This window comes from Rhinolophus sinicus, chromosome 6 (assembly GCF_057876585.1).
Source record: "Rhinolophus sinicus isolate RSI-liver-muscle chromosome 6, RSI-T2T, whole genome shotgun sequence".
Lineage (NCBI taxonomy): Eukaryota > Metazoa > Chordata > Mammalia > Chiroptera > Rhinolophidae > Rhinolophus > Rhinolophus sinicus.
In genome coordinates, this window is record NC_142506.1 from 1,756,688 (window position 1) to 2,892,428 (window position 1,135,741).

At 51.8% G+C, this 1,135,741-nt stretch overlaps 11 protein-coding genes, 6 long non-coding RNA genes and 2 pseudogenes across 68 annotated transcripts; 11 read left to right on the forward strand and 8 right to left on the reverse strand.

Moving 5' to 3' along the window:
- Window positions 1–226: 226 nt before the first annotated feature.
- Window positions 227–47,601, forward strand: LOC109434701 (maestro heat-like repeat family member 5). Its single transcript, XM_088799296.1, is given in 31 exon segments — window positions 227–306; window positions 4,697–4,878; window positions 8,111–8,256; window positions 8,874–9,002; window positions 12,692–12,851; window positions 13,994–14,046; window positions 15,839–15,946; window positions 16,262–16,378; window positions 16,934–17,053; window positions 17,636–17,782; window positions 17,911–18,033; window positions 18,738–18,817; window positions 19,795–19,924; window positions 19,989–20,126; window positions 20,996–21,157; window positions 22,489–22,593; window positions 23,876–24,025; window positions 24,314–24,454; window positions 28,348–28,497; window positions 29,369–29,523; window positions 35,583–35,742; window positions 36,926–37,107; window positions 39,382–39,537; window positions 39,964–40,078; window positions 40,834–40,977; window positions 44,871–45,047; window positions 45,623–45,778; window positions 46,498–46,620; window positions 46,744–46,846; window positions 47,100–47,174; window positions 47,504–47,601. Coding segments are annotated over 31 exon segments (4,065 nt in total).
- A 2,992-nt stretch (window positions 47,602–50,593) lies between these two features.
- PTP4A3 (protein tyrosine phosphatase 4A3) lies at window positions 50,594–63,126 on the reverse strand. Of its 6 annotated transcripts, XM_074316361.2 has the most exons (7): window positions 62,925–63,075; window positions 62,757–62,821; window positions 57,541–58,497; window positions 54,972–55,064; window positions 52,806–52,936; window positions 52,116–52,190; window positions 50,594–51,157 (listed from the first exon to the last, which is right to left on the reverse strand). In XM_074316361.2, exons 3-7 carry the CDS (start codon window positions 57,643–57,645, stop codon window positions 51,040–51,042), a joined length of 522 nt encoding a protein of 173 aa, XP_074172462.1. In that variant the 5' UTR covers window positions 57,646–58,497; window positions 62,757–62,821; window positions 62,925–63,075; the 3' UTR covers window positions 50,594–51,039. The 6 variants fall into 6 exon arrangements, 5 of the variants coding, with proteins under 5 accessions (XP_074172462.1, XP_074172463.1, XP_019580251.1 ...); XR_016021460.1 differs by lacking the exons at window positions 62,757–62,821; window positions 62,925–63,075 and adding an exon at window positions 61,157–62,242 and having other exon boundaries at window positions 53,833–55,064; XM_074316362.2 differs by lacking the exon at window positions 62,757–62,821 and having other exon boundaries at window positions 62,974–63,126.
- A 22,884-nt stretch (window positions 63,127–86,010) lies between these two features.
- Window positions 86,011–97,927, forward strand: GPR20 (G protein-coupled receptor 20). The gene is made up of 2 exons (XM_019713920.3): window positions 86,011–86,142; window positions 95,287–97,927. The coding sequence occupies exon 2, from the start codon at window positions 95,317–95,319 to the stop codon at window positions 96,391–96,393; it is 1,077 nt and encodes a 358-aa protein (XP_019569479.2). The 5' UTR covers window positions 86,011–86,142; window positions 95,287–95,316; the 3' UTR covers window positions 96,394–97,927.
- A 28,250-nt stretch (window positions 97,928–126,177) lies between these two features.
- SLC45A4 (solute carrier family 45 member 4) lies at window positions 126,178–195,407 on the forward strand. 6 transcript variants are annotated; one of them, XM_074317023.2, is made up of 9 exons: window positions 126,178–126,316; window positions 161,897–162,001; window positions 165,219–165,863; window positions 183,210–183,398; window positions 184,605–184,784; window positions 185,334–186,352; window positions 187,158–187,257; window positions 188,404–188,615; window positions 190,691–195,407. In XM_074317023.2, exons 3-9 carry the CDS (start codon window positions 165,620–165,622, stop codon window positions 191,042–191,044), a joined length of 2,298 nt encoding a protein of 765 aa, XP_074173124.2. In that variant the 5' UTR covers window positions 126,178–126,316; window positions 161,897–162,001; window positions 165,219–165,619; the 3' UTR covers window positions 191,045–195,407. The 6 variants fall into 6 exon arrangements, with proteins under 6 accessions (XP_074173124.2, XP_074173127.2, XP_074173126.2 ...); XM_074317025.2 differs by lacking the exon at window positions 126,178–126,316 and adding an exon at window positions 142,318–142,614; XM_074317024.2 differs by lacking the exon at window positions 126,178–126,316 and adding an exon at window positions 148,224–148,373.
- Window positions 195,408–200,533: 5,126 nt separating this feature from the next.
- Window positions 200,534–247,095, reverse strand: DENND3 (DENN domain containing 3). 4 transcript variants are annotated; one of them, XM_019724651.3, is made up of 24 exons: window positions 246,874–247,095; window positions 240,289–240,568; window positions 239,558–239,673; window positions 238,321–238,463; window positions 237,070–237,181; window positions 232,373–232,492; window positions 231,808–232,026; window positions 228,878–228,990; window positions 225,360–225,515; window positions 224,242–224,338; window positions 223,115–223,218; window positions 222,394–222,593; window positions 220,079–220,600; window positions 216,889–217,148; window positions 215,995–216,165; window positions 214,653–214,782; window positions 213,081–213,188; window positions 210,233–210,372; window positions 207,279–207,436; window positions 205,936–206,066; window positions 202,646–202,764; window positions 202,434–202,571; window positions 202,043–202,247; window positions 200,534–201,835 (listed from the first exon to the last, which is right to left on the reverse strand). In XM_019724651.3, the coding sequence occupies exons 1-23, from the start codon at window positions 246,973–246,975 to the stop codon at window positions 202,047–202,049; spliced, it is 3,840 nt and encodes a 1,279-aa protein (XP_019580210.3). In that variant the 5' UTR covers window positions 246,976–247,095; the 3' UTR covers window positions 200,534–201,835; window positions 202,043–202,046. The 4 variants fall into 4 exon arrangements, with proteins under 4 accessions (XP_019580210.3, XP_019580218.3, XP_019580204.3 ...); XM_019724659.3 differs by having other exon boundaries at window positions 200,534–202,247; window positions 202,434–202,568; XM_019724645.3 differs by having other exon boundaries at window positions 200,534–202,247; window positions 246,874–247,090.
- A 12-nt stretch (window positions 247,096–247,107) lies between these two features.
- On the forward strand, window positions 247,108–266,161 carry LOC109443811 (uncharacterized). Of its 3 annotated transcripts, none has more exons than XR_016021462.1 (6): window positions 247,108–247,564; window positions 247,911–248,044; window positions 253,515–253,627; window positions 256,908–260,619; window positions 261,013–261,191; window positions 262,712–266,161. It is a non-coding gene; the product is annotated as an uncharacterized LOC109443811 (long non-coding RNA). The 3 variants fall into 3 exon arrangements; XR_016021461.1 differs by having other exon boundaries at window positions 247,911–248,016; XR_016021463.1 differs by lacking the exons at window positions 256,908–260,619; window positions 261,013–261,191; window positions 262,712–266,161 and adding an exon at window positions 254,449–256,899 and having other exon boundaries at window positions 247,911–248,016.
- An 86-nt stretch (window positions 266,162–266,247) lies between these two features.
- On the forward strand, window positions 266,248–273,045 carry LOC109443816 (uncharacterized). 2 transcript variants are annotated; one of them, XR_002136752.3, is made up of 5 exons: window positions 266,248–266,372; window positions 266,703–266,918; window positions 267,483–268,376; window positions 268,767–268,945; window positions 269,400–273,045. It is a non-coding gene; the product is annotated as an uncharacterized LOC109443816 (long non-coding RNA). The 2 variants fall into 2 exon arrangements; XR_012490878.2 differs by having other exon boundaries at window positions 267,483–268,945; window positions 269,400–273,044.
- Window positions 273,046–276,689: 3,644 nt separating this feature from the next.
- LOC109435720 (ferritin light chain pseudogene) lies at window positions 276,690–278,557 on the reverse strand (annotated as a pseudogene).
- Window positions 278,558–304,285: 25,728 nt separating this feature from the next.
- Window positions 304,286–305,595, reverse strand: LOC148757824 (uncharacterized). Its single transcript, XR_016021464.1, has 2 exons — window positions 305,457–305,595; window positions 304,286–304,714 (listed from the first exon to the last, which is right to left on the reverse strand). It is a non-coding gene; the product is annotated as an uncharacterized LOC148757824 (long non-coding RNA).
- A 3-nt stretch (window positions 305,596–305,598) lies between these two features.
- LOC141567908 (uncharacterized) lies at window positions 305,599–315,406 on the forward strand. 2 transcript variants are annotated; one of them, XM_088798928.1, is made up of 2 exons: window positions 305,599–306,066; window positions 315,311–315,406. In XM_088798928.1, exons 1-2 carry the CDS (start codon window positions 305,606–305,608, stop codon window positions 315,339–315,341), a joined length of 492 nt encoding a protein of 163 aa, XP_088655054.1. In that variant the 5' UTR covers window positions 305,599–305,605; the 3' UTR covers window positions 315,342–315,406. The 2 variants fall into 2 exon arrangements, with proteins under 2 accessions (XP_088655054.1, XP_074173011.2); XM_074316910.2 differs by lacking the exon at window positions 315,311–315,406 and adding an exon at window positions 310,612–311,017.
- On the forward strand, window positions 315,294–484,669 carry PTK2 (protein tyrosine kinase 2). 21 transcript variants are annotated; one of them, XM_074316391.2, is made up of 35 exons: window positions 315,396–315,532; window positions 335,804–335,903; window positions 364,249–364,475; window positions 374,932–375,098; window positions 386,834–386,921; window positions 392,911–392,990; window positions 393,550–393,612; window positions 396,038–396,092; window positions 398,011–398,151; window positions 398,667–398,744; window positions 399,863–399,970; window positions 401,453–401,570; window positions 407,572–407,602; window positions 410,771–410,823; window positions 419,617–419,700; window positions 420,703–420,720; window positions 427,232–427,288; window positions 428,636–428,656; window positions 429,758–429,855; window positions 433,610–433,694; window positions 434,792–434,892; window positions 436,567–436,682; window positions 437,516–437,616; window positions 440,558–440,647; window positions 443,168–443,372; window positions 454,770–454,881; window positions 464,731–464,817; window positions 466,993–467,130; window positions 467,731–467,862; window positions 474,136–474,192; window positions 477,617–477,656; window positions 477,976–478,085; window positions 482,143–482,298; window positions 483,096–483,176; window positions 483,448–484,669. In XM_074316391.2, exons 3-35 carry the CDS (start codon window positions 364,281–364,283, stop codon window positions 483,658–483,660), a joined length of 3,279 nt encoding a protein of 1,092 aa, XP_074172492.1. In that variant the 5' UTR covers window positions 315,396–315,532; window positions 335,804–335,903; window positions 364,249–364,280; the 3' UTR covers window positions 483,661–484,669. The 21 variants fall into 21 exon arrangements, with proteins under 21 accessions (XP_074172478.1, XP_074172480.1, XP_074172477.1 ...); XM_074316392.2 differs by lacking the exon at window positions 315,396–315,532 and adding an exon at window positions 332,886–332,906; XM_074316377.2 differs by lacking the exon at window positions 335,804–335,903 and having other exon boundaries at window positions 315,294–315,406; window positions 477,979–478,085.
- An 11,272-nt stretch (window positions 484,670–495,941) lies between these two features.
- On the forward strand, window positions 495,942–594,055 carry AGO2 (argonaute RISC catalytic component 2). 6 transcript variants are annotated; one of them, XM_074316918.2, is made up of 19 exons: window positions 495,942–496,335; window positions 538,165–538,360; window positions 551,875–551,995; window positions 558,357–558,538; window positions 559,710–559,846; window positions 560,623–560,757; window positions 561,569–561,656; window positions 562,873–563,020; window positions 563,767–563,886; window positions 564,051–564,173; window positions 565,539–565,672; window positions 568,188–568,372; window positions 569,569–569,728; window positions 572,343–572,433; window positions 574,492–574,686; window positions 576,614–576,748; window positions 579,780–579,881; window positions 581,793–581,992; window positions 582,251–594,055. In XM_074316918.2, the coding sequence occupies exons 1-19, from the start codon at window positions 496,314–496,316 to the stop codon at window positions 582,357–582,359; spliced, it is 2,583 nt and encodes an 860-aa protein (XP_074173019.1). In that variant the 5' UTR covers window positions 495,942–496,313; the 3' UTR covers window positions 582,360–594,055. The 6 variants fall into 6 exon arrangements, with proteins under 6 accessions (XP_074173019.1, XP_074173017.1, XP_088655057.1 ...); XM_074316916.2 differs by having other exon boundaries at window positions 496,142–496,335; window positions 574,489–574,686; XM_088798931.1 differs by lacking the exon at window positions 495,942–496,335 and adding an exon at window positions 502,083–502,113 and having other exon boundaries at window positions 574,489–574,686.
- Window positions 594,056–595,382: 1,327 nt separating this feature from the next.
- On the reverse strand, window positions 595,383–599,360 carry CHRAC1 (chromatin accessibility complex subunit 1). 2 transcript variants are annotated; one of them, XR_016021465.1, is made up of 3 exons: window positions 597,929–599,360; window positions 597,241–597,367; window positions 595,383–596,606 (listed from the first exon to the last, which is right to left on the reverse strand). XR_016021465.1 is itself a non-coding variant. In XM_019724422.3 (3 exons), exons 1-3 carry the CDS (start codon window positions 599,105–599,107, stop codon window positions 596,485–596,487), a joined length of 396 nt encoding a protein of 131 aa, XP_019579981.1. In that variant the 5' UTR covers window positions 599,108–599,230; the 3' UTR covers window positions 595,383–596,484. The 2 variants fall into 2 exon arrangements, 1 of the variants encoding a protein (XP_019579981.1); XM_019724422.3 differs by having other exon boundaries at window positions 598,961–599,230.
- On the forward strand, window positions 598,835–624,304 carry LOC109443731 (uncharacterized). 3 transcript variants are annotated; one of them, XR_016021467.1, is made up of 5 exons: window positions 598,835–598,973; window positions 599,544–611,358; window positions 611,498–612,034; window positions 613,233–614,442; window positions 615,804–624,304. It is a non-coding gene; the product is annotated as an uncharacterized LOC109443731 (long non-coding RNA). The 3 variants fall into 3 exon arrangements; XR_016021466.1 differs by lacking the exons at window positions 613,233–614,442; window positions 615,804–624,304 and having other exon boundaries at window positions 611,498–612,228; XR_016021468.1 differs by lacking the exons at window positions 613,233–614,442; window positions 615,804–624,304 and having other exon boundaries at window positions 599,544–608,705; window positions 611,498–612,228.
- Window positions 624,305–627,364: 3,060 nt separating this feature from the next.
- Window positions 627,365–947,726, forward strand: TRAPPC9 (trafficking protein particle complex subunit 9). 7 transcript variants are annotated; one of them, XM_088798935.1, is made up of 24 exons: window positions 627,388–627,522; window positions 630,029–630,095; window positions 633,680–634,273; window positions 641,566–641,711; window positions 642,378–642,506; window positions 651,193–651,219; window positions 660,418–660,539; window positions 663,830–663,955; window positions 670,472–670,688; window positions 677,561–677,704; window positions 692,797–692,923; window positions 698,648–698,793; window positions 703,135–703,220; window positions 706,309–706,435; window positions 707,175–707,307; window positions 709,910–710,073; window positions 716,314–716,466; window positions 730,961–731,085; window positions 828,604–828,746; window positions 843,606–843,716; window positions 876,481–876,634; window positions 889,584–889,674; window positions 946,179–946,399; window positions 946,980–947,726. In XM_088798935.1, exons 3-24 carry the CDS (start codon window positions 633,690–633,692, stop codon window positions 947,145–947,147), a joined length of 3,444 nt encoding a protein of 1,147 aa, XP_088655061.1. In that variant the 5' UTR covers window positions 627,388–627,522; window positions 630,029–630,095; window positions 633,680–633,689; the 3' UTR covers window positions 947,148–947,726. The 7 variants fall into 7 exon arrangements, with proteins under 7 accessions (XP_088655060.1, XP_074172759.1, XP_088655061.1 ...); XM_088798932.1 differs by lacking the exon at window positions 627,388–627,522 and adding an exon at window positions 628,137–628,151 and having other exon boundaries at window positions 876,481–876,633; window positions 889,583–889,674; XM_088798934.1 differs by lacking the exon at window positions 630,029–630,095 and having other exon boundaries at window positions 627,365–627,522.
- Window positions 657,070–657,671, reverse strand: LOC109443718 (large ribosomal subunit protein uL6 pseudogene; annotated as a pseudogene).
- Window positions 889,694–907,902, reverse strand: LOC141567846 (uncharacterized). The gene is made up of 3 exons (XR_012490739.2): window positions 906,606–907,902; window positions 896,202–897,017; window positions 889,694–892,847 (listed from the first exon to the last, which is right to left on the reverse strand). It is a non-coding gene; the product is annotated as an uncharacterized LOC141567846 (long non-coding RNA).
- Window positions 947,727–972,055: 24,329 nt separating the features above from the next.
- Window positions 972,056–1,045,120, forward strand: KCNK9 (potassium two pore domain channel subfamily K member 9). The gene is made up of 2 exons (XM_019724397.3): window positions 972,056–973,360; window positions 1,032,698–1,045,120. The coding sequence occupies exons 1-2, from the start codon at window positions 972,805–972,807 to the stop codon at window positions 1,033,537–1,033,539; spliced, it is 1,398 nt and encodes a 465-aa protein (XP_019579956.2). The 5' UTR covers window positions 972,056–972,804; the 3' UTR covers window positions 1,033,540–1,045,120.
- Window positions 1,045,121–1,088,377: 43,257 nt separating this feature from the next.
- Window positions 1,088,378–1,100,172, reverse strand: LOC141567876 (uncharacterized). Its single transcript, XR_012490817.2, has 3 exons — window positions 1,099,888–1,100,172; window positions 1,094,461–1,094,601; window positions 1,088,378–1,091,739 (listed from the first exon to the last, which is right to left on the reverse strand). It is a non-coding gene; the product is annotated as an uncharacterized LOC141567876 (long non-coding RNA).
- Between the last annotated feature and the right edge of the window lie 35,569 nt (window positions 1,100,173–1,135,741).

Below are 1,135,741 nucleotides of genomic sequence, written 5' to 3' on the forward strand. Positions count from 1 at the left end.
GCGTGCACACTCACACACACTCACACACACGTATCACGCTGTGCCAGACACACAGTGTCTGCTTCCACAACACTGTCCTGGAAAGGTGCCAGGGACACTAGAACCATTGTGACCTCAGGGGTGAGGTCAGGGCGGGGGAGGGCACGCCTAGAGATAGGGCTGCCCCATCGGGCATGAGGACAGAGTAGCGGCTGGTGCCTGTGGGTTCTCCAATCCACATCCCCACATGGACGGACAGCATTCAGAAAAGCCACGCAGCCACACCACGGCTGATAGGGCGTCATCAGCCATGTCCCAGAACCCCAGGTCAGCCCAGTGCCAGGCCAGGATGTGTGGGAACGCAGGAGGGGACCCCAAAGCCCTGCTTCTCATGGGTGCCTGGCCTCTCCCTCTTTCTGTGGGGAGCAAGGACTGACAGCCAGGCCCTGAGCCAAGGAGGGAGTGGTCCTACAGCCAGGAGCATCTGGGGGTGTGGGGCTGGGCCCCCGCCTGCAGTCCTTGGTGTGGTGGAGGGGCAGCCGGTGGGGGGGGGGGGGACTTGAATTCAAAGGAAGGCTTTGCCATTGCACGGCCGGGTGGCTGCCGACGGCCTGTGACAACGAGCAGTGTCACTGGCCACATCCACAGTCGCCTGGCGTGTAAATGATTGGACAGACCATCTGCCTGCTTCCCTGAGTCCCAGCTTCTTCTTCAAGGAAGGTTCCTCCAGGGCCTTTGGGTCCCAGTGTCCCCAGCATCCTGAGTGGGCACTAGGAGCGGCTCCACCCCCCCAGCTGGCAGGCTCTCTCCCCTGCCTCCTCGTACTGCCAGGCCGGTGGGTGCCCTCCGTGGGGGCACAGAGAGGCCCGGCTCTCAGGCTGTCCCTGGGCAGTTCCAGAGCTGTCTGGTTTGTGATCCCCTGCCTGTGGGCCATTCCAGGAAACAACTTTGTGCCTGCCTGTGAATTCTGCTCTTTGGTCTGCAGGCCGTTGTTTCCGTGTGTGTGTCCGACCTCACTCGTCCTCTGCCATGTCTTAGATGGCTTCTAGGACGTCCTCCAGTCTGCAGCTGCGTGCCTAACTGTCCCTATAGTTTTTATGTATTTCAAAACACATTCAATTTTGGTCATGGCAGGGCTGGGACGCGGGTTTGGGGCGAGATAAGGGGTCTCAGTCATGCCTGTAGCCAACGCCGACTGGCCCGAGGCCCCTCCTGGGCGCAGAGAGAGGCCAGGCTCCACCCGCGTGAGATGCCCACAGAGGTGGCACCACCCAGGCTTCATGTGTAAAGTCAAGCTCCCAGGATGCAGCTTCGGGGTCAGGGCCCAGGTCTGAGCCAGCACCGTCCTGCAGAGGTTGTGCGACCCGGGACAGGTCAGGGAGCCTCTCTGTGCCCCGCCACCTCGTGAGGTTGGTGTGAGGACTGTGGGCGGGTTCAGTCGCCCAACATGTGGCAGTAGAGATGAGGTGACAGGAAGGGAGGCGCCATCGCTCTCCGGCAGGAAGCTGTGCTCCCCTTGGGGGAGCTGCCCTATTCCCAGAATGCCTTCATTCTTTCATCACGCCTTCATTTCTTCAGCCGTCCAACACACACACTGGGCACATCCTCTGCCAAGCCTCCCCGAAACAGGCCATTCAGAATTGTCCCCCACAGCTTATCCACTCCTTGTCCCGCTTGCTTTTCCTCCATGTCACTGTCCCCAGGTGAGACAAGTACACCGCTTGTCTGTCCATCGTGTCTGTCCCCTAAGAATGTGAGCGCCACAAGGGAAGGGGTTTCTATGTGTTCTGTTCATTGATGAAGCCCCAGGGCATGGAGCAGTGCCTGGCACGCAGTAGGCATTTTATAAACACCCACTGAATGAATGACAGCAGGAAGGAATGATTCTGCCCTGGGCACTGCATAGCTTTGGGGGTCTGGTTTCTCTCACCTAGCATAATGCATTTACGAATCACCTGTGTAACCACACAGAAATTAATTTCTTGTCACTGAGCAGTATTTCTATGGCTGTAACACAGTTGATGCACTCACCAGTTGAAGGACATTTGGATGTGTTCCATTTGGGGCTATTACAAATAGAGCTGCTACAAACATTTGTGTACAGATTGTTGTGTGAACAGAAGTTGTCACTGTAGTTGCGTACACGCCTAGGCGTGGAAAACCAAACTACTTCCACATGGGCTGTCCCATTTTGCATTCCCACTAGCAACGTATGATACGTCCAGCTACCCTGCAACCTCAGCAGGACCTGGCGTTTTCCAGCTCCCTTCTAGTCCGTGCGCAATGATGTTTCAACTGTGGCTTTAATTTGCATCACTCATGAGGAATGATGTCACACAGTTTTCATGTGCTTATTTGCCATCTGTTGACCTCCTTTGGTGGAAGGTCTGCTCAAATCTCATATTTTGTTAGGTTGTTTGTGGTTTTGCTTCATTTTGTCCTGTGTTCTTTACACAAGTATATCCTGCACATAGCCCTCCATCAGATACGTGATTTACAAGTATTTCCTCCAAGTCTGCAGCTTATCTTTTCATTTTTTACAGATGTCTTTCAAAAGCAGAAGTTCTTAATTCTGACGAAACCAAAGTTATCACTTTTTCTTTTATGAGTAGTGTTTTTGGTGTCATAGCTAAGAAATCTTTGTCTAACCCAAGGTCACCAAGATTTTCTCCTACCTTTTCTTCTAGAAGTTTTAGAATTTTATGTTTTACTTTTAGGTCTAAAGGTCTATTTTAATTTTTGTACATAGTTCGAGGCATAAATTGGGATTTTTTGCACCTGTATATCCAATAATTGCAGCACTGCTAGTTGATCCTTTCTTAATTGAATTGTTTTTGCACTTTCATCACATATTGGTTGGCCTTATATGCGTGGGTCTTTTTCTGGACTCCATGTTTTGTTCCATTACTTCATATGTCTATGCTTCCATCAAACGACAGTTGATGACTACAGCTTCATAATAAATCTTTAAAAAGTAGTGTCGCTCCTCCACCTCTGTTCTGCTTCAAAATTGTTTGGCTATCTTCGTTCCTTTACTTTTCCATACAAATTGGAAAGCATTTGTTGGTTACTACAAAAAAAATTCTGCTGGGATTTTTATTGGAATTGTACAAAATACTTAGATAAATTTAGAGAAAAGTAGTATCTTAAGACTATTGAGTATTCCAATCCATGAACATGGTATATGTCTCCTTAATTCCTTTCATCATTATTTTGTACTTTACAGTACATACCGTGTTTCCCCGAAAATGAGACCTAGGCAGACCATCAGCTCTAATGCGTCTTTTGGAGCAAAAATTAATATACTATAAGATTGGGTCTTTAATATAATATAACATAACATAATAAATATAATATAATATAATATAATATAATATAATATAATATAATATAATATAATATAATATAATATAATACCGGGTCTTATATTAATTTTTACTCCAAAAAACACGAGAGCTGATTGTCCAGCTAGGTCTTATTTTGGGGGACACACTGTAGATCTTGCAATTATTTGTTAGATTTATATGTAAATATGTCATGATTTTTAGTGCTATTGTATGGGGTAACTTTTTATTTAATCTCCCAATTATTCATTGCTAGTATCTAGAAATATGACTGGTTTTTGCATACTGACTTTATATTTGCAAATTTGCTGAACTCGCTCTTTAGTTCTAGTAGCCTTTTTTTGTGTGGGGAACCTCAAGAGGATTTTGAGTGACGTGATCTGACACATTTCGTACATGGCGGAACAGATAAATGGATAAAATATTGAGACGAACTTCCTGCTAGTATGACACACAACGTGCCTATCAGATTTGCTGTTTGTTTTTCATCTTGCTCACTGTTCTATCCCCAGAGCCTAGAGAGAGCATATCTCGCCCGTGGCAGGTAGTTGGGAAGTGGGAACTGAGTGTGAACAAGCAATGAGGTCGTGAAGCAGGTGGAGGAAAAACCCACTGCTGCCACGGAGGCTCCCCTGAAGGGAGCTGTGGGAGCGCCCGGCTTGGGCAGAACCCTGAAAATGAAGGATGCCTGCTTTTTTGGCCCCTTGTGGCAATGAACACAGTCAGAGAGAATCCTGTCCCCACACTAGCAGAAGAGGAAGGCAAGAGGAAATAGGAAGGAAGAAGAGGAGAAGACGGCACACACCAGCTTTAAGGGGCACCATAGCCATCCTTGCTCTCGTCGCACATTTCTCCTCAATGTCTCTTGCAAACAAGCCTCCTGAAGCACCAGGATGGTGGGGCCTGGGGCACAGGTGGAACTGGTACAGCACAGCCAGCTTCATGGCTGCTGCCCCACCCTCTCCTGAGGCTCTCTGACCTCCCTCCAACACCCCACCAGTGATGTGTGGGTAGCCAGGGCGGTCACGTGGGGTCCTGAAAAGACTGGCCCCTCTTCCAAGTCAGTACGAGGGCTAGAACTGGGGATGCTGTACCCTGTAACCCTCCAGGCCGTACCAGCCATGACTGTCCCACCAACACTTGCTGGGAAGTCCCGTGGACAATGCTGCCAACTCAGGAGTGTTCCTGAGGCCATGAGACCCCTGCCCTCCTGCCAGGGCTCAGCCAGTCCACTGAACATAAGGGTGGGCGAAGGGAAAGATGTGGCCACACCTGACCCAGACCACGGCAGCCCCCAGTATCTGTGGTACTCACAGCCATGAATGCAACAAGGTGCCCAGGTGCAAACACCCAAGACCCCTTTTCCATTTCAGAATCTCCTCCCAAACCTCCGAATCCATGAAGGACCTGTCTTGCAGGAAGATACCTCAGGACTCTGCCCACAGGGACAGGCCGGCACACCCCACCGCCATCCTGCTGAGCAAGTCGCATAGCACCCAGGCTGCCCTCAGGCCCCAGGACCACAGCATGTTCTTGAAGGAAGCCTACAACGCAGGTGACCCCCCGCCCTGGACCCGGGCTCCAGCACACCACGGCCCTGCATGCAAGGAAGTGCTGGGGATGAGGGCCGGGGGTGTCCACCTTCTGGGACCGGTGGTGGCAGGGGTGTGGACACAGTGCCGCTTGCAACAGAGCCTCTTTATGCCTCCGAGGTGCCATCCAAAGCCCAAAAACGCCCTCTCTCACACCTCACTCTCCTCCCACACCTTTCAGACCTTAGAGCCTCAGCTTAGGCCTGACCCGCTCGCTGGAAGGCTTTTCCCCTTTCAAAGGGTGACTTGCCCTCATCCTTCCAGGCAAGTTTCCACCTCCTCTGAGAAGCCAGTCCCTACTGTTTCTCTGCCTTAGTCAGGACTTACTGCCTCTGCCCTCTCTGTGTGCCCAGAGCCGTTTACACAACTACCCCACAGAACCAAAGTCCACTGACACTGGGCTGGGCTGGAGGCACCTTCAGAACAGAGCTGGGCCCTGACTCCTCTTTCAGACCCTACTCACAGCCCTATAACCCCCCAGAGTGAGCCTCATCGAACGTTGGAGGACTGGATGGAGGGTGAGGGGATGAAGGAACGAATAGATGGAGAGATAGAGGGATGTATGATTAATTCATGAATGGATGACTATATGGATGAATAGTGAGTAGATGGGTGGATAGATGAGTTTATGGATGAATGAGTGAGTGGATGGATGGATGGATGGTAGATGGATGGATGGATGGTGGATGGTGGATGGATGGATGGATGGTGGATGGATGGTGGATGGATGGTGGATGGATGGATGGATGGATGGATGGATGGTGGATGGATGGATGGATGGATGGATGGTGGATGGTGGATGGATGGATGGATGGATGGATGGATGGATGGATGGATGGTGGATGGATGGATGGATGGTGGATGGTGGATGGATGGATGGATGGTGGATGGATGGATGGATGGATGGATGGATGGATGGATGGATGGTGGATGGATGGATGGATGGATGGTGGATGGATGGATGGATGGATGGATGGATGGATGGTGGATGGATGGATGGATGGATGGATGGATGGATGGTGGATGGATGGATGGATGGATGGATGGATGGATGGATGGTGGATGGTGGATGGTGGATGGATGGATGGATGGATGGTGGATGGATGGATGGATGGATGGATGGTGGATGGATGGATGGTGGATGGATGGATGGTGGATAGGGTGGATGGATGGATGGTGGATTCGGTGGATGGATGGATGGTGGATTGGGTGGATGGATGGATGGATGGATGGATGGATGGATGGATGGATGGTGGATGGATGGATGGATGATGGATGGTGGATGGTGGATGGATGGATGGATGGTGGATGGATGGTGGATGGATGGTGGATGGATGGATGGATGGATGGATGGATGGTGGATGGATGGATGGATGGTGGATGGTGGATGGATGGATGGATGGTGGATGGATGGATGGATGGATGGATGGATGGATGGATGGTGGATGGTGGATGGATGGATGGATGGATGGATGGATGGTGGATGGATGGATGGATGGATGGTGGATGGATGGATGGATGGTGGATGGATGGATGGATGGATGGATGGATGGATGGATGGATGGTGGATGGTGGATGGATGGATGGATGGATGGATGGATGGATGGTGGATGGATGGATGGATGGATGGATGGATGGTGGATGGATGGATGGATGGATGGATGGATGGTGGATGGATGGATGGATGGATGGATGGATGGATGGATGGTGGATGGATGGATGGATGGATGGATGGTGGATGGTGGATGGTGGATGGATGGATGGATGGATGGTGGATGGATGGATGGATGGATGGATGGTGGATGGATGGATGGTGGATGGATGGATGGTGGATAGGGTGGATGGATGGATGGTGGATTCGGTGGATGGATGGATGGTGGATTGGGTGGATGGATGGATGGATGGATGGATGGATGGTGGATTGGGTGGATGGATGGATGGTGGATGGTGGATGGATGGATGGATGGATGGATGGTGGATGGTGGATGGATGGATGGATGGATGGTGGATGGATGGATGGATGGATGGATGGTGGATGGATGGATGGATGGTGGATGGATGGATGGTGGATAGGGTGGATGGATGGATGGTGGATTGGGTGGATGGATGGATGGTGGATTGGGTGGATGGATGGATGGATGGATGGATGGTGGATTGGGTGGATGGATGGATGGTGGATGGTGGATGGATGGATGGATGGATGGATGGATGGATGGTGGATGGTGGATGGATGGATGGATGGATGGTGGATGGATGGATGGATGGATGGATGGATGGTGGATGGATGGATGGATGGTGGATGGATGGATGGTGGATAGGGTGGATGGATGGATGGTGGATTCGGTGGATGGATGGATGGATGGATGGATGGATGGATGGTGGATGGTGGATGGATGGATGGGTGGATGGATGGATGGTGGATGGTGGATGGATGGATGGATGGTGGATGGATGGATGGTGGATTGGGTGGATGGATGGATGGATGGATGGATGGATGGATGGTGGATTGGGTGGATGGATGGATGGATGGATGGATGGATGGTGGATTCGGTGGATGGATGGTGGATGGATGGATGGTGGATTGGGTGGATGGATGGATGGATGGATGGATGGTGGATTGGGTGGATGGATGGATGGATGGATGGATGGTGGATTGGGTGGATGGATGGATGGATGGATGGTGGATGGTGGATGGTGGGTGGATGGATGGATGGATGGATGGATGGATGGATGGATGGATGGATGATGGATGGATGGATGGATCTATGGGTGTGGATAAATTTATTAACGGTTGGGTTGGTGGGTGAGAGTAAGGATAGATAGACAAGTAGACAGATAGATGGACTGAACAGACATATGTATGAATGTCCAGGTAGATGGACAGATGGATCAGTGCATAGGGGGATGACAGACGAATGGATAAATGGATGGATGAAAGGGCAGTTGACTCAATGATGGGTGGAAATACGCATGGGTGAATAAAGGTGTGCAGGCCTGTATGCAATCTTGCTCCTTCTCCTTCCTTGAAGCCCAGAAGGACAGACTGGACAGTCGGGAGGCCCAGGATTTCCCACTATGCTCAGTTCTCCCGTCCTCGTTTACCCGAGCCCCACCCCTTCCTGGCCCACCAGCCTGCAGCGCGAGGCGGCCTTCCCATGCCCACCCACCCTCACACCTTCTTGCCGTCTGCTTTAGCCATCTGCTTCAAGGCGCTCCGAGGCCTGAACGGTTTGGACCCCCACCGCCTGAAGCACATCATCCACAAGATCAAGGACATGGCTCATGGGGCCCCCAACCTGGTGCTGGAAACCACTTATCACTACTTTACAGACAACCCGGAGGTGGGAGCGGCTCGGGCCCTTGAGGGGAGGCACGGGGAGCAGAGCGGAGGGCTCACGCGTGGCTTCTCCACACAGCAGCCACAGGAGGCGGGACACGTCAAACTCCTCATACGTCCACTGAGTTGTGGGGTGGGAGGAGGCAAAGTGGACCGACGTGTACTGACCAACCTCAGAACAGTCTCATGATACAGATATTATGAGCCCCACAGGCGCAGAAACTGAGGCCCAAAGTCACAGAGCCATTAAGTGGCAGAGACGGACGGGTGGACGGGTGGATGATGGGTGGACGAGTGGGGGGAGATCTGTCTGAGTTTTAATGAATGAGTGAATAAGGCAGTAAGTCAACGAACTGGCTTTACAGACGGAATGCTTTTAAAATCCCACAGCAGCTCCCTGAGTATAGGGACAAATTCATACTCATCTGTCTGCAGAACCTGGTTCACGGGCTGCATAGAGCAGGTGTCCACTAAATGGTTATCAGAGGAGTGGCCAAACGCAGCCCCTTGGGACCTTTCCCCTCGGGCCCCCTCACCCTCTCCTCACCGATGCTCCCACGACCGCCCCACATGACCAGGCCCTACGTGTCCCTGAGCCTCTGTCCACCCTGCCACCCTCAGATCTCCAACCGGCACAAGCTCCGGCTGCTCCAAGTCCTGGAGACCGTCATTGGAGCCAGTGAGTCCCTGGAGGAGAGATGGACGGAAATCTTCATGAAGCTGGCCCTGGAGAACATGACCAAGTCCACGGTGGGCTTCCCCTCCCCCCAGGGCTCCCAGAAAGGCAGGCAGCTGCCCCAGGATCCACACATGCTGGGACTGCCCAGCCTGTGGTTAACCAAGCGACTTCTGCACATTTTCTCATTGTTTTACCACCAGCCCCTTCAGAGAGGTTGACAATCTCATGCACCTATTTTGCAGATGGGAAAGGTGAGGCTCAGGGAGCTCATTGTTGTCTAAGACCTCAGGGCCTGTGAGCGGGTTCCTGGCGGTCTCCGCCCTGTGGTGGGCTCAGGAATCTCCTCTCTCCACCACTTTCCTTACCATTCCCACTGCTGCTTGCCACACCCCAGCTTCTGGAAGTCTCTGCCAGTCTCACCCATTCCCAGGCCCTTGGTGGCCCACCTTCAGGGCCTGCCTCACCGACAATTACAGGTTCAGACCTGAACCGCCCTCCCCTCCCCCCCACCCTGTCCCCGCCACAGGCTGCAGTCCAGGGGCTGCCCTGTGCCAGCCAACTGTCTCAGTTGATTATGTCTCCAAGGGCATGGGGGCCCATGGATTTTATTCAGAGCACCAGCCTAGGGCAGCCCCAGAGGGAACTAGTCGGTAAACACTCGACGAGTCATGTCGGAGAGCGGGGCTGATCGACAGGCCCACCGCGGCAGGTCCAGGCCCTGGCACTCCAAAGCCAGAAGGGGCCTACTTGCACACCCCAACGGTGCTTGGCACCCCGTTTACAGAAGGCGGGCCCAACCAAGGGGCTGTGTTTAGGAGCCGCGCCTGCAGTCATGGCCCAGCTGGGACATGGCGGAGTCCCACTCTCCCTGTAAAGACGTCGTGTGTGATTCTAGTGTGATTAGCAGAGAAAAACGGAACACGGTCCACACCCTCTACATTCTTTTCTTTTTAAAAGTCTTTTTTAAATTTTTTAAAAACATGTAGCTCATCATCGTGAAGTGTATCAGGCGTATTTTAAATGTACATTTGTGTATAGTTACATACCAAGAAAGAGCTATGGTGGAGGGAGGTGTGACCCAGGTGAGACTGTAGGACGGGCAGGCTCACCAGTGTCTGGGTGGTGGCCCGGCTTCAGCCCCCCGAGGGTGGACAAGAGCCCCTCTGGGTTAGCCTGAGGCGGGGCCGGGCCAGGGCAGAGGGCCGTCTCCAGCGTGGGTTGGGGCAGGCGTGTGTGGGTGCCACGAGCTGGTCCAGGACTTGTGGGGAAAGTAGGCACGTCCTCACCCAGGTCCAGACGGGCCGAGCACACCTTCCTGCATCTCAGTGTCTAAGCCCAGGCTGGGACTCCTGTTGCTCACCCCCGTCTCCTGTACCCCAAGCCTTCCTCTTTTCCCATTTACTCTCTCTCTCTTCCTGAGAAAGTGTGCTTGGGAAGCACAACTTGGAGACCATGCTTTCCTGGAAATATCTGTTCTATTCATTGTGGACCAAGCATGAAAGCTGGCAATCCCCTTGCCTTCCTGCCCACCCCCGTGCGGTTGCACAGACTCCAGAGCCATTCTGAACAAGGGTCCTTCATCCACAGCCTGCCTTTCTGCTGGCAGGCTTCTGGAACCTTCTCTTTGTCCTGCACGCACTGTGGCTGCACAGTGGTGTGCCTCGCTCTGGGTCTGTTTTTAGCCACAAGGCTTTGCAATCATGTGTCCTTGAAGTCTGGTTGCTTAGCTCCTTCCTTTCTGGAAAATGGCTTCCGTTAACTCGCTGCTGATGCCCCTGTGTGACTGTTCTGGGCTCCAGGAACGCCCAACCCCCAGACGCAGCGCGTCCCACGAATCCTTACATTCTCACCTTGCCTCTCCTTCTCCGTCTCTCTGCCCTTTGTTCTGCTCTTTAAAGATGTGCTGTTATCTTCTGAACCTTCTAATTCAGCTTCCCACCTGTGTCCTCGCGTCTTTAACTTTCAGGAGATCTTGACTCTGCTCTCGGAATCTTCCTCTCTTGTATCATGCCGTTCATACACTCACGGATGCAGTATCTTCCCTTATCTCTCAGAGGATATTAAAGAGGGTTTTGCTTGACGTTTCCATCTCCGTCCAGCCTCTGTTTCCTCCGCGCTGCTTTGCTCTGCTTTTCATCAGGTTTGTGGCTGTGGGTTTTCTTCTCTCCCACGTCCCAGGCCTTCTCCAGCATGGCTGTCTGCAGTGCTTAGGAGTTGATGGGGTGGGGTTGATAGAATTTGGCGTCCGTTGAGGACTAATGAGGTGAGCCCACTGCCCCCTGCCTACGCTCCATGTCAGAACCTCTATGTCTTCCCTCCTGGTTCCCCTGGTTTCCGTCCAGGTTTCCCAGAGAAGACCCTGGTCTAGCGTCCGGCCTGGAGGCTGAGGCCCTGGGCAGCACTGTGGAGGGCCTGGCCTGCCCACTGCCCTCTCCAGACACCACGCCTCCAGACCATGCTGGACGCTCCAGGTGTGTGGAGAGCGGAGGGCATCCAGGCAAATGACCACTTCTTAAGCACTTCACTCCCATCCCCACCATCCCAGTTGCAGGGGTCTGGGAGATGCAACCCTTCCGGTTTTCCACCAAACAATGGGGAGCTCGTGTAGTGGGCGGGGCTGGTTCTAAGCTTGTCCTGCTGCTGGCCCAGCACTCAGCCCGGTGACCTCTCATCCATCTGCTTTCCAGCTTCCAGAAGTGGTGGCTGCTGTCCTTTGTAAATATCTCCTCTTATACTCCACTGTCCTTTTAAAAGTTCTCCTAATGTAGTTTAGTTGAAGTCTCTTTTTGAAAGAGGGACATCAGATTCTGTCCACCATCTTAAGGAGAAACCCGGATCGCCACACTTTCAATAAATTACAAAGGACATGATGATTTCATGTGATGATTCAAAGGTCACAGGGCACACAGACGCCGTCACTTTGAGATGCCACCAACTGCAGGGCAGACCCCCAGCCTTCGCCCAGCGATATTCCTGTGACACCTCCTTCATGCTAACAGCCCCGGAAATCACCCGGTGGCTCCCACCAAGAAATGGAGAAGGGAGGAACCCAAATTGGAGCAAAACCAAAAGAAATTCCAACACACTTATTGAGAAAAGTGCAGGTGTGGCGACACAGAGCCGGGCTCCAGGACACAGGCTGTTCCTTTCTGCCTGAGGTTGCCCCCTCTATTAGACAGGGGTGGGCCTGGCCAGGGTCACAGGCGGGCCAGGGGACCGGCCAGCTGGGCTTCTGTCCCGAGCAGCTGACCCTCAGCTGACTCCTCAGGCCAGAGAACTCCGGAGCGGAGCAGAGGCTGGTTCTGCGTTCGTAGTGACGAAGAGCCAGAGGACGTGACATTGTCCTCAGCTGCCAGGAGCTCAGGAGGGGAGGTGACGGCGGCTAGAGCCTTCAGGACGTGTCTCCTGAGTGTGGGCCACGGAGTGAGCTTTAGAAATGGACCGGGAGTTGTACAGCCAGGGCGAGTGGGAACAGTGTCACAGGCAGGGGCACAGCATGAGCAAAGGCTCAGCAGCAGAGGAATGAGGACGGGTTTCTGGAGCCGCGAGAGGAGCAGGGATGTTGAGGCAGATGAAGGTGGGAGCCTGGGGCGAAGCCTGAGCTTCCCCCGCCAGCTGTGCTCTTGGCTCGTTGGCCTCCGTCTTCTATCCAATGAATGGTTGTCAATAGCTGCCCGCCCAACTGAAGCAGACCACGGGTGTGAGGTGCCAGAGCGCTGGACCAGCACCCACTCCCGTTGTTTGCCTTCCCCCCGCAAAGGACCTGGAAGAGGAGTACCAGGACACGGCCAGCAACATGCTGGTGGCCGTCTGCAGGCACGCGTGGCACAGGGTGACCCAGCACCTGGAGGCCGAGGTGCTGACGGGCGTCTTCCCACACCGAAGCCTCCTCCACGTCATGGGCATCCTGACCTCTGACCGTACGTCCTGCCCTTGGGTCCCGAGGCACCCCCAGGCCGCCCTCTGCCTCCAGCCCAGCATGGCGGGGGTGGACAGAGACCCAGCACATTCATGGCAGAGGCCAACCACTGCCCACCTCCCCTCGGCCAGCCCGGGCTGGGTCAGGACCGCTGTGAAAGGGTGACACTGCCCTACTGGGCTGCCCCATTCTGACTGTAAGTTGGGGTCCTGCCAGGATGAGTGCTGAGCTAATGCAAGACAGCAAATGCTGACTAAGCACCTGCCATGTGCCAGGCTCCCTGCCATCAGGACTTTCCCGGGAGGCACGCGCCAACTCTCATTTAGTCACCCATTCGTTCCTTCACAAGCACGAGCAGCTCACTGCTGCCCAGCTGGGGAGGTACTGGGCTGCCCTGGTGGTCATCAGGGAATGCTTCCCAGAGGAAGCAGCCAAGTCTCAGCTGTGTCTTGAGGGATGAGTAGGAGTTTGAGGACGGAATGGTGTATATGCCTCAGGGCCTCAGGGAGGAATTAGTCAGCAGCGTCAGCGAGGGGTTGGGAGCAGTGGGAGGACGCAAGTGTGGCAGCTTCTGCCATCTACAGGGTGGCCCACCTGGGCAGGGGAGGCCTCTAGGCCAATGGAGGAGGCCGCGCTTGGGACTTTAAATGCTAAGGCCTGCGAGGAGGCCAGCTGGCCCCAGCTTGCCTAGGCTTTGCACCCGTGCCCTGGGACTGGCAGGCTGGGTGGTGATCCCTCTGTGCCTGGGGTGACCTCTGAGACCCCCGGCGCCATCTTCAAAGCAGTCCCTCCCTCTAAGGTTGGGCTTCCCATCTCACAGTGCCCCCCCTGACCCTGATTTTCCCATCTGGAGGGGACCCCAGCAAATCCTAAACGGCCATGCCAGAGGGAGCCCTCCGTTCCCCATTGGTGAGCCTTACATGGCCACCTGAGGTCACACCGCAAGGCCAGCAGGACCACAACTCCAGCCCAGGTCGGGATGCCGAGCTCAAGCGTGGTTCACAGTCCCCTGAGCTCACTTCCAGCCTGGAGCTGGGACAGGCAGAGGCAGGACAGAGTCCTAGGGATGGGTGAGATGGAGCCTGACGTCCCGCCCCAGCTGTGGACATCAGCCTGGCCTCCAGTGACCGCTCTCTCCCACAGAGAAGCTCTTCAACCCGGCAGAGAAGGCGCGCTGGGAAGAGCAGCTGACCAAGGTAGGGAGGGACCGGCCTTCCGGGCCTTTTGTGGCGACAACAGGATGGGGGAGCAGGCAGCAAACCAACATGGGTGGGCACCTGCTCAGCCCTAGGAGGAGAGCAAACACGTGTACAGAGGGGAGGGGACTTGACACGGTCCTGGGGCTGGTATCTAGGGGAGCTTGGATTTGAACTGTGGCCCCTAGAAGCCTGGCACAGGGCAGGTGTTCAGAACATACAAGGCCCTTCCCACCCATCCTGGAGGCTGGGTTCATGACAGAGGAGGCCACAGACGATCTGAGAACAGGGCAGGCAGGACACAGGGCGGGGTAGACTGAAGCTGCCACAGCTGAGTCGTGGTGTCGTGCATGTCCATCTCTGACCACCCACCATGTGAGGGCCGATGTGGCTGGGAGAAGGGACGCAGGACCCTGGCAGACCTGGATTCAAGTCCAAATTTAACCAACCACAGCCGTGTGACCTGGATGACCTACTTTGCCTCTCCATGCCTTAGTTTCCTCATCTGTCAAATAGCAATGGGAGTACCGAGCTCAAATGTGTGTGGTGACGATTATAGGAAATAATTCGTATAAAGGGCTTGGTGCCGCGTGATACACAGGAAAGCTTCATTAAATGATATTATCATCATATAGCAGCAGCAAAATAAGTCGTAATCAAATGGTACCTAGTAGAAATAACACCAGCAGCAGCAGCAGCAATACAAGTAATTAATAGAAAAATTAGACAGAAAATCACTCAGGGTATAGACGACTTGAACAACCTAATTAACCAAATTGATCCAATCGACATTCCTTTCCAATGTAAACAGGACATTCACCAAGACACATCATTACTGAGCCATGTGTGAAGTTTCAATAAATTTAAAAGCACTGAAATCAAACAGAGAGTACATTCTCTGACCAGAACATAAATTAAAAATCAATAGCAAAAATGTATCTGGAAAAATTCCAAATATTTGGAAATTAGCACACTTCTAAGTAATCCATGGGTCAAAAAAGAAATCGCAAGGGGACTTGAGAAATATTTTTAACTGATTGATGAGGAGAACACAGCATATGGATACGGGTGGGGTTCAACAAAAAGCAATGCTTAGAAATTTACATTTTTAAATGCCTATATTTAAAAAAGGGATAAAACCTATTATCTAAACCTTCATTTTAAGAAGCTCTCAAAAAAGAGCAAATTAAACCCAAAGTAAGTAGAAGGAAGGAAATAATAAAAACTAGAGCAGAAGTCAAAGAAAGTTTGTAAAGGGACAAACTATAGAGAAAGAATAAAATCCAAAGTAGGTTATTCAAAAAAAGATTGTCAAAGTGATAAACTCCTTGATCAAGAAAATAAAAAACGCAAAGCACCAGTATCAGAAAAGAGGAAGGAATATCACTACATATCCTTGACACATGAAATGGTAATAGTGAAATGAGATTCCAGTAAATTAGACAATTTCGATGGAACAGACAAAAATTTCCTAAAGATGCAAATTACCAAACTGACTCGAGAAGAAACAGAAAATCTGAGTAGTCCTGTGTCAAAGAAATTGGAATAATAATCATATACCTTCCCACAAAGAAAACTCCAGGTACAGATACTTCACTGGTTAATTCTATCACACAATTAAGGAAGAAAGAAACCAATTCTTACAAATTCTCAGAAGCGGGAAGGGGGCAGGAGACCAAGGCCGTCAGGCCCTGAGTGGTAGGCGAGGGTTGCGGGGCTGGTGCAGGTCCCAGTGTCCTGGGAGAGTCCAGCCCTACCCACTCCAACCCTGCCCATCCCCATCTACTCACAGATAGCGGTCAAGTCCGTCCAGTTCCTGAACACAGATGTGTGGTCAAAGGAGCTGCTGTGGGCACTCAGCAAGCCTGACCGGACACATTATGAGCAGCCCCCGGAGAAGGTGGGCCACACCCTGCCTGCCCAAGAGCGGCTCCTACTGCCCGTCCCTAGGGTGCACACGTGGAGCAAGGCCTGGGGCCCTAGAAAGAAACTGATGCACCTGAAAGAAACAGAGGGGCGGGGCCCGGGCAGCAGGATTGAAGCCGCACCTTAAAGCTCCACCACCAGGCACGAGGTTGACGGTCCCTGGGGTTGAGGGTGGTGAGGGCAGCTGCAGGAGCCCTGGGGGCCAAGGGAGCCTGGTCAGGCCATCCAGGTGGACAGGGATGGACAGAGGTGGGTCAGGCTTAGGACAGGAAGCTGAACCCTCCCCCAGGCCTTCCTGTTCCTCTACTATGGGCTGATCCTTCAAGCTGAGGAGAACAGCATCGTGGTCCGGACACACCTGCGAACCCTCCTGGAGACGTCCCACCAGTGGGCCAAGCAGAGGGAGGTGAGGACGCAGCCCTTGCCCATCACAAAGCTAATTGACCCTGACCTGAGCCCTGGTCACAGGCTGAGCCCTGACCCTGGTCACAGGCTGAGCCCTGATCCTGGTCACAGGCTGAGTCCCGACCCTGGTCACACACTGAGCTTTGTCACACTCTGAGCCCCGACCCTGGTCACACACTGAGCCTTGTCACACTCTGAGCCTTGCCCGTCACAGACTGAGCCCATTCACAGCTTGGGTCCTCTTTTTTGTCACATGCCTATTTTCTGAACCCTGTTCCTACCTCTGGCACAGGCCTGCTCAGAGCTGGCGAGTGGAGGGGATAACAGGCCTCTAGGGAATAGCCTCTCCCTCCTGTGCCCCCTCCTCCAGACCCCACAGGAGAAAGTCCACAGGGTTGGGCTTGGGGTTGCATGTCCTAAAGAGTGTGGGGGTGGGAGGCAGATGTCTGTGACCTCAGACAAGTCCCTCCCTTTCTGGCCTCAGAGTCAACACCCCAGTGAGGGGCCAGGCCTGGTCCTGGGACCCCACGTGGCGACCCTGCTCCTTCACCCCTAGGGCATTGCTCTCACTGTGGGGCTGGCCGCAGCCCGCCACCTGGACCACGTGTGGGCCGTCCTGGAGCAGTTTGGCCGGAGCGCACCCATTAAGCGGAGCCTCCACAACTTCTCCCCAAAGGTAACTGGCTCTGGGGTCCTTAGGGCCTCAGGAAGGGGCTGAGATATCGGGAACCCCACCCTCCAGGCAGGTTGGAGCCTCCCAGCCGGGTCTCCTGGGGTGAGTTAGGGGCATAGGCTTTGGACCACGTGTTCTGCCTCCAGTCCGGTCCCACCTCTGCACCCACCTGCAGGGTGACCCCGTGCCTCAGTTTCCTCCTCTTGAATAAGTTCTTCCTCCCTCCCCAACTGTTGGGGTGAGAATGAGCAGTGCTGGGAAGTGCTCTGTGACAGGTCAAGGTGTGGCTGTGGTGGCGCCTGCATGTTTAGTAATAGCCCTTTGACCATGTGCATCCTCTGAAACATGAGACAAGGGCCAGAAGTCAACCTGTGTCCCCGCACATGGACAGAGCAGCCACCCTGAGTAACCCCCGCAGGCAGAACCATTTTCCCTAGTTTCCTACTGAGGTACGCGGACGCCTGTCACCCCTCAACACCCTGCCTCGAGTCTCCTGCTAGGACCTGGGGTCCCTCCCGTCTCCAGTCCCCCGGGGCTGGGGTCCGGCAGGACGCTGAGGCTCCCCACCTGCCCCTCCCGGGTCAGACCTCAGAGGACCTGCAGTGGAAGTGGGCCACCAGCACCATCCTCCTCGCCTACGGGCAGATGGCGGTCAAGGCCAAAGCCCACATCCTCCCGTGGGTGGACAACATCTTGTCACGCATGATCTTCTATTTCCACGGCAGCACCTGGGTATGTCCACCACCCGGGCCGGGCCGCCCCTGTCCCTCTCAGCAGCAGCCCTGCTGCGTGTGTGACCGAGGCTGTCGCTCTCTCCCGTCCCCTCCCGGGCCCTCCCGCTCGGCCTGACCTCCTGCCAGGACGAGACCCTGAAGCAGAGTTTCCTCACTGCCATCCTCATGCTGGTGGGGGCCGTGAGCCGCAACGAGGGCGCCCACAGCTACGAGTTCTCCCAGCTCCCCCAGCTCCTCGAGTGTCTGATGGTGAGCACAAGGTTCTGGGGCACAGGAAGGGGTGGGGGCGCCCCCTCGGACCAGCAGCGCTCAGGAGAGGCCCCCGCAGGGAAGGGTGGGCCGTTGGATTTCTAGAGCATCCCAGGCTTTCACACCTGGAAACACATCCACGTCCTCCACTTCCCTGCAGCTGCCCAGGTACGTGGCTGAGGCCCAGAAAGGCCAAGACCGCCCATTCTGCTTATTCTGACCTAGCTCAGACCACTAGTTACTAGAGATTCTGGCCCGCAGAACCCGCAGGTGATGGAGGAAACACGAGTGATGGACAATTACAAAAGGAATAGTAATAACAATAGAAGTTCCCACGTACTGAGCTCCTGCTGTGACTCAGACACTGTGCTTTACATGCCTTGCTTCATGCAAAACACGTGTGCGATGCTGTGGCATTTCTGCACAAATGAAGCTCAGAGCACTCGGAGACTTGCCCAATGTCATGCAGCTGGTATGTACATAAGCAGGATTCAGACATGACCTGTCTGGTGCTACTGTCCATGCTCTAGTTCTCTAAGACGGGGCCAGGTCACAGAGCCCACCCCACCCCTGGGCGGGCGAGGAGCTAGAGCGTCATGCTGGGGTCACGTGGGTGCCAGGCACTGAGGCAGAGGCGAGACGTGGTGTCAGGAGTGAGACGGGCCCCAGCATGCGTGACTCTGCCTTCACCCGTGCATGTGCAGGCTTTGATGCGCGAGGAGCCCCAGGATACACTGTGTACGTCGACCCGCGAGCAGACCATCCACATCGTCTCCAGCCTCTGGTAGGCTCCCCAGCCCCACACAGGGCCTTCCTCAGCATCCGACAGCAGACTCGAAGGTCAGGGGTGGTGGTGCCAGCAAGACAGCAAGGCAGGGAGAGGCCAGAAGCAGGGTGAAGGTGGCCATGGGGGCTGGGGGATGGGCAGCTCATAGAGGCCAGAGCATTTGGTCTGGGGGCACAGCCACTCCCCAGACTGACCTGATGCTCCCTCCCCCCCCAGACACTCAAGGTCAGATTGGCCACTCAGGGCAAGATCCCAGCCACAGGAGGAGTGCAGGGCAGGCTCCAGCAGTTGGGCGAGGAAGCGCAAAGGGAAATGGAGTCTGGACTCGCTAGAATCCAAAGGGCTCGGGGGCCCCAGTGCAGGCAGCAGGTCCTGAGTTAGCCGTCCACCTACAGGCAGGGTGAGGGGTACCTGGCCTCCCTCCCTTGGCCAGGACAGGTGAGGCTGACTTGGAAGTGGAGCCCCAGGGAGTTCAGAGCTGCCTGCTCTCCAACGGCAGAGGGACCGTGCAGGCAGCAGCCATGAATCCTGCGGCCCAGCACTGCACTGGGCAGGTAGCAAGTGGCAGGTGGCAGGTGGAGCTGGCCAGGCCTTCCCCAGAGCAGGCAGCCCACGTTCAAACCCCAAGGTGTAACCAGGGCTGGGGCGAGAGCAGTCTGCCCAGTAAAGGGGAGCCCGGGGTGCAGGACTTCGCGAGCCCCTGCCCCTAGCCAGGCCAGTGAGTCCCTCACAAATCCCGGTGGAAGGTGCCTGCACAGGAGGCCTGCCACAGGTCATGGAGGGGAAAGGCTGGGGAGGCAGAAACGTATATACGAGTGTCTGGTCAATGCAAGAAGGTGAGAGGGGAGGTGATGCCTGAGACCCAGGAGAGACCTCTGCTCAGGGCTCGCCTGCTCTTGTCTATTCTGGCATGTGGTCCCTTCTTACCCCCAGCCCCTGAGCCCCACCCTCACTGCCCTGTGTCCCCCAAACAGTAAGCTGAGACCACCCCTGGACTCGGAGAAGAAATCACGGCTCCTGTCCATCTGCCTCCACAGCGTGCTGGCCCTGCCACTGCTGGATGTCCTGGAGAAACACACCTGCCTCTTTCTGGAGCCACCCAACGTACAGGTGTGAAATGGGGGCCTGCACCCCTTCTCCGAGAGGGGCCCTCAGGCAGGGTATCCAGCTCCGCCTGCTGCCCGTGGCTTGAGAGGGAGCTGGTGTTCACGGAGCACCAGCTATGTGCCCGGCCCTATATATTCGTAAGTTCACCTGCCCAGCAGCAATTTGTCCTGAGAGTCAGCCCAAAGAAACCAAGGGTCTGGTGGGAGAGTCAGGGCTGAACCCCAGCCCTTCCCCCGTCTTCATGCCACACCCTAAGGCTGGGTTCAGGCTGTAACTGGAAAAATAAGCACTTTGGGTGCGGGTGAGCACCCAGGGCAACACCCCAGCAGCCAGAAGGGCGGCGTCTTCCTATACCCCAATCCCAGAAGAGTCCAGAGTGCCCCCATTACCAGGTAACAACAACACAAGTGCCCCACCCAGAGAGCGTGACCTGGTGACAGGCACTGGGCTGGGGACCCTGTTCATTGCCATCCAGTGTCCACCTCCACGCCAAGTTCTCAGGTGGCAGCAGTGGGCTCAGAGAGCTGCAGTGCGCTCCCGGGGCACCCAGGAAGATGATGGCCAGTGCCCCAGGTCTCTGCTCCAATGGGCTCTGATGGGAGGTGGGCTGGGTTTTCTCTGTGGCCCCCTCCATCCCGGAGCATGCCCAGCAAGCCAAGCAGTGAAGACTGGGGGCCTTGTGTGTGAGACCCAAGAATGGGAACCGCTGCATAGTTTGCCGGGACCAGTGCAAAATGAAATATGGGGCTCTTCTTTAAAACCTACTAAGAATTTCAAGATGGGACAGCAGAGCATCAGATGGAGCACAGGGCCCTTCTGACAGCAGGTGCTGTGCAGGTTGCACACCCATGACCAGCCCTGCTAGAAACGAACTTGCCTCGGCCACTGAGAAACCTGTTCCCTCAGGCAGGCCCAGACGGCCCTCCTGCCCAGGCTCCCCACCTGCCAAGTGGGGATCTTGACAAGGCCCTTCCTGGGCACGTGTGAGCTCGCTGGTGGGCAGCCTGGGCTGGCGCTGCAGGAAGTGGGCACCAGCAGCCCTGAGGCCAATGCACTCCGCCCGCGCAGCTCTCAGCCCTGTCCCACCCACCAGCACTGTGGGCCCTGATCGGTTGGTTCCTCGTCCCCACACAGACCCTCTACAGCAAGACCTCAGAGGCCCTGGATGAGATGCTGCAGACCTTCATCACGCAGAACCCCACGGCGGACGAGCTGCACTTCCTGCTGTCGGTGAGGGCAGAGGGGCAGCGAAGGGTGGGGCTGGGCCAGACAGTGACAAAGGAGGATGTCCCAGGTGAGGCAGGGCCTGAAGTGGGGGCAGGGAGTGGCCCAGGAGGCTTGAGGGCTGACCTGCTTAGGGATCACAGTGATTTGGGACAACTGGGGGGCAAGAGGGGCCCAGGCGGCAGGTGCAGCTGGTCCATGGGACTCAAATGCCACACAAAAGGGAGCTGGTGACAACACAGGCCGTGGCCCTGGCTGGGATCTGCCCTCTCACCCACCAGAGAACTTCCCCTGCAGCAGTGTCCCCAGCTGTGAGGGGGTCTCATGAGCCAGCCACCCCCACTCTCGCCTGCCCTCCAGGGGCTCTCCTTTGACAGGAAGGAGACCAGTCACCAGGCAGTGACAGTATGCAGGAGCAGGGGAGGCCCAGACAGGGGAGCCGGCTGTGCTGGGAGGGTCGAAAGGAGGTCAGGGCTTCACCAAGTGAAGATTACGGAGGTCGTTGGGTAGAGAAGGGGAAGGAGACACAGGGGCAAAGTGAGCCAGAATGGAGAGCAGTTATGCATGGCCGGGCTGCTAAGGTGGGGGCAGGGGTACTGGGTGAGGTCAGGCCAGCAGGGGCCAGACCTTGGCAGGCTGGTGATTCCTGGAGGTGAAGGGAGCTGCTGAAGCAGGGGGTCCTGAGCTGGGGGCCACAGATGGACATCGGGGTGTGTGAGCACAGCTAGGAAGAAATGTCATCTGCACTTTCACTCACCTTGAGCTACAAAGTAGCACGTTCCTCCTCTGGGAAGGTTGGTGACAAACCACAGCAGTGCCACAGTAGCTGTCTGCCACTAACGGAAGTCACAGATGTCACAGGACATCACTGGGTCACAGAATCTCCAAATACCGTTTGCCCTCCTCAGACTTCAGAATCACTAGTCATATATCGCCTGAACAAAGAGACTCAAATATGATTTAAAACTGTCCACCCTACAGTTTCTGTTTCCTGTGCCTTGGTATTCCCTTGTAATTCTGTGCATTTATGTTGTTCACGGAAAAGCATTGTTCTGGAAGGGGGTGCGTCGTCGCATGAGACAGGTTAAGAACCAGGAGCCTCAAAGGCTTTGAGCAGCAAGGGAGGTCCAGCTACAAAAGGAGAAAAAGATTCCTGTAGTGGCGGGGCTTCCTGGGTCAGGGATTCCCAAAGGTGCGAAGGGCCTGGAAAGGCTGACCCGGGAATGGTGGAGGTTGAGGGGGCGGAGCCTGAGCCAAGGCTGGGGCGGGGCCTGGGGCTGGGCGGAGCCGGGCCGGAGCTGGGGTCCACCCAACAGCACCTCTGCCTGCCACCGCAGCACCTGTACATCTGGCTGGTGTCCGAGAAGGCGCACGAACGGCAGCGGGCTGTGCACACCTGCACCGCCCTCCTCAAATTCCTGAGCCACAACCACTACCTGGACGTGAGTACCTGGCTGGCCGGCCCCAGGCCCCATAATCCTCTGCTGTCCCAGCCCCGGCCCCTCCTCTCGGAGCCTGCCAGGGTTCCAAGGCTCAGGCCCCTGGGCCTGCCGCCAGGATAGGATGCACCCCTGAGTGCCCTGCGCCCAGCGAGGTAACCCCGTTTCTACACCGGAGGAAGCAGCCCAGGGGTGGGGATTAAGGACCTTTCAAATCCTCCCAGCTGGGCTCTCTGACTCCTGACTTAGGAGGCTGGGCTCTTGTCAACACCCTGAAGCCCCACCCTGAGCCTCAGTTTCTCACCCATGAAATGGGAAGAAATGATTCCCCTCAGAGGGGTACAGAGAACCAGACTGGGGCCGTGAAGGGCTCGTAACATGCATGGCCCTGCCCCAGACTAGGATAAGCAGTTACTGCGGGGGCTCCCACTATCCTGCCGCCCTCGGTCCATGCCCACTGCCCTCTATCCATCACCACCCCGGTGGGTTCATGGTTCCCAGCTTAACCTCCATCTGTCGCTGTCACCATGGGCTGAATGAACACGAGCACATGTTCAGGGAGCGAGTGGTTCTGCGTTTCACAGCCAAAATCAGCATTCAGTCCCTAGGGAGCCTCATTAATTCCATGGGGAGAGGAGGAAATTAGTTCCTCAGCCTGATGCCCAGCGAACATGCCTTTCTAATGAAGGGGAGAGGCCGCGATATTGGGGACAAGGGACTGCTGTGCAAGGGAAAGCTCACTGCACAGACTCCAGCTTTCCTATGATGAGGGGAACCCCTCGGGAGGGCTTCTAAGTGGCTCTCGTGGCCCCACACAGAAGTAGGACCCGGGGGAGGGGGGGAGGCCCTCGCCTTGGGCACAACCTTTATGGGGGTGCCAAAACACTGTGCAAAAGGTCAAGGATATTTAATGTGGTGTTTTCTACAATCACCTCTCAAGCTATGGCCCGTGGCTGGCTGCCTGTTGTAAGTAACGCTTGATTGGAACCAGGTCTGGGACTAGGGAGACGCAAGGTCATGGAAACATAGGGTGGGAATCTGTCTTTGTTTACAAGCGTGAGGCTTTGTTCACCATCATTTTTTGCCATTCATTTTCTAAATATTACATGAAAATATTATTTCTCTTGATTTCTGTGTGGTTTGGCCCCCCCCCTTCAATTTTACCCAAACCCAAGTCCCAGCACTCCCACACAATTTGAGGGGATCCATTGCTGCTGGTCGTGCTGGGCTGGGGGCTCCGTGGCTCAGTTCTACCATCAGGGGTCCCCCTATTCTCTTGCCACAGCCAAAAGAGGACTTCAAACAGATCGGGCAGCTGATGGGTATGCTGGGGATTCTGTGCCAGGACCCCGACAGGGCCACCCAGCTCTCTAGCCTGCAAGGGTTGGGCCATCTCTACCAGCTTCTGCTGCGCCACAGAGGTGAGCCTCTGCGGGCCACCAGGCGGACCCACTCCTACCCCAACCACAGCCTTCACTGAACCCACACCAGCACTCCTGAACTCAACTCCTCCCCCAGTCGGCCCCCAAGCCCACCTCTAACCTCAACCATAGCCTGCGATGGCCTCACCTGGACACCAGAACCACTCTGAGTCCCATCCCCAAACTTGGGCACCGGGCTAATCCTGATTACCAGTGACCCATCCTGACGTAGACCCCAAGCCTGTGTTTGCACCACCCTCACCCCTGCCCAATGCCACCCCTGGTCAGCAGAAGCTTCGAAGGTGGAAGCACTGTCCCCCGAGCAGCTTTCCCAGGCTAGCAAGGATGAAGCCCCACTCTGGAGCAGCGGAGACCAGAAAGCCACTCCCCCCAGCCCCCGGAAGGTGGCGTTCTCAAAGGACAGCAGCTCCCAAGTCATCAAGGTCAAAGCCTTTAGACGCGTGGGCAGGTCTGGGTGGGGGGATGTGGCCATGCTCTGCTCTGACCCCCACCGCCGCCCCCTCTGACAGGATTCCAGCTGCTGATGTGGCCTCGCTGAACCCAGGTGGTCAGCGCCACACTGAGTATTAAAACCAAGACTGATCTTGCCTGCATCTTTGGTGATTAACTGAGCGTATTTGGAGAAGCCCCTGGCCTGGGACGGGTGCTGAGGGAGAGGAAATTGGAGGAAAGGGCTGGGGACGGATTCTGGGGTCAGCAGCCCAAGCTAGAGTCCCTACTCTGTCCCTCACTGCTGTGTGACCTTGGATAGCCCCTTCTCTCTGAGCCTCAGTCTTCCTCTGTAAAATGGGCAGTGATACTGCCATGAGCACACAACAAATGGCGCTCTCAGGGTGGCTGTCATGGTAGGTGTTCTCAGAGGCACCAGAGGACATCCTTCCTTTTGAGTCTGATTTTTGCAGGAGGACCACTCTGCAGAAATATTCCCACCCTCCCCATTTTCCCAGGGGCCTCTCTTAATCCTCTGAAAGCCAAACCTCCTCCTCTGAAGGCATAGCATGACTCCCCTCTCCTGCTGTCATCTGGTCTACCTTGCCCGGCTCCTCGGTCAATGGCTTGGGGGAGTCCAGCGGTTCCCCAATGTTCCTTTCACTACCACAGAAATCCCATATCTGTGACATTTAATACCTGATTTGGATTGTTTCCTTCTGAAGATGGGCGAGGCTGAGCACAGGGTGTAGGCTGGATGCCGGCACACACTGGACAGGCAGTGTTGCCTGGAGACTCCTGTTCTGAGTGGTCAGTTCACGATGTCTCCGACATGGAGATTTCAGCTTGCCCATTCTTGGTGTTGGACCTATGGTGAATGCAGACCCTGTACTTAGCGTGCTTGTCAGTCTCCGTTAGACCTTGAGTACTCCAGGCCACAAACTGAGTCCCTCCAGGGCCCAGCACAGGGCCTGGCCGGAGAGCCAGCCTTCAGTTAACACCCATTAAGTTGAACCAAATTGAACCAAATGAGGACGAATTGGCGGCTCACAGCTAATAAAGGCCCAGGGGTTCAGAATCTGGTCCTGGTTGACTCCAGAACCTGTGCTCTCTGCAGCTGCAGCACGCTGTCAGTGCTGAGGTCGATCAGACATTGAGTACCGAACATCTAAAGCCCCGTGGCCAGCGTATCAATTGTCCAGGCCCACACGGGAAAACCTGGCTTGGCTTCAGTGTATGCCAAAGAACCTGGACTGGGGGCAGAGGCGGGGCAGGAAGGGAGGGTTCCACTGGCCACCAGCTCTGGGGACCAGTGGTGAAGGGACCCCAGAGCATGCAGGCCATCAGGGGAGCTGAGTGACTGGGAGCACAGTGTCTGGGAATCGGCAGTCTGCCCCACCGTGTGCTGTCCCTGAACACAGAGAATGGGTGTTCAGCTCTGGCCCTCCTTGGCCAAGAGACAGTGACAGACAAGAGTGCAGGAGGGGAGAAGAAGGAAGGGTATGCTAATCAATGGGTGGTAGATGTAGGAAGGTTTGGGATAGAGAACAGACCTGGATTCTATTCCTAAGTTTGTCCTTGATTCCTCATGTGGTCTGGATACACTACACCTTCATCACCACTGTCACCATCGTCACCACCATCACCATCATCACCATCATCACCACCACCATCATCACCATCACCATCACCATCACCACCGTCACCACCATCACCATCACCATCACCACCATCACCACCATCACCATCACCACCATCACCACCATCACCATCACCATCACCACCGTCACCACCATCACCATCACCATCACCACCGTCACCACCATCACCATCACTACCATCACCATCACCATCACCACCGTCACCACCATCACCATCACCACCATCACCATCACCATCACCACCGTCACCACCATCACCACCATCACCATCACCATCACCACCGTCACCACCGTCACCACCATCACCATCACCATCACCACCGTCACCACCATCACCATCACTACCATCACCATCATCACCACCACCATCACCACCATCACCACCGTCACCACCATCACCACCATCACCATCACCACCATCACCATCACCATCACCACCGTCACCACCGTCACCACCATCACCACCATCACCATCACCACCGTCACCACCATCACCATCACTACCATCACCATCATCACCACCACCATCACCACCATCACCATCACCACCGTCACCACCATCACCATCATCACCACCACCATCATCACCACCACCACCATCACCACCATCACCACCACCACCATCACCATCATCACCATCACCATCACCACCATCACCCCCACAGATTCTACCATCACTGCCACCTCTATCTTATATTTATTCATGCCCTGGGTTAAAGTAAGACATCTCAAAAGTATTTACCAACCTTGAGATTGTAGCATTCTAGGATTCTGAGAATCTAACTACCATTTCAAGTTGAATTTCTTCACAAACATTCTAAATACCAGAAGTTTAACCAAAATTTAACATTTTAGAAAACAATTTTAAATTTGATCTTCTAACAAATGTTCTAACCAGATTTGTAATAACCTAAATTCTTTTTTAAAAGTTATTATAAACCACAAATATTCCATTGAAATTATTTTACCTTTCTAACAACTAACAACCTAACATTCTCACAAAAATGTTACCAAAATTTTAGAGTAAGATTCTAATAAATATTCTAACATCCATTATTTAGCACTTATTTTTATATCTAATATACATACAAACATCCTAACAGACTTGCAAACATTTCAACAAATATATTAACATTTTATCATCTTTAATATCCTTGCAGACATAATTTTCTATCAGGCTTCCTATTATTCCATCACCAGCATTCTATCTTCGTCTCATTATCAGATGCTCTGCGTCACAGCCTTCCGATAGAACTTTCTGGGAGGATGGAAGTGTCTATAGCTGCACCATCCAAAGCAGCCATTGGCCACTTGTGGCTGTGAGCACTTGAAATATGGCTAGTCAACTGAGGAACTAAATTTTAAATTTTACTTAATTAAGTTTAAATAGCTACGTGTAGCTAGTGGCTACCATATTGGGTCATGATGCTCTAAGTCTTTCCCGAAGGTTCTACCTGGGTAGCCCCATGCTGCCAGCCTTCCCTCTCAGAGACTGTGGTCTGTGACTGTGGAGCAGGCATCCCACCTATCATTTTGCATTTCCCTGACAGCCTCTTCATTACCCCGCGTAGCTCATGGTCTGGGGTTGAAGGTGACAGCCACCTCCCTGAACCGTTAGAGCAGCTCCTGGGAGAATGTGGACAGAGAGCAGAGTCAGGCTCCTGGGAGGCCCGACCATGGAGCAGGAGCCCTGGGTTCCAGACTCAGCCTAGCCCCTCCCAGCCCCACCCACATGTGAGGGTGACTCATACACCTTTGGGTCTTGGGGTTGGTCCAGGTGACCTTGAAGATCCTTCTCTGTGCTCAAGTTCAATTGCTCTAAATTAAAACGCTGATAGGTGGGGGCCTGGGGCCTGGCGTGGGGAGCACCCCTGCTGGGCCAAGGCCAGCAGCTGAGGAAGACCATGCGGTGAGGGCAGGGCAGAGGAGGGGAGGGGAGGAGGCTGGCCCGGCCACCAGGGTCCTGGGACCAGCACTGGGGTCTGAACGAGGAAGGGAGCTGTGTCCCTTCCTTCCTGGCCCCTAGGCTTTGGTCGGCTCAGAGAAATGTACAGGTGATTAACCTGCAAAACGGGGTATACATGGTGGGGGGCCGGAGGAGTGAGGTTCAGAAGTGTGGAAATGCTCAGAGACTGGGGCGCCTGGAGCAAAGGAATAAGAGCAGCGGCGGGGGCGGCCGGGGCACAGGCAGCCCGAGGTGATGCCGCCTCCACTCGCTGCTGCAGGAGGCCATGAAGCATCTCACATTGGCAGAGCTGGGCCACCTCATCCGGACGACCATCGATGGGCTGGGCTCCACGAGCACCTTCCGCGCGCAGGCAGCCGCCAACATGCTGCTCACTGTCATCCAGGAGCACGGGGCTGAGCTGGAGACCGTAAGGGGCTGGGGACCTCTGCGGGCGGCCAGGATGGGACAGGGGTCAGAGGGGTGCTCCAGCAGGCAGCACCCAGGGCTATGGCCTCTGGGCCAAGGCCATGTCCCTGTACTTGAGCTGGAGGGAGACACAGACCCCACCCTGCTCTGTTCCAGTGAATGAAGGAATGAACGAGGGGATGCCCAAGCAGGTGTGCTGGGGCCCTGGCTGGCGTTTGCAGGGTCATGGGGCAAACGTTTTGATTGAAATGGAGAAGGTGCAGCATAACCCTGACCCTCCGGGAGCTCTCAGTCTAACAGAGGTGACAGACACCAGGCAGATAAGGACCAGACAGCAGAGGAAACACGGAGGCAAAGGACGGTGCCCAGTGGGGCAGGTGCCCCCAGAAAGGGGGTAACTAGTACCAAGCCTGTAGACAAGGAGGGCTCAGGTGGGTGACACTGGATCAGCATGAATGGATGAGTGAGAGAGACCCAAAAGTGGACGCAGCAGGGGCATTCCAGGCTCGGGGCACAGCGTGTGCCAAACGGGTATGTGCAGGAGACAATGAGGTGGGTGTGTCTAACACTTCCAATGATGGAAACATTTGGACAGAGTTGGAAGACCTCAAAGGCCGTGTGAAAAGTAGTGGGGCTGCCTCCCTCTCAGACTGGGACTTCTGACCAGGTGTCCAGGATGGGGCTGTGTCTCCTCCCTCATACTTCCCTGGGCAGACCCGTGTCTCCCCCTTCACACGTTCCCCTCGGGAGGACCACAGCTGAAGGGGTCCACACTCACCAGGGCAGGACCCCTCCCCCTTAGGCTCACAGAAGAGGGCCTGGCCCCCCTCCTCAGACCAATCCTCTGCCCTGCACTCTTGCTGCCTCCATAGGTTGCCAACCTAGGTCAGGCCATCCACCTGCAGCTCTGCTCTGTTCGCCTCCCCCAAGCCAAGAAAAATGCCCTGCATGCCATCACCCTGCTGGCCCGGAACCACACCCCCGAGCTGGTGGCCACCTTCCTGGACTTCTCCACACCCCTGGACAGGTACCCAGCCCCACCTTCCCTCACTGCCCCCGTCTACCCTCTATCCTCCCCCAGGCAGGGGGCAGGGCCTCCAGCCTCAGCTCTGGCCTCCTGCCTGTCCCTTCCCAGCCCCCTGGGACCCCCACAGGCCTGGGTGCAGGGAGGGGGCCCACGGACCTGCTCTTTTATTGCATATGTCCTGGGTGGGCCTGGGGGAGGCACTGCTACCCTTTCATTCTATTGTGTTCCACATAAAACACCCCTGCCCAGCCTCAACCACCTGTCACCTGATGGAGAGAGGGCCTGGGACCCTGAGTGCCAATGCCACCACCTCATCATCCTTCCTGCTCCTCCCAGGAACCCCTCCACCTCCCACCTGCTCCCCAGTGGCTCCCACAGCCCTCGTTGGGGCGCCTGGCTCTCTCCCACAGCCCTCGCACCTGAGTTGAGAGGCAGGCTAGGGTCATCTTCCTCCCTAAAATCTCAGCTCGGAATCCGGGTCCTCAGTCTGTACCACCTGCGACCCCTCCACCATGCTCCTGCCCTGGGTCACCCCTCGGTCCTTCAAGATGTGGCTCCTGGTCACAGACACCCTCTCTCTTACACCCCATTTTGATCTCAGGGATTTCACTATTTCCCTCACCCGGACGTCTCGATACCTGGATCTCCTCTTCCCTGTGATCCTGTCCGCCACCCTCCCTCAGCCAGCCACGCCCACGGTCATCCCCTCGGCTCGGTCATCTCCAATTTCAAGCATCTCTCACACTTTCAAATACCTCCCACCTTCACAGCTCACTCCCTCTGGCACCCCAACAAGTCTCTGTCCCCCGGGACCTCCAGTCCACTGCCCCACCCGTCTTCTCTCCATCCCTTACCTGTCCTCATCCCTTACCTGTCCTTACCAGCGTAGATTCCATCTTCCAAAGTTACGGTCACTCCCTAAACACGTGCCAAGTCCCTTGTTCCCTGTGTCATACTCAGCTGGCAAAACCCAGCTCTGGTACAGCCGGCTTCACTGACTTCACACCTGCATCTGTGCAGCCTTATACAGGGAAAAGCACATCACATTTTAAATTTCCAACCACATACCTCCACGCCCCTCAGGGCTGCTGGCATCCCGCTGCATTTCCCCAGGCCACCCCTCTCCCAACACCTCCACCCACTCCCCACGCTTAGATGCCTGCCTGCTTCCATTCCACTGGAAAATGAGACTCCACCAAAAGAGACCTCCCACAAGCCCCCAACCCCCACCCGAGACTTGTTTCCAGAAAGACTTCTAACTTCCAAGTGGAAGGTCTCTTTTGTTTTTGTTAGTAATTTCTAGTTTTATTGAATTGTGTTCAAAGAATGTCATCTGTAACATTTCTGCTTTATGAAGTGGATTGATCTTTTAAACAATTTCTGTGAATCTTCGTTCTGTGGGCTCTTGAGAAGAAGGTGTATTTTCTGTTATCAGATGTAGAGTTTTATGTATATCCACAAGAGTTACTTTATTGATTGTATTTAGGTTTCCTACATCCTTCCTTAGTTTATGTCCACTTTGATCTGTCTTGTACTGAGAGTGGTGTGTTAAAGTCTCTTATTATTAATGTGTTTCTGTCAATGTCTCCTTCCATCTTCTGTAGTTTTTACTTCATGAAGGTGGTTGCCACGTTATTTGGTGCATACATATTCATAAGTGTTACACCTTCTGTATGAATTGTGACTCTTAGCGTTAAAAAGTGCCCTGCCTTTCACATTCAATGCTTTGAGGGCTTGAATTCCACTTTGTCTGTTATCAGGATCACTACCTCTGCTTTCTTTTTCTTTTTTTTCCCCCATTTTTACAGTATGCATTTACCCATCCTTTTATTTTAACATTGCAAAATCCATTTGTTTTAGGTGGCATCTTATATACACCATATAGTTTGGTCTTGATTTGTGATCCAAATTAAAAATCTTTTTTTTTAATAGGTGAGTTAAGTCCATCCACGTTTATTGATATGACTGATATGTTGAGTCTCAACTCTGTCATAATATTTTGCAATTGTGTGTATTTTTGCTATGTTTCTTTTTCTATGAGGTGTGTAATCTATGATCGTTAGGGCTTTTTAATTTAGAAAAGGTTCTATTTTTGTTCTGGTTGTTACCTTTGTATTGCTATCCTATTTTAATGCCCCGGTCACTTGTTTTATTATTTACCATTTTAATATCTGTTTTCTTCTATTATTATTGTTATTCCTTAACTCCCCCATCACTGCCCATATCACCATCAGTGAGATTATCTTCCTCTTTCTCTCTTCTCCTCCCATTGTTTCAGTTGCAAACTTCTACTTTGTAAAAGTAGTCATCCATGCTCTTCCCCACGTTTGTTTTCTGTGTGTGCCACACACAGTCACCGCCAGGCCCTTTGCTGAAATTATCCAGTCATCTTGATGAAACTCATCCTCCCGTTGATTCCTCAAGAAGGGCTCATGGCTTCAGAACCCCCTTCCCTCCCAGGTTCTTTATGTTGCAAGTTGTTTATTTGGAGGACAGCTTGGCTACATATAAAATCTTTGGTTCACATTTTCTTTAATTAAGTGTTTCTTAAATGCTGCTCAATTGTAGTTTTGTTTTGACTTTGAAAAGTCGAATAACAATCATTTTTCTGCCTTTGCAAATTGTGTGATCCTTTTGCCTAAAGACCTTGGAGATTTTTTTCCTTTATCTTTGAAGTTTAACAGTTTTACTAAGAAATGTCTCAGAGTTGATCATTCATTTTCCCAGGTACCTGGTGGGTTCTCTGACTATGTACTTTAAGTATTCTGTTGTTCCTCTTGTTGTTGTTTCTGAAACGTTCTCTTGGTTATTGTTTTAAGTATTATTAGCTGTGTTCCATTGTTGTTTTCTTCTTCAGAGACTCAAATGCTATTATTACCTGTCTTTTATTTCCACTACTTTCTCCCTGATCCTTTTTACTTCTTTCTTAAATTCACTTCCATTCTCTTGATTGTTTTACTGCTTTTCCTCAATGCCCCTTATTAAATTTTCACTTGAGTCTTATCTCTCTTGAGCACCTTGTATTTCTTCTTTTTCTGAAATAATTTTGTCATTTCTTCCATCTCTTTCCTGAATTCAATCAACTCTTTTTTTCTTTCTTATTAGAAGATTTGTGTGTGTGTGTCCTTTTTGAATTTATAATTCAAGGTGGATTCTCATATCTTTACACACTTGCTTGAGTGTATTTAACTGAATCTGGAGTTTCATCTTGCACTTTTTCTGCATAATGGTTGTGTTTCAGGGGAGAGTTCCTTCACTGATGTGTGTTGATTTTGTTGTCTAATTTTTAAAAATTATTCTATGGATCTGTTAATTTTGCTCCTGTTCAGGTAAAACATTCTCGGTGTGTTTTATAGGATTTCAAGTTCAATGGCACCCTCTTCTGTCAGTATAGCAAAGTCTAGTAACTTAATAGATTTTTTGGTTTAGTGAGTGGTAGGTGAAAGGGTCACATGTTTTCCAGTGTTTCGGATTCTCTTTTCTCTTTCAGGCCCTTAAATTTTTCCCTTTTGCATCTTTCCCTTTCACCACTTAATTTCCAAAAGGACACTTCTTTTTTCTCTCTCTCTCTTTTCTCTCCCCAAAGCTGTACATCTTAAAGGCTGTCCTTCACACTGGACAAGCTTTTCAGTCCCTTTCCTGCCATTATCAGCCACCACCTCAGGCTGGAGCAGAGATGGGTGGAGTAGAAGGGATGGCAGGCTGGGATTGGCATTTTTCTGCTTATAGTACCGTTGAAATTTGGGTATTCTGTGAAGTCCGCTTTTTGTGTCGTTTTAGTCTTCCCTTCTTCTTGCTCTGTGTTGTTTTTCAAGGAAGTTTGGAGCGGTGGGGACCCAGACAACCACCGTGGTCTTCCGCCGCCTAGAAGTCTATCATTCAGTTTCATCTGTATTAGAATTTACATCTGATCTCCTCCGTTCTGAGAAGCACATTTTTCACATTTCAACATCTATGAAATGGGAGTACATGTGACATTAATGGGGGAACTAGCAGCCTGAGAACATTTCCAATTTGAACTCTCTGCTCGAGGTTTCTTTGGGTCACACTGGTGGTGTGAATCAGACCCCAGAACAGATTTGGGGTTTCAAATTCTCAGAAGAACCATTCTCCTTCCACCCACTGTGCTGGTTGAGGCATGCAGCTTTTCTTACTGTTTCCTTTTGCACAGCAAGCATTTTCTTTTATTTAGTTTTATCACATTTGCAATGTACAAGCAGCCCTTGGGGTCCCAGCTTTAGGATGGGGTTACACTCCCATCTTGGATAATTAGAAGTCCATGACATAACGGTGTGTGTCCTAAATAATGTGGTATAAACAGAATTGTGTAGTTTGTACCCTTCCAATATTCTCTTATTTTCTGGCTTGTATTTTTCTCCACATATGTCTTTAGCACGCATGCTAACATGTTACATACGTATAGTTGGGGGAAGGCTCTCCCCCACCCCTGAGCTGCATGGCTCTCCCCCAACAGCCTCAGGTCTGTGCCCATGTCCCTTTCTTACTGACTGCCTTACTTACAATTGACGACTCCCAGATTCGCCCTCTCACTGTCCCCTCCCCTCCGTTCCCCACCTCCCCTCTCCCCAGCCCCCCACTTTATATACTTAGCATCCCACACACCCTCGTGTGCTGCCCATATCAAACTCTAGGGCGTCATTCCCACCTAGTCACCAGTTCTGTCACTGCTAGGTCCTCTGGAAGGTTGCCTGCATGTGACAGTGTTCAGCACACACATGCTGATTGAGTGGCAGATGCCCACAGGAAACAAAATGAAAACTTGGGCCCTCTGGGCACCTCACTCCTGGAGAATCATCTCACTTAATCCTCTCAAGGCAGGCTTTGTCCCAGAGAGGGAAAGTGACTTGCCCAAAGGCACACAGCCAGCACGAGGCAGAGCAGGGATTTGAGCCCAGACCCTCTGACTCCAAAGGCCCCATTCTTTCCAGGTGGGCAGTGACCACATTTGGGTATTTCCCAGAGTCCTCTGAGCTGTTGTCCCACCCAGCCACTGGTCTGATGGGAGCGGGGTGGCTTCCCCAGGGCTCAAGGGTGGTCTCCCTTGGGTCTGTCTTAAACCTGGGGGTAGGGGCTCATCCAGGCCCCACTGTGGCCCACCCAGCCCCCACCCAACATTCCAAAATCCCTCCTGTCCTTCCAGCTCCTTCCGCCAGCACTCAGGCCCAAAGGCCATCTAGCCCAGAAAACAGCCATCAGAGTCACCTACATGGGGAACTCCAATGCCCCCTGCCTCCCCCAGGTGTCCCAGGGCCATAGGACCAGGCAGGCCAGGCTTCCAGTCCCAGCTCCCCAGTTACAAGGCAGAGAGAGCCCTGACAGAGCATATTCCCCCTCACTCTCTTGCCTTCTCTCTCTCCCCAGTCTTCAGTTTCCCCATCTGCAAAATGGGCACAAGGACACTACAAAGTTCTGCATGAACCAGTGATGGGCCCTAACCTGACTCAGTTTGGGCCTCGGGGAGCTGGACCCCAGCACACCCAAGTCTAGGAGAAAGTAGTCAGGGCAGGCTTCCGGGAGGAAGAGACTTTATGCCAGCCATAAAGGCTGAGTGGAACTAGCCCAGTGAGGAGGCGTGCTCCAAACACAATGAATAATAGTTTGTGTGGAGGCTCAGAGGCAGGACGGGAGGGAGGGCAGACAGGGACTAAAGGGCAGAGGGCAGAGGGCAGAAGGTTACAGCTTTGACTGCCAGCTGGACATGTCCTGCCACTACTTGGGAGCCACTGAAGGTCACAGACAGAGTCAGAGTCTGCAACTGGGGCGAGAGGGGCCTGAAGGAGAGACCCTGAAAGTGAGGAGACCCTGGGGCAGGGACCAGGGTCAGCTGGCCCCATCTCCTGTGTCCCCCCAGCCACACACACCTGTGCCGCTCTCACGCCCTGTGCCCCCACCTGGAGACACCCTGATCCACCCCTAGGCCTCCCACCCTGCCAGGTGTGGCTCAGAACCCAGCCTGGCCCCCACTCCAGGCCCCCGAGGGCCCAGTCATGGTGGCACACGGGCATGGCAGAGCCCTCATGGCCCCTCTCTGCCCACAGCCATGCCTTCCAACTGTGGAGGGCCCTGGGGGCCGAGCAGCCTGTGAGCCGCTGGGTGCTGGCGGTGCTACTGGCCTTGCTACGGGAACGGCCCCTGCCGATCGAGGCTAGCGACAGCAGCCCCCAGCCCAAGGAGAAGACCTACCTGCGCTCACTGGCTGTGAGTCTCTGCCACCACCACTGCCACTGGGCTAAAGGGACTTCACATGGGCATTCAGTCAGATATCAGCGGTGTCTGGGTGCCCACGGTGTGCCAGGCCCTGTGGAGAGGGGAAGCCCATCCCTGCCCAGCCTAGCCTGGAGGAGGGGTCCCCCAGGACCACCCAGCCAGGGGCTGACCACAGAGGCCCTGGGCCCAGGCCCAGCTCCTACTTCTTGGCCGAGGGTTCTGGCCCGCTCCAGAGCCCGTCTCCGCTCCGTGAAGTGGGACAGTGGTGAGCCTGCAGGACTAGGGGGGTCATTAGGCATACAGTGTGGGTCCAGGACTCGGATTGCTGTGTGGACGGCCTCAGAGAGAAGGCCTTGGGACAGGTTCAGGCAGAGAGGAAGGGCATGGAGACAGTACCCGTATGGGGCTCTGGGGGTTGTGGATTCTGGAGGAAGCTTACAGGCTGTGTCCTGTAGCCCCCACCCTCCTGGAGGAGCCTACCCTGCCCCAGCTTTCCCCACAAGCTCAGGCCCTGCTTGCACAGCCCCAGAAGCCGGGAACTCACTACCTAACACAGCCACACCTGACCTCTTTGGCTGAATGCTCACCAGGCAGCAGCGGTGACCCTAGTTTTTCCAGTCTGAGAGCCCCCTACACACACTGCTGCCTACAGCACGGGTGTGTGACAGCTGAACATGGTGGCAGACGGGAAGCCTCACACTCTCCTCACACCTGGCCCTCAGTCTGCTCTTCTCCCTGACAACCCCAGCCCTAGGCTGAAGCCAGCCTCCCTGTGGGAGACCATATAACAGCGTGGGGTCAGCAGGTAGCCTTCCCTGCATCCAGCCATGCCCCAAACCCCTGCCCTCCCCTTGTCATCCCTGCTCAGAATTGTTGTCCACCCTGAGAACATTCTGGACCAAATGCCACTACAGGCATGGAGGCAGTTAGTGGTGTGAGCAGACAGAGCCAGACGCGAGGGAGGGGAGAGGGAGGGATGGAGGGAGGGAAGGAAAGAAGGAGGGAAGGAGGGAAGGAGGGAAGGGTCTCAGGGACTTGGCCCTGGTCTGGGAGGCTGTGAGCGGGGAGCAGGAGGTGTGGCCCACATGGGGTTTGCTGGGCGGTGGGTCAGTCAGCAGGCCTGGCCCGCAGGCCGCAGGGCTTGGAGCTTCAGCATGCCCTCCTGCCCGGACAGGCCATGAACACACTGCACGAGCTACAGATCACGCAAGAGTTCAAGAAGGCCGTGCGGGAGGCCTACCCGCAGCTGCTCCTGGCCCTTCTCACCCAGATACACTACATCCTGGAGCTGAGCCTGCCCACAGGTCCCCAGCCCGGCCAGCAGGCCCCAGAGGCAGCCACGCCCAGTCCCCAGAGGTAAGGCCGCCCACAGGAACGGTTTCCCGGGGCTGAGAAACTCAGCACCACAATTGGGCAGCTTAAAGCAACGGGCATTTATTCTCTCACAGTTCAAGACTTAAAGTCCAAACTCAAGATGTCCACAGGGCCGTGTCCTCTGAAACCTGTAGGAAAGGACCCTTCCTGCCTCTCCCGGCGTCTGGGGCCCGGCCACCCTTGGTGTGCCTTGGCTGTGCCTCTGTCGCCACGTGGCCTTCTCCCTGTGTCTCTCTGTGTCAACATCCTGCCTCTTATAATGACACCAGTCATGATGGATCAGGGCCACCTAATGACTCATCCTAACTAGATTCCATCTGCAAAGACCCTATTTCTAAATGAGGTCACATTCCCAGGCGCCGGGGTTAGGACTTCGACAGAGCTTTTTGGGGGACATGACCCAACCATCTAAATCCTATCTGTGGTCAGCACAGCACTCAGCGGCCTGTGTGTGTCCCAAGGGGGCTCGGCAGCACTTGTCACGGGACAGCACTTGTCACAGACACCATGTCCTCCCTGAGTGTGGCCCTTGCAGGGAGTCTGAGGCGAATGTGTCTTTCCCATTTTGCAGATGAGGAAAGTGAGGCTCAGAGAGGGTCAGAGGCTCCCCTGAGCCCCACAGAATGTCCCGCGTGGCTGAGCTAGAGCCCATAAGACAGCAGGGACACCTGCCTGGCCACTGCCAGTCCCTGGAGGCAGACAGCCTTGCAGTCCCCATGCACATGTCACTGGACACCGGTACATTTTTGTGCTGACCTCGTGGACGGTCGCTGGCCTCCAGCCCCTATCTGACAGCTTGGACGGGACCTGTGTGGGAGGGTCCCACCCCCTGCACGCGGCAGTGGTTCGGGCTGGGGGCCCCATGTTCCTTCTGTGCCAGGTTGTGTCTTGAGAAATCCAATATGCTAGTCTTTAAAACCGCGGGGGCCCGGCTCTTTTCATTTGTTTGTATTATGATGTGCTTCACGCAATTTGTCAGTTTTAACAGCTCTCCCCAAGGCGCGGCACTGGAAAAAAAAATGTCACTTCTCATATTGCTTCTGAATTCGAATGTGCATAAAGTTCCGTTTTTATTCAGATCAACCGTGCAAAATGCATGAATCTTCCCTAATAAGCTAATAAAATGTCCTCCTCCCAGAACACAGGAGAGAAGGAGAAAGCTGCCATGTGTGGCCTTGGTCCCTGTGCTTCCCCAGCCCCCATGCTCTGCCTGCCCCCACCGCCCCCCCAGCATGCTCACAGCACTCACCGCGTCCACAGGAGTCCCGAGAATGCCCAAGCGGCCTGACTCCTCTTTCCTGAAGCCCTGGTGTGGCTGCAGGGACAGGCAGGTGACTGTGAAACCAAAGCTTCCAAGAGTCATCACAGAGGGGACAACATGCCGCTCCGCCCTGCAGTCCCCTTCTCCTCAAACCATCATCATCTGTGGCTGAGACCAGTGACCTGGAAAACGCAGCCTTAGTGGCACTGCTTGGGGCCAGATGACAAACCAGCTGGCATTTGGGTTGGAGTCATAGGAGACAATCACAGAGCTGCGTTTCCATCCTTTGACACTTGGTTTTGCAAATGCGCTCAGAACGTGCCTGGTCCGAGATGACAGCCGCATTGAGGGGCGGGGTGCACTCGGGGTGGGGTGCACTCAGGACAGGCCACAGAGTAAGGCTGCCCTGCCTTCCGTGGGCCTGCATCCCGGGCCCTCCACCTGTGTCCTGCAGGGTCTGGGGCAGCCCTGAGCCCGTGGCAGCCACATCAAAGGGCAGGTTTGGAGCCAGGGGTCTGGTTCGACTCCACTTCCGCTGCCCCTGGCCGGGCTGTGCGACCAGGACAGGGCATCAGTTCTCTGGGCTGCTTCCTCCTTCTGAGAGTGTGGCAGTAGAAAGTCACCTGAGCCGGTGCATGGGAGGCGCCCAGAGTGACGCCTGGTCCAGAGGCCATGCCTCACGGCTGGCATTTCTTCTGTTACACACGACGTTCAGGGCTTGTCCTGCCTTTTCTGAGACCTCCAGCGGCAGAGGAGTGTCAGGAGCTGGACTTGCAGGTGGAGCCTTCTCTGGGCTTCCATGATCCCACCCACACGCCCTGCTCTCCTCCTCCCTCCCTGCTACGCCCTCTGTACTCAGCCCCACACACTGTCCCCCGAGGCTCGGCGAGGACTCTCTACCCTGTGACTCGGGAAACCTGACCATTTCTGTTAACAAGGGCAGGAATCACCTGGGCAGCTGGGCACCCTCCCCGGGGACAGGACTGGCCCCTGAGCCCCTCTGCTCCCCGCAGGACATCGCTGGAGGCACTGAAGAGCCTGCTGTCCAGCACGGGGCACTGGCAGGAATTCGCCCACCTGGAGCTGCAGGGCACCTGGGAGCTCTTCAGCACCATCCCCACCTACCCGCAGGGCGTCACCCTCCTGGCCAGGTAGGGGCGGGGTCAGGCCACATGTCCAGAAGCTGGGGTTATGGGCTGCAATGATCCCCATGGCCACCCTGTGAGCACAGCCCTACGGACTCACGCATGTCCGCACACGGCCCTCAGGCATGGAAGGTGCCTGCCTCCCGCACCTGGTCACACATACACACTGGGGGCCTGTGGGTGTAGGCATCTCCCTCAGGCCACACCTGGGCCTGACGCCTCCCGGGGGATGAGGGCCATACCTGCTCCTCTGTCTCCCCCAGGCTTGGCACCCAGTGGGTGCAGAGGGGGTGGGAGCTCTGAGAGGTGGTGCCCACCCACACTCAGTGACACCTCCAGCCACCTGGTTCCAGCTGGATGGGGTGGTGGCAGGAGGGGGGCCCAGGACCTTCCTGTGAGCCCAGGCCCTGCCCGCCCTCCGCCCCGCCCCAGGGCCATGGTGCTGAACCACTGCAGGCAGATCAAGGTGGTGCTCAGCCAGCTGCTGCCCACCCTGCAGAGCCAGGAGGAGCGGGAGAGGAAGGTGGCCATCCTCATCCTCACTGAGGTAGGGCCTGGCCAGGCGGGGGCCCCTCAGAGACCATCTGAACCCCTTCTCCAGCTGCCTCAGTGCCCCGTCAGGACACACACCAGGACCACAACCTGACGTGGGGAAGGCCCGCCCAGACAGACCCCTCACATCCCTCCTCCCCACTCTGGGGCTCCTGGCTGGGTCCCCCACCTCTCAGGGTCCCCACAGCCCCGCCCTCCCTGGCCTGAGGCCTGCAGGGCCCTGAGTGTAGGTCAGCCTCTCCTCCCTCCCACCGCTGGGACTGTGGAGCTGAAAGGGGATGGGCAGGTAGAAGCGCACAGGTGCTAAGTGTGGCAGACTTGGCAGCAGTGAGCGAGGGGCAGGGAGGGGGGACGTGTGTCATTTCCATCATGCATGTCAGGAGGGAAAACCCAAATCAGCCTGGTGCTGCCTCCACCCCACCCCACCCCACTCTCAGGAATGTCTGGGCCACCTGCCACGGGGCTCTGTCCCGGGGGGGCCTATGAGCCGGCTGTTGATGGACACTGGCCCTAGCCTTGCTGTGTGGACTCAGGCAAGGCCCTTTGCCCCTCTGAGCCTTGGTTTCTCCATCTATACATTGAAGGGTGGAACCTGCTTGGAGGGGGGTTTCCAATACTCATTAACCACGATACCCAGAGGGTGCTGGTCAACCCCCCCCCCAGCCCAGAACCCCCACCAGACCCTGGTCCTGGGCTCCGCTCCTGCGAGAGGGTGCCCCGCCTGACCTGCCTGCCTGTGGGGTCACCCAGTTCCTCTACAGCCCCGCCCTCCTGGAGGTGCTCTCCAAACAGGATGTCCTGGATGTGCTGGCCCAAAGCCTTAGGGACCCAAACCCTGAGGTCCGAGTGCTGAGCCTGCAGGGCCTAGGGAACGTCCTCTTCCACCCAGACAAGGTAAGACCGAGGATGCCGTGGCTGGCACACACCCGTGACCTCCAGGGCAGCCAGGACACAGGTGTGGACAAGGGCCAATGCACTGGAGTCCTGGCTGTGTCCCTTCCAGCCATGTGACGGGGGACACATGACTTCTCCTCTCTGGGCCTCAGTTTCCTCATCTGTAGAATGGGGCTACAGGTGGCCTCAGGGTTGTGGGAGAAGGGATGATCTCCACCAGTGTATCCTCCATTTGTCGAGAAGATGAACACTATTACAGACCACCAGGCGACTAGGTGACACCCCAAATCTGGCCCACAGAGGAGACACCTCCCCGAGAATCATATGGATAGATCCCCCCAGTCCACTGTTGCTTCATCATCTCCATTCCCTTCCAACTCCATCCTGTCACTATAACAGCCCACATCCCATAGTGAGCAGCTAGAGGCATCATTGGAGGCAGGAGAGGAGGCCCCTCCAGCAGCCCCTAATTCAGGCCCAAGAATTCCTGACATCACCCCTGCTGTGGGTGTCTGGGGTCCGTGCACAGGTGCTGTACCTGTAAGCCAGCTCATCCAGTCCTCACTCCAGCACTTTCCAGCTCTCTGGGCCTCAACGGCCATATCTGGCAAATGGGTGTGGGGACAGTGCCTGCCTCACGTGCTAGGCTGGGGGAGATGGCATCCAGTGGGGGGGTGGGGGGACAGGCAGAGCCAGCCAGGGAGGCCTGCCGCCGTGGGCACAGGACAGGCAGAACCGAATGGCAGGGAGCAGGACCTGGAGCTGAGGGAGGGTCCACGGTCACTGCCCCAGACACCAGAGAGGCACCCTCTGCTGGCACCCAGAAAAACACGGCCCCCAGGACTGTGCCCCTCACTGACTGGTGCACAGCTTCAAAGCCACTTCTGTCCACCGTCAAACACACTGCACAAACTGGGTCACAGTGAGCGTATGAGGAGGCCAGAGTGCAGCTACAGGCAGGACCCAAACCGACCTGGGCTCAAACAAGACTGTGGCGAGCCAGCCGCAGGAGCACAAACCGGTTATGCATTAGCAGAGCCATTAAGGCTTGCAATTAGCTTTAACCATGGCTCCCCACACAAGACAGAAGTAGCTCCTGTCCCAGCCGCATGGCCGCCCTGCCTAGTGGTCTTGGGGAACAGCCCCTCCTCTGTTGCCCTCTACCCAGCGTGCTGCCCTCACCTTCAGGGGCCACTAGCAGTCCACTCCAGCCTTCAAGGGCACCCCCACAACTTGTCCTCACTTCTGCTCCAGTGCCGTTGGCCAAGGGTCATCCACAGCTCCACGGAGGCTGAGACCCATCTCTTTCTGGGCACCCCTGTGCCCACTGCAGCAGGCATCGTCTTACAAGGAACAAGGGGCAGCTGGGCATGGACCCAACGGTGTCCAGTGTGGTCCTGCCACTCTCCTCGAGAGAAGGGGTCTGCACACCTAGTCCAAAGTCTTGGTTTCCCATTGTCATGTGAAAATCACACTGAAAATCTGGACGCGATTTTCAAGAATGGCCTTGTCATGCGGGGACTCAGCTCCCGCTCCCCACATCAGAACGCAGGATATGGGGAGGCCGAAAAGGACACCAACAGAGCCATGGATGGGGGAGTCATACCACTATCGTCTCCCTGACAGCTGGGTTGGAGACACAAAAGCAAACATCTGCCAGTACCCCAACAAGGGGTCTTCCTGCACCCCAGTCTTGCTGGCGGCCGGGCAAGACACAGGAAGTAGGATCCACACAATCCGCAATCCACCAGCCACACTTGCTAACCCCACTTGCTAACTGCAATCCGCACTTGCTAGCTCAGCCACGGCAGTTATATCAGTGGCTAATGGCTAACAGGTTACAGCTGATGGCCACCCAGTCACAGCTGATGGCCATCTACTACCTGAGCCAGCACCTTTCCACGTGAGGCCGAGAGCCTGGAAACTGCTTTCTGGGACTCCGTCCCCGCAGGCCTCCCAGCCTTTTTTGTCCTTGCTGGAAATTGTGCTTTTTTTCTTGACGATGCTATCAGCGTAATGCGTGTGTATGAATGAAATATTCAGTGGAAAACGGAGCAAATGTAGCTATCAAGTGAGGCACCCAGCCTCCCGTGAGCAGCCTCACTCCTGCCACCGACCTGAAACCACTCTTGTCCAGCTCACCTGTGACCTCCCCCAGTGGTCACTCCGCTCATCTTATTAGACTGCCCAGCCCACGTGCCTGGGTGACCTTTCCGTCCACTTGGCCTCAGGACACCTCACCACTTGAAGGTGAGTGCCTGCTCGTCAGCACAGGTGTCCCTTCCTGTAGCTGGCCTCTGGTGCTCCATCACCCCCTGGGCCCCTTCCGCATTCCTCTTCCCCTTGGTGGTCTCCTCCAAGCTTCAAGTGCCACCTATTGCCCGATTGCTCCCGAATCTGTATCCCCGCCTGGACCTGAACTCCAGCCTCGATTACCTACCTGCTCGGATCTTTGCCACATCTCAGACTGAACTCTGTGCCCTGAAACAGGCTTCCCCTGCAGCCCCCATCTCTGTCGATGCGACTCCCCCTCCAGCTGCTTCAGCCCCATACATGGGGTTGTCCAGTCAACCAACAAATCCCACAGGACACCCAGCACCCGACCCCTTCTCCCACTTCACAGCTGCCCCCACTGAAGGCACCAGCATCCGCCCCACCCGACCATTGCAACCCCCTCCCTGGTTCCTTTCTCCTCCTCAGTGATTCTCCCCTCCTCCCCCCCGAGCCAGTGGGCACCTGTGACGAGTGATCAGCCTCCTGTGCCCACAAACGGCAGGTGTGCTGCTCCCCAGGCGTTTGTCCGCACGGCTCCCGCTGCTGCAATGCTCTTCCGGCACCTCTGCAAGAGCTCGCTCAGCTGTCACCTTCTCAGTGACATCTTTTCTGATCTTAAAGTTTTACAACAGCCCCCACTGCCACCTCTGCGCTGGCCTGTCCCACCCCCACCGCCCCTCCTGCTTTATCTTCCCTCTTGTCACTTGTCACCCTCTGACACACACCATGCTGTGCGTGTTTAGTTTAGTTTCTGGCCCTTCCCATTAGAATTCCATCCTGTGGCCCTGTCCACTGCTGGCTGCGCCCAGTAGGTGCTCAGAAAGTGTTTGTTCTTGCTACATGATTCACTTGCTGAAAACGAATTTAATGTAAAACCAATCAGAGCTTAGGAAGCCAACAAACTTGCCTAAAACTTGTTTAAAAGCTGTAAAAAGTCGCCCTGGTTTGCACACAAGTCACTGAGAAGGGTCCGGACGGCAGGAACCATCCACTGGCCAACACACTGATTTCCCACAGTTCATCTAAACAATTCAGGAACGCACTGCAAGCAAGTGGAACAGACGGAATTGGCCAAAATCAATTCCGTTGTTTATCAAGTGGTATAAAAATGGAAAATGGTCACTGCAACCCAGCAGGCCTGAAGCTGCCACTGGTGCCCCCACCTCCCTGTGATGCGAGAAACCGTTGAGTTCAGCATGTGACAGCTGACCACCCTTGTCTCATCCAGCCCCCCAGGTCCCCTCTAAGCCATGAAGGGGCCAGGAATGGGGGCAAAGGCAGGGTGGGGTGGAGGAACGGAGGGGTGGTCTCCAGGCTTGGCGACGGGTCCTCTGGCCAGCATGGGGACAGGAGAAGGAAGGACTCAGGAGCCAAGTAGCATGGGGTTAATACTGCCTGGACCCCCGAGGACCCAAGGGGCTGGGAGGCGAGCCCTGTCCAGGGCACACAGCTCCTGGCATGCAGACCAGGGCTAGAGGCGCAGGTCCCGCTGTGGGGACCCCAGCGGGGTGGGGAGACAGTGCTGGGCAGGTATTCGGGGGCAGTGCAGGTGCCCAGGCCATGAGCAGGGTGGGAGCGAGGTCCTGGAGCCCTCGTCCCACCGCCCCTGCCACCCCCAGGGAAGCCTGCTCCACGGACAGCTGCCGCCCTTCCTCAACGCCTTCTTCCAGAACAGCGAGCCGGTGGTGGAGCACATCATGGGCACCGTGTCCGACGTGCTGCACCGCCTGGGCGCCTGCGGAGTGGGGGTCCAGAGCCTCAGCATCGCCATCAACGCCCGCTCCTTCTTCGATGACGTGAGTGTGCCCTGGGCCAGGCAGGGCACCCCCTCCTCGTGCCCATCCTGGGGCCCCCTTCCTCAAAGGCAAGCAGGACCCCAGCCACCCTTATACTAGGGTGGGAGATGGATGTCCGGGCGCTACCGGCGTGTGTGCCCGCACAGGTGGGCGGGGCAGATGCGTGGACACCAGGTGTCACACAGCCCTTCTCCACGGGGCTGTCAGCACCAGCAGTCAGTCTCCAGCCCTTCCTGATGGTCTGAGTGACCATTACAAGGACTGTTCTCCCTTCCCTGGAAAATCAGGGGCTAAGTCCCAGCCCCAACTGCACATGTGACACTTGAGTTGTCGGGCGTGATTTTGAGTGTGAGGGAGTGATGATTTTAGGTCCTTGAGGATGGCCTGGGACGCAGCCTGGGAGCCCTGTCTGAGGGGGGAGGCACAACACTACCCTGGGAGCCCTGAGCCTGGGTGAAAGGGTCCTGCTGAGGACCTGAGCCCCATCCCCACAAAGGGGCACGGGTTCCCAAATTAGGTGGAGGTGGGGACCCCCAGGAAGGTTTGGCTGCGGTTCTGAGCCCCCTGTCTTGCAGGAGCGTGACAGGATACGGGCAGCAGCCATGGCACTGTTTGGGGACCTGGTAGCAGCGATGGCAGGCAGGGAACCAAGTAGCCTGCGAACCCAGGTGTACCAGAGCATGGTGCCCCTGCTCCTGCACCTGAAGGACCGCTGTCCAGCCGTCGTCACGGTCAGTGCCTGCTGACGGGCCTTTGCCTCCGTGGGTCCCACAGGTGGCGGGGAAGTCAGGAGGCTGGGGGTCTGCAGACAGCAGTAGGGCTGCCTCAGGGTGATGGGTGCCCCTAGGGCAGCGGGTTTCGCTCCTGCATTTGCTTCCCTCTCCGCGGTCTGCCTCGCCATGTGCGTGTGCACACACAAACAAGCACACAATCATCTGCCCTCCCCATGCACACACACGCACACACACATGCGCACATGCAGCTGTGCCATCTGTGTGGGCAGAACCTAGTCTGTTCTGCTCACTGCTGTGGCCCCAGCACTGGCACATGGTGGGGTCTCAGGTTGTTCATTAAACCTAAAGAAATGTGGATCAAGTCCTACTGTGTGCCGGCCCTACTTTGTGCCAACCTGTGAGCCATTCCCCGACCACTAAGACACTGCTCAGCCTTTCCAGGGCTCTGGCCATCGGGGAGATGGACATTAAGCGGCCAGTTCTAAAACAAACCGGAGAGCTGCCTTCAGTTCAGCCAGGGGCCCCAGTGCTGCAGCCCAGGCGGCAAGGCTTCCCCACAGGCCAATAAGTAGGAGCTGAGGGTGGGTTAGATAGAGAGCAACAGGGAAGGAGAGTCAGGCAAAAGGCGGTCAGTCCGCAGTGGGAAGGAGCTGGGTTGCTGCACCAGCCCCACGGGTGGTCCTCGGCTCAGAGACCCCTCCCCTGCCGCCCCGCAGCAGGCCAAGTTCACCTTCTACCGCTGCGCGGTGCTGCTCCATTGGCCGCTGCGGCACACCCTCTTCTGCTCGCTGGCCTGGGAGAGGGGCCTCAGTGCCCGCCACTTCCTCTGGACCTGCCTGGTGAGGGGCCTGGGGGCGTGGCCGGGGACACTGGGCTGCACCTGGGCAGCGGAGGCAGGGCGGGGGAGCTGGTCTACCAGCCACAGTGACGAGTGAGTGACGGGCACACTGTCCCCCAACCAGATGACCCACAGCCAGGAGAAGTTCAGCATCCACTTGGCGCAGGCTCTCAGCTACCTGCACAGCCCCCATTGCCACATCAAGACCTGGGCAGCGCTCTTCATAGGTGACCGGGGCTGGCGGGTTCGGGGGTGCCCCCAGAGCTGCCCCGCCTGAGCCCCTGCCCCTCCCGGGCTCTGGCCCAGCCACCTATGCCTGCCACACGTCTGCATCTGGAGCGCAGGGCCCACTGGCAAGAGAAGGGAGGTGGTGGGAGGGGGCCTTGGAAGGGCACAGTGGGCCTGAGACCCTCAAAGAAGACACGGCCCCATCCACTGGCCAGCGTGCTTCTCCATCCGTCTGTGCCTCCTTCTGCACAGGTTACACCATCTGCTACCACCCCCGGGCCGTGTCCCAGACAGTGAATGACGCAGACACAAAGCTGCTGCTGTGCAGTAAGCAGCCCCGACCACCCCAGCCCCGCACACACCCTCCCACCCCACTTCGGGCACCTGTGAGAGAGGGCTCCCCACTCCGCTTGAGGCTCCAATAAAGTGAGGCCGTGGGGGGGTTCCAAGCGTGAGGGTCATGAGGGGGTGGGGCTGGGGACAGGAATCCCCCCCACGGCCTGGAAGGGGGAGGAGGTAGGGCCTCAGCCGTCCTGCCACCTCCACCCCACCCCAGGCTGGAATGAAAGGGCTGCTCCCAGGGAGCATGACCCCCTCTTCTGCCTGGGTCGGGCCGTGGGGTCACCTCTGACTCACTGGTCCCTCCTCTCCTGAAGCTTTCGAAGCTCTCAAAAAAGACCAGGAGGCTGGCATCCGGGAATTCGCCACCAAGCAGTTCTCCTTCCTTCAGGAGTTGGCAGCCAGACCCCAGTGACCCCCAGCCATCCTCTCTCACCCTCTGCTTCCCCTGTGCCCACCGCTTGGTCAGTCCTGCCCTGTCTGCATACAGCTTGTTTGCATAACATTTTTCCATTTGAAAGAAAGATCTAGATTCAACAAAGAATTATCATAACTGTCGCCTCCCTGCCCACTCTCCCATGGGCCCCCAGGGGACCGAAGTCAGCCCAGGAGACACTGGTGGGACTAGGGCACAGGGCCAGGCCTGGGATATGGGGCAGGTAAAATCTGTCTGAGGCCCTGCAAATGACAAACCCTCCACTCACGGAGGTCAGGTGCACTGCGTTGACTGGAACCCAAGTCACCGCCTGCCACTGTCCTGGGTGCTGAGAGGGCACAGCAGGGGGGCAGCGTTTGCCCTGGAGCTCACGTTGAATGGAGCCATTCACCAAGGCACTCCCCCCAGTCTCCAGCTCAGAGGTCTGTAGTCGCTGAGCAGCTGACAACGAGGAAGGAATCCCTTGGCACGTCTCCCTCAACCTGGGGTCCCCGATGTCTCCCTCCACCCTCACCTCTATCCTCCTGAGTCCAGTCAGGGCTGGCACCTGGGTTGGCATCAGAACCAACCTGGGCCCAGAGTCAGACCTACCCAGTGGGGCCTGGCCCACCTGGATGAGCTGTGCGGCCTCAGCTGTTCCATCTGTAAAATGGGTAGTAAGACCTTCCTCCCAAGGCCTCTCAGAGGGCTGAGCCCAGAGTAGGTCTCTTCCTGGCAGGGTCCCCAATTCCCTAGCAGCCACCTGACGACACACCTGACCTTTAGCCGGTCCTTCCTCCTCTCAGTCTTAGTTTTCACATATGTGAAATGGGCCCTTCCCTGGCCTCATCCTCAGGCTGTCACCCTTGGGACCAGACCAGCTGGCCGCCCCTCCAACAGCGTGCTCCAGCCCAGCCTGCTCACCTGCCTTTTCTCTCCAGTGCCCACACTGACCCCACCAGCCTGCTCACCTGCCTTTTCTCTCCGGTGCCCACACTGACCCCACCAGCCTGCTCACCTGCCTTTTCTCTCCGGTGCCCACACTGACCCCACCGCACTTCAATCAAGCCATTCCTCCCCCTGGAGCATCTCTCCACCCTCACCCACCTCAGGACCTCCACACCGCCCCATTCTTCGAGGACCAGCCTACGTGTCACCCGCCCTCAACCCCTCCTAAGGCTGGGCGTCCCCCCCTTACACTAGACAAACTCTTAACCTGTCACCCCACCCCACAGACTGTGAGCCCTGGGGGCAGGGACGCACGGGGCTGGCAGCAGGGAGCCCCACACCAGGATGGTGGGTTAAACAAACAGCGAGCTCCGTGGACCACGCACACTTACTTGCATCCTCAGACATGTTTGGGAGACGGAGGAAGTAACCACTTGGGAGAGGCTGGCAGCCCCTTCTCCACCCAGGAGCCCAGAGGAGGAGGAGGTGACTGTGCCTCTTTGCAGGTCCCCATCTTGTCCCCTGACCTCCACGGGCACCCGCCGATCCTCTACTCTAACCGCTGGCTAGGGGGTTGTGCTCCTTTGGGACCAAGGGGCCGGGGAGGAGGGTCCCCGTGGTCAGCCGAGTGGGTGCGGTCTGGGTAGGAGCCACCTCCCCTTAAAGGGGGGCTTCCCCAGTCTCACCCGTCAGCTGCCCCTGGGCGGGGGCGGCAGGCCACCTCCTTGTTGTCCTCCAGTCCAGTCTCCCTCCAGAAAGTCTGGTTCAGTCAAAGCTCGGAGCTGGGTGGGCCTGGACCTGATGGGTCCCTGGAGCCAACAGTGACTGGACAAGACGCTCAGGGAAACTGAGACTCAGAGAAGCTGCGTCTGCCAGTGTGTTGGGGGGGTGGGGGGCAATTGCTACCTAGCCAGGCACACGGGAGCTGTCCCATGAAGGGTACCAGTGTGACAGTTCACGGCCAGGCCAGCCACAGCGAGCCGGGGACAGAGACACAGCCTGTGTGCCTAGTGGCCACCTGCCCAGGGCCATTAGCAAGGCACAGCCCACCCAAGCCATCCAGGGCCCATCAAGTACTAGCAGAACGAGCCCAGGAGGGGGACAGTTGCCCCAGGGGACATGAGTTCTCAGCAAATGCCTTAATTGTGCCCCGGGCATGAGATTCACCCTTCTTGGACCCACCACCTCCCCTAGGCAAAGGAGGAGAGTGAGCACCTATCCCAGAGTGGGTGTGGGTGTGGGTGTAAGGTGGCTGCAAGTAGGGGCAGCGGCAGGCAGTGCAGGTGGGCGACGGCCTGGACACTGGGAGACGGGTCAGTAAAGGCCTCTGGGTGGTGTCCAAAGGTGAGTGACAGTGCCTGGGAGGCGGGCCCTGGGGCTGTCCCCCCCAGCCTCTCCACTCCCACCTGCCAGACCAGCCCTGGAGCCCTCCTCCCAGCTGTGCCCCCACCCTCCAGGCAGCTTTTCCTCTGCCCAGGGAGGGCCAGCCGCCAGCTCTGCGAGAGCTACACACAGGAGCACACAGTGTGGTCATCCGTGCCCTCAGGGAGGCCGGGGCTGCCTCATACACACTCAGATCTGCTCACCCTCAGGTCCCCGGGGTTACCTTCTGCCCCTCTGGCCTCCATCCCTGCCCTGGGCTGACGGGACGGCATGTCCCAACCCGAGCTGTCAGCCACCATCACCTGCTCCCTTCTCTGGTTCTTGAAGACTGATGAGATGAGGACACCTGCCGGGGGCAGGATAGGAGGCCACCCTGCTGAACACAAGTCCCCGGGGAATCATCAAGGGAACCCACCCCGGTCCTGCAGAGGGGCATAGCTGGTGACCCAGCGTCTCTTCCTAAGGCCCCAGCTCCCAAAACACCAACATGGCAACTGGCGGAGCCCACTCCTGCTGAATTAGGGACGTCCCCTGTCCTTAAGCCAGGGGGCGCAGGGACCCAGTATGGACACCAGGGGGAGCCCCCGTGCAGCCGGTGGGTCCTGGACAGTGGCCCTGCCCCCACCCCGAGGCCCTGCACCCACTGTCAGAGCACACGCAGTCAGAGTTCTGTTTTATTGCCTTTGAGTGTCCAAAACATCTGACCGCCCCCAGACAGAATCATTTAAGGAGCTGAGAACAGGTCAGGAGGAGGGGCCGCAGAGGATGGGTTGGGCCTAGTGGTTAAAAAGTACACCTGCCTCCTCCCCCCAACAAATGGGCCAGAGAGGGGAGCTGCTGGGGTGGTACAGAGAAGGTGATGGCACAAGGCCAGGGACAGGCCCCCGACTAAGCCTCAGAGAGACACACAGAGGACACAGAGACAGAGACCCAGGGCATGGGACAAAGGGAAGGATGGGTCTAAAAAGAGGCCGACGCGGGCAGACACAGGGAGACGGCGACAGCAGAGGGCGGTGGGTGGAGTGGACCCCTGGAGGCAGGTGCACGGAGGTGCTGGAGAAAAAGGCGAGATGGAGGCCCGGCGGCCCCGGCAGCTGACGTCCTGAGCTACATGACACAGCATTTGGTCTTGTGCGTGTGCGGGTCTTTGAACCGCAGTCTCTGTTTGGGCCGGTATTTTTCCAGGTAGGTGAGCTGCTTACTGTTGATGGCTCCACGCCGCTTTCTGGGGAAATGGGACAGGGTGGGGTCAGGCAGGACCCAGGCGTGGCCACCTGCCCTGCCCCAGGGAGCTAGAGGCCCAAGAGTCCCGTAGGGCTGAAGCAGGGCCTCGTGGTCACCAGAGCCCATCCTACCTCCGGGCCTTGCTGAGCTGTTGGCACTGCCAGGCTCACCCTTCCCGGTCACCTGCTGTCCTCATTGATGGCCTTCAATCCACCTGGCTATCACTTCCTCAGGCCGACTCCCTGATCTCCTTAGTCCCACAGTCCCCACCCTTCCAAGGCCCCACCCCATCCCCAGGCCAGGGGTCCTAGAGGACCACCAAGGTACGGCTGGGTATACCTGCTGTCTGAGAGGAAGGGAGGGCGGCGAGGGACGGGGAGGGCCTCGGGATGAGGGGGCACCTAGGGCTGCCCACAAGCCCCGCTGGAGGGCATCCGTTCCCTGCCCACGACCTCAGGTGTGCGCATGGACTTGAAGTGTGAGCAGAACAGACAGACGTCTGCCCGGCAAAGCTTCAAGAGCCATTGTGCAGCTCCACAAGGGCTCTCTGGCAAAGCTGGAAATGGGGCTGCCCCCACGGACAGGTGACATGACAGCACACGCCTGTGTGGTTGTCAGGCGCTGGGGTTGGGGCCTGCTTCTTACTGCAGCACAGCACAGCCTGTCCTGAATCACACGGCCTCGAGCTGAGGGAACAGGCCCTGGAGGGGGGACCAGCCCGGCCTTCACCATAGTGTCCCCTCGCTACACTCTTCACCCCTGGGAGCAGTCCTCACTCAGGGCCGAGAGGGCACATGGCACTGGGGGACACCTCAGAGGACACCCTAGGGCCTGCTGGCAGGATGCTGGGCTGCTGCAGGGTGGGCAGTGCCCTTAAACCCAGACCCCCCAGGAGCTCATCAACTGTCTGCTCGCCCATCCCACCCACCCACCCGCCCGCCCGCCGGCCGGCCACTCACTGTCGGATGAACTGGATGGCGTCTTCATACTTCATCCCACTCTCGATGAGAGCCAGTGCCACAAGCACCGGAGCCCTGGGGACAGACAGCAGGGTCATCCAAGCCTCTGCACCCCCACCCCTCCCCTGACAGGCCACCTGCTGAAGACGCAGGGCCTACGCCTTCACCCGTCACCAGAGGCCACTTGGACCGTCCCAGAACCCTTCGCTCCCCTGTAGAGGCCTTAGGCTCGGACCTCAGCTCCACCACCTGGGTCCAAATCTAGTTCCCTCCTAGCCCTGCTTTGTGACCTCAGGTGCGCCAGGCAAACTCTGCTGGGCTCAGGTCTGGCCCCAAATAAGAACTTGACACTGGGCTATCAAACCCACTTGGCCAGTCTTCCCTCTGCAAACCGGGATCATTTTAGTGAAACCCAGGCTGTTTGGTGGGGGTGGGGTCTTTGTGTCTGGGGAGGGTGGGGCCTGGCAGCAAATCCTGCTCAAGTGCAGGGACAAAGTTGCAATCACAGCAGGAGGGAGTGGGGGTCAGACCTCAGGAAGGACTTCCTCCCTGCGAGGCTGTGGAAGCCCACGTGGGTACCCTCTGGAAGGAGGTCATGTGTGATGTGGGCTCAGCACCCACATCCGAGAGCAAGTCGGGCCACAAGATCCCCAAGTGCCAGCAAGCCCCCCGCCCCCCGCCCCGACTCACCGTCCCAGGCCGGCCACGCAGTGCACAGCCACGCAGCTGCCAGGGTCATCACAGAACTTGGCCTTCAGCAGACTCAGCCAGTCCTCCACTACCTTGCCAGGTGGGGGCGCCCCATCGTCAAACGGCCAGTCCTGCAGAGGGAAGCCGACCGTGAGGACCCCGAGCCGAAGGTGGGGGGACAGGCAGAGCCCCACAGCACAGGGCACTCTGAGAAGCACAGAGGGTGCCAAGAGCCCACCAGGGTGAGGGGCAGCAGGCACCGGGGCAGAAAGCTGGCTGGGCACGAGAGGGGTGAGCCGCTGGTCATCCTCTCTCACTTCAGCTGTCCCTTCTCCAGGACGCCTTCCTGAGCATGCTGTCCTTTCTTTTGGGAACCCTCCTCTCCATCAGCCCACTGTGACTCGGGGCTCACAGGCTGACCCTCAGCAGCCTGAGAGGTCCTGGGTCAGCAGGCCCTAGGGGTCTGGTCGTAGCTGGCACAGTACCTCTCTGTGTCCCCAGCCTTCAGCAGGGCCACACAGAGCAGGCCCGGCCCAGGGACAGGGAAGGAGAGAAGAAAGTGCTGCAGGGCGAGGCCCTTCGGTCTGTGACACAGTCAGTTACAGCTGGGACCTTTCCAGAGGTTCCCAGTGGTTAATTTGATTTTGAAAACCAGCTGTGATGCCCACCTCCACACCCCACCCAGCGCCCTGGGGGGGATGAGGAGAGCCCTCGGGGAAGGGCCCAGCCCAGGGCACTGCGTGAGGACGGAGACACTTAAGCCCTGGTGAAGCAGATTCACGCAGGCAGAAGGGACTGCTGCAGAATCCATGTCATTGGCCCCAGGGGTGATCTGCATGGGCTGACCAGGGCCATCGCATCCACACCCCGTCTCCAGGTATGGTGACACCTGGATGAGTCTGCTCTGCCGGCTGCCTTACATCTAACCCAGATCCTTCCCGCTGCTGTGGTGGGAAGGGAAGCCACCGACTCGCTATGCTAAGGGGCGCTGCATATGTTTTTATCTCAAGTTCTTCCAAGCATCCACACTTTAGAGGTGAGGACCTGGGCCCACAGGTGGATCCAGGCCAGGCCTGTCTGCGTCTGAAACTCCGACTTCTTCTGCCACTCCAAAAGGCCAAGCAGAAGTTATCAACAGTGACACCTGCCAATGACAAGGGCCTTGCACGGAAAGGAGTGGCTAACGGTCCTCTGGCGCAGAGGTGGCTGAGGCTCAAGAGAGCTGGGTGGGGACGCCTGGGCACCCTTCGTGCCTCCAGCCGGAGTCGGGGCAGCCCTGCGCTGGGGAGGCCCCAAGAGACCCTCCAACAGGGACATGGCAGCACAGCCACCCACCTTCCACTTGGACACAGGTCCCCAGGGCCAGGGGCCAAGGAAACAGGCCCACAGGTTCCATCCCACAGCCGCCCCAGGGACCCACCAGCTGCACCGGCCCCACCTTCTCCACAGCACCTGCTGCCCAGCGACAGGGCCCCAGACACAGGCAGCAAGGGACAGACATGAGGCCCTGGAGACAGGCCCAGACCCAGAGGAGCCAGCCTGGAGCCGCCCAGGGCCCTTCTCTGCCCTGCACTCACTCATAGACCTTAAGTGGCCATGGAGTCTCAAGCCATCCTCAGAGCAAGGCCGTGTCGTCCCCACCAGGCAGGGCTGCTGGGGTCCGAGCCCCAGCCCCTTGATGGGGAAGCACCCCTGGAGGAGGTGTGATTACTAAAGGGCCGCTGATCAAGCAGTCCCAGGTCTGCGGCCGTCTGGCTGTGGCCTCAGACAGCCAAGGAGCCCAGCCTCAGTTTCCCCACAAAAGAGCCACACGGGGAGACTGCACTGCAGCTGAGAAGCCGTGGTATCTGCCAGCCCTGGCACGCGCAAGGGCCTGGCTGCGTAAGCCGGGGCTGTGCCAGTGAGCACAGCATGTGGTCCCACCTCCTGGGCCAGGCTAGCCTGGGACAAGCACACCCGCTCTAGAGGTGGAAGGAGGCCATGCAGGGAGCAGGTGACTCCCTCCAGGTAACACGGCCCAATGCCTGGGCCTCCTCGAGATGTGTCCAAACACAGACGAGACCCCGGCACAAACAAGGCCACGCATGCCTGCCGCACAGCACGCTGCAGGCCGAGAGCCCCTCCCCCCGTGGCAGCAGCGCAGCCACCAGCACCACCAGCCCTCACCACGACGGTGATGCCATCCTTCTCCAGTGGGGCCTTGTCGTAGGTCACTTCACACACTCGCACCACAGTGGTGGCCCCGTACTTCTTCAGGTCCTGGCAGGGAGGGAGGAGGGAGAAGGTGGGGCTGGGCTGGGGCTGCAGGGCACAGGGGTGGGGACCCCCTGACCAGGGTCCACCGGGCAGGGCTGTGCCCCACTAAACAAGACAGAAAGACCGAGGCAGAGCAGGAACCGCCAGTGGGGGACTTTCGGGCTCCATCACTTGCCAGAGGCAAAGTCTTTCCTGATGCTTCTGGGGCAGCTGTGCCTTGGCCCACCCAGCACTTCACCTCCCTCTTCGTGAGTGCTCAGGACCCAGGAAGACCCCATTTTCCAGACAGAGCTCCTGGGTCCCCAGGCACAGACAGGACACCACCAGCCCACACGTGGGCCCAGCGTGACCCCAGCTCTGAGCAGCCCTTCCAGCCGGAGCATGAATGGTCCAGCCAAGTCACATGTCTGTCCAGACCCCACACTGTGGCCTTCAGTCTGGGAGGGGCAGATCTCAGTGGGAAAGAGGACCTCAGAGTAGGGAGAGCGGGCACGTGCTGAGGTGGCAGCAGAAGGGAGCCAGGCCCTGCACACCAGCGGGAAAACCCCAGGCTACCAGGGAAAGGTCAGGGTAGTTTGCAGCCAGGCCCAGGATATTTATACCCAACGTGGAGGGGGGTCCCCTCCACCAGCCACGTGCAGGGGCTGCTCCCACCCCACCTGCTCCGAGCAGCTATTTTGGGAGTGGTGAGGAATCAGCTGCTGGACCTCGCTTGTCATGTGACACCGACACCGTACACAATGAGGGCAGAGCAGAGCTACTCTGAGAATTCAGGAGCAGGAGGGGGTGCAGCGTTCTGAGACTGTGGGGGCACCAAGACCCCTCAGTGCCTTCAGCAGAGGGAGCTGCCACCCAATCCACATCTGAGCCCTGACCCTAGTCATGCACTTAGCCCTGACCCTGGTCACACACTGAGCCCTGACCCTGGTCACACACTGATCCTTGATCCTCATCACAGGCTGAGCCCTGATGCCCATCACAGGCTGAGCCCTGACCCTGGTCATGCACTTAGCCCTGACCCTGGTCACACACTGAGCCCTGACCCTGGTCACACACTGATCCCTGATCCTCATCACAGGCTGAGCCCTGATCCCCATCACAGGCTGAGCCCTGACCCTGGTCACACGCTGAGCCCTGATCCTGGTCACAGGCTGAGCCCTGATCCTGGTCACAGGCTGAGCCCTGAACCCGGTCACAGGCTGAGCCCTGATCCCGGTCACAGGCTGAGCCCTGATCCCGGTCACAGGCTGAGCCCTGATCCCGGTCACAGGCTGAGCCCTGATCCCGGTCACAGGCTGAGCCCTGATCCCGGTCACAGGCTGAGCCCTGATTCTGGTCACAGGCTGAGCCCTGACCCTGGTCACAGGCTGAGCCCTGACCCTGGTCACACGCCGATCCCTGACCCTGGTCACACGCCGAGCCCTGACCCTGGTCACACGCCGATCCCTGACCCTGGTCACACGCCGAGCCCTGATTCTCGTCACAGGCTGACTCGACCCTGGTCACACGCTGAGTGCTGTGCTCCATCTCTTCCCAGATCCTGCTATTATCTCAAGGGTCTCAGCTGTGAGGGGGATAAACCCTCTTCTGGAGGACACCTGGCTTAGTGTCCAGGATCCAGGTCCCCTGACGGCAGAGTGCCCACTGCCTCTCTCTTCAGTTTTCAAGGTCCTCTCATGGCTCGGTCCCTGTTTAATTATAACAAGCTCCCACAGGGGCTTACCGCACATCGGAGAAACAAGGGGCTGAGGTGCTGAGGCCACAAATGGCCCTACACACAGTTGCAGGCTCTGCATAGCAAGAAGCTCTGCAGAGGCCAGGCTTCTACCAAGCCATGAGGCGAGCTGCAGACTCTGCAGACACATCTGGTCGTATCTGCTGGGGCCACGAGCAGCACACATCTGCCTGCTTACTCTCCAGGGTATAGCAGCCACCCTCTGCCGTGGCCAGCTCAGACCCTTGCCCAGCTCCTCCTCATAAGGATATCTGTGCCCTGAAGCCTGTTCTAACCTGTGGCTTCCCCCAAGATCCCTTGGGCTTCCTGCAGGTAGCAGCTGGCCATGGAGCTGGCCGTGGTGCTGGCCTCCATGCCCGCTCCCCACCTGCCTCCAGCCTGTTTCAGCAGCCGTTCCTCCCCTAGGGGGCCTCTCCCTCCTCCTTCCTGCTCAGCCTCTGCAGAGGCCAAACAGCCAGCAAAGGACTCGGGGCAATGCCTACTGCTCATCCTAGCTCTGAACCGGCCTCTCCCCACGTAGCGTGGAGTCCACCTGTCCACATGTCAGCCCCCAGCGACCCCAGCTAATCCCCCAACAGTCCTCACCCCCGAGCTCCCCAGGACATTCTTATGTCCCCCCCTTCAGGGATCCTGTAACCAGGGTGACATTTTTGCCCACCCAGAACTTGGGATGACAGCTACAAATCTCTCGGGAGGCTGAGGGTAGCGTGGCCAGGCTGGCTGGACTCCTGCCGGCCCACTCACCTGGATGAAGGTGCTGAGGGTGGCGTTGGTGGGGTTGTGTGTGATGAGGAAACGCATATTCTTGTAGCTGACCTCCACGGGGGCCGGCCGGTTCATGCGTGCCATGGCTGCTCCCCGCGACGGCGCTGGGGACACGGACGGCAGGAGCCCCCAAGCCCCCCAGATAAAAGGAGAACGGGATCCCTGTGCTTGTCCAAGAGAGGAAATGCTTTTAAAAAACCTGCCCCCACACCCCGCACAAATATTGTGCAAATACTTGGGAGGGGGGAGGACGCTGCCTGGTGTGTGGATGGTTAAAAAATAAAACCCAACTCTAATTAAAAAAAAAAAAGGAAGACACAGTCCCCCAGAAGTCAAATGGGCCCGTCCAAGCTCCTGCCTCTGAGACGAATAATTAGAAGGGTTCAAAAATAAAAATAACAACCAAAAAATTCAACAAAGAAAACCTTAAAAAGCCCAGAGTAAATCTGGCCGTCGTGGCCGCACTAAGCACTGTCAGCACGGTGTCTGTCGCCGGGGACACACTCTCTGCATCGAGGGATGGGCGGACAGCCCCCTTCGCTCAAAGGCAGTCCCCAAACCCCAAAAAACAAAAAAAAAGCAAAACAAAAACAAACAAACAAAATGAACTTGAACTGAACCAAGAGGGCCGCCTTGGCAAGGGAGTCACAGGCGGCAGCCGAGGCGGGCAGGCAGGCGACTCGTGCAAGGGCCTCTGTCACGTTACCCCATTGGGGTACGGCGAGTCCTGGCAGGACGCAGGGGGCTCAGGCGGCCCCAGGCTGGGCGGCAGAGGCCATCGGCGGGTGAGGGCAATGGTGAGGGCCAGAGGCGCGGCACCCTCCTTAGCAGCAGGCCCGGCAGCAGGTGCAGTGGCAATGCTGGGCGCGGCAGCACTCCGAGCTGCCCCTCCAGGCCCTCTCCATGGGTCCCAGGCCGGTCAGCAGCAGGCAACGTCTAGGGGCGGAGGGCAGAAGGAAATGAACAGAACAGGGCTCACCAAGAGCCCCTGCCTCCTGCCCGACCCCCACTGTCACGGCAATGCTTTCCCGGGGCCCTGCTGCGGGAGTGTGCCAAGGGAGCAACTCTCCTTAGGCCTCAGTTTCCCCATGTGGGAGCACAGGAAGGACAGCTCCTTCCAAGGCTGACCCAGGGCCCTGAAGTGACCAGACAGCGACCAGGACGGAGTGGAGAGGCACAGAGGGAGGATTTTAGGGTCTCACACACACACACACATCCTAGGATAGAGCTGAACCCCAACACACGGAAGTCCAGGCGGTCTGTGGTAACAGAGGCTTAGCACCCTAAGCCCGACCCCTCCTGTGATCAGCAGATACCCCACCTGCACCCCAGGAGAGTCCCCCTGTCCTCTGCGGAACTCTGAGCCCAGGTAATTCTGGGGCGGCCTGTCCTCAGAGAAAGGGGCTCAGGCATGGAGGCCGAGGTGCCGGGCACAGTGGGTGAGGGAGGAAGGCCCCACTCACAACCGTGAACCACAGTAAACGTCTCCCAGGAGCTCTGTGGGAACCTCTGTTTCCGGTCAGCCTCCACCCCAACCCGCTGTCTCTACCATTTGCCACAGGGCTGCCAGGCACAGGGTAAACAAGCCAGGAGCTCAGAGAACCAGGACAGACCACAACAGCCAAAGGGCCCGCCGCCAGGCACATGCCAAGGCAGTGACAGCTCAGGTGGCCAGGAGTGGGGTCACACTGTGACAGGGCCCCTGGGAGTGACACTGCCGGGCCACCAAGGCAGCCATCAAGCACCTCCACACCTGTCTCTCCCCCTCTGGCCCGAAAGGTCCCAGGCCAGAGGCCGCAGCAGCACCAGCCTCACTCCCACCCGCACAGGCTGGGAGACCTTGGGCATGTCACTGGCCTCAGTTTCCCCATCTGCACAATGAGGGGCCAAACAAGATGCCCCCTCCAGCCACTGGACTAGACACAAGCCCCACCACCGGCACTCCTATCTGCTCACCTGGCAAGGTTCTCCACGTCCCAACCCACCACCTCTTACCTTTGCCCCCAGCCCTGCAGCCCGCTGTCCAGCTGCCTGCCGGACAGGCTGTTGCCCTACAGCCTCAGCCTGGATACAGGAAGGACCCAAGACCTGGGACCCCCAGACACCGAGGGGCCAGCTCAACCGCCGCTCCTGGGCTCAGGGCAGGCACCACATCTCACACCCCTCCCCTTGCCACGGTCCCAGGAGGGTTAAATGGGAGTGTTGCCCCCGGAGGAGGATGAAGGCTGAGAGAAGGAATCCTGTCCTGGTTCAGCTGCCCAGCCTGCGCCGTCCGAAAGCCAGCTTCTGCTGGGAGCGCAGGTCAGGAAAGGCAGCTTTGGGCACCCCGACAGCCAGCACACAAACACCTGTGCCTCCTGGGACAACAGGATGTCCCCGTGTGCACGTGTGTGTGTTTACCAGAAAGCAAACAGAAAAAAGGCCCAAGGAAGCCACAGGACTCCAGGCCTCCCCGTGTGGGGCTCACCACCACCTCGCCACCCACAGCCGCTGAGCACCTGGGGAGACCCTGTGGGCAACAACAGATGGCATGGCTCTGCTGCCCAGTATCCCTGGACAGGTCCTCAGGGCAGAAGGTTGCTGGGCAGGGAGGGGCCCAGAGCCACCCCACACTACTGCCCACTTGAGCCTGAAGTTGTCATTTGTCAGTGGGGTCAAGGGTTAGACTGGCTGGGCTCAGGGGTCAGGGCCCAGACTAGAATGGGGTCAGGGGTCTGGGCCAAGGTTGGTCCAAGGTCACTGCCCAGGATGGGGTCTTGCCACACATCCCGCTGTCTCTGCAGTCTAGGTCTCCCAGCTTCAGGTGGGAGCAAACAATGATTCCCACACTTCCTGACCCCCGGTGCCCCAGGTGACTCAACCTGGCCTTATGGCCCTCCCTCCTAACCACCTCCTCAGTGAGGTCACTGAGCAGGGTCTCCAGGCAGGGCTGACCCAAGTCCACCAGCCACCACCCCCATGCCCAGCCCCCTTGCCAGGAGCCCAATGCCCCTCCCTCTGGCTTTCCTGCCACTGGCCTACATCCGCCCTCCTAGGACCTCAGCTGGCCCCCTCCCATCCATGGGCACTGAGCCGTCTACCATGTCCAGAACAACCGCCCCTTAGAGACCCAGCAGGGGAGGCCTCCTCACCGGCCCCGTCTGTACATGAGCAAACAGACCAGGAAGAGATACAGGACCTTCCTAGTGCTCCCTGCTCGGGGTTTCTCAAGCTCAAGACGGATTTACCGAGGAGGAAACTGAGGTTCAGGGAGGCTACTGCCCTCACCTCTGGTCACAGATGGCTATGGAGCTAGCAAGACTTTAAATCCAGAGGGTTTCCGAGAGGGCCAGCCCCTCCAGACCTAGAACTCGGTGCGAATGGGGGGAGGCTAGAGAATTAGGGCTCCGTGGGGTCCCAGGAGAGGAAAGGCGGGCTCACGGGAGCATAACGGGCAGGGCTGGGCCCGGGTGGGCTCAGGTGGGGGCCGCCTGGCCCCGTGATGGGTGCGCCTGGGGCGCGTGCGGGCTGATTCCGAGAGGTGCGGCCACCTCCCTGGGGCGGGGCTGGGGTCCTCCCGGCACGCCCCCCGCCCACTCTGCGTCGCCCTGCTCACCGGCGCGCGCAGACGTCCCGCCGCCGCCTCCAATCGCACGGAGCCAGACCCGACCGAGGCTGGGAGACCCAGAGCGCCGGACGCCGGCTGTCCGCGGATGCTCTGCCGGCCCCGCGGCCGAGAGCTATTTATAGCGCCCGGGCATCACGTGGGCGGGGTGGCCGGTGACCGGCAGGCGACCCGACTTGTTGTGGCTGCCACACCTGCCGCCTAAATATAACCGTGGGCCCGCGCGCCCGGCAAACAAAGGGGCGGTGGAGGAACGAGCGCGGAGGAAGCGCCGCGGAGGAAGGGGAAATACAAGGGGAGGGCCGCTCGCTGACCGCTCGGGGCGGGGCCCCTGGGGGCCGGCGCACCGCCTCCCTCGCACCCGTGTGCGCGCTGCCCTGGAACCTGCTGGGGCTCCCATGGCCGCATCGCACGGGAAGGGCCCCACAGCAAGGGGGCTGCACGGGGGCTCTGGGCTGCGGGAGGAGAAACGTGCTCCCAGGGGACCCTGAGCACAGGTCAAGGCCTGGACGGAGAGTTCCCACTGTGAACGTGGAAAGGAAGGTGCCCGTGGCCCAGGTGGGCTAACGAGGCTGACAGCCCCAAGGCGAGGGTCCCGGGCCTTGCCCAGCCCTGAAGTCGGTCTGCTCAGACTCCGTCCTCCGTCTGAGAACCCCTCCACTTCCTCAGCACCTGCTGTGTGCCAGACGCTGCCGTCCCTCACGAATCCTCGCAGCACCCGGGGAAGGGAGCTGCCGTTACCCTCCCCCACCCCCAGTGTGCAGGTGAGGAACCCGAGGCGCTGGGACTGGGAGCCCACACGTGGTTCCGCGGGAAGGTGGGATTCACCCAGGAAGCTGTCACCACATCCGCTCAGCCTCCAGGCTCAGCCTCCAGGCTCTGCAGATGCCCCACCCCAGCAGGAGCTCCAGTGACATTCCCAAGCAAAGCCCTCCCCAAGGTCCTGGCTTTGCCTCCAGGGAGCACCGTGTCTGGAACACCAATGCGCCCCTGACTGAGCCCCAATAGTGAACTGATATCACAGTCACGCTGTACCTGCCCTACCAGCCTGGAAACCCTCGGAAGTGGAGAAGCAGGGTCGGAAGACCCCCCCGGCACAGAGGGTCCCTGGAGGCCTCTCCTCGCTGGGAACCCTGCTCTGAGCCCAGCTCCCAGACAGCCAGCCTGACCCCTGCAATCAGCGGTCAACACCCCAGGGGCAGCCAGGGGAGCTGGCCCCGGGCCTGGTAGAGAATACAGCCATCTCCAGGGCTCTCCCCACACCCTCAAGAGAGCCATGCCTGTGACCCTCTCACCCTTCCACCCTCAAGCAGGTGAGCAGGCAGAAGAGGTAAAGACGGGACACCTGCACAGGGTGCCCCGAAGCAGCCCCACCCACAGACACTCCTGGACCTAGCCAGGGGGCTGCCAGCTCAAGGAGCCAGTGCCATAAGCCCCAGGCAAGGGCCCCTGCCCTTGTGTCACCACCCAGCACCCAGGCCTTGGCCACCACTGCACTCCCCCTCCAGTGCTCTTCGTTCCCCGATTCCAGCAGCATCTCCCTGAGAGCTCTAGGCACGCAGTGCCCCACAATCTCCCGTCTGCTGCTTACTGCGGTTCTGTGCCCTCGGGCTCTGTGCCAGACACTGCATATCATGAACAGGACACGCCAGCCACCTTGTATGGATACAACACAGCAGTTCAGAGATGCAGTTCAGGACTTGACCCAGTCACACAGTCAGGAAGCAGGAGAACGCAGTTGGGGGTGAGTTTCGCTGACCTGCAGGGACCCCGTTTACCCTGGCTCTGGCCCTCTGGGAGACAAGCACCTCTGGGGCGAGCTGCTTCTACGATCAGCTGGTGCTCGTCCGTCCAGGTGAAAGGTCCCATCAAGCTCAGTGAGCTTGTACCCAAGGCAGAGCCCACCCTGCTGCTCAGGCTGCAGACCTGGGCCCCAGCATCCTCATGCTCCTCGCCTGGGGTATCCACTCTGGCCAGGCCGGGGGGGGGGGGGGGCACCTGCTGCAGTTGGCACAGTGTCAAGCCCTTCAGAGAAGCCTATTTTTATCAGGGCAGGAGCTGTTCCTGGAATCCTACCAGAGCAAGCCCAAGTCCACACACTGCCGGGAGGGGAGACCCAAGCAGGCCAAGCCCTCACCCACCCCCCAGGAAACCCTCCCAGAGCCCTGCCACCCCTGCACCTGGCAGTACCGAGGGTCCAGCCCCCTCACTGATCAGGCGCCGCTGCCTCCCTTCCCCCATTCCTGCCCTCTCTCCTCTCCCTTCAGCCACATGCCCTTCCGAAAGGGGAGTGGCCCAGCCCCCAAGAAGGCATGTCCAGAAGGAGGGGCGTAGAGGTTGTCCATCCCACGCTGCCTCCCGCACAGCGCCTGGCACCAAGCTGGCCCCCCACTTGTTTGTGGAAGGAACAAATGACCCAACGTTCTGGGCAGAGGTCCAGATCTGGGAAATGCCCAGAACCCATCACGGGATCTCAGCCCCTGAGGTCCAGAGGAACCTCAAAGGTCACCTACGCCGTCTCATCTCCAGTTTGCACACCCCAGCTTGCTCACTACTCCTTGGCAGCACCTTCCGCCTTCGGGCAGCTCCCGAATTACCAGCCCCTCTCTCTACTGCCTCCTGAGTGCCCATTGCTGGGATGGGGAACAGCAGGAGGAAAGCTTCCGAATGGAATAAACCAGCAGAGCAGACACTGCCGAAGGCAGAGCTGGGGGATCAGATGGTCAGGGAAGGCTTCCTGAAGGAGCCGGCCAGCAGGGGAGAGGCAGCCTCTGTGGCCAGAACTGCACCATCAGGGCTTCACCAGCTGCCCTGACTCCCTGTGTGATTTGCAGCCAGCGCTTGCCCTCTCTGGGGCCCGTGGCCTTCTCTATAAATGGAGACACTGCCAGGGAGGGAAGCCACTTTCCAAGGCGGTGCCCGGCTGTGACCTGGAAGCAGGGCTGTTGGGAACAGGCTGCGGTTTCCACCCTGGCAGGCACCTGTTCTACCCGCCGGGATCTCGAGATGGAGAAGACACGCCCCGGAGCTCAGCTGCTGACCCTCAGCGCTGCACGGGTTTGCCCTCGCCACACGTGGCTTTAATGGTGCCCTGTGGGGCATGGTGCTGACTTGCCAACCTGTGTCCTGCCTGCTGAGGCCAGCCTGTCAGGCTGTCACCACCGAAGGCCCAAAAGCTGTAACTGCCACCTTCATGGCTGCGCAGGGGCAGTAGCATGAGCCGGGCCCTGTGACTCTTGGTTTGCACACAATTGTTACCAACCGAGAAAGATACTTCCAACCCCCTCAGGGGGTTATTAAAACCAGGATAACAGCAGATGACAATCTAAGCTGTCAGTTGTTAACAATAAACGTAATAGTGGCAATTAACCACTTCTGGAGAGCCCGCTTTTTGGTAGCGCCTAAAGAGTGTTGGGGTCAAACAGATCGGAAGCTCCTCCATGTAATCTGTGGAGGGGTGGGCAGTCTGCGTCCCTGAAGCCCCACTGATTTGTTTTGTACAAGCGGGCTTAACATGGCCCCACAGGTGGCTGTCAGGTCAAAAGTCTACACTAGAGTCTGAGAGGCAGGCACCTGTTCTGCCCGCCGGATCTCAAGATGGGCAAATCAGCATCTTGACTAATGGTCACGCCAACCATGTGTGGAGGCCGGTCCCAGCCCCCAGCACCACCGAGGGCACATGGTGACAGGGCTCCCTGAGGCAGCCCGTGCCACGGTTGTCCTGGCGTGATTTTCCACATCACCTCCTTTTACTCCCAAACGTGACAACCAATGGGCAGTCGTGCCGCCTCTGCATTACGACCCTCATCTAACAAAGAGGCGTGGGCAGAGGGGCTCCATAACTGTCAAGGGGCAGAAGAGCCAAGCTGATCTCCACGCTACTGTGACCCCATCCTGCCTCCTGACGGTGCAGCCTGCCGAGAAGGGGCTGTGCAGCCAGCAGTCCTGGCCACCCTCCTGTCCCACTGAGGCCTGTCCCACACCTGGGGAGGCTGAGGGCCCACGACAAAACAGAGCCTAGGAGGAGACGGTACATTCCCACATGGTCCAACTGGGGCTCTGGAAGGAAAAGGCTCCCTCATCCCATTTGACAGGAAACCAGTGAGGTCCCGGCTGAGCTGCCAGCATGAGCTGGAAAGCCTGGAGACCCCTGGCCCTGTGGCTCTCTTGAGGTCTGCCCCAGGGGTGGCCACACCCAGGCCTCTGGCCGGCCCCACCTTCCACACCCCGGCCCCCCCACCTCAGGGCCCGCTGAGCCCACTGGGAGCCCTCAGACACTCACCCTTATCCCAAGTGCCAGGATCCCACGGTGGCTAGGACCCCAGCCTGGCTTTATCCCTGCCCAGCTGCCCGCCCTCCCACGTCAAACGCCCCAGGGCTCCCGCCCACCCTACATTGACAGGGAGGTGGGAGAGAGGGCAGGGGCAGCCCCTGAAGGCTCCCGCCTCCAAGAGCAGCCAGCAGCTGGGCAAGGGACTGGAACATGGGTCTGAGGTCTCAGCGGGCACCCTGGCCCCGGGAGGAGGGAGGGAGAGCCCCTCCCCCACTAGGAAGGGCTCTGGGGCCTGCAGGGGACAGGACAGTCCCTAGGGCCCTGTAACCATAGCCTGCCAGAGCTGGAGGGGACAGGAGGGGGCAGGAGATGCAGGCACAGAGCCAGCGGGGAGGGGAGTCCAGCCACCAACGCCAGACCTTGCAGCTGATGGGGGGGCAGCCTGGGGGCTTCCCAGGTCTCTGGTCTGTGTCTCCCTGCCTGCTGCAGGCTGGAAAGGGGGTCCCAGGGCCCTTTGCTTGCTGGGGGGTGGCTCACTACACCCCTAGCACTCCCACCTGTCCACACAGAAACAGCCTGCCCCCAACCTAAGCATCAGCCCTCCCCTCCCTCGGGGGGAGGGCCTCAGGATCTCCCTTCCAGGTAGCAGCCCAGGTTTTCCCAGAGCGCCCTCTGAGCTCCAAGGCATTCAGTTCATCCTGTTGCCGCTATTTCCTCCCCAAGGAAGAGGGATAAGGTCAGCTAGTGGGGTAATTAGCCACCCCACCCAGGCCTGGGCTCCGGCACTAAGGAAGTGGTGCCCCCCCCACCGGTGTGGGAGGTGCCGTTCCTGCCTTTCAGGGCCAGGGTCAGTTGTCCCTCCCCCCACCAGGATGCTGCCCCAGTCATGGTGACCTCGGGAAGGGTGGAGCCCTCTTGCCCCCCCCACCATGGGGTATCGGGCTGGGCGCTGGGTATCTCAGCCCAGCACAGCCCCAGTACTGTACTTCTTGGAGGCAGAAAAGAGAGGCCACTAAGAAGTCCATCCTTACGCCTGCACCCCAGCAGAGCCTGTTATTCTGGAGTTTGGGGTGTCGGGCTGGGAATTCCACGGCCCCAGGACACTAGACAAGAGGCGCTGAGCTTCTAAAACCCGTCCTGGCCTCAGCACTAGCCCTGTACCCACCGTGCCAGGCGCTTTCCTCCTCGGCCCCATTGGACTGGCAGCGACTCCTGGCACCGTGCACCACATCTCCCAGGCCCCTAAAGGGGGTGCCCAGAATGGGCGTGCCATCCCAGCAGGACGTGGAGTTTCAAGACCCACTTGGAGCTAATGGCCTCTGAGAGGCCCTCACACCCCCAGACCCCCAGCTCAAGTCCTGCCAGGAACTCGGAGGCCCCCAGGAGGCCCCTATCCCAGCCTCCACGAAAGTACAGGGCCCCCCCAGCTCAGCATGCGGCACCCCACCCCTCCCACACTGTACAGTGGGACCCTCAGTAGGCCAAAGAAACACCGGGGCACAAACCGGGCCCCAGGCCGGGCCTCAGAGAACTGGGGTAGGGGCCGTGGCCCTCACAGAGGGTCCATGTGGCCCAACAGTCCCTCTCACCAGCCAGGATGAGCTGACCCACCAAGTCCCTCCCACCGGGGGGGCCACAGGGGCCTCAGCAAATACAGGACGAGGCCAGCGCCAAGTGCCCACTGGGATGCCCATGGCAACGAGACAGACCTCCTGTGGCTGCACGGCTGTGTGCCAGGGGCTGTCTCCTCACCTCTCTGGGACTTTTGAGTCACCAGCACAAAGTGGGAATAATGGCCCATCGCTTTATAGGGAGAAAACAGGAACTACACCCCATAGGTACCTAGCCCGGCGGTAGCCACAGCTGTGTCATGTGGCCTGGAGGGCAGGGGATGGGGCTCACGCATCGTGGGTGGTCTCCACTGAGCCTGCTCTGCAGCAAGGATCCCAGATTCACTGGATTCAATGCACCTGCCTGAACAGAGTTGGGCCGCGGGCCCTAGCCCTCTCCCTGGAGGAGCAGCTATGGCTCCTGCTCCGGAGCACTGCACAGCTCAGTGACAGGGCCCTCCGAGTGGGGGAAGGGCCATCAGATTGCAGCCAGCACCGGGCAGGTGACGCAGCCTCTCCCTTCTGCTCAGGGCGCTCCCTAGCCCCACCTGAAGCCCAAGGCCACTAAGGGTCCACGGCAGGAAGGGGGCACGACATCACAAAGGTAGCAAGGGCCACTGGCCGAGGTCCTGGCGGACCCACGTCAGAGGGGCCTGCGGGAGCTGCGGGAAAGAGCTGTGACCCGGCCTTGGGAGGCCACGTCCAAAATAACCGGCCCCACCACCCTGTGAGGACTCAGCCAGGCGCACGTAGGCCTCTCGATCTTGGGTGCTGCCAAGCTGGGTGCAGAAGGTCACAGCTATTTCTGGGTCGGCCTGGCAGCAAGACGCAGCCCCTCGGCGCCCCCAAAGAGCGAGTGCAAGAGGGGCAGCCAAGGCCCAGTGAGGCAGGGCACTGTCCCCAAAACGCAAGGTAGAGGAGCTTGCAGTTCCCCCCAAGGTGCCGCGGTCCAGCTGGGGGACGCTGTGCTGCTGGCCTTTCCTCCCTGAGCCATCTCCCTTGAAGGAAAGTATGTGGGGACAGAACGGGTGAGGGACACGCGTTAGCAGTGGCCAAGCACATGCCCACATCACCCCATCTGATCCCTTGATGACTGTGAGCCCCTTACGAGCAAGGACCTGAGGTGCAGAGTTAGGCGGGGGCTGCGTGGCCCCAAGCCAGGCAGCCCCTTCCTGGGCATGATGTGTGTGCCCGCACCCCACCACCCAGGCTCTTCTGATCTACAGGAAGCAAACCCCCCCAGGGTGGAAGGGACCAAGGACAGAGCCCCCATACATAGGAAAATGGGCCACACACATCAGGGGTGACACAGGTCACAAAGCAGGGGGTGCGGGGGAATTTGCACGTAACATCAGCCTGTCTTTAAGCCCCCACTGCTTCATTCACTCAGCAAAACTCACAATGCAAGGCACTCACTGCTCAGGCAGGAGGACAGCCGTCTGAGTTGGTTTCCCAGCTCTCCTAGAGGCCCCCCCATGTCCCAGCACCGCAGGCGTTGTCACTGTCTAAGAGCTAATAAAGTCCCTGCATGCTGGAAACCCTGGGCAGAACCGGGTTGATCCAATTTTGCACTTTAAGCGAGAACCTGCTCGGGCCAGATTGTGCAGGCAGGCAAGCTGTGTTAACTTTCCTTTTTTTAACTGAGTTAAAATTCACAGAATATGACATTCGACATTTTCACTACTTTAAAGTGTATGCGCCGGGGTTTTTTAATATATTCACAGTGTTGTGTAAAGCATCAGCCATGATCTAATGCCAGAACATTCCCATCACCCCAAAAAGAAACCCCGTATCCATTCGCAGTCACTCACTGGCAAACCACTGAGCCCTTTTCTGTCTCTGTGGGCTCGCCTGTTCTGCACAATTCACATCAATGGCAACATGTCATCTTTTGTGCTGGCTTCTTTCACTCAGCATCATGCTTTCCGGGGCCATCCAGGCTGTAGCACCTGTCAGGGCTTCAGGCCTTTTCATGCCTAAGTAAGAGTCCGCAGTGTGGAGGAGACCCCATTTTGCTACCTGCCCCCCTGCTGATGGACAGCTGGGTCATTCCAGGTCTGTTTTCATTTCACCCACAGGGACTAAGCAGCACGGGGAGGGTGCTGGCCAGACACGCACACAGCCGTCTTTCGAGGCTGCATCCGCCCTTCACCTCCGTGTCTGGTCCGCCTAGTGGGTCTTTCCAAGGCAGTGGGGCGGGGCAGACACTATTCAGACCTGGAGTCAGCCTGGCTCTGCCTTGGTCAGGTAGCAGATCCTCTGCAAACAGGGTCCCCATGCCCCGAGGGCAGCTGTGCAACTGGGTCACAGACCAGTGGGCCTGGCACACAGTCAGCGCCTGGGAAACAGCCAGTGGCCCTCCTGGGACATGCTCGCGGCCGCCTGTCCTCAGCCCCCCAATGCCCCTGGAACATTTGCTCTCGCCCAGGACTGGCCAATGGACACGCCTCCCGGCGCCCAAAGCCCTGGTTCTCACGCTCATTTCCTCCTGGGGGTGGCAAGGGAGATTTGCCCTGACCCTGAAACCCCAGCCAGCTCTCAGGGAGGGCTTTGCCCATGAGGACTTTGAGCCAGAGGCTTCCAAAAGGTGGGGGGAGAGGGGGAGGGGAGGGGAAGAAGGAACCGGCTGGGGGTGCTCCTTGGCTTTCCCCGTGGCTGGCTGGGCAGGGCTGTCTGACCCCTGAGCCCACCAGGTCCGTCTGAAGGACAGTGGCCTGGCAGGCACGAGGCAGCCAAGAACACAGGACACGAGGCCCCCTGCAGTCAACATCCCTCTCAGGGCCAGGCAGGCCCAGCTGGCAGTGTCCGTGGGAATGGTCCCCAGGCCCAGCCAGCCACACTCAGGCCAGTTAGTGGGCAGCTGGGCACATCCCGTGGGGCAGAAGCCCAGCCCCTGCTCCTGCTCTAGACATGTGCAGACCTGCAGGCTGATGAGGGTGTGTGTAAGAGAGGGGCTGGGGGTAGAGGGAAAGGGGTCTGCAGCCACAATCGCCCCAACTGTCACCAGCCATGTCCCCTGACCTGGCCCCTGCCACGTCCACCCATATCCACAGAAGAGCAGGCCTGAGGCTGCAGTGGCCTCGTCCACATCCACAGGCTGTGGCTTCGTGGGCCAGGACCCCACTGGGCCTCAGCGGGGCCTGTGTGCTGCAGGGGTGGCGAACGGGGTGGACAAACAGATGACCACGCTGGACAAACAGTTCTATCTGTGCTCCAGCCACGTGGGCCTTGGAGTGCCTAGCTCCACCCGTCTCTCTCCTCTTCGTTCCCTGCCCTGCCCCCAACACTCCGCCAGGGGACCCCCAGTTGCTGGCTGTCCTCACAGGCCTGAGGGCCCCCTGGGGACAGCCCTTCCGGTGACTTCCTGCCAGGGAGGCCAGGGGAGGGGTAAACAAGTCCTCCAGATGGCTTCCTGCGGCTGCCCTGCCTGGGCGGCCGTGGGAACAGCCCAGCCACCACAGTCAGGGAGGGGCGGGAGGAGCAGAAGGGGCTGCATCAACCACCCACAGGGCACCTACTGCGTCCCCACCCCCCAGGCCACTGCCCCCTCCTATGCAAACCAACATTCCCAGAAAAGGGCTTCACAGAGGGGGAAACTGAGGCAGACAAGCGATTACACCAGGACCTCCTGTCCGCTCACCAGATGCCCCTTTCATTGTCAGCCTCTTGACACACCAGCAGAGGCAGTTGCTCTTGGCCCATTTCAGTGATAGGGAAAACTGAGGCCAGAGAGCAGAGGGTCTCCTGGGGCAGGATGAGCAGTGGCTGTGCTGAGATGGGGTCCCCTCCCTGCTGCCACACACGCACACCTGGAGGCTCCTCTCTGGCCTGCTCTGTAAACCGGGACACGGGCGAGGACCGCACAACCCAGGTGAGGCAGCACTGGCCACTGACACTCCTGCCTTCCGTCCAGCCCCACTTCCCAACCTGTCACCCTGAGCAGGGCTCTCGACCTCAAAAACCCAGCCTCGCAATCTGGGAAACAGGGCCGGCAACAGGAGCTGCCACGCAGCTGACCGTGAGGATGAGTGAGGACGGAGGTGCCGGGACGAGGTCCCGCCGACTCAGGGGGCTCACGACGGTGGTGCTCGGTGGTGCTCTTACCTCAAGCCCTGGGCCCCGGGGAGCCTGCCTTTCCCCAGCTCCCCCTTCTTGGGGCACCTCCATCTAGCTACTGTGATACCTACATCTTTCAAGCTCAGGCCAGGTGCCACCTCCTCCCAGAAGCCCACCCTTCCCACCACAGCCTCAGTCTTGGGGACGCACACTCCAGGAAGGTGACTGCTGTCTCCTACAGCTCCTGTTCATGGGACCCTCTCAGGATCAGGACAATCTCTCCCTGCCTTCTCCCATCCCCCACAGAAGCCAGTACAGGTCTGGGCAGCCCCTCAAGAGGCACAGGCGGCAGAAGCAAGACCGAGCAGTACTCTGCGTCCCCCACCCCTGTCTGCAGGAACCAAGATGGAGGTGATGGGGCAGGAGGGACGCAGGGCGGGCAGGTTAACCCCCCACTGTGGCTCAAGGTTCCACCTATGGGACCAGGATGGTAAGAGTCCATCATGAGGGTACTGACTAACAAGCAAGGGTCCCTCCAGACCCGGGACCTGGGCCCACGGGTGGGGTCAGGAGAAGGTCCACAGAGAACATGAAGGAAAATTTCGAGTGAGATGCAGAATAACACATGTGGGCTGCCTGCTCTTGTAAAATCGAGGACACATCCGGAACCCGGAGCGCACAGCAGTTACGGGTTTCCCGGGCTGTTTGAACTGGCAGAGCTGGGCCCATGACTCTGGACTCCCTAGGGCCATGTGGAGGGGACGGCGAGGTCATTGTGGGGAGCCCTGGGCACCCCCGGGCACCCCCTGTGTTTCACATGGCAATTCCCAGCAGATGAGCCCCAAGGCAGCAGGCCAGAGAGCAGTGAAGCCCAGAGGACACTCAGCAGCTGACCCAGCCGGGAGATGAAGGCGAGAAAATGTTTGCTTTGGCAGGACCAGGGCTGGAGAGAGGAGGGGCTGCTGTCCCAGCACCAGCAGCCGAGGGGTAGTTGGGGGTGCCAGCCGCAAAGGGACTGTTCCAGGGGGTGGGGACAGAGTGGACAAGCAGGTAAAGCCCGCTGCATGTAGCCACAGGGGTGGTGATGGGACACGCAGGTGGGCGAGCAGACGGGTACCCTGTGTGCGCGTCGGGGAGTCCTCTGGACCCTCCATGCCTCTTCCAGGAAGCCTGAGTCACAAGAGGGGCCCCGGGGCCAGGAGAGCAGCAGGGAGCACGAATCCCATGGGAAGGGGACAGGGCAGGGCCGCCCGCCCGCCCGCCAGCCCGCCTCCTCCAGCTGGGCCAGCCTGGCTCCGGGGTCTCTGGCGAGCGAGGGCGTGGGAACAGTCTCCTTCAGCTCCCAGGAGGGGCTGGGGGGATGGAGCAGCTGGAGACAGCAGGTCCAAGGCCCCTTCTGCGGAAGGGGAAACTGAGACCCAGAGAGGAGCTTACCGGAAGCCAACCTGTCATCCACTAAGTGTGCTCTGGGCAGCCCAGGCCAGGACGCTGGGGACACAGCAGCATCCACCCCCAGGTCCTTGGCCTGGGGTCCTATTCCAGCACATGGGCCCCAGCCATGCACCCGAGACCCCCAGGCCCTCACACTTGGAGCCTTCCTCCTGAGACCCCACTTCTAAGACCATACCCCAGGGAAGTCGGACCCCCACAGGACCTGTTCCATCCCACTACCCTGCTCTAGAACGTTCCATGGCTCCCTGCTTAGGGATATAGAATCTCCCGGGGACGTGTGTGCACCTCAGAGTCCCAAGCCCCTGGTGCCTGTCCCCAGAGGACATTCCCTCATCTGATCCAGCCTCTCACTTGTGGCAAAGAGCAGAGACCCGGGTGGCGATGCCCACCCCCAGGTCACCCAGCAGCTGAGTCTGGCCCAGAGCCGACCTTCCGGGCTTGGTGCCCCCGGTCTCTCATCTAGCCAACAGCTCCTGAGCACAGGCACAGGGGTCCCCCCCTGCCGGCCACAGCCCCCCTGGGCCCTGACCAGGCCCCCACTGACCTGCCAGGGTCCTGCGTCTGGAGCTCACCCCATCCAGGGCTCAGCCGAGCTTGGGCTGGGCACACAGTAGGTGCATAATAAAGGTGGTGGCAGGGCAGAGGGTAGTGACACAGGGCCGTGGAAGGAGCAGGGCGGGGCGCGCTCTGTTGCTGGACAAATTTCTCCTATACGCCCCTCCAGCCGCGGGGGCCGAGGGCAGCAGACTCTCATTCCAGCCACCCAGACGGACTGCCATCTCTTAGGGATAAGAGCGCCGGTCCCCACAAGGCTCAAGCCGCCTCCACACCCACAGAAGCCCTCAGGCCCTGAGGCTTGGGTCCTCGTGTCCAAGGGGACACACCACCACCTGCCTTGCGAGGGCACAGGGACGTGCACCCCAGCTTCCCCTTCTTGCTCCCTGGGCCCCCAGCCGAGGCCTCGGCAGCAGCTGGCAAGGACCCCAGGGGCAGGCAGGCAGCAAAGTGGTCACTGCAGCAGCTCCCACTCAACCCTGACCTGGGCCTGCCTCGCAGGGCACCAATGGGAACGCTGCCCGGCCTGCCCCTGGGCGCACAGCCTGGGGCCTCTTTCACCTCCACCTTCATGGCTTCAGAGTGGGGAGTGAAGGAGGGTGATCCAGCAGGTCAGCCCCAGACGTTCACTAAATGTCGGTCTCTTGCCGCTGAGTCCACTGCACCCCCATTCTGCAGGTTAGGAAAGTGAAGCTCAGTTAAGGCAGAGCTGGGATTCGAACTCAGGTCTGGGGAGAGCAGAGCCTGCACTGAGTGGAATGGATGGGGCAGACGGGGGAGATGGGATGAATCCTGATTTCATAGCAGGAGGGGTTCGCTCAGAAGGGGTCTCCTTTGCAGAGGAGGAGGGCCACAGACATGACAGCAGAATCAGAGTCCAGGCCGGAATTCCAGTCCTCCCTGGGATGGAGGGTCCCTTCCCCGCCCCCCATCATGGGGCCTGCCCACCACCTCCAGAAGCAGGGCCTAACGGAGGCCCCCAGCTGAGGAGGGGGCATGCTGAAGGAGGTGGGTTTGGAGGGTCCAGACACACAGCAGGATTAGTGGGCAGCAGGATTAGCAGATTAGCTCTGAGGACAACAAAGAGGAGGTCAGTGCTGAGTGGATTTCCAGAAGGCAGCGTCCAACCCAGCAGGCCTGGCCCCAGACTGGAGGGCTACAAAGGAGAGGCCCCACGGGGGTGAGAGCTAGCCAGCCGGGCGTCTGAGACCGCCAATGGAGTGGGCTGCGGGAGGTCCCGGGCATGGGAGAGGGATCCCTGTGGGGGCAGGGTCCCCAGCTAAGCCTGGAACGTCCAGCTGTTTGCTGCATGCTGGCTTACACCCCTCGTGGCTCTGACAAAGATTAACTGAGCGCTGGTGCTAGGCTGCCCTGGGGGGCTGCAGACTGGCACCAGGGAGCCCACCCAGACAGCCCCCCCCATCAAAAGCACCAGGGAGGCCGCCAGGTCTGGGAATCGGGCATCAGCATTTGAGGTGAGGCCAGCAGACCACGCAGTCCCTAGGCAGGTGAGCCGAGAAGAGTTCTCCAGTGTATGCGACGGCCTCCCTGAGGGCAGCCATGGCCGGATATGTCCCCCACCCAACCCTGCTCGACCCTGGGCCCATCCGCAGTTGGGGACCTCTGGCTCTGTACCTAGAGCCGCCAGAGCACCAGAGCAAGCCCACCTCCTGGCCTTTGCACAAGCTGTGCCCTCCACCTGGACGCTGCAGCCCAGCGTCAGAGGCTGGACCCACCCCATCGCCGAGGGCCCGCTCCCCATGAGGAGACTGCAGGCCACCTGCATTCCTAACGGGACAGTTGGGGCCAGAAGGCTTGGGGTGGGCACCTCTGGGCTCAGGCCAGGGACTGGGTGTCAGACACGCTGCGTGGGCGCCCCCGTGTGGTTCCTGTAGGCAGGGCCCACTCCGCAGCGCATGTCGAAGGGCCCTCCCCAGGCCCAGCTGACTCTGGGACTCTCCTACCCACCAACACCTTCCTCACCTCTCCTCCCCCCCTGCACCTCCCCTCCTGTCTCCCCCCTCCTCTCCTTCATCCTCCTCCCCCTCTTCCCCTTCATTGCCCCCTCCGCTCTCCGTCTTTCATCTGGGAGGATAAGACAGGGGTGGTTTCCTGGTTTGAGTGTGGAGCCAGCTCTCAGCCCTGTGGGTCTTGCCAGGGTCTAAGAGAGGCCCCTGGAAAATGAAGGGGCAGGGGTGAAACCTGATCAGAGGTACACGAGGGGCTGCCAGGAACTCAGGGAGAGTATGTGGCAGCCAGCGAGGAGCCGTCCCCAACCCAAAGAGGGCACTTCCAAAGCTACATGGACGCGCGGGTAAGGTGGGGGGCGGGTGGAAGGCAAATCCTCACTCCTCCCTTCCTGACAGGTGGCGTTCCCCACCTCAGTCACCAGAGTCTGGCTGCTGCTGGTGGAGCCTGCCCCCTGCAGACTTCAGTCTACGCTGGGGGTGAGCTTGCTGAGACACAGCTGGAGTTCTTCCTGCAGGACCCCCACCAGTCAGCCCAACTCCTGTCTGTGCCTGCCTTCCTCCAGGCCTTTGGACCCCCGACCCCACCCTGGACAAGCCCTAACCCCACTCACCCTTCAGGGCCCAGAGCAGATGTTCCCTCCTCCAGGAAGCCTGGTGGTCCTGCCCTCCCTCCTTCCGTAGGCATTGTACTCCCCTGCGCCTGCATACGAACTTTTTCTTCCCCCTCCCCTGTCAGGTGCAATGACCCTTTTAATGCCCACCGCAGCCCCTGACTGTGGACTGTGCCCAGGAGGGCTCTCGGCTTTGTCCACTCTAGGCCCCTGTTGCTGGGCAGACAGGGTAGGCCAAGCATTAGAACAGCCTCTCCCCAGTGCTGAGGGTGAAAGGTCAGACCCTCTTGGGCTGACATCTGGGGCTTTGTGCGGCAGGGTCATAAGACTCAGAGAGCTCTCCCAGGACCACCGTCTCCATGGGTGCAGCAGGCATTCAGGGATGTGAACCAAGTGGCCACCCAGGACATGCAGACCAGGAGAACTTCGGTACCTGCATGCAGTGGCCACCAGGGGGCAGCACGGCCAGTCAGAGCCCCAGTTCCAGGGGCCGCTTGGATGCCCTCTGCTCAGGCTGTTCTCTCCGCTGGTGGCATCTTTCCCTCCACCGCCCATCGGTTTACTCCTTCACAGTCTTCACAGACAACCAATTCAGATGTCACCTCCTCTGGAAAGCCATCCTGGGCTCCTCCTTTGTGGGGCCACGTCTCAGGTCTGTCCCTGGATTGCTAGGTGACCTCTGAGCCTCTGAGGACTCACCTGTGAAATGGGGACAGTGACAGGGCTGCCCAACACACCATGTGGAATGGCACCCTGAAACCCTCTACAGTTCCCACCCCTCTCCAGCCAGGCAGAATAGAGCCAGGCCTCCCTCCCATACCTGGAGTTTCCACTGACAGCCCCAATGTAAACAGCCAAGGCAGCAGGAGAAGAAGTGTCAGCTGGCCTTAAACAAACCTGCGTGGCCGGAGACGAGGCACAGGCGGCGGGGGCTCTGGCTGGAAGGATTAAGGTGGGATTTAAACAGGATTTGATTTACAGAGGGGAAAAATAATTATCTACAAGGCCTCAGACAAAGTAAAGTCCCTTTATTCTTGAAGGGTGGGGGGGTGGGAGGATGGAGGGATTTGGGGATGGGGGATGGTGGGATAGAGCGATTGGGAATGGGAGGATGGAGGGAGGAAAGGATGCGGGAGGGAGGGAGTGAGGATGGAAGGATGGACGGATGGATGGATGGACGGACGGACGGACGGACGGATGGATGGAAAGGGACGCTGCCTACCTGAGACTAACCTGAGGCCTGGACTAAGTGTAAGCTAGCGTCTGGGTTGGGAGCTGGGAGCTAAGCGGGCTGATAACCCAGTGTCCGCTCTGTGTGCCGACAGGAGCCAAGGTCAGTCCGGTGACAGTCCGCCTGGCTGCACATCAGGATCCCGGGGAGCTTTCTACACATGCTGGGCTCCTGCCCCGACCACTTACCACGGCCACTGCAGGGTCCTGCCTGGGCATCTGGATGTGAGCAAAGCTCCCAGGTGATTCTGTCGCACAGCCCCACATCCAACCCCACACAGCCACGAGTGGACCCCAGAACACACCTATCGTCTCATTTGCTCCTGACTGCAGCACCAAGCATGGCTGTCCTTGTCGGGCAGGTGGGGAAACCGAGGCACCGGGAGGCTAAGTGATGTGCCTCAAGTAGGAGGCAGCAGGGCCAAGATTAGAGTCCAAATCTGTCATCCCAAACTGCTGTCAAAAACTCATCTGAGGCCCCATCCCAGTCTCCCCAACCTCCTGGGGGACCAGGCTGAGTACAGAAATCAGCCCCCAAAGTGTTTAGGGACAAAGAGGTGCTCCCAAACCTGTCCTGGCTGTGGCCCTCCAACGCCCTGTGTGACCGCAGGGGTGCTGCCTGCCCGCATAGAGGGGGCCAGACCACACCATATTCTAACCTGCATGGACCTGGATCCTGGGACATTCTGGCAGGTCCTCATGATACAAACGGACAATTTCACACACAAATTCTGGGGGTTCGTGGGTCTGCTGAGACCACCCAGGACCCTGAATCAGCGGATGTGGGACAGGCCTCGCAGCTGAATGAACAGGCGATTCTCAGAGCTTCCTTCTCCGGAGAATTTTTTTTTATTATAGTAGTTGACATTCCATATTACATGAGTTTCAGGTTACTCAACGTGTATACGCCTTATGAAGTGATCACCATATAAAGTTATCATGACATTATTGACATATGTCCTGTCTCCAAGGTCCTGCCTTCCCAGGGGCCCCCTGTCCTGTCAGGAGAAGAGCCTGGTGGTCATAAGCTGCTCCCGAACCAGCCGCTCCTGGCTCCTGCCCAGCCCTGCCCTGTGCTAATTGTCACTCCCCCTGCTGTTTCATCCCCTTGGGACTTCCTCTCATTGGCAGCTAATGCGTTCCTAACTGCTGCACCTGTGCTGTGGGTCCTTGTGGGGAGCCAGCCTGGACCCAGCAGCTGGCCGGGGCTCTGGCTGTGCCCAGTGAATGCCAGCCACTGCTGCTATGATCACCATCTTACTGGCCACTCAGTGCCACCATCATCATCACTACCATCATCGCGTCCATTTGCGTCTGTGGATCTGTTGACCCATTTCCCTGCTGGATCCAAGATTCTCATACACACACACACACCCCACCCCACCCCCCAGGAAGAAGGGCCTGAAGTGCACCGTCTAGGATGGGCCCCCAGGATGGACCGGCTCATTTCCTGAGAGCCAGCGAAGGAGAGGCCAGAGCCCGCAGTCCAGCTTGTTGGAGGGAGAGCCCAGCCGAGGCCCAGAAGGCCAGCCCAGCCTTCATTCCTTCCACTGACTTGCCCAAGGTCACCCCGGCAGGCATGGAAACCAGGTCAGGTTGCGTACCATCAAAAACGCCCTTGACCAAGGGCAGCCACCCTGACAGCCTACAAGCAGGACGTGACCCCCGCACTGGCTCTCTCACTCCTTCCCCCAGCTTAGTCCGTTCCCAGCCCCTTCCGCCCATCTAAACACCTTCCAGGTCTGGCCTCTGTCCTCCTGACATGTCTCATAAGCAGGAAGTAGTCAGCAGGCCCTGCACTGGAGGATCCCAGACACCACCAGCCCCATGGGGAGAAAGAGGGGAGCTGGGGAGGGGCCTCAGAAGGGATCTCTAGCACCTCCCCATTCCTCGTTGGAAAGAGAAACCTCCCTGGGACAGGGACCGGGCAGGGCACAGGGCTCACAGGGCCACCTGTGATGTGTGAGGACCTGAACGTTTCTTAAGAGGTGCCAGGGTCAGATGGTGGGGTGGCATGTACTCAGGCGGAGTGCCCTGAGTGTTAACTCCAGCCAGAGAATGACCCTGGTCACAGACTGAGCCCTGATCCTGGTCATAGGCTGAGCCCTGATCCTGGTCATAGGCTGAGCCCTGATCCTGGTCACATGTTGAACTCTGGTCCTGGTCATACAGTGAACCCTGACCCTGGTCATCACTGAGCCCTGATCCTGGTCCCACTCTGAGCACTGACTCAGGCCTCACCTCTGACCCGCCATGTAGCCCCATGAGTTTGGCCGGGCAGCAGGATCACTCTTCCCTACTCTACGTGGACAAGCTGAGGCTCGGGGCTACAAAGCCTCAGTCCTGGTTCCCACAGCTGCTCAGGTGCTGAGCTGGGACCTGAGCTCAGGGCTTGGACTCTGAGTCTGACATACTCTCTCTTCCACCAAAGCTTCCAAGGGCCTGGCCAGCCCTGGAGGGGCCACATGAGGGAGAGGGCTCAGGTCCTCCTGGGCACGTGCCCTGGGGCCAAGAGCAGAGAGGGTCTGTGCCCAGCAATACCTGGCAGGGGTAGTTGGCTGAGCTCCCCTGGAGGTTTCTGGGAAGACGGCTCAGTACAGAACACACGACTCTGGGGACAGGAACTCCCTTAGTGGGGGACAACCTCACACTGTGCCCCGTCAGCAAGGCTGGAGTTTCGGGTCTGGCACAAGCAGACATCCCAGTCCCTAGGGTACACCCCACTAACCCCATCACTCCCCAGAGCGCCACCACATAAAATGCAGGTGACGTCAGATCCACAGCCGCTTCTGTGAAACCTATGGGCCACCTGCATTTCTGGTTCAGGTTTTAGAAAGACAATATAGGCAATACAGGTACATGCCGTGTGTGATGTGTGTGATGTAGCCCCGCTCCAGCAGGCATGCTGACCATTCTCAGTACGCTGGATACGTAAAGATCCCAGGCACCTTCCAGCCAGTCCAGTCAATGGATATGGCAGAGGGGCTTGTGTCAAACTCACCTACACGCTTTCCCATCTCAGAGAAGTTTGGGCTTCAGGATCCTGGGTAGGGGGTTGTGGGGGCACGTGGGACCCAGCCTGCAGCCTGGCAGTGCCCGCCCACTTCCTGATGCCATTCCCAGTGCCCTCCACCAACCCAGAGAACTGGCACCAGCTTTCCGGAAAGCCACCGTCCTGGCCAACAGAAACAAGCTCCCTCCTCCCGTTCCCACCAGCTGCCCGCTCCTGAGGGTGACAGGCAACGAGGAGGCTGGTCCTCCACAGACAATGACCTGACGTCCTCCCACCATCCTGGCTGGGCTTGGCCCCCACTGCCCAAGTCGACAGACCAAGGTCAGGAAGGAGACCAGCTGGGATGTGTCCAGGGCACCCCCAGGAGGCAGGGGCCAATCCAGGCTTCCCCAGGGACACCCCCATACTTCATCAGCTGCAGGAGGGGCTCGGTGCAGAGAAATGTAGGGTCACATTCCCAAGTGCCTGGTTCAAATCCTGACTGCACCTCCCACTTGCTGGGTGGCTCAGGCCCCTGCCCTTTCTGGGTCTTAGTCCCCTCACCCTGTACAGGGAGAGCAATATTGATGGTACATCCCACCCCCACCCCAACCCCTTCCCCAACCAAGAGGTGGCCGCCTGGCCCCTCGAAGGAGAAAGTGGGGTGAGTGGCCAAGAAAAAGTCAAAGCTGCAGCCAGAGGGAAGGAGGTTAGACACTAGGAAGAACTTCCTGTTCATGAGAGAGGTAAAGACCACCTGCAGGCTCTCTGGGGAAGCCTGTAAGGCAGGAAAGGGGTCCAAGTGCTTGCAATTTTAAAAATTAGTGGGCATTTGCATTTATTGAGCTCCTACTGTATACCGTCACGTATGCTAAGCATCAGAGAGGAAGACACAAGTAAAATCTGGCCCAGCCCAGGAGGAGCTGAACATTCAGTTAGAGACAGACTTGGCCCTAGGGAAATCCAGACAAATGATCCAGGCCCAAACTGCCTTCCAAATTCAGGGCTGAGAGAAGCCAGTCAAGGCAGGCTTCATGGAAGAGGCAGCCTTGAAGCTAGGCTGGGTTTGGATCTAGAAAGAAACAGGAGGGCATTCCAGGGGGAGAGAACAGTGGAGCAAAGGTGTGGAGGTGGGAACGAGCAGGGTGTCCCCAGAGACAGTGAGGAAAGGCCTCAGGGCCAAGTTTCTGTCACAGGGTAGTGAATACAGCGTGGCCAATGCCTAGGGAGGATCTGTCATGGAAACTTTGACCCCAGGCTCTTGGAAGGGACAACATCTTAGAAGTCTGGAGTCACAACATCTTAGAATCAGTGACCGCTAGAGCCTGGGATCTCCGGGTCCCACTCCTCAGAGGTCACCAGTCCTACTGCCCACCCAGGGCTGACGTCCACGCAGCAGCCCGGGGATAGGGTGTACCCATCCAGGCCGTTTTGGGTTGTGCAGAGAACATAGCTGCTGCTGCTGGGTCGCTGTGGACGCTACGCCCTCACTGACCCTGTTCCCCATGCAGGGCGGCGAGGCAGTGAGCTCAGCAAACCCAGGCCTGCAGGGCCGCCCCGAAAGCCTGCTGTGCAGACAGACATTGAGAGGCACGGCTGTGCCGGTCCCACGAGACACTCTAAAATAGAAAGCAGGTCCCGAGGCCCTGTGGGGGACGTGGCCGGCTCTTGACCTGGATGGGCCGGTCTGGCTCTGCTGAGGAAACCACAGCCCAGCCTGGCCCTGGGCAGCTTTTGGTGGCTGGCCTTGGCCTCCAGGACTTGGGCGGTCAGCTGCCCCAGGACAGGGGCCTGGACCTGGGAGCGACCTGGAACGTAGCACTCTCTGCAGGAGCTCCCAGGGTGTGGGGTCCTGTCTACCGTGCCTGGAGGATGGGTTCCTGAAGCTCTGGAGAGAAAGCAGGCCAGCCTGGCAAGGCAATTTCAGGGCTTTGCAGGCCAGACTGGGCTACCTGGGTCCAAACCCCACTCCACCCCTTCCTAGCGGTGTGACCTTGGGCAGGTGACTCCACCTCTCTGGGCCTCCTACTCCTGTCAAACAAAGAGGAGAACAAGGGTGCCCTCACTGAGGGTTGCTTGGGGAACACCTGACGTGCTTCCCCTGGGCCTGGCACATATTAAGTGCTCAATCAATGGCAACTGTTACTACTTGCTGAGTGACTGACCCTCTACACCAGTGTTTTCCAATCATCACAGGTCATGACCAAGCATGGATCCATTTAGTGGGGTCACAACGGGCAGGGTTGTATCATTGCTCCTGGGATTTACTCGGGGAGAAGCAGGCCCCACACCACCACGTCCCCAGGCCAGATGCCCCTCAGACCACTGCTCGCTCACACGGCACTTGCACCAGCCCTGCCAGAGCCCCTCCAGCCTGGCCCAAGCATCCAGAAAAGGCTATGGGGGGTGGGGGAGGGTAGGGGACAGACTCAGGCCCCAGAGAGGCCTCCTGTCATCCTCTCCCTGGTGACCAGGTCGCCACAGCAGACCCTGCATGGCAGAGACCCAGAGGTGCTGTCTCCTCCTCCGCCCCAGGTCTAGGAGGTCCCAAGGTGATAGGAGCACCCAAGGCTGGGGCCCAGAGCTCCCCAACCCCCATCCTGAGTCCTCAGGGGCAGCGGGGCTCCCCTTCCCCCTGCGGGGATAGGAGCATGAAATGAGCTAATTCAGGTGCAGAGCTGCAGTCGGGTACACGGGAGTCCCAGTTAAACCGTTCCATTGTCCGCTCTGCCCCAGGGGAAACCCGCCGTTTCTGGGGGATGTGGGTGGGCTCAGGGGACCTGGGAGGATCAACGTCACCCCTGCCCGCCCAGCCAATCACAGGTGAGCAGCCAGGGCCATGAGGGGAGCACCTGCCCAGACTCTGGGGGGCCCAGAAGGGCTGAAGCAGCTGCTAAGCTTGGAGGCCTGAGCCCCACTCCGGCCTCAGTCTGCTCACCCTGCAATGGTAGGGCAACTCGGGGGCCTCCGAGGTCCAGTCGGGCAGAACCAGGAGGAGCCCTGGGAGGGCGATCCCTCAGCCAGGACCAGCTGGGGTACCGACCCAGGGAGGACTTCCTGCCGACCCAGGGAGGACTTCCTGCCGACCCAGGGAGGACTTCCTGCCGACCCAGGGAGGACTTCCTGCCGCTCACGTGAGTGAGCTCCTGCCTGGGATCACGTCCTCCTCATGCTGTCGTGGCCTAGGCTGGACCAGCCGCCTGGAAGGGGGCTGCAGACACACCTCCCTGGAGGACTTGACTGCCAGGAGGCTGGGAAGGGGCGTGTGTGCATGTGTGTCCCACAGACATGCAGGACTAGGTACTTCCTGAGAGGAGGAGAACGTGGCCTGGGGCCTTTCACAGCCTGTTGTCCCCACTTCATGCACAGAAATGAGTGGTCCAGCTAAGCTCAAACCCAGGGCTGCCCAAGGGCCCCACCATTCCCAATCTCCCAGACATGCAGAGTCACCTCTCCCCAGGGGCAGAGAAAGGCCCTGCCTGCCCCAGCCCACCGAGGCCCCTCCTGGGAGTCCAGAATGCAGAAGGGGCACGTGGCCATGGCCCCCTCAGGAAGCCCCAGGGGGGCTTCTTGCCCACTCAGCCCTAGCTGCCGCCTGTCTTCTCCGGATCACCCAGGGCTAGGGGCTCCCCGTACCCCTTGCAGTGGGCTGAGTCCTTCTGAAGACCTGGCCTGCACCCCCTTGCCCCAGGAGGCCCCCTCGGCCAGCCTCATTCTGGGCACACAGCAGGACACGTGTCTACGGTCCTGGCACTGTTTACACTCCCCGGAGGGCCACTCAGGAGGACAAATGAGGTCTGGAGCAACAGGCACCAGGAGGGTGACAGGACCCGCCTGGCTGTCACCGAATGTCCCCTGCTTCTGCCCCCCCCACCCTGCCAGCCCCCACTCGGCCCCCACTCGGCTGCTATTTGTGGCTTAATCCTCAGAACGGCAGACTCCTGTCGTTTGTGAGTCCTGGGGACAGACTCCCACAGTTCCAGCCCTGAGTAGGGGGCACAGGGAGGGCTCTTCACCAGGCTGGGCTCCGAGGGGCAGCCACACCCTTAACTGCTCCAATCAGATCCACCAGACCCAGCCACCATCTGACCTCTGACCTAGCCACAGAAAGCTTGGCCCCACCCAGGCTGTGGAGGTGACAAGGGTGAAATTGTCCCTGTGTCATTGTCTCCCCTGAGGGCTGTGTGAGGGTCACCCAAGCCTTCCCGCAAGCCTCCTGGGCTCTAACGCCTCCCCACCCCCAAACGTAGGTCCTACTGAGAAGAGCCTCCTTGTGGGAGGGGTCCTAGAGGCCCACCCAGGCTGTCACCCAGCTGCCCAAGCAGTCTGGTGCCATCTGTTGTCTTCTGGAGAAACTCCCCAAGATTTCTTTGGGAGCCAGCCTGCGTGGTGCTCCACTGCGGCCCTCAACGGTGGGCACAAGGCCTGGCCAGCCCTGCCTGTGACTCAGCGGCCGTGTCTAGCTCATAAAATGTGAGCCTCCGCTGGCTCAGCCCTCCTGCCCCCACCCACATCCTGGCCAATACAGAAGCCACACTCCCCCAGCAAGACCCTGGGTGCCCCTGCCTTGCCAGCCAGGAGTCAGTGCCAACCTGGGGCGTGGGCCCGGGTGAGCCAGAGGCTCCTGCACCTCCCTGAGCGGGATGGGGTCCTTTCTGGGAGAGTTATGACAATGTTCTAAGGAGATAACGGTAACCCCTGGTCTCAGCCCTGCATTAGCAGGGAGCCTGGGGGCAGGGAAGCTGCTCCAAGGACCACCCTTCCCCAGAATCCTCAATGGCTCCCCACTGCCCTTGGGCCATGTCCAGCATTCTGGTACCCACAGGGCCAGCTGAGACCCAGTGTGATGTCTCCTGCTCACTCCCAGCCTCACTGCTCCCTTCTGCACTCCATTGCTGGGGACCCCCAGTCTGCAGTTCCTGCTGTCCAGATGGCCACTCTCTGCCCTCCGCCGCCCGTCCAGGCCGCCTTCTTGCTGTTACCCCGCCTCTGCCTTGTGCCCAGAAGCCCTCCTGACCATGCCCCTCCCCAGCAGGCTGGGCCAGGCCTGGGCTGGGCACCCCTGCTTCCTCCTGCTGATGACACTGCAACCACGGCCCCCATCAGACTGAGCTCCCAGAGGTCCAAGGCCTTGGCAGGGCAGCTGTGCCTATGTCCCCAGTGGTCAGGATGTCGGAGGATTAAATGTGTGAGTGAGCAGGAGCAGAGGGACAGAAGACGAGGAGGGAGGGCACTTGGGCTGAGGGCCTGACCCTGCGCCCCCACCCCGTCTCACCCCAGCCACCTTCACTGAGACCTGAAACCCTGACCCACCTGGACTGGCCACCAGCCTTCACCCTGGTCAGCATGTCTATCGAGGGAGGGATGTCTCCCAGCGCCACTCCTGGACCAGGCCACTGACCTGTACACCCCACTAGCCCTTGTCAGGTCCAGGTCTTTCCCAGCTACCTGACCCCCACATGTCCCCCCGGAGCTGCTAGCACTCACAGGTAAGGCACGGCCCCCAGGCTGGTTCCAGCCTCACAGACACACTCAGGCATGCGTGCGCTCCTGCAATGCCACACCCATCCTAGGGACACACACGAGTGGGCACAGACGGAGGCCCAGATATCATGTGCACGGGCACACCCAGGACCACAACATGCAAATCACAGAACCCCCAGAGCAGTGCGGGAGCCCAGACCAGCGTGGGGCAGCCTGGAGGGACAGCCGGAAGCATGTCCCACAGGCTGAAAACTGGACCCGTGTGTGCTCCCACCTCCCACAGTGAGTGCCAGCTGTGCTCTCCTGGGCCCCTGCGGCCTCTGCAGACAGGTCACTGCGGGGACAGAGAGCCAGGGCTGGAGCTGCCTTCCCTCCCAGCTCTCCTCCTTCCCCTCCTGGGCGGTGCAGCTTTGGCCCCACCCCTCCGTGCCTCAGTTTCCTCCAATGCCAGGCGGGGCTGTGGACTCTGCAGCCCCTAAGCTCCTCCCTCTAGGGCCCTGGACCCAAACTCTTTCAGGGGGCCCTGGGGAGGGGGAGTACAGGAAAATGAGCCGCCACGCCCCTGCCACGCCCCCACCCCGCCCCCACCTCTGCTGCCTTTGCCCAAAAGGAGACCCGGGCGCCGGCCTGACGTCAGGCCCCAGGAAGGCGCTTATGGGCGGCCTGACCGAGTAGCCACAGAGCTGCCCCGGGAGGCTCAGGCAGCGCGGGCTCTGTCTCCAGCCACGGGTGGGCGAAGGTGAGGTGAGTCCTCTAGAGCTGGCCTGGCCTCCCCAGCTGGTCAGTGCCGGTGTCTTCACTCCCCATGCAGGCAGGGGGAGGGGGAGAGGGGCCGGATAACTGCGGAAGGGGCTTTGAGTTCTGCACAGTGGGGAGCCATTGTAGAGGTGGGAAAACTGAGCCCCTAGGGAAGGGCAGTTAGAGCTGGCCAGGCTGGGTGCGAGAGCGGGAGGGAGAGCTCCCAAGGGCTTGTGCGGTGTCCCCCCTGCCCCAGAGCCCCACCTGTGCTGCTGGACCCGCAAGCCCCTTCTCTGGATGTCATTCATTCATTCATTCATTCACTCACTCAGCACTAGCAGTGACCGTCCGCTGGGTGCCCAAAGCTGGGCCTTGATTTCCCCACCTGTCAAGGCACAAGGATGGGGGACCCCAGAGGCACTTGACGAGTTCTGGGACGTCGGCCACCACCTTCCCCCAGGCTGGGGCAGGGCTGGGGGTTGAGGGGCTCATGGGGACAGGATCTGTGTGGGGGGGCACACCCCCTGTGGAGAGCCAGCCCTCCCATTCCACAGCTCAGGCCCTGTGCTCCAGCTCTGCCCTTCCACCACCCTTTTAGGGGTGGGGAAACTGAGACTCGGGCCCTCCGGCCGGCCCCCAGCATGGACCTTGGAGCTGGCACTGCCCTTGCCTGCCTCTCGCTGGCTGTAACTGCCCTGTGAGAAGGAACACTGTCCCGAGGGGGGCAGGCGGGAGGGTTGGGAACTGGCCTGTGGCCAGGGTGCGGGGCGGGATAGACAAGAAGCAGCTGTGCAGCCTTGGGCAGGACTGGGAACGGAAGGGATGGCCGGGGTGGCCGGGACGGCCGCTGCACTCACAGCCCTCGGGCACGCCGCCGGACCTGCCCACCGGCCCCCAAGTGCTTCTGCCAGAGGGTTGCCCAGGGCCACCTCCCCTCCAGCGGCTTCCTGGATCTGAGGCCTGGGCCAGCTGCTGCCCCCGGCTTCTGATCCCTTCTCTGTGCTGCAGGCCGGAGGGTCCACAAGGCAGAGCTCAAACCCCAGCTCCCACCCCCAGCTGGGTAACTCAGATGCACCTCTTAACCTCCCTGTACCTCAGTTTCCTCACAGGCAGAATGGGGCTGGCAACACCCACTTGGGGGGACCTGGGGAGGGGTCAGTGAGACCCTGGAAGAGGTCATCTTGGAACCAACAATGAATTGTGGGGTTCCGGCTCTGCCTCAGGGAAGGGTGTCCAGGGCAGCAGGAGGTCAGAGGAGCTCAGGGAGGACTGTGTGTGGGGTGGTGACTGCAGGTTCAAGGATCTTCAGCAGGTGACACGGGCAGAGACGGCCCGCCAGGCAGAGGGACCAGCACGTGCAAAGCCTGAGCGTCCGGGGCTGAGGACCTGTCGGGAGAAGGGCCAGGCAGAGGCCAGGCAGGTGCAGCCAGGACCCTGTCCGCTGCCCCGGGACAGGCTGGGCTGGTGGAGCGAGGAGGCGTTCCGCAGCTGCCCTGGTCAAGACGAGGTGAGGGATGAACCAGGTGGCACAGAGGGTTGTCTGAGCACCCACAGGACCACCAAGGACAGCGATGCCTGGGGCTGCCCCTCCCAGAGAAACTCACGTTTCATCAGATGGTAAAATGTGAGGCAGAGTCAGCTGTGACGGAGTCCAGGTGACCCTCTGAGAGCACTGCACCCACACCCACAAGTGCCTCCTCTCCCCAAGCTGGGTGAAGGGAGCCCTGGCCGGGACGGGGACCTAGATCTCAGCCGGCACCACCTGGGGCCTGCTGGGTGACCCCAGGCCAGCCTGGTCCCTCTTGGGGGTCTCAAAGAGCCCAACCACCCAATCAGTAATGGCTATTTTAGCCATTGAAGGCCACAAGGGCCAGCCCATCAGGGACATGAGCACACATGGGTAGTCTGTGCCCTAGAATCACCATGTGCACAAACCCCAGGTTTAGAGATGCCCATCTGCCCTGCCTGGTCCCACCCACCCCTGCCTGGGCCTGGGAGCAGGTAGACCTGGCTTTGATGCCCAGCTCCACAAATTTCATGCTGTGTGACCCAGGGCATGTCACGCACCTCTCTGGGCCTCTGCTTACTCGTCTGTAGAGCCCAGGACTGCACAGCGTCCAGCACGGCACCTGGACCCGTGGTCCGGGAAAGGCTGAGCCTGTCCTCCATGCCTGCCCCTCCTGGCCCTGGGGGGCAGCTGTAGGCAGCACATGGGATCTGGGCCAGACTCCCAGCAGCCACCTGTTGCCCCATGGCTGAGGCCAGGCTCCCTTGCCGTCCTGTATATGGCAGGAAGGGAGGCAGCCAAGCTGTGGGATTGGCTGGGCAGCCACAGAGAACATGCAGGGATGGGGAGAGGGGTTCGGGAGGAGCCAAGGAGAGGTCAGGACACACCCCTACCTGCCAAGGAGGTGAGGTCAGCATGGCCCAGGTTTCCCCTCAGTCTCTGTGGGCAGGTCCCAGCACCCTGTGCCTCCGGGGTCTTGGCCTTGCATTGCTGGTCACGCAGCAGGGACCCAGCAAGCTGTGAGTGGAGGCAGCGGGGCACAACCCCCCCCCCAATTTGGTGTAGCCATAAGGCTGGATAGAGAGGGGGCCCCAGGAGGGGACAGGGTCAAATGACTTGGGAAAATATGCTCATTCTTCCCCGTTGGGAAGATTCCTGGGTTTGAGAGCTTCACAGAGGCTTTCAGAAGTCCTGTACTGAGCACCCTGGATGCCGGGAACTATCCCCCAAAATGGGCAGGTGGGCCCAGGCAGGACTTCTCTTCAGGTGGGGAAACCACGAGCTTCTAGCACTGTTACTATCATTAGCATGCCCCTTCTGTGGGGACATCTGCTGTTTCTCACATACTGCACCCGGCAACTCCAGCCACTCTGCCAGATTTCATTCACTGGTTTGCTCAGTTATTCACTCAACAAACATGAGTCCCAGCATCACAGGTGAGGGAACTAAGGCTCTGAGACTTGAATCGAATATTGTTAATGAGCACCAAAGGTGAGAGGAGGGAAATGATTGGGGGGGCTTCCTAGAGGAGGTGTCAGCCCGGCTCAGCTGGGAGGACTGGTTGGTAGTGAGGATGGAGCTGAGGTGGAAGCCGATTCCAGGCAGGCACCAGGCTACCAGGGGCCAGGCCAAGTGGGGAGGGCACTGAATGCCAGGGTGAGAAATGGGCCTCACCCTGCAGGCCTTGACTGGCTCACTCGCGTTCATCAGCCAAAGAGAAAGACGGAAGCCACTGTGTGCCCCGGCTGTTCTGGGTGCTGGCGGGACAGATGGCACTCTGCACCTCCCCCGCCCCTGCGCCGCAGCCTCATCTCAAGGTGCTCAGTCTGACGGGGGAGGCAGACTCGGTCGCCTGCAGCAGTGGGCAAAGCTCCAAAAAGCCTGTGACGTGTGGGGCTCCAGGTCTGCACATGGTGGGGTCAGGGCCACCCTCACCATGCATCGGGCCACAGCGAACAGCACCCAACCTCCACCCTTGCCCCGCCCTCCACCTCGGGCCACTCCCACACCAGGTGAGCAGCTAAGTCCCAAGGCTGGAAGTGATTGGCGGGCTGGCTGATAGCTGACGGGGGTGGGGGGAGCCTGGGGCTCAGTGTAGCAGGAGCCCAAGCCCCCGGCTCGCGGAGTGAGCTGGGCCAAGCCACTGAAGGACTATTCCACAAAAGGTGGAGGGAGGCTGGGCAGTCCTGCCTGAGGTCTGGGAGGGCCTCCTCCTTCCCTGAGAAGCACTGGGCCTGGCTCTTGCCCCAGCCCCTCAGCCCCCGGGAGTCCAGCATTATCCCTCTGCTCTGCTCCCTGGAAGAGCCTTCTAGAACAGTCTTAAGGGTTTGTGCCTGAAGGTCCAGAGACACAGGCAGTGCTGCCAGGGTTGGTCCTGAAGGTACGGGAGTGTTCAGGGCTTAGAGCCCTTCAGAGCCGGAGGTGCCCTCAGTCATCTTCTTGTCGTGCAGCTGGAGAGACTGAGGCCCGGGCAGGCTGCTGACCCGCCCCTGAGACTCCTTATGTCCTCTGAGATACAAGAGGGGAAGAAACAAGGGAGACAGGGGCCTCCACAGAGCTAAAAACCAGTGGGGGAGTGGAAGGCAGCTGGCCGGTGGGGGCTGACGGGTGCTCAGCCCTGCGCCCCTGCCTCCTTCCCTCCTGCAGCTGCACACCAGCTGTTCAGCCCCACCCAGGACCAGGACGCACCCACTCTACGAGGCCTGGCCCATGCCCACCCCTGCCGACATCCTGCTGCCCTCCTCCAAAGGGGACCCCTTTCCTTAATCCCCTCCTTTGTTCATACTCGGCCCTGTCTCCAATCCCCCCACCCACCGAAACCCTCTCAGGAGGAAGCATCCATACAGCCTCAGAGGTGGGTTCTTGCTCTGCCCACGTGACAGGTGAGGAAACCAAGGCTTAGCAACTTTAAGGTCACACAGTTCTGAGATGGAGCCAGGCTTTGGACAGGAGAGTCCCGGCTGGGGCCAGGACTCTCTCTGGCTCCACCCAGTTCCCTACCCCACTGACTTGAGCCCCTGGACAGCAGACTACACCCCTCTTTTCTGCTCAGGGAAGTACCTGAGTGTGGATAGGTAGAGCAGGCTGGGGCAGTGGGCAGTGCCTAGCTGGTGAAGTGACGAGCCTCCCAGCACCGCACCAGTCACTACAAGGGCATGGCTTCTGCCCACTGGGCACCGCCGCTGGCCCCAGCTCGAGTCTGCTCCACTTTGGCCAAACCCAAGGCACCTGCCAGGAAGGGGCGTGGACAGGGCTCAAACTGGCTCCCAGAACAATGCCATGCCACCCCCCTCAGACTGGCTCCCAGGGCTGTTCCTGCTCCTTCAGACTGGCTCCCAGGGCAGGCTCACGCCTCCCCCTCAGACTGGGTGGGTGGGCCTGCGCCAGGCTGGCCCCACAGAGGAGAACTTTTCTCCTGTTGCCCCTCATTCCAGGCTGTATTTAGAGGCCAATTGGGAGACAGGCACGTGGGGAGTGGGTGCCCCCATGTGCTGCCAGCAAAGGGGGCTGCTTCTCTGGGTGCCCCACCTGCCTTTCAGGACCAAGGGTCTGGCCGTGCCCTGGGTCCAGAGATAGACAGCCCCGTATTCAGCAGAGAATGGGGAAGAGATGGGGTGTGGCAAGTCAGATGCGGGTTTGAGTCCTACCCTGTCCCTCCCAAAGCCTCAGACTCCTCCTGTGTGAGTGGAGTAGGTCTGGAGACCGGGTGGGGAGGGGTTGCAACTACGCGGGAGCCAGCCCCGTGAGTCCTCTGGGAAACTGCAGGGAGAAGGTGCTGTCATCACGTCACCTTACGGGCAGGGAGACTGAGGCTTAGAGTGACACTTCCTCTGGTTCCTCGTGTTGTTCAAACCCTCCCCACAACACCCACGGCCTGGCCATGGCCGCCTGTGACATCCCCACACCGCCCTGGCCCCACCTTCCCATGGGGGTGTGGACAGTGGGAGGGGAGGGACCAGGGGCATGCTGGGAATGTGGAAGGTGATGGGGGCCTCTGCCCAGGGCTCAGGGCCCCCCAGAAGGGCACATTCTTGACTAAAGCAGATTTAGGGGTTGGTAGGGGGCCATCCTGTGGGGTGTGGAGGAGTAGGAGCTGAGGCATTGGAGACCAGTGGGGAAACTGAGGCCCAGAGAAGAAATGACCTTCCAGAGGCCATGCAGGGGTAGGCAGGAGGGGGGCTGTTCAGCCCAGACACTCCCAACCTTGCTTCTTCCTGCCCCGGAGAGGGGAGAGCCCAGTAGGGTGGGTTTGCAGGGCTCTCAGCAGCCCACCTGCCCGAAAGGCCCAGCCCCCTGGGCCAGGTACGGGCCTGCAGTCTCCCCATTTCAGTTTCAAAATGGAAGGGCCATGAGTAGATGCCCCAGAGAGGTGTCCTTAAACACTTAAATCAGTACGAATGACTGTGAGAGATGAGGGGGATAGCTGGGTGTGGGTGGCCCCATGGGGTAGGGTGGCAGTGGTCTTATAACAGAGCTAGAGCCCGATAGAGCAGAAAACAGGGGAAGAGATGGGGAAAGTCAGGGAAGGGCCACGCTGAGGCCAGGATCAGGGCTTAGAATATGACCTAGGATGAAGTTCAGAGTGTGACCGGGAACTAAACTCATTCTGTCACTGGGATCGGGGCTCAGAGTGTGACCGGGAACTAACCTCATTCTGTCACTGGGATCGGGGCTCAGAGTGTGACCGGGAACTAACCTCATTCTGTCACTGGGATCGGGGCTCAGAGTGTGACCGGGAACTAACCTGATTGTGTCCCTGGGATCGGGGCTCAGAGTGTGACAGGGAACTAACCTCATTCTGTCACTGGGATCGGGGCTCAGAGTGTGACAGGGAACTAACCTGATTGTGTCCCTGGGATCGGGGCTCAGAGTGTGACAGGGAACTAACCTCATTCTGTCACTGGGATCGGGGCTCAGAGTGTGACAGGGAACTAACCTGATTGTGTCCCTGGGATCGGGGCTCAGAGTGTGACAGGGAACTAACCTCATTCTGTCACTGGGATCGGGGCTCAGAGTGTGACCGGGAACTAACCTCATTCTGTCACTGGGATCGGGGCTCAGAGTGTGACCGGGAACTAACCTCATTCTGTCACTGGGATCGGGGCTCAGAGTGTGACAGGGAACTAACCTCATTCTGTCACTGGGATCGGGGCTCAGAGTGTGACAGGGAACTAACCTGATTGTGTCCCTGGGATCGGGGCTCAGAGTGTGACAGGGAACTAACCTCATTCTGTCACTGGGATCGGGGCTCAGAGTGTGACAGGGAACTAACCTCATTCTGTCACTGGGATTGGGGCTCAGAGTGTGACCGGGAACTAACCTCATTCTGTCACTGGGATCGGGGCTCAGAGTGTGACAGGGAACTAACCTGATTGTGTCCCTGGGATCGGGGCTCAGAGTGTGACAGGGAACTAACCTGATTGTGTCACTAGGATCAGGGCTCAGCCTGTGACCAGGATCAGGGCTCAGCCTGTGACCAGGGTCCAGGCTCACAGATATCAAGGTTCATCACGTTACTGAGATCAGGCCTCAGCTTTGTTTGGGGTCAGGGTTCAGACTCTCAGAGCTGAGAATCAGCATGTGCTTGGCTGACATCTCTCTCTTCACCTCTGGGGTGTCCTGAGCATCCTGTGTAGCCCCCGCCCCCAGCAGCCCTGGCCTGGACCCCCAGCACCATGACTGAGTTGCAGGCCAGCATGCAAGGCTGGCCCTGGGGAGTTTTCTGGGAGGGCAGGGTCCCTGCAGCCAGCGTCACCCTGGGCCTTTCTCCCAGAGGAAACTTTCTGGGATATTTATTATTTGTCTCTGTGACACTGAAGCCGGCCTAGTGCAGACACATTGGAAAACTGAAAAGCACGTGGAAAGGAGTCCAAAAACTGTGTGCCATGCGTCTCCCGGGCTGGCTCCTGGACTCCTGTGTTTTGCCACACATGGATTTTTCATAGTAGAGAAGGGACACGTTAGGAGTCATCCCTCTCCTTTCCGGGACCTTTTCTCCCCAAGCCTCAGGTTCCCAGCCCCCATGCCCAGCCTCGTCAGGTGGCCCCTCATACCCCAGGGGGCCTCTCCCGGCCCCAGGTGTCCCTCCCACTCCCCGGCTCCCTAACCTGCATCCGTCCACCCTGTATGTTAGGGGCTGGGGTACCCAGTGGAAGGCAGCCCACCCAGAGGCCCCTGTGAGCCGAGGCCTGGGCCGCGTGTGCTGGGGGTGGCTGGAGGGGCTGGTCACAGGCCTGGGCGGCACCTGACCCCACCCACGGCCTCAAGGGTGCAGAGGCACAGGCTCAGCTGGGTGACGTTGGGCAGGCACTGACCCTTCTGAGCCCAAGGCTGGAGGCAGCTGCCTGCCCTGCCCATGCCTCCCTCTAGGCCAGATTGGGACCTGAGCCTCAACTAGTGCCCAGACCCCCGGCAGGCTGGGCATTTGGTGCCCCCCCAGCAGGCAGGACTCAGTCCCTGCTCCACAGGCTAGGAGCTGCCAGAGGGAGCCTGTAGCAGAGGCCACGCAGCGGGCCCGGGGGAGTGGGCAGTGTCCTGTTCACAGCACATGCCTCACTGACCTCCTCCCCAGGAGGGGGAAGGGTCTTCCCTCCACCCCTGCAGGTGGGGGAGGACACACTGCAGCCCGCCTCCCTGCTTCTTCCCAAAGCCTTCTCCTTTCTCCTGAAAAAGCCAGAAATGTCCTTATTTGGAGGATAGGCCCAGCCGGGGTGGGGCTGGGGGCCTTTAACCCTTCATTTATAAATAAAGGGATAAATCTCAGCAAGTTAAACAGCTCAGCAGGAACATAAACAGTGGGAAGCCCCCGTCCAGCCCCCAACCCGCCCCCACCAGAGTGTCTGGGCCACCGGGAGTGGATGGGCCGGGAGCACAGCGTTTATTTAACTGACACCCACTCAGGCCTTGCTGCCCCTGGGACCTGGCTCCAGGCTCTGGCCCCCGCAAGCCGCTCTGTGCCTGCCTCCAAGATAAGGGTGCTTGTCTCTCAGGGCTAGGAGGGAGCTGGGGCGCCCAGGGAGGCTGGTTCTCAGCCCCCCATCCCTGCCCCTTGGGAAAAGTCCCTTGTGAGGACGCTCATCCAGGGTGCCAGGCTTGGAAGAGGTAAGAGCAGATGGGTGGCCTGGAGGACAGCAGTCGTGACGCACGGGCCCGGGGTCAGCGGGGTGAGCATCGGGGCAGGGTGATCATGGGCCAGGCTCTGTCTGAGCAGAACACTGGTTTATCTGACACCATGTATGTGCTGGGTGCTGCTGTGCTCAGTGAATCCTCGCAGCTCCTCAGTCCCAAATGCCTAGGTTAGGACACGAGGCACAGAGAGGCTAAGTGATTTGCCTGAGGTTGCACAGAGTAAGGGAGGAAGTGGAATCAGAGCTGCAACAGCACACACTTGGCCCTACCCTCCTACCTGAGCCATACCCCTCACCTTTGTCTTCTAAGTCCTGGTGGTGGTTCCGCACGGTGGCAAGGGTTTTCCTCTCCTGCTACAGGGAGGAGCAGGTGCCGAGGCCTCACCTTGTGCCAGAGCACAACATGGCAAGTGCCAGGGCCCGGCCAGGCAGAGGCGCTTGGTGGGCAGACCACCCAGGTCCACCTGCAGGCAGAGCTCAAATACCCCCAGGGTAACCCCATCTCTTTCCTCCCAGGCCCGGGGCCTGTGCCCGCCTGCCTCCATCATGCCCTCCGAGTCTCCCACGGGGCCCCCGAGTGTGGCCTCCAACGCCACCGTGGCAGTGCCGCCGTGGGCCAACCTCAGCGTGCCGGAGACGGCCCTGTTCCAGCTGTTCGCCTTGCTGGACGAGGAGCTACACGCCACCTTCCCGGGCCTGTGGTTGGCGTTGATGGCTGTGCACGGCGTGATCTTCCTGGCGGGGCTGGTGCTCAACGGGCTGGCGCTCTACGTCTTCTGCTGCCGCACCCGGGCCAAGACACCGTCGGTCATCTACACCATCAACCTGGTGGTGACCGACCTGCTGGTGGGCCTGTCCCTGCCCACGCGCTTCGCGGTCTTCTACGGCACGCGGGGCTGCCTGCGCTGTGCCTTCCCACACGTCTTCGGCTACTTCCTCAACATGCACTGCTCCGTCCTCTTCCTCACCTGCATCTGCGTGGACCGCTACCTGGCCATCGTGCGGCCCGAGGGCTCCCGCCGCTGGCGCCAGCCGGCCTGCGCCAGAGCCACATGTGCCTTCGTGTGGCTGGCGGCCGGCGCGGTGACCCTGTCCGTGCTGGGCGTGACGGCCGGCGGCGGGCCCTGCTGCCGCATCTTCGCGCTGACCGTGCTGGAGTTCCTGCTGCCGCTGCTGGTCATCAGCGTGTTCACGGGCCGCATCATGTGCGCGCTGTCGCGGCCGAGCCTGCAGCAGGGCCGCCAGCGCCGCGTGCGGGCCATGCAGCTGCTGCTTACCGTGCTCGTCATCTTCCTCGTCTGCTTCACGCCCTTCCATGCCCGCCAGGTGGCCGTGGCGCTGTGGCCTGACCTGCCACGCCACTCCAGCCTGGTGGCCTATCACGTGGCCGTGACCCTCAGTAGCCTTAACAGCTGCATGGACCCCATTGTCTACTGCTTCGTCACCAGCGGCTTCCAGGCCACCGTCCGCGGCCTCTTCCGCCGGCATGAAACAGAGTGCGAGCCCGGCATTGGCGATGTGATCAGCGTGCGCAAGAGCTCCAAGGGCTCAGGCCACTGTCACATCCTCAGCACCGGCCCTCACGCCCTCACACAGGCCCTGACTAACGGGCCTGAGGCGTAGTCTTGCCGGGACCTGGCAAGGGGGCCAAAGGTCAGGACCGGGCCGAGCGTTCCCGGTCAGGGCCAGCTCTACCTGGGTGGCAAATCAGTTTCACCTTGATCAATTGGTGATGGCTAGGGAGATTCTAAAGCCACTGTGCTTTGCTTGATTAGCAATGTCTGCCACAGGCTCTAGGTGGGCTGTGGTGGTCTGAATGCTGATTATTTACTATCCCTAGAGTATATATTGTGTCCATTGAAAACTCAGAGGGGTAACCAGGAGCTCCTTGCCTGGGCCATTCTGTCCCCACAAAGAGGTCCTCAGAAAAAGAGACAAAGATGTGTTAGGTACTGGGGATTCCACGGAGGGTTAAAAAGTCAACTTGAAGAGGTCACCTCCCCTCCCTGTCCCCTGTTCCCCTTTCTTCATCCCTCCCCCACAAACAGAGAACAAGGACAGAAAGGAAATGTCGGGACACAGTGTTACATGAGTGACGTGAGGGGTTCAGTGCAGGACCCCCACTCGGGTGTGCATGAATCACACGGTAAGGCAGTATGATGCCCAGAGGCTGCCTTGCTCTGAGCCAGTAGTTGGATATTTGGGGTGACACCTGAAGGTGCAACCAGCCCACAAAGGCGATTTCCCACCCCTCTGCGGTGCGGGAGGGTATATTCAGCAAGTATGGTGCCACAGCCAGGCAATGGCTGGGTCAGAATCAGTCCCACTTCCTTCAGCACCCCCGTGCCTGTCCCACGGAAACTGCTCAGACCTTCCCAAAGCCCCCACTCCAAGAATGTTCCCAGAGGCCCTGCCTGCTGCCCCAGGAGGGTGGCAGGGCTCATGGCCTCATCCTACTGATGAGAAAGCCAAGAGCAAAAACACACAGCAGCTCAAACTCACGCCTGCAGGCCCACGGTTGCCATCCCCACACTTGGAGCCGTTTGTTCTCCCCTCAGGGCAGAGGGGCTCTGGCCAGCAGCTGTCACCTGGCTCATCCTGTCTCCCACCTTTTCTGGGGAGGGAGCACTTCTCTGGCTTGGCCTCTGATCGCCTCCTCTGACCTGGACTCCAGGATTGCCTCTGCGTGCCTCTGGTCCCCATGTCTGCAATCCAACCATCCAACCTGGGGTCCTTGGAGACTGCAAGAACACCCAGCCCAGGGGGAGCCTTCTACCATTCAAGCTTCTGGGGCTGGGGTGGGAAATGGGGCCGACCTCACACCTCTGAGAACTCAGTCTGATGGCCACCTATGCAGAACCCTCGCTAGAAGGGCCTCAGTGCCCCCACCCCACTCCTCTCATTGACCTTGCAGCTGCTGGAGACTGGGCGCCCACACTCCCACAGATGCTTGCTTCCTCCTCCTGAGTCGCAGAGGCCAGGCCAGCACTGTCCTGGGTCCCACGGGGGCCAGGGTGTGAGAGCTCTGCATCCCCCTCCTCATGGCCTCCCCTCCGGATTTTCCAAAAGCCCGAGTGACGTGAGACGGCCTGTGTATTTATATCTGATGTAAACAGTCTCCTTAACGAGAAGTCCTCATCCTGAATTAAACCTGTTGATTCCCTTTGTGACCTCAACTCAGCTGGTGGGCAGGGGTCACGGTGGGGCACTGAGCCAGGTGGGGGCCATGTGTGCCCCCCTCTACTCAACTGTGCTGTGGACAGGCGGGGGCTCCCAGGAAGGGCTGGGGTGGCGGGTTCATAGTTTCGCCATCGCTAATAGGCAGATTTGATGCCCCCCAGAGGGTGGAGGGGGTGCAGGAGGCAGCCCTCTGGGCTGGGTGTGGGTGCAAGCCCTGGGGGCACAGACCTGCAGAATGATGGGTCCTCACCCCATCCTGGTCCCAACTCCACCTGCCCAGGGAGAGGACATGGATCTGGGCAGGGCAGCCGGAATGCCCACAGTGTCCTGTCGTATCACCAAAAGTATGTCCTGGAGGGAGAGGGAGGGGATGGTCAGTTAGCCAGCACGCAAGGGAGAGGGAGGACTGCAGCACTACCTGTGGGCTTCCAGAGCGTCACTGAGTTGTCCCTTCTGCACCTCCCTATAAGCCTGGAAGTCAGGATTGTCACCCCATTTCACAGGTGGGGAAACTGAGTATCCAGGAGACTCAAACCTTGGCCTCTCGTCCCCAGTTCCTGCCTCACACACAGCTGGGGCACCGTCCCTGGCCCAGGGAAGAGCTGAGGTGGGGATGCGTTGACGGGACGGGCTCATCACTCTCGCTGTCTGGCACCCTCTGAGGCCGGAGGCGTCTGGAGGTAAATATTAGGGCCTGTTTAGATTAAGCTCCATTAATAGCAGGAAATGTCACAGTGGCGCCTGCCCCGGCTTCCTGGAGACCTCTGGTGCCTGAGGGGCGCCTTGTAGAGATGGATGTCCCACCCTGATGTCCCACACTTGTGGCCCCCCTGCCTTTTCACATTCCTCCCGTCCCCTCAGCAGGCTCTCTGGGCCCTCCCCCAGGGGGCCAGGGAAGCCCAGGACGTGGCTGTGAGGGGGACTCTCAAGGCTGTGAAGACACTCCTGGGTCAGTGACCACCATGTCCTCACACCCTAAGGGGCAGGCCCCCCACGCCTGAGGGGTCTATGTTCCCAGTTCACAGAGGAGAAAACGGGGGCTCAGAGATGTAGTGGAACCAAGCCAAGGATAGCCAACGCCACCTGAAAAAGCTGTAATCCCCACCCAGAACTGCCTGGCCCCGGGGCCAAGAGGAGGGCAGCCCAGAAGCAGGAGGGGGGAGGAGGGAGACCTGTTCATGGAGTCCTGGGACCTGTGAGGGTCGTCCTCCACCCCACCCTTCCATGGGTGCCCCCTCCTAGTGGCCTGCGGGGGGTCGAGGGTCAAGCTGTAGTGCACGTGGGTGAGGTCCAGGGGTCTGACGTTCCACCTCACCCCATCTTGTCCAGAGCAAAGCCAAGGGGGGCTGCTGGGGGCAGCTCCTGGGACCCTAATGCCAGAGGCTCACGGAGAGGGTGTCACAGCCCAGCCTAGGGTGGGGCTGCAGGCACTGAGCCCAGGCAGGGGCAGCAGCGTATCCCACCCACACCAGGCCCCCTTGGCCACACCAGTCTCTCCAACCCTGAGCAAGACATGTGCCATCCCGAGCCTCAGTTTCCTCTTCTGTCAAGGGAGGATAACTGACACCGACCTTGAAGTCCGGCTGTAAGAATGAACCACGAGTGTGCATGTGTTTGTCTGCCACGTGTGCACATTGTGCATACATGTGTATTGTGTGTGTGTGCGGGGGGTACACATGCTGCTCAGTCAGCGCTCTAGTGATTAAACTGAGCTAAGGAAGGAAACAACTGTCCCCAGGAAGGCCCAGCACATTCATTCGTTCAACAGCGTCCTTTACCTTCCCTCTGCCAGGTATAAGTTGAGGTCTCTCTCCCTACAGGACATCTGCCCCCTCCCCACATGGTCTCAATGATTGAGACCCTCCCCCATTGTCACCCACTCTTCTAGCTTAAGCCCCATCTCTGAGCTTCCCCTGGAACCTGCACACACCTGACGAGGGACAGCGCTTGGGGGTACATCTTGGGCTCGGTCCTGGGTGCAGGCTTCCTGGATTCTCAGAGAGGCCAGTGATCTTGGGGAGCCCCTCCAGGGCTGGCCCAGCCTCTCCAGCCAGCTGATCTGGGAATGCCAGTTGGGCCAGGGTGTCTGGAGGCCTGAAGCCACGAGATGGCGCTGCTGGCCTGGGAGAGGCGGCCAAACTGTGGTGGGCAGGCAGTGACCTTTCAATTCAGCTCTGCCCCCTGACCCTTGGAGGGGCAGCCCTAGAGCTGGCAATTCTGGAAAACTGCTTGGAGGAGCTGAGGAGCTGGCCTGCCTGGGGAGAAGAGTGACACTGAGTCAGGGAGACGCAGGCCCTTCCCACTCTGCTGACTTCAATGCAGCCCCTCACACCAGGACTTGGTCTCCCCACCTGCCAGAGGGGAGCTGGGTGAGGTGACCACAGCAGGAGGGGAGGGTGGAGGGTGAACCAGCGCCTCCTCATGGGCTGTGGACTGGGCCTGACGTCACCTCATTCACCATCTCCTGAGCCCAGAGAAGGTCGAACACCTGCCTTGAGTCACAGAGCCTGGAGTTGAGCCGCTCACTGTGAGCAGGAGAGAAACACGCCCAAGGGCTGGGATGTCCTGACAAGCAGTGCCCTGAATTTCCAACAGCAGCCCTGGCACCTACCCCAAACCAGGTGGTGAGGAAGCAGGAGACAGACAGTCGGACACCAAGGAGAAGCTGGACTGGGTATGAGTCACCCAGTGGTCCCTGGCCTGTCCTATCAGGCAGAGGGGACAGGCCTTGCCTGTAGGGACAGAGAGAGAGACAGTTTCTAATAGTCCCTGGCCTGACACTGCCTATGGTTCCATCGGCCCACCTTCCGTCCACGAGGCAGCTCCCACCCTGGCTCACCTAAGGAGGGCATCCTGGGTGGGGTGGCACAAGGCCAACTCCATCCAGCTCAGCCCATGGATCCCTGGAGTGGCCGGGTGGGACTGGCCTCCCCCCACATGCTCCCTGGGGCACCCCAGGAAGATCCCGTCAAGGTGCCCCAGGGAGCAGTGTGGCGGCTGTGCCCTGAGACCCTCTCAGTGGGCCCTTCCCAGAGCAGAAGCCAGGATCCACTGGGCACCTTCCAGCCCCATTTCTCCCTCTGGGATGCTGTTATCTTGCTGCTTATCCTGTCCTCCCCGTCCCCCACCAAAGCCCGTCCCCCGCCACGGCCTGTCCCTGTCCCCAAAGCTGCTCTCCTCCTCCCCAGCCACTAGGCCTTTGTTGAACTGGGGTGGCCACAGAGATGGCAACAACATTGGAGCCCCAGAACCTTAATTTTTTAAACCAGAACCTTGAAATCCTTACGTCTTTCTTCACTGTGATGGCTCTAGAACCTTCCACACACTCCCTTCTTCTCTGCTCTGTGGCCTCTCCACACCTCCATTGCCCCCCTCACAGGAGTAGCCTCAGGCCTCTGCATGCCAAGGACCCCCTCAAAGGGGACAAGTAGCGGGAAGCCAGCCTGAGGGAGGCAAATGTGATTCATAGATGAGCCCAGAACCACCCCCTAAGACAGCCATCCAGGTCCCGCAAACGTGGACTTCTGGCCGGCTTCACCACGCCCTTGTCTCCCTTTCCTGGGTCCCCCTGAGTGGCTGCAGGTAGCACTTCACAGAATCCCTGCTGAGATGTGTGCTGTGGTGCTCCTGGGAGAAAATGTCCCCCACGCCTGGGAGGAGCCCTCAGCAGATGGTGTCAGACCCCAGAGGGGGTACTGAGCATGAGGAAGCGTGTTCGGATGCCACCCCTGAGAGCCAGCCCAAGGGACAGGGAAGAAGGGAGTGGACAGGCTGGGCGTCCAGAAGCACTGCCCACCGAGTCTCACCCAAGTCTTATGCCAAACATAAGTGAGCTCTCCAGAAAGATCCATGCTTGTGGGGCTCGGTTCAAATCCCAGGTCCAGCCCTTAGTTGCTGTGTGACCTCTGAGCTCATCAGTAAAATAGCCATACTGATGCCAAGTTCTCAGGTTGTTGTGATAAAAATGCAGGGGGACAGGGACTCAACTTACCACCACTCACGTGTTAGTGACAACAGTCCATTGATCATTCGACAAGCACTTACTGAGCACCTACTACACTCCTTGGCATAGAATTGGAGGACGCAGCAATGAATGAGGCAAAAATCCCGTCTCAGTGAGCCCACGGCTCCAATTCAGTTTGGTGAGACTCTGGTAGGGATCCATGCTTGGGCTCAACTGCCTGCCAGAGGATTGGGGAAGGCTTTCCAGGGGAAGTGACTTTTAGCTGGGTTTTGAAGGATACGTAGGAGTTTGCCTCTCAAAATAGCAAGCGAGGGCATCTCTGGCAGCAGGCACTGTGGAGGTAGCGCCTCAGAGGTAAGGAGGTACAGTCCATGTCCTGGGAAGCACGGGGATCAAAGGCTGGGCTCACTGGCAGAAGGAGATTGAGCAGGTCACCTCCCCTCTCTGGGCCTCAGTTCCCCTGTGTTAAAACTTGAGGATAAAAATGCCACCTTCCCAACGAGACAATGGCTGTGGAAAGTGCCGGCAAATGCTAATGTTCCCTATTTAATTTTCCATGTTCTTTTCGGAGGCCAGGGTTATTTCTGTCCACACTTGGCTATTTCTAGGCCCAGAGCTTGTCCTTTCCCACAGAGGACTCCCCGCTCCCAGGCTGAGGTGGGAGGACAGGGTTGGGGCACGAGGAGCAGAAACAGAATCGCCTTCCAGTCAGAGCAGCACACACCCCTCCCTAGAGCAGGGCATCGACACCCGGGGGCCCCGCCACCTCTCCCCGCCCTGACATCCTTCGGGGTCTTTCCTTTGGGGTCCTCTCTACAGGCCTTCCCAGCTGTCCCCAGGCCTGCTTTGGTGTGGCGGGTACGGGATGGGGTAGCAGGGATGGGCAGGGGTCACTGGGGAAGGAGGGGTAGAGAAGGGCCTGTGGGCGTGGACAGGGGTGCAGGATGGGAGGCCAGGAGGGAGGCAGGGGTTGGCTGGATGTGGACAGTTAGCAGAAGCAGGGACCAGCAGACCTCACCTCAAGCGGGTGATGGTGGCTGTCCCAGGGCTTTGCAGCGCAGGGATGGGGCACGTCCCCAGCTCAGGACTCTCTGTCTCCTGAAACCTTGGACGCTCAGTGTTTGACTCTTCAGACCCCAGGGTTCTGAGACTCCCAGGTTCTGAGACCTCAGGGTTCTGCAGGACTTAATGAATCTGCTACCCCAGGCAGGAAGTCCCTGCACAATCTCACATGCTCACACCGTGCGAAGGGAACTCCACGCTGGCTCACGCCTCCCCAGCCCATCCCGACACTCAGGCGGGGCTCACCCTGGGGGTGCAGAAGACACCAGGTCATGGTCCCCAGTTGTGGCGCCAGCCAGGCTGGAGCAGCGAGGAGTACGGGAGAGAGCACAGCCGGACCCAGCAAAGAGGAGTTCAAACCCAGGCTCCCAGCCAAACAGCCCGAGCTCCGGGCAGTCCCCTCCCCGCTGCTTCAGGACCTGTGCAGGACCATTCACGGCAGCGACGAGGCAGAAGCAGCTCAATACCCATCCGCAGATGCAGACAACCACAAACTGGAGTACCACTCAGCCGTAAGAAGGAAGGAGGCGCTGACACCCTGCGACAAGGACGGACCTTGAAAACCTCAGGCTACAGCAAAGGAGCCAGACACAAAGGGCCGTGTATTGTATGGTTCTATTTCTGCAAAATGTCCAGAACAGGCAAATCCACAGGGACGGAGAGCAGACTGGTAGTTTCCAGGGGCTGGAGAGGAGATGGGGTGACCACTTACCGCGTATGGGGTGTCCTTTCGAAGGGACGGAATGTTCTGGAACAAGATAGAGGTGGTGGCTGCCCAACATTGTGGCTCTACCATGTGCCACTGAACTGTTCACCTTAACACGGTTAATTTTATGTTACATGAATTTCGCCTCCATAAAAAAGCCTGTTAAAAAATTCCTTATCTGGAAAACAGGGATGATGACACTGCACAGGACTGTTGAAGAGACTGAGTGACCGTCAAGTCTGTACTACCTGTGACACCGCGCCCAGCACTGCCTCCGGACAAGCCCGGTGCTAATGGCTGGGCTGCCTGAAAGGTGAGGCAACACCGGAAAGTGACTTCTATGTGAGCCGCTGGGCTCAGCCATCCCTGCTGGCTGTTTCCAGGGGGACCCTAAAGTTCCCCAGTGACTGGCCTGCAGGCTCCAGCTACTTCCACCTCACCCCCCACCTGCCACTCTAGGAGGGACCCTAGGCACACGTGGGGCTGGGGGCCACAGGCAACCTGCCTCCAGAAGTGCCTGAGTGCAACGGTGGGGGGAGGGGGCGGGTACCAGCCCTATGCCAGCCTGAGCCCATGTCCACCTGTCTCCGTGGGCCATGCCTGTGGGTGGGACCATCTAAGGGCTTCTAGTGACCGACACTGGGGTCCCGGATTGGCCTGACCCATCCTGTTCCCTGATGGCTGCTGGGCAGGGGCCCAGGAAAGCTCTGTCTCCTGGGGCTGCGGTTAGCAGCCCCAAACTTAGTGGCTTTAAACAGCACACATTTACTGTCACATTTCCGGAGGTTGAGAGTCCTAAGACCAAGGTGGCAGCAGGGCTGGCTCTCTCTGGAGGCCCCAAGGCAGATTCCGTGGCCTTGTCCCTTCCAGCTCCGTGCCCTGGGCCACGCTGTGCCTCTGCCCCTTCCAGCGCCCCCAGGGCCCAGGCAGGGCCTGCAAATCCTGCCCACCCACCCGGGGCCCCATCATAGTGAGTCCCATTCCCTCCTGTCAGACTGGCACTCCCTGAGGGTGGGTCCATGGAGCTGGGCACAGGGCCTGGCACCCAGATCTCAGGGACATCAACCAGGTTCCCAAGGAGAGGCATCCTGGCGCCACCACCCTGGCGCCCGTGGCCCAACCTTGGCAAAGGCTACTGTCTTCTGAGCCCTGGGCCACGCCAACCACTCAAATAAATGAATGTTCCCATCACCACTCACGGATGAGAGCACCACTGAGGCCCCTACCAATGGCCACCTGCCCCAGCCCCCCAGGAAGCAGCCCTTCACCCAGTGGGACGCTGCCATGAGCCTGGGAAGCCGGCCGCTGCCGCATCGGAGCGCATCTGCGTCCTTTCTGGTAGAGTGTAGAGTCTCAGTGCCCTGTGCCACCTGCGATCTTGTTCAAGCCGTGAGGAGGTAGGGATCGCCCACCTCATCTGACAGGTGAGGAAGCTGAGGCTGGGGAGGGGAGGAGCCTGTGGGTCCAAGTTCCCTGCGTGGTCAGAGGGGGAACCGGGCCAGGGACCTGGAGGCTGCTTCCTGCCCTGGACTGATGCCGGCTCCTGCCTCTGCCCCCACCCCTCCCACCTCCATCGCATCCCCCCTTCCTTGGGAAGTAGGCTTCCGTTCAGACTTCCAGGCCTGGCAGCACCTTGAGGACCAGCTGTGGCTCCCCATCTCAGAACAGCCCCCACCTCCCAGTCAAAGGGGCCTCAGGGACCCCATGGTTCAGGAGGCTGAGGCCACACAAGGAACGAGACAGAGAGAGAGAGAGAGAGAGAGAGAGAGGTGGAACAAGACTCCCCAGCCCTGGACAGCCCCTAGGTCCTTTGGTCCCTTCCTGAGGGGCCTTGCCACTGGAAGGCCTGGGTCTGCAGCCCTCCCTGGGTAGGGAGGGACAGAAAGCCCCGTGTGGTCCACGGCATGGAGGGAGCTCAGCTTTGCTGGGCAGGGAGCAGGGGAGGGTGGGAACACTGGGGGTCGGCCAGCCTGCTGCTCAGACACTGCTCTGGGCCTTGGTGGGGGACCACACTGAGCCTCAGTTTCCCCCTCTATAAAATGGGAGAAATCACACTTCCACACAGGGCTCACAGGGTTAGGTGGGAGACAGACCGCCCGTCCGGCTTGGCTCCACTGCAGCGGGAGCCCCCAGCTGGTCAGCTCTGAAGGTGCAGGGCAGGGACTGGCACCCAGCCCTGGCTGACCGCAGAGCTCACGCTGAGTTGGAGGTGGGAGAGAGGGACAAGAAGCAGGCATGGTGGAGGCCCAGGCACCTGGGTCTTTCAGGATATTGTGTAGACTGAAAACCAGATTTTTAAAAAATTCATATTCTGTGAAAATCTATTTGGGGTATGCTCTCATTTTTATTAAGTATTTAAGGTCTACAATAGCATGCCACATCTATGAATGTTTGACAGGGTTATTTTTAGCAAACACTTTGTAGGATCACCTTGTAAAGGGGGTCAAGTACCATGTTTCCCTGAAAATAAGACCCAGCCGGACCATCAGCTGTAATGCGTCTTTTGGAGCAAAAATTAATATAAGACCCGGTATCATATTATATTTTATTATATTAATTATATTATATTATATTATATTATATTATATTATATTATATTATATTATCATTATATTATACCTGGTCTTATATTATAGTGAAATAAGACCGGGTCTTATATTAAGTTTTGCTCCAAAAGACGCATTAGAGCTGATGGTCCGGCTGGGTCTTATTTTCGGGGAAACACGGTATATGGTGCCGGAAGGAGACCAGACTCTGGGTGGTGAGCACACAATAGGGTATACAGATGTCATATTATAAAGTTGTACACTGGAAATTTATGTTATCAACCAATGATACCCCAATAAATTTAATTTTAAAAACTTTTAAAGCTCCTGATTCAGCAGCAGAGAAGGTGGGACTCGGATTAGAGAGAGCAGCGAGCTGTGTCTCCCTCCTCGTCAAGGTGCGACTAAGGTCACATCACTTACAAACAGCACAGTGGACAAACCAGACGAGGAAGAGTCTGGGAGATGCAAAGTGTTGATATCAGTGTTGCTGAAATATTAATTACAGACCTGGCCATTGTTCCCAGATCTGAGGGTGCGCCTTACCTCCAATTCTCACCTCTGCTCAGCCCAGACCAGCCTCAGCAGGGGAGCCGCGGGAGCAGGGCTGGTTTCTAGTTAAGGTGAGTAAACAGGCAGAGTATCCATGGGCCTCGGGAAACGCCACCAAGGACCAGGTCAGATGTTTGGGCCTGAGAGTACCGGTGCTTGGGTTAAGCACTGCCCTCCATTTAAAAACTAGAAGTATTTCTCGGGCATCACAGAACACCCCCCACCATCCCAGTGGTACCACGTGATACCCAAGAGGGCCAAGGCTGGTGAGACTTGAGAGTGGTGTCAGGCTGGAGCCCCCAGTCATAGGAGTTGCCTTAATTGCTGCGGCCATAGTGGTGAGGCCAGATGCAGAATGCTGCCTTTTCCCATCTCACCAAGCTTCCTCTGCTGTGTAACGCAGGGTGAGTGGGCACCCTCTCTGGGCTCAGCTTGCACCCTGCAGAATGAGAGCAGGCCTTGGGGACACGTGTTAGAATCAGGCACCTGCAGAAGGACTTGGGCCCTTCCCCATCTGACTGGGGGCCCAGGGCAGGCAGGCTGCCTGTCTAATGAATCTCTGTCTGATCTCCACCCCCGGTTACACTCCAGTTCCTTCCCACTTCTGCACCTGCTGTTCCCTCTGCCTCGCTTGCCTTTCCCTATGAGCGCGTACTCATCCTCCCAGACACAACTTGCTGCCATCGTGTCGAGGAAGCTTTCTCCCTCTCTGAGCAAAGGCGGCCCCTGTGCCCCACGCTCCCATGGCACCTGTCCTCTCCTCCATTACAACTGGGGCCGTGCTGGATGACCATCAGCCAGGTTCACGCCGTGACGGCCCGTGAGCTCCCCTGGCAAGGGCTCACATCTGGTGTGTCTCCCTCCCCAAACACCTGACACGGAGCACGCAGAGGAGCGTCTCGTGAAGGCTCAAGGACCTAATGCGAAGCCTGTCCTGTCCCCAGCCCCCAGCCCCCCTCGCTTCTTTCCCACGCCCCATCATGCCCATCTGGGTCCTTGGCCACTGAGGCCCTGCGTGTGAAACCAAGACCCACAACTTGAAGGCTGAGCTAGTCTGGCTCTGCAGAGTCCGCTGCAGGCAGGCAGGCAGGCAGGCAGGTGCTGTTCTCCTGCTTACGGCAGGGAAGATGAGGCTCGGGCCGCGCAGGCATAGGAGGAAAAGCCCTCGAGGTCCTTCTTCCCTAAACTTCCAGCCCGTTCTAGCCGTGCCCCCCGCCCCGCTGCAGCTGAGCCTCTGAAGGCTTGGTCTGAGCCCCCATCCCCATCTCCCCAGCAAACGCTGCTCACGCAAGTCGAGCATATAAAGCTACAGTGCGTGGTGCATCCACCTCCCTGCACTTTCTTTCCCAAAAGGGCCAGTCTGGCAACAGACAGCTCAGGATAGAGGGATGGAAATGGTATAAAATCTGATCTATCTGCAACTGGAAGCAAAAATCCCCATCCCCAGGGGTTGGCTGGGCGGGTGAGGACGGCGGGGGAAGGAGGGTGTGGACACACCAGAGGCATCAGGGATCAGATGCACAAGTCCCAACGTGCGGCGTGAATTCTGGAACTTGAGGTGGAAGAGCAAGTCCTGGAGGGGAACCCCCACCCCGCCACCCCGCTGCCCTGCCGCGCACGGCCGCCCAGGTCCGTGCTCAGACTTGGGCTCCTTCCCAACGCCACCCACCTGCGCTGCGGGCTGGCGGGCGGGGGCGAGGTCGGGGCGGTCGGCGAATGACAGCTCCTCCCCATCTCGTCTAATTCTCAATGAGCAGATAGAAACAGGTCTATGGAAAGGCCAATGTCACCTTTATTCCTGAGTTGGCGGGGACTGGAGCGGGTGCTCGGGTGTCCGGTACAGTGGGCGCCCTCTCCGCAGCAGAGTGGGGACCCGCGGGGACACCGCGACCGAGCGCCGCCGGCCGCAGACCCCTCAGGCTGGGCATGCGTAGAGGGCTCCCGGGGCTGGACATGCGCAGAGGACGCACCGCCTGCAGGCGGGGCTCCTGGGCTGAGCATGCGCACGGCCTCCTCCCAGGCCCACCAATTGGAGCAGGCAGGAGAGGCGGGCGGCCAGGAGCAGCACCCGGGAGAGCGCCCTCCACGTGCGAGAAGTCCCCGAGACGGGGGGAAGCTCCCCAGACCCCGCACACCGGCCCCCATGGCCAACCTGTCAGAGGGCCGTGCAGTTCTTGCCTCCTGCACGCAGCCACCCACTTCTCCCCTTTCCTGCCCCGCCGGTCCTGCCCAAGCTCAGGGCCTCACCCTTGCTTCCTCCAAGCCCTCTCAGGCGCCAGGCTGATCTTTTAGGTCAGAACACACCACTGCCTGCTTCCCGGGCTCCCGCTGCTCTTTATTGAGAAGCCCAAAATTCCCAGTCTACCCCAGCCTGCAGGCCCTGCCCCGTCCCCAGCGTCTGCTCACAGCAGCCCAGCAGTGGAGCCTCCGCCACAAGGCTTTTGTATGTGCTGCTCTCCCCAGCACCTCCCATCCCGCCTGCTTTCTACTCTTCTTCCAGTTCTCGCAGTCACTTCCCTGGCCCCAATTCCTCTGCTATTTGCCCTCTTAATGCCAGCCAGGTATCTCTGCAAGGGACTGAAAGTCACAGTTTTGCGTTTACTGTCCACTTAAGTGATTAGAATCTGCCCCAGACTGTCAGCTATCAGCTCCAAGAGAGCGAGGCTTTATCGCTTTTGTCCCCAGCTGAAACCCCAGTGCCCAACATAGCACCTGGCACATAATAGGTGCTCAATAAATATTTGTGAGGGGGGAGGAAGGAGAGAGGTAGACACCACAAGGCTGGGTGTTGTGGGCTAGTTGGAAGACGCCAAGTACAAAGAGCATGAGTAGGTTAACTCCCAGAGCAGGTAGAGTTTACACTCTGGGACAGAGTTCAGCTCAGGTAATTGGAGGTCACACCCCAGAAATGAAAAGCCAGGCCCAAAATTTGCATGACCTGGCCACAGATTGCTCTTGGTGGGGATCCATGTGCACACATGAGCTCGCTGAATTCTCACCCTGACAGACGAGAGAGGTATCCCAATGTCCCCATTTCACAGAGGAGCAACTGGAGGCTTAAGGAGGTGACACACCTCACTCAGACCACACAGCTAGATGGGTTCCTGACTTCATTCTCTGTTGCCCCAGGTCCTGGAGCAGGGGCTGGGGCTGGAGAGGAAGCTGGCCTGCTAGCCTGCTTCATGCTCCCTAAGAGTTCTGGCTATCTAGGGGGGCAACCCTGGTACACCCCTAGATCCAAGAGCTGTGGGGAGCCCCTCAGGGGCCCCAAGTGCTGGGTACCGGCCCTCCCTGCCCAACAAGGCCCTCACCTCCTGCAACTGCTGGGGGCTGCCCTGGCTGAGTGCCCACCAGCGTGTGAAGTGCTTCCCGAGGGAGTCCCCCGGGGAAGCCCCCACCAGACAGCTGCTGTGGAGTGCATCAAGGAGGGGGCCTTCCTTTCCGGCTCATCCGCCAGGGCCACCAGGGTCAGGCCTTGGGTCACCCTCCAGCTGGGACAGGAAGCCTCACATTAGTCTTGAATGGGGGGTGGCCAGGGGCCAGGAGGCTGACCCTGTGGGCTGGGGACACCAGCTGTCTGGGCTGACACTGACTCAGGCACTTCTGCTGCTCTGCAACGCGTCCACTGTACACTCGACAAAGCCCAGACCCGGTGCTGGCGCTGCCTTCTGTGCAATCTGGGGCTGGCCCTTCCAATCAGCCTGTGTGTCCTGCCTGGGCCCGCCACAAGTCTCCCCCGGACAGTGGCCTCCCACCAGCCTCCCTGCCCCCATGGCTGTGCTGTCCAATGCGGCAGCACTAGCGTCATCAGGCTTCTGAGCATTTAAGCGCAGCCAGTCCAAATCGAGAGCATCCAGATGTGCTGCTAAGTATGAAATGCGCACATGATTTCAAAGACCTAGTGTGAGAAAAACAAGGTAAACTCTCTCAATATTTTTTCATTCATGACATGTTGACATAATATTTTGGATATATTAGGTTTATGAAATATATTAGTAAAATAAATTGCACCAATTTCTTTTTCCTTTTTATAACATGACTACCAGGAGATTTGAAGCTTCTTATGTGGCTGGCATTTGATTTCTATTGGAAAGCACTGCCTACACGTCCTCAGAGGGAGCTTTTCAAATCTAAATCAGATCTGTCCCTTCCTTGCTTCAAGCCCTTTGGTGTCTCCCGCTGTCCCTGCAGACTCCTCCGGAGTAGATTTTTCTTATGACTCAGTGTCACTTCTCGACGCTAACCCCACCTTCCATCTGTCCCAACTGTGCCACATCCCTGCCCACCTCCCGGCCCTTGCACAAGCCATTCCCTCTGCTGGGAATGTCCTTCCCCTATCCCGCCTCCCCCTTTGTCTGGAGTGTCACTTGTTCCTGCTGCTCCTTTGGCTACCTCCTCCATTCCCTCCGAAGCCCTTGCTGTGGCCCTGCCGTCTTGGGTTCACACAGGTGGGTACAGTGGTACCAGGGCCAAGCGGGGTCGTGCTGAGTAACTTACCTCCAAGCTTCAGTTTGCTCATCTGCAAAATGGGAGCTACACGAATGGAACCTATTTCACAGGGCTATGGTGCGCTTCAGAGGGATATGATGTGCTAATACGCTCACACAGGGCTGGGCACACAGTAGGTGCTCAGGAACCTTTGATTGGAGGCATAAAGTGTGGGAAAAGTCACTGAGGCAGCCACTGTCCCAAATGGCCGGTGAGTTTCAGAACTGTTTCTGGAGTCTGAGTCCTGTGCAGAGCCCAACAGGGACAGAGGGGCCTGCCTGGTGTCCTCCAGCTGCCAGGGGTGCTCTTCGCTTAGGGCAGGGCCCATAGGCCACACGGGTCAGCCGCCTGTTTACGTGAAGACTGACAGCTAAGAATGGGTTACACACTTTTAAATGGGTGCAAAAAGGTCTAAAGATCATTGGCACATGACAATTCAACTTCCAGTGTCCGTGAACAAAGTTTTATTGGCATACAGCCATGCTCTTTCCTTTACAAACCGTCTAGGGCTGCCTTCAAGTACACGTGCAGAATTGAGTAGTTCAACAGATATGTATGATGCTCCAAGAAGAAAATATTTACTCTCTGGCCCTTTCCAGGGTTTGCTGACCCCTGACTTAGATAATACTCACAGCCCCCTGGGAAGATGCTATTGGCCGATGGGGAAACTGAGGCACAGAGGGATTAAGTCAGTCACCTAGGCCCTCAGCCATTGCCTGTGTTCCTAGTCATTTGGGCTACACAATACTCCCTCCTCCCTAAGAGCCCAGAGGTAAACAGTAGCCCTGTTTTTCCCAGCTGCCAAATCCCAGGTCTTGGCAGCTGTTTTTTGTTTTGCAGAGGGTGTGATGGACTTTTTAATATTAATGCAATCACCCACGCTTATTGGAAGCCCGCATCTGCCAGGCGTTTTGTTCAGCATTTCACAGACATTCATCTAAATGATCCTAACAATTTCCCTGTATTAGTCAGCTCTGGCTGCCGTGACAGATGCCACAGACGGGGCGGCTCAACCTCGGACACTGAAGGTCTCAGGCTCTGGAGGCTGGACTTCCTGGTGGGCTCCTTTTGAGGCTGTGTGGGAGAATCCGCTCCAGGCCCATGTCCTTGGCCTGGAGACGTCCCCACGTTCCTACGGCGTCCGCCCGGTGGACCTGTGCCCAAACTTCCCCTGCTCCTAAGGGCACCAGGCAGATTGGCTCAGGGCCCATCCACACGACCGCCCTTTCACTGGATCACCTCTGTGAAGGCCCCTCTTCAAACACGGCCGGTTCTGAGGTCCTGGGGGTTAGGACTCCAATGTATGAACTTGGGGGCACAATTCAACCCATTACACCCCCAGAAGGGAAGATCAGCATCCCATTTCACAGATGAGGGCGGTCTCCCGATTGAGCAGTGGGCCAGGACCCCGCCAGGTGCAGACGGGCTGCAGGGTTACGGGAAGGGAGGGAGGCTAGGGAGAAGGCGGATTCCAGCCTGTAGGTGAACAAGTTCACAGGGCGGTGGCGGTTGTCAGGGTCAAGTTTCAAAATCTGGGCCCTTACTACAGCTTCCTCTGCTTTGACTAACCAGCCGTGGGCGCCCAGAGGTATCGCTGTTTCTTCTCTAGATCCCAGATGATGGTTCCCACACTCGGGCGGGCACGGGGCCCGCCCTGCCTGGGGAGCAGCCTTCGCACCTTCCCTCCCGGCCACCCCACCCCAGGGCCAGGACGCTGTTTCTTCCTGTCTGTGACCCAGGCAGGCCTCTTCTCCCCTCAGTGTGCCCATCTGTAAAACGGGCTGTGATGAGGTTTGGGTTGGTGCCTGGGGAATACCTGCAACAGGAAACTCCGTAATGAGTGCCGGGAGTTTTGTGGGGGCAAGCCACTGGGAACCCCACTGCAGACTCTTGTCTCCACCCTGCTGAGCCCCCACTAGTTTCTCTAATACTCAGAAAAATTCTTCAGGGGGCTTGACTAGCTCTTTTGGAGAATAGCAAGCTCAGAGAGGGGCAGAGAGAGGCAGAGCAGGGCTGGACCTCAAGCTTCTCACTCCCTCTGCCCTTGTCCCTCCAGGCCCTTTCTTGCCTCCGAATCCTAGCTGTGGAGTCACCTCCCCAGGGAAGCCGCTCCAGTGAGCCTTCTGGGCATGTGTGTTTTGAGCTGGTCCAAGCATGGCTTTGCTCCTGCTCGCACATCTTGGTGGTGGTGAGGAAAGCCTCTGTGAGTGAGGTTGTGTTTTGGTTGGGTTTGGACGGGGTGGAGGAGAGCTAGGGCGAGGCCGCGTGGCATTCCAGCAGAAGGAACAGTACGTGCAAGCATTAGGAGTGTGGCCGACCACAGACAGCAGCCCCTCTCTGGGCCCTCGTAGTGCAGATGGGGAGCTTCCTACACTCCCCTGCACCCGTCCCACCGCACCCACTCTGGCTCCGACCCTCCCAGGGAGCTGCCTGATCTTGAGTAGATCTCCAGGCCTCGGTATTTTTGTACATGCTGTTCCTTCTGCTGGAACACTTTTCCACATCTTGCCTGTCAACAGAGACCAGCCCCTCTTTACTGCCTGACTCAAACACCACTCGCCCCAGAAGGCGTCCCTGAGCTTTTGTCTTAGTAACATAAACAGCAGCAAGCTCTGTTGTGTGTTGCCTATGCCCTACAACACTGGCCCATTTCACAGATGGGGAAACTGAGGCATGGAGCACCAAGTCACTCTTAGGTGGTGGCCAAGAGCCCATATGAACTAAGCCAAGCCCCTGTGATCTTCTTCCTTGAGTTTTGTACCTCCTGGAGCCCGGTTTCTTCAGTCCAGATGGGCTAGTCCTGCTTTGCCCTCCTCACCCCTGGGAAGGTGGCAGGGTCAGTGCAGCCGGTAGGAGTGGGATTCTTGTCAATGGCAGGTCCCACACCATCCACATGGGGCATGTGAGGCGCAGGGCCAGGCCCTGGTAGGCACCAGGGCTAAGCTGCGGGGCCTCAGCATCTCCTCTGGGAAGTGGGGTGGCAGCAGCTCTGTCTCGGGGGTGCTACAGGGGATGACATTAGGGGACAAGTGAGACATTAGGTTGGGCTCAGGACCAGGCTGGCTTTCTTATTGGTTTTCTGCCTCTCTTCTAAGTTCAACAGTGAAGACCTGCCGTGTGCTAGGTACACAAGATTCCAGAGAGCTCAGAGTCAGACAGACCATGCCCGACGGCGTCACTAGGGTGGCAGGCGGCAGGGGCTCCAGCAGAATGCTCAGATTTCCCCATCAGCCTCAAGGAGAAGCTTTTGAGAGGAGCTCATGTCTCAGGGGTGCCTTGGCCTCGGGGCTGAAGAGTTTGCATGTCTGCCCAGCTGTCTTCACCACATTTTCCAGTATGAAAGCTATTTCACGTGAACAACCCCTTACAACCTCCCACAAGCCCTGTGGCTGGGGTGCATCCCATCTTACAGATGAGGAAGCTGAGGCCCAGCCAGGTGGAGGCCCAGGTTGCAGGTGTGGCCACTTCTCCTCCCACCCACTGCTGGCAGAGGTCTGGAGAAGAGGCAAGACGTCTTTGAGGGGCCTTGAGGGACAAGCAAAGGCCTCATTCAGGTGACTCCAGGACATTTGTCGGACTCCAGAGCCAGCCACGATCCCACTGGGATCAAGAAGATCCCCCTTTGCAGGCCTTCGAGGAGCCTTGCTGTGTAGCTGGCACCAAATCTTTTAGTCCTCTATGGCCGACAGGTGGGTACTGTCAGTGTCCCATTATACAGGTTAGGAGACTGAGGTGGAGGGAGCCCAACATCACACAGTGGTGAGTGTCGGAGCCAGGATTCCAGGTGACAGAAGGAGAGGATGGTTGGGTTGGTTACCAGGGAGCAGACCAGCACCCCAAAAGAAGGAGCTCCTGAAGGCTGCTCCAGGGCTGCTGTTGGGCCCAGGTGTCTGCAGGGCTCTAGGTGCAGGTAGGTGGAACATCAGCCTGCCAATAGACAGTCTGTGGGGTTCACGGGTAGAGAACGGATGGAGGGGTTTGGAGACCCTCACTGGGGCCTGGCTGGGGCCTACTTTGAAGCTGCCTAACCCCTCAGGCCCAGGGCTGACCCTCAGGAGACAGAAGCTTCAGAAGCAGGCTCTCCAAGGAAAGAGCAAAGCAGACGCCAGTGCCAGCTTTCAGGGGTGCCTGGGGACGCAGGCGTGGGAGACCCAAGAGACAGTGCATGCGAGCAAGAGAGAGGATGGGTGTGTGTGTCCGTGTGTGTGGTGGGAGGCGTGCGGGCGCTCCCAGCAGGGCGCGGCTCTGGGAGCACATACAGGTGTGTGTGGCAGCTGAGTGTGGCACGTGGGTGTGCACACGTTGGTGCATGCATGCGTGTGTGAGCATGTTCCCCTGCAGGTTAAGTACAAAGTGAGTGGGGGGGGGCATGGATCCCCATCTTGTGCCGTACCCTCCCCCAACTTGGCCACAAGCCTGTCTTGGTGGCATCAGAGAATCGAATGTTCCCAGCCATCTGTGCAAGTGCCACATACCATTACATTACACGTGGGGAAACTGAGGCATGGAGAGGGGAGCAGGTTTTCTGACTGCACAGCCAGCAGAAGGTGGAGGGACTTGAACATCTGTCTGTGATTCCAGGCCATGCCCTTTGACCCCAGCCTGGAACTAGGGGGCTGAGTATGGTTGGGGGTGGCGGCTGGGCCTCCACTCAGAGCTGTCACTCCACAGACCTTTCCCCGGGCTTCTGTGAGGGGTGTTCATTGCCTAAAGTTGCAGATACGAAAACTGGCCCTCACCGGCAATGTGACTTCTCCATGTCACAGACGAAGCTGTCTGTGTTATGAGGGGACCACCCATGGCCCACCTGCCTCGGAGTCTGTTCAGCTTGTACACCTGCACTCACCCGTGAGGCTCAGGGGCTTCTCGCTTTGCCCAGCTCCTCAAACCCAGTGCTCTCTGGAGACTGGAAGGGTACCCCAAAGGTCTCACAGCAGACTCTAAAAGTCCCTGCTCTTCGGGAGAGCCAGTGAGGATGCAGCACAGGCGGGCTCCCCAGGCATGGGACGCTGGCGGGGCCAAACCAACCCAGCAGGTTGGGCAGGAACTGGGTGGGCCTCCTTCACCCCAGCACCCCACCCCTACAGGACTAGGGTGACCTTATTCCTGGCCCTGAGGAAAGCCTGGGGCAATGGACAGAAGGGTCAGAGCTCTGCTGTCACCTGCATGGGGCCAGGCTACTGCACAGCTCTCCACCTCAGCTCTGCACATGCCCGTGGAGACCAGAGTGTATTTCTCAGAGCACGCGGTGATCTCCAAATGAGCGAAGGCTGGAAGGGCTCGGCAGAGAATAAATGCTCAGTAAACGCTAGCTGCTGTGAATTCAGGCTCACATCTAACACTGTGTCTATGAGATGTCTGAGCAGGAGTGGGGGGCAGCAGGCAGGGTCCTCGGGGGCCTGGGAGAGTGCTGGAGCAAGACCCACCAGTGCCCCAGTGCCCAGTTGCCTCTGCATTCTGATATGGCCCTTTGCACAGCACCATCTTCCATTCTTGATGGTCCTGACAGCTCTTGGGGTTCAGAGCTCTCGCTCTGGGTCAGCCCGTCTGGAGTCCAGCCCTGGTTCTGCCCGATGGCTGGGTGACTTTGGATCTGTCACTTAACTGCTCTGGGCTTGAGTTTCCTCCCCTGAGCAAAAGGAATAATGGCAGCACTTGGACCAAGGAAATCTTTGAGGACGGAATGAGCTGTGGTTGTGCTGCCCTGGCCCAAGATGCCCCAACCCCGCCTGTACCACCAGCCACCCCTGTGGTTGGGCTTTGGCGTTACCCCCCTCTCTGCCTGTCTGGGAGGCTACCCCTGCCCTTCTGACGGTCTCACTAGCGCTGCCTTGGACCAGCAGCTGCCGTCAGGTGGGGTGCAGGGCACATGAGACGATGGCCGAGTCCTGGACTAGCTGGTGGCCTGGTCCAGAGGCCAAGGCAGGAGAGCGGCGAGGGAGTTAGCAGGGTCAGGCCCTGGTCCCATTGTGCTTCAGCTCTGTGCAGGTGGGTGTGAACTGGGCCAGGCCCAAGGCCAAAGCCGAGGTCTGGGGCAAGTGTGAGGCCTGGGCCCAGCAGGCCAGGGCCCCCTGCCCAGTCCTGTACACAGATGGCCAGGAAGCCCCGAGGCCAAGGCTTGTATGCTCGAGGTGGGGAGGAGGAGGCCTCAATGCCACAGGGGCTCAGCCGGTCAGGCACCCAGAGATGGGGCTTAGCTGGGAGGCCCCTGCTGAGCTCCACGTGGGTCCCAGGTGCCCACCGTGTATCCCTTGCTGGTCGTGGTCCTCCCAGAGCGGTCCACACCCTCCACCCGTCTGCCCCCTTCCCACCAGCTGTACTTATCTGCCTCACACATGCTCATTCCTTCCCACTGCCTGCTGCATTCTGGTCCGCCCAAGGTGGGTGGCCTCTGGGACAGGGAGTGCCCACCAAAACCATCCCACTGTCACCTGGTGGGAACTGGCTGGGGCTGCAGATGAGCCCGTGACAAGCATGGCTTTCTGTCCAAAGAGGCTAGCCTGCAATGTGCTCTCTGGTGACGGAACCTACTCGTCCCCAGCCAGATCCCAGCTCCTGACACTGGCCAAATGCTCGCCTTGGCAACCAGAGTCCCTGGCTCTGCTGACCAGCCTCTGAGTCTTTGCTCAAGCAGGACCCTCTGCCTGGAACACCCTCCTGCCCACTCCCTCGGATGAACCAGCCTTCAGAGCCTTCTCCAGGAAGCCTTGAGTCCCCAGGTGGAAATTCATCCCCGGTCCTTTCTGGGCCTCCGATGATCTTGTACAACGGAGACTTGACTGAGCCACCCAGAGATGGGCAGTCCTTTGGGGCCGGGACTGCAGCTAAGTGACCCTGGAGTCCGAAGCACCTAGAACAGTGCCTGGCTCAGGGTAGATGAAAGAGAGGGAGAGATGAATGAGGCTGAACTGTGCAGAGAAAAGAGAGCAGTCAGCCCTGAGCCACCGCAGGGCTGTAACTGCCATGTCACCCTCGTGAGCTCTCTGCTGAGTCCCACTGTCAGCCAGTGCCCTGAGCCCACGCGTGCATTAGTCCTGATCCTGGAAACAGCCTGAGCCCTGAGCCACAGGGAACTCTGAATCCTAGTGACACACTAAACCCTGACCCCAGTCACATGCTGAACTCTGACCTTGCTCATGGAGTGAGGCTTAGCCCTGGTGACACACTGAGCCCTGAGCCTTGTTTACATTCTGAGACCTAACCTTGGTCAGACATTGAACCTCAACCCTGGTTACACATTAAGCCCTGATCCTACCCTCAACTTATTACCGGCCCCAGTTTTAGTGACTGAACCCTGACCCTGTTTGCTCCCTGACTGAGCCTGACTCTGTTGACTGAGTCATGACACCTTTGTGTCTGCTGTGCCCCTCCCTCACCGGGCAGCTGGAGAGAGGGGTCTCAGCCCAGGTCCACCTCAGCTCCCAGTTCTGGGCACCATCGGAGGTGGGCCTGGGGCTGGTTCCCAGGACTGCACATTAAGGAGGAAATGACCCGCCCAGTCTTCTCATGCCAGGCCGCCTGCAGTCCCTCCGCCCTTCCCAGCTGGCCCAGAGTGGCGTCAGCCCAGCCACCCTGCCTCCCAGTGTGCTGTCAAGGGGATGACCCTGGCTCCGACACTCCGAGCTCCTTGGAGCCAGAGGAGCTCAGTCAACACCACGGAACGCAGGCCTCCTGGCACCACCAGCACCACCGCCTGGGGAAATGGGGTCAGCTTTCTGCAGCCGGCCTGTTCTTGGCTCTGGACTCCAGTTGCCCCCAGCAACTTCTCTTGGGCTGTCCCACCTCCAGGTCAGACAATATGGACCCTGCTGCAGGCAGCCACCTAACAGGGTGACCACCCTTGGTCCAGAATGACCCACCTCCACCCATCACAATGGGACCGCAATCCCATTATCAGCACTTCATTGCTTTTGGGTTCAGCCCACTCCCACCTCTTTTTTTTTTTTTTTTTTTTTTTTTTAAAGAAACCACTGTTTGTGAAGCGCCTATCGTGTCCCCAGCATCAATTGGGCCTCAGTCAGGCTTCATTGAATGAATGAGGGCTGCCTCTACTCCCACACTTTCCGGAGCCTGGGCTGTGAGTTCCCAGCATCCCATTTTATAGGTGAGAAAACTGAGCCTAAAGGAGGCTTAGACAAGCTTTCATGGCTAGTAATGACTCTGCGCTTGCGTCCCACAGCCCATCCAGCAATCAATCCTGTGCCTTCAGTTTATCCAGAATCCCGCCACTGCTCCTGGCCATCGTCACATCAGCTCCCCCCCACCCCCTCGCACTGTCACAGAAGCACCCGTGGTCTCTGCTCTGCCTCTGCTCTGCCTCTGCTCTGCAGTCATTCTCCAGACCCTTTAACACAGTAAGTTCAATGTGTCCCTCCATTGCCCAGACCCTCTGGATGCCCGCAACACCCGCGTGGGAGGCCTTCCTGGCCACCTCTTATGGACGGCAGCACCCCTCCTGCCCCCCCCCCCCATCCTCAATTTCCTTTTTCTCAGTGCTGTTTATAACCCTGGGCTCCTATTATGTATTTGTTGCTATTTCTCCGCACTAGAGTGTACGCGCCTTGAGACCAAGGACTTAGTCTGTTTGCGTCGCACAGGCTCAGTGAGCCCCTGGCACCACCTAGATGATTTGTACTATTTGCTGAATGAACGTGTGAATGCACAGAGAGCTGCAGAACCAGGACGCAACCCCATTTTGGCTAGTAGCTAAGGGGGCACCGTTTCTTGTGTGACCTAGGGAGGGGGAGACTTCCCCAAAGACACCTCTAACCCTGGCACCCCAGACAAGGGGCGTCTGTGAGCAGGGCCAGGACCTGCCACCTGCTCACACATTCTTTCTCTCGCTGGTCCTTTGTGGTTCTCTGGCTGTGGACGTGTGCCAGGCGCAGCCCCAGAGCCCGGGACCCAGAGACCAAGGAGACGGGAGGGGCCCACTCTGCTTATCTGAGAGGGTCGCAGGAGAGGTGGCCGTTGCTGAGGCAAGGACCAGGCAGACAGGCTGGGAGAGCTGCTATGAGGGGCCAGGACTACACCCCAGTGGGAGACCTGGCTAGCTCCTGAGGTGGACGGCTTTGGGCTGCTTGTCCCTCCTTCAGGACTTTCCTCAAAGTCCCCTTTACAAGGGACCTTGCCTGACCCCCTGCACTGGAGGAAGGCATACAAGGGACTTGCTCCCATCCCTGCATCGGCACAGCACCTAACTTACCGTGTTACTTGTTCATTGTCTGTCTCCCCACGAGGATGCAGATTCCGGAAGGAGGAGATGTTGGTCTAGTTTCACCGCTAGTTCCACAGCATCTATGACAGTGCCTGGCACAGAGTAGGTTGAATGAATGAATGAATGAATGAATGAACGAATGAATGAAAATCATGTAGGCCAGCCTTTGGTATCTAGGGAGGTCTCAGGAAATGTTAACCTTTGGTGCGATTATACCCCCACATGAGCTCAGGCCCTTTCCTCACCTCTTGGGTCCCCATCTGCAAAAGGAGCACAAGAACTATTTGACCCAATAGGGTTCCTGTGAGGTTCCAATGAGACTGTGGACAAGAAAAGTGCCTTGTAAAATAGAGCTTGCTCTGTAAATGGTGACTGAGGGCATCATCAAAGCCCAGATTTATTTTTGCCACATGCTGGGGGAGACAGGAACTGCCATGTGCTGGGTGGTCTGGAAGGGCTTCCTGGAGAAGGCACACAAGGGACAGGCAGACCCAAGGTGGAGGGAGGGGACTGCTCACAGGAGGAACAGTGTGAGCAAAGGCAGAAGGAGATAGTCGACCCAGAGGGCTAAGAGGGCTGCCGGACAAGCAGGGGTGGGCCTGGGAGATGGATATGGGTACCTGGTTGGGACCATGATCTGGCCAGAGCACCCCTGAGGCCCGCCCTGCCTTTGTCGACTTCAGCAGGTGTGGTCTGTGCCAGGGGCCCTGGGTGGGGTGGCCCCGCACATCACCTGCCTTCATCCTTCATTCTGAGAAGTGCTGCCTGATGCCTTATCCTGCCATCTGCCGTGGGCGGCTGGCTCCCCACCTCTTCTCCAGGTCACCCTGGTCATTTGGTTTACCGGCTGGCTGAGCTGAAGGGGCCCTGACCCTCCTTCCCTCACCATCCTGACAACTGGACTTGAGATGCCAAGTGGATGCGGCAGCTCCCGACTCAAACAGTCTGGGAGCTCCTTACGAGCCCCGTGACCTTGGGCAGAGGGTACAAGGACTCAGAGCCAGGCGGCCTGGGTTCAAATCCTAGCTCAGCCGTGTACCCACTGCATGACGTGGGGCCTCCCACCAAAGCTCTCTACTCCTCCATTTCTTTTGGCACATGTGGACACCCGTCCGCCAAGCACAAGGCTGCTATGGACGTGAGGCGACTGGATCAGGCGGAACCCGTGTTGGTGTTCAGTTCCATGGCAATTGTCCTTTATCTTTCCTGGGCTTGTGAGTCCAAGTGACAAGCATAAGCTCTGAACCTGTGCACCCATTTTACAGATGAGAACACTAAGGTACAGAGAAGCAAAGAGACTGGTTCACAGCCAGGACTGGCTGCATCATTTTTAGGCCCAGTGTAAAATGAAGAATCGGGTCCCTTGTTCACAAGTTATTAGGGATTGCAAAATGGCAATAGCAGAGCAGGAAACCAAGCGTGGGGTCCTCCTGAGTGTGGGGGCCAGTGCACAGCTGGTGCAGAAGGGGTAGAGCTGGGACTGGAACACAGGCAGTCTGGTGCCTATGCCGTCCCCATGCCAGGACTCCTGAGTCCCTGGGCACCAGTGCTCCTTTCTGCCAGTGAGCTGGCTGCCCCACATTTGGGGGCTCCTGCAGCAACAGGTCCCGGACATGGGATTCTGTTAGGAGGAAGCCCTGCCACCAGTCATTCTTCAGGTGCAGGTCAGAAAGGGGCTGAGAGGCTGGTGTTGCAGCCATGGCATGCATGAGTCATGCCTGCTGTAGGGCTCTGAGAACTCTCATAGGGCCCCACCATCCCCAAGTAAATCTCCTCCCTGTGACACTAGACCACACGAAGCCTCAGCAGCAATGGACTCCTTTGGGGCTGGGCACTGCCCACTCTTTATGAAGCAAACACTGTGAGGGATAAGGGCAGAGGGAAAGGCAGACATTTGTTCAAAGGCACCCAAAGGTCTTGGAGAGACAGGGGAGGGGAGGAGAGAAGGACCATGAGGTCTTAGGGATTACAGGATGGCAGTAGCTGCCACCTGTGCTTCTGGCCTCAGCCCACTTCCCTCCCCAGCACCAGCATGGAACAGCTGCTGCCTCACGTGGCACCCAGGCCAAAAAGCAACCCCTTCCCGGTGAAAACCTGCTCAGCTCCCTCCTGGGGAATCTACTGGGTCTGCCTAGGCTGGGAGGGTGAGTGCTGCCCCCTCGGCCACAGCTGGGCTTCCTGGCATCGCAGCTGTTTACTGAGCACCAGCTCTGTGCTGGGTGGGCCCCGTACAAGCCTTTCCTCTCGTGCTCCTCACCACAGCCCCGTGCTCTAAACACACGTGTTCTGTCCACCTCGCAGATGAGGAACTACGGCTCGGGAGGGCGTGGGGCACACCAGGACACAGAGGCAGTGGAATGGCCTGGAAGGAGCCCCCACTGCGAAGGAGACACACCTGGACCCCAGGTGTCTATATGACCTAGGTAACTGTGCCAACTCCAATGGTCATGTGACCCTGGGTCACCCTATGACCGGGTAGCCATAGGACTCCTGGCAATTGTATGACCCTAGGCAATTGGGTGACTCCAGGTAGCCATGTGACCCCAGATAGTCATATGACCCCTTCAAGTGGCCATAGGACTTGTGACCCCAAGAAGCAGTATGACCCCAAGTAGCTTCGTGACCCTGGAATGTTACGTGACCTCAGGTAGCCTGCTACTCTCTTGGCAATTCAAGCACCTGGAGGTCACACTGTGGATTTGCCCCCCTTTGGGGCGGAGGCTGCTGACAGCCCCTCACTGCCCAGGACACCTGAGCAAGCCTTGTTCTCCAGGGTCTTGGGTGACACCATGGGCAATTGGGGGATTTGGACTTGCTTCAGATCTGGAACCTGTGGGCTATGAGCCCACCTGGAGCTCACAGAAATTAGGTATTGCTCCTAAGGTCACCCAGTGGGAAGTGGCACAGCTGGAATTCTGCCCCTGTGTCCTCTGCTTTCTCCACCACACCTGAGATGGGCTCACAGGGACACAGGGAGAGAGGAGGGAGGGCAGCTGTCAGGTAGACACAGCTGGAACTCAGCGCCCTGAAAACATGAGTGTGTGTGTGTGTGTGTGTGTGTGTGTGTGTGTGTACGTGGCTCAGAGCAGGTGCTCTGACCCTTCTAGTGATAAATGAACATACTAATGGACAGATTGGGGTTTGGCAACAGTTTGTTTTAAAAAGTGCTTGTTGCTTTAAAAAAAAACACGGAGAGATTTGCAAACGAGCAGAGAAGGAGTCCACTATGGAAGTGTCCAGCTGGAACATTGTCTCAGCTTCTGGGCTCTCTTCCCCCCCACCCCACTCCTCCGGCCCCTAAAGAGATCTGGCAAAGAACGGAAAGGGCCTGGCACTAAGTAGGCCCTCAGTTAATGAGCAGCTTTATTGTTTTTAATCACAGTGAAACCTGAGTCATCGAGTTGATCCAGTTCCGCGCACTTCCCTTTCTAGCCCAGGGGAAAGTCACTCCACACGTGCAGTTTTGGGCGCAGGCACATTGGGCCATGCTTTTCCTAACTTTGCTCTCTGTCCAATCTCTGTGTCAAACTTCAGGTTATAGAAGTAAATTAATCTGATGTTTCCACATCTCAGGCTTAGAAACTGCCTTCAAATTTCATTCACATGAAAGCATATGCACACACTTTCATATATGCATTCATTTACTGTTCCAGAAGCGCTTATGGAGCACCTACTGTGCGTCAGATCCTATGCTGGGCACCGTGGCCAGGATGGCTAGTGAGCCTTCCCTTAGCTATGTGCATTTCCCATTCCACTATGTATCCTTCAGGACAGGGAGCGGATCTTTTGCCAGCTCCAGCCCTAGCACCGGGCACAGTATGTGGCATACAGTAGGCACTCAGTAGTTGGTTGCTGAATGAATGAAAATGAAGAAGATTCAATAAATCCCAATGTTTAGTGTTTATTGAATAAAGTTATTAAGTCCCGTCTCTGTGATCCTTACTGTATCAGTCTTTTAGGAAAGCATTATTTAACCTTCAGAACCACTTGTGAGTTAGCTGTTATTAGAAGGCTCATTTTCAGATGAGAACTCAGAAGGGTCGTCAGGTGCCCAAGGTCATGCAGTTGGCACACAGCACAGCTGGAAGGGACTGCCTCTGCTTCCATCCTCTGGCCACAGGAGCAAAACACCCAACAGGGTAGACAATCATGAGCACCCACGACGTGTCACGTGCTGCTTTGGTTTTTAATGTACTCATATACTCGTATGTACGAGTACATTTTTACCGCTTTATATGCATGGAATCCTACATGGTTTAGGGTCTGGCTTTTTTATTCCCTCTCATAATCATTTATGAGCGTCATCCGTATTGTTGTGTGTAGTTGTATATTATGCGTCATCCTTGCTGTCATTCTATTGCATGAATGTCACAATTTATGTATCCGTTCTACGGTTGATGGGCATTTTGGGACGTTTCCAATTTGGGGTTATTACAGACAGTGCTGGTATGAACAGAAATGTGACCATATAAGATGAGCATCAGGGAAGGAAATTGCTAAGTCACGGGGTTTAAACAGCTTTCTAGGGTGGCTGCATCACTTCCCGTCCCCACCAGCAATGTGTGAGAGTTCCAGTTGCTCCACTTCTCTGCCAACACTTGATATTGTCAGATTTTCCCATTTTAACTGCTCTGGAGGCTGTGCCATGCACCCTTTATTTCTAAATCCCTTCAACAACCTGATGAGATAATGTTACAAATGAGGACACTCAGGTTTTGAGAGGTGAAGCAATTTGTCCGAAGCCACTTAAACCCTGGCAGAGTAAAGGGTTGTCTGATCTCAGCGCATTATATCATCTATTTCTCTGTCAAGCTGCCTCTCCGCACCTTCTCCTCCTGAGTTCCCAGCAGCCCCATCCTAGGAATCATAGCCAATCTACTTGTGAGGTGACACTGGATCGGTGCCCCTGGCATGGGTCAGGCAGCGAGTGGGAGGCTCTGGGTCCGGGTCCCCGCTCAGCTCTCCAGCGCGCTCTCCGCTGTTAGCGCGGGGAGGGGGTTCCGCCCGCAATGCGCGGGGGTGGGGTGGGGTGGGGTGGGGGGTGGGAGGGGTGTAGGGAGAGGGAGATGGCCCGGAGGGAGGTAGGGGGTTTGAGGAGGGAGACCAGGGGTGTCTGCGGCGGCACCTGGGGACCGGGAGTGGTGGTGATGGTGATGAGAAGAGGGTGTTTGTAGAGGGTCTAGTCTGGTGGGGTGGTCGAGGCTGTCCGGGCCCCTCAGCAAGGAGGGCATTTGGGGAGAAGGAGGGAGCGAGGTGAGCAAGGGAGGGGCGAGGGCTTCAGGGTTCTCCCTTCCGCGGCTACGAAGAGGGACTGGGCGGGATTCCGGGGTCAGGGCTCGAGGGGAGGGGCGGGTGCTCAGGCCGGGAGGAGCCTGGGCTGGGGGCGCGCGGACGCCGCTCGGGGGAGGAGGAGGTGGGCCGCGGGGGCGGGGCTAACCCGGGGCGGGGCCGCGGCCGGCGGGGCGGGGCGTCGCGGTGGGCGGAGACCTAGGTGACCAATGGGCACTGGCAGCCCAGGCCCCGCCTCGGCCTCCCGTGGTGGCTGCTGCATAGTCATGAGCTCAGGCCCGCGCTGCGTCAGCGGAAGCGGCGCGCGGCGGCTGTTTCCGACCCGATAAAGCGGCGTTGTCCCAGCGCGCCGGCCGCAGCCTCGCAGCGCTCCCTTCGCGCCCGCGTCGCTCGTTGCCTGACCACCCGGCCGGCAGGCCGAGGAGCAGCCGCCGCCGGGCCCCACCGCACACCCGGTCGCCGCTCCCGAGCGCCCGGGGCTCCGCGCCCCCGCCGCCCCCCGCCCGGCCCGGCCGCCCCGCCGCCCCGGCGGGAGGAGACAGGTGAGCGGCTGCCCCCTGGTTCAGGCCCGGCACCTGGGCGGCCGGCACCTGCCGCATCCCCACCCCCACCCCCGCGCGGCCGCGGCCTCGAGCTCCGGATCCCGCTCACGGCATCTCTTCCCAGGGGAGGGGACCCACAAGCCCCGGCCGGACGCCGCCTCCCGCCGGGACACCCGCCCCCCTCCTTAGCCCCCCTCCTTCTTCTCCGGGCTGCACCTGCCCCACCTTGTCCCCGTTCTAGTGGCCTCCTGGAGCATCCCGGGCCCCTACCGCGGGGTGTACCCTTCCCGTGGACCCTGCCTCCCGTCGCACCCCTCGGCGTCCCCACCCCCTGTTTCCTCTAGTTACTCTGCCCCCAGAGAAGCCCGGCGCCTCCCTCCTGTGGCCCCGACCTTGCCCTGCCTTCTCGGCCTGACATCGCCAACTTCGGGGAGTTGAGCCTCTGCCCCTCCGCCTGGGTCTCCTCCCGACGGACGTCTTCCTCCCTCCCTCCTGCCCCCGCACCCGCGCGCTCTGCACGCCTAGCCAGTGTCCCGCACCTGAGTCCTGGCTGCCCCCTGGGCTGTGCCCCTGTGTTGCTGGCTTATCTGCGATGTTGAAGACACCTTTATTTCCTGTGGCCGAGCTTGTCCCAGAGGGAGAGGGCCAGTGCATTCCCGCAGAAGTCCCTCACATTTCTCTGCATCTCAGCACCACTTTCCTTTTCCCGAGCTGCCTGGACCTAGAGCTCTTGGGCTTAACCCGTTCTTCCCCACGGTGCATTGCTTTTGATTGAGTTCTCAGGGAGCACCTTCCAGTTGAGGGCGTTTCCAGGGGAGGCATATCAAAATGCTGGGAGGGGAGGGGGTGGTGGTGGTGGAGGGGATTGAAAAAAGCAGAGCCTCTTGGTAACTCTTCATAATGTTTCTAGAAGGTGGGGGGTGGGGAGTGGTTAGGGAGGAGTTGGAAGGGGCATTTGATCTCCTAGGGAATGTGAGATTTTTTGTTTGTTTGTTTGATACTTCAGCAGACTCCAGCAAAAGGGGACTTGTAGCTTCTGGTTATTGGGGCATTTCCTCGCCTGGGGCCTGGAAAGGGAGGAGGTTTTAGAAGATGAGTGATGGAAGCAATTGTGGGGTCAAATGATTGTCAGAATCAAAGCCTGTTTCTACTGGGAAAACCCAGGTCTCTCTTCCCAGCTTCATGAGTGTGACCTGCACGTTCCTTCTCTGTGACGGGTGCCCCCCACCCTCCTGTCATGGGCCGACAGGTAGGGTGTGAGGGAATCTTGCATCTTTTTGTTTTGTGCTTGTAGGAAAAAAGGAAGGAAAAAAGCTGGAGGGTTGGTTTACTGATTAAGAAGTATAACAAACGGTTGGGCATCAGAAACAGTAGCCCCTAGCCTCCTTTAAAAATGTGAATAATTTCCTGCTAGATCTGAACTGTGTATTAAAGAGTAAGAGTTTATTTAATGCTTGGGAGAGATTTTGTAGAATCCACTGGAAGATGGGGAGAGGCAGCGATTGTGGCCTGGAGCTATGCAGGCCCCAGGTGGAATGACCCAGGCTTGATAAAGAACTCAAGTGTTTTCTGGTGAGAAGGTGGGGAAATAGGTTGTCTTAAAAATCAAGTATTTCAGTCCCATTCTGGCTAATTGTTTTTGTAGGCAGCAGCTGTACAGGAAAGAAGTGGATCATTTGTGATGCATTTGAAATGCATATTAGGTATTTAGTGGTGGTAGGTGTGGGCGGGTGTCCCCCTGGGGAGGCTGCGCAGGGCCTGCTCCCAGGGCCAGTGCGAGTTGCCTGCTCCCCTTGCTGCAGCCGTGGTCCCTGTCGCAGCGTGAAAGCTGAGCAGAGATTGGACTGGGTGAGCTCCAAGGTGGCCTGCGGCTTTTAACATCCCGGGCTCTCTCTGCCATCTAACTTTGCTCACTGGAGGAGGGGGGGACGTGGAGAGGGGCGGGAGGAGCCTGGGACCGAGACCCTTCCCTCCCTCTCTGAGCCGGAGGTCCCACCCTGCAAGTCTGCAGGCGAGGTGGGGGGGGCTGCGGCAGCGGTGGCGCCCGCGTCCCCAGTGGAGGAAAGCAGCCAGCGTTTAGGTTGCTTGGTGTTGGGTTGGTTTTATCTATGTTGTCAGGGACGCTGGGGAGGACAGTGGAGGGCACTGCTGGGGTCTGGTTCGTGGTGCCATTCTCTGACTGTGGTGCCCGATGTCCCTGTCACCCGTCTGTGCCCTCCGCCCTCTCCTGCTCGTCCTGAGGCCCCGAAGCCCAGCCCTGTGCAGCCAGCAGGGGTGGTTCGTGACTCACCGCCTCGCGGGCTGGCACGGAGTGAGGGTGACTGGCGAGCGCTGTAGGTGGCAGACAACCCCAAATTGCCAGTGCCCTCCTCGGGAACACCCCTGGCAGAGCCGTGCCTGTAATTTGTGGGGCTGGAATGTGCTGGAAGCCGTGTTCCTGCTGAGGACGGGACGGGTTCCCCAGGTTTTGTGCTCACTACATGATTGCGCTGATGAAGGTGTGCTCAGCGAAACACCGTTAGGTGGATGGCTTGACTCCAGGCCAGGAAACGTGAGAGCATTTCAGCTTTGCTGAGTGGAAATCTGACCAGAGGGAAGGAAAAGGCCGCCCAGGAGAAGAGCAGCCACATAGAAAGGAAGGGGGTGGGAGAGGACTCCTGCAGCCCTACCCCTGCTGTACAGGGGGCTCCAGGCCCAGGCCAGCCCGCTGCCCCTCCCCCACAGTGCCCAGACAAGGTCCCCTTGTTTGGATTAGCTTAATTACCCCACCAAAATCAATGAACAAGGATCTTTTTAGACGTGGAACTTCTAAATGTGCTTCCAGTGGCCTTTTTCATTTCGTTTCATTTCATTTTTTTTTTTAAGGTATCAAATGTTAAGCCCTCGTGAAATCAGGTACTTTTGGGGAACTGAGGGATGATGGACCTTTTTAACGTGCAGGAAGGAAGCTCTAAAAGTCAGCCTTTGCCAGTCTACACAATAGTCATTTTCAGCCCACTGCCATTTGGGTAGTGGTGGCACTGGAGACATATAGTGGGAGCCTAACAGTATTATGAACTTGCTTCCCTGGCAAGTGACTTTTAGAGGAGGCATTTTAAGAAGATTAAAACATCCGCAGACTTCGAGGGCGATGGTGTAATCCACTTACTGTTTTCATATCACTAATAGGGTTTTCCTTTTAAACTTGCAGCCCTGCAGGGGCCCTTCCAGTGCAGTGGTGGACCTTAGCCACAGTGTTGTAGGTGCCCGAAGCTGGCCCATCTGCAGGGTCCCCTGTGAGTTAAGTGCACTACAGGCAGACCTCTGAGATACCACTGGAGATACCGCTGGTACGTTCCCGAATGACCCCCGCAGTGAGGGGAGTTGTAACCTTGTGCTGGGGGAGGGCCGTTGCCCTCAGCATCTGCAAAGCGTGATAAAACAAGGTCTGCCTGCTCTCGTTTTTTGATAGACCTTATGGGAAGTGAAACAAGTTGGAGAGAACGGTTCTGAATTCTATTTGGCTAGTTTGGAACCTGAGACAGAGTCTGTGGGGACCCCCAGGCGAGGACGCACAACATGCCGGGCACTAAGCTCCACGTGCAGGAATGAGGTCCCTCGTGGGGTCCTCTCACAGCTGAAGTGGTTTGCAGAGCCTTCCACGTTCCTGAACGTTCCTGAGTGTAGCTGCCTTGCCCTCCCACCTCTGCTTGGCCCCAGTCCCAGGTGAGGGAAGTTTTGAGCAGCCCTGGGTCAGTGGTGTTTTCATCCTCCCAAACCTGTTGAAGGATTTTGCTGGCAGTGAGGGGAACTGCATTCCTGAACCCATGCCCGAGAGGCCCTTTATTTTGCTGCATTCAGAAAAAGCCTTCCACCTGGGGTCCTGTGTGTAGCTGATTCGACCTTGTGGAGTTGGCTGGAGGGTCTCTCCTGAGGTTTACCTTTGAATCACGGGGCAGTTGGTTTGGTTGGTGATCAGATTCTTCCCATTTCAAAGAGGAAAGTCCTGAGTGCAGAATACATAGCAAACCCTTAAAGCAGATGACGAGGAGGAGCTGGAGCAGGGCTGGGCTGGTCCAGAGGCAGTGGTCGCTGCACTTCTGCATACAAATTGCACAATGTTAAGCAGCCGCATGGACATAGCAAGGCCAGAAAACAGTACATAAGCCCCTCGTTGCCAACGTTTTAGTCATCGTTTTAGGGAAACATATTTATCCCAAAGTATGATTTTGGGTTTGGAATGAGAAAGGAATATTTTCCCTGACTTATTTTCAGGGCAGGGGTTTGACATCTTCGTGGAGGAGACCGACTTGGGGAGCGCCTGCTGCGTGGGTGGAAGCAGCACTCTCACCATCGCGACCATTAAATTATGCTGTTTCAGAGGCACTACCCGAAAGCAGCGACCTTCAGACATTTTTGCTCATCCTCGGTGCAATAACTGAAAAACTGGGCACAGTTTTAAGTTGACATCTAAACATTTTTGTGCTAATTTTAAATTGCTGTAAAAGATGTAATTTCTAGAATATTGTAAATATGGACATTTAAAGTAACTTGCTCTCAGAAGTCTCCAGTGTGAAGTACTCTAATGATTTGGGGCCCCCATCACCCTTCCGAAACCATGTTGTAACATGGATGTGTTTCCCTTTTTGTGAACTCTCCCGTGTTTGCTCTATATTTTCCCTCATGGAATTTTATTCTAATGTCAAGTGCTTTTACACTTGAAAGTCTTTTCTTTTTCTTTTCTTTCTTTTTTCTTTTTTTTTTTTAAAGATTTTTATTGGGGAAGGGTAACAGGACTTTATTGGGGAACAGTGTGTACTTCCAGGACTTTTAATTTTTTTCCAAGTCAAGTTTCCTTTCAGTCTTAGTTGTGGAGGGCGCAGCTCAGCTCCAGGTCCAGTTGCAGTTGCAAGTTGCAGGGGACACAGCCCACCATCCCTCGCGGGAGTCGAACTGACAACCTTGTGGTTGAGAGGACACGCTCCAACCAACTGAGCTATCCGGGAGGCAGCTCAGCTCAAGGTACCGTGTTCAATCTTAATTGCAGGGGGCGGAGCCCACCATCCCTTGCGGGACTCGAGGAGTTGATGAGTTGAACCGGCAACCTTGTGGTTGAGAGCCCACTGGCCCATGTGGGAATCGAACTGGCAACCTTGTGGTTGAAATCCCACTGGCCCATGCGGGAATCGAACCGGCAGCCTTCGGAGTTAGGAGCATGGAGCTCCAACCGCCTGAGCCACCGGGCCGGCCCTGAAAGTCTTTTCTTGATCCTTCTCACACTTTCTGTGACAAAAGTGTACATAAAGTGCCGTTCAAAACATTCCTGTGATTACAAGCCTGTGTTAACGCAATACAGAAGAATTTTGTCATAGTAATTATATCAGTGCGAGCTTGATCACAGAGGCATAAATGTAGCATTGATACAGGCAGACCTCATTTTATTGGGCTTTGCTTTATTGCTCTTCACAACAGTTGTGTTATTTTTACAAATTGTTGGCAAGACCCTCCACCGGCAAAAAGATGACACCTCACTTTATTGCAGTGGTTTGGAGCCGAACCCACAGTCTCTCCGAGATAGGCCTGTAATTACTAAATGCACAAAATAAAAATATGTTGGAAGAGAGTGTGTCCTAAAGAGCGAGGGGGGGGGGGGTCGATTTAAGGTGCCTCAGTTAACACATTGCGTACGGCGGGGTTTAAATCCCTCATACCCTTTGTTCCAGCAGGTTTTTAAAAGAAAACTACTTTAAAATGCACTCTTCTCTTTAAAGCGTAAATGCTTCCATGTCATTTATTATTTTTCTATGGAATTTTTTAGGATTTACTCACCTATGATGTTAGTAATCCCTCCTGGTGTCATACTGCAGAAAGCAGCTTCCTTTGTTATTAACGAAACACAAATAATTCAATAAAATATGCAAAGTAAAAAGAGTCAACAGTAAAAACGAGAATTCTCGTTATCTGTCCTTAACGCATGGCTCAGAAAAAAACGAAGATTCTCGTGATCCGTACGCAACGTGTTAAAGGAATCATGGCACTGCCCTTGGTGCCAGGTACGCCCTTGCTGCTGGCACATTCCAGGAAAGGAGTGCCTTCTTGTCAGGGAGGAAGGGAATGTGTGAAAGCAGCCGGGGGTGGGGGTGGGGGTGGGGGGGGGCTGGACTCTCAGGCAGTTCCGTTTTAGCAGGTAGTCTCAGTGCCCAGGCCTAAAGCCCCCTGAGGAGGTCCCTGCGTTTGCACAGCCCTTTCTGTTACGTGGTGTTGGGTGGGCGGGGGTAAAGCATTCACCACTTCATGAAATTATGACCTCAGTTCTGCTCCATTTGTACTTGAATATTTAATTGCACGTTTTCCCGATTTCTGCATTAAATGGCAGAAGATGATACATTTCATAAGCGTGCATGTTTCGGTTAGCGGCAATGCATATTTATTCGGTTGGGTTGAAATGTAAGCCTGTGGAATAATGTCGAGTTAAATTTGAATTTGCCAGAAAGATGTGTTAGAAGCGGAAAAGATCGTACGGCTGGTTTTGAACTCGGAAGAGGTGTTTGCCCGCAGGAGCCCAGGAAGCCTGCTCTGCTGGTCTCTCTTGGAGCAACAGCAAATGTGGTCTGGGGGGGAGGGTGTTGTCTGCTGGTCTCTGGGGAGCAGGCCGTTGGCGTGGCGAGAGGCAGGTCGGGTCTTGCACATGGGGGGTCTCTCTCCCTGAGATCTCTCTCTCAGTCCAGCTTTGTGGAAGCTGCTTGCCCAACTCTTTGGATTTTGGTCATGTGGTTCAGCTGGAAGTTTTACCTGCCTTCTGTTCTCAGGCTGCCCATTAAGAATTCACTTAAGAATGCTTCACCATGAATCTGGACTTGTAAATGTTTGGGGACAAGGCGAGTCCCAAGACTGAGGCAGAGCCTTTGTTCCCAGGGATGAGCGAAGCTAGGAGCTGGTTCCAAGATTCCACTCTAGGAATGTGTGGATTCCCTAAGCGGTGCAGAGGAGCCCTGGGCAGGCAGCTCCTCTCCCCAGCCTGGGGGAGAATGGGAGGAAATGGGCCTCTGTTGGTCTGTGAAGCACAAGTTCTTACTCATACTCTCTGGGCATCATGGGCCTTGACTCTGAACTCAGGGATTCAGGCTCTGAAAGCCTTAGAGGACGGCGAAGGCTGCTGAAGCAGAAACCGGGGTTCCCTTGTTGTAGGCACCCCACCTCACCTGGGGCGTGACCCCAGTATGCACATCTCCTGCAGCCGGTCGTGCTGCCTGGAAGGGGACACTAGGATAACCGGGAGCGGTTTTTCATGTCACGTATGCAAACCGTTTGTAGTACAAGCTGGGAGTCAGACCCTGCACACCACTACCCTCTGCTGGATGGAGCCAGGCCTCCTGGGCACTGCCAGGGCTGCTGGCTGTCCTTCTGCACCCCATTCGGAGGCAGCTGTGATTAGGTGCTGGGTGGATAGTAGAGTCGAGGCTGTCTGCTCTTCGATTTGCCAGCATGGGCTCGAGAGCCTAGTGGGACTGGCAGGCGGAAGGGAGGCCCCGGGTGTTCAAAACATGTCCAGCTTACCCTTGAATTATTTAGATGTCTAAAGTGTTTCTAATTCTTAAGAGGCTAGGGGACGGCCCAGTGCCTTTTATTCAGCCGGAGCTGGCGTTGTGCAGAGAGCATCTCCATCCTGGCTGGGCCAGCCCTGGCTTTGTGACCTTGGCCCAGAAGCCGCCCACTGCTCGGAGCTTCACCTTCTGTGTTGGAACCTGGCGAGCATAATGAGTACTTGTTCCTGGTACTTTGCAGGCCCTGGGAAATAGCATCCCGAGGGCCGTGTCCTGGGCAGAACACTCAGCCTCATTCTTCTGTGCACGACCCAGTGAGGGCTCTGCTGTAGTGTCTGCGTTTTGCAGAGATGAAAAAGGAGGCACAGAGAGGTTAAGTAACTTGCCCAAAGCCACACTGAGTGGCCGAGCTGCGGTGTGAACTCTGGAGCCCACCTGTGGAGTGTCAGGTCTCCTGCGAGCCCGAGGGTGCGGGATGCCTCTACCCATAGGAAAAGCTGAGTTTTTAGGGGCGTTGAAAATACGTATTTTTGCAATATGGGATATTACGTCTTTTTTCTTCAGTACTGGGATGGTGTGTGTGAAAAATATTGGTAACTTTTTATCGAAGAAGTGATGTTTAACACTAATCAAATGCAAAATAAAATTGGGACCGTGTTTTCACCAAGTCACAAACCAGCCTGTGGCGTTTATATGAATCATTTAAAACTATGTGAAGAGAGACAGAGCATTCTGCAGTGTCGGGGGATCCAGGTGAAGGGAAGCGTCCCCAGGGGCCACTGTCAGCAGCATTGTCACCAGCTGGTTATCGCCCCGCCCTTGGTCCATTTGGACAGTTTGAGCGGCTTCAGCTTCGGGGGTAAGGCTGTGTGCCCGATAAGACGCCTGCGGACGGTGTCAGTTTGTGGTTGTGAAGTTCAGATGGGTTTTTGATTCAGTCCTTTGGGGCTGTGGGGGAGTCTGCCAGCCAAGTCAGTGCAGGCGTGGTTTCTGCCTGGTTGTCACACGGTTTTGGAAAATAGTTTCTAACAATTTTCCTGTGGATTTCCTCATGAGCTCTCAGAACCTTGTCCATCTGGGGGTTTGTTCTGCCCTCACAGCCCTGCCTCAGCTTGGAACCCTTCACACTTGGCCTGGGCTCCCAGGCCCACCTTCCCAGCACCGCCTTCTCCCGGCCACATGGCTCACGGCGAGGGCTGGTGGGAAGGAAGTGCCTACCGCTCTGTGATGTCCTGGGTTCAGTAACACAGGTAGAGGGACAGGGGCAGCTGCGATGTTTGCCCTTTCTCAACACCAGGTGGACTGGACGGGAAGAACCCAAAGGGAACAGTTGCTGAACTTACCGAGGCCGTGACTGTGAGCTGGGCACGTTGTCAGCAGAGTGTGGTGAACTTGGGAGGACTCAGATGGTGAGCTCTGATGAACTGAGTCACCCTTAGAACCTGCTGGCATCGCGCCGAGTGTCGGTGTGCCCAAGCATCGTCTGTCCTCTCTGAGCGTTTCTGGGGTCCTCGCAGCCCCACAGGAGTCCCATGGGCACCTGCGTCTTTGACCCTCGTGAGTATGTACCAGGGGCCAGGCTTTGCGTGAACTGCCGCCTACTGTGTTTCCCCGAAAATAAGACCTAGCTGGAATCAGCTCGAATGCATCTTTTGGAGCAAAAATTAATATAAGACCCGGTCTTATTTTGCTATAAGACCAGGTATAGTATAATGTAATGTAATATAATGTAATGTAGTGTAATGTAACACCGGGTCTTATATTAATTTTTGCTCCAAAAGATGCATTAGAGCTAATTGTCCAGCTGGGTCTTACTTTCGGGGAAACATGGTAGATTCATAGTTAACTGAATTTGCTGACCGCTCTGCACGGTAGCAGAGGTATCCCCATTTTATAGATGAGAAAACTGAGGCCTGGAGACCTTAAGAAATTCATCTGGAATTCTTTCTCCTGATTGGATGTCTATGCTAGAAAATGTATAGGGACAGTGGGAGAAACGAGCCGTTTTGGCCTAAGCAGAGAGGCGACAGCAGAAGAATAATACAATAATACATAACCGAGGGTGATAATGCAGTGCTTGCCGAACATGCACCGTAATTATTACCACCTTCACGTGCAGCTATTCAGGGAGGACTTCTTGGAAGTGGAGGCTCTTATAACTGCCTTTGGGAGAAACAAAGCCTGATCGTCAGGGCCTGAGGACGTGGTTGCTGCTTTGGATGGTAGAGGTGCACCTTCAACTGCATTTATTTTAATAAGTGACGACTCCACCTGGATTGCCAGCAGTGATGTGACCAGGGAAAAGCACTGCCGAGCTTGGCGGTGGCCGTGTCAGAGGCTGGCCACCTGGACTCTCAGGAGGGGCAGGGCTCCGTGCCATAGCTTGGGAGACGGGTGAGATGGGGCTGGATCCCCCAATGCACCTCTGTCTGGTGTGCAGCCTTGAGCTGTTCCCAGAGCCTGTCAGCTTCAGAGCAGGGCTCTGGGCTCTGGGCTCTGGGCTCTGGGCTGTGTGTGGGGGACATGCACGTGACGCCGTGCGGACCACAGGCTGGTCGATGGCAAAGGAGCTGCCTTCTGGGTAGGTGTGACCTAGGCACGTTTACAGGTGGACTGACCATGCCCCTGCCAGACGCTGTCCCTCCCTGACCCGCCCAGCTGCTCTCCTGGCCTGCCTTCCCTGGCTCCGTTCCCCAGGGTCTCTGGCCTGTCTCATTGTGGCGGGGGAGCCTGGGGCGGCCCAGGAGCTTCGGCCTGTGAGGCTGGAGCTGCTTGCTTGGAGCCTGTTCAGCCCCCACCTGTCTGAACACCCACCCGGTGGCACCAAGGGCAGATGGGTGCTCCAGACCAGATTCTTTGTCTCGGATGCCATTGCATGACAGTAGGGGCCTCGGGAGCGTTCCGTGGGACCTGCCACGTGCCGTGTGCTGTACGCACACAGCTTCTGAAAACATTGAAACTTTAAACAGCACCTGTGACACGTTCGCCCCGTATTTGAAATGAGATGTCCTTATTGGTGGGACAGGGGACTGGAGAGTGGTGACCGGGAATCTCGGCCACGTGACCTTGGGCTGAACCCATCAGCGGCTGGCAGGTGAGGCAGCTGAGGCCACGAACCGCCAGGTGACCAGGGCCTACAGGACTGGCCCCCACACCTGCCTTTGGGACTCCATGGTGTCACACTGTTGCTTACCTCTGAACCCTAGGTCCCACCAGAAACAGGCACAATGGCCACGGGTTTGTGCTGAGGCCACTGAGGACCCAGGGCTCCTGTGGGCACCCCCTCAGCCCGAGGTGACACGCTGGACTGTGCAGTGGAGCTGTTGTGGCCCCGTGCGTGTCCCTCTTGGACTGTGGATGTGATAGAAGCAGGTCATGTCGTCACAGTGAATTGCTAATTTGCATCAAATAGCCCTGAATGTCTGGTTTTTGTGGAGCTGCCTTTGAGTTCCCTTTTCTCTGCACTGTCCCCAGATGACTGCACATCATGGGTGTCTGCTCCCCGTGTTTGATGATTCCTGTGGAGTTTGGGCCCTTAGGGCATGGCTGCCTATTTCTGCGTGTCGTGGAGTCCAGAATCTGCTTACACTCACCCCGATTTGCAGCTGAGGGTCCGTTTCAAGGCTGATGGTCTTGATTGGAGAAAAAGCTGATCAAGAGCGACGAGTCATTCCTCCTAATTGTTAGAGTCACGGTTTTTATCACTGACAGCTTCAGCCCCCGTGTGTCTGCCTGCCTCCCTGCCTGTCAGTGTCACGCGGGGATACTCTCCCTGTGTCTGCGGCGGCCTTCTGTGGCCAGGAAGCCGGTGGCATCTAAGAGTAGAGTGAGGAGAGTCAGAAAGGGTCACACAGAGGAGTGGGCAGGGTTACGGGACACCAGCAAGGGGGGGTGGCACTCCTCCCGGGCCTGGGGAGGAGCAGGGACCGGAACCACCTAGAAGGGGTGGCCTGCGTGTGGGACCAGCCTCCGGGCCTCCCGCTGCCTGGCGTGGTTCCATCTGGTGGGAGCTGATGGCTATGGGTTTCTGGGAACTTGGTCTTGAGACGGCAGGAGGAAGGCCCCGCAGTGGCCAGTGGAGCTGATAAACGCAGGCTGAGTGGGCTTGGGGCATGCCGGTGCCTCCAGGCCCATCTGTGCTCACGTGTGTTCAGGTCCCACGTACATGGCCACGTTCCTCTTTCATGGGATTGCAGGTGGGCTCCTGGTCTCCTGGGCAGCCTTGAATTAACTTGAGGGCAGTCTGTGCCCTCTGGCCGTGGTGTGTGTGGTACGAGCACCGGGAGGGGGCTGGATGGGGAGGGCAGCCTTTGTTAGATCCCTGTCTGCCCAGCACCAGGCAGAGCATCGGGCAGCTCTGTGGGCGGACAGCCGGGAGGCGCCCACTTCCCTGGGCTCCAGCGTGAGAGGCCCTGCCGGACCCCGCGTGTAAATGCAGTGTGTGAGTCGGATTAAGGTTTTATCTGGAGTGTGGCTTGTGCTTTCGTTATGAAACGGGAGATGGTGTGCTGCTGACCTGGTTTTTCTTGCTCAGTCTTTCTACAGCTCAGTGTGTCCTGGGTTACTTTTAAAACGAATGAGCTAATACTGCACAGAAGGTTCAAAACACGCTCATTATTACCCGGCCAGACAACCAGTAACATTCACGGGACCTGGCCCTGGACACCACTGTTTGCTGGCCTGCCTGTATTTTCTTTGACAGAACACCCGTCGTTTTACTTGTAGTTGTTCATACTTTTGTACGTTTCTTAGGATCAGTTCTAGAAATTGTGGCTTGATCTTTAGTTTCTGACGTCACTGACTATTTGATGAGCTCCAGAAAATTCTCAGCTCTTGTAATAACCAGGGCTGGCCCTTATAGTTTTTCCTAAATTTAGAATCCATCTTTTTATTTTTTCCAACATGCCTTTTTTTTTTTGTATGAACCTAAATTGCTCAACTCAATTCTAAAGGAAACTACAAAGGAAGGACCAACTTTTAAAAATTATGAAAACATGATGTAATAATTCTCTCAAGGCAAAAATCCCATTAACCAGTTGAGCTGGCTGAGTATACGTCTCCCTGACCCATTTCCCTAACTGGGTAGTTCTTAACCTTTTTTGGGCCATGGACCCCATTTTCTGTATACTTGAGGGAGTGTTGATGGGTGTCCTAACCCCCATCCAGGGTCGGCCCTCCTTAGCTGAGGAACGCTGTTCGGGAGGGTGGGCTGCCGGGGCTGTGCCTGGGCTCTGGATGACGGCAGGGAGCTGGGCCTGGCGGTCACCGGCAGCCGGCGGACTGGGGCTGGCGCTGGCCCTGGGTAGGACTCTCCCCCTGATGAGCGGTTGGAGAGAAACCTCAAGGGTGGTGGTTGCGGCTCCTGGTTCTGACCACGATGGGCAGCAACTACCAGTGGGACTGGGCGTCTGGCGGGCACCAGCCCGGCGGGAGGCCGCCCAGAGTGACTGTTGCAACACTGTTGTGACAGTGACATTGGGATGCCCCAGTTCACGGTGTGGGGAAATGTAGGATAGTTAAAATTAGCAGTGAGAGCCACAGACAGCCAAGGCTTCCAAAAGAATTGAGCAATGTCACATTGAGATAAGACTGGGGAGTGGCGGATGGAATGTCTTGGCCTGAGCTGGCGGAGGAGGAAAAGTCAGGCTCGGAGGTCCAGTCTGTGGGAACTTGGTGTCCGCCTGCGAAGTCCCTCCCGGAAGAGGGCTGCCGAGTTAGACCCCTTCATGTGCCCCTGTAGTTAATCCCGTAGTCGTGTGTGCCAGCGCACGGACAGTGCCCAGTCTTAAAGTATATCCAGTTATAGATGGTGTAATATTATACCACTATGTCATAGTGTGTGTGTATTATAAGAAATTATATAACGTAACATAATGTATTTTAATGACATAGTATGGTAAATAATACATAATTATACGTATATGGTATATTGTGTGTAACATATAGTATAATGCAGGATCATAATATACGTTTTGTTTATTTACGGTTTTCTGGGGGGGGGGCTGCCTAGCTGTCAGCGTTGAGTTCTCCGCCAGCTCACGCTCACTGATGAAGGATGGCGTGTTTGTAGGCCTGTGATCGAGGGTCTGCAGCTGCAGCCAGGAGCCCCCTGAACCCCACCTTGTTCCGAGCCCGCCAGGCGGAGATGGCACTTGGCTGGGTCCTGATTCAGAGGGGCTGGAGGGTCTGTGAAGGGCCTGCTTTGCCCTGAGTTTGTTTCCCTGGCGGGGCTGGAGGACCTGGGGCTGTCAGCTTTCCCCAGCATTCACTACCGGCCTCTCTGGAGGTTCCCGCTGCAGCGGCCACCGCCACTGGGGACCCCACAGGTCTCTGGCACGTGGCCACTTAGTTCCTCTCAAGACAGGACGTGCAATTCTTTCCAGCTCTGCTTCTGTGGGCGTCAGCAGCCAGCTTCTTGGCAGGCCAGCCAAGCTCCCAGGCTGGGGAAAACCCAGGGTCCCACCCGTTTGTAAAATCAGCTCTTCACTCTCTTCTAATAAGGAGGACGCAGCTTTAGTCCGCTTGGTCCTGGTGGTTCTCGGGAGCCTGTTCCCCGCTGTGGCCCATGATGACAATGCTTGTCTCGAAGGGAAGGAGTGAGTCCAGTGCTGTCTCTCTGACTCTGCGCTTCACTCGCATGGTTGTCTGTTATGCATGGAAGGTGAAATAAGTACTGTTTCAAACTAAGATTTTTCTTCAGGCTCAGTGTGAATTTCTTCCATTAAAAAGAGCAGGTGCGGGGCCAGCCCGGTGGCTCAGGCGGTTGGAGCTCCATGCTCCTAACTCTGAAGGCTGCCGGTCCGATTCCCACATGGACCAGTGGGCTCTCAACTACAAGGCTGGCAGTTCAATTCCTCGAGTCCCACAAGGGATGGTGGGCAGCGCCCCCTGCAACTAAGATTGAACACTGCACCTTGAGCTGAGCTGCCGCTGAGCTCCCGGATGGCTCAGTTGGTTGGAGCGTGTCCTCTCAACGACAAAGTTGCCGGTTTGACTCCCGCAAGGGATGGTGGGCTGCACCCCCTGCAACTAGCAACGGCAACTGGACCTGGAGCTGAGCTGTGCCCTCCACAACTAAGACTGAAAGGACAACAACTGTAAGCTGAACGGCACCCTCCACAACTAAGATTGAAAGGACAACAACTTGACTTGGAAAAAAAAAAAAAAAGGCCTGGAAATACACACTGTTCCCCTTCCCCAATAAAATCTTTAAAAAAAAAAAAAAAAGAAAGAAAAAAGAGCAGGCGCGGCCCTCACCTGCTCCCTTCAGACCACATGTGCATTCGCCGCCTGTCTGTCACCCTGCTCTGCCCTCCACCCTGAGCTGCTCCAGGTTTCTGACTCCGGTCCCTAACGGAGCCTGTGACCAGCTGCCTGCCTGGCATCTTTGTCTGGATCAGGGGGAGGCCCCTGTCAGGGTGGGGTACTTCCCCTAACCTCGAACAGTTCTCCTGGCTGGTTGAGTCATTCAAACAACATACAGCAAATTAGCAGGAGAAAAATCAAATTTTAATAGGTGCGTATGGGGAATGCACATAAGCATGAAAATTCCAAAGACAGGCAAACATGGGCGTATGTGTCATTTTGGACAGAGGAGAAGGGGGTGGGGAACGGGGTCTTAGATTTCAGAAGTGAGTATGGGCAATTTTACAGATAGCCGAGAGATGCCAAGTTCCCGCCAGGCAACCCAGGGCAGTGGTGGGGCGTCCGGCTGACAGGCCCCTGCCTGGACGCTTCTTGTCTCTGCTAGTTTGAAAATGCTTCAGGTGATTGTGCTAAGGTTCCCTATCTGAGGCAGATGTTTCTATCTGAATCTCTCAGAAGGAAAGGGGGAGGTAAAAAAACAAAAAACCTCTTCCTGAGTTTGTTGGGCTTTAATTGATTTCTGCTCAAAATGACCTGCATGTCAGGCTGGCATGTTCTGGACAACCCCCCACATAACAGAAAACACAACCGCGAGACTCAGGTGGGGCTCTGGCCCTCTCCTCCCATTCCTGCCCCTTTCCCAGCCCAGTGACCTTGCGATGGTGAGTGCACCGAGCGGTGCGGATTGGAAGCCCTGCTCTCAGGGCTGTTGTCCGGGTCCTGCTCTGTGCCCTGTGGTTCGCATCCTGCGTCTTGCAGGCCAGTGACTTGGCCTTTTGTGCCTCCGTTTCCTCATCTGTCACTTGGAGCCCGTACGTGATAGCATTCCCTGCACTGGACTGTCGAGGCTTGAGTTTCTGCGTAGAAAGGTCTAGAATAGTAGCTGGCTCCTAGGATGCCCTTGCAGAGTGTCAGCTGCAGCTGTGTACCCTCAGAGCCGCGGAAGATTCGGGGTCTCCAGGGAGACTGCGGTCCCCGTGGGGAAACGAGGACTTGGTGTGTGGACGTTGGCACACTTGCCTTGAGGAATGGGAGGGGCAGAGGGCTTGGTGGAGGAAGGAAGCAGCAGGCGCGCTGGGGCCGCTCGGAGCACAGGCGTTGCCACAGCCTGGCTGCGGGGGGGCTGCTTGTCCCGGCCGACGCTGTGGAGTCAGTGGTCGTGAGCGAGCGGGTGGTTCCGGTGGGCCTCTGCGTCCCCGCACGTTGGTTCCTCGTGCGCAAGCTGGGTGCTTGGGGTAGGGGGCCGGTGAGCGACTGGCTGGACTGGAGGAGGAAGTCGAGATCCAGCTGGCAGAGTTGGAATTCTGGGAGCAGCCGGATGGAGGGGTGGCGGTCAGAAAGCTGTTGAAGTAGCTTGGGCTTGAAGCAGCGTGGGCGTGACCACCTGTGGGCGAGAAGGAGGAGAGAAATGTGAGTGGAGGAGCCCACACCTGCCAGGGCCCTTGTGCGGTCTCCCTCGTGGACCGCCTGGGGGCCTGAGTGCCGGTCTGCTGGGGCCATAGCTGCTGGGGCCGCTAGAGTCCTGCCTGGCTGCCAGTCTGAGCGCCAGGGCGCCAGCTGTCCCAGCTGAGTGGCCTCGGCCCAGCTGCAAGCCTGCTGCATTTGAAGAGGGTGGCGTGGTGACCGGTGGCACAGTGAACATTTATGTATGGCCTAATGTTTTTCTTGCTAGACTTACCAGATGCCCAAAAGAATAACCTCTGTAGCCAAATGCATAAATAATTTTCATACTTGTGCTTAACTGCCTTTAACTGGTTGTTCAACCAGCTAGGCCAGCAGGCCGGCATCCTGGCCGTGGGACAGTTCCCTGGAAGGGATTTGGAAATCCAGACACAGTACGAAGGAAGCATCAATGGGGCCGGCCCTTGGGGCTTGGAGGGCCTTGGAGGAAGGCGGCCAGGGGAGGTGGTCCTGGTCGGGGGACCGTGGGGGCGGGCGGCTGGGGGGGTACGAAGCCCGCTGTCCTTGCCCTGCGTGCAGGTTGTTCCCTCATGAAAACCCCGTTATGCATCCAGGTGACATCACCTGTCAGGCCGTCAGGGCAGCTGAGTCACGATGCTGTAAATTATATCTGCAAGGAAGCGTTTGTTAGCTGTGCTTATGTCTCCTCCCTGTTAAAATTAGTCGTGAAGAAAAAGCGAGGTGAGTGGATTTTCTGTGTGTCTGTGACAGGCTTCCTGCCGGCCCGCGGGCCTTGGTCCCATGATCGTCATGCTCTTTGTGTGTGATTTGCAGCGGCAGGAGTTCTGTTCATACCCTGCCATGGTGCTCACGTCCGTGGGATCGCGCTCTGCGCCTGCCTGATGCTCTGTCCAGGGCTGAGAGAAATACTAACTGACGCAGAGCCCTGCCAGAGTCACAACATGGAGTCAGCACCAACTGTCACTTTAGCTTGGCTGGTTTTACGGTTGGCGTGGTGGTTTGTCAAGGGCGGCTACTTCTGCTTCCCCGATAGTTGGACTTAACAGAGGGAAGTGTGGACGAGAGAAGAAGTGGGATTGAGGGGGCTGCTAGGCCTTCCCAGGGGAGTTTCTGGCCCCTGCAGGGGCCGAGCTGCTGTGGCTCAGGCTGCATGTGAGCGGGCGGGCGGGCGGTCAGATGCAGGCAGCCCACTCTGCTGCTGCGTGTGCCTCGATGGCAAACTTGCCTGGGAACTGTCACCGTGGTTCTGCGTACACTCCCTTGTCCTGGTAAGGACTGCAGGTGACGTAGGGAACATGCCAAGAGGTACAAGTAGGACATTTGCAGGTCTGCATGCTGACCTCGCTCTGGTGAGGCCCCCTTCAGGCTGGGAGCTCCTGGGGGCACAGAGGGAGGGGCCCCCTAAAGGCTGGCCCACAGCCTGTGCCCAAACCACCATAGTTCCTCTTCTGTTCCCAAGTCCTCTGTTTCTAGCAGGGAGATGGGGGGTGGGGGGGAAGAGGAATCATGTGCTCAGACCCCCTCCTCCCCGGGGGCTGGGAGGGGGCACAGATGCAGGAGCTCTCGGGCCTGTCTCCCTTGGGCTTTTTTGAGGCAGAGCTCACCCAGGAGATGGGGGGCGGCTCCCCCATGGGTAGGGGCTGACCCAAGGCCCCCTCACTAGTTCTAGAAGCACTGAGGGTGGTCAGTGCTTCTTCAGATGGTTTAGCGTCTTCAGAGATTCTCTGGGAAAGAGTGAAGTCTCCTGTTTATAGACATGCTGGGCCGGGGAGCTGCTGCTCCCTGAGGGGTCGGCCGTGGGAAGTGTGTGTAGATCCTGCTGCTGGCTGCTCCTCCCTCTGCCTTTTCACCATTTTGCACCACCCGCTGCCACGGGCTTCCTGCCACCGGCTTGTGTCTGCCTCTCCATCTGTCTTGTTGGGCAGTTTTCCCACCTGGGGTCTGCACATTGGGATATGTCTTAAAGTGGACCCCAGTGCGCTGACCAGAGTGCAGGTCTCCCAGGAATTCTCAGGGGGGTCTGTGTGAGGCAGGGTGCCTCGATGGGACGTGGCCCCGGGAGTGTGTGTCACGTGTTCAGTGTGGGTCCTTCTGCAGAAGAAGGGGACCCGCTGTGGCCTGGGCCGAGCTCGTCACCCTGCACTGGGATTTAGGGAAGGTTTGGTGAAGGTTAAGCAGATGCGTGTAGCTGGAGGAAAAGTGGGGAGCTGCTAGTATTCACGCGCAAGCAAGGGTCAGTGCGGTGCGAGCTTGTGGGCTCGGTTCAGGTATTGAGTGAAAGCTTGGGAGATGCCATGACCCAGGGAAGGCTGTGGGGACGTCGAGTGTGGTCATTGTTTCGTGGCTGCTGGAGGACCACGTAGTGGAGGCAAGAACAGGTGCTACCTTTGCACTCACGGGGCCACTGTGGGGTGCTGCAGGGGGAGCTGTCCCGGGGTGCTGGGAGCCCCACTTGGGCGGACCCTGAGCCGCACTCTCAGCCCATTTCTGGTGCTCGCAGGCCTTCGCAGGATGTCTGTTCTCTGGGAGTAGGCCTCGCTGGGGGCTTGGGGCGCTGGTGGACAGACGCTTGAGACCCCACAGCTCAGTGGGCAGCTGTTGTCTCTGGGGTGAGGAGGGGCTGGCACCCAGGAGGACCCACCAAGGGAGCGAGAAGCTTCCTGCACCCCGGCCTCTTCACTGGGCTTAGACAATCGTGACCAGTGTGCTATTGGATTAGGCTTTTTATCCCCCAGGAGAGCTCTGCTATAATCAAATAAACAGACTCGAGTTACTTTGGGCCACTGGCCAAACGAGAAATATTTTGGATCTGGTGACCTTTTTCTTTGGGTCACCATTCACAGTAGAAGGTTTTGACCCGTATTCCATTTCAGAAGAGGAGAAACAGCTTATTTTTCAGAGGCGCAAATAAGGAAAAGAATGAAGCATCTTGGAGCCTGTCTCCAGAGGCTCCCCCGGGAGGAACGTTTTTACAGACACCAGCCGTCTTCCCAGCTCCAGCCAACTTTCCGTCCCGAGTGGCAGGGTGTGCCTGCCCGGCCCCTCCGCTCACTGCCTGGGGTCAGGCCTCTGCCCGCTCGTGCAGCACACCTGCCCCCCGGGTCCTGAGCCGGAGGTGTCCTCGGGGCTTGCGGATGTGTGGGGGCAGCGCTCCCAAACCTCACGTTTCTCGATGAATTGCAGAAGGGCACCAGCGTTGTTGAATTTCAGGGCAAAGTGCTCCCAGGTGCCGTTCAAAGCAGAGGTGAAAAGTGTTCCTCAACCCTTTTTAAAGCAAGTCCGTGTACACAGATCAACATAAAGATGGCCCGTGTCTGACCTTTCAGTCCTGTTAAGTGACCTGTGCCTTCAAAGAGCATATTTGTGATTTTGCAGCCAAAACCACTGCTTAGAACCCCATTCCTGGGCTCTGGTTTACTGAAGTGCTTGTGCAACCCTGGTGCGGGGAGCTGACTTCTCCGGCACCCACCGGCTCAGGGCCCTCCAGACTGGAGCGCCAGCAGGGCCTGGCTGTGCCTGCGCTGCCACCTTCACGCTGCAGGGCAGTGGCTGCGGGAAAACCCCGGAAGCTTTGCCCTTGGGGAGCTGAAAGCCGACTGAACTCAGTCCGTTAGGTGCCCTTGGCCTGGTGGGCGCCCTGGGACAGCCCTAAAAGTGGAGGCAGAGTTGGAGCTGGCGCTGACACTGGAGTTTCTGGAGAGGATGGGACATTCGAGGGTGCAGTGTCAGGGGCTCTCTCATTTCATTTGTCTTCCTTCTGCCTCCCGTTTCCGCGTGTCCAGGGCGCTGGACTGGAAGCTGTAGACCGGCTGAGAGGGAGTCTTCTCTGGACACGGGCTGGCTTAGGGGCCGCTGCCGCTGGCTTCCCCGCCCAGAGGAGCACGGAGTGCCCTCAGCTTTCCCCGCACAGGGCCCCTCGGTGCCTCGGGGGCGCCTTAGCCTCGCTCCCCTTGAAAGGCTTTGCACCAGCTCAGAAGGGGGGTGTCGTTTGATGGTGAGGGTGTGGGGTCCAGTAGTGTGCCTTATGACAAGTTGTGGATGCAGCAAACTGTAAGACAGCAGACATTCCAGGGGTGGTTGGGGTGGTTTTATGAAGCCTCTCTACCTGCGGCCTTGGCCAGAACACCTGCTGGCCACCTGGCACTGGGCCTACGGCGGAGGCCGGCTGGCAGATCTGCTTGGTCTCCCTGTGCCAGGCCCCACCCTGCTGGACTGTGCAGACCCTGCTCTGCCACCTCTAATTCTAGTCTCATCCAGCTCGTTCCACTTCTAGGCGCCCAGAGAAGACTTGGCGATCTGATCCATTTCTCTGCAAGGTTTTCTGTAGGCAGCTTAGGGACCTTGTTTCAAGTGTATTACAAAGTAACTAAGAGAATGTTGAGCCAGGCTACTTTGTTTCAAAAGGCCGTGTGAAGGAGAACAGAAGGGCACATGGTACGGGAAGAACGGGAGGAGGAGGGCCCGAGGAGTTGAGGTCCCTGAGCCTCGTCTTGAGGGACCCTGCCTGAGCCTGACTTCCCCACTTGTGACTCGGGAGGCTGCACTGGCAGTCCCTTGGGTCCCTTCATCTGTTGGCTCAGAAAAGCCTGAGCTGGTCACTTGCTGGGGAAGCCTTCCATGTCACCTGTGCTGTGGCTGGCTTTGTTCTCAGTTTGCTTCCAGTTCCTGTGGAGTTGCAAGCCATTGTATTCAGTGTAAAAAGATCCCCCAGGTGATGTTAAGGGCAAGTGACATCTGGAGTGGTCGTGAGAATTGGCAACGCAGACCTGCTGCTCGCCCACTCAGCCTGGCCCTTTGGGGGTGGCTGCCGATGGCAGGTCCCTGGACGTGGGCAGTTGGCCGGCTCTGCTCCCTGTGCTGCAGTGGCCACCCAGGCTCCCTCACCGTCTGTCAAGAAGTTAAGTTTAAATCAGATTTAAGCTGCAGTGTTTCTTGTTCTTGTTCGTCCCAACAATTATCTTACGATCTCTCCTTTTAATTAACTCCGTTTTCCAGTTGTTTTTGTCTGCCGCGCTGAGTTGTTTGTTGATTGCCTGGCACTGTGCCCCCATCAGGAGGCAGAGCTGCAGCCCTGCCCTCTAGGCCGGGAGGCCCGGGTAGGTAGAGGGCTGGTGGGGCCCGGCCCAGGGCAGTGGCTCCAGGACCAGGACGGGGTCAGCGGGAGCAGCTGCAGCCCAGCCAGCCCTGTGCCTGCCCTCCGGTGGCGCTGTTCTCTCTTTTTCTGGAAACTGCTTCTTTGGCAGCTTTCACTTCTCCCGTAGGCAAGTCCCGAGCTAATATTTATCCTGCAAAGTATCTTAAAAATGCTGGAGGGCAAGTATTTGTGGAGAACTTTGTCAATCTTTGAAAAAGAGTTATTGTTGCCTTGATAAACTGAGGCGCTGCTTACAACAGGCAGATTGTGTGTGAACTTGCAGCCTTTAGCTCAGCAGTTAGTTTTTGTTAACAGGTGGACTTGTTTCTGCTGTTCTGGTAAAGAGGCCTTTATCCCCGTGGTATTTGTTTGTTACTGGCTATTGTTGGGCGTGAGCTGGGGGAGGGGAGAGCTGGCCACTGAGCTGGTCTGTACGAGACTTTCGGGTATTACTCATTTTATGATTGGCAGCCTTTTCAGGAACGTGGACTTCTGTCCTGGGAGCCCTACCTTTTTATGAATCTCCCTTTAAAACTGGAGCTGCCTCTTTCCTGAGGGAAAACTGGCCTCACTATGGAAGGAAACGGAGTGTGACTAACAACAAGAAAGTGGGGTAGGTCGGGGATGTCGTCTGTGTGTGGTTAGGAGATTTCGGGTCTAAAGGAGAGCAACACTGACAGTGAACTTACTCCTTTAAAAAAAAAAGTAAAAACCGTTCCTGAGAGCGTTACTTTTCAGAAAGAGGAGCTACTTCCTGGATCTTCTCCAGAACCCGTTCCCTCTAGCTGGCAGCCCCCTTGCAGATCGTATCGGGTGGGGTGGGCTGCGGGCAGAGCTAGTGGCCTGGCCGGAAGTGCTCCCATGTTCATTAGTACTTAGCAAATGGTGAGGCCGGCAGGTGTGGGCACCGGTGCCAGCAAAGTCAGAGCCCTGCACGACGTCTCCAGGGACAGGCGCGGGGAGGCCCAGAGAGGGAGGTCTGGAAGCACGTTCAACTTGACCAAGGCGGAGGGAGTCCTGGGCATGTCCTGGGGTGGGGAGGGCGGCCGAGAGGACGAGGAGGGCTGCCCTGGGGGTGGTCAGTGTTCTCGGACCCTGATCAAACAGGTCAGAGTGGCCCCTGCCTGAGCACCGGCACCCAGCAGCCAGCAGCGCCCGCACCCAGTTCTGGGTGCCTGTGGAGTCGTGTTTGTGTTCTGTTGAGACCTTAGTCAGGGGCCCCGCACTTCCTCCTGGGTCACCTGACTCTGTTCTGCTGACTTCGCTGTTGCTCTGCTCTCTCTGCCTGCCTGCCTGTCTCCCTCCTGACGAATGCTCTGAGCTGGGCGTGTGGTCAGTGCTCTGAGCCGCCGGTGGTCACGGTGGGGCCAGGAGGCAGTGTGTGCCGTGTCTTCCTGCTGTCCCTTGGTGATTGGCCGAATCGTTTCGGAGATGTACTGGGTTCCTGAGGCGAAAAACCCCACTTGTTTGCTAACATGACTTTCCAGGTCATTTTCTAGATATGTCCCTCATGTTACATTTATTTACTTTTTATCATGGTGAAATAAACCTAACATAAAATTTCCCATTTTAACCATTTCTGAGGGCACAATGCAGTGGCATTAAACACGTTCACACTATTGTGTAATTATCACCATTATCTCTAGAACCTTTTTAGCTCCCCAAATGGAAACTCTGTTCCCTTTGCCTTTGGTGTTTTGTTGGTTTTTGTTTGTTTGTTTGTTTTTTTAAGGAGGGCACAGCTCACAGTGGCCCATGCGGGGATCAAACCGGCAACCTTGGTGCTACCAGCACCACGCTCTTAACCAACTGAGCTAACCGGCCACCCCTTCCCTTTGTTTTCAAGCATCTGAAAACTCCTCATAACTGGTTGGCACTGTGTGTTCATATGTTTTGTGACAGTTGCCCAGACATTGAAAGCACGTGCTGTCTGGTATCAGGACTGTGGGAACGTGAGGCCCCGTGCGTGCCCACCTGAGATGCCAAGGTGTGTGCAGGGACGGAGTATGGCTGATGCTTGGATAGAAAGTGCAGTGACTTCCAAGTCAATTGCCATTTGTTTCCAGTGGAAGTAAAATCTAACCCATTTTAATGCCATTCGTTTTAGCACCTGGGTTGTCTGTAATAGCACGTTCGGGTCACACTGGCATGTCACGTGTTTGCAGGTCACTGTGTCTGTGTGTGTTTGGGCCAGGGTAGCGTGGCTTTAATTACTTTCCTAGGTTTTAAACACTTGTGCTTCGCCTCGTGAACTTTTGTCCAGCTTAATGGCAAGGTGTCACTCTTGGGGGGAAGTCAGTGGTCATTCTGAGTGTTTGTGGTCTTACCTGCGGCTTCCTGCTCACGTCCACATCCAGCCATTGACTTGCACCGGTGGTTGGCCCCAGGTGAGCTGCTGGAGGCAGCTTGCTGGCTCCTGGAATGGTGCGAGGAGAGAGATGTGGCCACGGGGCTGGCTGTGTGTGGATCGCACGGGCTGGTGTGGGGGGTCGTTTGGTAGAGAGCGGCGTGTGCTCTTCTGACATGTTGGAACTGTCTGACCCTTCTGGAGCTCACGTGGATTACAGGTGCCGGGGAATTCTGGCTCCTTCCCTGGCTCGGGCTCATTTTCCCTGGTTGGTGCTGTGTTCTCAGCGCTGGCTGGAAGCAGCATGCTTCTGCTGGCTCACAGCCGGGAATCTGATCCTGGAGGCCAGTGCTTACGCCTGGGGCATCAGCACCCATGGATTAATGAGTTGGAAAGGCGCCTGTTGGTGTTTTCAGCTGAGAAACCCAAGTGAGGCTTTTGGCGTTGGGAGTCCAGGCCCCCGGCCGAGTGGGGCAACTTAACGCCACACGGTGCTGACCTTGGTGCAGGCCGTCTGTCTGTCTTGTCCCTGGGCCCGGAGGAAGAGTGTGGTTGCTCCTCTTCCTCCTGGATGGGCTCTGTGCCTGGCAGTTGAGGCCGAGCGTGAGTTACCCCTGTGTGTCCAGCACTGTGGAAGAGTGCGGGGTGGACAGAGCGAGTGGCGGGGCAGCCGAGGGCGGCCGTTTGGCTTCAGTTCAGTGGGGAGAAGGCTAAATAAAGCAGAGCGAAATCTGAGCTACAGGAGGGGCGGGAGGCACCGGTGAATGGAAACTCCTTCACTGCCATGGAGCTGGAGGAGACGCCCAGTGAAGCCCCACACAGTGGGGGTGCGTGGGGTGCAGGGCGAAAAGGGGTCGGGAGGGGTGTAGAGCCGTCACTGACCCTTGAATGCTGAGGTCGGATTGGGGAAGGCTTTGATGGTTCTCGGTTACCAGCTTCGTGTCTGTCCCAACTAAGTGGATCTGCCAGTAGCCCAGTGAATGCACAGGTGGCTTTCAGACCTGCCATCTCCACCCCCACCCCGCATTCACCCCTCTCAGGGGCTGCCTGGCTTGGAAAGCCTCTGTTGGCACTGTCTAGGCTAATGAGATTCAACCTCCTTATTGAAAAACACTCCTGAGTGTCATACCACATACCAAGACTTATGTGATGTTTGGGTCACCTGAAAATCTATTTTTAAAGGTAATTTACTGTTTAACTAAAAACAAATGTTAGATCATATAGAAGCAGAAAATATAATTACAGATCACTCAGTGATAACACCATTTTCTCTTTATGCATATTTAAAAATCAACGCAAAACTTAATATCATAACGTGTGCCTGATTTATAACCTGCCTTTTGCACTTAATACCAGATATATTTCCACGTCCACACTGCATGGCTTCACGTGTGGAGCTGCCGCACTTTATTTAACAGATGTCCTTAGGATGCTCCAGGTCCCTAGTGGTACTTTCCAGACGTCACCTCACTGATACAGAGCATCCCTGCGTCTGTTTTCTTCCAGAAGGTTCCAGAGAGTGGAACTGCAGGATGAAAGGTGCCACGTGCGTTATGTTTGGTCTCATCCGCAGTTCCTGCCCCCCCCCCCAACCCTTGGAATGTCCTAAGTGTAGCGAGTGATGAAGGTGTCTTTTGTTACGCTAATGAGGTGATGTTTGGAAAGCACCCAAGGGTGGGGGCTGGTTGCCAGGGGAACCACCCATGTGGTTGGAGGGTTGGAAGTTTAGTCCTCCTCTCCCCCAAGCTCCAGCGAGGGGAGAGGGGCTGGAGAAGTTCATTTGCTAATGGCCAACGACTTGGTCCTGACCAGCCTCCATGACAACCCAGGAGGGCAGCTCCTTGGTCCTTGGAACCAGACCGCTTCCATGTCCCTGTGCCACCGTGTGGGTCCCCAAGCTCGTGGAGGACAGAGGCTCCTTTGTTAGGGACCTGCCCTGTGTATCTCTCCATCTGGCTGCTGATTTGTATCCTTTAATATCCTTCGTAATGAATCAGTAATCTACTGAGTAAATGGCTTTTCCTGAATTCTGTGAGCTGTTCTAGCAAATGACTTGAGCCCGAGGAGGGGGTCCTAAGAACCTCTCTGATCCACAGCCAGTGGGTCAGAGGCACATGTAGGAACCTGGGCTTGCAGGTGGCCTCTGAAGTGGAGAGTGGCCTTGTGGCTGGGCCTTTTACCTCTGGAACCTGATTCTGTCTCCGGGATGGATGTGTCAGAATTGAGTTGAATTCTTGGCTGCCCTGCTGATGTCCGAGAGGGGAAGCCTCCACACACGATGGAGTTGGGCCTGGGAACCCTTTTTTAACAGGGAATGCACATTTTCAGGCCTTTGATACATGTTGAAAGGATCCCCGTTTTTAAGAAGTAATTTTTGGCAGCGCAAGGACTGTTACAGTTCAGTCCATGGAACGATAATAATCCTTGTATTGAACATGGAAGTTACTTCAGTGCCAAACTCCGTGTGTTCACAGAAAATCAGGGACCTCCCGGTTAAGGGCTTACTCCTCTCTGTAGAGGTGGAGGAGAGATTCTGTGGGTTTATAGTCTCACAGCTCCCCACACGCTTCTGGAAGAGTTGTCCTCTCCTGCTCCCAGCCACTTGCCTGAGTTGACAGGAATGGGGGCCTGAGGAGGACCACGGCTCCTCCATGGGGACTGTCCTGGGACCGCTGTTTCCTTGTGGTGAAGCTTCCTGTGAGTGACGGAAGGGGTCCCTGGGACAGGAGGGGCCTCGGAAGCACGCACAGACTTCACCGGCCGCTGCCCTGGGGCCTGAGACCCCGTTTTTGTGCTCAGCGAGGCCACGCTGCACGTGTGACACATCCCACCTCTGCATGGCTGACCTGCCACCTGAGCTTCAGGTGTGTGAGGAGGTGAATGGACACTGGCTTTTGTTGTTGTTTTTGTGGTCTTAGAAAGTAAGAATAAATTTAACCCCAGGCCAAAGCCACATGTAAGTTCTCTTCGTTCACCAAAAAAAAACACATTTTTTTTTTAAACTTTATTTTAAGTGTGTTTGTCCAGGACCCATCATCTCCAAGTCAAGTAGTTGTTTCAATCTAGTTGTGGAGGGCGCAGCTCACAGTGGCCCATGTGGGGATCAAACCAGCAACCTTGTTGTTAAGAGCACCGCCCTCTAACCAACTGGGCTAACAGGCTGCCCCTCACCAAAATTTTTTTAAAAACAGTTTTTATTTTGTCATTTCTCAAATATATTTCATGTTTCCCCTCTTTAAAAACATCGGTGTTTTGTTTACCTGACACGTGACCATAATTTGGACAATTCCATATCGTTAGGCAGTAGTTTCCCGTTTTCCTTTTGCACTGGATCCTTTTTGCCTTAGGATAAATTCAGAATCTGGAACGTGTTTCGCTTTGATTTTACACGTAAATACATCGAAAGGTGTCATTGCGTCTTGGCAGTCTTGAGTGGCATTCCTTAAGCCTTCCCCTGTCTTTCTTGATTGTATTTAAGTAGCGCAGCATGAGGAATTTTTATTTTTTAGTGCGATTTGGTTGTGACGAGTATCTTTAGGCAGCTTACGACCTGACCTCCCTCTTTCTCCCCCACATCATGGGTGACAGACTGCGTGTATTGGTACCTGGCCTTGCGCCTAGATGGAGTAATTAGACGTTCCGAGAAGCGCTAGTTTAGCCTGGAACGTTGGCAGTGGTCGCTCCTTTGGCTTTCCAGGTCTATCCTGAAGCCTAGTTTCCCTGGCGGCCGGCGTTCAGGAGCTGCGCAGTGTACTTGCGTTCTTCTGGTTTCCATGGCAGCCCCAGCTTCGTTCGGCCTCGAGTGGCTTCAGCTAGCAATCAGCGCTGGAACATTTAGAAGGAGGGGAGGAAAAAAATAAGCCTCATTGCTTTTTAATTAAAAAACAAAACCGCCTTCCTGCTCAGCTGATTATGCGAATCAAGGAAAACCACACAAAGGTCAGAGGTAAAAAGTGAAGTGAGCAAGTTTTTCTGTGTTTGAACAGAATGCAGGTAGCAGAGGATATTTCCTTCGGGGGCAGTTTGTCCTGTTTCAGCGTCATTTCCTCCTAAATGAGCTCCTGTTAGGTGCTTTCTGAGTGTTGGTTCTCTGCTGTTCTCCTTCCTATTTTGGTAACTTTTAGGAGAAGATGAAGGACTCTGTTTAAAAAGGAGCGTGACTTCAGTCCAAATGCCTTGCCCCCCACATTTTAGGAAGTACTTTGTACGATCCAGTGTTAAAAATATTTACTGTTGTACCAGCTGTCACCAGTTTGCCGATTTGGCCTCAATACACCACTCTACTTATTTTGGTCTGGCATCGTGCTTTTTGGACGGTGCAGAGTGGCCGCGGCCCCGGGGAGGAGGGCAGGTGTTGGTGTGGCATGCGAAACTGTCCGTCGGTGTTGGTGTCTGTGCGGGAGGGGTAGGAAGAGTGCTGGGGCTCACACACAGCCCAGGTGGTGCTGTCTGGTGCAGGGGCGCCGGGCCTTCCCCGGCTCCTTCGGGAGTGGTCTGGCTGTCTGCTCCCATGTAATTCACCCCACTGTCTCGCTGTATGTTACCGTTCTACGAGATGTTCTCAGCGGCTGCGCAGGTCTGCCAGCGTGGGAACCTGCAGCCGAGCCCTGTCCTGATGGCCCAAGGGATTCCTGGGTCGGTCCCGTGCCTGTGTTGGCAATTCGGGTGTTTCCTTTGCAGATAGAAAGGTGGCTTCTGGAACTGGGTGCGCTGGCCAAGGCAGACTAGGCCCTGTGCGTGGGCAGCCTGCATCTTGTACTTGGCCGGTTGCCTCAGCAACTGGAAGGGCGGTGTCCTGGACGCCTCTCGGTACTGCTCTGGGGGCTGTGCTCCCCGATGCGTCTCCTGCCCGGGGTGCACGGCTAGTGCAGTGTGCTGGGCACAGCCCGAGTGGGCGCCTGGGTTTGTCCTGCCAGGTGGACCCTTTGCGGGGCCTCCAGCTGAGTGAGTGCAGCACTGGAGATGACTTCACCCGACCTTCTAGGTGCATCCCATCATGCTCTCTGCCTGCCCTGGGGGTCATGGTCTTGCAGGGCCGGGGAGGACAAGTACAGCCACGGTGGCCTCTGGAGGGGCAGTGGGAACCGGAGGTGGTCCTCCCCTGCTGTGGGGTGAGGGGACAGGAAGCCCCGGGCTGGCGGGAGGCCTTTGGGATCTCCGCAGAGAAAACCGACCCCTCCAAGGTCTCCCAGCTGCCAGGACAAGTTCACTGGACTGTGCTGGTGTCAGGGCCCAGGCAGCGAGACCCCACAGGCAGGCAGGCAGGTGATGGTTTGGAGCAAAGCACCTGGAAGCCTGGCTGGGCGGTGTTTCGTGCCGCAGGAGCCCAGGTCATACCCTGAGAGCCACTGGACTTCAGGCTCAGTTTCTATTAAAATGTAGTAATTCCTGAAAAATCCCACATGGGTATGAAATTGTGAGCTGCTGGAGGGTGTGGTGACTTTAAAAGTAGTTCTTAAGTAGAGTAACATCATCTCCACTGTTCACTAGTATTGACACTCTGGTTTCTGCCTCCTCAGAAGAAGGAAAAGGGATCTTCTTTGAGCTCTGTGATCACCTTGCTCCTCTCGCAACGGGAGGGAGCTCTAAAAGCTGGCTTTCCGTTTTGAATGCAGTGATTATGGGTTAGCGCGGTCCTGTTTCACCGTCATTCAGTCGTTTGTTTAAAGCCATCTGGGCGCCTGCACTGGCTACGTGCTGGACATGCCTGGTGGTCCAAACACCTCCCGCCCTCGGCGCGTGGTCAGCGAGTGGAGTGGACAGGACGGGCAGCTGCTGTGTGCCTTCTGTGGGCACCTTCTCCCTTTGCCAGGGTGAGAAAAAGGCAGACGCACTGGTGTTGGGTGATGGGGCCTGAAAGAAAGTACAGAGCCCGGGTCACCTTGGAGAACTCCAGGCTCCCAGGTCTTGAGAAGCTGGCTCTGAGTTTCTCTGGTGGATGGGGGAGCAACGAGGACGGGAGCAGACGCATGTACGTGAGGGGCTGAGTCGCACGGTGGGTGTGGGGTGCCCTGCTGTGAGTGCTGTGACCAGGGCCTCCTACGGGAGCCGCAGCCTGGCTCTGGATGAGGCCCAGTGTAGGAGGGCCAAGGAGGAGACTCCCCACCCCACCAGAGGTCTTTCCATGGGGGAGGGCCAGGGCGCAGGCCTGGGCTGTGTCGTGAACAGGAGAGAAGTCAGGAGAAGGAGCCGCTCCTGCTTGTTACCCTGCTAGGAGTCCAGGGGGAAATGCTTTAATTAGGCTGACTCGTCACAGCAGAGCAATGTTTCATCCCCTCACCCCTGGGCCCCTTTCCACGTCTCCTGACCCAGTATGTTAATGCTCGGAGTAGTTGATACACACGTGCTCTCTTACACGCGTACACACAATCACAGGCACGTCCCTCCCCCACCCCCCCGACACCAAGTTCGCAGCAAACTGATCAGAAGGAGTGCAAATCAGGAGGACAGCGATCTGACAGATGCTGTTTGCTTTCTGAAGTGTCCTTGACCGTGTCTTGTGACGCAAACACACAAAGGCTGGGTTATTAAAGACCTGAGTTAGCGTTGAGCTCTGGGTCCTTTTGTCTAGAGCAGCGGCATCCTGGCCAGACGGGGACACTTGAGGAAAAAGGGCCACAGGTTAACAGGCACCCAGGGGAACCCTTGCAGTCGGGACTCAGACGTGGAACCAGCACGTGCGTCTGCAGTGAGTGGGAGTGAGTGGTAGGGCAGCCTGCCGGCCCCTCCCACGGCTCTGGCTCGTGGGCCAGCTTGGAGCCCAGGAACATGCGCTTTTAAACGTTCCCGTGGCTGTCCTGCTTCAGACTGGTTCACACCCAGTCCATTTGGCTGCCGTAGCAGAAAGCCACCGACTTACAAACAGGAGGCATTACTTCTCACACTTCTGGAGATTAGCAAGTCCGAGATCAAGGGGCCGGCAGATTCACCAGTTTTCAATCTTGGGAGGCCCGCTTCCTAGTTCCTAGATGTCTCCTTGCTGTGTCCTCACATGGCAGAAGGAGCCAGAAAGCTCTGGGGTCTCTTTCATAAGGGCACTGATCCCATTCACGAGGGCCCCCCCCCCCCACATGGCCTAATCACCCCAAGGGCCCCAGCTCCTGATACCATCACATTGGGGGGTAAGATTCAACATGAACTTGGGGACCCTCACACCACAGCACACACTAACCCACACGGATGTTGAGGAGCTGTGCCTTTTGGAGATATCACAAAGCCACGGACCTAATTACATTTATGTTGTTAACTTTGTATTTCCTTAGCTCACATGTCCTAGGCTAGAAGCACATTGAGTGATTGGAGGAAACCAGCCTGGGTTTCTGCAGGTGACACACACAACACCTGCAGGCAGGTGGATTCACGCCTCGGTAATTTCAGGTGTAAGACGTACGTAACATTCAAGTGTGACAGCCTCTTAATTGCTTTTGTCGGATGTTTTTAATCATGTTTTATTTTTTTTTAATAAGAACACAACTTGTTTTAAATTAATAAACTTTAAGTTTTAGAATAACTTTAGGTTCCCAGCAAAATTGAGAAGCTACAGAGAGTTCCCATATGCGCCCCCACCCCCAAAGTGCCTACCCCATTGTCAACATGCCCCACCGGAGTGATACATGAGCTACAATCGATGATCTGCACCGACACAGCGTAACCACCCCAAGTCCATGGTCTACATTAGGGTTCACTCTTGGTGGTGGACATTCTGTGGGTTTGGACACATGTAGATGACGTGTACCCACCATTATAATTTCATGCCAGAGGATTTTCACTGCCCTGGAAACCCTCTGGGCTCCAGCTGTTTATCTCTCTCCCCGCAGACCCTCCTGGCAATGACCGATCTCGTTACTGTGTCCGTAGTGTTGCCTCTTCCGGAATGGGTCCCGTTGGAATTATATACTGTGTGGCCTTTTCACGTGGGCTTCTTGCACTCAGTCAGGTGCATTTCAGGTTCCTCCACGTCTGTCGTTTCATGGCCTGACAGCGCATCTTAGTGCTGAATACTATTCCAGTGTGTGGACGGATGGACCAGTTTATCCATTCACCTCCTGAAGGACATCTTGACGGCTTCAAGTTTTCTCAGTTATGAGTAAAGCTGCTTAAGCGTCCATGTGCAGGTTTTGTGTGACCATACGTTTTCATTCCTTTGGGTAAATACCAAGGAGCACGACTGCTGATCGTATGGTGAGACCACGTTTAGTTTTGTAAGGAACTGCCAAGCTGCTTTGCAAGGTGGCTGCACCATTTGCATTCCCACCAGCAGTGAATGGGGGTCCCTGTGGCTCCACGTCCTCGCCAGCACTTGGTGGTGTCGGTGTTCAGATTTTAGCCGTTCTAACAGGTGTGTCGTGGCTCTTGTTGTAATTTGTATTTCCCTTCACATCATTTCATATGCTATGTACCATCTGTTTATCTTCGGTGAGGTGTCCAAGTTTTTGCCCATTTTTAAATTGAGCTGTTTATTTTCTTACTGTTTGTTTACATTCTGTTTTGGATAACAGTCCTTTATCAGGTGTGTCTTTTTCACATATTTCTCCCCGTGTGTGGCTCGTCCTGTCATTGTCTTGACACATGATTTTAGGTGGGTCAGCAGAGGGATGTCTGACTTGCTTTCAGGAAATAACCTTGTAAACAGATTTGCCTGAATGCTGTTTTCATTCTTATCAAAGGTACTTTGAACTTGCTTGATTCTCTGTTCCGCCTTTTTACAGTCTTGGTCCAGAGGCTGACCTTGTGTATTACCTGGCGTCCTGGCTTCTGTGTCATCTGCCACGGTCACGTGAGAGCAGCAGGTCGCTGGTAATGGAGAGGTCTGTGCTAGTAAATGTTAGAGGTTTAGCAGTGAGTATTAGCAGCTAACAGTTGATGATGTTTTAGAAAAATGTTAGTAGTTGTAGTGGAGTTTTCGAGGGTGGGGGTGCCTGCTTGAAATGGTCGGGGTGCAAAATAAAATAAGCCTCCATTGCCACAGACCAGTCACCGGTAAGCATTTCCCACACATTGGCGGTGCCCGGACCCCGCTGGCGTGCATGTGGGCATACACGCGGCGGGGGGTGAAAGGCGCAGACCTTTCGTATGTCAGAATGCCGCTAACCACCTTCCAGGAGGCACTGATCGCTAAGTGTTGTCATCGGATTATCATCGAATATTGTGACTCGGGTAGAATCTCAGATTTGCCCTGAAGCTTGGGGCGCATGACGCACAGGACTCTGCAGTCACCTTTTTGATGACATTCCATTTACAGCCTGCTTTTCCACATAGCGAATTGTAGGAAGTCACGTGTTTTGGCATCCGTTACCCTGAAATTAGAAACAGGACAATAGAGGAAGTTGTTGATTGGAACAATTGTCGTTTCACTTGTCTAAGAGCATCTGCAAATCGTAAGCAAATTGTTGTCACTGAGTTGTCACTTGTCAGTCGCTGGGGCAGGCTGCAGAGGGAAGACCCTGCCCTGCGGAAGCCTGTCCTAAAAGTTTCCCTGGTCTTTTGACCAGAAGATACTGGAATAGGTCGCAACTCCAACCTCTGCACTCTTTTCAACACCAGCTCCAGAGGAGACTCTTGGGAATACAACATGGCCTGAGCTTCCGGGAGAAGCCGTCTGATCTTTCTTAAGTTGCTTCAGTGTGTGGTTGTACTTGAGCTCGGGTATTTTAAATCTGGCACTTTAGAAGAAAACATTTTAATGTTTTCAGATATTACGGTTAATGCTCTAGCTTTTATATAACATGATTTCCTTACAGAAAACAATTTGCTATAAGACGATTACTTCCTGGATATCGTTTTATGGGCAGTAAACTTGGTTTTATGGTGTCTGATTGTTCCTCTAAATGTGATGACATGGCCGCCTGCACCCAGGCCCTTGGCTAATGGGAGAGCAGCCCCGCGGCCTCTGCCCCTCCTTCTCCCTTCTCTTCCCAAATGGGAAGGGGACCTAGAACTAGAGAAAGTGGGGGGTGGGCTATAAAGGGAAGGATTTCAAACTCTTTTTCAGAGTCTTTGTGCCCAGGAAAGGTGCAGCCATGGGTTGTCGTGCATCTCTGAACAAATACTGTGGTTTAGTTTAAATTCAGACTGAGAGGGACCCCAAGATCAGTCTCTGACGAGGTGAAGGGTCAAGTTCCAAACTGTGTACCTGTGGGCATGGAACATAGTCCTCCATGAAGCTAGATGAGGGACTGGTCGTACTTGGTGATGGGCAGTAGACTTGGTGTTACATGGATTATAGTCCTGTGTCCCTTCTCAGACAATTAGGAGTTAGGTCATCAAATTAAATTAGAAAGATCAGTAGCCTTAACTGGGTGGGAAGGGACACGTGAGGACTTAACAGGGTATTAGAAATGCTGTCTTAATATACATTTGTGAAAACTGATTGAATGCCATGTTCTCACTGCATGTAAATGATGTCTGAGTAAGTAAACACTTACTAACCTTAATGATGGAAGATACAAGGGAAGAAGAGATCGTCTCATCCACAGTGGCGCCCGAAAAGATAAAATAATTCGGGAGAAGCTTAAGAAATGAGCAAAACCTGTACAAGGACTTTGACGGCCACCGGGAGGGCGCAGGGTGGGGTCCGACACATGGAGAGACGGCCCCCCAGGACAGGGTGACCCCACAGCCCACAGCCCATGGCAGTTCCCGCTCAGCTGATTTATAAAGTCAGTGGAATCTCAGCAAAAAGACCAACAAAGCTTTTCACCCCCCAACCCGGAGCTAGTCAAGCTCTTAACGTTTATATGCTCATGAAGTTCTTACAAATGAACACGCAAGAGGTCGGAAGGGCTGGGAAAGGGAGCAATGGGAGGAGCTGCTGGACGGAGACGCCAGCACACTGACCGCCTTTTTCCTCCCGGCGGTAGGTGTGGGACCTGGGCTGACAGCACTGGCGGAACAACAGGAAATTGGGAAACAGACCCAAGGACAGATGGAAGTTTGATCTATGATGGTGGAGAATCTCAAAGTGCTGGGGATGGACTTATAAAGAAATCACACTGAGAGCGGCTGGCCAAGGGGAAAAGAGGCCAGTGGCTCCTGGCCTCACACCGCACACGAGGGTCTGAAACGTATCCCCTAGAGTTTTGCTGGGACTGAAGGGCCAGCGTGGACGTCCTGCAGCCCGTGTGCATGGCCCAACCAGCATCTGTATGGACCGCACTTCTGTTCTCAAACGTCAGAACTGCTGGTCCGTTTCCCCTGGGATATGGACCCAGGACCTAGCGTCCGGCTGTGGCTTTCTAACAGCAATGTCTGCGCTGGCTCTCCTGGCACTGACCCTTAGTGCTCCAGCCCTCCTTTCAGGATGGCCAGTGCCTGGGCCAGATGACGGTGGCCCTCTCTCTTCTTCCCAGCACCCATACTCCTCTACGCTGCTGTGACCTTATTTCTAAGTGTCTGATGCTTAAACTAGGTTTTTTAATGGTTTTGTGGCACCCCTAAAATGTGTATGAAATCCCCAGGGCTTTGCAGGAAAGGAGCGTGTCGTCACAGTGGCTTTGCCAGACAGTGCCTGCTGGCGAGCAGGGGTGTGTGATGTGCTAGGTGCCCGCCTATCTGTCAGGAAACCCCATGTTTGCTAATCAGTTGCCTTATTTAAAAGTACTGTTCGGAAAGTTGCCTCAGCGCTTTCAAACAGCTCAGCTTGCTCTTGGAAATCTGCTACCTTGTGTAGTGTCCCCACCCTAGCTTGCGAGTACTATAGGAATAAGTGGTAAACTTTGAACCCACTCACTGCCGCGTAAAGCCAGCGTGAGCGGAGATGCTAATGTCACCTGTCGTTTCCATCAATATAGATGACAGTGGAGTCCCCGTGTAAAACCTGCCCACTGTGCCACTGCCTTTGCACTGCTTGACGGAGGGAGCCAGCTGTGTTAATGCCTAGACTTCTTGACTAACAGGTAAACCCCACACTCCACTCACGCCATTTCATGACAACTGGGGCAGGCCCGACCCTGGTGTCAGCATTCATTCGTTCATTCATTCATTCACCTTCCTGGGCTCCTGCCATGTGGCCAGGCTCAGTGGGGGTGTGAGAACAGAAGGTGGCTGGGGGATGGGGTCTCCCACGGAGCTTCCCCCTGGCTGGGCAGGGCTGTGTCATCCGAGGACAGGGGCTGTGAGAGCCTTTGACAAGGGGGAGTCGGTCCAACAGGGAGGGTTCGGCCTTGAGAAGCGTCTTCTGGGACTAAGTGTGGTTGCCGTGAAGGTGGGAGAGGTAACGGGCAGGGAGGAGAGATTGAAGAACTTAGTGATGGATAGCAGGCCTCCTGCCCTCAAGGGTGAGTCCTGCTCTCTGCCACCCAGAAACAGCGTCAGCACACGAATGAGCCCTCACACTGAGTCTCCAGCACACCGCAGCCCTGTCGCAGCCCCTGGCAGACGCCTCTCTGAGAGGACCGTGTGTGTGGGAGCTGTGTGTGTCTGGACGCAGCTTCCTGGGCCATCAGCTGACCTGGGAGGACTCTCCGTATGAAGCAGACCCTGCTCACCGGTTAGGTGGCTTTGACCACCTGCTCGGTAGCTGCTCCTCCCCCCCAACCGTGCGGGAGGCAACATGATCGGAGACTTCTGGTCCTCGAGAAGTCCACTGCTCGTCTTCTTCCTCTCCACCTTGTGTTTGACAGCCAATCTTGGAGCATTTTCAGACATTTGATAGGGAACCCCAAACACGGAGGCATCGCTGTCTGTTTTGCAGGGGGTCTGATGGTTTTGTCAACATGTGGCTTCCCTCCCTACGTGTCCAATTCTGTACTCTCCTTGGCTTTTCCAGGAAAGAGAGTGATGTCCTGCTCACGGCTCGGGCTGACGACTCAGACCTGCCACTGGGTGGAACCGAGCCCGAGTCTGAGTGACGCGGGCGGCCATGCTGCTTTGGGGGCCTTCTCAGCGCTTCTCACTCTTTGGAAATAAGCCACCCAAAATGCCACTATGTGGACCCCTTGTCCTCTTATAAACCAGGCCTTGGAGACCACCTCCTCGTTCTCGGGCAGCAAGTGGCTTGAGCTCCCCTGCGCTTTCCTATTCTGCTTTGAGCAAAGACTGAGTTAGTAGAACCAAGTGCTAGTGAAGTTGAGTTTGCAACGTCTGGTCTAGTTGATTCAAAGTGTAATAGTTGAGGGTTTCAGCATTTTTAAAGAAAGCTTCTTTCTCGTTAATAGTAACCTAGAACAGCTTCCCAATTTCGGCACAGTGACCTTTGGGCTGGGTCTTCCTCTGCTGGGTGGCGTCCCGTGCACTTAGGACGCTGAGCACTGTCCCTGGCCTCCACCCACGGGGTGCAGTAACACCCCCACCCGAGAGTGACAACCACAGAGGTCTCCAGACATTGCCCTGTGTCCCGGGGGTACAGAACTGCCCCTGGAGGAGAACCATTGCCTGGCACAACGCGAGCATACTTGCTACAGGATGTTATTGCCTAGTGCTTCGCTGCTGCCGAAACGACAGCTTTATTTCAGACCTGAGCCTCAGATGGATACAGCCGCGGGTCGGGCAGTGGGACAGAACTGCAGCGGCTCATGGTTATAATTAAGTCATTAGAATTCCTTAGAAAACTAATTACTAGCATTCCTGCCAAAAGCCAACTTAGGCTTTTAAAAACCTGTCTGGATATACTTTCTTCCCATAAAAATGATCCATCTTGTCTGGTGGCAAAAGGTATTTCAAATCATTGACCCAGTTTTGGTGTGAGCTTGACAGAAAGGGGGGTGGTGTTACTGTGTCCCAGGATAGGAATCACCTTGAAGGGTGGGGATGGAGCAGAGACGTTAACTCGGGCTGATTACTTAGTATATGTTAGAAATAGTTTCACAGTAACATTTTTTAAAAAGATTGTAGGAGGGTGACTGTTTGGAAACACTGGTTTAAACTGAGATAGTAATTATATGGTAAAGGACACGGGACATTTGAGAGGAACCCCAAGTAAGGGCCGTAGTGGGGACCGGTGGGAACATTGGGGGGATTTTCCAAAGACAGGTAGGGCTGCTTGGACCTGTGATTCCCAAGGAAGTGTCAGTGCAAGAGAGGAACCCCAGGTGGGGAGCAGGGGCCCCGAGCGCAGAGCAGCTCTAGCTTTGCCCCCAGCAGCCAAGCTGGGGTCCTGCCATCACCTGCAGGGCTGCCCACGTGGGCTGAGCGAAGGCCGTCTGGTTCCTTCTGGGGAGAAGGGGCTGAAGAAGGTCAGCTTGGGTTCAGTGACTATTACCTAGAAGTAGTTGCTTTTTAAACCAGTTGAACATTTTTGGTAAAGACCCACCTTAGTGGTCTTAGGACGCAAACACCATTTGCGGTCACCTGTTTTAATGCACTTTAGACTGAACGGGGCCCCGTGTCTGGCAGCCCATCCGGAAGGTCCCTGTCTTGCCTGGCACGGGACAGATGGACCTCATTTTCCTCAAACCTGTCCAAGGGGACAATTGTAGTTAGAGCCCAGGCAGCTGACGCTTTATTGTGGTGTATTCGTGCAGGACGGTGGATACGTAGGACTGGGGACAGATTCCGCCCCCAAGCCCGGGCATGTTGTGTGCAGTCTGGGCGTCTGAGCCCCTAGACCCGATATCGGAGCTTGGCACAAGTGCACGTGTCTTTCCAGGGTGGGGCTATAACTTTCGTGAGTATCGGAAGGCTGTGTAACCCAGAGGGCCAAGGACCACCCTCGAGCCAGCCCACGCCACCTCCCCAGTCGGGTGACGAGCGCCCCCACGCTGGCTCCGCCCCCCCGCCCCCAGGCAGCATCTCCTTTGGTTTTTCAGTGTCTCCACGTCCCCCAGCCCCTCTACCTTGGTCCACAACGTGTCATCCACGGCCTCACGCCTTCCCTGCTCCGGGCTCCCACACCCCAGGTCCCCGGTCCCCTGAGCTGGGTGGGGACTGTTCCTGTGAAGATGCAGCTCCGAGCTCTTCCTCTGCCCAGCTGCTTCCTCTGATCCGGCTTCCCCGTGGTCCCCATCTCAGTCCTCCCCCAAGGATGAAATTCCGTGTAAGGAAAGGTGGTTTTCTCCAGAGGTCAGGGCAGTTTTGTTTGTTTCCCCACAGAGTGCCCAGAGGACTGCGTGGTCAGGGCCTGCGGGTGGCAGCCTCAGGCCCCGCTGACTGCAGGGTGGTTTTCCTCTTTTGCAGACCAGCCAGTCGCTCGATGGGGAGCAACGGTGGACCTCCTTTTTGTGTCAGCCTCCCGCCTCTCTGTAGCAAGACAAACAACTTCAGCACCTCTTCAGTCATAATGATGAAACTGGTATTAACTGAATGGCAATTATGGATTTTTAACTCTAATTCACAGTAAACCAGCAAGCCATATGTTTAAAATCCAACCAAAAATCGTTCTGTTTTGCTGCGAGTCGCATGCGACTGTGAAAAGTCGCGAGCCACCTGTTTGTACAAAGAGGAATATAAGTATTACTTGCCGCGGAACGCAGCGGAAGCAGAGAGAGAAGACGTCTTAATTTATCCTTAAAGATATATGATAGTATTATTTATATAGTTAGAGTAAATATATACACACACATATATTTTTGGTGGTGATGAGAATGGCTCCGCAGAATGCCGACTCGGAATCTATGCAAGTTCAGGAGCTGCCTGTACCCCTGCCGGACCCGCAGAAGCCCGGGAGCTCGGAGCCGGAGCCGCGCGACGAGACTGTCAGCGAGGGCTCCATCGACCGGATCCCCGTGCGCCTGTGGGTCATGCATGGGGCCGTGATGTTTGGCCGTGAGTTCTGTTACGCCATGGAGACGGCCCTGGTCACCCCAATCCTGCTGCAGATCGGTGAGTGCGGCTGCCCCGGCTCTGAGCAAGCCCGGCACGCAGGGTGTGTCCGTCACATGGGCTCAAGTGTCCTCGGGCGCCCTGGGGACGTGCGTCCTGGGCTTTTCTCCCTTCATCCTGCTCCGACTGCTTCTCCTCCTGTCTTAAACTGGGGCAGTGGCGGGGGTGGTCCTTGGGTATTGATGCAGAATCAGGGGTTTGGGTGAGTGCAGTGGACATGGGTCAGTTCCCACTGGGCGGTGCCATCTCCTGAGGTACCCATCGCCCTGCCCCAGCCCTCCTGGATGCGGCCACCAGTGGTGACATCCTGCGCGAGCCAGGGACCCTCCTTGCCTGTGGCTCCAGTCCCTGCTCTGGAAGGTGAGGGTCAACACAGACCAGCCTGTCAGGCAGAGGCCAGCCCTTGGAGCAGTGCCTGGCGGTAGGAAGCCACGAATCCTGCTGGTCTGTTACCTTCTTCCTGTCATGGTCACTGCTGACCCATGTCTGAGTTTACGGTGGCCCTTAGGTGGCCGACTGATGGGCATTTCCAGAGATGCTGGATTCAGTCACACCGAGGGCAGCAGCACAGGTGTCGTGCGAAAGAGCTGCTGCCGTTCCTTCCAGACTGCGGGTGCCTCCGGCCTGGAGCATTTTGTCAGTGTCTCGTTTGTTGTCTAAAGGAGTTTCAAAACCTGTAATTTGCCAACTTCTCGGAGACTTGGGGAAGGGGCCAAGCTATTTAAAAGCTTAGTTTCATTCTAGAGTTTCACAGGGTGCTTGGTAAAATATTTTAAAAACCTGCTTATTTTGTTGGTGGTCAACATGTTTTTCTCCAATCTTAGTCAACTATTCCGTGAGCCCTAACTCAGCCCCCCGTGCGGCTCAGTTAGGTAAGTGTAAGGGTCTGCAACCTGGAGTGTTGTGAGTGGGCAGTGGCCCCGGGCTGTCAGCGCACAGACTGACCGCCCGTTGCCGTGGTAGCCGTGTGTAGAAATACCGCTTGTACCGCGATTATTTTAATTGCATATTTACTGTACCCGCTGTGCATCTCGTCAGGTAACACTTTAGTCAAGCAGCACGCATAGCGCGCTCAGTGTTGAGGTTGCTGTGTGTAAACATGCTTTTCCCTCTGTAATCCATCCCACGTGTTTTATTTTTCACCTTTAAAAGTTGTCCTGAGGACGATCAGGACCTTTTCTGAGAGTCGGGGAGGTACAGGTCTCCCTCCCGTCCTTTCAGCTCTGCCTTTATCCTGCGGGTTTATTCTCACGTTCATGAGTGCCCACTGTATGCCAGCGCTCCGGGGCCACTGTTACTCCCAAATTTGGTGATGGGTTCCGTGCATTACGGCTTAAAACCCCAGCACTCCCACAGCTCCATGGCGGTTTACACTTCAGGGGTTATGCGTCTCAGTTTCTATACAGCACAGTACATTTCATTGTTTGGTCTTGAGTATTTAATGTATTACTTGCGACTTGCATAGGTTTTCCATAATCTGGGATAACATATATTATGTATTTTACTGTGTAATACATATGCTACAGATTAAAGGTAGCTTTTGAAAGTTATGGGATGTCTGTTCCATGTAAACTTCCAGAAATGACTCAAAATGGGAGCATTGTAATAAATAGGTGTGGCTGTGGTCGCCTCACCTGACGGGGATGAAGGGAATTATTGTTGACCCTAAACATTACACAGGTCATGTTCAGGCTGAGAGCAGGACTCCTGAATGGAGGGTGTTTTTTGTAGGTTCATGGAATGGCACTTAATGAAAATTGTTCTTAGCTGTGCTTCGGTGGAGTCCAGACAATAGCCCAATTTATTTTTCAGGGTTGGTCTTTGCACTCAAAAGGGCAACATAGTGATCAAAATTTTGTCGGATTGAGTTGGAGTTTCTTTAAGAAGCTGTCTGCCGAACCCAGAGGTGCAGTGTCCGCTGTTGGATTTGGTATATTAGTAATTATTGAAGCTGAAACAGTCACATTTCCCACTCTCAGTGGACAGTTTGAGCCGCTTGGTACATGTCCACAGGTGTGTCCACAGTCGAGACCAGGTGCATTTTCATCGCCCCAGAAGCCTCCCTAGTGGCCTCTCACATCAGTCTACGCACCACCCCCCCCAGCAGCCATCACTAATCTGCCCGTCACCGTGGCCTTTCTGGGAGTTTGCATCCGTGGAATCCCCGTATGTGGTCTGGTCCCTGAGCTGGCCTAGCGCTTTGGTGATGGAGCCGCCTGCGCACTGCAGGAGCCAGTCTTTCATCGGGTTTAATGCTGCCTCGTCGTCCTCTGAATGGACACGCCCCTTTGTTTACCCGTCGCTCCGCTGATGGGCCTTGGGAGCTGCTGTAAATAAAGCTGGGAGCAGGTCACCCACAGGTCTTTGTGTGGACAGTTCTGTTTCTCCTGAGCTAGAGGCCTGGCAGTGGGGCTGCTGGCTCATGTGCTGAGTGAGGTTTCCTTTTATAACAAGAGGCTGTTCATTTCCTCCAATAGTTTGTGAGCCCGTGTCTTCACGTCCTCAGCACACTTGCGTTTCCCTAATGAATACAGTGGGCCCTCCATGTCACTGAGGGCCCACTAAGGGACTTGAAAAGCGTCCTGGGATTTTGGTACCTGGCGGGGGGTGGGTGGGGGTGAGGGTCCTGGAACCATTCCCCATGGGTACCAAGGGACACCTGTGCTGGTGTTAGCATCTCGTCATGTGCTTTCTGGGCATCAGATATCTTCTCAGGGAAGGTGTGTTTCAGATTTTTTGCTGATATTTTGATTAGGTTGTTTTTCTTACTGTTGCAAGATTTCTTTGTATATTCTTGAGAAAAGTCCTTTATCAGATACATGTTTGCAAGTGTTTTACCCCAGTCTGTGATTTCTCTTTCATTATCTTAGTGGTATGTTAAAATCAAAAGTTTTAAATGTAGGTGAAACCTAGCATGTCATTTTTTTTCTTTTATTCTTTTTTTGTTTTAACTAAGAAAGCTTTGCCTGACCCAGGGTCATAATAATTTTCTCTTAATGTTTTCTTCTACGTGTTTTATAGTTGTAGCTCTCACATTTCGGTCTGTACACATTTTGAATTTTTGTGAACAGTAAGAGTTGAAGGTCCCCCCTCCCTGTGGCATAGAGAAATCCAGTTGTTCCAATGCCACTTGTGAAAAGACCATCCTTTCCCACTGAAAACCATGGCACCTTTGTTGATGATTAACTGACCACCTATATGTGAGTCTGTTTCTAGACTGTTCTAGTTAGTCATCCTGTCCTCAATACCGCGATGGCTTAATTACCGTAGTATTTTTTTTTTAAGGAGGGCACAGCTCACAGTGGCCCATGTGGGAATCGAACCGGCAACCTTGGTGTTATCAGCACCAAACTCTAACCAACCGAGCTGACCAGCCACCAAATTACTGTAGTTTTATTTTTCATCTTAAAATTAGGAAATGTAGGGTCTCTGACTTCATTGTACTTTTTAAAACTTGTTTTGGCTATTTTAGGTCCTTCGCATTTTCATAGAAAGCTTATAATTAGTGTATCAATTTCTACCAAAAAAGCCTGCTAGATTTTTACTGCGATTGCATTGCATCTATGGATTAATTTTGAGAGAATTGACATTTCAGTATTGAATCCTCCAGTCGATAAGCATGGTATGTTTTCTCTGTACATTTAGGTCTTTAATTTCTCCCAGGAATATTTTATGGTTTTCAGTATACAGGTCTCACACAGATTTTAAGTTATCTCTAAGTGTTTAATTGTGTTATGCTATTATACTGTTTTAACTTTAATTTCTGATTGTAAATCACTATATACGGAAATATAAAAATATTTGTATCTATTGACCTAGTAGTCTTGCTAAACTTGCTTGTTATTTCTAGTAGCTTTTTTTGTCTGTAGGATCTTGGTGATACCGGGCATTTGCATCGTCTCTTTATTCCTTTATCAGTCTGGGTAAACGTTTATCAATTTTATCCATCTTTTCCAAGACTCATTTTTTATTTCATTGATTTCTCTATTGTTTGTCCATTTCCTGTTTTCATTAATTTATGCTGTTCATGTTTTTCTTCTGCCTACTTGGATTTTAATTTACTCTCTTTCTAGTTTCTTATAGTCCAGCTTAGAACACTGTTTTTTAGATTTCTCATTTCTAATAAATAAAATGGCTGTTACACAGAGGGGTCAGGGCGGAGGATTAGTGGCATCCCGGAGACCATGGGGACCTGCTGTGGCCACAGCCTCTGAGACGGTCCCCAGTGTTCCCACCACCTGGTTTTCATGGCCTGTGGGATCCCCTCTCCTTGAGAATTTTCTTTGAACCAACAGACTGTCCCCAGTGAGAGGATGTCACTTCATCACTAGGTGACAAAAGCACAGCTTCATCTGGGCCGAAGGCTGTCTTTTGCCCTCTTGGCTGATACACTTTGAATAGTCAAGCTGCCACCTTGGAGAGACCCATGGGGCTAGAAATTGAGGGGGGCCTCAGCCAGCAGCAGTGGGGACCTGAGGCTCTCCGTCTGCGAGTCTGCGAGAGACCGAGTCCTTCGTCCCTCAGGTGGACGAGCGTGGCAGCAGCCTTCCCTGGCTGAGCCCTGGGAGAGACCCGAGCCAGACCACCTCACACAGCTGGGCCCGCCTGCGCCACCACCATGGGGCACGTGACTTGTCACACGGCAGTCGGTAGTTGTTTCCCGCTTTGTAGTTGGAGTGCCTCTCTTTCCCCATCACCTACGTAGTCATCATGTTAGACGGTGGGGAAATGCTTTAGAAGAAACTGCTCTAACCACCTGACATTGCAATTTGTGTCCTCAAACAATAAGAAGTCTGCCGTTTCTCTTCGGGAAGGTTGATGCCCCAAAGAAACATTTCCCACTGAAAATCAGCTGAAAACGGATGTTATTAGAAAATCAGCTGAAAATCAACTGAAAACTGGGGGAAGTAAGTTCGAACTCTGCCATCACAGACATTAGGAGAAAAGTTTTTAAGCCAGAATCAGCCAAGTCAGAGCGTTGGCACATGACAGTTGGTCTTGGCCAGTTCACTGACGTGTTAAACTGGCACCACTGACGGTGCGAGTGCTGACTGCTGTGAGTCAGTCTGTCGGCTTCTGTTGTTACCGTGCGGCGACTGGCCCCCGACTGGCCCCCAGCCCCCAGTGTCCCCAGACGCGGTGCAGTGCCCTTGTGGCCAAGTCCATCGCTCGCGGCTGGGCTCCTGGGAGAGGCTCACTTTGTGTCTGCAGAAGGGATGAATCAATGGATGACTTGTTGGTGAAGAGGAGGTTGACACGTCTTAGACGCCCGATACGTCCACATGCTCTTGTCACAGCCCAGAGATCTGATTTCTTCTTGGGTTCCGCATCGGCCCCGGGTGTGGCACGTCCTCGGCTCGGCCCGCTTGTAGGAGGTGCAGTGGCACTGCAGTTGGTCAGGGAAGATGCCTTCAAAAGCCTGTGCTGCTCATCAGCTCCTTGTCCAAGGGTGGACGCCCTTGTGGCTGCGGATGCGTGGGGCCCCCACCTCCTGGAGCCCCCCGAGTGGAGCTGCTGGGGAAGGGGATGCGTGTGTCGCTCTCGGGAAGTGTCTGACAGTGTGTGGGTCTCCGCGTACTTGGTGGTAAGCTATTCTGTTTCCTGACAGTGGAAGCAAGCAGTAGGTTTTGCTGTTACCGTACTTCTGGCTTTGTAGTCCTAAAGCCGTCCGTTTATTTGCGTAGAGGCCTTCCGTCCTCTGTTGGCCACAGTCCTCTGTTGGCTGTGGCTGGTGGGCTGTGTGCTATGCAGAGCCTTCCACAGGGGTCTCTAACTGAGTTCGGCCACTCCCTCCAGCTGGCATTCTAGCTCAGCTGCGTTGGGGGACCTAGTGATACAGGGCTGGCGTTTGGGGACACAGAGCAGGGAGACGTACCTGCCGGCCCACAGCCACCCATCAGGGAGGATGGAAGGAGAAAAGGTCACTAGGAGGTGGCTAAGTGTGTGGGGCCCCGGGGGTGATCATCTCGATTCCTATAGCAGCTTTTATTGTGGTCCCAACAACCCAGTTAGGTGGGAGAGCTTGTCGCCTCCCCTGCTGGTTCTCCACCCACAGTGTCTGGTGAGCACAGTGTCGATGAACATGGGGGGAGCTCTGCAACCTCCGCGGTAGGTGAAACACTGGCCAGAGTCAGGAGGGAAGGACACGTGGTCTGGGATCGGGGAAGGTGAGGAGTGAGCCATGGAGTTCCCAGCAAAGGGACAGCAGAGCTCCCCACCGGCCGCTGTCTCACATCTGCTGAGCCTCACCTTCACCGTGGGAGGTGGCCGCCACCCCCTAGGGCTTTCCCCAGCCATGGGCGCACCCAACGCAGCTCACACTGTCGCCAGCACCCCGGACCCGGGCTCTGAGGGCTGACATGGTAATTCTGTGGCATACTGAAGAGTAGTGACCCTTTCTTCATCTGTATTTCCTACTTGGTTAGAATAATTCTTTTCGTAATTGAACGTGTCACTAGGCGCTAAGCGGCTTCTTCTCAGATGGCTGGAAACTGGCGCTGTACTAGCCTGGAGGATTGTAGCAGAAGGCTCTCTGGGGATGGTTTTCCCTTCCTAGCACTGGGCTCAGCCCGTGGCTTCTCTTTGGCAGTGGGTCTCAGCCCCCGAGGGCAGGTGCAGGTCTCCTCTGCTCCCCACAGCGCCCTGGGTACTGTGCCTGCTGTGGACGCCCCACAGCGAGCCCCTGCCTGGTGTAGGGCTGGGGTGCACAGGCTGTCCCCAGGTGGGATGCAGGGGCCGATTGTCCAGCGGTCAGTCCTTCCCTGTGTAGAGAGAGCGCTGGGCTCAGCGTCGCTGCCACCTGGAGCGAGGGGGAGGCTGCACCCAGTGCCATCTGCTCGGTGGGGCCACGGGGCTGGAGGTGCCGAGAAGGAGGGGAGGTAAATGGGCAGAATCGGAGGGGCCCTTAAGGCGTCAGTCTTAGTGAAACGGTGCGGGTACAAAGGACAAATACTGCATGACTCCACTCGTGTGAGGTCCCCAGAGCAGTCAGATCCATGGACAGAAAGTAGACGGTGGGGGCCAGGGGCTGGGGCGGGGGACTGAGTGTTCCATGGGGCAGTGTCCGTTTGGGAAGGTGACTGAGTTCTGTGGGTGGCTGAGGGTGACAGCTGCACCCCGACGGGAATGTGCTTAGTTCACAGAACTGTGCACTTAAACGTGCTCACAACGGTCAGTGGCCCATTAGGTACATTTTACCACAATTTTTAAAATGTAAAAACAATATTTGGGCCCTACATAATATCCAACTAAACACTGCGTTTCCTGCTGCTTAGAGACTAAGGAAACCTGAAGAGTGACACATGGCCCGGGCAGGGAGATGGCAGGCTGCCCGCCCTTGTCCAGTGGGAGAGAATTCAGGACACATGTCGTCCTGCCTGGGGGCCTGCAGTGCCTCCCAAACACAGTCAAAACCAACTGTGGGAAGCGAGCGGCCACCAGAGGGGCAGCCACGACTCAGGGAGGACGTGGTCACGGCCTCCTGAGTTTCGATCAGAGTAACTGGAAAACTTCTGTGCAGGGCTGTTTTGTTTGGCTTGGGAAGTCTGAATTTCCTTGCGTTTCAGATCATTGTATTTTAGAAACAATGAAATGTCAACTGTAGTCATTTTTCCCAAGGAGTTATGTGACTGTATTCTTTCATTGAACCCTGAGCCCTACCTGCATGGCGCCAGGTGCCGTGCCAGGCGCTGGAGCTGAGCTGGAGCAGCCAGGGCCCAGAAGGGGACGCAGACTCGGGGCCAAAGGGTGGGTGTGATGAGGGCGAGCGTGCGACTGCTGGAGCCCTGGGCCCAGGGAGCAAGGGCTCTAGGTCGGAGGCCTGGGGGGCGGCTGTCTGTCGGGGCGTGCCTGTGCGGGGTCTCCTTCTGGCCTGCGGTGAAGGTCGTGGTTTGTGGTCTGGAGAAGGACAGGTAGAGTACCAGGCGTTGTCTCCTCTAGTGAAGGCAAGCATGGGGGTCAGCGGCTAAGGACAGAGGCTACTCAACTGAAAAGGGGGCAGGAAGTGGGGAGGCTGCATTGAGCAGGTGGTGCTGGGCCGAGTAGGTACAAAGAGTAAGTGGGAGTCAGTGCGTGAAGCGTGTGGCGTAGAGGAAGGGGTGGTGTGTTAGGGAAGCCGTGACTGGTGCAGCAGGGCAGTGAGAGATCTGGCCCTGGCAGGCGGGGGTCCGATCATGGGAGGTCTATGTGCTACTCCAAGGAGGTGACTCACAGAGAAACGGGAGATGGTCTTCCCTTTTTCAACATTGTACATAGACCACTGGTAGAGCATCAACAGTGTGTTAATAGTAAGCAAGCACTATATCACATCATTACAGTTTCCAAACTTACTAGATCATTACAATTTTCAGAATTATAGTGACAGAGTATGAACCGTGTACACACATGGATTAGAGAAGACAGAAGACTTTGTGTCCGTGGAAACAGCGTAGATTGTGTCCACAACAGAACATGCCCCAGGACGTGAAAACATTCTCTGTTTAAGTCTTATACAGACACAAGTGCATCTAAGTGTAAATAGGATTCATCTCAGGGTCAGGACAGGCCGTTTGCCCGCCTTTTAAAGGAAGCGTGGCTCTGGGCGTATCTTACAGCTTGTAAACTGGTTTGAGACCATCACAGAAAGGAAGTTGAAGAAACCCCAACCTAATGGAAGTGACTTTGTTAGAAATACTTTATCTACAAGTCTGGATGGAGCCGAATCACAAAATGGGAACTGGGGGAAACTCCAACTTGGCGTTTCCCTTTGAGGTGGTCAGGGCTGGACGGGAGGAAAGGCCCAGGGCTACTCGCCGGACGCTTGTCTGTTGGGTGGACCATGGCCGGAGAGATGGAGGCGAAAAGTCCCAGAGCCACCCAGGGTGGCCGGCTCTGCTCAGGCGCCTCTGCTCAGGCGGGCAGTGTGGGGGAGGCAGCATGGAGTCTGGGGAGGGGTTACATTGTTTCGTCAGTTCCAAGCAAGGCCTGTTTTTCTTTGGATTCCTTGTAGACTCCTGCCCCGCCCGTGTCCATTTCTCTGTCACTGTAAATCCTGACGGTGAGCCTGGCTGCCTGTGGGATGAGTGTTCTGGCCCGGGGCCCCCCGGGGCCTGACGAGCAGCACTTCCTGTCCTCTGCCACCCGAGGCAGAGGCAGGGCTGCAGCCCTTCCGTCCTTGCAGGGGAACGAGGGCAGGGCCTTGGCTCCCTCCCCACAGTCGCGACCGTGAATCCATCCTCCTCTTCTTCGTGGTTATCCTGTTAGATGGTGACGTCGGAGCACGACAGCCACAGCCAAATCGGAAGCAGGCCATGTAGACACAGCACACAGGGTTTGAGGTGCTTGTCAGGCCCCCTGTAACTGACACTCAGGATTTAGAACCGGGCCCACAGGCCTCTGCCTCTTAATCGGTTCAGCTAAGTGGAGAAGGGGGAGGCATGTGAGCACAGGAGGCGGCTCTCACTGCTGGTTTCCTGTTCCTGTCAGTTGGGGTTCAGCAGGTTCCTGGGTGTGAGGCCGGGGACACACCCAGCCCTTGCCTCCTCGGTGGCTCTGGTGCATCTCCAGGCCCGAGAGTTTCACCTTCCGTGGGAGGTGGGCATCCTGCATCGGGACACCACAGACAATGACAGCTTCTGTCCTCAGGGAGGGCTGGCCAGCACTGAGAGGAGAGACACACTGAGCCAGCTCCATGGTCACCAGGCAGGATAACCGCTCTCGGCTGCCAGGAGGGGGGCCAGAGCTGGACCTGGTCCAGTGCCACGGGCTGGGATGTGGCCTTCCTGTGTCATCGGGCCTGGGGCATCGGGGACCCTGCCTGCCGGCTGTGCAGGTGGGTGGGGCAGCCTGTCCTGACCACGCTCCATTATTGTGTGACCTTGGGGGGAGTCTCTGGTGCTCGGTCCAGGTGTCAGCACAATCCGCTCTGCTCTTGGACTTGCCCCCACCCCCACCCCACTCCCGGCAGAGACCTCTGGGCCTTTCCCAGCCGAGGCCACGCCTGCCCTGTGTCTACTGCTCCTGTTTGGTCGTGTCCGTGGCACTTCTTTGGCCACCTCGCACGGTTTGTCCCCGACCCCCAGCAAGGCTCCGTGCTAGAACATGGCTTCCATCTGTCCTCTTACTGTTCCACGTGAGCCTAGGGGGGCCTCTTCCAGGCAGCCTTCAGCCTAGAAATGAGGAAGTGAGGGGTGTTCTTCAGGAAAGCAGGAAGGTGTGTCTGCAGAGTGAAGGTGGAGGCTGAGAACACTAGCTCAGACTTTAAGTAGAGGTAGGAATTGCCCCTTTGCCTCCTGAGGTCATGGGTCATGCAGGTCACTCGGAGTGTGGCACACGCTACCCGCCCTCCCCTCCCCCACAGGGGAGCTGCTGGCCACTGAGAGACATCCAGGCGAGAAGTCCCTTGTGCTTGGTGTGGGTCCCACACAGCATTGCAGGTGGACGTCCACAGGAGTCTGTCTCCGAGTCGGCCCCTTGCTGTACCCCGGGCCGCGGGGAGTGGCTGCAGGCGAGGAAGCAGGGGTTCCTCACTTGTGTCTACAGTGGGGTGTGTAGAAGGTGACAGTGTTTGGCTTTGGTGGGCAGGGGGTTGGGAAGTGACTCCTGAGCTCCTGCCAGCATGATTGGGTGTTGGGTTAGGGGACCCCAAAACAGATCTAGATCTGGAGTGACAGATCGGGAAGTCGGTGCTGGATGTGGTGAATTTGAAGAACTGTTGTCCTCCAAGGCCTGGGTGTCAGGAAAACCGTCCACCTTGTGGGTGGCTATTGGCTTCTGGAAGTAACTGAGCTGTGTAGCTGTGAGAGGCAGCAGGGACTTGAAATCGACCTTGAACTGGGTTTAGGCAGGAGCAGCTGCACAGGCCCCATGTTTTCTGCTCCTTAGGAAGCTTCTGGAATCTCAAGCCAAGAGCCATGCAATTGCTTATACATGTTAGATAGTAACCCTGCTGCGTCATCATTAAGATGTTTGCTTCCTGCAGCCTTCATTTCAAAGAGCTGTGAGATGGGTGGCTGTGTCAGTGGTTGGGGTGGGGAGCAGCCGTGCTCCGGAGGGGGCTGCAGGCACCCCAGGAAGGAAAGGCACCCCCAGCTGGGCACCCCAGGAGCAGGAGGCTGCTTTCCAGCTGGCCAGCGGGAAGTGCACCCCACTGGCCTTTTGAGGCTCCCCCTTGTGTAAAGGACCAGGACCCCATGACCAAGTTGTTGGGGAGCCCGCGTGGGGCGCAGGGCTGGCAGTGGCTGAAGAGCACTCGTTTTACCAGAAGACAGACCACCCGAGTCGGCTGGGATTTGCTGCATGAGCCTTCAGTCGGTTTGACGGCGCCGTTTCTAAACGTTGCGTCCACCGGCCATGAGCCATTCTACAGCAGCACAGTAATCCATAAGGGACCTTTTGGGCTCCCTTCGCTGTGGTCCACTCACAGAGAACACGTATGAGTGAACTCAGCTGTTGGGTGACATCTGTGTCACATGGTTTTCCACTCAGCACTGTCGTCGCCGTGTCCCTGCCATCAAGAGGACCTGCCTCCACCAGGCTGAGGTTCTGGGGACCAGGAATGTGTCCTGCTCTGCATCCCTGATGAACGCCAGTTTCCGGGGAGCACAGCCGGGTGTGGGGACACCTGTGTGTCATTCCTCTGCTCCTCGGCCCGCCCAGGCCCCTGGAGAGTTCTGACCCACACACCTGGGTCCTTCGCACTTAAAATGGCCAAGTATTGCCGTTCCAAGTGGAGCCCCAGGAAAGCACCTGAGCTCACCGCCCTTTCTTTTCATCCCTCCTCCCTATTTCCTGTGGCTCTGGGATTCTGGAATGTTCCTTGCAGCGCTGTGGCCCTCCCTGCAGCTGGAGGAGGTGTCTGCCCCCGCCTGGCCTTGTACAGACCCTCCCTGCTGGAGGGTCCCCTGGGGGCCCTCACACTTGAGCTGGGGGCTGCCTGTCCTGGTCCTGGACCTGGGGCCTGTGCCTGCCTGGAGGGCAGGGGCGGCTGCTCCTCAACGGGACCCCCTCTTGATGGGTTCCCCACGAGGTTCATTGGCGAAAATGCACCAGGGGTTACTCAAGGCTCTGAAGCATTTCCCACGAAGAGCCAGCTCTCAGAGTTGAATGTCACCATGAAATTCGCAGCTAAGCACATAAGCACGTGTTGCTGTGGAGGTTTTGTCTGCTGAGAAAAGGAGCGTGAGTGCCTATGTCCATTGCAGGTCTTTTGTTAAACATTTGCAGCAACCTTTGCCGTCCCCTGCCCCACCCCACCCCCGCCAGAAGTACAGTTTATGAGAAAAGACGAAGTGAATGGAAGCCATCGCAAGTGCCCAAGCGTGGCCGCCGTCACCCGTGACCTCACAGTCTTTGCACAAGCGGTGACACTCTAAGCATTTCCTGTGAGCAGGGAGCCTTCCTGGTCCCACCATTGTTGTTCAGACTTTGCCTGGAAGAAAACAAAAATTATTTACTACGGACCGTGCTGTGTTTGTTTCGAGCCTGGCTGGGAAATGCCACGTTCTCGGTGTCCCAGCGGCAGCAATGCCGGGAGTGGGGACTGTTCTCACTGTCACAGGGGCGCCAGGATGGGCCTCGCTCACGCCTCCTGGGCGGCTTTGGGGACGTGATGGGAAATGGTTATTTTTCTTGCCAATGTGCTTAAACAAAGGAAGCCATCACCCAGTGTCCCTGTGCCGTTCCCAGCTCCGGGTGCCCTTGTGGGGCCGGGGCTGTTGCCCCCGCTGGTCCCGTAGCTGTGACCACGGAGCTCAAGTGCAGACACCTTCCTGGTGGGCTTGCAGTTTCTGTGCAGCCTAGAATTTGCTTTCAGAATAACTGGGGAGAAAAAAAGGAGTCTAGAAGCTACCTACCGTTGGTCCTGTTCACTCCTCCTGGCTCGCTCACCTTTCTCGGCCTGACCTGTTCTGGTCTTCTGATCTCTGTGGCCCCCTCTGCAGGAGTCCTTCCCTGCATCTGGTGGTGGTGGGGGGTAACAGTGCATGCTGAGCGGGAGGAGGGCCAGGCTGGGTGGTCCTAGGAGAGTGGGGGGGCTTGGGCACCACTGGCCCCCGATGTCTTCATGCAGCCCAATGTCTCACTGCAGACCAGGCGCTATGCCACATGAGCTGTGCTTGTGGCAGCACTGGTGACCTCTGCCCAAGAGGGCAGGTCAGGGCTGCTGCGGGGCAGCCAGACTGCTGTAGGTGGAGGAGTGAACGGCAGATGAGGACCAGAGAGGTTTGTGCGGGGAGCGGAGGGGGCACCAAGAATGCGGGAAAGGCACAAGCATGGCTGCCGTCAGTTAGTACAGGCTGGAGCGAGGGCGTCCCAGCAGGCAGGTGGGCCGAGGGCACTGAGCCCTGGGCGGGTGGCACCGTCTCCCTCTGTCCCTCGGGGTTAGAGCATTGCTGAGCTGGTGACGGCTGCCCAGGTTCCCGGGGAACCTCCGAAGCAGGCTACCTGAGGGCCCCTGCATCCAGCCCCTCTACTTCCTCCTGAGGCCAGTCTGCTAACGGGTTTTCCAGGCGAGTGGGACATGGGTTTGGGGTGAACCGCTGACCAGCACCCAGCTTGACCAATTTCCTAATGAGTTTCTAAGGTTTGGGTTTAGATAGTGTGACCATTGTTATTTTGGTTACATACCGGTGTTCAGAAAGAAGTGACAGCTTCGCAATTCATGTTTGTGAACCCTGTGCCTGGAAGCCACACCCTCACACTGTCAGTGCCGGCCAGATGACTTCTCTGCGGCTCAGGGGACCGTCCACAGAGCACAGGCTCCCCTGCGGCCCCCATGCGTACCCCCCACCCCCACATTTCTGCTCAGAGAGGCCACCTTCAGCAGACTTAGGAGAGGGAACAGCTCACTGTTGGGCGGCAGGCGTTTCCAGTCTGTGGCGAGGTGATGGGTGGACGTAAAGCAGGACATGGCTCTGATGCCGCCCTGGAACCTCAGAACCCGGCGTGTTGGGGGCGTGTGCGCTGAGCCAGGCTTTTACCTGTGTTTCCTGGCGTCGCAACCTTGTAAAACAGCAGCAGCTCTTTGGGTGAAGTGTATGATCCCAGGAATAGAAATGCCACTTCCCGAAGCGGAATTGTCACATCAGCCTGTCAGGTGCTGTGAGGGCCGAGCTGGCCAAAATGTGGGCTGCGATGTGAAGGCCCCTGTGGGCCCAGTCGCTGCCACCACTGTGTCCTGGGTGTGTGCTGCACAGGGGGCTGTTCCAGGGCAGGGCCTGGCTTCTGCTCAGACTGTGGTCCCAGTGTACGGGGTGGGAGGCCATGTGTCCCAGGGGTGCCTTCCGTGGAGATGGCTTTCTTCTCGTCACCTTGCACGGCCAGCCAGCTGGTCCATGTGCATCCGTGTTGTATTGTGTCCTGGGGAAGAGCATGGGCTTGGCGTTGGCCAGACCCTGGTGTGTCCCATGTTTGGTCAGGAGGGGGTGGGCAGTGGGCATTAGCTGGCATAGGGCAGGCAGCCAGGGACAGCGGGTGGCACTTGGCCGTGTGTGGTCAGTCTTCATTTGTTCCCTCTGACGCAGAACCTCAGGCCTCCTCCATGCGTACGGGATGTTGGTGAGGTAGGCAGTGATTTTGGACAAACAGTCCCTTGTGACCAGACGCCGCGGCCTCTCAGAGCTTGGTCGTAACTGCAGTAAATGGCTGCTTGTGGCCGGGAGGAAGTGCGTTGCCACTATTGATGCCGTTCCCGGTGAGGCCACATCTTCAAGGAACAATTTTGGCCGTGCAGTTTCCTCTCTGCCTATTAGCAAGGCGGAAGTGGGGCTGGAGCTGACGCCAGTGAGTGCAGTAAATCTGTCCGTAAGGAGCCCTCAGTGGGCAGGGTGGGCTGTGCCTGTCGTGGCCCTTGTGTGCCAGCACTCTGCACCATCCTGACTGCAGCCGGCCCTTCGTCTGCCCCCCCACCCTGCCTTCTTATCTGAGTGCCCCCTACCCTGCAGGGGGCAGCTGGTTGCCCGTCTTCAGCCCCAGCTCTGCGGCGGCTGCTAGCCCTTGGGTTGGCCATGGGCCCGGGAGCAGAGTCAGCACGTGGCCCAGGGCAGGAGGGTGGGCTCTGGGAACAGATGCCAGGTTCAAGCCCGTGGGGTGTCACTCACCATCTGAATGAGCAGGCCTGTCTCAGCCTCCGTTTCCTCAGTAATGTAACGGTGGTGCGCACCGCTGAGGGTCAATGCAGTGCTGTCACAGGATGGTCACTGGCAATGGGCCATTGAGCTGGAAAGTGGGGTGGCCTGGTGAGCTCAGGACATCGGGAGCCGTCCCGTCCACCAGCCTCCCCACCTGGACTCGCCCGCTGTCCATCACTTACCACATGAGATGGGTCATGTGTCTTCCTGCATCGTTAGCCACGTGACACGTGTTGCCTCTGTGGGTTTGCTCGTGCCAATTCTCCCCAGGACTGGAAGCCCCACAAAGTCGGGGACCAGGTCTGGGTCTGGCTACCACAGCCCCAGGGCAAGTGCCACAGGTCAGAGGTGTGGTGTGTGCTAAGCCCCCTGCACTTGGCTGCGTGGTGAGAGCGTAGCTGGAAGCAGGAGCCAAAGTGACATGCTGCCAGGAGGTGTGTGCGTGTGTGTGGAGGTGTCTGCTCCCTCGGTTCTATGGGGACTTTTCATCTCACTGGAGAGGGTAGGTTTGTTGGGGTCCTGGTGTCTTGGAAGCTTTGGTAACACGGGACAGACTGCAGGCCTAGGGGACAAGGGAGCTTCCGAGACGAGGTGGGCCCGTCACAGCCAAGGACGGGACTGAGGCCAGTTAGGTCAAGTCCTGGCCTCTCCAGCCGAGATGGGATAGCTGAGGTTTGGCAATCTGTGGGTCCCATACCAGGTGATGAATAAACCCGTCCCTCCCTCAGGGATGCAGAGTTTCCAGGTGGTTCAGAAGGTGCAGAAATGCAGCAGCAGTGTGCCCAGGTTGGGTGGGTGACTCCTTTGGGGTATCATCAGGGGCTGTGTGGGGAAACGCAGAGCATTCTGTGTGCCTGAAGTGGAAAAGCCGGGATCCCAGAAGAGAAGACAGGTGTGGCAGGGAGGCACTGCGTGTGTGTGTGTGTGTGTGTGTGTGTGTGTGTGTGTCTGTTTGCACACATTGCAACTCTGCAAGGAGCCCCCGTCACCTGCCTGCTTATTGTTTATTAGTGAAGTTGTGACATGTTTAAAAAGCCCAACAAAGGTAAGAGTCCACGGATATTGGGGTAAGAACGCTTTCCATCCCTCCTGAAATTCTGACTGCGCCGCACACATGAAATCGTTTTGTTAAGGAGTCATTTCTGAAAATGTGGTGCTTGGCAGCGTGTCTTGGAGTGTGGGCAGTGTTGGTGTAACCAGTGCAGATGTCGCTGTCCCCTGTGTCTAACTGATGATGGGAGGTGAGGAACCTGGCTGGCGGATAAACCATAGCTCGTCAGTACTCAGCAAGCTTCTCATTTCCTGCAGCAGCCGTCGTCCATTCTACTGGCTTGAAATAGAACAGAACCCACGTCCTAAAGCTCTGTGCCCCGGTGCATCTGGCCTGAGCACACAGATACCCTAGTGGGCACGTTAGTGCCTTTGAAAGGTGCTTCCCTCCTCCTCTGCACTGAGTTCCTCCGCCGACACAAGTTTATTTTTCTTAGTAGTTCAGCATAATCTTCTGTTTCTCAGTGCCTTTGGCGGTATAAAATGTCAGCCAAATGAATCGCCAGCATGCCAACGCACCTTCTATTTTTCAAGTCAACTTTTCACTGAAGTAGAACACGCGGGGAGGTTCAGGATCGACGTGTTCAGCAGGCTGGGTTGTCACCAGTGACCCCCACCCAGGTCAGGAACAGAGCAGAGCAGCCCAAAGGCCCCTGGCTTCTGCCAACAGAGACCCCTTTCGCCGCTTTGCTCGTCATAGAAACGGAACCTGCGGTGTGTGTTCTTCTGCGCCCAGCGTGTGTGAGATTCAGCTGTACTGTTGTGTGAGGCTTGTTCCTTCAGGCAAATGTGTGAGACTCGTTTCTCTGGTCCCCGGTTTCGGCACTGGGTTTGTGATAGGCGCCAGCATGGGGGCTTGGTGGTGCGTAGACTTTGGAATCAGGCAGCCTGGGTTTAAGTCCCAGGGCTCCCAGTTTGTCGCTGTGTGATGCAGGGCAGATGGCCTAACCACTCTGAGCCTCAGATTCCCCATCTGTAAAATGGGCACAGGGGCTTTGGTTGACTTCACATATCCCGGTCTCGCAGAGGAGAGCTGCTACCCTGACGAGCCTCTGGCGGCGGGGTGTAGGGAGGGTGGGGGGAGGGGGGTGCGCCCAGCGGCTCCCTGTCCCCATGCTTCTGGAGCAGACGGCAGCAGAGTCGGCCTTGGCTCTGCACGCCCACGTGTCTGACGGCCGCGTGTCTGTTGCAGGCCTTCCCGAGCAGTACTACAGCCTCACCTGGTTCCTGAGCCCTGTCCTCGGCCTCATCTTCACGCCCCTCATCGGCTCGGCCAGCGACCGCTGCACCCTGAGCTGGGGCCGGCGGCGGCCTTTCATCCTGGCCCTCTGCGTGGGCGTGCTCTGCGGTGTGGCCCTTTTCCTGAACGGCTCTGCCATTGGTGAGTGTTCCTCTGCCACGCTGGGTACCCTGCAGCAGTGGCCGAGTCCTGACTGGGGATAGCCTTTCACTCAATAAAATATGTTCGGTGTTAAATAATTGAGAGTGGCTGGCCGTGGGACAGGGAGCCTCCCGGGCCAGCCCAGCCCCTTGGTCCCGGAGCAGGGCAGCCGAGCCGAGCCCTTGGCCGCCCGGGAGGCGGCCTGGCAGTGGGCACACTTGGCAGCGCTGGAGCCGGGCCCCACGTGGGAAAGCCTTAGGAACCTGCTCACAGGGAAGCGCTTCCTGTTGTGACCCATTTGTTTTTCATGCGTATCTGACACCACGTCCTGTTTCCAGCATTATTTCAGAAATTATCTTTTCCTTTTTTTTTTCTCTCTCCTTAGACTTGGTATTGAAAATGTCCAGACCTAGTTTGATACTTGTTTTTTTGTTTCATGTATTCACGGTTGGTCCTTTTTGTTTTGTTTTGTTTTTAATTAGAGCAACTATGGGAAAATAGTTTTTGCCCTGAGGGCACTCATTAAAAATGCTGAGAACAAAACCTTGTTTTCTGGCAGCACTTTTAAGAGGAGGCTCAGTCTGTGTTCTGACACACGTGAGCTTGCCCCAGGTCTGCCTCCATTCCAATGCCGGCACTGCCAGCAGGCTCAGGGAGAGGCCCCAGAAAACCTTCCGGCAACTTCGCAGGGCGTGGGAACAGAGGCTTTGTGGGGACGTGCTGGGGGCAGGAAGGTGCTGTCACCACACCACGACCTCCCTGAACTTCGCCCCTCCTGCGGGGAGGCCCCCATGCCCCGGCCTGATGTCCCCTGATGAGAAGGCCAGGGTGCCGCTCTCCTGTCCCTGTGCATTCAGTGAACACTGACCAACAGACGTCCCTGGAGGCCCTGAGCCGAGCAGGTGCACACACTCACTTCCTTGCGAGGACCTGCCCGGGGAGCTGACATGGGTGTGTCACACGTCCTCCTTTCTCACTGATGCTCCCTTAGGGCTCCCAACACAGGCTCCCCAGTGAAGGTTGTGTAGGAAGGACCCTTTTCCCCCTTTTCAGTTACAAAGTGAAAACGTAAGTTAGCTCTTTGAGGTTCACTGAACAGCTAATATGAATGGGGAGGAAAACACTCCTGCGGGCAACACCCCTCCTGGCTGCGGGCGCCCGTGTGCACGTGGGAGCGGAGGTCTGACGGTCCGTGTGCCCCACCAGGTCTATCCCTGGGCGATGTCCCCAACCGGCAGCCCATTGGCATCGTCCTCACCGTGCTGGGGGTGGTGGTCCTGGATTTCAGTGCTGACGCCACGGAGGGGCCCATCCGAGCCTACCTGCTGGACGTCGTGGACAGTGAGGAGCAGGACATGGCCCTTAATATCCACGCCTTCTCTGCCGGTGAGAGTGCCCCCCACCCCCGACAGGGCTGGCGAGGCTGCGCTCAGGGCCAGTGCCTCAGGTCAGGCTGGGCCTCCACGCCCTGCCTGCCACTCCACCTCAGGTGCCCGCAGCTGGGGCCCAGTGACTGTGGGCAGGGCTGTGGGTGCCGGGCTGGCCAGCTGGCCTCTGTGCTGCCCACTCCCTGTAGGCGGGCAGCTCTCGCATCTGAGGGGAGTGCCCCCTTCCCGAGCCTTGGTCGGTTAGTGCTGGGGGCGTCACGTGGGGCCCCCTGTCTCCTAGTCTGGCAGTCGTCTGCTCCAACATTTCTTACAAAGCAGGAATCTGTTAGGTCAGAATTCCAAACCCAGGGTCAGCTGGAGTTTCTCATTGGGCCTTTCCTACCGTTTTCTTGGTCTCCCTTCCAAAAATGAGTGTCCTGACTCATGTAACGGGGTGGAGGGCCTGGCCCCCGACGGAGGCCGAAAGCCCTTCCAGGCCTGTCCTGTCCCCCTGCCTCTGGAGTCGCTCACTGGCCGCGTCTGTCCCCTCCCCCCCCGCCGCCCACAGGCCTCGGCGGGGCCATCGGCTACGTGCTGGGCGGCCTGGACTGGACGCAGACCTTCTTGGGCACCTGGTTCCGGACCCAGAACCAGGTGCTCTTCTTCTTCGCGGCCATCGTGTTCACGGTGTCGGTGACCCTGCACCTGCTGAGCATCGACGAGGAGCAGTACAGCCCGCAGCAGGAGCGCAGCGCCGAGGCCCCCCCGCCCCCCGCCGCCCTGGCCGGCGGCGGCTCCCTGTTTCCCGACGAGGTGCAGTCGGAGCACGAGCTGGCCCTGGATTTCCTGGGGGTGGGGCTGGTGCGCAGCAAGAGCGACTCGGTGCTGCACGTGCCGGACTCCGCGCTGGGCCTGGAGCCCGAGCTGCTCTTCCTGCACGACATCGAGCCCTCCATCTTCCACGACGCCTCCCACCCCGGCACCCCCCACAGCACCAGCCAGGACCTCGCCCAGGCCCCACGGCCCAGCCTGTCCTCACTGCTCAGGGAAACCACCAAAGAGGACGCCACGCTGCTCGATAATCACTTGAACGAAGCCAAAGTCCCCAACGGCAGTGGCTCCCCGCCGAGAGCCAGCCCCAGCGGCTGCCCCAGGGTGGACGGCAGGCCCCTGGCTGCACCCGGGGCCCTGCGTCGGCGCCGGCATGTGTTCCGCCGGCAGGCGTCCAGCACCTTCTCCTACTACGGCAAGGTCGGCTCGCACCGCTACCGCTGCCGGCGCGCCAACGCCGTGGTGCTCATCAAGCCGTCGCGCAGCATGAGCGACCTGTACGACCTGCAGGCGCGGCAGCGGCAGCGCGCCCGGCACCGCAACCAGAGCGGGGCCACCAACTCCAGCGGAGACACGGAGAGCGAGGAGGGCGAGGGCGAGACCACCGTGCGGCTGCTGTGGCTGTCCATGCTCAAGATGCCCCGGGAGCTGATGCGGCTGTGCGTGTGCCACCTGCTCACCTGGTTCTCCGTCATCGCCGAGGCCGTCTTCTACACCGACTTCATGGGCCAGGTCATCTTTGAAGGGGACCCCAAGGTGAGCGCTGCGGCCCCCACTTGTGGCACCGGCAGGGGTGGCACTCAACAGCCGGTCATGGGGGTGGAACGAGAGGGGCCGGGGAGAGCTGGGCAGTGGTGACGGCCCACACACGAGCTCGACGCGGCCTCGACGCCCAGGCCGTTCCCAAGGCCGCCTCATGGAGCCCCAGCATCACGTGATGCACGTGGGCGGCCCCTGGCAGGCGGCTGGCCTGTGTGCGCCCGTTACATGGTCAGGGCATCGTGCAAGCCTGGGAGGTGAGTCACACCCAGGTCCACGGCCAGCAGTCAGATGCCAGGGCTGTCACAGGGCAGGAGCGCTTCAGAAACCTGAACTGACCTATAGCTTTGGCTCCGCCGCCGTGTACCAGACGGCCCCAAACTCAGTGCTTAAGTAGTGATCTGTTATTACTTGTGGCCAGGCTCAGCCGGGAGCTGCTTCTGTCCCCGCGGCGTAAGCTGGCTCACAACTGCGACTGGGTCACCTTGGCTGGGGCCGGGGTGGCCTCAGCACAGGCTCTCGCCTTCCCCTCCGTGCCACGTAGCTGCTGGGCTCTCAGAGGGCAGAGGTGGGAGCTGCCAGGCAGCTCAGGCCGGATCCAGGGAGAAGGGAGGCTGGGGTGCAAACATCTCAGATGCTGGCCTGGCTGGTGGCTGATTCTCCTCTCAGTGCAATGTTTCACCACCTTTTTGAAAACAAACAGCAATTGAGACGCAAAATAACTTCCTGTGCCTGGAGGACATGGCAAGAGGTCCCTGTCCCCTGATCCCTGTCTCCTGAACCCGTCTCATTTCTGCAACAGGCTCCCTCCAACTCATCCACCTGGCAGGCGTACAACGACGGTGTGAAGATGGGCTGCTGGGGCCTGGTCATTTACGCGGCTACCGGTGCCATTTGCTCAGGTACGCGATCCCCGAGTCACCCCGAAAGTGCTGGCAGACTGCAGCTGTGGCCGAGGCAGCCTCCCCACAGGAGGGAGTCCTGCCTCTGACTGAACAGTCCCACTGTCCCTCGGGAAAAGAGACACGGAAACTCGTGTGTCTTGATCTTGGGGAAAAGCCACTGCAGCCGGACACCAGGACCTGGGTGCCCTGAGTCCTGTGTGCGCTGGCCCCTGGGGAGGCCTCAGACAGGAGTCCTGGCCAGGCATGGGCTCAGGTGATGGCAAGACTGCAGGCGCGGTACCCCTGTGCCCATCTGGGCGGGGACCTGGGCGCCTTAGCCAGGAGGACAGGGAGAGCTAGTGTGGGGCCAGGACCCAGGGTATCCTATCCCCATCCTGCAAGAGGGCCCACGGTGTGCTTGGGGCCTGCCAGCAGTCAGGGTGGCTGCTGTGGAGAAGGGGCCTTTCCCCGGAGACGGGGGCGTCGGGTGACAGGCGTCAATCCACCCAGGCACCCTTTCTGGAAATGGTACACAATCGTAGTCAGGGGCCACCCTGCCCATTCTCTGCCGGAACCTGGGGGAAGTGGCTGGCTGCCTGGCAGCCTGACCTGGATTTGAGGATGGCTGAGATAAAGTGGCACAAAGCAGCTGAAAGCCAGGGTGACCATCACAAGGCTGTCAGTGCTTTGACAGGAGTTCTCAGGACAGCGTCAGTGACCCTTCCTGGAGGAGGTGACATTTAAGCTGCTAGGTCAGGAAGGGTGAGCAGGGGTCTGTCTCTCCAGACCCAGAGGGGTACCCATGAGGAAACCAGCAGCAACTCGAGTTCCCACAGCCGGACTGGGTGTGGGGCTGGCGAGCTGGGGAGGAGCTGGCCAGGCTGGAGGCCCCGGGGAGCGGCAGCAAATTGCTGGGTCTGGGACCCAGAGGGCCGGCTTCTTTCTGAGGGGCTGGAGCTGCTGGGCCTCAAGTGGGCACAGGGAGCTCCAGGCACGTTCAGAGGCGAGTGTGCAGCCTGGGCAGCGGGGTGGTGAGAGGGCGGGCACCCAGGAGGGATGCTGGCCGTTCCTGCGCCAGGCTGCGTGACGGAGCCGGCGGGGGAGCCCCTGGCGGGCAGCCAGCACGCCCGCCGCTCACCGTGCTGTGGCGCGCTCTCTCCGCAGCCCTGTTGCAGAAGTACTTGGACAACTACGACCTGAGCATCAGGGTCATCTACGTGCTGGGGACGCTGGGCTTCTCCATTGGCACGGCCGTGATGGCCATGTTTGCCAACGTGTACATCGCCATGGTGATGATCAGCACCATGGGCGTGGTGTCCATGAGCATCTCCTACTGTCCCTACGCACTGCTCGGGCAGTACCACGACATCAAGGAGGTAAGGCGCGTGTCAGCTGGTCTGGCTGCGAGGCTGGGCTGCTTCTCCACTCGTTTCTAGGCAGAGCTCTGCGCCTTGCTCGAGGGGGACGTTCGGGGCACAAGTGGTCCCCCCAGGTCTTTGGTTCTGAAACGGCCGCTGAAGGGGCCAGCAGAGCTGCTTTCGCCGGGGTCAGTGTCTAAAGCACAGGGTCTGTTCCTTCAGCCACCTGGCTGCTGGCACCCCTGGCCCACCTGGCACCTGCCTGGAAGCTTCAGGTGTGTTCCCCGGGGTTGCTATTGGGGGAACGGGGGGCTGCGTGTCCGCAGGTCCCCTCGCGCACAGGCCACTGAGGATGGAGGGGAAGCTGTGGCGCAGCGCTGCTCCATTGACTAGAGTGGAAGCCGCCTACCGCGCGTCCCCGAAAGTGAGGCCTCGCCAGACAATCAGCTCTACTGTGTCTTTTGGAGCAAAATTAATATAAGATCTGGTATTATGGTCTGTTATAGTACAGTCTTATAGTAAAATAAAACTAGATCTTATATTAATTTTTGCTCCAAAAGACACATTAGAGTTGATGGTCCGGCGAGGCCTTATTCTCGGGGAAACACGGTAGGTAGGTAGGTTACACCTCCCGTAGCCACATTAGCAAGTGAAAAGACAGGTAAAATCAATTGTAATTTTATTTAACCCAGTACGTGCCAGGCATTATTTCAATATACACTCGGTGCGAAGCATTGAGGAATTTTGCATCCGCACCACGCCCGTGAAATTCAAGTCCTCTCAGTTCAGGGGACGCCTTTCCGGTGCCCAGCAGCCCCAGTGCAGGTGCAGACGTGCAGATGGTATAGACAGACGGTGGTTCAGACTGAACACACCGCCCCTTCACAGGGAAAGGAGAAGACACAGGAAGCTCATATCTTGCTCTTCCTAAACCTAAGCTATGCTTAATCTTCTAGTCTCTTACAGTTACTAAAGCAAAATAAATTCACTGATTGGGTGCCTACCAAATATCAAACTAATGAAAATCTAAATAGCACTATTTTTAAATAAACCTTTTAGGTGAAGTACAATGTGACTGCAGAAAAGTGCACAAATGGTAGGTGAGCAGCTTAGTGTATGTCCAGGAGGGGAGACAGACGTGTGACCCAGTGCAGACGGTCATTGTCCCAGCCCGACGCCGTGGGCCAGTCGTGCTGGTGTTTGAACGCAGCGGTCTCTCCTTCTTCCCGCATGTCTGTGATTCCTGCCGGGCTTGCCCCAGCTCCTCGTTCCTGGCTGTAGTCCAGCGTGCGGCCGGCTTACCCACCCATCCTGTGTTGGTGGCCTGGGGGCTCTTCCATGCCCCTCCCCGTCCTGTACACGTACACTGGCCTGGGATGCGTGTCCCATGCGTGTGTGAGGCAAAGGGACGAGACTGTGGCTTTCCCACCCCTTGACGGCCACCTGACCGGGCGCTACTCAGCGGGAGTGCCATCTTGGTCACAGCCCGGCAGTCCCGTGGGGGTGTTGCCGGTGTCTTCTCTGCATTGGGCTGTCTGCCCTTAGGCAGATGTCACACTGTCCTGAGCGTCTTTGTAATAAGACCTGAACCCTGGTCGTGTAAGTTCTTCCACTGGATGCTTTGAGATTATCTAGGCTGGGCTTGGCCACTTACTTTTCACCTAAATGTTAGAATCAGGTCCTGGGCTTTTGTTGGAAACATGTTATTATATAGATGGATTTGGGGAAAGTTAAAACTTACAGTATTGAGCCCCTCTGTCCATAGCTGTGCTATATTACAGATTCATAGGGTCTGTCAAGGTTCTTTTGAACTTTACAGAATCCGCACGTCGTCTGTGTGTAACGAGTTTTATTTCATCCTTTCTAACCCCTAATGCATGTTATTTATCTCCTCGTCTTACTTCCATGGCCAGAATGTCCAGTACAATGTCGACTACAAGTGGGAGGGGTGGGAAGACGGGCTGAGCGGTCGCCCCTCAGGTGAGAGGAAGGCGAGTTTCCTTTGCAGACATCTGAGCTGACGCGCAAGCCATGGGCATGGGCGCCGCTGGCTGAGCCCCCATGGCCCTCATCCGCGCCCCTTTCTCTTGCAGTACATACATCACAGCCCCGGGAGCTCCAAGCGTGGCTTCGGCATAGACTGTGCCATCCTGTCCTGCCAGGTCTACATCTCCCAGATCCTGGTGGCGTCCGCCCTCGGGGGCGTGGTCGACGCCGTGGGGAGTGTCCGCGTCATCCCCATGGTGGCCTCCGTGGGCTCCTTCCTGGGCTTCCTGACGGCCACATTCCTGGTGATCTACCCGGAGGTGTCAGAAGAGCCCAAGGAAGAGCAGAAAGGCCTGTCTTCCCAGCCCTTGGGCGAAGGCGGCCCTGAGAAGCCCACGGTCCTGAGGCTCTCCCGGAAGGGCGGCCCGAAGGGCGCCGTGGAGACCGAGTCCATGGTGTGAGCCGCTGCTGTGCGCACATTCCGGCGGGGCGGGGTCGCTGGCGGGGCGGCGCGGGCTGGACGGACGGACGGACCGACCGCTGGCTGCTGCTGCTCCGGCGGCAACGCAAACCCGAGGTCCTTCGCCGCACGGACGGGGGACTCAATAGTTGTAGGGTAGGTTTGAGCCACTAGGCAAAAATACCACACTAATTATTTTCCACAATTAAAAGAATCATTTGAAATCTTTTTTTTTAATTGAAAAGGATCTTTTAATTTCAACTTTATCTTTTAGTCTGCAGGTATATTATTCTGCATGTTTTTAAATTGTAAACCAGATTTACAATATAGACCATAAGTAATTTAGAAAAAAATAAGAGTTTGCATTTCTGAAGTTATAATTGAAATCAAAAACTATCCGATGTTCTTTGCTGCATCTTATCTGAATACTTCAGATGACAGTCGTGTAGTCAATGACTAAAACATTTTTACCAAATTGTTTCTCTGTGGACGCCAACAGGTATTTATTTCGACATTCTGACAGATCTTGCCACGTTCTGTTGGTGCTGCAGCTGCTGGAGAGTATTTTTCTTTATGATTCTTTTAGAAGAAAACATTTTATTTTCCAAACTGGATTTTTCTTCTTTTTTTTTTTAGAACAGCATTTCCTCTTCTCCGAGTTTCACCAGTGGTGCCCATTCCTGGGCTGTGGGCAGTGGTGGCGACTGCACACCAAAGATGGGAGGGGTCCAGGGGAGCTTCTTGGGGCAGAAAAGGGTGATTTGCAGGGGCTGCCCGGGCCCCCGCCAGGGCACAGTTTGAACTAGTAGATTCCCTCCCTGCCAGCGTGGCGTGTGCGTGTCTGCCTGGCCCCAGCACCTTTGTCCGAGGCTCCTGGGCGAGGTCGTGGAGTCTTTCATTGCACTTTGATGTGTCTTTCAACATCTGCTGGGGAAATCACAAGGGCTGAGCTGCAGGTGGGGCCACCGCATGTGTGGGACAGCGGCCCCGGCACATGTGACATACTGGACACTGCTGACCTCTGGGGACCTCATGGCCTGCTCCCCGCTGGGCGCTGGGATGGGAACGCTGCACAATGAAGGAAGGAAGTGTCTGGGGCAGGAGGAAGGGCCCTGTGCTGGACCCCTCGGCGCAGTTTTTGCTTCTCTCAGAGGCGCGGTCTTGGACGTGGGGAAGAACAGGGTCACAGGCTGCAGCAATTCGCACGTGGTTTTCAGACCACTCTCCCTGCAACGAGCAGTTTCGGCGTGCTTTTTTGGAACGGTCCATCTCAGGAGAGAGGGAGGCCTCTCCATGTCACTGGATAAAGTGACAGTCGCAATACTTTGCTGCCTCAAGGTGACATTCTCTTTATTTTTAAAATAAAGGACTTTAAAATGCATGAGAGTCATGCTGCAATATGGTCATTCTAGAGCAAATATATATATTTCAAGATGAAACTAAACAGTTTTGAAATAAATTACTTGAATTTTCTGTGTACTTAAAGGAATGACTGTGTTTAATGTACTCAACTGGCCTCTGTTTTGCTGCGTCTCGGCCGCCAGTGGCACTCGGTGGCTTGTGTTTTGGGTGCCTGTCCCCATCGGACGCACTCGGAGGCCAGGCGTCCTCCCTCGGAAGGCCAGGATCACAGAGAACCGACTGCAAGACACGAGCGTTTTCCGTGTGTTAACCTTGCGAACGGCCCTGTGACTTGTGCGTGGACAGGAAGTGGCCCTCCGACTACTGAGAGCGCTTGCGGCATTCCCGCGACCCCACTGAGCTGGCCCCGGGCGACCGCCTCTCCTCTCACCGCAGCAGGCTCCAGGTGGGTCACTTAGGTGCACTTGGAGCCCCTCAGCAGCTTTAAGATCGCAGGGCTGCTCTGCATTGGTTCTCAGGACCACTCCCATCGTCCAGGCTGCACAGCCTGGTAGCTGGTTTCTCCTGACAGAGAAAACGGAGGCAGAGCGTGGAGGACACGGGTCGGGTGAAAGGGACCCAAATCAAGATCCGAAATGAATCAGACGCATGCGCTCCCCCTGCCCCCGTGGGCTCCACAGCCCGCACAGGCTGGATGACGCACCCACAGCCACCGTGCAGGGGCTCAGGAGCAAGAGGTGCTTGTGGCGGGACGACCACCCAAAAAGGGTGTCAAGCCTTGAGATCCCAGCCTTAACCTTGACCATGACCTGAACTAACGACATCAAAGGACAATTTGTTGAAATCACTGTTCGAGGAATAACAACACTGAAAAGCAATGTGCTCATGTGCCACTCACGGGCAGCGCACACTCCTCGGGTGGCTCACGCGTGAGTGGGTGCATTTGGGTAGATCGGTAAAGAGTTGGGAGCCTATGGGTGTTTGTGACCAAAGTCTGTCTTACTGTGTGGGTCTGCCCAGCGTGCAGACCCAGGGGACAGAGATGCCTGGGGGGCGTTGAGGGGTAGGTGGCGCTGCCCCCCGGCCCCTCGCTCCAGCTGTGAGCAGGGGAGGACAGGAGCAGAATCCTTTGTCCGCAAGGCAGATCATTTCAAGATTGCACTAACTTGAAACTCAGAGTGTTGTCACCTTGTGTCTTAAGGAAAGCAGAGAGGAAGGGCTGGCTGTATGTGCGGTGTGATTGCAGGCTGGCGTGGGTGTGTGTGTTTCTAACGCTGTACCTCAGATGGATGTGGGGGGACGCAGCTCCTCTGTGGCCTGGTCACTTGAAAGGCTCTCCATCTGGTGCCCTGGCTGAAGGGACTGGTCGGGTCAGGCCCTGTGAGCGAGCATTGAGTTGGCTGGCTGGGCGGCTGGTGCTGGGACAGCCTGGAGGCCCCAGGTCAGTGGGCTGGTGCCAGAGCAGGACTCTGGAGCGTGTCTGGCAGGGGTTTGGTTGGTGGCTGTGGAGTATAAACAGGCTTGTTACCGACACTGGGGACGGTGGTCTGATTTACATCCTTTTCCATCTAAAAGTCAACTAAGTAAAAACTCTCTTAAAGAGACGCCCCAAACCTGAGGCAGAAGTCTGGGCCACGTGGGAGCCTGCACGGTGGGAAGGGGCACCAGAGGCCGGTGGGGTTAAGCCAGCCAGCCTCTGCACCCACCCTTTTACTGTCCACTGCCTCTCGGGGCCCCTGCAAAGGTCAAGGGTCCACAGTCCTCGGGTGTTTCTTAAAGGCACCCGTGTGTGAAGGAGGAGGTCTGGCCTCTCAGGCCCCCAAGGTGGAGCCTCTGAGGGGCTGCAGGAGGCGGGAGTCGTCAGTAGAGTAGGGCGTGGTAAAGGGCAGCGTATTTCTCTCCAGCTGGGGGGTGAGGGGGGCGGGCCACAGGCCTCTGCAGCCTGGGATGTTTGTGGCGTGTGGGGAATAGAGAAAGTGCCAGCTGTTCCTCTGTGGCTGACGGTTCATGCAGCAGTGTGACGGGGACACCTGCCCCAGACCAGGTTGGTAAAACACCAAATTCACACGAGCCACGACCCAACTTCGGAAGATACACCGGAACGTGGCTTTTCCCATGCTGTTTGGCTCCTGTCCCCCCCATGGCCACCAGAACCGGGAGTGCAAGTGCAGCTGCTGTGGGTCCTGGGAAGGTCACTGCCTGTCTTTCTCGTGTTCCCTCTGCATGCGTCTGCTTTACAGACATGCCCTCCATCTTCCTGCTGCTCCTGGGCCTGGGGCGGCTGTGAGGACCTCGTCCTGAGCGCCCCTTGGGGGCCTCTGGCTGTGGGTCAGATCAGCAGGGCCCTGGGACAGGTGGCATGTCTGGGACCCAGCTGAAAGCTAGCTGTTGTCATTACCTCCTGTGGGAAGCCAGCCACCGCCGCCCCGGCCGGACCCCACCTCAGGATCTCCGGGACCCAGGGCCACACCTCCACGTGCTGCAGACCGAGACACTTGGTGGCAGAGGGACTGTTTGTTGGAAATGCCTCTTGTTACCAGAGAAACTCCCCGGGCGTCTCGGAACAAAACTATTTAGTTCCTTTGTGAACTGGCCGCAGGACAACTTTTTATCAACTTATTAAGTTGGAGCAGTCTCCTAGCTCTTGCTGATTTTAGCAACGATACCAGTGTGTGTTAAACACATGACATTTTACGAGGAAAAGGGGTTATAAAGAAGAGGAATCTCACACGTTACTTGATTTTTTATTAGGTGGGTCAGGTGGCCTGGTGTGTGTGTGTGTGTGTCGACGCAGAGCCCTGGGTGTTGTTCCCTCTCAGGGAGACGTCGGTCTTGTGACACGCTGCTGCTGCAACACTGTTGTGCACACGGCTGTCTGTGTGACACTGTCATCGCCCCCTCCGTGCATGGGCCAGCCTGGACGTGGACCAGGCCTCCTGCGTCTGTTTCCCTCTGTTGTTACTCTGCGGTTGAATCTTAATAAACCTTTCCCTGCCAGGTGACCATGTGGGTGTGTCTGTGTCACTTCCCCACAGCCCCTCCCTCTGCCCTCTGGAGCCTGGGTGGGTCCCTTGGGGGTGGACAGAGCACGCTGTGTGGCCAGGGTCTCCGGGTGGGAGAGGACTAAGTATGGGCTTGGTGTTTCCCCAGAAGCCCCCCAGCTCACAGCCCAGGGGGCCCATGCCTGAACCCCCAGCACAGGCCAGCATCAGCCCCAGCCCCTCCAGGGCAGCACATCTGCCAGAGGTGAGGGGGCATCTCAACTCTGCCCACCACACGTGGCTCAGGCTGAGCCAGCTGGGAATGACACCCACCCGCCCAGCACACTGGTTGTGCTGGTTACCATCACAGGCCCTTTCAGGTCCCAGGCCAGGTGTGGCCACAGGCCTGGCAGCCCTGGGGCGGGCGCTGTGGTCCTGAGTGCCGTTAGAGAGCATTGGAGGAAAGGTGGGTTCAGAAACCAGGCCCTGGTTACTGCCAGCCAACGTACTGGCCAAGCTGCCACCAGGTGTGGGTGTGTGGGTGTGTGCGCCACAGCAACCAGGCTGACAGGGAGTGTACACACACACTCACACTCACACACACACTCACACACACACACACACCCTCACACACGCCCCCCCCCCCCCCCCCCCGCCCCGCAGTTGACAGCTAACTGCTGAGGAAATGAATGAGGTTGGGCCTTGCCCGAGGTCACACAGCTGATTTGTTCAAAGGCTCTGCTCACGTGGGATGGGAGTGGAGGTGCCGAATCAGGGTGCTGGGGGGCATGGAGGTGGGAAGAAGGGGGGATGGGGAGGTGTCGAGGTCACTCCATGGTCCCAGGGTCCAGCCTGAGCCTCAGGGTGGAGGCCAGAACACCCCACCACATACACAACCTCCAGCTTGGGCTCCAGGCGCGGGAAGGGAAGCAAGGACCCCAGCCACATCCCCACCTGGCTAACACTAGCATGCAGCGCCCCCTGCTGTCTGCCCAGCCGGAGCCCCACCTGGCACAGGGGCCCCTCCTGCCCAGGGGGCCCCCCCCTCCAGAGGCTGGTCCAAGGAGCTGGTCCATGCCTGTTGCTGGGGTGGCCCTCTCGGGGCTTGGACAGTAGATAACAAAATCAGTGCCCCAAGCCACACGCCCTCACATCTGTCCCCACATAGGCTAAGGCAGAAACAATCTTTTTAAACAAAAATTGACGATGCTACGTAGAGTTTACAATCTACATTTTTTTGTTCAGCAAAGTATTTGATCACCTTTCCTTATTTGCACATGAAGATCTATTCTTGTAAAAGTATGATCAAAAATTTTTTGTTTTTATTAGAAAGTAAACATTTATCATCTGTCTCAGTACCTTTCTGCCATTCTAAAAATTCATTAATTTATCTTTCTAGGTAAAAACCCTGTAGGATCTTTTAGGAAGAATGGGAGGCCTCAAGAAGGACGTATGGAGACAGACAAACTTATTAGTGAAAAGAGTCAAATGCTTAATCAGAAATTTCACGTTTGGCTTTTAACTCAGTCTACAGGACTCCCTGGCTTTAATTCTAAGCCTCTTATTTGCTGCCTGTCTTCTGTCGTTAAGTCTTTAGGTGCTTCCAATAATATGGGGAGAAGACTGTGATTTTTAGATCAGGAAACAGAGCTCTGAGAGGTCCCAGAAGGTGGACGGACACATGGTGTTCTATTCCAGGCCCTAAGAAATGGTAGAAAACACATACTCAAAGGTGAGAGTAGCTGTCTCCCGGGGAGCACTCACAAGAACCCTGGCAGGCTGGAGGGCAGGCGCAGGCAGACCGAGGGGGGAGACGGGTCTGAAATGCGCAGAGGACTGGAGAGGCGCCAAGTGCAGGCCGAGGAGGCAGCTGACGCCACGTGCCACCTGGCTGCGGAGTGAAACGTGCCCAGCGCCTGGACAGGCCTGGGAGACATCGGACCGGGCTGCGTCCACACAGCACAGTGAGTAGAGATGGCGTCTTGTGAATTTCAGCACTGTGCATCATTCAAGTGTAGAATTCAGGATTAATCACGATTTGGGTCTTTTTCAGATTTCAACTTTGCTTTGCTTTAAAAATGAACTTTACAGAGGTATAATTTACATGCACTAGAACTGACAAATTTGAAGCAGTAAGTTCTGACCAATGAGCTCAGTGTGTAACCACCACCGCAACCACCATACAGAATTACTCCAAAAGTGCACATATGTCCCTACTCCGAGGGTCAGACCCGAGAGGATAGAAAGCACATGTTCACAGCAGCACATTTGTCACCCAAAAAAGTTCCCTTGTGCCACCTCTTATCCGTGACAGCCACTGATTTGCTTTTTGTCACTATTGTTTTTGCCTTTTCTTGAGTTTCATATCAACAGAATCACACAGTATAGTCTTTTGTGACTAGTTTTTCATTAAGCATAAATTTTTTTGATCTATCCCTATTATTGCAGGTATCACAAGTTCCTTTTTTTGGTGATTAGTAGCCCGTTAAGTGAATATTCTGCAAGCTGTTTGTCCACTCAACAGTTGATAGACATTTTGACTGTTCCTGGTTTTCAGTTGTTATCAAGAAAACTGCTATGAACATTTGAATATGAAACTATATAAACGTGTATTTTCATTTCTCTTCAATAAATACCGGAAAGGGATTGCTGAGCCATAGAGTGTGTCTATTTTTAACTTTATAAAAAGCTCCAAACTACCTCCCAGTGGGGCTGTACCATTTTGCCTTCCCACAGCAGTGAGTGAGGGTCCTAGATGGTCCCCAGCCTCGTCTCCCACGTTGTAAACATTTCAGCCCTTCTCTGGGGCTGTAATGGGACCTCATTGTGGTTTTAAGGTGCATTTTCTTAGATGGTGAACATATTTCCCAGTGATTATATGCCATCTGTGTATCTTCTGTAGGGAAATGTCTAACCTAGTTTTTGTCTTGTTTCTTAATTGGTGTGTTTTTCTCATTATTGTTGAGTTTTAAGAATACAAGTCCTTTATCTGATACATATTTTGTGAATGTTTTCTCCCAGGCTGGGAGAGAGATGTGTGCCTTGTTCCTGGTTTTAGAGTAAAAGCATTTAGTCTTTCACCATTGAGTATAATGTTTGCTGTGGGGTTTTCATGGCAACCCTTTATCCAGTTGAGGAAATTTCTTTCTGTTCCGAGTTTGCTGGGCACTTTTATCATGAATGGATGTTGAATTACGTCAAATGCTTTTCTGAATCTATTGAGATGAACTTGAGATTTCATTTTGAGCTTGTGAAGACGGTGAATTCCATCAGTTGGTCTTGAATTATTATACCAACCTTGTGTTCCTGGGACGAATTCCACTTGTCACAAGGGATTCACCTTTTTATGTATTGCCGGATCTGATTTGGTCTGGATTTTTTTCTTTTCTTTGTAATATCTTGTCTGGTTTTGGTAGCAAGGTCGTGTTGGTCCCAAAATAGGACAGGACATAGTCACTCTTATTATATGTTTGAAAAACTTCATTGTGAATTCTGTATATCATTTTCTTCATGTGAAGGTTTAAACTATGGGTTAAACTTCATTATTATAAATAAGGCTGTTTGGTTTGTCTCGTTTTGAATTGAGCTTTAGTTGTTTGTGTCTTTCAAATAACTTTTGCATTCCATCGAAGTTGTCACATTTATTGGCATCAAATAAAAATATTCCATTATAACCTTTTTCAACAGTTGTAGGGTCTATATAGTGCATGGCTTTGTGTGTTTTGGGTTGTTTTGGTATTTAATTGAGGTGAATTTACATACAGTGACATGCACAGGTATAAGTGTGCAATTTCTAAAGTTTTAACGTGCATACAGCTGAGTTACTGACACGTAGGTGGGCCTCTCCCCCCATTGTGTGTCTCTCTGTGTTCCCTCTTCTAAGACACTTGTCATTGGGTTTAGGGCCCACCCTAATCCAGAAAGACCTCATCTCGAGATCTCTAACTTAATTATATACCAAGGATGCTTTTTCTGAATAAATTCATTCACAGATTTCAGGGGTTAGGACATGGACACATCTGTCTGAGGGCCACTCCAGTAGCTATCACATTTTCATTTGCTCTTAAGATTTTCACAGAGCCCAGCCAGCAGCCTGGGATGGCATGCTCTCTGAGCTGTCCCCAGGCCCAGCAGTGGCGTACCCTTCTCGGTCTCCAAACTCGCCCTGTAAGAAGGAACCTTCCCCCTTCTACAGGGGTCGGGTCACACGGCCAGAGCCCCAGGCTGCCTGTCTGTTCCAAGGCACAGGAACCCAGAGCTTCCCAGAGCCTCTGCCTTGCCGCCTGGGGGGTCCCGTGGCATCACTGCAAGAAATGCAAACATGCGTAGGCAGCAGAGGTCATGCAGCGTCTCTGCCTGGCTCTCCATCTTGCTAAGGCATCTAGAAATGGACAAAAGTCTTACACTTTTAATCCAGTCCCCAGGTTGTCATTTGAGATCAGCCGCATGATGCGTTCATGTCTTCTGAGAACAACCCTAAAGCCTCACCGTGTGATCAGCTTTACAACGTGCGCAGCTGTCCCGGCGGGTGGAGGGGTGAGCAGGCTTTTCACTGGGGTGGTGGCGCCACGCTCACGCCCAAAACGAGCTTTCTTTTTTGTTGTCTGAAATAACGGCTGCAGAGCTGGACTTACATTAAAGCAGACTGGCTTCTAGGTCAAGACAAGCACTTTTTGGTACCAGTTTAATTCAGGTTTCTGAAGCCAAGGCAGGGAAGGCACCGCCTCTGTTTGCTGAGTGGCTCATGTAGGGCCCTCCGTGACAAATCAGGAGGGAATCTCTCCAAAGGCACCAAACAGTGCCCTTTGCATTTCAACAAGGCCCACCCCCAGGAGCCTGTGGGTCTGCATAACACAGACCCTACGCCTGCTGCAGCCCACAGTCCCATTACTCCACTGGTCACCTTGTTTTCTCTTTGACATAAACGACCGCTTCCTAAAAGCCTTTCTACCTACCAGCTGTGTCGAATGAAGTGACTGGCAAATAAGATGTTGGAAGTTATCAACAAGAGGGAGGAAATGAAGGGTCTGCATTAAAATCACTCGCTGGATGCTTACGATGAATTAAGAGCAAATCTAAAATGGCCCTGCAGTATTTTAAAGCCCTCTCCTGCCAGTTAATGTGGGATAAAGTAAGGAAACCGGACATTCAGTGTTTAGTAAATGAAAGTTTATTACTGACAAGGTGAAAATACCTGGTTTACGTGTGGCATTAGATCATTTATTTCTGACAGGCTTTTACTGGAATTTCTCATGTGTTTCCAAAAGCGGAATTCTGCCCTCTGCCCTCTGCCGCTGGCCGAGCGGTCCTTCTGGAAGTGGGGAGCACACCCTCTCGGTAAGCAGACTCTGGGAGTGGGCCGCCTGGCTGTTTTCAGCACCACATTCCCAGAACACCCCAAAATGTCGGTCAGTGGTCTGGACCTTGGTCGATGCCTGGGTCCTGTAGACCAAGCCAGAGGCCTAGGCTGAGCTCATTGTGGAGAAACGGCAGACGCTTCTGACACATGGCCATTCCAGGGGCCTGATGTGCACCCTCAGAGACATCTTGGGGAGAGAGGTCTAGTGTGGAGACTGAGGGTCCAGCAGCCTGAGACAGAGCTCATGGGGAGCCTGGGGGACAGGCCGCGGGCACCTGCACACGCTGCCCCCTCCATGTCCAGTAACCATGCCGAAACCATCCTAATGCTATAGTAAAAGTGTGCACGGGGCTTTTTTTGCAAACATTTAGTTATAGCTAATAAGATCATCTTTAGTTAAATAACACAGCACCATCTCCATATACATATACGGTGTTCGCACCAGACCTCGACGGAGTGAAATGTACAGCAGTAGCCAGTGAGGGAGTTTACATGGCAGCAACTTGACTGGGAGCCAGATTACACGTCCTGTTTTATTTTTTATTATTATTTTTAAAAAATTTTTATACGTCCCGTTTTAGAAGGAGTTTTTCATCTGTGCTCCTTGGTGCAAAAGACTCTCTGGGTTTCATTATAAAAATTTTGCTTTAGTTAAAAAGAAAAAAAAAATTACAGAGCTTGCCTCATCCGGCCACCCCCACCCGGGCAGCCTTACCAGTGTTGTCCCCTCTCTGGGTAGCTTCAGTCACCTCTGATGGGGGACAACAAGGTGGGCACAAAGTGGTCATTTAAAATCACCCCTTCTCATAAGCTGTGCTGGAAACTGAATCCGTGTAAGGCTGGAGGCCCCCATACGCTGATGCTGAGTCAGTGTTTGTTGAATGAATCAATGAATGAAGTAGAGGAAAGACAGAACCAGAGCTGGGAGGTCTGCAGGTCAGGTGTGATTTGACTTAAATTGCTTCCCGTTGGCTCCAGTGCTGGCTCCTGGTTGTGGATTCTGGAACTTTCTAGCTAACTTACAGGATAACTTCGCAGCAGAGGTTGTCACACAGTCAATCCAGTTGCCTGTCTTGAGAAGCACCCCAGCCTGAAATGTTGGTGCAGTTTAAGCAAGAAAGTCCGAGAGAGCGTCCACATGGGTCTCAGGACAGGCCGGAGAGCCCACAGCCTCCTGCTGTGGACACCCCCACCCAGAAGCCTGGCTCTGGACCCGCCTTCTCTGGGAAAGCTCTGGAAAGCAGGCAAACGGCGCAGGGCCTCGCTCACAGAGCCCGGCTCTGACCAGCTCGTTTACCTGTTTACTCGACGTTCCAGATGGCGATCTTCCCTTCCTCCCTGCCTGACCCACTCAGCACGTATCTGTCCTCGGCCGAGCACAAGGTCTTCACAGTGTCCGTGTGGGCCACCAGCTCCTTTTCCACCTCCTTCCTCTCGGCGTTGATCACGTAGATTTTCCCTTTGGACTTCCCCTGCGACAGCCCCGTGCCGCCCACCCAGATCTGCCAGGAGAAACCGAGGGGCATCAGCCACACACAGCCCGGCCTCGTGGGTGTGCTGGGTGGGATGGTGTGCCCCAATCCACATCCTTCCCGGACATGCCCAGGGGACTGAGCCTCGAGTGGATGAGGCCAGGCAATCCCCAGAGCCCCGTGGGACAGCCCTGGGGGGCACGGCCCTTGCCTTACCTGCCTCTTCACCCTGAGCATGCAGTTGACCTTGGAGCAGTCGGGCAGGTGAATCCTGTGAGGGGGCCGGGCCAGGTCCCTAAGGCCCCAGATGTAGATGTCGTCGTATCCTGCGCACGCCGCCCAGAGCTGCTCCTGCTGAAACAGAAGTCACGATGCGGGTGGCAGCACCCAAGGCTGTGTGGGCGGCAGGGACAGGGGCTGCCGGGTACCTCAGGGACGAGCTGGAAGCCGAGGAAGGAGGTGCTGTGCTCCTGGAAGTTCTCTTTGATCTGCAGTTCTTGACAGAGAGAGCCATTCGTTGTCATAACTGTAATACTGTTGCCTGTACCTGCAGGAGGACAGAGCCAGGGTGAGGGGCAGGCAAAGCGTGTGCGAAGCCTCAGGATGCAGCCACTGGGCAAGCAAGTGGGACTGGGGGGCCCTGGTCCCTTTCTCAGGCCGACAGCAGCCAGCGTCTGTGACCGTAACTGCCACGTGGCACTGGTTCTGGCTGCAGCCCAGGCAAGGCACTTTCATGTTCTCACCCACCTTACTCCCCACCGGCCCCTTGCGACCGGCAGCCCTTTTCACTGCTGAGGAAGCTGCTGGAACCCAGCGCCCCTTCTGAGGCTCTGGGAAACATGGCGGAGACGCAGCAGCTTTTGGAGTCTCCCTGCCACGGTTGTTGTGGATTCCCCGCCACCGGAAGCCACAGCCAGTCCTACCCCAGCTGGCGATTGTTAGAATGAAAGAGGACAGCGCCTGCCTCCGTGCAGCTTGTCTCTAAGGGTTCCTCTGTCTGTTTCTCTGAACCACGCAAGCAAACTGTCTTCTGCAAATCAAGTTTCCACGTCATGAGAGCTGCAGGCCGTCAAAACCAGGCCGTCAGTGGAGGTAAATCATGTTTTAGGGAGATGGAGCGGGACGTGCTGAACGGCTGTCCTTTCGTATGTGTTACTGCAGGTGCCCTATCCCCATGTGCTGAAGCCATTGTGCCAGCATCACAGACACAGGGGGACACAGCCCTGCCTTGCGTACGGGAGGAAGACACCCCAGGAACACCAGCCTGGGAGGCACAAGGTGCCCCCACGCCAGCGTGCTCTGACCGCCGACAGTGACTCGGCTGCAGGTCCCCTGGCACGTGGCCTCGCCGAGAAGTGACCCTCTGTCCCCGGGTTTTCAGTCACTGGAAGTGAGAGCCCACCACATCTGTCCTGCTTCTATGCTCGGCTAAAGGTGGTGTTTCCTGAGGCCTGATAAGCAAAAGCGAGCCTCCTACAGGAAGCGTCTTATCCAGGTGGGCCGTTCTCCACCTGGCTGATGGAGAGGCCCCGGGATACTGCTGCTCGTGAGTAAGGCCAAGCTGCAGGAAGCCACATAGAGAAAGCTTCTGTCTCCCTGGACACACAGGGACCTCTGGCCTCCTCCTTGGTGCTGACCGGCGGCTCCGGGCTCTCCCTAAGTGCACACGGCCTGTGCTACTGCTGCGGGGCCCCGGCTGGCAAGGGCAGCTGGCAGCAGTCACGCAGCAGCTCTGGCTGCGAGCATGTAAGGGCACCTGCTGTGTGTGGAGCGGGCACGGGGGTGACAGAGGGGACAGGACCGATGGCTGCCCCCAGTGGGCCAGGCACACGGGGAAGGGTACTGAGGGGCCTGGGAGGCTTCATCCAGGAGAGGAGCTGTGGGCATAGCCCCCCTCCGCGGCCCCCTTTCCAAGTCCATACCCCTCCTATCCAAGCCAGCTGAGTACTGGGTGCAGCACCCATCCTGTCAGGGCCACTTTTGGGGTGACTCTCACCTCTCCACTTGGCGGCACTGAGGCCCAGGGTGCTTTTGCCTCTAGTATCTCAGCCCTCACGGTGGCATTTCACTCTGACTGACACGCAGACACTAAGACTTTTAAGGGACCTGCCCAGTGACCCTCAATCCAGGGACAAAGCCTGGCTTGGAACCCGAATGCACGCGAAGGCTGCAGCCAGAAGCACAGGGCCGCTGGCCACTGGCCCGACGCAGGCCTCTGACCACAAGGTACTTAAGCAAAAGTTTAAAAAAGTGCATTATGAGGCTTGTCACACAATTGTAGAGATAAAATACTGCATTGAACAATACAGCACCAGAGACAGGAGGCCGTAAATAGAATGAATTTTACTGTTGTGAGCGGCTCACGTCACACGTGAAACAGTATGACAGTGAAGGTCGCACATTGCAATCCTTAGAGCAGCCCCACAAAGTCCAAGTGAAGCTGAAAAGACAATAAAGAAAACTACACTGAGTACAAAAGATACTTAGTCCGAAAGAAGAAACGCACAGATGGGGAAAATGGAAAAGAAATAAGGCAACAGTCGACTCCCGTTAAAAGCAAGCAGAGCGATGGGCAAAGGACCTGGACAGACAGCTCTCCAAAGACCCACGGATGGCGACACTGCACCTCATTAGCCACCAAGGACGTGCCACCAAACCCACAGAGATGCCACCTCACACCCTCCAGGGCGGTTCCAGTAAAAACACTAGTTGTGGGTGTGGATACGACCGAGCTGGGACTGTCGCCTGCTGCCGCAGCTCTGGGGGGGCACCTGGCAGCCTCTCTGATGCGCAGACGCAGTTCGGCCGAGTCCTACCCAGGAGAACGGAATACTCACACAGGAACACTACTCAGCAGTAAAACGCGGGCTGCGGACACTCACCACGTCACAGATGAACCCTAAACACGTCTGAACAGAGCCAGATAAAAAGGGCACAGGCTGTAGAGCCCATTTATAGAAAGTTCAAGAACAGGCAAATCAGAGCCTGAGTGACAGTGCAGAACACTGTACCCTTTGAGCGGGGCTGCCTAGAAGGGGCTGGGAGGAACTTCTGGGTGGGATGGAAGTGCTCTATGTCTTGATTGCCGGACAGTTATGTGGCAGATACTTTGTGCATTTGACACAAAATGTGCTTCAATTAGAAACACACACTTGGTGACCAGCACCCATGTTACCCAGCAAACTCCAGGGAGGACGTCAACATGCAGACAGTGATTGTTCTCTCAGGTGCTCAGAAACGCAGACCATAAACCACACCCAGTACGTCTGAGCCTCCCTGTCACGCCCCCGGCAAAATGCTCGGCTCAGCCCTGCAGACATCCGCCCGGGTCTGTGCTGTGAGAGGAGGCGGGCGAGCGCACAGCGAGGCCTGTCTGGCTCGCCCTCCGGCTGCACACACGACAGGGCCGCAGAACGCTCCCAGAAGGGGCATCGGTGACTCCTGGAGGCGTCTGGGGCATTCACGCTGTGAGCAGGAGAGAGGCCAGCAGGTGTCCTGTTGGCTGTGGGGGAGACGTGCCCAGGGAGCTGTGGGCGCCGGGGACGCAGCCAACTCAGGAGGGAGTGCAAAGCAGGGCCAGAGCTTTCAAAGACACTGAACTTTTAAACTAAAAGGTGGAAGTGCCTAAAGCAGAAGAAACAGGCCTTTAGTGCTCATCTCTCTTCCTAGAGCAGGGGTGGGTTCCCGCTTTGACAGAGACGGGGGACAGAGGACTTACAGCACCACAGGCAGCCGCCGTGTAGTCTGATGGACGACAGCCCGCCGCTCAGCTGGAACCTGCGGATCACCTGCAGCGAGCTCACGTCCCACGCCAGGACAGTCCCGTCCAGGCTGCACGAGTACACGTGGCTGAAGATATGAGCACACACACACATCTCATCTGGGCCCCGAAAACACTGTGTACATTTTAATTAATTAGAAAGAACAAAGTTGCCACTAGATAAAGCACCTGCAACCTGGACAGTAAGTGACAGGCAAACGCACTATTTTAATGTGGTGAGAATAAGTCTTAGTTAAAATGGAACTGATTCAGCAGGAAAAGGCAGGGTTCTGAGGATGCGGGGCACTCCGCAGGGGGTTGGTGAGCAGAACGGCCACAGGCCTATGAACTAAAATCTAAGCCCTTAAACAAGGGGCCAGCGGCGACATACGCACTCCCCAAGTTCAAGTTCAGGAACAAGCGTGGTGTTGGTGATTGGCAGCTACAGGGGAGGGTGGACGCTACCCAGCGCAGTGCAGGGCCCCTTATATCCACCTGAACTGGGCCTGACTAGGGACAGGTGGCTCCTCTGAAAGCCAGTTAGGGGACGGGGTTGGGGGGTTGGCACAGAGAGAAGAGCGGAAAAGCTTCAGTCATGGCCACTGCGCCAAGTGGGTGACCCCAGCACGTCCATGCTCACTGAGATTCCACTTCCTCCACAGAGGGAAGCGGGGACCCCACTTGGCTCTCATGCCTGCCCAGGGCACCTGCTGTGTGCCAGGTCCTGTGTTAATAAGCGGAGGACCCACAGCAGAGAGCAGAACGGACGCGGTGCCTGCCTTCGGGAAGCTGACGTTACTGCTGTAAGGACAGTGAGTCAGAGTCAATGACGTAAATACACCTCGGGTTGAACTGTGTCCCCGGAAAGAGATGTGCTGGAGCCCTGACCCCCAGGACCTCAGGACGCGACCTTGTTTGGAAAGTGGGCTTTCACAGAAGTGTTCAAGTTAAAATGGTATCAACAGGGTGGACCCCAATCCGGTAAGACCGGCATCCTGATAAGAAGGGGACATTTGGACAGACGGGCTGATGGAGCGCACCACGTGAAGACAGAACACTGCGTGCAGCGTCTGTACGCCAGGACCACGGCCAGACGACCCGAAGCCAAGAGAGGCCACGCACCAGCTGCCACTGACCGTGCTTCTCTGCGCCCAAGACCAAAACAGACAAGAAGGCCACCTGGCCTCCTCCCAGACGCGCTTCTCTCGACAGGCCCAGCCGGCCCCACAGCCAATCGCCTGCAGCCATCCTGAGCCCTTCCCTCTGGGCACCATGGCTGCCTGCCCAAGGCCCCGTGGTACCTGGGAGCCGCCGTGCTGCCCTGCACCAGGCCCGTGACGCTGGTGCGGTGGTCGCTGAGCTGCTTGTTGCAGGACATGCTGCGGATGTTGATGATATAGATGACGGAGTCCTCCGAGCCGACCCACACCTGGCTCTGCTCCACCATGGCCATGCAGTTCTGCAGGTGCAGGAAATCAGAACTCAGTCATTCCCCTTACTCACGCTGTCGCCTCAGGTCGCCACGCCCAGTGGACATGGTCAGGTGCCCACGAGCCTCCGGTCCCATTTTCATCAGCCGATCGACACACGACTCGTTTTATGTGTTTCTGTTTAAAGACATTGTGTTTTACCCAAACTGTTGATTCATGAATTAACATGGACCTCACGACCAGCAGAGCTGTAACTCAGGCCTGCACGAAGCTTTCCTACCACGTGTGTTCTCGAAGGCACGTCACAGCCTCCTGCATTTACGGACACTAGACAGCACGTCAGCTCTGCACTGGGGACCGTTTTAAACAGTAAAATCACCAATCAAAGGCACAAAAATGGGAAAAACCAAACATGGCACCAAATAGGCAGTGAGAAGGCTCCTTGTCTACAGTAGGAGTTGACCCAAGATGACGGTGTCACCCTGTCGCCTCAGCTGAGGATGTCGGGAAACTCGCCTCATCCCTGCTCTGTGCACAGCATGTTGTGGACGACCGGAAAGGCGGCCCGAGTGTGTGTTTGAGGTTACAGATACATTTCAGCGAGTCTGGAATCTGCAAATGAGGACAGCCGCACCCTCACAACAACCAACTGACAGTCAGGCTGCGGCTGGAGAGAGTGGCAGGGTGTCCGGCTTCACAGTCGACAGCCAGTTATCCTGACGTTGCAGAGGCTGGTCATAAAAGCCACGTAAATGTGAAACACAGCCTGCCTGCCCCTGCCCACCACTCCCACCGCGCCACCCAGAAGCCTCTCCCTCCCACGTCCGGACCGTGAGCTCCCGGCGCTGCTGCTGCACAGACTGGCCAGCGGCTTCGATTTCTGTCATGATCGTCTTGCCTGTTTCATCCCTGACACGTGCAACGTTTGACTGGAAACTACATGTCCCACATTTCCAATACGAGTACATTTCAAAGAGTAAGTTGTATCACGTTGGAAGGGTTGAGGCCAGATCTCATGCCAGACAAATCAGTACCCATGCTTGGTGGTTAAGTGGCTTAGCTTTACGTCAGAAGGAGGATCTTATAAAAATGGACAGTTTTAATTGTACCAGTAAACATGAAAGTTAGAAAAAGATGTGAACTTGCTAATTTCAGAATGAACCACTTAAAAACGCCCTTTCTTTTGAGGCGTCTTTTGAGAATCGGTATAATTTTAGTGAAACGTCTTTCTTTACTAGCCCAAAGGTATCTGAGTTAAACTACTTTGAACTTTAAATTTCAGAGGCGGCAGCATTTTCTTGCAATAATGATCCAGCGTTCTTTCTCGGTAGATGGTACAAAACACCTCTGAAACGAGTAGGAAGATATTTTCACACAGTTGGGATAAACTTCTGCTTAATTAAATGCTGCCTGACCTAACGGGGTGAGGGGAGAGCAGACAGTGCTACAAAATGCAGCCTTTTCATTTTTACTTTCATTAGGATTTTAAAAGTTATTCTATTAAAAAGTCTGAAATGCTTGTAACTGAGAATCAACAGAAAAAAATTAAATTTCGAATGAGAATGATTTCCTTAATTTCTCCTTGCTTTTTTGTTTGGTCTGAAGCATTATTAGACTTGGGTAAGTATTTCAATTGAATGAATCTTGGCTCCTGTACTTTCTCAGAGGAGCCTTCTTAGTTGATACAGGGGGAACTAATTCAGCAACTTCCTGTTGTTTTGCTAACATGTGATGTTTGCCATCAGTCACTGAAGGATGGTCCCCACCTCTGGTCACCAGAGCATTCCTTTCACACGAAACCTATAAGGAAAGTTGCGTGGTAAAGGAGAGGGGCCCGAGTGTGTCCCTGACAGAGCCCTTGGGACGGGCTGCTTTTGTCCCCTCAGACCCTGAACGGGGGCAACGACCAGACAACAGGTGTGAGCGTCTTCAAGGAGCAGTTGGGCTCTTGCTTCCCAACGATGTTGTCAGTTCAGCTCAAAAATTATCTTGGTTTTTTTTGTTTGTTTGTTTTTTCCCTGTGAAGTAGGATGGTGTTGGATCAGACGCCCTGGAGTCGCCGAGTTAAAAGGTGGCCCCACCTGGGCAGCTCCACTGGTGAAGGCGCCCCTTCTCTGGCCCAGGAGACCCACCGATCGCCCTCCTCACCTGCCAACACCAGGCTTCTCCTGAAACGGTCCCACTGGGGCTTGGTTTCAAGGTCTGGCCCAGGTGGGGAACTTACCACGTAGTGTGGTAAGAAATGATCTTCAAAGGCCTTGAGAAGTTTCCAGAAAGCAGTGGGCTGATTCCTGAAGCGCTGAGGACTACGTGTCTGAAAGCAGCTCTTGGGCATGTGTGTATCGGGGGGCGAAGGGGGGGCTGTAGGAATTACTCTAATTTGAGAGTAATCAGTCTAAAAACTCAAAGAATTATGGTTTCTCAACCCGGAGATGATTATAATATGCAAATTTGATTTAAACTTTTCTTAGTTTTCATCCCCAAATATGCTGAAACAATTCCAAGTCCTCTTTAGATGACTGGAAATGTAAGTGTGAGAATACAAACTGCACTTTACGTGACTGAAATCCATGTTTAGATTTCGGAGTGGGGTGTTTACAGCCATCACCTGCTCCCTTAAATAAGAACATTTAAGTAAAGGGTGGATCAAGCTTACACTTCACTTAAAAACACAAGACGAAAAGGCATAACCCCCTGCTCGCAGGCTAGAGCGCTGGAGCTGGCTGCCTGCCGTCCACGGGTTGACACGTCCGTTTTTCCAAAACCTCAGCTCAGTCCGGAACCTGCTTGAAACCGTCCGCACTTAACCTGCTCGGCTCACTCACCAGCCTGCACGTGCCCACGCGGAAGCAGTGCTGGTGGATGGTCCAAGAAGAAGCGTCGAACACAATCACTTTGCCTTCGCTGAGTGCGCACCATAACTTGGGGTGAGCGTCTCCCACTTTTTCTGCTGGGTCAAGATGCCCTAAAGAGAAAAGCAACCCAGAAATGTTTCAGGGAAAATCCTTTGCTGCATCAGCACGTGACTTGTGCCACTGCTTAGGTACGGCCTGGGTGCCTGCCAAGCGCCAGGTGCATGCTGGGTGCCCAGGACGCAGACGTGAGCACCGCCGGCACCACCACTCCCTCCTGGGAGCGAGCCGGCTGCGGTCAGAGCAGCACATACAGCGTCGGGGTGCACAGCCAGGGCGACTTGGCTGAGCCGGGATCTGAGGGGGACAGAATTCATTAGAGAACAGGCAGAGGAGCAGAGGAAAGCCAGTACCAGGCCCCTAGTGGAAGGAGCCGTGTGGGGAGCCTGGGGCAGGAGCGAGCCCTATGCCTGCCCCGTGTATACTACACGCCACCCAGAGTGAGCAGTCGCGAGGCTCTACATCGTCTCCAACACTGGGGGGGGTGCCATTCTTTTCCAGTTTGGCCATTCTAATGGTGTTTGAAGAGTTTGGTTTTTCACTTGTGGTTTATTTGCGTTTCCCTAATTGCTAACGAGGCTGACGGCTCTGATTGGCCATTTGGATATCCTTTGTGTGAGGCATTTATGTGTCTTGCCCAGTTTTGAGCTGGAGTGTCTTACTCTCCTGGATTTGCAGCTGTTCTTCCTGTATCCTTGGTGTAAGCCCCTTGCTGTCCTACTGTGTTGCTAACATGCTCTCCTCATGTGTGACTACCATGTTCACGCTCTTGAAACTGTCTTTTTAAAATCCTTCATCTGAGTGGAGTCAAATTCACCGTCTTCCTTCAGGGCTAGTCTATTTTATGCCATTTATGAAGTCTTCCCTTACCGTGAGGTCATGAGTGTGTTCTCCTGTCTTCTGGAAGTTTGTGGGCTTTGTCTGTTTCTGCCTTTCGCATTTAGATGTCAGTCCACTCGGAGCTGAAGACTCTTTGATCCGCAGTGCGGTTGAGCTTCATTTTTTCATGTGGCTGCGCGATGTCCCTACACCATGTACAGTGAGGACATCCTTCCCCAATCCCTGCGCTGTGGCACCACCTTTGTCATCAGTCCAGGGAGTATCAACGTGCCAGTCCTTCCGGGGTTCGTTCTGCCGGCCCTTGGGGGAGACACTGCCCATGGAGCCGCCTGAGGGCTCGTGCCCTGTCCTCCTGAGTTCTTGGAGACGGGTCTGGACTCCAGTGTGTGTCCCTGTAACCCCACGGGACGAGCCAGGTTCTGCTCAGCTCTTAGCTTCTACGGCTTCCGGGACCGGCAGCCGCTCCACAGGGAAAGGAGCCCCACTCTTCTTCACGCTTGTTGTTACACCTTGTGCGGTTTTTCTAGATGCTCCAGAGGGACAGCTGCTCTGAATCACCTGGCCCATCACAATGGGAAGCCCAGAGTCTAGTCAGTTTCAAGGTAAGGGAAACTGACTTAGATCTAAAAATACTCGTTGATTCAGATGCCGTGATGGAAAGGGTCTTGGTCTGCGACGTTGCCATCATGCATGGTCAGCAGAGAGCCCGGACCTGGTAAATCGGGTGAGTGTCCGGTGGGACGAGGTCTGACTGGGCTTTACTCTCTTCCATGTGTGATCTGTTGCTTTACCAGGTCTTCTGCATGGTGAGTGAAGAGAGAAAACTGCCTCTGGACACTGCTTTGCCACAGAGCCTCAGTTTACCCGTCTGACACCATCTGAAACGTAAGCTCCGTGGTTGTGAATCATTAGCTGCAGGAGCCACAGATCAGGAAGCATGAGGGAGACGTGCTAGTTGTTAATTCAGATACAAAGGAACTGAAAACACAGCAGCTGGATTTTAAGGTTCTTTTCTGCCCAGTTCTTTCTTTTGTGTCCAACACTGTAAATTCCTCTCAGAGGAATACCCCTCTGCTGCAACTCTGTACAAGTCAGGATTAAACAAAAGCGTTTTGGGGCCGACCCGGGGGCTCAGGTGGTTGGCGCGCAGTGCTCCTAACACTGAGGTCGCCGGTTCGATTCCCACATGGGCCAGTGAGCTGCGCCCTCTACAGCTAAGATTGTGAACAACAGCTCTCCCTGGAGCTGGGCTGCTGTGAGTAGGTGCCGTGAGCTTCTATGTGCCGGGCGAGAGGGGCTGTGAGCTGGCGACTGACTGCCTCCAACACAACTAGATTGAGAAACAATGGCTTGGGGGGGGGAAGCAATTTGACTGTTTTAAACCTGTAACACAATGGCGATCTTTATTTGCACTTAGACCGGGCAGCACCCATTTCTCTCCTGTCATCATCCTAACGTAGCCTAGAGGGTCTCCACATGGAAGGAAGACTCCGAACACTCCCAGTGTAAGAGGACCGTATTGTCACTCTCAGATCAGCAAAGGACACGTGTCTGCAATTTCTGAGACGCCGTCATTTTGTCATGATGACAACAGACCAGATTAACTGCAAAGGGCAAGATGATCGTGTGTGCTCTGTGAGCTGAGCCGCTGCCTACGTGTGGGACAGTCACTCTGGAGCGGGGCTTACGTGAGGTGCCTGCCCCATTTCTGACCCCTCTGGGCTTCCCGTGGCTCTGGCCTCCGCGCGGCCACGTGCACGAGCGGCCACCCTCACCCCTCAGAGTAGAAAACTGCCTGGTGCTCATTCACTCCACGTTGTGCCGTCGGCCCTTTCAGTTCAGGGCTGACCTCGAACACAAGTCTGAACCTATCAGATTGTTCAAAAGCCAGCAGCAACAAACAAGGAAAAGCTGTGTGTACCTGGCGTGTACAGCAAGACGTCGACAGCTTGAGGGAAAGTCTCTCCCGCTGAAGGGTTGATTTTGTGCTTCAGTGTCTCCGCCGTTGTCTTGGGAACAGCCATGGGCACTGAAATGCAAACACTGCGTTTTAGTTTATTAGACTCGACAAAACCGATGTCATCCCACAGCCTCAGACACTCTGCTTCCTTTAAAGCATCATCGTTTGGGAGACGAAGCTCTGAACGCAGATATGAAAGTAAAACCATGCACATCCAAGGGGCCTTTCTCCCGCCATCATCATCTGTCATCTGTAGTGTGAATCACTGGCCAGAGGTGAGCACTTATCAGGTGACTTCACTTTTGTTTGAACCCACCTCTCTCCTGACTAGTAAACTCCACAACCTGAGCTCCGTCTGCACGCAACTGTTACACAGTATATGGTAAAGGGATGATCTGAAATGTTTCTCGGTGACTTAATATGCCCACGACAAAACCACCAGCACTGACCAAGCCCGAGCAGAGCTTGTGAGCCCTCATGTGGCTGCCAGGGGCCGTCCTGGGCACTGTAGGACATTTAGCAGCATCCCTGCCTCACCCTGTAGATGCCAGTAACACCCCCACACACACATATGTGTGCACACACACACACACGGCCACAACTATCTCCAGGCATTGCAAACGCCAGGCATGGGGTGCAAAACTTCAGAAAATTTTATTTTCTGAATTTCTATCACAAGCTACTAAGTAACGTAAGCCCAGGGGCACCGTGCCTCGTTCAACTTCACACACAGCATAAGAGTTCTCGATTTGTAACAAGGGATCAGGGACAGCTCAGATGGCTCCCCTTCTGCCGTGGAACGAGGCGGACAACAGGTAAGAGCTGTCGTTTCCTGGATGCCGCCATGGAGACCAGATGCTGTTACAGGACAGAGAAGGCGCTTCTATAGACTCTTGATGGAGAAGGCTTGAGTGTGGCGGGATCTAAACAGCTGAAGCGCAGTGTTTGATTTTATTCCTAAGAAGAGAAACGCAGTCCACCTCTGGTTCTAGGACGCTGCTGACGAGGCCCCCACGCCAGTCCAGCAGGTCTCGTGACAACTGGAGCACCCTGCCTGCTCCCAGGAGAGGGGGATTCTGGGGCCAGGAAGTAAGACATGGCAAAGAGCGAAACGCACCAAGAGGAACAAACGCATGCCGGGTATGTGTCCTCATCTGGACATTAGAAAGCAGAGCCGTCCAGCTACACACCAGACAAATGAACACATGTCCACACAGAAACTCATTCACGCATGTTCCCAACAGCGAGACAGTACAAGCCGCCCACAGGCTCATCAACCGCTCTGCCCCCTCCCACAATGGGGTACGTTCAGCCGTGAAAGCAGCCAAGTGCTCATCACACACGGGAACTCAGGAGCAGGTTCAAAAGGACAAACGTTGCGTGGAAAGGTACAGAACAATGTGTGATAGTCGAAGTCGAGACATAAGAAAGAAAAAAAAAGGAGAAATTGTGGATCTCCTGGATAATTGTCACCCCGGTAAAAATCAAGACGCATTCAAGAACCACATGCGACGTCAGACACGCTTATCTTACTTTCGTTCTTCATCTTATCGAAATACGATAATTTGGAGGCAGCGTAAATGGCGCCAGGCGACTGCAGGGTGCTCACGACGGCGTCCATCAGCAAGACGTGTGTCAGCGCCTGCTGGATGTACTGAGGGTCCTGCAGGGGGACAGGACAGGACACTGCTCGAGTCCATGGACGGTGCTTTGCAAGCTGGCTGCTTTTCCCAAAGCAACACGGAGAGCTTTCAATTTGGATGTGATGTCATGTAGACATTGTTCTCTAGTGAAGACAAACATCGATCGAGAGCTCATACCGGGGTCAGCAAACCTTTTCTGTAAAGGACCAGGTAGTAAATGTCCAGGCTAGTGGGCCACACACTTGCATCGCCGCCACTCAGCCCCACCCTGTAGAGCGGAAGCAGCCAGGGACACATGGGCGCCTGTGACACTGCTTAGAAGTGGTCTGTCAGCCACAGGCTTTAGCGTGACTGCTGGTTTCTGCCACATAACCCTGTGGGCACGAAATGCAATGGCCAGTCCAAATGTCACAGCATATTGGAATCTTGGAAAGGACCAGGTCCCCTTCCCTCTCCAAACACACGCCTGCGCAGTGTTTGTGGCCTGAGCCCCCGTGACGGGAACTTCCCGTCCCAAATGCCGGCTCTCCTGCGACTGGTCATGGTCTTTCTCATTTGCCACGGCGGACTTGGCCTTCACCTGCATCCCTGATAACCCGCGGGCACCTGACAGACTGTTCCCTGTTCGTACACTGCCCATTTCGTTGTGGGTTTGCCCGTCTCCTCTGCCATTTAGACAGTACACATGTCTTCCGTCCATGTCCTCCGTCTTTCAGCTCTGTCCAGGGCACCCTCTGTGACCATGAAGTCTTAATTTGGTGTAATCAAAGCCATCGGTCTGGCCCAAAGTAAAGGGAGGCACAAAGGTCCCTGGCACATAGCCTAACCCTGGGGGAGGGGTCCAGCGTACCCCCTGCCCAAACCCTAATCCTGGCTGGTGTGGCCAGAGCACCCATTCTCAGACCTGCCCGCGTCCAGGCCCCTCCCTCTGCTCTGATGTCCAGCGCGGGGGAAATGAAGGCAGTGGCCGCCCCCATGGGCTACACCGCCCGGCCAGCCCCTGTGCTCACCACACGTCCCCAAGCCCACAATGCCTTCTACTGGGTCACGCAGACCATGGCACCTGTAGTGCCTTCTATCGAGACGTCTAATTCAACTTGTCTGCTGAGTCCCCTGAGGCTTAATGGCTGCACGTTACTCTAGGGACGTGGGCATGATGAGACAGCCTGGAGTTAGAACGGCACCCCCCTCACCCCCACCCGTCCCCGTCCCCGTCCCCGTCCCCCCCGCACCTTGTGCACGTCAGCCAGCTTCTTTCCAGCCCACATCTCCTTCACCATCAGGTGCCACAGGTCACACTCCGTTTTGAGGTTGGCTTCGAAGACTTCTTTCTTGGACACCATTTTAATTTTTAAAGTAGGTACTCTGAGAAACAGAATCGCTGCTGTGGTACTTCTGACTTCCTGTGGATGCAGAGAAAGAAGAGGAAGGTAAGTACAGGGACAGCCTCAGAGGCACTGGGACCAAAGGCGGCGATGGCAGATGGGAAATGAAGGCGCGGCGGCCGTCTGAGACCCCTGCTGTCCTCCCCCACGCGCTCGGGACCTGCTGGGCGCTCGGCTGCTGTCCTGACGGGAAGGCGGAGCCCCTGGGGCCTGGCCAGAGCTGGGCTGGTGGGGGGTGGGAGGGGCGGCCCCAGCAGGACAGAGAATGCCCTGCAGTGACCCTGGTGGGGGGGAAGGGGGTGCCAAGAGAGGAGCCTCCCTGTGACCCTGTTCTCAGAAATGTGTAAAATCCAGTCGGGTCACAGCCACGTCTGAGGGCTCAGTGTCGCCTTGATAGATCGTCAGTGTGGTCTGTTGGCAGCTCATCAACACCCACACACGTGGGCTCGTCCAGTGTTTGAACCTGGTTCATTCTTTCACCTGAAATATTTATTTCCTTGGAATTCTAGGAGGAACTTTGGCAAAGCCGGTGTGGGGGAAACTGAGGGAGCGCTGGGGTCACCACGGGGTGACAGTTTTACTGCCTGTCCTGTCTCCCAAGAGGAAACATGCCTCTTATAAGTGTGGAAACTATCAGGCCTCAGACGAGTCCCGATGTCAGCTCAGAGTCCCTCCTCGGGGAAGACGACAGGAAGCACAAGCAGCATGAGCACAGCTGTGATGGGGCGGCTGTGTCCCCACCTCTATGTTCCTGAAGGTGGAGATCTCCACGTAGCCTGGCGTGCCTTCGGTCAAGAGTAACAGGCGCTTCTGGGTCATGGCCAGCTTGCCCACACCGCGGCTTGTCTTGACCGACCTGGACAGCTTGTAAACACACTCGTTTCTATCCAGGTGCTCCATCACCGCCGCAGGCAGACTGACCTCTTGGGCCTCTGCTTCTATCTTCTTCCAGCAGGTGTAGAGATCTTTGAATGTTTCTGGGTCAATCAGTTTCTGGTGCCCTGAGTTTTATTTAAAAAAAGAGATTTGTTACAGCCACCTCCAAAGCGTCTACAATACATTGCTTAGAGAAGTAGCGCATTACCCGAACAAGGCAGCAGGTGGCGCCAGTGCTCCAGTCCACCCCATGGAAGACACCGGGGGGAGTTCTGCCTGCCCCTCCCAGACAGCCCACGTCCCCAGGCTGGGACACTGGACCGAGACCCACCTAACTGCCCTCTGCAGCCCGTGACCCAGGGATGGGGATCGATGTGTGACCTAAGCCAGATAGTCACAGTAACTCTTAGGAAACTTGGAGGGTAGGGGGAGAACACGGACACAGGACACTCTTCTTATGGTTGCGAAGACCCATGTCACCACTAGAACTTGTGGCAGCCACCTTGGGGCCATGAGGGGAGCTAGTCCTCGAGTGAAACTAACAGAAGAGACCAGAGCCTTGGTGACAGTCCGTGCTGCTGGATCAAGCCTTGTCTGAAGCTAGACTATCTCATTATTGGGTTATGTGAGTAAATGGATTACTTGTATTATTTGTAACCAAGATGATCTTAATTGATGCAGGAACCTTTCCAATGTCCAATATTCATGAGCTCTGGAGTCAGACCCACGTTGAAGCCCAGCTTCCCACTGTTTAGCAGCAGGTGAGGTGAGCTTTGACAGGGACCTGCTTCCTTTCCTATAAAATGGAGAGGGGACAACCCCCCCCCCCCACAGACCTGCACACAACCACCAAGAATTCTGGCCGTTGCAACCCCGTGCCTGCTCCTGCCTTGGCTCACTGCCGCCTGCATTCCTCCTGTCTCTCCCACTCTGTGCCCTGTCACACAGCAGGCACCCCTCGTCCTGCACAGGAGGCAGCTTCTAAAAGGCCTTCAGAGCCGCGGCCAGAATGACCTTTCTGAGATGGCAGGAGGGGCTGTTCTCGTGTTCAAACGCTAGGACTCCTCATCTACGCCAGGCCCCACGGGTTCCTCCAGGATCAGGCCCCCCCCCTCCACACCCCATGTTCCGGTCACACAAGCACTTGCCTCTGTACGTGCTGGTGTGGAGTGCTTGGACCAGAAAACTCCTACCCATCCTTCAAGACCCAGAGAAAACATGTCATGTGCAGCCTTCCCTGACCATCAGTCATCCTGGCCTGGCACTTCCCTGAGGGCAGCCCTGCCTGTACCACCACCTGCTGTGCTCCACACCCTGCACACGTCTGTGTAGTTCTCCCAACAGCAGGTTCCTTCCCCAATCAGGAAACTGAGGCATGAAGAGAAAGGCCCTTGCCGGCAGGCGGGTAAGTGCAGAGCTGGGCCCCGAGGCCAGGCCAACTCCCTCCCTGCTCTGTGTTTGTGGGTCTGCCTCCCCGTCCCCACCCAGGCTGCACGGTCACACCCCTGCTCTGGTTCCATTTCAGTGTCTGGGGTGACAGTTATCTGGGGATTGGATGCCGTAGCCACAACTGTCATGGCAGCCATCTCTGGGACAGCCAGCGACAGTGCTGTGACAGACAGGTCAGGAGAGGAGGTGAGGTGTTCAATACTAAGAATGACTGACACTGTCGGAATTGAGAACCGAAAGCCAGACCTCATTGTCCCACAAGGTGCAGGTGCTGGGCAGTTTAGGAGAGTGTCCACCAGGTGGCGCTCACCTGACCCCAGCGGTTTACAGGCACTAGACTTAACTAGTATAAATTTCAGTCACTGGATCCAAACAGAAGAGAAACACACAAATGCCACACCCTGCTGGGTCCCCCCGGGGCCACAGACGGGAAACTAAACGGAAGCCATGTGGTAAGCAGGGGGCGGACGTCACCAGCCCGCCTAGTAGCAAAGGACGACCGTCCCAGGGTGCACAGGAGCTCCAATCCTCACGTAAAAATGGGCAAAGATGACACAAAGGCAGCTCAGAGGAAAGAAACCAGACTGGCTCCCAGCTCCCAGCAGGTATTCCCTTAGAACCACAGTGAGATGTCATCTCACACTTGTCACTCGCTGGCAACACCACGCGCTCCCCAGGAGCAGGAGACACGCAGCTCACAGGTGCTGCTACCAGCCGGGGAGCGAGGCAACAGGTACCCGCTCCCAGGACAGGTACCCGCTCCCAGGACAGGTACCCGCTCCCAGGACAGGTACCCGCTCCCAGGACAGGTACCCACTCCCCAAGCTGGAGAAAGCAACCCACACGCACTCCTGGGATCAGGTACAGCCTTCTCCCCGTGTCGGTGTTTGAAAAGGCAAAGTCGCTGGCCACCGCCTGACAGTGAAGAGAGAACTATCACTACCCTCACCCACAGCCACACTACGATCTTCGCGGATACATCGTGAAAACAGCGTTGAGTAAGTAGCAAGTGCAGACGGGTACGCATGGTATGACCATCCACGTGTACTGAAAAACACAAACCTGTGTCCTGTTGGATAGACACATCCATTTGTAGTGAATGCGTACGCAGACCGTCCAAAGGAAAGCCTGGAGTTGGGGACCGTGCTCCCTTTGGGAGGGAGGGGTGGAAAGGGTGCTAAACCAGACAAGTGCAGTAAAAGTGGGAAACGCAGCGCTGGGGAGATGGGGGGCCTGGCATCTGTTGCGCTGTCCCTGTGACCTTCAAGTATTCCAGCTGAAGCCACAGTTCCGAGGCGTGAGAAAGGGACCATCACACAGTGAGTAGACTCCATGGGACAGGATCGAACCTGCAGGGGCTTCCTGGTCCCCCATCAAACTTACTGAGACTCTTCCCACCCCTCAAAGAGCTCAGGTCAATGACCAGCCAAGCGGCATTGGTCCGAAACGGCGGCGACAGGACTATCTCTGTCCTGTCACGGAAGGCGCAGCCACCGCTCCTGTTCCTCTAAGTGCCCGGGAAGCTGGCAAAGCCCTTGCACCACAGGGTCGCCTCACTGAGCTGTCAGCTGACGTGTCCCCACCATCCCAGCATCCGTCCTCGTACCTACAGTCAGGGCCTCAAACAAGCGGCTTATGATGCTGGCGTCCTTGACGATGCCGGACTCCTGGACCCTCTGCACGAAATCGTCCAGCTGCATGTGCTTCGTCGGCAGCTCGAAGTTCTTCACATGGTCATCGGCCTTGGGGGCCTCCCCGGGCTGGTCCAGGAACTCGCTGATGAGCCTTCTCAGCTCGGGCGTCCGCTCGGCCTGGGCGCACTCAGGCCCCGACATGGACTCCACCATCCTCTTCACCAGATCGGCAGGAAAGATCCTGAGGTCCGTCTTGTACAGACTCTGGAAGTCCAGCAGGGCGCCCAGCAGCTGCCCTTGCATCAGGTGAACAAGCCCGCGCAGGTAGAGGTACCGAGCCAGCAGCACGGAGTTGTCGGGGGCCAGGCAGTTCATAGCTTTGCTCAGCAGGTTGACACAGTCGTTGTAATACGCCTGGACACACTGAGCCACCAGGGGGAAGTGGATTTCTGGGATCTTGAACGTATACGTCGGCTGAGGGGTCACATTCAGAACTAAAGAGTTAAGGGGGAAATAAGCAGATAATTAGAAAAGACCTGAAAAATAAGCACGTGCTCCCATCCCATCCCATTGTCCAGGTCAACTGTTTCCATGCCTTGGGTGCAACGTAAAGCAAGAGCCTGTGTGCCGCTTCTGGAAAGCTCCACGTAGCCCCCAGCTGAACGACGGGCCCCTCACGTTGCTTCCATGGCACCCCGAGAATACGGAATAATTTTATTCGCTAAAACTATTAATGCTAAATGGAAACATCTGGCAGTGAGTCTTCATGGGAGGATGTAGCTGATAACCTGAACCCAGTCGTCCTTGTAAGACAGGGCTATGCCCTGTAAAGTCACTGCTTCATTTCCTTAGCAGCAGCTCTGTGAGGCGGCTGCTGTTGTCATTCCCATCTTGCAGGTGCGGACGCTGAGGCTCCCACTTGCCCCGGGTACGTCGTGACAAAGTGCCAGAGCCAACCCTTCACCGGCTATGTCTCCCACCAACTCCTTCCGTGGATACCACCTAAGGGCCTCCCAGGTAGCCAGCATCCCCCTGCCCCCAGGAGCTCCAGTGGACAGGACAAGGCCAGCCCTGCAGGTGGGCAGCTCGCCCCAGAAAGATGCGTGTGAGCCATGACAGCCTGAGGAGGAGGGGAGCCTGGGAGGGGCAGGTGAGGGCTCAGGGGGCAGACGGGCATGATTCCATCCCAGAGCTGCACAGAAAGCGGCACTGAGTCCAATCACCTGTCACCTGTGCTGTGACATGCTTGGCTGCAGCTTACACGGACATAAGACAGGCATACACACGTCCAGGCATGTTTTATAGCAATTGAAGTGCCAAGGAAATGCCACGTTGACATTCAGAGACGAGGCTGCTGTGTGTCACAACAGTACGAGGGGCGCCGCTGACCCTGTGCTGGCCCTGTACCTCCCCCCGCGAGCGGCGTGGTACAGCCGCTCCATTCACTCGCGTCTCTGCTGAGTGTCCCTTCCACACTCAGATCCCCCGTCACCATCCCTGACCTGCTGCTTTTGTGCCGTGACACTGAATACCCCCGTCTTATGTATTTATCTGTTTACCGTCTGCCTTCACCCCACGAATGTCAGCTCTGTGAGGGCTGGGGCCCTCGTTCCTTCGTACCCCCAGGATCTACAAAGGGTTTGGCACTCACTAATAGTCATTGTAGCCCATTAGACACTGATATGTGGAAACAGGTAACGTACATATGTCATATGCACACACACACACGTGCATACATATGCGAAAGACAAACACCGTGCATAGCTGTTATCTTAGCAGTGAGCCAAGTGATGGCAAGTACATGTTTCCCCGAAAATAGGACCCAGCCGGACCATCAGCTCTAATGCATCTTTCGGAGCAAAAATTAATATAAGACCCGGTATTATATTTATACTATATTAACATATTATTAACATTAATATAATTATTACATTAATACATTATATTATTATATTACATATTATGTAATATATTCTATTCTGTTATATTAAAACCTGGTCTTATATTCAAATAAGACCAAGTCTTATATTAATTTTTGCTCCAAAAGATGCATTAGAGCTGATGGTCTGGCGAGGTCTTGTTTTCGGGGAAACGCAGTACAGACAAGAAATAATTTTCTACAATGAACATTGTTTGCCAGATGAACATCCTAAAAATATTTCAAATGATTAAACTGCTACCAACACCCAAACAAGAGCCATCCCCTTCCACTGAGACAAGCTCTGGTTTCTCTCAGTGACTTGAAGGGTCAGAAGGATGCGCCTGGGACAGGGAGTGACGCCGTCACCTGTGCTGCCACTCTGACGGTCGGCCGGGTCCGTTTTCCGGAGCGACGCGTTCCTGGGCGGCAGCTCGGGAAAGGCTATGTCCTGCAGGTTGGGCAAGCTGACGACCATGCGCCTGCGGGCGGCGTGCTGGGACGAAGTTTTGCGTGAGGCCATCTTCTCAATTGTTGGTCTTTTTGGACTAAGAAACAGTCCATTTGTCCTGGGGTAGAAAAAGGCAACGCTTTATCGACACAATAGTGGTCGACACATAGGCCTCCACGAAGCGTCTCCAACGTCGTGGCCAGGATCCGATCTCACACAAAGTAAGAGGCAGACGGCGGGAACAGCGCGTCTGCATTGCCCAGAAGGGACCACAATGCACAGAACTAGCGTCGTCCACAGTGGGGGCGCATGTGACCGTTTCAGGAAACTCATCACAGAAGAGGTGGGAAACAGGCTTTGGAGACGGTGACGATGTCGGAAGAGAAAGAAGATGGGGAGGGAATAGCATGAACAGTCCCAGAGGAGCAAACGCAGGCACATGCTGCGGTCAGGCACGTTCAGAGCCCCTCCGCCCCCCAAACTAGAAATATGCGGAGAGGAGCCTGTGTGACCCAACTCATGGATCGCTAAATGTGAGACTTCCGATTGAATTGATTGTGTATCTGCCCAAATAACACTTCACTCCGTGAGGCTCTGGACCCCCAAAGAGTCGTGCACCCAACGTGATGACAAGAGTACCTGTCCTCTTCCGACTGCGTGTTAAGGTCCATCTGAGCAAACGCATCCATGCTCCTGTTGAGTCGGTCTTTAAGAAAAGCATGAAACATGTAGGTTTCCAAAACCTGAAAGAGAACAGCAGTGGCTTATTGGGACCTACACTCGCACGGAATTGGAGGTGGGAGCTGAGCAGCACCAGGAAAAGCCAGGACAGAACACTCAGGACCGGTCACAGAGCCGACCCACAAAGGCGGGGGACACGCAGGGGCTTGGCACAGCGCCGCTGGACCCCTGGGCACAATCATAAAATAAGTGGTGCACTAGTCTGGGCTTTCCTCCGACCCCAGTTCCAGCCCGATTTCTCCTGGCTCCTCTGTGGTGACTCTGGTCCAGCAGGCCAGTGTCAGCAATGCCTGTGGTCCTTGCCCGCTCATGGGGAGGGCCCGTCCACCGGGAGAAACAAATTTGTGGTGGGGACAGAGTCCCAGAGGGGGCAGGAGCACCAAGGCTTCACCAAGCACCGAGGGGTACATACAGCGGGAAATCCGTGTGCGTGGCTTGGTAGGAGAGCTGCTCTCGCACCCCTAAACGTGCCCCGAAAGGGTCAGAAGGCCTGCCAGAGAAAGCCCCGAAATGTTACTTTTCATAATAGACAAGAACTGAAACAACCCAAGTGCTCATTACCTGGGGACAGAAAACCAAAGGGTGCCACATCGGAACACCAGACACTGCTAGGGGAGGACGGAAGAGGCAGAGGGCACAGGCCACCAGCCTAATACGAAACATCTATGGTGACAGCAGCCCCGAGGGGGCCAGGTGGCGGAGACTGGAGGGCACGAGGGTGATTTGGGATGATAGATCCAGACTGGGGAGCTGGTTACCCAGCTGGGCAGCACATTTGTCAAACTTCATCACACTCGACACTTAAAATGGGCACGTTTTGTTCTACGTAAACTATACTCTAAAAAGCCCATTAAAAATAAGAGATGGCCAATGGATCCAAAGGAACCAAGCTAAAATAAACCTTTCAAAACGCTACCACACTTAGTAAAATAAGAACAGATGTTGAAAACACTCATTTTGGAAAGTTTTAAATATGTAAAACGGTAAAGAATGAACACACACGTGCACCAGCCCCACAGCCCTACCTGCTTATAGAACTGCTGGTCCCCTGCAGCTCGTGTTTTGAGAAACTCTTCACTGTTAAATACTCTGTGTTCATAATTCAAGTGATTCTTCACTTCCCTGACAAAGAGAAAGAGCCTAAGTGTTGAAATATTTCTAAATACACACAAAAATATTGCTATTAGAAGCAAAAGAATGGCGACCAGATAGACACACTTTGAAAAGCCCCGTTCTTTAGAGAGACTATTCTGACCCCCGAAGGACACAGTGTGGGTGTATTTTGTGGTCCAGCTGTTTCGTTACTTCAAGCACAGCTTTTCCCTCCAACTGGAATGACACGCCAGAAGGCAGTGTCACCGTTGTCTTCAAGACCCTCATTCCTTACGCAAATGAAGATGCAACAATTGTTCATACAAATAAGACTGAGTTCAGGGTGTTGACCCGGGAAGGGCAGCCGGACGCTGAGTGTTCACCCAGGTCGGCCGCCAGTGTGACCCCCACAAGCCACCTCACCTCTTCGCACCATTTCCTCATCTATAAATCTGTGGGGACTTGAGCACACGATCTCCCAGATCTGAAGTCTACAAATAGAATCAGTAATCTTACAGTGATATTCAGTACGCAGCATGGCCAATGTCTCTTTCCATTGTGAAGGACAAAGTTATTTTGAGGGGAAGTAAAGTTTTATAATCTGTGATCATATTTTCTGCTTTTTATGAACTCATCAAGTTATAAAGTATTTAAAAAAAACACCCCAACCTTGTTCATGAAAGATTTCATCTTAAAAGAACAAAAGGAAAACAGCATGACCACACAAATTATGCCACTTGGATCAAAGAGATGATACGACTGTCTGTGATACACCATCCCATTTCCTCCCAGCAAACAATTTGCTTTATGTAAATATGTACATCAAAAGAGTTCGGCCATTAAAATGTCACTTTTGAAATAATCACCCCGCGTGCTGGCAAGAGGGCAAAGTCTGGTCTGACCGCCCCCCACGTGGGGAGGTACTTGCAGCTGCCTCCTCTCCTGCAGGGCTCGGGGGGTTTCAGTCTCCTGAGCTCTGGGGGCCGCTGCCACCAAGGACCTGCAGGTGGGCTCAGGCCCCTCTGACAGACACTGGAGATGTTTAAAATACCTGAAGATGCTGACGAGCAGGTGCAGGGTGAGCTGCTGTATCTGGGTGTTCAGCCTCTGCTGCCAGGCCCGCCTGCAGGCTCGCCCGTCATTTAGGTCAGTGCTGGCCCGGAGGCGAGTGCGGTCCAGCTCGTGGTGCAGCTGGAGGCCCTGGACTCTGGAGGGAGCAGACGGAAGCGGTTCTGTGATCCTGGTGCCTCGCAGCAGAGAACTCCCAGGGAGAGGGTGAGTTCTGGCAGGTGCCTTAGCACATTTAGGAGGCTGAGAATATCCATCAATAACTTAGGGGGCATTAAAAAGACATCCCTGGAGTTGATTCACTTCCCAACATAGTTTAGTAGTGCAGACCTCACAGAGGCCTTCAGTTTGCCCACATTTTCATTCTGTCCCCCATGCTCTGTCCAGCGAGGGCACACACTCCCCTTCCAGCATGGCCAAAGGGTTTCCAGCTCAGGCCTCTTGACTAGCAGGTCAGAGCTGCTTGCGTGGGACACCCCACACCCTGCCCGGGCACACTCGCATGCACCAAACATCCTGGCCTGCCAGGGGACGGTCACTTACTCATCTGGGTGTCCCCAGGGACAGGACTAGCAGCTGTCTCTGTAACCCATGAGCCCGCAGCAGACATGTCCCAGCCTCCCCAGCGCCAGCCACGGCTGCACTCTTAGATAATGCATCTTGGGAAACCAACAGCATTCCCAGGTTTTAAATACACAAAATAGATGACCCGATGTGTGTCTGTCCCATCAATATCCCCTGAGCACTGACTATATGCCAGGCTGAGTGTGGGACGGCGCAGATGTCAGCAAAGTCTATCTGTGTGGGGCTTACAGGCGAGTGAGAAGAGAGGGAAACAGATGAATGCATCAGAAAATCTGAGGACCGGAGAGTCCAGGCCAGGAGTCAGAGTGCGGCGACGGCTAGAAATCGGCCAGGCTGGGTGCTGGACAAGAGCTCATCTAGAACCTCGGACCTGGGACGTAAAAGGTAAGACACACGTGGCCGTGAACAAATGGGGGGCACCCAGCTGCCAAAGGCCCCACATGGGGGCGGGGTGGTGGTGAGATCAGGTCCCAGTGCTCAGCAAGGGCCGGTGCAGGACAGGGGTGCACTCTGGACCCCCACGTGAGGAGAAGCTGCTGGGGCGGGTGCCCCCAACCACAGCCAGGAAGGGGTGTGAGCAACTGTGAGGCGGCACCAGGCTGCTTGGGTACCACAGAGGCAGAAACCGCACTGACTTTCTGCATGAAGATGCACAGCGCTGCCTGCAGCAATATCTCTTCCCGTCTCTGTGCAGGACAGTCCTACAAAAAGAGGCTGCCCACCCCCCGCCAGCCCTCCTTCCCCCTCCCAGACACTGGGCCAGCATGGCCCTGAGCCAAAGCCTGCCCGTGAAGAGTGGGGCCCCCTCTCCCTGCCCCCCAGGTTGGGTGGGGCAGGGAGGACACACTTCTGATGATCCCATTAGGCAGAGGGACAGAGGATTGCTAGGCAGCCTGTTGTCCCTCCCAGCTGAACACTGCATGTGGACACACGTTCCAGAACGCTGTGGGGAGACTGGCCGCCATTGCCCAGGCCACAGCCGCAGAGCCTTTGCAGACGTGCCACCGACCACACACAGGCCAGTTCACATTTATAAACGAGCACATCCCACCATTGCTTTGGCGGGGAGAGGGGTCCAGGAATCCGACCCTCTGTGTACGTTCTAGAACTCGAACGATTACACATGGACCGAGGCAAGAATCCCATCTTACTGGGGACGCCTGACCAAAGCCACACTTGAGAATCTGCACCCAACACCAGCAAACCTCAGTCCTTGAATGTCACTCCAGAAGTCAGGTCAGGGGAAAGTGGCTTTTGCTTATCAGCAAGTACACAGATGAGGAGGAAGGCAGGTTTTGCAAAAGCACTCTCCCCGGGCCTCCTGGCTCGGGCTCCTGGCGGGCCGCAAAAGAAAAGCCTGTGGACTCACACCCCCAGCCCAGGGAGGACACACATTCCGCCGTGGGCCTTGGAAGTTTTCAGATGAGGGAGCACTAATAAGGGCGGCACTCCTACATGTTTTGCAGCAACTATCCAGGTAGAAGGAGCAATGGCTGAATTGTGTTCCTATGTTGCAGTCCTAACTCCCAGGGCCTCAGAAGGTGACTATATCAGGAGATAAGGTCTATAAAGAGGTAAAATGAGGGTGTCAGGGCAGGCCCTGATCCAGTCTGACTGGTGTCCTTACAGGAGGAGAGGAGGAAACACGTGCACAGAGGGACGACCACGTGAGGACGTGGGGAGGACACGGCCGTCTGCACGCCGAGCAGAGAGGCCTCAGGAGAGACCAGCCCTGCCCACACCTGGGTCCCCAACTTCCGGCCTCCAGGACAGTCAGACAAGAAATGTGAGTTGCTTCAGTGGTACCTGTTACAGCGCGAGCTGACTGACACACAGAGAAGGGTCAGAAATCAGAACAGACAAGCCAGGGAGCAGACACAGACGGGGCGTAGCCCCCCGCTTCTCCTGCGGCTCACGGGCCTCCGCTCTGCCTTCATCTGCTCTCCCAGCAGACAGAAGAAAGGGGGACGTGGTCCCCACCGACTTCCCCACAAGCAGCACGGCCTGGCTCCTTGCTGTGCGCATCCTGCCCCACACGTCCACAGATGCCTCTGGAGTCTCCCTGACCGCGGTCCACCCCACGGGCTGGGAGGACTAAACGCAGGATCTCCCGCTACCGTTTCAGTAGATGCCAAAGGAAACACGTGCTCAGTGGAACGGCCTGTGGGGGCCCTGGCACTGCCCATGCTGCACGCACGTCCCTCCCGGGGCGCCAGACGCACCTCGGTCCCACACAGCAGTCCCCACACCCCTTTCCCCCAGCCCAGAAGCAACACGTGTAAGGGTCCCCACCAAGCCTCTCCCCACGACAGGGGCCGCAGGGCCCACAAAGCCTGAAATATTGATTATCTGGCCCTTTTGGGAAGAAGGTTGCTGATGCCTGATAAGGCCAACGAATTTTAGCAGAAGTGATGCAAAAAACCGTTCACAGCTGCGAAGCAACGCAGGCAAAAAGGACAGCACTGAGAGGGCGCCAAGGGGCCAACAGAGAAAGACAGCATCTTCCTCCAGGACGATGGGTCACACCTGTCAGGGTCCCCAGGACTGACAGGGTCACGGGCAGGGGCCATGTCTGTTCTGCTCGCTATTCCACACGCGCTGCCCTGTGTGAGGCACACGGTGGGTGTTAGAGACATATCGGGGTGGGGGGGTGAATAAACGAAGGAGAAGGAACTTCACGGCTCACTGGGGGCTTCCCGGGGCGGATGTGACCACCACCTGACTGGCAACAGTGATTCGTGTTTAAACAAGATCAGAATGAAGACAAATGACTTTTGCTTTTAAAAAATCACCAATAATTCCCAAATGCTAACTACATAAAACATGCATCCATAATGGAAGACTGGCAAACGTAGTCAGAACCGGCAAGTACAGCACTTAAACCGAGATGTTTCCAAACACAGTTTCCGACTTTACCTCTGAATGAACGTCTGCGCGGCCAGGAGAGGGACGTCGGGGACGTCCATGTTGTCACTCGAGTAGGTGATGCTCCCGTTATCAATATTGATCAGAATTAAACCATCAGCTTCCTATGAATTAAGTGTAAAGACTGACGTGAGAATTTCAATTTACATACAACTTTGGAAACTCCAACATACATTTTGCGTTCACCAAGACAGTGTCATTGTTAATTAAATTACCCTTCCTAATATGTACACAGAGCCTTTATAATATCTCTACACAAGAATGCAGCAACTGCCATGAGTTATGTTACAGAGCTAAATGCCTGTGTCTGAGTCAAGATTCCAATACGTGTTGTCAGGATTTCACCTACCCTGGTACAAACACTGTCGGTGCTACTTCAGGGAGCCTGGAGAGAACATTCCAGAACTGCAATGAGAGCAACACCGACATTCAACACCTAACACGTTGGTTCAGCCTCCCTGCCAGCTCTGCCCTCCAAGAACCAGAGAGTGGGCAGGGCCCTGTACTCGCTGACCACACACACACACGCACTCACACACTCAGCATTTTTGAAATATGTACATGGATTACTTATAAAGTCTTATCTGTGGCAAAATACACAAATAATGAGTTATGCACTAGAGTCCTGCAATTCAACAGTCCCCTGGAATGTGTCGCTGGAATCTCTCTGAAGATCGCCCCTCCCAGCTGGGAGTGGAAAAGTGCACAGACGACGTCTGCCCTGGGAACACACAGAGGCACTAAGTCAGCGGGTGAACAGCGGTGCCCTTCGCGGACATCAGTGCCGAATGTTCGCAGGTCACCGCACAGAGGTGCCGCGGTGTGGCCTCCAGACTCCCAGCACCACAGACAGAAACACCCAAACCCCAAAGGCTTTCAGTTAAAACCTGCTGCTCGTACTGAAACCTCCAGGACAGGTGAACCATTACAAGGGATCCCTTCATGACTGCTGACTGGAGCTGTTAAGTAAACACCACAAAATGTTTCCCTTCTGAAGGGTCTGATGCAAGACGATTTTCCCCCCCTAATGACTAAAAAAGAAACACAGTACTAAACTTCAGAGCATGGCCTATTTGTTTCTCATTTGCAAGGCGGACCGGGTGACGCTTTTCCGTTCCTTCCAGGAAGGTCTGAATGGCCTTTTCTTAAAGTGTGTTTGTCCCCTGGTGAGTCACTCATTTTGGCAAGCACAGGAAGACACGCAGCTCCTTCCTAGGAAGGGCCGGCCAGCACCACACTTATTGCCTTTCTGGGGATTTGCTCTAAAAGGAAACACAGGGCATGGGGGCCACGCCTGAGGACTATTGGGGACAGGTAGGAGTGCCCAATAGGAAATGAAAACCTACCTGTCGGTGAACACCTGTACAGGTAAAGCGCTCAACACCAGCAGTAGCTGGGGAGACGCACATCAAACCCACAGCGTGGTCCCACATCCCACCCACCAGGATGGCTAGGCTCAAAGACTGATAATAACAAGTGTTGGCAAGGACGCAGACAGCAGAACTCTCCTCCATGGCTGGTGGGAATGGAAAACAGGGCGGCTGCTTCAGGAAACAGTCTGACTGTGTCTCAAACACAGAGTAACCATCAGACCCAGCCAATCCACTCCTCAGTGAGTGAAAACACAGGTCCACACAAAAACCTGCCCATGAAGTTCACACAGCTGCATTCTTGACAATAGGCAAAAGGTAGAAACAACTCAAATGTCCATCAACTGATGAATGGACAGACTGTGGAACAGTCCACCATACGATAAAACCCCATTTGGCAAGTCATGCTACCTGCTACAACGTGGGTGAACCTCACAAAGCATAGTGAGCGAAAGCGGCCGGACCCCAGAGGCCATGTAGTGAGTGGCTCCTCCCCTGACAATCCACAGGTGTGGAACAGGCAGATGCAGAGAGACACGGAGGAGATGGTCGTTGCCAGGGTCTGGCGGGGACAGAAAGGGGGTGACAGCTGATGCACAGAGGCTTTCTTTGTGGGGTGATGAAGCCATCCAAAATTAGGTGACGCAACTCTACAACGTTACTGAAAGCCACTGGATGGTACATTTTGATCAGGTAAACTTTGTGGCATATAAATGATATCTGAATGAAGCTGTTTTAAAGAACCCAACCTGATCTGTCTGCTGGCAGTGTCACAGTATGCGTTACAAACCCATGACATCAGCTCGCCATCTAAATGTGTGCCATCTCCAGTCAGCATAACAGTAAAAACAGTTACCACATACTAAGCCCCTACTGTGTGCCGCCGCTGTCCTAGCGACTCCTTGTATCCTCACCGTAACAATGAGGCGAGCAGTTATTGGTCTTTACAACCAGGACACTGAGGAGTTCACGCTGTCACGGGCCAGGCACACAGTGAGAAAACGGCCAAAGGACTCAGCAAGGCCCGCGAACCCCACTGGCTCTGACCAGCGTGCTGCATGCACAGCCATTTCCTAGGAAGACGGTCCACAGGACAACAGAAGCTTCATAAAAGAAAAGAAAGAAAACAGAGAGCAGCAACAGTGGCAGGTACTGTCCACCAAGCCGCAGTCACACGCCGGGCGCTGGGTGGGGGCGCCGGGCAGCCTTCAGCTCGGAGCCCTGCCCGTGACAATGCGTCCTTGCCCCACTTCACAGATGAGGAAACTGAGGCTTAGCAAAGTAACTCACTCAAGGTCGGGAAACTAGTAAGCGGCAGAGGCCACACTTGAAACCGCAGGGGGTGGTGCGAGGACACATGAGGCCGAACACCGTGTGTGTGTGTGGGGGGGGGGTGCCTGGCGCACACGTGCTCAGGGACGGAAGTGACCCGATCTCACTGACCCTGCGACCTCAGCCCTCAGTTCAGGCACTTCCAGAGCAGCTTCCCATGAGTCCCTGCCGTGGGCTCCCAAGAACTCGACGTTCTCGCTCACATGGTCGACACCTAACCTTGCTGACTTCTTCGAAGTGGTCGAGGTGGCAGCCCATGAGGAAGGACGTGGGAGCCATGACAAAGTCCAGCATCTGCCCCGACAGGATGGGCACGAACGTGTGCTTCCACTGCAGGGGGTGCAGGTAGACCAGGAAGCACTCGGTCACCAGCGTCAGCAGGGCCCAGTTGGAGGAAAAGAACACGGTGCGTTGCTCCGTCAGGAGGCACGTCAGGATCTGGGGGCCAACAAACCATGTGCTCGCTGAAGGCAGGCGCGGTCAACTCCCAACGCTCGTAAACACACCGCCACCCAGCAAACCCAGACGGGGACAGCTTCCACCCGGGGGGGGGGGGGCCTGCTCCAGCTGCGCAAACGAAAGCCACTCGGACCCCCCCCACACAAAAAGTGCTATCTGCAGACAGCGGAGTGTCAGCTTGAAGCAGGAAACATGAACGCTTCGAGGCTGCGGGTCCTCAGCACTGTGGGAGACGCTTGCGTTTGAATCGTCTCTGATACAACCGCAGTGCTGATGCCCATTTCAGCCAATGGGCACGAGACTCCCAGGTGTGGCAGGGACGCACCTGCAGCGTCTTCTCAGGTCTGAAGCACAGCAAGGGCAGGTGGAGGTCCAGGTCGATGACTGGGCTCTCGGGGTCCGCGCGTGAGGGAAACACGACCTGGAGGGGTTTCATGTTATAAACCTGCAAAGACCAATTTCCGTAATTAGTTCAGAGAGCTGCTCCCGGCGAAGGCTGAACTGCATGAAAATTCACTGTTTGAGCTCAGAAAGCATCTGAGTGAGGAAATCCTTTTGAAGACTCATGCTGTCACTCTGCATGTCACAGAACAATAAAATAGTCTAGTGATATACAGAACCGCCAGTAATGGTCCACACGTAAACTGAGTACTTCACGCCCTTCGCAGCCAAACTTCCTTAAACTCTAATGAATCAGCCACCTGCTCATGGGCGAAACAAAGATACACTGCCACCCAGGCACAAATTTTAAACCAAGCGTGCTTGAGCTAGTCCGCATTGTCCTTAGTTACTGCATAGTATGTATTCTCTGAGTATGTTCAATTTAATAGTCAAAGCTCCTTAAAGACATATAATTCAAAAAAATTTAAGAAAGACACTTTATTTTTCTAAATATTATTTTAAAATAACACCTCGGGGGCGGCCGGTAAGCTCAGTTGGTTAGAGCGCGGTGCTCTTAACAACAAGGTTGCCGGTTCAATCCCCACATGGGCCACTGTGAGCTGCACCCTCCACAACTAGATTGAAACAACTACTTGACTTGGAGCTGAGGGGTCCTAGAAAAACAGACTTAAAATAAAAATTAAAAACAAAAAGTTTAAAAAAGAAAAAACACTTCAAATTCCATATTTACAGAACGCCTCCTATGTGTTAAAGGCCTGGGGGCACCAAGGCGGAAGCTGTGGTCCCCTCCGCTTAGGGCGTTCAGCCAGGCCAAGGAGACAGGCCGTGAAGAGTCGGTTTCTACCTCCCGTGGTATCAGCCACACAGGGGGTGCTCAGGAAACGCTGGGTGCCTGCCCCGCCCCCTTGAAGCGCCCCTGATTCAGCAGAATAGAATGATCCATGTGTGAGCAAAGCACGGGGAGAAGCAGTCAGATCTGACGGATGGAGAGGCTTCCTCCAGGAGAAGCCTGGGAGGACGAGAGCCTGAGAGAAGCAGAGGGAAGCAGAGGGAAGCAGAAGGAAGCAGAGGGAAGCAGAAGGAAGCAGAGGGAAGCAGAGGGAAGCAGAGGGAAGCAGAGGGAAGCAGAGGGAAGCAGAGGGAAGCAGAGGGAAGCAGAGTAGCACAGGTCCCCCAGAAACGCGTGCAGTCAGTGTCATTTTGTTCTGACAGTGATGCGATGCCGTCAAACTTAACTCCTGTTTATGTCAGTCAGCCTAGGGGACCACTGGGCTCCTTAAAAGTCATTTTACTTAAAGTCGCAGAACTTGCTGGTGACATTGAGTGAGGACTTACTGTACTGGGTGGAGAAAACAGGTCATAGAACAAAATATTCACAATTCATACTTCTGGTCGTCTTAGTCACTTGTCTAAGTGTATTTTCTTGCAAAAAAAAAACACACAAAAACAACCACCCTGAAAACAAGACTAATTTCTGACAGTGAGGACATTTACAAGTGCCTCCTAGCAATACTTGGGGCCTCCCCTGCTTTCTTGTAGCCGTTTGTCTATAGAAACAAGACACATTAAAAATTCAGCAGATTCACCTAGTTGAACAATAACATCCTTTTTATTTAAAACAAAACAAAGTAAAGCAGTTAAATGCTCCAAGTGGCGTCAAATTATTAATGACTGTAAAGTGTGTACAAAAGATTCTCCTCAGTGTTTCAAAAGATAAAGGTCAACCAGCTACCTATGGAAAGATGAAAACCAAACACAAACGGAAGTCACTCTGCGGGGATACTGCTCAACCCCTGGGACACCCACGGCTTGCGCTGGCGGCTTGATGGTTCTTAAGACTCACGCCCTCTGAGGCGGGTTCTGTTGTTCTGCCCACTTTACAGATGAAGAAACTGAGGAGGGAGAGCTATTTTAAGTAACTGCTTTCCAAATTCCAGCTTGATTGGCACACCAGAAAAAGAATACGCTTCACATTCAAAGCAACACAGAAAGTGTCTCGGGTGCAGTAAGAAGAAAAATATGTGCCCTGTGTACACCCAGTAATACCCATGATGTGAAAAGCTAGTGAAATCAGACCCACTTGTCGGCAGAGAGAAACCAGAGTGGGCCCAGGTCGCCGGTGCTCCCCATGTCTGCTCTCCTCGGGCTGGTGGTCAGAGAAGGGACACTGGCCTGGGGCCAGAGGCTGGGCGCTGCCTCCCAACAGGCTGCTGCAGGGTCTCACGCCGCGTCCCACCCGCACAGACCACAGATGCCCCGACACAGAGGTGACAGGACACACACAAGAACTACATGTCGCTACCACATTCACAACACCCTCTAAACTGACATTCCTTGGCAGGGGGTTCCAGAAAATACTGCTGAATCAGCTCCTGTGTCAGATGAGAACCTTGACCTCAACTGACCTCTCGGGTTTCCTCAAGACAGTTAATAGCCACTGTTCCACGACATTCCCCGAAACACTATGGCCCTTCTATCGACTTGGACCCAATAGCTAAGGACACTTGCTAAGGGGGGATCACAGTGACAAGCTGGATCCAGACTAACCCCGCACTCAGACAAGCGCACGAGCCCCACAGGGAGGAGCCCATTCAATGAGCACCACAACCTAATACGAAACACAGGTCCGTCCATCACTCGTTCGCTGAACAGCTATCTGCGGAGCGGCAATGTGCCAGGCGTTAAGGTCAGCCCTGGGGACGCAGTCCTGAACGTGGCCTCTGTCCTATGCTCAGAGTCTGACGGAGAAAATGGACGTTAAATAAAAATCACACACACACCTACAATCCCTAACTGCAGACTAGGAGCCTAACCGACATCTGAGCCATGACCTCCGAGGAGCTGGCCACGAGAAAATGGAGAGGGCGGGACTCCTGGGAACAGCACGTGCAAGAGCCCTGTGGCAGCACCTGTGAGGGCTTGACGGAGTCCAGTGCAGCTGAAGAACAGTGAGCAAGGGGGTAAGTGACACAGGACAGAGCTGGTCAGTGACACAGGGCAGGGATGCAGGACTGGGTGAAGGCAGACCACGAGAAACCGTTGCAGGGTTTTAAGCACAAAAGGAGTCTAATTTATGGATTTCAACCATCTTTCCAGCCACTATGCAAAGGATGAAGTCAATGACGGGTCAAGAATGGAAGTGGAGAGATGAGTGGTTGGTTCCCGAAGTCATGCAGGTGGGAGAAGCCGGGGGCCCAGAATGGGGCGGTGGCAGTGGATGTGGGCAAAGTGCAAACAGACGCGGAGGCAGACTGGTCAGGTGTGACAGGCAGAGCAAAGGTGGGGTGATGAGAAGAGGTGTCGATAATGACACCCCCACATACACTTTCTCACTGAGGGTGGTAGAAATGAAGAACCAAATACTAATTAATTCAAGAGCCCAAGATACAGAAAATTGGTGTAAGTACTATTTATGCCCTTCATAGGTTCAAAGGCAGAATAGGAAAAATGCGAGTTAACCCTAAAACTGTTGTGAACTCAGGGATCCTGTTCACTGCTGTAGCAGGTCCCCAGTGAACTTGCTGAGTTTATAGAACAAGAACGTAAATTTGATGATTTCACTGCACAATAAAAAAAAATACCAGTTACCCGGGTAATAAAGATGAGTGTCTCTGCACAGAACAAGCTCTCAGTAAATTTCCCTACAAACATTTCTGGAAGCAGGAAGAAGGCAGATAGGCAGGCTGCTCTGACTCTGGGTCTGGCGTGAGTCTGACAGGGTTTTCTCCCTGGCAGACTGCTGAGTTTAGGGTCCTATTACAAACATACATTTTCAGTCACATGTCTCCTGATAAATGCTTTCAATTGTCGATAATAAAATGTAAACTAAGATTAATATGTATCATCTTCCACAAGGGACTAATAGAGTGAAACTGATTCACTATTTACTATACATTTCAAGATGTTTATTTAATAGGTGTCTTTAAAAAAAAAAAAAGCATCCTATCATTAAACTAGTTTGAAAAATGCTGCCTCAAACAGGTTTTATCACATAGCTTAACAGTGTGACCTGCTACTCAACAAAAGGGGAACGTGGCCTGCATTTCTCCAACGTCTTTAACCCTGGAACCCTCGTGTCATGAAACAGCCAATAACATCGCAGAACTAGGGGTCCATGGAACCCAGTTTGGGAAACGCTTATCTATTACTTAACTAACATAATGGCACTGTGAATAACAAAATATATATACATATATACACCAGTTACTTTTCATTAATCACTTTGGACAGGAGAAAACATTAAGAAACTAAATATAATACCCAATATTCCAGCCAAAATGGAAATTTGTAACTAAATTCTGTGTTTTCTTCACAACAAACTAAAGGGGACTTTTACTAGCTCAGAACCTATTTATCATGAGCCACTCAGCAAAACTCAAGCCTCCACATTTGACTTTAGAACAAAATTTCATTTCTAAATTTTTAGAAAATAAATTTCTAATTTACATTATTTGTTTTTTGACCTTTAGAAATGGTGTAAAAATAAAAAAAACACTTCTGTAAGGAACTTAAAAAGCATAATTTAAACACAGCTAGCGCTTAAGAAATCATTTAAAACATTTAAACCATCTTCATCCTGTTACTTGTACTATTTGCAAAGGAAAAACGTAAGATAATTACCAAGTGGAGTGGCCCAGGCGGTGGGCTAGGGATTAAAGATAGTTTTGCAGCAAAATCTTTTATATGATTGTCCACTTCAAAATCTTTACAGGACTTCAGATGAGTCAATAAACTGAAATTAAAAACAAAAGTCAAACCACAAAATACATATGAGAATCCAGTTGTTCCCCTTAGCATTTGTAATCAAAGCAGAACTCTCTGCAAGGGCCTTGTCAGCAATTCCAGGATTTTCATCCATAGGAGGGTGGCTACCCAGAGTGGGCGGCGTGCCTGGGAGAGGTACCAGGGGAGTTTGGGGTTTTTTTCAGGGGGCTGGGAGGTGCTGGCTGCCTTCTGTTTCTTGATCTGGGACTGGTTACATGAGTGTGTTCCCTTTGTGAAAAGTTACTGGACTGTTTGCAGGTCTCTGTATGTGTTATACTTCAGTAAGGAATAAACAACCTCGCAAAGGAAAGTGCTTGAGAGTTTGTTTCCAAAATGCATCCTGACGTTCGAAGTATATGATATAAAAACATAATGGAAAAATGGGTGCCTGGGGCAGCGGGGCTGGGAAAGGACTGCAAGGGGCACGAGGGAACTTCCGGGGTGATGAAAATGACCCGTTTCACTGTGGTGGTTACACAGGTGTACACATTTGGCAAAACTCAGCCAACTGTACACTCAAAATGGGTGGGCTTTAGTGCCTGTTAATCGTAACTCATAGATGTTAAAGTGTTCACGCCCATAAAATGGATAAACTCTGGGGACACTGCTTTTCTAAAAATTACAAAAATGGCCAGTGCAATGCATGTTGTACTAGACACACTCATTTGTTCATTCACTTGACTCTTTCCCTCAGAGACTTTGGGTGATGCACCACGTGATAAGCCCTGGGCTGGCCCCCGAGTCAGTGACCATGAAAGCCAAAGAGACACAGCTCAGCTCTCCGGAGGGGCAGCTTTCAAGTCAGTGTCGATGTTTAGACAGTTAAAGATTCTACCAAAAAAGGTAATTTTTAAAATGCGAATACAACTCATCAGCACTAACAGCAGCCTGCTGGTTTTCTCAGGAGAAGTTTTTCCTGATTTGTGCCTCTTTTTTAAAAACCCAAGGAAATCCACATCTTGCACATTAACTTTGGTCTTGTCTTTCCTGTCATCCCAGCCCCGTGTTATCATTTCCAGAAGGAGCGAGGTGGCCAAACCTGAGCCTGCCCCTGATGGCCCATGTGCAGTGGTGGCCGTGGTCCAGAGCGCCCAGCGTGACACTCACCAGGAAAGGCAGTCCCTGAAAGCGTTGTAATAGGGGAACCTGGACACCACGCACACCGCGTAGGGCAAGAAGCCGCCAGCCATGCTCCCGCTCAGCCGGGATGGCTCCCAGTGTGCCTGGCCGTTGTAGAAACAGTGCTCACCCTAGAGAAACAGCAACAGAGCCCTGTCACCTCCTGACCCACCTGGAAGAGCACCCTACCTGTGTTCAAGAGCATCAGCATTTCCAGACGGAAACGGGGCTTCAGAGGCAGGACAGAGTCGACCCTCTCCAAGACAGGGGCCATGCTCAGCTTTCACCGCCAAGCCGGAGTGAGCACTGGCCTTTCAACCCATTTTGCCGGCCCCACTGGGTGCCTGCTCCATAGAGGAGCAGAGGTTACAAAGGGGCAAGGTGCGCCCCTGCCCTGGAGAAGCTGGCAGGTTTGAACGAGAAGGAATGCAGTTACAACACAGCGGGACACAGAAGGGGCCACAGGGCTCGGATTAAAAAGGAAGACATGCAGCAGTATTCGTGGGTGCCTGGGAACGAGGTGGGTGTCTCGGGCAGGAAGAGGGAGCCGGAGGGATCTTGTTCATGACAAGGGATCTCAGCCGGAGAAACAGCACAGCCCCCGGTTCCATAAGGCACAGCTCACTGGAGAGCTTCCAAGTGGCATAATATTTGGGGCCTACATCCTGGGCCCGGGGGTTGGGGCTATTTGGGTAGGGCTGGAGGGGCATGATCTCTTCAGTTTGGGACTTTGGGACTTGAGGTACTAGTAAGATAGCCAGGTAAAGGCAGAAGCCCAGGAGACAGTCAGCTATGCCATCTGTCTACCCACCAATATTGAATGAACACGCACCACTCTGGAGTCAGTCTGCTTCAGTTCAAATCCTGATTGCTGTGTGACCTCAAGCAAATCACTTAACCTCTCTGTGCCCCCATGTTCTCATCTGGAAAATGGGGATGGCACTCATCACCCAGCCTCATTCATTGTGGTAAGGATTAGATGAATTGCTATGCGTTTGGGTCATGCCTGGTGCTGAGCTGCTCACACGCATGGGCTGCTGGTGTTATTATGACTGTCAAAGTCAGAGTAGAGCCCGGGGGACGGCCTTGGTTAGAATGTTACATGTCCAGGACGGGCAAATCCACTGAGGCAGAAAGTAAATGAACGACGAGTAGGGACTGTTACGTTCTGTGTGTTTCACCACAGTAGACATACACCTCAACCCCCACCTGGGGGGTCACCTACGTGCAGCGGCCGGTAGAACTGGGCAACCACGCCATACGTTCTAGTCCCACAGACGTCGGTCAGCACCAGGAAGTGGACACCATCCTCCTTGGGTTCAGAGGCCACACACAAGCCTCCTGTACATGGAGAGAGAACAGTTTGTGAGGCCTGGGGAGACAGCTGCTTCCTGGGCACAGCAGGGGCGGAGGGGTCCCAGCTGGTCCCGGGTTATAATCCCTGAGACCAAGGAACGGCATCAATTTCTCGGGGAAACGACCAGACAGGTACTTATGTCAAGTCCTCCATCTGAGCTTCCTATACCGGCCACTGTCACATTTCTCTAAGACCAGTGAAAAGCCTGATGCTTCCAGGAATGGGCCAGTTTGGGGGAAAAACGCAACCTGTGCTTCTGGTCCTAGGGACTCAGAAAACGGGGTAGGAGGGGGTGGCACTGGCTAACCAGACGTCATTTAACCCACCTGCCAGGCCCGGAAGCACCATACACAAACTGTGCACGCCGGCAATGCTACAGCTCATCTCCTAGGCCTCAGTGTTCCAAGAAATGGGGGCTGCGCTAAGCAATCTAAGCGGCCTTTTAGCTGTGAAACACCAAAGACCAAGACAGCTCAGTCCCGCGACAGGATGCAGGGGCCTGGGGGGCTGGGGCCTCCAGTCCTGCTTTCCTGAGTGTGCTGGCTTCCATACCAGGTCACTGGTGTGGCCCTAAGGCCCGGGTCCCGGGCACAAGGTACCTGGGAAGCACAGCTGGGGCAGGGCGAGCAGGTCCACACCGTTGGGGATACAAACGTCCTCAGAGTCCGGCCCGCGAGGACCCTCCGGGAGGCCGTTCCCGGGCTCTGCTCTGGGCTTCTCTCTCTTCTTCCTGAAGGAGCGCCTCTTGGTTTTGTTCAGAGCCACACAGTTCGCACCAGCCGTCTGGCTGTCCTCTTTACTGACAAAGGGAGGGACAAACACAGACAGAACCTCCGGATCGAGAGAAGGAAGATGCATGCCTCCCCTTTTCTGAGCAACCTAAAACAAGCGGAAATACGAGTTAGCGCCTGGCGTCGGGCCTTGTCCTGCTGTTCCTTCCATCGAAGCAGCCACTGTTTTCTTTGTCTCCCCTCGAGCCACACGAGCATTGTCCAGCGCATGGCTTCTCCCACCAGTGGCCCAACAGGAAGGGCAGCCTTGGAAGTTGCTTTTAGGAACTTCTCAGGCCCAACCAATGTTCAGGCAAGTCGCATGCCCACTGGGAATCTGGTTCTGCGCCGTTACCCTGGACAGGGTGACATGTCCCTTCTGAACAAAGCCCCGTAGTGTAATGAGTTCAGATCGTGGCTCTGTCTCCAGCTACGGCAGGAAATCACTTCCTCCGAGGCCTTGAGCTTCGCTTTCAAGGGGCAAGTGCAGGAAATATAAAGGGGACACCGGGGAGCCCAGCCCCTTTGGGTCCCCAGGAAGTCCCCGCTTTCCCTCCAGGCTGGTGGGGAGGGCAGTGAAAGGCTCTGTAAATTGTCAGACCCCATGCAAACGTGTTTCCGACCCTGCGCCCTACACGCCAGCGGGGTTGTCACATATATTACTTCTGTCACCACTGACCTGGGGAGGTGGCGAGACGAGTGGGGACACAGAGAAGACACATGTCCTTCCTCAGCTGACCAAATGGTCCCTTGAGATCGATAAAAGGGGGTCGTTCACCTGAATTCTTCTCACTTTAACTTGGTACAAGATTTCTTTTAAGCCTCTTCTTTGCAGTCTTGCCCCAAATAACACAAGGCACGTGGGCTCTCTGTTCTCTCTCTTTTCTAACTACTGTGTCTGGTGGGGTTTTTACTACGGTTACGACAAAACCCACTTTGCTGCCAGACAGCTTTTTGATCTTTCAACGTGTAGGAAATGCAGTCTGTGAGAGAGAAGGAAGTGACACAGGTGCCAAGTCAGCTGGAAATAGAAAAGTCTAGACCAGGACGCTCAGGGTATAGAGATACAGGAAGGGAAGAGGCCCCTGGGACAGGGTGGGGAGTAGGGAGTGAGGGTCTCTGAGGGACTCTAGAAAGGGCCTCAGGAAGGACATCCAGTCCTCAGGAGAAATGTGACCTTGACCAGCAGAAAAGGAACAGCCAACACCAACATCTCAGTTAGAAATGGCAGTGCCAACAGGGAACTTTTGCATTTAAAAGGATTTATACAATGATAGCATTTTCAGTCACTAAATACACTCCAAAGTCAGCACACTTATTTTTAGGCTACATAATTTAAATTCAGCCAATAATTTCTTTATATTTGGAAAAAAATTTTAATACCAGTAGGGCCCAAGACCAACCATGGGAAATCCAGATTACTGTATAACTTAAGGACCTTTGGTGTATCACGCATGAAAGGAATCCACGTCTTCAGTTACAGGAAACTGTTTCTAATATTTTACTTTCAAAAGCTGGCGGTTTGGACCTAATTAGCTGTGCACCTATACATTCTATTTCTTCCTCACACAAGAAGCCATATCCACAGATACTGGGCAGAACACCAGCCTGTGAACACTCTCGTTGGAGACTATAGTCAGAGAAGCAAATGAGTGTGCTCCAGGCAACACACCAGACGTCCGAGGCCGCCGGCCCCTTTCCTGAACCTTCCCCACTCTGCCTCCCTTTGCTCTTCTTCCTCTGCCCTCCTGCTCCTCAGCAGCCCCCTGCAGACCCCTTCTTTCCAGCTGTACCCCCCCAGGGCTGAGCCCTTGGCCCCAGTCCCTCCTCAGGCCTCTTTCCAGCCTGACTATACCCAACTGCCTCCCACATACCTGGGTGAGTCCCCAAAACTTTCATTTTCAAAAATTAAGCTCCTGCTCGGTTCCCAGCTCTCCACTCCTCAGCCATGAAGGTGGCACCCACAGGGTCTTCAGCGCTGGGACTCCAAGGCTGCAGGCTCTGTCCTCTCACCCCCATCTGCAAACCCACACCCAGGACCAGGGGCCTCAGAAAGGTCTCTAAACACAGCCCCCACTGTCCCATGTGTAGCCCACCGGGCACTGCAAGGCGCATGGCCCAGTCAGTACACCCCCCAGGGACCAATCCTTCAAGGTCTCTGCCGAGGAAATGCCATGGCCTCCTGTACCTGTCCCAAGGATCCCCACCTGCACCTGTGCCCCCTCGCCCAAAGGGGATGCCCCTGTCTGAAGAGCACACAGGGATCACTCACCTGCCCCAACTGGCCCTGGCTCCTGCCACCTGGGGCCGGCCTCTTCCCTGCTGTTCACCCCGCAGACCAGCCTTTCCGTGGGCCCAAAATAGCCCCGCAGAGCCATGTCTGTCCTTCCACAGACCGAAAACTGTTTCTCTACATTGCTACCATTACTATACATCCCATGTATGTGTCACATGTGTGCCTGTGTCACAGGGCAGGCTGACCACCTGGGGTGGCTATGCACTGAGCAGCAGGCCAGCCTGCTTCCGAGACCCGGGTGCCCTCAAAGCCCCACACGACTGAACCCCTCAGTCATTCTCCAAACACACGGGCCTGTCACAAGCTGTGCTTCTCCCTGCTCACACCTCTGCCTGGCACGGGCCCAGCCACACCCACTTCCTCATTACCAGCAGCCCTCTCCCCTTCACACTCACGGGAGTGGGCCTTTCTCACCCTACAGACAGGACACAGACGTCTCCCAGACTCCCCCGCCCCATCTCCTCCTAGAGCACCTCCTTCCAGACTCCCCCCCCAACCCCCTCCCAGAGCGTGGCTGCCCGATGCACCTTCGGAGCTGAGGGTGAGGTGAGACAGGTACCATATTGTTTTCCTTTCTGTGCCCCCACATCTAGCACAGAAGGTGGCTTAGTGGCTGTCATTCATCCATCCATACTCCAGCACTTGGTGGTCCCTGAGAGGCAGGCTCATTTGATTTGAACACTCGTCATCACACTGAAGCCAATAAAACTCTGTCGTTCCCTCTTTTTATCTCCAGTCCCTTACGGCATTCAGTAAGTCATCACACATCTGTTTTTTTCCATAGTGGAGTCTTTTCCGTTGTTGCCTTTTCTGATTAGATAAGCACTCTAGATAGATTTTACAAAATAACGACGCAGAAATAATAAAACAATAGAAAAGGAAGGCCTCCCCATGGTCCCATGAGTCAAATGTGACACACATTCTTCCCACTTTTTATGTATATGTAAAGCATCCTTTTTTTCGTAAATACAATCATCTCATTTAAATGGTTCCAGTGGCTGTGGGGTTTTTCCCACTTAAGGACACACTGTGGCTGACTTCCCTGTTCCCACTGCGTAGTGTCACAGTGTGGGACGAGTCAGTCGTGCGTTGGCCCAGTCCCCTCCCGAGGGCCAGCTGAACAATGAATCTCACCCGTACATACTTGCCCATGTGCGACTCTTTAATTAGAAGCAATTCCTGAACGTGTCATCCTAGATTTGTTCCAGTGTTACTTTGTGACACATGTGTGGCTGCCCGCTCACCCTGAGGAGACCAGTTCCATTTCCACAGACTCTGCCGAAGTGGTTTTCTGCTCTTCTCTTCCAGATGTGGGTATATGAAGCCCCTCCCCAAAAAACATCATTTTAGTTTTAAAAAAAAAAAAGCTAATTAAAAAGTGAAAACCAGGCCGGCCCTGGCGGTTAGAGCTCCATGCTCCTAACTCCGAAGGCTGCCGGTTTGATTCCCACATGGGCCAGTGGGCTCTCAACCACAAGGTTGCCAGTTTGATTCCTCGAGTCCCGCAAGGGATGGTGGGCAGCGCCCCTGCAACTAGAAACGGGAACTGGACCTGGAGCTGAGCTGCGCCCTCCACAACTAAGACTGAAAGGACAACAACTTGAAGCTGAACGGCACCCTCCACAACTAAGATTGAAACGACAACAACTTGACTTGGATAAAAGGCCTGGAAGTACACACTGTTCCCCAATAAAGTCCTGTTCCCCTCCCCCAATAAAAAAAAAAGTAAAAACCGTAACACCCTATCAGTGGAGTCACAGATTTTCCGTTGACAACACAGTGGCACTGCTCTTCTCTATAGGATTGGCCTCCTTTGTGAAAGAGAACAGAAATGAATAGATTTTTTTAAAAATGCTCTACAACTGTGCACAGTTGTCAGGAGCCACATGTAGCTGTTTAACTTTAAGTAAATGTAAATGAAATGTAAAATCCAGTTCCTCAGTGGCACTAAGCACAAGCACCCAGTGGCCATCTGTGGCTGGTGGCTACCATATTGGAGATGACAGATAACACTGGTTATCATCCAGAGAGTGCTGTTGGGTGGCACTGGTCCAGAAATGGAAAGCCAGGACACTCTCCAGTGAAAACCGTAAACGTGCCTTCGCACACAAGAATTGAGCGACCTGCAAATGAGTAGGAGAGGTGCTCTGAGCACTTTTGCACGACTGTGTGATGGATCTGATGCCTAGTCTCTATCGCAAACAAGGGGTGGAGGGAAACGTCACTAACCACAAAACTCACATGGGGATTGAACTGTATTCTCGAATTCTTTGTCACGATCCTCAACAAAACAAACACCACTTCATCTAGAAATAATAAAACACCGAAGTAGGATACTACACTGTCCTAGGATGAAGTGGGATAGTTCTCATATCTCTGGGCTCAATTTTTATGTCTCACCAAATAGGCACGCCTGACTCACAGAGAAATGGTGATTTAAAAGAGCAAAATTAAAAGTTATTCAAAAGCCTTGGGCATTCAAAATATTCAGAATTGCTATAAAAATAAAACTCAATAAAATCATGTTGGGTTAATTGTACCATTAAAGTAGGCCTTCCACGTAGGACCACTCCAGGAAGCTTAACTCATGTCTTAACGTGCCTTTCCCCCCGGACTCCTTCAGCTACTTTTTTCTCTGCCCTTTGCCAAACCCCTAAGGGAATCGGATTATAGAGTAAAGAGGAAAAAGTTAAAAGGCAGCGTAGCAAACTGCCCACTTGACCTGGGAAAACATGGCAGTCTGTTTGGTTCAGGGAAGTACCACTGGAAACATTCCGTTGATTCATCATCCTGCTCTCAAAAGACATGTCTCATATAGAGGCAACTGAGAGGCATGTTGTAATCGCGCAAGAAGCAAAGACGCCTGACTGCAGAGAAGACCTGCGAAATGACCTGCTGAAACCGGGCTGTTTCCTAGTATTAGAAGGCAAAGGAGGAAATGCCGTTTGAAAAGTTAGAGGCAGGGAGACCACGCAAGTAAACTGACACGAGTGAGAGGAGGCAGACATCAAAAAGGGGACACAGACATTATAGGGGTTCAGGAAGTGAGAAAGGGGAAGGGAGATGCAGAAATAGAAATTGGCCAAGGAGTAGAGACCTGCACAGCGTAAGCAGACATTTATCTGGTGAATTTTAGCAACACTTAGCTTCTCTGGGTGACAGCCATTCAACCTGCAATCTTACACATGCAAATGCCTTTCTCTGCCCCTCATTGACTTGCTCAGAAAACGGGGCAGTCGAGTTGAGGAGTCTCTGCACGCTGGGCATCACCCCTAACCAGAGGGAAATGACAGCATCACTGAAATGTGGCCGAGAGTAAAGGAGGGCCTCAGACCCATTCAAAAGAAAGCCAGCTTCCAGAGCTAAGAAAAAGTGAGAACACAGGAAAGAAACAAGGCGAATGAGAATGTCCCAAACTGATGCTTTCCCAGGAAAAAGGACGTGCGTTTGTCACTTTGGCTGCTTGGGAGTAGAGACAGAGAAAAGGGGGCGGGGTGAGGGGCAGCCTCTGCTTCAGGTGAGAGAAACAGCGAGGTTTCACCGCAAACCGACCCACGCAGGCTGGGTAAAGGCGGCCCTTGCGTCGAAACCCTCCCCTCTCCTTACGCTGCGCCCAGAAGCTCACCCGCCCGCCACGGCACCGGGAACCTGTGCAATGAACTAAATTACTCCACGGGTAGCGAGCAGGGCTCGGTGCAGGAGGCCGCGTTTGTCGCGCCCACAGGTCTTGACGTCGTCCCGATGGGAGTGCTCAAGGCCATGCGAGCAGCCAAGGAGGGGACCCCTGGGACAAGCACCCGAGGGATGCCGGCGCCCTCGCCCCGGTAATCGCCGGCATGGCTCCGGCGGGCCCCCACCCCAGGGAGTGCACCAGTGGCAGCCACTCCCGACTACACTGCTGGGCAAACACCCGCTGTTCTGCGTACCGGGCAGGTCCGAGGCCGCCGGGCCCGGCCGGACGTCGGGGGCACTGTCTGCACCGGGAGCAGCCGCGCCGGGAGACGCCCCGGGTAAGGGTAGAGGCTGCGGGGGTCCTTCTGGAACCGACTTGGGGTGCGCCAGACCCTGACCCCGCTCACCGATCGTCGCCCGCCTCAGTTTCCCCGTGGGGTCCTTACCTGGTCGGGGCCGCGGAGGCTGTCCCGTGGGGCCCCCAGCAGCGCGCAGAGCTCCAACAGCCCTGAGGGCAGCGCCAGGTGCTGCGGCGCGGCCTCCGCCATGGCTGCTCGGCGGCCGCGGCCCGCTGGGCTCACCCAGCTCGGGCTTCTCCGGCCGCCGGCCCCGCGCTCCGGATGAGTAGCCGGTGGAGTTTGCCAAGGTTGCAGCCCGTGGGGCGGGGCCTGAGGAAAGGCGGGACCTGAGGGGCGGGCCTGATCGGGGGGCGGGGCATTCCTTGGGGGCGGGGCCTGCGGGGGGCGGGCGCAGGGCCCAGCGCGAGGATGTCATTTCCGAACCCGCCTGGCGGGTCTCGGTGTGTGCGTTACGCCTATGCGCGCAGCCCCTTCCTGGAGAACCAAGGAAGGAATGGGCGCGGTTCCCAGGTGGCCGGTGACCATACCCAGTCCCCGGAGTCGAGGGCGAATGCGTCCCGTGCTTCAACAAGTCCTCGGGCCCACCTTGGAGGACGTGGAGGGACTAAGTCCAGGCGCGCCCCCCGCGGTCGCCGCCTCCAGGAAACCGTCTGGCGCTCAGGGCCTGGGACTTAGCCGGGCGTAGCCAGCAGGAAGGGCCGGCGGGAAGCGGGTGGAAAGACCCCTTCCTGGTTAATAACTCTGCTCGGTTAACCGAAGGCTGGCGAAGTTCACTAAGGTGGAGTAAACTTCAGCAGGAAAAGGGGCGGGATGGGCGCCGCAGGACTGATGAGTGTCTGAAGTCAGACAGGGCCCTTCCCCAGCCAGTCCCAGGCCTGGCCTGGCGCCTTTCGACGGTGGCCTCCCCCAGCCCCAGGCTGAGCCCCGTGAGGGGGGCTGTCTGCTACCTAGGAGGCTGGCTTTGGTGCCTGGTCAGTGAACACAGGACGGGGAGGGGACCCAGGTCCCAGCTGACCTTGGGCAGATCCCTTCCCCATCTGGACCCTGGCATATGCATCTATATAACCGAAAGGGAAATGCCAAAGGAATTTTTTTGGTTCTAATCTGATTTTTTTAACCAGCAGTGCTTAATAATAACGTCAACTATCCTCCAGCCCCTAAGAAAAGGAAAAAATAACCCCAAGGAAGTTTGGAAAGCACAAGGGGGCGGAGCCGGCCTGGATCTGGAGGGTAAGGATTCCTTCATCTTTTCCCTCCGGTGAGGCTTCGGAATTTGTGTTTCACTTATGAAGTCACCTAACGATCATGAGTCACTGCTGGTTCCTACTCAGATCTGGAGGCAGCCAGGCATCCATGGCTCTCATGGCTCAGCTGATGCGTAGCTGCAGCCACTGACTTCAAAAGGAGAGTGGATTTTGCTCTGACTCGTCTGGCTCTCTCCACGGTGTTCTCGTTAGTGGTGCCTCAGCAGAGGACAGGGCAGAGTCTGGCACCTGGGAATACCCAGTGCCCGGGAGAGAGGCTGGAAGTTACCAGCTGGAGGCATGAGCCTTTCCCAGGGAGGCCGCACAGCCTGGGTCTTGCAGGGACCTAGCCTGGACTCTGGCTCCCAGGTGCGCTGTGTGACAGCCAGGCTGCTCAACAGCCTTAAGCCTCAGCTTTGGGGGTCAGGATTCTGGAGGTAAACAGTTGGCAGCTATTGAGCTGGGGACCCCGTCAGGCTCAAGCAGGAACAGGTGTCCCTTTTTCTCTGAGGGGTGGAAAGCTTTAAGGAAGGGAGTTCCGGTTGGAGTGGCCAGTCTGTGCTGGTTCCAGCTGTGTGTGGGGCTGCATGATTCTGTTTTTCTAGGCCTTCCTTTCTCATCCTTCACACCAGACAGGGGCCAGGTGACCTCCATGGGGCTCCCAGCTCCTCTATCCATGCTGTTTACTAAGTCCCCAGCCCTCATGCTGCAAGGACTTCCAAAGTGCCCACAGAAAGCATGGCCCCATCCTTGAGAAAGTGCTGGTGAGAGATGAGACAGAAATGGAGGTAACCAGTGTTGGAGACGAAAACGTTTCCCTTCTAGCTCCTTTGGCAGGTCTACTAATTAAACTGCCAAGACAGATTAACAGGAAAAACATTTAATTGCGTATAGGAGCCCCAAAAGAATATGAGACCCCAAGGGCAAGTCAGGCAGTTGAGGCTTGTATGCCATCCTGGGGGGCCTGGGGCTTCAAAGGGGAGGACGGTGACTCACAGGATAAGAAGAGGAGGTGTTTGGTCACTAGATGTTTGTCCTGTCACACAGGTAGGCCATTCAGATAAAAGTTCTCTCTGGTAATAGCTCTCTCTCTCTAAGCCAGGCCCCCGATCTAAATTCTTTTAGGAAGTTCAGGGAGAGGTAAACAGAGTCTTGCCTTTAGCTCAAAATGATCCACATGCCCAAGTGGCATGTTTTGGGGTCACGTATTCTGCTCCCCGTGTTACTCACAATATCAAAAAGATGGAAACGACCCAACAAATGAATGGATGAATGGCTATTACCTTACTTTCAGTAAAAACCACCCCACAACCCGGTTTCACACGTCTCCCCTAACCACATCAGTGTATGGCTTCCTCACCTCTGCCCTGTGCTGCTTCAGGTCCCCGTGTGATGTGACATGACGTGACGTGACGTGCTATCTTTGTATGTAGCTAAACAGACAAATGTCTAAATGAAATGTAACCAGTTCATCGAGGACTCGATGTGCCATGGGAAAGTGAAAAGGTCTTATTTCTCCAATTAAAAAACCCCACAGCAACAACAACAACAAAAATAGGGGATGAATGTGGGGTCGTTCAGTGTTCTGCTCTAGAGAAAGGGCTGGTGATGAGTTTATCTAACAGCATGTGGCACACGGCAGCCCAGAGCCCAGGCCAGCCTGCCTAGTTGCCTCTATCGGGCCTACGCCGGAACGGAAGTACCAGGCTTGGAACCAGAGGGCGTACTCCTGGGCAACTCACCACACCTCCCTGAGCCTCAGTTTCCTTATCTGTAAAGCAGGGCAATGCCCACCTCACAAGCTGCTGGAAAAGTCAAATATGCCAATGGGTGGGGACCAACCGCGTGCAGAGAGTGGACATGGGCCAGCGTAAGTACTTTAACTGTCTGGACAGACCAGCTGTCCTCATCCTGAGCCTCGGTTCCCTCATAGCGGTTGGGTATTTATTGAGCTCCTGCTGGATTCCCGGTCCTGTGATAACAGGGACAGGAAAATAAAACACAAATACCGGACTCTCCTGCCCCCCCCCAGGAGCTCCCACTAAATGTGTATTCAGTGGAGAGAAGGAAGACGAGGGCGCTGTGGAATCAGAGAAGTGACCCAGCACGAGATTCAGGAAAGAGGAGAACCCCCTGAAACCAGCCACAAAGGATGAAGAGGCATTTTTCAGGAGAAAAGGCCCAGAGAGCATAGCAGGTGAGACAGAGGGAACAGCATGGTGAGTGCAGAGACCCAGGAGTAAGCGCTCGGGTCCTGAGCTGTGGGAGATGTGTCTCATGCCCACTGCTGTGCCCTGGCACCTGGAACAGCTCCCAGTGCATGGTGGGGCTCCATGCACCCTTGGGGAGGAATGAAGACAGCTGGAGAGGGGGTAGGGCCAGATGGGGACGGTGCGGGCCCCACGCTCAGAAGCTGGCATCTGTCCTGGGGATCATGGCAAATGGCTGAGGACTTCGACCAGGAAAGAAATGGGGCCAGTTTGGTATTTGAGAAAGCTGCCTGAGGCTGTAGCGCAGAGGCCGGAGAGCAAATGTGAGTTCTGCAGTCATCAGGCAGGAGAGGGACAGGGGTGAGGGGGCGGCAGGTGCAGAGTGGGCAGTGCAGAGTGACAACCACCCAGGAGGCAGGGTCACCAAGGCTGGTTGGGGAGGGGCAAGCGTGACCCCAGATTTCTCCTCCCTGGCCCCACAGACAAGACCGGGCCCCCATACCACCTGCCCAGTGTGGATGATGCCACACTCTAGAGGCTTATGGCCTGTATTCCTGGCCCTGGCACAGCCCAGCACAGAGCCGACACTCACTCGTATAGAAAGATCCCATGAGGACCAGGCGGTGGGGGAAAGAGGAGCTTCAGAAAGACAGATGCCCTTGACAGGTCTGTGGACACCTAAGTGGGACAGGCTGTGTCTGTGTGCACGGGTGTGTGTTTACCAACTTACCTACTGTCACGTTTAGGTCCGGCTTCTTTCTTCCCTCTCCTATAGTGGGAAAGGATGTGAGAATCATAAGAGAGCCAGAGGACCGTCATAATATGAGGTTGGCATAAAGGTAATTGCGGCTTAAAAGGTTAAAAAATAATTGCAAAAACCGCAATTACTTTTTCACCAACCTAATAGGATGAGCCATAAACTCTGGGCGTGGGATAGACATGACAGTGTCATAGCAAACGGTGCCGCTGGACACCCAGTAACCATGCTGCGAAAAGGGGCCACCTTGCCAAACGCCCCTGGCTTGCCCAGACAGCCTGCTCCTGCCCTAACCAGCTGTAACCCCACTGAGAAAAGTTGTTCTCTCTTTTAAAAATGAATAAAGAGGAGGATGTCATGTGTTGGTGAATGCTCCCTGCCCAGGCTCACGTGGAAACTGCAGCCTCTGAGCTCAGTATCCCACAGCATCGTGAAGCGTGCAAACGGTGGCTCGTGGCTCGTAACCCTGCCACAAGTAAGAATCCCCCGGGACGGTGCAAGAAACCCCTGAGGTGGATCTGCCCTGAGCCGTGCAGGACCCGTGCTGGGCTGGCCCGAAAGCTGTTCTCCTACAGGCACCCCAGGGCATTCGAAGGGGCAGCCAGGCTTCAAAACCACTGTTCTCAACCTATATTTAGTCAGTTGTAAAACGGAAGTAATGGTACTTCCTTCCCCCAAGTTAAACATTCAATTCTGCTCAGCGAACACTGAGCGCCTACTGTGCGCTGGCCACTGTTGCGCCTGACAGTTGTGGCACATAGTGGGGTGAATTAGAATCCACCCCACATGGGCCCAGCCCAGCACCAACAGGCTAGGTGACCCGCTCTGTGCATGCCAATTCCCTGCACCCAGCCCTACGTCTGGCACAAAGCACTAGGTTCACAAAAAATACTTGATGAATAAACGAATAAATTTCCACTGCCCACTGATTAGGGCCCGTCTGTGCAGTGGGATGCCATTCAACAGTCATGCACCAAACTAATACTGAGTAAAAGAATAGTCACAGGAAACACACACACTGTCACGCGATTTAACCAAGTCCAAGCATGGAGAAAACACACGTACCTAGGAAACTATTAAGGAGAGAAAGGGGTGGTCCGCAGGTGCAGGACGGGAGTGGTCTCAGTGGCCTTCCGGTGCTTCAGCAGGTGGGGTGGGGGTGTCTATGTTGTAATGGTTAGACATGTGCTTTGTAAATGCGAAGAACTTTGTCAGAAAAAAAGAGAATATCCACGTCTGGTCCATTCCTGGAATCCTATTGTGTTCAAAACAAGGCGATTGCAGGGGGCTGCCCCCAGACCCCCACAGGCGGGCGGCCCAGGAGGTGCCTGGTACCAGCGCTGTGTCCCACTCTCAGTAGATGCCTGCTCTGAAACGGGACTGCCCCTACGAAGGGTCTCGCTTAAAGAAAATTCTAGGAAGGGAAGGGTGATCGACGGGAGAGGACGAGGGAGACCCGGGAACCTTTGGTGCCTGGCAGCCCGAGCTGCAGGAGCCTGTGGCCTGTGGGGCTGCAGCCGTCGGGCCCGGGTCAGCCCGCATGGTGGGACAGCTGTATGAAAAAAGACAGGAAGCTGTGGTTCAGCTGCTGCTGTGTGCCTGGTGGGGAGGAAGCAGACAGATGTGAGAACCATCTTAACCCATCCGGGTTGGGAATCAAGACAAAAATAGATCACTGACAGTAAATGGGTGGGAAAGGGGAAGTCAGGTACCAAACCGCCTTGAGAAGGGAGGGCCCAAGAGGCAAGCCCAAGGTTATTGAAGGTTATTTGCCTTTGCACCTGTTGTTCCCACTGCCCTGGCGTGCCCTCTCCCCTTTCCTGCCTGGATAACTGACTTACCTTTCATTGGCTCAGATGCCACCTCCTCCAGGAAGCCCTCCCTTACCTGCCTCCCTGTTTTTTCCCCACCCAAGCTAAGGTGGCCAGCCCTGCCCACCCTATCACTCCTCTTAGGCCCTCATCATGCCTCTTTACTCATGAATGCTCCATGGGGAGGCTCGTATTCTCTGTGCCTGCCCTTGGGTCCTGACCTAATAGCTGGCCTGACCCCTCACTTGTTCCTGGCTCCAAAGCCTCAGCCTAGCCCCATCTCACACAGACACTTCCCAGGAGACAGGGTCCTGCCCTGCACCCCACCCAGTGGAACGGGCACCAGCGCTGAAGGCAGAAAGACCCACAATCTGCCCAAGCCCCACACTTCACCAGTTGCGAAGGGGGTTAGGTAGCCATGCAGACCCAAGAGGCTGGCATGAGGATAAAGGTGGGCCCTCAAAGGAGCCGGGGGAGGCCAGTCCTGAGCAGCCCAGGAGGGTGGTCCTGCACCCACCTGTGGAGAAGTGCACAGCCTCACAGAGGTGCCCGCTTGCCTGGCTCCAGCAGAGAAGAGGGTCTGGGAGGCCAGCCTGGGCAGCTCTGGCCTCTACCACAAACGACTTAGTCCCTCAAGCCAGCTAAGGTCAGCACGGCAGCTGGGTTCTCTGGTCCCATCTCTGTCCCTCTTTACCTCCAAACCCAGTGCCTGGCTGACTCCAGGGTTACGGACGGCAGAGGTCTGGAGGCCCAGCTGCTGCCGAGCCCCATTGCTGCTTGTCTAACTGCCACCAATGGAGCCACAACATCCATTTGCAGGTGCGTGCATGTACGTGTGCACGTGTCCGTGTGCGTGCCTGTGCATGTGAGTGAGCGTGAGCATGGGGCGGGGGTGATTGGGAGCCATCCGGTGGAGGGTGGGCCTGGGTGAGTGTGGTCCCTGGGACATGGGTTCTCCTGGGCCCCCCTTCATCCTTAACACTCTGAGATTCCTTTTCAAGCACTGGAGTCCTTCCAAGAACTACTTGCAGATCATGGAAGGAAGAGCCGCTCCCACTTCCCCCCTGTGTCTCTAGGAACTCTCCCTCGAGGGTGGAGGCTTCGGGCCCTGAGCAGGGGGGCGGGTGGGAGAGTCCAGTCCCACACGGCAGAACTGGGGACGGTGACATCAGCCTCAGAGGAGTGCAATCAAATGATCTGGAAGGGCCTGGTGGAGAGTCAGCCAAGGGTGGATTTGTTTAAAAACAACACAGGCTTTGGGCCCCAGACATTTTCAATACCTGAAACACAGCCCTCGCCTGCCAGTGGGTTTCTGTTTCGGGAGATCCTTGCCATGCGCACTGGGATCGACCTGGAGAATGGAGGGGTGCTGCGGCCACTGCGACCTGTGTGCCACGCTCCTCGCCCGCCACGGGCCCCAGCTGGGGCCCCGCTGCCCTGCAGGCAGGGGTGCTGTGGGCAGCGCAGAGTCTGTCTGCCCCCCCCAACAACATCTTTCACTGGCCAAACCTTGTCCCAGGATAAGGGTCACAGGAACCTACGATGGCCTTGCCGCTCTCCCCCTAAAACCTGCCCCCAGCCTTCACCTCTGGACACCCCCCACTGGCCCTCACCCCTCTCTGTTCTTCTCCTGCCCGCAGCCCGCACTGGACTGGCCATTCCTGGTTCTGACCTGGACCTCGGCCCTGACCTAGCCTTCGGTTTGCAACTGGGAGCACAGACATGAATGAGCCCCTGCCCTCCCAGGCACTTCCTGCAAGCTGGGGCCGTCCCTGTGTGTCTTCAGAGCCCCCGCTGCCTCATGCTGTCCCCATCCTGGCACTAGATTGGGGACCACGGAGGTTGGAGCCAGCCCAGCCTCCCACAATGCCCCCTGCGGCCTAGGACATCTCCTTGTGCACACTCAGCATCCGAAGCCTGGACACAGCCCCTCCCTCCAGACCCCACAAGGTCCCACATCAGTGACCGCACGTCCCCCACTCACTGAGCAAGCAGACACCTGGGCTCCACTGGCACCTCTCACCTGCTCACCGACTCAGTCACCAATCTTGGCCCTGCACGTTCCCTTCCGGACACTGCTGGCCTATCGGTCTTCCACCCCAGGATGAGCCCGAGGTCCCCCCAAACTCGAACACCAGACAGATTCCAGCAGAACAGGCAGGAAACAGAAACGAGAGGCGTGCCAAGTCACCTGCTTTTCTGCTCTCTGCCTTGCCGTGAACTGTTTCTTTCGATTTACATTCATTTCTGTAGAATGAGCTGTCCTTGAACAGACCAAGTTCATCTGATGCCCGGATCTCACCGCAGGTCTTGTTAAGCCCCAGACTGTTTGGAAAGGCTGTGCTATAATTTCACAGCAATCTGGTGAGAGGTACTGTGTTCCGAGGTTCAGGCTTCCCAAAAGCCTGTCACGCTTACCCTGATTTTTGCCACATTATCACGACAGCTGCACACCTGCTGTCACTGCACCAGCGCTCTGGTCTAAACCCCTGGCTCATCCACACTTGACGTATTTGACAAAAGCTCCATTGCTGATTCTAGCTGGAAACAAACAAACAAACAAACAAACAAACCCAGAAACATGTAAACAAGATATGCTGGGAAGCACTTGGCTTCTTCACAACTTGCAAAACTTAGCAGAGCCGGCTTTTAGAATACTGGTGTTTGAAGAGAGATTTGCAGAGTGACAAGTATCTACAGACTTCATCTGTTACCTAATCCTCACCACACTTCGTAAGAACCAGTATCCCATTTTACACCAGAGAAAATTTGGGCGCAGGGCTGGCCAGCGTCTTACAGCTGCTGATTGTGGCCGTGAAGTTTTACTGGGTGCCCACGTCATTCGAGCATCCGTGGCCATGCTTGTCCCCTTGTCCCCACACACACGCTCTGAGCTGGACTCCATTAGTCCTGCCTCACAATGCTCAGGCCTGCAGGGGTCCCGTGGCAGGTCTGGAGCTAGGAGTCAAGCCCACGTGTCCACTTGTCCCGAGGGGCCCAGTGAGCCCTCTGAGTGTAGTGGAATGAAGCGTTGATCCTCTGCCACCTAAACCTGGTCCCCACCAGTCGCCGCTGCCTTAGCTCAGAGTGTCTCTGTTACACTGGCCTCTGGCAGGTCACCCAGCTGCCTCCTGTTTACGGCTACTAGTGACCACCCCCAGGCTGCCTTCCACAACCTCCTGGCACCTATGTCCCAAGCCTGGCCTGGTGGAGCCCCCTTTCCACTCAGCTGGGGCATTGACCTACCCTCCCATTGTAGACACGGGGAGCTGGCCCGGTCCCCTAGTAGCTGGACAGCCATATGCTGGCAGAGGGGCACATGGGTGGCCATCAGAACCAACTGATGTTTCTGCCAACATCATGGTCTCCACAGAACAGATGGGACTGTGAGAGGTGACAGGCTGGCACTGAGACTGCCCTCTATCCCTCGCCTAGCCAGACACTGGGCCACCTGCAAACTGTTGTCTTAGGGTCATTGTTTTAAGGTGCACAAATATGTATTTAGAATTAGCAGCTGGACTCGGTGGAGATGAGCCCAATTTTGTTGTCAGCAGTCAAACCTCACAGTCAGGGTCTGTGCCTTCTGTCCCGTCAGCGTGTTGGCCTTGGCCATGGGATGGCACAGAGTGCCTTCCCGGCCTGTGACCTGGCGTCGATGGCCTTGGCATCTGCTGTGAACACCATGTGTCTTCCTCACGGCTGACTCTGTGGCAGGGGACAATGAGGCCCTCTGCTCCCGCTTGTTCCTGTGGGTGCTCTCTAGGGGACACTACAGTCACAAAAGGTGACATGTGGGTCTTTCTTTTCTTTGTGGCTCTGTCACTTTTCAGCCCCGCCTTCTTAATCTTCAATGACCTTGCTTCGTTTGGGGGCAAGGCTTCCTTCTTTTCTTTTCGTAACATCTTTGTATAAAGGGGGGTCATTTAAAAACCCTATTTTAATTGTATTTTTTTCCAATATTCAGATAACAGTTTTTTAATATTTGATGAATGATCAAAACCATGATACTCTCGATTTTCAGAACTGCACTGAGGAGGGCGTGTAAAACACTGCTGGTCTCCTGTCTGATATCCACGTTCCCCTCTTTTCTCATTAACAGGTTTATATCACTGGGGATGACAATGTGCCCAGCTGAAAAACATGCCGTTTCCCAGTCTTCCTTGAAAATAGGAGTGAGTGAGGACCCGCTGCAGGAGGCTTCTAGGAACGTTCTCATGCATGACTCTGTCTTCTTCCTCCTTCCTGTTCCCCGAAACTAGGACGTGATGGCTGGATCTCAAGTAGCCATTTTGTACCACAGGTGATAAGAATGGCAGAACAGAAAGGTCTCTGAGGAGTGTGGTGTCCCAGCCCTGGACTGTGTCGTTCCAGATTTTTAAAAGAGAAACAAACGTTTCCCTTGCTTCAGCCACTGTTATCGGCGGTTTTCTGCCGTATGTTGCCTAATCTAACCCGAATGGCTGCAGAAGGGACACGCCTTACCTCCATGTTACAGAAACACTGTAAAGCATCTGTGCTGGGCGAGTCTCCAGGCTGGGGGCGCCACACACGTGGGCTCCGTCATTCCCACAGGAGCTTTGTGAGGTGGGGATAATTGCCCATTTTACAGAGAGGAGAGAGCCAACACTTGCCGGAGTCCACAGCCCAGGCAGAGCTGAAGCTCTCCTGACATGGGCGTCCTTCCTGCCCCAGCCCACATGCCCCAAGGAGAAGACATTTACCGGTGGGCACGTAGGCGTCTGCAGCACAACAGTGAGGAAACAATTGGGAGCCAGTGAAGTTTCCTAACTCCCTCTGAAGCCACAGCACTGAGGACTTCACTGTCCACAGTGGTGACACACGGTCTGGGCAAAAGTCACGTCCACTCTCCAGGACTCAGTTTCCTCGTCTGTAAAGTGGGGTTGGGTGGGGAAGGGCTGGTGTCAGCCGTGGGGACTCCTCTGGGCTCTCACGTCCGGGATTCTAGCACTGTTCACTCTAGGACTTCTCACCAGTGCTGTTGGTTTTGTCACCCTCTCCTCACCACGAAGGGGCAACCCCAGAAGCGCTACCTGAGCCCCCGTGCAGGCTAGAAGAGAAAATTTGTATAGTGTGAGAACCTTCTGGACCAGGCGGGAGCCCCGTGGAAAGGAAGTGGAAGAGAAAGAGGAAGCGTCCTTCTGTTTACCTCCCTCTGGTGATGTCATGCTTCCTTGCTTTGTGCAGAACCCGCCACCAGCGGCCCGCCCTGGCCCTCCCTTCCCCCCCGCACCCCAGCAGCACCTCCATAGCCCTGGGCCAGCTCCCCCAGAAACAGGAAATGCTGTGTGGGGCCCACGGTCCTCTCAGAGGCCTTTCTTCTTTCTTTAACGCTGACCTGGCTGCTTGTGGGGATGGCTCCTTGAGGTCAGGCCCCAGTAACCAGCACACCCCACAGGGTGGCCCTCAGTGCAGTGGACGGGGCCAAGGCTGGAGGGTATTGCAGGGGGCCTCGGGGCCTCGGCGGAGCCCAGAAGGGGAGGGTCCAGCCCAGCTTTGCACTTATGAGTCGAGAGACCCTGGGCAAGTCTCTTGCTTCTTGGCAACTGAGTTTCCCATCAAGAAGGTGGGAAACGGAGAAGGTGTGAACCAGACGGCCGTGCGGCCCATGTGCCACCACTTGCCAGCTACCTCGCGCAGGTCACAGTTTCTGCATCTGTCACATGCACAGGTGGAAGCAGCTCAGACTAGAGTGAAAAGGGGACAGGATGGACTTCAGTTTCCCTGCGGCTCTAAAACTGTGCACGTTCCCGCAGAATCCAGTAATAAACAAGGAGAGATCTCCACTCTAGTCCCCACACACCGTGTGTTCCCTGAAAATAAGACCTAACCGGAACATAAGCCCTGGCAGGATTTTTCAGGATGACATCCCCTGAACGTAAGCCCTAATGCATCTTTTGGAGCAAAAATTAATATAACAGCTGGTCTTATTTTCAGGGAAACACGGTGGTAGGCACACAATGAATGGAAGCATGCAGAGCAAAAATGCAGACTTGTACCATGGCAGAGGGGCCGGGTGCTGAGTGAGACATTCACACACGCACTCAGTCACTCAACAGTATTTACTGGGCACCTAGTACATGCCAGGCCCGGGCTAGGTTCTGAAGGTACCTACAGGAACGCGGACACAATCTCCCTCTCTCGGATGTCACATTCCAGCAGGTGGCAGCCAACAATAAGGCAAATACATCATGAAATCATTTCAGTTTGCATTGAGGGCTGCGATGTCATGGAGAGTGTCCAGAAAGGGGACAGTAGAGCTGAAACCTAAACGAATGGCGAGAAGGGAGCAGACGAGCAAAGATCTGGGAAGAGGATTGTAGGAGGAGGGAACCACTGGTGCAAAGACCCTGAGCGGGGCCAGTTTGCTGTGTCCAGTGTGGCTGCAGAATGTGCCGAGCAGAAAGAACGGGACAGGGTGACGAGGCTGGGCCAGATGACGCAAGGCCTCAGCAGTCAGGGTGGGAAGGCTGAGTTTAGTCTAAGTCCATTGGCAAAAATAGTTGGTTTTCAACCAGGAGCGTGACGTGGGCCTGGACATGGCCTCTTCCACCTGCTACCCGTGTACCAAGACATGTCATGTGGTGTCTGAAAAGGCTCACACTTCCTAGGCTGTTCCCCTCCCCCACCTCTTCCTGGACCTCTTTCTTGTCTCTATTACCCGCACCCTGCACAATTTTGACTTTATGCCGCATTCTAGAGGGTGCCCTGGCAGGTTCTTTGTTTGTTGGCTGGTTGGGTTTTTGTTGTTGCTGTTATAAAACCAGTTTAATTGTGTTCTGTCCACATTAGAAGCCTTCGGGTGGGCAGTGAAATGTGCCATGCCCCGTGTTATAATACTAAGCCTGGAACTGCTGGTATCAGAATATACGTTTGTGTCATCGCTAAAAACCAACATGCTTGCTGCCCCTCATGTCTTACACTGAGTCTAAAATATTATAAATATTTACACCCCTGTCCCACCCCAACATGGGAACTTGGGGGTCCAAACGAACACGGGGTCTGGCACAGAGGATCCCTGTGGGTGCAGAACAACACGAGGGAAAGGAGATAGTTGAGACTCGAGGGCCACCATCCCACCTTCTGCAGTCCCAGCATCAGAGGCAGACAAAAAACAGAAACAAAACTTTGGTCCAAAATTTGCAGGAAAGCAAAAACCCGGAAAGTTCAAGAGCGCTTGGCCTCCCGGACAGAGGACAGGGTAGGTGTAAGGCGCCTGGATGTCGCAGATGGAGGCGGCCCACCCCTCTGGAGCCAGTTCTGAGAAGGCTGCCCCCACTGGGTCCAGGTGACTTAGGTAAGTTGAAGTCAGAGGGACCAGAGCCCCCTTAGAACCTGGAAGCCCTCGGTTTGTCCCCACCTACGTGTATTTGGGGGTTCATAAAGCCATCTTTAGCCGAGTGTTGTCATAAGTGCTATTCTTTCTTGCCATCTGGTTGTGTTTGTTTTATTGGGGATTTAGGGATATTTAAAACTCTGCCATTTCCTGTATCCCTCCCAGTAGCCCCTCAGGGCAGGAAGCCTCGAACTGTGACAGGCTCAGAGCTGAAGCAATTTGCTCAAGGGCCCTCAGCTGGCATGTGACCAGGTGGGGATTGTCTCCTGAGATGACGTTCTGGGCGAGAACGCACGCAAGAGGCACACCTCATTTCACAGCTCTTCACAGGTGTTGCGTTTTTTTTTTTTTACAAACAGAAGGTAAGGCCCTCCACAAGCCAGAAGCTCACAGCTCGCGTTATTGACAGTCTCCCTTTGTTGTGGTGGTCTGCCACCGAGCCTGAGGCGTCTCCGAGGTACGTGCCAGGCACAGTGCCAGGGTGGGGTAGGGAAGGCACTGTATTCTCCTTACAGTCCAGTGGTCCCAGCACCCGCTGATTCTGACACCTCGGTGGCCGGCCACTGCCCTGGTTCGGGTCTGCCCACTCTCCCTGGACCTCAAATCACCATGGTGTCCACCTCAACCCGCCCCATCCAACGTCTATATGGTGGGTGCAGCCCTGGGGGGCTCCCCACACCCGACAGGAGCTGGACCAGGACTAGACCCCTGGTGGGGAGGGGCGTTCGGGCCCCTTGGGAGAGAGCAGTGCCTGAGCCACCGCATGCTGTCCTGTCTCTGGTTACATCAGACTTGCTGCTGTGAGTGGGTTGATATTCTCGAGCTATTAACCACTGTGGGTTTCCTCCAGACTTCCTGCCACAACCGTTCCTGGATTTGGCCACAGCTGGGGTGTGTGTTGAGCTCCTGGCCTGGGGAGCTGGCAAGTGGTTCACAGAGAACAAAGAGCTGCTTCACACCTCCAGGCTCTGGCAGGGACACACCAATGAGAGGTGTCTGCCCGCTCTCCTCCAAGCCTGCTCCACCCAGGTGCTCGATAGGGGGAGGGCCAGCCCCGCCCCTGCTCCCATCCGAGTCCCGTGACAGTGGGGTGGGGATGATGGAACCCCAGATAATTTGGGGAGACTAAGGGCAGACGAGGGGACTGTGCCTTCACTCCAGGCATGAGGCAACCTTGTGAACATCTCTGCACCTCAGAGCGTGAGAGAACGCGGTTCCCCGTGGGCCCGAGAGAGGCACAGCACTGGGCAGACCGGCGAGACCTGGGTTTCAGGCACACAGCACATGGCCATTCCCTGCAGGCCCGTCACAGAGGTGACAGGGGCCATCTCAGCAGAAGTCCTCGTGGACATGGTGACTCGGAGAGGAGGTCAGGGACCCCAGCTGCATGCCGACCTCACAGCCTGGCCCTGGAACAGAGCCCGGAACACAGGGGTGGCTCCAGAGGGACAGACAACAAGCGGCAGTCAGGGACAATCCAGGTTGGGACGGCTCGGCCCTGGAGCCGCGGCCAGCACTTGGCATGTGGCAGGAGCTGAGAAACGTCTACAGCACTGGAAACCCCATTTGTGTACATAGAAGGGTGGGCTGGCTCTATGTGGTATATCCAGAAGCCCAGTAACTTGCCAGGGTCACCCAGCAAGAATGTGGGGCGCTGGGGTCTGACCTGGGGATCCTCTGAGCCGGGAGCCACCACACTCTCCTCACGTGTCCCAATCCTGGCTCCTGGCTGGTCCGGATGTGGCAATACAGTCTGGACAGGGCACAGGGGCCCCAAAGCCAAGAGAAGGTGCCACTACTACCAAAGAGGGCACCTGCCAGGGCCAGCTTGGGCCCTCACTGGAGCAGGGGCAGGAATCGAGGCCTGTGTGGCTCAGCTTCCCAGAGTTTTGGGGGGAGACCCTCCCGCCAGCCCATCTACCCCACTACCCGGAAGACGAGAACCTCTCAAACCAGTTCCCCATGCTCTGGCCCAGCCCTGGGCCCCAGCTGTTCACCCGCCTGGCCTGAGCCAGGTTTGATTTCCTGTTGGACGTAGGGGGCCTGGGGTGACCGGGGCCCCCACACTTTATAGTCAAGCCCAAGCAGGCTGCCAAGGATCACTCTTTCATTCAGCACATTCGGAGTGTTACCAGTAGGGTGGGCACTGTTCTGCGTGAGCAGGCTGAGGGCACCCCTGCCCTCCTGGGGCTGACATTCTAGAGGAGACAGACAACAGCGGACATGGTGTTAACCATAACAGCTAAGATGATGGGGGCCCAGGTGCTTTCTTCATAAGAAGTCATGGTATTGTCACAGCACTCAGAGTGTAGATTTGTTATTGCCCCCACTTTACAGGTGGGGAGACTGAGGCACAATATAGTGGGGTAGCTGCCCAGGGTTACACAGCTAGTAGTGTGGCTGTTATGGATTACGTGTTTGTGTCCCCCCCCCCAAATTCATGTTGAAACCCTAGCCACCGCGGGGATGGTTTTAAGAAGTGGGGCTTTAGAGAGGTCATTAGGTCGTGATGGGGAAAGGAAGAAGAGCTGGCTGTTTCTGTTCCCCAGGTGAGGACAGCATGAAGCAGGAAGCAGGTCGTCACCAGAGCCCCCGCTGGCACCCCCATCTCGGACTTCCAGCCTCCCGACTGTGAGACGTCTATGTGTGCCCAAGCCTCCGTTTCAGCACCTGAGCTGGTGAGACGTGGCCCAGCCCGGCCACCAACCCAGGAAGCCTGACCCGAGTCCATGGATGATACATAAAGCAAGTAGGCGGTGAGAAGTGCAGAGCAGAAAGGTGAAGCCGCAGGAGAGTGTGTGTGTGGCCACAGTCATGTGTGTGCAGAGTTGTATCTGTGTATGTGTGTCTCTGTGTGTACATGTGTCTGTGTGTGTGTACACGTGTCTGTGTGCATGCATGTGCATCTGTGTCTGTGTGTCTGTGAGTGTGCTCGTGTGTGTGCATGTGTGTAGTCTTTGCACATGTGTCTGAGTGTGTGCATGTGTATGTATGTGGGCATTTTGGGGAAGTTGGCTGACAGTTTCAGGAACTTTGGCCTTGGGGCTGGAATTGACCCTCCAGTGGAAGCTCCCAGCTGACTGCTCGTGCCCAGGTCCCTTAGGGCACCTGAAGCAGGCTCTGTGTGCCCTGTGTCTTTATTCCCCTGTTATCCCAGGGCCTGGCTCAGGCTGCCCCCCACCCCCGGGCTGCACGATGCCTGGTCAAACAGCAAGCATGTGTGTGCTCCGACTGCACGCCAGACACTGTGCCAGACATTGAGTCAGAGGTCTCTCACTCAGTCCCCCTAGAGCCCAGGAAATGTCATCATGCCCATGTGACAGATGAGAAATCCGACACTAGTAGAGTCATGTGACCAGGTTCACAGAGAACAGACTTCCGCACCAGGGTCCCAGCTCCACAGGTGGCTTTTCCCAAGGACACGAACCTGGAAGCCAGCAGGCTGCAGCTCAGGCAGATGGGCCCAGAGGTGGCCCGCTCTTTCTTTCCTTCCTCCCTCCCTTCCTCCTACACTCCACCTCTCTCTCTCTCTCTCTCTCTCCCTCTGTCTCTCTCCCTCCCTCCCTCCCTCCTTCCCTCCCTCTCTTCCTCTCTCCCTCTTTCCTAGACAATGTGGCAGGTGGTACACCTTGAACCCCCAGGAGTACCTAGCCCAGAGGGAGGAAACTGCATGGCTAGGGGCACATTTGGACCCTAGTCCTGCTTCTGTACCTGTGAAGTGAAGAACCAAATTGCCTGCTCAGAAAGCTGCCATGGGATGAGGGGCTGCATCCATTCCGCCTCCTTCCTCATGTAACCGCCTTGCCGTCTACCCCTGCCTGGGTGAAAGCCTTTCACCCCTCCCCTCCCACCCTCCCATAGCTGCAGGGGAGCCTTGGGCCACAGGCCTTGGTCCTCTCCACACCCACCCTGCCGGGCTGGGCCGGGGGCTGCGTGCAAAGTCGAAGCGCTTGGACAAGCATGGACAGGCATGACATATGGTGCTGCTGGGACAGGTGGGTTGGGAAGGCCCCAGGGTGGGGAATTGGGGCCCAGAGGGGTGCAGCCTGGCCTGTCACCTACACACTACAGACTCACCCTGGCAGCTGGGCCTTTGCTCCAGGCCGGATGTGGGGGCGTCGCTGGTTGGCCTCGGCGGAGACACTTGCCATATGGGACACCCCTGCTCCCAGACAGGTCATTTGGAGAACAATGTAGACAACCACACCATGACGTGTGATTGGTCGAGGTGAAGAAGTGATAGGTACTGAGTCATTCCACCTCTGTAAACGCATGTTTGTTTTATTCACTTTCGTACCCCAGGGCCCAATAATGCCTGGCACATAGTAGGTGCTCAGTAAATGTGTGCTGCATGACTAGATAAATGAAGACAGGACTTCTACTGCCAGGTGGCAGTGGGATTAAAGTTCACGTTTTTCTCTTTTTGCTTACTTTTAAATTTGTTTACAATAATTGTAAAGAATTTCTAATGTGAGAAAAAAGCAGTAATTTCAAAAGCTTGTCACTGCACAGCTGGTGTGGCTGCAGGGAAATGAAGGGGCTTTTGGCTAAGACCAGCCCTGCAACTCCCTTGAGGTCACAATGACCAACGTGACATCTACCCGTGGCCAAGATATGAACAGAGCCTGGAAAGAACCAAGCGGTGGGGTGCCAGAGGAGGGGCTTTCCTTCTGTCTCTTGCTTCCTCTCTGGTTGTCACATTGCTGAGGCAATCAATTCAATCCAGGAAGGAAGATGGTGGGGGTAGGGCTGGTCACGGAGGTGTCGCGCCGTGGGGGTGTGAGGCGTCCAGAGCGGCTCACTTCACCTCCAGGAGCCTCGCTTTTCCCATCTGTAAAATGGGGTGGTGGCTGTTGTGAGAAGTGACTGCTACCATCCCAGGCTTGGCACTCACCGTGTCCTTGGCAACCTCATTTCCTTCCCTTTTTCATGCCCTGCTGCTCACTGGGTTAAGCAAGATATGGTTGGTACCAGTTTACTGCCTACAAGGTCAGAACCTGCCGCTGCTGGGGCCCAACAAGGGCTAGTTCCGCCATCATGGAAGCCAGCCTGAGGAGGGGCAGGAGAGGAGCAGCAGAGAGAGCCAGGGTCCTCGGCCCCTGCCAGGTCTCAGCTCTGCCACTTAGCAGTGGGCACCGCATCCCTCGGTAAAGTGGGCACAGCAGATCCCACCTCTCAGAGCTTTTGAGAGGGCTCACGCTTCCGATGGGTGGCTGTGCCCAGACGACCCTCCGTGCCCTGCCCTTTGCTTCCCCACCGTCTTCTGCAGACCTGAGCTGGCCCTGCATGAAGCTGGGCCTCCAGTGCCTTTTTGACTTCTTAGCGGTTCAGGAGAAAAAGGGAAATAATATGAGGCAGAACTTTGGAGAGTTAGGGCCCATCTATGCATTAAACTCCTACTCTGCACCTGCTCTGTCCCTGACATCTTACAAATGTGGTCGTGGCATAACATCCTCAAAAGGAAGTCACCCTCATTTAGAGAAGAGAGCAAGTTTACCATATAGTCACCAGGGTTGGCTCCTAGTAGACTTCAGAAAATATTTGTTGGGTGGATAGATTGATGGACTGATTACAGATGGACAGAAGGGTGGATGGCGGATAGATGGATGGGGGGGTTGGATGGATGGATGGGGACAGGTGAATTAGTGGACGGAGGGGTAGCTGGATCGGTGAGAGTTTAAGTTGCCTGCTCAGAGCAAGGGTCCGACTTGCAGTCCAGACTCTTCCTCCTTCATGTCTGTGGTCTGTGTCTTCCTTCACTCACATCCGACACGTCTCTATTCGCTGAACCTCCACACTTCCCACATTTATATCCCTACCCTGGCCCTTCCCCTGAGCCCCAGTGAATTGTTTTCTTTACTTAACATAATATTAAATAGCAAATGAAAACACCCTGACGCGTCAGGAGGACGGGCTGAGGCCCCAGTGCATCCTCCAGACCTGGAGTTCAGCGACTCCCAGGGCTCTTGTCCGCTGTGTCTTGTAACTCACAGCAGACCACTGCCAGCATCTGTGCTTATTCCTTTGTTCATGCATTCATTCATTCATTCATTCGTTCACTCAGCGACGTGTACTGTCCCCCTTCAGCAGCCCAGAGACAGGACACAGCAGACTGAAGTCCGGGCCACAGAGGGCTCTGCAGGAGAGATGACAGCGTGGATTGTATGTGGCATTACAAGAGCTTCACGTCACTAGCATGGACAGTGCAAGGTAAACAGCATGAACAGAAAGTCTCTTCGCCTCCCTGTGCCTCAGTTTCCCTCATGTGAAAAAAAAAGTGCATCCTTCCAGCTCTGACAATCCGGCTCTGGGCCTCACCTTCCCCACCACAGGAACCCTGGAGACCTGCCCTTCCATGCAGGAGGGCGTGTGCGCCCCCTGGAGGAAACAGGGGGAAAAGGGCTGGGCCAGCACTGCCCTTTAACAAAAACCTTTCAACATCTCTGGGGCGTTAACTACCGCGACCTCTGTGGAGGGTAATACAGCAACATTTTTAGTTATGAATGCATGTATCCTTTGACCCTGCCATTCTACTTCTAGGAATTTATTCTAAACACATCCATGCACATGTGTGCGAGGTGGTAGAATTAATGTTTGCGCAAGGTCATCAACTGAATAAACAAGGTCGGATCAACACAGTGGAACTAAGGAGACGCTGAGCAGTTATAGGAAGCATGTTCTCTAGGAAAGGAGCAGAGTGGACTGGGCCGCGCTGTTGTCCTCGCTGGGTTTCCAGCAGCAGCCATGAGGTTTAGGGTAAGTGGGGCCCGGGGTGCAGAGCCAGGATGGGGAGGGCCCCATGCAGGGGGTGAAGCTCAGGAAGGGCCCAGCCTGACCCTGTAGGGAGCTCTGGAGGGTAAGTTATGCTCTTACCAGGCAAGAGACCCGATACGGGTGTTCCAGGAAAATGAGAATGTCCAGCCACTTCTGACTTTCCGCGTGTGTCAACAAAGCAAACTCTGGTGGCCCAAATAGTTCTGCAAATAAGAGCTTCAGGTGCTGGCCCTTGGGAGAGAAAGCACCCCAAACCAGGAGAGCCAGGAGAGGGGTGCGTGCACACACGTGCTCTCAGGGGACCCAGGCAGAGCCCCAATACCACCTACTACAGCCAATAAGGGGGAAAGCAGGTGAAGAACAGCGTACAGAGCCACAGTCTGGGCTGAATGAAGGTCGGAGAACACGTATCGTGTTTGCTGGGCACTGGAGAGCACATTGAGTCTGGCATTGGAAGTCCCGGGCAGGGGCCTGGAGGAAAGGGCAAGTGACTTATTTATTCTTTGTCACCCTGCTGTACTTAAATATTTTTTCCACCATGTACAGTTTTTACCTCCTTGAAAAATAAGATCCCATGAAAAGCTCATCTTGCCATGTTCGGGGATCAGAGGTCTTGCATTGTTAAGACGAAGGAGTCTCCCACGGTTGACATACAGACTTTGTACAATCCCTATCCGAATCCCAGCCACCTTCCCTGCAGAAACCGACACGCTGATCCTAAAACTCCCATGGAAATTGAAGAGACCCAGTAGAGCTGAAACAATCTGGAAAAAAAGAACAAAATTGGAGAACTCAGCTTTCTTCATTTGAAAAGTTACTATGACGTGTGGTAGCCAAGGCTGTGTGGTGCTATCATGAGAATAGATCAGTAGATCAATGAAATGGAATTTAGGGCCCAGAAATAAGCCCTGACACGTATGGTAAATTGATCTTTGACAAAGAAGCCAAAACAATTGAATGGGGGAAAGAATAGCCTTTTCAACAGACTGGTACCCTCACAACTGGACGTTCACATGCAAATGGATGAACTCGGACCCCTACCTCATACCATGTACAAAAATTAGCTCAAAACCGATCAAAGATCTAAATGTAGGAGCTAAAACTATAAAACACTTAGCAGAAAACGTAGGTAACTCTTCCTGATCTTGGATTAGGCAATGGTGTCTTAGATATGTCACCAAAGCACAGCCAACAAAAGAAAAGGATAGGTTTTCATCAAAGAATCGGACTTCATCAAAAGTAGAATCTTTTGTTCTTCAGAGGACACCATCAAGAAAGTGAAAAGACAGCCCCCAGGATGGGAAAGAATATTTGCAACTGATGTCTGATAAAGGACTTACATCCAGAACAGGCAGGGCAGCTCTCCGCAGAGACTTACAGGAGGGGAAGAGGCAGTTCTCTGCCCGGCTGGCTGTAGCTGGTCACAGACCTCATGTAGAGGTAAGGACCCGTCAAGCCGACCCTGGGACAGATCCCTCCCTGCCACTTGGTCCCGGGAGTCTGGGGAGGTTGGCAGGTTTTAATGAGCCGGTGTGTGTGGAAGGCCCAGCCAGGCTGGCTCCCTCCCCACCTCGCCCGGGAGCCATTCCCAGTTTGTTGAATGCCCTTCAAAATTCAGCCAGCGAGGTAAAGCCAATGCCCCCAAAACAGACAGTTTAAAAATAATCTGCCCACATGTGACAGCTCCAGGGAATGTAAACAAAGTAGCAGATAACCTAGAGGAGGCCACGTTTCCAGCTGTCCTCTCCAGGTGTGCAAACACACAAAAGAGCAAAGATTGTGCAAGTGTGTGGGTCTGTGAATCACACACAAGCACGTTAACATCTACAGGCGACTGTACAACAGTCACACTGGCTCAGCTGCTTGGCTGCAGGCTGAGAAGACGGCCTGGCCTGGGTTTAAGCCTCAGCTCAGAGTTTACCAGCTGTGGGCCCTCGAGCTGCCAGCACTGCCTTAAGGAACCCAGTTTCCTCACCTGTAAAGTGAAGCTGATGACAGCACCCACCCAGGTAGGTGGGTGTCATGGAGTTAAATGGGGTGATGCCAGCGACTGCTAAATGTGAAGCCTGCGCCTGAGTCAGGGCTCAGCCCCTGGGCTGTCACAATCCGTGTGACTTCTCCAGCCACCTAGCTGACCACCTCCCACCCGTGCCTCTGACCTCAGCACATTCAAGCCCCTCTGTGGTCACCCCACTTACATCTCCAGCATCTTCACTCAGCTCCTCTCTCTCCTCGCGCTCTTCCCAAACGGAACCCCTCTCTCCCCACTTCTCAAATGTGAACAAGTCCCCTTATTGTTGTAGGCTACGTTGTGTCCCCCCAAAATATGTTCCAGTCCTAAGCCCGGTACCTGGCAATGGGACCTTGTTTGGAAATAAGCCCTTTGTAGGTGGAATCCAGTTAAGACGCGGTCTCCCTGGGATAGGGTAGGTCCCAATCCAATGACTGCTGGCCTTCTGACAGGGGGATTTGGGCACAGACACAGGAGAAGGGTGCGTGAAGATGGAGGCTGACACTGTAGTGATGTCTGCACGGAGCGCTGGCAGCTACCAGAAGCTGGACGAGGCAGGAAGGGTCCTCTCCTGGAGCCTGAGAGACCACAGTGCTACCCACAGCTTCGTTTCCAGAACCGTGAGACAATGCATCTGTTGTTCTGAGCCACCTGGCTTATGCTACTTTGTGGCTCAGCCCTAGGAGACACACTTACCCTGACCCCTCCACAGCCTCACTTCCTGGTACTACGCCACCCTTCCAGGTTGGTTTCAGACGCTGCCTTGCCCTCCAGGAAGCCCTCCCTGAGCATCTTGCCTCCTCCTCCCTCCCACGGCCACTTCTGCAAGTGTCGGCCCCTTTCCCCAGCATTCCATAGCACTTTTTTGTGCCTGACTGTAACGCATATCCCATTCTGCCCTAAAGTAAAATGTGCTAGGGGACCCCCTTGAACGGTTTCAGAAGATGCTTCCTTCCTAGAAGAGGTGATCCAGGACAGGGTTTTGAAGGATGAGTAAGAGTTTACCAATTGGCCTAGGATTTGACAACTTTGGCACTGAGTGCGTTTATTTAGTCACATATCCATTCAGTAAGTATTTACTGAGTGACTTTTGCAGTGACTTGTTCACCAGAATGTGGCCCCCAGGGACAGGACAACACATCACTTATCTCTAGTCAGTCCCCTCTCTTTCCCAGGAGCTCCTAGCAGCCCTGACCCAGGCTCAGTTGCGTTCATTCCTAGTCAAGGTTTGTGACTCAAGGGCATTTTTCCATTGTCCTTGGAAATGGGGCCTTGGGGACAGGAGCCTTTGGCAGAAGGGAGGGAGGGAGAACAGAGGGACTCGGAGCCTCCTGGGTTAATGAAAACGGGGAGCATGCACATAGGCTGGGGAGACAGTCCTAAATCCAAATCCAGCTCTGCTGCTTTCGGACAGAGCGAGCATGTTCCTGCTACTGGGTGCTTGACTCTACCTTCTGCAGTAATGGGACGAGGCCAGCAGAGGGCGCAAGCCCCTGCCGCCTCCAGAGAGACCCAAGGTAGGTGGGCTGCTCTGGGCACACCTGGTTATCCTTCCCAGGGGTGAGTGGGAGGCTGAAAGGTGGCTTTGGGGCCCGGTGGCCACAGAGCGGCCCTGGGAGGCCTGTTTCACGTTGCCACCCTGCGGACAGGGCCCCCAGCAGAGCCTCGGGACCCTGTGTGCTGATCAGGCCTGGGGACAGTGCTGGGTGAGACAGGTGTCTGCCCTGGGGGAGCGGGTGGGGTGTTTTCATCCAGGGTCTCACAGGACCACCGGCAATGCCAGCGGGGCTTTGCGGCTCTGTTGGTAACCAGACCTGGTGCTTTGCAGAGATTCCTACCCAGGCACACCCTTAACTCGTTTAATCCTCCTGGCAGCCCTATGGGGCAGACAAGACAATCATCATCCTATGTTACACATGAGAAAACAGACACAGAGAGGTTTAGGAGCTTGCCTGAGGTCACACAGCTAGTAAGTGGCCAAGCTGGAGGAGAAGGCCCTGCCAGCTGGATGGGTCAGCCCTAGGCACACATCTACCAGTGTTAGCTTACTTGTTTCCTCAGTGTCTTGCACAAGCCAATTCCCCCCATGTATGGCAGCCTCCCTCCTCAACCGCTGCCCTCCAGCCTCACCCCAGCCCCCAGCTACAGGTGCTTCTGTGCTGTGGCTGCACTTGAGCGTGAGGTCGCCGAGGGCAGGGACAGCAGCACACAGAGCTCAAACAGGGGAGCTGAACGACTCACACTGGGCTGGGTTCCTTTCGGTACCCCACTTCTGGTTCCCCTCCCCCACGCCATCCTCTCCCTGGGGATCTGGCCACCACCAGCACACGGTCAAAACCTGTGCAGCCTGGATCCCACCCACTCTCCCTAATGACTACACTGTGCCAGCAGTGCCCTCCAGGAGCTGAAGTTCAGTGCAGACTCAATGTTCAAGGTTGAGGGCCCACCTGGCGTCTGCACCCCTCTATCTGATGGACCTCCCCACCTGCCCCTCTCAGACTGGTGTGAGGACCCTGGGGCCAGAGGCAGGACTTGGGGTACTGGTGGCAGGATGGGGTTCAGGGTTCAGCAGGGTTCCTCAGGCTCCAGGGGGACGGCTACGGTTGCTGCATGCTGAATGGGGGGGGCGGGGAACGGGGGCCTCCAGGGAACAAATAATGCTGCCATAAAGGTGGGGTGGCAGCAGGAATTGAGACCAGTCAGGGCTGGTGCAGTGCCATTTCTCACCGAGCAAATGCAGGAAGTCAGTTGGGTGGTTTGCAGACCCTGAATCAATTTCTTTTCAAGGTAAAAAAAAAAAAATCTGCCAGGGAAGGCAGGCAGGCAGAAGCCAGACAAAGAATAAATAATGGCCTTTGTAATCCAAGCCACAGACGGAGAGAGGGGTGGGGAGTTGTCCACACAAGGCCCCCACCCCAACTCAGCGTGACTCCGGCAAGGTCACCAGCTGTGAGGGACTGGACAGCACAAAGAGAGCAGATGCGTTGGCGTAATGACAAGCCCGGTTTTCTGTTGGGGGCAAGAGGGTGAAACCCATTAGAGCAAACGGCCACAGGGCAAGGTTTTATTTACCCAGAGGTCACAGGGGAAGGAGACGTGGGCCATGGGTAGGCCAGGGTTTCATTTCTAGCTCTGCTGCTTTCCCGCTGTGTGCCCTCAAGGAAGTCACTTGCCCTCTCTGTGCTGCAGTAGTGTCACCTATAAAAGGAGCCAGAGCTGCTCCTCACAGGTGGGGTGACTGCATGTGTGCCCCAATAGCCCCAAGAGATTCCCGCTCCCGAGTCACCCCTGCCTCACCACCTTCCCCACTTCCCAGACCTCCAGGGACTGCAGAAGGCCCCTCCCCACCTCCTTCGTTGACTCTGGACCAGGCCACTGCTCTACTTGTCTCTTTTCCAAATCATATCTGTCATGGTCCCAGAAGGAAACAGATGGCACGCGCGAATGATTTTCTGGAAGGACTTTGGCAAAAGGACTGTTGACAGGCGTCGGAGCAGGGTTTGAGAGCTGACAAGGGAGGCAGCACCCCAGAAACAGACCATCCAAAGTCACCTAGGCACTCAGTGGGGCCGAGCTGGACCTCACTTCCTGGATACAACACAGCCCCCTCCCTGTACATGCTGACTTGTGCCAGCAACACACGCCATCAACACACAGGACAGCGGCGGGCCAAGGGGATTGAATGACAGACACTGGGCCGAGCTGTCGCATTATCAATGATGGGTAATCAGGACCCTGGGGAGGGGACATCTGTGCAGGAGGTGCTGGGTGTGGGTGGGGACTCCTGACCTAGAAGTTGGGGTAGCCCCAGCCTCCCCAAATGAACTTGGACCAAGATGGGCCTGGTGCCTGAGAGCTGGACCCCTGAGGCCCTACTATGTGTAAGCCTGCAGCTCGCCCAGCTCCATGGCCAGCTGCCCATGCTTCCACTCTGGCTTCCAAACCTTCCTGGAAGGGGCCGAAGGGAGCTGGCTAGGAGGGACGCAGTGGGGTGGGCCGGGAACTGCTTGTTCTCAGAGTTTTGGAGTTCCACTGGGACGACTCAGAAAGTGGGGCAGGAGGAGGGTGGGAGAGGCCCCGGCAGAGAGGGAGAGGAGGGAAGGGGAGCAAATAGCAGGGGGGCGGGGGAGGGGAGTTTCCGCATCCAGAAGGGGCTGTCTCATCACTTGCAGCCTGGGCGTGGGGATGGGAGGTCTGGCGCAAATGGCCCCAAGGAGTGGCCAGTGTGAGTGTGTGTGTGGCTGCGTGAGGTTGTGAACGTGTGTGGCTATGAGTGTGTAAGAGTGTAGGCAATAAGTGGACTGTGTGAGAGGATGTCCTTCTGTGTGGGTGAGTGTGCAAGGGGTGCATCGCAGGGCTGAGCCAGCCGGGCCGAGAGGCCGACTTCCTGAGGGGCTCAACTCGGGACCCAAGGGGGGAGGGCTTGCCCAACGTGCTGCCAGCTCAGCCTCGGAAGCTAGGGGACCCCACTCCTGCCTCTGCAGACCACATGCTCCTCATGGGGCAGAGAGAACCTGTCCCACCTTAGCTGCTCCTGGGCTGAAGGCCGGGGGACAGCCCCATGGGCCCAGCGCTGGAGTCACACAGCCCAGAAGCCCCCTGCCAAGCTTCCAACCCCTTCCCAGCCTCGCATGTGTGTTACCCATTTCACTGATGAGACCACTGAGACTCCAAGAGGTGAGGGAAGCCCACATGCTGGGACCAGGGTCCCTGGGCAGGAGCTTATGCAGGCACTGGGTCCTGGAAGGAGGCTTCAGGAACCGCAGGACCCCGCCCCTGGGCCATGCAGGCAAGAGGAGAGACGCTGTCCGGAGCGCCTGTGAGTCTGTGCACGTGTGTACGGCGGTGGGCAGGGAACGGGGACTCTTGTCTCCTGGCTCAGTCCCACCTTCCTTCTGCCTGTCCTCCCCCACCCCCACATGTACCTGAAGCCACAAAACCCAGCCCACCCTCTGAGGTCCCTGATGGTGACCCTAGTGCCCCTCCCAGAACCCTTGCTTAACACACACAGTAACCCCACCCCGGCTGCCCAAACAGGGCTTATAGTGGGTTGAAGTGTGCCCCCCAAATTCATGGTCACCTGGACCCTCAGAATGTGACGGCATTTGGGAATAGGGTCTTTGCAGATGGAAGGAGTTAAGATGAGGCCACACTCGTGAAGAGTGGGCTCTAATCCAATGACTGGTGTCCTTGTAAGAAGAGGAGGGACACAGAGGAGAGGCCACGTGAAGACGGGCAGAGATTGGATGGATGAGGCCACAAGCCAAGGACGCCCAGGACACCCAGGAGCTGGAAGAGGCAGGACGCACCCTCCCCCAGAGCCCGCAGAGGAGCACAGTCCTGCCCACACCTGATGCCAGATCTGCGGGACAGTACGTTCCTGGTGTTTCCAGCAGTCTAACCATTTGGTACAGCAGCCCCAGGAAACAGACTCAGGCTCTTCCATCTCCTTTCCTGTCCGTCCCCTCAGCTGCTGTAACTAGTTCTGGAAACAGCAAAGCCCCCTGCTTTGGCAGGGGAGACGGGTTTGTCCAGTGGGGCCGCCATGAGACACCCACTCAGACCTCTAAGTGCAGGTGGCTGACTGGGGACCCGTTGCCCACCCTGCAGTCCACCCCTGCATTCAAGCCTCGGCCCTGTCTCCCCTGGGGGCTTGTGGGCAGTGACTGAGTGCAGTGGGGACACCGGGCAGGCTGGTTCGTGACAGGTGCAGGCCACCTCTTATAGGCCACGTGGCTCCCCAATGGCCGTGCTGAGCACCCCCACCCCCAGGGCTGTGGGGCAACGCAAGCTGCTCCCCAGCCCCTCCCTCATCTCACAGGCTTTCGCCCTGGGCATTTGCTTCCTGGAGGACATGGGCTGACAGCAGCACAGTGGCTGTTCTTACGCTCATATTCCAGGTGCCCAAACAGCCTCAGAGAGGGGGAGCGGCTCGCCCATGGCCACAGAGCTGCCCTCTCCCTCTCCCTGAGCAAGAGGTCCCCACCCTTAGCCCCCTCCCCTCTCAACTTGGCCCTCTAAGCAGCCTCGCCCCAGCTTGCAGGCCTCTCCCCCAGCTGCCGCTGGTTGCCATGGTGTTGGAGGAGGCGGTGCAGCGGATTCCTGAGAAGCATCCAAAAATACACACCAGCTCGCCCCTCCTTCCTCACTCCCTTTCTCCAACGTCAAAGCCTCCTTTTGTGCAGCTGAGGCCAGGGCCACTTCCTCCCAAAGCAGCCAAGTTGCAAAGGAGGTCAAGGAGCCAGAGGGTCCAGGAAATGAGTCAGGGGACCCCAGCCCAGCCCAGCCAGCTTCCTGCACCGGGGCTTTGGTTCCTGCAGGTCTCCCCACCATCCTCCCACAATGAAGAGCTATGGGCAGTTCCCAGGCCAGGCGGGTTCTTTCATGCCTCTGTGACTTCGCACATGTAGTTCCCTCCACCTGAATGCCCTTCCTCATCCTTCAGGTCCCAGCTCCGGCTTTAAGTCCCCTGGGAAACCTTCCCTGAATCTCTTGGGGCTCCTCCTGCATGCTGCACCCACCTCCATCACAGCCATTTTCTTGGTGATGCTGTCACGGGGCTGTGATAAGGATATAAGCTTTGCCTTTCTACCTCTGTGTCCCCAGGGCCTGGCACAGGCAATAGGGAAGGAAGGAAGGGAGGGAGGGAGGGAGGGAAGGAGGGAGGGAGGGAGGAAGGAAGGAAGGAAGGAAAGGAATGAGGGAGGGACAGACGGAGGGAGGAAGGAAGGAAGGGCAACACCTCTCGTAGGACCGGGGAAGATCTGGAGCTTGAGGACCTGGGTGCCAGGCCTGGCGCAGAGCTGGAGCCCGAGCAAAGATCACTCCCTTCCTGCCGCCTCTATGAATACCTGGGCTCCAGCACCTTCTGCCTCAGCTGATTTGGAGCCAGCTCACGGGGTAGTTTCCATGCCTGCAGGCCCACGTCTGCAGCCAATTAGGATGCAAGGTAATTACACCGTGATCACAGACGTGTGCTTTGACTTCTTAATGAGGTGCATGTGTTTAGGCAGAAAGGTCTCTACTCTGAAATTCCGGGACTGGGCAAGCTGCAAGGGCCTGAGTGCTGACCTTGAGCAGTGTTTTTCAACCCTCTTGGTGGCTGAATACTTTCTGCAAACAATACCTCATACATACAATGCCCATCTATAAAAATGGTGAGAACTGTTTCTTTTTAAAGATGGGAGGGAAATCTATAAAGATTGTTAATCAGAATTAATTCTGGAAACTGAGTACTAAGGCCATGGATGATTGATATTTCTTATTTTTACACTTTTGGTGGTAATTTTTTAAATTTCTAAAGGCAAGGGAAAGCAATTTAACTCTTAAAATGAGGGGGACAAAGAAATCATGGAGATTGTGAAGTAAAGCAGCTGACAGAGCAGCGTGGCAATGATCTATTCAGTCAACAAATATTTATTGAACAAATAAATATTCATTCATTTATTGATGCCAGGTTGCCCTGTTTACTGTCACTTTATAACTCGAGGTTTTTGGTGACTAGGTAAAATTTTTCTCCTACACTTTCCCTGCAATTATTGTATATGCCACTAGGTGGCAGTAGGCACATTGGTATTCTGAGAGGTGCATGTTTTGCTCGTCTCAGGTAAGACTTTCAGTTCAAACCACGTATTGTAAGTTCTCATTGATAACATTTTTTGTTATTATTATTTTTATTGTACATATGTTTTAAATTCTATAAGATATCATCAAACAGTCAATATTTATTTAGTTTTATCTACTTATTTACTTTGTGTGGCACACTTCATTCCCACTTTACTCATTTCATCTGGGATAATTTTCCTTCTGCCTGATGAACTTTTAGTGTTCCTTTTAGCATGGGTTGACTGGTGAGAAATCCTGACAGCACGTGTTGATCTAAAAACATCTTTATTTCTCGTTCATTTCTGATGTATCTTTTAGCCAAGGAATGTAGACCTCTGTGCTGTCAATAGTTTTCTTTCAGCATTTTGAAGATTGTCTCTGGCTTTTATCATTTCTTTTGAGAACTCATCTCTCAGTTCCGTTGTTCTTGCTCCTTTTAAAATAATTGTGTCTTTCCCACTGGCAACTTTTTCTTTTTTCCCCTGCAAAAAGCTTTATTGTTTCAATTTGGTCCACGGCTGGGGAGAGGGCTCTGGGGTGGTTAGAAGGCTGCCTACTGGTTTAAGGGAGAGGCTCAGGCAAAAGCCTAATGTCAGGGGGATGCAGAGGGGCCTGTCAAAGGCCTCTGGGCTCCAAATGCTCCTAGTCGTGCTTGAGGGTGAGCCTTTCGAAAAGATACTCGCCAAGCCCCTCCAGGGAGCTAGCCAGCCTGCACAGGGTAGTCAGGTGGTCGCCCATCTTCTTGATGAGTTTCACCTTCTCGTCTAGGAAGTGGGTCTCCAGCAAGTCACAGAGATGGGGGTCTGCTGTGCTGGCAGAACCCATGGCCTGCAGATCCAAAAGGACCTGGTTCAGGTTCTTCTCCATGACCATGGCGGCTTCCATGACATCCTGAGTTTCACCCCACTCATCGTGGGAAGGCTGCTGCAGGTCCTGGAAGAGGGCGCGACCACCACGCTGGTTTTGCATCTTCAAGAGACGTTCCGTGCCCTCGCGCTTCTCCTCGGCCAACTCGCGGAAGAAGTGGCTCACGCCCTCTAGAGCCTCATTGTCACGGTCAAAACAGAAGCCCAGAGAGAGGTAGCTGTAGGAGGCCCGTAGATGCAAGTTGACCAGGCGGTTGACGGTGGCCTCCACCTCGGTGGAGTAATTCTGACGAACTTGGGATTGGGAGCTCATGGTTGCTCCGCAATAGGAGTTAAGCTAAAAAAAGAAAGGTGTTAGCTGGTCTCGGAGGCCGAGGATGGCTGAGTTGGTTCCGAAGGCTGAGACTGGAAAAAAGGTTGGAGGGTGGTCAGAGGCTGGAAGAAGGGGCGTCCCAGGGTCTGTTCCGTCCAAACACTGTTGAAGCAAGAGACAGATCCAGGGGAACGCCGGGGGGCACTCTCCCACTGGCAACTTTTAAGATTTTCTCTTTGGCTTTATTTTTCACTCGTTTGGCAATCATGTACGCAGGTGTGACTGTTTTATTCTTCTTGATTGGGGTTCTTGGAGTTTCTTGAATCTGTGGCTTGATGTCTTTTGTCAGTTTGGAAAGGCTCAGCCATTGTTTCTTCTCCTGTCACTTCTGCTTTATCCTCTCCTTTCCATCTAGCACTGTAACGTCGCATATGTTAACCTTTGCCACAGTGACTCACGTTGCTCTACTGTGCTTTTCTTCCTGTATTTCCCATCCTGTCTTTCCTTTCCATGCTTCAGTCTGAGCATTTCCTACAAACCTGCATTCTATTTCACTGACCCTCTTTTCTGCTGTATCTAATCTGCTGTTAACCCATCATTTGAGTTGTTAGTTGTAGTTATTATTTTTATTAGTTCTGTAATTTCCACTTCGTTCTTTTTTAAGTTCTAGTTTTCTGAAATTCTCCATCTTGATATCTATATGCCAACCTTGTAATCGCATTTCAATACCAATATTTGTATCACTTTTGGGTTTGTTCCTAGTGTCTAGCCTTTTTGATTGTCTTTGGTTTTTTTGTTTCTTTTGTTTTGTTTTATTGGCTCTATTGGATGATAATTGTTCTTTTATTAAATGGCAGTCTTTGTGTTTGAAAAATCATAGAGCCTCTGGAGGATCCTGCTGTACTCCAGAGAGGGTTTGATTTTCCTCTGGCTGGTGATGAACGGAGGGCAAAACCACTTGGGACCAATGAGGAATTGAGAGAAAATGAGACTGGATTCAGGCCCCGTGAGGACTGGTCTCTTTCTGACTTGCATGAATCGATAGCCTAGCCTGCAGGTGTCTCCGCTGAAAACTGGGGGTGTTTACTAAGGCCCATCTTCCTTGGATGGCTCTGAACTGCAATTTTCTTTTCCTTCAGCACCTCAGGCCTGCCAGAAGCTCAGCTTATCATCTTAACCTCTTAGCACTCCTCCACTTTTTTCTCGGTATCTTGGCCTCTCACCTCTGAACAGCTCACAAACATCTTGAGGGCAATAGCCGCACAGAATGTCAGGCTCCCTGCTCGTTGGGTTCCTTTTCTCACAGTTGTTTGGGCCCCGGCTGCCTTGCTAGCCATGAACTCCAGTCATGATGGGGCTGTAAAAGCTGTGGGTACTAGTGTCCAGCCCGTATGTCTCACACTTTGACTTAGTGTTTCCCTGAGGGGGAAGTAGACATGGTGTGTTTCTCCCTTGCTAGGATCATGCCCCTGATTCCACGTGGCCTTAGGGCCTCTACATGCTCTTAGATCATTTTCAGTTTGTATTTTTTCCAGTTCAAAGCTGGAATGTTTCATAGTTGTTTTCTGTGGAGTCGGGGTGAGGGGGTTCTTTTGATATGAGCTACTCCATCATAGCTGGAAGCAGAAGTTACAGCACAATGTTATAAATGCCTGTGTCCCCCGCCAGACCATGGGATCCTGGGGCGGGTGGGGGTGCAGGGCCTGAGTCTCCTTCCCTCCTTGTAGACATCATTGCCTGGCCAGGAAGTCTGCTCTGAGCTCAAGGCTGGTTGGGTGCCCCTCTTAGTGCCCCTCACTTCACCACTTGTTCGGCTGTCTGCATGTGCTGATTTTGCCAGCAGAGTCTCCCATCTGGACTGAACAATTTGAGGGCAGGCAGGGGCTGCGAGCGAAGCCAGGCTGAGTGGAAGCTGATCTGGGGCTCCGAATCAGGATAAACACTGCCTGATTAGAACTGACTCCAGGGCGCCTGTGGAGCCCCAGCCCGGGAAGCAAACAGAAGCAGAACATCGGGACAAAGCCAGCACTGGGTGACAGACACAATTGGGCCCGTCTCTTGGATTGTGTGTGGATGCCTTGGAAATGACTTCTCACGGCATGCTGGCCAGGGGCTCCCCAGCATGCCTTTCTTACTGACGGGACCTACTGCCTCTGCTGACTTTTTGCTTTTGAACTTTACCCTCCCCTTCTTGCTTCCCGGACTGCAAACCTAAAGCTTAGAATCGGACCTGTCATCTTGCAACTGTGAGGACAAATGCCACACTCTAAAGATGGTAGAGCAAGAAGTGAGAAGGAACCTGCCCAGGACCACCACTCAGTGGGCTGCTCCAGCCCTGGGCTGCCTTCACCGAGGCTTCTTATTTGGAGAGAAACATAAACCCCTACTGGTTGAGCCACGGTGGTTAGTTGCGGGTACTTGCAGCTGATGGAAATCCTAATTGGCCTAAAGACTGGTTCATGGGGCACCTCCTCCAGTGAGCCTTCCTGGATTCCCCTGGCAGATTCAGTCTTGTGCTCTGTGTTCTTCTCACACAAGATTGAGTCTTTCCTCATCTCAGGAAACACATATTGTTCCCCCAGAGAATCAGGTTACCTGTCCATCACCCAAAATGAAATACAAACTTCTGGGACAGGGCCCATCTTGCTTGTGTAGGTACACCCTTATTTCTTAGCCGAATGCCTGGCAGGATGTATGTGCGCCATGTGGAAGAAAGAGCAGAGGGGATCCTGCAGCTTGTGTGCAAGTCCCGGCCACCGCATCCTAGCACTGTGACGTGGAGTTACCACTTTAAGCTGCCGTTTCTCCATCTCTCAAACTGTAATAGTCCCTATCTCCTGGGGGTTCAGATGCTCAGATGAGGTCATCAATGTGGAAAAGGTTGGAGACAGGTGTGCCCATGGAAATGTCAACGTGCGTGTCTGGTGAGGGTTGGGGAATCAGGGCCTTGTCGTTCACTCTGAGCCACAAACAGCAGCACACACTCACACACACACACACTCACACACACACACACACTCACACACACACTCACACACCACACCACACACACTCACACACACACCACACATACCACACACACACACACTCACACACACCACACATACCACACACACACAGGCATGAGCACATCCCCTTAAGCCAAAGCAACTTGAACTTCCCTTGGAAGCCGCCCAAACTGCCCTGAGCCACAAGACAGGTCACACGTGATGACATGGAGCTGATGTCAGAACTCGCTGGGCTGCTCCACACTGTTTTCTTTGGGCCAAATTTGGTGTCATCACATGATGCATTAGCGTTGGGCACCCTGCCCCCCACCCCCAGGGACATGGGGAGGACTCAGTATGGCTTAACCAGTGAGGGAGCTGGAAATCCAGGAACTTTCCAGCCAGACTGTCCACACGGATTTGGACTGGCCCACTGCCAGCGGCCTGGAGCAAGGAGGACCCTCCCTTCCTCTCTCAGAGTATCTCAGCCACCGTCTGCCTGTCGTCTCTCTCCCTCTCTCTCTCTCTCTCTCTGCCCCCTCCCCCCCCCCCCGTCTATCTATTTCATCTCTGTCTAATTCTCTTTGTCTCTCTCTCTCTGTGTCTTCTTCTGTGTTCCTGTCTGTCTCTCTATTTCTCTCCATGTCTGTCTCTCCCTCTGATCCAGCAATCCCACTTCGGGGTATACACTCAAAAACCTGCAAGCGGAGTCTCAGAGTTATTTGCACACCCATGTTCATAGCAGTACTATTCACAGTCGCTAAAAGGTGGAAACACCCAAGTATCCATTGAACCAATGAATGGATACAAAACGGTGGTCCATCCAGACAATGGAGTGTTACTCAGTGTTTAAACTGAGGGTAATTCTGACGCCTGCTACAACCTGGATGAACCTGGAGGACGTTATGTTAAGTTAGATAAGCCAGACACAGCAGGACAAATACTGAATGATTCCACGTATATGAGGTGCCTAGAGCCATCAAGTTCATAGAGACAGAAAGTAGAATGGTGGGGGCCAGGGCCGGGAGGAGGAGGGGAAGAAGGGGGGGAGTTAGTGTTTAATGGGGACAGGGTTTCTGTTTGGCAAGATGAGAAGGTTCTGAAGATGGAAGGTGGTGACGATTGCACACAATGTGAATATCCTTTGTGTAACTGAACCGGACCCTTATAAATGGTGGCGATGGCAAGTTTCATGTCATTGTCTCTCTGTGATGAGGAGCTCGGGAAGGGCCCGCTGGGTGGTTCTGAATGGTTGTGAGTGGTCTGGCTCAGGTCTTTTACCACACCCTTATCTCTTCAGGACAGGAGCCGAGTGGTAGTTATCTCAGGGCCCACAGCGGGTGTTTGTTGACTGACTAACTGAGGACTGCTTCCGTCGTGACTCTGCAGTGACTCCTGGCCTAGGGGCCTCTGGGAGAGCCCAGATCCTGGGCAGCTGCTCAGCAGAGGAGGCCAGGAGCCTGGGCGAAGCTCTGGAGCTGAGGCCCACGGCCAAGAAGGAAATGCCAAACAATAGCCCCCGAGAGGCCAGGCTGTCCCTCTCACATCCAGATTTGTGCTTCCTGGCCAAAGGAGAGTTCTTCTGCAGGAAGTGATACCTGAGGGAGGGCTTCCGGTGGAGCAAGCTGGGAGGGGGCTGGGAAGGACCAGGCAGGAGGAAGGGGGTCCTGGAAACCCTCCACCCTGACCCCTAGGCACCAAAAGCCACAGCGGGCAACTACCTCCCCAGGCGTCTAAGGACCGGGAGCCTGGAGGTCAGAGTCACCATATTAGGGGCAGGAAACATGCACTTCTTTACAGGCTGCGCGACATGGAGTCCTGGTGCCACAGGCTTCCCCCCTGGAAAGGGGACCACACCTCACTCAGTAATCCCTGTGCGTCCAGCAGCTGTGTGTGTCATCGCCCACCACCCAGCCCTGGCCTGTCCACACCGTCTCATCGCACTCGTGGGAAAAACAGACAAAAACAAACAAACAGGGACATCAAACTGAACCACCATGAGCCCCAGTGTGGGTGGCTGAGGGTGTCTGTTAGTCACACCCCATCCCCCCGTGTCCTGAATCAATTAGGAAATTGAGTCAGGAGGCAGATAAGGACCAAACGTCAGCTCTGTGGCTGGAAAGTGGAAATGAGAAGCAGTGGGAGAAGTTCTGACTCAGAACAAGAAGGGCACTTGCTCTGTCCCATGCATTCAAGGTGACCACCAGGAAGGAGCCAGGTGGGGTGCAAACAAGGGCAGGCGCCCAGCCCCCAACCCCCAAGAACTGGTGGTGGTCTTGCTGCTCAGACAGACATAAGTGAGGAGAGGCAGAGGGCCCCCCAGGGCAGGCAGCCATGTGGTTGGTGGGCCCCTGGATAAGCTCTCTGTGCAGTGGGGGCTGCAGCTGACAGTGGGGGGTACACTGAGCCCTTTCACCCCCCACCTCTGCAGTTGCAGGCAGCTTCCAGCCCTTCTGCTTTTCTGTATCGCTTCTCCTCCTGTCTGTCCCTTCCATGAGGTTGAGTCAGATCACTGTCTCCATGTGCAGTGGGTGGAATTGTGCCCCCAAAAAGATGCTTTCATGTCCTCATCCCCCGTCCCTGTGAATGTGAACCTTATTTGGAAAAAGGCTTTGCAGACATAAGTGAAGGATCTCGAGAAGAGATCGTCCTTGATTTAGGGTGAGACTTAAATCTAGTGATAAATGTCCTTATAAGAAGAGAGAAGAAACAGGGGGAGGCCACGTGACGATGGAGGCAGAGGTTGGAGCAATGAGGCCACGCACTGAGGAACGCCAGGAGCCACCAGAGGCTGGCAGGGCAGGAAGGATTTCCCCTAGAGCCTCCTGAAGGAACGCGGCCCTGCTGACACCTTGATTTTGAACCTCTGGCCTCCAGAACTATGGGAGAATGAATTGCTTATGGTCACGGGTTATAGCAACCTTGGAAACTAACACATACTCCACAGAACACCAAGGCCCACACCAAGGTTACGAGCCTGCAAGCGAGTGACAGAAGCGCTGGTCGTCATTACTCCACTCCAGCTTTCTTCCCTCCATGTATCGCAGCCTCTGGGAAAATCACGTGGAGCTTGGCCGGCCAGGGGACCAGGTTTGGAAGGTCGAAGCAGGGAAAGTCTCAGAAGTGGTGCTGTCCCCATTCGCCTTGGCTGGTCGATGGCAGCAGCCAAGTTCCTGAGACAGCCAAGGCTGCTCGTATCAGGGCTTTCCTGGGCCACCTCAGACCTGCGAGCTCAAGAGGAAGCAATCTCGGTGAAAGTGCCGTCTGCGGTCAGCGGTCAGAGCAGGGAGGAAGTGGGGAAAATCGGCAGCGGCTAAGTACCTGTGACCCAGACATCGGAGCCCTTTGAGGCTTCTTTGCACCGAAACCCATAACTGCTTTTGCCAGCAGAACTAACAGCAGAGGTGAACTTGCCATGATTCCAAAGACACTTTAGGGCGCCCAACTCACACTGCTCACTTCTACAGCTCTGTACCTGTTTTGTATTCTTTTTCTTCAAGGAGACGCCGTCCCCAAATTGTAAACGCATCAGGTCCCACAAACCCTGCCTATCCGAGGGCACACCACATAGAGCACTGCTCACCCAGAGCCAGCGTCATCTGACCAGCCAGACAGCCAGCCCTCTGTGCATTCAACCCTCCTAAGTGTTTGAGTCCCTGCCGTGGGATATAATCCTTGCTCCTTAATGCTGATACCTAAAGGCGGGGGAAGAGGATATGTAGAAAACTAAGAATCAATTAAACTGGCTGCAGCATGATGAACGTGAGGAAGGAGATGGGCTGAAAGGAGGGACTGTGAAGGGAATGGTTGAATCATGATGGCCCACTGAAGAGCTGACCTCCCATCTGGGTTTTTAAGGATGAGTAGGAGTTCACCAGCAGACAAGGGAGAGCTCGCAGCTTAGGCAGAGGGCACAGCATGGGCAAAGGTGCGGGACAGCCCAGGGCACTTTGGTGCCCACCGGTGGCAACCTGCCATGCCTGCTGGGGCTGCTGGATGAAAAGGAAAGAGAGGGAAGGGCCTGAGCCGGGCAGTGGGGGGTGGGGGTTGGGGTAGGGAGAGGAGAACAGGTGTGAGAGCCCTCGGAATGAGTTTGCTTCCTGTGGCTACCATAACAAAGCACCACAGACATCGTGGCTTAAAACAACAGAAATTTCTTGTCTCAGTTTTAGAGGCTGGAAGTCTGAAATTCAGCAGGGCCACGCTCCCACTGGAGGCTCTAAGTGAGAGAATTTCTTGCCTCTTCCAGCTTCTGGCTAGTGTGGCAATCCTTGGCATTTCTTCACCTGCAGCTGTTGTCACTCCAACCTCTGCCTCCGCTGGTCCATGACGTTCTCCCTGTGTGTCTGTCTCTCCTCTTCTGATAAGGACACCAGTCATATTAGATTAGGGCCCATCCTAATCACATAACTTGATTACATCTGCAGACTAATTCCAAATAAGGTCTCATTCAAAGGCAACTGGGGTTTGGGCTTCAGCAAATCTTTCTGAAGGACATAGTTCAACTCATAACATGGAGGAAGAAGCAACACCACCACCACCCCCCATTCATATGTTGAAGGCCTCATCCCTCATGTGACCATATTGGAAATGAGTCCTTTAAGGAGGTGGGAAAGGTTGCATGAGGTCATAGGGCCAAGCTGTGATCTGACAGACTGGTGTCCTCAGACGAGGAAGAGACGCCAGAGCGCGCTCCCTCCCTCTCTCCGTCTCTGTCTCTGTCTCTGTCTCTGTCTCTGTCTCTGTCTCTGTCTCCGTCTCCGTCTCCGTCTCTGTCTCTGTCTCTGTCTCTGTCTCTCTCTCTCTCTCCCCCTCTCCCCTCCACCATGTGAGTTCACAGCAGGAAGGTAGCCGTCTGCAAGCCAGGATGAGACCTCTCACGAGGAACCAACCCTGCTGACACCTTGATCTTGGGGTTCCAGCTTTCAGAACTGTGAGAAATGAATTTCTGTTGTTTAAGCCAGACGGTAGCCTTTTGCTGTGACACTCGAGCTGAGACCATGGGATTAAGGCTGGGTGCTGAGGAAGCAAAGAGGGGTCCCCAGGTTGGAGAAAGCTCTGACCCGCACGTGGGGGGCCAGATGGCCAGGCCAGGGTCTGCGGTCTCAGAGATGCGCAGGTGCAGCCCCAGTCCTCCAGGAGCTCCGGGCCAGGGAGGGACACAGGAAGGAGGCCCGGGCCTGCCAGGGGCAGTGACGAGCGTCTTGGGGATGTGGATGGAGCCAGGAGAACTAAAGCTGCCTAGACAGGCAGGGCAGGCCCCGGAGAAGAGTCATTAGACGGAGCCAAGCACACCTGGTGTCGTCTCTGACCTGAACACGCACCAGAGAACTATGCAGGCGCAGTTGTACCAGTTGTCAATGTAAGAAATGTCCAAATCTGTAGAGAATTTTTATGAGTTTATTTGAGCCAAAACTGAACTCAGTTGCTGGGAGGCAGGATCGCAAATGCTCCCGAGAAGGACAGTTTTGCAGCTTCTTTTATGCATTGGGAATTAAGGCGGGAATGTCAGGAAAATGATGCAGAGATGGGAGGAAGCAAGGAAGGGATGGGATCACAGGAAAGTTAAGATCATGGGTGTTCTTGAGGGGAGTTCTGCTTATTTCAAAGGTGTGTCAACCTGGATGCACAGAAACGACGCACAGGGATTCAGGCACAGATGAATCTTTCACTAAAAAGTTATAGGCCTGGGGCGTGACTACCACTGACCTGCCCAGTTAGGAATTTATGAGCAGATCACCTGTGAGGTTACTTTCCGGAGAACCCCTCTTCTGTCCACACAGTGCATCAGTCAGGCGGCCTTGACCCCTGGGTGAAGGCCGCGAGTTCACAACCAGGGGCGGGAAAGACCTACTTCAGTTCCTTCTTCCACTTCCTACCAGCTGGACTCCCCGGGGCATTTAACATCTCAGCGTGTTTCGTCTTCTTTAAAAAGAAGGCCACTGCGGTGCCTGCTCCTAAGTTTGTTGCAAAGAGTAAAGGAGATACATAATCCACAGGAAGGTTCAGCACGGTGCTGAGTTGGTGTGACGTATTCTGTAGGAAAACTCTTAGGATGAAGGGAAGCCTGTGGAAACCCAAGCCCCAGAGGGTGAAATGGGTCAGGGCCTTTGATTCAAGGATGCACAGATATTTGCCTCTATACAAAGTGGTGTCTAGAAGATCGATGCGCTTCAAAGGGGAATCCTGGGTTTGAACTAAGTCGAGAATCCCTCCGTTAAGGATGGTCTAAGGTTCCCATTGCTGGAATCCACCTTGCCCTCCAGCTCACATCTGTTCCCTGTTGCTTCTTCTCCTCAGTCACACGGGGGCAGAAAAATGTACATTCGGAGGGGTTTCACGCACACCCACTGTTTATTCTTATGCCACTTAAATGTCGCCTCTGCGACGTGCAAAGCTGGGTTCACAGAGCACTCAGAATAGGCACCATTTGGATGGTTTGGCCTCGCAGATGGTCGGCTCTCTGGGTTGGCGAATTCCAGTCTGGCTCTTTGCTGTTGTCGTGGAGTTGCTGTTGCCATGGCATTTGTGCGTGCACGGGAGACAATGGTGCATCTCGTCAGCTTCTGGAACATTCATCCAGAGTCTGGCAATAAGGTGGTGGGAAGACTGTGCAGTGAGAATGAAGGGGGCTGTGGAGTGTGGAATGGAGTCAGTCTGGGCACCCGTATCTTGTGTTAATGGAGGCTGGTGAAGAGGGAAGAGGGAAGACGCCCAGGCTGGCTCTAAACCAGAAGACATGGACCAGGCAGAGGGCACCTCTGGGCAGGGGTGGCTGCAAGGCATGCTGGGACCTCAGCAGCACGGGCCGGTGGGGCAGACGGATCTGATGGAAGGCCTTCTGCTGCTTCTCACTGCCGCTCCCCGACCTGCCAGCTCCCCACAGAACACCTCAGGTTATATTTTTAAAACATACGTGACATTACACCGCTCGTCTGTTCAATGGTCCCTTCTGTATTTCCCCATTACCTTCAAAATAGAATCCAAACTCCCATCTATGGCCACAACTGCACATAAATGCCCCGTCTGCAAAGCCGTGACCCACACGATTCTGCCCCAGAGGGTGTCGGGGCCGGAGAGCACAGCCCAGCAGCCCCTGGAAATTTCAGCCCATGAAACTCCTTTACCTGTCTTCTTCACATACCAGAAAGGTGACACAGAGTTCTCCAAAGCTCCTTTCCCCCCTCTTTCACTACCCTCGGCCTCAAGAGCTGTCATGTCACCTGCTCACATGCTCCCCAAGCCCCCTTGCTTTTTCTCTTTCTTCCTTCTCCGTTTCACCTGACTTGATGCAACCTTCAAGAATCCATCTGCTCAGAGAAGGTCCGCCTTGAAGGGTGGGGAAGCAGACCAGAGAACACGGCCAAAGTGGAGCTCTCCCAGTGTGGGGAGAGGCAGTGGGCAGGGAGCACGCGGCTGTCAACAGTTTCGGTCCCATTGCACACGTGAGCCGTTACATCCATATGTGTGGTGTCGTCTCCATGGTGCACACTCCCGAAGTCCCTGCAAGTGCAGCCCAGGGATGAAATGCTGTTGATTTAACACCATGCCTCTAATAAATAACAGGTATGTATCTGACATCCTACCTGCAATGCTCCCTCCACGGAGTTTTACGTGGCTGGCTCATTCTCATCCTTCTGGTTTTTGCTCAGAAGTGAGCTTTTCTGAGAGGCCCTTGCTGACCCCCATCTATGCCCACCAGAGTCCCTGCCCATTACAAGGCCCTATCGTGTATTGTGTTTTCTTATAGCACTTTGTAGTGTCTGACAACCTACAGAAGCCTCGGCAGTGAGTGTGTAATGTGCATATGTCCCCATAACTAGCTTATTGCGGACACTAGTAACACTGGATAGATAAATTAGTGAACTGGTGTATTCCAAAACTGTGGTAAGGTTTCAGAGCAGCTCAGTTGGAGAGAGATTTATGCATGGCCACGTGACCCTGGGGGAGTCATCAAGCCAGCTTTCCTAGTCTGTAAAATGGGGATACTGATTATTCTCCAGAGAAGGTGACTCTCTAAAGCACCCACAGAGACCCCTGCACACCCATAAAGCCCGTTCTCACTTGTTTTGGGGAGAGCTGAGTCACCGGGGCTCCTGTGTTGTTGAACTGTGAGGTGCCACTTCCAGTTCCCAGGGATGGGGCAGCGTCTGGAGCCGGAAGGTGGGGGCACAGGGATGTTGTTGGGGGTCATCAGATGGAGCTGGGAAAGACTTGTCTGCAGGAAAGGAGCTGGAAGCAAGTTGGGGTAAGGCCTGTGCTTCCTCCTGGCCTGCCCTCCACTGCTGCCGTGCTTGCTGGGCTTGCCAGGACCAGGGCTTACTCTGGTTACCCAAGGGACGGGGGCCAGGATGGGACACGGGAGACCCAGGAGAATCAGAAGGACAGGAGCCACGGACCGCCTGTAGGCCTGGCTTGTCTCGAGGCGGCTCCCCCCCACGGTGGGGAGACCAGGTCTTCATTGCCTCCCCGCCTTGGGGGCAGCATCTCTGTCTCCTCCCAGGAGACAGCCCGTTCAGACATTTGGCTTACTCACGGCTGCTTACTCATGCCGTCCTCATCTCCTTATCTCCATCCTGGGCCTTCCTGCCCCAGGGCCTCTCGCTGTGTATCTTTTTAATTTCGGGCCCCACCATCAACTCCAGGATTCTTTCCATACCTCCCAGTCCAAATTCCTGAGACAGATGAGCTGGTCTGGTCACCCTGGTTTGTTTGATACCAACTGATTTTCAGGTGCAGGCAGGTCGTCAGCATGGCCAGCCCATGGGCTTGTCTCCGAGAGTGAGCTGCCCACCCTGCCCTGCTCTCGTCAGCTGGGGCTTTGGTGAGGTCAGGGCCATCCTGCTTTGAGGGACAGCTCGGATGGGAAGGGCATGCAGGCACCGTGCCAAACGTGTCCGTCCATCCCCTCTACTCGCCCGACGCTTCAGTCAACTGCTTGATCTCCCACCAGCACCCTCGCCCTCCCTGCCTCAGACCTTCTGCCTGGATGGCTCCCCACTGTCACCTCAGCTCAGCTGCCACCTCCTTGGTCAAATGTCACCTCTCCCATTAGACCACTAAATCCCTTTGTCCCACTTTGATACTTGGACATGTTGCAATCATGAGTGTGGTACACAGAGTACTGGTCCCCCAAAGATGTCCACGTTCCAATCCCCCAACCCTGTGAAAATGTGACTTTATGTGGCAAAAGGGACTTGGAGGGGGTGATTAAGTTAAGGACCTTGAGATGGGCAGGTCATCCCCGATTAGCGAGTGGACCCAACGCCATCACAAGGGTCCTTAGAAGAGGGAGGTAAAAGGCTCAATCAGAAAAGGAGATGTGATGATGGAAGCAGAGGTTGGAGTGATGCATTTTAAAAAGAGAGGAAGGGGCTGCGAGCCGAGGAGTGCAGGGAGCTTCTAGAAGCTGAAAAGCCAAAGAAACAGATTCTCCCCTGGAGCCTCCTCCAAGGAACGGGCCGACCCGGATTTTCGCCCATGGAACTCATCAGAATTCTGACCTCTGTGGGAGAATAAATTTGTGTGGTTTTAAACCACTAAGTTTGTGGTGCTTTGTTATAGCAGCCGTAGGAGATTCATGCAACTAGCACATGTGGGGTTGTTCCTTCACTGGGATATCAGAGTCTTGAGGAGGGACTGTGTCTCGCACGCCTTTGCACACCTGTCCATATATTTTAAAATATCCATTTATACTTGCAGTGATCTATCAGTTCTTAACTGATCAATTGTTCATTCATCCCCCTCTCTCTGCCCTCCTCTGGGCTTCTCCCACTGCAGCAGCCCCAGGAGGAAGCGTTTCCTAGAGGAAAGGGCGATTTTCCCCAAAACCTCAGCATCACCATTCCTCACGGGCATCTTTCAAAATATTTTTATAAAATAAGACATGACTGTCTTATGCAGCAATACCATTCACATATATAGCAAGGAAATGGTATGAAACTTCAAGGAACTGTCTTGCTTCAGTAAAGCTGCTTTGGCCTCTGCTCCTGGCTGCCTGATACGGTTTGGGAACTAGCCAAACAGATAAAACCCAAACTTGTGTGGCTCTCGTGTGAAGCCCTTCGGTGTGGCCCCGTCCTCGTCCAGCACCGTGGCTTCTCCCTGCCTCCAAGCCTCCGCTCTCATCCGGCCCAATGCCCAGAGTCCCCGAACGGCAAGGCTGTTCCAAGCTGAGGGATCTTAGCAAATGTTGTTCCCCCAGCTTAGAGTGCCTTTCCCAGCCTGACACAGCTCTGCTCCTCCTGGAAGGGCCAGCTCGTTTGTCCGGTCTTCCGGGAAATGTCCTTCTGCGCGTGGAGGTCGGTGGGTGGAGGCTCCAAGTGGAGGCCGAGAGCTCTGTGGAACGAGCCATGGGGTTTCCATGCCAAGCTGTCGCCCTGAGAGGAGGCAAAGGGGCCCAGGAGGGCCCCCCACTCCTGCGGGGATAACAGAGAGCAGTCATGGCTCCTCTGTACTGCCCTAGCCACACAGGGCCAGCCGTATACTTTGCGGGGCCCAAGGCAAAACCAAAATGCAGTGCTCTGGCCAAGGGCAAGAAACCCATCTCCCCTTCCCATGGGCCATCACCCCAACCATGGTGGAGGACAACCCCCATAGGGTGCAACTTTTGGTACTTGGATCAGAGAAGGATGCCGTGGTGGTGCCAGCGAAGGGCAGGGACAGCCACTACCATCCCCCACCTGCTGAGGGGTGGAGGGTGGCAGCTGACCCAGGAAGGGTGAGGCTGGATGGGGCTCAGCGCACTGGGAGGCAGGGAGGCAGGGAGGAGATGGGGGTGCGGCCACGTGTGAGCCGAGGCTCTAAGGCCCCAGTGCATGCCATTGTCCCCTGACTTCATTTACGAAACACAGATTCAAAGATAAAGTCATAAAGAATTTAAGACAGTGACCACAGAATATTGCACTCTAGTCACGGGTCCCCTTCTACGCGCAGGGCCTTCTGTGACTGCATCGGTCACATGCCCAGGAAGCCAGCCCTCCAGCCACACTCTGCCGTGTGACCGTGGCAGCCGCAGGCCAGGCCCAGGCCGGCCACGAGAGGTGCTCACAGCAGTCTCCCTGAGGGCTTGTCCAGTGCATTCTGGGCAGACAGCATTGTTTTAGACCACACTGGCTCCAGGAGAATAACCAGACAGTGTGCGGCCCTGCTGGAAATACTTCTCCTCTCCCCACCCCAGTCTGACTGGATTCCATCCTACTCCACCCACCGGCTCCTCAGGGCTGTGCCCTCTGGACCTCAAGGCACAGCTTGTTCCAGCAATAATGGCCAGCCTTGACGGAGAGCTGCTGCCACGTGCCAGCAGGCCCCTCAGCCAGATGGAGAAACGGGGTGTCACAGGTTTCAGACACAAAGCTGGTGAGTGATGGAACTGGGCCAAACCCTGAAGCCTCAGACCTGCGAAGCTGTGCCCCCGTGCCCAGCACCCCCAGCCCTCCAGGCCCTCCCCTTTGTGGGTTTGCAAAGCCACAGCACCACTTCCTTCCTCCTTGCGATTTTCCCCTTGCCATATGCACCGTTCGCTACATTTGCATTAATTATTTAAGAGAAGATGAGCATGTGCTCGGAACAGCTAATCCGATTCCAATGCTAGGACTTGTTCCTTTGGTTTGCAGCTCCATTCGCCCCTTCCCTCTCCTGGTAGGTTTCCATGTGTTGATTCAATTTGTTTGCGGTGGGTCATGCATTTTGACGTCCAGTTAGTAATTTCCGCCTGCAGTCGTGCAGACCAGAAGGGAGCCGCTCCCACACACCCTGTGTGCTCTCCCATGCCTCACCGTCCGCAGCTCAGTTACACTGACCCACAGGGATGGGAGGGTCTGCCAGACCCAGAGCTCCAGGAAGCGCAAATGCCTTATCTATTTCCTCCCAGCCACTGCTTGGTCTTAAAATAGGGATATAAGGCTAATACATTTTACAGGGCAAATGCTGTGTGGATTGAATGAATGTTAGAGAATGCATTGAAGAAGGCTACGCGTTCTGCAGCAGTGGTTAAGGCAGGGACTGGGGACTGGGGGCCCCTGAGCGCACGCCCCGGCTCTGCCACTTATTAGCTGTGGGCTCCTGGGCCGGTTACCCTCTCTGGTCCTCCGTGTCCTCGTCTGTACAGTGGGGGTAACAGTACTCACTTGCTCACTGGGCTATTACGGGGCTGCAATGGGTTAAGATTGGCAAAGCGCTTAGAACAGGGCCTGGTACCTGAGAGCTACACAGGCATTTGTTGATAGCACTTCCCTCTGTCCCTCCTGAGTTTAGACCGAATGAGGAAGACCCTGGAGACCCAAACAGCGGCTTCATTATGGGCGAGGATGGCTCGACTCACAGACACCATCGGATACCCCAGTAAGAATTAAACTCGCCCTCCCCCCAGGCTCGCCAGGGCCTGTCCCGCGTCCACCCGGCACCCCCCACCGAGGCTGAGGGGAGAGTGGCCCAGTGGCCACCCCCAGGCTCCCTGTTCCTCACTCAGACAAGAAAGGGTGCCGGGCCCAGCTGTCCTGCTCCTTCTTTCAAATGCCCAGATAGAGGGTGGGATGGGGGGCATGGTGGGGAGCATTCTCATCAAGCAAGGACCACGACAGGTGGTCACTTACCAAGCACCGGCTATGGACCCGCGTGCATTCATGGCTCCCTCCTCACGGCAATCTCAGAAGGAAGGATCGCTAACTCTTTGGATAAAGCAACCAGGGCTCAGAGATGTTAGGTGACTAGCGCAGGTCACACAGCTAGGCAGCAGCTGTTTGGGGTCTGAGGCTCGTTCCCCCTCCGCTCGTCCACTCCGGCTCCATCTGAACAGCTGGAAGGTGCTGGGGAGAGGTTCTGGGGGAGGAAGCTGGCTTTGGTCAGAGGCAGCATGTACGTCCCTTTCCTCTGGAAGAGAGCACGCTGTGACGCTGGTGCTCTGTCAGGATCCAGACGCGACTCAGTGGAGGTGATGTGTTCATGGCCACCCCTGGTCTGGGCGTGGGCCGTCCTGAAGGGTCTACTATGGTTCAGTGCTCTCGAGAGAAGCAGCCAGGAGACGAGGGAGGCAGAGTTGCCGTTGCACCCACCAGCCCCAGGTCCCAGGAGCCTTCTGGCTCCACAACTTTGCCACCACGACTGTTGTCCAGGGAGAAGTAGGAGGAAGAGCGGGCGGCAAAGAGTAAGGACCCCTGCCTCTGCCAGGAGATGCGGTGACGTGCGTGGCATGTGGCCAGGCTTACGCCAGAGGGCACGCCAGTTGTCAGGACCAGCACTGCACAGAGCGGGGCATGAGACAGGGGCTGGCTCTGGTGATTTGGGCAAAAGCAACAGAAAGGGACCCTGGCTGACTTTTGCACAAAAGGAATGTACAGGACGGATATGGATTAGCCCTCACGGTCAGGGAAAGATGCACAGACCCAGGTGTCAGGCAGGCCGGGAACTGGGGTGGCCCTGGGGACCCAGGTAGGCAACACCTAGGGGATGGAAAGAGCAGGATGGATTAGAAAAGATTTGGGCCGTAAGTGACAGGACTAGAACCAGGTGACATGGAGGCAATGGGGGCAGCAGGGAGAGTCAGGGAAAGGGTTAGGGAAGAGGCCCCAGTTCTAGAAACAAGAGCAGCCTGGGGGGAGGGGGAGTGCTTCTGTCTGGGGCACATTGTCCTTGATGTGCTGGTTGGACCCCAAGTCTGGAACTCTGGGCAGAACCCTGGCCTGAGGTCCAGCTTTGGGGGTCACTGGTGCAAGGCGACCATGGAGAATGAGAGATTTCACAGCGACAGCAGGAACCAGGGGACAAGGGAAGAGGAGGGGGGCATAGGACCATGCCCCCAGAAACGGTGCCCCCCCAAGGCCCTTCTTCTCCCCAGCTGGCACCTCCACGCCTGCACAGGCCTTGAGAACTGCTGGCATCTGTTAATGCAGCCAGCCGGAGCTGAAGCGACGTCTGCCTCTTTGCCCTTCCACTGCACCTGGCCAAGCGTTTCACACATAGTAGGTGCTCAATGAATCGATTTATCAACTGGAAGGAGACAGCTGGATGCAGCGTGCCAGGCCTCATCCATCCTCAAGGCAGCCGCAGGCAGCGGAGCCACAGCTGTGCATGGAGTCATCCTGTGTCAGGTGCTGCTTTCCGACCCTGTGAGGCAAACAACTGTGCTCATTGGAACGAAAGTCCTCGACTTGGCAGATTGGTAAACAGAAAGGAAATACAGGATGACACATCCTTCCAGCTCTCAAATTCTACATTCTCTTGAGAAATACAAACAAATCCACATATTTATTACAGGCGTCCCACTTGCACCAAAGGCAGTGGATTCCAGGGGTGACAAGCTCTCACTGCTGGGTTTATATGGAAGTCCTGTCCCACAGTCCTTCTTTCGTAGACACGTTGGCCTGCCACAGTCCTAATTCAGCTTCCTTTGTCGCGGAAACCATTGTCTAGGTTACCTTTCCAGGCCTGCTTCTCGGGGACAGACAGACTTGGGGCTCAGGACTAATCTACACAAAACCCCAGCTGGTTGGCAACACCAAGTGCCTTGCAATTTGTCCTAGAAATCTTCCTGCTGCCACAAGTGAGTCTGTTGGAGGTATGGGAATTTTCCTAAAGCATTGTTTTAAAGTGGGCAAAATGATTTATTTATTGAGTACTCACTGCCGACTTTGCAATTTGTGTGTGAGCAAGGCTTCCTCCTTTTCCTCAGAGAACTCCTGGGGGGGACCGCTAATTGGCTGTCATAGACTAATTGTCACCCTTTTGTGAGTTCATAGGATTTCAGAACTAAAGGGGCCATCTGGGAGCTCATCTATGTGTCCCCCACATCCCTTACCCCCAGCTCCCCACCCCACCCTCTCCTTTGACAGGCCAGGAGCCCAAGGCTGAGGAGGGTGAAGTGACCAAGGCCGGAGAGGCAGCCTATGGTTCCCTGATGTGTGTTCTTTCCTGCAAGGCAAGTGAACACCCACTTGACTTTCCACTAGGAACCAGAGAGCTGCTGGCCTAGCGGGGCTGGCCAAGGTCCCAGCTCTTTTCCTGTCCCTGAGGCATAGGTGGCATTTCCACCCAGCTGAGTCACTGGGGATTTTCCCAGGTGGAGATGGTAATTACCAACCCAGGCTAGCCCAGAGTCCCTTAGTCCTTTGTGGAGACGGCTCTGAGCTGCCTATTTAGAAACATGTCTCTGTATATGTGTATCGTTAAAACCTGTCTGTAGAACATGTAGTGTCCTGGACCCACTAGATGAATTACAAACTATGGACATGTATTCAAGTCCAGAACGACGACGGCTAACGTTTGTGCATCTGACCAACAGAAGTTTTAAGTGCCTCCTACGAGATGAGTGTCTGTGCAAGGCCAGGAACCAGACACTAGCTCTTTCTTAGGCCTGTATTGCTTACTCCTTAAAACCGCCCCATGAGGCAGGTATTACGATGACCTCCGTTGTAAAGACAAAGGAACTCAATTTTAGGTAGTTCAAGTCACTTGGCTTCTTATCCTAAGGAGCTTCTAATTTAGGCAAGTCGAGAAATACAAACCAAAGTCAGAGGGTCCAAGGAAACACACTGGGTGCGTGATCCTGGGGAGAAGCGAGTAGTTAGGGAAACCTTCATTTAGTCATTCAACAAACACCGATTCAGCACGAGGTAATCCCATTCGTGGTTGGATTCTGCCCCGAACTCCTGTTGCTGTTGCCCTGGGGGAGTCCCTTACCTTGCTGGGACTAAGTCTCCCCTTAGGGCGACCACACTGGTTACTTGTCAATAAGGATGCTGTGAGATGCCGTCTGTAGAGTGTGCGTTTCCGGGGAGTGGGTGCAGGCCTGTCCCCCGTCATTTATTCCCAGCTTTGGTGCTTGTGAACTCCTCCCAACCCTGCTGAAGTATGTGCAATGCCCGTGGGTTGTCACTCACATTAATTATCTGGTGGAGGTTATAAACTACCACTTGCTTTGGCTAGATAACTTTAAAGAAAAGAAAAGGGCGTTATCACATCACAGTTAAATGCAAGAGCATAAGCCTGGAGAAGATGAGAAGGAAAATAGCTCAAGCCAAAGAATAAAGCACACTTCAGAAAAGGCAGAAGAGGTACGCACGAAGACCAATTGGAATTTAAAGTGACAACATGTCTGGTGACATAATTGTTAGCTTCTGAGTTGTTTCAGGTTAGAAAGAGATAGGTACACACCAAGCCAGACAGGAGAGCCTGTGGCAGGGAGCAAAAGGTTTGATCTCAGGCAGTCTCCTAAGCTCTCTGTGCCTCAGTTTTCTCATCCATAAAATAGGATAATAGTATATAACTTGAAAGTGATGATAAGAGACTACAAAATTCATATGCCCGGTATCTAATATTAGGTTGGTGCAAAAGTAATTGCAGTTTTTGCAATTATTTCTAACCTTTTAAACCACAATTGCTTTTGCACCAACCTAATAGTTGCTCAAAAATTATAGCCATGGTCGTTAACGGTCACAGCAGAGGAAGCAAAAAGTAGGTACAGAACTAACAGGTACTTAGAATGAATTTCGTTGTGTTGGACTAAGAGGCTTTGCTCTAAATGTCCCTGTCTTACCTGTTTCCAAATCCTGACTATGTCATCTCATCAAATGAGATAGAATGAAGACAGACAGTGGCACGCTGGTAAATGTTTAACAGACTCCCGGGGAGAGGGAGAACCCTAACTTGCAGTGTTTGTGACCTCCTTGTCATAGATATTCCCACCATGGCTGGTTCCAAGCTCCCAATGTGACGTCACTGAAAGCAGGGTCAGGAAGAGATGGGCCGTAGCTCATCATTACGTAGGGGTTCTGCTATAAAGAGACAGTAGACAAGAGCATCGATAATAGTTACTTGCAGTAACATAATTAGGAAATGATGAGTTTTGGATATTTATTACCTTTGTTTTTAATATAATTTATTTAACTGTTAAGTTTACATGATTTGATTTTTAATGATGGCTGGGTTTAACAATTAACAATCGGCTTGTAAAATCCTTAAAGTTTAACAGTCGGCATTGTGGGGGGCGACACAGCACTGTGTGTAGAGCTCCTGGGGTCCAGGCTGGTATATATGTTCGTCTCTTTTCTCCAGCTCTGACACTGTCTCATTGACTATTCCCGCTTCAGTGGAACTGAGAATATAGAAACGTCTAGAAAGGTAAGAGGGCGAGAGGGGGAAGAGATGGTGGAAGAGAAGGCAAGAAAAGCTAGTGGAAGATGGAGCATGAGCTGGATTCTTCAGAGATGGCGACGTTCCAGAGGAGGAACCCAAGTGTGGCTCCAGGGGGGTGTCTGTCTTTTGTGGCGGCCCTACGCCAACCCCCTTTCCACAGCTTGAGCCTCCCGGCGAGTGGACCAGACTCCACCTCCCACCAGAGAAATGGACAGTGAGTCCCCCCTCCCCCCAGTGGCAGCCAGGGCACAGTCACGTGACCTAGACAGGCCACTTGGATGCACCTGTCTGGGAGTTTGAATCTTGAGCAAGTGGTGGCAAGATCAGCCTGCTGTAGGAACAGATTACTAGTGGTACATGACGGCCAGCGAGGTCCTTCCCTGACCATTTCTCCTGCCTGGTCCCCAGAAGGCCCGTTGCTTCTGCCCAGTGTTCATTCTGCTTCTCCAGCTTCCCTTTGGCTCACGGAGCCCCCGGTATCCTTTTGTGGCAGGTCCTCCTGGTTGCCTCCTCAATTGCATTCTCTTCATGTTTTCTTTTTTCAGACTTGTGATTTGTTGGCTATAAGACTTCATTTCCCAGCCTCCCTTCAAGCTGGTGTGGCCATATGAGTAGGTCTCTGCCGAAGGGATGTATGCAGAAGTGTTGGGTGGGACATTCAGGAGAGCATGCCATTTGGTCCCTCCTCCTTTTTCCTGCTGCGTAGAATGTGGAAGTAACAGCTGGGGCTCTAGCAGCCACCTTACACCCTGAGGTGATCTGCGAATGGAAGTCTTGTGTGGTGGAGCAGAAACATAGAAAGGGCCTGGGGCTCTGAGGGATGTATGGAGTGTCCTTGTCAGTTTTCTTCCTACCTCCGGACTTTCTTCATGAGACAGAACGAATCCCTGTGTGTTTTCCTATTTCAGTAGGGTTTCTGCTAATCAGAGCTGAGGTTAATCCTGCAGACATGCCTTCCAGTAAAACTCCTTTGGCTTAAGAGCACCAGGGTTATTTTTTCTTGCTCTGGTAGCCTCGTAGCTGAGTGCCGACTGACTCACATTGTCATTTGTTCTCTCCCCCACAATCTCAAGCAACACAGTCAGGCCCCAAACGCCCTGCTTTGTCAACGACCCAGCTCAGCTTGTGTTCCTCTCACACTCTGCCTGTGCTGTGCCCTCTCCAGGGATGTCCTTCCCCGGCCTGTCTGCCTTAAGACCTGATGCAAACCTGACCTCTGCGACAGCATAGCTTGGCTGCCTGTGTGTAGTAATTACCTGTTTACTTGTCTGCTCCCACTAGAATGAAGCAACCTGGTGTTTAGCGTGCTGGGCGGCACGTCCTAGGGGCTCAGCATGAGGGAACGAACGTTAGAGCCCTGCGAGGTGAGTTCAAGCTTTATAACCAGACCCATCAATCTCTTCCCACTGCCAGCTGCCTACCTGGCTCTTTTCATGAATGGAAATTTCTATGCATCATCGGGACTGATTTCCTGCCACGAGGCAGCTCTAATCCACGCAAACACGGGCCTGAGTTTGAATGGATGAGGTCAGATTTGAAGGTAGTTTCGTACATTAACCATGTCCCCAAGAGAAACAAAATAAAGTGGTAATGGATTATAACCCAAAGTAAAAAAATAAATATTCATGAGCCCATACTGATATAAATGACGGAATAAATTAACAGATGGAAGTGAAGAGACAACTCTCCCATACAGAAGAACTCCAAATAATTTATGTAGATACTTCCTGCCCTCAAGGCAGGGAGCATAACTCCCCACGCTCTAGGTGTGGGTTATACATAGAGCCCTCCTTTCAAAGCAGACAGTCCAGAAAGGAGTGTGGTGAGAGTAACTTAATGGTGGGGAAACCCGACACGCCACGACCTCGGCCAGGCGACCAAGGTCAACGTCGACAGTCTAAGTCATGTTGATAGCAGTAGTGTGTGCCCTTGAGATGATGTGATGATAATGGCACCCTGGGTCTGTGGTCTTCCTCCCAATAACCCATAACCTCAGTCTAATCATGAGAAGGATACAAGTAAATTCCAGCAATGGGTCATCCTACAAAATACCCAACTAGCGTTCTTAGAACCCTCAAGGCCATCAGAACCAAGGAAAGTGAGAAACGGTCACAGCCAAGAGGAGCCTAGGAGCTGTGGCGACTAAATATTGTGTGGTGTCCTGGATGGGTCCCTGGACTAGAAAAGGGACACTAGGTAAAAGCAAAGGAAGTCTGAACAAACTATGGACTTTAGTTAACAAGAATGCATCAGTATTGGTTAATTAATTGTAACAAATATGTCATGCTAATGAAAGATGTTAACAGAGAAACTGGGTGCAGGGTATATGGTAACCTCTGCACTATTCAACTTTTGTGTAAATCTAAGACGGTTCTAGAAATTAGGCCTATTACAAAGAAAAAATAGTGTTCCCAAGACATTGGGAGACAACAACAATAATACTATCTGTTATTAATTGAGAGCGTACTGTGGTGCCCATAATTTTATACGCCGACTCTGGCTAACTTAAGGGAACCAGACAGGGAGCATGCAGCCGCCCTCAGGGCTGAAGGAAAGACGGCAGGTGGGTCAGCTGTGACTGTGCTATGACAGGGGCTCACGTGCAGGCTCTGAGGGTCTCCCACCGAAATGCTTTTGCTCTGTGACACTCACTCCAGAGTTACATCCTAAGAGGGAGCCAAGAGCCCAAGAAGGAAGGTACCACCATCCTCCATCTCTGGACCATGAGAATTGTGGGCAGGACATGTCCTGCAGTAACAGTGGGGGCCTGTTACCAGATGAAAGGGGGGAGGAGGGCATTTGCTATTTGGGCTGCCCACCCCCCTTCCCTTCCTGCTGGAAATCACTCTTTTTGGTTTAGTTTGCGTGAGGCTGGCACTGCCCAGTTTCATGGCGGGTGTGGGACCAAAGCCTGGACAACTAGAGCCAGTGAGACTTCGCTTGAAACTGCTGGAAAGGGGCAGACTTTTCTCCAGAGGTTGTTGAGGGGATAAAATGGGGTCACTTTGCCGTCACAAGAGAGAACTGTGTTAGAATGGACCCTGAAGCTGAAAGATGGAGAGAGTATCCTCAAGAGATAGGTCTTGGTGAGCCTGAATCTCAAGTTCCACGAGTGAGTCAGGTTCTCCCCTTTTTTTTGTAAAAAAGTACAATTCAATGCTTTTTAGTATATTCAGAGTTGTGCAACTATCACCGCTACCTCAGTTAGTGTGGTATTCACACTAGTTGCAGATGGAAGTTGAAGAATATTTTGCGATATTCAACAATTCCTATTATTCTAAATGTGTGTATATATGTATATGCACAAAATTTGTATATTTTGTATATACACAGAAGCAATGTATCTGAAGAGAGACACCAATTCTTTATATTGGGTTAGAAGAATACTGCATACTAGAATGCAAATCATTTTATTTTTATAAGAATTTAAATAAGATTGAATTACAACTCCCAAATATTAAATTTTAAAAAATTTAGCCTTATTTAATTTTGATATAAAATCTATAGTTATTAACTATAGTTTGTACTTCACTTTTCATTTGATAGACCATTTGGAATAGAAATAAAACAACAGAAACAAAACCATTGTTTTATAAACATATATGGAAACATTGATATTTTTGTTTGCATTGCCTTTAATGTATACCTTTTTAATGAAAGCATATTCAAATGTGTACCTTTGAATGCAGTCACGTTTTGTTTTTTTAATCTTACACACCAGTGCTTTTGATAGTGTGATGTGTGGAACCAAACTGGTCTGCATACTGCTATCAGTTTGCAGGGAGATAAAGACAGGAATTAAGACTTTTAAAAACATCCCAAGCTATTTGGCACAGTTGTTTTCTGTCCTTTGAATCTAGTAACAAAAACAGGGGCTTGTCTTTTGTATGTTTTTGCCTTTAAAAAATGTCATGTATTTCTAATAAGTCATTTTTATTGCATTTTACAAAAGCCTCAGTCCACAGTGGACTGGGGGAATGGAAGGGCGGGTTCCTCACTACAGGCTGTTTGGGAAGCACTGTTCTAGACCACTGAGAATTAGTACACGATCATGACGGAAATAGAAAATAGGAAAATGGGGCTCAGAAAAGGAAAAAGAAAGCTGAGAAGATGAAAGAACCTGGAAGTGTTCAAAACAGCAGCTTGCTTACGTTTTAGAGGCTGGAAACAAAGGAAATGAGCAGCCGTCTTTGCTGAACGTGACCCCCACAACGTGTGCAAGTGGGATATCAAATGTGTACGAAAACCTGCACACACGGTCCGGACAGCCTGAGCCCAGAAGGCTCCCTCCTGGGCAAGTGCACTTAGCGGTTCTGGCCCATCTCATGTCTACGCTGGCCTGGCTGGGATCTGCAGGAGGCACTCTGTCTTCTGGTCCCCCGTACGGCCCCTCCTTTGTTCTGCTTCCCCTTGGGGCATCTTCTCTAGGGGCGTCCGGTGTCCCCTTCCCTTCTGCTCGTGCAGCCTGCCGCTGTCCCTCTCCTCCCTTCTACAGGTGACGAAGTTGAGGCTCAGAGGTTGAGTGGTTCTCACGTGGGGAAGCTGGGATTTGAACTTAGGTCTGTCGGACTCCTTTCTCACCCCACTGCTCCCAGGTCTCTCTCCCCTGACCGGTCTTTGATTCTCACCAGGAGGGCCAGCACCCCTGGGTGTGTGTGTGACAGGCCCATAGCTCCCAGGGGCACATCTTACCGGATGTAGAAGTGTCTCCTGGGTCTCCCTTTCTTTCATTGCAGCTCCTCTAGGCGACGTGTGTGCTGGTCATTGGCAGGACATGGGCAGTCGCCTGGGCCTGTCTTCTCGGTGACATTGGCTTCCGTGCCCTCGTTATTGTCACCCACCCCGTACCCTTAAACATCTGTTTCTGCTTGCCTGCCCTGAGCTCGTCTCTCCTGGGCCTGAGCCCTCACTAGCCGGGGGAGGGGAGGTGGGGGCTTCTCAAGGGGGAACTGCTCCCAGGCTTGAGCAGCTGCTTTGCCAACACAGGAAGCCCTTCCTGAAAGCTTCCCACACAAGGTCAGTGCTCGGCCCATCTGCACAGTGCAGGAAGGGGAGAGCCAAAGGGTGCTCTGGGTTCTGTTTGTTGTACAGGGTTTGGGTGTCGCAGAGGCTGCACAGGGCACAGGGAGAAGCACTGAATCCCAGCCCTGCTCTGTCTCATTGCTTCTTTTTTTCTGAGCCACAGTTTTCACATCAATAAAACAGGGGTGATGCCAACTTGTCTATGCTGCAGGTTTGCTGTGAGGTTGAGACAGGGTTTACAGGACCTGACCCACAGAGCTCGAGGAAAAGCCGCCTTCATTAATGCTAGGCTCTGGGCAGCCCATGATCAAGGTTGTTTGTGACCCGTGCAGTAATGCGATAGCTAATCAGCACCGCTTATTGAGGGGACATTATGCCAAGCACTCTGCCTGCCGAGCGTTTTACGGGATGGTTCGTTTCCTCCTACAATAACCCGATTTCATGCAATCCTTTGTAAGTCCCCTTCCACAGGTGAGGAATGAGGCTCAGAGATGTTATGCAACCTGCCCAGCCTCAGATGCTGCTGATGGTTGAACTTGAGCCTGAGTCTGTGCCATTGTTCATCTTACTCCTCTCTAGCAGCACAAGTTCGCTTAAGGGGTAAGAAGGGTCTGTTAGACATCCAGCTGCTCATTGTTTCCCAGCTTGGTCTCCGTTTCCTCCTGTTTCCTCTCCTCATTTGCATCAGGTCTTCTATTTGCTTCGTAAGCCGAAGAATAATCAAAGCCGCCCATCAAGAACATGAACTTCAAACGTATCAAGGTAGAGTCAAGGAAAGTGGATGGATCGGTCATCTATGGCTGTGGAACAAACTACCCCAAACTGTAGAAGCTTAAAACCGCAAGTTTTTATTTTATTTGCTCATAGTTCCCTGCTTGGGCAGCTTGGGCTGGGTGCCGCTGACAGTTCTGCTGGTCTCTCTGGGTCTCGTGTCACTGTAGCTGGCTGGACACTTGACTGTGGCTGGGTGGTTTAGTGCAGCCTCACCCACACGTCTGGCAGTTGGCAGCGTGTCGGCCAGGGTGCCTCAGTTCTCCTCCACATGGCCTCCTCCCTAGGCCGGCTTGCGCTTGTTTAAAAGGGTGAAAAGAAAACCACATGACCCCTTGGGGCCTTGGCTTAGAAGATGTACATCACTGTGACACATTTAAGGGTCAAAGAAGTTACAAGATCTGTCCAAGTTCAAGGGCTGAATAACTAGGTTCCATTTCTTGTTGGCAGGAGTGTTAAAGATGTTTAACCCGTGACCCGTGCGGTAATGCGATGCGGCCATGTTTAGTCTACCACACAAAGCACAACCCCTCCCCCAAAGACATCCTTAATACAATCCCCTTTGTCCCTCACCCCCCTCCCCTGACTCCCACTCCCTTCTTATACTTTTAATACTTTCTAACTTCACATTACCCAAAGCTTCATTCAATCACTCAACAAATATTTTATTATGTGCCAGGGACCCAGAAGTGAACAAAACAAAGTCTCTGCTCTAATGAATCTAATATTCTAGGGGAGGGAGCAGGCAATCAAGAAATAAACAAGTACATATTGTAAGACTGTGGTGAACAATAGGTGCTTTGGGGAACAACAGAGCAGAGTAAGAGCGTGGGGAACGGAGCGTAGAAGGGGGTTCCTATTATACACAGATGGTCAGGTGACATCTAATGAGGTGACATCTTCAGGCTTGAAGGAAGTGAGGAAGTGAGAAGCTCCAAGCAGAGGGGGAGAGTTCCAGGTAAACAGCCAGTGCAAAGGTCCTGGGGCCGACGTTGTGAGACACAATTCCTTACAATCTTAAATGTCGTTTTTTTTGTGTGTTTTTTTTTAAAAAAACAACCATGCTACATTTCCTTAAAGAACAATAAAAAAGAAGACATTAAATAAGGCAAAACTCTTGCTAAGCAAAAGCAATTTATTTTACCGGATTCTGTTATAATGACAGCCAAATTACAGCTTCAGAGAAAGGGATGGTGGGTCACCTTGGTGAGCCTCAGTGACCTCACCTTTCAAAAAGCAGCATGTGCCTGTCCTGCCTCCCGGTTTGTGGCGAGGATTCAAGTGATACCATAAAAATGAAAGCTGCCCTGCTTCTGCTTTCACTTCCTCCCGTAAGGTTGCCAGTGATTTTTTGTTTTGAAGGACAAACCAGCTACGCTTTCTGCCTACACCTAAGGTGCCTGCTGCCGGAAGAATGAAGTCCAGGCCCGTGGGCGCGACTCCGATTGCGAGGCCCCGGCCGTCGCACGTTTTACCCCCGCCGCACCCCCCCTCTATGCTCCAGTCATAACCCGTCAGTTTCTCTGCAAAGCTGACTCTCACTTCACACGCCCCCGCCGGTGATTCCCAGGCCCTGGCATCCGCCTCCCCCGATCAAACTGCAAGACCCCGGGCAGCGGCGTGGGGATGAGTGGCCGCGGACCAGCGCCAGCTGCCGCCCGGGTGGCTCATCTGTCCCCCTCTGGCCGACTCACAGGCCCCTTCAGACCGACTTCCCAGATCAAACCTCGGCGCGCCCCGCATGAGCTGTGATCCCACTGAGACAACCCCCCGGGCCTCAGCCTCCCCATCTGCAAAGGGGCGCAGGACACCTACCTGCTCAGGCCGGGCATGAAGCCCCCAGAGGTCACCGGCCAGGCCCGGGGACACCGGCGGGTCCGGCTCTGGGCCGGGCTGCGGCGCCGCCGACCAGGGCGACCTCCAGAGAGGCCGCGTGTGGGGCTCGGACACAGGGAAGGGGAGGGATGGGCGGGCTCCCCCTGAGTGTCCCCCGCCGGCGCACAGCGCCCTCCAGGACGTCCGCTCAGCGGGCGCCCCCCCCGCCCCGGCCAGGGTTCCCGGGGCTCCCGCACGCAGCCCCGGCCCGTCCCGGGACCTCCGCCCCGCGTCCCCGCGCGATCCCGGGAGCGGAGCCCGGCGGCGTGCTGGGCATGCGCGGGCCGGGTCCTCCGGGAGGCGGAAGCTCGGGACGGGACCCGGGCGGGCGCGCGCGGCGGAGGGGGGCGCGCACCTCAGGCGGCCGCCGCGCACGCGCCGACGCAGCACGGCCCCGAGGGCGCGAGCCCGCTGCCGCCGCCGCCGCCGCCGCCGGGACCGGACCGCTGTGCGCCCGCGGCGTGAGGCGTGGGAGGGATCGCGGCCCGTCCGCCCGCCGCGCCGCCCCGTCGTCGTCAGCCTTCGCCTCCCCGCGCCGAGCGCGGTCCGGGTGAGTGCGGGGCGGGGGCCGGGCCGAGGCGCGGCGGGCGGGCGGGCCGACTCCGGGAGCTGGTGGTTGGCAGGGCCGCGGCCCGAGGGCGGAGGGCCGAGCGGAGCCGGACCCGCCGGTCCCGGCGACAGATGCGACGCAGATCGGTCCCTCCCGCGCCGCCAGCCCGCGGCCCGCGGCTCCGGGAGGCCGGGGGATCGGGGAGCCGGGGGCGGTGGGGAGGCCGGGGGATCGGGGAGGCCGGGAGCTCGGGGAGCCCGGGGGGTCGCGGAGGCGGGGTGCTGCGGGGGGGCGGGGAGCCCGGGGCTCGGGGAAGCCGGCGGGGCCCGAGGATGCGGGAGGCTGGCGGCTCCGGGAGGACGGCCGGCCTCCGCCGGAGCGGGCCAAGTGCCTCCAAAACAAAAGGGGAGCGAGAGGAAGGAGGAGGAAGAGGGAAACCCGCGGGGACGCCGGGGCGACCGGCGGTGGAGACCGACGGGCCCGAGGGCTGCGGGCGGTGAGCCTCGCACCCGCGGCGGCGGTGGCCCCGGCGTCCCCGCTGCGGGCGCGCAAGTTTCCCGTGGCCCCGTGAGTCTCCGGGCGCTGGCCCTGAACACCGGCTGGATTCATTGTGCCTCCCAAGTTTCCTCCTCTTCTGCCCCAGCCCCCAACGCTGCTGCAGGGCCGGTTACTCAGGGGGACAAGTACTTGCTGTTCCTCTGCGACACCCCTTCGCGTTCAGGAGGGTGTGTGTGTGTGTGTGTGAGTGTGTGTGTGTGTGTGTGTGTTTTGTTACTTGAGTACAGGATTTTGTAACTTAATGCACTAAGGGTAAAAAAAAAAAAAATTTGAGCCATTTTCAACAGTATCTCATTCTTGCATAGTTAGCCTGCAGCTGGGTTTTAGGCAGCGCGGCTAAGATAGTAGTAATATTGTAGTGATTATGGGAACTGGGTGAAATGCGGTTAAGCGGACGGCGATGTAAGAGTTTGGGGATCTGTACTTAAGATGGCCATCGTTGGGATTTTTACTTAGAAGGTACATATTTTCGTGGTTGGAAAAAGGGACAGGCCATTACTATTTGAAGTGAAATACAGAGCCTCACCTTTAATATGTTATTTCTAAAACGGGTAGTGAAAATAGTCTCCTCTTCGAAATGACACAGCTGAGCACTCAGGTCAGTTGTCCCATCTTTGAAAACCTTTGAAAGGTGGGAGGAAAGTACGTGGATGCAGTGATCAAAGATACATAAGTTAGTATTCTGCTTATTTTTGTCGAGGTACGTACAGCATAATGTTTTTATCCAGTTGTACTATTGAGTTAATTTTTTTTAAAACCCTGCAATATTTAAACACATGAAACTTTAAAGGAAGTTCGTGTTTCAGTATCTTTATGAGCATATGGTTTCTTTAATAATTGTGGCTCTCCTTGGAGGGGAAAAACTAGCTGACTGTACTGTTAGTTTCTTTTGAACACTTTTGTGTACTAAATGCTGCCGAAATGGCAAGATCAAATAATATAAATTCTCCTCTAAAGAATTTCTTCCAGGTCATTACCAAACAATCCAGTTGAATAATGAACACTGGAAAAGATTGTTGAAAACACATGTTCCCTTTTAAAGGCGCCCACAATCACATGAGACTTGAGTACACACAGGCACTGAATGAACAGACTAGCCATCAGATAGCAAGTCGGAGGGTAAATACAGACACTGAATCCAAAACTTAGTATTTATGGTTTGGGCGAATACTGGGACTCCTAGAGGAGATGTGACTTAAGCCTCTTTTGAGACTGGCAGTTCAGCGAAAGTGAGTGAGTGTGAGATTAGGAGTGGAGTTGCATGAATGCAGCGGTGATGAAGTGTCTGCAGGAAGTGGACCTTAGGAGCAGCAGTGAGGATCATTAAGGCATTTTGAACAAATTGTTTCTGTAACACTCCGTGCCCATTGTTGGAAATTACAGAACTTAATGTACTAGTTCTCAAAACTCGGTTCCTCAGCTGGTCACATAACTTTCTTGGTAGGAAATTAGAGAAATTGTCTAAATAATGTAGTTGTATTGTTAAAACTAGTCCCTTTAAAAGTTATTCATTAGCTCCTGCAGAAGAAATTACTACATATTCTATGTTATATATATATATATGTGTGTGGATATAGACATACACTATAATGTAAGAAATAGTTCAGAGAATTACTATCTTTTCTTTGGATGTTATTTTGAGTTAGAGAAGTAGGATCTCAGTTCATATCTCTGTAAAGATTTTATGGAGTTGGGGGAGGGGGTTATGTTATCACTTTGTGAGTGATAAATGTCCAACTAGTTTATTGCTTTGTACACCTGAAACTAATTTTAAAAAAAGTTCTAGTATACATTTTATAATACATTGTCTACCTTTTTTTCCTTTGCTAAAAACAAATATATATATATATATATATATATATATATATATATATATATTTTTTTTTTTACGGAAACCTTTTTTCCTGTATTTTAAGGTGTCTAAAGTTTGAGAAGATAATTAAAAATTGTCTTAAGGGTAACAAAAGATGCGATTCAAAGTGTTAATATAATATATAAATCTTTAACCTTTGAAATTAAACATCTTTAGACTTATTTTTACTTGTAAGTAGAATAAATCTTGTTTTAAATTTCAGTAGCATTAAAAGTTCTGTTATTTTTATCATATTTGTGAAATGAGGTTTTTGTGGGTTTTTTTGGCTAAAACAGAAAAAATTAGTTTCTATAGTACTTTATTTTGCCTTAAAGCTCCAGTTTAAGAACATTTTCATCACTGTTTTCCCGTAGTAAAATCCCCTAAGTAATTAGCAAAAAATTGCTGTGGAGGTCTTTGAGACTTTTTACTGATGCAAATTTTACATAAATTATGTAAAATGCAACTTTTTAAAATTTGGGCAAATGACCTTATTTGAGTCAATGGTAACAAAGTCCAGGAAGTTGGTGAATGCAAATAGCAGTTAAGCGTGAAGTTGGTGATCAGCTCTTCGAAGGGTCCTTGGAATGGAGAGGATGGAGAGCAGCTGGACCTCAGGTCTGGGTGCACCTGAGTTTCACTCCCTCCCGCTACAATGGGAAGGGATTTCTCTGTAAACTGTGTTAGTAGTGGATTATTTCAGCTCTTTATTGCTTTTTCTCTCTACCAACATTTTAGCAGTTTTTTACCCCCCTTCATTTCATGACTACCAAAAAGGCAAAACAAGAGAAATGAAATTCGTATCTACCAGTTTCTGGCATGAATTTCTAGAAGTTGTGCCAGATCTTACCATTCAGAACTGCATACACATGTTTCTGAGTGTAAAGCAGCAGAGAAGCCCCTCTGCTCTTCTCTGTAACAATTGTATTGTTTTTTTACTAGGCTCTGTGATGGAAATAAATTCAGATAAGCATATATAGTTCAACCTCCAGCTTAAATGGCATTTTTAGCAAATGCTGTTAATTATAGTCTGATTTGCATAAACACTAATGAAATGGTTTATAGACAGAAGTCGGAAATGGATGTTTTTGCCTAAGTGGCACTATTCCCGCTCTTTAGCAGTTGGAAGCCTCAGAAAAATACCAGTAGCATCACCACACAGTTTACCTATTTTTAGCAGCATGAAGGTGTCTCCTTACAAGCTTCATATTTAATTTTAAAAATCCTGCCGAAATTTTACATACACCACCATTTACCATAAACACTTTGAAACAAGAAAAGTGCCTTCAGTTCTGCATTTGAGTATCATCCAGTGATGGGGAAGCAGAGTAACCTACTGGGTACCTGTGTGGGCATGTGTTGTTGGGAGGTGTCACTACCTTTTTACAGACTGATGAAATCTGGGACGGGCGCTGTACTGTCAGGTACAGGTGTTTCACTCCACGTGCCCAACCTGAGCTGAGTGCGTTAGTGCTTCCTTTCCTGTATCCCTCCCAAGAACGAGAGAGTGACAGTGCTGTCCTAGCCTCATTTTCCAGACGGAGCACTGCAAGGTTAGAATTAGCGTCGCTCACCCTGGGTCTCTCAGCCCGAAAGTGGCGGGTCCTGATGGGCCAGGCCGAGGGGCCAGCACTGCACACTTGTGTGTAGCATCTTAGCCCCGCCTCCTGACGTAGGCGTGAAGTGTGCAGGAGTAATTACCGTGTCTGGGGAAGTTTAAGTGAGTCTGTCTTCTATTTGAATCTGATACTTTCAGATCATGAAGTTCTGATCTGGCCAACACAGTGTCAGGAAACATTTTAATGAACAAACAACGAAAACTGGTTAATTAAAATTAATTTAGAATTAAGTAAAAATGTATACTGCTTGGTACAGTGATTGACAGTTATCTGTCAAAGAACATGCTTTAGTAACTTCCACATTGACAGTTTTTTCATCGGTGACCTTTTTTGGGGTCGATGTTGTTTATGAATACAGTTGTGTGGGAAGCAGGAGTAACGTGAGGGAAACACAAATTGCATGTTTCTCCCACGGGTGTAAGTATAAGCCTGTTGTAACCCTTGTATTTATCACCTGTAACCATTGTTGCTGTAAAAGTATTTCTGAAATGAATGTGTGCATTCTCACCAATTTAGGATTTTCCATCCTGGTTTTACGGGTTGACATACTCTCTACTCCTTTATTTGGGGCCAATGGACCAAAACCAAGGCTTAGAAGAACCTGAAAAGTCATGTCTGTGGGCTGTCCGTGCCTAGGATCTCCCTCTGCCTCCATATTCTGGATCAGAAGTCCTGCTGTCTGGTGGCTTGGGTTCTGCTGTGAATGCTGGGCGCTTGTGTCTACTCACGGCCTCGGGACCACCATTTGTCTTTGCTGGACTGAAGGAAGAGCTTAAACGGTGTCATGCATTGTATGTTTGTAGTGGATTGTGCGTCTTCTCATGAGAACTGAAGCACCTTCTCACGAGGGCAGAAACTTTGTTTTATACACGGCCGCCTCCCCCAGTGTCGGACACAATAAACACGTATTGAATGACAAGAACTCAAGCCTGCTGATTATTGAGAACTGTTACTGCATCAGTGGGCAGTCTGCTGCTTGCTTTGCTTCGGTAAAGAACCCCCTTCAAGACCACATAGGTCTGATACCTGGGAAGAACTTGGCTTATCTGTGTTTTCCCTGTTGTCTGCTTTATTTCAGGTACCGGTAGCATCACACTTGAGCCAGGAAAAGGTGTTGCTCTGCCCCTGTACAATTTTGAAATTTTTTTTTCCCCCTAGAAATTGTTCTTGTGGTTCATTAGGACTCATTCTAAGTTCTGAGGACAGAAAATTGCTCAAGGTGACACCAAATGAGTGGGATTTGTAAAAGATGCTCCGTGGCTGCCCCAGAAGCTCTCATGTACCTTTTGCTAATGAGCTGGAGTCATTGGATGCTTTACACGGGTTTGGCACTATGCCCTGAAACCAATTTTTAAAAACCCGTCTTCCTAATACTGTAGTGCCAATTATACAGTGTGCCAGCTTTCCCTTGACTTGTTCAAAGAGTCTTTTACTGTCATGCTGCCATTCAGATCAAAGATTTTGAGTGACAGGTCACTTCCCTTCACTTAGGTAAGGACACAGAGCTCAATGAGCCCCAGGTAGTTGGCAGTGGTTCTCAGTGTGGTCACAGGACACAGCGTCACCATCCCGTCCCGTTGAGCTGAGAAATTACCAAGAAACTCCACTCAGGCTCTGAGGTGGGGCCGGCAGGCTGACCGGTGGCATGTGTTGTCCAGGACCTTTGGTGCCTGGTGCATTGGTGAGCCGAAGCTTTGGGTGTTTCAAAAGAAATGCAAGTTGTAGCGGCAGAAATCAGTCCCAAATGGTAGAGGTGCGTGTGTGGTCTCCTTGGCCGCTTAGATTTCTAATGCCATTGCCTTCGCATCAGGACTCTTAAATATGCTTTTCAGCATTTTGGGTCTTGGGGAGACACTAAGAACTATTTTGTTGAGGGATTTTGGATGTTCTATGCTTAGTCTTGGTTTGGATTTTAAACAAACACGTTTACGTTGAAAGCAGCTTGTATGGCCCCTGGATTTGTGGCTTTTGGCCGATAGCAGGAGAGTGTGCTTGCAAGTGTTTAAGGCGCGCGTTCCCTGGCGGTTTTGTCTTGGTGCCGAAAAAGTGGCTGGCTTATACTAGAGTCAGGGTGACTGCCAATCTTGGGGTGACTGATGACGCAGTATTGTGTGAATTGGTTTTCTGCGTAGCATTAAGTTCATATCAAACTTTAATACATTTTGTTTTGGGTTTTGTCCTTGCCTTTTTTCCTAAGGAAAGGGCTAAATAAAAGTTACACGACGTCCAAAGATGGGAATGATGATGTACCTCCTATGTGTTGTGTCGCCCACTGAATTAGCTGCACCGATGGCAGAGTATCGTGAGCTCGGGCGAGGACTGTGTAGCGTCCTTTCCATATCTTGGTGTCCCCGACAGCTTCCTCATACTGCGAGAGGGGGTCGCTGCTCAGTAGTTGGTTTAGTGCCTGAACACAGGTCTCTTCTGCTGAGGTCCTGAAGGGAGCCGATTACAGTGACCGTGATGACTGTGGGGTCTGGAGTCCAGCCGAGTTGTTACAAAGGTAGAAGAGAAGAGTGAGGGACAGACGGGGGGCGTCAGTGTCAGTTCAAAACAGCGAAAAGGATGCTTCCCTGTGAACCCCCCCACCTCGCCATGGACCCCCCCCCCCCCCAGCCCCACGATCAAACTTGCAATCATTGTCCAGCGCTGTGACGACGTGAACAGAAATGCGCTGCTGCGAAAGCGCCATCTGAACAATATCTTTCTCCTTAAGATTGGTCGGGCGCAATGAAAGTTACAGTTTATAGTGAGTTACTGTATCAGAAGGCCCGGCCCAGCCAGTCAGTGGTTCTGCGGTTACCTCCTGACTAAACCGTACAGGCTCCAGCCACTGACTGGCGTTCTCTCTCATTCCTCCTTCAGCCCCTCTCTCTGGTCTTGTGTGTCTTTCCTCCCCACCCCTTCTGGTGGTTTCTGGAGTATCACCGCTTGTGGTTTAAATAGCCTTTTCCTGGTTATAATCCTTTTATACATTTACTGGCCATTTGGCCACTCACTGTTTTACAGAGTGCCCATATTTTTCTATTAGGTTTTTAAAAATTGATTTGTACACTTCTGTGTATTATTCAGAACATAAGTCCTTGGTGGTTATATATTTTGCCACTATCTCTTCCCACTTGATCACATGCAGTTTCACTGACTCAGTTGTGGTGTGTTTGTGTTTTGTTTTGTTTTTTTGTTTTTTTGGGGGACAGACATTCTTAAGCTTAATGCAATGTCGTTCTCAGTCTTTTTCTGTATAATTGGTGCTTTTTGTGTCTTTCCGTACCCAACTTGAGTTGCTGAATTAATTCCTCTGTTATCTTCTAAAGGCTTTCTAAGTTTGCCTTTCACCTTTAACTGATAATTCTCTTGAACTGGTTTTGGTGTGTAGTATGAAGAAGGGGTCCAATTTCATTAACATGTGGGCCTAGTTGTCCCAACGCTATTGATTGAAAACAGCAGCCTCCTCCCTGACGCTCTGCGGAGCCGCTTTTATTGTAAATGAAAGGTCTGTGTGTATGTGCATCTGTTTTTGGACTCTGTTCAGTTCCCCGGGTACTAAGCTGCCTGCATTACTGTAGCTTTGGAATAAGTCTCATCTCACCTGGCACTCATGTCACTTGGTTCTCCTTCAGGTGTCCCTCGGCTGTCCTCGACCTTTGCAGATTTCTACATGTTTAGAATCACTTGCCAACTTCCACAGAATTTCTTCTGGATATTGTTTGGGATGACCGTGGATGTATGTAGATCAGTGTGTAGAGAATTTTTCTAGTTTTGGGTTATTGTAAATAAAGGCTTGAATATTTTTGTGCAAGTCTTTGTGTGGATGTAGGCTTTCGTGTTTCCTGGGAATGGTTGGGTCTGGTACTGTAATGGCTGGATCATATGGTAGGTGTATTTTCAGTTTTTTAAGAAAGTGCCAAACTCCTAAGTAGTGTGTGACGACTCACCTGCCTGATCAACTAGCCCTGAAAATGAATGGGGCTGGCACGTTGGGCCCATACCTGGCTGGCGCTGGCAGTGGGCTTGAAATTAAAGAAGTCAACAGTTTTTGTTTTTTTTGTTTTTTAAAGTGCTGAACTGTCTTCTAGAGTGGCTGCACCACTTTACGTCTCCACCAGCAGTGTGTGAGAATTCCACTTGGTGGAACACTTGATACGATTAGTCTTTTAAATTTTAGCTCATCTAATAGGTGACTAATGCTATTTCATTGTGGTTTTAATTGACATTACCCAAATGCCTAGTAATGCTGACTGTCTTTTCATATGCTTGATATCCATATATCTTTGTCGTTCAAATATTTTGCCTGGTAAAAATTTTTTTCTTGTTGGGTTCTTTGCATATTCTAGGTACAAGTCTTTTATCAGGTATAAGTTCTGCTTTTCTCCCTGGCTGTGGTTTGGTTTTTCATTCTCTTAGCAGTTCTGAAGGGCAGAAGTTTTGCATTTTGATGGTGTCCTGTGTATCAGTTTGTTGCTTTATGGATTGTGCTTTTTCGTTGTCATATTTAAGAAATCTGTGCCTAGTCCTAGGTCACAAAGGGCTCTTCCGAGGCCTGGAATGCAGGCAGCTCCCCTCAGAGCGTTATTTTTGCTTCAGTCAGTGTGGGATCACCTTAAACCACGTTCACGTCTCGAGGGTCTTTGCACCACCGTGGGCTGTAACTGCTGGGGAGGTGGTTCCTTCTGGTTTCCTCTCCTCCTGAGCTGTGTAGCCGTTGGGGTACTGCTGAGTGAGGTTAGACACTTTGGGGGACCCAGCCTTTGACTCCTGTCCCTCTTTTCCTGTACTGTTGAAAATTTCCCAGTTGGCAAATGACTTCCGGGCAAAGGTGGTTTCTGTGCTTGTTTATCTCTTTGGGTTCCTGATTTCACTTTAATTTGGGCCTGGTATTTCCTTACTGTCTTGTCAGTTTCTGGTTGCTTTTAAGATTTGGAAAGTAGTTTATCCGTCTTTGTCAGTCTTCACCAAGGAGAGGGTTGGCCCAAACCCCAGCCTGCAGTTAAGGAACCAAGGAAATTCATTTTTCATTTCACTCCAGTGTCTGGAGTCTGGACTTGGGCCTACGTCTCCTAGAGCAGCCACTCACCTCACGTGGCTGTTCAAGTTAAAACTAAATGAAAGGTTCTGTTCCACAGTCACACGGGCCCCCTGTCACGTGCGGAGTCCCCCCGTGGCTGGTGGCCACCACGTTGGACAGCGCAGCTAGGGAACCTCTTCCTCGTTGCAGGAGTCCCGTCGGACCCCGCTGGCGGAACTGAGAAGCTCGTCGGGACTGCGTGGCCTGGGACCAGCGCCGGTCTGCACAGGAGACCCACTGGTACAGGTACCCGGCTGCTCACAGTTTGACTTTTTCTGGGACCTGCCTGCAGCTAAAGGACATGATTGAACCCCATTAGAGACCTTATCATGACGCCTCTCCAGAAGGTGCAGTGTGGCTTCTCAGACTGGGGTAGGTGCGGAGGTGGGAAGCTGTGCTGAGAGCAAGCCACTGAGTGCTGCTGTTTAATTTACAGATACCTGCCGATTGAGCTGAGATTTAGTGACAACACTTGTTATGTATCGATCTGAATCCCTGCCCGGAGGGGTCCTGGTCTAGTCAACAGGCAGTTGCAATTCCATGTCACTAGTGCTTTGCACAGCTGCAGGGGGCTGGGGGCGGCAGGAGGGCTGCACCCTGACTCTTGAGGGATCAGTGGGAATTAGCCTGGTGGAGAGGGGAAGGATGGGGCGGGGTTCTCAGTAGAAGAAAAGCACAGGCAAGGATAGAGGCTGGTGGGAACGTGCAGGGATTGCTTTACTGCACCTAAATTAGGTTCTCATATCGAGAGGAAGCGGAAACCAGAGGTTTAAGAAAATGTCATGAGAGAAAAACCTAAAAGGACGTCCCATCCATTCACTCAGTAATCCTGTAAATTGCTAAGAGTGTTGTTATCACTGCTGTTAGGACTGAGTTGGAACCTCCCTTAGCTCGCTGAGCGGCCGTCTTTGGAGAGTGTTCACAGGTACAATCAGAGAGACGCTGAAGCAGCCCGGCGGCCCCGTTGTGCCTGCTGACCAGGCTGTGGATGGCCCCGGCCCTGTAGGACTGGGCACGTTTCTAGCCACTCGGGGCATGGTGAGTGTTGTCCGTTACTTCAGGAGGAACGTCCCCCACAGCAGTGAATGGGGCTGTGACCGCTCAGGCTTTGTCACAGTGAGGACGGACTGAGGCTCCGCAGAGGTGAAAGGTCGGGCCTTGGACACGGGCTGGTCCTTTCAACCCTCTTGGTTGCCTGGGGAGTAGTCTGCCTGCACTTGTCAGCCTTTGCTTTGGGATCAGAGAGCAAGCAGCAGAGATGAAAGCTCAGGGTAACTACACGAGGGTCTGTATCTGAGCTGAATGATCAATGTCAGGATACAGTGTGTGGTGCAGGATGGCGCAGCTTCTCAGACTTGGGCATGCGCATACATCGCCTGGGGGTCTTGTTAAATTCCAGGTTCGAATTCAATCTGTCTGAAGTGGGGCATCAGATCTTGCATTTCTAGTAGGCTCTAGGTGACACCAGTGCTGGGGTTCCAGGGACCCCACTTCTAGTGGCAAGGCGTCGGTTTCCAAAGTGTGGCTCGGAGATGGCATTGCCCACTGAGTGTAGTGGTTGAGGGCATGGCCTCGGGGTGGAATCTGACTCCGGTTTTCAGCTAGTTTGTTAACTTATCCTGATCTCTATCTTCTTGTCCAGTAAATTGGCCAAATACTAGCACCATAGGCTGATGGGAGGGGGTACATGACACACAGCGTGTGATGTTCTGATGCTCACTAGTGCCTGGCCTTATGCAAAGTTTCACAAAAGATAGTAATTATTAAAAGCAAACGTACATTAAAAGTTTGCCAGTTTTCAAAGTTCTCCATCCTTTCTGTGTCTTCAGTTTGTAAAATTGCAGCTCAAAGGGGAGTGGAGTAGCTCCATCATTTACTGTGCAGCACACAGAGAAAGTAGAGGTCCAGGTTGCTGGCTCCCCCTCTTTCCCTCCCACCCACCCACCCACCCATGAAGAACAGGGCTCGGACACTGATGGAGCAGCCCGCTCGTGGGGAAGGAGTGCTCACTATACTAATTCATAAAGCTGTCTGGCACGTGGACAGATTTGCTCGTCCCACTGAAGGGGGAGAGGTGGCTGTGGTGTTGGGCCCTTGACAAGGGCTGAGAGGACTCTGAGGGGATAGCACTTGCTCCCCTGGATGGGTGTCCTTTCTCTTTCTCAGTCTCTGCTGACAGCTTCCGCCTTTCCTGTGAGGACCAGAAGACGCAGTGCTGTGTCTTCACGTGGATTTTGAAATACACATCTTTTTTAATTTGTCAGTCGTAAGGATGCTGGAAAACTATTTTGTACTAAGGATTTTGAAAGATGCATAAATGGGAATTGTATGACAGCTTCTATTACATGAGTATTAATAATTGAAGTTAAAACATGAATCTTCAGTTTTATTTTAAAACCTTGGGGAAATTTTCAGACCTGTGCAAAAACAACGTTATGAGCTCCCTGTGTATTCATCAGCACCTTCAACAGTTACCGTTACTTAATTAATGTTGGTAACTATTCAGAGGTACCAGTGTATATTTAAAAGATGTGAAGGCACTTGTTTTGGGGACATGCATGCTAACATTGGACAGAGATTGTGGCCCCCGCTAAAATGTGACGCGATTCGTGACACATTGCTTTAAGTTGGGCAAGTAATGAAATGTAGCGCTGCAGGTTTTCTTCGGCCGCACAGTGAGTCGGTGATGCAGCGAGGGTCCCATAGTTCCAGGGACCTGGGCAGTGAGCGAGGCCGTGGGACCTCTCCACATTCTCCTGTCTGTCTGTCTGTCTGTCGTCTGTCTTCCTTATACTCGAGTCAGAATAAATGGCAGCTTGCTTCGCTTTGCGGTGTTCGTTAGACTTAGTCATTGGCTAGAGGAGAAGCACGTGGCTTTCATAGAGCAAAGGTTCATCAGAGAAATATTCTCATATGTCAGTCTTTTTTCAAAAACCGATTTCATGAACTACTGAAGAGATACGAAAGAATATGTGTAAGCTGCATGCAAGGTGTAAAGCAGGGTGCTCTGAGAGCCTGCAGGAAGGGCACCCAAACCCCACTAATGCTCCAGCTCAAGGGCTGGCCCCCGTTCTCTGTAAAGGGCAGTTTAGGCTTTGCAGGTCACGTGTGGCCTCTGTCACAAGTCGTCAGCCCTTACCATTGCAGTGGGAAAGCAGCCATGGACAGTATGTACAGGAATCAGTTATCTGTTTCCCAATAAAATTTTATTTCTGGACCCTCAAATTTGGATTTCATATAATTTCAGGTGCGATGAAATGTTATTGTATTATTCTTTTCGTTGTTTCTTTAATCAGTGGTGATTAAAGTCTCAAGAACATTCTTAGCTCATGCGCTGTACAAAAACCAGTGACGGGGCCAGATTGGCCCTGGCTGCCGCTTGCCACTCTGATGCAGAGAAGAGTAAAGCCCACTCTGGGCACCTCCGCTCAGCTGACACATGGAGCCGTCCCGTCCCTCCCATCACATCCCCCCCACCCCCCATCGGGAAACCTGAGGTAACCACCCGCCCTGCAGCCCCCTTAGCTCCCTACCTCCTCCTCCAAGCCCTCTTCACCGTCTCATGTTGTTTGTAGTTGCCTGATTTCTTGGGTTTTTCTTTCTCACTTGGCTGGGATGCATACTCGGAAAGCAAATGTCTCTGTATTCACTACTGTATCCCCAGCGCTTCAAACACTGCTCATTGAATGGCGATTGTGTTTTCATTTCTTACCTTGTGTCACTTTTATCTGTGTTGAACTTGAAGGGACTCACACTGTATGTGTTTTTCCGTGACTTGCTCGTGCCGGCTCAGCTCTGACTCTGCGCCCCACCTGAGGGTTGGTTGCTGTCAGTGTTCCATTCACTCTCCCCGGTGTGTACGTGGCCTGCAGTTGACGGGCACTGGGGCTGTTGGCAGCCTCCTGCTGTTGCAGACACTCTGACACACCCCTGCTTCCCACGCGTGTGACATGTCCAGCCCGTACAGCTGGGAGTGCGCGTGTGCTTTCAAAGGACTCGTTGCTCTTCACCCCCTGCTAACGTATGGAAGGAGTCCTGGGTGCCCCAGCGTTGCCATTCTGGGGTGTGTGTAATAATATCTATTTGTGGCTTTAAATTGAATTTCCCTTATTACCAATGCTATTGAGCCTCTTTTAATACAGTGCTCGTAGCTCTTCTCTCCTCTGTGAAGGGCTTGTGAAGTCATTGGCCTAATTTTCTTTTCGTGTGTTTCTGCACTGACTTGTAGCTTTTCTTTCTATGTGCGGATGTCATCATATGTCCTCTGTCATTATAGAAGTTGCAAATATTTTCTTCCAGTTTCTGGTTTGTCTCTACTTTAGAGGTGTCTTGGGACTAAAGTTCTCATTTTATTTGTTTGTTTGTTTATTTATTTAGGAGGGCGCAGCTCACAGTGGCCCATGTGGGGATCGAACTGGCAACCTTGGTGTTATTAGCACCGCACTCTAACCAACTGAGCTAACCGGCCACCCCCTAAAGTTCTCAATTTAATATCGTCGACTTTATCAGTGTTTTCCTTTATGATTTGTATTTTTATGTCTCCTTTAAGGAATCTTATTTCACCTGAAGGCTAAATTTTGATGTGAGGTATTTTTGTTATTTAGTCCATAAAGCCTGTATTGTTCTGTTCAATAAATGTGGTCAATATTTAGATATCTATTCTAATTTCCATTACTTCCTTTGATGCCTAATGATTTTAAAGTGTTTGATAAATTCCAAATGAATTTTTTTTACGTGCCTTGTTGTGACTTATTTCTAACATTGGATTGTAGTCAGAAAATGTGTTGTATATGGAACCACTTCTTAGAAATTAATGTTATTTTAAACAGACCCATAGCACAGTTCATTTTGGCTAACACAGAAGATCTTGGTCTACCTCAGAAGCTTAAACGCCAGCTTTGCGTAATTTATCCCTTAGTTATGCAAAGTAAGTTAGAATACTAGATTAGACTTAGTTAATACAGTTTCTTGTATTTCATCTCTGCCTCTGGAAACACTTGTGCTGTTTCCTGGCTCACGTTGAGGTGTTAATGTACATTATCGGCTTTTGGCCTCTGTTCTCCCCAAACTGAAGCCTCAGGACAGGTGACCGCCTCACCTGCCAGTGTGTTTTAGCTCAGCTGACAGACAAGGGGATCACGCTGTGACCGCAGCTGCCTGCCTGCCTGCCTTTCAGTGGCATTTGTTAATTAAGCTGTTTAATTTTACTTTCTCAGGGACTAAAAAAAAAAGAAAATGAAAGAAAATTTTTAGTTTGTGGTTATTCTGAGGCCATTTAGCCTAGTGCTTATTTTGGGTGTCCTTTTCATTTTTGTTTTGTTTGTTTAGAAAAAGTAGCATTACCTTGGAAATTATGACAATTAAATAACTGAAATTAAATTTTGTCCCTCCCCTAAAGTCTCAGGTGTTCGTAATTGAAGCTGTCTAGGCATTGGAGTTTGCTAGAGGGGCAAGTCTTTTTAATAGAAAGAGCATCTCATCTGGGAAACAGAAGACCTACTGTGTTTCTTCGAAAATAAGAGCTAGCCGGACAGTCAGCTCTAATGCGTCTTTTGGAGCAAAAATTAATATAAGACCCGATCTTATTTTACTATAAATATAAGACCAGGTATAATATAATATAACATAACATAACATAACATAACATAACATAACATAACATAACATAACATAACATAACATAACATAACATAACATAACATAACATAACATAACATAACATAACATAACATAACATAACATAACAACATAACATAACAATATAATATATATAATATAATATATATAATATAATTAATATAATATAATTAATATAATATAATTAATATAATATAATATAATATAATATAATATAATATAATATAATATAATATAATATAATATAATACCGGGTCTTATATTAATTTTTGGTTATATAAGACCCGGTCTTATAATAATTTTTGCTCCAAAGACGCATTAGAGCTGGTTGTCCAAGTAGGTTTTATTTTCGGGGAAACAGTAAATGCAAACATTGGCTCCCTGCCTTTGGTCATGTGACTTCTGATCAGTTGTTTAGTTTTTGTGATTCTAAGTGTCCTCATCTATAGTCTGTATTTATGATTTCAGCCTTCGAGGTTATAAGTACAGTTACCATGTAAAGTGGATACCAGTGTAAAGTGCTCATGTTAGATCTTTAACAGACTTGTGTAGTGTTTTATTACTAAAGGCCAATCCTTTGCACTTGGAGTGTTTCCCTACTTGGTTCTTGAGCTGGTCTATTCAGTTAATTCGTTTGTTTGGCATTTGTTACACGTCTGTCTTGTGTCTGGTGCGGTGCTAAGCTCTAGTGGCACCGACACGAGGGGACTGAGTCTGATGCAGCCCGTGGCGTGCAGCGTGAGGCCTGCAGTGCCGTGGCATAGCAGGTGTTCTGGGGACCCAGCGGGCACCTCCCCAGGGACGGTCACGTTCAGGCGGCAGCAAGCTTTCTCTGCTAAAAGCCAGACAGTAAACACTTAGGCTCGGTGGGCCACATATGGCCTGTCCCTTTTCTTTTTAATCCTTTAAAATGATTTAAAACCATTTTTTCAGCCCAGGAACGATACAAAAACTGGCTGTGGACCAGATGTGGTGACCTCTGGAGGTCCTAGCTGTCTGATAGAATCTGTAGAAGTTCAGTGGACGATGGAAAGCCAGAAGGGCCTTCCACACCGACGACACCTGTGTGAAAGTGCAGAGGGTGAGAAGCGGGGGTTTGTGGAATGGAATGTTTGTGCCCAGTGTGGAGTACAGGATGGGTTGGGAGAGAAGGAGGTGAAGTGGATGCCATGGGCACATCCTTGCAGTTTGTACTCGATTCTCGTACCGACCGGACAGGTTTACATGGCAGGAAATGGTTGGGCTGCAGTTACAAGGCTTACGTTGGAAGGGGAGAGGAAGCAAACCTTTGTCCCTCAGGAAATGGCCACCCAGTGTCGCCCAGCTAGTAGAGTGACGGGCAGAGTTCAGATGGTCTGATTTAACTGCCTGTGTTCTTTTAAGTGTAGAGTCACGTTGTACAAATAAAGAAAGAAGAAGGCCTTAGTTAAGGGCATGACTGAGGAGCTTGGTGACAGACGTGAAGCCTGGTTCGGAGCTCATCTCCCGGCCCCAGAAGGTCAGGGAAGCAAGGGCTGAGCCAGGAGTCCAGGGGACTTGCCAGCATGGCTGCCAGGGTTCCCCTTTGGTGACAAGTTCATGAAGCTCTTTTTGCTCTTTAGCAAATACTAATGATGGAACATTATCTCGTAGGTCTGGGAACCCCAGAAATCGTAGAACTGTGTGCATGTGAGTTGTTTTCCCTGGGGAGGGGCCCTAGGGCTTTCATCAGATTATCAAAAGGAGCCTTCTTGTCAGATTGTGGGCACCTGGGGCTCTACAAAGGGAGGGCTAACCATCCAAATCTTAGGAATTTGACTTTAAATGTAATCCATCCCAAACTGCAATCAAATGCAAACATCAGCAGCTGTCTCCTAAATTGAACCATTTCGACCAGCAATTAAAGTGTTCCCCCTGGCCTCCCTTCCAAAAGCTAAAACAAGACCCATTTTTGGTACATGGAGGCCAGCCAGGTGTTTGGGATTCTAATTGGGATGGAATGTGTTCAACATGCTATCTGTTGTTCATTAGACAAAGCTAAAGTGTTACCCTGTTAGCCACGTGGCTGCGCGAGACGGACAGTGTAGGATATGCCAGCCCCCAAAATGAGTGCAGTTTCCTCTGTCGAGTTAGAAGTGTGTGACTGTGAGTTTAAAGCGGTACCTGCACCGTGTGGTGGTGAGCTCCTCGGTGAGCACATGTGGGAGAGGCAGGGCCGCTGGCGACTCCGGCGGGAGTACATGCCACAGGCAGGCTCACCTGGTGTACTGGTCACGCTTGCCGTCGGCGTTGTATGCCATGTAGAAGTTACAGACTCCAAGGAGAGAGTTGGTGAGCTGGGCAGAGGTGGCTGTCCTGCGGGGGTGGGTCTTAGAGGGGAGAGGTTGGACATGGGTTTTCCTTGGAGAAAGTTCTTCTTTCCTGTTGAGAAAAATCGTGACCTCCACCAAGCACAAAATTGTGAATGGCAAAGAAATGATGGAATTCAGTGATGGTGTAGAAGGTAAAAGTGAAAACCTGGACCATTTAAGATTTCAGGCTGGGGGTAGCAGTGACTCATTGTAGGCGAAAAGCTTTCGAGTCTCCTTGGGCTTAAAGGGTCACAGCGAAGTTTAGGTGGCAGCTTTGCTTTTTGTTTGGAAAAAATAGCATTAGCCGTGTCTTTAAGGAATCGACTTAATAGAACAGGTTGCAGGAGGAACTTAGTTTAAATGCAGATTGTCTACATCTGAATTAATTTTTTTTTAATTATAGTTAACATACACTCAATTTCACAGGTGTACAACTGTGATTCATTGAATTAATTTTGACAGTTCATAGTTGACTATTTGGTTGGTGAAGAGTTGATGTCTTTGCTTTTCATCTATCCTACAAGTCTGCCCTTTTGACTATTTCATTGGATCGCATTCAAAACTTCTCTGGGGTCTTGCCCCTTTTATTCTTACTGCTTTTGATCATCTAGAGCTTGAGGGGTTGATCTAAATGTAGGGTCTTCTGGCCCAGGGCTCTCACTTTAAAGATGAGGAAATAACCCAGGGAGGGAAGTGACTATTTGATGGTGAGTGGGAGAGCTGTCCAGAGAGCCCTAGCTGTCCTGACTTTTAGATCAGTGTCCATTCTTTCAGTAGATGAGAAGGGTGTGAAGACGGCTTGTAAGACTCAACTTTCCTGTTAACTGGCAGAGAGGAGATTGAAACAATTGACATTATTGACAAAGTAGCATAAGAAATGGACGTCACTGAATCTGTTGTTCCCAAGCAACTTATCGTTTCCATTCACTTATTTCCGCCTTATCTTGGATATTTGAGAACTGACAAGACTGACATATTTATATGTTCTAAGTTTTAAAAAACTAGTAATGTTAGTTCTTCTCACCTATGTGTCACACTTACGGGGTTTCCATGAGGCGTTCTTGAGCACCTACCTACCCTGTGAAGACACTGTGCTAGCTTGTGGGGATTCATTGAAGAGACAATCCCTGTCCGTCTGAGGCTTTTAGGTGGGTCCGTGGTTCTGAATGTGGTGTATATAAGAACCACCAAGGAGGGTGTATTAAAAATGTGAATGCCTGGGGCCATCCCACAGAATTGGTGAATAAACACTCCTGATGTAGAGTCCAGTCACGTCACCTGCATTTTAAACTCTCATCACACATGTTGAGAAACACTGTTCTAGTGTTGGTGAAAATAGGAGTGGGATCAAACAATATGCTGAATGTTTAAATTGAAAAAAAAATTATTACAGTAGAAGATACATTGCCATTAATGTCCCTCAAAATGGTCCCCCTCACTTCAAACACACTTATCGTTCTTGCCACTTTCTGCAGCAGTTCTGGAGTCCTCTTTCATGTGTGTCTTTAGTTGCGCTGTTGTGGCTGCCTCGACGTCGTGAATTTATTCAAAACGTTTACCTTTCATGGTTATATTGACTTTGGGGAAGAGCCAGAAGTCGCATGGTACCAGACCCGGTGAATAAGGTGGATGGGGACACACCGTAATGTTTTCATTTGACAGAAATTGCCGTATACCAGAAGTGATGTGTGACACGGAGTGCTGTCATGATGGAGGATGATTTATGGCACACGTTAAAACACACCTTCTCCTAACCGTAGCTCACACCCAACTGACTGCACCGAACAAGCTGAAACTTGTCACACGCTGTTACTAAGGTTCGGCGCGCTGCTTCCCATATTGAAGGTCCTGCCTTTCCGTTGGATGGCACTCGGCAGCAGCATTCACCGTATTGTGTGATCACAACAGAAAGGCTCCGTGTCACACATCATTTGTGGTACAGCAGTTTCTGTCAAGTGAAAACGTTACTGTGTGTCCTCATCCATCGTACTCATCGGAACTGTCACCGTGCGACCTCTGGCTCTTCCCCAAAGTCAATATAACCATGAAAGGCAAATGTTTTGAATCAATTCAGGACATTGAGACAGTCACAATAGCATAACCCAAAGAGGACTTCCAGAACTGCTTCAGAAAGTGGCAAGAATGATGGGATAATTGTGTTCGAAGTGAGGGGGTGTATTTTGAGGGGGATTAATGGCAATGTGCCTTCTACTGTAATACATTTTTTTTAAATTTAAACATTCACCGTATTGTTTGATCACACCTTGTAAACCACAAAGACCTGTAGCTCTGGACGCCCCCAAGACTACCTGAAGGTTCAGTGATTCTGTACAAGGACTCACAGAACTCAGGAAAGCCTTTTTACTCACAGTTATGGTTTATTGCAGTGAAGGGATACCGATGAAAATCAGCAAAGCAATGGCACGTCGGGCAGATCCAGGAGAGACCAGGCCTGAGCTTCCCGCCGTCCTGTCCGAGGGAGCCGTGCTTACTCTTCCCTGCAGCTCTGTGTGGCAGCACACTGAGCACTGCCAACCAGGAGGCTCTCCTGGGCCTTGGAGTCCAGGATGTCTGTTGAGGGGGGATCAGTCGTGTAGGCGCTGCCAGCATGGCTGGACTTAGTCTCCAGCCCGTCCAGAGATCATGCTGGTAGAGTGTGGCCCAGGCTGCACCATAAATCACATTGTCAGCAGAGGCCATGGGGTGACACCCAGGGTCCCCAGCTAATCAGACAACCTTACCAGGCAGGGTATTCCACGTGCTGATAGGTTACTTTCCAGGACCATGGAAGGGGCAAAGCCTCTCCTTGGACAAGTTTAATCCTTCATTGCATGAGGCCTAAAAACAGTATGTAAATGATTATTTCTGTCATTACTATCAAGTTTAAGAAATTACTGCTTTTAGGTGGAAGATACATGTTGCAACCACCACATGTAGTATAATTTACCACAAAATAAAAAAAATCAGAATTTTTACACATAAGATGTTTCCAGAAGTGTGTCATATTTGACACCTGTCCTAACATTTTTAAATCAGGATTTTGAATAAAAATCAGGAGTCATGCTGGGAGGTAGCTTATTTTTAGAATCAAAAATTTAAAACATTTTGACAGGTTGTGCTAAATGAAGTGCTAAAATCAATGAGGTAAAATTTATCAGGAATACATGTAAAATGGCAGACTTAAAAAGGGAACCAGCTGAGAAAGTGGAAGAATTATCCTAAATGCTTCTTGGTGTTTGCCTGTCAGAATGTCATTTCATTACAGATCGATCACTTCCAAGTGATGGTTAGTCTGTTGGCGCCATTTTTCCAACAGCGTTTGCTCATTTCAGGTCTCTGTGTCACATTTTGATAATTCTTGCAATACTTCAAACTTTTTCATTGTTATTGTATTTGTTATGGTGATTTGTGACCAGTGATCTTCGATATTACTATTGTAAATGTTTGGGGTACCATGAACCGTGCCCACACAAGACGGTGAATTTAATCAGTAAATGTTATGTGTGTTCTGAGTGCTCCACCAACCGGCCATTCCCCCCTTTTCTGTCTCTCTCCCTTGGGCCTCCCTATTCTGAGACACAACAGTATTGAAATCAGGCCAATTACTAACCCTTCAGTGGCCCCTAAGTGTTCAAGTGAAAGGAAGAGTCGCACGTCTCTCACTTTAACCAAAAGCTAGAAATGATTCAGCTCAGTGAGGAAAGCACATGGGAAGCCGAGACAGGCCAAAAGATAGGCCTCTTGTGCCAAGCAGTTAGCCAAGCTGTGAATGCAAAGGAAACATTCTTGAAGGAAATTAAAAGTGCTACTGCAGTGAATGCACCAATGATAAGAAAGCAAAACAGCCTTACTGCTGTTATGGGGAAGTTTTAGTGGTCTGGATAGAAAATCAAACCAGCCACAACATTCCCTAAGCCAAAGCCTAATCCAGAGCAAGGCCCTAACTCTTCAATTCTATGAAGGCTGAGAGAGGTGGGGAGGCTGTAGAAGAAAAGTGTGAAGCTGGCAGAGGTTGGTTCATGAGGTTTAAGGAGAGAAGGTGTCTCCATAACTTAAAAGTGCAAAGTGAAGCAGCAAGTGCTGAGGGAGAAGCTGCAGCAAGTTATCCAGAAGATTCAGCAAAAATAATTCATGACGGTGGCTACACTGAACAACAGATTTTCAGTGTAGACAAAACAGTCTCATATTGGAAGAAGATGCCATCGAGGACCTTCATAGCGTAGAGAGAAGTCAGTGACTCGGACAGAAGTCAGCTTCACAGGACAGGCTGACTCTCTTATTAGGGGCTCATGTAGCTGGTGACTTTGAGTTGAAGACAGTGCTCAGTTACCATCCTGAAAGTCCTAGGGCCCTTAGGAGTTGTGCTGAATCTACTCTGCCTGTGCTCTAAAAATGGAACCGTAAAGCCCGGATGACAGCACATCTGCTTACAGCATGGTTTACTGAATATTGTAAGCCCACTGTTGAGACCTGCTGCTCAGAAAAAAAGATTCCTTTCAAAATACGACTGTTCATTGACAGTGCACCTGGTCACCCAGGAGCTCTGATGGAGATGGCGTTGAGACTAATGTTGTTTTCATGCCTGCGAACACAACATCCATTCTGCAGCCCATGGCTCAAGGAGTCATTTCGCCTTCCAAGTCTTGTTAAGAAGTAAGACTTACTTAAGAAATACATTTCTTAGGCTATAGCTGCCATAGATAGTGATTCCCCTGATGGATCTGGGCAAAGTCAATTGAAAACCTTCTGGAAAGGACGCACCGTGCTGGATGCCATTAAGAACATGCACGATCATGGGAAGAGGTCAAAATATCAGCATTAACAGGAATTCGGAAGAAGCTGATTCCCGCCCTCATGGGTGACTTTGAAGGGCTCAAGGTCAGTAGAGAAAGTAACTGTGGACACGGTAGAAACAGCACGAGAAGCAGAATTAGCAGGGGAGTCTGAAGATGGGACTGAATTGCTGCGATCTCATGATCAAACTTAAAGGGGTGAGGAGTTGCTTCTTCCGGATGAGCAAAGAAAGTGGCTGCTTGAGATGGAATCTTCTCTGGTGAAGATTCTGTGAGTATTGTTGAAATGACAACAAAGGACTTAGAATATCACATAAACTTAGTTGATAAAGCAGTGGCAGGGCTTGAGAGGACTGACTCCAAGTGTGAAAGAAGCTGTACTCGGGGTAAAATGTTATCAAACACTTTCCCATGTACAGAGAAATCGTTCACGGAAGGAAGAGTCAATTGATGTGGCGACTTCATTGTGGTCTTATTTTAAGAAATTGCCACGGCCACCCCAAACTTTGGCAACCATCCCTGACCAGTCAGCAGCCATCATCATGGAGACAAGACCCTCTACCAGCAAAAGGATTGACTCACCGAAGTGTCAGATGATGTGTAGTAGTTTTTAGCAATAAAGTATTTTTAAATTAAGTTATGTGCCTTGGTGTTTTTTTATGACACTGCTATTGCTCACTTAATAAGCTACAGTCTAGTGTAAACATAACTTATGTGCACTGGGAAACCAGAAAACTCATGAGACTGGCTTTATTGCAATATTTGCTTTATGGCGGTTGTCTGGAACCGAACCCTCAATATCTGAGGTATGCCCGGACAAGGAATTAGCCTCCATCACCGCCCTTGGAAGGGCTGGCAGGGGTGAAGGTCAAGGAAGGGCTTCCCTGGAGGTCATCTGGAATCAAGAGTGATCTGGGCAGTTGGAGCCTCTGCTGCTGATCTCGGGTTGAAACAGGTGCTTTCTGGGGTGTCTCTCAGAGGCCGCTGGGAAGTCTCAGTAGAAGACTTCTAGGTCTTAGCTGCCAAAGCTGGTGAATTCTTTTTTCTCCCTACACATCTCCTTGCAGCTGTGCTCCTGCCCACACCTGCCTGCAGAGAATTCTGTCCTTCATCTTCCAGTCTCCTGGAGCGCCTCTTATTGGTTACCTCCGACCCCGAGTCGTAGCAGGAAGGGATTGGGGATGCAGTCCTGGCTCCTCTGTGACTCACAGGGCATAAGCAAGGTGGTGGCTGTGACGCAGAGGTGGCCAGGCCAGGCCAGGCCAACACAACAGCCAGTCACCCGGGCTGAGCCAGGATGCAGTGTGAAAGTTGTTACCTAGCACAGAGACAGCATTTAAAGTGAGTTTGCCTGGGAGGTAAGCACAGGCAGGAGGAGAAAGGGCAGAGCCTGGGGGATTCTAGAATGATCTGGTTTGAGAGAAGGACAAGCAGCTGTGAGGTAAGAAAACCAGCAGAAGGTGGCTTCCTGGAAACCAAGAGAAGGGGAGTGGGGGACCAGCCCTTGTCAGTAGCTGCTGACGTGTCCAGTGAGAGCAGAGTTCTGACCGTTGGGTTGAGTGGTCTAGAGGTTATTGGTGATCTTGAATAGAGAAGTTCTCATGGAAGGGGGTGGGGGCGGGCAGAGCCAGTGGGTTTAAGAGGTAAAGGGAAGACAGATGATACTGAGCTTGTTGGGTGTTTCTAGAATTACTACTGGCTAGTGTATAGGATTATTCTGACATTTGTCTCATCTCAGTGTTGGCTTATCTCGATTTTCTTTTCCCAAAATTAAGATTTTCCCAGTCCTTCCTGTGCTGAATAAGTTTGGAGTGCATCTGCCACATTTAGGGTATTATGTTAGGAGACGCTGGTCATATTTAAATCTGCCATCGTCGTAGTGGTTTGAGCTCCAGCCTTCCTTCCTAATCCGCCTGCTCCTCTTTACTTTCCAGAGTCATCCAATAGCTTGTGCAGTTACTCTGTCCAGGTTTCTAGTTGTGTTCTCCAGGAGAGACAGGATGAAGGGTGCCTACTCTTTCTTCTTTACCTGGACCCGGGACCCTTCCCTTTGCAAACTCCGTCATCACCCAGGTGAGCTGTCCAGTCCTGGCCGGCCATTGATGCCTAAGGGCCTCGCACCCTGGAGCCGTTCTCTCTCCGCCCCCATGGGTGATGTTCCTTGTAATTACTTCTGCATTTGGTTCATGGGTCCTGCTTTCGGTGTGTCTCTCAGGTAGACAAAATGACCCTCGATGTACCATGATAGCCACGGGTTCTTTTCAATATGATTGAAGGGTTGCCTGGTCCTGACTGTATGAACTGTGTCTATTAATTAGTTTGAGTAGAATGGTGTTTCTTTAACATTTTGAAGACTTGCGCACAACGGAATTTTCTGGAGCTGGTATTTGCAGTGCAAAATAGGCAGTGTGAAGAGCACAGGCTTTGGCCAGATTTTGCTTTGAATCTCAGAGCTGACCCCTGCTCCCTGTGTGACGCTGACTGTGTCACTCTCCTGCGTTAAGCAGAGATTATCCGAACTCTTATACATGTGACGTAACATCGTTCTCAGTATGTGGCTCGTCATATAAACAATTGAAAACTTACTGTTTAGGGAAGAATCAACCTGATGTCCAGCAAATGTAGTCCCTAACAGTCTAGTAATTTTTGTTGTGGGAATTTAAAGGCTGATCTTACTTCCTGATGGAGTTTGATCAGATTGTCTGAGGACCGGAAGACAGTTTGTATTCATCATGTGCTCTGCTGCACGCCCAACAGGAAATTGGTTAGTATTGTTAGTACTGCTTTTTCACAATTTAGGCGCTGTTCCGTCTCTTTTCTGTTCATGAATCCATTTAGTCAGTTGTTTCATGCCAGTGGGATGGCAAACCCTGTACCACGCACTGGCCCCGAGGTCACAGAGACACAGTCTTCCCCCCACGAGCAGCTCCACCGTCTAGTATTGCAATATTTTGGGCTAGAAAATTATTTTGAAGCATAAGGAAGCTTTTGTTGGCACAGATGATTTTCATAATCATACTCACATTCTTCATATATTTTTGGTTTTCCAGGAAGTTCCTTCTGACCTGTTCTTTCAGAATGCAGGTTGCAGCTTGCCTGAGTCCAGAAACTGTCGGTAGACTCAGCTTAGACGAAGGGACAGCTTTGTGAAGTGGTTGCATATTTTGGACATTGGACACCATCACAGATAAATTGCTACGATGTTATGGGTTAAGAAGTAGTGGGTTTGGGCCTTATTTAGCACTCAGTATTAAACAGACCATTTCTTTTCCAGGAGCTCAGCCTATGTTCTTAATTCCACCCAGATGTCTTGCAATTGTCAGTATGTCACGTTGAATGTTACTCAGCTTTAGGAAGTTATTCGGTCATGCTTGTTTTTGTAAAGGCCAGCGCATTGTTCTAACACTATTATCTGGTTAATTGTGGAAGCCAGAGGAGCCTCATAGTTTCAAGGCTGCTGACAAGCTGATGTTTGAATCCCTCACCTCTCCCTTGTTTGCTGTGTGACCTTGGACATTTTCTTAATGTCTTTAAGATTTAGTTTCCCTACATGTAAAACGGGACTAATAGTAGTAACCAGTTGGGGCTGTGAGGGTTAGGAGCTAGTGCTCGGAAGGCACTTAGGAGAGTGTGGAACATGCCAGACACTCCCCCAGTGTGAGGCTGTCATTATTCCCATGATGAGGATCGTCACTGGGGCTTAGTGAGAGATGGAGGATAGAAAGTTGGCTGAGTCGGCTTGTGCGCTGAAATGCGAACATTGCAAGCAAGATGATGAAAGGACATATTTTACATGTTAGTGACGCACAGATTCAGATGTGTGACTGGTGGGAAATTTTAGTCTACATGCTGGAAAGGGTGAGGGTTCCGAGCTGCTCAGGCATCTATCAACCCGCTTTAAAATGCGCCCATCCCACCAAAAACGTAGAGTGTCCATCTTACAAATATCTTCAGGGAGCTGACAATATATTTCATTGTATAACGAGCCAAGTTTAATTTTTCTTTATCTTTTCTGGAGCAAAAGAATTTAGGCCTTTTCATTACACAGTTTGAGAAATACCTAGTTTTCTGTCCTGTTTGAACTGGTTCAAATTTTTATGCTCATATTTTATCAATTTCCTAGTTAAAATACGTAGATCCATGTTCTTGATAAAGATAAATTAATCGATGGGCTAAACAGTGTTGAATGTGGCATTCATGACGCTGCCTGCTGCTAACATAGCGCGCAGTAGGCCTCGTGCTGATAGGATGGGATGCTGTTAAAGCAGAGGCGCCCAGAGGCGGGGGGTCCATGCATTTATTCCCTCCTTACGCCGTTCATTCATCCAGTGCACGTTTACTGGCTGTGCTCTACGTGTTTGCTGCAGTGCATCCTGTTGGGAATGGAGTGGGGAACGAAAGCCAGACTGGGGGTAGCTGGGATGTTTTGCCTTTGCACTTAGCACGAAGAAGGAAACCAGTCCCAAGAGACTTGCAAGATTTCGATGAAGATGTTTTCAGGTTTATACTTCCAACAGGAAAGAAGCGAAAAAAAAAAAAAAAGGGGGGGGCAGGCCTCTCAGCAGCATCACCTGCCTACTGCAACCAACTGGAGCTTTTTGGCCTTCACTTTGGGTTTATTTAACAGTGCTTAAATTATTTAGCTGGTATCTGCAGTCCTGAGGCTGCAGAAGTAAAAGAGGCTGTCATTGTCCCTAGAATCTTGCTGTGTGGGTGGAGGAAGGAACTGAGGAGGCCAGATTCAACACCCGCTCTAGTGGAAGCGGCAGCACACGGCCGTGTCTTGTTCACGGCCGTGCGTGCTCATCTCAGTACAATGTGCGGTATGTGCCAGTCACTCCATAAATACCTATGTCAGGGAAGGAATGCCGAGGGAATGCAGGAGAGAGCCACCTAACCTGGAGGGAGGGGCACAGCCCCTGCCAGTTTGCATCCAGTTCAGCCAGGGGAGGGAGCGCCCGGTGGAAGAGCCAGCTAATGTGGGAGGTAAGAGGGTACGCTGGTGGTTCTGTGAACTGAAAATAGTTTAATTTTGCTGGAGTGTAGGATTCGCATGAGACAATGGTGAGAGAAGTTGGGCTGGTGAGTTAGACGGGGCTTGATCAGGAAGGGCCTGACAGGTCATATGAAGGAGTGTGGGTTCTCTTTTCTTGAAATGTAATAATTCTAAAGTACTAGAAGCCAGGTTTCTTAATGCCCAGGCTGGTACTCTCTTCATACTGCACAATGCGTGTCATGTCAAGAAAGCGTCCTCAGGTCTTGGTCCATCACTGTGGACCCAAGTCCATAGTGATAGCTGGACTGTTAAAGTTCTGTAAGCCACGGGTGAACTTTTCCTCTTTTGAGGAGAATGAGAATATAGGATAAATATTTGTTTTCTCAAGAGGGAAAGATAGTTTAAACCCTGTAAGGGCAAGCAAAGTCTGTATATCCTTGAATTCTAGTCCCCTAGAAGAATGCCGGGTATGTATAGTGGGTACTCATTACATAAACAAGTGCAAAAAAAACCATTGCTTTTGTGTGTACCACTGTGGCAAGCCTTATACTGAGTTCTGAAAAGTGATGGAGGAGGAATGGCCCTGAAGGTCTTTCCCGTCAGGTGAGGGAAAGAGAAGTGAGTCACTGATCACAGTACAGAGGTCTGAGTCCTATGATGGAGATATGCACAGGTACTGTGACAGGTGTTCACCTTTCTGTGACCACTCAGCCCCCCTCTTAGTTCTTTTTATACCTATTCCTGGTTTTCCCCATATTTTCCGATAGCCTCTTAGTGAGTTTCCTACAAGGTCAATCACACAGACTCATCTAGTCACGTTTTATTTTTTGGAGACAATTTCCTGGAAATCTCTGTTCTCTACTGAGCTGGTTGCTCCTTCTGCCTTTCACTGTGTTGTCCCTGGACATTCCCTTGCTCTCATCCTTTTGGCTTTTCTCCACAGTTTGTGATATCTCTTGTCTTTGTTTTTCTTCGCTGACTTCTTCATTTTGGTGGATCAGTCATCCAGAGGTTAATCACTTTAAAAAGATGGTCCCGTGCCCTTGGGCAAGGTGAAGAAGCCTCCACACCCCTTCTCTGGAGCGCCTGCCCAGCTGGGCCTCCTTCCCTCTGGGTGCACAGCTGCCGTTCTGGAATCTCCCTTCACCCCTGTCCTGGAGATTCCCTTATCTTTATCTCTTCTCCACTGAAGCTCGTGTTTTCTGTATCCCAGGTCTTCCTCGTACTTTGTTTATGCTCACATTTTGGTGGAGGACTTTCTACAGTGGCTTTCTCAGATATGGTACTTAGGAGGTAAAATGTTTGTTTGAGATCATGCGTGATTGAAAACATGATTGATAGTTTGGCTGGGTATAGAGTTCTATATTGGCATTTATTTTTCATAAATTCAAAGGTACTGCTCCATTGCCTTCTTGTTTTCATGTTACTGTTATTGAATTCAGAAGCTATTCTGATTTTTTATTCTTTGTATGTAACATTTTTTTCTCTCCCATCTTTAGAAGCTTGTAGAAGTTTTAAAATGTAACCAAGCCTTTGAAATGTCATGATGGTGTACTGAGCTGTGGGTCTGTTTTCATCTACTATTCTGCTTATTCAGTGGGTTCCTTCATTCTGCCAACTTGTAATCTTCAATTCTAGGAAAACTTTTTTGGAGTGACTGTGCTGAATATTTTCTCCCTTCTGTTTTCTTCTGTCTATCTGAAAGTCCTGTTAACTTGGCTGTCCTGGGCAATTTGTAGTTTTCTTATACTTCCACTCCAACGTATTTTTTCTTTTTTCCTTCATTCTTTCCTCCCCCGCTCCCTCCTCCTCTCTCTTCCTCCCATGTTCCCTCCCTCCATTCCTTCCTTCCTTCTCCTGTTTGACATGGTGGGGCCTTTTGATTTACATCAGGATATTCTGGGTGGGCCATTTGTTGGGGAATCCCCAGTGTTGGTATTTTTAGGTTTTTCTTCTTGGGCTGATCAGATTCCCCCCAAAAATTCTTCTGTTTCTTTTTCACAGAATTCTGACTACAGAATTTTGGGAGCTGAGTGTGTGGGTGGCATAGGGGAGCTGGAAAGTTCACATTTCAGTGTGTGTACAGTGATTAGGTCCACCTCTGTTTTGTACAGCTGGGCAAGGTGACTTCAGTGTAAAGACACTCTGTTTTTTACAGAGAAGGACCCTCTCCAGTCTTCTGTCGGGGGGGGGGGTCACGTGGAGGTGTGGTGTTGGCTTCTGGCTGCAGCCCCACCCACCTTCACCCCCCCTCCATGCTTTCAGCCTCTGCCTCCCTTACCCCCAGTTCCGTCTGCATTGATGCTGCAGCCGTGAGTCTTCTAGGAGGACGCTGCTGTGGCGCTAAGTTGGTTCCGTTTTTTCTGTGGTGGTGCAGGATCTGCCTTTCGTGAGCCTTTGTGTGCTTCCGATCTTTCATGCTTTCTGTGTCTTCCAAGGTTTTTATCCTGCGTTTCTCCTTCCATCTTCCGTGTTAGAACTAAGATTTCCTCACAGCTTGCAAAGTGGTATCCCTTTGTCTCCTTTTGGTTCTCCCTGTGCTGTTTTTCTAAAAAAAATTTGAAAAATACCTCTTTAGTATAATTTTAGTGGGAGGGGCAAGATGTGTATATTCTGTTTGTCATCTTACCCTGAACTTTTTAGCTAACTTTATGCCATATTAGCTTATGATTACTGATCTATTTCAGTAGTTTCAGTTGCTTCACCTGCATTTTCTTCACTAGAAGGTAGGTTTGAAGACAGGAGCTTGGTGTCCCATTTTTATCCCTCGTTCCTCACAGCGTGCGTGGTAGGTAATGAAGCTGACTGTAAAGGTGGTGACACACAGCTCTGAATAAATAGGGACACAGAGGTGGACTCATACGTCCATGTTGTCTTTTCCTGTCAGGTTCTCTTTGACTACTATGCGAAGAGCAAAGCGGAACTAGGAGTATTTCCTGTAAATCCTCATTGGACTTCTTCTCTGAGCTGTCGTGGCCTTCTGAACTGTGAGTATAATTCTCTTGTTACGCTTGCTTGCGTCTTGGTTTTTCGTTTCTTTGTTTTTTCTTTCACTTGCCTTGGAGTTTCGATACACAGTGGAAACAAAGAAAAGGTAGTTGAATTTGCAGAGTAGCTGAGGGAAGAAAGATCAGTTGTTCAGTGCCTCCTATGCGTCCATACTTTATATGTATGTTTTCTGACGTAGCCGGTGTTAGAATAATGGCTAACAACATGCCACTGATAAGAACACCAGCACGTGCCTTAGAATAGTGCCTGTGCACTCTACACACTCAGTCACAACTGCGGCTTGAGTCCTCACGACAGCCCTGTGAGTGGGGTCACTCCTCTCCCCCATCTCACAGTCGCATAACTGAAATACAGAGGTTAAAGGTCACCGAGGCAGACGGCAAAGCTGGGACTTACCGACTCCCTGGCCTCACCCTGGACGCTGGTGTTGGCTTCGTGTACCAACTCTTTACTAACGACCTACCGGTTCCTGGCTTCTCCTCTGGCAAAGAGTGTTACTGTGGGACCTCCCTCCCAGGCTGCGGTGAAGGTGCTCGGAGAGTGGGGCGTGCTTCCTCAGCACTCAGGTGGTCGCAGTGATTCTTCGGGGGTGTTTCCCCATTTTAACAAGGGGCAAACCGCACCCCAGAGAGATGGGCGTATTTGTAGCTTTGGAATTTGTAGCTTTGAAATTTGTTCTGCAGTGGGGGAGTTGTAGAATCGAGGTTCCATCCCAGTTTATGTTATTTCCAGGCTGCTCATTCTGGTAGGTTAGTGGTAAGTCGAGGACAGGAGTTCATACTGGAAGGTTCATAGATCTCTCTGTGGGTGTGGCACTGGTAAGCATTTTGTTTTACCAATGTGTTGCTACGGTTAAACCCATGGACTTGGACGTCATGGGTTCAGGATTCAGGATAGTTTATAATCACGTTGAATTGGACTTTGGCAGTGTGTGTGTGTTAGATGCCCACGGGGCAGGGCCCTGGGTTGTGTTTTTCTTTTCCTTCTGAGGGTCATTCCCCTTTCCTCCTTTGTTCTCCTTTCTCCCCCAAACCCACTTCTCTTTCTACAGAGCTTAGGTATTAGAGAAAGGAAATTATGTCATGCGGTGTCAATGTCCTAGCAGGCCTGGAAGTGTCGCTCCTGGTTTCCCAGTTCCCTCGGCTCTTTACTGGCTGCGAGACAGCCTGCTCGGTGTGTGCTCTGCTCGGTGTGAGTGTGTTACAGGCCGTGGGGAGCTCACAGCCCAGCGACTTGCCGCCCTCCTTGAGCCCCTCCCCGTCCTCAGTGCTGCGCTGTGCATTTGTGCCACATCCGTTTCTGAGAGCCCTTGAGGGTGAAGATTTTATTATTTCATCTCTGTATCTTCTCTGCTTAACCCACTTAGTTTTCATGAAGTATGAACGGAGGAATGTTTAGTGCTTACCACAACATCAATTCTAGACCCGAACAAGCAGGAGCACAGCAAGTATAACTTACGATAATAGCACCTTTAGCTATTCAGAGTAGTTCGTGTCGGTAGAGCACAAGATAGCTTCGTGGGGAGGCAGTGTTTAGCAGAGGTTACGTAAAAGTTTTCTTCTTCATCAATGTGCATTGGAATGCAGGTTGGACAGGTAACCAGGTGAGCAGCCGTGAGAGAGCCCTTAGGGATCCAAGTGGAGACCTCACGTCAGCAGTTGGAAGCAGGCGTTGGAGCTTGGACGAGGAAAGCCACATGACACTGGCTGACTGGGGAGTGATGCACAGGGGGCGACAACCAAGCAGAAGCCGCGTTTAGGTCACGGCCATTCAGGGCTCAGGGGAGGAGTGAGCCGCAGGCACGAGTCGGTGCGAGGCCGACCAGGAGCCTGGCCTCCGCGGAAAGAAGGGACGAGAACGTTTCAGGGAGGGCGGTGTGAGCGACTCTGCCGACCATGCCGGGAGGTTAAGGGGAGGATTGAGGTTCGTTCTTTGGTTTAGCGCGTGGGGGGCATTTTGGTGGCATTCAGAGCAGCCTGTGGGAATGACAGTTTGAAGTCGGACAAAAGTAATGAAACAAAAACTGCATCTAGGTGACTTGGGTCTGAGGATATAACCGCCATCATCACCGTTACCAGGTGATGTCGCAATGGATTCGACTGCTCCAGGTACCTCCTCCTGTAAGTGGGATCCTACAGTATGTGTCCTCTTGTGACTGGCTTGCTTCACTTCACATAGTGTCCTCCAGGTCTATCCCCGTGGTAGCACGTGTCAGAATGACACCTTTCAAAGGCCGAGTGACATTCCGTGTCTGGATGTGCGGCACATCTTGTGCGGCCGTTCCTCCTTCAGGAGACACTAGGTTTGCTTCCAGCTCTCGGCTGTCGTGAGTCGTGCTGCTTGCTGTGAACGTGGTGTGCCGACGTTTCTTCAAGACCCTGCTTTCTTTTGGGTGTTCACCCAGAAGTGGGATTGCTGGGTCACGTGGTAAATCTATTTTGATTTTTTTTAAGGAACCTCCATACTGTTTTTCATAGCGGCTGCACCATTTTACATTCCTACCAACAGTGCACGGGGTTACAATTTCTCCACATGCTCGCCAATGCTTGTTATCTTTTGTTTGGGTTTTTAAATAGTAATCATCCCAGTAGATGTGAGGTTGGTTTTAACATTTCTTAAGGGTAAAAAACTTTAGGTAGAATTAGAAAAGTGCATACATTTCTTGCTAAATTGGAATAATCTGTCAATACCAATGTGACAAAACCAGAAGTGGGGGGGAGGGAAATTGACACAGAAAACCAGCCACTGTGTAGCTGGAAAGAAGTTGCCTTATTAACGCCTTTTACTCAGAGTGTAACTAGAGCAAGGGACAGATCCGTACTAGATGCTCCTGCTCGTTCTCGAAAACTGAGTATGGAGTCGTGTTGTCAAAACGGTTTGCTTTCTCAAGCCATAACGAGGGGTAGATTGAAAATGTAGATTGTTGGCTTTTCACTCTTGTAGCTGAGAAACATAGGTTGTCGAAGGGACTGACATTCACCACCAGGGGTCCTCCTGACACCGGCGACCTTCCTTCCTACGGTAGCTGTGTGATCGCGGGCGCGTGGCCTGATTTCTAACAGGCATCCAAGCCAGAGGTTTTCTCCGCTTCCCTTATCTAACGTGGGAAGGAAGTCCTTTGCATTGTTGCTACTTGCTAAATAAGGTGAGTGGTCACACCAGAGCTCAATGGATTTATAAGGTAAAAAATGTGCACTGGGGAAATAGTGACGTAAGTTGGGTGTGTATATGTGTATTCAACAAAATAACATCTCCGAGTTGATTTGAGCAGTGTCAACATTGAAATAAATAACCACTTGGTTGTCTTTTGATATTTCTGTTATTTGATCAATATAAGCAAAAGGACCTTCTGTTTTATAACACCTGTAGTTAGGTTGAAATGTTTGCCGAGTTTCTTGTCCTGGCCCGTGTTTCCGTGCCTCTACCAGTATATTCGAAAAACTGAAGCAGCATCTTCTTACAGATTTCAGGGGCCTTTTTTTTTTTCTTTTAAACTTGATGGCAAGTTACCTCCCAGTAGTTTCTAAACCTAGAATTTAGCTTTGATCGCCTATATAGCAAAACAGATAAGAAAGAGCCATAATGAATGCCTGTGATGGTTCTCTAGTTCAGTACTGTTCAGATTTTCTGCCTTTTTAGAGCTGCGTTTTCCCTTTGATTTCCTATATTTCAGTGTTGCTTAATGCAGTGGTTGCGCGTCTTTCCTGGTGATTTTGATGCATTTGTCTGGCACCAGCTGCATGTCCAGCAAGGACTGCGATGGCGCTCTCCCGACGTTGTGCTGACACCAGGGGACGGTCACATGAGTGAGTGCAGGGTTTGGTGAATTTGGGGATGCATGGCGACAAGAGCAGCTTCTTGCCTGTTTGTTCTTCCTGTGGACACGTTTCTTCTCTTGCTTTCTTTGTCCCTTTTGTCCTCCTGACTCTGGAAACCTGACAGCATTAGGTAGGTGGCATTCTAGGTGGGGGTTTGAGTGTGGTCTGGCTGCTGTTGGCCGCTGGTGCGTGTCCCAGCTCTGATCAGATAGCTGTAATGTCAGGTGTGTTCCCTCATGTCTCTGTTCCTGTTTGTCCACGTGTCACATGTGGATTATAAATCACATCGTGCGCCTCATTGGTTGTCAGAAGTCCTGATTGAGAAAATAGGTGAGAGAAAGCACTGTGGCCAGAATTGGTCGGGCGCGCCATCTGTGGAGTCCGGCTGCCTGAGTTTGATTTCTAGCTTTGCTGCCTAGAAGCCCTATGACCTTGAACAAGTAACTTGGCTCTCTGTGCTTCAGGTTCCTCAGCTGTGGATCAGGGGTAATAGAGTCAACCCCTCGGGTTGGTTGTCAGTAACGAAATCAGGCAGGATTTTCGAAAGACTTAGAACAGGGCTTGGCACATAGTAAACATTACCTGGGTATCATTGTACCATCCTCGTTATATGTGCACTAGTGTTAGTGTTGCTATGATGCCATTTTGTGACGGGCACGTGGTCACTGTTCAGGAATTGATGGCTGTTGTCATCGTCCTCATCTTACAGGTGCACAAACAGGTTCGGGGTAGTGGAATAGTCTTTCTTTGTCTCACTGGGGCTCCTTTGCGTCTTCCAGTTGCAAATTCAGTGCCTTTCTCAGCTTCCCCAGAGTCCCTCCAGAGTGACAGAGGGGACACAGAGTAATTGTTACGAAGCTTTGCTGGGAAAGCAAGTAACACCAGTACCAACGCCTTTTGGAGACGCAGTGTTCTGAGACCTCCTGTTGTCTTCACAAGGTGATTACATCCTTTATTAGCTAGAGTTCTTCGTCCTTACCAAGTGATAAGTTTTGTTGATAGACTGAAATTTTCAGGAAATTATTTGATTTTTGTGGTGGAAACAGTGAGACACAGTGACATAGAAATGATAATTCGATGAGTCTTAATGGAAGTTCATTCAGGACAGGACGCCTTACTTTCGGAGTTAGGGTGTGTGGTAATTGTAAGTTGCTAATGGACATGGTGCCGTATTGTAAGTGTCGATTTTATTTAAATCTGTAACTTGATCGATACAGACATAACAGATAAGAGAAGATAAATTTTGAGTTAATGTGTATATAATGTGAATTATATTTTTCTTTTACATTTCTCCTGTTGGCTGACATAAAAGTATTTACCAGCACTTTACTGGAAGTTTTGGTGTTACTGCTTACGGCAAGCAAATCAACCAGGATAACTGATGAGGAAAGGGAGCGTCCGGCTTGCGTTTGTGTGAAGTGCTGGTAGTGACATTTCTAAGCACTTAGTTCCTTACCAGTTCCTTCCCTGTGACTTTCTCACGTAGGGCAGCGGTCTGTGAGGAAGCCAGATTGCACAAAGCTGTGGTCTTGGAAGGGTTGGGAATTCCCTTTTCTGCTCACTGATCTTGCTCCTAGCATCGTTCTCTAGCCTTCTAATAATTTTTGTCTAGTCTGACACACTATTTTTATTTTTGCTTTGCTAACATTTGCAGTAGGTGTTTTGATAGGAGTGTCAGAATACTACAATTGTGTGATTGATTTTTTTATGTGGTGTAAGAAGCGGCGGTCCACGGGTTTTCCTGGATTTTATGTCACTGTTTCTTTTTCCCATTTTAGATTCATGAAAAAGCAAGGTTTTCTCTAAGTTTAATTCCCTTAATTCTGTCCGTGTTGACCGAGTCCCTGTGCTGGGTCCTGGAGGTGAAGCGGTGCCCAGACCGTGGCCGGCAGCTGGCAGGGTGCTCAGTGTCGTCGGGTTGTGACATCACAACGTCTGGAGTCTGGACACCACCTCTGCAGCCATGGCCTCTGAAATAAACTAGAAATTCCTTCTGCCATGTCCTTACTGCTTACAGATGACAGAAGGACATTTTACTAACCACTGAGGAGCCGACCCTCGAGATAACATGTGCATAACAGAGAGCTCCTTCCCACCATGCAGGTGGCTTTGTGGTGGGGGCAGCTCGACAGTCGACGTAGTGTACTGACAGGTCAGGTGGTGTTTAGAAGGTGTCAGTGGCGTGGGGAGGGTGACGCAGCCGAAGGGTTGGGCCGCGCAATTTTAGACGAGGCGGTGGGGATGGGCCTCGTGACATAGGTGACGTTGGAGCGAAGCCTTGGCAGAGGAGAGACAGTGATCCTGGTGGGCATCTGGGCAGGAACGTCTTGCTGACAGGGACAGGCAAGGCCTGTCATGGTGCAGACGGAGGAGCCGCCTGCACAGGGCCACGCCGACCACGCCACGTTTGCAGGCCGGGTTCTGGGGCCTGGGGCCTGGCGGTGAGTTGCAGCAGAGGCGTGAAACGGTGTGAGTGACGTTTGAAAGGTTCAGTGCAGCTGCTGGGTGAGAGTGGAGTGTCGGGTGGCGAGAGGGACTTGGGGATCAGGAGGAGGCCTGCAGCGGTACCCCGGGGGCGAGGTGGCAGTGCTGGGCTGGGGCGGCAGTAGACGTGGGGAGAACTACAGGCTTTGGAGGCACAGCGGATCCTTGGGCATGGGTTTGAACTGCATGGGTCCACTTACAGGCGGAGTTTTTTCAATAGCTATACAGTCAGCCCCCCGTATCCCCAGGTTTCACATCTGAGGACTGAACCAACCTCAAATGCGAAGGGCCAACTGTATGCGTCGTTCTAGGCCATCTATATAAGGGACTTGAGCGTCCATTGGCTTTGGTGTCTGTGGGTGGGGGGTGGTCCTGGGACCAATCTCTGAGGCAACTGAGGGACGACTGCACTGGAGCTTTGGGGGAGTCAGAAGTTACATAGGGATTTTTGACTGTGTGGGGATTTGCACCCCAAACCGCTGCGTTGTTCAAGGGTCAGTGGTTTCTTGAAGGTGAGGATGAAGGGTTTTGCCAATGAGCTGCTTTGTGGTAAGAGACACAGAGAGTCAGTGATGACTAAGGTTTGGGTCTGAGCAGATAGTGAGATCTTTCTGGTAAAGAAAAGGCTCTCAACGAAGACTTTACTTGTGAAGTGGGACTTAGAGTTGCTTTTAACTCTTCTGACACTACAAAGAGTTTGTTTTGAAAATCACAGTGAGCGATGGCCTTTATAAACTAGTATATAGAATTCATAAATCAGCAGAAACAGACTGCTTACTTTTTTCACTTATGTTGCCATTAACTATAGGCTATCCCGGTTCTTGCCAGGATGTCACTGGATTGGGACTTTAAAAGCATAAGTTGTTCTTACTATTTAGCAGGAATTAAACAGGAGTACTGACGCCGCCAAACTGCCCAGCACTCTCTCACCTGGTCGGCTCTTTGGCTTTTAGGCAAGTTGCTGGACCTTTCTGAGCCTCAGGTTTGTCTCCTGTGAAAAAAGGGGAAGACAGTGCTTTGTTGGGACTGTCAGTACTAACCGTCTTGTGTCACATATGGAAGCATCTGGCACCGTGGCTGGTGTGACTGCTCTTTTTGTTGCGAGCTGGGCACCTCCTCTCTCATACCGTCTGCTCTTTCTTCTCCGTGTCGGGGCTGGTTCCGAACCTCCCCACGGCTGCTGCTCCCATCGGGCTCTGCTTCGGGCTGGGAGGAGGCTATGCTTCTTTACCTTGCCGTTGCCCTGTCCACTCAGGACGTTGTACAGTAGGAGGTGGTATTGGGCTGTCACCAAAGCTTGGCCGGGCTGCAAGAGAAAGCTGCCATTCACTGCTTACTTCAGCCAGAAGCTTGGCTTCTCCTCTCCCTTCCTCTGTACACTCACTCTCCACGTCCGAAGCTCCGAGTCTGCCCCTGGTCCCCTCCTCCCTGCCTGCCTTACCGCCAGCTTCCACCCCTGTTTGCTTGCACCAGCCGCTCTCTTTTCTGCGCAGCTGGTGCTGTGGCGTCTGTTCAGTCTTGCTCATGTCCCTTTTTTCTGACATGGGGTGTGTGTGTGACGACCCCTGGCTTCTTGGCTAACGGGTGGGTGCAGTGACACTGTGCCTCTTCCTTTAAAAGATGTGGTAGCTCTGATCTTGCTTAGAAGATAGAAAAATTGCATGTAATCTGTATTTAGTGTGTAGGATACCGGAGGCGACTGACGAGTGGAGGTAGGTTTTACTTTTAACTTTCGAGAGTCATAAGTTCTAAGGGAGATACACAGTTTGCTTGGGTTGTTTGTTCAGCCTGTCAGTTGATGGTTCAGATTCAACCCCCAGCCATTGTCAGGGGTCTGAGTCAGTTATCAGACTCACTTCCGTTCTTCCTGTGATGCCAGGAGGCCTTTATGTTCTGGGCTCTTGGTAATGGTGGAGCTGGGGCTATTTTTTATGCATTCGAATTGACCTATCTGCATGTTTCTTCTGTTCTTTTTCTAGCTTGCTTGCCTGTGGGTTTTTCTGGAGCCCTTTTTCTTCCCTGGGGTCAGAGTTCACACTGATGAATGATGTGTTTTCACTGGGGCACAGAAGAGGTCACTTGAGCTCTGGCTGCTATTAGGAGCTGGAAACAAAGCCATCAGCAAGAGCAGCGTGTTAGAACTGAAACACTGTCCTGGGGCGTCCCTGGACACAGATATGCCTCTTGTTCTTAGCCTTTGTTCAGCTCTTGTTTTCAGACATTCGTGAATTCATAATGCCTCAGTCACGTTCACAGTTAAATAAAGCACTTGACATTTTATTAGTGTGTGAGATTGACTGCGAACAGAATGACCCATATATTTGTAGCGATTGACTGTATTACATCTACTCAGACGACAAGGGTTTCAGGGCCGCGTTACTTGTTGTCTTAGTGCTAAAGTGGAATGTGTTCAGATAGCTGAATTTTTGAGATGACCGTGACTGTCTCGCAGTTTGATGGAAAAGTAAGTAACTTTACATTTTAAAACATTGCTAGTACAGATTGTTTTCTGTCCTGCTCCTTCAGTGTGAGTCTGTTTCTCACTTACATAATCTGAAGCTAAGAAAGGCGATCAGGCATGTTGGATCTGTCAGTATTCCTTCAAGTTAACTGTACAAACATTTGGCAACCTCAAGTTCTTGTTTCTGTGTGTTTTCTAGATAATCTGGAAAAAATTTGACCTCAGAAATGTTTGTGTTGCTATGGACATGCTTTTTACAGACTTGATTTTACTGTTGATGAGGATTTTTTTTTTTTTTTTAAAGCGATTCTTATTTTGTCAAGGTAATCTTTTTAACCGTAAGGTCAGTTAGGCTGGAAAAATGCCAAAGGCATGACTTTAAAAACAAAAATGGTTTGAGGCGGCGTCTACAGACACGATCTGGGTCAGACCTGATTGGCAGCTAACTTGATTTCGGAATCCCTGTCCGTTTTGTAAACAGAAGTTTGCCAATGAATTGAACAGAAGGGTGAGATTAGCATATTAATGAGGTGCTGGCCTCCTCTCCTCCCGCTGTCCCCTCCTTCCCTGAATGAATCGAGGAACACAGGCCCGCGGGTCACATTACTGGTTGGTTTCATTCTGTTCAGTGGCTTCATCTGGCCAGGACGGTCTGTGTTTCAGATTGCGGAAGCAGGAGAAGATTGTGTAACTGAGAGGCATTCCACGGGGCTGCGGAATCTTGCAGAAGGGACACCTCCCGGATTTTGCTTCAGGCTCTGAAAAAAGAAGCCCGGGGGCAGCTGGGTCTCGCTTGTGGTCGGAAACAAACCGTGTTGGAGCCATGGCCTGGGGCCCGGAGTGCGGACGCCGCGCCTGGGCTTTATAGCACTGAGTTGATGTTGTTGGAACTGGAGGGCCGAGAGGCCCGGAAAGCAGCCGGGGCCGTCTGCATGGAGAAGAGCGGCTGTAGTCCATTTCCAATGTGTTGGGCCAAAGGTATAAAGAATGGACAGATCTGTTCCGTTTCAATTTTGCTTCAATTCATGCTTTTGTACTAAGAAGTTGGATAAGAGGTTTTCAGAATTTATTTCAAGTAGATTTACAGTTAAATTAAGGCAGAATGAAGATTGATGTGGTACGGGTTTGCAACTTTTGCCTAAAACCAATTAGATGGCTTTTCAAATCGTGAATAAAATTGGTTGGAAATGCATCTTAAGTGAGTAAACTACCTTTTTTATGCTCTGTCCTATGTCTCTTAAAGTTTTGTTTTATTTTGTGTTTTAATCAAGACGTCCATATCCATTCTGTGATGTGGACGTTTTTAAAGAATAAAGAGACCAGCTTTAACTTAAATAGGACTGTAGCAAAAAAGAGGAACATGGGTTTTCTTATTTCAAAACTTGGTTTCCTTTACCGACTGTAAAGACTATATTTAGCTTGGAACTCCGTATTATTGTAAGTTGGGCTTGTCGTGAAGTGTCAGCAGTACTGTAAATGAACAACTTTCCACTTCATGTTGTTAGGGTTTTCATTTGGTGAATGTAAAGTGTAGGCTTGTCATTATAATATTCAGGACGGTATTTGGAGAGCATGTGTGGAAGTTAAAAATGCCATATAATTTATGTATGAATAAGACCAAAGTGTGTAGCTGCTTTGCTTACACTGTAGTGAATATTTAAGCTGGAAGATGAAGTCCTTAATGAAGAACTTAATAAAATATTTATTATCATTTTGAAATACGCTGTTCAAATATCATGGTACTCCACGTAGGAAGTACTCTTAGGAGGAGGAGCCTGCACGGGGCAAAGGGCTGGCACAGGGCTGCGGTATCTCAGGGGGACCACAGGATACTGATGGGGTGGCAGCCAACTGAGTGTCACCGTTAAATTGGTTTTCATGTATTTATCCATTAATTCTCTTCTCGGCTTTTAAGCATTTCTAAAACGTGATATGAGGATGCTTTTAGTATGACGCTGCCGGGACGAAGCACCTGTCACTTTGTTAAATAATTAGATTTTTAGAGTAAAGGTTTTGCTGAGTTAATTCAAACTCTTGAATTTCAAAGGGGCTTGGGTTTGGGAAATTTTTGTTTTTCCTTTTATGTGACCAGTTTTATTATTAAAAAAATTTTTTTTTTTATGTTTTGGATGATAGAGCATTTAATTCTTTTTCAAAATTTTAATTACAGTTGACATTCAATATTTTATATATTAATTTCAGGTGTACAGCATAGTGGTAAGACATTCATATAATTTATGAAGTGATTCCCCCCCAATTAGTCTAGTACCCGCCTGGCACCTTACACGGTTATTACACTATTGACTATATTCCCTGTGCTGTACTTTACGTCCCCGTGACTATTTTGTAACTGCCAATTTGTGCTTCTTAATCCCTTCACCTTTTTTACCCAGCCCCCCAACCCCCCTCCCATCTGGCAACCCTCAATTTGTTCTCTGTATCTACGAGTCTGTTTCTGTTTTGTTTGTTTGTTTATTGTTCTTTTGATTCCACATAGGGGTTTGGGAACTTTTTAAATTGGGTTTGTAGCCTCAGGACGGACTGGAATAATTGGCATAAACAGTAAGGAGTTCTCAGAGGCAGAGTTCTGGACTTGGGGGAAATTTTGGTACTTTCCTCGTGCCACCTCCATCCTGGGAGCTATGTGTCAGTACTGATCCTTCGCTGGAACTGTTAGGCTCTGCCCTCGCCCCCAGAGCCTCGGCTGGATCCAAGACCGGTGACCCCAGTGGCAGTGGGGTATGAAAGAATCAGCTGCCAGGTCTGTAAAAATTCCGAGTAACTTTAGAAATAGAAACTGGGGAAGAGACTGGAGTGGTTTTGCCCGTCCCAAAGCAATTGACCCAAGCAAGTTATGTTCCCATTGTGTTTGCTGAGTGGAGGTGTTTTTAGCTGAAATGTCGTTTGGATGAACGTGGAACGGGTTGGGCAAGATGGCAGAGCCCACGTGTGTAGAAGCAGGAAAAGGTGGGACAGCGTCAGCCAGAATCAGCCTCGTCTGTAAGGCTGGAGCGGGCCGTCTCCTCAGATGAAGGGCCTTGCTTTTGGGTCGTTTAGGAGCAGCTTCTGACAACACTGAGGCCCCTTCTTGGGGCCGAGCACGCTGCCCCCACAGTGAGCCCGTTCACGGCGTCTCAGCGCTCTTCCCCTCCGCCATCTCGGCTTGCTCGCGCATCAGGGCAGGGAGGCAGGAAGCCGTAGGTTTTATTCCGGGTAATTTTTGTTATGTGAGAAGGATAACCATGTCGGTGTGTACAAAGTGGCCGAATTGGTTGCTGTCAAGTGTGGAAGGAACTCCTGTTAGATGAAGACAAAGTAGAAAAGCCCGGATCCAAAGAAGACACACATCTCTGCCTGCAGTTAGACATTCTAAACCTCACCTGTGATTTCATCAGTCCCATTAACCTCAAAAAACAGCAGTGTCCCAATTTAAGGAGGCATGTAAAGTACTTATTAGAACAGGCTGAAAATAATGAGAAAGACCTATATTTATACTTTGAACCGAAATCTTTAAGGTATCCTTAAAACCTCTGGGGTCTTTTCTGTAATAAAGTTTATTGTCCTGTTAAATTTGGTGGAAAGAGTGCACCTTAGATCCCATACGTGGAAGATTATATCTTAACATGTTTAGAAGGACTTTGTTATAACATGTGTTCAACTGTATCTTAATTTGCTAGGCTTACAGACGGTTTTAATTCCGAGTATTGAAGTAAATGCGATGTTCCAGTGCTGAGTGTGGTCCAGGATGAAATGCAGAAAGGCCTGCCTGGAGAGTTCTTGGATTATACCAGTGTGCGCATGACTTGTTTCATCCTTTTGAAAGTCTGGGGAGGATTAGAGATGTCGGAGATTTGGGTGTTAGGAACAAGTGTGTTTGTTGGTTTTTTTTCTATTAGGTTGGTGCAAAAGAAATTGTGGTTTAAAAGGTTAAAAAAAAAAAAATTGCATAAACCGCAATTACTTTTGCACCAACCTAATATTATCTTTCAGTAGTAGATTGAGATGGAATGTACTATTACTAGTTCATTTATGTGATTCTGGATTCTGTGGTTTGAAGTCATGACTCCGTCCATCCGTCCATCCGTCCGTCCATCCATCCATCCCAATAGCTCTGTGTACAGCCCGGCTTCTCTTCTGTCTCAAGATGCCCGTGATCAACTGCCTCTTGATGTCTATATTTGTATTTTTCACGAGCATCTGACACTTCCCTGCCCGAGATCCCATAAGCCTCTTCATTGTTGCCCTGACATCTTTCGCTCCGCAAACCCTCCGTCTTAATAAAAACATTGGACCCACATGTACTCAGTTGTTCATGGCACAGACGCAGGATGCCTGTCCGACACCTCCTTCCGTGAACAGTGAATCTGCCTTTTCATCCTGATGGTTCTGTCTGCACAGTGTGTCTCTGGTCTGTGACTCAGCTCTCGCAGGACCATGGGAATAGCTTCCTGTTGGTCTCCCTGTTCCCTCACGTATCCATCCATCCTCTAGACCAGGGGTGTCCAAACTTTTTTCAACATTTTTTACCAAGGGCCATATGCGGTAAAATACACAAACAGCCAGGCCACTCACTCAAGGTGAAGTACGTATTGCCTCACCTGGTTTATTTAAGTAAACTAAATACATTTTTGCAATTTGCTGCAGGCCAATTAACAATGGATTGAGGATCGCAGTTGGCCCGCGGGCCGCAGTTTGGACACCCCTGCTCTAGACAACTACCAGAGTGATTCTGTGAAAATGTAAATCTGCTGTTACTCTTCTTAGAACTGCCCAGTGGCCCCCCATTAGAATCGGGTGAAAGCGCAGGACCTGAGCACGGCCTCCAGGCATCCCCGCCCTCCGTCCCGCATCCGGTGGCCTCGTGCTCATCAGGCAGTGGTTTGAACTGGTCAATGCCGTGAACGGCGAAGCCCTGTCCTCTCAGGCCTTGTGCACCTGCAGTGGCCTCGTCCTGTGACCGTCTTCTCTCCTGCTCTGCCTGGCTGACTCCTGTTACCTGTTAGGTCTCAGCTTAAATGAGCTATCATCCCTCTCATCCTGAAGCAGTTTCTCTCTGATGTCCCTCCCTGCGCCTTCTCTGGGTCCTGCCCAGCGTCTGCGGCGATTGGTCATTAGGTGTTGTACTTGTTTCATTTCTGCCTTCTTTGCCAGATGGATTAGGTCAGGTTCTTCTGCTTGGCAAGCAATTGGCACAAATGGATATTACCTTAACGAGTGAATCAGTTCCATGTAGGGTTAGCGCATCCGCACGCCTTCAAAACAGCTCAGGGTGAGGAGTGACTTGGCTTTTGAGTTTCCTCTGGTAGCAACACACGTGCTACACTCCAGTCCTAACAGATGGGCCTGGGCCAGGCTCCCACATCTGATGGCTCCCCTGGGAATTACGTCCCTGGTCCTCCCTGCTCCTGTGGGATCCTGACCATCCGGTCTGACAGCTTGAGGAGCTAATTGACTCGTGGGGCAGACAGATTAAAAATGTATTGGTTTGTAAGCATATAAAGGTCTTTATGATTACACTGATATGAATATCGGATGCCTACGAATTTACAGCAAAAGGTATTAAATGCTTTCCAGAACGGTGACTACGTTTTATGAGTACACAGCCAGGGGACAACTCATGGTGCCTGGCACATAGTAGGCCCTCAGGGCATGCCAAGCTGAGTGCAGTCCACCCTCTGCCCACCCGGATGCCGGGTGGTGTTAGAAGAGACTGTCGTCTCTCTCCCACCCCATCTGTCTCAGGCTCCTGCCGCACAGCACTACATGCGGCCACTTTGCTGAAAGGACCCTGCTTGGTTCCGCTGCTACGGGCCCCTTATACTTGTGGAGCTCCTTCTGCGTGAAACGTTCAGGATCCCGCTCCAGGACATGGCCGCCCTCCTCCTCTGTCCTCTGCACGCAGGCTGCGCCCTGGCACCTCTGCCTCAGCTTCCCCACAGGCCTGGCTCAGGCCCACTCCGCTGCCTCGCGTTCTTCAGTGTGGGCTTCCTGTGGGCCAGCGTCACATCTTACTGCTGTTTGAATCCGTGTGCTCTGACCGGTTATCAGCAGTCAGTGACTTGGGGGTGAAAAACACGTGAATTGGTGGGGTCTGGGGCTCTTTTCTAGAGGAGGAGGTGGGGAGGGTGCTCCGTGCTGTGAGAGTTCTGCCTACAAAGGCACCGAGGCCCGTGGAGTGCTCAGGCCCACTGGTTGCAGCTGGAGTTGCACTAAGGTGTCTGGCGAGGAGTCAGCAGGCTGGGCTTGCTCCTGGGGCTCGGTCCCAGGTCTTTTTGTCTGGTCCCTGTGCACCGTCTCCACGCGTTCCCCTCAGCCACCACGTGGCTTTGCACACCCGTGTGCCCCGTCCCTCACTGCCATTTCGCCGTAAGTGCCATCTCAGCCCCTGGACCGTCTTCAGGTGGTGATGCTCTTCTTCCTCTTGCCCCTCTGCTGCCCTCCAGTCCCTGCGAGCCCCCAGTCGTGCCAGCTGGATTCCTTGGTTTTCTCTCAGAGCCCCTCTCCTTTGTTAAACTTTTCCCATTGTGCGAAGTTCCTTGTTGGTAGGTGTTCCTGTGATGTGTTTGTATCGCCAGCATGGAGCAGGTAAGGGGAGGAAGCGAGCGTATGATAAATTAAGGTTTCCAGGTGGGAATTCCCGCCCGTTCTCAGGAATTTCTTTTGCTTTCCTGTTCCCGAATCCCGAGATATAAACTGTTTTCTGTTCTCCATGATGAATCTTTTCCACAAAGTGACGGCTGATACTACCAATCACCTGGGTTCAAGGAGCCGATTTTCCCGATTTCCTGACCAACTTTTCTCGGGATTCAGGAATGGGAAAGTGAAAAAAATTCTTGAGAACCCTATGATCAATCAAGTACAGGAAAGCAGCAGGTATCTGCCCCTGCCAAGGTGGAATGGAGAACGGGGCGGGGGGGGGGGGGTGAGTAGGCAAGAGATAAAGGTCGGCAGCACGCGGTGTTTGAGCAAAGGTGAGGGGGCAGCGGCCTGTGTTCTCGGGAAGGGTCCGCCTCTGCTCCTGGCGTCTTAGCCAGAAGGACGCATGAACCCCCTTTTTGTCCCTGTTTTGAATATTAGAGCATCAGGGCCGTCACCCACAAAAATAATAGTATTAAGGTTTCTTTGTCTTTCAGGTTCTTCCTCGTGCCATCGTTATGTCTGGGGAAGAGGCTGCTGCTTCTCTCCAGGATTCTCTTCATGTGTGTCTAGAGCTTTTAGGTGGACATGTGGTTTCTGCTCATTACGTGACCTTCTCAGTGAGGTCGGGGCACTGAGTGGCCCAGCTTCTGCCTTTTGTCCCAGGCTTCCATCCAGCTCTTGGGCTCCAACCCCTCCAAGTCCCCAGTTAGACAGTGAATTATAGGGGGACCCTAGATGTGCCCTCCTGGACCACCCTGTGTAACGTGGACCATCCTCTCTCTGTCACCGTCCTCCCCATCTCTTGGGCTTTGTTTTCTGCGTAGTTTGCTGGTCTGGATGGTTGGCTCCCCACAGCGACATGCGCAGCGAGGACACAGGAGCCTGTGGTCCTGCTCATGGTGCGTCCCCCCCGGGCCTCGGACACGTTAGACTCCCGTGGTGAACAGGGAATGGATTGGGGAACTGAGTCGTCTTGTCTGCTTGGAACAGCACGGGTTCAAGTCATTGGAGGCTGGTAAGAAGGGCCATGGAGGTTTGTGTGAGTAGCGTCCTTTCTCATACTTGAACGGTTAGTGACACTGATTTTTTCAACGAGTGTTTGCATATCTTTGAACTCAGATTCATCTGTGATTGTTCAAACTGTAAGGAATTTACCGTTTTCTGTATTTCATAACTTGATCAGTTTTCAGTTAAGAGAAAACTCTAACTTTAGAACAATTATCTATCACAATATTTTAATTTTGCATTTGAGTAATATTAGTGTAAATTTTATAAAGTTATTGATGCAGCTCACATAATTTTATATTTATGTGGATATTTAACATCTTTAAGTTCTACACATTTGTATTTTTATACCTTTTTTCCTGAAAAGTTATGTAAAATAAGTCATATTTTAAGTATTTTATAGGAGTTTGGTGTTGAAAAGAAACCAATGGTAGTAACTTTTTTCTTTGATTAAAAAGAGGATCAAACGTTTAGTTTGTTTTGTGGCACATGTGGCTTTGGTTCATTTTCTGTGTTCTTATTCTTATAGATGTTGGTGAAATTTTTTTGCCAGCTGTTCACAGTATTCAGTTGAATTTGCGGGCTTATGGATGGGAAGTTTTACCAGTTACAGTAGTTTGTGGAGTTAATTAGTTTCTTGTTCTCTTCTGTTTTGGTGGCGCAGTATTGAGACTTGGGGTGTGTGTACCCAGGTATCGTCATCTGCTTTAACTTCTCCTCGCAGGGTGTCGTAGATCTGAGGGTGGAGGCCTTCATGGTTTGTTTGTTTGTTTGTTTTTTATGTATTGCAATGGATAGTTTTTGGGTTTTCAGTTTAATTTCCCAATTCTTGGCCTAGTATGTAGAGATCGATGACCTTGCGTCCTTCCCGTGTACTCACTGATTAGTTCTGGTGGTTTATATGCGCAAATAGAAAATTCCAAAGAAGTTTCTAATCATGTGTCTGCAAATGCAGACTGTTTTCCTCTCCAGTCTTTATGGTTTTCATTTATTTGTCCTGCCTTTTGCCTCGACGAGGGCCTTCATGATGGCGTTCATTACTGAAGTGGAGCGAGGGCGTCCTTGTCTTGTCCCGACCTCAGGGAGAAAGTTAAACATGGTGCATATCGAGTTTTGTCTCTGTGTTTGTAGGTATCCTTTATCAAATGGAAAAAAAACTTTCCTTTTAATTCCTAATTTTCTTGGAGGTTTTTTAAAATCATGAGAGGGTATTGTATTTTGTCAAATGCTTTTTCTGTATATTGAATTGATCATGATTCTTTCTGTTTTATTTTTTATGTGCTGAATTATGTTTCGATTGTTAAACCAACCTTGCATTCTCAAGATAAATCCCACTTAATCATGCTGTGTTATCCTGTTTATACCTTGCTAGATTTAATATGCAGTATTTTGCATATAAAGTTTGTTTTTTTGTCTATTTTCATGAGGGATATCAGTCTGTAATTTTGTTGTTGTTATAATCTTGTTTCCAGGTTTTCATGGCAACGTGACAGATTGGGAAGTTTCCCGTATGTTTCCATTTCTGTGGTTAATTTACATAAAGCTTAAGAAACACTTACCTGTAGTGACAGTAATGGGAGGAGTGGCTCCATTTGGTGGGTGTTATTAATTGGAAATGGACACGAGAGAAAGCAGCCATGGAAATGTCCCATGGCTGGTCTGGGTGGGCAGAGGATCGGGACCCACATACCTGTGTGTGTACAAAGCAATCGAACTGTGCACTTGAGGTCTGTGCATTTTACAAATTAGACTTCAGTACAGAACTATTAACGTTTATGAGAGCTGCATCTCCCATTTAGTGTGTGTTCTATTTTACAAAGGGAAAATTATGTACACCAACACAAAACATTAAACCAGTTCCCTGAAAACCCAGTGAAAAGACTGTAAATAGAATCCAAAATGTAAGATTTAAAACGCTCAACTATTGTGTCTTGATTACCAGACTGTATGGTTAACAATTGTTTATATGGAAAATGCATGCTCTTCACTAAATGTTACATGTACAGTAAAGTGGTACAGCATTAGGTAAGTTTGCTGGGAAAATGCAGACAGAAACTTATAATAAAAAAAGAAGGTAGTTCCCTAGAATTACGAAGTGAGGAAAACTGAGGCTTGAGGAAAGTTGAGGAAGGGAAGAAGCTGAGAGGGGTTGGAGCAGAGGATGGGGGCGGAGGGGTAGCCCATTGTTCCGGGAAGAAGTCCCAGAGGTGCTCAGTCCCCTGGTGTGGCTCTCCAGCCAGGGTGGTCTCATGCAGTCCTGTCAGTGGGAGATGTTTAGGGTGCAAACATTGCACACTGGACCCTGTTTGCGCTCCCATTGTTTATGCTCTGTATTTCTTGGGCTGGTGCCGTTAGAGGCTTCCGGGTCCTTCTGGAAGAAAGACTTCTGTAGCACTTTGCAGGAGAGTGTTCCCCAGTTTTCTGACACTCGGCTTTTCAAACTCGGGGGATGATTTGGAGGTCTTACAGTTCTTATTTGATTTAACTTGAGGCCTCTCCACACATACTTTGGTTTAAAATTACATATTGAGTTTGGAAGATGTAAATATAAATTTTCCTTATATTTACATTGGCCAGAAAATGTTATATTGAAAGACATGTGTAGTCTGTCTTATTAAAAACACTAAGGAGGGAGCACTTGAGATCCTGCTCCCCAGCATATGTCATCAGTTTGGCTCAAATAAACTCTTACGGGGAAAAAAAACCTCCAAGGAAAAAACCAGGACCTTGTTAACTAGAGTGACGTCCACATATTGTATCTCCCCAAGGTCTGTTTTATTACCCCCCCCGCCCCTTTTTAAAGAAATGAAGTACCACTAGAATATCAGGCATTAATTGTTTTCACTGTAAAATCCGTACTGTTCTGTAGAGTTGACAGACTCATTGAGAAGGTAAGCATCCCAGATTGTTGAATAGTCTTGTTTTAACTTTTAAGTGAGTTCATGATGGAATGGTATACTGGCGGCGCAGTTTCAGTTTTGGAAACTCCATATTTTTCTTTTATAGGGCAAGGTATAGGAGAAAACTCTAAAGAAACACTTGCACTTAATTTGTTATTGGATTTAATAATACGTTTCAAATATAGCGGATATTATCATAGCAAGAATGGTGCTCTGTTCCCTTCTTGGACAAGGATTCCTGATGCTGTGACTTGTCACTGGCAAGGTGCTTTTTAGGGCTAGGGTGGTGCTTTCAGTGAAATGTGCGGGTCTGGCAGGCTCTCCGTTTGGAGAACAGTCGTACTCGGTGCTCCCTTCCTTGGCCTTCCTTCACAACTGTCATCGTCTCCTGCAGGCGACTTTGTGTCAAGGGTCTTCACATTTATTATCTCAACTCACAGGGGAGGTGTTGTTACTTCTATAGTAACTTAAGAGTCATGTGGTTGTGGCAGGCACAGTTCTTAGCATTACTGGGCGACATGTAGACCTTAATCAAGACCCTGCTCAGATGTCACTGTCTGTGAAGCCGGCTCTGAGACTCGCCTCTGCTGTGTCATGTCCAGCCTTCTGCAGTTACAGGATCAAATCCCATATTGGGCTCGTTCTTGTAAATGTTTGTGTTTGTGATTGCGGTGAAGTGTTAGCTGCTTTGGTCTCCAGGGGTCTTGCCCAGAGTAAGTCAGTAATCTGCTCGCGGCAGTTAATTCCATCTCAGTATTCTGAGGGACGCACTAACCAGCGAGTCTTCAGAGCCATCACAGTTGAAATGCTATTGTATAATAATAAGTTATTTTCCCCACGTGGGTTGTCTGCTTATATAGCTTTAAAAAACGTCACGATGGACATTTCTAGTAAAAGCTAGTACGAGAATGCTGATGTGTTCTTGTTCTCAAGATTGGGGGTCGAGTGATGTGGAGCAGGCTTTCTCGCTCCACAGTCCCCGGAATCCTGTGGCGGCTTTTACTCGGCCTGGCAGGACATGGAAACGTTCTCTCCTGAGGAGACTGGTCTACGAGGAAAGGAGAGTCTGACATTCGGGTCTCAAGCTGATTGGCTGCTTCTCAGCGCAGGGCTCGTCCTGCCACCGTCCTGCACGGGTTCCTTGGCAGACAACCCTTTGTTTAAAGGCACCCTCTGCTTTCAAAACGTGAGACCAAAACCGAGAGATGTACAGAGAAAACGGTTCACAGGCCACAAAGATGAAACAGCAAACAGAAGGAAGCTAAGAGAACGAGGTGAAACATTTAATGTCAGTGTCGGATCTCCAGAGAGCTCAGGAGACGGCCTCTGTGAAGGCCCCACAGAATTCTTTAAAAGTGCATTCGAGAACAAGACAATTAAGAGAGCAGAGATCAACTCCGTGTGGGAAGCATTTGGAAGTAATGGGGAAGAAACTTCTCAGAAGGTGGACGGGAAAGACAAATGGAGGAGAAAAGAAAGAAGTGAAGGTGATGACGCATAAGGTCCCGCATCCCAATAATGAGAGCGGCAGAGAGAGAAACAGGATAAAGGCATCAAAGAAACACCACAAGAGCATTTTCTGGAACCAAAGGATAACGGTTTCTGGATCGAAGGCTCCCAAATACTGAAGCTCCCTTCATTCTGGCGCGAGCTCAGGCATGTCGGCCTGTTCCCCAAACTGAATTCATCCTGCTTCCTGCCCCCTCCTTTCCCTCTTGTGTCTCTTATTTAGCGAATGGCATCACTTCTCACCCAGTTGCCCAAGCGGAAGAATGGCTGCTGATTCCCCCCCCCCCCAGCTGTTTCATGCCGTTTTCTAATTGTTTACTGGGGCAGGGGGTAATCGGGACCCTGTTACTCTCTCATTTTTGAGTCTCAGGTTTTCTCTCCCGTATATTGGGATTCATGTTTACTTCCTAGGATTTGTATCAGGATGAAATTAAATGAGATAGCATGTATAACAAATCCGCTGGTACCTGACGTATTGTCAGTGTTCAGTAAAAGGCTTTTTGTTTGTGTTTTTGTTTTTCACCTTATAATACTTGACTCAGTTTTGTCTTATTTCATAGAGGCTAGACATGTGCTGTCTGTGAGTAAAACTGTCGTCATGTCCTCAGTGAACATCTGCAGAATCGCCTGACCTGGCTTCCAGCGACTGTTGTGTGGCCTCCGTGTGCCGGCCAGCAGGTCAGCTGGAAGCTCCTGCTGCCCCTCAGTGGCCTCCGGGCTTTGCTCCCCTTTGCAGCAAAGTGCTGGGCGTTCCTTCTGCTTCCTGCACTGCCTTCTTTACCCACTCGGGACCCCCGTCCCCACCACAGTGCACTGAAACCACTGTCTCGGGGTCACCAGGATCTCCTAACCTGCCCAATGCTGAGAGTCTGCTTTTGACCAGGTAGTGTCCAGACGACACATCTGTCTTCTGGAAACATTTTCTGCCTTTGTTTCTAAGCGCTCACTCCCGGTTTGCCTCCTGATCTATTGGCTGCCGCTGGTTTCCTCCGGTAGTTCCAACGTCTCTCTCCTGTCTCTAAATGTCACAGGGGGCTAGACTCAGTTTTCAAACCTCCTTCTATTTGGGAAGTGACTTCAAGGGGGCACAGACATGAAACAGTTAAAAGCGATGGAGGGATGGCTAGTGCTTGCCTGTCTCTAAGCCCAGGGCTCTGAGATGCAGGACAGAGCGGCCTGGAGCCCATCACAGTGGGTCGCGGAGTCAAGGTTGGAAGAATGCCAACTTCAGAAGGTACCAAGGCCATTTGGGAAGAAGGCGCACTAACTCCCTTGGGTCAGATGTGACGGGAGAGCACAGAAGCTTTGGAGCTTGTGGAGCCGAGTCCTCCTGGAATATCAGGAGGCATTGAAGAGGTGCTGTCTGTATCTTCAGGGTCCAGTGGGGTGACGGAGACAGCATGTGCTGTTCACGTTACTTCTGGGAAGTCACGTGGAGGTCCCACGCTCTCGCACAAAGTGAGAACCAGCTATGCTTACGTTAGTCGAGGACATGCTTTATCTACTGCTAACAAGCCATCCCAACACAGTGGCTTAAAATGACGAGAATTCATTGTTTTGTTCAGATCCGTAACCTGGACAGGGCTCAGCTGGGGCAGCGCATCTCTCCAGGTGGTTGTAGCACAATTGGGAGCCAGAGGGTCCACTTTCAAGGTGGCTGTGTCACATCCTGTGTGGCTCTGTCTGCACAAGATGGCTCGGATGGCCATGCTGGCCTCGGGAAGCTCAGCTCTTCTGGGGCTCCTCGGCCTCCTTGTAGCATGGCGGCTGGCTTCCATGAGAGCCCAAGAGGACCCAGGGAACCTGGGGTGCCTTTCCTTTCTCTCTTCTGGTTTCACCGTTTACGATCTAGCTGAGGACGTTAGAAGCCCACCCAGGGTCAAGGGGGAGGGATGCAGACTCGGCCCCTTGAAAGGAGGGTGTCAGGGTCACACTGGTGGAAGAGCAGAGGGAATGGGAGATACCGTTACAGCTACTTTTGGAAAATACAAGTGGCCGCACTTTGATCTTATAATATTGAACATCTAAGTAATTTAACGTTAGCTTCTCTGTCTAGCAAAATCAGTATAGAAAATGTAGGATATTCAGGTTAGATGTTTTATGAGCAAATAAACTGAAATCTTGTGTCAAAGAATGAAATCAGGGAGAGGAAAACTTTTACGCCAGCCTAGTTTAAGGATTTACTTAAACTAGGATTATTCCCAAATTATTAAAAACTCTTCAGACTTGTTTGCCTAGATTTAAAAAAAAAAAATAACTGTAGTAATTTACAGTCTTTGCTTCTCTCATATTCTGGCAAGTACCTCGCGTTTTCTTAAAGGACCAGCGTATTTCAGGCCTGAGGGTGCTCTCTCGGTGGGCTCTCTGTGTCAGTGAATATAAACTCGGGAACTCTGGACCAAGACGCACATTACGGTCCTTCATTTCTCTCCCGTGGTCTCGTGTGCTGTTTTATGGAGCATTTATGTCAGATTGGGAGCTGAGCCCCTGAGTGAGCTCCAGGGTTGTCAGCACCTTGTTTCCTCACACCCTGACTTGGGGCTGCCCTGCTTCTTGCAAGAGAAGAAAAAGTCGGGCGCCAAGAACCCTTGAGATGTTTCCTCTGAACTAACGGGAGACCTCTGCGTTGCGTTTCCATAAGCACTTGCAACCCCTGTTTCCTGCCGCGGCCGGGCTGAGAAGTTGGGCCTCGCAGTGTGGTAGCAGGCGGGGGTGCAGCTGGAACTGCTTCCAGCCTAGGGCAAAGTAAGAGCAGAATTTGGTGGACGCATCTAGAACCTTTACAGCAACCTGACAGTAATTTTATGTTTATTGATTCTGACGATAGAAGTTTTGTGCTTGGCTTTTGTATGTCTTTTATTTTTAAATTTCACTTCTCTAGAAATTCCTTTTTATTGTGTTTTACAAAAGTATTGGTCTATGACAGGTTGGAAAATAAAACAAACTGGTCCTTCACCACTGGCAGTTTGAGGAGTATGGGTCTAAGCCTCGGGAAAACTGGTTGTTTCAGTTTTTAAAATTTTCATTTCCTCTTCTTTGATACTTTGTTGAAAAAGATACTCTGTAATGTGTACAAGTATGAGACTCCCAAGTTTGGTTAATCTCAAAAAGTTACAAAAGATACAACTGGCCACAGCTGAGAGAAAAGCTACAATTATAGCCAAGCCCTGAGAGAGCCAACCTCTGACCTCTCCTCGGTGGGTAGGAAGCTGAAGGGCTTTGACCAGTTGGAGATGGAATTGGCAGCCCCAACTGCACAGCTTTAGCCATGGGTCAAAAACACATACAGAACCGCAGCAACAGCGCAGAGAATTCTGTTCATTGTTTGGAGAAAGAGGAGTGAGTGTAGCAGACAGCAGCTCTGGGCTTCTCATCCGCAGTGGAGACCATCCTCAGACTCACTCACCAACCCGTGCTGGTGTCACTGCCGAGAGGTGACCCAGAAGCCAGCTCTCAGCCTCCTCCAGGCCAACAAGCAGACAGACACGCATGCCACCAACGGAGGAGGTGGGTGTTGCTAACAGAATCAGATGCAGAACTACCTCGAAAGGTCAAGAAAGACTTGATGGTGAACATGTGGTCAGTTGGAGAATCATAGCACAAGTAGGATTTTGAAAGCAGATGAAAGCACTAAACTGTGCAACAAAATCACATTCTATCGGGGAAAGTGCTTCACTGGTACCACAATGGTTTATCTTCCAAGCCGCTGCGGCTGCTTTCTGAGCACGTATGAGGGGTTTGCCCTCGGTTTGGGCCCCGGAGGTAGCTCGGGTTGGGTCGTGGTTTGGGGTGGCTTCTGCCTTGCTGCCTCAGTACTGAGTAATTAGTGATGTTTCACCGTGCGTGTTTCAGTCCTGCCCACTCGGGAGGCGCGCGGTTTCTTTTCAGGAAGAGTTGCCACTGTACTCTCTTTAGTCTTCCTTCCTTACCGAGGTCGCGGCGCCGGCAGAGCCATAGGGGCTCTTGTTCCATGATCCAGCAGACCGCTAAATTCATTGATTAATTCTAATAGTTTATCGACAGATTCTTATAGATGTCCTTCGTACGTAATGGTGGAGTCTGCGGATGCTGATAGTTTTATGTCTTCCTTCCTAACCCTCTTTTTACTTCCCTTTGCCCCTGGCATCTGGCTCAGACTTCCAGAACAGTGCCAACTACACGTAGAGCTGCTGGGGGCATCCGGGACTTACTCCCGGTCTTAGGGCCTGTGGGATGGGTGAGGCTGCTTTTCCACCAGTTCTAATTTTAATGTAGACACTGCTCATCAGATTAAGGAAATTTATTCCGTTTCTACTTTGGTAACAATTTTTTTTCCCCATGGATGGTTGATAAACTCTGTAAGATGCTTTTTCTGTACATATTGAGGTAGCTATGATTCTTCTCCTTTCTGAAAATATGGTGGATTACATTGATAGCTTGTTTTAAATTTAAGATTTTATGTTTTTTAAGCAGTTCCTGGTTCACGACACAGTTGGAGGGGAGGGTACAGAGGGTCCCCATTGGCCCCTGCTCCGCGCGTGCACAGCCCCCCGATGTCCACCAGAGTGGTACCTTTGTTACAACTGATGGACCCACACTGACACGTGGCTGTCACCTCAAGTCCATAGGTGACCTTACGGTTCACTCATTCTATGGGTTTGGACAAATGGATAAAGGTGTGTATCCATCATGGGATCGTACAGAGCAGAGCAGTTTCACTGCCCTAAGAGCCCTCTGTGCTCCCACCTGCTCATCCTTCCCCAACACCCCGACCCCCCAGCCTTTGCATCCACTGAAATGTTTACTGCCTCTGGTTTTGCCTTTTGCAGAATGTCCTAGAGTTACCAGCACGCAGTGTGCAGCCTTCTCAGACGGGCTTCTTTTACTTGATAACATTCATTTAAGGGTCCTCCGTGTCTTTCCATGGCTTCACAGCTCATTTCTTTTTAGCGCTGAATAATGTTCCGTTGTCTGGATGGACCACAGTCTGTCTGTCTGTCACCTCCTGAAGGACATCTTGGTGGCTTCCAGGCTTTGGCGATTCTGAGTAAAGCTGCTGGAAACATTGACTGCTTTTTGAATATTTAGCTGCCTGTGCATTTCTTGAATAAACTCCTCTTGGTCATAACATATAATTTTTAAATGTTACTAATAAAATTTGCTAATATTTTGTATAGATTTTTGTATCTGTTATTTTATTATTTTTTAAATTATATGTTTATTTATTATTAGTTTCAGGTGTACAAAGCAGCATAATGATGAGACAGTTACACCCCTCGTGAAGCGATAACCCCAACAAGTCTACTACCCTCTGACACTGTACATGCGTAGCTATTACCATTCCATTGACTCTATTCCCTATACTGTACTTTACATTCTGTGACTATATTTTTTAAAATTATACTTGACATTCATTATTACTTTATGTTAGTTTCAGGTGGACAGCATAGTGGTTAGGCATTTATATAATTTATGAAGAGATCCCCCGATATGCCTAGTACCCACCTGACACTATACATAGTTTTTACTGTACCTGTTTTTATAAGAAATACTGGTTTGTACCCTTTCTCATAGTGTCCTCGTTAGGTTTTTGTATCACTGTTTTGATGGTTTCAACACAAGCTGGGAAATGTTCCCTACTCTCTGGAAGAATATCCATAAGATTAATATTATTTCGTCCTTAAATTGTTATAAGAATACAAATATTCCTTTGTGGGAATTTTAAGTACAGATGAACTATTTTTAGTAGAATAGGTCTATTTAGATTTTATATTTCTTGTTTCAGTTTTGGTAGGGGGTACTTTGCAAGGAATTGTGCGTGCATCTAAATTTTCAGATTCATTGGCATAAAGTTGTTCATAATATTTTCTTATTAATATATTAATGTTCTATTATTACCTCTTATTACTTGTTAATCTCTTATCTGTTCTCCTTCACCCTCGATGTTACTAGTTTTACCCTTCCCCCCTTGATTAGCCTCGTGAGAGGTCTATCGTATAATTTCAGTTGCATTATTCTTATCAGAGAAATATGCTCAGTGTGTTCAGCTTCTAAATTGTACTGTTAGATGTTAATACTCAGGTCATTGATTTCCAATCTCCATTTCTGAAATATGCATTTAAAAGTATAGATTTTAATCTAAGCACAATTCTATCTGCATCCATCCAGTTTTCATACTTCTTTTTATTGTATCATTCAGTTCAAAATACTTTGAGCTCCTTTTTGGCTAATGAGTACTTGAAATATGTTGCTTAATTTCCAGACAATTGGGGGGTTTTCTAGTTATCTTTTTGTTGTCCAGTTTAATGCTAGACACAGAACATACTCTGAATAATTTTAGTCCTTTGATATTTATGAATCCTTCTCTTTCACCCAGCATGAGGTCAATTTTAGTAAATATTTTGTGTGCCTATTTAGTAAGAATTTCACCTGCAAAGATGAATTGCTATTGGGTGTAGTGTTTTCTGTGTCCATTAGATCGATTTTGTTTACTGTGTTGTCAGGTCTTTATGGTGTCGGAAGTTAGAAGGGTGTAATCGGCTTTACCTGTCTTCCCCTTAGCTCCCTCTGGGCTGGCTTTCAGGACTGGTGACTGTCTCAAGGGGACAACCAGCAGAGAGGGGGACTCAGTTCTTCACCCCGTCCTTCTCACCGGAATCCTGGGCCCCTTACACACATGATTTGGTCCCTCACTGCCAAAAGCTGTGCGGTTTCTCTCTCACGAGTGGCTTTCTCTTGGATCTTCAGGCTCTTAGAGGCACAGAACTGGCAAATACCCTTCAGGAAAAGGACGCTGTCACCTGTTGTCTTGGTTGCCTCCGAATGCCTGGGACCCCAAACCTTGCTGGCGTTGTGTTTGAGTCTGGCTTTGCTGGCTTCTCTCAGTGGGAGTTCTAGTCTTGCCCAAGCGATTCCCTCAGATTCAAATGGAAGTCCTCCTGTTGCTCTTTAAAAATGCAGTTGTTGATGCTTTTTGGTTTTATTTTGTTTTCTGTTGTGACGTGTCTGCCTCTCCTGCAAAGTGACTAAGCAGAGAACCTTGTTTGAGCTATAGTTTTTCATCACGAATGCCTAGTATATGTAATGACCACTTACTACATTTCTATTGTGTGAACAAAGAACTTGCATCTCACGTAGAAGTTTTTAAAAGTATACAGTAAAATTAGTATACTTCGTTTTTCTATGAGATCTTCCCACAAGTTTAAAGCTTGTGATTAAAGGAAAGGGGAAAGCTAAGTTACATTGTTTGTAGATAACTGATTTTTTTGACAGAGCTGAAATAGAACCCTTGGCCTTTTAATATTTTTTATGCCACCGCAAATCAGGCACAGCTCTGGGTGTGGGGGCGGTGGCGGGAAACACTGATTATTTTGTGGGATTAGGTCCCAGCTCTCCTCACGCTCACCTTCTGTGTGTAACGTGTCAGAGGGAGAGAATATAAAACAATCTTGTTACTGTAGGTATCAACATCACATTTTAACCCGATTTCAAATATTGTACTGTGAAAATTATTTTGTTTGTCTTACAGAATATGACAGGTACCTAGCATCTAGCAAAATAATGGCAGCTGCTTACCTCGACCCAAACTTGAATCACACACCGAATTCAAGTACCAAGACTCACCTGGGTGCCAGTGTGGAACGTTCCCCTGGAGCGATGGAACGCGTGCTAAAGGTCTTTCATTATTTTGAAAGCAACAGCGAGCCGGCCACGTGGGCCAGTATCATCAGGCACGGAGACGCCACTGACGTCAGGGTAAGTCTGCTTCCCTAGGAGGCGTCTTCCGTGTGTGTGGAGGTTGCACGTCAGGGGTACCCACCAAATAGAGATGGGAAGTAATAGTGTGTGTCCCCGTATTACAGCGGGGTTAGCGTTTTATTTATGATACTTACTCAGCTAAGATGTGACTGACCAGAGTTTCGATTGTTGTAAAATGTCTTAGGAAAATAATAACTGAATCATATGTATTATTCATATAATGCCATCGATTTGTTTTTCACCCCTGATTTTCTTTTTCATTCTTTGAAGGGTAGAAAGAACTAACGCAATTAAAATAGCCCCTAATACTTACGAAATAAGAAAGTTATTTTCTAGAGAGTGTAACTTTGAAGGTATTTGCACGACTCCAAATAGGATAGTTTCTTAAAAATTGTTGAGTAGCTTCTATGTACCGACGCATGGCCGTGTTCTGGGCCTAGGAAAGGCCCTGGTAGGACAGCTCGCAGTCTGCTGGGGGAGCGACCCCGTGGCCTGACCACAGTGCAGTGCAGAAGGTGCTCCCCGAGGCCGTCCAGGAGCCGGCACTGCAGGAGTGGTACTGGACATGGGGTGAGTGGGCGCTGGGGATAGAGAACCGGGGGAGAAGCACTCCTGGCAAAGGCTGCTGAGAGCCGCACTGAGGGGCACTGTGGTTTCAGAAAACTGAGTTCAGTGTGTAGATGTTCAGGAAGTGTTTGCTGTGATCAGATGTTACGCCTCCTCCTTCCTGCCCCCTCCACATAGTCCAGACTCATCTCGAAGGAGGACAAGTGTCCAGTCACTGGGAGGAACACATACGTCTTTTCCCCCTTTGTTTTTGTAATAATGAAAGTAATCAATTTGCTACTCTTTCATTTACATGTCTTAACTACTTTTAAGCAAAATACAGGGAATAGTAGAATTTAGATTTCAGTCTACACTGCGATATTACATTTGAATTATATCGAATTTTCTGGTTACCTCTGTAATATTACAATACTGATTATTCAAATGGATTAATTATTAAGAGGAGACTCATTCTGGATCGAAATATGCATTAATACCTGTTTGTATAATGGTTTCTCTTCATAAATGTTTTTGGAAGCCTGCTGCCCCTTTCTAGTTTTTCTGTAGTTCTGTTTTGTATTTAGCCTGATAAACACAACCGCTTGGTAGAGAGGCCTGCAGCCAGTGTTCTACCTTCACGTGAATCAGGTGATAATTGCAGAGAGACTTTGCAAGTGTAGCACTTGTGGGAAGGTTCTTAGTGTATGTTCTCGTCTTTGTGAATTTCAGATACAATGAATGAGGAAGTATTTAAACCATTGCATGAGCCTTAATAAATTCAGAATATTTGTACAGGAGGGGAACCTTTCAAAGATTATGAATTTGAAAAGACATTTAGCAAATATTCAAGATTTACTGTATCTGATTCACCGTGGAGAGAGTCCGTGGTGAGTGTGCCGTGGCTTTAGTGCCATACGTGCCGCACGAGTGGTACATGGAGAAAACAGCTATTGCTGGGCACCTGTCAGCTCTCACAGCCAATGCTAGGAACTCACCAGATAGCACACGTCCATCTGTGAAGGAAAAGTTGTAAATTAGGTCCAAATACGTAAGTTATGAGAACGTACTTCTCAAACTTGGATGAAGATCACCACAAGCAAATCTGTGGCCAAAAAGCAAGTTGTTTCATTTCATAGTAATTGGTAAATGTTTGAAATTTAATTACCCTTATCAGTTGGTGATTCTCAACTTGAGGCAGAGAAATCTCAGTTGGCATTGATATACCACAGGGCTTTCCTGGAATAGCGTGAAATCCACACAGCACTGGGTCAGTGTGGTAGGAACTGGTATTATTCATAAATAACCCACTTTCAGCGAATGCTATAATGTTTGAAAATGTAGCCTTTTTTTACTTTCATTTTTTTATTTCAGGTGTACAAAACAATGTAATAGACATTTCACCCCTCACAAAGTGATAACCCCCGTGCCCCCATCTGTTGCCCCTCTGGCATCGTATATACCTATTACAATTCCATTGACTCTATTCCCTATGCTGTACTCCACATCCCGTGACCATCTATGTATTAAATTATAGTTGACATTCATTATTGTTCAGCTTCAGCTTCAGGTGTACAGCGCAGTGGTCAGGCATCTACACTGTCCACGAAGTGGTCTCCCTAATAAGACAGGTGCCCATCTGACCCCCTGCAAAATCTTTACAACGTAATTGATTATATTCCCTAAACTGTCTTTCATATCCCTGTAGCAATATTGTAGTTACCGCTTGTGCTTTCTAATCCCTTCCCTGTCTCCCTAATTCCCACCCCGCTGAAAATGTAGTCCTTTAATTGTAAATTAATGAATGGATGCATCTGCACCAAATGGCACTGAAGGGCACGCCTATGACATCTTTTTCCCCAAGAAGAGACATCAGAGGAACCCTGTGGAAGCAGAGACTGGCCTGCGCTGTCGGGCAAGAGTGAAATGGGAGAAACGTTTGAGGGCCTGATGGCTTTAGAACAGAAACGGGGTGGGGGGAAGTTAAGAGTGGACGTGTGGTCACTTGGCAGAGAGAAACGGACCAATGTGACGGCAGCAGCGCGGAAGCCCTGCCACTGTTTTCTGAAAGGACAGAGCTTCTTGTTGCCTGGAGTTGTGAATAAGTAGATCCAGGTGTTGCCTCTCGCCCTGCATGGCCTGGGATGGTGGCCGTGCGCTGCGGTTCAGCTCGCAAATGAGGCCGCTCTCAGCTGATGTTCTGTGGGTGTGAAAACACACCCTGGACCCCAAAGGTCTAGTGTGGAAAAAGGATGCGAACTATCTCATCAGTCATTCATTATGAATGCGTGTCGAAAAGATAACGCTCTGACACATTCAGGTTAAGTAAAATGTATTATTAAAATTGAATTCACCTGTTTCTTTTTACTCTTTTTTAATGTGGCTACTAGAAATTTAAAATGACATGTGGCTTGCGTGAGATTTCTTCTGAACAGTTGTGTTCTGTAGCGAATAATTATCAGAGAGACTGGTTGACTCAGAAGAACCAAAACCTTTGGAGAAGTTGAAAAATTTATTTTTACCAGGAAGATACCTGGATCCTGTAATAGTTCATTACAGAGGTTTTATTTTTCATGCTTCAATTAATAAATTTTACTCCTTTTACATTTTTATGCCAATTACACACATTAATTAGCTTACATGTTTGGTTGCTGGAAGGATTCACAGAAATTCACAGAAATCCTTTTGATAGGCAAAGTATGCAGAACAGCAACAGCAGAGAAACGGTACTCAGGATGAGATCTGGACGTCTCAGGCGCGGGCCTCACAGCCTTGGACACTCAACACCATCACTGGCCCACAGGGGCGCCTGGGTGTGAGGAGGTCTGAGCCTCCGTGTGGTGGGGCTTGTGAGACGGGCAGGTAGGCACCTTCCATCTAGTTAACAGCCTCGACCTGTGTAACTGCCAAGCTCCACCAAAATCAGGTGCGAGTCATAAATCCAGTTATGATTACTAAGCAACTATGACGGGCCCGTACGTTCTACCACTAAGCGGTCAGGACCCATGGCTGCAAACCTCGCTTATCTCGGCCGTAGCGTCGGCCGAGGGTCGGTACCGTGCTCCAGGCACCTTTGGCGATAAGTACGGGGTCATCCACAGGAGCCAAGATGACTCCGTGCTGAACAGTATCGAATCGGATTGGCCACCCAGAAACGTTGTAGTGATGCTTCAGAATAACGAGAGGAGAGCAAATTCCAAATTCTACCAGAGAAGTCCCCTGCTTGTGGAGAAGAATGACATTTCCATCAGGCTTTTCATCAGTGATGCTAGATGCCAGAAAACATTGGAACTGTATCTTCAAGGGGCTCTGGGAAAGAACAGTATGTGCCTCAGAAGCATATACCTGTTAGAATACCAATCACAAAAATGTGGAATGAAGTTTTCCGTAGAGAAATAAGGGTGGGGAAAGTTAATACCATAGACTGTCTTTGAAAAAACAATTAGATGGCATAATGGAGCATGAACAACGGTGAACCCAGAAAGAAACCTTCAGGGCGATGGCTGCAAGGGACAGCGGTGCCCCTTGTACCTGCCGTCCCACAGGTGTCTTCCTGCATCTCACGTGTCGTACATCGTCATGGGCTCTCAGGGATCAGCCAGCCTCTGCCTCGTCCACAGCTGCACCCCCGTCTGACTGGTCTCATTCCGACCTTTTGATCTTAATGCCACCCAGTGGCCTCAGTCCCTCTCTTCTTGGCCTTCCCACTTCTTACTACAGAAGACCTGCCCAGAGCTTCGGTCTGGCGTTTCCCCTTCTAGTTGCTGTGGCCCCTGGAACAATGTATTCCTGCTTTGCTTACACCCTACAGTACGTTAACTGACTGCGCACGTCGTCTTCTTGACCTCCACTGCTGGGTTGCTTCCTTCCAGCCACTGCCATCTCTCTTGTACATTGTCACGTGGCCTCCTGATGTCCTGCCTTCCCCACTGCGCCCTCAGGATGCTCACAGCCCAGCAGCCAGAATGACCCTGTTAAAACGAAAGCCAGAGCACATCGTTCCTTCACGCAGAACCTTCCAGAGGCTTCCTGCCTCACTAGGGTGACGTTCAAGTCCTTCAGGGGCCCGTCACCCTCTCCTTTCCTGTCATGCCCGGTGACCTGTCCTACTCGTGCCTCGCTTTACTCTGCGCTTCCTGGACTGTTTTTCTAACATCCACTGTTCTAGTCAGTAATTTGCTCAAAACTCCAAGAAGTCCCCATTTCTCAGAGAAAAGCCAGATTCCTGCGGTGGCCGACAGGACCCTCAGGCCCTGGCCCCCGTCGCCCACTGTCATCTCATTTCCCACGCCTGCCTCTCCTGCCCAAGGGTGTCCGTCCTCTACCTTTTCTGTCCCAGCACCTGGCTTGTTACATTTTCTTGAGCTGATTTTTCCGTATTGAAATTATCTTGTTTCTTGATTGACTGCTCATTTATTTTCACTTTCCTCCACTCAGCTGGCAGCTGTGACAGCTGGGACCTGTCTGCTTCATGGCGTGTCAGTGGTGCCTAGTAGGCACGCAGCCTGTGCTCAGCAGACACTTCTCTGAATGACTCCATGATCTCCTAGATGACATGGAGGATTTCTGAGAGAAATATAAGTTAGGAAAGGGAAGTAGAAAGCCTTAATAGGCTAATAACCACAAAAGAAATTGAATTGATGGAGATTACACCTGTCCAAAACCATGCCTGGCCTTACTGATGTGTCCATCAAACCCTCATCCCTACCTTACCATTCTGACTGTTTAAATCGCAAGGCCTAGAACAACTCAGTTTATGCTCTGACACCAGATTCAGGCAAGTACGGTGTAACGCTGCAGTTAATTTCTTGGGCAATATTCTCATCACATTCAAAACATCTTCAGATTTATTAGCAGGCTCAGGGAAGTTTTGTAAACAGGTAGCACACTCTCAGGGTTCAGTACCGCTCTTGAGCCACTAGAGAAAGGCTGACATGATTACCTGACCCCGTAGTAATAAGTAGACAAAGTGTGTCCCCCCCAGGTAGTTTGTGAAAAGGAGAGTGTACGTGGTTGGGTGAGTATTAGCTATTGGGACCAAGCTGTTAGTGGATACAGCATAGCAGTGGAAAGCAACGTTCTGATCCATTAAAATCAGCTTTCTGGTTGGAGTGGGAAAATGCACAAACAATGTGGGATTCTGTGAGTTTGTGGAAGTTAAAAGAGTTGTGTGCAGAGCTGTCTTGTGCCAAGAACGACTAGTAGCTGCAGGGGAAGGAACCCTTCTTTCAGGCTGTTCCCCTGAGTTCAAGCCCAGACGGAGGCCTGGAGGGTTTGCTGTTAGGTGGCATCACTCGATGTAAATGTCAGCGGTTCTGTCTCATAGAGGAGCGGGAGAGCGCACCCTTTAAAACTGGGACGTTGATTATTACGGATTCAAGTAATTGTGGTGCCAGAGAGGACTATAAAGTCCTTAGAAAGTTCAGCTATTTCCTTAATGGATGGAGAGTGTCACATAGGAAGAGAGGTAGAAAGAAAAACCTTAAGGATAAACAGACCCAAAAGCAGTGTTGAGAAGGGGAATCTGAGACATCAGAGCCTGAGAAAGGAGAATTCTGTGTCCCTTATTCCTTAGAGATGGTGATTGTGGTAGCAGAATAACAGCCCAAAGATGTCCACGCCCTCATCCCCAGAGCCTGTGCACGTGTGACCAGGGCTAAGGCCTTGAGATGGGGAGACTGAGTCCTTAAAAGCAGCAGACTTTTTCTGGCTGGTTCCGAGGCGGTGACAGCAGAAGAAAGGTCAGAGGCAGTGTCACTGCCTTTGAGGATGGAGGAAGGGGACCGTGATCCGAGGAATGCAGGTGCCTCTCGCCCCTGGAAAAGGCCATCCTGGAACCTCTAGAAAGGAGCACAGCCCTCCTGACACCTCGATTTTAGCCCAGAAAGACCCATTTTAGACTCGGGATCTGCAGAAGTGGAAAGTAACGGGTTTGTTACGGTAAAGCCCCTTGGGTTGGGCCATTTGTCACGGTGTAGGAGGGAACTGAGAGAGCAACCGCTTTGTCTCAGGAGCTTTAAGGGGACCCCTAGTGTGCTGCTGACCCAAGAGGGGGAGACGGACGGGCTTTGGATTTCCGGGTCCTCCTGGTAACTGAGTGATGAGAGCCTCCGGCCGGTACACGTGCCATCAGAGAAGAGCTGTGGGAACTGGCTCGTTTTCCAAACGTGAAGAATATGAGGGAAAGAAACACAGAAAAGTAACCACTGGACATAGTGAAACATGAGTCACTAGTGATGATAATACTTGGTCATTCTTAAGAGGAAGTAAAGAGACAAATAATATGTGTGGTCTTAGGTATCTCTCCTAGTAATAAAGAAATCTTGGTAATTACCCGTGAGACGATCGCTGAAAATACCAAATATCCCGTTTGTCTTGCCCCCCTGCCCCACCTTCCCCACGGACTGACTAGCCCTTTGCATGTGTTTGTTATCATGACTTCCCTCCTAGGCTCTGCCTTGAGGGTGACAGCGTGTCTCAGCCGTCACGGTGTCGCCAGCACCATGCGCACACTGGTTCTCGAGATGTTCCCTGAACGAATGAGTGAATGCGCATTCACAGATGGATGAACGGGAAGGGGAAGGTTGCATGGCTTCTTTCTGCCAGTGCGAAAACGTCACTGCTTTTCGAAGCGCTGTCTAAAACTTAAGTGCCAAGTTGAAGCAAGCAAATCATAAAAAAGAACTTCTAGAAACAAACAAAATTGCAGCCTCATCTCATTAGCAAGTAGTCAGGGAAATGGAAATTATAACAACAGAGAAGTCTCCCTACCCCTTTTGTTGGTCCATCAAGTTGGTAAACATTTTCAGGTTGATTTCAGCCGATATTGGCATGGGATTGTCTCTAACGTTATGTGTCACGTGTAATTGGGGTAGTTTTGTTGGTGGGCATTCTGGCTGTATTATCAGAATGTCACATTCTGAGTGGCTTTTGACCCAGCATGTCTGTTTCTAAGCAGTGCTTGTATGTATGTGTGACAACAGCTAGAAAGATGTTCACAGCATTGCATTTGCATTTCCACCTCCCTTTCTTCCCAAAACATGGACGTGAAAATGCACCCACCTGTCCCCCGTCAGCTGTGTGCGCTGTGCTGCGCTCCTGACACGCTGGACGCACGATGCAGACATTGGCTGCTTTTATTTTCAACCTTAAGGAGAATCCTTTTACTATGACAATTTAATCAGGAAAATTGTGTGTGTCCAAAGCTTGGGGTATGATACAAACAGATAAATGGTGATTTCAGAGTGGCCAACTATTGTCCTGTTTGCTGCAGGACCAGGTTGTCATGACCTGCAAAGCCAGGATGAGAAACTTTAATTTAGCCACCGTTAGAGGCATAGCGTACCCCAGGCCTGTTAGCTCCCTAGAGACAGCCAATTTTCTAACTGTATGTATGCCCGAAATAATATATACATGCATGTGTGTCTGTGTGTGTGTGGTTTCCATAAAGTACTGTCCAGTATGTATGCCTCACTAAATAGTTCTCAACGTTATTTGTTCGGTTACCCAGAACCACCTATTTGGTTTTCAGAATTATTTGAGTTCCTGAATATATGTATTCAGCATCAAATGTTTATGTCCCTGGTGTAGTCATAATTTTGGCTGCTGTTCATCCACACTGAGTTAGAGATGAAATTTACAGGGGTGCTAGAGGATGGGAAATAGGACAGAACACAAGATGGAGATAGAATGAAAAAGCAAAATAGGAAATAAAAGGTGTCTGTTACTGCCTTTCAAGTGTTAGTGGAGAGTGAAAGTTGTGGCCTTGTTTAGTCACGAGGTGCCACAGCACAGGAACGCTTCGCCATGTGAGCCCAAAGCTGAAATCGTTCCGGGTGTCGTTGGACAGTCTGATCAAATGAACTGACTAAAATCCTACCTGCTCCGTAAAACCCCAAGACTGGGAACCCGCTTTCTCCTCAAAGCACTGCAGTTCTGGACTGGGCCTGTCTCGTCAGTACTGCTTCTCTGCAGATGGCTCCTGGGCAGCCCCTGGAGGTCAGAGGACAGGACAGTAACCTTTGTGAAGGGTTGTGGGGTGGGGGGCACCCAGAAACGTGGCGTTTCTCCTGGGGTGTTGATGGCCAATGCAAGCGTCAGGATGGTGTGTGCCCTGCATTTACACACTGCGTCTGGGCGCGGAAGGACAGACAGGTGCGCTGGGACGGACAGGTCCAGACGTGAGGTGTGGCTGTAACAGGAGAAAGGCCGCTCTGGAATCGACAGTGCCAATGAGCTGTTGTGCAGTAAGGAGATGCCCTGTGCTTCAGCAAGGGTGACGGCTTGGTGTGCACTCGGAGTGAGCTGGCAGGGCTGAGACACGCACACAAAGGCACCTTTGTGGGGCTTTGAAAGAGGCGCCAGCTCCCGTCCTTTGCAGCTCAAGGATTGTGTGTTGGCAAGGAGAAGCTGCAGAAGGCGCGTTGGAGAGAACTACTAGAAAAAGATGTCCCTTCCCTTAGGCACGTCTCCCACCCCCAGCGCGCAAGATTTGAAGATGAGCTCAGGCTGGATTTCCGCTCCCACTGGCCCCTCGGCTGGGCGCCCTCACTCAGGGCACAGCCTGCACTGTCGTTCGTGGTGGCCCTGTCAGAAGTTCCTGGCCTTGAATCCAAAAGCCAGAAAGGACGTTTTATGCCTATCTCAGTTCCACCCATCTTTCCTGTCCCGTGAGAATTCCTCTTTATAAAGCTACCTTTGACTCTTCCCGCCTGGTCCTTTGTTCACGGATGCCACGTTTGCTCCCTCCCTCCGTCCTCCCTCCGCCAGTCTCCTGGGCTTGATACAGACCTTGTCCCCGGGCCTGAGCCGGCTGAGAGGGAGGTCGGCCACGTGCAGGTACCAGGAGCGCAGCACACGACTTGCCGTCCGTGTGACACACTGGGTGCCGGTCGGTTTCTGTGTGTAGTACGTGCCATTTATCTGTTCTCCTGGGAGGGCTGGGGCATCGTTAACTGCGTTATCAGCAACATCATGCTGTGAAAAAGGAGTATGTACAGTGTGTGCGGGAACTTGTAAGATGTGTCGTACGTTTTAAGTTATATTATAGCCTCAGTGAATTGCTCATTTTAAAAAACCCATGATGATATCTTTAGTAGACATTTTCGTGTTAATAATCAGCATCATTAAAACAACTTATTAATGGCCTGAGAAGTTGAGAAGATTGTGGGGAGAGAGCAGCACACCGTGTAAGGGCGGCGGGTGGTTTCCATCGTATTTCCAAGTGAGGTCCCCGTGCGCCCAGTCACAGACACACACGTGGAGCTTCTGCACCTGTGCAGGTGCAGGGCCAGAGTCAGGTGTGCACTCCCTCCAGGGAGCCTTCCCTTCAGAGATTATCTTCACCTCATGGGCCACGTATGTTGGAAGCATCAGATTTGGGGGCTGTTTTAGATTGCTCTGTATTCTTGTGCAGAGAGCAGACAGATTGGTTAGGCCCTACCTCGAATAACTTGTCCTACATCATCCAAATTATCAGAAACATGGCCTTCATCGTATGTTCCTAAATGTGTGCTTTTTAAAAAATGGTTTTAGTTGCAGCCTGGTCTCGAACAATACGCTGTCCTTGGTTTAGAGAGTGTGGCCCCCTCCTTGGGTCTGGTCCTCAGCAGGTGACGCCTGAAGGGTGGGAAGTTGGGGGATGGTTCACAGGGGGAGCTGCAGAAATGTCTTTTATGTTTCCATGCCTTGTTTATCAATCAAGAAAAGGGAAGAGCCACCTTTTGTGTTTTAACTTTGCCTTGTTCATAAAAACACTATTGGAGAAAAAAGATTCCTCAGTAAAATGATGTGATTTATTTAACTTGTTTACCAAAGATTTCTGATAATTAACGAAAAGAAATGAATGTTGCATTAATTTCAGCATGCAGTTTTTGTTTATAACAGTCGTTTTTGTGGGGGTGTGTTTTAGGGCATCATTCAGAAGATAGTGGACAGCCACAGAGTAAAGCACGTGGCCTGCTATGGATTCCGCCTCAGTCACCTGCGGTCAGAGGAGGTTCACTGGCTCCACTTGGACATGGGTGTCTCCAACGTGAGGGAGAAGTATGAGCTGGCACACCCCCCAGAGGAGTGGAAGTAAGATCGCAAACCTACTTTGGTGTCGCTCACACTTGATTCGTTTTGGGTATTAAATCACGCACACGAGGATGAATGTCTGTGCTGCATTTTCACCCTGATTGTCCTATGACCTCCGTGTCCAGCTGGTCGGTAACTCTTAACCATGGGGTCTGCCTTTCTCTTCTGCACTTCCGCTGAGTCTGTCCTTGGGGCACCTTTGACTTTTGAGTGCTTGAGCCTTCTGGCCACGCTTCCTTGCTGGTGCCACTTTGTTTCACCCTCTGCTCTCAGAATGCCAGGCCTGATTCTTGGCCTTTCTGTTCTGTGGCATCGTTTCGTGCAGCAGGACTTGATCTGCCCCCGGGAGACCACACCTGATTGTCTTATTATGGGTTCCATACCTTGCTTTACTGTGCCCAGGGGGATGTGTTTGGCATTCACATGTGACATTAAATTAGGAGGTGATCTAGTGATTCCTGCTGACCTTAAGGAAACGGAAATGATTCACGGTCAATTAAAAGACTTCCCGACAATTGACCTTTCTCTGGGTCTCTCCTAATAATTTGTTTCACTATTATGTAAACTGACATGTTAGTTGGAAATCGTACGTCTAAAACACTTACATCGGAGTGAAATATAACTTGTAAAAATGGGGTTGTCGTGTTGCTCAGTAAGGCTGCAGGAAAAAGGGACGGTAGACGGAAGAGGGCGTCAGGTGGCGGCGGCTCCAGTCCAGGCACCCACGTTTGTCCCTTAGAATAGAGATTTTTAAAGAAAAACTAACATGTTTAGGTTCTTCAGTCTCTAGTTGAATAAAATCTTATGCCGGCTACAGAATTTAGCAGAGAAATATAATTGTACTTTTAGATTTATCAAATAACTGAAACCGAGTGAATTCCATGATGGTACAGTTTGCTTGGTTAACATCAATGGCTAGTGAAGATTTGACCTCTAACTATTTTGTCAGTTAATCGAATAAATGTTTAACAATGAAGACTATTCCAAAGTGAGTTATCTGACACAATTCTGTTATCCTCTTATTTATATCAACACGTCAGAGCCGTAGGTCCTTGTAATGATATTCTTAGTGCTCTATAAAATGTGGCTTGGATGTAAATCTGAGTATGTGAGCTTTGTTTTTGTTTTTCTAAGCCCATTTATTTTACTTTCTTTCAAGTAAAGATGAGTAGGCACTACTTTCTCTGATGGGGCCTGAATTCTCAAAAGTAAGGAAACCTTGAACTGGGGTGGGTAGAGCTTCCCACAGGCCGACCCTGCCCACGTGAAGGGCGGGGGTGAGCTGGTGATGAAGACATTTAGGCCGTCACCATGGAGGGGCTGCGGAGAGTCAGGTGCGGGGCCCGCTCCGTGCTGGTTATTACCATGTGCAGGTTTGTCCTTTTTACAATGTCTATTTCATTTCATTCTCCCAAAACCTTATGAGGTAAAGACTATTGTTACCCCTATTTCACCGATGAAAACAGACACGACAAAATGGATTTAAGTTGTATAGCCATGGTGGTTTGGGACACAGCTTCGACTTGGATTTAGCACGTTTTTAAAATCAACATGCCTTTCTCAGTAGGAATAATGTAATCTTAGGCTTATAAGATTAGTGAAGGTTGTGTGGAGAGTGGGTGGGATAATGAAAGAGAATGTGAGCCTCAGTGGATATCATTGCAGTGTTTTCAAGGGTGTGAAGGCTCAATACTGATTATTTCAAATATTTAAAAGGAGAGGGAATTTCAAGTGTCACTAATGAAGAGGAGACTATCAAAAATAACCAAGCAGATTTGGGAAAGAACCAAACAGAAGTTCTAGAAATCATTAGATAGATAGAACAGCAGATTCGGTATAGCTGAAAAGTTAGTAAACAGGAACGTGGATCCAATGAAACGCCCAAAGCGTGGCTCAGAGAGATGAGCAAATGGGAAGTAGGACAGCAAGTGTATGTCCCATGAGGCATGAGAAGACCAGCCCGTTTCTGCGAGGAACTCTAGACGACGAGAAGAAGAATGAAGGGGAGGAAATAATCCAGAGATAATGGCTGAGGATTCTCTAGAATCCATGAATGACACATGCCTCCTTAAATGTAGGGTTAACGTAAGATCCCAAACAGGGTTAATAAAACTAAGTCCACACTTTGGCAGAATATAGTAAAATAGTGCTGTAGAAAAGAAAAAGACGATGTTAAAAGCAATCAGAGAAAAATTCAGATTTCTTTCTCCACGGCAATAAGAGATACCAAGAAAATAGTGGACTAATATTCAAGGTGGTGAGAATGAGTAACTGGCAACCTGTATTTGTCTGCCCAGGGACTTGGGGACACAGAGATATTTTCCTTAGAGAGTTTACCGCCACAGGAACCCCTAAAACATTTTTCCTTCTGGAAAAAGAATGATTTCTGACGGAGGGTTTCATTTGCAAGAAGGAATGCTAGCAAAAAAACTGGGTAGATCTAAATAAACATTGGCTCTAAAAACAAATAATGATAAGAACTGACTTTTTTATATTAAAAAAGTAGAGCTCAGATACTGAATGTGTGTCAGAAGAGAGGTGGTCAGAACTAAAGCTCTGTCAGCAAAGGTTTAAAATTCTATGTTAGGGTAACAGCTACTGCATTAGGGACAGATTTGACAGCTTAAACAATAGGTAGGTAAGTAGGTATTAGAGAAATGCAGCAACCAAAAGAAGGCAAGAAATGGAGAAAAAGAAAGCATGGGGAAACAGGATAAAGAGGAATCACAAATAAGATTTTAGAAATAAATGCAAGTATACTAACCAAAAATGATCAGAGGTGATTAGTGTGTGATTAAAAAATACATTCCAGCTGTCTGCTATTTATAAGAGCTATCTAAAACAGTGATGGGCAAACATTTTTCTTTGACTTACAGGGAGAAATATATTTTACCTTTAGATCCAGTACACATGTAGATGTGTGTATATCTTAGAACTATTTATATGGAATGGATCTACATATATCCCACAAAACCATACTTAACCTTACTATTTACACTAAAGTCTAAGGTTTTCTCTTCAGTGTCATTCTATTCTGTTCTACTTCATTTAGGTAGTTGGTAGGTAGGTAGGAGGTGGGTGGGTAGATAGACAGACAGACAGACAAAAGAATTTCACTACCCATAATGGGGTGGCGGGGGTGGATTGGTATTGCTCTATTAATATTCTATGAAAAAAGTTTAAAGGCAGAAAAGCCTTATTAGGGATATAGAGCACACTAATAATAATAATAATAAAATTCTAATTTCACCAAGAATTTCGTAAGTATAGAAATAGCTATAACGCCTTAACTTGTAAATTCCTAAAGACATTTCTCAAAATGTATAAAGCAAAAATATTAATAGAAGAATAAAGCTTACCTCCTAACAATTAAAACAGAAGGAACACAATAGTAAGTAAACAGTTTTTAAATTATGTGTTTATTCTTTCTAACGTGGAAATACAGGGTTGTGCACGTAACAGTACATTAATCAGTTTAAAAACACATCCTCAAATAACTCATGGTTCGATGTACAAAATCCAGCTTGCGGAGGGTGTGGCTTTAATGTTTTGCTCTAAACCCCCAACGGGCTCTCTGTCGTCCTGCAGGCCCCCGGCTGTCGCTCCCTCTCTCTAAGTACTTTCTTCACGCAGCCTCCGGGATCCCGGACTGTCCTGGTGAAGGGTTTCCTCCTGTGTTGCTGATCGTTCAGTCTCTGCTTAGCCTGTAAGTTTGGGGCTGCTCTAGGGACGCCTTTCCCTCATTCCACTCTCTGGAGACCTGCCTTTGTCACTGAATTCACCCTTTACTTGGCTGACACAGGGAACCGTAAACAAGTGTGGCAGTAACCCAGGCAAAAGACCTTACAGGTGGACGACTGGGAAGTAGTCGCAGACGGAGAAGCGGCCGTACAGGGCTGTGCTTCCAAGGCGGAGCTCACGGGGTGTGCTGGTGGGTCGTAAAGTGTAAGCATCCGGTGAAGCGTGTGCCTCATGCATCGCACCCGGAGCCAGCCCCGAGTCTGAGCCCCTCTCAGCGCTCGTCTCCTCCTGCAGCCCCCCCCTTTGGAAGTGCCGTTTTCTGTTTTCACAGATACTCGGGTTTGCACCCGATTTGATGGCGTCTTCTCTCCTGCCGGCTCCCGTGCTGGTTTAAGAACAGCCCCCACCTCTTTTCTCTTTCTGCCTTTGTCTTTCAGAACTTTTCACTTGCCCCACTGGTCCCTCTGGCTCCCTGGTTCTTGAACAAGCCAAGTGCATCACTCCTTGGGCCTTTGATCTTGCTGTGACTGCCGACTATGCTCTTCTGCCATGTCCAGCGTGGCTGGGACTCCCGCCATCAGGGCAGGTGCTCCCCGGGGGCCTCCCCGTGGCTGGCTCCGCCCACTCTGTCTGTGGACCCCACTGCCTCCTGGTACCTTCTTCCTCCTCAGGGACCTTGTTTCTGTCCCTGCTCTGGTCCTGGGTCTAGTTCTGCCTGGTACTAGCAGGTACTCAACAAGGAAACTAGTGAAAATTGAATCCCTGATAATGACGTTGTAAAGTAAAGCGCGAGGCAGAATAATCCGAAGGTGTGTGACTTGTACTGAAGTAGGAACTGAGCAGGGCTAGTTCATGTTCGTGAGACTGTTCCCACGTTTACACACGCTAAGCAGACATGCTAAGCACTTGGCTTCCAAAATGAATTCGTATCACGAGAGTCTTCTCCAGGAGGTGTTCTCCTTCTGCCATTTCAGGAGAAAGCTGAGGCTCAGAGACACGTGATAACTTTCCCAAGGTCATGCAGCTGATGTGGGTGGCAGAGTGGACACCGAGTCCAGATGTTCAGCTGTTCCTTCTCTGCTCCTGTGTTAGATTTGTAACTACAAGAAAGAGAGCATTCTATGATTTGTTTTCTCGGGCCCGCAGACATGTCTCTCAGTTCATAGGTGGGCCCGTGAGGGCGTCTGCAGTTCTGCTTTAATTCTGAGAAGTGAGATCTCCATGTCCAGAGGGAAGAGCTCCACTCAGAGAATAACTGGGTTTCAATTTCCGTGCTGTGCGGCTGGAGCATTTTTTGTGTGGAAGATGTTTTACGCTGTAGGATCTGGCGTATTGTTAGCTCAGCCTGAGATACACACTCGTGCCCTTGAGTGTTCTGTTCATCAGATGCCTCAGGAAGCGGGCGCGCAGCACATGTTTACTCCTACCTGTCTCAGGCAGGATGGCCTGACCGATGGCCAGGACATGTCATTGGTGACAGGAGGGTTGGTTTGATAAGTGGCTATTCTTATAGGGAGAAGAACAACAAAATTAGATCCTACCTCAAACGATACACAGAAATCCACTTGAGATCAAGTTTTTAAAAAGAGACGTTTAATGAAAGATGTAGTTGATTGTCTCTATGGCCCTGGAGTAGGAAGATTTTCTTAATACCCCAAAAATGTTCACTGTAAGAAGAAAGAATGGCAAATTTGACTTTATTGAGATTAAGACATTCTGTTTGTCAAAAAATATATTTTTAAAAATATATTTGTAATGTAAAAACCAAGTTGCACCTGGGAGAAGATATTTGCAGTACATGTAATCCACAAAGGTGGCTCCTAGAGTTCTGAGCAATATGCAATCTGCAGCCACTCTGTAATGGGCAAGAGACATGAAGAGAAAACAGGTTTGGCCAGTATTCCTGGGAAAACACTGTCTGCGTCATTTGTGATCAGGTAGGGAGATGTGGTCCTGTCTGGATCATAGTGAGGTTCTGGGAGGTTCTCTGACAGTGTCAGTAGCTGGAGAAGTTGTGGCTCCAGCAGGGTCTCGCCTGCAATGCTGGGGAGAATGTAAATTGGTAAACCGTTTGGGGAAACAGCGTAGCGTCCCCTTGAAACTGAGTCACACGTACCCCACCGCCCCACTGCTCCACTCCCAGTTCTGTACGAGGCTGGAGATGCAGAGTGTTCAGGGGCGAACCCGGGACCGTGCTGTCAGCTGTGGACTAACACACGGCGGGCCGTTCCACAGGGCAGATGAATGAACCGTGGGGACGTGCAGCAGTGGGGTGGATCTCAGCCATAACTGTGCAGAAGTCAGCCCAGGACCACGTGCTGAGGGGACAAACACCAGCGCCCCGAATGGAACACTTTAAAATGGTTCATTCTTTGTTATGTGAATTTTCCCTCAATATTTAAAAAAAAAGTAAGTTCTAGAAGAGGAGCTAGCATGATACAATTTTATAAAGTAAAAAGCAAAAGAAACCTGAAACTACTGTTGGAAACACTCCAGTTGAGTAAGGCAACGTGGAAGATAGAAATAAAGTGTCAGAGGGAATAGATGGGCCAGAGCCTTTGCAGGGTGGGCAGCCTGCCCCCCAACCTCCATGAGGCCCCAAAGCAACTGGGGTGAACCGAGTCCTGAGGCAGAGTTTGAAATCCCTCACTTAGTGCGTTTTAACCTGTCCCTGCTTCCTTCCTGGTCTGTCCAGGAGGGAGCGGGAGCTGGCCCACCCGTCACTGGGTTCCTGGGAGATCCCAGTTAAGTAGGTGGTGTTTGGTAGGATCAGTCAGCCAAAAAAGTTTCAGTTGCAGAACCATACTGAGTTTACAGAGCTGCACAGTTTTGAGAGATTGCCATCAAACATATTTAAACGTAAAAGTTTTGTATGTACTTTGATAATTAAACTCCGCTTGACTGACTTTTGATAACTAAATTTCAGTTCTCTGGGATCACCTGCGTGGAATGTGCTGTTCCGCTTCTGAGTGGGTTAATCAGTTATAAATAGACTGTAAGAGCTTTTGGGGAAACGCCAGCCCTTTCAGATGTTGAATCTGGGCTTTGAGGGCCAGGTAAGAGAAGGCTCTCTTGGTGTTTGAGAAAGTGTCGTGGGGCTTTTGCAGAGCCCCACTTGAAAAAGAAAGCCCTTTTCATTGTTATCAAGATGTGGGTCACGTTCCCTGCCGAGCGAGCGCTGCTCTGTTCCTGCTCTTCAGCAGCTCCTCACTCTGGAAAGAGAGCGCTCCTTTGCCAGACCTTTGCAGGAGAAAAAAATCTTTTATCTAGAGGAAAGGTGTCCTTTTTCACAGATGACAAAAGAAAACGAACACTGATAGTTTAGGAAGTCTTGGGTTGTATTTTGATACAGTTTTTTATGTTATCTTGAAGTGACATTCCATATGCATTTACCTTAAGTTGAAAAGCCAGTCTTTCATTCCAGCACAGAATTCAGCAAGAGATCTTAAAAGGATTTCAAGCGGTAAGGCAGCAATTAGAGGAACACTCTGGCAAGTTTGGAAGTGACACCTTTGAAAAGTAGGATGGACTTCTACATTGGCTGATTTATTAATTAGACATTAATTGGATGGTTCTGCACCAGACACTGACAGCACAAAGATGCGTAAGTTTCCAGTCGTCTCTGGCTGTACAGCAGGTACTTACTGGCCAAGCTGGTTTACAACGGGTTCTGGTGGGTTTGTTGCCACAGCTACAGAACAATCAGTCTCACGTGTGAGAGTTTTTAACATTCTCAATATATATCCAAAGTTGCAAAAATAGCAGCCTCCCAAAATGTTAAAATCTCACAGAAACATAGTACATTATTGAAACCAAGAAATTCACACGGACGCAGTGCTAACTCATCTGTAGACGCACCCCAGAGTTCCCAGTTGTCCAGCAGCGTCCCTTCCCTCTGGTCCACAGTCCACGCCAGAATCCCACGTCGCCTCTCAGAACTGTCACATTTCCTTACGTCTTCTCTGGTCAGGGACGGCTCCTCATCTGCCTTTGTCCATCATCACCTTGACATCTGGGAGGAATACTGGCTGGTCTTTCCCCCCAGGATTGTATTAAGGTTACGCATTCGGGGCAAGAGAGCCACGGCCAGGACGTTGTCCCATTTTATCAGGAACCTGTAATGACACATGACTCCTCCTCCTGGAGGTTTTAACCTGGGTCATTTGGTTAATGTGGTGGCCAGGTTTCTTCTCTATAAAGTTACTCTTTTCCCTTTGTAAGTAGGAAGCATCTTCTGGAGAGATACAGAGACTGTCCACATACCTGTTTCTCATTATGTCCCCCCCACCCCCCATCTCAGCGTCATTGATGAGTCTTGCAGCCATTATACTGTAATTTCTGCCAAATGATGAGTTTCTGTTTCCATCCTTCCTTCTAGGGCTTTCAGTTGGAAGTCTGTTGTAAGAAAGAGTGTCCACACCGCGTGGGTCACGAGGGCCACCTCTGTTGTTCCGTGAAGTGGTGCTTGGTTTGCTTTACTGGCTGGCTTGTCCTCGGTGTCAGGGTTAGCACTTCCTTTGTCCAACTCACCTTTTCAAGAACATTCCTGCTCCTCCCACCATTAGGTGGTTAGCTTGTGGCCGTCCTGGTGCTCAGAGTTGGTGATAGACTGAGGAAGTTAGATGTCAGTGGCACTGATAAGAATGTAGTACTTCGGCGTAGATGCAAAGGTTTGATTTCACGTTGGGCATGTTACATTAGGTGCTATTCAGAAACCCATGGAGGGCCCGTGGCAGAGAAGTGCAAATGTCCCCGCAGGTAGCCAGGCTCTCAGAATAGTAACCAAGGGGAAGGAAAACGGCACGTTTCCTGAAGAGAAGGCGAGTGGGGATGTCGGCACTAGTGAGCAGTCAGCTGTGGTTGCTGTGCTGTGGGGCCCAGTCCGTCGACGGGACTGGGCATGAACCTGGTGACCTTGGGCAAACAAGTTTCAGCTGCGTGTGGGGGGAGCCATGCCGGACTGCGGGGGTTGACGCAGGGACCAGAATCCTTCCCACGATCTAAGGACCTTGCCTGTCTGCACACAAGCAGGACCAGTGAGTGTCCGATGTTGAAGCCCAGGTGCCTTCTCGTAGTCTCCTGCCTTTGGCATCTGCATGTTCTTGCTGGAGGGGAATCCTGTGTCTGCCTCTTGATAGCTGTGGGGCCTTGGGCAAGTCACCGAATTCCCTGAAACTTTCCCCCCACCTGTGAAAATGGGGTGCAGTAGTCACCTGGTCACTATTTCTCCCCCACAGTACTGCAGTTGCCCCTGGTCTCCTGCTGCTTCCTTTGGCCCCATTGTCCGTTCTGCATAGCGTCCCCTGACCAGTCCGTAGCATGTGTTTCCTGTGAGGGGGCTGCCCTGTGCATGCTGCCCCAGGGGCTCCTTTCTCACTGTCACAACGTGCAGGTCCCACGTGATCTCCCTGCTCTCTGAAGCTCTTCTACTCGCTGTCCCCACTCGTGGGCTCTAGCCGCACTTGCCTTCGCAAGCATCCTGCAACCCCAGGACCGTGACGCATTCTCCTCCATCTGAGCAGAACTCTTCCCTGCACGTAACTCCTGAATTCCCTGCCTCACTTCCTCTAGGTCTCGTTCAGATGCCACTAAATCAGTGTCCTGCCCTGGCTGCCCTGTTTACGGTACTTCCTCATTTCTCACTCCCCTCACCTTGCTGTTGTCTTTGTAACGTGACCTACGATTCACGGCTATCTGTGCTTCTGCTGTCTGACTTCACCACAAAAACACGAGCTTTCTGCGCCTGTTTTATTCCCTGTGCTGGTCCATGATGGGTGCTGACATAAATATTTGTGGAGTCATCATTCCTGTAATAAACCAACCCAAGAGCCCGCTGGTTTTATGTGCTAGCGCCTGTGCTAGGTGTTTTGCGTTTACTGGCTCGTTTATTTCTCCCAACATCCTTGTAAGGAAATTGAGGCACAGAGAGGTGATGGCGGACAGTGACCGAGGGGTGGGTCCAGGGTCCAGGCGGGGGTGCTCTTGATCCAGATCCACGTTCTTTCTGCTTCTCCTAGGCTTGTGCCGATTAAAACAAGTCCTGTGGTTAAAATGCTCGTCCCAGTTCCGGCCATGTACTGAGTCGTCACTAGTGTTTGCCATCTCATCACCATCCCCTTCAGCGTGCTGCATGTTAGACGCACGGAATGGAGGCAGGCTGCCAAATGTTTGATTTGGGACCTGTTTCCGTACCGTTGCAGTGGGATCGCGGTGATACCCAGAGCCCCTGCGCCCGGCGTGATCCGGAGCGTGCCGCCTTGGAACTGGGCGCTGTGCTTGCTGAACAGCGTTTCCCAGTCCGCTAGATACGAATAATCACGTCTGTCCTCTGGTGGTGCTGAGTCAGAAAAGTAGTGCATATAAAGTGTCTAAGCCCCAAATTCAAAATACACAAGCTCTGTTCTGCTTCTGGAAATAGTTGGCCAGTGCAGACTGTCTGCAGTAAGTTGTTGCACTCCTTCTAAAAGTAAGTAAAACAGACCCCATGGGCTACAGTTGTGCTTTTCGATGAGATGGACCCCTGGAAATCTCAGCAGAACCTGCATGTGAGCTCCCACTTTTTTCACCTTTAACCAAAAGAGTTGTACTGGTTACTTTGTTTGCATTTTTTTCCTTGTGAACCTATTACATTTTTTAAAAGATCAATTAACAAAATGTTTAGAAAAAGTAGATATCTTTATAATGTATGGGTACACACATATTTTACAAACAAAACACTAAAAGAATTTACTAAACAGGAAAAGAATAAATAGGACTACATGAAGATGAAGACCTTTCCTCCTCAAAAGATACATTAAAATAAAACGATTTTAAAAGTCATTTTTAAAAGATACCATTAAGAGAGTGAAAGGCAAGCCGCAGCGTGAGAGAGGCCAGTCCCAGGGTAAGGACGGACTCCCGCCCAGAGCACTTCAGAACACCTGCAGGTCCCTGGGCGAGTGCGAGGAGACAGGCGACTCAACAGATAGAAGCAGGAACATTTTAACGCACTTCAGAAGAGACGCTACCGCACACGGCCAGTTAGCATATGAAGCATGCAGTTTCACTATCCATCAGGGACGCGCCGGTTAAAACCACCACGTACTGTTGCAATAACTGTCAGAGTAACTAAAACGACAAAGTTAGAAATAACAAGTGGAGCTGGGGGTCTAGAGGAACCAGAGCCCCATGTGGCTGGTGGGCGTATAAATTGGAACTTCATCCTCTTTGGTAATAACAGCTAAAGCTAACGTGCGTATTTGTTACTGTCCGGTGGTTCAACTCCTAGTGGCGACCCAATAGAAATGTAGACATACGTTCACCAAAATAGATACATAAAAGTGTTCACAGGGGTAGAGAGGGGGAAGGGAGGGAGGGAGAGAACAAAAGCGATGAGAGAGCGTGTGGTGAAATTAATTTGTTACAGCCAGTTCTTGAAGCTCGACTTCCTGAGCAAACACATTATTCTTAGAGGAAGATAAAGGAGGTATTCCAATAGCCAAAAAGAGGAAAGAACTCAAATGGCCGTCAGCAGTAATGTGGATAAATAATTGTGGTGTATCGTACAGCGGAATACTTGCAGCTTCAGGCAAACTACAGCTACCGGAGCTGGAGGAATCTCACAAGCCTAGGGGTGAAGGACAGAAGCCTGGCACCAGAGGGGACAGACACTGTGTGATTCCCTGCAGACAAAGTGGGCCACAGGGCACTGGACGGTGGTGCTGCCCTCGGGCAGTGGTGGGAAGTGACTCAGGGCTGGACGGACTTGCGGCCCCGTCTGGGCTTCTCCTCACGCTCTGTCTGCTTGCAGAATGGTCGGGCTGACAGTACTGGTGCATGTTTTTGTGCTGAAAAATAAAGCATTTACAGATTAATTGATTATATTTTAACATATTTTTAAAATAATATTTCAGAGTAATTGGCAGTGTTATACTCACCATCATATTGTAATTATAGAGTATGAATTGAGAAAATTACTTCTTTCTAATTGTTCTATTTTGTGCATTGCTTTTTAGATATGAATTGAGAATTCGTTATTTGCCAAAAGGATTTCTAAGCCAGTTTACTGAAGACAAGCCAACTCTGAATTTCTTCTATCAACAGGTACAGGAGGGCGGTTTAACATACATGTTCCTTGGTTCCTTTGAATCCTATTTCTTACCTAGTTTTATTTTAGAATTAAATCCAACATTTGGGAGACTATACAATTCTCACTGTGTGGCAATGAGCATCTTTTAACTAGTGAGAAATTAAGAACTTTGTGAATTTTGTGTGCGTGGGCAGAGCTCCCCAGATGCTTCTCTTTGTGGAGACGGTAAGTCCTGGGGGACACAGCCGTGGTTCTGCCTTTCATTCAAGTGTCGCCCTCATGCCTGAATATCAACCCATTTGTCAGATGGAGAATTTATTGTTAGACCAACTAACAATAGCTCAATAGCGATTTGTATAATAAAGCCCAAACTGACTTTTTTACACTAAGGGTAGCTTGCTTTTTACCCCTTAAGGTATTAGTTACGCAGTAACTATATGTGGCTTACATGAACCAACACAATTTATGACCAAATGTTACTTGTTAGCATTAGTAAAGTGTCCCCCAGAATTTTCTGAGTATCAAAGAGACATTTGTACATACAATATTGCCATTAAATGCACTTGGGAATTTGTTGGTTGAATAAAGATAATCACTAACTATCTCCTGTGGGTCAGGAGTGCAGACACGCGTCACATACTGCGTACCTTCCGTCAGTCCCTCGGTCTGGTGGCGGAGTCCTGGCGACAGCCCCGTTGTGTTCAGTCTGGTGCGTGGGCAGCTGCGTGGCCGTGCAGAGGAGGGTCTGCTGCCCAGTGGAGCTTTGGAGTCCAGGGTTCTCCCCTGACAACTGCCACGTGAGGAGCCTCCAGCTTTGTAGACAGGGAAGCGATGTCCTTTAGAAAACACCACACGTTTGAATCAGAGCCAGTGTGCTTTGAGAAGCCGCGGGGTCAGAGAGGTAGGACGGCACCATGTAAAGAGAGGATTTTGCTTTTCTCCTGCGATTATTGGGAGCATTTAGAGAATTTCATTAGGGAGGGCCTTGATCGGAATGTTTTTTAAATGAGACCACCTGATGTGTTGGCAGGACAGGGATGGCTCGGGTTCGTAAAGGGCTGCCAGTGAGTTAGGGGGCGCTTCAGCCACGCAGGCAAGAAATTAGAGTACATGGGGTGTCGCGGTGGGAGAAAGCAGGTTTGGTGAGTGGATGTGCTAGAACTCAGAGACGGAACTAAGACAGAGCATGAAAGTGAAGAAGAGAGACGCCAGTCGCGTCAGTCTGAGCCCAGTGTCAGGGGAGAGAAGAGGTGGCTCGGATTCGGGGGCAGGGGAGAGGGTGGGGCATTTCCCTGTGTGATCGAGACAGAAGGGCGTTCCTGCTTAGAAGATCCAAGCTGTGGGAGCAGGGAGCCCAGGAGGTGTCCGCCCACTGGGGTTTGTTTTCTTGTCTGGGGCAGTCCTACCGACAGTGGAAGGTGTTAGGCAAAGGGCTCGTGGAAACTTGGGAACGTTCCAGTGGCGCCAGGTGAGTGGGAGAAAGAGTTACACTTGGCGGAGCGGAGAGGGAGGTCATGCTGCGATTGCAGCCGCGGTTGCTGGGAGCCTCCGCGCACTGCAGCGTCGTTCCAGTTTAGGAGCGGCTTCTCTCACGTGCGCACGGCTCCTCCTTCTGCAACACGGGGCACTGCAGGTTTCCGTGAAGCAGGTGACGGCAGAGTTCAGTTCACTGACATGTTTGTATTGTATTTTTCTGTTGTGTAGATGATCTGTATTATTATTGGCATAATTTCCTTGAGAAGAGCCAGCCAGGGAGGAAATCTTGCGACTACTTTAGTGACACTGATTTCCAGGATGCCTGATACAGGCCTAAGTGGCTCACAGTTACTCCTTTTTATAATTTCTAGGCCAACCTACAAGTCGGCAACTTTTTGTTCCTCTCACGCTGTTACTAGGTTGTCCTAGTTTTCCCTTTCGGAAGACCTCGCCCCACTCGTCTGATGCAAGTTAGCACTGCACTTCCCGGGACCCCAGGTTTTCTCCTCCTAACGGGACGTGCTGCAGTCTGTGGCACCCGGTTGGCATAGCGCGCATTGGGTGGCCGGCTGGAGGTCGTTTCCTGGATGCACTCGGTCCCAGATGTGATGACCAGTGTGAGCTACTGTAAATGCTTCACTCAAAGTTTTTGACCCATTTTAGAACATCCTGGAAGATATAAGCACACTCTAAAAATAAACTAGAATCTTGTTATAACCCGATGCACTGTAGAGCAGGAGACTATAAAAATAAGTTTTGGTGCTAAAGCTAATGTCTCATTCTAAAGCAAGAAAAATATTGTTTTATCGTGAAACTGAATTTTTCCTTTGCCATACAGCATTCTGCTCTCTCTCTCTGAACTTGTGTTTGTTAAATGCATATTTGATTGACAACCTTTTGCAAATAGTGGTGGCCATTCGTGTGAAGAGCTATGTCCATGTTTATGGTCAAGTTGTCATATTAACGAGCTTGTATAGAAACCATTTGGCACTATCGAAATTGTCAGCTGTCAGGAAGCCTGGGCCTGACATGAAGGTATCTTCTACAAATGTTTTCTCCTACAAATATTTAAAATTTTCAATGAGTATGTCCATCCATTGGCTCTTGACATTAAATGTAACGTAACCAGTGGTTTCTTTGACAAAGAGAGATCCAGTGGGAAGGGGAAGACGATGCTGAGTCCAGAACCGTCGCTTAACTAGATGGTATCGAACCGAAACTTGTCTGTAGGAACATGCATGGTGCTGGGCGTACTTATTTCTTGTTGACCAGTCTTACTTTTGGGTCTAGTTAATGAATTTGTTAGCTGACAGAGTATTCAGAAGAGAGCAAAACAAAACAGAGTCTCATGTGGTGGCCAAAGCGTCGAGTTCAAATATGGAATACATTATGGAGTAATTGAGGGTTATTAATACCTTCCACCAGAGATGTGGGCAGTTTTTATATTAAACCTTCATTCTATTGCAGAGTAAGATGAAAAAACTCATGAATATAAATGCAGTACTTGCCCACAGCAGGAAGTTCAAATACATCCTATTTTTTTAAGTAGGAAGTTGATATCAACATAGAAACAGATCAATTTAGAAAAACAAGACACAGCTTTCAGAGGTGTCCTCTTGGAAGACTTGCAAATTTGCTGACCCTGGCTTTGACGAACACTATGATCTCAGGCGTAAAAGGAGAACACGATCGAGTGACAGTGGTGACACGGCCCAGGAGAGGCCTGTGAAGCCACATGTAGACCCTGGAGACGCCAGGGCGATGTGAGGAGTCCCCACTGGGCACTGAGATGCCTTCAGTAGAGAAAGCCCACAGCGCGGGCACAGACAGAAGCCTGAGTGGGAGGGTTGGCACGTCTGATTTCGGGGTCGGCATTTTGACACTTGCTATGTGACCTTGGATAAGTACACTTTGCTGATCTTTGTGTGTAAACTGGGACTACTCAAACCTACCTTGAAGAGTTGTTGTAAACATTATAAATAATATGCAAACACTCAGTGTGGTACCTGGGCCCTGGCAGACGCTCCTTAAATGAGTAATACGTGGTTCCTCTGCTGTCATCTACACTCTTCTTAGGCCTTTTCTAATAAGTTGGGCTGGGAGTCGTGCCCAGCTCACAGTGATGCTGTGAAGATTAGATGAGTTAGTACCTGTAAGTCTGCCTGACGTGGTGCTGAGTATATTTACCTTAAGCAATTATACACACGCACACACTTAAATGGTCAATAAATTGCCTGTATTTCACAAATGACAGCAATAAATTCCTCTGGGAGTTAGTAGGAGATGAAAGGTAGTCCAGAAATGTCTTATAAAAGAAATGAACACTGAGCATAAAGGACCCTGAGTCTTGTTCCAGCGTCAGGATGTGACCCTGCCCGTGGCTCCAGAGGACAGCGCCTGGTGACAGGTGACAGGGAGCTGCGCTGGGCTGGACTGCACGGGGCGCCCCTGGGGATGGTGCCCGGTCCTCCCGCCAAGGGAAGCTGCCACGGAAGGGCCTGTGGGGGACAGGGGTGCTGAGGGCCTGTTGTGATGACTTGCTCCGTCTTGGATCAGTGAACTTCCCAGAATACACTGGGCGCTTGAGACCGTGAGTGGACTTCAGGCCATGGCCACACAGCTCTGAGGGTCAAGAGCAGCACGTTGTTGCTTCAGGAAAAACAACTCGTAGAACTTTACAGTCACATCCACAAAAAGGAGATTTCCCAAAGGGATTGTTCAGTGATCATGTCCCCTCTCTCCAGTTTTGCAACTAACAGGAACTTGGTTTTGATGAATGAAATAAAACAGGTGATTACATTTTCCCACCTGTGAGTAATGTTTAAAAATGACAGTAATTCATCTTGAGGACAATTTTGTAATGATGCATTTTTCTCAACATGTAATTGATACCCTGCTGGGGTTGCTTTGAAGTCAGTACTAAACCATAAGACTAAGATCTAACCCCGCATGTCTCAGTCCGAACAACTGTGCTGCTTCTCTGACGTGTATAACTCATTCTTGGTTTATCTCTTGTGCCTTTATTTTTGTGTTCGATAATAAATCTACTTAGGCAAAAGCTTAGGTTTTAAATTTGGGTTTATTTTCTGCTCTGTAGGAGAGAGAGCCAGTTGAAGTGTAAACAAAGTGATTCTAGAATGAAAGCTTTTTACTCAGTGGATTGAGTAGTTAGTTCAGTTCCGTTGAGTCAGTCTCCAATGCCCACTGTGTGTGAGGAATAGAAATTCCCATTGCTTGTAAGTCTTATGTGGAAAATAATGTTTACACAAACAGGCCGCTGAACTCGTTTGGTCACTGTTTATTCATTCATTTGCTCTCTCATTCAGTCAGTAAATATTCATTGACCACCAAGGTCTAAGTGTTAATGCAGGAAATCAAGCACAAATTTTGAGAGGCGTGGTGTGTGGTGCAGAAAGAGCCGCTGCTGCCACACAGGGCGGGATGAGGCGGGGAGTACATGTGCATGTCGGCGGCTTATAAATTCTCTGCACATCCAGGAGGGCGTTGGTATCTGAAGACCGTTCTTTTCCCTGTAAGAAAGATGTGGCAGGGTGACTGGGGAGTAGAAATCCTTTGTGCAAGTGAACCGACAGGCTAGGGACGAGGAGTCTGGAATCTGTCTAGGGCAGAGGTCAGCACACGTCTCCTGGGATGGCCAGAGAGTAAAGGCTGTAGCGTGGAGGACCAAGAGGCAAGATCAAGGCTACTGTGAAGTACTAGACACAAGACGGATTTTCACAGTTCTGTTGGGTAAAATTCATAATCTAACAGTTGAGGGCAGTTTTTTGTCTGACGGATCTACTCATGAGAAGAACGGAGTTCCTCGTGGGGGCAGAGATAGCTTTCCCTTCACTGAGGTCAGAATGGGTGCTCCTGTCACCCAGGTCAGGTTACCGACGTTGATCCCTGCCTGCTCACCTGCACGGTTTCACGTATTTCACCTTTGAAAATGTCTGCGCCCTGGTGGGTAATACTGGTGTGGTCCCTCAGTTACTTCAGTTGATGGAGTCATTGTTAGGAGGCATTTATAAAATTCCGTCAGATGTTGAGCAGGTTATGACTTCGCACGTTGATCACTCACATGATGGGCAGGGGCGCACCTCATGCGGCTCATACGGATTTTGAAACATGTAAATTTTCTTCGCCCTCACACTAAGGTCCAAAAATGCTGTTGAATTGACGTTTGGGTTCAGAAAGTACGTCCACTGCGCGTTTGTGTGGAAATGGAGGTCTTCCTTCTGATGTTCAGTTTGACAGCCTGGGACGTGAATTCAGACGGTGTTGGTTGTTTCTTAAATCCCCATCTAAGTGCTCGTAGATCATGTAAGCTCTCCTTGGAGGAGAGACCGTTCTGTTTCTTGCGCTAGTTTTTGGTATCAAGATTCATATTCATATCCAGCATGTAACCTAATTAATGACACGGTACATGTAAGGTATGTAAAAGGGGCCCCACAGCATTTACTGAGTGACTAAGTCTAAAGTGGTTTCTTGTCAAACAGCATTGTTTCCCCATTCCTTTCCTTGTAGGTGAAGAGCGATTACATGTTAGAGCTCGCCGACCAAGTGGACCAGGACACTGCTTTGAAGCTGGGCTGTCTAGAAATACGGTGAGGTGATATCTGTGCAGTGAGGGCTTTACTCATTGGTGCTTTTCATTATTTCTGGAAATTACCCCGGTGTTTTCCTTTTCCTCATAAAGATTGTCAATGAAATGTGAGTAAAACTTGGAGAAGATTCTGAGTGAGGTCGAGCGTTCCATGACGTGTGTCCCCGTGCCTCTGTAGGAGTGGGTGTGGTGCACAGCTGGCCACAGCAGCCGTCTCGTGTGCCTGTAGCTGCTGTGCTGGCACGTGCTATCTCTTGAGAAAAGAGGGAGGACAGAGGAGTGAATTTAGCTGATCTCTCTACAACTGGAACCTGTCTTATCTTTACAGAGAGCCAGACCTGCTTCACATTAAAAGGGCAAATGAGATTGTTCAGTAGAAATAAGGGCTGCCTTAACTGATTATGCTTCATTAGGATGTGGGAACAATGCGGTGATTCAAATTCCTTCTTTATTCAAAGTTTATCAGAATGTTTGTGGCTGAGCCACAGAGTAGTTACCGTTTAACAACATAGACATTCTCCGTGCATACGTGTAAAAATGCCTCTTTTTCCTGATTCTAGGCGATCATACTGGGAGATGCGGGGCAATGCACTAGAAAAGAAGTCTAACTATGAAGTATTAGAGTAAGTATTACACATAGAAAAACGGCCCTAGCAAAGCAACTACTCAGGACAGAGTCATTCTTCAAACTGTGGTTGTTATTAGTTTATCTTCACTTAACGTTAAATACTAAATCTGAAACACTACTGTTTCTGAAATTTTTTATCTGGAAGAGGGAAAGTTTTATTAAGAAAAGAAGTCTTGATGACCGTAGTTGTGTGAGCAAACACTTAAATTCGTTGTTAAGTGTCTTAGTCTGATGAGGTCTATGATATGTTAATATACACGTAATAAATTATTTGTCTCTTTATATTTAATCATATTGGGGTGAAAGTTTCACTTCTCATTTATACTGAAATCTATCATTGCCTGTAAATTATTGTTTATGTTCTCTTTATAAGCTTACTAAGGAGTTTTTTCCTTAGTAAAAAAAAAAGTATAGAGACATGGAAGTTATTTGTTGCTCGTATACCAGAAAACTTAGAAAACCTGAAAATTTTTGCCGCAATGGAATTGATTTGTGTATTAGACTATAAAATTATATTACGTAAAATGCATCTACGCCCAGCTGGGGCTTATATCTTGGGGTGCTGAGGTTCTGCTCTTCATCTTTTGATAATTTACCAAAGATAGTTGATATTCAGTACATCCTAGAAGAAGTCAATTTTATTTTCATCAGCAGTGCTGCAACTTTTTGTCAACACTTTTCAGGCCATATTATTACTGCCATTCTTGTGCCGTTTGGAAGATGTTGGTAAAAAATAAAGTGGAAGGTTCCATAATTTACTGAAATAGAGTCTTTCCATGGCTTTGGGTTTTATTTGGACTTTCTAGGTCACCCCAACTACTATCATACTCTGAAAGTTTGGTAGCTCATCATTTTGAAAACAAGATTTTGCAGGGGAGTTATGTTTATTTAAAAATAAAAGAAGTAAATATTTTTGGAAATTAGTTGCAAACAGGTACAACCATTTGAAATAATAACTGGTAGTAGTAGCTGTGACAGTTATTTTTGGTAATTGCAGGAGCCTTCTTTGGGCCAAGGTGTAATGAATGAATGAGCACGACGTAGGGGGCCTGTGTAGTTTCAGAACGCCGAAAGCTAACTCATCGCTTGACTTCCGGTGTCATATGTTAGTGTGACGTAAGGGCCATGACCCTGTGCAGGTCACAGTAGACACTCACTAAATCTTTGTGATTGCTGTGTGTGTGTGGACATACCTGTCGCCTTGCTGTGCCCCTGAGCAGGTTAGAGAAGCACAAAAAGGGATTGGTTGGAGTTGAATGAAAAATTTTAGAGATCAACTAGGATATCTTACTAGGAAGAATTATTTTAAGGAGACTTTTCCCTGCCCTTCAGTTGATGCTGTAGATGAATACTAGGTCAGTCCTCAGTTTAAGTGGCGGTTCAGAAAAAATAGGAGTGGTTTTCTCTAAATGGTTATTTGGCCAATTATCTGAAAAGATACCTGCCTTTCGGTTGGCTGGTTGGCTCAGTTGGTTAGAGCGGGTGCTGATAACACCAAGGTTGCTAGTTCGATCCCCGTATGGGCCACTGTGAGCTACTCCCTCCTTAAAAAAAACACCTGCCTTTCACTTTTCTAAGTCTTGACCCTTTTGTACTATTTCCCACGTGTCTGTCCTCACGTTCCTTAATGTTTCCAGGCTTTAATTTCACCTCCCCAGCACATGACTGCCATCTAGTGGCCAAAAATCCCGGGTCACTAAGTAGACAAAAAGAATGATCTGCTCTTCCCATCTGTTTGCTTGGCCAGGGTGCGTTGAGGCTCTTGATAATAACGATTTATTTTGTAGCCTCGTTTAAATAAAGTCACTGGGGTTTCCAACGTTTTCACACATTTAGCTCTTTGACCTTAGGCGAATCACTTAATTTCTCTTTTTTTGTTTCCTATGTAAAAATGAGATGATAAACCTTGATTATGTGAATAAGTCCCTTAATCAAAAAAGTTTATTTTTAAAAATAGACGACTTTTAGTACTAATGCAATGATTCTGTTTTTAAGAGTTCCATAGTACTTCCCAAATCTTTCCCTAATGGGGCAGCCTGTTTTCTCTGCAAATACAACATTACCCATTTGGCGCTGACGTTTATAAGGCTAACCTTCAAGCAGTGTTTGGAAAGTAACAGTTTATACGTTGTAGTTTGCAAAGAGGCAGTATTTTAAATGGGTTTTCAGTAAGTGTTTAAAAAAAGACTTTCTCTTTAAAGCAAGTTGTGTTGATGTTTTCTGCGTATATCTAGAAAATGATATGTCTCACCCCTTCTGGGACTTCGCTGGTAAACTGGAGCGTTATTATACTTCCTTCCTTCCTGAATAATATATGGGAGGAGAAATAATTTAAATTGCTTTTTTGTTCTTGCAACAGTGTCACTATATTAATTGATTTGGTGGTGTTATGTGTTAATACCCTTCTTTTTATATTTCAGAAAAGATGTTGGTTTGAAGCGATTTTTTCCTAGGAGTTTACTGGATTCTGTCAAGGTAACTAGAGCTTGGTTTATCGGCATCAGATGACCATAGTGTGCAAATACCTGCCCCGTGGTGTGTGTTTCTCCGTTACCTATAAAAGTAGGATGTGCAGAGTTGAGTTATTCTAGTCGTATTGATGGCAGCCAGGTGTTCAGAGGACAGCTTTTGATCATACCTCTTCAGAAGTGCCCAGAGCTGTCACAGCTGCGGGAGACTGAGGAGGCCTGAGTGAAGGCCTCACGGCATCCCGGGCCAGGAAAAGGATGTGAGTGGGCACACGGGGGTTAGAGAGCACTGCTGCACGGTGAGCACAAGTCGGTTAGTCTGACGTGTGCCCGCTCACGTCGGATGTGCGTGGGGAGCGAGGTGAAGAGCCTGCACGCCCCTCTGTGCTGTCTTTACAGCTCTTCTGAACATCTACGGTTAGGTAGCAAATCTACAAAAACACCCAGATTTCCATTTCCTTGAATATAATTCACAGTAAAAATCTAATTTCAGAACTAGAAATGTTAAGAGATCAATAGTTACTCGTGTTTTAACTGTAGTTAATAATACTGTGTTGCTTACTTGAAAGTTGTAAGGAGAGCAGGTCTTAAAAGTTCTTATCACAAGAAAAATATTTTTGCAGTTATGTGAGATGATGGATGTTACTAACTAGACTTTTTGTGGCATTCATTTCACAATATATACAAATATTGAATCATTATGTCGTACACCTAAAACTGATATAGTGTTATATGTCAATTATACGTCGCTTTTTTCAAACATGTTTTGCATATAGTGGTAACATACGTATGTTTAGCATTTGGTGGGTGGGTGGATAATTCTTCAGTTAATGTCTTCTCAGCCTATTATTCTTTTATTGGACAGTTTCTGTAGCATTACATCATAACATTTTCATTTGAGAAGCCCTCGGGTCCACTGTTGCTAGCAGCAGCTGATAAATATTAGGTTGACTAATATGAAATGATTTTTGTAGTTCAAAATGGCTGAATAGCAGCATTTTCTCGTGATTCAACCTAATAATACTGCTTCATTCAGAAGGAGTATCATCTTCTGAGTAGTTTTCTGTGTGAGAATTGGTGTAAAACTGCACAGCGTGCACAGATGCCTTGTTTCCTGCAGAGGAAGGAGACACACCTGGTTGTGACGTCCTTGGGGTGCGTCCATGCCTGAGCTCACGGTGCTCACACGTGTCTGCAGGCATCCCACCTGCTCTCCTTGTAGAAGCGTCTATGTGTACCCTGGTTTGTCAGACTTCTGCACATGCCACCGATCGGACGTTGGTGTGGTCAGTCAGCTCTTAGGGCTGCACAGAGCGTTGGGTGGACAGACGGGCACTGTGTCCGTCTGTCCGTATGGCCCAGCCATGTGTTAACTGTGGGCAGCTCTGCAGTGAGCCCCCCAGTGCTGAATCTGTGCACATTCTGTAGTCACCCGTGAAGAGTCAAGTCCTGGGGTTTTCATTTCTGGGACCAGACGTGGGGTTTTTGGTATTTAATTTGTATCACCAAGTTGCCCTTCAGAAAGGCTGCGCCAACTTACCCCCCAGCAGTGGACGTGCAAGCACCTTGAGCCGCTCATCGTGTCCTTGTCACGGGCAGATATGGGACCTGCTTTTAATGCCTGACTTTCGACATGTTCTAATGAGCAAATTACTGCCTTATAAGTTTCAATTTAAGAAATAAAGCGCAAAACCACTGCACTGTACTCTTAAAAATGGTTAAGATAGTGTGTTTTGTGTTGCGTGTATTTTATTCCAGTTATTTACAAAAAGGGATAAGTCCCTGATCAATACGACCTGTGTAGTAATGCGAGCACAGGTGGAACTCAGCGGGGGGTGGGGGCCACGTCCTTTCTGTTCACTAGCACCGCCATGGTCTTTACTCATTGTTGACTCTGAAAAGATTTTTGTGATTGTGTCCTGCAGGCCAAAACACTAAGAAAACTGATCCAACAGACGTTTAGACAGTTTGCCAACCTTAACAGAGAAGAAAGTATTCTGAAATTCTTTGAGATCCTTTCTCCGGTGTACAGATTTGACAAAGAATGCTTCAAGTGTGCTCTTGGTGTAAGTGTGGGGCCAGAGTGACTGGGCTTGATTTCTTTAGCTTCTTCTTGTGTGTGTATGTCCACAGTTCTGATTGAGCTAGAATTTGTCACGTTTTTAACGACAGGAAGATATTGCTTTTTCACTTCCGGTGGGAAAAATGCAAAAAAAATGATGTGAGAATAAACTTACCTTTTTTTAATAGCATGCCCATGTTCATAATTAGATTTTTTTTTTTTCCTAGCCCAGTGATTTATTGATGAGCTCTTCTCGAAGGGCTAGTTTATTTATTCCAATTACCTTCCCAGAGAAACGATTAGCGTCAGACCACGGGGATGAGCACAGCATCTCTCTGTCTGGGCTCAGTAGACATTGGATTGATGGAGTTCTAAATGTTTTATGTTATTTGGTTACATAGATTAACGCAAGCTAAGCCAACTCCCCATTGGTTCTTTCAAATGTCCGTGGCTCTTTATCTAAAATATGTCTTCTGTTTCCTCTGGCACATCTCTGCTCACCTGTCTCGCCTTCAAAAGTCAAGCTGGATTATTTCGGTGGAGTTGGCGATCGGCCCCGAGGAAGGCATCAGTTACCTCACAGACAAGGGCTGCAATGTAAGTGTAGCAGTGCTGTCTGTGCACACGACACACGTCCCCCGTTGGGCTTGGTTGTGGGTAAAGAGCGATTGAGCCAAGGAAAGGGTCCTTGCTGGGCCGGGCTGTGCTGAGCTGAGCTGAGCTGAGCTGGGGCTGGAATGGGGCCCACTTCAAGTGCTGTGGCACGTGACCACTTATAGGCTAAGCAGGGGAGAAGCTAGAAAAGGGACTGTGACAGAGCCAGAGAGCGGCGAGGAGACGCCAGTGGGCAGATGCCTGCGGCAACGCCGCTGCTGCCCTGTGGCCGGGACAGGGAGGATGGGGGTTCCCTGGGGGCACCCGTGTGAAGGAGGACGGCCCTATAGACAGACATCCCTGTGCCTGGAAGCGGAGCTGTAAAGATGCTTTGCTCTGAAGGGACGCTGAGTGTGGGTCACTTTCTGAACCAGAATTCCAGCTCAGTCCCAGTGGCACAACCTGTGCTGAGTGGGACACTTGGCGGGCGAGGCTGATACCCCATGACATTCGGAGAACAAGAGGCCTTAACAGGCTAATCACTTTGTATAGTTGTGTAGGAATCCTTGCGTGCAGAGCGATCCTTGTGGTGAAATGCCAGGAGGATACGAGACAGCTGGGCGTATTTTGTCTTCATAAGAAGGAAAGAGTTGATTCTGCTTGGAAAATGAAGTCTGCCTTGGCCTGTCTGCATGGGAAGGGTCCTTCAGCTTCCTCCCACCTCCCCAGCTCCATTCCACTCGGAACTTGAGGAAGTTCCAGAGACTTATTCAGGCGCAGGGTGTGTTGAGAGTGGCCCAGGTCGCTCTTTGTGGGAAGGAGAGCAGAGTTTTCATTCCGACCAAGAATTGCACACGCTTACCTTACCCCAGGCCGGCAAGTGGTCAAGTCAGGTCGCCTCCTACTTCCTTCCGTCTGTCTTGTGTTTTCTCCCTCTGGTCTCGGTGACCCCCTCCTAGGAGGGCATGTGCCTCCCTGGCCCCCTGGGTGCCGCGCAGACACCTCGTCTCGGGAGGGTGTGTGCAGGAGAGTGGGCTGGGGTCGGCTCTGTGAGAACGTCACAGCTGAAGTGAGGCCAGGCTCTGTCTGAGGCCCACACTTGGTGTCTTTTCTTTCCCAAGCCCACGCATCTGGCCGACTTCCATCAGGTGCAGACCATTCAGTACTCCAACAGCGAAGACAAGGACAGGAAGGGAACGCTGCAGCTGAAGATAGCCGGCGCGCCCGAGGTACGGCAAGTGCAGGCATCGTTACGGGAGGCTGCACGGAGTGCATGGTGGGATAATGGCGTTTTAGGAAGAAGTCTTCACAGACCAGCAAAGGCACACCTTTCCCTTGTGTAGTGAGTGTTAGCTTACAAATCCTAATGATTAAATGCTCCCAAGCGTAGAACAGGAGATGGGGTTAAAAATAAGTCAGGAGCATTCTCGTGACGATGCTGGAAGATTATTGTGAGTTACCAAGGACATCAACTTGCTGGACTTCTATAGAGATGGGTGTATGTTCTGTAGAACATTATCTCCCAGACCGTGTTGTATGTGACGGTCTCTGGGTGGCAATAATTATAGTAAACACCGCAGCAGCAGCAGCTGGTGCTTCTTCCTGCCTCGCGTGGCCCTCACTGTGCCAGCACTTTGCACAGAAGCCAGGAGCAGCACTGCCATTCTCAGGACCCAGGAAAGAGGCGCTCTGAGACACTGTAGTGGTCCCCCTTGTGTAGTTGAGGAAACTGAGTACGAGAGGTTGACGGGGTCCTGAGTAGTAAGTGGTGGAGATGGGGCTCGTCCCACTGGTCCCCAGCGCCTGTGTGGTTGACGAGCACATAAGTAAAGCCAGACGTGGTGTGAGAAATGACCGTTTGGCAAGCACTGCCTCAGGTGGCCCTTTCCGCACATGGACGAGCAGTGCTCACACAGAGGTAACAGATGATACCATAAAACACTGAAACTTTACTGCAAATTGAAAGTTCCTGCAAGTAGCTTGGGAATGTTCTTGTTTGGCACCATATCATTTTCAGTCTGTCCTTTCTTTTTGCTCTCCCCTCCCCCAAATAATATTAGGATAATGCAGGTAAAGTAAATTGTGCATTAAGAAGAGGGTTATGAAAACTGCGTGAATTAGCATATACCTGTATTTGAAAGTAAGGTGCAGCTTTATCTCCTGGGTAGCACTTAATGATAGGTCTCCAGGAAGTCTATCAAAAGCGCATGTTTTATGTTAGAGTGATTCCTGAGCTCTTAGGCAGAACACGCTACGCATGCTCAAAGTAATGAGATTTGACGAATTTTCTCTAATGTTAGAAAAATTGTGATGGATGGTTGATAAAATGCACTCCACGTTAGTCTAGTTCCTAAAAGAAGCCATGCTTGAACTTACTGATTACCTAAATTCTTCCCTTAGTTGGAATGTGCCAGAGGAGCCACATATTCTGAAGGAAAATACTTGTTTTACCCCTTTTTGTTCTAGAAAGGGAGTCTCAGTTTAAGTGATGTTTCTGTGTTCATCTGGGCTTGCCTTCTGTCGTATAGTCTAGGAATAAAGTCCTCCAATGTCAGACGTCCTGTTTTGCTCAGACCTTAGGACAACGCTCGCTCCGCTCCCGCTCTTCTCTGTGTTTGAGTGTATCTAGAGCTCTGATGTCACAGCGCAGCTGCCCCTTTGATTATGGGGCAGAACAATAACTGCTCTTTCTTGGTCTTTGCCCTTTCCAGCCTCTGACAGTGACAGCGCCGTCCCTGACCATTGCTGAGAATATGGCTGACCTGATAGATGGGTACTGCCGGCTGGTGAATGGGGCCACGCAGTCCTTCATCATCAGACCCCAGAAAGGTGAGCTGCTGTCGCTGTTGGAGCGTTCCCACTGAACTGTCAGGAGAGCCTACCCCCAGCAGCCACAGTTCCTTTCGATACCTGTAAATATGAAGACCGATCGCCTGATTCAGCTCAGTAAATCTGTGTTCTTGTTTTCCTAGGGAAGTGACCCCGCTCAGCCTAGGGGCTGGGTTTGGATAGAGCTTAAAAAAAGCGGCTGTGTTTTGCGCAACATACTTGGAGTATTTTCTAGGTTACCGTTGGTATTTTTAAATAAGCTTTTGGGATCATGTTCTGGGTTTTGTTTTCTAAGTTTTGTATAATACATGTAAATAAAGCCTCTTTTCTATTTTTTCTTATACTCTCAGAAGCTTAGAGCAATCCAAGAGCAAAATTGGTTCTAAGTCATGACGGAAAATCAGCGGTTAGAATGCATAACTAGCCTAAGGGAAGGTGACATCACTTCAGAAATGAGGTGGCTTCTTGCAAGGCAGGAAGAAGGGCTGTTTCAGAGATGGGGACTTCTGAAATAATCCAACGAAAACATCCCCATCAGGGTGAAGCGCAGTGGCAGCAGGAAAAGCTGGGCTTTGGGGGCGTATCAACTTACGGGTTCAGGTCACGAGCTGTCTGGGCTGCCGCCTGTGAAGTACTTGACCTTTCTGTTTCTGTGCCTTTGTGTCCTCGTGTGTATAACAGGAAGAGTGGCACCTCGCTTGTTGGTATTTGGGGGACAGATGTGAGCTGAATGAGCCTGGCACGTACTGTTCACAAAGTTTCGTTCTCTTGTTGTCCCCATTGCTGCTACTGGTTGCTGTGTGAGCTTGACACACTGCATGACCCGTGCCTTTGAGATTTCCTCTGTGCGAGAAGAGTGATATTTGGTAGCGTCGTGTGGAAGGCGGGTCCACTGCATGCCCATCAAGCAGGCAGCTCCGGGGCGGTGGACACAGGGTTCCTTCCAGCACGCACCTCCGTGCCCAGGACGAGTTCGGAGGGAGGAGTCAGGAAGGGCCTAGTGGTGTGTGTCCACGGAGGCGGAGCTGGGAGTGAGAGTGCGGAGGAAGTAGGAGAGCAGAGCAGAAGATGAAGTGGTGAGTTCCTGGTGTGGACGCAGCAGAAAGCCCAGTGCCCTGTGTGGTCGGAGCAGGATGAGGGCGTGTGTGTGCGTGTGAGTGTGTGTGTGTGTGTGTGAGTGTGTCTGTGTGTGTGTATGTGTGTGTGAGTGTGAGTGTGTGTGTGTGAGTGTGTGTGTGTCTGTGTGTGTGAGTGTGAGTGTGTGTGTGTGTGAGTGTGTGTGTGTGTCTGTGTGTGTGTGTGTGTGTGTGTGTGTGTGAAGTGGAGGAATCCTTGGAACCTTTGTTTAAAAGTTAGTGCCCTGCTGTTGTGCTCTGAAAACAGTAGCAAACCCCATAAGCCAAAACTTCAGTCAGTAAGTGGGTGGATTCCAGGTCATGGCTAACGCAGCAGAGAGGTTCTTCCCACTGCGATCAGACCAGTAAACCCTACTCATTAGTTTTTTCTGAAATGTGGTATAGATTTGTCGCAGCTTTCTCTGTAGGAAATACAGTCATGAAGTTGCTTTTAGAAATGTCTCGTCTTCTCAGTTCACACTTTTGTGGCCATAAGCTCTTGGGTTTTCATTTTGTGCTTTAAACAGGGCTGGATACCTTGTAAATACTATTTTAAACATTTTGAGAGCAGTCCACATAATATTTTGCAAAAAAAATGTTAAATATGACTTATTGTCTATGTCCGTTTTAGTAAATAATTTTTAAAATTTCATCCTAACTTACCAAAATGTTCTTTTATCATTTTGTTATTACACATTAAAAAACTAACGTGCAGCCATGAAGCATAAAAGAGCCAGTCCATGTTCAAAGCTTCAGCAGCTTCCTGGGGTGGTTTCTAATTGGCTTTTTCTTCTCCTCCGGGGAAAATGTTTTGATATCAAATCTCATGAAATGAGATGTGTTACGTCCTTCATTCACATGAACAGAGTATAAATGAAAATGCTTTTCTTTGTTTTTTTGTCTTGTTTTGTTTTGTTTTGAGTTTTAAAAAGAGAATAGTTTATTAGAGGCAGGAGAAGAGTTTGCGGCTCCGGAGCGGGTGGGGGGTCCGAAACTCAAAAGTGCTTTTCATACAAACCTGGTAGAGCAGAGGTGTTACCAAGTCTGTGTTGTCTTCATAGAATTAATTATTACACTTGATAATTTACTTACCGTATTCTAAATCACAGAATATTTATTTATTACACGACTGTTTTATAACAGCTACCTAACGCGAACATACATTGCCTGACTGAGATAATATTTTAAGTCAATGATCATGAATGGACTATAGTCAGAAAGATGTGGGCAAGAGCACATGTGCATTTTAATTTAGATTTTTTAAAATTTCAAATACGTAAATGTAAAACATGTTTCTCCCACTCTAATGTACTGTTTTTCTGGCACTGTGCTTTAAATAGCGAGTATATGCGTCCCCATCTGTCTTCTCTGGATCATAAGGTGCTTCACGGTGAGCAGCGTGCCTGGCATGTTCACGTGTGTAACAGCGTAGCGTCACACATGACCTAGAAGCTGTCCGTGCGAGCTCTGCGCACGCCCAGGTGCAGTCTGCTCGCTCTGATCCTCCATGGTTATCAGGTGCTTTTCAGGGTGGTACTTAGTGGGCAGACAACACGGTAAGAGCCACAAAGCCCAGTGCCCTGAACCGAATCCGCCAGGTTTTGGGTGACCTTGCCCCTTACCCGCAGGAAAGCTCGATGGCAGTTTTTCAATTTTGGAAGAATTCTCAGAGGAAAACAATTATGCAGATGAGTACAGGGTCGTCATTTGCTCGTTGTTAAGGAGATTCCTGTTTGTGGGATGACTCGTAACTGCTGTGTGTTGCGGGGTGGGGTGGGGTGCGTGAAACAACCCAGACGATATAAAGAGCCAGATTAATAGAGTCCATTATGTAAATATGCACATGATTTTGTTAGTGAAATAAAGCTATGACACAGGGGAAAGCACTTCCTGTAGCACATACAGTGAAGGATTAAAATCTCTGATTTTTCACGTGTTCTTTCAGCTCATTGAATGAGACAACCCAGTACAGATAAACACGGGCACACAGATGTCCAGGAAATGTAGGGACACAAACAAGGACGACGCCACCTTATGTTTATGCGATTGGCACCCACTCTTGGCAAGGCTGTTGGACACTGTGCTCTCGCTCTCTGCTGGTGCCAATGCAGATTGGCATTATGTGTTCGGAGGACAGGGGAGCAGTGGCTCCCTGCCCAGGAGGCCACTTCCTAGAAGTCAGCCCTGCAGAGCTACTGGCACAGGGTGCCACTCTGCACTGTGTACACAGCACAGACTTGGAAAGCAGCGAGGTGTCCACACAAGGCGGTGACTGAATCACTGAGGAGCACACCTGACACAGTACCACGCAGCTGTTAGAAATGATGACATAGCACTGGTTTTGGGTTAAAAACCTACATGTGCATACATGTCTATCTCCAGACCTGTGTGTGTGTGAGCATAAAGGAAGTCCGGAAGTTTGGAGAGTTACGGACCCAGCTGTGGGCAGTGATACTTCTAAGGAGGATGCAGTCGTATTGACAGCAGGGAGGGGGCGGCTTCAATTTTCCACTTTTTTCCACATTATAGACCTTTATGATTTAAATGTGTTACAATGAACCTGTATTCATTGTTCAATTAAAAGACAGCAGCTAAAAACTTTTATTCCAAATTTAAAGTCTCAGTTCTAAAACTCAAAAAATACATGGGTTAATACAAGGCACACCCTTATTCCTGGGGAATTTATTCAGTGAGGTAAGATCCATACCACGGGAATGGCATGAGAAGTCCTGTTACTCATTCAACTCGTAAATGGAAAGCCGTGCTCACCGTTACCTCCCAGAACTGGGCGTTTCAGTGAGTGAGGACTTGTTCTGTAACGACGCTGCCGCCCAGTACGTTGGCTGCCGTTTTCCTCAATCTTCTTACCTCTGGCTTCCTGGAAACGGGCTGGCCTAAGACCTTCAGTTGTTAGTCCCCTCATTCGCGCCTTCCCTCTGCTGCTGCCCAGCTACTTAGGAAGTCTGTACTAACCAAATATTGAGTAACGGGTTTTTTCCCCCACGAGAACGTACAAGTTTCAACAGAGAGCGCCCAGAAGCTGCCCTGACGTGTCATTTGAAGGCCGCATCATTCATTGACAGTGCCGGGCAGCGTCACGTGGTGGTGGTGCCGCGGGATGGTAAACTCGCGATGGGGTTTTCCAGGGATTCTGCCTGTGGCTGGTCTCCATGGTCTGACTTGGTTGTTTTGCTTGAAACTGGGCTGGAATGATGCGGTGGTCCTGTCCCAGAGGGGCCAAAAACGTGTGTACACATGACTTGTATTCATCTTCTGTTACCAGTATGTATCGAGCATTACAATTTTAATGCACTTTTTTTCCTTTCTTAAAATGTGTTTACATTTTTTTGGCGCCCTCTATATATTCTCTGTTACTTAAGCTCACAGCTGGTCCTGCAGATGAGGCAGTATGATCTGTTTTATAGGTAAATAAACAGTTATTCAGAAAGAGCCACTGACTTGGGGTCCACGGCTGGTTTAGTTATTCATTTACCCAACAGTGGCTGAGAGCCCCTGAGTGCCAGGTGCTCTACTAGGTGTTGGGGACCTCCGCGGGCAGGTGAAGTCTGACTTCGCATAATCTGACTTGTGGGAAACGCTGGCTTAATGCACAAGGGCCGTCCAGAGCCTCTTGAGGTATTATTCCAGGAAGGGCTCTTAGAGGAGATCGTGCTTCAGTGGGGCTGGAGAGGTTAAGGGGTGATAGTCCCACCAGAAGGAAGAGCGTCTTTCAAGGGAAGGAATGTGTGAAGGCAGCATGACACATTCAGGAAAAGCGACATGCAGTCGCATAGGTCAGGGAATGGTGGAGGACGAGACTAGAGAGGCCACTGACAAAGCCACTTCCACGCAGCGGGCTGAGGGACTGAGGGCCGGGCGGACGCCAGGAAAAGAGTTTGGGACGGACAGCATGTGTGCCTGCACCGGGGTGTGACCAGGGAGCTGCCCGGGGAGGCCGCAGAGAAATGGGTGGTGGGTGGGCACATCCCAGCTCCACCCTTAGCCCCCACACAGCCAAACACGGAAGACAGGAGCTGAGTGCCGATTCGCAGCCGGGCTTTGTGGGTTCAGCTGAGCTGCTGACGTCCTCCTAACAGCTATCGAGGGACACACAAGGGACACACATCGTAGCAGGGGAGTGACTTGATGGATTCACACTGGGGGAGGATTATTCTGATCCTGACACAGCTGGATCAGCAGGAGCCTGTTCAGTTCATCCTGATAGAAGGGATTAACCTGGGGGACACCACTCTGCCTGCTTCACAAAAGGAGGGGTGGGGAGAGCCCCCTGCACCACTGAGCGAAGTCCTGAGCTTCACTGTGAGACCAGCAGGCGCCAGTCGCTGTGCCCCAGGGGACGTGCCCACCCATCATTGGTGGCAGACGGCCGCCGGCGGTAGAGGGCTCCCCGGCACGCATGGCACGCTCGTGACTGGGGAAGTCCTTTACGTCACAGCTCTGCAGGCCCGCCTGTCCCTTGGCTCCTGCCGTGCCTCAGACCCTCTGGCAGCCACACGCGTGGATCCGTGGTCTCTGTGTTTCTGCCCAGGTTTGGGGGTGCTGCTAATGCGTGTGTGTCACTTACGGTGCAGAGTGTTGGGCTTCGGGTCAGGGATGCCGGCTTTGACCAGAAGGAAGCCTCAGCATGCAGAGCTTTGCTGTCATTGGGTGGTTCCTTTTGCACCCTATGCGCCGACAGTCCGATAATGTTAGTTGGACACAGTGAAATAGAACCGTGAGTGCCTAAGCTGGGCAGTGTAGCTGCTTCCTCTGAAGGGTTGTGGCTAAAATCTGCAGTGGGGCGCGTCCTCCCTCATTTCTGCTCATGATCTTTTCCAAAGGAGTAGAAGCAACCTTACCATTTTCTTCTCTTTTTGTTTCCCCAGAAGGTGAACGGGCTTTGCCATCAATACCAAAGTAAGTGCTCCTTTGTCATATGTTAGTCACTGTGCTAAAAACGTCAGGGAATCAGATGCTTTACTGTCCATTTGCCTGAATAGTCAGATTTCCACACATAGGAACAGGGAAGTGGAAAACAAGTGTTTCCAGAAAGAAATCAAATCACTTGTAAGTCATGTATTTAGGTTGAGTCAAAAGTTTAAAGTGAATTTTTCCCTTTATTTTAAGCTCGGTAAGGAGTTCAAAAATACTCACGTGATGATGCCGCCTTTGTCGTCATCGCTAATCTTTGTGAGAACCTGAACGTAGCTACCATTCCGGCTATTTTACACATAAGAAAATTAAACAATAAGTAACGTATGTTAAGTTTTTACTTGTTGGTTGTCATGAATTTCATAATAGATGTGTTGATCTATAACATTTAAAAAACTGAACAGTATTTCCATAAGAACTTACGTAATAACATTTCTGTTCTCAGCCAGTGTGTTAGGAACTGGGGACCCAAAGAAAGTTAAATCTAGGCCTGCAGACATACAGGGCAGTAAACAGCCCCAGCCGAGAGCTCAGAGAGCAGTTTGAGCTGAACCCCCTTCACCCGCAGAGCAGCCCCTCCCCTCGGAGGCCGCTGGGGAAAGGGGAACGCGGCACCGTTGTGCCATCCTGCTCCCTCGCCTCCATCGTCAATCATCTGTCATTCCTTCAGTTCTGTCCTAAACCCCTCACATCTGTCCCCTGCACCACCTTCCCACAGCCCCTCTTCTGATTTTAGCTATTGGTGTCACCTGTCTGGCCACTCCACTAGAAGCCTGTGTCGGGGTCCTCAAGACCACCCCGGGTTCTGGGATTCTCTAAAAGGGACACAGCGTCTAAAAGGGACACAGTTGCACTCACAGCTATGCTGTATTACAGCAAAAGACACAAAGCAAACCCAGCACAGGGAGAAGGCCCAGGGGTGACATCCAGAAGAAAGCAGGACAGGCTCAGGCAGGAACCCCCTAGTTCCTCTCACAGTGAGTTGTGATAACGTGAAGTATTGTCTACCCAGGAAGCCCATTGGAGACTCGGTGCTGGGTCATGTACACACTCTGCCTGGCGTGTACCCAAATCCAGGCTCCCAGGACGAAAGCCGGCGTCAGCATGTACCCTGTTGTTGGTACAGACAGTTTAGGCTCAACCACGTTATCATCCCCTTATCAGTTAGGGGGTTGCGGGAACCCTCCTAAAATCCAAGTCCCCAACCGCAGCCAAGGGCAGCCTCAGGACAGCGGCCTCAGGCCTGCTGGGTTAGCTTTGTTGGCCCACCTCCTGCCCATCTTTGTCCAGTTTTGCCCACCGTCCTGTCCATTGTCGGTTCTGCAGTGTGAGGACATGCGTAGTGACAGCCCTGGCACGGCTGGCTGGTGCTCTGAGGTTGCATGCGGGTCCCCTGCCGGCGCCTCTGGCCTAGTGTCGCCAGTCCTCACGCTGTTGTCCAGCTCCACTGGGCTGTCTCAGTCACTGAGCACCACGCTGTCCTCCTGCCCCCTGTCCTCAGCCAGGCCAGCTCTCCTCCGGTCCCATCCTCCGTCGTTTCCTGTGACATCTGCTGCGTCCCCGCAGTACTTACCATACCACAGTCCACACCCTGTGGCTCGTCGAAGGCCTGCGTCATATGGCGCTGTAGACCTGACACTGGGCAGTATGTGGCACATAGTAGGTGCACAGTAGCTGTGTAGGTGAGTGGGGCTGAGGAGGCCCTCTTTCTCGTAGCTTTTAGGCCGTGTGTTTCACAAAATCATCAGTCTTTAATAGATATTTAGTAATGTCCCACGTCAGGCCAGGAACTCATGCTCAGAGTACCTTTAATCGTGGAAAGTCTGTAAGGGTGACATTGAGGCCTAAAACAGACAGGAACCATAAACAGAGACCGGAAGTGAGTGAAGGAGGTGGGTCAGACGTGGTCATAGGTACTAGGAAAACTGAATAAACACAGAAACCTTTATTTAAATCATAGTGCAACAGCCCCTGTTGTTGCTACTGCCCAGGAAAGTGGTGAAACCACCCAGGTGTGAGGGAGGCGACTGAGCAGCAGGCAGGCAGTGTGGTGAAGGGGACCCAGTGTCCTGGCTGCCAGATGAGCAGGCGGATGACGTGGCCTTCTCCTGAGTCCGCACGCTGTGACTTCCTGTCAGTGTAGGTCAGAGCTAGCTGCAATGCAAGAGAAACTGATGGCTTGTTAGAAAATAACTTTGGTTCAACTTTTATAAAAAGTATCATTTCAGATTATTTAGTGAATTCAATCAAAGGAACTCAATTCTGTGGCTTTATGCTATAATTATTCATTATATAAATTTTATAGTTGTATATGGAATATTTCTAGTTCTCAAAAATCATATAGTATTTTAAGTTCAAATATTTCCTAGTGTAAATTTATATACTAGGAAACATTTCTATTCAGTACTTCGATAGTAAATGCTGATGTGTCTGGAAAAAAAGTTTTCTTTTACAAAAAGATCAAAGTAACTTTGATGTCTGAAGACAGTAGGATTCCTTTATTGTATGTTTTTTGTGCTTTCCAAAAATTTTAAACTGAACTATACTTCCAGTTTTTAAATGTCCCTAAAACTTTTGGTCAAAATTTTATTTTATGTGTGTAAATATGTAAAATACAAATGTCGTTGAGCCATTTCCTGAAATAGTAGCAGATACATTAAGCTTACCTTTTTTCAGTCTAAATAGTAATAATAATATATTATCTGCTTTCATACATGCTCTAAATTGAAGAAGGAGCAATCTTACAACAGTATTTCAAATTATATTTTAGAGAGCAAATTTCAATTCCAGCTCTTTTTTTCCCTCTGTTTTATAACTTTTGGGCAATCCCTTGCAGCCCAGGATTTAAATTTAAAACTGTATCTAACCATGTCCACCACATTAAATGGTCTTACAGTGTTTTAAGTCACTGTCCTGAATTGCTTTCTCAGAGCAGTCCAATGTTCCTTCAGTTGTTTATCTTAATTTCTAATCTTTAAAACATTAAAGCAGTCTGTTTCTTTTAAGGGTTTTGGGTAGTAGAATCCAATTTTTAAAACCCCCACCCTCTAGAATGTAAGTCCCCACGGAGGTGGTGTGGTCCTCCCGGTTCTCGAACGTGGCAGCCGTGTGGTCCTGAGAGCCCAGCATTCACAGCAGGTTCGTCTCTTGCAGGCTCGCCAACAGCGAAAAGCAAGGTGTGCGGACACATGCTGTCTCCGTGTCAGGTAAGAGACTGCCAAAGAAACGCTTACAGCAGTTGGGGGAGGAGCATTGCGTGTTAGATGTCTGTTCATTTTTATTATGATTACTCCTTCTGGAATAGCTTATAAAAGTAATGCATTCTGACTGTCCCACTTTGCCTAATTTTCCCACCATGAAATAGGTTTAAATATGGCTCATAGATTTTTTTCTTGATGAGATATAACATGTATAATACTAGATTACTCACAAGGTTATATATGAATTCCAAGTTGTTTTCCAGTTTTACTGTCATGTTAATCATATTCAGAGTGAATTTTTACTTTTGAAGTTGCTGTTACCATTTATCTTTGCAATTGAGCAGAATTTAACAATATACTTTGTATACTTATTGTTTTCTTAAAGTTCAGGATATGTGAAACTTTTTTAAACAGTTTTGTCTTTCACAATTAACATAAAATTGTGTTTGAATTGTTGCTTTTTTAAAAATGTAGTTAAGATACTGGTATAAGCGTTATCTTAACTATTTGTTGGTATGATGAGTGTGGTGTACTTTCCTTGGTATGTTTTCAAAATATATGTCTTTTTCCCCATTGAAAAATGTGGAAAACAAGGGGTGAGGGAGAAGAAGCATCTTCTCTGGACCCAAGTTTGGTATCTTAGAATACAAGTGCTGTATGTACGTACACGCAGATACACATGTGTGTCTGTACACACACGTGTGCAATCTGGTTTTAGAGACATGTTACATTTCTAAAATACATAAAAGCTTCTCAATAACTCTAGTATCTGACAATCCGACTTAGAAGAAACCTAATTCCTGTTAGTTTAATTTGCATGAATTAATTTTTCCTGAAATTTCGTTTGGTGCTTTTGGCTAGTTGGTGACTGGATTCTTTTTGTGTTCCAGCATACAACTGTGATTGCTTGTTACTGTTTTATTGTGCACACGCATCCCATAAGCGCCCTCTGAAGAGATACTGTGCTCATATTTGTGTGCTTGGTGAAGGTACTCTAGAGATGGGCTGCGTGTGACGGGTGTGTGTCGGAGCGCCGAGGCGTAGCCGCGTCCTCGCAGGGTGGAGAGGAGGTTTGAGTGCCAGCACTGGGGCTGCCGGGCAGTGTCCCGGGCCTGGCGACGGCAGGGTTGCCAGCATGTTCTGACGTACAGTGCATCGTGCCTGCCTGCACGCTGCCTGTTCCACACTCTCCCTGCCCCGGCGGGGAGGGACGCTGAGGCCCTGAGGTGCTTAGCACTTGGGTTTGTTGGGCCTGAGCTTGTTTAGGCCGTGGTGGGAGTGGGATTCAGGAGAGTAAACCAGGCCTTTCGGAGAGTTTGTAATCTCACTGCAGAGACAAGGCCAGCACGTGAGTGTGAGCGTGAGCATGAGTGTGAGCATGAGCATGGTGAGCCAGGGGAGGGAACGGTGGCTGGCCATCAGAGGGGGTGGCGTGTTCTGTAGAGCAGGTGACATTTGAGCTGGCTCTGAGTAATTGTCAGTGCTCTGGGCCGTCTGCTGGCCTGCCCAGGCGTGAGGCCCCGGGGCTGCTGACGTGCCTCTGTGTGTGTGTGTGTGTGTGTGTGTGTGTGTGTGCACATGCTCCAGTCACTCCATCCGTTAGGTGTCAGGACTCTACCGCCAGTGCTGAAACACAGCAGGTCTGCCTGGTACCTTGGCTCTCGTGCCTCCTAACTCCCCAACCCCTTTTTATCCGCGTCTCAGGTGTTCACTTGTCAAACCTTGGAGCTTCTTTAGCGACTAACTGGTCGTCACCCAGCCTCTGGGTGGTACATCCTTTGTGCTTCTGCCTCGGGTATTTCTGCCTAGTTATCGCTGAACTAGAAGTTCAACTTCAGTCCCCTCCCAATATGAAGTCTTTGATTGCTTCCAGCTTTATGGAATTAAACAGGCGATTCTCCGGTCAGGTTTCAGGAATCACTTGTGATCCATCAGACGGAGTTTAGGCTCCTTAGCTCAGCCCTTCCCCTCGCCCTCCCCACATTGCTTTTAGCCAAATGAATTTGGGAGTTTGCCCCTCCGCCCACCTTCTTCCTCCTGTGGTTCTGCTCAAGCATTCTGTCCTCCAGGATGTTCTTTGTATCTTCACGTGTCAGTGTCTCCGTCCCTCAGTCAGTAACACTGTCCGTATCAGACCACTTTGGTGACTCACGGGTCCAGCCAGCGCGCCCAGTGTCCCAGGGCGACTTGGTGAGCGCGCCAGCCTTTGTAGGTTGCTGCTGATCCATCGTCGTTCCCCGATGGCTTGCTCACTTCGGTGGAACTGGACTAACAGTGGGGTATTTGCATCTTCCACAAAGACCAGAAAACACCCTCTTACCAGCCTAGCCAGCAGCAGCTTATGTCTTTCGCTTGATCCCTATGCTGTTAAGCTGATACCTAGAAACCCGGTCCTGTTACTAAAGCTCAAGGCTATTTCTTTACCCAGTGACCTGGAAACCCTGGACCATGTGGGTGCAGTAACACTGGGGCAGAGGCCCCAGCTGCCCTCGCGTGGGTTGGAGCTCGCCGTCTGCAGTGCCAGCTCTGTCTCTGGGCTGTGGGCCGAGGCTGTGGTGTGTCGGCCTGCGGGCCGTGACTGTGCTTCTGTCATGCTCTGTCTCATTTACTGCCTATGACCCCTACAAACTGGGTGTTCTTCTGCTGTCCGTTTCCTGTTTTATGCTAACTCAGTCAGCAAATACTTCCTGAGCACCTGCTGTGTACCAGGCACTGTTCTAGATGCCGGGGCGTGATCATGACCAAAGGCAAATCCCTCCTTCATGTAGTTGACGTTCTGTGGAGGAGACAGACCAGAGACACTAGCCATTGTGCAGCGGGGGGTGGAGGGGTGCTGTCACCTGTGGTCAGGTGACGTGGGCAGGTCACTGAATGGAGTGAGAGATGGCATCCCGCAGACACCGAGGGACAGAGAGCACTGGGCCCAGAAGCAGAGGCTGGCAATGCAGGCCTCGGTCTTGGGAGCAGCGAGGAGCAGCGTAGAGGGCTAGGGGACACAGGGGCAGGGTAGTCAGGACTCACATGCAGCTAGTAGGGACACATCTCTTCTTCCTGAGGGTTGAGCGTGCTGCGCATGGCATTAGATATTGTCTTGTTTAAGCCTGACTTTTCATCCCCCCATTTCACAGATATGAGGAAAGAAATTCCGAGAGGAAACAAACTGGTTCAGTTTCACACAGCTTGAAAAGGATGGAGCTGGGGTTGGAATTCAGGTTATAACTGTCCTCCAGGCTCTATGGTATTTTAGCCCCAACGTAAGGGAATTTGCCCCAAGTATAGATGAAGAAGTACTTGGGAAGATGCTTCTATTCACCACTGGAAAGGTCTTACCTTACCTTCAAGACCAGCTTCGGATGTCACCACCTCCTGGAAGCCTTCCCTGACTACTCCAGCACTTTTTTTCCTCGGGGTTCTCTAGCCCACTGTACAGCTCTCTGGGCATTACGTGGATGTAATCATTTTAGAAGCAAAGCCCCTTGTCCTCTAGACCGCAGCCCCATCATAGGTAAAGCCATACTCTGTCTGTTTATTGTCTGGGACTTAAGTGCTTAGTAATGGCTTCAAATGAACCGATGAGTGCCAGCGCAAGGTGTGGACACAAGCTGGGACATGGAGGAATGCATCCAGGTAGCGGGAGCAGACGGCAGAAAGGCAGGTGTGCTCAGAGCTAGCAGTGACACTGAGAGCTGCTGGATTCCCGGGAGCTGGTCACCCAGTTTTCCTGGATGCTTTTGAGGAGGTTTTAGGCAAGGGGCGTGGAGGCTAGGTGACAGAATAAGGGTCATGATAACTGGAGTTTTCAGCTCTTGATGGATCCCTGGCTGGGAAATGAAACAGTGTCCTTACCTTCCAGAGACGTGATACCAGGCTCTCATTCACATTTCCTTGCAGAGGAAATGTAGTTCTCAGACCTTCAGTAAGATCACAGTTACAATTGGTGTTGAATATATGAAGAGTTTCTTTGGAACCTAGGCAAGGTTTCTCTATAAAAATAAGTGTAAGGTGAACAGATCTACACGGCCTCAAGTAATTTTTTTAGCCTAATTATTCAGTTTTTAGGAAACTTGCACTTAGATATTATGGAGCTCAGGTAGAACTTAGAACGGAGAGGCTGGTGCTTATAATAAGAGGTCTGTAGGCGGTCATAGCCGGAGTGTGACCTGGATCGGGAGGGGAGCCTGAGCGAAGTCTGTGTGGGTGACAGGTCCCCGGAAGCAGATATTTCCAAGGAAAATGAGTGAAGAAAGCTGAATTTAAACGTCTTGAAAGAATCAATTGTTTTTGTTCTGTTGGTTTTGTGTCTTAGGATTTGCTTTGTTTTGTTAATAACCAGGCCTCTGTTAAGCCGTAAAACCATAGGTGGGGGGACAATAGGTGGGGGGGAGTAGATAGGTGGGGGGACAGTAGGTGGGGGGGGCAGTAGGTGGGTGGGGGGACAGTAGGTGGGTGCCACAGTAGGTGGGGCAGTAGGTGGGGGGACAGTGGGTGGGTGCCACAGGTGGGTGCGAGGAGAGCTGCAGGCTCAGCCTTGGTGCCTGCGAGCTTGTGAACTGTCTGCATCGCGCATGAGGCGACTGTGAAACAGGTTTTCTCTTTCATTTCCGTCGTGAAACCAGCACAGTGGCCGTTTCCTGTGGGCAGAAATGTTTGGTTGGATGTCTCTGCTGATTCCTTTGTGAGGAGACTTTTTCAATATTTATTGCAAATAACATTTGTTTGTTTTTACTTTGTAACCGATTCTTTTGGTTTAGTTGTTAATCATTCAATATCATTTCCTTTATATGAAATTATTTTTAGGTTTTTCACGTTAGTGACTGACAATTATTCTAAACTGAAATATACTTAACAAAGTAAATGTTATTTTCATTAACCTGCTTTATTACAAATTCTACAACTATTTTACACATGCAAAAGTAGTTTGTAAACTTCTGTAAAATATAACAAGGTGATGTGTACATAGTCCATAGTAATTATTGCATTTTTTCTCTTTTCCCGTCATCTCTGAAATACAGGTGTGTCATCCATTCATTGCTATGTCACTGCTTTGTAGACATACGTAGTCACACATGAATGAGGCCCATTGACGTGTGTTAGCTTGTGTAAGCCTCAGGACCGTTCCTGCAGTAATATCCCCACGTACAGATGAGGAGACTTGGCAGCTCAGAGTCTCAGCGCTCGAGAACCTGAGTGGGGCGCCGGCTCTTGCACTTGGAAGCCCACTGCCCCTGCGTGAGACCCCGCTGACTCCTGCAGGGGCTGGGCCGTGTCCGCTGGGCGGGGAAGGAAGGGAGGGGTACTTAGAAGCGTGATTCCTTCGTGGCTCCCCCTTCGCTGGGAATAGCTGGCACTGACTCATTTCTGACAGACACTCAGGTTAAAATTCAAAAGTCTGCCCTGCTTTCAGGTGTGAAGCAATTGTTTTGTATGGTTTACTTCCCAGTGTCAATTTTGATAATGCTGGATTTACAGGGTAGTCTGTCTGCTGCTGAAAGCTTGATTTAAATGCCAGCTTTTGGGAATTTTTTTAAAATGCCACATTTAGAGTAGTTTTTGTAAATTATATGCTTTATGGCATAATTTCATCACATTAGTGCCGCTGATCGTTTTGTGTGCAGAGTGGTAAGTACTGGATGGTACTGACATCTTCCCAGTAAGTACCTGGCGCACAGGGAATTCTCCTCAGCTCACCAGTGGTGTTAGCAGAGACTCAGCCCCCAGGCTTGCCCTCGTCTCTCACTGGGTATAGACAGGAAGTGGCTTGAGCCTGAGGAAGGAAGTGAATCGTCTCAATGCCCCGCCCTGCCGCCCTGTTCCCAGCCCGCCTCCCCCACCACGCCGTCATTCAAGCTCTCTTTGCCTCTTGCCATCTGAGGGTGCTGCTTAATCATGTACGTCCCTCTCCTCTCAGTTTCTGAGAGAGTTGAGAGAAATGCTCCAGTGGCACGTGGGCGCTGAAGTGTCTACGTCATGTGGTAAAGCAGCGCCCTTGACCTGAACCTCCTCTCTCAGCTGCAGGCACGGTGGAGACGCTCACTTGTTGGGCCCCTGCCAGGGAGCAGCTGAGACGCTGTCTCATGACGAAGAGCCCAAAGGCAAAGCAGAGCAGTAGTGAGCACAACACACATTGAAAGAGGATGTTTTCTTTACATACTCTTTCCTGGCCGCACTCGTCTGTTCCCTTGACCTGTGAATTTTGTTTCCAGGTGGAGAGTAGTCCCGTCTTCTCCCTGTGGCCTCCGTACAGTACGGGGTAACGCACTGCTGCCGAGAGACTTGGGGCAAAAGTGCATTTCTGTCTCTATAAAAACATGCGTCACGATGGACAGTGTTTGGGTGTGCTTGGCTCCTAACCTTAGTCCTCTGGCCAAAATTATTAGCACAATCATGAATGAACTTTAATAATCTTTAAAAATTGTATTCCTAAAATACAAGCAGCCCAAGTGTCATCCTGCTAAATATAAAAACAGATATTGCTAATATCAAAAGGCCATTTTATTTATTTCCTTTACAGAAAAAAAATTTTAAAGGACGGCTTGAAACTTTGGAACTTTAGTATAAATTCTAGAATTTGATATCAAGGCTTCTCCGCCCTCCCCTCCCACCCCACCAGTCTGTAGCATGTTGTGGCTACATAATAATTGTGTAATTTATTAAAATCAAACTGCATGAGTCAGGACAAAAATATTTGATACTTTCACAAGCAAGAAACTTAAGTGAATGGATATTGTTATGCTTTTGAATGTTTCATTTTTTAAAAACCTTTTATCATGGGAAACTTCAGACATACAAAGAGTAAAGAAAGACTAGTTAATTGCAGCTCATCTCTGTCTCCGCCCCCTTTCAAAAGCACGTGTCTCCCAGTGGGCGTTTTAAAGCATCTGAGAGTCAGATGAGCATTGCTTGTTGAACTTGGTTTGCTGTATCTCCTGTCTTTTCCTGTATCTCTCGGGTAGGACTCTTTTTTTGTTTGTTTTCCTGATTGCAGTTTATTTGTTGAAGAAATTGTGTCACGCTATTGTTCCCCACACTGGATATGGCCGATCACATCTCTGTGATGTGTTGACGGCGTTCCTCTCAGGCCCCGGTATTTCCTGGAAGCCAGTTGTGAGGATCGAGAGAACTCTGATCAGAGTCGGGCTCCGTGAATTTTGTTTTTTACAAGAATAAGTCATGGTTACGTGCATGACACCTGGCTCTCTCTCTGTGACGTAAGACCCATGGGTAGGTTTGGTCAGCCTGTGATGCATCCATTATAGAGTTCCCCTGAGCGTTTTACCTCATGGCTTCGGCAGCTACTGATGTCCATGCCTGGATTTCATGAGCGGTCGTAAAACAGTGACATGCAAATTCTGTCATTTCTTCCTCGGTTATTTAGCTGGAATACTTCTAAAGATAATTTGCCTTCGTCAGCTAAAGAGAAATGCCTTATTCTTTCCCTTCATTTACCAATTCTTAAATAACAAGCTGCCTCCCTAGCCAGATGTTGTTGTTGTTGTTTATGGCGTTTTCTCTTCTGAGTATCGTTAGGGATTCATGGATCTTTAACACTGTTGAGGGCAGGGTTGTTCCCATGACAACCCCAGGTTGGATGATTTCCCAGAAGGACCATTTTCGGAACACGGGGCTCAGATAAAGTTCAACTTCGTCAACACTAAACCAACGTCTGAGGAGAGGCACAGATTGAGAGTTCTGGTCAGACAGGTCTGTTGCTTTATTTGTGTGTGTAACTAGAGATGAAAGGAAAGTACATTATCCACTTGGTCTGAGCTTGTGATGCCCTTGATGTTGCCTTAAATGTTGTTGGAATCACAGGATACCGTCCGAAAATACCACTAGATTTTATGTCGCTTCTTCTCATTTCTGCTCCTAATGCATTGATACATCCGTAAGTTGTGCCACCTTGACTCTGACCCATGCTCTGCCTCGGCCCACACCTAACGTCCTCATTTTTCTTGATCGGCCCCTGTGGGTCTGTTGTTAAATGTTCATGCCACCTATGTCTCCTCTGTCACATGTTATCAGCGCTGCATCTTAAAGGGCTTTGCTGTGTGTCCGTTGTTTGACTTCATTTTGTTATGCCCACTGATGCTCTTACCACATGTAATTGTTGCTTCTCTGTTTTCTTTTGTGCAGTGAGATCCTAGAGGACTAGGATGTATCTAGTGGTCCAGCAGTTGCCTAACACAGAGTTGGCTTTCAGATGAGTTTGGAGTGTGTGAATGAGGGAGTGAATGTGTAAATGATGCCGTGGGAAGGGGCTTTGCATCCTATATGTCCAAACAAGCTCATCACCAGTTTTTATGTTAAGGTAATTTATTTAAGATGTCCCCTTAGCTCTGTGTGTTGGTGTCTTTGCTGATGGTTTGGGGAAATTGCTCATAAAGCTGTTTCACAAATCAAGATCTGCTAGTATTCTGCCATTTTGTCTTTATGGTTGCATGTTAGATGTTCCTTGAATTATTTATTGGTCTTTGTTTTTTGTCTTGTTTCCTTTTGTTTCGGATTTGTTACCTGTAAAGATACGTATGCCTCACTTGGCTCCGTGGAGACTCTGCTTATGTCTTGAGAAGTTTCTGTATCTAATGCTAATCTTTGCTATAAGAGGAAATTGCGTTTTAAAATGTTAATACGTTTTTTAAAACCCAAGTCAATCATAGTGAGAAATAGTATCAGTAGTCAAATAAAACATTACGATTTTGTGTTTGTTTTTATAGTATACCTTAACTTGTAACATAGTGTCCTTTCGAATTGAAATAATGTTTCTGTTTTTCTCTCTCCTCCGCCTGCCTCTCTGTAAAGGAGTCAGTCCCCGCCCGCATAAAGTTAAGAAGGCCAGGCGCTTTCTCCCTCTGGTCTTCTGTGCCCACGACCCTCCTCCTGCTGGTACTGCGCTCACACCTGCACAGGCTCTTACTAACCCGGCGCCCGGGCCGCGAGCGGGTCTAACCAGACGCTTGTAACTGGCCCTGCGCAGGGCACCCCTTTACTGGTGTCCCTGTGTGCTGCCCACGACCCGCAGCCACACAGCGGCGAGAGCTCGCCTGCAGGTCTTCATGCTGCCCTGCTGACAGAAGACTTTGTTGGCCTGTTTGCAGATTGTACATGCATGGCAGGGCAGGGCAAGAAGTAGCACTCCGGGTCCATCAGTGGGTCTCAGCGTCGTACCGCAGAGGCGGCAGGGCCCGTGTTTGCCGTGTGGGTTTCCTGGTGCAGCATGCGGCCCGGGGAAGGGGAATGAGCGGCCAGAGTGAGCGCCTGTGGTCTGCTTTTGTGCTTCAGGGCAGCTGTTCGCGTGCTGTAGAGGGTGTTCTAGAAAAGCAGAGAGTATTTGTAATGATGGAACAGAACTTCTTCCAATGCTGCATAAATGGAAATGGAAACTTGACTTGTCCTCAGATCTTCGAGTACCCGACTCCTCACGCTTGCGTGCTGGGCTCCCCAGAAGGGCCCCAGCAGGGCCGGGCCCCTGGTCATCGTTAAGCACACTCTCAGGACCAGCTGTTTTCGTTTTCTCTAAGGGGACAAATTCCCGGTGAGGGGGTAGAAGCCGTTTTGGACATTTAATTGTGAGAGGCGATGCAGTTAGTTTTGCTCAGTGTGGTAGAAACCGACTTAAAGTCAACAGCGCTGCTCTGTAACTTTGTATAATGTGTTGCCTGCCTAGAACTCCGCGAAATGCTTTAAATCGTGTCAGCACACTTCCTGCTGCAATCTCTCTTTTGTCTTTGGAATTAGACCTTGGGGGGTAAATTTTTTGTTTTCTTTGCACTTTGATTTACTTGTCATTTTAATAGTGTTTTCCCTCTCTCCCCTCCCCCCTTTCCTCTCTCTCCTTCCCTCTCTTCCTGCTCCCCCCCTTTCTTTGCATGCCTCCTGGATCTGCAGATGAAATTAGTGGGGACGGTAATATTTCTTTTCACATTCATGTTACTAATATGAGATAATGACTTATTGATATAAACATAGTTCAGTATTCAATGAAAGGCAAAATGGGGTTTGATCCAAGAGAACAAGTATGAAAAGTGACAGTGTGAACAAATGGTCTCCTGAAAATTGTGTAGGGCTTTGACGTGGAAAGGGTAACTGTCATTTATCACGTCTGAGTGGTAAGTTTGAGTTGTATGTATTCATAGTGAGTTTTCTAGATTTCATGATTAAAACTTCAGAGTTGTAGGAAAACTGTCAAAATAGTATCATTCAGCAAGATTTGTCCTACTTGAAAGCAGGAAATGGGAGAGATCTAGCCACTATTTCCCAAGTACGTGCATAAATGCAGTAATCCTGAGTTTGGGAGTGAGGTAGTGGACAGGAAAGAATGCGAACTAATGAGTAAGTCACACAAACTAATTAGAGAAATGTCAGCGGTGGTGAGAAGGTGCTTTTTCAGGCAGTTGTTGATAGCACTTAATAAACTGGACATTGAAAAGTCACGTGTAGTGTCTTACGTTTCCCATTTACTTTGTGCACGGGCTGCATGAAACTTTATACTCTTTCAGACGAAAGGAGTAAGATTGTTTAAACTAAAATTAAGGGGGAGGTGCATTTTTTCCCCCTCACAATTAACTGAAAGGTCGCTTTTACTGAAGATTTCATCTGTGTGCATTTTTGTGGTGGGATTGGTCACTTCAGCTTAATGAGCACAGAGAGCACGTAACTATGACTTTGGGAAAGCGTGTCTTCTTCATGAGACTTCAGCACGAAGGGCCGAGCTCATTTCTAGATTGCCTCTTGGGAGGAGCACGTCTGCCGTGAATCCTCATTCTCAGAGCATGTGTCCTCACCGTCACGCAGGTGGGGACACTGACCACCAGAGGGCTCAGACACTGACCAGCCCGCAGCTGCTGGGCGATGAGTGAGTGGTCAGCTGTCAGGTCCGGCCTCCCACTGCCCCGTCCTGTCACCGGCTGACTGAGTGGTTGTGAGCGAACTGCTTCATCTGCTGTGTCTTCGTCTGTGAAGTCGCCGTGCTTGTCACAAGAATTACTGAGCGTAAGGACTCAAACAGAGGTCTGCTTAGGTGGCTGTGCCCACATTACTTATGGAAGGAAAGCATTTCCGTGCATTTGCCCACGTTTGAATTTCCCAGGACTGTAAATTAGGTGGGGCAAGTGCTATTATTCCCATTCTACAGGCGCGTAAGCTGAGCCTTAAGCATTTAATCACTTGGTCTAGGTCGGAGGTCTGCAAACCCAGGTCCCCGGGCCAAGTAGCCCCCCACCCCCGTTGTCATACTGCCCCTGAGCTAAGAATAATTATTATGTCTTTCAATGGTTAGGGATTGATCCAAAGAATAGTATTTGTGGCATGGAAACCCTGTGCTTCAAACTCCAGTGTCCGTAGTCAAGTTTCCCTGGGACACAGCCACACCTTTCGTTTACACGCTGTGCTGTGGACGGCAGAGCTGAAGGCTTTCAGTGCAGACTGTGTGACCAGCAAAGTCTGAAATATCGCTGTCTGGCCTTATGTGGGGACAGGTGGCTGATGCCTCGGCTGGGTCGCAGCTAAATGAGCTCGTGAGTATCACAGGGCCGGCGGGGTGCTTCCTTGCTTCCAGGAAAGAACTCATCCCACCGCTTCCCAGGGCTGCAGGGTTAAGGGCGAGTCTGGGTTTCCCAGGTTGGATAAGAAGCAGTGCAACTGGTGAGTCCCCTGAGCTGCCGAAGCCGTCTAGTCACTGCAGATGTCACCCTGCGGGATTGGCGACTCATCCACACTTCCTGAGGGGCGGGGAGGCCAGGCAGGGGAACAAGGTGTCAGAATGCAGGTGTCCAAGCCAACACCAGCACCACCAGGGGGAAAGCGCACCGTTTCCTGCCAGGCGAGCAGAGGAGGCGGGTGACAGAATCACGTTGTCTGCAGCCTCTTCCAGGAAAGCTCAGCAGGCTGCCAGCGTTTCAGGAATGTGGAGCCTGAAGGCATTTGTGCAGCTGCTTTTATTTCCAAGCAATGGATGATGTTCATTGTCCACCAGCGTCCCTCCCAGACTCCAGGACGACCCCCGCCCAGTGACCCCAGCGCACCAGGCTCTTTCTGTGCGTGTCCATGTTTTCAGAAGGGACTTTACTGCGTCTCTTTTCACCTTGCTTTAAGATGAGAACTCAGTACTTTTCTCATTACTGACCTGTGCTTTTCTGTCCTTTTTCTGTGTCTCCCTGTCGTTTTTACTTTACCACATATTGTGATACCAAGCCTTTCAAATTATAACACTGTCCAGGGTTTTAGAAGTCTCTTTTTTTTGGTGTTTATTTTTGAAATATTTAACTCATGGGCCAGGGATCCAAAATTGTCTCCCAAGTACACAGGCCCAGTGAGCCTTCCTACAAGCAGCCCTGCAGCAAAGGTGTGCCAGGGGCCGGGGTGGGGGTGGGGGTGTCCCCAGAATATCCCTGGGGGACAGTCCATGTCTCACAAGGAAAGGTGCCCCTCAGCGTGTGGAAGGCCATGTGCTGGAGCGCTCTGATGCCAGCCAGCCCGCGCTGATCGATGTGGGACCGTGAGAAGCTTACATGTCCTCTGGTGCCTCAGTGCCCTGCCTGTGACACAGGCGTGATGGTAACAGTGCCACCTCTGGATTTTCCCAGGGATTAAATGGCAGTATACGGGATTGTGCAGAGCATGTCTGGCATGGGGCAAACACTCTCAAGAATACTATTAATAGCTGCCATCTTCAATACTAAGTGGGGATGCAGACCTACCTGCTTCATTTGTGCCCAGCTTTTTTAACCTGTCTCCCTTTTTCTTATATTTTCCTTGGATCATGCCATTATTTTGGAGGCCCAGGCAGTTTTAGCCTGGGCTCCAATTTTTCAGAGGCCCTGGAGTATGTAAATATACTTCTGTCAGTATCATACTATCCATAATCCTAACAGCCAGGAAAGAAAAATACAGAATAGAACCAAATCAGCATCCAGAATCCTTGGAGGAACACAGCGAGTGCTGCCAGTGCAGACACCTGTGGGGGTTCCAGCAGCACCTCAGGGGGGTCCGTTACCTTCTGCAGTGTTGGCTGTTGCTCCGTGAGAACCAGCTCAGAAGCAACAAGAGCTCCGTTCGTGGCAGCAGAACTTCTCCACTCCCATTACCCCTCAGTACACACACCTGCACCCAAGTGTCCTCGTGAATAATTCCCAGAAAGCCTTGATAGTCCCCAAAGGCTTCATATAGAATTCACAGAGCGTCAAAGGGAGATTTACAAGTTCTTTACAGTGACTGTGGATGAATTGAAGTGCGTGCAACTTGGTTTTTCCCAAATCAGTTTGGTGTGCTAGCCTGATACATGTTAGCCATTTGTCTGTACTCCTTCAAAGTGTTGCAGAGGTCAGTATCTCCACTGAGGGCTTTATAAACAGGCCGCCCTGGAAGCCATCGCTGTCAGACCAGGAAGGAAGCCCAGCTCCCTCCCCGTCCCCAGAGCCCAGAAGAAGCAGGAGAAGCTGTGTGGCAGTGTGAGCCTCCTAACACCCCTGGGGCGCGTGTTCTCATTTCACACCTGAGCCCGGGAGGTGACTTCTCAAGGCCAAGCAGGTCCCCCCCCAAATGTGTGGTCTGTGCTTTGTCCCGAGCATTGCGGCTCCCACCTTCACCACTTGGCCTCGCACAAGTGACATGGCTTCCCTTCCCCAGCATCGGGACACGGACACGCCATTCACTCCCTGTGTCACCGCAGTGCGTTTGTTCTTCTTGTTCAGCAAGGACTTGCCGAGTGCCTTCTCTGTGCCGGGCACTGCCTGGGTGCCAGGAACATCGTGATAAACAAGACCCACAGGGCCCCGCCCTCATGGGGGCCCCGTTCTGGGCACGGGGCAGGCAGTGGACAAGGAACCAAGGACTGCCAGGCAGCTGGCAAGGATAGGTTCCAAGGACGAGAAATGAGGCAATGTGATGAAGAGTGATGGGCGCATAGGGGGTGCGGGTGGGGGGCAGGTTCGCTTGAGGAGGCGTCTCTGAGGAGGTCACCCTGGCTGAAAGCGGAAGCGGCCCTGAGCCAGCAGGCGCTGTCACGCGTGGGGAGCCCTTACCCGCGAGAGTCACTGCTTTGCTGTGGGTAGTCTCGTACCTTCTCCACAGGCAGCAGACACCCGCCCTCCGAGAAAGAGGCTTGAGGACGGGCGGGCAGTGACCCCCACGGCCGTGGGATCCCTCGGTGCCTGTGCAGTGGATTGGTCCAGAACATTTCCTTAGTGAAGCTGGGGGCCGAGTGCAGGGGCTGCTGCAGATTCCTGAGCAGCTGGGAGGGACGCAGGGAGGATGGCTGAGCAGCTCTCAAGCCCGCGTCCTGCCAGTGCAGCGTCCGCCGGTGCCCTTTCCTCCAAAGGTCCATGCTTTGTGTGACAGCAGGCAGGAAGGGCAGCATTTGATTGTGGCAATTCAGCCTCAGTCACATCAGCTTTCTGAGGGGAGTGGCATGAAGCTGAGCTTAGTAGATTACCCGATAGAGAGAGAAACTGGTCTTGCTGTGAGAGTCGTATCCTCCCCCACCTGCCACTTAGTCCCGTTCCTCACAGGTGCCTGAGTCGCTACCTCTGTCCCCAGATGTCATTTCACAGTGTCTTTTGTTAAGCCATCCTGCATGAAAGCCTAGAACATGACAATTTACCAAGAGCAGGAGCAGAGGGAGAAATAGAGAAATGAAAGACTGTAAGGTTTGGGGAAGATTCGATGTTTTCCTTTAATCCCGTACATAGTATTATTTATAAACCTGTAGGAATAATGCAGGTTGTCCACCTGGCACATTGGACCTACAAACAGGTTATATTTGCTCAATGTCTTAAAGAGAATTAATTTATTGACTTTACATTCTGCCAGCTGAAAATGTTTTTAACTTTAATCATTGTAAATGATGATTACAAATGAAGAAAGGAATTCTCCCAGGAGCGCTTAGGTTTGATCTCAGTCATTGCACTAGTAGCAGGGGGAAGGATTGACATCCTAGAGAGCGTGAACTAGATATACAGCCTCTGTTTTCTTTGGTGCCTATAATTTAATATCTGAATGAAGTAATAGTGGCATCACAGAAGAAAGAACTTTGAGCTTTTAGTTTCTCGGGGGTTTACAGTGGCTGCCAGATGAAGTTACCAAAATAGAGCTCTCTTTAAATGATAATTCAGAAAGGACCTCCACTCCTTTCCTGGCCCAGCAGCTTAAATCCTTACACGTGCAGCAACTAAAGGTTTCCCTCTTTCCAGATGTTCCAGCGGGATCATTACCCAAGTGAGTGGTGGATTCCTTCACATGGGTTTTTCTCCCATTAATATAGTGGTGGACTTTCAAAAAACTTTTTATTAGGAAACATGTAGGCATTAAAAAGGGAAACTTGTATAATGAACCCCATCTACAAGTTTCAGCAATTACCAACTCATGACACTCGTGTTTTCTTGGTCTCCTCACTCTAAATTACTTAGCAGCGAGCATCATACCATCCCACCTGTAAATATTTCCATATGTGTGTCTTAGAAGGAGGGGACTCCCTTCTAAATACAACCATGTCATCTGCCCCCAAAATATCAGTGATAGGTGTTCACTGGACTCATTGTGGTGATCATCTTGCAATATCGACGTATCACATCGTTCTATTGTCCACCTCCAATCAATACAGTGTCACATGTCACTTACATCTCAGCAAAACCAGCAAAAGGAAACAGTCGGGGTGGGTGGGCCGGGCAATACATCAGCAGTAACCCCTCTGTCCTGGGGTGGGTTTTCACGTTACTGTATCACTGAAAGGAAGAAATGGAAACACTGGAACCCTTGACCTTCTCTCAGAAGAGAACTCACTTGAATATGCTGTTCTCGTTTTATTCTTTTTGGTTGGCCTGTCACCCTTTGACATTAATGTATGCTCTTCAAATATCTGAGTGAAAAAGTTACAAGAGATAAATTCTTGGGTTGCTTTCACTCTGAACAAATGAAATGAATTAGTCCAGTAATCTCAAAAATGGGGCTGCTGTTTTTGTTTTCCGAAGAACATTCGTGTTACCCTGTAGAGTCTAATTATGAATCACGTCAGACACTGTGTTTGGAGATACCGGTCTCGGTTGGAGACATCCCAGTAGATACGCTGTGGTTTTCAACACGTGTTTGGTGCAGTCGAGGGGGCGTTGCGCAGTCAGGACAGATAGGTGGATTTGAACCATATACATGGTGGTTTCATGTCTTTCTGTTTTTCACAAGGGCTTTCTGTGTTAGCTCTGTTTGCCCTCTGAGAAACAAGTCTGTGTCTTCTAACACACTGGTGCATGATGTCACTTTTATTTCCATAAATGACTCATGTGTGAGCAAAAATTGAGTAATAGTGTTTTAAGAAGATGACAGCATAGTAGGGGATTTAGGCAGACCATTTTGCCTTTCAAATTATGTTAAAGGCTAGGAGGTCAAACATTTAACCTCTTCCAACATACCCTTTCCTTTCCTACAGAAACAGACGATTATGCTGAGATTATAGACGAAGAAGATACTTACACTATGCCCTCAAGTAAGTAGACGGCTGATTTTGTTTTCCTTCAGATTTGACAGGCATTTAACTTTTAAATATCTCACGTTTAAAAGTTTTACATATTTGTTGTCCTTTTAGAGCTATTTTTAATACCTTGTCGAATGCATAACAGAAATACTCTTCAACTTGCAGAATTCTGTATTTTATATGCCTGAAACTCAGAGATCTGTAGTGACTCAGTGCAGTGATGGGCGTTTGTCCTCTCGCTTTCTGGCTCTGTGATAATATAAGCTTTATTGATTGGAGTGTTTCCTCTGTGTAGAAAGTATTATTTCAAGTTAAATACGTACATCTGTATTCGATTCTTTAAACGTGTATATTCAGTGAATTGCGTTTCCCCTCTGAAATATTGTTCTTTGTAGTCCTTGTTATCAAAAGCTCCCCACATCCAGTCTGTACAGCTCGGGTGGGAGGTGTGGGGCGAGAGGGAGACCCCTTAAGGAGTTTCCAGAAGTGTCAGCACTCGGTTTCTCTCCACTGTGCTGCTTGTTGGTTGAGGAGAACTGGAAGCCCGGATTTCGAGTTGGAGTATTTAGTACCAGATTTTGAATTGGAGATGCCCTTGACATTTCATTCACATAAAACAAATTGTAAACCTACCTTTGAAAGAGGCCCAATTGTGAGTCCACCTTATAGCCGTAGAGGCTGTAATAATTCACATTTGAGGCCCTGATTTCAGTAAAGCTGTACATGTTTGTAATAGAAATGCCCTATTGTGTAAATCTTCCCAAAGATGCTCAAATCTACATTTACTGTATACATTGAGGAGATGTTACCGAAACAAGGAGAAACACACGACCACCTCTCTCAGGCGTGCATAACCCTGGGGGACTCTTTCTAGAGCTTCTGTACTGAGAGCCATTCGAAACAGAGGCAAAAGCCAAGACTTCAGTGGGCACATTTTTGACTTGCAGTAGCAATTTGGAAAATGTTTCCATTTAGGTTGGAATTTTGGGTTAGCCATATAGTCAATTTTACATTCCTGGAGAAAAGCCAAAATTTTATTTGTATGTTTATTGTTCAGAGGTGAGTAGTAAATGTGCAACATGACTAACTCGTATCCAGACCCCACAAAAAGGAGTTATCATATAGGAATTAATGGGCGAGAACCTTAAAGCGTGGTTTACATTACATCAAGTTAACTTGCGGAGATATAGCTTTTTCACTTGTACCTAGTCCTCTTTTTAAATCTTATTTGTGTTAAAATATGTAACAAAGTAAATATTATTGAAATGTACTCTCCGAGTTTATTGTTGTTAACCTAATTGCTATTAGTTCTTTCTAAGCAAGGTCTTCCAATTTTTTTCTCTCTTAATTGCAATACAGAAAGCTATGGAATAGATGAAGGTAACAGGATTCCTTTAAAATAACTGCATTTGCTTGCAATTGCAACCTATGGAATGATACGGATGTTTCCATTTTCAGTTACCTTTTATTTTTAAACTATTTTTCATTGGTTTACTCATGCTGTGAAATCAATGGAACTACTAGCTAAAGTGATTTTAAAGAGGAAAATACCACCTAAAATTTGGGTTGAATTTTCTACATGCTATAGAGTTTGATAAACCGAGGAGAAAGTTGTAAGCTCTTTGACCGTCATCTTACCCTGTGGACGACCACACTAGCGGGGTGTGTGCAGTGTGGGCTGTGGGATGGCGCTCCTGACTGGAAGACGTCAAAATCCGGGCCGAGCAGTTAATTGGATTAGAATCAAGCTCCTCGGTTCCTATTGGAGATTTTCTTTCCAGGTGCCTCAACTCAACAGCCTGTACATAATTGGTTTTGTATATATAAGTCAACAATCTATATATTAATTTGAAGCAAATGTTCTCAAAAGTATAAAATATTCATAATTTACGTAATGTGTTCAACCTGATCACAACTGATCTCATTTTGAAACCAGTTTTTAGAAGCTTCCTCTTTAAACTCTCTTAGCTCCGTGAATAATGTCGCGATGAGGTTACAGTAAAGTGGGACACTCTTAAACTTTCAGGACGTACAGTTACTCATGACACAATTTGTGTTGCCTCCACATTGACAAACTTTAGTTACTTGTAAAATAATTGCTTTAAATAACTGGTTTTTAGCTTGCATATATTAATACCTGGACTAATAGTGCTCATTAATTAAGCATATACTTTATTATTTGGAGGAATTATTTAGAAAACTATCAAATAGATGTGAACTGAAGCAGACATTAAAACCTACCCAAAAAATCTGCCTGTACTGGAACTCATCGTTTTGGTTCACCCAGTGCCGTGGCACTTCCGTCAACTCCTTTAACATGCTGTTTAAGAGAATGCCACTACGCTTAAAGTGTTGTCTGGAAAGACATGTCACTGATGAAACTTTTACTTGTGGATGATTAAATGAAATGTGCCAAGTGTTGTTTCTGCACTAATGAGATTGTTCGTAAGTATTTCTTGACGTGTGGATTCTGTTTTGCAGCCAGGGATTATGAGATTCAGAGAGAAAGAATAGAACTTGGGCGCTGTATTGGAGAGGGCCAGTTTGGAGACGTCCACCAAGGCGTTTACGTGAGCCCAGTAAGTCCAAACGGCTGGGCCGCTTTTCACCGTTAAGTTCGCTTGCCTCTTGTCTGTCTTCCCAAGCCCTTCGCTCTTCGAGGTATATTCACAGTTGTCTTTTTTAAGCTCATCGTAATGTCAACTGACTTGAGAGGTTCCGAAATCAAAAAATGGCAAAATGATCTCCTAGAGGGCTGGGCCTGGTGTCCTTCGTTTTACTCCTTCAGCCTCTGCCATCAGGAATAGATTCCATAGAGGATTATCCTGTCAGGTGGCATTAACAAATGAAGGAACAACGTCAGCTTAGCCAGGATTCCCACTTACCTGCATGTTCGAGAAAAGAACATTGATTTGCCCCAAATTGCCCTCCAAAAGAGATCAGTGAATTTTTAAATTATTTCTTTGATAGCTTCATAGAGATGCAATTCATATGTTATAAAATCCACTCTTAATGTGTGCCGTTTAGTGGTTTTTTAGTACATTCACGGAGTTGTGAATTTTAGAACACTTCCTGTATCCCCAAAAGAAACCCCTGTTACTTCCTATTTCGCACCCTTCCCGCCACCCCCAGCCCTTGGCAACCACTCATCTCTCTTCTTTTTCTGTAGATTTGCCTGTTCTTGACATGTCATCTAAGTGGAATTATACGACACGTGGCCTTTAGTGATTGGTCCCTGTGTGTCATATATGGGATGCCCTGTGGGCATACGGTGGCAGAGGGGCACAGCCATGTTGCTGTTGGGAACGGAGCCCTCGACTGAGGTGGCTGTGGGGGTGGAGGTGGTGAGCTCACAGCAGTGGTGGGAGTAGGGCGGGGCTGGCCCTGGATTCGTGCTGTGGCGGGCGCCATGGGCCTTGCTCCTGGATTGTGGACGTGTACGAGATGAGGGAAATAGAGGATCGAAAATGGCTGCTAGGTTGTTTACCTTGAGCAACTGGATGAGTACTGATTGTTTAATGAGATGGAGAAGACTAAGGAAGAAACGGGTTTGATAGTGGGGGTATTGGTCAGCATTCTCCAGAGAAACAACTAAGAAGGTGTGTGTGTGTGTGTGTGTGTAGAAAGAGAAATTTATTAGGAATTGGCTCACATGGTTATGGAGGCTGACAGCCCTGAGATCTGCAGTTGGCAGGCTGGACACGCAGAAGAGCTGGTGGTGTGGTTAGTTCCAGCCTGAATCTGAAGGCCTGAGAACCAACAGAGCCGATGGTGGTGTTCTAATCTGAAGGCAAAAACTGATGTCCCAGCTCAGGGGCGGAGGCAGGAGGAGTGCCCTCCTATTCAGCGAGGGTCAGCCTTTTGCATTATTCGGGCCTTCAGCTGATTAGACAAGGCCCACCACATTAGGGAGAGCAATCTGTTTTACTTAGTGTCTCAACTTACATGTCACGTTCATCCAGAAACACCCAGAATAATGATTGGCCAAATACCTGGGCACCCTGTGGCCTAGTCAAGTTGACACATAAAATTAACTATCACAGTGGGCTATCCAGAGTTTTGTTTAGGTCACATCAAGTTTAAAATAATTGCCACATCCTAGTCAGGACAGGGACTGGGTAGGTTGGATCTCTGAGTCTGGGCTGAAAGGAGAAGTGAGACTAGAGACAGAACTGTGGGGGTCAGCCAGAGGTGAAGGTACCTGAGTCCTTCGGCACCGGAGGAGGTAACGTAGACTAGAGTGGGCCTGAGGATTGTACCCAGGGGTGTTAAACACTGAGAAGGTCACAAGTAATAACTTGTCTTCCCACATCTCCTCCGATGCCAGTGTCTTCTGCCTGAGGCTAGAGCTTATGTGGGCAGCTACCCATAGTTACGTAGCAACAGCTCTTCTGAGCAAAGTGTGCCATGTTCAGGTTCCATCAGCCGGGCACTCACCGTGGGCACCACTGCACAGCCAGGCCGTGGGGCGAGCAGCAGCCCCTCCTATGCTGGGGGTACTGGGCACTGGGGCACCAAGCTGCTGCCACCCCTGCAGTTTGTCCCAACTACACACTGCCCTCAGTCACTCCGGAAGTAGTGTCCTATCACAGAGGGGGCACGTCACTGCCAGCCACGTACCTTTCAGCCTCTGCCCCGTCACCCCCAGAGTGGGCAGCCCAGGTCCTCCTGCCACCTGTTCTCCAGTGTGAGATGCCCTGTAAGCTCCGGGACGTGATTGCCATAAAGCACAGACATGCTCAAGACCTACTGAGAAAACTAAAGACAGCGAGGCCACACAGCCCTCCCAAGGGACCAGGTGGCTCCGTTCTCCTCACAGCTGTGTGATGGTGACGCCAGCTGGCCCCTCCCCGGGAAAGAAGAGGAAGACTAGAAACGGGCACCCGTGGTTCCTCTCTTCCCCGCCTGGGGCTGCAGGCTCTGCCCGTGGCTCTCATCCCCTCCCAGGACCCTCTGCAGAGACAGGCGGGGCGGCGCCTACCAGCCTGTCTCACACCTGTGCCCGTCCCTGCCTTCTCCCCTCTTTCCTCTCCTTCCCTCTGGTCCTGCTCGTCTCGTCTGCCGCTAACAGAATGTGAGTCACCTTACAAAACAGTCAGTGTGACATAGGACACATAGATGGTCTGAAAAGACAACAAAGTAAGAAGACAAGCACCTACGCTGCTGGTGAGACTCATCCATGGGATTCTTCTGCTTTGCTTGACGTGGCCTCTTATTCCTTGCGTTCCTTACGCTCTCTCTTCAACTTGGTCAAGAAAAGATGGACTCATCTGGCTCCCAGGACCACACATTTTCTTGGGCCACCCTGTCAGTCCCGTTGTGTTTTTTCCTCCCTGACCTCACTGTAGAGCCCAGAGGCGCCGTCCTGGGACCTCTGTCTCCTGGGGCAGTTGCCTCTAGTCCCGTCCGTATTGTGACTACTTTCCCATTTCTTATCCAGCCCTGAGTCTCCCCCTGAACTCCCGTCACGGCGCCCGACTGCCCCCTCACCTGTGTGACGTGGGTGACCTCAGCCTGTCACGTCCAGAGCTGGCATCTCATCTTCCTCTTCTGTCTTCCCGTTTCTCTGGCCAAAAACCTGAGCTCGACTTCTGTCACACCCAGGCCAGCATCTCAGCCCCTCCTCACCTCCACTGCCTCCACACGTGTCTGAGCTGCCTCCACCTGCAGCTGTCACCTCCCTGTAGCCCTTTCTCGGTGCCACGACAGAGTTGCTCTTCAGCTGGAGGTCAGCGGTGACACGCCTCGGCCCAGACCATGCACCGGCCAGGCCCACTCAGTACATGTCTTCCCAGTGGCCTAGAAGGCCCCACGTGCCTGGCCCCTCGGAGCTCACAGCTGCACCCCGCCCAGGCCTTGACTCCACAGTACCCCCCCACCCCCCCAGTTCTTTGCCGTCATCTCCTGATGGGCGCCTCCCCGTACACACGCCGATGCCTTCCCGCCCACTGCAGAATGACTTGTTCCTGGGGTTTCCTGTCCATGTTCTGCACTGGAGCAGAAGCTGGACGCTGGAGTAGAACCGACTCGCTGCCTGTCATCCACTGGTGTATCTCGGCACCCACAACAGTGCCCACAACATGGCGGGCTACAAACGTGGGCCAGATGAACTGGGGCATGGCCTACAACATTTCACACACAAGGCCATTCTTATTGGGGGGTTATGCAGAGTATTTTAGGTGTCCTGTCACTCTCAAGATTGCACGGTTCTGGTCCTGTCTGGTCTAGAGTCCACGTAGCTGCAGAACCAACAGGCTTTCATGACTGTGCCCACCGATTCATATAAAGACCCTCTGTTTGCATGTGTGTGACTCTGTGATTTCCCTGACACAGGAGAATCCAGCTTTGGCAGTTGCAATTAAAACCTGTAAAAACTGTACTTCGGACAGCGTGAGAGAGAAATTCCTTCAAGAAGCCTGTAAGTTTCTAGAAATTTCTGTGGAACTCCATTTGACTTTCTGTGAAATCCAAAGTGAAGAAGAAAAATAATGTTTTGAGTTTTATGAGACAATTACAAATTAATATCCTTATTCATAGAGACCCATAGCTACACATTTTTCCAGGTAAGCCATGGTGTTTGGGGTATAAAGGTAGTTGGTTTACTGTCCCTTTATTCTCCAATACCTCGTACCATTAAACATCTTGGCACTGGAATTGGGCAGACACAGAAGTGGTGGCGGCCCAGGTGCTACCAGACCCTGGCGTTCGGAGGTGAGCAGGACACAGTCCCTGCCTCGATAGCTCGCGCAGACTAGTGGGGAGCAAGGGCCACGACCGGTCCCCTCATCCTGTCGCAGGCTCACCACCCTCTGGCTCGCGATTCATAACCTCCCATGAGGCAGCTGCCTGTGGAGAGCCATGTCTGACGAGGTCTTCTGTGCTGAGTGCAGACTCTCAGACGGCCGGGATCTGTCCATCGGGTTCCTTGCCACCTCCTCCCAAGCTGGGATGTCCTTCTGCCTCTCACGTGGCTTGTCCCTTCTCATCTGACCCCATATAGTAGTCTCTCCTTAGAAGCTTTGTCACAGGGCTGTGTCCTTTCCTTCCGAAGTATTCGTAATTACATATGCATTGCCTAAAATCATATTGCCTCTCCCTTCCTCTAGACGCTAAGCTCCATGGGGGCAAGGACCTTGTCTGTTTTGCCCACTGCTCAGACCCGGGGACCGGCACAGCTTGCCCGTTAGAGGCACACGGTCGACAGGGGTTGTGTGAACGAGTCTTGTGTGTTTCGTCACTTACACAACGACTGACTGCCTTCTTCCCAAGGCCATGAATATTTATCATGTGATAGTCCGATAAATTAGGAAGTCGTATTGTCAATTCATCAGTTACATCTAAGTATGTCCTTTATCCTGTCCCGGTGTCCCCGGCCTGAGTACAGGACAAGGCCTGGCGGGGTTCTGTCTCAAATAATTTATTTCCACGGAGCGTCTAGGCCAAGGAAGCACAGATGCATCAGCCGCCACCCCCTAACACCCTGTCGAGAGAGTAACTGTGGACTGTTGTTCCTAGTAACCATGCGTCAGTTTGATCACCCTCACATTGTGAAGCTGATCGGGGTCATCACGGAGAACCCCGTCTGGATCATCATGGAGCTGTGCACGCTGGGAGAGGTACTGCTGCCCAGGCCTGGCGGGGGGGGGGGGGGGGGGGGGGGGCTGCCTACACATACCCTGTGGTTTAAGTCAGAGTCCGGGTATGTCTCCATCGTTAGGTTCCCAGGTAACCCCTAACTCAGTACCAGTAGCAGCCCTTCCCCAGGCAACAGTTTTCCCAGCACCGGAAGCAGCAGATGCTCAGGTGGTTCTTTTTCCCTCTGGGGCCGTTGCCTAAAGAGCTCACCCCGTGATTTCAGGATAAAGGAAGCAGTGTTAATGGAGCTTGGGTCAATTAAAGCTAAATTTAGGTAAATCGAATCAGTTCCTTAATCTTTCTGAGAGTTGGCTTTGTAGTCTTTTAGACCGACTGGCGTTAGTCATGAGTTTCTTTTTAAAACATGAGTAACCGATTGTGAACACGTCTCCTTGTTTGACTTTCTCCAGAAGACAGACACTGTTAATCAGTGTATCACCGTCCCCTAGAAACTTGTCAGAAATGCACATGCTTGGGCCCCACCCAGGCCTGCGGACTAGGCCCCGGGCAGGGCGGGCGTGGGCCCAGCACCGGTCTGGTCTGTGCTCTGCCCTGTAGCCCGCGGCCGGCCCACTGTGGATAAACACAGTCCATTTCTCAGATGCCCACACTTGACTTGCTGGTCCTGAAATTTAGTAATTTAACCTCCTAAAACGTTACACACATTCCTCCTTTTTAAAAGGATACCACACTTTTGCTTTTAATGAGTATTGGGGTTACCAGTCCCCAGGAACCAAAGTGTAGTTTGGGTCGTTCCTCTGCTCCGTGGCGACGCCAGCCCTCCTTCCCGCGGACAGGGCCCGGCCTGAACGCTCCCCGCTGCTCTTCTGCTCACACGTAATAACCGAGTTTTCTCGAGGAAGCAAGCATTTTAAGGCTTCTACAACATTTCTTCTTCCTCTGCTCTACCTTTCCAGATAAAATGGAGTTTTTGTGTGTTTTTTTACCCTGTGTTTCTGCTTTTGCTTTTGAAGAATTTGCTAATTCTTCTGGCTTAAAAACTATTGTTAAATGTTTCTCCTTTATGGACTGATTTTGTAGAATTAAGAGTGTTAAATTCCTCTGCCTTTCTTTGTTACGTTAGCATTTAGTTGAACTAGTCATGAGTGATAGTAGGAATTGCTTAGCCCAGTAGGAGAAATACCCAGCATGTGACCACTTTACCTGTCTGCACCCAGAACTCCATGGTGTGGGGGGAGACCTCTTTCTTACCTCCCCTCCCTCTCATCACCTTACCTCAGATCTGCCCCAGACTCAGTGAGGTTTAGAGAGGGGCGAGCTGACCTTGCCAGTATATTGGGCTTGTTGAATGGTAACTAGATCTTTTTGTTTTCTAACTATTATTTAGCAATATTTTATGCTATGCTTTTATTCATTCCCTGGAAGCCGCTTTCTGTATTTTTTTTATAAATTTGTCTACAGTCGTGAAGATTCCAATTTTACAATAGGATTTCAAATAAAGAATGATTAACTGTGATTTCTGGGCTAGTATGTTTTAGTCATTATGCTTTTTTTTATTAGGGGACAGTTGAAGCCATTCTGATAAAAAGGAGTTTGCAGATAGGCAGATTGATGTTGAATGTGGCTCTTCTGCTGTTGATTTCTCTTCTCCGTCACTAATTCTTTTTTCTTTTGTCTTGGTCTCTGCCCCAAAGCTGAGGTCGTTTCTGCAAGTCAGGAAGTACAATCTGGACCTGGCGTCGTTGATCCTGTATGCCTACCAGCTCAGCACAGCTCTCGCGTACCTGGAGAGCAAAAGATTTGTGCACAGGTGAGGTCCAAGAAGCCTTCTGGAGAAACAAGGATGGGGCACAGGTACTCGCTGTGTCCTGAGGCCCTCGGGACCCCTCGACTCGGTTGGACACAGCACTGGAGTGTCGTGCTGTACAAGCCCTAGGCGATTGACGTGCCGTGCACGCTAATATGCGCGTTTAAAGCGTTGTCCCTCACACGGACTTTGAAACATCCTGTATCAGTTACTCCTACGGATATTCTTGAGAGCCTGTCCATGGCACTAGCACAGTGAACCTATGGTCTTAAAACAGATATTGTCCTGGGATTTCCCAGGACACCACAGTGTCACGAGTGACAGCTGTGGGCATTGTTTGCAATGTCTCATTGTACCTGGGGTCTCTAGTTGGGATACAAGTGAAAGCCGTTAGAGGCTGTTGGCCTGGTTTTATGTCAGTTTTGTTACCGAGCGTTAATGCAGACTGCATCAGCAAGAGCATTTACAGGTGTTCAGAAGAGACTTTCATTTTCTTTAATGCAGTCTCTTAGGAGCAGCAGGGACAAACCACGGCTGTGTGTGACGTCTCAGTGACGCAGTTGGTAATATGGCTGTCTGGAAAGTGATGAGGTTTCATTATTTGATCATGTACTTTGTCACCATTCACAATTCTGGTCATCAGACTAGTAGGTAAATATCTACCAAAAGGACTACAGCTGCAGGAAAAAATGAAAGTGTCCTCTTTTTGTGTATAAATAAATCTCCCATTTGCATTGTATATAAGCTGTCTCTCAAAGTAAGTGCATGTCCTTATATGATTTAGATGAGTGTGTAGTTTCTGTGCACATTTATTGTCCCCAACTCTTCCTTACCAGGGACATTGCTGCTCGGAATGTTCTGGTGTCCTCAAATGATTGTGTGAAATTAGGAGACTTTGGATTATCCCGGTATATGGAAGACAGTACTTACTACAAAGGTAAGAAATCAGCGATACAGAAGAGAGAGTGAGGAAATGTAATAATTTTTGTTTCTGACTAAGTTATTTTTTAGGAAACATGCTCAGAAGATGGTTGACAGAGAACTAAAACCAGCTCCATGTGGGAAGCACAGCCTTTCCAACAAACGGTGGCATCTGCAGGCAGGGAAAGTGGACCCCGGCCTGAACCTCATTCCACAGCCACTCAGGATGGGTCTTAGGCTTCCTTACAATCTCAAACTTGTAGGACAAACAAAAAAATCTTTGCGATCTAGGGCTTGGCAAAGAGTCCTTAGATTTGACAACTAAGGCATGGTTCATAAAAGGAAAAAATTGATAGATTGAACCTCATGGAAATTAAAAGTTTTTGTTCTGCAAAGACCCTGTTAAAAGGATGAAAAAACAAGCTGCAGAGTGGGAGAAAATACTTGCCAACCACGTATCTATCCAACAAACAACTAGAATATAGAAAGAACTCTTAAAACTCAAGAGTCAAAAAAGAAACAAGATGGTTAGAAGATGGGCAAAACACAGGAAGAAAGGTTTTACTGATGAGGATATACAGAAGGCAAATAAGCACATTCTCCCTCATGGAAATGCAGATTAAAACCTCAGTCATATCACTGCACACCGATCAGAATGGCTAAAATGAAAAATAGTTATAATGTCAAGTGCTGGCTAACATGCAGAGAAACTAAATTACTCATAAATTGATTGTGAGAATGTAAAATGATACAGCCGCCGTGGAAAAGAGTTTTGCAGATTCTTAAAATCTAAGCATGCAACTACCATACGACCCATCAGTTACACTCTAGACGTTTCTCTGGGAGAACTGGACACTTGTGTTCACACAAAGCCTGTATTTGAATGTTCGTTGCAGCTTATTTTTAACAGCAAAAATTGGAATCAGCACAGGCGTCCTTCACCTGGTAGACGTCGTTAGACACCTCACGCCAGGGTCGGGTACATCGGCCAGGAGAAAGCCATTTGGCTTTGAAATCTCCTGTTGACTAACTGCAGACACTTGGATCCATTAGTTTTGGAACTGAAATCTGGCTCGTGATTTTTCTTTGATTTTGCCAATCTTGGAATCAGACTGACTTGGCCCTTTAAATTACTATTGAACACATGTTCTAATTAGTTAAACTTCGTATTCCTGGTACTTCAGCTAAGGTTTGGATTATAAGTCCCTATCGTGCTGTTAGTACGTATGCTGATTCCTACCACTTTACAAGGGCCAGTTTCTGCCTCAGGTTGCTTGACTTTTTATTTTATAGTACAGCTCGTGACTATTCTCTTTCCACATCCTTCCTATAAACTACAGCCTGAAATAGTTTTAAAAGTGACCCTTTGTTGTGTGAAAAAAAGATTACCTGGTTGTTGACTCATTTTGGTGGTTTAATCATCAGACTTAAAAACGACCAAGTCAGCTGTCCACTGTTTTAAAGCATGTTTCATGTCCAGCTCACAGCCTAACTGGCCCAGGGCCTAGAATCCTAGTAAGAGCTCCAGTCAGTAAGGGTGGCCCAGGCTGTCATCACTTACACAGCATGGAATCGGGCAGCGCACCACTCTCGCGTGTGTTGTCGTCTCAGAAAGGTCAGTGAGCACAGACTTCATTAGGCTTCGGGAGAACTGCCCTAAAGGTTAGGGAGCTTCAGTTCAGAGCACAGTTGGAGGACTCAGACAGAGGATCTGACCTCAGTTGTCATGAAGGTGCTGGAAGTTAAATGGAAACAAGTAAGCGAAACGAATAGAATTGTCTCCTGCTGGAAGTCTTCAGAAGCACGGCCTGCTTACAGGAGGAAGTCCGAAGCCTGGGCGGCTGCCAGAGCCCAGGGCCCCTGCTCCACCCTTTTGGGCTGGGCCTCCTTCACCTCCCCCAGCCTTCCCTGGCATGCCTCACGCTCACGGTTCCTCTTGGCGTGTATCCTGTCATACCCCGTAGCGTGTTTGAAGAGACTGTTCCTACCTTACAATTAGAAGTCCATATGGAGAGTTACGCTGCCTGGGTGGTTCATCTGGTCACCCAACAGTCGGAGGACCGTTTAGTGACGCTATGAGCTGTCTCCCTTGTGGCACAAAGGAAAGTTCTTAGGCCTTCAAAGAGGGATGATTCCAGGCTTCCTTCAGAAGAGTCCTGTTTCATCCCATCGCCCCCTCCACTCTGCATACTGATGAGGGTGCAGTCAGTGTCTTTATTTGTGGGTTCCATGTTTGCACATTCGCCTATTGGCTAACATTTGTAGCCCCGCAGACCCGTCCTCATGCTGCTTTTGTCGTCATGTGAGGACATGCGCACAGCAGTGAAACATGTCTGCTCCAGCTGGAGGAAGGGGGTGGAAGGGGCCGTCAGCACGGCAACAGCGCTCTAGCTCTGGGCCAGTGGGATGGTTTAAATCCCACTTGTGACACCTGTTAGTGGGGGTGGCTTTGGGCACGTCACTGAACACTCTAGTTTTCTAAAGAAACTAAAACCTACCAGGACCCGTGGACTTAGGATTTAAGGTCTATGTGAGCTAAGTATGTATGTGCACGTATTTCCCTACGTGCAGTGGTTCTGTGTTTGAGGTGACTTTGCGGAACATAACTACACAAGTGGGAATGGACCATAGGTCCTTAGCAGGCCACTCTTAAAGCCAGGGTTCCAGCCTGTAGATGAGGACCCAGTCTGAGAAGCTGCGAAGCATGTGTCACTTCCCTGCTCCCCGCCTCTCCCCAGAGAAGGACACCAGTGTCGTGTCCCCACCGCAGTGTAACCACTCATGCCCCCAAATGACCTCAGAACATCAAGGAAAGGAAAAGTAGTTCTCCCAAAGAAACAAAGTCCAAGGGTCAGATATCTGAAGCTTTTTATTTTGATACTAAAAATCTCAGCTATAGCTGTTACATTCTTCAGCTGATAACAAGGAAAACTCACTTTCTAAAATTAATCTTCCAGCTTCCAAAGGAAAATTGCCTATTAAATGGATGGCTCCAGAGTCAATCAATTTTCGACGTTTTACCTCAGCTAGTGATGTGTGGATGTTTGGTGAGTATTTTGAAGTTTTGTGTATTTTTCATTCATCTTTCATACATTTTACAAAGCAAACTGAGCATTATTTCTTTCTAGAACATGGAGGTTGATTTGCCTTCCCTCACCTGGCGTCTCCTTCATTAAACTTTCTCTTTGGTTCGTTCGCAGACAGTTGTGGAGCGCGTACGTGCGCCCGCTTCCCGATGTGGCTTCTGTGCTGTTCTGCTCTTCTCAGTCTCCTCCCAATTCCTCCCTTTTGTTGCCCTTCGCCGTCTCGTCTCCCATCACAGGGAGACACCTGTTTCCTTGTTTCTCCCCTCTCTCCGTGTGCCACCTCACTCGTTCCTTATATGTGAGTGACTTTAAATAGGAAAGCCGTCCATCTGGCTCTGGAGTCGCCCCTCAAAGCCAGAGTATCTGAAATCGCACTTCAGCTCTCTGTTCTGGAACCTGACCTCCTTTCTGACTTGTCTCAAGCCTTAAGTCTGATCCTTGTCTTTTGTAGCTGTTACTTCTTGGATGTCTGTCCTGTCCCCCCTCCACCCCCCACCCCCGCCCCGGGCTCCACGTCAGTCAGTGTCATCCTCCTCCCGCTCTGAGTCATCACAGCACCTAACAGCTGGTGTGAAAGTGTGGCTCTCACCCATTCCACACCACTTCCTCCACCCACGTTATCCAGATTTTAAAGTTACTCACCTTTTTAGTATGGACGATACTCCCGCCCCCACCCACCTTCCTGGTGAGACTCCTTCTGCCTGGAACACCTTATCCTTACACCCTCTCCTCCAGCTGAAGTTCTGTCTGACCTTGGGGATCACCTGAAATGTCCCCTCTTCCATGAAGCCAGGTATAAAAACTCCCCTTTCTGCGTTTCCTGCCCTTTCTCTCTGTCATAACTCTCACGCGTTAATCTTGTGAATAGTCTTATGTGTGTATATGCTCTGCTGGATTTTAAACTACTTCCGAGTACTAGTAGGTATGTAAGTAAAAATAATTTTGTAAACTTTAATTTAAAAAAATTGTAATACATGTGTGGTATTACATGATGATAACAAAAGATGAAAAGAAAGTAACTTTGTAGACATCAAGTACCTGCTTTTAGTTTTTCTTCTCTTGCTGTTGATTTTCATTAACCATTTGGAGCCCTAATTGATACTCGGTACGGGAAGGAACTCTTCTGTAGGACAGGAAATAGCGTGACATGATCAGAGAAGGCTCTGGAGTCCAGCTGACGTGGCTTCAGATGCCAAGGCCTCGCTTGTTAGGTGTGTGACCAGAGAGCAGCTTGCTTATCCTCTGAAAGGCGTTCCTTGTTTCAGAGATTCTAAGATGCCTGTTTTTTCTCATTTTAACGTTTCCAGAACTGGGGTGTGTTACAAATTAGTGCATTTTACATTTGATGTTAGTTGAGGACATGTTTTGTGTGGATACATTACCCTCATGAGGATTTTGTTTTGTTCATACTGCTGTTCCTTTCTTTTCTGAAAGAATTAGAAAACCTCTTTGGTAAGAATAAAATAATTCTAAGAGGTACCAAAGGGTTGTATCATCATTTAGTTGTCAGCATTTCCCCCCCTTATCATCATATAAAATAATAGTGTGTCTTCTTAGATTTGATAAAATACAGTATTTAAAGCAATATAAGGTGTGAGGATTCAGGTAGCATACGTACATTCAAAGAAGAGTGCAGAGAGATATTAAGGTCTCAAGAAATGGTTCCTGGTGTTAATATTTCTATAGTGTCATAATATCTGGTGAGAAAAGCAGAACTAAGGCGTTCTTTTTGCCATGCACTCTTTACTTTGAAACGATCGGACTTAAGGCTGATTTCAGGGTCTCCTTCACGTTGCTATGAGACCAGGCCTGTCTCCTTGGAGGCAAGTGCCATTCTCGGTGCTGAGGACACACAAGTGAAGTGACGCCGCAGCTCCTGTGTTCCAGGGCAGCTCTCGGTGTGCACCCACGATGGGGGAGAGGTGGGGCCTGCCCACGAGATCAGGAGAAGGAGAAGCATTGTAGAACTCACAAATGGACTTAAAAGGAAGAGAACCCATGGCGAAGAAAACTAAAGGGCATTAATTAGAGAATTTGACGCAAGCAAGATGCTGGTGCCCTGTGCACCTAGGCCAGCACCAGCCGCCTCCATCAGGGAGTTAAAGGACCATTCCGGACGTGGAAGGCTTACCTTGGGGGTTCTCTTTGTTAGGCCACAGGTCAGCTGCTGGGGTCAGAAGCAAGTTGGACTGAAAAGGGGGGACCTAAAGTTCATCCAGCTTGTTTGGAACTGGTTCACTAAGCTGGGAGTGTCCCCATAGCTGCTGGGCCATCTTCTAATACAGGAGTTTTAGAGAAATCTTAGAAAAACTGTCTTTTTCTTTGATAATTTAATGTTATTCACATTATATCAAATTAGTATTGCTGTTCTTAATTTGTACGAGTTAGTTGAATGCTGATTTATTTGGCTGATCGCCCCAAATCGCACAGCTCCGAGGTGGTTCCTGCTGAGCTCACTGTTCTGTGTCCGCCCCCTCCCAGGTGTGTGCATGTGGGAGATACTGATGCACGGTGTGAAGCCTTTTCAAGGAGTGAAGAACAATGACGTGATCGGAAGGATTGAGAATGGGGAACGACTGCCAATGCCTCCAAACTGCCCTCCTACCCTCTACAGCCTTATGACGAAATGCTGGGCCTACGACCCCAGCCGGCGGCCCCGGTTCACTGAGCTCAAAGCTCAGCTCAGGTAGGAGTGGGGGGGAGAGGGCCGGGCTGGGCAGGCTGACGCTGCTTCTCCCCGCAGCAGTAGCATTTCACGGTCATTTTATCAGCACGTCTAAGGCTCACCTCTTGCTTGGACAAACTTAATTACTTTTCCAATTAGTTTGCATTTATTTATGCCTTGCTATGGTCTTAAGTTGACTGTATCTTAAAATCTTAGTGAACTTCAGATTATGATGGGCTCCTGCTCCCCTGACTTCTAACTCACATAGCACGGTGCATGAGGTCTGTCCTAACGTAGCCAGTCGCCGCTCGCCTCTCCCGTCCTGTCACACGGCTCCTTCCGCTCGCTGACACTTAGGCTCTGGCCATCCCTGCTTCTCCTTCTCCCAGCACAGCCTCCGCCTTTGCACACGCGGTTGTCTCTCTCAGAAATGCTCTGCCCCATTTTTGACGCCTGGTGAACCCTGTTCAGTCTTCAGAATCTGCTCCTTGAGGAAACCTCCCTGACCGATGCCACCCCAAAGAGAGCCCCTGCTTTGGCATCTTCCAGGGCTTCTGTTGCTAGAGGTCAGGCAGCCTCATCGGCGTTCAGCTGCCGTTTGGTGGCTCCTGCTCTGTGCTGGGCGTGTTAGACCCAGACCTCCCGGCGCTCTCAGCGCCCGGGGACACACAGGGACTTCTGGGTGCGCTCAGCCCTCAGTGTCTGCACAGCGGGCCTCCACCTGGCCAGCAGGGTCTCTCGTTGACCTGTCTGTGTCCCCAGCCAGACTCCAGCTCCTGACGGGCCTGGGGCCGAGCTTTGGACCGGGCACCTAACAAGTGCTCAGGGAGCATTTGTCAAACCGCCTTGACTTAAAGTCCACATTGAGACTTAATACTTTAAGAAACAAGAGACTTTTGTATTATACATACGCAAGGAGCTTAATTAGGGAGCTTAATTACATAACCAACCAATGCCTTGGTTTAAGGTACCCTGTATCACCTGTTTTCATAGTTCATACTTCCCTGATTTTATGTGAGATTGTTTTTTTATTTGCTATATTTTAGTCTTTTTTCATAAAAATTACCAAATATCTGCGTCCAAAAGACCCTGAGCTCATCTAGCCCAGTCTTACCCCCCGTGCTTGAACCCTCTCCAGACGTCCTCTGGTCTCACCTTATCTCAGGCAGCTTAACCTGCTAGGAAGAACTCAGGCCGACAGGTAGAAATGTAAGCGACTCATCCAGTCAGCAGCTGCTTGCGAAGTGCCAGCTCTGTTCTGTGGATTCAACAGCTAACCAGGCCCCAGAGTTCAAAGCCTTGGAGGAGACCGGGCGGGGCAGCAGGTCCTCATGCAGTGAGAAGCGTGCTGGCTCCTCCTGTGTCCCGCCCAGCCAGGCCCGCTTTCTAGGGCCGCATAGAACAAGTCTGCTCTGTATTTCACGATGGGTCTTCAGCACCCAGCGTCTCCAGACAGCATTCTTCAAGCTAAAAACCTCACTGCTTAATTCTCATGCGTCTTAATTGTGTGGTCTCTCACTGTTAGAGCTGGATTTTGCACATGCTTTGTTTCTTGTTTTGCTCAGACATTGTTTTGTTCCTCCTTGATCTTTCCTCAGATTCTGACAGCTTCTGTCCTTCAGATGCCTGCCCTCTCTGATCCCTGCCTCCCTGACACGCCCTTGTCCCTCTGGCCTGCTGAGTGTGGGCGGGAGTCCTCTCAGGCCCCTCCTCCCCAGTCCTCTGGATCCTCTGGCCTCCGTCTGTTTACCCCTGTCCTGCCCTTTTCTCACATGTCCCGTCCCGTCCCGTGCCTGAGGTTTGAGTTGCCGCTGGACATCATGTCTATCCTAACGCAAAGGTGCTCCCTTCTCCTCTCGGCCAGCTGGCACCCTCACCTCCTGCAGGTGACAGTGGGCCTGTGTCTACATCGGCACCCCACCCCCCAGCAGCTGGAGAGGCCCCACGCAGTGTCTTCAGACCCACTCCCACTCCCTGCCCTTCCTTCCTCCTCATCCTCCATCTGGGGAAGAATCTTAGCTCCCATGCTCTGAACGCCCGTCGTGGGTTCCTGCTGCTCCGCATTGGGTCGAGGCGTGCAGAGCAGTGCTGAGACCCCTTCCACCACACCTGACGGGCTGCAGTCCTCTGTCACCCCATGGCCACTCATCGCCGCCTGGCCTGGGACGCCTCCTTCTCCTCTTGAAATCCTACCCATCTTTCTCGGCTCGTTTCCTATGCTGGCTCTTCCGTGACTTCCCAGCTGACGAGGCTCCGCCCGCAGCCCCCTGAGCACTTTCCTCGTCGATTCCCCCCACCCCCCCCACCCCCCCGTGCCGCCAAGCTGGGCTGCGCCCGTGCCCAGTGGCCCAGACACTGAACACCACCATAGCTGCGTCTGGTGCCGGTCACTGGGGCAGGATGGCTAAAACACTTTTCCTGCCCTCGAGGAGCTCACAGTCTAGTATGTCTCCTCCCCTACTAGACTGAAGCTCCTTGAGGACAGGGATGGTCATACTCACCTGGTGTCGCCCGCACCGCCGGGCCAGGAGCCCAGACCCAGGGAGGGACCAGGCAGCCCCCGAATTAGTGCCTCGCACGAGTGAGCTCAGGCAGACATTAAGTTAGGACTGTCCCATTAGGGGAATTAGCTCCACAAACGACCCAAAATGAATTTAGAACTAAATAGAATTGCTTATACACACACACACACACACACACACACACACACGAGTGTACCGGGACGATAATTGATGGTATCTTCTTATGCACAGTTAGCACAAGTCATTGAACATTAACTTATCCTGTATTGCTCTGTTTTAGTCAGAAATGGAGTTTAACTTTGCATTTTGAACACTATAGTATGGCTACCAAATAGGCCAATAAAATTTTGCTATAATATAATAGCTTGCTTGGTCACATACATGTAACATGTATCACAGTAATTAAATAGGTTCTTTTACTGAGTTTTTCAAACGTTTCATTATCCACGATGTTAGCAAAGTAATAAATTTTGGATAGCCCTTACCTCAGGGCAGTTAAAAACGTTTCCCAAATCCTATTCGCTTCCTCTTCCTTAAAAGAAAATTTCGCAAATACACTCAAATGACTGTGGAATCCCACTCACCTTTGGGCCGTACATTTGCTTTTCCCTCTATTAGAAGTTGAGAAAAGTGGATGTCAGGATGAATGCTGTGAGGCAGAAGAGAAAGGACTTGGCTCGTACTGTCATGGCTTGGTCTCAGTGACTCAAAAGAGTCTCCTCCTAGCTCCTGATTCCTCGGTGCGAATTCACTGAGACCAGAATGAGGTTCAGCGCAGGTGGCCTATTATCAAGTGTGAAAATTCCTCAGTAGGAGCATTTTACAGCGATATACGGTGAAAACTCCTCTTAACGTGTGTACTCTCGCATTTTCGTACTGTGTGACTAAAGGTTGTAAGAGTGCGCTGCATAGTTTTTGAATGAAAAAGCCGTTTGATTCCTGGTGAATTCAGCTCATTCTTTGGTAGATATGATGCCAAGGGAACCGCAGGAAACAGCGTTAATATTTGCCCTTTAGGAGCTCATGTTCATTTACCCCCAGGCGTCCTGCGTGTGAGTGACTGAGGTGTCTGTGCCGTTATGAAAAAAGATGGTCAGTTTAGGGAAACATTTTAACTTCATGTGCAGTTACTTAAATCCTTTTTAGACAAATGAGGGCAATAGACAAAATTGTCAATTTAAAGTTTCATGCAATACTTTCTATATTTTCTTAACTTTTTACTGACATACAAACGTGAACACATGAACAGGCTAAGAAGTAAACAGCTTGTTCAGTTTTCACAACTTGGGCACACCCATGTAACCAGAATCCAGAACCAGAACACAACACTGCCAGCTGCCAGAAACCCACCAAGGCCCTGCCCAGTACCGCCCACCCCCCGAGGGTGCCCACACACCGTGCTTGAGCTCACGTCAGAAGTGTCAGCATGCACTTACCTGTTTGTGGTTTATTTGACTCGGCATGCAGTGTGAGGTCGTCCCTGTCGTTTGGGGGCTTGTGCTTTGTTTTCACTGCTGTCTCGTGTCCACTTGTGGACGTGCCATCGTTTATCTGTTCCACTACTGCTGGCAATTCAGACCGTCGCCAGTTTGGGGCTTTGGAGACTCTTGCTGTATGAACATAATTGTAAGTGTGAGCACGTGTACGAGAATTTCAGGTGGGTGTAAGTCCAGGGGTCCGTGGGTGTGCACAAGTCCAGCTTCAGTACCTGGCTCCGGTTTTCCAAAGCGGATATACCGATACGCCGCTCCCCGCGTGAACGGAAGCTGCAGCTGCCAGCCTAGTTTTGTTTAAACCTTTGGCAATCCCTCCTTGTTTCTAAGCACGCCATTTTTACCCATGAAGGTTAGGTCAAAGAAGGTATGTGCTATGTAAGCAGTTTACCTGAACCTTTCTCTGCGAAAGAACACTGGCCTAGGAAGGATCGGTGTGGCCCATGAGGTTGGGTGGGTCTCTGTCCCTGAGCCCAGTGGGAAGACCTTTGGAACCAGTGCCATAGTCACTGATAACAAGTCTCCATCCCCTCCGTTAGCTTTACTGGTTGTGATGTTAAACGCCAGTGTGTACTGAGTGCTTTCTGCGCCATGAACCTTCGCACGTGATTCCGTCTTAGTCCTCACAATCCCTGGGGGTGTAGGTGGTGGAATCATTATCAGTTTACAAATGCGGAGGCTGGGGCTGAGCTTAGGCAGCCGAGCGGAGGTCGCGAGGCTGGAATTCCAAGCACGTCCACCCGAGCGCGGGCCCTGCTCTCAGCTCTCAGGCTCTGCACCTTGATTTGAGACGTGACTGGAAGTCCTGAAGTTCTCCATCTTAGGATCATGACTGGTGAGCAAGTTGTTACTATTGTTCGGTTGAAAGGAAACAAAATACTATTACAAGGAATTCCTCAGCGGTTTCCTTACCAAAGTCGCCAAAACGGACGTCAGCCTTGCCGACCTGTGCATGGAGGCCTCCACCCAAGGACCTTGAAGGGTGACGTGGTCTCTCTATGTTAGTTTCAAAATACTCATTATGTGTATTTTGTTGTTGCGTCTTGAGTGTGTTGCGTGTTGATGCTGTGACCCTCTGGGATGGCAGGTGCAATGAGGAGCAGCTTGGGAAGTTTCGATGAGGCCGCGTGCTCCCGGGGTAGCAAGGCAAGCCAGAGCCAGCCATGCCAGCGTGTGAGCCAGTCTGCAGCTACTTGCTGTGGGCTCGTCCTGTGTACGTAATGCAGAGCCTGTCCTTAGCTTGGGGGCCGGGAATCGAGGGGGTGTTTGTTATTTTAACTTAATATTGTCATGTTGGCTGTTGACTGTATCATACCAAGCTGCCTTTGAGAGATGTGTTTGATCAGGGCTGTAACAGCTTGGCTGCAGCCACAAACTTATTACTTCTGTTTTTCGTATTACTTCTCGGTGTCATACCCAAGTGAAGTTACAGAGTCTTAGGACACAAACTGCATCTCAGTCAATCTGTGAGGCTGCCAGTTCAAGCCAGCAACACTTAAGAGTGAATGGGTGTATGTGTGTGTGTGTGTGTGTGTGTGTGTGGGTGTATGTGTGTGTAACCTACGTAAGTATAAGCACAGACAAGACTAGAGTTTGGAGGAGCTTAGCCTGCTGTTTAGACTTATGTGTGTTGTATTATGAAGGTTAGAATTTAAAAAGAATTTTTAAAAGGCTCTGTGGCCTCAGGCAGGTGACTTCGCCTCCCTTTAAGAGCAGGACCACACATCCCACCTATGCTCTAGTTTTCGGGATTACCTGAAATCATCTAAAACCTCCCACTGGAATGTGGCTCCGGGAAGCACACACTGTGAGAGCTGTTCTAGGGACAGGAGTAACAACAAAGCTTGTTCTGAGGATCTATAGGGACCTGGGGACCTTAGGGTACAGGCAACTTGTCGGTTACCTTAAAAACCATCTGGTTATTGGAATTAAAAAGTGTTAGCTGTCATTACCAAAATACAGAGCGTGTCTTTCTGACATTTCACAAATGTTTTATGAAGACAAGGATTGAACATTTTTAACCTGTGAGCAGCATCTTATGCAAGTTATTCTGAATCCTTTTGGATTCTTCATTGATCCTAAAACGTGACCCTGAATTGGAAGCTCTAGGTCTGGTTAGTGACATGGGGTTGCGTGTGGTTCCTCACTGCGTGTGGGTTTTGTTCAGTGGTTTGTTATTTGCTTCCAAAATTCCTTTCAAAGGTGGAGTATAAACTCCTCCTTAGTCATCGTTACAGTATTTTCCTTCTCGCTGCTCTCCTGTTGGGTCTAGATACGATCTGTGTGAGGCTGTCTCTCAGCTCCCTCTCTCTGTACCTTAAAACAGTCACAGTACCTGAACTGTAAGCGTTTTGCTGTTGTTGTTGTTGTTTGGTTTGCTTTGGTTTGGTTTTGGTCCTTAGCCTTCCCAGTGATAAAAAAGTAAATAGTAAATCTAAATTTGATGGGAATTTAATGTAAAACTTAAATTGTTTCTACTAAAAATGATGTCTTAACCGTTTCTTATCTAGGAATCATTCTTACCGTTGCTATTTCGCTGCTGACATTTCCTATCTTTTCATTAATTATGAACAAGTTTTTCTTTATGTCCTTGAACATAATAGCTCTTTAAAGCTCTTGCCCGATAATTCCAACTTCTGAGTCATCTTGGGAGTCTTCCTCCTTTAGATTTTTTTTTTCCTTCTGAGAATGGATCGCATTTTCATGTTATTTTGTATATCAAGTAATTTTAGATTGTCCTTGACATTGCAACTCTTGATTCGGTTATATTCCTCTGAAGAGTGGCTGGTTGACTGGTTGGTTGGTTGGTCCCTTGGTTTTAACAGATAGTTAACTTGGCTGGTTGCAAAAGGCAGACTCTCTCCATGCTGTGGGCAGCATCGCATGTCAATTCATTTCTCTTAGCTTTAGCTGCGCTGCTTGGAGCCCGTCTTGTATGTGCGTGGCTTGCAGTCAGCTAGAGATTTGGGCAGAATTTATACCCAGAATTGAGGGACCCCCCTCCCTGAGATGTCCCCTCTCACTCTCTACCTGCTGTGCTGACCCAAACTTGGTCGTCTGGGTCTTCAAACCCGCAAGACTGGGGCTGCTCCTGACTATAGTGGCCATTAGAATGTGGAGACGTTCCCTTCCTGTGGTGCCAGCTCCCCCAGGATCTGACCGCTGTGGGTGCTCTCCTGCTCTCATGGAGCCACTTGGGATTTCCATAGTCCGTAGTCGCTACCTGCAAGAGGCTTGGTCAAGGAGGGGCTACTCAGACTTGCCAGAACTCCCAAGAGGTCACTCTTTTAAAGTAAGATTTGAGTAGAAATCACTTTTGTTCTAATTTTGAGATGGGTAACAGCACAACCAAACAGAAGTGCATGTTTCCTACAGGTTTAGATACATGATAAGTAGAGAGAGAAAGGCAGTCTCGGTGTATTCATGACACTAGATGTCCAGCCTGCCGTGCATATTTGTCAGAGAGAAAGAGCAGAGGCTGGCGCTGCCTCGTTGCTGTGTGGCGTTCCTCCACTGGGCCAGCCCCTCATCAATACGCCAGCTCCTGCTGCATCTCCAGTCGCCAGCCTTGTTTTCTGCAAAGATACCAGGAGTTGTATTGTTCTTAAAAGGTCAATCCCATTCCTTTGTGGTGAGGCGATGGTGGGTAATTAAAAGAGATCATGTTTCAAAACCGGTATTCCCATGAACTTGCCAAAACAAGCCATTTCCCTCTTGGCTTTTTTCCCTTCCAATTTTTTGCTGCTATTTCTCTGGATATTTTTCAGATTAGCCTAAGTAGCTATGAACCCAGACTGATTTTATATCCAAAGCAAATTTTGTGATGTCACCATAAAATTATTCTGTTTAGGTGATCAAAGTCCAGTCTTTTTTTCTTAAAGTTATTCAAGCAAAGAGTATTTCTTACATTTAAAGGAAGAAATGTTTTGTAGTTTCAAAGAAAAGAATAGTATAGTCACTCTCAGGAAAAATACTACAGAAATGAAATAGGTATAAATACTCATTTTTTTCCTAGTAGTTTGTAAGGCAGCTAAGAGTACAGAACTAACTCACATTTCCTTAGGGGTTTTACTTTTTTCACATACTCTATTTTTCCATCTGACAATGGATAGAACAGACATTATTCTCATTTATGAATGAGGAAACAAGTTGAAATAGGCCAGACTGCCTGTGTCACCTGCCTCAGCAGAGATGCAGCTCCTAGCTGTGCCCTGTCTCCTGGGACAACTTGACGGGCTCCTCAGCCACTTGGGCTGCTGGCCCTTTTCCACTCTGAACCTCGTCTGTGCTAGAGATTTGTGTTTGTATCTCAGGTCAGCACTGGAGACAGAACCTATGAGACCATGTTCTTGCTGTCCATGAAAATACCTTGGAAGTAAAGTCACATTTTGTTACTCCAGAACGTCAATTTCATAAGACCTCTGTATCCCAGCTCACGGAGGCTGAGAGCAGGTGTCACGGGCGTCGCAGGCCCGGAGGACACAGCCAGAGCAGCCTCAGGCTGTCCGTGTCCTTTTACTCTGAGTTGGTCTCTTAGATGACTTTTTCTGTTCAAGCCAGGGCTGTGAAAAATAAAACTAACATTCACTAAAGTGCCTCTTGCTCCTCGTCACAGTTCTCTTCCTAGATGAGACTCCTGGATGAACAAAGACGCTGTTGTCGCGTGTTCTGTTTGTTAAATGAAGTGTCTTAGCTTTTACTGTTTCATCTGCCTGCAAGTTTGAAACTTAGAAATCAGCATCCCAGGAAAACCACGGGGCTCATTGCCAGTTCACATTAGGCCGCTCAGAGCTTCCAAATGGAATGGAATGCTACTAAAAATACTTGTAGTTTGGGAAAATATGTTTAAATCTGACCTCCGTGACACTCTGCACATTCCAGCTGTTGCTCTGGGTTCTTGAGCAGCTGTAAAGAGAAGAGTTCAGAAATGTTTCCTCGTGCACCCTTCCTCCATCTACGGGAGAGTCTTCCCATTGTGAAAACAGCTATCTTAGGAGTTTATGTTCCTGACTCCTCCGGGCAGCAGACTAGGGTTTCTCAGACGCATGTTGAGCTGCTATTTGGGGATGAGAATGAAGTACTGAGATGGAAGGACTCCCTTCCCAGTTATCACTGTTCTTTGACGGACAAGACGGGCGCGTTCGGTAGGAGAAATGCTGAAGTGCCTGTCAGGGGCGGGTGCTGTGCTGCCGACAGGAGAACTCGGACCCCAGCCTGACGGCCGTGGGAAGCTTACAACCTAAATCCCAAAACGCGGAGGAATAACGTAGACGCTGGTGTGTGATGAAGGGCAGAAATGAAGGATTCAGACCGTAAATTCAGGAGGTCAGAGAATAGGGGAAAGCAGGTGGGGGTGGACAGAGCCTGAGAGGGTCTCCTGATGGGCGGGACCTCACGAGACCCCTATTTGGAGGGTTTTGTGGGGAACAGTAACCTTAAGATCAGGTGGCCCCATTCACAAAACAGCCACGTGCAATAAATTGCCTCAGTGGCAGCTGTTTAAATGGAGGTTCCCTTGCCTTCAAGACTGTGTCACACGTGGCCTTCTCGTAGGTGGCCTGCATTTTAACTATTTGAAGAAGTTGGAAGAAAGGACAAAATTTTTTTTTACTTGAATTCTTTTTTCTTTATTTCTATGGACTTTTCAGTTGTTTAAAACTAAAATTTTTGGAAATTCTGATTCGGGCTTTGTTATTTATTTCGGGGGTTGGGTGATTGAGAGAGGGCGCTGAAAACTCCCAGCCGTGGACAGTCCTCTTGGGCCCGTGCCCCGAGTGGGAGAAAGTCGCCCGCAGCCCTTCCCCGCTGAGTGTGCAGGAAGCTGGCCATGGGCTCCCCACTGGTCAGTGGGCTCCTCACTGACTGGGGCTTTGCTCGCCATTTCACCGTCGTTATTAACACAAATATGAGTCTGCGCCAGATCTGTGCTCACCCTGGGTGTGAGGACGGGCTGTCCAGTAGCAGCCCTCAGCCTCCTGGGAGCACAAGTGAAGCAAACACGCTTACAGGGCGTTTGAACAAGATTTACGGTCGTCAGACCCAGGGCCCGATGGCCGGCAGGGCTGGCCTAGTGTGCGCCCGGAAGTCTCGAGGGTGACACTAAATTCTTAAGTATCATGAAAGTTTCCTGTTGTTCTTCAGTCTGATCATCTAGCTGGAGCCAGCAGAAAACTGAAATCCTGTTTTGAGGAAGGGGTGGAATCATTTGGCTGAAAGCTTTTTCCTAAGTGCTAATGTGATCATTAAGGAAGCATCCCCTTTCCTTAAAAAAAAAAACCAAAAAAAAAAACCACACCTTACATCTGTAGTAATGGTTTGCTGACTCAGGGTAGTTATGAAATGAATTGTGTCTGTCTTTTCCTGATTTAGAAGGTGATTGCGTGAGTCGGGTTGTATGAGAAAGCCCGCCCCAGCCTCCAGGCAGGCAGGAATGTCTGTCTGAAACAGTTGAGCAAATTCCCAGATTAGAAAGGGTCCGCTGCAGCTGACCTCACTCTCGTGAGTAATTCTGGGTGGTTATTTACTGCGCTGCCCCAGCAGGCTGGCCACTGAACGCGCTGCATTGTTAGGACGCGGAGTTGCAGGCATGTAGGAAAGAGCTGTTGGCCTCGGTGGGGACGAAGGTTTCCAAGACCTGCCGCCCGCAGAGCCCCAGGGAGTCGGAGTGGGATGGGCGGTTAGCAGAGGCTCCTGGGGCTGCCTTCTGGGTAGGCTAGCTGATGGCAGAGGGCCAAGACGAGACGCTGCTCAGCAGGACGATGTGGGGCGGCAGATAGCGTCTGAGCAGTCAGGCAGCGGTAAGTAGCCATGTGACGCCCGCCGGTCTGTCGGTCTGTCCCGTTGGAGGCAGCCAGTACTTTCAGAAGCGCTGGCAAATGCTGTTGCATAGTTCCTCATTTTCCTGAGGAGGGAAAGTTCTGGTTAAGCTGAAAGTTAGTAGGAAGGCTGCAGCGAGCAGCTTCGGGAGGTCATGGCCAGATTGCTAATGTGTCCCCCCCAGAACGAGCTGGCCGGGGGCGGGGGGCCTGTGTGCCCGTGAAGACTGTCCTGAGACATGTCTCTGCCTGACGAAGTGCTGCCGGGATTTCTCGGGGTGACTGTGCTGTGCAGAATAGACGCTGGCACACAAACGTTCCACTCGACTTAGCTTCGGTTTCCCTGTGCGTCTCCCTGTCGTATCAGCTGTCCTCTCCTTCCCTGTGGCTGTGCTGCGACTACACTGCCTTTGGACCGAGGCTGTTCTAGAGGCATCTGGGGAAGCGGAGTCTGAGCCCCTCTCCCTTTCTTTCTCGTTACCCTCTTCTGTTAGCGGCTGGTGCCCCCGCCGCCAGTCGGCGTGGGTCTGGTGTGTGCTCACTCCGTGTGCTCGGCAGCGCCCCTCACACCGTGTGTTGTCTCTCTAGCACAATCCTGGAGGAGGAGAAGGCTCAGCAGGAAGAGCGGATGAGGATGGAGTCCAGAAGACAGGTCACAGTGTCCTGGGACTCCGGAGGGCCCGACGAAGCACCGCCCAAGGTAGCAAAGGCCCCCACCCCAACTTTGCACTCCTCTTCCTGACTTGTGCGTTTCTGTGTAGGCAGCTGCTGTGGGCGGGGAGGAAGCCGAGTACCGGCTCATTCTAAAAGCATCCTCGCAACTCCAGCTGTTGTTTCTGGTTTGCCCCTCTGCGTAGTGCTCTCCTGTGCACGCCTTTTCCTAACTGCACTGCAACTATAGGCCCTTCAGTCGCGGGTGATTGGATTCAATGCGATCTGGAAACGCTCTGTCCGTCTCCCTCTCCCCCTTCCTCCTCAGCGGCAGACCGCCTGGGGTGGGGGAGGCTTTTCCCTGTGGGTTGTCAGGGACCTCCCAGATGTCAAGTCAAGGCCAAAACCTCAGATGGACTAAAACCAGGCCAGGAGTGCCTGACATTAGGCTGTAATTTAAAGGAGTCACATTCTGCCCCAGGTATCTTAGGACAGCTGTTCCTTTTGGGTTTGCTTTTGTTTTGTCGAGAACCTTGTGCACGTTTTCTGTCACCTTCTTGCCTGTGACTGCGAGCCGAGGGGTTAGTGTGGGAGCAGCGTCCTCAGCCTGGCCTGCCACTCGCTGCCCATCCCCGACCCCTGCGAGGCGGCCACAGCTGCCCCTGCTGCCTCACTGTGCTGTGCTCGGGGCCTGGCCATCGCTGGCCCTCCGACACTCCTGGGTTGGGGTGCTTGAGACCCCTTAGGCTTTTGACAGGGCGCTGTTTTCACACGCTGGCTTAGTTGCCCTGAACAATGCAGTTGAGGTCAGTTTCTGGAAAGTAAATAGGTCATAGGTTGGTAGTTACCTGGTATTTGATACCTGATGAGCTAAAAATACATTAATAAAGACTTATCTTTGATAAGTCGTTACTTCATTTGCTTTTTGAAAAATGTTCAGAAATCTGTTAGTACAAAGTGCTATTTAGATACTGTGCCTGTTTTTCCATCATGATGCCTGAATGCTTGCATTTTGTTCGTCAGTGTTTTAAATTGTGCGACAGTGACCATTGTCGCACATTTAACGTGAACACGGGTGACTGATGCAGCTCTTCAGAATCTCAGAGCTGAAGGGTTCGTAGCCCGGCCTCCTCCACAAACAGAAAAATTGAGGCCAGAGAAGAAAGGCCCTGTCCCTGTCCGAGGGATGTTACTTGGGCGAGTTAGTGAGGAAACCAGAACATTTCCCTGTCTCTCCCAGGCCAACAACAACAAGAATCCTTAGTTACCCACAGAGAAGCTCTGACTCCACATCCCAGCACTGTCTGTGCAAGTCTGCCGGCTCTCACCCCAGTAACAGCGCAGCCTCGTCCGGTACTGGGAGGCGGGAGGGCCTCGGAGTTCACTGCTCGGGCCTGGAGCCCACCTCTGCTCCCATCCCATCAGGCTCTGACGCCGGGCAAGTGACCTGCCTCTTCCCAACCTCACTCTCCTCGCCTGTGAAACGAGGGTGTGAATATTCCCTCCCTCTTAGGGGCGTTGCGAATATCACGAAACGTAAGGTCCTGTACATATTTGGTGGTGGGCACCAGCTAGTATTGCACTCCCCTAAAACCCACAGAATTAACAAACTTTTTTTATCCAAACATTTTTCTCGACCTCAGTGTAGGAGTTTTAAACATTTTCCTTTGGCTAAATTTAAAAAGCCACGCACTGGGTTCGTGGGTGGAGGTGCTTCAGCTTTTCTTGTTTGGAATACAAAGATGAGCTAGTTCTGTTTACATTTTTAATGTCCTCACCTTTCTTTTTTGAGAAGTTTCAAAATGCAGCATCTCTTCAGTTGTTTTTTTTTCTTCTATAATCAGAGATTGTTCTGCCTTTTGAAATGGGTCAGTGAACTGCAGCTCTTCTTGTTAAAGTTGGAGTGGAATGAGCTACACCCTTATCTGTGGTTGTCGTGGCTGGTTCCACCCACAGAGTTGAGTAGTGTGGTTACAGTGTGAACCACGAAGATTAACATATCTACTCTTGGACCCTTCAAGAAAACGCTTGGAAAACCCTGGACTAAAAGTTTTAACAGCTAGACAATCATCTACATAAGTGTAAATACACAGATGCTTGGTGATAACAAACACACACACTGATCGTTCGGTTCCCTGCCAGTTCGGATCAAGACCTGTGTGCACCTTCTGCCTTCTCCTCCGTCGGTCCGGCCGTAGAATCACATTCTGCTTTTATGGGGCCAGTATCTGAAGTCAGAAACTGGTCTGCCGTGTCCACGTGGCCGGCCAGCGTTTCCTCTCACCGGCTCCTCTGCCCTTTGCAGAGGGAGTTCTGTAAATCTGCCCCAGGTATCTTAGGACAGCTCAGTCCCACTTAGAACTCGTCTAGTCAGGGGGGATCTCAGCCTTTTGTAGATAAGTTTTGTGTACTAATAAATAAAATTTGTAATGTAGTTTAATTAGTTTTTTAAAGGGACATATTTTTCTTTCACCCATTCAAGATTCAAAAGTAAAAGCTTAATTATTGTTACTTAATGACGAAAGCATTATAACCACAAAGCTGGTTATTCAGCCTATGTTACTGATCTCTTCATCAGCACTCAGTACCAGTTTTTTCACACACTAGTCATCGGGAGATGTTTGCCTGACAAGGGCCCAGTGCGGGGATGGTCCCATTTAGGGCTCATTCATGTGTCCTGCAGATTCCCACGAGATCAGCGGAACCTCAGGAGAAAAATAGAATAGCAGTTTTAGTGTCCTCCTTGGACCCCGGGGGGTCCCCAAGACCACTGAGAGGGCCTTGAGATCGAAAGCCGTGTCATAATCACGTTGAGACGTCCTTTGCCTCGTGCACTGTGTTGACAGACGTAGCAGTGGATAAAGCTCTGTCACCTCGGCACCACCTGTACCATCCGGCACTGAGTTCTCTACCACGGGGCTCACGCAATAAGAACAGATGCCAGTGTGCCAGGACCGAGCTGGTGAAGCCGTGAGACGTCTCTCTGCGTTCATAGGAAGGCCACGTACAGCTCTCGCTGTGCGGCTGAGGCGCGGGCTCAACGGACCGGTTTTCTCGTGAAGACCAGTTTGATGTGAAAGAGCTGCTGGCACACACACGGCGGTGGTTCTGAGTTGTGCGTGTGGTAGATACCTTCTCAAAAGAAGGAAGCGAGACTGTCACATCAAGGAGAACAACGGATGGTATTTGTTGCCAGTGATAAAACTGGAATTTTCAAGCAAAAATGCGAATTTTGAAAAACTTACATCCATCACCGTGACCTTGATAGCTTAAACTTTTCTGATGAGCTCAGGGTGGTACTAACAAATGTGATTATTTTTTCATATTGTATACTGAAATGTGTCAACATTGGGAAGATCTGCATTACTCAGTGACCCAGATTTTCCAAATGGTCACATCGCACGTGGGTAAAGGTCCACAGTACAAGACAGAGACAGACTTAATGGAACGTAGCAATCTGGTTCCAGGTTCCACGTGGCAAGTCGCTTTTAGGAAAATGCCACTTGTAGTGTCAGAAAAGTGTCCACAGTTGTGCCAAGACCCTGTTAAATGTTCCTCCCTCTTCCAAGCGCGTAGCTGTGCGGGGCTGGATCTCTGCAGCCTGTCACGCCGGCTGGATGTGGACGCAGCCCGGACAGCGGCTGCCTTCCTGCCACGAGGAGGCGCCACTCCTCTCACTGGCTTTTTTGGGGGGGTCGGGGGTGGGGTAAAAAATAGTGTTTTTTAAAAATGTAATTAGTTTGTTATTTTGAAGGGTGTGTTTTAATTTCTAATACTGAAAGTGTTGGTAGATACATTCCAGATAAACAAAAGCTCCTGGAGTCCTCAGTAAGTTTTGAGAATAAAGGGTCCTGAAAATGAAACCTTTGAGGAGTAGGTGTTCCGAACAGGGTTTCTCCACACTAACCAGACCTAGCACTCCATTTCTATAAAAAATGCTCGACAATGTCCCATTTCCTAATTCTGAAGTGAAACACATAGGTAATCAAGTGACGTGCTAATCTCAAAACGCCAGTTCTGCCAGGAGACCGCTAACTGCACAAGAGAAATAAAAGTAGATCTTAATAACGTATGCACTCACCTGTAGGCAATACTCTGGTCGGTGACACTGGGAGGCGTGTGGGGGGCCAGGTGTACCTGTGTGTGGATTCAACACAAGCACAGCCCCAGCCACGACCGAGAAGGAATCTCATTGGTCCTGATGACATGATTTTCTACAGTGGCAGGAAATCTTGGTAAAGTTAAAACCAAACAAAATAAATTGGCTGTCAGTATACAGTAGTTGCAGTTCTGGAAAGTTCAGTTTCTGATAAACTGTGCAAAATACTACTTGTGTTCCCATGCCAGACAGTTGGTTCTAGGTTCCAATTACAGGGCCGCGTTGTTTTACTTCCATAAGGTTGAGAGAGACATCTGGAAGGAACGGTCCTGTTGCTCGGACCCGTTTCTCCCCTGCCTGCCCGCCACCCTAAGAGCCCACCGTCGTGATCTCAGAGCCCCTCAGACACCCCGAACGCCCGCCAGGAGCACGGCCGCCCAGCTGAGAACGCTCGTTTCGGGCACATCAGGTGTTCCTTTCTCTTCCTCCTCACTCGGGAGGTATCAAGAAAAATGCCCTCAGCTCCATAGTCTGCTTATTTACAATCCAAGTTTCTCTTTGAGGAGGACTGTGGGGGCGGAGCCCCAGAGAGTAGTTTCCAGGCTCTTGGCCTCACATAGAAAGGTGCTGGCTCAGGTAGTAAATGGCCAACTGTGATTGCATGGCCATCAGCTGTGGCTAGTTGGCCGTCAGCTGTAACCAGTGAGCCATTGGCCACAATATAACTGCTGTGGCTACGCTAGGAAGGAGGAGAAGGAGAAGAGAAAATGGGGGCTAGCAAGAAGATGGCGGCTGGGCTGGCAAGCGTGGATGGCGGTTTGCGGACAGTGTGTATCCAGCCTCCAGTGAGAGTATAGTGCCGCCAGAGAGAATAAAGTGGTATGACTCCCCTACCTATGGCTCCGTGGGTGTTCCTTTTTGGCCTCACCATATCCTGCGTTCTTGTATGGGGAGCGGGAGCAGAGACCCTGCAGGTCTCCCTGCACGACAAATGGCGCAGCGAGCAGGGTCTCCCGCATGACAAATGGCGCAGCGAGCAGGGTCTCCAGCATGACACATGGCGTAGTCGGCAGGATATGGTGCCAGCCAAAGCTCTCCAAAGGACGGTGGAGCAGTTTGTGTGTATGAACACTCAGTCTGAGGAAGACCAGGAGGAGCAGCTGCCGGAGAGCTGGACCCTCGTGGAGGGGTGGGAGGACGTGGACGGTTCTCCCACCAGCACAGGAAAAGCCATGCAGCTGCTGCAGAGATGGAGCCCCGCGGAGAGGTGGAAAGATGTGGACGGTTCTCCCACCAGCACAGGAAAAGCCATGCAGCTGCTGCAGAGATGGAGCCCCGCGGAGAGGTGGAAAGATGTGGACGGTTCCCCAACCAGCACAGGCCGGAGAAAGCGAAGGTCGTTGCAGCCCTGTGGGCCGGGGAAGTTCCTGCTCAGGCAGCCCGGATGCAGGACTTGTAGTCCCAGGAGGTAACGCTTGCTGAGTCCTCCGTGGGAGATGAGGGTGAGGTCAAGGTCGTCCCTCACCCCCAGGACAGCCCTGGTGAATGACTATGGACTATGGGGAATTGCCTTCCATCCCTAATTTAATGGACCGCTTGACTGTTTGTTTGGGAACTGTTGTTAGTGGAACGGGGATATTTGCTTTTGTCTCTTGACTGGCCGCCATTGAGAATATGTAAGCACCTTGATTGTGAGTCGCTGTTGTTCCAGCAGGGTACCCTGAGAGGCACAGAGAGAGTGGCAGTGCGCTGAGAGGTCTGGCTGAGCCCTGAAGATACCCTGGCTGTGCCCAGGAAGTCGGGCTGTTCCCAGAGAGAGTAGTAGAGCCCTGAAGGTACCCTGGCTGTGCCCAGGAAGTCGGGCTGTTCCCAGAGAGAGTGGCGGTGCCCTGAGAGCCCTGGCTGTGTCCAGGAAGTGTGGCTGTGCCCACAGAGAGTGGCGGTGCCCTGAGAAGCCCTGGCTGTGTCCAGGAAGTGTGGCTGTGCCCACAGAGAGTGGTGGTGCCCTGAGAAGCCCTGGCTGTGTCCAGGAAGTGTGGCTGTTCCCAGAGAAAGTGGCAGTGCCCTGAGAAATCCTAGCTGTGCCCGGGGAAACTAGTGGTACCCTAAGAAGTCCAGGAAGTCTGGCTGTGCCCAGGAGTACTGGTGGTGCCCTGAGAAACCCTGGCTGTGTCCGGGAAGACAGGTGGTACCCTAAGAAGTCCAGGAAGTCTGGCAGTGCCCAGGAGTACTGGTGGTGCCCTGAGAAACCCTGGCTGTGTCCGGGAAGACAGGTGGTACCCTAAGAAGTCCAGGAAGTCTGGCTGTGCCCAGGAGTACTGGTGGTGCCCTGAGAAACCCTGGCTGTGTCCAGGAAGACAGGTGGTACCCTAAGAAGTCCAGGAAGTCTGGCAGTGCCCAGGAGTACTGGTGGTGCCCTGAGAAACCCTGGCTGTGTCCGGGAAGACAGGTGGTACCCTAAGAAGTCCAGGAAGTCTGGCCGTGCCCAGAAGCACTGGTGGTGCCCTGAGAAACCCTGGCTGTGCCCAGAGAGCCTGGCTGTGTCCAGGATATTGCATTCACCCCCAGGCTCCTCGCACAGGTCCCCTCGCGGAAGACGCTTGTCGCGTAGATTGTGAGGCGAGAGCCTGTAGGGGTGGAGTGTGGGGGCGGAGCCCCAGAGAGTAGTTTCCAGGCTCTTGGCCTCACATAGAAAGGTGCTGGCTCAGGTAGTAAATGGCCAACTGTGATTGCATGGCCATCAGCTGTGGCTAGTTGGCCGTCAGCTGTAACCAGTGAGCCATTGGCCACAATATAACTGCTGTGGCTACGCTAGGAAGGAGGAGAAGGAGAAGAGAAAATGGGGGCTAGCAAGAAGATGGCGGCTGGGCTGGCAAGCGTGGATGGCGGTTTGCGGACAGTGTGTATCCAGCCTCCAGTGAGAGTATAGTGCCGCCAGAGAGAATAAAGTGGTATGACTCCCCTACCTATGGCTCCGTGGGTGTTCCTTTTTGGCCTCACCATATCCTGCGTTCTTGTATGGGGAGCGGGAGCAGAGACCCTGCAGGTCTCCCTGCACGACAAATGGCGCAGCGAGCAGGGTCTCCCGCATGACAAGGACATGTCGTGTTCCTGGTAAATCGTAGCGCTTAGTCGCGGTGACACTTTTGGACGCTCACGCGGAAGAACTTGACGTGTGTTATTAGCTTATTTAATCTTCACGGCAGCCACTCCTTCACTGAGGCTGGAGGCAAGGGAGATGAAGTGCCCGGTCACCGGCTGGCTGCCTGGTTCTCCGCCCGCCCTCCTGCCCGCCGTGCCGAGTCCGTGTGTGCAGCGAGCACAGGCGACGGCCGCAGCACCCCACACTGTCGTGAGCAGGGGTGCTGCTGTGCCCTCCTTTGTGGAGCAGTTTTCTTTCCATCTTGTACCTGTTGGTTTTACTTTGAAATGGAACCTTACCACTGGCTACCCTGTACCTCCCTGTGAGACATTGTGTGGAGACTGCCATTCTCTGGCAAATCCCTCTATGCTTGCCTTTTATTGGTGAGACAGAAGTGCGCTTGTCAGAGTAGCATCACAGCACAGCAGCTTCTGGAGCAGGCGGTCCTGCCATTCCTGCCGTGCAGCCTGTCCTCATTGCCTGACTTCTCTGGGCCTCAGTTTTATCCTCTGTACAATGGGCCGGTAATACTGCTTGGTACATTGCTCTCCGAAGGATCAAATGGTATGTAAAGTACCTAGCTTGGGGCACACAGCACAGGCTGAGTAAAAGTTTTCATTTTCGCCACCTCCAGAATGTCAGCCAGAGGACACACCGTGCGGCTGTCAGGTGTTCTGTGTACTGCCTGATTCGTGGCTGTGTGCGTCCATCCTTGGACTCCGGGAAGCCTTTCCCAAACAACCATTGTAATGCACACATATCAACACATCCCTTCAAAATGACTGTACGGAGAGAGTCAGACTCCTATTTTGCCTCCTCTTAATACGTGTTCAAATGACACCTTTAAAACTAAATCTGAAGGGTAGTCCCTTGGACTTCAGAGACCCTTAGGAAATTGCCCCGAGCAATCAGAGTAAAGCCCCCTTCATGCCCCTTTCCTGTGTCAGGGCGGCTTGGGGGTCTGTCCTCATATGTAGTTCAGTCTGGAGTGGACTGCGTCTGGTACACTGAGGTAGGACGGTGCTACAGGGATAAGGAAACGGTTTCCACCCTCAGGGTAAGAGGCCCGTGATGGACGGGCCAGAGCAGGTACAGAGCACCTGCAGCCCTGGCCAGGATTCTAACACCTGTGGAGAGCAGAGGACTTAGGTTTATGTCAGGTGGGAGAACTCGGTTGCCGCTGCATGAAGGAAGTAATGTGGGAAATACTCCCAGGACAGGACAGGAGACGTTCTACAGGTGGAGGGGACATTGTAAGTGGGGGAGGGGGAGACTTTAGAGCTTCCAACTTATTCAGAGCTTAACTGGTGCAAAGCACATCTCCCTCTAGGACTAAGCATGTCCGTGGGAAAGACAGACAGGCACTGAAGCATTTTCTGTCCTCCCTTGGGCCTGCTGGGGCCTCAGTCCATTTCCTTTCTTTCTGGTCGTCACTTGGCTGGGGAATAATGGTTTCCATTTTGTGAAATCCCTCAGGATTAGACTTCTGTGTCACACCAAACTGCTCTTTCACTAGGAACTTTAAATCCAGGTGTCTCACAAGCAGGAGGAGGATTTTAGAGCTGGGAGGACTTCAGGGTGCCTGCCGCTCAACTCCTGTTTTACAGACCTGGAAAGAAAGCGAGTCAGTCTATTCATTGCTCTCTGCCACCCGGCTGACAAGTGACAGACCAGGACGAATGTCCGCTCACTGCACAGAAGCGTCCCTGTTGGCATTTTCTTTTCTTTTTTTTTTTTTTTTTTGGAAGGAGAACAGGACTTTTATTGGGGAACAGTGCGTACTTCCAGGCCTTTTTTCCAAGTCAAGTTGTCCTTTCAGTCTTAGTTGTGGAGGGCGCAGCTCAGCTCCAGGTCCAGTTGCCATTGCTAGTTGCAGGGGACACAGCCCACCATCCCTTGCGGGACTCGAGGAATTGAACTGGCAACCTTGTGGTTGAGGACGCACTCCAACCAACTGAGCCATCCGGGAGCAGCTCAGCTCAAGGTGCTGTGTTCAATCTTAGTTGCAGGGGGTGGAGCCCACCATCCCTTGCGGGACTCGAGGAATCGAACTGGCAACCTTGTGGGGTTGAGAGCCCACTGGTCCATGTGGGAATCGAACCGGCAGCCTTCGGAGTTAGGAGCATGGAGCTCTAACCGCCTGAGCCACCGGGCCGGCCCCGGCATTTTCTTAATGCTGGGTGGTATCGGGCATCTTCTCAGGCATGAGCTTGTTGGCTGTTGGTCCTCGTCTCAAGTCCTTCGCCCACGGTGTAGATTATTTCTCATTTATCTTTTCTTTTGTTGCTGGGGCTTTTGATGTCATTTCTAAGAAACCGTTGCCTAACCCAAGGTCACAAAGATTTGCTCCTGTTTTCTTGTAAGAGTTTTCTAGTTTTAGCTTTTACAGTTAGATCTGTGATCCACTTGGAGTCAACTTCTGTGTATGTTTGTGTGGGAGGCGGCCACCTTCGTGTTTTCACATGTGGGCCTCCTGCTGGCTCAGCGTCACTTGCTGAAAAGACTGTTTCCCCACTGAAATGTCTTGGCATCCTTTATCATCCTTTCCTACTAAGCTTTTTAGAGAAATACCTTTTCCTATTATTTTCAGTAAAACATAGATTTACCAAAATAATCAAAATACTCATTCGTGTGACGCTCTGTTGGTTTGTTCACAGCCCAGCAGGCCTGGCTATCCCAGTCCGAGGTCCAGTGAAGGGTTTTACCCCAGCCCACAGCACGTGGTACAGACCAACCATTACCAGGTATGCCCGTCATTTCAGACGCAAGATGTGTTCTTTATTCCTCGGCATGTTTGGGGTGGGGAGGTATGTTGTCTATGTCTGTGCTTTGTATTTGTGTATTTATGAGTGTGACTTGGTGAACAGAATGACAAGAGTGCCATCAGCCTAGTAACTATCTAAGGGAGCGTTGTCTTGCCATCCTGTCCCAAGCAGCAGCCATAAGTAGTCACTTAGTCACATGTCCCACAGTTGTCAGGTCCGTTCTCTTCTCCCTGATCTGAGAAAGTACAGGGCAGACCCGGCAGGCACATGCTATGCAGAGGTGACACTAAACTAGGCAGTTTTTCTGGAAGGGAAGAACGAAATTGAAAGTTGCCTTAAAAGCCCGATGAGATGCCATGTAGACCGATGTGGAAAGAGTTAGAGACAACTATCCTATACAAATTAGAAAAGGGTATCATTGAAAGAAAAGGGCCAGAAGCAGTCAGCCATTTTTTGTTCTTGTTTTTGAGGGAAGGCATTTGCTTTTCCTGGTGTGCAGGAAGGCACAGCTCAGCGGGCACCGAGCAGGAGTTGGGTACCAGAGTTGTTTAGCGAAAGCACGACATCGCCTGCTGATGAGACGGCAGAAAGAGAAAGCACTCAGAGCTGGCAGGCCTCGGGGGCTTCGCCAGGGGCTAGGCACAGGCCCGTGGCACATTCACGGCCGGGAGGTTTGGGGCGTGTTTGTTCGAGGTTGTCCCATCTAGAGTAGAAGCCCCGAGCAGAGGCGGCTTTTAAGTGCCTCCGTGGAACAGTGTGTAGGTTAGAGTTGTGTGAATAAGTTAACCGTTCATTTTTGTCAGGGAACAGATGGATGCGTAACCTCTCCCAAGCCGCACGTTTCCACACCGTGCACATGACAACGGCTGTAGGACAGCTCCTGTGCTTGTTTCATGTTCTGCCTCAGCCTCAGTGCTCTTCTGCTCCTTTCACTGGTTGCTGTTGTGTAGAAAACTGCCTGAGATCATTTGAAATCTTTGTTGTGAAAATTCCTAAACGTTCTCTTGCAGGAATGTGTTCATTCTGACCAAAAATAGTGGTGATGTAGCATTTTATGTTTAGTAGAAGTTTTTATCATTAGATATTTTCATTCAAGTAAACTGTGAGAACTATCTGTATATCTTATTTGAAAGTTTATTGGTTACATACTGTCAGTAGGGAATTTGGGTATAAATCAGAGTCTGGAAATGGAACAGATACACAAAACCTGTGCTGAAGGGTGTGCTGCTCTGCAGAAATCCTAATTTGGCTGCTTTATCGCATTAAAAAATTACCTGACAGCCCTGGCCACCCCATAGGACGCTGATGCGTGATGGGAACAAGCACTGATTTCGTTCTCTCTCTATCGATTGGGGAACAGAACTATATGAAGAAACTGGTTTTCTTTGAGCCTTGACCCTTCTCTCCAAGGCCACCTGTGTGTCTTCTCTCTGGCTGAGTTGTCATTGTTCGAACATTGTGCGAAGAGTAACTTTTCACCCCACCAGCACTGGTTCACTAGAGGACAGACATTCAGGGGTTTGTTTGTTTGTTGCTGGGGTGCGGTGGTGGGTCTGGCAGGAAAGGGAGTTCCCGAGCAGTGCAAGGCGGTCGTCTTGGTGGCCTCCTGTTGCTTTTGCACGGAGGGTGGTCTGCTCTCAGCACTGCAGTAAGTGTAAGATTCCAAAGTAGGTAATTTCTGATTTTCTAGTGAATATTTGCATTAGTTGTCTAGCCCGACCATAACAGGACCTGTTCTGAAGATGTAGTTAAGAATCCGTTTCCTCGTCCTTAGCAGCTTCTGGAAGCCACCTGCCTTCTTGAGCTCAGACCCCTTCCTGAGTCAGCGTGCCCTGTCTGACCCTTCTTCAGTGGTCACACGTCCCACTCTGCCTTCTGCTTCCTTTGAGCGCTTCTCAAGAGCCTCGTGGTCACGTTGGGTCCCCTTGGATAAGCAGGATGATCTGCCCTCTCAAGAGCCTCATTTACAATCCCGTGTGCAAAGTCCCTTTGCCTTGTGAGGTGCCGTGCTGTGGGGACAGGCCAGGGATGTCTTTGGGGGGCCAGTATTCTGCCCGCACGGCACTCTCTGTAACTCCTTTCACGTGGAGAGCGAGCAGAGCTGTGTAGGAGCGTCCTGTGTCGGGTCGTGACCCGGCCGTTGCTCACCCGCAGGTCTCTGGCTACCCGGGCTCACATGGAATGACAGCCATGGCCGGCAGCGTCTACCCGGGGCCGGCACCCCTGCTGGACCAGACAGATGCGTGGAACCACAGAGCACAGGAGATATCGATGTGGCAGCCCAACATGGAGGTACGTGCGGTGTCCTTGGGCTTCAGTTTGCTCACGGATGAAGCTTTGCCCAAGGTCCCTTTCCTCTCTAAACCCTAAGATTCCTTGGTTTTGAGTACCTAGTTCTAAGATCAAGGTACTCCATCTACTCATGTGCTTTCTGGCTCTGAATCCTTTTTACTAAAGAAAGGAGAGATGCCCATTCATCTGAAAGGCAGAGCCCCAAGTTGAATAGAATTAGCGTGTCCATGAGGCCCAGGAAGAGACTGGAAGACAGTCAGAGCCCGTCAGTACTGACAGCCCGTTAGTACTGACAGCACACACCACGACTTCACTCCCAGATTGTTCCCACCGTTTTTGGTAACAACGCTGCATCCTTTGCATGTGGCGTGGATTCTTTCCTTAGAATGACGCCCTGCGAGTTGAGCTGAGTGCAGCGATTTTTAAATGCGCTGGGCACGTGTCAACTCGTGGCTTCCAGAAAGTCCCGTTTAGGCAGCCTAAGAGCCCCATGTCCACCACCCTTGCTGTTTTGCTTGAGTTTTTGGAAAGACAGACAGAAAAAACGTGAGGGCATCACAATGGGCTGTGAGAGCAGGATCCTGTCTCTCACTCGCCCAGGACTCTGCGGCCCGGGACCTGCGAGGGCTCGGGCAGGTGCTGCCGCCCCACCTGATGGAGGAGCGGCTGATCCGACAGCAGCAGGAGATGGAGGAAGACCAGCGCTGGCTGGAGAAAGAGGAGAGATTTCTGGTAAGCACATCCCGGGACGGCGGCCCCCGAGCCCCGGGGGACCTGCGGTATGGCCGGAAGTCGTGTCTTCCAACGCAGGACAGCCAGCGGTTCACCTGCCTCCTGAACTTGCAGCACGGGGGCACTTGCTTTTCTGGACTTAACCTTTTCAGAACACACTTATACGGTTTCTGTGGTGGCATTGTGGGCTCCGAGGCGAGCAGTCCTGTGGGTTTTCACACAGAAACAACTCCCCTGAAGTGGCAGCCTGCACCTGAAACGTGTGACCGTGCTGCTGCAGGGCATGTCGCCGCGTGGCCAGAATCGCGGGCGCTGCCCTTCCTTCGTGCTGGCCGGGCAGACTGCACCTCCTTCCCTGTGTGTCTGGCCTTGTGGGTGCACATGCCTGTCTTGGCAACTGTTGTCAACACTCCCTCAGAAGTACCCTGGGGACAGAGAGGAAGTGGCGAGACAGAGCGGCCTTTGTGTCAGTTGACACAGGGCCCTTTTGGACTCATGGCCCCACTTCTGCGCCCTGAGCCTCAGAACCCACTCCGCCCACCCCACACGGCCATTTCAGTCTTTCCAAAGTATCCTGAGGAGAGCGACCACTGAACAGCCAGGGCTCGTGCTGTTTCCACAAAACCTTGAGTGGCTGACATGTCCGGTGTGGTCCAGAGCTGGTCCCTCGTACTTGGGCTCGGTAGACATTCGCGGAGGCCAACTCTGCCAGGCTCTGCCGAGGGACTGGGTACCAGTGAAGGCAGGAGCCAGCCCTGTTGTGAAATCACTTAGTTGTACAGGCACAGAAACATTAAATCAATTAATGGAGTTAGGAGGCAGCAGTTTCAGACTGTATTCTGCAGATTTCATCACTGTGTGACCCTGTTTCATTCTTTATATGTGCCTTTCATTTTTTACACATAGTTTAAAATTAAACAAAGCGACCTGTACTGTCAGGCTAGGTGAAGCACGTTGGAACCTGTTGGAGAGGCCAGTGGCCTCACTGCAGACAGAGTGTGTTGGGGCAGAGCCTGCCAGCCCATGCACACCTGTGAACTTGAAATGAGGTCACGTTAAGAGGAGCGCTTTCTTCTTTTTGGGTGGGGGGGGGCCTGCGAATGTCACACTTGCTTCCATCCTCGGTTGAGTGCCAGACAGGTCTGACACACTTATGAGCACACACCTTTGTCACGATGTAGCAGGATAACACATAGTATTTACTAGATTCTGGTCACCGTCCTGCATCACAGCCACCCAGTGAGGAAGAGACAGGTCCAAAATCCTGTGTCCGAAACTCGTGGGTTCTGTGGGCTTTGGAATTCAGGATTTTCTTCTTTCAGAAGGTTAATGTAACGGGACAGACGTGCCATATGTCATGTGCTACTTCAGTGGTATCCCAGAGTTAAAAGCACAAGTACTGCTACAGCAGAACACAAGTGTCCACAGTCACAGATAGAAAGACAGACCCACATCAGGTCAGGTCCGGTTTAGGCATGAAGTTCGTTTGCTTCAAATAGAAAACAACAGTCTCACCAGTCTTCAGTGCTTTTAGATTTTGGAAATGAGGCTAAAGGGATGTGAACCTGTGCCTTTATTCCCCTCATTTAGAGATGAGGAAGTGGGCCAGGCCGCCCAGGCAGTGTGGGCAGGTCCCTGTTCCAGGGCTCGAGGCTGTGACCTCACTGCCATCTGCCTCTGGCACACGCTGGATAATGTCTCGCTGCGGGGAGCTGGAACGCCAACTGCACCCACAGGCCTTTCTTCTCAATGTGTATTTACAGTAAGGTTCCCGAGCTGTTTGTGGACATGGTGAGTGATTTCACACTGTCAGAATTCTGAATGAGTGAACTGAGTTACGGCATTCTTGAGATGATAAGGCAAGCTTCAAAAAGTGGTTCTTCCGTCCTGTACTGAGCTGAGTGGATCCGTTTGGGTACCATATCGATTCTAACAGTACAACCACCTTACGTTTTCGACTTCTATCCAGAGAGCCTATTTTCCCACATCGACGTGTGTTTTAAAAAGTAAATGTTACAAATTCTCTGAGCTAGAGTTTATGTATTTTAATACCGGTACCCCGGTACAGTCGCATTTGAGCAAAGGTTTTGCTCCCAAGCGAGTGAAACCACTGCTGTCTGATGGTGTGGCGGAGGCCAGCATGCAGTGAGCTGGGCGGGTGGGGGCATTGGAGTCGAGAACATTGGAGCCGAGGCTTGAAAACAAACTGGAATTTTCCAGGGAAACAGGCTCAGGAAATCCATTCCAGGTGGACGGAACGGCGTGTGTGGTGCCATGGGTCACGAGCCTGTTCTCAGCAGCCCCCACACTGCGCGCCTAGAGCCTGCTGGTGGGGAAGCAGACAGTGAGTTCAGGCACTGAGTCAGGCTGACTTCTCGTCTTCTGAACGGAAGGCTCAGCACTGTGTTCACTCTGCTGGCGGGTCAGTCGCGGTGGCTTTTTTTTTATTATTATTGAGATAATTTACATATAATGGACTACAGATCAATGAGTTTTTATACACACGTGCGTCCATGTGACCTATACCCATATGCAAGACGTTTCTATCCCTCCAAATGGCTTCCAAGTTACGTTCAAAATCCACTTAGGAAGTTGCATAGACTGCCCCCCAGAGGTTCTCATCAGTGTCGCCTCACGTCTGGAGGGCAACCCAAGTGCTGTGACGTCCTCAGTGAGCCTGTCCCCTCCGCTCAGAGGAAGGACGGTCCCCAGAGTTCGTTCCTGACTTTTCTTCCTCCCAAGTAGCGTTTATGATTTTCCTTAAGTACATGTCTTAGTTCCCGTTAAACTGCTACCCAGCCATTGAGACTTCCTGTCGCTGATGTAATGGCGTCTCGTTTTCATTGAACTTGTCCACTCTGTATTTCTGTGTGTGCATATGCAGTTTGTTTTAGGAATTTATTTTGTATTTTTCAATATTTATCACGTGACATCTTTCTGACGATTTCCTTGGATTTTCCGAATGCACAGTTGTTGCTTTTTAAAAAGCTTGTTCTGTCTTCATTTTCACTGTTCGTTTCATTCTGCATATTTCTCTCCTGAAGCATCTCTTACCAACTTTTGTATTAAATAGATCTTTGCCCATTTTCCTGCTTTTATTTTTAAAGATATTGTCTATAGTAGTTTTCTCTGTTAAATACAATGTTGGCTCTACATTTGAAATATTTGGGGTGTTTTTTTGTTTTTGTTTTAAGAAATCTGAAAGGTTCAACATGATGATTTATGTGGCGTGTTCTGTGTGGGTTTATGCTGGTCCACATCCCAGAGACAAGTCCCTACTTAGTCAGAGTTGATCATTCTTTTAAGGCTGTGATTTATTCTGTTTGTGACGTTTCATTGGGGTTTGGTGTTGATGTTCATAAGTGAGAATGATTTGTTTGTTGTCATTGTTGGCTTCGAGGGCAACACAGTCCTGGTTTCCTAAGATGAGCTGAGAAATCGCTACCTGGTTAGGTCGAGGGTGGGGCTGCGAGCAAGCCAGCTGTCCAGGCCGGGCTGCTTCCGGCATGAGAGCTGGGGGACCAGTCGTAGCTTCCCCAACAAGGGACCGAGGGCAAAGTGTAAGCGTTCCACCTAAGGCATTTTAAATTGGGACCTCTGAAATATTGTCCCTTCCCAGCCGTTTTTCCTGTGCAGCCACAGCGATATTTCTAAAACAAGCATCTATCTGATCGTGTCTCTCTCTGAGTTCAGATCTGCCAGTGGTTAGCATAGGACGACCTGCTCAGGGTCCTGGCCTGTGAGCTGACCTCCCCGCCTCCCTCCCGGCTCCGTACTTCCTGTCCTCTTTCTCAGCCCCTGATTGTGACCAAGGGGACTGAGCACAGAGGGGGGCACAACATATAGGCCATCGGGGAGGGCTGAGCAGCTGAAAGGATGGACCAGCCCCGGAAGAACATTCCAGGGAAAGGGCACACCAAGTACAAGGGCGCACGGCCAGCTGGGAAGGAGCCACGTACATGTGAGGGTCGGAAGGACAGCCACAGTGGCCAGAGTGCAGAGAATGAAGGGGGACAGACCACACGGCAGGGGGCCAGGGGCCTGGGCGGGGCAGGGAAACAGCGCAGCCTGCAGCTCCGCACTCAGGATGACCCTTCCCCCCCCTGGCGCTCCTGTTTAGGACGGTTACTGGAAAGAACCTGGACTCTGGACTCAGCCAGATGAGAATTAAAAATCCTGGTGATTCTGCCCCCACATAAGTTGTATTACCTCTTCAGGCTTTCATTCACTAATCTGTAAAATAATAATAATATCCTCTGTAAGCTGTGGGTAGTACTTTTCTCAGGGTTGGGTTGAGAATTAAACGTGTGCCGTGTAAACAGTGGAGGCAGTAGGGAAAATGCCTTAGTCTTTCAAAGGGCGTTTATCGCTCTTCCTCCTCATCAGTTTGATCTCCACAGCAGCCGAGAGAGCTGCACTGATGAGAATCTGGACTCCTGGATCGTATGGCTCATATGACACAAAGTTCCCGTAGACAGAATATCTTAGGGCCGCTCCGGACCAAAAATTAGTGTCCCCGGTTGTGGGACAGGCAGTCGCCGCCCCCACAGGGGCTCTGCAGGGAGCCCTGAGCGTCACTTGTACTGGGCGTGTGTTGTTACAAAGAAACCTTAGAGCTCCTTGAGTGGATCAGTGTTAGCAGGCAGCTAAGAGGCCCCTGTTTGTCTGATTGAACCAGCAACCTTGGTGCTACCAGCACCACGCTCTAACCAATTGAGCTAACCTGCCACCCCGCCTCACTTTATCTTTGCTATTACTGTCTTCAGATCTAGAATATTCTGTAAGGGGGAAACAGGAGAATTTAGTCTCACCCAGTAGCAGACACAGTTACGGAGTCTCTTCTTTCTGACGGGTTGTCTGGCCCGGTCTTGGTGCTCAGCTTTCATTCAGGTGGCCTGGGTCGGTGCTGTGAGGAAAAAGTGTAGCTCTCCCCACTCACGGAATACAATGGACTTGATGTCGGACAGGCCTGTCTCAGGTAAAATTGAAATCCTCTCTGGAAAAGTATGACGTTAGGGACTATTGTGCATGAAGGAATGAAAATAAGTCATTGCCTGTGACTTACGTGGAAATGAAAATAGACAGTTCCTGTAAATCCATGAAACCCAGCACCTTGCTCTATAAGCAACGAGAGACCTGAGCTGCTTATGTAAAAAGTACCTAAAACATCTCCGGTGCCGGTGCTCACGAAACATCTGCGGGTTGACGGAAGCCCCCGTGTTGCCTCAGACAACTAATCCCGCTTTTCTAAGCATCACATTCCTCGTCTGTGAATCTCTTTCTGCCTCGCATTTGGATTAAAGATTCCTTCAGCAAGGGTTTGCTAAACGTCCGATGTGTGCACATGGCTGAGCCAAGCATTGTGTAATCCGGTACTAACCGTGTGATGCCGGCGGTGGGTTTGGAGGGGTGAGGTGCCTTGTCCAAAGGGGTGTAGACGGTCAGTGCACAGGAAACCGTGCCAGGTCCTTCCTTTCCTCCCACCTGTCTGTCCTGCGTTGTACCAGGTAGCGATCCACTGGGGAGGCAGGCAGCACTCCTGTCGTGTCCCGGGTGCCAGGCCCTCGTCAGGCGCGGAAGGTGCAGACGAGCCAGGCATCAGGCAGTGTCTGTGCAGCAAAGGAAGTAGTGACTGTGCAGTTCCTGCCACATTGTGTGAGACACAGTGGCTGGAGGGGACCAGGGCATGGACCCCGAGAAGGCTGTGTGGCCGTGTGCGTGGGCAGTGTGGTCAGCGTGGCTGCCGGCGCTCCACGAAACCCAGGCACTGGAGCGTGTGGGCGTGGGAGGCCTGCAGGCTGCCGCGTGGGGTCAGGTGACCCACTGTGAGTGAAGTTCACGTCCTCCTCCTCCTGGTAAATCCGGACTGCTCTGTTTGATTTCTGCATTCTGGGTGCATTGTGGGGGAAAGACTTGTAAGTGGACATTGTTGCTTTGGCCCTACACCGCCGGGAAGCAGGCAGGGCTTGGGCCCGCGCTGTGTCCTGGGGTGGCGGTTCTCTTAGGTAAGAAAAAACTCACTCCGCTGCTGCGAAGAGAGGTGAGACGCAGCTTCCCAGTGTGGAGGCAGCCGTGGCACAGGCACATGTGGACAGAGAGGGGCCGCCAACCAGGGCTTGTCACCTCTGTTTTGAGAACTTTCCTCCAACTGGGGACCTTTCAGCTCTTCTTACTAGGAGGACAATTGTGTCTTGAAAGGAAGGACGTGCCTGCAGACTGTGCCGAGGGCCTTCTAGCCAAGCGTGACACTGTTTGCTTTTGTCCCCACTGCAGAAACCTGACGTGCGGCTGTCTCGAGGCAGCGACAGGGAGGACGGAATTCAGGGCCCGGTAAGCAGCCGCCGCATTGCACCAGGATGGGACCGGCGTCGTGGCAGCTGCACTGAGCTGTGCTAAGCGGCGCCGTCTCCGTGCTGTAAACCAAGTGGCCGTGTCAGCCGAGATGAGTACACACACGCCCCGTGGCCCACAGGCGTGTTCTGCCCCTTCACTGACAAGTCTTCCCCATAGTGAGCTGAACGCTCTGTGCCCTGAGGAAGTGTGTACACATATGAAGTGTCGATACACGCGTCATTTGCTGAATTTGTGTACTCTCACTGCATGGTTCTCAAAGTTTCCACAGTCAGAAAACGCGTTGAAGCAGGAATCTTTCTTCTAGGTGTTGTGAGCAGAAATGCCTGATACTCTTTAAAAAGCTAGTTTACGATTATTCCAAATGTATTTAAAACCTGCTAGAACTGTTCCCTAGTCTTTTAGGGAAGTTGTTAAAATGGTTGTGTTAGGATTTCCATCAGCAGATGTCTGGTTAAAATGCAGATTTCTTCAAATGCTTAAAGAAGCTCCAGTAAAAAGTGGAAACCTGTGCCTGCCAGGTAGCAGACTTCTGGCTAGAAATCAACCCCTAGTTTACTTCTAAACACACGTGCATACACACAGGAAACCACGGCCGGCGGGCTCCACGACGCATCTACGCACGGACCCCACCAGGAACCCGCCCTCATCTGGATGTAAATCCCGCCGCCCCTGAGATTGGGGCCCTGGGAGGGGAGTGCAGCCGCTAGCGGGTGAAGGTCTGGCATTTCCCGCCAGTGCTGGTGCCCCGGGCCCACAGACAGTATTAGACGCCCTTCCAGGGTGTAGTCACCCACACACACCTCCTTCCTTCCACTGAAGAGATGAACGTGTGACAAGCAGTCTGACTTAAGCTGTCAAGGAGAAAGTGAGAATCAGCATGAAAACAAACCCTAGTGACGGGGCCGATTGTTTAGAAAGAACATTACTAATAGGGAAGTTTATTAAAAAAGGAAAACTGGGCGTTGCAGTCTGTGGCATATAGAAGACACCCAGGAAATACATGGAATGAATGGATTACACCTGGATAGAGGATTACTCAGAAACACCTTGTAAAACAGACAACGTGTGAAGGGTCCACGTGCGGTCTCGTAGCATTTGCTATCCGCCAGCTCTGGGCGACAGCAAGAGTGCGTAGTACTGATGGAGAAGGTGCTGAGTACTGCAGGGTGCTGTGCTGAGTGCTTTGCTCATGCGACTTTGCTGAATCCTCAGCACGCTTGGCAGGTGCTCTTGCCATTCCTGCTCCACAAACGAGTCAACTGAGGCTTGTAGAAGAGAACATGCCCAGAGCCACCATCGCAGAGGCAGATGCCAGCCACGCACCTGACAGCAGGCGGCCAGCCTGGGTCAGCTGGCTTCCTCGCTGAATGCGTGCAGTTTAGGTTGTGGTTGCTTCCTTCTCGGGCCTTGGTACACATTGTGACTGTGTCTTCTTCCTTCTGTCCTTTGCTGAAGATAACGGTTTGGTTTGGCCCGCTTCTGAAGCTCTCCAACTCAGTGCTTTTGAAACGTGCCACGATTTCAGGGAGACCCTTTGTCTGGTGAAGCCGTGTAGCTATAACTAGGTCTGAGCCCGTGATAAACACGAACGGCTGCCTCCTGGAAATGGAGCCCATCAGTTTGCATAAAAAGTAAATCTTTGGATTTTCAAAATAGTGCACAGGTTGACAGCACGTTTACTTTGTGGCACCAGCCTCGTGTGGGTACATGTTACTAGCTTCAGTTTATGGGAAAAGCAAAGCTCCAAAAAGCTGAGTGAGCCTGCAGGCCCAGCACCTGGTCACGCAGCGGCACGAGAACACGGCCTGACCACACCCTGAAGGCGGGCGCTTCTGTGCCTGCCCTGCCAGAGCACACCTGGGCGGCTGCTTCTTGGTGCGCGATACTAATCTAGAATGTTCTGAGAATAGAATTTTCTCGTTATTTGAACTTTCATGGTACCTGAGTCAACCAGAAAATTTTTTTGTGGGATTTAAGGTTGTTAAACGCGTGTGTTTTCCCGCCTGGATCAATCGATACAGCACAGCCAACAAACTGTATCCTTTGTTAGTTTTGGCCACGTTTCCACTATTCTCGGCACTTGCTCACTCCTTGCTACACTGGGCACCTCGGTCCCTCAGACTCTCAGTCTGCCCGTCCTGGGGGCTGCTGTCCTTGGTTTCTTCACACCTTCCCCCACTGCAGTCTGCCCAGATGTCGTGTTCTCCAAAGGTCCAGCCTTCCTACCTAACACTGCAGTTTCCTGCTCTCGCAGCCCGGTGCCCAGGTCCTTTCTCACTGGACACAGCCGCTCTAACAGCTTGCACAGTGTGCTGTCCTGTGTGCTCACTGGGTATCAGCTTTCCTTCCACTGCTGTGAGCTCCGACCGGGCGGGCCTTGTCCTGCGCCTGGAACAGGGCAGGTGTCCAGCAGACAAATGACAGGCAGACTGCAAAGCGGTCCGCAGAGGCAAGTTGTTAAAGGACCTCCCTCGTTCTTACGTCCCAGCTTGAGGCTTTGCCAGTCTGTGCAGGCAGGACTGCCTAGTGGCTTGTCACAAGCAACAGCGAGGCTGGGGGCGCAGCTGATCGCCTCTGCCATTTCACAGTCCTCGTGGTTTAAAGGTGTGGGTGTCCAGGAAGTACAGTACCTGACGTATATATGCCATTTATTATTTTAAAATAAGCAAAGAAAGTCTCTTTTCACAAGTAGAATGTAGTTCTAAAAAGTATCTCTTTGTGAAGCTAGTCTGGGCCAGGCTGTTCTAAGTGCTGTCGCAGCACGACAGCCTGAACTTGGTCGGATTGTTAAGTGGAGCTGCCTTTTACCCTGTCCCTGCGCTGGGTGTCAGGGCTTGTGGTTTGGCTACCTGGGTTGGCCTATGGCTGGTCTGGGTCTGCTGGAGGGTCCGGGTCTGCTGGAGGGTAACACCAGCTCCTGGAACGCACAGAGCTTCAGGTAACAATGACAATACAGGCACATGGAAGGTGTAGACACCCCAGCTCTGTGAGATCTCTTCTCATCGTCACTGTTCCCCATTGCACCCCTCTTGTAATCAGAAGGTGGGAGGGAGGCAGTTTCCTGAGCAAAGGCCCGCACGCTGGGAAGGCTTGGAGTTCACACCTGGGAGGGGATCTGGAAACATCCATGGATGTAATTTTTTTAAAGAACATTTTAGGTTGGTTGTGAGTGCCGTGTCCATGCCCGCATCATGCCCCGTGCTTGCTCTGACACAGTTCTCACATCACGCCCTGGAGGCACTATGGGCTTATGTGCCTAACCCCCCACCCCACCCTTCATCTTGTTGGTCTTTGAACCCAGCGTTTATCACAGGTGTCCATGGGAATGGGACGGGCAGGAGGGGCGTCGTGACCCTGTTATACACTCTGGTGCATTGACCGACCTTTTCTCCTCCCACAGACTGGAAACCAACACATCTATCAGCCTGTGGGGAAACCAGGTACGTGAAGAAAGGAATTGTGTATCAGAAGTTTGTGTGACTTGGAGAGAGCGGCTTTTGAATGTATCACTTTCTTAGCTCTGGAATACTGGGATTTTTTAACACATTTCCCTCTACAAGCTGTGGCAAGTGCCATGATTCCCGAATTCAGCCCACGCTGGGAATACTGGGAACTGAGTCTGTTGTGTCACGCCGGGCGTGCCTCCAGGCTGCCGTGTCTAGACAGGGTCTGCCATGGTGCCAGGACCCCGAGCTTGTCTGGGAGCTGTCCACGGGCCCCTCATGAGCTGCAGTACTCAGTGCGACTTGTTCCTTTTAGCAGACCCTGCAGCTCCGCCAAAGAAGCCGCCGCGCCCCGGAGCCCCCGGCCACCTGGGCAGCCTGGCCGGCCTCAGCAGCCCCGGGGACAGCTACAACGAGGGTGTCAAGGTGGGCGTCCTGCGTCGGTTGGTGACCCTGTGACATGGAGTGGTCAGCGCCTGAAGGCGGACCACAGGGTGGGCTTGCGATGGGCTCCGGGACTCAATCTGGTCTGGTGCCGAACCCCCAGAGTCCGGAACGCGCTTCCAGGAAAACTTTCTTCCCATTGTCCTCTCACGTGATAGATTTCTCGGGCCTCGGTCAGATCCTCACTTTCTAAATACACGTTCTTCTGATCGGGCTTTGGAATAAGGTGCTAGGTGGCTTCTGGTTGCAGAAATTCATTAAAGCCGGTGCTGGGGTAAGTGAGACCTCCAGGAGGCTCATGGTCACCAAGTTTGTCAGTGTGGCTTGGTGGAAAACAGCGTCATTTTCCAGTAGGGCCAGAACTGCCTTGGTAAACGCAGTGCGAGCTGTGGGGCCGGCCCTCAGTCGGGGGAGCATGAGGCCTGGGGGTGCTGGCTGGGCCACCGGGTTCCTGACCCTCTGGGCCCTCCCGTCCCCAGCAAGTCCACAGGGCACAGGCCTGTCCAGAACACCTTGGAAGCAGCTGTCCCCTGCTGTGCTTGTTTAAGGAGAGGTGCCCCTCCACTCCCCACTAGACAGCCGTTACTCTCACATTTACTCTGCTTCTTAATTTGACATACTTTTTTTCACGTTTTAATGTCTCTGAAATCTGCATGGTGTGTTGGTTTAATTGGCAACATTTTTTTCTTAGTGGTGCAAGTAAAGGGTGCATCTTGTCCTGGAAGGACCTTTGAGTATGATGACTAAGGTATCAGTTAGGACAACCTTCCCACGGTGCCAAGTGCTGTGACAGCCTGTCCTCGCAGCTCTGGGGGTGGTATTCTTGCTCCCACATGTCGCATGAGGGGGCCAAGGTCTGCAGAGGTTAAGGAGCCTGTTTGAGCTTCTGCCTCCCATAGCTGAGCCGGTGTTTAGCCGTAGACCTGGCTGTCCAGACATGTGCTTCTGCTCCCAGGTTCCCCTCCAGAGCTGACAGGCTGGTCCCTGGCGGTCCCAGGGAGTCAGAGAAGTAGTACTGTGGAAGAGGAGAATGTCGTCTCCGTGCACAGGGTACAAGTCAGCCAGTGGCCCAGAGGGTGGCACCCAGCCTGCCCACTGCAGAGTGTAGCACGGTCCCCCTGGCTCCCCGAGTGCGGCTGGCGGGTCACCAGAAGTGAGTGCCAAGGGGCTTGGCCTCGGGTGGTGCCCCAGCTCCCCAGGGCTCTGTCCTAAGGACGCCTCCCGGCGACTCTGCTGGCAGCAGACTGGCTGATCTCGGGGGGGGAGCAAAGGAAGACACGCCCTTCCTGATGTGGCTTCTTGACATAAATTAAAGTGCGAGAAATTAGGTTAATGAGCTTCCTTCATTTTCATAAGCCACAAGAGCACACTTTTCAAAATGGCTTGTATTACAAAGAACAACCAACTTTAGAAATAGATCAAACACCAGCTTAGAATTCCAACATATGTTCATTTTTCACAATGGGAATAACATGAATAGATGTAACTGGGAAACACCCTTAATATAGGGTATTAGGCAAGTAGAAATCTTGGTGGAAATTCTATGCTTACGTAAATCTATTAAGTGAGGATTTTTTAATAATTAGTAAGCATGAAGTGTGTATCTGTAGTCATTATCCATCTGTTCGGTAGAGGTTAAGAAATCAGCCTAAAAAAGCAACACTGCTGTTTTAATACAGACATGCTTACCTTTAGCTACGGTAGGTATAACGAAAGTAGTGCATCCAAATGCCCTTCAGCCAGAAATCAGTCTCAGTTTTTCCTTGGTGGCTTTCAGTTCTGAATTAGCTGAGTCTTTAAGCCACCAGCAGAGTGGTTGGACCTGGCTGTGTCTGCCGGGGAGTCTCCAAGTTGTGAAGCTCTAGCACATAAGCTGAGAACGTGTCTCTGCAGAGTAAGCGTTTGCTTTGAGAGTGTCACTGTGAATGTCCATGGAAGCATTGCAAAGGGGAAATCCAAAGGAAAAGAGAGCAGACGCTTTACACAGGTTGGCAGTGCCGCCGCCCTCCCAGGGCCTAGACCAGGCGTGGTCCTGGCTGCGAGAGCTCTGCCCGCAGCCGGCTCCTCCTCGGAGCCCACGCCTTTCTTGTTAGTCCCGTTTGAAGGGCACCTCCTGCCACGTTCCACGGGCTACACTGACCCTCAGTGCAGGCGGTGAGGTCCAGGGACATCATCTCCTGGACACAATGCAGACAAACGACCTCCCTCTGTCTAGTGCCCATGAGCGATGGGCCTCCGCATTTAAGGTTCTGCTCAACTTACATACCAAAGTTATACTTTTTCAGACAATCCTAAGGTGGATATCCCCATTTCCCCCAACTAACTCTGCCTTTTAATTTATGGTAGGATAGCCCTAGTTTAAGCTGTAGAGAAAAAAAAAAACATTAAATAAAAATGCTAAGTTTAAGGGAATCTAACTATAAGAAAGAATTGGTTCAAAAGAAGGGTTCTTTTAGTTTTGTTTTTAAAATCAGCTCCTGATGTCTTTAGATGAAGCCTAAGGCAGGAATCTGTTATGGTGCTGTGGGTAGGTGACGGGCCGTTCCACGGGTGCCGGGGCCCCGGCGCGGGGCCGAGGTTTCACAGTTTCTCCGAGTCAGTCAGAGGTCAGACGGCAGCTGTCAGTGCTGACAGCGCATCTCCTCCGCCTTCCTTTTCCAAGACCCTCGTTCTCTTGATCCTTGCACGGCTGCCAGCTGGTCACTGTCAGGCTTTGCATGTTGTTTTCCTCGCTCACTTCATGGAAGCAGGCGGCGCATGGCAGACCTTGGTGTGGAACATGCCGGTGCCCCGAACACGCGGCCCGGCGGCTCTGCTTCCAGAACCAGTGCACTGAGAGCTGGGAGGCAGGAGCGCGCCTTTGACTTCTGTCATTGTGTGGATGGGGGTTTGTCTGCTGCCTTCACTAATATTGTTTTTCTTTTTTCCCTTTCTCTGATAACTTCTTTAACTTTTCCTCACCTTCCGTGCGACAATAGCCGTGGAGGGTAAGCACATCGTGTCTGTGTGTCTGTCCAGCTCTGTATTGCACCCAGCACTCTGCATGTAACTGGACCAGAAATCTGGGGCCAGGGAGGGTACTTTTGCTCGGTTCCACACCAAAAACAGCAATTACATTTGCCAGAGAGTGAGATGGAATATCTTTGCAATGATTGAACTAATTGTGTCCTTTTCTGTCTCGTGCCCAGACCTGGATCACCCAGGTTCCAGTCTCTGGGCAAAGGTGTCCCGAGAGCTCAGAAACGGGCACCTAACATTTTAGACTGAGCCCTGGCAGCAGGTTCCTGAGCCCACAACGACTCTGCTGTGATTCAGTCTTCTGAAAATACACAGACTGCCCTTTGAACCTGGGGTGGCCACTGTACATACCGTTGAAGATTTCCCAGTGGCCCTTGTGTAGCTCAGTGCCTGGGTTATCTTGGATTACACCTGTGGGTGGTCCTCTGCTCCTAGGCCCTTGGGGAGGGGGGATGGCTCCACCAGGAAGTGTAGCGCTGGGCTCTGCCAGCACCATCGCAGGCAGACAGTGTGTGCTTGCAGAAGTCTTGCTTGTCAGCCCTTTAGAATCGTAAAAGGAACAGCTTTCCACCAGGTGGCTGAGCCATACAGTTTTTCGTGCACAATCCAAAGTGAGAGGAAATTCTTAGTCTTTAAGTAGAACAGCTGACCCCTTAGCCAGCTTTTTCTAAAATCCCCAGCAAGATGTAAGATACATGGAGTCTTTCTCTTTTGCTGAGTGATTCTGGGGGGATGTCGAATCACTTCTCTGAAATAATTGGGGGCTTTTTAGTATAATGTGTATGATTCCATCTCATTTCCTTTAACTGAGCTCAAAGTTAGAAAAAATGACTGCCTCATTTATTTGTCATTCCGGATGAATTAGTTCACTATCATCCTAAACTGAACTGTACCCCATGCAGACAAGAAATCAGTTCTGTGATCTGCTTTGATCTCTTTTAAAGACCCTTGCTAACCTCGTGGCAGTGGCATGCTGCCACCTAGTGGACAGCAGACAGGTAATGGGCTTCTGTGTTGGCAGCTTCCGCCACAGGACATCAGCCCACCTCCCACGGCCAACCTGGACCGCTCCAATGACAGGGTGTACGAGAACGTGACGGGCCTGGTGAAAGCGGTCATCGAAATGTCCAGTAAGATCCAGCCAGCCCCGCCAGAGGAGTACGTCCCCATGGTGAAGGTAAAGGGCACTCGTGTCTCATGCCAGCCAGCGGGCCGCGTCCCTATTGCACGGGGACGCCGCATGCCCTCGGTCATGCCTGACACTAAAGTATGTCCATCCGAAGACACCGCGGTGGCCGGTGGCCATGTTGAGTCAGAACCGCCCTTACACGAATTGCTGTTCCTGGCCTTGACCTCCAGGTGGGAATGTCCTGGAGCAACACAGATTTAATACTTACTGTTCATCCAGTAAACACTCAGCAGAAAAGCAGGCGGTAAATGGCCATTTGTGTAGTTTACAAACATGCACACTGGTCCTGGGTGTGTGCATGTGTGTGCTGTGGCAGCGAGAACACCCCTTTTGCTCGCCTCGAGAGGCTGTGAGAGCACCTGGGGGAGAGAAGACACCGAGAAGGGGTGCTGTTGGCCAAGGCTGTTGTCTACCTTCCCCTGCGTGGGCAGGTGCGCGTTTCTGAACCCTGAGGGTGGTGCGGTCTGGGTGCAAGCGCTCAGCAAGAAGGCGAAGAAACGGGGCTCCAATCCCTTCCCCCCGACATCCTTTCCTGGCAGGAGTGTCTGTCCCTCTCCCCGTCCCCAGGGGAGTAGAGTGATGAGTATTCAGAGATCTGAATCTTTGGGGGGAGGCGGGAATTGCCTCATAACCTATAAGATGAGTCTTGGCACTGAGGAAAAGAAATTGAAAATGTCCTAGACGTGGTAGGAAGGACATAAAACATCTCCCAGCTGAGAGGAAAGCCTGTCACTGTCGGCGTGAAACTCCCTGCGTGCTCTGACTCTTGTGATCTCGTCTGTCAGGAGGTCGGCCTGGCCCTGCGGACCCTGCTGGCCACTGTGGATGACACCATCCCCGTCCTGCCAGCCAGCACTCACCGAGAGGTAGGCCGGCCCTGCACCGCTGCTCTGGGCAGTGCAAGTGGGGCACCAGGGGCGCGCGGGGTCCGTCCAGAAGCCGTGCAGACAGCAAGTGAGGGTTGTGGTGCCGAGGGCAGTGTCTCAGTGTGCAGCTCCCTTACAGCCTGCTGCCTTTGAGGGTGGTTGTTCAAGGGCAGAAAAGAAAGGTTTCTCTCGGGGAGGCACCTAAGAGAGGTGCATGAAACCCCGAGAAGTTCGCTGAAGGTGGCTCTCCTGCCCTCTCCTGTCCTTTCAGATCGAGATGGCCCAGAAGCTGCTGAACTCCGACCTGGGGGAGCTCATCAGTAAGATGAAGCTGGCCCAGCAGTACGTCATGACCAGCCTCCAGCACGAGTACAAGAAGCAGATGCTGACTGCCGCTCACGCCCTGGCCGTGGACGCCAAGAACTTACTGGACGTCATTGACCAGGCGAGGCTGAAAATGCTTGGGCAGGCGCGGCCGCACTGAGACGCCCGCCCGCAGTGAGGAGCCCACCCGCCCGTCCTCGGTCGCCAGCACTTGCAGGCCGGCTGTTTCGGCTGACAGCTGGTTGAAAGTCTCTCGTAGAAGTTTAACCACATTTTGATTTGGGTTCATTTCTGGTTTTGTTCTTTTAATCATGGTGTTCAGAAAAGTCCAGGATCCAAAACGTGGCGTTTTTCTGAGAATGAAAATTGTACCTGAGAAGCTTTTAAGGATCACGAAGGAGAGAGGACGTGGGCGTTCTGCTGTGTTTTCGTGGAGATGGGCACGGCGGTGACGTGTCGCTTCCTGAACGCGCCCGCTGCGTATTGGGAGAGGAGGGGCTGGGGGGAGAATTCCGGGAAACCCAGGGGGCTGAGAATTCTTTGCCGACCACAGGATGTTACCCAGACTGGGATTTTTGTTGTTGTTAGAACTCTTCAGTTGCAATATGCTAATACCACTTTACAAAGAAAGAAGATAAAAGCTCTATTTTGAAGACCTGAGTCATTTCAGGAAAAAAAAACTCGACATCCCTTTCGTCTTTCCTGCCTTTACTTTTCATGTGATATGTGAAGCGTCTGGTTGGAAACTAGCTGTAGAACACACTAAAAACTTTGGTCTTCTTTCACCAGAATAATGTGCCAGTTTTTTGTAGCAATGTTATTTGGAAGCAGAAATGCTTTGGACCAGAGCACCTCCAAACTGCATTGAGAAGAGGTTCTGGAACCATCCCCGTTTTCCATTTTTATATAATTTATAAAGAAAGATCAAAGCCATGTTGACTATTGACAGCCACTGGAGTTAACTAACCCTTCGTTGTATCTGCCTTCCCAGGGACAATTAAGCAACCAGATTTGCTTTCCTTTTGATGTCCAGTCACACCGTCAATTCTGTTAAATAATTTTGAGAACTATGCCCTCCCTTTAGTTCGTTGGGGGATATAAATTATTCTCAGGAAGAATATAATGAACTGTACAGTTACTTTGACCTATTAAAAAGGTGTTACCAGTAACGGTCTCAGTGTAATATCCTTTCTGTTGGTTCTTTTCCTCCAAACGATGTAAAATGTTTCCAGGTGACTTGTCAGCTAAAATGCCGTACCAGAAAGCTGTCAGTGATCACCAGTTTCTTTCTTTCTTTGCCTTCTAGACCAGTCAAGGATGTTACCACAGACGGATGGCCCAGTGTAGCTCACTCTTTCCCTTCCGTCTTCCTTACTAAGCACAGAAATGAGAACAGGAGCAGTATCATGTGGGAAGGCGCTGCCTTTGCAGCCCTGATGCTGTCGTGTCATTGCAGCCTCAGGGAAGCCACTCTTAATGAAGTCTGCTCGTGAAGGGACTTGTCAGCGGCAGCTCTCTCAGACCGGACCCGGCCTAATTCTGCTGGAATCGGAGCCGTGGAGCCGGAACAGGTGGCACTGGGGTCCACAGCACTGGGGACCCAGAAGGAGCTGGCCAGGAGCAGAGCTCCTCGGTGCAGGATTGGAGGAAATGTCCCCAGATGAACACGTCTTTTTTCCTGCTGTGGTTGTGGCATCTACTTCGTCAGATGTCAGTGATGTTGGCCATCTGTTCCCATGCCTCTCAGCCCTCTGAGAAAGGGGGTGTCATCCTTCTGAGTGTCTCTTGTTCTCTGCCATTCTTCGGTCTCCGCGTCTCGGTTTCCTCATCTGTGCAGAGGTGATTGTGAGGATGAGTACGACAAGCAGGGTGCCGGGTGCAGTACGTTACCGGGTACCAGGGCTTGGCAGGAGAGCCGTCCGGTGCTCTGTAGGATTTCAGCAGCGGCCCTGGCCTCCACCCACTAGAAGCCAGGTGCACGCCTCCTTCCCGGCTGTGACAACTAACACTGTCCCCACGTTGCCCAGTGTCCCTGGGGAATGGGACTGAACCGCCTCAGTGAGAACCAATGCCTCAGAGTGACAGTCTGCCTGAGATCCGTACCCTTTTCTTCCTGATCTGACTTTCCCTCTAGTCCAGAGTTACAGGTAAGTCCCGCACATCCCGTAAGTCAAAGAAAAAGAAACACGTTTTGGTCGTGAGAACGAGTGGAGGCAGGTAACGGAGGGCGGCGTGTCAGCACGCGAGCTGGAGGCACTGTCCATGCGTGCTGGCTCCTGGCCCGAGGGACTGTCAGATCTCGGTGATCCCGCTTCCTTATTCTGCAGGTAACAGCTACACGGTGAGGCCACCTGTACATGCTCAAAATAGCTTTTCAAATGTATTTAAGCCGTTCTCTTTTGGCTAATCTCAGGATCCTGGTTGGCGTGTCATTAAGTGGAAAGAGAAAGCCCCTTCAGGTAGCAGAAACTGACATTGATGCTCATTTTTTGAAATCTAACTGGCATGTTTTGGGGACTATCACATTTGTCAACATACATTCCATGAAACCCAGATCAAACTTCTGCACAGGCTCTTCGCCTTGGATGGGCATTTGTCAGCAAGGCAGTTGAAACTCATTTTACTAAATCATTTCAAGAAGTGCTCTTTGATCAATCCTCGTCTTTATCTTATCAAATGCTTCATATTTGCTACCCCAACAGCAAAAAGTAAATATGACACGTGAGCTGCCAGAGCGACTATTTCGAAACAGTTTACACCTTTCTCTTTATATCATAAGAAAGCCCGACCAGGATGTGTAACAAACTGAATGAAATTATTTCTGAATTTTATACTTGATTCTCATTCAGTTAATCTCAAAAACCAAAAGTACACATCAATATTAACATCCACACACATTTACCAAAGGAAACCCATGCCTTTGGCACACCCCTTGCCTCCCCAGTAACTTGCCCCTGGATACATGTTACAGTGTATTGTTATCAGCTGAGTCCTGTTAGAGAGCATACTGACGGTTTCTTCTCTTGCAACAACATATTATGTGATAGATACATTCCTTATATTAGACCTTTCTCAATTTAATCTCAACCTGGCTGCTTTTAGTAATCTGTCTAACAAAACACATTCCTTAATTTAATTCTCAGTGGATTCTGTAATATTCCTGGAAATGTGCATTAGTATTTGTATAAAGTCACCTTCCAGCAAGAAGTATGTCAGGCTGCCGGGAGTGGCAAGGACTAGCTCTGCAAATCCGACCATGTGCCGTATGTTCCCATAAACTGAAGAAATTCGCAGCGCTAGGAGTCTGATGAAAATGGATGTAAGGAACTAATAAAAACTTCAGCTTAAAAAAATTTTGTTGAGAAAGGCATAGGTGAATTAATAATATTTTTATGTCTCCCAAAGCTTTCTAAATAGATTCAGTTAAACTTGGTGGCTCTAAATGAAAGGACGTAGATGTCGGTCTCAGAAAAGCACATTTCCACACGAGCCACCCCAGCGTGGTGGTTGTCACTTCATAATCAGCCTGGAAGTCTTGCTGGAGTCGTCTGCTTTGTTTTTTCTTCTCTCATATTTTCCTAGGGGCTTTCCTAACTCATTCGCAGTGTTAACCTAGAAATCAAAAGGCCTGCAAAGGGGGAGAGGCAACAGCATTTACTTGAGGTTTTCAAAAAGAGCGATTGAGGAAGCACTGATTCAGGCCGAGGCCCGCACAGTGTTCTGATGGGGAGACGCAGGCGTTGGTTGTATATGAGCAGGGAAGGGGACAGTGGCGGCTGTGGAAGGAGGCATTTCTGTTGGTGCAGAGTCATCGGTCTGCCAATGGCACCATGGCCACCTTGCCTGCTTGCTTGTACCTGTGTAGTTGTTTGGGGCGCGGTTGCTCTCGGCCAGTCCAGCAGTCATTGTGCCCTGTTTTCACTTTCCAAGACTTGAGATATAAGACAGGCTAGGCCGTTCCCCTGGCATGGCAGCTACAGCTCCATTTTAAAGTTGTTTTTTTTTTTTGGACAGCAGTTAAGTTTAAATTTTACAATCACTTTGTCAATTTCCGTCTTTTAAAAAGCCCCTTAGGATTTTGGATCAGTTAGCTTTCGCTGTGAAACAACTCACTCATCTCACTCCACATCTGTGCACCAGCTGGTAGCTGGCAGCTGGCAGCCGGCTCGCGGCTGTGCTCCACCAGGAGGCTCCCGTCGGTTCTCTCAGCGGTGACCTGGGTGGGCTATGGGGAGGGGCCGAGCCTGAGGCTGAACCACACTAAAACCTCTTAAGGCAGCTCTGCTAACACCCCAGGGCCTAAGCAAGTCACACGACTGAGCCCAGCGTCTATGCATTGAGAATTAAGCTCCCCGTGGGAGAGGGTTCTGTCACCATGACCTTGGACAGTGATCTAATCTGCCACACCTTTCCTGCAGACACAAACTATCAGGGTCGTAAAAGATCTTGGTGGGGTCATATCAGGGTCATAAAAGTCAGGTGACTTCCAGAGCTTGGCTATCCTGACCCAAAGGCAGAGCTCATTGAACTGTCAACTGTTGGTCTCACACACACACACACACACACACACACACACACACACAATGGTTGGGAGGAGGTCACTGCGATTCTTGGCACAGCCTGGGAAGGGGTTCAGAGTTGAGTCACCCCGCTGTGACATTTCCTTCCCTCTCCATGTGTGTAGTGAGCGCTGCTGACACCTGCCAGAATGAGAAACGGTTGTGGAATTGACGAGCTTTGTCTCTGCCCAGCACTGACTCACCGTCCTTCCCGGACCCTTGAACTAACAGGAAAAGGCAGCCCGTTTGCTTTAAGAGATGTGTTTCCAACAGGTGTACTTTTCATGGCCAGTAATTATTATTCCAAATTAGTAATGTATTTGTGTTTGATCAGTTATGAACTGATTAATTGTAATGATAGATAAATCCAGAAGAATTTTTCTAACACTTAAAGCCTCCAGGAAATAAAACAAGTTTTGAAATTTCAATTTATATACATATTTTTTTGTAGAGAGAAGTATGTAGAGTGATCAGTAAGACTTTCAGATGTAGAAATATTACCTTAGGATAAATGTCTGGAAGAATTCAAACAGACATACGAGTGCCCTGGGCAGAGAGAGACGTCAGGTATCTGTGTGTTAAAAGGAGAGGTTGGTCGTGCGCTGTTTACAAACGGATCGTGCTGAATAGCAAATTGATCACAGAATTTACATTCCATCTGCTTACATTTTAAGGTGATACGACAGTTTTATTTTTCAGTGTCAATATTTACGATATGCCAGAAATTGTATTCTTTGTAACTATTTAAACACAAAACATTTTAGTTGTCAACTTAATGTGTGAAGGGGATAAAAGTATTTAAAATTATTTTAGGAAGTATGTGAACAAAACTGGAGACGACTGACGCCAAGTGCATCCTGTGAACCTCACCGTCAGAAGCAACCAAGAGATCAGGTGCAGACCCTCCCTTGCTGCGACAGCCCCACTGCACCTGACGGGAGATGGCCGGTGTGGAGGTTTACACCACCCCGCTCAGGTTCCAAGCCTGGCTGGGCCACTCACTGGCTGTGTGGCCCCTCTCCCTCAGTTTCCCCTCTGTAGCATGAGCGATGCTCTGAGGACGGAAACCAGGCAGGTACGTGGGCCAGGAGCGCACTTCGCTAGGTTTACTGTCCTGATGGAAGCGTCTCTCCAACAGGAAGGGCCCCAGCCCATGGATACTGCAAGGCCATCCTCTCCCGAAGCCACACTCAGGCCTGCTTTTCTGGAAACAGCAACACTCTTCCCTTCTCAGCGTGAAGGCCAGCCTGAGGTTTGACGCAGCAGCGCAGACTGACGATTCCCATCGTCCTCTGCCATGACCACTGGTACCCAGATGGCCCTCCTCCGTGGGGGGATACGGGGACACGGGGCCTTGGGTGAGTGTTGGGCCACCACTTACGGAGTGCCACCAGTGTGCCGCGCCGCACGGCAGGAACGAGACGTGTGTCCCCTCACCACTGAGCACACTGGCCCGTGCGGTTCCACCCAGGATGCTGTGTTAACACCAGCAGGTGCGAGGACGCTGACCGGCCCAGAGCTGTGGGACTCCACCCACTGCCTCTGCTGACAGGTGAGGCCTGCGAGACAGTGTTTAGGGCACAGAAGCCCAAGCACTACTTAAACGCTGGGGCTTCTCCCCGATCCATCAGTGCCCCTCGCCAGCACTTTTCAGAGGTGGAGGCAGATGAAGAGAACGCTGTGGTCCTGCGGGGTGAAAACGAGTTCCCAGCTTCCTTGGGGGTTAGCTCTTCTTGGCACCCTTCAGAGGTGGGCTCAGGCATGACGAGGACAAGTGGTGAGGGGGCAGGGTGGCTCCGCACAGCTGGGGAGGCAGCGGAGGAGGCGGCCACAGCCCTGTGCGACTTCACCCCAGAAGCAGCGCAGCGGGATGGCCCAGGAAGTAGGGGCAAGCAGTGACTCAGTCTCACGTGCTTTGAAATGTGGAGATGAGACCAGAGGACGGGGAGGGGTAAGGGAGCAGCAGATGGGGCAGGGCGAGGAGGGGAGAGGTGGTGCTTCAGGAAGTCCTGTCTGCAGCCGTGATGGGGAAAGAACTTCAAACAGAAAACCCCAGCGAGGCCGCCACACGCTCAGAAACCCCGTGTCCCCAGTGAGGACGTTCAGGTCTCCTCCTCCTGACTTTGAAGCGCCCCCACCTGGTGGCCTTTTGCATTTCTCTTCTGAAGTGTGTCTGTTCAAGTGTTTTGTCAATTTTTCTGCCGCATTGCCTTAAATTTTTTTTTCAAACTCCCTATATTCTGAATAGGGAGGCTCTCCTGCTTGTTGGGTACATGCGGTGCAAATGTCTGCTCCCGCTCCAGGGCCTTCCTCAGCTTTTCTATGACGCTGTTCTTTAACTTTTTATTATGGAAAGTTCAAATGTACAAAAGAGGAGTAGAATGGCCCCCATGCACCCAGCACCTACCTGCTCTCTTCGCCAGGCCCCGCCCCCACTGGCTGACTTCGAAGCCAATTCCAGCCATTGGGTCTTCTTACTTGAAAGTGCACCAGTGTGATTCTCTAACAGATAAGGGCTTTTTTATAGACGTAATCAAAACACCATTGTCACAACTAAAAAGAATTAGTTATTCCTTAATATCAAATATCCAGTCAGAATTCATATTTTCCTAGTAGTCTCCCAATTTTTTGTCTAATTTTAAAAAAATCCAAATAAGAGGCACATGTATGGTGTCTTTTGATGAACAGTTCTTAATTTAATGAAATCCAATATTTCATTATTTTCCTTCATGGTAGTGTTCTTTTGTTTCATTTAAGAAATCTTTCCCAACCTCAAGGTCAACAAAACAGCCTCCTTGTTTGTTTTGCCTTTCACATTTAGTCTGTAACCCACCTGGCATTCGGTTTGGATGTGTTTTTCCCATATGGGGACCGAGTCGTCCCATCACCATTTTAGCAAAAAGCCTGTCCCCGCCGATCTCAGGTGCCTACCTCTTCATACATCAAGTGTCCACATACGTGTGGGCACTGTCTGGCCCCTCTAATCCTCCATTGGTCTATCCACAGCAGTGCCATCCTGTCTTCATGTACCTGGCTTCATACTGAATGTTGGTACTTTGCAGGCTGAGTCCGACCACCTGCTTCCTTCTCAGGAGTGGCTTGGCTATTTTTGTCCTTTGCATTTCCACATAAATTGTCGAATAAGCTTGTCAGGTTCCTCCCCATGATATAAAACCCAAATCTATTGAAATTGCATTGAATTTATAGGTCCATTTGGGGACAAATGACATCTTTACACTAGTGAGTCCCAATACAGGACCATGCCATCTCCCTCCATTTATTTAGGTCTTATTAATGTTTATAGAGTTCTGTGCAGAGGTTTTGCATGTCTTTCATAAGATTTAGTTCTAGAGTTTTGATGTTTCATTCTGTTTCAATTTCACTTTTAATTGTTTGTCAACAGTATATAGAATGATGGTTAATTTTTAAATTTTGGCCTTATAGCCAAAAACCTTACTAAATGACAGTTTGTCAGTAGATTATTTCAAAGAAACATGCTCGATGATAAGAATGGCAGTATAAAGGAATTGTGGAGTTAAAAATTGATACTTGTTTATGTTACATACTTTACTCCTTTGACAAATATTATAACGTTAATTAATGGTTTCTCCCTGTATGAAAAATAGCTTTTATTTATCTGTTTTGACTCCAGGAAATACTACAAGTTGCAACCTCCACAGCCACATTCTTCTCCAAGACCTTTGGAGAAAATGAATTTGAGTTTGCAACCCTTGATGTTATAGCAGAAGCAAGACTTTGTGGCATCTTGCACACGCTGTCACTGTTTTTATTTTAGGCATTGTAATGGGTGTGTATTGCTGTCTTACTGTGGCTGGAATTTGCATTTTCCTGATGGTCAGTGATGTTGAACTTCTTTCCATCTTATTCGTTTTTCAGTTTACATATTTGACCTCTTACCCTCAGTATCTCCTCTTTAGTGAAATCTCTCTCCAGGTCTTTTGCCCCTGTTCTAAATGAAGTTTGCTTTTTGACTTGAATTTTGAGAGTTCTTTATATAGTCTAGATACTTTGTCAGACGTGTGGTATACAAATATTTTCTCCCACTCGATAGCTCGTCTTTTGACCCTTTTAACCGGGCCTTTCACAGAGCAAAACTTGAATTTTGACGCAGTCCGGTGTACCCACTTTTCCTGTTACGGATTGTGGTTTTTGGTGTCAAGTCTAAGAACTATTTGCCTAGCCCTAGATCCCAAAGATTTTCTCCTGATTTTTTGTCTGTTTTATGTTCACATTTAGATCTTCCCTCCATTGAGAGTCAGTTTTTCAGGGTCCTCACGTTAGTGACAACTTGGCGCTTCTCTCCTTACTGTACAGAGGAAAGAACCGTCGTGGAGCCAGAGCCAGGCGACAGTGTCTCCGGAGCGCTGCTGGATGAGCCCCTCTTGCAGTTCTGTGTCCCAGTGAGTGATGCCCTCTGCAGACTGCGGTGTCAGTGGCCTCGGGTCTGTGCAAGGAGGCAGCCCTGACCGCCTGCCTCTGTTGGGTGCACAAAGTGACAAAGTGATCTGTGTTCAGACTCAGTGGTTTCCGTGTGGAGAAATGGCTTTCACGTGGACTCTGTTCCTACTTTGATAGAAGTATTTGTCAAACCACAACCACACTCTTGTGTTTTCAATTCAGACAGACAGCCGATACTTTTATACAAACGATTTTTAAACATTAGAGCTGCAAGGGATCATAGATTTCTACCTCAGTGTTTCCCAAAGTGTGCTCCATGGAGCCCGAAGGTGCCCTGGGATAAAAGGGTTCTGTCGCCGAGTAGATTTGGGACAGGCTGCACAGGGTCTTTTCTCTTCCTTCCTCTTTGTAGAATCCTGATTCTTAATCTTTTGTTAAAGGCTCTGTGAAGGCTTGCAGTCAATAAATCCGTTTGGTGTTGTTTAACTGAATGCTTCCCAATTTATTTGACCTTCTAACTCCTCTTTTATCACATACAGACATGTTTTTGGAACAACCGATTTATTCCAGTGTCGTGAGGAAACGTAAGGGTCTCTTGAGTTGAGAGCGTCGTAGGTGGGATGACCGCAGGAGGGCGCTGTGCGCTTGGCCTCCCCGCGCGGAACTGCTCTAGACCGCGGCACCCAATGCGCAAACCGGGGCTGACCAGCGTGGGGGACCCTGGCAGTGATTAGGCCCTGCAGTCTTAGCAGAGCATAGGGACCCCCGTATCAGGGAGAGAGACTGGGCCCTGGAAGACCCATGAGTCGGCCCGGTGGGGCCAACATCCAGGTGTTGGGTGAAGGCCTGACCAAACGGGGCAGCGGCAGTTGGATGGGTTTCTAGAGCCATGTTACAGCCAAAATTGAGTGGACTCGAGTAAGTGGGTTAAGTGGATTCACGGACTGCGGTAGAGGTAGCAGGCAGAGGCCCTGGGGTTTCTTCGGTAGAGGGTGAGTGTTGGCTCTGCTGGGGGCACAGAAGGAGCAGGTAGGGAGGACCGCTGAGCTGCCGAACTTGGTTTGGCGCTTGTGGGCCTGGAGCTGCGGGAGCGGAGGGCAGGAAAGGGGTGAGATTCCTCAGCACAGGCAGTGGGGGGCAAAGTCTGGGAGAGGAGGCACAGGGGAACCCCAGTCCTAGCGGCGGGGGGCAGGAGAACCCCACCCAGATCCTGGGCTCACGGGTCTGGAGGGCCCGGCAGACGGCAATGGGGCTCCTCCACCAGCAGGGACCGCGCGTGTCAATCTCCGCGGGGCAGCGACACAAAGAAACGCCTGAGAGATACTATCTTGCCAGACCTCCAGCAAAGGAACCCTGGCAACAAACTTAAACCCGCCTGGGCGCTCCCAGAAGCAGGGCGCCCAGGGAAGGAGATGAAACAGTTTTACGGTGGTTTCCAGAGGCCATAGGTTACAGTAGAAGCAACAGAGCGTTTAAGCCTGAGTCATTGGGGATTTCGGGGAGGCGACACTGCGCTGGGTGTGTAAACCAGAGACACACCTCGGAAGGTCATGGTTCATACACAGTGGAGTCATGACTAGTAGGTTACAATGTTTCGGTTGTGAACTATAGCAAAGGTACAGAAAAGTATATAAAAAGTAAATGTGCTGCTTAAGAGACTTGCCAAACCAACAGCAGTGGTATCGGAATGCGAGTGCCCGGCACCCCAAAATCTCCCAGGGCCTCTGGTCACAGCAACCCCCCGCCCCCAACCACTACCCACCATTCTGATTCTCGTGTAACCACCTCCTTTTTCCTTAGCTCTTAATTACTTCATTATGCATCCCTGACCCATGTGGTTTCATGGCGCCTGTTTTGGAACTTCGTAACTAGGATCCTGCAGGGAGAGTGGCCTGTGGCTTCTTGCACCAACATTGCTGAGATTGGGTCGCACTTAGCTGAAGAGTGTTCGTTCTCACTGGGTTCACCTTTATGAATATGTACGGCTCTCTGACCTGTTCCACGGCCCAGAGTACCTGGGTGGTGCCCAGTCCTGTGCTTGGGGTCGCACATTCAGCAGTCTATCCATCTGGGGCCCGGTGGTCAGCTCTGCCAGACACTGGTCTCCAAAATGATTGTACTCAGTCCCACTCTCGCAGTAACACTCGAGGAAGAACCTGAAGGGGGTGAAGTAGAAGATTCTGGCAAAGCAGGTAAGGCTGTGTCACAGGGCCCTGGAAACCAAATGGAGCGTGTGGACCATGTGCACACGGAAATGGGGAGCCCATGAAGGGTTTGGAGCAAAGCAGGCACAAGACCAGATGTGTGTTCACACAAGAGACTGTTGGGTGGAGAGTGGGTAATGGTGGAAAGTGATTTCAGGGGCTTTTCAGGTGCTCCAGACCACCTGGTCTGCCGTGAGGGTGGAAATGGTGGACCGAGGATTAGAGAGGGATGGATGGGCACCTGGAAGACTGATGTCAATGATTTGAAGATTGATGTCCCTTTAAGTTTCTCTCTGGAGGAAATGCTGGTTTTCCTCCCCTTCTTTAGGGAGGTCCTTGAGGATTGCGGGAGAACTGGTGACAAATCTATTGCATGCGGACCTCCTTGCAAGCGGGACTCCAGTGCACGTCCGCATTCCCCTAGGCGGGAGGAACACGCCGCTCCTGGCACCCAGTAGCAGATGATACAAGTTTATAGAGTGAAGAAGCGAGCAATTAAAAGGTGATGAGCACCTCTGCACTGTTTCACCTCTGACTCCTAACCACCTACCATTAGGGCAGAAAGGAGGTTCCCATTGGCTGCCCTGGAAACGGCTCCAAAATACCACTGGACCCAGGGGGACGTGAAGTACGGAGGACGTGGGTACGAGGGAGGAGTTTCGACACAGGTGGTGCAGGCACAGAAATACACGCAGGAGCACGACGCGGACCCGTGTGAAGGGCCTGGGGAGACCCCGAGTGCTGGCCTGGGGAGTGTTAGTCTGATCGCGTCATTGACGGCATCTGAAATTTACCGAAACTTACTAATCATTTTTTTACATGGATTTTCTGGGTTGGCCGGGAGGTGGCGGTGTGGTCGTGTACGAGGGCCGGACGCGTTCAAGTTCAAACTCCGGGTGGGAAGCTAGCTTCCCGACATTCAGGTTTGGTTAATAACTTAAAAAAAAAAAAAAAAAAAAAAGCCAGGCTGAGACGCTGGGGCCCCAACCCGTGCCCAAGTGCACGCGGCCGGGTGGGGTGAGGATGAGGAGGGTCGTGCGCGTCCCCCTCCACACCCCGCGAGCAACCAGAAGGGGCTCCCCACGAGCCCGGAGGCGGCGGGGAAACAAGGGCTGTTTTCTCGTCTTTCTCCCAGGTCTCCGGCAGCGACGCCGAGCTGGCCCTGCTCCGCCCCGGCGGAGGCCACGTCGCCCATCTGAGTGGCTGCGAGGGGTCCCCCCGCCCCGCTCCCGCCCCCGTCCCCGTCCCGGTCCCGCCCCAGGCCGGGTCCTGGATCCCCGCCCGCCCCCAGTTTCCACCGCCCTGCGGGGTCCCCGCCCGGGCCCCCCAGACTCGCGCGCGCCCGGCTCCCCTTCGCTTCTCCCGCCTCCGCTCGCGCCTCCCTCCTCCCCCGCCCTCTCCTCCCCTCGCCCCTCCCTCTCCCCGCCCCGCCCCCTCCCTCCTCCCCTCCCCCTCCCGCCGCCGCCGCCGCCTCCGCCCGCCGCCCGGGCCGCGTCGGGTAAACCTGTTTGGCCAGGCGGCCGCGCTGGGGCGGATCGTGCGGCCGGCGGCTCCCTCGCGGCTCGCGGCGTCGGGGCCCGTGGCGCGCGCGCGGCCGCCCCTCGGCCCCGGAGCCCCTCGGCGGCGCCACCATGTACTCGGGAGCCGGCACCGGTGAGTCCTCGCGCCGGGAGCGGTTGGCGGGCGGGCGCGAGCGCGGCGCGGGCCGGGCCCGGGCGGCGAGCGGGCGGCGGTTCGGGGCCGGGAACCGGAGGCCGGGAGCCGCCGGCCGTTCCCCGATCCCGGCGCAGACGCTCAGCCCGGCTTCTCGGGCCGAGTCGTCGGGGCGCCCCGCGCGGCCTGGGCCTCCCGCGTCCCCGTCGCCGCCTGGGGCCCCGCGGGCCGGGACCAGGGCCGGGCGGGCGCGTGTAGGCCCGAGGCCCGCGTGTGGGCCCTGCGCCGCCGGGTCGGGCGCGGAGGCCGGGCTCTGAGCGCCGAGGACGCAGGCCCGGGTCGGGGCGCGGGGCGCGGGGCGCGGGGCGCGGGCGGCGGGAGAGGAGGCGGCGAGGCTGGAGCGCACTCAGTTTCGTTTTTCTTGTTGCCAGCACTTCTGCGGCCCCTTCTCTGAAGGAAAGTCTGCAGATGCTGAATTTTGGCCAATTCCTGTTGGTAGTTAGGATTGTAAACTGAGAGGGATATGAACCCTGAAACTGCATGCGGCTCATTCTCATTCTAGACACGCCAGCCCCTTATTCAAGTGCTAATTGCCTTTTCCAATTTACTAGAAGAGGTGAGGAGATGTGTTGATTTCCTTAGCACCCCTTCTTACTAGTCAGTCTCTTTCTTTGGAGAAGTTCTGAAAAACTTAAAGTGCTAAAAGCGGTAACACATTGCCCCCCCCCCCCCCTTTTTAAATGCACAGTTAGAAGGACCATTGACTTGCTCGTCCAAGAAAATGGTCCAGTGTTATAAAGCTTTATCGCTGCCTCCCGCCAGGCACGTGGCTTCTAAATTTCCCGCTGGCCCTGCCACTTGCACAGGGTATTGCCTGTCCCCTTTGTCCGCCAGGCTGGAGCAAGCTGCAGGCCCCACGGGGCTCTGGCCCTGGGCTAGGTGTGCCCCAGTCCTGGGCCCTCCACTGCCTCCTGCCACGGGGCCCTGACCCCACCTGTTCCAGACCTGCTCCGGATCTGGAGTCTGGAAGCCCCTCTCGATCCACTTGGGTCCCTTGATGTTGTCCCCCACTGTGTGTCTGTTCACAGACAGATCTATGCCTGTGACTTCTGAGTGTCTTTTTTCTGATGTCACTTAGCTTCTCCAAGGCTGAGCCTGACGAACTTTTAAGGGCACTCAGCAAGTTGACTGAAGAATGACTTGAACCCTCCACCCGGGAGGGGACTCAGCCCTTGTGGGGAAGGGGCCTGGACTCTGCTGTCACAGTCCTGGGGCATGTTTGGCTTCTTGAGGTTCTGGGTGGTGCCCCCCACCCCCCACCTGTGACGTGGCCAGGTAGCCCCTCTCCCAAAGGATCCTTGTAGAGGACCCAGCAAGTGTTTGCTGCCCCACTGGACGTGTTTCCTGGTTTTCGGTTTAAAAGTCGAAGAACCTTGAGGAAGGTCAAGTTTTTGTGTTGTGTTTCACGGTATTGAATCCACGGGACAGCTTGCTAAGTTGGTGGTGTTCATTTTGAAGCCAGAAGACAGAGGCTCAGAGAGGTTAAGACCTTGCCAAGGTCATAGGACCAGCGAGCATTAGGACGATCTGTGTGATCCCCAAGCTGACTCTCTGTGCACTGTCCTCAGAGAGAAGTGGCTGTCAGTCTTTTGACTTTGACCCACAGTGAGAAATACCTGTTCCATCTGGACTAGGCACAGATATCATTGAAACTGGAGCTTCAGGAGCCACCGCTCACCTTACTGCGTGCCCTGCATCATGAGATTTCCCCGTCTGTTTTTCTTTTCTTTTTTTTTTTTTTTTTTAATGCTTTAGTCCCGTCCATCTCCTGGCTCCCTTTTCTGGTTGCTGAGGGCTTTTGGAAGACTCTTGCTGTGGTGCGGGCCTCCGTGCTGTGCATGGTGGGAGAGGGCCGTGCTGCACACATCAGCGTGCCCTGCAGCCGGCCAGCGGAGCCTGAGAAAATAAATGGGTCTGGATAGTTCTTAGATAATGGCAGGATGGGACTGAACCCAACTTGCAAGCTGTATGCGTGAGCTGTAATTACAAGGCTGTGGTGGCACACGATTTTATTCTACACACTAAGGCTTTTAATTTTTGGACTAGAGTCTCCTCAATGAAACTCTTTTTAATATTATATTTCCTAATTTAGAATAACGAGAAGACATTCGATCTGGATTGTACAAAAATTACAAATAGTTTTGCTCCTTCCAATTTTAATACACTTACTAAGCGACTTACCAAGTAACTTAATTTTAAACATGGAGTTCGCAGTAGGTCTGTTATGCCCATTGCCGCTGCTCGAGCACATACGTGAATGTCTGGACTCTCAAGTGAGGTGTGTTACTATTCGTCTTTCTTTTAACTATTCGAAAAAGTTAGTGGTTTGGGGTGGGTGGATTCTCTAGTGACCGTGAACCTTCGTAGGTGAACACATTAGTTTCATTTTGTTTATTTAACCCCTTAAAGACCTTAGCCTGTGTCTGAGCAAATGCCTTCTGTGAGGGTGTCGTTGGTCTCACTGTTTCGACTCCTGGGGGTCACACCCCACCCAGATTGGCTACAAAGTAACCTTGGGGACACCGAGGCTCCTTGGAGAGTTGTCCAGACAGGATGGTGACTTGGAGAAATAACGGCTTTCACCGTGGTTTCTAACTCCTCCTGCACCCCACTTCGTCTCCCCCACCCTTGGTTATCTCAGGGAAGATACGACCCGGTCTCCCATTAGTGGAGCACACGGGCCATCGCAGCGGATGGCCTCTGCCCTGGTGCGGAGGGTGGTGGGTAGTTGTACAGAGCCCCCTTGGATCTGTTACAAACCTTGAAGAAGTTAAAATAAGTGTGTAAGGAAAAAAAAGTAAAAGCCCCAACTCCTAAATCCTGTTTAGGAAGCAGAATATTTTTTGTTAACTTCTAGTTTCAGTGTTACAAGTTTTAACAATGCCAGTTGGGTTTCTTCTTTATGAGGTATGCAACCCTACTGTAAAGAGCCAGTCTGGTAAAATATATTTTTGTTTCTTGAATTGTTAGCGTGAGCCTTCAAAATATAACGCTTAATTTTTTTTTTTTTTAATTTATTGGGGTGACGGTTGTTAGTAAAATTACATAGATTTCAGGTGTACAATTCTGTATTACATCATCTATAAATCCCATTGTGTGTTCATCACCCAGAGTCAGTTCTCCTTCCATCACCATATATTTGATCCCACTTACCTCTTCTCCCCCCCCACCCCCACCCCCCGCTTAATTTTTTAAAACAGTTTCTATTGTGAACTAATTGAAAATACACAAAAGTTGGGTGACTACTACAGTACGCTCCCATTTATCCATCAACAAGCTTCAACAGTTACCCACATTTCCCACTTTTGCCTCAAATACACCCCTTTCCCCTTTTTCTTTGCAGAAGTATTTGAAAGCCAGTTCCAAGCCTGCCGCCTCAGCCCTGGTGCTTACGTCCTGTGTCTGAAGGGTGGCACTTTCTCAGCCCAGTGCCGTTATCACACTGCGTCCACACTCGCTGTCTCATTGTCTCAGAAGTTTGTTGACAGGTGGTGGTTGTGGCTCCTGAATTTGAATAAGAATTCATAAAAATTTGGTGTGATGTTTTCGGAGCCTCTTTAACCGAGTGTCTAACGCTGGCCTCCCCCTTTGCCTTGCTCTTGACTTATGAAGCCATTGCAGTTTTAAACTTCTCCTTTCTCCAGAGTATGTAACCCCTCCTCCCACCCCCCCAGTTTTCTTTCTTTAGTAGGTTCTGTAAAGAACCCCGTCAATCAGGGTCCCTTTATTTGGCTGGAGAAGGCCGATTGGAGGTGTGGGTGCTCGTGCTTTTCCTTCTGACACATTACTCGTGAGCGGTGTGTCTGGACAGGTCACTTGGCGTCTGCAGCGTCCCGTTGCAGTAGGAGCCGTTTTCCTGTAGCACTCTTCCAGCTGAAGGGCTGTTTCCTAATGTATGAAAACGCGAATGACTCGAGCTTGTCTCTTCTAATCATTCCCACGAGATGGACTTTCCTCCCCAGTCTTGGCTGGGCCCGTCGCTGCGGTGTGAGCCAGGTAGATGGGGTCCTGGGTCACCTCCACCCGTCTGTTCCCGGCCATGTCTCCAGACTGTGCCGTCACCTCGTCCTCCACTGATGGCCGGCTGACATGCACGCAGCGTCCCGAGACCCAAGTGCCGTGTCCTGGTGAGGCGCCTGCCCTCCTGCCCTCCAGCCAGTTAAAATATCATTAAGCGTCACTATTTTATTTTTTTTCTCTGCCCTTTTTCCCCTCGAATTTTAAAAACCCGAAAGTACCACTCATTCTCTGGGCCCTTAGTCTTCATGACCATGTGCCCTTCTCATTTAACTTTCGATAGCTGTTCTCCAGAAGACTGTACCTGGAAACTTTTGCCGTGAGACTCTTGATGATTTCCCTGGGCCAGCAGGCGTGACCGAGGGCTGTCTGGGCAAATCAGGAGGGACGCCCGTCTGACCAAAAGGTCTACACGCTTAGCTGGTGGATAGGTCCATAGATCAATGGATTACCCACGGGCAACTTCATTCACTCTCCAGTGGCTTCCCCCTTAACCAAAATCCTCATAAAATCTGAAGGGCGCACAGGTGGTCTTTGAGAGGTTGCCGCCGATTTGTAACAAAGGGGTGCCACCTAGGGCAGTGGGTGCGGAGGTGATGCCCGGCCACTCCTGCCTGCCGAGGACTCGCCCCACGCTCATCAGTGGGTGGAGACACTTTACCCAGCAGGTTGGTCCACGTGGTCAGGAGCCAGGTGGGGGCTTCCTGCCATTCTTGCTTGACCTTGGATGGGGCGGCTGCACGGGAATGTGCTCACCACATTCTCAGGTCCTGGGTCAGTGTTGCTTCAACTGGGCTCATGCGGGATACGAGGATGGTGTGGCAGGGCGTTGGGTACGACGGGGTGGCACTTGGGGTGGCTGCCTCGGAGTGTCGGTTACAGACAAGGCCTCAGGCTCCCGTCCCAGTGGCACTGTGTTCTGAGCGTCCTGGACGCCTGTTGGAGCAGTGACGGGACGACTCCGAAACTCCGGGAGATAGTGACGTCCCCAGGCCTCAGGCAAGCAGGCGGTGGCTTCTTTGGCTTTTTGCAGGAACAAAAGAATGAATGTGGTAACACAAGTAGAAAGTGGGGAGGAAGCAAAGGAAGATGCAGGGAGTGATGAGGACACCTGGATGCATGCCGGGTGTCAGGTGTGTCGGCAGGTGTCTCCTGAGCCACGGCTCTCCTCCCCTCACCGCGCCACCAGCCAGAGCGCATTCCAGGTCGGGCCCCCTCACTGGAATCCCGACTGGGGGCTGACGTCCCTCTGGACCATGGGGTCTCCTGCTGGTGGAGGCGCTTCGACCAGTGGGGTGATGCAGGTGGATTGCAGTTGCTCCTCACGGCGCCGGCCCACAGAAGGGCCTGCTTATGGCCATCTCTACTGCTGTCGGTTTTCCCTTATCGTTTCCTCTGCCTGAGAGTGGTGGCACCTGCACCCACCCGCGGCTGCTGGATGGACCTACGTGGCCAACGTCTGCGTCCGTGTGGCCAACGTCTGCGTCCTTACTGTGCCAGCGGCGAGGGTGAGAGCTCAGCCTGACACTGACACTGCAGGCACTCGCTGTCTCCGGCTGCATCCCCAGGGAGACAGGGATTGGCCCTGTCGCTCAGAGCCGCCAGAACAGACCCAAATACCGTGCCGAGCCGTGAAGTCTGCATACATGGGACGCCCACGGCCAGAGGACCTGCCTTGCCTCGTCATGGGGACGGGGACAGGTGAGGCCTAGGGAACACCAGGCTCTCTGTCCCAGTGATGGGTCCAGTCACAACCGGAGGAAGCAAGAGACAGTTTTCTGCTTGTCATTTGTACATGGCGGCTCTAAGTGGCCCGCCCGTGACTGGCCATGGTGGGGGATGCTGTGATCCCTCTGTGCTGCAGCTCTGGGAAGTGTGCCGTTTGTTAAGGGTTAGAACACCTGGCTTCCCGGGAGAACGTCACAGCAGACTTGGAGGGCGTCTGAGACTCGTAGTCACCACTTAACCTTGAGCTGTCGGCATTGAAAGCTTTGGGGGGGAACAGGGTCCGGAGCACGTGTGAGGGGAGGTGGACAGTGAAAACAAGACATACACAGGTAATGATGTCAGGTGTGACCACGGGGGGCGGGGTGGGGCTGCACTGAGAAGGGGAGGCAGGTGCGGCCTGAGGGTGTGGTGGACAATGGGCTTGGCGGCCTTTGAAGGAACTTGGCCAGGAGGACAGCACTGGAGGGGCATCAGCTGAGTTCCCAAAGGATCCCTTGGGCTGCTGTGCTCAGAAGGGACAGGGGGGTGGGTGGGGGCGGGGAGTCTGCCTGATGGGATTGTGGTGGGGGAGCTGAGCTGGGTCGGGTGGAAAAGGGGGGGGTGGAGAGCTTTGGGTGCCCCACCGGGCCTCCCCTCAGGGATCCGTGTTTCGTTAGAGCCCAGTGAGCCCCTGGCCTGTTGGATGAGACCCCAGTCACATCACACAGTCCCAGATGTTTCAGGAGATAGCTCTGTGCAGCAGGGGTGTCTGTCTGTCCCTCCCCTCGCCCCCACTTGAGGACTTGAGCACCCCCCAGGGTTCAGATCTGTCCGGTTTCTGGGTTTTAACACTTGATTGACTCCGGATCCAAGTAAGGCCCACGTTGTAATGGGTTGACGTGTCTGCTCAATCTCATTTTAAAATAAGTTTTATTAAGGTGTAATTCACGTACCATACCATTCCCATTTAAAGTGGAAGTAAACCCCAGCGCTTTAGTATATTCACAGATGTGTGCAGCCATCACCACCATCTCACTTCGGACATTTTTGTCCCCTCCCTCCATTAGCCATCACTCCGCCTTCCCCTCCCCCCAGCCCAAACAGCCACTGTCCCCTGTCCCCGACTCTGCAGCTCGCCCTGCTCTCCCCCTCGGCCCTGTTGGCTGAAGACACTGGCTTGAGGGCGCTGTCAGTTTCCCGCAGACTGGGTTTGGCTGGCTGCATCTTCCCGGTGTCCTCAGCACGTCCCTCTGTCCTGTGTGTGCTTCACGCAGACTGGTGGGCAGACCCGAAGGCCTCAGCCGATGCAGAGTCTCCTGTTTTGGGTTTGGGGTGCGAGTACTCACTGATGGCAGGTGCCCCCCCCCCCCCCAGGAGGCGGCTGGTGGCTGCTGGTGATCGCCGCTCACTGGGCCACATGGCTCCGCGAGGATTGTACCCAGTGGGGGCTCTGCTTCTGCCCCGCAAGGAGAGTGTCCCCTGGTCAGCTGTTTGGCTTGGAGACTATGTTGAAGGCAGAGGAATGGCAGTGAATGGCAGGAAGGCAGGACAGCGTTTTGGGAGAGGAGAGACTGGCCCGGGTGATGGAGGAGGGCAGCGGGGATGCTGTGGGTACCAGGAAGCCCCCCCCCAACCCAGTACCGAGCAGGGGTGAATGGAGGACAGCCCGCCCCGCCTGCCCGCCTGCACTGGGGCAGGAGGTAGGGTCACTGCTGCACTTGGCCTGGGAAGGATGCTGGCTTCCTTGAGAGTAAGGAAGAGCAGCTGGGGTAAGTTTTCTTTTAGATCTGCTAAAATTAAGGCGATTCTGAGCAACCCAGGAAAAAAATCCAAGGCATTCCCTTTGCATCTGTATAGCACCTGCTGTGAGTGGTGTCTGTCCCCTTTACTCGCAGCTGGTGCCAGAACCTCCTTGGTCACCTTTCGTCCACTTTCCAGTGTCCACAGCAGTGTTTTCTTTTTATTCCTACCCGCTCATTACATTCAATTGTTTCTTGTTTAAAAGTTAAATCTGGTGACTTGAAACTTGAAGAAAGTTTTGAAAACCCCACATCCAGCCCATCCCGGTCCTTTTTTCTCGTGTGGCCCTCGCCCCTTCCCCATATCCCTGGAGATTCTCCGGTCTCAGTGCAGGTGGTCCCCCAGCTGTGTCGGGAGCAGAAGGTGGCCTGGGACACAAGGAGACACGTGGTCAGCAGTGTGGAGCGGAGTGGACCGTGGGGCCACGTGTGCAATGATTTACTTGACAGGTCGCGGATGTACACGGGGAGGGTGAACTCACAGCATATCAGAGGTGACATATCAGACAGTGGACAGTCTCCCTTCCATCCCCCAGACCTCTCGGCGCCCCTCCTGTGGGCACATGGGCTCCAGGTGTCAGATTCAGTGCCTGTGGCACGAGTCCGTCCCGCTGAGCCTGACTGTCCATCTGGCCGCCTCCCTCCTGCTTCCTCAGGTTTAGTCCACAGCTGTGCCCTCAGGAGATGCCTGGAGCAGCCCGTGCTGGGGGGTGGGGGCGGGGGCACTGGAGCATCCCCGCCTGGCCGCGGGGAGGCCTGTTCGTAGCTCAGCGCCTCCATCTGGACAAGAGGGACAGTTTCAGCCCCTCCCTTCCTGTGTGGCCTCTCAGGCTGGAGTCCGCCAGTAGAGAGCTGGTGAACCTCCTTCCTGGCGGTGAACTCGGAGGGAAAAATGGATGTGGTGGGAGAGAAAATCCTCTGGAAAATAAATGCTGTGAAGTAACTAGAAGAGACGGGGAGGCGTTGGGTTGGAAAGCTGTATGAGCTCTGCGTGGCATGGAGGCTTTTTGTCTTGGCTTTTTGAGGGATTAAGAATTTGTTCCATTGGGAGTCCTGTCACCTTATGATCAGGGACTGAAGTCCTGGCTGCCCAGAGCAGCATTCTGAGAGGCCGTGCCCGGCTCTGGGCTCACTGGAGAATGGCCCTGATGGGTTCCCCGCGTCGCCATGGGGGCAGCGAGGGTGGTGCCCTGCGGGCCGACGGTTGCCGCCCCTGCTGGACTCTCTTGGAGGATGACATGTAAGTCGCAGCTTGTAAGACACACTCCTACAAAGCTTTCTGAGGTGCTCAGTGTCATTCCAGAAAAGAGTAGTTTTTCTTTTCTTTCGCACATTTTATGGAAAGAAGGCATTTTTAAGTCTGTGCTGTGGAATGACGGGTGTTGAAGAATCTTGCAAAGTCATCCTTCGGCTTGATCCTTCGCACACCGCTGCTGCCAGGTGGTTGCTTTTACGTCCCCTGCTCCAGAGAGCCTCCAGCCTCCTGGCTCCAGCTCTCCAGGCTTGCACACTGGTCCCCTTAACTCGGAGGCTAACCCCACAGTACTCCTGGCCGCTACTTACATTATTGGTGTGGTCTAGTCCAAGTGTGTTTGCGCCGTTAACAAAGGGAAAAGAAAAATGACAAGTGTTTCACAGAGAGGCAATTCTTGCAAAATGTCATAGCCTTTTTCAAAAATCAAGGTGAAATTCACACAACATAAAATAAACCACTTTAAAGTGAACAATTCACTAGCACTTAGCACATTCGCACTGTTGTGCAGCCATCACCTCTCTCCACTTCCAAAACATTTCCATCACCCCGAAAGGACACCCTGTACTCCCTTAGCAGTCACCCCCGCCCCCCCTCCTCCAGCACGCAGCCACCAGTCTGGGTTCTGTCCCTACGGGTTTCCCTAACCTGGGTACTTCATGTAAGTGGAGTCACAAAATGTATGGCCTTTCGCCTGGCTTCTTTCCCTGCGCGTGATGCTTTCCAGTGTGTGTCAGCACTGCAATCTTCTCGGCGTTCCCATAATCCGTCGTATGATGACGTCACCGTCTGTCCACCCATTCCTTACTGGTGGACACCTGAGTTGTTTCTACCTTTGGGCTCTTGTGCTGCCACGAACATTCGTGTACAGGTTGGTGTGTGGCGATGTTTTCATTTCTCTTGGGCACAAACCTAGGAGTGGAATTGCTGAGTTACACTGTGTCACGTGCGGAGGGACGGCCGGACCGCTTTCCGTCGTGGCTGCACCGACTTCCATTCCCACCAGCAGTGTCTCGGGTTTGCATGTCTTCGCATCCTCAGCAACTCTTATTGTCATCACAGCCTTTTAGAAAGTGAAGTTCTTGGTGTACTAAACCATTTCTGGCATGTTTTACTAGTTACCAAAGTGGAGTAAAGACTAGATTCAACCGTGTTTTGCCCATTGCTACCTAATCGCTAAAAGGCCCATCCACTTCCTTATGCCAGAGTTTGGAGCATGTTGGGAACCTGGACGACAGATAAACGCAGTAAAGCTAAATGTACTGTAACAGGGCGGAGAAGAATACAAGGGTCCAGTATTCTGCTTCAGGCCTGTATGTCAAAGAGGTTCACGTCTGAGTGAATACTGAGCACCAGCCGTGCGCTGGGCGCGGGACGTGTGCTGGGGAAACAGCGCAAACCCGCGTGGCCCCTGAGTCATGAACACGGACATGAATCGAAGGGTCACCCACAAATCCATGGAAAACTGGGTGAGAACCCCTGTTACAGGAACAAGGAGGAAATGGGACCCTAGCCTGGCTTGTCGGGGATCCTTGGATGGTGCCAGAAAGGCCCTGGGGGCAGAGCCTGCCCTGGGCATGGCGGCCTTCATCCAGAATGCCAGGGAGCATATTTGAGACACCTGTGCCCTGTGTGTTTCTAAGGAACCCACTGGCCTCGGGGACGTGCTTGGAGGTGCTCAGAGGCAGCACAGTGGAGAGGTATTTGCGACACAGGGCGGAGCCCATGTGGAGCTGAGGGACAGGAGGCGGTCTAGAAGGTGTCTGATTTTGGGGGGGTCAAGGGGCCTTGGATGGGTGGTGATACAACGCACTGGTAGAAGTGAGCAGATTTATGCTGAGTTTGTCAACTTAAGCATCAGGTCACTGCATTCATTTATTTTGAAAAACGTTTAGGTTGACAGAGCAGGGGCCAAAGTAGTACAGGGTTCCCGTACCAGCTCCCCCCCGTGTTACCACCGTATGAAATCAAAGGACAATTACCAGGAAGGGGAAACCAACATGGATACGGTATTATTACCTGACCCACGGGTCTTGTTTAATTCTGCCCACCCAACGCCTCCCTTGCATGTGTTGTCACGTATCCTTGGTTTCCTCCGATCTGTCACAATTCCTCAGTCTTTCTTTGGCTTTTGTGACCTTGACATGGGAGCTCTTTCAGGCGCCTGTGTCCTGTCAACATAGTCCCATCACTTTCTGAGTATTTCCCTCTGGACCTGGAAGGCACTGCCGGCTCGCCATGTGTGTCTTCTGCCCCAGCCCATTTCATCCAGGAGCCCTTGTTCCTTTGATGGGAGGATGGTGTGACAAACCCGCCCTGCTGTGCTTTTTCCTTCAACGTGTGCTACAGACAGTGAGTTTACAGTGGGACTTCGCATGCGATGCCAGTGCAATGCCACAGCTCTGAATCCAGCTTTCCCCGTTCCTGATTTATAACTCCTTTATGAGACAGAAGTCTGGCTCTCATTACCCACGATGTATTTGCTTGTTTGTTCACACCCAGCGTCACAGAAAGTCATCTCAGAATGGCTGCCCTGTACCTCTGGGAGAAACCAACGTCCTTTCTAAACGTTAGTTGCGAGTGTGTTCAGCCTGCAGCGCACAGTCTACCCATTGTCCCGCGGTTCCTGCTCGCACTGCCTTCTCTCCTCGCCCCAGTGTGCCTCGCGCACGTGGCGCACACTCATTCGCACGCGTCCCGGCGCCTCCTCAGCCTTTTCAGGGCGCCTTCTCTGTTCTGTCCTCCCTCCTCTGACGGTTACTGTCTGCGCCCAGCATTTAGGGACCCCCCCACATGGTGGTGTTGGGTCGGCCTCTTGTGGCCTCGCTTCTGATTCTTCCCGTCTATGAGAAATTGAGTTAAATGTGGAGGGTAAACACCTCGCTGGACTGAAAAATGAGATTGTTGTTCACATTGAAATCTGAAGCAAATTGAGGAGTGGAAACCCCGGCTTCTCTCATACATTGTTCTTCCTGTAGCCAGTGTAAACATTCAAGTGGCTACAATGTACATGCCAGAACCCGCGGCTTGGTAACAGTTGCTGCTGAAGGCGCTGTGACCACTGTTTGCTACAGGTAGATACTGTCTGCCCAGTGAGAGTCCCAGACCTCCTGTGTGGAAACCCAAGAGACAAGGTACAGGCCGCCTGCAGGAGCAGCCCAGCAGCGGGTTCCCGGGAGGCGCGCCGCCGTCTCCCAGGTCCCCGCAGGCCCCTCCCAGCTCCCCACAGGCCCCTCCCAGCTCCCCGCAGGCCCCTCCCAGATCCCCGCAGGCCCCTCCCAGATCCCCGCAGGGTGTTGACGGGGAGTCTACCTGTGGTGTGGACTGTGGCCATAGGCAGTGCTGCCTTTCGAGTCTTTTTTTTTTTTAAATCATTCTTCCCTTCATATTAAAAGGAATAATACAAGCTCATTTCAAAGAATTTAGAAGATCTGAAATAAAAAGAAAAAAACACCCATAATATTACTTTAGAAGAAATACTTAGTTTGTTTAGAAGAAATACTTGATGTGTATGTGTTTATTTCCAGACTTTTATTCAGTCTATACATAGAGAGTTGGGATTAGCCAGCATTTATAATTTGTATAAGTTTCCTTTTCACCCAATACCTTGAGTATTTCCGAGTGCTGTTGTGTGTGTGTGTGTTGCTGGGGGGACACTCATACTCACAACAATGTGTAATGTAAGAGGGTGACAGCAGGACACTCGGTCAGATGGTGGCCTCCCAGGCAGGTGAGGAAAATGGGCAGCTGTGACCTGACTCCTGATTGGTGACCATCTAGCTGTGTGATGTTGGCACGTCAGCACCCTCTCCTTTCCTGTCCCTCAGTCTTCTCATTTGGTAAAATGGGCAAAAAAAAAAAAAAAGAAAGAAAGAAAATCCCCTCAAAGAGTTATTGTGGGTTCAGTGAGCTGATGAGCTTGAGGGGCTGGTCTCCAGCAGCTCTTGTGGCGGCTGGTGTCATTGTCTTTCTTACGTGTATTTCTGGTGAAGCCCCTCCTCCTTCAGGGCACTTTCTACAGCCTCTGATCTGGTGTTCAGGGATGATTCAGTGTCCTGTCTCTCTGACTGGAGACTGCACCCCAACACCTGGCCAGGTCCTCGTGGGCAGCAGATCGTGAGTATCTATTTGTGTGGACTGGATGGTGTGGGGGTAGGGCGAGGGTAGCGGACACACTGCTTAGTAAGAACGCACAGGCACTTAGATATAAACAGACAACATAAGACATGTCTGTTTCCTAAAACGTTGAGTGCAGAAGCCCCTTGCTCTAAAATGACTCCATGTGTAAGGCGGGTGGCCAGGACATGTGCCAAGCACTACTGAGGGACACTGCACCCCAAGACTGAGAGTAGAGAGGAATAAATGCCCCCCACCTCCCTGCGGCTCCCCCATTCTTGGGGAGAGCTGAAGGTAACGGGCAGTTTCAGGGGCCCCCTCGCTGTATACTGGGGTCCCTCACTGGTTCTGCTCATCACTTTAGCTCTTGGTACCTGTTTCTTTGTCTATAAAATGGGGATAATACTAGTACATATTTTTGTTAGTGTAACTAATAAGTGTGTTCATATGAAATTAGGTATCAGAACTGTCAGAATAATTAGCACAGGATGTTGCATTTTATATATAATATTTAGTTATAATGTTGACTATACTCATGTATTGTAACTGTTGATCATGACAGTGAATCACAATAATGTACATAATTAATAATCGCTCTAATTTTAATTAACAGTGATTATTATTATTATGGAGATAAACGGAGTTAATACATGGGAAGTGCCTCCTGGTGCTGGGGATGTGTGCCCCACACCTGTCACTTACTAGAATCGTGATGGTTTTAGGGGTGGGAGAAGTGCTGTGACTCCTTTGGGGAGTGTGCCCTCCTTAGAGCACGTGGAAAGTCAGGCGTAGAGATGAGTCTGTGCCACCATTGCTGGCACTGGTGAGGGCCCCCCACATATCCCACTGGGCGAGCCCCACATGACAGCACATCTGTCAGTCCAGACGGTTTTCCACTGTGTTCCAGGAAGGCATGTCCACGGGGGGTGAGTTGCTTCAATTCCAAGGTTAAGATTAGAGATTGATTTAGGTGAGTTGGAGCATGTAGTTCTCATAAAATGCCCCTTTTTGAATGGGGACACATTCTCTTGCTCTTCTAAGTGACCGGTCTCCTGTCTGGCCCCAGCTGTTTGCTTGGACATTGTCAGAGTTGTTTTCTAAACAAAGCCCCAGAAGAAACGAAGCAGACACATTAGTGCTGTAACTCAATCCCGCGTTTTAATTCAGAACAGACCTCTGCGTGGATGGGATCGTGACGCACGGAAGGGGGACGTGTCTGTGTGTAACAGAGCTGTGTGGAGGGCGGAAACAGACACTTGCAAGAGGCCCGTCCAGCTAACAAAAAGAAAAAAAAATAACTCTGAACATGTTAAAACGTAATTTAACCTGTGTTTCTCGCCCCCAAACACACTGCAGTCCACAGAGAAGATGCCTTTTGACCTGATATGGTGCCCTGTTGTCCTGTCCCTAAAATACCAGCTAGCGATCAGGTAGTGGAGGGGTCCCCATTTCGTTTCGGTGCTTTGAGTTTGAGCCTGCCTCTGTTAGACGGTTGTTGAGGCGTTGTAAAAGCCATGCTGTGTGCCAGGCAGATCCCGCTGGGGCCAGGGTGGTATGAGAATGGTCGTCAGTGGGGCCCGGGGGCTGAGAGCAGGTGTAGGCAGCTGGTGGCAGCTGCTCCCGGTCGGGTGGCCGTTCCTGGGCCATCGGGCCCTGCAGGCCTGGAAAGGTGCCCTGTCGCCATCCACCTTACTGTGTTTTTGCTTATTTTATTTTAAAAGTGGTCTGCTTTAAATGCTTGGCATTTGTCAAATCAATACCTTTGGTCTTATAAAGGATTTTACAGCATAATTACCGGACTTGTGAAATGGTTACTGGGGGAAGTGGGTGGAAAGTCAGGAGTATGTGAATGGCAGTGACCTGCGGGAATAGCACCGGTGTGTGTATGTGATGGAGATGGTCACAAGAGTCGCACAGATGAAGTTTGGGGCTCAGGAAGTGGCTTCAGCTACGAGGTGAAGACTATTGGGGGTGGTAACTAACAGCAGCTCACACAGGCGGGCGCGTATTTACTGTGTACCAGGCGCAGGGAGAAGTGAGAGAACTGAGGCACAGAGCAGCGCGGGTCACACAGCGGGAAGTGCTGGGTCCCAGCTCTGGACTTGGGCGACCGCCTGCAAGTCCTGGGGCCTTGACCCGGGTGGGTGTCGTCTGGGTATCACACCCAGAAGTCGCCTCAGTGAGCACATCAGAACTTAGCTGTCCTGACTTTACACCGTAATTCTGCAAACGTGCAGGACTTGCAAAGGGAGCTCTTTGTAGTAGCACAAACTTCATCAATGAATAAAAGGGAAAAAATCAACCTGAAACTAAGTGCATTTGGATTTTTCCAGTCTTTTTATTAAATAACAGTCACTCAAATTGTTTTTTAAGGAAGCTCTTTTGAATCCATGAATGCTGACTTGAGTTTCAGTTTTGCTTTCTTTTTTTGTTTTTTAAACTATGGATTTGAGTCATTTTGGGCCGTGACTCACTCCGGCCTACTTTGTGTGGTGACCCTGCAGGACCCCAAACATGCTGGGGGTTCCCATTAACATGTCCCCTTTGCTAACATATTGGGTTTTATCTTAAGTGGTTTTTTTTTAAGGTTAAAGTAAAAAAATGGGCAAAGGAAAGCAGATGGTGGTATTTCCAAGTCTTCAGATGACTTCCCCTCTGTAGGATCTTAACCAGTCGAGACCCCAAGACTGGGGAGTCACACCTGTTTGGTCAGATCTTCTCCCTCCTGGAATTTTATGTCTCTTGAAGTAGATGACGTTTGCTTTTTCTGAGTGGAGCACTTGATAAATCGTTGTTCAAACTGAAGTAACTGGATCAACTTGGAGGTAATGTGATGATTTGCCAAGTCTCCAAAAAAGAAAAAAAATGTACAGAAAATGTGGACTGGTCCCTTTCTTATGGGATCCTGAAAGTTGAGCACTTACCCAGACTGTGTACCCGCCTGCCTCTCCACTGCAGGCTGTTTATGTTAGGAGAACACCAGCTGGGTTAGTCCAGAGATGTTTGTGAATTGACTTCATCCATTGAGGTCCATTGTGGATCATTTCCCTTCCTTTGGAACAGGCACGGACTGCTTCCATGTTTACTAATGATTAACTCTGTTTATTCTGTTGAAATTGGGTGTGTGTGTCCATTTCCCTTTTTTGGGTGGCAGTTTCCTAGAGAGTGACCTGTCGAGTGCGGTCTTACTTGTCACCTCCCACGTCAGTGAGACCCAGCACCGCAGGCTGGGGGAAGTGAAATGGAGTCAGAGCGCCGAGCTCCCCGGCGTGGGTCAGACGGACCGGTCCTCTGCCCGCTCGCCCCTGCTGTTGCTATTGCCATCATCAGAGGAAACCCCGTCAGAAATGCCTGTGGGGCTCCGGCTGTCAGCCTCCGGTGAGCCACCCTCGTCTGCCAGCATTTCCGCTCTGCCTGGGGACCTAGGCAGAGCCTCCGCTGTGTTTGTTTGCAGAGACTACTTGGAATAACAGGCACAGCACCCCCACAACAGGGTGGATCCACACAGAACCGTGTGCGACGCTTAAAGCCAGAGCATCAGTGTGAGCGGATGGCCGCTTTAATTAAATAGTATCGTCATTTACTAACGTGTTTTCACCAGACTGCCCAGAGGACTGTCTGGCTGGAGTCTGAGTTCCCGAGGCTGTGGCCCTGCTGTCCAGCTCTGACTGGTGAGAGGTCAGGTCGGTCCTTTGTCTCTAAGGACCTGTCCCCTGGGGCAGGTGTGGGTGGGAGGCAGCTGTTGACGGTGGGTGGGGAAGGGCTCCCATCTCCGGTGGAGGAAGGAGGGGGCCTGCTGCCCTCGGGACTGCCTTCGGGGCGGGCAAGCTCTGGCTGGGTCTGTTTCCCTTTGGGTTGCTGGCGGAGAGCCCACTCTCCCTCGGGTCCTGCAGACTTCTTCCTGAAAACAGGCATCTTTAGTGGATGGTGTCTACAATTTGTTGAATCGTTTGTGCTTTTTATGGAGGTGTTTATAAAAGTTGTCCAGTGTGGAGAACCTCTGTCTTTCCCAGCTGGTGCTGATGGAGTTTTCTAGTAATTTAAGCTCTCATTGACTTGAGTGTGCGTCTAAGAGAGCTTAGAGGTCTGGAAGGGCCTTCCATTCCTGGCTGGCATCCAGAATGGGTTTAAATCATTTTGTGGGCCACGGAAAAAGACCCCTTCCCTGCCACCTGTCCTGCTTGTCCCTTACTGCCACTGTGTTTAAAAATAAAGTGATCCCCCCTCCCCCGCAAGAAACGGCCAGAAGCCCGCGAGGAGCTCTGTTGGCAGGTGTGCTCATGCGAAACCTCGTCCCTGGCCGAGCTGTAGGATGGTTTTCATGTGTTTCGCTAGTGGCTTCTGACCTGCTCCAGAAAAATGCAAGTGACGATGTGACCCACATAGAGAAAAGTGTTCTAACTGGTTCTCCACCCGCAGGCAGTCACTTCTGATGTTTGAAAATTGTTGATAAAGAGTAACTTATCTGCTGTCTTGTCAGAGCCCTGTCCCAGGAACAAGGGCAGAAACCTGGGCGTCTAATGCCAGGATTAGTGCAGTGCCCTCTCCCCCCTGGCGGGGGGAGAAGTAAGAGGCGGCCAGGGCAGAGGCAGTGGGCAGGGGCCACCTCAGGCCTGCTGTGGTCACACTGCCTGCTTGGACAGTGGCCAAGGTTGTCAGCTATTTATAGCGTAGGTCTGAGCCCTGGAGCAGGACTGGGTGACCTCGCCCCGCCCCTGACCTGCCCCCGAGGCCCCCACTGGCCGCCTTTCACTCACTGCATTTCTGGTTGCCTTGTCGGTGGATCCTCGGTCCTGTCGTGTTTCCTGCTGATGGGAATTCCTTCTGCCCAGGACCTGCTCAAAACGGGTTTCTTATGCAACCTTGCCCAGTCGCTGAGTAAGAATGCCTGTCTCTTCTCCACAGCTGAAAAGCTGTTGGCTATTACTGGGTATTTATTTCCCTTCACCTCGTGTTCTAGAGCCTTGCAGGCCTGTCCCTGTCCCCCCACTCTCCACCCCCCATGACATGGCCAGACCCTCAGGGAAGGGGCTGTGGAGCTCCAAATTCTACAACCCCACCCCGCCGGTCCTGACCCGCCACTGAGTTGGCAGAGTTACTGGGGTCTGGTGGGTGCGAGGTGCCTGGGAGGTGGTGTCAGCTGGACCCCCAGGTCCCATGCCACTGGCGTGGGGAGAAGTCTCAGTGCCATGAGAGGCGCTGAGTGGGAAGGTGCATTGGCTGCTGTGGACAGACGGACGGACAGACACTGGTCACCTGGCCCTGGATGAGGGCTTGGCAATCGGTTCCTTTGCTCAGCTGTGTAATCGGCATGGGAGAACTCTCCCTGAGGCCACCCTGCCGGCTTGCGGGGCTCACTCAGGTGGTCAGGACACTGCTCTGTGACCCACAGACGGCCGTGTGTCCCTGTGTGGAGCGACTGGACAGTAGTAAGTGTGGCAGAGAAGCTCGTCGCTTACAGCTCTTACCTGGCTCCTTCAGCGGGTAGATGCTGGCCTTCTGGGGGCGGTATATCCATGGCCCCAAAAACCATAAGCTGTGCTGGCTGGAGCGCAGGGCCGGGCCGCCTCCCTGGAGCCAGTGTCACCGGAGCTGCCGAAAGCCGCTCTGCTGTGGTGATGCTTGCAAACCACACCTGTGTGCGTGGTGCTGCCTTCCCTCAGCCCGCGCCATGCCCCTGGTGTTGGTGCAACGAGACGTGTCTGCTCGGGGCAGCCGCGGGGTCTGAGTGGCCCCCAGAACGGGAATGGAGGTGTGGGTCTCACTGACCATCGTGGAGCAGGCGCCGGGCAGATGAGACCAGTGCTCTCTGCAGACCTGGCGTCAACACTGGCCGTGCTGGGACGTTCCCGGGTGGCCCGGCCGGGAGGGATACAAGATGGTGTCCCGAAGTGAAAGGCAGTGTGAGCACCTTGCTCTCGTGGGCGCCTCTGTCTTGTATAACACTGGTGTTCAAAAGAACAGCTTTATTTTCTCAAGATACAGCTCGCAAAAGCCCCACGTTACCACTGTGTTTTATGTGTTGTGGTTACGAGCGGAAGAACCTGTTAATGCTGATAATTTGTCCCATGGATGTGTCCTCTGAACACGCAGAGCAAGACCCAGCCCTGTCCTGTCCGAGGAGCAGGGCAGAGCGCGGTGCTGAGAAAACACGTCGATTAAATAGGATACAGAGGAGTGTATGCCTGTGAACTATGTGTACCGTGGAATTTGCCGTCTTACAGGACGCTGTTCAGTGGCTTTAAGTACATTCACACACAGTGTTCGCAACCAGCGCCTCTTCCCGATTCCAGAAGTTTCCCAGCGCCCCACACAGAACCGGGTACCTGGTAGCTGTCACTCCCGTTCCCCCTCCCCAGCTGCTGCTGACCACTCACCGCAGACGTGACCTGCCCCTTCGGCCTCGGTGCTCCAGGCCCACCCACGTGGTGCTGCGGTCGGCGCCTTCTGTGCTCTCGTGGCTGAAGAATGTTCCATGGCAGCAACAGACCACACTCGTTTGTCCCTTCTCTTATCCACGGACATGCCGGGTTGTTTCCAGACATTGCATCTTGAATGATAAGATCTTTAATTTGCTGTGTCCTCCAGCCTTGCCGGGATTATAAATGTGTGTGACTTAAAAAAAAAAAAATACATCGGGATACATAAAAGCTCAGTTTCACTTTTGTGTCACTGCGGAGAGCGTCACTTTGGAGAGAGTGACAGTTGTCCCTTGTTGGCGTCGTGGGAACTGGGAGCTGCAAGTACCTGCATGTCTGTCCACCTGTCCATCTGTCCCTGTCAAAACGGCTGCCAAGGAATGTCACTGAGCGCCGTCCCGAGGGGCTGGGATGCTTCCTTTGGGCAAATTAAAATGTACCTGATGTTCTAGAAGGAGCTGCTCTTCGATGTTATTAGGTTGGTGCGAAAAGTACTTGCAGGTTGAAGGGATAATAAGTAAAAAACCGCAGTTACTTTTGCACCAACCTAGTATTTCTCTGTGTATGTAATTTTGGGAAAATTTTGCTCTAGTTTGAGTAAACCTCTCTGAGTTGCCGATTTTTCAGTGTGAGCATAACTGATTTATAACATGAGAAAGCAACACGTTCTGTATAATTTGTGTGTAGTGTTGGTCCTATTTGGTATATTTCCTGGCTTGATAGCATGTGGGGAAACAGAGTTATTTTTGACACTTTGCTTCATTTCCAGGCACTAATTGACATGTCCCTTTACTAAGGGTCGTATCAGGCCTGGGGAGCCCCCTGCCCAACAGCTGTGAAACTCCCCATTCTCACTTCGCTCCCCAGCCGGCTCCCAGGCCTCTCTGAGCAGCCTTTCTCCTCCTTTCTTGCAAAGTTCCTTTCGTTTGGCTTCATCGGCCGTGGTTGCCACCTTTCGTTTTCCTGTTCAAGTCTGCAGTCGGGAGGAAATGGAAACCTGAGCCAGTGTGCGAAGCCGCCAGTCAGCTGACCCCAGGGTCCCAGTGGCCTCAGCCAGCCGCTGTCCTACAGAGACCACTGATGGGAGCTCCAGACCCCGGCCGGGGAAACGCACGCGTGCTGGTCACGCCGTCTCCTGCAGTGGTGGGCACGTGCGCCCCTGCCGTGGAGCCTGGAGTCCTGCTTCTGCGTCCGTCTTCAGCCCCGCTCACACCTCCCTTGTCTGGGTAATTCAAGACACTTTGATCGTCCCTCATATGCTGGCGTATTTTTTACACTTTTAAAGGAACTTTTCACTTTCTAATGTGGGTAATGGGAAAGTCGAATGGTCCCTGGTGTCCTCGTCACTCAGCCTCCAGAAGCCTAACTGCGGCCGGTCTCATTCCCTTGCTGGAGCACTTTGAGGGGTCGTACCTCGTCATTTACCCGCACGTGCTTCAGTGCGTGTCTCCAGAAGATGAGGGCTCCTCAAAAACGGAACCACAGCACCATGACCCTTGAGAAGTGGCTGTTCCTTAATGTCATCAAACGCTCACTTCGTGTTCCAGGTTCCAGGCTGTCTCGGCAATGCTTTCGCCATAATGTGTTGAAGTCAGTATTTGCACACATAATTAGCTGTCCGTTCCAACGAACCTAAATATGTTTGCTGATGTAATTTCCAGGGTCTTGACAGGTAACGCCCAGCCAGGTGAAAGCAGGTGCCAAGCAGAGGCCGCGTCTGCTGCTAACCCCCACCGCGCAGAGCACACACTGGTATTGGCGAGGCTTAGAACGTGTCTTTTCCGTGGCGTCATTCAGCTGGCGCTCCCCAGAACTCTGTGGCTTCCATAGCACCTGCTCTGGGGCTGAGTGTCAAGGCCGCCAGGCAGCTCTGCCTCTTGGCTGGTCCTCTCAGGGGCCTGGGCAGCTGGGCCCGGTCAGCGCTGAGCCACATGTCTCGTCCCCCAGAAGGCAGGGGTCCCTAGAAGAGAGAGCAGGAACACTCCAGCTCTTTTGAAAGCTCCACAGAGTTGTGGAAAGTTCCCTCCTGTTCCACTGGTCAGGGCAGGCCACACACCCGAGTCTGCGGGGGGCCTCAGAGTTGCCGGACAGAGGGCATCTCCTCACGTGACACAGCTCTGTGACTGTGAGCTTGTCTAGGAGGGAACTGCTCATAGGTGGAGTCTATTAAAACTGCCCTGATTGACATAGTGACATGTGCTGCAAGACTGACCCTCAGAAACCACATGCTCAGTATTGAAGCCATCATATGAGTCTGTTTATGTGAAGTGCCCAGAGTAGCCAAATCTATGCAGGCAGAGAGCAGGGGGCTGGCTGCCCGGCACTGGCGGAGGGAGTGGGGCATGACTGCTCGTGGGCACAGGGCTTCCTTTGGGGTGATGGAAATGTCTGGAATCAGAGTGGCGATGGCGGCACAGCAGTATGAATGTACTAAAAGCCACTGAATGGTTAAGATGATAAATTTTGTTATATGAATTTTAATATAAAAGAAAAAAACTGGCCCTGGATCATTTTATGCATATTCATGAGCCCAGATTTCCAAACTTGACATTGCTTGAAAGTACCAGGCTGGCTCGTGACCAGCCAAAGAAGACGTTTGGGCTCCCACCGTATGCTGAGTGGGTCCCCCAGGACACAGGACACACAGCCTGCCATGTGCGAATGTTCCCCAAGCTGCAGAGGGCTCTAGGGAAAGTGGCCCAGAGCAGGCCTTTCAGAGAGCCATGACTAGACGTCTCGCTAGTGGCTGGAGCCTGGCGTGGATGGGGTAGGGCCACAGTTACGTCACTTACAGATAGCACTCGGAACTCTGCGTCTGGCACAGTCGGAACCCGAGATATGAGGTGCAAGTATCATTAAGAACACAGAACACATTTCTATTTCTTTTAAATTGTGAGCATCTCTCTCTTGTGGAAGAATTGATAAAAGAGGGCCAACGGCCCTGGGGGTTTTCTCTGCTTGATTTCCAACAAATATCCTCCTAATTAATTATTCTGGCTTGGCAAAAATTGTACCTCTATGGAATGCCAGTATTCAGAAGTGACGTTTCAAATGTGCAGTTGTACATATTGGGGGACTGCCTGGTTCCTGTCATTTGGTGGATTTGGGGACTGTGTCCCTTCCCAGAGTGGATGGCAGTGGCATTGGCGCTGACTGGGTTAGAGGCACAGGCAGGGGTGGCAGCAGTCTCCTTGCTGAAGTGTGCGAAGCGTCTTCCTTCTGAAAACAGTCTTCAGATGCTTTTCTTGGTATAAGGACATTCTGGGTTTTGTTTGTTTGTTTGTGACAGTAGTGCCGTGATGTTTGCTATTCAATGTGGCCTGTTTTATTACCATTAAAAGCACATTTCTTTGCACAGAATATAGGGATTTTGATTTCAAACAAACCTGGGAGTAGTCTTATAACAAAATCTGAACGGAACTGCCTGCCACCTAAAGGTGCCACTGAGGAGAGGGGCCCTGCAGCCGTGACCTACACATACCCAGGGATATTTTGATGTGTAATGAAAACCATGTTATCACTAAAAAGATGGGAGCAGAGGCTGAAGTTTTCCCTTCGTAATACTTATTTTTAAGCTCCATTTTACTCTGTTTAAGAAAAAGAAGGACTCTTTCGTGTTGGTGTGGGAAGCAGTGGCCACAGAGGGATGTGTTGGTTGGGTGGGTATGTGAAGCTCTTGAGACAAATCGCTCCAGTCGATTCTGTGGCAGGAATGCAAACCCAGCAGCTGTGTGCTTCCCTTTGTGCAAGTACCCGGGGGAGTGTGGGCTCAGACGCGGTGCCCTGGCGAGGGGCGTGGGGGGTGGGGGTTGCAGGCCTAACCACCAGGGAAGCCCGCACATGTGGTGTAGCTAGTCGGCCATTGCCCGCTGGCCGTGGAAGAACAGGCAGCCAGGCCCCAGCCATCAGCCATCGGGCTCTGCCACACTGGGGGAGCAAAACAGAAAATCTCTACTGAGATGGCTTGTCACTGCCATTCCCAGCCGCCAGCCTGCTCTTGTCCTAAGTGCTGGGCGAGAGCAGTGGACAGACCCAACTGCGCTGCCCCTGGGAATGCACTTCGCAGAGAAGGCAGTGGCTCCTAACAGCCACAGCAGTGGTCCCTCTCACATGGTGACATTGAAGAAAGGCCCGAAAGAGATGAGGGAGGGAGCAAGCCACAGATCTCTGAGGAGCGTTTCTGGCAGAGGGACTGGCGAGTGGGAGCCCGGGAGCCCGCTGGGCAGCCTGAGTCGCTGGGCAGCCTGAGTCGCTGGGCAGCCTGAGGCGGGAGAGGGGCGGGCAGGGCAGTGGCTGAGATTCCGACCGAGATCGCAAGCCGCTGGGGGTTCTGAGCTGAGTGACTGTTTGCCTTTGCGTCTCTGGCTGCTGTGTGGACACAAAGAGGGCCATTGAGGAGGACGATGGCCTGGACCTGTGTGTGGCCAGCGGACACAGCAGTTGATGAGTCTGGCTACGTGGTCACCTGTGAAAAGGTGGAGGCAACAGGACTCGGCCATGGCTGGTTGTGAGGATGGTGTAAGGTGGGACAGTTGGGAAGAGGCGACATGTTGGCCTGAGCAGTGACCTCATGAGTGAGATGAGGACACCTGGGGGGCGAATAACGGGGGGTCTGGTGACTGTCGGGTGGGGTCCGAGGAGTCAGGGCTGTCTGCCTGGTTTGGGGTGGGGCAGAGAGAAGGGGAGGACAGACTTGGAGCCAGCGAGTGTAGGCGACTCCTTCAAGAGAGGCCGCACAGGGGTGGGGAGGGAGGGGCTGGGGAGCGGAGCTGGTTGGGACGCGTTTGAGTCCAAGGTGTTTATAGGACATCCCGGAGGAGGTACTTGGAGGGCAGCAGGGGCGACGTGTGGAATAGAGAGGGACCCAGCGGTGGTCAGCGCATAGAGTGCTGGCACCACGCGGCCGGTGACATCCCTGGGCGAGCTGTGGGTGAGTGGACGGGGCAGGCCTGAAACGCCCAGGTCTGAGGACAGGAAGGCAGGAGGAGCCAGCCCAGTGGTGGAGGGACAGTCCCCTGTCAGGGCTGAGGTGCGGCCCTGCGATGTGGCAACGTGGGGACTTGGCAAGAGCAGTTTTGTTTGCATGGTGGGGCTCAGCTTGGCTGGAGGGTGACACAGACCAGGGAGCATTAGAAGGAGGTGAGCAGTTGATGGACAGCTGAAGGGAAATGGGGTCCCCAGTTTGCTTTGTTCCTGGAGTCAGGTAGCGGTGCGCTGTTTGTCTGAGAGCACCGGCTCCATCCTCACTCTTGAGCGAGTTTCTCCAGGACGAGTTCGAGTTCGTAGGCTGAGAGTCTGCTCTTAGCGCCCCGGCGGTATTTTCTGGGCACGCAGGTCAGCCGTCTGTCTAACCATGGTGGTTTTACAGCCACTCTGTTCTCTTCTCGTGTCTTAAACGATGTTTTCTCTGTCTTTGTCTTGTTCTGTTTAAGATGGGCGTGATCTCAGCATGTGTGTGTGCTACTGGGAGTATCTGGAGGCAAGGGGAGAGTTGTGACACAGGAAGGCGGTGGGTGTTCCTGCGAGAAGCACAGGCACCCCACCCCCACCCCCACCCCCGGGGTCTCTCTTTCGGTGGCTTTTATTCCCTTGTGAATCCGAAAATGAGTCCCAAGCCCGAAAGGAGGACCTAAAGGAGGCTCCGAGGTGTGGGCAGAGGTGCAGCCGGGACCCGGGGAGGCTTCGGACGGCGCGGGGGGGTCCAGGGAGCCTGGCGGCCACAAAGGTAAAGGGGGTGCAGTCGGCAGGAGCGTGTCTGTCACACGTGCAGCTCCGTTCAGACCCGCGTTGCCTCGCCCTGGGCCCCAGCGGAACCTGCGTTCTCGGTGCTGACCGACCGGTGGTGCTGTTTCCTCCTGTCCCTTCCCATGAGCCCTGCAGCCCGTGCGTCAGGACACCTGCTTCTTCTGGGGGCTGGGTTGCTTTGCAGCGGGCGGTCCCCTCCCAGTGCCAGGCCGTCTGTGCCATGGACAGCCTGAAACTAAACGCGTGCGTACCATCGGCTGTCATCCCCCGCCCCCCATCTTCCTGAGTGGGAAGATGACTGACAGGGACATCCCCAGGAACCTTCCTCAGCTCCACGCGTGTTTCCTGTAAGGTGCACGCACATAACCTGAGGAGCAGCTGGTGTCTCACCTGTGCTGAATCGGGGCCCTTGTGGGGGAGCGTCACTCCGAGCAGGCAGGTCTGGTCACCACGGCCCTGGTGTGTGTGCCCCTTATCTGTCGCTTTGGGGAAACCCCTTCCAAACTGAGTGACAACTGTGTCATTACACTCATGGGTTCTGTGGGTTGAGAGCTTGGACAGGGCACAGAGGGAACGTGTGTTTGCTCCGTGATGACATGGCTCAGGGTGGAACCATCTGCAGACGTCACTCACATGTCTGGCACCTGGGCTCGGGTCACTCAAAGGCTGGCCTCAGCTGGGACCGTCGGCCAGGGCGCCCACGGGCGGCCTGTCGTGTGGCCAGGCCCGGGCTCCCCAGGAAGCACGTCAGGAGGAAGCGTCTGGAAAGTAGAGAGCAGAGAGCTCGGCCGCCTCTAACCCAGCCTCTCGGGTCCCCAGCTTCCTGGTGGGTCAGCGCAGTCATAGCCTGCACAGACTCCAAGGAGGGGACATGGACCCCACCTCTCAATGTCGAAGGGTTTGGGCTGCTTTGAAACCGCCATTATATTGTCCTGCCAAAAAACTTAAGTAGGACCAACTTCAAGTTTAAGAAGTCTCATAATCGGCTGTGTTGATCAAGATGGCCATCAAATGGCCACATTTCTTTAGTGCCAGCGTGTGGGACAGCCTGGTCCCATGTCAGCTACGTGTCACTGCACGTTCTCCTCACTCAGGCAGCCTGGTTTCCGGGGACGAGTCCAGGTTTTGGAATCAGAGATGATGATTCCACGCCTTGCCTCCATGACCTCTGTGTGACCTCAGGCAGGTCCTGTCACCTGTGTCAGTCTCTTCCCTGGCTAGCAGAGCTGTAAATATTACAGACACTGTGAGGTGGCCGCTCCAGATGGGTGTAACTGGAAGGTGGCCCAGGCTTAGCCTTATCAAGCCCCACATGTCATTGATGGGACACACCACACCTTCCCGTAGAGTCCTGGCGTGAATGGCCACCAGTCTGCTTCCCCTTTTCTCAGAAGGAGTGAACGCTTCTTGGGTCTTTGAGCCCCCGTGATGCTGACTTATCAGTTTGCTGCAGGGGTCTGAACAGAGGTCACATGTGCTCACGAGGCCAGTTGGCAGAGCCTATCTCCGAGCGCCAGACTAGTCAATTGAAATATCTTTTGAGCAGATTTTACACTTGCTCTCTTGTACCCAACAGTTTCTGTTGTTGGTAAGTGGTACCTTTGTACAATTAACTCCTCATTAGTACTTGCTCACATATAGAAAGGCAGTGGCTGTTTAGCATCTTGCTTTCGGCAAGCTTGTTGAATTCTCTTTAGTTCTGACGGTGTGTCTGTGGAGAACGCCTTAATTCTGTGAGGGTGATCAGGTCATCTGCCCATGGCGGTTTTGGGCCACAGGTTGTGTGTTAACAGATGAGCAGGAGACATTGGTTGGTTACGCTGCCCAGCTGGTAAAAATAGGTATTTGTTCTTTTTCTGGCCAGGCAGCAGCCTAAGACTTCACTCAGTAGCCCTGTGGGACGGAACTAGAAGTGCGGTCTTTCATTCTCCATGTCATTTTTCTTCCTAGCTCCTCTTCTCTTAAAATTCATCAGACCTCACACGCTAATCCTGGTAGACGGGTGTGGGCGAGCGATACCTGAATGCTCATCCCTTCTGAGTCCATTGCTGAAGTGAAGGCTGGATGCCAGGAGTTCGCTCCCCTGGGCAGGGCCCCGGCCCAGGAAGCCAAGCCTTTGAAGCCAGGAAAAGCAGTGAGAGAAGGTGAGGCAGCCAGACCTGCTGTGCTGCCGCTCACGATGACAGACTCGCCTCACAGAGCAGCTGCTGCATACCTGTACACGGGCCAGTGTGACACGTGGAAGCGGGCATGGCGGGCCTCGCCCTTAGTGGGTGAGATGTGCTTTCAATATTACATTTTCTTTTCCGTTATAAAAATGAAACGCTGGTCTGTGGGTGGCTACCTGTACTTGGCGGGCACCGCTCTAGCTGAATTGTGGGCCTGCTGTGCAGACACCACCCCACACTGGTGCAAATGTCGTGCCCACCTCCCCCGCCCCCAGAGGTGTGCAGCAGACTGGAAACAGTGCGTACACCAGAGCCCTTGCAAGTGTGTGCCAGGGAAGGCGCATGTAAATTAGGTGGTTTTCTTGCCACCTCTGAAAGTGACTCAGCCATGTGGCCTGCAGGAAGGTGCAAGGGGGTCCCCCTCTGAGTGCCCTGAGCAGGAGACCAGGGTCCCTCCAAGCTGGGGCCTGGGGCGTGTTTATAAAGGAGCAGAAGCAGATGTCAGTTGTTTTTTTTCTTTGATACAATTCCTCTCTGGGCTCCCGTTATTTAGCTGGAAAACCCAAGTTGTGGCTTTGATCTGGTGTCTCAAATTACATTTGCTGGGACTAGTGCAGGTGAGAGGACCTGCCTGATGGACTTGGGGGTAAGGACTCCTGGTTGGCATCCTTCCCTGGCCGGGTGGGTGCCTGTGGGCAGGTCCCCAGGTGCTGGCGGGCAGCACGGGAACCTCTGGGACGGGGCCTTGTGGCTGCAGAGTGAGGCAGGGACCAAAATGCCACCCGTGCTGGTGCCCGCACCACAGGCCGGTGACGGCCCATCTTGCAGGTGGTGGAGGGTCTCCCCTAGGCTGGGTGCCTGCTACCTGCCCCCCGCCTTTTTAGCTGTGGGTCCGTGGACGAGGGGCTCAACCTGCAAATCTCCTGTGTTTACTGGTAAAACGGATATGGGAATCATAACAGGCCCGCCTCAAATCTCAGATTGGGCAGGTTTTAAAAAGTCTCTCTGGACGTCTGTTAAATGGGGTGATGACTCCGCTTCCCGTCTAGTTATTGTTTTCTTCAACTTTGGGTCAAACAGAGAAACAGAATATATGAAACGCCCATTTTTCCTCCTCCCAGAATTTACTCACGGCTGCCTTTGTAGGATTTTTTATTTATTTATTTAAATAGAGGCGCAAAGAGGACCAGAAAGACCTTGGGAATAATCGGTTAGTATCTTTCTTTCTAACCCTTCCGTAGGTGTCCCCTTTCTCACACAAAGTGCGTGTGTAAATGCAGGGCAGTGGGCTTGCATCAGACACCGTTCTGAAACTTTCTTCCACTTATCAAGTGGGTGTCTTTCAATGTTGCAGAAATAGAGGTCGGTGTCGCTAGGTGTCTAAGGGTTTATTTATCCCGCTCTCTGCTGATGGGCGTTTAAGGCGTTGTCAGTCTTTTGTCGTCACAAACCAGGATGGATTCTCTGTGTGTAGGTGTCTGGGTATTTTAGGTTAAACGCCTAGATGTTGAGTTACTAGATCAAAGGGCACGTGATTTTTCACGATTTCCAAAACATACCTTCAAAACCACCTGGCTTGGTTAGAAGGGTTCATTTTTTCCATGTTCTTATGAAGGCCAGATCGGCACAAACTTATTTACATTTTAGTTTGTATTTCTTGAACTAAAGGCTGCCATGTTTTGTTGGCTCCTGGTGTTTCCTGTACACGCCATCCATCCACGACATCGCCCATTTTCCTGTTGGAGTTTTTGATTCTGATGAATGCACATAAGCTCTACGCCGGTAGTTTTCTATCTTCAGCTTTGTGGATTTATCATGTCACAAAATGTTCTGAGTTTATCGAGCAGTTAGAGAAGCTTTGAGAATCTGGTGTGGTCGGTCCAGCTTGTCTCTTCTGACCTGCGCTTTTTCATTCTAAGGAAGAGAGTGCGGTCCCGCCCCCAAAATTATAAAAGGTTATTAAATTTAAAAATACTCTTTGGATGTTTTTGTTTCATTCTAAAACGGTATCTATCTACAGTTGGAACCCACTTGGAATTTGTTTTGTAATAAAGATGTGAGGGAGCTCACCCTAGTGTTTTCCCCTCAAATATTCAAAAACTCTTCATAACTTTGTTCTGGCGCCTGTCCCATCGATGGAAATGCCACCGTAGCCCATCCTGAACTGTCCTAGTGGCCTGCTCACGACCTCTCGCGGGTTTTCCGCCTGCCCCCTCACAGCAGAGCTGGGCACACAGTCAGACCTCAGTGGCAGCTGTGGTCGTGCTCCAAAAGGCTAGCTGGGTAAACTCGGTGAGGCGACGTAGTTCTACACTGTTGGGTCACGCAGGTTTAAACCTATCTGCAATCCCAAAGGACCCGAGGCAGTTTTGCCTGTGAGTTCCCTTCTGGACCCTGGGTTTCCCGTGTGTGTCCTGTGTGCCGTGCCTGGCTGACCGCCAAATGAGACGGTGCCCAGGAAGGCTTCTTGCTCCGTGCCTGGGGCACAGGTGGTGGTCACTACTTCTTAAACTATTGTGGGAACTTAGTAGCACATGTGTCACAGGGAAACGACATGTTTTCTGTCGGTGCTGAGACACGTTCCAGGTGACTGGGATGCGTTAGTTACCGTAAGAGAACCCTGAATTGATTTTCCGAACTTCCCGAGCTGCTTCAGAGAACGGGGAGCAGGAGGATGGTAGACTGGGTTCCTGTGTGTTTGGGGCGATAGAAAGAAGGATTTGGGCTCTTTGGAGAAAAAGACTTTCCTGAGTGTGAGAGATGCCACACTCTTCTGTCGGGCAGGTGGGACGAGTCCCTGAGCCGTGGTGTGTTGGCCGAGGGCTCCCTGGAAGCTGCTCTGGCGTCAGGCGGTTGGCGGTTGAACGTTTGCTCTGCGATGGGCTGGCCGTGTGCCTGGGGCTGACGCACCCTCCACACAGCCCTGTAGCCACATCTGTGCACTGAAGACAGCTCCTGGCTGGGGGGCTGGGTGTGAGCGTCGCCGATAAGGTGCCTGGAGTCCTTCCTATGCCGGCACCGAAGTAGCTGCTGGGTAAACGCCGAGGAAGTGGTACAGACTGCCCGCGGGAGACGGTCGTGGTCTTCACGGGGATGTCTCGTGTTTGTGCCCTGAAACTCTTGGCGTTGAGTTATAAGTCAGTAAGGCGTTTCTACTGAGAGTTAGTGTGACACTGACATATTCTTTTGTTCGCATCGTTGCTTCAGCAGTTGCACAAAACCACACATGCTCCCTGCCCTGGCAGCGCTTACGTTCTAGTGGGAGAGGCAGTTGCTGATCAGAGAAGCACAAAATAAACACAAAGCCAGAACCGGTGCCTCTGCAGAGACGCGCCCGAGACGTGCTCATTTTTACGGAGTTCTGGTCACATGCTGACATCGCTGGAAAGACCCCTGGTCTACCCCAGTAGGGCCAGCAGCAGTGATGGTGGCCACAGCAGCCACCCTGGGGGACATTTCTGTGGTTTGGTGACATTTGCATCTTACACGTATTTCCTTCATCTCTCCTTGTGTTTATTGTACTATTTCTAATATTGTCGAGTAAAGACAGATGGTAGGTCAGAGGGGACAGACATTTTTAACGGACAAGGGACGTTTTATTAAAACAACGTTTACAGGGGGGAAAAAATCTTTTCTTTTTACAGATCACAGGGGTGGCTTTTGGAAACCATTTCTCAGAAAGGTAATGTTTCAAATAATGGTTGGAATTTCAGGTGGAACCACAGAAGGGCCATTAAAAAACCCATCGTAGAAAATGAAGAGTCATATTGTTGGTCGGAGGCATGAGGGTCATCGATGTTTGTTTTGTAGTTAATCCTCAGCCGTCCGTGTGTCACCGACGCGTCCACCCGCTGCAGGGCTCAGTACAGTGAGGCCGGCTTATTTTTAGAATGTTACTCATTCAACCACAGAAGTTGGGCGAGGCGTTTGAGCAGCGATCCTCACGCCCGACTCGGCGGGACCTGCACCCTCAGGGCCACGCTGTCGCCCAAGCTGATGGCTTCCCTGCTCAGATGCCTCCCAGGACCCTCGCTCTGGGTTTGCCAGGAACCAGGCTGAGACACATGGGAATTTCCCAGAGAATTTTTACCAAGAGGAAGAAAAGAAACAAGAGACTTACAGGAACTGGGGCCCATGTGAAGATGACACATTTCCAGAGAAGGACTCTGTGACCCCACAGTTGGCTGCCTCCTCACAGCGCCTGTGCCCTCACCCCTGCCTGAGGGCCTGCCCAGGGTTGGGTCCAGCCGCCCCCTGTCTCTCATTTTCTCCTCTCCCCACCGGGGGAGGCGCTGACCAAACCAGCCCAAAGGCATGAGGCATCCAAGTGACCGCCCCTCCTAAGGGTGGGCAATGGCCTCCTGTGTATTATCACTTCGGAACCCCTAGTGGCACCACCTCGCTCCCCTGGTTCCAAAGTACGCTGACCACGGCATGTCCTGTGCGGCCGTCGTTCGCCTGCTGGTCTGTGCCCCGGGGACTCCTGAGGGGCCTGGGTCCCTTTTCCTCCCTGCCCTGCCACATGTCCCTCTCTGTGCCCTTGCGAACCTGGGAGCTCACGAGCTGACCCTGAGTGCGTCTGTGTAAGTTGGGAGTGAGAGCTGCGACGACGCGGACCGGCTTCCATACAGGCACCACGTGGCCGTGCGGCCTGAGCCGGACGGGCCGTGCTTCCCGACTACAGGCCATTTCTCTGGGGGCTTCGTGATGTTCGCTTTGGTTTTCTTTGCTCACAGTTGGCTGGTGTGCGGCCCGGGTCTGACGCTGTGGTTCTGCAGACAGTGCGTAGTTGTTTCCTTTTTATCTCCAGCTGACAGAGCAGATGTTCCTGTCTGCAGTCTTCCTTCTTCCTCCCGAGAAGGCCTCCGTTCATATCACCAAAAAGGCTGCTAGGGTGTGTTGAATGTGGTTCAGCCAACTCGGTGGCCTTACGCAGCACCTGCCTGTGGAGGCAACAGGTGGGTCCGACGAGGGGCATCGTATGTCCTGATGTTAGTGGGACGGTGCTCGTCCCACAGCGTCTGCTTTCTGGTCTGCGCCTGGTGAGCCACCAGACTCCGTCCCCATCTAGCACGCGGTGAAAGCCGGTGTGGGAGACACAGACCTCTGCCTGGCCAAGGGACCCTGACCCATCACTCCACCCCAACATGGCCATTTCCTCCTCACAGGAGCACCCAGAAGCATAAAGCAGCCAGCGTCCATACCCGGCTTGGTGTGGGATGCAGCGTGGAGGGTGAGCAGCTGTGAGCTGTTTTGGTCACTGGCTTTGCCTTTAGAGTTTCCAGCTAATGCCCCATGTAATAGGAACGATTCTAGACAGAAAACAGAGGCTCCAAGGCTCTGACTACAAGCGCCGCCCATGTTGAGGGCTGAGAGTGTGACAGCCTTGGGTTTGGTGGCAGATCTCTGTCCTGATCCCACTGAGACCTGGGTGCTGGTGGGTCGGGCTCACGTCCTACAGGACGGCCTGGCCCCCGCACAGCAAGTCTATGGCACAGCTCAGGTTACAGTACACAGAGCCTGAGCCTTTGGGATCACTCGCCACTGACCAGAGCCCGGCTGTGCGTTCATTCAGGGAGCCTGTGATTCCGATTTTTCTTAAGGAACATTTAAGTCACGCCGGACTGAACAGTCACACAACTCTCGTTGGTTTTGAAGGTCATGTAACTCATAATGAGATGTGCTGGAAGGAGCAGTTGGGTGTGGGGGCGGTGACAGGAAGAGCCGTTCCCTTATGGGAAGTCTGGGTGCTTGCCTTTCCCCTACACCGAGCCCCCCAGACCTGTCTCATTGGCGCGGTGTCCCCAGGACCCGCCTACAGCCAGGCTCACAGCCCATGACTCACAGCAGGTTGGAGGGGGAAGGGCGCGTTGCTCTCCCCCCCGCACCCCCTCCCTGGTTTCCAGGGTGACTTCCGGCTCCCAATCCTGTGATTCAGTGCACAGCACGTGTCATCTGTGGTCAAGCCTGCTGTCCTTGGCCGGCTAGTATGAGCGGGCGTTTGTGCTCGTCGGATGCAGACCCGCGATGGAAGTTGCAGGAAAAGGCCGGGTGGTGGGGTGGGGACCGAGGCTGCAGTGAGCTGTCGTCCACCTGGTAGCCGTTAGGTTCCACCTCCGTGTGCCTGGCCCGATGCGTCATGCAGTTGTTTGAAAATTCAGTTCCATGTGCTTCGGTGTTTAGAGACTGGCAGTAGGTTCTCTGAAGAGCGGTGCTTGTCTGCCTGCTGGCCCCGGAAGCTTGCTTTCCACACTGGGCAGCGGGTAAACCTGCCTGGTGGCCGCTCCTCTCTTCCTGTGGTGCTGGAACGTTTTACACGCAAGGCGATGCCGTCAGGCCTTATCGGGATGTCTGAGTTCTGAATCCTGACTCTGAGCCCTGCGGGGCCGGCCGTCTGTGTGATGAGCCTGGAGAGCTGGTTGTCATGGCAGCCGGTACATCGCGAGCTCACATCACATCAGGGATGGGTGCTGGTGGGGCAGCCACGGTGACAGAAAGCCCGGACAGCGGGCCCTGCCAGGCGTGCTGCCGTGTGCAGGGCTGTCCCTCCGTGGTCACTGCCACAGGAACCAGGGAGGTTTTGTGACATTGACTCGGTGTAGAGAGGCGGCCAGTCAGTCCTCGTAGAGCAGGGTGTGGGGTCATGGAGCCCTTTATCAGTCTGGTGGAGCTTATGGATGGAACCTGTAATAATGTTTTTCAAGGCACAAGACAAAACACACAGGATGACAAAGGAGCCTGGTCATGTTCAAATAGCGTTATCAGAAACCCAGACGAACGTGTGACCCAGTGATAACGGGACCCTTTGTCCCATCCGGTAATAAGGACAGCAGAGGTCTGATACATATGATGTGAAGTAGTGGGGAGTTCAAACGTAACGGCTGCCCTGTGACACGAGAGTCCCCGTGTGTACCCCGGGTCACAGGTGTGGCCGATGCTTCTGTGTTTCTTGTCCCTGTTCGTAATGGAAGGGGTGCTTTTCCCTTAGAGGCTGGTCCAGCCTCACAGACCCCTGAGCTGTGTGTGCGGGTCCTTCTGCCTTGGCTGCACGGGGGCTGACCCCCCACCCCCAGGGCTGGGCTTCTCTGGTCTTCAGGTGCTGGGCAGGGCTCTCGGCCTGATCAGATCTGGTCCTGGGACACCCAGTGACCAGACCTGTGCCTCAGGAAGCCAGGCCAGCTGCCGTGTTGGAGGCCACAGCAGAGAGGGCAGGACAGGGGCCAGGAGGAGACACACTGTTGTGGCAGCAACTCCATGAAGTCCCGATTTACACGCCGTGTGTGTGTGTGTGTGTGTGTGTGCCCCATCCTGAGGGAGACGGGCTTTTGAGTTCACCTGCTCCTCAGGGGAGGTCAGGACCTCAGAAAAGAGAGACAGTCACAGAACCTGGTGAGACCAGTCCGGAAAGGAGTGGGGGTGGGGGTGCGAGGCAGGCTGAGAAGTGGGGAGCAGCATCTCATTACTGTGGGCCTTGGTCTCCCGCATGTGGCACCTTCCAGTTCTCGGGGCACCTGGGTGGCTCCTGGCTAAGGTAGGAACACGGTGTGTAGGGATAGTCCCTGCCCTGAAAGGACGCACCTTGTGTGGTCACCTGGACCCTGGGCAGGTGACTGAAACCAAGTGTGGTGATCGAGGGAACCCGGGGACACCCCAAGGTGTGGTTTGCTGTGTGGGGGAATCAGGGGAGGTGGGTCCCCAAGCTGAGCTTTGAAATGCTGGCCTGTGGTGGCCAGGAGGCCGGTTACCTGCTGGGCAGGGTGACAGGAGGAAGAAGAGACAGGCCACACATGGTGAATGTCCCTCTTGTTGGCTCTGAGATGGGCGGGGCTCAGGGGGCTGTGGGCCAGGGGTCGGGCTCAGCGGTGCCTGTGTGTGTGGCGCTGCCTCTCCCTGGGGGTTAGGGCCTGCAGGGCCTGGACCAGCACCTGCCGACGCGGTCAGTCAGACTTAGTGACTCAATTGGGCAGCCAGTCCTTGGTCTGAGGCCCAGAGGCTGCAGCAGTGAGAGCCTGGAGCCCAACCCCCCAGGGGCAGATGTGGAGCCTTAGGGCTGTGGGCTTCCTGTGTGCAGGGTGGGAAGGACGGCAAGAAGGCGCCTAGGCAGGGCCAGCGGGCGGGCGGTGGAGGCCCCTGGCCCACCCGTGTGCGCTGAGCGCGTCTGCCTGGGCCTGTGACGGACCCTCCTTGGATGAAAGTAGAGATTCGTGTTCGTACTCAGGTCTCAGAAGAGCACTGATATATTTTTTTTTTAAGTGAGAATTTGGAAGCCACTGAAATGTCATCAGCAGATGAGTCAACAAGTAAATGCCGTCATTGGTGATACATTTTGAGAGTGTTGTATGTGCATAATGTCATGTTTGGAGACGGGAGCAGGTGTAAAAACACATAACCCCACGGTAGCAGACGTGCACACATTACACGTGTGTGTGGAAAAAGACTGACGTTTTAACGGATTATCTCTGAGCAGTGGCATTGGAGGAGGCATTTGTATTTTCTCTGTATTTTGTGTCTTCTGTAATAAGTGTGTTTTGCTGATGAGAGAGGCGCCTTCATTGGGGGAGTGTTGCCCCCAGGTGCCGCTTTAGGAGGCAGGCAGGTGAGGAGCGGGTGTGCAGGTCGGCCCCACCCACAGGCTCATCCTTAATGAGAAGGTGTGCGCGAGGTTTTCTGGAGGGCAGCAAGCAAACTGCCTTCTCTTGGAGGAGTTGTTCACCATGTGGCCCACCGGCGTTGCTGTGCCCCCCTGTCCCCTGGGAGACGGAGACCGTGCCCTGCTCCTGCTTTGGTTCTGGGCCGGACAGTAAACGGTCTCAGAGTAGCGGTTATGTGACGTGGGATTTCAGGATCCAAGTGGGAGAGAAGAAAGGTGGTCGTGTGGTTTTTACGTTTCGTCCGTGTCCTGAACCACAGACTTCACTGTAGGGTCCAGGTGTTCTGATCAGGGGCCCGTGAGACACCCCACAGTGGGCCCGGACTGGCCTGCCCATGCCCACCTGCAGCTCGCCCGGTTGGCCACTGCCCTGCGCCTGTCAGGGGCCAGCTTCGTCGATGGGGTGAGGCCAGAGGCTGCGGCCCTTCCTGCCTCGCCTCTCGTGTCTCCAGGCCGACCTGGGAGCACTTGGGTGGCCCAGCTGCGGTAATAGCCCAGCGTCTCTCACATTGCTCCCTGGGCCCCCCCAGACCTGCCAGCCCGGCTCTCCGTGTCCCCCTCCCTGTCTTACCCTGCGGTTGAGTCTCTTGCCCCTACCATCCTGAAATGAGTCAGATATAAGCAAAAGTCCCCAGAGACAATTGTTAGCACTGTGTCTGCCGTGTGTCGTCATGCAGGAGTGTTCCGATGGGCGCTGGACTGTCACTGCACCTCCCACCCCCACCCAGGGTTGGGGACCCCCTCTTCTGGTCACCTGGGTTTCTTATCCTGTGTGCCAGCTCTTCCCTTGTGACCATTTCTGACTTGGAGGGAGGGCTGGGACGAGAGTACCACTCTGCGAGGGGGCTGCCCTCCTTTTTTCATTGGGGGGGGGCGGCTGAGAGATCATGCATGGGGGCAGGTGTCACACAGCCCTGCTCTGAGACTTTCCTCGGAAAGTCATCACAACCCAGCCAGGTGGCGCGGGTTTCTTCAGGAGGACCAGTAATGATGAGCTTGCTTCCCACGGCCTCTGTTAAAAACAACGAAACTTTCTGGTTGCTGTGACCCTGTTACTCATACGGGAAGTCGCTTATTCATTCACTGTCTTTCCCTTTCACTGATTAAGAAGTGGCTCTAAAAATGGGATTTTTTTTAACACGTGTGTCGAGTTGTCGGCAGTCCAGCCAGCACGCAGCTTCGGCCTGACCCTGAGCCGGCCTCTGGGGCTCAGGAACCCCAGCCTCAGCGCTCGCCTAACCAGGCAGGACAGACTGACGGGTGTGTCCTGCCCGGACGCGTCATCCCCCCTCAGTACAGCCGAGGGCCCTCAGCTGGGACCATCCAGTGCTCCTGCATGGAAAAGGATTTGCCTCCCCATTTCTACGGGTTTTGCGCCCCCACCCCCACCTCACACAGAGGCAGGGCTCACATTTACAGAAGCAACAGGAAATCCATTCAAAACAAAACTAATGGATTCGTTGCCAATGAGAACTGTGCCTGCGGCTGTGGTCAGGCTGTGGTCAGTGCGTGAGGGCAGGAACACAGGCTGGGGTGGGGGGTCCTTGTCAGAAGAAGGAAGAACTTGCATTTCCCCTTGAAGGTTGAGGAGGGCGCCTGGGAGCCTTGGAGGTGGGGCACGCGCCTGGCCCAGCTCGGGCAGCTGGCAGGCCAGCAGAGCCCTCGGTGCAGTGTAGGGATTTGGGGCGAGGTCCCCACTGAGCAGGCAGCCAGAGCCATGGCCACTTCATCTAACGCCAGCTCAGTGGCAGTGGCGTCTCCTAGGTGAAGGTTTCCCCAGGTGCCACCTCCTTTCAGGTGGTTGCTACTCAAGCTTTCATTTATTCAACAGAGGTTGATGGCACCCGCTGCTGGCAGCGCGTGGTGAAGGAGGCTGGCCAGGGGCTCATGCTCTGGGGCATCGGGGACCAGGCATCTCGGGAGCACACGTTCCTGCCATTCACCGGCCGGTGGGCTCACCCGGCTTGCGTCCTCCTCCCCTCCCTCTCCCCTCGGATGGCTGCCCCATGGCATGTCTGCGGTCAGCTTCTCAGCTCAACCTGCAGGACCAGTGAAGCGAAATGGGCTGTGGGAAGGAGCACGTGGAGAGCGAATCTGCAGGTGATACTGGAATTACAGTAGCCCCCTCCTTCCCCAGGGTCAATCAAGGTCCAACGATATGGAATGGAAAATTCCAGAAGCACACAATTCGTACATTTTGCATTGCGTGTCACTTCTGAGTATCCTGCTGAAATGCCGTGCCAGCCCGCTCCATCCGGCCGGGGACGTGACTCATCCCTCTGTCCCGAGTCTCCATGCTGTAGACACAACCTGCCCCATAGCCGCCCATTAGTCACTTAGTAGCCATCCCAGTTTTCAGATTGATTGTCACGGTGTCACAGTGCTTGTGGCCCCAAAGCACAGGAATACTGATGCTGGCAATTTGTAGATGCCACAGAGAAGCATAGAGTGCTTCCCTTAAATGAAGAGGTGTGTGTGTGTGTGTGTGTGTGTGTGTGTGTGTGTGTGTAAAAACCAGAGTGTACCTACAGGGTTCAGTACTCCACTCAGTTCAGGTGTCCGCTGGGGGTCTTGGAACATCCCCTGTGGGTATGGGGCTGCTATAGTTCTCAGGGCCATCACGTCCGGCGTGATGAAGGTGCGTGTGCCCACTCACTGTTCTGTTGGCCTCGTGCGGCGTTTGGTTTCCGTCTTGATGCGCTGTGATCATGTTGGGGCCATGGGCTAGCTCCAGCGCACGGCCCCTCCCGCTTCATGCTGTGCTCGCGCACGGGCTTCTCCCGATGCACCCGGTCCTCCCCGGTGTTTTGTTTGTGACTCCTCCTGCTCGCTCTGGCACTGTACGCTTGGGACTCCCTGTGAATTATAAGAATAGACGTAAGATCTCTGAGGACTGAGGCCTCAAAGTTTTCATGTTATTCAGCAGGAGAGTCCTTCCCAAAGGTATAAAACGGTCTCTCGCTGCGCCCTCTGCTGCATGGAAAACTGTTACAACTTGAAATCGTGACTTTGTATCCCATATGCCTTCCCGGGAACTGTCAGTATTGTCATTATTAAAAGCTAGAAGCAAGGAAGAGATACCTTGTGAAATTATGTGTTTTATGAATCTGCTACCGTTGCAGTTTTCACATGGCTTTTGTTAATACAGGTTAGTAACAAACAGGTGGACAGTTTTCCTCGCTTCCCATGGCAAATTCTGTAGAAGTAATAGGTGTTGGAGAAAACAGGAAAATAGGCTCAAGCTGAGACATGGGCCCCAGGCCAAACTTGTGCCAGTTGGTCAGGTTTAATTTAAGTAAGGTGAAACCATCCATGGTTGGTTGGGGATGGCGGCCGGCACTGGGGCGGGAGGGAGCTGGGCACCACGGTTGGCTCTGTCTGTCTGAGTCGTGGGCGGCTTCACTTCTCAAAGGCGACAGCTTTAACCCGTAGCTGTGATTCATAATCAGAAACATACACAAGCACTTTGCAACCCAGGAAGCCCTTCAGTGCAGGTAGGGCTCCCGTTCCTGCCACTGACCGTAGGGGCCAGATTTCTGTGGCTCCGCGCTGGACATTTTCGGGGATGCAAATGTAACTTCCTGTAGTCTTAACTGTGTTCCTACATTCACAAGATTCCCCCTTCTGGAACGGAGGCATCCACCTGAGAGCAGGGACGCTCAGGGCAGAGGACCGAGAGGCTGCATCCGTCCTCAGGGAGCGAGCAGGAGGGGCTGGACAGTGGTGTCCACTCCTAGGCATGGTCACGGTCCCTCGTGCAAAGGATCACGTGTGACCTGCTGTAAGCGCGCCTGAACCATTGCGTGACTTGTGCTCAGATACTCTCCTTGGAAGTGACAGGTGAGCTGCTTGGGAACACTGTGTATTTTCGTCTCCATGGTCCCTGGCACACGACTGAGCATGTACGGGGCACACGAGCGTGCTTGTGGAAGGGATGGAATGTTGTGAAGTCATAGTCGCTTAGTGAAGAGAGGCCTGAAGGTTTCCAGATGGTGGAACTCAGTGAGATTAATACCTTTAACGCATGTCCGTTTTTTCATAGAAAAATAAATAAATAAATAACAAAAAACAAGTAATTCAAGGACTCTTGAGTTTTTCTAGGTCAGAAATACAGTAAGCACAGTTTCTATTATTTTCAGTAGCGTACTTTTGTTTCCAGAGAATGTCGATAGGGATTGAAGTACATGGAATTTTTATTTAATGAGGATTTTATTTTTGAAACAGACATTTGAGCAAAAATTAAAAGTGTTCTGTTATTGGAAAAATATGTAATTTCCCCCCCTAAAGCCACATTTTGAATTGTACTAATGGAATTACTGAAAATTTTATTTGGGACGAAGTTTCTTTCTACCAGTCTATGGGGAAAAAGAGAGAGAGAGAGAGAGAGAGAGAGAGAGAGAGAGAGAGACCCCTGATTAAATTAATGATTTAGATGGTGATGAAGGAAAGTGGAACACGTTGACGATTTGGGTCCCTTTAATTACACTTGGCCTCACCCCATGTGCCCTTTGTTGATAATTCCCACGGCCCCGTCTTCCCAAATTCCCACGTGCAAAGGAAGAGAACAGAATGTGTGCACGGCGAGTGTGGTGAGCGCCGAGTTAGTAGAATGGACTCCCAGTAAAGAACGGGTGTGCTGCTGAGACACCGCTTTTGTACAAGTGTGGTATTGGTCTTTGGTAGAGAAGGGGGTGTCGCGTTGTGGTTTCCAGGGACCAGAGAGACTGTGGACGTTTGAGTGCCTGTGTGGACCCGTGCACAGCTGTCGGAAGCCCCTGGAAGCCGGACACACACGTGGGGCGCGGTGCTCGGGGCGAATGGTGGGGCCTGTGCGCTGGCACTGCTGTCAGGAAGGCTTGACTTTCTTGACTCTGGATGTTCGGACATCTTCCTTTGTGACTTAGGCGGTGCCGTCCTTCTGAGTGTCAGCTTCCTCCAATATAAACAGAGGCGGTTGAGCAGAGGTTCCTGGGCTCTTGCTGTGGGTCAGGTGCCTTCAGACCTTCAGGCACACTCTCACCATGACCCTCCAGCTGCTCGTGGTCCGATTGGTGACGATGGCACCGGCTGGCACATTTATGTGGAGATGTGGATGAAGTGAGCTGGAGATGGGAGGCGCGCGGAGCTCGTGACCCCTCGTCCGTGGGCAGGACTGACATGTGCGGTGGGAACTCTGACGTGTGCGGGCTGGGTCTCGGGTCCAGGGCTCAGCGAGCTTTGGGAGGAGGCTGAAGCCGGGCTGTGGACACTGGCGCGTGCCTGGATGTCAGAGCCAGGTGCCGGGGAGCGCGGAGGAGTTGGGATGGCGGCTCAGACGCTCGGGCCTGTAATGTGGAGGACGGGTGAGGCGGACCGGGAAGCTGACCACCCTGCTGGGAGGCTCGGTAATTGCTGCACAGAATGAAGAGGGGACCCGCGCTGAGGCAGATGCGTGGGTAGGAAAGGGTGGCTGAGGGCAAAGCAGGTAACACAGTGAGCATGGCCTTCGTAGTGGGCAGACCGCGGCCTCATGGTGGAGGTGAACTGGGGGTGCAGAGGGTGAATGGCTGTGAGTCCTCAGTAGGAAAGGAAGAGGCCAGGGAGGAAGCACAACATTCCAAGGACCTGGGCAGAGCAGGAGAGGACCATGGAGGGGACAGTTTGAAAAAGGAGGGCATGGCACCATGTCACGTGCCACTGAGTGAGTGAGACAGGAGGGCATACTGTACTGTGAACGTAGAGGGGGAGAGAATGGAAGTACCAAGGGACACTGGAGGCGCAGGGTCCTAGGGGGGTGGGAAGGGGTGGGTCAGGGGCTGGAGGCTGGACCCCCCCAGCGCTCCCCCCCGCCCAGCGCGCCGCTCTAGAGCAGAGCCGGTTCTTTCCCTGTGTAATGGTGACCTCTTTGCTGTTCTAGTGCTCACGCCTCCAGCACCACCGCCACCCCCCATCCAAGGATATGCCTTCAAGCCTCCGCCGAGACCCGACTTCGGGACCTCGGGGAGAACAATCAAGTTACAGGCCAACTTCTTTGAAATGGACATTCCAAAAATTGACATCTATCACTATGAGCTGGACATCAAGCCAGAGAAATGCCCGAGGAGAGTCAACAGGTATGGTGACCTTCGTTATTGATGGGTTTATGTGGGTGATCTTTGTACACAAACAAGATTTTGAACTAATCAGCCCTTTGATTCTCAGCAGATCCTTGTGACTCCCCCCGCCCGCCCCCTCCAGGAAGTTTCCATTGCATTTGTTTTTTGAAAAACGTTTTTGTGTTGAGATGCAGTGAAATACACGTCCTAAGTGCGGTTCAGTGAGTTCTGACAAAATACACATGTATGCCCATCTCCCCAGAATGCGGCCTCGTGCCCTCGAGCCCTGGCCCACTGAAGTGGCTGCTCCGATCTGGGTCACCGCAGACCCATTTCCTGCCATGTGAGCGGAGCTGCACAGCCTCCTGGAGGGGTGTCCTCCGCCCGCTTCCTTCTGTCGGCCTAGTGTTTTTGAGATTACTGCTGAGGAATACTTGATGATACGAGTATTTCATAAATTATTCAGTAATTATTCATCCTCTTGTTAGCCGTTTGGGCTGTCAAGGCTTTGCTCTTATGAATAAAGCCGTTGAGAACATTCTCAAGTCTTTTTGTGGACATAAACGTTTTCGTGTCGCTTAGATACGTCACTAGGAGAGCAGTTGCTGGGCCAAAGGGCAGGTGTGGGTTCGGCTGTGTCAGAAACTGCCCGGGAGTTTTCCAGAGGGGCTGCACCCCTGCTCCCCTGCCAGCAGTGCGGGAGGGGTCCCGTCCTCATTGTCGGTCCATAGCCTCAGCAGCACCCGGCAGCCAGTCATTCTGAGTTTTGCTGTCCCGGTGGGCGTGTAATGGTTTCTCATTGCGGATTTAATTTTCATTTCCGGATAACTGAGTTGTGCTTACATCCATAATTATATTACATTCCGATATTACATGATGTCATCCCACATATCATTTCTAGTAAAGTGTTGAAGTCTTTCCCCTGCTTTGGAGGGTAGTTGTCTTTCTGTTACCAATTTGTAGGCATTTTCAATACAGTCCTCTTCCTAATGTGAGGGAGTTTTCCTAATTTGCTGAGAATTAGCCTCATCATAGGGTGTTGAATTCTGTCGAATGCTGTTTCTGCATCGATTGAGGTGATCATACAGTTTTTCTGCTTTCCCCCCTCCTAAGAATGCGGTAAATTACATTTTTTGGGGAGGAGGTGGAGGCCGATGTTAAATCGGCTTGAATTTCTGAGAGTCGTGATGTATTATTACTTTGTACGTACCTTTGGCCGTGGCATACTATTTTCATATGTTGCTGTGAGTTTTTTGTAGTGAGTTTCTGTGTCTTTGCCTCTAAGGGACAGTGCTCTGTAGTTTTCTTGCTGGGTTTTGGTTTCAGGGACATGTGGGCGTCGTAGAGGAAGCTGGGAGGAGCCCTCAGCACACCGGAAGAATAAAGTGTAAGATTGGTACAGTTCCTTTCTTAAATGTTTGAATTTGTCATTGAAACCATTTGGGCCTGGTGTTTTCTTTTTTTTCTTTTTTCTTTTTTTTTTTTTTTAATTTTATTATTACTTTTTTTATTGGGGAATATTGGGGAACAGTGTGTTTCTCCAGGGCCCATCAGCTCCAGGTCATTGTCCTTCAGTCTAGTTGTGGAGGGTGCAGCTCGGTTCCAAGTCCAGTTGCCGTTTTCAATCTTTAGTTGCAGGGGGCGCAGCCCACCCTCCCATGCGGGAATTGAACCAGCAACCTTGTTGTTGAGAGCTTGTGCTCTAACCAACTGAGGCATCTGGCCGCCCGGGCTTGGCGTTTTCTTAATAGAAGGAGCTTCATACAATTTAATTTTTTTATCATGTATCAGGCTATTCAGATTTTTCCATTTCTTTTTGTATTAGTTTTGATAATTTGTGTCTTTTAAGGAATCTGTCCATTTCACCTGAATTGTTGAATTTATTGGCGTACAGTTATTTATAATATTCTTTCAATGTCTGTACGAACTGTAGTGAAAGAGCATTTCATTCCTGGTGTTTTAAATTTGTATTTTCTCTCTTTTTTTCCTCAATCATATTTGCTAGGGGGTTGTGAATTATATTTACTTCTTCACAAAAACAGCTTTCCACTTTGTTGATTTTTTTTTCTTTTGTCTGTTGATATTTTCCCTGTTTTTCTTCTCTGATCTTTATTTTCTTATACTCACTTTGAGTTTAGAGCATCAATTTCAAACCTTTCTTCTTTTCCAAACCATTTGTTTTTAAGCTGTAAATACTCCATGAACCTGGTTTTAGCTACAGTCCACAAATTTTGATACATTTTAGTTTTCATTTAGTTTAAAATATTTTTTGTGTGAATTCTTCTTTAATCTATGGTTTTTAGAAGTGTAGTTAATTTTTAACTCTCTGGAAATTTTTTTTTTTTTATAATACCATTTTCATTGATTGCGAATTTAGTTTTTTATGCTTAGGGAACATACTCTGTAGGATTTCAGTTTTTTGAAACTTATTGGGACTTATTTTATGGTTAAGCATGTAATTTATCTTGTTAATCATTCCTCACACACTTGAAAACAATGTGTATTCTGGAGTTGTTGGTTATGGGGGCTATCAATATAGATTAGTTGGTTGGTAGTATTATTCCAATCTTTTATATATGCTTTCTAATTTTTTTTTTTTGTCAAAGTATGATATGGACTGGTCTGTTTCTCCTTTTAGTACTATCTGATTTGGCTTTGTGTATTTCAGAGCTCTGTTATTAAGTACCTATGTATTTATAATTTTGTCTTCCATGATAAATTGACCCTTTATCACTAAGAAATGTCCTTCTCTATATTTGGTAATTCTTGTTTAAAAATCTTCTCTCTCTGATTATTAATACAGCCTCATGAACGTTCTTAGCTTGCTGTTTGGCAGATAAATCATTGCTCAGGCTTAAACTTTCAACCTGTGGTGTGTGTGTGTGTGTGTGTGTGAGTGTGAGAGAGAGAGAGAGAGAAGAGAAGGGGAGGGGAGGGGAGGGGAGGGGAGGGAGAGAGAATTCCAAGTGCATCCTTGTAGGTATCCATATAATTGGGACTGTCTTTATCTAGTCTGACAATTTCTGCCTTTTAATTGGAGTGTTAGGTTTGTTTAAATTTAATGTAGTTATCTGTGGATGGATTTAGGCCTACCATGCTGCTATTTCTTTATCTTTTTTATTCCAGTTTCTCTTTTCCCATTTCCTTTTGGGTTCACCAAATGTTCTTCAGTATTCCGTTTTATTCTTGCTATTGGCTTTTAACTTTTTTTCTTTTGCTTTTTAAATGATTACGCTACTGATTTCAGTATGCAGCTTTAACTTACAAAGTCTACTTAGTGTTACGTTGTAATTTCATATAAAATGGAAGAATTTTATAAGAGTATAATTCCATTTACCTCTCTGGTTTTTTGCTAATGTTGTCGTGTATTTTACTTCTACATATCACACCCATGGTGTGATGTTCCTATTTTTAAGAAATTAAAAGAAAATGGTCTGTTTCCCCACGTATTAACCATATCGCGTTCTCTTTATTTCTTCCTGTTGACCAGTGTTTTCACCTGGCAGCACCCCCTCCCCTCAGCCTAAAGGGTGTCCCTCAGCCCATCTTGTTGTACAAGTCTGCCAGTGATGCATCGTCCCAGCGCCTTCTTTAAATCTACAGATTTATTTCCTTCTTATTTTTGCTGGATATCAAATTCTAAGTTGACAGTTTTTTTCTCCAGCACCTTAAAGATGTCATTACATTGTCTTTTAATCCTCATTGTTTCAGAGGAAATGTCAGCTCATTTTCTTATTGTACTTCCTTTGTATGTAATTTGTCATTTTTCCTCTGAATATTTTCTAGTTTAATTTTGCTTTTCAGCAGTTTATGATGTGCACAGGTGCGGTTTTCTTTGCATTATATTTTTCCTCCTTGGGGGGGTCATTGAGTTTCATGAATTTGTATGTTGACATCTTTCATGAAATTTGGGTGAAATGGAGGCATTTCTTCAAATATCTTTTCTGCCCCATTTTTGCCTCTACTTCTGGGATTGCAGTTATGTGTATGCTAGACCATTTGATATTGTCTTCAGACCTTTGAGACTGTGGTGTTTTGTTTTTTTTTAAATCTTTCCCATCTCTTTTTTCAGTTTGGATCATCTTTATTGATTTGTCTTCAAAATCACTTTTTAAAAAAATAATATCCAATCTTATAACTATCCAATAAATTTTGTTTTTCACTTAGGTATTGTACTTTTCAGGTCTAGAATTTGCATCTGGTCCTTTTTCATGCTTTACATTCTTTGCTGAGATTTCCCATCTGTTCATTCATTATTCCCATCTTTTTCTTGATGATCTTGGATGTAATTCTAGTGCATATTTATTATGGCAGCCCTTGTCTGCTAATTACAAAATATGAGTCGTTTCAGCATGTGTTTTATTGACAGTTTTTACCTCAGATTGCATGTCACCTTTTCTTGCTTATTCATGTGCACAGTAAATGTTTCCATTGACCATTATGTATGTTACATTACCGTCTTCTCTAGTACCCTGCCGCACAAATCCTGCCTCTTCTGCAACCCCAGACTTAGCACTCGTCTCCTCAGCACGACAGGCTGCCCCACTCTGCCACTCCTTCCCCCGTTTCGTGGTTTGCAAACCGTTGCCAGGCAGAGTGCATGTGTGGCTTACCTCAGGGTTTCCCTTCTCTCAACAATCACAGTCCTAGGCGGCCTGTTTTCCAAAGCCCAAAGTGGGTGCCTCCTATTTCCTCTAGTTTTGTAGTTGTTCAGGGTGGGAGGACAAGTCCAATGCCAATTACTTTGTCATGGTCAGAAACAGAATTCTCAGCTGCAGCTGGTAACCAAGGGGTCTTATCAAATAGTCTTATGTAATAATTTCTCCTGATCATAGCTATTGTGAGAGAAAGAATGTGTGGGGATTCGGTTCCCTTATCTATGAAACTAAACAGCTGGATTCACTCAGTATGACCAATTTGCATTAGTCCAGACTTTTTAGGAGGTGATTTGGTGTATATATTAAACATAGTATAAACCCCTTGACTCGCCAATTCTAAGTGTTTATCCCCAAAAGATATGTGTCCAAAAAGGCAGTACGTGACAGTTATGTGAGGCCCTTTACACACGTGCTAACTTAAAAGTGTGTTTCTGAACAAAAGCTTTGGGCACAGCTGTTTTCAACAGCTTTGTTTCCTGAAGGTCTGCGGAGATCTTTTAATCCATCTGATGTGCTCGGAGACTCTCCCTGACTGGGCTTGTTTGTTTGTTTTTGAATTTCCCCCGGGTGAAAACCTATGTGAGCCTACAGTTTGGATCCATTCTTAGAGCTGGACTGAAGGCACGGAGCACGTGCACGTTTTCTGGGCTCCTGACAGGTAAGGTGGTGGTTGGGCTCCTCTTATGCCATCAACCACATCTTATGAAAGAAGGTCTGATTAAGACCTTTTCATCTGGCAACAGCAAAAGGCTGGTGGATTTAAGATTGGATGCCTTTACCTGACTGTACTGCCACATTCCTTACCAGTAGTTACCCTGGTAAGGTTTGGAAGTTACCCAGTGTTTACAAATCGCCTCAAGTCAAACCGTAAGTAGCAAAGGTGGGGCCTGAGCTGCGTCTCTGTGGCCAGGACCAGCCCACGTAGTACTAGGTGCCCTGCCTACTTAAATGTGTGAGCCTTCAGGGCTCCTTATTTTATGATTAATTCTGTTGGACTTTGGCTAAGGTCCAATCTCAAAATTATAATCAATGAAAATAGTATAGAAAAATGTTGGAAGTGAAGGTTTTGTGCCGGGAAAACCCATGTGCTAATGCTTTGTCTTAGCGCGTCCTGTAGCCTCCCTGCCAGCGGCCAACGTACATGGAACCTGCATTCGTGTGGTGGGTGCTGTGCCCCTGGGCAGCCCCTGTCCCTCATGGGAAAGCGGGAGTCCGCCCAGCGACCCGCAGCACTCAGGGCCAGCACTCTAGACGGAAGGAAGGGAGCTCAGAGTGGAGGGGGAAGGCAGAAAACGAGAACTGAGGTCATGCTGTGGGCTGTTCCCCGGGGGTAACCCTGCCGAGAAGGTTGGAAACACCCATCTCGCTACCTGTTTCTCCTTCTACACTGCATCCTGTTAAAGCATTCTTCATTCTCAGTTCCTAAAACCTGTGCTGTGCACAAGGTAGACGTTTAATAATCCCATCCCGAGGCTTTGTGTGGGGCGGAGAGGAAAATGCCATCTCCACACGTTGTGACGAGTCGCTGTGAATCCCAGCCCGGTGAAACCTCGCTCTCTGGCAGTGCGGTCCATCACCATTCACTGAGCGGAGGCGTGGGAGGGACTCATTGCAAGGCCAGGGCCATCTTCTCAGGAAGCCTCCAGTATCTTGTGGATACAGAGACGGACTAGCCAGTGCCCAGCTCTGGTCTGGGTTATGCCAGCCTTGCCGCCAGCCTTGCTGGCCGGTCAGAATTAGCAGCGCTCGGCTCAGAAGCACAGCGTGAGCAACAAGGTGTGCTTGTCCACTCTCCACTGCCCTTTCCTTCTCGTTCCACTTGCGCTCCGTCAGGTGACCTCGGGAGAGCACTGCAGAGCAATCTCTGTGTGTCTGGGAGAGGCGGGGGACAGTGCAGAAGGACTGTCACCTGTGGCCTGCTACTTACTATGGGCTCTGCCCCCTGCAAGGAATGTGCCTTTGGGCCAGGCTTTTTAAAAGGTGGTTTGGGCATGTGTGTGTACGCATACGTACACACACACACACACACACACACACACACACCCTCTGACCCACCAGTTCTACTTCTAACTCTCCTAAAGAGACACATGCAAGGATGTTTAATACAGTAAAGTCAAAAAGAGAGAGACAGAAACAGAAATCATCTGCATGTCAGCCAGCAGGGCCGGGTAAGTGAACGGACTGTGGAGTCCCGTGAAACTGTCAACACTGTGACAGCTATGAGATGGGAATACAGACAACTGTGTCTTCCGTGCTTTGTTGACATTACGTTGCAGACATGATACAGTAGCATCTCTGTTTCTGGACCTAATGGCCACTCTGTGTATAGTGACGAGGGAAGGTCTCAACGACATAGTTGGGAAAACAGGGCACTCGGTGCGTGTGATACAATACATTTAAAACGCTAAGACCATGTCTTTCTTTCATGTACCTACGTATTTGTATAAATTCATAGGTTTGAAAGCGATCAGGTTACTTTGAAGCAAAGGATGGAGAGGTCAGGTGGTCTAGGCAGACTTCCAGCATTATCTGTATTTGAATTTTATGGTGAGAATGTATTAATGCAAAACCCGTGATTAGACGTTAACCAAAGAATGCTCTTTTTTTTAAAGAGAAAACTTCCCATAATTATGGCAGGCAAGCCAATCCAGAGCATGTCAGCTTCTGATGGGCCAGCATGTTCGGTTACTCCGAGGCAGCTTTGCCGTCTGTCGCTGCCGTACCAGTGTGTGGCTGTGTGCCCCGCGCCCCGTGTAGCGTGGAGGTGAGGGTGTCGGCCTCCGTGATTATTGTGAGGACTGAATGAGTGGTTCGTGGAAGTGCCTGGCAGAGAGTAGGAGCTGACACTTTGCCACTGTCCTCGTTAAGTGGACCACTCTGTAAGATCCCGAGCACGTAGTGGGTGATGCAGTGCACAGACCGTGTCGTGGGGCTGTTGCTTTTGCCGCAGGTCTGGAGGCAGCCTGAGAATCCGTTCAGTAAAGGTGTTTGTCCAGAAGCTGCCCTGGTGCCCTATGGGAACTGCGCTTTCCAGGCGCCAAACTTGGTATTTAGGAAGAACCAAACGCAGCACTCCAAGAATAACTTGTCCCAGGTGGTTCCTCCTTGCTCTGGAGCCTTGTCAAGAAAAGTCCCTGGGGCTGGGTGGAGGGGGGGCGGTGGGGAATTAGTGTTGAAAGGGTTGGGGCTTCCACTGGGGAGTAAGAAGTTCTGAAGTTCTGGAGGTGGATGGTCGTGGTTGTGCCACAGTGTGAATGTGCTGAATGCTACCGAACTGGACGTGTGCAAGTGATTGAACTGGTGTATTTTATGTTATCTCTTCCTACCACAGTTAAGACAGAGACTGGGAGGGAGGGAGGAAGGGACGGAGCAAGGGAGGGAGGGAGGGAGGGAGGGGGGAAGGAGGGAGGGAGGAAGGCTGGCCAGTCTCTGGGAGTAGGTCTGTGTTGATGGCAGGCAGGGGCCTCCATATTTCAGAACTAGTGGCCCTCCTGTCCTGAAAACCAAGCGGTATGAGTCCTGTTTGCACAAATGACACAGGTGCTAGCACTCCGTTCCCTCGGGCGACTGAGACATGGGAGCAGTGCGGGGATGGATGGTGGTGACTTTCTCGTGGGCTGTGTGGTGGCCTGGGCTGTCTGCACACGGTCAGGTTCTTTTTCGTCTGCTGGGGAGCTTCCTACTGTAATGACTGATTGAATAGCCTCCTCCTTTGAGCACATTTCCTGAGCCCCTGAAGAAGCCACGCTTAGGTGTGCGAACGGGTGTCCATCATCAGCATAAACAGGGGTGTCGCGTGGCAGGGCCCATTCTGTTGCTTTGAATGCTAGATGCCTGGGTGCTGACTAGCGTGCTGTGTCCTCTCTCCTGCCACTTCTGTCGCAGATGAAGCGCCTGTATGCCCACGGGGCCTGTTGCTAGTGTCCTGTCTGTCCCCGCTCCAGCAGCACGCCGTCTCGCTCACGTGTTTTTACACATCCACCCTGTTCCTCTTTAAGAGCACGGCTGGCCTCTGTCCTTTCCAAATACATTTAGAATTAGCTTATTAAATTCCATCAAACACCAGTGAACCTTTCATTGGGGTTGAAAGAATGGATGTGTTTGGGGAGAATTGAATAATTGAATATTATGGTCCACAAATGTGGCTTGTTCATTGGTTGTTCTGTTTTTTAACCTCTTCTGGTGTTTCCAGCTCCCAAGTAAAAGGTTTGGAACTAGTTATCCCCACCCCTCCTCCCCTGCACGCTTAACTCTGGGTAAACCCGTCCCTCACGGTGACACACTTACACGCTGCGGGTGGGAAGGCCTCTGGTGTGGCTGCTGTTCTCCAGTCTCAGGGCAGAGGGGGCAGTAGGAGGTGGGGAGAGGAGAGAGAGGAGGTTACTGTACAGGGTGGCCGCTGATTCCACAACGTGAATATGTAACAAGTGACATACTGATCCTGTGTTGCATTGGGTAATAAAGTAATTTACATGTGTGTTTCCAAGCGTGACCATCCTGTGTAGCCAGATCACTCAGGGATTCCTCTGCTGTTATAAGAGACGTGTGTCAGAGCGGCCACAACCCACGATTGTCTCACAGGAGAAGAAAGGACATAATTCCACATCTACTGCTGGACACCAAAGCTTTGCGGGGAATTTTAACTTCCTAGAGAGGCTGAGAGGGTGCACCTCCTACTGGTTCTCCAGCCCCTCCGCATTCCATTTCTGCTTGAGACTGACCTTCCTGGGTGTTATTACCGAAACAGGTCTATTTGGCGGGTGACTTGGCTGTTCTGGGCTCTTGGTCCCTGCGCTACCCCTGTCCCCACCTGTCCCCCTGAGGGTGTGTAATGAGTGAGTGAATGAATAAAGACTTGGTACCAGGGGAAAATATGAGCATTTGTTCTAGAAATATTTATGGGGTATCCACTATCTGCTGGACCCTGGAGGGACACAGATAAAAAGCAGGGATCTGTCTTCTTGAAGCTTCCAGAGTTCCTCAGAAGGTTCATCTGCATTTTTGTTAAATTTTTAAAATAAATTTTGTTGGGGAATATTGGGGAACAGTGTATTTCTCCAGGGCCTGTCAGCTCCAAGTCGTTGTCCTTCAGTCTAGTTGTGGAGGGCGCAGCTCAGCTCCAAGTCCAGTTGCCATTTTCAATCTTTAGTTGCAGAGGGTGCAGCCCACCATCCCATGAGGGAATTGAACTGGCAACCTTGTTGAGAGCTCGCGCTCTAACCCACTGAGCCATCCGGCCGCCATCGTCTGCATTTTTAAGAAACACAGCCCCAGTGTCCACCAATAGCAGCGTTTTTTCTTCTTTACAACAGCCCCCCTCCCTTTTCCTTACCCTCCTGCGGCATCCGCGGCCGCAGCCCAATATGGAACAAGTGGCAAGAAGGCATCTTTATTGTGCATCTCAGAGGGAAACCTACCAGATTACGGAAGTTGCCCTCTGGTCCTAGTTTGCTAATTAAAAAAGAAATGCTGATGGGGTGTTGTATTTTATTGGATTTTGTTAAATGCTTTTTTTCTACCTCTTGGAGTTTATCATAATTTAACAACTTTTCACACTCGATTTTTAAAACCTAAGTCAACTTTGTTGATGTAATTACCTGCAACAAAACATGTTCTTTTGAAGTGTATGGTTAGGTGAGCTTTAAAAAACGTGTACACTCTGGGCGGCCGGTTAGCTCGGTTGGTTGGCGCACGATGCTCATAGCACCAGGGTTGCTGGTTCGATCCCCACATGGGCCACTGTGAGCTGCGCCCTCCACAACTAGATTGAAACAACTACTTGACTTGGAGCTGATGGGTCCTGGAAAAACACACTTAAAATACATTTTTTAAAATAAAGTGTACACTCGTGTGACAATCGTGTGACAGTCAAGGCGTGGGACGTTCTGAAGACCCCAGAGCTCTTTATGCCCTTTTACAGTTAATCGTCTGCTGATAATCCCCCACCCCCTTCCCCATGGCAACCACTGAAGCACCTTCTGTTGACGTAGATTAGTTTTTGCCTATCAGAAAATTTCATAGAAACGGAATCACGCAGTAGGTACTGCTTTATAGCTGGTTTCTTTCCCTGAGCTTGTTTCTAAGATACAACCATCATGTTGCCTCTGCCAGAAACTCACCGATAGAATACCAGTGTTCTATTGTAATGTTGTACCATAATTTGTCCACCAGTGGATGGGCACTCAGGTTGTTGCCAGGCTGGGGCTGTTGTCAACATTTGCATACACGTGGTTTCATGCTTTCATTTCTCTTGCATAAGTATCAGCTATTGCTAGGTGAGTGGTCTGTACACACTGAGCTCTATAAGAAATGGCCAACCTTTCTCCTCCTAAGTGGTTGTGTCATTTTACATTCCCAGCAGCAACGTGTAAGAGTTAAGGGTCCACGTGCCCCTTCACCAACCCCTTGGTTTGGTGGGTGTGTAATGTTCGTCATTCCAGTGCGTGTGTGGTGTTTTGTGGTTTTATCAGCAGCTCCCTAATGACTAATGACGAACATCGTCTCGTGTTTATTGGCCACTTGGGTGTCTGTTTTTTGTAAAGTGTTCAAATCTTTTACCTGTTGTTTTTTTTTTAAGTGGGTTGTGTGTCTTACTGAGTTGTAGGAATTTATTTTATATATTATGCATGCAAGTCCTTTGTCAGATATATGTGTTTTTAAAAATATTTTCTCCCCGTGAGTGGCTTGCCTTTTCTCTTTGCATAACAGTATCTTTTAAAGAGTAAACATTTTTAATTTTGATGAAGTCCAATTTATTATTGTTTTCTTTTACAGTTGATAACTGTTTGTGGTCTAAGAAATCTTTATCTCAGGATGCATAAAGATTTTTCTCTTTTCTTTTTTCTCCCCAGAAGTTTCACGGCTTTAGCTTTTACTTTAAGTCGGTAATTTGTTTCACATCACTTGCTTTTATCATGTTAAACCCGACCTTTCATTCCTGGTGTCTGCCCAACGCTGACATGTTGACAGCGTTATTTTTAACATGTTGCTGGATTCTGTTTGTTAGTACTTTGTTTCTTCATGTGTGTTTATTGGCCCATGACCACTTCGTCAGGTTTCAAGATCAAAGTTTTGCTAGCCTCTTAAATGAGCTGGGGCATGTGCCCTCTTAATTCTGTTCATGGTAAGTTTGAGTTTGTTTGGATGATTTGTCTTTGAGTGTGGGTGGAACTCCCCAGTAGAGCCATTTGGACCTTGAGCTGGTCGTCAAGTCCTGACCATGAAGGTGGGGTGCCTGAAGCTTGGGAATCAGGGGTCTGGAGGCAGCATGTCTGAGGTGTCCAGAGTAGCGTGTGGAGACACAGGTAAAGTTGTGCCCTGGCTGCTGGTCGGAAATGGCAGAGGTGGAGGTCTTTAGGGCTTCATACCTGCCGGGGCTGTGATCTCCCACCGGTGTTGGAGGCCTGGTGCATTCTTGGTGGCCCCTTCACAGGTGTTTCAAGAGGCTCCATCTGGAACAAAGACTCCCGGGCAGTGGGTGTAGGGGCAGGTCTGGCTGGACCCCTAGAAGCTGGCCTCCTGTGACGAGCACAGTGGAGGGCCTCCTGGACAAATTCAGTGTGAGGAAGAAAGCCTGCTGAGGCCCGCTTTCCTCACGCTCTGGGAAAGGAATGGGACGCATTTCTGATTCTTGCTTCCTGAACGATGACCACGGCTCTGCCCAGAGAGAAACCCTCACGGCAGAGCTGGGCTCAGTCTGTCAGGTTCCTCCTCCCGCTCTGTCCCTGCTGTCGAGACCCCTGACCCCCTCTTTACCATATTCCCTGAGCCGCTGCTTCCTGATAACGACTGGCATTTCGAGCCTCTGGTAGGCCGCTTGCTGTGGCCCCTTCGTGGACCTGGGGGGCAGGCAGGCGTCGTGGCCTTTCCTCTCTGTACTTCCTGAGACGCTGTGCGTGAGAGGGGTCAGGTGTTTGGCGAGTTAGGTGGAATGCCTCAGCCCTCCCCCACGCCCAGTGCTGGCAGAGGTGTGCCCAGTGGGCTCTCGGGGCAGAGACATGCAGGGTGGGTGGTGGCGTGCCCCGCCCCCAGCCTCCAGGGCGCAGGACACTTGGGCAGTCCCCGGTCCCCCATAGCTTCTGCGCCTGTGTGGAGTGGCAGGCCAGCGGGGGCCGAGCGGCTGCAGTGCCCCCTGGAGCTCACGACACAAGTTCCCTGTGCTGGCCGTGCGTGTGCCGCTGTGCTGCCCGAGGGACAGACAGCACCCCAGCGTAGTGGCGGAGAGCGCACATTGGGCGCTCAGGACCGTGCGGGTGGGCTGTGGGGTGACTGGCCCGGCGGGGTCAGGCTGGACTCGGGCTTTGAGTCAGGTTCAGGCTCTTTGTTCTGGAGCCCAGACTGAAAGGGCAGCGGTGACCAGGTGCGTTCTTGCAGCGGATCCCAGGGAGCCATGCCAATCACACGACCCCTGGCAGCCTCTGTTTACGTCCCGACCTCTGACTTCCTGGTGACCAAAGCAAAGCACACGACTGAGCCAGCACCGGATGTCAGCGGGGTGGGAATTCTTCTCTGTGAGCACGGGGGTGATGGGGGGGGCCCTGGGGGTTGTCACAGACCAGCACGTGGGAACAATGCTCCCTCCCCTCTGGTCCTCCCCTCAGCGCCCCAGGAGGTGCTGGGAGCTTCTGTCGTCCGCCGCCTGCAGCATGCGCAGCGGCTGGTGGGGAAGACGTCCTCTGATGTTTGGGTGACTGACGAGCGTGAAGCCAGTGAAGGGTCTAGTTTGATTCTTTACAGAAGAAAGTTGGAGGTCACGTTACGAAAACGATCCATAGCTCTTACAAAATGGCTTATAAACCAGTGTCAGAAGGGTGGTCCTCAGGCATGATTTCTCTGATTTTACTGACATTTTGCTCGAATTCTGTCTTGTTTCAGGGAAATAGTGGAACATATGGTCCAGCACTTTAAAACACAGATCTTTGGGGACCGGAAGCCAGTGTTTGATGGAAGAAAGAACCTCTACACAGCGATGCCTCTTCCGATCGGGAGGGAGAAGGTGAGTTCAGAGATGGGCTTGGACCACCCAGGTTCCAAGGGTTGTTGCCCCTCATCCTTGCACCGGAGAGGGGCGGCCCCGGCGGCTCTGTGCCTCCTCCTGAGGCCCCTGAGAACTGCCTTCCGTGCCCTGTGGTCGCCCACGGTAGAGCAGTAAGCTGTCTGCGTCCACAGACAGGAGTTGAGAACATCTTGAAGCCACTGAACTTTGAAATGTAAAACCTGGGCCACGAACCACCACCAGGCGGGAGGCGGGATCACCCAGTGCGACTGTCGAGACCTAAGGAAAAGTGCGTTCGCGTAAGTGGAGGTGTGCGTGCCAACGGCAGTGAAACAGCTAACAACCGGCGTCAGACAGTGATTCACCTGAAATAAGAGTCATGACAGACAGTCAGCCCGGGAGTAGTGATTATATTAAAGTGTCACCTTTTCTTACTGTCTTTATCCTTATCATGGCATTATTTAAAAAGTAATAAAATTTCTGCCTGGAAGTTGTCACCTCTTGGCACATCTTTCAACGAACGGGCCGCTCCAGGGTGATCATGGGTGGTGTTTATAAGTAGGAGAAGAGGAAGGACTCAGCTCAGCCATAATCTTTACACAAATTTAAAAAAAAAAGAAAAAAAAAGTAAGTATCCCAACAAGAACAGAAAAGCTAGTTCCCTTTGAGAACAACTGCACAAGTAGCTTCTGAAACCCCACCCCACCCAGAACCCCGAGAAGGAGCATCGCTCAGCGCTTACAGCGTCTCACACTGTTGTCCAGTTGTCTGGTGACCTGTACGCTCTCTGCAGGCATTGCATTTTTTTTTTTTTTTTTTTTTTGCCTTTGTGTTTTAATGATAAAAAGACTTAAGCTCCTCTCACCCGTCTGGTTGCTCAGAATTGCTGGGTCCTGATAAGAATGGAGATGGTAGGGCTGGGGAAGGCCGGTGGTGATAAGGGCTGTGTGCCGAATGGTCTCCGGGATTCTCAGAGATAGCAGTGGCTCAGCTGGGCACTGCCTGGTGCGGGGCAGTGGACCGTGTTCCGAATTGGAGGGAGTGCCAGGACCCTACTACGCCTGTCAGCTGAGGAGACTTGCCCCTTGCAAATTAGCATGCTGTGCATTTGAAAGTTATTGATTATAAAGCTTTGTGACTAATTTGCACATTTGTTTTTGTTTGAAATTGTATAAGGAGCAAACACATAAGGAGTTTATTCACCGTGTCGTCTGTGCATGGCGACACTCGGACACTAGGTGGGCACAGGAACGTTTTCCTTCAGAAGGGGTGGGAGGGTCGCTGTGGTGTGCGTGTCTGAGACACCTCCTCGTACAAGGTCACAGCTCAGCTCTGGGCTCACCACACACCTGACTGGGTCCTTGCTTCACTCCTACTCCTGGTGAGACCTTGGGTAAGCCGCCTTACCTTGCCACCCTCAACTGTCACACCTGTAAGAGGGGACATTGCACAGAAATGACCTCGTGGGGCCTTGTGCGAGTCAAATGAGTGCGTGCACCCCAAGAAGAGCGCTTTCCACGCTACGTGCTTCCAGCTTCCCTGGGTCTGCTAATCTGTGGGGGCTCATTCAGCGTCGCCTCTCTAACCAGCTCCCACATCCTACTGCGGTCCCAAATCATTGAGTTGTCAGGATCTAATGTGCTTATTTACGCCTGGGACATGGCACGCTCTGAGCAGGTACCACTGCTTACTGTTCCTGGGCCAAGGGATCTGTATCTGTCATCCTAACCCACACGTCTCTGGGTTGGGGCCGATGTCCACGATGGCCCCCCATATCTACTGCCTTGTACCTAGTGGGTGCTCGGTGTCCCTTAAGTTTAATCCCTACCACCCTTGTCCTGTTTTCAGATGAGCTTCGAAACCTACCCAAAGCCCCAGCATTTGGTGAGCGTGGGGTCTCCTAACTGCACACCACTCCTGCCACTCATTCTCAAAGTTCTGTCAAATATTCGCGATACGCAGAAATTAATCTCTTCCCTCAGAGCTAAAATAAAGTGTTTCTTCATATATTACATCTTATAGCCAAGTGCTATCTTTTTTTTTCTTTTATGTTTGCTAATTTTTCTATGAAGCACTTTTCTTTGTATCGTGGGCACGTCTGTAGTAAGACAGAAAATCCTTTAGTGTCGTGTTAACCCCATGTCTCCTGGCGGCTAGATGGGGGCTGCAGCTGGCCTCGTCCAGGGCTATGCACAGAGCATGTCCTAGGTTCCCTCGCCTGGCTCTTGTCATCTCCTCTTAATCTCTCCTACTGAAACACGAGCCCACCTGCCCTAACTCCAGCCCCCATGAGGGCTGAAACACCTTGGGGCCAGTCTCTTACTGTGCAGAACCGGAGACGGAGGAAGTTAAGTAAGTTGTCCAAGTTGCTCACCGTTCGGGATTGAACTCCGAGCTCTGTTTTAGCAGTGACATGATATGACTGGTAGGACCGGAGTATGTGTGGTCTGTTGTTCCCGGTGTGGGTCCAGCCCTGGGCCTTCACTCACCAGGTCTGCAGGTTCCTGCATCTACAGCTTCCATCCATTTACTCAGGGAAGGTACGAGCATCTCCTTGGAAGAAAGCGGCACGTTAGGCCAGATGCACAGCTCAGATCAGTAACGGCCCTTGTGCAGAGGGCGCCCACTGTTGGGGAAGACAGCCTCGCACAGAACCCACGCTCGGTGCTCCTGCCGGCTCACCCCCTGTGCCCGGGACCGGGGCCATGGGGGCCATGGCTGCTGGTTGCAGTGAGAGGTGTCAGGGATCCTGAGTGGGCACTGAAGCTTCTGCACTTGGAGGGGCAGGAGGACTGAGGACAGGCAGGTGGGGGCAGGGGCCATCCTTGGCGTTCTCCCCGGGTGGCACGCAGGTAGAGGGTCTGCTCCATTTGGGCCTAATCTGCTGCCTTTCCAAGCTAAGGGTCCCTCCAATGACACTGCGTTTGTCAAGGTGCCTTGAACTGAGCCAGCCCGGGGTGGAGGGGCTCGGCAAGTGTCATTTACACCCAACAGAGCAGCCACTTCCTGTGTGCCGCTGCTGGTTTTACCTGCCACGGGTGACTCCAAATCCCCAGCACCATGCTAGACGAGGCTGCGGCTTCTCTTGGGTAACTTGGAGGGGCAGCGCTTCGCTTTATGAGGAGATTCGTTGCTGTGCAAAGTCCCAGGAAGCCGTCAAGTCTCAGCTCCCTGTGTCCATTGAAAACAAGGTGTGACCTGTGTGTCCCCTTCAGGAAAGGGCCCGTGTCAAGGAGCCTAGCAGCTGTCGCCCTGGCACGGACTCCGGCCTGCAGACCCCTGGAGGGCCATGGCAGGGTCTGGACCCTCAACCAGCCCCACGCGGAGTGTGGCAGCCCAGGGCCCTGCCAGCACTGTCACTCCTTCCTTAGGAGCAGATGGCAGTGAATTACGGGGCCTCGGCCCTCATGGCAGCCAAGTTTTGGACAAGAAACCCCGATGGAGACACGGCTGGGGCTCTGCTCTCCTGGGTGCGTGCAGTCTGTCCCTTATAGCGCGGTTCCCTCCTTCGTCTCCTAGCCGTGTGGTGGCACCAACCCAGGACTCTTCCCATCGCAATTCTGATTCTGTCACCCTGGTGGCTTCCACACAAAGGGAGTGGAGTGTGGCTTAGGTCTGTCTGCAGAGATGGGATCTCACAACTGTCTCACCATCTTCCAGGCCCTGGGTCAGTTCTGTTAGCCGATATTTCGGTTGTCTGTGTCAGAAGATGGCACTTGTAGTGTTCCGGGGTTCCAGACCGCCCTCCACGGGTGCTGGCGGCCTCAGTTGGCACAAGTGTGCTGTGACGTGGGCAGGCTGTTCTCTTGTTCCTTAAAGTGCATACAGGGAGCCCAGTGGAGCCACCTGCCTATGGGCAGGTCGTAGCTGGTTACAGAACTGTGAGCCCCGTGTCCTGGGGACCTCCATTTGGTGCCCTTTGGCTGCTATGTTACTGGGACCGAGAGCTTCAGGCTGTTCGGAGATAGAAGCTTCTTGGTGGGTGGACTGGCACTGCTGGACAGCAGCCCAGACAGACATGCAGACTGTTCTCCACCTCATGTCACAGCTGCAGCCCAGTGTCACCCTGCCCCACACAGTGTGACATTTCTGTTGAAATCTGCATCGTCCCTAAGCTGTTAGAAACGTGTACCAGTCAGCCTCTCGAGACATTGTATCTGGCAGAGAACGTTGTGCAGCCTGGAGTTTATTCTCTGCCCTTTTTATGGGGTCCAAGAGGAGGCTAGACTGGACTCGATTAAAAAGTGTAAGGTCTTTTGCTAAAGGAAAATGCACCCCTCCGAGTCCCCTCTCAGTTCACTTACAGAGGCATTTCTGAAGGGTGACATTAACCAGCATCCAATTAGTACCAATTCACAGTCATCCTGCATCCAGGCCGAGAGCTGCTGGGTAGTTGCCTGCTGTGCAATTCGGAAATTTGCCTGGTGCTGGTCTTCCATCCACCTGTGTGCCGTCCTTGGCGTACCACCTCTGAACAGGTGGGGCCACTTGCTCCTTCTGATGCCATTGGAGCCAGGCCTCTGCTGCTCCACACGGAAGCCCTCCCCTGACGCCCAGCACAGCCGCGGGCCACCGTCTCGTCCTTTTCTGGGGTCGCGCTGTCCAAATGGCACCCTTATCTCTTCACTGCACATGACCTGCTGTAACACGGCCAGCCTCCTGGGCCTCAGTTTCCCTAACTGAAAGTATGGGTGGGGCGGGGGTGTCGCGAACGATAGGTCATTGGGTGAAATACATAATGCCTGCCACTTTATTGTCACCATGTTAAATGCTAGGTTTCAGTTACTGCTTTTACGTGACACATTTAAATTTTTCTTATGAAATACAGTGTACACACACACACACGGTGCCCCAAGAAATGAATACACATTTTAAGAAAGGGAAAAACTGTATTAAAATTGTCATACTCAATATATACCGATAACAAAAGATGAATACTAGTCACGTTTAACTTCTGCAATGACAAGAGGTGCTCAGAGTGGTTCCCATCAGCATCCAGACACTTCTGATTGCAGTGAATTACTATTTGAGCATAGATAATGTCCCTTAAAATGTGTAGACATTTTTTTGGCACCCCCAGTATATACATAAAGCAGTAATAAGTTCCATGTACCCACCATCCAGGCCAAGACGCTGCCTCCCTCTCCGTGTCCCCCCCTCTGCTCCCTGATTTGCATGCCCCGCCCTTCCCCTCACTGCTACTGTCCAGGTGACTCAGGTTAAGTTGACCCTTTGCTCTTTATGGTCTTATCAGCTGTGCGGGCATCCCTAAAATATATTGTTTTGTTCTAAAGGGAACCCTACTGTAGTGTCCTGTGTCCGTGTGGGCCTGTGCCCAAGCACTGGGCACAGGTGTGCAGGTGAGTCCTGTGTAGTCTGGCTGCTGCTCTAGTGATGGTTGGACGAGGTGGCCAGTGCATGAGGGCGGGCGCTAGCCTGTGTGGTCAAAATGATTGCCAGCGCTCAGTGGCCACAGGGGACCAGTGGCTGCCACCCTGGGCAGCTCAGGAGGAGACTGTTTTCATTCTCACAGGAAGTTCTGCTGGGCAGGGCTGTTGTAGACTGTCGTGGTGAATTCTCTGAGGTTTGGCTCAGGATTTTCATTTCTTTCCAGATAATTCTGGTTGGTCTTGTAGTTGAAGCTGTTTTTCTTCTCTGCTGTTTTGTGCCTGGTGACGCTGGTGCCACAACCCTTCTGTACACGGTGGGGCACGGACGGTCCTGCAGAACAGCTTCGGGAAATGTCCAGTGTGTGATGTCCCCGCCGCCCACATTCAGAGATGACCATTTTCCCACGGGTGATTGTGGACTTATTTAATCAGACTGAAAGGTTGAAGGGATTGTAGGATGTGCGCCATCCAGACTGCACAGTTGTTAGCGTTTTGCTATTTGTCTTACCACGTGTCTATTCTCAGAAGGCTTTTTGTTCATGATTTAGTTGTTGCAAAACTAGCCTGTGGACACTTTTTTAAAGGGCTGGGAAAACGAATCCCAAGACCCCCAGCAAGCCGCCACGTCCCCTTCCTCTGGGGCCCCCCTTCTGAGAGGGGCCGATCCGACCGCCAGCCCCCAGGCCGAGCAGCTTCCACCCGTGTGGCGTGGCCTCTGTGGGGGGTGGCGTGTCACTGCCTGTCTCCCGCTGCCACTCGTGCACTGGACGTGTGTGGAAGGCAGGAGTGCCTGTCCTGCCTCGCTGTGCGGTGGGCGTGAGGGCTGTGCACGTGCCCACACGTGTGTGCCTGGAGGCAGGACTGAGTTTCCATGACCCAGGAGTGTCCTGGAAGCTCATCCACTGCCTTGGAGTCTCAGTAGCTTCTTCAGAGGGAAGCGTGAATAACTGTGTCCTCTGGGCCCCTCACAGGTGGAGCTGGAGGTCACGTTGCCGGGAGAAGGGAAGGACCGTATCTTCAAGGTGTCCATCAAGTGGGTGTCCTGTGTGAGCCTGCAGGCGTTACACGATGCACTTTCGGGGCGGCTGCCCAGCGTCCCCTTTGAGACCATCCAGGCGCTGGACGTGGTCATGAGGCACCTGCCCTCCATGAGGTGAGGACGGGGGCGACGGCGCCGGGAGAGCGTGCGCCCCGTGCGAGGAGGGGCCGGTCCCGGAGTCAGGGTGTGATGGTCACGTGTGGGTTTCCACAGTGAAAACAGCAGCAGTGCCCACGTGGCGGGAACGTTTAATATAAAAATCGGTCCCTGGAAGTCTCAGCCTCGCACAGAAAGGTGACGTCCCGGCGTCTGAGCACGCTGGCGTGTTCCTGGCCTGCGCCCCATGCTCTGCGCCTGTTCTGTTCCTCCGTTGCCGTCACACTTGGGACTTGAATAGTGGGACAGTGTCCAGGTTCTGCAGGTGACAGCTCCCCCCACGGGACAGCCCCCCCCACACGACGGCCCCCCCCCCCACGCGACAGCGCCCCCCACGCGACAGCTCCCCCTGTATGAGGAACCTTTCAGGACTGGGCAACATCACAGGCGTCAGACTCTTGCTTTACTTTCTCACCACAACTCGCTGCACTTGCACTTGCTGGGACCAGAGAGTAGGTGATAGTGTCACTCCAGTGACGCATGAGTTGCCTCCTGAACGCTCCCAGTACCGACCGGAACGCTGAGGTTTGAGGGGAGAACGAGGCTTTCTTGTCCCTTTGTGAGTAAGAGACGGTCACTTGAAGTGCTGTGCTAGATTTTTAAAGGGGACCCTCGTGGTCTCAGTCTTCAGACTTCGGTGGGTGCAGGGATGTCACTCCTGGCAGAGATTCTCCCGCCCCCCGGCCCCCAGCATCTAGCCTGTCCCTCCTTGGAACATTGATGGGAGAAAGGTGGGTGGGTGCAAGGAAAAAAAAATCTAGAAGGGTAGTTGCCAAAATGTTGAATACACTTTTCAAATGAGTGTCACAAATTACTGTGATTTTTATTTTCTGCATTCCTTTGAATGAATTACCATGTTGCTTTTATAATTGGGGAAAGTCTACTTTCATTTTGGAAAAATAATAGAAAAAGAGGGGCAAGATTAACAACCAAGGTCAGGGGCCTGCAAGGGCCACCCACACGAGCCGACCTCCAATGCTGCCAGCAGGTGGGTAATGCCACCGCTAAACAACACGTCTTCCCTTAGGAGGCCTTGGTGATACCACGTCCCAGTGACCAGGCACTGCTGGTGCCACCGAAGACGTGGAGTCGGCCTGTTCTTGTTTTCAGACGGGGTCTCTTGTTTCAGGTACACCCCTGTGGGCCGTTCCTTCTTCACCGCGTCCGAGGGCTGCTCCAACCCCCTGGGTGGGGGCCGAGAAGTGTGGTTTGGCTTCCATCAGTCCGTCCGACCTTCTCTTTGGAAAATGATGCTAAATATTGATGGTAAGCAGCGCTCGGTCTTTCTTGGGGTTGGGGGCTTGCTGAGGGGCCAAGAGCTTGGGGAGAGCCTGTGTGGCCAGCCCCGAACACGGCCTGTGTGGGAGGCAGAGATGCTGCGTCTCACCTGGCCTGTCTCACCTGTGCGTCAGGCCAGGGCAGGTGTAGCACTGAGCTGCCTGGGGTCTGGGTCTCTAACAAGGTCCCCAATGCTGCTGCCCAGCTGGTGTGCACGGGGCAGAATTGGGTTTTCTCGGGGGTGGTGAGTGGATGTCTCACTGCCAAGTCCCCCTCATTTCCCATGTGTGTTTCAGCCTGGTTGGTGCAACACAGGGTAACTAATGAGGGGCCCGCCTGGTCTGGCCTGTTGGCTCCTTCAGGTTGGGGGCTCACTGGCCCTCTTGGGGGCCTCACTTCCTATCTGTTGGGTCACACAGGGAATGGCAAACCTCAGAGAGAGCTGTGTCAGAGGGAGTCAGGGCGTCCCAGCCTTATGGCTATCGTGATCTGTCACGGTTTTGTTGCTGTTTTTTTAACCTAGTTCTCTTCTCAGTGGATAACTTTAGGCTCGACCAGCCCCTCGTGGTTTCCCCGCAGAGGGGTTATCAGGCATCCTGTGAGCAGACGGGAACCACCCCTGGCTCTGTCCCACCTCCAAGGCCGGAGAGTGAGGACAGACCAGGTGCCCCCCCCACACACCTGGCCCACACAGGCCGCCTGGAGCCACTGGTGGTCAGCCCCTCATGTCATGCTTCTGCCTTTGTCTCTTTTTCCGCCCACAGTCTCAGCAACCGCGTTTTATAAGGCACAGCCAGTAATCGAGTTTGTTTGTGAAGTTTTGGATTTTAAAAGTATTGAAGAACAACAAAAACCTCTGACAGATTCCCAAAGGGTCAAGTTTACCAAAGAAATCAAAGGTAGGTAGCTGCCCGGACGTCCGAGGCCCTGCCACTGGCTGTGCTCCCTGGGTTCTGGCTGCTGCACATGGGTCCAGAGGCGGTGGCTGTGCAGTGACCATCGATGAATCAGCTCGGAGCTGGGTTGTACCCATTTCACAGAGCAGGAGGAATAATATCCTAGATGATTGACTCTGCGGGGCGAGGGGTGGGGCGGTGACCCAGTAATGTCCCCGTCGTTGAGGCCAGGACCGGGGAGCAGCAGCCACGTCACAGTTGGTGGCTGAGGACCGTCAAAAACAGAGTTGCGCCCCCTTCCCTGCATTTAACCCTCCCAGCCCCGGCCGTGCCGCATCCACTCCGCCTTAGTGCCGCCCGAGCACACGGAGGCCAGGGTTCCATGACCTGGCTGGGACCCGCTGCCCGTCCGCAGAGAATGGCGGGCACCTGTCACTCTCTCCACAAGCCACCACGACCCTCTGCACCTGTCCTTTCTTAGGGCAACCTAAAGGCCGGAGCAGCACTCCTTGCTAAAAATATCCCTGGAGGAGAAGGCACAGAGCTGTAGTGGCAGACGCGGGCCCCAGACGGAGCCCACTGCGTCCCCCTTTTCTTGAAGAACACTGTCCTGACTGTGACCTTGGCATTGCTGGGACAGAAGGCATCCCTGGGGGGACAGGTCCAGCTAGGTGCCACCCTCCCCCGGCTTCTCAGAACACCCTGCTGTGGGCCTGGCCATGCGGTTCCTGTGAAAACTGGCCGTCGGGAAGTGGGATTTGTGCTCCCGGCTGGGTGGGTCTCGACGCTAAGCCGTGCTGTTCTGTGTCGCCAGGTCTGAAGGTGGAGATCACGCACTGCGGGCAGATGAAGAGGAAATACCGCGTCTGCAACGTGACCCGGCGGCCCGCCAGCCACCAAACGTAACCGCCTCTCCCCACTCATGTCTCTGATGCTCACTAGAGGCCCCAACTCAGGAACAGGGACTCTTCTGGAAAGGATGATTTCACTCTAGGTTTAAAATTCCGAAGCCACACCTTTAGCTCAGTAGATTCCTAATGTCACCTAAGGAAATAAGCTAAGGGGTCCCCACCTGGGGCGGGAGGGCAGCTGCCTGCTGGTTTTCCTTCTGGAGTGTCACAGGAGAGAAGGGTCTGTTTTGTCCTCCGTGCTGAGCACGTGCTAGGCGGGTTGGGGTCCGCGGGCGCGAGGGTCATGTGCTCTGCCCTCGTGTCACTTAACAGTTTGGTGTGCAGCCCCGTGCAGCCACTAGCCTAGCCACCAGGACGGGCGCCCTCTCAGCTTGTGTGTGTATTCATTGCGGGAGAAGTGAGATTTCACCCCTGCGCCCCCCACCTGCAGGTCTGAAACCAGTGAACATGCGTTTGTTTATTTCATGGTCATTCCGTAGAACAGGCCAGGTCTGTCGCTGGGCGCAGCCTGGGGACACACGAGGCCCAGCGCCCTGCACCATGGGAGAGCAGGACAAGCCTGCCTCCTGGTCCTGGTGATCTCCCCCGACAGGGGTCGCCCAGAAGTCTGGGTGGCCCCGTCCTGGCACTGAGGCCACCCATCAGTGTGTGCAGGGCACCACCGCAGTCTCCCATCCCCGCACGCTGGCCTCTTGCCTCAGCCCGCCCACGTGTGGTCATGGCCGCCCGCGCAGACCCAGCTTGCCCCTTTCTTCATCTCGTCCTGGAAGGTGTCTCGGGGGGCAGGCACCTATACCCCTCGGCCCACGAACGACTTTCACGGTCAGTCATGGCCCGCGGTCAGCCGGAAAGTGCACGGGCCTTGTTTTCTGGATTTGTCTTTATTTACCCTGAATCCCCTACACACACTGTAGCTGCGATGTGTCATTGGTGGTTACTGCATGTTATAGGCATGGAGGTATTTTTTATTTCTCAACTGCAGAGACAAAATGAAAGGTTAGGGACTCGGGAATATTCCAGGTGACCCAGAGTACATGCTTGGTTTGGGCTCCTGGGAAGCGCTTTGGACATTTGCCCCCACCCATCACCCTGCACCTTCTTCAGCCCCAAGAAAGCAGCCCCGTGGGTGCGGGTGTGTGCAGGGCTTGGCTGCCTGTCCCGTGGACCCTGGGCAGCTGTGGCCTGAGCCAGCCCTTTGCTTCCCTAGATTCCCACTGCAGCAAGAGAGCGGGCAGACGGTGGAGTGCACGGTGGCCCAGTACTTCAAGGACAGGCACAAGCTGGTTCTGCGTTACCCCCACCTCCCGTGTTTACAAGTCGGACAGGAGCAGAAACACACCTACCTTCCCCTCGAGGCAAGTCCCACGTCTGGGGCGTCCCTGTGGGCTGCTCGGACGACTTCACACGCGGGGTCCCGGGTGGCACCCCAGGTCCAGACTTTGTCATCCTGCCCCTGTGGGCCCTCGGCAGCTTAGTTTCCCCGTTCATAGGCTCCGTGGAAAGATGGAGAGCATGTGCGATGTGCTCGGCGGGTCCCTGGCACAGAGTAGAAGATGAACGTATACTGTTTCTCTTCACTTCTTTTTTGTCTGAAATCCACTTTCTTGTTTGAAAAATCTTTGCCTGGGAACAGATCAGAGGCTGAAGCTGAGGCACGAGTTTTAACGCTTTTCCATTAGTGTTTGACATTCTTGGTACTTGTTCCGTTCCTCCAACATCTAGGGCCTGGTCTGGTCTCCCCAGGCCACATCCGAAGGTAACTTCCTTCCCGTTGGCAGGCAGCTCTGTATTCCCACGTTCTAAGGACAGAAAGAGTCCACGAAACCCAGCGGCAGGACACAGCCACCCACGGGGGCGGGTGACCTCGGAGGCTGTGCTTCCTCTTACCAGTGCGGGTCCCAAGTCGGGTTTGTGTCCTGCCGCGTTTACTTAGGGGGGATGTCTGTCGTCAACCACAGGACCGCTAAGCAGCTCATGCAGACGTGCTGTGTCTGTGACACGTCACCGTGAAGCCTGAGGAATGCATGTGTCACAGGCAGAGCCAGCGCCCGGTCCCCCAGCACTGGTGCTGACGCCGTGCTTTTGTACGTCTTCTTCGTAGGTCTGTAACATAGTGGCAGGACAGAGGTGTATAAAAAAGTTGACCGACAATCAGACCTCAACCATGATCAGAGCGACCGCCAGGTCAGCGCCCGATCGGCAAGAAGAGATTAGCAAGCTGGTGAGCATCACGTCCCCGGGGCCCGTCCCCGGGTTGACCCTTGGAGAGCCAACCAACGTAGGGTGCTCAGGGCCAGGGAACCCCTGATGCGTGGGACAGACACGTCTTCTGGAAAGAAGCACAGACCCCCTCTGACTGTGCCTTTTCTTTCTCACCTTTTCAAGATGAGAAGTGCAAGTTTTAACACGGACCCGTATGTCCGGGAATTTGGAATCATGGTCAAAGACGAGATGACAGATGTGACCGGGCGGGTCCTACAACCGCCCTCCATCCTCTACGGGGGCAGGGTACGTGCAGGCTGGGCCGGGAGAGCACTTGTGTGTTTGGAGTGTGTGTCTGCAAGGTGATGGTGGAGCAGCAGCATGTGACCCCTCAGGTTGGAACCGTCCCCAGAGGTGTAGACCCTGGTCCAGGTGAAGAATCCTTTTTGCTCTGGTCTGCATCTGGTAAGAGTTGTGGGGCTTCATCGAAGGCTGACTTTCCTTGGCGCTTTTTGAAGTTTTTCAGAATTCCCCCTTTTTCTTTCCAAAGGCAATGTTTATTACCCCATCAGAATTTTGAAAGCATCCTTCTCTGTATGATGGGTACTTTGCCAGTGAAGAATTATTTTCTAGAAGCTTACATTGCTTTTCTGTTGTTTAACTTTGTTTTGGAGATATTTGGTCGCAAGCATAATGGTTAGTCACCTGGGCGTCTGCACAGTTTTGTCCGCTGACTCTCGAGCTTTAATGAGCATCAGTAATCAAAGGTGTCCTGAGCGCTGAGCCCTGCCGAGCTCATGAGAACCCCCCCAGCCACTCCCTCCATGTACAGAGCACAGCGTCTCGGGCTGGGTGGGCCTTTACGTCAGAGATCACTGGCCGGGCTCATCGGGGAATGAGGTGGTGCTGCCTGACTTTATACCTTCTTACCCCATGGAACGTTACTCTGGTCCTCAGGACCTGTGGCCACGTTTAGTTTTGTTTTGTTTGTAGGGAGGATTTTTTCCTCTCATTTTTTAAAATATGTGTTCTGTTTTTTTAAAAAATTTCAACATTTAAAAGGTACAAAAGAATTATAGGGGGGGAAAAAAATCTCTTTTTTTTTGCCCAGCACTCAGTTTTTTCCCAGGAAGCAATTGTGTTATATTTCTCTTTTGTAAAATCCCAGGGATGACTCATGTTTTTTTCAGCCCTCCTTATGCAAATAGCATATTTATTAAATACACTTCTGTGCCTTCCTTTCCTTTTTACTTAGTGTTTTCTCTTAGACCCTATAGTGATCTTGGAGGTGGTTCTGTGTGTGTAATGGGCAGCTCGCTCTTTTTTACCTGTTGCATAGTGTTCCTTTGTAGGGGTGTTTCGTCCTGACCAGTGGGCCTGGAGGTTGCTCCTATCCACGCATCCATCCTCCATTCACCTCTTCATTCATCCCTCCGTCCACCCATCTGTCCATCTGTTCATCCTACATCCACACATCCATCCACCCACGCGTCCTGAGCCACCCGCAGTGCTAGGCAGTCAGAGATAGCAGGCAACACACAGGTTTAGTTCTCGGCCTCAGGAACCGCCACCTGGGCAGGGGAGCCCAGAGCAACAGGGGTGGTGACAAAGCCCAAGGTTAGAGGAGTATGTCCCCGTTTTTTCTCACTCACAACATCTTGCCGTTTGCAGAACAAAGCGATTGCCACCCCTGTCCAGGGCGTCTGGGACATGCGGAACAAGCAGTTTCACACAGGCATTGAGATCAAGGTGTGGGCTATCGCCTGCTTTGCCCCCCAGCGCCAGTGCACGGAGGTCCACCTCAAGTAAGGCTGCTCACAGGGCCCCGGCACCTGGCCGGAGCGGGGTGGGGGGCAGGGAGGGGACTGCTGGGAAGGCACACGCGCTGTCCGCTGGGCTGGGGGGCAGGGGACATGGGCGCGGTTTTGATGGCAGCGGTTGGCAGCCTCTCCCTGCCCAGGAGTGCCAGCCCCGGGCGGGGAAATGTGGGCACCTCCGCTGCTTCCACATGTCGCACCCGTGTGGGAGCGAGTGGAGAAGCAGCACCGACGAGAGAAGACCCGAAACAGCGAAGGAAGAGTCAGGTTAAAAAGTCGAGACAAAAGACAAAATTGGATTCATGAATTCAGCTTGTTTTTTTAAAACACCTTAGCTTCGTATTTCCCTAAGTCAGTGAGGAGAAAATGAAGCCAGAACGAAGAGGGAGATGGTCACAGAGACAGGAACGCGAGAGGAGTTTCTTCCTTCCCAGGCAAGGGGGGTAATTAAAAATCGTCCACAGGAGCAGGGGGCAAGAGAAGCAAAGGCTTTGGCTCACTCTTGTGGGGTCGTGCGTCCCTCCACTTGCAGGGAGCCCAGGTAAGGGCCCCGGCGCTCCAGGAAGCCCACGGGGTGCAGAGACCGGCCCTCTGGCAAAACGAAGGACAGGGAAAGAAAGCCTTTGCTTCCCACCTCCCTTGGGTGGAAGCAGGAAGGAAACGGCAAAGCCAGAGGAGCAGAGCGGGGTTCCGGAGGCTGCGGCTCTCAGAGACTTCTCCAGAGCCGACGGCACAGTGAGAGGCTGTCTGTGGGAGGCTGCCCTTGGTCCCTGCCACACAGAGGCAGCAGGCGGCACAGAGAGGGCTTGGGGAGCCAAGCGGGGGGTTAGCGGCTGTGCCCTGGACCCCTTCCTCCGCTTTTGCCTGGAGCTAGATGGGCTCAGGGTAAGTTCACATGCAGCTACGAGGTGTGATCTAAAAATACAGTGAATGGGGGCTGGTGCAGTGGCTCAGGCGGTTGGAGCTCCATGCTCCTAACTCCGAAGGCTGCCAGTTTGATTCCCACATGGGCCAGTGGGCTCTCAACCACAAGGTTGCCGGTTCAACTTCTGCAAGGGATGGTGGGCTGCGCCCCCTGCAACTAGCAATGGCAACTGGACCTGGAGCTGAGCTGCGCCCTCCACAACTAAGATTGAAAGGACAACAATTTGACTTGGAAAAAAGGCCTGGAAGTACACACTGTTCCCCAATAAAGTCCTGTTCCCTTTCCCTGATAATAATAATAATAATAATAATAATAATAATAATAATAATAATTCAGTGAATGTTTAAATTTAAAGGATTTATTACAGTGAAAGACACATTGCCATTAATCCCCCTCAAAATACTCCCCCTCGCCTCAAACACACTTACCCATCGTTCTTGCCACTTTCTGAAGCAGCTCTGGACGTCCTCTTCCATGAGTGTCTTTACTGCACTCTCCATCATGACAACACTCCGTGTCACACATAGCTTCTGGTACAGCAATTTCTGTCAAATAAAAGCATCACAATGTGTCCTCATCCACCTTATTCGCCGGATCTGGCACCGTGTGACTTCTGGTTCTTCCCCAAAGTCAAAATGACTCAGGACATCAAAGCAGCCACGACAGTGCAACTAAAGACACTCACGAAAGAGGACTTCCAGAGCTGCTTCAGAAAGTGGCAAGAACGATGGGATAAGAGTGCTCGAAGCGAGGGTGAGTGTTTTGAGGGGGATTAATGGCAATGTGTCTTTTACTGTAATAAATCCTTTTAATTTAAACATTCACCATATTTTTTGATCACACCTCGTGTACATGCAGGTACGTACACGTCCGTTTCTTTAACTGGACAAATGTGTGGCAGGCTGCACACTGCCTGGCTGGGTTGGAGCCGAGTGTCCTTACACTTATTGTAGAAGGCAACGTTATTTTTACTCCCAAGCTTAAAATAGAGGCCGTGGGTCTGCCTGCCCCGCCCGCCGGTGACGGCACAGGCCTGTTGGCGCGGCTGCCGGTTGGGTTACTCCAGCGTGGGTTGTTTTGCTTTCTGCCACGATTATGTCATCCAAGTCTCCGAGTTGTACACACGAGAATAAGTTGGGAGAAGAGTCCATGGGGACAGTCAGCTGACAGTTTCCCTCTGACAGTGCTTGCCATTCATCGAGCGACTGTGCTGGGTGTGAGCAGACAGACCTCGGGGCCTGCCAGGTGGGCGGCAGCTGCCCCATGTGTGCCTTTAGGAGAACGGCATCTTGTCACACTGCACCGGGAGTGTCACCGCTGGTGAGGCAGCACGGCCACAGTGTGAAGGCCTTTGCCGTATCGTGGCAAAATAGCCCACGTGTGTGCTCAGCATACGGAACCTCTCTCACGAGTTCACATGTTGATGTGACTTTGTCCAGGCCTTAAACTTAGGCTCTGAGCTCCGTAAAAGTGGTGGGTTTGGTTCTGTCAAACCCGTGCCCGTGACGTAGGGCCTCAGGCTGGTGTGACCTCTCGGGCATTTGCCGTGCGCTCACTGTCACACACTGTGTCTCTCAGGTCCTTCACAGAGCAACTCAGAAAAATCTCGAGAGACGCGGGGATGCCCATCCAGGGCCAGCCGTGCTTCTGCAAATACGCGCAGGGGGCCGACAGCGTGGAGCCCATGTTCAGGCACCTGAAGAACACGTACGCCGGCCTCCAGTTGGTGGTGGTCATCCTGCCCGGCAAGACCCCCGTGTATGGTAGGCCTCTGGACGCCTTCGTGACCGTGGGGGTTCGCTGCAGCCTGACCCCTGGGTGTTTTTGCCACACTGAGGAGGTGCCCCCTTCTGGCCCGTCCATGACTAAGAACGACAGGGCGGCTTCTGGGCACAGCCAAGCACATGCTCAGGCCGCCCTCGTAGGCCGTCAGAGGCCTACGAGGCACACGTGTGGTTATCTCGTCTACCACCCAACTCAAGTGCTGGTGGGATGGGGATAGTTGTGCAGAGCACATGGAGTGACATAGTAGCCGCCATCACCAGCTCCTGCTGGGACCTGGTGCTCCCTTGGTTATCGCTGTGCCTGCCTCAGAATTCTCTGGAAGGTCTCCCAGGTCCTTTATGCCAGAGGGCAGTTGCACTTTCATTCAGCTCGAATCTAGCAAGCCCCTGGGGTGATGTCCCAGGCCCTGGAGAATCAAAGATCAATACAATAGACCCTCCGTTTCGGGCTGCTCTCGGGATTGGGGGAGGGAGGTGGAGACAGGCGAGAACAGCACAGGGAGAACAGGTGTGAGGTCTGTTGAAAGCGGGGATCCTGGTGGGGAGGCATTGGGATGTGGGGGCACTGTGTGGGGGCACCGTGGGAAAGAGGGGAGAGAGAGAGACTTGGCTGCTCTTGCCAAGTGGATGCCCTTGTGGGCAGCGCAGAATAAGGAGGAAAAGAAGCCTTGCGTCCCCTCCCAGTATGGATCCAGCAGAAAGAGGAAAGCCGGCAGTGCTTCTGCCCTGTTTATATTCTCCCGGGAGTCACCGTGTCTCCCAGGAGCGGTTGCCCAGTCACTTCATGAAAGAATCAGAGGAGAGGGCGGGCGCCGAGCTCACTCTTTGATGTCAGGCTGGCACTGGCTGAGGGTGTTCAGGATTCCAGTGGTTTATTTTTAACTCCTCGAGCATTTGCTCAGAGCCCTGGGCACTGATGGGCGGCAGCGTTCGTCACCAGGAAGGCCAGCCCCTGGGTTTGGGCGGGGCTCTGCTCTTACCGCTTGCTCGGCCTCGCTGCGGAGGGAGGGTGAGGCTTCTGCAGGTGGGGCGGGCAGGCGTGCCTGGCGCAGCGGCTGTGGGCACTCGTGGACGTTCGCCCTGTGGTTTCCTGCGGGGTGGTCGGGCGTGAGGGGCTGCTCAGGGAGGGGTGCCTACGAGAGCTGTCACTCATGTGCGCCCTCTGTGCCCCACAGCCGAGGTCAAGCGCGTGGGAGACACGGTGCTGGGGATGGCCACGCAGTGCGTGCAGATGAAGAATGTGCAGCGGACCACGCCGCAGACGCTGTCCAACCTCTGCCTGAAGATCAATGTCAAGCTGGGAGGCGTGAACAACATCCTGCTGCCTCAGGGGAGGTAAGGCTGGCCCGCCCGCCAGCGCGTTAGCCTTGTGATTCTACGGAGTGCTGCTGTCACCTGGAGGAGAGAATCCACCGAGTTGGGTAGGAGGCAGCGTGGAAAGAACTGCAATTCAGAGTCTGGCAGGCTTGACCTTGGGTGCTGGCTCTGCAGTGAGGGGACACTCCTGTCACTCAGTAAATGAGGAGCAGGTGGTGAACTGAAAGCGTCCTTCGCTCAGTCAGCAGGTTCTGTGTGTAGTGAGTGCCTACTGTGTGCCAGGGGTTCGGGCCACAGCAGTGAGCAGTGGGACCTAAGTCCTGGCCCTCTAGTGGATGGACCCAGACCAGCAGGTCCATACACCTGTCCCATAGGACTGACTTCACAGGTGAGCAGCAGCGACGTAGTGAGACAGGAGCTCAGGAGGGTGAGGAGTTGGGCTTTCCATGGTGAGGGTGTCACGAAGGTGGCAGACGGCCTGCACCAAGGGCATGAGCGTGTGGATGCCTGTGAGCAGAGCCTTCCAGACAAGGTGGCACGGGCAATGCGAGAGTCCTGCCATCCCTGCCAGGAGGGCTGGGCGTTGTAGCGAAGGGCAGAGGGCGCTGGGGTCTGGGGCTCCCTCAGGCATGAGGCAGCCACTGGAGGTCATGAGTGAAGATGTAGCCTATCTGACCTTGTTCTAGAAGCCCACTCGGCTCAGCAGCAGACGACATGAGAGGGACTGGGGGCAGGGTTGGGCACGGGGCGTCCAGAGATGGGGACGTTTTGAAGATGAAGCTGCAAGACTGGGTGACAGGTTGGATTGGAGCTGTGAGTGAAGGAGGAAAATCAAAGGGGAGTGAGTCCAAGGCCCTCCCCCTGCGCCTTTGGAGAGAGAAGCCAGCTTTTGCAGATGAGGGAGCCTGGAGGGGGCTCCAGGTGGTGCGTGTTGGCCTCTGAGGGGACACAAGAGTCTGGTGTTGGGGATTCAGGCTTCCGGGTCCTTGGCACAGAAGTGGTATTAAGGCCACGAGGCTGGTGACATCCCTCAGCGGAGAATGAGACAGGTGACAGAGTCGTCTCCCCTGGGAAGTCCAGGGTTAAATGGTCCTGGGTTGAGGAGCCAGCAGTGGAGTCTGAGAAGGGAAGGGAGGGAGAATGGGTGGGTCCTGGACCCCCAGCGCCACGTGTCCTGTGTCTTGGCGGCTGATGGGCCAAGTAGGAAGGTCTGAGGCTGGACCATGGGGTGGGCAACATGCAGCTCGTTGACGACGTGGCAGGATCGGTCTGGGTGCCAGGGCAGCGTGAGGCCTGGTGGGAGGGGCCTAAGCGCATCGGGAGGCAGGAAATGGTTCGATAATTCCGGGAGTTTTGCCCCGAGGTGCCTGGATGAACAAGGGACGTGAGGAAGAGGGGAGGAGAGTGGAGGCCAAGGCAGGTGTGGTTTGGGCTGTTTAGGGGGTGAGTCATGCCTGTGGACACCCCTGGGAACGATCCAGGATTGGGGGGAGGGAGCAGCAGGTGAGAGCTGCGGGGCTGGGGGCTCAGTGCAGCGTGGGTGGGCCGCGCGTGAACACTGTTGGGGGGAGGTGAGGTGCTGGGATCCTGCCGCCCTCCTGTCACTGCTGCTGCTCTCACGGGACGGGCAGGGGGGAGAGTGAGGGCAGGGTAGGCGCTCGAGGCTTAAAGATCTTGGTGATAGGACGCCATCCAAGGGCCCCCTGAAGCTCAGGGTCAGGAGGGTGAGACAGGGCGACTCAGCTCGGCCGTGGGCAGTGTCCCCTCCCAGCCCATCCCCCTCTGTACAGACATGGTGACAGTAACACAGGGAGTATCCAGTGCCTGCAAGTGCCATGCTTGGGAAGGGCAGAGCAAGCAGCCTCCCGATGCCTGCCCAGGTGTGGGTGGAACCATGCTGGACATTGAAGAGGGGACTGGTCCACACTCATGGACACTGACGTGGTACACGTGCTGCAACGTGCAGACCCCAACCGCTGCACACACACACTGCCTCTGGGGTAGTGACGGCCGGAGGACAGTCAGCGTTTAAGAGACTGCAGTGCAGGGAAGCTCAGAGCAGTGCTGCTCAGCTGGGGCAGTTTGGCCCCCCTGGGAACGTGTGGCCATGTTTGGAGACATTTTTGGAGCCAGGATTTGGAGTGCCATTCACTGCACCCAGTGGGTAGAGAGCAAGGATGCTGGTGCACAGGGCGGCCCCTCCCCCAGCAGGAATGCTCCCAAGCATCGGGAGACACCCTGGACTAGGGTGGCTGCAAGTCCACGGCTGAGTAACAAACCGTGGGACTGTTTTGTTTTTGTATAATTATCTTGGAAATTTTCAAGTATGTGCAGAGGTAGACCCCTCCCCTCCCTGACCCTGGACTCGGCTGGCAGCAGCCCTCGTACGTCTGGTTCAGTCCACACTCCACTTAAACCCTCTCCCTCCCTGGGTTCTTCTGAAGCAGACCTCAGACCGCGAGTCGTGTATTTGGAAGGTGTTCTGTATGCGTCATCAAAAGACAAGGGCTTTTTAAGAGCCTAACCGTAAGGCCCTTATCACACAAGCGACGGTGGTGCCAGGGCCATCAGCGGTCCAGACACTGTCCGAGCCTCGGTCTCTAATGCTTCATTCCCCCCGTCCCCCCCGCAGGCCGCCAGTGTTCCAGCAGCCCGTCATCTTTCTGGGGGCCGACGTCACTCACCCACCTGCTGGGGACGGGAAGAAGCCTTCCATCGCTGCCGTGAGTGTCAGCTCTTCCCGCTGGGCCCTCTGTGGGCGACATCCCTTCCCTGAGCTGCCTGTGGGAGGGGACACGGTCTCATTGCCGCCATATGGCCGGAGTTTCTTCCTGGAAAGCATTGAGGTTTACTAAAGTGCGGTTGGTGAAGTCAGTCTCATGGAAAATAGGTATTTGGGGGGGACACAACAGAAGCCGTGAGTCGTGCAAGCTCGTACTGTCCAGAGAGCCTCAAAGCAGACTCTCTGCGTCAGCAGCGGAGGCCTCCTGTCCTGTGGGCGGGGCCTCAGCTCAGCTCAGGTGGCACCTCATGGCCTCCCGGCCCCTGGGCAGATGCTGCCCCTCGTTTCAGACATTTTCTGGTCTTGATTATAAAATGCTAAATGTGATTAGGTAGTCTAGAGTTAAAAGCCCATCTTTTTTGCACCCCTTTTTCAGTCTCCTGAAGGTGCCTTGTTAACTGTACCTTTGTAATGATGAGTGTGGGCACTGGCTGAGCCGTAGTCCTTTCCCTCGTTCTAATTTTGTGAGTTTTGTTGGCGGGTGGGGCGTTGGCAGCCTTCACTTCACAGGCGGTCACAGTGCTGACCACATGGCCGCCTGTCTCCCTCCCTCGGAGGCCGAGCCGCACCCACCGCTGGCTGTTCTCAGGAGGGCAGTGCAGTCGTGGCGGTGGCCTCTTGTCCCTGAGGACCAGACACGCGTGTACTCAGCAGTGTGGATTTAAATGTGGGGTGTGGAGAGCACAGGCTGTCCTCTGATGGGAGACCCAGTGCCCTGCAGCCAAGGCCGAGCGGTGGGAAAGGAGCGTCAGGCACAAGTTTGCACATCCCCGTCGTCCCCAGTGGGGACTGCCAGAGTGACGTCTGGGTCGTGTGTCCCTGTCATTTGTCTGAAACCACCTGTTGGTTTTCTTTCTACCCAGGACAGCTCACGCGTCCTGCCCCTCACCCACTCCAGACTAATCAAATGTTGGTTTTCTGAGCACCTGTTACGTGCCAGGCGCGCAGCTATATCGTCGCCTACTCTCACGAGGTCAATATTAGTTTCCTCGTTTAACACAAGGACGCTCAGAGAGACTGAGCCATTGCTGGAGAGAAACAGCAGGAAACAGCTGCAGCCTGCCCGAGTTTAGGGGTGTTCACAGCCGGGATTTTCCTGTGCAGCGCAGGGTCTCAGCACACCGGGCAGGTCCCCGGGCGCAGGCTTCGTGCTCTCATCCCCTCCACGTAGCGGCTCTTTCTGGAGCAGCCACAGGTGCTGACTAGTCCCTGCAGGGTCTCAGATGAGGAAACGGAGGTACACACGTGGGGCCTGGCAGCCCGGAGCTTCTCTCCGAGGCGCTTCTGTGCTGAGATGAGACAGACCCCGGGGAGCCCCGAGCACCCCACAAGGTACAGGTGTCCACGGGGGCAGTTGTGGGCCCCACACATGATGTGCGTCGGTTCTTCAGGGGCCCGTGAGCCGAACACCACAACTTTCTACATATACAGCACTTTTTATTTTGCTGAATATTTTTCCGCTCTTTCTTTCTTTAGTGAAGCGCAGCACAGAACGAGCTGATACAACAGTGTGTTGCTCTCACTGTCTCATTCTGTCGGCTGCCTCTGGTTGGCGCCTTCACACAGCCCCTCGCAGGCCCGCTTGCCTTTGGGGGGCTCTGCCTTTTCTGGGGCTCAGCATCTTGGGGTATTGTGGGTTGCTGTGCAAATGGCTTCTTTGGGAAAGCATCGTGCTTGGAAGAAAACGAGGGCAGCTGTCACCAGGTGCCTTCTTGGGACTGATGTAACTCAGCCACATCTCATCACAAACAGATAAAGGTTGGGAATAATTACCTGCTTTTTACTAGGCATGCCGAGCAAGCTTTTATTCTGTAAGGTGTTTATAAGTGCTTTTGCCACATACTTGAGAGCATGAAGGTAGCGGGTTGCCATCTGACAAGGCACTGTCACTTCCCCTTGATGGGAAGCTCGGGGGAGACGCTTCTGCCCTCACCTGTCCATTGTCCGGACCCACCCAGAGCCGGGAGGTCTTGACAAACACGCAGTCGTGCCCCAGCAGGTCGTGGGCAGCATGGACGCGCACCCCAACCGCTACTGCGCCACCGTGCGGGTCCAGCAGCACCGGCAGGAGATCATCCAGGACCTGGCCGCCATGGTGCGCGAGCTGCTCATCCAGTTCTACAAGTCCACGCGCTTCAAGCCCACCCGCATCATCTTCTACCGCGACGGCGTCTCCGAGGGGCAGTTTCAGCAGGTGGGCGCCCCTCTTAGCTTTCTCACGCGCGCTCTGCCTCAACGTGTGTTAAATCCACATGCTTGGCCCGCAGAATAGCTTCCCATGTTCTCCCAGGAAAAGAACGGTGTGATTTCCCTTCCGCCCCAGTGTTTGCCTGGTCAGTGTGTGGAAGGTGGTCCTGGCAGAGCATGGGCATGGCTTGGGGACTGTCAGGACCCTGCATCAGGCCGCCAGTGCTGAGGCAGGACGGGCGATGGGCTGGGCTTGGGCCGCTCGGCGGGGCCCCGTGTCTGTGGGGCGGGCACGCTGTTGCGTCTGCAGCGAGCAGGGCAGGCTAGACCGGGAGAGCGCAGAGGCAGCGTGGGAACCATGCGGGGCTGGGGGCAGGGATGGCTGGGAGCCCTTTTGAAAGCAGGGTCAACGGGACCCCTGACCAGTGTCTGGCTGTGGAGGGAAGGGTGGTATCCTGGGTGACGTGTGGGCCGTGGCTTTGGGCGGGTTCTGGGAGGCACAGGCGCCGTCGCAGATGCAGGCAGCACCAGGAGTGGGAGTGAGCAGGGAAGGGCAGTTGGTTGTGCTCTGGTTGGAAGCACCTGTGGCACCTCCATGTCAGCGTGACCTGTGAGCAGTGATGAATCCATCCTAGCCTGGATCTTGGGAGGTTAAGACCCTGCGTGTCTCCACACTGGCCGGGGATAATTGCACCTCTGTTCCCACCATGTCCCCAACATGCTTCCCTGGGAGACATTAGCAGTGACGGCCGGAGTGGGATGTGGGCCCGTGTCTGATGCTGCAGGAGACCCACCCAGGTGGGAAGGCAAACAGAACTGCCCTGGTGAGTTTCAGAGCCCCAGGCGGCCTCAGTGCACAGGCTGGTAGCTCGTGACAAGGCCCAATGTCACTGCCTTCCTGGTCTAGAGCAGAGGCGCCAGCTCGTCCCCCAAATGCCCGTCGTTGGTGAGGAGAACACAGTCGGAGCTCCTGTGCTGCTCCCTGTCAGGCCCACAGGCCCTTGGGTGCCGGCCCACGTCGGATGCACCTCTCGTACGAAACATTCTGGGTTCCCTCCAGTTGGAAATGTTGTCTCCTGAGCTCCCAGCCCTTTCTCGCTCCCTCAGTCACTGGTTCTAGAGGGCGATTCTCTGTGCTTATCACTTGTGATCGTACTCTGTGTGTCTTACAAAAGCACCACAACTGTGGTTTCTGAACCCAGAACCCAAGGCATATTTTTGAAATGTCATAACACAGTATTTGATTAGGACAGTCACTAAAATCTCAGGCGTGTGGACCCCGTATCTGCCTTCGTCACGAGTCATGGGTTGTCTGCACGTCTAGATCTGACGACAGATGGTGGGAACAAGACGAGGTCCTACCATCCTTGCACCCTAACTCCCAGGGGCTTATGTACCACGTGCTTTGTACATTACTTTGTCTTCACAGCAAGCTCACAAGGTAGGATGTTCTCATTTTAAAAGTGAGAAACGGGATCAGAGAAAATAATGGCTACTTAGTGGTCGAGCTAGCTAGCACTTGAACTTGGGCCTGTCTCCTAAGCCAGTGTTTTTCCTACGAGATCCTCTCCTTCCTCTCTGATCCAGAAGCAAGTTGTTGAACTGATGTGTTCATGTGTGTTTCCCATAGTGCCTCACTGCGGCTCTGTGTGGTCGGTGCCGTTCCCTGAGCACTTAGGAGGTTCCACACACTGTGTCGAAGCATGTTTATGCATTACCTCACTTGACTTTGAATCCTCGGCATCATTCGCTCCAGTATGTAAATAAAGAAATAGGCTCAGAAAGACAAAGGCACACAGCTAGTAACAAGCCTGTGGGACTGAAGACTCAACTACAAATATTTGTCAAACAGTAGATATTAAGGGATCTATTTTAAGGTGGCAGGAGACCCTAAAAACAAACCAGTCCACAGCCATGTTCTTTCTTCCCCTTAGGTTCTCCACCACGAGTTGCTGGCCATCCGCGAGGCTTGTATCAAGCTGGAAAAAGACTACCAGCCCGGAATCACATTCATCGTGGTCCAGAAGAGGCATCACACGCGGCTCTTCTGTACGGATAAGAACGAGCGGGTACGTGTCCTCGGCCCGGGCTGTGGGGCCTCAGCGCCGAGCGTGGGTGCCGGCTGCTGCCGTCCCGGATTCTGGGGGGGGGGGGGGGGCTGTCCTTGGCAGGGCTCGTGGGGACCCAGCCTGAGGTGTCAGAGAAGGGCTGTCAGTGTGGTGGGAAGTGGGGACCTGTAAACCCCGCAGTTCTGGTGCCAGGACCAGGCGGGACACGTCCTCTATCTGGTAACAAAATTGCCATAGAGGTGGCTCTGAAAAAGAACCTGTTAGAACCACAGCAACGGACAGCGATCGTAAAGGGTGCAGTGAAATGGAGCGACCTTGGGAGGCCTCGGGGAGTTGGGGGTTGGAAGGTGGCTCTGCGAGCTCGCCCGGGGGCTGGGGAGGAGGTAAGAGGTGGCGGGTGAGCAGGCTCCTCCGTACACCTGTGTTTTCCAGAGTTCAGAAGGATAAGCACAGGGAGAAGCGAGCTTTGCAGATGTAACTGCTAGGAATTCTCCCCAGTTAAAGCAAGATGGCAGTCCTCAGGTTAAAGTGTTTTCTGTGTTCCCAGCAGGATTTATGTAAATAAATCCACACCATCCTAAAGCTGCAAACACTCGAGGTAGCTACCTCAGAAAAGAGACCCGCCCAGAAGGAGAGAATTAGACAGACAGTGAGCAGCCCTCACGCTGGTCCCGGCAGGGCCAGAAGCCCGTGGGTTAATACCCACCCAGTACCCAAGGCAGGCACGGCACAGCAGCCACTGCCACCGCTGTGGTGACTCAGCACAGGAAATGCTCATTGTCTACATGGAAGACAAAATGGAGACTGAGAAAAGTAGTGAGAAAAAGGGAGACGGTCCCAATCATAGGGGTGACCGACCAGGAAGATTACAACAGTGAGCTTCACTGTACCTAACACCATGACCTACAAATAGGTGGGGAAAAAGTCAAGCAGAAACTGACAGGATTGCAAGGAGAAATGGGCAGACCCGCTATCCAAGGGGTATGGTCAGGCACACCACCATCAGACGCCGAAACAGGCACGTTGGTATGAACTGAATATTGGAAGCGTGACACAAACAAGCCAGATCTCATAGATAAGATCCCGCCTGTGACAGCTGAGAGCACGTGGAAGGCTTATGAAAGTTGGCCTCATGCCAGGTGACAAAGGAGGCCTCAGTATTGTACAGACTACATTTTTTGATCATTATGCAATTGAATTTTAAACCAACAGTAGAAAAAGACATTTAAAGAAAGCTTGAAATTCTTAATTCACTTCTAAGTAGCACATGCATTAAACATGTAAAGAGAATAAAAACTGCAAAATAATCAGAACTGAACGAAAACAAGACACTTTCATATCAAGCCCCAGACAGTGGGGCTAACGCAGTGCTTGGAGATAAGCATGTAGACTTAGATACATTCGCTGTAATACAAGAAAAGAACCATCAAATAAGCCTGGTGCAGGAAGGTGTAGGAAGGATGGGTCCCAGGTCCAGAGAAAGCTGAGGGCGGTGTGCCTGGCTGCAGTCCAGCCCCTCGGTGTACAGGCTGCCAGCCCCCGTCCCCCACCCCCATCACCTTCCTGGGACGTTGGGAGAGTTAACTAAGCTGCCACAGAAAGCACTTACCATCCTCCTTGGCCACCGTCATGCGTTCCTACGAAGAGGACTCTCATATGATTTTGATGGGAGTACAAACTGATAACCAACTTGGACTGCATTTTGGCAATTCTAGAGAGATCGACCATAGAGAAACCCACACGCCTGTTGTGTCTACCGTGTTTCCCTGAAAATAAGACCAGGTCTTATATTAATTTTTGCTCCAAAAGACGCATTAGGGCGTATTTTCAGGGGATGTCTTATTTTTTCATGTACAACAATCTACATTTATTCAAATACAGTCATGTCATCTGCTGGAACGTTGTCCTAACATACTAAATGCATCCGTCTGGCTGATGATCTTAACTGGGGCTTATTTTCGGGGAAATATGGTAATATCAAAAACTTATCTCCTGTCTACTAACAGGAGAAAAGATTGTGATTGGCATTCTATATGGCAATGAAAGTTAATAAAGTATATCAAATGAATACACCTCAACATTGTAATATTGAGGCAAAAAACAGCAAGTAGCAGAATATGTGATACATGAGCACAGTTTTCAGACCTGCAGAGTAACAGTATCGTGCCAATGGAGACTTAAATATGTAGCGAAAATAAAAGTATGTGTGGGAATAATAAAGTATAAATTTGAGACAGCAACATAGAAGGGATACAGAGGGGGAGAACTATGATCAATTATTTTGCTTTTTAAAAACCTCAAGGCATGCAAAAGTTCGGCAAGAAGTAGAAAAATACATGTGAAGGGGCTACTCTTCTGTGTGTGTATATTTGAAATATTGCACAACTGAAAACTAATCAGTGACTTAGTGACTAGTTGGGGTACAGTTCTGGAGTTGGGGGCCGCTGCTGTGGGAGCAGTAGGGGACCTTTGGGGACTTAAGCAGTGCGGTGTAATACGGAGGCCCCGCCCGCACTCCAACTCCTCGCAGTCTGCGGTGGTGGCTAAGCCTCTGGCTAAGTGCAGAAGACCCGATGGCTTTCAGGGTTTCCTAACTCTCGTGCCTTAAATGTCGTGGGTGTTTGTGCATGGATGATGGCCCGTCACGTGTCCGTCATCCACAGTCTTAGATTTGTGTGCTGGTGACAGTTTCCATTTTGACCTCCACAATACTGAAGCACCCTCAGTGTTACACGCGAGTTCTTTGGTGAAGGCAAGGCACTGCGTTTCCCTTGTGGGCCTGTATGAGACATGATGAAAATGACAACCGCCCAGACAGAGCAGGAACGAATTTAATTTGGTTGGTAGTATTTATTAAATTGTATTGTAATACTGGAGCACTGTGCAAGTGTATCGGCCAATTTAAAGACTTGCAAGTAGGGCCGCCTCTGCCAGAAAAGCCCAGTCTTGGCAGGCCGTGGGGTGAGGGTGGCTTGCTGGCTTTGCTTTGTTGTCCCCTGGACGTGTCTAACGGGCTTCTGTGTTGCTCAAGGTTGGGAAAAGCGGGAACATTCCAGCAGGCACAACCGTGGACACGAAGATCACCCACCCAACCGAGTTTGACTTCTACCTGTGCAGTCACGCTGGCATCCAGGTAAGGACAGAGGGTTCCCTTCAGACAAAATCTCGAGGTCTCTGTGACTTCGTCCACACGTTCAGCAAATGTATGCAGAGCGTGAACCTCGTGCCAGGTACACCACTGGTGAGCAGCTAGAGTTTCCGTCCCCAGCCCGTCGCAAGGGGTGTCGGGCAGTTAACCAGTGACCAGAGGCTCGGGATGGCCAGGTGCTGGGAAGTAAAGCCCCACTGGGATGCTGTGGGAGGGGGCAGGGGCAGGTTAGATGCTGTGAGGTCCAGGCAGAAGGAGCAGCAAACTAGGTGAGGTCGAGGAGGTGACGCCTCCATGTCAGCTCGCGCCCACTTGGCAGCGTTCAGCCCTGTGTTCCCCTCCACCCACGTTCACTGGGCATAGAGGGAAGGTCAGCGTGAGGCTCTCCTGGCCTTTGTCAGAGAGGACACCCCCCAGCTGGCTGAGGGAGACCCCGAGGGCACGTTGTCACCACGGAAGTGCCACGTCCAGCTGCATCCACTGTCAGCTGAGTCTCCAGGATCTGGGAAGCCATGCCCCTTGGGACAGGAGGCACTTACTTCTGGCTGCCTGTCCCTGCCTAAGGGCACCTCATCATAGGGGGCTTGGGTTTTCAGAGTGTAAGTAAGGACTTAAATATCCCTCCCCAAAGGATTGGATGCTACAATTGGGGGACTGCGCCATGAGCTCTATACCTTTAATATTCCACGGGAAAGAATCACCCATCCACATCCTTTACATGCTGTGGACCCAGAACAGGGCCAGGCACACTGGCGTGTGGGCTGAGAAGGGTTTTTACAGTTTTAAAGGGTTGTTAAAAAGAAAGCTAAAGAACAGAGAGCCCAGGGCTGTGCACCATTCATTAGTGCAAGTTGTCCCGTGTTCATGTCATGTCGTATGTCAGGCTGGCCCGCCTTCTTTGTCAAGGACCGTGTCGGGAATATTTGGACTTTGTGCGCTGAGGCATATTCTCTTTTTCTGGCTTTCCTCCTGGTAGGCGGAGCCCTCACTTTCCGGGGCCTCTTTCGTTTGTTTAATGGCTAAACCTTCCTCCTCTGTTTCCTGCCCAGGCACTTTCTAATGGGGGAACTCTCCTCTGCTAAGGTAGTTAGGTGCTGTGACATAAAATTTGCCTCAAGATGGCCTGCTCTGCCACCAACGCTCTGTCCTCGGCAGACCCTCTTGTGTAAAACACCCCGCTGTCCACAGGCCCCTGTGATAGCCAACAAGTAAGTCCCCAAAGTGGGGCACCGGAATGTGTACGCTGGTTAAGAATGTCTGCCACCAGTTCCTGAGAGCCTTACGCAGGCGCTAGCCAGGCACCGGGAGCCTGCAGGCTGGCTGGGGTAGGGCGGGAGGTGAGGCGGGCAGGGAGAAGCCACAGAGACCCACCCCTGAGCGGGCACCGGGCGAGCAGTGCAGCAGCTGGCTCAGTGCCAGCACCTTCTGCTCGCTGCTGAGGTGGGTGGCAAGGCCACCAACTCCCACTTCCTTCCGTTTCAAAAGATTGCTAACTACAGAAACTGCATAAAAACACCCGTTCAAACTCCCATTTAAAAAGTGTTAATACGTAACTCTTATTAAGAGAGTTTTTTTCTTGCCTGTAAATAAATAGTCTTAGAAAACCTGATATGTACAAATGACACATTGTCCTCTGAATAACCATTTCTGTAGTTTTTCCTCTTTTCCTATGATTTTTCTATATGTAAACAACTGTGTGTAAAGCCTGTGGTTTACAAATGGGGGGATAAGATACACGGCTCTGATGCCTTTTTATACTAATACATGGTAACCTGTTTGTCAGATGTTCTCCCACTGTGTCCCTTGTGAAGCGTCTGGCTCAGCGCAGCCGGTCTCAGCAGCTCCGTGTGGCATGGGAGCCCTGGCCCTCTCTCTGACCCTCCGATCTGCTTTCAGGGAACAAGCAGGCCTTCCCACTATCACGTGCTTTGGGACGACAATCGTTTCTCCTCCGATGAGCTGCAGATCCTCACCTACCAGCTATGTCACACCTACGTGCGCTGCACGCGCTCCGTGTCCATCCCGGCCCCGGCGTACTACGCTCACCTGGTGGCGTTCCGGGCCAGGTACCACCTGGTGGACAAAGAACATGACAGGTGAGTGGCAGGCCTCTCCTGGCTGGAGGTCACCGCGGGGGTCATTTCGGAAGCAGGCTTTGGCAGCTGCGCTTCCAGAGTGGGAAGCAGCGGGGTCACCATGGCTGGAGCAGACCGCAGGCGGCCACGTGCCAGCATCTTCGCTGCCACTTGGTCGCTGTGTGTGTGGCCGCTTCCCCACAGGTCTGACTCAGTCATCAGGATGCTGCCCCATGCTGCGTTAAAGGCTGCACTCTCTGTGTCCCCCTGTCCCCACAGTGCTGAAGGAAGCCATACCTCCGGGCAGAGTAACGGACGAGACCATCAGGCACTGGCCAAGGCGGTCCAAGTCCATCAGGACACACTGCGTACCATGTACTTCGCGTGACGTGGTCGTGTTTACGATTGTGTGCCGAGTTGGATTCACATGAGACCAGCTACACTCAGACCAACAGACGCCCAGCCCTTCCGTGACAGCCAGCATTGAACATGAGACGTCATTGATTTTAGTAGTCTCCGTTTTCCAGAATGCCTTCCGTCCCAGATTTCAAACTCGGATTTTGAACTGCAGACCTGTATGAGACCCCATTGTCGTAGGAAATGATGGTTTGCCAAAATCTATAAGCTGCTTATTAAAATAGAGTCCCATGTTTCCTAAACATCTCCTAAAAGCAGTCTATGAACTCAGGGCTTTAAAACATTTTTAATTTATTAGGTCATTCAATTTACTTGTTTGTAACACATGATTCTATATGAAATTGATGGGCTCAAACTAGCTGTGAACATTCTCAGAGAGTGAAAGCAACACAAAACACAATTGTGGTTTTAAAGCCTTGAACATTCTGATGTCACTAAAGTTGATTTGAAAGTGAGACTGGTGTGCTCCTGACTTGGCTTCCGCAAGCTCTTCAGGACCCAAGGGCAGGGGGCCGTGCCAGGGCACCCACAGGTGTCTCGATCTGCCACTGCCCGCCTTTCACTCAGCTCGAAATAAGGAGTGGTGGCAGAAGGTGGTCCACGTGCGTTTACAACATACCTAGGTCCAGAGAGATTGGCAGACAAGTGCCATTTTAATAAAAATTTATTTAAAAAAAGAAAAAGGACAATATGCTGACAGTCTAATCATAAGATTTGTCCTATAGGACTGTGACATTTATTTTCCAAAGTTTCTAAAGAATACGGGTCTGTGGTGATAAATATAGTACAATCCTTTTTCACTGTTTTGTCTTTAATGTAAGAAAAAATATATATATCTGGTTTGCAGTATTAATGTGATAGGTAGATGCTGTTTTTCATTTTATTGACTACGGGGTGCTTCTTGTGATCTGTTTAGCATATCAAGAGTGTTTCGGAGCCTGGAGACTGGACCACCTCTTGTGGTTCTCGTGCTTAAGTACAGGAGTATGCAGTCGACTTAATGTGACAGCGGCCCGCCTCCCCTCGGTGTAGATTATGACGCCTGCACCGTCGGGAGCTCCGGGTTTGCTCCCAGCAGTCACTCAACACCCTCCCTGCCTCATGCCCGTGTGTTGCTCAGCCGATTAAGCACAATGGAATGTATGTACCCTTCCACTCCCGGGAAGCAAATCCGTGTGTCAGAGCGCACTTCCTTCCCTCTGTGTCTGGTGTTGTCCCACAAGTCTCATAGGATCTATGCACTGAAACACTTAGAAAGCTGTTGGTGGCGGCTCTGTGATGGGTGCACGGCCCCCAGTCAGTGACGGAGCCCTGCCCTCAGGACGATGGCTGACGGAAGCCAGCGGAAGAGGCAGACCCTCCTGCTGGGATGTGCGTTCTGAGCCCCGGACGTGGGTTTGCCAATCTAGAAACCATTGCCCTCAGAGTGGTACCATGGACAGCTCAAGAAGGGTAACACCAGACACCTCTGTTTGGGCTAATGGGGCCTTTTGTCCCTGTAGGCAGTTTCATTAATTTCATAGTCCACATTCATGTAGAGGTTCAAGGAAGGACACAAACCTTCCCCAGTGCTGCTTTGTGCTCTGTAGGTTTCCTGTCCCTGCTGACGGCCTTCCCCACCTGGCCGGTGGCACTGTTGTGGATGAGGGGCCCCATAGGGGTACCTCTTGCTGGAGTGAGTACCCACCTCTGTTGTCTTGTCTGCCGGTTGCAAGGGGCGGGCGGCGGCAGGGAACTGCGGGTGGCGCTGTCGTGGACACTCGGCCTGGATTTTGGTGGAGATAACAAAGGGATGACTGTTTGTGAAGCTATCTACTCAGAGTGGTGCGTGCGTGTGTACGGGTGTGTGACCGTGTGTGCATGTGAGTGTCTTATTAAGGCGTTAGTCTCTTGCTGTATCTTTTTTTTTTTTTTTTTTTTTTTTTTGTCTTTTTAAATGACAGAAGCCTCTGCTCTAAGAAATGTTGCAGTTCCCTGTCGTTTTGTTGGCAAGTGGCACTTTCTGCTATTTTCAGAAGAATACCAATACGTCCTTGGCTTAAATGACTAGGAGCATTCAAGCCGGGGAGGGAGTCTTCAGATACAGTTTTAAATTCTGAAATTAGGTTGGTTTCGGCCATTTTCAGGATCACCTAGAACCATGTTTCTCAAGAGGGGGTGTTTCTACCCCTGGGATCTCGGTGGCAGGCAGTGTGGTGCTTGGACTCCTGGGCTGGCCGCTCGCCTCCTGAAGTCAGTTCTCCAGGGTTGCCTGAAGTCTGAGAGGCCCTGATCTAGAGCTTTCTGAGGAGGGAAGGCCCAGCAGTAATGCAAGGAGACGTTTTCTAAGCTAAAACCTAGGAAAGATTGCAGGCTGGCAGAAAATTGGACCCGAATTTCTTTTTTCTTTGTTGTTTTTTTTTAAATTATTTTGAAGGCAAAGTTTTCTTTTCCGTGGGCCAAAGTACTTTGAGAAGGGTGCTTTTTACAGCCCTCTGCTTGTTTTATGAAACTTCTCACACTAAGAACATTAACAGACCAAATGTGTCCAGCTGGGTTGGCCGCGCACCTTAGTACCTGTCTGATGATTCAGAATTTGAATGGCTGGCATTACAATCTCTCAGGTAAACAGTTGTTTTCCCAAATTTCCACCAGTTCCCCCATGATTAGGATCAATTCTGAGTTCTGAGGCAGTGTGAAACCTCACAGTGCAGTAGAAACAGACCAGGCCCTGTTCATTTGGAAGCCAAGGGGGGGCCCCTTGCCATCTTCAGGCTGTTCTCGCACCCACACAGGGTTACCTCATGCCCACGGCCGAGAGGGGGCCCCCCACACTTGACTGGCGTCGCCCCACCCCACCGTTAAGTAAGGTGTGCCTTGCTTTAAGCAAACTGAATGTGAAAATGGTGACGTAGAAGTCGCTTTTGATTTCCAAGAAAAACAGAGATTGATCTCGCCTCTTTAAAAGAGGTGTCGCAGTGAGATTCCTGTACTGGTATTGTTCCTAGTATATTTTAAAATATCCACTTCAGGAAAGAGTCATGTATTCCCATCCCATCACCATCTAGTACATTGGACAAGCTCTCGCCCTAAAGAAACCCTGAGGAGCCGTCAAAGTCGCCATGATTTTACCCCTTGGTGACGTTAAGACTACCCCCAGCTCTGTCTGTAGTCTACACTCAGATTCCCCTGGTTCAGGTAAATTTTGTACAATTGGCCAGACCTGTACTTTTTAGAAAGGGACCGTTTCATTTGGGTTTTGGTTTGGAGTTTCTGCTTTGAGAAGTCTTCACACGTACACTTGACTCACTACATATTAGGGGCTGCCTTTTCTTTTCAAGATTCTGTGTCTTTTTGGTAGTGTTCTCACACTTGCTCGGATGGATGTGTGCACCCCAGAACCACAGACGACCCCGGGCACGGCAGGCCCCGAGGGGGACTGTTGGGGACGCAATGACTTCCGTGCTGCTTGAGGGGCTGTAAGCACTGCTACTCCTGCCATTTAGTGCAGATGATTGAGCGCTGGTTACAAAGGACAAGTTGGGCTCAGTTCCTCCAGCAGGGTTGGGAGGGGGGGGTTATTGATGTTGTATGTTATTTTTATTGTTGTTAAATGCAGATGTTGCTATTTATTTTTTCCTTTCCAATGCGGATATCGCAGAGCAGGTGGTACCTGATACATATGATAGAAATGATCTTCCCCAACTTTTATAAATCACCTAATGTTTACCTTCAAGTTTGCTGGATGGTTTATTTTTGAAAGCCACAAATGTAATTTTTCTGGATAAATTGTTTTTCTTGTATATGCAGCGATGTAACTTTACATTGATCTGCGGGGTGGTTTAAATTTTATTTTTGCAAGGCAGTTTTTCAGTCAAATTATATATTTGATACAATATGTTAAGGCTGGACCAGCCAAGCGTCGTGCATGGGGGACACCAGACTGTCCCTAGAAGGCCTGTGGGGCTGGGCCAGCGTCTCTTGCTTGCCCGACGTCATGGAAGCACTTGGCTTGTTTCCTGGAGCCGTCAGGATCTGGGGCTAGTCCAACGGGACTTTGAGCTGTCGGACAGTTAAAAGGATTTTCATGGGCATTTTCCTACACCTAAGGCAGATCCTATAGGAGGGCCGTTAGAAGTTGACATAATCCAGACAGTGGACAATCCCAGTGGCCCAGACAAGCCATAGAAATTTCCCTGTGACCTCTCTTTGACTCATCTCTCACGCTCACGAGAAAAGGAATGTACAATAGTAGAAACCCCCTCAGTGTTCATATGCCTCACTTTCATAAATGCAACTTTTATTTATGTTGTAAGCCCTTGCCCAAAGTCTCCGAAAATACCCTCTCCTAGCTGCAGTGCCAGCAGTTGTGGCTGCCTGCTGTGGCGTGTTGGTGGTGCAGACACAGTGTGCGTGTGACTTTGTCGGGGCGCTGTCCGTGTCACACACACATGCTGACTCTTTTTTTGTAAGGAAAATTTTCAACTCACAATAATTGCACTGATTTTGACAACTTCCTTTTTATTACGTCCAACTTTGCATCTGCTGTACTTGTTTGAAATGATTGTAAATAGATTTAGGATAGCAGAAATGACACGGCTACAGCACGTTGCTTTGTGTTAGTGACACTGCCATGTTTTTCAGTATTACGTGTTAGAGTTGTGTGGACATAATCCTGTTCTTTAGCCTCGTGTCTGCTGGCCGTTCATGAAGGACAAATTAGCCTCGTTTTCTTGTGTTTCTGAAAGGAAGTTTGCAATCTGTTGAAAGGAAAGTGGGCTCTCTCCTTGAGGTCTGAAGATTGCATTGTAAGAGGATTATTTTATAAATCCTTTGAACAGTTTTGTGGTCTATTTAATTCCTTGTTGTTTGCCATGAATCCTGAAAGCATTTCCCTCTGGTTCCGTCCAGCGTTAGACAGTTTGGTTAGGAAGCATCTGTGTGGCCGCTGTTCAGAGGGTGGGGGGGGCTCTCTGGCGTCTCTCTGGTCGACCATCATTTTAAAGCCATGCGGCCACTATTGTGTCAAAACCGTCATCTGTGGCTTAACCCATAGATGCCAGAGAGAGACCTGTTCCTTTATGCTCTGTAATTTCTGCTAGGCTCGTAGTATTTGCTCCAACCCACAGTGTTTAATTCTGTTCATGGTCGGGCTGGCCAGTATCCGACGCACAAAGGAGCTCTTACACCCGATATGTCACCTGCGTGTGTGCAAATGTCACGTCGGTGCGGTCGCGGTGCCCCCGCGTCATGCTGTTCTGGATGTTTTGCCATGTTACTGTCTCAAGTGAATGTATTGGCTCAGCCAAATCACTACAGAAGGTGGTTTCTAAATAAATACGTTTTAGTTTAAAAAAAGCAAATGCAGATAAGGCTACCTCTGAATTCTCAGTAGATTCATGTTTCCTCGTAAGTGTAGCTGTCCACACTGAAAATAGCCAAAACGTTGCCGAATAAACTGAATTGTGAACATCTCTGTTCAGTTCTGGCTTGAAAACGTGTGTGCCATACTGTGACCTGTGGGTAGTCCCCTCCCCCCTGAGGGATCAGTGTGGGCCGGCACCTCCTCAGGGCTGCCCGGCTCCGAGGTCCTAGGGCTCCCTGTGGCCAGCAGGAATGACACGGGCTGCTTCTCTGCGGTCCCCGCAGTTCTCGCGCCCGCCAGCCAGAGTCCGGGAGTCTCTGTGGGGCCGAGTGCGGCCGGAACCTCGACCGGCCTGCTTTCCTGGTTCCTCGCCTCCCTGTTTCATATAAGAAGCACTTTTTTTTTCTGCTTTACGTATGACTGCATTACAAACGGCTCCCTCTGCTCTCTCCTCTCTTTTTAAACACTCTAAAAGTAGCTGCATCGTTTTGAAAAACGCTGCAGGTGTCCTTGACCTTTGGCTTTGGAACCTGGAGGCCCTGTCGCTCCCGACTTAATACTGATCTAAAGCTTGAAAGCAGAACGTTCTGTTCAAATCCAAGGCCCTTTGTTTGAAAGGAACACGGGTGCCACCGTGACGTTCCCACGCTCGGCACCCACGTGCAGGACCCCCATCCTGGGAGCCGTTCAGATTTTCCCTGTGATTAACCACTTTGCTGTCAGAAAGGTCCCCTGCCCCCAGCTGCCGTGGGTCGGTCATCACGTGCTGCCTCCTTTGTGTCTCTTTTCTGGGATCCCCGTCGTCTCGTCCTCAGGAGGCTGGCATTGGCTCCGAAGTGTTCCCTTGGTTCGCTCTTCAATTCTGGAGGTACAGGCCGGCAGTTTTGCAATGACCGGCGTCTGGGTGTGTTGAGGTGGTCGTGCTCTCCTATTGGATGCTCATCCGACCTTGGCTTTGGCCCAGAGACGTCCCAAGTACATCATCACGTGGAAGTAATTGCCTTTAACCCTGTTGTTTAGAGTTGTGATGCTTTCCATGGTGTATGGTGTGCTTTAATTCTGAAAGAGCTAAGTGTCCTTCGCGGTCTTTCTAAGAATTATTGTAATTCTGCGATCACACTGTCTACCCCAAGAAGCATGGATGTGTGTGTGTGGCAGGGGCCACATGGCTGCTGACCTGACTCCAAGGCTGCTTGGGGTCTCTGGGCTGGCCTCGTTTTCAGCCAGAATCCCACACAGGGCATTTCAGGGGACACTGCCCAGTGCCCCCTGCTCAATGTGGTGATGTGAACTGTTGAACTCAGATGCACCCATCAGCGTTTTGTATGCTTGTCTCCAGAATCCTGAGGTGGGCCTCGCTCACCCCGTTTGCATTCACAAAAGATGATCCGAAAAGGAGAGAACTGGAGTGGTAGGTGCTTTGGTTAACACTTCTCTGTCGTATTGGCTGATGGACAAATTTTAGATGTGTGAGAGCTTTAAATGCCCTTGTGGTCTGACTGAACAGTGAGTCCTCACTTTCCCCCACCCCCTTCCCGGGGGGTTGGAGGAGGCTGCATTAGCTCCTATTTCCAACCTCCCTTGACTGAAGCAGTTCAAGCTGGAACACCAAATACTAACTCTTCCCCGCAAGTGTCTCCAGGAACTAGATGTTGGGGCCAAAGTCACTCAGTATTTCTGAATCTTCAAGATCCTTAAAAACCGTGAGTTGATCCCAAGAAGGGCCCACACCATCGGGCCACTTGATAGAAGTAGGTGCTCATGTGGGGGACCTGAGGCCCCTTTGAACTCTGGGGGTTGTGGGAACAATCGGGGTGGAGGGAGCGGGCAGGCCCTTCTGATCCCAGAAGCAGGTGGTCCCCAGGCCTCCTTGGGACTCTGTTGGTACCAGGCCACGCGTGTTCTGGAAGACCCAGTGTCAGCCTCTGTGCCTTTAACGTCTCGTCGTTGGTGTCCTCTGAGAATCCTGGTGGGGCTGCATTCTTTCTGGGAAGTGAGCCTGTGCCATCCCACAGGTCAGTAACTGCCCTGCCGCCTTTGGCACTGCTTCTGCTCCCCAGCTCCTGACTTTGTAAACTGTCGTGTCCGCGCTTACTGTCTCGTGTCAGAAAACGTTAGGCTCCGGTCACGTGATTTCTCCCCTGCCCTGGCCTCCATGTTCTCCACCTGTGGGGACCCCGGGACACCGGTACAAGGCCCATCTCTTAGTCAGGCACTGACCATGACTGTACGTGAGGCCTACGCACTCAGCAAGAGGATGTAGTGTGTAATGGAACTAGATTCCTAATCCAGGAGTTGGAATTGTGTTGGTGCAACGCGTGTGTAGTCCTCAGATGTAAGGTGCTATTCAGTCTTCCCGTCCTTATTTGGAATGCTTTCGTTCGTGTCCTCTGTTTTGTGGTGTCGGGCTCCTCTGGCTTTGCGTGTCAGCTCGGGCTGCGCACGCAGGACTCCAGGTCTGACAAATCAGAAACACAGTGTGTAGGTCTGACTTCTCAAGCCAGGTTTTGAGCACTTCTCTTGGCTGATGGTCTAGTTAAAGAAACCAGCCTTCCCTGTCAAGCGATGGTTTTATTGGTTTGAAGTGGGGGAAAGTAATGCAACGTAACTTCTTTGACAAATGTGGCAAAAAGCCTTCTTGGTGGCTCGTCTTGGCTCTCTGATCACCCCAAACCCTCTACGCTGAGTGACAATGGCTTTTCCCTCAGCAGAGGCCCTGGCTGCAGAGGAAACAATACATTCGCAGTTTTGGTTCCTCTTCAAAGCCAAATACACACCTGACTAAAAGCCCAAAAGTCCATAGTTTAGCACTAAATTGGAATTTGAGTCCCGAGTTTGATAGTGGATTTTAATGTACTTGTTGAAGCTCATGTTTTATAACTGTAGAGGCAAGTGAGTTTTTACTTTCTAAAAAGTTTTAAGAGAATAATTGTAAGTTTCTGTGCAGCAAAGTGGCTAATTACTCATTAAATACAAGAATGTAGGGTCTATATCCAGCTCTTTCTTACCTCTGGTACACTGCAGATTACTTACCTAATATGTATTGAGGGGTTTGAACCCTGAGTTTTATCAACTTTTCTAGTTTTATTTTATTTTTATAAAATAATTGAAAAAGAACCAAAAATGAATTCAAAAGTTCCACAGGTAGATCTTGCCCCTTCTTAAGTTTCCCCCACAGTAAAACATTTTAGAAGACATTTTGAATCAAAATGTATAACGACCATTTGAAGTTTACGATTTTCTAAGAAGCTGAGCAGCTACCAGGGCCTCATTTCAGGTGGTAGGTACCCTTACGTACTGTCTGCCTGTGCGGGGGGGTCTATGTGACACTGTCTCGTGCTTGCAAGATAGAAACTGTGCCGTGCTTTCTTGTATTGACAAGTTCCTGTATAAACAAGTATTTATATCCATTGGCCTCTCTGTGTAACGTTTCATTTGCTACATGAATTGTAAAGTTAATTATAAAATTATAGTACCTGCTAAATACAATTCTGAGGCTTCATGTCCTTGTCTTTAGTTTACTGCCATTCTGTGTGTTTTCAGGATGTCCAATGCTTGCATGATGCTAGGTGGTAATGCCACTTTAAATTAAGCCTTAATTAGATGTTAAATTTGTAAGTTTCAGAGTATGCAAAAATATTCGGCAGAGTGAGTGTAAACTGTTCAGATCAAGATGCTATATCATAATTCAACAAGTCTTTTCTCCATAGTTACAAAAGGAAACTTTTCAGTGATACAGATCTCTCTCTCTCTCTCTCTCTCTCTCTCTCTCTCGCGCTCTCGCTCTCTCTCTCTCTCGCTCTCTCTCTCTCTCTCTGGTCTAGCTTGGCTGTCGCCATCACTTGATGAAAATGGACCTTTGTGCATTTCTGTGGCAGTCAGTCAAAAAGACCTGTTCCGAAAGTATTGAGACTTTTTCAGGGTTATTTTTAAATGTTTGAATTTTATTCCCTCCAGTCTGAGATTGATTTATGGCTGATGGAGAGTATGATTTGGGCATAAATCTTATTTGCAAACCCGCTCATGTTCTAAGCTTTCTTCAGGTAGTGCCACCTGCCATCGCTTCTGCATACGATTCAATGGATTTTTGTTTTTGTAAAAGCATCTTAAATTTAGACATAAAATGGAGGGGACCCAGCTTTCTTTACAATGTGGATCTACCTCAGTTAAACAGTTGGGTGCTATTTACTAAGTCTGTCAAATTAAATTGGAAAACATAACCAAACAGTGAGATACAACTCCACGTGAAGCTTGAAGTCATAATTTCCGTTTATTTAATAATATTTTTATTTATTTTGTGCCTTTTGTGTTGAATCCTAATGCATTGGGGAAAAAAAAAGATCAGTATGAAATTAAACATTTTCTATTGCAGGTGGTGAGAAAAGCCCAATTTGCCATGGAATTTGATAGATTCCCCCCAGCCAATCACTAATACATATTGGAATCCCAACTGCCCTCTTATGAGAATATATATATATATATATATATATATATATATATATATATATATATATATATATATCCAAGAGAAAATGTGTCATTTTACAAACAAATTCCAAACTCTTCTATGCATATATTTATAGCTCTCACTTCATTTTCTGTGCCAATGAAGGGGCGGCCAAAAACATCTCACGTGTACTCTTATCATTGCTTTTTTTCGCCATTTGGGCCCCCTCTTCCTCTGGCCTATAAGTTTATTTCATAAGCAGCAGATGGACTGTCGTCAGTATCGTCTCTCCTGACCTGGTAGAGGTGATACTGGCCGTGGACAGAGAAAGGGGAGCTCACAGGCCACCTGGAGAGGGGAAGGCCTGCGTTCAGCCGCAGCGCCCAGGTTTCCATAAGTTAGGAAAGCTTTCTGGCAGGTGAGAAAATAAGAGATTGATGCTTTTATATTTGGCAGTTTACAATTCTAGACTTTTCCTACTATGGCGATCTTTTTTAACTTAATTCTTTGGAGGTAACGCAATATTTTGGAGTCTTAAGAATTTGATTTTGTACCAATAAGAAATAAAAATTAGGGATCTTTCCTGTAGTATATAGTTTTACTATTTTAAAGAGATCTCTGAATTTTACGAGAGAACCAACATTCCTTAGTGGCAAAACTCTGAAAGTTGATTTGGGAGGCTTTGCAGGATCTCAAAAAAAAAAAGGGGGGGGGATGATTCTAGTTAAATGTCTTTAATTTTTAAACTCCCATCAGGTTGATCCTTAAGCTATATTTTGTAAAGAGTAAATCACCCTTTAGTATGCTGCATATAAAGATCCGCGTCGTTGCACTTTCTCAATAATAATAAATGCCCTATGATTGGCTCACCAGTAAGCATTTGGTTTTTTACCTAACAAGAGTACTTTAGGGCAGGTGATTCAATTTATATAGGTACCTCAAGAAAAAAACCTGAATATGCTGCATTTTGTTTCTTTAGCTTGTATATGTAGCATTTTGTTTTGCTCTTATTATTTCGTTTAGATATATGCTTTTTGGACCCCAATAGACTGTTGAAAGAAATTTAAAAATCATCCGTGTAGGGATACAGTATCCTTTTAAAAAAAAACAACAGAAACAAACAGAAAAACACTTTGATTTCTTGTTCAGAGGTTGCCCACCAGTAGAATAATGCTTTACCCAAATATACCTGAGAAAAAGGGTACCATGTGTATCGGCAAACAGTAATGTTCCCAATCCTTTCTGTTCATGCTGCTTTCTTGGTTCTTTTCTCCATGTCAAGAGGTTGGGTAACTTATTTCTAAGGTCAAACTTTAACATTGTGGCATCTTAATGTTTTCAACACAGACCTCACACAGTTGCCACTGAGTAAGTAGCATGACCCTAAAGGTGTTGCTGGCATCAGGCAGTCGCATCAGTTTGGTCTCTGAAGAGCCAGTCTTCACGTCTCTATTCCCAGCACTCACCCTGAACTGAACAGATGGGGAGTGGTCTTGATTGACAAAAGAGAAACTGGTGAGGAAAGCTAAAGGCTGAGACTGAGCATCTATTGTCGTGTTTAAGCTTAGCTGGGTCCTTTCGAGTTTGTTTTACAGCTTACTAGATTAAGTAGTTTGCACTATTTTTGCAATAAATTCATGGAAAACCTAACAGTTATTTGTTTTGTTTCTTACTGTGTGTATATAAACTAATACTAAAAGTTTGGCATAGTGTTTTTTTCACGTCCTTACATAACCCCTTTAACATGCACAGAATGCTGTAAATCTGATAAAATATGATGTGAATGATATTTTATAAAGTTATTTTGTATGGTGTCAACTTTGTTTTGCCTCATAGTATGTCAGCAAAAAGTAAAATAAAATTCCCTGTATTTACAGCTGCCTCTCCCAGAGGTCTTCAATTCCTTACCTATTTATTCCTTCTGCACAGGTTCAGATCCCCGGCTCCCAAGGTGGGTGCGTACCTTCAGTGAGAGAAGTCTAGGGGCTTCTACGAGCATTGGACCTATTCCTTGAACAGAGCTAGGCACTCATTATCCCTGAGAATCGGGTTGGGGATGAAAACCATAGGAATGAATTGGACAGCAGAACAGAGCTGGGCTGTAGGATGAGGTGGGCACTCCTGCTTCAGCAGTCATGAGAAAGCACGAAGTAAAAACAGCAACTAAGCCCGTCAAGTGCGAGGCCCAGAACTCCATGCTGTGTGGGAATCAGCTGACCACGTCCAGGGTTCCCGGCCTGCTGGTCGGTCACTTAACCGCCTCTGCCCAGGCTGTGCGTACACATGCAGGTGCAGCTCTGAAAGGCCTGGTGGCCTCACGGAGCCATTGACTTCTGTCTGTACTAAAAAGAGTATGTGGTGTTGGGAAAGGAAAGGAGGTTGGATTAAGAAAACAAAAATGGCTGACGAGCCCTAGGATGTACGTTGTTGCTAAAGCAGGCCAAGGATTCGTTCTCTGTACATAAATGTTTACAGGGCTCTATTTATCATCATCAAAACGAAACCACCCAAACTGGGAATCCTCCATCTGGGAACTTCATAAACAAATGGTGTGTCCATGCAAGGGAATCCTGCTCGGCAATAAACAGGAATCGGCCCCTGACAACCTGCAACACGATAAATCGCAAATGCGTTATGCTAAATATAAAAAGCCAGCCGCAAAGGTTGCATCCTGTGTGATTCCATTTACAGGACACTGGAGACGGGTCAGCACACCATGCTCTGTGGGCCGAAGCCAGCCTACTTACTGCTTTTGTGTGGCCTATAGGCCAAGAACAGTTTTTACATTCTAAAATGGTTGAAAACAACCAAACGAACATTTGAAGACCCATGGGAACTATACAAAATTCAAATTTCAGTGTCCAGAAATGGTTTCATTGAAATGCAGCCACGCCCATTCCTTTAAATGTTGTCTCTGGCTGTTTTGGTCCAGTGGCAGGGTTCAGTAGTTGTGACAGAGGTTACATAGCCCACAGCACTTCAACTGTTTTCTATATTGTCCTTTGCAGAGTGCGGACTCTGGATACAGGGGCAGACAACAGCTCAGCGGGTGCCAAGGTAAAGGGTGGGACTGACTTTGACCATGAGGAGACTGCGGGCAGTGATAAAACTATTGATAAACGATACAATGATAAAACTATTGTATCTTAACTGAGGTGGTTACATGACTGCATTTGTCAAAACTCAGAACTGTACACCCAAAGTAGATTTTAAATTTTTATTTTAAAACATATTTTAAAAACGAGAGTCAGAAAACATCAGTGGTTACCTGGGAACGGGAAGGGACTAACTCCAAGGGGTCCCGGGGACACTTGGGGTGATGGAACTAATCTGTATACCGACTGCTTACCAACCAACCGATTAAACGTGAAGGACGATTTTACTAGACGTAAATAGTTTTTTTAGAGAGAGATTAAAAAGACAAGAACCAAAAATCTATCCTATGTGAAAACATACAGGCCTTATGGTTGTCCCCTATGGATATTAAAAGCAATTACTCTGGGTATGAAGAAAGGAACAGTAAAATGAGACAGATCTTCAATATGCGAAATGTTCTAAAATGCTTTTTAAGAAAAAATATGCTTATGCAGAGATAATATTTTTTTGTATTTATAATTTGACTTGAAATTTTTCTCTGGGAATAAAAGTACTAGAGATGCTTATTTTTAAATTTCACAAGTCTCAGGTAATAATCAAGGCATTAGAAAAACAGAGGGTTCTAAAATTAGTTCCATAAAGCATCTTACTGTAAAAATATGTACAGCTTTTTAATAAACAGTTTTGTCTTTACAGTTTAAAAAATGCAGTATTCAGACAGATATTCAAATTTTCTTGAAATGTAAAAATTCAAATGTAACATCCTACATGTGACAATGTAACAAAAGGTAAACTACATATTTAGCTAAAACTGGATCTAGTTGTTTCGAAGAACTCGTTTCAAAATATACATGTAAGAATTTACATAACTGATATTTAGCAGCTCAAAATCTATCTGTAAATGAGAACGTTAAGCAAAACTGTCCTTGCCTCTATAGCTTATAGCTGCAGCTGGACTGGCAGTGCTGACGTGCAGACAGCGCTTTCTCGGCGCCCTCCAAAGAGAGTGCAGGCCACCGTCTGCTTACTGTGCTTCTGGCTGATTCTGGTGGAGGTGCAGGAGATGGTCTGTCTCGGCCAGGAAAAAATACAGTGTACTTGAAGTCTCGTGAAAGTGAAGAGCCTAAGGTCGGTGCGTCCTTCAGCGCACGGGTGCTGAGCCGGGAGGGTCTCCTCCAGGCTGACTCTTAAAGCACTTTTTCTTCTGGTTTAGGATTCCGCTTCCTCGCCGTCACTTTCATCACTGGCGTCAGTCTCCTCCTCCTCGTCTTCCCTCTTCTCCTTAAGCATTTTCAGGTATTTACTAGCCAATATCTTCTTTGGTAATATATCTTAAAAACATAAAGCTCACATTAGCAACTCGTTATGGTAGACCATGAGTACAGCAACACAAATTCCAAAATGTCCTACTTCCTGCTTTGATCTCTAGTAGAGGTTCCAAAACAAGAGACACTTCAGACTCCTCTTCTGAGCAATCTCCTGGCTATCGCAAAAGACCTGTTTGCATTCCACTGACTACAAACCACGTGCTTCTCGTGCTTCTCGGTGCTGGTAACACCCCTGAGCCACCCTGCCCAACCTGCCTGAGACAGGCCGCTGGCCCCATGGGTAGGCTTAAGCTCTTTCGAGCTGTGGCCCACTCAGCTTGTTCCACCACAACTATTAGTTTCTGTTTCTCCGGCCAAGTAGACCGGCCCAGTTTTCCCTCCAGGGGCAAGGAGTCTGAGGGGGTGGGTCTGCCAGGCTCACCCAGCCAGCCAAACATCCTGTGCAGACTTCATTAGTGATCTAGGTGAGCCACATACAAACATACTCAAACAGACAAAACTAAAAATGTCTTCTTGTGCCAGGTCATGGTCAACTTTGGCACCTAGAGAAAGCAGCAAAATGTTTATTTCAGTGAAGGAGGCGGGCTGCAAATTACTAAGCATTTTTTTTACCCAGAATGTTTCAAAGACTAAGTACCTGCAAGAAACTGAAAAGTTTCCGATTCCTCTGCAGTGTTTGATAAATCATTGTAAGTAAGTGCTTTCTTTTCTTTTCCACTGCCATGTCTGTAGGAGTAGGTGGCTAGATACTGAACAAAGAGTTCCTAAAACAAAATGAAACGGTAAAATGAAAGGTGTGCTTTGAAAACTTATCGTAGAACTTAATTTTGTTGGTTACATTAAGTTTTGATGATTGCAGATTATCTTAGTTTCTCCAATTACAGGAACTCCCTGGGGAAAGGAGAAATAGGTCAGAAAGAAACCAGGGCCCTAGCAAAGCTAATGGGGAAGCAGGCATTTCCCTAAAGTTTATTTTAGATTAACTTATGAAAATTATTTAAAAGTGATTAAACAATGAATCATAAATGTCTAGTAACCAATCTGTACAGTAAAAAAAAAAAGGAACCTGAGACCATTCAAAAATTCTGCTTGGCTCAGAAATACTTCTTGTCTAAGACGGTTCGCCTACAACTGGAACAGTCAACACCGGGAAGCTGAAAACTGACATTTCCCGTTTTGCTCCAACACCTTCCCGAAAGCAACAACCTGGACTGAGCGTCTCTCTTTCTCGGTGTTTTTACTTTAACTCCATCTAGTTTGGCTCGTAGGGGATTAAAGAAGCGCCCGCATGGGTCTTAGATCCAAAATACAGAACGACATTGTACCGGAAAACTCAGGTGTCCCCACTGAGCGGGCAGCGACCTTCCCGGACTCGGGGAGCGCGGCCCGGGCAGAAGCCGCCGCTCCCACCGTTGCAGGGACGCCGCTCGAATCAGGAGGCGCCAGAGCAACGTGAGGACGCGCCGCGCCGGGACGCTGTGCGGCGGCAACACCGCGGGGCAAGGCCGGCAGGGCCCCGGCGGCCGCGGTCCGGGCCAAACCAGGCGTCTGCGCGGCCCCTGGGCCGGGCCAGGACGACGCGCTGTGACACGAGGGCCCCGGCATTGCTTTAATTCTGGCTCGGGACGCGCCACCTAGGCCATCGGTGCGGGGGCTGAACGGACGGCTCCTCCCGGGGAAGCCCTCGAGCTTCGCGTGGACGGCGCAGGCCGTCTCGCTGCACCGTTTGCGGACTGGGAGCCCCGAGACCACGAAACAGGCCGGAAGCGAGGAAAGGAGCCGGCTTTGGGGCCCAACGCACGGTCACGCGGACGGGCGAGCTACGAAGCATCCCCGCCACTCCGAGCCGTTGCCCGGGTCACCACGCGCGAGGAAAGGCGGGAGCGGCGCGGAGTGGGCGGGGCGAAGAGAGCGCGAGGGAAGGCGGAGTGGGCGGGGCGATGGGAGCGCGAGGGAAGGCGGGAGCGGCGCGGAGTGGGCGGGGCGATGGGAGCGCGAGGGAAGGCAGGAGCGGCGCGGAGTGGGCGGGGCGAAGAGAGCGCGAGGGAAGGCGGGAGCGGCGCGGAGTGGGCGGGGCGATGGGAGCGCGAGGGAAGGCGGGAGCGGCGCGGAGTGGGCGGGGCGATGGGAGCGCGAGGGAAGGCGGGGCCAAATGAAAGAGGGCGCGAGGGGGTGGTGCGCGCGCGCGCGCGCGGCGTGGAAAGGAAGTGAGGCGGTTCGCGGAAGGGCGCGCACGCGCGAGCCCGTGAAGGGGGGCCGGCGGCGCGCGGGCCGAAGGGCAGTGGGCAGCGCGACGGCTCCCGCCGGCCCCCTCCCCGTGCCCTGCTCCTCACTCCTCCCGCGTACACCCGCCTCACCGTGGCTTTAGCGGTGAGCACCAGTGCTTCCTGGTTGATGCTGGACACCTCGGGAGAGCTCTTCATGATGACCCGGATGCGGGACAGGGGCAGGGACACGAGGCGCTGCTCCCCGCACTTGTCTCTGCCCACGACCACGTCCGCCATCTTTCCGCCCCTCCCCCGCGGCGGCAGCGGGACCCGCAGTGAGACGGCCAGCCGACACCGTCGGTGCGGGAGCGGCGTAGCGCTGCCCCGTGGGAGTTGTAGTGCCGGGGAGGCGCGGCTGCGCGGCCTGGCAGCCTCCCTTCCGGGGGCGGACTACAAGCCCCGTGATGCCCCGCGCCCCCGCGGCTGCGCGGAAGGGGCCCACAGCCCGTGCGAGGGGGGCGGAAGGCGCCCGCCGCGCTGGGATCCGGAGGAAGCGCGGGTGGGGCCGGGGCGGAGGGCTGGGCCGCGCTGTCCCTGCAGCGGGAGCAGGAGGAACCCGAGGGAGGGCGGGAGTTGCTGAGAACAGTGGTAGGAGATCCCCCAGGAGGCGAGGCGAGTTGCGCTCGGTTCTTGCCACTCAGTAAGTGTGTACTCGGTGTCTTCCCTCCTCTAGGCCTGGGAACGCACCTGCGAACAAAACGAAGGCTCTGCTGAAGCCAGAGGGAAGACAGAATGAACAGGCAAGCGAGTGCGATACAGATGAGCACCGTGAAGGGAAACAAAGCGGTGTGAGAAGAGACAGAAACGGTGCTGTTACAACCGGGGTAACGGGCAGGGACGAGAGGGAACAGCCCTCGTGTGAGAAAGCGTTTCCTGGGAGAAGAAAACAAACGCAAAGTCTCTGAGCAGGAGCCTTGCAGGGAAGCCCAACGTGACCCTCGCACGGAGGTGTCGTGTTGGGGTTCCCAGAAAAGTGGGCGGAGTCGAAAGGTCAGAGGCCTGATGAGACCCGGCTTAAGTTTTAAAACTTAGAAGCTGCCAGCCGCCTCGGCGGTGCTCTCTGGCACGACAGCTCCCACGGGGCTGCTCTTTGTGACCAGATCGGGGGAGTGGTTGGGACAGGGAGGTCCCTGGTCAAAGCGAAGGGACCACGGAGGTGATTGCAAGCGATGAACAGGGCGCTGCTGTGGCTGAGGTGAAATGAGCTCGGGAAAATGGTAGGAAGTCCCCGCGGCCCGGTGATGTAGGTCCTTGTGCTCTATGGAGTTCTTTCCAGGTAAGTTGAGGACCTAGGAAGAGTGAGTGAGTGAGACTCACTTAAGTTTTGCCAGGATTACTCAAGTTGCTGTGTGTGGACAGCGTGCGGCAAGAATGCAGGCCGGCGAGACCGCGGAAGGCTTGCTGGGGCCAAGTGATGGTGGGTTGGACAAGAGAGGAGGTGACGGGAAGGAGGATTCGGGTCTGATTTGGAGCGAGCCAGCAGGACTCTGTGTGGAGTAGGAGTAAGTGCACGGTGGTGCCAGTTACTGAGATGGGAACCGCTGCTGGAGGAACACACTTGGCAGAGGTTTGGTTTGGAGCAAGTCAAATTTCAGTTGCCTGGCAAACGCTAGTGGCAGCGTTGAGTGAGCAGGTGGCTGTTCGGCCTGGAGTTCAGGCTGAAGCCACCACTGTGTAGGTGCTACTGAAAACATGGGCCTGGATGCACGTATCTGGGAAAAGAGTGTTGATAGCGCAGAAAGATCTAAGGACCACATCCTGGGCTACTCCAGCATTTTAAGATGGAGAAAAGGACAATCCAGCAAAGGAGACTGGGAAGAAGTGGCCACTGAGTACGAGGTGATTGGGTCCCCATAAGCCAAGTGAAGAAAGTTTTTCTGAAAGGAGAGACTGATCAACTGGATCAAAACTGCCCAGAGGTCAAGTAAGATGGCTGCCCTACCCCCCCCTAGCGAGTGGCCCCAGGCAAAGCAGATGCTGTCTCTGAACAACTGTTTCCTCATTTGCAAAGATGGGGTAGTCACACCTGTTGTTAATGGAGTTGTGAAAAGGCCTAACCTCCCAACATCAAAGTTCCCGCCCTGGCCCTGTGAGTCATGTTCCATCCACACTGCCTCCCCCACAGGTCAGTGCTGTGTAAGGAGACGGGAAGGAAAAAGCTCTTTGTAACTGTATAGCACACTCTGCAAAAGCCTAAATTACTATGTGAAGTTCCAGTGTTCCTGCTGCAAGCACTTGTCACCCCAAGTCAACTTTGATTTCAAAATTGTTATGGAAAGAGTCTGGAAAATTCAAATTATATCTTGTTTAACCTTTAAGATTTCAGCCCTGTCTATCACTTAGGTAATGACAACAGAATACAAAAGGTGTACCTGGCCAGCCTGTTTCTACAAGTTGGTGGGTTCTGAAAATGACCGCTCTTTGGTCTCCCTGAGGAGGAACCCAAGGCCAGATACCCCAGATGCCCCAGATTACTGACATTTGTGGTGTTAGAAATGTCTTTTCAGGCCCGCCTGGTGGCTCAGGTATTTGGAGCATCGTGCTCCTAACACAGGTCGCTGGTTCGATTCCCACATGGGCCAATGAGCTGCACCCTCTACAGCTAAGATTGTGAACAGCAGCTCTACCTGGAGCTGGGCTGCTGTGAGCTGCCGTGAGTGGCCAGTGGCCAGTGAGAGTAGCTGGCAGCCAGCCTAAGTGGCTGGCAGCTGGCGAGAGCTGCTGTGAGCGGCTGACCGACGACTGGCAACTGGCAACCAACTGCCTCAGCTGGGGGGAGGAGGGAGCACAAGGCTCATAATAGCAGCAGGGGCCAGGGAGCTGTGTCCTACACAACTAGACTGAGAAACAACGGCTTGAACCGGAGTGGGGTGGGGAGAGGTGGAAGAAAGGAGGGGGAAGTGTCTTTTCACATCTGCCTTCAGATATAATGAGCCAGTAATCTCGCACCTGCTGTATGCTATGTCACTAGGAAGTGAAGACCAATGGTGTAAGGACAGTGCCATCTTCAGTGCAACCTCAGGTCTTGGCCCAAATAATAGCACCAAATACATGTCAGACACTGCTGGGCGCTACGGTACAGCCAGGAGCAAGACAGCTATGATGCCTGCTGTCACGGAGCTTTTAAGTACAAGGGTGACAGAAATAAATAAGAAGCTCTCCTGTGACAAGTGCTATGAAGAAACAACTGTGAGGGTGATAGCCTCTCTGAGAAGTGATACTGAAAGTCAGATCTGAAGAAGGGGAAGGAGCCAGCCATGCAGAAAGGCTGGGCGGGGCGAGCATTCTGAACGGAGCAGCCTGAGGGCAGGATGCCTTGATAAACGGAGGAACCAAAAGGCCAGTGGGAGGGAGCTTGATGAGTGAGTTGAGCTCAGATGTGGTTAGTGAGCGCAGATGTGGTTAGCGTGGTAGGAGGGACCGGCCGCCAGGCAAGTTGGGCTTTTCGGAAAACAATAGCCAAATGTTTAGAAGTGAGGAGGCGGATCCAACTTAGAAGCCCACCTGCTGCCCAGTGATGGCTAAGTGGCCTGCTCCGTGCCAGCAGAGGCAGGCCGTGCTTCCCCCTCAGCATTCCTCCGCAGTTGAGAAAGCCCTTGACACTCACAAAAGGCGAGAACAAACTGCTGAATAAAATCCGACTGCACAATAGGCTCCACTGGTCCACACAAGAAACGAGCTGTGTTGTTGACATTTTCAACTTTTTAGATGTTTCTCTAGCTGGTTTTTGAGTTTTCTAAGGTTTGTCGTTCTCTTTCGGTGTGTTTGGGATCAGGATGGGTTAAGATTAGAAAAGAACAGGCGAGGAAGGCATGTGTCGAGTGAAGAGGAGAGCCAAAAGAATTCAAGGAGAAGGGGTGAGAGGCGCAGACTGGACCTGGCAGGCGGATTTGCAGTCACCGTTGTGTGAGTTGAGGGGCAAAGAAGAAGATCTTCAGGAAAGAAGGAAAGTGCTCACCATTTTTTTAAAAATCCAGCTTCGACCTAAGACAGAAGGAGAATGAAAACATCTGTGATGGCTGGGAACGTCGCTGCAGTAGAAAACCCACAATGGGTGTATCATTCAGTTGGTGCTGTTGTGCAGTAGCCCTCTTCATCTCACAGCACCTCAGGAGGTGTGCTGTATTTCTCATACCTCTGCAGGTCACCCTTGCTCCCTCCTTCATCTGTCCCAGGGTGCCAGAAGGCAGTTGACTACACTTCCCAGAATCCCCTGCCCGCTGCCTTCTGGTTTGCTTCTGCCAGGGGGAAGAACTGGTGAGAGATTGCAGTGGGGAGGAAGAAGTCTTGTTTATTGGCTTATGTGAAGGTGTTGGCAGCAGGGTGGGGACTGCAGCGGGTGGCATAGGTTGTTCGAGCAGCTTCACCCTGGGTTTCTGCTCAGCAGCAGCCCTCGAGCAGTTCAGTGGCCAGTCTGGGCTCCAAGCCAGGGGCAGTACCAGTGTCCTGATCTCTGAGTGGCATCTCCCCCTTGCATTTCAGGGCACCTTCTTCCTCATGCTCCTGCAGCTCTTCCAACAGCTTTGAAGTCAGTTCTTGACCTTAAATCCCTCTCTGAAATACCTAAAAAAGTTGCCGCTTTCCTGATTGAACCTTACCCATACTTACGTGGTCTTTGGGAACAGACCCACAAAAATGGGGCTTGGGCTGGTTATCTGAATTGATTGTGCTGATACACAGAGGTGACCTCACTGGCAGGATGCTCTGGCAAGACGGTCACTTAAGTGATCACCTGTCCTCGCCTGGATGAAGTGCTCATTGAAGGGAAGGCTGCTGCACGTGACCGTCCTGGCACCACGGAGCCTTGTGGGGTTGGCTGCTGGCTTCTGATTGCACTGGAGAGATTTTGGAAAGAAAATGGGGAAGCTCAGGGCTTTAAACTCAGACAGCAGGCCTGAGAACCAGCCTCTGGCCCTAAGTGACTCCTTATCTTGGAGCCTTGGGGCCAGTAGGGCTAAAGGTCAGGCCTCCCTTCGATCCTTCGGAATGCAGGATTACAAGGTAAGGTGAAGTCCCTGTTCACCAGGTCTCTGAAGTCGGGCTATGATTGGGAAGAGGGGGGTCCTGAGAGTTAGATTGGGGATACTTGGGAGGAGAAAAGCAAATGGAGTATTTTAACGCCCCCCCCACTCCCCCCCCATCCCTCTGAGCCTCTCAGTGGAAAGAGCCTGCCTGAGGTTATCTCCGCCTGCCGAAGTCCCATTAATGAGCTCACCTGAGGTGCTTACCTGGCGAGAGGGTCCTGAGCTTCTCAATGTGCCCTTCATTAATTCCAGTCCATAATTGGAGTCAGATCCCAGCATGCCCCAAGGAAACAACTGCAAAGCCCAATTTAGATGTTTATACACTGAAAGAACTAGTGTGTGTGTATTCGTGCACTTTTATCAGCAGAAACTTGGAGAGTATCTGAGGAGTGGATTCTAACAGTGTCAAAGCACATGCTCGGGTCGGGCTGAGTTTCTCAATCTAGCTGACACCAGTGTGAGCTCCAGCAGCTGGGAGTGGCTCGATCTCTTTGCTTCTGCTGAGCTGATGGAGGCATTTGGAGTGTCCTGCATCTGGGCGCTGCCCTGACCTACGCCCCTGCTAACCCCGCAGGACTGGGGCGGGCTGTCTAGGGCATCTAGTGCCCTCATAAGAAGTCCTGGCAGGTCCCCAGGACGCAGTCCCAGCACAGACTCCAAGAGGCCTGGAGTAAAGATGTATCTTCTGCAGGTAACTTGTCCATTTGAACAGCAGCTTCAGATTCGCCACTGGTAAAGACCAAATGCCAGACTACGAGACCCCAGATGAGTGCGACCTGAGCTGGCTGTGTCACTGGCGAGGGGAAGCTGATGAATACACCGATCTCAGCCTTGAGCAGGGGCAGCAGCAGGCGGCGTGAGTCAGCGGCTCGGACTCTCATGGCCCCCGCCCCCCTCCATGCCGTCCTTGCCCACTCCCCACAGCTGTAGCCTCGTGGACTCTGTGGGCAGAAGAGCAAAGAAGGAAAAGGGAGACCCAGTGAACGAAACTTAAAGACAGGTGGAGGGAAGGGGTTTGTGGCTGACCTTGTCAGAATGGGGAGAGGTATGAGGGCACGGGAGGGCACCTTCCCCACAGGAGACCCTTAGTGAACCAGTGACTAGCACAGTGCGTGCTGCGCCGGATGTGAAAAGACAGAAAGCAGGAAGGCAGCCCGTTGTAGTAATAGTAAGCCAAGTCGTGAGTCACGCGCATGAGGGGTGGTAAAGACTTTGCCACCAGAAAGACCTGTCTGCATCACACCTGGCTACGCACGCGCCTCAGTCTCCATCTGTAAACCGGGTACTAGCATCTGCTCCCCAGCCTCGTGCACATGCAGCCCCAGGCCCAAAACACAGACATTCCCTGCTCCTCCAGGGAGGAATAACCCAAGTTGAAATGAATTTGGGGTGGAATCAGGAAGGGAGATTTGTAAGAGCTGAGGCTACATCTTACTAGCTTTGCACGGCTAGAAGTGCTTAATAAATATTTAATAATGATAATAATGATCATTTAGCTCGGTAGAGTATAATTATACAAATTGTAAAAATACAATTATGCCAGGCTGTCATTACAGATAATGGCCTGAATATAGGGATAATGAGGGGCAAGCCAGAGCTCTGGTGGCGGCTGCCAGTAGGCAGGGGGCTGCAGTGCTGCCGCAGATCGTGTGGGCGTGGGAAGACGCACCGCATCCGGGGGGAGGGGAGAAGCTGGCAGGGGCCAGACTGCAGAGCCTAGAGTCCCGGATGGGGTAGTGGGAAGTCACTGCAGAGTGTTCAGCAGGAAAGTGACAAGAGCTGGTACATGAGTTCAAAAAACAATGTTTTTTATCATGGCAAAATATACACAACTTAAAATTTACCTCTTAAATCATTTTTAAGTGTATGGTTCAGTGGTGTTAAGTACATTCACATTGTTGTTCAAACCATCCCCACCATCCGTCTCCAGAACTTTTTCATCTTCTAAAACAAACTACATTAAACACTAACTCCTAGCTCTGCTTCCCTGTAACTCCTTGCATGTACCATTTCTGTCCCTATGAACTTGACTGCTCTAGGGGCCTCATGTGAGTGGAATCACTCAGTATTTGTCCTTTTACAAGAGGCTTATATCACTTAGCATAATGTCCTCAAGGCTCACCCATGTTGTAGCATCTGCCGGAATTTCTTTTTTAAGGCTGGACGATATTCCACTGTTTGGATGGGTGTGCCCCATTTTGTTCATCCATCCGTCCGTCCGTCCATCGGTGGGCACTTGGGGTTGCTTCCACCCTTTTTTTTTTAAAGATTTTTTTTTTTTAATATTTTATTGGGGAAGGGGAACAGGACTTTATTGGGAAACAGTGTGTACTTCCAGGTTTTTTTTTTCCAAGTCAAATTGTCCTTTCAATCTTAGTTGTGGAGGGTTATGTTCAGCTTCAAGTTGTTGTCCTTTCAGTCTTAGTTGTGGAGGGCGCAGCTCAGCTCCAGGTCCAGTTGCCGTTTTCTACTTGCAGGGGGCACATTCCACCATCCCTTGCAGGAGTCGAACCAGCAACCTTGTGGTTGAGAGCCTGTGCTCCAACCAACTGAGCCATCCGGGAGCTCAGCGGCAGCTCAGCTCAAGGTGCTGTGTTCAATTTTAGTTGCAGGGGGTGCTCGCCACCATCCCTTGTGGGACTCAAGGAATCGAACTGGCAACTTTGTGGTTGAGAGCCCACTGGCCCATGTGGGAATCGACTGGCAGCCTTCGGAGTCATGGAGCTCTAACTGCCTGAGCCACCGGGCCGGCCCTGCGTCCACCTTTTGACTATTGTAATGCTAGTATGAACATAGGTGTGCAAATACCTGTTTGACTCCCTGCTTTCAGGTCTTTTGGGTATATACATACGCAGAAGCGGAATGATTGCGTCATACGGCATTTCTTTTTTTTAAGGAGCCACCATGTTGTTTTCTACAGCAGCTGCACCATTGTAACATCTACCAGTGGTGGGATGCAGAGACTTCCCATTTCTCCACCTCCTAGGCAACACGGATTTCCTGTCTTTTGATGGTCTCCATCCTAATGGGTGTGAAGTGGGACCTCGTGTTCTGGATTTGCATTTCCGGAACATTAGTGAGGTTGAGCAGAGTTTCACACGCTTCTTGGCCATTTGTCATCCCTTCAGATAAATGCTATTTAAAGTCCTTTCCCCATTTTTAAATCAGCTGTTTGTTTTTTGGTAGTTGAGTTGTAGTTCTTTATTCTAGATATTAACTCCTTCTCAGAGCCATGGTTTGCATGTTTCCTCCCACCCCGTGCCTTGCCTTTCACTCTGTTGGTTATGTGTTTTGAGGCACAGTTTCTGAGTTCAATGTTGTCCACATTCTATTTTTTCTTTTGTTGCCACTGCTTTTGGTGTTATGTCTAAGAAATCATTGTCAAGTGCAATGCCACGAAGCTTTTCCATATGTTTTCTTCTAAGAGTTTTCTAGTTTTAGCTCTCATTTTAGGTCTTAGATCCATTCTTAGTTAATCTTTGTATGTATTATAAGGTGGGTACCACTCCGTTTTTTGCAGATGGATATTCAGTTTTCCCAACTCCCGTTTGTTGAAGACTGTCCTTTCATCACTGAGTGGTCTTGGCACCTTTGTGGAAACGTTTGACTGTATGCAAGAGCGTTATTTCTGGCCTTTGTGGTCCAGTCCGTTGGTCTGTGTGTCTGCCTTTATTCCAGCACCACACTGTTTTGATTACTGTAGCTTTGTAGTAAGATTGTAAGTGAAGAAGGGGGAGACCTCCAGCTTTGCTCTTTTTAAAGATTGTTTTGGCTGTTCAAGGTCCCTTGAGATTCCATATGAATTTTAGGATGAAGTTTCCTATTTCTGCAAAAGTGTCGTTGGGTGATACGTGGTCTTAACTTGGTGGTGTGGTAAGTAAGCGTGGAAGCAGGAGACCAGTTAGGTGGCAGCTGGGCAAGCAGGTAGTGAGGTAGCATTGGATGTGGGGAAGCTGGAGGGGTGTGGAAGGGTTTGGATGGTGAAGTCAGAAGACTGGTGAAGGATGCGATGTGGTGAGGAGGGATAAAGGAACCGAGGAGGCCTGGCCGGGGTGGGAGCAAGTGGTGCGCCCGCCGCTGGGATGGGGAGAATGGGGAAGGAACAGGTTTGAGAACCAGGGGTGTCGAGGTCCTTGAGGGCACAGGAAGTCTGAGATGGCTGGGAGACACCAGGTGGTAAGGAAGGTCCCCTAGGCCAGGGACCCCCGAGCTTGGTGGCAGGGAGACTGCAGAGCTGGGGGGGAGAGGTGAGTGTCAGCACCCCGTGGGGCGGCCTGAGACGGGCGGGACGGAGGGAGGAGCTGCGGAAGGGACGTCCTAGGAGCCCGCCTGCCAGGCTCTTCCTCTTGGGGACAGGAGGAGGAAGAGTCAGCCAACGTGGCCGTAAGCTCCTGAGGAGATTGTCCGCAGCGCGAAAATAAATGAAGACGACAGCGCACCCCCACTCCTCCATCCTGGGCTGCTGTTCCACTGAGGAGGCAGCGGGACCAGCTGGCCTCATGTCGTGAACCTCGGGGGCTGGAACTCCTAACACCCCTTGCCGCCCACTCCTGACCCGCTGCTTTCTACCAGGCCCCCACGAAGTCCGTTCTTCATGTCCTCCGTCCTCTCTGAGGCTTGTCTCAACTGCGTTCCCTGCACACCTCCTCTCCCAGCGCCCCCAGGCCTGCCCTGCTGTGAGGTCCTCCTCTGGGCAGCGGGAGAGCCTGGGCTCCGCAGAGCCTTAAAGTCGGGCGGGTCTTTTGTTCATCGTTTTCCCGGTGCCCAGTATGGAGCCTGGAACGTGGATCTCTGCATGGAGACATTAAGGGGTAACTCTAACATTTTTTCATTAATGTTCTCATTTCCTTGCCCTGACCATGTATTATTTGTATCATTCTTAAAGTAACAAAAGTAAAAACACACACCTGGAGAAGTGGAAGTGGAATAAACATTGATTTGGAAATGAGAACAAAGTAACAGGCTGAGTGCATTCACTCCTGCGTTCCACAGTGATAGACTGGGCACCCACAGTGGGCGGCTCTGGGCCGGGAGCTGGGGCTGTGCACTGTGCAAGGAGAGGCATGCACTGTCCTGTGGGACCAGTGGGAGAGTGTGCCACACTGCAGCACTCACACCTGTGGAGACGTCACCTGCTGCTGATGAAGTTACACGTGGCAGACACTTTGGGAAATTTCAGTGTATTTTTACATGCAGCCCAGCAGTTCCCCTCCAGATGTTCACCCAGAGAAAAATGCTATGTCCACACAGAAGATTGTCCACAGATGTTCACATCAGCTTAGTTCGTAATGGCTAAAAGTGGAAACAACCCAAATGCCCACAAACAGATGACTGTTTAACAAATTGTGGCACGTCCATACAGTGGACTTAACAATAGAGAAGGGACGACTGCTCCATACAGCAACCTCCACGAACCTCAGAAGCATTATGCCAAGGAAAAGAAGCTTTGTGCCAAGAAAAGAGGCACGCAAGAGCACATACGGCCTGACGCCATGCACCGTAGATGACATTCTATCTACAGCAGACAGAACTAATCCAAAGTGCCACAATGTTTGTCAAAACTCATGAAACTGTACACTTAAACATGGATGCCTTTTATTGTTGGAAATTATGTCATGATGACGTTGATTTAACAATGCAGAAAAGGTGCTGCTGTGTGCCCTACGGAGCCAACGGGGGTGAGAGATGTAATTCATGTAATGACAGAGATGCATGCACGGTCACAAACTGATAAGTGTCCTGAAGAAAATGGTCAGGGGCTCAGGGTGCAGAGGTAGAGACCAAGATCGCTTAGGGCAGGGAGGTGTGTTTCACATGGGAGATGGACCCTAACCGGGCATGTGTCCCCCTCCTCCTCCTCCTCACAAATATTTGTTTTCTTGTTACCAAAGCAACACTTATTGAGTATAGAAAAAAATGGGAAAAAGCAGATAGTAGCAGGAGAGAGAGGAAAACGCTCGTGCACACACTCCTGCCTCCCATGGGCTGCCCCTGCCCACTCCCCTCGCCGTGTGGACCCCTCCAGACCTAAGGATCCGGCTTTCTGGGACAAGCAGGCGTTCAGCAGCCTCGGAGAGGAGGGAAGGGCCTCGGTGGGAGGAACAGCCTCCAGGAGATGAGCTCCCCCCCCACGGAGTGGGGCAAACTCCAGGCGGCCATCAAACTCGGACTTGTGCTGCCCCAGGCCATCTGAGTTAGCAGTGATAATTGGGAGAGCAGGACAGGCCACAATCGGCAGCTGTGGTTAGGGCCCAAATTCCTGATGTGGGAGGGAGAGAGGAGGTGGAAGTGGGCGCAGGGTCTGGCTTTGATGTAGGAGGGGTGCCATTATCCCCATGGATCCACACCCTCGGGCTGACAGAATTTGGCTTTTGATTCACAAACCACAAAACTCTTAATTCCACCCATCAGAGGCTAGGCTCAGAAATAATTGGGGGACTCAGTCCCCAGGCACTCATGTGTTGCCCACATGGCCGGATTCCTCTCCAGGCAGTGCCTGCGAAATGTCTCCCGTGTCATTCACTGCCCTGTTGTCTTTCCTTGCGACTGTGGCTATTATGGTGACAACCTTTTTGTGTTTCTAATCAGAACCAGCACTTTCCTGGGTCTGGGTTCATGGGAGGCTGGAAACCAGGAGCAGCAGTGTGTGGGCAGCCCCGGGGGACTAGTGGGGGTGTAGTCTGTCCTGCTCAGGGCCCTGGGTTGCCTCTCTCTGTGCCCCAGGTTCTCCTGCAGCGCTTTCACGTCACAGGGGTTCCCTGCCTCTGAGAAGCTTCCTGCCCCAGCTCGGAACTGACCTCAGCACAGGTGGGAGTGTTTGCAGAGCACTCGCCCTCACACTAGGAACCTGCCCCTCAAGCCAGGGCCCTCAGGTACCCCTGCTCCCCCAGACCCTTGTCCAGTGTGGCCTTTGCTGAGCCTCTGGGAGCACTTGTTCTGTCGCTGTTGCTTATTTGGGGGTCTGCTGGTGCGTGTGGCCTCAGGCAAGGTGCTTTGGCTCTCTGGACCCCCCACCCCTGGCCAGACCGGGAGAACACTTGGCAGCTGGTGTGAGGACTCAGCCAGCCAGTGTGCAAAGGAACAGCCCAGCGCCTGGCACAGAGCACACAGTAGGTAAATGTCCATGCAGCCACTCACTAACTTGCCCTGTGTTTAAGCAGGTGAGTGTCTACACATGGCCTGGTTTGCATAAAAGGTTTTTTGGTTTACGTCTTTGGAGCCAGAAAAATTAACAAATTCCCCTTTTACTCAAAAGTGTCCTGGCTTGGGCGATAAGTGAGTGATACTGTTACCCCATCATGAACCAACCACCTCCTCAGATCCTTTCTCATGGAGGAAGGAAAAAGGTACCATCTGAGTGCCTTTTGTGTCATTTTACAGACTGGGAACCTCTAGCGCAGGGTGAGTCAGCGTCCCCCAGAGACTGCTGAGCGAGGGCCAGGTCGGAGTCCACACAGACTCCAGGTGTGTTTCAGGTTACATGGGTCGGCCTAGAATGCGTGTCCATCAAGTTTATATTTCTTCCATGACAAGATGTGTAGCCTTCAGGGGGATCCTTTTTGTTAGCGATCTTTTGAGCAAGACTTTTTTTTTCCTTTTGTAGGAAGTCTCTTGGGACTCCTTTGCCTTATTTTAAGCAACAAGCAAACACGTAACCACAGCTAACACCGTGGGCGGCACATTCAGGGAAAGCCAGTCAGAAGTAGAGCGGAGCCTGTCATGCCCTCAGAGCGAGGGAAGGGCCCTTTCAGCACCTGGGCCCTCAGCTCTCTGTCTTCCTTCCGGTGTGACCTGGAAGAAGCTGCGAAGGCCATGAAAAAGCCACAGGCTTGGCCAGCTCAGTGTGGACACCCTGGTGGGAGCTCCTCCTGACCAGAAGCTCTGTGGTACTTTCTGATGACTGTGATGAGTAAAGGATGACGAGGCAGCAGCGGTGCCATGGTACTGGCGTGTGACAGGCTGTCCCGTGTCCGTGGCAGGGGCGACACAGAGGGCACTGACGCATTGGAAAGCCATTTGGCGGCAGGTCACTGCGGCCTTCAGAGGCCTTTGCCTGCCATCCAGGAACTCTGCCTCAGACACTGTCTCCAAGGAACTGATCGGAATTTGGAAAAAGTGGGGACAATTCGCCTGTGCAGTGGTAGGTGTTTGGTTAAGTGCACAAAGCCCTGATGGGCTTACTCGTTAAAAATGAGACGCACACATTTGTCCCAATCTGCCACCTGCCCTCCACTACCTCCCGTCGTCGATCTGGCTGATTTTTCTTTTTGGCAAGGGGAGAATGGGGTTATTAATGTCAGAAATAAAAAGTTTGCGTAAAGGTTTGGAAAATAATGTTTGTACATAACTTGCAACAACATGGAAAATACTTTTGTTAAGTGGAAAGCAGGCTATGAAGCTTTCACCCTGTGCTCGTACTGTGGTTATAACCCTGTTAACTGGAAATCTGGGTTAGAAAAAGTCTGAAAAAGCTTTTGGAAAATAATTTTCCATGGGTAGCTCCAGTTTCTGCGTGAGTTCAATATTAAGGAATGTTGAGGAATCAGCCGTGTATGTTAAAGTGTCTTTACATAGGAACACACATAAAACACAGGTATTTATTGTCCAGTGGATGAACATGTGCCCAGCGGCTGACAGACACCTAACGCTGTGTCCCCTGGGAGCAGTGGGTCAGTGCCAGCTAATTCAGTGTGGGGATCGAACCAGCAACCCTGGTGTTAATGAGCATCGTGTTCTAACCGACGGAGCTGACTGGCCACCCTGGAACGTTGTTCTTGTTTTCCTCAGTTTTAGATTCTTGCAATACATTTTACGATAAAAAATATGGCTAACATGTCAACCCTCGCTAGTCAATGTATTGAATTTTTATCCATCGTGTCTCAGTAAGTTCCTCTGGCTGTCCCAGCCCATGTCATGTTTGAAAGAAAACACTCATAGTTCTTTCCAGGAGTGCACATTGAGTATTTTCAATCTGAAGGGAAATAGGCATGGTCTGAATCATACTTAGGTCAGAGGGAGGGAAAGCGTCCTCAAAACCCAGCAGCTTATGATGACATTTTACCCCCATTTCTTTCCCAATGCATGTAACAAATACAAGGCCATCCTTGAGTTCTGAAAGGCGGGGACCATGTCTTGTGTATGTTCCTGGCACTGGGCCTGGCACGTAGCAGAAGCTCAGTAAATGTTTGGGAGAATGGCAGTGAATCACTTACACTGAGACTCACGGTGCCCCACGGGCAGGGATTTAAGGCGCATCCAGAGTTGGTTTATTTCAAGGCAGCCCAGTAGAGATCAGAAAAATAAGGCTTTACAGTTGAGTTTTTTCAAATGTCTTTCAGTCAAATGGCCACCGTGCCAGACACACTGCTTCCTGTGCGCTAAATGGATCCAACAGGCTGCTTTCAGACACCGGCTTCTCCCCTGCTCCGAAATCAACGGTGCCTTTTAGTGAGAAATCCCATCATCAGGACAGAAGAACACAGTGCTAACTCAGCGCTGGATTTTCCATGGAAATACTTTTTTTTTTTGCGTGTTCTCTCCTGAATCTGTTGACCACCCCGACTAAAGTAGCTTTATTTCAGGAGTGCAAAGATCAGGGCATAAACCCACCTGGACTCCACCTTCAAAGGGGTGCAGTCCCTGCGGCTCCCAGAGTGTGCACGCTTATCTAGATACCTGGACGTGCCTGCTATGTGCCCAGCAGTTCTTCACACCGTGTGGTGGGCTGAATGATGGCGCCCAAAGATATCCCGGCCTACCCCCGGGAACCTGTGAACACGTTCGGTCACGTGGGAAAGGGGAAGTGAGGTTGCAGCTTAAATTACGGTTGCTAATCAACTGACACTAACACAGGGAGAATCTTCTACATTATCGGGTGCACCCTGTGTAATCACAGGAGTCTTGGAAAGTGGAAGGGGACTTCGAGTAGTGGTTAAAATCGTAAGGACAGGAAGAGTTCTGGATACGGATGGTGGTGCTGGTTGCACAATAGTGTGAAAGGACTTGACACCACTGAACTGTGCACCTAGAAATGGTTATATACTAAAAGCTACTGACGTGTATACTTTACAATGGGAAGTTATACTTATGTGAATTACATCTCAGTTTTAACAAAAAGAGGCATAAAACAGAGCAACCCCCTTGTCCTTCTTCTGGGTTTGATATATATATATATATATATATATATATATGATGCCTGGAGCTGCTGCAACCAGCTCGCAGCCATGAGGGACACTGGACACACAGAGGACAGCCAAGCACAAAGGTGGGAGGCCCCTGGGCCCTTGATGACACTGAGGAGCCCATGAAATAACTGACCTACCTGACTTCCTGTAATGTGACACAAGCAATGTCCTGATTATTGAAGCCGCTTAATGGGTTCTCTGTTCCTTGCAGCCAAGAGCACCCTCCCCAAAGCCCCAAGCAGTGCACACCGTCCGGCGTCTCCCACCAGAGCAGCTCGTCTCACTCCCTGTGGCCGGAAGGAGGATGGGCATACTCTCCTTGCTTTGCTTCTGCAGCCTCTTCCCTCTAAAGCTCCACCCTCAGGTACACCCTTCATCAGCCAGCTGGGGGCCAGCTCAGCCTCCTCCGTCATCCTTTCTGGCCCCTCCCTGGGCCTCTGGTGAGACCCCCTGCGGCACTGGCCCCAGCGTCAGAGCTGACCAGCGCCCCTCAGTCCCCGTCCCGATTCACCAGGCCTCCTCGCAGAGCCCGCACAGGCCCCGGCACGTAGTAGGCCCCAGGAACTGCGTATTGAGAGGGTCAGAGAGGTGAGAGGCTTAGTCAAGGTGCATGGATGAGATCAAATCAGCCTTGGCAGCCTCTGCTGGGCTCCTTGCAGGCCCTGAAGCAGTCCCTCTTCCCGCAGCCTGAGGTAAGTCTCACTGTCTCCTCGTTGCAGATGAAGAGGGAGGCTGAGCCAGGGCGAGCCACGCGCCCAAGGCCACGCAGCTGCTAGATAAACAAGCTGGGATCCAGAGCCAGTTCTCTCTGACCCCAAACTCTTTTCTTAAAAATAATGACAGTAACAGCTAACCCTCATGGTCGTCCCTGAGCTGTACCAAGCCCCGCTCTAACTCACAGAGCCCTCCCAAGACTGCTACAGGTGGCTGTTGGGACTAGCTCTGTCGTGTAGACCAGGAAACCGAGGCCCAAAGAGGCCAAAGCCCCCGGCTGTGTGGTGCAGCCCAGCCGGGGGGTGGGTACTGGGCTCCCTCACTCCTGCTCTCCCCTCCCTGAGGGGCCCTGTCTCTGGCTGAGGACTTGACACTGAGATCACGCCGCTGCCGTGACACGATCCGGTGTACATGGCAAGGTGTACACGGATGGGCGGAGGGAAAGCGGCCCATTTCTAGAGGGGTCTTCATCCAGGGACAGTCCCATTTCAGGCCTGTGCTGGGATTGTAGGGAGGGCGAAGGTCCCGCCTGCCCTGGGACTACCAGGCTGGTGGGAGAGGCCGGGCCAACCCAGCCAGAGTGCACCTCCCAGGATGGGTACCCAGGACAAGTGACAGGGTTGCAGGAGGACTGCTCAGGGCAGGGGCAGAGAGGACCGTGGAGGTGGCATGTTTGGACCCTGACGGAGTGGGGCCGCCACACAGCAGTGATGAGATGTTGCCTGAGCCTGCGCACCAGCCCCACCGCGGGCTCCGGGGTGAGTCAGACATGGCTTGACATCACTGTTTACTAACTGTAGGCCCACAGGGGCCCCTCTGGTCTTTGAAATCTGACCGACCAGGCTCTGCCTCCCACCAGCTCTGACTGCGGGCTCGTCACTTCCTTTCTCTGAGCCTCGTCTCCTGGAGCATAAGTGGATGTGATGTGAGCGCACAGAATGGTGCGGGGGTGGGGAGTGAATGTAGGCTCCCTAAATGATGGCTACGTCTTGTCGTTGCTTCTGTTCTTAGGGATAGGTTCCTCTTCCTCCCTGTGGGGCTGAACAGTGGTCCCCAAAGGTGTCCATGCGTCAATTCCAGAACCTGTGAACCCACCACCTCGCATGGAAAAGGGACTTAGTGGGTGTGATGAGGTTACCGACCCTGAACTGGGGGTATTATCCAGGTGGGCCCAGGGCAAGCCCAGGACCCCGTAGAAGAGGAAGAGTCAGGTGCAACAGCAGATCGGACAGGGACTTAACTGGGCGTCAGTGGCTTTGAAGATGGGGGACGTCGGCGCTGGAAACACCTAGGCCCCAGCTGACGGCCAGCAAGGAAGTGGGGGTGTCAGTCCTAGAGCTGCGAGGAACTGAGTTGTGCCACCAACTTGAATGAGCCAGGAAAACGAACTGAGCCCTGGAACCTGCTGGACTTTCACACTAGAGAACTATAAAATCATCAGTTTGTGGTAATTCGTTACGGTGGCAACAGGAAACGACTTCACCCTTCAGACTCTCTTTCTGCTGGGAAGGAGGGGTTGGTCCATCTCAGTGTGAGTCGCTCCAATGCCGGGCTCTCTGCCCAGCTCTCGTGAATCAACGTGCAAAGTCATTTTCCACGGTCTCTGGCTGGAACATGGGCAGGATGGCGGAGCCTTGAAAAGGCCAAGCTTACTTGGCCTTGTGCCCAAATAAAGCTCTGGAAATGAGTGTACTTGTTTAAAAAAAAAGCCAAGTACTGACCCACTTTTTCCTGACTGCTCTGCCTCAGACACGTCCCTCTAAAAGGAAATGTATTCCCAGCACACTCCGTTCCCAGGGCTGACATCACCCACCTCGACTGGAAGAAGGAGAAGTACTTACAAGAGCTCTCAGAGGCTGGAGTCCAACATCTGATAATGGAGCAAAAGTTCTGCAAAAAGCTGGGGTTTGGGTTGTTGTTTTTTTTTTAACTGCATCAGCCTGGTGATGGAAGGGCTGGGAGTCTGGCCTGAGTTGGAATCCAGCCTGAAGAAATGCCGCATGGTGTTCAAACCCTCCCCGCCACAAACACACACACTGCAGCCCTCCTGTAGAGACCCTGCAGGCCACCAAGCAGCAGCAGAGCCTGGCAGTGGTGACAACCACGGCAGACGGGTGGGGGGCTGCAACTGGACAGAAGGTGTCCTCTGGAAGATGGCTCCTTGTGAGTAGCCAACGTGTCTCTGAGAGGATCCAGGGTGAGACCCTGTCTGAGGGCTGTGCTGGCACTGAGATCCGGGACGCTCCAGGTGGAGTCAGGGCGTGAATGTGGGTTTTGCACCTCCGCTTAAGTCCCGGCTCTCCCTGTGCTACCCGGGGAGCCCTACAACGAGCCTCGGTTTCCCCATCTGTAAAATGGGCGTTGTGTTAGTTTACTGTTGCTGCTGTGACGAATCACCACAAACTTAGTTGCCTAAACAACACAAATTTACTATCTTAAGTTCTGGAAGACAGACGTTCCAAACAAAATCAGTGTCAACAGGGCTGTGTTTCTTCTGGAGGTTCTAAAGGAGAACCCATTGCCTGCTTTTCCCACATTCTAGGGACACCTGCATTCCTTGGCTTGTGGCCCTTCATCTTCAAAGCCAGTGATATAGCACCTTCAAGCATCTCTCCCTCCCTCCCTCTCTGACCTCTGTGTGTGTCGTCACAGCTCCTCTGACTCGGACCCTCCTTCCTCCTTTCATAGGGACTTTGAGATGACATTGGGCGCACACTGGATAACCAGGGTAATCTGCCAGCCGACAGCCTTAGTTCAATCACATCGGCAGAGTCCCTTTTGCCAGGTGAGGTCACGTGGTCGCAGGTTCTAGGGACTCGGGTGTTGGCGTCTTTGAGGCCATTGGTCGCCTTCCACAGGGGCGATCATGCATATTTTGAAGGTTGTTGGGAGGTTTCAAGATGCTCATGGTCTGTTTGCTAGGGCATCTCTTCTTAGCCCTGTTTCCCAAGTGGGAGGTCCCGCCCTGAGGCTGGACCCCGACCCTGCTTCCATGGCCTGTTGTGTCTGACACAGGGTATTTCTAATGCCCATTCCCCCCTGGGTTTAAATCCCGCCGTCTGCTAAGTTCAGGAACAGGACTCTGTGCTCCCCTGCAGTGTAGTGCAAGCAGATTCATTAATTATCCAAAAGAATCCATGTGGACACTGGGGTTTCCAGTGGGGAAACTGAGGCCTTAAAACGGAGACAGCACATACAGTTCTTAGAATCGTGTCTGTCCTGGTGTAAGTGCTCAGTCAGTGGGAGCTACTGTTCGTACAGCGTCAGAAAGTGAGTGTGGTCTGCATGAACGACAGCCATCCCTGGAGGAGGCGACTCGGTCCCTGAGGCGTCTGGGGTCCTTATGTTCCCCATGTCAGCCCAGGGTTTCCGACCCAAGCCTGCTTTCCTGGCTGTAGCCCATATCCCTTGGTCGTTCCTCCTCTTACTCACGTAACAGCCCTCTGCTGATGTCCTTACTTCGTTCTGGTCCCTGTGCTAGTGACAAAACTCATGGAACTGTGAGCAGGTCAGATAACAGAACAGTCCATCACAGGAGGCAGAAAGTCCTACGGCTCAGAGACGCAGAGGGGTTGGGGGAGGGGGTGCCAGGGACAGTACTTCCCTGCGCTTGGGGAGTCGGGAGGCTTTGCAGAGGACGAGGTTTGGCATAAAATTCTAGGATTGAGTAGAAATGCGTCCGATGAGCGTGATAGGGAAGAGAGAGAGTATCTGTAGACACTCAGAGGTACAGGAAGAATGACAGTCCGAAAACCAGCAGTGGAGCCAGGCTGAGCCGTGGCAGGGCCGGTGGGCAGGGAGACGTGCTTTTGAACAACTTTATTGAACTCTCAGTCACGTGGCAGACAGTCCACCCATTTCAAGAATGTTTAGGGCTGCCTGCAACCACAGGGAGCAATTTTTGAAGCTGTTGTTCTGTCCTATTGAAAGTGGCCTTCTGAGGCTCCCTGAAGTGTCCTTTGGGGGTTGTGTGGGTCCATAAAGACGACTGGAGCAGCGATTGGATCCAGGCAGGAAAGAAAAAAGGCAGCAATTCTCTCACTGAGCAAAGTAGAGCTACAGCAGGTTTCCTATGGATTGTGAGCGAGGGGAAGAAGTCCCCCAAGAGCCCCCACCCCGGGGAACAGCTTCTGTAGCCTGGGGCTGTGTCTTAATGGTCAAAGCAAAGGGGACCACAAAATACCAAGAGTGTGGCCTGGACCAGCTGAGGTCCCAGGAGTCTTCCCTTCATGGCAGACACAGAATGAAGGCCCGGCGCCCCTAAGCTGACTTGGGGAGTGCACCAAAATGAGCACCTTCAAAGAGATTCTTAGTTTTCTTGTTTCCAGTGGTACTTTTTTAAACGGGAGAAGAAACGTCTCCAGTTTAATGGGAGGAATGGAAAAGGAAGACCTCACAGATTGGTGGAGGCTGAAATTCACTCGGCAACTTGTATGGAACAGGTTTTTTTTAGCTGCCTCAGTGATGATCTGGATAAAGGATGACGCAAGGAAATTGGCCTGCACGTCCAAGCTGTTCTTCCTTTTCTTAGACCACGCGTAGCTGCTTCCCAAACCTGGTTGTGCTTTTACAAAAACACATTGCAAGGCCACACCTCCAATGTTCTCATTCAGTGTTTGAGTCAGGCCAGGAAATTGTGGTGTATTTTTAACTGCTTGGACATTCTTTCTTTGGAATTCTCTTTTTAATGATTTTTAAACAACTGCAAACTTAAGTTTCAAGTACACTACAAATAACTTTTCTGAAGCATTTTAGAATAAGTGGCTGACCTGTTGCCCCGACACCGCTAAAGAGTTTAGTGTATATTTTCCACAAACAGGGACCTTCTCCTGCATAACCACGACACAGCCATCAAAGTCAGAAAATTAACATGAATACATTATTACCATCTGATTCTCAGGCTGTGTTTCACCAGCTGTTCCAATAGTTTTTTTTTTTTTTAGCAAGATGATCCAATCCAGAATCACAGGTCTCCTTTAGTTGTCCTGTCCCTTCAATATTCTTTAATCTGGAATGGTTCCTCAGTCTTTCCTTGACTTGCATGACCTTGACGCTTTTGAAGATCACAGGCCAGTTATTTTGTAGAATGTCCCTAACTTGGTTGAGGGACCAAATTGATATTTCTTCATGATTAAATCCAGGTCACGCATCTTTGGCAGGAAGGTCACAGAAGTGATGCTGTGTTCTCTTTATTGCTTCCTACCAGGTGACATATGATTTAGAGATGTCCCATTGCCATTGTTTCAGTTTGATATGAATCTTCTTTTTAAAATTGAGATCTAAAAAAAAAATAAATAAAATAAAATAAAATTGAGATCTAATTGACATACGACACTGTGTGAGTTTAAAGTGTATAACACGTTGATTTGATACATTTATACATTGTAATATGATAACCACCGACTGCAGTGTTAGGTAACACCTCTGTCATGTCACAAAATTACCATTTCCTTTTTTGTGGTGAGACCGTTTAAGATCTAGTCTCTTAGCAACTTTAAAGTATATGTGCAGTGTTGTTAATATAGTCATCATGCTGTGCATTAGATCTCCAGGACTTACCATCTAGCTGAAAGTTTGTACCTTTGATCAACATCTCCCTATTTCTCCCGCCCCCAGCCCCTGGTAACCACCATGGTACAAACAGTGACCTGAAGCCTCTTTCTCTGTTTCAGAGGAAGAAGGAAAGAAATGGTAAAGGTATGGATAACTGAGGTAAACAAACAAACAAACAAAAAAACCCGCTTCCACTTGATCAATATTATTTGAATAATTCAGAGAAATCCTGCATCAAGTTGGCAGATAGCAGAGATGTAGCCTGTCTTCCTTTTGAAAGTTAGCCTTCATGCTGTAATACGACACACAAAAGGTATAAAGAAAAACATAGTTGGAATTATACTAACTTGATATGTAATAAACAATATATATTTCCAATTGGATTAATATATGTTATTTGACATGTAACATGTAAAATATGTAATGTAATGTAATCATTTGAATTCTAAAACCACCCAGTTCAAGAATTAAACCACTGCCAATTCAGCTAAATCTCTCTTATGAATTCCTTCCTAGCTTCAGTCTACTCTGAATTTGCCCAGAACTAACTGATCCAGGCTCCCCTGACAAAATGACAAAATCCAAGGTTTTGGAGGCAATTTGAGGCAATTAGATCCTAATTCAGGCCAGACGCGGATGTTTGTCTCTCTAGAATAGCTATTTAGCTTGTTCTGACATCTGGTGGTCACACATGGAATTGCAGTTACTCGTATATCCTCAGGATTATTTTCTTTTTTGAAAATTTTAATTTAAACTTTATTTTCAAATGTAAAATCTGATTTTGTTCACTTATTTCTAATTAAAAATTTTAAAATTTTATTAAATTTATTGAGGTGACACTGGTTAATAAGATCATACAGGTTTCAAGTGTACATTTCTGTAGTACATCATCTGTATATTGCATTGTGTGTTCTCCATCCGAAGTCAAGTCTCCTTCCTCACCATAGATTTGACCCCCTTTACCCTCCTGTACCTCTCCCACCCCGATTTTCTTAAGTTGTCTATATTATAACTTATCTTTATAAGCTTTCTAGTTCTACGAGTGACTACTGTGCATTGATGAGAACGCTTAAGTATTAGTTGCTCACATTTATAATTTTTCAGTCTTTTCTATATAGTTTCTTGGTGTATGTATGTTTCCCTTTGCTAATTCAAAAACTTATTGCTGATATGTGACAGGCACTGAGGTAGATGCTAGCAGGAAAAATAGTAATCTGGATAGCAAATTAACCTAGTGTTTCTGATTATACTTTATGAAACAGGAAACCTCCTTATTAATCTATAAGGGAAGGAAACCTAACATAGTACATGATATGTACTGATCACCTACTATCTGCTGGGTATACACATGTTATTTCCCAGAAAATGTCACAGTGCATGTGCATTGTTTCAAATGTAAATAGTAAATGACAGTCTAATTATTAGACTCTTTGGTAATCATTTTTGAGATAGCTGTGGATGTTAAATTCATTGGTGAAAGTTTGATGAAGAGGCTATTTATGTAATCTCAAAGTATCTTTAAAAAGACACAAGTTACTTATTAATTACCATGGGGAAAAACAGGAACTTTACAGTGGAGAAACTTGGCCTACTCCACGTTAGCTAAGTGGTCCCAGTTAACATCATGGACAATGGGACAAACCAACGTCACGTGCCTCCTGAGATAATGCAAGAAGGACACACAGCACGGGCTGTGGTGTTTTGCCGAAAAATACGTAATGTGAATCTAATCTTGAGAAAGCATTAGATAAACTCAAATTGAGGAACGTTCTACAAAATAGCTGGCCCGTATTTTTCCAACAGATTCAAGTCATGAAAGAAAAAAGACTGAGAAACTGTTCCAGATAAAAGGATACTAAAAAACAATATAATAACTAATTGCAACCTGTGACCCTGGATGGGAAAATAGCTATGAAGTGTATAATTGGGATATCTATAAAACTAATGAGGCAAAAGTGTAAATAATTGGTGAATATGGATAAATCGTGTATGGGCGTTCTTTTTACAATTCGTGCCAGTGTTCTACGTCTGAAATTATATACATGAGTTAACCCAAAACAGTGTTTCCAAAAGTAACAAACTCTGAGGACAAAGAAGTGGTCTCTGAAAAAGAGATTTCTTTTTCATTATGAAATCAGTGTATGTATGCTTTGTAAAGAATAAGGAAACAGAAGAGTAGACAGAAGACAGACCATCCATCACCCACACGTCCATCACAGACCAACAGCTGCCTGGGAAGACGGACAGGAGTGCTTGTTTCAGGGAAGATGGACAGGAGTGCTTGTTTCAGGGTAATGCCAAAGCGCAGGAATGTGCTAGAGGAGACATGGAGCGTGGAAGGGCACGGCTTAGGGAAAAACGAGCAGGGGGGTTGCTTTGAGATCGGGAGGCTGGGGCTTGACAACTGAGTAGATGAGCAGGTGGGGTACGACTTCCCAGGAGGGCGACCAGCGGGCTGGAGGAGATGTGAGCGGGTCTGATTCTCCCCCTTGTCGCGCCCACAATACATTCCTGGGCTGAATAAATGAATGCACACGGGGCAGGCCCTAAATTCCCTTCCCACCCGGCAGCGTGACCTCGCGGCTACAACGCCGCGGGGCGCGCACCATCCCTGCGCCAGGGACCTCGGGGCCGCTGACGCACTTGGGACGCAGGCGAGAAGCTCGGTTTCCAGGGCAACAAGCGCGGGGCCTCAGCCTTTCCGCTTGCTCTTGTGCGTCACTTCCGTTCGCTCAATGTTGTCTCACTGTGTGAAGCGGCTCCGATTGGGTCCGACTGCCCTAGTCTTGTAGGGGCGTCGCGGTGGGGATAGTGGCCAAAAGGAATCTTCGGTTCTGCGGGAGGAGCTGGTCGGGGGAGGCAGGTGGAGCTCTGCTTCGTCTCCCAACCTATCACTTTCAAATCCGCCCCTTGGGCGCCGCGGGAAAAGGACGCCCCGCCATCAAGTCTAGGGCATGCGCACTCTCACCGAGGCCGCCTCGGAAGTCCGGTGTTCCGGGATTTCCGCGCAACCGGAGGAAAGCCGGGGGGCGGGGCGGGCGAGCGAAGGCGTTGATTGGCCAGTTGGAAGCCCGGCTGGCGGAGCCGCTGTAGACCCCTGCGGCGGGCTCTAGAGTTTCATTCATTCGTGCTTGTACTGAATGGGTCGATTCACGTAGCTTTCACCGGGAGTGTGCTGTGTCAGAGCTTGTGCTGGGCGCTGGGACTCGCAGATGCGCCGGACTCCAGGGGCCCGCGTTCTGGCTGGCTGCGGCGTCCCCTCCTTTCGTTGCAATCTCACCGCCTCCCTGCTCCACTCCAGTCTGGTGTGACAGGCTGTTTGCACAGGGAGGTGACACCCAGCCCATCTTACTCCCGAGACCTTCCCTGAAGGCACCGCATCCCTGAAAGCAGCAGTTGAACCCGGAAAGGCCTGAGGTGGAATCCTGGCCGGCCGCTCACTGACTGAGCCCCCTCCATCACTTTACATTCACCTTTGAAAGGATAGTTATTTTCTGAGCGGTTGTGAGGTTTAAAATGCGCTTTGGCGCTTATTTGGGCGTTGATCCCCACCTTCGTCTCCATTAGTTTGTGTGACTTTGGGCCACTGAGGGGAGGCCTCTGGTTCTCATGCGCTGGCTGAGCCTGAGTCTGAGTAATCGGAGGTGAAGGATTTACTAATAGTAAATCAAAACCAAACTATTGGCTCCAGATCTAAAGCACCCTCTCCAACGACTTATTGGTGATAAAATTGACTTTTAACTTTCCACTGTCTCATTGCTGTGTCTTATTTCTCAATTGTCCCACACTCAGGAAGTGTTATCGCTTAGTCCCCTTTACATTAGAACAGCCTACTTTATAGGGTCATTGTGAGGATTATACAAGAAATTTTTGCCCAGCATATTGCACATTACCCGTCAGGTTGTATTATTGTGAGGGAATACTCGTAGATATGAAAGTCCTGCTCAAGTGGCTGGTTCTTAGCGGTGCTAAATAAATATGGTTGAATAAATGAATCTCTTCCCTTATGGCTTGGGAACTAGGGGTGTGGATAGCAATGCCAGGACAGCAGGCATACACTGGGAGTGTCCCAGCCAAATCAAGATAGACGGTTGCCCTACTCCAGAGCCGTACAAGTGCACGCGACAGAGTTGAGACGGAACTTAGATCTGTCCGTCTCAAAGTGCCTTCCCACACTTGATTTTATTTCATTCCACTAACAGCCCCATGATTCTCCCCATTTTACAGATGCAGACATTGAGATTATGTCGTTAGTGAGTGAAGGAGTGGGTGTTCCCACCTGCACTATGGACTCACGTTTCAGTGACAGTTCTCAACTCCACGAAGCCTGTCTGGGCACTGGACCTCGTCTTCGAGACTGCGTGATCAGTAGTCCAGGGAAGCAGATGCTGCCTCATTGCCCTGGAGACCTTTCCAACAGGGCTCCGTATCATCAAACTGGCTGCCTCTGTTAGGACTTTTGTGGAGGGGTGCCCGTGTGAGTGTGAGGTTGGACCTGATGATTTTAGAGGCTTTTTCCAATCCAACTTTAGGTATCTGCAAACTCCTGGGAGCAGGTTTGGTATATTCTTTGAATTCTCAACATTCAGGAAATATTAAAGCTGCAATGGGAACACAACCCCAGGAACAAGACAGCCCTGGGACCACCCGTTTGATGTCTGTGCTGTGGCAAGCCCTTACATCCTCTGACCTTCAGTTTTCTCAGAGATAAAATGCAGATTAGTCTCTTCCTTCTCTCCCTCCCAGATTGCTGGAGCAATAAAATAAATGAATATAAGTGAGTACATTTTAAACAGAGACACACTGTACAAAAATAACTATTTCCTTTGCCAGCTTTCAATCCTGTTTCCAAATTGCTTGTCTTATCCACTTTGGAGAGAATAAGAACAAAGAAGGACTATGGAAAGAGCATAAGCTATGGAGGCAGACAGCCCCAGATTTGAATCCGTAAATAGCACCGGCCATTTGTGTGACCCCAGCCAAGTGGTGTCCTCTCTGGACCTCAGCACTCAGAATAGCTACTGTACCGTGCATGGGTCTTAATGAAGACGTGTGAGCTAAACATGGACCGTTATTCCATGCACACAGACCTCCGGAAAGGGCAGCCTTCTTTTTTTTTTCTTTTTTTTTTTTTTAGATCCAATTGGCTGTATTCAATGATTCATGAGTCAGGAAGCATCCCACCTAGTAAACAGAAAGGTGGTCTCCAGGTTGGCCTCTTTTAATGTCTGTTTTCTGTCCTCTGTAACTGGCAGCCTGCACTCTTCACAATATGGAGCAGCATTTTGGGCAGCTTTATTGTGGGGTCCTGGGGGCCCCTGCCTTCAGCTCTTGGGCCTCTCTGTTGAAAACCCCTGCTGGCTGTCTGGTACACTGGAAATCCAAAACAGGTGGAGACCCGTTTTGCCCTGAATCTGTGTTCTGTTTATAACTCATTCCTACTCCTTGGAAAATAATTCAATAAAGACTCGGTTTTCCACTGGCTCTGGTCAGGGATGAGGGATAGCATATTATTATTTTATAAAAAATATGAATAATAAAATAAGTCATAGAATAGCACTGGGCACATAACAGAGAGTCAATAAGTGCTTGTTGGCTTAAAGCAACAGCGATGGCTCAGATAGTTTTTCCATGGCTGCTGTATTTGCTGAGATAACCATTCCTGTCCTCCATTATATTTTTAAATTGAAAAAGAAATATGTGCATATGGTGAAAAATTCAAACAGAACACAAAAAGACACAAGGGACAGAGTGTCTTCTGCTCCTCTGTTCTCTCAGGCTGCCCTGGGTGCCACTGTTTACAATTCCTGTGTATCTTTCAAAATATGCTATGCACACTCCAACGTGTGTATGTAAATTCCTTTTTAAGTTGTATTTGTGTTCAACATAGAGGGGTTTAAGTCCTTAAGTGGCTTCCGCCCCTACCTAGCGAGCTGGGCGCCTTGGTCCTGGACCTGAGCACGGCAGTCCTGTACCCGGGGCCCTGTTCCGAGTCCTTGATGTGGATGGCTGGCTGGGGCCCCAAAGTCGGGAGTGGTTTTACCCATCAGCGATGGGGACCGCGCAGCAGCACTGGGGCAGTCGGCTCCCGGGCCGGGTTCCGAGACCAGCTACCTCACGCCCCTGCCCAGCCCCTATGACTGTGCCGCGACCGTGCGTGCCTCAGTTCCCCAACCTGTAAAAGGACTTAGATATCCCTTTGAGCGTTGGCGACAACGCTTGTGGGTGCTCAGTCCCCGGAAGGACTTCAAGCCGGGCTCGGCGCGGGGGGGCGGGGTGATTCTGTAGGGAGGCCGCTGGGGCCGGGTCACCCTCTACCAAGGGGGTGAAATTTGAGCTGCGCGCCTTAAGGGAAAAGAAAGTCGCGGGCCGGAGGCCCCTCCCGATGGGCCCGCCCCTGGAGCGAAAGTTTTCCGGGAGTCTCTGCTGCTCCGCCTCCCTCCTTTCCCCTCCTCCTGCCTCTGTCTGTTTGATAGGAGGACGATCTCACGGTGGGCGGTGCTTACTACATGCTGTTCCAGCCAAACGCTAGAATGTAGCTCAGTATTTTGCAGATGAGCTTCACTGGGAACCACAACATACGTTTAGCCAACTGCATAAAAAGAAACCAACATGCAGTTACCAAATTCCGATCCGACTGCAAAGACGAGACCAACACGTAACTAACCAAACAGTATCTATAAGCAATGGCTAAGCCTCCCCTTAGGGAGGCAGAGCTTTGGAAATCATTCCCTTGCCTCCTTCACTTGTCACAAGGAAGGAAAAACAAAAACGTTTCTTCAACCAAGACTTGTGTTCCTTTGGCTCAGACAGTTCAAGGGGTGAACCATGGTGTTGGGTACATATCCCCCTTCTCCCTGCTCCCTCTGTCTCTTTTCCTCCTCTCTTTCCTTCCCCTCTTCCTTCCTCTTCCCGGCCTGTTCCTTCCGTCCTCCTCTCCCCACCTCCTCTCTCTCTCTCTTCCCTCCCCCTCTTGCTCCCTCCCTCGCTCCTCCGGCATCTTTCAAAACCCGGAGCGGATCGCCGGCCGGGATGGACCCGCGCACGCGCAGGAGCGGAGCCGGCTCCGGCGCTAGTCGGAAGCTCCAGCTCTGAGCCCCAGGGGCCTCCCAAGCTGCTCCGCCCCATCGCCGGCCAGCCCGTTGGCTCCAGGTCCCGGCCCGGGGCCCCCGGCAGAGTAAGTGCAATATGGGGGGTGGGGTCCTGGGCGGAGGAGCGGGCCGGCTGCGGGAAGGCTGTCCGCGCGGCACGGCGGGCGAGGGCGCCAGTGCGTGTGTCCGGCGGAGGGGCTCGCCCCAGCCCGCACCCGCCCGGCCACCTGCCCCCGCCGGGGTCCAGCTTGCACCTGCCCAACCCCGATCCCTGCCTGGCGCCTCCTCACCCCTGCCCAGCGCCGGGCCCGGGCGGGCTGCGGACGCGGCGCACACCTGCCGCCCCTCGCCCGGCCTCTGTCCGCTCCGGCCTCCTCTCCTCCGCCGAAGCCCCCGCCCCCGAGCCGGCCCCGCCCCCGGGCCCCGCGGGGTCCCGCCACCCGCGGCTGCGGCCCGGCCCGGGGGCCTGGGAGCCGGGCTGCGGCCCCCGCCCCGCCGCTCCCCCAGCCCTGCTTCGCTCCTCTGCCTTTTCCTCCTCGGTGGCTCTGGCTTGAAAGCGCCTCACATCCAGCTGGGCGGCATCAGGCACTGTCTCGGGGCGGGGGAGGAGGGTTTGGGGGGACCTCGCGCTGTAAACGCGGGCTGTGAACTCCGGAGCCTTGGGAAGTGTCAACACCGGGCTTCCCTTCGGTCTCTCCGGGTTTGCCTTCGCGACGTAAGTGCCGTGTAACCCAGAACTCCGGTGTTAGCATCGGGGGCTCGTTGATTTCACAGGTTTTATGGCGACAGGGATTAAACTGTTGAAAGCAGCGCTCGATTTCGTTCAAAATGAGCTGGAGGCGTGGGGCTGTGGCATCCTCCATCCTACGCCCCCCACCCCAGGTCTAAACTAGTGACTGTCGGTATTTTAAAAAATTTTTATTGGGGAATATTGGGGAAGAGTGTGTTTTTCCAGGACCAGTCAGGTCCAAGTCAAGTCGTTCTTTTCAGTCTGGTTGTGGAGGGCGCAGCTCGCTGGCCCATGTGGGCATCTAACCGGCGACCTTGGTGTTATGAGCACTGCGCTCTAACTACTGAGCAAACCGGCCTCCCGACTGTCGATTTCTTTAAACATAGTTGCAGTCCAGCCCGACTGCATAGTAGCATTTGTTACAGCCCTAGAGCGTGATGTTGCCCACCCAGGAATATTGCAGGTCCTGGACAGCTCCTGGCAAGGTTTTGTTTGTTTTTCTGAAATTGTGCTGCAGACTAATAGTAGAGAGGGAAGAATTGTTGTCAAGAAAGATTCTTTTTTTCAAATAACAGCTTTATTGAGGTGTTGTTCGCATACCGTATAAAATCCACCTATTTAAAGTGTACAACTCAGTGGTTTTTAATATAGTCACAGTTGTGCAACCATTACTATTCCACAACATTTTTATCACTTGAAAAAGAAGTTCCATATCCCTTGGCTGTCACTCATTCCCTCCCGCATCCCCTGGCAGCTATGGGTTTACATTGTCTCGGATTTGCATATTTTGGGATAATAGACTATGGCCTTTTGTGACTGGCTTCTTCCACAGTATTTTCAAGGTTCACCCATGTCGTACCAGTATCAGTACTTTGTTCCTTTTTATGGCTGACTGATGTTCTGTTGTGTGGACAGACCACATTTTGTTTATCCGTCCTTCAGCTGATGTACATACGTGTTCCCACTTTTTGGCTCTTATGAATAGTACTGCTATGAACATTGTGTACGAGTTTTTATGTGGACATATGTTTTCAGATCTCTTTGGTATGTACCTAGGAGTACAATTGCTATTTATATGGTAACTATGTTTAACTTTTCGAGGAACTATCAAGTTGGAGAATTACATTGTTGACATTTTAATATTTGTATTCAATTAGTCTCAGACACCCAAACCGGCTCATTGCCAGGTCTGATTTCATCAGATTCTCCCTTGAAGAGACCAGTGGCAAAGCATGGCCTCTGGAGCCTGGTTTACAGGTCAGAAGATGGTGAGTAGATGATTGAGCCGGGTTCTTCGTCTGCAAGATGGAATGTAGGAGTGCTTGTTTCTTAGGATTGTTGTGTCTGTGTTGTAAGGAGCCCAGGGCACTTCTGTTTCCCACCTTCCTGTGTTAGTTGCATATTTTGAATCTGGGGCAAATGTGAACAGGAAATTTGTTTAATGCTGAGCTGCTTCAGGCAAAGCCCTGCTTTAGGTTGGAAGGTTTACTGAGCTCAGGGATTTCATTGCCGGTATGGTTTTTTGTGCCTCATTAGAACTAAAAGGGACCCAGGGGATCATCGAGTCCAGGATGACTTCCTCGTTTAGATTTCATTGATTGGTAAATTCTAAAAAGCCGGAGGATCAATATCAGGGTTGTCAATGATTATTTTTGCCCCGATAGGACAATGGAAAAACAACCACCATCCCCTCTCACCATCATTTTATAAAAGCAAGAATGTTTTAACAGCACAAAATGACGTTCATGACCTAAACATAAATAACAATAATAGTTAATATTTATAAAGCCCTTACTAAATTTACTTCAGTTTAGTTTTGTGGAAAACTCATACATTGTTCTTATTTTTCTCGTTTACTTCAGACTAGAGAAATTGAACACCTCCTGTCCTCAAAGCTGTGTCGAGGACCCACTGTCCATCTATCTTCAGGTAGCTCTGCGTCTCTTCAACACACTGGGCTGCTGTGTGCATTGACTGTTTGGCTCACAAAGGAAGGGTCCTACAGGAGCAGCATAAGCCATCGTTAGATGAGAAGGGCTGGGCTGGGCTCTAAACCTGGCTAACCTGAACACAAGACTGTCAGCTCCTTGAGGTCGGACCTTCTTCCTTTTTAAACTCTAAACATTTTGAAATACATACTATATCTAAAGTACATGTCGTGTTTAGGAACAGTTTAAAGAATGGCAGAACAACCCCTTGGATCAGGCACTCAGCTTTTTTTTCTTTCTTTTTTTTAGATTTTATTGAGGAAGGGGAACAGGGCTTTATTGGGGAACAGTGTGGACTTCCAGGACTTTTTCCAAGTCAAGTTGTCCTTTCAGCCTTAGTTGTGGAGGGCGCAGCTCAGCTCCAGGTCCAGTTGCCATCGTTAGTTGCAGGAGGCGCTGCCCACCATCCCTGTGGGAGTCGAAGAATTGAACCCGCAACCTTGTGGTTGAGAGCCCACTGGCCCACATGGGAATCGAACCGGCAGCCTTCGGCATTAGGAACACAGAGCTCCAACCATCTGAGCCACTGGGCCGGCCCCAGGCACCCAGCTTAAGAAATAGACCATCACTCTCACCTCTGAAGCCTACTGTTTCCCTCTCAAACTGTATTCCTCTTTGCCACCCGAGTAACTACTTTCCAAATATTTTTTCTTTATAATATTATCCGATGTGTAAATGTCCCTAAACAATGCACTATTTAGTGTTGCTTGTTTTTGAACTTTATATAACGGGATTGCACTGCTGGCGTTAATCCACAGCTTGCTTTATTTCTCCATCCTGTCTTAGACACTCATACATGCCCCTGCAGGCTAGCTGTAGGTCATTCATTTTCACTGTTCCGTAGCACTCCCTTGTGTTAAAAGATCACAGTCTACCCACTCTCCTGACGGCAGACACTTGTGTTGTCTCTGCTTCTCGCTTCTGTGAACCTTTGTTTATGTCTCCTGCCGTTCACATGCCAGACTTCCTCTAGATGAGACACTGCCAGGCCTAGCACGTACCAGTCTGCTCACGCACCTGTCGTGGAGGAGTTACCTTTGACCTACAGCTTACAAACACTTCGTGTTTTTCATACTAAAATGCTTTGTCTGTACACCCATGTACATAGTGGCATTACTCATAGTAGCCGGAAGCTAGAAACAACCCAAATGACTTTCGATGAAAGAATAAATAAAATGTGGTCTAGACATACAATGGAGTATTTACTCAGCCTTCAAAAGGGAAGGGGATTCTGACACCTGCTACAACGTGGATGAATCTGGAGGACGTTATACTAAGGGAGCTAAGTCAGTCACAAAAGGACCAATTCCACTTAGGTCCCTAAAGCAGTCAAATTCATGGAGACAGGCTTGGGCAGGGAGAGTTAGTGTTGAATGGGAGCAGAGTTTCAGCTGGGGAAGATGAGAAAGCTCTGGCGAGGGTGGCACACAGTGTGAATGTACTTAATGCCACAGAACTATACATGTAACTGGTAAATTTTATGTATATTTTACCATAATGAACACATTTTTTTGGTCAGCCTGGTGGGTATGACATCGTCTGTTTCAATAGTCTACTGTGGTTTCAATGTGCTGTTTCGTGATTGCCCTTGAGGTGGCGCATCTTCCTGTACGTGTCTTGGCTCCTTGGGTTTCCTCTTCAGAGATGCCCATTGGAGCATTTTGCCCATATTCTGCTTGAGTGAGGTATCTTTCTCTTAGCCCTGGATGATCCACTGTCTTGGTGCCATTTATTGGAGAGTCTGTCCTTTCCGAATACTCTACCACGGCATCTCTGCCATATTTCAAATTACTGTGTGTGGGGGTCTGGATCTGGGCTTGATGACATTCCATTTTTCTCTTTATCCCTGTATGAGTACTATGCCGACTGTAGCTTATCACTTCCCCCGATTTATTGAAATACAATTCACATACCATATAGTTCACCCATTTAAACATACAATGTAGTGGTTTTTAATGTATTCACAGAGCTGTGCAGCCATCATCACAATCAATTTTAGACTATTTCATCACCCTAGAAAGAAACCCTGTGCCCCATTAGCTGTTCCATCTGGTCTTGCTACCTGGTGGGACAAATGCCCTCTGCAGTGGTGGTTCTTCAGGAGTTTCTAGGCTGTTCTTGACCACAAATTAACATGTTGCATTCCATGAAAAATCTGGCAGGAATGCTCATCAGAATTGTATGGAATCTATATATTGAATTGGGGAAAATTAGCATCTTTATGGTGTTAACTGTCTCTGCTCTTGAACACATTGGGACCCTACCTTTCCATCTACACAGCCGGGCACGTGGGAAGTTCTTACTAAATATCAGGTATGTGAATGATGAGATTGTATACCTCATGAGCTTTAACTGTCTCCTTTTATAAAAGAGAACACAATCTCAGTGAAGCTGGGACTCACCTGTGGTCACAAAGGGTGACAGCCAGGGCTAGAGCCAACTCAGAGGGCCCAGAGTTCTCTGCCACCTGCTGCTAATGCAGTCGCAGTATCTCTTTGCTAATAATGTGTGCTGGTTGGCTGCTTTCACTGTCATTAATTTGCTCTTACCTGTCGGCGTCTTTTCTCTGGTGGGGCTGTGTGTGATTTGTGCACACCTGTGCACAAGTGAATGAAGGTCTGTGTGTGGGAGAGCCCTGCCCGGTGTACGAGTAGTTTGTGCCAGGCACAGACTGCCACTGAGCGCGCACTTGAATTGGGAAACACAATCATAAAGGTTGGAATTTCCATTAGGATGCAAAAGCCTCAATTTCTACAGCCTACTAGACCTTGATGTAGCCCACCCTAATTTTGGGTGCAAACATATTGAGTAACACAAGGAAACTTCATTGTACAGTATTGCGGAAGGAGGGCTTTGCATGATTTTTCTCTTTCTTTTTTCTCACCCTCGTTCTCCTGGGCCTTTTCATTATATTCTGCTGAGGGGGTGGGAAGCAGTTCATTCGTTTGTTCCTTCCTTCATTCAGCAAACACTTTTGAGCACGGACTCCGCCCCACGAGTCCCTGGTGAGGTGTTGGAAGTAGAAAATAAGAGATAGACCCGCTTGTGCAGGAGCGCAGAGCCCAGCCCAGCAGCGGAGGTGCTGTGGTAAGAGCTGTGGTAGCTGCAGCTTCCGAGGACACATTGTATCCCGCAGCTGCCGAGGACACATTGTATCCCGCAGCTGCCGAGGACACATTGTATCCCGCAGCTGCCGAGGACACATTGTATCCCGCAGCTGCCGAGGACACATTGTATCCCGCAGCTGCCGAGGACACATTGTATCCCGCAGCTTCCGAGGACACATTGTATCCCGCAGCTTCCGAGGACACATTGTATCCCGCAGCTTCCGAGGACACATTGTATCCCGCAGCTTCCGAGGACACATTGTATCCCGCAGCTTCCGAGGACACATTGTATCCCGCAGCTTCCGAGGACACATTGTATCCCGCAGCTTAGCTTCGCGTGGGCTTACCCTGCCCTCTCCTCCCCACTGGGCCAGCAGCCCCCCGCCTGCCTCAACGTCTCCTTTTGTCTGTTCGGCAGGGTCTTGACCATGAGCGTCCCCGACTACATGCAGTGCGCCGAGGACCACCAGACCCTCCTCGTCGTGGTCCAGCCGGTGGGCGTCGTCTCGGAAGAGAACTTCTTCCGAATCTACAAGCGGATCTCCTCCGTGAGCCAGATCAGCGTGCGCGACTCACAGCGCGTGTTGTACATCCGCTACCGGCATCACTACCCGCCCGAGAACAACGAGTGGGGCGACTTCCAGACGCACCGCAAGGTCGTGGGCCTCGTCACCATCACAGACTGCGGCTCGGCCAAGGAGTGGCCGCAGACCTTCGAGAAGTTCCACGTGCAGAAGGAGCTGTACGGCGCCACGCTCTACGACTCGCGGCTCTTCGTGTTTGGGCTGCAGGGGGAGATCGCGGAGCAGCCGCGCACGGACGTGGCCTTCTACCCCAGCTATGAGGACTGCCAGACGGTGGAGAAGAGGGTGGAGGACTTCATCGAGTCGCTCTTCATTGTGCTGGAGTCCAAGCGTCTGGACAGGGCCACAGACAAGTCCGGGGACAAGATCCCCCTGCTCTGTGTCCCGTTTGAGAAGAAGGACTTTGTGGGACTGGACACGGATAGCAGGTAAGTTGACCCAGAGGCCGGGCCCTTGGCCTCTGCGGGGGTTGTTTCCTGGCTTCCACAAGGGATGAGAAGGGTGGAGTTGCACTGCAGCCAAGGGGTGGAAAGGCAAACCCAGGACAGCCTTTGGGTAAGGGAAACCCTGCGAGGCTCAGTGTGCCACTTCCTCCCCCTTCAGTCCCGCCCGTGGGTCCCCCCCCCCTTTCAGCCCCGCCTGCGGCCAGTGCCCTGGCAGCAGCCACTTGGGGCTCTGGGCACCAGAGGAGGCGGGTCTGAGCTGAGAGGTGCTCTGAGTGAAGGGCGGTCAGAGCTGGAGACTTAGTACAGAAAAGAGAACGTGAGATAGCGCGTCAGGACTTTTTATATTGATTATACTTCCAAATGATAGTGTTTGACACGTTAGGTTAGATAAATATATTATTATAATAGTTTCCAGTGTTTAGTTTTTACTTTTTCAAACGTGGCAACTAGAAAACTTAAATTGATGTACGTGGCTCACGGGTTAGTCCTATTGGACAGCGGTGCCTCAGAGCAGAGTTTGAAGCTCGTATTCAGTCTCGCCCTTGGATTTATAGGCGAGAGTCTGACTGTGGAAAGGCTACAGACCGAGGAGCTAGTGGAGCTGGAAGGGGACCCATGTCCCGTGTTTCCAGGCCGGGCACTCACTGTGCACGGGTCAGTCCCCATCTTCTGCCCTGGGAGCCACTGTGTCAGATGCTGTCAGCCGAGACGCGTATCGGGGGATCAGAACCACCAGGGCCTTTCTAGAGACTTCCTTCCGCAGAGGGAAGTGTCTGTAGAACAGGGAGCGTGGACAGAGCAGGAAGCGGTCAGTCCCCCTGCGACCATGTCGATGGCTTCACTGTGCATCTGAATTGCAGATGGCTCTCCTGGGCCGTGTACTCCCCGTCCGCCCTCTGCTCTGGCTCCCCTGTTGCCGTGTGGCATCTGTCCAGCAGCAGAGGACGAGATGTAAGCTGAGGCTGCGCCTGTGTCCCCAGAGTGGGCCCCTTTGGCTCGGGGGAGTGTGGGGGGCTGTGCCAGTCCGGCCTCATGCCGTGGGCACCCTGAGCCGCTACCGGCTCCTCGTAGACTTCGGGTGAGGGTCTCACGGGTGAGGCTTGATGACACAATGTGCAGCCTGGCCCAGCGCCCACTGCAGAGTCGGGGCTCCATGTGTGTCTCGAACTGACCTAAGGTCAAACACTGCCTTTCTGGTTGTTGGTAAGTTGGCAGAGAAAATGTCTGGGAACCGAGAGAAAATTGGTCCAGGCCAGGCCAGCCCTGCGGTGAGAAGCACAGAGCGCAGCCTGAGTCACGCCGGCCTGGGGCGCCTGGCAGCCTGCGGAGTCGTTTTCATCTCCTCACCCGGCACGTGTAGGTGGCCTGAGGGAAGGACAGGCGTAGTCCCCGCGACCTGTACCTCATCCTCTGTACCTGTGGCCACATGCCAGCGCTCCCCTGTCTCTCCTTGGAGCTGAGGTGGCAAAGGCCAGGAGCCTGGGCAGCTGCTGAGGGCAGAGCTGCTGAGCCCCGGGCTGTCAGGCGGGTCGTCCCTGATGGTGTGGGCGGCACGGCGCACTCAGCCCCTGCAGCCCCGCGTCAGGCAGCCTGCGGTGGGCAGGGCCCGCGTCTCCCCACCGCACAGACCGCTGGGTGAGCGCCCGCAGCCTCACAGCAGCCTGGGCTGGCAGCCCTGCTCTGACCCCTGGCCCGGTGCCACCTCCTTTGCTATACGAGGCACCGGTGACAGATTTTGGTCTTGAGGCCGCAGACCCACCACACCAGAAAAGACCAGCTTGATTTTGCCTTTTGAAATCTATGCTCACAATTCCGCGGGAGTAACGAGCCTGTTTTGGGACTTACTGTCCTGATACTAACGGGGCACATACTGGCTGATATTCACAAGGGTTGATGGGGCGCCTGCCTCCGTGTGCCGGGCACGGCTGTGGGCGTCGACAACACAGCCGCGCATTGTCCCTCCTTCCTGGCGGCCGCCCCACTCTATCCTAACTGCACTCAACTCTCAGCCATCCCTCGGACTTCAGTGAGGTAACAGCAACCCCAGAGCAAACGCAGGCCCTCTAATCACTGTCAATCCCCGTGGCCGTCACTGCTCCACACTTCTCTGATTTTTGCAGCAATGATTTGGGGCAGGGACAGAGCCCAGCTCTCACCTGCACTCTTGGTGGGAGTGATAGAAAGTGTCCACCTGAAATGAGGTCGTATTTTGCAGTTCAGAAGGAAATGCTTAGGTGCAGGTCTGGTTTTGCTTTGACTTACTGACCGCCCTGCTAGGCTCCCGTGGCAGGTACCGCTGAGTTCAGGTCCAAGCTTCTCTGGAGCATCAGGTGGGGGTGGGCACTTAAACATCACGTGTGTCCCCAGCCTCATCACAGCCGGTGGTAAATTCTCATTCACGGACTGTCATGTAGCTGTCGAAGTTATTTTTGTTCTTGTGTGTTTCTAATTTTCGCTTGTTCCTCTTTCTTTTCTTTTCCTTTTTTTTCTCTCATACCGCCCTGTGAGTATGTTGTTGGGTCTGAAAAGGTAGGCTGTGAACGTGCTGCGTTGAAAGTAGCTAGCCCTCCCCGTGCTGCCTTCTCTCAGCTTCATCGCTTGAAAAACAAAAACTTCCCGCTGCCTCCATCCATGTGTTATCCTGGTCGTCCTTTTATTTTCTAATTTTTTCTTTTGAATCGAGGCTTTCCTGGCACGTAACCCACCAGTGTCTGAGACCTACTAAAACACTTGCTCTGGGGAACTTGTTTGGTCTTACTGAGTCTTTGTGACCAATGAGCCCTTACTAATTTTTAAAAAATTTGTTTTGAGGGCGTGAGATGCTAATTGATTTTGGTGGCTGCAGAGGGGTATTTTTGGGCTGTTTAAACTGGGAAAGTCAAAGACGCGAGCGCCTCGCTTGATTCCGGCTTTTAGATGCGCGCACTGGGCACGTGACCCTTGGCTGCCGCTCGGCGACGTGCATGACGAGGCTTCTCCGTGGCTTCTCCGTGGCAGCCAGCGGCGGAGGCGTGCCCGGCATGGGGGGCTGGCCGCGGGGGGACGCTGGTGGAGGAAGCAGCTGCCAGAGTTTCTTTTGCTTTCACCTTGAGCATGCTGTGGGCTGTCCTTCACCTTAGCCACTTTCCTTCACAAAGGGGGCGGAGGCCCCCCTAAGAAAGATGCCCGTCTGGTGCCCCCTTAATGAGGGTGACTTTTCTAAGTCTCAGGAAAATACGGCCTTCTCCTAAATAGCTAGTTCGTTTGGCTCTCGTGGGCACGAGGACCTCTGTAATGGGCCAGAGAGTCCCCACTGCGTCGGCCAGTACGCGTTCAGAGCCAGCTGTGCTGTTCACGTCGGCAACCGTACAGGCCCTTGTCTGAACCGGCCTTTACTTTGAACCCCGTGTTGGCAAGACATGGCGGTGTCTGTATTTGTGGAGGCCTCTGCCCGTCACTGAGAGGCGTGTCGTGACTTTGCCGTGAGGAAACTCCAACACCCAGGGTCAGCCCTGAAGAGAGACTCTTCGGTGGCCCCAGACCTTGTACTCTCCCCCCAGGCCATCTCACCCATCGGGAGAGGTTTGCCATCACCGTGCTGGGCAGGAGGCCTCAGTCCAAATGGGGAAGCCTGGCCCGTTCCTGCTGGGGCCCCATTCCAGGGTCCACGTTGGATGTGGTTTTTAGGTGCCTATTCCACATTCAAGTGACGATTTCAAAGTGGCCATTGGCGTCGTGAGCCTGGAGTGCAGGTGAAGGAGCTAGCCGAGCAGCGTCCACGGCGAGCTGTCAGTATTCGGCTTGCATTTGAACGTGACCGTGGATGAGCTCATCTAGAGAGGAGTCCACTGAGGTGGGAGGGAGTCCGGGCTGTGCCCACGGCCTTAGAGGAAAGCCCGGGTTGTGGAGGTTAGTTATTCAAGCAGTTTGGGATTTGAGAAGTGGCTGCCCTGTATCCCAGAGGTGCTGGGGGCACGGCAGCTACTAAAGAAACCTGAGGGGGCATCTCAGGGTCTTGCTCTGGTGGCAGGCAGGGCGTAGGAGAGCCTTCTTAGCAGCCGGAGTTGGTGGGAGTGGGGAGAAGATAGGGGAGAAGAAGGGACGCAGGCCTCCCACCCTCCTCGGGCCTGCGTCTCTCGGTCACACTCATCCGTGACTGAGGGCCGCAGGCCCGAGGAGGATGGGAGGCCCAGCCGAGTGGACTCAGAGGCAGGTCGCATCGGGGATCCGAGGAGGGAGGTGATGGGGGGAGATGACCCTGGGAGGAGGAGCTGACATGTTGGGTTGTTGGGGAGTTCCAGAATAGTCTTTGCTCTCCCAAAAATAGACTTCAAAAAGAAAACACACCTGTTAAGGACATCGATAGTTACTGTGGAGAGAGCAGTTCCTTTTGGGTCTTTCTAAACGTCATGCGCTCTGTTGGGAGGTTCCGAGACGACTAAGACAGCCTGTCACAGGGGCTTAATGCTTATTAGGGGGAATGAGTCAGGTGTAAGGGGGAAGGGAACGAGCATGACGGTGTCAGGTACCACTCAGCCGCCCTACCTGCGTATTTCATTCAGTCGCAGATGCTGGTAACCCTGGAAGGACCTGGTCTTGAGGCAGTTAAGTCCCTTCCTGTGTGTCAATCTACGACAGAATTTTTCTCATGTGGTATTTTGGCGATTTCTTCCGAAGTATTTTTACATAATTTAAAATATTTCATAGTTCTGTTGAATCACATGACCTTAATATGAGAAGCTGTGAGCGTATTTAGATGAGTCCTTTTTGTCAAAATCCTGTTTTCCAAACAAGTAGTTTCTGATCACAACGATGGCACTTTCATTTTTGAAAATGTGCTGGGCTACCTTTGCCCCAGCAGAAGTGCGCCTTTGTTCAGTCCCTCAGAAGATGGAGTAATTTACTTTTTTGGAAGAGGTCAGGCAGGATGCGTTAAAGTAAATGTCAGTCTAACACATGGGGAGTAGTGTTCAAGCCTAATTCACATCTGCTGAGTGAGTATACTTGTAGTACTTGTAACCTTAGCCGAGTATTAAAAACCTACGGTTGTGTTACTGGGGGAGGAAAGGTGATTTTAAAGGCTACTACGTCCTTTTCCTGGTGAGGGAAGGTGGGTACGCACTGCCACGCCCGAAGGGAGAGGCTTTGGAATGGCGTTCTGTGAGCCACGGGCTGGCCCGCTGTTTCTCATAAGCACAAGGAGTTTCTGTTACATTATTCTATCCCACTGTTCGACATCAGGTGAGGATAGGAGTCCCTACACAGCACAGTGGGTTGACATCAGAGTAAGATACCTGCACAGCTGTGAAGTGGACCTTTGTTCCCCACAGCTCCAGTGGCAGGTGACCCATTAAGTGAGAATCCTTGACTTTGGGCTGTGGGCTGTGATTTTGCCTGTTGCTCCTCCCTCCCCTCTTCCCAAATGTCCTCAGAGAGGTCATGGTCTTGATGGAGGGATGGACAGACACCCAGATGGTAACTAGGCTGTCCTGTCCTGGGGGGCAACCCAGCTGAGAGCTAAGGACACTGTCAGGAGCGTTCCTGGAGGCAGAGGGCTCAGCATTGAGTTCTGAAGCCAGCATGGGAGTCGGCCAGGTGAAGCAGCCAGCAGGGTGGCTCAGGTGGCAGGAGCAGCCTAGGTGAGGGCTGGAGGCTTGTGGGGCAGGGGCGGGGGGAGATGACCCTGTGCTGAGAAGCTCTAAGGGGTCCCTGCCCTGGAGTTCAGGGTGGGAGGGTGCCCCCTGGGGAGGTGCTGGAGAAGGCCTGGTCATGGAGGGCTTTGGAGGGGCTTGTCTTTGTGAGAACTGGCAGCAGAGGGAGCGGGGAAGGTGCCAGCAGGGAGTGACGTAGAGGAGAGTTAGTCCTGGTTTTGCTTCTGCTGATGTTCTGCAGAGGGAAGGGTTGGGATGGGCAGTGACAGCTCTGTGTGCATTTGAGACCCATCCATTCCTTTGTTTTTGAGTCCAGAGGAGAGGGGTCGATACACAATAGTGAGCAAAACGGACTTGCCTCTTTGGAGCTTGCAGAGGTCAGAAGTTGATTCAGCACAGAACATTCTAGGAACACAGCAGGGCCACCTAACCCAAAGTGCAGAGGTTGGAGGCAGGGAAGGCTGCCTTGAGAAATGACAGAATGAGCCCTGAGGAGAGCGGGAAGTACTGAGACAGAAGGCCAGGTAGAGCCTCAGGTCACCCGGAGGCCGGAAATCAGTAAGGCTGCGAGTCGGAAGATCATTATGAGCTGTTGAGGTGACCAGTGGGGGAGAGAGGTGACAGGTGTCACTTGGGGGTGGCAGCGGCAGTTCAGATGTAGTCTTCCCTTACGGGGGGGCCTGTTAGCATTGGGGGGGCGGGGGCACGATAACTGCCTGAGATCAGGAGAACGTGGAGGCTGGTTCCCTTTTCTTTCCCTCTCTGCCGCGTGGGATGATCTTACTTCAACCAACATCTGGAACAGAAACGCGAAATTCCAGGCTGGCCAAGGAGTGGTTGAGCTTGTGAAAATTTGAGATGGCGGCATTTAACTTTGTATTGAGATCTGTCAATCACATTCACGGAGCTGGAAATATCATACCTTTTGGATTTATAGGGGAGTTTATTTTTGATAAGATTGCTTTCATGGTCAAATCAAATTTAATACAGCTGTTATTTTGTCTTGAAAAAAATTTAAAAATGATACAGGAAGATGCTGGTGTCATGTCTTTGGTTTCTGAGTTGATGCGGACGTAGAAGCCTTTGCATTATTTATTGGACCGTCCTCGCCAGTATGTAAAGAGCAGTTAGCGAGCGCCCAGTCCCGCCCTCTCTAAACAGTGCTAAAGCTCACTCTGAAAGAGTGAAGCTAAAGGTCTTGGTTGCAAAATCCAAGTGCTTGGCTTGTACTCTGCAGCGTAGCTCTCTTTATAAAATAATAATAGGTTTGAAGTTCAGAACGTGGAAGAGAAGAGAATTGAGTTTCTAAAAAAGCTGAAATGAACTTTCTCGTGCTAATGTCATGACTGGCAAATCTGAAAAGAAAAACCCTCTAATATTGCCTAAGCGAAATGCACAGTAGAAGTCACATTCACCATTGAAAGCGTAAGTGTTTTTGAAGTCAGGACAGTCCCAGCTCACGGACTGGTGATGACGGCTGCTGGCTTTCAATTACCGAGCCTCCAGCTGCCCTCTTAGCGTGTGTTTTTGTTTTGTTTTTTGGGTTTTTTTGGTAGCGAGAGTTGCATAGCGCTTAGCTGCGATGCTTTCGGGGCACACTTGGCGCATTAGCGGTGATCCGTCTCGGTGCGTTTTGTGTTTCAGACACTACAAGAAGCGGTGCCAGGGGCGCATGCGCAAGCACGTGGGGGACCTGTGCCTGCAGGCTGGCATGCTGCAGGACTCGCTCGTGCATTACCACATGTCCGTGGAGCTCCTGCGCTCCGTGAACGACTTCCTGTGGCTTGGAGGTAAGGTTATCCGATGGAGACGATCAGATGCGTCATTATGGCAACTATTATTTGAAATAAGAGAGAAACAGAGAAAAGATAGCTCTGAACCCAAAGGGCTAGGATGGCCCATGGCCACGCTTGAGATTCTTAGGCTGTAACCGCCATTGATAGAAGCCTGTCATGTACTCCAAGGAAAAGTAGCGGCCTTTTTAGGGGAGACGAGGTTGCAGGTGTCCGCTGCCGTCGCGAGAGAGCCCCTTAGGGTGCCTGATGTGGGTAGGCGCTGTGGTCCCGCTGGGGTGGCATGACTTTGAAATATTCTCAGTCCAGGGCATTTCCTGCCCCACATCTCGGTAGCGTCAGAATCTGGTGCAGCGCCTGCCACTTGTGCCGTGTGCACTGCACTGTGGGTGAAGTGAAAGAATGCGTGCGGGGCTGAGGGGCCGCCTGTTTCACATGGGGACGCAGTCCCTCCGTGACACCTTGAGTAGCGTGAGAGTTTTCTGTGTGGCCAGCCTTGACACGGGCACGCGAAAGATGACAGGTGGCATGTGCCTGTTTGTAACCGTGACCTGCAGGTTCGATCTCTGTTTGGGGGAGAATTGGCATTTCCACCTCAAGTGTTCAAATCATCCTCAGGCACTGAAATTCTAACTCATTGTCTTTTTTTTTTTTAATGCCCAGCGGCCCTGGAAGGGTTGTGCTCGGCGTCTGTCATCTACCACTATCCTGGTGGAACCGGTGGTAAGATGGGAGCTCGGAGGTTCCCGGGGAGCTCACTTGCTGCTGAAGCAGCCAACAGACACCGACCAGGTGAGCGCTGCCCTTTCCTTGGTCTGGACCCAGTCGGTCCTTGAGCAGGTGCAATGATGACCTCTCCCTCGAGTTCAGCCTGACTGATGTTTGAATAAAGCATGGAGTCTGTGGAGTCCAAAATCTTGCACATGAGAGATTTTCCTCTGACTTTATTGCACATTTATGGATCTTATTGAATACTATTAATGCACTGCCAGGACTGGGGGGAACACTGCGTACAATTTCATGGCAGGTTGACCTAGAAGCTCTGTGTCTGGTCTTCTTCATAGTGTCTGTATGTGGGGTGAAGCTGGTCCCAGAGGTCAGACATGCAGCTAATTCAGGGCCTGGTGGCGGGTTCTTATTCTCCTGAATGATGAAGTTCTCTTCATGAGTTAAGGCTGATTTGCTTGTGTGTGTTCGCACCAGTGACGCATAAAGTCTGGAGCAGCACACGCACGTGCTTGTTGAATGCACTGCACCCTTTTGGTCCTTAATGAACGAACTTGCCTTTAATGGTTCAGGATATGATTGTCATGTTGCCCAGGTCACAAAGATAGTAAGAAAGAATGCAGTGATCAGGTTAGACACAAAACTGCTAGTTGGTTTCTGTTCTGTGAGATTTTTAGACATTTTGCCCCCAAAGAGAAAGCCCACAGTAGTTAATGTGTATTGGGTGGGGAAATGCTTACTTTCCTTTTCCCCGTGAAATACATATCATCCCCCGTCATCAGCAAAGACTGCAGAGACCACCTTTATGGACCAGTTGCAGAAGCTGCACTGTCAGAATCGGGGTGCACGCTTCGGAGGACGACTTAGATGAATCCATAATGGTTCTTGAAGACACTTGACCATTCTTCAGCAGAGCTGTCCCTGTTGATCTCAGTGGTATGTCAGTTACTTGAAAGGAAGGTAAAGCAGGCTGTGGAGGGACGAGCTCTGAGTTTCGAATATATATCTCTGCTCCTCCCTTTCCTGTGCTTTATTCTGTCAGTGTTCCCCACCTGTATTTATTCCTTGTTCTGATCACTCTCTCTGGTATGAGAGCACAGCACCTGAAGTCCTACTGTCTTCTCTAGGCAGCTACCAAGGGCTAGGGGCTCCAGCACACTCAGGAAGGTGAAAGCCTGTTTTCTCTCTTTGGGAGAAAGTCTTCTGCGCTCTCTCTGGGAGTGCCAAAGGTTGGAGGTGGTGGTGTGTGGCTCCCCCCCATAATTTGAATAGTTATAATGTGTCAAGATTGTTCTGTTGTGATTAGTGAGGCTCCAGAGACTTTCAGAACAATGTTTCATTTTTCACCCCTTGCTGAATATAGGCAAAAACCAGTTTTCAACTGTTTTGAAAAACAGCCCTGTCTGCAGTGGACAAATGTCTTTATTTAGCTTTGCAAAAAGAACTTGGGAACCTTTTACTGTTGAAGGCAGTCTATGGGGGAAATATCCAGTGAAGCTCAGATGGGAGCTGGAAGAGCAATGCTTATTTATCTAGTAACGAATTCACTGCCTTTTCCAAGCAGTAAGAGGTCCAGATCCATGGACAGTCTTGAGATCAGCAGCAGATACGTTGCTTCATCTTGGATATTAATCTCGAGATTAGTCGGTCTGTAGTGGCAGCCTCACCTTGAGCACCAGGAGCCGATGGCATCTGCGGTGTGAGATGAGGACCAGAGAAACCGATGACTTCGCATTGCCCCTTGAGTAGATCAGGTTCCTTTTCCAGCAGCAAAGCTGCAGAAATACAGACGTCATTTAATACCAAGCTGAGCTAGAGCAATTGCTCTGTGCCTCAATTTCTTATCTGTAAAATGGGTATGAGTGATAGTTCTTACTCACAGAGTTCTTGTGCAGGTTGAAGGAGATATACATAGAAATACCCAGCACTTGATAAATACTATTATCAATAATATTGTTGTTGTTAATGTTAAAAGACTCTTGGCATCTCGGATCCAGATAACCTGGTTTTCAAGCAGATTTCCTCTGAGAAAAGGAATTTTTTCCCTCTTAAAGTTATCTTAGTTTCAAAAGAATTCTGTAGTCCCTACCTTTTTTTGCTTTAGTTAAAAACAAAACAAAACAGAAAAAAAGCTTCCCTAGTATTCAGAGGTTAGAGGCCCCTAATTCTTTTTTTCTGGAGACTTGTATATGAACCTGCAAATCTATAATTAATGGATAAAACTTGGTTTATTAACTCAGTAGGATACTCTGCAGTCAATTTAAAAGGAAATGCTTATCGACTAGTAAATGTTTCTTCTTTATGGTTATTTCTGTTTTTTGGTCTTTCTTAATTTATTAACTGTCGTGTCCTGCGCGACAAGAGCTGTTGGAAGCGAGAAGGGCGGCGCAGGGTTAAGACAGACAGTAGCCAAGAATAGAGTGCGAGCGGGGCCAAGGGACGCCAGCCTCAAGGGCTGAGAGCCCTGAATTGGGCCAACGCATAGCTTTTTGTGGTTAACAAATGAGGAAGTAAAGCTTGTTAATCTCAAGACCTGTGAATTTCACACATTATACTAGGAATCTGATTCAAACCAATCACCCTTGCCTGCAAGCAGCCAGAAACGGAAGTCTCAGGATGTCTTAGTAATTGTTTCCCTGAGGGACAAAACCTTTATGCATATGAATAGATGGAGAACTGATGTTATCACATCATTGACTCTCTTCCCAAGCAGGTTGTAGGAAGGAATCTAGCCACAGAGGCAGAAGCTCTCCTTAGCCGGGGGAAGGTGGGGGTCTATGCCCACCTCTATCAACCCCGTGTGTTCTCCTGACGGTCCCTATGCGACTGTGCCTGGCTTAGGTTGTTCCTCCCTTGAGGAATCTTCCCTGTCATTGATAACCATCCTTTGGGATCAAACAGGGAGACATAAAGTGTAAGTACAAAGGTGAAGCAAAGTACCTGAAAGGATCCGTCTCACAGACTGTCCTTTCTTTAGGGGCAGGTACGCGGGGACAGATGGGTAGGCTGCTGCGTGACAACAATTAATAGTCATCATTATTATCATAATTATTAAACTATCGATGAATTACTCAGCACCACAGAGGCCAGTGGCTGTGCTAAATGCTTTCTGCACGTGTCACCTCACCTCACTGCAGGCCTTTGAGGGCTGGTATCAGCCTCTCCTTTGTGCAGGAGAGGGATTGAGGTTTAACGAGATGAGGTAACTTGCCCAAATCATGCAGCTGGCGAGTGGCAGACTTGGAACTTGAACCCAGGTGGGTCCCTGCACAGTATGCTTTCTCAGTGGCCCTCTCAGCAGCCTCCCATGGACTCTGCCTGGACGTCTGTGAGTTCATAAAGGACAGATCTTAGTGGTCTCAGCCTGAAAAGGAGAACATCAGTGAGAGTAATAGACAGAGTAGCATAGGTTAAAATTTTACATTTATTTTCACAAATGTTTTATCCTCAGCTAATGACCTAAAACGTCAATATTTTTAATTTTAACTCTGTAAGCACTGAAAACAAAACATTAAAAGTCGTTACAGTGCGAAAGAGAAGTGGGTTTTGAAAACCCAGCCCTTGCTAATGACTTATTGCTTGTTTGCTTTCTAGTGATGCTTGTTGAGAGAAAAGTTATAAAGACTGAATTGGTTTTCTGTGGCTTTAGTATGGGAGAAAAGATTAAGTCACTGAATGTTGACAGAAAGTAAAAATCTATGCTTTTTCTTTCCTGATGCTGAATATTTAAGTTTTATGGGACGTGTCAACTTTGTTTTTTATGGCTGAAGTCTATTTCCTCATTTGTGAAGTTAGAATGATGTCATTTACCTTGTTGGTTGTGAGAGTTAGATATTATATATACAAATCACCTAAGAGGTTCTCAGTAAAAATTTGTCACAGTGAGTTAGATCACAACTTCGAATACTGAGGAGGGTGTTTTTTTCCAATGCATTTTCAACACATACATGCATGTGACATGTAGGCCTATGGTCCACAGTGATCAGGATTCAGTTACAGCTTGTTTTTCAGTGCGGTATGAGGTTTGGCTGAAATCAGTGGCATTCTAGTAAGACAGGGCATGGCTGACCTGCCTTAAGCTGAAGAGCTGGAAGATAATTTGCATAGAAGGTGCAACTCAGAATTCATATGGCCTTATAATCGTCCACTAAAACATTTAAATAACTAGGAATTTGACCATAGCCAGTAAGTTTAGAAACATTGATATTGAGGTGTTTTCTGGGAATAAGCTTATCTCCTTTGTGATTGAAGGAAATTTTGATTTTTTCTGTACCCTTAATAGGTTAAAAAAAATCAAACTGTTGATTTGACACCTGTCAATTTTCCTTTATGGAAGAAATGAAAGGAAAGCTCCTGCTGTTTTAATATATACATCAGCGTTTGGTATTTCCACAAAATTGTATGATTTATGGTCCCCAACCCTTTGGGGTGTCTTTCGCAGGACACAGACTACCTACTGTTGGAAAAATGCAGATGTGATTTCTATGAGTAGGGTTAGTGTAGACCTGTTGGTTTCGGTGTAGTGCAAGAGCCTGGGGACAGGCGTAAGCTTTGCCACTGAGACTGGAAGGACAGATTTCCCTGTCTCAGTCTTCCTAATCGGTTAAACAAAGAAGCTGGCCTGGAGGCCAAGATCCCTTGTGCCCTAAGATTAGTTCCCAAGAGCCTATGTCTTTTGTTTACATCCAGGAGCGTTAAAGATTTCAGGTGAAGTACTGAATAACACTCTCTTCCCTGAAGCAGAATTCAGTATTTACTAGCTAAGCTTTTAGTTAGGTCTCTGAGTATCCTATTTTTATAAAACCTTACTGATAATATCTTTACTGTGCAGGCAATTTTTTGGTTCCATCTTTTCCAGCAACTTGGAAATTCTTTTTTGGCCATAGGTGGCGCTGTTGCACCTTTAAAAAGCCTTAAGTTCCGTATTTGTAAAAGAAGACTCAAAACACGTTCCTTTAATTTGATTTCTGTGTTTAATGCTTCAGAATAGGTCGCTGGCTGGATCCCTGGAAAAATGATTGTAGTTATATCTTATTTCTACTCTGTCATCACAGCGTGAAAAATTCAGGCATGCTGTGTGAGCAGTGGCGAAATTAGGCTTTTCTTCCAATATTAGAAACCAGTCAGCCATGATTTTATAGAAAAGATAGAAACGGTCTCTGGAGCACCTTGAAGATGAAAACCACATGGAACCCCTGAGTTCTGAACCTGCTGCTGTGTGTTAATTGGTGGCAGGTGATTTGGTGTCATGGCCGAAGCCTAGTTTATGCACCTGGGTTTGAATGCGCGTGGCAACACTTAGCCATGCGAACTGGACTCAGTTCTTCCTGAGTCGTCTTCACCTGCAAAATGGGGATGCGACCATGTGTTCCCGAAAATGAGACCCAGCCCCACAATCAGCTCTAATGCAGCTTTCGGAGCAAAAATTAATATAAGACCTGGTCTTATATAATATATTTTAATATAAGACCAGGGATAATATAATATAATACAACACAACACAACAAACATGATATAATACTGGGTATAACATAACATAACATAACATAACACCAGGTATAATATAATATAATATAATATAATATAATATAATATAATATAATATAATATAATAATATAATATAATATAATACTGGGTCTTATATTAATTTTTCTCCAAAAGATGCATCAGAAATGATTGTCCGGCTAGCTTTTATTTTCGGGGAAACATGTAACACCTGCTTTGCAAGACGGTGACATTTAGAGAGAAATTACAGAAAGTGTTTAGCCCAGGGGTTCTCTCATAAAAGGTCTCATAAACTTTAGCTGTTACTTTGTATAGAGCCGTCATTTTATAGTCTGTGGCAATTACTAAGGAATTACAATAGGAAAAGAAGGTTTTATGAAGGAAGACCCAATTTAGAAGTGAGTGAACTATTTAAGGAGGGTCATTGGTTCCTATACTCATAACTCAGCAGCAGCAGCAGCGGTGTGGCCACGGTGCACTGTCCTTGCACCTGCGTGAAGCCGCAGGCTGATTTGTTATATATTGGGGCTCAAAGGGATCCAGTAATTAAGTTACATTCCTGTTTTCGCCACCAGCCAGTTGAGAGATGGGACAAAAGGGTAGGCAGGTGGAGATGGAGCCCACATCTGTTACTGATAAAGCTGCTTTATCCACAAACTTTGGGGACACAGGAAAATGGGTATCATACCGTGTCCCAGAACTAGAAGGCCTTCTGATGAGAGGTGTGTCCCTGTCATACCAGGCGTGGCAGAGCCCAGTGTCCTGGGTGCTTCCTGAGGGCGGTCAGCACCCAAGGGGACAGGGCTTCACATGGCCAGCTTGTGTCCCAGACTCCCGAACCCCATTACTCACTCCGTTTGTGGGGTGGATGAGGGACCAGGACTTTGAAAGCCTTCCACGAACCGAGGTGCGGGGAGGAGTGTCCCTTGCTCCCGTTTAAACGTGCCATGGAGTGGAACTGGAACAGAAGGGTGCTCACCAAGGATTTGTAACTAGGGAAATAAGGCTGTCCTTTGGGACGTAGACTAGCAAGGACATACAAAGGGTGATTAGAATGGATGTTTGTGAAATCACCTCAATAGTTAATGTTTGTTGAGCACTTAAAATGCGCTACACATTTTTCTGAGCATTTTACGTAAACGAATTTAATCCTGTAATTCTCACGACAACCCAGAGAGGTAGGTTCGATCGTTATCCCAGTTTTACAGATGTGGAAACTGAGGCCAGAGTGGGTAAGTAATGTCACTAAGGTCACAGAGCCAGTAAGTGGCAGAGCTGGGATTTAAATACTGGGGAGAAAACGTGCTGATTGTTGAACTGTCCACCATTTCGGTCTGATGGATAATTTTATGTCTCCTATTACACTGGGAAGTCAAGCCTCCAGGTTTCTTACGTCAGTCTCTTAGGAGTTTGGTTAACGTGAAATCAGACCATTGGAAGCTGATGATGCTGATAAGCGAATTTCTGAGCACACTGACGTACTTCTGCCCGTGGAGACGTGGCTGGAGGATGCCCCTTCTGTCACTGTGTCATTTCCTCAAACACATCTTATTTCCCCCCACCACCCACATACCACAGGGGCCTGATAATCAGATAGCAAAGTCCCTGTGTCACTCTCCCCGATGAGAAAACTAAGTCCCTAGAAGTGAATTGAATAAGAGAAAAGGGCTTCCAGAAGCCCAGTTAGGTGACCAAGTTCACTTGGTCAAAAGCTGTCCATTTTTTGTAGTTGAGCGTTTTCTTTTTGAAAAAATTTCTGGGCCGTGTCGCTTACAGATCACACTGGATTCGATGAAAGAAATTTAAAATGCAGAACAGGGTTGTTTCAGGTGGTTCATCCACACCAGTGAGGAGTGATAGCCGACTGTGTGAGGCATGCGAGAGAGTTTTACAAATGGAGTAAAATACCTACACACTGCCATCTGAGGGCACTGACCATGGTGCCCAGTTCAGTACTAGACGCGCTGAGAGGTCAAATACTCGGTGATGGTGATAAAGACTCAAAAAGCTTCTCTCACGGTCCCTATGGAAAGGATCTAGCACAGTAATATACCGAAGCAGGTTTTTGACTGAATAAAAAGCTTTGAGGCTTATCCTGAAATCCAGCATTCCCCGTTTCCACGCAGCTGAACGTGCCCTCATGCACCTCTGTCAGCTCATGTCGCGGGCACAGCGTCCTTGGGAGATGCCGGTGGACCATGCTGGCTCCTCTGAGCTTCAGTCTCCTCATCCACAGGGTGGGTTAATCGTCCCCTCTACTCTGTAGCGTTGTTCTGAGAACCCGCACGATGGTCAGGCATCGTGCATAGAAAGCCCGTTTTCATTATAACCATGGCTTCTAGATTGCAGTGCTTTGCAGTCTGCATTTAAAAACAGAGATTGCAGTACACGAAACAGCTCTTACTAGGACCATGAACGGGGGCCTCTTCTCTGTCTAGACGGTCAAATAAATCCGCTGTTTCAGTAGGTCACGCCTTTTGGAATGTTGGAAATGTGCTTACAGGTGAGCAGAGCTGACGAGAAGCCCGACTCTTAGAACCAGTATCTCTTCGGGTGTGTTCTGCCGGCTCACGAAATTACATTCTACAGAGGAGGCTCATCGGATCTCACTGACATTTGGATAGTTTAGAGGACGATTAAGGCTTCCAAAAGCTTCTTATAATAATGAAGTTAACCATTTTGTATTTTAAACTAACTACAAAGTGACCTTTTAAAAGTTGGAAACCCTTAGTTTGTGAAGTGTCCAGTTTTTCATTGTGTACGTGTGTGTGTGTGTGTGTGTGTGTGAGAGTGAGTGTGAGATTTTAGGAGGCTTGTGATAAGTTACATATAGCCTTCTGGTACCTTCTCTCCCCACCCCCGCCCCAATTCCAAGGTGTGGGCATATATTTGCACAAACAAATTACTATTCCTTTGTCCTTCGGCTTATTTGTGGACGTCAGAAATTCTCATACGTGCTGGAGAAGAGTTGGGGAACATGAGCTCAGCAAGTGGGGAGGGATGGAGGCGAGGAGGCGCTTTACACAGCTGTGCGGGCTCTGAGTGACAACAGCTTGTGCCTCTTCCCTTCCAAAGCAAAAAGGCGCTGAGCTTGTAACATACTGTTATTCGCAATTACTTCTCTGACCAGCTAGAAGTGCCCCAGGTTTTTCAAGCCTATGTGAATTGTGAAAGATGACGTAGTTGTTACCTTTAAAAGCACTTTTGTTTTCCAAATAAAAGACCACACTCTCTTCTTTCTTCCAGGGGCACAGGAGGTTCTCATTGATCCAGGTACATGATCTACATGCTTCGCTGCTTTGGGTTGTTTTTCTAAGTGCTTGTTTCATGATGGTGTGAATGAACGGTGACAATTTCCGGATTGTGATCTTTGGAACATTCTGATTTAAGTGACTTTAAATCAGAACTGTTAGCCACCTGATTATGGCTTGGTCCTTGTTTGATGGGGCACCCGACTGATCTGTGTTGTCTGTCGAAGAGGAAAATCCTTCCTCCAGCATGGCTAAGTGAATGATTTGTAAAGTGTGCCTTTCCAATTGTTTGACTGCATTGAGCATGCTTGTCCAGTTAATTCTGAATTTATTCACAGCAATCGCTTTGCTCTGATTCTATGGTTTATGCTCCTCTTAGCATGGACTTGAATTTTCTACTGCATTCCATGTATGTTTTCTTAGCAGGGAAAGAAATTTTGCTTTATTTTTTTAAATTTTTTTTTACAGAGGCGGGTTTTCTTTTCCCCTCCTAACACCTTCTGTAATTATTAATGATATAGCAAGAATCTCTTTTATTGCAGTGCCTAATTGTTTTATAATGAGTTCTCTTATTTTCAGGCTTAACCACAAACAATGACAAAGGGTAAATAATAAAAAACTGTAAAACTTCCTTCCTTTGCAGAGATACAAATCACATAGTCATGCCTACATACGCTTTGCGACCCACACACTGACTACATCTCATTGTGGCTCTTGATTCTGAAGTGAAATCGCTTCAGGTTCGCAGATTTTTTTTTAAAAACATCGTGTTGAATCCTTTCCCTAGCCAGATATTTTGTGATACTTTCTCGGTACGGTTTGTGGAGTGTGTAGAAGAAGGAAAACAAGGGCTTTGTTTTGCTTTCGGCAGACCTGCGTTGCTGGTGAGAAATCAGTTTGAGGGTGGGCTGAGGAACTCGTGGACCCCCCGCCCCCATGGAAATTGATAAGCAGTGAAATCGATATTGGATGTGTTGGTGTTTGATCAATAGAAGCTGTTGAGCCCAATCTAGCTAGTTACACCTGATGGAAAGTACTGTGTTTCAGTGTTTTGACCACTTTACCTGCAGGAGAATTAGACGCTTCTAGCAGGTATAATACAAGCAGCTTAGAACTATCAGAAAAGCCAGTCATTTGTTGAAATAAAAAGAGTATACATTTGTTATTGCTGAAACCTTTCAAAGTCAGGTTGTGTGGAGATGACACTGAGTGAGAATGCTGGGAGGAACAGTGCGGGGGTTCTCTAGGTGCTTGGGGATGAGTCAAGCTCCGGCCACAGACAGAGACTGCAGCGGGAAAGAAAGGACAGAGAAGCCAGCATGTGGCATCAGACGGCGTCGTCTGTAATGGTCCCAAATGAGAAGAATCTGGACTTGATCTCTGCTTAGCTGACGAGAGCAAAGGGAGCTGAGGGTCTGCTGGCCCCAGTTCCAGTTCTGTGGCCATTCCTTCACTCACTGAGATCTTACCTCTCCCCAGCATCAGTCTCTTCTTTTCTGTTCAACCCTGGCAAGTGTGTCAGTGGTAGATGTGTCGTATGGGTCACTTCACAGGCCCCAGCAGTGAGCCCCCTCAGCGTCTCAGTCTGAGCAGTGAACGCTCCCCTGGGGGTTAGCAAGATGCCGGCTGCATAGAAAACCCACCCACGGGAGGATCTCACTGAATTGCATCACTTTGATTTTGGTGTTGAATTTTAAGTGGATATATTCTTCGAGGCGAACTGTTTCAGGTTTTTTGCTGCCTGCTTTCCCTACAGCCATGTCCAAGGCCAGAAGGAGAACTGGGCCGTCTTTGGCGCTGGTTCCTGGGCTGGTTTTCAGAACCAGGCCCCTCCAGCCGCTTGGAGCAGCGAGGCTGCCGAACCCTTGACCTGCGTTTCAGACATGCTTCGTGCTGTGTTCTTGTGATTTCAGAACATTTTGTGTACCTTCGACAACTGCTTCAAGTGAAACCATCTTTGGCCAATTTCAGTCAACTCGAATTTGCTTTCCTGTTTTCCCGTTGAGGGGATTTTTTCCCCCCTGAAATAGAAAGTAGTGCTTTGCATTTGCTGTGGGAGGGCACTGCTCTAGGGTGCAGCCTTCTTTTTGTTAAAGAAAGCTTTAATACAGTTCACCCATTTAAATGTGCAGTTCAGTGTGTTTTGTTTACTCTGTTCTGAGTTGTATATGTTCCTCACCCCGACGGGGAGCCCTGTACCCAGTAGCAGGCGCTCCCCTTCCCCCCGTCCTGCCCCCCGCCCCGCGCCCCAGGCAGCCACTCATCCGTCGCCAGGGGTTTGCCTGTTCTGGGCATTTCACGTAAGTGGAATCATACAACATGTGGCCTTTTGTGACTGGCTTCTTTCAGTTAGCGTCATGTTTTCAAGGCTGCTCCACATTGTGGCATGAAATGGTACTTCACTCCTTGTTATGGCCGCGTAATATTCCGCTGTGTGGACAGACCACGTTTTGTTCACCCTTTCATCAGTTGATGGACATTTGGGTTGTTTCTCCTTTTCTGGCTATTATGGGCAATGGTGCCATGGATATTCCTGTACATGTCTTTGTGTGGATGTGTGCTTTTAGGTCTCTGACGTACATGCCGAGGGAGTGGAATGGCTGGGTCACGTAGTAGCTCAATGTGGGACTTTTTGAGGAGTGTCCGGGTGGTTCTCCAGAGTGGCTGCACCTTCCCCCCAGCGGTGTGTGAGGGTCCCAGTTTCTCCACGTCCTCACCAACACTTGGGATGGTGTCTTTGATGATGACCATCCTAGTGAGTTTGAAGTGGTGTCTCACTGTAGTTTTGATTTTTATTTCCCTTACAGCTAATGATATCGAGTATTTTTCCATTGTGCATATTGGTCGTTTGTAGATTTCCTTTTGAAAAATGTCTGTTCAGATCTTTTTTATTCAGTTTTAAATTGAGTTTTAAGAGGTTTTTTCTCTCTTTTTAAAACTCTTCCAGGAACAAGTCCCTTATCAGATAAGTGATTTGCAAAACTTTCCTCCGACTCTGTGTCACTCCACTTTCTTGATGGTGTGCTTTGAAGTGTGGAAGTTTTAAATTTTGATGAAGTCTGGTCTGTTTTCTTTGTTGCTTGTGCTTTTGGTGTCATATCTAAGCTCACGGTGTTTTATATCAACTTTACATAGAAAGCAGCTGAATCCTTGCGACAACTCTAGGAGTTAGGTACCGCTGTTATCCCTCGTCTGTATAGGAGGAAACTCAGCCAGTCCATAGATGTGGAACTGAGATGCAGAGAAATTCGTTGCCTTGCTCAGGGTCCCAGCTGGCAGGTGGCGCTGTCGGAATTCAAACCCATGAGTTTGTCTCCAGCATCTGTCCTCTTAACCAGCAGACTCTAGTTCTGTCTATAGGAATTATCTATTCAAAACTCTCCGCCTATTTGACTTCTTACTAGTTCTGGTTCTAACTGCGGACCTCATCTCTTCCTTTACCTTGTACATCTCAGTGTAGGTTTATTTAGGTCTGGCGCAGGCGGAAGCAGCGCCCTTAGTTTTTGCATCACTCTCCAGGATGACTGTTGTCAACTGACCTAGCAGAGTCAGGCCTAAACCTTTTCTGCTCATCGTGCTAAAAGGAGAGTCATGGCTACCGAATGTTACAAGGAAGTATTTGATGGATTTCACTTCGCTAGGCAATGAACTAAAACCCGAGTGTTTTCATAGATGGCAAGCCTTCTAGAATAGGGTCGCTGTCGTCCTTATGTCCTGTTTTGTTTCTTTGTAGTGGCCAGTGGTACCTAACTGTCCAGCATCACAGTTAGAGCACGTGCTCGTGGGTCTGTGTCTGCCGTGGGACACTGGACATGTGCATCTGTGGTTCGTTTCACAAGGGAAAAGATAAGATAGAAACACCTCTCAGATGTCTTCAAAAAGCCTGACATTTTGAGAAGAGTTCCACAAACCATATTTAGGTATTTCCACTAATTTTAGATCTGTCTTAGACATTGTGGTTACATAGCAGTGAATTCATTAACTAGATTTGACAAGTGTAATATTGATTATTTGTCTGAATTAAAACATTCTGCCTTGGTTAAAGTAATTGGCACCTGTGAGTAAACAAAAATAGGTTTGCATTTGTATGTGACCTGGCAGCACAATATATACAGAGGATGCCAAAAATATATTATATACACAAATTTTAAGAAAGGAAAAAACTATTAAAATTATGCTGATGGTAACCACTTTGAACACCTATTGTAATCACAGAAGTCAAACATGTCTTGTATTCATCTTTTGTTACCGGTATATATTGAGTATGGCAATTTTAATAGTTTTTTCCTTCCTTAAAATGTGTATACATTTCTTTGGCACCCTCTGTGTATGTTGTTTTTTATTGTGTTTTTGTAGCTTTTCAACAATGTTCTAACCTTAGAATTCTATTTAAAAAGCCCTCACTGTGTGTAGAGAAGGCTGCGCTGAGCTGAGCCTGTGTTACACACAGACCCGCTGTCTTCTGGGTGAAGGTTTCCCTCCTTTATGCTGAGTTAACGTGAGTGACAGGCGCTGTGAGTCCTAGGCCTTTCTCCACGTACTTGAAGTCAGACAGGAGTTTCCCTTTGTTTCCTGGGTTTTCCTTATTCAGTTAGAATTTTTGAGAAAGAATTTGTTTTAACATGTTGTATACATTTCCCTAGACACTTGATGAGTCTGAACTTTTAAGTTTTCAATTTGTGAAAAACTTAGATGCACTTTTATTTGTAAGTAGTTTATTTTCGCTTGGTATTTCCCTCTTTATAATGAAAACTTTTTTTTCAACAAGTGAGGAGGTATGCATGCTTTAAAAGACACCTTATTTTTTCTTAGGGTAAAAGTCATTTTCGTTGGACAGAATTTAGAAAAGAAACAAAAAAAATTACATATAATCTTCCTACCTAGTGATAAGTTGCAGTAAGTTTAGAAATTGGGAAGTGTAAGTACTCCAACTTTGTTCTTCTTTTTCAAGGTTATTTTGGTTGTTCTGAGTCCCTCGAATTTCCATATAAATTTTAGGATCAGCTAGTCAATTTCTGCAAAGAACCCAGTGGGGATTACGTTCAATCTGTGCATCAGTTTGGGGAGTATCGCCGTTTTAAGAGCATTAAAGTCTTCTGATTCATGAACATGGAAGTTTTTCTATTTATTGACATGTTTAGTTTTTTCCAACAATGTTTTGAGTTTTCAGAGTATCATTTTACATTTTTCTGGGGTGTTTATTTCTAAGTATTTTATTCTTTTTGATGCTATTGTGAGTGGAATGGTTTTCTTAATTTCATTTTAAGATTGTTCATTGCAAGTGTATAGAAATACAGCTAACTTTTGAATCTTGACCTTATATCCTGCAACCTTGTAGAACTCACTTATAGATTAGCTGTAATAGTTTTCTAGTGGATTGCTTAGGGTTTTCTATATGCAAGATTATGTCATCTGAAAAAGACATAGTTTTACTTTTTCCTTTGCAATTTGGATGCGTGTTATTTAATTTTCTTGCTCAATTGTCATGGCTATAATGTCTAGTACCTTGTTGAATAGGTGAGAGAGGACTTCCTTGTCTTGTTCCTGACCTTAGGAGGAAAGCATTTAGTCTTTTTCCACTAAGTATGATGTTAGCTGTAGATTTTGTGTGGATGCCCCTTATACTGAGAACATTCCCTTTTACGCCTGGTTTGTTCAGTGTTTTTATCATGAAACGTATTGCGTTTTGTCCAATCTTTTTTCTGTGTCTGTTGAAATGACCATGTGGGATTTTTGTCCTTTATTCTAATGATATGGTGTATTATATTAATTGATTTTTGCATGTTAAACCATCCTTACATTCTTCTTTTTTTTATTTTTTTCAACACATGACTTTTATTACACCTTTGAAATATCACAACTGAAGTCGAGATCACTCGACATCTTGGTGTTTCTATAGCTGGACAACTTACATCTTATTCATCGGCCTGCTGAACTGTTCTTTTTTCAGAAGCGTAGATACCACCCCCACATTTTCTGATACCCTTGTTTTTAACTGTTGTGGCTTGTTGAATCAAAGCAGCTGAATTTGATACAAGTTCAAAATTATTTCCTTCAAGAATTCACTCATCTTTCTGGGTTTGAGATACTGGACAAGCAACACCAGACCTCACCCGAACCCTGTGGATGTATTTTGTACCCAAGAAATGTTGGATTTCAACAAGAGAACCACTCTCTTGATGGGGAAGTGAGCACACACAGACCTCATCTTGTAACGGACGCCCAATGTGACTCCCTTGACCATGTTCTGTACGTGACCACAGACAGTGCGAACAGGAGCCAGTTCCTGTCTGTTTCCCACCATCTGTCACCCCGGGGCCTCTTCTTCTTCCCAAGGAGACTGAGTTCTGCATGGATGAGATTGAAGTCCCTCCACAGGGTGCCTCTGGGCCTTCCCAGTAACTGTGGGCCCTGCAGAGTGACGTCCACGTTTTCTGGGATGTCCACTGTCTGATTGCTGAGAACGGTCTTCATCCTCGGAGTAGAAGTGGCAAAAAAAGCCAACCTTACCTTCTTGAGATAAATATAATACCACGTGGCCATGTTGTACAGTCTTATATGTGCTGGGTTTAGTTTGCTAGTATTTTGTGGAGGCTATTTTTCAATTCTTTTGAATTTATTGAGATATGTTTCATAATGTAGCTTGTGGTCCATCCTGGAGAAGGTTCCCTGTCTGCTTGAGAAGAGCGTGTCTTCTGCTGTTGGGTGGAGGCTCTGCAGCTGTCTGCTGGTTCTATTCGTTGTTTTTCTGGGTCAAGATATTTAGGTTCATTTTGTACTTCCCCTATCCCAGTTCTGAAATCAGACATTTGTCTAAGGTGTTGCAGTTCATTATGTTGGAGAATGGTATTTAGAAACCAAAATCTGGGCACTGAAATGCTCATTGCTACTGAGGTGTGTTGCTTCTAGGCTCTTTGCGAGCTTCATGCTGTCAACCAGGAGTACACCAGTGTCTCTAATTCCAGCTCCAAATCCAAGGGTTCGTTGCAGTCTCCCCTTGTTTGATATTTACATTTTCTTTCTCCAACAGTGAGAACTCTGGCTCCTAAGATTTTCAATATATTTACTCATTTTCTCAGTCCCACAATATATAGAAAGCAGTTTCAGAAAAGTCAGTATCTTTGTAAAAACAAACCTCTAAGTAGAATTCAAGGATTGTTGTAGTTATTTTTGTCTTTATACTGAGGATAAGTGTACAAGGTACTGCGATCAGAAGTTATGTGGATTTGCTCTAATGCTTCACTGTCGGCATAGTTATGCTATTTATTTGAAATATAGATAGTGGCTCATGTATTTATGCCATTGTAGGGTTCCCCTATCTTTATTGATTGATGTTTTTTACGATATAAGACATGAACAAGTTTCCAAAAGTCAGAACTACACAAACTGGAGAAGTGGCACTGCCTCTCTTGCCCTCCCACCTCATCCCCACCTACCTTTGCAGGTAATTAATCTTGATCATATACTGTTTGGATAAGATGAGGTGTCACACAAGGAATGAAGACCCCCCTCCCGCCTCATTCTGACCCCCATTAACTTTCCCTTTGTTTCTCCAAAAGAAAAGAGTAAAATCCAACAATGTAGAGATAAATTGTTAGAGCTAAGGAGATAAATCGAGATGACCTATCACTTACTAAATATTATTTCATGGCAGAAACAAACGTATTATACGCACAGGCACACAAAGCCCGATGGTACAGTGGTTGCAAACATAGGCCCCGGCTCGAATCCTATTCTGGAGTAACTAGCTGTGTGACCTGGAGAACCAGCCGGAAGACAGGCTCTCTCGGACCCGATCCCTCCCTTGCAGAGAGGGGGGTACACTGCGAGTCCCTCCCGCAGGAGCAGCTGGGGGCTGCGATGGAGCGTGTGTGGGAGCCCTTAGCACAGCGCTGACTCCTAAGTGCCAGGTACCAGCTCTGCTGTGATGGCGCTGTCAGCAGCTTGTCAACTCTCCGTGCTCCCAGGGACACCTTGTGGCTTGGAGACGGAGCCCTCAGCTCTGCAAGGACCCGAGCAGTGTGTCATCAGGCCTTGCTGATTGGAATCCGTTCTTTAAAAAGTGTGTAATTTAGATACCAAGCGTGCTCCTTTCTTTTATTATTATAGTTCTGCCCTCTCATCTCTTGCTGTGATGTTCACAAAATCTGCAGGAAAGAAACAAAATCTGCCCCTTCACAGTTCTCCGCTGTGTGTCTTTCCTCCCTGATGAGAAGAGGATTTGGCATGGGAGACTTGCTTTGTTCCCTTTGCTTGCAGTCTCTCTGTCCATCTGCCCTTCGGTTACCTGTCTGTCCATTGATCTGTCCACTCCTTCTTCTGTCTTGTTCCAAAAAGTGTTTGAGGCAGCTCACAGAGTACCAGCCAAGCAGGTGAGAAGGGGGGACCCAGGTGAGAGAGCAAGGGCAGCACGGGAACTTGCACGGTGTTGTGGGCCGTGGGGGATGTGTGCCCGAGCCTCCCGGTGGACACGAGGAGAACGTGACCTGGGAGATACTTGCCGTCCGTGAGATAAACACGTGGCTTAGGCTAAGCCCAGCTTTTCCTGCTGTGAGGCTTAGGACAATATTTTTTGAGTGTTCTATGAAAGCAAAGAGTATCTTACCTTCTTTTTCTTTTTCTGTCAGAGTTCTATGTGCCATTGGTTACGTTCTGTAAATGGAAATGTCTTGCAAACTCTTCTCTACATGCATTTGATGGCTAGGGAATTAGGTGGTTGTGTTTATTGACAGGGATTGGCCAGAAATAGAACACGACAGTCACAGAAAGGACACTAATATTCATAAGCTGCATTTTTTTTTCAGTGCTGTACAGTTTGGAAAATGCTTTCATATAGTTAATCTCCATTTGAGGGTACATTGTGGTCTGCTGGCATTAACAGCTTAAAGCATGAGATAATGCATGCTGGGTACGTTGTCCTCAGGGCAAGTAGGCTGGTTATTGTGGACATGTTACTTTTATATAATGCACGTCATGTTCTTTAATAAAAAGTTTCAACAGGGAGGAAAACTTATTGTGAGTTAATTAACATTTTAATACAAGGCTTTGACGGTGAGACTATAGCAGGGAGTACATACACTGTGAAGACTTTAACGATCATTCTTTACATTTCAGTAGGGAACATTTAAGTTTGATCCTATTTGTGCCCCCCTTTTAAAGTAGCAAAGAAATAAGACAAAAAAAGCAAAAGATTATTTCTTTTCTTCCTGTCGGTTTGCAGGTGCCCTCACCACCAATGGCATAAATCCTGACACCAGCGCTGAAATTGGACGTGCGAAGAACTGTCTTAGCCCCGAAGACATAATCGACAAGTATAAGGAGGCCATCTCCTACTATGGCAAGGTGACCCTGCTGCTTGTGGGGCTGTGTTGTTTGAATCGGAAGTTCCCGTTTCACGCTGTGCACTGCTGCTTATCTCTTGCTTATTTCTCTCTGCAAGGATTCAGCTGGTACTCCCAACTGCTTGGTTTTAGATACCGAAACAGTATTTTCTGATTCAAAATAATGTATGTGTACTGTTTGGAAAAAGGCGGAAAATGATGATCACAGCCCCACTATTCAGAGAGAATCATTGTTAGCACTTTACTATAATACCACGTCCATGGCTTGGTTTTTAATGATCTTCATAGCATTGCGTCTTGTGGATGCTCATTCTTTTTACTTTGGACTTAAAAAAATTTTAATTCAAAATATACCTACTGAAAAAAAAGAAAAAAAGAAAAAGAACTCAAGTATTATAGTCCAGAAGAGTGGTAGCAAGTGAAAAATGAAAGTTCCTACCTCCCCTCCCCTTATTTCTTGAGAGTAACAACAATGAAAAGTTTGGTATGTATCATTCGTGACCTTTACGCCTATGAAGTATATATACATACGAAATATACATACATGAAATATATGTTTACATGTGTACGTAGATCTATGTTTTGTTGACAAAAGGTGGTCATACCATGTATGTTATTCTGCATCTTGCTGTGTTCACACAGCAGCATGTGCTACGTGTCCTGCACGTCAGGCCTCTTGACTCTTCCCCACAGTGGGGGGAGGTCTTATCAGATGCGGATGTAGCCACTTGTTCAGTGACACCTTTCGTGAGACGGTTGCAGACAAGATGAGGCCTGCACCGCAGACCCCACGGCTTTGCCACAATTCCCTTCATAACTATCCTGCTGATGGATATGTCGGTTTCTCTCTTTCCCACTCTTGGAAAAAATGCTTGACTGGGCAATTCTTGTACAGACGTTCTTGTGGTCTTAACGTATTCCTTTAGTGAAGATTTCTGGAAATTTGATCGCTGGGTTTGACACTTACATTTATCACAGGTTACTGTCCAGTTACTCTCCAGTTTCCTTCTAAATAGGGAATGAAAAGATGCAGAATTGCTTATTTAATCAATTCTCTGTCACTGAATATTATTTCAATTCAGTTTTTCTTCCCACTGTTGTAAACAGTGCTTTGATAAATGCCCTTAGAGATAAATCTTTTTGGACTAATTTTTTTTTAAGGGAACAATCTCTACAAGTGGACTGCAGACAAAGAGGATACATGTTTTTTTAAATTTACACATACCTTGCCATGTTGTCATCCAGAAAGGTCGCTAACAGTTTGTTCTCCCATAAATAAACACCAGCTATTACATCCTTTAGAAATGTTAGCCGGTATGATTGGCAAGAATGACTTTTCATTGTTGTAGTTTGCATCTGATTACCAGTGAGGTATTGGACATTTTTTACTTGTTAGCCATGTGCATTTCTTTTATGAATTATCCATTTGTGCCCTTTGCACACATTTAAATCAGGGTGCTTTTCTTCTTGTTTTGTGATAACTCTATTTTAAGTGTCAGTTTCTTCTCCGTCATTGGTACACGCATATACTGCAAATCTTTTTCTTTTTTCTTGTTTTTAAAAGATTCATTGGGGAATATTGGGGAACAGTGTGTTTCTCCAGGCCCATCAGCTTCAAGTCGTTGTCCTTCAATCTAGTTGTGGAGGGCGCAGCTCAGCTCCAAGTCAGTCGCCATTTTCAATCTTTAGTTGCAGGGGGTGCAGCCCACCACCCCATGCGGGAATTGAACCTGCAGCCTTGTTGTTGAGAGCTCGCGCTCTAACCCACTGAGCCGTCTGGTCTAAGTTCTGTAGACCAGGAGACAGATGGAGGGAGGTGGTGTGCCTTGGGTGGGTCCTCCCGCAGCTTAGTGGCTCCTTGGACCACTGCCTCTGAAAGAGCCCGGGGGACCAGAGAGGCTCTGATCACCACAGAAACCGCACTCCCCTGCCATTGTGCCAAAGCCCTGTGGGCATGGCAGGTAGATGCCACTTCACCAGCCAAGTCTGAGTGCAGATTAGTGGCTGCCGAGAGCACGGAGTCAGTGAAAATTGGAGACTTCATCTCAGTGGTAAAGGTCCAGCTGCCATGGGCACAGCAGGGGGATCAGGTGGCCCACGCATTGTGAGTTTTCCAGGCCTGGGAGTGGCAGCAGCAGACTCGGGAGTCAGACAGAACTGAGTTCAAATCCCACCATCTGATTTTAGTCGAGTTACATGAGTTCTTTGAGCTCCAGGTTCCTTGTCTCTTCAAACGGGGAAATTAAGAGTTTTTACTCAGGGTAAATTATATACATGTGTATCCAAATAAAACGACAGGCTCATTAGTGTTGCTCAATAAAATAAAAACTGGTATCATCGCTTCCTCTTTACTTCAGCATTCTATAGTCCTTCTCGTTGAAAAACAGGTCCTAGTATGTATGTGACACAAGTAGAAAAAGAAGACTAATCCCTTGCCTTTCTCTAGCTGTATTTTTATTTGCTTCATTTACCTCTTGTCTCCCGTTCTTTCCAATTTCATCTCCTCCACCAAAAGAGCCTGAGACTTTCCCTTGCTTCCCTAACACTGGGTTAAAATTACTTTGAGGGTCAGCCCATCCCTGTGAGATGACAGTGATGAAAGAATATTTGTACACTTCCAAGATTTGATTGTATTTGATTTGTACACACACACAGCAGGTCACCTTCCACTTTCTCAGGGACCAGCACGACCTCTTGGTTTGCAGGCCGTGGGAGTGACAGCCGGGTCTCTTAAGTGGACTCTTGCCTGGCTCCACCGTTGGCTTTTTGTTGGATAGTCAGACGAAGTTCTTTTCTATTTCCTGTGTCTTCATCTGCCCTTCGTCTCAGGATCTGAGAGGCAGGAAGGAGTAACTGGGAGAGAGCAAATCAGAGGGACGTGAAACGCTTAAGTCCGTAGAGGACGGATACAATGATGCAAGGTGCTAGAAGTTTTGCAACAAAGTAAACTGCATTTACCACGCCTGCCTTCCAGCCGCAGGTGTGAGAGACTTTAAAAGTGATTTCAAGTACCACAGATGAGAAGTGGAAATGAGTAACAACGTATCCCCTGGTAATATTTTGTACTTTTGTAACATATTCTGTTGTAACTATTGAGGTTGAATTCATGGTAGGAAGGCACGTTGGTCAGTTCCCTCCATCCCAGCCATCTCTTCCCCCCTTGGGGATAGACTTGCTCAAACAGGTTCTGCCCCCTTGGGCGGGCGCGCCTCTCAGCTCCTGGTGCTGGGTCCTCGGGTCCTGGCTCGCCAGCCCCGTCCTCACGCCTCTTTCCCCGCTCTGTCCCCGCAGTACAAGAACGCCGGCGTGATCGAGCTGGAAGCCTGCGTCAAAGCTGTGCGCGTGCTCGCCGTCCAGAGGCGGAGCATGGAGGCCTCAGAATTTCTCCAGAACGCCGTGTACATTAACCTGCGGCAGGTGGGTGTGTGTCCTCCCGCCAGTGGGGCAGCGAATGCAGTTCTGGAACTTAGTCCCCGCTAATCCATGCGTGTTGCTGTGTGGGGTTCAGTATGGCCTGCTAGGAACTCCGGAGTCCGAACTCGCTGTCCTAACGTATGTGGCTCTTTGTGCTGCTTTCCATCGTGCTGTATTACTGTCACAGTTCAGGGTTTTCTGTCCTTTCACATTTTTTATTTCGATTGGAGAAATAACTCTGCCTCTTACTAGCTTTGCGACCTTGAACAAACTTTGTGCCTCTCACCTTACTGTTGTCACTTGTGACGTCATTACCATTTGTGAGCCTGTCTGGGTTGTTAGGTTTATAAAATGTGAGGTTTGTGAAAGTCCTCTGTAGAGCTCTTTTTACACAGCAGGCAGTCCACAGATATTACTTAAATCTGAGTCCAGAAGTGTTTTAATAAAAGAAAATCATGAGAACATTTAGGTAGGTTGGTAATGCAAAACCCCCTAATTGACAGTCTAGAACATTTTAGACATGCAGCTCACTGGGATTTTTACGGACAGGGCAGCCCACACTGACAAGTGAGCGGTTTGCATGACGGCACAGGACTAGGATTAGAACCCAGTTGCTGTAATCCCACGGGTCTTTCCTGAGCACAGTGTTGTGCTAGGAGTGGGGGGAAAAGAGGTGACGGGGGCACATCCTGCCCTCACTGGGCCGACAGTTCTGTGGCAAACATAGATACTCAGCAGGGGGGTAAAAAGGTGGACGTCCTGGTGCTAAGGGAGCCAGTGGCTAAAGGATTGAACCCAGTTTGGTGGTGGGGGGTGTGGTCAGGGGCTGTCGGAGGCAGGAGCTTCTAGCTGGGATGTGAAGGGCGCCTAGCACATGGCCAGGAGAGGAGAGGTGGGAACAGGGCATCCCAGGCTGGGGGCTCAGCAGGGGTGAACATCTGACACGTACCACCTGGAGGGAACCAACAAAGTGACAGGTGGAGCTGGGGGGGCCCGGGTCAGGGCACAGGAACTTTCTCGGACAGGTGAAGAATTTGGAGCTTATTCTAAGAGCAGCAGGTTTTAAAAGAAGGGACTTAAAAACTTGGGAATGAAATGGTCCCACTGGTCTTGCGTGGGGTGGGAGGCTAGTCTGGAGACCCCTGAGGAGGCCGTGTCGGTGATATCGTGGCTTCCAGCCGAGGGGTGGGGCTGGCTGTGGACAAAAGTGGGCAGATTGAAACACGTTTTGGTGTAAGAGGAAAGCATTAATGAGTGTCTGGAGGGGCCGACGGAATAATGCCCAGGCTTCTGCCCGGGTCCGGTCGGTGGACCATGGTCCTGTGTGCTCTGAGCAGAGCAGGGCGGGGCGTTTTAGAGGGAAAGATGATAAATTCAGGTGCATGTATTGGGAAGTGTTAGTTTGTGGGGCTGGGAAGCTTAGGTACGAGAGGGAAGGGGGTGGGGAGAGAGGAGACTTTACAATCATTTTATATTTCGAACATATAACAAATATGAATAAGAAGACGCGCCTCTGCCGTCCAGATCGAACACATTAGCGTTTTGCCACGCTGACTGCAGACATTCTTAATTTTTTAAAGAAATAAAATAAATAGAAAATGACAGAGTCGCTCAGCCTCTTAGAGTTGACGTGTATCCTCGTGCATCTCTTGCTCTATGATGCATTTGTAATCAAAACCTATGGTTATATTTCGGCGTAATGTGAAGCACGCAGACTCGATGCTGACAGCTGGGGTTCGCATCTGGCTCAGGCCCCTTGGGCACGTCATTTAGCCTCTGTGGTCAGTTCCCTTTTCTGTGAGGTGTCTTTACTGGCCCTCAGGCCCCATATCACCGCTACTTCCCTAGATTAGACTTGGCGAGGGAGGCTGCTAAGGGGAGTAAGAAGGGGCGCCTGTTGACCTAACTGAACGTACCATTATCATGGGTGCAAATGTGTCATCAGGAAAGGGTTATGCCCTGGTCTTTGGTTTACCTGGACGTTTCTGCTAAAGGAAAAGCAAAATCCCAGCACTTCACAGTGGAGCTCCAGTATTTGGGAAACTGATCAGGGGGAGGACACCAGTCCTCCATGGGCTGCCACGTGAAGAGTGTACAGTGGGGTTGATTTATCTCCGGACACCATCTCTGGGTGTTTACTGGGATGACCAGGGCGTAATCCCTGAGGCCCAGGCCCAGGCACACGCAATCCTAGTAGGGTGGCTGGGATGCCACCCAGACACCGAGGGTGTGCGGAGGGCTCCATAGAGAAGCTGCTCTCTGCGGAGAGTGCAAACGAGCCGCCTAGCGGGGCCGAAGAGCCTCCTGAGCAGTGCGACCCCGTGCCAACACCTGAGGGCATGAGCACGGAGTGTCTGGGGAGCCAGGTCACTTGGTGAGCTGAGCAACTGCAGGAAAAGGTGCTTAGAAACGCAGGTTGGGGTCAGACCCTGGTGCTGGGGTCAGACCCTGGTGCAGGTGATGCGTACAGAGGCGTGGGCCTTTAGTCGGAGGCAAGATAGACTCCTCATGGGAATCCATGCTGGGGTCATGCTGGACGTGAACAGAGTCCGATGGGTTTCGGCTCTAACCCCACCTTTGCTACTTGTTAACTGCGTAACCTGGAGCAAAATCCCTCTGCTCAGCTCAGTATTTTCATCTGTAAGATGATAGAATCACAAGTTCATAGTGATTGGAAGAGTTTAGATTAGATACTCTGTATCCAGGACGGTCTTAGTGTCTGTCCTGTAAAGTTACAGCTGTTGTCCTAATCAGATGGGAGGGCTTTAGTGACAGTGGAGGATGGGTTATGCCTTTAAAAAGGACATTTAGAAGGCCTGGAGCTCAAGACCAGCAGGCAGGCTGGCTGGGGGCGGGGGGGCGGCGGATTTCCCGGGATTAGTATCTCAGGACTCGCTTGCCAGTAAAGACTGGAGTTACCTCTGCAAGTTCATGTTGATAATTTGGGCTGCTGCGAAGCTGTTTTCACAGGTGGGTATATAAATACACATACTTTCTAAAATAAGATGTTTTTACTTAAGATGTATGGGAGTTTGCTGCCAGTTGGAACAGCCTTCCTGCTGTTTGCTCGGTCCTCACTTGAACGCTAGGGGGCAGCAGACACACACCGGAGGGGCAGTGCCCGCTTTCCTGCTGCCGCCGCGGGGGACGTCGCGGCGCCGCCTTTCGAGTTGTCCCCAACCCCACACTTCGCTTCAGTTGACTCATCTGCACGCTTGCTTGCCAGATGAACAGACCGCAAAATAATGAGTTCTGGTGGGATTTTAGACTAACAATAAAACAGAGGGGTCTGTCGTTTTTATGAACTAGCACGAGCTTTTTTGGTTCTTGATCCAGTGTGTTCCTTTGTAGAACTGATGGTTTGTGTCTATTGCTGGGAATGATTTTGGCTGATGTAGACATTTTTGAAGGGAACTGAGATGTGATTGTTGCAGGGACCTTTTGCTTTAGGAAGCCCCGTGCAAACATAAAACCGGATGCATAATATATTTGGATTTACTGGTATTGGGAAGAGTTTCTGCACATTTCAGAAGAATTCAAGGCAGAATTCCTCTTCTTCGTGTGCAGGAATGTGGGTCGACCTGTGTGTACGAGAGTAGTTTGTGGTCATTATCCATCAGTAGTAAGTGGCAGCACACATTTCATTTTCACTGGCCATCTGTGAAGTTGTGTATCGGACACGTAGATTTCACAGGCGAAGGGTGAAGTAAAAGCGAGAGAAAAGCACAAGCTTTGGCCCTAGGTTTAGGTTTCAGTCACCGTTTCCTCACTGGGTGGTCAGGGACCCACCCGTATGTAACCTCCCTTTGCCTGTTTCCGAATCTGTGAAGTGGCAATGGTAACATTCACTTCTTCCTGGGTTGTTATAGGTGTAAATAATGTAATAATGCATAGAAAGTGCTTGCCCCAGTGCTGGGCACGTGGAAAGGGTTCCATATACATGTCTGTCCCCTGGTAACGTGTCAATGCCATAGGCAGCTCACGTCTGTGAGGACCACAAACAGACGTGTCACTAGGTTGGTATGTCCTTTATCCTTATGACCCCTCTGCTAAGTGCATTAATCCTGCTTATAGAGGGGAACTGCACGTGCTGAGGGAGGGTTATGTAGTTTGTCCAAAGTCAGGCCATAGTTCCAGAGGAGAAGGGGCCTCTGGAAAGCATGCTGGTTCGCGAATCCCTTCACTCTATGTTTCCTACTGGGGTCCAGGCCCTGGGCTCTGTGTCCGTGTCCACTGGGCCTGGAACATTCCGTGGGCAACAAAACAGACATGGTCCTGTGCTGCTTGAGCTTCAAGTCTGGAGGGGGAAGCAGGTACTCAGCAGACACCTGTAGCTGTAAATGATGACAAACTGTGGTCAGTTCTGTAACGGGGGAGGACGTGCCTGTGGAGCTGGAATTTCTAGTTGGGACTGGTCTAGTAGTGTTAACCCAGAACAGTCAGGTCCGTCACCCCATGCAAAAGGCAGGAAGGCCTGGCATCTCTGTTACCCTGTTTCCCTGAAAATAAGACATAGCTCTAATGCGTCTTTTGGAGCAAAAATTAATATAAGACCCGGTCTTATGTTAATTTTTGCTCCAAAAGACGCATTAGAGCTGATTGTCTGGCTACGTGTTATTTTTGGGAAATAGGGTATCTGGTAAATGGAAACTCACTGCCAATACCTACGATTAAGTAAATAGCTGGTGAGGCATTTTTGGGAGCCTTTCTGGCTGCCTAATTTGGGGTTAGCACATGTGACTTCAGAGGCGTGGCCCATTTCTTGAACACTCACTGGGAATTTTAGGCCTGTGCTAACTGTACACAGTATTTCAGTTAGTCTTTCCAGCAGTCATCAGTAGCTTTACTATCCCCAGTGAGAAGGAAAGCACCACAGCTAGTAACGCGCAACCCTGGGGCTGGAGCCCAGGGCTTCCCTCCGCTCCTGCTCCCCCTAACCCGTCCCTCCAGACAGCCCGCAGAACGTCCTAGGTCTGGAGTTTCCTGCTAATAGCACCACTTGCTTTCTTTTTAGTGGAATAAAACAGGTCTAAACTTACTTTCAAGTCGGAGATGGAATGGCGAATGAACACTTCATTCCCCAGAGAGTCCTGCTGAGAGTGACCGACTGTGTCCAATAGCCGCGTGGGCTCCGCCTTCGTGACCTCGCAGTCTGTGGAGCAGTTAGAACCAAGCCGTGCTGGTCACAGCTCCCTAGGAGAGCAGGGGGTCAGAAAGGAGTGTAGGGATTCGGTCTCCTTTCAAAATGGCATGAGGATCTGGGCCTAAAATATCCCCAGGTTCCTGTGCTGTGGGGGGTGACCCTGCCGACCGATGGCTTCGTCCTGAGGCTCACAGGGTCCCCGGCTACCCAACTTTTCCTCAAGTGCCTGCCTGGGGCTCGCAAGCCATTGTGCCTGAGCTTTTTCCATTAAGGATCTTTGTAGGGATTGAAGCGATTGCAGTTCCACTTATAATAAATGTAGTGTTTATCACCTGGCATCTCAATACATTTACATGATACAGAGAAGAATGGAAGCGTGTATTACTCATCAGAGCATCACAACCTTTCCTCTTTAATTGGGTCCGTGAAAGAGCCAGTGGGAACTCTGATGGACTGGAGGCCACGACTTGGGCCCTTGCCCTGGCTGTCACCTTTATTTTAGACGGTGGCCTCATGGGGACACTGGCTGTGACCACTGTGGGTTTAACCTCCCCCAGTGTCTTTTATCATATCCAGCTCCTGGGCGCGGTTGAAGGTCTGCAGCTTCCAGGTGTGTGATAAGCCGTTAAGCCCTCCTGCCGCTCCTGCTTGGGTCTCCCGGGTCCTCTGCCCATGGCTGGCGCCTCAGGGCACTGCAGTCTCTTTCTGACACTGTATTGTACGCTCCCTGGAAGCAGGGGCTCTGTCCTTCTCAAGTTTGCATATCTGCAGGGCCTAGACCTAAACATAAAGCTTCTAGAAGGAAACATAGGAGACTATCTGTGGGACCTCAGCGGAGGTAAAGGTTTCTTGGACAAGGACGCCAAAGCAGTAACCATAAAAAAAAAGATAAATTGAGCTCCTTCACAATTTCTGCTTATCAAAAGACTCCCTTAGGAAAATAAATGGACAACAGACTGGGGGAAAATATTTGCAAAGCATATATGACTGAGGGCTTACTTACATCCAGAATATCTAAAGGACCCTACAACTCAAAATAAAACAAATGATCCAGTTTAAAATAAGTCAGATGATTTGAACCAACACTTCACTAAGGGAGATAGACACATGGGCAGTAATCATATGAAAAAAGATTCCACACCATCCGTTATCAGGGAAATGCAATTTAAAGCCACCAGAATGGCCGCAAGGAAAGACGACAGCATCCAGCGCTGGCAAGCGTGTAGGGCAACAGTCGTTCTGGTCCGTTGCTGGCCTGAGTGGGAAATGATGCTCCCGCGTTAGGAAAGGCGGGTTCTGCTTACGGACGAGCTCTTTTTCCTGTTTCCTTACACAAGTGCCTCTCTGAAGCTTTTCCCTTTCCTCCCTGTTCTCAGCTTTCTGAGGAAGAAAAGATCCAGCGCTACAGCGTCCTCTCCGAGCTCTACGAGCTGATCGGCTTCCGTCGCAAGTCGGCTTTCTTCAAACGCGTGGCCGCCATGCAGTGCGTGGCTCCCAGCATCCCGGAGCCCGGCTGGAGGGCCTGCTACAAGCTCCTCCTGGAGACGCTCCCAGGCTACAGCCTGTCGCTGGACCCCAACGACTTCAGCAAAGGTATTGGAGTCTTGCTGCTGGAACTGAAATGCCGCTGTGGTTCTATTAGGTTCCATTATCCGTGCGTTGCATGGGCATCTGCTCGACCTGCCAGACACTGCGATGGGGCCGGGGTTGGAGATGAGCACAGCCCCGCCCTGTCCTGGGTGCGCGGGGCAGGGCGCTTATGACAGAAGTGGGCGTTCTGTATCCGTGTGGCTCAGCAGGCTTCCCTGAGCTCACGGACATGGTGTGTCAGCCACAAACCCCTTCAGCCCCTAAGGAATTTCACGCATGAAATTTAGCCAAGTTAGCAAAACTCTATCCACCCAGAAGTACACTTGGGTGCATGTGTACACAGGTAGGTATGCGTTTGGTGATAAATCCTTATTCTGCAGTATGCATGGAGGGTGGCACATGTTAAAGATAAGCTGTGAGTCTCATAACAGGTACTCACCAGTGTGATGCCCGGTGTCAGGCAGAGTGCGATTAGCAGAGAAAAAGCTTCTTTCTGGTTGTAGTTTTAGGGAGGAAATACACAGCACTTTTCGCCAGTTCGCATCTACAGTTGTTAGATAGGGAAAGGACTGAGTGACAGCTGCATTCTTGTCCCACGGGGGCAAAATATGGTCACGTACATAAACGTGGAGCCCTGTACTGACCTGGGCAGCTCGTGGGTCTTACTGGCGAATCCAGTTCTGCTCCTGGGTAATTCTGCTTCCGGGGCTCTCCCCCACATTGAATAAACGTCACCTTCCTCCTTCCTCTTCCCACTGGAATGCCTCATGGCATGTCTGCTTTACATGTTATATATTATTCAACAGACGACGTGCTGCCCTCTGGCTTGGTGCCACCTGGGGTGTCAGGTAGGAGAAGCAGGATGAAGGGGACAGCTGTGCCCTCTGAAGAAAGCAAAACAGGCGGTGTCTCGCCTGCGACGCCCCCTGGGTGCTGGCATTGTCTTCCTCTAATCTGTCTCCAGGTGCAGGGATGCAATTATTCTCTCCCCATTTCCCACTTTCATGAGCGTCTTCCCAAAGCAGCACTGTTACCTGATAACATCCATCTCTATGGAATTGTTCTCAGGACAGATTCTGGATGGCTTGGCTCAGGGTGGGCACACTGTGTCAGGATTTGGGGCTTTGTGGCCACGTGGCCTCCAGGGCAGCTCCTTGCTCTGCTGCCATGGTGTGAAAGCCGCTGCAGACAGTGTGCAAACCAGCGGAACTCTTTACACATGTCAGTGGTATGCGGAGTGTAACTTGCCACATCCCTGGCTGAGAGCACAGTGAAATCTAAAATCATTTTTCTTTCCTTGGCCAAAATTATTTCAAAACAGTTTTCCAAAACCCTTTAGAAGGAGGGGCTTGGACGGTCAAAAGGAGACTGGGGAGCGAGGGCATGTCCTCCGTCCTTCATTTAGCCTCCCGCTCCTGTGTAGGGACTGGCCCGGGCGCTGCTGCTCCGGCCGGTGGTGCTCGGCTTGTAGGAGGGCAAGAGCTGAGACTCAGTGTGGGCACGTATGCCCAGCAGGGGTCAGTAGGGGTGAAGCGCCCTGGACTTCTGTCTCGAGGGCCGAAGATGTCCTGCCCTCTGCAGCTACAGGGGTCTGATCTCGGCCCCCCAACACCACCACGGGCCTGTTCACGTAGCCGGAGCGCCTTCCGTTTTTAAATCCGGCTTACATGATAGCCTGCATTGTCACGTGACCCTGCCAGGTCTCCTCCACCCCGTCCCCGTGCTGTTGATGTTTAAAAACTTAATGTGGGACTCGACGTTTGTCTTGGTTGGATACCATCCGTGAATGTGGCTCATGTTGTTGGTCGAGTAATTTTGAACCTGAATTCTGTCCCTGGCTTTGTCTCAGCCACTGGTGATGGTATTGAGTGCAAGAGGTCCAGGACAGAACTGGGGACCCCCCCCAGAAGGCCTTGCTGCTCAGCAAGCTTTTCTTTTCTTTCTTTTTATAAATTTTATTGGGGAATATTGGGGAACAGTGTGTTTCTCCAGGGCCCGTCAGCTCCAAGTTGTCGTCCTTCAATCTAGTTGTGGAGGGTGCAGCTCAGCTCCAAGTCCAGTTGCCGTTTTCAATCTTTAGTTGCAGGGGGCACAGCCCACCATCCCATGTGGGAATTGAACCGGCAACCTTGTTGTTGAGAGCCCACACTCTAACCAACTGAGCCATCCGGCCGCCCCTCAGCAAGCTTTTCTTGGTTCTTGCTTCATGCGGGACGGCAGAGGATAAACACACGTCTACGAAACCCGAAACCCCCCGCACGTGGTGCTCTCTCCCACGCGCTCTTCCTGACCAAGCAGAAATCCTGACTGTTTTCCCCCCGCTGTGTCACTTGTTCTTCTGTTCTCTATTCTCCCCCGCTCTGTCCTCCCAGGAGATGGGAGGGAAGCTCAGGTGGGCAGAACACCCGTTTCCTGCCTGGCATTTCAGGTGGACGGTGTTTACTGAGGCCCCGTGAGCCTGGCGCGCACGTGTCCTCTTACAGACGAGGAGCCTCGGCAGTGGCAGGAAGTGTGTCCCGAGACTGTCCCAGGTCCTGCCTGGGCCTCCTTGGCCTCTGTTGGCATCTTCCACTCTCTGGACGGCCTCGCCACGGCTGTGGTCATGGCAGCGCCCTCACCGGTAGTTTCCTGAGGCCCCAACACCATGTGGTGTTACAGTAAATGTCATCCTGGAGCCTGGGGACAATAGCGGCTCGTCGTCTAGTGACGGGAATCTTCCGGGGGGGGCCATCCTGTGGTGGAGGCCCTTGGCTGGACCTCTGCGTGAGCTGCCCCCACGTGGGCCCTCTGCCCTGGGCTCTGAGCCTGTCACCTGGAGGTTCCTTGTCGGTGATGGGCGCGGGGGAGTGGAGCCCGTCTGCCTGCACACGTCTCACGAGATTCTGAGAAGACTGAGTTAGCTGTTCCTCTCTTTACAGATGGGGCCTTTGGGGTCCAGATGGGGAGCATGGGCCCTGCTTCGTGCTATTTCTGCTGGGCACACTCCTTGGTAATGGAGGCAGGAAGGGCAGCCTGAGGGCACGGCTGTAGGTCCCGGCTGCCCGGCTGGCCAGGTGGGCAGCGGACGATTATGGGAGCAGAGGGTGGTCTGCTACGTGGTGAGGGTGTTGCTGGTTTTGGGAGCCAAGGTCACACTAAGTCAGGACGAGGGCAAAGATACCGGGACAGGCCCTAAAACTTGTGGATTTTCACCAGAAACACTAGGAATTCCTGGGGGACAAGATGAGAAGAGACTTGCAGGCCTGAAAAAGGGAGGAGAGGGGAGAGGACAGGCTCCAGGAGGCCGTTTTCTGGAGAAATTTCGTTGGGAAGGTTAGTGTTTGGAAAGCGGGAAGCGGGTTTCAGAGCAATCACGCTGTTGGTCTACGGAGGTGAGAAAGGGTGTTTTAAGTTTCCGTGTGCGCTGTGCATGGAACCCCCGTCAGCAGCTTCTGAACGACGTCAGGGAAGGTTGAAGTTACGTTTCTGGTTCGGTTTCTTGGTATCCTTTGCCCGTAATGCCAGGCTGGCCTCTGAGCAGAAGCTGGACGACACTTACACCAGCAGTTGTCTGAATTGTTTCTCTCTGCACTGGGGCCGGTTACGTAGACTGTCCAGGAGTCTGCTTGTCGGGTCCTCTGAGGGCCATTCCTTCCGGGACGCCTCTCTCTGGTTGCTCAGCCACCGGAGTCCCTGTCACCCTTCAGCTCTCAGCTGAATGTCCCTTGATGGAACCTCAGCCTCGATGGAACCCTTCCATTTTTCTCTTTCCCTGGCTCCTGTTCTTCCTTACAGCACTTCATATAATGTGTAAGTACATTTAAAAATAAATCAGGATGATGATTTCACCTCTGCCCCTCCAACTCGCCTGAGCAGAGACCCCTGACACTTTATCGTGTCCCCTGACACGTGGCAGGTGTCCAGGAAATAGGTGTAACGTGGGACCAAATGTAATAAACAGCTACATGGCATATGTTTGCTGACAATTACTGCATAGAGTTTGTTTCTTGATCTTAATTTGTAAATCCGATGAATGAAACATGTCTCTTTTGAAAAACAAAGCACATAAGCACACCTCCAAGTAGTTAGATGGTGTTTACTTATTTTTCTGTCTCAGGAGGGGACATTCGCCATCATTTTGTGAAGGAGTTTGGGGAAAGACGGCGAGGGATTGAGAACAACTAAAATACAAATGATAAGTGTCAGCTGGATATATTTTTAATACTTTAAACACCATCTCCCCGGTTGCTCTGGACCACTTTAAACGTTTCTCAGAAAATTTAATGGAAATCTTACTAAAACCCTGTACCTGTGAATAGAAGGTAAATTGTATTCTCAGGACCTGAAATGTGTTTCTGTCTGTTTCTCAAATTGAGCGTTTTCACTAGCTGGTTAAGGAAAGTCGATGTGTGCTGTGTGTATTTGCCAGCTGACAGGGCGGCTTATTATCATTTTAATCTTATTTGTATTGCTCTAGATGAAGATTTTTTTTTTTAAAGATTTTATTGGGGAAGGGGAACAGGACTTTATTGGGGAACAGTGTGTACTTCCAGGACATTTTTCCAAGTCAAGTTGTTGTCCTTTCAATCTTAGTTGTGGAGGGTGCAGCTCAGCTCCAGGTCCAGTTGCCGTTGCTAGTTGCAGGCAGTGCAGCCCACCATCCCTTGCGGGAGTCGAGCTGGCAACCTTGTGGTTGAAAGGACGCGCTCCAACCAACTGAGCCATCTGGGAGCTCAGCGGCAGCTCAGCTCAAGGTGCCGTGTTCAATCTTAGTTGCAGGGAGCGGAGCCCACCATCCCTTGCGGGATTCGAGGAATCCAACTGGCAACCTTGTGGTTGAGAGCCCACTGGCCCGTGTGGGAATCGAACCGGCAGCCTTTGGAGTTAGGAGCATGGAGCTCTAACTGCCTGAGCCACCGGGCCGGCCCAAGATGAAGATTTTTGATCATTCCTTTTGCCCAGCCTTTTGCTGAGCGAAGGATTAAATTTTCCCCAGGAACTCTTATGAAGGAGACAGGCAAGGGAGATGGATTTGCTCAAAGGTGATAGTTGATGTAATAAACCCTCAAATTGGTGAACTGAAATGCAAGAGTGTTGATAATTTTATCACTGGGTCCTATGCTGCCAATCTGTTTTAAGAATAAAAAGATTCAGGTTTTATAGGAGGAGCCATTTGAATCATACAGGAATTATGGCTTGTACACTATTTAGTGTTAAGAAAATTGATACTCAGTCTTCCTCATAATTGCCTGTGGTAGGAAGTGGATCATTAGCTACTTAAAAGGAAATCAGCAAAGTGATAGTTGCCCGACTCTTTAGTGAGAACGCCTTCTCAATGTGGTAGTGTCGAGGCGAGTTAAACTGGGTCGTGTGAGTTCATGGCTGGGTTGGTCTCAGCCTTGATTTCAGCTTCTTAATCCTTTTAAAAAGCTCTTATTTTGCTCTAGCTTTTGGTCTGAGCCTCTTTTGACAACGTGGGAACAACTGAGGGACTTGTCTTTCTGTCCTGTGTTGTAGGAGAAGCACCACCATTTACACCCAAAAGAGGTCAGTCAGGTGGACCCCTCGGGCAGCTCGTAGTGGCTGGGCGTGCGTGCGTGCGCGTGGTGGTCAGCTCCAAGAACGCCAATTGCAACATTATTGTGAAGTAACTTAAATGTATACAAAGTACGGAAGAGTCAACCAGATTAAACAATTATCACGATTTGGCCACATTTGCTTTATTTAGGCCTTTCTTTTTCTTTTATTTGTTGTTTGTTGAAGTATTTTACAGCCAGTCCCAGAAATTGTGTCGTTGTACCCTCTGTGCTTAAGGCTGCTTGTCTGAACAACGGGCATTTTCTTCCATTAGGCTTTCAACTGGACCCCCATGCTGGTTAAGTACCATCTGAGTGCCAGGCCTCCTGCCAGGCATGATGGGTCCCTGGGTGAATGGGACACAGTCCTGGCTCTCGAGGGAGTTAAGGACGGAGAGACGAGACCAATGCACGAGCTCACACGTGCCTCCCTGTACCTGCTAGATAACTCCTCTGGGTCAGAATTTGTGTGTGATGCAGAAATACGCAATGAGGACTGCTCAGCTGTGTGGGGCAGGACGGTGGGCAGGGAGGTTAGGAAGGGCTGTGAGAGGACGAACCTTTGGATCAGGGTCTCAAATCTTTCCCCCCAACTTTCTTTCTAAGGCCGTAAGGCTCCTGGACACACGATACTGTGTGGTAACTTGTTTGTTGTAGATTCTAGTTACCATGTCTTCTTCGTGAAGGATTTTAAGGTGGAAAATATTTAAAAGTGGTAATTGTTGCCAAAAGGAGAATGGAATAAATGTCTAAAATTCTGTAATCTTAAAGAGAAACTTTTCAATGGCCATGCAACCAATTTTCTCACCTTTCCTTTCAAACACGCTAAATTATTTTGGAGGAGTAGCTACAAAATTTGGCTGATATTCTTGTTTCTAATTTATCTGCTTTTCTGTACTTTTGTTATATGTTAGAGAACTGTTGTGCTTTTTAATTTAATGTCCTTGGTTGTTTGTTGGTAATGAAGCCCATCAAATATCAGTGTTTTACTGAAAAAAAAAAGTACGTCTAAAGCTCAGATACATGCCGTTGGAAGCCTAATCTTTTGTTCTAACCTTCTCGTAATTATTTCAAAATGGGTTATTTTAAAACCTTGCTTCTTTGCAGAAGAAAGTATGATGTAAAACATATTTTAGTGAAAAAACGTAATCACTTTAGTGTTCTTGAAGTCAACAGAATGTTTTCTGTTGCCCTTCAAGGTTGATAGTTGAGGCCTTTGTCCTTAAATCCCCAAGTTCCACACGTCACATCGACACGTGTTTCGCTGCGTGGTCGTGCGCCATCGGAAGCATTTTCATGACGCTCTGACTTTCACGGCAGGCACGCACCGAGGCTGGGCCGCCGTCCAGATGCGGCTGCTTCACGAGCTGGTCTACGCCTCCCGAAGGATGGGGAACCCCGCTCTCTCTGTCAGGCACCTGTCCTTCCTGCTGCAGACCATGCTGGACTTCCTGTCAGACCAAGGTGAGTGAAGTCAGCCGGAGTGTTTTTCACAGAGCTGTGAGTGAGAGCCCTCTTGCTGGTTGGGCTCGGGTTTCAGTGGGGATGTCCCCAGTTCTCTGCTGGGAAGAGGACGCTGTGCGCCTGTGCCCACCTCGCCTGCTGGTGCCCGGTGCCGCTGCCCGCCGTGCCCTTCACGGGCTCTGCTCCTGGGCCTGCTCACCCCACTCTGCAGCTTTTCTCTGCCTCTCAGCCTCCTGCGGGCTCCCCTTGTGTTTCCTGCATTGTGGAAACTGTACATGTCAACGTGTAACGTTTACACAGAGAAGCACACGTGTCACAGGAACACAGCTCATGAATTGTCACCAAGTGGCCTGCCCCGTCCTTGGTACCCAGGTCGCAGACATGCCCTTTGTGACCATTCTGGTCACTTGCGCCCTCCAGGGCAGCTTCTGCCTTGCCTTCCAAGGCCTTGCCTCCTCTGGGTTCTTTCCTCATTCCTCCTCTCACTCTGTTCCTGGGTGTCACCTGCTTTGGGGGTTTGAGCCATAATCTATTTCCAACTCAGGTGCCCCCCGAGCCCAGATCTGTTGATTTTGCTGCCGGCAGGTCGTCTCCCCTTGTATGGTCCCAGGCACTTGCACATGCACGTCAGAAACGGGACATCGTTGCGTCCCTGTCACACGTCCCTTCTGCCAGAGCCTCTCACACCAGGTTGGTGTGGGTTGTGGGCTGGGTCCTGTGGGTGCTCTCTGACGTGGAGGAGAACGAGTGGGGAATGGGGCCAACGTCCACTGCAGGGCAGGGAAGGAGGCAGCTGGGCCAAGGGAAGGTGGGCCTCGTGGGCCCGTGAGCGCTGAGCTGGGCGGCCCTGCAGAGCTGTCACTTGTCCTCGAGGCTCTCCCCAGCTGGCCCAGTTGGTGATGGGCTCTCCTTCCTGGAACTCCCGTGACGAAGGGCCCTAAGTCACTTATTTCTCACTGTGGGTGTCTGTGTCCTTCTTGGTGTGGGGTAACTCACTTTCCATTTTGGACTTGCAGTGACCGTGCAAATTGCTGTGGGACTGAGGTCCCCGGCAGGTGGCAGCGGGTGGCAGCATGGCTTCCCTCTGCGTCCATGCATTTGAATTGCATTTGTCTTCACGCTCCCTGTGGAGTTCACCTTTTTGGCAGCAAGACCAACATGGAGACATGAATGATTTGCGCTGGGGTTTCTTTGAAGCCAGAGCGGAGCAGAACAACCAGTGTCTGGTGTGGGGGAGGCTAGCGTTCTCTCTTTGGTGCTCACGGTATTGGGTTTTGGCTGGTTGAGTGGTGACCAGCTCTCCAAGACCCTGAGGGCGCCGCCCACCCTGCTGCCCGTTCCCCAGATTCCTTGAGCTCCCCCGGGACCCAGCAACTGCAAGTGGACTCTTCACTGGGCCTTAGAGTTTTGAGTGCCATCCTGACCCAAGGCACTTGTCCCGGCCCCTGTTGTCACGGTCTGTTTGCCCTTGGTACCACTTTCCCCACATACCTCACATTTAAGTGTAAGTCGTGGTGACACAGCCCACACCCTCCTCTGAGCTGCTGACACCTCCTCCTGCCTCGTCTGCATCATCTTGAGCGTTTTTCTCGTAAATACACAGCTTGTTCCCAAGGCAGGGTCTTCTCACTTCCCCTTCCTGTCCCCTGGTCGCCATTCCCAAATGACTCCCCTGGGACTGGACTTCCTCTTGCAAGCCTTTTATCAGTCCCCAGGGAGACCAGGCCTCCTGCTGTTTGTCCCCTCTGTGCCCTTCTCACGGGTACCCTGGGTGGGTAGTGCCTGACTCCCCTCTGAAGCGGCATGAGACGGGGACTTGCTAGTTCTCTGAGGTCATGTGAATCGGGGATCTAAAGACACTGTACATTTAGAAGGGCAGAACCTGGGCCGTCTGACACTGTTGAACAAATTGCCATCCCCTTAAAGGCCTGTGTATAATGGTATTTGGTTAATTGGAGTCTTCTGAGAAAAGCGCAAAAGTCAGGCCGTCTGAAGGATTCTTCCCGTTAGCCGCCACCTCTAATCACCACAACCTCACATCCATAATTAGGTTCTTTCTGGGCCTCCGTTTTCTCATTTGAACAACTAGCGTGGTACACACTGAGTGGTGGTTTGTTACTATTTTAATGATAGGTGTTTTGGTTTATGGGATGACCTTTCTTCTGGAGAGCTCACGGCACCACTCACAGTGTTTATAATTAGTGTTTCTAAATATTGCCACATGGAAATTAAATGTGGATTAGAGGAGCGGCCAAGAAAGAAAGAAATGATCGTGGGCTTCAGGAGGGGCTGCCTCTTCGCATGCAGATCTGTCCTGGTTTGGCGGGGAAGGGGCGGCATCTGGGCGTTTCTCGCCTTCCCTGCCCCCCACATACCCTCGAGTGTGTGTGCGTGTGAGCGAGCTCACAAGGTAAGTTACGAGGGCAATTGTTTACGGGAAGAGCTCTCAGTTCCCCAGGACTTTGGTCTTTTCTTGTGAGATGGAAGCACTAACTTGAGGACTTCCCTTTGGTAGCGCGACTCCGCCACTTGTGACCGTCACTGGTGCAGGCCACTTTGGCTGGGGCTTCCTGCTGGGGAGACCTACCAGCTGCTGCGGCCGGTGGCAGGAGGCTTTTGAGCTCCAGGGGACGTGAGTGGAAGCCCGCTCCTGGGTGCGGCTCAGGAGTCCCATGGGAAGGGGGCTCTCTGCCTTGGTGACAGGTGGCATGTGCCACACTCTCTCGAGCTCCGGCCTTTCCCACTCTCGTTTCCACCCTGTGTTCTGGCCGTCAGCCGCGTTTCCATTCTGTTGCCTTTGCACATGCCGTTCCACCTCCCTCCACATCCATTTCTGTCACATTGTCCAGGAATTCGTCCCTTCTCTGACCGCAGCACTCCCCCTGGGGGCGCACCGCGTGTGCTTGCTGCTGGCGTAACCCTGCTACTCCAGGCTGCAGGAGGGGACTTGCTGGGCTGTTTCCCTCCCACCTCACCCGTCATCTCCTCAGGGAGCTCTTCTTAAGGCACCTCGGGCAAAAGGACCTTACGTGGGTGGCCACTTGGTGTCACTCAGGTCTCTCCTCAAACAGTGAGTGACTGTCCCTGCCTCTCACTGTGGCTCGCATCACCTGTGCCCCTGGTAAGTATTGGGGGGTGGAAACGTGGCCCAATAACTTGGGTTTAGGTCTCAGTACAGATCCTTCTTCACTCACGAGTGGGATAACTTCGAGCAGGTTACTGACGCCTCGGTTTCCTTGTCTGGTTCATTTCATGGGGATACAGATGCGTCTCCTTGTCAGGGCCGTGGTGAAGAGCACGTGAGACGGAGGGGTGAGGGGCTGTCTGACCACGGCAGGGCTGCGAGCTCAGCACCGGGGCCCTTGCTCCTGCCTCTCCCTTTTCCCTTCTCCGTTCCTGACGTTCTCTTGTGCCGCTGTCATTCTTGGTGTCAGATTCTGAGTTACCGCAGGCCTGGCTCTGAATCCCACCGTCTTTCCTACTTCTGTGACCTGGACAAATAATTTCACTTCTTGCAGCCCTGGTTTTCTTACCTGCCAGTACAGAGCTGGCTCCCAGGCTGTGAGTCTTAGGTTTCATGCCGAGTGAGGTGCCTGGTGGAAGCCCGACGCAGCGGACGCTCAGTGTTCAGACCGTTTTAGGTGATTCTGCCTGGAGAAGGGCGTGGGGAGAAGGCCAGTGATGGCCGCGGGGACTCGGTGCAAGCAATGGGTTTACAGCATCACGGGACATTGACAGTTCTCAGGGCTGGAAGAATGGTTTGGGTGATGTTCCAGGAAGAAGGTGATTTTGACCTTGAAGGACACATGGGTGTTTGCCAGACCAGACCAGACCAGACTGAGCAGAAGGAATAGTTTCAGGTAGAAGGACTTTCCCTGATTCTACTGAATGTTAGCTCTGGTAGTGTGGGGAGACGTGGCGCAGCCATTCCACTCCCAGGAGTGTGCCCAGGAGGCGTGAAACCCTACGTCCACGCACACACTTGCCCGTGAGAGTTTGTGGCAGCACCTTGCATAATGGTCCCAAAGTGGAGACAACGTAAACGTCCTTGCCTGATGAACGGGCACAGAGGATGTGGCAGAGCCCATGTGGGTGGGTTGCTCTTTCGCTTCCCGCCCCCCTTTTCGCTTTCCCTCCTGTCCCTGCCTCCCTTCATTTGGCTAACATTTGTCCATCCTTCACATTTCAGTATAGACACCACGTTTCTTTCTTTCTATGGAGCCTTTCTTGGTCCCTCTAGACCAGCTGTGTTCCTCTGGAACATTCCCACTGGGGTCCAGAACTTGCCTGTCGGAGCACTTTTGCCCACTGTATTTTAATCATGTATTTAATGGACACACTCCCCACTGAGGCTGGAGGCTCCCTGAAGGCGGGTGTCTTCCCTTCCGTGTCAGCTGGGGCATGCGTTGGCATCCACGTGCTGTTGCATGCATGAGTAATGAATGCTTTTCCTTTTAAAAAAGAACAGCTTTATTGAGATTCAATTCCTACACCACACAATTCACCCATTTAAAATGCACATTTCCGATTTTTAGTATATGCTCCAGTCAATTTTAACATGTTTTACCTCAGACAGAACCTGTCCCTTTTGGCTAGCCAGTGGCACCTGTTGGCCCTCACATTTTGTTGAATGCATTAATAATACATACTTTTTTTTGTTTGCTTTCTTTCTGGTTTTGTTTGTTTTTGATGTTACTGGTATGCTATGACGAACCTCTTGGGTCTTCAGCTTTCTGAGCAGGAGAGAGATTGTTATCAGGAGAGGGCTTTCCGGGTCAGCCATTGTGAACATTTTTATTGCTGTTGAAACCTCTTGCCGCCAAATTGCCTTCTGAAAAGATGGTTCTAATTACACCGTTCTGGCAGCAGTGCGGAAGGAAGTATACAATGTTGTATACAATGTTGCCTGACTGTTTTAACGTGTATTTCCTGGTAACTCGAGAGGTTGACTATTTCCCCCCCCATGTTTGTTTACTAATTGCATCTCTTTTATGTGAAAGTCTTTTACTGTCTTCTGATTGCTTGCCTGTCTCTTTGGTTTTCATTTGTCTGGGTTTGGGAGGCAGGTAGAATCCTGGCCACGGTACCCACAGGTCTGTAATGCTTTGAGGTGCTAGTGAAGTAGTTTGCCGGAAGTGTCACTCGGGGTTTAAGACAAAGCTAAATCTAGAACCCAGCTTGTACACCTCGTCCAACGGATATGTACACAGCTACATATGCACTCTATTCTGTGCCATAATCTACCTGGGCGGTGAACAGCAGGTTGGAAAGAGTTCAGTCATCTCCCAAAGAGCCTCCCTGGTTTCTGGACTAAAGCTGAAGGTGTCAGGAATGTCTGTTGTGCAGTTATGATGGGTCGCCTTAGCATGACGTGAACTTGGAAACTAGTGCTGTAAAGTGCATTTCACATTACCAAGGGTCCGCTCCAGACCCCTTGTGTGAATTTCACCGGCAGTGTAAAGCTCACCACGTCGAACCACATTGGCCGCCCTTTTGTTCCTTGAGGAGGGCAGGATTTTTGTTCTTTGGTTGTTCCCATCTCAGCGCGTCGGTAAAGCTCTCGTTAGTGGTGAGGAAGACTTTATTCCAGACGGTGGCAGCGGGGGTCACTGTGTTTAGGAGGGGAGGGAGTCTGAGCTCAGTCTGAATACAAGAAGGACAGGTAGGGGTTAGGGCCCACAGCAGAGGGAGGGGCACGGATGGCAAGTGACTAAAAGGAGCCGTCAGCGGTGGGGGATTCCGGCTCAGCTGTCCTAACGGGTCCCTGCTGAGGGCAGGCCAGGGACAGGCACATCAAGCGTGGTGGGTGAGGTACTTGATCAGATGTCAAGGGTGGGGGGGGGGCCTCTCGCTAAACTGATTTAGCAGAGTTCTCACTACAACTGGGCAAGACGGGCTGAGGACAGGGCCCAAGGGCAAGGCCTCGTCAGATGGAGGGCTCAGAAGAGCTTGTGTCGGCCAGCGGGCCTGAGCACGGAGGCTGCTGGGTTCTGGGCCTTCCCGGTCCCACGTCCGTGCCGACTCAGAGCTGTGCAGGCAGGGCCTTCTGGGACGTGGGACGTGTCATGTCAGCCTCGCTAAATGAACCCAATGAGGACGATCTGAATTTGTGGTTTGACTTGCAGTCTCTTTTCAGGAAGGGGGTGATAAATCCCCACTGAGAAGAAGCACTGCCCCCTCCGTTGTTCTGCTTCTCTCTCTAGCATATTTGATATTGTACTTTTTGTTTTAATACCAGGAACAACTTTTTGCTTTGTTTTCTCTTTGGCAAGCCTGTTCTCACAGGTTTAGGTGGCTGCTCAGGACAAATCCCCACCCTCACCTCTTTGTGCCTCCTCCCCCCTTTCTTCTTCCTCCTCTTTCTCCTGTTTGAAAACTATTGATCTGAGATTATGTGATGCTTTTTGAATGAGAGTGACTTGTACTGTGAAGAGAATAAGAAAAAATAGAGTTACCAGTTCCTTCAAAAATCTTGGTTTCTACATGTAAAGTAGCCAGGCTTTTGAGTTTGAGGGCGATTGCGAAAGCCTTTGGGCTCATAAAGGAGCTTTTTAAGGTTTCCAGGAATTCTGTGTAGAGAATAATGGATGCGGAAGAGGTGAACAGTTACACAGGAGAGGTCTCTTCAGCTCCTTTCTGAAGGTAGTTAGTGATCCTCTCTCACAGTTGGGTGCTGTGCCCAATGCAGGCAGTGGGAGAGGTGACCTCTGAGCTGAGCCTCGAGGACCTCCTGGGGCAGAGCCAGTGCAGGCAGTCACAGTGACTTCTGAGCGCTCATGGTGCACTTGGGCGTAGTGTGTCCCACGTGACATGAGATGCCTGCAATAGTGGGGTCCAGGGGTGGCAGGAGAGACGGAGTGGGGTGATGACAGCCCTTCATGCTGGGCCGAGGAGTGCGGACGCGTCCTGTGGGTGGGTGCAAAGGGAGTTTATCAGCATGGTGGCTATGTCACTCTCCTCCTTCATCTTGGGAAGGAAACCAAGGCTGAGGATGGAGGGGTGTGGGGGTGAAATGCAGAAACAGGGTTGGATTGTTTTGGACCAGGAACAGGGCTAAACGGCAGAAGCCAAAGTTGTGACCGTCCAGGCTCCTCCCCCCGCCCCCCCACCCCCCTACGGACTGTGTTTGGTCGGTACAGACCCTCTGGGCGCTTCTCCTGGCCTCCTCTTTCCTGCCTCTGTTCTCGGTGACTGTTTCCACGTGGTGTCCATTCAGGATCCCTTCAACACCCTCCTCCACTTCTCTGTCCGCGCTTTCCCCTGGGGGAGCTCACCTGGCCCCAGGGCTCCAGGGCCTCTCTCTGCACGCATGGCGCGCATCTTTGCTTCCCACACTGAGCTCCAGACTCAACGTCTGCCCCTTCTTCACGCTCCCATCTCAGCAAATGCTGCCGCTGTCTGTCCAGTTGCTCAGGCCGGAAACCATGAAGGCCTTCTTGGCCCCGCTTTTGCCACCAGACTGCATGTCTCAGCCCTGGTCAGCATGTCATCAGGGCTTTATGTCCCAGATATGTCCCCCACGCGGCCATGTCTCACCACCTCCGCTCTTACAAGCGCTGTCTAAGCCACATGACATCTTAGCTGCTCTGCTCAGCCGTCACAGGTCCACTTTCATCCAGTATCATGTCACAGCCCTTTCTGCTTCAGACTCTCCCATGGGCGCCCATGACACGGATAATAAAGTGCAGTAAAATCCACCTCATTTTCAAGAGCCTAGCAGGCCCCACATGATTTGATTGCTCCTTTGTTCTCCAAACTGACCTCCCTCCTGTCTTCGTCCATTCACTCAGCTCCAGCCGTATTTGGTCTTATTTCTGTTTTTCCAAAAAAGCCAGGTCGTCTTCGTCCCCATCTGTGGGACCTTGCATTTGTTCTTTCTGCTTTAACAGATTGTTAGGTGGCTCTGTCTGTGTTTCATAAGTACCCCTGAGAGGCCTGTCCAGGAGCTGTGCTCTGTAGGCTGCTGCGAACAGGCTTTCATAAACAGAAATGACTAGTGGGGCATTAGTAACTGAGGCCTTTCCTGGGTCTTTGCTTATTTTAGAAACCAGCCTCCCTCCTTTGTCATCGTTTGTTTGGTTAGGAAGCGAAGCACATCCAACCACCGCGCTGCCCTGGTCCCCTCAGAGGAGTCACCTCCACATTCCCCCGTTCTGAGGGCAGCAATGTTTCCCAAATCAAATCTGTGACTTGGGGCCCAAGGACGTTTATCGTGGTTTGTAAAATTATACGTGTGAAAAGTCATGCATAACTGTTCAAGTCATGTCCCATTTAGTTATAGATTCAGTGAAATGTTTTATTTATTTTCACGTACATAGTGGTAAGTATTTGTTCTGGGAAAGCTAGAGGGCTATATGTCTACACAGTATGAAGCTTGGGAAGGGAATGGAATCACTTAGAGCTTGGCCTTTGGGAGTCAGACAGGAAATCGTGCGTGTGTGTGTATGTGTGTGTGTGTGTGTATGTGTGTGTGTGAATGCTTTTATTGGAAACAAAGATTCTGAGGCTGACGTGACAGCTGAGGTGGCTGATGCCACGTGTGTCAGCGAAAGTCATGTGTCCGAGTTGGGACAGCAGACATGGGCCTGCAGTGTCAGTGCAGGATGGAACTGAGACTGAGATGCCCCACCCCCACGCTCCTTCACGTTCCGTAATTCTAGACTTCCTGTGAATTATAATGTGCCTCGCTGGTCATCTTTTACAACCCTGGGTATGTTAGTATATGTTCTTTACATGTTTTTAAACATTTAAGTAAATGGTGACATGGTGTTGAAAATGAGAATGCGTTATTTTACTGGATTTTGTTGTCAGAGATTAAGGGTAAATAGCATGACTGTCATAGTGGAAAGTCTCCTGGACTGTGGATTCACAGCCAGAAACATGCAGCTTTGGGTTTACAGTGCTGCTCGCTACGTCTCATTCCCATCACAAAATCCACCCAGGTCTTAGATGTGCGTCTTGCCCTTGAGCTTTACACAGTGAAGCATGAACAGCCAGAGTGTGACTCTGGCCGAAAACGAAGGCCATCGTCTGTGAATTGTGAAGGCGATGTGTATTATTTTGCTTCCTGTTTCCCATTCCTCACGTGCTTTTTTCCCCTTTGCATTTTTCTCCAGGTGGTGTATGTGGTTTCTTACAGAGTTTTGATTGAATATATTTTGTTTTTCACCTGGCTGGAGAGAAGCGAGCGTAAGCATATGAATTGTTATGTTATGTGAGGCCTGGTGGGAACTCTTCAGTAAAGGGGTGTAATTCGTTTCCATTGCAATTCACACAATTCCTTTTATTTATTCAGAAATAGACAAAAGGGGTTGGACAAAAACCTGGCAGAAATGAAGGGGAGCTTCTGACTTCCTTTCAGTTTTGCGGTGAAGACATAAATACTGTGCAGGACAACATAAGTACCTGCTAATAAAATACATTCTTGGTAGAGAAGCCACCCACGTAAAATAATGAGGGGAAGAAAAAGTATCAGTGTGTCAGAATCCCAAGCCAATTAGTGGATTTGCTAGTTATGGGAAAATACTGATTTGCTGTTTGAGGTGAACCGGAAGACAACATCTTGGGGGCGAGGCAGAGGGGTGTGTGAGAGGGCGTCCAGCGCCTTCTCGAAGGGGCTGGTCTCTGCAGGACACCGGCCTCTCACGGTGTTTCCAGCGGCAGAACACTGCCCTGCTCTCCTGCTGCCTCGCCTGCCATCTGCTGAACCAAGCCCAGGCCGGGCTCCGCCTAAGGGACCGCCCTGCCTCCCAGGGCCGTTTCTTACATCTTCCACCCAGACTGTAAGGTGCTTGTCCTGCAGCCGGTGTTATCTGTAGCCTCGGCGGCTTCCCACTAGCTGCAGAGATGAGAGTCAAATTCCTCAGCACATCATGCGATGCTCTTTCCGCCCGGCCCAGCCCATCTCTTTTGCTGAGGTGCTAGGCTTGTCTGCTGTTCCCGAAACAGGTACGGTATGTATGTGCCCGTCCATCTGAACTTCTTAAACCCTCCCAAGGGCCCCGTGAAGGAGCTATGATTAGCCTAACTTTAGCAAGGACATGGAGGCATCACCGTTCCCCGAGGTAGCACAGCAGGGACTGGGGTTTGAACCCTGGTGTCTGGCTCTGGAGGCCGTGCTCTCTGCGCTGGCCTTGGTTACCTCCCGTGTTATCTCCGTCCTCGTGGAATTCACTGAAGGCTGGACGCCCTTGCCTCTCCCTGACGAGGGCTGAACCACCAAGGATGTGTCAGCGGGGTTAGATACCACACCTCTGGTTTGCCTCTGGCCCAGAGGTTATCTCTCAACTTAAATGCAGTTGTCTTTTGTTTGAAAGACAAGGACCGGATGAGGTAGAAAATGTCAGATTTAATTTATTCAGCTTCTCCGTCACTTATCACCAGCTCCTTACTTTGCTGCTTTGCCCGGAGACGATGCATGAGAAGTCTGCCACCCATCAGTGTCCGAGGACCTGGCCTGGGACAGGGCTCTCCTGGGGCCTCCACCTGAGGAGATGGGTCCTCAGGCTCTGCTTTGTCATGGGGTGGGGGGTGGGGGGCGGGCAGTGAGCGAAGTTAGGCATTTCCCGAGTCTGTCCTGTGGTCCTTACGTTACCGTGCCTTTCTCTGTCCTGCAGGCAGTGGGGTAGCTCGTCAGGGACTGGGAATCCTGGGCGGTTGCAGCCGCCTCTGGAAACATTGGAAATATCTGTTGAACAAAGTATTTCGTGACATTGTAACTTGTGATCAGCATGTTGCAAAATCAGAAAGGTTTTTTACTTTAAACTCGAAGCAATATCACCTCAGGGATTTATCCGCAGAAGTAGGTCCGTCCCACTCACACACGTCCCTTTAGGGAAGACGCCTGAGCAGCCGGAAGAGAAGCTTTTGGTTTCAAAACATTATGAAATTATTATTACATAAAAGTAATCATTTGAGTTATGAAAACACAAGGTTATTAAAGAAACAAATTACAAAGTGGGTCAATGAGGGCATAAATTTAAAAAGTTCTGTGAGGATTTATGGTGGAGATTTAAGAGTTAAGCTCTTCTTGGTATATTCAAAATATACTTTCTTTGATAAAGATTTGCTCATGATGTTATAGTTCTACTTCCGGTCCTGACCCCTGCGCTTCAGTTTCCATAGGAAGTCCGGGCGTGTCCCCCAAACATCATGGGATCCTAAAGTCATCCACCGTATCCTCAGTTGAATTAGTTGCCTTTTTCTTGAGGGTGTCACTGTTTTCTTATTCTTGGAAGCTTGAACCTTGCCCCCACATTGTCCTACTTACCCTATAGCCTATGAATTGCTTAGCTATATTCTATCCCCATATAAGCTTGAGTTTTTCTCACGTGGGTTCCTCTTCACTCTTTCCCGTCACCACTTTCCGCACCTGTTCCTTGGATTGCTGTAGGAGACTTTTGACACCATGTCCCGTTTCCTGGCCTTGCTCTTTCTGATCCATTCTTCACACTGAAGCCAGAACTATCTCCCTGAAATGCAACGAAATCACACCCTTGTACCTTCAGAACTCGCCCCCTCTAGGAAAGTCAACCCCATCTCAGCGACATTCACGACTTGAGTCAAACCGTCTTTTTCAGTGAACCTCATAGCTGCTCCGTCTCCATCGTCTGCATTTCATCTGTTGGACTTGTGTCGTCCTTCGGGCGTAGCAGGTGGTGTTCATGCTGCCCCGACTGTACTGTGCCCTGTCCTCCTACTCGCCCTGTCTCCATGTTAGTGAGACGGTAACAGGCCTTCCTCCTTACCTCCTCGTCCCTTACTCAGTTCGCGGTTCAGCATCATTTCATTACGTCCCGAGGCTAATCCCGTCTCTGGGTCCCTCACTAGATGACGGGCTCCCTGGCGATGGGACCATGTCATTTTCACCTTTTATCTTTATCATTTTGGACGTGCTTTTACCTGGAAGGTAGTCAGTACGTGGGGAGACCAAGGACTTTGGGGGGCGTCTTGTCCTTGAAGAGGTGGATGTCCGGCTGAGTGTTTAAGGTGCGGCTCTTCCTTATACAAGACAGATACTCAGTGTGTGTTTGTTAGAGGAATGTTGAGTGAAATAGGAAACAGTTTTACAAGGACGGGAGATGGCCGAGCATAACAATGTATGACAAGTCGGTGTCTGGCGGAAGGGGAAGGTACACTGACCCGGGAGTGAGGCCTTTCTGAGCTGCAGTTTGCTCAGCGGTGAGGTAGAGGCAACAGTGGCTCCTCCTGTAAGGTTTGGGGGACAGTTGAATGAGGTGGCCGTGAAGTGCGTGGCCAGTGCCTGCGTCGAGTATGTCCTCTCCACGCATCAGTCGTTGCTGCGATGTCGTCCTGAGCACGGCCGAGGACAGCCGGGGGACAGCTGCGGAGTCCGTAACCGTGCCCTTCTGCCTCGGTGACAACGAGGCTCCTGCAGAAGCTCCGGAGCCCAGTGATGCTTTAGGACGCCGTCCCCACGCGGAACGTTCCCCACACGGAACGTTTACACACAAACCCTGGTTTTTCTTCATCAAACTTTTTTTGAAAATTCAATGTTTAAGTGTTTTTGAAATAATTTTTATTATGCAAATAATGTCTGCTCCTTTTAGAAACCTTGGAAAACATCAGCAGAAAAGAAGAAATGATGCATAATCCTGCAAATGCTGTTGACGTCGTGATGCGTTTCTTTCCTACTGTTTCCTATTCTTTTTAAAATTGGGTTTATTTTTAAGTTGAGTTTATCTCATAAGTACAATTTTGCATCCTGATTTTCTGTGTAACGTCACAGACATTTCCCGCGTTGCCGCAGTCTTTATAAATGTCATTTTTAACGACTGCATAGATTTGCATTATGTTACGGTGCCGTAACTTGTCTCACCGTTACTTCGTAATTGGATGTGCAGATTCTTTCTAATTATGTATTAAGTCTTCATTCTTAAGATAACTTCCCCTTCTGGGTGTTCTATTGAGATCTCCAGAGGTATTTAAATATCTTCTAGGTAGTGCTGTAAATAGATGATGATATAATAAGCTGATGGTTTAGCATAATTGCCTTTCATTTTGGTAGAACATGTTTATGTACTTGAAGAGAAGAAGGAAAAATATTTAATCTCCTGGCGTACTTGACTGATTGCTGATCAGGGCCTCGGAGGTGTCACGATGTAAATCAAGGGAGAAGCCGGTGAGGATCACGCTGCTGGGAGGCAATCGGTGTTGATTCCCCCGCATTCTGTTCAGGAGACGCTTTTTCCTGCCGCATGACATGGCTCACTCCATAGCTGCTGCTTGGGCGGGTCGTTCCTCTCTATAGTGGTGGCACGTGACTGTCGCAGCCTTTGTAGCTGGACCACTGTGCCGCCTGAATGTGTCTGCCGAGTGAAAAAAAAGCTGAGTTGATTTTTCTTGCTATGCAAGGATATCTTGCTGGATATCGTGTTTCCAGGTATCTGTGTTTTCTTCTGTATTTTCACATATTGGGGCAATCTGGGTGGGCAGTGCGACAAAATGGAAAAAATAGGAAGTGTGAGCTGGTAGGGCTGAGTATGAGTACAGTTTAGCCACTTCTTACCTGAGTGACCCCAGGCAAGCTCCCGTGACCTTCCCAAGCCTCACGTTCCCTATCTGTAAAATGGGCACATTAATGCCCAAGGAAGTTGCTCTGTGTGGTGAGAAGGGCCCTGGCCTGGAGAAGCCTGGGCTGGAAACCTTAGCCTTGCCCGGTAGCTTAGAAAACAGTGAGCATATCCTGCGTCCTCAGTGCCCTCACTCCTACGGTGGAGCTAATGACAGTATTTTACCCAGGGGGTCATTGTTAATCGAACGTCCCTGATGGAGCACCTGGTTTTCACGCTGCAGCCCGTGTGCACTTTCTCACCACTTTGGGGACAGGAACGAGCTGTCACTCCACTCCCAGCCTGTTTTTAATGTGTTGCTGTTGGGTTCCTGTACCTACCCGTTTCTTTTGAAGATGACAAGCAACCACTTAACTCCCAAGTATAGCGATGGGTCTTTAGTTTGCATCCAAATGGACCTTTCTATCACACCTTTCTAAAGGTTTCTATCCTCAGTAACCTTTACCCGGGAAGGGAAGGCCCAGAAAGGTGGACTGGCTTCCCCTAAGGTGGTCACACAGCAGATGGGGAATGACCACGGCGTTTATTCAGACCCGGGCTGATGGCGCTGCTGTAGGTGCCTCGCCACAGCTGTGTCCCTCTGTCACTTGTGGCTCTAGCTCTTCCGGCTTTCCCTGTCAGCAGTGACAGAGCAAATCGACACCAGGAAGATGGAAGCCCCTTCCCCACCCCCATTCCTTCCTTTCCTTTCTTCTTCCAGCTAGACGCGTGCCAAGACCACAGGCTTAGGGCCAAATCTAGGCTCTTTGACAAGCGGTTGAACTTCGCCAGGTCTCAGCCTGTTCATTTGCCGCACGTGCACACCGCTGCTTTCCCTCCTGAATACTGGCGAGGTTTCCAGCAGGCAGGCAGCTGGGAGCACGCGTGTCACAGTCTGTGAGCAGGTGTCTAGAGCACGTTGTGGACGTACGCAAACACTACTCACTGTCACCTGTGTCCTCTTCCCCTCCTCCTAGTGGAAAGGATGGGACCAGGTGGAGAAAAACAGTCTTATCTCACAGAGCTCGATTTTGGCTTTAAAAATGTGGACTTGTGATTATTCTCTTAAATATCTTGATGCAGATGGACGATAAACTGCTTGAGCATGGGGATTGGCGTTTTGCTTGGGACCTAGTAATTGTGGGAAAATATTTCTTAAGTGATCAAAAAATTCCGCTTCTCCAGTCCTGCCTGCTTGCTACTGACTTTCTTGGAACTTGGTAAGAATTTGTTCTTTTGGAAAATGAAATCTCCTAGAAGATAGTAACTTAATTTCCTCTTTATCCACAGGACCTTAAATGGGGCCGCTGCTAGTGGTTATCTGAATGAATACAATAAAACTTGTACTTTCTTTTTATCTCCTGTGGTCATTGCCCCTTTATTTTTGTCAGAGGATTGGACTCATTGGACCATCAGGGATTGGGTTACGAATTTTATTTTTGCTTGAATAGAATACCATACAAACCTCCCACGTTTACATTTGTTTAATTAACCGTCATTTTGTTTTCATTTTCTCATCAGAAAAGAAAGACGTGACTCAAAGCCTGGAGAGCTATACGTCCAAGTGTCCTGGGACGATGGAGCTCATCACGCTCCCCGATGGCCTGACCCTGCCGCCGGTGCCCTTCACCAAGCTTCCCATCGTCAGGTGAGCAGGCCCCTCGGGAGTGCGCTCTCTGCTCTGCTCACGAACACAGATCTTTACAAGAGTGTCCGTTTGTTGTTGGCCACGTCTCTGGTCCATTATCAGGTCAGGTCTCCTCACAGTCTGGACAGGAGTATGCACGTCACCCTCCGAGCTCCGTGTGTCCTCGTCCTGGGATTTCGGACGCTGTCGGACCCGGAGGGCTGCTTATGCACGTCTGTTCTCAATAGTAAATGGTTTTTGGTTTTCGTCCGAGATTGGCTTTCATGCACAGGTAGTGTGATTTTTGTGCTGTTCTCCCAAATTTATGCCACTTGAAAATGTGAAGAATTCGGGAGAATGTGATATCCTTGCTCCACAATTCTTCAGTCTCCATCATCACTGCTTTTCTTGTCAAAGCAAGGTCTTTTTTTCTCTGAACGTGCACCGGGGGTACTTCTGGAACGTGCTATGTGCTGTCTTCTCTAAACTTGTCTGTGCCGTGTTGTGTGTCAGGCTGGTGCGTCAGCGTTTCTTTACGGCGCAGGAAGGAAGGACAGGAGTTTATTGATAGGTCTCATTTGTGCTGAGCACTAGCGAATGGCCTTTGTGTCAAACTGGAAAAAAAATGTAAGATTTTGTCCAATAGTCTCGCATTCCAAGCCTGTTTTTGCAGTTAACGGTGTGGCTTCAGTCGAGCTGTTTCTCCTCCCTGAGTCTCAGGTTCCTCGTCTCCAGCTGGGGTTGATGAACCGTGTGATGATGTATTTATGGATCAAACGGAACGTGCGGGAAGGTGCTTGGTCAGCAGGCGCGCTGCCTGCAGGTACTAGTTCGTGCAGAAGTTTCGGGGAGCGTTTCCTCTCTTCAGAGGTCACTTTGCGATTCCCTGTCAGCGGTGCAGTGAGTTTGTTTCTGTGTTAAATGGGATCAACTGGATTAAGTTCCATCACGCTCTCAAGGAATGCTGAAATAAATGTCACTTCCCTTTACTTTTTAAATGTGTGTGCTCCAGAGCCAGAGTCTCAGAGCCGGGCCGTGGCAAAGTGGCGGTTATGTGGACTCAAACACCTTTTTTGCCCCCGTATTAGCAGTCATTGTCTCACTTCTCAGGAAATTGAACCTGGCACAAGGCTGGTGAACTCTGGTGTGGCCTGGCATCTTCCAGTGTGAATTTACCCTCCTGGCTATAGACACAACGGAGGGTTTCCTGAGGAGGACAGGTCGCTGTCAGAAAATGGGTGTTTTCCTTGGTCTCTCTGTGCCAAAGCGTTTATCATCTGGAAAGTAAAGAATTGGTCAGTGTTCTTCATTTCGCAGGATTTCAGTGCCGCGGCAGTTACTCATTGCCCAGATGGGGAGGTAGTTACGTTCCCTCTCCTACCGTTGGGATGATGCTTGCGAGTGGGCTCATGGTCCTAAGATGACACCGTCCATGCTGTGTGACATGGAGGCTTCGTGCAGTGTTGGGGCGCACAGAGGAAGGGTTGCTGGCCCAGTGTGGGCACTAACCCAGTGCCGGCCCTGGAGGACATTCACCAGCAGTTACCTGGCTGTACCAGTCAGGGAGGGTCTTCCAGGTACAGAGAGCAGCTCGTCTCCGGGTTGGTTAGCTCTCGGTAGTCCGCAGTGCAAACTTCAGACTTGAGGTCCGAGGAGGCTGCAGTAAACCCAGCCCTCCATGGACGGGGCAGTGTGGTCCCAGCATGCAGCACTACCGTGGACTGCATGCTGTGGGGGTTGAAGCTCGAACCCCCAGTGGGATGGCCTTTGGAGGGGGAGCCTGTGGGAGAGAATTAGGTTCAGATGGCCATGAGGGTGGGGCCCCGTGAATGGATGAGTGCCCTTGTGAGGAGACCAAGAGGCCAGAGCTCTCCCCTCCTGTATATGGAGACGCAGTGAGATGGGGGCCGTCTGTGAGCCAGGAGGAGGGCCTGCTCTCAGACGTCCAGCCTCCAGAACTGGCAGAAATCAATGTCTGTCTGTAAGCCGCCCCGTCTGTGGTCTTCTGTTCCAGCAACCAACATAGAATATCACACCCCAAATAATCATGTAAACACACTACCAGTCATGGATTATTAAAGAAGAAATTGGAGTCATTTAGATGCCATTGACAGTAAACCAAGGGATCTTTCATTTGGGTTGGGGAGGGCGGGATTAGCTGATCGTTTTATTTTTATTTTTATTTTTGTTTTTGATGAACCAACATTGAGGTCCTTCACCTGGCAGAGAGCTCTAGAGTTAATGAGGATATTTTAATTGATAAGGCTTGAAAGCCTCCAGTCAGAATGAGCTTTGAGTTGCTTTGAGTGGCTTTAGTGCTTTCAAAATGCAAACTTTTAAGGTAATTACACTGTTTGAGGAAGGATTATAGGTATTTATTCAAAAAGGGTCTTAGAGGCCATGATACTTGGGGCAATTTTCCTTGGTTTATGAAACAGCCTCCAGGTACCAGTTAAGAGGTGCCGCCTAGGGCTATGTCAGTCGTGCCCGGACTGGCTGCAAACATGGGGCGCCTGTGGCCGGTTGTTGTCGTCTTAACCCATCTGTGCAGTGCTATCCAGTGGGTTCTTAGGTATGTTTCCGCTGTAAAGAAGGTCGATGTATTAAAAGCCAAGGGGAGGCCAGCTGCTCTTTCCTGTGTCCCTTCTCTCCCGGTTTGTTTTATGTCACTTTCCTAATTAGTGTCCCGCGGTTGCTGTGCGCAGCCCCAATTAACCAACAGTTGCTGAGACGTCAGATTGTAAAATGTCAACAGTTTCCACATGGAATCCCTAAAAATAACCCTTGTCTTGGACACGTCCCGGGAATTCTGCTTTCCTGTCGGCAGCTTCATAGTCCAAATGCACTATTATTAGTTCTGCAGCGATTCGAGCTGCATGAATTCTGTTTTCTTCGGGCAGGTGCCTCGAGCGGCTGTTCTTCGGCCGGGTACATTTCATGGCCGGACGTTGGTGCTCAGTTTTGTGCTGTGAATGAAAGCCGTGACCGCCCCGGCGTTTCTTGTCTGGCTGACCACGCCCTCTGAACCCTTTGCATATCCACGCGATCTGGAATTTCGCGCTTATGTAGATGGTTCCTATGGAATCACAGATGACCTCTCAGTTTTGAGTGGTGACTTTGTCGTGGCGTAGAAAGCTGTTTGTGTTGCAAGAAAATGGAGTTGTGTTACAGACGGGTAACTGCTAAGGCTCAAAGAGACGGTGCTTGGTCGGAAGGTCAGCAGTGGCTCTTGCAGGGTTGGGACCAAAACGTAGTTTCTTCACCCCAGTCCAGTGTTGTCATCTTTACCCAGGGACTTGACTCTATGCTTATAAACAAACAAGTGCTGTTTTCAGGAGGGGACGAGAAGGGTGTTTGCTCACCTGCTATGTGTCAGGTGCTGTGATGGGGGCCTCCATAGTTAGCTCACTCAGTCCTCCAAGCACCCTGCTGAGGTTTGAAGATACCCACCTCACGCTACCCCCTTCTCTGCCTGAGTTTGGAACCTATAGACAGGAACGTCTGTCTCGGGCAGATGGAAGAGACAGTGAGTGGCACGGCTCAGGTCTGGCTGGCTGAGGTTACCCCAGTCTCTGGCAGAGCCGGGCGACCGCATGCTCTGTCGTGGGGCCAGGCTCCGTTTTGTCCATGTGGAGAGCAGGATGGCGAGCGGGCGCCAGGAGAAGGGCCCGCACGCTGCCCACCCTGGCCGAGTGAGGCACGCTGAGGACACACCACACGGGATTGTGGAGCCAGCGAAAGGAGATGTCTGAGTTTTGCAAAATATTAATCAGATCACACTGTTATCACAATAATGATGCCATTATTCTTCCTGTTTTATAAGTGAAAAGCCTGAGGCCCGGGGAGATGAAGTAAGTGCCCGGTTGTCCTGCTGCCAGGCCTGTGCACCAGCTAAGGAGGCCTTGGCACCAGACTGAGGGCTAAGTGCAGGTGTCCCCCTGTGGTTGGATGTGCGTGGACGGATACGAACCAGGGCGTGACATCCGGCCAGCTCACTGTGCGCACCGTGACCCGAGGGCAGGGCCCCAGGCATTTCCCTGAATGTTCAGGAAGGGCCTTGATTTGCCACTGTTGGTGATGAACTGCTTAGCCTTGAGTACCTAGTTTTGAAGGATTTGGAAGCTGAGTTTGAACTTCAGCTCTTGGGAGTACATTCATCCCACGGTTACTGAGCGCTACGCGTTAAAGAATTGCACTTGGCACTAGACTAGGGACACATCAGGCCCTGGGTGCCTTGTGCTCGGAACGCTCACAGCTGAGCTGAAGCAGATAACAAATGAAGTGATTCTGATCCTGTAAGAGAAAAACATCCTGCAGGAACGCATACGAAGACAAGGGAGTCAGCAAGTGTGCAAGATGCGTTTAAAGGACTGTGGCTTGTAAGCACGCTCTGCTGCCTCGATTATCGTGGGAACTGGACGAGAACGTGTGTGACCCTGACTCTCCAGGGCCCGATGTGTTTGCCAAGGGCCGGGGGAGGCTGGGCCTCGCAGGATCACACAGGCGGCAGATCCCTCCCAGCTGGGAGGGCTGTGATTGGGGACATTCTGTACGGGGCTCTTTATTAGGTTACCCTGGGCGGGGACAGGAAACATCAGCCCTGAACATGTCAGGAAAATCAACCTTCACTACAAAAAGGGTTTCTGTCTCCCACAAAGTAAGAGGGAAGCCGGCAGGTGTCCAGGGCAGCTGACCCCCTGAGGTCACTCGTGATCCAGGCCACCTCCATCTTCTGCTCCTCACCATCTGGCCTCCAGGATGGCCGCGTGGTGAGAGCGCTGGGGGCTGGCACACAGCTTTGCTGTGCGTGGTCTCAGACGGACATGCATTGCTTCTCCCCACCGCCTGGCCTTCCCTGCCTGCGCGGAGGCTGATGGCAGGGAGAGGAGCAGCACAGTGAGTGCTGTTGCCTTGCCTCCTTGGCCTCCTCAGCCTGCCCCCTTGTCCTCTCGTCTCAGGCCTCGGACCATTCTAGATCCTAAGCCCATCTTGCCTAGCAGGTCCCAAGGGAGGTCACAGGTGCTGTGGTTTAGGAGCTGGTCTCCCGCCGCCACCAGTTCCTAGCCCCGGGAGTTGGGCAGGTGGGCAGTATGCGAAGTCTGCCAGTTCCCTCCTTGATCCCGTGGGGAGTGGTCGTGGTCCCCAGGCTAGGAAGGTGCTGTGATGTTTAGTTGCGGCAATACACAGGAAGTGCCCGAATGTGCACAGGCTCCATAGATTAGGACGTCTTCAGTAAATGCACGCTGACCGGTGTGAGCGTGAGGATCGATGAGCAAGGCAGGGGGGTGGGGGGAGGCAGCATTCGTAAGATGCAGGCTGTACTCATGGAGACGCATCCACTCAGTCAGGGAACCTGACGGAGCAGGTCACCTTCGCGTGAGATACCTGGGGTCTCGGAGATGCAGCTCGGGGTGTACTTGTGTTTCTGGGGCGTGCCGGCAGGGAGGAGGGAGGCGGAGAGAGATGGACCCCGTGCAGGCAGCAGGTCTGCACTGTAGTGTGTGCGTGGGGCCTCATCTGCATTTGGGAGACGAGGGGCCTGAGGTCAGGGAGGGCTCTGCACTGCCGGGTCCAGGACCGCCCGGCGCCATTGCGTGCAGCATCCTCCCGCTCTGTTCTGCGATTTGGGATGCTTTTCCTTCCCTCAGTTTATCCGCTGTTTGATTGGTAGTTTTTCTAACACATTTCTGCTGCAGCCAAGCTAACAAGGCAGTTGACGTATTTTTGTTCCATTTCAAACAACAGGCGTGTGAATCTGTTGAACCTTCCCGCCAGCCTCCGGCCACAGAAGATGAAAAGCTTGCTGGGTCAGAACGCGTCCACCAAGAGCCCCTTCATCTACTCGCCGATTATCGCCCACAGCCGTGGGGAGGAACGGAGCAAGAAAATCGGTAGGGCCGTCTGTCCACACGGGCTGTCCACACGGGCTGTCCAGCCTCAGCTGCCCGCTGATGCTCGGGCTTGTCTAGATCTCAGCCCAGCGCCGTCTGCACGGACGTGTCGGCGTGCATATCAGTTACTCAGGTTGCTGCCTCTGTCCGGCAGTGGCCGTGGATCTGATTTTTAGACATCTCCTTCATAAAAGGTGACGTGTGTGTGGAAGTTGTAGAAGCCAGAGACGTCTGTGATCTGAGACGTAGGCAAACTACAGAAGGGTGGTTAATGGAGGTCAGTGATTTTCCAAGGCTTGATGTGACTCCCGAGTTGTCCAAGATGAAAGGTTGACGTCCGCTTAGGATGAGTGGGGGGGTAAGGACATTACGTTGTTTTCTCCTTTGGATCCCGGCAGCCCTCGTTTTTATCAGGCGCCCAGGGTACCCAGTTTTGAGATGCCTGCTGACTCAGCCAGGAAAGATGAGGTTCTGTTGTGGGGAGACTGGGAATCTGTGCATTTCTCTGTGCTAACCCCCCCCCCCAACGTCCCAGGACTGGGCCACGCATTTCCTCCCTCACAGCCGCCCCCCGGGCTCGTGTGTGCCACCACCGCTGTCCCTCCCTGCTGTCCCTTGCTGACGCCTGGCTGTGCAGCGGCCTTACTCTTCGCCAGCTACCTGCCTTGGGCCCTTCGCCAGACAGGAGCCTGCATGTCACAGTGTCACAGCAGAGGGACTGAGGGGCCACGTCAGATTGATAAGGGCTGAGTCCCTCCTAGGAGTTTCAGAGAAGATTTGCTTTGGAAACTCAGTGCTTTCTTCTTATTCTGTTTTCTTGATTTCTACTCTTAATTTCTGTACCCCAAGTGTAGGAACAAAGCACCCTGACCTCACGTAGGTGTCCTGTTGCACTTACGCTGCCGCCCACACCCTGGAGCTCCGACCTCGGGCTCTGCCTTGGGGACCATCCACCCCAGGCCCGTCTTTTCATTCTCACCTCCTGCCTTTCTCTCCTTTGCTCCTCAGACTCAGCTGCATGCTGCTTTCTGTGCTTTAACTGTAACATTCTTTCTGCCTGCTGTGTCCTCTGCCTGGGGCTCCTCCCTCTGCCTCAGTGGCTCACTTATCCGTCCCCTCCTCAGAGAGGTCTCCCCTGATCCCTGCACCTAACAGGCCGCTCCTCCCATCTCCCTGGACCTTTGCTGCTGGGTTTCTCTGCAGAGGCTACTTTGTACGAATACTCTGTATCTGTTGCAGAGGCTTAACCGTTACCAGTGGTTCTCACAACCTCATGACGCTGCAGGCGTTCCATTCCCAGTTTACAGATGAGAAAATTAAGGATGAGCGAATCTGAGTTACCTGCCCTCGGATGGAGAGCTAGTACGTGGCAGGCCTCAGGCTCCAGCCCGGGTTCAATGACTCCAGGCCCAGGGCTTTTTCCTTTACAATGTGGTTCCTTATGACAGCGAGGAGCCCCTGCTCGCCTGCGTGGAGGATAGATTCAGGGCGCGACCCAAGAGTCTTTCTGCGGTGCGATAGAAGCTTCAGCCAAAATGCACATTATTTGTTGAACACCCGTGGGTAAGGAAATGTAATTTATATTCTGTGGCTTCCAATATCTTTCTGGCAGAGCACTCATCACCCAGGAGCTGCCTGGAGGTTTGAGAATCTCGTAGCTTTAACCCGAAACTCCAATCTCCATAAATGAGTCTCTGTGTATAATTGGAGGTATCATCACAGCAGAGGGCAGAGGGTATAAGAGAAGCCCTGAGGGCAGTTTTTGATACCGTTTTCCACTCTTACTTGGAAGAATGTGCCAGTCGTTCTGCCTGCGTGTTGCTGGTGTTGTCGTCGTCCAGGTTAAACTGTGCAAAGGTGACACAGCACACGTCCTGAGCGTGAGCACGTGGGGTGAGGGCTCCATGTAACTATGGTGGGACTGTGGTGTGGCCAGTCTCAGTGCTGAGGTCCCAGCTGCCCCGACACAGGCTGGAGTTGTCAGACTCCTTGGGCTATAGCAGCTGTCACTTCCCACCGTGCCACCTGGGACAAGTGGTTGTGCCTCCCTGGGCAGCAGCCGTGCTGGCTGGCGAGTGGGGATAGGAGAAGCGAACTTGGAGGCTTCGTCTGGGGGGCAGGTGAGAGAATGTTCCTGAAGAACCTGGTGTCCGTTTGGTAAACGCCAAGCAGCAGCTGCACGTGCTCGGCTGGCGGCTGGGGCTGCGGCGGGAAATCAGGATGCTTCCTGCCAGAGAGGTCCGTGCGCGCGGTGGGAAGAGACCCGCTGGTCACCATGAGCAATGAGCGATGCTGTCAGCCCAGGGTGACCAGACGCCGGGTGCGGAGCAGCAGGAAGTGGCAGGGCCTGCCACGGACGGGTATGTGACGGCCACCAGTGGCTGTGCCTCCCCTGCCTCTGGGACGGAACGTCGAGGAACGGCCTCCGTCCTGTGCCTTGACTCACTCAGGGTTGGAAGGCAGTTATCTCCTCCTTTCCCACAGAAACAGCGACCCATGTAATCAGTGATTTATCTCGGTAGACCAGGACCATCTAAGGCTAAATGATTCCTTTCAGGACTCCAGGCAATGGTTTTTGTAAATGATGGTTTTTTTGACCGTGACAGAGAAAACACACAATTCCTCAGTCACCCGGCATAGGCATGTGTTAAAACGAGTGACAGTTTCATCGTCTGTGGGGTGCTCACCACGCCGGCGGTGGCGGCTCACTAATGCCGCCGAGGGTGGGTGTGAGCACACGCAGGCGGGTGACCTCTGTGAGCCTCCGTGAGGTTCTCACAGCTGAGGGGGCGGGGAAGGAGAGGGGAGGGGGAGGGAGGGAGACACCTGCGTTTCTGGAGCCAGGAGGGGTGGAACAGCCGTGAGAAAACCGTGGGACAGGAGGACCCTGTCTGTGTCTGAGGGAGCCTGCTGCCAAGGGTTTGCGAAAACCGTGTCTTGTTGAAAGTGAGGGACTCTAGTCAGTACCTTAGTATCCACCCTAGAAGAAGCCTGTTAACCACCCACGAGTGTCCGTTCTACACACCTCTTTGAGCTCAGACACCTGGGCTGGAAGCCCGTGCCCAGGCTCTGTGATGCCTGGGTGTCGCTTACCGTGTTCGGACCTTGAGTACCTGCCTGGTGACAGTGGAGGTGATAATACCCAGCTCTGAGGCAGTGAGATAAGACAGCCTGCTTGAAAGGGCCTCACCACCCAGCTCGTGCCCCACACGTGCTCATTGAGTCTGAGGCCTTGTTTTGCCTCATGGAGTATCTTAAAGGGAAGAAGCGGCCACGGAAATGCGATGGGTGCTGTGTTAGTTGTCTTTTGCTTTGCATCAAGTCACCACAAACTTAGTGGCTTAAAACAAGGCAAATTAATTCTCTTGCTGTTTCCGTGGTCAGGAGTCCAGCACATGTTAGTTGAGTCCTTTGCTCAAGGCTCACAGGCTGAAATCCACGTGTCAGCTGGGGCTGTGTCCCCGGCTGGAGGCTGGACTGGGGAGATCTGTTTCCAGGCTCCCTCTGCTGGCTGGTCATTCATTTCCCTGCAATTGTGTGACTGACACCCCTGTTCTCTTGCTAGCTGTCAGCCAGGACCGCTCTCAGCCCCTAGAGGTCATTCTTGCGTCCCTGCCACATGGCCTCCTCCATCCGTCCTCCTGCTTTGAATCTTTTCCTTCAGGAAGCGTATGGTCCCTTTTAAGGGCTCACCTGATTAGACCAGGCCCACCCTTTGATTAAATCAGTCTACTGATTGGAGACGTTCATCACATCACATCTCCCTTCGCCTTTGTTGTATAACAGAACCTCATCCTCATATTCACACTCAGGGGAGAGGATCACAGGGGTGGGCATCTGGGGGTCATCTCAGAATTCTGCCTCCTGTGGGTGTTGAACTGCAGCTGACTTGGGAGTGGTCAGGGAGGAAAGCCACCAACTTCTCTCGGGAGGGGAGCGGGGCATCGAGCTATATGTCACTTAAATTGACCGCAGTGCCAGATTCCTAAGTGCCAGCCTCCAGGACGTGACTCACGGCCCTGCACTGAGAACGGTACTTCTGGGTTGATTTGGGGTTTGTGAAGCCGCATTGGCCTGCGGGCCTGAAGCAGCCTGCGGACCTGAAGCAGCCTGCGGAAGAGGCCGAGAAACGTCAGTCACAGAGCGTCCAAGTGGCAGTGATGACTCGCTGTGTTTCAGAGAAAGCGAGCGGGAAAACCAGCTCTGAATTGTGTGTCCCAGGATGACATTAATGCCCACTGCTTCCCTGGAAAAACAAATCGCCAGGGGCGTAATCAGACACCGTGTGAGACATGCAAAATACCAACTAACACAGGGATACCCGTCTGTGTGTATTTCTAGATTTCCAATGGGTCCAGGGGGACGTGTGTGAAGTTCAGCTGATGGTTTATAACCCGATGCCGTTTGAACTGCGAGTTGAAAACATGGTAAGTATCACCAGTCATGTGACCCTTTGGGGCCAAACACAGCTTACCATTAAAGTATGTTTTTTCCTTAGTGCTTGAGGCATACGTCTTGTGCTGTATGTCTGCTTTTGTATTTGTTTTGCCAAAGATTCTAAGCTTTTTGTGAGTGAAGAGCACGTCTTGCCATTCCTGTGTGCTTAGTTCTTGGCCCTCGATAGGTGTTTGAATCAGTGAACAAAGACACACACCGAGCTTAGCTGACTGCTTATAGGATCTGAAATCATCACGCTGAACTTCGCGGGTGATTGACATGGTTTACTTTGTTGCAACAAGAGGATAAGGTGCTCAAGGCCCAAAGGAGGGAGGAGAGGGCTCTGCAGAGCGTGAGGGCAGCCGACTGCGCAGTCAGGGGCTCATCTTGGGTTCGAATCCCAACGCTCTGGTTCTGTTTGTGCAGTGCGTTAAGGGTCGCCCTGTAGAGGTGTCCATGGGAACTGCTCACCTGATCCGGTGGGAAGGGGCTTGGTCCTGGCTCTGCAAGCTAATTCTAACGTTCGCAGAGCAAAGCTGCCCCTGGGGGTCCCATCCCCCGAGTCCTCTCTGTGCCTGTGAACGCACAGTCCTGCGTTGTAACTTCAGTGACACACAGAGGAGGCATTTTCCTTTAGAGCTTTACGACTCACGTTCAGGGTCAGAGGTGGGCCCTGCATGCAGGTATCTTGCTGAGTGCCTGTGCCACATGTCAGGCCGCAGGTGAGACACCAGGGGACCTGGTCCCTGCCATGACTGTGGTCAGTGCTGTGGGGTGGGGATGCACAGGCACCCAGGTGCAGTCAGCGAGATGACGGACGGCTCTGCTGAGGATACAAGGGTGACTCAGTTTGCCGGGCAGACGGGGAGTTATTATGGTGACGCTTAGGCCTCCATCATGCGGCATAGCATTCCAACGTCTGTTTGAGTTTTGGAAACTCCACTGTACATTAAGCTGACAGTCCTGGTAGCTCAGAGAACGGTCCTTGGAGGGCAAGGGTTTGCCTCGTCCTCCAGGGGGAGCTTTGGCTGGGCCCTGGATCGGGCCTTTCCGTGACTTTCTGCCTCGGCCTAAACAGGGAATGACGGCTGTTTAGAGACTTCCCCAAAGTGGTTGGAAGTGTCATATGCCTGCTGCCCTTCCCTACATGTTTCTTGTCTTAAAAAATGGCTTTCATCTTTATTGGGTTGAAACATGAAATAATATGTGCTTTTTGTCAAAAATTAGGAAGAACAAAGGATAAAATAAAAATGATGACTAGGAGGGACAGCCGGCTGGCTCAGTTGGTTAGAGCGCGAGCTCTGAACAACAGGGTTGCCGGTTCCCACGTGGGCCACTGTGAGCTGCACCCTCCACAACTAGACTGAAGACAATGAGCTGCCAGAAGGGCGGCCGATGGCTCAGTTGGTTAGAGCACGAGCTCTCAACAACAAGGCTGCAGGTTCAATTCCCTCATGGGATGGTGAGCTGCGCCCCTTGCAACTATAGATTGAAAACAAAGACTTGATTTGGAGCTGATGGGCCCTGGAAAAACACACTGTTCCCCAATTTTCCCCAATAAAATATAAAAAAAATTACCACTAGGAGATAGCCCACAAATCACGGTCAGGATTTTAAAAATTAAGTTATGAACTATTTCAAACATATAACATGTTCCAAGAATAACAAACACTCATATATCCACCATCCACATTTAGAAAATGTTAACAGTTGGCCATGTTTGCTTTAGCTATTTTAAAAACAAATTAAATGCCTATATATTTTGCCTAGAGACAATAGCCATTTAATTGCTTTCTGTTTCCACTCCTGCCGACTATGTGTGGCCTACACATAGTTACGACATTTCATGCTTTTGCTCAATGGGGACAGGTGTGCTCGTTGCTGCTGCGGTGTCTTTGCTTCTGGTGCTTTCTGCAGACAGTTAGGAAGAGTGTGCATGGATAGCCACATACCCACAGGGGCCTGTACTTCCTTAGGAGCCAGTGCCTACATCTGTGTGCGTACGTGTAGACACAGGCCCTGTGCACAGTACAAAGACAGATTTATAAATCCTGACTTCATACTGTCACCTCCAATTCTAATCCGTCTCCACAGGGTTCTTTCTTGCCTTCCTCCGTTCCATAGCTGGGTCCTTTCTTCCAGTGTGAGAACTTGGGCTTACAGCATCGACGCGTTCTCATCTGCTCAGTCCTGTAATTACATCTGAAACAGCTTGTTCAAAGCACTACAGCAAACAAATGCACTAGAAGGAGTCCGCAGTTACTTGGGTCTTCTTAATTTACCTCAGCCATGTTCTGCAGATTTCAGTGGGGGGAAATCTTATTTATTGTTCATTAGGTTTACTCCAAGCTGGTTGACTTTTTTTTTAACCTCTTGTTAATGGTAGTTTTTACATTTTATTTTCTAATTGTTTATTGCTAGATTACAGAAATACCTTTGCTTTTTTTTTTATGCTGACTTTGTCACTTTGCTAAATGCATTTGTTCAAGTTTCATTGTAGATTCCATGGGGTTTTCTATGCTCACAGTTTTGGTGGTTTTTTTAAAATAATTGTGTGCCTTTTACTTCCTTTTCTTGCCTTATTGCACTGGGTAGCACCTCTGTTACCGTGTTGGGAAGTCCTGAGTGCTGACGTTTTCGGTCTCGAGGCCAGGGGGTCTGTCTCGTTCACTGTGAAGTCTGGTGCCCGGTACATATTGAAATGGACTGAGGACTCACAGATACACTGGAGAGATGTTAGTAGATGATACAGTTCCACATTTCATGGTTTTTCTTTTGTTTACATTCCCATTTGGTAAAACGCAAAACAAAACAAACATCAGAAATGCAGCAGTCGGGGCTAAAACCAGGATGGACTGCTTCAGGCACCCACAGTGCTTTCCAGGGAAGTTGTCTCGTGTTCAGCACGCTTTCAGCCTGTCTCCACAGTGCTCGGTGGGTTTGTATAAAAGCCGTTTCCTGCTGGCGGTCCTGCTGGCGGTCGTGCAGCTCTCCTGTTGCTGGCTGTTCCACGGCTAATTGGGGACTGACCGTGAACTTGGGGTCTGTGCTTACTCGCGTCACTGTGCCTTGCTCTAGGGGCTCCTCGTGAGCGGCGTGGAGTTCGAGTCCCTCCCTGCGGCTCTGTCCCTTCCGGCTGAATCTGGTCTGTACCCGGTGACGCTCGTTGGGGTCCCCCAGACGACTGGCATGATCACCGTGAACGGTAAGGGCCATTTCTCTCTGACTCAGGTCCGGTAGGACGGCTGCGCTCTCAGCCTGCCTCACTGAGGCCTGTCACTGGTCAGCTGGTCTTCCAGTCCTAACCACTGGGAATTGTTTAATTTTGTTACTCGGTGAATGATGTTTATAACAATCCGCTCAAAATTTCAAAAGACAGTTTAAAGCTTTGCTTGAATAATTTCAAGTGCTTACCCTGGAAAATGTGCGAAGCTTCAACTATAGCACTGCCCACGTGCAGCAGGTGGGCCGTATCACGTAGCAGGGACAATAACAATAATTGGCCCTCGAACTTTCATCTCTCAACAGAAGATTTTGAATCATTTCTTAATACTTAATTCACATTATATCCTGGAAAGGAGTACTGGCTCTCATTCTCACTTTAGAGCTGGATGAATTCGGAAAGCAACTTGGTAAAGGCATGAGGCAGAATAAGTGGCACAGAGATTTCTAGTTTACAAAGACTCCGTGCACATTCCGTTTGGACGCAGGCAGCCTTGTGCAGTGGGAATGCAGGTGCTGTTATCAGCTCCGCTTCCTGTAGGAGGAGACTGAGGCCCTGCAGGGTCGAGTGCGGGAGTGTGGGTGGAACCAGCAGGTGACGGGCCGAATTCAGCTCAGGTCTTTGGAGAGGGACCCCGCTTGCGCCCTTTTCATGCCTCAGGTGTGGGCCCGAGACCCGTGGTGGCTCCCAGCAGTGTGACGATGCTCCCCTTGCTCCCCAGGTTACCACACCACGGTCTTTGGCGTCTTTAGTGACTGTTTGCTGGACAACCTCCCGGGAGTAAAGACCGGCGGCTCCACGGTCGAAGTCATCCCCGCTCTGCCCAGATTGCAGATCGGCACGTCTCTGCCCAGGTAGGTGCACACACAGCAGGTGTCGCCTTTCTGATCAGAAATGGCACTTCAGAGCATTTTTGAGTACACTTCTTCTTATGGCCTCGAGGGTCTGAGTTAGTCTGTGATTTGTGTGACCAGAGTATGGTGACGGCTTTCTCACAGGTAACCAGTAGGCGTTATGCTTTGCCTACAGAGAATTGGAACAGAGTGTAAGTGTTTCTTACCAAGATCAGAGCAAAGCGTGAAATTAGCCTTTGGAATTATAACTTTTGTGAAAAACCGTGAAGGTTTTAGGGAACTTAGGAAAAATTCTTTACCGGTATCTTTTTAAAAATAGTCTGTTTTGTAGCACAGAGCAGAAAGGGACATAAGTCTCAGGCGTCCCAGAGGCAATTACTATTGATGCTCAGTGGGAGTTCCTTCCCTTCTAGGGTTTATTCATCCTTTAAAAATATATATGTTTTACTAGTTGAGATTATGCTGTGTTACGTGTAGTGTCACAGATTCCTTTTTACTTAACCATATAACACAAGCTGAAGAATTATTATTTTAATGGCTTCAAAAAAGTACATCATAAGGTATCTTAAAATTGCAGCGCCATTCATGTCCTTGCTGTTGAAATGTGGGGTCATCTCAATTTTTGCTCTTATGAATAATGCTTCATGTTGACCCTTTTGGCTGTTTTCATGAAATGTGTTTGGTATTTTCTGAAATGTGTTAAAAGCTCCCTCACCTATTTCATGAGCCCTTCTCAGTTGCCCGTCGCTGTGCTAGGCACTAAGGCTGTGAAAAGGAACCCACCAGCCCTAGTCCTTGCCCAGGAAGGTACAGTCACGTGGGGGAGATTGACAGGTGGTGGGACAATCCCAGTTCACTATTGTCAGGATCTGGGCTCAGGGCAGATTCCTTCTGGGAGGTGACATCAGTGTGGTGTGAGAGGGGGGTGGGGAGGAATCAGCCATGTGAAATGGGGAGGCGGGAGGATTTTCTAACAAAGGGAGCAGCCTGTGAGAAACCCTGGAGGGGGGAGGAAGTGTGTGATTGAGGAATAAGATGAAATGCAGAAAAAAATGAACTCAGAAGGATCAGAGAACTAACTATAAGAGCCAACAGTATAAACCTTTTAGAATGAAACAGGAGAACATTTCTGTGATCTTGGGTTAGGCAAAGAGTCCTTTGATAGGACATCAAAAGCAAGATCTTCTCTGAGAGTCTGGAAGTGGAAGCCCCTGGAGGGCATGACCAGCTCGGTGAGCCTGGTGCGCTTAAACGGCTCTGCCCCTGGACAGCAGAGCTGTGAGCGCAGCACTGTCGGGAACATGCTTTTCTGTCCTTTGGACCAAATGATGTGGCGACATGAAGGTCTCTGTGGGGCATGGAAACAGGGCCGGGTCTGCCCCGGTCCTTGGCACAGTGACCAGGAGCAGAGCTGGGAAGAGCTGGTCAGCAGCGCGGCAACGGGGCACATACCCTGTGCTGTGGCCAGAACCTGCTCAGTCCAGCTCGCAGCCCATTTCTAGTTCAGTGCAGTGTATGATGTTGGCTCACATACGTGTAGACTAATGTGGCTTCCTGTGGAAGGCCCTCAGGGTAAGGAGGAAGGTGAACCCTTCTGATCCCAGGAAAAATGTTGACGCTTTCCCTTCCAGAGACCACCCCCACTTTTTTCTTTTGTGGCCAAACTTCTCCCGAGCGCTGTGTAAGCATTTTAACGGCACCTGCCACACACGTCTCTCTCTCTAGCTGTCCAGCCTTTGTCCTCATGGGACCACCGGAAGCCTGTCCCCATGGCCACCACTGCCCTTGCGCGGGAGTCGGCAGGGGTGCCGCCCGTGGGTGTCGGCAGGGGTGCCGCCCGTGGGAGTCGGCAGGGGTGCCGCCCGTGGGTGTCGGCAGGGGTGCCGCCCGTGGGTTGCTGAGGGGAGGCTCAGGCTGCTTGGCGTCTGGATTCAGCCACAGTCAGGAAACCCACAGACGAGGGCTGTAGTGTGGGAGCCTCAGGGCAGTTCAGGTGAGCTTCGGGGCCCAGGTCGCAAGGGGCCTCCCCTGACCAGGGCTGCAGACCTGGCCGCAGGGAATCGTCTAACCCCAGGGCACACTGTGTCACATTCGGCTTCGCAGGCGTTGCTTGGCATTCTTACCTGTGACGTGGAGTCTGTTGTACTTTTTATTTCTCTCTTGTTCCAGTTCTCGTGGTATCAGTTGGAATAGTTCACTTAAGTTTTCTTCTTAAACCTATGAATTTTCCCAAGGTAATTCTGAGCATGAGATTTTTCATTTTTCTGAGAGAGTAACATGCTCACAGTTCATTTGAATTAACTCATTTTTTCATTTCGCCCTCACCGTAATCCAGTAAGTACGTAATTTTATGCTTCACACACACGAGAAACTAAGGCTGAGCGAGAGTGGTCATGCTTGTGACGCGTCAGGGACCCAGGACTCGTCTGCGTGGGGAGAGCACTCAGCGCGGGGTGGCTCATCCTTCTGAACTCCATGTGCACAGCCAAGGTCCCCGAGTCCCTGTTTCTGAAATGCCTAAGTGTGGGGACGTGAGTAATTCTAAAATGCCGTTGGTTTTCTTCTTTCATTTTAAAATCTATGATTGTTACTATTATTTTAGATCTGCACATTCACTGCAACCTTCCTCTGGTGACGAAATATCGACTAATGTGTCCGTCCAGCTTTACAACGGAGAAACTCAGCAACTTGTCATTAAACTGGAAAATATTGGAATGGAACCACTCGAGAAACTGGAAGTCACCTCAAAAATCCTCACCACCAAAGGTAAGAGCTTGAAATAGGCTCAGCCCCAGCAGTGATGCTCTTGATTGGCAGAAGGGACCCTTTACAGAACCCGTGTGCGAGACTCCAGGAGCTTTGGGGCCGTCCCGAAACTGGCGTGTGGATGATGTGTGAGGAACACACAGGGAGAGAGTGGAGGCCCTCGGGGAGGATTTTCTGGGGGGAGTGAATGAAGAGCTAGCAGGCTCAGACGCACGCCCGCCTGGGCCCCCCATCAACCGTCCAGTCGCTGTTTCCTAGGTGGGTCCCCGACAGCTGCTGCGCCCCACTCGCAGGCAGGTGTTGCTCCCTAGTCCCGAGGCACATGTGGCCTGGGGCCAGAAGACGTGTGTAGCAACTTGGCTTCACCATCTGCCAGCTCTTTGTCCTTTTTCTTTTTTTTACCTGAGTTTCCGCCTGGGTAGATGGGGGTGGCAGTACTTACCGTGTAAAGTTGTTCCTAGAATTCAGTGAGGAGACATGTGGCAGAATACCTGTTCTGATTGAGGTTAGTGAGCGGCAGGAGGCACAGACCCCGGAGCCCTCCCACGTAGCGCGCGGGGTGGCCGTTTGCAGAACAGCGCTTCCCAGCGAGAGCTTCGACCTGCCGTTGTTTTTCAGTTCCCATCCCAAGCTGCTGTACATTTGCCTGTGGGACTAAATGAATGGAAACAAAGCATCTGTTTCCAAAATATACAAAGGGGATAATTCCTGTCACTTACATCCTACAGAGCCCCCTAAACTGTCAGTGTTAATAACTGGTCTAATATATATGAGGAGCTGGGAAAAGGCCTCCAGCCGGGAGTGTGAGCGGGAATGCCCTGTGTGTGGGGGGGGCAGCAGAGACGGGAGGACTCACTATGGGCCACGAGCAACACCTCCTGCCGTGTGAGCAGTGGCTTTATGAAGCTCACTGAGTTGAGCTTCCGTAAGGGTCTCTTGAGTATCTACTCCATGCAGCTTTTCTATGGAATTAAACGTCCCCTTCTCCGGGCTCCATGATTTTCTTTGTGCTTCTGTTAGAGTTATTTCATGTCTCAGTAGTACAGTAATAACAGCTTTTACTTTGTAGGGCCAGGTGAGTGGGACTTCAGGTAATTTTTTCTCATGAAATAATCACCACACCCCTAAGCGGTCTTTTGAGGGGTGGGGGTGGCCTGTGTCTTTCTCTGCTGCGTCTCCAGCGCCTGAGAACTAGACCAGCGCTCGTCGCATGGTAGGTGCTCAGTACGACAGCACGAGTCCCTCCGTGGAGGGTTGTCAGGAAGCTGGCGTGTTACTGCAGAGCCTGGCGGCGCCCACTGACGTGCTCAGCTCACGCTTGCTTTAAGATTGCGGAGCGTTCGAGGTGCAGCCCCTCTGTAGCTTGGCCGTGCAGGAGGCCTGCCCGCGCCCCCACCCCCTTCTCCTTCCCCCGTTCCTGACGCCTGGAAGCACCCAGGGTCCTGTCGGGCCTCACAGGTCTCTGGGCACGTGCTCATTCCCCTCGGAATGAACCCCTTTTCTTCATGAAAAGAAACGTTTCTTGTGGGTTTTCTTTTCCTCCATCCTCCTTGCTTCCCTGTCCTGTTTTCATCCCTAGTCTTACAAACTCCTTTTTACAATCCTTTTGCATTTTAAGTACATGGTAAGGATCAGTGATATTAAGAGTCAAGCAGACCTCTGGGGGCCCTCTCAGGTGTCTAAACTGTCCTTTAGGCTCTGGGGTGAGCGTGTCCCTATGGTCACAAGCCCCCGACGTGGAGATGAGCGTTTCTAATCCACCCGTCCAGATGTCACGCAGTCATGCTAATGACAGTCGTTTGTCAGCACGTCTTTATTTGTAGGAGGTTAAAGATGCAGACTTCCGCCTTTCCTTAAATAATCACAGATTTCATTGTAGTTAAGCCCAAATGAAGATGAATTTATTGTACTTGCTTTTGAACAAATCTGAGAAATGTGTGAGTCTGCGCTGTGCACACACATAGGTGCACACGCCCACCCCTTCTTTTCTTTATTCTGGTTTCATTTTTGGTCAAAAAGCGATGACTCCATGTGGGTGTAATTAAAATCCCTGAGTGTGGGCATGGAGGTGAGATTCTCGTGAATGGTGTGGCACAGCGTCTGCGGTTAGAAGCAGGTGTGGACGGTGCTCCTCCCTGGAAGGTCGACAGCGGTGCCACCTCCCGTTTCACTGTCGATGGAAGACGGCCAGCGCCCCTCGAGGGCACGCCACGGGCCTCGGGCATTAAAATCACGGCTGTTCTTTCTGAAACTAAACTCCACAGGGGCGTAAATCAGTGACAGGCTCAACTATTGATGTCAGTTAATTGTGTTATTCCTCACAGCAGGTCATTGTGTAGGGTTTCGAAAAGTCCGTCGGGCATTCCGTGTTGTACACAGCGAGGAAGGGAGGAAACAGGCCGCCTGTGAGGTGCACATGTATTACATCTGGTGGTGGGGCTTTCCACACTGCGGCAGCCATGGAAAAGTCTCTGGGCGCTGTGGACACGTCTGTCACTGCTCAGACAGAAGTGCCGTGGTCACTTGGCAGCGGGGGTGCTCCCTGTGAGAGGGGTTTGAATGGGTCTCTGTGAAGCCACAGAACTTAGTACAGAAACAAGCATGCAATTTGAGATCCTTCCACGGGCTTGGGAATAGTCAGATTCTGCGCACGGGACTGTGAATGTTAGTGGCCTTTTCTTGAGAGCCCGCGCTCCAACCAACTGAGCCATCCGGGAGCTCAGCGGCAGCTCAGCTCAAGGTGCCACGTTCAATCTTAGTTGCCGGGGGCACTGCCCATAACGGAGTTGAACCGGCAACCTTGTGGTTGAGAGCCCATTGGCCCATGTGGGAATCGAACCGGCAGCCTTTGGAGTTAGGAGCATGGAGCTCTAACCACCTGAGCCACTGGGCCGGCCCCCCTCTCTGGTTCTTGCTCCCAGGTCCTTGCTCCTATGGTCGGTTACCTCTGCCAGAGTGGGGTGTTGTGTGGCCTCTTCTCAGCCACTGAGAGGAGAAGCTGGATTTGGCTTCTTGCCCTTCCCTGCTCTGTGCATTGTCAGCCACGTGAATGCCCCAAGCTGGCCGTCTGGCTGTGTAAGGCTTGGTGCTGTCACCTGGGTGCTCCCAGGTCCCAGTACCCTTCGTGCGGTCATTCGAGAGCAAGCAGGGGCAGCTGGGGTGCGCCCAGCACCGGGCTGGCACAGGGTGGGTGAGGGACCCCAGGACTTCCTCCCATGCTCGCATCTGGTCTGCGGGTTCCGGGAACCGGACCCGAGGATCCTCACAGCCGACAGAACAACAAACGCGTGCCCTGCTCGGGGAGGACGGTGCCTCTGTCCAAACTGCCTGAGAGGCTCTCTCTGCACAGTTCAGAAACCATCTCAGCTTCCTCCTCGTTCTGTTTTTCCTGGAATGGTGAACTTGAACAACGACTGAGGGTGTGCCGGCATTAAAACTAGCAGATCAGAGCAAGGGCCCGCAAAGGAGTCAGCATAAGCCCTGTTCAACACACACGGAAGCAGACGTGCGGGGAGGCAGGGGCAGCGGGAGCAACGTTGCCAGTTCTGAGCACCGGAGGGGACCAGTCATAAGCTGGCCCAAGTGCCAGAAGGGTTGCAGTAAAGTCGCCTGCCCTGCTGAGTTTTTGGACTTTTTTTTTTTTTTTGGCCTGGTCTGTTTCTGAAGTGCTGTGCTATTTTTATGTAATTCTTTTTTTTTTTTTTTTTTTTTTTTTTTTTTTTAGCAGCAATGCGGAGCAAAGTTTTAAAAGTAAATCTTGTAGAAAACGATTTCCTACTTCTGAATATTGTCAAAGAATGGAGTGTCTTGGGGAACGGAAAAAAGGACGCAGTTTCTTTAGTCTCTCCTTCAGTTTTGTGCCAAGTCCCACTTGCACATTTGGGCGTGGATGGGGGTCGAGGGGCTGAGAGTGAGCTGCTGTGGCTGGTACTGGGCCTGTGGGGGGCGGGAAGGTAGGAAGCCCTCAGGATCAGGCCATCCTCAGCCCCTCCTTCCCTCCCTTCCTTCCTCAATTTTAAACTTAGTTGTGGTTCAGATTACGTTCTTTGGAGTGAGACACACAGGGTCTGAATCCTGACTTTGCCACGTACGGCTGGATGACTTGGGCCGTGGCACACACTCCTGCGACCGTGTGTCCCCATGATGGGAGAGTACTGTGCAGTCTGGTTGTTGGCACACACGCTCAGCCTTACCATGGTGCTGGCCGGTGGGCACATGTCGTTCGGACTTTTTTAGGCCTGGGCAAATCTGCAGGCATTTGACCATCTGCCAGTTTGCACGGCTGCAGTGGTCAACCCAGCGCTTTGGAGCAGTTTCTCCAGCTGGCAGAGTCGAGTCTGGGGACTCAGGTGCCCCAGGTGGCTGCTGTCCTTGTCGTCAGTTCCCTTTATTGCCTGGTCCTGCTGTAGAGCGCCGTGGAAAGCAGCTGCCGTGGCCCAGAATTCACCTCCCTGTCTTGGGCGGGCCACAGTCCTTAGCAGGCTCTGGCTGGCAGGCCAGCCTCACCAGGCTTCTCTCCTGTTACACTGGAGGGGGGTGGGTGGGGGTGAACCGAGATACAAGCGTGAACTGGTCGCGTGTGTGCACGCGTGAGTGTGTATGTGTGCGTGCATGTTTACGAAAGGAGGATAGATACTCACTGTACAAAATTCAGAAAACACGAAACAATTTGAAAGACCCGTGACCCCACTATTCAAGACAACCAATATTAGCGTATAGATAGGTGTGCTTTTCTCTTGTTTTCTACGTGCGTATTTTTATGCGGTTGAAATTATATTGTACGCTCAGTGTGGTAGTCTGCTTTTTTCACGTAACTTATTCCCATCTGTTCTACATCTAAATCTGAGATGATGCCTTGGAATGATTTGTCTTCTCTACATCCCACGCTTACTGAGTGCTTTCCGAGGGCCAGGGCCGTGAGTCACCGAGCGGGGAGGGGTGTGGACGGTTCCAGCAGCCCGCACAGTGCTGTGCACGCCACAGGAATTGTTTGCTTCTCATGCAGCCCTGGTGTCGGGGGCTCTGATGACCCAGTCAGGATGAGGAATTGGGGTCAGGGGAGTAGCAGGTTACATGCTTATTCCGAGTACTTCACTTCCATGAATTCGTTTTACAGTTGTGTAAACTGAGGCACACGATGCTTGGCAACTTACCTCAGGATACCCAGCTAGAGCCAGGATTTGAACCCAGGCAGTTTTCTCCTAAAGCCGGTGTCTGAGCCAGCACCTACCTTGCCTTGAGAGGTGGTCATGAGCTTCCAAGGCAGGCTCTAGTCCCTGCCTTCTGATTGATGGGTGGACAAGTGAACCACTCGACACGAGGGGTGATGTTCTAGTACAGGTGTGTGCACCAGAGCCGAGGAGCAAGGTGGGATGGGAAAGGCAGCGCATGGAAGGAACCTTGGAGTTGGGCTCAGGATGAGTCGGACGCAATTCACTCTGCAGGGAAGTGGGTCAGGCATTCTGGGCAGCGGGAGCAGCATGTGTGGTGGGGTAACGGGGGCACTGGGGTCCAGGTGGGGAAGGCGAGGAGGAGCGGGCGAGGGGTGAGACAGACTGCTCTTCCCAGGGCCCACGCTGGTTCAGCTGGAGATGCTCCCGAGAGCCCTCCCCTAGTCCCATTCCATCCACCGGAAAGGATCTGAATGAATGGCTGGCTGCTGGTGGCTGTGTTTCGGAAATGGCCCGATGGCATTGTGGGGAGGGGAGGCCTTTGCAGGGCCGGGGCATCTCAGCCGGTATTGTCATTTCACAGAAGGGCTGCCCACCACTGCATTAGCAGATGGGCAGCCGTTTAAAGATGTCCGTGTACTTCAGTCTTCCTGCGGCTTTGGGACCTGGCTTTCCAGCACGCAGGGCCCGACTGGTTTTCTCCGAGACATGAATCTGTTTCTCTTTAAGGTGGTAGAAAGGATTGGTTGTAGAGGAATGGCGGCTGAACTCTGAATTTGTAGGAGCGAAGAGGCAATGACGTTGGCGGTGAGGAAGCAGCGTGGTGGCTACGAAGGTGACTGGGCTCCCAGCGTGGTGGCCTGCCTCCCTGTGCCTCGCTCAGAGAGCGGTGGTGGCCTGGCAGCACCCAGGCTTCTGAAACGGCCTTGGTACTGCGATCTGCCACATTGCACATGGCTGGCGTTTTTCTTTGCTTTTTGCGAATGCGTCAGAGTTTTCTAGGGGTTTTGGTAAGTCTCATATTCGCTCAGTTCTGTCATCGTCATCACCATCATTGTTGTCATTGCAGAAAAATTGTACGGCGACTTCTTGAGCTGGAAACTAGAGGAAACCCTTGCCCAGTTTCCTCTGCAACCTGGAAAGGTGGCCACTTTCACCGTCAACATCAAGGTGAAGCTGGAGTTCTCCTGCCAGGAGAACGTCCTCCAAGACCTCAGCGACGGTAAGCCCCCCCATTTTAATTTGCCCGTGTGGCCCCCGCTGCATGGCAGCAGTCACCGTGCCTGCTGTTCTCTCTCTGAGCCTTGCTCGCCATTCATGAAGCCAAGCTGCCCGAGACCTCTCCCCGGCCCTTAGTTAACCGACTGAGTTACTGTGTGGATCTGAAAGTAATAAACGTGCTTCTTCGTTAAACGATTTCTTAATTCACATTCTTGCCTAATTTTGTGCTCTGCCAGGAGGTCATTCTGAATTGGTGGAATGTGGGAACGACTGCATTTTTTCAAGTATGTAACTGCTGAGAACTAATGAGCTGGATGTTAAAGTTCTTCCAAGTCTGGTGATTTCTCTGAGATGGGACCTGTTTACACGTAGGAATAGCTGATCAGGGATGAGATTTCATGGATTAATTATTTCAAACTACGACGCGTGCATCCATTCATGCATTTGGAGGCATTGTGGGCGCGTTAGCTCAGGCTGCCGTAACCGAGGCCACAGACAGCGTGGCCACACAATGGACGTTTATTTCTCACAGGTCTGGAGGCTGGAGAAGGGGGCTAGTGTGCTTGGTTGGATTCTGGTGAGGACCCTTCTCCTGGCTTCAGACAGCTGCCCGACCTCCCCGTGTCCCCACGTGGCAGAGAGAGAGAGAGCCGTGGTGTCTCTCATATGGACACCAACCCTGTGGGTTGGGGCCCCACCCTGAGGACCACATTTAACCTTTCTCACCTCCTCACAGGCCCCTTCTCCAAATATAGTCTCATGACGGGGGGGTGGGTGGGGGGCTGAGGGCCTCAACAGAGACCTTTTGGGGGCACATTCAGACAAAGAGTATTACTGGGGTCAGTTAGCGGGTTCTCTGTGTAACTTTGGTGAGTGACTGACCGCTCTGTACCATAACCTCCTAATTTATAGCATGATAATACTGTCCATTTCTGGGCTTATGGTGAGTGCTTGTGCTTCAGCTGGGATACAGTAAAGGTTTAACTGTGTTCGTTATAACCCCTCCCACTGCTCATCTGTGACATTACAAGACATTTAATTACTTCTCATTATGAGGTAAGCACTCAGCTAGGCTCTTGGAAAGTGGAGATGAGTCTGTCACCTGGAGAACAATAGTAATGACAGCTGACACCTAAGAGGTTTACAAAAATCACCTCGTGTCATCCTCACAGTAACCCTCTGAAATAGTGCTATTGATAGCTCCATTTTACAGAGGAGAACATCAAGGCACAGAGAGGCTGAATAATTTTTCTAGGGTCACACAGCTAGGAACTGGTGGAACTGGGCTGTGAACCCAGGCAGCCTGACTCTATAGTCTGTCCTCGTAATCATTCCATAGCCCCTTGTTGCCCAGAGGGTCAGCCAGAAAAATAAATGTGAATAGAACACCCGAGACTCAGAGACGTGAGGAGCTGCAGCTCACTTTATCTGGTAGGGTCCAGCAGGGGCTCCCACCGTGGATGTGTGACTTGCACCTGAGCCAGGAAGTTTCCTAGTTGCAGCGAAAGTGTGGGCTCCACAGGCCTTGCTAGGGAGCGGCGGCCCAGGGGCCCAGAGGCCTGGCCAGCACTTAAGAAGTAGGTTTCCTCCAGAGACTGATGTCTCTATCTGGGGACTAGATTCTGTCCCTGGCCAGTCTCCCTCAGCCTTTCCCATATGCTTAGGAAATGATCCCGTCATGTTGAACTTGCAAGACTACGTATGGGTTTTGTTTTCCAATGATGGGCATTACTGTCCTCAGGCTTCTCCTGCCCCAGGAGTCTCCAGCCACCCTGGCCACCCTGTGCAGGAGCGTGCCCAGCCCAGCCTGCCCCAGGGCCTTTGCACTTGCCGTTCTCTTCCTTAGACTGCTGCTCCCCCACAATTCCACAAGACTCACACCTGATTTAGATCACAGTTCAGGTGTCTGCCCAGTCAAGAGGCCACCGGAGCCCAGACGACGTCAGCTACGGTAGCACCTTCCCTCCCCGTCATTACTTGGTCCACTGCGCTTGCTCCTGGAAGTAACTGCCTGCGTCCATCTGTTAGATGCTAAGTTTCACGGGAACAAGGCCTCCGTCGGTCTCACTCAGGCCTGTATTTACGATATCTAAGCCCGATGGAGGAAGGGCAGCTGTGCGTTTGTAGCGTGGGTGAGTGAGTGGGCGCCGCTCCTGCCCTCGGTGTGGGGGCTCCGCCCTCAGGACCTCCTCTGAACTTCACCCACCTCCGAGCACTGTCGCATCGGGGGTTAGGGCTTCAACGTATGAAGTTTAGGGGACACACACATTCGGTCCATAACGCGCTTCTTCAGATTTGTTCTCCTGTTTCCCCCTAGTGCTTAGCCGTCGCAGGGCTCCTTGTATAACACTGATACTTAGTTATAAAGTTTATATTACTAACAAAGGGAGGAAAACAAGTTTACTGTTGGACACATTAGGAACTAATGATTATACCTGGCCTTAAGAAATATCAGATGACGTGGACTTTTTTTTCTGTTTGTAAACTGCTTTATACGACTGGCCTGCATTTTTCTAGAGGTAGATGGAGGGTTACAGGCAGAGGTTCTGACTTTTATTCCCATGAAGGGAGTTCGGTAGAATAAATGGTGCCTGACATCTGTCCAGAAAATGCTTGATTAACTCTTATCCCAGGGGTATGTCTTGGAGGTAGACTTCCAGATGTGCGATGTGAGGGAAAGGTGACCGTGACCTCTGCTGCTGGCGCTCTGTGGCATGCTATTCCTGAGGAATAGAATGGAAGGCCTCAAGGTGGGAACCTTAGCTTTTACCGTTTGTTTGTTTTGGTGGCTATTTGTGTGTTCAGTGCAGACTTTTATTTTTTTTAATGTTCTTGTTTGTCTGCCTTTCTTACAGAGCCCTGGAGCAGTGTCTCTGCCCTTCTAAGCTGGAAGTATAATTCCAGCTTGGGGTTTGTAGTCTGGAAATACCTTCCTCTATCTTTAAAATGAAAACCAAATAAAAACGAGCTAGAATTATGATTACCAAGTGGTTAGTGAATGTAAGGCTGGTCTCATTTCCGATCACGTGGACGCATCACGTACGTGCAACCTAACAGTTATAAGTAGATGCCCTCTTTATTGAGTATGGTTCATAGATGCTCTGGATGGTTGTTTATGTAGCAAACTGTAGAATTCGAGACACAGACTCTTCATTCCACAGCTGGGGCTAGTTTCACAGCGGAGACTGGACAATCAGGCTCACAGGGACCCTCACGGCGTTTGGCCCGTCGGTGACGCGTTGTCATGTGTAGTCCAGTCTGAGGGATCGGGAGGCCGTAGGTTTGCCTTTATTCAGGGACAGCTGTGCACTCAGTGGCAGGGACGCCTTTGTGGCCTCTTGGAACTGGGAGGTGACCCTTGTGTGGCTCTCCATCGGACGGTTTCAGGAACCCCCAGCTGTGGACCACTTGTGGGCCCAACTTGCTTTTCAGGCATGGACTCATTAACTAGGGTTACTGAAATTCGGAGCCACTTTAAAACTTACATACAGCTGTCACGCAAACCAGGAGACTGCATTCAGTGTACACAGATGGAAGACGATTAATACTGACTGCGCTTTGTCAGATACGCCTGTCGGTTCTGGGCTGACCACTTACTTTCGTTGTTTCTGTTTCATCTTCCCAACAGCTCTGTAAAAGTAGATGATTTTACACAACGATTCCCATTTTGTAAAGACAGGTGGGGACTGTTCTGGATTAAAGGAGATCGAAGAGATAGGACAATCAAATGCTACATGCAATCCTGACAGCTAGCCTGGATTTAAAACAAAAGACTCGTTGGACGTGTTTGGGCCCTCGGTGTTCTGTGCGGCCAGAGAGCAGGGGCTCCTTAGCGTCATCCAGCCACACGCTCTCACTTTCCCCCGAGGCAGAAACCCTGGGGGACGGTCTCCCGTGGCCCTGAGCTGGCCGCCGTGGGGGGTGGTGAAGTCACGCTGCTTCTGTTACCCCCTCCAGTGTGGCCAGCCCGGGACACTTTTGCTGCAGCTGTGTGCTGGCACTTCTCCCCCAGAGAAGGGGCTTCTAGTCCTGTATTTGTTTTTTTGGCCACCCCCACCCACCCAGGTGAGGTGAGGTGAGAGGCTGGGGGTCACTCTGGACTTTCTTTTCCTCTCACTGCTGAGGCTCCCCAGTTCATCACTAAGTCCTGTCTGTCCTTTCTCCTGAATGTCCGTTCCGTCTCCCCTTCCGCTTGGCGCACACTAGAAGCATCTTCCGTTTGAACCACCACGAATGAGAGCCTGGTAACTCCTTCCCCTGTCACTGGCCTGGCTGCCTGGGATCCATTTTCTATTAGGCGTGTTTGGTTTTATTTTCTCAAAAACAAGTATGCTTCTCACTTTGGCATAGAAGGCCGTGTAGTATCTGGTCCCAACCACCCCCCTTTTTTCTTGTGTCCTCCTTGGTGCTGCCCCATGCATGTCATCCTTTGGCCGTTCTGAAATCTTGAGTTGTTCCCCAGTTGCTGCCTTTGTGCATTTTCACACCCTGTTCTCCACCTGGAATGTCTCCCCATCCTGTGTCTGCTGACCCCTCACTTGGGTCATTCCTCTTTCAGCCCTAAGACCCCTCCCTATGTGTTCCCAAGGCCCGTGTGTTACCTTGGCAGCTTTGAACACCACTACTAGGTTTCGCCCGCTGCTTTCCTTTACGATCTCTGTTCCCAGTACAGGCCGACCTCATTTTATGGCGCTTCACTTTATTGCTCTCCACAACAGCTGTGCTTTTAACAAACGGAAAGCAAGACCCTCCACCTGCACAAAGACTAGGACTTGCTTCGTTGTGAGGCTCGTTTTATTGCGGTCGTCTGGGCTTGAACCCATGACGGCTCCATGGTGTGCCCGTCCCAGCCCAGGGCCTGGCCCAGAGAAGATGCTCAGCAAATATTTCCTGAGTGAGGGATGGAAGGCATGTTGCGAAGCCACACTGGGTGGTCCTGACCCTGCATTCTGGGAAGGGGTGCTGCTGGGCCTGACTGAGGGTGAGCGCCACCCCAGCAGGGAGGGAGGGAGGTGACAGCATGGAGGGGTCAGGAGAAAGAGAGGACCGAGGTGGGAGCGGGAGGTTAAGGCAGGCTGTGGGGGGCTTGACCCTCCAGACAAGTAATTCGGACTCTGTTGGCTGATGCTGGGGAGTCGCTGAAGGCTGTTTGAAAGGTGAGTGGGCAGATCGCAGGGCTGGCCTGAGGCGCACCTGGGGCGGTAGGTGACAGACGTAACAGTTCAAGGGGAGGCTCGGAGGCCTCAAGCAGGAGAGAGGCAGCTGGGCTGGACAGGAGGCCCAGTGCGGGAGGCAGGCTGTGCGGGAGGACGTCGTGTCTGCAGCCAGGGCTCAGGAGCCAGTCCCGCAGTGTGGTGAGCTCCCGTTAGCATTTCTTCTGTGCCCCATGGAAAAACGCATTTCTTCTGGCCTGAAATGTCTCTTGTTTATTAAGCTGAAGACAAACTCTGCCTGTGGGAAGTTGGAAGCAGTTCAATTCTGTGTCCAAAGCTGGAGTCTTGTGTAAGAAACCATATTGACGTTGGGCATTTCATTATATTTTGTCCCTTCACAGTCAATGATGACAGATGCTTCAGCTTCTCGTTGTGACCAGGGGTTGATTTGATTTGGGAGCTGCCACTGGAATATAACACATTCCCTTCCGTAACGTGTCCATTTTCCTGGTATTGTACTCTGAAATTGGGGTGTCACTTGGTGTCTATGTCTTGGTCTGCCGCTCTCTCTGAAAAGAAATACTAATTTTTAGAAATCTCAGTCTTTAAAACATAAGGACAATGACTCATCCTGAATTACAAAGGTGGTTGGAATCTTCATGCCGTTGCGTTTCTTTTTTTCTTTGTCATTCCTCGATGCCTGAGACTTTCACAAACATTTGATTTTAAGAAGGCAGTGATGGATTTTAGTGAAACGGGCTTTTTCTGAGGCCAGAACATGTAGGCGATGGAACGAGAGGACACCTTTGTTGAGCGCTTGCTACGTCCCGTTGTCAAGGCTCTTCCTGTAGGTTCTCAGAGATCTCACCATATTCGAGAGGAGGTTCCGAGGCCACCCCGTCAGGCCACCTTTCCTCTGGCCTCCCGGCCCGGCCTGTGGCCCAGCTCCGTGTCCCTGTGCCCCTGGGCCTTCGCACTATACACCACCCACATCGAGGGAAGGCAGCATCTTGCTTCTGATCCCAGCTCCTGGCTCCACCCCTGCAGGTCAGCTCCAGCCTCTGCATCTCCCTTTGTCTTCTGTTTCTCATGGGTTTCATTTGCTGGTTCTTTCTTTCCCGCTTTACCATTAGGGCTCCATCCAACACCCTCTTGTACTTTCTTTCAGAGCTCACTCTCTCGAGACTCTCTCATCGGCTCAGATGGGTTCAGTGACACGTCCCCCACCCCAGCCAGCTGGACCTCTTCTCTGCAGCCCTGGTCCACGTGCCTGAAGGCTCTCGCGTTTCGGGGGAGGTGGGGCAGGTGGCTCTGGGTGGAGGTTTGGATCGTGGCTGCTGGTCCCCATCCCCAGCGGTGGGGGTCTTCCGTCAGCACCCTCGTGCTCATCTTTGCTCTTGCAGATTAAGGCTTTGAGCCACTAGGGAGAGGAGAGGAGAGGCTGGTCTGGTGCAGTGACCGCTGTCCTCTCCCACCCAGCACCAAGATGCCTTCTCGGGGTCTTTTATCTCTGCCCTCCCCCCACCCCGGAGCTCTTGGTGGTAAAACTCATGCATGACGTGGACAGCAGGCCCCAGGAGCCTTACTCTTTTGTAGCCCACATGGGGCCGCTAGCGTTCGCTCACCGTTTCTGGGGAACCTTGTCACTGCGTTTTACGGTGTCCGCATAGGCCCACCGAGGCCTGTGCCGGGGTCCTGCTTGTCCTGGGGCATCTGTGAACAGACTTCAGTCCTCTGATTGGCTCAGGAAAAGTTCATTTGCAGTTATGCAGCTTGTCCCTTGCCTTCAGGGTGGGGACAGTGCTTTTGTAAGCTCTTGGCTACAGTCCGAAGTCCACATCCTGCATTTTCATTCCAACCCGCAGTCGTTTTCAGGTTGTGTTGGCCATTGGTGAGATGACGCACTGCTTTTGTTTTGTTTTCAGTGGTTCTGTGCTTTTGTTCAGAAGGAAAAGCTTGGTGACGCGTTGGTCAGCCTGGCCATTGGTATATTCAGCCCGTCGCACCCACCAGCTCTGACTCACAGGCAGTGATAGCTCGGCGGGGGGAGGTGGGCCCGCCTCCCTGGAGCCCCCAGGAGCACCTCTGAGCGAGACCGGAAGCCCCCCCGCTGCGTTCTTGCCCAGATGTCTGTCCAGTAACTATGGAGGTGTGCCTGTCCCCAGGCCACTGTCAGCCCTGCAGGTGGGAAGGTTGACTCAGTCCTTTGATGCTGGAAAGGAACTTCCTAAACTACCACCGGAGAATGAAAGCCCAGGCGCCTGCCATTCCTGAGGCAGCAGCCAGGGCCGAGGCCTTCTGCACCCACCGAGCGCCCAGCCAAGTGGGGGTGGTGCGCGGAGAGCAGGTGCGGTAGGCGCTCAGCACAGGGGTTTCAGAGGCTCTGTTTTTCTTCAGAGAGAAGGGGACGACGTCTGTGGACGGTTGCAGGTTGGTTTACTGTTACATTGTGCTGTTGCCCGTGCCAAATCTTGTCAGTTTTGTTGTGTTTCCAGCCCGTGTCTCTCTGCATTAGCACTGCTCTGACTGAAGCAGCTTCACAATGCAGTGAGTGGTCTTCCGCTTGGTCGCCCAGCTGCTCCTTCCGCCCCTCCTCTCCATCTTCCATGTGGCCCTCACAGTCATGTTTCTAAGGCAGAATCTGGACTGTTGGACAGTCCCATTGCCCTGTGGGTGAAGTCCGCAGGATGGCTTGTGCGGTCTGGCGCTGGCTGCCCGGTCGGCCTCGTTTCCTCTTCTCCCACAGTGAGTTTGTATCCCACAAGTGCTGCGTGGCTTGTATGTCTCTGGATTGCCGTGTCCTCTTATGCTTTCAGCCTTTGAGTGTAGACCAGTGGATCCCACACTTCTCTGCAAACTGGAATCACCTGGGGACCATGGAAATGGCCTGGTCCCCAACCCTAGACACTGATTTAATAAGCACGGGGTGTGACCTGGGCATCGGGGTTTTATAAAGTGTTCTGAATGATTCTTAAGTGCAGTAAAGTTTGGGGGCCTTTGATAGAGTATCTGTCTTCTCCTTGTCTTGAAAAACTCACGGTCACTCTCCTAGTTTCAGGTCAGTTGTTCCAAATTTGGGGCTTCTTCAAGCAGACAGTTACTTGTCATTTTCTATTTCCTGTGATGATACATTTTGAAATCTGATAGGGCAAGTTTCCTTTCTAGATTATTGTTTAGGAGCTTTTTGACTATTTTCTGTCCTTCCATCTTTATATAAATTTTAGAATCTGTTTGTCAGGTTCCTCAAAGTGGTCTGTTAGAATATTGATTGGGACGGTGTGGGGACAGAGCCGGGAGTGCAGTTTCCAGGCTCTCGGCCTCACGTGGAAAGGTGCTCACTTGGGTAGTAAATGGCCATCAACTGTGATTGGATGGCCATCAGCTGTGGCTAGTTGGCTGTCAGCTGTAACCAGTGAGCCATTGGCCACTAATATAACTGCCGTGGCTACGCTAGCAGAAAATTTGGGCTAGAAACAAGATGGTGGCTGGGAAGCGTGGACTGCAGTTAGCATGGTGGAGTGCGGGTTGTGGACAGTGTGGCTCCTGCTTCCTGTGTCTACAACCCAGCTGCCAGCAAAACGACAGTGGTGTGACTCCCCTACCTATGGCTCCGTGGGTGTTCGTTTTTGGCCTCACCGTGTCCTGCATTCTTATGCGGGGAGCGGGAGCTGAGACCCTGTATGACAGACAGCATTGATTGCATAGATGAATTTGGGGGAAAACTGACATTTCTATGATGCTAAGTCTTCCTATCTCTGAATATTGTCTCTTCATTTATTTGTCTTTAATGTCTTACAATAATGTTTTCTAATTTTCTCTATAAAGGTCTTAAAGTATTTTACTAGATTTGTTCCTAGATATTTTAGTTTTGTTTTTGTTATTAAAAATGGTACTTAGAGTCTTTTTATGGAAATATAACTTATATGATGCAGTAATGAGCACAAATGTTAAGTGTACATCCAGCGTGATGAATTTTTATTTCTGTGCTCGTGCTTGTCCCTGCAGCCGACACCCACACCTACGTACGGATGCTTTCCAGCCCCTGCAGGTGCCTTGGATCCTGCCCCATCTACAGCTTTACCCAAAGAGGGCTGCACTTACGATTTCTAGCATCATAGATTAGTTTCGCCTGTTCTTGACTTTCGTACAGAGGAACTAAATACAGTATATACTCTTTTGTGTCTTTTTTTTTTTTTTTCATTTTGGCTGCTAACGACACAGATTTATTTCTCTTGCAGTTCGGGAGGTCACAGGTCCGAAATGAATGGATGTTATTTGTTTATTTTTCTTCACTCAGCATCAGCTGAGATTTGTGCACGTTGCATTTTCCTCTTTTTTGCTGGCTGGTATTCCACCGCGTGTCCACGGCACTCGGGATGCATGTTTGGGTTTGCAGCTTCCGGCTGTTGTGAGTAGCTGTGAACGTTCCCATAGGGGTACTTAGTGGACCAATTCAGCAGAATACTCTTCAGCAATAAAAAGGACTGAACTACTGATACATGCAATCACTTGGAATTGCTCCAGGATAAGTATGCTGAGTGAGAGGAGCCTGACAGGAGAGAGTGTATGATATGGTATATGGGTCCACCTATAGTACGTTCTGGAAAATGCAAGCTGACCCATAGTGACAACAGCAGCTCCCTGAGGCTGGGGGGAGGCTGGGGGGAGGCTGGGGGGAGGCTGGGGGGGGCTGGAGGGGGGGGCTGCAGTAGATGGTATGCTCACCATCTCAGTCGTGTGATCGTCTTCGAGTGTCAGAACTGCCCCCTCGTACACCTTAAACATCTGCAGGTTATTATATGCTAATTATATCTCAGTAAGGATGTTAAAATAAGGCTGTGGAACGGGGAGACCGCCCAGAATGAAAGCGTGCGGGGAAGCGCTCTGCGGACAGCTGGAGGGGGTTCACGAGGGCGAGCAGGAGGGAGCACCTGTGAGGTGGGAGGAGCCAGGTGCTCTGCCAACAGGAAGGAAGCCCAGCGGGGTCATAGATGCTGGCAGGTGGAGGAAGCCAGTCCTCGCCCCCCTCCCCTCGCCTCTCCTGCCCTCCTCTCTCCTGGCCCCTCCGTGTCTCCCTGGGGTCAGCTCATTAGCAGGGAGGGTGCTGCGGTGTGAGGAGTAGGGAGCCTTGTTTGGGAGCAGGTGGGTAAACTTACTGGGGAATGCGGTCGGGTGCCGGGCAGTGGGGTGATGGTGGTCAGGTGCTGGACATTGGGGTGCTGGGTGGTGGGGAGGACACACTCCAGGCGCATGTTGTGGGTCTGAAGGGAGCTTGCTGGGCGCAGTGAGGTTTCCACCACTGACCGTTGTGTTCAGGTGCAAATGTGGAGAAAGTGGGTAGACGGGTTTAAGCTGGAGTGGGGCTTTCTGTCAGGTGAATAGAGGTAAGAGAGGGCAGTGGAACCATGGGTGCTTTTCAGGGAAGGGTTGTGTGTCCAGACCAGGTGTCAGTAGGCTATGACCTAGTGGCCAGAATCCAGCCTGCTGCCTGACTGTGTCTTACCGGAATGCAGGCTCTCCCCCACCTCCCCACCCCCATGTATTTGTGGGTGCCTGTTGCTGCTTGTGTGGCACAAGGGCAGAGCTGAGTGCTGGGGACAGAGAACTATGGCCGACAAAGCCTAAGGTATTTACTATCTGATCCTTTCCAGAGGACATTTCATGACCTTTGGTCCACCCCCTGGACTCTAAGACTGACGGCGGTAAAAAGCGTCTCCAAAATTCCGTGTTTCCCTGAAAATAAGACCTAGCGGACCAGCAGCTCTAATGCGTCTATTGGAGCAAAAATTAACATAAGACCTAGCCTTATTTTACTATAAGACCGGTTCTTACATTAATTTTTGCTCCAAAAGACACATTAGAGCTGATGGTCCAGCTAGGTCTCATTTTCGGGGACACAGGGTATACTCTCCTTGGAACAGCATTTGCTGACAACTCCCCCCGGGAAATGCTTGTCTCCTTCTGCCTTTGCAAATGTATTTTAGTCTGGTTTATTTTGTATACCTGTCGTGCGAGAGAAGAATGTGTATTCAGCCTTAAGCATTAGTGTCTCTTGTAAGTGTGTCAACCTGGACATGCTCCCCGAGTAGACCCATCCCTGGAGATGGCTGCTGAGCCATGGTGAGGGTCCTTAGGTGGGGTTCGGGGGTGCCTGGCATACAGGACCACGCGGGGTGCGTCGCAGCACAGCCTGGCTGGTGAGGGTGGGCGCAAGCTCATGTTAGGACTGAGATGGGTTGTTGGTCCCCGTTCTGCTGGCGGCCACCACCTGACGGCCCGACTTCCGGTTCTGGCCCTGCTCCTGCTGACCTGTGCAGCAGTGCTCATCTTCTTGGCACTGCTGCTTCCTCAGCAGTAGAACTGATGAAAGAATGCCTACCTTGCACGGTGGGTGTGAGGACCAGTGAGATGGCAGGTGCTAAGTGCCCAGGGCTGTGCCAAGCCCGTAGTAAACACGCAGCTCCCAACCCTTCCCAGCAGGGCTGTTTTTATTGTGACTGTGCGTTTTCTTTCTGCCACACAAATCCCACTTTTCAGCTGTCATTTCTCCCAACTGTCACCACGGTTGTGACATAGCTGAATCCTAGAGAGAAGTATTATTTTAGCACACACAATTGCATTTCTGAATTGCCCACAGAGACGCTCTTAATAGAAAAATTGAGCACTATAAACAGTGGCTGGAATTCTCCCTAAAAGCTCCATTGGATGCGTGACGATCTGGCAGCCTCTTCCCACTCCACTCGTTGGTCCTCCTGCTGGGCTGCCTTCGTCTGTTTGTGACTTGTTTGGTCTTGTCTTTCTGCTAATTGTCATCCCAGTCTGTTCTCTGTTCTATTTGTGGTAGCCGGTGCTGGCAGAAAAACTGGCCAAATGATTGGACAGGATTTTCTCCCCTGCGCCCCGCCCGCTGGACAGCGTCTCCTTCCTGGGCTTCCTGGTGATTTTCCCTGGCGACTGTGTGTCCGTCTCATCCCTCCCCGGCTCTGCAGCTGCCCTGCTCCTCTCCATCCCCGGCCGAGTATGGGCCCAGGGCTCACCTACCAGCCTCCTGAAGGCGGAGCCTGTCCCCACTTGTAATTTGTACGTTACTTGTCTTTCCACCCTCACTTGGATTAGACGGCAAAATTCTTTAGTTTATTAAGAAGCCACAGAGTGGCTTTTTAGTGTTTTTTCTGAGCTTGAAGATTACAGGTTTTTGAGGTTTCTTTGAGGTTTGTGTCTGAAACAGATGTAATTTTTAGCCTTCTTTGCCTTGTGGATTTGTAGTTTTCGTTGATTCCCTTGAGTTGGTTTCCATTTTACAGCCAAGACAACTGATGTTCATAGGGTTGTGTGACTTGCTTAGAGTCTCTCAATGTGATGGACAGAATGGCTGCAGGAAAGCCCCATACCTGTACCTTTATAGTGTGTGATTCAGGGAAGATATACCCTCCCCCACCACCCCCAAATTTGTAGATCGAATCTCATAGAAAGACTCTGCATGGCCTTTCTCGTGTCTTTTGTCTGTCTTGCTGGACCAACTCCATCTGTGGCCGTGGCTGGGTTAGGGCCACTGCGGATCCTGCCAGAAACATGAGGGGTGGAGCTGGAGCTGCTCTGTAGGGAAGAGCGGAGAGCCAGGCAGACGGCAGCCAGCCACTCGTGACACCTTCCCACAGCAGTCCCTGGCCTCTGGACCACTGCAGGAGTGAGGGAGTGAGGGGTTAGCTTTGTTGGACGTGCAAAGCAGCATTGGCATTTCCAAGGCCCGAAAGAGCCTGCATCCTGCAGGAGCCAGCAGTGTCTGCATAGCTGCCAGTGATGGGGCTTTCCCTTGGGAAGAGCTCAGTAGCCGTGTCCCAGGCCTTAGGGGCGGGGGTGGGGGGGCACCTGGCCTTAACTCAGAGAGGACGACCTGGGGGGCTGAGTGACATTTAGCATCGTCAGCTCCGTGCTCAGTTTACAGGCTCCTCTTGACCTAGTTTCTGGGGCAGGATGCTGAAAAGTGTGCAGTTTATGTTTTGCAAATGTCTGTGTTCATAATACTAGTTCCCTTCACAGCAGGCACCTTGCAGTAGTGGAGAGGTTTTACAGGCTGTGCCCATGGTGCTGGGAGAATTCAAAGGGCAGGCACATCGCATTCGAGCCTAGCAGCTGTGCACTGATGCACTGAGTGTTTGCAATGGGGGTTTTGCACAGAGACACAGGGTGAAGTTCCATTTAACCAGGAGTCGGTTGTTGAGTGTGACTTTGGGATGAAGTATTTTTGTTGAACACCGTGTGCAAACTAAGTATTGAATTTGACCCTGTAATTGATTGATTCCTTTACTTAACATTGAAGGAGGGTTTATGATTTGCTAGAGCCTGTGCTCGCCCTTGTGGAGGATACAACAGTGAACGTGACGAGGATTCGGTCTTTAAGGAGTTGAGAACATGGAAGGAACCTGAGACGAGCATCAGGTGCTGTGACAATGAGAATAGCTATTTTTATTGAATGCTCGCCAGGTACCAGGCGTTGTGATAAGCACTTTACATACTTCCAGGTAATCCTACCATTTATGCTGTAGTTGTTCCCACTTCGGGGATGAGGGATTTGAAGCAGAGAGGTTACGTGGCGTGGCAGAGGCCGCTCAGCCAGATGCTGGGGAGGCAGGATGCAGGCCGCTGGCCGCTCTGACTCCCCACCACGGCCCTGCCACACAGCCTGTCTGCCTGGATACAGGGCTGCAGGCAGTGAGCATGGCTCGCAGGGTCGACGGGTGTTAGAGCTCAGGGAGGTGTACTTGCTGGCAGCCCGGGCGAGTAGGGAGGCCTGTGGAAGAGGATGCATTTGGCCTGGGAGAAAGACACCGGGCGGGCCAAGGAGGGTGACAAAGACCGTGCTCTTGGCAGAAGAGTTGCCTGAATCCGGTAGCAGGGCTGACACTCTTCAAAGCAGGGCTGTGGTCCCTGTGAGGCCGCTCTGCTTCCAGGCTGCCCCTCACTTAGTGTGTCGTCCTTTGGGGTCCCACCCAAGGCTTCTGGGCCTCCTCTCTCCTTGGGGGACACTCAGCCCCAGCGTTGACCCCACCTGGTCCTGTGAGTGTGGCAGACACCCTGCTCACACTCCCAGCCTCTTGGTGAGCTCTTCTGGAACCTGCAGGTACCTCTGGGGAAATGTGTGCCAGGCTTGTACCTCATATCTAGAGCCGGCGAGAACTTACGTGCGTGGAAGTCAGGCTGCTGGAGGGTCACAGGTAGAACACTGAGGACAGAAACTGGAGTGCTCTTTCCAGTTATTACTGATTTTTGAACAAAATCTCTTACATTAAAAAAACACCCAGTTAACTTCTTACTTATTCTTTCTTTATTCTTCCATTTTAGATGGAATCAGTGTGAGCGGCTTCCCACTGTGCAGTCCCTTTCGACAGGTTGTTAGGCCCCGAGTGGAGAGCAAACCCGTGAACCCCCCTGAGGGCAGCAAACCTGGGGACTCCAGCCACGTGAAGGTGAGTCGGTCCGACAGGTGCAGCCTGCCACGTGGCCTGGCGTTTGCCTTTTCGGAGGCAGAGTTTGGAGTCTTTTCCAGAAAGGAAAGGAAGCGAGCATCAGACAGCAGAATCGTATTTGTGGCAAGTGGTGCCTCAGTGTGCTGCATTCTGTGCAGCGTTTTGGGGGGCAGTTACATGGAGCCTGAATGCATCGTGTCTCGTGTTGTAACCTTTGTTTCCTGGAAGTGGTGGGAATTTGTGGGTGGAATCTACTGATCGCAGTAGAACATCTCTTGCCTTTTTCTTACTCATTTGAAAAACTTATTTATTGTGCCATTATTCTCTGTTCAGATATTTATCCCGTAAACGTCTCATAGTCCTTTGGCAACTCTTTCCGCTCCCTGGTTTATAAACACCAAGGAGGCCAAATGGGTGTACAAGTATCGGGTGCAGAGTTGAGGGGACGTTGGGCTTCTCGGGGGAGGGGGGACAGAGACTGTTGTCTCCAAGGAGGTCCCGGCTGGTAAACCAGGAGCTCCGTGCCCACGTCACCAGCATTTGGGAGCTGTGCTTGGCCAAGCCTGTGGGACAGTGTGCAGGGGAGAGGGCTCAGGGTCTGAAGAGCTGTTGCTGGGCTGCAGGCCGCAGCGTCACCCAGACGGGCTTTTCAGGTGGGCGTGCGCACTGGCCCGGCCCTTTGGGGTACTGCTCCCGGCCTTGATGCCAGCCTGTCAGAGGGCACTGACTGATCTGGCCAGGCTGTTTGTGTCATCGGTACGAGGAATTGGGGCTGCTCTGACAAAAATGAGAGGGGGTGGAGGGACATGGACGCATCCAAAGTGCGGTCACGGCAAGAGAGAATAGAGGTCACTCTGAAGTTGTAAGGAACCGGGGTTTCGGGGGACAGTGCTGTCCTCTATTTAGGGCCCTGCGGTGGAGAGGGGGTGCTGATGCACCTGGGAGCTCTCCGCCTGAGCTCACACAGAAGCCTGTGCGCTGTGTTAGGACTCCTGTGTTGGTCAAGGCCCTGGATGGACAGAGAAGATGCTTCTCAGCGGAGCGAGCGTGGGCACAGGCGTGAGACCGGGCGACATGCGTGGACTCTGCGGTGTTCTGTGCTGGGGGAGGTTGTTGTTGGGAGTGAGGGAGGGAAGCTGGAGCGGTGACTCCCTGTGTCACGGGCCCCTGGGTGTCACAGCGCCTGCAGCCTCCTGGTGACCGACACCAGCCTGTTCGTGAGTGTCTCCCTGGGCTCAGGTCCTCAGCATCGTCTCGTTGCCTCTGCACTCAGCTCCACTGTGTGGCCTCCGCCCTGAGAGTTTAGGGTAAAACCCCAAATTCAGGACATCGTTCTTCGTACTCGGTTGGGTAGGGGAGGCTGTGGCATGGGTTTTGTTTTCTTCAGTGGGGGTTGCAAGGCTGAACGTGGTTTTTTTTAAGGATTACAAATGTATATAGATGTCGGTGAATGTTTGTAAATGTATTTAACTGTGATCATTTCAATATAGTTGCCATTTATTGAGTAAGCCCTGGGTGTCAGGCACGTGTACATACGTTGTTGTAAGTTGCCATGACAACTGCTTGAGTAGGTGGTCTTAGCCTCCAACGAGGGAACCCAGGCTCCAAGAGGTGATGTGACACCGTCTGTCACCCACCGTAACCCCAGGCTGTCGCACTGTGACACCTTCTCCTCCACCGCCCTCCTGAATTTTACTTGTGAACAGAGTCTCAAAGCCTCTTGATTTTGCATTCAAGGCTCTTTAGTTTTTATTTTATTTCTTGGTTTTTAAAGTAACATTTGTCTTTTAAAAGTTAACATGTACGTACAATAGGGAACTGGAAGACACAAGAAGCAAAGACCAAGGTCATCCCTGATCGCATGCAGTTTACAGTGTGACGTGTCCTTCTAGGTCCCCTGGGTGTCATTCAAATCTTAGTTATGTATCATGCTTTTTCACACCTCAGGAATATTTATTATTTCCAAGTCCCAGAGCTAAATGAGTATTTCGATAACCAAGAATACACTACACCAACTCAATCTGGAAGAAAAAAAACCCCCAGAATCCTGCCTTTCTTGGTGATAAAAATCTCATACTAAAGGACAAAAATGGCAACAAGCCTCTAGATAAAGGTATTGGCAGAGTTACAATTAAAACACTGCATTTCCTTAATGTTCAATTAGAAATGAGACATAAAGTAGCAGAGTACATAAAGTATAATGCTTCTAAGAGAATGGCGTTTCCACTGAAAACCAAACAGTGAGCTCCCGTAGCAGACCCGCAGACACGCACACGTGCTCACCACCCCGTGTCCAGCCGGCCAGCCGAACCCCTCCCCCACCCAGCCCCTCCCGGCCCCCCTCTGCCTCCAGCCTCCATCTCTCAGACGTGGTTTCACAGTCCCATGTCCAGATGCCCCTTTTCTATCCATTATGACAAAAAGATATTTACAGATTGGTTAACTGACTAACTCTACTTTTTATCATGCATTCTCACCTCAGCCCATCTCAAAAGCTCAGATGTGGCAAAATAAAGAATGAACCTTGTCCACAGTACACACAGGTACGCCACCAAGATGCACGTAGAGACCTACGGTTATAACCTAAAACTGTATTCTAGATATGGAGACACTGGCAAGGAGCCCTGGCCTTCACCTTCCCTCTTCTCCCCGCTCCACCATTTCAGGGACCCACAACATCTGGCTCCAAGCAGTGGGGGAACAAACACTCACAGAACACAGTCCTCCCCAAAACGAACAAAAGGGCCTTTGTAAGGGATTCTCTACTTCTGAGATGCTTCAGGCATTAGGACTTGTTCATCCTACTCAAGGCCCTTTACGATTTGACCCCACTGGACGGGGCAGTTTATAGGTTCTCTGTCTCAGTGTCCCTTTGTACCCGTCAGCCACACTGAAATGTCTGCCACTTTCCTCAGGTGGCCTGGGACCCTCCTCCACTAGTATCTGATCAAGAAACCTAGAAGGAGGGAAATGACCCTCATGGAATGTGCTTTGTGGGCCGGGGAGTGCTAGGTGCTTTGCGCTAGTAAGTGAATTCAATCTTTGCAAATGTCCTGTCAGGTAAGTGTGGACAGTGCAGTTCAGGGAGGTCCTGTGTCTTGCTCAGGTTCCTGAGTTGCAGGTGGTGGATTGTGGGTAAGAATCCCCCACCTACTGATCCTACCCTGGCATTGGGCCCTGGGTAGGATGGACCCCAGATACAGACTGAGCACCGTGTCCCAGGTGATAGGCCCTGCGCCATCACAGGCAGGACGGGTGGCGTGTCAGGGAGCATTTATGGGCGAGGGGGAGCAGCTCAGTTTGTCTGAGGTCTCCTGATGGTGAATGTGGTGGGTGCTCAAAACTGTCTTACGCAGCATCTCCCGGTTGACAAGTGTCTTCTGCAGTTCTGCTGGATTTCTGACAAGCGCCAAGGGAGCTGTGTATGTGAGCAGCTCCTGGTGCCGTTGTGTGGGGCCGTCCCTCTCTGGGGTCTCCTGGCCCTGCCAAGCTTGTTACCTAGTCCTTCTCCCCAAAGCAGGAATGATGTGATTTAATCGGAGACGTGCTCAACCTGTAAAATTATCACCAAGGAATGGCGTAGTCATGGAAACAAGTCATTCACTGAAAGCAGCTTCTAGGGAGCCCCTCCCTCAAGAAGTGAGGAAAGATAGCGTGTGTGTCTTCAGATTTCCCAGAAAGACTTCTTCCCCTCGTCAGCTGGCACCGGTGGTATCTTTCCGTGTTTGTGTGGCTCTTCTGTGTCTGGCATCAAAAGTGGAGACCGTGAAGTGCATACATAGTAGCAGCAGCATTCCTGTAAGCTACAGTCTGCATATGGCCTCTGGGGCCCTCAGTTCCCTCATCTGTAAAATGGAATAATAATGCTTCCTTTATAAGGTTGTTGGGAGGCTTAAATAATATAGGAGCCTGGCAGGGCAAAGAAAGAAAGCTGGATTGAATCAGAAAATAATGAACTTGGGACTTTATTCTTTCATTCATTAAGAGAAAAATGAGATTTGGTAAATGAGAGCCACTGGTTGTTACCACGGGAGCAGCCCTGGGCTTGGCAGGGGCGCGTCACTGACCCGGGTCTGTCGGTGGCCAGTTCCTTAGCGCTGCTCAGCCCTGCTTTCCCTGACGAGTGAGGCTAGTACCTACCTTCTGAGTTACCCATGTGCACACAATGTGGCAGCGTGACCAGAGTGTGACAAGGGCTCCATTGAGAGCCCTCCTGAGTGGACCAAAGCTTGGGGACGCCCTGTCCCAGGCTGGGGCTGCAGGAATGCCTGGGGGTAAACGGGGGGCTTCCCACCAGCATCAACCTGTGCTGTGTGTATCACAGAGGCCCCCATAGCCTTGCCTGTTGGAAGCATCCAGCTTACAGCCTCCAGGGCTGGACCACACAGACAATAAGGGAGCCGGCCAAGCCCTGGCGCATACGCACTTGGAGAGGCCCATCCGGCATGGACACTGCAGCCGTCCGTCATAGTGCATCCGGCTGCCAGTTGCCCCTCCCTCTACGGCGCTATTGCCTGGTAAACACGTCACTCCTGCCTACCACCTGCCGAAAAGTACTTTGGAAGTCCTAACAAAACCAAGATTTGCCAGGAGGTGGGCGGGCCAGGCCCCTGCCTTTGGGCTCTGCACATTTGGTTCTGGGGAGCTTACTGGTGCATGTGCACCCGTGGTGACATCTTGTTATTAAAATGATCAGAGAGTAGGCGCAGTAGCCACAGCCACGACAGGAGCAGCTCCCTCCCTGGGCACCTTCCGCGGAGCCATGCGTTGCGCTGGCGCGGTCCGTGTGACTCGGGTTTGGACCTAGAAGGTCAGCCCTGCGCATGCTGAGCTTTCCGGGGCTCCATGCCCTGCACAGTCCAGCCTGCGTCCCAGTAAGTAACACCTGAGCCTGCTTTCCTCATCTGCAAACTGTGGAGAAAAATCCCTTCTCTCGCAAGGTTGCTACTGAAATCCACTGAAATAATACAAATAGCAAGATGACAGGTGCTAAACTTAACCATATCCATAATCATATCAAAAATAAATGGTCCAAATACTGTAATTAAAGGTAGAGAATATCGATTAACAAACAAGACCCAACTCTAGCTACCTCCTAGTAATGGATTTTAAATATATAAACATAAGTAGGTTGAATGTAAATGGATGGGAAAAGACATACCATGCTTATACTAATGAAAAGAAATCTGGAGTGGCAATATTGATATCAAAAAAAGGAAATTTCAGAGCAAGGAATATTACCGAGGATAAAAAGGTCTTCTCTTAATGATAAAGGGCTCAATTTTTCAAGAGAACATATAAGGTCTGACAATTAAGTTTGTGAACTTGTTACAACAATGTTGCTAACTTTTTTTGATATCAGAGGGATTATTCATTATGAATTTGTACCAACTGGACAAACAGTTAACTAGGTTTACTATTTGGAAGTGCTGAAAAGGCTGCGTGAAAAAGTTAGACGACCTGAACTTTTCGCTAACAATTCATGGCTCTTGCATCACGACAATGCACCAGCTCACATGGCACTGTCTGTGAGGGAGTTTTTAGCCAGGAAAAAAGTAACTGTATTGGAACACCCTCCCTACTCACCTGATCTGGCCCCAGTGACTTCTTTCTTTACCCAAAGATAAAGGAAATATTGAAAGGAAGACATTTTGATGACATTCAGGACATCAAGGGTAATACAACGACAGCTCTGATGGCCATTCCAGAAAAAGAGTTCCAGAATTGCTTTGAAGGGTGGACTAGGCACTGGGGTTGGTGCACAGCTTCCCAAGGGGAGGACTTAGAAGGTGACCATAGTGATATTCAGCAATGAGGTGTGTAACACTTTTTCTAGGATGAGTTCGCGAACTTGATTGTCAGTTATAAATATTTTTATAGCTAATAACAGAGCTTCATAAGTATATGAAGTAAAAACTAATAGACCTGCAAGGAGAAATCCAGAGAGTTCAATGTCCTTCAATAATTGATAGAACAAGTAGACAGAAATCAGTGAGGATATTAAAAATTTGAGCAATACTATCAACCAATTTGACCTACTTTTCATTTGTAGAACACACCGTGCAACAACTGCTGAGTATAGAATGCACATTATTTTTAAATGCACACAGAACATTTTCCAAAATACAGCATATTGGGGATGCAGTGCTTCAATTTTGTTTGTCAACTTGGCTGGGCTGTGGTGTCCAGTTGTTTGGCCAACCCCTAGACTAGACGTTGTTGTAAAGCTGTTTCGTAGGTGTCATTGACATCTACAACCAGTTGACTTTAAGTAAAAGATATTACCCTTGATAACGTGGGTGGCCTCATCCAACCAGTAGAAGGCCTTGGAGCAAAAACAGGTTTCTTGGAGAAGGAATTCTGTCTCGAGACTAACGTAGTCTGAACGATTAGAAAACAAGAGACTAACAGATATGCTGCATGAGTTTCCCGTCTGCCAGTTTGCCCTACAAATTACAGAATGGCCAACTCCCCGTCACGTTAGCCAATTCCTTAAAATAAACCTCTTTGCTCATGTGTACACGCACATATCACATATATGTGCATGTACACACACAAGCCCTATTGGTTTTGTGCTTTTCTAGAGAACCCTGACTGATACAGAGAGCCACAAAAAATAATTCAATAAATTTAAAAGGATTCTCATTTTACAAAGTATATTCTATGACAGTAATAAAATTAAATTAGAAACCAATAACAGATCTTTGAAAAATTCTCAAACATTGGGAAACAAAATGACACACTTATAATTAACCCACGGGTCAAAAAAGACAAAAAAATAGAAAGTATTTTGAAATGAATACAATGAAAACACAACGTATCATTTGTGGGAGGCCTCTTAAGCACTATTTTGGGGAAATTTATAGTACGAAATGCCTATGTTGGAATAGAAGAATGGTCTCAAATCAATACACCTCAGCTTCTATGTTAAGAAAGTAGAAAAAAATGTGGAAATTAAAGTAAGTAGAAAGGGAAATAATAAAAACTGGAGCAGAAATCAATGAAATAGGAAACAAAAAAGCCAAACAGACAAACCAAAAACTTGTTCTTTGAGAAAAATCAATGGAATTTACCATCTTCTAGCCAGATTGATCAGAGAGAAAAGAGCACAAATTACAAATACCAGGAATGAAAGAGGTGGCATCACTACTGGTCTTACAGATATTTAAAGTATAACAAAGATGCGTTATAAACAACTCTATGCCAGTAAATTTGAAAACTGTGATGCAATGAACAAATTTCTTGAAAGATGCAAAATTCCAAAACTTATTCATAGAAAGGGGTAGATAATCCAAGTCACCCTGTGTTCTTTAAGGAAATAGGATTTTTTGTTCAAACATTCCCATAGAGAAAAATTCTAGACCCGATGGCTTCACTCATGCATCTTACCAAGCATTTAAGGGAGTAATAATATGAATTTTAGGTCAATGCTTTTTTTAGGAAACTTAAAAAAGAGTGAATACTCCTAACTTATTCTGTGAGGTCAGCATTACCCTGGTTCCAAAACCAGACAGAGAGATTATGCAAATAGCGACACAAGGGCATAGCTGCAAAAATTTTCAGCAACATTTTAGCATATCCTATTCAACAATATGTAAAATATTGGCGGAGTGGGGTTTATCCGAGGCATGCAAGGCTGGTTTAACATTAGAAACCCAACAAATGTAATTCTCCCCATCAACAAACTAATAAAGGAAAACTATATACGGGTCTCAATAGATGTAGCAAAAGCATCTGACAAGAAACATGTTTCCCATAAAAGCCCCCTGCAAACCTCCTTAAAGGCGCAGAACTGACTCTGCTTCCCCCGGGGCCGCCCCACACTGGGCTTCGTCTGGTCTACGCTGCTGTTCGCTGTGAGGGAAGTGCTTTCTCAGATCCTTGGATTCCGGCACGTTTCCCAGCCCTCCCTCAGGGCCGAGCTCTGATGTCCCCTGTCTGCCAAGCCTTCGCAGGTGGCACGAGCAGAGCCAGGCACTCCTTCTGGTGTCCCCAGCCCACCCTCCACCTTCCCTTCGTTGTCATTCTGTGCTGACATCCCGAGTTCCCCCTAAGAAGCTCCGCATGGCCGTGGGCTGGTCCCTGCCGCCTGGCGCAGCGCTTAGCGTTTGGCAGACCTTCCTAGATCCAGGTATTCCAGAGGGCGAGGTGAAATAGTCTCCGTCTGCGGAATTCTTTACTCTGAGGAGAGTCTCGTCCACAGGGAGGCAAAGCAGGACAGTCACGTGTCTTCTCGCTCAGTGAGGCCTATGTTTAACCACGTTCTGGTATCTTACACCATGTTCAATAGTTTCTGTTACTTTAGCCTTTTCTGTAAGGAAACTTGGGTCGTTCATAAAGTTCTTATATGCGTTTCCATTTTAACAATTGTGTTGATAAATGAACCGACTGGAAGAATCTGCTAAGAAAAGTTAGGAGCAAATGTTTTCAGGTTAAAAACAAAACTGTTACGCAACAAATGGCATATTTTCTTAAGCTGTGCTCCAAATGAGCAATGGTTCCATGAGCCCCTGGGGCTGGGGCAGCAGAATCAAGGCTCCCGTCGGCTGGGAGGAGAAACCGTATTAGGTCATTGGTTCATTGACCATTTACATGCTCAAGGACAGTGGGCAGTGAGCGTCCTAGGCTGCAGGGACATGCTGGCCAGACGCTTGGGGTTGACACCCGGGAGATTTAGCACCTTAACATTCACAGAAACTTCTCCCATGACTGCAACGTCCCGTTATTCAAGTGGAAATTACTGAACAGCTTAGAGAGATTAAATAACATGGCCAAGGTCAAGCCATTCTTAAGTAGACGTTAGAATTCAAACTCAGATATGTCTGAGTCCAAAGCTTGTGCTGTTTCTAAGTTTGCAAACTTATTATGGAATACAAAACATTCTGTATTGATTCCAGCTATATTTATAGAGCCGTGAGTGTGAGCTTTCTCCCCTATCTGACCCTCAGTTTTCAATCTGCAAAATGCAGATAATAAGACTTCCTCCCGAGCTAGTCTAAGGAGTAAAGTGTCTGCTATTAGCCCTGGTAGATAAGAAAAGCTTCCAAAATGGCAAGTCCAATTCAGTTTTAAATTATTTCTGATCTGTCCCAGTAAGAGTTATAGGGACGGGGAATTTCTTTCTACAAAGTTTAAGCATAAGAGCTCCAACAGAATCCTTTAATCTGCTCAACAATTTCAAAACATAATAAGGAATTTAGTAGGAAGAGAAGAGGGGAGAGTGAACTGCATGCGAAATTCTAGAACAAACGTTAAGGCGAGAGGTCAGAGGACTGTTCCGGGAGGTTCTGTGCCTCCTTGAGGACTTTCTCCTTCGTGGTGATCGTAGTTCACCTGAACCCCTGTAACATGTCATCCACTCCGTTCATTCAGCAAACGTGTAGTGAGTTGCCGTCAGATGCCCAGGCCTGGATGGGGGGGGGGGGTAACCGTGAGAAGACCAAGTCGTGGAGCCCACCTTCTGGGGCAAGAGACAAACGGCAAAACTAACTTCCTGTTGTGAGCAGCGCCGTGGGGGAGAAGACAGAGCGGTTGGTGGGCACTGCCCGCTGCTCTGGGTCGAGTGGTCCGCAGAGGGCCCTTACGAGCCTGTCGGGGATGGTCACTGTGCTGAAGCCAGGACACTGGAATGTCAGCATCAGCTGCCAAAGTACTGAATTGTTCTGTATCTGTCATTTCCTCCAGGAGACTGTGAGTTAGTCACAGCTCAGGATGAGACCTCACTAATCGCATACTCAGCACCTGCGTATACGGTACTGAGTACATTACAGTTCTCAGTAAATGCTGAATGAATGAACAAGAAAGGACAGGAAATGGCTTCCAGAGGACTGCCATGGCCTGTGTCTTCTGCTGTCCATCGTAGGCTACATTTGATCAGAGTAACGCCCTGAACTAAAGGTCAGCGTGCAGGCACCTGGGAGCTTGGTAAGCCAGCGTTTCTAACTCGGCAGGTCTGGGTGGAAACTCAGCACTTGCATTTCTAACAAGTTCCCAGGTGAGGCCCACGATTCGAGGACCCTGCTGTAAGGTGTGGAGTGTTTTCCGATTTGTTTTGCTATTTTAACTCTCGGTAAGACTGGACCGTAAGCATCCTTAAGAACAGGTTTGGAACTTTCTGATGTTCCTCAGGTTAGCACATGATGAGCTCTTACGAGCTCAGTTTGAGGTACCTGCATTCCCGGGGAGGGCTTGTGAAGTGTTGTCTTGAAACCAGCTTCTGCCGCTGTGTTTAGAGTTCTCGGCACGAGAGATCTGGACACGGGGGGGGGGGGGGGGGGGGGAATGCAGTGGATGAAAACGGGCACATGGCATTCTTGCCAAACAGGACAGTTGTGTTAGGTCAGCTCTTCAGGGTGAGTGACAGAAAGCAAACACGTTTGCTTCGGGTAAGGAAATGGAAATTTCAGTCCACGAAAATATGGGGTCTGGGAGACAGTCCATACAATGTGCTGTCATCCACTTTTAGGTGATCTCATTAGTCTGTAAAAAATCCAAAGCAGTTTAAATAGTGACCACATTCAACAAAAGAATCTGTCCCCTCCCCCAACCCAGAACTGTCTCCACTGTTCACACGGCAGAAACAGACCTGGAATGGTCCTCAGCTTTTCACCCGCGTTGTCACAATGGGCAGGTTACGTCAGCTCATCTGCAGCGGAGCTAATCCTCGGTCTGCCAAGGGGACTTCTTAGCATGACGCAGGGCACCCAGAGCCCAAGTGCAGGGACGGCCAGGCTTCCTTGTTGCCTCTCTGGCTGGCACCTCCCGATGTTATCTCGTCATTGCTTGATGGGCAGGGAGACGGGCTTGCTGTCTGCCACCCCGCCGGACACCTCCACAGAGGCAGGCGCACTGCTCTTTCCTTTCCCACGCTCAGAAGCGTACCTAGCACATGCTCGGTGCCAGTAAGTCACTGTGAGACCAGAAGAATGACAGAAAACTTTGAAGGACTCAGGTGAAAGGAGAAGCCATCTCATTAGCAGAGAATGGGGAGGATTGAAGCTGGGCGAGCAGCCTCAGTCACAGGCAGACGCATGAGCTGCTTTGACACATCAGGAGCAATTCTGCTCAAGTACGGGAATAACAGATGAGGTGAGACAAGGGAAGATGAGACCCCACCGTGAAGATGGCAGACTGAAATGTGGCCTGGGGCCGCCTCAGGGCGATAAGGGGGTGAGATCCCGGGCCTACCCCTAACCCACAGTTGCGGGCGGTGTCACCCCAAACTTGAGTGTCCTGGGTTTTCTTTGTTCTGCCAAGGAAGTCAGGAAACAGAGTGACCTGATGTCCACCTCAGCGTTGGCATAGGTGTCCTGTGACAAAGAAAATCACCACTGTGTAAATGACAGCCCCTGAAGAAAATTTCAAGATGAAAGGGAAGCGAGAAAGAAAATGGAAGACGAGATGCACAAAGAGTTATTAAGTGCTGCAGAAAAGGCTCTGCCTGACTGTGAAAGCAGTTCCGTAACTTGAATGATTTTACCTTTCCCAGCCTTCTGTTCCTATTTTGCTGAGAGTTTTTTTAAAAACCAGGAATGAATGTTAGATTTTCTCAGATACTTCTTATGTGTCTTTTGAGATGATCACGTACTTTTCTTTTTAGTTTGTTAGTATAGTGACTTCCACGAGTGGTTTTAGAATGTGAAACCAAGCTGGCATTCTCGGGATAAACCCGCTGTCATATCCTTTCGAGGCTCCAGACATGAACTACTTAAGACTAAGCCTGACAAAAGATGTGCAGGACCTGTGTCGTGAAATAGTCAGTAGGGACGACGATGAGGGTCTGAAATGAGACAGAGGGAGTGGGGATGGGGCATGGGGAAGGGGCCGCGTTCCACAGGCTTCTTCTCCTGGTCACTCAGTTGTGGTGGCAGTCAGTGTGGAGTGTGAGGTGACATCACGAGACGGGCGGTGAGGCTTGGGCGACTCCCTGGCTGGGCTGGAGGATGTGGCAGGAACCACGTGTCCTGAGTATGTTGTCCAGACCTGCTCATCAGGGTGGAACTGACCAGAATGGCACGGGACTCCTGGGCGGGCCCCCTCACTCAGCCACGTCCTCACCAGTGTGTCTGAGTTGTTCTCAGTGATTTTTAGGGTCACGGGATTTTAGGGTTCACGGGACGGGTTCATGTTCATGGTTGAAAATCTCTGATTTCTCAATGGGCCACAAAGCGGCCGTCTTTGGAGAATTTCTGTTCCAGGTCTCAATCTTACGCTTTCCTCTGGGTCACAGCACTGAAATGATGTTAATTCCACGGTCATGGGATTTGCATAACACTCTTTATACGCGATGCTTTTAGTGATGGACGTTTGGGTCTTTCTGGCTGCACAGTGACGGGTTCATTTTCTCGCCGAGCTCGAAGTAAATGAGCACCTGGGTGGTGTGTGGGCTGGAAGGACGTGACTTCAGGACGCTGTGAGGGAAGCGGCTTTCTCTGATGACTTGGTTATCAAGTGACTCACGTTCATGAGTGTCTCTGTATCTTCTGAACACCAGTGATATCTTGTTTAGCCTCTGGTGACAGGAAGAAGTGTTTTAGGCCGCAGAATTTTGACATTTAGAGTCATAGTAGCAGACTTCAAGATTGTTACTTACTATGCATCCAGTTTGGGGGTTCCCACGTGCCCCACCCTCCACCCTTTTAAAAACTGACGTCTCCATAGAAGGTTTTTGAATTCCTGAAGCGCCTCCGTCCATTACTTTTGTTTACTCTCTTCTCCCTAAATTTAACCTTCTAGCCTGTGGCTTAAATTCTCAGCATGTTGATGAAGTAAGGTTGGGATTATCTCTGAACTTTTCTTCTGTTAATGAAATCGAATGAGGCTTTTTTTCACGGCCCTCGTTCGTCTTCCATCTTTTCACCAGATTTGACCTGACTGGACACTGTTTCCTTCGTGTGTGATGGAGCGCGTCTGATTTTCCTTCACGTGCTCAGTCTTTGCAGTTTGACACCTTGGCCTCCCGTGATGCGTCCTGCTCCCCCAGGACCCACATAGCCAGACCTGCAGGTTCTTCCTGACCGGTGTCCCCTAGGCCCGTGTGGCCTCCCCGCCATCACACGCCCACTACCTTAGTGGAGCCCTTCCTGTCTCCGGCTGAACTCCTTTGGTCTTTCCCAACTGGCGTCACCTCTCTTCCGTGGAACCCGCCTTATACTCCCCTGGTGGCTCAGCCGCCCCCCAGGCCCTGGTTCTTTCATCTCTTCCTTCCTGCTGGGGGCTGACCGCACGTCCATGACGTCCCAGACTCCTCAGGGGCCCTGTCATTACTGAGCGGCCCTCACACAGGTGCGGCATTTAGCCCTGCCGCTGTCCTGGTCTCACTGACCAACACTGTTGGAGCACGGGCACATTTCAGACAGACAGACGGACAGACACTTTCTATCATCACAGAGGCAGTACCAGCAGAAAGTGACTCAGTATTGCACCTGAGACAAGCGCAAATAACCGGTGACGTTTCACTTGCCCAGAGATCAGCCCTGTGCGTGTCATGCTGGGCTTTCTAAGTACCACGCTCAGGTGAGGGTACCTGGTCACGTGTGTTGATGGCCATGCATGCATAAGTACCTGTGCGTGGCTTTTCTCCTAGATCAAAATTAGGTCACTGTAAATGTTGTTTTACAACTTGCTTCGTTCAATTAGTGCTATTCAAGTTTATATTTCAGTAAATTTTTATTGCTTCTAATATGCAGACGATATTAAAATTTCCCCCGTTTGACTCCGAAATTCCGTTCCCACTGCTGAGTGCAAACCAGTGCACAGTTGAGGACCGAGCGCTGCACCTGCTCGGTGTGTCACTTACCTTGTTTTACTCTCGCACCATCCTCTTCTTTTTGTGACACTGTCCAGAGCCCTAAATGGGAGAGCGCTAGAGAAGCGCTGCCTCTCCAAGCTGCGCCGCTAAGGACCGAGTTTCGTCTCACTAGAGGTTAGCTTGCGAGTGGAAATATAAGTGAACTGGGGTTGGTTATGTGCACGGCAATAAGAAGCACTGGGCCCTGGCAGCATCAGCGAGCTCTGGGAGCGGCGCCACGCCAGCTCTCTGACCTTGCCAAACACCTACGAGCGCGGTGGGGAAAGACGTCCCCTCCCTGACGCCTGTCTGGACTCTGTGTCCCCCGAGGATCTCCTAGCTGCTAAGGCGGTGGAAACCTGTCACGTGGCAGCAGAAAATGAGTCCAGCCCAGGACTGCGCTAGACGTCTCACCTCCAGAGCACGCTCTCTCTTGCCAGCAACCTGTAATCTATTGCTGCCTCCACTTGGGATGGGGAAACTGAGGCTCACAGCAGACACCTCGTGTCTTACAGCTGATCTGTGGTGTCCCTGGGGTCCATGCCAGGCTTGTCTGAGTCCAAAGGGCCAGGACCTTCCATTCCCCACCCCTGGTGGCACCCCCCCCACCCCCATAGTCCTCCGTAACACTGATGCTGTTGCATTACGTTAGTGGTATATGCCCTGTCCCTCCCACGTGACGCAGAGACTGCGTAGACACTATTGTTTGTACCCACATTGCTGGTGTCCTCGGGGCAACGCCATCACCCCCCCCCCCCAGCCTCATCCCTTCCCTGGCTGCCATGCTTCTTCTCTCTCTTCCTCTTTGATAAGCTCTTGAGTGGGAGTCAAATGTGATGTGCAGAAATGTCACCAGCATCAAAATGACTCAGTCAAAGTATGACTGTATTTTCACGTTAAATATCAAGACCTGTCATCTGACAGAATGTATCAGTGACATTGGGGTAGAATGTTTGAGGTTAGAACTGTTCTGATGCCTCAGAGATCCTCTAACAGTGTACACAGTGCATGAGGCATCGAACAAGTACATGAAAACGAACTTGCTGGTAGGTTTTCTGGAAGAGTGTCAAGTAAAATTTGTCAAATATCAATTGAGTGTTAAAGAAAAAAAAAAACCAACCGAAGCATCCTTCGAAGAATCAGGAGCAGTTTTGTTTTTCATGAAGCCAGACAGTAGATTAGCAGTGTTTAGCTCGGAAATAGACAGGAGCCCTCCCTCAGGAAGCTTAATCCAGAAAAGTGCGCAGGGCCCTGCTATTAATTTTAAAAATTCCGAAGACTACACATGCTGAGATGGTGTAAATGAGCATAAAGCTTCCCCGTGGCACACGTTACGTTCCGGCCTCCAGTAGCGGCCTGGGTGTGGGGGAACCAGGCTGCAGGGTTCTGCTGGCCCCACGGGCTTCTAAGAATGTGTAGTGTTGGGGTGCTCTCTGGGCGTGCACGTTCCAACCTCCGTAACCCCAGCACTTCCCGGTGCTTCTCACCTTCCCCCTGCCTGTCTGTCCCTAGAGACTGCTGTACTATCAGAAAGCCACAACTGGTGTGTGGCTTTCTCTAGGGAGACGACTGGGGCGCAAGAAGAAGAATATATATATTTTCATCTCACCCTTTTTAAAGAGTAACTTTCAGTTTTAGAATAGTTTTAAATGTGCAGAAACCGAGCAAAGCCAGCAGCGCTCCGTGCAGCCCTCCCCCATCCCTCCCCCCCCTTCACGTCTTTCTTCCGCTGCCACGTGCAGGGCCCACTATCAGTGCACGGTTAGTACCTGACCTGCCCAGGTTCCATTCCACTGCCCTCGTCCTGTCCCATGGTCCATGCAGGACACCAGGTCCCCTTAGGTCTCCCGCTTGCGGCCACTTCTCAGTCTTGCCTTGTCTTTTCTGACCTTGGCAGTGTTGAGGGGTACTCGGCAGGTGTTTTGTAGACTGTCCCCCGATTTGGGTTTCTCTGATGTTTTTGTTACAATGCTATGGAGTTGACGTGCCCTTCTCATCACACTTGGTCACCTGGCCTGGGAAGTGGAGGCCAGGCCGGAGTTCCCATCCTCAATTCTGGAGGCTAGTCACCAGGTGCTGCCCACCTCTGCGGGTGGGGCCGGGGAGGGGACAGGGAATGAAGCTCCACCTTCTGGGGGGGGCGGTGTCTGTGGAAAGTACTAGAATTTTTTTGTGAGGTGGATTTCCCTGGCTTGGCATCAGCCCCCATCTTCCCCCCCAGCTAGGAAGTGTGTGTGTGTACACGTGTGTACTAATGTGTGTACAACGTGTACTAACCCACATATCGGCACATCTGTATTCACTTATGCATTTAGCCATCGTTTACATTCCCATCTATGTAAGTTAAGCGTGAGTTCACGCTTAGTCGGACGTGCTCAGCCCCACAGCTCAGTGCTTGTCTCCCCTTACCAGTCACTTCCCTCTGCGGTGGGGGAGGCCCCACCACCTACATCCATCGTTTCTCTGTCCCACTGAGTCCAGGTAAAGCGAGTTCAGAGCTGCTGACTCCTACCCGGTGAGGGAGGAGAGTTTCTGGGCGCTCCTTTGGTCTGTAGCCCTGGAGTTTGCGGGTAAAACAGTGTCTGCCAAGGTCACTGTTTCACCTTTTTGAGTATCGATTTTTGCATATGTTTTAAAGTGTCCATGTGTATAATTTAAGTAAATGTGCATATTGGGGAGGTATACTGTAAAGTTTCTTTTTAACTCATGGGTTGTGTAATAAAATTAAGATCTATATCTATGCTGTCTTAGGGTGCAGATATGAGGTTTAGGGAAGAATTATATTTGTATAGCTTTGCTTGATTCATTTACTGATCTGGACAGACATTTATTGGAAGCAACATGATACAGTGGGAATAACAAGGGTTCTTTCTGGGGGCTGACAGCCATGGGTTTAAGTTCCAGCTTGGTTACCTACTGTGCACCACCAGGTAAGTTCCATAACCTCTCTGGGTAATTTTTGGTGGTGCCACAGGGTCTGAGGCTGGATGCTGTAAATGCCTGAGGGAGGGGGAAGAGAGGATGGAGAAAGGGTGAGAGGGGCGGGAGGGAGGGAGCTGCTCTCTCCCGGGTGCTGGCTTCCCTGAGTCCTGGAGTCTGCTGGGCCAGTGGATGCAGCCTCCTCCCCTCACTGCGCAGGCTTCCCAAGGAGACCTGGAGTCCTCTTGCTTCCTGAGCATCCATCCTGGATGCACTTGCAGGTGCAGACCTGCTCATCTCAGGTGCACTGTAAGCATCAGGAAAAAACTTTTTTTTTAAAAATAAATTTTATTGGGGAACAGCGTGTGTCTCCAGGGCCCATCAGCTCCAAGTCGCTGTCCCTCAATCTAGTTGTGGAGGGTGCAGCTCAGCTCCAAGTCCAGTCGCTGTTTTCAATCTGTAGTTGCCGGGGGCACAGCCCACCATCCCATGCAGAAATCGAACCGGCAGCCCTGTTGTTGAGAGCCCACACTCTAACCATCTGAGCCGTCCTGCCGCCCTGAAAGACTCTCCCAGAGCCCGGCCCGCTTGCTTGTAGCTGTGCTGCACGCCCTGTGCAAGCCTTGATTTTCCCCCTTTGTCGTATGTTCTTTTGTTTTGTGTTCTGTGCTCTGAAGAGGTAGAGCTATTTTTAAAAGAACCAGGAAACTCATTAAATGAAATACCCACAAGAGTTGGATTGTGGTCTAGAATGTCATTGCCTCTCTAAGAAGGAAAGAGGAAATTAAAGCCCACATCAGTCTGTTTCATCTGGAGAGCCCTTGGCACCAGGCGGCCGAGCCCTGAGGGCAGGGCCACAGTGAGGGAAACCTGCCCTGCGCTGGAGTCCGTCTTCTGTCCCCTGATTCCTGTTGCTCTGGAAGAGTCCTGTGCTGCTTTGCACCTCAGTTTGCTCGTCTGCAAGGTGGGAGGGTTCCGCCTGCTCTGCCTGCTCCCCGGGCCTCTCTGGCAGCCCCAGGGCTAGAATGAGGCACGACTTCATTACCTCTTTCCTGGGTTAGAAAGTGTGTTTCCAGGTGAGCCTTGGAGGCAGGGCTGGGCCCTGTTTCCCTTTTGCAAAATGGTAAAACCCAGTGGCTTCCACATTTTGGAACATTTAGTCTTGGGCGCTGTGCTAAGGGCTTTCTTTGCGTACATGGTCGGTAATTCTCAGAAAAACCCTGAAAGGTGAGAGTTACGGTCCTCATTTACAGAGAGAGGGATTCCATGGTCGCGCAGCTTGCAAGTGGCGTGGCCGCCTGACCTCCAGGCACCCGCTCCACTTCCCCTGCCTCAGCCTTCCCGCTGGGCACTCTGGCACCACCTCATCACAGGTACCACACAGCATTGGTTTCTGAAAGGACAGAGATCCCGTTTGCTTAGGCAGCTGTGTGGGAAAGTGTCATTTTCTCTCTTCCTCTGCTCAAAGCTGAACTTCTCAAACTTGCTGGTGATCTGAAAAATAAACAGTCCTGTCCTAGATGCTTTAAGCTCAACTTGGCAGATTTATAGCCAAGATTTGTATTCAACTGACTCAGGTAGGCTTTGCAATTGTACAACAGGAGCTGCTCCCAATTCCGAAGGTAGGTCACTCCTTTTGGGTTAAATGTGTGTTCGTGGTTTTTAAGCTGAGATCTGCAGGAATCTATGCCTTAGCTCTAAGTGTGTAATTTAAATTTATTCCTGTAGGGGAACAACCCTGGTCTCCATTAGAAAGTCACCTTGGAGCACTTTTTCACATTTTAGATCGTTAAGCCAGGGATTCAAACTATTGAATATTTAGAAACCTTCCTGCAAGCAGCTGGAGGATGGAGGCCTGTGCAGCAGAGGGGTTTGAGGCCCGCCTGTCCCCAGCAAAATGCGTGTCTTACCTCTGCTGGCTGTAAGCAGCCGCTGAGGGCAGCTGTGCGCCCCAGCACGTTGGCTCCCACCGGTCCCGTGCTGTCCGCAGCGGTCCTCCCGACAGCTGGCCCTCATGCCAAGTCTGCGTTTCTGTAGCAGGGTTCCTTACATCGCTAATGGCAGGAACCCCAGCTCTACGTAAGTGGGGTCTCACAAGCCGTAGTTTGTCAGCTTGTTGGTGGAAAGTGCGTGTGTAGCTTCATTTTCAGATTCAGACCTCAGCTCTCAACTCTGCTCTGTTCCCTGCAAGTTGGTACCTTTCTTGGCTCCCACGGGGTGGTGGTGGCTGACCAGGGGCTCTGGGCCTGTATTCCCCTAGGTCTGCGGTGAGGGGAGAAGTGTGCGCTTCTTTCTGGACTGAGAAGTCCTGGGCCCACCACCCGTTACCCCGCCAGGTGCCCACCGTTAGTGGGGCCAGCGGTGGGTCACGCCCACCCCGAGGGGGGTGGAGGTATTGTCCAAGAGGCGTGAATGGATGCAGAGGACCTGTGCCCCCATGCTTTCCTTCAAGGTTCCTTCAGAGTCCCCTTTTCCGAAGACTGCCATGCGACCTGGGTACAGAAGTGTGACTTTTCCCGCTCCCAGCCTGACCACTAACCCACTTCGCCCCAGTTTATCCCCACGTGGCCCCAGGTGCCACGTTTATCCTTCACCCAGTTCCGTGTCACTGTTCTGTCCCCAGAGACTCAGCTATTTGCTTTGTCCGTGTGCTCAGTGTGACATTTCTGTTGACGTTAATTTGGCGTACGCAGCCCGCGAGCCTGACGCTGAGTTTTGTTCTGTTTGAAGATGAGGCGCCATCGCCCAGACTGTGTCTTGGGTGACCTGGTGTCATCATGGAAATGAAGGCAGCTGACAGCGAGCAGCCGTGTGTCTGTCTGCAGTGCCGTGTGGACGGAGTGCGGCTGTGGGGTCCAGACTAGCCTGAATAGCAGTCCCCCTGGCGGGGAGGTTTAGGACACGTCGCTCGCTCGCCCTCCATGGTGTGAGTGGAGCGGAGACCAGGTCCTGGCTGGGCAGGGACCCGTTGGGTAGCGTCTTCAGCCCGGCCTACGGCGGCGTAAACGGAAGCTGCTCTGTCACTGGGTGAGGAGGCTGTGGACACACTTAGGAGAAGGACACTGGATGGGTGGGCTCCTCTGGCAAAGCTCTGGGAGGGGGCGTCGAGCCAGCACTACCGCCCACCCCTGCTTACTGCTCACGTCACCTGATGGCCTGGGCAGGTGCTTCCCTGGAAACACTGCTCCTGTCACTCGGGTTTCCTTAGGGCCTGTGTGGCCAGCACGTCCATAGCCCTTGGCACGTCGTCCGGTGTGTGTCTGCTTCCTCACTCCCTGTGGGGAGCTCACCCCGAAGGCCAGGACCACGTGCTTCTCCAGTGGCTGTCACGGGCTCACCCTGCCACACGCCGCACCAGGACTGGGCCCCCAGCCTTCGAGGAGCTCACAGGCTCGAGGGGAAACAGAGACGGGAGGCCTTTCCAGTCAGCGCTGAAACGGCTACACTAGAACGTTTGGGCTGGAGGAAGAATGTTTTCAATCAGAAAGTTTTATAATTCTAAGCTCACGTCTGGGAGTCGGCGTGGTGGCATGTGTTGTCCAAGCGCCACCTGGAAGGAGAGCTGTCTTAGCCGATCAGCACGCTTCTCAGCGTGCAGTTTTCGTGACCTTTCTGTCTTGCCTTTCGAGTGTTACGATTACTGTCACCCCTGATGTTTCCGCCCAGTCCTGGGCTGGAGGTGTGCCCGAGGCGCCATGGCACCGTGCAGGAGAGAGGAGCGGGCAGTAGGGCTCGGGGGAGGGGCCCCGAAAGGTGCTCCGCAGGCTGAGGCAGAGGCGTGCAGGGAGCAGTGTGTGCAAAGAGCGTGCGCAAGTGGGAGCAGAGTGGTTCCCTCAGCCGGCCTTGGGGGCAGTGGTGACGCGATGGTGGAGACGTGAGCAGAGGCGACGGGTGGACCACGCGTGCCGGGGCCAGACCGCTGTGCCGGGAGCTGTGGCTGTGCTGCCGACTCGGGCTCGTCCCAGCTCAGTTACCGCCTCTCCCTGGGCTCCAGCTTCCTGTCTGGGAAGTGAGGGGTGACAGGACCGTTTCATAAAGCGGGAGCCGGGACTGCGTCCGTCTGTCCTGATTGAGTCAGTGAGTCCCCGTGCACGCCGAGCACTTCTCACCCCCCACCCGAGGCGGCGTCTGACTGCCAGCAGCCCGGCCACATGGGGGCTTCTCACCTTATGGCCCATGTTAGGTGTGCGTGGTGGCAGCTCACGGGAGACGGGGCCAGCAGCCAGGTGGCTGCAGGTGCTAGCGCTGGGGTGTGTGTGGTCTCGAATCAGGCGTTAGGTATGGACGGGGGACGACACAGAAAGGCGCCTTCAGAGGGGACATGGGTCTCAGCAAGGATGGCCGCTGGGCTACGCTTTCCGACTTGCGTGGTCCCGGATGGAGGGAGGGGTGGCAGGCCCATCCCAGGTTCCACGTGCACCCGAGTCATGGCCCAGTGCCTAGGGCACAGTAGTAGCTGGTTGTCCAAACGAGTCCGAGGCTCAGGGGACAGCTCTGAGCCAGATGGAGTCCTGGCTGTGAGCACCAGGCAGGGGAGAGAAAGCCAGGACATGAGGCCCTCGCTGCGGGATCCTGCAGAGAAGAGGTGGCCGTCGCTGGGTCCCGCATCAGCCTCTCTGGGGGATGGACGTGGAGGGTGTTCTTGGAAGAGGCTGAAGGGGAAGAGGGAGAAGGGTGGGTACAGCAGCCAAGAGATCATCCAAACTGATGGAACGGTCAGTAGCAGACCGGTGCCGCAGGACAAAGGTGGACAGTGTTCCCTGCCTTTGGCGACCTTACAAGTTACTAGGAGAGGTTTCAGGAGAGTGGCAGGGCCCAGGTTAGGATGTGTGGCCGTGTCAGGGTGAGACGTAAGCAGCAGGTGCACTTATGACATCTGGCTGTAAGAATTGGGAGGAAGGAGTCAGAAATGAGAAGCGGCTCTGTGTGTCCTGTGTCCCCGCTGCCCAGCTCCTCCCCACGTGTCTGTCACCTGCTTTGATAAAAGATGGGTATTTTACTCTTCCTTGGTTCTGCATATCTTGTCTTCATTAAACATTTCAGTTAGCAGCTCTTTTATTATTTGAGAGAATTTTATCTCAAATAAGTGAGATAGTTTTAGTTTCTCAAAAAAATTTCTCTTTCCATTTGTTAATTAACCCTAAATTATCTTTTTTATATAGTTTCTTAGTCAGTTCTCTTTTTACAACTCTCTTCTTGGGCCTGGAGCTGATAGGCTTTTGCACCGGCCGTATCTCTTCCTTGGGATCCGAGCAGGTAACTCTGTTCTGACTTTGTTCTCTCTCCCCCTCCCTCCTCCACCCCCTCCCTTCCTTTTCCCTCCTCTTCCCTTTCTCTCCCTCTCCCTCCTTCTTGATTTTCCCTTTCAGATGCAATTTATTGGAACAAGGGCTATGATGGTAAATGGAAAATCCCAAGTATTATATAAGTGTAGTCAGAAGGCTGTGGTTTTAGGACCCAAACGGTTCCGAGATGTTGGCTTGCATTTAAGACGTGCAGCTTGGCCTGCTGCGTCCCCCTGGTCCGCTGCCACTGCCTTCTCCACGTCTTACTGAGGTCATCCATCCAGGGCTTCATTCTTTCCTCTGTTGGTTCACTCAGCACTGAGATGGGCATCAGACTTGGATTTGATTCTCCTTCTCAGTAAATGGCAATAGTAACATCCAGGAAACTGACGTGCGATCTCTGCTCAGTGACTGGTGGCTACCGTCCTTTGTTACTGGGGTCCGGGACTCCGGGCTGGGGTCTGGAAGAACTAATCCATCTCTTTAAGGAGCCACAGGCTGAGTTAGGACATGGAATAATTTGACTTTGAAAGGCATTGTGAGGCAGCTCAGCCTGGCGTTCCGGTGGGACACTGTGTGTTAAGGGTCCCGGACATGGAGGAGGCCGGTGGCCTGGCTGTGAGCGCCCCTTCCTTATCTGCAGGGCCCCGCAGGAAGCAGGTGGTTCTGTTGAGCTAAAAGGGCAGACTGTGGACCTTCTCCCCCCACCCCTTTAAAAAATCTAGTTTTTAAAATTGTGGTAAAATATACACAACAGAATTTACCACTGTAATCACTTTTCAGTGTACAGTTCAGTGGCATTAAGTGTGTTTGCTTTGGGGTGGAACCACCGTCCGTCCACAGACCTTCATGCTTTCGTTTCTACCCTCCTCCCCACAGCTGAGTGGTTTGGCAGTTGTGGCCAGGCTACCTGGAGTTTATCGATTATTTCTTCATCCGTTCATTAAATATTTATGGAACACCTACCACGCATCCGGCACTGGACTCAGTGGGAATACAGACCAGCTAAGGCAGGTCCTGTCTGCAGTAGGGAGCACAGGAATGAAAGCCCAGCCGGGACGAGGGGGGTGTGTGGAACGGCCTTCCGCGGAAAGGAGACAGCACGCAGAAACGCACACAGGGGCCTGGAGCAGCAGGGTGGTTTGGGGGAGCTGAGCAGAAACGCACACAGGGGCCTGGAGCAGCGGGGTGGTTTGGGGGAGCTGAGCAGAAACGCACACAGGGGCCTGGAGCAGCAGGGTGGTTTGGGGGAGCTGAGCAGAAACGCACACAGGGGCCTGGAGCAGCAGGGTGGTTTGGGGGAGCTGAGCAGAAACGCACACAGGGGCCTGGAGCAGCAGGGTGGTTTGGGGGAGCTGAGCAGAAACGCACACAGGGGCCTGGAGCAGCAGGGTGGTTTGGGGGAGCTGAGCAGTGCACTGAAGGAGTGCCAGCGCTCGGAGAGGCGAGGCGGGCGGGCGGCAGGGAGCCAGACCTTCGTCTGGGCTTCTCTTACAACAGCACACAGACTTTGGGCTCATTCACAGGTGCCATTGGATTCTGTAGGTCCGGCCGCAGGCCATCAGCTCGAGGCAGGTGGGCTGCGTACAGGGGGGCTGGTGTCACAGCGGGAGTCTGGTGAGGGCTGCAGGGCACCCTGTCCAGAGAAGGGCGAGTGGGGCCGAGACCTGCGTCTTCCTGGCAGGACGCCTCTACACACCAGGCTGCCAGAGGCCTGGGGCTGGGCCTGGGCAGCTGCCGTGGCTCAGGAATCAGGGCTGCGAGTCCGCGTGTCCGCGTGCTGGGCTCTTCCAGCTGGGCTGGCGTCTGCACGCCCCCCTCGTGCCCCCTCTGTGGCCTAGTGCTGCCCAGGCTCAGATCTCGCGCCCGTTGTGTCTCCGTCGTGCCCACATGACATCGTTGAATGAACAGTGAGCATCTGGGACCAGGGAGGAATCTTCACTCTGTGTCCGGCTGGCTGAGTCGTGGCGGGCACCCCGCTTCTTCTCTCTGAGCTGCTCCATCTGTAGAATCAGGATAAGTTCGCCTGAGTGCTGTGCAGAGTACAGCTCACGTGTGCAGGGTGCCTGGAGCCCAGCGAGCACCCCGCCCCGCGAGTGCCCGCGGACGAAATCTTATTCTGTCCCCCTGCAGGGCAGGGCGCAGGAAGGGTTAAGCTCGCTTTCTCAGATGAGGTACACCCGGTTCCAGCGAGCTCCAGGTTCGTCTGTTATGAGCTATGAGGCCTTTCAACGAATCACAGCTCCTCGAAGCCTCCACTTCTTACCTTTCTGCGCCTGGAGAAGGAGGCACCGCCTTAAGGCGGTCAGGCCGCGGACATGGGTGCAGTTCGTCGGTCTCACCACACGGGGCCGCTCTTTCTCAGTGAGGCGCAGCCGCACCGCCGTGGCCCCCCCCCCCCCCCCCAGGCCGTTTCAGAAACAGTAATCGCGGATTTGGTTTGTTTTTTAGCTCCTCCGTTACATGTAATGCTTGATTTTCTTTGGATTTGCAGAGTGAGAGACTGGATTTCCTTCCTTCCTTTAGCTAAACGGTTTGGGTGAGATTCGGAAGAATCTGGCATTACCCATGAACCGCTGCTCTATTTAAAATGCACGTTCTCTTTTCCTTCCTAATGCGCTTTACCTGTGGACATGATGGGGGGGGGACAGGTGGGACATGATGGGGGGGGGGACAGGTGGAGGCGCTCCTTGGCAGGGAAGATACCGCCGATTTCCACGGGGTTGGAAACGGTGGGATAAAGGGCGTGGGTCTTGGGCAACAATTCAACAAATATTTATTGAGGGTCTGCTGTGTACAAGGCTCAGCAGACGGAAGGAAAGGCCACGTCCCCTGTGGAGTCTGCGTCCCAGCAGGGTGACAGTGAACGTGGCGCTGAGTCGTGTTAGGCATTTAAACTTAAAGTGACCCAAGTGGGGTTTTAGGTGTGTGGGGGGGGTGAGCCCAGCCACCTGTTCTGTCACCTGCTGAGAGGAGCTGGCTGAGGGCAGGGCCTGTCTTGTTCACGGCCACGGCTTCAGCCTGGGTGACAGCAGGTGCTCTTTCAATATTTGTTGAATAATTAAACAAAGAAATGAATCTGGGGCGGTCACTTGACCTTCTGAAGGCTAGTTTGTTAAGCTGTGAAGTCACATGAAATCGGTCCTCTCCTACACGTGTAGGGGACGAGATGTATGAGATCGGCTCAGCGCACTGCTCGGCAGGGACGGACCGCGTCTCCCCGAAAATAAGACCCAGCCGGACAGTCAGCTCTATGCGTCTTTTGGAGCAAAAATTAGTATAAGACCAGGTCTTATTTTACTATAATATAATACCAGGTCTTATCTAACATAAGACCAGGTCTTATTTTACTATAATATAATACCAGGTCTTATCTAACATAATATAAGACCAGGTCTTATATTAATTTTTGCTCCAAAAGACGCATTAGAGCTGATTGTCCGGCTGGGTCTTATTTTCGGGGAAACACGGTAGTAGATGCGCATGGAAATGGTAATTCCGTTTTCCTGCAGACGGACAGCTTGCCCACGTTTTGACAGTGAAAACACATTAGTCTTATATAAAAGGAACCTGCCTCTTTAAAAAAAAAAGAAAAATTACTGAGTTTTGTGAAAAAGGAACTTTATGATCTACTGCAAAATTGGCACCTGAAAGTTCCACTTGTTGAAAAGAATTGTTTTTTTTTTCCTTTGAACTGAATCCCTCCTTAGCCTCAAATGTGCACCTTGCTTTGTGCCCCAGGTGTCACGTGGGACCTTGTTCTGCTCGACTCTTCCCAGAGCCCAAAGGCTCTCATTTTGTCATCCTTGATGGTGAGGGTCACTCCCCATTCCCCACCTTTCCACGAGAAAAGAAAAAGAAGGCTTTTGAATGGAAAAGGAGTGATTTTCTAATTTTTGCTGCAGCACAGTAATTTTATGGACATATTATTTGGACTTGCTTTTTTGAGGCTCTCTTCTTACATTAAAATTTTTGTCATTCTCTCTGCTTTCCACGTTTTTAATTTTTACATGTTTTCTCAGCCACGTCTCCATTCTAGAGATCCTGTGACAGTCCCCACATTGTATCAGTGGCTGTGCTCGCTCCTACGAGTTGTCACTTAAAAAAAATAAAAAATGACTTTTCTCGCCTTCCTGCGCCTGAGGCTGCATCTTCTGTGACTGCAGGAAGGCACGAAGGAGCAAGACCGTGTTCCATTGCCTCTTGCAGTTTTGTTCTTATTTTGCAAAGTGTTGCTGGGCTCTTGGTGCAGACACATATTGTTTTCAGATTTCTTTCAGGAAGCATATCCCCCCCCCCCCCCCGTTTGTGTGCTGGAAAACAAAGAACATAAATTTGTAATAAAAAAATAATTTGATAGGGTGTTTGCTTGGTGTGTTAATAACAGAAGTTTAACCCAGCTCTCTGCTGCCCGCCTTTCACTAGAGCCTTAGAGAAGCCTTGCAAGGCGAGCGGTGTCATTATTTTCATTTTCAGAGGCAGAAATTGAAACTTTAAGATGTGAAATGATTGCATTGGAGTTATACAGCTCGTGAGTGTCCAAAGTCTCCTTTCTCCCAGGTCATTGCTGCCAGACGTCTGTGTGTTTATCGTTTTGGTGGAAGAGCTCCTAGCTGTGGGACAGAGGTGGCAGGAGGTGTTCAGCCCGTGGGGTGCCTCCTGTGTGTCAGGCCCTGCTGTTGGGATGCAGTCCTGACTGCACTGAGTTCCATCCCTTCCATTCAGCAAGGAGTGAACGGAGGCTCCGAGAGGGAAGGGAATGGTCCTCCATCACACAGCTGGTGGGGTGGGAGACCTGGGCTCACCGATTCCAAAGCCCAGTGCTTTCCACGTCGCCACACATTCCTGGTGGGCACTGACCACTGTGGTTACCAAACAAGGCCTGCCCTTGAACGTCACTTGCAAAGTGTTGGCTGTCAGATAAGTTATTTTAAAGGTTTGCAAGTGTCCCCGAAAAAGCGAGATGAAGTCTCTCTTGGTTGCGGTTTTTAGAACATAGCCCCCTCCCCCCTTAGACATTGACAATCAATTTGGCAACTGTTGCAAGAACCAAAGTATACGCTCAGTTGGTGTAGCGAGGCTGCTTTTGTGAGCACTGATTGATAGTCAGGGGCTCACGTGTCAATAGACCCAAAGAAATTTATTTTTTTGGCCGAAGGGTTAATTATTAAAACAAATGGGACTGTCCTTTCAATTTATGAAAGTGATTTCTTAGGATGTAAAGCTTGGAAACCTTCTGAACGGTCGTCTGCAAACTCCCCTACGATGCTATGCTATTGTCTCTCCATCTGTTTCCCTTATTCCCAGCATTCAGGTAATAGGTGTTCAACAAACATTTATTGAATTAAAAAGAACTCAGTCCACTGTCTGCCAGATGCTGGGATTGTTTCCACAACACGCGAGCAGTGGCTGTGGGGTCTCTGCCTGGTCAAGGCCCGTGATGGGGGTTCAGGTTCTTCCGTGTCCTTACTTGTAGTGTCCATATCCTGGATTCTCACTAAGCCTACATTAGAGACCCCCAACACCGAGGGCAGAAGGCCCAGCTTCTAGGCCTTTCTGTCCTGGAGCGAAACAGTCCTAGCTTAGCTCTCCTGGTGCTGTGTTTGTCAGCAGCCAGAACCCACCGTCCATGAGCGAGCCCATCTGTCAGGGGGTCATTGGTGAGCGTCCGCTAAGTGCCAGGGATGGAAATGAAAAGCTTCCTGTCCACATGGAGCTCACAGCCCAGCAGGGGGAGATAAATCAACACAGGATTCTGATAAGATAGTGCAAGTGCTGTGCTAGAATTCCAGGCGGAGCGGTGGGGCCCAAAGGAGGGAAGTGGTCGTTTCTGCATGAGTTGCAATGAGTGAAGGTCTCGTGTACGTTCCGTCACTTAACAGGCTCTGAGTGCCACCTCTGTGATTGTGACATGGCGCCTTGTCTCGTGGGTTTATAGTCTGTCCACACAGTCCTCTGATGCAAATGAGGGCGTCATTTCAAACTGAGATCAAAACGGAGAAGAGAAGGAATGCGATTCCATGAGGCCACAGACGGCCCTAGACAAGGGTCTCAGACCAGATTTTCCCGAGGAGATGCTGAGCTCCAAAGGGTAAGGAAGAGTGAGCCAGGCAAAGGGAAGAGGGGTGCGTGTGTGTGACAGAGGTGACAGAGAGGGCCAGGAGGCTGGAGTGGTGGTCAGGGGCACGTGGTGTTTGGTGTTTACTGTCAGGGGTGCAGCGAGGAGACGTTGGAGGATTACAGGTGGGGGAGGGATGAGAGGAGAGATGGTGAGCCTGCACCCCGGTGCCGCGTTTGGGGAGTGCTGTTTGAAGGGAGGCCAGCGTGGAAACAGGTCAGCTAGGAGGCTGTGATACCAGACCAAGAGAAACAACGATGGCTCAGAGGGACGTGATGGCACAGGGCCACAGAGAAATGAATGGATTTCAGCGATACTTGGGAGCAAACAAGTGTGGCCCTGGGTGAGGAGGGTACAGAGAGAAGAGATGGCGTTTCTGACTTGGGCGTTTGGCTCGCTAGTGGAGTCGTGACGACCTAGGAAACACGGGAAGGAAAGGTGTTTTGTTTTTCTTGGCAGTGGCAGGGTGGAGATGGTCATGAGTCCAGTCATGGATTTGGGGAGTCACGGATTTAAGGAGCATTTGAAATATCCAAGCAAAGTAGACAGCTGTCTAAACAGATTTAGAGCTCAAAGGTGATGTTTGAGCCGAGTCTTGAAAAAAACGATTGGGTGGTTTCCAGGTAAACAGTAGGGAAGGACATTCAGAGCAGTCCAGGGCGGAGGGTGTGACAGAAGCGGAAGTGGGGAGACTTGAAAGAGCTCAGTGTAGGGGGCGTTGTGAAGGGCTTGCAGGGTTTAGAGCGGGGTGTATAGCAGAAGATAGGAATGGAAAGATGAGGGGCTGGGGCAGGTCCCGCAGACTCTTTTAAGCCACGTTTAGAAATCTGGACTTTATCGGGAAGTGTACCAGCCGTTACTGAAGGGTTTTAGCAACTGACTATTATAATCAGGTTTGCATTTTAGAAAACTCACTGTGCCAGTAAAGTGGGGGATCTGGTACGATGAGTCACTCATTCAATCGTTCACCATATGTTGTCTGCTGAGCACTGTTAGCTGCTGGTGAAACAGGTCGCGGCAGAGACAGTGTTTTCAATGAGTTGGTTGTCGAGGGGGAAGACGGACTCCAAAACATAACATTATAATCCAATATGGTAATTTCTGTGGCTCCACTGTCCACAGAGGAGGGGCAGCATGGAGTCAGGAAAGCTCACCTAGAACCTAGACTGTGCTCAGAGAAAGTCTCTAAGACCAAATAAGACAAAGTTTTACAAGAATCGTAGGGGAAATGGGTGGTCATAGAAATTGCATTCCAAACAAAGGGACCGAAAGAACAAAGTCACGGAGGGAAGAAGCTGCAGAGGGTGTTGTGACATCTCCATCCGTTTGTTACCAGAAGGCAAAGAGCAAAGGGAAAGTGGTGAGAAATGAGGATGGAGAAGCGACGAGGGGTCTGAGGAAAAGGCTGTGATATGATCAGCCTTGCATTCTAGAAAGATCTGGCAGCTGTGGGGAGAGTGAGAATGGATTTGCAGGCAAGATACTATGATACCTCCCCCCCCCCCGCACCATCCCAAACCTCGTTGGGAATAGATGTGAACTTCCTCAAATGGATGAGAGGCGTCTGGGCAAACCCCACAGCTAACACCATACTCAGTGGTGAAAGACTGACCGCTTCCCCCCAAGACCAGGAATAAGACAAGGGTGCCCACTCTCCCCGTTCCCATGAGCACTGTACAAGAAGTTCTAGCTGGATTATGGGCCAGGAGAGGAAACAAAAAGCACCTAGGGTAGAAAGAAAGAAGTTAAACTACCTTTATTTGCAGACGACACGATATTGTCTAAGCAATTGCCTAAGACGCAATTAGAACTGGTAAGTTTGGTTAGGTCGCAGGATGTAAGATCCACACACAAAAGTGAATTGTATTTGCAAATATGTACCATCAGCAACCAGGAAATTAAGAAAGCAATTCTTTTCATCGTAGTATTAAAAATAATACAATAATTAGGAACAAACTTAACAAAAAGAAGTGCAAGACTTGTATACTGAAACTACAACACATTGTTGAAAGGAGTTAAAGACCGAGTTAGTAGGTGATGGGAAGACATCCTGTGTTCGTGGATTGGAAGACGTATTGTTGAGGCGGCAGTGCCCCCCAAACTCCTTGCAGGCCCCATGCAAATCCCAGCTGGCTTCTTGGCAGCAATTGACAAGCTGATCCTAAAAGTTACGGTTTTCTAGCATGAGTTCCTGGGAGGGTGGCTTCACCCAGACAGAGCTGGCTGACTAAGTAGTGGCCACATATGAGGCACAAGGCCTGGTTCCAAAGCCTGGATAGACACTCAGTAGTTAATGTTTATAAGAAGCCTGTCAGCCCCGTTAACGGGTAAGGAAACGGGAAGGGACTAGCCGGGGTCACGCAGCTGGAAGCAGGGAACCAGGATTCCAGTCCCCTCATTCTGGCCCCACAGTTTATGGTCTTGACACTCACTGGACACTGCTTCTTTCCCGAATCAGACAGGACACGAGCAGTGGGGGATGTTTTGAGGTGGAGGCTTCTGCGCGCGTTAGGTGGAGGTGCCCAGCAGGCAGTTGGCTTCACATCTGAAAGTTGCGGGGAGAGTGAGGCTTAGGGTGAAGACCCAAGCATCACTGACACAAAAGCAGCTGTCGTCGTCATGACTGGGAGGAGAATGAGAGTGGGAAGGGCAGTTTGCCGATGACAGTCTGTGGGTCACAGGGACTGGGAGACTGAAGCTCTTTGGTTGAACTGTGCCCCCCTGAAATCCATATGTTGAAGTCCTAATGCCCAGGACCTCCGAATGGGACCGTGTTTGGAGACAGAGTTTTGACAGAGACAGTGCAGTGAAAATGAGGGACCACGGTGAGCTCTGATCCAATGGCATGCTTCTCCAGAGGGCAAGCGTGGAGACAGACGTGCTTGCAGGAGAACAGCATGTGAAGACACAGTGGCCGCCTCCACGCCGAGGACAGGCCTCAGAAGGGACCAGCCCTCCCAACACCTGTCTCCCAGAATTGGGAGACAATACATTTCCATTGTTTCAGCCCCGGTTTTGGTGCTTTATTATGGCAGCCCTAGCGGCCTAGGGCAGGCAGGAGGAAGGGGTTCTCAGCAGTGTCAGCCCCAGCTGAGGATGGATTCCAGACGTGCCTGCGGACCTGAGAGCACAGCACCCTCTGCACAGGGCTGCTTTGTTGCTGATGTGACCTGAGCTTGCATCCCCGCTGGCTCGTCCCCTGGGCCCTTGGGCAGGAGTGGGAGTCAGGGACCTCTCCCTCCATCTGTATCCCATCGTCTGCTGTCTGTCACACCTGCCCTAACCTGTCCCTGAGTAATTGATTTTTCACAATCTAAATGTCCGTGTTAGATGAATCCTTGTTAAATGTCATCTTACTGGTTTTGATCCCATATACCAGCCAGAAGTCACTTACAATTTCAGCTCTGCTGTCTTTCAGGTTAGCTTTCCCTGGAGACTTGTGATGCCCTCGGAATCGAAATAAACTTGCTTATTTTGTCTTTATTTCAGTCACTGATGAAGAAGAGAACCCTGTAGGAGACAGTGCTAAAGGGGCAGCACCGCAGGGCAGACCCCTGCCACGCCCCTGGGTCCCTTGTTGAAAGTCTTTCCCCTTTTAGCTCCTGGTCTCGGGACCATCTCAGCAGGGACATCCTCTCCCCGCTTCTTTGATTCCTGGTCGGCGCCTCCTCTTCCCTGGCCCTTAAATGTGGGTTTGGGTATCAACGAGCTGATCTTCGCACCTTCTGCTCTGTCTTGCTGGTTTCACCTCCTCTCCTGGTTCTAGTTACCACCTGTGGCTGCCAGCGATTCTCTGGGCTAATGCCTTTGGTCCCGCTGGCACCCACCCCATTCACTCTTGGGCTTCAGTTGCCTCATCTATAAAATGTGGGTGGTAATAATACATACACACGAGGCCGTGGTGATGCTGAAGGGGGGTCACGCGAGTCGAGGAGTTGGCAGGAGTGCCTGGTAATGCTAAGTCCTCGATATCCGCTCACCAGCATGACCACCATGACCGCCACCGCTGCCCCACGCGCACATACTTCCCATGGAGGTGTCTCTCCCAGGTCGTGTTACTGCGTGGCAGGCTACACACGTGTAGCTGTCCTGTTTGCTGCTCTCATCCAGCCTGGAACCCTTTGACGTTTACGCAGCGTTATTTGGACGCACGTGCCCGTATACGTGTGTGTCACACAGAGCCCTCTGGTGGGGCTTCCTCGGTCTCCCGCTTGGGCTTCATTTACTGGGTCAAGTTGAGCAAACACTTGGATGAGATGAGCGGGGAACTAATAAATAGTTGCAGTTGCCAACTACCTTGGAAGAAGATGATTTAATCACATTTTAATCAACTGAGCAACCCTTCATGGTAGATGTTTTAGCCTCATTTCACTCCTGAGGACTTTGAAGCCCAGTCTCTAATGCAAGAGAATAACACTCTTGTTCCTAGTCGAGAGCCTAGGAACCTGCAGTTGCTTTGACCTTCCCAGTCCGTGTAGGATCGGCTCGCCATCTAGGGCCACGCTGACCATGCTGCTAGCAGGGCCCATGAGTTGTTGTTTGCAGTGAAACTAGCCCAGTGGGAATGAGGTCAGAGGTTGACAGCACCATTGCTCTCAGGGGCGCAATAATCATAATAGTTCCTGCCACCTGGAGAGTGTTTTTGTGTATATTATCTTATCTAGCTCTACCAGACAGGCCGGCTGAGCCCAGCAGAGTTCAGGTTGGAAATGTAAGACTTGCCTGTGTTTTCTCTCTTTTAGCTACAGTGACCTTAACAAGAAAACCCCTCCCTGATGGGTGAGCTTCTTCGGGAAACGTAATCAATAGAACGAACTGGCTGTCAGTAGCGTCTGTGAATTAACAATTTGTAATCGCAGGGAAGTGCAAACAGATTGCACCAATAGATAGAAAGCCTGAGCTCAAGGTGAGTGCGACACACTCGCTTCACGCTCATCTGTCATTCCTCTTGTGCTCAGAACTGTGAATGGAGCAGCTCCGAGTCTTTTGATGCCCCTGTTGCAAGGTGAATGCAGTATTGTTGGATGTGACTCGCTAAGTGAACTGCCTGAAGTTCTCTCTGAATTGCAGTGAGCTAGCCGGAGGCATACACCTGAAAGCAAAGCCTTGTTGGCGGAAGCGCCCGGTCCTGGTGGGGTCAGTGTGGACGTGAGGCTTTCCAGTAGACGTGTTGGGACGGGGTGTCAGGCATGCTGCCCGAGGGAGTCTCCCTGTCTTGGGCTTGCTGTGCACAATTGGTGGCATTGTGTGCGTTAGAGTGACTCTGGCCAGTGACAGTGAGATGATACATGGACAGTTCTCAAGTTTCTTCTCGGGCAGTGAGCCCATTAAGTGCATGGGGATTCTTTTTCCTCTGACAACAGAAAACTTGCCATAGGAAAGAGTTGGGCACAATACAGCTGAGCCCAGAATCCAGGTGTGAAAGTCAAGTGTAAAGGTGCTTAGTTCCTGTGAATGGTAAGCAGACATGAACTCTGAAAGTGGAGAACCATGGTGGAGGGACTCGTTTTTAAGGGGATGGTCTAGCTGTGTGCAGACTGAGTGTCCACGTGTGCCCACCTCCCTCCAGGCTCTGGGCATCTTGCGTCATCCCTGCACGCACTCTCCTGGTCCATCGTTGGGCATTGCCCGTTTGTATGACCACTGGAGGGTGGGCTCTCTTGTTCACTGCCCTGCTCCTGGGACCTGTGCCAGCACGTGGCACACAGTAGGATCTCAATGAATATTTCCTGACTAAGTGGGTGAGTGCGTGGCTGCCTTCCCTCTATATGGAAAGTTCCACATGAGAGGTGTGTGTTTACTGCCCCCAGCCCCAGCCGCACGGCACCGGGTACAGGTGTGCGTCTGGCCTGGTCGCCTGGGGCTGACCCCATGCTCTTTCCCTGGGTGATGGTTTGGCTGTTGCCTGTTTCAGCTTCAGTTTCCTCTTCCGTAAGTGAACTGTCTGTGGGCTCATTTTGAGAATTAAGTGAAATAATATATATAAATGCTTTTAAAACCGTGAAGTGTTGTAGATGATTGAGGTGTATGTGTGTGTGTGTGTCTGTCATCAGTCATTATAATTAGGCTCATTTGGGCCAGAGTGTTGTTCACACTTAAAATAAAAATAACTGATAATGTTAGTAAATTCTGACTTATTCTATGATTTCCCATCTTCCTGCCATGAAGTTATCAAGCTATAAATGAATATTACGACTCTTTTATGACAAAGGAATCGAAACAGCACTTCTTGTCTGACACAGCCAACTTACCTGTAGTGTTCGCCAGTGCACCTCAGTGGACCCCTCTAGTTATTGATTATGCCTTGTTGTCTGGTGCCGAGAATGAGGCATTGACTGAGAAATTGAGACGTTCGTGAGAGGTGAGTGTCTGTGTGCTGAGAGCACATGTGCAGCCCCACCCACTGAAGAAGACAGTTCATTTAAGTGTACACTGGCGAGGCGGTACATGGCGTGACGGCTGGCAGAGGGAGGGACTCAGGTGTCACAAGATGTCTGGCCCATGGAAGCACTTCTGCTCATTGGATTTTCCTGCTGAAGTTCCTACCAGACTGGGTATTAAGCTGTTTAATACTGCAGGGTAGAGTAAAGCGTGGAACCAAAACATGGAAGAAGAGGTGATAATAGAGAAAGAAAAGAAAAAAATTGATATTAGAATAGAAATGGAAGGAGACTAGTCTTTACTGAGCACCTGTGTTATGCAATGGGTAATTTCACATACTCTATCACATTTAATTATCAAAATCAAAGAGCAAAATACGTGTTCTTTTCCCTATAAGAAAACTGAAGCTTATAGATAATAAGTAACTTGCCCAAGGTTATAGAGATCATGAATGACGGGGAAACGGTTTCAGAGCCTGGTGTGTGGGAAACTGGGAATTGTATTTTTAATATTTATTCATTATAAGGTGTGAGAGGCATCATAATAGGAGAAAGGCTGGCAAGGGCCATATCACTGAGGTGGAAGTAGCATTTTTGAAGGAAATGTAAAAGCACAAATTCATTATAAAACGTCATAGTGTTGTTCTTTTCTTAAAAAACAGTTGTTAAGTAGAGTTGGTTTCTAGGAGCTTGCTTTTAAAACAGAGATGCTTACATTGGCTCGGATGTAAGTTGAGTTGACATGTGTACAGTCGCGTGGGTACATCTTCCCTCTCCCCGCACACATGGGGCCCCTTGACACGTCCTCCCAGAGGCTCAGTGTAGGGTTTAGTTCTTTACCGAACTCTGCTCGGGGCCTGCAGACTAGGGCTCACGTGCCCCAGGGCCTGCACAACGGGCCCTGCATGCACCGCAGTGTGAGATGCATTGCCAGACGAGGCAGAGCAGACATTCGCAACGTCCAGCAGACAGAAGCATGAGCAGCCGGGGGAGAGCTACTCAACATGTCCTCAAATTCCTTGCCCACGTACCATTTCCGAGCACTTTGTTCTTGAAAACGTTGGTTTTGAAAGTTCACCTACAGCAGGCCCTCGAATAGTACGGTTTTGTGGTAACGCGGATGAGATGCTGTAGGAATTTAACTCTTGTCTGTATCTAGTAGCCTGTGGTAGAGTTGGTTTCGCCCTACGTCATGTTGCTTATAGTCGCAGAACCTATTGACGACATGAAGTGAGGACTTACTGTAGTTTCAGCAACTTGTTAATTGGATTGGATCAGCTCTGTATGTCAGGTATTTTTCTAGGAGCTTGAATATGCACCGTCCCACTGACGGTAGTAAGTGCTGAGTTTAGGTGAAGTTTTGAGCAAAGGAGAGAGCGGGCTTACAGGAAGGGAATCGGCATGAAGTTCCAGCCAAGACAGTCTGTGAGGTCCTGCTCTGACTTGCCCCCAGCCTGAGGACATAGGCAGTAACAGAAAAAGTGTAAAGGCGAAAACCAAAACACCTCCACGACTTAAAAAGCAAGATAAACGTTTTGTGAACTAGACTATGAAGCGGTTAGCTGGGTTCTGCGTCTCCTAAAAGATTCATTGGTGCTGGGATTTGAGCACCGTGCAAAAATCCTAAGTAAAATACTAGCTAATCAAATTCTGCGGGCATAAGAGGACTAATATGTCACGACCGAGTAGATTTTATCTTAGAAATGCAAGGATGAGTCTGTGTCAGAAAACCTCTCAATGTGACATATCATCTAGCCAATTAATTGAGAAAAATTACAATAATTTAGCTATAGAAAAATTAAACAAAATTCAACATTTATTCATAATACGGCTCTTAGTAAACTAAGATTGCAAGAGGATGTTATTGGCTTAATAAAGGGTGTCTGTCAAAAATCCATAGGAAACATCCTGGTGAAACTGTAAAGACGTTGCCTTCTAACGTCAGGAACAAGAAAAGGACGTCTGCTGTCACACTTCTACTCAAAGTTGTCCCTGTTCTTGCTATTGCAGTAAGAAAAGATAAAGACATGAGAGGTGTGTGAATTAGCATGGAAGAAACCAGACTGTCCCGATTTGTGGGTGATGGGCTTTTCTCTGGAAAATTCAAGCGAATGTATGGACCAACTGTTAGAACTAGTGAGAGAGTTCAAGTTTTCTCAACTCAAGATAAAAATAACAGCATGCTTCTATATCAATGAAAACCAATTAGAAAATACAATTTAAATGTTCCCATTCACAATAGCCTCTAACATTCTAAGGTACCTTAAAAAACATTCTAACAATGTATGCAAGACCTTTATGAAGAGTATCATAAAACACAAAATTAAACGTGATGGAATAGCAAACTGCATACCACATTTGTGGATGGGAGGCTCAATATTGTGACGATGTCAATTTACTCCCAGATTAGTCTATTAATTACATGTAATGCCTAGAAAAATTCTAACAGGAGTTTTTAAATGAACTTGGCAAGCTAATTGTAGAATTTGCATAAAAGGAGCCAAAAACAGCCAAGGTAGACTGAAGCACGTGACCACGCTGGAGAGGGCTGCCCTATGTGATGGGAAAGCTTACGAAGCAAGAGTAATGAAGACAGTCTGGTCCATGGACAGACAGACAGACCAGCGGAAGAGACTAGAAGGTCCCAGATCGGATCCATAGGGACAGGGAAACTTGACATGCCCTATGTCATGCCTGCGAAGTGCCTTTGTTTTATCTCTAATGTACAAATTCATCTTACGGTCTGATGTTGTATAATTATTGTCAGCCAGATGGCAGACTTAACATAGTTTTATAATTCTGATAAGAATTTTTAGAATTGATGGAATATGGAACTACAGGGCACCGTTATAAATCAGTGGGGAAAGTAAGAACTGTCTCATAAATGATGCTGGAACATTTGATAATACACATGAGGAAAAAAATTAGAATACCATAAACAAAATCAGTATAGGAAGCGATAAATAAGCAAGTATGAGAAAGCAACATGTGTACAATTTTAGAATATAATATAGGAGGCTGTCTTAACCAACACCAGAATAGTACCAGAAATGGCAAGGATACAGCAAAACAGGAGCTCTTACAGTGTTGGCCAAAGTATAAATCTGTATGACTGTTTGGCACTCAGTAAAGCTGAGGCTGTTTATATGCTTGACCCATTATCCCCACTTCTTGGACGATACATCAGGAAGCTCTTGATCAAGGGATAAGTGCTGGCTGTTCCCTGCGTACAGACTGTTCCCTGCAGTGCTGTCTGAATAGTGAAAATTAGAAGCAACCTGAGTATGTTAATAGGGGACTCAAATCAAATGTGTAATGCCACACAGTCGTTAAAATGACTGAACTAAATCTGCATCTATCAGTGTGGTTACATCTCAAAGTGATCATATGTTGAGTGAAAACAGTACGTTTCAGAATAAAGCGATTAGTATGATTACATTTCCATCATGTTTAAAAACATGCAAAGCAATGTTGTATTTACATACATCTAATAAGTGCATAAAATATGCAAATGTCATACTCCAAGTTCGGGATAGTCGTTATAACTTATACAGTCCGGGCACTCACCTATAAGTAAATATGGCAAAGTGTTAAGATTCATTAAAGCCTCGTGGGTCTGGGAACATGGGTGATGGTTATGTGTCCAATATTGTTTACGTTTTGCATACCTTAAACCTCAACCAGAGATGAAAAAAAAAATATTTGGACTCAAATTCTGGTTCTGACTGTGTGACCCTGGCTCATTTCTTAATCTCTCCGAATATTAGTTTCTTCTTCAGTCCAATAATTAGTCTTTCGCAAAACAGTTGTAATTGTTAGTGCCCGCGAAGCACGTGTGTGGTTGTGAATTCAGTAAAAGTTATGGAATGAACCGGACTAGAATAGTAGCACAGATGCCTGCAGTATAGGAGGTGGCCAGGGGTCAAAAACAAGACAAAATGGACTTGATTTCTACCTGTGTCCCACGACTGGCTAGCTCTCTGGCCTCGAGCCCATAGTCAGCTTCAACCTCAGTTTCTCTATCTCAAAATTGGGACAATTCCAGCTGCCTTTGTAGGACGTGGGAGGGAGGGAGGGTTCCATGCGCTCACAGCTCACAGTCCTCAGGGAAGGTGATGAGAACACTGACCAGTATTTATGTATGAGGTCAGTCCACCCCGCGCTTAGTGCTGGCCGCGTGTGACCTCACTGAGTGGTTACAGCCTAGGTTCTATTGTCATCCAGGCCACCGGGCAGGCTAGATGTGTCCGGCAGAGTGTGGGGGAGCATACGAGGTGTGATCAAACAATAAGTGAATATTTAAATTTAAAAAATGTTTTACAGTAAACGGCACATTGCCATTAGTCGCCCTCAAAATACTCCCCCTTGCTTCAAACACACTTATCCCATCGTTCTTGCCACTTTCTGAAGTTGTTCTGGACGTCCTCTTTCCTTAGTGTCTTTAGTTGCGCTGTTGTGGCTGCCTCGATGTCCTGAATCGATTCAAAGCATTTACCTTTCATGGTCATTTTGACTTTTGGCAAGAGCCAGAAGTCGCACACAGTGCCAGATCCGGTGAATAAGGTGGATGAGGACATACCGTAATGTTTTTATTTTTATTTTTTCCTGTTTGTATTTTTTTTTTTTTAAGGGGAACAGGACTTTATTGGGGAACAGTGTGTACTTACAGGACTTTTTTCCAAGTCAAGTTGTTGTCCTTTCAGTCTTAGTTGTGGAGGGCGCAGCTCAGCTCCAGGTCCAGTTGCCATTGCTAGTTGCAGGGGCACAGCCCACCATTCCTTGCGGGAGTCGAGGAATTGAACTGGCAGCCTGTGGTTGAGAGCCTGCGCTCCAACCAACTGAGCCATTAGGGAGCTCAGCGGCAGCTCAGCTCAATGTGCCGTGTTCAATCTTAGTTGCAGGGGGCACTGCCCACCATCCCTTGTGGGACTTGAGGAATCCAACTGGCAACCTTGTGGTTGAGAGCCCACTGGCCCATGTGGGAATTGAACCGGCAGCCTTCGGAGTTAGGAGCATGGAGCTCCAACCACCTGAGCTACCGGGCCAGCCCTGTAATGTTTTTATTTAACAGAAATTGCCATATACCAGAAGTGATGTGTGACACGGAGCATGGTCATGATGTAGGATGATTTACGGCACACATTAAAACACACCTTCTCTCAACTGTAGCTCACACCTGACTGACTGCACCAAACAAGTTGAAACTTGTCACACACGGTTACTAAGGTTCCATGTGCCGCTTCCCCTATTGAAAATCCCTGCCTTTCCATTGGATGGCACTCGGCAGCAGCATTCACCGTATTTTGTGATCACAACGGAAAGGCTTTGAGTCACACATCGCTTCTGGTACAGTAATTTCTGTCAAAAATAAAAAAACATTATGAAGTGTCCTCCTCCACCTTATTCACCGGATCTGGTCCATGCGACCTCTGGCTCTTCCCCAAAGTCCAAATGACCATGAAAAGTAAGCGTTTTAAGTCGAGGGCATCGAGGCAGCCACGACAGCTCAAGAGGACTTTCAAGACACGAAAAGACATGAAAAGGACACGAAAGAGGACTTCCAGAACTGCTTCAGAAAGTGGCAAGAACAATGGGACAAGTGTGTCTGAAGCGGGGGGGAGTATTTTGAAGGGGGATTAATGGCAACGTGTCTTTTACTGTAAAACATTTTTTTAATCAAACATCCATCGTATTGTTTGATCACACCTCATATCCAGCACTTTCTGTTCTTTCTCTTATATATTCTGCACAACACCTCTGTGAGGTTGATCATTTAAAATAGGAAACAGGCTTCAAGGTGAGGGGAGTGAAGATATGCTGGACGGGAGACCTGAGGCCAGTCCCTGGGGTGCTCACACTTGGGCCTCGCAGGTCCAAAGCCCCGGCCTGGGGCCCGCGTTGTCCTTGGGGGCTGCGTATGTTGGCGCCCCCCTCTTTGTAAACAGCGTTTGTCGCTGCCATGCACATTCCGTTGTACACGTCCTTTAGGGCTGTACATGGAATCGTGTTTCATCTCTTCTTTCTGGCTGACGGGATGATGGGGGGGATTGTGACAGATGGGAACCGAGGACGAGGCCCTCTCCTGGGCCTGGGAGGCGGCCAGGGTGGTGGTTCCATCCCATAACCATGTCCTAGGCTTGGGTGGATCCACTCTCTGGTCACCTGCTCTTCTCCTGGCCCTGGACCGAAGGATACACAGCTTCGGGGGTGTGGTCCAGCGCTCCAGACGGTGATAACCTATGTGAGTAGGTCAGAGTGAGGAAGGAAACGCACGCATGGGTGCGGCGTGCCAGGCCTCTTCCTTCTTTCCCGTTTGCTCCTTACAACAGCCGTCTGGTGTAGGCATTTCATCACCCCTGTTGATAAACGAAGGAGTGAAGGTTTCAGAGGATGATTTATTGATGCAAGTAGACTAGTAATGGGGCTGAGCTGGGATCCAAGCCCGTAACTCTCTGCCTACATCACTGTGCCGTGTGGAAAGTAATCTGTGTGCTTGGAGGAACGTGCATAAGGTCCCTGTGCAGCGTGGACGCGTGGGGGGAGGAGGCTGCATGGAAGAAGTGGCCTCTGACCCAGGCCAGGAAGCGGGGGTGGGGATGGGAGCCCCCCCGCTGGGCGCTGCTGTCCACCCCAGCGGGGCCTGCTCCACGTGAGGTCATTGCAGGAACAGCCTTCCTGGTGAGTGGACATGCGGAGCCCGCGGGCGGCGGCCGTGCTGCAGGGGGCCCTCGGGTGGTCACGAGAACCAGCTGTCCACGCTGCACCTGCACACGGCTGCCCCTCTGGGGGGATTCTCTTTGGAATATCATAGTGCAAGAAGAAGGTCCTAACATGTCACACAGTCTATTGTGTGCCTCCAGCATTCACTTCTTGGCACTTGGGAAAAAGAAAATGAAAAATCTTCTGTGTGTGTGTGTGGATGTGTGCCTGCGACGCGGACTTTCTGAGGACATGTCTTCAAATGCAGCCGTGTGTGGCTATTTTTAGGCATGCTCTCTCCCAGCAGTGCTGTTTAAAGATTCAGCTCAGGCTGCTAATAGGTATATTTATAACCACTCTGTCGGCTGCCCCAGCGTGAGTGTGGCTGCCGATGATACTATTCTTGGAGGCGTCACCATGGTTACCATTAACCCTTCAGCCTTGGAAGAGTCTATCAGTCGTGTGCTTTGTTCTCCCAGGGCCCTCAGAGGCATTTGAATGCCTACATACGCTCTGAAATGGAGACAAAAATCGAGTGCATTTTGTGCTTAAACAGTGAATAATAAACTCAATAAATGAATGGGCAGCACGAGTAATTAATATTAGTAGAGGTTCCTCCCTTGCCCTTAAAAAAATAGAATAAAGTTAGCTTTACAGCCACTGCCAAGCACTGCAGTGCTAAAACCACGTTTTAATTTGAATATAGACTCACCCGTGCAGGGGAAGAAGATTCGGCCCCTTAAGATACATTGCTCCTGCCTCCCTACCTCCAGTTTTCTAACTTTGCAACTTGTTGGCTTAAAAAAATCCAAGTGTCTCTATTAATATTCATTTGTTAACTGGAGCATCTCTCCAGCAGCCCTGCACCTGGCATTCTGTAGGGCACAGGTTCGTGCGTGATTTATGCAGAAGGACTCCTGAGTCAGTGGGTTCAAAATAAATAGAACAGAGACGTAGTCCAGTGAGTGGACTTTCTCCCCCCGCTTTTAATGAACCCCCACTGTGGGGCCTGCTGTGTTAGACTGCAGTTGGTTCCCCTACCCACAAGGAGCTTATAGTTGGGAGAAGAATTAAACAAGTGACTAATTGTAGCATGAACAAAGTCAGTGTTACAGAAAGGTAGCAGAATGTCCTATTGCAACATAGAAAAGCTGCCCTTTGGCCTGATCATAAGGGTGAATTATGAGGAGCAGAGGTGGAGAAAGTAAAAAAAATCACTGGCTGAGGGGGCACCTGACAAGGCATGGCCTGTCGGGGCAGGGACTGGAATATAACTGAATCTCTGGAAGGGATCTCGTGGGCGTGGGAGCTGGAAAGGGGCTTGACCAAGGAAGGCGGAGAACGCCATGCTGGGGAAGACACTGAGGTTTAAGAGGAGACGCGTTGACGTGGTCTGACTCTTGTTGTATGAAGATAGTTATGCAGGTAATGTGGCAGGATATTGGAGGCGGAAAGATGGTGGGATTGCTGGGTGCATCGAGTTCTTAACGTAATGTATGTAAGAGCATCGTTTGTTAAATGAATTATCTTTCATTCATTGATTGAGAAGTGTACAAGAGACATTTTTGTGCTCTTTTTAAATGCCAGATATGATGCCAGGCTCACTGGGGGAAGCGAGATGTGACGTGTTCGGGCACTAACTCACACACACACACACACACTAGTGGGAAAATAGAGATGATGCTTGCTGTTTAGAACTTGTCACTTAACTGGAAGACACACATCTCTGGAGTGAAGAGTATCTGAACAACTATGTTTTATAAGCGTGGAATGAGTCTGAGGGTGTAGTGACAGTGTCACTGCTGGGAGCTGCGATGTCTGAAGTCCAAGTCCAGCTCTTTGGCTTTGATTTCCTTGTGTAAAATGAGAGGAAGGAGAGAGCAGCTCAAGGGCGGGTCAGTGAGTGATCCAGCCAAGAGTATAGGCTTAATTCCAGGTGGTCCTCAGCTTTCCACCCCCTCACCTGCCCAGCGCGAGCCCCTGCTCACCTGTCCTGCACGTGAGCGCCCCCTTGTGGTGCCGCCTCAGGGCGGGTCTTGATCAGCTCCCTTGCCTCTCCCCACGCCTCCCTCTCCCTCTTCCTTTCCTGGTCTCCTCCCCCCAGTCTCCCCTCCCTTTCCTTTTCTCCCACCTCCATCACCAGACTATAGTCTCCTCAAGGGCAGCACCTGCTCTCAGTTCTTAGTGTATTCCCCGTTCCTATAATGGAGCTTGTCTTACAATAGGAACCAGTGAGTGTTGAGTGGTGATCAAATGAAAACAAAACTATGATTAATGGCTTTTTGGTGGAGTGCATTTTGAACATTTATCAGGGATTATTTGAGAGACAGCAGAACGGTACAGAGGATAATATAATGATCCGTTGTGTATCTACGGTCCAGCTTGAGGGCTGGGTTCCTGGGATGCCTTTGAAATCCTGTGCAGGACTCAGTGAGAGCCTTCCCACCCCCAGGGGAAGCCACAGCCCCCAGTGGGATGTTTGTCATTCCCATGCATCTCTCTGTACTTCTACTAAAGGTGTCGCTCACTCACTGCGTCTCACATTGATTTGCATAGTGTAACCTTTTTATCGTTGAATTGTGTGTATGGGAGTGGAATGTAGAGACAGCTTCCAGGCCAGTGTCACACACACATTTGGGAAGAAGACGTGAGAGGCAGAGCGCCGAGTCTTGGGACTGACAGCTCACTGGACGGGGTGGGTCAGAGACGGGCGCACGGCCCTGGGAGGGCACGTGGGACCAGGAGGGAGACAGACCTGTCAGGGGGACTCCAGTGGAAAGGCTCCCTCACCTGCGAACAGACTCTGGTTTACAAGGCTCTCTCACATTCCTTTTCTCTTTCCATCTGTGTTTGAGAAATAACCATGGCAGATACTGTCCTTACTTTACGAAAGAGGAAACGGAAACTTAGAAATGTAATAATGCAGGAATTTTCATCTACACCTAAAAACATCCCAGAACTGCATGAATTCCCAAGAAACAGGAAATTCTGGGCTTTCCTTGGGCACCAAGTGTGAAACCTAGTGCAGTGAGAGCCATACATTTATGTTCATCTGTAAATAAATTACATGGGTCAGACTTGGCAGTAATTTTTTTTTTTTTAACCACAAGACAAAAGAATGTCCCATATGTCTTTTTATCATCGACCACTGCTACAGATTAGAAGCTAACTATGGATTGTAAACCTCTGGAGAATCTGGTAGAAAGTAGAAAATTGCAACATTGTTTTCTCAAAGATGTTTTATTTTAAACAACAACAACAACAACAAAAAGATGTGCCATGAGATGCATTTCCGTTCTCTCTTTTAAAGGATTGTCTAAGTTGTTTGTTGTCAGTGGCCCAGGAAGAAGTAACCAAATTGGCAAGCAAACAGAACAAGGAGGACGTTTCAGGAACAATCGAGCACCTTCTATGTGTGTTTTTGAATAAAGATGCCGTCGTTAAATTCCCTGTCGTTGGTAGAGAGACGACACTCTCATGCACAGCTGAAATTCTGGACTCTTCTGCATCAGCTCGATCACCCATTTCAAGTGGATTTGGAACAAGGCCGTGTGTGCCTGCCTTAGGGTGGTTTGGGGGCTCCCTGGTCCTGTGGTGTTAAAGTGGTGAACCACCGGGGAGAGGGGGCTGCCGGCGTGTAAAGAAGGCTTTGCTCCTTGTGTGTCCGACAACAGGCTCCCTCATGGCTGATGGCGCTTCTCTGGGCATTTAAAACTTCAAAGGGGAGAAGGTGGGACCAGTTTTGAAATTAGTTGGAAGTCACTGTCACGGGAAACTGGAGCAAGCCGGAGCCCGTGGCCAAGGCAGGTGTGGCAGATGTCCTGGACCGCTGTGTCCTCAGGGTCCCCGAGGCTGGAGGAGCCTGCAGACTGCAGTCCAAGGACACACATCTTGATTTCATTGTCCGTGAAGCTGAGGTGGTAACAGCTGGCATCAGAGTCACGGTGAGGATGAGTGGGTGTGCCCCAGGCCGAGCTCCCAGCACACGGCCTGCCCCGACCCCGTGCCCGTCAGTCTCAGCGGCTGGTATGTGGGCCTGTCACTTCCTCCTCCCTCCCTCCAGCCTGTGCTTGGTCCTGGGGATGCAGACCAGGACGAAAGGCGGGTCATGCTGTGCTTTCAAGGAGCTCGTGGGCTAGTTAGTGAAGCCCCTGCGTAAGCAGGTGGTTTCTGCTGTCCGTCGTATAGTGAAAAGGTCATACAGGCTTTATTGTGAGACGTCCTCGATTTAAATCCTGGTCACTGCGTGGTGTAGGCCACACGTCCCAGTGGCTCCGGGCTGCTGGTGCCCACCAGGTAGATGAAGATGGCGCCTGCCCAGCAGGGCTGGTGGGAGGCTCAGCGAGACCACACACCCACGCGCTCTGCCCCCCCCCAGCACTGGCCCACTGTGCTCAGTAAATGGAGGCTGCTTTCAAAGGAAGTTGTTTTTATTGAATTAAAACTTAAAGTCAGAAAAATGCACAAATCCTAAAACAGCTTAATGAAATAGTGACTACCCTTGTGTACCTGGGAAATTCTGAGTTCTGTCATGTGAGCCCTGCTCAGACCAGAAATGGGACATGAGCAGCCCCCCGGAGCCCACTGCTTGTCCCCCCAGATCACACTCCCCACAGTCTGACGCCCGAGGTTGTTCTGGCTGCTTTTTGTACGCAGTGTACTTGCTCGCGTCTGGCTTTTCCTCAGCATCGCTCTGGTGACATTCGTGGGCCCTGCTGCGTGTTTTCCTCTGTCTGTCGGGGTGGATTCTGCGGCATGACCGCTGTTCCTTCACTGTGCTGGTGGCCAAACTCTGGCTTAGTCCTGTTTGGGGCTTTGCTAGAAGCCCGGAGGGATGTTCCTGCTTATGTCTTTCTGGCGCACGTGGTCACGTTTCTGTTGGATGTGAACCTCGGAGTGGGATTGCCGGATCACAAGCTCTGTAGCTGTGTCAGGAGGGAATTCTTGTAAGCAGTGTTAGTAAAGGGGAAACGGGTACAGGAGGGGAGAGTAGCCACCCTCGCAGGGAGGGCTCTCGGGAATGTCACAGACTCTGAGTGGGCCATGCAGCGCGCATGCGAGCGAATGTGCCAGGGCAGGGGGACCGGTCACGGGCACCCACTGTGCCTTGATTTCCCCCCTGACCCCCCCCCGCCCCCGCCGTGACTGGTGGACTCATGTGTTCAGGGATGCTTTGGCTGAGCTGTCCTGTGCTTCTGAGACACTTCACTTGGCTGCCCCTTCTAGAATGGGGGCGCCCTGTACGTCTGTGCCTAACTCGAGAGTTCACAGATACCCTGCGTGGCTTCTCCCAGTCTGTGAGCCGATGCCACTGAGCCTGTGACACAGCGTGAACACAGCTGGTCTGTGCTCGCCCAGCCAGGCTGTCTATTGCCACGTGCGCTGACCTCAGACAGCACAGCTGGCTCAGTGCCCGGGCTGCAGCCATCACGCTCACCTGGCCTCGGGGCAGGGCTGACTCTGCGGCCGTGTGCCCAACTTTTCCTTTGCATTTTGTTTTATAACCACGTGTCGCTTTCTCATTAAGGCGGAGCACAGTAGCTACATTGCTGTCATGCTGCATTTCTGCAGAATGCACTTGGGAGCCTCTGTTCCCACGCAGGGCCCGTCGACGGGGAGACAGGAGCCCGTCTCACCCTTTGGGATCAGTCAGACCTGACTGAAAGTTACCGTTAGTTCCCAGCAGCACATAGAGGGGCCTGGTGATGCACATGGAATGTCACACAGGTGACAGCTGGCACGGCCGCCGTTTAGAAAGGCCTCTGGGCCGCTCCCAAGCTGCTGACAAAACCCAGGGCGCAGAGACGCGGTGTCCAGGGGACACAGCGCTGCCGGTGCTCCGTGGAGATCGCAGATGCCCATGGTTTACTTATGAGCGCAGATCTCAGAAGCACACATAGCTGGGTGTGAACGCCAGCTGGTTACCGTCTTGGACAAGATGCGTAAATTCACTGAGCCTCGGTTTTCAGACCTGAAGTGGAGACGCTGCCACCTCCCTCACGGGTGGTCAGTGAAACACTGCAGGTTCCTCTCCGATGTTAAGAGCCTGTGGATTGTCTGAGGGGCATGTCATTCGATGAATCAGTGGGTCTGGGGTGGGCCAGCGCTGGAGAAGCTGCACCCCGACCAGGCTCAGGTCTGACCACCACATCCCGGTCCAAGTGTAGACGTGTCCGAGTTCAGACCCTGCTCCCACCCCCCCCTTCTTCTAGACCCAACTCACATGTGCTCCCCCCTCCCCAGGGTCCTCTCCTCCTTGCTGGCCCGAGGCTTTAAGTTCCTAGGGGACAAGATTACAAGTGGACTCATTTCGGTCCCAAGGCGTCTCATGGACCCTTGCCCACAGGTAGGCAGCAGTAAATGGCTTTGTCCTCAGCAGGGAGCCATGGTGAAGGGACAGGCTCTGAGCGCATGTCCCTCCTGCCCCCCCCCCCCACCCCTGTGGGCTCCTGCTGCTCACCTGGGGGGGCAGCTTTGCTTTTTCTGGTGGAACCTGATTTATGTGACCAGCTCCCTTGGCCTTTCGCCCTTCCTCCCTGCTCCTCAGATGAGAAAGTCCCATCACTCACCGGCCGCCTGCAGGTCCCAGACAGCAGGGAAGTGACCGGAAATGGCTGCCCCGACACAGTGCTGTGTGTGGCCCAGAGGCCTGGCGCATGGGGGCCGCTTGGCCTCGAGGGGAAGGCTGGAGCTCGGTGGGTGGAAGAGGCCTGAGGGGGGCGCTCGTAACGAGGCCGCCTCTGTCACTGCCTGGCTGCGTCGTCCAGTGTGGCTCAAGGTGACACCGTCCCCGTCGGAGGACAAGTCCGAAGAGTTTATTTGGACCAGGTTATGAAGGGCTTGGGCGGCCTCCTTGCTGAAACCTGACGTCAGGGAGATGTTACTGACCGTGTGTGTGGGTGAGCAGTTGTCCTGCCCCCAGAACGCCCAGACAGAGAGGACACCTGGGTGGCTCAGTGGCCTCATGGTTTTGTTCAAGACTCTGTGAAGGAACGGGCATTGGGTGTGATTTCTTGGCGAAGAAAACACTGGTGTTCCATTTCCCAGACACACAGTGGCCAGAGAAAGGGCATGCGGTTTGCACCACAGAGCCCTCGAGCCGGGGCCTGGAGCAGTCTCGCCCTCATCCAGCTCGGCTTTCTCGGCATCTAGTGAGAAGCTCCTGCTAAGCTCTTCCCTTCCTCGGGACCAGACGAGCTCTGCCTCTCTCTGCGAGAGTCTTCTGAGCAGCTCGGTGCTGGACAGATGGCGATTCTGTGAAAATCCCAAGCAGTTTGGAGTAGAATCTCTCAGTACAGCTCGTGTGGTAGAGTTTAGGCTGCCGCTTCCGTGGGGCAGTTTGGCCGTCCTCTCAGTCTTGAGAACCTTTAAGAGGCATGTATCCTATTTACCCAGGGATTCCACTTCCAAGATACCCTAAGGGACAAATATTCGATGTGCAAAAGGATTTGCTTGCAAAGAAGGTTATTGCAGTGTTATTTATGATGAAGAAAAAATTGGAAACAATCAGTGTGAAATAATAAAGGGCTGGTTAATTGAATTATTGAACACTTCCAATGGAATAATATGCAGCCATTGAGAAAATTTAAAGAGTACATTGTAAAATATATTTACAGTATAATTTCAGTTTATTAAAAAATCCACACATAGAAAAGACTAGAAGGCTGCATGTGGAATTAATGGCTGTTACCTTGGTGATGAAATTGTAGATTAATTTCCGGTCCTATTTTATAAGTATTTTATGAGCATTGACTATGCTGGACAAATTTTGGTGTAATGTTTTAAGTGTTTGAAGTAATCACGCACATAAGTTTCAAGTACAGTGCAAAGAATTCTGTTTTCCTCAATTGAGAGTAAGTTGGCAGCCTGATACCCACCCCCCCAAATACTTCACTGTGCATTTCCTGCAAACAAAGGCATTCTCTACGTAACCACAATATAATCGCTGAAATAGGGAAACTACCACCCGGTCCTCAGCCCCCACTCACATCTGCCCGCTGTCCCGGCCCTGGTCAGTGTGACAAGTCTCGCTCGTGCCCATTGTTTCTTCAGGCTCCTGTCCCTCAGTCTCCGTCACTCCTGCAACCTGGTCTGTACCTTAGTCTTTCTTTCAGTCACGACTGTGGTATTTTTAAAGATCCTAATACAGTGGTTTTTGTGGGGTGTCCCTCACTTTGGGTTTGATGTTTCCTCGTGGTTAGATTCAGGTTACATGTCTTGGGCAGGAATGTCACAGAAATGAGGCCGTGTTCTCACGTGTTCTCACTGCACCCGTCGGTGGCTCACGGTTTCTCTTTGTCCCTATTCTGATGACCCCTCGGCCAGGGTGGGTCTGCAGGCCTCTCCACTCGGCCGCTGCTCTGAAATTATTAGGTGGGTGCAAAAGTAGTTGAGATTTTTGCAATTATTTTTAACCTTTTAAACCGCAATTACTTTTGCACCCACCTAATAATAGGAACTTTGCAGGACGGCAGAGTGAACCTGTGTAAGGATCCTGCTACTTATCTAACTTTCAATCGCTTCCCTCATTTGTTCCTACAGTGTGAACCCATGGTCTCCTTCTGCCGCGTGGGTCACTCCCGTTACCACTGTCATTCATTTTGATGCTTAGGTGGTGTCAGTCTGGACCAGTGGATGCCCCCTCCAGCTGCCTTTGTCTTTTTGACACGTGTGTGTCATTTTCTGAGTGCTTCCTCGCTTTCTGGCGTGACGTGTTCCAGGCAGATACTGTGCTTTTTTGCTCCCGCTCTGCCATCAGCTGTTTCTCCAGGAGCCCTGGTTCCTTCAAAGCCAAGGTCTGGGAGCCAAGTGTGCCCATAGCGGGTGGGGCGTCACTCGTCAGGCCCTGCCAAGGGGCCAGTTATGTACATGTGCCCCTGTGCTTACGTGCACACACATTTGCCCCTGGAATTATGTCCCCATATAAGAGTTTTCTCAGTGGTGCCTCCAGTTCCAAGCCAGTATCACTGACTTGGTCCTCACCTTCCCTCTCCGCTTTTCTGACTCCGTCCTCTCCTAGGGACAAGCCTGGCTCTTGTTGTCCTTAACACATTTCCGGAAAGCTCAGTCCCCCGTGTGAGCAGCCCCCCCCGGGCGCCCCCACTACTGACCTGTGCACATGCCGCCTCATCCCACTCGACTCTCTCCCTGTGCCAGGCAAGGCCCTGCCCCTCCCCCACCCTGCTCAGGCTGCGTCCCCTGCTGGTTCACAGCCAGGTATGGTCGGCACCCTTTGTACCCCGCGTGGTTCGTGTGCCCCAGGCCAGTCTGCCCCCCACTAGGATTCCCTCCTATCCACCTTGGCCTGCCCAGACCTCCCTGCTCTAGGTGCCCTCCCACTGCCAGGCCTGCCCCGCCCGGGCGTTCCCCATCTGCTTTGGGCTGTGACTTCTTACACGAGGCACCCTCTTCCCTGCTATCACCCACCTTGCCTTGCTTGGCTGACACCCCCACTCCGCCCGCCTCCCCACAGCGCCTGTTTTGGGGCACCTCACTCGGTAACTTCAGGAGCATATCGTTCAAGGTATAGGTGGAATGCAAGTTTTTATGTTTGCTAAAGAAACAGATTTAAGTGGGGAATTGGAGGAAGATTTAGAGGTGACTTGAGGCTTGCAAAGAAGGACGTTGCCTTCTGTTCGCTGGAAATCCCAGCCTCACCAACAGAGCAGCAGCTCCACAGCAGAGGAGCCTCCCGATGGGGAGCTGAAACCACCGGGAAGTGGCCTCCTTCGAAATGAGTGAGTCCTGCGCGGCCCTTCCCAGGGGTGCTGACTCCTCCCCAGGAGGACTTGACAGCAGCCCTGTGGATCGGCGGCCGGTGGCCGAGGGCGCCCGCTTTGCGTGGGTCTGAGGCTGCCGTGAGTTGGCCAAATCACGCTGGGAGATTCACGCTGCCTCCTCCGGCAGCCCTGCTGTGCTGTGTATGTGCAGCCCTGGTCATCCTGGCCTCGCAGGACTGTTTGAGGGTCTACAGCACGTGGGCGCCCGTGGGTTTCCGTCAGTGCTCGCTCTCCCCCTTCGCTGCTGTCAGAGAGATTGAGCGGCCTCCCCCAGACCTTCCTGTGCATCACCATTCTGGATGTGCAGGCTCCAGAATTTGTGATGGGGTGCGACTGGGCGATGGCTGAGGCCCGCTGTCCCTTCAGATGCTTCCTCAGCCCCCTTCTGGCCCTGAGACAACCCTGGCCTGTGTCCCCATCGTTGGGCTTCTGCCTGCACAGCAAACTCAGACCCTCGTTCGTTGTTTCCTGTGTGCCAGCCGCCCTTTGCAGGGTGACAGGCGGCCCAGCACCGTCACTGCGGAGCCAGCCATCCCCTGTGCGCAGCACGCTGGTGCTGGAGCTGTGATTGGCGGGGGGGCCGCTCCAAAGGAAAGGAAGCCGTGCTTAGGCTGCCTCAGTATGAAGCGTCATCTTGACTGAACGATCCTGCGGTGACCTGAATTAATAGTGGGAAGAGACACAGGAAAGTAAGGTGCAGATTTCTTGCCTTTGTTTGATAAAAACAAATTAAGCAAATTGTAAACTCTAACTTTTTGTATATGTCATTGTCTGTCCCGGCATTGTTTTTTGCTAAAAAGCGAATTTAGATCTTCACTGTGAATCATTTTAGTGAGTCAGTAGATGCCCCCCACCCTCAAAAGATGCAACGTTACCTACACTTTTGTATCCAGGTGGATGGAACTAAGGTGTGTGACTTCAGGCTAATGTAGTGAAATCACCTCATCACATCTTTAAAGCGACTTTCGGGAGGCCAACAGTTACTCCAGTTTACGTAGCTCATCGACGTCTGTGGTGTGCCTGCTGTGTACCACGTGCTAAGCTCCTGCTGGGGATATGGTCACGCGGGAGACACGGCCGCTGCCCTCCAAAGGCGTGTGTGATACGCATTTTATATGGTGTCATGTGCACCCACGGAGTTTAGTTTTTCCTTTCAGTGTCTAACTCATGGAAAAGCATTTTAATTGTGTCTTCACTTTTGTGTATGTGTATGCTCATGATTCTTTTCATTCGCTCATTTGTTTGTTTGTTTGTGATAAATCAGCAAATGCGTGTGTGCTGCACCCCTGTTCGTCCTAGTGGTAAAGCCAGGCCGATTGGTCCGGGCTCTCAGGGAGCTTCTGTCTAGATCCTCGTCTGATCCAAACCTGCTTGTTTTAGAGAAATGACTGTCACATATCTGTCAAAACAGCAGTTTTGAGCAAAGGACCACACTAAATGGTTTTGTGCTCAGTACCATGTTTGAGTCTCACAGTCTGTGGGTGTTGATGAAGGCCAGGCCCGCTCTGCCCGGCCCGGTGGCCCTGAGCAGCCCCAGCGCCGGCTGTGACAGGGCTTTGGAGGCAGGACTCGCGTCTGTCCCTGGAGTGACGGCAGCCGGCCCCGTGGCCTCCTGTGGCCTAGGCCCCGAGCCACTGCAGGATTGCCAGGCTGTCCCCACATCCCTCTGTTGTCGGGTGTGGAGAGGGGGTTTGGTAAAGTTGGCCGGACCGAGCCCCTTCTTCTCCCCACTTGTGCTCTGGCTAAACACGTTGTCCTAACTCAACGTTGCTTTGTCATTTAAAATCCCACAGTGCTGTAATTTAAATGAGAAAGCTGCTGTTTTGACAGATGATGTCATTTAATTTTAGGATCATTATACAATGTATTCAACTGCAGACTGAGTTGGGCCGTATCTTGGAGCTTTTATACATTCTAAAACACTACCTTTCTACAGGTGGCTTACTGGGGTGTTTGGATTCCCTCCTGCTGATACTCTTTGAGAGAACCCCCAACATGGGTGCGTTTGGCTTCTGACTGGACGCTTTTGGAACCTGGTGCCTTGTGAGTCCAGGTCCAAAGCGGACCTGTAAGTTTTCATTTGTCGAGGGGCCAGAGTGCAGCTCATAATTAGAGTGTTCAATATAGAACCCACTCCCTGCCGTCCTCTGTAAGCCTGGTCGTCTTTCCTTCGCGCACCTTCTCCGTGGGTTACGTCCGACTGGGGAGCTGAGAGCAGCGCCCTTTTCTCTCCCCTTCCTCTCATCTGATTTGCCTCCAAGTCCTATTCACCATCTCTTTTCAATTCACTTTCCTGAGGTATAATTTACCTGCAATGAAAAGCTGTCATTTTAGCTGTAGAGAGGATGGAGTTTGGCAAATGCATACGCCCATGAAAACACCACCACAATCAAGATGCAAAATATTTCTGTGGCCCCAGGGTTTGCCTTGAGCGTCAGTCGTCCTGCCACATGCTGTCTCGTCCCCAGACTGTTACACTTCCTGTGTTTACAGGTTGGCGTGGCCGTAATGAGCCAGGGTCTCCTCTAAGTCTGTGTACACCCCGTAATCCTCAGTCCCCGCCCCATGCAGGAGTGTGGGTTCCAGCCGTGTCTCCCAGGGATTGCAGCCACCCTCTAAGCGGCCTCCCTGACGCCGGTCCATTCCCCTCTGTACATCGTTGGTTTCCAGAGTGACCTTCCCAGAGGCAGCCCAGCCGTGTGGCCCCATCAGACTCCGTCAGCGCCTTTGCTGCCTCAGGGCGGGTGGTGTCCTGCACGTGCTCTCGGTGGGTTAACATCTGCTGCGTCACAGTCGCCCCCAGGTCCCGCAGGCTCGCCCTCCCAGCCCTATAGGAAGCGGAGCAGGGATTACTGTCGTCTCTGTTTTAAGGGGGAGCAAAGCAGCGCCCAGGGTCTGTCCACGGCCCGCAGCTCAGCTGGGTGCAGCGAGGTCCTCCGCCGTTTACCAAGAGCGCACTTCAGAGTGCAGGGCCTTCTGCTTAAACATGGTCGGGCTTAAACCTGTGCATCCCGAATGACGTCCTTTCCAGCTCTGCAAAGTGTGAAGCTGCGTCTCCCGGAGAGCTGAGTGGTGAAGACGCCTTTCTCTGTCTGAGCAGCCAGCCTGCTGTGGCAGTGGTTGCCGAGGTGGCAGAGGGCAGGGTGGCCGAGAGCTGTGGGGGGACAGGTGGACGCGGCGTGAAGGAACAGATCCCACAGGCCTGCTAGGCCGAGGGGGGCCGGGGTCGGGGGAGGCAGTGGGCACCAGTGAAGTGTCTCAAGCAGGGAGGTACAGCTTGCAGTTTCCTGTAATAAATTAGCCACTTGGGCTGCAGTGTGGGGACAAAGTGAGGAGGCGAATGTGGCCGCAGGAAGGCTGTCATGCGTTCAGACAAAGTTGGGGCCTCCTGACTGACCTGTGACATGAGCAGTGGGGGGACGTGAGGGGCGTTGCAGAGCTTCTCAGGATGAGCAGACAGACGTACTGTGGCACGAGGGAGAGTGGGCAGCAGTGGGGTGGGTGTGGGCCTTTCCCTCAGATGGCGAAGCCGGGGAGAGCGTTGGTTTTGAAGGGGAAATAAAAAATGCACCTGTGGTGGCACTAACTCTGAGATTCTTGTGTGACACCAGGAGGGGACAGGGTGATTGGCATGTGGACGCGTCCTGCCCTGTTCCTAAAACAGAAGTAAGAGCTCAGAGGGCTCAGTAGTGCTTCCCAGATGCGCGTTCTGCAGATACACTGTGTGTACAAACTAGAGGCCCTGTGGTCCTCCGCTCGGCGGCGCGGCCCTGACCGTCCCTGCCAGCCTCCTGCGCTGTCCTCGGAGCGACCGGCACGGCTGCCCCCTCCTCAGAGCCTGAGGAGCTTTGTCTTGTCCACCTCGCCCTGCTTGTTACCAAGCAGGTCCTTTGGCCCAGGAGAGGTGGGGAGCAGTAGTTTATTGAGTTTTTCTTTAGGTCGGGTCCAGCCATACGCTTTTTGAAAATTTTAATTCACAGAAACCCCAGCATGTAGGCATTATTCTCTCTAGAAAGGGAAAACGGGTTTGGACCCCAGTGTGTTTTGTCCCCAGGCACGTAGCTTACGAGTAGCAGATCTGGGGACTGAATTAGGTCTAATTCTAGAGTTGCTGCTTGTTCATACTTACGTGTAGTAGTTACCTGTTGCTTCGTAACGACGTACCACAAACTTCGTGGCCTCCAACAGCATCTGTTTATTGTCACATGATTTCTGTGGGTCAGGAGTCTGGGCAGGGTTTAGCTCAGTCACCCAAGGCTAAGGTCAAGGTGTTGGCAGAGCTGCAGTCTCGCCTGGGGCTCAGCAGGGGCTGCAGCTGTCTCCGAGCTCCCTCACGTTGTTGGCAGAATTCAGATCCTCGAGGTTGTCGGACTGAGAACCTCAAGTTTCAGCTGGCTGTCGGCTGGAGACTGCCTACAGGTCCCTGCCACTGGGGGGTGGGGGGGAGTCCCCAGCCTGTCTGCTTGCTTTGCCATGACAGCACAGGGTTGGGGGCGGGGGGTGTGTGCCGGGGGAGACTCCAGCAAGACGGCACTGGCCTCATGTAACGTCATCGTGTCCATGGAATCACACACACCCATCCCCTCTATTGTGTGCTGTCAGCTAGAAGCAAGTTACGGGTCCCACTCGCCCTCGAGGGGAGTGGGTCACACGAATGTGACCACCAGAAGATGGGGCTCCTGGGAGCTACCTTCAGAGCCTGTGAGTCAGACAGACACAGGACTGTGTCACTAGCCCTATTGGAAGGAGCACGGAGCTCCACAAAGGAGGCCCCAAGTAAGTGATGGAGAAATGTAAGCTACTGACTTTCCATCAAACATGGAGTTGCGTCTGCAGTCGGACAGGCATACAACGTTGCCTTGGGTGAAACTTCACAGTGTGCCTATAATTATCTGTAACATTGGCGAGACCACCAGGTCGTCTCTCTTGAGTCAATTCTGTCACCTCTGGTGCTGCTGTTACTGCCACTTCTTCCTGGGCCACTATGACACTTTCCACGCTAGCCTCCCTGCCTTTGGTCAGGCGGCCACCCTCTCCCTTACGACCTGGGCCTCTGGAAAAAACCCGAGCTCTTTGGACACCCAGGTCCTCTGTGATCTTTCCTGTTTCTGCTTCTGCAACCCTGTCTCTGGGCACCATCCCTCGTGAGCCCCAAGGTCCCACAGCACCCAGGCCCTAGGACGCCCTCCTCATTCTGCACCACTTCTCTAAAATGTGCCTTTGTCCTCATCGTCACTTCACTCTCCCCGACCACACGCAGGTGCGGTTGGTGAGTTCCCACGTCTTCCCGGCCTGAGGCCAAGCCTCCCCCTGGGTGGAGGCGTCCCTGCCACCCTTGGTCCTTGCGGACAGCTCACCGTGCAGTGCCATGTAGACCCCCTGTACAACTCTGTAGTTATGGGCAATTTGCTTTTGTTCCCTGACATTTTACAAACAGGCACCTTTGTATTCTCAGAACCTTGCACATAGTATTTGTTGAGAGCAAAAGATCTACAAATTTTGATTGAATTAATGAAAAGGTGAATGAATGACTGAATAAAAGTATTGCAGTGAAGCTGGGTGGAACTGGAACTCTTAAAAGCAAAATCTATTTAAAATTTCTCTCTGGGAGAAGCACACTCTATTGTATTAATTAACTCAGAAGCTTGCAAATCAGGGAAATGCTAACGATCTCTTTTTCCAGTTACTGAAGAGAGGAGCTGGCAGAATTGCTGCTTCATTCATCATTTTCAGCTCAGGGCTGGCTGTGCTTATTTTTCTGGTAACGAAGGAAAAGAACTTCCACCACATTTTGAGTTGAAGGGAGTTTCTCCTGGAGTCCAAATGCGCCTTAATTTCTGTTTTGTGGGTGCATGCAGCTATAATCCAGTTCAGGTTGGGCCATGTTGCCTCCTCTTCTGGAATCCGCCCCCATGCCTAGGTCAGGGCTGAACACACACGCACTGAAAACCTAGCGGTTGCCTTGAGAAACAAATCCTAAAGAAAGCTCATTGTCAAGTTCGTCTTCACTCACTTCTGAACATTCACTGGGCACTTGTTAGCTGACATGCGGCCTCTGGGATTCAAATCGAGGACTTGATTCTCGCGGATAGAGCTGGCCGAGGCTGACACGCCCAGAAGCCCCAAACCATTCAGTGGGAGCCCAGCTGAGAGGAAGGAGGCTTCCTTACTGGCTTAGGAGGACATGGACGGTTTTAATAGAGGAGCTGACATTTGGGACATCTCCTGGCATGAGATGCAAGGATTTGGAGTCAGAAGACCTGTTGTTTGAGTTCCCTGTCTTACTCCTCAGCCAAGCTGCCATGGAGAAGTTGTGTGATCCCCTCTTAGCTCAGACTTTTACCTGTAAGGTGGGACTATTAATACCTACTGAGGTGTGTGCCGATACAGGGAGATAACCGTGCCGTAAGGGAGTAGATGCATTTCAGTTATTCTGTTGCAGCTGGACCTTAGAGGCATTGTACAGGAAGAATCAGGGGCATTACAGCTGGGGGTGCAAGGTGGGCGGGCGGAGACTGAGAACCACCCGCCTGGTGTCTGTCGGCCACGTCGTGGGGACCCAGGGTGGAAAGGTGATTGAGAGGAGCCATTCTCGGGGTGATCCTGAAAGGACCTCGGTTTGGTTTCATCCTTATTGCACTTTTGTTCAGCAAATTTATCATCCCGATCAGTCTTTTAGGCCATAGGTAAAGTTAGCCCGAGTTTCCTGAACTCGTTCCAAGTGACGGCGCTCCTGCCACGTGCTTGCCGGCTGCAGGCTGACACTGCTCGTCCCGCTGGCCTCCTTTTGCTCTAGGCTCCTGCTTCTCTTCTGGCACAGACCTTACAACACAACCGTGCCCCCCTGCCCGGGTCTCCTGGGGATCCTAGCACATCAGCTGGTTTTGGTGTGACATCAGACTATACCTGGAAGGGGCCTAAGTTAAGATGCTTGGGATTAGCAAAATCGCTTTCAAGCTACGTGACGCACAAGTGGGAGTATAGCAGGCCGACACCTGGGGACATGCTGGGGGGCCGGCTGCAGGGGACCAGGGCTGGCAAGCGCTCAGCCCAGCCTGCCAGGCTTTTGGCTGCTGCGTGCCCGTCTCTCTCTCAGTGGCTTCCTGTCCGTCTCTTGTTTCTCTGTTCACCGGCTCCAATGGCTGCCTCAGCCCTGGTTCCCAGCACTTGAGGTGAAGCCAGCAGCCCAACTCCATGCGTCCAGGAGGAGGCCTCTTCTTAGCCCAGCCTCTGTTACGTGTCCTCCCCTGGACCTGTCACTGGGAGCCAGTGGGGCCTGAACCCGTTAGTGACAGACATGGCTACTGGTGGCCCTGCCTGTGCAAGGGGGCCTGTGGGCTGGGCAGAAGCTTCAGAGGTGTCCCTGCAGGGACCTGGGTGACTGACTCCTTTGCTGACTGACCTGGCTCCCCGGCCCCCTGTGAGGCCAGAACAGTTGTAATGAAGGACGTGTGTTCATTCATTCATTCATTCATTTGCATTCATTAATCACCTTCAGTGGCAGGCATTGCCTGGGCTCTGCGGGTAATAGTGTGTGTTTCTCTAATCACTGTCCTGGTAGAAGCCTGGTAGCGTCCGACCTCACCTGTCACTGAAACTCTGTTTGGGCTGAACTTGGATGAACTTGGTGCCCAGGGCTCTTCCCCGTTTCTCTGTGGACGTTCCCGCCGACAGGGTCCTGCCCTAGGGGGAGGCACCTACCTGCACCATGCAGGGCGTCACCCCAAGCAGACCTTCATTCCCCGTTTATAAAGTGAGATGAATAGTAACCATCTCATGGAAGTTTTATGGACTTTGTCAGCTCTACAATTATGAAACATGTGATTTCAAATTACTAGCACTTGTACGTAAATAACGTAGTTCCGTCACGAGAGATGAATCACAGTTGGTCTTTGTGGGGCTTACACTTGGGAAGCGTCTGTTTTTCACTTTCTAGACAATGTGCATTTGGTGTCATACCCCTTGGGGCAGGGGTGTCAAAACTGCCACCCGCAATCCATTGTTAATTGGCCCGCAGCAAATTCCAAAAATATATGTAGTTTACTTAAATAAACCAGGTGAGGCAATACTACTTCACCTCGAGTGAGTGGCCCGGCTGTTTGTGTATTTTACTGCCTATGGCCCTTTGTGAAAAACATTGAAAAAAGTTTGGACACCCCTGCCTTGGGGTATAGTGCTGAGTCAGAATGTATTTTCCAAATTCCTTTCAAGGAAGAAATACCAAGCTTACCTTTGCTCCTCACCGAGTTCTTCTATGTAGCCTGTCAGAGGCTGTTTCACTTCCTGTAGATTAATTTGTTTCACTGTGTGACACGAAATGAAAGCTGTCATCATGTGCCTGCCGTGTGCCAAGCACGTGTGTTTACTATCGTTTGTATCCTTACACCAACCTACAACGAACACATTGTCACCTCCACCTTCCAGGTGAAGAAACGGGGTCTTACCAGGTGGAAATGACTTGCGCAAGGTAGGTTAGTAAGACTCAGCGTCCTAAGACCTTCTCGACCTTGTGACGCCCCACTGCCTCACAGTGACAACACTGGCACGTTACTACGTCAGGCCAGAGGACGTCTCTCCCTGCTGTGTGTGTGCGCCCTGCATGTGACCAGGTGCTCTGGCAGCATCTGGGTGACGTGGGAAAGCCTGCGTCCCACCCACTCAGCCACTGGCCTCTGTCCCACCTCCAGCCACCCTCAGGGCGCCTTTGAATACACTCGGAAGCCACGGATCTGGTCCCCTCCCTGCCTGTCCACTAACACATTTGTACACTGGCAAACTCAGCCAGCCCTTCCCCTGTGAGCCCTCTCGCTCCTCAGCTTGTCAGCAGCGAGAAGGGTGCGCCCCAGATCTGAGCACAGCCTGGGGTAACTACACTCCCAGTCACAGCAGACACGTCTTGTCTGTAAAAAACAATAATGTTATGAATCAATTCTAGTGCTTGAGAGATGCACGTGACTCAGTGTAATGGCCCTTAAGATTTGTAAATTACAGGCGTCAACATCAATAAAATAATGACAATGCCAAACAAGTGACTCATCAGCTCCCTCGGGTTCTGCACGATCCTTACCTACTCTCCAAGGCAGAAACAGGAGTGTTTAGTTGACTGCTTAACTGGATTGTTCTGAAATTTTCACAAGGAGAGAACATGTCCTGTGCAGAAATAGCCTGCCTCCAGGGGAGGGACGGTCATCACTTTTAGGTGTGAATTTGCTGCCTCTGAAAGTTGGCCACGGTGTCCTCCAGCAAGTGCAGGACAAACCCTTTCCATCTTCCCAATCCTCGCCTGCACGGCCTCTCTGCGGTGCAGCTAGCACGCGCCTCACCCCCGCCTCAAACCCTTTCACGGCCTTCAGACCACAAGTCCGCCCTCCCGCCTGGCAGGCCCGCGCTCTGCCCCTGCCTCCCCGTCCCACCCTTTCCCGCCATCCAGAGCAGCTGTAGTGTTCTGTCACACCTCTGCTTGGCACCTGCTGCTCGCTCCACTCAGACGCCTTGCTCACCTCCCGTGTCCATGGGCTGCTTCCACTTCTCACCCCGGCACAGCCTTCTCTGCAGCCTTTCCCCCGCCCCCACCACTGGCCCCCGATAATAGCCATAATCTCTCAGGTTCCGTGAACACCCACTCCGTGCCATGCAGTCTTGTACATGTGTCCAGGCACTGCCTCACCCAACCACCAGGCCCTCCAAGGGTGTTTGTGCTCGGAACAAACAGGGAGCGAGGGAGCAGCGTGCGTATGTCCCACCACTCACAGAGGTGCAACCGGCTTTTAAACCCAAGTCCGTAAGGCTCCAAAGTTTGTGCTCTCATCCTTCCCCGTCCAGCTGCTCCTTCGGGATGGCTGACCGGTCCCTTCTCTGCAGTCACGGCACTTACTGCTGCCATCAGCACGCCGTGTTGTAACTGATGACTGCAGGCCACGCTGTCCCCCAGAGCGAGAGCTGCCAGCCATCAGGACCTGGCCTTGCGTTCTTCTCTCTCCTCCACGGCCCAGCACAAAGCAAGCTCTCGGGAGCTGGTCTAGAAGCCTCCTGGCTGGTAGGGAAATCGCCTATTTCTTTGAGTCCTGTATCATTAGTCACAGAGCCTGGAAAACAGTCTGATTTCTGGATCAGCAGCAGTCCCCTCCCTCATCTTGCCTCTTGACTTCTCCTCCTTCCCTCTGTTCCAGACGCTTTTTCTCGAGCTCCTGAGTCTTTGTGGGAACTGGGGGGGGGGGGGGGCCGGGGGGCTCCGGTCCCCCCCATGGGCTTTCCTGTCAGGTGCCACTAATTTGCTCTCCTAATCACGGCACTTCACCTCTTTCCTCCTCCTTTGTCTCTGAGTCTCGAATGTAATGACCCAGCGCCTAAAAGCAATTATGAAATGATTGCATCAGTGATGGATGGTCCCATTCTGATTGCATCCTGTGCTGGGATTACAGATCTTACCGTGAACTGCTCAGGACGAGTATATTAATGTCGCCCGTCTGATGAATCTTAACTTGGATTTTTGTCAACGAGAATAGTCAAATGAATGCCATTATGATAACAGATTTCTGTTCTAGGCTCCATGGACCTAAAGTACCATGTGTCTTTTGCAATGTCAGCTGCTGCTGTTTGGACTGTTTTCTTTCTGGGGAGTTTTTGTTTTGCTTTTGGTTTTTAATCTTTTTCATCCTTATGAGCCCAGCGCTCGGCATGTAATGGCTGTTCCGTGTTAACTGGCACGTTTGAGGAACCCGCCCTTCCATAGCACGTGGATACTGGACCTGTGAACGGGAACAAAACATGGCCCTTGCATTCTGGGGGGGCTCAGACGAGTGAACACGCACTGCTAATCAAGGCACATTCTGGTCCTGTTAGAGAACACGAGAGGCCGTCGTGCTCCGAGGGCAGGGCTCAGGGACGGGCCTGGGCGTGGGAAGGCAGCTGTGGAGGAGTGGTCCACACGCCCACCTCAGCATCGGGCCCAGGAACCAGCAATGCCGCAGGTGAGCGGGTCTGACTTGCGGACACAGTGGGAAGTGTGGGCTGCGACCTCCCAGACTTCGCCTGTGACGGTAAAGTTGGCTGCGGAGAACCTGGCTGGGTCCCAGCAGCGAATACTCCGAGGGGAACTCATCCCTGGCAGCGCAAGACTTCCTCTAAGGATCCTGCCTCTTTGTGCCTTACGGTGCAGAAAGTAAAAAGTGTGTGCTTCCTGCAGCCAGGCCGTTCCCTGCAGAAGCAGTGGAGGGTCGGTGCTGAACAGACTGAGCTTGTCCTCCTGCAGGCACCGCTCACAGAATGCTCTGGGAGTGACCTAGGGCCCAGCCTGTGACTGGGGTGTCCCTGTCACAGAGCCTCCTTTGCTGAAAACCTGAAGCTGGGGAGGGGTTGTCTCCCCACCTTCCCCAACCGAGAAATAACTTCCAGCAAGTGTGTCGGGGCGGTACAGCTGAGTGCTCCTGCCGAATGGGACACGGGGACCTCCCTGTGCCGAGCTCTCTGCCTCCCAACATCGTGCCTTTGCTCACGCAGCCCCTTCTGCTGGCATGCCCCAAACCATGACCGTTCCGTCCTGTTCACCCTCCAAGGCCCACCCTCCAGAAGTGCCCCGTCCCTGCTGTGCAGGCCGAGCGAGGGCGGCAGCCTCACCTGACAGCACACGTTGCCCGGGATGGGGGTGTGTGTCTCATTCTCCCCCAAACAGCTCCTTCCGAGCAAGGACTGCGAGCTGTCACTGTATCTCCATAGTCTGGAACTCAGCGCCGGGCCTGGCATTTCCCTTTCTGTCCTTGTCTCTGCTCCTTAGAGGGGTGTCGGGCTTCTGCCCCACCCTCACGCCAGTCTGATGTATCGTATTTACTGGGTGCTCAGTAAATATTGAATGAGGGAATGACTGGTAAATAATAAGTGAATGAAAAATTGTGTGGCAGCACATTTTTAAATTATTCAGTGTTAAGCACAGAGGGACTTGACAAAGGAGCCCGTGCCTGGGCTACTTTGCGACGTAGCGGGGAGACGTAGGCTGCAGACTCGGGCACCGACGGCAAGCGGGGCTCTCACAGACAGCCCTCGCCTGCGCGGGCTTCTCTGGAGCAGGAGGCTGTGAGAACTGGGGCTGCATCCCAGCTGCTCTGACCTGTAGAAAGACGGGGGCAGCTCATAGGCCTGTGAGAGCATTGAGAGTAATGCATCTGTGGTGTCTAGCCCAGCACCTGACTGGAAGCGGACGCTTAATATATGGCACCATTACCATCATCCAGAATTCTCTGCTCCCGTCCCTCAGGCCTTTGAGGCAAAACCAGCCAAAGCCTCCTGTGGATGCGTCAGCTTTATTATTACTTCTCTTTATGAGAATAGCTGAGTAACTGAGGTAACTCTTCGGAGGAGGTGGTTGAATGGAGCGAGGGGAGGAAGGGAACGTGCCTGCAGTGTGGTGGTCGTTTCTCTCTCGGGCCAGGGACTCCTTTGAATCTTTAATAAAAGCCAAGGGCCATTTCCTTAAAGGAAAGGACGCCTGTGCACAATCTCGCTGGTAATGTCAGGAGGCTCTTAGCCCCCTGGGAGCTCAGGATGGCACCTACGGTGTGGGACACAGACACCCAGTGTCATAGGTTTATTGAGCATTTATTACGCCAGGCTCTGTTGGCACAGCCACGCATTTTCCTTGTGAGAAAACCTCCGGTGACCCTGCTGAGGAGAGTGTGGTGGTACTAAAGCCTGCGAGGACAACAGCAAGTCTGTGATCTCGAGTTGGAAACGGGGAGACGCTGGGGACGGGTGGAAATCGGGTGGGGAGAAAGGCAGGCGAGGGAGGTGGGACTACACCTGCGTATACACCTGGGTCCTCACTGTGCACGGACTTCCCGACGCCCAGCAGATGCCCAGGGGAGGGACTGAGAAGGCAGGGGGTGTAGCGTCCGAGTGTGAATGACGTCACCAAATGAGCGAGGCTGGCTGGAGCCGAGAGCCGGGACGGGGCCTGCAGCCTTCCCAGTCGGAAGACGTAGGGCTCAGCTGCCCAGGCCTGTCTCTGACACTCCGTCCTCACTGGTTTCCTGAGCGCACGCACTCGGTGGGGTGGGGTTTTCCTGCCGACTGCGCGTCTGTGCCATGCAGGAGAGGCTCCCCAGTCTCGCTGGTGGCTTTTCTCATTGGGAGCAGACGGCTAAGGACCGCAGCACATTCAGGCTGGACGAGTAGATGGAAGGACAGACCTGACCGATTGGCCGCGCAAGGAACGGTGCTTCCATCATTGTTTTGGTAAAGAAGCTGTTAGACCAGTGCCTGGAAGTTTGCTGTGCGGAGCCGGCGGCCCGAGTGGAGGGCTTGCTCAGCTGCGGAGGGTAGGGAAAGGGCCAGGAGGGCAGCTCCCAGGCTCCCGGCCTCGCGTACAAGGTCACTGGCGTGTTCCCATGCCCACTCAGACCACCTGGATGCCCCCCTTACGTAACCAGCTGGCTGTAAGCCACCTTTCTTCTGCCTGCTGTTTAACTGCTGGGGTTGCCCCCGCGGGCATGGACGCCCAGCAGATGGGGAGTGGATATGGCAGATAAGGACAGATACATAGATGTTGCCTCCTGCACCCCGACCGGCCGCCATTGGAGCTATGACGGGGTGGGGGGATCTGGTTGGGGTATTGGTGTATGCTGTGCCTGTGTCTCGACCGGCCACCCTGGAGAATATACCTGTGGCATGAACCCCTTACCTATAGCCCTGTTGTCTTTTGTTGGCCTCACCGAATCTAAAACCCAAACCTGCCAGGAGTCAGGCAGAGGCCTGGTGGTCCGGTGGGTGCAGGGGTGGAGGGCTGCTCGCTCACGGGCTGGCCGGGTGTGGGGCTGCAGGGGCAGGAGGGCCGACCTCGGAAGGCCTTGAAAGCCCTGCTGGGGGTCAGCTGCTGTCCGGGCCGTGGGGGCTCTGACAGCTGCGAGGAAACTGCTGGGCAGGGCAGCCCGGGCTGGGAAGGGTGTTAACTCCCTGCTAGTTCTGTCGCTGAAGCGCGGCAGGCAGGCCGCTGAGCAGAGCCCTCTGAAGCCGACTCCACCGGCCCTGCTGCACTGCGCCTTTGTATCCTCTGTCATCGACTCCTTCTCTAGATCACGGCAGGTAATTAGCTCCAAATACTAACTCTCTCCGTGACTCGATAATGAGGTTTCCATCCTCCTCCAAAGAGAACCTGCTGGTTTCAGCAGGAAACCCCCTTAGTAGTAGTATTTCGATGCCCCCAAATCAGAGGCAGCAGAGTAGCTACCCACATGCAGGTGATACTGAAAGGGCCGCCCCTTTGAGTGGAGTCAGCCAGAAACTTCGGGAGGACTGTCTGGGGCCCCGAAAGCCTCTGCCTGTCCCTGGAGCATGACACGTGAGGTCTGTCCCGCGAGACGGCCTGCGCCTTGCCTGTCTGCCCTCGGCTGCCTCGTCGTCACAGCCTTCAGTCGGCTCTTGGTACGCGTTAGGCCCCGGGGTTACGAAGCCAGCTGGGGCCATCACGTACGCAGGTGCTGACGCGCAGACACGTGTGACGGGGATGTGGGCTGCGTGACAGCAGAGGGGACCCTGGCAGAGTGCTGAGGGCCGGCTGCTGCGGCCTGGACGCGTCGCCTCGCCACGCTTCCGTCTTCCTTAAGAAGGGAGATCATCCCTTCCCGGTATCTGGGTGTTTTGTGACTCATTCCTGCATGTGTACAGTTTGTTCTCCTCTTCTGTGTGTGCTGCCTTCTGTCCACGCTTGTGAGCTGGGCTTCTGCCTTTCGGGCACCACGATTCGCTCCTGTCGGCACTGAGACCACACGTGTGTCCGGGCAAGGCTGCAGCAGCACAACCCTGGGGCAGAGTGTCACCCAGGAGCCGTTCATCAGAGACTCCAGATCCCGCGTTTCCTGGACACCCGGCCCGTCCGTCAGCCCTCTGGACCCCCCCCCCCCCCCCCGCCATGGGCAGCTGCAGGGGAGCTGGGCTGAGAGCAGAGCAAGGTCAGGAAACGGGGCTATCGGGGTCCAGGCCCCTGTAGCCCAGCATCGTCTGAGGAAGCAGCTTGTCCTGAAGTGGGGGCTGTGGCCAGACTTGAGGCGCCGAGACGGGGCCTGGAGGGACGCTGCCTAGTGGGTCTCAGTGACCGTGCCTTGTTTCACTGGGTGACCAACCCCACCGATGAGTCTGTGTTAACCTAAAGAAAAGTATGTCCACCGAAGGACAGTGAAATCGTGCCGGCTTGGGAGCATCCTCTAAGACGACCTTGCATGTCCAGTTCTGCTCCGTTCTGTGGGCAGTGAGTGTATTTCTCAGGAGGTAACGTTTTGTCCCCATGTCATCACTACAGAGGCTTCAGGGAGCAGGATGCAGTCAGCCAGGCCTCGTCCCCAGTGATGTGGTGTAGCAGGGACGTACAGGGTGTGGCCTCTCCTGGGAGGACAGGGCTGAAGATGCATGGGAAGTCCTGCAGGCCCCGGGCTCCGGAGGCGAGCCGTGTCTGGCCGAGGGGGACGTGCACCTCCGTGAGGCGGCAGCACTGCATCTCACCTGTGTGCGTTGAGCTCCACCTGTGCAGGCGCACGCTGAGCATGCCCTGTGAGGAGGGGCAGGGACGTGACGACGGGGTCCCTGTCAGTGGGACGAGCAGCCGATCTTTGCTTCAAAGACCTCTGCCGTTTTCTCCCTTTGTACAGCTCCCCCCCTCCCTCCCTCTCATGTCCTCATTTTTACAAGTGATGGTTTCCAGGGTTAGCAATAAAGTATGCAAAGGGCCTAGCATAGAACTTGGCCTGAGCTGGCCCCAGTGTACAGTAAAAACAAAATGATCTGGATTAGCTCCAGCCCCCGGGCCTCCCAGGTAACCAGAAGTGAGTCACCTGGCGCCTGGCGACAGCCCGGTGGAGATACGCACAAAGAGAATCTGGTTTTAAAGTATCAGCTGTTTAACGTCAGGTGTGAAAGAAGAAGACGTGCCTTCAGGTCAGGGCTCGCTCTAAACCAGGGCACCCCAGCGGTCGAGCGCCCTGTCGGTTCTGAGCAGCTGTGCCCACAGCAGGAGGGCTGAGGCAGTACCTGGAGCAAGGTGGACGCTGGTCGTAGAAGCCCACGGTGGCGCAAGGACTCCAGGTTGCAGGGCAGAGCCTGCACGTAGGAAGCCTTTAGTGGTGGCAGTCCCAGGCCACCCTGTGTGGTACAGCAGCAGAAGTACCGTGTGAGTGCCGTGTGCTTGCATGTGCGTAACTACACGGCTGCCTGCTCGCAGGCTTTAAGCACCGACTCAAGGCGCTGACTAACCTGCTCATCCATCGGGAACGAGCTGTGTGCTGTGTTCCGTGCTCTGCATGGCTCCGAGGATTTGTTAGGGGCAGCCGGGACCCCCGTCCTCCAGGAGCTCTGTGTTTCTCTGGCAGAGACCGGAAGACAGCTCACGCAGACCCCCGGCCCCATCTAGCTGTGATTCCAAAATCTCCCCAAAGAAAGGCTTTTCTTTTGGTGAAGAAGTTTGCCACCTGACGTGAATTTATTTGTGAGGTTATTTAAAGTCTTTATCAGAATTTTGCTATTTGTATGTTGCACAGCAGACTTAACTTGCCAGATTACGGGGTGCTGCCTGGTATATGGTGTGTGCACCCCATCGCCTCTCTAAGCCTCCATTCTGGAAAACACCTGGTGGCCTCAGTGGATCTGGACCAGCGTTTTCCCAAGTTCTGAACTAGAGAAGTCGGTGTGGAAGGAAGCTGGTGGAACGCCAGCCCTGGGGGTGCGTCGGGGAGGGCACCGGGGAGCGAGTGTCATCTGAAGCCGGCTGTAGGTGGTGGTGTCAGGGACGGGAGCAAGGCGGGGCCGTGTCAGGACCCAGTGTAGAAGGAGCAGGGCACGTGGGGAGCCACGTGGGACCCGTCAGCGAAACGAGGCAGAGATGTGGTGCTTGTTTCTATGTGGGTTTTCTTAATGCACTTTGTTTTTGTAGAGATGATTTTCATTTAAAAAAAATGCTAAGCCCCAACAGAAGGACATTTGGAGGAAGACACTCCAGATCTGGTGAGCCTCCTAACAAGCGCGTCTGCGTTCGTGCGTGGATGGAAAGACGGTCGAGAGGAGAAGTTCCTTTCCCTGAGAGTAGCCTCATGCGATGCAAGTTACTTTGAGTAAAATGATTACATTGTCTGTACTTTAGTGTAACAGCGGAACAAGAAATGGAACTAGAATGGAAGGAGTTGCTGAACTTCTGGTATGTTTACTCATGACAAGAGAAATTATTCCCTGTAAAAACCTCCCTTTAAGGTGAAGACAAAAGATTGCTTATGAAAAACGTAGAAATTTATACTTTATACTCCCTACCATCTCCCACCCCCCACCCCTTGTTGACTATTTCTTCTTTGTTAAGGTTTATAGCACTTACATTTTGTTCTCCAGTCATTATTTGAAGCACTCAGCAGCCCTTGCTGGGTGTTTAAACAGGGACAGTGCTTACCTCTCACCCTGTGCCACAGCTCTCCCAACCTGAGTTCGTTCTTATTTATCTCTTACCATCAGGAATATTTTATTTGAGGGCGGCTCCCTCGTAGGTGATGGATTTTCATGTTTCTCACTTTGTTGACAAATACTGAAGGACGACGGTGTGTCCGACAGGTTTGCAGGCAGCGTGAGCGAGACACACAGAATTTGCCTTCGGAGGGCTGGTGCCTGCTGGGGAGAAGGCACGGTGCGAGTGTGAACACCTAAGCAAGGTCGTTTCTGACAGCGACAATTCCCGGAAGGAACATGGCACACACAACTAGGGAGTGTTTCGCCACAAGGCAGCATTTGTTCTGAAGGCTGAAAAATGGGGAAGAGACAGCCATGTGAAGACTTTGGGGGTAAATCGTAGTTTTCCAAACAGAAATGACAGCCAGTGCGAACGAAGATGCAGGATGGGCCCAAGTGTGCTGCCTGTCGGGGGGTGGGGTGCGGGGGCCACTGGAGGCTGCGGTCTGCCCCCGGGGGCTTCGTCAGCAGGGATTACATGGCAGGGTGGGGGCCGTAGGAGCAAGCCAGGCAGCAGTGTGGTCACTCTGCAGGCGTTAGAATGACCACGGAGGCTGGTTGGAGGCAGCCTATGGGAGAGGGACGGGCAGAAGAGTGGGAGTGGGGGTGCGGGCGGGGGAACCAGGTCAGAAGCTGCTGAGAACGTCAAGGGAGACGAGGCCAGAAAGTGGGGAGAGAGTCGTTTCCGAGGAGCGGCAGGTGGAAACCTGACTGGGGCGGATACAGAGAGAAAGGAGATGGCAAGAACGGGCAACGCTGTGGAGGGGCTTTGCTGCGAAGCAGGGGCGTCGCTGGAGGGCGTGGAGCCGGGAGGCAGGCAGTGATTTGTGGGCGCTGGTGGCCCTGTGTGTTTGTGGAGCAGAGGGAGAGACGGGTGATGGGGCATAGAATGGGGACTCCTGGAGCCGGCCACAGGTGGGGGGGGGCCTCTGAAAGCCCCCTCACCGGGGAGGCCCGCTGGGGCGGGGGCTGCAGCGCGGGGCGGGGGGTTCTTTGGTGGGAAGGTGTCGCTCTCAGCTGCTTGCCTCTCTGCTCGTCAGCCGCTCTCCCCTCATCTTTCTCCCCATCTTCTCTCTTCCAGCTCCCCTTCTCCTCCCGCCCTCTCTCCCCGCCTCTTTCTCACCTCCATACCCTGAGCTCTTGCTCTCCGCCCTTCAGGATAGCACGCCTCCCAGCTGCCTTTTCCAGCCCAGCCTGTCTCCTCCCTAGCACACACTCTAAGCCGTGGGTCACTATGTCTGTCGTTTGGCCGCATTCTTTTAGTCTGAAGGGGGATGGGAAGGTCTGGCAACCTGCTCCGCCGCCGCCTTTGCTCCAGGCAGGGTAGGTCAGTTAGGGAATGGAGAAGCCACGTCAGAGTTGCGTCTGCAGGTCTGAACTGCTTCATTTTATTTCCTTCTGCCAGCGTACCCTAGCAGAGAGCCACAGCCATGCCAGAGGGCCGGGGCAAAATGCAACAGGCCACAGTCCTGGCAGCACTTTGAAGAAGAAACGTTTATTTTTAACAATGAATCAGAGCAATGACAGACAGGCTGTGGCTCCCCGCGTGGGGAGGGACAAATCAGGGCATGGTAACCCACAGAAGTGGCTCTCGTCTGCTTTCCTGGGGTGGGCAGAAGGGCAGATCTCAGCAGGATGCCCGTCAACAGCGCGCCCCTTTCCTCTCTAAGTGGCCAGGCAGAACAGACACAGCTGTTTGCTTTGAAAGAGCAGAGTTGTCACCTGGTGTCACGGAAGCTCTTTGCCTCCCTCCGGGGAGTGCCTAGCTGGGTTAGCGGACGGCGCGTTCCTGGTGCTTTCACTCGAGAGGTTGTTGGTGATTCTCATTTTATAACAGAGATCTGCATGGAAAAGAAAGGATGGTTTACATGAAAGAGAACTGTTTTATCAGGATGCTAAGGATAGATGAGGGTGAAACTTACAATGTTAGTAGCGTCTTGTGGGTTTTCAATCTTTCATATAAATACATACACAGCAGCATCCTTCTTGCAGATAAGGGCACGCAGAGGGGACCTGAGGCATGAAGCCACCACGGCTGCCGTGGCCTCACAGAAGTGGGCGTGTGGGCTCTGGGAGAGGCCCCAGCGTCCCGAGTCAGCGTCAGCTAGCACTGGGGGTCTCATCTTCTGGAAGTCGTGGGCCACGCGGTCTGCAAAGGTGTTTGTGGACATACAGCTTGCGCTCTGTGTGTGTGTGTGTGTGTGTATGTGTGTCTCCAATATCCTGTTTCGTGGAGGACCTGGCTACAGAACACAAACGAGGGGAGAGCTTGCTGCAGACGCCCACCGAGCCCTGACCCTCTAGCCCCGTCACCTGGGGCGAGTCCCTGAGCCTCTCCGGGTATCGGTTTCCTGTCTGCACGGTCAGCCACGCCGTGCCTACTCCAAGGACTTACTGTGAGAGATGAAAAGCACGGTTCCAGGGGAGACCTGAGCATGGGCCTGGCACTTGATTGTACACGACAGGCGTTCCAAGGCGGCGAGGGTTGTCTTCACCCTCTAAGGGGTCAGTCCACCCACGGCCTCACAGGTGACATGTCATCTGGCCAAGCACCTGGCAGGGCCCCGGATGCTGGTCACCTGGGTGCCTTAGCCAGTCCAGTGCCACCTACTAGTCAGAGGGCAGGAGGAGGCAAAATGAGCGCTGGGGACATGATACGTGTGATTTTCACGTTGGCCTTTTGGGAAGGCGGGTCGGGGCCAGCTACGCAGCCCTCGTGTGTCAGGCAGTGAGCGGGGTGTTTCCTGTCGGCCACGTGGGGCTCTCAGACAGAAAAGAAGTGCGTTCAGCAGGGTCACCAGCACGGTGACCAGTACACGGACCAACAGCTACTTGCTGGCTTCCCATCGAAATGAGCCAGGAGAGTAAGGACACTCATGACATTTTTATTACCTCATCCACGTAGGCTTTTCTTAGTGGACACTTTTATATTTATAGGGATTTATTGTCGTTATAATAGTATAACGTGTTTACTATAGAGCAGGTTAAAAATAAAAAAATGTGGGAGGAAGGGAAACATCAACCACGGCTCCCTGCCCAGGCTCAGCCACTGTGTGGTTTTCTTTCCTTGTCTGCACAGTCTCGTGATAACAGCAGCCGCCGTCTCCGAGCGCCTGCCTCTTGATAGATGTTGCCTTAAGCCCTTTATTCGAACAGCTCTCAGGTGGTTTCTTGGCCCCATTTCACACGGGGAACCTGGAGGTCAGACGGAGGAGAGCTTGGACCAAGACTGCGTGGCTTGGAAAGGGCACAGGTGGCACGTGAGCCCGTTTCTCTGGCTTTTTCCGTTTTAGCAAACGGTGTTTACTTTTCTGCATCTGGCCTTCCTCACTCAGTGTTCGTAGGGAAGCGTTTTCCCATTTCAGTCACCATTATTGTCAACATAACCTGGGGGCCACGCGGCATTCCATTGTGTGATGTCAGCAGCAGAGTCTAAAGAGTTTTTCCAGATGTCGGACGTGTCAGGTGCTGCCCCCGCTCATTTGTCACTTTGTAAACTCTGTTGTGAGAACCACTGTTTATCTCTGTGGAAAGATTTTGTCTGAATTCCAGATCGTGGTCTCTGGATGGATTCCCGGAAGTAGAATTACTTTGTCAAAAGGTAGGAACCTTTGAAAGTCCCCTTATCTGCTGTCAAGTTGCTTTCCAGAAAGGCTGACCCAGTTCAGCACCACCAGCTGTGCCTGAGGGTGCTTATCTGACTCCACACTCCACGCCGCGGACATTTCCTGTATTATAACCTCAAACAAACGTGCACGTCATGGAAGCGCGTGTGATTTTGACCTGCAGGCACGTGATCGCAAACTAAGTCGGACCGTTTTGATTTCTTTTGTTTTACAAAAGGAGGAACGAACGCGGTGAACAATCTTTTGCAAAAGCTTTATTTCTAGAAGAGAAATTAATTTGCATCTCGGGCTGGAAAAACATGACGTTAATAGCAGTTTGTCAGGGGGCCGGGCTACTCAGAGCATGATCCTCAAGAGTAGCGGTTTATAATCGTTCACTTCTTACCCCCTTTTTTTCCTGTATCTGTCGCCACCTTGATGTTAGTTAGGTTGTTAAAATGCATTAAAATATCAGGACGCAGTGACACTTTTCCTCAGTCTTCCCCCTGTCTCTGAGTGCTCCGGCTGCCAGTGATTTGGGGACCTGTGTCCACCTGGCACAGTTGCAGGCTCTCACTGGGTTGTCTTTGTGTTCAGGAAAGAAGTGACGTGTTAGTTCGTTCAGTGTGTTTTTCATCCCTGGAAGACACCTCGCTGTCTAGTGTTGTGTTTTTAGATTCTTTCTTCCTTTGAATTCTGAGAAAAAGATTGCCACTGAGTCCAGGTCATGAAAACGTGTGGCTTTCGTGGGGCTGTTGGGTCTGATAACAGAACCCCGTGGCTTTCATGTGGGCCGGAGGAAACCTCAGCGCTCAGGTAAGGAGGCAGTGAGTCACCAAGTCTTAAAGCTTCCCCTTCTGCTGACAACATCTTCCCTTGTGAAGCGTTCTTCTGTTTTACTGAAGACACACTGTGTGCTCGGGAAGGCCGCGCCCCGAGTAGTCAGAGCTGAGCACTGGGGCGCCGCTGGTCCCCTGGGAGAGGCAGAGCTACCCCAGCCTCCTGAGTGCTGGCTAAATGATGCTGAGAGGTCCTCTCAGGGCCCGGCATGGGGCCGGTGTCGAGGGCAGGCTGGGGGACTAGACTAGCCCAGTCGCGTCATACTTTTATCTCCCTGTCAGTGTAGGATTTTTAGCGGACAGTTTTACAATTCTAGAGACTTATTTTCATTATAATGGAGCAGTGAACCTCACACATGTGCATGACCACCCCACTCACTTCCCAAAAATGTCCTTCCTCATTTGTAAGTGTCCTTGCGTGAAATATCTTAGAGAGGAAATCAGACGTGCATTTCTGAGAGTGTCGGTTTTATTCTTCACCTTGACTGTGATGGAGGAAACACCGAGAAGGAAGGAAAGCAGTCCTAGCACTGTCCGGTCCTGGGCGGGCCCCTCAGAAGACGGCACATTGTTGACCATGAGCTGCCTCTTCTTTCAGTAGGTTCAGTTCCCGGATCAGACTCCCCTGTGGCCCCCCCATTCTCAGTACCGGTTCCTTTCCCACCCAGGACGCCCCTCCCACTTATTCAGCCCTGGCTCCCACCGCTGGCCCTCCCAGGCCCTCGCTGCACTCAACCCCCAATCCAGCGCTGCTGTCACCGCCTCTGCTCTGGGGGCTGAGATGTGGGGGGGTCACAGAGTGCTGACAAGCCTGGGTTTGAGTCTCAGTCCGGCCAGTTTTGAGTCACTCAGCCCTGAGCGTGAAGATGGTTTCCTCCCCACGCTGTCCGTGAACCACCCTCACAGTTTTCTTCTCAACTTTTGTTAAAAATAATTTTTAAAATATTGTTTTAAATTCCATAAAATTTTGTACCTTTGCAAGTAACCACAGAGAGATTGGAAAGCAAAGACAGCCGTGCAGGAGTCTCTGGGAGGACTGCCGATCGCCAGCCAGGCCTTTCCTCCTTTGAGAGGAGTCTCTGGTTACGTGGAGATTCCAAACCCCCTGCTCCAAAGACATCGTCCCACAGTGGCCACCAGTGTTACTATGTTTTTACAGGCTTCATGTCTGACCATTTGAACCCAGGGACACATGCAGGGTAAAGTGCTCCCTTTGCCAAGGAAAAGCGTGTTTTCTGTACGGACCACGATGATATCACAGGTCAGGCTTCCCCTCTCCATCCCAGACTGCCCTGCACGTCCTCAGGTCACTGTGCTGTCAGGGATTTATTCCTCGGGACCCAAGAATAGGACTCCATTACATGGAGACACTGCAGTTTGCTTACCCGTCCTCCAGCCCATGAACGTTTGGTTTGTTTCCAGTTTTGGGTGGTTGTGAGTAAAAAGCTGCTACTGTGTTTCCCACAAAATAAGACCGGGTCTTATATTAAGTTTTGCTCCAAAAGACGTGTTAGAGCTTATGTTCAGGGGATGTCATCCTGAAAAATCGCGCTAGGGCTTACTTTCCAGTTAGGTCTTTTTTCGGGGAAACACGATGTCAGCTTTCTCCTGAGTTTTTGTATGAACGTATGTTTTCATGTTCCTTGGGGAGGCGCCTAGGAATGGGATTGCTGGTCATACGGTAAATGTACGTTTACACCGTATGGGAAACTGCCAAGCTGACCTCCGGGGTGGGGGCCCCACTTTGCACCCCCACCAGCCTTGTTGTGGGGGGGGCTCCCGCTGTTTGACACCCGCCCACACTCAGCCTGACTGCTTTTGTTTTTCAGTGATTCCGATGGGTGTGTTGTAACTTGTGTTTCCCTGGTGACTGATAATGTTGACCATCTTTTTGTTTCTTATTTGCCACCAATGTGTCGTCTTCGGTAAAAAGCTATGTTACTTGTTTCCTTTTCATTGAGTTTTGAGAGTTTTATTTATTTTTTTAATATACTTTGGACATAAAAACTTATCAGATATGTGCTTGACAAGTGTCGTCTTCCTTTCTGTTACTTGGTGTTTTTTATTTTCTTAACATTGTCTTTTAAAGAATAGAAGTTTTACATTTTGATGGAGTACAGTTTATCTTTTCTGTCTTCAACGGATCATGATTTTGGAGTTGTACGTCACAAACCCTGGCCTACTCCAAGGTAACAAGCTTTTTCCCCTTGGTTTTTTTCTGAAACTTTTTATAGTTTTAGGTTTTACATTGGGACCATGATTTATTCTGATTTTATTTTTTCTTACAATGTACGGTGTAAGTTGGGGATTTATTTATTTTGGGTGCATAGATGTCCAATTGTTCCAGAAACATTTGTTAAAAAGACTTTCCTTTCTCCATTGAATTGCCTTTTCCCCTTTGTTGAAAAGCAACCAGCCATATCTGTGTGGGTCTATTTGTGTACTTTCTATTTTGTCCTATTGATTTATATGTCTCTTCTGCCCGAACCACATTGTCCCAAATACAGCAGCTTTATAGGAAGCCTGGAAATCAGGCAGTGAGCGCCTTCCAACGTTCTTCTTTCGCAAAATTGTTTTGCTCTTCTAGTTTCTTCTCTGGTCCGTACTGGTTTTCGAATCAACTCATTGATTCTTATCAAATATCCTGCTGGAATTGTGACCGGCAGTGCATGAATCTATAGTTAAGTTAGGGGAAAATTGACATCTTAACTATATTGTTTCAATAAACACAAAACATACCTTTCCATGTATTTGTCTTCTTTGATTTATCTCATCAGTTTTCTGCAGTTTTCAGCATACTTTGCACTTACTTTTCTTTTTTTTATGTTTATGTCTAAGTATTTCATGGTTTTGGTGCTGCTGTCATCTGTGAAGGGAGACAGTTTTGTTTCTCTCTAACACATGTATCTTTTATTTTGTTTTCTTGCCTTATGCACTTGGTAGCTCTTAGGTACAATGTTCGGCGATAATAGATATGTTCTTGCCGTATTCTCAATCTCAGGGGTTCAGTCTTCTGCCACCAAGTGGGAGGGTACCTGTCGGTTCTTCACAGATGTTCTTTTTCGAGTTCAGCAAGTTCCCTTCTGTTCCTAGTTTGCTGATAATTTTTTTTTTTTAATGAATGGATGTTGAACTTTATCAAGTGCATTTTCTGCATCTTTTAAGGTGGTCATATAGTGTCTCTTCACTTCCTGTCAATATGCTGAATTAGTTTGATTAAAAAAATTTGAACTAGTCTTGCATTCCCATGATAAGCACCATTTGGTCACGCTGTGTTATCCATGTATCTTTATCAGGATTTATCTGTCATCTGTTGGTATGTGTTTGTAAGTATGTATTGCTGGATTTAATTTGATAATATTTTGTTGAGGATTTTTGCATCTAAATACACGAGTAATATTGGTCTCTAATTTTCTTTTCCTGTAGTGTCTTTTTTGGTTTTGATACAGGGTAATCCTGGCATCAGAAATTGAGTTGGGAAGTGGGTGGTTTGTGGTCCTGCAGCCTCAGCGACCTGACAGGAAAGGGATGCTCTGTAGACTGTGTGTTTTGCCTCTGGCAGCTACAGTGGGCGTGATGGACTTTCTAGCTTTTCATATCGTAGGCAGAAGGTGGAATTCTTCATGGTCTTTGTAAGGGTCTTTTTGCATGGGAACTGCTCTTGCATTGTGTGCATATACCACTGTTTGTTTACCCATTCTCAGACCTCTTTGCCCAGGCTGGTGCTTCCTCTGTGCCCACCCAGCAGCCACACCCGAGCAGTTCAAGGTGGATGACATCCTTCCTTTCAGAGGACTAGACTGAGGGCTGAAGTGGTCAGTGTGCCTGGGGGATGTGGACAATGAACCTTGACCCTGAGCTCTGACTGCCTCGCGAGCGAGCTCTCTGCACCAATACTGCACAGGGTGGGGGTGTAGAAAAGCAGGTGTGGGCTCAGTTCCAGTTTCCCCAGTATCCTAATCCTGCCGTTCTGCTGACATTCCTGCAAGTCCGGTGAGCACAGTGACTGTGGGAGCGGGGGTCAGTGCTCTTTCTCTGCAGGCGTAATGGTGAGCAGAGCTCTGGGCTCAGCCATCCATGGCCCGTCGGCTTGTGCATTTCAGAACGTAGTTTTTTGAACATTATTTTAACATCTTGTTTTCCTCCTGGTGTTTTTTATTTTCAACGTGTTGTGGATGCAAGGGAAATTCAAGGGTGGAACACTTAATATAGCCACACAGATTAAATAATAATATTCACAGTGACAGCAGAGGCGCATGCATAATTCAGACTGTTAATACTCAGTGATTTAATTTATTAGGCAAAGCTGTATTGCCGTGCCAAATGAAGCTTCGTTACGAGTGAGGACGGAACAAGTGTCCGGAGCAGTGCTGTTTGTGCTAAACTAATTAGGGCCTTGATTGTTGCCTGCAAAATACAAATGGACTAATTAAGCTCTTTTGATTTAAGAATTTCATCGTACAGGTGATCACCCATTCTCGTTTATCTATTGGCCTGATTTCATTAGGAGGTTGGCTGAGTTTGAATTGTTCTTTTGGGTGAGGAATATTGATGTATTGATGATGGATATGTCTTTGAAAGTGAAAATTACTTAATTCACAATTATATAAAGTTCCCCAGTGAACGCCTCCTCCAAATATAGGCGTTTCGGTCACTGGGCACCTGCTCAGGAGCCTCTGCCATGAGGTGACATGAGCACGGTGTCTCTTACTGCCCCACCAGGGGTTTGAGTGGTCTCCTCCTGCTTGAACTTGGTGCCTGTGACTTCGGGGCACAGGCCAGCAGAGGACACGTGCCCTCTCGTGTGTTGTTTCTCTTGCCTGCAAAGCCCCCCAACCCCCCAGGTCTTCTCTCCACCTGCTGTGAAGCCGCCATTTCTTCCTTAAATGGCGCAGACATCCCGTCTCTGTGACGCCTTTCCTGCTTCCTGGGCAGCCCTGTTCCGATACCGAGTGCCAGGTACGGACGGCACTGGGGATGTAGAGATGAGGCGCCGTAATCCCCCTTTGCAAGGAGCGCAGACAGGTAAGCAGGTTGACAGTTCCCATACACGCAGGTGTGTGTGCGCGCGCAAACCTGTGCACACACGCGTAACAGGGAAGTGCCAAGTACAGGCAACCAAAACAATAAGTGAAGGCGTCCATAAGGAGACACACGTGTTATGTGCCGGTGAGGAAGCTCTTCCATATGTGTGCATGCGTGCGTATGGACACACAGACGTGCCCTCTGCATTCTAGGTGGGGGCCTGGCTCTGCCCCGTGGTGCCTGCAGTGCACGCCCCCGTCCTCTTTCCACGTCCTTAGAGCTTTGGAGATGGCACCCCAGCTTCCCTGCAATTCTCTGCTTCCTCTGCAGTAGCTTTTCCTGTTACCACACGGTTCAGGCCTCTCTCATCTGTCCTTCCTCTGCATGGGCCATGCTTGGTCTGTGCTAATAGCACCTTTCTACTGAAAGAAAACAGAACTTGTGCACTTAGTACCCACCTCCCTCAGTGTAATGACGGGCAGGACGCAATTCTCAACTGCACTACCGAGGATTTGCCTAACACCTACTGTGTGCAGAGCCTACCTAAAACCAGACTGTGCTATTCTGTCCCCTGTCCTTTCACTTGCCCTGTGACCTCGGTGAAGACACGTTGTCCTCTGGATTTTCATCTGCAAATGAAGAAATTGGCCACGATGCCCTCCACATTTCCTCCAGGTTCTTCCCTTTGCTTAGATTTCCTGAAGGCCCAGCCCTATCCTCACATTAGTGGGCAGTGGACTGTACTTTTCTCACGGAATGGGAGGGAAATCAGAGCGGGCCGTCTATTGCCAAGAGCCAGACTTGACCATTGAAAAGCTTAAAGGTTGAATTAGAAAGAAAAGGTCACTCATAACTGCTACATTCTGTTGAAAGGATATGTGATTACAGTGTTGCAAGGAGAGGAAATACTCTTTACACTATTCCAGGCTGCTCCCCCCTGTCCTTCTAGGTACATTTTCCCCAAAGACACATCTGGGAGCCTAGAAGAGGGCCGGTTCCCACCTGTTCCCAGGTGGCTCGGATTTCATGTGCAGGCGCTTTCTTTTCTGATTGGTTACTGGCATGTGCTCTCCTGCCACCAAGCAAGCCTGTGCCGGAGGTTCTGAGGCTCCACCATGCCCTGTGTCACCACTCCCTCAGACTGTATATTCCTTCGTGTTGGTACCAGGTCGTTTGATCTCTGTCTCCTTTTTAGATTGAAACACACACACACACACACACACACACACACACACAATAGCTGCTCCTTAGATGTTGGTTTTATGTGGGCTCTGCGCATAGTAGGTATTAAGTAAATCCTTGATAGTAGAAAATTGCATGCTGGGCCGGCCCAGTGGCTCAGGCGGTTAGAGCTCCATGCTCCTAACTCCGAAGGCTGCCGGTTCGATTCCCACATGGGCCAGTGGGCTCTCCACCACAAGGTTGCCGGTTCAACTCCTCGAGTCCCGCAAGGGATGGTGGGCAGCGCTCCCTGCAACTAAGATTGAACACGGCACCTTGAGCTGTGCTGCCTCCCGAATGGCTCAGTTGGTTGGAGCGCGGGCTCTCAACCACAAGGTTGCCGGTTCGACTCCCGCAAGGGATGGTGGGCTGCGCTCCCTGCAACTAGAAAATGGCAACTGGACCTGGAGTTGAGCTGCGCCCTCCACAACTAAGATTGAAAGGACAACAACTTGACTTGGAAAAAAATAGCCTGGAAGTACACACTGTTCCCCAATAAAATCCTGTTCCCCTTCCCCAATGAAATCTTTAAAAAAAAAAAAAAAAAAGGAAGAGAAAAATGCATGCCGCATGTAATTTCTCACTGACTCATTTCTTTTTCGTTGACTGACTTACAAACTCTAGGGCAAACCTAATAGAAAATTCGGGTGATAATTTTCTCAAGGAGACATTCCGTTTTACCTGTTTTCTGACACTCGTGGGTCTTGCCCAGCACATATCAATTCAGTTCGACCCGCTGCACGTCAGCAGGCATGCACTGTGCCAGGGTGGGGGGTCCCCACGAACACGGCGCAGTCCTTCTGTCCAGGAGCTCACGGACATCTGAGGACCATCCTGTGTCTTCAGCCTGTCTTCACCTCGGCCCAGGTCTCTCACCGCTTCAAAAAGGATCCAGTCAAATCTGCGCCTGTGGGTCCGTGCTGAACTTCAACAAGAGTCCAGCCGTGGTTGGTTGCGTCCCTAAAGCACGAGCAAGCAGTGATAGGGCAGAGGAGTCCCAGACTCCTGGGGAAAAGCACATGTCACTGTGGTTTTGACCGGTGGCCGCCATGCCGCACACACACGCGCTCACACACTGCACGGTTTGCGTGCAGCACTGGTGGGTCACAGAGGAGTCGGAGCTCAAGCTGAGCTCTCAGTCTGTGGAGGATGAACAGGCACGAGGCAAGGGCTGTGTGAGCTGGAAGCTGCTGCCCTGTGGTCGTTACCCCCGAGATGAGGAAGCAGATGAGGGAAGGCCAGTGCCTCCCCGTCCCCAGCGCCACAGGCAGAACCTGACAGGAGTCGCATTTGAGGCTTTCTCTGAGCTGCCACCTGTGTCAGAAGATCCCTCCATGGGTGCTTTGGCTTTACACAAGCTTCTCAATTTGAAAGGAAGCCGCAGGTTAAGTAAATAAGAAAAGCACAGCATGGTGCATGGAGTGTTAGTGCCAGGTGCACCAGCAGTACATCTGTACCGTCTTCCTTTGTGTCACAGGGGCACGGTATCGCACTGCTAAGACCACCCAGCATTTGCACTGCACGAAGGCTGCTCCTTAGGCAGGAGCCATGGCAGTTGAGTGAAAGGAGCGGGATCACTCCGACCTGCCCCAGAGACGGCCGCCTGCCACTTGCAGTTCCCGAAGCCAACATGCAGCAAAGGCGGGCATTCTTCTATGTACTGACCAGCACAGGCAGACCATAATAACCTGCCCCTTTTCCGTAGTCTGCTGTCCACACCAGAGGAGCACGTGGCACAGGCGCTATTGTCAGGAGCTCAGGTTGTTCCCAAATCCACTGCCCAATTTGCGGAAGTCCAGGACAAGCGTCCTTGGCTGCTTTTCCCCACACAGCCTGCTGCCCACCTGTGAGCCCTCCCTCCAGGACCGAGGCCTCCAGAGCCGCAGGCTCAGCTCTCTCATCCATTGCTCTCGGGTGCCAAGCCCGGCACTGGGCGCAGGGGAGATGCAGGAGGCTCGGCCTCCTGGGGGGCACTCTGGGCTAACACAGGCCTCCGCTAGCAGAGGGGTTATGATGCTTTCCGGGAGCCGCCTTTACGTCCATCTGTTTAACAGTGACCTCCTGTGTTTTCCTGTCCTTGTGTTTTCCCATTAGAATCGAAACCTCCAAATCACGGTACCCAGAAGTCTAGGGATGTATCAATAAATGTCACTTTGTAAAACAAGAAACAGTAAGAAAACAGCTGACCATCTCACATAATCCATTACTGTGCGAACACAATGACATTCTTTATATTTTTTAGGAAAGGGTCATGTGGGTTAGTGTATCATTGGCATAGAAATCCGTTATTCCTGCCAAATGTATCAGTTGAGTTGGGAAAATTATTTGAATATGTCATTGTAGAAAGGTACAGTGCTTTGATGCATGGACTCATAAAATCACACCAGATGAATGGCTAAGTGAAATATAATGACTACACGGAGAGACAAGAATTGATTTTCCCCTGGAAAGGCTTCACGGAAGGACTGCCATTTCTCTTCAGAAGAGACTAGAATTGTGGTTGGTAGAGGAGAGAGGGCCATGGCATTAATGCAGGGCGGAAGCCTGAGTGTGTTCCAGGTGGGGGTGTACCTTAGCGTAGGGAGCAGGAGGGTGACACATGAGCCCAGTGAGGGGAGCTGTGAACGTGGGCCCCTGGGGAGACATGAGGAAGAACCCACCTTACCCCCCCCCCCGGCCCAAGCCGGGGTGTCGCTCACTCTTAAGAAAACGGGAAAGAATTCTTCTGAAGCAGAAGGATTTTTAGTTTCTGTTAGGTCAGCATCCTGCTGACATCAACCTCTTATGAAGAAAGTTGCACTGATATTCAGAACACTACTCAGCCATCATTTTTATTCAGCATCCAAATCTAGATTTTCTTAATTGCCACTCTTCGCTTGTTCTGTTCATCCATCCATTCAACGGATCTTTTTCGTGGGCCCCCTTTGCAGGAGATGGGGGGTCGAATGAGTGAGGGGAGGTGTGCTGAATAGATGGGGGGGGCTCTGAGAATGCAGTGGCCCCGGGGCAGCTTCCTGGAGTTGGCACGATTGCCGCTGACTCATGAAAGCGCTGCAGGAATTGACTGGGTGGATATGTGAGCTGAGAGCATAATAAGCAGAGGGCCACATGTACAGAAGAGTGGTGGGTCAAAAATAAAGTCCGTTTAGTGACTCAGAAGCACTGTGTCAGGGCGCTGGTGTGTATGGGGCCAAGTTAGGAAGAGCCTGCAGACCCTCATTCATTCCTCAGACACCTGTTGAGCACTGTTCTATGTGTCAGGCACATTGTGAATGTTTATTGAGCGCCGCTGTGTACCCGGCACCATTAGTGTGTCTTGGGGACAAGGCAGGGGACAGGCAAGGTCCGTGCCCCCAAGGAGCTCATCTCTAACCCCATGACATGGCCTCTCAGGACTGCTGTCGTCAGCTCTCCCCGGCTCTCCGCACCCTCCTGTCCAGGCTTCTGGCTGTTCCGTTCTGTATTTCCCTTGTGAACGTTATGCTTACAGCCCCTGCCTGTCTTACGCCTCCTTCCCCCTGAGAGCCCGGCTCAGATGCCCTGTCTTCCGGGACAGCTCCCGGCCTGCTGGGAACTCGCGCCTGTCCCTGTGCTGCCCCGGTCCTCTGTCGGACCACAGCACTGCGCTCGCCGTGCGCATCTCTCCATTTCCCTCTCTCCTTACAGGCAGAGAGACCAGCCGGCTTCATGTCCGCAGCCCCAGCTCCTTGGGCAGTGTCTGCACATTTCAGGGCCAAGGTGCAGCCTAGAGCTGAGGTGGGAGGGCTGGAGAGCTGCAGGAGGGGATGAAATAGGCTGCTGCACAGTCTTGGGAAATGGCAGCCTTCCCGTGGGCAGCTTGCCCCCTTCCGTGAGCCAGGGGATATTGTAAATCAAGGAATTACCCACCTGCACTATGAAACCAGAGGGCGGCCTCGCTGGTTTTGAAATCTCTCAGTGGCTTCCCAGTGCCTATAGATCTGTTTCTCGCTTCTGACTTCACGTTAGATTAGAGTTATGTGGGGGTAATAAAAGCTGCCTGGGTCCCACGCCAGACCTACTGAGGAGAGTCTGAGGTGGGGGTCTGTGTAGCCCCCCCAGGTGATGGAGGTGCTGGCCTGTGACATGGACCCCCATCTCTTAAAGTCCTGTTTCTCAAACTCGCCGAAGATTGGGGTCACCGGGAGGCCTCTGGTCCCTGGGATCAGCCCCCGAAATTCCGATTCGGTGGATCTGGAATGTGGCCTGTGCATCGAGGTTTCTGAAAATCTCACCAGGTGAACGTCCCCGTCTGCCTTGGAGTGACACTCTTGTTCTCCTGCTGTCAACCACTAGAAACTTGGGGAAAATGATTTAAATAACAGTTGTCAGATTATAGGAAAGAAAACAGAAAAGCAGCGCAGCACTGTGATCACCGAGAAGAGAAACAAATGAGGCGAGGCCTGTGGCTGCCTGGGCTCTCGGCCAAGGTCCATTGGGAGAAGGGCTGCAAGCAAAGCGTGGCGCTTATGCTGAGCTGAGGGGAAGGAGGCCAGCGTTCAGGAGGGCTGAGCTGGCTGAGACTGTACTGGAAGGAGAAGCTCGCCAAGAGGCAGCCCCAGCAGCCGCACAGGGGCCATCTTGAACTCATCGCTGCTTCCTGAGCCGCGCACGTGGGGGCGGAAACCCAGTGGTGAGTGGGAGCCGGACAGTTCCAAGAGCTCGGGCGTGGCTGGTGGACACTCGCGTTCTGACAGCCCGAGTGGAGACACCTGGGGGTACACGTGAGGCCTCTGAGGTTGAGATCGCAGACGGTCACCTGCCGTCGGAGCCCCAGCCTAGCTCTAGAAGCCCGCTCTGGACTCACCCTTTAGGGCAGAAAAACACGCCTCCCCAGGAACAAGCTGATCCTCAGGGGCCTTAACTGCCAGTCGGAACCCCCTTCCAACAGTCTTTAGAGGAAGACCAGAGGAATTGAGACATTCAGCAGCACAAAACTCGCACAGTCCTGTAAAAGAAGCAGGAGAACAGAAAGCATACTGCACAGCCTTCCGTTAACTGCAACGGACTCAGAAATGATAAGGATGAGACGCCATTAGCACACACAGGCTGTGACACGTTACTGGAACCGTGCTCAAGGAGAGAAGGAGAAATGTACACGTAATGGGCAAAGAAATGGAAGAAAAGAACACAAGGGAACTTTCATTGCTGAAAATACAACTGGAGTTGTTTCTAGAATATAGAAAGAAATATTATAACTCGATAATAAGACAACACAGTTCAAGGTGTGCAAGACTGACAAAATGAAAGAAGGTGTATGGATGGCCAGCGTGTGTGAGAATGTCACGGTCCTGATTGTTCAGCGGAATTCCAGCCCAAATCACAGCTAGACACTGCCCAGTCCCCGCACTGGGAGACCAGTGAGGAGTGAAGTGAGCGCGACGCACGTGTCCTGGTGACCCTGTAAAATGGCACAGCCTCTTCGGAGCACTGCTGGCGGCTTCCTCAGAGTGAAACCCGGCTGTGGGCCAGCACAGCTCTCCCGCTCCTTGGTACTTACCTGGAGCCATGAAAACTGCGTCTGCACAAGACTGACTCTTCAATGGGCATTGCAGCTTTACCTGGAAGTGGCCCAAGTGGGAAATCAGCCCTGCGTCTGAGCACAGGGAAGGCAGTCGTGGGGTAGGTGGTGCAATGCTCCCGGCAGTAACAAGGACCGAGCTGCGTCCACCCAAAGACACGGACGAATCCCGAAACATGAGGCCGAGCAATCGATGCCAGACACACAGAAAGCTCGTCCTGTGTGATTCCATTTCTGCGGAGTCTAGAACAAATGGCTCGTCTGTAACAACAGGAAGCAGATCTCTGTTTTCTGGGGTGGGGGGTGCAGTGAACTGATGGCACAGGGACGGGACGGCACTTTCAGGGGGTGATGAGAAGGTTTATCTTTTTTGCTGTGTCAGTTATGTAAGTATTCGTTTATCAAAACTCATTGAACTTGACACTTACAGAGGTAGGACCTATGGAAGTTATGCCTCGCCACCGTGGACTTACAACTGCAAAAAGAACAAAACCCGTCCAGGAGTTATTAGTACGCGGCAGAGCTTGAGGCCCTCCATCCCTGTCCTCTGCCTGCCTCTCCCGTCTCCATTCCTACCTCTTGTTCCTTCTGTCCCTCGTCGGGCACCGGCCAGAAGCCTCCATGGAATTCCCTGCAGCTCCCTGAACAAGGCATCCTGTGGTTGCTTTCTTTTCCACATGCTGTTCCATTTGCCTGAAGTTCTTTCCCACAGTGACCCGTGCGTCCTGCATGTTCCCACCACGGTCCTTCCTGCCGGGCTTTGTGAAGTTTCCCCTGCGGTACCGGGAGGACCCGCTCCAGGCCCTGCACGTCTGTCTGTGTCCTGGTGCCCAGCTGGGTGGAGGTGTCCAGTGGGCTGGAGAGGCTGCGCGAACAAACGAGTGGACAAATGAATGAATGAAAGATCAGTCGAGGAAGCTTTCACACAGGGAGCCAGGTGAATGGGGTTGAAGAGGCAGGGGCAGTGTTCTGACAGAGAGAAAGGAGAGGCAGGGGACGGGGTTTCCAAGGGGCTTCGTCAGGGGGATTAGAGTCTCCTCATAGTCTCCTGAGTTGACACTGAGCCCCGTGAATGTTTATAGGGAAGGCATTTTGGAACCGGCTGTAAGTGACACGACAGAGATACCCCAGGCCCTGCGCCTTATATAGAAAAGATTCAGAGAAGCTGGAGAAAAGGAAATTAATTTTCCATCTTCACTGACTGATTTTGATCTCCACTCATTCAAGGGCTGACCCATGAGCCTTCTGCAACCAAGCGGGGCATTATCCCAGAGATTGGGGGCAGACATGCCATGTAGGCTGGCACATTGGCCAAAAGCTGTGTGCTTAGAAATACAAAAGCTCACGCACAGTGCCGCCCACTCTCTTGTGGCCATGGCCGGCCCGGGAGGTGTGACACGCCCTGGACACAGTGGGAGGTGGCCATCCCGGGAGGTGTGACGTGCCTGGGTGCGGTGGGATGTGGCCATCCCGGGAGGTGTGACGTGCCTGGGGTGCAGTGGGACGTGGCCGTCCCAGGAGGTGTGACGTGCCCGGGGTGCAGTGGGACGTGGCCGTCCCGGGAGGTGTGACGTGCCCGTCCCAGGAGGTGTGACGTGCCCAGGGTGCAGTGGGACATGGCCGTCCCGGGAGGTGTGACGTGCCCGTCCCGGGAGGTGTGACGTGCCCGGGGTGTGGTGGGATGTGGCCGTCCCGGGAGGTGTGATGGTGTGACGTGCCCGGGTACCGTGGGTCAGTGGTGATTGCTCCCTGGCTCCTCCCCCACTTCCCGCAAGCGTTCCTTTCCTCAGTGTTTTGAGGGTTCTGGTAACCCCCAGGGTTTGCAGGTGGAACAAGCTGCTGCCCTTCTTCTCCTCTCCCACCTGGATGTGAGCTCGTTTTCAAGATTGATGAGCCAATGGGAAGAAAACACAATTAGGAATCGTCTGCCTGCTTCCTGGCTGTTGAAGAAATACTCTGGGGGTCTCTGCAGGAGGCGCCGTCAAATTCATCCTCACGCTTGATGACAGGCTTGGTGGGAAGTGTCAGGTCTCATGGAGGCTGTCCCTTCCCACGTGGGGGCCACCCGCTTTGTGTGCCCTCCACACCGCCCTCATGGAAAGGACAGGAGCCCGCAGGCAGTACAGGAACCTTCGAGACCTCCACTTCCTTTGGCAAAGTGGCGAGGCTGGTGGGAGCTGCTGATTTTCCTCTTCACTCAGGAAGGGCACCCTTAAGTCAGATGACGGGACTCCTTGCGGGAAGTGCTGGGAGCCTGTGCAGCAGGACAGACTCGGGGCCAACAGTTCCCAGTCGGGTGTGAGCCGCGGCCCCGCCCGTCATCGCTGCAGTGACCTTGGGGAGTTGACTCCTCAGCGTCTCAGTTTCCATACCCCTAATGAGAGTTGGGCTGGATGTTCTGTAGGAATCTTTTTAGTACGAAATAAAAGTGATGAGACGAATTCTGTAATCAAGGGGAATGCGGGCATGGAGCTGTGACTGTGCCACACAGCTTGGGTGGGGTTTGTCACCAAACCTGTAGCTATGCCTCCCTTCCACCTCCCTCCTTCATCCTTTCCTTTTGGTAAACATTTCTGGAATTCCTACTGTGTTCAGGACACAGGTTAGAAAGACAGCTGACACCAGGAGGGGGTGATGCAGACGAACTGACCAGACCTGGGAGTAGGAGAAACACAGGGGCTCGGGACCGAGCCAGACCTCCCACCAGCGTTGTTGTCCAGGCAGGGCCTGGGCCCGGCTGCCCTCACGTGGGATCCTGTCTTCTACTGGCTTAATGACTTTGGGTCGGTCACTTCAGCTTTCTAAGCCTCAGTCTCCTCCTCTGTGAACAGGCATCTTTCCTGTCCATGACACACACGGGCTCACATGAGGTGACACCTAGGGAGGTGCTTTGCAAGCAATGGGTTCGGTGGCTCTGCCTGTGCCCGTGACACACAATGCTGGGCAGTGCAGGTCAGTGTGAAGGGCACACACGGGAGTCAGAACTTGCATCTGGGCTTCAGACATGGGCAAACTTTCCTGCGAGGCCCGAGCCGTAGGTACGGACCTTCCTGAGCCTGGGCCTGCCCCTGTCAGTGGGCGCCCTGCGTCCCCACATCACGGACAGCTGTGACACCTGCTGTGGGATGGGCACATATAACCAGGCTCACATTTGTGTAAAACAATCCCCAAATTTCTCTTCCTTCTGGTTAAAATTCCACCATTCTTTTGAGAAGGACAACGGCTCTCTGGAAAGCCTGTACTGCTAGAATATGAACTCAGCTCAGATCATAGTCTTGGCGGTAACTGCTTTGCATTTTTCTTGGTTAAACAGAACAATATTGACTCAGAGCCAGTGCCTGGTGGAGGAGCGAGTGGGGGAACGTGGTCGATCGCACAGCGGTGGGGCCGGGTGGCCCGTCCTTCCTGCCAGGGCTCTGTTGGGTTCATCTCCCCAGATGCCCAGCACCTGCCTCGGTCTTTGTTAGGAAGTGAGGTGTTCTCCACGTGGAAACAGAAGGAACTGACTGACGCCGCTCGTTAAACCCCAGGTCCTCGTTCTCTCAGTCTGCTCAGAATTACCCTGCAGGCCGCCAGCCTCTGCTCACGCGGCAGCTTGAGAGCGGAGCCACGTCCACGTCGCCTTCACGGGGCAGCCTGTGGAATGCGGGCCCGTCTGACCTGGCTGCTTGCAGTCCTGGCCGCCTCCTCGCTTCCCCTCCCTCTGTGCTGGGGCTGGGTGACCCGAGGCAAGGTCAATGGAGAGATCAGTGAAGGATCTTTTCCAGAGTTCAGAGCAGTCCCAGTTAGAACAGATGCCTCACACATCCCAACCTTCCCCATCAGGTCTTAGGGACGTGGCAGGCACCACAGAGAAAGGTGCAGCCATTTACTGAGCAGAGTGGATCAGACAGCCTCTACTCGGAACCTTCCAGAGGCACAGGCATCCTTACATTGAGTCTTTTGTCAAAACATGGAAATGAAAGTTAGGGGAGGAGAAGTGAAATGCATTTCATGGTTTAATGACTGGGGTACACGTTTTGAATTTAAATACAGCTGGCATTTTAACTATTGGGCACATTAAATTATTCTGTGTTTTTTAAAATCACGTAAATCAAGGAAGCACTTAGTATAGTACAAATTGTCCCACCTTTTGTTTGTTTGTTTGTTTGTTTGTTTTTGGTGTGTGTGTGTATGTGTGTGTGCCTATAGCTCCCCAAAACAAGAACCTGGCTACTTACTCAAACGTCATTAACAAGAAAGTATCCTTCCTTCTCGGAATTAAGCCTTTCTGACTCTTATACCTCTCTTGAGTAAAGCCATAATTGCATCTCAGCCACTTGCGTAAATGAGCTCCATGTTTTCAGCCCTGGTTAACAGACCCCATGGCCCCACGCCTGTCAGAGGGGCAGCGTACAGTGAAAGTGGGCTTGACTGGGAGTCCACCCCTGCACTGGAACCCTCTAGGGACTTTGTGAAGATGCAGCAGTGTGAGGGAGATGTTAGAGCTAATGAGATCGGAGACAGACTTGTCACATTCTGACATTGGACCCGATCGTACAGCTCCCTCGGCATTGGGCCAGGGTTCTAAGAGATGGATTTGAGCTCTTTCTCCCTTCCACACCTCCATGCTGAGCTGTCTCTGAGTACCAGGCACCAGGGCTTAATGGTGAAACGCTGGGACTCCTGCCTTTGTGGACCCTCAGTCAGGGTGAGGACAGGCCCTTTCCAAGGCCCCCACTCGTGTCCTGTGAAGGGGAGCACAAGACACGGCCTGCCCCCCAGGAGGAGGGTGCCTCTCCCTGACCCTGAAGGTGGGAACCGTCTGGCCACAGGGATCTGAGAGAGTGAGCAGGTCCTGGCACATCACATTTCCTGCCAGGACTGTTTTGCCCAACTCCCTCTCTCCTTGCGTAGAGTTTATGCTTGGCTTCCCCTCTGGCCACTGTCGTGCCCGATACCGGGTGTTGATGCCTGAGGACAGGCCGCCTGTGCTGGCTTTTATAATGTTCTGTAGCCCACCCAGGGTGTGCGACCCACGCACGTCCTGTTTGTTTTTATTCACTGGAGATGTTCTCCGTATGACTCTTGGTAACCCAGGCGTGAATAGGACATGGCCATTTAGAAACGCAAATTCGTTCCACAGTGAGGTACATACACGTCCACTAGAATGACTGTAATGTGATACAATTGACAGCAGCTGAGGTTGGCAAGGACGTGGGGCACCTGGAACTCGCTCACATTGTTGGTGGGAGTGTAACATGGTAAACCCACTATGGAAACCTGCAGATTCTCCTTAAGTTAAATATGTATCTGCCTTAATGACCCAGCAGTTCTATTCCTATTTCTCCAAGAGAAATAAAACATATCTGCAAAAAAACATGCACAACAATTTGTTTATAGTAACTTGATTTTTAATATCCTCAAATTGGAAACCAATCTCAATTGGAAAATAAACAGATTATTGTATATTTAGACAATGGAATACAACTGAGCAATGAAAAAACCAACTGTATATCGCGTCACAGTTTGTATCCATATACATACAACAACATGGCTGGACCGTGAACATCGCGTTGCATTAAGGAAGTCAGCTATAAGATCATACTGTATGATTCCATTTACGTGAAAGTCAAGAAAAGGCAAATCTAATCCGTGGTGAAAAGTTTCAGAAAAGTGGTTGTTCATGGAAGTGTGTGTCTTTGATTAGGAGGGGACACAGCTTTCCTGGTTATGGAAGAGTTCTGTATTTTTATTAGGCTAATAGTTACCAAAACTCACTGAATTGTATACTTGGCTGTATGCTTTCACTGCATGTAAAGTTTAGCTCACACCAAAAAGAAAATACTAACAAATACTGAACTCTAGTCAGATTTGCTTTTTGTAATAGTACGTATTAGCAATGATGAAACCATGTTCTGTGTGTTTTACGTGTGAGCAATTGAGTAAATATATTGAGGATGATGGAAGGTACCTTCCTCACAATTAGAGAAGGTTGATAGGGGAAAATTAGAATGAATCTTATAGTACAAGTTTGGAACTTGAGATATCACTATGAACTGTCTGTGATATATTTCTATATCCTTTTCCAGATATATACCTATATATCCATTATCTGTACGTAAAGAGAGTTAGAAATAGGTATCAACATAGAGTTTGTATGCATATCCAGGCAGACACATACATACACACACAGCGGGTCCTCAGATAACATTGTTTTCTGCAGCGTTGTTTGGTTACAATGTTGGTGAGCTCTCCAGGAACTTGACCCTCGTGTATATCAATTGTCCTGTGGTAAAACTGGTTTCTTTATACATCGTTTCACTTAACATCGATAGGTTCTGCGACTTTAAGTGAGGACTTACTATACCTATTTCTCAGGTATGTTCACTGAAAAAACCTTGAAGTAAGGGAGAGAGCATCTTAGCAGCCACGAGCGCATCTAACACCCAATTCTTATCGTTCCCACCAAAACAATCCAGTCCTCTTCAGAGAAATGGCTAATTTCCAGGGCAGGGAAAATATAAGGGGACCCTGGAATATCCTGTTGTTCCATAAAGTGAGGACGTGCTGAAAGAGTGCGGAGGGCGGTCAGAGCACAGCAGCTTGAACGGTGCCGCGTCTGGGGCAACGTGAATGATGACAATAACAGATTACAACCCAGTGAATAAGAGGAGAATCCGTGAATCCGTGTGGATATTAACAACCACATAAATAAGTGGGGGAAGAAAATCCTCTTTCTTATGGTAGATTGGCAACTACTAAACATGGACTGAATGATGCTGTTGGAAAATTATCAACGGGTGCTAAAACCAGTGGGTGCACGTTGAGTGAAGAATCGGGTCTCTACCAATTCTCAAGGAATCGCAGCACAAATTACTTACTGATTGCTAAGGGAAAATGGAACTAAACAATGGAGAAACTGTGGACACCATCTTACATCTATCTGTCTGCTTTCTATCTGTCTGTCTGTCTATCTATCTATCTATCTATCTATCTATCTATCTATCTATCTATCATCTGTCTATCTCTGAGAGAGACTGACAGAGAATTATAAAATAATGGGACAAACCATGAACATATTTTGAATTGGGTAATGGGAAGGTTTTTTTGTGCTTTCAACTTTTTTGTCAATTTGAGATAGTACTGAAATTAAAAGTTTAAAAGATAAGCTTTAAAGTAGTAGAAGAAAACAGGGACAAATCATATTATATAACTTTGGAGTGTGGAGGGTGTTTCCAACCATGATTCAGGAGCTGTAAAAGTGCAAGAGACATAAAAGATTGATGCATTAACTGGAAGAAAATTAGAAAGTTCTTCAAGGCATCAAGCATCATAAACAAAGCTAAAGACAGTGTCCAACTGTGAAAAATATTTGCAATTTATATCCCAGGCAAGGAGTAATTTCCTTAATATATAAAACCAAGAGATCTGGGAGAAAAAAGACTGACAAGTCAATAAAAAAAATGGTCAAATGATAGGAATATATTCTACACAGAGAGAGCGAGATGGGGAGGGAGAGGGAGAGAGGGAGAGAGACATGACAATGGCTGCATTTCTTGATGCCAAAAGTCAGATTTTGGATGTGGCCTTTTAGCAGCCACATCCCCTCCATCTGGACCTAGTGTCCTAACGGTTCTCAGCCGACGAGAGACCTCTGGGTCTCGTGAATACGAGCTGTTTGGATGGCTGGTGCTGTGCAAACCCACTCCTGCAACACTGTGGATGTACCATTTAATTTGTAGTCACTTGGCATCTTTCAGGCATAATTAGCACTGAAGAAAGACTTTGCCCGAAAGTGTTAATTAACTGGAAAGTAATGGTATGGCTTTCATTTGTATGTTTTATCCACCTTAAGTAAACCATAGGGCTGGTCTCTTGGGGAATGAGCCCCAGCTGGGACCTCTGGTCCTGAATGTTTGACTTACTAAGTGAGTCACATCACAGCTATTAATCTTATGTCACGTCACAGAAATAGAGCAAAAGGAAATTTGTGGTGAAAGGTCCCATTGGGGTCTTCAAAAATTAGAGATCTATTTCTTAGACATACAAATTAGTTAGGATACTATATTAGGTGATTGTTTTTCTCTGGCAAGAGCCTCAGATTAGGAGCCGTGGAACATTAGATTAGTAATACCAAATGAACAGTAACAAGCCACATGGAAATTTATAAGAACCTCAGGCGATATCTGGCACAACTCCTGATTTTACAGTTGAGGCTCCCGAGCTCTAGAGAAGGGCTGAGACTTCCAAGGTCAGGTGAAGTTTTAGATACAGTAAATCATACCGTGTTTCCCCGAAAATAGGAGCTACCTGGACCATCAGCTCTAATGTGTCTTTTGGAGCAAAAATTAATATAAGACCTGGTCTTATTTTACTATAAGGCCAGATCTTTAATATAATATAATATGATATAACATAATATAATACCGGGTCTTATATTAATGTTTGCTCCTAAAGACGCATTAGAGCGGATTGTCCATCTAGGTCTTATTTTCGGGGAAACACGGTGAGCTCGCTTTCATGAATCCCCTGCAGAGCCTGGGACGCCTGAGGCCCCACGTCCATCCTCAGATGTCCCTCATCAGTGTGGCCCCCACTGTGACTCAGACGTTTGCAAGTGATTGTGTGATGATTACTGGTCAGGATCGATGTCTGAAATCAACTTTATTGAGTGTAATTTGCATCCTATGAACTGCAGCCACATTAACGTGTAGTTCGATGAGTTTTGACAAATGCAGGCCCTCATGTAACCACCGCCACCATCAAGACAGAGAATATTCTCAGTCCTCCTCACGGTTTCCTGACCCCTTGTCAGCCAGTCTTTTCTTGCCCCCAACTCCAGGCAACTACCGATCTGCTGTTTGTCACTGCAGACTGACCTTTCCTAGCCTCTCACATGCAGGCGAGCATGCAGTACGGACTGCCTCTTTCGCTCATAAAAATGTGTCTGAGATTCCTCCGTGTTGTATCTGTCGTTGCCTTTGGTCGCTGAGTAGCAGCCTGTTTTATGGATACACTGCAGTTTATCGAGCCACCTATCTCTTCTTGGACATGGAGGTTATTTCCCACTTGGGATTGTTCTGAAGGAAGTTTCCCTGGACATTTACATACATGTCTTTATGTGGATGCATGTTTTTATTTTTCTTGGTAGGAGTTTCGTGGCTGAATAATATATTAATTTTATAATATATAAATATTTAAATTTATAAGGAACTGCCTGCCTGTTTTTCCCCCCTAAAGTGATTGTACTATTTTACATACCACCAGCAATTTCTGAGCGTTCTGGGAGACTCCTCAGGGTTTTTTTTTTTTCTTTTCGTACATGATGTGTCGTCTCTGGACAGTTTTACTTCTTCCTTTCCAGCACGTACGCGGTTCACTTTCTTTCTCTTGCCTTATTGAACTTGCTGACACCTCATATGCGTGTTGATGGAGGTAATGACAGCTCTGTCCTTGCCTCACTTTGGGGTTGTGGGGGCAAAACACTCCATTTGCCCTTAAATATGGTTTCAACTGCAAGTCTTTCATGGGTGCACTTTATAGATTGAGGTCGTTCCATTCTATGCCTAGTTTGCTGAAGTTTTTAAAGAAATCATACGTGGGTTTTGAGTTTTGTCACCTGCCTTTTTTGAAACTGTTGACATGATCAGGTGGCTTTTCTTTTTTTGTCGGTTAATAGTCTTTTCATGTCATGAGTGACGTTGGTTTTCTGATGTTAAACCAACCTTGCATTGTTGAGATAAACTTATTTGTCATGATGTATTGTCCATTTTATAGAATATTGAATTTAATATTTTGTTAAGGGTTTTTACATCTAAATTCATGAGGAATATGGGCCTGTAGTTGTTTTTTCCCATGTAAACTCTATCTGATTTTGATCTTTGGTTAACAGTGGCCTTTCCTCTATTTTCTGGAGATGTTTGTGTAAAACGGTGTTATCTCTAACATGAAGGCTTGCTAGAATACAACTGGGAAACCGTCTGAGCTCGGGGCTTCTTTTAGGAGGGTGGTGTTAATTATGAATTCAATATCTTCAATTGCCATAGGGCTTTTCAGGGTTTCTGTTTCTTCTTGGTTCCATTTGTTACTGTGTCCAATTTATCAAAGTTGTTGGATCTACTGACACTAAATTGTTTCCATTATTCCTTTGTTATCCTTTGAATGCATACGGGTCTGTACTGATACTCATTTCCGTTCTTGACGTTGGTAGTTTCTCTTCTTTCCTGATTAGCCTAACTTGGAGGATTGTCACTTTCATCCATATTTGCAAGAACTAAGTTGCAGTTTAATTGATGTTTCTCTATTCTGTGTCCATTTTTAATTTAATAGTTGCCTAATCCCGTCTCCCTGGCTGGGTTGTTGTTCCTTTCTGTTCACCTCCTGCCCACCAGGCACACACAGTCCTTCTTCTCCTGTATCCTCATATGCCCGACGACACTTCTCTGTGATGTATCACAGTTTATATTGAATGTCGCTGGGCTTATGGCTTTGACTAGACATGAGCCCCGCAGGGGTGGTGCCCCTCACCATGTGGTAGACATCCCTCCAGCGTCAGTGAGTGAATGATTCGAAGAGCGTGTGAATGCTTTTCCGAACAGTTTGCATGAATGGCAGGAGAGAAGGCTGTGGAGCCATGTAGCTCTGTTCAAATCCTGGATGTGCTGCTTCCTGGGTGTGTGGCCTGGACCAGTCACATCCCTGTTTTCACAAACCAACTGCTCCGAACCTGGTTTGTGAAAACAGGGCTTTCCTTGTAGGGCTCTTGAGAATATTAGAGTCAACGTGTATAGATCATTTAGCCTAGAATTTGGCACTTAGTAGGTGCTCAATAAAAGGTAGCCACCGAAAGACTTTTCATTTTAGTTTGACCAACCAGCTGTATGCCTAGAAAATCATTGTTTTCTGTAGTTGCTTTCCCAGTACTGATTTTGGTAACAGTCTTCTCTCAAAGCAGGACTGCAGCATCCTCTGAGGAAGGAAAGACTTGTGGCAGAGCAGCGCACTACTTCTCCTTGCATTGGGATTGCAAAGCTTGAACATTCTGTGTCTTTTGCCTTATCAGCCCACTTTACGGTTTTATTAAACTATTCTAATTTTATGCAGCTGAGGAGGCTGTTTTCTTAATCAAAGAAGAAAGGCAGTAATACTCTATCATTTCACAAAAGCTTTTCTGTGCTTGATTTTCATAAATTAGACACACATTTCCCCCATAATTATATCTTTTCCTTGGTTCTCTATAGAGCCAAGAAACAGCCATTCCAAGAAAATTGGAACACAGACTATTTGCTCTTTGTTATGTGGTACCCGACAGTTGTCTGTCTCTGCGTATTTTTTGCTCACTTCCCAGATGACCTCTGCTACAGCTCTCCCTGGAGGGACTTTTAAATTTACCTTAAAAAATGAAGAAAGCCAGTGTGACATTTCTGTTACTTCACAGGTTTGATCTTTGCAAGGCCATTGTTGGGAATCTGTTTCTTTTATTTTTTACCCCCCTACTTTTAACATTGTGGTTTATTTTAAGTTGAGGTATGGTTAACATGGCATAAAATACACAGATCTTAATTGCTCAGGTTTGACCGCTGTATACACTTTCTCCATTCCTTTGTGCCGGTTCAGACCTTTGCTTGACCAGTATACCTGCAGTTTGTGAAGCTACTGTGTGTGTCGGGTGAGGGGCTGGCTTCATTTGTTTAGTTAATTTACTCAGACATTAATTCACCCAGCGTTTTCTGCGCTCTCCGAGATCAGGGACCACAGCTCACACGTCTTGTTCCGGGCACAGGGCCTGGCCTTCAGGAAGCCCCAGGAAGTGTTAGAAGATGAACCAAAGAGCAGACCCCACAAACGGAGTCACTTGGATTCAGAAAGGCTTGTTGGGCTGTGTGACCGTGGGGGTCTCACCTTCTGCTGATGGCAAGGGGGCTTTCAAAAAGTGTGAGACATGTCCACAGGAAGCCAGCAGTCCTTTGAAGAGGATGGGGCAGTGCTTTGTGCTTTGGGAAAAGAATCTGAGATTTCAAAATAGGATCCTTGAGAATTTAAAAACAAACAAACCTGTGTCTCATGCAGCCCTTTTGAAGTGAGCAGGAATAGAAGTCTTCTTGGAGAAGGTCATGAAGGAAGAGTGACAATGACACTTCTGTAGGCGGAACTACAACAGTTGAAGGGAGCCTGTGAACACAGGCGTGGCAGTCACCCTGGGGAAGGGTGGGAGGGGCGTACTCACAGTGGGACGGAGGGACTTGAGCAGACGTTTCTCCAAGGACGATAACAGATGGCCAGTAAGCATGTGAAAAGATGGCTGAATGTCACTAGTCCGTAGGACAGTGCACATCCAAATCGAGTGAGAAACCACTTCAGTAGGTCTCAGAGCAGATACTTGTATACCCATGTTTATAGCAGCAGCTTTCTTCACAGCCCAAAGGTGGAAGCACCCCAGGTGTTCATGGGCAGGTGGGGGGATAAACACAGCGTGATCGGTGCACACAATGGAATATTTCTCAGCCTCGGGAAGGAAGGAAGGAAGTACTGACAGCACGCTGCAGCATGCTGGACCTTGAGGACAGTGTTACTCAGTGAAATAAGCCAGCCACACAGGGACGGAAACTGTATGATTCCCTTTATATAACGCTCCTAGAGTCATCAAATTCAGAGACAGAAAGAGGATGGTGGTTGTATCCAACACAGGATACTACTGGAGCCCTTTCATTTGCGTATCCGTGCTGAGAAGTGCTGGTGTAGACACGGCATGCTAGGCGAGAGGGGCAGGTGTCCCCAGGTGGGCGCTGCCCAGAGCTAATAACGTCGCCACTGGGTTGTCTTCAGCCTGACCCAGTGTGCGGAGCACTAACGCCACCTTTTCCTCTTTGTAGACCCTGGAAGCAATCCTGAATTTCAAATACTCCGGAGGCCCGGGCCACGTGGAAGGGTATTACAGGAGCCTGTCCCTGGGGCTGCACGTGGAGGTCGAGCCGTCTGTGTTCTTCACCCGGGTCAGCACTCTGCCGGCCACCAGGTACCAGGCCTCTGCCCCGTGACCCCTGGCCTGCTCTCAGTGTCACAGTCCAGCTTGGAATTCTGACCTTGGCACCCACCTCGCCTACTGTCCAGACCAGGCCACTGAGCCCCGTGTGTGGCCTCCCTGGGACTCGGGCAGTGTGTGGGGTGCCTCTCCCTCTCCCGGGCTGCGCGTGAACGGGCGTCCCCCCTCCTGGCATGCTGTGACAATACGTTAACACTGTGCCGTGCTTGTTGGCGGTGTCACTGCCGGCGTGCTGCCTGCACGCGGCCCTGCGCCTGGTCCTGGCATGGCTGGTCCTGCCGCCCTCTTGGCAGGGGCTCCTGGAGGAGGCCAGCGTCTCCTTCTCGGTGACTCCTGGCAGCCCAGTGAGAGTGTGTGTGGGGCCAGGCTGCCCAGCATCTCACACCCCCACTCCATGGAGCCGTCTGGGGCCCCGGTCCTTTCTGCCCAGGGAGCCCTGGTCGCCCAGAGCCTTTCTCTCCTGTCTACTGCTCCAGGCCTGGTCTTCCTTCCGGGGGAAGGAAATCACATGGTGTGTCTCCTTCAGACTCAGACGTGGCCAGAGATGTGAGAGGTATCCTTCTCCAAGGTGGGAGAATAATTTCTCCTCTAGAACGTTGACCTCCAGTGAACTGGGAGTTGTGGGGGCTGAAAGTGCTGGGGGTGGGGGGAGCGCCAGCCAGTTGGATCCTGTGCTGCTCAGATTCCTGCTCAGGCCACCAGAAGCCTTCGGAAAGCGGGAGCTGGTCACCACAGGCACTCCGTCCTTTGATGCCCCGTGATGCCTCGCATTTCAGGGGGCAGAGTGGGTTAGTATTGTTCATTCTCAGCAGGGTGGAGGCAGCGGTCGCGACACACTTAGCTGTGTCGCCCAGAACCTGGGAGAGACCTCACCTGTGGCGCCGCCTCCCCTCCACCTGTGGGCTCTCTGCTCCGCTGAGGAGAGGAGAGGGGTGTTGTGCCCGTGTTAATGTTGATCTAAAACTCCCTTTGAAGTGATATGGCCCCAAATAATAAGTAGAGTTTTAGTTTATGGGAAAGACTGTTTGTCTTCCCAGCCATTGGAGAATGGCTTCAGCAAGAATGAATAGCTTAGCTTGGGCTTCTCAGCGTCCCATGTCATCATCTGTCACTTTCCAGTCTGCGGTCATCGCCTTTCTGTCTGAGGCTGGCCTTGGCTGGAGTTTGTATAAAGCAGCAGAGCACTTGCCCGGGAGTTTCAGCCAGGACCACCCCAGCAGCCTGTTTGTGCATGGGGTCTGCTCCGTCGTGGGCTGGGCTGTCTTCCTCGTCCCCTCGTCTGTGCTGCCACCTTGCATATAAATCGTTCTTCGAAGCAGCACAGGTTGTCATTGAGTTGGGTTGTTTGCCCCTCTTGATATTGGCTTCCACGTCATGGCCCCTGCAGCTCTAACTGGCAATTTCAGATGAGAAAAATGCAGACACACACTTGGAAGGGCTGGTGGCTGGCTGAAGTGCCGTTTGGCTCTGGAGCACCCAGCCTGCTGAGCTCACTCTGCTTTCTTTTGGCCTCCATTGTTTCTTTTCTCTGTTCTTGGGGTTGCGATTTCATTCCTTCTCATCTTCCCTTTCCATTCCTGTGAAGTCCGATTGATCACAGGTCCTGTGGTTTGAACCTATGAAATGTGTCCCGACGGCCCTCCACGTTCCACGGCACGGCTTTCCTCGGGCCGCCGGAAACAGCCGCCTTCAGGCCCTCTGCCTCCCGTCCTGCTCCTCATCACCCGGTCTGGCTCAGAGCCTTCGCCAGTGCTCAGGACAGGAAGCTCAGAGTCCCGCTGTGCTATTCACGGTGCTTAAGAGTCTGTCCTCGCCCTTCCGGCTCAGCCCCATGCTGCCTCCCCCGCCACACCTCTTGTGAAAGAGGCACACTCGCCTCTCACCATCACTAGGAGAGTGAGCCTTTGCACGCATCCTTTCCTACAATAGGTCTTTTTCTTGAACTATCATTCCTTCACTTAACCTTTGGGAAAATGTCTGTTTACCGTTGATGATCTGTTTTACCATTTTTGTAGTTTTTCTGAGCATGCCAAGGCAGAGTGGGTCAGTCCTCCTGGGGGTTTCTCTGTATGTCCTTCGAACTTCTAATAAAGCACTTAAACCTTTAAACTAACACCTCCAGTGTTTCAGGTGCTATATGCAATATATTCACTGGGCTCAGAGGTGGCTAGAGCACTAACCCTGTGTTCCATCCACCCAATAAAAGCTCCTCAGGCAGAAATAATACCAAAGGGGAATTTGCATCAACATTAACGAATGACGGATCTCAGAAGTCATCAATAAGTGAAAAAAATATCAAAGATTTCTCCTCACTTCTTAATTTCTTTAAAAAGCTATTGACTGTTTCACGAAGAAATGTGCATTTAATTTTGTAGTACATATATCATATACAGAAGTAAAATGTGCAACAAAAATTAGCACACAGAAATGGAGGAGAAAAGAAGGGGAAATGGACGTACTTACATCCAAATGTTCTACTATTTGTAGTTAGAGTGTGATAAGTTAAAGATGCACGTTATAAACTCTCAAGCAACCATTTAAGGATAATAAGCCGGAAAAGAGAAAATGGAATATGAAAAACTAATACTTAATTCAAAAAGGAGGGAAGAGATGTCAAGAAAGGAGGGGAGAAAAGAACCAGGAACATATCATCAAATAAGAAACCAACAGCAAAGTGTTGGACTTCAACCCTCTGTGCCAAGAAGTACGTGAAATGTCAAAGTGGAAATTGCCAGACTGTATAAAACACCTACAGCCAGCTATGTTTGCTACAAGAAACTCACATGAAATGTGCACCATTTATAAGCAAAAAGAGAAGGGAAAAAGGTATTGCCTGCAAACACTAATGATAAGAAAGTTGTCATGGGCACATTAACAGCAAACTTGACTTTGACTTTCAGAAGAAAGAGATGGAGAGGATACTTTGTGATGATAGAAGGGTCAGGTCATCAAGAGCACCTAGCAATCCTAGCTGCACTTACAAGCATAAGTTCAGAATAAAAACTGACATCTGAAGGGAGAAATGGAAAGCACCACAAGTATAGCTGGACATTTCGGAAGTAGAAAATCAGTGAAAATATAAACTTACACAGTTTTATCTAGTAAATAATTTTAGCTGATATTTATAGAACACAAATGCTCATATTAGAAAAGTTGAATGGCTTAGAATCAGTGATTTAAGTGCCCAAGTAAAGGAGAACAAAATATACTCAGAATGAACAAAAGTAAGTAAAATAATACTAAAGAGTGGATATCAATGACATAAAATGAAAAAATAATATGTAAAGTCAGTGGAACCAAAAGTGATCCTTTAAAAAGATTAATAAAATTATAAACTGTAGCCAGGAGGATCAGAGTTTTTTAAAAAAGAGAAAACACAAAGTACTGAAAATGAGAATGAAAGAGGGGTCATCAGTACAGATTCTGGAGACATTAAAAGAATAATAAAAGTATATATGAAAAATTATATTCCAGTAATTTTGACAACTTGAAATGGAAAAAATATTTTGAAAGACAGAAATTGCTAAAATTGACATAAGAAGAAATAGAGGCCTTGACATAGTCAATTATCAGTTAAAGAGTTTAAATGCTTAATTAAAATTTACTATGAAGGAAACTTTAGGCTAAGATGGCTTCACTGTGAAATCTACCAAGCTTTTAAGAGGGAAATGATACCACTTTTACAAAAACTCTCCCAGAAAGTAGACAAGGAAGGAATACTTCTGACTCCCATTTTATGACAATAGCTCTTCCCTGGCACCAAACCCAGACAGAAGCTTTATGAGGAAATAAAACTTTAGACCAGTATCCTCATAATGCGACATGACTATTTCAGGTTTAACCCAGCAAAACAAGGTTGTTGTACCACTGAAAAATCAGTTAGTAGAATTTACCATATTAGCCAAGTAAAGGAGAACATAATGAGATCATGTCAGTTGATGTAGAAAATCATTTGACAGAATTCAACACTTACTATGCTAGAAACTCTCAGTAAGCTAGGATTGTAAGAGAACTTCCACAACCTGAAAAGGGCATCTGTGAAAGCCCTATAGTTATATAGTTAATATCGTACTTAATAGTGGAAGGTTGAGCACTTTTCTCTAAGATCAGGAACAAGGCAGGTAGATCTGCTCTTACCACTGTGTTCATTAGTTTTCTGCCAGCCCCGTGCGGAGCAATGAGATGAGAAAAGAAAGCTATAAAAATTGGAAATGATGAAGTACAGCTATTGTTATTCACATGTCTTTGCATGATATATATGATCATGTACGTAAATATCCTAAGAGATCTACCACCCCAAAGAAATAATTACAACTAATAAGTCATGTTAGCAAGATTGCAGGATACCATGGTGATATTCAGAAATCAATTGTATTGTTATATAATAGCAACTAAGAATTTGAAAATGAAATTTTGAAAATAATGTATGCATTCTCATAAAAAACACAAAACATAATGATAAATTATTATATATATATATATATATATATATATATATATATATATATAATCTCTACCTTGAAAATGAGAAATCTCAGCTAAAGGAAATTAAAGAAGACAAATAATTAGAGAGACCCTGCTTATTGATTAGAAGAGTTAATTATGCTAAGATGTCAGTTTTCCCAAATTTGATTATAAATTCAATGCAATGCCAATCAGAATCTCAGCAGGGTTTTGTGTGTGTGTGTGTGGGGGGGGGAGTGGTGGAAATTGATGATCTGTTTTTAAAATTATTTCAAGATGGAACAGACTATTGCCAATGGAATAAGCAAATAACTTGACAAAAAAAGAACAAAGTTGGAGGACTTAGGCCATGTGACTTTAAGACTTACTGTAAAGTTACAGTAATCAAAAGAGGATGCTATGGCTGCAAAGCAGACAAAGAGATCAATGACCTATGGTCAATAATCCAGAAATAGACTCACTCATATATGACCAATTGATTTTCAAAAGGTATGAAAACAATTTTATGTGGAACAAAGAGTTTTTTGAACAAATGGTGCTGGAAGACCTGGATATGTTTGTGGGGGAAGAAAAGAACCTTGATCCCTACATTGCAGCATGTACAGAAATTCATTTGGGATGGACTCTAGACCTGCGTAGACAAAAATCTTTATGAACTTTCTGAAAGAAAAAGTAGCAGAGCATCTTTGTAACTTTGGGGCAAAGATTTCTCATTCTCAGATGAGGTCAGAAACTACTAACCATGAAATAAAAAGTTGGTAAGATGCATTTTATCAAAATTAAAAACTGCAGCTCATCAAAAGGCAAGCTACACCCTGGGAGAAAATATTTGCAATCCATTTATGCAGCAAAGGCCTTGTATCCAATATATCTAATGAAACCCTAAAAATAAATTCTAAAGAGATGAGCAGACAAGAAATGGGCAGAAGATCTGAATGGCTATTTCACAAAGGAAAGCACAGAAATGGCCCATAGTCACCTGAAAGTGCTCCATGGATATTAAGTCATGGGCTCCTGGATGGTTTCTGTATATGCTCCTCTCATGAATGGTAATTGAGGCAGTTTCTCTCACTGGTAATTTTTATAATGGTAGTGTTTTAGAAGAGTAAAGGGGAAGGTCCATCCTGTTTATTCAGGGATAATCTATTGTGGGGCGTGTCCTAGGTCCCTTGTATTCTGTGTCCCATTTAAACTCCAGAGAACCCATGGGAGGTCGGCATTACTATCTGGAGATGTTAAATACCTCATCCTGTGTTGTACGTTATGAATGGAAGAGACGCGATTTGAATTACGGCCTTATTATTTATTTATCAGCAGAGTAGTTGTTTATTAATAACATGGTAGCTCTCCATAGAAAATTACTGTCCCTGGGCCACTCTGATGTAAATGCAGACGATTGGCAGAAGGTGGAAATTATTCTTGAGCCTCAAACGGACATTCTCAGTGTCGCACGAAGAAGAGGGAAGACGCTTAAGACATCTTATCAAGCATTTAGTATTTTGAGAAATGTGAGTTGACCGTAGAAATGAAAGGTGCCAATCCAAGCAGGAAGTCATGGTTACAGGTAGTCAGAATGGCTCTGGATCTCAGTGAGCTCTCAGAACGTTGTGAACCCAGAGGAATTACAGCCTTCCTGGCACCAAACACATGCTCTCTGCCCGACATCCTCTGAACTGGGAGCCCAGAGACCTGGCCTGTCACCCGCTGTGCCTGTGGAAGCATCTGTTTCTCTCCCAGCTTCAGCCTTCTGGCCCCCGCTGGAGTGACCACCGAAGCTGATCGGAGTGGTGAGAGAATCAAATCAAACAACAGAGGGGAAGGTGTTTTCTCCTTGCCCACGCGCAGCATAGATGGGACGTGGCATTCTCATTGTTTTCTTACCCTTCTCCCTCCGGGGGTACACAGGTCTCAGTTGACTTTTATTTAGGAGATCAATTACCTTTGAGATTCACTTTATACACAAAGCTGCCTGGTAATGTCATTAGGGACGAGCTGGAAATGGATTGGGCCCCGCTGCCCCGCCTGAGCGCTGTGCCTCCCTGTCTCCCAAGGAACAATTTCTTTCTAGCCTGTTACGATAAATGATCCAATCTTAGACATTGCTACTCTGAGCGATGTGGAAAATACACTCCTCTGAGCAGGGCGTAGGGCGTAATAGTTATTGCATTATTAATAGAAATCACGCCACTTGACACATCACAGCACTTATCCCAGCCATTTAGAAAAATTCCATTTCCCCCATGGGGTGGGACAGCTCAACTCTGTGGGGAGCACAGACATGAAATCCAGGCAATTTTAATGTCGGGTTTTATCACGGTCGATCTGTAAGTTGCTATACTTCTTTATTAAATTGGATTTAAATTTAACAGGAATTTAGAATTTTTACAGGCAGCAGGATTCGCAATCAAACGTGTCTGTATCTGATTTCTAGTTTTGATTCTACTACCTATTTGCTCTGTGGTCTTGAGCAAGTCTTCATATTTCTTTAAGCATCATCTTTCCTTTTCAAAGTGGAGATAACATTGATCTTGCAGGGTCGTGGTAAGGATTAAAAATGTGTATGTTGTGTGTCTCATACAGTGCCTGACACAAGGTAAATAACTGAACATTGGTGGCTGTCGTTTTTCTCACGTGTGTGCCCACGTGCATGCGACGGCTGTGCACCAAGTTCCTGGGACAGGGATGAGTCCCTTGTGTCATCCTTGTGACTTACGTAGGATTGTGTCACCGCAGTGCATCCCACGGCGTTAAATGGCCTCTGCCACGCTTCCTGTCAGCTCTCTGACGCCAGGCGCTCCCGCCCCGTTAGAGTCTGCGATGTGTTCCCGTGAGCCTTGTGTTACGCTTTGGGAAACGCTGGTTTAGTGGGCTGTAAGTCATTCATTGTCTTCGATGAGATTCGAAAGCTCAGTCGCTCCATGTAGCAGACGTGACGACGAGCTTACGTCACCAGAAGCAAAAAAAAAAAAATTGTCTTTTCATTTGTTTCAAATGTGTTCACCCTTATTTCTCGGGTTCTTTGTTCTATTTTCTCTTCACGTGAATTAAAGTCCCTGGCTTTCTTACGATGTACAAGGAAGTTCTCCATCCTGAAACTGGCTACTAATTTTTTTTCCCCAGGGAAGAAGACAGAATGAGAAACTAGACAGGCTTACAGGACTTTAAAAGACCCCAGGAATGTGGCCCCAGGTGCGCGTGGGACCTGTTATGGCTTTTGGACTTCACCGCACTCCCTGGAATGACGGACCACTGACATTTGGACCCTCGGAGGCCTGAGAGATAGTGATGGACATGGGAGGAAGAGCCCCATGTACCTTCTGTTGGGGCGCTGTGGTTTTTAGATAGGCTCGGTCTTGGCGTGGGAATTTCTCACACTCACTCTTAGCTGAGTCACTCCTGAGTAATTAGCGGATGGCTCTGTTGGCAGGGTTGTGTGCTTTCCTTTTGCTGCTCCACTGACAGCAACCGAGCTAATAATAATCACCACCCCTTGCATTTATGCAGTAGTATCCTACCTGCACTTTTACAAGCACTTTCACTTTTTTTTTAATTGGGGCCTTTTAGTAATTCCATGACACAGGAATTCTTGTCTCCACTGGGGAAACTGAGGTTCAGAGAAATGAACTGACTTGCTTAAGACACTACAGTCATTAAGCAACAAAACTGGTGTTCAGAACAAACTCATCAAGCTCATGGTGTTTATTTTTTAGGTGCATTGATTAGAAAAATTTTTAATGAACACATAGTAAAATTCACTTTTCCAGTGTACGGTTGTATGAGTTATAACCCACATATGGATTCGTGTGTCACCACAATCAGGGTAGACGACAGGCCCATCTCCCCTAAAACTTCATCATGCTGCCCTCGTAATCAGACCCTGCCCCCCCCCAATCTGCGGCAGCCACTGCCCTGTTTGCTACTGGTTGTCCGCCACTATAGTTTTGCCTTTTCCAGAATGTTCTATATATGGAATCATCATATATGTACCCCTTTGAAAGTGACTTCTTCCACTCAGCACATTGATTTTGAGATCCATCCGTGTTGCTGACTACATCAGTCGTTTGATTTTTTTTTAATTGATGAGATTCCCATTGCGTAGCCACACCACAGGCCGTGACCCATTTGCTGTCTGAAGGATGTTTGGTTGTTCCCAGCTCTTTGTGATTATGGACAGAGCTGCTGTGATCACCTGTTTACAATGTTTTCCTGAACGTTTTCATTTCTCGGGGGCACATACCCAGCGGTGGGATGACCGGGGTATATGGTCAGTGTGTGTGTTTTCCAAAGGGCCGTACCGTTTGCAGTCCCGCCAGCGCAATGTACGGGCTCTGGTCGCTTCCTTCCCTGGTTAGCACGTGGCATCATCCGTGTTTCCTTTGACTCCAGTTTCGTAGGCGTGTGGTAGTATCCTGTCCTGGTTTTAATGGTGAATGACATGGGACATCTTTTCATGTACTTATTTGCCTTTAAACTTTCTGTTCAGGTCCTTTTTATGCTTTTAAAAAGTTGCTAGAGATTTTCCCCCTGGCCTAGAATGTTATCTGTTTTGGGAAATGTTGCCCGTGCACTTGAGAAGTATGGGTATTATGTTGCTTTGAGGTGGAGTGTTCGCTAAGTGTCAGTTAGATCCAGTGGTCAGGGTCTTGTTCCTTTATTCTGTATCCTTTTTGATTGTGCGTCTGTTTGTCCTGTCACTTACTGAGGTAGGTCATCATCTGGTGAATTTTTAAGTTCAGTTTCTCTTTTCTAAAGTTTCTCTTGGTTCTTCTTTGTATCTATTTCTTTGAGATTTTGTGTTCTCATTTGTTTCAAGTATGTTCACCCTTATTTCTCGGAACATGTTTAAAGTCTTTTTCTGATAAGATTGTCATCTTGAGGTTGTTGTCGAGTTTATTTTCCCTCACAGGTTGGCATTTTCCTGGTTCTTCCTCTGCCAAATTAATTATGATTATGTTATGGGCATCTCAAATATAACATTGTGAGATGCTGGGGTCTTGTTTGAGCCCCGAGGAGAATACTGCTATTTTTGTGTTCGTGGGGGCGGCCCACGCACTGTCCCTGTGCCTTCTGGGGCCTGTGCTGCGCTTCTGGTGTCAGCGCGTTTGTGCTGCTCTCTGGATCAGTCCCATGTGTGCTGCCAGTGCTCCTGCCTGGAGCTCAGACGCCAGAGCTCAGGGCCGATCCCTCGTGCTCAGCTCCACGGTGAGCCCAGGCCAGGCACCACTCCGTCAAACTGCTCTCATCTGCTTTTCGTAATGTCCCCAGCACTTGCCAGGGGCCTCCCTTCCCCACCTGCCTGCAGCAGAGCCCAGGCTTGAGTTTCCCTTTTGTGTGTCTGCAGGTGGCCAGAGGACAGAGAGGGACATAAAATAATGGGGACTGGCCCTTGGTTATGGGACCTCAGTCACTTGGGTCAGAGAGGTGGCTTCCCGCCTCCAGGGTTACCGTCATGGGGCTGTTTTCCTGTGGGACTGACCGGGGCTGGGCTGGGAGAAAAGGGAGAGGGAAAAAAAAGAAAATCCCAGAGGATTCTCTCCCCTGGTACCCCTTCTTGGCACCCTTTTCTGCTGCCGGACCAGGAAGAGAGGGCTTCCCTTGGCGCTCTGCCTGTCGGTACCCAGGGGGCACCTCCGAGCTCTAGGCTGCCTTTCAGTTCGGCGGGACAGGAGGGCCATTGAGAACCGATTTCAGGTCTCCTAGCCCAACCCCCTTCTCCAGTCTGCTGTCCAAGTCTCCCCGTAGTGCTCCACGCATTATACCTGTGATTTCCAGTTGCGTTCAGGAGGGGAGACGGGCAGGTTCTTTGTGCTTTTACTCCAGCTTATCCGGAACAGGAACTCATCACTTTTTAAAAACACCAGTTCGTGTCACTCATCTGCTTCTAACTCTAGAAATAGTGTCCATCATGCTTAGAATAAAATCTGAGCTTTGGTCACGGCTTTTCCTCTGCCCTCTCACTACCTGTCAAAGTCGTATTAACCTTGCACCCTGCTCCTCTTTGCTAGTTTTGCTCCTAGGCTACAATACACCGTGCTGAAGATTTTGGTGGTAGCTGCGTTCCTGGAAAGTCCTCCTCCAAGACCTTCGCACGATTGCCATCTTCCCGTGGGTCTCAAATGAAATGTCGTTTCACCAGACAGGCCTCCTTGGCTGTCACATCTGACGTCAGTTTTTAGCCTTGTTTGTGATTTCAGGAGGTACACTGAATTTTTAAAAAATACTCGCATCACACATCTTGTTCCCTTCCTCAGATCCCAGCCCGCTTTTTACACCAGGCGTCTCGGTAACAACCGGATTCCTTATGCAGGGGAATCCAGCAGCACCTCAACTCAGCTGGGTAGTAGCTTTCAATGTCTGGAATATTCTAAATGGCGTTTCTGAAACTCCAGCCTGGGTACCGCTCTGCACAGTACATGTATGAAGGATGAGAACATTCACCCCTTTGGGGGACGGCTGGAGCAGTGCGGGCAGGAACCGGCTGAGAAGTAATGGCGTGTTCTTTGTGTTCCGTGGCTCCTCAGAGGGGCCAGTGGGATCGAGCCCCGGCCGCCCCAGGTGACCAGCTCAGTGACACCTTCCCTGCCGGACGCTGCATCACGCTCCTACTCCTCTTGGCATCACCTCCCCAGGCACTAGCTCTGCAGGAACCCTGGTCTCTCATGTGAGAAATCTTTCCCTCGTTCCCTTTCAAGGTCGTATGCTGTTCACCTATATTTTCCTCTGAAGGATTTTAAATACAGCTTTTTTACATTTATTTACTCATTCAATCGATTTGAAATGTATTTTTGTTCACGGTGTGAGGTAGGGATATCATTTCCTGTCTGTCTCCCTAACCATTGGTGCCAGTACTATTTATTGAACCATCGCGTCAATCAACACTGCCACCTCAGTCAAATATCCTGTCCCCATCTGCTCCTGTTTCTCTTTCACTCCTGTACTTACCGGCCACTGGCCCCAGCACCACTGCCTTCATTATTACACCTTCGTAACAATTCTTGGTATCTGGTTGGCCAAATCCCTTCCATTGTTTTGCATGTTCTTGGCCCTTTGCTCTTACATATAAATTTTAGAATTATATATTGTGTCAAGTTTTGCGGCCAAAACCAAAACCCTGTTGGGATTTTTTTTTGAGGTACATTGAATTTATATAAAATTGGAAAGAAGTGACTTCTTTAACAATATTAAGTTTTCTAATAATAGAAAACTTGAACATAAGACATCTATACATTTATTCATCTTCTTTAATATCATTCCATAAAACTTTAGAATTTTCTCCATAAACATCCTTCATACATTTTGTTAGATTTGTTTCTACGTGCATTGCTGTTGTAAATGTATCTTCTTAAAAATTTTCCCCCGTAATTGTTTTTAGTTGCTATGTAGGAATGTTATTGATTTTGTGTGTGTGGGTGTGTGTCTTAATTCTCTGTTCAGCAAACTTCTCAAACCCATTTTTCCTCATCTTACAAAATATGGCAAAATTAAAAAATTTTTTTAACTCCCCTCAACTTTCTCATCCCTCTCCCCTCACAAGAGTGTGATTTCCATAGGAGCAGATCCTGTTTTTCTTGTTCACTTCCATACCCAAGTGCCCAGGATGGTACCTGGCTGACAGCAGGTGTGTTTGTTAGATGGGTTCATTAACACAATTCCCAGTTCTCGTCAGAGGAAGCAGCGCATGCCGACTGCACTGAGATGGCTCCACACACTCTGCTCCTTCTTCCTGAGTCTGCTTTCCACCTGGCAGCCTCCCCTGTACTCCCAACTGTACTCTAGGTTCTTCCCTGCTCCTGGGCCTTTGCCCCCTCTGTTCCCCCAAACCAGGCAGATGGATCTGTCCTTCAAAGTCTTGCTCCAATCTAGTTCTTCTGAGAAGCTTTCTGGGCTTCCCTATACTTAGAAAGATGGATCCAGAAACAGAAAACCAAAACAAAAAGCAACAAGACTTAAAGTAAACTGTATGCATTAATGGAGCATAAAACTTACAGGAAAATCATCCGAGTGATGGAAAGTTACACATTATGGTGGGCACTACTGCATTTTGGGGAAGGGAATTCATTGATGAACAAAAGCTAGAAAGCAAAGATCCACCAACATCTCATAATGTCAGCAAGTAGAAGGAGCAGAAACACTGGTCAAGCGCCCCCACACTCAGACAGCGAGTCAGAAAACAGGACGCAGAAAGCACGTGTGTTGGGTCGTCCATTCCTGTGCTGTTTTCTCCCTGCTGTATTCCGGGAGTGGAAACCACGGATATTTGAACCTTTCCTTCCCTGCTTTTAAAAATCACTTCCACTTTGCTCCTCTGATAAATGTTTTATGAATTCCCTCTTCTGATGAAAGATTTCGCTGTGATTAAAGATTTCATGAAGTTATGACAAAGGCAGAATAGATCATTCTTGAAAGCTCATTTTTCTGTGAGCCGAGTGGAGAGGCCTCTTGCAGGCAGCTGTCAGAGCTAATGAATATTTTCCAAGTGCTGAACCTCTGGGGAACGACACTCCCACCCAAAGAATCCGGTGCGAGCCTGTTCTCCCAGCGACGTGTTGGACAGCGTCTAACAGTTGTGTACAACAAAAGCTCTAACGCTGCTTCTCTGCCTTCCTCCCTGGGGGGCAGTTTCCACGTACACATTCTGAAAAACTGATTTCATAGATGCCCCATGCCGTTGATGCTGTCTGTGTGCGTGTGTGTGCGTGCATGTGTGCATGTCTATACATGTGTGCATGTATGTATGTGTATGTGTGTACGTGTGCGTGCGTGCGTGCGTGCGTGTATGTGTATATGTGTGTGCACACTCGTGGACGGGTCACTGCACCCCTCTCCACCTCAGTTTCATTCTCTGGAAAGAACAGAGGGCCAGGTTTGGATTTGGAATATGTTTCCATCCATAAAAACGGGAGGATTTTGAGTTCTAAGTCTTGAGTGTCACCTCCCTGACATTTTCATCATCTTCTGAGCCTCCCGTTCCTCCCCCGTAAATGGGACCAGGGAGGACAGCTCCTGGGACTGTTGTGACATGACAGTGCGGGCAGCCGCCTCCCGTGAGCGTCAGCCCTCCCCACCCTTTCCGTTCATAACCAGCGAAGCCCTGCATCCACTTGAGGAAGTACCTTGGAGGATTCAGGTAGCCTTGGCAGGGTCCCGTTTTAAAGTCACACTGTGCTGAAAATGACCCAGAGCACAAACCCTTTCTGAGTTTTTTTTCCCTAGAACCTATGAGAAACCAGTTTCCCTGCTTCTCCAGGGAGGAGAATGGTTCCTGCCTCTGTTGCTCCTCCAGGATCTGCTGCTATCATGGGTACGGCCGTCCCCTTTAGATCAGCAAACACTGTTGCTTACCTGTCATGTGCCAGCTGTGATACTTGGCATTTGGGACACTGCCTGAGTTTTAGGCAAACGTTCAACTGTGACAGAGACCCAACAAAAGGTGGCTAACACCATGAAGTGTGTGTGGTTGGTCTTTTGTTTTGTGTTTAGCTAATGAGTCGAGAGGGCAGACGTCAGTGTGGGGCTGCTTCATTTCCTAGCCGTCATTTCCCTGTCCGCTCCTGTCTCTGCTCTGCCATCCACAGCTTGTGGCGTTTGTCCTCATGGGCTCTGAATGGTTGCTGAGCCTCTCGGCATCCCGCTTATCTCTAGGGAGGAAGGAGAGGAAACCAGGGAGACTGAAGGGCGAGCACCTTCTCTCATGTCGCGTCGTCTTACTTGGGATGGAAAGTCTCCTGACTATTCTTACTGGCTATGACTCTGTTCCCTAGACCTGCCTTCTGCACCCTCTGTAGTGGAGAAAACCGGAGAGGAGGTTTCAGATGGGGGGTGAGTGAGAACCCCCAGTGTCGTCCATGGTTGTAAAGAGGCGTAAGGTATGTAAGGACTCAGGTAGACATATGCATGGACAACTGGTACACCTGTCCGTGGAGCAGGCCCCGCACCTTGCTTGGACCTGTCAGAATCTAGTAAACATTTGCTGATGGATTGTGACTCAGACATGGCGTTTATGGAATGATACTGTGGCCAGGTGTCTTCCTGCTGGTTGTCTTGCTCATGTGTCAGGTATTGTAGTCCTCACATGTGTGCAGCTCGGAGACTCGACTTACCTTTATAAGGTCACTTGGTTTGTAAGCAGCGCAGCAGGGTTGTGACATGGGATCCCAGGACCAAGGAGGACCTCCAATCCCATGTTTTAGAGTTCACGGTTTTGTTCAGAATGAGTCTCAGTGAACGTGTCTATTCAGGGGCACGTGGCAGATTTGGTTCATCTCACTGTGACACCCTCCGGAAGTGGGAAATCTCCAGGGAGGGTGAGAGCAAGGGCTCTCGTCATGGCTGTCCGAGACACTGAGCTTCACGTTATCTTTCCGACAGCGCCCGGCAGTGCCACCTGCTCCTGGATGTCTTCAACTCCACGGAGCACGAGCTGAGAGTCAGCGCCCGGAGCAATGAGGAACTCATCCTGCATGCGGGCGAGTGCCAGCGGTGAGTGTCCCCACGTCCCCACGTCCCCACGTCCCCACGTGCCTCAAGGCACTGAGTGTCTGCTCACCTTCTTTTTGTGATGGAGCGATTCTTAACCCTGTACCCCAAATGCCTAGCATGGAATCCAGGTACCAAATGCACACACTTGCATCCCCAGTGGGTCAGTAAACACTAAGACATCCCCTAACTCTTCTTCATAACGTCAAACACAACAAAACACGAGAGTGCTTTCCGTGTGAGGTTTGGGACGTGACCGGGTGAAGAAGTGAAGTTGTTTCCTGCGCGTTCTCAGCTCTAACCCATCGTGCTCACCAGATAAGTAAGGCTCATGCTCTGCGGCTGCCCAGGGACAGAAAGTGGGGTGACACTGGCACTGGGCAGGGCTCTCGGAGGCCCAGCCTGATCTGGGAACCTTGCAGCAACCCCTGGAGGCTGACGCGGCCCTGGAGCTGTGTCGCTGGGTCTGCCAGGACCAGGCGCTGCCCCTGGGGAACTTGTTTTGGGGAACTGGGGGGAGAGTTCAGGGTGTCTGGGACTTTGTGGCATAAATGAGCTTGAGTAGCGTCTGTGTGTATTTGTCACACATTATGCTGCTTCCTCTAATAACAACTTCAGGTTGTAAATCTTAGGGATTTTCTCAAGCAAGGGTTATCGTCCCCATCTGACGGACAACTCAGTGGAGCTTAGGATGGGTGTGGGTGTCTCGGGACTGAGTGTCAGTGTAGGGGGAGCAGAGGGGGTGAGCTAGGCTGGACCAGCTCTCAGAGGACCTGGAATGCCAATTAATGTACAAGGAAATTGTCTTTATTACAGTTTCAATGAGGGATTTGTGGAAGGGTTTTGAGTTGCCTGTGAGTTTCCCCATCTTCACCTGGAGGCTAAATGACACTTTCTCTGCTGGTTTGAAGTCCTCCTGGGAGAGCCTTGGTTCTCAGAGTGTGGACCCTGACCAACAACAACACGTCACCTGGGAACTGGCTACAAATGCTCGTTCTTGGGACCCACCGCAGACTTCCTCTGGGGCAGGGGCTGGGCAGTTTGTAGGTTAACAAGCTCTCCCGATGCTTCTGACGTGCATAGAAGTTGGAGAACCCTTATGTGAGAGAAGTGCAGAGGGAACAGCCATGACATGTCTCATCCCCAGGGCCACCTCATACCTGGGCCTCCTTCACATGCAGTTTGGTAGAATGTCTTGTCTTGGGCAGCCCTTGATTTCGTCTATTGACAGGCGCCAGATCAAGGGTGGGTTTGGTTCTGATGAGTTTTGCACAGTCAGGGCCACCGTGCTGTAGAAGCCATTTGAAGCAAAATCACCGCTGAGCCAGGTGTGTGGTGGGGAGGGAGGCAAGGTGGTCCTGGGGAACCTGCACAGGTGGCCTCTTCAGAGTTCCGGCCCCTGGGGGCTGGGCAGGGAGGGCCGGGGTCAGATGCAGGCTGCCTGGCGCAGGACACGCTCTTCAAGCTGGCTCCCTTCCTGTCCTGCACGGCTCTGGTGCCCTCTCCACCCCTCCGCTCATCTGTAAGGTGGCAGCTTGTACGGTCACGGGGGACATGGACAGCGTTCAGGACAGTGGGACGGGGACGTTTTCCTTCCCTGTGGTAATGCTGTGGGGGACCCAGAGCCCTCTCTGGCTGGTGTCACAGGAGGAATCCTGACCTCAAGCCACCCTGAGTGGAATGACTTAATGACTTCATGTCTGTGAGCTGTAGTGTCTGCTCCTGCTCGGTGGGGACCCTGGCACCCACCTCTAGGGCTGCCATGAGGTTTAAGGGAAACAGTGTGGCTTCGTCCATGGTGGGCACTCAGGAAGTGGTGGGGTCTCCTCTGCTGGTCCTGCAGCTGCTGGCACAGGCGGAGCTGAGTTGCATGTCACTGGGTATTCAGGTAGAACCTGTGCAGCCACGTGGCAGAGACGACCTCTGAGGTGCCTGCCCTTCGGGGGAGATGTACGTCTGAGCCCTTGCGAGTCTAAGACCCTAAAACACTACTTGCGTTTTATATTATGTATTGCCTGTTACCTGTCTGCATTGAGATACCCCTGTTTTCCAACCCCCATGTCATAACTTCCCTCTCGGGTCCTGTCTGCACAGGGTCCACCTCTGGACACTTAAGTGCTGAGAAAAATCGGTTCACACGGGCGTGTCATAGCTGCCGTGGACCTTTCCTTTCTGTGGAGACATTGGCCCTAAAGAGATGTCTCTTATCCCGTTTGTCCCTGGCGATCGGAGCCATTCCTCCCTCTCCCCTCAGCCCCGGGGAGGCTGTGGGTGGAGGTGGGGGTGCAGGCCTGCGGCACCTCAGTGCTGCCCCGGGTGGGGAGGCTCTCGGGGGGGCTGCACCTGAGCTGCAGCGAGGGAAAATTTCAGCTTTGGTCTTTCCCCCTCTGCCTCATCCACAAGCATTTTGGTAACAGAACATATAATTCCGTTTCTTGGCGTATTCCACTGTGTTTTGGAGCAGTTCTTCGGGCACGGAGGTTTCCATTCCTTCTGTTGCCCAGGGCTCTGGCCTCAGATCCTGAGTGAGGTAACAGCAAATGCCTCGTCCAGTGCTTTAGGGACCAGTTGATTGGGGTGAGGCATGGCCAGGGCCGTGGCATACGATGGCTCCCACAGTTTGTGCCTTGGGGTAAGCTGTACCTGGCCCGGGAGGTTGAAATGCTGCCCACGTTCTGCCTGGGCGCTCTGTGAGGGCCTTGGCAGCGTGGCACACAGTGCCAGCCTGTGATGGGCCTGCCCGGGCGAGCGGCGCTGAGCGCGTCCACCGGAAGGACGCGTTGTTCTGATGCACGGAAGGGCGTGGCCTGTGCCCCCAGGAGCCTTGGGTGCAGCCTCCTGAGATGTCATGCTTTCCATCACCTTCATCTAACGTATCTCCTTCTGCCGGGAGAACTTTGTAGGAGGAAGCACACGTGTCGTTCCACGCGCAGGCACCTCCTTGGTTCTGTTTTGGGCTCACCCCACAGAAGTGAGTTTCTGTCCCCTTTGATGTACTTCCTCCAAGGAGCTCCTGGGTTTTGGTGGTGGCCTGAGAGCATGGGGGTAGGGTAGCCATAGGGCCTATTCTTTTATACTAGAGATTTTACATACGTAACTGGTCCCTTAGCGTTCGTTCATACTTCGTTTATTCAGTGTTTGTGGAATGCATATCATCTTGCCAGGCAGGCTTGGTGCTGGTGAAACCGCTGAGGACAGACACAGGGCTTTATGCACAGAGCCAGGCACACAGCAGCCCACCCACCCGTGGCCTGTGATTTGGGGTGGGGAGTGTGAGGGCAGGGGCTCATCCCCTAACCAGCCGTGGGGGGAGCTGGGGACAGCTTCTCTGTGGAAGTGACCTTCAAGAGAGACTTGAAGGTCAAGGGCAGGCTCGGCGGGGGCTGCTTAGGCAGAGGGAGCCGCCTGTGCCAGGCCGGAGGAGGGCGGGGAGAGGCGGCTGCAGGTTGTTCAGAGTTGGAGCCGAGAGGGCGGAGAGGAGAGTCCAGGGTGAGGCTGGAGGGGCTGCAGGGCCTGTGAGCCGAGGGTCTGTGTCTGGAGAGGAAGGGATGGGCAGGAGGGTGTCAGGTTGGCCTGTCAGGAAGCGTGTGAGACAGTGCTGAGAGCCGAGGGTAGGTCACAGCAGCTGGGCCAGGGTGCCCTCCGGTGCAGAGAGAAGAGGCTGGATGCGAGACGCTCGGGAGGGAGGGAGACTGGGCAGGATCGAGCAGGAGGTGAGAAGTGCTCTGAGGGAAATACAGAGAGTGGCCGGAGAGGAGGTGAGAAGAGCAGGTGAAGAGGTGAGGGGAGGAGGGGAGGAGGTGGGGGAGCCATGAGGACAGCGGCACTCAGGCCGATGTGTGTGGAAGATACTTCAGACTGTGCTCAGCGCCAGGAAGGCACCGAAGGGTTTTGATCAGAAAGCCTGACGTCACCTGACCAGTGTTTATTGAGGGGTCAGCTGGTCGGCCCAGGAACGGGGTTTCACCCCCAGGTCTTTGTGGCCCTAAAGACTGGGCACTTTCCTTACATCTGACGCTTCCAGAGGCTTCTGACTGTCCTGCCGTCACTGGAGGTGGCACCTCCTGAAGTGGGCTTTGAGGGCGTTCGCCACGGTCAGCTTCCCTGCCTTTCTCCCGGGTTCCCTGGTGGGTGTGGCTCCCCGTGGCCCCCAGGTGTTCAGGAACGTTCGGAGGAATGGGCCTCAGGCCCTGTGAACCCCTCTCCCTCCACATTTGCAGGTTCTGCCATGAAATGTTAAGGTTTTCATGAAAATGAACACACCTACTGCAAAGCCATTTGATAATATAGATGAAAGAGCCTTGAAAGCTTTTGAGCCAGTGAATACTTCCCTCTTGGGAAGCTCTCCTAATGAAAAAATATCTAAACTAGAGGCCGGGTACTGAACACAGGATGTTTATGTCTTTGTTATTTATGGAAACTGCGGGAACAACCAAAATGTCGGACAATAGGGCGTGATTAGGAAATTACGGTACATTTGTGTAATTGACTGTTATGCAGCTTTCAGAAATTACGTTTTAGAGTTTATAATGCCATGCTCAGTTGTCACAGTGAGGAGACAGTGCGGCCGGCAGACAGTTAGGAGAGACGGGTTCCCTACACGGAAGTGAAGGAAGCACCCTCGTGGACGCAGCCACACTGAGCGGCAGTCCCCTCACAGGGCCCAGGTGGCTTGGTCCGCGAGGCCTGGATGACCCGGAATCGCACATCCTTCTGGACCCTTCATGGTAGCAGAGCCCCGGCTCTGTGTCTGCCTGTCCAGCACCAGCCTGGGCGTGCGCGGGGGCTGCCTGAGGCTGGGAGAGTCCGCAGCTCCTTTCTCAGGATCAGACCCGAGACCCGGCATCATGTCCAGGCCGATGTTAGGCTGACCTCACGGTTATCCTGCAACGTGGATAAAGGTCCACTACGTAACATGTGGCAAAGGCGGGATGTCAATGGGCGTTTCTAATCTGATGCATAAAAATCCCCTCCCGTAAGCACCCCATGTGCGTGTACCTGTGCCTGGAAGGAAATGCAGCACTGGGTTCCAGTGAGAGGATCACGGGTGCTTTTTCCTTCTTTGTTGTGTTGCAATGCGCGTCTAGTGCTATCCTTTGGCATACACACAAGTCGTTGTTTAAGCCCTCACCACACTCTGTGACCAAGTGCTTGTTGGTTCTCAAAATGCCATCGTGTTCGTTCATCCCATTTTTATTGTTTCACATGTGCATATGGGTTTGCTCGCTTTCCGTCCACCCAGAATCCCATGTATCTCCTGCCGACATGGCAGCTTCATATTCATTGGGGGCAGACTTGAGCTTGACACTTGCTCATCTCATTTCTTCTCCTGTTGCCGTCCTGGGCACCCCCCAGCGCCCACTGCTCTGCCATGGCCCCTCTGCTGAGCACGTGGACGTCCCTGGGCTGTGGCGTCACTGAGATCCACTGCCTGCTCCCGACCCCCAGAGAACATCAAGCTTGTTTAGAAAAGCAGCTTTCCCTTCAGGGGAGCCTGCAGTTACGAAATGATTGCAGCCACCCAAGTAGCCTTTAGGCTTCACGTCTTCCCGCTCACCAGGGATGCGGTCTTTTCTCGCGTGAGTTCGCTCAGCCACCCAGCCACCTCCAGCGTCCCATAGCAGGCGGGTGTTACTGGGTAACCCTGTGCCAGGTGCTGTCGGCATGTCATCAGCCCTGCCCTGCAAAGCCTGCAGTCTGGAGGAGACAAGACAAGACACGTCACAGATAGTAGAGCGGGTGGTACCTGCAAACTGCTATGGCTGACTCTGGTGGTTGGAGAGGAGAGCCGTGGATTCCCCTGGGTGTGGGGAGTCGTGTGAGCTCAGGGAGGTGTTGGCGCGTGGACTGGTGAAATGGCAGGGTGTCAGCATGCTGACGTAGTGGGGAAACATTAAGGAAAGGCACTGAGGTTAAAACAAATGGGATTGCAAGACACATGCGTGCTGGCTGAGGAAGCGTGAGGTTTATTGTCATGGCGATGGCTTGTGGGACGTGGGAGCTGTGAGGTCCTGGCATGACCACCCGGCCCTCCCTTGCCGTCTTGGTTGCCTTCTTCATGCCTGTTCTGGGGGCCTCCCTGCCCACCTGGGGCTTCTTTCATTCTCTCCTCGTTGGTCTGCGGGAGTTGTGGCTGCCACGGACCTGTTCTGGACCCAACTCAGTGTGTCCTTTCAGCTCGTGCCCTCACCGCCGACTGACTCGAGTCTGCAATCCGTCGGCCACTGCCTGACGTGCAGGAGCTTTCGTTCGTAAAGCTGCTCCTGTAGGGCTGTGGCTAGAGCTGGAAAATTCACAGAAATGTCTGGTACCTTTGAGAATAGACAGGGGGTCAGTGTGATCACAACACAGGGACGTTCGAGGGACGAATAGCCGGCAGCTGGACATGCCGTCCGAGCAGTGAGCAGGCCCTCTAGGGCCAGGCCGCCTGTTCTGCAGGCGGGCCAACCCCAGAGATGCAGAGCCATCCGCCGTCGCATCCAGCCATGACTCTGCTCCTGCATTCCGCCGGAGAAGAGGTCGCTGGCCCCTGGGCCCCGACTGAGCTGCTCCGAGATGCACCCGACGCCAGGTCTTCCTTGCCAGGGCCTCGACTCCCATCTCTCCCTGCCCTTCCCTCCTCTCCCTCTCCCCCTCTCTCCCAGCACACATGTACCGGGCACCGAACGGCACATGACATTGTCACAGGACACAATTGCAGGGCAGGTGTCGTCATCCCGTTTTTTACTGAGGAACTGGAGACACAGAGGTGTGTCTAGGTCTGAGCAGATCGTGTGCCGTTGGCCTCTCTGGGACACCCCATTATCTCCTCATTCACTGTAAAACGGGAGGGCTGACTCACACATTAAAGCAGTCGGAGTTAAGCTGTTGACCCGAGACAGGTGTCACGGAAGCGTGGCAGTCAGGCAGCCTTCCTGCCCCCTCAGGGCCGGGCCCCTGGGGTCACCTTGCAGGGGGCCAGGGCTGCGTGTCCTAACCGAGGGCAACGTCCAGTGCGGCTGTCTCCATGGCAACTCCCTGGGCCTGGCTGGCCATTTCTGAGGACGAAGGTGGTTGTGGCTGATGGGAGTAATTGCAATTGCGATGGCTATTTTTAGCTCCTGTGAAGAAACTCTTTGACTTAGAAGCGTTGCAGGATGAAGTATGAGCATACCAACACACTCGGCGCGCCACGTGAGTGCTGGCTCCCGGCGAAAGGCCCTCGTTGCCGTTCTGTCTCAAGCAGCACATGCCAAGCGTGCCCTGCAGGGTTCCCCGTTTCACTTCCTCTGGTTCCTGTAGCTCCTAAACCCCATCAAGCTCTGCAGGGCTCATGAGAACAGATAATGGTTCTTTACCCGCTAGTAATGATTCTGTAGTGACTTCCGGGTCCAGTTCCGGGCCTGCCAGAGCTGGCCTCCCTGGTGGGGGCCGCCCTGGGCTCCCCACGACTCTCAGTGCCTGCAAGACTCAGAATATTTTATTCTCCAACACAGGCACCCCCGGACGTTCACAGCTGTCTCTCTTGTGCCCTCTTTTCCCATTTTCTTGGCATATTGTCTCCTCTGGTTCCATTTTCCTGGCACACTCCTTGTTCACTGCTGTAGGGAGAGCGCTCGGAGAATCCTGACTGCGGGACGCCTGGGAAATCGCACCGTTTCGGGACCAGTTCAGTGGATCTACGTTAGCCTTGCATGCTTTCGTCACCTACTTAACTGTTTGGCAAGTCACTCAGACCCTGGGCCTGCTGCTGCAGCCTCTGTGCTGAGAAGGAAAAGAAGTGACTTGGTGGGATTTGGGTGCAGATAATCGACGAGATGCAGAGTTCGAAAGCCCTTGGCGCACAGTGGCACACTTGCTACTGATTAATCTGATTTTGAAAGTAATGTGGAGCAGCTTGAGCTGCAAGAACGCAGAAGGAAGAAGGTTGGGCGTTTTGAGCCTGGGTGTAGTTGTGGCGCAGAGAGACAGCAAAGTGTATCCTTGAAATTTGAGCCTGGAGAGATGGCTCATTTTCTGCCGCTTACTCTTCAGAAAGAAGGAAATTAGAGGAGAGGATTTGTTCTGTATTAAAATACATTTTTTGGTGAGCCTGATGAACAAATTACTGCAGTGTGGCAATTAGGCGGCCGGAGCGTCTCCCTGTCTGCTTATGCTCGGGAGATGCGGTGACGTGTACGTTCTCTTGTCACTTGGCCGCAGGAGCTCCAGGCTGTGTTTTTCTCCCACTGCGTCGCCATTGGAATGATTGATCCATCGGTGTCAGTGCTCTAGGTTCTGACTGTCCTCCTGTGCCTGTCCTCCGTCCTGTCGGAGCCCTTGGGTGCAGACTTGGGGTGACCACGGCACTAGGCTTGAGATCTTCCGTAAAGGGGGTGGGGTCTTGAGACAGATCCGTGGGGCAAATGCTGCACAGCCGTCACCCCACTTGGAGATTCACAATGGACGTTAGTGTCTTACGTGTTCCGAGACTTCCATTTAAGACAATGATCGATTTTGTTTTCAATTTTTTTTTTATTATGAAAACTTCCAAACATACAGCAAAGTTAAAAGGATTTTACGTTGGGTCCTGGTACACCCGCCACCAGACCTGTTACTACTGTTTTGCATATTAAAATATGCGACCTTTTTGTCCACCTATGAACCCATGATGTTTTGTGCACGCGTTTGAAAATAAATTGCAGATATCAGGACACTCCCCTTTATAAAGCTTGGGATGCAGATTGTTAACTAGGGTTTATACATACTCTGGTGACTTGAGTCATTTTGAATACGGTTTTAGGTCTGAATCACCGTATGGCTCACCTTGGTGTGTTTCATTCGTGCCCTTGAAAGGATATGTGTTCTGAAGTTGGTGACTGTCATGCATGTTCTCTAAATACTGCTTAGGTGGGCGCTAGTATTGTTCAGTTCATGTAGGTCTCCCCTAGGGTGTTTTTGTTTGTTGTTTTGTCTCTTGGTGAGGACAGGATGGGAAGTGCCACCCAGGGACCCTGCGTCCGTGCCATGAGCGCCTGCCTGTACACTCTGCCCTGTGGTGCCCGGGCAGCCACAGCCTCAGGATTCAGGCTCCTCCACGTGCCAGGGGAGCGAGCCCCCCTCACCTCCAGGCTGAGAGTGGTCAGAGGCAGATGCCATGGGATCCTAGCTCCCAAAGCCCTCTGCAGCGGTGAGGTTGGGGAGCAGAGGGGGACACTTTAAGGTGCCACCACCCCCGCTGGGCTGGTGTGGCCATGGCTCCTTGCAGGAGGCTCTGGGTGGCAGTGGAGCTGCCGCTCCTGTCCTTGGAGTGGAGGCATGGATGGGGTGCGGTCCTGCAGGGCTGACCCCCCCCCCCGTGGGAACGCAGGCCTGCAAGTCCCCACGTCGGGGCCGCTCCTCCGCCGCCGCGTACGCTCTAGCTGTGCTGTCTGACTCATTCGCATTTTTTTATCCCTCCCTTTTCATTGTGAGTTTCATTTCCTTCCATCTGGCGCTATGAGGTTTTCAGTCTGAATGTAAGATGAAGGTGATGAAGATGAGAATACTGGTTGGAAGAGAAAATGACAAAAGGTCCCCAAAATAACTTCAGTTTTGGCTCCTTCCCGACTTCTCTGTCCAGTGATTCATGTGAATAGAGAGAGCGATGGCAGAGGAGGTGTGTTGAGAAAAGCTCGACTCAGAGCCGCTGAGAACGAGAGGAACGTCCGGTCGGTAACTGAGCTCCCTCTGCGCGTGGGGGAGCCATGGCAGCACCGGGGGGTCGTGAACTGAGGCGGGTGCGTCCGCCCAGGTGACCAATCGGAGATCAATCCCAGATGGGTGTCTTTGCTTTCAGATCCCCAGGGGTATAGCCTGGCCCAGGACGTGAGCCTCCCTTTGCTCTCTTTGCGTGTGTCTTAGGAACATGTCTCCTCCTTGTCGGCTTTTCTGGGCCTCCTAGGCCAAGGTGGTGACTGCAGTGCTGGCCTTGTCATGTGCCGGGCGGCGCAGGCGTCATCACCCCAGGCCGAACTCAATTAGACCCGTCGCTTTGTGGCGGCGGCAACAACACGTGCCATTTATGTTAACACTTCCGCTTCACACTCTGCCTTCCGAGTGTTTTCATTCGTGGCCTCGCCATCTGCCAGGAGCTATTCCAGAATCGCCGCGTTTTAATCCTCTCCCAATAAGGCTGCTGCTGTTCGCTGCGTGGATGGCGCTCGGCGCGGTGATCGTCCCATGTCCTTCGCCGGCTTCGCGTCCCCCGCTGGTGCCCAGCTGGTCCCCTCGCTGGCCCTGCGTGTTCAGGCCCCGCGTCCCCTCCGCGCTTGTCCTGAAGCCACCTGCTGCTCCGTCCCTGCTTCCTCCCAGGAGTGGGGTTACTTCTGTTCTGTGAGAGCGCATCCATTCCCCCACCAAAATAACGTGTTCATTGTAGACTAAGAAAAGTAGGAAGAAAATGGTTTCATAAATTATGCTTAATCCCCCCACCCAGACCCACGTCTGCTCTGCTGTCAGTTCACTTTATTATACAGAATCAGGGTGGGTCTGTGGCTGCCCTTTTGTAGCTGCCCCTCACCCACAATGGAGCAGCAGCTTTTCTCATTATTCTTCAGGAACACAATTTTTCACGGTTTCACACTGTCCCATAAACGTGGTTTATTGAGGCAGCCCCTCCCGTTGGGGACACGGCATAATGTAATCTGACCCTCGCCCACCCTCCTGACACTACGTGCTCATGAGCCCCCACGCGTGCCACATGCTCACCGCCCAGCCCTGCTCCTGGGACGCCCCTCCACCTTTGGAAGGTATGGGGTTCAGTGCTTTCTGCTCTCCCCCTCAGCTCTGTGACAGCATCTGTCACACGTCTGCCCCCAGCGACCGTCCGCTCCCGATGAGGGCTGCATCCCATTGGTCTTCGTGTCTCTAGTGGGTGGTCAGTGCTGCTCCAGGGTCGGCAGTGGGACGCCGTCCGTGAATGCAAACAGAACCGCCTCTTTGCAAATCACTCTGGAAGGTGCCCTGGAGTTGCCATCTCTCAGCCCTCCTCTGGCAGGACCAGCGAGGCCTGGCGATGTGAGCCAGGCCACCTGTCACCCTGCGGCTCTCCTGGCCTCTGCTGGGTCCCGTTTCAACAGGACAGTGGTCAGGGGTCCAGGAATCTTCTCGGAAGGAGCGCGAGCGTCTTGGCAGGGAGTGAGTGGGAGGTGGGCCGAGCTGCAGGAGCTCCGCAGGCGATACACGTTCCCGTGGGGGCCGCGCGTCCCTGAGCAGCTGTGGCTGTCGCTGTGTGGTGCCAGCCTGCTCGCTGTGGGACGCGCTTAGACCGCGGGCACGTCCTGCGCTGCTACTTGCCAACACCGTCACGTGCCGTGTCTGCTTCGGTTTCCTCATCTGGCCAGGAGGGCGGCTCTGGTGGTGATGAAATGAGGTGCTTGATCTGACAGTGTGATCAATGACAACACACTAAGTGGTGGTGGAGTCACTGTAGCAGAAATGCTTTTATGTATTGTCATCATTAAGTGGGCACAAGAGTTCGTATAGCAAATGAGTTGAACTTGAAACAAATGTAAATATGTTTTAAAATGCATAGCCTGAAGAAATGTGTGTTCACGTGGGATTCAGGTCTGAGAGACGCTTTGTACACAAGTGCCATATCACGTGCCTGCTTCCTGCTCTGAGCTCTGCGGGGACCTGGGTAGCATCTCTGCTGCTTCGTTTTCCAGGTGAGGAAGTGGCCTGGAAGGGAGAATTCACACTCACTCAGCACAGACTTGCTGCCGTACCTTGTGACGAGCACACTGGACATTTTCTCTCACTCGGTGCCTGTAAGGATGCTCTGACTTGGGCGTATTTTGAGCATGAGGACATTGGAGCCTGGAGAGGGAGAAAAGCGAAGGCTAGAGCCCATTTGTATCCTGCGTCCATGTGAAGCAGGCAGGCAAGTGGTCTCCCCTTGTGGACACCAACACCAAAGTGGGTACGATTTAAAAGGGAGTCTGTGCCACTCTCCGTCCAGCAGCAACGGCACTGACACAACGTCCGGCTCACCCGTTCGGGGCTGGAGGGTGGACGGCTTTGCACGGGGCATCGTTTGTCTCTAACGGTGGTGCGTTGCCACGTGTGCTATGTGTTTTCCAGTCATCACGTGAACCAAGGGAGGTGACTTTCATGGAGGCTCAAATCCTGGCAGTGAAGTGACTCATTGCAATCACCAGATTTCAGGGAAGGCCTACAGTTCTCTTTCTTCTGCTTGCGTTGTGCTGAAGACTGAGGAGGCCTCGTTTCATTCTCACGACAACGCGTGGAGAGCCAGGCCCCATGTCCCCATTTCCTAGGCGAGGAAAGCGAACCCTCAGAATGCTGTATGTCTGACTGGGGCCAAGTGGGACCTGGCAGAGCCGGCTTCTGAGCCCCAATGTGAGTGACTGACTCTGTCCTGTCCGGAGCGCTGGCCGTGTCAGTGCGAATGCTGACCAGAGGGACCCTTGGAGCTGTGTCCAGTGCACCTGGCCTGGTGTTCAGGGATGCGGCCTCGGCCATTTGTCCAGCCTGGAGGTTCCTCAGCAGACAAGAGTGAGTTCCTGGCTGCAGAAGAGAGCAAAACGAGAGTGCTGCGCATTTCAGAAGCGACGACAGACAGGCTGATTATTAAGTAGAAGAGTCCATGTACGGGCTCCAGTGCGCGAGCCCGGGAGGCCAGTCCGCAGGCGTGGCCTGGGAGACACCGGGAGAGCCACGCTGCATGAACCCGGACTTCCGGTCTCTGTGCAAGTTGTCACCGAGGTGGCAGAGTTTCTCTTCTTGCACTGCTGACCGTGATGGCAGGAGGTGCCCCTCCCAGGCAGCCTGCGCGAGCTCACACTGCTCACAGTCACTGGTCGTTCACGTCGTCCGGACGGGACTGGGGGATCCCTGCAGCCAGGGCCTTGGCCTTGTCTACCCCAAACGGTGGTCAGCGCACACAACACGGGGAATGAACGAAAGCAGGGACGTGACGCCATCTTTTGAAGACTGAATTTCTCATGTAGGTTTCTGTACCTTGGTATCAACTGAGGATGGAGACCTGCGGGCAGGATGCTTCACAGACAGAGTTCTACAACAGATGACAGCTACCAGGGGCCGCACACTGTAGCCGACTCTCTCCTCCTGACTGTAATCTTACAAGGCATTATTATTGCTGTTTTGCAGATGAAGAAATTGGGGTTCAGACGGGTTATGTAACTTACTGGGGCTCACACAGCCCAGTGAGGCAGACCTGGAACTCACATCCTTGGTCTCTTAGGGGAAATTAATGTTGAAACAGAGGTGCAAATAAAACCCGATCATGGCTTTTAGACATCAGGTTTGCCTGAGAAGTTCCCGAGCTTAGTGCAGGTAGAGTGGAAACCAAGGGCAGCGGTCAGGGAACGGGTGAGCAGGCGTGCGCAGGAGGGCCTGAGACTGAGATGCAGTGTCCGTGGCCCTCAGAGAGGAGAGGCCTGCAAGTGGGGTGCAGAGGCCTGGGGAGGTCACACCAAAGTGTCCTGCTGTGGCCCGGGGCACAGTGGCAGGTCATGTGCAGGCCTCTGTCGGCACCAGCGTCCTTCCCGCGGTGCAGTGGTGGGATGGCGGACGGTGGGAATTAGTCCCCGAGGTGGAGACGTCCCCTCCCTCGGCAGGCTGGGTCTACAGGACCCTAGAATACGATCCACTTACTCGTTCATAATGCATCACTCATTCAGTTACTAACGGGTCACGTTTCTTAAACATTGGAAGAGATGCTGCTTCTGGAGTTCCCGGTCTCACACAGGACCTGGTCGGGGCAGTGTCCCCCGGGGCACGTCCTTAGGGGAGCTACCCACAGTGGGAGAAAGAACCTGGGCCACAAGATCTGTGATGCCGGGGACAAGTGATGAAGTCCCCAGGCAGACCTCTGAGAGGCCGGAGGTCTTGAGGGGAGAGGGGGCTTTGGCTGGGGAATAGGCTGGGGGGAGGGGGGGCTCCCGGAAGTGGTGGCCTGTGCTCAGGCCGCGAAGAGCGAGCTGTTACTATAAACGAGTGCGTGGGTTTCCAGGAAGACAGCTGCGTGCTTTTCAGCGGTTATGCTGTGCTAACAAACTCCTCCTGAACGTCAGTGAGTGAAAGCAAAGGTGACATCGTGCTCACATTACACGCCCAGGAAGGTTGGCCTAGGCTCCGGGACCCTGCCCTGCACGCCTTTCCTGTTCCAGGACTCAGGTCAGCCAGCCCTCCCTTGGACTGGTGGCATGGAAGAGACGCGGCCAAACCACACCGTGCACCTCAGAGCCTCTGACCCAGCGTGGGTGTGTCACTGCACAGGTGCAGTGAGCAGAGCAAGAGACTGGCCTCACCTGAGGCCTGTGAGGGGAGGCGGGCGCCCCTCCCAGGGTGGCTACCCCATGGGAGGCCTGGTGGTCCCTCGGCTGTGGAAGTCCCTCTGGGGGCTGCCGGCCAGTCTCCCCACCTGGTTTCCGTGCCCTCACGCTCAGGTCAGCGCTTCCAAGCTCCAGCCAGTGTCTGGACTCGCCCCAGACGTCAGCACTACACTCTGGACCTCTGGAGACTTTTCTTTCACTTGGAATCCTGTCCTGCTCTTAGGTGCTCCGATGCTGCCCGACAAATTCTCTGTGAGGAAGGGAAAGAATTGAAGATAAATCATCTGGAGAGCAGCATTTTCTAATTTGGATGTGTGGCAAACAGCCCTGGGTGATTTTTATTGTTGATTTTCAGCAGAGTTTCTCTGCCAGGCCATCTCATCTGCTGCAGAGCTATAAGTCAGAGCCCTGCTTTCAGGGTGGGTGGGTTAGTTTCTCATTGTCGCGTTTCCCTCCATCTCTCTGCCACCAGACCTGTAATCCTTAATGACTCCGTGGTGGCCTGTGCTGGCCAGAGCCTTGGTCTCATCCAGCTGGAATGACCATCACAGACCTCTGTGCTCGGCCTGTTGGCTCCTGAGCTGAGACCCTATGGACGCGGTTTTGCAGACTGGACCATCCTGAGGTGATGGCCCCATGCAGACAGGCAGTGGGCAGAGAAGGGGGCAGACTCGGGGGGCCTCGGGTGGACGCTGGGGCTTGGCTTTGTTTACTGTGTGCAGAGAACGGAATGGACGAGCTCCCTTTCACCTGTACGATGCCCAGCGCTGAGGACCGGGTCTCAGCCGGCCGCTGTTTGAGCTCGGGGTGCACGCCAGGGCCTGTGCAAGAAAGAGTGTTCATCTTCTTTCTAGACTCAGATGGCATGTGAGCCCATCAGTAAAACCTCGAGTTTGAAAACTGCCATGATCTGCGTTTGCCTCATCATTCACCCCCCACCCCCCCAGTTCTCAGTCTCCTCTGTGAATCTGGCTGCTAAGGTGTGAGGGTCGGAGTAACAGTCCGTGTGCTGTGAGCCCGCAGTGCATGGCCGCCACCTGCCACCCACGCCCTCATGAAGCGAGCACACAGCCGAGCCCCGTGAAGCTCAGGTGACCTCCAGGGATCTCATGTGGGTAGATGGCCGGCCCACAAGCTGGCCCACTGGAGCAGCCCTGGAGGTGGGGGTGTGGGAGCATGAAGCGAGGGCTGATTCCAGCCGGGGTTTCCCTGCCCGTGCCTCAGTTTCCCACCTGGGCAGGGGCACCACCCGGTTGTGACGTCCCTGAGTTAACACGTGTCTGTTGCATGTTGAGCGCTTTGATGTCGCCGTGGTCATTCCATCCTCGTCATGACCTGTGTGGCCTCTTTCTTCCCTCCTTCCTCTTCTGAGCCTCTCCAGGGGGTGTCTGGGTCTCTAAGGCACTGCCAGTCCCTGGAATTGGCTGCAAATGAAATCTCTGTATGAGTTCCCTCCTCACTGGGGCCAAAGGTGGGGATGCCTCTTACTATCCCCGACAGGCCTGCCGGGATTGATGCTGTTGCTGGATATTTATCCTGTCACTCTTACCTTTCTGTCCTTTTAATGTCTTGGCTGGAAGGAAGGAGGGTATAAATAGCACTCATCTGTTTCCTTGAAGGCCTGCGGAGTGTTCTGTCCTGAATGCAAAACAGAAGCTCCTTTCCCAAGCTTTGATCTGGTCATTAAGGCCCTTGTTTTCCAGTGTGATCAGAGCCCAGCAGCCACCCACCCTGACCTGCGGGGGTGGGGGCTGGCCAGGGGGAGGCCCATTAGGGTGCATTTAGGTGTTTTCGCTCTTGCTCACGATCCATGTCAACCACGGGCCAGCTCTGCTCCTGGCCTGGTGACAGGCTATTCCCTTAGGCGTCTGAAGGGGGGTAAGTGCCTGTGGAGCAGGGACAAGGCCCTGCAGCGTGCAGCCACCGTGAGGAGCAGCCCCTCGCCCACCACGTCTGCGACGCCCAGGTGATCCCAGAAACAAAGGCTGTGAGTCGTGCTTGGCTGCCGCCTGTGCTGTACCATCTCCGATCCTAACCGCACACAATAGAGGCTCAGAGAAAGCCCAGTCCACTGTCAGCGTCAGTCATTTATTTCCATGGCTCCCAGGGCTGGAGAGACCCTCACCTATAGGCGCTGTTACCCCAGTTCACAGATGAGCATGCTGTGCTTTGTATCTCATGGGAGACGGACGTGTGTGAGGCTGAGAGGGCTGGGCTGGAAATGAGGCTGGAAGGCGGGGGGGGCCGGGGACCCCAGCACGCTTCTCTCCTGCTGAGCAGCTGTGGGAACCCCGCACAGCCTTGCTGGGGCCGCATTTCCAGGCCAGGGACACCTCCGGCCTGTGCTTCCCACACCCACACGTCAGGCCACGGCCGTGTGCAGAAGCCCTGTTTCAGAAGCAGTACAGACTTATCCTGGGGGCCGGAAACCTGCAAATCGGGAAGGAGAGGCAGGTGGCGTGATGATGCTAAGGGGAAAGAAACAAAGCCAAGACCGGAGGGGCTGCCTGAGGCGGGAGAGGGCCCAGCCAATTAGTCTGGGTTTTCATTTTGCAAATCTGAGTCCAGCACTGTGAGCGAGAATGGCCGGGTCATAAAGTCATTCATAGACACCGGTCTTAACTATCATCGACCAGACTGTTTTACCACGGTGACTCTGAGTTTTAAGTCTATGCGTGTATTGATTAGTGTCTAAATCGTGGCAGACACAGCCCCTACCTGTGCTTTTCATTAGGGAAAGCAACATAAAAGCGTATCGTACTTAAAGTTTAGAGGATTATTTATTAATCATTATATTTTAAAAGATAATCAGTTTAAATTTAAAACAAATAGAACTAGTGATAATTCTTGATCTCGTTAAGTACGTGCTCGTCACCGATTTACACAAGATAGAGTTGCCCTGAGTCTGAACACACGCCTCAGCTCCTCCCAGTCACCCTTTCGTTCACGAGCTTAAGTACTTGTCTTTACAAAGAGCGGAGTTAGGAGCTATGGGACCTACAGCAGCAGGTGTGACGTGGCCCCTCCTCCCAGGGCGCCCAGTGGCCTGGACACGTCACAGTGCCAACAGGACCATGAGACAGAAGCGCCACAAATGGTGCATCCGCGTTTGGGCTTCACAGGATGGATCAGAGTCATTGCACGTGAAAGCGAAACAGCGGCGTGTGTGCCGTGGAGGCAGGGAGGGCGCTGTGTGCGAGCAGACGTGGGAGGGTGGGAAAGCCCGGCTGTGGTCGTGGCTCAGGGGGTAAGAATGACCAGCACAGACACCGCCCAGCGGCTGGTGCCTGAGCCCACTGAGTGCCCACTGCACCCTGAGGGCGAGCGAGTGTGGGGTACCTCCATCTACAGGGGAGTTCAGTCACATGCCAGACCAGGATTTAAAGCCAGGTGTGTCTGGCTCTAGAAGCTACACTGCTCAAGTGGTTAAAGTGCAGTAAAGTCCATGTATTTACAGTGTGCAGTGGGGTGAGTTTTGACTGATGCTGACGCCCGGGAGTCCCGCAGCACCGTGTGCTGGCCCAAGCCCGGCTTCCTGCTTTCACCAGCGCTGACTCGCAGACACATCCGCGTCGTGGGCTTGGAACAACAGTTCATTCCCGTCTACTGCTGCCTGGCGTTGCATTGGGAGGCTCCTGCACTGTGCATTTATCCATTCACCTGTTGACGGCCGTTTCGTTGTTTCTATGCTCTGGCTGTTCCAAATCTGCTCTGACCATTTACGAGTGAGTGTTTGTGTGGACATGTGTTTTCGTTTCTCGTGGTGAACACCTCGGAGTGGGATTGCTGGCACATACGATGGACCCACATGTAGCCAAGTGTTCAGGAACCCGCAAGCTCCCTTCCAGGACCCGTTGGTCTTCGTTCCCGTCAGCACTGCGTGAGTGTTAGTTCATACAGGTCATCACCAGGACTGGGTGTGCTCAGGCTTTCACTAGTGGGTGTGTTTCTCACTGTGCTTTTGACTTGCGTTTCCTTGAGGACGACTGATGCTGACCATATTCTCATACATTTACTGCCCGTTCTTATGCGTTCTTTTGTGAAGTGTCGCTTACATGCGTGCGTTTTTCGCTGGGTCGCCGATGCTCTCATCATTGAGTTTCGAGAGTTCCTGCTCTAGTGTGTGGGTACAAGTCTCCTGTCTGATGTATGTGTTGTGAAGACACTCTGTGATCTGCTTTTGAAGATCAAAAGTTTTAATTTTGATGAAGTCCAGCTTATCAATATGTTCTTCCATGATTTCTCTGTCTTCAAGTTCACTCAATCACCTGTCATCTTCTTTCTATTGGACTATCCAGTGAGGTTTGAAAAAAAATTGTATTGCATTTTTAAGTTATAAAATTTCCATTTGCCTTTTGTGACGTTTTCTGTTTCTCTGTTGTATATTCATATTTTTTGTTCCTTTCACTTTTTTTCTTTAAATCATGGGGAGCCAGGTTATAAGAGCTGTCTTAAGGCCTTTGGTCGTTCCAGCATTTGGGGCATCAGTGGTGAGCATCAGTGGTTCAGGAGATTTGGCCACATTTTCCTGTGGGTTTTTTCTTTTCTGTTTTCCACAGCGTGCACTTTACCTTGTATTTGGACTTGTGAATGTTACTTTCTGTAGACTCTGAGTCTCAGTGTTATTCTTCATAAGTCTCTGGAGAACACTGATGGTTTGTTTTGGCAGACAGTCTCTCCCGTTAGGTTCTGATCATAAATTTTGCCGCCTTCCTTGGGTGGAAGTCAAGATCATGGTTCCTCTAGCTCAGTTGTCCAAGCCTGTGCCCCGTGGGCCTCCGTCTGCTCAGTTGTTCATTGTTACATTGGCTGAACTGGCAAATTGTTAACCACCAACACTGGATGGTAGCGTTGGCCAATTTCTATGGTGCAAATGTTTCTTCCTCTGTGGCCAGTTTCAAACTATCAATGTGCCATCCCTGAATGCAGCGATGAGAAGAGATGCCAGCGGCTGGCTCTTGTGAGCTGGTAGGAGCTGGCCCTGGCACACCCTGAGGCCGTCCGCCCCGTGCCACTCGGGGTCAGGCTGAGACCCTTGTGCCTGGGGTTCAGTGTCAGCCCCATTCTCCGTGTCGTTGCCGTGCTGGTGGGGTGTGCAGGGGGCGTGCAGGGGGCGTGCAGGTGAGGCCCAGCATGAAGCCGGAGGTGCGTGGGCCCTGGCAGTGGGGGCTTTGGGAGTTTGTGGGGAGCTTGCATTTCCCGTGTCCTCCGCACTCCTTTCTGCCCCCTGTGGCTGAGTCGAGTGCCAGGGTGTACGTTGCAGATGGTAGGAAATGATGCCATCTACCTCTGCTGCGAGTGTGTCCTTGGTGCTCGGCACAGGGCCCTGGCCTATTAAAGCTCATTTCTTGAAGCAGGAAAGTACTTCAAGAGGCCAGATGACTGGCCCAGGGTGGCATGGACAGGGAGGCCGAGCTGGGCAGCAAGCGCATGCTCCCCGTCCTGACAGTCCTGGGAGCGCCTTCCATGACCTGCCCAGCTCTGGGGACGGGCACAGAGGACAAGTGGAGACCCCCCTCCCTGAGCTGGGCACAAACCTTTCTATTGTCTGCCAGCGAAATCTGAGTATTTTCTATTCCTGTTTGCTTTTCTCTTTTAATTTAGGAAATATGAGGTTTAATTCAGAATCGATGAAATGTATAATTAGATGTAACAGCACTTTTTTTTTACTAATGGCAACTGATTTAGTATGATTGAGGCATTTTGTTAACAAAATGGAGCATTTCACTGCCTTCAAACCAATCAGCTCTGTAGTGAGTAGCTCCCTCTTGGGAGGATAAAGCTTTAGCCACGTAAAAAGCTTCTGGGGTGTCTCTCGGTTCAACCAGTATTTTCTTCAGCACCTGCTATGTGCCAGGTGATGTGCTAGGAAGGGAAAGACAGGTTATGTCTCTGCTCATCAGGGAACTCTCTGTCTGGTGGGGAGAAATATGCATGCAATGCTAATCTTTTCGATATATGCCTTATCAGAGGAACTACTAGAAGCACAGGGGGTGCGAAGGAGGTGATGAGAAGGTGAGTGTAGCCAGGTGAAGGTGGGCTAAACACGGGACAAGCTGAGCAGAGTGCTGAGGTTCACACAAAGGTGCTAGAGGAACAGGCGTGGGGGGCTGACCGTGACACCCCCGTGAGGCCGGCAGCAGGCGGCCGCTGGAGACGGGGGGGGGGGGACCGGGTCATGGAGGCTTGTGCAGTTTGGTGGCACTCAGGGTGCAGAGGGACCCACTCTGAGCCGTTTCATTGGTGACAGGTTGCGAGTGGAGGCTGGTGTATGGCTGCTGTCTTGGTGACAGTGCAGTCGTATTAAGAGCTTTATCAGAATAGCCGTGAAATAATGAGGACTAACTTAGGTGTCTCCGCGTGAAAGCCAAGGCCTTGGTCTGTGTAGGGTCTCCGCTTCTCGCCGTCCCTCCCACTTGAGTTCAGAGCTCCAGGATCTTTCCTCACCAGTGCCCTGCCCAGCTCCATTAATTCAGCACCCCGGCCAGCTCCATAAATCAGACCCTAAATTGAGACTAATGGTGCCACTTCCCTGCTTAGACCTTCCCAGGCTGAGTGCTGTGCTGCCTTCAAGGCCTCTGGGCCCCACCTGTGTCCCCACCCGTCTCCGCCCCCGGCCCTCTTGCTTGCAGCCTGGCCAGCCTGCAGCTCTGGCCTCAGTTCAGACGGCCTTGGACCTCTCTTTCTCCCATTCCCCTCCCTCCATGTCAGTGTCCCCCTGACTCCTCCTCATGGGAGCTTGGCTCACGGGCCTGGGCCTCCCTCCCACGTTCCTGTTCCTCACGAGCCGTGGTTCCCTCCGCCCTACCCCCACCCTCAGGGGTCTCATGGGGATTAAGTGAGGATAAGCTCCCAAAGTGCTTAGCTTCGTGAGCCCTGCACCAGTGCCAAAGGGGCAGGAGCTGAGGGTATTGTCTGGCCCAGAGAAAGTCCTCAGACACGTTAGGGAGTCTTATTTAAAAACCGTAACTCCTCCCTGGAGTGTCTGCCTCTTTGAAAGAGTTTTGGCCTTCCGGATATGTATCCGAATTTTTATTTTCTAAAGGATTCTCCTTTAAGCCTGTCTGCATTCTAGAAATAGAGTGTGTATTTTTGTTGATGAGTTATTTGTTGACAGTTATGCGAATGTTACTTTCCACACAGATGATAATCAGGCACTTTCCAATTTGTAAACCCCTTTGAGAATTCCACACCTTGGAAATTTCACTCTCCTGATGGTGAGTGTGTTTGGATTTGGGCCACCGTGCCAGCCTGCAAACTGGCCTCATCGCTGGTGTCTTGCCCTCTGCGTCGCTCCACCCAGCTGCCTCAGCGGTTTTGCTGAAGCCCAGGGGTGGGTGCTGCCTGCCTTTTGCTGAACCTCCTTGCCCTCCTATCTACAGAAAGCTCTAGAAGCTCTAGTGGGAAACCACTTGGCAGGAGGCCGAGGTCCTTTGGCGTCTGCATCCACGTGCCTTACACACGGTCACTCCCACCCCCGGTTCGGTTCTCTAGGCAAGCAGGAGCCTTCCATATGATGTCATGGGTTCCTGGGCTCCAGGTGAAGAGGGCAGGGCTGGGAGGCAGGGGCCGGGCTGAGGGACAATGACATTGGCCCCCCGTAGTCCTGTAGGAGACAGGAGGCCTGAACTAGAGCTTGGGGAGGCTGGGCCAGGGAGCCGCCCAGACCTGAGGGCAACGGGGGAGGGGGACTCATAGGCCACGCAGGGGAGTGACGGGGAGGGTGCAGGGCTGAGGGGAGAGGCTGGAGGCGGTGTGCGTTTAGGATACATTGAGTTTGAAGTGCCCGTGGGAAGGTCCAGCTGTAATAACAGCAGCAATAAAAGAACTAGAATTTCTAAAAGGCTTTCTTATTAAGAATACATTGTCCTAACTCATCTACAGGTCACCTCTTCTTAGGCGGGTGACGTGCTCCTTTTACAGATGGCAGACTTGAGGGTCACAGTGTTTTGGATGCTCTCCTGGGCTCACGGCGTGAGAGCTCCAAGTAGAACATGGTCTTCTCGTGAGAGAACAGCGTCCAGCAGAGGCACTCAGGCACATTTGGGTTCCGCCCTGAGGGCTGGGTGGTGGCTGCCAGGCCTGTGGCCTTTTCTGGGCACCACTGTGACATGAGGTGGCTTCGCTCCCCCGAACCAGGGCCGTGTCCACCTCCTCAGCACACGCCCCTGCTCCCCTGCCTCTGCAGGCCACGGGCTGCTCTGTGGCCTGAGCCCTGCTTCCTCTGGTAGGATTCGTACATTCATAGTGATAACGTGTGTGGTCCAGGGTGGTTGTGAGGGCGACACGAGGCAGTGAGAACCTGTAAGGAAGTCCTCGGCCAATGGACCACTCCCCAGGGGCCACTCCCCAGGGGCCGAAGCAGCCTGGGACGCCCCGTCCCCCACCCGAGACCCTCCCTGTCCTGGAGGCACACAGCCCCCATCTCCAAGTCAGCATGAAGCAGGCACTTGCCGTGGAAGGCCAGGAAACGTGCCTCCTAAGACAGAACGGTTTCAGTTCCGTAGGTTCAGCTCCACTTAACGGGACCACTTTCACACGGGCATTTTCCTATGGAGGATAATGGAAGCTTCATGGTCCTTTGACACGTGCGTGTATTTCATCGACCTTGGAAACTGGCTGTGGTCCAGGAACCTTGCCCTGTGGTCCAGGCGGCCCTCCTGCCTGACCCGCGTGGACCTGTTCCACAGGAGCTGTTTCAGGGCATTTAGCTCTGTGGGTGCTTCTGCTTCTGCTTCTGATTAGCTGGATGAGGGAAACTGCCATGGTCTGTCTTCAATCCAGATGTCAGAAGTACTTCCGTCTATTTCACTTGCATTCTTTCTTTAGCACCATCCTAGAAAGAAAACTGCCAGAGATGTTCCAATTAATTTTCCTCTTGCTCTTCCTCATTCTGGGGTCAGACTGGCGAGCTTCCTGGTTCTGTCCCCCCCCCCCCCCCCCGTGCACCCCTCCCCCACCGCTGTGTGACCTGTGATGCATGTAGGAGGGCTGCTGTCTCATTTTGGAATCTCGGACCCAGGCCCGTGCTTTGGCATCTGGCCAGTGTCCTGGGGGTCACCAGCCTGGAGAGAGGATGTGGGGAGGCTTCCGTGTGCTCAGTGCTGACCAGCACAGCACGGGGAGGAGGCTGCCCCAGCCTCCAGCCACACCGGCTCTGTGGGAGGACGTTGTGTCCTCGAAGACCGGACCTTGGTGAGCACGTCGTTGCTTGCCTGTCAGTTTCCTCACCTGTTTTGTGAAGATGGTAAAACCCATTACAAGGATGATGTGACTGTTGGAAATACTCGGTACCGGTTGTTCCCTCGAGTTCATTTCCCTGTCTTCCGCCTCCTCCAGCTCCTCCTCTTCTCTTCTTCACATGGACCTTCCCCAGTCCTGTCAGTGTGGGGCCACCTGCCCAGCTGCGTGACCACCTGCGGGCCAGGTGGAGAGGGGATGTGTGCACATGTCATGAGGCCCCTACTCGCCTCTGCTTGGTCCCTTCCCAGTCCCCTCTGTCGGCTCAGCGCGGCATCCAGGGTCCCTGGCTAGCTGTCCGCTCCACCACATCTGGCTCTTTGCAGGTGATGCCCCGTGTCTGGGACGGTCCCTCTCCCCCTCCCCCTCTGAATGCCAGCTCCCCCCACCCCCCCATCCCGCCTGTCTCAGCTCAGCCAACACCTTTCCAAATGTCCCTGAGGTTGTTCTGGCAGCATTAGCGGTGCCGAGCATCCTTCTGCCAACGGCACAGCACTTGCACAGACCTCACAGTCGCCTCTCTGCGGTCCGTCTCCTCCCTGGGATCCGGAGCCTGTGGGGGCCGGGCGATCTCCCCATTCACCTTCTAGCATCGCGTCCCGCCCTCAGGCCCTGGCTGCTGGGCTTGCAGGGCCTCAGGGAGCTCTTCCTGCAACTGCTGCGTGAGACCCAGACTTAGTCGGTGCCGTGGGCGCTGGGGTCCCCGCTCGGGTGCCCACACTTTAGATTCAGGTTCTATAGTGTAGCTGCATCTTCTGCATGGATGGTGGAAGCGAAACAGGCTCTGTGACCATGACATTGTTACTGTAGGTCCCCCCACCGCACCCCAAATCCAACAAATCATTCTAGCGGAGCTTAGAAGGAGCTGGAAAGAGCCTGTTTTGCTAATGCACCAGTTTTCACTGGCGGAAATCTGGAAGCCATAACCTGTTCTCCTCAGCAGAGGCTGCAGGTCTAGCCCCAGCCCCTCCACCCCCATGGAACTGAGGCGTTTGCAGCCTTCCCGCCTGAGCGTGACCCTTTGGGGAAGCAGGGAGTCACTCCAGCTCTCGCGGTCACAGGCAGAGAAACTCAAAACGGCTCATTCTCTGTGACAGTTCAGAAAGCAGGAGGACACGAATGCTGAGCCCCCCCCCGCCAGCCCTGTGCTGTGCCCCAGTCCTCACACAGCTCGGCTCCTCGTGAGGACTCTGGGAACGCACTGCCTCTCTTGCCATGTCCCTTGCCTTAAGGCACAGCTGATAAGAGGCAGACGCAGGTGAGACCAGGCCTTTCAGACTTTACAGGGGGAGCAGAAAGCCAGTAAAGACCCTGATAGGTATTAATCTCAGTACAGACTTCCCCAGAATAGTTGGTGGGGTGCATTGGTGAAGAACCCCAAAGCCATCCTTCCAGCCAGAGCACCTGGGGGGAAATGCTGACGGTCAATTCTGGTGCTTAGCAGGGTGGAGGCTCTACTCCAGCCAACAGCGCCCTGTAGCTGGAAGCCTGTGAGTGGGGTCATGAAAAGCAAGGAGAGGGAACAGGAGAGGGAGATGACACTGACCGCAGCTACTGAGCGGCCACCGGCCCGCACATGGCTTTCTGTGCCGGACCCTGGGAGCACAGCGCGACCCAGCGGGAGGAAACAGTGTGGCCCACACGGGCCGAGGCTGCAGTGGGAGGCCGAGACGCTTTCCTGTTAGTCGTGGTGAAATGTTTCGGAACGCAGGACGATGAGTGAAAAGGATAAACACGGTGTCTAGCATTTATCCGGCATTTTATACTTCACAGAATGTCTTCATAAGTGCTATCTCACTTGATCTTTATTACCATAACTCCCTTTAATAGCTATAATTTTTGATAATAGCCATATTGAGATATGATTCATACACCATACAATTTGCCCATCTCAAGCATACAATTCAGTGATTTTTCAGTGTCTTCAGAATTGTGCAACCATCACCACAATCCATTGTCGACCATGTTCTTTCCCCCAACAGTAAGAGCTGTAATTTTTGGAGCTCCAGTTATGTGCCAGGTGGTTCGAATTACTTCTCCCCAATCCTGACTAACCATGCAACATAGGGTGTCCATTTCACAGATGAAGAAACCGAGGCCTGGAGACTGTCAGGTCACTTGCCTCTGGCCACAGAGCTCCTGGGTGACGAAGGATGGGGTAGGATCCAGGTGTGTGCACAGGCCATGCTCCTTCGTCTGCCCAATCCTCCATCCCAAAGAGGCCCCCACAGTTAGGTGACCTCCCCATCACACATCTGGGCGGGAGCCACGGCGGGGACTGCAGAGGCCCCGGGTGGAAGGCCCTGGGCCCTGGCTTCTCCCTGCCTTTGCTGACTGGTGGCTGCATGGATCCAGGGGGACAGCCAGCCTGGCTAGCATGGAAAAGCTGTCCCATGGGAGGCCTGGCAGAGAGGAATCAGTGAGAAGTGCCCCCAGAAAGCAGGATTCAGCCCTCGCCTTCCTGCGGTTTGTGTGTGTGGGGGGAGCGGGGGGTGTGCACACTGGCAGCTCAGCGACATCGGATCTCATTTAATGAGGCATAGTTTTCTGTGCTGAGGAAACATTATACTTAGGACCCTAAAACAAATGTTCAGCTACGGAAATGCTCAAGCTGAGGGGTTATGTTTGCTCAGAGACGCTGGCGGACGGAGTGGGCTCTCCAGAAGCCTCCCACCTCAGAGCCTGCTGCTCTGCCCCAGGGACACCGTCTCCGGCCGTTAGAAACAGTGCTTCCTTTAATTTCTCTCTAACCCAGAGTCAGTAGGTGCAGATTTTATACGAGAAGTGTCAGCGTGTAAGGGGACCTCTCACAGGGGACAGAGGCCGCATGTGCAAAGTCATTCACTCAGCACACGTTCTGTTACCAGTTGGTGGGGACGCAGCACTGTGGTCGGAGGTGCAGTGGCGGAGACCCGGCCCTTCTTCGGCGGGTGGGCACGGACACTGGTGGTTGTGGAGTGAGCGGGGCAGTGAGGAGAGTAGGTGCAGCGTGGGCAGGTGGGGGGAAGCGAGACTCTGCAGGGAGGCCCTGTTGGGCTGAATCTTAAAGGGTGTGTGTGTGGGGGTCTTAGGTCCTTGGAGGCAGGGGCGAGGCTGGCAAGGAGAGGCGGGGCAGTGACCACGCCGAGGGGCCTCTGAGCGCCGGCCGCCTGCGGACAGGGGGAGAACTGGCTCTTTCACTGACGCCTGGTGACTGTAGTGGGTTATTCACTCACTTCACCTCTCTGTGAAGTGGGGGTGGTGACATAGGGTCCCCTTAAGCGTGAAATGAGATAATGCATGGCAGGGGCTTTCTCTGCGCCATCTGGGGGTCTCCTCCCTGCCCCCCCTGCTCCTGTGGAACCAGCTGACTCCACAGCAGAGTGTTCAGGCCAGACAGTCGTCTGCTCAGAAGCTGCCTCAGCTGCGAGAGGCACTGTCCCTGACAGCCACTCCAGTCCCCGCCCGTGGCCTTTGCTCAACTCACAGAATCAAAACCGAAGGTGTAGGTGGGCCCCAAACAATTTACAGATGAGGAGACAAACCGAATTCCTCAGAAACAGGCTTTCACAGTTAGGAGAGCTCCAGGGTCTGTCTGACGCTTCTTCCCACTGAGGGATTTTCCAGCCAACCACCTGACCCCAGGCTTGTTTATCAGCCGCACTGACCCTTGGTCCCGCTCTCCATCCCTGCAGCTGCCAGGTGTGTGCCTGGAGCTAAGGTGAGCGGGGACGGACCCCTCGTGTCACCACCTGCTGCAGGCTTCAGGCGTCCGGGCCTGGTTAGCAAGTCTGCATCTCCCTCTGCCATCGCTGCGGCCGTGGGCGGGTTCCTGCCTTTTCTGCAGCATGTGGCCGTCATCCCTCCCTCGGCTGCTGTGAGGATGGGCAGGGTGGCGGGAGGGCGCGTGCTCGGCCCCGGGCGGCCCGTGGTGGGCACCGCTGCTCTGCTGTTTGTGTGATCAATCGCTGGCCAGGCCTCAACACGGTAGCGCAGTGCTCGGATTTTTAGAATACGGTGTATCTTTCCTCTTCAGTTAAAGATAATATGGAAAGGTTCCCCCTGCCATAATTGATCTGTGAGGCTTAAGGAGGAAATTATCTTCTTTCGGGGTGTGACCCAGATGTCAGTGTTCGTGCCATTTTCTCATCTGCTGAAAGCGCCCTCTCGTTCAGGATGGATGGCTCGGCAGGTGCGCAGCTTCCGTTTCACTTACATTGTGCTTCATTGTAAAGCAGAGAATACGCTGGTTTCTGCACAGTCAGACAGACGCCCGTAGGGTGCCCCATGTATGTTTAGAATACCCGTCTGCTAACTGTCAGTTATCTCCCAATGAAAGTTCAGTTCAATTATATGTGGATAGTCCTCCTAAATCCGACTCCTTGATTTGTATTTAAACGTCATCGTTATGACTTCCCTGGCGAGGTTATCAGCTGTTCAAACCCTGAATCAAAAGATTCGGTATTTTAAAAACCAGTGCTTTTTTTATAGAGTCTTCAAAAATCACAGCACCTTTTTAAGTGCCAACTCTCGTCTATTATTGTCACATTTGGCCATAAAATTAAACGTGAAAATTGGCATCCAATAGTGGTATTAATTTTGTGTTACTCTGACTCATCAAACATTAACGGGACCCAATAGCGGGTGGGACTGCGGAGAGGAAGCAGGCGGATACGGCGGGCGGCCTGGGTTTAGCTCAGAACAGCGTTTGGAATCTGAATCTCGGCTTTTCCCGGAACAGCCGGAGGTGATTTCCTTTACTTCCCCCCTCGTGTCTTTATCTGTAATGGGGATGAATAGTCATGACATTACGTCACCGTCATGACAGCAGCCACTGTTTAGAGAACGTCTGTGTCCTAGTGCTGCTGCCGTGTTGTACCCACCATCTTATGTAGTCTGCACAATCTCACACGGGGGTTATAAGCACCCATCGTGGGTGGAGAAACTGCACTGCGGTGTTTAATACCCTGTGAGGGACTTTAACATCGTGAGGTGGTGACACCTGTCTTCTGGGAGGAAATGCACCGTGAGGGCTCGTGCGGTGGGACGGGCCTTGGGGAAGAACTGACACTGACCATGTGCTTTCTAAGATCTGAAGCTGGGGGGGGGGGGGGCTGGGCCTCTCCTTCACCTACAATTCAAATCTGGTCCCTCCAGCTAATGTGGAGGGACCCTCTCAAAGTGTCACGCACATTTGCACACATTGTACAAAAGAAGCTGGGCTATGGAGAAGTTAAGGAGCCGGTGGAAGTTACACAGGTGACTAGGAGAGCCCTCGCCCTGGAGGTGGTCCCCTGGGTCAGCCGATGGCCCTTCCACCCTCTGCCCATTCAATGGACAAGTGGCCTCATCCTGACCTTCCGTGCAAATGTCGCCCCGTTTCTGAGAAAGCCCTGGACAGGGAGCCCGGAGGTCAGATTCTCGCCCCAGGTCAGCCACTAACGGTAGATGATACACGCAGTGACCTCTTTTGATTAAAACTAAGTAGAAACAAACAAGAAGAGCAGAGCCATGCTGGCAAAAGGCATTGCACAGAAGAGCTGCTTCTGTGATGGCTCAACCCCCGGTGAAGGTGCAGGGCTGCTGCTCCTCCAGGACCTGGGGCAGGAGGCAGGGGGCAGGAGGCAGAGGGCAGGGGGCAGAGGGCAGGGGGCAGAGGCAGGAGGCAGGGGCCAGGGGTCAGGGCACGGGGTAGGGGCATGTACCTTAGGTCATGCCCCCGTTTGCTGTTCCTTCTTTTCTGTTATTTCCAGTAATGTTTTCCACTTTAGCTGTGACTTACCAGAGGACCAGCCACATTTCTGAGTTTCTTTTCGGACGCTTTCTGGTGGGGATTGCACAGATATTCTCTGACTGGTGCTGCCTCAGCCCAATAAAAGGTCTCGCGGGTCCAAGGGTAAACCCGGAGTGAGTAGGCTTTGCCCTGAAGTTGTGCTCTGCAGGCACGTGGGCTTCTCCCCGTCAGAGGCTGCGTGAGGCAGGGGACAGCTTCGTGGCTTTAGCTAGTGGTAAGATTTTGTGGCTTCTTTGTTGTGATGAAGAACTGCTCGCTAATGGAGGGAATAGGTATAGAGCCGTCAGACGTGGCTGCTTGGGTGGCCACCGTTGACTGGCAGTGAGCAAGAACATTTGAGCCCTCTGCACCTTCCCTCTGGGTCACTGTGGTCATGTTCCACAGACCTGCTCAGAGAAATGGAGGGCCGGGCCCAAGGTCACGTTCAAGTCGGGGCAGAGCTGGGGGTCCTGCCTAGGGGCTCAGCTCCGAAGCTGGAGCTCCCTCTGCCCTTTGTCCACCTGGGTGCCCACAGGGTGGACGAGGCCCTGCTCTCGGTACCTGGTTCCTTCCGCTTTTGGGGTGACTTCTGTAGATGCTCTCTTGCCCTCCCTCCCCTCAGTGGTTACCTCCCAGCCCTGGGCTGTCCCCTCATGGCCACGATTCTCCATGAGCTGTCCTGGCACGGCGGGCGTGGGGCTGACTGCAGCGCTGTCTCCAGCAGCCCCATTGTGGCCGACGCCATGCACATCTCTCACTGAGGAGCCCTGCTCTGCCCACTCAGGGTGGCTCCGTGACGAAAGTGACAGCTTCAGTCTTCACGAAAAGTCCTGCCCCGTCTGCGGCTGGGTCGAGAGCAAGGGTCCTCACCATAGTGCTGAGTCTGTGTCTAAGCCCGTCGGAAAGGTAAAAGTTATTCATTCTTTTTGGGTTAGCAGGCGATGAGCTAAAAGCGACCTTTTTGGTGAAACTTAGGAAACAGTCTCACCTGTCCTAAGAGAAGCATGCGTTGCCTCAGTCTGCCTCCACGGTGGGCGGCAGGAAGGGATTTTGTCAGTGGGGCCATTAGAAGCACCCTGGCTGCTTGTGTAGAAAAATGTCTGGGAAGGAAGATAAATGGCTGATAAGCCCCTGAAAATATGTTTGACCTCGGGAGTAATTCAGACCTGCAGATTGCAACCTCAGTGAGGAAGCATTGTGCCTCTTACTAGGTAAGATTAAAAACCGATCATCGTCCTGTTGGCGAGGGTGCAGAGAGAGGCGCCCGCCTGCTCTGCACAGGGCAGCTCCTTGTCGGGAAGTCCTCTCCGAGAAGGAGCCTGTTCTCTGAGAGTCGGAAAAATAGGGGAATTGAAAATAAATGATGATGCAGCCATTTGATAGAATATTTTGCAGACCAACTTTTAATGATGTGAAAGTGTTCATAGTATATTGCAAGAATAAAACAAGTCTTAAAGTTACGCATATGTGTATATTTGTGTGTATATATGTATAAAGTGATACTTATATAATGACTTATACATATATAATTATTTCCACCACAGGGAAATACACACACTTAGGAAGACTATTGAATTAAGATATCAAAATCATAGCATCAGATTCTGACTGCCTTGTTTTCTTTAGGTTTTTCTCTATTTTCCAACTTTTTTCAGTGTCTACTATTACAGTCAGAAAAGAGCAGTAAATGTGATTTATATGTACTCGTAGTTCTTGCTACAAAACGCGCCGTCATCTGTGCTCACGAGGCGTCTCTAACTCTTGGGTAGCCGAGCCCTAAACACGCTCCCAGCCGCATGCCATAGACGCACCAACACCCTAGTCCTTCCTCCCTCCCTCCCTCCCTCCCTCCCTCCCTCCCTCCCTCCCTTCTTTTCTGCCTTCCTTCCTTCCTTCCAAGCCGCCATGGCTGTCAGGACCTTCCTTTGGCTTTAACCTTCGCGTATAAGCCCGGAACACCCAGTCCCCTCGTTTCCTGGTTGTGAGAGCGAATAACCCCGAAGGCCAGGTCGGCCTGCTGGGCGCGGCTGGATGTGCTGGTCCCAGCACAGGCCACGCAGGAACGCAGACGCCTACTTTTATGCTTTGGCTGGGTGACTTGCAGTCATCTATCAGTTGGAGCCAGAGCATCGGGGGCCTGGCAAGGAGAAGTCTCCTCCCTCCCCTTCGCCTTTCCTTCCTTCGTATAATATACCTTTACTGAGTCCCTGCTGTGTGCCTGACTGTGCTAAGAGGGGCGGTTTCAAACGTCAGTAAGACAGCCCTGCCCACGTGACTGTCGTGGTTGGGAGTGGGCAGGCCGCGTGCAGCTCCCCACACATGCATGCCCTCTGCAGACCAGGTGCCATCGGACATGGGGCGCTGTGCATGTGGGTGCAGGTACCGGGGTGCGGACAGCAGGGAGGGGGAGGAGCGGGCAGGGAAGGCTCACAGGTCACTCACTCATTCATTCAGGGAACTATTTACTGGTCACGGCTGTGTGACAGGCATTGTTCGAGGCCTGGGGAACTGTGGTCAACATGACCAAGAGGGAGCTCAGTTCCAGTAGAATTGATAGGCAGTTAAGTCCAGAAATAAATATTCAGAGCTCACGGTAAAGGCCGTGGCAGAGATAAACTGAGCGCTGCGATGGAGGACGGCCAGGCTGCTGTAGGCAGGTGGCCTGGGAACCCCTCTCGTCAGCTCACACCTAAAGAACGAAGGGCTCCAGCTGTGCCAGCAGTCGGGAGAAGAATGCTCCTGCTAGAGAGCCGTGAACACAGAGGCTAAGGCAGGAACAGCCTAGTGTGTTCTAGAAACCGCCAGAAGGTCAAGAGTGCTGGGTACAGCCAGCACAGCCAGGGGCCTTAGGAGAGGACGTGATACTTGAGCAGAAACCTGAAGGGTGGGGAGTGGCTCTGACGTCAAGTGGGTCATGCACAGGGGCCTGGGAGTGGGAGGCGGACGCTGTGAGGGTGGGCGCTGCCGGGTGGGCGCTGGCGGGTGGGCGCTGGCGGGTGGGTGCTGGCGGGTGGTGGGGCCTGGCATGTATGAGCAGGTCTGTCTGGCTGAGGATGAAGAATGAACTGACAGGCAGGGCTCTGTTGATGAGGCTGGAGCTCCCAGCGGGCTTTTGGGGTCCCTGGGGTTAAACAACTGCTAATGCTCTTTGTGACTTCCCACATTGGGTCCCGTCTGCCTTGTGCTGTTCCAGAATTTAAATTTTCTTCTGGGCACCTGAGCTTTCTCCGAGAATGGAATCTGTGACTGCACTTCAGTTCTGAACTGTGTGTTGAACCAGTCTGAAGCCAGTGCTACCCTGGGAGTCTATTATTTCATTTTCTTGGAATGAATCCGTTATGAATTACGAGAATGATTCATTACATTGTCTCACGCTGACATGTGCTGGTTCTCCAACAGCCAGCAGAAGAAACTGCCCTCCTCATTAAGTCTCTGCTGTGTTTCCCCCCTCTCTTAGGATGGCTATTCAAGTGGACAAGTTCAACTTTGAGAGTTTCCCAGAATCCCCTGGGGAGAAGGGACAATTTGCAAATTCAAAGCAGCTGGAAGAAGAGCGGCAGGAAGCTCGAGGCCTGGAGATCAACAGCAAGCTGGACATCCGCTGGAGAATCATATCCTTTCCGTGGTGGGCCCCACTCACTCTGATCACCGAGGGGGCCCAACAGGGGTGCAGCTGCGGAATCGTAGCCGCAGCTAGCTCTGTATTGCTGTTTGACGTGGCGAGGAGACGTGGACCAAAGAGCCGCCGTTTCTTAGCCACTCTCGCCACTTCAGGGCCCCACTAACGAGGTGTGGATCAGGGCGAGGAAAGGCCGCCCTGGGGCTGGTGGTGCGCTGGCCTCGGGGCACGTGTGTCTTGCCAGTGTCGATATGCGTGTTAGTGATGGGCTCTGATGGCCACCTCTCCATGCAGGGCTTGAGTTTCACATCCTGACTGCTGACCGCAGGGTGCAGTTGTCTGGGAAACTGAAATTGGACTGTGCGCCTTACCAAGGTCCGACACGCCATGTCAAAGCACTGAGGGTGTTCGGAAGGACTGTGCTATGAAAGAGTGTGTTGGCAAGTCGCCGCCTCTGCCCGGGCTTCAGGTCACCGCCTGGCTCGCGGCCGACACACTGTCGCCTGGGGGAGCGTTCTGGGGAAACCCCAGGCTCACTTGTCTGTGTGTCTGTTCCGCATCTCCGTCTGCCATTGCTGTAGCCTTGGGCAGGTTACTGCATTTTCTGCAGCATGTGGGTGTCATCCCTCCCTCGGCTGCTGTGAGGATGGGCAGGATGGCGGGAGGGCACATGCTCAGCCCCGGGCGGCCCGTGGTGGGCACCGCTGCTCTGGTGTTTGTGTGAGTCGGGCCCTGTGGCTGGTACACAGCGTGCAGACTACAGAGGTCAGCGGGGTCCAGGGCCCTCTGTGCTATTTATTGACGACCTACTATGTGCTGGGGGTTGTACTGAGCAGTCAGGTGTGGACCCGGACCCGACGGCGTGTTCTTTTTCTCCAGCCCCAGCGCGGTGCAGTCCTAGCTCATCATTGCTGAAACCATGTGGTGAATGAATACTCTGCGTTTCAGTGATGCAGCTAGCCTAACGGTGCCCAGCTCAGCGGCACTTGGCCGAGTGCTGTGAGGAGTGCATGGAAGGAGTTCACACCTAGTGAGATTCATCTTAAGTGAAGCCTGGCTCCTTGGCCAGAGGGCAGCCTGCTTAGACGTTCTGTGGTGAGAACAGACGAGGGGTAAGCTTGGGGCAAGCTTGGTGTCGTCTCACCTTCTCATTTTCCTTGATTTTGTTGCTAATCTCCCTTCAAACAGCATTTTAGGGGCTGGTGAGATACTTGCTGACGTATCAGAATCTGAACCCACATAGGTTTCCTGACAAGAACTGGGCACAGTCACCTGGTCCCCCCACGGCCGAGGATGGGGCCATCTGGGCAGTGTCTCCGCCAGGTGGTCTGATAAGCACACATCTTCCCGTGCTGTCTGCAGACCATTTGTCACCATCTGGCTGTTTTAAGGGCGAGGCAGAGGCTCATGCAGCCCCACTGTAAGCCGGGCCTCAGACACCTGAGCGCCGATGCCCCAGAGGGGAGATGGCGCATCTTTGCGGGATGCAGAGATCAGGTGACGTAAATAACTGTGAGGTAGGATGTGGAGCAGCGTGGCTGTTCTCTGTGCGCAGGGTCGTGCGTTCCAGCGGCTCTGCCCGGCAGCTGGTCCAGGGACGGCCTGTGTCCTGGCTGTGCGCCGTCGAGTGGGGTCTGTTTGGCCCTCTGTAAACACAAGATGCTCAACAGCGGCTGTATGATCGTCCTCACTTTGTATCTGTGGTTTCACAGGCATCAGCCAGGACCACAGGCCCAGTGCCCTCAGCCTCGCCCATCAGGAGCAGGACAGCCAGCCTGGCACACAGCACGCCTGGTGCCTCCGTTTCCAGGGCCGCGTTCGTTCCAAGAAGCGGAGTCTGCCTCCCACCGGCCCCTCCTCCCTTTGCAGTCAGGCAGAGACCGAGCTGTTTGCACTGGTTGCTGAAGATCGCCCTTCCCCTCTTTGGCTTCTCGCTCATTCTCGAAAGTGCTTCTTCATGGGCTCTGTCTTCTCATCCTCTGAAAACAATTCGACGTCTTTAACAAGTGTCCTTGAGTCACAGGACACGATGTTTTCCTAGTCGTGTTAGGAGGAATAGTTGCACCTGCATGAATTTGAGTACAAGCAGCTTCTGTCGGCTGTACGGCTGGTTCCTTGCCCAGCCTAAGTCGGTGCAGACGTGCACGTTGTATCTGCGGTCGGGGGATTCTCTGGTACAGCAGCTGGTTCACAGCCTCCAGCCCCTCGGGGCAGGCTTGCCTCTGACCGTTGATGCTGTGACATTGCCTTGGCTATTTGCCCTTCAGGGAACAGAGGCAGGAAGGTGGAGGACACAGATTGGATTGCTGTCTCCCCAGAATCCAAATATGGTGGCTGTGCGCCCCTAAAATTACTTTGAAAGGATTGGGGTTTGGCACACGGCTAGCCTCGATTTCAGATTTGGCTGGTTTATGCGAGTTGAGGAGGACTTTCCGCAGTATTCAAAGCACTGTTCCAAATTTGTGTGTGTGTGTGTGTGTGTATGTGTGTGTGATGTGTGGTATGTGTGTCGTATGTGGTATGTGTGTGTCTGAGGCGTGGGGTGTGCGGTGTGTGGGGTGTGTGTGTGTATTGGGTTCATGTTGGGCTTGTACACATTTGTGTCCTTTTGGTGTGACAGTCATGGTGAGTGTGTGCATTTTATAGAATAGAATCCTTAAATCACGAGCTTAAGCAACAGCTCACACCCGTATGGCACTCGCCAGATGCCAGGCACTGTTCTGGGTGGTTACATAGACTCACTTCACTTTTACAGAATCCCTATGAAGTAGTTTTGATTCACATTCCACAGATGGGAAAACTGAGGCCCAGTGAGGTTAGCTAGCTCCAAGGGGCAGAGCTGGGATTTGCATCCAGCCCCGTGGTTTCTGGGCCTGTACTCACTCCAAGCTGACACGTGGGTGCAGACAGCCCAGGTGAGGCCCCCTACCAGCATCCACTCCAGGACACGCACCCGGAGGCCACTTTGGAGGTGTCTGTGTCGGCTGCTCTCCTGTGATGGCTTTGCAGCTTTGCCCAGGACACCGCATGTACCAGCACGACGCTGCTCTCTCTCCTGTGAGGGGGAGGCCAGCAGTCTCAGGCCTGTAGGCTCAGAAGAGCCTGGCCACCCACCAGGCTGCACAGTCCCCAGGGGAAGAGCTGACCGAAAAATCAATTTTTCTAAAATACCAGACCGGGTCACGGTTAATTGCAGTCATATAAACACAGACGGCATCTGAAAAACTGTCCAGTGGCTTCTAACGGTCGTTGCATCGCAGTACACACCCAAATATTTCACTGCTCATGGCCGGGTGCAAAATGCGAGGGTAGGTGTTTTATTAACTTTCTGCATTTTCCTTGCACCTGGCTGTGTTTTTCAAACATTCGGAAACGAACATTCCCGGTTCCCGAGACACGTGTAGCAGATTAACTGAGACAGCGTGCATGGAAGCCAGAAGGCTCTGCGCAAATATAGGTGAATTTATTAAGTGTCATTAATGATGGATGACTAATAGGATGTCATCCTTGCACGACACACTGGCCTTCTTACGAGTAGGAAGGAGCTCCTCCTGCGTGGTCTTTTCATCCCCAGCACGCGCCACAGCACGCACAGTAGGTATTCATAATAGACATCCGGTGTGGATTAGGCCCGTGCTCTGGCGTGAGGGGCACGTGGGGGCACACCCATGTGGCAAGTGCAGGACAGATGTGCTGCCAGGTGTGGTGCTCACAGCCGGGGGTGGGGGGGTACAGGGGCTTGGGGTGCATCGGACAGGACATGCCACCTAAGGTGAAGTTCAAGCTGCAGAGATGGGTGGGCGGTCCCCAGAATGACAAGGCTGAAGAGGGCGCCAGGCTGGGCGGGAGGGACGCAGGCCTCAGGCACCGAGGCAGGAACCCGTGGCGTTTGCTGGAATGAGCACCGTGGGGCGGCATGGCTGCCACACGCCAGGGCACGAGGTCTGCGAGGCAGAGGCCGACGGAGGCACAGATCCTGAGAGCTTGTCTGACGTGCTGGGGAGTTGGGGTTTTATCCCAGGAGCGCCGAGAGGAGTTTGAGCAAGGGGCAGGGTGAGGAGACTCGTTATAGGAAGGTGGCTCCAGGAGGAGACTGGGGCAGACACAGCCCTTCTGTGCACACGTGCGGTGTCCCTGACGCGTTTGGCTGTGTGTTGGGGGACGGTGCTGCCCGCTCTGGGACGTCAGGCACAAGAGTCTGTAAGGACGCACCAGACAGTGCAGCTGTGACACGGCTCCTCTGTCCTGCTGCCCCTCAGCGCGTGGTGAGACCTTCAAAGTGCAAAGGGAGGAGCCCTGTGAGGCCTGGGGCTCCCGCCGGGCGGGGCTGCCTGACGCCGGTTTCTGCTCTAAAAGGCTGCGGTGGGAACAACCAGGGCACCAGCCTCCCTCTGGGCCTCTGTGTGAAGAGCTGTCGCAGGAAGCCTCCCGAGCGTGGAACCCACCCCCCCCCTCCTGTATTTGGTTGCATATCTTTTTGTTTTCTGTTTTTGAAGTGCGTAAGCCTTGCTCTTCTCGCCAGATTTTAAGTTCAAGGAAGGGATTGAGAGAGCCGGGTGTGTGTCACCTCCGTCACCTCTTTACTGTGGTGTAAGCGACTTCTGTAAGCCTCAGCGTCCCTTCCTGCCACCTGCCTCTTGTACGTGCTGCGTGAAGCTCATGTGGCGCTGCACTCAGTGAGCTCTGTAACCACAGGATTGTCACACAGAGGAGACCACTGCTCCAAGAAAGGGGCCAAGCGCATAGTAGGTGCGCAGGAAATGCACTCTTACCCACGTCCGTGCGGGTCGTGATTTGTTGATGAGCTGTGACCCGTGGAGCTCGTAACTTAAAGCTGCTGGTCCAATGGATTCTGTGTCTTTCCTGGGAAAATTCGTTCATTCCGTTCACTTTTAGGCTGCACCCCAGATCTGTAGACCTGTTTGTACTGGGGACTCCGAGATAGCAAACCTGGCCTCTGCCCTCAGGGCACTCCCCATGGCCTACATGGCAGTAACTGTGGGGGGCCTGGGGTGGCTGGTGCTGCTGTGGGAGTTGGGCGGGGCCCCCAGAGCCGAGGGACGGCCTGCCCGCTGTCCTGCTGGCCAGCCTGGGGCTGTCCCTCCCCCTTTTCTAGAAGGGGACCCCACTTACCACATGCTATGCAGTCCTGAAACTAAAAACTGCCATCTCGTTGGTAGGGACAAACCCATACCCTTGATGGGCTTAAGCCAATATTGCTGAAGAGGTCTGTACCCCATCACCCACAGTTCTGACCCTGCAACCTCTAGTGATTATCTCACAGGAGGAAAAGTGAGGTATTTAGGGTCCATGGGCCTCTTGCTCTCACCGAGGTGCCTTCTGAGGTCCCATGGCACCCTAAGGGTCTCACGCTCCAGAGGCGCCTGGAAGGCAAGATCCTGACCCAGTCTGTCTGCTGCCCTGTGGACTCAGGACCAGTCTCACTGGAAATGTTTGCATATGGGGGGAGGGGAGTCAGGACAGGGAACGGAGCGCTGCCCTTGGGTGGGAGAACTGACTGGGAACCCTCATGCTCTGTCCTGGCTGTGTGGTTTGGGGAAAGTTACTTAACTTCTCCGAGGAGCCTTCTCAACCTGAAATTACTCTGAGGACGGTGTGAGCTGACCTGTAGGTCACCAACACGTGCATGCTCAGTAGAAGCTGCAGGTGTTCCCTGAGTACCGACCATGTGCTGGACACAGTCCTGTTGACCAAGGACACCATCGCTTACCCTCCCCGGACTTGGAACTATAAACAGTCCTCTGAGTTCTTTCATTATTGGTTTGCAACAATAAGCAGCCAAGCAGTTAGGAGGCAGGGCTGCCCACTCATTGACCTTGCGGTTTGAGCAGGGGCTGGCGGAGGAAGTTTAAGCTGAGCAAGGGCCAGACCTGGACCCTGTGCCTCTTGGCTCACCACCTGTGAGGGTTTGTGAGAAGCAGGAAGCGTGAGTGACCTGAGGTGCCTGCTGGTAACTCAGCCATGTCTTTGAGGCAGGAAGTGATAAGCGTGGAGGGGACTGTGAGGGGGTTTGTGCTTCCTTGTGAGGAAGTTAGAAGCTGCCTGTGGGAGGCTCCCGAGGCAGAATGGGATTTGGGCTAAACTGAGCTGGGAACTTGCTTCTGGTTCAGGTGCACAGGGGTTGTCAATCATTCCCCTTGTGTGTGGTCCAAGAGACTTGCAAAGCCTGGGTTGACATCAGCAGTGATTCCAGTCCTGCGTCAGTGTCACTGTCTCTGCTCTTCTAAAGACAGGAGCAGATCTTGGGGCCAAGAACCTATGACTTACTTGGAAACATAATTCCTGCGTCCAGGTGACGCGAAAGGGCTTTAAAGGGAGGCAGGCTTTTCAGCACCATGGAGAGTTCCCGGCAAGGCTTTCCTCTGGGCTGCAGAAAGGGGCTGGCCCAGCTCCAAGCGGGGTGCGGGTGCTGACTGGCCACTGGCAGCCATGGGGCCCTGGCTGGACCCAGGTCGTGTGCATGGAGGACCCTCATCTGTCAGCTGGGATCATGGGTCCTGGCGTCCAGGTTTACAGTGTTTATAGCAAAGTATCTGAAAGTGGGGACAGAACATGCGCCCCAAGGGCAGACAGCCCTGATCTGGCTGCCATTTCCTAGATGTGCCAGGTTTCTTATTCTGTATAGAGGGCTGCATTTTAAAAAATCTTTGACGTTGAAATAACAGTCCCTCCCTTATACCCGCCATGTTCTCAGTCTTAGTTTGAAAATAGTATTAAGTTGAGAAGATACATGTTGAACACTTACCACAGGGCACTTGGGAAATGTTCTTTCTAACAGAAATAATCATAGGAATTATTGCCACTCTGATCATTATTCATTGACCGCTTGCCCCAAATGCCAGGGTCTGTGTATTTAAGAAATAGTAGCAGGTGCCACGTCTGCCATTGTCACTGTCACATTGTAATCTTGGATGTAATAGTGGCTGACAAAGCAGCTGCATAACCGCTGCTCAGCCAGCTTTGCGTTTGTGCCCAGGTTCAGACACAGCACTGTTTTGGTGGCTTATGGGGCTGAAAGGGAGGGAGGCGGTATGCACACAGGTAATTAGCTTTATTAGCTCAGCTGTATAATTTTATGGCTCATGACCAAAAGCAAATTAATACAGAAATATGCAATTGGAATGGTCCTCTAACCAGTCATTGCAAATCCGTGTCCTGGCCGTGTTCGTCAGGCCCTATTTCTGTTCTGCAAGCCCCGTGGCACAGTCTGCCTTGAAAGCCTGGCGTGATTTTTTAAATAAGTAGGGGTAACATGCCGTATTCTGAGGTCTTAATTTCATACGAGTGAAAATCACCACTGGAGAGAATCAGGAAAGGAAGCAGAAAGACACACAAAATGTGCGTGTTAAACCCAAATCTGTCAACAGTCCGTGTCCTGAGATCTTGGCCCCCTGACTGGGATGGGGGTGCACTGACGTTCGTCAGGTCCACTTGCGAGCTCAGGTGTGTCCACACGCTCCCAGGTCTACAGCCTTCATGGCATTTTGTTTCATTCATAATGTTTGGAGAACTTGATTGTTTTCTTCTAAAATAACTTTATTTTATTTTAAATAGATGAAGTGTACGCATGTTCAAAATTAAAAAAAAAATACATCTTCCCATCTGCCTTGCTCCTACCCTTCATCCCCTAATACCCTCTTTTGTTCACTCCTTGCACATATTTCAGAATTTCTTTCTGAAACGGGAACTAAATCCAAACACAGTCTTACTTTTTTTTTTTTTAAATACAAAAGTGTATGCCGTTTTGCATCTTGCTTTGGTCACTGAACAGGACACGTCTCTTGCGCGTTATTGCATAGCAGACTTCCTGCCTCGTTTTCCAGCTGCAGAGTGTGAATGCATGTGCCTGTATTCCCACAGCTTCGCCCCTTACGGAGCTTTCCAAACTCTTGGGTTTTCGCCAATCTGGGAGACCTGTGGTCTTGAGCAAGTCGCCTCCCTTTCTGGAGCCGCCATGCTGTGGGGAACTTGGACCCAGGAGTTGAAAGGAAGCCCGGGGGATCGTGCTCCGTCTCTGAGCGGCGGAGAACCACACTGTTGGGTCCCCCACTTCTGGTTCCTGCATGGCATGGACGACAGCTGCCGCCTGGTTGAAGGGAGCAAGGGAAGCACTTGCCCCAGAGCCTGCCATCTGTCAGGCCAGTCCCCAGCACCCGCTCCCTTCCCCGTTCCTCCTCTCTGGGACCCCACTGCATGTCTGTGTATCTGAGACTCGCCATTCCTCAGGAGCGTTTCCTTCACTGAGAATTGGTCATCGCTGGGAAGTGAGTTTCTGTGTTTGGGAATTAGATTCTCGCTGAAACCCAAACCAAAGGGAAGCTGGCTCCTTTCACCACTGCACTTGCAAGCCACTTCCCCTCTGTCTCTTTGATCACCGTGAATCACAGAGGCCTTGCAGGATGTCTCTTCTGTGAAGAGAAAGCAGCTCCGTCACATGGGAACTGCAAAGGGAACCGAGGGAGACAACTCTGCCTCTCTCCACTGCCGGGCAAGTCCCTGGGCTCTGGTCCTTCATCAGACTCTGCAGGGGATGGCACGGGGGGCACGGCTGCAGGCGACGCCGAGCCCAGGCAGGCAGCAGGTGGGGGGCCTGGGGGAACCGATTCACTAGACAGAATTGCTCCCAGAAAGGACGCCGCTCCTCACCAAGGCGTGCGCATAGTCACCTGTCGGTCTCGTCAGGGGCCATAGTGACCTGTCCCTGGGTCACACCCCTCAGGAGGGAGATAGCCCCTCATCCTGCCCCCTACCATGGGTCTTATTGGTTCAAAGACTGGAGAATCAGAGTGTGTAGCCCCACGTGGGACTGACAAGTGCCTCCTCTCCTAGAAACCCACCCTGAGTGAGAATCCAGTGCCTGAAACTGCTAAACTCTCCCGGGAAGGATGCGGCCTCGTGGTTTCCTCTGGCCGTGCCATGGCAGGCTGTGCAGTGTGGCCCCCTGAGGAACAAGGATGGGGGGACCAGCCGGGTGGTGGCTGTGGTCAGGCTTGTGGATGCCAATTAGTGCCCACGGCGGGGTGGGGGGCGGTCCATGGAACTGGGCAGCTTTGCCTGTGAGGGCTGCACCCACCCCGTGCCCCCCGGGCAGGGAGGCGGGCTCTTTCAGCCAGGAAAGCCAGACCTTCTCCCTGTTAGTGCTGTGTGACTGGTGACCGGGCCAGGCTTAGGATCCAGCGTGTTGCTCACACTTCCCAACTTTCTGAGGCCCCGTTTCCTCACGTCTTGAACAGTAAGAGCCCCGTGTGCCCGGTGCTGGGCTAAGGGCTGTGTCATGTTATCTCTTGGTGACGCCAGAGTAATGCCACCAGGGGTCATGCTTGTCCTCATTGTGGCCACGAGCGCTGTGGGTGACCCCAGCAGTGAAGGGCAGTAAGTGTGAAAACCACCCGTTCACTCACACCTGCCATCATGCACACACGCACGCTTTCACTCATGGGATTCTCTCAGCAACAGTAGTTGTGCGAGACGCTGGAACCCGGAAGACAGAAAGGGCTCACGGCGCCGCAGGGGTCAGACGTGACGGCTTCGAGTGCAGCGCTGGTGGGTGATAACCATTGGGAAGGATCTTGTGAAGATATGTGGGGCATGAAGAGCTCCACTGAGGGACATGTCTGGGTCTGAAAGAGAGAGCAGGAGTCGGCCAGGTAGGAGAGGGTGGAAAGGACTTTCTGGAAGGAAGTGTGCACAGAGCCTGGAGGGGTCGGGAGCAGGTGCATTTATTACATCCCTGCCGTGTCCCCGGGAGTGAGGAGTCTGGGCAGAGCACCTGGGAGTGTTTAGAAGGTGTTGAACCCCCCCCCCCCCATCCCTTAGCACAGAGCTCCAGGTGAGCGTCGAGTGCTGGGGATGCAGACCCAGAAGGCGCATGGTCTTGGTCCTCGAGGAACTCAAAGTCTGCCAAGGAGACGGACAGGTGACAGGCCCCCCAGTCCTACAGGAGAGGGGCTTGTGGGCACGGGGCGCAGGGAGGGGCTGCAGGTTCTCTGAGGACAGAGCGTGGAGACTAAACACTGCCCAGTGTCCTGTCCGTAAAGATAGACACCTTCCCAGCCAGTGCATTCCTAACCTAAGCAACTACTCCAGGGAAAAGTAAACTTCCGGGAACGGAGCGTGGGCTGCTCGTTGCTCAGGAGCGTGGCTGTTTGCACAGGTGATGGCACCTGTGCGCTGGAGGGGCCCAGGGAGACCCATTAGCTTCTGGCTCCATGAATGCAGGTGGTCTGACCACAGAATTGAGCCGCTGGCCCTGCTCGGGAGGCAGGGAGCCAGTCACAGACAGCCACGGGAGTCCCTGAGGTCACAGACAGCCACGGAGTCCCTGAGGTCACAGACAGCCACGGGAGTCCCTGAGGTCACAGACAGCCAGGGAGTCCCTGAGGTCACAGACAGCCACGGAGTCCCTGAGGTCACAGACAGCCACGGGAGTCCCTGAGGTCACAGACAGCCAGGGAGTCCCTGAGGTCACAGACAGCCAGGGAGTCCCTGAGGTCACAGGCAGCCAGGGAGTCCCTGAGGTCACAGACAGCCACGGAGTCCCTGAGGTCACAGACAGCCACGGGAGTCCCTGAGGTCACAGACAGCCACGGGAGTCCCTGAGGTCACAGACAGCCACGGGAGTCCCTGAGGTGCTTTGGGACCCAAATGCCCTATTGTAGGTTCTGAGTTACCAGGAGGCCAGTTCACCATCCATGGCAGACAAGCCTTTCCTCCCTCTCCCTGAAGTAAAGGAAACGGGCCGGGGGCCTTGCCTTCTGCCTCCCCCCGACCCCCAGCCTGTGAGCCTGGTCACGTGCCCAGAGCCTGGCGTGGAGGCTTAGAGGAGGGACCTGAGGGGACGAGATGGGCAGAGGGAGACCTCCGTTCCGGGCGCAGGCTCATCGTGAGGCCAGGGCTGGCCTTTGCCCGCCCGTCCTTGTCAGCTGGTCGTCGGCTGTGGACTGTCCCTGCCTGGGGGCTCCCGGCCTCTCAGGGGAAGTGGCTTTGTGCGTGTTTCTCCTGAGAAGAGTGGGGTGTGTGCCCTGACTGGCGGTGGCAGAGAGCCGCATGCAGAGTCCCGAGAGAGACCCTGGCCTGCCCTGTCCACGGCTCTGTGTCACAACTCAGGCTGGGGCAGGGGCTGAGCAGGGGTCTCTGAGGTACCAAACCACGGGCTTCCCACTGTGCTGGTTCCTTGTGAGGAAAACGGGATTTGGTTTTTCAGACAGTGGGGCTGAGGGGCTCTGTATCCCCACAACCGCTCGTCACAGGTTTCCTTGGCCAGGGCAGGGGATCCCCTGCTGTCCCTCCCTGATGACTTCCTGTACCCCCACCCCCAGCTGAAAAGGGGGCACGTCGCTGAGATGTAGCGAAGCGGAAGGACGCTGAGCCACGAATGAAACGCCGATAACACAACAGCTCCTTTGTTTGCCAGTGTCTCCCTGCAGCCTGAGTTCCCCGGGCTTGGGTCAGTCTTAGCTCTGCATCCCTGGCCACCTTAGGGCCGTATCCTAAATGTCCACGCTGTACCTACTTATTGAATGTGTGAATGAATGAGGTGAATGATGACTCCGACCTCCCGACTGGACCACACAGGATGATTAGCAGAGCAATGCCAAGTGTGTAGCAACAGTAATATCAGTTCAGCAAACGTAGACACTGTGTGTAATGGGTGGAGATAATTTCATTTGGAAACTTCTTCTTAGGGAGAGGATTGGCTTTGGGAGGAATACTTTGACAGATTTGCTTGTGGTAGAGTCAGGCCGGGGTCCCCACACGTCACACATGGCTAATGCTCCCGCGTCTGTACAGCTTTCCGTGGGTCACGGCTGGCCTGTCCGAGGGGGTGATGTCCTCGCTGTGCCCCATGCTCTACGCCCAGACACCCCCATGGCACCAGCAGATGACCACAGTGAGTCCCCCATGTGCCAGGCCCTTTGGCGGGAGGGCCCCCTGGGAGCTCTGGCCCTGGCTCCCAGCCTCACCCTGTCTTCTACCTGCATAGTTTTATCTCCCACGCTGGCCCCTGGCTTGGCGAGTGCACAGTCTGTTTCTGTGTTGTGGTCACTGGGACGTAAGCCTCTCAAGTTCAGGTTCATGTCGGGTCAGCTCAGTGTCCTGTGCGCGTCTCTCGTCCCTGCCTCGTTTCAGACGCTCTGTGTGTTTGTTGAATGCAATTAATTTGCTAAGGGAAGGAAAAAGCGGGCTTCCCCTGCCGCCCCATCCACTTCCCAATCACTAGAGAATGTTAGGAACTAAATTCTCCCCTTTTGATTGCACCTTAAATATTGGGCTTTAATTTATGTAGGAAAAGGGGAAGGTTTACAGATCCGTTTCTGAGAACCACACTGGCTGTTTCATATGGTATTAGCGCCTGGCAGACTTCTGTTTTCTGTATTTTAAGCCTAGTTTCTTCATCCACTGACACTTGTCAGGAGACTGCCCTCCTCCATGATGAACTACGTCAGTGAGCCCATCCATAATAATATGTGTAATTACCCCGAGATGTAGAACACGACAGACAGGAAACCAGCATGAAACCGAAACGTGTCGGGTAACGCATTAGGTCGTGTTGAGCAGGGAGCCACGGTTTGCACGCTTTATTAAGGAAAAACAGCCTGCTCCTTCCTTGATTTCCCCCAGCAAGAATAGCTGGGTTAAAACCCGGTGGCTTTCCCTTGCTTACACAGCAGTGGCTTAATGCACCGGATGTGGGGTCAGGGAGCAGAGGCGCACTGGGCACCTGTCCTGCCCGTTTCCCACACACTGCAGTGCTGTCTTACACGTCGGTAGACCATCCTGTGAAAAGAGGAGGGCGAGTCTGCTGTAGGCAGTTCCCTGTCTGGGGATGGGTGTAGGGGAGTGTCTGTCTGGAAACTTCTAGAACTCCCCCTCCTGTCCCAGGACTGAGCAGAACCACATTTTCCTTGACGAAGGGTCACCCCTCTCTGCAGCGCACGGGCGAGGCGAGTGTGGAAGGGCTCCTGAACCAGCTGATCCTGGACCACGTGCAGCTGGCCCCTCTGCAGTGGGGTGAGTACCACGCGTCCCCTCTGGGTGACCGTGCCGCTTTCTCACGCTGTGCAGGCACGCTCTCGGCAGTGTGTGCTGCGGTCATCGTGGAGACCTTTGGGGAGAGGCGCCCCCCACGCTGCCGTTCTGCCCCGTGGCCCTCTCGTTTTCCTTGGGTGTCCCGTCCGAGCACAGTGCAGAAAAGATGCTTGGGCACCTTGAATGAGCTGGAGCACTGATGGCTCCGGCGGGAAGCTTGCTCCAGGAGGGGCTGGGCCTGCTGACCAAGTTCCTACAGCCAGCCACCTCATCTATTGGTTGTGCCACTCTGCATTCAATCTAGCCACCTCCTGTGGCCTTTTCCCATGGAGACAGCCAAATGACCTTTTGTCAGTATTTTTGGAAACATCTACTGATATGAGGGAGCAAGGCTTGGCCTCAGGGCCCAGCCTCAGGCAGGGTTCCATCGGAGCTGCCCACTGGCCCTCTGTGCAGCCGAGCCGCCGGGGCCTGCCTGTGTCTCCTCCAGTCAGCGTCACTCACGGGCACTTGTGTCTGAGCCTCTGAGCCATCCCAACCTGGCCGGGAGCCATCAGCAGCAGTAAGAGGGACCCAGGTCGATGCAGAAGCTCTGGCTTCCAGTTGCAGGTCTAAGTGACCTTGGAGGAGTCATTCTGCCTCTGAGGGTTCACTCCCTTCTCCCTCCAGGGACAGTCCTTGGGCACCAGGCTGAGCGTGGAACGAGGTGCTGTGTGCAGTCTGTGCCATGACCGTGAGCCGTATGCGAGGCCACGTGCTCGGAGCATGGCTGTGAATGGGACCCCAGGTCACCTGGCCTCCCGCGTGTCATGCACGGGGTCACGTGCTGGTAGGACTAGACCCACCTACTTCTGGTCGTCCCCGCTCCCGAGGCCACCATTTGACAGAACGAGCTATTGGTCGCGCTTACCTCATCCTCATTTTTCGTTTTGCCCGCGTTATTTAGAACGCCCTAAATAAGCACAGAGCAGATGCTGACGGGCACGTGTTTGAAGTTAAGCTGTTTAATTGCTTAGGAAGGAAAGAGGTCTGGAAGCAAATGTGGGTCAGCTCAAGCTGCAGCTAGGAGATCTGGGGGGAAATGACTCCCTCTCGTGTGAGGAAGTGACGACGGACGTGAGCCTCAGCGAGGCCTGGCTTCCGGCCACTTTGAAGCCAGACCTTGAGCCTGACAAGGCAACTTCAAAGACTCAGCCTCCTGACCTTTTCCAGGCGGTTCTTGACAACTTCCTTCTCCCAAGGTCCTTTGCTGGTGATTTGTCACTGGACGCTTGACCCAGCCCAGGAGCTGGAAAAAACCAGCTGTGGAGCCTTCGCCCTCAGGGACGTCAGCCTTATCAAAGGATGGAGAACTAGTTCCCCCTCTGTCCCTTGACGGTGGAAAGTGTATAGACCCTGGCGGGGAGGAAGACGTGGGCGCTCCGAAGCCACCGCGGGCCGGGAGGAGCCAGGTTTCTCCTCCAGCTGAGCCTTTCTCACTCTGTGGCCGAACCTCACCCTGGATGCTTCACAGCCCCAGCGTGTGGGACCCTGGGGAGTAAGTGGCACCAGTGGACGTGTGTTCTCCACGTGGCCTTGCACGCATCTCCTTAGCACCGAGGCCAGTGGCGGGGCACACAGGCATGGCGTGCGGCTCCTGGGCACCTGCCTCCCCCTCCAGGCACCTGTCACCAGCCTACAAGGACCAGGGTCCACACTGTTATGACACAGGTGGCCTTCATGAGCTGGCTGCAAACTCGGGGAGGGTGTGGCCTTTGCTCTAGCAAACCATGTACACTGGCCAGTGCCCACAGCCGTGGTGGTTGGGGAGGGTGGTTCAATGCCAGGTCTGGGCTACGTACGGCAGGTAGACTGACCACCAGCTCACGTTCCAGCGAGCAAGTGTTTCCACCCGGAGCCGGACACAGGTTACCCCCCAGGGCCACCCAATTACGCACATTCTGTGTGGGTTTCATCTTCCTGGGAACAGGGCCTCTAGTTGTCATCAGATTTTCAAAGGGTTTGGGGCCGCCTGCTGGGAGCATTAATAGGCAGTCCCTTCCTCTCCTCCGTTCTTTGCCCCCCTGGCAAACTTCCTTCAGCCTTCCAGGCACAGCTCTGCGGTCACCTGTGCCCGGCCGGCCCGCAGAGCTCCATCCCCGGGGCTCCCGCAGCACTCTCTCTGTCACTCTTCCCACAAAAGTGTCACCCCGTGTTCTCTGGGGTTCAGGCCCTGGCCGGGCTCTTCTCTGTCCCTTGTACCTCGCTGGCTGCGTGGGGCGGAGCTGGCACCACTGCCAGAGCTGTGTGTGCTGGGACGAGGCTCCAGGCAGGGCTGCCTCCGGCTGCGGGCACAGCTGCCCTGGGCCCTTCCCTTTGTGGATGGACCTGCTGTGCTGCCCCTAGAAGGAGCATCCGTTTCCCTGAAGCAGTGGCATGTTATCCCCCACGTACCTTTGCTATTTCTGGAAGCGTGAACTTTATTAAGCAGAATGTCAGTTTGCTTAGTAAGCAGTCGAGAGCCCTGCTTTAACTAAATGTGTCTGTGGGTCATTCGGACAGCGAGCAGTATTGATCGCTGCATCTAAAAATGGAAACCCAGGATGGGCTCGCTGATTGGGAAAGGAGCGTGGTGAAGGCTGCCGTGTGCTGTGAGCCAGGCCTCCAGGAAGCCATCGGGTTGCACAGCCACGTGGGGGCATCTGGGCTGCAGACCCGGCAGCTCCGTACCTGTCAGTGTCACTTCCTGAACGTCGACTGGGGGCCAGGCTGTGGGGGAGGGGCCGGGGACATGAGGGAGCCACTGCCCCAGCCTTGGAGGGGCTCCAGGGCCGTTGGCTTGGGTGGCGCCCTCTCAGATGGCACTGAGCATGGGGAATGTGAGTGCCTTGTCAGGCTGACCACGGAGAACTCGAGGAGGAAGGAGCATGTGAGAGAGGGCTCAGGGCCGGGGTAGAATTTCAATGGACGCAAGTGGAGATGGCAGGGTGCTCCAGGCAACCGGTGGGCCTGTGTGCGGCGTGTCCAAGGGATGGTTTGGAGGGCGCGGGCGGTGCTGTGTGCCCGGGGTTCGCAGGTCTGGGTCTCAGCTTCGCTCGCAGGCTGTGGTCTTGGCCTTGGCAAAGCCATCGGCGCTTCTCGAAGGTGCGGCGTGTTCTTGTTCCGCGTTCAGGCCCCTGCAGGTGAAGACAGGAAGGAGCTGACCTCTGTGAAGTGGGGCCCCACACACATCCCCCCCTGCACGCTAGCCTTTGTCTCCTACCCGTGGAGTCTCCGGTGCTTCCCAGTTTCCACTGTTTGTAAACACCTGACAGTGGGGTGCAGAGCAAATGGAAGTCCCTGGCCAGTACATGACAGGTCATGGAGGACATGCAGAGTTTCTCACAGTTGGTGCACATGATATGGGGGAGCCCTGGGCAGGGGCCCCCAGTGCTGGGAGCTCACAGCCAGGAAGGGCGGCAGAGGCCGCGCAGGCTGCAGAGGGACTGGTCAGGCCGCGGGGCACGGCACGAGCTGGGCCAAAATGACCCTCTTGACGATTCTGCTGCGGACGTTGCATGCAAAGTACCCGTTCGTTAGAAAAGTACAGGAGAGAGCAATCACGACTGTTTCTTTGCTCGTTTAAAGAGTCAGTACATATGGCGAGTATCACCTGACTTGTACTAAGTATGACCTAAAATAAACTTGTTTTCATAATTTTTTTTTTCATTTCGTTTTCAAAGTAAAGCTTCAATCACACCTTATTTCCATTATTTGCTGTGCGATTTGGTTGCCTTTATAAGTGGCTTCCCTTAAAAGTAGCCGTTTGTTGAGCAGTTCTCAGATGGCAGGGTCCCCTTCTCAGCACAGCTGTCTGTCCCACGAACGTTGTTGATGGTTGAGAGGCGGGTGGGACCACAGGCCCCTCACAGGCCTCATTGCACCTTCACTTGGGTGGCTACTGCCTCCATCCACTGCAAGCCTTGTGAGCAGCCCACAGCAAGTTTTTCTGATGGCAAAGGGGCGACCCTGTGCCTAGAGGGTGGCAGAGGGCCAAAGGGACCCAGCTCCTGACTCATGCAGAGCATGGCAAGGCAGCCCCCATCGCATCCCTGGCTGCTGTGTTGCTGTGCGTGGCTACTGGTGGCCCTGAGAGGCCAGGGCTCTGGCCCGGTGTCGGCAGGCAGGGTCGGGTCCCCACTGCCCCACTTGCTCACGCCGTGGCCCTCAGTGTCCTCAGCTTTCAGGGACCATCTGTTGGGGCTGTTGTCAGGCTGCAGGGTGAGACTTCTATGCACGATCTCTGTGAACACACGGGAAGTGTCTCATGACTCACCCGCTTCGACTTCTAAAGAGCTGTCCACTTCCAATGTCCACCATCTCCCGTCGTCCTCAGAGCCCAGGGCCGGGCCTGGGCAGCCTGGTGGCCTCTGGCCTCTCCCCTCTGCCACCCTGACCTATGTGCAGTTCCTGGAAACCCCGATGCTCAAACCTTCCTGCCTTTACACGTGCTTTCCCTTCTGCCTGGAGTGAAAACTCCTACTCTTCTGTGAAAACGCAGCACGGTGCCCCCTTCTGTCTGAGCCCGCAACCCCCGCCTGGCTTCCCAGACACCCCGACTGTCCTCCTGTTGCCCCTCTTTGAGAGCAGAGGTGTGACTGAGCCACTTCTGTGCTCCATGCTGAGCGGTGCTAGATTCCTAGCAGGCACTCAGAGAACATTTGAATGAAAAATGAGGGAGTGAATGAACGGATATTAGAATGACTGAGTGGATGGATGTTTGAATGAATCGTGAGTGAGTGAGTGAGTGAATGGATGGATGGGTGAGTAGTTCTCTTGCACCTTAACTGGTTTTGGTGCCTGCACTTTGCCTGCACTTTCCTGCAACCTGCCCCCTTCCCTCAGTCGGTCCTGTTTCTGTAGGCACCAGGATTTGACATAGGAAGAAAATTCTGAGAGGGAGCCTGTCACACTTACAAGTGGGCACAGTATCAGATGTGCTTAATGCATCTGCTCCTGAGAAAAGAAATCTGTGCGTCCGTTTTGCCCACTCCCGTCTGGCCACTTTGCTGTGACCTGGGCCCCAGGTGAGCTCGGGGGGACCGAGGTGGGCCTGGGGGGGGAGCAGATCCACACATCTCTCTCCTGCTAGGACTTGGGCTGCCTTCGAGTCAGTGGGTTCACTTCCTGCCTCCTGGTCCCAGAGGTTGGGGGGCAGTAGAGGGAGGGGAGCGCCCAGGGCTCTCTGGGGTCCGTCTCCTGGGGAGCAGACATGGCTTTAGGACACAGGGCCCTGAGAGGATTGGCATTGGTCCAGAGAAGGTTCCAGGTGGAGGTGGCAATGATGGGAAAAGGGACATTGCAATTAGGCGTGTTGCTGCCCTGGGCTAGGCGCTGCCGACTCGTCCTCTTCCCACAGACCTGCTCCCCAAGTCCCAAATCCTCAAGTTGCCAGGACATGGTGGCAGGGATTCCCACAGTGACGTGAGGATGGTGGCATAACTGCTAAGAGAGGGAAGAAGCTGCTGCATCTATTACGTGTGTAGTAGGTCATTACTCTGTGGATGGCGTCTCGGTTCATCTCTGATGTAACCCTGCAGGTAGAGAAGTCATTCCCATTTCACTGGCGAAAGGACTGGCTCTTATGGATCTGGGGTAACCTGCTCAAGGCCAGACAGCCTCTTAGAGTCCAGTTCTCTGATTCTGTCGGAGGCCCGAGCAGCTGTGCCTGACGCACAGGGTGGCTGGGTGGCAGTTTTATAAGCTGCATAAACCTGCGCAGACGGCCCCTGTCGCAGGGGGGCCCCAGGGCACCAGGGTCAGGCTGGGTCTTCCAGGAGAAGAGTGCTGGTTTGCAGAGCAGCTCCTGGGGGCCTCCGTGACAGGGCTTCCCCTCAGCCATTCCCACAGGGCAGTGCCAGCTGCGAGGTGGGCCCTAGAAGAACAACCTGCAGAGCGTAAACTCAGGGCCCCAACCGCTGGCCACCTGGGTCAGGCGTGGGGCTCAGAAGCTACGTGTTCAGTGATCAGCTTGGATCTCCACGTGGACCTGCAGGCGTGGTGATGCCATTATCATTTGAAGTTGTGGAATCGGGGGCCCAGAGAAGTGAGGTGATTCGGTGAGGCGCTGGAGCTGGGGTTCAGACCCCACCACGGCCCTAGAGCTGAGCACTGGGCTCCAGGCCAGCCCAGGGCCATGCGGTCACAGCTCGGATCCTACACTGGAGGTCTGGCAGGTGCAGAGCCGGTCCCGGGCCCGGGCGAGCACACCTGAGCTGCCCTCCTCTCCCCTACCTGTGGCCTTCGTGTTCCCCGATTCAGAGTCTTTAGGCCTATTTCATTTGTTTGTCTTTTGATCTGAGGCCCAGCTCCTGGTTACAAGGTAACCCAGGTGGCCCGACTGCCTTGCAGGCATGTTTGTGGAGGAGGCACCCCCACCTCTCGGGATGTGAGCAAACAGTGGTTTAATAATTGACGCGTCTGCCGCAGGAGCCGTGCCCGCCGCATGGGAAGATGCTCAGTCGCATGACAGAAGGAGCCAAGGAGCTCACCTGGGCGCTGCGGCCTCGCCAGGCCCGGCCGGTGTGATTTGCAGGGGGAGGCGGCGACCCAGGTGCTCCAGCGCCAGCCTCAGCGCCCACTGGCACCCCCTTGGCTGCGCTCACCTGAGAACCCACCAGCAGGTCTTCTGAGAGATTTGACCCAGAGAGAGAAAGGACAGAGTTTATTAGAGCAGTGTTTGTTAGGATTTAACCCCTCATGGCGTAACTGCTGTGGTTGCCGGGACCCTTATTGGCCTACCGAGGCTCAGAGAGGTTAAGTTTCTTCCCCAGAGCCACACAGCCAGGAAGCATGGACCCGGATTGGAGTCGGGGTGCTTGCCGAGGCTGCCCTTTACTGGGGGCCCTGTGCCACATGCCTGCGTGTGTCCTCCTTCCTCCACCGAGGGCACCCCCACCCTGGGCGCAGACCAGGCCCCCGAGGGCTGGATCCCTGCCAGCGTGGAGTAGGGCCCCAACCCAGGCCTGACCCCGCCGAGCTCTTAGCTCCTTTGCGGAGCTGAAAGCATGGAGAGGGGGCACTTCTGTGATCGGAGAGAACAAAGCCGGCCCTGCCGATTCTGACTCAAAGAGGATGAGATGATTTTGGTTCTTGATGTTCCAGAATCGTGGGGGGAGTGGAAAAGTTGCAGGAACTTCTCCTGCAGAGGCTTCTGAGCACAGCGAGCCCCGAGGAAACCCCCAGGCTCTGAGACGCTGCGAGGAAAGGGGGGACTTCCTACTGCTCGGCACTCAGAGGCAAAGACGCGCGGACGCGTTCACTTTCCTTGTTTCGTTCAGATGACCTTCGCAGGGAGACCATTTGCCCTGAGAATTAAGATAAAACAAAAATAAATAATAAACAAAAAACCAAATGATACTTACATTATTAAGTACATATATGCATTCATCATATGTGTATTTTGTATGTAATAATTACATATGATTGCAATACTTACATGTGATATGTGTATGTAACATATAAAAATATTAATCATTTCCATAATCATTTACAACTGAAAATAACCAAAACAAGAACGCTTTGCCCCTCTGTAAATCAACCCTCCCCTCCCCCCGAGGGACACCCGCCTCCGCCCTGCCCCAGGCCCCCACAATGAGCCCCCAGGCTGTGTCTGCCCTCCGCTCCCCATCCCAGTTCTGGACCCAGCGGGAAACAGCCTCACAGGGCAACTTGCCCCCTGCCCCCTGTCCCCTACCTCCTGTCCCCTACCTCCTGCCCTTAGCCCCCTGCCCCCTGCAGAGTGGGACTAAGTCGCACCCTCAGGAGCTCATTCATTCATTGTCCATGAGTTCCTTCATTCCGCAGCCATTCAGGGAGCTGCTGCCTGTGCCCTTCATGCTGGTGGCCCAGGCGGCACTGCGTGTGCCCTTCTCCCAGGCCCTCCAGTGAGGCAGGCCCGAGTCACTGACTCAGCGCTCCTGGGCCTGAGGGAATGAGACCCCGAGCACAGGGCACCCCGAGCACAGGGCACATCCTCAGGTTCTTTCCAAGACGGAGGAGAGGTTTAGAAGGTGCGTCGGGGCGACTGTGCGCTACTCTTGTGACCTCCCCCTCCTGTCCCCCCACGGGGGCCCTGGCTGTGAACGGGAAACCGGTTGTTTGAGTTTCCAGGAAGACCGTGTCCCACACTTCATGTTCCTGCCGCGGTGGCATTACTGATGGGTGCCCAGGTGGGGACATGCCGGACGCACATCTGTGACAGGCAGGCCCAGCGCTGAGGGTGGCACTCCCACGTGCCCGCAGGATGCAGCGGTGTCCCCTGCGAACGTTTCACGGGAAGTCCAGACTCAGAACCACAGCGGGAGAGGAGCTGCAGAGCAGTTCCCACAGACGCTCAGGTGTGGGAGTGGCAGGCAGCTAAGGACAGATTTCTTTGTCCACCTCCCGGAGCCCTTGGTTCTTGGCTCCCTCTCCCCAGCCTCCACCTGCATTTTGAGAGTGTTGGTTAAGGAGGATGAACTCACGTCTTCATGGAAATAATCAGAAACACACCTGCCCCCTGGAGCTCCCGCCAGCCTGGGGTAGCTGAGCGGTTCCAGCCCCAAAGGAGGAGATGTAATGCTTTCTTTGGAGTGTGCCGCCTGACGGAGGGTGAAGGTGATTTCCAATCGGCTGTTTAAAATCCAGGAACGCATCCCCCCTAATGCCATCAGGGCCTGCCGAGCCCCACGGGGGAGCGACGGCCTGACTCTGTCATTTGGAAACTCTGCCCATGAAGGAGGAATTCCTGAGTGGGAAGACCGGGACCAGGGAGGGGAGCTGAGACCGACTGAGCGTTCCCTGTGTGCCCGGCCCTGGGCTTATGGCCCAGGGGGACCGGGCTTGGGCACATGAGTTCAGGATGCAGAGCTGAAAGCTGAGGTGGGCACATCCAGTGCTGTCGGAGGGGAGGGGCATTGTTTCTGTGCACCCAGCAGCCTGCTTTCTGTGCAGCAGACCCTCCGGGAAGGTCTGTGGCATGTAGGGTGTGCTTGTTCACCCCAAACCACGATCCTTTCTCCTCCACCCCACTGAGCAGGGTGGCTGGACTGCTTGCAGCCTCGTGACTTTGGGGCTGTCTTCCTGATGTCAGCTCAGTCTCTCCAGAATGTGAACGATAAAATGACATTGTACACCCAGCACAAATGCCCCAACATCATGCAGCAAAATATTTCCAGTAAGTTCACGGGAAGGCCTGTCCTCCCGGTGGGGTCCTGGCAGAGTGTTTCCATTCGGCATCCTTCCCTGTGCTCACAGCATGCTTCTTGCTACACTTCCCCTGAAGAACCCGCCCTGGTGGTGACCACGCACAGCCGGGACCTTTGGAGGAGCCATGTGAGCCCCTTCCTCCCAGGACACAGCATTGTCAGGAGGTCCGCCGTTCATCAGCCATCCTCACGCCGCTCCTGGAGTCAAGACGGGGGAGCAGCTGGCGGCATTTGGGGGTCAGCATTTCTACTTGAATCTGGTCAGATTCAAAGAATGTACAATGTTCTCTGAGCTCAGCCCAGCATTCTCCCAGCTCCACAGGACCTTGCTCATGCCTGTCCTTAGAACTTAGTTCACTTCTGTCAGGAGCTCCTCTCCTGACAGCAGGCAAGGTGTGAACGTCGGCTGCTAACTTGTCTACTTGTGTGTCCAGAGTGACACCATGTAAGTGACCCATGGCACCACCTGCCGGTGGGGGGCTGGTCTGATGTGCATTTTCTCCATCGTTTAACTGTCCTCGTTCTTGTGGAATTCCTCAGGTGAAGTCTGTGGGTGGAGGGGCTTCTGCAGCGTGATTTTCTGCGAAGGTCTCCCCTTCAGGCTGAGAGTTCCTTTCAAGCAGGGAGCTCCAGTGCTGGCGTGGCTCTTGGCGTGTGATCCGATTCCAGTTAGTGATTGTTGGAGAGGTGGACGGGAGGCTGGGGAGATGGAGGCCGAGCGTGGCTCTGGCAGCCGCTGACGTCTGAGCAGGTGAGGCAGGCGTGGCCCAACAATCGCCAGCGCCCCGTCCTCGGCGACTCCCTTTCTGGGGACGGAGTCCTGACCGCACAGCCCTGTGTTGTCATTCCCATTGGCTCTGTGCCCCTTGTTGCAGCCCGTGAGTGCGCCCCAGGAGCTCTTTCCTTGAGGTATCCTCACTATAGGCGAAGGCTGGAGGAGAGAGCGTGACCCAGGAATGGCCTTGCCTGAGAACTGCTGGAGACGCGTCGTCTGAGAAGGGGGCTGTGGAGGCCAGTGGGTCCCTGGACCCAACTCTCAGGCAGAAACTTAAGGCCCTGGCGGTGTGCCCTGAAGTCCCCTGCACTGGACGTTGTGGAACAAGCAGACAGAGCCTTTCAGGATGGTTTCCCTCAGCACTGGATGTCTGCAGAGCCCTCCGTCCTGAGCAGCCTGCCTCCTGCCGACACGCAGGGTCAGTCTGGACAGTCAGCCTGCAGTGGGCCCACACTGACCGGCATTTGGGGACCCCACAGGGCAGGGACAGCTGCCAGCCCAGATCCTGGCCCAGAGTCAGTTCTTAGTGAGTAATCATTGAAAGAATGTTTGAAAGACTGACTCCTTGGATTGACTTGACCAGACAGTTTCGGTAGCTTCTTAATGAATTTGGGTGGTCAGTTTGTCTCATCAAAAAGATGCTGCTGATTTGATGTGGTGTCGAACTGAACTAACAAACCGCATGGTGATCAGAGTTCTACCCTTTTATGCCCCCCGGTAGGAAGTGCTGGGGTCGGATCGCCCTGGTATCTGCAGGGACTGAATGAGAATGGGAGGCAGCTCTGTGCCCCCCCCCCCCCCCCCATGAGGGCTGTCGGACTTGCAGCCCACAGGTCACACTTCTGGACGCATCAGCCGGTTTCCAGTGTGTCTAGAATCGTGTTTCTAACCCAGATTACCTAGAACCCAGTGAAATAGTTCCCTTTTTTTTTCAGAGACCATTGTAATTATATTTGTGTGTGTGGGAGAGAGTTAATTTCTTTAAAGTAGTTTGTAAATATCTGTGTTCACTGTTCATTTTATTCCTGAAATGATGTGTTCATTGCGTCTACTGTTTGATTTGGGATGTAATTCAGCTTATCCCACCAGAGTCATTCAGTTCAGAGGAGTAACGGTCCGAGGTGTGCAAGCTGGTGAGAATGTGGTGGAGTTTGCAATGAGGCCTGTGACCGACAGAAGGGCCGAGCGGTGTCCTCCGGGCCACCACCCTCCCGTGGTGCTGGCCGCTGTAACCAAGAGCTCGATTCAATTTAGGATTGATAATTGGCTGCTGTGGGAGCCTGGCCCTTGTCCCTTCTTGCTGGGACTGCTAAAACAGCCCGCCTCCCCCCCCCCCCCCCCCCCCCCGCTTCCAGGGTCTGACTACCTGCTCTAACCTCGGTCCCTTCAAAGATTCCCCAGAACTCTCCCAGGAACATTCGGGGCCCTTGGCAGCCACTCCCTGAAAGCCTGTCTGTTGCCCAGGTCCTACATAGGTGACCCCAGTGGCTGCCAGCCTCCGCCCACCCCTCTGCCTGCTTTCTGTGCCGCCCTTTAAACCTCCAAACCGCCACATGCCACGTCCCCTCCTCTGCGAAGCCTTTCCCAGCCAGCCCCTGATCCTTGGGGAACCCTCATCCGAGGGCTCCTTCCCCCAGACTTCCAAATGCAGCTGGCTCAGCTCGCTCGTGTACGGGGCTGGGAGGACGAGGGTCTGCCTGATGCACAGAGGCTGTGCCCCTTCGGGCGAGGTTTGGCTGCTGTAAAATAACAGTGGCTTAGGTGAAGTTCACGTGTCTCAGCCACGCAAAAACCTGGTGGCAGGTGGCACCTGGCCCCCCTCTTCCTGCCCAGCCTGGCCCTGGGACCCAAGTTGGCTGCTCCCAGGCCAGCTGCTCTGCGGGGGTTCAGCCAGCAGGAAGGAGGAGGCAACCCTCCCTCCTCAGGAGACTTCCTGTAAAGAGACCTCCTCCCTTTATACTTCATTGGCCATTGAGTCACCGTGCCACGCCTGAGGCGGGGACAGCTGGGCAGTGGCTTTATCAGTGTGGCCACGCGCCCAGCTACACAGTGGGGCTCTTGCTGCAGAGGGGCCGGTGGCTATTAGGAAGCAGTTAGCACAAACATGAATGGAGCATGATGGGTAGTTAGAAGGCTGGGCGGGCTGAGCGGAGAGGGGAGTGAACGTGTAGGTGGGTACCCGACACGTCACCTCTAAGTCTGGGTTCAGCCTTCCTTCCTGTAGCCCCACACAGCAGGGGTGGCTCAGCCTCATTTCTGAGACCCAGAAAAAGTCTAATAGTTTGCGCGAGGCCTGCAACCAGTAAACGTCAACTGGACTGAAAGCTGATATTTTCTTACTGCACAGACTACACGCTGACTTATCACTAACTGGGGAAACGTAACTGTAACACGCGACAGACTAAAATCGGTATCAGTCACGTGGTAGGCCCCAACAAAGCCATGATGAATCTGGGTTGGGAGGTCTGGGAGGAAGGGGTGCCAGAGGCATGTCAGGGGCCCTGGGGACAGTGCGTGAGCTGGAAGCACATGAGTGGCTGAGCTTCTAGACCAGGACTGGTCAACAGGTCACTTTCACCACTCAGAGGTTCCAGCAAAGGCCGCTGCATCTAGAGCAACCCAGACGTGGCTTTCGGGAAGCAGGGAAGGCCTCACATAGTGGGTACAGGAGGGATACTTTTACAGACTTGAAAACAACTTTTTTCCAGACTCTGCTGCAGAAAGCGTATACCGGTGCACACGCCGACTCCAGTAGTCTGTGAGCATGGCGCTCCCCTCCCCTCCCTTTCTCCATCTGAGGTACAAAACGTGGACTTTGCAGGTTGCGTGCAGACAGGCAGTGGTCAGTTGTGGAGCACCCCGTCCCCCACCCCACAGCTCTCTGGACGTGCATCCATCTCCGTGACATGGAGGCGATAGGCTCTCTTCATGACGGATCTTTCTGGAAAATTGATGTCCTCTCTGTTTCTCCATGGAGAGAACTCTGAAAGAAGTCGTGGACCTTGCTGAGAGACGCATGGGATTGTCTCACAATCTGCACCCAGACCAGATGTGGTGTTAGTTGTGCTGTGTACAGATGGGGAAATTGAGGCTGGGCAAGGTGCTGTGACCCCTGGGTGGGACGGTGTCTCCCAGTGACGAGGTTGGCTTGGAGGCAGGCCATTCCGTGACTCTGGCGGTGCAGGGCTGGCCCTTTGGGGAGGCACCCATGTTGGAAGGCCAGGCAGTATGTGCTGTGGCCGCTGGAGAACCCAGAGGTCATGCCCAGGAGCGGTGGGGTATGGTGGGGAGGGCAGGACACCGCGTGGCTATTGGCGGTTCTCAAGAGGAAACTGAGGACACATGTGCAGAGAAGACGTCCCCAGGGCCGCGCTCTGGCTCCCGTGTGTGTCAGTGTCCCATTAGCTTGGTGGCTTACAGCGACACAAATCCTTGTCGTCCGGGCGTGGAGGTCAGGGTCAGGAATGGGTGTCGCAGGGCTAAAATCAAGGTTTCAGCAGGGTTGTTGGCTCAGGCTGCCCTCTTGGCTGGCCGGGCCGCCCTTCCTCGTGCACACACCTAGCCACCTGCTTCCTGGTGCCAGGGGAGCTGCGATGTCTCGGACCTGGGGGGGCAAGAAGGGGACTGGGATGTTGATTCAATTCACAGAGGTGATGAGTGCGTGCTGGCTGTTGATTTGTCTGTGCTGCCGCGAGGTAGGTGTCCGTGGGGGGTGGCTGTGTGATCAGAGCCCGTTTCTGCTTCTGAGTTAGAAGTAGGTTGTTTTTGTCAGACACTGGCTGCTCATTGGAGGGTTTCTCTCAGGACAGGAGCTGGACAGGAACAGAGGCCTACAAGCCAGTTGCAGGGGCGGGATGCCCCTGGCTCAGGGCATTGCTTCAGGAAGGACAGAAGGCCCCGCGGTCAAGCCAGGGGCCCTGTCTCTTTGGCCATGAATTAACCATGAGGAAGTGGCCGCAGTGAGGCCCCCTCACGTGCCCAGAGTGCTGGGGTCCTTCGTGCACGGCCGTGGCTTGGCCTCTGCAGCTTGTTTGCAGAGGCCTGTCTGCCTTTCCTGTCTGTGTAACAAACACCACAGGCTTACGGGGCTTCAAACAACAGAAACTTGAGCTCGCTTCTGGAGGCTGGAAGCCCAAAACCCAGGTGTCCGCTCTCTCCACAGGCCTAGGAGTGGGGCCATCCTGCCTGTCAGCCCCGCGGGCTCCCGGCCCTCCTGGGCTTGAGGCCGCGTCACTGCAGCCTCTGCCTCCATCTTCATGTGGCCTTCTTGTAGTGTCCTATCCCCGCCTCTTCTTAGAAGGACACTCATGGGATTGAGGACCCACCCTAAGCCCAGGATGATCTCATCCGCAGGTCATTCCTTTCAGTCCCTTGTGGCAGAGGTGGCCTTATGACTGACGCTGCTTCTCTGAGCAAATCTGGTTTCCATAACACTGCTCTGGGTGGACAGGAATGAAACGCAGCCTCTGCCTGGAGGCAGAAGAGACGTGGGTCCTTCAGTAGGAAGCAGGGCAGTTTGGAGGGCCTGGAGGACCCGCGCATGGCCGAGGGCATCCAGGAACCCGTGGCTGCTATGAATTCTGCTCCACGGGCACTGCCGGCTGGGACCCAAGGCAGAGGAGGGTCAGTGCCGGGCTCCCCGTTTCCGGGAGGACCCTGGGCTTCCCCAGTTGGTGGGCAGCACCAGGGCTCCTAGGCATTCCTGGGGCCGTGCGGGGGTGTCACATTGCTCACTAAGAACCTGTGCTCAGGTTTATCTCGTCCTGGCGCCCTGACTCCCACGTTAGATGGCATTAAAACTTCTGATAAATGACAGCCACCAGTCATCGATTATTCATTCACCAAGTGTTTATCTGGTGCTGTTTGTCAAGTCCTGGGGCTGTCTTCTCCTGGCCCCTGGCCTGAGGTCCTCCAGGTGAGGAGTGGCAGCTGGGGGACAGCTCCAGTACCTTGGGCGCCTTGCTGTGTGTCTCTGCCTGGGCTCAGGTGGCCCAGACCAGCCGAAAGTTGCATCTTCTTTGTTTTGGATGCAAAGTAGGAACCCCATGCCAGAGTCACTACAGACAACGTCACTGTCGAGCCACGCTTCTCTGGCACACGTGGTTACTCAGAAAGAGAAGTCCAGCACAGAGAGCATAAGAAACTGCCAAGAAAGCTTTGGGTCCTAGAAGGAAGTGCCTGGCACAGGGCTGCACCTTCCATCTCCAGACTGTCTGTGCTCAGTCTCCTGAAGCGCTGGCCGTGGGCCATTTCCTCCTTACGTTGTTAACTGAGCGGAGGAGGAGACGCCCACAGAGCGGGCGGCTTCTGGGGCAAGTGCCCCTAGGTGACAAGGAGAGGGAAGGGCCACTGAGGCGCACTGTCCCATGAAGGGACCATGACGGGTTCCCCCTCACCTCCAGTGCGTCACTTTTTAATGACCAGAGACCATGGGACCCTTTGACACAGGCCTCAGCCCCTCCCCAGCTGTCAGCCCCCATCGCCTGCAGGCTGCCTGACTGGTTCCCTTCCTCTGCAGGGATGTCCCTTGTATAGCTGTGCCCGGCCCTGCTCCTGCAGAGCTCACTGCCCGGCTGGGGTGCCATGCGGGCAGGGCCATGATGCCCAGTCGCCTGATAACGTCCCCAGCACTGGGCACAGTGCCAGGTGTGTAGTAGGTGTGCCACGTTTGCTGAGCAGTGAAGCAGCGAGTGCCTGAGGCCTGGCCCTTACAGAGGTCCCCGCGAGCAGTACAGGCAGCCAGGTGGACAAACATGGCAGCGTTTAGGCCAAAGTGACAACCTGAGCAAAGTAACAGCGGGGGCGGATAGCTGCCCGCTTACCCATTGGTGATGCGTTTGTTGCCACGTGGTCGATACTCCTATCAAATAGGCCTCCCGTTATGAAAGGGGGAAACCGACTGCAGACAACTTGGCTGTGTATATTTTTACCAGCCTGGTGTCATTGTCCCCATTACTGCAAGGCCAGCTGACCTGGGGCTGCAGCTGCCCGCCTCCCGCCCACCAGCTGGGCCCATAGCAAAGACTGGAAGAGGAAGAAAACTGACCACCACGTTCCCAGGCAACCCTGGGACATCAAGCCTCATTTAAAGGGACCATCTGTCAGAGGTGGCCATAAAATGCCTTTGACGGGGGTTGAGAATGTGCCAGGAGCTTCAGCCAGGCAGCAGCCACCAGGCGGAGAGATCTGTCTCCACCTAGGTAATGTTATGTGTCTGTTGTGACACCCTCTGGCCCCAAAGGAAAGTAGGCTGACTTGTGCCGGCCCAGGAGCTGTACCTGAGGCTCCCATGTCCAGCGGCAGCAGGGACGGGAAGGGTCTTCCCTGAGTGGCTGCAAGCAGCTGACAAACAGGACAGCCCAGAAGGGGCCCTGCCACGCAGGCCCTGACGGTCCATGGCATTCCCTCGTTCATGCATCCCTGGTCATTCCTTTGTGTTCGCTGAGCGAGCATTTCGGGGCTGCTGCAGCAGTGCGCATGACAGACAGGGTCCCTGTGCTCCCAGGGCTTACCATCCAGCAGGGAAGAGAAGCGATTAAGTACATAAAATGCCAACCAAGTATACCAAGGACTCGCCCGCGTGTATGAAGGGCTCTCCCACGTGCACTAGTGGGAGAGCAGGCAGAGGCAGAGACGAGGGCCCGGAGAGCCCTGGGGAGAGTGCCTGGTGCCGTGGGGGCTGTCAGTCAGGCGTGAGCTGGAGGCTGCCGTCTGGGGCAGCTCCCTGTCCAGTGTGCATTCCTCAGCGTCCTCATCTGTAAACGGTGGCGGCACCCCCTTCCTCCCCTGCCTGTCTCGGGCCCCATGAACGCACAGCGTGAAACAGCCCTCCCCATGGCCCACGGAGGTTCTCGCACTACACAGTGACAATAATAAGGGCCGTCACCTAGCTGGTGACCTTGAGCAGTGCTCCGTTCCCTCCAATGTGTTACCTTGGGCTTTAAAGTTCGCAGAGCATGTCTCTGTCATCGTCCACCGTCCATATTGTATGTACTGGCTCCGCGTCCCACCCCATGTGGAGCAGGCTCACAGGACCCTGCTGTGAACTGCACAGGTCTCAGCTCTTCAAGGCTCACCCGAGTCCACACTTGAACCAGGTGTCTCGGCTCCCAGTCCCCTCATTGTTTTTCTTTCTAAGAAAACAAACACAGAGGCAAAAGAGGCCATTCACAGGAAGCCCTGACTCCCTGGGGGCAGTGGGGCCCTCCCGGCGTACTGTTTTCAGCAATAGCAAACACTGGAGTTTCTAAAAGACCCTCTTCTTTAGTTTACTAAATACGATGTCTCCAATTGGAAGCATCTCCCTGAAAGAGCATTTGTTTCTTCTCAGAACAAATTCCGTGTATGCTGAGATTTCTCAGAGCCTTGGTCTCCCCTCAGGGGAATTCAACAGAATGTTCCAATCACTTTCGGGAAGCCTGGGCTTCTTTCTCTTCCTGCGTCCAGACGAATGCTGAGTTTTCAGTCCTCTACAAAGCCGAATGCTGAGTTTTCAGTCCTCTACAAAGCCGCAGGTCTGTGGCCGCTGTGTCTTAACTGGTGAAGTGAACAGAGCAGCTCGGGGCTGTGTCAGCCTGGGGCTGCGTCCTGGGGCCACATCCTGGCAAGCTCTGTCTCCTCCAAGTCCACCTGTAAAAGGGCACCGCGGCCTCCTGTTTGAGGACAGTTATGGGAGACGCGTACTCGCCCAGCCCAGGCTCAGAACCAGGACGGGCATCCTGGGATGTCTGAGAAAGGAAAGCAATCCTTTTTCCAGGAGCGCTTCCCTCAGCGAAAACTCCTGTTTATCCAAACAGTACATACAATTTGTCCAAGCCACTGGCAAGGTTAGGCCACCTCCCCTGCTGGGGTCAGTTCTTCAGTATTGGCAGACTTTTCCTGGTGCCCTTTCTGCCCTGTTCTTTCTGTCACAACTTCTGTAGGCTTTCTAGGGAAACTTTTTAAAAAAAGAATTTTCAGTTTCCCATCTCATGTTTTAGCAAACCAGTGAGGCTTGCGGTCTCATTTCACTCTGACAGCTCTTCTCAGTCTCCCCCTTAATTAAAGAAAGCAGATTTGGCAGTGATATCTGTTATCTGCTACCAGCTGGGAGGCGATCCCTCGCAGCCAGTGACCGGCCTTTCTTGCTGCTCTCCTCAGGCTTATTAGGTAGGACGCTTCATGGATGCAAAATAGGCACATAGCTGGATGGGTGGATAGATACGGAGAGAGAAGGAGGGAGGAAGGGAAGAAAGGAGAGAGAGAGAGAGAGCGAGAGAGAGAGAGAGAGAGAGAGAGAGAGAGAGAGAGAGAGAGAGAGAGAGAGGACTAATACCATCAAGCCTGCAAGAGAGAGCGAGAGATGCTGATAAGGACACATCACAGAGCCATTGAGTGACAGAGCCAGGAAGCACCTTCAGAATTCTTCAGCTCAGTGGCTTTCAACATTTATTACTCTAATGCAATGTATTTGCAGCCCAGCATATGAAAGAACTGAAAAGCAGCTCTGCTTCATTGTGGGGGGTGAGGAGGCCAGAGGCGCTGGACAGGTGGGTGAAGATCCCCCCAGTTTACAAACCAGTGCTCTAGTCTGAGGTTCACAGAGAGGAGTTGACTGCTCATGGTCACGGTCATTAACAGCAAACCCCCGTCCACACGACTGCCTAAGGACTGCAGACGGTAATACTAAAGCCCCACGCCACTTCCCGGGGGCACCTGTACCTGAAACCTTCACCTCAGCGTCTCAGTCACGCTGTCCAAGTGAGTCAGCGCTGGAGTGAAAGAAGCCACAGCACAGGAATAGAAACATCCTCATTTAACGGCTGCTGTGGCCGTCTCTGGACCTGGAACCCGATGGAGCTGGCCCCACCTGGCAGCGCTGCTGCTTGGGCAGCGGTTTCAGTCATCTGAGCTGCCGTTTCACACCTTGACCTAAGGATGCTGATGCTCAAGCCTGTATCCCTCAGGTGTGACCCAGCTCAGTGTCTGCACAGGCTGAGGGAGGAGACCTCAGCGTGTGGAACTGGTCCCGCCCAGGGCAGGTGGAGAAGCCAGGAACTCTGCACCAGGGGGCCCGAGTCCAGGTCAGGCCTTTCTGCCAAGTCCTCGGCCAGCCAGCCGAGTCGCTCCCTCCACTGGCAGCCAGGTAGTGACATGACCTGCTGCCCAGGTGGTCCCCAGGGCTGAGGGCCGTGGGACTGCTTCCCTTGAACACGCTCTTGTTGGCTAGTGGTCCCCCGTGCACGCTGGCTCCTGCTCCCCGGCTTCACAGAGGAGTCACCTCGAGCTCCGAGCTCCGTATGCGTCCTGTGGTGAACACACGTGTAATTGTCCCAGGTGATAGGAGCCTAATTGTTCGCAGTGCAATGCCCGAGGCTCACAGGGCGTTTCCCTAGGACAAGTTTGTAGCCGTGGAATTGTCTCAAGTTTCTGCTGCCAGTAGATGCAGGTGTGTCAGGACAGGAATAATACCTGTTGTGGGGAGTCTGCTCTGTGCAAGGAGGAGAGTTCTTTTGTCAGCTGGGCGTGGGCACGGCTAATCTCTGCAGTCAGCCGGGGCCAGAGGCCAGGTCCTTTGTGGGCTGCTCGTTCCAAGCCTGAGTAGAGGAGGCTGGATGGCTCAGGGGAGAGCGTCTGAGCTGGGCAGTGAGGCGTGAGCAGGCTGACGAGAAGCGCTTCTTGCCCACCAGGGAGTAGGGGAGCTCTCTGAGGAAACCGAGGCAGAAGACCCCTGCTGTTGGCAGAATCTTGAAAGCTGAGGAGAAGTCAGCTAGGGTGAGGGAGCGTGACGCTTGAAGAAGGTCTCTGCTCAGGGTATCACAAAGCTAAAAGCAGGCATTTGTGGGGTGGCTCTGGGGAACGTCTACTCCAAGCTCGTTTTTGTTGGTGGCAGAGTTCAGTTCCCCGTGACTGGAGGGTCGAGGTCCCTGTTTCCTTGCTGGCAGCCACTGCCAACTCCTAGAGGCCGCCCCTGTCCCAAGCTGGCAGTGGCCTATCCAATCCTTTCCATGTTTCGAATCTCTGGCGATCTCATCTTAGATGAGCTGGAGAAACGTCTCTGCTTTTAAAGGGTTCGCCTGATTACGTCAGGCCCACCCAGACTGTCTCCCTTCTGTCAGACGATGTCACAGGATGGCAGCAGTGGTATCATCCCAGTCCCAGGTTCCACCCGCATTCAAGAGGAGCTCATGCATGAGTGGGGGTCACTGGGGTTTGTTTTAGAATTCTTCCGACTGTAGGGATGGAGAGACGGACAGCTGATCCAACACGGAGGCCAGACTGCTTCCTGGAGGAGGCTGTTCTGGGCAGAATCATGAACGCTGACTACAAGTCAGGTAGGGCGCTCCGAGCAGAGGGCACACCCTTGGTCACTCCGGTGGCCTCATTACGTGCTTTTGCCCAGAGTATTACACCCGCCCTCAGCTTAGAGCTCACGGAGTTTAAGATGGTGAAGCTGAGGCCCAGGGAAGCCCAGGTAAATGGCAGGTCAGAGCGCCAGGCCCTTGCTGACTCCTGGTGGCCCCGCCCAGCACCCCCCCAGCCCAGAACCACCCAGAAGTGTGCTCTCTGGCAGAGACAGGGGTCTCCCTAGCTGCTCTTGCCCGCACGTCTGGAGCATCTCACCTGCACGTTGCATGTGCCTTGTCAGATTCCGAGTATTAAAAGCAGACTCGTGTGGGACGGTCCTCAGACGTGAACATGCAGATGCTGCTGTCTTTACAGAAAGGCCTAGGAGGAGCGGCTGTTTTGCACTTTGACTAGAAAGCCGTGCTGACGAGGCATCAGATCCCCTTGGGGGAGACCAGTGAGCTGGCAGGGCAGAGCCCGCTGAGCCAGGTGAAGCTCAAGAGCCCCAGGGCTGGCCCCTCGGGGTGACCTGCCCTCACTCCTTCCGTAATGTGTTACTGGCAGGGGATGCCTGTGACAGCCTGGGAGGAAGGACACCAGTGCAGCCACCTTGCAAGGGAAGTGGGACCTGGACAGACAGGTTAATGGGTTGTTCACACAGAGGACGGGGTGGCGGGTGACGAGCAGGTCTGAGGCGTAGCCTCAGGGCTGTGGGACCACAGGGCTGTTGGCAGAAATGGCTGAGCAGGTTGGAGCATGACTGGAGGCAGGAGACCGTGGGCCCTGGGGCCAGACCTGTCTCTCCCACCCGTGGGCGGAGACATGTCCCACGTGCGATGTAACCTTTCGGAGCCTCAGTGTCTCTCACTCACTGACAGCGGGCCGTTCACTGCCACAGACTTGCTTGGCATAAAAATGAGATCATGTTCAAAGCACGTGGTGTGTAGGGCCAGGCCCCACATCCAATGGTTGTAAGCAGACCTCCAGTCTCCCGCGCCTAGGCGGTTTCCATTATCGGCCTCTTCTCCCACCTGCAGAGGGCCCCTCCTCTGTGTGCCCTGCACCCCGACTTTCCACTGTTGCCTTCTCATTCAGCCACACGGCGTGGCACCTGGCTTCCTTGTAGAACCAGTTCCTAGCATGTGCCTGGCACTTAGTAGGAGCACAAGTGTTTCACGAATGAGTGCACACCTCCATTCCCACCCTCCTATCCATCTTCCACACTCAGTCCAGGATGGTCTTCCAAACGCAGCAGGGCAGCTGCCAGTGGTTGCCCCATCCCAGCTCCTTCGCTTGGCACATAAGGGGAGCCAGGGTGCAGAGCCCTGAGGAGAGGCGGCACTCTGTGCCCGCTTGTAAAATGCAAGAAGAGACCAGGAGACCTGCCGTCCAATGGGGCTGTGCCCTTCTGGCTTCCAGTTCTTATAACGCCGCTGGCTCTGTGTTTTGTCACCTGTGGCTCAGTGGGCACAGGGATGGCCACCCATGGCTTGCTGTGAGGAGTCCATGGATCTGCCCCAGCCCCACTCACCTCTCACAGTGAGCCCCCGAGAATGGTGCACAACGGGGGGACCAGGAGCCACGGGGCCTGGGGCACAGTGCGGAGCCCTGCCCTGGGCTTCTTCCCTCCCCTCCCCCCCGCCCGGTGAGAGCACAGGCTCTCTGGCCGGCTCCCCTCACCTGTGGGGGTGGATGGTGCGCTGCTTATTGGTCACCCCCGAGCCAGGCACTGCGCCTGCCCAGGACACACCCCGATGTGCGAATGTGGGGCCCGGAGCCCCAGGGAAATACTTCAGCTTGGAGCTCGTGTCAGCCCCCTTGTCCTGAAGCTGTGGCTGCCCTTCAGAACCTCTTGGCCTTCACGTTCAGGGCTTGCCAGGATGCCCCGTGGGCGGGTCACCAGCCCTGTCCTGCAGCCGCTGGAAACCAACCAAAAAATGCAATTTTCTGGTGGTGGAAGTGACCTTTCCCGCAGAACGTATCATGGAAATTAGATTTCCATTTTTATGGGGCATTAATTGCTCTCACAGGGATGGAGGGCAGAGATTCTGGCTTCGATCTTCAGATCTGGGAGGTGTGAGAGAGGCGTGGGGCTGGTGCCATGCAGCCCCTCCCCTATCCCACAGCTCTGCCCTGGTGGCCCGTGTGCCCGTCCAGCCTGCACCTCTGCAGTGCCACCCTGAGTGACGGCATGGGCAGGGCAGTCCCCACACCAGCCCCCACACCAGCCCCCTCGCCTCCTCCCTCCATTCAGGGAGGGGCAGTGTTTCCGGATCCAGGCGATTGTGGCCCCAGAGAGGAGGCCTTTTGTGGGAAGACTGGCGCTGCCCCAACTCCCCGTTCTGCCCCAAACCCAAACCCGACCTTGATGAGTCTTTCCAGGCCCCTGTCGTGTGGGCTCCTGCTCCCCCGACGCTCCGAGGCCTGTCCCGGGGCCGCCTCCCCTGGCCCAGGTGGCGCCGGGGTGGAGACACTTGGGACTACTCCTTTGCTCACCTGGAGCTTAATGGCCAAGTTTTGCTTAGAAACAAAGGAAAACGGGCTCCAGCAGCCAGAGTGACCCCAGTGCCCCTGTGCGGCAGGCAGGTATCCAAATTTAATTCCGGCCCCATCCCTTACGTTCGGGTACCGCTCCCAGCCACAGATGCTTCTGGAGAATCTCGTGTCCTTTGATCCTCACCAGACACTGTATTTTGGGGCTGAGGACAGAGAAACAAGGTGGCATCCAATGACTTGCTCCACTTCCCAGCTTCTAGGCAGGGGAACCAGCACAGGGCTGCCTGACTCCCAAAGCCCAGGAGGCGACAACACTTAAAGGACCAGCCCCTCCCACCTTCCTAGACGCCCTTCCTAGTGGTTGCCTGCACCCCCACACCCCGGGAATTCTACCTGCCACAGAGACCCTCTCCCATGAGTCGGACCCTCCTCATCGCGCCATGTCCTGGGCCAGGGCCATCGTCTTGCCCAACTGCAGCGCCCGCCTGCATTTCTCCATGGGCCCTGGGTCCTTGTGGTGCTCTGTGCAAAGGTGGGTGGGCGGGCAGTCTGCTCTGGGCACCTCCCTGTGGAGACACGTGAGCCTGGGAGAGGCTCTGAGAAGTCCCTGAGTGAGGGACTCTGGATTCTATCAGCCCCGCCAGTGCTAAACTTACGTGTCCTGGGACCCTTTACAATGTAAAACCCATGAGATCCTCTCAGGCTGGTGTTCCACGGAGCATGCTGTGGGCAGCAGGCCCGCGGCCATGAGGGCTCACGGCGTCTCACCTGCCCTCCCGTCTCACTGGGCCCAGCGGCCATGGCCCCCGCGGCTGTGGCCCCCTGCTTACTGGCCTTAGTGACTTAGTGACTCAGCCTTAGTGACTGTGACGCCTGCCGGACGTCTCCCAGGCCTCCCGCATCGCACCTGAGCCGTCTTTCTCTCAGTAGGTTTACTCCTTCAGCTTACTGGAGCACTTCCTCTAGTGCTTTCCCCGGAAGGAATACATAGGAAAACAATATTTCGAAACATTGTATGTGTGAAAAATACCTTCATTCTCTCCTCAAACTTAATTGACTATTTCCCTGGGTTTAGAATTTAGAATTATTTTCCTTTGGAATTTTGAAGATGTTGGTCCTGCCTTCTAGCTGACAAAATGTGTCTTTTAGCTTTCAGATCTTTTTACATCTTTGAAAAATGAACTTCTGGTGTTCATCTTGAGACGTCTACTGCGTGTGACTTCTGACTCTGATTCTTTGCAAATGACCTGTTTTCTTCTCTTGTGGAGCTTTCAGCATCTTCTCTTCAAACCCCAGTGGCCTGTAATTTCATGTAATGTGTCCTGATGTTGGTCTTTCGTAGTGGGCCCTTAGTGGACCATTTCAGTTCAAAAAAACAGAACAAAACTAGGACAATTTCTTTTATGATTTCTTTAGCAATCCCCCTTTTCATTTCTCTGTTTCCTAGAATGTTTATTAATTGGAGATGCGACCTCCTTGGCTGGTCCTTTCATTTTCTTTTCTCTCTCCTTTTCCGTCTCTTAGAGTTTTTATTCTGCTTCCTGGGAAACTTCCCCAATTTTATTTCCAGTCTGTGTACTAAATTTCGTTTTAATTTTCGTATTACAGTTTTAGTCTCCAGGAGTTTTTCATTGTTCTACGATTGTTCCTTTTTATAGTATCTCATTCTTTTTTATTTATTTATTTAATTGATGGAGTGTCTTCTCTTTCTGCGAATGTCAATTGTAGCTTTCTGTGACATTCTCTGTGACATTCTCTTGGTTCCCTGCATTGGTGCTGTTTCTCTCGCTCTCTCCTCTTTCTTGCTCCTGGTCTCTTCCTCCTTAAAGGTTTTCTCACACGACTGCCCTTGTCTGGCGTTCCTGTGACGAGTGAGGCCCTAGAGCTGGTGACAAGCTTCAGCTCTGAGCACACGGAGGGCTGCTTGACTGTAGGTCCCACGTGGAAAAGTACAGTGGAGCCTGCCCCGTTCACCGGGGACCCCTCCAGCTATCCGAATCTTTAGGCCCTTCCTCTGGAAAAGACCCTGGAATCTTCCAACGAGGGCCATCAGACCAGAGAAGGCAGTGCTGTCTCAATAATTCACGTCTAGGCTTCATGGCTTCTTGAGTCCAAAGGCTTCATCGCCTGGGTTTTGCCAGAAATCCAACTTCTGTCCTGCCCGACTGAGGTCCAGCGAATCCCTGGCCATCTGGGGGAGGGGTGTTTATGCAGTGGTGTGCAGGTTAATGTTCAACAACCAGCCCTCTGGGGAGGGGCTCGGTGGAAGGCCCGGTGTGTAGCATTTGCTGGTTTCTGAGATGTAAATCCTCCTGTGCCCAGTTTCAAGCTCCCCACATGACCTCAAACAGTTGTTCCCCTTCTGAACTTTCTCTCCCAGCTCCCGAGAGCCAGCACGCTGCTGCCGTGTGCTTCTGCACCGCCCTTCAGCGGCGCTCTGTCCTCACCCCACGCTGGTGACTTGGCCCCTCACCTCCTGCCCCCTCCAGGCAGCTGCCCCTTTCCCCTTGGTACCTGCTGCGATATCCAGTCCATTGTGTGTCCCTTCCTCCCAGGACGAGCTGCCCTCTTTGCACACCTGCCCTTGCCTCTGTGTCCTCGTGACCCGTGGCTGTCTCCACAGGCCACAGTGGGACACGGATGGAGACCTAGGTGTCCCGGTTCCAATGCAGACCCTGCTCTTTGAGAGGTTTGCATCCTGCCAATGACCCTGGCCACACAGGGCAGCAGGAGGCCACTGCTGAGAAGTGAGGAGAGCCAGGCTGACCTCTCCGTGGGCCCCTCAGCAACACACCAGCTTTTCCTGGACACAGAGATCTCAAAACACTGCTCGGAAGACAGCGGGGTTGGCTGGGGACCCTCCTAGCCTGAACAGCCGGTGTGTCCGTGATTCACACACAGCTTCCCCAGGGGCCTCATGTGGCTTAACTGCCAGGCAATGCGCTGATAGGATCTGTAATCAAAGCGGGCTGGGAGGGGCGGTGAGGGCTCGGGGACTAGTGAAGTCACCGGGAAGCAGACACTTTGACGAGCACTTACAGCCATCACGTAGCATTTGAATGCTTCCTTTTCAATTATCTGAAAAATAATCCGTGGACTAACCTGAAACCCAGAGCACACAATTAAAGTGTTGGGAAGTGATCTGAGATCATGACGCTTGCCCGGGCCCCAGTGAGACCCAAGGTGGCAGGCAGACCTTTAGAAATGAAAACCAGCCAAGCACAAGCCAATTACCACCGGAGATCGATCCTCAAAACAGCAGGGGAGTGGAGGGCGGGGGACAGGGCCCTGGGGCACTAGCCCCTGATGAACCGTCACTGAGCAAACCCAATATAGAAGGCGGCACAAACTGCTTCTGTGAGAACCTGACACGCTCCGGGCAAGTCTGAGATGGGTTGGCCGGGCGGGGGCTCGCTCAGGACCTTTCCTTTCTGTGCTGCCCACAGCGAGGTTCATAAAAGTCAGCCCATGGGAAGAGCCCGCGCTCCCGGGATGCCCAGAGCCCAGCTCTGCCCAGCCTGGGCGCCCACAGGCCACCTGTGAAGCTGTGGCCCGGGAGAGGAGTCAGCCTCAGTTGCCTGAAAGGTCTGTTCCAGGTGGGGACCCGATTCTGCGAGGCACGCTCAGGAGCTCAACTTTTGTATATGCCAGTTGTGCATCCTACATCCCCCCCCCCACCCAAGACCCCACTAAGTACTTTCTTCCCAGGGAGGGGAAGCGAGGACTAAGCACGTGAGGGCATGAGAAGTGCCCGGCACACAGTAGGTGCTTCATAAATCCTGGCCATCTTCACCCAGGCTTAGGAAGGAAGCAGAGGTGCTTTCTGGAGCTGTGGGCCCGACGTCAGGTCAGTCTCGGGACAGACACAGCCTCTGTCACAAGGACAGTAAATCCTCAGCCTTCCAATGCTGCTTGTTTGGAATGCACAGTTGCAGTCAGTTTGCAGGTCTGTATTTAGCGCCTGTCCCTGCAGGATCCTCTAAGGTTCAGCCACCAGGAGCTCCAGGCAGGGGCAGCGTCCGCCCAGCGGTGCCTCTTGTGTTTGCCCCACCCATCCACGCACCTGACAGAGAACGGAAGGGACAGTGTGGTCCTCAGGGCCCCCGAGGGGGACAGTAGCAGGCTCTGTGCGAGGAATAGCAGGAGAGGACGGCCAGCTCATTGTCGCCTCCTGAGGAGCTGGCAGGGGCCATACCTGGGTTCCCCAGGGTGTCCGAGGTGGGCCTGGTATGAAGGCCCATGTGTGGGATTCTGCTCGTCGACCGAGCCCTGTGGGGACGCACTGCCCTCAGCACAGTCGAGACCCGAGAAGTCCCCACATGGGGAGAACATTGCCATTTGGCCTCGGAACCTCTTTTCTTGGTTCACCTGTCTCTTGACAGCAGCCCTGCCTGCACTGTGCGATGGTGTGGCAGCTGTGCTACCGCGAGCTCGGGGCGGCCAGGGAGAGCCAGAGGGCAGGCGGTGACAGCGCCCAGGGTAGGTTGTTGCAGACGGTGCCAGGGGTCAGGTGGGGTCCTGAGCTCCTGGAACTCACTCCCAAAGGGCTGGGACAGGTGGACATGAGGGAAGCCTGTCCATGGGCGCCCAGCACCGTGAGGAAAGCAGAGCCGGGAGGGCTCCCGGGAGGCCTGCAGGAAGGGGAGGAGAATGTTCCAAGGGAAGCACCAGCCTGCAAAGGCCCTGCTTTGGGAGGGTGCTGTGGGGCCACGTGGGAAAGCGGGCACTCACAGACGAGAGGGTGACCGGAAAGGAGGGCATGGAGGGTTCCAGGCCGGAGAGGCCCCTGCAGCCCCACATGTGGTTTCCAGGTGTTCCTCTGAAGAGTCTCACCTCCTGTCGCAGACTGTTGTTTAGATAAGCCGCCAGCCCTCTGCTTTGCAGCCGCTGGAGCAGCACTGATTGGATCAGGGTCTCCAGGCTCTGGAGCTTGGGCCCCTCCCTTTGGCGTGCTGCCTCTCTGAGCACCAGACCCGCTGTCGAGAACCCCTGACCCTTTGGGAGCCCCCAGCACCCTGCCCCCAGGGCAGAGGCCACGGGTCCCTGTGCACTGGCTGCAGGGCCCGGTCCCCGGCCTGTGCACCCCACACCCCATCGGGGCACCTCCTGCTAGAGAACAGCAGCTCTCCTGGCATCACTGATTCGCATATCGCAGTTTGTGAAAATCCAGGCAGTCCATTCAGCACCTCTGCATCTGATTAGCAGAGCACTTGGGTTCCCGGTTCAAACAGGGCTAAACTTATCTTTGGGAAAATAGACTGTGTTTGAGGCCTAATCACAGGCATTAAAGCCATTAATTCGTAATAAAATTCAATTTCCCAGTGTCCTTGCCTGTGTGTGTCCCGATGCAGAGATTGTGCTGCGAGCACTTTGCACACCTGTTGTCCCTGTTGGACAGCGACAGGTCGTAATGTTCCCCAGCCGCGCCAGGCCCGAGTCAAGCCATTGCTGAGAACCACAGCACACACCAAATGTCCTGCCCGCACCCAGGAGGGGCGCCATGCGGGGCAGCGGGGGGAAGGCAGCCAGGCAGCTCTCTTGACCATGTACACGCTCGGATGTCCGATAGGGGCCTCGTAATAAATGGACGTGCTGGGCACGGAGCCGAGATCTCGCTACCTTTCTGTCCTCCCCCCAGCGCAGTTCTCTCCGTTTGCTGACCTCCCCACCCGCCACCACTGCCTCCCTCTGGGGCACAAAGGTGTGCTTCCCTTTGATCCCAGCCCAAGAGACGAGTGAGCACGTGCTGCATCCACCCAGGGCGGGAGGCTGCGTGGACGGTCAGAAGAGGGAGGTCTGGGTGCCGTCGCCCCAACACCGCCTGCCCTCATCTCCGGCCACCGCAGGTGGGCACGAGGGTCCTGACCAGGCAGGCGTGTTTCCAGGTTCCATGAGAGGATGGTCATGAAGGGCAGGACCTCTAGGAAGCCCTGACCAGGTACACAGGCCTTCCCGGTGGTGGAGTGTGGCTCAGCTGGGCTCAAGTTTGAGTGGCCTGGGGCGGTGAAGAGGCCAAGTGGAAACAAGCCTGTGAAGGCGGGTCAGTCGTGGCTGTGTGATTAGCGTGGTCCTAGGACTGGGTGCGGCCACCTCCTCGGGGCTCCCAGTGAGCCTGGGGGCAGCAGGGGACACGGTGCCAGCCTGCCCATGGCAGCGCAGCTCCCAGAGTGGTGCCAAGCCACCTGTGCTCTTGCCTCCAGCTGGGGGCAGGGGGTGCTTTCTGCTGCCTGGGGGTCGGCCTGGAGAGGAGAGGGCAGCGGGTGTGGGGAACCAGTGCGTCAGTGAGCCATGCACTTCCCCAGAGACATTGCTAGTGCGTTTTTCTACTTTGATGCTGTTTAGATGAACATGCATGCTGACTTTAGCTGCCCTGCGCTCTCATCTCCCACGACTTGTTTGCATCTTAGTGCACAGACAGTGTCATATCAGGGAGAACCACGTGTTGGGTCTTTTGGCTCTTCCTTTGGACGTTCTTCCAAACCCCTCTGGCCTGGCCTGCAGCGCACTGGCAGAGGGGCCTCCAGCCTGGCCCAGGCCCTCTGGATGCCTGGGAGAGGCGCCTGCCTTCTCTGAGCCTCAGTCTTGTCTCAGGAAGGTGGCTCATTGCAGACCTGTGGGGGTGGGGTGGGGAGGGAATGTGTAAAAGCAGGAGCCCCAGGCCAGGCAGGCAGGCTCACCGGTGGTCGGTGGTCGCTGTCGTTCTGCAGTGGTGGCTGTCAGGAAGTGCCCCTGCCAGCTTGTGATGGCACCGCCCGAGGGTGGTCTTGGCCCCAGGACTGCGGACTGCCGGCTGGCCGGCTGAGGCCGGTCGGTCTCGGCATGGGAAGGTCCTCCCAGCTCTGAGCTGTGCTCCCTCCCCAGCAGCCCTCCTTGCCTGGCCTGATGGTTAACGGTTTTGACAGGCTGGGCTATTTTTAGAAACCTTTTCCCTGTGGGAAAAGGAAAGCAAGTTAGATTTTATATTAACCCCCCTCCTCTCCCCCCTCCAGCACGCACAGTCGCCATTCTGGTTGTGAAGCTGCCGGAGGGGCTGGGGGGAGGGGTGTGGAGGCTCCGCCACACGCCGTGCTTTGCGAGGGGCACTTGTGTCTATGCTCTGGGTGGCATGTGTCACCATCAGTACTCAGCACAGACAAGTTCAAGGAGGGAGCAGCTTGTGGGGGTCGCACGGGTGGGAGGCCAGGGCCTGGTTGAAATTGCGCCACTTGGCTCCAAGTCCAGTGCCCTCTGTTGCACCTGGGAATGGGTTGGCAGCAAAGGCAGACCCCGTGGGCGTGGCGGTGGTGCCCACGGTGCGCAGGTCCTCCTGTCACCCCAGCAGCCTCCGCACCCCGATTTCTTTGGTGCCGACGACAGCCCTGGGGGAGACGCAGCATCAGGCTTTACCCCATGTTGCCGGGCGGACCTTCAGCCCAGCCGTGAAATCACGGGTGGCCCCACGTCCCACTGTGCAGTGGCTTTCCTGCGGGGCCTGGTGATCAGCCTGGGGTCCCTGGGCAGAAACCGGCCGCGTGCAAACGGGCAGGTGGCCCCGGCCAAGAGCAGGCAGCTGTTAGACTCAGCGCAAAAAACCATGAGGTCGACTTGAAAACATAGATTAAAGTCGAACTTAAACAGTCACCAATTTTGAACTATCAACCTGATGAAGATTTAGGAAAAAATTGAACATGTACCAGCGTCTTTAACTTGATCCATCGACATGTAAGCTTTCGGTGAGGCCCTTTCGGGCCTGGGCTGTGAGACCTCAGGGACGAGCCGCCTCTGAAGCCCCGAGGTCTTCATCCTCAGGGCAGGTGCAGCAACCCCAGCTCCCAGCTGCGTCAGGAGGGGAGACACCGCTCACCACACAGTGCCCGGTGGGCCCAGCCATCGCCCTTGCCCCCTCCCTCCCCTCCCCTCCCTCCTCACCCCTCCCCCATCTCCCCTCCCTCCCCACCCCTCCCTCTCCCCCTCCTCTTCTCCCCTCCTCTCCCCTCCCCTTTCCTGCCTTCCTCTTCTCCCTTCCCCTGCATTCACCTCTCCCCCTCTTCCTCTCCCCTCCCCCCTCCCCTCCCCCTCCCCCCTCCCCCCTCCCCTCCCTCCCCTCCCCTCCCTCCCCACCCCTCCCTCTCCCCTCCTCTTCTCCCCTCCTCTCCCCTCCCCTTTCCTGCCTTTCTCTTCTCCCTTCCCCTGCATTCACCTCTCCCCCTCTTCCTCTCCCCTCCCCCCTCCCCTCCCCCCTCCTCCCCCCTCCCCTCCCCCATCTCCCCTCCCTCCCCACCCCTCCCTCTCCCCTCCTCTTCTCCCCTCCTTTCCCCTCCCTTTTCCTGCCTTCCTCTTCTCCCTTCCCCTGCATTCACCTCTCCCCCTCTTCCTCTCCCCTCCCCCCTCCTCTCCCCTCCCTTCCCGCTCAGGCTATGACACAGACACGAAGCAGCTCAGTCACTTCTGAATGGGAGTTTTCCTCCTCAAACTCAAATTAAGCGGTGACGAGCCATCGCCCAGGCTCTGCCTGTGCTCCTCCCTCACTCCTGTCACGCCAGTGCTGTCCCACAGAAGAGGCGTGGCCTTGCTGAGTGGGCGCTGGAAAGAAGTGTGGGTGCACCTGGCTGACGCAGCCTCCAGACTTCTTTAGCCGCTTTGTTGAGGTCCACTGACCCACAATAAACTAAACACATCTGAGGGGTGCAGTGTGGTGAGTTTGGACAAAGGTGGACACCGGTGGTCATCGTCACCCCTGGGTCCCCTTGCCCCCTCACGACGCCTCCGTTCTGCCCCTTCCCACGCCCCCTTCCCATCCCTGATGTGTTTCTGTCCCTGTGGGTCAGTCTGTGCTTTCTAGAGTTTTCTGTAAATGGATTCTGGCACTGTGCCTTCTTCTGTGACTGGCCTCGTTCATTCAGTATAATCATTTCGAGGTTCATTTATGTCGCGTGTCTCAATAGTTTGCCCCTTTTTATTGTTGAATAGTTTCCATCGTGTGCATGTGTATTGTAACATTCCTGTCCATTCCTTTGTTGATTGACACTTGGCCTGCTTCTAGGTTCTGGCTTTTAAACATAAAGCGGCCACATCTTCCCAGATTTATCCCTAAATATTTCATATTTTAATGCTGTTGTCAATTATATGACTTTCCAATTGTTGGTTGCCAGTATATAGAAATACAACTGATTTTTGTATGTTCATCTTGTATCCTGCAGTCTTTCCAAGCCCATTTGTTTCTTAGTTCTAGTAGCTATTTTTATAGATTCCGTTGGGTTTTCCACAAACTCAGTCATGTCTTCTCAGAATAAAGACACTTGTACTTCTTTTCCAGTCTGGATGCATTTTATTCATTCCTTCCAGTGCCAGGTCAGCTAGAAGTGGTGAGAGCAATACATTTGCCTGGCTCCTGAGCTGAGGGGAAAAGCATTGGGGCTTTTACTATTATGTGTGATGTTCGTAGGTTTTCAGAGATGCCCTTTGTCAAGTTGCAGAAGTTCTCCTCTGTTCCTACCTTGCTGAGAGTTTTTCCAGCAATGAATGTTGCATTGTGTCCAATCCTTTTTCTACATCTATTGAAATGATATGTTTTTGTTTGTTTTCTTTTTTAGTTTCTTAATATGGTGAATTACATTGATTGATTTTTCAAATGTTAAACCAACTTTGCATTCCTGGGATAAATTTCAGTTGGTAGTGATATGTTATCCTTTTCGTATATGTTGGATTCAATTTCCTTAAAAAATCCTTTTAGAATTTTTCCACCTGTATTTATAAGGCATGTTTGCAGTTTTCTTGCATCTCTCCGGGTTAGGCATGAGGTGGTGGTGGTCTCACAGGATGAGTGGGGAAGTAGTGCCTGTTTGATTTTCTGGGATATTTTGTGTAGAATTGGTATTTTTTCTTTCTCAAATGTTTGGTAGAATTTGCTAGTGAAATAATCTGGGTCTTTCTTTGTGAGAAGGATGTTGACTATATAATTCAAATTCTTTAATAGTTATATTAAAGAATATTTTGATTATCTGTTCCTTCTTTACTGAGACTTGGTGGTGTGTCTTTCAAGGAATTTATCCATTTCGTCTAAGTTTGTTAAATGTATTGGAATAGAGTTTGTCCTAATATTACCTTGTTTTTCTTTTAACACTTTACAGAATCTGTAGTGACACTGCCTCTCTCATTCCTGATACTGATCACATGTGCCTTCTCTCTTTTCCCCTGATCAGTGTGGCTAGAGGTTTACTAATTCTATTGAGCGCAAAGAACCAGCATGGTTTCATTGATTTTCTGTTTTCTGTTTCATTGATTTCCACTTTGCTGTTTATTATTTCCTTTCTTTTCCGTACTTTGGATTTAATTTGTTCCTCTAGTCTTAATTTCTTAAAGTAAAAGCTAAAATTTGAGCTTTGTCTTTTTTTTAAAATAGGTGTTTAGTGCTATAAATTTTCCAATAAGCATTGTTGTTGGCGTCTCACCCATATTGATACGTTGTGCTTTCATTTTCACTAAATTCAAACTAATTTCTAATTTCCCATTTAATCTCTTCTTTGGCTTGAGGGTTATTTGGGAGGGTGCTTTGGGGATTTTTCCAGACCTCTTCCTGTTATTGATCGCTGATAAAATGTCCTTGTGGTTCGAAAATATGCTTTGTATGATGTGAATCCTCTTTTACAGTCGAAAATGTGGTCTGTATTGGTAAATATTTCACGGTCACTTAAACAGTGTTTATTCTGCTGTGTGGGTGGTATGCTCTGTACGCGTTAAATAGGTCAGGTTGTTCCATAGGGTCCTTCGAGGCTTTTAGGCGGCGGCTGGCTTTCTGTTCACTTGTATCGATTATCGGGAGGGGTATTGAATGTTCTCCTACAATTGTGGGTTTCCCCGCTCCTATTGGCAGCTCTGTTGATTTGACTGTTAAAGCTCAGTTACTGGCACATAAACGTGCAGCGTCCTTACATCCTTGCGATGAACTGACCCTTTGCAGTTATGAGACGCTGTTCATAACTTCATCATATTACTTGCTCTGATGGGCTTGCGGCTACTCCAGCTTCTTAGGTTTCACATGACGGGCCTTTTCTCCTGCCTTCGATTTTAACCTGTTTGTTTCTTTATATTTAAAGTGTCTTTGTTGTAAGCAACACAGAGTTGGGTCTTGTTTTGTCTGTATTGAAAAGCTGTCTTTTATTTGGGTCCATTTACATTTAGTCTATTAACATTTAATGTGATTATTAACTTGATTAGGTTTAAGTCTGTGCTCTCCCATTTGTTTTCTGTCAGTCCCAACTAGTGTTTGTTCCATTTTCTTCCTTTACTGCCTGCTTTTAGATTCGTGGAGTATTTTCACGATTCCATTTTTAAAAATAGACTGGTTTATACAACAGTTTTAGGTTCACAGCAAAACTGAGCAGAAAGTACGGGGAGTTTCTATATACCCAGCACCCCCCCACACACAGCCTCCCTGCTGACGACACCCCCAGTTTCCTGTCCTATAAACTCTAGTTGGTCTTCACCTCCCTGGACTCCCAGCTCCATCTCCTCAACTCACAGAGTCTTCAGGGCCCCTGAGGTCCTCACCTATGTGACGGCCCAGAAACTCCCTCAAGGCAGTGGGATGAGGTCACCACAGTGCTCCCCTCATTTGGTCCTCATCTCTCAGGGATCACTGTCCTTTGTTGCTAATGATCAGTGTCTTGAAGCCACTGTTTCATGCCTTTTGTCTGTTTTTGTTTTTGTTCGGTTTTATGTGCCAGGGGGTAGGTAAATCTGTCTCTGTTACTCTTCCTTGGCTGCAAGCAAAGTCTCTTCCACTCTAGCTGTTCTGACATGATTTTGTCTCAGCAAAGTGCACATTGATATGTTAGAAGCATCCTGACCAGGACGAATAACATATTCGTGGGTGCCAAGGAGAAACATCATTCATTCATTCATTCGATCATTCAGGAGATGTTTACCTCCAAGGCCGTGATGAGAACACAGGCACACGGTTTCCTCTGGGGCTTGTTTGGAACCACACCCGAAGAATGTTCACACTGTCTCGGGAAAACTGCAGGAGAATAAAGCCCTCCATCACCCTGACTGACACTGACTGAGCGCCGGCATATGCCCGAGCTTGCTGGGCAGTGCCCCGTGGAGCCCCAGGTCTGAGTCACAGATGCTCAGCGGTGACCAGAATACTTCCGGCTGAAAGCCACAGTCAGGGTGAGCGTGTGTGGTTTTGACCATGAGGTAGAAAGCGAGCACATCCCAGAGAAGGGGGTGGTGGAACCGAGTTTTGACAGATGATCACGGCAGGGGCGTGGAAGGCGGTGGATCAAGGTGGCGTGTGCAGGGGGGCAGACGAGGCCTGGGTGTCGGGGCCGAGGCGGGAGCTGCCTGTGGGCTCACACACAGCTGAGGGGGCCCCGTGGGAGCTGCAGAACGTTGAAGGCACCTCAGGAAAGATGATTATATGGTCATTTTCTGTGAATGCAGAGGCATAATGGACTTTTGCTTTTACTGCCTCCAAGTCAGTTTTGGTTTCCGTGAAGGGACTTTATGGTAGTTTCTCAAGTGAAAATTTATAATTACTTTTGTTGGCCTGGGAGCCTCTTCAGGCTCTTAAAGCTGCACACACAGGTGCCTTTCCATGACACAGGCGTGTGCCTCTCTGTGCATGCATGCGTGCAGACACAGTCGCGCACACAGTTGGACGGAGGGGGCTGGCAGGTTCCCCTGACGGAAGCCACTTCAGAGACTGGAGTTGGGGCAAAGCCACGAGGAAGGTGGTCTGGCTGCTGCTGTGGTCAGCTGTGCTTCCCTAGTCAGGTGATTGATTTGGTCATTAAGACCTTATTTCTTGAATGAGTCGTTACGCGTCCCCTTTCTGTAAACAGTGGTGGTAACTCGTGGTCTTCACCTTCATGCGGCGCATCCTTTCTGATTAGGCTGGCTCTCTTTAGGCCACAGATGACAGACTGGTCAACACTATTGTGAAAAATGGATGACATCATGCAGCAGTTTGCGTCCCCTGTGTAGCCTGCTGGTGCCCTGGAGCAGGCTTCGCTCGTGCAGCTGAGTTCCTCTGCGCCCAGCCATCTGACCGACCGGCCTGGCCTCTCTGTGCAGGCAGGTAACCTCGTAGGGCAGCGAGAGCTCCGGCTGGGAGCTGAGAGACCGAGTCTGGATCCCAGGTCCCACTGAACTAGGGGCAGTCCTGGCCGAGTGCTCCAGCGCTGTCCGCCTGTCCTTGGTGAGACGGTGGCCTAGGTGGCGGCTGACTCATGCCCAGGCCCTCTGAGAGTGCCAGTGAGGGAGAGGCGGCTCCAGGGCACAGACTCCATGAGCCCCGGGGCGGGACCTGACGGGCTGGCAGGCCTTCGACGGCTCTGGAGTTGGCCTTGCCGTGTGGGGCTCGCGAGAGAGAACAGCTGGCTCCTAACATCCCGTAGCCCGTAGGAGTGCCACGCACAGCCGTGTCCGACGCACAGACCAGGGCCTGCGCTCACTGACTGGCGGAGGCCAGGCCATGTCTACACTGGCATGGCTCCGTGCCCCATGGCAGCCGGCACCTCCCCCTCCCAGATGTCACTGCCGCCCCCACTCCCCGACCCCAGGAGAGCAGCTGGTGATTTCTGGTGCTGAACCACACACTCCATGCCCAGCCTGAGCCAAAGGCCTTCTTCTCAATTTCTGGGAAAAGCAGATTTATCAGCTTGTGAAATGGGGAGATGTTTACAGGAAAGGAAGGCACGAAACGAATGAGTAATTGCAGCCCGTTCTTGGTCCCCAGAGACCAATAATCTAGTCTTTTGCTTTTATGAGAAAAGTGAGCCGAGGAGAGCATTCATGCAGAGAACTGGGAGTCTGGAGGCCCCCGGGGTAGCAGGCGGGCAGGAAGGGGCCTGAGGCTCCCGCCCCGTGTGTGACTTTTAACGTGGCTGAGTCGTCTGCCAGGGCTGGCGTGGGGTGAGTGTAGAGAGACCCATGCTCTTCCGGGAGTCCAAGCCCAGGCTTGGCAGCCACCACGGTAACTCCTGGGCCCTCTGGCCTTGGGTATTTGGGGGACCAAAGCCGTGCTGGCCCTTGAGTCACAGCCTTCAAGCTGCTGCCCTGCCAAGCATTACCCTAGGTAACTGGGTCATTTCCCTCCGTCACTTTGTTGTTGACTGATGGTCTTGGTCGCCCCCAGGGCTCCCAAAAGCGTGTGCCCTGATGAGGCTGGTGGTGGGCCTCAGCCGCTGAGTTCAGTTCCCAGCTCTGCCTCTCACTTGTCAATCAGGCAAGGCCCCTCCGCTTGCCGAGCTTTCATGTCCTGATTGGGAAATAATGATCTCAGTAATTAGCAGTGATGAGTCGTCCTTAGGTTGACTGGAAGACGCCGGCATCCCTTCGGTAAATGTTAGGAAGCACCTCCTCCCTGCCTTTCTGTCAGGGGGAAACTGAGGCAAGGGAGCACAGTGGCTGTGCTGAGGGGTGAGTCCAGGGCCAAGAGGACAGGGGGCCCCCACCCTTACTGATGGTCCCGGGAGGAGGCAGCCTAGCTGAATGGTGACACGTTTGCGTGGACTTCCCAGGTCACGCCGGATGAGACCTAGGGTGTACGCAGGCCGGAGGGAGAGCCACCTGGTGTGACACACGCACGCGTGGCCCAGCAGCTCTCCCCAGCCTCCATCTTCATGTTTCTCCTGGGCCCCTTCTAGCACCTTCCATCCGCCTCACTCTCTGCGTCACCACCCACGGTCTCTCCACACGGCAGCTTGAGTGACCCTCTAGTCATGAATCAGGCGGTTACTCTTCTGCCTAAACTCCGTGACGTCCCCTCTCACTCAGAGCACCTTCCCCTACCCCCCGGCCCCAAAGGCCACCCTCTCCCTCCTCTGCCCTGCCCACCCGGGCGAGCCTTCGCTTGCCTGCCCACACAGCCCAGAAAGTTCTCTCGCTCATGCCCGGCACCGGCCATCATGGGCACCCTGCCCAGCACAGCCCCGCGTCACACTCCGTCTGAGACTCGGTCCCTCGCCTGCATGGGACGTGCCGTTTGTGTGTTCTGCCTGCTCCACTAGAAGGTGAGCGTCATGAAAGCAAGCACTCTGTTTGCCTTTCTCTTTTCTTTCTAGAAATTTCTGTTTTCTTTCTGAAAGAGTGCCTGGCACATAGGAAGAGCTGAGTTAAGGGTCATTGGAAGAATGAATGCATTAATTAATTAATTGATTGCTTGGCTGGTTTCAGGCAAGGGGCTGCTGTGCCGAGAGGCCCACAGAGGTATGGGCTCACGTTAGCTATGGGTCGTGACATGCCAAGCAGGGGCAGGCAGGGTACCCAGGAGGGACTGGCAGTGACTGAGTGTGGAGCATGGCACCCAGGGGAAGGAAGAGGGAGCGAGTGAGCAGCTGCTGTCCCGTCGCCCTTAGGTCCGTTCTCAGGGGGTCCTAGCACCCCCACCTCCGTTGCCATCCTGCAGTCTGCCTTTCAGGAGCCTGACTCCAGTGAACCCCATCTGCTCTCTGCCGATGGACAGACTGCGCAGTGTCAGGGCCCCTGGCAGCCGTGACGCTTTGGCAGATTTATCATCATTTACTTTCATTTTAACAACCTCAGCACTCAGGACTACCTAGCATTTACTTTAGGTTTTAGTGAAAACCTATTCAAGCTGCCAGCATGTGGTGAGACAGAGGCAAAGACCCAGGTGTGTGGGCATTGAGCTGGCGTGAGCAGCCTCACACAGCGCCACCTGCCAGGTGGGCAGAGCCGTGTGGCGCTGAGGAAGCAAGTGGTCCATCAGGAGTGAGACCCTGGGCCGTAGCAGCCAACAGGGATGGCCAGGCACAAAGCCCAGCCTGTGGCCACCTCAGCCCTGGCCCACCTCCTCCACGTGGCCGCTCTGCAGAGACTCCGGGCTCAGCCGTGGCCCTGGGGACTGCAAGTGTGATGGGGAGATGAGCGGAGGACTGTGGGCACATCGGTGTGGGCGGCTGCGGTGCTGCCTGAGGGGGGCCTGAGGGGGGGTCTGCGGGGGGGCAGCCAGGGGACTCATGGGGCTGCGATGGGCTGGCCGTGGAGACGGCTGCAGTGAAGGGGTGCGGGGACTGTCAGATGGGCCCTCATGAGGCCTGGGCTGCCTCGTCTTTTCTGATGTCCACCTTCCCCTCCAAGGAGACTTTGCAGCTCCGGGGAGCAAGGGCTCCCACATGCTCTGAGTCCCTGAGCTCCCACACGGCTGCCCCATCCCACCAAGAATGGCAGCGAGGCCACTCGGGCCCCTGGCCGTCTTCTAGAACGAGGAGCGGCTGGGCTGAGTCTTGTCTCCCAGAGAGGGGCTCTCCCTTCTGCTCGGCCATGTCTCGGCCGGGTGGGGCCATGGGCAGGCTGCTGAACCCCGATCCTCCATTTCCGCACCCATAAAACAGGGGTAAATAATACTCTTTACCTTACTGGCCCCTGTGAAGGGGAGACAGGAGACACACACGCGGTGCCAGACAGCGAGGGCATTGCATCAGGGTCTCTCCCGCCACTGCAGACCTGCAGGTGGGTGACTCACCTGTGCCCCCGCACGCACACATGCACACACACGAGGGCCATTTGGTTTGATCAACGATTACTTTCCATTTGGATCCCGAGTGGTTTTATAAGCAGGCTATATATAGGCCTTGGAGATTGGCAGGACCAATCGATAGCCATTAGCAGCGCTTAGGCAGCCAGTGCCCCTGCCGTCCCTCTGAGCCAAGCTGCAGCGTAATTACATCTGCACCGAAGGGGCTGCCACCGTTAGCTGAGTCATGTTCCCGCCCAGCCCACCTGCACAGCCATCCGGGTTCATGTCGGGAGAGACTTACCCCGGCGGCCAGGAGGCGGCGGGAACTGTGTCCCAGGACACCCCTGACCCAGATGGAGGCTGGCGGGGCAGGGTCGGGTCACCCTGCAGGCCCTGGGGCCGGCTATCTGTACCACACAGGCCAGAGTCACTGACATACAGACCCTGTTTCTGTTCCTGTCACCAATGTCTTTGGTCCTCGAGTCAGCCCCTGGGGTCCGAATCCGGAGCCCTGTGTCCTCCTCACCTGCCACTCGTGCAGAGTCTGCCTCGAGCCAGTCACCTCCCACCCACCCATTCCCCGTGCTGCCCACGTCCCCACCCTGCCTATCCTGGGGAGTCTGTTTAAATGACAGTGAGGTCCCTCCAGCGCCACCGTCCCAACCTCAGTCCTGGACAGATTTCTGTTTCCTCTCTGTGTACATTTTGTATGAAAAAGCATATACCGGAGCCCCTTTCAGAAGAGTGGGCAGGTAAGGCTAGCTCACCCGCCTCCCTGACGCCTGGTAGTTACGCTACTGCTCTGGCGGGCCGGCAGGGTTCTGTGGCTCAGAGAAAGGGTGCCCACAAGTGCCTGGGTCCACTCCGACCCCTGGCTGCAGCCGTCTGCTAGGCGGGCACGTGCCGTACATCCACCGGTCGTCCTGGGTCAGGCCCTGCCCTAGCCACCCCTAACTTAGTCACCTCTTTAAAGCCCCTCTCTCCAATCAGGTACGGTCACACTGGGAGGTGCAGGCTGTGAGAGCTTGGGGAGATACAATAGTCTGTAACATTAGGCTAACGGGTATTGCTAGACTCCTAATACAGATTGTATGAAGATAAGAGTAAAAGTGGGCCATGGGCTCGCTGTCGGATAACCTATGTTGAAAAATTAAAAAAAATAATCATGCTCATTTTAAAATAATAATTATTAAGTTGTTAATGTAAATTAAGTTGTAAATACAAAGAAGTTAAATATTAGCAGTAATTCCATCATCCAGAGATGGAAACTACGAACAACTGGGTTTGTAGCTGTCGAGATGGTTTTCTGGGTACAGTTGACCCGTGAACAATGCGAGGTCACTGCCCCCACGCAGTCAAACGTCCACGTAAAACTTCTGACTCCCCTCAGGATTGAGCTGCCGATAGTGACAGCCGTCCCAGTAACATAAGCAATCGGTTAACACATACTTTGTATGGTATATGTATTGTATACTGTATTCTTATAATAAGGTAAGCTAGAGACGGAAATATTAAGAAAATCATAAGGTAGAGAAAATACGTTTCCAGTACTGTGTCTATCGATACTGTAAGTTTACATCATCTGTTTACAAGACGAAAAAAGTCTGTGTGTGAGTAGACCTGCACAGGTCGGGGGTCGATGGTCCGTATTTTATAAAAATGGGGCGTAACTGAAAATATGGGTCTGTTACTGTGCTATTATTTCTTTTCTTTTTTTTATTTTTAAATTTATTGGGGTGACAATTGTTAGTAAAGTTACATAGATTTCAGGTGTACAATTCTGTATTACATCATCTATAAATCCCATTGTGTGTTCACCACCCAGAGTCAGTTCTCCTTCCATCACCATATATTTGATCCCCTTTACCCTCATCTCCCACCCCCTCCCCCCTTACCCTCTGGTAACCACTAAACTATTGTCTGTGTTTGTGAGTTTTTGTTTCTCATTTGTTTGTCTTGTTCTTTTGTTGTTTTTGGTTTATATACCACATATCAGTGAAATCACATGGTTCTCTGCTTTTTCTATCTGACTTATTTCGCTCAGCATTACACTCTCAAGATCCATCCATGTTGTCACAAATGTTCCTATATCATCTTTTCTTACCGCCGAATAGTATTCCATTGTGTATATATACCACAACTTCTTTATCCATTCATCTATCGAAGGACATTTTGGTTGTTTCCATGTCTTGGCCACCGTAAACAAAGCTGCAGTGAACATTGGAGCACACGTGTCTTTATCTCTAAATCAGATTTTTTGGGTAGATACCCAGGAGAGGGATTGCTGGGTCACATGGTAATTCTATTCGTCATTTTTTGAGACTGTGCTATTTCTTAATGTGTATAGTCCCTGGCTTTCCATACCAAATGCACACATGTCTAAGCATGATTTTTAACGGCTGCGTGGTGTTCCTTTGTCCTCGTGTTCCCTCATCTCTATACCCATCCCCTCGGCTCTTAGGCTGTAGGTAGGTGCCAGTTTCCTCAGTGCTATCGTCTAAATCCACCCACACTGTAACGTGCTAGAAGTGAAACTGCCGTGTCAAAGTGTGTCTGTTTTTCAAGGCTGTAGGCCACTTATTACGAGATTACCCTCCATAAACGTTATAGCTTTTGGACGCTAATCAGCCGTGTATGAAAATATCCATTTCCCTTGACTCTTGCCAGCAATAGCTTTTCTTTTCCCTAAAAATCTGTGTCGGTCTACTAGGTCAAAAAAGAGAGGCGCTGCCGGCTTACAGTTTGTGATCTTGGATTTGTGGCGAGGCGAGGCCGTGTATCGGCTGCCTGTGTTTCTCAGACCCAGTACCCATCATCTCTGCTCTTGCCCTTGTGTCTGCAGAGTCGGGGCCCAGCCAGCTCAGACCCACCCTCCCACCTGTGTACTTGGCCCCATGCCTCCTCCACCTCAGGCTTCTCTCCCTCCCCCACGCACACCTGCTTGAGTTCTCACCTGGGCCCGTCTAACCCAGCCTTCGAGGCCTTCCGCTTCCTGTCCCCTCTTCCTCTGGGATGCAGCCTGGTGAGGACAGGGCACTTCTGGGGCTGCCCAGCCGCCACTCTCTTGGTGTCAGCAGAAGAAATTTGACAGCACCTGGCTTTCTCTCCCTATGCCGAGTCCCCCACCGGGCCAGCTCGGCACGATGCAGATAAGGACACAAAATGCCCAGACGTGGCGTGTCCTCCCCCAGGTTCCCTAGGTGGGAGGCATCACATCTGATTCCAGTGACCCTGGTCCAGAGTCAGTGTTTGCTGAAGGAAGGATCCAGATGGAGCCGCAGTTTGTATTTGGAGAATAAGCTGTGACCTTCTTCAGGCTCAAGAGAGCACAGCCTTACGCTCACTCTGAGGATGGGGACGCAGAGGGTTGGGCTGGTAGGAACGGGACCCAGTACAGTGCAGCAGGGGACCTCAGGGCTATCTGGTCCTTCTCAGTCACAGGTGGGGCTGGAACCCAAGCGGGCAGCTTGCCCGAGAACACGCATGGCGTCCTGTCAGGTCAGGGTAGGCAGGAAGAGCTGGTCTCTGAAACGCCTCCTCCTTCCATCTCTGTTCCTCCACGTTTGGGGCCAGAGAGACTTCACAGGTTCCCTGAGGCCTGTGAAAAAGGAAAAAAGGCCCAACTTTCCACGGTGATTGCTGTGCATGTTAGATGTTGTTGTCTATGAAGATTGCTTGGTGCTGATTTTTGTGACTGTAACTTTTGGGGGATAAAGCCCTCCAGGTAGCATCTCTGTCCTTACAAGGGGCCGCAGGCTATTTCTGAGCTCCGGGTCGGAAGCCGAAGAAGCCTGGCTGAGCGAGTCCCCTGGCTCCGCCAAGGTCCCTGATGGGAGCGGCGCAAAGGACGGGCGTGTTGGGGCCGGGGTAACTTTCGTTCTCATTTGCACAAGTTCAGTTGTGGGTAAGAGCTCTCCGGGGCGTAGGCCAGAAGCTTCAGTGTGGACTGAGCTGCTTTAGTACCCCAGACTCCCAAACGCCTCCTCTGGGCACTCCCCACCTCAGCCCTGACCCACGCCTCTGGCTGCTCAGGCCTGGCCCCTGGGTGCTCTGCACACCAGCCCGCTCACTCATTGAGCCACCAAAACAGTACATCTGGCTCTTCCTGCAGGTCACTGCGCGCCCTGGTCTAGCCCCCTGCTCTCCCAACCCACAGGTGGGAGGCCCCTCATCCCACTCACTCTGCCCTGCTCACAGCAGCCCGAGGAAGCCCACACAGCAGGTCAACTGCCCTGTCCCCTCTGCTCACCACCTTTCAGGGCTCCCATCTCACCTGATGGAAAGCCAGTGCTTGCCCTGCTGCAGCAGCCCTCCTGGGTCCAGCCCGTGCCCTGATCACACCTGCCCTGGCTCCCGTATGCTCGGGCCTCCTCCTGTGCCTGGCACACGGTCCCCAGATGCTGTATTCCAGCTCCTCTAAGGCTGCACTGAAATCTCACCTCCTCACAGAGACCGTCCCCGACAGCCGATACACTTGTAAGACAGTCTCCCCCCACCCTTTCCACCTTCACTGACTTATTAACCACCTGACTGACTGATACATGTATAGGTGTGTGTGTGCGCGTGTGTGTGTGTGCGCATGTGTGTGTGTGTGTGTGTGCACATGTTTGGTGGTTTCCTCTCCTACAGCACTGAGCGCTGGAAGAAAGGGATTTGCTTTGTTCCTAGCACCCAGCACAGTGCCCGGGACATGGTGGTACTCAGTGAAAAAATTGGCCAGCTGGCTGGTGGATGGATGGCTGGTGGATGGATGGATGGTGGATGGATGGATGGTGGATGGTGGATGGATGGACAGATGGAAGGACAGATGGACAGATGGATGATGGATGGAAAGAAAGGACAGATGGACAAACAGACCTAAAGGGGTCTCAGGTGGGGAAGACAGGCCATGACGTCTATCAGATTTTCAGAGTTCCCCATGACTCAATAAAGGCATTTCAATAAATAATTGTTTTCCTACATGAATCTGGGGATTTTTTTCCCATTCTTTCCAGAGCCTGTGCCTTAGTGTGACGATGGCAAACAGTCACGGGCTTTATATTCACACAAGCCGCGTTCTAATCCCAGTGCTGCCTGATGGCTTTGCTCAGATTGTTTAACCTCTGAGCCTTCGTTCTTTTTCTCTGTAAAGTCCTGCTTATAGGTTATTAAGACAAAAATGAGTTGCTTGAGACATGCCTATTGCTGTGTGTAGCACCTACTTAATGTTAAGTTAAGGCCCTCTTTAAGTATCATTCTCTTTCCTATTCGATCAAAGAACGAATAAAAGTCCCATTGCTGAGACCTGTCCCTGCTTCCAGGGAGCCGTGTGCCGGGGTGGCCATGGTGGATCAGGTCCCAGCTGTAGCTACACCTCCCCCAGCCCAGGGCTCCAGCCTTGCCCCTTCTCGCCGCCTCTGTAACTGGGAGCCTCAGATTTCCGGGTAAGGACAGGCCACATGCACAGCTAAGAGGGCAGCCCGGGGCTTCTGGCCCCAGGTAGCCTGGCCTGCCTCCGCCACCGCTTCCTAAGCAACCACATGCTGCTCGGAAGATGGTAGTGGAGGTGATTGAATTATTTAAGAGAACAAACTGTTTTCCAGCACCCTGATTTGCATATCGGCTCCGAATGTGCTCAGTACAAACCATTCTTCTGGTTGGAAGGCGGCAGCCCTACAGCTAAGGTCTCTAATGACTGCTCCTTTTGGAGCAGTGGCTCAGCCTGACTCACCCTGCTTACAGGTGGCTCTCCCCTCCTCTGGGGTGCATGTGGCAGGGCCCCTCCCTCGGGGTGGGGCCAGGAGGGACATCTGTGGGTGGGATGGAGCTCGGCTTTACCTGTGCCCACTACGGGAAATCTGCCTCTGTCCGTCAGGAGTCTTCATCTGAACTCAGGACCAGAGCATGAGCGGAGGGGTGAGGGGGGCAGAGCAGACCAGCAGAGGAGGGGGGTGGGCCCAGGAGGTGTAGAAAGCTCGGGGCTTTGGAGCTGGAAACCCTAGGGGTGGTGGCACCAGGCTTTGGAGAGCAGCTGTGCATGGGAGAGTCAGGCAGAGCTGGGTGGCTCTTCTGTCAGGGCTTGAGTGACTGTCAGGCCATCCCTGTGGGGCAAAGGGGTGACCTAGCCCAGACAGCAGGGGCAGGCTCGGTGTGTTGGGTGCTCTGCCAGCACATCTGTCACCTGTGGAGGTGCTTGAAGGTGTGGGCTTCGTGGCTCTGCGGTCAGAATCCGGTCCGCAGCCCCACAGGTGGTTGGCCACATGGGAGGTAATCTCCTGGCAGCAGTGTGGTGTGGGGGGTGCGGAGAGAGGAGAGCCAGTGGGGACTGTCCACGTCATCACTTCATTCCAGCCTAGAACTCTACTCTGAGGCCCCAAATTTCTCAGTCTGCAGGTGGCCTGCCTGGTCCTTATGAAGGTGTATTCATCGTGACATTTTAGGTCATGCTTTGTTGTCGCCGTTTGTAGCTTCTGAATATTCAGACAGGGAGTAGGTGGTCCCACCTGTGTTCTGCCCTGAGCCCCAGGGGTGGTGTGGGTGGGCCTGGCTGGCCTGTGTCCCCTCCCCTTCCCAGCGAAGGCACTGCCACCAACCTGCCGTGTCAGGAGCCTTGTCTCCTGTCAGGCTGCTGCTGGGACTGAAACTGCCTTCCTGCTAATGAAGCAGAAAACATGGCCGTCAGTTCTTTCCAAGGTGCTTTTAACAATTCCTTGTTTCTCCTGGAAGCAGTGGTGTTGGCCCAGAGAGGTACGCACAGCTTCTTGTTCCTTAGTAAAAGGCTGATCAGCGAAACCAGGAGGGCACTGGGGCGGGGCCTGCACCCTGTCCGCACCTCAGCCATTCCGCGATCCCACACTCATTCCTTCACGAGCATCCCCTGAGCTCACAGATGCCTCCTCTGTGCTCCCTAGAAGACCAGCCTGCTCAGCGCCCACCGCCTCTCACCAGAGCTCCACACCCCTGCATGGCCCCCTCTCACTGCTCTCACCCCTGCTCTGTACGCCCAGCCTGTGTGCCCCACTGCAGCACTGGAATGCAGTTACAGACACTTGGCCAGGGTCCATTGTTTCTAACTGAGTCCTTGCTATGGGCGGGTAGTGAATGGATGAAGGGTGGACGGATGGATGAGTGGGTAGTGATGGATGGGTGACCTGTACTCGTGTTTGTTGAGTTTGTGAGGGCAGAGAGAAAGTATCAAGATCCTTTTTCCTAGGCTGGGGCACGGGAGCCCAGATAGCTAGGCAGATTAGAAGGAGCCGTGGGGGTCACCCTAACTGGGGTGAGAAGGTCCGCGGCTTGGATGACACTGTGTGGTGAGGACAAGCCTGGATGCAGAGCCACAGGAACAGTGAGGGGTCGAGCCGGGGTGGCAGGAATCTTTGCTTTATTTAGAAAGGCTTGAGAAAAGATGAAAAATGAGAGATTGAAAAGGTAGAGACATTGCTTGAGGACAGACGAGTCATTTTAAATTCTTTGTGTTCTCAGAGGGCGTCTTTGCATAAGGCTACCAGCCAGCAGGCATATTTTCCATTTTTTCCTCCCGCTTTTTTCCTGGTTTATCTTCAGTGGCCTGAAGTGCTTTTCCAAAAGGAGATGGTTAAAGGCAGCAGGCTTGATAGTGGCTTTGTTTCCAGCAAGCAAGCGGCTCCCCATGAAAAAGTTCTGTTCCCCAGGGAAGGACAGGGGACCTGGGTTCTGTCCCCCTGGGAAGGAGAGAGGACCCGGGTTCTGTCCCCGGGGGAAAGACAGGGGACCTGGGTTCTGTCCCCCTGGGAAGGAGAGAGGACCTGGATTCTGTCCCCCTGGGAAGGACAGGGGACCTGGGTTCCTGCACCGGGCCATCACTAATTCACAGTGTGGTCCTAGGCCTGTCAACTCTGCACAGGGTTCCAGCGGTCCCTTCTGAAAGTTGAGAGTTCAGTTGGATGAGCGCTAGAGGCTGTAAATGTCACAGCTATATGCTATAACAAACAGCCCAAAATGTCAGGATGCCCCTACCCATCCTGTGCCTCCGCTTATGCTGTGGCCCCTACCCATCCTGTGGCCCCGCCCATCCAGTGGCCCCGCCCACCGTGTGGTTCGGCTTACCCCTGGCTTCTCCCTTCTGCACTCCTCAGTTCCCTTAGTTCTTCGGTCAGGGAGATGGGGGATTGTAGAAGGGATATAATTGTGGGTCAGCTTTGGGGGGGGGTGTCATTTACGGGACTCAGTTCACTGACCGGGAGGCTACAATCTGGCTGTGTGCTCAGTAGGAATGGGAATGGTTTGGTGAACACCCAGCCAGCCTCTGCTGCCAGAACCTTCTCAAGTTCAAGTGTTCCTTGAGGGGAGGTCAGGGAGGGCGCCCTGGTGGAGGAGGTCGTGGGCAGGGCCTCGAGACACAGAGCTGGAGGTACATGCCAGGGAGAAGACAGCGGAGCCCAGCACAGGGGGCACAGTGGATGCAAATGGCAGCAAAAGCCACGTCAGCACAGAGCCCTCTGTGAGGGGTGTGCAGCAGCTGGGTGCCCCGTTCAAATGCTGCATTGTCCCTTTAGACTGAGACGGCCTCGTCAGCGGCACTCTGAGCCCCTGGAGCGCCCCCCTCTGTCCAGGCTCGGCCCTCGCCCGTGTGTCTCCCTGTCTCCTCGGTGCACTAGCCCTCTCGTCGGGCGCTGCATTTTCAACGAGGAAGAGGAAGTCCTCGCTTCGGACGGGACTCACCCTGGCCCTGCGCTGGGCACCTATGTGGCCCCAGAACCCTGGCTTGGTGGATGTGAGGCAGGACCACAGGCTGCGTGTGTGGTGTTGGCCATGCGTGTGTTTCCTCCCACTGAGGGAAGTGATTCACCATGGTCCACAGGCAGCCACGGGCCACCAGCACACAGCCCAGAGACCTGCCTCCCCAAGCTCCTCTTGGGCTCCCCCTCCCCACAAGGCCCCTGGCCCTATACACCCCATGTCAGGGCCGGGCCGGTGGTACATGTGCTGGGGGGGGCGGGCGCAGCGCCTCTGAGTAAGAGAACGCCGGGCTGCATGGGCCTCCTCTCCAACTCGCCTTAATTTTAATTTAATTCCCTTTAATCTTTAATGAAAAGTTGTAAAAGTAAATTATTTACCCAAGAGAGCCAAGCAGCTCCTCAGGAGCTGTTCCCGACTGGAGGGTAATTACACGTGTGGGTCTTGAACAGCCTCCTTCCTGGACGCTGGGGAAGAGGCGGTCTAGTTTATGAACTAATTAGCTGCCTCAGTAACTGTTAAAGATGCACGCATTTGGTGGGCCGAGAGAGCAGAGCTCTGACCCAACAGTGGCCGAGGGGGCAGACAGAGCCCCCCTGTTCTGGCCCCATGACCTGGGGAGCTGAGGAGCTGAGCCGCGCTCCCTGCAGGCAGCACTCTGGCTCTGGGGCAGACGGAGCCAGCCCTCTCCTGCCTGTGATGTCTCCTGCTGTCCCTCTGTCCGAGCCAGCCCACGAATGGAAGGGCCCCCTTCCCAGCACTGCTAGAGTCTCAGAAAGTGGGAGGCAAGAGTGATGGGAGCAGCAAAGGGGGGCTGTGTGCTGTGACGCCCACTTCCCTGGGCTGTGCACTGCTGCTTTGGGTTGAGACTCTTGCCCAGAACACCATCACCCTTCTCCTGGGGACTATCCTGTTTCCCCGAAAATAAGACCCAGCCAGACCATCAGCTCTAATGCTTCTTTTGGAGCAAAAATTAATGTAAGACCCGGTATTATATTATATTATATTATTATTATATTGTATTATATTATATATTATATTATATTAGACCCGGTCTTACAGTAAAATAAGTAAAATATAGTATAATAAAGCAAATAAAGTAAAACGTAGTAAAATAAGACTGGGTCTTATATTAATTTTTGCTCCACAAGACACATTAGAGATGATTGTCCAGCTCGGTCTTATTTTCGGGGAAACACGGTAACCATGCTTCTAACCTCTTCACCAATCTCTCTATTGATATACAATAAAGTATCAAAACTTAAAAAAAATTAAAACATCTGGAATAAGGGACACCGTATTCGGCATAGTTGGTTATCAAGACTTGGAGGAGTGGGTGTGCAGGAGAGGTTGTGTGTGTGTGTGTGTGTGTGTGTGTGTGAGTGAAGGTCGGGGGTGGGGGACTAAAATGTGGCTACTGAAACCTCTCGATTGGTACACCTTTAGCTCTGAGCTTCCTAACAGCCAAAGAGAAAAGGTCAGCTACTTGGTTCCCATTGGTAAAGAGGGAAAAGTTGCTGGGTTGGTTGAGTACCTTCCAACTCTCTATTTTGTCATTAGAGAAAGTACATCACTTTTTACTGGATAATTGGAAATGACGGGGTTTCATACTCAATCTCCTGTGCCTTCTCCCAAAGGACAGCTGTCCAGTTGTTGTCGGTAGGGCGAAGCCAGACCCATAGCTAGGCACGCCCTGGCCGTAGCTCTCATCTTACATCCTGAGTCTCGGCTTATATATTTTTTCCACTTGAACTTCTTTGGCTCCATCTAAGAAGTGACAGAGAACCTTGATTAATTCCCAAGCCAGGCCTTGCCGGAATCAAATTTAACTCTAAAATTTAGGCTCACCCAAGATTTATGTCGACTAGAAAAGTGTGGTGTCCTGTGACATTTAAAATTTAAATGTGCTTCAGCTGAGGCAGGCTTGGTAAAGCCCCAAAAACCTCACTCCCTTTGGCTGGTCCTAGGTCTTCGCCTCGTTAGTTTTTCCTGCACTGTTCTTAAGTCTTGAAATTTTTTTAATCCAAATTTAGATATTTGCACCCAAAGTCTACTTAGCCGTCCCCTGTTTCTTAGAGTTACCAAAGGCAAGGAAGGTGGAATTGTGAGCGAGGTGGGGAGGACGCGCTCACTGGGGTTTGGAGCTCTGGGGAAAAATAAGCCTTCACTGTTTGGCCTCGGGCGTCATGTGCTAAGGAAGCAATGAGCAAGAAACCCACGGGGGTCTTTCCTCTTTGCCACTGGGAAGTGACTTGCACGTGTTCCCTTCAGCCACTAAGGGAGCTGTGCTGTGTAGGCTCCAGTGGGAGGTCCCGCCCCCACCCTGCTTCCTCTCCTCCACACCTCGACTTGTTCATCTGCAAAATGGGGCAGCGACACTGCCAGCCTGATGGGACTCAATGAGACGATATTCATGCGGCCCTTAGATCTGCCGTGAGGATCCAGCTGCTGCTCAAGAAAGTGGGCACTGTTGTCCCCACAGGGCTAGCCACAGCAGGAAGTGGTGCGTGCCGGCCTGCGGGGGCGGGCGGGATGCTGGATATGAGGGTCGAGTAAGGACAAACCCCTTCCACCACACTCTCCCCCTTTTCCTGGGCTTGTTCAGATCATGGAAACTTCCTCCATGGTCAACTGGCAGATGCTGAGGGCTGTGTCTCCAAGGCCAGCTTCTGGCTGTGCTGTGAACGGCAGAGCAGTAGAAGCAGCCTTTGGCGGACCTGGCCCAGCGTGTGCCCTCTGGGACCCCACCCCACCCTGGGAAGCAGGGCTTCCCCAGGTCCAGGGGCAGGTGGGGCCTGCAGGGCCCACCCTGGGGAGGCCTCCCTGCCCAGGGGTGCACATCTCCCCCATCCTCCGAGCTCTCTCACCCATGAGTGTCCCCCACCCACAGTGGCAGCCCTTGGCCCCAGCGCAGGCTGGCACTCGGCTTCCTTTCTCCTGGAGCCCCCCAGGGTGGGCCCTGAGCCCTTCCCTCCTCTCGGCTTCTATTTATAGCCTGTGTTTCTGCCAGAGCCTGTCACCCGTGCTGTCGCATAAACGTGGCGGCGGTTTGGGGAGGAATTCTGGGCCAGACAAAATTAAGTCCGTGACTTCAGCTGGTATTAGAAGTGAAGGAGCAGGGCTGGGGGCAGGAGGCAGAAGATGGACCGTGGCTGGATTTAATGCTTTGAGGGAAGAGACTAAGCTGCTCCCAGGAGATTTCTTGCATGAGATTCTCCTGCATAAATCATGTCCTCCATGAAAGCTTCGTCTGCAAGTCAGGGACCCAGGGCCCAGAAGTGGTAGGTTGGTCCCAATCCTCTACACCCTCCAGTTATAGACAGAGTGACTGATGGGGTGACGGCAGGATGGGGGAGGGGCACCCCGGCCCCAGAGCCCACTCATTCACTCATTCACTCACTCATTCACTCATTCACTCACTCATTCATTCATTCATTCACTCATTCATTCATTCATTCGTTTGTTCAACAAATCGGACCTAGAACGAGTGTCTGCCTGGCCTGGGTACCGGGGACACTGGTAAGTGCCAGTTCTCCTACAGCTTCCCGGGGAGGAGGAGGAGGTAGTTAATAGTTAAACCAATGGGTAAATGAGAACTTCAGATAAGGTGTTGAGGGTCACGAGAAAATGAAAGGGGATGAGAAAGTGACGGGACTTGTACAGTCCTGGAGGTCAGAGTCTGAAAGGGGCCTCCGCCGCCTTCCTCCTGGAGGCTGGGGGGCCGCGGTTCCGCCCTCTCGGCTTCAGGGGCGCCTGCCCTCCTTGGCCCCGTGTTCAAAGCCAGCAGCCCCCTCCAGCCTCCCTCTGCTGTGGTGGCATGGCCATGTCCCCTTTCCCTTTTAACAACCTTTGTGACTCTGTCCCGCCCCCAGGGGTACTCCAAGCTCATGTCCCTTCTCAGGGTCTGCAATCACACCTGCAAAGTCCCTTTACCATGTGAAGGGACGTATTCCACAGGGTCCCGGCATTAGGGTACAGACCTCTTTGGGGGGTGCATTCTGTCTACCACCGCCCCTTCCCCCATGGTAAAGTAGACTCAGGGTTTCAGAAGCTTTTCCAGGACAAGGTTTGACCCTCACAGGGTCAGCTTCCGGTCTCCCCTCCCCGTTCACCACTCTCCAGGTGGCCCCAGATGGATATCCGCTGTGCGTGGTCCCCTGTAGCTGGTATTGGCTCAGAGAACAGCTCAAAGGGAGGGAGGACAGGTGGGCCACCTGCCGCTGTCGCCCCTGCCTGTGGTCAGGGGTAGGGTTCCAGCCTGGGACTCCTTCTTCCTGAGTCTGGGATAGTCCAGGTCTCAGCAGTGTGGCCACTGGGCCCCCATGGAGCCTGCAGCCTCCTGCACAGAGCAGTTTGAAACGTCACTGTGGCCTGGGACACTCTGAAAGGACTGGTCCCCACCTCCCGTCCTCTCTGTAGCACTTTAAGCCTCATTTCCCCCTTAGCATTCAGTTATCCTGCGTGTCAGGAAGGACCCTGGAGAGGCTAGATAAATGCAAACTGTCCCCAAGGGCCAGAGGCCTACCCCACTCCCCAGGGGGGAACCAGGTGGGTAAAGACCAGGCCGCCCCTGCTGAGGCCGCGCGCTATGTGTCCGCTTCCCTGCAAAACCTTTCCCATTCTCACAGAACCCTTTGAAGTGGGTCCTACTGTCATCCCGTCTAAAGGTGAGGAAGCTGAGGCCCAGAGAAGACAAGTGGAAATCACTCAAGGGCAGGGGTCCCCACCTGGCCCAGATTGGGGAGGGGGTTCCCCACCACCGGGAAATGGAAGGTGACCGGGGCTGACGCTGGAGGCCAAGGGGAGAAAGTAGGCTCCACACACCTGGGCCCTCAGACCCAGGGCTTCCATGGGGGTGCGAAGGGCCCCTCCCCACACACCTGGGCCGTCAGACCCAGGGCTTCCATGGGGGTGCGAAGGGCCCCTCCCTGCACATCATGGGGAGGCGCCTGGGTAGCCGTGAGGAGCACTTGAGGGCATGTGCCTGCTGCACGGGACACTCATGGCCTGGGGTCCCACCCACCTCCCTGGGGCCAGCTGGCCTCTGCCTCAGACACAGAGAAGGTGCTAGCCCACCATCACTTGTGGGGGCACCGCTCTGCTGCTCACCTCACTGTGACTGGGCGGACACGCCTCTCACCCTCCTCATCTGACCGCGGAGGTGCTGGGCCAGGGGACCTGACGCCTGGGGCCTCCCCAGGACCATGGCAGGAACTCCCAGACGTGGGGCTGAGCCCCGCCGGTGCCAGAGGGCAGGCCCACAACTCAACATGCGGGTCTCATCCTTCCAGGTAATTCAGACGCTGCTCCAGAGCAGTTTGCCTCTTGAGCCAGTGTTACTGATTTCTTCCCTGCTGCTTCTGGTTAGTTCTCTGAATAGCTGGCGGGCAGGCAGTCCAGGCTTCTCTCTGGTCTCAGCGGCGCCTCACAGCCTTGCTCAGTGGGGCCTCTATGTGAGAAGGGGGCCCTTCTCCCCAGCGTGCTCCGGAGTCACAAAAGCGAATTAGCGAGGGGTGTTTCTCATGGGTCCCGAGAGAGAGGTTCAGGAGGCATCATACTCACGGGGGAGGGGGAGGCTCTGCTCTGCTCCACCCTCCTTTCTTCCCAGTGACCGAGGAGGTTTGAGTGTGACGGGAGGTGGGGGTGGGTCACAGTCTTGTGCTCGGATCCCAGATTCTGGAGTCTCAGAAACTGCCCCAGTCAAAGAGCGTGGAGCAAGCAGAAATGCATTAACTCGGTGGGCAGCTGCGGTGGGTGCCGGGCACAGGGGAGCATGACTACCTTCCCAGTGTGCCTGGCTCTGAGGGGTTCCTGGGATGCAGGACTTCTAGTACGAAAACCGGAGGGTCCCAGGCACACCAGACCGGTAGTCACCCTGCAACTAGGCACACAGCAGGGAGTAGGACAGACGTGTCCTGCCCCTTTGCCTTCCTCCTCCCAGGGGAGGCAGGCAAAGAAATAAGCACTCATAGCTATGAATGAATAAGAGCCAGTGACCTGGGGGCCCAGGGCAGTGCACCCCAGACCTGGGCACAGAAGGCCTCGCGGGGCCTCTGGCTCCTCTCTGGCTCCCACCCCCAACCCCAGCCTCTGAAGCCACGGTCATTACCCCGGTTTTGCAGGTGACGTGAAGGAGACTTAGGTTCGCAAAGGGCCTCCCCCAGAACGAAGGGGCAGGCTTGGCTCTGTCCACCACGCCTGCAGTGCTGGCCTGACCTTCTAGAGAGAGCACCAAGGAAAGGTTCCCACCAGGAGCTGTGTTCACAGCCTTGCCCCCCTTCCCCATTGCCCGGGGGCCACGGAGGGGTTGAAAGGGGGCACCACCAGGCAGGCTGGAGGCCACTGAGCAGAGGGGCCATAGGCAGGTCCTCAGCTGCTCTAGCTAGCGGCCCACACAGTTCTCTGCAAGGAACAAAAGAGCAGAGATGTAATGAGCCAGCCACCCTTCACTGATTTGCACATAATCGTATCTTTCCTTTAATGGAACCAGCAACCGAAGCACCCTGACACCTGCTCTCTCCGTTTCCCCCTTTGTTTCAAGAGGTTCAGACTGTGCCTGGTTGTGTTCACTTTCAGTACACATGACTGAGGTCCAGCCCGAGCGGGGACAGGGACCAAGGACTGGTGGCCATTGTCGTCACCCCTGCTTCTCAGACAGGAAACGGATGCCCAGGAAGGAAGCCACTGCCCTGCCAATGCTGGGACTCAAGATGCAAGTCACATGTTCACCATTTGCTCAGACAGGGGACTAGGATGGTGTCAGGATGGGCCCCTCTAGAGGGGCATTTCCAGAACCAGAACTCGTGCCTCTTGCGTACTGTGGCCCATAGAGCCATGTAGCAGAGTGGTTATAATTCATTCTAGCTGTTAGCAGTGGTATTGGCTCCACTGCTCGGGAGCTGTGGTGACGTGCCTCGGGCAACACAAATAGAAATGGCCAAGCTGAGGTCCTTCTGATGCCAGCTCCTGTGCTCAGCAGAACACAGCAGCCAGGAGAAAGGAGAGCCAGTCTTTGTGCATGCCTGCTGTGTACCAGGCACCCTTGAAAGTGCTTTATGTGTCCTGCAGACAGACCAGTGGGTGGGACCCAGCTCCTCCAAATTTATCCCAGCTCATGTATCCCTGCACATCCCAAAGTGTAGGATGCAGCAAAAGCAGGGTTTTGAGTGCAAATCATAGCCTTTAAAAACAGATGTTGGTAGAGAGAAAGATGTTCTCTCCTCTAGGAAGTCCATCCTGATGGTATTCCACGCCTGCATCTTGTGAAGGGCCTCTTCTCTGGGCCCCACAAGAAGCAAACCGCCCCCCATCACACACACCTCACTCTGTCAGTGCGGTCTCATGTGGCTGAACTCTTGGCTTACCTGGCTTTCTCTTGCTGGATTGTGAACTCTCTCAACGTTGGGACTTGTGCATTTCTGTGTTCCTCGTCACCTTGGCACTGGGTGCTAGCAGGGGGTGAAGGGGTGTGGCAGTGGGTGTTGAATGAATGAATGAATGTTGTCCAGTGACCTCTGCAGCCTCTCCCAGGTCCCACATGACCCACCCGGTGGAGGGTCTACCCCGGTGTGAGGGTGAGTGGGTTCGACAAGCTGTGCACCAGGAGGTGAACACGGGTGGGTTTGACGGTGGGCGTGCTCTAAGGGGCAGGCCTGGAGCCTCTCTGAGGCTGGTCTATCCTGGGGTCAGCCACTCTAGGCACGCTTTTCCCTTTGTCCCAATCATTGCATTCCTGAGACTGTATCCTAGGAACCCAAGTCCAGAATTCAGACACAGCTCTATGTAAAAATGTGGACGTCAGAGCTGTTCATCTACTGAAAAAGTAGACACAACCTAAACATGGCCGGGTGACTGAATGACGGTTTATTCCTTTCGTGGGATCTTCTGCCGCCTTTGAAAACATTCTCACAAAGATGTCAACATGTGGGACATGCTTAGGTCCTCAGGGGCCCAGAGAGCAGGACGCAGAACTGCACCTCAGGTCCCATGGCCACATTCATAAATAAGGATGGAGAAACACAGGAAGTAGACGGTCCCCGTAATGCTAACAGTGGCTGCGGGGGGAGGGCCGGGATTGTGTGGGATTTAAAAAAAAATATTTTCACTTCTCTAAAGTTTCCAAAGTTTTTCTAGTGTGCTGTGAAAGCTTATGATTTTGAAGAAACAAAAGAGGGGGAGGCTTGCGCTTAGAAGGCTTTCCTGGAAAAGTGGGTTTGTAGGGAGACTTGGTGGCTGCTTCCTTAACCTACAGAAACAGCCCCCACCCCCAACCCCACTGTCACTAGGAGTGTGTGTGGCAGAAGCCCAGCCAGGTGCTGCCACTCGAGCTCAGCTCTTTCAGGTGGGAGCACCTGGAAGGCCCCCCCAGACCCCAAATGACTTGGGGGCCCTCTCAGCCCCTCCAGCCGGGCATAGAGGGGTGGGGCAGCAGCCTTGGTGGGTGAAGGGGTGAGGGAATGAATGGACGGATGGACGGACAGGGGGACGGCCCTGACAGCCTCGTGTCCTGTGTCCCTTGCAGATGTGCTGGTGGACGGCCAGCCCTGTGACAGCGAGGTGGCGGCCTGCCGGGTGGGTGACCCTATTCGCCTGGAGGTGCGGCTGACCAACCGGAGCCCACGCAGCGTGGGGCCCTTTGCCCTGACCGTGGTCCCCTTCCAGGACCACCAGAACGGCGTGCACAACTACGACCTACACGGCGCCATCTCCTTCGTGGGCTCCAGCACCTTCTACCTGGACGCAGTACGTGTGGTCGGGAGCCCTGCTGGGCCCAGGTTCCTGTCCCATTGTCCCCACCCCTGCTCCGGTGGTGGGCATGGGCTTCTCTGTGTCAACCCTCCTCTGCCCAACTCGCCCAGAGACCTTAGCTTACTTCTCTGCATCCTGCCTGAGTCCTGCGAGTGAGAGGAGGATGGCGAGAGCACCCCTGAGGGTTAGGGAGATAAGCCAAGTGGGGGGCCTGGGACAGCCAAGAGGATATCCTGCCTGCTACTGTCACCCTTGCTGTTGCCCCACCCCCATGCCCCACCCACCTGTTGAAACAGTGCCGTCACCCCAGCCTGAACCCCCCACACCACCTGAACCCTGAATGATCCAGGGAGCAAAGTGCTGTTAGCACTTTCCAAAGATGGAGGCTGAGGCTCAGAGAGGTGCAGCGACTGGCCTGGGGTAGCACAGCAGGAAGCACTGGAGGGCACTGGAGCAAGGCCTAGGGCCCATCCTTCTCTCCCCTGTGGCCCCACATCCAGGCAGGTTTGGGGGTCTCCTGGTGGCTTTGGGGTCTGCGCGGCTCCAGGCTGACGCCTCTTCCTCCCGCCTGTAGGTGCAGCCGTCAGGCCAGGCCGCCTGCCTGGGGGCCCTCCTCTTCCTCTACACGGGCGACTTCTTCCTCCACATCCGGTTCCACGAGGACAGCACGAGCAAGGAGCTGCCGCAGTCGTGGTTCTGCCTGCCCAGTGTGCACGTGCGCGCCCTGGAGGCGCAGGCCTGAGCCCGCTGCCGTCGGGAGGACGCTGTTCCTTCAGGGAGAGGTGACCCGAGAGCCGCAGGGCCCACCTGGCCCCACCCCCTGGGCATCAGCCCCCACGCATCTCGTCCCCTTTCTCCTGCAGGGTCCTTTCTGGGCTGCACAGAGCCCCCTGACATGGCAGCCTCACCCCTTCCCACACTGCCCACCAGGTCCCCTGTGCTGGAGCCCAAAGCTCAGATGGGCGCTGCCCAGAAACAGTGTCCACCCAGCCCGGGGCCAGGGTCCCTGAGCCTGTTCCTGTGACCCGGGGATCACAGCCCAGCCAGGAGGAAGACAGGCGAGCGTGAGGGAGGGCTAGGCCTGGGGTGACCCCTCTGCCCTCAGAACCCCCGAGGGCTGGTTCTTCTCCCTGAGGCCCCACGGCAGCCCAGGCAGGACAGACGGCACCATGGTCAGCACCAAGAGGGGCCACGTGCCCCAGCCCCGGCCGGCAAATGTCTGGGCCCTGGGCTGTTTCCAGGCTGGGCTCCAGGGGCCGTGGCCTGTGTGTGGCTCTATGTCTGTGACAAGTTCTCCAATAAAGGGCCTGACTTGCCTCCATGCATCGGCTTGTGCAGTGTGGTCGGGGGCCGTCCCCAGCCCAGGGGAGGATTCCAGCACTTGGGACTTATCAGAAACCCCCATGACACACACGGCTGGTGGCTGGCAGAGTGGCGCCTGTGACTGCACAGCCCCCCCCCCATGCGTGTGCTCCCCAGGCCAGCTCCCCATCCCCTCGGAACACTGCCTCCATCCCCCCACCCCCACCCCCGACTCTGGTCCCCTCAGCCTCTTGCTTTCTCTTCACCCTCGTGACAATGTTCATAGTCCTTTAGGGGCTCTCGCGGCCCAAGCCTAGGACTCTCAGGTGAGGCTGTTAACTGTGGTTTTATAGGCTGCCTGCTGCCCATGGGGGGCAGGTGAGGGCAGATGCGGGCAGGAGGCCAGCCTTGCCTGGCTCAGGGCTATGCCCCCGCCGAGGAGGGGCACCTAACTCAAGCTGCATGAAGCTGCCCTGGGGCTGTGGCGGCCTGCTCCCTCGCTCCCTCGGCCAGCACCTCGCAGGCCGTGCTTCTCACAGCTGGCCCCCGCTGCCCGCCAGCCCCTCTGCCCAGTGCAGGGAGGGTCTCAGTCCCCACAGCAAACCGTGAGCCAGGAATCTGGGCACAAGCAGCTGGTCTGGGAGCTGGGGGGACCCTGGGGAGTGAGGGGCCGGGGGAAGGGAAGGAGCCAGCCTTACTGGGCGGCTGCCACAATGGGACCCTGGCACCGACAGCCTCAGGGGAACTTGGGGGAGAGACGTGGCCCACGTGCCCTCCACCCCTGGAGTTCATTCCTGTGTGCCAGCCTGCCAGTGCCCACACTTCCCGAGAAGAACAGACTCCAGCCTTGGGGGACACTGGGGCACTGAAGTTCCAAGGAGTCCTGGGGACGGGGAGTGGGGATGGGGCTTGCCCAAGGCCGTTTGCTGAGACATGAGTGTCACATGAGAAATAGGTATTTGGTCCCTGCCCACCAGTTCCTAACACCGAGCTCCTACATCCCTGGGAATTTCCTGGTCATAGGAGCATCTTTTGCTTTGAGGAGGTGACTCTGGGTGGGCTCCCTGGCAACTGGCCACCAGAATGACCCACGTGCTAGAAGCTGGGCATTCTCAGCCTCGCCCCCGTCGGACGAGAGGGGAGGCGGGCTGGAGATGAGCTCTGAGTGGCCGTGCCACCGTGACATCCTCAACTATGGGCTTCGGAGAGCTTCCGGGCTGGTGACCACGCGCACATGCTGGCGAGTGACAGGCCAGCTGCATGGGGACAGAAGCTCCCGCACCAGGCCCCTCCAGACCTCATCCCGTGCCCCTCGTCATCCGGCTGTTTGTCTGTATCCTTTGTCATATCGCTTATAGTGAACCGGGGAAGTGCTTCTCTGAGTTCTAGGAGCTGTTGTAGCAAATTAGCAAACTGAGGAGGGGGGTCCCGGGAACCCTGATTTATAGCATGTACAGAAGTACAGGGGCGGCCTGAGGTGGGGGCAGGCTCGAGACGGAGCCCGCGACCTGTCTCTGTGCTGCCTCCGGGCACTTAGTGTGAGAAATGAGCTGAGTGGTAGGAAACCCAGGTGTCGCATGGGGGTGGGTGTGCTGCGTGTGGAGTGCAGGTTCCCGCTGCCCTGCAGTGTCAGAGCACGTGGTCAGCTGCCCGTGGTGGGGTGGGGGCCCTGGGAGGCCTTGTCAGCCCTCCATGCGGGACACGTCACAGCAGGAGTACCTGCCGCGGAAGTGGCCACAGCCCTTTGCTCAGGACGCTACCGAAACACTCCCGAGGCCTGTGCCCAGGCGTCCACGGCTCACCCCAGGCCGGGGCCTCACCCTGGGCGCTCCCCACACACAGGCCGGATGGACCCGCCCTGGCCGGAGGCATCAGCCCAGGGCCTCTTCGCTGTCGGGATCGGACGGACGAGGGAGTCCAGACAAAGGGCTGCCTCACTGCCCACACACAGTCGGGGCTCCACAAGTGGCCAGTTGGCCTCTCAAGCCAGGGTCTGGGGACGCACCTGGCATGTCTCCTGGCGGCCCAGGCTTACGTCCAGAGACACCTTCAGAAGGCAACCAAACAGCCCCTGGCCGTCACTGCCGAGTTCTGGGGACCACCTGCCCAGTACCAAGCAACAGTAAGTAGAGTGGAGCAATGAGGGACCTGGTGTACTCCGCCCCAGCCTGAGGACGGAACCCACTGGTTTAACTGGATTCAACTGAACACCATGGTGAAAGCAGGTGGGCAGGGCATGGCGCCCGTCAGAGGGACCTGGGGCCCAGATCCCACAGCCTCAGTGGAGACACCTGAGGAAGCGAAAAGGGTGGGGGGCTGGGCCTGGAGCAGGCGGATCAGAGAAGTCTTCCTGGAGGAGGTGACATGGACTGGGGGCTTGGTAGCTGAGAGGAGGAGGAGGGGGGCTCCAGGAGTGTGGGAGGGCTGAGCGAAGGCCTGCAGGTAGGACAGTGGGCTCAGGAGCCCTGGGGACACAGGTGGACCAGTGCCACTCCTCAGGCACAGGACTGGGCCTGTGCTCTGCTGGGGCAGGACCTGGAAGGAGGCCACAACCTCCAGGGGACAGGAAGGAGTGGGCCGGTTCTATTTGGGGTCCCAGAAAGCTTCCCAGAGGGGGTGACAGTGGACTGAGCCTTGCTGGAGTTCACCATGGGGAGAAGATGGAGGAAGGGTGTTCAGGGAGACGGCACAGCATGTGCAAAGGCCCAGACGCATGGGCGTGACCAGAGGGGAGAGGCATGTGAATAACTGATAGGACAGGAACGTGTGGTCCCAGGCCCTGAAGAGGGCAGAGGTTACCCCTGAGGCGAGCTGGTGCAGGTGAAGTGCTCCCCAAAAAGAGCCCCTGGAGCCCAGGAGACAAGCATTCAGAAGCAGGTGGTGGAAGAGGGAAGGACGTGTTTGCTGGGTCTGGGCGAGCGTGTTGACTGCCCACCCCTCTAGCTCACATCCTAGCAGCCTCCCTGCGCTGCACATGCACTCCAGCCCCACCGTCCCCTTTTCTGTCGCCAAGTCTGTGCCTCCCTTGGGCCTCACTGTCCTCTCTGTCTGCATGGAAGCTCTGCCCACAGACCTCACGTGGCATCTTGCATTCCAGCCTCAGCTCCCAGTAACTGCCCGTGAGAGGCCTTTCCTGACCAGCCTGGCTAAGGGGCCCCCCGCCCTCCTCGGGGAGACGGCCCCATCTGAATGATCTGTTGGCTTGGGCACGTCTGGGTGCCCAGCAAACATCTGCGGAAATGAAAGAACGAATGCAGCCGTTCACTGACTTGGAGGCAATCTGGGCCCTGCCACCTACGAGATGTGTGACCTAGGCAACGTCACTTGGTCTTCCTGGCCTCAGCATCCTGCTGTGTCAAATGGGACCTACCACCTTTCAGCCTCCAAGCCCACCTCCGTAGCAGCAGAGGAGATGGCACTTTTGGGGGGTCTTCTGCCCCCCAAGGTGCTCAGCACTCTCTGAGGCAGGCAGGACCTTCTCCAAGATGCCTGCCCCTGGGCTCTCTGCCTCGGCCACCACCCATGACTGCCACACGCAATTCAGCCACACGCATGCCAGTGAGCGGCACCCGTCCCCCAGCTGCCGCCGACGCCACGACAAGGCTCCAGCTTCTCACAGTGCAGCCAGGGCTGTCCTCGGCCTGACTCCATTCGTCTCCTCCCCTCGAGGACAGCGAGGGCGTCCGGGCAGCCGCATCTGGGACACTCGTCAGGGCCCCTGCATCATTTCTAATCCCTGCTCCCCAAGAAGACAGCTTCCAGGCGCCCGGGCTGTCGGCTCCAGGGCACCACAATGCGCAGCTGCTGTGCCTAGAACCCCCTCCCTCCCTCCCTCAGGCCAGAGGACAAGACGCCAGACACAGACCGTGTCCTTTGCATGTGACCAGTGGAGCCCGGTTTGTTTTGCCCTCCTGACATTTGTTCCCTTTGGGCAGGATGGGCCTGCAGTGGCCCCACAACCTCCCAGGCATCACGCTCTGGCATCTGAAATTCACCCAGAGGAACAAAGAACCACAGAAAGATGTCTGAGGAGCTGAACCCCAGCCCAGCCACTTGTCGACTCTGTGACCGCAGACAAGTTACTTAAATTAAGCCTCATTTTTTTTTCATCTGAATAAAAGGAGATAAAAATACTTAAATCATGGGCACTTTTATGTTAGTAGTTTGATTTAATCCCCTTGACTTCACAACAGAAGCTGGTTCCCTCTCCTTCCTTTCCCATTGCCTGTCTGTTCTCCCAGCCACGTGCCTGGAATTTCACCCGTCCTCTGGGGAACTTACCATGTGACATCACTGTTCCCCATTAGAACCCCGCATGAGTTAATTTATTAGTATAAATTAAATAATGAAATAATATAAAGCAGGACTTTCTAGCATAAACACTCAAATAAGGGATTTCCTGACAAAAGAGCGAGCTCTGTGACTGTCGCTCTGAGCTCTTAGTGTTTGAGCAAAGCCCGGACTTGTGGATGGTTTCAACAAACGAGGCGTGGGGTAAGGGCTCTGTGCCTGCCGGCCTGGAAACCGCTGTCATTACAGTGTCTTCATGCCAGCCTGGTCCCAGGGAGTAGAGGAGACTGAAGTACAAGTGGGCGCCTGGCTCCTGTGGCCTCTGAGCAGTGTCTCAAGGGATTAAGGCAAATGGTAAAGATCAAACGGGGGTGTCAACATGATGGACAAAGACCCAGAAAAAGCCTCCTACTGAAAACAACTAAAAACGATGGTAATTATATTAAAACCACATTTGCGAGCGCATCCAGCAGCTGGCAGGAAAGAAAGCAGCCCTCACCCAGTACCTGTGTGGGGGCAACATGCAGGGAGGCCAGCCACGCGCTGAGCCCTGCTTCCACTTGGAGGGTTTGCCAAAGCAGGAGCATCACTTCTTTGCAGGCTACAGAAGTGGAAGGAGGAAGGCAAACCCCAGGGCCCCCATGGGCAGTCTCATGGGAGACTGCTCCCCGTTCATTTGGGAGCCCAGAAGATTACACCCTGAGTAAAGGGTGAACTGAAAACAACCCCCCACACACACACACTCAGAGAGTGGCAGTGAAACTGGTCTCAGCCCTTTGGTTTCCACCCAGATGGGCCCTCTCATGAATCTGCTGTCCCAAGTCACACGCCCTAAATGCCTACCCCAAGCCTCAGTCATTGGTTAACTTGAAAGTGGTCCGAGACATACAGCGCCCCTCCACCACACCCCAGACATCTCACAGGAGTAAACTCATCCTTTCTTGGAGGAATCCACTTTCGTCGCAAATCTCCACGGATTTCTATAAGGAACATGAATAATTCAGAGTTTTAAAAGAAAGTCATCAAGTACACAAGGAAACAATGCCTCATGTGGGAGAGCCGGAAGAAACAAAATCAGCCAATTCAGGCTTGAAAAAGAATCAGATATTGGCGAGGGAGAAGGTGAGGGGATTAGAAAGCACAATTGGTAACCACAAGATCGCCACGGAGATACAAAAGACAGTTTGGGGAATATAACCAATAATGTTGTAAAGGTTTTGTGGGGTATCTGATGGGTACTTGTCTCATTAGGGAGACCACCTCAGGGACAGTGCAGATGCCTGATCACTGCACTGCACACCTGAAGCTGAAGCTGAATAATAATGAATGTCAACTGTAATTTAATATGTATTTGTGGTCACAGGACGTGGAATACAGCATAAGGAATAGAGTCAATGGAATTGTAACAGCTGTATACGATGTCAGAGAGATAGTAGATTGGGGGAGGGGGGATATCACTTTGTGAGGGGTATTAATGTCTAACTATTACATTGTTTTGTACACCTGAAACTAATATTTAAAAAAAGAATCAGATACTGGCTTTATCAGACAGACTGTAAAATAGGTGTGCTTAGTATGTCACGAAAAAATGAAAAAGAAGATTAAAATGGGTAAACATCTAGAACATGTAAAGTAATCAAATGGAAGTCCTGTTACTGAACAACAGAATGGAAATTAAATACTTAATGAGGAGGTTGGAGAGCAGATTAAACCCCGCTTGAGGGAGAACTGGTGGATGGAAGGTAGAGCTGAAGATGTTATGAAAAGTGCATCCCAGAAAGACCAGAAAATATGAAAGAGACAGAGGATGGAGTGAGAAGCCCTCACGTGACATCACTTACATCTACTCGGAAGACCTGGAGGAGACGAGAATGGAGGAGGCCCTATCTGAAGAGCCAATTACTGAGAATTTCTCAGAACTGATAAAGACGAAAATCCACATATTTCAGAAGCCCAACAAATTCCAAGTAGCATAACATTTAAAACACAGATAGACACATCATACTACAGTTTCAAAGACCAGCTGCAAAGAGATTTTTTTAAAGGAGCTAGAAAGACAAGGCAAATTACCTTGAAAGAAGTGGCACTTTGATTGGTAACTGGCTTTTCATCAGCCAAAAACATAATCCAGAAGTCAGTAGAATAATATCTGAGAATGTGCTGAGAGCCCAAATACTTTTTAAAGGTGACATAGCAACATTTTCATATAAACAAAACTAGGGTTTTCCACCACCAAAGCCTCATTACAGGGAGTTCTAAAGAATAAACTCCAGGCAGAGGGAAATTGATACCAGGAAGTCAGAGACGCAAGAAAGAAGGAACAACAAATAAAGGGGCACATATGTGGGTAAATCTAAACAAACATTTACTGTATAAATAATAATCATGAATTATGGAGTTAAAACACGATAGACTTAGCACGCCTAGTAAAGGAACATGTAAATGTTAGTAAAGGGATGAATGGAGTCAATATTTTCTAATTTCAATTTCAAAGGTTCAGGGGGAGGTTCAGGATAATGATTAACTTAGATTTAAGCTTTGGTGCTTTAACTATGGAAGTTCCAATTTCTGGGAAAACCATTAAGAAAATGAGAAATTACGTACACAACTTCTAAACTAGATGCTCTAAAAAATTAAAATAAGGAAAACTAACTATTCAGTCCAAAAGAGGACAAGAAAGCAAAGAGAAAAACAAATAAATAAATGGAAATGACAGGACAAATAGAAGCACAATCGTGTTCTTACACTCATATGACAGTTGAGAAAAACGAGGCACAGAGTGGTTAATTGAGAACCAGAAGTGATTATAAAATAAGTTGTAGAAATAAAGTATATTAGTGCTTACAATAAATTAAAATAGACGAAATATCCCAGATAAAAGATTAGACAACCACAAAATCATGATGTTTATAAGAGACACTGAAACATAAGGACATAAATGGTTGAAATAAACATGGTAGAAGATGTACCAGAAAAATCCTAATGAAAAGAAAGTCTGAAGCAAAAAGTAAGTTACTTGTAGAAATAAAGACCACGTCATGATGGTAAAAGCAATGACTCACCAGGAAGCTATAATAACTGCAGAGAGCTATGCAACCAATAATATAGCCTCAGATACATAAAGCAAAACCTGATAGAACTACAAGGAAAAAGAGGCCGCTTTCAGTAACTGAACGATCAAGAAAACAACAATTTTTAATGCCATAGAAGACGTGAAAAATTCAGTCAATACATTTCATGGATTTCTATAGAACACTCAACAACTGTAGGAAGACATTTTTGTCAAACACATACATTGAAATTGGTTTTGTGGCCCACTGTGTAGTTGAAGGACCTTTATCCTACAGATACAGTCTCTAAACCCTACGTGCTTCAGTTAGAAATCAATCACTAGAAGATAATTATGAAAGCTTCATATATTTGGAAATTAGGAATCACTTCTAGATAACTCAGAGTTGAAAGAAGAAATCGCCAGGGAAAGTAGGAAATACTGAAGTTGAACAACGATAGAAGTACATGTCAAAACTTATGTGATGCAGATTAATCGATATTTAGAGGGATGTTTTATAAACTTAAATGCTTATATTCAGAAGAGGAAAATGTGAAAGTTAATGAACTGAGCTGAAAAAGATGGCACAAGAGATCAATAGAAGCATATAATAAAGATAAGATCATAAATTAATAAAACAAGAAAAAATCCCACAATAGCTAAAAGCCAAAGGTTGTTGTTTTGAAAAGGCTAATAAAATGGAGAAACCTCTGACTAGATTAATAAAAAAAAGAGAAAGAAAGAAAGAAAAGGCACAAATAACCACATGACAAATAAGAGGGGACATCAGATACTGGAGACGGTAATAGGATATTATAACAGGAAATTATGAAAAACTTTATAGCAATAAACTTGAAACATAAATGAAGTATAAATTTTCTAGGAAAAGTAACACACGTTAAAAACTTATGATAATAATAAATAGAAAAACTGAACAATCCATTAAAGAAATCAAATCAGTAGTTAAAAATCTTTTCAAAAAGAAAATTCTAGGCCCAGATGGTTTTTACCAGTGAATTCTGATTCAAGAAACAAAAAATTCCAATCATACATAAAATATTTCTGAATGTGGGAAAAGAGGAAAAACACAGATATTTTTTTATGAGGCTTGCATAACCTTGATATTAAAATCTGACAAAGACAGCATAAGAACATCTCAGGTTAAATCATGCATTAGCGTAGATGCAAACACTGGAATCTAAATGTTAGCAAACAGACTCAGTGGTATGTGGAAAAGGCAGCATATCGTGGCCAAGTTGTGTTCAGAGAATGCAAGGTTGGTTTCACGTTGGAAAAAAAGATAATAATGAATCCACAACACTAACAAATTAAAGAAGAAAAATCATGTGATTGTCCTTATAGATGTGGAAAAAGTCTTTGATATAAGTCAATATCCTTTCATGACTTTAAACCTCCCCTGTGCCCCCCAAAAAATTTCCTAGCAATCTAGGTCTAAAAGAAAATTTCCTTAACCTGATAAAAGGATACCTATAAAAAATACACATAGCGCAAACCTAATTCTTAATGTTGAAATGTTGTAAGCACTCTAAGATCAGGAACCAAACAGCAATACTCATGACCTCCACTTTTATTCAACATTGTATAAGTGGTCCATGCCAGCACAGAAACACAGAGAAAGGAACAAATAAAAGGCAGAAGGGCTAGAAAGGAAGAAACTAAACTGTCATTATATCATCTATTACGTTAAAAAATCCTAAAGAATCTTCAGATTTATTAGAAATCAATGCCTAGCAAAGTTGTTGTATCCAAAATCAATCTAGAAAAAACCCCCACAGCATTTTATACCACAACAGCAAACAACTAGAAAATAAAATTATAAAAGTTACCATTTATAGTACAAAAAAAAAAAAAAAAGTAAAGAATCTGTGCTTGGGAGAATAATGGCGTCCCAAAGACCTCTACACCCTAGTTCCCAGAGCCTGTGACTAGGTTGGGGTATAGGGCAAAGAGTAATTATGGGGACAGATAAAAAGAAAGTTACTAATCACCTGACTTTAAAATAGGGAGATTACGCTGGATTATCCAAGTGGGCTCAATGTATTCACAAGGATCCTTAGAAGAGACCCAGGGGATGGCAGCGGGAGAAGAGTTTAGCCTGAAGTTGCTGGCTTTGAAGATGGAGGAAGGAGCCACGAGAGGCCTCGAGAAGCTGGAAAAGGCAAGAAACCAGATTCTTCCCTACTCCCTCCGTAAGGAACACAGCCCTGCTAACAAACACCCTGACTTTTTCCCAGTGCCACTCATTTTGGACGTCTGACTTCCAGAACTGTAAGATAAGAAATTTCTGTTGTGTGAGCCCTTAAGTTTGTAGTAACTTGTCACAGCAACAGTAGGAAACTAATACAGAATCCAAGACTACATCTTTAACGTGTAAGGCCATTATGGAACAAGTTTAAAAAAATTATTGGAGGACATTAAAGAAGATCTAAATAAATGGTGGAAAGACTGTCTTATAAAGATGTAAATTCTCGCTAAATTGACCTATAGATTCAGTATCACACCAATAAAAAAATTGTAATTTCTTTTGGTGAAACTTAGCAAGCTGATTCCAAAATTGATGTAGACATGCAAAGACCCAATAATAACCAACATACTCTTAAAGAATAAGTCAAAATGTATTATAAAGGTAAACAAGTAGACACTGGAATAGAGAAACAGTCCAGTGGAAAACCCAGAAATGACCCATGCATAGATAGACATGTGACATATGAAACATTGCTATTACACGCCAGGTAGAAAGGATGGACTTTTCCTTAAATAGTGCTGGGAAGGTGAGTGAGTAGCCATGGAGACAGAGACACCCTGGAACCCCACTACACATCGTGTACCAAAGTCTATTTTAGGTTAAGACCTAAATGTGAAAGGCAAAGTATAAAACACTTAGAAGACTTCGTAGATATCTTTATGATCTTGGGTTGAGGATGGATATCGTAAATGAGCCACAAAACAGCACAACTCATGAAAAATGATAAATTCCACTGTATTAGAATGGAGAACTTTTGTTCATCAAAAGATACCATAAATAAGGCAGAAAGACAAGTCACAAACGGGGAGAAATAGGAAGAGGGTCTGACACTGTAATGAGATTATTCAACCTGGAAACAATATAAATCACTGATGCTCACAGTATATAGAGGAGCAAGTGACCTGGACCCCACATGGGGCTCATCTCCTCCAGGGAGGAAGGGAGGATGGGTTGTAGCACCAGAAGTCTGTGCCCCTGCTGGTAACGACCTGGTCATCCCGTATGATACAGCACTGCCATGTCCACATCTTAATGAACCCTTAGTGCTTTGTTCAACAGGAGCCCTGTACCAGAATGTTTACAGCAGATTGTTCATAATAGGAAAAAAGGACATAAATCTTTATGCCTATTAGGAATGAAATGTATAGCTACGTTGTGGCATTCTTGTGTAGCAGAATACAATGGTGACTGTGCAACAATGTGGATGCACTTCAAAAACAACGCTGATGGAATATAGCAGGCAACAGACGAACACATGCAACGTGACTAATTGCATGGCGTTCCGAAAGCAAATCAGTGTATTAAGGACGCACACACCAGTTGTTTAAAAAGTACTGTAGAGACGGACAAGCGAGCAATTGACACAAAATTTAGCATTGATTCCCTGTGGGTAAAGAAGAAGGATGGGGTTTGAGAGGGACAGGAGGCTTTGGGAATTAGGTAATGTTCTATTTATTCTCCTGGGCAGTGGAAATGTACTTCTATGCCTCTCTCCAAAAATTGAGATGTTCCATTCAGGTCCAGGTGACGAGAATTGTCAAAGACATGGCTTTTGGTGAAAAAAAAAAAAAGAAAGATCCTTTGGCACCGATTTAGCAAACCAATAAAGAATTCTTCTCTTCTTCCACCTTTAGAATTTAGTTTGCCATTTCAAACCTGCTGACTAATCACAGCACATTTCTGGCAGCCGCCCAGGCCAGCTCCTCTGAAAACGGGCGAAGCGGGAGTCCTCAGGCAGGAGCACCTTCAGCACCACGGACAGTGTCACAGCGGGCTGGGCGGAGACCAGCTAGTGCATACTGGTCTCAGAGTTGAAGACGGGCAAGGATTTCAAAGTCATGGCCCAACCCACCAGCCAGCTGGTGGCAGAGCATGAAATAGATTCCAGGCCTCCTGACACCTAATCCAGTGTTTGTCCCATTGCTCCTGGCGTTGGGTAAACGGATTGGAACTCCTCTGTGCACCAGGAAATCACCACGGAACTTGCACGCGTGGCTTCCGTAGATGCCATTAACATCTTGGGCCTCACAGCCAGTCTCAGCAGGGTATCAATCCGGACCCTGCCTTCGCCATCTGGGTGCTCTCAAAAGTCACGCACCCCTCCAAAGCCTCAGTGTCACTCATATCAAGTCGCCCCAGAATTGCTGCTAAAACTCAACGACAGTAGATGTATTACACACTAAGCCCAATGTCTTTTGCACTGGTGCTCAATTAAAAACAAGAAAATTCCTTTAGCCTTTCCCTCAGTGGATTTCAATTCGGAAAGGAATTGGTGTTATGGAATGTTTATAAGATGCTGAAACAATATTACCTTGTGGAGCCTGTTTGAGAAATAAACCCCATAACATTTCCACATAAAACTCTGGCATTTGCTAACAGATATTAAGGCTTCCTGGTCCAGTCCTGTTCATTTGACCCACCTGATCATTGCTTAACATGTCCTGACTCTGTCACGCCAAGAGATGCTTGGAAAAGTGGGATGACAGTATGCCTACAAAACGTCCCCAGGGCCAAGTGTCGTCATCCACACATCCCAGTCCACACTAAACCCGAAGGGTAATGTATTGTTCTTTTGACCAGTTGCTGGATTCTATGTGCTAGTCTTTTATTGAGATATTTTCACTTAACTTGATAAGGGCCATTGGTCTATAGTTTCCCTTACGTTGTATTATTTATATTCAAGTTTTTCTAGATGCACAGAATAAATAAGGAAGTTTCTCTTCTTTTTCTATGACCCCAAATAGCTTTAAAAGCACTGAAATGATTAGTTCTTTAGAAATTAGATAATAGCTGTGAGCCTGCCGGGTTCTAGTCCTTTTCACTGATGGATCTCCAATCACCTTCTAATCTCCTCTGTGGTAATTGGTCTATTTAAAATTTCCATTTTTTCCTAAACTGGTTTTGGTAATTTACTGTTACTAGGAAATCATCCATCTCCCTGAGGTTTTCACAGAGTTGCATATAATATTCTCTCATAATTATTTTTTATCTCCTCTGTATCTGTAGTTATATTGGTATGTCTACCTTCGTCATTCCTAATCTTGTCTAATTTTACTCTCTCTCTCTCTCTTCATTCTCCGTAATTGGACTCACGAGGGTTTTTTCTATTTTATTAGTCATTTCAAAGAACAAGCTTTTCCATTTACATATTCTTTCCACTGTTTTAAATTTTTTTCTATTTCATCAACTTCAGTTTCTTATGAATGTTCTCTTTCTTATTTCTTTTGTTGTTCCTTTTCCTAATTTCTTGAGACAAGTATAAAAATGAGGTTATGTTTAGTCTTTTCCCTTTTCTCATGAAGGCATTTCAGGCTGTGTGTGTCTAAGCTCCGCCAGCTTTACTCCGTATGTTTCAATATGAAGCATTTTCTTTTTGTCTGTTTTCCAGCGAGTATGTAATTTCTCCTCTGATTTTCTCTTTGATCTAAGAGTTATGTAGGAATGTTTTAAATTTGCAAGTAGTGAAAGTGATTTTGGCTCCCTTTTTATGACTGATTTCTACTTGTATTGGATGTGGCCAGAGCATGAAGACCTGTGAAAAACTTTATTCTTGTGTTCTTGAATTTGGTAGTTTCTTTGCTGGCCTACTATATACTGGTTTTCATCAGTAGCCCTTGGGTATATGAAAAAGGTATTCACTATTTGAGATTACATAAAATTGTACATTATAGATACATTTCCCATTGGTTGGTTGCATTTTTTAAATTCTGGTGGTGTTATTTGGTTGTTTTAAAATTTTGAAGGTACAGAAAAGCAGAGACAGGAATAATATACATGATACATCCATCACCAAGATTCAATAAGTGTGCATTTTGCCATATTTGTTTTTGACACAGGTATTTAAAATTATAGGCTTCGCAGCATTCCACCCCAGATACTTCAGTTTACCTCATTGATAAAGAAGGAGGCTTCGCTGTGTAACCATGACAACATTACTGCGTGTGAGAAAATTACAGTGACGTTCTAAGATCTCCTGAAACGCTACCATATTCAAATTTCCCTAATTGTCCCTAAAATAACTACTTAGTATCTGTTTTGTTTTAACTAGGCTCCAATCAATGGTCATGCAATAGATTGGATTGCTTTTTAACATCTAATTTTTCTTTATTGCTAATACTTTTGTACATTTCTGATAGAGAGGTTGGATTCAGCTGCCAAAAGGCTTTGGCTCAGAAAGACAAACGGACTGGAGTGAAGACAGCCCTCCCACACCCTCCTATGTGCTCTGCCCCCGACATGCTCCCTTTCATTTTTATCAAGTTAGCTTTCCTTTCCTAATAGGTTTTGCTTTATATATTGAGCTCTTTGTCTTCTTTTTTTAAAATACAGGCCTTTGGCTATACGATTATATCACTTTATTGTATAATGTTCTGATTTATCACATATAAGTATTTTTAACCATTTTTGAGATTAATGTCTGCCAGTCCTACTTTGTTACTTGCTTTATCCTTGCAACAAATTTTCCCAGCAATTTATTTTAAATATTTCGTTTCAAGTTTATTTCTAATAAACAGCTTATAATTGGCTGTACTTCTTTTGTTGGTGAACCCCATACGACAATGTCTGTCTTTTAATGGGAGAACTCAGTTCTTTCAATTTCAGATATTAACTCATTTAATGCAGTTCTTACAATATTCTATTGTGGATTATTTCGCATCATTGTTTCTTCCTCATTTTCGATGGTTTGATCAAGTTACTGTTCCTTCTATTTTCCCTCTGGTAGTTTGGAAGTGCCTATTAGGCTCTTCTGTTATGAAGAAGGTTTGTGTCTCCCCAAAATGAATACGTTAAAGCCCTAAACCTCAGCATGGCTGTGTTTGGAAATGGGGCCTCTAAGGAAGCGATTAAGGTTAAATGAGGTCATAAGGGTGGGACCCAGATCCGATAGGATTAGTGTCCTTATCGGAAAAGGCACCAGAGGGCGCTCTCTCCCACTTCTCGCCCCAGAGTGGGCACAGAGAGGTCATGTGAGCACACAGCAAGATGGCGGACATCCGCAAGCCAAGAGCCATGACTTCAGAATGAAATCCACCTCTCTGGCCTCCAGAACCGTGAGAAACAAATGTCTGTTGATTAATCTCCCCAGTCTGTGGGAGTTTGTTATGGCCACCGAGCAGGCACCAAGGCACCTTCCATTGCATTGATGGCTGCTGCCTCTTCTCTGTTTACATAACCAGACGCAGGTTTCTCTACTAGGAGTTGAAAACAAGATACCAACTATTTCACTCAAGATGTTCTCTTTTCCCTCTAGTTATCCCTCCTCAGTCCAATATGACACTTCTAGAATTCTTTGATTTTCTTCCTCTCCCCTTCCACTCAAGGATGAGATCCTTGGAAAGTTTGTAATTTCTCCGGCCCATAACTTGTGGATGTTGCTGAGCTATGACTTTTATAAATAGACTATCATTAGAATTTTTCCTTCCAGTGTGAACCTTCTATTTCAGGATCCCTTACTTAGCACTTAGGTGACACAGCCTAAGACAGGTCTATCCTTACTCATTTGATTTAATTTATCCACATACCAAGGCCCACCGCTCACCAATTCTGTCTTGCCCTTTTCATCTTTCTTCAGTTTGTGGGCTCTGTTCTGTCTCATTTCTTTTCGGGTTTGAGTCTTCTCTTGAGTCTTTCCCTCACGTGTCTTCCCTTTGCCTTCACAGGTGAATGACAACTGGTTTGGGGACAGGATTCTTGGGTGAGGGAGGGGAGGGAGGGCTGCAGGGTGGAGGCCAAATGCTCAGTTGGATTCAGCTGCCAAAAGGCTTCGGCTCAGAAAGACAAACGAACTGAAGTGAAGACAGCCCTGGCCCCAGAGCCTGGCCCCGAGACGCCTCCTGTATGCTTCCCATGCTGCCAGACACGTGTGCTGGGCCCTCTGCAGGGCAAGGAGGCCAAACGTGGGCTGCCCGAGAGGAAGGGAAGCAGGACGCATGTGGAGCTGAACTGTGGGCAACGTTGTTGATGACGGACCGTAGCAGCCGGCCTGTGATGTGGCAGCACCTGACACACCTTTGCAGCCCGCAGGGCCTGGACCAGGAACTGGCTGAGTAGATGCTTTGTGTCAAGAAAGAATGAACAAACGTATCTCTCTTCTGGCCCTCAGGCTCTCAGCCTCTAAGACCGAGTCTGGGAGAGATGGGACTCTGGGGCAGAGACACCAAGGACGGGTCTCCCTGCCACCGAGTCAGTAAAACTCACTGCAGGCCAACCCTCCCACGTCTCCCACCTTCTATGTGCTCTGCCCCTGACCTGCTCCCTCCATCTCATCTTGCTTCTCTCTGACCTGGCCGCCTGTGCTCCATCCTTCTCTTTGGCCCTCTCGTTCCCCTCCTCTCTCTGATGCCACAGTTCTCCTGCTGCTGCCTCTGCTTTGCTGGCCTGCGACTGTCCCGGGCCTATTGTGTGGGAGCAGCCAGTACCCCTGCATTGGGAGGAACAAGAGTAGTTTACGAGCAAGTGAGGTTCAAAGCTAGAGACAGATAAACTCGACCAGCTGACCTTCACTCATCGCTCACCTGTGCCAGGCAGTCTGCTAAAAGCAAAACACATACGAGGAAACAGACTCAGGGAAGTGACAGACCGGAGGTCAAACAGCCAGTAGATGGTGATGCAGGATTGAAACCCAGGACCGTCTTTCTCCACAGTCCACCCATCTTCACCCCCCACCTCAAGTTCACAGACTGTGCCAGGGCAGTACATGGCTCAGCGTGAGGGTTTTCATGCTCCCGCCACCGGCTCAAGCAGGAACCTCGTTCTGCCCCTTCCACCAGGGAAGGACCTCTCCCCGGAAGGTCGGTCTCAGCCCTGAGCGAGATGTGCCCAGGGCTCACTGAGTGCCTGGCCAGGCCAGTCCTCACACAAGGTGCCCTCGCAGCCACCCCTCCCCCAAGCATCGCAGACCCCACGTGCCCATGCTTGAGTCGGTCTTGATTTGGGGACATTTGCTCGTGCTGTGTTGGGATGGCACAGTTGTCATCTGCTCAGGAGGGACTGAATCTCTGCCTGGCTCCATCTGGACTGCCCTGTGGGGAACCAAGTGTAGCGAAAACGAGAGCACAGCCTGCAGCGTGGTTCTGGGCTCGGCCTGGTGGCATCGGCGCCTCCTCCCTTCTCTCCTCCTTCCTGAACCCTCACGCACACCCACGGCCTTTCCACTTCTACCAGCTCCCTTGAACTCGACTCTTAAGGGAGGTTTTGCATCGGCAGCTGCTGGCTTTAGAGTGAAAGGTCACTGTTTCCCAGAGCTGGAGTCTGTTGCTGAAGTGCTGACTTCCGGGGGGGGGGGGGGGGGGGGAGGCGGAAATCCTTAGGATTGGCCTTTTTTCTTTTGTTATATTTTCCTCTATTTTTTAGATTTTAAGCAAAAACTGTTATTTGTGATCAAGAATAAATCAATGAAAAGGACACAATTATTTTTTAAAAAAGAGTCAGTGATTCTAATCTGCCACCATTAAGGAGATTTGAGGCATCAGGTACATGTGGGGAAGAGGTTTGGGGAGTTGGGGACCCCATGTCTGCCAGGCCCATCCTCGGGCGTTGGGGGCCAGACAGCATCAGAAGCTGCAGTGACTTCCCAATTCACATCCTACCCCACTGTCCCCAGCAGACCTCAGCACCGAGCAAGAGACACAGCGGTGGCCTCTGGGAGGCAGGTGACGTGAGCTGTGCAAACTGCAGCCCAAGCGCCTCCACAGTCATCAAAAGGGAGTCATTGTTTTAATTAGCCGCCCGTTTCTTGGGGGGCTTTCTTCCTCCAGGTCAGAGAGCTGCCCAGGCCCCAGTGCCCGCGTTGCCCTTGCCGGCAGATGGGGGGCCCCACACCCGTCCAGTGAGACGCCATGTGACTCAGCTGCCTGCTCCGTACAGACCCACGTGGACTTCTGCAAATGCACAGGTGAAGGCCAGCTGTCCGAGAGCTGCGAGAACCTTCATGAGCTGACCCTACCTCCCGTCCTCTGGGGACCTTGGAGCCCTGCCCTTGACCACCTTCTCCTGGGCCCGCCTCCCAGCCACCTTGGCCTGTTTGCTCCTCCCTGAACAAGCCAAGATCCTTCTCCTGACCCCAGGGCAGCAGCTGCTTCCTCTCCTGGATTCCAACATGTCATTAAAGTCTCAGTTCAAGTGCCAGCTCCTCGGGGAGGCTGTCCCTCACCACCGCACCCCAAATATTGCCCTGCCCACGCCACACTTTCCACTGTCCCACGTTGTCTCATCTTCCTGCAGTCACGTGTCTCCGGCTGTGCCCTGCTGGTTAACCAGTATATTGTCCACTCTCAGCAGGACGACTGCTGCATGACAGCAGAGACCTTGCAGCTGGCTCCCCAGTACTCTTTGTGGGCGTGGAAGGCAAGCGCTGGATTGCTAAGCTGCGAAGACTCCCTGGAGACCCTCGGGGGTCCTGAGCTCAGGGGCCATCGGAGGTAGATGGTTTACTCCGTGACCTCCTGTAAACCCTGCCACTTCTCTGGGCCGTGGTCTCCTCATTCGTCAAAGGAGGAAGGACACCAATTGCCAGAGTTCCTTCCAGCCCTGCGGGAAGGTTGTCCCTACTATGTGTGCATCCTTAGGGTGTGACTGTACCTACTCCGTGCTCATAGCAACCTCAAGAGCTGAGACTAACCCGTCCTACAGCCAGTGGCTGGAAGGCAAAGGTCCGTTTATTGGGGAGCCCTCTGGGGCTCCCTAGTCTTGGCTCTCTGGGTTCCGGCAGCCCCCATGTGATCTACAGGTCTTCAACTCCACACTCTGCTGTCTCCCATCCATTTGTGTCCCAGACCCCTGCTTCTGTCCAGCACAGGAACCCCCAGTCTGGCAGGCGATGTTAGGAGCAGAGAGCATCTCAGAGGTAGAGAAAGCCTCTCGGGCACTTCCAGAGGACTTGTGGCCTTAGTTCAGCTCAGTGAATGCTGGCCGAGCTTCCTCGCTGCTGGGGATAGACAGGCAGGAAGGTGTTGTCTCCAGGGAGCACGAGGCCGAGTGTGGATGTGGAGCCACAGTGCTGGTGGCAGTAAGCACAACGCCTCTCCAGACCCTTCCTGGGGGCCAGGGAGCCTCCTGGGGAGGAGCCAGGGAACGGGGGCTCGGCGGCCTTTGGGGGCCTTGGACACACCCCCTCCCTGGGCATTGACACACCTGCAAGGCCCTGAGACACCAGTGGTGTGTACAGGCCCGTGGCGTCACACTGAGAAGTCACTGCCAGCTTGGCTGTATTCGCAGAAATACCTTCTGCCACACAAAGGTGGAAGTGGCAGAGGCGAGAACCAGGCTTCTGAAAAGGAAAACTATTTAAACACCTTCCGCAGGGATCTGTAAACTCTGGGCACTGGCACCACAAGCGCGCCATGTGACGGGGCTAAAGTTATCCCGTGCCTGGAGGGAGCTGGCTGTGTATAGTGTCCCCACAGCGAGCATGTGGTGGCTGGCACCGCTCCCGGCCTGTGGGCAGTTAGGTGGAGAGAGGAGAGCAGTGTGCCCTCTGCGCGGGACTGCATGGGGCCGGCCTCTGCCAGAAGCCGCACACGCCTCGGCTCACTCGGCCGGGTGGGGGCCGCTCTCTTCCCCTTGCTTAACCAACCAGAATAGAGGCACCGAGACGGTCCCTGGCTGGCCCAAAGTCACACCAGGAGGAAATGACGGCCTGGGATTTGGACCCCGGCCGCCTGTACTTGCTGCATGGCCTGAGCGCAATTCGTGTCCATCTGGGAGAGGTGACACACAGATGATGGACAGCCTGGCCATGCCGGGTGTGTGTGTTAAAGACAGGCTGCTTCCGTGGAGAGTCAGCTGCCAACATTCACTGAGCTGAACTAAGGCCCCGAGGCCTCTGGAAGTGCCCGAGAGGCTTTCTGTGCCTCTGAGATGCTTTCTGCTCCCAACGTCGCCTGCCAGACTGGGGCTTTCCAAACCCGAGCTTTGCCCCTTCCTCTGTGCGGACACTGTCCAGGTGTTACTATCACACCAACAACCCTAGGGGATAATCCCATCTCACGCCCAAGTTCAAGATGAGGAAACTCGATTGGGCCACTTCCCCAAGATCCTGTGGTGAGGGTCTTCTCAGTCAACTATTGTTTTTGTTTATTTTTAAGAGCAGAAGATTTTTATTTTCAATTTTTGTTTTATTAATTTGTTACTACTTTTAAGAAGGCAGAAGAGCTGAGTTCAACAGCTGTCCCCATTCTATGAATGTCTAATTCTTTCAGGCACTGGGTGGGGAAGTGACTGCAAGAAAGGTCACGATGCAATTTCCTGGCCATCAGTATGTCCTTCTCGAATCCATTTCATTAATCTAGTCAGCAAACACCCAGGAGCCTCTGCTCTGCCTAGCCCGGGTACCCAGAAGTGGAGGCCAGGATGGGATGCCCTCCCACTGCCCAGGAGGCCCAGCTGTGGTTGCAAACACGCTGCCCTCCCATCGTCTCTGGCTGGTTTTAGAAGAGCCTCCCGCAGGTGTCGACACTGCCGCTCAGGCCTCGGTTAATGAGACCCTCCTGCTGGGCCTGGGTTCACACTCCTCCAGCAGCCCCCTCAGGAGCTGTCAGCTGGAGAAGCCTCTGCCGATCTCCAGATTGATCCTGGCAGCCCAGGGGCTTCGGGAATGTGATGGAGCTATTTACGGAACAGGCGTGGAGCGTGGCCATGGCTCAGGCCCCGTTCAGAAGCCTCGGATCCACTAATCACATTTCCTCTAATAAAGCAAGGATGTGTGTGCATGGGACACTGGGGGATGTCCTTGGCTTGAAGGAGGGGACAGCCTGAGCAAAAGCCGGGAGGGGTGGTGTGCATGGGCTGGGCTGGAGCGGGAGGTGGCCAGGAGGGAGGCAGAAGCTGAGGGGGGGGAATGCCAGGGGGAGAGGCTAGACTTGACCCAGGAGCAGCTGGAGGGCTTTCAGTACGGAAGTACAAGGGCCAGTGTATTGAGAAGGAGGTTCTGGCCCCAGCGGAGGAGAGAAGGGGGGTGCTCAGCTGGAAGTGGGGGGACCAGCAAGGACCAGAATGGGTGGAGGGCTTGTCTGTCAGGAACCAGAAGTGGAACCCAGGTCTCCTGCCTCCCTGTGCCTTGCTCTTTGGGCTGGGCCATTGGGATCTGGGCCCCAGGATCTGGTGTTGAGGCTGACCTCACGCCCCAAGGCAGATTCAGGGTTGAATGAACTTGGGAAACGCTGCTTGCAGTACTCCTGTCTGGGGCCACAGTGCCGGTTAGCCGATCAAAGGCTCTGAGAAGTCCCGCATCCTCTCCTGTCTAACCCAGTGTTCCTAAACTGTGTAACCACAGAGTCCTTGCTCAGTGACACATTCACATCCCAAGGAAGAATCTGGGAAGCTCTGGATGGGCCTGGCTGCCCAGTTGCAGAGTGCTTTGCTCTGGAATCTGCCACTGCTGGAGGTCTAACATGGAGATATACCATCCATTGCAAATGTTGTAGGCCACAAGGAGTCAGTGAGGTCTGGCAAAGCGAGGCATAGAGGGAAGAACCTAGTACTGGCCTCGAGGAAGAGCAGGCTCACCACAGCTCCTTTCTGTGATTTGGGGCCACCGGACTCAGTGCCTCACCTTCCCCATCTGTGAAATGGGGGCGATGAGTCTGCGTCCTCTGCCTATTTGCAAAGATATGGGCATTAATACGTGCCCATGGAGTCGGGTGTTCTGGGAGCAGCAGACAGCTCTGGCTCCTTGTCAGCAAAGGTGCATGCGCTGGGCCAGCACAGACTGCTGCCTATCAGGGCACCTGGGCACCCACTGGGGACCTCAGGCCGAGAGCGCTACATCTCTGTCTTCTAATAGTAGGATAATGTGTTTCACAGACACGGAATGCTGATGTGGGAGGAGCATTCGGCTGGGCGTGGGGCCCACTCTGCCTCACTGAAAATAAATTGGTCTCTGGCTCAGCTCGAGTCATCATCCTTAGACCGAGGGCTATGGGCACACTCAGTGTGTGTAAAGAACCTAGCAAACCGACCTAGTCAGTCAAGAGTTCTGAAACCATGATGTTCTTCATTACTTAATCAGATATATCTGTTTTTGCGAAAGACCCTGAGGTCCAGGGAGACTGCCAGAGGAGCAGACCGGCTGCCCGCTCGCAGGCACCAGTGGCACTAGTCCTGCTTGGGACCAACTCACAGTGGCCTAAACAGGAGAAAACGCGTTTGATCCCCCAGTGGGGTGGCTCTGGTGTGCCCTGTGGGCCTGTGGCCTCTTTACCTGCCTCCCTCCCTCTGCCATGGCTCCTCATAGAAATGCTTCCCCAGGGCTCTCATTGGTTGTGACGTTAACCACGCCCAGCAAATCGCTGTGTGTGGGGATCCTGGGCTCTGATTGGCCACACCTGAGCTCTGACTCCACCTCAAGGTTGGGCTGGGCTTGGTGCTTCAAGCAGGGGCAAAGAACCACAGAGGCAAAGAGGGAGGTGGGCTTCCCAGAAGCATTGTCAGCTGCCTGACCTCATTCTGAACTGTCACATGGCAGAACCCACAGTGAGAGCTGAGCAACTGCCTTGGAGATGAGTGCTGGGGAAACAGGAAGATGTCAAGACTTGGACTCTGCTCCAAGGAGCTCATGTTCCACCTGTAGGTCCGGACCATGGCTGGCCAGGAGGGGTGAGGGGCAGTGTGGGTGCAGATGGACAGACCAGGACACCCTCCCTTTCCACCCACCAGATCCCACCTGAGGCCTGCCTCCCCTGCCCTGTTTCTCTGGAGTCCAAAGGCTTTATTTTGGAGGGGGGAGAACCAGCATTTGGGGTTGGTGTGCTATCCATGGCACTGCAAACTTGGGGTCAGCAGGCAGCTGGGGCGTGAAGGAGCACTGGCCAGAGCCCCGGGGAAGTTCCAGTGCTGAGTCTGGATGGGAACTGCCGGTGTCCCTGGACACGTGCTCCTCTCTGGTTGGAAGGGTTCCCATCTGGAAAACAAGCGGTTTGGGCTAGTTTATCTCTGAGGTCCCTTCCAGTACACACACAAAGCGGTTCCGTTTTCCTGAAATGCTGTATGTAAACCGAGTAAAAGTGACTCTACAAAGCCTGGACTCTGCGGGCGGGGCGCGTCCCAACCCCCGTTCCCGCACCTGTCAGCGGGGACAGCCTGGACTCCCCTCCACAGGGTTGGCTCAAAGAGGCCCACCTGTGGGTCGGAGTCCAGTGCCCTCTGGTGGCGCCCAGGCCGGCAGGACGCTTCCGGACGGCGGAGGTCCGACGGCTGTGACTCAGGGGTGGCGCCGCAGCAGGGCTGCGGGAGGCACGGCCCGATTGGGGTTCCGTCGTGGGCCGAGCCACGGTGCAATTAATTGCCAGCTGCTGGGAATCCTGGTCGCCCGCTCGCGGTGACTCACCGGGAGGGCAGGCTCATTCACCGAGCGCGGGGGGCCTCGCTTTCTAAAATGAATTCTAAGAGCGCCTACTGGGGTGGGGCTCCTCGTCCTCTCCCGCCTCTCCAGCACTCAAGGTCGCCCGCAGACCCATTGGAGACCCGATGGCCCAGACATCTCCCACGCGTGGCCCCCTTCCCCGGTACCGCGGGGGCGCAAGCACCCGAGAGTCCGTGACATAGGGCGGAAAGCGTCCCAGCCGGGCAGCCTCGTTGAGGCACTGGGTACCCAGACTCGTTTGGCCCTGAGTCCCTGTGGACGAGCAGCCGAAGCATAGCCCCAGGGGGCGACTCAGAGGGGTCAGGGCTCCCGGAATCCGCTGGCTGAGCGAGGGTTGGGTTTGATTCCCTGGCCTACTTCGCATTTCCCATGGCCACCTCTGCTCCGCCTCTTAGCCCGCCGCCGGGGGTCGTCCCTTTTCTCAAGTCTCCATCTGTTCCTTGGCTGGGTCCAAGGGAGGTCGCGTGAACAAGGGAAGGGGAGACCGGGGGTCTCCACGGCTTCAACCTACACACTTAGAGCTCCAAGAGCTTAGGGGGCCGGTGGTCGAGGAAAACCACCCTCGACGACCTGAAGGGAGATAGAGAAGTGGGCACGGGAGGCTGAAATGGGAAGGGGATAAAGCGGGGAGAGGCTTTCCCCCTGGATACAAGGCAAAGGTGCGCCCCAGCACGAGCCTCGTGCTCCCTCCCCAGGGTGGTTCTGAGAGGAACCGTAACGCAGCGCGGGGAGTACGGGGGCGGGGCAGGGTTGCGGCGTTCCGGTGCAACTTCCGTGCCCAGCTTTAGGGAACCAAGGAGTGTTTCTTGGAAAAGCAACAGGGAGGGAACGGGGAATGTGGCGTCCTCCCCTGCGGCCCGGACCGGAAGAGTGGCGGCCCATGCCATCCTCAGCGCTCTCCGGGGGATCGACGCAGGTCGGCAGGTGCTGAGCCACCCAGCCCGCAACGCTTACGGGGCTTGAGGCAGCCCTCGGGACCCCACCACGCGTTGAGGATGTGCCCCCGGCCAGTGACACGCGCCAGCGCTAGGTGGCTGGCCCTGGGGTAACGGCGTGTGCTGCCGCGCTCCCCGGTGCCCACGGCCCCCTCTCCTTGTGCTCCCCACTCTCCACCGAATCTCTCGTCTCCCCTAAGCCGCCTGCCTTCTAGGGCTGAAGCCCCTTTCCTTCCCCAGCCCCGGTCCGGGTCCCCGAAACTCTCACACCCGGCGTGGCTGCAAGCGCTCTCAGGGAGCCAGGCTTGAAGAACCGGAGCAGCCTCCGAATTCTCCCATCCCCCCGGCCGAAACCTGCTGGTGGCTCCGCCCCCACCTCCGCTCGGGCTACGCCCAGTCCTCCGCCCGCCTCCCCCCCTCCCCGGCAGCATCGGCCGCCCCTCCCTGGCTCCCTCCGCGTGCGCCTTGGGCCGCGCTCGGTCTGCAGCGGTAGCTGCCGCGGCTGCCTCGCCAGTTGGCTGGGGACCCGGCAGGAGGTGGCGCGCCCGGGACGCTGCGGGAGGGTGGAAAGGAGGAAGGGAGGAAGGCCGGGCCTCCGCGTAGCCCGGCCCCCGCCCCCCGCGGCCCTCCCGCCTGAGCCGGGCTGCCACGCGCGCGCACACGCACACACAGACACACGCATAGACACACGCACACACACTCGGGCTCCCTCCGGCGCGCACGCACGCAGCGCCCTGAGCAGACCAGCGCGGCGGCCGCCTTCCCGGACGCCCGGACGCTGGAGGGCCCCGACCCCGGCGCGGCTGATGCGCGCGCGCCCGCCCCGCAGCTCCGCGAGGCCCGCGGGACCCACCCCGCCGCCTCGGGGGCTGAGCGAAGCAAACTTCGTGGACCGGCCGACGCCCGGCGGGGACCCGGCCGCGTCCCTGCGCGCCCTGGTGGGCGCCGGGCTCTCGGACCCTCGGGCACCAGGCTGCCTCGCCCGCTGCACCTGCTTGTCTCCCTCTCCGCTTGCTGGGGACTCCAGAGACGCCGCCACTTCGCAAACTTTCCCACACTCCCCTCGAGGGGGGGCGAGGAGGGGTCAAAGGGGAAGGAGGTCCCGCGGGCCGCGCTCCCGCTCCCGCCCCTGCTTTTCCGGCGGGAGCGGGGGGCGGGGTGCGGAGGGCAGCGCGGCGCCCGGCGGGGCCGCTGTGCATGGCCCTGCGCAGTGGGGCGCGCTGCTTCGGCCGGGTCTGGCGCAGGGTGTCGGGGCTGCCGGACGCCTGGCCCCGGCGCTCGAGCAGCCTCCTGTGCCTGTCCGCCTTCGCGCCCGCGCCCGCGCCGCCCCGCCAGCCTCCCCGCCCCCCGCCTCCCCGCTGCCGCCGCCGCTTACAACTTGGAGGCGGCGGCGGCCGGGCGCTGCAGTGGGACGCGCGCGGCTGCGAGCCTGCGGGACATGCCCCCCGCGCCGGCTCCTTGCTGGCGGCCATGAAGAGGCAGAACGTGCGGACTCTGTCCCTCATCGTCTGCACCTTCACCTACCTGCTGGTGGGCGCCGCCGTCTTCGACGCCCTCGAGTCGGACCACGAGATGCGCGAGGAGGAAAAACTCAAAGCCGAGGAGATCCGGATCAAGGGGAAGTACAACATCAGCAGCGAGGACTACCGGCAGCTGGAACTCGTGATCCTGCAGTCGGAGCCGCACCGCGCCGGCGTCCAGTGGAAATTCGCTGGCTCCTTCTACTTTGCCATCACGGTTATCACCACCATAGGTAAGGGCTGGGCGCGCCCCGGGAGGAGCCGGGGAGGCGGCGAGCGCGCGGCGCGGGGCTGGGTGCGGGGCGCCGAGCGTTCAACGCAGTCTGTCGCTGGGGCTCCTCTGGCAGCGCCAGGTCCTTTCTCAGGAGCCCCCTCCTCTCCTGCGCCCCCTCGCGGACCCCACCCGATGCTCCCCTCCGCGCGGATGTCGGGCCCGGCGTGCGAGCCCCAAGCGAGCGTGCCGGAGCCGGGAGGGCGGAGGCGCCACTTTTGCGAAGAGAGTGGAGCGCTAAGAATAATCGCATAGCAGACACCCACCCACCCACCGCCCCGGCGCGGCTGGGCTGCGCGGGGTTCCAAGCCTTACACTTACTGCCTCTCCCGGAGTTGGAGAGGGCTGGCCTGGCACCGCGGCACGGACAGGGACTCAGGTGGCAGGGGGCTGCTCCTGGAGCGTGGCAGGCGCTGGCCCCTCGCCAGCCTCCAGCCGTCTCTGAGCCCAGACTTCAGTTCTCCTTCCTGCTGGCGCCTCTTCTTCAAATTCTGGAACTGGTGGTGCCAGGCCCCGGGGGAGAGAGTTTGCTGTCTAGTGATTGGAGAGGGGGTGGCAGTGGGGTGAACTGTGCTAGGAGCAAGGTCCAGGGTTGGGGGCGGGGCAGGAGCGTCCCACCCCCAGGCTGACAGTGATGAAGGCAAGTCTGCATATTGCCCAGAAACCGAAGTTCAGCCTCAATCTGGGCAGAGAGTCAGTTGGTAGACCCTGGGGATTCCTGTGGGTGAGCAGTCCCTGGTGGGTGACCAGGGCAGTCCCCACACTGAGGCCTGGGGTTTGGGAAAACTCGCAGACATTACACTTTGAGAGACACCTTTGGGAACTCAAGCAGGTCACTTTATCCCAGTGGGTGTGGAGATGGTGTCCCTGGCAGGAGGCAGGTGGTGTCTCTGGTTTGCAGGTTGTCCCAGCAGGCCACCCTCTCCCTCCACAGTCACCTCGTCCATCCATCCTGGCCTGTCAGGGCCACCATGTTGGCCTGGGGTGGTCTGTCCTGTCCCCCTCCAGCCCCCCCCCCTTTGCCCAGAGAAGAGGCTTCCTCACTCCCACCCCTCTCCTCCCTCCCTCCTGCCTTGCTTCTCTGGACCGCCTCTGATTTTCCCCTCGATATTTTTCTTTGTCTGGAAAGCTCTGCATGCTGACAAAACAGGATTTCTCAGTGCCATATGCAACAGGAAGCACTAGCACAGGACGGCCTGTCTTTCCTTCTTGGTTGACAAGACTTTTTAGAGAGTCATCTTGTTTGCAATGTTTAATTCATTGGTGCAGGTTTTTTATGTTTTTGGAAGGAAATTGTCCTCCTGTTGTCTCCATAACCAGCTTTGCTGCCGCTTGCCCCATGCCCTTGGCTCAGGGGCCGAAACACAGAAAAGTCCTTCCTTTCCCACCCTGTCCTTCCAGCGCCTGAAAAGGCCAGTCGCTCATTACCATCACGTCTGTCTTTAAACTTCCAGAGTGTACTGTGGCAGTAACACGCAGAGGTGCAGGTGGCGATCCTAGGGGACGGGCCTGGAATAGGCCTCCCACACTGACCACCGCCGGCAGGGGAGAACCCATCCTTCCCCAGCTGTGTCTTTAGTGAGCTTGACCCAGGCCAGGTGACGTCTGGCAGTGAACTGCTACATAAGACGTGTGGCCGGTCCTGAGAGTTGAACTTCAGTATTAGGTGACGGAGTTAAAATCAAACCCAGAGAGAGACAGTCTATTTACCTGAGAAAAGAAACAGACTGATAAAGTTCTTATGGAGGTGTGTTTATTGACTCTGATTGGTAGTTCTGGGCATATGCTTCTAATGGTTAAAGCTCCACAGAGAAACTGGCAGGAAAGTACGAGCAAAGGAAAGTACTGTTATCTCAGCCAGGGGTGCGGGTGGGAGTCGAATCAGTGTAGGACCACAGAGGTATCAGATGATTATGCTGATTTTTCTCAATTCCTTGATTGAGTGTTCAACTGGCTTTCTGGAAAGAAAGGTGGAAATAGGTATGTAAAGGTGGGAAGGAAAGACTGTCCTCTCTCAGCTGTCCTGCAGAGGAAAGACACTGAACTTGGAGCCTGAGTCCAGCCATACTAGAAGAGCATGGCGACGTGGTTTCCCTGCTCCCAGCCTCAGTTTCCCCACTAGAAGGGGCATTGCACGATAACCACGTGCAGCTGCCCGGCATGTGCGGTGCAGTTAGTACATCTGCATTCACGCTCTGTGACATGGCACAAGTCTCGTGCTCTCTGCCCTAGGAAGCTGTGTAGCAGAAGCGCTGGAATTTACAGGAAACAAAGCACCTTTCTACTTGATTCTGTTTGTTTTCTTCTTTTTTAATATAAATGCAAATTAAGGTGCTCCTAGGCCTAGAACAAAACCCAGCCCCAAGCCAAGCCCTCCAAGGAATTGTCTCCTACTGGACAGTGATGTTAATGAGTCAGGTTATTCTTCACGGGTGTTCTTGTTTTTAATCTAACCTTGAGCGATTTCTCCAGCGGGCTTCAACTTTGCGCTCACGTCTGGAGGTGGGGCAGGAGGCCCTGGCGCTCTCGTCAGCTAATGAAGGCCGCTTCTCAGAGGCGGTGATTAGCTCACTCTGGGCGATGGATTTTAACAACATATGTAATTACCACTTCACATGGGGTCTGCGGCCGCACCTTCGTGCAAGACTTTGGGGGGTATCACGCTGAATGCCACCAGCTCTCCCAGAAGCCCAGGGCATAGCCACCGTTGTTACCAGGAGGGGAGAGCAGAGGTCCAGAGGCCTCTGAAAGGGCAGGCGTGCCGCCGTCATTAATCCGGCTCTGGTTGCCACTCCTGTCCACTTGTTTCTTTTGACGTCTGTGCCACTTGTCGCTACTTCCTAGGACATTCTGTTGTTGCCTTCTAAACTTGGGAAGCCCTAGACCTTTGGAACTCAGCACCCCATTTAAGATGGAAAACCCTACAGGGCCCTTCCATGCTTGTCTGATCAGCAGGACAGTTGGAAAACCTCCCGTCCCTTCCTAGACAGGGTGGACGTCGGGAGGGCTGGCCAGGGCCTGCGTGGGGCTGTGGAGTGTTTAACGTGAACTTGTCTGCTTGTGGCTAAGGCCTGGGTGCACTAGGGACCCCCAACAAACTTGTAACTCCTACAGAGAAACTGGCAGGAGGTGCATTAGGCCAAAATTGTGTCCCACAATCAGCTGTTCCTCCTGACGGCAGGACAGGAATCTCCACAAGGCTTCCTTCTGGAATCTAACATTTGTGGTTGTAGTTGGTACCACTTCAGGATCGTTCAGGAAGAAGAAACCACACTTAGAATTCAGGTCTCCTGTGCAGCGCCAGGAGGGTGGTTTGCAGACTGGTGTGTGTGAGGGAAGCAGGGAAGGAGACTAGGAGACAGGGACATGTGGGCTTTCTGTTTCTGCCGCAGTTCGGAGGAGTGGAGAGACTTACACATGGGACAGTGTTTCCTCAGGCTCTCGGGGCCCCTCTGAAGGCAAGGGTGGCTGCTCCAGTAATTGGGGTGACTGCCCTAGAAGCCCGGGTGGGGCACACTCTCAGAAAAAGTTTTGGGACCCGTAGTTTCCTGGATCAGCTCTGGTACCTGCTTGGCTCCAGAACACAACGGGACGCATCCCTCTTCTCGTGCTTACACAGTTTTCACAAAGTGGAGAGCGTTTCCTTTTTTCCAGCACTCCTGGGTGTAGTTTTCCATACGTGGTTTACACTCTCACCATGTGCCTGCCCCTGCCTTGTCTCTGCTGCCTCTGAGGCTCTGGGGACAGTCTAGATGACAAGATAAGGCCTGGCCTTGAGGCAGGAGGGGAGCTGGAAACCCAAGCAGTTGGTTGCAGTCCAGCGTGCAGAGCGGGGACAGCTAAGCCCAGTTAACCCCTCCCGTACCACCTGCGTGGACTGCATACTAGAGGGAGTGTTGGCGGGTGGCCCTTGCACCCATCTCAGGGGTCCTCACCCCCTCCAGGAAGTCTTCTTGGCTTTCCTCTGTGCTACTCCCTGCCTCCCTGAGCTGTGTCCCCTGCCCTCTGGGCCTCCTCCAAGTCCAGCATGGTTGATACCACTTATTCTGGCCTGGCCCAAGCTGGGTGCTTCCTCCCCTGGCTCGGAGTGGCCACCTCGTAAAGGACTGTAGAATGGAAGCAGGCCCTCATGGGCTGAGCCTGCTGATGCCAGACGCAGCCTGAAGCTTCCACACACATGCGAGGCTGGAGGGGGTACTGTCCCACTTTGCAGATGCGGAAACTGAGGTGCTGATCAGGCAGCACGCACTGAGGCAAAGGGACTTGAACTTGTGTTGCATTCAGGGTCTCCTCTCTGGAGGCTCCAGCGTGGTGTCGGCCCTGGAACCAGGGAGGGGCCTGTGGAATATTCCATCTGTGTCTCTCTGTTTCTCCCTTTAACTCCACCACTTAGGAGACCTGCTCAGTCAGAGCCAGGTGAAGGAGCCAGTCGCCTAGCCCACCGTGGGCTGGAAGGCAGGGGTGGGTTCCCTTGTGACTGTCCAGAGTAGCAGCTGGCCGTGTGTGGGAGGCTCGTGCCTCCCGGGGACGGCTCCTCCTCCCCAGGCCCTGCCGGGACCTGGCCTCGCTCCGCGGAGACCCCACCCTCCCGTAAACACGTCTCCCGTAAACACGCCTATTTATAGATGTCAAGGAGGAGGTAGAGAAGTGAAGCAGAGAGGGCTTCCTTCTGACTCTGGATCACATAAAAGTGACAGCTCTTCTGAAGCGTGCGGAGTCACCGAGCTGAGTGCCGCAAGGCAGGGGTGGGTATCAGACAAGACCCAGTGTTCCAACACCCATTGCTTCACCTGCTCCTTCCCGGGCCACGCTCGCCGGCTGAGTCAGGGAGAGCTGAGCGGGAGCGGGGGAGCCTGGCTTCAGTGTCCATCGCTTCCCCGATGCACCTGTGTTCGAACCTCCAGCCTTCATTCCCCAGGTGCTCACTCACTCAGTCCTCCATTCAGTTGGTTTAGTAAATTGTAATGTTCATACAGAAAACTGTGCCTATCACAAGTGAATTGCTTAATGGTTCCTGAAAACAAGCCATGCCCCGGTAGCTAGCATTCAGAACCAGAACCAGAACATTACCAGCAGCCCAGAACCTCCCTCATCCGTCAGCTTCTGCTTGAATGTCTCTAGTGACAGGGAGCTCATTACCTCACACGTGCTGAAGTGGTTGGTGTGGGTGTAGATGAATGTTGAGGTTAGTGTGTCAGTTCTGACCTGGTGGGCCACCATGTGAAAAGGAGGGGGTTGTGTGTGTATGTAGGAGGCCTTCTGTCAAAGGGGTGGCCAGTCTCGCTGATGGTCACCTGCGGAGGAGCCAGAAGGCGTCCATTTAGAAACTGGAACTCGGTGGGGCCCATGCCTGGGAGAAGAGAGGGAAGCAGTGTGTGGGTGAGAGTGGCGTGGGGAGGGGGTGTTGAGGTGGTCCAGGGTGTGACTAGCATGGGAGCCAGGATGGACGGGCTGCCAGCCCCTGGGACCGGCCCCTCTGAGTCAGAGCACAGAGCAGCCCCACGCTCTGTTTACACCAGGCTTGCCAGAGGACGAGGGAACACACAGGCGAAAGGAAATGTAATGTCTGGTCTCAGTAGAGCCCGGGGATTAGGAGGTAAGGACCCTAGTTGGACCCCGTTGATAAAGGAGGGGCCGTGGGTACCCTTGAGAGAATCCCATGGGCAGGAGAATTCTGGGGCATGAGAATTTGGGTGAGGGTCTTCCCCTCTACCTAGTGGAGTATCCTCTGACGTGCCAGCCTTGGGGTGGAGGGGTCTGGTGTTCATTTCCTTAAGAGATTTTTGTTCCAGGGTCCCTTTCCCTGCCTGTCCCAACTCTGGGACGTCCTCCTGTAGAAAGGTTTCCCTTTGTAGCTACGGGCACCCACGCGGTAGCTTACAGTTCTCCAAAGGGAGGGCTGAGTGGAGCTTGGCTCACCTCCTGTCCCGTCATAATGTTCAGGAATGTGGGGGTAGTCTGGGCCCCCAAGTTTCTCCTGATGATGCTCTTCCTGAACCCGGTGCCTCTCCTCTGAGGGAGTCTGGTCTGTGGGTGCCCCCCAGTCCAGTCTGCCATGTAGGGAGAGCACGTGGTCCAGGAGCTGTGCTTCTGTGAATACCCTGCGTTCTGCGCCCGGCCTTCTGCTTCTGGGCCGTCCTTCCCGCGGTGACGTGGCCCGAGCTTCTGGTTCCTGCAGACATCTCTCTTTGTGCTCCTGGGCCGTGGCTGTTCTGACTTGACCGGGTGGGAACCCAAGGACAGGCCCCAGAGGTGATCTCCCAGCACAAAGCACAATTGTGTGCTGTGGACACAGAGACGGAGGGATGATGGCTGATGGGAAAATTTGCAGCGGGGAAAGAAGAGAAAATTTAGGAGCATCTGTGAGCAGGTTGGGCCGTTGTGCGCAGATGTCAGCCTCTGGGCCTGGGGAAGCAGAGGTGCCCCGAGCTGACGTGTTTGCTGGCCTCGGCACTTCTCCAGCCGTGCTCCTGGGGTCCTGGGGTCAGCCAGGTCCCAGCCACGACCCAGCCTGCTCTCGGAACAGCCGTTGTTAGGTGGTGCCAGCGAGTGGGATGGTGTGCCCTGAGGCCCGTCCTCACCCTCATCACGCTGCCAGCCTGGGAAGGAACCATGGAGTGGCCATGGGTGAAGGGTGGGACCAGACTAGAGGCTGCTATGGGATGCTGGGGGGTAGAGGTAATGGTGTGGGGAGGGGACACTGGGCCAGGCCTCTGGAGAGTGGAGGAGGGCAAATCCAGGCGCTGCCACCAACCTCTGGCTGCTGAACCTGCGTAGAGGGGCTTAGAGGGCAGGCAGATTATGGGGTCTCACAGCCCTGCAGGACTGCTCACGTCCAGCTCATGGCTGGTCCTGGAGACCTTGGCTTCCTCATCGGTGAAATGGGGACATGGAGCTTAGCGTCCACGGTGCCGTGAGCACCAGCGCACATGCGTGTGCAAGACCTTGCACTGCGCCCAGCCTTCCGTTGTCGTGGTGACGGGTAGGTGGGTACCTGTGTGCTCCATCAGCACTGGGCACAGTTGGGAAGTTGTCCTTTGTAGCTTCCCAGCTCTGCCGTCCCACCCACACTCTGGGGACATTGCATCCCTTGCGTTTCTCCAGCCCTACACCGTTTCTGGGTCCTGCAGCCCTGACCCGGTGAGGGGCTGCCTGGTGCCCACTCTGCTCTCAGGAAGCACCCTCGGAGACGAGAGCATCCTCGCTCCAGCTGAGCTTTCCTCTTCCTCTGGTGACCCTCAGCCCCGTGGACAAAGGACTTGGTCCTCTGCTTCCAGCCGCCACGCCTCGGGATCCCGGAGCGCCTCTTGCATGGCACCCAGTTTTGTGTTCAGGCTGCAGCCTCCCCAGGAGACACCTGAGTCCCCAGGGCTGGACACTCAGTGGTCCCAGGCTCACACGCCTGTGCCCCCCTGCTTCCCCCCCACCCCCCGGCAGGAGAACTTTGAGTTCAGTGCTTCAGGTGACACCTTTCCACTCAGTTGGGCCTCGGGACCACTGGGCAGGCACAAGACACAGGCCCCAGCCTTTTGAACTTGAGCTGTTTTAATAGAAGGTGGCAGATTAGGAACCCACCTTGTCCAAAGAGGGAGCTTTTCACTCCCATGGCTTAGACGTGTGATCTCAGTCCCCAAGGGCCACTGTTAATGACAGGCCCATGTGAGTCTGTCGGCAACTGGCAGGAAGAGATACCCACCTGTGAAATGGCCCTTGGCTGTCCCTGGCCCTGCCAGATGTGTGGGTGCAGCCTATTCAGGAAGATGAGAGGCCACCAAGCACATAGTGTCACTAGCCCTTTGCCTGGGGCTGAGGGGCACAAGGGTTCGTGCACTCGAGGTGCCTTGTCATGGCACCCAGCCCTCCACCCTGCTGCACCCTGGGCCCTGCCTGGCCCTCCCGGCCTGTGGCTCCCTCCCTCCGTCTCCCTCCCTGTCTCCTACACACCCTGTAACACGACTCGGCAGTTCCAACCTGGGATCCTGCCCACACTTCCCCTCTGCCGAACCTGGAACAGTCGTTGTGTGACCTGGACACTGGTCAGTAGGGGACAGTGGGTGCTTGTGCTGTGCTGGGTCTGCTCACGTGAGAGCTGCTTGAGGGCTGGGCTGTGCCTTGTATCTCACGCACTGGTCTCTAGATGGTGTTTGTTGATTGCCCGGCAGAGTGTCAGGAACAAGACGCTATATTCAGGGACTGACCAGGGATGCTAGCAAGGGCATGAAGCACGTGACAGCGGTGTCTGGGTCCTGTTGGTCATTTACTGGTGGTGTGGAGGATGGGCACACATCTGGGGTGCTGTGAGTTTTAGGGGCACCCGAGGCCTGCTGGGGGCAGGGGGCAGAGCCTGGGGGCTGGCAGCCACTGAGGGAGCTGTGTACAGAGGTGGTGGCTGCAGCCTGGGGTGGCCCTGGGCCCCCATATTGTTTGTGTGTACACACCTGCCCCCTTGCTGTGCTTCTCCCACACCTTCAAGCTCCACGGTGACTCTTGGACCTTCCGTCGGGTCTTCCGTGGTGCCCACTGGTGGCGTCCCAGCTGCCGTGGGGAAGAGACCAGGGTTTCCTATGAACCAAAGGGGGGATGCCAGTGTGAATGCTGCACAGAACCCAGGGCTGTGCTGAGGCCCGGCTCTGGACTGCTATGCACTGGGTTCTGACCTGACCGGTGACCCTGCCGGGGCCGCGTTCTCCATGTACCACTGACATGTGGCGCTGGACGCTTCTTTGCAGTGGGAGCTGTCTGTGCTCTGGAGGACCCCTAGCTTCCACCTACTAGATGCAAGCAACTGCCCCACTCTCCTTCCCCCGTTGTGACAAACAGAAATGTCCCCAGACATTGCCGGATGCGCCTGAAATGCAGACTCGCCTGTGCTTGAGAGCCCCTGGCCTGGTGACTTCTCTCCGCTGAGCTTCTTCTGCAGAATGTAAGAAGGAGCTGCCTTCCGGATGAAGGCGGCTGATGTGTGGAGTGTGCGCCCTGGGAAAGGGGGTTCTTTCCTCTGTCTGATTACCTGCCCCCTCCTCTCTGGCCAGGGGAGCCAGACAGGGAGAAACAGCCACCTGTGAAGGACTCTTGGGGGAGGTGACCATTGAGTTGAGCTTTGACGCTGTTACCGTGTGGATGGAAATGAGAGCTGAGGTGGGATTGAGGCCAACTTGTTCGGGTGGGCTGAGGTAAAGCCCCCGCAGGTGGGATGGGGGTGAGTCGCTCAGGTGGGGCAGGTTATTAAACTTGCTCAGGTGGGCGGGATGAGTTCCGTGGTGTTGGGAGAAGGGCGGTGGACACTCAGTTTCCACCCCTTAAGCAGAGGCTCTTGGCAGCATTGTGTTGGGGGGAGCCCAGGCCGTGTGCCCCTGCTCCAGCTAGGCTGCATGGCTCCAGGTGCATCTCAAGGTAGCCCCACCCCTTCCCTCCCTGCGTGTCATATCTTTTGGACTCCGTGTGGGAAATGACTTCTGGGGATGCAGGGCTGGCTGGGCTAGGCTTTGAGCCACGAGTCTTGTCTGGGCCCCAGGAAAAGGTCTCCCAGGGATGCTGCAGGGTGTAGAGAAATGTTCTTGCCGAATCCGGTCATCATGAGGGGTCTCCCAGCGTGAGTGCTATTTCTGGGGCGATGACAAGCTCTCCAACAGCACCTTAAGTGTTGGGGAACAGTAGCAGCTGGCAAAATTGGTCCAACAGCCATTTGGGACAGTGTTCAGGCCAGAGGGCCCCAAACACCGATGAAGTGGACACCAGTGTGTGTTGATTCACAACATAAGTCTCATCACTGAAAAGGGGAAAGGGTACGCAGCGGCAGAGAAGGTTTTATAAAGGGGACAAAAGTCCTTATGACTCTTGCGTGGTCCCACGGTCACATACGAGAATGGTATTTGCTTTTCATGTTCACGTTCTCGTCATTCCCCAAATGTGCCCACTGTTTCTTTCTTTTTTTTTTTTTAATCATTTTATCAGAATGTTAAGGATTGTGTTCAGCTGCTAGTAGCAGAGAACCCAATTAACAGTGACAACCAAACAGCAGTTTTATCTTTTTTGGGTAAGAATTCTGGGGCAGGCAGATGGGCTGACAGGTGGGTCCACAATGCTTTCAGAGACCCAGGCTCCTTCTCTTTCTGCTCAGCCCTCTTAGCTTGGCTTTCATCCTCTGGCCGATACCTCATGGTTCCAAGATGGCTGCTCCATCTCCAGCATCACCTCCAGCATTCTTCGTGGCAGGAAGAAGAGGAAGAACAAAAGACAAAAGGAATGTGCCAGCTGAACCTGCTCCTTTCTAAAGAGCTTTTCTGGACAGCCCATTCCAGGACTTACACTTACAGCTCATTGGCCAGGACTATATCTCGTGACCAACCCTAGCTGCAAGGGAGTCTGGAAAATGGGGCATGTTGTTTCTCAAACCCAACTCGGGTTCTGATGGAACTTGAGGAAGGACTGAACCTAGGTATTGGGAGGCATCTATAGTATCTGTGGTGGTGTGCCTAACATTTCAGAGCCTCTTTTCTCTAAGTTTGTATCAAACATTATTTAGTGTTTCTGCAGTCTTCAGGGAAATTCATTTTAACAGCTATATATCCACTAAATGGACATACTATTACCTACGTAACAATTCCTCTATAGTGATTTAAGGTAGCCCTCCTTTTTTCCATTTATAGATAGTTGAACCTCTATTGAACTACTCAGTGCGTATAGATTCTGCTGGGTTTTTACTTCAGCAGCCCTCAGCTACATTGAAGACATTTTTGATGCTCTTACTAGTTCAGAACATTTTCTTAGCAATGTTCGTGTGTCTTGGGCCAGGTCATGCAATGTTGGATGGCTGATGCCCAGTCATGAAAATCCACCCTCATCCCAGACATGGCTAGTCCAAGAGGATCTGTGGGTGCAGTTGTAGACACACGGAACCCACATCCTCCTGGACACCATGGAACCAGGAGGAGTTGGGAGCCAGTGAGCCTTGGTCTTACTCCAGGGATGGGGAGGTTTTGCCTGGTCAGTCTGGTTCAGCCAATTGGCTGTGGTCATTGAAACCTTGACCTGAGAAGCAGCCCCAGTGGGGAAGACTGCCGTGAGTGATTAATTTGTCATGTCTGCCATGGGTATACAACAGGAAGGGTGCTGTGTGTGCTTGATTGATCTTGTCTGCCATGGATGTAGAATGAGCAATGGTAGCATGCTTGCCACATACGTTCCCACCCCGGGCTAGTGAAACAGAGAACTTCAGAGGTGGAGGGCTTTTTTTTTGTCATTGTACCAAGAATGATGTCATTTTGGATAACTCGATGGATATTGCTTGTCCATTGTCTAGTTTGCAAGACAGATTCCCATCTACTACCGTCTTTCATCCATGTGAAATAGGTGGGGTCAAGGATTAACCCTGCTGTGCCGACTGGGCTCAGAGAGGTCCAGTGACTTGCCCAAGGTCACAGAGTAGAATTGGGACGTGAACCCAAGCCTTCTGCCCTCAAGCCCAATGTTCTTTCCATTGCAGCTGAGCCTCTTCCTTGTGCTGTCCCAGACGCTGTTCACCTGCCTGGGATCAGGGGTTGGACCCAAGGAGAATCAGTCTCAGTGATTATTGTGTGACAATCAGAAGGACTCGGAGATCGTCTGGTCCTACTCTCTTGGGGTGGCATCATCGCTTGACCGTCCAGTGACAGGGCGCTCACTACCTCACTAAATCAGTAGTGAAAAGCCGATGTGACATCAGTGTTAAAACAACAGAAGAAGACAAAAGACCTCCCATAGGCTTCTCTTGATATACTGACCAGAGCACCCCAGGACAAGGTAGCCTTTATTCTCTTGCCACAACAATAGAGCTGTCATTCATGGGGTATCTGTGGGCTTCCAGTTTTTACAGACGCTATCTCAATTAATTTCATCCTCTCAACAGCCCTACAAATAGCTATTTTCATGTATTCCCATTTTACAGTTGAGGACATGGGAGATCAGAGGGATTAAGCAATTTTCCCAAGGTCACACAGCTGCTTTGTGGCAGAGCCAGGAGTTATATCCAGCCATCCTGACTTCAGAGTCCGTGCTTGTAATTATGTTGTTATATATTGCTTCTGTTGACCTTCTGTATCAGTTAGCTAGTGACGTGTAACAAATCACTCACAAACGTAGAGGCTTAGAGCAAGGATCATTTATTATGGCTCATAGGCTGTGGTTCAGCTCGTTGGCGGCTCCAGATGGCTCAGCTGGGCAGCTTTTTCTCACTGCTGGTCTGTAGGCTGACTGGGGCAACTCTGTTCCAAACCATTGTGTGTTTTCCTCTTGGTAATGGCAGAGGTACAAGAGGGCAGTGAAAGCAAGTGAGGTCTCTTATGCTAAGACCTAACTGTTACTTGGTCATTCCATCCACACACCATTGGCTGAAGCAAATCACATGATCAAGACCAGTGTCAAAGGGTGGGAAATACACCTGCCCACCAAGAGGCCAAGCAATGGTGCAGTCTCCTCATCCTGCTGGCTGGCCAGGAGCCAGTCTGCACCCCTTGCCAAGCCCCTCCCTGCTCTCCATAATTAGCTGCCTGGTACAGTAGGGAGAGCACAGCTTTGGACTTTCTTCTGGGTTCAAATGTTGTGTATCTCACAGCACTGTTTCCTTGTTTGTAAACCAGACAGGGTACCATCTACCTCTGTATTAGTCAGATTGAGCTGCGTAACAGAGTACTACAGCCTGGACAGCTTAAACAGTAGCAATTTGTTTTCTCACAATTCTGGAGACTGGAAGCCCCAGATCAAGGGGTCTGCAGGAAGATTCCTTCTGAGGCCTCTCTCCTTGGCATGTAGACGGCCGTCTTCTCCCTGTGCCCTCACATGGTCTTCTCTGTGTGTGTCTGTGTCTCCATCACCTCTTCCTGTAAGGACACCAGTTCTGTGGCATCAGGGCACACCCAGGGAGCTCACTTTACCTTCATCACCTCTTTAAAGACTATCTCCAAATATGCTTACATTCTGGGGGGTTAGGACTTCAACCTATGAACTTGGAGGGACACATTTCAGCCCATAGCACCTTCCTAGTGCTGCCATGGACATTTAATAAGAAAATGGAAATAAAGGCACCCCGTCCAGCACCCGTCACATAGCCGCTCAACAAACTTTGGTTCTCTACTCTGGATGTATATGAGTTTATCCAATTGTGGCCAAGGAGATTTTGTTGCCCCAACGTGTTATTCTATCATTATTCTCAAACTCTGGTTATACATTGGGTCAGAATGCTGCTGTGGACCCAGCCCAGGATATGTCATTGAGAGACCCTAGCTCAAAGCCCTGCCCCACCTCCTACTGATGGGGGATGGTGGGCAAACCCCTTTACTAGTGTCAGCCTTGGTGTCCGCATTTGTAGAGAGTGGGAGATCCTGCCTCCTTCAGCGTGTGTTGGGGGTATGTGAAGTCTGCTGTGCTTCTTTTAAACTTCTTAATTGGCTTTTTCAACAGGTAGCATGTAGTACTTCTGAATTTAAATACACACATTTTATGTGAAGTTTTTGGTGTGATTATTTTACTATGGGTATATATAGTGAATGAGTCGCATCTTTTAGAGAGCGACTACTAAAACATTTAGCAATGAGATGAACTGTCTGAGATTTTCTTCAAAATCATCTGGATTGCGGGGGACATGGGTGGGGATTAGATGAAATGAGGTTGGCCGTGGGTTGTTAATTATTGAAGGTTAATTATTTGTACTTGGGGCCCATTATACTTTTTCTTTCTCCCTTAGTATATATTTGAAAATTTACATAGTAAACAATTTAAAAAGTCAAACCAAACAAAGCAGAAGTGGAAGTCTTCTGACATACTCCAGTCCCTCAGCCCCACTTCTGGGAGGTGACAGCTGCCAGCAGGTTGCTGTGCAGAAGAGAATGAAATACTTGGCTGTGGCCTGCTCACAAGTGTTTTGGAACTTACACTGCTTGAAAATCTGTGGAATTAGTTTTCAACATATATTTATCTTTTAAAAGAACCAGCTCTTGATTTTATTATGTTGGATTATCTGTTTTACTGATTTTGCTCATATATATATATATATATATATATATATATATATATATATATTCATTTTTCAGCTTATTTTTGCTTTTTCTCTTATAGGAAGATTGTGACATGGCTTGTAACAAAAGGCGTAGCAATAAGGCATAAAGCCAGGTCCCCAAATCAGAGATGTGTGTGTGAGTCATGTATGTTAACCTTCATGATGGCTGTGACAGAAGTTCACATTTACTTGAAGCTTCCTAGGAGAAAGGACACAAAGAAAACAGGTCGCATGTTGGAGCTCCTGCCTATTATCAGAAATGTTGAGTGCCGAGTTTCTTCAGAATGAGCCCTCATGCCTTCCTTGCAGGCTCACTGAGTCATGTGTTGGCGTCCGGAACATATGTGAGGCCCGTCCGCACTGAGATGTGGCCGACCTGCAGGCCAGGGGACGTCTGGGTGGATTGTCCAGGGATGATGTGGGGTGTGGTGCCCAGCGCCATCCAGACTCCTTCAGTTTCCATCTTCATCTTCCCCAGCCCAAGGCTCTGTCTCCAGCCCCATCCCATCTTCCCAGTCCCTCTCCTGCCACATGGCCTTGGCCCAGACGTTCCCTTGTCCCGGCAAGAAGCTTCCCCCAAAGTCACTAGGTCTAAGCTTAAATAGCACTCCCTGGAAGCCACCGTCCCTAAGCACCCCGTTGGAATTTGGCCCCCATCACTCACTCTCACTGCACCCACTTCTTGCCCTCCACAGCACGACCCACGGCTTACAGCCTCAGATTGCATCTTAGCTCGTTCAGCAGCCGTCTCCCAAAACGTGGCTTTCCTGTCTGTTTTATTCTCCTCTGAGCCAGCAGCCCCGGCACATCCAATACAGCTGCCACCAGCACCATCGCATCACCCACTGTCCGTTCATTACGTACCAGGTGCCAGGTACCAGGCCAAGTGTCTGGTTTAGGCCTCACAAACCTCCAGGAAGCAGCCACAGTTGTGCCCATTTTAAATGTGAAAAGCGAACTCTGTGTCCTGCTCACGGTTGCCCAGGCATGGCCCGCAGTGTGAGCCCACGCGGCTCTAACCACTGGGCACGCTCCCCTCTGACAGGCGGCTCCACACGTGCACTGGATGAAGCAGCAGCAGAGGGAGCGGCCTGTGTAGAGCTGGGAGGCAGGGGCAGGACCACATGGAAGGAACCCAAGCTCACAGGAAGGAGACAGGAAGCTCGCAGAGAGGTGTGGGCTGGGCCACACAACTCAGGTTGGGACCTGACCCTGCACACTTCCTGGAGTCCCTGTGGGTTTGGGAGCTGGAGCAAGGCCCGCTGGCGTGAGGAAGCTCACCAGTGCCATAAGGCTGCAGACAGCACAGCACAGCAGGAGCAGCAGGGTGACAGAGGGAACTCGAGTCCAGGAGCTTCCATGGTGAGGTGGTGGGGGGTAAATCCTGCCTCACACTGTGGTGCGCTGGCCACCCGGAGTGGATGCCTGGACCCACCCTGCTTAGAGAGGTCAGTGCCTGGCCCGGTGCCCGGAGTGACACTGCTGACAACTGCTGTTTAACTGACCAGCAGCTGCCATGGAGCTCAGGGACGGGAGCCACCTAGGAAGGAGGCCCAGCCCAGGGGAACCTCACAGAAGCTGCTGGCCACCCCACGGGAACCAGGCCCGGCCCAGCAGGTGCCCTGGGATTTGGAAGAAAAACCGCAAAATCGGCAGGCCTTCAGAGTGAGCAGGGAGGATGAGGGGTGCAGAGGGAACCCCGACTCCCACGGAAAGAGGAACTGCTCTCCCAACTGGACTACCCACCACTTCTTGCAAACACCTGCTGTTCTGGTTTGTGGGCTGTTGTTTTTCAAGGATTTGCTTTTCTGAAAGACCTGGGGAATATTCTAGAACAATTAAATATAGCGTTTGTAGAAGCTGTTCCATTTACATGCTTGTGTTCATTCAACAAACATTCTCTGAGGGCCTGTTTGGTGCCAGGTGCTGGTGGACAAACGTCTCAGCCACCATCCGCTGAAGAAGGCGGTCCCTGCTGAGTGGCCCAGGGCAGGGTAGGAAGCTAGGCTCGGGAGGAGCTCAGCACGGCACAGGGTGACAGGTGCTGAGCTGGTGGGGGCCCTGGAACTGCAAGGACACACAGAAGGGGCACCCAACCAGCCAGAGGGCTTCACGGAGGAGGAACTTTCAGTGGTCAGGTGCTTGGGGCTGCAGGGTGCAGGTGTAATGCTGGGTGGGCTGAGTGGCCGGCGAGAGCTCAGACTCCATGGTGAGCAGGGCCTCTGTGCTGTAGGCCCTGGGAGCCATCGATGGCTTCTGAGCAGGGGAGTGACTCGATCTGATTGGACAGCCCCTGGCCAGCTTGGTGCACACAGGCTTTGCGTCACCTCAGAAATGCACGCCCGGGGAGGAGGCCAAGTGGGTGACATGGTCTCAGGGCGGTCTTGCATAATGCCCACCCCCCCCAGCCCTTTAAAAACAAATGCTTAGGTCATCCCCAGAGGAAGCCAAATTAGAGAGGGCTCCTCTGTGTGCCCAGAGAGGACCGAGGCTGAGCTGGAAAACAAAACCCGAAGGAAAAAACCCAGAGCACTTCCAACAGCCAGATCTCCCGGCACCGGGGCGGGGAGAACTCCAGCCAAGGGCCCAGGGGCTGGGGAGAGGCACCCAGAAGTCTCCTATAAAGTGGACACAGTGAGGGCAAGGTCATGGCTGACAGCCAATCCCACTTGCAAGGAAGGAGAGAGAAGAGGTACCAACAGCAGTTAACAGCCTCCCAGTAGGGCCACAGCTGGGCCCAGGAGGAAATGCTGAAGCAGGTGAGGCCCTCCTTCATCAGGCGCTCCGGCCCGAGGGGCGCAGAGCAGGTGCCTGAAAACCAGGCGTGAGAAGAAAGCGGCCAGCGAGCATCGTGGCCCCTGCTGGCAGCTCCCTCCTGGCCAGCAGCATTCCCCATTTCAGCCTCATCTTCTCCTCTGACTCCTTTACAAGTGCCCCTTGGGACACCCTGAGATGCTAAATAAAGCGGCCCGTGGCCTGTGTCTTCAGCAGCAGGTCCGAGGGTTTCCATCGCCAGTCACTGGAGACCTCGGAGCCGACTTCATCTGTGGAATCACTTCCCACATAGGAGACGGGGCCCAGACAGGGTGGGGGGCCTGCTCGAGGTGTTGGACTAGATCGTGTGGTCCCAGGTCACATACCAGGACATGTGGGACCTGACCATGGCCGAGGCCTCAGAGGCTGTTCCTTGTCACAGGATGTGTGCAAGTAGAGACTGAGGGCCCCTGAACAGGCTGCCTGGAGGTCCCTTATACCCTGGGAGTACTGGCTCCATGTCCCCTAGGCTTCGAGGCAGGTGTGAGATAGGGTGTGCAGCCACACCCCTTTCTCTGTCATTTTCCAATAATTGAGCTAAGTGTGGCCATGTGACCCACCCCTGGCCAACGAGGTAGAAGCACAAGTTGCTGGGTGGGGCTTCCGGGAACATCTGTTCAAAGGGCAATCTCAGCTGGCATAACCCTCTGGCCTCCTCCCCATCCTTCTTCCTGCCTAGAACTCAGATGTGACCAACACAAGTATAAATGCCAACAGGCTAAGGAAGATGCGGGGGCATACCTTGGAAGAGTGGGGGGAGGTGACATAGCTCTGGAATTAGAGAATTCGACCAACTGGACTCAAATCCTAGCTCAGCCATTCACTACTGTGTGGCCCCAGACAAGTTATTTAACCTCTCTGTGCCCTCGTTTTCTCTACAGAGTGGGGATGGTAAGAGTATCAACTCAAAGGGCTGGGCGTGGTTTCAGAGAGAGAACACAGATGGTGAGCCTCACGCCCTCTCAAGACTCAGGCACTCAGCTAAGTAATACCTGCTTTGCCGTGGTGCAGGGGGCACCTACGAAAGACACTTGGGCTCAGGTGACCTTGGACTGCAGGGCCTGGAGGGGAGAGTGGCAGGCCTGCAGCCTTCACCCTTCAGCTGGTAGTGCAGATGGAGGCGCTGCGTGGGGTGGTGGCTGTGGGGAAGGAGAGGGCAGACCCGAGGCACTGGTCACAGGAGGGCCGGGCAGCTCCTCCCTCCTGCCCAGGCCCCAGGACTGTTGTGGAGGTGGCTCTTGTGTCGTCCGACCACGGCCCCTCTGGAGGTGTGCAGGACCCAGCTGGAGCTGACTGACCCTGCAGCCCCAGGGCAATGCCCTGCCTTTGATTCCTGGGGAAGTGAGTGGGAGGCAGAAGAGTCCCTCCATGGCCTGGGTGAAGGCTCCATCCTGGAGCTGGGCCCTCCCTGCTCCCTGGCCACCCGCAGAGGACCAGGCATTGGAACTTCCGGTCCCTGCACGTCTGCTGCTGCTGGCCAAGGCCAAGCCCCTTGGCTCCCTCTGGGCAGAATCTGTGCCAGCCAGAGGGAAGCTGCCAGCTCTTGCTGGCCTTGGGCACAACTCCCCAAGTCCCTACAGGCATGGAGCAGGACCAGTGATGCAGGGGGGCGCCCAGGAGCCCAGTCCCACAGACAGTGCTCCCCAGGGAGGCACCAAGCCTGGCACATGGTGCTCACCTCCCCCAGGACACCCCCTCACTCGCTGAGGAAGAAGACCTGGGAGGTGCAGGTGAAGTGTGGCCACTGGGCAGAGCACAAGTGGTCGGGTGCTGGGGGCTGCAGCCTTCATCTCTGCTTCTTCCTTGGCCCCATAGCCTAACTCGGTGCTTGGCACACAGGAAGGCCTAAATAAATGCTTATTAACGAGCCCAAGGTGTGGGCTGCCTCCCCCTTCTAACTTCAGTCTCCCCTTCTGTGAAGGAGGAACCTGAGCTCCTCTGAAGACCTGGGTTTGAATCCTGACCTTTGCCCTCACCGGCTCTGACCTTGGGTGAGCCCATTAACCTCTCTGATCAGTTTTCTCATCCGTAAAAGCTCCTGGGTTGAGTGATCACTACCTGTGGCAGGAAGGATTGGGTTGAGTTTTCGTAAGAAAAATCTGACCATAGTGGCTTACGTGGTTTGAAATAGGAATTTTGGGTGTCAGCAGGCCAGGCCGGCACAGCTCCTTAGAAAGCCTTCAAGGACCCAGGCCCCTTCTGGCTTCCTGCACCCCCATCCTCAGCGAGGGGCTTTGGTTGGCCTTTCTTCATCCTGTGTGTTAGGCGGGAAGCTGGGAGGAGGAAGGGCAGGGGTCCGCTGGGGCTGCACCTGGGTATCAGGGATGGAGGTGCTCTCCTGGCACAAACTTCCACGTCACATGACCACTTCTGCTGTTTCTAGTTTGGTCCATGGCTGTTCCCCAAAACTGAGGTTCTCTTAGTGAGGAAGAAGGAGTTAGTGCGTGGACAACCCGCGGACAGTCCCTGAATCTACTGCTTATGCCTCTGAAATGGGCTTTTTACGAAAACAAACCTGCAAGTGTGTCAGTGTATTCTTTCAGGCCAGTGTAGACCTGCAGTAGTCTCCCGTCTCTGCCATCGTGTGGGTGTAGACTCTGGGTGTCGCCGTGCCTCCACTTTCTTGCCATGTAAAGCCCTGGGAGAGGCCATTCACTGTGCGTCTGAGACAAGGACCTTGGTCCAGAGCAGATATGCCAGCAAGGGCTGTGACAGCCATCAGCCTGGCCACGGGGCACTGGAGACCCGCTTAGCGCCTACCAGGCAGCAGGCCTCAGACCTGCAACAAGAATGGTGTCTGTGGACATTAGAACTGGCTGTGCAGCTGAACTGGGACCTTCCCAAAGGGGGGCACAGAGGCCCCTGGAGGCACTGGGAGGACACGTGAGATGCTCGTCTCAGCAGAGCTGGGCCCCACGGAGGCCTCGGAGCTGGGAGTGAGGACAGAGGGCCTTGGCTGGAGGGGCGTCCTGAGCCCAGGCAAACACGGACAGTGGTCCCACAGGGGCAGTGTCCTCAGGGCTCGGCCCAGAGGAGAAGTAGGTGAAATCCTGAATGTGAGAGGGGCGTACTTCCCAGGAAAGACCTCTCGGACACCCTGGGCTCCTCTCACCCTGAGAGGGAGTCCACACCTTGGGCAGGATCTTGATTCCAGAGACTTCCAAGGGTTCTTGTGGCCTTGAGAAATCTGGAGAGAAGGTGGCGCTCTCGAGTCCAGTAATATCCTACCAAGCAGGTCTGGGTGAGGAGCTGGTGGCAGTGGCTTGGGACCGTGCGCTGGCCGTGGTGCTGGGCCCGTGGCTGGGGTGCTGGCAACCACTCTGTGGCTGTGGGGACTTGGGAGAAGCTGGTTGTTCTTCCTCCCTGTTGGGGGCCGACCTACTTTTCACCCTTCGCTGAGTGCTTGGTTTAAAGGAATTTTGTTCTCAGTTGGCCGAGCTGCCTTTTGGGGTTTGAACAAAGCAGCAGTCCGGGCCGGCCTATGAGGAACACTCCTTGGCATCTGGGGTCCGACTGGCTCACAGGACACGTGTTGTGGAAAGAGCCACAGACCCGGGGGTTACACGTGGCCACTCAGAGGCCCAACACTGTTCCTTCTCCCATGTGACTCGGTGTTTTGGCCTCAGTTTCCCCATCTGCTCCTTGGGCGTTCACACATCCAAGGTGACAGTGACAGCATCTAACATCCAGCTCAGGCAGAGATGCTTCAGGACCTGCTGTGCCTGGTGACAACGTTTAGTTGGTAGATGTAAGGGATGGGCATGGGGGGGAGTGCGGAGTGACAAGCAAGGGAGTGACTGTTCATCAGCTGGTGTGGAGAATTGGGGTGTCCCAGGAACAGGGCTCCTGTATGGGTGAGAACCTTCCAAGGGACAGCAGCTTCTGTGAGGCATCCTTTGTGCAGAGGGCAGTGTTCCTGTAGGTCCCCTTTGGTGTCCAAGACCCCAGGGTGGGCTTCTTGGCAGGGAAGCCCTGGCTTGGCTCCCCTGTCCCTCTCTCGGTGTTTCACATCCTGTTAGCTGGGGGGCAGCTCTGGCCCCCACTTGAGTCCCTTGTCTTGAGTTCCCAGAATTTGCGCTCTGGGCGGTTCTGGAGACAATCGACCTTCGGGCCAAATTACCCAGGGCCTCCTGGATGTTTCCACAGCAGGACACGGGTGGAGGGGTCAAGCAAGATGCCGGGCAGCCTCTCGGGGGAGCCTGGGGCCCTCCGGAGCCCCACGGCCTGGGCTTTCATGCCGCCTCTGCCCTCTGTGAAGGGTAAAGTGAGCATGGCTCAGGAGGAGCTTAGCACGGTGCCTGGCATATGGCTGACACTAGTGACCGCGTACTCTTGGCGAGTCAGGTGTATGCTAAGGCTAAAAGGCCCTTGGAGCACAACCTTCTCCTTTTCCAGATGCCCCTATGCTGACCGATTGTGGTGTATTCATGAGGCAAAATCACGAGTGCCCGCACCACACCAGCCCTAGCGAGGGAAGCAGAAGCGAGGAAGCCCCGGGTTGTAGCTCGTCCTCAGTGAGCTCACGGCCAGACAGGCCGGCTGATGATGGTTCAGAGGGCCCAGAGCAAGGAGGGACTCGCGGAGGGAGCCACCACTGGACATTTTTGTTGCAGGGACATGGCTCAGGGACGTGTATGCGTAAGCATAGGCTAACTGCTGTAACAAGCCGCACATCTCAGTGGCTTGGCACAGTGTAAGTTTGTGTTACTCGCGCAGGTAGTGGAGAGGCTCTGCCCTGCTCCACTAGGTCATTCAGTGCCTTGGGCTCCTTCCATCTCGTGGCTCTGCCATCCTGTAGGTCCTTAGGGTCCTCTCGGTTTAGCTAGCCAATGGGGAAGGAGAGCCAATGGGGAAGAATGTCATGTGCCTGGCATTCTTCATGGGAAAGGCCTAGGATTGGTGTGTTTCATTTCTGCCCACATTCCATTGGCTGGTAGACAGTCACGTGATCCTGCTGAACTGCAAAGGAGTCTGGGAAATGTAGTCTAGCTGTGTAGCTAGAGGGTAGCTTGAGAGGTTTGGGGACTACCAGCAGGGTCTGCAACAAGTGGCTTCTGGGAGAAGCTGAGGTTGCGTTGGGCTATGGAAGATGCTGGGAAGTGGGGAGGGGACACATGTTCTCCAGGCAGGGGGTCAGCTTGGGCAAGGGCTGAGAGTGCCCTGCACGTTTGGGGAGACAAGAAGCCCAGGGAAGGGGTGGAAGGAAGAACATGCAGGTCAGGAATATTCCCACGCCCTCTTCCCCCACCCTCTCCCTCCCGCACCCTAAGTCCCTGAGCAGGGTCCAGCGTGGACATCATTACCTCACTCAGTCCTTCCAGCTCTGCGCCCTGTGGGGCTGGTGGACAACCAGGGCTCTGGGAGATGAAGTAATTTTCCTGTAGCTCCCTCAGCCAAAAGCACGGAGCCAGCACTTGAATCCCAGTGTGTCTGATGCTACGGTCAGCGCTATTTCTAGTAGCCCCACTGTGTGTGTGTCAGTGAGGCCGAGGGTGTGGGAGCCCCTGTGTGGGAAAGGCTCTGGGGGAGGAAGGGCTGTGTCCCTGGGCTGCTGCGCCAAGGGACATGGCCCTTGGGTGTGGCTTCCGGGGAAGCACTTGCTGTGCACAGGGCCCCATGCACATCCACGTTCTGCTCCACCTGAGGGCCGCCGAGGTGTCTGAGCCTTGGTGACCCTGACCAAAAGTGCTGGCCCCTCATAAACCATCAGTTCCTGTAAACATGACAGCAGAGGAGGACGGCCTCCAGCAGAGCAGACGTGGGAGGGAGGCTGCTGGACAGGTGGGGGAGGGCACAGGCGTTACGGGCAGTTGGGGTGCCAGGGTCCTGGGAGTCCTCGGTTTGAGGCCTGGCTCCTCTCTCTGAAGCTGTGTGGCCTGGGGTTGAGAAAGAACCTCAGGCTCCTGATCTGTGACATGGGAGGACCAGGTACCCTGCCTTGGGGACAGGTGATACTGGGGGACATTGAAGTCTGTCCCTCTGGGCCTGGCACCCTGTCGTAGTCAGCTAGCGCAGCCATAACAAAATGCCACAGACCGGGGGACTGAAACAGCACAAGCTTATTTCTCACAGCTATGGAGGCTGCGAGGTCCGAGATCAGGCTGCCAGCGTGGTGGGCTGACTCCCTTCTTTCTCTTCCTCTTCTTATAAGGACACTAATCCCATCGTTGGGACCCCACCCTCATGACTTCCTCTGAACCAAATGACCTCCCAGAGGCTCCACCTCTAAATAGCATCGCATTAGGGCTTCAACATAGGAATTTGGAGGACACAGACATTCAGTCCATAACACACCCCACATGAGCTGTTGGAAACAAGGTTTTGGGGTCACAGTATCCCTGGTGTGCTGCAACAGGCCAGAGCTGGAAGGAGCTGAAGGCGGCCCAGACGCCACACAAAGGAGCAAGTGCAGGGCTGAGGCGGCAGAGCTGTCCTGGGCTGGAGCAGTTGGGCCCGGGATGGCGAGGGCTGCAATCTGTCCTTGGACATGGGGGCCATGGACAGGGTGTGGGCTCAACTTGCTGCTATGATGAGTTCTCTTCTCTCTGTTGGACCCCGAGGTCCCACCCCTGTCCTAGCTACGGCAGGAGTGGTTGGCCTGGCCATCACATGAGTGGCATTTTTGCAACCTGCAAAGGGGCTTAGCCTATTATCCCAAATGTGAGCAAAGGCAGCTGTGAATAAATACTTGTGAATAAAGACTGAACCTAAGAGAATGGCCTTGGAGATGGGCTCAGTGCTCGCTGTGCCTCCTGTCACAGGTCTGCCAAGCCTCCTGCCTGCTGGGGGCACAGAGCATGAAAGTGAGGAACTGGCCTGAGGGTTCGGGGAGGGTGTCCCCTGGAAGGGCTGAGCCAGGAAAGGAAAGGAAAGGGGCGCTGTCGTGTGGGGTGTCCTGCGGGGTCTCAGCTCCCGCTCCCCATGTAAGAACGCAGGACACGGTGAGGCCAAAAAGGAACACCCACGGAGCCATAGGTAGGGGAATCACACCACTATAGTCTCACTGGAGGCTGGATTCACACGACGTGCGACCTGCTGTCTGCTTTTCTGCCAACCGACCAACTCCCCTCGCTAGCTGCAGTCCACCGTGCTAACTGCAATCCACTCTTGCTAGCTCAGCCACCATCTTCTTGCTAGCCCCCTTTTTTTCTGCTAGTGTAGCCACAGCAGTTATATTAGTGGTCAATGGCTCACTGGTTACAGCTGACGGCCAACTAGCCACAGCTAATGACCATCCAATCACAGTTGATGGCCATTTACTGCCTGAGCCAGCACCTTTCTATGTGAGACCGAGAGCCTGGAAACTGCCCTCCTTGCTCTGTCCCCACAGGCGTGGATCGTGGGGAACCCGTCACTGGGGTCAGGCCACCAGGAGCCAGGGCATTCTGTGCAGATGGGCTGGCTTTCCCACCTCTGGCTCCGGGAGCAGAATGACAGGTGACACATCTGCACCCATCCAGGCCGGCTCTTGCTCTTCCCGGCAAACTTCCTTCTCGTTACTGGTGCTGTTATTAGAACAGACGCAGTGCATCTGAGAGGAAGGCCCATGGGATGAGCAGGGTGTGAAGCTGGGGACACTGACAGGCCTGCTCCTGGAGGCTCGGAAGTCCAGGGGTGAAGGCATCGCTGCAGGCAGTGGTCACCCTCTGGCTCTGTGATGGGGACGTCCCCAGGCGGTCATCAGATCCCAGAGCTGGAGGGGACTAGAAGTGGGAGGTCAGGCTGTCTGCATTTGACTCACTGCGATGTTTTCTCACTTTAAAAAACAAAGCATTTAAATCACACCAATAATACATAACCGTTGTAAGGAAAGTTGGAAAATGCAAGGAGAGAAAAAAGGTTTCCTGATGTACCCGCCAGCACCTGCGGCTCTGAGACTGCAAGTGCTACTGCTCCTCACGTTTGTTCTCAGACACACTCGGCTGGCATCTGTGTCTTGCTCTCCTTCTTCCTTTGTTTTACAAAAACCTTGTTTACAATTACTTTCCTGTAACTTTGCTGTTTGCCTTTTACTGTGTCTAGAACCTACTTTCATGGACATAAATATACCATATAAGACCCGGTCTTATTTCCAAGGAAACACGGTAATGCTGTAGGTCCCTAGCCGTGCTTTAATGGTCCGCCTGTGCAGTGGAATCTTAATGAGCCATAAATAACCATTCTGCTCCGTGGAGATACGGCTTCTTTCAAGGTCTTGCCATCATAAAGAATGCGGTGACGACCATCTTGGGCACATTCCTTTGTACACTCGTCCAGCTTCCCCCATAGGACGCATTCCTGGAAGTACAGTTGCTGCATCACAAACAACTTCTACAACCACATTCCGCTCCAGCTTCATAAAGAGGCTTTTAGGGCTGCGGCCGCCTGGGCCATGAAGGTGAACCTGTGTCAGCTGGACTCTTGCGTGGCGGGTAGGACATTGCATGGTGCAGGGTCCCCTCCCCCAAGCTGCTAAGCTTGGTTGCTTACAGGGCATTTGTACACATGACCAAGGACCAGCGCCTCAGTCTTCTCATCTCTACAATGGGGATAACTGCATTCAACTTGCAGGTTCTCCTTTGGTAGAATCTCAGTGCCTGGCCCTACATAGTATCAGGCGCTGGCCTTTCTAAGGAAACACATGCATATTGCCTCTGACCTCCTGGCTTTGAGGGTGGGAGTTGGTCTTCATTCTCTGCAACCCCAGACAGGCCCAGCCCACTGTGGACCCCGGTACATGTCAGCAAACCGACCCAGGAGTGAATCATTCCACTCTGTGTCCTGTGGTGGTTGAGATGGATTTTACAAAGGGACATGTTTCACAAGGATGACAGGTGGGGGTGGGATGGGCAAGGGGGAGATCCAGTGCTTCCCTCCGTCACCTTCAGTGCCACCTCGTTCAGGGAGGAGATAAGATAGGAACTGAATTGACTGATTGGGGTCATTGCTACAAAAATGGCTCTGGTGTGGTGCTCAGAGTCCCCAGAAGACTAAGGGGTGTAGTGGGTCTGGGGTCTCTGGTCAGTGCTCCTTAAGGAGGGGAGGTGGAGTGGGAGGTTGCCCTGCAAGGTCACTCCATTCCCAAAGAGAAAGAGGAAGAAGCAGGTGAGGGGTGTCCCGTGGACAGGACAGGGGCTCTTTTGGCCCCAGGCACCTCCATTCCCTCAGCCTCGCTTCCTGTAGCTTGGCGGTGTGGAAAGTCGGGGGCTTACACATGCTGCCCGCCCCCACGTGAGCCTGTCCTTGGTTCCCGCCTTGCCTAGTGTCCAGGACAGGGACTCTAGATGCCAGGGGACAGAGTTGTGCCGGAGCAGGTGGTTCAGGGGCGTTTTGTGCTGCCTGGGGAGTGGGTGTAATGAGTGGTTTGAGGCCATGCTGGGGAGGAGACAGGATGAGCCCCCATCTTCTGGCCCCGTCTGGGGGCTGCTGCTAGCTTCTTCTTGGCCCCTGGCTGGGTCCTTATTACACTGTAGATTAAGGTGCTAGGAGGGTGCCAGGAAGGAGAGGTCATAGATTAGGGTTAGGGCCAGGGCCACGCTAAGACCAGATCCAGGGCAGGGAGGGTGGGACCACTGGCCTCCCCTGCCCGTCTCCACGGCCTCTTTGTATAAAGTGGGGGTGGGGGTGGGCAGGAGGTGGGGCCTGGAGGCTGGACCTGCCTGTGGAACCCTGGGAGCAAAGGGCATGGGGGAGGCCCAAGGGCAGCCTGTGGAGGCGGCCAGGAGACTCACCCACAGGGGTGGGACAGCTCCCTGGGGCTGCGTCCAAGCTGAGAGAGGGCTCTGAGCATGGCAGGCCCCAGGCAGGCAGTGGGAGAGAAGACTGTTGGCCCAGGGCGGCACTGTCCACTTCGGGACACCTTGTAGCCTCAGCTTGGGGCCTCCAGACGCTGTGTCCACCTCACCATCTCCTACTGGGCAGCAAGGTGCTTTAAGGCAGTTGCCAGGGCAACGGGGAAGCGGGTTGGGGCTGCTCCCTTAGGGCTGAAGTGGATGGGCTCTGCCTCCAGGAGGTGGCTCTTGGGCGCCCCCTGGGGGCAGTGGGGTCCAGGCTTCATTGCCAAGGAAGACCTGGGGAGCTGAGCTTGGGTCTCCTCTCAGGATTCTGGGGTTCCAGCCCCAAAGCTGCCCCTAGCAGGTGGGGGACCTCGGACCAGTCCCTATGACAGTCAGGGCCCCCATCCACATGGGGTGCCTTGGGTCACAATCACTTTCTTGCCTGTGAACTCATTTGATACTCATGAGTCCCCCAAACCTCAGTGGCTTTGCAAATGCTCTTCCTTCCACCTGGAATGCCTTCCTTCATAACTCGTCCTCCCTCAACATTTAAATTTTACATTCAATTACTTGGGGAGCTTTCCAGGGCCACCCCCTCCCTAACCCCTTTGGAAAACATTAGGCCTCACCACCCTGTGTTAGCCTCTGTATTTGGGGGTCTCAGCACCTCGGACAGCGCCCAAATCCTGTGGGACCAAGAGGGCAAGTCCAGGGGCAGTGACAAGCCTGGGACTTTATCAGGGACAGTCCAGACAGAGCGCTGACACACTTCGCTGATGGGCACACAGAGGTGACGGGTCATTGGACCTGCCACTCCAGACCTTGTAACTGGGTGGGTTGGGCCTGACCCCAAGAAGGCTTGAGCTTGGCTGTACTTTCCCTACACGGGTCTGGAGAAATGGGGTTCACACTGAGGAATTGCTGTAGGAATGGGGTGCCAGTGGGCTTGCAGGGCAGCGAGAGGAGTTAGCTGTGGCCGGTATGGCTTGAGGTCTCGGTCTGTCCCCCTCTGACTTTCTTTGTGTTCTGAAACACTGTAGGGAGTTGGAGAGGAAAGAGCTGGGGACTGGTTTCCAGGCAGATCTGGCCCAGTGAAGCCTGGGACTGCTTCTCCCTGCCCCCTCCCTTCTCAGTGCCTCTGCTCAAGCAGTGGCTGTGCCCCTACCCTGCCTAATGCTGCCCCGCTGGCCCCTCGCTGGGCTGCAGCTCTCACTGGCCTGCGCTTGGCGCTTCAGGCCCACGGTGGTCACTGCTCCCCACGTGCTCATCCCTTAACCTCCCCGTGCCTGCAGGCTGCCTTCCTTAAAGACTCTTGATCTGATCCATCCGAGTGGACTTCTGTTTTTCATGCCTCGACCTTGACTTGAGACAGTAAAGGCCTTCGACTTTGTTCTAAACCCAATGGGAAACCACAGTCTGTGTTCACACAACCCCCTGCATCTCTTCTGTGGGGCTGTGAGATCAGGGCCTGGGATTGTACCCTCACCTTGGCACGTGGGGAGCTGGGAGGGGGAGAGGGGAAGAGGCAGTAAGTAGAGAGGCTTCCTCACCCTACCCGGGGTGAGGGTGAACCCCCTCTGTGCATTCACCCAGAGCCCCTGGACTGGGGCCTGTTGGCAGGAACCACCTCTGATTGGCAGGTGGGGAAGGGGCTCAAAGACCCCTTTGCCTCCTTCTCCTGCAGTGTGTGGCCAGGAACTATTCTCGGGATCCCCCTCTCTGGTCTAGGGTGTTAGCCCAGGGAGGCAGCCGCAGAAGTTCAAAGGGCAGGGCAGTGAGGGGTGTACACTGCACTCTTCCTTCCTTGTAGCGTCCTGGCAGCTGCAGGGGTCCCTCTGGGGCTTCAGCTCCTGCTTTGGCCAAGTGGCCTGACCCTGGCCTGCCTGCCTCCTCACACTGCCCAAGCCTCCTGGCAGCTTCCGTGCTGCCACTCTGGGCTGCTCCCCGCTCTGAGCTGCTCCCTGCTCTGAGATGCCTCAACTTTGCTATCACCTCTGTGACCAGGGCTCTGAGTGGAATTCCCTCTGTTCGAAATTCTTTAGGTGGGCCCTCATTTCCTGGTCCTCATGAGAGGTTAAACTCAGAGAGGTTCAGCAACCTGCCCAAGGTCACACAGCCAGTTAGGAGCACCAGGATCCTGATTTCCATCCTGGCTCAAACCACTGCCTGCCGTCCCACCACTCTGTGTAGCCTGGCTTCCTTGGGGACACGAGGACAGGCTTCCTGGAGGCAGCGATGACGTTGGAGCTGAGTCCCAGGGGAAGAGCAGGACTCAGTCAGCAAGACCAGGTAGCATGGAGGTGGGCAGTTCCTGTTGGAGGGCCCACGTGTGCAGCGGTGTGGAGGGGAAAGTGCTGGGTTAGAGTCAGTCCCGAGGCCGGGGGTTGTGGGAAGATGTGGCTGAAGAGGGGAGCAGTTTGTGCGGGGGTGGAGGTGGGGGTGAGGGCTGAGCCCGGGCAGGGGGCCCTGGTGTATGGGGAGGGGTGCGCAGGGTGGGGGCGTGATCTGATTCGTGTTGGAGATCACTCTGGCCATTGGATGGTCTGGCTGTGAGGAGGTTGTGGCATGTGTCCAGGTGCATGAAAACTGAGAAGACAGGTCCGGGAGACGGTCGTGATCATTTAAGAAGTATGTGTGGCCGTGAATGGAGCATTGTGTGGGTTTGAGCCCCTCCAAAATTTGTCCTAAAGGAGAAAGTAACCACTTGTTTCTACGGAGGTGGGGGGGGAGTGGAAGGCTTCCTGGAGGAGGGGCCGTCTGACAAGACTCTGCATCCAGCTGCTTGCTCACCTGGTCCTCTGGGCTGGGAGCCTGTCAGGGAGAGCAGCCATGGCCAGGACGGCCTGAGAGGGTGGGGGAGAGGTGGTTGCACCCAGGAGAATGGGGAAGGGCGCTTTGGGCTGGGAGAACAGCATGGGCAAAGGCCCAGAGAAAGTGAGAAAGTGCTTGTTGCAGCAGGACAGCAGGAGTGCAGGGAGATGTGGGCTGGAGGACGCCAAGACATAGGCCCTAGGCATCACCGTCACACTCCGCATTTAGGCCATTCTGGTTTGGCGTGTCTTCCTGTGCCCCAGAGGCCAGGCTGGCTTCAGGGGGGAGCTGACAGCTGCCTGTCAGCTCAGGTCTGGCACCAGGCAGGGTCCATTCACCTGCACCTGGGAGCATCAGCCTGCCCCCCAGCATGGCTCATTTTAACCTTTCTAGCTGTGCCCATGAGAAGGGTGGCACAGAGGGGCCTTGAGTCACTCACCTGAGTGTCCCTGGAGTCATGGCTCGGTGCCCATTTGAGGCTGCTCTACTGGCCTCTGTGTCTGATTTGAACCTGTCTGGCCTCTCTCGTTCCCTCCCAGGATTCTTGTTCCCATTATGCAGTTGAGAAAACTGAGGCTCACTGGGCTCCAGGAACTTGCCCGAGACCTCACAGCAGGGCTGGTGCTCCATCTTTCACCTGCTATAGGTAGGAATCCTCTTTTGAACCCTGCCTTCTTCCCCAGGAAGCCTTCCCTGGCATCTCTGGGTCGGCCCACGACATCTGCTTTCTCTGCTCCCACGCTGGTTGTCAAAGCCCCGGGATGAAGAGGCCAGGGCTGAGGGACAAGCAGGCCTGAAGCAGTGACTTCCCCTATCCGGGCCTCAGTTTACCAGTATGAGAAGTGGGGATGACAACGCCTTCCTTGCAGGGTAGACTTGAGAGTTGATGATTGCAAAGCCCCAGCACAGGTCTTGGCACCACTCAGTTCCCTGCTTCCCCTCTGAGGTGGTCCCGCCGTTGTCACCCTCTCTCCTGGACCCAGCGGCAGTCACAGCCTCTCCTGCCCCTTCCCTGCCCTACCCCGGGCTCTGGGCTCTAGAAAATCTGCCTCGTCAGGTTTGAATGAGGGGGAGCCAGCCAGCCAGCCAGTGTGTCTGGGTGGCGAGAGAGTCTATTTTGGGAACGAGCTGGGAAGGAGTGTTTTGTTTTGTTTGCTTCTCGTGATTACAAGAGGTGGCGAGTCCTGCCTCGCCTCTCCTGGACACCGAGTGAGGTCTGATCGAGGGATGGGGAAGGGGGGAGGGACGCAGTTCTCTGTGACAGGGGCTGTTGGACTTCATGACAACCAGAGGCCACATGGGTCTGCATCCTGGCCCCCGTTGCTTGTCACTGTCAGCTGGTTCCCAGGCTGTGTCTGAGAGAAGGGCAGTGGAGGAGGGGAGTGTTGAGAAAGCAGGGAACTTGGATCCTGACACGCCAGGATTTTATTTCCAGCTTTGCCATCTGCCCCTATGTCCACTCATCCACCCACCGACCTGTCTGTGTCCAACCAGCCGTCCTCCTACCCATCCATCCCCCAAACATCCACCCACCCATTCACCCATTTGTTGATGTGAACAATCTACTCACTTATCCATCTATGTTCATCCATTTGTCCCTCCAGTCACCCATCCATCTCTTCATCTACTCATCCATTTACCTGCCCCACCATCCTCTTATCTCTTCGTATTCATCCACCCGCTTATCTACATACCTGTTATCTATCCATCTTCCCACCTACCCACTCACCCATCCGTTCATTGTTTATTTGAATCATCTATTCACTTCTCCATCCATTCATCCGTCCACCATCCATCCATCCATCCACCCACCATCCATCCATCTCTCCATCCACCCACTCACCCATCCATTTACCCACCCATCCGTTCATTGTGGATTTGAATCATTTTTCACCCATCCATCCATCCACCCACCCACCCACCCACCATCCATCCATCTCTCCATCCACCCCTCACCCATCCAGTTACCCACCCAGCCATTCTCTCACCTATTATTCATGCACCCATTTATCTACCTGCTCGTTTATCTACACACCCACCCTCTATCCACCCCTCCATCCGTGCTTTTGCAGCAGACCCCATAGGTGCTCCATAAATCTATGCTTGGTGTGCAAGGCCCCAGGATAGAACGGTAAACAAGACATCCCCACTAGAGGCCACGATTAAACAACCAACTCAACATTTCTGCTAGTCTTTTTGGATCTTACAGCATCCCTGAGTGCTTGGAATGATTTGAACAAGGTGCTGTGTGAGGGGACCACATAAGGACCAAAATGGAGGAGGTGACAGCTCAGCTGTGACCTGAGGAGAGACCAGGTGTGTGGCCAGCACACTCTGCCACTGCTGTCACCTGGAAGACCCTGAGGTGGAAGGGGCTGTTGTCAGAAGCGAGGGGGTCTGGAGCTCAGGGAGGGGGAGGGATGGGAGCAGGGAAGACAGTCAGCCAACGTAGGGCCCTGAGGGCTGCCTGGGGAGTGTCTGCGTGTCTGCCCACGGAGTGCACATGCCTGGAAGAGGCCGGCTCTCTCTCTTTGACCAGGCAGAGCCGTCCCCAGATGAAGGGGGCTGGGGCAGTGGGATACTGGGGCACTTGGATTTCACAAGTAAATGTTAAAAACCCCATCCAGAGTCTTCCCTGGCTGTGTAAGCAGAAAATCCAGCGAAAGAGCGGCTGTTCCGAGGTTATACGTGACCTTAGTTAGAGTTTTCTTTTTTAAAAAAATAAAAGCATCATCCTTTTCCACCCCAAGTGCATTAAGCTGGAAAGCTCTTCCTGAGGGAATGGAGTGGACATGCCTCGGGCCAGGGCTCAGTGCCCTGGCTTGGGCGCTGACTTGCTGTGTGGCTTTGCAGCACTCAATTGCCCACCCTGGGCCTCCGCTTCCCCCTGGGGAAAGGAACGTGGGGATTTGATCTGGTTCCTTCTGCTCTGAAACGCTGGGATTTGGGGATTTGGGAATTTGGGGTCAGGGAGGCCTTGGGCAGCCTAGAGCAGAAATTCTCGGGAGGGTGTTGCCTGAGCTGAGCTGAGCTGAACTGCGCTGCGCTGGGCTGGGCTGGGCTGGGCTGGCGTGGGGAGGAGTGAGCCCATGGGTCTCCAGATGGCATGGAAGACGGATTCTCCTTGAGCTGATAATACTGTCTCGTGTTTGTAAAGTGATTTATGGGTTTTGAAGGAATTTCCCTCGTGTCATCTGATTTGAGTTTTGAGCATCTGTTGGACAAGTGTTTGCATATAGTAGACAAGGGGAAGCCAGGCCTCACGGGATCAGGGAGGGGGTGGGGCTGGCTCTGCCCCCAGGGGCTCACATTCCCTTGGGGGCCCCTGTCATACCCCAGAAATGTCTGGAGAGACCAAGAGGAAGGGTGGTCTCTGGTGGGGATCTCTGAGTGTGGGCCACCGGCATGATGGACGCTGAAGCTGGGAGGAGGGTCACCTGCAGGGGCGGGGTGAAGAGAGACTAGATCAGGCCGGGGCTCCAGGTCAGGGAGCACAATGTGATTCAAAGCAAATATGGTCCGAAGAAATAAAACGTCTCAGGTGCTTCTCCTCATAGGTTAGGATAAAACCAAATGTGTGTAAAGTAAATTGATAACACTTTCTATTGCTGGCCACGCACTTGTGATCTCTTATACTAAGATCCTTTTCAAAGAGCCGTCTCGGCCCCTTGGAAACCCGTTTGCAGTCAGAGCCTGACGGGGCTGGTGCCTTTTGTCATTGTTCTTCATTGCTTCACACGTGAGCACTGAGTAGCTGGGGGTGCCAGGCACAGTGCAGGGCCCCCGCAAGCAGGCTCTGCACCCCGGCCCGTCACCACTGTGGAAACATTTGGGTAGATTCTGAGTGCCGGCCGGGGCAGAAGGAGGGCCCCACATGGCCCCCAGGCTCCAGCAGCGAACTGTCATCAGGGCACGTAATGCCCTGTGGGTGGCAGCTTTATCACCCCAGCCCCAAAGGTACTGAATTCCGACCCCAGGAGAGAAGGTGTGGATGGAGCCCGTGCTGGAGCCCCTGTGGCTTTGGGCTCAGAGGGACCCTCGCCTCTGCCGACTGGGAACCCAGGTGTCCAGGCCATGCCACCTGTTGGCCGGCCCTCCCATCAGCCAGCAGCTGACAGCATTTGGCTGCGTAGCGCTTGGTGTATTTATGGACCCATAAAATATTAAATAATCATCATGCAGCACTTTTCCTCCTGAAAGCTCTTTAGGATCCATAGTGGAAGGCAGAACAAATAACCATTTAATCAACTTCCAGCTCCCGGCTCGAGAATCCTGCCCTAGGCGGTACCCCCCCCCCCCCCACACACACACACTAGTAGCAGCGGAAGCCTCCTGCAGTTGACAGGGAGGGGTGCTGGTGGCAGGTCGCAGGCCAGCAGTAGAGCTGGGAATTGAACCCTGAGCCCCTGGGACAGCTGAAGGGCCAGGTAGGGAGGGCAGTTCCCCCAGGTTGGGTGGCATGTGGTCAGTGCCCCACACCCAGTGTGCTTGGGTGACCGTCCTTAGAAGCACTTTTTCATGAACAGAGACTTAGAGGCGTGGATCTGGGATGGGCCGAGGTGTGAGCACTGGACTTGGAGTCAGGACACCCGTGAATGAACCCACCTGTAGCAATGCATTTGGAAAAGCAGGTCTCAAGCACCCTGTGTGCCCTTTCTGGGCCATCCTGGCACTGGTCTGCTGGGAGGGCTCGGTGCCTTGTGGAACCTCTGGGGGGGGGCTTCTCCACCTGCACCCCCACAAGGCTATGCCTGCGATACCGTCCTCTCATTTAATCTTTGCAAACACGGATTGTGGTACCCAGCGCGTAGGTTTGGGGGAGAGCACATGGAAGCTCAACCTGGTGACACAGGGGGTTCGCAAGATGGGGAGTTCAGGAGGAGACCCGACTGCAGGTACTTGGGGGTCCAGGGCTCAAAGGAGCTGGGAATTGAACTGGCAGAGCTAGGAGAGGGAGGCCAGGAGGGCAGGACCAGGCAGGCAGCTGGGCGGCCCCCTCCTGGGGCTCAGGCCACAGCATTTGTCCAATGAATGTGTCCCAGTAAATGCTCCCAAGCACAGACAGTGTCCTTTCAGGCAGTGCCAGGCAGATTCTGGCCGCAGGACAGGCCAGGGCTGTAACTGGAAGCCCCCACCCTCCCGGACAGCAGGGTGGGAGTGTGTGGAGCTGTTGATCTAGAGGTGGAACAAACGCCTGTGACTGTGACCCTGTGGGCATTGGTTCCTGGTAACGGACTGAGTCGGGCCTGTAGAATGTCCCACGGCCACAGCACTCTGGGCCTCTCTCCCACCCCAGCCTCTCCTCGCACATTTCAGGAACTGCTCAAGGGAGGCCATCCGGCCTTGGTCTTGCAGCCAAGAAGAAGCAAAATGGAATTTAAAACGCGTTCTCTTGACCTGCAGCCCAGCATTCTTGCTTCTGCATTCATCCAGATACTCTGGGGCTTTCCATATTAATAGGAGAGAATGTTCTCAGGGTTGGGTGAGGCCACCCACCCAGGCTCATCCAGAGTCACTTTGCCAGGGGATGGGGGGCTCGGTGAGTGTCCAGGCTGGTCGCCTGGGGCCCGTGGGAGGCCGCATCGTTTCTCCTGTGCTATGCCTTCCCCACTGGATGACCCTCTCTGACACTGTGAGCACAGAGTCTCATTTCCCAGGGACTCTGGTTGTGGAAATGCACTCGGGGCTGGTTGCAAACTTTCAGTCTACATCTGATCCTAAGGCAGTCCCTTCCTGCCCTAGTCAGATGGCACGGACTCTGAGGTGGGAGGGGATGTGGTCCCTTTGTTCACCCTCCTTCCCCTCCTTCCTCAGTGTTGGCCCCTCGGTGGGGAGGACGGGGAGAAGGAGAGTTGGGGAGAGGAGGGCAGCCAAGGAGGACAGCACGAAGCAGGCACTGAGGGACCCGCTCTGCTCCGCCCCTTCACCCGCCTGAAGTCACCACCTGCCCCCACCAGCCCCCCCTCAGGCTCTGTGATGCCCTGTTAACGGGCGCACTTGTGTATGCCAGGCTGTTGCAGACATGGTGGCTGGGACAGCTGGGGGACGTGCTAGTAACCCATAGAGCTGTTGTGCAGGTGATGGACGTGAGCTGAAGCTTTACCCATGCTAACAGAAGGTCCCCCAACTTTGGCCGCTCCACGCAGCAGGAAGAATAACCCACTGGAAAGCAAATTCAGATTCACTGCTCTGCATCTTATTCTGGGTCAAAGGACAAGCCACTGGGGAACTGAGCCGAGTTCCTCCACGGCCACGAGGCCCCACGTGATGTGACCTTGCCTGGGGAAGCTGCTCCTGCTCTGGGCTTTGCACATGCCATTCCCTCTGCCCAGAATGCTCTTCCCGCAGGTATCGGCCAGCTTGCTCGCTCACTGCCTTTAGGGAGATGAGAATGGAGGGGCGTCCCTGACTCCCCCTCCCCAGCCACCTCTCTCCTCAGTGAATGGAGAGGTCCTGCTCGTCCGTGCGTCCTCCATGCTGGTGGGGAGATAATGTTTGCTGTCTACCAGGTGGTGCTGCTTTATTCTCTCTGTACCCCCAGATCTTAGGACATGCTGGGTGCTCAGGAAAGGTTCTCTTAATGAATGACTGAGGCAGAGAAGTTAAGTGATTGGCCCAGGGTCACACAGCCCAGGAGCTGGACCTCGTGGTCTTGTGGGTGCTGCAGAGACGTCAAAGTGCAGGAAGAAGAAAGGGGCGTGGGGGTGAGAAAGGCCACTTGCCAGGCTGGGGCTGCCTCAGAGGGGCAGGAAGAGGCCTCCACAGGAGCCCAGTGAGGACGGTGTGCATGTAGGACATATTTGGGAGGGAATTTGGCCCATGCTGGTGAGTCTGTGGTTGTGCTGAGTCCACACTCTTTTGCCAACCACCCCCTGCCCCCCAATCACACAGCCAGAGCTCACCCCACAGCTTCCCATGCCCCAGGCACCAACATTTGCATAATTAAACACACACTTCTGTCTGACATGGCACTCAGCCAATTTTCCAATCGCGTCTACCTGACAATCCCATCATTTCCCACCCCTGCGTTGCCGTGAGAAAGGAAAATTTAAGCGGAGTGAGTCCATCTTCAGTGGAAGTGAGCGACCCAGCCCCACCGGTGGTTGAAGGTCAGGGTGTTGGGCTTCTGGAGACTGAACAGCAGCTCCGCCTCTTTCATTATTTTTGAGGATTTCGCACAGAAGTGAATTCCAGAAATCAACGGAAATACTTCCTCAGGCTCCCAGGGGCTTCTTTCCCCTTTTAGTGGGGTGAGGAGGAGACTGAACTCTGGGAGGATGGGGTGGGGGCCCCAGCCCAGGATGGAGTGGCGAGGTGTGCCGGGCACTGGGCTCCTTGGGACAGGAGCTGTGTCCCTCCGTTGGCCACACACTGGTGTTCTTCCCACTCATTCACCATCCTGGCACCAGGCTCTGGGCTGAGACACTGCTGCTCGGGCACAGCTGGTGCCAGTGGGTGTTTATGGTCAGTAGTCAAGGTACTGAATTTGTGTGCTGAGCGACTGGCCACCCATCGGTCAGGGGGTGAGAGGCAGGAGCCCCACGGCCATGTTGGGGCGACATCGCAGCCATTGACACCGTGAGTCTGAATAGCTGTGGAAGCCTCCCCCGCCCCACAGAGATAAAGCACATATAAAATCAACAATTTCAAAGTGTGCAGTGCAGTGGCGTTTAGCACATTCCCAATGTTGTGCAGCCATCACCTCTGTCTAGTTCCAGAACATTCCATCACCCCAGACCGATTACACACTGACTCCCCGGTGCCCCCTCCCTCTCTCCCTTGCCACATCACTAATCTGCTTTCTGTTTCTATGGACTTGCCTGTTCTGAACATTTTGTAAGATGGAATCATACGATACGGCTTTTTATGTCTGGCTCCTTTTACTCAGCATTGTGTTTTGGAGGCTCATCCATGTTGTCGCAGGTGACCACTGCTGAGTGACATCCCCATGTGGGGACAGACCATGCTTTGTGTATCCATTCATCTGTTGATGGATATTTGCGTTGTTTCCACCTTTTGGCTGTTGTGAATAATGCTGCTAAGAACATGTGTGTTCGTGTTTGAGTTCTGTTTTCAGTTCTTTTGGGTACAGACCTAGCAGTGGAATTGGTGGCTCGTGTGGCAACTCTGTGTTTAGCTGTCGGAGGAGCTGTCAGCCTGTTTTCTTCAAGTCTGTTTTGTCTGATAGTAGTATAGCTACTTCAGCTCTTTTGGTTAGTTTCCATGATGTATCTTTTCTCCATTCTGTTGCTTTAAATCTGTTTGTGTCTTTGTATCTAAAGTGTGTCTTTTATAGACAGCATACAGTGGGGTCATGCTTTTATCTGTCCATTCTGCCAATTTCTGCCTCTTGATTGTAGTATGTAGTCAATTTACATTTAATGTGATTATTGATAAGGTAGGATTTAAGTCGGCCATTTAGCTATATGTTTTATATATGTATTATGTCTTTTTTGTGCTTTGATTCCTCCATCATTGTGTGTTTTGTGTTCAGATATTTTCTGGAATACAATTTTGATTCCTTTGTTGTTTCTTCACTGTATGTATATTTTTTGAATTATTAGTAGTTACCCTGGGGATTATAATTAACATCTTACATTTTAAAAGTCTAGTTTATATTGATACCAACTTAATTTCAATAGTTTACAAACACTTTGCTCCAACATAACTCCACCCTGTCTCTTCCTTTGTACTATTAATATCATATAAATTACTCCTTCATACATTATAAGCCTTTTCAACACTTTTTAAAAGTTACTGCTTTCAGTTGTCTTTAAAATCAGATAGGAGAAGAAGAAAAAGGGTATAAATAAAATACATTTTGTATTCTCTTAATTACTTACCTATGTTGTCACCATTACTGGCACTTTTTGTTTCTTTGTGTGGATTTGAGGTACTGTTGAATGTCTTTTCAGCCTGAAGGACCCTCGATGCTATTTCCTGCTGGTCTGCCAGCACTGAGTTCCTTCAGTTTTTGCTTATCTGGAAATATCTAAATTTCTTTCTTGTTTTTGAAGACTAGTTTTGATGGATATAGAATTTTCAGTTGACAGTGTTTTTCTTTCAGCACTTTGAACATGTCATTGTCCTGCCTTTTGGCCCCTGTGGTTTCCGATGAGAAGTCAGGTGTTAATATTGAGGATTGCTTGTGCACGATGGGCTGCTGTTCTCTTCTTTCAAGATTCTGTCCTTGTTCTTTGCTGTCAGTAGCTTAACTATGGTGTGTCTAGGTGTGGATCTCTTTGAGTTTATCGTACTTGGGATGTGTTAAGCTTCTTTGATGTGCCAGATGAATGTTTTCATCAAATTTTGGAAGTTTTTGGCCATTATGTCTTTAGAAATACTTTTCGTCTTTTTCTCTCCTCTCCTTCTAGAGCACCAATGAAATAAAGGGTTGCTTTTTTCTCATAGCCTCATAGGTCTCTTGAGGCTCCATCTATTTATTTATTTTTAATTCTTTTTTTCTTTCTGTTCCTCAGATTGGGTAATCCCAATTAATCTGTCTTCAGGTTCACTGATTCTTTCTTCTGCCTGTTCAAATATGCTGTTGAGCCTGGTAGTGGATTTTTCATTTCAGTTATTGTACTTTTCAATCCCAGAATTTCTATTTTTTAAAAGAAACAGTTTCCATCTCTTTACTGATACTGTTTAGTGTGACATCGTTCTCATCCTTTCCTTTAATTCTTTCGACACGGTTTCCTTTAGTCTTTGAACATATTTATAATAGCTGATTTAGTGTCTCTACTAATCACTGGCTTTTCCAGGGACTGTTTGTATTGATTGCTTTTTATCTCCATGGATGGACCATACTTTCCATGTCTTTGTGTGTCTTAGAATTTTCTGTTGAAAACTAGATGCTTAAAAATGATATAATATGGCAATTCCAGGAATCAGATTCCCCCTCGTCCTCCAAGGCTTAATGTTGTTGATATTGCTGATGACAGTTGCCTCTGTTGTTTGTGTGCTTAGTGACTTTCCTGGATGAATTCTGTGAAGTCTGTATCCTTTGTCACCTGTGGCCATGAAGTCTCTGCCTCGTTAGCTCAGTAGTCAGTTAATTATTGTACAGAGATTTATCTAAATGCCTTGAGCCAATAACGCTCCCAGTCTTTGCTGAAGGCATCTCTGTGTGTATTGAGGCACACAACGCTTTCAGGCCGCATTGTTTACAGCTTGATCTTAGCCTTCACGTCTTGCTTGTGTAGAGTCTCAAGGTCATCCAGAAGTGACTGACTAGGGACATCTCAAGTGTTTCCTGGTACTCTGCACAGCCCTGCGTATGTGTGTAGCCTTCTAGATTCCCAGGAATATGCCAAACCTTTAAAAATCTCCCATTCCCCAGTTTTCCTGTTTATATTTTTGGTCAGCCTCTTGTTAGCTCCAGCTGATGATTACTGGGCTGTTGGTTTTCAAGGCTACCGTGGAGCTAGGGATAGGGAGATGTGACTAGAACAAGTTAAAGCACCATAAAGCTTTCGTTTCTTACTGAAACTTAGTCATTTTTCTTGAATAAACTCTTACTGGATCCTTGCAAGCCTTTAGTTAATTTCTAGAATTTGAAGAGTTGGTTTTGACACCTTTCCCAGTGCTCTCATTGCTTTTGTGGAGAAGCAGATCTTTGGAGGTCCTTACTCTGCCCTCGTGGAGTTTGACTGCCCATCAGAGACATTCTGTGACCTCAGAAAGCACATTAAAGGTTGGGTTCCCCAGCAGTATCCACCTCTGCTGAAAGGAAAAGGACCATACTGAGGGGAAAACAGATTCTGGAGCTGACCAGGTGAGAGGCTCAGAAATGATCCTACCCTGGGGCACAGGGCCAGTTTCTTCATCCCATCCTGGAGGCCTCTGGCCGTGGCTGTGACCATCAGCACACAGACATGGGAATAGCTGGGGCTTCCGGGTTAGAGAGGTGCAGATGGGAATCTCTGCCTTGCCCCTCACTAGCTGTGTGACCTGGGAAAAATCACTTGACCTCTCTGAGCATGTCTCTTCATCTAGGAAAATGGGATGAAGTTCACCTGTAGTAGCTGGGTGTGCTGTGGGAAGAAGGTCCTGCGCACTCAGGAGACGATGAAGGGCCTGTTCATGTTCAAATCTCTTGCAGGGTTCAGGCTACGTTCTGGCACTGCATCTGTTTCTGGTCTTTTTACGTGTCTGAATAAAACACCAGGAGCCAGAACTGGCATGCTTTTGGCTAAAGCACAAATGGTTATTAGCAACAGAGGCACATTGGAGACTAATGGATTCCATATTTAACCTATTTAGCTGAAGAAATTATGGCACATCTCCTTGAAGTTTATGAAGAATTACAAATGATGTTTATGAAAACTTTTTATTGGCAATAGAATGGCATAAGCATTTCCTTATAAGTAGAAAGAAAAGAAGGCTACATAATTGCTTATATACAGTTTGCTGTCAGCCCTGGGAGATGTTTTAGGAACAGTCTAGAGGAAATACAACAAAATGCCACAGGATTGCCTCTTGAGTGGTGGGATTGTGAGTAATTCTTGCCTGCTTCTGTAGATTTTTTTTTTTTAATTTTGTAATCCTCTTTAGTGAGCAAGTATTATTCCTACAATTAGTAATTTACCAAATGAAAAAATCTAAACAGTAGAAAATGAAGTGAAATGGCGGGAAGACTAGGAGATAAATTAAGGGGATTGTTCCATCTTTTCTTTTGCGTTTCAGTTTTTGATCTCTGCAAGGTTAGGTGATTTGCCCAAGGTCACACAGCTGAGACATGGAGGAGGTATTGCCAGGACCAGATCGGTCTCCCCTAATAGTTGCGTCAAGAGTAATTATGAGCATAAAGCTTCCCTCTCAGAGATGACAGCCGCTCCCCTTGCTGGTGGTGTCCAATTTTGGACAGTGATGGAAATTGCTGGTGACAGATTCAGGGGAGTCCACCGCAGTGACAGTCACACGTGGCTTTTTCAGGAAGGGTATCAAGGGCAGTGGTCTGAGTGGGAATGATTTTCTCCCTGTGGGGTGGCACAAAGAAGCTTAAATCAGTGGGTATTTGCCTTTGGGCTTCCATCCAAGCTGCACAACACTTGGAAATCACCCAGTGTTCCATCTCACACCAGGCCCAGAAAGGGGCATCAAACCCAGAGCCCAGGTCACGTCAGGGCCACGGCTCTCAAACCCCAGTTTAGATGGTTCTGTAATGCAGATTCCAGGGCCTGGTCTGGGGCTTCTGATCCCATGAGTCGGGCAGGGCCTGGAATTGCACTTTGACCAGTGCCCCAGGGAGTCCCATGGTCTGTGGCCACGCTTGGAGAAACACTGGGCTAGGGATTGATGAGTGGTTGGGACTTGAAAAGGAAGGGATGTGAGATTTTGCAGAGAGACACGTAGGGGTGGCCCAGGGCTGGTTTGGGAGAGAAGATGACCACAGCCGGACTCCCATGTGCTCGGCCCTGGGCTGCAGGCGTCACACACAGGCTCCCTTGCCGGGCCGTGGAGAGGATGTGGGGGTTCCTTTGCCTGTGACACAGGATGAAACAGGCTCACTGTGGCTATGTGACTTGCTCAGTCAGACGACCATCGTGACTACCACAGGTCCCCTTTAGGCCACCGGTGCAGGTCTCCCCATCCTGCTGGCATTGGGTGGGACAGGCTTTCCTGCTGCAGTGCTGACCAGGCTTTTCTGTCCTGGGAGGAATAACGTTCTGGGGATAGGTTTTGATTGGGGGAATGGTGGAGGTTGGAGAGGGGATTAGGTTTCTAGTAATCCTTGTTGAGGGCCTACTATGTATAGTAGGAGGGGTTGTCACCTGCGGCAGCCACAGAAACTGAGCTGGGCCTCGTTTTCCCCAGGGGCTGAGTGTGGAGAGCCCATCCTGGCAGAGAGCACGGCCCTGTGGGTGGCCAGTGTGCTCACCTCTGCAGGATGGGGTGGCCCTCTCTGGTCCGGCTCCCTTGGCCAATGCTGTCTCCTGCCCTGCACAAGCCACTGCAGGACACCAAGCCACTAACAAGACAGATGCAAGGCCATCCCTCATCTGCAGACAGCAGCTGGGCAGCCACTTTAATTAAAAGGGCTCCACGGCTCTGGGGAGATGAATTGAGGCCAGCTTCTGTTTGCGAACGCTTCCTGCAGCAGGGGTGGAGGCATGTGGGCAGGCCGTTCTGCCCGGGGATGGGTGGGTGGATAGGCAGGCACCCTCCCCTGTCCTCAGATGCTGAGCGCAGGGCTGCGTTTCCCGCTTACAGCCCAGTGCTGGGCGGCACGTGAGACCCCAGGGAAGTGATGGCCTCTGGGCCTCCGCTCCTCACCTGGGAACTGAGGTGATTACAGGCCCCCAAGAGCCCTTTTCTCTCACACCCTTTAAAACACCCCGGTGGCGATCATGCCTTCTGCTGACAGCGCCACGGATGGGCAGCCTTTAGAACGGTGCCTGGCACAGCGCGGCGTCCTCATGTCCGTCACTGCACCGTTGTCGTCACCACCATCACTGTCACCACTCCCTCGGGGCCTAGCCCAGTGCTTGGCACATGGCAGGTACTAAGCGGTCACCTGTTGAATGAATGAAGGCACTGCGGACGCAGACGTGAAAGCACCATGTCACCACTGCAACGTGAAGGAGGGAAAGGCCACCCTGGACTGTGCCAGTCTGTCCGTAGAAAGGCAGGTATACACGTCGTGCGCCGCATAACAGTTTCGGTCAATGAGAGACCACGAGTACGATGGTGGGACAGCAGGAAGCCTAGGTGTGCAGGGGGCTCTGCCGTCCAGGTTTGTGTCGAGTGCTCTCTGAGCTGTTTGCACAGTGACGGGATTGCCTAGCGATGCCTTTAGCAGAGAAAGTATCCTTGTTGATAAACAGTGCGTGGCTGCACCCATTTCCGTTCCCACCAGGGCTCCCTCTGCCCACAGCCTCTCCAGCACTTACTCCATGTCTTGTTGATGATGTCATTCTAACAGGTGTGAGGTGGATCTCGCTGTGGCTTTGATTGGCATTTTCCCAATAGCTAGTGACGGTGAGCATCTTTCCATGTGTCTGTTGGCCGTTTGTATGTCTTCTTGGGAGAAGTGTCTGTTCACATCCTCTGCTTATTTTTTAATTGGAATGTTTATTTTTTTGTCATTGAGTTGTATGAGTTCTTTATATATCTTGGATATTACCCCTTTATCCTAGGTATCATATGCAAGTATCTTCTCCCATTTGGTTGGTGGCTTTTTTGTTTTGTTGATGCTTGATGGAGGCCCATTCATTTATGTTTGCTTGTACTTCTCTTGCTTTTGGGGTGAAGTTCACAAAAGCCCCTCCAAGACCAAGGTCCGTAAGCTTAGTGCCTATGTTTTCTTCCATGTATCCTATTGTTTCAGGTCTTACATTCAAGTCTTTAATCTATTTTGAGTTAATTTTTGCGTGTGGTGTCAGCAGTCTAGTTTCATTCTTTTGCATGTGGCTTTACAATGTTCCCAGCACCATTTATTGAAGGAACTTTCCTTTCTCCATTGAATGTTTTTGGCTCCTTCGTTGGCAATTAGTTGCCCACATACATGTGGGTGTATGTCTGGGTTCTCAATTCTGTTCCATTGGTCTGTGTGTCTGTTTTTCTGCCAATAACATATTGTTTTGATTACTGTAGCTTTGTAATATAATTTGAAGTCAGGGAGTGTGATACCTCCAGTTTTGTTCTTTTTTCCCTCAGGATTGCTTTGGCTATATGGGGTCCTTTTCAGTTCCATACAAATTTGATGATTTTTTACTCTATATCTTTGAAAAATGCCATTGGGATTTGGATGGGGATTGCATTAAATCTGTATATTGCTTTAGGTAATAAGGCCATTTTAACAATGTTAATTCTTCCAATCAGTGAACACGGAATATCTTTCCATTTCTTGTGTCTCCTTCAATTCTTTCAACAATGTCTTGTGGTTTTAAGTGTACAGGTCCTTCACCTCCTTTGTTAAGTTTAATCTTAGGTATTTTATCCTTTTTGTTGCAATTGTAAATGAGATTGTTTTCTTCATTTCTCTTTCTGAAATTTCATTGTTAGTATATAGGAATGCAGTGGATTTTTGTACATTGATTTTGTATTCTGCAACTTTACTGTATTTATTGTTTCTAATAGTTTTTGATGGAGTCATTAGGGTATTCTATATATAGCATCATGTCATCTGCAAATAGCAACAGTTTTACTATTTTTTTTTTTTTCATTTCCAATTTTTTTTTAGTGGGGCCCTGATTTCTTTGGTTAGGATTTTCAGTACTACATTGCATAGCAGTGGTGAGAGGGGGCATATTTGTCTTATTTCTGATCTTAGAGGAAAAGCTATCAGCTTTTCACCATTGAGCATGATGTTAGCTGAGGGGTTGTCATGTATGGCCCTTATTATGTTGAGGTACTTTTCTTCTGTACCCATTTTATTGAGTATTTTTATTATAAATGGGCGTGTATCTTGTCAGATGCTTTTTCTGCATCTAGTGAGATGATCATATGATTTTTATTTTTCATTTTGTTAATATGTATTACACTGACTGATTTGCAGATGTAGACCCATCATTGCATCCCTGGAATAAATCCCCCTTGATCATGGTGTATGAATGACCCTTTTAATGTATTGTTATATTTGACTAGCTGTTATTTTGTTTAGGATTTGTGTATCTATGTTCATCAGAGAGATGGTTTGTAATTTTCTTTTTTTGTGTTGTCTTTGCCTGGTTTTGATATCAGGGTAATTTTGGCCTCGTAAAATGAGGTAGGAAGTAGTCCCCCCTTTTCAATATTTTGGACGAGGTTGAAAAGGATAGGTATTAAATTTTCTTTGAATGTTTGGTAGAATTCACAAATTAAGCCTTCTGGTCCTGGACTTTCGCTTTTTCTGGAGGTTTTTTTTTTTTTATTACTGTTTCAATTTCCTTACTAGTAATTGGTCTATTTAGGTTTTCCAGTTCTTCATGGTTCGGTCCAGGAAGGTTGTGTATTTCTAAGAATTTGTCCAATTCTTGTAGGTTATTGAATTTGGTGGCGTATAGCCTTTCATAGTATTCTTGGATGATCCTTTGTGTTTCTGTTCTGTCCACTATAACTTCTCTTTCATTTATTTGAGTCTTTTCTCTGTTTTCCTTAGCGAGTCTAGCCAGAGGTCTGTCAATTTTATGTTTTCAAAGAACAAGCTCTTTGTTTTATTAATTTTTTTCTGTTATCTTTTTGTTCTCTATTTCATTTGTTTCTGCTCTGGTTTTTATTATTTCCTTTCTTCTACTGACTTCGGGCTTTGTTTGTCCTTCTTTTTCTGGTTCTTTGAGGTACAATGGTAGATTGTTTGATATTTTTCTTCTTTCTTGAAGTAGGTCTGTAATGCTATAAACTTTACTCTTAGTATCACCTTTTTTGCATCCCCAAATTTTTGATAGGTTGTATTTTCATTTTCATTTGTCTCTATGTGTCTTTTGATCTGTTCTTTTATTTCTTTGACACAACAGTTGTTCATGTTGTTTAACCTCTTTGTGGTTTTTTCCAACTTTCTTTTTGTAGTTCGTTTCCCGTTTCACACCAGTGTGGTTGGAAAATATGCTTGGTATGATTTCAGTCTTCTTAAAGTTGTTGAGACTAATTTTGTACCCCAACATATTGTCCTTTAGAATGTTCCATGTACAATGGAAAAGAATGTATTCTGTCATTTTAGGATGGAAAATTCCATAACTATCGATCAAATTCATTTACTCTAATGTGTACTTTCATGCCAGTATTTCCTTAATACCTTCTTAGGGGGATGATCCATTGAATGCTGTCAATTGGATATTCAGGTCTCTGGCTATGATTATATTTTTGTCAGTTTCTTCCTTTAGTTCTGTTAGTAATTGCTTTATATATTTTTGTGGTCCCAGGTTGGGATGTACACATATTGATAAGTGTTATGTCTTCTTGATGGATTGTGCCCTTTGTCGTTGTAAAATGTCTATCTTTGGCTCTTGTTACCTTTTTTGTCTTGAAATCAATTTTATCTGATATCAGTACTGTTACAACCACTTTTCTCTGGATGCCATTTACTTGAGGTATCATCTTCCACCCCTTTACTTTGAGCCTATGTTTGTCTTTAATGCTGAGATGAGTCTTCTGTGGGCAGCATATAGTTGGGTCTTGTTTTTTAATCCATCCTGCTACTCTGGGCCTTTTGATTGGTGAGTTCAGTCCATTTACATTCAGGGTGATTATTGGTATTGATATCATCCTGAAATTTATAGGGAACTATAAAAGACCCCAAATAGCCAAATAAATTTTGAGAAAGAACAACGTGGGAGGTATCACCCTCCCTGGTATTAAACTTTACTATAAAGTTACAATAATCAAAGCATATGAAATGGGGGTAAGGACAGTCTCTTTAATACATGATGTTGGGAAAACTGGGCAGATACATGCAAAAAAGAAAACTTACACCACATACAAAAATAAACTGAAAATGCATTAAAGATTTAAATGTAAGACCTGAAACCAAACTAGAAGACAACACAGGCAGTAAACTCTTTGTCATTGTTTTTCAAAAAAGATATTGCTAAGGGCAAACAAATGGGACTGCATCAAACTAAAAATTGCACAGTGAAGGAAACCATCAACAAAATGAAAGGACAGCCTACTGAACAAGAGAAGATATTTGCAAGGATATATGTGATGAGTTAATATCCAAAACATAAGGAACGCATACAACTTAACACCAAACAAACAGATAAACAAAAAACCCCCACAAACAATCCAATTAAAAAATGGACAGACCTGAATAGACATTTCTCCTAAGAGGACATACAGATGGCTAACAGACATGTGAAAAGATGCTCAACATCACTAATCATCAGGGAAATGCAAATTAAAACCACAATGAGATACCACCTCACCCCTGTCAGAATGGCCATCATCAATAAAGCAACAAACAAGAGTTGGCAAGAAACAAGTGTTGGAGAAAAGGGAACCCTCATGCACTGCTGGTGGGATTGCAAATTGGTGCAGCCACTATGGAAAATAGTATGGAGTTTCCTCAAAAAATTAAAAATAAAGTTGCCATAGTGGACACAGCGATTCTACTTCTGAGTATTTACCCAAAGAAAACAAAGACACTAACTTGAAAAGATACGTGAACTCTTATGTTCATTGCAGCATTACGAGTAATAGCTAAGGCATGGAACCAGCGTAGATGTCATCCATAGAAGAAGGGATAAAGAAGAGGTGGTACATACTCATAGGTTCAGTGGAATATTATGCAGCCATAAAAAGAATGAAATCTTTTTCTTTGCAACAACGTGGGTGGACCTAGAGGGCATTATGCTGAATGAAATAATTCAGACAGAAAAAGATAAACACCATATGATTTCACTTATACGTGGAATCTAAGAAAATAAAAGGAATAAACAATACAAAACAGAAGCATACCTGCAGTACAGAAAACTAGCTGATGGTTGCTGAATTGGAGGGGGTGGGGAAGGAAAGAAAAAATAGAAACAGAAGCCTGGTGTGGTCCAGGAGAGGTCTGGATGCTAGGGAGGCCCATGCCTGGTGCCTGTTTCCTTCTTTACTCCTCACAGCCAGCCTTGGGGAAAGCTGCAGTGCTGCTTACTTGGTCTCCAGGACAGACCAGCATGCGAGCTGCTGAAGCACTTTCCTGAATCACACAGAAGAGCAGGAGTTGGGCCCAGCTGGTGGGCCTCTAGGCCGGCTTTTCCCACTTGGCCTTGAGACTGGAAGATACCCGGTAGCTGTTAAGTAAGAGAGGTTCTGGGAGAGCTTTGGCCCTGGGCTGTGTGTGTGTGTACGCATGTCTGCATGTGCTCGTATCTGTGTGCACACTTGTGTCTGTGCATATGTATCCCTGTGAGTGTGTGTGCAGATGGCGTCTGTGTCTATGTCTGTATGTGTGTGACAGCTCACCTCACGGGCTGTGAGCACTGTATACCAGGCGGTACTGTACAGTCACAGCCACGTCCCAGGCTTTGCCCCACTGCGATGGGACGTCCCCAAGGTCATACAGCTAGTCAAGTCCCTGAGACCAGGTGTCTTCTCTGTGCAGTGGACATGGCCAGGCCTGCGGCCGTGAGAATGGGCCACCGCGGGGCTTTGTGGACTATCCATCTGCACCAAAGTTCGGTTGTCCTCAGATCTCGTGGGACATGATGAGCAGGTTGTGACGCCAGTCTGTACAGACTTGCTATGTCCAGCCTCCATGCTGGGAGATAACCTCTAACTTGTTACTGTGAGCTGGCTGCAGTCGCAGCCCCTGCAGACAGCAGGGGCTCTGTTCCACATGAGCATTCAGCAACCCAGGCTCCTAACTGCCGGAGGCCCCATCCTCCCTCATGTCCTGAGCCCTCTCCATCGTCAGGCAGAGCGACGGGTGGGCAGTGGAAGCGGGCGAGGGAGAGAGAATGTCCTGAGGCTGGGCCTGGAACCCTGCTGGCCGGCACTGAGTCCTATGGCCGCGTCTACTTGCAAGGGACCGTGTAGGCCAGCTGTGTGCCCAGGAGGAGGTCGCATATGTGGGTGGGCACCAGCTGTCTCTGTTAGAACCACCTGCTTCTGTTGCTTCTTGACAAAACGAGCATCTCTCAACACATGAGGCCCTGGAAGCCAGTTTGCTGCCCCCAGACCCCAGCACGTGCTGACACTGGGTGGGAAGTGAGCTCAACTCTACGCAGCCCAATGCGCTTAGAACAGGCCTGGGGGCCTCCTAAGTCCTAGCACCGACTCCACCAGCTCCAACTGCCCCTGCTTCTCTTTACAGCCCCTTCCACACAGTGGGAGGTCCAGGGCGCTCATAGAATGCAAAGGCCTCCTGACTCAGAACCTGCCCTGTCACACAATCCCAGCTGATCCCATCCCTGTGAGCTTTGGCTGGGAGCACCGCTTTCCGAGCCAGAAACACCACCACTTTTTACCTTCATTTTAGCTAATCAGCAGTCTGAGAGCACAGACGTTCGTAGTTTATCATTTCAACTCCAAAGCCACTGTTTCCTTCCCCCTCTCTCGATCCCGGCCCTGTTGACCCCACGGGCTTGAATCACACTCATTTCACGGAACAGGACGCCTGTCTTGGTGGACTCCTAACTCCTTGTCACTTGGATTCCTGTGAGCCCTGAGTTCCTTTGGGAATTCAGAGTAACGAGAGGAGAACCTTCTAGAGAAGGTGGCATTTGAACTGGGCTCTGAGAGGGGAGGAATCAGCCCTGTGGAGGGGCAGGAAGAGTCTGAACAGAGCGAGAGGGTTGTGGGGACCATGGCCACCCGCTAGGTGTGGTCAGCACTTAGGGCCACGAGTAACTCGCGTTCAAGGCTCTCTCCCCTGCCCGGTCGGACCTCTCCTGCGTGAATTCCGCCTGCTCCCTCTCTGGTATTACACTCCAGCCAGGAAAGAGATTCTCCACAGCAAACAGAAATAAAGCACAAGTTGTAATATTTTTGACTTATTTTTGCTTCTTTTACAAAAAGTATCAATTATTAATGAGTGGTTATTCATGGATATTAAGCTCGACTTTAAGTTTCCTTCTACCATGGACTTTTCACAAGTCAGCCAAGTTTTATAATTTTTCCTATGAGCTTTATTATTAAATTTAGATTGGTTTCTCCATATTTCCTTTTTTTTTGGGGGGGGGGGAGGAGGAAGGCGAGTGGAATGAAGAGCGAGACAGGAATTTGATTGGGAGGGCACAGAGGAGGCCAGAAGTAAAACACAGGCTTCTATCCAGTTCCCTCACAAACCAGCAGCCGTCTGCAGGGTGGGGGGCTGGCTGGGAGCCCAGGTCGCCCTGACTTTGGTGCTTAGAAAGATAACAGTTTGCCCCACGTTTCTCATCCATGCTCCGGAGAGAACACCGCTCACCTTGCAAAGCGTAGTCCCTCTCCCGCAAGAATAAATGAGCTAAGACCCGTGAAACATTTTCGCTCAGTGCCTCGCACATTGTATGCCCTCAGTAAACGGTTGTGGTCATCATCATATTATTGTTATTATAGTCAGTGCTGCCACTGATTGATGGTAATAACTTCTGGGGGGAAACTCAGCACATAACACATCATCGATGAAAAAGATGAATGGCTTTTCCCTAGGATTCCTCGTTCTGGAAGCGGTCCCAGGGGAAACGTGGGCGTCCGCGATGCGGCAGGATCGGGGTGGCCGCAGCCGCGCGAGCGCCCGCCAGAGGGCGCCCTTGCATCTTCGGTCGCTGACGCGAGCGGTCTGCGGCTCGTTAGCTTTGGGCCTGAAATGACGAGGACTGTAGGCTTGAACCGTCATTGTAGCCAGTTAAACTCTTTATTGGCCACATTTTATATGAACCTTTCTCTTCAAAAGCAAACTCATTTGGTAGATGGAAGACCTCAAGTCTCTTCCAACAGCATGATTCCATGCTTCTGTGGTTCCAAGCCTCAGATATTTGTGTGGTTAAGGGCTGGGAGAGCCAGGGAGGGGCTGTGCCTAGACCACGTCCTGCTCCAGAAGGATGTCTCATTCAGGTCACCGCCGGGCAGGACCCTGGTGGGTGCCTCATTAGAGCCTCAACAGCCCTGCGAGTGGGGATTGCACTTATGGATGGAGGAAACTGGCTGGGCCACAACCCTTTACCGGCTGCTTAGAAGGGCTCAGGTGGGAGGTGTGAGCCCCAGTCCCTGATCCAGGCTCTTTCCCCCACACTCGCACACCCAGCTGTGCTCTCACATCAGCACTGCAGCAGGCCTCACGTTGGCAGAGCTGGTCTATGGCTGACGTCTGTCACCTGGGAGGTCAGTTAGGGAGACCAGAGCTGTGCGTGCCTACCAGGGGAGTGGTCCCCAGATGGAGGGTTGGTGCCAATGGTGCATCCTCCTGGAGAGAGGCCCCCAGGGATGGGCAGTCTGAGAAGCCCCCAGGCCTCTGCCAAGCAGCCCCAGCCCCCCCACCCCCAGGGGACCTCAGTGTGGAGCAAGCCCAGGCCAGCTGGCCCCTTCTTTCCAAGACCCCAAACCCACCCCCATCCCACCCCCACCTCCCTCATCCTTCCAGGCTCCATTTCCCCATGGGAAGAGTTTAGCTTTTAACAACAGCTTCCCCCCACACCCTGTTTTTCATTGAAGTAAAATTCACATCACATAAAATTAACATTTTAAAGTGGATAATTCAGTGGACAATTCTGGTCTCCCTTTAGCACAGTCACAATGTTGTACAACCACTGCCTCTATCTGGTTCCCAGACATTTTCATCACTCCAGACCCATCAAGCAAACACTTCCTATTCTCCCCTCCCCCACCCAGGACAACCATTCACCTGCTTTCTGTCTGTAGATTGGCCTGTTCTGGACATTTCCTATAAATGAATGTGTGGTCTTTTGTGTCTGGCTTCTTTCACTTCAAATAATGTTTCAAGGCTCATCCACAGGGTAGCACATGTCAGAATTCCGTCTGTTTTAAAGGCTGAGTAATGTTCTGTTTGTGCGTATAAGCCGCCTTTTGTCATCCATGCATCCATCCATCCATCGAGGGCCCCTCAGTCTCCCCCTTTGGGCTATTGTGCATAGTGCCGCTAGGAGCATGGGTGTACAAGCATTTGAATACCTATTTTGAATTCCTCTACATACCTAGGAGTAGAATTGCTAAAAATAACTTTTAAAGGATCTTTTCTTTGTGGCTTGGGTCTGAGCTAGGAGTAGAGAACATTGCCAAGCAAACGAAAGCCCTGCCTCTTTCCTGCTGACTTCTGGGGTGGTGACACTGTCAGTGTCGTGAGCGGTTTCCTGATGCCCACAGGGTCATTGTGGGGGCTGCAGGAGAAGCCTGGCTGCCCAGACTCAGTTTCCTCATCCCTACAATGGGGACAATAACACTTGATGTGACCCCCACTGGATCCTCATTACATAAAGGCAATGGGCCCAGGAGGTGAGCCCCAGAGCAAGGCCCGGCTGGCGTCTGGACCACGGTTTGTGGGAGTCCCCATCTGGGGGGTGCTAGGCTCTCTGGAGGGTACGTGGAGTGATGCTCCACTCAGACGAATGTCCATGCAGCAGCGGAAGCCGTCGCCAGGCTGGTCTGAGTGTGGAGGCGTCCTGCAGCCGGGTGGCCTCTGCTCTCTCCGAGGCCCCTTGTCCCAGCCTCCCCAGCCCTCCAAGAAGGGGCTCTCTGGGCTCTCCTTAGTGGGTCCTCTCACAGGGCCTCCAAGGGGACAGAAGAGGAGAATGGACTGTCATGATCTGTTGTCAGAAACGTGTGCCTTGCAAGCTTTTGCAGATTTTTAAAAAATATATTTTTAGTCCCCTCGCACCCTTAAGACACAAAGTGCAGAGAAACCAAAGGGGAATGTTTTGGAGATTTATTAATAATACAAAAGCCTATGAGGGAATTACTCTTTTGTTAAATAAAACTCCAAATCTGCCAGATTTCCCTCCAGAGAACAGTGACAACCTGTGAACAAGCAGGTCCCCAGGGCCTCTGGTGGCTCTGAGAAGGGCCCAGGGCTTGGAATCCCAGGGCTCTCAGCCTTCTCACCTATGAAATGGGCTCACGCACTCTGTGGGGTGGAGTTCCCCACGGGGACTGTGGGAGGGGCCCTGAGTCACCCAGGGTGATGCTGCCCGCCTGCATGAGGCTCTCCTCAGCGCTCTGTGGGGCTGGGCCAACCTCAGCCACCTGGGGGAGGTGTGCTCTGGATGATGCCTTTATCAGAACCCTCTGTGGGCTCACAGGGAGGGAGGGAAGGTGAATGAGAAGGTGTGGGAAGGGGCTTGGTGGTGGGGCTGCTCACCGACCTCCCCCCATATCCCCTCGCCACCCTTTTTCCTTTTCCTCCCATCTCTTCTGTCCTTTCTTCTCCTTTTTCTCATTTTCTGGACCATCATGACCTCTGCTTTAGACAAAGAGATGGTCTGTTTTGTCTTATTTTTTGTTTGGCCCACGCCACATTTTAAAAGGTTTAATTAGACACCAATTAGATCCCCCATTTAAAAAAATCCACGTTTCCAGCTTCTCTTTTAAGATCAGGAAATTGGGTCGCCCTAGCCTGCTGCCCCGGTTGCTGGGCTGGAGAACAGCGGCTCTCCACACCACCTGGCTCTCTAGCGGGCCACCGTCTGCCAGCAGACCTGGTTTGCCTCCCCTGCCCATCTCCCCTGGGACAGATGTGGGATGGCTTGTGTGAGAGACTGAGGTGCAGGGGCATTTGAATTGCAAAGTGCTTTGTTATCAATAGAAAACTGTTATTTGTAGTCAGGCTGAGGCACAGGGCATGTTTAGCATGAATCCACTGCCGTCAACACACTGGCTGATGTCAAAAGATTTACTGGGAGACAGCCTGCAATGTCTGTGAATAGGACTTACTCTAGGCTGGGCTCAGATGCAGAGTTAAAATGATGTCCCCCTGCCTTAGGACAGTCTCTTCTGTGGGCAGGCTCAGCCTCATGGTGCTAGCATGACATCAGTGGCTCCAGACATCACATTCTGACTCCCTTCAAGTCTGGCAGGAAAGCTCAGAAGGCTCACTGGTTCAGTCCTTGGCTGGTGACCCAAAAAGCATCACCGCTCTTAGAGGGTGAATGGAGACCTGCACAGGAGTCCATATGGTGATGCCCAGTGAAATCAGGGGCCTGTTACTTCATGATATAGTGACTTGACCCAGGACAGCCGCAGCCCCAGGTTCCCCTTAAAGATGAAAGAATGAATGTGGAAAAGCTTTGTAAACCGTAAAGTCCTGTGTAACCCCGTAAGGAGCCCTGCTGCCCACATCTGTCACCCCGTCCCGCACAGGGGTCCTGCATCGCCTGCCTTTCTGGTGTTTGCAGACACCTGGGTCCTGTAAATCACATGGAGCTCCTCCAGGGACATGAGCTGGGCCACCGCGGGGGAGGGGTGAGGATGAGCAGGGCGCATGTCGCAGCTGAAGTGGGGAGCCAGCCAGGAAGCACGGAGGCGGAGGGAGGGCAGCTCTCTTTTCCAGCACCTCCCTTCCCAGCGCCAGCCACCCTGAGTCATTCTTTAATGGAATTTGTGTCTATTGAATTCCTACCAGCACAAAAACCTTGCATGTCCTTTATAAATATTTCATTCTCTTCCAGCAGCAGAGTTCCCAATGCCTAAACGCCTGTGTGGCCATCTCCTGCCCTGGGCTGGCATTCTGTCCACGGCCCCGGGCAGCTCTGGGCTGGAGGACACAGTTATGGCCATGCCATCTGGCACCTGGCCTTGACAGTCGCTTCTGCTCAGGGAGCAACCCAGCCTCCCCGGAGACTGGCATTGCAGTGAGTGTGACAGAAGAAAATGGGGAGGCCTGGGGAGGGAAGTGACCACCCGTGGTTCCTGAGGGACAGAGTCAAGGCTCCAGCATGGGCTGGCCTGATGCCAGGGGCAGTCTTGCCCACTCCACCCAGCATCCCAGAGTGGGAGTTCAATGCCAGGTCCATCGCTTCTGGCAGAGGGATTAGGGTGGCTTTCACAGAGGGGCACTCCACAGCAGGAGAGCTTTGCAAACTGTGAAATGCTGTGTAAGTCTGGAAAGGTCATTGACAGCCAGCTGTGGATGGGTCTAGATTCCCAGGGAACACGAAGGAGTCATGCACAGACTTGAACAGCAGAGTGTCAGGATCTGGGCTGCTCACGGCCCAGCGGCCTCACTTTTCGCAGCGGGGAGAGCCTGCTGGACACTCGTAGCGTCTTTAATGAAGCACTGAGCTGGGTCTGGGAAACTTCTGGCACTGTCACACTTCTGGGAAATCTCACAGGAGCCAGCGAGGAACACAAGGCATCTTGCAAGCCACAACTGGCTCTTCAGGGAGCCCCAGACCCAATAGAAATGATTAGTTTTATTACTCTCTTTCTCTGCCTCTCTCCCCTCTGGGAGGATGGAGCCTATTCATTTTGTTTTATTTTGTTAGCCAGCTGCAGCCAAGAAATGCAGGCCCCTTCTCTGCACAGCCTCTCCCAGGACAGATCAGATACCCACCAAGTATATTAAAGGGGCTGTGAAAACGGGGCTGGATGCTGCAGTGTCTTGGGCGAAGCTGCCCCCAGCCAGGGCAGGTGGATGTGGTGGGCTCGGGGGTGGGGGCTTCCAGGCAGGCCCCAGAAGACAGAAATCATTTGCAGAGCGATGCAGCCCTTTAACGGCCAAGTGCTTCCTCTGTGCCAGGCTCTGGGATCCGCAGAGGTGAGTCAGGAGTGGGCTCTGCCCTGCTCAGAACTGCCGTGCTGCCCAGAGGCAGTGGAAGGAAGCTGTGGTTGTGTCTTGGGCCTCTGTGTCCCAGGCGGGAGTGCAGTTACTCCCCCAACACAATGTCTTGTTCACGGAGTTCCAAATGTTCCCCATGTGTATTGTGTATGAAGCATCCAGAGATGCTGTGTGTGTGTTTCCCATACACGTATATTCCATGTAGATATTTTATGAATATGCCATGTGTAGAATTGATATATGTAGACCTGTTTGCACGCGGGACCCAATGTTGTGTCAGAAGTAGACATGGTAGAGAGACCCCGTGAAGAATTCAGGTGGTCTGTCCATTAGAGGCTTTTCAGGAAGCAGCACTCTCAATTTGTGCAATTAATTAACAGGGTCTTTGTAAAGTCTTCTGGAAAGTGTAGGTAGGATGGAGGGAAAGCCACAAGGGGCGGGGGTACTTGGGAAGAGCAACAACGCAGAACTGGCAGTGTGCCTGGGAAATAGTTACTGGGACTTGTAGAGAACGGCTCTATGTTGGGAACCCGCTGGCAGAGGCAGCTAATTACCGAGGCCCTCATCTTCCTCCCTTCCTCTGACCGCCTACCAGAGCTGCCCATTGAAAGAACACAACTGGAAAGCAGAGGCCCTGGGATCCCTTGATGTGGCTCGTACAGGCTAGCCTCCTGCGTAGAGAGCAGGGTGGAGATGGACGCATCCAGATGAGAAAACTGAAGGTATCCTGCATGGCCTGCTTTTCCCGGAAGGCAGTGCTAGGTCTGCGATTCGTCTCTCACTGTAGTGGCAAGAGTCCCGTGCCCCAGGCCACTGGGTCCCTAGGAGATAATTCAAAGGCCCTGAACTTTGGTGGCGTTCATATCCCACACTGCCCCCAAAATGTGTCTTGCTAAGGAACGTCCTCACAGCAATGGACCTGTGAAATACACCGTGAAGCATCAACATGGTCAAGTTCTTTCATTCCGTTCTATGACAGACAGCAGAATTGATGGAACCCTGAGACGGTATACGGGTGTATGGCTGTCCCAGCCATGCAAAGGCAACTGCTGCTCATCACCTTCACTGACAGAAATGGGGTGGGGGGTGCCCCTGGTGTACAGTTTTTGACCCAGAAAATGCTGTATTGGTTTCCTCCAGTAAACATATCACATAGGGAACTGCTAGCTAATGTTCCACCTTATTAAGTTTCTAACAATTGACTGTTCTCCGGCATCCACTTGGCTTTTATATCGGCTACACAGGTGAGCTATATGGGGATGGAGTGGGATTTTCACCCCTGCATTTTGTATAAATATAATGTTTATCAAGATATGTTTCATTCGTTCCTGAAGACGTAAGTCTCCATCTGGGATCAGTTCCCTCCAGGCAGAAGAACTTCCTTTAGTAACCATGCTGAGCAGATCTGCTGGTAGCAGGTTTTCTTCAATCTGAAAATGTATTTTGTCTTCATTCTTAAAGGATGTTTTCTCTGGATAGACACTTCTGGGTCAACAGCCTTCTAAAAGAGCTCTTTAAAGATGTTCCCCTCTTTCGTGGCCTCAGTTGTTTATGTTAGAAAGTAAGCTGTACTCAAAGAGCTGTTCCCCTATACGTGACATATTGTTTCTCTCTGGCTGCTTTCAACGTTCTCTCTCTGGTTTTCAGCAGTTTGACTCTGATGTATGGTTCTCTTTGTATTTATTATGCTTGGGGTTCACTTGGCTTCTTGAATCCCTAAATTTGTGTCTTTTACCAAATTTAGTTACTTTGGGCAATGATTTCTTTACTTTTTTTGTCTTATTCTCTCTTTTCTTTTCAATGATGGCTTCTGATATTGTCTTACTGCTCTCTGGGGCTTTATTTACTTTCTATCTTTATCCCAACTTCTTCAGAGTGGATAATTTCTATTGACATCTTTGCTCTCCCCTTCAGCTTTTCTATTTCCCCATTCTATACTTCCTGGCCTGACTCCAACTCTGTCATGTCATGTCTCCTCTTTTGTAAGGGCTATGGGGTTTCTGAGGGGTCAGCTCAGTGCTGGGTCAGTGGGATTGAGGGGGAGAGAGAATGAAGAGAAGGCCTTCTGGAGGCAAACATGTGATGGCAACTCTCTAGGGAGAATGTGGCCACTGGGGCAGGTAGGAAGTGGCACATGCCAAGGGAGAGACAGGCAGAGTGAACATAAGTGTGCAGTCCTGGCAGATAGGTGTAGGCTGGAGCAGTCAGAGTAGCCTTCCTGTGGGACAGTGGGAGGGATGGAGGTCTTGGGGTCTGGTAGATTCCTATGTGTATCACCTGCTCTCTGATCTCAGCAGATCTGAACAACAACCCCCACCTGGGAATTAATATTATCCCATCCCAGTACATATCCCATGTAACAGAGAAACTTCAGATGGAAGAGGTCTTCTGGGGCCCAAGATAATGCAGCTGGTTTAGTGACCATGGGCCCATGAGACTGTGGGAAGCCTTTCTTGATGGGACAGGATTTGATCTATTGGCAGGCCACATTCATCCTCGGAATTCTTATTCCAAATCATGCTCATGATCCAGGTTTTTTTTCTCTCTCTAGGCAATATTAGCTCTAGAACTTGAACTAGAACCTACTGAGTCTTATGTTCCTTCTGCCACATTGTGTAGATATTATTCTGACATTATCACCGGCTCTGACAGTATCACCGATCAGCTAGATAACTGACCCTCGCAGGCAGCTTTCCCTTTCTAGTACCACTGTCCTGACTGCGACGGTGAGGACATACCAAATTGCCTTTGTACACTTGATGTAGGGGATCAGTGCAGTGAGGTGCTGTGAAGCTGAGTGAAGAGTTTCAACAGCATTTACACACATGAGGTCTTTAAGGGTGATTTGTTGTCTCTTTGCTGACAAGTCTACATTCCACAGTGGCACACATTTATTTATTCTTTTATGGAAGAAATGTTTTACGTGCTAGGTATTCATCACTCTAGATGTGGGGGACACTGCAGTGAAGAAAGGAGAAGAAATTCTTGTCCTCACGGTGTTTATGTTCCACTCTGCGGCGACCTCTCTTGATTTATACCCTCTACTTCTAAGCCTCATACTTGGTCCTTTCAAATCCCACCTCTGAAGAAATCAAGTTACCCTGTTATTAAGTAACTCCATTTTCTTGTCAGTGGTGTTGGACTCTTCATGCCTATTTTATAGGGTCTTTATGAGGTTGGAAGGAGGTAATGGACGACCAGGCATCAGCAGAGCCTGGCATACAACACTTAGCATTCCTAATGTTGGTCCATGGTGGGTCCATATTTAATATTTAAATATGTTGGTCCGTATTTAATTTTATTCTCTGGGCTTGCAGGTTTCTTAGTAGCAAATATGCTATTTTTTAAAACAACAACTTGGTTTTGTTCTAAGAACAGTGGAATGCCCCCAAAACTCCTCTCCCAACTGAAATGCTCCAAATCACCCCCACCCCCACAAACCCACACTTCAGAGGACCTTTCTTCACTCTTTCTTCCCTGTTCTCTTTTATCCCTCCCTTCAGGATTTGGGCATGCTCCAAACTCCATCCCAGGTGAAATGCCCCAGTCCCCATATGACATTTCTTCACTGCTTCTCCCTTGTTCTTCGCTTTCCTTCCCTGCAGGTTATGGTCATGCCCCCAAACCACTCCTAACATAAACTCCCCACGCCCCCCCAACTGAAACACTCTCAACCCCCTCCCCACTGAAATGCCCCCAATCCACCCCCCCCACCCAAACCTCACAGGACCTCTCACTCATACTCCGTTTTCTCACCCCCCCCCCCAGGTTATGGGCACGCTGCCCCCGGCACGGACGCAGGCAAGGCCTTCTGCATGTTCTACGCCGTGCTGGGCATCCCGCTGACGCTGGTCATGTTCCAGAGCCTCGGCGAGCGGATGAACACCTTTGTGCGCTACCTCCTGAAGCGCATCAAGAAGTGCTGCGGCGCGCACAACACGGAGGTGTCCATGGAGAACATGGTGACCGTGGGCTTCTTCTCCTGCATGGGGACCCTGTGCATCGGCGCAGCCGCCTTCTCCCAGTGCGAGGAGTGGAGCTTCTTCCACGCCTACTACTACTGCTTCATCACGTTGACGACTATTGGGTTCGGGGACTACGTGGCCCTGCAGACCAAGGGCGCCCTGCAAAAGAAGCCGCTCTACGTGGCCTTTAGCTTTATGTATATCCTGGTGGGGCTGACGGTCATCGGGGCCTTCCTCAACCTGGTGGTCCTCAGGTTCTTGACCATGAACAGCGAGGACGAGCGGCGGGACGCCGAGGAGAGGGCGTCCCTTGCCGGAAACCGAAACAGCATGGTCATCCACATCCCCGAGGAGGCGCGGCAGGGCCGCTCCCGCTACAAGGCGGACGTGGCGGACCTGCAGTCCGTGTGCTCCTGCACGTGCTACCGGCCGCAGGAATACGGTGGCCGCTCGGCGGCACAGCAGAACTCCTTCAGCGCGAAGCTCGCCCCCCAGTACTTCCACTCCATCTCTTACAAGATCGAAGAGATCTCACCAAGCACATTAAAAAACAGCCTCTTTCCATCCCCCATCAGCTCCATTTCTCCTGGGTTACACAGCTTTACTGACCACCACAGGCTGATGAGACGGCGGAAGTCCATTTAGGGTGTGGGGAGGCAAAAACAAACAGAAAAGTCATTTGTCACGTTAAGTTCCATGGGCCCAACTAGTTTTTTCTTCCTTATTTATTAATTATCCTTTATTATTGTTACCATTATGATTATTGCTTTCCCTCCTTCTTTCTTGGTTTCATTTCTTCCCCACCTTTCCAGCGAGACAGAGCCGGCCAAAGGGAAAAGAAAGGCCCGTCCTCCTCTGAAACTCGCATCTACGCATGAAGCATGGATTTCTTCCTTCTCAGCAACGTATGCCTTACATTTCTCCCCGGCCTGCCCCATCTCAGGGGTGGCTTTCCCATGACAGGTGTGAGACCAAGACCATGAGACAGAGCTGAGAGGATACGCAACCCAAAGCTGCACACCAGGCTGAGAGCCTTCAAGCGCCCACCCACAGTGGTGTCCCTGACCTAACTTCTTTCCCTTTTCCTCCCCAAGGAGTGGGTGGCCGTGTGTGTGTGTGTGTGTGTGTGTGTGTGTGTACACGTGTGTGTGGTATGAGTGTGTGCATGAGTGCACACACAAGTGTGCTTCTGTGTGTATGTGTATCATGTGACACAACGGAAAGTATCAGGTATTCATTTCTTTTCCATCACACAATTTTGTTCATAGCTTGCTTTCAGCTGCCAAACAAAACCGGAAAACAAAACCCACGAGGTTTTTGATTTATCGTCTTACCAAATCAAGCATGTTCCATAAGCAGACTTTATCCCAGATGTGTCATGACCATATTTTTAAAATGCTAGGTTCTAAATTATATTAACTTCTTTTTAGGGGGTGGGTGGGCAAGAAGACATGGATCATTTTAGCTTGCCAGTTCAAAAATTTTTTAAAAGCATGCACTTTGTTAAACTGGTATGCGTTAACACACACACAAAAAAACAAAACTAGCAATGGAATAATCAAAAGCCAATGATAATATTAATTTATTGAAGACATTTTTAATTTTATCATCTCCAGTTCCAACAATTTACCATGCAACTGGAAGTATCAGGGTAAACTGGAAAATTGTTGGAACAGCAAAATACCTATTTTATTATTTCCCTCTTATTTATAGGATGAAAATTATGGTGATTTATGCAGCATCTACCTGCATGAATAAGAATTACAGTTTGGGATGCGTGGATGAGAATGGGTATTAGTAGGTGGATGTGGTTTCTTTTCCTAATTAAAAAAAAAGACAGGGCATTCCTCATTTAAAATGTATCCCTATATGTATTTCAAGAAAGATGGTCTCTTATCACATTTGATTTGTAAATAAGGGAAAGTTCATGTTGGTCTCAGGAAGAGTTTAGAGGCAGGGAGCTGCGTCTTGGCCTGCTGGGAACTTGTCAATCTCAGGGGACAATTTTTCTGAGTAGTGGAGAAATTCCTTCCCCCTCTCACCAAGGTTATGACCCAAAAGGGAAGGCCTGCTAATCTCCTGGGGGACAGTTAGGCTACACATGGCACATTGGAGGCCCCTTTAATGACAGGAAGCGAGGAAAGTCTGATCTCCAAATTCACAGAGGGGACTTACATTTCCCTTGTCACCGTCCCTACCATTTCTAAAAATCCTCCTCCTCGTACTCCTTTTTCATAAATGGGAAGTTCATGGCTCCTGGATGGAAACAGGCTTTGGCTGTGCTGCTCAGAGGGAGGAGGGGCGGTCCCAGTGGGATCTTCCAGAATGGAGGGTTTGCTCTCCAGGAAGAGTAAACCTAGAAGATTTCTTAAAGGCGATGGCACCAGACGCTGCCAGTCCCAAGCATTTGGGCCATTGGATTGAAACACAGCATTCAAGATTCCTCTGAAAAAGCGTGCACGTTAATGGTACATCCCTATTGAAAATGGCCCCTTCGTGCAGAACACAGGTCCTAAGGAAGGAGCCTGGGAACCTCAGATTCTCTAGGCCAAAGTGGACAGTTACCAGTCTCCAAGGTCTGTATCGATTCCCTTGTCTTTAAGGGTGTTTTGTTGTTGTTTTTGTTGGTTTATTTTAAAATTAGGGCTCTAAAGTCTTTGCAGAGACTAGAAATAGTTGCTGTTTAAGTTTTTTGTTTTCTCTTGGAAGAGATTGTTGGCTATAGAGGATCATAGGTGCAAAAATACTAATGCATATCTGCAGAGTGCTTCATGCTTTGGAAGAGGCTGCTTGAAATAAGGGTAGGGTTTCTCCCAAAAAACCTTTGTAAGATTTGCCCTCAAATGTGTGTGTGTGTGAAAATCTTTGATCTATAGAAGAAACTGAGGCACAAAGAGGATGAGTGATTTGCTCAATGTCACAGATCTGGTCCTTGACAGAAGTGAGAGACTAGTCTTACCTGGACCCCAGAAGGTCCAAGGAGCTGACCCCACCACACCATGGCACCGTAATTCAGCCCTCAGATGAGGGAGCTTGCTTCTCTTTCTCCACGGGTAAATGCACCAGGCCCTTGGAGCCAGTCAGAGGAACACCAGCTCAACTTGTCATTAAGGACTGGTCCCCCACTAAGATGCAAAATGGTCATGAAGTGGCCTCCTCCTGCTTAAGTCCTACCGGTGCTCGGGGGCCCCTCCCTGCCCAGGGAGCTATAGATAACATTCCATATTCTCTATTTCCACAGAGCTGACTCTACTTTGGAGGATTGAGGATTGTAGGGCAAAGTCTGTTTGTGTGATCACCACAGACTTAAGTATCTGAAACCAATCGGAATTTGTCTTTGTTCTGTATCCCCCCTGCTCTCTTGCCCTTTGCTACCAGTTCAGCCCTCTGAAGGACAATCACTGAGTCTTCTGAAGTACAACATTCTTGTTTATGCTCAAAGTGTTCAGGAGGTGGAGGTGAACCCCTGTTTGCTTTCCTTGTGGCATCCGTCTTTTTCTCTAATGGTCTGTTGCCCAGCATGGTACCTGGCCAAGGAGTTCTCTAGGCACCTCGATGAGGTGCTTTCTTGGGGGCACAGAGGCAAGTGTCTCCAGAGTTTTTCTCTGGTGGTAAAATGAGACTGGGCCACCTCTACAGCGTGGCCACCTGAGACCTGCTCACCCCATCAGCATTAGAATCCTCAAAAGCTAGGAGGAAGCTCAGTCTGAGTCAGCTCACTATGCTCCCTCATTTTCAGGGGGGATAATGACGTCCAGAAAGGGTGAACACATATCTAAGGTCACTCGACCAGAACAGGTCTCCCCCTTTCTTCTCCTTCTGCTGTTTTCCTGGCTGCTTGATCACTGCTGCTGCTTACATGCTCTGAGCCATTTTGTTTTTTACGCAGTAGTGAACCAACCTGTCTGAGTTTTGAGATACCTGGTTAGCGTCAGAGCTGGGATCAGATCTCTTTCCATCTGCACCCTTCCGTCCTGAAACCCAGGCAGCAGCCCTTTCAGCACAGAGGGCTGCCTGGTGCTGGAAATTTAAATGGTCTCTCTGAAGTGTCTGCCGTGCTCCTGCTGTGCGTCACCAGTTATGAGGGGGGTGTCCAGGCTTCAGCATCATCACAGTAGATCGTTTGCAGCCCAGGAACCCCCACTGGGTCCCTAATCTTTCCAGAAGAGGAAGCAAATGGATGCAGACTGCTGCCCAGGGGCCCTTCTTTGCAGGTGCTCATTAAAACCTATCCATAAAAAAGGCAGAGATTGACTGCTAATCTGGGCTCACCGTTTGTTCTCTGCACACAGCTTTGAGTGGGAGAACATCTGGACAGTAACTCCAACCCACAGATAAGCCCAGGCAGGTCATTTTCTCTGTCTCATCCTTGTGGGTCCTGATTCCTAGTGACAATCACTGGCAGCTGGAAGCTGGACAGAACGGTTTGGACAGGAAGCTGGACAGGCTCTTGTCTGTGTGCCGTGAGTTGGAGAGGCAGCTAAGCGAGCAAAAAATGATCAAAAAGGAAAATCGCCATCACTGACGTTTATGGCCCCATCTGTCTAGCCAATCTTCTTTCTAAAATAATAAGCCTTAATTAAGATACTACTGGTCAAGGGCATCCACAGAGGTGCGAGGTCTGAGACCTGGAATGTGTCCATTCTATCAGGGCAATGGACGCCAACATCTGGGAACGCTCCAGTGAATCGAGGCTTTGCTTTGAAAGGGGTGTGACTTGGGGCCTGTCACGTGGAGGCCTGCTGCCTGGGGGTCTAAAGTGTGTTTCTTCCAGAGTCATGGTTCGTGTGGGACCCTAGAAGCATCCTTGGCAAGGAAAGGGGAGCAAGGCAGGGTCTGTGTCTACACAGCCTGCTTCACTGGGTCGCCTCCCTCAGCCGCGGTAGCTTCCACACCAACACAAGGAGAGAGGATTTATGAGCATTTAGCACAAAGTGAATTGGGCCTGGATGTCTGGTTACTGGGCACAGCTAAAGGCTGAGCCACCAAAAGAAAACCAAAAGTCATTTTGTTTGGCAGGGTGCTGGGAGCTGGGAAGATGGAGGCGGAACAAGCAGCGTCACCAAGAAAAATGGTGACATCATAGGAACCAAGGCCCTGTGCAACCCGGGTTCCCTAAAGCCCTGGGCATAAGTCCAGTTTATATGGTTTTTTCTCGACCACACTTTGGTCAAGGCTGCTGTTTCTGGGGGGGAAAAAATTATATTACCAAGATTCCCCACCCACCCACTTTGTTTGGGGAAAATTCCAGATTTACAGAAAAGCTGAAAGAATAGAATGATGAGCTTCTCTAGGACTTTCACCCAGACTCACCAGCCTCCAGTAAATTGCCGCACTGGCTGAGTCCTCTCCCAGCCTCCCCACCCCCACATTCACTCTGAAGGGTGATGTGTTGCCTGCACCTTACAGGTGGTTCAACCCAAGAAAAAATTATTGGTCTCCCAGGAACAAGAGCATCTTCTAGATAGCAGTGCCATTATGCCCCAAAGAAATGCAGCATTCATATAATATTTATTATCTAAAATACAACCCATCTTCTCATTTCCCCAATTATCCCAAAAATGTCCTCCAGAGATGTGTGTGTGTGTGTGTGAACCAGAGACAATCCAAGGTCACTCCCACACTGCTTGTCTGGTTGCCGCAGACCCCCCCAGTCTAGTACATTCTCTCTCACCACTTTTGTCTTTCATGGCATTTCCGTTTTGAAGAGTCTGCGCCATCTCTCTTGTGGGAAGCCCCACGATCTGCTTCTGTCCACTGGTTTCCTCAGGTTAAAGAATTTTAGGCAAGAAAACACTGGCCATGGCTAATGCCTTTGCTGTAGTTGGCTCTCTGGAGACCTCCGATTACCTCTCTCACTGTAGGTAAATAAGTCATATTAAAATGTCTCCTCTGTTAGAGACACGGACGCGTCAAGAGATGTGTCCACGAGTTCCTGGAGGCTGGGAATCCTTGTCAAAGCTGAGCGAGGCTCTGCTATTTCTGACTCTTCACGTGGGTCTCTTTTTTGTGCTGAACATCAGCAATCTGTCCCCCGAACACCTGTGGGGATAAGTCAGCTATAAATAGACACAAAGTGCAGAGAGATGCTTCCATCGACTGTAGAGCTGGCTAGCAGATGTAACCCAGTGGGGTGGTTGTAAGGGTCCCTGGAAGCCGGTTGGGGTACTTTGGCACCCGGTAGCTTCTCAGTGAGTGGCAATGATTGCCAAAGCCTTCCTACAATCAGTCATAAAAATGCAATTTGGTGTCCCGCAGTACCCTGGGCCGCTAAGGGCTGTATCCGTTGAGGTGTTTGTGCTGGTATGTTCCATGGCACAGCCTTCTCAGTTCTGATAACATAAAGCAGTCCTGCTGCTGTGGCTAATAGTTCATTTTGATCAAGAAAAGATGCCCATGCCCATCCCCGCCTCTGAGCCTTTGCCCGTGCTGTTCCTGCTAGGTGCAAGGTTGCCCTGCTCCTGCCCTGCATGCAGCTGGAGGTGGAGCATCTCACTCATGCTCCAAAAGCCTCTTCTGACCCTTTGCCCCCTGGTAGACTCAGTGATGCCCTCCTCTGGGCTGCCTCGGCCTCTCTATCACGGACAAACGCACTGGGAAGCAGACTCGAGGGCCCTGGCCTTGGGCGCTGCAAGTGCTAGGGCGGCACCGAAGGAGGGAACAAAGATAATCAGCATCCTAGCTTCTTGCCTAGTAGCCGCTCATCGCTGCTATCAAGGCCTGTCCTCACGTCAGTGTAGGCACGTCCCACCCCTGGAAACCAGTGCACATCGTGTGATGAAATCCCCTCACCCCATCCATCATTAGCCATTCAGTGGCACGTGCCTGGCCAAGTCGAGTGTACCATGTACAATAGGGCCACGAGCTGTCCACAGCTGGGCAGTTCCCGTAAGATGGGGAATGGGGACGTCTTCCAACTCCAGGGACATCCTTGGAGTGGGTGGGCCCTGTGATTGGAATGTCACCAGAAGCCAGGTCAGCTTCCACTGTTTTCTCGTGGAAGTGCTTCCAGTAGAGGCTGGACAGTGTGGGACCATGTGCAGTGAGGGACAGGGTCCCCCCGCCTTGGCTCTGCTCGTGCCCAGCATGAGCTTGGGGCCCTAGACAGAGGCAGGGGCAGACTCCTTGTCTCCATGGCACAGCCTGCTGGGTGGGAGCTGCTCAGATCGTGGCATCACACCCCTGAGACCAGCTTCTGCCATTCACAGGTGGGTGGTGGCCTTGCCTCTCTGAGCCTCAGCTTCCCCATTTTTACGCTGGAGATTATAAATGAACCCTGCGTACCGTACACAGTGGCTGTGAGCTCTACAGGTGATGACATTTCCTGGGCACCTGCTGCGGGCCCTGTGCTGTGCTAGTGTTCTCACACGTGTTGCATAAAGGCCTGACCAAGTTTCCTGGGGCCTTTGACTTGAAATCAAACTATGGAAAGGAAGTGATTGGGTCTGGTTGAGGAACTCACGTAGGGCTTCATGGAAGAAGTGGCTTTTGGTACTCTTTGAGGAGAGCCTTGGAGGAGCAATGCGCGCTGCTTTAGGCAGAGGCCAGGCGTGTGAAAAGGCACCGAGTGTGGAAGGGCAAGGAGCCCATCCTCCTCCCAGTGGTCGGTGGAATCCTGCCACAGAGCCGCACCCCGCACACGCTGCAGTGTAATTGTCAAGGCCCTTGACAAGCCTGTCACAATCTACATCATTTGGGCTATTCTGCTCCAGAACCTTCCATGGCCCCCCAGTGCCTGCACAGTAGGTTTATTTCTAGGTCCTTCACTCTAACAACCACAGCCTGAGTCCTGGGCTTCCAGTGAGGAGCTTTCCATCCGAATGTTCCTCCTGGGTCCTCCTCCGATCACAAAACTCTGAAAACAGAGCCTGGAGTGTCACCAAATTTCAGCTCTCTGCCGTCTTATGGTTTAGCTGGAGTTAAGTGGTTTTATTTTTGTTTTGTTTTCTCTGGTGGACGTTAGCGCTAATTTGCCTATGGGACTATTTCTTGGTCTTTCACCTAAGCATCTGGGGACCTGTTCCAAGAAGTCTTCTAAGAGTTTACCAAAGATTAACGTAACAAGAAAAATGTCGTGTAATTCTCGGGCTCATTTGGCATGAAGAATTCGCTGTTTCCTGCTCATCTCTAAGGACAGCAGACTTTGGGACTGCCTGTGACAAGGCCTCAGGGACTGACATGGCTAAGGCCTCGTGGGAGCCCAAGATGCTTGTGTGGGCACCTGCTCTTGTTCTGCGTCTCTGCTGGACTTGGGGCCTCTTGAGGGTCTGGAGCTGAGGACAGACAGGGTACTTTGAGTGAGGGTATCAGCAGAAGAGCCAGGGGTGTCTGCTGTCTTGGGGAGTGCTGGTGGCTCCAGGATGAAGGTTCATTGTCTGTTCTTAGACTTCTGTTCTTACTGGTGTGTCTGGTATGCACCAGGACTCAGTGCCAAGGTCACGGAGTGGCATCTCCTGTGCGGAGCTGAACCACAGTCATTGCAGTGTGGACTTGGATTCTCAGATGAAGGCTCTGGGCAGTGGAGGCTGAGGAGAGAGTGTGGCTGGATGGAGAAGTCCAGCCTTGGGAATGTGGCTTGAAGCAGGCCTCAAACCCTGGTTTTGTTATTTGCTGTGTGACCTAGGGCTAGTCACTTCACTTCTCTGGGCCTGAGTTTCTTCTCTTCCAGACAAAGGGGTTTGGCCAAGGTCCCAAGTTTCCAAGGCCCACTCCTGCCCCCAGTGTCTCCCCAAACACCTCCTATTGCCAGCAACTCTCTCCCATTTAGATTCTCTGTTTTAAAGATGGCATCGGGGTCTTTAATTAACCAACAGCTCTGTGCGGTGCATCTCTGCTTAGTTTCCTTGACAGGCTGTCCTACATCCTGACTGCATGAGGTGCCCTGTTCTGAAGGGAGAAAGCCTCGGCCCAGCCATGCGTGGATGGCTGATGAGGAGCCGCGGCCATCCTCATCTACAGAGCTCACCCTTACTTGCTAGAAGAGGGTTAGGACTCCCCAGGATTTACCTTCCGGTGAAACCCGACACCCAGCTTTGCCTTCCCACTCGCCTCTGCTCTTCCCTGCTGCGTCCTCTGCTTGTCCTTGTGTCAGGCTCTCTTTAACTTTGGGGAGGATGTCCCCCACCTACAGGAGCCTCAGACCCCAGCTGACTCAGGTCAACTGTCTGCCCTGCTGGGGTGCGAACCATGTCAGGATTCAAACTGCGTGCCGTGCAGCACTGTGCGGATGGAGAGGTCCCTTCCCTTTGCTCATCTACTCTGTGCTCAGTGTCCAGTGTCCCCCCGCTCAGGGTAAAGGGCCCAGCCATGGGGTGAAAGGCTTCTTCTGAACCCCCTCTGCAGTTTGTGCAGTATGACCTGGGCAGACCACCTCTCCTGGGAGGGAGAAGGGAGAACAGTTTAGAGGACGTCCGTGTTCCCACACATCAGCCCGGCGACCATGCCCCATCGCTCTGAGCCCTTGTCACCCCATCTGTGTAGAAAGGACAGGGAGGAGTGGGGTTGTCCCTGAGGGCTCGGGGCTGGAAGGCCCTGTCCTGTGGGTGCTGCCTGGGTTCTCTGACGCTCTGTGGGACACACCGGTTGGCAGGGAATTGGGGGGCCATGGCTTTGCTGCCAGCTGCCCTTCCCTGACTGGTGGGCCACTGGTCCCAGCACAGGCGGAATCAGGGCTGAGGGAGGACACCTTCGAGGGCCAGGTAACTTCTTCCTTGAGAAGCTTTTATGCTTCACATCTTCCTGTTACTCTTGGATCTTAGCTCCGGCCTCTCCGGAGGCTCCTGTCCTGCGTCTTGGAGACTCCTCGCGTCCAGAGAGCGGCTGCTCGTTGAGGAGGGTGGTCTGTGTGGTTCAGCGACAAGCCTTGGCCTTGCCTCTTCCAGCTCCTTAGCATTGGGTGGTGGAGGCCGCGGGGGCCTTGGTAAGCGCCCACGTGACTTCCCTCCTGTCCTCTTTGTAATTGGGCCGTGTGGCCTTGGACACATCACTTCTCAGCCTCTTGTACAGAGGATGAAATGGCCAGGTGAGAAGCAGGTATGTCTCAGGTGGGCCGGTGAAGACAAAAGGACATAAGGGTCATTATATATACTAGGCTTTTGGTTGGCATTTTGGGGGAGGGGCGGGTTTGCAGGCCAACTCCTCCCAGCCTAGGGTTCCTAAGCTGGGCCGGCCCCTCCATTCCCGGACATGTTTTTCAGGTACAGTTGTACTCCAGCCCTCCTACATCCAAAGAATCAGGTCTCTACCAGCTCCTCTGACCCTTCCATCTATGTTCCTCATTTATGGCCCTGGATCTCAGTTTCCAATGGACCAGATGCTTGGCGATAGTGAGGGTGGGACATTTTCCAGTGAGCCAAAGCCCACCTTTCCTAACTTTTGGAAAGCCCCAACTTTTCCTTAACCCGAGAGGACAAAGCAGCTCGGGCCCCGTCTGTGCATTATGGCCTGCCAATTGGCCCACTCATCCAGTAATTATTTAGAGCTTTGGGTACCTGCCATGAGCTAACCTGAGGAGGGCCCTTGTGGTACCCTGGGCCGTCGAGGACCCTGGCCTCCTCAGCCTGCAGTTCCAGAGGCCCACATGCTTCCCAGAGGCCCGAGGTCTAGAAGGAGTGTCTGATGGGCAGGTATTGGAACCAGAAAGCACCTTGGCAATTGCTGTATTTTCTTGAGCTGAATTTTAGAAGTTGTAGAAAAATAAGAAATCCAGTGAAAGGAAGAACACAATTGGTGGGAACCCAACGAAGCGGAACCCACAATTAACAAGACTTCTCTGTAATTTTATGGCTCCTCAGAAAAACACACCCTCCAGAAAAAGGCTAATTATATATGTTTATTTGGCCCACAAATAGCATTTTGACAGCCGTTGGGGGTGGGGGGGGGCTAGCAGGGGCCTCCAAAGGTCAGCTCAGTCCACCCTCTGCTTTATCAGAGATGTCCATGGAACAGATAATGCATTGGGTTAGGTAAATGGTTGGTGTTGTTGAGCGAAATTTGAACAGGAATATGGACTGACCCCAGCTGGACTAGCTGGGGCTCTCTCGTAGGTCCCGAAAGTGAGGGTCAGAGGGTTTGCAATTAAACAAACACAGGAGACACAGGCCAAGACACCAAACACCAAGTAGGTGTTGAAGCGCTGCATTAACAAGCGGGAAGGATTTCCTGTCGGCTCCCAGCAGGCCAGGGAATTGACGCTTCCTGTAAGAGGTACAATGTTTCACTTCAGCCAGTGGTGTACCCTTGTACCTCAAAACATTAAAGAGAAAAAAGGTGTCATTTGTGACCCCAGGCATAGAAGAAGCAAAGCTTGAATGAGTTATAAACTCACACCCGTGAATGAAAATGATTGGCACACACACACGCAGGGGGTTCATTCTGGGGGGAGGGGCATGGAGGTGCGGGCCCTCACGTATTCACTTGGGACGCGCGTGCATGGATGCGCTGACTGGGTAGCTTTGGGTCTTGGGGTTTTTTTTTTGTTGTTTGGGTCATTGCTGGACATTTTCATGACTGTGTGTGGGAAGACCTGGGTTTGTCCTGATGGGGGAGCTGCTGCTGCAGACCTTCCAGAACAATCCCTGGGGAGGGGGATGGAAATCAGGAATTTCTACCCGAAGCTGGGTGAGCTTGGCCACATTCCGGGAGGATGGAATGGTTTGTCCCAAGTTCCTAGCAGGGACCCACCTTCCCACGGTGGTGGGAGTTTGGGATTTGGACCACAGGCCCAACTGCGGTTGAGGCATCAGACCTTTGGTGGAAAGCTGCACCAGGTGTGGCAAAACCAGTGATTCCGACTGGACCACAGTGAACCAAATTCAAAGAAGCCTACTGTTACTGTCTGTTTTCCTTTGTCTATCTTCTCTGGCCTTCTCTGTCTGTGGAGAGGGCGCCTTCACAAATGGCCTTAGAATGCCGTTCTGAAGCTTAACAGAATGAGACAACCATCAAACGAATATCAGAGGTATTTATTCTCGCAGCTTATCTGAAGAATGAAAAAAAACAAAAACAAAACTGTATGACCAATGTTTACAAGTCCAAGTAGACATCCAGCCCATGTAAAATATGTAATTTATGCAAGAGATTGCATCTTTCTTTTGTAACGAATGCACTAAGCAACCCTGTATATATTTTACAATGTCTTTACAGAAAAAGGAAGAATCACTGTAGTGTTGTAAAATAATGCACTTTTCTAATTTTTTCATTAAAATCTCTATGGCACGTTTGCAAATGTGTCTTGGTCTTCCTTCACTAAGAAAGGGTGGGTGATAAGAGCCATGCTGACGCAGCCTCCCCCGGCGCCAGCCCTATTTGGAAGGCTTTCTAGAGTGAGGTGGACAGAGGCTGTCATGCAGCCCATCTGCTCTTTGCCTCACTGCAGGCAGACCCTGCCTTTCCCCGACAAATCCCTGCAAAGACCTCACTGGAACTGAGACCCGATTTGCTGATTTTCGTTTTTTTCCAGCAGAGGAATCTTAGTCCAAACATAAGACAACCTTTTTTGCCCTTTCTCACCTCTCTGTGTGTGGAAGAAGGAAAAGCAGGCAGATCAAGGTACTCTGAAGATAAAATCTGTTCCCACAACCTACAGGAGCTGCCTGAGTGTTAGGGGCCTCCTGAGCTGAGAGAGGCAGGCAGGGCACGGGGAACTGTCTGGGGCCACCAAGGAGAGAGCTTCCGGGGGTGGGGGGGCAGTGCTTCCAGCGTCATGCTCAGGCACAGGGCTCCTGCAACCCTACTGTGGGCCCCACACTCAGCTGGGCCCAGGATGGGGCCGAGCGTCTGCGCTTCTCACCAGGCCTCAGGTGATGCTGAGCTGATGAGGGGCTCACACCTGGAGGACTGCAGGCTGCTGTCCCAGCCCTGAGATGAGGGGACTCTGGACAAAAGCACATCATGACCGCGACGGAGCCCCACAAAGCCAGGCTCCCTCCTGCCTGTCTTGTAGGAAAGGTACCCGTTCCTGAAGCCCCTGCTGCCACTCGGCTCCATTCTGCTCCCTCTGGTGCTTCCCCAGAGGCTCAAACAGCAAACAGGCCTGACTGTGTAAGGACCTTAGCGCGTAACAACTTCTGCTGCATCACTACAGCCGTCCCCCTGAGAGAACACCCCATTTCTGGGGCTGGGTCCTCTACGGCAGGGGTGGGCACACTGTTTCTGGAAGGAGCCAGACAGTGCAATAGCCCAACTCGGCCTCTGCAGCAGGAAAGCAGCAGAGATCACACATGAACGAACAGGCGTGGCTGTGTCAGCAAAGGTTGTTTACGAGGAGAGGAGCTCAGATGTCATGTCATGTTCAGGGCCACCAAATGTTCTTTTGATTTCCCCTCCTACCATTTAATAAAATAATTCAATAAAAGTCATCCTCTGCTGGTGGGCCATGCCAAGACCTTGGGCTGGGTTTCGCCTGGAGGCCAGTGGGCAGACTCCTGTCTGAAGCTCTTTCCCATGTATGAACTTGTTTCCTCATCCCACAGCCTTCGAGGTCGGAACTGTCACTGAAGCCTCAGTGTTCTCCTCTGTACAAGGTCAGTGACAGAGCGAGGTTTGCAGGCTGTCTGTCCAGTGCTGGGGCCCCCACGTGCAGCAATAATAGGCCGCCAGCACTAAAATCAGTTCATGGGGTGGACGAGCCTTTATTTTATCCATCCTTCTTGGGCTTCACTCCCTGGGAAGGTCAGAGATTGTTAGCAGCCTCCCCGCCCCTCGCACTTGTTTCCTTGACCTTCGTGCATCGGCCCCCACCTTCCTCTGGGGGCTACAGTCAGAAGCCACAGGGCAGAAGGCAGGGGCCGAGTTTCAATGCAGCTGCTTCTCATGTGGGCCTCTCTGTGTCCTGCTCCAGGATGAGTAAAAGGAAGGTTTTTTTTGGTCTGTTTTTTTAAATCAGAATATTTTTTAAAGAACCAAACTTTTGACATAATAATCTATGTGCTTCTTGACTGAAGCGTTAAGTAAACAACCCTGCAGTAGGTCTAATGACTTTTGTAATTTAAAAGTTGTGACGAACATAAATAATATTTTGATATATCTGCACCTTTGTGTTGTGATGTGAACATTTCTGTCACCCTCTTGAAGGACCTTTATTTTACGATGATGAACAGTTCTGCCAAGCCGCCTGGGTAAGTCTGCTCCCTCCCCGGCTGCCTGTGTGTCCTTGGGCACCTTCCTTGTCTGCTTGTGGGCAGAGACTTAAACAGGAACGTGGCCGCTCGCCTTGATTCAGCGGTGGCTATGACATCGTGTGCAGGTACTGTGTGCTCAGTGCTTTTGGGGGGAGGGTTCAGGTACTTCTTTACTTGTATTCATCTTAGTATTTGTTGACACCTTTTAAAAAATAAACCTTACTTTTTAGAGCAGTTTTATGTTCACAGCAAAATTGAGAGGAAGGTGCAGAGGGTCCCCGTGTGCCCTGCGCCCCCTCCCCGTGCCCCCCTCATTGTCAGCCTCCCCACTAGAGCGGTGCGTTTCTTACAATCAAAGAACCTACGTTAACACATGGATGACGTGTATCCACCATTAGAGGACCAAACAGAGTCGTCTCACTGCCCTCAAATCCTCTGTGCTCTGCCTATTCACCCAGTACGTGCTTTTCATATAATAACTCAGTATTTCCCACAGTGTCTTCCATGGAGGCCTAGTCCTAGACGTGGCTCCCTCGCCCCCAGTGTGCACTGCTGCACTGTGTCCCTTTCCTGGGGATTAAACTCACCACACCTCACCTCTCACCACCTTTACCATTCCCCCAAAACTCAGCTTTGTGAACCCAGTGACTCCTGAGCATGTAGGAGAGAGGATCCTTTCTCCCCAGCACAGCTGTGTACACGTCCCCCAAGCACATCCTGCCGCCCTGCTCGTCAGCAGTGCTGTGCGTCTCTTCCCAGCTCCCCACCCTCCAGGCACACGGCCGCTGGCGCTTCCTGGTCTCCTGAGTAGGTGCAATCATATAACTGACTCTGGCCGATAAATCACAAGGGAAGCGACATAGGTCACTTCCTGGCTGGAGCATTGATTGTGGCGTGAGACCCTCTGGAACTTCCTTCTTTCTGTCATGCTGACAGCCAGGGTTCAAGACAGTGGCTGCAGAGTCTGGGTCGTGCAGTGAGGAGGTGAGGCGCCGAGTCCCCACCTGGCCCACTGTGGACACATGAAGTGAGGGAGGAAATGACCTTTCTCTCATCAACTATGTCCCGACTGACCCACGTTCCTCGGGACACTGGTTCCTCAGGCCGTCAGTGCCTGGCACATTGTTGGTTCGTGATAAACGCCTATTGAATTAATGACGGGCCCACAACATCTTCCCAGACACGGTTGCACACAACGAAAGCCCACTTTGGGGTCTTATGTGGGTTAAGCACTGCCCGCTTCAGTCCCGTCCCCAGTCCTGGGACTTTTAAAAAAATATCATCTCTTTGGCATGTCCAACACTTTCCCCACATGGGGGAGAGGCCACTTCAGGGGGTGTGACACCCTCTGCAAAGGAAGAAATGGAGAAGCCACTTCTTCTCCTGGGTTCCCAACACCCTGGGTTCAACCAGCCTGGCAGATGGTGAATCAGGACTTAACGCTGTGGATAAAAACCCACGTCTTGGTGTTTTTAATGTGTCTGAGCTGGTGGTCACAGAGAATAGCTGATTCCAGTCCTGCCAAACCCTCACAAAGCCCGAGTCATTCACCCGAAGAGAGAACGAAAGATGTGTCAATGGAGCTCAAGGCGCAGGGTCATGGGTGAAGCCTGGACGCCTTTCAAATCCCGGCCACAGGGACAGAAGGTCTATGGCCTCAGCTACTGACCTGCCAGGGGAGCTCAAGTCCACTGTCTTAGCAGCTGTGATCGATCCAGCCCATTAGAACAAGCATCGCATGGATAAATAAACCCAAACATCCTGAGAGTGTGGGGCTCCCTCACCTGGCCCACCTGCAGGGCCAGATGGAGTTACAGCGAGGGTGGGACCTCCCAGGTGGGACCTCCCAGGTGGGACAAGGTCTGCTTCCCGGCTCAGAGCCCACAGTCTCAGGTAGAAATACTGTTTAACCTCACTACATGGCTTATTTCTCACATTTAAAACAGGGCTCTTCAGAGGAATTATTATCATTACCCTCTCCCCATGAGCCAAGGTACCTGCTGAGATCATGTGTAACACTCGTGATAAATGCTAGCTGTGTTCCGGGCTGTTCTGAGACGCTGCTCTGTGGTTCTTATTTTCAGCTCAGCCACACACACTCCCCACATTCCCTTGGCTGGCTGGCTGCTGTGCAAAGCGATTTCTAGTGTGTTTATTTGCCAGCTGTCCTCCTGTGGCCCTTCTTCTGGTTGTAATGCAGACTTGAGCCAGTTTACAGACCCAGACCCCCTGAATGAAAGGGAAACTGGGTCCCCTTAAGGAAGGACCTGGCTGTATCACCCCTGAAGGGGCCTACGGCCATGCACCTGGGGGGCTGTGCACTGGGGACAGGGAAATAGACCAATTTTCCAGGATTACTGGACACTGGCTCTGAGCTAATCCCAGGAGACCCCAAATGTCACCATGGTCCATCTGTCAGAACAGGGGCTTATTGAGGTCAGGTGATCACTGGGGTTTAGCTCAGGTCCATCTCACTGTAGGTCCAGGGGGTCCCCCAATCCACCTTGTCATTATTTCTCAAGTTCTGGAATGCATAATTGGAACAGACACCTGGTAGAACCCCCACCCTGGAAACAGACTTTGCCCACAGTCACAGGGGTGGCCTGTCATCCAGGCCAGGCTAATTAGAGCATCATGTCCCATGGGCCACTGCAGTGATGGCTCCAGGGATGAGCACATGACCCAAATGGGCCAATCTGAGCCCACCCTTCTCCTCCCCAACAGGAACTGGCTGAGAAGAGCTCTCTGTGTCTGTCACCAGCTGTGGCTCGGGGCCTCTTGGGGCAGGTGTCCTGAAGATGAAGCCAGTATTCAGACACATCATGAAAAGCCTAAGAGTACTTAAGTCCCGAATCAAGTCATCCCTGAGGCCAGATCCACCGCTGCCCTTTCTATTGGCTGATGATAACATACACTAATCAATTTTCAATTAGCCAGAATGAGCCCGGATGCTGTGACACAAACTCTAGTGTCCAGAGTCAAACTCTGTGCTGTGAATCTTGTTTGCCCCTCCACATCTCTCTCCACCTTTGTCCACTCTGCTCTGTGTCCATGGAAACAAACCTGTGTGGCTTCATTTTGGGTTCGGCCAATGAGGAGGTCGCCCTGGTGTGAAGTCAGGCGTTTGGAGGGAAGGGAGGTGGGAGCATTTATTCTCTCCACATGCCCTGTGGCACCTGAGGTCTGGATGTCTTTTAGTGCAAGGGTCCCAGCCTTGGCTAAGTGGCCCTCTCCACACAGCCTCTGCTTTTCAGGTCCTGAGCTGCCCCTCTTCCCCTGGCCCAGGGGGGGTAAGGGTGCCCTGACACCGCACTATCCTTTAGGATTTCCTTATACTCTGCTGAAGTTTTGAAAACAGTTCATTCATGAAACTATCCTCAAATCACCCAATGTGAGTATGCCATCTGTCTCTTCCACAGCACGGTGCTGTACCAGAGAGCCCGGCCTACATAATCAGATATCCTCATGACAGCATCTCATCGTTGGATCTGGGTGCACGTCTCTGCTCAGGCAAGACCTTGGGAAAGTCAACTGAGGTCATCTAGGAAAGGAAAGCAACCACTTTGTGTGTGAGTTCACATTGTTCTGTTGCCATGTGCTGTGTTGGGTACCTTCTGGTGCCAGGTTTCTCACTGGGACAGTTCCCTCCCCACCCCACCTCCCAAGAACTGGCCCTACTTCTAGAAGCAGAACTGTCTCGCTCGCTGCATGTTTTAATGGGCTGAATGTTTGTGTCCACCTCAAATTCATGTGTTGCAGAGATTACAGATGAGGCAAGAATGAGTCTGGGAGACTTTACTGCCCCACCCCCATATTTTAAGGGTCCCACTTCTTCCCATCGATGGTCAGGTTCGCAGTGTCTTATCTCCCTGGTTGAGGGAGGAGATGCCAAGACTCGCTCTTTTATAATGTGGTCGACCATTTGCCCAAAATCCTGTGGCCATGTCACCTTCAGACACTACCCCTGTTGTCTGCTCAAGGCAAGGAGGCTAAGACTGGGAATGGAGGGGTGGCTGGGAGCACAGGTGGGAGAATTATGGAGAGGACCTGGGGTTTCCCAACGGTCACACGGACGCTCACCCACAAAATAGGAATAATGCTTCAAAGCCAATGTGGCATCTCTGTGACACTGAGACACAACTCCGTGGGTACAGGGGCTGGGGAGCAGATGGCAACTTCACGGAGACAAAGTCACTCCTTCCTTCACATGGACACAGCCTCCGACCACAAAAGCACAGCTTGGTGAGCGTCGGCCCTGTTTCTATTCCCATCCACCCCCTCGGTGTTGCTCCCCTGTACACTGTACAAGAAGTACAACAGTCCGCATTTTGTATACCAGAGAAGTTAAAATAGATCACGCAAAGGCTCATGCAGGGAGGGGCCGAATCAGAGACCCCAGGACTGAGCAATTGCTGAATCGCAAACAGGTCCAGTATTAACGAGAGGCAGGCAGGTTCCACTCAGTGGGCATGTTTAGCTGATGCCTACTACCTCAGTCACAAAACCACAGATCTATTGAGGAGCTCCTAAGGTGAGCTCAGTTCTGAGCCTATTTTACAATTTAATTCATTCCATAAGTAGTTATTGAGAGCCTGTTATATGCCAGCCACTGCAGTCCAGGTACTTGGCCCACGTAAGTGAATATTAGGCACACAAAGGCCTTCCAGGAGCTTTTATCTAATGTACGGGGAGAAATTATAAGCATAATAAATAGATAATTGATAGAGTTCATTTGACGGTGGGGACATGGGGATGCAGGAGGAGAAGGCAGAGTAGGAGGGGTTTGGAGCCTGGTGGGGGGGGGGTGGCATGTCAGTGGCAGTCAGGGCTGATCTCACTGGAAAGGTGAACTCGGAGCAAAGACTCAGGGAGAAGAGGAGTTAGCCAACCAGGTGAGCGAAGAGCAGCTGAAGCGAAGGTCCAGGTGGGGCACCGCCGGCACAGGGGAGGCTGGTGTGGCTGCATTCTCCCGTGAGCACCTCTGTCTGCCTCGGCCCAGGCCTCCCAAGACTGAGGGGCCTCAGGCATGCCCCCGTGCCCCGAGTCCCCTTTCTCCTGGGCTCGGCCTGAGGTCCTCAGCGGGCAGGGAGAGTTGGGAGGCAAGTGTGGACATCATAGACTTGCATGTGGGGAGGGTGGGGTGGGGAGGGGGAGCAAACCCCCACCTTCTGGTTCTCTCTGTCTTTCACGGACCTGGGTCTGTGACAGTGGGTTTATGGTATGTACCCAAAAGGCGATGTCATTGGATTCCTCCCTTATAGGGTGATGGCTGTTGGGACATGCACATGCAGGGGCCATAGGGAGAGACCTGGCATGCCTGCTCTGTGGGGACAGTCAGGTGTGGTGGGGAGATGACTGTGCAGTCCAGTCCCCTCTGCTCCTCTCTGCCCCGCAGGCACCCGGCAGACATCTGAGATCTGCCATCGCACGCCTGGTGTGGGTGCCGGTTCAGACTGACTGGCAGTGATGGCCGTGCGTGTGACCTTGGGCAGAGCTGAGAGCGCCCATACCCAGCCGTCCAGCTGCCTTGTAACTTCCTCGTGTTCTGTGGTGGCTCCAACAGGGCTCTGGGCTGCAGTGACAAGACACAGCTGTGTCAGCTCTTCCCTCCCACTGCTCCCCCAGGAAACACCACCCAGCCGGCCTTCCCCTTCGGGGGTAACTGGGCTGATTGTTCCCTGGGGAACGGCACCTCCGTCTCTTTCAGCCCGTACAGCACAGGTGGGGCCCAGCCTGCTCGAGCTGCAGGACTAGGGTCCGAGGGTCAGCCCTGTCTCAGCCAGGATCCTGGGCCCTGGGTTTGGGGCAACGTGAGCCAGTGAGGACGGCGGGAGGGGAGGGTCCGTATTCTCTGCTCACAGCCTCTCTGGGAACCGTGAGGTCCCCACAGAACCATCCCGGAAGCAAGCTGCTTGCTGGGTCTCCTGTGTTGTCCTGTTGCCATGGCAACACCCCAGTGCAGTACCAAGAATACACGGTTTCTGAAGGGGGTGAGGGGCAGTATTTCGTGAGAAGTACTAGCAGGTTGTGGGGAGGTGATGTCCCCTGAGGGATTCTGAGGGGCGCAGGGCTGGGGCTGCACCCCAATGCAGGCTCGCTCCCTTCCACCCTGTCCTGCCAGCCAGCCACTCTTCCCTTAGTTCTTGTGACAAACATCTCCCACTTCGTGGAGTGGGTCACAGGGCTGGGCATGATGGGGGGCCAGGTATGAAGTCCAGGGACACACGGGGTGTAATCAGTACCCATCCGTCCCCGAGTCCTGAAGGCAGGGCCCGTCCTGGGCCACACGGCTTGTCTTCTACAGTGACAGGGGAAGCACGGGGCGTGGGTTCAGATGGGCCCGGGGCCTAAGCCCGGATCTGCAGCTCCGCTGAGCAAGTCCCTTACCCCCTCAAGACCCTGGTGCTGTATCAGCCAGGAGGGACACAGCAGCAGGAGGAGATATACGTTAGGAGATTTAGTGCAGTCGGTTTACATGATTGTGGGGTCTGGCTCTGCAAGCCTGGGAGCCTATGGGAAAACCCCCAGGAAGGGCAGACCGGAATTCTTGGGCGTGGGCTGTCCACAGGCAGAATTGTTTTCTCCATTGGGGAAGCCTCAACGGGGCTTTTATGGCCTTTCCATGGACTGAATCTGGCACACCCAGATGACCTAGGATGGTGTTCGTTACTTGATATCAACTCACTACAGCCTTGAGTCACATCTGTAAAACACCTTCCCAGCAACACCTAGACTTGTGTTCGGTTGAGTAACTGGGGACTGTGGCCAAGTTGACCTATAAAAAGACCATCACGGGTGGCTCCTCTGTAAAATGGGTTTTGGGGAGTTTGCTGTGTGATTTCCGTGAAGTATCTCCCTTAAGCCTAACCTGGCACTGATGACAAAAGTGGTACCTCAGCTACGCTGGGCGGGGTGCTCACGGTGGGGCAGGCACGTTCTAAGCGCCTCTGTAACCCTCACAGTAAGCCTGTGTGGCTAGTACCGTTCTGATCCTCATGTACCGAAGAGGAAACCGAGTCAGGTCGCCTAACCCAAGTCTAAGATCTTACGGCAACCAGCAGGGTCCAGACAGAAGACAATGATATCTCACACCAGTGCTATGCGGACACTTTACGGATAGGAATGCTGCGAGAGGATTAAATTGAATGTGATGAGAGTGAAGAAATACCCTTTCCTTATGTGTTCACTCATTCCCACTTTGTTCTCCGAACAGGCGGCAGTCTCCCACCTCATCATGTTTTGCCTGTCCCCTCATCCAGCCCTCAGTGCCCCCTAGACCGTGGACGTCATTATCCTGTGTGATCGCTGAAGACACGAAGACGGGGCTGTAGGTAAGGTGAGGAGTCACCTGAGCCCCAGGCATGCTTGGATGCTTCGCTTGCTCGGAAGTGCCTGGTTTGGCCCCAGGGCTCTTGAACTCATGTTCCAAGGCTTGGATGGAATAACTTCCTTACGGATGTGTATGCTGGCCACTTTCTAGCTCAGTTTTCTGCCCACTCCCTTCCCTGCTCTGTGCCCTGGGAGGCTGATCCTATGAGCGGCGTCATCCAGGTTCCCTCTGGCTGCTAGTTGGGAGACACTGGTAGGAGATGGGAGGGTGGGAAGAGGGAAATCAGGATAGATGCTGACCTTGACCTTTCCCTGCCTTGCCATGTCGTGACAGTTCTCCATCTCTGTGTGGGCTCTGGCAACACCCCCGGTTCCCTCCCCCAGATCCTTCCAGGTCCCGGAGTGGAAAAGACTTCCCACACTGCCTGACTCCGGGTACCTCGCCATCCCTTCCTGTTTTCCCCTAACTCTGTCCTCATCTCTATTAATAGTCCCTTCATTAAACCATTTCCAAGGAAACCCTTTGGGGATTCCATCTGTCTCCTGCTGGAGCCCTGACTGACCTCTAGGTCTGGGAACAGCTAGGTGGCAGCCAACCCAGGGTGAGGGATGGTGGCTGACAAGAACTGACGCAGGGGCATGAGCAGGACCTCTCCAGCCTCTGTGAGAGGACAACATGTTTTATGAGCCTTTGATAGATCAGCCAGGTCTGGCCCCACTGGATGTGGAAGGGCGAAGGTAGGGTCCCAAAGTCACCCCAGCTTGCCTGCGACTTTACTCGTTTTAACATTGCATGTCCCTCATTCTTGGACACCCCTCTCCCAGGCAACAGGGACAGGAGGTCACCCTAGAGTGAAGTCACTCTGCTGTTGCTGTATAGGGTCCTCACTGGCCTCCTTGCCACTCTGGGAGATGTGCCAACTCGTCACCAAGAGCCCTAGGCCAGCCTCCACAGAGCGGAGAGAGTAACTCACCCTGCAGAGATGGAGGCCCAGAGGGTAAGAGGCAGCGGGGCGGGCCCTCTCTCCGTCCCTCCTCACCTGGGGAGCTCCATCTGGATGTACACTTCCCCCCAGCGAAGCCTTGGCCAGGGCTAATTGCGTGGCAGATTGTGCCCTGAGGGCCCAGCACAGTTACCAAGTATTTAATAATAATTAAAACAATTAAACAATGAGATAAGCGTTCCTCTGCCCCTCTCACTGCAGGGTCTGTATTCCCCGAGGCAAACGTAATTGCTATAATGACAATGTCAACTCGCAATCTGCCTCCTCTTAAAGTCCTGACAGCAAAGGATGAGCAGAGGTTGGATCAGCCACGCCAGGCAGGGGACGGGGCTACACAGTGCCACCCTGCATGTCTCGTGCCTTGGATCCCTCACCTCACTGGGGAGGAGTCTGGTGCCTGCCCTCACCGGCTCCACAGTGGGCTTGCTGAGGGCTCCCTGTGCCAGGTGCCCTCCAGAAGCTGGGCAGACGGCACTGGACCAGACCAGGGGGCAGAGCAGTAGTCCCAGGGACTGCCCTGTGCCTGTCACCTCCGTTGTCCCTAGGTGAACCCAGACAATCAGAATGATGTCATGTGCATAAATCCCTTGTTCAGGCCCACACCCCGAGGCCTGGAGGGGACTTAGAGGCAGCTGTCAAACTCTGGCCCCACCCAATACCGATGTCTCAGGTCTCAGAAGGAAGCCACTGTCTGCTCCGAATCAAATCGGCATCAGTGACAGCACTAGTGTCCTCCTTCTGTGGTCAGTGACACTTTCCAGCACCAGGAACTGCTGTCCTATGTCAATGTGAGTCCATGAGTGGGTTTCGGGTGGAGCAAGGCCATTGGTTTCTTATGGTAGACATTTTCCCCAGATTTCTGGTAATCTTCGGTTGTCTGCTTACATGTAAGAGTGGGACACAGGGGAGTGGGGGTGGGGGGCATCCTCCAGCACCGAGTGACCTAGCAGGGCTTGGAGGAATCTCACCATTCCCTGTGCATATGACCATTGAACACTGGTTTTCTACTGGTCCCGTCTCTAATACTGGTCAACCGACGAATTGAGGATTTTCTGGACTCTAGACCAGTGGTTTTCAACTGAAGCTAGTTTAGTCCCCAGGGGATATGTGGCCAAACCTGGAGACATTTTGGGTTGCCGTAGCTCTTGGGGTGGGGAGTGGGCATGCTCTTGGCATCTAGTGGGTGGAGGCTTGGGGTGCTAAGCATCCTTCAGAGGACAGGGCAGAACACCCCTCCAAAGAAAGAATTCTCTCCTCTAAAACATCAATAATGCCACATCATAAAACCCAGCTCTGGAAGAGATCTGACTGACAAATCTAATCACAGCTGCCATTTTGAGCACTGACTATGCGCGAGGCACTTTCCATACATCGTCTCAGTTCCAGATTCTGGCTTGTAGAAGTTCACCACCCACCTTCATCTGGAGAAAAGGAAAGAGGCAGAGAGGGAGAGCAAGTTCCTCAAGGTGGCCTGTCACAAATGGCCTGGGCACGGATTCAAATCGAGGGTGATTTGCCCCGAAGCCCAAGCCTTGGGCGCCCACACTGCCGTGGAAAGGGCCTCACAGACCCGTTTGCAAAGCTGTGCTGTGAGCTGTGTTTGCCATCTGGTGAAGGGGCTGCGCTGGGGGGATATGATGGCGGGCAACTTGGTGCCTGAAACGCTGAGGGGAGGAGGGACTTTTCTCTTGGGACAGGAGAAATCACATTTTTAAGTTTTTGAATTAGATGATTCATTCACATGGTTCAACATTCAGAAGGTACAATATAGGATTCAGTGACAAGTTCGTCGGTCACTCCTAGTCCTCATCTACCCACACAGGTGACCAGTTGAGCCAGTTTCTTTTGCATCCTTGTAGGTAATTTAAAATGCCTTATCTCGGAAAATTAAATTTCTTCTGTAATTCTTCTATAATAAACGTCTATGGCTTGTTTAATGAAGATAAGCAAACAGAACTCGAGAGAATAAAATCACTCATTGTCCTCCCCCCAGAGAAAAAGGCACCGTGTGTGCTTTGACGTAGAACTGTCCAGATATGTTTTCTATATATAAATCTATAAAGAGCTCACGCTCCCTATGGATAAAAAATAATAACTTTGGTATAATAAAAATATATTAAAAAAACATGCCGAAGAAAGACAGGAAACTCAGAAGCTAGACAGCGAAAGAAATTTTAAAAAGTTTACAATTTTGAATAAGCGCTATAAAGTCAAAAGAATAATAGTGTGAGGAAATGTGTGTCCTTTTTTATACCAATTAATCGGTAGGAGTCTGATGGACGCTATTGGAAAGGTACAAGACAGCATCTTCAGTATTCAGCGGCGCACTTTCCTGTCCTATCTCCAGCACACCAGGTTTATAAGCATTTTTCTTAAATGTTCTTTTAGGAGTTTTAGTATTAACATCTGTTTTTACACTTAAATCTTTACATTTTTGCATTTCTTTTTCACATTTGTGCATTTAAAACTTTAGTCCTCCTGGAGCTCATTTTTTTATGTGTTGCGATTTAGAGGTCTGGCTTTGTTCTCTTCCAGATGGGGGGCCCAGTGGACCGGCAACATTTACAAACCAGACAGGTCTTGTCCCAAGGAACGGAAATGCAGCCGTCATCACAGCGCGAGCTCTTCAAGGTACACACACATAGGTAGGAAAAGAATTTTCCAAAATAAGATAAAATAACTCTCAGACAGACATGAAGATGAAACAACTATTTTGTTTAAATGATGAGAGAACTGGCGAGCTGGTACAGCCAGTTCAAAGAACACTGAGATTTATAGATCAGAAGTAGTGAAATGAGTGTGCACATGGAGCTGAAATGGATTTTTTTTGGAGGGGCATGGAGGATTTGTTCACATTTCACAACAATAACTATTTTGCACTGCCATCAGTTACCTACAACTTCGAGTTTCACATAGTTCCCAGAAAGCCAGAATCAAGCTCAGAAGAAAGTGCTATAGACGTTCTCTTCCATTGTTTTCCATTGAAGTTTTTTCCCGATTGTCTCCTCAGTTTTAATCAAAGTTAATCCTAATATATATATATATATATATATATATATATATATATATATATACACACACACTATTTATATAAAAATATATATATGTATATATGTGTGTATAAGTGTGTGTCTGCATATATATCCTTTTTTAAAAATGTATATATATATATATTTTTTTTAAATATATTTTTGATCCGAGTAAGGCTGGTCTCATGAGTGCAGCCTCGTTATGTACATAGATGCACCACCAGTGTTAATTTTTCATATCGGCCTTCAGTTTCCACCCATGTAAGGAATCTCAGATTGGACTTTTAACAAGTGAGTTAAGAACGCTGAAGTACATAAAGGGGTTTGGAGACCCAAAATACCCCAAACACTGCTGCGTTAGGACAAAACTACTCTTTCCCTGGAAACACAGAAGCATATGCCTAGCTGCGTTTCTCTGAAACCATTGTTCCCACTATAGTCTCAACCACTCACAATAACTCTTCTGTTAATTATATTAGGTACTTTAAACAAAAACAGTTAACTCTTCCACAGAGAAAACTAGGGGTAGGTGACTGAGACCTGTCACACACCAGCATTTGGGCTGATTCTCAGAGCTCGTGGACACACAGCATAGCTTTTTCCAGTCCACACACGTCTCCTGTGCAACTTCTCAGTGGCCAAAATGAACACGATTTTCACAGACCCGAAAATATAGCCTCTCTATAGCATTTAAAAAGAAGCAAAACCGTAAGCTTAAAATCGTGCTTAGTAATCCATGTTTCATGATTCTATTTTACATAGAAATTATCTGGGCCTCCAGTGAGTGTCATTAATTAAACTCAACTTAATATTGGGCCAGGGTTTCAAGTTACCTGATGATTTTGGAAGTCACCTTCAAGCTGACAAACTTCAAAAATATGTTGAAAAATACAAATTCATAACAATGACTTCAGTTTAGTTAAATGCAAATGTACATTTTTTGTCATCTTAGCTCTTTTGACCAGTAACCTGCATAAGTTTAGGAAGAACATACCCAAATAGAATAAAAATGTGCTTGTATTATACTTAACATTGATAAATCAGAAGCGATAGCTTTGTTTCTGTTGAACTAAAAATATTAATCTTATTTGCCAAAAACGTACCTAAATTATGTGAATTTAAATTCTTAAAATATTTCTGAGTTGACTTTTGAAAATAGCTTTGAAATATAATATGCAAACCATAGAATTCATTTTAAGTGGATGATTCAATTTTTCTGGGTCTATTTATAAGGTTGTACAAAAATCACCACAATCTAGTTTGGAACACTTCCATCACTCCCATTAGGCCTAGGCAACCACTAACCTACTTTGTTTCCATTGATTTGCCTCCAATGGACATTTCATATTAATGGAATCATACGGTATGTTGTCTTCTGTGTCTGGCTTCCTTCATTTAGCATTTAGCATAATTTTTTTTTAAAGCTGTAGCACAAATCAGTCCTTCATTCCTTTTTATTGCGTCGTAGCATTCCATCTTATAGACATACCACTTTTATGGTTTTCATCAGTTGATGGGCTTCTAGGTTTAAACAACTGATTTATTCCTAGCTGCTTAAGATAACACATTAACTCTGAACCTTTCCAATAAGTGTTCTATTACCGATAATTTTGGACCAATGCAATTTTACGTTTCTTCTTTCCTGGTCTAACACGCTTATAGTCTGTTTCCACACACATACCTAGGTTTTCGCTGATGTAACAATGACAAATTCAATTCTGACCATGTGTAAGCTATTGCGTCCTGTTTTTGACCTCTGTCCCCTGATACGTTTGGCTGTTACTGGTCTGGAGGGAATGAGGGTGGGTGAAGATGGGCTTCGTGGAGGTGCAGAGTTTTCTGCAAGGTGACTTCCTGGGTGAAGTTTGTACAGAAGCTATAGGCAAGGAGGTCTGAGTCACCAGATGGGGCTGGGTGAGGCCCACTTGGGCAAAAATGGAACGCAGCGGGATTTGGAGGCTAATGTTGATTTGAAAGCAGTATGCTGAAAACTGGAACGAGGATATTTGAATGACTCTTTCACATAAGAGCCTTGATGTGGATATGGAGCTAAGTCTTGTCATTATTTTACCACTCAAAGGGTCAAAATTTGGGCTTGATATTACAATACATCGACATTAAAGCTACAAGAAATGAGACATTCTTTCAGGGGTGTTTTTAGAAGCGTGTCGATTCTCCGACAAGCTCTTTGGTGCACTGAAAACATCAAGTCCCACACTTATTTGTATTCTGCCATCTCTTCAGTACAATCAGGAGTAGCCAGGTCACCTCATTTTTGGTGTCATACCATATCATTCAGGGTAAGGATGACAGAAAAATCACTGTAGATATTTCAAACAGAAGTAATCTAATTCTGGGACTCACATACTTATACAATCACGGAAACAACTAGGGAACAAAAGGTAGAGGGACCAAGTCTGCCTTTTGGGTTCTCGGCTACAGTCAGATAGCTGCTGCTGCCCAGAATTTAGGTCCTTCCAAAATCCCAGCACACTGCACAGCCCTCCTTCCTCCAGGCAGAACAGTGGGGTGTGGAGAACACCGCTCAAGCTTGCATTCGGCAAGCACACGCATTCGGCAAGCACACGCATTCGGCAAGCACACGCATTCGGCAAGCACACGCATTCGGCAAGCACACGCATTAGAGGTGGAGTGGATTCTATTCCCGTTTAGCCTTTCCAGGCTCCCACCCCAAGTATTCCTCATCAGCGGAAGGTAAATTATGTTGGGCCCCACGGGTGAGGGACTCTGGCAAATCTAGTACCTTGACTTCTAGCCCCAGGGCACAAGGGCAGAGCCAATGAACTCTGCTTTGTCTTTCCCAAAAACAAACAAACAATAACCAACACACACACACACACACACACACACACACACACACTAAATATGTTCCTGAGTTTGTGGACTTGAAAAATGGACAGGTTCTGAAATAGTGGGGGTGGGTGGGAAAGGGGGAATCCCAATTTTGGCAAGGGAATTGGATAGGAAAGAACAGTTTTTACTAAAAAACTGGTTTTGGACTTTGAGTTGTTCAAATACATGTAACGATAGTTGGGTTAAAATTAGTGCTCAGCATTTGCAGTTTTGAAAGTAATTGTTTGGAGAGATGCCTTCTCAACAATCAATTATGATACTTAGAAACATGAAATTTCCCCTGCTAAATTTATCAGATGCTTATTTTAGAATCTCCTGTTTCTAATATGTTTGTGTCTTGGCCAAGTTGAATGTTTGCTAAATCTTAGAATTTCTTAAGTATTTACTGAGAAAAACCATTGATTTATGGCTTCCAAGCATCCTGGAGAAAAATGAACTCTGAATAATTGATGAGGTGTTCAATGCAAGGTATATGATTTAATGCATAATTAACATTTAATTTTCTTATTAGGAAAAGGAAGTTTTAAAACAGTCTCGAGTGACTCCATGTGCATAGAACCCAACAAGAGAAGAAAGCTTCTGAGCTCAGTAAAAGAGGAAAACCAACAAGTAAACATGTCTGTAAGCCTTAAGAATCTGTTTGAAGCAATCGCCTCTCTGTAGAAAGGAAGGTTGGGGTTGGCTAGTCCAATTCTGCTTAGCTTTCAGGAGTTCTGTAATCAGTAGTTATGAAAAGATTAAAAACCACACATTTAAACTAATAATTATAAAGTGATTAAAATGTATAGTATAATTTCCCAGCCACAGCCCTCCCTCCAACCCCTGGCTGTTTGGGACCATCGTATGTATTCCTATCACCACGAATCACACCAAACACTGCATGGCAAAGGAAAGAGATCAACGGCCAATAACATTTACTTAAATTACCTGAGCAAACACTCCTTCTGAAGTTACTATTTAGTTTTACGACAATACTGTAAACCTGGTACTTCGTGAATATATTCATGAAGTTTAATTGCAAGCTTCCTGAGGTCAGCAAGACTTCTAATGACCTCCGATGTTTCTGCTGAGACCCCAGCAGTGTCTTGCATCCCAGGCATAGTTACTGTAGTTTTGTCCAAGAGGAGACTAGAGACAACGGCTTCACTTATGCATTTACTGCTGAGAAGAACCAGCAGCGAAAATTTTAGGCCAAGTTTCACTGTAAGCCTCCTGCCCAGAGGATATCTGTCATAATATAGGTTTATTTGGCTCTAAAGAAGTGATACGCTGAAGATTTACATAGATCTCTACTGGTTGATAAGCGTGTCTACACCCATCACAATTTAATCCTCCGAGACCACAAGAGCTATTGAATTAAATGACATCTCTAGGACAGGGCCTGGCTCTCCCTGGGGACTGCAATGGCAGCTATTGTCTTCATTATGCAGAGGAATAAATAGCCTCTCATTAAAAACCATTCTGTAGCTCCCCATTTAGGCATTGATAAGATAGCTTACATTCAATAGACCACACAAGGCTTGGCTGTCCGTCAATGGGCAGGTTAAGTGGAAATTAATGAGGAGGAATTCAATAAAGAGCCTCAAGGAAAACATCACTGCTTGGCTCTCCCACGTGTGCACAGTGTTTTTCAAGCTTCTAATGCTTCCTGAGGCTCCTGAGCTGGCATGGTTTCCATGGTGATATGGACTCCCCCGGCTGCTGTTAGGCCAGCCGAGGGCTCAACCATCTCTTCCCTGCCCCATGCTTTTGAATCAATAACCCAAGCCTCAGCCCGGCTTCCTGAGCTGCGGTCTTCAGTTTCCAAGATCCTTTTCTGAAGGACAGAAAGGTTTCCAAGTAAAGAAGGGCTCTTAGAAGGGGCCTGGTTCTGGCAGGAGGTTCTGGCGGTCTCCTCCTGGGTCTCACTGGACAAAGGTTGTCATGCCCCATAGGGACTTGTGTGACTGCCTCCTGCCCGCTGTCCCCTGAGAGTGAGTAAGGGTGAGGACAGGAGAGCTGGTGACGGAGGGAGGGGGCAGCCAGGGGGCCTTGAGCTAGAGTCCCATAGCCCTGGCCACCATCAGTCTCACTAACGGCACCCCCAGAATCCCCGACAGGAACTCCCCAGGGCTCATGGGCCTGCTCTCTAAGGACTGAGCCACCGGACCAGACGGGCTCACCGAGGAGGGGTGCCCTGGACCGGCCCCTCCTTTCACCGTTTCCTCCTCCCCCAGTTAGCGGGGATGCTGAGCCTGGTGCCCTTCTCCTGCCAGTTGCAGTGTTCATGGGTTTCCTGGGATAGGGAATTCTGGGTCCTGGGGCCTTGGAGAATTTCTGGAGAGTGGGTACAGGTGGCATACAGAAGGCCTGGAACAATTCTGTTTCCTATGTCTTATTTCAAAGGAGAAAGTTCAGTGGTAGTTCTCATGGCACCTGGGATGCAGGTAAACCAGAGGTGTCACCCTTTGGGATCTTGCTGAGGGTAGAGTTGGGTTTCAGAGAAAGGAGCAATAGTGTCTGCTGAAATTAAATGTAAGAGCAGCTACTTAATTTGTGGAGCCTAGTGTCAGATGAAAATGCAGGAACTCGTGCAAAAAAAAAAATTATCAAGAATTTGAAGGAGGTGAGAGCGTGTCATTGCCCCAAGGGACTGTGTGACTTCTCAGGTCGCACACCATGAAGCTCGACCTGGTTAAGAGGGACTTGAACTGGGCCTGAACAATGTCAGTAGGATCAAGGCATGTCACCATAAGATAATTTTCTACAGTAAAATGTCTTGAGTTTTTCTAAAGAAACTATTGAGCTTTAAAAATTACCCTAAGCTATATCTACTTCTAGATAGAACACGTAGGTCACACCTCTTGCTGAAAGTAGGAAGAGCCTAGATTACAAACACACTCATATACTTTTACAGGCTCAGAACATACTAGAAGCAAACGTGACGAGAGAAACCGCGATTTCAGAGGGGGAACCACTGCGGTGAGCTGTTTGCAGCCAGCACATTTTGCTGGTGGCAGCTGTCAGTTCCAGCCACGAGCTGAGGAGGTGATGGGCCTAGGCTCAGGAAGGGGGTCCTTCTGGGACGCAGATAGTAGGGCTTTTATTGACTACACGGCTGCTGTGACAAGCTGGAAGGTGAAGGGCTTGGAGCACATGACCAGTTTTCCTAGGGCCCCTCTTCTAGGTCTTAGGCTGTACAGGGACTGGGGTTTGGGCTGAAAACTTCTAAACAGCAGCGCGAAACTGTCAGTCGTCTTGCCACGCTGAGGATACAGATATGCTGGGGAACGAGGCCTGCTCCAAGCATGGTGAGTGCTGTCTCCACAGAAAACATGTGCAAGGTATACAGCCTGTGGGTGGGGGAAGAGGAGGGTGGAAACTGAGCAGGGAGCTTCTGATGAGCAGAGCGAGAGCTCCCACAGCCTTCAGGTCTGAGAAACAGACCTCCCAGCCTCTCAGCCAAAGCCTAGGAAAGGCAAAAACCAGAGCAACATGGAGCTGACTAAATGTGCCACCTGCACTTGTCCAGCGCAGTCTCTGATCAGGGCCAGGGGGCAGTCTCCTCAACCCACATGCCCAACAGAAAAGGTGATATTTTCTGGCAGGAGGCTACTTCTTAGTTTCTTTTATTCACAACGTCTGTTGTTCAAATTGCTAGCCATGTAGAGAGGAGAATATACCTGTCAGGAGAAAAAAGAACCTAACCCAACCTGCTGACATCTAGATATTAGCTCTATGGAGAACGTCAGCACGCCCTCATGGGCCCCTCAGGTCCCCTTTTGCCATGTGTATGGGGACAGTTCCTCATCCTTTAAGAGAGCAACATTAAAACGTGGCAAGGAGTTACCAAAAAAAAGAGGGAAACAATACAATCCTTCTCATGTTGTTTCAAAAATTTTAAGCAAACTTTAGCGAGTCAGATCCAGTGATATACAGAAATAGTTCAGCATGATCAAATAAGTGTTTTTCCAGGGATGCGAGAGAACACCTTATACACAACAAAGACCTTAGTGAAATTCACATAAACAGAAACAGGGAAAAATTATATGACCACTGAGATATGTAGAAACAACACTGTAAAATTACAACACCTTGGCATAGTTAAAAAAAAATAAAAATACAGCCTCAGCAAATAAGGAACAAACACTCTACAGTAAATGTTGTACTTTATGGTAAAATACTGGGAACGTTCCCCTGAGCTTGGGGAGAAGTTCAGCATTACTACTTCCCCTGAATGTGCTGCTGGTATAATGCTCAGAAAGATGGAGACAGCCTAAGGTGTCTGTCCTGCGGGAGACCCTGCTCGCTGTGCCATTTGTCATGCAGGGAGGCCTGCGGGGTCTCTGGTCCCGCTCCCCATACAAGAACGCAGGATATGGTGAGGCCAAAAAGGAACACCCACGGAGCCATAGGTAGGGGAGTCATACCACTATAGTCTCTCTGGCGGCACTATACTCTCACTGGAGGCTGGATCCACACTGTCCGCAAACCGCCATCCACGCTTGCCAGCCCAGCCAACATCTTCTTGCTAGCCCCCATTTTTCTCTCTCTGCTAGCGTAGCCACAGCAGTTATATTGTGGCCAATGGCTCACTGGTTACAGCTGACGGCCAACTAGCCAAAGCTGATGGCCATCCCATCACAGTTGATGGCCATTTACTACCTGAGCCAGCACCTGTCTATGTGAGGCCGAGAGCCTGGAAACTACTTTCTGGGGCTCTGCCCCCACAGCGTCTAAAGAAATAGAGCTTATGCACAGATGACCCGTTTTTATGCACACAAAATCCAGAAGAAGCTACAGAGAATCTGTAAGAATACTGTTTTTAACAAATTGCTGGATATGAGGCCCATATACTTTTGAAAAATCAATTGTAGTTCCATACACAGAAAAGCAGAAAATGGGATAAAAAGAACTGAGTATTTTACACCGGTGTGTTTAGAGCTGCAATTAATTTTCCAAGCTCATTTGTGGTATGTGTGCACTGCTCTGAATGGATGTTGTACTTAAATAGTTTACTTTTAAAATGAAGGTACATAGGATATTTTTAGTGGAAAAAAAGACTAAAAAACTTGTCATCAGCAGATTTGCACTATAGGAAATATAATATTGTTCTTCAGGCACAGGAAAAGAAACAACTAAATGAGAAGCCAGCCTACAGAATGGGAGAAATATTTGCAAATCATATCTGATAAGTGGCTGATATCCAAATTATATAAAGGACATATATAACTCAATAGAAAAACAAACAAACAATTCAATTAAAAAGTGGGCAGAGGAACTGAATAGACATTTTTTTCCAAGGAAGATATACAAATAGCCCATAGGTATATGAAAAGATATCACAACATCACACATGAGGGAAATGCAAATCAAAACCACAAAGATACCACCTCACACCTGTCAAAATGGCTGCCATAAAAAAGAAAAGAGATAATACTCGTAAGTGTCGGTGAGGATGTGGAGAAAAGGGAACCCTCATACACTGTTGGTGGGAATGTAAATTGGTGCAGCCGCTGTGGAAAACAGTATGGAGTGTTCCTCAAAATATTACAAACAGAGCTGCCATGTGACCCAGTAATCCCACTTCTGGGTATTTATCCGAAGGAAATAAAAACACTCGAAAAGATATCTGCACCCCATGTTCACTGCAGCATTATTCACAACAGCCAAGATACAGAAGCAAGTTAAGTGTCTGTTGTGTGTAACTGGATAAACTGCAGTACACACAATGCAATATTACTCAGCCACGAGAAAGAAGGGACTCTTGCCATTTGCAGCAATGCGGATGAACCTGGAGGATGTTGTACTAAGCGAAATACAGAGAAAAATACTAAGGAAACCGAGAAAGAACTACTAAGATTTAAATCCAGGCTATTTAACTCCCAAACCCTTGCTTTTATGCCCCACCCTGTATTTCAGTTCAACATAAATATTAGAAACATGACAGGTAGGTATGAGGCAATAACATGAAATGGAACACAGCTACGACTAAACTTACAAAGGTCGAATCGAAGGTTAAAGGGAAGTCTAGATGGCAGGATTAAACTACGATACTGTGGTCCTGAACAGGGAGAAAAGGGAAGGTTGCTTGGGATTTGGAGACAAACTCAAGAGACTGGTGATTAGAATAATCCAGACTTGGTGATGGATTAGATGTGTGTGGGTGGCACAGTGCAGGAGGGCAGTAGTAGGCCTGCTGGGGCCATCTGGGCAGAGCGCTGGTGGAGAGAAAAGGGTCAAGGAAGAAAAAGCAGGTGTGGGGAGAAGGGACGTGAGATGCATTCAGGGGAAAGGAGTTAGAAGGGACCACTGGACAGTGTCATATGCGTATGGAGACATGGACCTGAAACTCAGTTCACATTTGGGCTCCAAGTATGAAAACTGCAGCCGAGGGACATGTACAGGATTATTATCCTGGTGTTTCCATTGCTGTCACCCAAGGAGAGTGTGCATCCTGAGAAGAGGAGTCTAGAATCCCATGGAAAAGAGCTATTAGAGAGAACATGGTGGACACAAGGGAGCCAGCCAAGGAGATAAAGCAGCAGCCTCCAGAGAAGGAATTCAGGAGGAAGTAAATAAGGACGAGTGAGCAGAGCCTGGAGATGAGAAAGGACAGGAAACACCAGAATCAGACGCAAAAGAAACCCAGGGGAGGAAGCCAGGGGCAACAGACGTGCAGTCTGGGCCTGGTGGGGAAGCCCAGAGGGACGTGGTGTGCGTTTGGACACGCGGCAAACGTCAGAAGGCCCTGCTTGAAGCCTGGTGGTGCTGTGGCCTCCCAATTTGAGCAAATCAAAAGCAGGAGACTCACCTAGAGCCCAGGACAGTGGAGGAGCTCCAAGCCAGAGTTTGTCAAGAGCACTGACAGAGAGACGTGTCAAGAGGAAAGTGCAAGGCCAGACAGAGAAAGTCTGCGTTGGAAATATGTCTGCAGATACTAAGAACAGCCTTTTGGACAGAGAGGTTTCTGGGGTGCTTCCAAACGCACAGAATTCAAGGTGCCTTCTGGTGACCAGCCAGCAAGCTCGCCGGGGCCCTCCCCTCTTACAGATGACTATCCAGAGGTCTGGCCTGGCTGCACCACCCATGCGAATGAGTTCAGTCCACACAGCTGACCAGTGCCAGCCAAGCGACTCGACGTGGGCTTTGTCTGCTGTGCCCAGCCTGGAAGCAACACCAGGCTTCCACCTGCATTCCGAGTCACACCCATGAGTCTTCCCGTGGCCTTGAGCTCGATTCCTCAGCATGCAATCGAGGAATCAATAGCTCCTTGCACCAGTCCCCAGCAAAGCCCCGAGAGCACAGGGCTGCAGCCCGGACAGGTTCTCCAGCTTTCCGAAGCACCACGAGGCTGCGTCCCCATCAGTAAGTGCCGCAGCTGCTCTCAGCGGTCAGCCGGCTATCGCTGTGGCTCTGACCTGACATACTGGTTTAGTGCCGAGAGCTGGCCCTCCACGGCACCTCGCTACTCCCCATGGGCTCATCCTCACCTCTAGGGCCTTGTTTTCCCCCAAGATTAAGGAGCAGCAGCATTCCAGGTAGAAAGATGCCCAGCCTAACTTCTTGGAGGGTGTCACACTATTCTGTCTCTCTCAAGTCCAGTGAAGTCTGAGGAACACTTTCCGTCGGTTCCTTCAGAGGGGTCACCCCCTCACCCCCCGCAGGATTTTGTCTCTTCCTCCTGGGAGGGAGGGTGACTTGATCTGAGATGGCTTTGAGGCCATCATCCTCATCTGGCCTCCCGGCCCCTTAGGTTTTACTGGGGGTGGGGCATGTGTGTAGAGGCTGTAAAGTACCAAGAATAAGCTGCTGTGACCAGTGACTGTGCTTCCAGAATGGGGCCCACGTCCACTGGTGTTCATGGCACGGTTAATGAGTGCACCAGGAACTACAGTTTTATAATCCGCTTTTCTTAATAGTTATAATGTATTTGAAATAGGAGTTCTTATAGCCTACAAAATAACACTTGTATTGGGAATTATAACTTCAAATACATTTAAAGAAAACACTAATTTTAAGTAAATGGGATATCATGTAATCTTTTATATTACAAAGGATACATTCCTTTCCGCCACCCACACCAGCACAAAGAAATCCATCAGGAACTGAAAGCAGGTGGGTTGTGATTGAAAAGAGAAACCATGAATTTGTCATTCAGTCTCGGTGATTTTTTTTTTTTTCTCATTCAACTTCCATCAAGGCAGAAGGTGTCACCAAAGTCAGGGCCTCATAGGAAAAGACAAACAGCCTCACAAAGCTCAGAAGCATCCTGGGATGCCCTCCCTCCTCGCCATCCCAGTACCCGTGAGGTGAGAAAGAAGGCAGAGAAAGTCAGTCTGACCTCAAGGAGTCTGGCACCTCCCAGGCATCTAGTCCCAAGGGTGTCACTCCCTCCAGACCAGGACTGGAGTCCATGGTGAGCCTGGAGGCATTTCAGATGAGCAGTCCCAGAACTCTGACTCTGCTGAGAGCCAGGTGAAGACACGGCCCATTTAGAGAGGGCAGCTGTCGGCTGAGCCACGCATCTCACCGACCTTGGGGTTCTCTCTCTACTTCTCCCTAGACCCCGACTCCTTCTCAGAGCTGCGTCTCCTTCAGAAGACCGGCTTCCTTTGGAGATGGGCTCTTTACATCATTTAATTTGGAGGTTCTAGAAGCAGCTGAAAGCATAACCAGGGCACATGGGCAGAGACATCCTGCTGACGGGGAAGCCCCCAGCACCATTCGCAGGGTGGATTCCAACTTATGGAACCAGTGTCTGAGCTTTTATTCCTCATGTGCAGGAACACAACAGCCTTAGTCACCGCCCCAGTCTGGCAGCATTTCCCTCACGGGGTCCTTATCGCCTCCAGGTCAATGATTGCTGCACCCTGAAAAGGAACCCCTGTCCCAGGCTTGACTGGTCCTGGAGGAGCTGCCCCGAGCCTCACAGGACCATCCTGTGGTTCGTTGTAAAGAAATGATTTCCATGTTGGGAGACACCATCAGACCTCTTTCCTACCATACCCAGATGGATGTCCAAAGACATAACAGAATCTGAACCCTCAGAGTCAGCACCCACCGAGGACACTGTATGAAAAGACACTGGACATTTCTGGGGATGCTTGGTGTTGTTTGTGACCTAAATTGCGTTCCTTTGGCTGGCGGGACAAAGACATTTAACTGGAAGCTCCAAAAGCTTGTGTGTGGCCTTTCCATCTCTGGACGTCACGGGGTAATGGGGAATAATTGCCACATTTTGCTTTTGGGTAACAAATCAAGGTTCTGTCATGGTCGCCTTTTGTCTTTGGAGGATGCGTAAAGGAGGCTGAGGTCACAGACTCAGGGTGATTGATTTTGGGAGATGCTTCCAGCTGAGAAGGAAGCCATCTCTGAAAGCCTTTTGTGCTCTGTTGCATGACAGGGAAAGCAGCACCTCAAAAGCCCCCATTAAATACAGATGTACAACATGTAGTGGGGTGGGTGGTGTATGGGGCAAAACCTTGATTTTATGTTTCACGTCAGAAGCCAAACAAAAGGAATTCTGGTGACAACACGGTGATATGGGCCCACGGAGTCCCCAGATGACAGAGTTGGGGACAGTTGGACAAACAGGACCACCAGTGGGACTAACTCTAAGAAAGACTCCCGGTGAGAGGTAGTGGAAGTCACACAGGGTCCATAATAGGAAGCCCCATTTGCTACTCAGAACAGGGGGATATTCGGGCTAAGGCTCCATCTCCATTTTTTTTTTTGTGTGTGTGTGTGTGTGTGTGTGTGTGTGTGTGTGTGTGTGTGTGTGTAGAAGACTTCAGAGCAGTTTTGTGTACACAGCAAAATTGAGAGGAAGAGGCAGAGATTTCCCACATACGTCCCGCCTCGCACATGTGCAGCACCCCCATGACCAACACCCCCAGCAGAGTGGGATGTTTGTAACATTTGACGAACCTACATAGACACATCATTGTCACCCAGAATCCACAGTTCACCTCAGGGTTCGCTCCTGACGCTATACATTCTAGGTGTTTGGACAGATGTGCAATGACACGTGCCTGTCGTTAATCGTATCATACATAGTATTTTCACTGCCCTAAATGTCCTGCTCTCCACCAAGTAAGTCTCCATTTTCATTTCCTTAGTACTTTTCGGCCAGCGTCTCAGTACCAGCTTCCACTGGCAGGTAACCAGCCAGCAGTCCCCTGAGCCTGAGTGTATAAGCAAAGCGTGACTGAGACTCACAGGCCTCCAGTCCTCTCGGGCCTACCCTGGGATCACTTCTGGTGACAGGGTGAGTTAATGCCATTTTTTTTTTTTGTTGTTGTTAAATTTATTGGGGTGACAATTGTTAGTAAAATTACATAGATTTCAGGTGTACAATTCTGTAATACATCATCTATAAATCCCATTGTGTGTTCACCACCCAGAGTCAGTTCTCCTTCCATCACCATATATTTGATTCCCCTTACCCTCATCTCCCACCCCCCATCCCCCTGACCCTCATCTCCCACCCCCCCACCCCCCGCCCCCCTTACCCTCTGGCAACCACTAAACTATTGTCTGTGTCTATGAGTTTCTGTTTCTCATTTGTTTGTCTTGTTCTTTTGTTGCTTTTGGTTTATATACCACATATCAGTGAAATCACATGGTTCTCTGCTTTTTCTGTCTGACTTATTTCGCTCAGCATTACACTCTCAAGATCCATCCATGTTGTCACAAATGTTCCTATATCATCTTTTCTTACTGCCGAATAGTATTCCATTGTGTATATATACCACAACTTCTTCATCCATTCATCTATCGAAGGACATTTTGGTTGTTTCCATGTCTTGGCCACCGTAAACAAAGCTGCAATGAACATTGGAGCACACGTGTCTTTATCTCTAAATGTTTTCAGATTTTTTGGGTAGATACCCAGGAGAGGGATTGCTGGGTCATATGGCAATTCTATTCGTAATTTTTTGAGGAACCTCCACAGTGCCTTCCATAACAGCTGCACCAGTCTGCATTCCCACCAACAGTGTATGAGGGTTCCTTTTTCTCCACAGCCTCTCCAACATTTGTTACTATTTGTCTTGTTGATGATAGCCATTCTGACTGGGGTGAGGTGATATCTCATTGTGGTTTTGATTTGCATTTCTCTGATTAGTGATCACAATGAAATCTCAGAAAAAGAAATACAAAAAACAATTCCTTTTGCAATTGCAACAAAAATAAAATACCTAGGAATAAACTTAACCAAGGATGTGAAAGACCTATATGCTGAAAACTATAAGACTTTTTTGAAAGAAATTGAAGACACAAAGAAATGGAAAGACATTCCGTGTTCATGGATTGGAAGAATCAACCTAGTTAAAATGGCCATATTACCCAAAGCAATATACAGATTCAATGCAATCCCCATCAAAATCCCAATGGCATATTTTAAAGAAATAGAACAAAAAATCATCAGATTTGTTTGGAACCACAAAAGACCCCGAATAGCCAAAGCAATCTTAAGAAAAAAGAATAATGGAGGTATCACACTCCCTGACTTTGGCTTGTACTACAGGGCCACAATAATCAAAACAGCATGGTATTGGCAGAAAAACAGACACAGACCAATGGAATAGAATTGAGAACCCAGAAATAAAACCACGTAAATATGGACAGATAATTTTTGACAAAGAAGCTAAAAACATACAATGGAGCAAAGACAGCCTCTTCAATAAATGGTGCTGGGAGAATTGGATAGCCACGTGCAAAAGAATGAAACTGGACTGCTATTTGTCACCATGTACCAAAGTCAATTCAAAATGGATCAAAGACTTAAGCATAAGACCTGACACAATAAACTGCATAGAAGAAAACATAGGTACTAAACTTATGGACCTTGGGTTCAAAGAGCATTTTATGAACTTGACTCCAAAGGCAATGGAAGTAAGAGCTAAAATAAACGAATGGGACTACATGAAACTTAAAAGCTTCTGCACAGCAAAAGAAACCATTGACAAAATAAAGAGGCCACCAACTGAATGGGAGAAGATTTTTGCAAACGGTGTCTCCGATAAGGGGCTAATATCCAAAATATACAAGGAACTCATGCAACTCAACAAAAAAACAAACAACCCAATTGAAAAATGGGCAGAGGACTTGGAGACATTTCTCCAAAGAGGACATACAAATGGCAAATAGACATATGAAAAAATGCTCATCACTAATGCCATTTTTTTTTAAAGCAATATGGCAACCATTACAAAGAGACCAATGCTCTTTTGATAAAATAAAGTAGGTAATCAGTGGTCACCTGACAATCACTTGCTAAACTTTCGAAATAGAGCATTTCACAGGGATTTGAGGGGAAGTCAGAAATTTAAGTCTCCGGTAGTGAAGTAAGTGTTCAGGGAAGTATGTTGCAGGACTGCTGGGCACCCCTGAGAAAGTGGCGCTACCAGCATCTTCTTGATTTAGAGCTCTGTCACCAAAGATAAGATGCCTGTCACGTCCAGCGCAACACAGGCAGTGAGGGTGCGAGAAGGGGCTGCTTGGGTTAAGTTTTTAAGAAAGAAACAAACAGACTTAATGTAGTTAAATCTCTCCGAAGGTCGGGGGTCTCTAAGTCTCAGAGGGCTGGAGTTCAGAATAAGGCCGACTGGGGGGCTTTATTGATAGGTATACAAATACAAGAAAGTAACATTGTTTCTTACACGGTCTGAGACTCGTACATCATAGCAGAAAAATCTTTATTCCAATCACCCTTTGTTTGTCAATAGCCGAAGCACAAGTAAGGTCCCACGATGTCTTAATTAAGGCATGAACCCTCTCAGGGTCAAGTCTCTCATATTGTAACAGCTCCGTTGAGTTAAGTGGAGAGAAGAGACCTTTATTGTCCTCATGACTTCTCTCACAAACAGGTGCAAGGCAAAAGCCAGAGCCGGCAAAAGCTTTTCCCGTGCAGGGGGAAGGGGAGGCAAGGCTCCTTCCCATATTCTTCTAAGGCAGCTTATTGGGGTCCCCACTCGGTTCCGCCTGGCTTAGGTTGTATCTCCCGTGAGATATCTTACCCGTCTTTGGCTGCAAACCATCTTTTGGGGACCAGACAGAGACATAAGGTGTAAACACAAGGATGGGGCAGAGTCCCAGAAAGACAGTCTCACCGACTCTTCTTTCCTTAAGGAAAGACACGGGGGACAGTTGGCTAGGCTGTTGTGTGATTACAGATGCCAAGCTAGTCCTTTCCCCAGTACCAAAAAACCCAGCTTCTACTCCAGTCTCAAGCGTCATTGTGTTTTTTTTTTTAAGTGAGACCTTTGTGTGTACCCAGCATTAAAAAATATATATACATAAATCAAAAGGCTAGCAGGTGTCAAAAAAAAAAAAAATTGCCATCCCAATGTCAGCACCACTTGCCAAGCTTGTTCATCTGACACAAGTCACCTTAGGCTGAGTTCATCCACTGAGCGCTGCTTCCCTCAGCCTCCTTTGGTTTGGGGGAGGGGCTTAAGAAAGGCTAATACACCTCGGACCCCGGGCCCCTCGGTGGTTCAGTCACTGTATTTAGTAACACTTGAGGCTTCATCTAACAGCTTGGAATGCCACTCCCCGTCTCAGGGCCCTCAGTCATTCAGAAATGGGTTTCAGATCTTTTGATGAAAGGAGCATCAGAATGGGATGGGGAATTGCAGAGGTTTAGGGCAGATGAATTTCATTTCAAGCCACCTGTTTGAAGCATTGAGTCAAACAGGGACAGAGTAGGTCTTAGAAAACGCTGGGTTGAGGCCCAGAAGAGCTCCCCTGGAGGCGGAGGTGGGAAGAGGGGGAAGCAGAAGCTCACAGCTGTTGATGCCACGAAGCCTTGAGATAGACCCAGAGCAGGAGCAGCAGGGGCCAGAGAACAGCTCACAAAGGAGGTGTGAACAAACAAGCCAGGAACATGGTGCCCTGGGCCAGGCCGCATCTGGGCCAAAGCTCTCTCAGGTCAAAACTTCATGGCAGATCCACCATCTTGGGGATGAAGGGATCAGTCAATCTGGCAGATCCACTAATTTAAAAAAAGAAAAAAAAGAAAGTTCTTTCATAATCTTATTTCCCCCATTTTAGAAGTCTGCATCCCTGCCAGTGACACAGAACCTCGGCGACTACTTCTGGCCACGTTAGTGTGGCCCCCTTCCTCGGTCCCTCTCAGGGTGGGATCTATTTTCCTTGGACCTGGAAGTCTCAGGAGTGAAAGCACACGAATTCTGGGAAGTTGTTTCTGTCCCCGGCCTTCTGGCCATGGGGAGTATGGTTTTGTTTCAGTCTTAAGAACCAGGTGTTTTAATCTCAACTAACAGCTCTTGTTTAAAGAGACTTAATGGCTCCAGAAGTCAGAGCAGAGAAGACAGTGTTTGACAGGGATTGCTTCTTTGCTTTCTTTCTTTCTTTTTTTTTTTAAAGCATCCTCCTGTCTCCACCCCCCATCCCGAAGACTCTCTCTCATTCCACGTAGGAGACATGCTCCCGAGACAGCCTCGTTCTCAGCCATCCAGCGATGGTACCCGTCATCTACTGGGCAGATGGTCATTTTTGTCCCCTGGACAGTGAGCCTTAGAGGGAAGCGTTGGCTTAGAGTCTAACTTGGGGCCATCAGAACCTCACCAGGAGCATAGTCTAGCTGTGTTTGTCCCACTGGAGCCTGTCATCAGATGGTTCCTATCTTGGAAGCAATGACCGTTCCTTAAAAATATGTGAGCGAAGTTCTGGACAGAGGCTGGTGATGAGCCATCGTCAAAGCCATGTGCCTATGAGCTCTGGTGTTTGTCACCCAAGACTCCGGAAAGCCCTCAGTTGGGACACTGAGTAATCTTATTGACCTGACGCTTAGACCTAATGCCCACCAAATGATGATTTGGAAAGTTTTTTATTTATTATTTTTTTTTTTGGTGGTTTTTTTTTTTTTTTGGTGTTTTTTTTCTTGGAGAATGTTTTTTTTTTGGGGGGGTTTGGTTTTTTGAGGTTTGGGGATTTGGGTTTTTTGTTTTTTTGGGGGCTGGGGATTGGGGTGATTTGGGGGCTTTTGGTTTGTTTTCGGGGTTGGGGGTTTTGGGGTCTTGGGTTTTTTTTGGATTTTGGGGTCTTTTGGGTTTTTGGGGCATTTGAGGGCTTGGGGGGTTGTTTTGGTGTTTGGCAGTGTGCTTTTTGTGGTGGTATGGTTTTTGTGGTGGTGGGGTGGTGTGGTTTTTGTGGTGGTGGGGTGGTGTGGTTTTTGGGGTGGTGGGGTGGTGTGGTTTTTGGGGTGGTGGGGTGGTGTGGTTTTTGGGGTGGTGGGGTGGTGTGGTTTTTGGGGTGGTGGGGTGGTGTGGTTTTTGGGGTGGTGGGGTGGGGTGGTTTTTGGGGTGGTGGGGTGGTTTTTGGGGTGGTGGGGTGGTTTTTGGGGTGGTGGGGTGGTTTTTGGGGTGGTGGGGTGGTTTTTGGGGTGGTGGGGTGGTTTTTGGGGTGGTGGGGTGGTTTTTGGGGTGGTGGGGTGGTTTTTGGGGTGGTGGGGTGGTTTTTGGGGTGGTGGGGTGGTTTTTGGGGTGGTGGGGTGGTTTTTGGGGTGGTGTTTGGGTTTTTTGTTTGTTTGTTTTTTCCTATAACTTACATTCTGAAGAGCCCCTCAATAGGGAATGGAGAAATGAACTCAGAGGAGAATATTGGGATAACAGCCACAGAAGTTTCTCCCCATCTGAACCCTTACACTCAGCCTTATAATTTAGGAGTTATAAGCTTCACCTCTCATGGAGAGTAATGAGCCTGTACTCTAAACACCCAGAGCCTCCCAGTGTAAACCATAGGGGCCACCTGGGCCCATCTGTTCCCCTGCAAGACGGCATCTAAGTGGCCCCAGCACAGACATGACGGGACAATGTCAGGTCACGGTCACAGAGCCTGTTTGATGAACAGCCTCTGGACATCAGCACTGCACACACAACACTGTCCGGCCAGGGGTCAGAACAGGCTGTCAACTTTGACATGTGAAGACATTCAACCCCCATCTAGTCGACGTTCCATTAGGCAAGAATGAATGCCCTAGTGAAAGGCAATTCAGAGGCTTGGCTTGGTAATGGTCTTTGTGTGGTTACTTTACTGAGAATTAGAAAGTGTCACCCACCAACACAGGCCCTTAGACTGTTGCTTGGGAATGACTATCTCTACTGGAAAAACCCCGGCAGTGACTTTTCTCAGCAGTGACGACCGAGGGAACGGTGAAAGCTTAAACAGAAGGTCAGGTGTGACCCATACAGGATGATGTTTAGTGAGTAGCTTCTCCTAATTACGCACATAAGAAACGGACTGCAGTATTTTCTGCACCATCAGGGGACTTAAAGATATACCAGTATGTATAGCTGGACAGCAAAAGCTAGGCAGCACTCCATGCTGGTAATTTGCAATGCAGGATACATATTTGGAGGCATTTCCCAGCCCTCTGCTTTTCTCAGTTCCTCAACAAGGAACACTGACATCACCTGCGTTTAAGAAACGCTCCATCTGTTGGCTGTTTGCGGCAGTGTTTGGGGGCTGCCTCAAGCCATCCAGTTAGTATCCCGCTTCCAGCTACATGTCCCCTCCTGCACCCACAAGAGGGGTTTAGCTGGCACCCCTGAACGTTAGGCACACCCCATGCTGAAATGGGGCATCTCTGAAAGCCTCACAAGCTGTCACCTCCTCCCTATTTGACAAGTTCAGGCAGCAGCACCAGTCAAGAAAGGCCAGGCTTACAAGAGTGGGAAGCAGTTGGGCTACAGCAGAAGTCATGTGATTCCCATCATCAAGGAGTAAACGCCAGTTGGCTGAGTGGAATTGGGTTTAAATCCCTTTCAGCAGTAAGTAGTTATGTTGCTTGGAGCAAGTCCCAAATGACATTTTCCTCCCCTTTAAGGTCGGGGTGATGTGTTCTACAGGGGAGAAAGAGACAAGTGTGGAAACGTGTCGCCATGAACACTGACCAGATAAGCATCAGAACTGAAAGGATGCTGAACCCCTACCAAGTTAAGGGGAAGATAATGGTTTTGGTTCAATTCAGCTTGTGACACCTCAGTTTTAGAATGATCTTTAAGCTTCCATGAGTACTCAAGTTCTCCAGCTCACGTTTGCTAACAGCCTGGTCCCCAGACAGCACTGCAGTTATAGGAGGCAGCACACCCAGGCTTTGTAAGTTAGGTATGGGTCCCAAGGGTTCTCCAGGGCCAGCTACAGCCAGTAAAGTTTCCCGCACCACCCCAGCGCTCTCCTTCCAGGAACATGTGCTCTGCTCTAATTATTAGAGAGCCTCGTCTGAGTCCCCCACTGCCCAGAAAAGGAAAACCAGCACCCTGAACTTTAGGCAAAGCTCGTGGCAAGACCTGTGCCCATCCCAGCCCTGCTGGGCCCCCTCGTAGCCGGAGGCTGTTCGAGGCTGTTGGGTCCAGCCCCTAAGTGCTGGCTCGGGAGGACTGCCTCGGGGCCCTTGCTCATCAGTTCAGGTGAGGAGCCCCGTGGACGCAGACAGTCCCAGGAGGAGGTAACAACTGGCCCTCAGAGGCCGTGGTGGGCCACGGCCAACCCCACTGCTCAGCAGGGGAGTGACCTGCCTGGAAGGGGGCCTGTAGCTCCCAGGTTGGGTCTGCAGGCTCATCTCTTTACCTCCCCCAGGTTGCTTTCTCTTTCACCTGAGAGCTAGGCCTGATTCTGACGGAAGGCAGAGAGTCATAACTAAGAAGCCACTGTTCCACAGCTTCCAGCCCCCAAGTTTCCCAACGTCTGACCCACACACCCTGGAGAGGGCCTGCCCCCACCACTGGTTTTCATGGTGACGGGTGCCCCACCAGAGAGCTGCTTTTGAGACCCTGTCCTATTATTCCTACTGAGGTTGTGTCATGAGGGGCCCAGCGAGCTCCTTCCTGGCCTTTTTGTTTTTTGGAGTAAAATAACCAAGCTTCGCCTTGGCTCCTTGAGCCGGGCGTGCTGTTCCTACTACCCTCTTCTGAGCAGGAAAGGAAAGCTTCAAGGCAGAAGAAGATTCTTTGTGCAAAGAGGAGGCTTCAGAGAGTCAGTAGAAACGCAGCAAAGCTGGCTTTTGGCAGCTGCTGTGTCCTTCGGCTTTTGTAGGAGAAACAGAAAGAGAGAGGGAAACAGGAGAATCTTTTGGAAGGAGAAACCCAGAGAAAGAGTCAACTTTTCACACTTGAAAACAACCCAACGCCTCCCCACCCCCATCAGAGAGCTTCTGCAGCCAGTTCTGCCCCCCGCAGGACAGAGCCCCAGGCCAGCTCTTGCCACCCAGAACCAGTCCAGGAGAGAGGCGGCAGCGACTGCCTATTTATACTCCTGCTTCTCCCCGCCCTCCCCGTTAACGGGACTACAACCACCTGGGCCCACCGCCCCTCACCTTCCCCGCCCATCTCCTCCTGTTGAGTCTTCTGGGCTGACGAGGGACAGCTGGGGCCTTCAGGGGCTGAGATCACAGACACTGCTAAGCAGGGTGCTGGGGAGAGGCTTGGAAACAGTTCTCGGAGACCCAGCACTTACCTTGAACAAGAAAACCACTCATGGGAGGTCCCTCTGGCCTTGGGGGCAACCATGTGGCAGGGATTCAGGTGGGGTGACCAACTCGTCCCTGTCTGCCTGGGACCTTCCTAATTTCGGCAGTGAAAATTCTGCATCCCAGGAGACCCTTTCAGTCCTGGGCAAATTGGGGTATTGGTCACCCTTCCCCAGGGTGAGGAGCAAAGCTCCATGGTGCGGGGCGCCTGGACTGGCCCCCCCATAATCTATAGGAGGTGGACGGGGAGCTGTAAGGGAACATACTCCTTTCATTAAATACTCCGGGTCTTTCTAAACCGCTTAGCTTTAGAGATTCCAACTCTGCCTATTTAGACAGGAAGCATTGCCAATCACATTTTAATTCAAATTGTTTTAATTTTTGGTAGGAAGGCTGAATTTTGTTAAATGTGTACTTGTGTGCATCAGTTATGAATAAACCCACCAACTGTACCCATGGGGGCTTTTTTAGAACTTTGCTTATTGCCTATTTGGGGAGTTAAATGTCAGGTTTTCCATTCTTGGGTTAGGTCCATACAAAAGATGGTAGGTAGTTCCGAAGGTGAAGATCCTACAAATTGTAAAGCGTTAAAGTGAAGAATTGGGAATTTTAATGCTACGATGGTTGTAGGTTTGTTTGTTTCATTTTATCTGTCCTCAGGACTGGGAAATCAGGGAGTTCAATGCATTCAACTGTTTTTGATTCGGTTGTCAGCTTTGATTTAAATCAAAGCACCTTGAAATAATTCCATTTGTAAAGTTTTACTTTAATTGATACATGTGTGGCTAATTTTAGCGAACACATTTGGAACTTACTATAAACACTTGTTACAGTGTCGTGTATAGTTTCACCACAGATACACCCCCACACACAGTCTCACCCCCACACCCACCCCCCACACTCACAACTCATTCTTACACCACACGCGTGCACACACGCGCACACACACACACACACACACACACTGCTGACCATGCCGTGCCCGAGAACACCGCCTTCAGTGACAACGGGAAGGAGGATCAGCTGTAACTAAGGATCTTGAGATGGGAGATTGGCTGCGTGTGTGTCCAATGGAATCACAAGGGTCCAATTCATGACTTGCTCTGTTTTCTTAACAGGTTGATCTAGGTTTCTAAGTTGATCCCCTTTGGGGGCTGTTGGACGATTCCCTGTGCCCAAACGTAAATTATTTCTGCTTCAGGTGTTACAAAGCTGAACTGCTTCACCTCTGAAGAATCGGTCCTTAGAAAAACAGCCGGCATACTAATTACTACCAGTTTCTGAGGAGGATTGTCTGCAAAAATCACCCAAGAGAACTGGGCCTTCATTAGCATGTCATTTCCTGGACTTCCCTAAGACCCAGAGGAATGTTTCAAAGGGCAGACCAGTTTCCTCACCGTTGTGGGACCACAGTGAGAAAGGGGTCTGTGTGGAATTAATACCATAAAGTCTGGCACAATGGGAGGGAAAAGAAACTTCCAGAACCAGGAGGACCTAGGCTGGAATTCTGCATCGCCATGACTTACTGGTTTCGGCCTGTGTGTGCGTAACACATCAACGCCACGCTTTCCTCGTCTGTAAACTGAATGCCAGACTGCTGTCTTCCCCACTTGCTCAAGGGAGGTGATGAGAGCACCGCTCACACCTGCCTGCGAGACAGCCCCTACCTGAGGAGTGCCTCCCTGGTCAGCCTCCAGCTGCAGCACCTTTGGGATTGCCTGCTTGTTCATGCGAGCCCCACCCCCGCCCCCGCCAGCTGCTCCCAGGGGTGACAGCAGAGTGGGACACCTGTGCAGACTCCGCCAGCGGGTGGTCTTGCGCTGAGTACTGTGTTGGCCTGAATGAGGCCTCCCAGAGCTGCGCCACCGTGGATCTTTCTAACCAAGCTCTTCCTTCCCTCCGTCCTCGCACACAGGTCAGACCTGCATTATGGCCGAACGCTCTCCACACCTGCTCCAATTCGCTCTCCCCACCCTCCTTCACAGGCATTTCCCCTAGTCAATCTCTTGCAGGCCTAATCCATTCACAGTGCTTGCTTCCCAAAGGACCTGGACAGTCACACCTACACACGGAGCACTGCATGTTTCATTGGTGTACAAATCACTGAATTTGCATGAGTCGAATACATCCGTGGAAGAAGCACGCAGATCAAGAGAACAGGAGAAATCCCCTGGGAGTCTACCCCGCCCAAGGGTAATCACCATCCTGACTTTTGGCAGCATAATCGTGAGAACGAAACCTGAGAAAGCTATTACAGGAAAGGAAAACTAGAGGCCACCATCTCTCATGAAACTTGAAGCAACATTCTGAACAAATGTCAGCAAATTGAGTGAAGCAAAATAGCCACGTCCAGCCAATAACATCTCTGGAACCTTGGCATCTAATGCAACTTTTCTTCCATTGTCAATCAAATTTGAAAAATTCATCATGGACGTCAAACACTTCCTCACCAATGACTGCTTCTTCCATTTCTGACTTTTCCAGGCCACTCATCTGGGGACTGGGTTACGAGGTGTCCATGACTTTTGTGATTGCTTCTTGACTCGTCAACTTGGCTAGGCTGCACAAGTCACCATTTCCTCAGTAAAACATGAATCTAGGTGCTGCTGTGAATGAATTTTGTAGATGGGTTAAAGTCCATAATTAGTTCACATTAAATTAGGAGGTTATCTTGAGTGGGCCTGACTTAATCAGTGGGAAGACCTTAAAGGGGGACGTATGCTTTTCCTGGGGAGAGAGAGAGAGACTGTCACGTTTGGACCCTATGCCTGCTGGGTTCCAGCCTGACTGGATTTCCATTCCTGACAGCCTGCCCTGCAGACTTCAGACTTGCATGGCCTCCTCTTTCAGTCCTGTAACCCAATTCCTGGGATAAATTAATCTCAGTCTCTCCCTCTCTCTCTTCCTGCTCCCCCTTTCTCTTCCTCTCTCTGTTTTTATCTCTCTCTCTGCCCCTCTTCCACACACACACATCCTCCTGGTTCTGTTTCTCTGATTCAGCTTTGACTGTTATAGTTACTCTGTTTCTATTGCCAAATCAATTATTCTACTTGCAATTTTCCCAAAGCCTTTGAGCAGACACTTTTATTTTAGGCAAACTCATACTCCGAGTTGCCAGTGTAACCATGTGGAGTTGTGGAAAGCACTAGCTGTCAGGAGGTAGAAGTTCCCAGCCCACCCATTTCACCAACTGAATGTATGCTCGTGCACGAGTCGCTTACGTTCTCTGGGGCTGTCTTTCCTTGCGGGTAGCTTTGGAATGTTGGCTGAACTGGTCTCTAGATCATTTGCTTAGTTCAACTTTGCTTTTCAATGACCTCTTCCATTCATTATATCATTTTGGACTTTCAGCTTTTACTCAAGTAAAAAAACGTGTTCTTAAAAAGGTGAGTATAACAGGGACCAGTCTGAGGGTAGTAACTGTGTGTCAATAGATGATGATAAATGGTACATTGAATATAATCGATGGTAAAGTTATAGATCCTCTTATTTCATACTTCAGACTCTCTTCACTTGCTCAGAGTCCACAGAACATGAATGATGACGCTTTTACAGTTTAAGTGTCTAACTTTTATTTGGTAAATGAGATTGTACAAAGAATTTTAGGGATAATTTAAGGGATAAAACAGAAATTGTTGACTAGGATTGGTGACTCAGGAAGGTGACAAGGTCACCACTCCCTGTTCCAGTCCTGTGCGATGATCTAGATTTCCAGAACTTTCTTCCCATCTGGGTTTTGGCTGAAGTGGTTCCTTCCGTCGGTGTGTCCTTTCCTTCCAAGCCCCTGGCTGTGACGTGGGGCGAGTCACTTAACATCTCCACCTCAGAGTCCCCCAATGTAAAACGCGGGGCTGGGCTAGATGGTTCCTATGGCCTCCTCATTTTAGCTGGGAAATAGTCTGAGCACAAAATCTGAGTAGGAAATTTCAGCATCACCTTCTTGGAAAGATAGAAAACAGAGTAATGAGAACATTGCTCCAGCTCATTATTTGAAAATGAGGGATTGGAAAGACTGTGTTTGCCCAGAAGAAAAATAAGCTTGGATGTAGGGTCTGTAATGCGTATACTTTATGAAACTGCGAAGAAGTTCCATACTCTCGGGGCTGCTGCTTGATTTGAGGCATGGAAGGCATTTACAGCCCATGCCGGGACGCAGAAAAGCAGTGCGTCTGAGTGGCCAGCCATCCTGCCCGCACCTCTCTACGACGCACACCTTCCCCTCCCCCGGACTCCTGCAGCCACGGCCATCTTGTTCCTTCCCCTTGCCATCTGGGTCAACCTGCTCACCCCTGCACTTCTGTCTCCGTGCCACAGTTAGAGCCCATGTCCTATTGGCTCGCAGCCTTCTTTTTCGGGCCAAGGCAATGCTGTCTTTTGCCAAGGACCTCGGAAGTAATGGCACAGGAGTGAGTAAAATGCCAGCTGAGTCTGCAGAGACACACAAAAGCTTTAGATTCAACCAATATTGATCACATGCTCACTGAGTGCCAGCCCTTTGCTGGAGGTTTTAAGTACACTGTGTCACAACAACCCTGTTGTTCCATGCAGTGGGTTGAATGGTGACCCCCTGCCCCCCTAATAAATTTTGAAAAAGGATATCTAACAAGGGGTGAGGTTGAATCCTGGCAATAGCTTGGATTTGGTTCTGTGAGTCTTATTTTTCTTATCTGAAAAAAGGGAAATGGCTTATAGTGATTTCTTCCCCGCCCTGATCTGAGGACCAACTGTGATAATACTTGCAAAAATGCTTCGAGAATCATGACAGGAACTGTCATGTCAGGGGCTTCACGTGCTCTGCCAATCTGGGACAGTCAGGGGACAACCGCGTCAGTTATTTGAACAGACAGAATTTAATATAGAGAACTGTTACTTACGTAACCGAAAGATAGAAAGGGCACTTCAAGGTGTCACAGAGGTGGAAACTGCAGGGCTCCAGGATCAAATGGAAAAGACCTAAATAACATTTATTGAAATGCAGACATTTAGAGGTGGGATCGTGGAGCTGAAACTCAGACGACGGTTGCACTGGTGCTGGTGAGTCTGAAGGGCCCGAAGAAGCTGGTTCTGTGAGTGTTGAAAAAACTTCAGATTGGATTCAAATACTTCCAAGGGGAGTCAGGAGTCCCTGCCAGGGTGCAGAAGCCTTGCGGATGACGCTCACAGGACCAGGAAGTGGACAGGAAGTCCATGGGGAGCAAACAGGAAGGAGCAAGTCTCACTTCGTCCTCTGGCCTTACAGTCCTGCTGCCAGCGCGTAGCATGGAAACAGCTGGCCAAGCAGAAGTGTGGTTTGCAGTCCCAGCCCGGGCATCACAGAACAGAGTGCTGGGGGGCTGGGTGTGGAGCTAAGACCCAATAACTTAATAGTTGCCCTTCGTCCTCATTTCTACGTCCTGCAAGATCCTTGCAAAGTGCTTACTGTCATTTCCATTTGTGTCATAGAAAAACTGTAGCTGAGCTAGTAAACGTTCCCAGAGTTCAACCGGAATGTTCCAGAATCAGGATTATAATTCAGTTCTCTCTGACTCTGCAAAATTCTCTAAGGCTTAGCTTATGACTCATTTTACTTCATATTGAACTACAACAGTCAATAAATATTTATCACTCTCCTAGATGCCAAGCATTATTATACAGAACGGGGATATGGTAGTGAATGAATCATAACCCTCCTCCTCCTGGAATTTACTGTCTCTGTTAAGCATTACCAACACATACACGTAGGCACACCATTTATGGTACGAGTCTCACAATTTTAATGAATTTAATAACATTTTGAATGTATGTGTAAAAATAAAAGGTACGATATTTTACAAATGAGAGCGACTAGGAAGGGAATTTTAGAACAAAATAGTAGTGGACTCGATTCTGAATTTTCAATGGACTTCTGTATAATTTCTTGCAATCCTTTAATGTATTTTTTCCCTAGGTTGTTGAACACTTAACTTGCTTATATTTTTTTTCTTGTTCTCTGTAATTTCAAAGTGCACATTTTTGGTTGGGGGTTCCGTTTTGTTTTACCCTTAATGTTGGTTTCTAGTATAATTACTGTACGGCAACTGATTCTAAACTGTCAATTCACTGATATTTGTTAAAACATTTTTATGAGATGTGCGGGGGACAGTGTGTGTGTGTGTGTGTGTGTGTGTGTGTGTGTGTGTATTTGTTCAGTCATATTACTTCTGTTCCAATCTTTGACATTTAAGTATACGGTTGATTGTGGATTTGTTGGTTTTTAAAAACATTTTTATTTTTATTATATATACATTGAAATTATGTTTTGTATGCAGAGATGTAAGTAAGGTCCCATGTGTGTGACATCTTTTTGTGTGTGTGCGTGATATCTTTTTGATGGAGAGTTTCTTTTATCCTTTTGTTGGGTTGATTCTTTTATTCTTTTAATGTTTAATGTTCCTTTTGTTCTTTTTTTGTCTGATAGTAAATATTGCTAAAATAACTTTCTTGGTTATATGACTGGAAAGTTGTTTTTCATATTCATTGTCAAATTCTATTTCCTGGATTAGTAACTAACCCTTACACAGTGCTTCTCTGTGCCAAGCCCTGTTCTGGGCACCAGTACATACACAAATTCATTTCATTCTCATCTCCCCTTATAAGGTGGTTATTTTTATGTTACAGGTCAGAAAACTGAGGCAAACTGTGCCCAAGCCCACATAAATGTAAGTAGCAGAGCTGGATTATAAATCCATGTATTCTAGCTGTAGAGTCATGCATTTAGCCACTGCTTTTCATTGCACATAAATAATAGATTAGTTATGATTAGAATTTGGGGTTGAATGTTACTTTCTTTGGCACCTTGAAGATATTATTGCGTTTCCATCTGCATCAGTTTTCTAAGTGATGAGAAGTCTGTTCTCAGACCGATTTCTTTGTAGGTGATCTATTCTCTTTGGAAAGCTTCAAGGATTTTCTCCTTTTTCTTTACGCTTCAGAGTCTCTCTAGACACCTATACCATTTGCTTAGAACTCAGAATATCACCTTCCGACATGAGAGTTCATGTCTTTTGGAAAAAAATCTTCATTTCGGGAATACTTTTGCTTATCATCCCTTGTCAGCATCCATTTATTTCTTTCTTCCAGCATCTTATCACATGGATGTTAGAGTTTCCCTGCTGAGCCTTAGTGCTTCGGGACAGGTCTTTTCATGGTCTTTAACACTCCACCTTGCATTCTGGGTGATTTCTTCAGTAAGCTCTTCCTAAGCATCATCTATTTATCCTATGGGATCTAGTCATTACCTAATGGTATTTAAAAAAAATCATTTTATTATGATATAATTCACATGCCACAAATTCAACCCATTTAAAGTGTACATTTCAGTGTTTTTTAGTGTATTCATCGAGTTACACAGCTATCAGCACAATTTAACTTTGGAACTTTTTATCACTCTAAAAAGAAGTCCCGTAAGGCTGGAGGAGGAAGTGAGACTTGCTCCTTCCCGGTTGCTTCCCTTGAACATCCTGTCTACTTCCTGGTCCTGTGCGCGTCATCTGCAAGGCTTCTGTACCATGGCTGGGGCTCATTCCTCCTCTGGGAACTTGTAAGAAATGCAAATTGTGACCCCCCCATCCCCGGCCCATTGATCAGAATCTCTAGGTCTACGTCTTAAAAGGCCCTCGAGGTGCCTCTCGTGCATGCGTGCACGTGTGCTGAAGTCCGAGTCCCACTGGGGAAAATGAAGAGAGTGCTGGGAAGGCCCGGGGGCTCTTGGCGGGGGAGGCTTCGCGTAAGTCAGGGGAGGGGAAACTGCAGCAGAGGAAAGACAGGTTTAGGAACAGGAAGACAGGCTGAGGTGACTGTGGATATGGCGGGACGAAAGGCGAGTAGGACTGAAATGGTTCTGGTTTGAGCGGGGGTGACCTGGCAATGCCGTGGACCAAAAGAAGGAATAGACAAAGGGAAAGGAACAGGTTTAAGCAGGAGGAGGATGGGCTGTGGACCTGAGTCACCCATATATTTTGTAGTCAGGGGACCTCGTTGAAAAGCCCCAACGAGCTGCTCTCTTCATCCCGTCCCCCCCCATGGGACTTAAATGCAGTCCTCTGGGTTACCCTGTCCTTCAGGACACAAGGAAGAAACCAGACAGGCCATAAAGTAAACGGCTATGTTCAAGGAGTGTCAGCCCCTGGCCAAAGCTCACTGGGGACAAGAACCACAGTCCCTTCCCTTCCTACGCTCGTAGCTCTGGGACAAGCCTGTTTGTCCTGTGCAGACCAGCTCTGCCAAGTCTGCATCCTGTTCATTTTGACCTTTGTCCTGAGTAAGGCTTTTTCGTGAAGTCTTACTATTAGTGTTAAAAGTAGCGATCCGGCAATGGATGAGTGGATACAACGTATACAAGAGGTGGTACACGTGTACGAAGTTCTGACAATTAAGTTCACGAACTCACCCTAGAAAAAGTGCCACATACCTCTTTACTGCTGTGGGACGAACCAGGAGCATCTTCCTTCTGGATTATACTGGGCCAAGGCTGGGCACCTGCGGATCAGTGCAGCGACTCGTGGCCCTGATTGTCTCTGCCTCTGAGGAAGAGCCAGGTAGGAGCCAGTCAGCCGTGACGCTGGAGGAGAGGTATCTTTGCGTGTGTCTGCGGGCGAAGCATCTGACGGGTTACGTGTGTGACTGCATTGCGGAGCTTCAAGCAAGCACACTCCCCTCTGAGCACGTTCGCTTAGCTTTGGTTTATACCTTTGAGGACGCACAGGTCAGTCCTGTCTGCCTACCTCCTTCTTCACGTTGAATATTTTCCAGCAAGCGTTAAGGCTGTGTCTGAGTCAGCAAAAGGTTCTTTACGGAACCATCAAAGCTACAAACACCTGATCAGGTGGGAGGAGGTAGCAGCTTCTGCGCCGTTTGTGCTAACAATGCTGCCCCATCTTCAGGCAGCACGTTTACGTGCACGTTTTTAGTGCCGACAGGAGGGTGACATGTGTGCATGGTCCAGATGACAACTGGAGCCTCCCTGCCCCTCAGATCCACATGCGATGGCCTCTAACTCTATTTTGCACATTCTGAAAACCGGTACTTAAAATTCTACATGTTGCCAGGACGAGGGAGGGGTAGATAGACTCATATTGTCGTTGTCACCTCTGGCTCAAGGCTCCCGTTTCTGCTGAATTTGTTTAGTTTATGCCACTGCCTGCGTTTTTTTCCCCCATGTTGGTCCAGACATGGAACTGAGCCCCATCTCTCAGTTGCCACGTGCACACGCACACATACACAATCGCACAGTTTTCATACATGCAGCCAACTTTCCTGTAAGTTTGGGAAGAAGATGGGAGGCTTTCTACATTGACACAGTGTAATCATGGTCCAGCTGGATGTTAGATTCCCTGACTCTCCAAACCCAGTCAGCCATACTGCTCGGAAGTCCCCTCTCTTCTCAGCGCCCCGTACGCTCTGCTGTTCTCCAGGACTGAGCATGTCAGCTTTCTCATGTGTTTCTGTGACTCTGAACACGCAGGACGTTAGTGTCTCGGGGTTGAGTGCAAGCAGCTCATCCAGGTTTCCTTCTGCACACAGATTCTTTATTGTGGGGTCCAGGCCCTTCTCTCACAGATGTTTATAATCAGGATGGGGAGGGAATATGGGGGACAGAGGGAGGGACAGGACTATCCGCTCATACCGTAGAAGCATGTTCCCGCAGAGCAGCAGAGGCCTCACAGGAAACGAGGAAGGACGTCCTGTGGTGGCAGAGTTTGGGGCAAAGACAGAGGAAGGACAACTGCCCAAGTTTGAGTTTGATTCTAAGTAAATGGAAACACTTAGGAATGGAATAGCTCACCTTCCTAAGAGCTTAATCCTGGTGTAGGAGAAGGAAAGAGCGTGGAGGAACGGATGTGGAATAAGACACACATTCTGAGGCACGTTCTGGAAATGTTCACATGCTCCCGGCTTAAAGATGAGTGATCGTGGTCCTGTTTCACCACCAGACATCTAAATAGATGTTGAGCAGACAGTGACATAGAGAAACCGGTGCTCCATAAGTGAGTCAGGTATGTAAATATAAATATGGAAGCTGTCAGCCGAGCAACGGTAATAGGCTGGCTGAGGTCCCATCGCACGTATATAAAGACAAGCTCTGCGGGATGAGCCCTGGGGCACCAACCTTTAAGCCAGAGAGGGCGGCCAGAAAGGCAGGAAGAGATATCGAGAGGGTGGGGTCCCAGAAAATAAATTCAAGAAGGATGCCTGTCCAACAGTGTCAAACGCTGATGAGAAACTGAGTCTGAGGAAAGCACACAGGTAGCCACAGGCCTTTGCAAGATGGAGGAGAGGTTTCATTGAGGTGCTGGGGACAGATGTCCCATGGAGTTGAGAACAGAATTAGAGGTGAAGAAACACAGATGGTCATAATGGACAATAATGTTGAGTTTTACCATAAAAAAGATGCAAACATTCTCTTGCAGAAATGATAAAAGTATTAATGTTTTCAATGAAGAATTCTTCCCTTCATTCTGAAATAATACGTGATTATTTTAGTTTTGATTTACTGCTGGGTTTTATTTGTCTTTAATTTGTTATGGAATCTTATAGCAATACTTCAAAGTGAGAGTTTGATTTTTTTATGCCATCTTCATCAGGGTTTGGACACAAGGTTATATACTGGATTTATAAAATTGAGAGCATTCCCATAATTCTATGTTCTAGCACTGTTTAAAAAGGATAAGATTTTTTTTTTTTTAAATTCACTCATAAACTGTCTTGGCTGACAACATTTTCAGGAGTAATTCTGTAGCTAGAATTTTTTTTTTTCAGTTTGCTCCACGGTTACTGTTCTTTTCAGGCTGCCTGTGTTTTCTAGTGTTACCTTATTATGTGTTTGTATTATAAAAACATTTGTATTCAGATTTTCTAATTAAGGCAATGTTTTTATAGTTTCGACCTCCTTTAAGCCCATCATTATATCTTTGTTATAAGATACTGATTTATACTAACCTGGATGTTTGTATTTCCATCTTTTTATTTTTCCTCTGCAATGTGGTTTTGCAAATTTGTTATCCCTATTATTTATTTTATTCTATCCATTCTCAGGTTCATTTAAAAATTATTTTATAGACTCTGGTATGGTTTTTCCTACACATGTTGCTGGTTTTTCTATTTCATCTCATCTGTTTCCTTTTTCCATTTTACCTAGTTTCCACTTTTTTAGCTGCATGGTTTTCTGGGACTCTGTGGGGAGCTACGCCTTACTGCACCTTCTGAATATTCCACATGCATCCTGGAATTTTCTGCTCAGTGAAAGTAGGCTATTTTCGGTGGAATACTTTGTGGATAACCTTGCCTTTCTCTGTTTGTGGCTTACTTCATTGGACCAATATATATTTTCTCTCCATTTTCATCATGGAAAGAGGTTGATATTTTTTTCAGATTATGTTTTTTGCCAAAAGACAGGGTGTTTACACAGCACTTCTCGTGGCATACTGAAGCGATGGCCAGAAACTTCTAGATCGGCAGCTGGATGTTCGAGTGATTTATTTCTAGCAAGCAGGCTCTTGGGGCGCTCGCTGGGGTGCTGACACTCCTTTGCCCGACCGTCTCTGTTTCCCCTGGCAGAAACCCGAAGTCTCCACGCAGGACTCCTTTCTGTCTCTACGTCAGACACCTATCCCATCTGTAGCCTCTGTAACTATCCTTCACTCCTACACAGCCTCCCCTCATCCGCCAGTACGATCCTGAAAAACTGAGGTTTCAACTGCCGGCCTAGATCCAGCTCCTGTCCATTTTGACCATTCCTTCCTTAACTATAGAGACTGATCCTGGATGAGATGTTCCCCGGTCAACTCCCTGGATAAAAGACCTGATTTCAAAGAGAGACCCACTGGACTGACATTTTGAGAAGCTCACTCTGGCTGCTGGATGGAGAAGGGACAGCAGGGGACGGGGTGGGAGCAGGCAGACAGTGAGCAGCTGCTGCAGGTGGCCACAAGGGGTGGTGTCAACTGGGCTCGCTAGTGACGATGGAGGTGGAGGGCCGTGGACAGATTCTGGAGGTGCTGAAAGAAAAAAAAAAAAGAACTGTGATTTCAGTAAAGTCAGCTATATTATAAAAAACAAATTAAACCAACATTTGCTGACCATGTCCCAGTGTAGAAACCCATTACATTAAGTGCCCGTGGGGATGTGTTAGCACGGACTGCTCTATCACAGAATCTTAAATTGTGGTATTTATAGCTAGTGCTTCAAAAGTCACATAACTACATCAGTTCATATCCCATCTCCTACAGGAAGCCTTCCAAGATTACCCTATTCTAATTTCTGAGCTGACAGTTATACTGGACATATTAACTTTTGTGTAGCATTCTATAATTGACAAAGCACATTTTGCATATGTTATTTGATTATCTTAAATTTCTGTGAAGTAAATAGTATAAGTTGTCCGTGTTTTACATTTGGAGAAATTAAAGATGAAGAAATTGTCCAAGTTTACACAGTTAGTAAATGGCTGAGGGGATGGAAAGAAATTTGTTTGTCAGGATTTATGTTATTAACATCTCTGTTCTGTAAACGAGCATATATTAGAACAAAACAAAACAAACCCACCCCAACCCAACCAAACAAAAACAAACTCATAGAGGCAGACAACAGATTGACGATTGCCAGAGGGAAAGGGGGACGGGGAGGGTGAAGTGGGTCAAATGTATAGTGATGGATGGAAACTAGACTTTTGCTGGTGAGCGCTCTGAACTGTATACAGATGTAGAATTACCATGTTGTACACCTGCAATTTATATAATGTCATTAACCAATATTACCTCCAAAAAGATAAGCACATTTTAGAAATGTACACGAGGATACTGAGACTCACAGAAGTTACTACATCACTCAAATAAACACAGATAATCAATGTGAGAGCCAGTATTTGAATGTTAGTCTGTGTGAGTCTAAAATCCATAGATGGGTCTCATTTATATTAGGGTTTATTTATATTAGCAAGAACTGGGTCACACTTAGAGTTGTGCTGTTTTGTGTTTCTCTCGGGGGTTTGCCTTTTTCTCTCAAAAAACAAAATCGTAAGAACAGAACCAGTTGATATCGTTATCACTCATCATCATTAGTTTCAAGGTTTAATGTAAAAAGCACCCACTCTGGATTTTGTGCTCTACTTCCAGTCAGAATGAAACACTTTCTCCTGGGTCTTCATGCGCTCGGCACTTACACAGCTTCATTACCCAAGGTCAAGTGTGTGCCTGATTAGTTCTGTACGCGTCTCCTCCAGCAGACTCCTAGAGATCAGGTTCTGTGAGTTGTGTCTTAGTACGACACCCTTGAACATCTTAAGTGCTTACTAATGTCTGCAGGGAGAGGATTTTTACTCATCACTTGCATAGTCACCCTGTTTCAATCTGCAGACTGAAATAACATTGGGATTGGTGCTACCATCTATTGGGTTTTGGACTGCCACTGTGGTTTTGTATACATGAGGAAATTTTCATTATTCTCAACTTAGGTTGTCATTGATAATGAACAAGTTGGCCAAGTCCCTGTGATAAAAAAACACAACAAAAACAAACAAACGAAAAACACACACACCATACTGTTTATACAAACAGTTTAGGCACAGGGAGCCGTGGTTACCTGTTCCGGGAAAACCCTCCCGAATCCAAGTTCCCACCTCCAGCCCAGGACCAACCTTGCAAGGGGCCTGTCCTAGGTTCCCAGCCCCACGCCTGCTATGCTGTCTTCCTCGTGGGAGGATACAGGAGAGGCAGCTCGCCTGTGCAGGGCGCTGCTCCAGTTTATCCTCTCAACAAGCCTGCGCTGCACGACTCGTATTCCCAGGTCACACAGGTACAACTTGAGGCTCAGAAAGTGAAGTGACTTTCCCAAGGTCCCCGCGCTGGGACTCACAGGTGCTAGACTGACACTGACGTCTGTCGGCCTGAAGCCGGGCTTTCTGCTCTCGGTTGCAGCAGACAAATTGGTGTAGCTTGTTCTTGGGAAACAGTCCCCTTGTACCTCCTCTGACGCACCCCGAGTTGCCTCTGCTCCTTTCTGTCCTCTCCTGCCACGTCCCTGCTCTCTGTTTCGCTGTCACCTGCTTCCCTCTCTCCCTTCAGACTGTGCCTTATCGATCAGAAGAGTGAAGCAGAAGGTTTCCTCTGACCCTTGGTTGGCAGCCAGATGGTAGCAGCCTCGAAGGCCCATTTCATACCGCACTTGACATTCAACCTCGGGCAAGTAAGTGATTTCAACTCTCTTAGGTGCCATGTTTCACATTTGTACTTCAGGGTAATGCAACTAACCACGCAGGGCTTTTGTGAGCATTGACTGAAATAATATGTGCAGAGTACTTAGCTTGGGAACTGGTCGGGAAGTTATAGTCAGACTGGTTAAGCACAAGATTTGCCCGGAGCCCCCAAACATTACTGGTAAATGGTATCATCACCCCCATTCTCCAGATAAAGAACGTGACGCTCCTGGAGGCTAAATCACAGAGCCAGTATCACGTGGTCGGTGTGTGGCGGGGCCGAGACACGACGTCAGGCCCACTGCCTTTCCCATTGCATTCCCCCCATCGGCTTCACAGGTAGTTTCCTAAAAAGACCCTGTTCCTCTCCTTATTTGCAGGAGCTTCGTGCTCCAATGAAAATCGGACTTTATCACCCCAAATCTGTGAAAGCATCCTTCCCTATTCTGTGCCCTATCTGTGCCTCCCCTATTCTAGCACCCAGGTAGCTAAATACAGCAGGAGAAATCCAGAACCGCCGGCTCACCTTACATTTGGGACTGTGGGTCTCTAGGGTGGAGCTTTTGAAGCACGGTCAGTTCTCACAGCTTCCCCGCCCGTTACTCTCCCGCTGTCCACACGATGACACAGCTCTCCCTCAGCCGGACTCTCAGGGGATACATGGCTTCTAGCTCAAAAAATAGAGGGGATAAGAAGAGAAACCCCCACGTTTCTACGCCCACAGCCCCCACCTATCAGCATCAGCACCGACACCTCTACCTTCCCTCCGTGTCCCGTAGGTAAATCCCCTAAGTGACATTTTGGGGCAGCCCCCCCATGGGGCCTGGGGAGCACCCACTCTCTCGCACTCAAGGGCGGGGCGGCAGTGAGTTTCCACTCCCTTCCTGAGCCCGCATTTCCTCACCACCCCTGATCACTTCCCTAAGCCCGAAAGCAGGCTATTCCATCTCCCATCTTAAAACCTCGTGCTGACCTCACTTTCCCTTCCTAGCTCTGCTCCATTTTCTGTCTCTGTTTACAGCCAAACTTCCTAAAATACTCTCCTCTTGCTTTTCCAACTTCTTCTTTTCCATTTCTCTCTTAAACTCGGAGCGTCCCTTTGCCACCACTCCCTAAAGAAATGACCGCTGATGATTTCAATATGCTTTCCAGGCTGTGACACCCCGGGGCCCCTTTCCAGTCCATGTCACAGCTGAACTACATGCAGCAGTGGACACAGCCGATTCCGTCCTCCTACAAACTTTTTAATTTTACTTCTTTTCCCCCAGGAAAACACATACATGAATCAGGGTCTTGGCAGATACAGGTGAAGTACTCAGTAGGGAATGTCTCTTCTCAAATGTCTCTTTTTAAGGAGACATTTTAATGAATGGACTATACAGAGAAGTGTGGCAGGGTAACGAGATGTTAAATCACCCTGAGACTAACCACCCCGCGGAGCCGTTAGCACCCCTAGACCTGAAGGGGCAGATGGTACCCATGGAGTTACCAGGACCTAGTTGAGAGTTGGGGCCAAAGAATGGGGAGCTAGGCCCCAAGTGTGGTCACAGAGTGATGTGGTTCCCACCAGAAGTGCTTTGAGGAGGGGTGGCTTGGGAAGAATACCCCCCCCACCCCCTCCACCCTCTGATTTCTTGGCAATGACTCCCAAGAGCTAAATGCAGAGGGAAGCCGGAGGGCAAGGGTGCCCATGGATGGATTAAGTAGGTGACAGCTTTCCAGGGCACGTAAGAGTTGGAAAGGACAAAGAATGAATCTAAGGTGGTGACAGCAGTTGGATAATAGACGACACACTCTGTGTTCCTGCTTTGTCTTCTATAACTGACGGCCCCTTCTCCATCTTGGCTGGATCTTCCTCACCTAAAAGTCAGGCTTCCCCATGATTCAGGCTCCGACCTCTTCTTCTCTTCTCTAGCTACGTTTCCTTGGTGATCCTTTCCAGTCTCATGGCCTCCAGGACCATCTATATGGTAACGAGCCCTACATTTATATCCCCAGGTGGACCTTTCCTTGGAAGCTCCCCCCACTTAGGTATTCAGCTTTGCCCCTTGCATGTCTACTGGGCACCTCATATTCAACGTGCCCCAAAACGTGCCCTGAGCATCACGACGACACCGGGTCCTACAATAGTCTCCTCTGTCTCAGTTAATGGCAACTTGGTCTTCCTAGTTGCTAGGCTGTCTGTCTGGGCATCATTCTGCCTTAAATTGTTATCTCCTATCAAATGTCCAATTTATCAGCAAATAATTTTTGCTCTACTTTCAAAATAGCTCAGGAATTCAGCACTTCTCATCGCCTTGACCACTAAACCCTTGGCCAAGCCCATCACCAGGTATATAGGTTATGCAATAGAGCTGTGGTGGACAGCCCGGGCCCCTGGACCCCTCAGAACTGAGCCCATATGCCCTCAGTTGCTGGTCAGGCTGCTGGCTGAAGGCTCTCAGTGAGTCCCTCTCTGGGAATTGTCCGCCACTGAAGAGAGCATCCTCGCCCTGACTTGGGGTCAGCCTGCATCCAGTGACTGGCCACATGGGTTAGAAAGACTCAGCCACCTTGTCTCAAGGTTGGATAACACGAAGGGGCAGCCCAGCTTCAGAGTCCCACGGGGTCAGATGAGGCTTCTTTAGCACCTGCATCTCTGTTCAAACCTTCCCTCTGCCAAGTCCTATTTTCTCCCCTGCACTGTAATCCCCAGTGAACTTCCTGCCTGCAAATTTCCATCTTGATTCTGGCAGGGAAACCTATGTAAGACGGTGTCTTCAGTGACCTCCCTGCCCTCATTTGGGTCCGCCTGTAGTCTGTCCCTAAAAATTGCAGCAAGAGCAGCCCCTTTGAAACTTAAGTTGACACGATGGGTAACAATATGGAGGTTCTTAAAAAAATTAAACGTAGAATTACCAGCAATCCCACTCCTGGGTGTTTGCCCCAAAGAACTGGAAGCAGGGTCATGAAGAGGTATTTGTACACCAACATTCGCAGCAGCACGACTCACAATAGTAAACAGGGAAACACCCAGGTGTCCACTGACAGATGGACACAAAATGTGGCCTATCCATACAATGGGATATAATGCAGCCTTAAAAAGGAAAAACATTCTAACACGTGTTACAACATGGGTGGACCCTGAGGGCATTATTCTAAGTGGAATAAGCCAGGCACAAAAACACAAATGTTGTATGATTCTACTAACGCGAGGTCCCCAGAGTAGTGAAATCGATAGAGACAGAAAGTACAACGGTGGGTGCCAGGGGCTGGGGGGAAGGAAAGTGGGAATTGCTTAATAAGTCTAGAGTTTCAGTTTTGCAAGATGAGAAAGTTCTGGGATTGGTGGCACCACAGTGTGAATGTATTTAACGCCACTGAACTGTACTCTTAAAAATGGTTACGATGATAAAAGTATATTACGTACATTTTATCACAACTGAAATGAAACAAAAACCACTTGAGTTGGACTATGTCATTCCTGCTCCAAACTTGTCAGTGACCCCCCTTTTCCTCAGAGCAAGATCAAAGTCCTTACAATCAAAGCCATCAGTGGTCTGGCCCCATTGGTTGTCTGACTCTGGTCTTTGTCTCAGCCACATGTTGGGCCTCCAACGTGGCGGCCTCTGAGCCCGGCCCTGCTGGCCCCTCTCCCAGGAGCCCCCTTTTCATGCCACATTTGTGTAGCTCGTCTCTTCACCTCCTGGAAACCAATGCATGTGGGCTTTCCTTATCACCCTGTCTGACTGCGGGCCTCCTTCCATCTCCTACTTCACTGCTCCCCCTAAAACTTCATACTTTCTCATCTACTGTAACATTTACTTACTTTAATTATTACAGGTCACCTCTGCCTCCTCTAGAACGTCTGCTGCAAGGACGGGCATCTTTGCCTCTATTTTCATGGCTGTATCATCAGTGTTGGAAAAGTGACCTGCACATAGTAGGTGGTCAACAGGTGTTTGTAGAAGGAGTGTGCTAGGAGCTGGATATGTATTTTGTTAATGAAATATGATTTGTTTGCCCCTTCTTCATATTTAGGATAGTTAAGAAAGGGTTTCTTGAAAAACGGTATTGTTGGAAACGTGCGTTTCTTTCCTGGATTTAGTGTAACTCAGGAAGGATTTAATCACCAGTTTCTTTTCAAGAGGGAACGCTCTCGAGGATGGATGCTTCCGTGACCAGTATGAAGATGCTGTCTGATTTGGCTTTCCTGGGGTTGCAAGAACACAGCTTGAGATGTTTATGTCCCACTTTTGGATGCATTTGGGCTAAGTTCCTGGAAAGGGAGATGTCCTAGTTAGAAGGCCATGAGTGATGGCTCCAACAAGATGGCAAGTTTGCAGAATGAATGATCCACATAGGTCCTCATAGAGGGAAGGGAAGAGGTAAAGGATCATAGAGCTTCAACGCTTACCTCTGGGCCACTGCAATACCACAAATCTATTCCTACCCATTTGTTCAACAAATATGAGAGTCCAGGGAAATGCTACTTCTCAGGAACCATTCCAGTCATGCCTTTAAGACTGGAATTCGGTAAAAAGACCCACTGTAGACTGCACCATGATTGCAGCTTGTTATATGCCTTCCAAGCTAGAGGACTGAGGGAGAAAGGAGGATGAATTATTTATTTTAGCTTCAAATTATCGGACCATTTATTAAAATAAATTTAAAGCCGTGATCCCTTATGTATTCCAGTTTATTGCATGCAAAGGTGTTAATTGGTTTTCTGGGATTCAGAGAATTTCAGTTCTACTGGCGCCCGTGTTTTCAGCCCGTTCATGAACTGAAGCCTGAACTTTCAGGATTCAGCCTGCAGACCACGCTGTTTGCTAAAGTGACCTACGTTCACAGCGCTGGGCTTCTCAAGCAGTGTGTCCAGCAAGAACATTTTCTATTTTACCCCAAACGTGCCCCTTTAGAATTGATTTTTTTTTCAAATTCAAATAGAGGAGAAATTAATCATCCTTTTTTCTCTTCCTCCTTTTTTTCTCCCCCATCTCCTCTTCCTTCTTTTTCTTTTTCTTTCTTTTTAACTGATGGAGGCATCCGTCTTAACTCATTAATGTTGCAGCCTGTCCTGTTCTGGTCACTATGGATGAACACAGGGAACGAAGGTAATGAACTAGTCCCTCCCCCCAAAGTTCCCTTGTGTCTCCGTTAGCAATCTCACCCTTACATTCTTCCTCAGTGTCTCAGGTTCCCAGGCAACCAGTAATCTGCTTTCTGTCATTAGAGTGAATTTTAAAACTGGAAACCTGCAGCACGTACTTTTGTGTGACTTTTTCACTCTGTAATTATTTTGAGGTTCATCCATGGTGTTGCATGTAACAAAGCAGCAGTTCACTAAAATGTGTCTATCCATTCACGGGTTCATGGGGCTATTTCCCAGCATTTGCCGATTACAAATAAAACAGCTAAGGGACATGTCCACATGCGTGATTGTGGCCGTTACAGGACAAGTTCTGGGGATTAGTTCATGCTTTTACTTCTCACTGCCATATGGAGGCTTAATTTCCTCTCACATGCCTCATTCCAAATTATTGCAAACCTTGATGTCATATAGCTCACTATACTATCATTTCCTTTTAGTTGTCCAGACAGAAACACATTTACAGGCTTTATTTTCCCCCCACTAGCCTGAGGCAATTAATGCAACATTACAAGCCACTCGGTGTCAATATGATCATGAAAAAAAATAATTATGCCTTGATAATAGGTTCTAGTAGATTAGGTTTTTCAAAACTATACCTGTATCCCAATAGTATTTAGTATGAAGAATCCAATTGTCTTAAATATATTCATGCAATCGAATCAGATCTCAAAACACAAGAACCTGGTTAAGCAAAGAGGTCTTACAAACAAATGTATAAACAAAAGCACAGTTGATTTGCAAATCGTTCTTTCCTCTGGAAAGTCTACCTTATAAAATAAGTTTGTTTTACATGTTCAAAGGCAGAATGGGGCTAATTACCTTGCTACATACAAACCATCTCAGAATGCAGTGGCTCAATATAATGTCATTCATTGACTGTGCATCTGAGGGTCCGTAGCCTGGGCTGGGCGCAGCTAGGCAGCTCTGCTTCTCTGTCCAGGCTGAGCTGATCTTGACTGGGGCTTGTGAGTCCATTCAGCTCCCAGAACGGCTGGGGGCCAGCAGACATTCAGCTAAGGCTCTAGGGTTCTCCTCCACATAGAATCCTATCCTCTAGCAAAGAACACCAGATCTGTTGCCATGGAAACTGGGTTCTAAGCGTGAGAGAAGAAGCTTGCATCTCTTCTTGGGGCCCAGGCTTCAAATGACATGACCTCACAGCATTCTATTGGCCAAAGCAAGTCAGAGGCTGGAAATATCAACCACATTCTTATGGGGGAGGCTGCAAAGAATGGTGGTCTTTACAAATTTTTTTTTCTTCCAGTCTACCAGAGAAGTCCACATAAGAAATCTGAAAAGTTCTGAATTCCGTGACAATTTGTACATGTATGTTTTGACTTCTAGATTCGGGACAAACACCTTACATTGAAAACCCAGCCCGTGGGCCAGATTGAGCCTGCTGTCTGTTGTTGTAAGTGAAGCTGTATCAGAACGAAGGCACACACTTTATACAATCTATGGCAGCTTTCACATTATCACAGCAGAGATTAGTTGCAACTGAGGTTGGACAGCCCCTCCCAAGTCTAAATATTTGTTATCTGGCCCTTTACAGAACACTGCGAATCTGTTTCAAAACCGTCACGCACCATCGGGGCCGTCCATGCATTTTTGTTCGTGGCTCTGTTAGCACCGAGTGGCTAGTTATGTTGCGTACCACACCATTTAAATTACTCCACATTTGTTGGTTTCCAGCTGGAAGGGCAGGTCGCACCCAGTGGGCTTTTACAAAACATCTTGGCAAGTAGTCTCCTACGTTTACTTTTCCCCAGACAAACATCAGAAACCCTTTGTGAAATTTGACGGTATCACACTAATATTGCAGTTGGAGTTGTAATTTGACTTTTCAAATCAAATGTACGCTGATTTGAAAAGAACGAATAATTCTATCATATTGAGTGGGCCCATGTGGGAACCGAGTACAGCTCTCTATGCATTCAAATCTGCTGTATGCCCATCAGTCGACTTTCATCACGTTGTTAGTGTGTGGGGGTGGTCTTTTCAGTGTTCATTATTTGGTTTGTTTTCAAATAAGTTGTGTTAATTTATTTTAAGCGTGTCGAGATATTTCATCATTTTTATTGCTCTTAGGAGAGAAAAATGTTTTAATGTAGTTAATAGTAAATGTTCAGGCATTAGAAGAAGCCATTAAGAAACACTTAATGGGGTAATGTAATTAAAGCCACTTCTCTGAGACTCTTTACTATGCATCCCTTTATTAGCTTTCTTTGCATATTTGCATGTATTGGAAAGTAGAAAATTATATACTTCTTAAAAGTATTTTAAAATACACGTCTTCCACTGGTCTTGGCATCAAATAGCCACAAGCAATATCGCTCTCCTTAAATGCCGGCACAACCATCATCCAAAATTTTCTGCTCAGCACATTTAGCTGTTCTCAGTAGATGCTGGGGTCCCAGGATGCACCGTCTGGTCTTTTTGCTGAATCCACTCAAAACTCCTCTGTGACTTTTACATCACCGCTGTGGTCACTCGTCTCTCTTGTTTGGGCTCCCACTTGGCTCAGGGAGCACCAGCTTTCCTTCCTCTCCCTGGCAGGGGTCTTGACATGGCGTTGACAATGATTTGAAATGACTTGAATCTTGGAATTGAGGGGACGACAGCCAGGGAATGGGAAAGACGGGGAGGGTGCCACATGTCACTCCTCGCGGTTCCAACAGGCCAAGCCCGGCCAGCTTCCCCAGGAATTCTAGCACCCGGTCCACACCGCGTGCCGGAGTGTGTGGTGGCGACGGCGCTCCCCCCTGGAGTCTTCCTCCTGTTGTTTTTTTGGGCACCAGTCTCGCGGCTCTGCTTTGAGACAAGGTACTTTCTCCAGGCCCCTCTCAGGTGCTCTCATTTCCATTTACCAGATGGTGGTTTTCACTCCATTGCTTCCCACGTTGGCAGCCTGAGTCCGTGCCCCAGGTCACTCCAATATGTCTCTGGCTCAGAGAGGAGGCAAACTGGTGGCGAATAATTTCCTGTGCCCATGAATTGGTAAAGATGCCAAGTTATACTTATTTCAGATCGTGCTTGTCCATTTCTAAAGGATGGTTCTGCTAATTGGACCAGGCAACTCTCGGTTAACCTGATTGCAGCATAATCAGAAGGAAATTTGAAATAATTGTCGATGAAGATGCCGTCAAGATATTGTCGTTGTTTTGTCTTGAGAAGAGAAGGTGCAATTTGGCCATGACTGTCCTCTAACAGAACTTGGAGGACGTCCTGGGGATACAAAGAAACACTTCATGCTGCTCCGAGGAGAGAAGTATAAAGAACTGAGTGAATACTCGAACACTTGTTTTTCATATAAGCAAGATTTGTTTTTACAAACTCAGATGTTCAAAAATGGAAATGGCTTATTGGAGAGGTAGTGAGCTCACTGGTCAAAGAGATATTTAAGCAGGGATAAGATGCCTGCTGAGAGAATAATTTGCTTGGGGTTCACCTATCCCCTATTGTTATTTCCTACAGTGTGGAGCAGGATATTGTGCATTCGAGAGGCAGAAGAGCAGAAATATTAATAACGCAAGCCCTAGAGTCAGGCACGCTTGTTTGAAACCTTCTTCTCTCATTTACGTGGGGCAAATCCCTTAATCTCGTCAAGCCTTAGGCTCCCCTTCTATAAAACAGGTTGCCCAGATGTCGCTGCTCTGGATTCATTTGCTAGCACTGCCGTAACAAAATACGAAAGCCTGGGTGGTTTAAACCACAGAAATGAATTTTCTCATAATTCTGGAAGCTAGAAGTCCAAGATCAAAGGACCAGACGGTTCATTTCCTCTGAGACCTCTGGTCTCTCCTCGGCCTGTGTCCGGCCGTCTTCTCCCTGGGTCCTCACACGTTCTCTCCGTGTGTGCCTGTGTCCTCATCTCCTCTTCTGACAAGGACGAGCGTGAGATTGGACTGGGGCCTCCTTTTAACTTAATCACCTTTTCAAAGGCCCTCTCTCCAAATAGCCACATGCTGAGGTTCTTGGGGGAGGGCTGCAGTGTAGGGCTTTTGGGGGGACACAACTCCGCCCCTCACATTTCCCGTCTGGAGGTTATGTTTTGCCCACACGCACTGTCCAGGTGACTATACCGTCAGTAACCTGGGCAGAGGCATCTTCACGTTGCCCTAAAACAATCCACCTGCAGAAAAGCCTGGATGGAGATTTCCCAGCAGAGCTGGAGCAGGGACGGGCTCCAGGCCTACACCCTCTATGGCAACTTATAATCACGAGCCCACTTCCTTGTTTTTGGCATAGGTGACTCCGAAGCCAATTATTCCCTCAGTGCACATCCCCTCGCTGCTTACATGCCTCCATTACTGGAGAGCTCACCACCTCTCCCCGTGGTCACTTCCACGTTGGAACATGTCAGTGTGTATGAAAAGCATACACCATGTCAGGCGTTGTACCCAGCTCCTCGCAGCGTGCCTTCTGGAGCAGCATGGAAGGACCGCTTCTTTTTGTACCTGTGCACTTCTGGGGCGCTTCAGCTGCGTGTGTGTTTCCTTTGGTCACTCCACCTGCTCCCTCGGGAATGTCGACCTTCCAGCCTCCTCTGTCTTAGTAGATTCCAGCCCCAACTCCATTATCAAAGTCTCCCTCCTCCGTTAAGCAGGGGTGAGCGTGTCTCCCCATCCTCACCTGTGCAGACCCACCGGTGCTCTGCAGACAAAAAGGCCACCTCTTAGCAGGTCACTCCCTTCTTAGAAGGCGACTTGTATGTGCGTTAGGGACTTGTCCCACCCCCCAGCCCCCAGGAGGCCCACCACGGGCTTTCTCCTGACTGCACACCTGGAGGAATTCTGCTGAAGGAGCTTCTCCACCGTGATGCAGCAGGCTCATAATTGCACGTGTCTCAGGTGGGCGGGGGGGGGGGGGCAGGAGTATTACCTGTGCTGTTAGGGAGGCTTTTCCCCTAAACGAATGGGTGAACAGATGAATGCTGTAAGAGAAATTCAGAGATTCCAAGGGTATGGTACTGCTTGAAAATAAGACTGGGTCTTATAGGAAGGTGTGCTCCAAAAGACGCATTAGGGCTCATGTTCAGGGGACGTCATCCTGAAAATCATGCTAGGGCTGATTTTCCGTTTCGGTCTTCTTTTCGGGGAAACACGGGGAAACCTGAGTTGACCCTGAGGTGACTTTTTCTTTTCTCAACGGGTGTTGTATAATTCAGAATAGCTACTTTTCTGACTTGCTTTCTTCCCATTTCTACAGAGCCCTGTTTTTAATGGTGAATGTTTGTTGAGTGTTCACGATGGGCCAGAAACTGGTCCAGAAGCTTTAGTTAGGTTGACTCATGTCATCTTCGCAAACACCCTGAGGGGAGGGACTCTTGCGATTGCCCCTTTTATCCTGGGGAAACTGAGGCAAATTGCGGTTAATAGCCTAAGGTCTTACAGACAGCTAGAGGTACAGCTGCCTCAAGGTCAGGTGTTCTGGACCCAGAGCCACAGGCTGCGCCCCACATGAATCCTCCCCGATAATGGCGTGTCCTGGCGTCAGCCCACGATCAGAGGCGTCGTGAATCCAAACTGACTGATGAGCTGATTACACAGCGGCCCAGAGACAGCACAGCTGCACTGGAGAAACAGATGACAAATAGATGACAGATGGGAGCTGATTGACACTGAAGTCCACAGAACCCTGGAGTGCCGACCTCCTGTCGCTTCGTCCAACCGTCCCACCAGCTGCCTGGTGCGCGTGGCTCAGCACGTCCCTGGACGTCGTGAGTGACCCGAGTCCCTGCCTCGCACTTTCCCGCTGACCTCAGGACACTCCTCACACCTGTCTGCGTGGGCCTCCCCTTCTCACCATCAATACTGCTATGGTAATACCTGCCTCAGACAGGGTGAGGGCTCCGTGAGTGGCGGAGGACAGCTGCCGGCACAAGGTCTGGAATACGGAAGGTGCTTAGAGACCGTTAGAGTGGTTGGCGTCACTATTGTCATCGTGCGGCCGGCGCTGCCCAGTTAACACAGACCCCTCGCATCTTGGAGGCAAAACCAAATAGGTCCATTATCCTCATGTTGGAGGTAAGTTATCTGAGTCTCAGGAAGGAAAGGAGTCAAGGTTACCACTTACAGAATGTTGGTTAGTAACACGGGTTCCGGGAGGAATATTGCAAACATTTTTAATTAATTAAATAAGTAAATCAAATGTGTGTGTGTGTGTGTGTGTGTGTGTGTATATATATATATATATATATATAGAGAGAGAGAGAGAGAGAGAGAGAGAGAGAGAGAGAGAGTTTTCCCCATTGCAAGCAGTGATACTGAGTCTCAGAAAAACTTCTTTCCAAGGAAAACTAAGCTTATAAGTGGTAGAGCTGATATGTGATTTCAGGTCATCTCTTTCAAAATCTGAGCCCTTGGTTCTATAGTAATTCCTTCACCTGTCCCCAGGCTCATTCACTCACTTGACAGGTATTTACTGACTTCATGCCATCCTGCCAGGCACGACTCAAGACGTGGGAGACACAGCTGTGAAGTAGCCGGGAGAGGATCTGGGCAAGGAGACTCGAGGCTGAATGGGAAAGGCTGCAATGTGGTAACAGAGTGAAAGGCTGGGTCTCTCCGACTCCATCTTGTTGGGCTGGGTGAGGCCGCGTGTCCGAGGACGGGAAAGGAGAATGTGCTGAGTGTGAATGGAAGTTAAAGCTGCCCCTTTCCTGGAGCACCTCTTTACATCTTTATTTTTATTTATTTTATTTTAATTTATTTTTATTAGTTTCAGGTGCACAAAACAAAGTAATCCTTAGACGTTTATCACTTATCTCCCTCACACTGTGTCAACCCCCCTCCCCCATCCACTATCCCTCTGACATCGCACACAGCCATTACATTTCCACTGTCTCTATTCCTAATGCTGTACTCCGCTTCCTGTAACTATATATATATATATATATATATATATATATATATATATATATAAAATTGTGGTTGACATTCATTATTGTTCAGCTTCAGCTTCAGGTGTACAGTGCAGTGATCAGGCATCTACATCGTCCCTGAGGTGGTCTCCCTAACGAGACAAGTGTCCATCGGATACCCTACAAAGTCTTTACAACATTATTAATGTGATCTTTACATCTTTAGTATGTAAGTGTGTCTGGTGGCGCTCGCAGGGGGAGTGGAGGGGGAGGGGAGCACCCCAGACAGGAGACGGCAGGAGGAGAGGCCCAGCGCACAGGACATCGTGAGTGACCGGGAGGGAGGGATGGGGGTGCCTGTGGGGGAGTTTGCACCCTTGATCGGGCCGGATGGGGTTGGCCCTCACCAGGCCATTCCAGAAACCGTGTGCTCCATCTGCTAGGAAGTGGGTTACATGATTTGATTTGTAGTCAGTGGTGTTTTAAGTATTTTCTTTTCCCAGGAGGCTTGTCTGATCAATGCTGTTTACACGGATTCCTTACTTCTCCGTATTCTAGTGATGCATGATTTGCCTTAAAGTGGAAGGGAACCATTTAAATGTCCTCAGAGCTTAGCAAAAATCCACACCCCAGCACTGACAGAGAATTAAAAACAACAGACAGAAGGTATTACTGACATGTGAGGATGGGCAGATGTGAAGTGAAAAGAGCACAGCAGGGCATAACGGGAAAGGTTGGATCCCCCTCACTATTCTACAAAGAAAAGAAAATTCCAGAACAGGGGAAGGTATGGAAGGGAGTATAGAAACTGTCATGGCAAGTGACAGGGCCTGGACGGGTCACGACAGCCACAGAGGAGACACCAGGATGGTCTCCAAGGGGCCATGAACTCTGGAAGCCGGATATGAATCAGTGCTCACATTTGCATTTTTCTGGGAACGAGAGCTTTACCTCCACCCCAGTTTCAGATACTGAGAGAAGCACAGCCTCACCAAAGGGCTCAGAAGCAGGGCTGTCAAAGGAAGAAGCCATCGTATTCCAGGAGGCCGCCCCCTTAGGATGCTAAGAGGCCTGACTGGTTTTCTCCGAGGAAGAGGATTTGATTGTGACAGCCTGGCTGCTCTTCAGTGCCCCATAATCGGATTATTTCGGCAGAAGGATACTTCACTGCTAATTGGCACAGGGAGAGTGCCAGGAGCCAAGGTGTCCGGCTAGAGGAGGGAGGAGAAAATGAGAAAAGGCCTGAATACTCAGAGGTGCCTTTGGAGACGTTTAAATGGGTTTGCGAAGGAGCCTGTCACATCTGGTTGTTGTGATAATTAGATTAGGAAGCAGAGAGATGGAGAGAGAAGGCGTCGGACGTAATCTGCACAGATTCTGCCGGAGGCCCGAGGTGGATCTGAAAATAGATGGTTTGCAGAGGTGACCTGGAGAGGTGACCTCGGGAGGACACATGGCCGAGCCCAGGCCCAGGAAGGCAGACGTCCCTGCAGCAGCTTCCAACCTGTCCAAGAGCCAGGAGGGATCTGAGCATTAGGACCCCCTGGTGCTTGTTTGAAGACACAGTTTCCCAGTCCTGCCCCTGCACAGGGCAGGCCAGCAGACCTGGGTGTGGCCCCAGGGCTCTGTTGTAAGCAAAGGTCCTGGGGGGCGCTGCTGCAAGTTAAGTTCAGTAGTCACTGACCTACTTCTAGTCTGTCAACATTAGCATTTGAGAGACGAGATGCTTGCCTGGAATCACATGATAAGCACAGCAGCACCCCCACCCTGCCATGTACTTTACATGTCTTAGAGCTCATTTTATCCTTCTGGGCGGGTGGTCTTGCCATGGTGACCTTATTTACTGTGATTGACAGAAAAGGATCCTGAGGTTCTGAGAGGACCAGAGACTTGCCCAACATAACACACCCAGTAAGTGATGAACAGGAGACCACATCACTGCTTCCCAGGCCCCACAGGCCATTGCTATCAGGCTTCCCACCAGCCTGCAGACCTGGAATTGCCATGGGTCAGCAGAGTGGGCAGACTGGGGGAAGAGCTGGACACAGAGCAGGGGAGAGTGTTCGTGACCTGGAACCTGGTGGGCCCCTCTGCATCTCTCTGTCACATCCACACACCTCTAGAACTTGAATATGTCCCTCTTTTGGACAACTCTACCCCGGAAACATCCAGGGAAGGAGATGATGGGGAATTCGCTCCCCAGCTTGGCCAAGGCGTCACAGCACAATTCCACATGGTCCTTTCCTTGCTGACGTGATATCCGTACAAGCTTCTTTAACCACATTTATCTTCTAAGTGAAAACGTGAGCAAATCATGCTTCTGCCTAACACGAGGTAGCCCTCCCAGGACCAGTGAGAACATGCTCACTGTCTCCCCAAAGGACAGTGCTGGCCCTGCATGTCCACTTGCCCTTTAGCTGAGTCACACCTCCCTGTAGGGAGCCTGGGACTCACCTATTGAGGTTCAAGGCTAACCAGAGATCAATATATCTCATGCTAAAGAGTTTGACAATGGGAGGGAGAGAAAAGATGACCTGGTTACTGTTACGCAAATCTATGTATGTGAAAGCAAGAAGGAAATACTCAGAATTACAATGATCCCCACTGATGCACCGGGCCAGGTGTTGTGTCTGATACGCATTAACTCCTGTCATCTGCAACCCCTTACGAGCCAGAAACTCCCAAGAGAATAGTATCGGAAGGGGTGGCGTAGCTCCACTCTTCGTTCTTCAGGCTGGTGCTGTAATTTGTCTGCGGGGCCTGCAAATCTCTAGCTACTGCAGAGGCTTTAAAGGCCCTCAGATCTGCTGGGCCTGTGGCCTAAGGGCCAGGGCAGCTTGGAAGACGGCTGTAACCTGACCCAGCACCTTTCTCCTCTTCTTCTTCATCAGCCTTTACGCTTCTTGGAACATGGGTCAGGGATGCTTGGCCAAAGGAGTAATATGCTGCCTCTAAGATCCAAAGAGACCCACTGGACATGGGGAGACCAGGTAGAGCAGCCTATAGTTCCCCTGGAAGGAATCTATGAACATGGCCCGGGCCACTGGGCCCCCAGAAATTGCTCTGAGTGTTCTTGGCATTTCACATCCTGTAGGCCAGACTCTGGGACGGACCTAACTGGGCCGTCCTTCTGCTGGTGTCACCTGCATTCACGCATGTGGTTGCAGTCACCTGGCAGTTCACCTGGGGCGGCATGGTCTCAGATGGCCTCACACACGTGTCTGCCAGTGGCTGCTGACTGTCAGCGGGCCTCCATCTCCATGGAGTCTCCCATCTCCACGGGAGCCAGCGCAGGTTTCCTTAGATGGTGGTCTGAGGGCTCTAAGAGAGCGTGGAAGCTCAAGGTCTGGGCAGGCCCAGGCTCAGAACTCCCATAGGGTTACGCTTGCTACACTCTTAAGGTCAACACCAGTCAGAGCCAGCTCAGACTCTGGGTGCTGATGGAGGAGGGGTAGGCGGAGAAATAGAGTCTACCTCTTGATGGGAAGAAGAGCAAAGCCATATTGCAAAAAGGGCATGGATACAGGGAAGAGGTTATTATCCACAGGTAATATCTGTGGTATTGCCTGTAATCTCCCCCCGAGTCCACTGATGCAGGAAACTCAGGTCAGCTGCCAGGGCACAGAACAGGGCCCAGGATGTGGATGTCCTCAAGCACAGCACTTGAAGAAAACACCAGAATGCCAGCAAGAGGGACGTGTCGGAGAGGTGACCTTGAATTTTCCCCACGTTATTTATAATGTACATCCTATTTAATGGTCATTAAGTTCCAATTGCTTGTGATGCATCTCTTAGCTCACTGAGCTCAAGAGTTGACCCCATATTTGAGAACTGCTCTTCTAGACCGGAGAATATCGAAGAAGGTTCAGTAGAAGAAGAGTTTCCCAGAATTCCTGTGTCCTGTTCTGTTCTGGAAAAATAATATTTCTGGAGGTTAGACCTATCAATTCAAAAGAGGGCTCAGTTGTCTAAAAACTGAATGAGACGATTTTGTTCAGCCTCACATCAATCTAGATATATTCTGCAGAGGAGGTTTTTCTATAAGAATTAAGAAATGGGATACTGAACATTACCTACGCTGCTACAAATCAGTGTCTCAGAATGGTTGTTATCTCCTAAAGCAGAAATAATTTTGAACAGTCACAAATCTTGTGAAACATGTAAGAACACCACCGTGCTATGGGTTCCACGTGGTCTGACCCACGCAGAGTGTGTTACATGGCTGGGATATTACTGACTCACAGTTCTCTTCACACGTCTTGGCCGTGTGCCACCCACTACAGACAATGGATTTTGAATTAGTAATCCAGTTTTTTCCCCAGTGATCATTCTACCGAAAGTTTAAGACAATTCCACTGTTGGGATGCTTCTAATGTTTAAATTTCTAGGTAAAATGTATTTGTTTTGTTTTGCTTTTTACTATAATTCACTCATTTGACAAATCTTTATTATTGTATCCACTATGCCACTGAGTCCTTTTAGTTATTAGAAAGACATAAGTCAATAAAAATCAATGAGAAATTCCTGCGCTTAAGAAGCTTAGATTTAACCACAATGCAAAGAATTTTGTTAACGGGAAGAGAGTTCTTGGAACCATGTCAGTGGCGAGTAAGTAGATATCTAACAGTAGCTAAAGATGTGAAGAGTTTTAAGACTCACTTAACAAGAACCCCAAAAGCAAGCAGTCCCAACACTGCTTCTAGTGATCAAAGGATGTCATTAAACTCGGAGGATTCTTCAGTCCTTGGGCTCTGCCATCCCTGTCTGGTGGCGTCTTCCCTCATGGTTGCAAGACGGCTGCTGCAGCTCCCGGCTACTTGTCCTCACATCACAGTTACCAAGGGAAGGATCAAAAGGGGCAGTGGTAAAGGGACTTTTGTCTTACCAGCCTCCGGAGGAAAACCTTCCGTAGAAGTTCAACCAGACTCTTTCCCAGGTGTCAGAAGCCAGGAGTGAGCCACATCCACTCTATGACATCAGTCACTTACATTTGCCATCACTGCCTTAGACCACGTGTGATCCAATCCTGGGCAGATGGGCACACTGCTGCCAGAAACAAGCCTGCCATCCCTCAGCCAGGAATAAGAGGAATGGCTGTCAGTGCGGCAACCTCATCTTTAATGTAATCAGATTTCTGGCTTAAACCTTTTAACTTTGGAAATTTGTAGACATTACTCTATTGTTTCATGACTTTTAGCGTTGATCTGAAGATGTCTGAGTCCTGTCTGATGTTCTGTTTTTCTTTGCAGGTGATTTATGTTTTCTGCCTGTAAAACTTTTATTGTTGATGAGGTCAATATATTAAGTAGGGTATCCTAGGGAGTTGAGGAATTTGAAACAATTTCCCCTGAGTTATATACGCATGTCAATCTTCATATGTCATAATTTCTATATTTTAGAGAAATTGCCTTGTATTTTACCCTGAAATATGCCTTCTGTACCTTTTGTTGGGTTTTCTACGTTAGAGCCACCAATTATACTTAATTTGGCTTGATTTTGTCCTACGTGTCTGTTAACTTATCTTTACTTGCTTTACTATTTCTCCTTTTATTACTATGTAAAACCTATTCTCGATGTCGATAGTTCAATAGTCAACTATGTTTATTCTGCTTAATAAGCTTATGAATTCTATAATGCCAATGTACTAGACCTTCTATACACACTGTTTAAAGAATAAAACGGATTGATAATTTTTAAATCTCTGTAATAAAGAGGGAAGATAAAGAGAATTCCAAAATTCTTCTCCTAAAGAGATAGCGCTGTTGACACAGGTTCAAATGTGACAGAAATTAAGTTGAATGTTGTTACCAGGCCATCTCAGTTGTGGAGTCTACACTTGTCTCTCCGGACCCACTTCCCACACTTTCCCCTCTGCTTCGGGGTGCAGTTGACTCCGGTCCATGGACTGTTTCCTCCCACTTGCATTCAGTGAAGAGAGGTGTTGGCAGGAGGTGGGATGGAGGGAGCAGAGGGAGGTCAGGGCTGTGTTGCAAGGCTGTCCCTGCTGGACCACAGCTGGGCGGCAGTTGGGTCCCTCTGCTGAGGCCACGGCTCCCCCAGGCTGCCCTTTCCTCCAGCTTCAGTTCTGGTCGGCTTCCAGCATGGGCGTCTTCCCTCTGTCCCCTCAGGCCCAGGGTCTCCTTTTACTGTTTGTGCCACTGGGCTTCCCCCTCTCCTGCTGCGTTTCCTCCACGCTCCTTCCCTTCCATTCCCTTTGTTAACAGGCTATTTGCTCTTTTATTTAGTCACCCCTCTTGAATTCGCCACATGTTTAACCTTGACTGATACACTGATCTATAAGCTTAAAAATCCTTTAATGATTAAGGTTTATATTCCTCAGGAAATACACTAAAGCCTTCGAATCCAGGTATCTGGGAAAAACTCATGTTGTTTGTTAGGTGTGCGTATTTTTGCTGCAGCCCCCTTTCTGTAGCATGCGTGAGTGGTTTTTGTGCCATTTCTTTTCATTTGGGTCGTCTCTGAATGGTGCCATCCTTTCCATTTGCTCTGATCTAGTGAGGACGGCTTCCTAACTCCCTGGTCATCATACGGAGGCAACACTTTCCCCCTAATCGCTGCAGTTGGAGAACAGAGCTGATCTATTCTTTTGACTTAGGGACTTGCTGGAGGTTAGCTGAGAGGGTGTTAAGTCAGCTGAGACAGATTTGGGGTCTGTTAGAAAAAACAAGTTCAGCACTTTCTTTTGGGATTGGATTAAATGTGTGGTGCCAGGTCTCACGCCACCTGGTTGGTGATAGTGACTAATGCCATGGGGGATACCTTTGGGCTTTATATCTTCCTCCCCAGGTAGCTTAGCTGCCCTCGTTTCTGAGAGAGAGAGAGTGAGAGAGAGAGAGAGAGAGAGAGAGGTGAGTAAGTCACCTCTATGGCAGATTAAAGATTGGCACAAAGTAGTTGATATTCTTCCTATTGAAAATGGGACGTATTTGCCCTCTCCTTGAATCTGAGCTGGCCTGGGACTATTGGCAGTAGAGTCCGTGGGAGGTAACCTGATGCTTGCTTTGGGCTACCTCTTAAGAAGATTGGCAACTCCTGCGTGGTTTTTCTGGACAACAGCTCCATATAAGGATAAGTACCCTGCGAGCTGAGAAGCACAAGACACATGGAGAAGCCCCAGTAATTTTTTCTAGTCCTCTCCATTCAGATGGGAAGAAAGGTAAGAATCCCCATTCATTTTGGTTTCTGTCTGGATCTGGGGTTTGTTCACCAGATGGCTAAGAGAAGGTTTAGAAGTGGTGCCACGCTGTAGTTCTTTTTATAGGACAGGCCTGGGGGAGACGGCAGGAAGTTCAGGCTTGGAAAATAGGTGAGGATGAAGGAAACATGGGTACTAAAAAGAGGGTGGGAAGATCTCTTATTTACTCCATTTTCAGTTGGCCAACATTTATGTACCACCTGCCACGTGCCAGACAGAGCACTAAGCACGGGGATAAGTAGATGAATAGTGAAGAACACATGTTCTCCAGGCTCTTGCAGATTAAGGACACACAGACCAGGGCATCATGGCACGCGTGCTTTCTGTAGAGGTGCAGGAAAGAGAGGTCCTGCAAGTGCCTCCACAGGGGACAGACATTGAACTGAGGCCAGGAGGAGGTGCATGTAGGCGGGGGAAAGGAAACGCATTGCAACCAGGAGGAAGATAGTGCAAAATCAAGAATGTATGAAAGCTCTGCAACTGCAGGCTGACTAGGGCACCAAGTAGAGAGAAACTTGATCAGGGGCGTGGCCTTCATCCTGCGGCCAAGGGCTATATTCGGTGGTGTCCTGGAAAACTGGCTTTCAAAAAAGCTCACTGATTTGTAGAATTTGCCTTTGTTGTTTGTTTTTTCCCAGAGTAGGTAGTCCCAGTATGGTCAATTTCAAGCTCACAACAGTTTAACAACTGGCTTGTAAAATTCCTGAGTATTAACAACAGACTCCAGGGAGCGATATGGGCAGACGCCAGGACACCGCCGGGCCAGCTGAAGGATTTTGGACATAACCAATGTGTTTTACCATATAACTCGGGATAACTGTTTAGGAATAATGTGAACAAAGGATTCTTTGGGCAAAACATATTATACGTACTATAAATGTATTTATATTAAGGCTTGCTCTCCTCTGTGGACCGTTGTCTAAATCCTCCCTGCAGGTAAAAATGACTTTCATGAACCCCATCAAAGGCATCACTTCCAGGACTTAAAATCACTCAGGGATCCCGTCACCTGTAGGGTAAAGCCCCATTTCTATGCATCGGACACCTTCTTTGAAACCCGGGTTCGACGCACCTATCCCTTCTCAGACGCTGCCTCCTCTCGGTTTCGGGCTTGCTTGAATTACGCGCACCCTGCAATTCCTTCCCAGGGGAGGCCTCGTCCCCACCAGGCTCCCACTTCACCTCGTACTCCCTAGTAGCACCTGGAAAGCTCTTTGCTGCCCCCTACTGGCCCGCAGCAACTACTGGTGAGGACGAGAAAGTAGAGTTGCTGCGCGTTATCCGTTGGCACCTCCAGTCGTGATTTCTGTGGGTTTTATACAGTGGCTCTTGGTGTGCATGCTGTCCAAATTCCCCCTCAGCACGGAAGGATCTAGTTCAGCAGCAGCTGGGAAGGCGGCTGCCTCACTCAGCGGAAGAGCGCTACCTGGCCCCAGGTCCCACCCGCCACCTTTCAGGCCAGCTCACCCCCAGTGGTTACTCAAGGGGCGGCCTACAGGTCTGGCCCCGCCTTCCACCTCAAGCGGTTCTGAGGGGTTGTTCTGGCTTCACAGCCCCCAGTAGGTTCCACTGGAGCCTGTCAGGACTGCGTCTCTTCCTTCCTCCAGGGACCAGACTCTTGAGACCTCTCCCCAGTAAGCGCCCTGCACCCTGTTTCCACCTCAAAGCCCGCTTCTGGGGAGCCAGACCTGAAGCAGATGGGCTGTGCCCATCACCCCCAGACTTGAGTCAGACACCGATGGGGGTGCCCCCAGAACCTGTGTGTCCATGGGCATCTCAGGTGATCCCTGTGTTTGGGAAGCTTTGTGAAAGCCCAGTGGGAAGAGAGCCTGAGGCCGATGTCGGCCACACCTGGGTCCCAACTCCAGTTCTGCCACTGCCTTGCATCCCTGCTCAGTCACTTACCTGCCAACACTCTCCTTACCTTAAAACAAAAACAGAACAAAAATGAAATTCCTTAATATTTTTCTCAGAGCACTGTTGCAAAGTTTGGATGAGATAATGCCTGCTAATCATGTATGTCTAAAAGCTTAGCAAGGTGCCACACACAAGCAAGGAGTCTGTAAATGCTTGCACCCTTGAGAGGTAGGGAGAGGTGGGTGAATACAAATAACGGCCAGGGAAGGCACAACAGACACTGCAAAACACTCCTGTCCCTCAGAGCTAGGCTCAGACTGCTTGAAAATCTTTTCTTTGGCTTAAGGCATTGTCTTTCTCCCTCACTAACACGCAGATACCCTCTGGGTGAGTTCACTTGTCACTCAAAAAATTCCTGAAACTTTTGAAAGTCTTTGCCTTGTAGCCACAGCTGTGTTAATCGGAGGCTCTCCAGGGCTGGTTTGAGGGCAAATTGAGATCAAAAGGCAGTAAATGCTTGGGGGACAGGGGGACACGTGGACTCTGAAGGGATGTGGGGCCTTGGGGGGGCTACTGGAAAGGAGACAAGACAAATACCTGTAGCCAAGATTCTACACCTGCTTTCTCGGTCCTCGGTCCTGGAAGCACCTGGCCATGACATTTTGGAACTCTCCCGTTTTCCTCCTTGGGCATCCCAGACCAAGACATCACAGAGACCCTGCGCCCCAGATTAATTCTGAAAAAATGATTTCAGTGCCCAGAGTATCATCATCACCTTGAAATGAGAAAGGAGTTGGAAACGGATGCTGGCAGCAGCCCCCCTGCTCAGTGAGAAGACCACCTGCTTCTCATTTTCCATCCTGAGATCACAGCTCCACACCTCCCTGGGGTCCCACTTGGAAGAGAATTATAGAAACGTGCTAATGCGCTGAGCAAATTTAGAGCAAATGCTACATGTTGCAGCAGCAGCGTATATACGTAGATGGATAGGTGTACGCCTGTGTATGTAATGCTGTTTAATTCTATGTTATATACTAATTACATATGTATACCTGTACATGTGTATCTGTGTATACGTATTCTATATTTGCACTATAATATATATACATGATAGTTGAACATCAATCATCTCTTGTTCCGGGGTTCAATTTTGAGATTGTAAATTTCCCCTGTTCTTAAACAGCCTTTTCCAAACACAAGTGCTGGGTTGCCCTGTAGGTCAATCTTAGGAAATGAGGGGCGGGGAAAGTCACGGCGCAGAGGGATCCTCCTGAATCTCACTTGCTCCCAAGGACACCAGGGCTTAACGGGCAGAGAACACCACGTGGGCGTGAAGTGGGTAAGGGTTTGGAGATGGACTGAAACCAGCATGACGTCTGTGCAGAGACCATCTCCTGTTGGCGTACTGTTAGAAAACTCTAGTCAGTCCAGAGAGCTGAGCAGCTCCGCGGACACACTTCAGCTAGCGTCCCAGGCAGCCTTTCTAACGAGCTCGCTCCAAACAACCACCCACCCACCTGGAAGAGGAAGTTGTCTCAGGGTGGAAAGAACGTCTTGTCAAGGGACAGGAAGTTGAATGACTGAGAAGAGCCACCCGCAGCCCCTCTTACCAGGGAAAGGACTTATTGTAGGTCACAACTACAATGGCCATGGTTGTTCTTCCGAGTCCTGCGAAAACACTCACATTCATTGTGTCCTTCAAAACCCTGCCCTTATGACCTGCAACCCTTATTCCAATGAAGCGGCCTTGGCATGCAAGGTCCGGGAAGCCCTTCTCCAGCCAAATGCCCCGTCCCCTGGGCTCGTGTTGGCCCCACCTCCTCTAGGAAGCTTTTCCGAGTGACTCCAGAACCCACTTTCCTCTCCTCTCTCTGAAATCTTACGGAATGTAAGTCTAATATTCAGAACTTCTTTTCAAGGAGGGATGTAATTTGTGCATTCGCCTTTGATCCCATTGTAAACCACGAGGGTTTGCTGGAGGGAAGAGTGAGGGCCCACAAAACCACAGCCCCCAGAGGTGCACTACCTGCCTCATGCTGCTCTGTGCTCTTGTGCTCACTCGAGCAATCGCCTCCACCACCCTCTGCAGCAGTCACAGGACAGTTACACAACTTATTTAAAGTCATGAAGCAAGTAAGTGATGGAGCCAGGATTTGAACAGGAGCTGAGGGATCTAAGATCCCATATTTTAAACACTTCACTGTAGCTGGGTTGCCACATGCTGAAGTCCCTCGTGACTGTAGGACGTAGGCTGGTGCTGTTGTGTCTGAGCCACAGGTCTGCACCCGGCGTGTCGCCCTGCCTGCTGCACCCAGCTTCTGGTGTACCTCTCCAGCCGTGACCCCGGAGCCCTGCACCGTTTGCTGGGCAGCAACAGCGTCCGATGAAGGGCTTGTAACTTGTAAGACTCCTCTCAAACAGAGACACAGAGATCGTTGTGGATTGCACGATGGAACACACACGGCAGTTGAAATTCAGTGCTGGGAATTTCATTTGGTCTGTACGAGCTGAGGTGGAAAGTGGGAGTGAGACCAAGTCACTGAACCGGAGTTCCCCTCTCGCCCCCCACTTTCTGGTACAAAACTCAGAGGAACCTGAAAATCCTCAATTCAAACTTCACCTGGTAGGTGGTTATGACTGCACATTTATCAATGTAGGAGAACAGAAAGCACTTTATGAACAGCTTGCCAGCTTGACGTGTCACTGGTAAATAATTATTAATAGATACGTGGGCCTCTGTTTGCTGCTCGCCCTGGGGCTTGTGCATGTTGCAGCTGACCTAAGAGCCCTGGGGAAAGGTAAAGCAGGCTGAGTGGCGTATGGTGGGACTGGCTACCGCAGACACACTGGTCAGGGAGGATCCCTCTCCCAGCAGAGACATGGAGAGAGGGAAGGTGGGAGGGCAGGAGCCAGAATGTTCTGTAGGCAGAGCAAGTACCAGGACTCTGAGATGAGAGGATGCTCGGTGGTTGCGAAAAGGAAGAAACAGAACAGAAACGGTAGTGAACGTGGCCAGAGCAGAGGAGAAAGGGGAGGGTGGTGGGAGGTAAGGAGAGACACATATTCAGGGCCAGGTAGTTGAGAAGGCAGCTTTTGCATTTTATTCTGAGTGAGGTGGGAAGCATGGGAGTGGGTTTTTTTCTGTCTTTCTTTTTTTTACCATTGAATTTTCCAGTCATAAATCAATGAAGGACAGAGACGAGCAAAGTAAAAACGTAACCCAACACAACACAAAACTAATTAAAGAATCACAAAAGACTTTTGAAACTGGGGCTTCGGCAGGCCAGTGCTTCAGTGATTGGAATAGAAATGAGTCCTATACACGTTATGAGTTTAATTTCTTGTATCACATTTGATAAATAAGAAGCAGATCTTGGGGGCAAGATGACTTTGGGATTTTAGGACACAATCTGATGTGGATTCAGGACCCTTGTGATGGAGGAGTATTTTTCCTGTCAGTCCCCAAATGATGTAGGTGATGTTGGATCTGCCGGCAGTTTCTGGGTGCGTGCCGGGATCGTGTCTCGTGAGATGGAAGAATGGAAACACGGACCCAGGAGAGGCAAAGAGTTTTAAAAAGAGGATAGTTTATTGAAAGCAAAGCGTCAGAGCTTCCTACCGGGAGGGGGTCCCGAATGGGGGTGGCCCCATGACTGAGGCAAAAGCTCTTACTTTTATACCTTCCCTTGCCTGTTTGGAGAAGGGAACTGTTTGAAGAAGGGAACTGGCGCCTTCTAATGAAATTCATCTACCAGGTATGTTCTGCTTGCCCATCCTGGAGGAATTAGCAAAGTAACCCACGCTTATCTATCAGATCTGCTCCATTTGTCAGGCCAAAGGGAATTTTATGATTAACCTCAAGGCGTTGTTACATTTTGTCCTGGAGCGAAGGAGTGATTTCAAAACCTGAAGGAGTGATTTCAAAACCTGGAGTTTTAGGATATGACTGTCTTTGTTTATTCCACCAGGGACCTCCCTGTCTACCTAGGGACATGCTAACTCTCCTGTATCACTTGGGCTGACCACTGTCCCTGCTACCAGTGAACAGCGAAGTGACCTTGGGCCGTGGGTCCCTGTTTTCTATTTGACCTCCTTATTGTATGTTTTGATTTTGATTTTTTTTTGCCTTATTTTCTTTTTTAATTATTGTGGTAACGTTGGTTGATAACATTATATACATTTCAGGTCTACGGCTTTATAACACAACATCTGTTCACCCTATTGTGTGCTCACCAGCCAAAACCTAGCCTCCTTCTGTCATCTGTATTTGCAACGTTTTCCCTCTTTGCCCTTCCCCCGTTCCCTTTTCTCTCTGGTCACTGCCCTCTTTTAGATTAAAAAAATATTAATCCATTGCTATTCTTTTAGTGGTTACCCAGTGATTAAAATGTGGATCCTTGATCTGTTGTAGTCTAAAACAGCAAGAAAGCATGAAGGTGATAATTAGAATTGGAGTATGCCAAGGTCCCAGCATTCTGAGGGAACGGGTAACAGTAACAATTTGTATTTGATTCGTAGTAAGTCAGGGATGCATGAGGCAAGCACTGGAATACTGGTCGGAAACAAATGCCATCCTGTAATTCCACATCTAGCAAAGGCAACTTCAAAACTGAAGGTAAAATTACAAATGCTTTAGCAAAAATAAGAGCTAATTTAATATCAGCATGATCGCACTTAATAGCAAAGGGTGTTTCTTCAGGCAGAAGAAAACGATTTCATATAAAAATCAGGAAATGCGGGATGGAACGAAGAGCCAATGTTTAATGTGTATGTAGAAATGAGATTCATAAAAAGTGTAAAAGATGGGAAGGGTGAAAAGAGTTAGATAATGTTAAATTTCTGTGAGTATGAAAAAGTGAAATACAAATAATGTAGCATTTTAGCCCCCCATAAGATGCAGCTTCAGAATTCAGCCAATGTCCTGAGCGGAGGTTGGCCAACATTTCCTGTAAAGAATGTAAATGCCTCATCTAGATTTGCGATCCCCTCGGTCTTTGCACCGTTCCATGGTGCTAGCAGGAAAATGGCACAGGTAATCTGTAAATGAACTGATATGACAGTGTTCCAATAAAACTGACTTGAGATGCCATTTTTAGTATATGTAGTTGGGAAACTATACCGAGGGCTTATAACTGAGTGTGTCTATTTCAGGAATTCATACGTTTGTCTCTGGTGGGACTGTGGATTTAAAATGAATCTCTCCGTCTGTTAGATAAGATCTTCCTCTGGGTGTTCCTCAAAATTGCTGAAGCTCTCCGTGAACTTTTACTCCATAGTCTGTATTTTAAGACCAGTTTGCCAAGTTCCCGAAAAGCCTTGTGAGACTTTTCGGGGTAATGAAAATGTCTTAAGTCTTGGTTGGGGTGCGGGTTACATCCATAAGACTGTTTGTCAAAACTAATCACACTGTGCCTTTGAAAAGTGATGCATTTGATTTAATGTGAATTATAGCTCAAAAATTGATTTAAGAAGAAAAGTAAAGCAGCCTGTCAACTGTGTCAGGATTTTTACTGGAATAGCGAGGAGTGTATGAGCATTTGGAGGGGAGGCTGACATATTTCCAGTGAATTCTCCCCAATTAGGCCATATGGAGTGCCTACTGTATGTCCCTGCTTTTTCAGGGCCGGCTCGTAACTGTTTCCATTCTTACCCATAGCGTATCGATCTCTATTTGTGCAGGTATTGTTTTATATTTTAAATAATTTTTTTTTCTCATAGTCTTCGCAATGGAGTTGCACATACTTGGTTAGATTTACTATTAGTTGACCTAAGTTTTGTTGCTATTAGTGACTGAATCCTTTTAAAAATGTAAATGTCTAATGGGTTATTATTGTTGTTCGGAAATGCTCTTGATTTTCAGTGGCGTTCTCTTGAAGGGTCTGCTTCTCAGTGCTTCCTTTCCTGCAGTGGTAAAACATGTGAGCTGTGTTGTTTGCACTGGAAGGTTCCTTTCGGCAACGTGATTCTATTTGTTTCTTTTCTTTGGGCCTGCTAAAACCTTCAGGAATACCAAGGACACTAAGATTACATCATCAAAAGACCTTTCTATTGATGTTGAAAGCCTGCCCAGTCCCAGGCTGGGTCACATTAGGGCAATTTCCTTCGTAATTTATTCCTATTGTATAAAGAACGCATGTCTGCAGAGATTTTTTGCTTTTTTAAAAAAAAACAAACAAACTGTATTTCCCTCTCAGAAGAGGCACCTAGTACCGATATAAAATATTTGTAAGGTACAGAAATGTATAACAAAAAGAGCAAAGTCCTCCTGAAATCCCATCTCACCAGCTGGCCACCCATTTTCCCCACGGTCTTGGAGCTTCCAGTGCTTACACATATTTATACAGTGGACAAGCATTTGTTGATTTCCTGCCCCGGGAGTCAGATTTCTGGCTCGTTTCACAACGCAGAGTGCCTCATGGCTGCCCTCCTTCAAACCTCCCCTTGGCTGAGGACGAGGCGAGGTGTCTTTCCCAAGGCCAGCACGCACCTCTCCGCCCTCATCTCGCCCTGCCTGCCTGCCCCCCTGCGCTGGCTCTAGCCCGACGGGCACACTCTCCGTTCCTCTGAAATTCCGTGGTCCCTCCCAACACCGGGCTTTGGCATGTGGTTCTGCTCCCTTCACGACCTTCCTCTTCCACACCTGCCCATCTTTAATTCATGCCCATCCTTCAGATCTCAGCGAAAACAGCACTTTCCCCAGGATGTGCTCTGGTACCCGTCTCCCTGAGCAGGGGAGCCCTTTGGTTTCTGGACTCTGCTGGAACCTGCCCCCCCACCCACACCAGCCTCAGCCTTGGACCTCACGCCTATGCTCCCTGCTGACATGTGACCTGACACTGTCTGAATGACACCCCTTTGGAGAATCGCCCTGCACTGGCCTCTTCTGCACCAGGATGCCCGGTCTGTAGTACCATCAACCACTTGCCTCTAACCAGCTGCCCTGGTGACTTTTTCAGCCTAGGGAGATGCACTGTAACACCCAGGGGGACAGTAGCTCTGCTTTGGGTCCTCATCTTTTTTTTCAGGAAGCACCTAATACATGGTAGCAACTATGTCTGTAGTATGGAATTCATTACTAATTATTTCCTCCTTTTGTGGATACATGCAGAGTCAGGGGTCAGCCTTGCCAGGCCAGCCCTTCAGTGAACTTTTCAGAGCCTTCCGTAATATGACACACCACCCAAAAGCCAGGTGACCCCCTGACATTGGCACTGGAGATTCCCCTGTGGTGTCTGCCATGGAGAGACACACAGGGCATTTCTCCTCAGGATGGCGGAATGACCAAGCTGGGGGTGCCTGGACGTCGGCAGATCATGGAATCCTTTTTATATGTTCTGGTGACTTTGGAGAGAGGCTGTAGCCTGTGCACCCTTCTGGAGTTTAAAGAAAACAAGTCTAATTGATTTCAGGGGCAAGGCGAGAGATCATATTAAATGCACAGCCAAGCCCTTGAGATATTTTTGGATCTGTCCCTATCCTGCAATGACAAGGACTTCTGAGGTCCCCAGGCAGCACTCCCTCCCTGCCCACAGGGTGGAGGTGTGGCTGGAAATCAGGTGGGAGCAGTGGACCGAGTGAGCCCAGGAAGGGCTGGGCTTCAATTCCCGGACAGGTTGTCCTGAAGCTCCCTAGACACTGTCTCACCTTAGACTCTCATTCCTGTAAATAGTGATTGGAGAAGTGGCTTGACAAGGTCAGCTGTATATCTCATCAGGACCCTTTGCAGATCAGCACGGCAGTATGGGGAGTGTTTAAACACAGATTTTTAAGGTGAAAATTCTGCGTTCGATCCTGGCCCCACCATCTTCTGTGTGATGTTTTTTTTTCTTTTTTCTTTTTTCTGATATATCTCCAATTCATCCCACCGCGTTTGCTGGGAAGTTATTCTTTTCTCTGTTAATGTGTCAAGTAACAGACTGCGTGTATGACTTGGTCTTTTCTTTGACCCATTCCCCGGCCTGTTGTTACCCACAGCACCACAATCGTAAGGCACTGTAGCTTATAATACGTTTCCATATCAGGCAGTGCGAGTCCTTCAGAGTTTTCTTCATCAGGATCATTTTGGCTCTTAGGCCTTTTGCAGTCCTATGTAATCTTAGAGACAATTTGTCTCACTTTAACGATACACTTGAAGCCGGTATCACAACATAGGAATAAGCAGCACTCGTTGGACCCCTGACTGTCGCTGAGCGATATGCGAAGCACTTCAAATACGTGACTCCGCGTAATCGTCAATATGACCCTAAAAATAAGTACTGTTATTAATATCGTTTTAGGGATGAAAAAATTGAGAGTTAGGAGTTTAAATAACTTTCAACGTTTAAACCCAGCTCCCTCTTTCCCTAAACCCAGTGGCCCTGAGTCCTGCTGCAGGAAGCGTCTGCGACCCTTAACCTCTTCCACTTTTTATCATTTTCACACAGGCTTGATTTTATTCATGTCAGGTAAGCGCAGCATCCCAGCCACCAGGGTCAGACAAAACGTCAATGAAATTAAACATCTCCATGGATCTTGAAAGGAGTTGCGATAAACAAAGAGGTCCCCAAAGTAGTAATTAGCCCACTCGCTGCCGAAGAAAAGTTGGTGATGAAGGTTGGTGAACTTCAGTGTGAAGGGAAAGCGTTTCCTTTCTCTCCCGTGATTTGCTCAGTAAGACTCTTTCCATTGCTCTGGTTTTAGAAAGGTGATGTAATTGTTCTCCCCGATGCATTGGTTTCTGTGTTGCAGATGGATGATGCTTAAGGGAAAAAATTGGGTTAAAGGTAATAGATGAGTCCGTAAATAGGGACAGAAGATACTAGAGTAGGTGGAACTCACCAGTATATACGGACCAGGGGCTGTGGGTCCCCTGCAGTTGTGACTGGCATTTTCACGTACTTGCTTATGGACTTTTCTTTGCGAGGGAGTCGGCAATTTTCATCCAAGGGGGACCCATGGCCCCCAGCTGGGAGAGAAGAATGCGATGGGGACTATCAGCATTGGAGGACCAGGTAGAGCAAGGAGAACTTAGGCGTGAGACTGAAAAAATGCGTGAGACCCCCAAGGTATTTACTGAGCTGCTTCTATGCACACAAGAGGACCCGTGGAAATGCTCATCCCTCCCAGCTCCGAAGTTCTGTGTCTGATGGATCCTAGACTCCAGACACCAGGGTTCTCGCTCTTGACCTTTATTCTTTTCTCTTCCCCCAACTCACCCCCAAAAGCCACTTCAAGAGGTAGAATCAAAGCTGCCTCTAATATGTAACCCAGAGGAGAACGTATCTCATCACCCAAGAGCCGCCGAGCTGTCTGCCACCAGCCTCTTGGTCAGCTGACTCTATTGTCTTTCCTCTTCACCCCACACGGCCTGACAAAGACACATTCAAGGAAACGAGCAGGCTTCTGGAGCAGCACTTCATCGAAGCTCCGTCTTCATTATTGGTGAGCACGTAAAGAGAAAGCAAAGCCTGATGGTTGGGCTGTCTGTGTGTGTCTAATACTGGCCCTCTCTGCAGTGTTGCATGAGTTGTTTAGAATTTAGAGTCCGAAGACTTCTGGAATCAGAAGGGAAGCCCTTTCTTGTCTTTGGAACTTATCTTTCTCATCTGTAAGGTCAGAAATTGGACTGGATCTTTTCTAAGACTTCTTCTAGCTTTTAGATGCTATCTACTCCAGCCACATCATCTTTCAGATACAAAATCAGAGAGGGTGAGCAATTTGCACAAGGTCACACAGCAAGTTAGCAGAAAGGCCTGTATTGGAATCTAGGTATATTAATGATAAGCCTGACTTCTGCAAAGAAAGACACTAAATAAATTATTTGGAAAGTGAGCTTTCAAACCAGTGGAAGTGCTTCCATTTGTGTCCTCACTTCCTTGGCATGTGGTCACCTTTACTAGGAGAAACAAAAGGTGGCCTGTGTCATGTCTGATATGGGTAAGACCAGCCTCCTTCGTTTTTTAGACCTGCCATTGAGAACACACAGCCTTGAAGGTCCCCTGGAAGGGGAAGAGAAGCAGCTGGAGCCATACCTGTCCTACAATGACTTCACCTGGAAGTGGCAGGTCGTTGCCACTCACAGCCTGTCAGACAGAGGCAGCCACTGGGGTGGCTCCTCCAAAGCCCAGGAAAGAGCAGAGAACTGGACCCGCCTGAGCCCTTGAGATTTCCACCGTGAAAAACTGAGGTGCAAGTCCCAGCACAATGCCTGCACACAGTAGGTGCTTATCCACGGCAGGTCCCCCTACACCCCCTGACATCTGGTGTCTCCCCGCCTCCCATCCCACGCCACCTGGGTCATCATCCACTTGGCCGCCCACCACAATGACCTGTCTAGCGGCTGAAAAATGCTGGGGACACCCATTGGATGATGACAGTAATGACTCTTCCACTAAGCACATCAGCTTACACTTCACCAACCACAGTTTCATTTCATCCTCACAACAACCCGTACAGGAAAGCCGTGATTAGAGGTCCTGGTTCCTGAAGGGAAATGCTTCCACCAGGGCCCTTAGCAAGAATCGCACGTTTAACTGTGGCTGCTTGTGCGGCCGGCGTCCCATGGTGCCCCACGCCGTCAGTCGTGTACCCCGCCATCGGTCATGCACCCACACTGTCCGTCAGTAGCATGGCCTGTGCACAGGAGAACCTGCACGGGCTTTAATGCTCTTCTGCTGCCATCACGAAAATCTTTCTGATTTTTAACAAGGGGCCTGCATTCTCATTTTGGCTGGGTCCCACAGAGTATGTAGCCTGTCCTGCTGCCAGGTCATGTCAGGGTCCTCATGTTCCAAACGTCCCTCTCTCCTTTCTCTGCAAGTGTCTTTGGTTTCGTTGTAAGAATGTGGGAGCAGATCTCACTTCCTCTTTTGCTGTGTTACATCACACCAAGGCATTTGGCACAGAGAGGAAAATGAGAGAGTATGGGATTTAAAAAACTTACATCACAGGTGGAAAAACCAGTGGCCAGAAAGTGGCAGCAAGTTGTCCAAAGTCACACAGCAAAGTGAGGCTAAGACCCATTGTTCAGGCTTCCAATCGAGATGAATTTCCATTCTTTCATTCAAACAAGCGTGCAGACCTTGTAAACACAGGACTATGAGGCCCTGCCCCCTACATGCCATCCACAGAGAGAAGCGGCCAACAGCCGAGTGATTGAGACGTTATCGGAAGCAACTTACACCCACCCGCATGAGACAAACACACTCGGCTAACAACAACACGCTACTGCTCAGGGTAACACACGGGACAGGAGAGGGTCAGATTCGAAGGCCGTCAGTTAGTGGCTGGACGGACTTTGGCAGGTTGATTCAACCTCCATGAGCTTCAGTTTTTCTCCTTTTAAAACGAGACTGGGAATTACTGTATTCATGTAAGGAGACGATGTGAAATAAACTCATGGAAGGGTTTTGTAAAAACTCTAAGTGGCTTCCCAGGGGTGGAGTTACCTGGCAGGTTCGTTTTGAGGATCAGGGACATGGGGCAGGCAGAAAGTGCTGGAACAAAGCAGGGACCCACTGGGGGATGAGCCGGAGTTCTGCTCAGGGGACCCAGGAATAAAGACAGGTGGGATTCAGTGATGCTCTGATCCCAAGTCAAGGGCTTCCAGTCCTTTAAAAACCCCCGTTTAAAAACAGATTATGAGTTTTAAAAGGTCTCCTTACGAGAGAGGGCCTCCCTGGAAAGTCTTACATATGTTTAAAAGCACATTCAATCAAATTGTTCAATAACGTTTGCCGGCCTGCCCTCCCTCCTACAGCTCACAGTGGTTTATTTCAGAAGGTGGCTATGTTTCACTTTTGTGCTTTGATGAAGGGCCCTGGAGGATTAGCCGAGGAGGAAAGTTAAGTGTAATACTGGCCTCTCGGCCTCCGAGGCTGCTGTCTGTGGCCCCGGCTGCTCTGAGATGGTGATTCGGCATCTGGCCCTGGCAGCCACTGTCTGTTTGGTCTGACCTCAGGAAAATAGCTTTTGCTCAGCTTCTTGGGAAACTTTGCTTATTCTCTTTTCAAAATGCCAGCCATAAAGAAGTTTTGGCAGGAAGAACAGACACCTTCCAGGCCATTTGGCTGTGGTGGCCTCATTTAATTAACTGGCCGTCTGTTCAGGCTCGATGGTACCGGAAGGCACAGCATCAGAAGCTATTTGTGGAACTTAGAAGAAAACGAACCCGTGATGCAGGTTTGCAGATGCCTCCTCGTCCTCTGCTTGGAGAATGACGACACCTGCTTTTTCACTCTGTGTCCAGGTATGGGTTCTCCCTCCTTCCTCTTCTCGCCTTCTTCCCAGGGGCTTGTATCAGAAAGAGCCCAGAGACCTGGGTGTGGCGCCCGGCTCTGCCAGCCCCACGACTTCTCGCCTCTTTGGCCTCAGTTTCCTCAGATGGACCAGGAAGGAGTTGGGCTCCATGATCTACAAAGACTGTCTCAACTCTTCTTCAGAAGGCGGGCACCAGAGGGCACCGTGATCCATGCCAGGCGTGGCTTGAGGCTGGGAAATTCTGTTCTCATGGAACCTCAGAGGGGAGACAGAGGAGGCAAGCAAACGGCACGCTTTCAGGAGTGACGATGCCCTGAATGGAATGAATGAATGGAAAAGGAGCCTGGAGAACGCATATCTGACTGCTGTCTCCTGCATCCCTCTTAGGTCTCATCAAGCAGCCCGGGCCGTGCGTTTGGAGCCAGTTATTCCAGTTCTCAGTGGACACTTGTTGGACAGAGCACAGCGTGAAGAATGGAGGTGAGAACCGGAGGGGCAAAGAGCTGGTACCCTTCACTTCCTCAGAAGAATCTGAAATCACATCACGTTCTAACCAGCTCGTGGTTCCAGGAAGACACTGTGGTAGGAAATTGTCAATTGTTTGTACATTGCTAATAATGAAAATATTACGTGCCAAACCATGGTGTTTTATGTTGAGAGAAAGGAAGCCTTGTGACTGAGGGGTTGAGCATCCAGAAGTTTGGAAGGAGTGCAAGACAACTCTCTCCTGCCCGCTCCTAATGTAAACATAATAAATATCTAACTATAAGGCTAGAAAGTAGTGACTTAGAAAACAAACACAAAATAGGGCCATGTTTGTTTCTTTGACGTGCTAATGATTTAGGTAACATTTGATAATCCTGATCAAGAGAAAAGTATAGAAAACATAAACGTTAGGATTAAAATGGGCCATGACTACAAATGCTGACATTAGAGATATAACATTTTATTACAAATGCAGTATATCAATAAATTACAAAATAGACAAAATGAAAAATTTCCTGGAAAAATAAGACTCCAATGTGTCTACACTTGGGCCCTCCCAGGCCTTGAGGAAATATTTATACAATTCCAATTTTATACAAAAGTCTTCCTTAGAATAAAACTCATTCCCAACTCATTTGTGAGGTGAATTACTATGACCTCATACCCAAACCAGAGAAGGACAGTGCAAGAAAGAGAAGTCCAGGCCAAGCTACTGAACAGAGATCCCTAAAACCCGAACAAGGTATTAGCAAACTAAGTCTGGATGAGGAGGTGAGGCAGAGAAAAGTGAAGTGCTCTGTCCACGGGCTCATGCCGGCGACAGAACCGGGACTGGATTTCAGAGCCAGTGGCCTTAGCCTTGACCTGTCTCTAGAGAGAGGGCTCTGCTTCATGGTGGTTCACAGGACGGCGTCAAGAGGGCCGAACTTTTGCATATCAAGAAAATCAGCGTCTTCTGCATGTGCAGACAGGATCTGAGCGCTGTCATGGCTCCCACTGTTGGCCGCCCTTCAGCCTGTGTGAAGGTCGGAGTGGGGTGACCAACTCATCAAGGTGTGTCCTGGTTTAGGACGAAAGGTCTGTCTTCTTGGGTAATCCCCTGAGTCCTGGGCAAATCAGGACCCCCTGTCACCCTAGATGGAGGAAACGTACCTTTCTTTCTGTTCCTTATAGCTCTCTCCAGCAAAGAGGACGGAGTCTTGCAGAAAACTCAGTTTGGTTAGTGAGAACCGGAGACAAAGGCTGGGTGACAACCAGAGGGCTCACAGGTGTGAACCTACAATCGTATCAGATGGACCAGGTATTTTCTGGTGCTCAGAATTTGAGGCCAGCCCCGAGAAACCTTGCCAGTTATCATGACAATGACCCATCAGTATAAGTACGAGCACTTCCATTTTGTCTGGAAAAGCTAAGCGGACACAAAAGTAAAAGGGAACAAAGTGTGAATGAGTTAATCAGTTAATAAAGTAATAACTCCGTTGCTTCCATTAAAGTGACAGCCTTGATTAATCTGGTGGCATCTGGCCTTAGCCCTGCTCACAGCGCCCACTGGAGCTTGAACACGAGGCTGAGGTCCCCGGGGACGAGGCACAGGCTCCCTCCCTGGGCCCGGCTGTCACCTGAGGCCCTCCCTGGCGCGTCCACTCTGTTCTCTCCTGAAAGTGAGCAGGTGGCCTGGCCCGTTGCTGGCTGCCGGTCAACAGAGAACGATCCCTTGTCCTTGAATCAGAGAGAGCTGGCCAGGGAGCTCTGATGCCGCTGCAGCGATACCTGCGACCCCTGGCAGGGAGGAGTAGCGCTGGTGTGCAGAGGACTCACGGGCTCTGTTCCCAGAAGGTCTGGGCTTGGAATTTTCCAGGCCCAGGACTCCCTTGGGAACTCGGAGTAGCTGTGCTGAGGCATTTAGTGGAACGTGGGGCTGTCTGGCTCCAAGGACTTTGCTTTCATGACACACTGGTCATTCATTTCTTTCTATTTCCAGATGGCGAGCTCTCTTAGAGTAGGACCGACAGCTTTGCATTTCCACGTTCTCTGGGCCGAGCACAGTGTCTAGCACCCAGGGATGTTCAGAAATGCTCCCGTCCCCTCCTGGTGTCGCTGGCTGTGCTGGCAGGGTGAGCAGCCTCCCCACAGCGAGGGTGAGGAGTGAACTTCAACTTGAACTGCCTGTGAAGATGCAGACCCCGGTCCACGCTGTTTGCATGGAGTGGTGGAAACTGGTAACATGGACTTTGCAGCCAAACAGACATGGGTTCACTTTCCACGGTCCCTGTAGGTCTTATCTGGAATACGGTAGCTACCTAGTTGGGTATTTTTATAGTTAGACATTGTGTGGAATCAAACTGTTGTATTAAATATTCCACAAATGAATTTCATTTTCAAATAAGCCTGAACTTCAATTACTTTTTTTAAAACTGCACAACTTGTCAGAGCAGCTCATTGTCTTCTGGATATTATGTCTCCAGGAAGAATGTTTAGTGAGCCACATACACCAAATATCCCTGGTCATTTTGTCAAGGCGCATGTTTGAAGAACTGGCATTCTCAGAACACTCTGGGAAATACCCACAAAGCCTATGGGTACGCACTGAAATTAGCATCTGCTCCAGTGTTATTTTCATAATGATTACTGGCGTTTTATTACTTATTTAGCAGTTGAAATAATATAGGGGGCCTGGATCTGAACAACCTTAAGACCATGTTTCAAAATTCCCAAACAATTTTCCCAACAGAATTTCACGCTCGATTTAGTCAGGTCCGTCTCCCCTGAATTTCGCTAGCTTATAACATACAAACTGAAAGGAGAGAAATCCTTCTCTCCTTGCTAATGAGGGTGATGGCTGGTAGAGAAGGGACCGTGATACGTCACAGCAGAGATCACGCCACTGCTTTTAATTAACCATCCGGGGATTTGCGTGACGCCAGAGAAGTGGAGACCGTCCTCCACGGGCACACACTGACTCACACCCCAAACACACCCAGGCTTTAAGGACTGGGGAGAGAGGGACGCAGGATGCAAACACCACTTAGCACTTTAAGTTGTCTCTCTTTCCACGAGATGAGGTGACGAAATACAGAGAAGAAACGGCGGATCCACAGCCCGACAGCCCCAGCTTTTCTCTAAGGCTTCCCGGGACCGGGCTGTGCCCTTAATCCCCGGAGACTTCCAATCCCAAATTGTCACTTAGGTTCTGAGTGAGTTTCCATTATCTACATGCACAATCTTGGACCCAAATGAGTGCTGCTGGTCTCTAGGCCTGTTCACACCCCCAGGTTTCTGGGAAGCATGGAATTCTAGAAGCAAAGCCTACATGGGGATCCACCTCTGGGTTCTTCTCTAGGGTCTGCTGTTAAGTTGCAGGGGTCCTTTGAAAAGGTTCCTGTACCATTCATCTCCCCCCACCTACCCTGCCCGCCAGGAGCTGGATCGATTCTCTGTGAGAGCATTTGGGCTGCAGCTGGCCCTGAATTCTACAAGCCCTTCATCACCACCTGCTAGTCCTGGGCCCTGGGACATATGGAGACGTTCAGGCCCACTTCTGAGCTCAGGAGTGAAACGGCCTCGTGGGCAGGTAAACATGGATGCGTACATACAAGGTGTATTCCACGCAAGTAACTTAGGGGCTGGTGGGGTCAGAGAAGGCATCACAGAAGAAAGGACACCTGAGCAGCGTTCAGAGAATTTATAGGAGTTTGTCAGGGGCGCTTGATGGAAGGAAAGCTTTTTGGATGGAAGAAACAGAAATTGCAAAATAACAGAGAAATGAAAAAGTACGGTTTATGTAAAGAACTGAAACCAGTTGTATAGTGATGGGACATTGTGCGTGCATGTATATGCGTGTGCACACGTGCATGCATGTGTACGTGTGTGCATGCATATGCATGTGTGTGTACATGTGCACACATGTATGCGTGTGTACGTGCATGTGCGCATGCATGTGTGTTACAGGGATGGGCTGTGGCAGAAGATGACATGCAACAACACACAGGGGCAAGAGCTCCGTGGTCATTAGATGTCATGGGCTTATCCCGGAGTCAAAGGTGGAAGCTGGGGATCCATGACAGGTGGTAGTGGATTAGAATGAGGGGTGGGACGGTGAGCAGTGGCGCAAGTTGGGATGTACTTTCAATCAAGTATGTCTGCTAAGTTTTTGCCTTGAGTTGGTGCCGTTTCCTGGGGTGGGGCTATGGGTGGGGGAGCAGGCTTACAGGTGATTTAGAATCAAGCAGTCAGAGGAGTCTACTGATTAAGTGCTTTAGTTCAGAGCTCAATGGGCCAAGAGAGGAACCCTGCAGAGACTCGTTCTGAGCAGAAGCCTCCTATTTCCAGAAGCCCAGAGGCCCTCGGGAAGGGCACGCAGCATAAGTTTGGTTCTTTGCCTTCAATTCTGCCTCCTCTTTGCTTTCTGATTTTGAAGAAAATGAATCAAACTTCCCCTGTTCAGTGGGACAAGCCGGTGGCAGGAAGAAGAGCTGGCTGGGGAGGTGGGGATTCATCTGTACCCTGAAGTGTGAAGTTGAGGGATAGGCCAGGAAGCTGACCTGTTTGCACCTGGAGCCCAAGGCTTGGGGTTTATCCTCCAGCCAGCACGGTCTGTAGGCCTGTTTACCTGCCTCCAAGCCAGTGCACTGGCCATGGGCTATTCCAAACGGTCGGGGCTCGGACACGGTGGCTCTCCCTGAGAGCTGGAGGCTGCCTGCTGCCCCACTCCCCGTGCTGGATGCTGGGCGAGTCCTGCCCTGAAGGCTCCGTGTCCCCACAATGATATAGGCCATCCCAGCACCAGTGACCAGGACAGAAGGTACATGTGACCGGGGTTCTGTGGAGCTGGGCATATCCAGGCTTGAGTCTTACTGATGGTCTCTCTGGGGGTGGGGTGTGGGGGAGGTTGGGTGGCGACATTGTGTGTGACTGGAGAAAGGGACGGAGGACGTGTCAGAAGCACTCTGAGCTCTGGGGCCCCTCTGCCTCCTGTCCACACGTCATGGAGGGAAGGGAGGAAAGTCTGAGGCACCAAGGGCAGGCAGAAACCACCGACACACAGCAAATTCTTTTTCCTCCCTTCTGTCCTCTCTTCTCTACCTCTCCTTCTTTCTCCCCTCTTCTCTGTCCTTCCTCCCTTCCCTTTGTCCCTTTCTTGAAAGGACCCAACAGGAAGGGTAGAGATCATGGGAAGAGGTGTAGGCAGGGGAAAGGGCCCCAAGAGAGTGACATGTCACAGAAAGGAAGTATCACCAGTGACAGCTCTGCCCGACAGCCCATTCCCAGGCTGTTTCCTGAGGCCCAGGAAGGTGACAGAGCTCTCTGGAGAGAGGGTGGATTTGAATAATACCTCGTCTAAATGCAGGCGGCAGTGTGTGTAATGACTGCCCACCACCTGAGCGCCTTCATCCCCTGGCCCTGGCACACAGAGTGCCAGGCGGGCTGAGAAGGCCTCGGGCGTGAGCAGCCTGCGTGTGCCTCTGGGGCCCTGAGCAGCCAATCCAGCTGGAGCTGATGTCTCCAATTTGCTTGAAAACTTTTTTGGGAAGCACGTCCAAGTCGAGAGGCTGGCATAGCTGCCAACTCTGCCTCTCAGAGGGATGCGGGCAGGGACCTGTGGGTGGCTCAGATGTGGTGGGCTGGAGCCTCGGAGCAAAACAGCAATCAGGATGGTGTGAGGTAGGAGCAGCCCCCGGACGCTTACAAAACTCTCTTCACGAGAGCCGTGGCTGAGTGTTGTTAGATGAAACCACCCCGTTTACTGTTCACCACTCAGCTGTCCTGTGCCAGCTCCTGAAATGGGTTCTCATTCAATACTCGCAGCTCCGTGACATAGGTACGACTGTGACCCCATTGGAACAAGATGAGAAACCGAGGCTTAAAGACATTAAATGTCTGACATGTGGGCAGCTTTTGAAACTGGGTCTTGGGGTTCTGAAGCAACTGGCTAGAATAGCACAGGTGGCAAAAAAAAGTCACCCTAGAGCCTGCTAGGACACGTGCCTGGCCGAGAAAGGCAGGTGGGCTTCGTTGTAAAGCAAGGCCTTGAGATCACCCCCACCCTCCCACTTCCTTATGTCCTTCATGAAAGCAGTCACATCCACCTGCCATCACCAGGCTGTTATTATGCAAAGAAAGCCTGGAAGTATGGTGAATTCCATGCCGAGAGCAGTTGTTAGCTCCTCCCGGTGTTCAGGGCAGTGCCCTGAGCTCCTTGAAGGAAGCCAGGACCCAACAGGTAGGACAACGCTCGCCGGAGGAGAGCACAGACCAACTGGGAGACAGCTATGCTGACAGCCTCACGCGGGGTCAGCCAGTGTGCCCAGTGGCTGTACATGGCAGTGTCTTCACTTAAAGATGGGGGACCAAGGGTCGGAGAGTCGCGTGATTCAGCTTTGGAATGTTTTCACTGTGAGGCGAGGACGATAAGTCTTCACAAGCCACATCACGTGAGAAGGTGAAAGGGACCCAGGGTTGTTACTGTTGATAAGAAATTGATGCTGGTGGTGTCATCAGCTGACACTTACAGAGAAGTCACTACATGCCAGGAGCTCTTGTAAACATTACGCTGCACATGTTATCTAACTGAAGTATCACTAAACCCACAGATGAGTATTGTTATTCTCCCAATTTTCCTGATGGGGAAATTGAATCTTGGAGAGAGGTCACAAGATAAGGTAATCCTCAGTGAGGGGAGTGGGGGGGTTTCTTGCTATGGGTACGGAAAGGGCCATCCTGAATGAGTATGTAGCAGACGCCCTTCTGAGGGGAGCAGGAGGATGGGGTACAGCTGGCAGAAGCAGCTATCCCTCAACGAAAGGCGGCCATCGCTGGCAGCTGCAGTCGTCCAGTGAGAGAACGGGCTTTTGGGTTGAAGAGTGGGTGTCCCATCCCAGTGGGGTCACGTGTGCAGAACCTGGGCTGAACTGAGCCGGCTAGGATGCTGAGAAAGGGCTCCCTCGGGGAGGGGGGAGTTTAAAGCCCCTATGCTTCCTGCTGTCTGTAGTTCTGTGATAACGTTTCAGTGTCTTCAGTGGGATTCCCTGTGCTTCTTGCAAGAGGCAAGATCGGGTGAATCTGCTACCAGGTAAAGGCATGTTCTCTGCAGGGAAATTGCAGGATTTGCAAAGTCAGATCTGATTAAGACACACAAGTTTTCTTAAGGAAACAGTGATTATGCATCACAACAAAAGGATAAACAGCGCCTGGTGGTGAATCTGCCAATTGTTCTTCGCAGCTGGAGCACCCGGCCCCCTTTGAGAGCAAGTTTATTGCCTGTGTATAAACTTCCCAAATTCTCCCCGGTGGCCGACTGGAATAAAGAAGAACCATTTTTAACCTTCTGAAATGAAAGGCGGCCCAGGCCCCCTCTGAATTCTGGCTTAGCCAACCCTCTTGTGGAAAGACCACATGTGTCACCCCAGGGTCTCCAGGAGCCACGCTGACTTTAGAGGAACTCACTGTCTTTGACAAAGAAGGGAAAGGGACATCAGCTTAGCAGGGAAATAAGTGTCAAATCAATTACTCCCTGAATTAGAGCAACAGCATCAGAGTTGTCACAGGCGGGGAGTTCGTCCTGTGTCCCGCCCCGGGCAGCCTGTCAAAACTCCTTGCAGGGGCAGAGGGACTATGGGAGAGGAAGGGGACACAGGCACCCCACGTCTTTGTCTGTGCCCCTCCTCACTGGGTCTTCCGGAGAGCTTGGCGTCCTCTGCACCATAGTGGTTGAAGGTCCCTAGGACGGGGAGAATTCTGTATGCCAGAATGTTTTTGGAGATGTGTGGATTTGGAGCTGGGCCGGAAGGAAAAGAATTTGTGAAAATGGTATTTTCCATGCTTGTGTGTCTGGCACTGTCCCAGCTCCCTTCTCATTTCGGGGCCTGGGGGTCCTCATCTATTAAAAGGGGATTGTCTTCAAGCATATGTGACACATTCAAATAATAGAGAGGTTGGTTGGGTTATAAATCAATATGAGAGAAGCAGTCCTGAGCACAGGTGTGAAATATCCAATGACACCCGGGGTTGGGAGTGCC

Coding starts and splice junctions, on each gene's coding strand:
- LOC141567908 (XM_088798928.1), top strand. CDS start 305,606: ATGGGCGGGCTCCCCCTGAGTGTCCCCCGCCGGCGCACAGCGCCCTCC. Junction 306,067..315,310: donor CCGCGCCGAGCGCGGTCCGG/GTGAGTGCGGGG, acceptor TCCTCGTTGCAG/GAGTCCCGTCGGACCCCGCT.
- KCNK9 (XM_019724397.3), top strand. CDS start 972,805: ATGGCCCTGCGCAGTGGGGCGCGCTGCTTCGGCCGGGTCTGGCGCAGG. Junction 973,361..1,032,697: donor CACGGTTATCACCACCATAG/GTAAGGGCTGGG, acceptor CCCCCCCCCCAG/GTTATGGGCACGCTGCCCCC.
- DENND3 (XM_019724651.3), bottom strand. CDS start 246,975: ATGGCGGAGGCCGCGCCGCAGCACCTGGCGCTGCCCTCAGGGCTGTTG. Junction 239,674..240,288: donor GCCCCAGCTGTGCTTCCCAG/GTACCTTGTGCC, acceptor CTCCATGTACAG/GAGGCTTGTGTGTGGCCTCT. Junction 202,248..202,433: donor TGCTCAGGGTGAAGAGGCAG/GTAAGGCAAGGG, acceptor TTCTCCTGGCAG/ATCTGGGTGGGCGGCACGGG.
- PTK2 (XM_019724478.3), top strand. CDS start 345,567: ATGTTGTTGGAACTGGAGGGCCGAGAGGCCCGGAAAGCAGCCGGGGCC. Junction 393,613..396,037: donor TCTAACTATGAAGTATTAGA/GTAAGTATTACA, acceptor TTTATATTTCAG/AAAAGATGTTGGTTTGAAGC. Junction 474,193..477,616: donor AGGACGGAATTCAGGGCCCG/GTAAGCAGCCGC, acceptor CTCCTCCCACAG/ACTGGAAACCAACACATCTA.
- SLC45A4 (XM_074317023.2), top strand. CDS start 165,620: ATGAGAATGGCTCCGCAGAATGCCGACTCGGAATCTATGCAAGTTCAG. Junction 183,399..184,604: donor CCTGAACGGCTCTGCCATTG/GTGAGTGTTCCT, acceptor GTGCCCCACCAG/GTCTATCCCTGGGCGATGTC. Junction 187,258..188,403: donor TACCGGTGCCATTTGCTCAG/GTACGCGATCCC, acceptor CTCTCTCCGCAG/CCCTGTTGCAGAAGTACTTG.
- GPR20 (XM_019713920.3), top strand. CDS start 95,317: ATGCCCTCCGAGTCTCCCACGGGGCCCCCGAGTGTGGCCTCCAACGCC.
- PTP4A3 (XM_074316362.2), bottom strand. CDS start 57,645: ATGGCACGCATGAACCGGCCGGCCCCCGTGGAGGTCAGCTACAAGAAT. Junction 55,065..57,540: donor CCCTCAGCACCTTCATCCAG/GTGAGTGGGCCG, acceptor CCTCCCTGCCAG/GACCTGAAGAAGTACGGGGC. Junction 52,191..52,805: donor TGCGTGGCCGGCCTGGGACG/GTGAGTCGGGGC, acceptor GTCTGTCCCCAG/GGCTCCGGTGCTTGTGGCAC.
- TRAPPC9 (XM_088798934.1), top strand. CDS start 633,690: ATGAGCGTCCCCGACTACATGCAGTGCGCCGAGGACCACCAGACCCTC. Junction 677,705..692,796: donor GGACTTCCTGTCAGACCAAG/GTGAGTGAAGTC, acceptor TTTTCTCATCAG/AAAAGAAAGACGTGACTCAA. Junction 731,086..828,603: donor GGGACTCCAGCCACGTGAAG/GTGAGTCGGTCC, acceptor TCCTCTTTGTAG/ACCCTGGAAGCAATCCTGAA.
- CHRAC1 (XM_019724422.3), bottom strand. CDS start 599,107: ATGGCGGACGTGGTCGTGGGCAGAGACAAGTGCGGGGAGCAGCGCCTC. Junction 597,368..598,960: donor TGCTCACCGCTAAAGCCACG/GTGAGGCGGGTG, acceptor ATTTTGTTTTAG/GAACTCTTTGTTCAGTATCT. Junction 596,607..597,240: donor AACTTTTCAGTTTCTTGCAG/GTACTTAGTCTT, acceptor TATGTTTTTAAG/ATATATTACCAAAGAAGATA.
- AGO2 (XM_074316917.2), top strand. CDS start 523,474: ATGCTCATCCCTTCTGAGTCCATTGCTGAAGTGAAGGCTGGATGCCAG. Junction 559,847..560,622: donor AATGATGCTAAATATTGATG/GTAAGCAGCGCT, acceptor TTCCGCCCACAG/TCTCAGCAACCGCGTTTTAT. Junction 579,882..581,792: donor GCAGTCACGCTGGCATCCAG/GTAAGGACAGAG, acceptor ATCTGCTTTCAG/GGAACAAGCAGGCCTTCCCA.